The following is a 1,153,433-nucleotide window of genomic DNA, read 5'->3' as shown; positions in this document are numbered from 1 at the left end:
TTTAATGGAGAAAGTCTTTTCAACAAGTGGTTTTGGAGTAATTGGACACTCATGCAAAAAAAAAAAAAAAAAAAAAGTCCAGATATATATCTTACATCTTTCATGAAATTAACTAAAAATGAATCATAGCTCTAAATGTAAAATATAAAACTTCTGTAAGACAACATAAGATAAAATATAGATAAACTTAGTTTTATGGTGAGTTTTTAGATACAACAATAAAAGGATAATCCTTGAAAGAAAAACTAATCACTTGGAATTTATTAAATTAAAATCTGCTCTGTGAAAGACACTGTTAAGAGGATGAAAAGACAAGGCACAGACTGAAACATATTCCTGATAAAAACTTGTATCCAAAATATACAAAGAGCTCTTAAAACTCAACGATAAGCAAAAAAATTTTTAATAGGCAAAAGATCTGAAGATACTTCATTAAAGAAGACATGCATATGGCATATAAACATACAAAAGTTGCTCAGCATCATATAGGATTAGGGAACTGCAAATTAAAACAATGAGGCCACCACCACACGCCTATTAAAATGGCTAAAATCCAAAAAAATGGACAATACCAAATGCTACAGGGACTATGGAGCAAAGCAACTCTCATTCATTACTGGTGGGAATGGAAAATGGTACTTTGGAAGACCACACGGCAGCTTCTTACAAAACCACAATCTTACTGTACTATCCAGAAATCACATTTCTAGATATTTTCCCAGCTGAGCTGAAAACTTATGTTCACACAAAACCCTGCACACATATGCTTATAGCAGCTTTATTCCTAATTGCCAAAAAATTGATAGCCACTAAGATGTCCTTCAATAGGTGAGTGCACAACCAAATTGTAGTCATATGGAATATTATTTAATGAATAAAAGAAATGAGCTATCGAGCCATGGAGAGAAATAGAGAAATCATACAAGTATATCAGTTAAGTGAGAGGTGCCAGTCTGGAAAGGCTAATTATTATATGATTGCAACTATGATATTCTGCAAAAGAGAAAACTACAGAGACAGTAAAAAGTTTGATAGTTGCTGGCGATCTGGGGAGTAGTGGTGGTGGGAAAGATGAATACATGAAGTGCAGGGGATTTTTAGGGCAGTGAAGTTATTTCATATGACACTGTAATGGTGGATATATGACATTATATATTTGTCAAAGCCCAGAGAACTCTACCACACAAAGGGCAACTTTTAATGTAAACTATGGACTTCAGTTAATAATATTGTATCAAAAGTGACTCATTAATTGTTAACAGATGTACCACAATCCTGCAAGATCTTAATAATAGGGAAGACTGTATGTGGGGTAAGGGTGTATATGAGAACTCAGCACTATCTGCTCATTTTTTAAAATAAGTATAAAACCATTAAGAGTAAAGCCTATTGGGGCTTCCCTGGTGGCGCAGTGGTTGAGAATCCACCTGCCAATGCAGGGGACATGGGTTCGAGCCCTGGTCCGGGGAGATCCCACATGCCGTGGAGCAACTAAGCACGTGCACCACCACTACTGAAGCCCACGCACCTAGAGCCCGTGCTCCACACCGAGAGAAGCCACCGCAATGAGAAACCCGCGCACTGCAACGAAGAGTAGCCCCCGTTTGTTGCAACTAGAGAAAGCCTGTGTGCAGCAACGAAGACCCAACGCAGCCAAAAATAAAGTCTATTAATTTAAAAAATGCAAGATAAATGGAATTTGAGTATGAAAATTTCATCGATAGATTTTTTATTCCATAAAAAACCTTTTTAGATACATTTCAAGAAATTAATGTTAAATTTTGCTATAGTGCCAAAGAAGAATATCCATCACTGTCTGCAAAGGCTGTTAAAATACCCTTTCATTCTTCAGCTACATACCTGTGTGAAGCTGCATATTCTTTACGTAGTTCAACCAAAACAACATGTCACATCAGAGTAAATGTAGAAGTAGATACGAGAATCTAGCTGTCTTCTAGTAATCCCAATATTAATGATTTACAAAAACTGAGGAATGCCAGCCTTCTCGCTAATTTTTGAATAAATATTTTAATAAAAATTGTTATTTATATCAGCTTATTATGTCAATTTTTAAATAAATCAAAAGTACTTTAAAAAGCAAGTGGGGAGCTACTTTGAGACTAGGTAAACATTTCATTTCTTTCAAACTTTCCCTCTTTTTTTTAAACATCCACTGATTATTCTTTCTTGAATCAACTTTTACTGTGGTGGTGACTGCCACCACCTAAATTCATCATTCTTTCTGGCTTTAAGGGTTGGCATTTTACTGTTATGTAGAGTAATCCTTTCTTTCACTCCCTTATTCACTCATTCATTACATATTTATATCAACATGGACTCATGGATTCCAATCTTACTCAATGAGTTATAATTAATTGTTATCATTATTTATTCTGCTGCTGAAATGGTCCCATATTTGGACAGTAAGAGCCCTTTTTTTTTTTTTTTTTTTCTCTCTCGGTACGCGGGCCTCTCACTGTTGTGGCCTCTCCCGTTGCGGAGCACAGGCTCTGGACGCGCAGGCTCAGCGGCCATGGCTCACAGGCCCAGCCGCTCCGCGGCATGTGGGATCTTCCCGGACCGGGGCACGAACCCGTGTTCCCTGCATCGGCAGGCGGACGGACTCTCAACCACTGCGCCACCAGGGAAGCCCAAGAGCCCTTTTAAGGTGATTCCTTTGCTCCTTTGCCATGTCCAAATATACTTCAATCCCTTCTTTCCTTTCTGGTACCACACAGAATTCTAGCTCCACCTTATACCTTTCTTGCTCTGGAATCATCCATTTTCCCAAGGAGTCCTGAACTTCTTCAGTGGAGAACGGAATTTATAAATGAAGATCAGGATGCTAGGTGTGCTCATTGCTCCTGGGCTTCTAGAACTTCTCAGTAGGCAGAACTAGGAATATATATACACACACGCATATGTATATGCTCACTTGGATCTGTATCTCTTTCTATACCCATCCATCTATTTATATATTAAAAACCATGAGTTCACAATTCCAATCCAACACTTCAGGATTTATTCTCACCTTCCCCATTTCTATTTTTGCATTTTTTCAAGCAGTGAGAAATCTGGTTTCCGTAATTCTCAATATATTCACTTAGTTTTTATATGCCTGTGTATAACTAATTTTTTTAACCATATGAGTCATCTCCTTTGCCTCAACACCTCTATGCATGGAGGTTCCCTCAGGCCAATCAAAGCCATAGTCCAAGCATCAGTTTCTCTGACTATATGTTATTCTAACATGGTTAAAGTCTTCCTTTCCCATTGTACTCTGTCCTATTAAAGGAAACAGTAAAATAAGTTATTCTTCTCCTGTTCAGTATGACACCCGATTGGCATTATGTTCCTATCAAGGGTCAGCTACAAAATTTGCAGCCCCACTACTAAATGAAAATCTGGGGCCCCAGTAGGGGCAGGAAGTAAATCTTCCTTTCCTATTGGTAACCATCGTAACCATGGCTGACTGGGTGACCCCGCCCCCAAGGGACTGCGTCCTATAAGTTGATACACACTTGGATCTGGATCAGCTGTGCAAGAGAAGCTTGCCCCCATCAAACACGCTATGACACTGCCTGCCCAGGGATGGGACAACCATCACCACGCGGCTCCTCTAGACACCACAGGGCATACACAAGTGACCCTGACCTTCCCCATGACCCCTGCCCAAGCTCTCGTGGGAGTGAAGGGTAACAAGAAGAACGTAGACCTCTTCCTACCAACATGGCCCTGTTGCTACCCTGGGTGGAAAATGGCAGGGGTCAGGGAGTGGAGGCAATCAGGGGAAGCAGGACGGGACTCAGCGTGTCAGAGGGTAGGAAGCGGCTGCTCAGAACTCCCCCCATGGAGTCCGGGAGGTGGGGGAGGTGCGGCCGTGGCAGTCGGGTGTGGATTCTGGCTCCAAGTTCTGGTGCATTGCGCACCGTCCCATTGGACTTTATCTCAAAAAGATATACTTAAAGAAAAAATTATTAAAGATTTCAAGACGGTGAACGTAGAGCACTAAACTCCAAGCGCTGGGCCCTTTTGAAATTCGAGCTCTGTGCCACTGTACTGGTCACACGTTCGTGAAGCTGGCCCTGTACCTGTCACAGAGTCGGGGACGAACACGCATCTCTGCCCTGGTCCCTGAACACAAGGTGGCGGTGGCAACACAGTCCGTGGGAACTTTAAGAGGACGTTCTTGGAAAGAGTAGAAAGTGAAGCCAGGTGGTATGGAGTCAGGTCAGGGAGCGAAGGCATAGGCAGTGGTATGGATGGACAAGAGCCATCCCACCCTAGGACTCCCTGAGAGCGGACCTGAGGTCCTGCTGGCACACGGTGGGACTCCGTACAGCATTTGTAGTATTTGTGTAAATGTGACTGCAATTGTGTTCAAAGGATGTTCAAGCTGGAACTCCAGTGAATTTGCACCTCAGTCTTTTCCTCCAGTCTATTGGCTTATCAGCCATTGAGACCATCAGAGTTTCCTCTTTGTTTCTGATATCCTTGATGTGTGCTTGTCACATAGAAGGTGCTCAGCAAATGTCAGCTGAATGAATCAACGACTGAAGAATGGAAATAAGCACCCACACATGTTCAAACATCACATTCAAGGTAATTCAATCCAGTTAATACTCTACTTGCTTTAATTCCTAGTACTATGAATATACTGTATTTCCTTTTTTTCCCTTGCTAAATTATGGGTCTCAGTAAGGAAGTAATTCCTTCTGAGAATCAAAAAAAAAAACAATGTGCAAGTCAAATTTTGGAACGTCCATTGTGGTTTGGAGTCTGCATGTGTGTACCAATGAAGTGAGTGCTACGTGAACAAAATAACCAGGCATCAAATCCAACAGTTACTTAGTATCACATCAAGTAATGGTTTGCATTAATTTATCCAGTGCTATAAATCTTTGTGGACAACTTGGTCAATAACTTTGAAGTAATAAGACAGGAGTGAACTGTGAATATGAGTGTGGGTCCTTGGAATCTGCACATGGTCTCAGAAATCTAAGTGACAGCAGCACCCATGATACTCATTCTTATCTCTAACCCATTTCTTAATTCTCCCTGTTGGGAGAGATTAAGGTAGAGATGTTAAGACAGAATGTTGGGAGAAGAAATTTGCATTCCCTCCTTTTCCTTTGCACCTGCTGGGAATCTGCTTTTGAGATTAATGGCCAGTGACAAAGAGTGCACCTGTCAGGCTTTATCCTCTTCAGATAAAGCTGGTCCTAGGAAAGGTTCTCAACTTGGTGATGTTTCCTACCAGTGATCTCAGTCTCCCCTTTCTCTCTTTATCTTGACTTGAGTACTTAGTGTTGTAATGGTTTTTCTACTGTACTTGATCGAAGAATGTTTGCAAGATGTGACGAATAAAGCAGTTAACTAGAGTTAAGAGACTTGAGTTCAAGGTCAAGTTCTGTATCTTACTGGTTACATAACCTTGAGAAAATCACATTATCTCTCTGAGTCTCCACTTCTTCATCTGTAAAATTGCTCTATTGATACCATCTTGTGAATTATATATGTTTATAATGTCACATTACGATCTTTTCATATATGAACCCTTTAGACATTTTATAAACATACATACTGAGTGATAAATTTGTTGGGTTAGCTTTTCCATGTTCACATTAAATTTAAGAGAGAATTATTATCTTTGCCTAGTCCAGAGAAGTTGTCTGTTATCTATGAACCCCAAAAAACATTTCAATTGCTTTAAAGACATTTAAATTTCTTGAATAGCTAAGGAAAGAGCCTGAAATTTTAACACCGGGAATGCATTTATTTGCTTCATATGTTTGTCGACAGCAGAGATGGCACCCTTAAATGGGGCAGTTAAGTGTAGTTTAATAAAGGAACTATTTGTGAAGTTGTGGGCTGGACTGAAAAAAAGAAAAACAACAAGGGATGACACGCCTCAGGACTAGCAAATGCAGGAAATTCTTAGCATCCTAGACCTCAAGGGCAACGCGAATTGGAACCCATGAGAAAACGTCGCCGTTGCTTTCACAGTGGCTGTGATTATAGGAGAGGGATGCCAAGCAGGTGCTCTGGCCTTTGTAGTGTGACAAAACCGCTGCCAATCTGCAGCCTGGCAAGGGTTAGCGGGGAGCTAAATACTAGGACCTCACTCTCCTTCCACGTGCTAATACTTCCCATGGGCCAAATCCAACTGGAAGTCAGAAGAAGCCTGTGCAGCTGATGGAGTTCAGCCTCCCAGGGCACAAAGCAGGATGGATAAAAACAGAGTGTGGAAATGAAGGGGAAATAGAAAATCTCTTGCATCTACAACATTCATTCATTTTTTTTTTTTTTTTTTTTTCCGGTACTCGGGCCTCTCACTGTTGTGGCCTCTCCCGTTGCGGAGCACCGGCTCCGGACGCGCAGGCTCAGCGGCCATGGCTCACGGGCCCAGCCGCTCCGCGGCATGTGGCATCTTCGCGGACCGGGGCACGAACCCGTGTCCCCTGCATCGGCAGGCGGACTCTCAACCACTGCGCCACCAGGGAAGCCCTACAACATTCATTTTGTTAAAAATATTTCTCCTTACAGCAAATTTCAATCCTCTCCCCGATGCATATTTCCCTTTGTTCATCTCTAAGAAAAACATACTAAGTAATGGTTGAAGACACATAACTTCTGTTTCTCGTGCTGAATTTTTTCAACTACATTTCAGCCTTTCCTCCCTGTCTCTGTTTAAAAATATTTTAATCTTTTCCTGTATAAGGCATAGATACAACTGGACTTGCTCCAATATCTGTAAAAGAAGTTCTCGCTTCTTGAAACAGTAATTATTAAGAAAAGTTTTCACTGTCACAAACTTGGTGATATTTCATGGCATACAGCGCTAGCTAACCGTGAATTTGTTTGGGAGTTTTGTACTTTTTTTCCCAAAAGTCAGTATTCAGTAGCTTATACCAGTATTAGATTAAGGTACGGGTTTTTTTAATGGAGATGCTTGGTTTTCTCAGAATGATAGGTGGAAATATAAACACATGTACATTGAATACTGCATTTGTTTACAAGAGTTTAATAGATTACCTTTGAGGAGTTGTCATTGTTATTGTTGAACTATATCGTTGAAACAATCCTTGGATACATCGCTTCCATTTTAAGTGTTTATGTTAAGATGATATGAACAGAAAAACGTAACTACCCACTAGCAAATTTGCAGGTAGAAAATATCTTCATTGGATTTTCTAAAAGTTAGGCAATGGAAATTATTAATTACTTGAACTTGAAAAGAGAAAACATACTTATGGCCTCCTTATTTCTTCCCTCTGACGCTGTAGCTTATTAGATTGCTTTGTAATGAATGCATAGCAGTGACAAAGAGGAGGCACATTTAACCTTTTCATCCACACCTAAATTCATTTCCATTTTCTCCTTGGCCCTTGAGGAGTGACTAACAGCAGTAATTATTTTTTCTTGCCATCTGAAAATGTGTTTCTGTTTTCCTTTAAACTTTGATGTGGAAATCACTGCTTCTGTGCAACTGGGGACTCTAGCTAGAAATACCATTTGACAAAATGCTGAGCTGAAAATTAACCTGAAAATAGCAGATGAAGTCATTTTTATTAAGTCTAAGTTTGGTGAGGATGAAAGATGCAATGATGGATTTTGTGTATCTCAAATCACTTCATTCGTCTTAAGCCCAAGATGGAGTCTGTTTTCCTGCTTTAAATGTGATGAACTCTTAAGTTTGAGGTACACTCAATTCCTGAAAAATAATTTTAACGGCTCTTTCCTCTGTCTGAAAGGGCACAAAACAATCTCACTGTCATCTTAAAACCTAATAAAACTATTAGATATAAAGTGATACACATAATTTTTATAAGAAAGAATTAGTATAAGGCAGTTTGCAAAAAGCAAATGATATGGTTATGATAGAAAATTGCATATATTATATATTTTAGTGGGCTTTTAAAGTCATGGTTTAGGATATATTCTCCACTGAATCCACCACTAATTGATTAATCAATCATGAATTAACCATTAAATGTCTGTCTTGTGTAGAATACTGTACCTCCCTCACCCTGGAATAATATAACAGGTTGATAACTTGATGTATTTTACAATGAACAGAGGAAAATGTTCACTACTAAAAATGTCAGGTTTGATAAGAATAAAATGAGAATAAAAGATCACATGATGATAATCAGCAATTATCATGATTATTTGTTAAAATTATTATTACTTTAAAATTATTTAAGAAATTCTGTGTATAATTTAAAGAATATTAATGTTAGAATCAAAGACATGTGGATTTAAATTCAGGTTTAAATATTTATCACCTGTGAGGCATTGGGTTATTCAAATTTTCTGGGTCTCTTTTCTTATCTGTAGCATGTTGGAAATAAAACTTACCTCATGTGGTTTTTGTGAGGATTAAGTGATACAATACCTCCAAGAGTGCCTGGAACAAAGTAGAAATGCAAAACATGCAAAAAATGCAAAAAATTTTTTCTGCCTGCCTTTTTGTTTTCTTTAAATTCAGAAGCCATAGAAAATTATAAGAGCAAATTAGATAAAAAATGACTATTATAAAAGGGCATGTATTATGAAAATGTTAGAACAACAAGAGGAATCTAATAAAAATCATTTATGTTTGCTTGTTTATTTAATAAATACTTATTTAATATTTACTATGTGACAGGCACCAATCTAAGTACTTTATAAATATTTATTCATTTAACTCATATAACAACTCTATGAGGTAGGTACAATTATTATTTTCCATTTTTAAAATAAGGAAACTGAAGCACAGAGAGGTTAAACAACTTGCCCAAGGTTACACAGCTAAAAAGTGCCATATTAAAATAAAGAACCCAGGTATTTTGTTTCCAGAGTTCATGCTTTTAACTACTACATTGTGCTACGTACTTATGTGAGGAAGATGAAAATAACAACAATAATTATGGTTAACATTAACATTTTACTTAACTTGCACTTTCTAAGCACCATATATTACAAGCGTATGAGATAGGCAATAATAATTACTCTGTCTTAAAGGTGAGCAATGTAGAAGCACAGAGATGTTAAGCAACTATTCTTTCTTAGAGCAGAAGGTTAAAGGAGTGTACTTTCACACAAAACTTGTCTCAGTACCATAAACATTTTGTGTGTGTGTGTTGGTTTTTTTTTAACTTTTTATTTTGTATTGGAGCATAGCCGATTAACAATGCTGTGATAGTTTCAGGTGCACAGCAAAGTGACTCAGCCATACATATACATGGATCCATTCTCCCCCAAACTCCCCTCCCATCCAGGCTGCCACATAACATTGAGCAGAGTTTCCTATACTTGGAAATTATACTTGGAAACTATATATAAAGTATAGTTTCCTATACTCTAAACTTGGTAGATCCTTGCTCTTATCCATTTTAAATGTAGCAGTGTGTACATGTCAGTCCAAAACTCCCTAACTATCCCTTCCCCTCACCCTTCCCCTCTGGTAACCATAAGTTCATTCTCTAAGTCTGTGAGCTATCTCTGTTTTGTAAATAAGTTCATTTGTATCATTTCTTTTTAGATTCCGCATATAAGCGATATCATACGATATTTCTCTTTCTCTGTCTGACTTACTTCACTCAGTATGACAATCTCTAGGTCCACCCATGTTGCTGCAAATGGCATTATTTCATTCTTTTTAATGGCTAATATTCCACTGTGTATATGTACCACATCTTCTTTATCCATTCCTCTGTCGATGGACATTTAGGTTGCTTCCATGTCCTGGCTATTGTGAACAGTGCTGCAATGAACATTGGGGTGCATGTATCCTTTCAGCCCATGTTTTTCTCCAGATATATGCCCAGGAGTGGGATTGCAGGGTCATATGGTAGCTCAATTTTCAGTTTTTTAAGGAACCTCCATACCGTTCCCCGTAGTGGCTGCACCAATTTACGTTCCCACCAACAGTGCAGGAGGGTTCCCTTCTCTCCACACCCTCTCCAGCATTTATTGTTTGTGGATTTTTTGATGATAGACATTTTGATTGGTGTGAGGTGATACCTTGTTGTAGCTTTGATTTGCATTTCTCTAATAATTAGCGATGTTGAACATCTTTTCATGTGCCTATTGGCCATCTGTATGTCTTCTTTGGAGAAATGTCTATTTAGATCTTCTGCCCATTTTTTGATTGGGTTGTTTGTTTTGCTTATATTAAGCCACATGTGCTGTTTGTAAATTTTTGGAGACTAATCCCTTGTTGGTCACATCATTTGCAATTATTTTCTCCCAATCTGTGGGTTGTCTTTTTGTTTTGTTTATGGTGTCCTTTGCTGTGCAAAAGCTTTTGTGTTTAATTGTGCCATAAACATTTGATTAGATGAAAAAAATATTGCTTCTGTTCAAGTCTTAACCACATTTATGATATCCACTTGATGATCACTTTTCTGTAAAAAAAGACTAGTTGGTCCAGGATGCTTATACATTTTCAGCCTTCTGAAAACCTCTAATGGTCACCAGCAGAGACAACAGGACTCTATTTACACTTGACATGATACTGTTGCTGTAGCAACCGGATACCCAGAGAAGCCTCTGCCATTCTCTCCTTACAGTAACCCAGAGAGCTCCATTTTTACCCTTAGCAAGCATGTCTGGGACTGCACCACTGGTAGGTATATTTATATGTACCTGTTGATTCAATTTGTCTAAAAACAAGTCCCATTGAACCCCTAAAATGCTCTTCAATCTGTTTCTTTTATTTTTCGCACAATCTGTTCATGCCCTAACCATTTATTTTATAAGTAGTCCCCTCTGCGTTTAAATTTCTTCCCTTGCCCTCTAATTCATCTTTCTATTGCTACCAACATTATATTTTCAAAACATAGGTGGTGTTTTGGTTTTTTTGTTAGTTTCTTTCTGTTTTCAAATATCTCCTATGGGATGATGTCCAAATCTCTTGATATGGCAAATTAGAGATGCAGAGATGATGTACCAGTAAGTAAACAAGGATGTACAGTGCATTAATGTTGAACTGTAACATGATTTTTTGACATTATAGAGATTACTAACTCCAAATAATCTAAAATGATGACCTTGAAAGAAAGTGTTTATCTGGGGTAGAAAACAGTAAGTAACCATGGGTTTAACTGTAAATTATATTCATGGATTATTCCTACCTCAAGTGCTTACACGACATGGTTAGTTTTGTAAATGTTTATCTTGAAGTAAATATAGACCGTCACACTTTGTGGCTAAATTTTTTGGTAGAATAACTATCAGCAAGTAACACAGTGTAAATAATGAGTTGATAATAAGTAGATTTGTATTAGGAAAGTAAGTGATTGATGATTTTCAAATATCATTCTAGTTAGAAAGTGTAATTATGCAGTGGGGAGGAGTTTTCAAGTCTTTGGAAAAGTGCTTCTGCAACTTTATACAACCCACACTCCAACTCTGACTGTGAAATGGCTGCTCAGTTTGAATTCTCAATCCACAGAACAAGTCATTATGAAAAACCGAAAAAAAAGGAACCCGCACCCCATCATGTTCTTAGCAAAACCACATCGCATGCACTCAGGCTACAGGGTTGCAAATAGTCCAAGCTATTTCAGAACAACAGTGATCTATTTTTCATTTTGAATTACTGCAATTTCAGTAGCAGCTGTTGCACTGAAAATTATAATGGTCAACGTTTAATCAGTGCAATGTTCCCCCCCTCCACCGCCGCTTCATCAATCAATCATTTGCTTCAGCTACCGTAAAAATCTCAAACTTTAGTTAACAATAACCTTAAAAGCCTCATTAGAATCTAGCCCGACCTACTGATCTCCCATGATTTCCCACGGCTTCCTAACATGCAGTCTGGGCTCTGTTTCAGCAGTTCCCTTAACACCAGCCTCCCTTTGCTTTTCCTTACTTCGCACATCTTGAAAACCATCTGTTTTTCCCCTACGCTGTACAAACACTGTCTTTTTTGACATCAAACGCTAGTCTCACCTCCTCAAGAAAGTTATCTTTGCTTATGCTAATTTAGTTTTATATGATTTCCCCATATCTAGACTTCTAAATTTCATCTTGAACAGTACTTCCTGGTCTTGTCTCCCTAACTTGATTGTAAATTTAGAGAAGCAAGAATCATCTCATATTTTTCTAGCTCCTTTGCTGTATATGACTCCATACAAGTGTCTCTATAAAAGAAATATCCTGGAATATCATTGTGTGTTAATACAACATTCATTTCTCTTTCTTCTGAGTTTCTATAATACTTCAGATAAACTTAGGTTTTTATTCTGAGGGTCTAGACCTTGTATACTATAGTTATTATTACACGTCTCAGCCTTCCTAAGGAGCTTAAGTTCATTCAATCATGGCAATAATTCTTTGAGCACCTACTCTATACTCCAGGCAGTGTGCTAGGCACTGGAGAAAACAAAATGAGCAAACACCTGCCGTGAAAGAGTTAATAGTCTAGTGACCTTCTGTGAGCGAAAGGCAATTACATGAGGTAGGATGGGGGATGCAGCAAACTTGTGGAAAGGGCTGGGGGACCTCAGAGGACAGAACCACTGACCTTGTTCAGTATGGGAAGGGCAAAATGATTGAGCTGGGTATTAAAACAAGAGCAAGGCTTCACCAGTAGAAGAGTTAGTTAAGGGGAAGTATATTTAAGTAAGAACAGTAACTAATGCAAACTCCCAGATATAAGAAACAAGCATGGTGTGTTTAGAGAACAGCAAGCAGTTGGATGAGAAGGGAGGGTAGTGATGAAAGAGAAGGTTGAGATGGCAGATTGGAATCAGAATACTGTTCACTGATCAAGGATTGCTTGATCCTTGCGGAATTTGGCTATGACTGCCCAAGAAATTAAAAATCACATAAATCTAGAGTAACAACTCGGACCTGGTGATCAGAATCGTCAAAGGTGGAGTGAAAAGTACTCTGTGCAATAATATCGTAACAGTTTTCAAGAGATTGATTGGGATTTCAATCACTCTCTTTCTCCTTCTTAGTATTTTGGCCTTGAACAATTCCAATTTCCAATGCCCCTACCCTACTTTCTTCTTAAATGTCATCCTATACGTACCCTTGTACTTACATCTATACCAATATAGAATATATGATGATGACACATATTTGTTGAGCACTTGATACATGCAAGGCACTCTACTTATCTGTTTTCATTATCACCCTTATAATCAGACCCACGATACAAATCACTTACTGAGCACCAAGAGGTTAATTACCTTGCTCAAGTTCACACAGCTACTAGATGGTAGAGCTAGGATTTGAAACAAATCAACCTGACTCCAGAAACCTTTCTCTAAATCACTGTCAGCACCCTGCCAAGTACAGAGCAGACTTTGTCACCATGCCAGGTTATGGATAAACTTTCCAGATTGTAACCGCCAAGTGGGGTCTTCGTTAGAGACTTACCTAAGCCTGGGAGGTGACCTGAAATAACACAGTGGGAAGAAGGACAGAGAGCAAATACATACAAAAAACTTGTTTCTCTCTCTAACTACCTTTACACTCGGGCAAGCAGGTCCTGACAATATCTTTGTGCTAAGTGACAATCTGACTTGAAGCTGAGAGTAAATCAAGAGACCCCTCTCTCCAAATAGAAGACTCTGACATCAGACTGGGAATCTCCAAGTTAGGTGTTAGTAGGTGACCACAGAATTCAGCTTCAGGACTTTGAGCAATTTTTAACTGAAGGTTTGCCACTGAAATGTTTCTGGATTCAACTTGTATGTGGGTGCTTCATGTTTGAAGACCTTCTTGTATCACCATATCTTCTACTTATACCTAATTGTTCTCTGTGTTAATCAGAGGGGTGTCAGTTTATGGAATAGCCAGATATAGCAATTCCAGCAAGCTTAGTAGGTACAGGATACTAAGTATGTTCAGCAGAGGAAGTTTCTAATTTGATAAACTCAAAATTAAGGGAGAGAAAGATTTTTAAAATATGTAAACATAATCATCAGAAAGACACTATTTCTTATGGTTAATAATGCCACATTATTCTCAGGTCACTCTGCATTTATCAGTATTTTTTCTCTTCTTTCATAGAAAATAAGATGTTTAGCTGGGCAACATGGCCATCAGAATGAAGACTACGTTTCCCAACCTCCCTTGCAGGAAGTAACGACCATGTGACCAAGATCTGGCCAATGGGATGAGAATAGGAATATATTGCAGCTTTTCCTTTCATCTTATCCTGCTCATTTTATACAGCTGCTTGGAACTAGGATGGGAGGCTGAAGTTCTATCTCATATTATGAATAGCAAGGTCATAGCCTAAGGTTCATGGTATAAAAAGCTGGAAGAAGCCTGGGTCCCTGAGAACCTTTTGGGCAATACCTTCACCTCATTCCTGGATTGCCTGCATCCACGACATTTTTTTTAATGTGAGAAAAAACAAACCTATATTTTTTAGCACTCTGTTATTTGTTTTTTTTTTTTTTTACTTGAAGCACAACTTAATCCTAATTGAAACAGATTAAGGACTAACATTCAGAAAACAAAGAATTTTATCGTACCAAGAAAAATATATAAAATAATCTAACACTGCAATTATCAAAGACAAATAGATAAGCTAACAATGGATACACAGGATGCCAAAATGTGTTCATTCAGTGATTAAAATCATTTTCATCTTTAATTTTTTATTGTGAACTTTGTCCTACATAGAATAAAGGACACGTACACGCGCGCAGTTTAAAGAATTAAAATAAAATGAGCACCTATAGGCCCATTACTGAAATGAATAAGTAAAGCAAGCACTGTCAGTATCTTTGAAGCCTTGTGTATGCTTCTCCGTAATACATTATGCTCCCTCTCTCTACACCCCAGAGGCAACTTCTTCCCTGACTTTGTGGTTATCACGAAATTGCATCTCCTGCAATGTATTATTCTCCTCAAATAATGTTGGAAAAGATTGTTTAGATTTGTTTTTGGCCTGACGCAAAGAAAATCATACCAGTTTTTTATTGTTAGTATTGAAAGAGAAAAGAAAACACAGAATTGACTAATTCAGATTTGACACTTCCAATCAATGTTTTGGCATCATGAAGTCACCAAGAGTTTGCCCCAAGGTTGGATGAGTCTTAAGACTTTTCCAGTTTCAAAGTTCTTCAAATAATAGTTATTGATTAGTATGAACAACTCCTGATGCGTACTTTGTACAATAATAAGTGATTTTGATTTGAACCATTTAGATTTCATTTATAGATACCATGTAAAACATGAGAATATGCTCTAAAGGCATGTCATTTTTTTTCTTTCTTCAGAATTTAAAGCAAGGATATATAATTATAATTGTGTTTATATTTAAATTCATAAATATTGTTTTCTCCATCATTATGGAAATAATGGATTCACATATTTATTAATGGTTTTAGGAGACAAAAGACATGACAAAATGAAATTTCTACTATTTGGTCAGTCTGAATCCCCTAAGATAGGACATATTTTTTTTCTGATATCTGCCCCTATTTGTACCTTAACATTTGTGCCTAATTAAAGGAGTGTAACACTGGTTTTATAAATCAAATTATTACTGAGATTCTTTATGTACTCAATACTATAAACATGCATGTGTATGAATCTCTCATTTGTGTCAAGTCATAATCATTTTGGTTTCAATAAAAAGGGAGTGACAACTGCTTAGGAAGCAACTTGCTTTTATTAAAACTGGCATTTGCTGTTAAATTAAGCACCTCTTTTGCGATTTATTTTATAATGTTAATAATTTCACTATTTTGACGATGGGGAATTTATTTTCCATATTTAACATTTGGGACTGTTATGTAAGCAGCTGACTCGTCATGGGATTTAATCCGAGCACTCAGTGTGCTTGCAAGCTCATGGAAGACTTAAGACAAGGAAACAAATTAAATGAACAGAAGACCTTAACAAATAGGCATATGAATCAATAATAAATAGAATTTATTACTAAGAACATCGATGAACCAGAGCATCTCATTCTATATGGATGCTGAATTAAAGTTTGTTCAACTTATGGTAATTACTAAAATACCTTCTCTTTTTTTGAATCAAGATATATATATATATATATATATATATATATATATATATATCTCATATAGGCCTGAAGGCCAAGAAACACATATAAAATGTTTTGTACTTTGTCAACATTGAAGGAAGAAACGTGATTATCATAGACTACGACATATCCATTGTTCATTGCAGTGATGTTGACGTGACATATTGTTAGAGAATCATTTGAATGGTTACAAGTTACGTGCCTATCAGTTTGTGTTATCATAACTAGTCCTTAGCCATAGGCAACCAGATGCCCTATTTCTGTCCAGATCACTGGTTTTCTAAAGATCTAAAAGCTGCCCCTAAGCAGTCTCTACCTTCCCCACATTCTAATAAAATAGGTTAAACACAAAAATACCTGTGATGTAGGATAAAATCGAGAAGTCTTGTATCCTGTGTTTCGGTTTGAACCCTGACTCTGTCAAGTATAACAAGCTGTGTGATCTTTCAATAATTGTTTAAGCCCTTTGTGCCTCTGTCTCTTCGTCTCTTCAAGGTGGGGAAAAAGTTACATCTAATAAGATTGTTGTGAGAATTAAATGAGGTAACACAGGTTAAGTCCTTAGAGAAGAACTCAGCACATACCAAGCACTAAAAAAACCCCAGCATTATTTTCATCCCAAGTTACACTTATAATTTATAGGTAAGCAAATGAGTCTAGAAATCTTTTACTTGAGATATCAAAGTAAATCGTGGGCGGATATGGGTAGATACAGTAAGTTCCCAGAGTCTGTGGTCTTAATAATATGCTCACCTCTATTTTATTTCTGAGAATTAAATTCCTCACAATACTAGGAATTATGACACTGGACATTTAAAAATTCAGCTTATCTATATTTTGCTTCCTTAGTATCAGAAGTACTTCATAAGCATTTCAAGCCTATCAATTTTTCAGAGTGACAAGGCAGGGCTATCGTTTCCACAGGATTAGCCCCTCTTACAGATAGTAGGTATTCAAAAAGTGTTAGTCGAATGAGTACAGTCAGGCCTCTGTATCCTCGGGTTCTGTATCCTGGGATTCAAACAATCTCGGATCAAAAATATTTGGAGAAAACAAAATTTCAGAAAAGTTCCAAAAAGCAAAATTTGAATTTGCTTAGTGCTGGCAACGATTGACATAGTATTTACATTGTATTTACAACTCTTTACGTAGCATTTACGTTGCATTAGGTATTATAAGTAATCTAGGGATGATTTAAAGTATACGGGATGTAGGTGGGTGATACGCAGATACTACGTCATTTATCTAAGGGACTTGAGCATCTTCATATTTTGTGGCAGCTGCGGAGATCCTGGAACTAATGCACTGTGGATACCAAGGAATGATTGTAAATTCTTATTCATGGTCTATCTGCTTAGCAATGACAAGTGATGATTGAAAGCATTTCTTGTTTCCTCATCCCAGTGCCCTTCAGGTGATTAGGTCTACCAGTATATATGCATTAATGGCTTTAAATTTTACATTATTCTCACCTATATAAAAATTCTGGATTTCTCCATGAAAATCATATAACTTCAGATTATTCTATAAAGTAAGTACAAAAAGAATGCCTTGTCATTAAGACAAGCAGCAGAACTTAATGACATCAGAGCACTGATTTGGAGACCGCATTCGTTATTCTAAGTGTCCAACAGAGTGTGCTGATGCTCTGTATGCAACAATGACAATTTAGAGCAGTAGTCGTGTATCAGATTTATTTCAACTATTTGGTTTGCTTGAAATAGTTGAAGTAAAAAGTGAGACTAGGGCTTCCTTGGTGGCGCAGTGGTTGAGAGTCCGCCTGCCAATGCAGGGGACACGGGTTCGCGCCCCGGTCTGGGAAGATCCCACATGCCACGGAGCAGCTGGGCCCGTGAGCCATGGCCGCTGAGCCTGCGTGTCCGGAGCCTGTGCTCCGCAATGGGAGAGGCCACAACAGTGAGAGGCCCGCGTACCACAAAACAAAAACAAAAACGAAACAAAACAACAACAACAAAAAATACTCAGAGCTCAGTGTGGAAATGTGTCTTCATTAGATCAGTTCTGTGTATGATGTGGGCTATTGTTTCCAGCCATATAACACTAAACCTTGTTCTCCGGCCCTCCTGTTGATTCTGTAAAATGCCTAATTCTTTTTTCAACTCACATCAATCAAAGCCAAATTCTGTTGCTATTCAATAACACATAATGGTGATATACTTGTCATTTTCAAGTTGTTCTTCTCAGCAAACATCGTTTACAGCTCCTTCCCTGCATTACTGTAGGACATAGAATTTAATGGATTGCATAAATCAAAGGGGAACAGCCCAAACACTAAGGTTGGCCAGGAGAGATAAAACCAGTGAGCAGAGCCATAGACCTGTGGTGATTACAGCAGGTGGCTAAGGTTGGATGAAATAAGAAGATGCATTCCTCTACAGTTTCATCTTAAACTGAACCTTGAGCAAGTTCATGAGCAGAATCTGAAAGGAGAGGCTCTGAAATCAGAGAGCGACCGCGAGCAGATATAACGTGGGATGAGACTAACACACATACAGTATGTTCAGCGGAACTAAAAGTGTAAGGAAAAGAGAAATAGAAACTAATAAGCATAGGATATTAGAGGAGCTCCATTAGGGTCAGAGCTCCTCAAGGTCTGTGGCTTGTATCACTTTATCTCTAGCACATAGCACTGGGCTTCACACTCATTAAACAGTTTGTTCTCAGGAAATACTTTCTAATCTAAGGATTGTTCTGGTTGGTGTCTAAATAAAAATATAAAGTGAAAAAAGAAAAGAAACAAACATAAAATATTTTCTTGTTGCCTGTCCTTTGATGAGGAAATATGAAAGTTTATATCAGTAGCCTACAAAAATGATGTATGATTTCACTGAATGTATTACAAGTGTAAAGTGCAGTTAGTCCTCATTAGTTTATATAGATTCTATTAACTAATCTCCAGCACAGTGTTTTCTAAAAATCAGTACGTAAATAAATGAAGAGAGAAAGCAAACGGTAGAGAGAAAAAGAAGGAAAGAAAGACAGAAAGAAAGAAAGAAGAAAAAAAGGGATGAAAGAAGGAAAGGAAGGAAGGAAGGGAAGGAAGAAGAGCACTTACATCTTTTTATTCTTTTTTGTTTTTGTTTTTGCAGTACGCGGGCCTCTCACTGTTGTGGCCTCTCCCATTGTGGAGCACAGGCTCTGGACGCGCAGGCTCAACGGCCATGGCTCACGGGTCCAGCCGCTCCGCAGCATGTGGGATCTTCCCGGACCGGGGCACGAACCTGTGTCCCCTGCATCGGCAGGCGGACTCTCAACCACTGCGCCACTAGGGAAGCCCCACTTACATCTTTTGAGGCAGGCAAGTGACAGTGCCCACAGGACTAGCCATGACTCTCATGACTCTCATTGGGGCCATCTCTTTGTCCCAGAACACTTTGCTAGCTCTAGTGCGCTGGATGAATAGTCTGTTTGAAACAACTACTTATTTAGCTCAGGGCTGAATTCAGGGAAGGTAGTAGCTGAATGACACTTAGCACTGCCTTTGACAGAGAATGAAGGAATTAAAAAATAACTAAAAAAAAGTAACATCAAAAAATAGCAAAGTCTACTGACAGATCTCTAGCATTTGGAGTTTTGAAATTTCTATTTCACACTTAAAAGAACCAAAGTAATGTAGAGCCTTAAAGAAGTTAGTTATCGCTACATTATCTCTAAATTTGGTACTTTTTTTTTTTTTGGTACGTTTTTAAATGACCTTGACTTAGAAAAATTGTGTTCAGTTAGGTTTATTTCTGAAATCCCCTTTTCCTTCAATATATTGGGCTGGCCCAAAAGTCCATTCGGGAACCTGAACAACACAATACATCAAAACATAAGCTCCTGGAGGACAAAAGTCTTCTTTATATGTTTGTCTCTATATTCCAACTGTCTAGGATAGGGCTTGATACGGCAGGTGCCTAAAAAATTAGTTAAATGAACTAATAAATGAAGGGAACTTCTCTTTTGTCCCCAGTAAGCTGCTATTGTCTATATTTTGATTTTATGACAAGATCTAAAATCACTTGAATGAAGGTATAAATGGCTGAACAGTAGTTTAAAATAATTCCCTTACTAAGGGTATATTATTTGCCTTGGTAATGTAGTATGTTATTTTGTTTCTAATGAAAATTATAAAATATGATAAAGATGCTGAACTTTTAGTTATAAGCCAACACTATATATGTGTATATTTATTACATGAAAGCATAAATGTAGAATAGTTCCCAGATGTTAAAAACAGGTTGGGAGTGGGACAAAAAAAGGGAAAGAGAAATTTTGATATGGTAATATTTTTCTTCACTCCATAAAAAGACAATTAGAGTTAGATAAAAATATTTTTGCTAAGTTGTCGTCTTAGAATACGTTCACAGAATACAAAAGCACATTTCAGCCTATTTTATAGGTAAGTTTCTCATGACATTAAAATAAAAATTAAAGCATAACACATTTGTATTCTGTCTCTGGCATTGTGATGTGTGCTATTAACTTCTTGTGAAAAGCTGCAGAGTGGATTGAGTTAGAGGGAGAGATCTGAGCTCCTCGTTTGACTAATGAGTCATCATCCTTTAGCATCTGGAAGGTAGAGGGGACCATTTCTCCCATATCGATACATATTTTCAAGGAGAATATAGAATGAAACAGTGCTCAGATGTTTGGGGCAAAAGGGAATCTATATTTTTGGCTTCTGTAAAAACATTTTTATAAAGCCAAAATATTCTGCATTTAATTTTTAAAGTTACAGCTGGCTTTTCATGTCACCACAAGTCCCCAGTTCCTCTTCATCCTTGCCCCATCATATGTACACAGAGACACCCAGATACACGGCAGCCACGGCAAACATATACTGTTTGAAGTAACCTTGTTAATCTTTCCAAAACCCAGTGTCTTTAATCACTGTTTCTCCTTTGAGTTTTTGAGTGGCTTTTTATTGCTGCTGATGTTAAGCCCTATTAACACTTAATAAGTAAAATGGCCTTTCAAATTTAAGTAATTTCTTTGATTTTTCAAATCATATAGAGAAAATGATGAATAAAGGGGAATTTGGTGAAATTTACTGTGTTTCAAAAGTCACTTTTAGAGGTACTCTTAGTACCTGATTGAAATTATTTGTTTAAAAATAGCTTACATAAGTAAATATTGAAATGAAAAAGTGTCAAGCAGCTACTTGACTAAAGTCATATTTCTATGACTTTCAAGTTTGTAAAAGTACATTTCAAGTCCAAATAAATAGCTTCGTTCATGTGTTTGGCAGAAAACGCTCAAATTTTCTGATTTGGCTGAGAAATTACAGAAATTCCTCTTTTTGAGCCCATTGCACTCAGATAATATTGCCATTGTCTTTATTTGATTTGTATTTTTTAAAAAACCTGAAACCATTGCTTTTCCCCCTTGGCCGCACTGCACGGCATGCAGAACTTCCCAGACCAGGGATCGAACCGTGCCCCCTACAGTGGAAGTGCAGAGTCCTAACCATTGGACCACCAGGGAAGTTCTGCCATTGTCTTTAGAATGGTCCACTCACAGCACCCCAGCATTTCACCACTGGGTTACACAACATGACAGTGCCTCTCCTGGACACTCATTTTTTTTTTTTTTTTATTCTGGGCCTTTGCCTATTCCATGCATTTCTTCAATTTGTTTGTTGACTGTTAACTATTCCCCAGGAATAAGGTGTCATCTAAGATCTGGCCCAAATGTCTCTTTCATGGTAAAGGTTTACCTGACCTGCCCGAAAGGATTAAAGGAGAAGGAAGAGTGGAAACTAGATTTTCTGAGCCTGGATTGATGGTTGCTGGACAACCTGGAGGAGGGTGTGCATTGCATTGTTCAGCTAGAAATATGTCCTTCCATTGTTTTCCCTCTCAGCCGCATTTCTTGAGCGTAGTATCTTTTTAAGGAAAAAGAGACACATAGCAAAGAGTAGTAGAAAAAAAGTTAAGGAATTTAAAAATAGATTTGTGTGGGTTGTCATAGGATGAAATGTATGTCTGTAAATAAATTAGATATGTTAATGTCAGAAGTCTAACCCTTGTAAGTTTAAAGGTTTTTTAATGTACTTTCTATAGTATTTTATTTTTGTTATTCTTAGCCCTATGGTAAATGTCTTTAAAATAGCTCTGCCTATCTCAGTGAGCTGAGAGGAAAAATAAAAAAATGGATAAAGAAAATGTGATGTGTGTGTGTATATATATATATATATATATATACATGTGTATATATATCACATTTTCTTTATCCGTATATATGTGTATACATATATATATAGGTAAAGGAATATTATTCACCATACAAAAGAAAGAAATCTTGCCATTTGCAAAAACATGGATGGACCTTGAGGGCACTATGCTAAATGACTTAAGTCAGAGAAAGACAAATACTGTATAATCTCACTTATATGTGGAATCTAAAAAGAAAAAATACATGTAAAGAACAGACTGATGGTTGCCAGATGCTGGTGGAAATGGGTACAGTAGTCAAAAAAGTACAAACTTCCAGTTATAAGATAAATAAGTTCTGGGGATGTAAGGTACACCATGGTGACCATAATTAACAATACTGTATTGTATATTTGAAGTTGCTAAAAGTAGATCGTAAAAGTTCTCATCGCAAGAAAAAAATTCTGTCACTATGTGAGGTGATAGATGTTAATTAAACTTATTGTGCTAATCATTTATCAAATAATTATGCTGTACATCTTAAACTAATGCAGTTATATGTCAATATATTGTAATAAAAATGGAAAAATAAATAAATTAAATAAATTTGGCATTTTCCACACTCCATCTCCCACTAAAAAAAAAAGTGTTTTTTTGGTCCCAGTTTACTTGAAAGACAGAGGCTGTCACAATGACCTTTTCTGTGTTACAAACCTACTTAAAACTTAATGGTGTGAAACAGCCATTTTGTAAAGCTGATGGATTCTGTGGGTTGAGAATTCAAACAAGGCACTGCGGGGATGGCTTGTCTCTGTTCTAGGATGTCTAAGGCCTCAGCTGGGAAGACTTGAAGGCTGAGGCTGACTTCACCAGTGTCTAGAGGCTGAAATCACTGTACGCTGAAATCCTTCACTCGCAGGTATAGTACTTGGGCTGAGATGAGCAGAAGGCTGGGCTCAGCTGGGACATAGCCTGGGGCACCTCCACATCTACCCCCCCCCCCCCACCATGTGCCTCGGGCTTCTTACAGCAGGGCTCTGTGTTCTGAGAGGTGGTGACCCCAGAGGCACCTGGAGAAGGTATTCCAAGGGAAACAGGCAGAAAATACAGGCTTCTGGGTGTCCCAGTGCTTTATTGGCTTCAGTCATGATTTCTTTCAGAGGAGTATCAGAGAATTTGAAGACAGTTTTAAAACTGCCTTGAAACAGAATTATTCTATCCCTATAAAAGAGAGGTGGAGGAGAGACTCAAGCTGAAAAGAGAGCCCAAGACAGAAAGGGCAAAAATAAGTGGAAAAAAGGAAGGAGTTGTTTGTATAGTTGCTTGTTTCTGGCAAATGAGTCTCCATAGGAAGTGCTGATTGCTTAAACTTGGGGTAGTTTTGTGTTTTCTCTCCCTCTTTCAGTTGTTTATTAAAACTGAACTCATGACTTTCTGCTTGTCTCCATTCCTACCACTTCAAAATGAATTCTTCAAGAACTGGTTTCTATTAACCTTCACAACATCACTCTGGTACCAGTGCCCACAATCATCTGACTCTCCCTTTTCCTGGTGCCCAAGGCCAGATCTGTGAGCACGTGACCTGTGCAGTCATACGAGGCCCTCTGCTGAGAAGGGCCCAACAAACACAGGCTGTCCAAGGGTCAACTGTACTTTCTCCCTGCCTTTTGAACAGGGGCCTCCACAGTTTAGACACCATTCATTTGCACTGGGGCCCTGCAAATTTTGCATCTGACCTTGCTCGTGCCCCATGAATCTAATCAGTTTCCAAATTACAGTTCTGGAATACCTAGATCTCAAAATCTCTCCTTTTCTTTCCCTTTCCACTGTACTATCACTCCATCCCATAGTTAAGATAGTTGCCTGAGTATTTCCCTGGATTCCAATCTTCTGCCTCTATTACTCACACTTTTTTCTAAATCATATCCCTAATCATCTTATTTCCCTGATCAAAGGTTGTATTACTTTCCCTTTGAATCAGAATCCTTTGCATAATTTTCTAAGGTCCTCTATCGTCTGACTTCATTTGGCCTTGGAACTCCTGTCTCTGTTTCTCTTCAGGAAGTCCATGGTCTAGTCAACCAAAGCAGTTGTTCTTTGAACTCATCAGTCTTTTCCCACTTCCAATTCCTGCCACTGAGCTTTGCACATTATATGTGCTCAAAAGTCAAGGGAATAAATGCATGGATGAATAAGTAATCATAACCATGTTTTAGTAAGAAAATCCTGTGAAGATCTGGAGAAAGTCTTTTTCACTATGCTTAAGTTTTCTCCAAAAGTTATAAAAAACAGTAAACTTTAAATCAAGGGTTTACCAAGTATGGAATAGGCAGTCTTTTTAATGGGCAATTATCACAAAAATTAACAAGATCGCAGTTACTGGATTGAACTACATTTACTGAGTGATTGGGCTTACTTTCTTTATTATATATTTCAAGCCTGGTATCTTCTATTTTGCAGGCCCTAATATAGACTAGGATAGCATACATTAAATATGCTAGTTAAACTGTTTATCGACGAAACCATAATCACTTCTCTCTAGTACTTTCATTTATTGCTTCTATATGGTACGTTCCAAAATCTATATTGTCAATCTTGGTCATCCTGCTGGATTATAGTCTGTGGTTTTCAACTGCCTTTCTGAAAAAACCTATAAGAGTGATAAAGGAAAAGTCCTATGACAATTTAAAGAAAGTTGACGTAATCATGAGCTATTTATGGAGAAATGATGTTTGGTCTGAGGCCTAAAGGCTGGGTAAGAGTTTGACAAGGACAGATGAAACAGAAGAACATGAGCTAGCAACTACAATTTGTCGTGGTCCTTTATATGACCAGAGGTCCAGTCTTTTTAGATGGTTAAGTGTGTTAAAAGGAAATAAATGTTTGGAAAAGCAAATAGAAGCCATGCATCATGGAAGAGATTGACCTCCATGACCCAACTACGTGTTGTCTATGAGAAATTCACTTTAAATATAAAGACACAGTTTAAAAGTAAAGGGATAGACAAATACCATGTTAACATTAATCAAAAGAAAGCTAGAGTAGCTCTACTAATTTCAGACAAAACAGAATTCAGAGCTAGGAAAATTATCAAAGATAAAGAAGGGCATTATATAATGATAAAAGAGTCAATTCTCCAAGAAGACATAAAAATCCTTAACATGTATACACCTAAGAACAAAGCATCGAAACACATGAGGCAAAAACTGATAGAACTGCAAGGAGAAAGAGACAACCCTCCTGTTATAGTTGGAGACTTCAACATAATTCTTAGTATTTGATATTTGCAAAGAATTGGTAAGAATATAGTTGAAATAAACAGTACCATCAACTAACTGGACTACTTAACATTTATAGAGTACTTGATCCAGCTGCAGTAGAAAACACGTTCTTTCAATCTAATGTGGAATATCCACCGTGATGGTACTCATTCTATAACACTTCAACACACTTTAATAGGGAGAATAGAAATCATATAAAGTATGTTCTTAGGCCACAATGAATTAAACTAGAAAATATTAACAGAAAGTAGCTGGAAAATCCTCCAATATTAGGAGATTAAAGAGTACACTTCTAAATAACATATTTGTCAATGCAAGAGAAATTTTAAAAATATTTTGAACTAAATGAAAATAAATATATGACAATCAAATTTTGTGGGATGTAGCAAAAGCAGCCCTTTGAGGGAAATTTATATTATTAAAGGCATATATTAGAAAAGAGGAAAGGTCTAAAACCAATAATCTAAGTTTCTACCAAGGAAACTAAAAAAAAAAGAGTAATTTAATCCTAAAGCAAAAGGTAAAAAAAATTAGAGCACAGATCAATGACATTTAAGGCAGACAATCAATAAAGGAAATCAACGAAGTAAACAGGTGAAAATACCAATAAAATTGATAAACTGCTAGCCAGGCTAACCAAGACAAAAAGGGAGAAGACACAAATTACTAATATCAAAAACGAAAGAGGAGTCAATACTGATGCCTTGAACATTAAAAAGATAGTAAAGAATGTTATGAACAGCTTTTTTTTTTTTTGAAATGGACCAATTACTTGAAAACACAAACTACGAAAACTCACATACAGGAGAAATAGAGCATCTGAATAAATTTTATGGAAAGGAAAGCACCAACCCCAGATGCTTTCACTGGTGAATCCCCCAACAATTAAAAGAAGAAATAATAGGAATTTTGTACAATGTCTGCCAGAAAAGAAGACATTTCTTCCTAAGTCATTCAGTTAGGCTGATATTACCCTAATATGAAGATATTACGAAAGAAAACAGCAGATCAACATATCTAGTGATCATACATGTAAAGAACCTCAACAAACTATGAGCATATAAAATGTATCATGCAGAGTACATAAAAATCAATTATCAATACCTATGCCCTCAAATATATTTAATATTCCACAAATGTTTACAAGGCTCCCGAGTAAATGAAATTTAAACACTCTGGTTTTACTTACTAACCTCCAGTAGACATCTTGATGTGCAGCTGAAATGCTCTAAACCTAAAATCACAAACAAGATACAGAAAAAGCTAAAGAAAAGAATAATATACACAAATTGGACAAATTCCCTCTATTAACTGAGAATTGGTAATAGTAATTATAAAATACGTATTTTCAGGTGCACATACTAAACTTATTTGTCTCAAAGCAGCAGATTGAAATAGATGACCCCATCTGCTTCTTTGTGCTCCATCCATTTAATTGTTATAGCTATCCCCAAAGCACAGCAGGTATTATCACGAGGCAGTTCCTATGTAAAAATGGTTAACAGTTTAACAATTGTTAAAATGAATTGTTGTCAGAAATGCAATAAAATATTGGGCAACAAGGACCTGCTTTTCAGATCACTGACTCTTTCAGTCGACCCCTCTGCTTCACTCAAACTCCCTGGTGCAGCCGAATTCATAACTCACATCTTTTCTTCTTTAATTGCTTCAAGTTGCATCTGAGACTATGATGCAAGGAGGTGTCATGCTGACCTTATCAGCCCTACATAACTTAATGGAGCAAACGATCAGTTTCTTCCCTTGCTATCTAGTCTGTTTACTCATGGATATGTCAGGGAGGTAACGTCTGCTTTTAGGATGCTTGGATTTTAGATGATATATTTGCTTTCATTAGTGAAGCCAGTTGACTGGGAGCGCCTCACAAGCATCTTGACCTGATTGTATTAAGGCAGCTTTGAAACAAAGAATACAGTTTTGAAAAATGTAAACTCAATAGTCCCATGGTTTTTATTAGACATTTTTGATCGCCTTGTGTCATTTTATAAGTATGCCTAAATGTGCTTTCAGTTGTCAATGAAACACGAAAATGTGCGTGTTCTTTTCTTTAATAAATGATAAAAGACACTGGAACCCACTCAAATAGTTCATGGAAAAAAATATCTTGATGGCAAGAATGAAAATCATGTCTACTTCAGACTAAATTTATTTGAATTTAATGAAAAATAATTAGTAGAAAGAATAGAAATCATAATAACTCTTTCAGATCAAATGTATTTGAATTTACACATGAGAAACAAGTTAAGCCAACCCTTTACAAGCATTTAAATTTGAGGTTTAATGATATTAGTATCTTTGGTTGTAATTGAATACATTTTTCTTTCTCTGTAAATTCTGGGCTAAAGTTTGTGAATGTACTAAGTGTCTTGGGAGGCCATCTGTCTATTTGGGTGAAAAATGGCTGGAACTCTCTATAGAGATTATGTCTTCACTGCATTCTGTGTAATCAGAGTTAAATTTTTCTTTCAGAGTCAAAGAAGCTCCCAAGTTTTTAATAGATATCTTAGAACTGTCCACCAGCCACCAGGAATGGTAACCCTCCTGACACTCTTTAAGGGGTCTCCACTGCCTTAAATGCCTTTTGGTTTTTTTCTGCACAGGGACATTATCTGCTGATCCTATACTTACATTTAATTGTTTTAAATTTTATTTTATTCTGTTTAGCCCAAGTTAATAGTCATTAATAATCATTTTCAGAGAAATTCATGTAGATTTATTTTACTTTATCACATTATCTTTCTGGTAACTTAGTTAATATTGACTCAAACTCTCATTAACGTTTAATGAAATGCCTAGGAGTTTCGGAAAAGAAAAGGCATAAAATGTTTTAGACTAATTGCACTGTCTTCCTCTCAGAAAGTAGCTGGGCAGATATTTTAGTAACTATAACCTGGCTATTATTAACTTCTTCAGCACAGGGTCTGAATTTTGTTCATTATATTCCTAGAAGCTAGTACAGTGAATGTCATACTTAGGGCTCATTAAATGTATTTTAATTAATTGAGCCCTCCCATCAAAGAATCACCAAGATGACAGCAATAAAAGATGGCAACATATATCCTACTTGGAGAGAAAACAACACACATAGAGGTGAGCATTGGTCTGATTTTCCCTTGTGACAAAAAAAAAAAACAAAGGCTCAGAGATAGTACACTTTTAGATTTGGATATTGTACCCAAGTGAATATAGACAGTAGGCAATTTTATATACAAAACAATTAACAGGATAATGAAAACTAGACTAGTCTATGTGGTACGAAAGACACCATAAACATCGTTTGCATCTGTGAGTAAACAGCTGTTCAGCTGTAACAGTGATAGAAGATTTGCATATGGTCCTTCATTCTTGTGAGGTAATTTGCAGCTCGATTATGAATCAATGAAAACAATATATCCAGTCATTTGACAGAGGCAGTAATATGCTAAATTAATAGAATAAGAGACCTAGCCAAAAGACTAAGGTTATGTGTATGGCTGTATCAAATCTAATATAAATTGAATCCCGGGGATAATAGTCATTTCACAGATACATGAATACATTCAAGCCATCAGGATTACAAAAATAAAATGCTAATTCAGTCATTTCAGTCACACATCTGCATTTTTTTCTTACTGAATTTTATGTCTATATATATGCCACTATCAAGATTTATTAACGTTTGAATTTTGTACTTTGCTGCATATTTTTATGAAATAAATTAAACATTATATAGAAGGAGTGGATGTCACTTTTGTCCTCTTAGTCACAGTTCCTTTCCGTTATCCAAAAGTAACCCTATATCGTGAACGTAATACCCTTTAACACATTCATATTGATACATACAGACATAGGCAGTTCATTTTATCCGTTCTCTGTGTAAACACAGCTTGTTCTCACTTTTTTATTTCAAGAATTGTTGCAATGAATAGTTCCATAAATGTCTTCTCTTATGCATGGGCAGCCATTCTCAAATATTCTAAACATTGACAAGTTGTTCCAAAGTGGTTGTACCTGATTACCTCCCATTTGCAATGTAAATGTTAGATTTCCTTTTTCTCCATAACCTCACAAAAATGTTGTTACCAAAGTTTTAAAAACAGTTTTTGCTTTTTCTTTGCATGTGAATCGGATTATTAAGCAATGGTATTTCACTACTTTTTAGATTTTTTTCTTCAATTACTACTGATGCAAATATCTTTTCATATACAATTAGCCATTGGGTTTCCTTTTTTCTGAATTGCCTTTTCAAATTCTTGGATTATTTTTATATTACCTCTTTTTTTGTCTTGGTTCTTAATCAACGCTTATCTATACTACTTGTTGTAGATATCTTTTCCCAGAAAAGTTATTCTGAAGACAGAGATGCATTCCAGATATTTAGAGCCCTCTGGCAAGACAAATGCAAGAGAAGTATTATGAATCTCCCCTAAACTTTTTTGATATAACTTTATCCTTTTTCTTTTAGAACTTAGGAAGTATATAATAAATACTGAGCATCTTCTCAAGGTTTTTTTTGGGTTGAGTTCCTGTCTAAAGATGAACCGGCTACAATCTAAGGACTACTAATAAAATATCCTAATCATCTTCTTGAGATAAAATGTTCTCTTTTCTTTTATATTAAATGGATCCACCCATTTAATAAAAAAAATGATTAAAAGCATTCGCAGAATATTCCAGCTTGCATTCTTTTAAAAATAAATCTACTTAACTCGTTCTTACATTGTCTGTAATTACTCATATCTACTTTAGCAGCTCTTATTTAAAGTATCCAATTTGCCTTCTCTTTCAGATTGACCTTCAGAGAGATTTTGCTACTGATGAACACATTGTATGGTGAGATGTGGTCTGAAATCAGTCTCTTGACATTTGCTTTAAATAGACAAGTAAATGCTAAAAGCTATATATAAAAAAAAGGCACCATTTGGGTGAGATTCATAAATCCTAAGGAAGCCACTTTGTACAAAATATGCCGTAGACCTAGCTAGGTCTGTTGGCATCTAGTTCACGTCTCAATTTTATGTCTGTTCTTGCATTTATTGTAAACTGTCCACAAATACAAAGAACATTAAAATCTTAGAGATGATCTCTTCTTGCCCTTTCGTGTATAGAGACTCACAGTGTTGAAGTTATTTACTCAAAATTACACTGAGTCAGTGGCAGAAATGAGAAAATTTCTCTATTTCCCATTACCTTAAACTATTGGGACAACAGCCATGCCCTGGCAGAAAACACACATCCTTTTGGCATTCTTCCAAATTCAGTGTTGTCAAAGCAGTCCTTTCCAACATTTTTCACATCGTGGCACACAAAGAAAATGGTACTATTTGTAGAATACCCTGAAGTCTAGATAAGAGGCTATTTTTAGAGGCAACTAGCCTGGAGGACTCAAAGGAGGTGGTCACTGTCCCACACACTTGTAACGGATTTACCAGAGCGCACAGTTGCTTTCCACTGCTGTGTTTCCCCATTCATCCTCCTGAGGATGAGTACCTTGAGATCAGTGCCCAAGGGGTTTGGAAGGGAGTCTTACCAAGCAAAGGCTTGCTGCCCAACGCACATAGAAGCCAACACTATTGCACAAGATTTTGAGAAAAGAAAAGGGCTTTATTGAGAATCCACTGGCAAGGAGACAGGAGGCAGGTCTCAAATCTGTCCCCTGGATCTGGGGCTTGGGTCAATCTTTTTGTTTTGTCTTGTTTTGCGGTACGCGGGCCTCTCACTGTTGTGGGCTCTCCCGTTGTGGAGCACAGGCTCCGGACGCGCAGGCTCAGTGGCCACGGCTCACGGGCCCAGTCGCTCCGCGGCACGTGGGATCTTCCCGGACCAGGGCACGAACCCGCGTCCCCTGCATCGGCAGGCGGACTCTCAACCACTGCGCCACCAGGGAAGCTCTTGGGTCAATCTTTTATGAGTTAGGAAAAACAGGCTGGTATGCGCAAGTGCTGGCAGGGCAGGTTTCCACTGGAGGGCGTTAATCTATTTTTTCTTTTTTTAAACTCTTTGCATAGGAGAGCCATGTATCGAATGGTGGATTTCGGCACCAGATCTTCCTGCACAAGAGACCCCTCCTTTCTGAAAAGGTTCCAGCTTTCAGGTTCCAGTAATGTTCTAGCTTTCTTGGCTCTGGGGAGGAAACACATGTTCCAAGTGTTATTTGAGGAGGGCTTTCCTCCTCTGTGCGTGCCCTGGTTACAAGACTTGCAGTTTTGGTTTTGCTGTATCTGCAAGGCAACTAGACATCCTGTTATCGACAGAGCGCGACCAGTTTGAGCTTGTCCTGTGGTTACAGGAGCAGAGGAAAAAAGAGGGCCTATTAGACATACCAAGGAGTTCTTAGGTTGGTAAATATCAAGCCATAAACATTTTTCCTTTTGTTATCTGTTACTCCTCACTTCCAAAAACTTCATCAAACAAAGAAGAATGGTAGGAATACTTGTGTGGTAATTTCGATGAATTGCTGGAGGCAAAGTGTGGGCTAGCATGAGAGTGAAACCCCCCCAGGAGCTGTTTTAGTGAGACCTCTCCACACTTTCATGAGCTTTCTCTTTAGGAATCCTACTGGGTTCTCATAGTGAAGCTCTCAGAAAGATACCCACATGTCTCTGCCAGGAAGAAGATTTGAGAAACACTCTCAGAGACTTCATGAAAAAGGCTCACTCTCGGGAGAAAGGACTTTGCCAGGGCGTGATTCTGAAACTTTACTCCAGGCAGGGGAAAGGAATCTCCCCAACTTTGCTCCCTTCTAGCTTTCTATTTCACTCCAGGAGGGGAAGAAATGACCAAACAACCAACTATATCAACAAACAAAGTATAGTTAACAGAGCTAGAGCTTTAAGAAAACAGATAGAAAATTCTGTGGCCAGGGACAGAAGCAGGGCTCAGTGGAGAGAAAATCTACACCATGGGAGGAAGGACAGAAACACCACAGCCTTGAGGTAGAGGTTCACTAATAGACTGAGGATAAAAGGAAGGTTATAGAATGCTTCTCCTTCCCACAACTTCCCACATCACTGATGGGAATCCAGTATAATAATGGTGGATTGCAGCTAAGAGATGAAAGCACAGATTCTCTCTGAGGAGCAATATATAGGGAAGCTCTAAAGCAAGAGGGAGACAAAAATTCTGACACCAGAGGACTTAACAATATCTATAGCTACAACTAACATTAAAGACAGCCTAACTCCTAGCCAGTTTACAGTAAATTCTCATACTAGATACCTACTTATCTCAGTTCCTGTTACCCAATACAAGTCAGTTCTCAACAGAAAATTTACAATGTGTGACAAAAGGCAAGAAAAAACATAGTCTGAAGAGACAAAGCAATCATGAGAACCAGACTCAAATACAAAAGCTATTGGAATGATCAGACAGAATTAAATTAATAATGACTGTGATTAAAATGTTATGGGCATTAGTGAGAAAAGTAAACAACATGTTAGGACAGATGGCTAATGTATGCAGAGAGATGAAAATTATTTGATAGAATCAGAATGAAATGCTAGAAAAAAATTTAAAAGTAGCAAAAAAGAAGAATGCTTTCAATGGGCAAATAAGTAAGCATGACATTGTTGAGGAAAGAATCAGTGAACTTGAAGAAACTTCCCAAATAACATGCAAAGAGAAAAAAAGAATCTAAAAAATCCCCCCCCCCCAAGATCCAAACGTCCACTGATGGATGAATGGATAAAGAAAATTTGGTATATATACACACAATGGAATGTTATTCAGCCTTAAAAAAGAATGAAATTCTGCAAAATGCAACAACATGGATGAACTTTGAGGATATTATTGTAAGTGAATATGCTGGTAAAAAAAAGATAAATAGGGCTTCCCTGGTGGCGCAGTGGTTGAGAGTCCGCCTGCCAATGCAGGGGATGCGGGTTCGTGCCCCGGTCCGGGGGGATCCCACATGCCGCGGAGCGGCTGGGCCCGTGAGCCATGGTCACTGGGCCTGCGCGTCCGGAACCTGTGCTCTGCAGCGGGAGAGGCCACGGCAGTGAGAGGCCCGCGTACCGCAAAAAAAAAAAAAAAAGATAAATACTACTTGATTCCATTTATATGAGGTATTTAAAACAGTCAAGTTCATAGACTCAAAGAGCAGAATTGTGATTGCCAGGGGCTGGAAGTAGGGGAAATGTGGAAGTTATTAATCAATGGGCATAAAGTTTTAGTTAAGCCAGATGAATATATTCTAGAGGTCTTCTTTACAATGTGGTACCTACAGTCAACAACGTTGTACCTACAGTCAACAATATTGTACTGTACACTTAAAAATTTGCTAAGAGGGCAGATTTTGTGTTACGGGTTCTTACCACAATAAAAACAAACAAACGAAAAAGGGTTAAGAATCACTTTAAAAAAAATAGAACTTTATAGCACAAAGAGTAAATCTTAAAAAAAGACATTTAGGAGGTCAGAAATCTCAGGATGGAATGCAGACATTGACAAAAGAAATAACTATATTACAGATATATATGAAACAACCTCATTGAAGACTGTGAGAGGAAAAGATGCCTACCTAAGTAACCTTGGAAATGAATGGTGATTCCAAGACTAAAAGCAAGAGGAAAGGAACATAAACTCTGTACTCTAATTGGTAAAGTTGTTTCCCAAGGTAACCATTCTCAAACCACTATACATATATAGTGGAATGGAACAATTAAGTGAATGGATAAAGGATGGTGAAAACTAGGTTTCTCACTGTTGAAATGGAAGGTTATAGACAAGCAAGGTGGAAGGCTAGAATAATCCATGTGGTACTGGGCTATAAATGGAGACATCAGTATGAGCTAATGTTTAGCTTAATATAGATACAGAAGGATATATATGTAGAAATATTTATAAATATGTGCATATACATGGATTAGTATACTCGCATACATTCCTTGTTCTTTCAGCTAAGAAGGTTTAGAATTAATGCCACTCCTAATAGCAGTTGCAGATCTCATTTTTTAATACCATTTTCCAATAAAAGGAACCAGAGCTACTTGGAGAAATGGCTGATTCTAAGGTTGGAGTAGGGAATACACAAGATGAGTGTGGAGCATTTTATAGCAAAAGAAAATAAGAAAGTGCTCCAAAAACACTTGACGATGGGAATACGTCAAGGGGCACGGGAGCCACCTGAAAGAGCTCTTGTTGGCCAAAGCTGGAACAAATTGAGCAACAAAGTTTAAAACTATGCTTATCCCCAGAATCTACCCCAGATTAATTAGGTCATCATCTATTGGAGCAAGAGCCAGACCTTGGTAATTTTTTTATGTGCACAGCATTGAGAATCTCTATTCAGAACGCCAGCAGGGTGTCATTCTGGTGACCACTACCAATAAAGCTAATCACTCAGGTATTTTCTACCTCTTCCCTCTCTCCAGCTGCGAAGTTCGTTTTAATAGCATAGTGTCTATGTATTGGACATTAGAAGCCGTCAATCAATATTTCTTATTACTGAATATCAGGATGTCTTTCCCAAAAAGCCAGTAAGAGAAACTATCTTTATAATTCTCACCTTAAAAATTACAATTATCTTTGTTTCTAAAAGGATACAGACAAGTCATCCTGACTATGTCATATTCATAACGTGAAAGTGTCTTCTAAAAACTGGTGTACTCAGAAGTTAAAAGCTCTTACTACCACAGACTCATTAAACTTAAGCCATCCTTTAGGGAGAGAGCTGGCTTATTTCCTTCGGTTTCTTGTTTACAAACATAATGGAGATTCTGAAGTACGGTTCTGGGGTGGAGCCTGGAGACCCATGGATACGGCTGTTTTGATAAACCCTTTTACTTTAGTGGTACTCCAGAGACTGAGATTTGAACCCATAACTTTTTTCTCTCTCACGGGTTCTCTCACACGTGAAAGGAACTATTTTTCTCTGGTACAACCTGTCACTTCTGGACACAAGCCAGATTAAATTATAGAGGGCAATTAAATGCTGGTTGAATCTTACATCCAATCACCACTCTCCCCTTTTTTTTTGGTCGACCATAAAGCAAAAGGAATAATACTGTACACTGAAGTTTCAGTGAGAAGAAATGAACTTTTTTATAGCCTAATTTTCACTGCTCTTTTCTTCATCTACAATTACCTCAAGGCTTGAGTTAAAATAAATGCTGTAGATGTCTAAATTCTATCAGGTGCTAATCCTCTTTTCTATGAGATTCTCTAAAGAAAAAATGTCTCCTCTAAATAATAATTATAATTCTATATAGTATTTTTTCTTTCTTTTTTTTTTTTTTTTTTTTGTGGTACGCGGGCCTCTCACTGTTGTGGCCTCTCCCGTTGTGGAACACAGGCTCCGGACGCGCAGGCTCAGCGGCCATGGCTCACGGGCCCAGCCGCTCCGCGGCATGTGGGATCTTCCTGGACTGGGGCACAAACCCGTGTCCCCTGCATTGGCAGGCGGACTCTCAACCACTGCGCCACCAGAGAAGCCTGCTATATAGTATTAATGAAAGGTAACATTTGTTTAGCATCTCCTACATGTTGTATACATACATCATCTCAGTTAATTCTCATTTCAACCCTCTGATATAATTATCATTCCACATCCTATTCACTATCAGATCTTGCCATTTTCAGTTTTCAAAATATATAAAAAATCTGACTCCTTTCTCATCATTATCACAGTAGTCCAAGCTCTCATCATTTATTTCCTGCACCATTGAACAAACCTCCTGATCTTTTCACTGCCTCTATTCTTGTAGCCCTACAGTAAATTCTCCACAGAGCAGCAAGGGTAATCCTTTAAAATTGTTAACTTAATCATGTTGTTGTCCTGCAAATCATCTCTGATTCTAATGACTTTCCATTCCTTTAATATAAAATCTAAGGTCTGTACCTTGATATGGTAAACTAAATACCAGGATGGCTATCAAGACACGGGCTCCTGGTGTACATGTCTATTTAATCCCCTTGCCTTAAGAGTGGGTGGGGGACTTCCCTGGTGGCACAGTGGTTAAGAATCCGCCTGCCAATGCAGGTGACACAGGTTCAAGCCCTGGTCCGGGAAGATCCCACATGCTGCAGAGCAACTAAGCCCGTGCGCCACAACTACTGAGCCTGCGCTCTAGAACTGAGCTTACGAGCCACAACTATTGAAGCCCCGTGCCTAGAACCCGTACTCCACAACAAGAGAAGCCATTGCAATGAGAAGCCCGCGCACCGCAACGAAGAGAAGCCCCCGCTCGCCGCAACTAGAGAAAGCCTGGGCACAGCAATGAAGACCCAATGCAGCCAAAAAAAAAAAAAAAAAAAAAAAAAATTATTAAAAAAAAAAAAAGAGTGAGTGGGACTCGTAGATGTTATGGTGGACCATCATTCTTTTGATAAAGTTACTGTACCTTTTGATATGGTAAATGTGGAGGGATTTTGCAAAAATAATCAAGATCCCAGATGAGTTGATTTTGAATCAATCACAAGGGAAATCATCACAGAGGGCCTGACTTGATCAGATAAAATCCATTTGAAGAGGGACAGGGCCCTTCTTGAGGATAATTCTTGTGCTGGCTTTAAAGAAACAAACAGCTATTTTGTGAATTGCTTATTGAGGGGGCCACCGGGAAAGGACCTGAGGGCAGCCTCTAGGAGTTGAGAACTAACAAGAAAATGAGGAAATGTCACACACGTGCATGAAAATAAATTCTGCCAATAACCTGAATGAACCTGGAAGTGGATTCTTAGGCAGTCAAGCGTTGAGATGAGAATGCAGCCTGGCCAACACTTTGACTACAGCCTCATAAGACCCTGAGCAGAGGACACAGTTCAGCTCTGCCTGGACTTCTGATCCATGGAAACTATGAGAGAGTAAGTTTGTGTTGTTTTAAGCCACTAAGTCTGTGTTTGTTTGTTACACAGCAATAGGACACTAATACACTTGACTTACACATGTGCACAGTATTAGTCTCCCTCACTAAGTCTGCTTCAACCATACTGCCTGTCTTGTTCATGCATGAATACACCAACATGATTCTACCCCAGGGACTTTGCACCTCCTCTTTCTTCTGCCTCACCTTCTTAGAGAAATCCCTTTTGACTGCCTTTAAAAAAATAATCCTTAAACCACTCTCTTTTCCAGCTTTGCTTTTCTTCTTTGTTCATATTGCTACTTGGTATTATACACTAATTTCTATAGACATGCATCAGCATGTAAGCTCCATGAGGACAGGGACTTTGTATCCTTTATACCCAAATCTGATCCTACAGAAGGCCTCAAACTATGCCCGGTGGAGAGAAAGCAGTCACAAATAAATTTTAGAGGCTAAATAATTTGTCCAAAGTTAATTAGCAGTGTATGGTAGGGTCAGGATTTGAACAATGGCCTCTCTGACTCAAAAACTTATTCTTTTTCAATTATAGAATTCAGATGCCCAAGAATCATGCAAATTGGCCCCAGAGTGAGAGAGGTGGGAAGTGAGGGGAGGAGTCTTCTATGTGATTGAATCACACTCTCCACACTGTGTGGGTTTAGTTTGCATTTTTGGGATAACTTAAAAGCAAATTAATATTATGCCTCCTTTCTCAGAAAGAAAAGGATTTTCTCATATCAGATAAAAGAATACAACCCCAAATCAAATAAATATATATTTATTAGTGACATTAATTAAGAGTAGAGATTTCCTCTAGTTGAGAGAATAGCACACACTGCAGGCAGATTTTTGTCCTAAATTTCCTTTGCTATGAAAAAGACGAAGGTTCTATCCTCCATTCACCTGCTTGGAAACAGCCCACTCAGTAGAAATTCGGAACTCATCAAGCAAATCATGGTGCCTTTGGCTTTGGAACTAAATAGAGTAGCTTCTGAAAATATCTGCTGAAGTCTCAAGCTGTAATTTGAAAACAAACATAAACAAACAATAAAACCTCTGCTTCAGCACGGTTGCTTCCTACCTGGAGAACTGTTGGAACCATGATGCAACATGGAAGGTTGAGGGCTGGGTGGTTTAGCTATTGATTATCCTAACCTTGGTAACAGCAGCTCAGATACAAAAACACTCACCGAAGCTTGGGAAGAGTAAGTTTACAGACAGACTCATCTTTCTTTTATTCTTGAGAATCTCAGTTAGTTGAAAATCTGTTACTGATTTTTTGTTTTTGTTTTTGTTTTTGGCGGTGCGCGGGCCTCTCACTGTTGTGGCCTCTCCCGTTGCGGAGCACAGGCTCCAGACGCGCAGGCTCAGTAGTTGTGGCTCACGGGCCCAGTTGCTCCGTGGCATGTGGGATCTTCCCGGACCAGGGCTCGAAGCTGTGTCGCCTGTATTGGCAGTCTGATTCTCAACCACTGCGCCACCAGGGAAGCACCCCAAGGATGTTTTGATCAAATCCTATTAAATCTACTATAATGCTTCTTCATGCATGACGCTTACTCAATTAATATGAGTAGTAAATTGGACATAAGGTAAAAGGAATTTTCAGATAAATGTTTCATCATGATAGCGATATTTTTTCACCTTCAGTTTGAAAATTCAATTAAGTAGTTTATTTTTCCTATTAATGTAAATTTGCAAAAGCTAAATATTTATGGTGTTCATATAACTTTCCATGCAAACTTTGATAATATTGTGACATTCCTTACAGAAAGACATCCTCTCTAACTTTCAGAATCCTTTCATTGGTTCCCTGGACCAGAATAAAGGGTTGTCGTATAGTAAGTCCCATGTGGAAGCATGGGAAGCCCCTCCCCCCCAACTTTTACAAGACCCCCTGTGATGGTTAATTTTATGTGTCAACTTGGCTAGGCTACAGTTCCTAGTTGTTTGGCCAAACGCCAGTCTAGGTATTTTTCGGAGGTGAGTAACATTTAAATCAGTAGACTTTGAGCTAAGCAGATTACCCTCCATAATGTGTGTGGGCCTCATCTAGGTAATTGAAGGCCTTAAGAGAAATGACTGAGAGTCCCCAAAAGAGGAAAGAACTCTGCCTTCCAGGCTGCTTTTGGACTTAAGACTTGCATTAACTCTTGCCAGGATTTCCAGCCTGTCAGCCTGCTCTACAGATTTTGGAGTTGTCAGTTCCCCCTAATTGTAGAACTGATTCTTTAAAAGAAATCTCTATATATACACCCTACTGGTGCTACCTCTCTGGAGAACCCTAATATCTCCCAACTCTTCCCAAATAGAAATGAAAAGCAGTCCAGGATTACTTCCTTTCCTCCTGCTTCTCGTGATCCTAGAAGATTGTTGATCACACTTCCAGCCCCTCTGTCTGCAGGTGTGAGGCTGTGACCGAGGTGTGGCGGTCAGCCTGTCTTTCCAAGGAGTCTCAATCTTAAGCTTCATGATCGAAGCAGTGGAAACAGCCATCTCCCAACAGCAGTTTCTCCCAAAGACTGCAGATCTTCAAGCAGGGATTCCGGAACTGCCTTCTGTCTTCTTCTTCCTGAAGCTGTTTGTTTTACTTTCCTTTTTTAAAAAAAATTGTGTGAGATATTCAGTATTTCATATGAAATGAAATCCTTTTATTTCCATTTCAGTTAGCTGAAGTCAATTTCTGTAAGTTACAAACAAAAAACCCTAATTTATAAATTGATATGAAGATGTTTGAAAGCAAGACCATCACCAGACTGCCCTGTGTTTCCATCTCACTCACTTTATGACGATAGAACTTTATGTACTGTATTCTTCTTCTATTGCCGCATGACAAATTATCACAAATTTAATGGCTTGAAACAACACCCATTAATCATCTTGAAATTTCTGAATGTCATTTTCCTGGGTACTGGTCCTCTTCTTAAGGGCTCACAGAGTGAAATCAAGGTGACTTCCAGGGCTAAGACTCCCTGCTAAAGCTCTAGGCCCTTGTCCAAGCTCACTGGTCATGGGCAGAATTCCCCCCCTTGCAGCTGTGTGACTGAGGTCCCTGTCACCCTGCCAGCTGCCAGCAGGGATTGCTCTCATTTCCTAGAGGCATCCCTCAGGTCCTCATAACATGGCCCTCTTTCACACTTGCAATCTCTCTACCTTCAAGAAGTGGTCACTTTTAAGCATTCCCCTGACTAGATCAGTACACCCATATAACACTCCTTTTGATTAACACAAAATGAACGAATTGGTAACCTAATCACAGAAGTGACTTAACAGTTGTGTTCACTGTTCTGCCTATTTTTAAGGGAAGGGAAGTTACATACACCAGGGGAGGTAGGGAGTGTGCACATAACAGGGTAGGATTCTTAGGGGTCGTGTTAGAATTCTGCCTACCACAAAGTTTTTTAGGTGTCTGATTTCCTTTGTGGAATGTGAAAAATAAGGGTCTCTTTTACTGGTGTTGTAAAGATCAAATAAACTAATGTATATAAATTGATTAGGAAGGAGAGCTTGGTTCATAGTAAGCACCCAGTAAATTATTATTATTAATCAAAAGTATTCATTGAATTGAATTAGATATTTATATTGTGTATTAAAATTTCCCCATTCTACTGAAACTTCAAATCAGTTTTGAGAAAATGCATTAACATTTTTGATAGATCATGATCTTTAGTGAAAATTCCGTCCTAGTGTAATAAAATTCCTGTTAATCTGTAAAATGTGTTTCCTTTTTTGAGGAGTTCACCAGCATAGCATTTAAAAAGCATACAAGTATGATTTATTCCTTTACTCTCATTCCTTAATATATTGGTTGTTAGACTGTAAGAGTTTCCAATATAATGAAAGACAGTGGAACATTTCCTTCTATAAAACAAATTTTCTTTCTTCAGATGTTTGTTTTGCCACAAATATCATACTCCTATACAAGCTGGATTTATGCTCAAAGTCTTTTAAAACTAAAAGCATTCTGCAGCTTTCATCTATACAATATCAACTTCTCTCCTGCTGATTTTTTTCAAGTTACACTGATTTTCCCCCATTCATTGTCACTGTCAAACTCATCATATTTCAATCTGTTTTATTCTCCTGTTGCTAAGAAACAAATTTGCCTCATTATGTAGGGTCCCCATGTGCCAGCTTTGCTAATCAGTTAGAAAAACATTTTCTTAGGGGATTATTTTCTGGATGATAACATTTTCTCCTTGCATTGGTCAACCACTGGTGTGATAACAGTATTTTTGTTATTGCCATTAAACTACAATACAGTGAGCTATAAATTTACCAGATGTTAGCTTTAGCAAAGAAAACAAATGACTTCACTTGCTCCATTAAGACCCAATCACTTGCACAGGATTTATAGTTTTAAAACTTTCTACCTAATGACTATTTTGATAAATTCTTTCATGCAAGAATTTAATTTGATTCCACACAAAGAAATGAAATAAGCCCTGCATTTTCATTGGAGATATGAATGTGGTCCTAGGGATATTCACTTTCCTCTGAAAGTGTTTATTCTTTTCAGCCTATACAAAGGTTCTTTGATGATACAGAATTAACAATGGACAAGCATCTTCCCTAGAGTCTGGGGTGTTATCCAGTCCATCCACGTTAGTGAGGTCAAGTGGTACTGGGATATGGAATCTTTGGACTCTTCCTTATTCCATGTGGTATCAGCTCAGTCACTCAACCTCTAGGGCTACTGGTTTTCCTACTCCCAAAATGTAAACAAAAATAATACCTTTGGACCTATCTGATTTACATGAAATATTATATTTGAAACCTCTCTGCAAATAGATGCCCCATGAAAATATTAACGATATAGACATAATCATGACAGTATCACTTTGGTCAGAGAAGGAAATAATTCCAAGATTCTTCTGAGTTTTCCCTTCTAAGGAAAATAACAAAATACATGTTTTGATGGAAAGTGAGCAGGTAGTGGTTTACACTGTTGGAAAAATACCTCTGTGACTCTATTTGCCACTGGAGGATGCTGAGAAATTAGAATTGCACCCGCTAGGAGTTGTCATGTGAGAGTTTTATTTGTGCCATATGTTGTGGCCTCTATAGTTTCTGTAAAGGTTGATCATATGGCCTCAGTTCTCTCACTGGAATTTTAAATTCTCCTGTGTTTAAAGAACCAAAAATTTCTAGTATTTCTGGCTTTCCTAAGAATAATGGAACTGAGAACATTGCAGCTTATGAATCTAAGTATTACGAATCACAAAGGTATTAGATGACTTCATGTGCTTATGTTTACAAAGTACTGGAGGTTTTGGTATAAAAGGTAAATACTTTGAGCTCAATGCTTCATCGTCCTTCTCCACTTCCTGCTGCTGCTTCAGGGCGTCACCACACAAATAAACTAACTGCAGTTACATCTTGGTTTCAGGTTCTGATTGTGTTCAACTATTTTATCATCCCAAACTGCTACCTTTTCTTCTCTTAGCTGAATTCTAAATCATTTATCTGTATGTGATTGTTCTTTTATTCAATAAGCATCTAACATCACCTGCCATGTACGATGAATTCCTATGTACACTAATATATTCTTTTAAATAAGCTATTTTCACAGAAAATTTCTATCTTTAATAAGGACTCATGAAATAATTGTTCAAAGCCAATTTCAATTGATTAAGTAATTCTTGCTTGGTTTTAGGGAGCCAGGGTCGCTAAAACCCAGACAAGCCATTGAACCTGTGAGAGCTGGCATGGTCCATGAGGCTCTGAGACTACAAAGACTGATCTGGGAAAACCAAATGGGGCGTACAGGTCCAAGAGGCTAAGAAAGTGATTTTTATTATAGACTCGTTCATTCCACTCACAGAGAAGTCAAAGTGTAGCACATATTTTTGCTTTTGTATTTATTGTCTTTTTCTCTCTCTCTTCCCTTTATCTCCCTAGGTAAGTGCTATATTAAAAAAATGTTAGCAATAATCAAATTCTGGTTCTGATGGGTAATAAATGCCGTTTTCTACCGGCTTACTCACATGTTGAATAGCTACCTTTCATCCCGCCAGCTAAGGGCTTAGGAAAATAATGTAGTCAACAGAATAACGCTCATTTTAGATAAAGACAGTAAAAGGAAATCCACCAATTCCTGGACTGGATGGATTTTATAGTGTATTTATATATTCTCTGATATTTCTGCACAGACCCATAAAATGTGATCCTTTCACACTACCCACAAAATACTAGATATTTTCCAATGTTAAGAAATGTAGTAAAAGGAAATAAAGAGACTGACTCGAAATCCAAAGTTTTCTTTTTATAAGCTTGAAATATGATCAAATCTAATATTGACTTTTATTTATTAAACAGTTTCTTTATAAACAGTTTTCAAAAATAAATTTCTCCATATATTTCATATATTTTAAAAATCTAGACTATTTTTTAAAGCAGAATAGGTTTTATGTCATCCTGAATTTATTAAATGCTTTTTTTGATGTATCACCATGGTAACATTGTGTTTTCTCATATGGAAACATTTCCTCTGAGCAAACAAATTATACCAAGTGCTTCCTTCCTAAGCAATGGAAAAATCCTCTCTATTGCCTTGTGAAATTCTGACAGAATTTAGAAACAAATACTATTTATCCATTTCCCATGTTTTAAGAGGGAGAAGGTTTATGAGTGTGGAGTAAAATTAACTGTTACTTAAAAAAATTATAACAGTTGGATAAACACATTTCCACATATGACATATATTTATATACATTTTAATTAAATACACCTTAAAATACTTAACTTAAATAGCAAGTCAAAGTCAGAAATCATGTAATTTCTCAAGTTTTAAATAAATAGGTATAGTAAGCTATTTGCTTTTACTTTTAATTGCAGCATTTTAATATACTATAAACATTTTATTTAAGTTAATGTTATATGTGGAATAACCAACATACTGTTACACACAAACTATTTTTAAAAAATAGTTCTATATAAATAATTTTTAACGTGAAGTTATTGTTAAGAAGGGGGAAGGCAATGTATATATTTAAGCCCTTTAAATCTAGAACCTAGGAATATAATTTCATAGGTAATAGCTCTAATATGCAATACAAAGGAAAGATAAGATGTTGTGTTTCTTAGAAAATACTTAAGACTATGCCTTTATTTTTTTCAAATACAAATTAACTTCCCTTTGCCAGCATTTATACATGACGTTCATTCATTTATTCATCAAATCTTTATTGATTACTTCCTTTACATCAGGCACTATGCTACAAAAAAGAATGAAAGGTAAAAGAGATGAATAAATCTCACCTTAATGGATCTTTGATTCAAATGATACATTGGTAGGATAAATACCTTTAAATAAGAGGTAAATGGCAAACTATTTGGTAATTTCAAAATTTAATTTGTAATCTGAAATGAGTTTTCAAAACACAGTATTCTCTCTCTCTTTTTCTCTGTCTCTGTTTCTATGCCTCTCTGTCTGTTTCTCTCAGATCCATTTAAAAATTCCTATGGAAAAGTCTTTGGGGTCATGCTTGGCTTAGGCTAAAGTCCCAGATGTGCCACTTATTACTTAAGTAAACTTAGGTAATAAAAAGTTTCCAAATTGTATCTTTCAGAGTGCGTTCCAAAAATGGCCATACCATCTCCCGCTCTCTAAGTGCTTCCACAATACCAGCTTGTTGCTCCCTATTAAGACATGGAGATTAATTCCTCTGCCACTGAAACCTGACCTGACCCAATGGCTCAATTTTACCCAAGAAAATGTGGTGGAAGTGATGCAGCTCTGCTTGGTTGTCCTGAGATGGTAGCTGTGAAGAAATCTAGCTGTCATGTAAGAAATCCAAGTACCCTGAAACTGCCATGGTGGAGAGACCATGTTTAGGCACTCTGGTTGACAGTCCTAACTGAACTCAGTCTTCCATCCACCCCCAGAAAAGCAAGTGGAGTTGTATTGCACTCTCCAAACAAACCTATCCATCATCATTGAAGCACCAATAAGTGACCTCAGTCAACAGTGCAAGGATCCAAAAATCACCCAGCCTAGTTCTGTCCAAATTCTTGCTCCAGAGAACCAATGAGATATAATAAAATAGTTTTATTTTATGCTACTAAGTTTTGGGGGTAATATATTGTACAGAATTTGTAATTGGAACACTATTACTATTGCTATTGTATGTTACTTATTGCAATATACCTAGAAATTAAATTTTCTAGGATGGAAAAACTTTAAAGTTAGTTAAAGTTTAGTTAATTCCTTTGAGGGATATTACTCATTCATTGGAAGAATAGCAGACTAACTCTAATACCTAGACAACAATACTTCACATCTTTTATCACATAGACATTCCTGTGAAATAAATATTGTATATGTCTTATGTGGAGAATGTTTCACAGTTTCACTGGCTCAGTAAAATATTTCAAAATATTTGTCCAGTTCTTAACATATATATCTCTGGGTGAGAGTTTCTTATACAGAGACAAAAATTGCGATGTTTGTTTATATTTCCTTAAAAATCTTTTCTCTTTGACAACTTAAAGTCATCCATTCGTCTCTAATGAGAGGAAGCACTACTGTCTTTCCTCACTATTCTGAGCCACACAGTTTCTAGAATAAAATGGGGAAACAAAAGGCCAATCTTAAAACATATTCCCTAGTTAGAGATGTCAGTAATTGTTTCCTGTGCTCTGCAGGTTCCCCTGCAATCCCTGTGGGGCAAGATCACAGTAGAGGCTCCCACAAAGTGACGCACAATACTAGGGGGAGGCTGGGTGTCCCCCCTGGGCTCTCTTCTCCCACTGGAGGAATTGGAGGCTCAGGGGAGACCCCTCCGCTAGGTGCTGAGCTGGCTGGGGGACAGGTAATGTGGTCAATGTGGAGCCAATTCTCTTACCCTTCTGCCTTCAGAGTGTAGTCTGTCTTGGTCTCCGTGGTGCAGGGAGGTGCTTCCACCTCACCGCTGAGGGTTCTAGGACTCTTTCAGTGGTATCTTTTTCTTGAATAGTGGTTAGTCGTTCTTTTTGGAACGACTGTGTTTTATGGAAACACAAAAGACTCCGAATAGCCAAAGCAATCTTGAGAAAGAAAAACAGAGCTGGAGGAATCAGGCTCCCGGACTTCAGACTATACCACAAAGCTACAGTAATCAAGACAGTATGGTACTGGCACAGAAAGAGAAATATAGATCAATGGAACAGGATAGAAAGCCCAGAGGTAAACCCACGCACATATGGTCACCTTATCTTTGATAAAGGAGGCAGGAATATACAGTGGAGAAAGGACAGCCTCTTCAATAAGTGGTGCTGGGAAAACTGGACAGCTACATGTAAAAGAATGAAATTAGAACACTCCCTAACACCATACAGAAAAATAAACTCAAAATGGATTAAAGTCGTAAATGTAAGGCCAGATACCATCAAGCTCTTATAGGAAAACATAGGCAGAGCATTCTATGACATAAATCACAGCAAGATCTTTTTTGACTCACCTCCTAGAAAAATGGAAATAAAATAAAAAATAAACAAATGAAACTTAAAAGCTTCTGCACGGCAAAGGAAACCATAAACAAGATGAAAAGACAACCCTCAGAATGGGAGAAAATATTTGCAAATGAAGCAACTGACAAAGGGTTTTAAATTTTTACATTTTAATCTTCAAAGTTTACTAGAAGCTCATGCAGCTCAATATCAAAAAAACAAACAACCCAATCCAAAGATGGACAGAAGACCTAAATAGACATTTCTCCAAAGAAGATATACAGATTACCAACAAACCCATGAAAGGATGCTCAACATCATTAATCATTTGAGAAATGCAAATCAAAACTACAATGAGGTATCACCTCACACCAGTCAGAATGGCCATCATCAAAAATCTACAAACAGTAAATGCTGGAGAGGGTGTGGAGAAAAAGGAACCCTCTTGCACTGTTGATGGGAATGAAATGGATGCAGCCACTATGGAGAACAGTATGGAGGTTCCGTAAAAAACTAAAAATAGAACTACCATATGACCCAGCAATCCCGCTACTGGGCATATACCCTGAGAAAACCATAATTCGAAAAGAGTCATGTACCAAAATGTTCATTGCAGCTGTATTTACAATAGCAAGGACATGGAAGCAGCCTAAGTGTCCATCAACAGGTGAATGGATAAAGAAGATGTGGCACATATATGCAATGGAATATTACTCAGCCGTAAAAAGAAACGAAATTGAGTTATTTGTAGTGAGGTGGATGGACCTAGGGTCTGTCACAGAGTGAAGTAAGTCAGAAAGAGAAAAACAATACAGATGCAGACCTACTAGAGAATGGACTTGAGGATATGGGGAGGGGGAACGTTAAGCTGGGACAAAGTGAGAGAGTGGCATGGACATATATACACTACCAAATGTAAAATAGATAGCTAGTGGGAAGCAGCCGCATAAGACGGAGATCAGCTCGGTGCTTTGTGACCATGGTGGGATAGGGACGGTGGGAGGGAGATGCAAGAGGGAAGAGATATGGGGACATATGTATATGTATAACTGATTCACTTTGTTATAAAGCAGAAACTAATACACCATTGTAAAGCAATTATACTCCAATGAAGATGTTAAAAAAATCAGTGTAACTGTTAGAGAAAGTGTAAAATACAAATGAAAAGAAAATGATAAAATTCTGATCTATTCTCTTGCAATTTTACTGAATTCTTTACATCAATATATATTTTAGGTAACTCAAATATTCCTGGGAGGATGCTCTAGATTGGGAATTAAGGCAAATCTTTTTTATTTTTTATTTTTCTCACAAGGAAAGATTTTTATTTGAGAACATCGGATACTTTTGAAAATGTTCCTGCTAAATCCAAAAACACCTGACAGCCCAGCTCCAACACCCACAAACCCACCAACAGCCTCGTTCTGCAGTCGAGATGGGTGTGTCCACGACCGGCTCCCCTCCCACTGGCGCTCGCCTCCATCCGGGGGCACAATTGAAGTAGCCGCTCAGCTACTCCGGCCCCACACCAACTTCACAGGAGGGGAGAACGGGATCCCGCCTCCCAGCCCAGGGCCCCGGCGGGGGATGCTCACAGGACCACAGGTGAGCTGACGTCACACACAAACACTTTGACCAAAGTCAGCGAGTGCCCGAGGAGTCCCCCTGGCTTCAGTGACCGCACAGCCAGGCTGGGACGGGCTGGCATCCACTGTGTGATCATCTCACCACCCCAGGACAGAACGGTGCCTCTGAAAGACGCACCGCAGGAATCCTTAACCGCGATCGCATTTCTCACACTTTAAACGGAACAGAATCTCTCTCCCCAGGAACATCAATTTGGACCTTCCTGGCTCGACAGGCTGTCGGGCGAAGGACCGCACACCTGTAAGGCAAATCTTAATCTCAAAATTTTAACATCACTATTCATTCATTTTGGTCACGGTTTTTACTGACATATACAGGAATTATATTTCTGCTGCTCCAGGGTACTATTTAGTCCCTCCCCCAAAATCTACCCTCACTTTTGCCCCTTCTTCAAATTAGAAGTTATGACAGAGCTTCTGCACCAACGTTACACTGTTGTTGTTGTTGTTTTCCTAAAAGGGGGTTATAAATTAATCACTAACAATTTCCTTCCATTTTGTTTCATCCATAAAATGTCTACCAAATATTTGTTGAAATTGAAAGTAGTTGGAGGACAATTTTCCCACGTTTCATGAATGATGCATACATTTCCTCATTTTTTTTTTCTCTAGAAATTTTGATTTAGTTTTGCTAGGGATTAGAAATCTCTCAATTAGAAATGTTTAGTAACTCCTCATTAAGGAGTTTTAAATGAAGGTTATGACACTCAATAATGTTTTTCCATGAAACAATTTCATATTTGTGATTTTTCATTAAGCTAAATTAAAGAATTCCAGTTTTTCATACAATAATATTAAAAGTTGTTATGGGTCATAAAAACTTTAAGAAAGCATACATAAAGCGTATATAAACAATGTTCTTACACAAATAACTGTGATTAAAAACAATATCCCCATTATGACTACATAGCTATCTCAGTTCTATTAGCCAGGTAAAATGTTATCGTCTAGTGCTGCTTTGGAAGGACTAGTGGGCAGACTCTTTCTTTTTCAGAACTTCAAAATAAATAGCACAAAGAATATATACTGAGTAATTTAAAGAAGAAAAGATTTGCTTAAGTAAACAGCATGAAGGCTCAGTATGAGAACCTAGTGAATAGCAGCTTGTCAGCATTTGAAAGCAGTGTTTAGTGTTGATTGGGTTATTTATAGATTCTAAAGTCCATTTACATGCTATGAAAAGTACAGGTGTGGAGAGGAAGAATTCCTAAGGTGCCTTTAAGGACCAAGCAAAAGAAAATTACAAGCTTGTGATTCACCCATGTGGATGTAATTTGTGATGGGAAGGATGAGCTATACATGAGAAAATAAACAGAAGCATCAACATCGTGTTGAGAAATGATCCTGCAGACAGTGTGCCAGAAGAATAGGAGGCTAAGTAGTGGCAGAGTTTCTGCTCTTCCAAAGTCTGTAGGATCAGCGAAGTCGAAAGTGAGAACACATCAAGGGAGAGCACAGCCAAGTCACAGAGTTCTTCGCTGCGGCTTTTTATGGTCAAGGTTATTATTTTTTTAAAACTAAAGAATCCCTCTTCAAAAGACATTCTTCTTCTTTCTTTCTTTTTATTTTTCTTTGACTTGGGAATAAGAGACTAAAGAAAATCAGGGTTCAGGAATTGCTCTCTCACTGTAAGCCTTAGCACCTGGTTTGGAGCAAAGTACACTAACATTTACTGACTTCAGAGTCAACATTCATTTAAAATGTCAAGAACTGAAGGGACAAAAGTAAATCCAGCTGGATAAAGTGGAAATAAACTGGCCTCTTAATGAATTATATAAAGGATCCAAAATCAGATTAGAAATATGAGTTAAAAACTCACTGAGAAATAATCAATACTAGAATGATTTGTTTCTCTTGTGTGCTTGTGTTGGAATGACTAAGGCAGCCAAACTTTGGGTATAAAATCAGAAATTTATCTCTTTACCAGTTCTGTAATTCACTAAGGTGAAAGACTCCTCAAAGAATCCATTAGATATGGTCTAACTTAGTGACTTCTTTTTTGACAGGTTTTCCTCTAAATTTAAGCTAGAAAGATGAATGTTCCCTCTTTTAGATATTATAAGGCAATAGATTTTATAATATTTCTTTCTGGTATTTGACTGAGTATCATTTGCGACATTTTTGCTTAATGATATAGTTAAGGTTTAAAATATTTTTAGAGAAAGATTTGCAACATGACAATTTCCTAATGTGACTGGTTAATTTTATGTATCAACTTAACTGAGCTTGTAAAATATTATTTCTGAGTGTGTCTGTGACGGTGTTTCTGGAAAAGATTTTCATTGGCATCCGTGACTGATCTTAAAGCCGAATCCGGACTCTGTACCCCGACACTGAATTAAACCTCGGAGACAGAGTTTTGGGTGAAGTAGAAAAGAATAGCTTTATTGCTTTGCCTGGCAAACGGGGACAGTGGGCTAATGCCCTCAGAACTGTGTGTCCAGACCTGGAGTGGGTAGTGGGGAGTTTTACAGCCATTGTTCTTCGAAGAGGGTGTGATCAGCTCATGGACCTTCTTCTGATTGGTTGGTGGTGAGGTAAGAAGGAGTCAGCAACATCAACCTTCTGGTTCCTACCGGTCTGGGGTCTACTTGGTTGTGGGCAGCATACTTCTCCCACCTAGTGGGGTTTTCAGTATTTGAAAAACAGCTCAAAGATATTGTAATGTGTATCCCTTGAGGGGGAACCAGGACCCTGCCTCAAGGCTGCAGTATTGTTTCCTGACTGCTCCTCCCTTGTCTCTGCATCCCGTCCCTTCCTTAATTAGCATCTGTTTGAACCTGCCCCTTGGAACTCAGGGAAGGTGAAGGAGGCTGAATGAAGCCTATTTTCTGTAATCAAGAACTAGGGGACACAGAAAGGCTTTTGTGCCCAGGAGGCTCACAGGGTCCTGCTCAGTATCAATATGGGTGGGCATCATGCAATCTACCGAGGGCTCAAATTGAACAAAAAGACAGGAGGGGTTAATTCTCTCTGTTCCTGAGCTGGGGCATTCATCCTCTCCCACCCTTGAAGGGCCATTGGACTTGGAGACTGACACTTGCAGCCCTCCTGGTTAACCAGCTTGCAGATAGCATTTGTGGCATATCTCGGCCTCCAGAATTGTATGAGTCAATCCCCGTAATAAATCTCCTCTGATATATATCTATATATACACCGTTGGTCTGTTTCTCTGGAGAACCCTGACTAAAACACCTCACTTTTTGTAACTCCTTCTCACTCGTCTTTGGAACCATGGATACTAATGGACACAATAACTGTTAATGTGAACTTCTGGGTTTTTAGATGAGAGAAAAACCTTTCTTTAGAAATACTTTTTAACTCACCAGTAAGTGTAGGGAGTATAAAACCAAGTTTTATGTGACTACTGTGATAAAACTAGTTTATATACCAAACCAGGAGACAGAGAAAATGGAAGACAGCGGAAAGAGGAGGAAGAATATCTAAAGTGGCATCTGCTGGAGAGAAAGCAAATACTTCAGTTTCTAAGAATCCCAAATTCAGGAAAGAGGAAAGACCGTATTATTATATGGTGGCTACTTTACTTCTCTGATTTTAGTATTTCTTGGAAGATTGTCTAAAAATTAAGTGGAAAGTAGATAGATCTAAAAGTTGTAGTCCTTTGGCCATCATATTTTGGGAATATATTTATAGTAGAATAGAATACAAACTTAAAAAATTGAATTGTTCAATTTTGCAAATCAATAAGGACGAGAATGCTAAGTAAGGGATTGTTGGTGAGTATATTTTATTGATAAATTCAAAGAAAATCCTTATTTAAATTTCTTCTCATAGCGTTCATGATCTTGGCTTTGCCAGTGATAAATACAAATAATTATTATTTCAGTGCTCTTGGCCATGTATATAACCAAACCTAAAAAATGACATAGAAAATCATACTTACTGTCAAGATTGCTAAGAATGAATTGGTTCAAAAGCAGATAACTTTGTTTGAGCTATAGGGCAACAAACAACTTAGGTAAGAAATAAATAACCTGTACAGGTATTTTAAGAGATGTAAAATTTTGGGTAAATTCAAGAATACTATAATATAAACCCTTACAATTCATCAGTTTTTTTGGTCACACTAATTTATTTTTTAAAGTAAAATATACTAGCAAGCTTGATGACATGTATCCCTTCAGAATAAATTTTCATTCCCCACTTTTTTCTGAAATCGTGACTGAGGTTTTCACCAAAAGAATCTCTGTAAAATGCTTCTTAATTTGCAGCATATTATTATTTTAAAAATGCAACAGAATGTTTGGTTGCTACATGTCCAAAATAAAACCTTTTAAATCATTTTCATTTATTAAAATGACATTCTAGGAAGAGGGTATAGGCATACATTTCCCTATCTCTTCCATTTTGTACAATTAAAACCTTTGCATATTTTATATAAAATAAGCATGAGAATACTCTGAAGCACTGGTCCCCAAGCTTTTTGGCACCAGGGTCTGGTTTCATGGAAGACATTTTTTTCCCCGGATGGGGGGAGTGGTGATGGTTCAGCGGTAATGCGAGCGATGGGGAGGGATGGGGAATGGCAGTTGAAGCTGATAAATGGAATATTTCCTGCCCTATCAATAAACAAAGGATGTCACAGTCACCAATGACTGCAGCCCTCCAACGAGAGCTCGTGAGCCCTGAGGAAACGCAGGGCTGAAAAGAATACCTGCCATCTAGCAGCCATCAGACTGAAGCCACTCCCTGTGGTGAGCGCTGAGGACACTCAGGATGTGAAAATACAGGCCCCAGATAGCTGAGGTGCATATCAAAGGATTGATTTCAGGGAGCCCAGACTCTAACATCTTCCCATACACAGAAAAGCACTACATTCCTTAACGTGAGATATCTGGTTCTCTTGATTTAACAATAATCTTTTGACGTTCCCAGTTACCTGTTGCAAAACTCCTATCTATCCTGGCTGCCTCCTGCCTTCAGAGTTATCTGAAACGCTGCCTCCCGGGCTGCAGTCCTCATTTTGCCCCAAATAAAACTTAACTTGCAACTCTCATATCGCGCGTATATTTTTTTTAAGTCAATAAAGTTTTGCTCGCTTGCCCCCTGCTGACCTCCTGCCGTGTGGCCCAGTTCCTGACAGGCCACGGACCGGTATTGGTCCACGGCCTGGGGGTTGGGGACCCCTGCTCTGAAGGACAGAGAGAAGAAGGTAGACCCGCCAGACGCGCTCAAAATTACTGCAGATAAATAAAAATGGAATTCTAGAAAATGTTCAGGTAACTCAAAAGAAAGCAAGAAAAACGATAACAGAGAAATGAAGAAAGGGGAAAGAAAAAGAAAACAAAATGGCAGATGTGAGCCTTGACACATCAATACTTATATTGAATTAAGAGGTCAGTATAAACCAATAAAAGACAGAGATGTCAGAGTGAACTAAAAACCATGACCCATGTACATGCTGACTAAAAGAAAGTAACTTTAACAGTATAGGCAGGTTGAAAGCAAAAGGATGGAAAAAAGATATATCTTGCAAATTTTAATCAAAAGAGAGAAGGAATGACTATATTAATATCCCATAAATTAGACTTCAGAGGAAAGAAAATTATGAGACAGAGAAAGATATTATATATGGTAAAAGAGTCAGTCCACCAAAAATATGTGGCAGTCCTAAATATGCATGTACCAAACAATAAACTGCAGAAAACAATGGAACTGAAAGGAGAGATAGACCAATGCATAAGTACAGGTGGGGACTGAAATACCCCTCTCTCAGTAACTGATAGAACAATTCGACAGAAAATCTGTAGGGATACAGAGGAACTCAACAATATCATTGAACCACCAGGGTTTAACTGATGTCTTATAAAATACACCATTCAACAGTGGAATATAATTTTTTCCAGATGCCCATGAATATAAGCAAAAATTTCTTAGTTAAATATTAGTAAATAGATTTAAATAATGTATAAAAAGAATTATACATTAAGACCAAGCAGAGTTTATCCCAGGATGCGAAGCTGGCTCAATATTAGAAAATCAATCAGTATAATCCACCATGTTAACAGGCTAAATAACAGAAGTCAGATAGTCATATCCATCAGTATAAAAAGAGCATCAGACAAAATTCTACACATTTTCTTGATAAAAATTCTCAGAAAAATAGGAATAGCAGAGAACTTCCTTAACTTGATAAAGAACATCTATGACTTCTTATAGACAGCACGGTGTTTAATGGGAAATATTGAGTGCTTTCCCCCTAAATATCCGGAGCAAGGCAAGGATATCTGTTCTTACTACTCTGAGTCAACATACATCTCATGTTTTTTTGTTTTGTTTTGTTTTATTGCGGTACGCGGCCTCTCACTGTCGTGGCCTCTCCTGTTGCGGAGCACAGGCTCTGGACGCGCAGGCTCAGCGGCCATGGCTCACGGGCCCAGCCGCTCCGCGGCATGTGGGATCTTCCCGGACCGGGTCACGGAACCCGTGTCCCCTGCATCAACAGGCGGACTCTCAACCACTGCGCCACCAGGGAAGCCCGACATAGATCTCATGTTTAGGCAAAGAGTTCTTTGACTCGACACCAAAAACATAGCTATAAAAAACCCTATGTCCTTTACTGTGTGAATAACTATACAATAACAAACTGTGGTACTTTCATACTATGGAGTTCTACTTAGCAGCGAAAGGACTACTGTTTAACCCAATAACCTGGATAAATTTCCGGAGAATTATGCTGAATTAAAAAAAAAAACCAATTCCAAAGGATTATGTACTGTATGATTCCATTGATACAACGTTCTTGAAATCACAAAATTATGGAAGTGAAGAACAGATTTGTGGCTACCATGGAATGAGGGGATGGAGACAGGAAGCAAATGGACATAAAAGGGTAACATGAGGGATCTTTGTGGTGATTGAAATGTTCTGTATCTTGACCGTATCGATGTCAATACCCTGGTTGTGATGTTGTATTACAGTTTTGCCAGGTCTCTGAGGGATACTGGGAAAATGGTACATGGGGTTGTTCTGTACTATTTTCCTACCATTGTATGTAAATCTACAATTATTTTAAATTTAATGCAAAAAATGACATCCTACCTGCTCTGTCAAATTGATCTGTGTCCTAAAGTTTTTCATATTATTATTATTATTTTATTCTACTTTTGCTAGAAAGACATGCATTGAGAAGCATAAATAAGCTTTGTTTTTCACGAAGTTTTTTTCTTATGGCAAAATTTTGAAAAACTGCTAAATACATTTTATAATACTAGAACCCCAAACTATATAATTGTGAAATATGTAGAATTGAAGTGATAAGATATTTGACATTTTTCTTCAAAATTTTCAACTAAAAATGCAAAGAATGAAATTGTGGTAAAATCTTGAGAATTATCAAATCAGCCTTATGAGTGTATAGTTCATTATACAATTCTTTCTGCTTTGAGCACTTATGAGAATTTTCACACAAAAAATGGTAAATAGTAAAATGTGGAGGATTTAGCTCACTTCAAATTCCTGGGAATTGTGTAAGTTATGCATCTATGTATGTTATGATGCTGAATGTCAAAGTCATTTTTGTGCTACACATCTCAAAACATGTTTGGATGTTGTATGGGTATGACGGTCATAACAATGGTTGTTTATATTTTTGGAATTTAATGGATAAGGAGAGAAATGAAGAGCTCGAGATATATGCTTCTCTCTTTTACGTGTTCAGTTCCTTAAAATTTAAGAGTTTATAAATAAAAGTTTAAGTAGGTATATATTAAAACTCATGATGTTATAATTACTATTATGTTTTGATAGTATATTAATAACGTTAAATTCATGTCTTAACTACTGGTATTGCCATGTAAGCAGCAAAGGATGTTTTAGAAATAGCACTGCCTGTTGTTTCCACTTCTAAATATTCATTTCATTCCTGCGTTCCCCTGATTTCCTGCTGATATACACAGCTGCCAGCCAAGGATTTTCAATGCCATACGAACGTTGAAATATGTTAAACTATTCAATCTGTTCTTTAATTTAATTATATGAAATTCTAACTACAATAGAACGATGAGTTTAATTTTCTCCCTTCTGGCGTCTAAAAGAGACTCTTGTCTTGGGACTTTGCAAACAGAGAACTCACTGGCATTCTGCTTTGTGATTACTATGTACTTTGGGGACAAGCTGGCCTATTTGTGAAAGTGCATGTTTGATCAGCTGACTAGAATAAGATTTCTTATTAGTAGCAATTACGTGTTATCTGGAATTTGAGCTCTGGGTAACTATTCCAGCTCGTTGACCTTGCTTCCAAGCATTTCTTCCTGCACCTCATCTCAACACTTCAATAATCACATCACACCCAGAATTATAGTTTTAACCATCCCACTCTCAGACCACTAATCTTTGGCTTTCTAACTCATGGAGTAAGTCACCTTAACCTTACATTTAAACAATTTATCATCCATCAGGATCATCAATCTATTTATTCTCTTACTTTTCATTGTCTTTCACCCCTTCAGACAGAGGGTTTCTTTGCTGTCTAGGCAGTTCAGATTTCATGAACCATCACTAAACTTATCTCATTTCCCTCTCTCCAACCTGTCTGAATCACTTTGAAGGTCCTACATTAATTGAACGGAGCTCTTTTTATAGCTGCTGCTCTAACGCTGTACTCAATGTGGTTGAAGAAAATATACCCACACTGAATGGACTCAAATTGAATTACGATCACAAATCTTAGCTCTTAACCTTCTGTAGCAATTTGAAACTTCCCCAACTTACTCCCCAACTTGACAGAACATTATTTTATAAATTCTCTCTACTCAAATCTCCGACATTCCTTTCTCCTTCCTCTACTCTCAAGTTACAACCTTTCCCAATCAACAAAATTCAGAAATATTTTTTGATGCTAGGCACTGTCCTAAACTCCTAGAACACATAGGTGAACAAACGAGGCACATTCCTTCTTCATAGATCTTATGTCTAAGAAATATAACAAACAATAAGCATGTTAAGTTTTACACTAACGTAAAGGTATTGTCAGAGAGGGGGAAATTTCCCCCTCTACCCATCTTGACTTCTTGTGGCTGGACTAGTAATAAAATGGACACAAGACAGATTAACAGGAGAAAAGGAAACAAATTTTAATTCATGCACGTGGAGGTCTCATAGAAATGGGACCTAAGAAGTGGTCAAAGCAGGCAGCTTTTATATTTTTTAGACAAAGAAGCAATATGTGAGGAATTGACAGTACAAAAAAACTTAGGTTTTAGGTGCTCAATTAGTGAAGAATCTAACCATAGCTCGGGTTTGAGTTAGTAAATTAACCAAGTAACAAGGTTTGTTTATATAGACATCTCAGCCAAATTCCCTATCTCTGGAGATAACTGTGTCCTTCTATCTCCAGATTCAGGGAGTGTACTTTTTACAGGAGACATTGCTTTCAGGGAGCCAGAGAGGAGGGTCAGAGCATCCCTCTTGCACTGGCCATGTCTTAAGTAACTTTAACTCAGAATAATCAGTATGCCATTTGAGTATATAGGGGGTGGCCTGCCCTGAACCCCAACAGTATTTACCTAGTCCCATGGTTTTAAATAGTAACTAATGGCACCTAAATTTATATATGCAATTCAAATTTCTCCCTTAAGCTCCAAATTCATATATATATATGAATATATACATATGAAGTTATATATATATATATAACTTCATTCTCAACATTACCGCTTTGATATCCAAAAGATGTCTTAAATTTAACTTCTTCAAAGCAGATATTTTGCTAATAAGATACTCGTAGCACAGTCAATATCGCATAACTGTGCATATATTTAGAAAAAACAAATGTGACGGGACTTTGCTGGCAGTCCAGTGGTTAAGACTCTGTGTTCCCAGTACAGGGGGGTTCAATCCCTGGTCGGGGAACTATCAATAAGATCCCACATGCTGCACAAGCAGCAAAAAAAGAAAAAAAGAGAAAAAATGGCTAATCATCAATAAACAAGTATGAATTGAGAGCCTTTGGTGTTGGTGCCTCATACAAGCCTCCTCAGAGCCTCCTGACTTTGTGTATATGCAAGAGCCTCAGATTCATAGCTCACTCCAGCCGTCACCATGATGGATTCACTGTCTGTAGGCTCAGAGCCTCTTCACTTTGTGTATATGCAAGAACCTCAGATTCATAGCTCACTCCAGCCGTCACCATGATGGATTCACTGTCTGTAGGCTCAGAGCCTCTTCACTTTGTGTATATGCAAGAACCTCAGATTCATAGCTCACTCCAGCCGTCACCATGATGGATTCACTGTCTGTAGGCTTATGAGATGCTGCCACTCCCAGAGCCCTTGGCTACTCCCATTTATTCTGACTTGGATGATCTGGCCACATTACAGGGTGCAGGATCTGGGTTCCTGAGGAACTTGTGAAAGACCGGAGGATGCAAACTCAGAAGCACAGGGTAATTATTTCCTTTGGGGCCAACTTTGATAAATGACAAAAAGGGGTTCAAAGGGGACCAAGTAGATAAATTACTTATCCTTTCTCCTTATAATGGTTTGTTTCCAGGCAGTCCTTTTGGAGATGCCCCACGTAACTGAGCTCTTAGCTAAGAGTTAAGAGCAGGTGCCCCTGCTGGTTGAAGAGCTGTGTCTACAGCTCATTGTGAATCAGTAACCAGCACAGGACCACATCGCCTTGCATTGCGTCCTATCCTTCCAAGCCCCATGTCTTTTGTTCCTCCCTCTATTCCTTGGAGTTGCACTCCTTAATAAAAAAAAAAAAAACACATTTTTGAGATATTAAATGCTGTGTTTACTTCATTAGCAAAAATATCACATAGTTAAAATTTGGAACTCAATAGTGTGTTAAAGATTAAACAACTCGTTTTACAAATGAGCAAACTGAGGCCCACAGAAACTGCATGATTTACTCAGAGAGTTCAGTTTCTGAAAACTGAGGGCTTTATTTCTTGTTTCTGTAGGAAAAAATAATTTCACTAGAGCATGAACTTGTAAGACTCTTGAGATACATAAACAGTTTGGATAGTATAACTTCGCTATTCTACACAAGACTGTCAGAAAGTATCTTTGACCATGGTAAAGCCAGTCCATCATCAGGCAAAAACATGATCATTATATGTTTAGATTTGGTGCATTGAGACCCAGATCTTGATTCAAATCAGTTAGTTATTTCAAACCAAAAGCAAATTTTTCAGTACTTGTTCAGGTAACCATGTGTATATAGATGTTAATTCATCTTTTGATATAAAAGATTGCTTTTGAAAATGTTGAATGCACTGCTATTTCTTTTCTCCTAATCTGAAATTGTTGAAGGAAAAAGAATAAACACCAGAGGCTTCCTTATGGGCACAATTATGTATAACTTAATATCTGGGTTTTTCAAGGTCTTTTTAAAAATATGTGTGGGTAACCAGCATTCTTATCATCTAAATTATTCAGCTTTACTTAAACTACATATATTTAAGTCAAATGGACAACAAAAGCCTATGTCAACATATAGACATTTATCTACTAGTTGCCATACTCTATAGAAGGAATAAAGTGCAATCAATAGCATTGATTTCTAAATAAATGGGCTTAAAAGGGCTGAGGCATGTAGAGCTCTTATCACAAATACAACTATGTTAGGGAGTTGCTTATCTAGACCCACTGAGTGTACCTCTACTACGTATTCCTTCTCCCTATTACCTCAAATCTCTGCTAAGCCAAATGCATAGAGATGAAAATGTCTTCTAGCCAAAATGGTATCAGGGAGTGATTTTAACCAGGGGCACCACTTTGAGAGTACTGACCTTGACAAACTAGGCTAAAGATTTTAAATTTGAAGATGCTTTTAGAGAAAAGTTGAGATGCTTAAAATCAAAGAAAGGTGGTTAATACCAGTGTTATACCAAAGTTGTCCAAAGATGGAATGGACAGCTTTATAAATCTGAGAGCTCTCTTTACTAGAAGTAAGTTGGATAATTAATTGATAATGATGTGGTGGAGGAGAGTTAAACATTGATCAATGGATTAGACCGATATTTTCTTCCAGTCTTGATTTTTAATTTCACCTAGAGATGCATTCTTTTACCTGGAGATGTATCATTATATGTTCAGTCCTCATAATCAGCAGATATTATAGTAACCAACAGTAAGGACATCTAAGTGTTTATAGTGCATTTTACCTACATTTCTTTTCACAGTGACTTATGGTCCGTTAATTATTCTTATTAATGTTTAGCACCAAAGTTTTTAAACATCTATAATTTTAAACAAAATTTGAATTCCAAAATTAAAATGCTGGAGTAAAGGCATCTCTAAATCATTTTCTTTATTTCCTTTTAGTTATTTTTCTTTTAAACATATTTATTTTATATTCTGAATTTGAGGCTTTTATTATCTGAAGTTCTTAAGAGTCCAAATTTGCTGTTGGTTGATTCTCCTAACTATGGCTCATGGAGTTTTGTTCGAGGATTTTTTTTTAATCAATTTATTTTATTTATTTAGTTTTGGCTGTGTTGGGTCTTCTTTGCTGTGCACAGGCTTTCTCTAGTTGTGGAGAGCAGGGGCTACTCCTCATTGTGGTGCGCAGGCTTCTCATTGCAGTGGCTTCTCTTGTCGTGGAGCAGGGGCTCTAGACGCACAGCCTTCAGTCGTTGTGGTGCACAGGCTCAGTAGTTGTGGCTCATGGGCTCTAGAGCACATCAGTAGTTGTGGTGCATGGGCTTAGCTGCTCCACGGCATGTGGGTTCTTCCCAGACCAGGGCTCGAACCTGTGTCCCCTGCATTGGCAGGGGGATTCTCAACCACTACGCCACCAGGGAAGCCCAAGAAGAATCTTTTCATCAAACATTACCAAGACAACTGGATTTCCACATGCAAAAGAATGAAGTCCATCTCCTCCCTCACATCCTACAAGAAAATTTAACTCAAAATGAATTATAGGGGCTTCCCTGGTGGCGCAGTGGTTGAGAGTCCGCCTGCCAAGGCAGGGGACGTGGGTTCATGCCCCGGTCTGGGAGGATCCCACATGCTGCAGAGCGGCTGGGCCCGTGAGCCATGGCCACTGAGCCTGCACGTCCGGAGCCTGTGCTCTGCAGCAGGAGAGGCCACAGCAGTGAGAGGCCCGCATACTGCAAAAAAAAAAAGAAAGAAAGAAAGAAAGAAAGAATTATAGATTAAAAGTAATGTATAAAACTATAAAACTTATAAAAGAAAATATAGGAGAAAATCTTTGTGACCTTGGGTTAGAAAAAGCCTTCCTAGAGATGACATCAGAAAAATAAGCAACAAAGAAAATTAGATAAATTGGACTTTATTAAAAGTAAAAGCTTTTGTGCTTCAAATAATACCATCAAGAAAATAAAAGGACAACATACAGAATGGGAGAAAATATTTGCAAATCATCTGTCTAATTTGTTTCTGGACTTGTATCTGAAATATATAAAGAAATCCTATAACTCCATAATAAAGCAAATCACTCAACTAAAAAATGGGTGAAGGATCTGAATACACATCTCTCCAAAGAAGATATACAGCTGACCAATAAAAACATGAAAAGATGCTTAATGTTATTAATCATTAAGCAAACGCAGATCAAAATAATGAGATACTACTTGGTAAAGACTAGGATGGTTATAAACGAAAAGAGAGCCAATAACAAGTGTTGACAAGGATGTGGATAAATTGGAATTCTGATACATTGCTGGTGGAAATACGAAATAGTGTAGCCACTTTGGAAAACAGTATGGCATTGCCTTAAAAGGTTAAATATAGAGTTATGATAGAGCACAGCAATTCCACTCCTAGATAATACACCCAAGAGAATGGAAACAAAACACAAAAAATTTTACAGGAATGTTTACAGCAGCATTTTGCATAATAGCCAAAATACAAATACAACCCAAGTGTTCATCAGTTGATGCACAGATCAACACAATGTGGAGCAGCCATACAATGTTATTCAACAATAAAAATGAATGAAGTACTGTTATATGTAGGAACATTGATGAGCCTTGAAAATACTATGCTAAATGAAAGAAGCCAGTCATAAAAGACTAGGTATTGTGCAGTCTCATTTATGTGAGATGTTCAAATAGGCAAATATAAAGAGAGGTAGCAGGTTAATCATTGTCTGGGGCTAGGGGTATTGAGGACAAATGGGGAATAACTGCTGATGTGTTTCAGGGTTTCTTTTGAGGGTAATTAAAATACTCTACAATTGATGTGAATGTACTAAAACCCAGTAGGTTGTACACCTGAAATGAGTAAATTGTACGGTATGTGAATTATATCACAATAAAGCTGTTAAAATTATTTTGGGAAGCTTATGTTAAATCTTTTATGCTTGTTTTATATAAAATTTAATTAAAAAGATTTTCTTAAGACAAAGGAGAAAATAGTATAAATTTCTAAACTTAAAACTGCCAAGAATTTAAAATGTATGTTACAAACGTAAAATGTGACCAGTACAGTCACTGTGGCGATACCTTCACCCTGCATAACTTAATTTTCAAATATTTATACATTCATTAAAATGCAAGAGAGTTGAATCAATATGTGGAAACACTTTAAACTCTTTAGAGAATTTCTATCTTATAAATCTTCCACAATGTTCAGTCTCAAGTAACTGACTCAGAAAATAATCTTTGAAAAGTGCTTCTGTTATGATAATTTCTAGTAGAAAGTAAATTTCCATTCCATTGAGTTTATGATGTTCATGTAATTAAAATACAACTGATTGCTCTGAGAAACTATTACATTTCTGAGGTTTGAGGAACAATAAGAAATGTAACATTATCAATGCACTCATGGTTTTAAATGAGTACCAAGTGAAAATACATTAATATTTTTAGCTGGAAATGTGTTAATTACTCATTGATGTTGTAGTGTCAAAAAGAAGAATTTGACTCTTAACCAAAAGGAATTCACATTTGAAAGATAATTTCAGCTGAAATCGAAACGTTAAATAGAAATAAGTACACCGTGAAGTCAAATGACAGGCAGTCATTTACAGAGTCACTGCCAGATTCAGGACTTGGTTCCTGGACCTGAATGGCCGAAGGTTTCAGGACTGTCATTGAGTCCGATTCTCTCCAGCTCAGAATGTTTGCCCTCAGACTCAGAGAGAAGGAATGATGGAGGAAAACCATCGGAGGCTTTAGCTCTTCTCTGGGAATCTGGGTGTGTATTCAACATTTAAAGAAATGTTGATGAGCACCGTGTACCAGGCATTGTGCAGGATTCTGGCAGTATAAAGCAGTCATGACTTCTAGGAGCTCTTAGACTATTTCAAAGAGAGAGCAGAGCAGTATCGGGACCAAATCAGGTGGGTCCTTGTAAGCTCCCATTAGGATTTTCTCTGAAGGAAATGAGGAGCCATTGCAGGGTTGTCAGCAGAGAAGTAATATTATCTGTCTTTCACGTGCACGGAGACCGGGCTGCTCAACTGAGAACACACTGTAGAGAAGCAGGGATAGTGCAAGGGGGCTATTACAGTTATCGAAGTGAGAAATGGTGCGGCCTTGGCCAAAGGGTTAGCTAGAGAGGTGGCTTGCAGAGATATGGATTTCTATACCCTGTATCATGATATATCTACAGTCTGATCTATTTAGGTTCCGGATACAAAGAGAGATGGGAAGGCCACTGCCAAGCAGTGAAGAGGGTCGGGGAGTCATTCCATTCCTGCAGCTCAGTTTCAGAATACAGGGGCAGGAAGCCAACCGAGAGACAGCAAGCACAGGTGGCACAGCTGAAGTGTGCTGGGGTGCAAATAACAACTTCCAGACGTCCAGAGCCTCCAAGAAGAGGAGACAGGGTAATGAAGAAAGTGATGGGCCAAGAAATGGTAGGGACTCCTGACATCTAGTTTCCATGGGAACATTTAGTCTTCAGTTCACCAGTCTGGGAAACAAGAGTGCTTTGTGGGTCATAAAGACTAAGAGGGGTTGATGACACATCTTAGGAATAATGCGTAACTACAACCCCCCCCTTCCGCCCCCAGCTCTCTCCCAACACACACAGCGTTCTTTCCAGGAACCACAGGAAACCAGGTCGACAGAGACCACCATTCCAAGGAACTTGCTGGGTCACTGAGGTATAGAATAACAGATCTATTATTTTTCTGCGTGCTAACTGTTCCTTAGGCTATTGTATTTTTAATGAAGAATCTCAAAACCTTACAGTTTGAAATCACATCTGCAGGTACTCAATAGTCCAGGAAATCAGGTTATATTGTCCAGTCATTTATACAGTCAGCACTTCTGAGCATATATAATGTATGCCTGACATTGTGCTGTGGGTAGAGAATGAAAGGAATAATCACAAAACTCAGACCCTGCTCTTGAGGAGTGCAGAGTTAAACTATGAAGACACGTTAAATGGCATATATTCAAAGTGGAAAATAAGTCTCCCAGTCTATGTCTGGGCAAAATTCATCCTTCGTTTGGTATTTGATATATATAAGATTATAGTTTGCAGTAGGAGAGGAGGGTGGCCCAAAAAATCATTTGAAACAAATAATTTTTGAAATAAAGTAATCATGGGAGGGAAATATCAATGCCTAAACGAAGGGATGGTAAATGTTTTCCCCCTGAACTTCGAAAAATACTTCATAAATGAAGGAAGGATTTGGAAAAAGAATCTAAAAAATTAAAAGAGGGAAAAGATTTAGGACAATTAACTTTCTGTTTTAAAGATCACCTAAATTTAGCTTTCTCAGCCACAGATTTTAGGCATCACAGCTAGTATCTTGAACCAAAAGACACAGAGGCCTGAACAACTATGCCCAATTAATTATTCCAGGGACATTTGTCCTGCAAGTACATTGTTCATACCTGCCTCTGGAGAGTGTGGTAGGAAGAAAAATGGCCTCCCAAAGATATACACGTTCTCATCCATGGAACCAGTGAATATGTTATGCTCCATGGCAAGAGCTAATAAACTTGCAGATGGAATTAAGGTTGCTAATCAGCTGACCTTGAAACAAAGTATCCTGAATTATCCAGGTGGGCCTAATGTAATCACAAGTGTCTCTAAAAGAGGGAAGAGGGAAGAAGAAGAATGTGTAAGAATAATGCAATGTGCTGGCCATGAAGGTGAACAGCTTCTAGAAGCTGCTTTACTCCAAGACCCTCCAGAAGGAATGCGGCCCTGCTTACACCTTGATTTTAGCTCAGTGAGAGCCATTTTGGACTTCTCCAGAGCTGTTAGAGAATAAACTTGCATTGTTTTAAGCCGCGAAACTGTGGTAATTTATTACAGCAGTGATAGGAAATGAACACAGATAGCACGTGAACCTGACCGTTATATACCTCCACTTCCGCTCCCTTCACCCCACCCTGAATGCATAGTTATTTCTGATCAAAACTTATCCCCAGCTTTGGATCTCCAGTATCCAGCATGGTGCCTGGTACACAGTAGACACCTGGAAAATATTTGTTGAATCAATAAATGAATGAGAGACTATTCCATCTTTACTTTAGTTGTTCACTTCAAGTTTATGTTTTTCTACTATATACTTTTTTTTATGACCTCATACCTTGGAATTGACAGTGATTCCATGGACAGACAAAACAGAGCAGCTAATTTGGAGGCTTCATATTGGTAATCAGATATTTAAGTGGATATCCATTAGCAGTTCACTTCCCTGCTGCCTTGCTTTTCTTATTCTTACATTTGAGGACAAAGTTCAGCTCTTGTAAATCACTCCAGTTGCCATTTTAAAAGACCCTAACGGAGTGAATGGTCCTGGAACATAAGCCTTGAGTATACAGTCTGAAACAAATGCCTGTGAAAACCTGCAGAAAGCCTGAGCAGAAAACCTGAGGGGCTCTAATTTGGAGTTATGAATCTCGACATTTTCTTTTTCCTTTCTCCATCAAACTGTTCAGCTCCAACTCAACGGTTTTCAGTTATTACTACTTATAATCATATATCTGCAGGGGCCCCTCCCTCCTACAGTCACATTGAAACACCTTGTCTCACAGGTAAATGGGGCTGTGAAAATTGATGTTGCATTCATTTTAAGCTGCTTTTCATCTAAAATTATTCATACACTGAGAAAACTCACTCTGTTTACTAATCACTGACATGGAATTATTCATAATAAAAATAATTCTGAGTACTCTGAACATTTAACACCTTATTCAAAGCATTTCACACACTTAAGAAAAATATTTTTCATTAGAAAATAGAGAAAAACCTCACAAAAAGAATCTCATAATCCCACTACATTATTTTGTTACGTAAGGAACCACTTTGTAAGTTTGGTGCTCATCCTTTCTGACTCTCTTTCCATTTCAAGATTTTAGCCAATTATCTTCAAAGTGTGCCTCAAGGTTGGCATGTAATTTGAAATTACTGCATTGAAAACACTTCAAGGATGGAAGTCACCACTGAAAGGGTAAATGCTAGATTAATGTTGAGGAAAACCAAAGTGGCCTTCGGCAGCTAGGAACTTGCCAGGTCCCGTCAGCCACGCTTTGGTAATATGAGGAGCCTGGCACCCCTTAGCTGGTCCCTGGTGTTCTCCTGTTAAATGTCAACAATTTTCAGAACACCAACATCAGAGGAGGCCACTCTGTGACCATGTTGGATCAAGACAAAAATAAGACCACTCTGTAATTATGTATGAACACTTAAGAAAAAAATTTTCCAAGGTACAAAAATTCCTCTGTCTTCTCTGACATTACTAAATATAGCTTCTTTTTCTTTCTTCCTTTTTTTTTTTTTTTTTAAGCTGTACGTGGGCCTCTCACTGTTGTGGCCTCTCCCGGTGTGGAGCACAGGCTCCGGACACGCAGGCTCAGCGGCCATGGCTCACGGGCCCTGCCGCTCCGTGGCATGTGGGATCCTCCCAGACCGGGGCATGAACCCGTGTCCCCTGCATCGGCAGGTGGACTCTCAACCACTGCGCCACCAGGGAAGCCCAACATAGCTTCTTTACTAGAATGAGTTTCTTCATTCTAGTATACCCTCATTCAAGATAAGATTTATTGAGATATCCAGTTAAAGAATTATCTCTGCTTTCTGACAATGCCTGATACAGAGTGAAGCCTTGCTTCCTTAAATCCTCCAAAAAGCCACCTAACCAAAGCCCAGATCCTCCACTGAGTAAGTCCTTCTTAATACCCTGTTACTGTGATGTCTTGCATTTCGCCTGTACTGTGTATTTTCTGTCATTGCTGTTAGCAGTCAACCCAATTCACTCGACTACACGTGTGTTTCTGGTGGCCTTTGGTCAGAGAGCACTGACATTTCAGAGAAGAATGCCAAATAGATTCTAGACCTGTTGTTCAAATTTTGTATGCTATTTATAGGCACTGAAATGTTCTGAGAATTTACAGTGTCTAGCTTAATTCTAGGTGGTGAGGATCCTTCAGTGAAAGTGAAAACATTCTAGCTCTTATGGTCTTTATACAGTATTGGGTTTGACAGTCATGTTTTAAAGACGTTAAATGGAGGAGGACGTTTAAAGACGTTAAATATGGAGGAAAATCCATTTGTATGTAACAAGTTTTTCTTCCGGATACTTGTGCGTAATTTTCTCCGTGTAGCTCTGTTCTTAGGCTTTCTTCACAAAGAAATGTACATTAGGAAAGAAATTATCCTACAACATACACATGGTTGTACAGAGAAGTTATAAGCCAGATGTGCTTTAAAGAAAGTAACTCTATGTGTTCTGTATGACAATGCACTGATGTGCTTATTTTTATCTGTAGAACTGTGTCACTGCTTTTGCTGTTCAAAAAGAGATTTTCTTGTAAATTCTCTAAGGTTTTCATCACCTAAGCATCTAAGTATCAAACATTGGTAAGTATTGGTAATTTGGTCATCTTCAGTATCTGAACTCTGTAGCCTTTTAGATATGGATTGATTTTTTTTAAAGATATTTACTGTTCTCCAATGTTGTAATTTTTATTGTCCTTCAAATTATATAAGAGACTTCTTAGGAGTATAAACTAGGCCTATTGCTTTACGGAGTGAATAGGGTTTAGCGCTCTCATGTTAGCAATTTGTTCACTGTTTTCATCATTGATAAATGAAAAACATTACCTAGAAGTACACTAGGTACTTTTCCATAGCATGGTGACAGTGCCATATTTCAATATATAATTTTATCTAAGGATAATATAGTGTTAAAAAATACGGAACAATAATGTGACGTATCATTTCGGAAGCATGCTCTTTAACCAAGATAGATTAGTGGAAAAAAATGTAATTAATAACCCAAAGATCCTTTCTCCCTGCCCCTATTTGTTTGTTTATTTCCAAGTCATACCAGCAGGTGATATCTGGGTCCTTGGAGTCTCACTGGAATATAGTTGTCCTGGATTTACAGAGTGGGGCTGATAAATGGATGCTCTGTTGAACACCTTTCACCATGTAATCCATTAATTTTGTCCAATGTATCAACATTTTACCTTATGATTATACCACATGTAAAGGAGTACACCTCGGTTAGGAAGGTGGAGTCTGTCAAACAGAAAACAAGCAGCTGGTGTGCAACACACGTTGCTCTTTCACAAAATAGCTTTGGTCTGACTCAGAACAGGATAGGATTTTCAAACCATTTTCCTTTAAACATTCTATTTAGAATTTGGTGTACTTCTAGGTAGCCCGTTCTTCATTTACCAACGATAAAAACAGTGAACAAATTAATTGCTAACATGAAAGCGCTATAATCTCTCATAATTATACTGATTTTAAAAGTCCCTGTGGGTGGACTGTTATTAAGTATTGGCACAATTTGTTCCCGAGTAGGTGGCAGTGCTGTGCCTGATGTATCAGGAAGTAAGACTAGATCCAAACTAATGCAAGAAGCATTTTCTTTATCAAAATGTATGTAAACATTTAGGAAAATGAGCTGCATTGTCAGACTTGCTCTTAGGCTAAAAATCAGAACTTCTCAGCCCATGCAGGAATAAAGCCTTTTATGATCTTGCGTCTGTCTAACTCCACTGATTCTCAATTTTCACACGATGTTGTAGCTGTCTTCCCTGACCACTTTCCCAGGCTTCAGGATTACTAGTATTTTTCTTCTTAGCCAGGACAGCTTCCTCCCCGGTTCTTCCCATCTTGAAAGAGGTTATCCTACTTATGTTTCCAGATTCTGGTCCAGTATCATCTCTCTTAGGAAGCCTTCCTGAATCTCTTAGGTGCCCTGCTCTGTGTTCCCATAGCACACTGTGGATATTACCATCTTAATAATCATCAAACCGTTTTGAGTACTTGCTTCCCTGCCTGCTTCCCCAGTTGGATTGTAAGAAACTTAAGTGCAAGAACATGATATCATTCATATTTATATTCCTGCCTTCTCAATAATTTAAATGAATGATTTAATTAGTGAATCTAAATGAATGAATCTATATTAATAAATGATTTACTTCATTAATCTAAATAACCCAGCTACAAACCTTTTAAAAATAAAATAGCTGTATAGCAGCTTCCTAACTTTAATGGATCTAAACATGTATATTGATATACTTGTTTTTTGTTTTTCTGTTGAAGCTAGGATAGGAGCAGATTTCTATATCCATGTTCCTGGCTGCTTTATTCACCATAGACAAGAGGTAGAAACAACCCAAATCTCTATTAACAGATGACTGGACACACTAAATGTGATCTATATATACAATGGAATGATTCAGCCTTTAAAAAGGAAATTCTGAATATACTACAATAGAGATAAACCTTGAAAATGTTATGTAAGTGAAATAAGCCAGACACAAAAGGACAAATACTATATGATTCTGTTTCTATCTGGAGTAGTCAAATTCATAGAGACAGAAGGTAGCATAGTGGTTACCAGGGGCTGGGGGGAAGGATGACTGAGAAGTTAGTGTTTAATGGGGACAGAGTGTCAATTTGCGATGATGAAAAAATTCTAAAGATGGATAGCAATGATGGTTGCACAACAATATGAATGTACTTAATGCCACTGAATGGTACTCTTAAAAATGGTAAATTTTAAATTTATGTGTATTTTACTACAATTTTTAGAAAACAAATAGTATTATAACATGTTATACACACAGTCTCTAGGTGATAGAGATGTACATGCATTAGAACATTCTTGGCTGGGTGAAGTTAGAATGGAGCCTAGAAACATCACCCTCATGGAGGCCCTCCATTCATTCTAGGAAAACTTGCCTCTTTCGGCCACAGAAGGTGAGGGAGACTGAGACAAAAGGCCTGGGTAACTCCTTAATTTACCTGGAACTCAAGGATCTCATGACAAAAAAACCCTTGTTCTTACCCTATGATTAAGACACAGACTTTTAAAATGGGAATAAGATGCTGAAAGACAATGGAGCTCTTGGCCATAAAGAAGTCTGGCAGGACAGGTCAGACAGAAAACAGGAATCAATATTGGCAGAAGCAATGCCTGCAGGTACAATGAAACTTACGCTGTACTTGGTGATCTCTGTTCCCTTCCCAAAGTATCTTTGTGGCCTGAGAAGCAGAGGGCTGTGGTATAAAGGGAAAAATGAAAATGTCACAAGAGGGTCAACCACTCTCTGAGAATCAACCTACATGAACTGGTCAGGGAAAGTGAGAGGAGCTCTCCTACCAAAAGGAGACAGAGATGAGCAGCAGAAGTCAATGTCCTGATGGTACAAAGTAGGTCCATGTTGGTGGCAGTGGCCAGAGGCATTAGGGATGGAAACCAGCCCAGCCAGCAATACAGAGGACCCAAGGGCAGCAGAGCTATGATGATCAAGAATGTCAAGAGCAATGGATTCCACGATGCAGGAATTGGAGAGCTGCTGGCTACAGCCCAGATTATGTATAAGAATAAAGAAAATTTTGGTCATCTCTTAGTTAAGCTGGGGAGAGCTCAGAGCATTGAGGTATGGGGTATTGCTATAAATGTGAGCTATCTGAACTCATCGCTGGTAAAATCAGACCTCATGAGGGTTTTACATAGCACAGATATATTTGAAATATTAAGGTTAGAACTTCAGTTTCCATAAACTGTGATTTCATATAAATACTAATAGGCTTTTCTTTTATTCTCTGATTAACACTTTAAATGTTAACTATTTCAGTCCCACCCACCCTGAATCTTAAGGCCTAAGAACCTCACACAGGGCCCTAGGAATTCAGATTATGCGACAATTATAGAAACTATATCTCGTATTTTCAACCACAGACATTGAAACATCTATGAATTACCATCCTCATCTATTTTGGAACTAATTTTACTTTGAATTAAATGGGTATGTCAATATAAATCCAGCAAAGAATTAGGAAAAAAGGCTTTCTTCCATATAACAGGCTTTAGGTATAGCCCCCCAGAGGATGTATTTCATTCTACCCCACAAAATTAAAAGCAAGTGGAAATAAAGAGATTCCTACAATAAACAATCCTTTAAATATCTCCAAATATATTCCATTAAAACAATGCGCAAGGGAGAAAAATATTAACCCTTTATATCCACAAGATGAAGAAACCGTAATCTGTTTTCGCTCAGGATCAACTCAGCAGGGCAATGCCCGGGTTGTTCAAAGGCAGGAAGAGAGAAGAAAAAAGACAAAACATATAGTCAGAGCAGGAAAAGAAAGAATTTAGAGTTGAAAACATAAATAGGAAGAGTAGATACCTCTAGGGTGGCTATTCAACAACTTATTTTCTTGGAATTGTGCTTTATGATTGATCAGTCTGAAGATAGACACCTGGTCCAAAGTGGATCAAACAGATGCTTTCTTCCCAGACTGAAATATGGACCAGAAAATGGAGACTATTAGTCACTGAAGCCAAGTCTAGTGAATGATCATATTCAAGGACAAAAATGTCTGCTATTCCTATGATTAAATCCCTATAGCAGTACTGATTCTTTCCCTACCCAGTTCTTTGTTATTCAGCCTTTTCTGTTTCTTTGAGACCTTCAGTACCTTTCAGATACATTCCTTTTCTCTTCCTCTTCCTCCCTCTCCTCACTTAAGATTGCTTAAATGGATTTCTGTAGTTTGCATCCAAAAGAACCTTAATAAATATAGTAGTCATAGCATAAGACCCTTGAAATGTGGAGCATATCGGTAAAACTTTTCAATAAGCACTAACAGGGCGAGAAGAGTCAAGAATTTCTTCCAAGAGTCAAGAAGAGTGTGATATACTAGGATAAAAGAGTGCATCAAGAACCAGAAGCCAGCCTAAAGCTCAGACTAGCAGGGCCTGAAAGCTGTAGAAATCTCCCCCTTGATCAGTGTCTTTGTGCCTAACTCAACTGTTCAACCTTTATTATACCCAAGTTCAAAACAGCATTCAGGTGTTGCTGAGCTAGTAATCTCTAAACCTCAATGGACTCGATAACTATCATAATAGTCAGATATTTCTTCTGGTTCATTTTTAAAAAGTTGGGAGGAGATGCTTTACTAGTGAGAGACCTTTCTGATTAAATCACCTGCCATTCAAACTGATTATAGAAGTAGAACCAGAGAGAAATAATTCCTACTCAAATATTACTCATAAAAAATTAGGAAAGCGAGCAATAAAATCTTAGGCACTGAGAAATAGTCAAGAGCAATTCCTGTTGAAATAAATTTGAGCCACCAGTGTTAGTAGCTCTTGTATTCACACAATTACTATTTATTGTATTGAAAGTCACAGGAGCTACAAGACACAATAGATTGTATCCCTGGAATGGGGAAACTGTGTCTTGAAATATCACTCACTGAAAATGAAACCAGAAATGAAGAAATTTCAAATTTGTTGAACATTCAAGTATAGTATTCACATGAATTCCATGAAAGGTTTTCTCTATCCCCGCTTTCCAAATGAAGAAACCCTCAGAGAAGTTAACTAACTTACCTAGGGATACCAGGCTAGTAAGTGATGGGGTTGGGATTCGACCAGATCTGTTCCAACCTAAATCCTATGCTATTCACATGGGCTGCAAGAGTTTAGTCATCATCAGCATAGTAACCAAAGCTAAATGTTGATTTGTACATATTTAGAGGATGAGACTAAAATACTTCCCATGTGTCTATTTTGGAAATAAGTCACATCCCCAGAAATATGGGACTGGAATGTAAATGAGATTTTTAAAAAGCTATAATATAAATATACCATGAATTTTTTTGATACAGTATCATAAAAAAGTAGTTTAAAAGAGAGACTAGGAGAAAAATCAGTATTTAGGATAAGCCAGCATTTCTGATTCTAGTGGTTAGAACTGCATATAAAATTACTTAATGCTAATATTGCCTCAAATGTATGGAGTTTAAAGGGAAAATGATAATTTCCAAGTAACTGGAACTAAGGGGATAGGAAGCCTCTATATAGATGAGCGTCAAGGTTCAATGGTGTTTTGAGTTGCTGTGGGTAAAACTGAGGGAGAAGGAATAGATTTTGTTCCTATTTGAACGTTCTCTACATTGTTGAACAGAGACTTCCAAATGACTGGCAGTCAATAGTAAAAGTCTGTTAGATGAATGCAAGTGGACTTCTAATCATTATTTTAATTGCGTTTCAACAATATGAAGTCTTCAAGGAGTAGCAATAACTTCTACCTTGGGACACACTCGGGCTTTCTATTGAGCTACTGCATCTTCTACAATATGAGTCTCTGTTTTCAAAGGTCCATACAGTCACCGTGTTTTCTCAACTGGACATTTTTTCTAAGGCCAGGGGCACAAAGTAAAAACGTTCTTGACTGAAAGGTACTTTATTTTCTTTTTCAAGTTTTTCTAAGCACTGATTTATATTGAGAGCACTTTTGATTGATCATGCAAAAAAGCAACGGGGTGGATGAAGATTATTCTCAAGTCAGTTCAGGGTTCTTATATGAATCAGTGTTGTGGTAACCAAGTCATTTTCATTTAAGTATTTAAAGCTACATTTCCACCTTGTTGTGAACTGTAAAAAATTCTTATGTTTCATAATTTAAATGTCATTAAATATAAACAACAGAATGTATGTTCATACATATATTTTAATTAATACGTAAAACTGTACACTAGTGTATAGTTGAAAGTACAACACTGATAAAATATAGCTGTACACATGTTTGTTTAAAATTAAAAAAAACTGTCTACACTAAATTAATTCTTCATCCCAATGCCAGGTCATTGAAATAAAAGAGCTTCCCCAGTGCTATACATCCTGCAACAAGCACAAAAATATTTCAAATTACCTACCAGCCTTGAACACATAATTGAGTAGTCACATTTATAAAGCTGAAAAAAAACCTTTTCTTATGTGATATTCATGGATCATCTTTGGGACTCTGTGAAAAAAGAAACCCCTTCTTATGCCCACTCTTGTAATACACTAAGTACTCATGGCTTTCTATACAGTGATTCAGTCAGGCTCCTTCCATCTTGGGCTCCTTCCTCATTTGGGGGCCTCACTTTCAGCTAGGAGACAGGGGGAATAAATGGGTATAGAAAGCAAAACCCTTCTTAAATACTTTGGACTGGAATAGAAAGGCTTTGCTTCTCACAGTGCATTGGAAAGAACAAAAAATATGAGCTCACCTACATGCAAAGGAGGCTGAGAAATACAATTCCTGCATGGGCAGCTACTTCCCTGCAACAATTCTGTACCATAGAAGCGGGGCAGGCATCTCTCATGAATAGCTATCTCTGCCCTAATTGTCAACCTCTAATCTTATACCTAGCTAAATTAGCATTAAAAATGAGGGTAAAATAGAGAATTTTTCAGGCAAACAAAAACTAAGTTTATCCTTAAGCCATACAGGAGGGACTTCTGCAAAATGTACCCTAGTAGGAAAGAAAATGATTTCAGATGGAAGATCTAAGATGCAAAAAGGAGTGAACAACAATAAAATTAATACACATTTGGGAAAATCTAAGTATATACTGATTGTATATATAACTCTAATAATATCTACTTTGCAATGCAAAAAACTGAGGTGAAATAAAATATTGCATCTCATCTATTAAAATAAAAACTAACAAGGATGAATTTCTAAAGCATTTCGTGAAAGAAACACAGACACAAAAGATTATGGGATTCCACTTATATTATATTCTAAAAAAGCCAAATTATAGTGGCAGAAAGTACATCAGTAGTTTCTAGTGGCCAGGATTGGCAGAAGGAGAGTGACTACAAAGACACACAAGGAACTCTGGGATGAGGAAAATGGTCTATTTCTTGACAGGAATATGAGTTACATGACTGTATTGTGAAATACTGATTCTTCTCATTATGTCATATAGTCTTACTTCTTAACTTTACATTTTTTTTTATAAGGAGGACTGTTCCTGGTGTGATAGAAGTACGTGGTACTCATTATCCCAGTAATTATTATAATGATAGATAACTTGTATTGGTTGGTATTATGCAAAAAAGTTTATATGCATTCTTTTATACAATCTTCACAATAGTTTGGTGCTTTCATCCATATTTTGTATGTAAGGGAAGTGGGACTGAGGAAGATTAGGTAATCTTTCCTGTAATTTCTACCAATGAAGGTTTGAGGGTATTCTCTTGGACCTGCAAATATTCAGATGATTGATAACACAAGCGGTAGTTTCAGCACATGCAAACCTGGGACCTAGGTGATGATACATACGATGAGTCTCTAATTTTAGGTAGCAAAGCACAGCTATTACTGCATTGTTTTTCATTTCAAGTTTGCAATTTTCCAAGGCCATATAAAGAAAAGCATAGCTTCTAGATTCTTACTCAATAAACAAATGTTCAAATATCCTAGTAGAGAATACTGGCCAAAGGATACTCCAGAAAGGCTCAAGTAATGATAAGATTTAAGTGAGTGAGATTTTAATGACAGTTTATTTTTATTTGACTGTCTTAAGAATAAATCATTCAAGCCATAGTAAACTAGTTGACCATGGTTATTTGATTTTACTGCCCAGAAATAATATGTAGCCCTAGTAACTGCTGAAAAAAGTCTTATATATTTTGAAACATTCAGAAATATCAGCTAAGGATCTACTAGGTACTACTTCTATAGAGTGGTAAAAAAAAAAAAATTTCTAATCAGGTTCTCTTGGTGCTTTTACCAAAGAACTTCTCATAACTAGGGTGACTAATGCTGTTTCTAACAGGAAATTGTGTGGGAACAATAGAATATGCTGAAGTGGATCTCTTAGTCACCATCAAAAGAGTGACTTAGCTACGCTGAAGTCAGAGAAAAGAAAAGTAGCTTCCAGATTGAAAAAAAAAAAAGACTTAGAAAATCTAGTATACTAGAATCTAGTACATGATACTATGAAATATAGCCAGTGAGCCAAAAAAAAACACCCCCAAAACATGTATGGCCTAAGCAATTTTGGAGGACTCCTGTTAAGTTGATGGGTTTCTGCAATAAGAAAAGATGACTAAAAGAAGACATTACCTTCCTCAAATAACTTTTCATTTTTTCTTTTACTTTTTAAAAGAAATTATTTATTTTTTTATTCAGGTATAATTGATTTACAATTTTATACTAGTTTCAGGTGTACAACAAAGTAATTAAAAACTTTTATAGATTATATCCCATTTAAAGTTATTATAAAATATTGGTTATATTCCCTGTGCTGTACAATATATCTTTGTAGCTTACTTATTTTATGCATAGTAGTTTGTACCTCTTCTTCCTCAAATATTTTGTATCCTAACACTGAGCATGTTTGATGAAAAGGGGTAAAGCATGCATTCTATAAAATATTTGTCCTGTCAATTATATTTATTTTACACCTCTCCGTGTTACAAGAAAGAGAAAATGCTGCCCAGGCTGAGATTAGGGGAAGGATATCTAACCAAAAATAAACAGAAGTTTTCAGTGTTATTTTAATATAAATCCTCAAAGCATTTAAAATTTTACTTTGGTTCACTGAATAGCTATTAAAGAGTAGAAAGATCATTTATGATTATGAACTAAGCCAGTTTACAGAGTTCATGGCATGACTCTATATCTAGCTGACTCATTGCTGAGTTTGCCATGATGTTTGTTCATTTCCCCTATTTGATGCATTTGCTCACTTGCTTCTCCTCCCACCAATGAGGAATAAGTTTTTTAAAAGTGTCCCTTAATTGCTGAGAAGCTTCATAGGTGAAAAAAATGATAATTCAGGAAAGAAAGTACTAAATAAAAATCATCATATATGTTTACAATTTAAATCATTCATATGAAATTATTGAACAAAATTACTTTAGGGAGAGATGGTATGGATCTATTCTAATTACTCTGCATCAATATCTAAAAAAAAGACCCTCCCACAAGGAGTTTTATCACACATAATAGTTTATGTTCATTGCATATTTAATATGTGCCAATGTGCTAAGCACTTTATATAGGCATTATCTCATTTAATTTTCAGAGTAATCCAATAAGATTCATAGGACAATTTTCCCAGAATTACAGTTTAATATGATAGAAAGAAAACAAAGCCATTTAAGTCATTTGCATGCAAAGACACATGCATAGGCTAAAAAATTAGGGTGAGGAGAAGATTAAAAGAACAGAGTAAAATTAGAGGGATTGTATTATGTCCAGGAGATGAGAATCCAACAGTTTGTTACATAGAGGAGGAAGAGCACACTACTTTTCAGAGAGTCAGTAATTGCAGACTATATTATTCTCAGGTATCGGACACAAGAACTACAAAATGTCAGCCTCATTGGCAAAGGCAGAATTTCATTCCTGAGGTGTTTTGACCTACTGATCAGGGATACCAAGACCCGTCAACTCGTCAGTTGGTGAATTGTTGGACTAGTTTCACTTCATAATATAAAATTAACTCAATGAGAACAAGCTAATTCACAGTTTTATGATAAGATAAAACTCTCATTTCATTTGGGGTAAACTGAAGAACTTTCTCTCTCTGTAAAAAAGAGTAGATAGCTAAGGCCAGTCTCAGTTTAAATAAATTTACTAGAATCAGGGAGATTACTCTAGACCTATGGAGACCAGTAAATCTTTTCTTCAACTTCTTTAACTGAAATCTCTGCCCACCTCTCTGTCTTCTACCTTTATTTTCCCCCCACTGGGATCCTTAAAGTGTCATCCAAGGAAGCACAGTTCAGAAATCCAACCAAAAATTTGCTGTTTATGTGCATAATTGAGAGCAGCTCCTCTTTTGGGTTTCTTCTCACTGGAGTTTTTTTTTCTTAGCTACTAGATGTTCTGACAGTCCCAATTTCCATCATCTGACTTGATTTCTGCCTGAGTTCTAGCTTCCAAACGCATCAAGTTTGCAGAACTCTCTCAGGGAAAACCCGTATAAAAGAGATCATATATGCAAAGATAAATGGTTCAACTTGTCAGTTCTTTTTATTTTGTGGTCAATCATTGACCAAGCTGATTTGTATGGATGTGTGGGTATGTGTGCTAAATTTTGTGAATATGGTAAATTGGACTTTAATTTTATACCGCATGAAATATATAATTTAAAATTGTGTGCTATTTTATACTATTGATACATGGAGACAGCATCAACTAGAAAAAAATAAAAATTGATTATACCTTTAGGTGTTGCAGAAAGAATATAAAGGTTGGAGGCAATAAAGTGTCTCCTACTTCTGGAGTTTTCAAAAGTAGCTGTATGATTTTTGGGAAATCACTTAATCTGTTTTTCAAATACTCTTCTACTCTAAAGGATTACAACTTTTCTGCTCTAGCACTATTGCTTGCATAGACATAATTCAGTTACTCATTCAAAAATATTTTCTGAATGCCTACTATATATGCCACACATTGTGTAAGTACCAGAAATAAAACAATGAATAAAATGCTGATATTTTCATTCAGCATGGAACTAAATTTAACTTTTAATCTTAAATTCAATATGGGGGAACATAAATTGATACACATTTTGAAAAGGAATCATGCAGTATGTCTCAAGGACCCTTTTTAAAAAATATATATTTTTGACAGCACAATGCTATTTTGGGAGGCTAAGAAACTGATGAAAATGCATTAAAAATGTATCAATAATAGTAAGGACAAGAAATAACTCATTTTCATAATAGAGTTATGATTAGCAAAGAATGTTATGACTATATGACAGTAAAGTGCAGTCATTAAAAAGATTGTTTACAAGAGATGTTTGATGATGTGGGGAAATGCTTATGATATAACAATGATTAGGAAAAAGCAAGATGGTTTACAGAGTTTGTCCTCAGAGATGCATAACAACGGGTACAGAAAGCAAAATGTACACTAAAATGTTCATAGTACTTATATTTCCTAATATTTCCCCCCTCTCTTTTTCCTACTCCATTATTTAAGGAGTATTGGTGGTGATTAATATTAAAATGTAATCTTTAGGGTATAACATATCAAGGCAGCTGATAGAACTAAAAAAAGCAAGTATGACTCAGATAAGGATGTTGTGACTGGTAGGACTTGTATCATCCCTTTTGGGGAAGGATGTAGTTTTCTTTAATCTTATAAGGACTAGTCGTGTCATGGTGTCATTGCTATTTTTACTGTTTGGCAGTTCAATATGGATAACAGTTGGTTTATGAATGTCGAGAAGACAAAGGGGTACACTGTTCCACATGTGGTCGTGGCTACTCAGCTCCTGTTTTCTTTGTATCGCAAGGATCTGGGAGCCTGTAAACAACAATTCCAAGATTCCCTAGGCAGCTGGATTGTGATTAGGTTCTATCAACGGAGGTCACAGCTAAGGGATTAAAATATGAAGGAAAGTGTCATGTTATACTGTTCCCTGTGGAGAAGTAGCAGGCAAATGCAAGTGACTGAGAGCATCAGAAAACTCCATCCATTTCAGTATGTATAATCACTGCTACTCAGATGCAGGAATGATGTAACAGCATCAGCAGTTACAGTCAATAACTTCCTGATCTCTGGGTGACACCTTCTCCCTTTTGGACTCTCAGTCCTTCCAACATATTACTTTCTAATTCCTATGTTCCATCTCTATTTCCTTTACTTATGTTCCATCACCTTTGTTGCCAGTTCCCAGAATTAATCCCTGAGGTATCTAGAGTGAATTCTGTCTTCCTGACTGAACACCGACTGATATTTACACTTTCTGACTATAAGACAGGATGGAGGAATGTGGTACGGAGGGAGGGATTGGAGAAGGGAAAGAAACAAGTTAAAGCACTGACTGCAGTATTCTTCAGAAGAGCAAACTTTGTACAGCAGAATATCTCGATGAGCCATCTGGTTGTAGAATGATAGCCCTAAGCACACAGCAGGGTCTCACTAAGAAGGAGACCACATAAATAAGTTCATGAGCATAGTAATGAATACAGGTATTTTGGTATTTTGCTAGTATCCAGAGATGGAGTCTGTAAGGAAGCCAAGAATCTAGAGCAGGGTTACATGGGCAAGACAGTTCTGAAAAAATGGGGGAAATCCAGGACCCAAAAAAGCAAATAAGTGAGAAAGTCTTCATGGTGAGAATGACAAATGGACAGAAGTGACAAATGGACAAAAGGCAGAATTGTTCTGTGTTCCTAATATTACATAGGCCTAATATTCATTGTTAAATTCTTTCTTGCTGTACAGTAATGTAACATCATTGCCCCAGATATATGACATGATCTTCCACCATTCCCACAATCCACATTTTCCAGTAAATCTATTACACATAAATACCTAGTGTTTTGGAAAAGGCAAGGAATCAGGGTTACTTTCCACAATTGGGTTGATAGTTGGAGAAAAAACATCAGCCTCAAAAGAGGCATAATGTGAAAGGGATTATGTATTCCAAGGAAGCAGGAAACCAGAAAAAGAGGTAACTAGAACAACCGTAAGCACCACTAGAAAACCCAGAGTATAGTTGAAATGCTAGGTTTCCCATTGTGTCAGGGGAATGGAGATTCAAGCTAACTTGACTTGAATCGTAATTAATAAATATTAGGAAGTGCTGATGCTTAGGTCACACTTTTAAATAATTATTTGAAGAAAGAACAAATTTAAACTCTTTCCTGCTTCATAAATGATGAAAGTGGCAATTAGTCCTGGCAATATTTATGAACTGCCCTACGTATTCCTAGGTATGGGCTGCACATACTGATTTCCTTCCAAAGAACACAGCATGGAGAGGTGAATAGAAGAGTAACTTAGTAGTGGAAAAACTTGCTAAATATTATTTCAGCCAGGTGATCAAAGTCAACATTAACAGTGATAAGTCATTCTGATATTATATAACCTATAGATGATGTGATAAAAATGGGATTTTATATCTGTTGTCTTCCCCTACAAAAACACACAACCACAGTGTAATTATGATGAAAACATCAATTAAAAGACATTCTACAAAATACCTGACCAGTACTCCTCAGAAGTGTCAAGGGCATCCGAAACACGGAAAGTCTACGAAATGATCACAGCCAAGAGGTGTCTAAGGACCCAGGATAACTAAATGTAATGTGGGGTCCTGGGTAGGATCCTGGAACAGAAAAAGGACATCAAGTAAAAACTAAGAAAATCTAAATAAACTATATACTTTAGTTAATCATAATGTATCAATATTGGTTCATTAATTGTGGCATATTCTACCATAGTAATATGAGATGACAATAATGGGGGAAAGTGGATATGGGGTGTATGGGAGCTCTAAGAACTATCTTCTCAACTTTTCTGTAAATATACAGCTATTTTAAAATGTAAGATAATTTTTTAAAATATATGGACTGCGTTATTCCACAGAAAAGCAGAGTGGGCGCTTGAATGTATTGTCCTGGTAAAGGAGGGGGCCTCTCTTTAGGGAGATTCTGTGTGCTGGAAACTTTCTTTGAAGCACCACAGCCGTCTAAATGAGAAATTAGAGGCTTTAAAATTAAATTATTTAATTCCAAAAGTTTAGTGCAAAAAAAGTTGTTGCATATCAATATGAAAATTAATTAAATGTGGATACCCTCTTCGTGCGTGTGTGCATGAGTGTGCGTGTTTGTGTGTGTATGGTGTGTGCACATTTCATTTGATTTTGACTTTAAATAAGTCACCTCTCAAATCTCAAACAAATCACAGTGGACTGAATGAATCCATTTCTTCTCAAATTCTGCTGTTTCTAATGCCACTGAAAAATATGTACCATTCACCCAAACTCGAATTTTTGTATTTTCTTTCAGGTAAGAGACTAGGTAGAGACTAGATAAAGGCATATAAAATTAATATGACTGTATAAATGTGTTATATTAACTTTATATTAATTAATCTATGTATACACATATACTTAAAACATTTCTCCTATCTTATTTTTATTAAGCTTTCTTCATACAGTTTGAGTAGTGAAAGTGCTGTCTCAAATGTGACTGTTTAGATCAATTAGTAAATTAGATATATTGGATATTCTGCGGTTTTATCCAAAGAAAGTGTGGTCACCTAGTATTGTACATATTCATGAGGTCCCTTCTTTTAAAGCATTGGAACCATGATAGAATCATTAAAGGTAAAACTTCTTATTAAGTGGCTTCATGAATTTCTTGCTGTGAAAATTTAAATAACTAAAGCATAGTGAGATGACAAGTGAACTAATAGCTAGTAAATGACCAGCCTCAAAGACACAGAAGAACATTGGGGATGCTCAAGAAATCATGTCTCCTTCAGAGAAGCTGAGAGTTCTAATGCTGAATTTTGAGCCCCAATCTTGGCTAAATTATTCATAATTTCTATGGTTGGTCTCAAAGGATGGCAATTCTAACTACAAGATGTAAATTCTTCTAACACTCTAGAATTGTAGACCTATTCATCCTTGATAGACCCTCCAAATGGTATTTATTCAGTTATTGAAAGTAAGTGAATCTTGATCTAAAATCTTGCATGGGATTGACAGTACATGCATTTTACAACTGATTAATGATGTACTCAGTTCTTTATTAACAAGAAAACACTGTAAGACTTTTCATAGCACTCAGAAAAATAACTTCGGATTTTAACTCTACAGGCAGACCCTTTGAACTGACTAGTCTTTTACATTAGCAGAACTGTTGTTAGTGTTTCTTCAAAGATTATATCTAAACAATTCTCCGGGACATCCTGTGATTTGCATTGCTACATTCAGTGAAATCATGAGACCACGTAGGAAGAGGAGGAAGAATTTCATTGAGTTATGATCCAGGATTACAGTCTCTTTTTTATGAGGGGAAACTCTTATTTGATATTTGTGTTGTGTATTGGTTACACTATTTTAAAAGATATTGCTTATTTTTTCAAGGATTCATAAGAGAAATTTCTCATTAAATTAACTGCTACAAAAGTTTTTTTCTCAACATAAGGATATATGTATGGCCCAATTTTATATTAAACATTGATTGAATATATATTTTAATTAGAAAAAGGGAATTCAGTTATTCAATACTTTTTCTTTATTCTTAGATACCAGGAAACTCAAAATTTAGATTTAATACTAGACTGACAACTCATTTCAGGTTTCAAATAATATCTAATTTGTTCTTCCTTCAAATTAAATTGACTGTCTTTTATCATTATGGTATTGTTTTATACCTTAATTAATTTTATGTACATTTAAATGCCTTCTATAGACAGAATGTTGATTAAACATTATTCAAGTGACTGAAGTACATTGGATAAAGATGTCATTTGCTGATTATTGAAAAAACATTAATAAGAAAAAGGCAGAGGTCATTGGGATTTAGTTTTGTCTGAAACTGAAAGGAATATAAATCTTAAAACAACATAATTAAGTTCCTAATATAGAAACACATAGGATTGTTTTGGTTTAAAAAAAATAAAAATTTAAATAAAATATAAGATTCTTATGTAGGAGGAGAAAAAAGGAACTGACAAATTCTGACATATTTTTCAACTAATTGTTTGACCCTGGTTTTGCCAGCTATTCTATTGGGGGTCTCAGTTCCCCAGCTCCAAAATGAAGGGTTTGGACTAGATGATTACTGATGATTTCTCCACCAGAAAAATTCTCTAACTCCATGACACTACGTATTTCTGTAACTCCATGATACAACAAACTTCTACAATTCCAATACATAGCAAAATTCTGTAACTCCAAGATGTAAAGAAAGTCCATAACTCATGATACAACAAACTAAAACTCCATGACAATTCTGGGTATCATCTGTTAATTTTAATCTTTGGCATTTTGATGGAGGAAATAGCATCTTATACTATATTTCACACATACATTGTACACTTATATTATTTTGCATCTCTGATTTCTAGGGAGTTCGAAAATGTTTTAAAACACGTAAGCCATTTAAATTTTATTCCTCAGTGAGTACTTCTTTTCTCATTGAATTGCAAAGGCCCTTACCTATTAATATTGACACTATACCTGCTGTACCTACTAACGACAACTTTTTTTCCCTGCTTGACAGAAATTCCTGGAGCTCATACTAAGATGAGAAGCAACTGCTCCAAATTAATTACCAAAATTTGGGTTGATTTGATCACAAGAAGTTGAACAAATTTTGATCTCTTTCTATGTGCCAAGTGTCACACTGAGTACAGAGTGAGAACACATAGACCCTGTGCTCCAGTCACACTCAGGACACAGGGGGATGCAGGTACATAAACAACTAATTAAGAAATGGTGCTGAGGCTTGAGACATTTACATGCTGTGTGGCTTCCCTGGGGAAGTGAGAGCAACCGGTATTGTTACTGAATTCCCTTCCAAACCTTATTTTGCTCTGAAGAAAGGCTCACATACACACTACACAGACATCACACAGATAGACATAACACACACACACACACACACACACACACACACACACACACACACACACACACACACACACACACACACACACACCCTCCCTTCATATAGTCTTTTTACAGATGTTTGCAGAAAAGGCAGCGTGGTAGGTGAAGATGGAAACAGAGGACAAAGCAGGTCTGTTAGAGTCATTACTTCCCGCAAGCAGCCCCTTTGGAATTCGTGTTCCAGAGACACTGTTCACGCAAATAAAGCTCTTTGCTTCCCAAGCTCTCTCTGGCCCCCCGCCATGCTAATTACAGAGGAACACAGGCCAGGCTCAGCTGTGAGATAATCATTCCACGTCCCACTGACTTCCTTGGAATTTCCAAAGAAGTGAACCAAGGGCACAGCTCGGCTAGTTGGCAGATTAAAAAATAACAATGAAACTTGTTTCACATAAAATGATAAAATGGAGCTGTCTCTGTCAAAATAAGAGACACTTAAAATACTTTCTAGGATTATAAAAAAATAACCATTGTGTTCCGAACATAAGCAACATTTGTCCCTGGAAAAGGGATAGACACCTTCTCTTCTGACATTTTCTGGCCTTTTCAAAGGTACCCTAATTTACACAGGAAATAGAATATATTCATAAAGTGACTTTCATAAGTGACACAGGTAATCAAAAGCAATACTGGAACTGAATCCAGGTATTAGGACTCTTGGCCTACTGCTCATCTCATGCACAATGTTGCCTTCCCATTTAAGTATATGAAATATAGGCTTGGTTTGCCCAAGAAAATCCACTCATCCAAGAAAAGGTATATGGGCCATATGGGGGTGTATTAGGTAGATGCAGGAAGAAGGCGAGTGAAAGGCAGGGGATTCAGTGTGGCCTGGAGGGGACAGTCCACAGCAGGCCTTGGCACAGATAGCGATGTCCTAGTTCAGGCAGGCCTTTGTCATCATCATCACCACCGTCAGCATCATCACTATATCATCATCACCGACACACTGCCACAGCCTCCCTACAACTTACTGTTGTGAACTCATTCTCTTCAGATCATCCTCACACAGATGCCAAGGTGACATCTGTAAAACTCTTACCTGACTGGCTCACCCCTTAATTAAAACCTACTACCTATATGATTAAGTTTAAGCTAACTAACATGGCTCCTCTGTGGTCTGTCTCTGCCTACTCTCCAGCCCCCCTTTCCATTGCCCCTGGTTTGAACTTGTTGCTCTAGGTTTAGTTCATCCTTTTAGGAGGCCTCCTCTATCCCCTTTAGCTGGGTTAAGTGCCCATCTTTGGAGCTCCTATATATTACTCCCATACTATACTTAAATTTTATTAATATTTTCTAAAAATCAAAGTCTTATTTTTGTGTTTGACTATAATAGGTGCTGGGACATGTTAGGAAAATCCACTGAATTTGGTAGTTAAGAGCATCAGACTCTGAGACCACATCTCTGGGTTTGAAACACAGTCCTGACACTTGGTAATTGTATGACTTTGTACAAGTTACTTAACCTCTCCGTTCCTCAGTTTTTCTGTCTATAAAATGGGACTAATAAAAGTCTATAGTGTTTGGGGGAGGCTTAAATGAGTTTATATATATATAAAGCACTTAAAAGAGTCGCTGGCAAATCCATGCCATATAAGCTATAGAAGTATTTGCTGTCATGATTGCGATTAAAGGCACATATAACACGTACCTGACCTCAAGGAGCATTAAAAGAACTACTAGAAAGACAAAGAATATATGTAACAAAAAAGGAGAACTAATAATTGTATTCAAACTACATTAGCATTAAACATACAGACTAGTAGATAAGAAATCTTTCTGCATTTCAGGGGTAAACCATTTCAGGTCCAAGGCAGTTGGACATCAAAAAATTCTTGGGGGTAATAGGGCTGGAGGGATGAGCAAGATTCAGGGTCTGTGCTCTCAGTCGGGCTTGATGGGCATATGGCACAGAGCAGTTCTCTGTCTTCTGTTGTGTGCAGCCGTCCATACATCATGGCACTGCAGACTGCTAACAACCCCAGCTCCGGGCGCTTATTGCCAGTAGCACCCCCATTGTGACAACCATAAATGCTGTACACATTTCCAAACATCTCCTAGGAGAGTGGTACTGTACCTGGTTAAAAACCTTGCAGGTGGAGAAGAGTAAACATGGACATTCCAGGCAAGAATAGCGTGATCAAAAGAATGACTATAAGAATGCTCAAAAAGGGTTACGGGGCAGGGTGTAGGGCGAGGTGTAGCAGAGATATAATTCTGATAAAGACACCAGGGACCAGAATGTGAAGAAACGATGCTTGATTGAAAACGCTCTCTTCTTATGTCTCAGTTGCTGGAACTGAGTGGAAGGAATATAAGCTTCAGAATCAAAGAACCATAGGTTTGCATTCTACTTCTACCATTTACTTGGTGTATAAGTCATTTCATCTCTCTCATCATCCATAAAAGAAATATATGAATGGGTCAATGTGAAGAATTAAGAGGTACATTAGTTAAAGCTCTTAGCAAAGTGTCTGGAACTTATGACGTGTACCAAAAATGTGAGTTCGCTTTTTGAAGTTCCTCTGTCTGCCACCATTTCAGGTTAATAACTTGCACCTGGATAACTTTCCACTTCATTTTATTTTTAACTTTAAACACACCCAGTTATCAAGGTTAGAGATTGGGAAAGGATGTATTCTGCTCAGAGTGTCTGCAACAAATTATAGTTTCAAGGCTCAACGGTACATTCCTAGGGGGTGCTGCACTTAAGGGGGGCCACTTGAGAGTGGTTTATTTAGAACTCTCATAACAAAGCATCACAGAGAGGCAATTATCCTGCACCTTGAATCTGGTAAGAGGGAGAAGACGATTACTTTGGCAGGCAGAATGAATGCTCTTTTTTATATATGGCCTATCATATATTTCTTCTCAATTTCACTGAAAAGAAAACCTTCAGAGGCAGATTTTTAAAACCTATTTTGAGGTCTCTTCAACAAGCAGAAATGTACCTATAATTGGCTCTGCAGCTTCCATTTCCTATTTAATATGAAGCCTCTACCTTAACTGCATCTCCCTGCTTATTGTTTGTTCTTTTAGGGGATGCTTTGGGTGCCCACACTGTTTTGTATCAAATGGGTAGTTGAATGATGGGTACAGCTTTTTGCATCTTTGTAAGCAGTGTAGACGATGGAAAGCAATCTGGCTACTGAAAAGAAAAACAAAAAACAACTCTTCATTTGTTTGAATGATACGATTGTATCCAGTAAAACGTCCAAGGTAAGAAGTCTCAGAAACATAACTTTCCAGCCACTGTCAGAAACTCAAGCTTTTGACTGTTTAGAGACTAAGGTGTCTGAATTACTGGCTGGAAATTCCATGCCTTTCAGCTGCCTACCTTTAGGATTTTGCTCTGCTCTTTGTGTTTCCAGGGGAGGACATAAAGAAAAGAGAAACTAGGGACTGGGCAACAGATTGTTGGGAGAGGTTAAAGTGAAATTTGGGAATTAATAAGGCCTTTAATTTTCCCTTCTATTTAATCCAATTCATTCAATTGAGTTGTTTAAAATTATGGAGCTTTGTTCGTAAATTTCTGATTGGATTTGTGAATTGTATTCACAAATGCAAAGGTTATTTTTAGGACACATTTTTTTGTTATTCATGTACTTCATCTATAACCTTATCTAGGAAGAATGAGATAGGCTGTTACAAGTTGAATTGTGTCTCCCTGCAAAAACAAAGATATGTCAGAATCCTAACCTCTAGTACTTCAGGTGGTGATCTTATTCAGAAATTGAGACTGTCATACAGAGCGAAATAAGTCAGAAAGAGAAAAACAAATATTGTATATTAACGCATATATGTGGAATCTAGAAAAATGGTGTAATTGTATTTGCAAAACAGAAATAGAGACACAGACATAGAGAACAATTGTATGGACACCAAGAGGGGAAAGGGAGGTGGTGGGATGAATTGGGAGATTGGGATTGACATATATATACCATTGATACTATGTATAAAATAGATAACTAATGAGAACCTACTGTATAGCTCAGGGAACTCTACTCAGTGCTTTGTGGTGACCTAAATGGGAAGGAAATCCAAAAAAGAGTGGATATATGTATACGTATAGCTGATTCACCTTGCTGTACAGCAGAAACTAACACAACATTGTAAAGCAACTCTACTCCACTAAAAATCAGTTAAAAAGAAAGAAATTGGGTCACTGTAGATGTAATGAGTTAAGATGAAATCATTAGAGTGGGTCTTAATCCATTATGACTGATATAAAAAGGAAAAATCTAATCTAAGGGACAGATATACATACAGAATAGAAATTGTGAAGAGGAAAGCCGAGGAAAGAGGCCCAGAGCAGATCTTTCCTTCACAGTCATCACAAGGAACCAACCCTGCTGACACCTTGATTTTCAGGCTCCAGAATCGTGAGATGATAACTTTTTATTGTATAAGCCACTCAGTTTCTGGTACTTCGTTAGCAGCAGCCTTAGGAAACTAATACATAGGTTTACACTTTATTTTTTAACATCTTTATTGGAGTATAATTGCTTTACAATAGTGTGTTAGTTTCTGCTTTATAACAAAGTGAATAAGCTATACATACACATATATCCCCACACCTCCTCCCTCTTGCGTCTCCCTCCCTCCCACCCTCCCTATCCCACCCCTCTAGGTGGTCACAGAGCATGGAGCTGATCTCCCTGTGCTATGCAGCTGCTTCCCACTAGCTATTTTACATTTGGTAGTGTATATATGTCCATGCCACTCTCTCTTTGTCCCAGCTTACCCTTTCGCCTCCCCGTGTCCTCAAGTCCATTCTCTAGTAGGTCTGCATTTTAATTCCCGTTTGCCCCTAGGTTCTTCGTGACTTTTTTTTTTTTTTTTTAGATTTCATATATATGTGTTAGCATACGGTATTTGTTTTTCTCTTTCTCACTTCCTTCACTCTGTATGACAGGGTCTAGGTCCATCCACCTCACTACAAATAACTCAATTCCATTTCTTTTTATGGCTGAGTAATATTCCATTGTATATATGTACCACATCTTCTTTATCCATTCATCTGTTAATGGACACTTAGGTTGCTTCCATGTCCTGGCTATTGTAAATAGAGCTGCAATGAACATTGGGGTGCATGTGTCTTTTTGAATTATGGTTTTCTCAGGGTATATGCCCAGTAGTGGGATTGCTGGGTCATATGGTAGTTCTATTTTTAGTTTTTTAAGGAACCTCCATACTGTTCTCCATAGTGGCTGTTATCAATTTACATTCCCACAACAGTGCAAGAAGGATTCCCTTTTCTCCATACCCTCTCCAGCATTTATTGTAATATTTGCAAATGAAGCAACTGACAGAGGATTAATCTCCAAAATTTACAAGCAGTTCAAAAAAAAAAAACCCAATCCAAAAATCGGCAGGTTTACACTTTAAAATTGCTATTTCTTTCTTTAGACATCATATTGTTTCATTAACATTAACTGTGTTACTCTAGATATTTATTATAAGAACAATCTCAGTTGAAAGATCAGAAAGAAGACACTTATTATACTTATAGTTTATTTTCAGTGAAGTTTCTAAAAAGCAAAATTATGCCAACACCTGTATCTGTCCTTACTGATACCACCCTGTACTATATTCAACCTATTTAAGCATCTTCCTGATGTGGTTTTTTAGTTCCCACCAGGAAGCATTGAACAAATGGGTTCTGGACTTCAGATTTCCTCCTGCTTCTTGGCTGGGACAGCAGTTGTGTCAAATTAAATTTCAGATTTCTGAACATACCCTGAGACACACCTACATCAATTTACCCATGTCTCTCTTGACAAATCATACCCCAGAATACCCAACATACCTTGACTAATTGTGAGTAGGAAGAAGTGATAGAGTTTGTCAGGCCTTAAACAAGGAATGAGAACATCCAGTGAGACCTACTGGATGATTGTGGGAATACTTGGAAACCGTGGCCAACACACCCTGCTCTCCAAGCCTCGGTGCAGGGACCTTAACTCTGAAAAGCAGTGAGTAGTACCTGCTTTTTTATGTATGCTTGGTAAATAAATGCCCGAATAAAGGAATGAAAGAATTACATAGAGATAGACATGAAGCAGCATGAAGAAGTATGGATGCAACTGTAGAGTCTTCTATTCATATCACCATCCTTTCTTACTGGCTTTAAGATATACAGGAGGGTTAGAGAGAGGTCAGGATGAATAATGAAGAAGAAAGTGGAGAAAGAGGCCAAAGAAGGCAGCACAGTGGGAGGTACCAGCTTTCTGGGCTTTGAACTAGACTAACTTCCCAGGCCCCAATCAGCTGTGGAGTGCTTCCTGGGGCGTCCTAGGAAGGAACTGAGTTACATATACCATTGCTTCCAATTAGTTGTGTAACCTCAGAAAAATCACGAAATCTCTTTGAACATTCCAGCTTCTTAATCTAAAGTTTGTGAAAAAATAGTCTTGATCTCATAGACTATAATGAGGGTTAAATAAGAATGTAAGGACTTCCCTGGTGGTGCAGCAGTTAAGAATCCACCTGCCATAAGACAGGAATAAAGACACAGACCTACTAGAGAATGGACTTGAGGATATGGGGAGGGGGAAGGGTAAGCTGTGACAAAGCGAGAGAGTGTCATGGACATATACACACTACCAAACGTAAAATAGATAGCTAGTGGGAAGCAGCTGCATAGCACAGGGAGATCAGCTCGGTGCTTTGTGACCACCTACAGGGGTGGGATAGGGAGGGTGGGAGGGAGGGAGACGCAAGAGGGAAGAGATATGGGAACATATGTATAACTGATTCACTTTGTTATAAAGCAGAAACTAACACACCATTGTAAAGCAATTATACTCCAATAAAGATGTAAAAAAGGAATCCACTTGCCAATGCAGGGGACATGGGTTCCAGCCCTGGTCCAGGAAGATCTCACATGCCACGGAGCAACTAAGCCTATGTGCCACAACTACCGAGCCCATGCACCACAACTTCTGAAGCCTGCGTGCCTAGAGCCCGTGCTCCACAATGAGAAGCCACTGCAATGAGAAGCCTGTGCACCGCAACAAAGAGTAGCCCCTGTTCACTGCAACTAGAGAAAGCCCACGCACAGCAATGAAGTCCGAACGCAGCCAAAAATAAATAAATAAATTTATATATATATAAAAAAGAATGTAAAACATAAAACACAGTGCCTGATACAAAGCAAAAGCTCAATAAATATCAGTTGTCCATGTGTGCTATCTTTTTCAGGAAGAAAGAAGTTAATAGAGATTATTCCTTTCTAAGACTAGGTTTAAGGCTCTAAGTGCAAGGTGTATCCCTCCCACATACCAAAAATAGTAATTTACTTATTCAACAAATATTTTTCAGCATCTTCTAACACTATGCAAAAACTGAAAATGTTGAGTAAAACAGTCTAGCAAGTAAAGAAGATGTGGTACATATATACAATGGAATATTAGGCAGCCATAAAAAGGAATGAAATGGGGTCATTTGTAGAGATGTGGATGGACCTAGAGACTGTCATACAGAGTGAAGTAAGTCAGAAAGAGAAAAACAAATATCGTATATTAATGCATATATGTGGAATCTAGAAAAACGGTACAGATGAACCACCTGCAAGGCAGAAATAGAGACACAGATGTAGAGAACAAACGTACTGGCACCAAGGGGAGAAAGTGGGGGTGGGGGGTGTGTGGGGTGGTGGTGGTGGGATGAATTGGGAGATTGGGATCGACATATATACACTAATATGTATAAAATAGATAATAAGAACCTGCTGTATAAAAAAATTAAAAATAAATAAATTTTTTTAAATAAAATAATAAAAAAAATAAAAAATTAAAAAAATATATTTAAAAAAATAAAATAAATTAAATTAAATTAAAACAAAAGGTCTACCAGGTAATATGGATTTATGGCAGAGGTTATAAAGGATGAAGACCTCTATGACTCACTCATTTATTCAGTCATTGTCTCTTATGTGTTATTGCTACATAATGTGCATACCTAAGGATAATTTTAAAATCCCTAATCTGTCCAACACACTTATTTAAAAAGTCACAGAAGCTAGCATCTCCACTTAAAACGTCAAAATGTTTGTGGCACTGACGATAAACATCACATAGAAATTTTTTTTCTTAAACAGCTCAGCAGTTGTAAATTGTGCATTTAAGAATTATTAAATCCACAGTGTTACTCAGCCAAACAAATATTGACATGATGTATCATCACAATATGCTCTCAATAACAGCTTTTACATTGCTAATGAGTTTTGCCAGAAAATCACAGATTTATGCCAAAAATCTGGCTCTCAGCACTTGTCTGCCAACCTTGGCCAGTGTTTTACATCCAGACAGAATTTCCACAACACCCCCTATATAGCAAAGCAGGTAACAGGGCCATAAACCTACTTTTCCAATGTTCACAATTCTCTTTGTAGTTATAAATGTATATATATTTACTAAAAGAGTCTTAACTGTGTAGATTATTGAGTGTTCAATTTTTCAAGCAAAGTGAGATCACAGAAATGGTCAGTAGCAAGCTATGAGGCCCTCCCCAGATGTATCCTTTTCCTTTTTCGAAAATACTGCAATATAATTCTAGCAAAAATCATGGCCAACAAACCACAACACACGGTGTGGATTTTATAACCCACAGACCTAGGCGCCAACCTCATTGTTGTAACTTTGAACACAATAACTTAAATCTTGGCTCCCTTAACAGTAAAGAAATGAACACGGCAGTTTGTGAAGAGATTAAGGCTTAAATGAGATAATGTCAATTTCCTAGCTGTGCTCTGCCCATTAAAAAAGGGTTTGAAGTATATACCCTTCCATATAATTACTTCACTCGGCAGATTTTGCTGGTTTTGAAATGTATAAATTTTTGAGAGCCCAAGAAAAAGGAATGAATCTTAATCACATTTCATCTCCAGTATTTACCAATATCCATAATACAGCTGATGATTAATATATATTTGTTAAAAAGTGGGAGGATGCTTCACACTTTTAAAAGAATGATTAATTCGTTTCTGAGACAGGGTAAATCCCTGCTACAAGAAGTGGTGAGGAAATATGGGTATATTGGTTAATTAAATATTCTGACTAAAGAAGTTATCAGGTAGGAGACACTGTTGAAATTTTCAAAGTTTTCATTCTTTTACATAGTCTTTTTTTTTGGCGGTACACAGGCCTCTCACTGTTGTGGCCTCTCCCGTTGCGAAGTACAGGCTCCGGACGCACAGGCTCAGTGGCCATGGCTCACGGGCCCAGCCGCTCTGCGGCATGTGGGATCTTCCCGGACCGGGGCACGAACCCGTGTCCCCCGCATCAGCAGGCGGTCTTCCAACCACTGTGCCACCAGGGAAGCCCTAAATAGTCTTTTGATTATAAAGTCCTTACTGGGTACCTGCTATGTGCAAGGCAATTTTGGAAATCCAGTTTCAGTCATGACCTTATACTTTTATAAAATTTATAGTTTAAATCAGAGACAAATATAATTCTGTATTTAATAATTGTTGTAATGGAGGAATGTACAAAATGCAATGGGTGCTTAGAGAGCTAAACACCTAACTCTACTTGGGAGGAGTGAGCAAAGGCTCCATGGCTTCTAAACTTGAAGAATGAGTCTGAGGCTTTGCAGGCAAATGGAGAAAGCAAAGGCATGGAGGCATAATATGGTACATCAGATACTGAATATTATTTGTAGTTCAGTGTAGCTGCAGTGTGAATTGGAGAAGGAAACTGTACGAAAGAGAGTAGCAATAACAGATGACTCTGAACAGTTCAAAGACCAGTTCAAGGGCCACAGATGTCATGAGAAGTATTTTTGTTCAGTGGGATTTTGATTAGTGGAACTACATGATCATATTTCCATGTCACAAAGCTCATTACAACGAAAGTGTGGAAAAGGAAATGGAGACTAGAGGTTTTTATAATAGCATATACGAGAAACTGAGGGCTTTAGACCATGGAGATGGCTATGAGATTATATTCTGTAAACAGAATCAATCGAATTTTATGATTGGTTTGCTAAGGCAAGATAAAGGCGAGAATCTAATGAGTTTCAAATGCCTGGCTTAGGTAGTTAGATGTGGCTAATAGTTTGGACAGATTGAGCTCTTTGAGAATGTTTATTTCAATTAATGGTTTAATTAAACAGCCTGGTTTAAATAGTGATTTACCCATCCCCGGCACTATGAGAGGGTACTTCCAGAATTTCTGTATTGGAGGCGCTTATAGGCGAGTCTGGTGGGAAGAGCAGGTTACTGGGGAGCTAATCTTGTAGCTGCGTCTGCAAGACACACAAGGTTCAAAAACATAAACTGTCTGATGAACGCGGAGCCATAGTCCCACTCCCACCAAGCCACCCTGTGGAGTCACACCAGACTCATAATCACCTTTATTTGATTGGTTTTTACTTAATGTCCTACAATCATACCATATTTACACCATTAGTTAAGTAATGCCATTCATGATTTCACACATACTTGGTACTCTGAAATGAGAATTTAGGCCTGACGCGTTTGTCTTATATTTTTACATTTATAATTCAATATAGATCTAGTCTATTGTGAAAAAGATACTGAAAAATTCTCCCAGTATGGTATGGAGAGTTCCAAAGTCAAACAAGGAGTCAAATTTTAAATCTCAACCTCTTTAAGCCTCTTTCTTCTTCAGTAAAATGGGAATAATTTGGCATTGTTGTGAAGAATGAGACGTGAAAGTAAATATCAAAATATTTGATGTTCAATACATATTGAAACTGTGTATTCATATTCAATACATATTTGTGCAATACATTTCTTTTAGATGAGTTACATATGTAAATTATATGTGTATATATATATACTAATTCCATAGGTAAATACATAAAATAGATATATGTATACATACACATATATATGACTTACATATGTAATACGCAGTTTATAAATAGCCTTGGGAACACTAGTATTTGGTCAGTTAATTTATAAGTGCTCCATTAGAGTACATAAATGCTTTCAAGTTACAAATATTTCTAGGTCTTTGGGTAAAGACATGGTGGGTATTTTTAATGTCTTAATTTGGGGACTGGGGAGCTTAAATTGGACTGAGTTTTCTTCCCACTGGCTTTTCTTTCAAATAACTAATCTTAAGAAATAAAATATCCAAAAAACTATTGGACGTGGAACACTTTAAAAGGAGGCTTTACTACCGGTGAGTGAGAGAGACTGTTATAGCATCTCTGCACTTAGCTACTGGAGGAACAAGCAGTGGGATGTACACTTCCCAAGATTCTAGAACATATTCTAGTTACTCTGACCCCTTACACTGCATTTTGTTCCTCTACAAAGTGAAAAGTTATCATTAATTCTCAAACTGAGCTGCAAAACAGAAATCATCAGGACTGCTTTTATAAACAGAAATTCTTATACATCATTCCAGATTAATGAGTAAGAACTTTAGGGGTGGCTTCCAGAAATCTGTATTTATAATTTCCGAGGTGATTCTGATAATCACCCCAGGTTTATTTAGGACCCACCAACCTACACACTTACTATAGACACTGTAACTTGAATTTTTTTCCAAATGGACTGGCATTTGGAAATATATATTCATTTCTAAGACCTATAGCCATTAATCATTTTTGCCCTTTGTTTTTTTTTTTGGCTACATTTGTTATATACTGGCTCAAAAGGTGTGCTAATTAAACACTAATAATAAGAGTAGACAATATGGTTTATGGTATAAGAAAATGTATTTTCACAAGAGTACCAATAAAGCATTTAAACTAAATACAACACTTCAAAACATTCTGCACAAAGAAGTTACAGATCACATTTATTTAATAACAAAACGCCTAGTTCTTTAAGAAAATATTTTTAAGACCTTACTGCAATACAATTTTCCAACCAAAGAACAAAAATATTAAACAAATTATGGTAGAAGACATCATAAAACTTATTAATGTAACAAATTAGGCAGAATTTTGTGCTAGAAACAGAATGGGGGAAATCTAAATAAAACAAAAAATGCAGAAAACTGGGTATTCATAAATTTCTGGTTAACTGAGGCTTAATGTTGTTAAAGACCAGGAGTCTTTAAGCGTCAGACTTTGTTTATAAAAAATTCCCCAAACATTAGCAACACACTACCTCAGCACAATTTTTTTTCCCTTTACAATTCAGAATCGTGCTGTTCATTTGTCAAATACATGAACAATATCTAGTTACTTCCTTAAACTTAACCAATATTACTCTTCGGATACTGATTCTGTTGCATTGTTTTTTTCCCAATGAACCTAGAGTCTATGCATACTTGGATAAAAATTGGTCTTAGAAATACTTTATTCATGAATAATTCTACACATCTTCATTGAAGGCCTACATTTCCAGGCCTAGAAAGAGCAAGACAGACACCAGGCCTGCCTCCAGAGCTTACCATCTAGAATACAGCAAGTCAAGCACTGGTTCTCAATCACTACGAGCCTTCGTTTCACCTTTCAAGATGTGCATAGATATTGATGTCCTCTCTAAAGGCAAACTAAATCTTCCCTTATGCATATCATTCCTTAGATTCTCTATGGGGAATTTTGAAATCTGTATGTTGACAAGGCCTATGCTTTGCTTTCTGTGATTGCCTTCTGCTCCTTATAACAATGTCAAGTATTTTATTTTCCTTTCAGTTCTTCCCAACACAGCCTCTGCGGTTCTGTCCATACAGTTTGGCCTTTTCTGTGACACTCATTACAGCTTTCTGCTCCCCTTCATTTTTGTTTCTTTCCTTCTGACTAGAAGCCTGGTCATCTGGGCTTCCCCATCTTCCTTTCCTAGCTTCTTATTCACTCCAGTAACTAAGCTTAACACTTCCTTAAATGTTGGGTCTTCTGTAAGCAGAATTAGTGAGCATTTCAATTAGCATTTCCTTGAGCTCTGTTGTGAACGTCAGATCCTCTTTACGACAATGCTTTCTCCCTGAACGCTATTTAGATATATTATCCTCAAAAAGATGGTTTCTTGAGGATTCCTGTTTTGAAGGTTTTTTTAAAAAAGAGATCAATAAAGGAATGCATAATTCAGCAACTGATGCTTCTACTTCAGTCTCAATTAAACCCTCTGGCGTGGGATACCAATGTCACACGTAAGGGGCTAGATCGAAAATTCAAGTTTTGGCTCTTTGATTTTTTAAATTAAAGTTTATAAGAACTCAAGAAGTCTGAAAACTTCAAAGCAAGCTAAATGATAAAAAGATAGTTATTCATTGATGTGATCCTTTATCATAAACGATATTAATGAGGAATTCAACTATTTTTGTGTCTCCAGGTCAGATGCTATCAAGCAAATTGCCACGTATGGATTGATAATCTTTTTACACTATTAACTCAAAGACAAATAGGAAGATTCAGTAAATAGTAATTTTCCAAATGTTCTCAGAAAGAATGATCAGAAGCATCCTCCAGTTATAAGACACAGTTGGATAATCCATTTACCCCCAATGAACTACCTGTGTGTGCTGTGAGGTAGTAACGTGATCTTCTGTGGTGATGACACCCTCAACAGAGAAGTGTCCCCTCTTCACGTGAAGAGTGTGAATAACAAGAAGGGACAGACAGTCACCTTTCATTACTTCATCAACTATTGGTGTCTTCATAGGATTTCAAATGCCTGATTCCAATTTTACAACAATAACAATAACAATATTTATTCTGGAAGGGGATTTTATGTTCCAAGCAGCAGATATTAACAACTTCCAACACGATCTCTAGGAATTATTCGCAGTTCTGAACCGTGCTTTAGAAAAACATTTCCTACACAAACAAACAAAACAAAAAGTTAGGTATTTAAAAAATGACACACTATCTTAACATTTCAACAATTATTATGTAAAAGAAACAAAGGAGTGTCAAGTAGGTACAAAGCTCAAAGATCATTAGAACCCGAGTCCAGGCTTAAGTCTTGTGCCTACCCCTCTCACATCTTCACAACGCAACTAATGTTTGAAAATTTTAAATAAGAACACTACCCAAAGAACTACCACCAAAACCAATCATCAAATAAAACATAAGGTAATTTAACCATCAATACTCACTTTAATATACAATAAAATACTGAGGGGCAGGAAAAATAATAAATCTAAATCTACCCCAAGCGACAGAAGTTTAGAAACCCTGACCTACTTTGGGTCTGCGTTGCCTGCTCAGATTTTCTTCACACCTCGTGATGCCCACAATTCAATTTTATAGGGTAATCCAACAGGCAACATGTCAGAGTAAGCAATAATTCAAATTAATATAACTACCAAGCATTTCTAGAGTAGGAAAAGCAAAACCTTTAAACCTAAGTTTAAAGGCATCTATACAACAAAATGCCTCATGATTCTCAAAAAACAGACTTTTTAATTTAATAAAATTATACACTTAAAACAACTGATTGATGTAAAAAGAAATTATTTAAAATTCCTCTTCATTTGCTGTATGGCTAAATTTCAAGCCCAGGACCTAGGAGGACAATATAATTTTGTAGAAGTACTTTAGAATATTAATAGTTTAAAAATAACTATTTCTCAAGACTGAGGTTATATTATATTAAATCATGCTTAATTTCAAAATATAATTAGACTATAAGCTAAGGAAGGTACATCTAACACAAATATACAACTGTTAAAAAGTTTACTTTTACCCTTCCTGCTTGTTAGGACATCAATATTTAGCACTGTATAATGGTAGCAGCTTGAAACTCTGAGTGTAGACTAGGCCCCATGAAATTTAAATGACTGTACTTCTTTAAAATAATAATAGCCAGCACTTATTGAATGCTTACTATAAATAATGCAAACTTTTAAGCACTTTACATGTACTACCTCACAACTACCTTATGACGTAGCTCAAAATCATTATTCCCACAAGAGCACAATCTTCAGACTTTTTGTTACATGTATTAAATACCTTTAAAGCTTATTGGTCAGGTTTTCTCTTTCTTGTAGCCAAAAGCATACATAACTGATACATGGAAAGAAACAAAGTACTTACACACATAGGTAAAGACTGCTATACAATCCCTAAAAATCAACTATTACCTTGGTTAAATCCTATCAAGTCTAATTAGAATGAATTAAATATTCAGTATCAATTGATAAATATAGCCTCACCACACCTCCATGGATTTCAGATAGATACTCACCAGCAGTCTGTGCAGGATTTATTCCTATTCCATCTAGAAAATAAGTCATAAAATCATCTAAGTTATTTCTAAAGCTAAAAGGCTTTAATAGTAACAAGAAGAACTGTGCCAAAAAAGTGCTGCTGTGTACACAGGCATAAGCCAAACAGTTATACTGAGAACACGAATGACAATCTGTCAGGTGAGTTATCTGTTGAAATCTCTCACTATTATGTATTCACACATATTGCTGGATTAGACAAGAACATCTGTCAACACAATGATCCTGGTAAGTTTTACAAAGAAGATAGTTTTTTATACTATTTTGCCACATCCAGTGAAAAATAAAGCCAAAACACCTTAGGTATGTCATTAATCATTTAATATTGCTCTGAGGCATCAAATCCTAAGGCTGAAGAGCCCACGTAGTGATGTAAATTCCACTGACACTTGATAAAAGTTTACAAAGCACTTTCCCAATAGCTACTCATCTGTGAATTTAGAACTTTCCAGAAAAGTAAGATAGCTCTCATCTAAATACAGACACATTTCAATGTGACAGCATGCAGAATGCTTCAGAATAAGAAATTCCGTCATATCTAAACTAAATCATACTAATTATTGCACATTAAAGCCACCTTCTTGGGCTTCCCTGGTGGTGCAGTGGTTAAGAATCTGCCTGCCAATGCAGGGGACACAGGTTCGAGCCCTGGTCCAGGAAGATCCCTGGAGCAACTAAGCCCATGCGACACAACTACTGAGCCTGCGAGCCACAACTGCTGAAGCCCATGCGCCTAGAGCCCGTGCTCCGCAACAAGAAAAGCCACCACAATGAGAAGCCCGCGCACCACAATGAAGAGCAGCCCCCGCTCACTGCAACTAGAGAAAGCCCGCGCGCAGCAGCGAAGACCCAACGCAGCCAAAAATAAATAAATAAAATAAATAAAACATTAAAAAAAAACCTACCTTCTTTTTTAGTCTATCTTAACTAATCCCGAACCACTCACCAGTACCTGTGAATATTACTTTGTATTCTTGAAAGATAATAAGCATTCCCTGCAATCTTTATTCCTCATCTTGTTTCAGTATTTTCTCATAGGGCTATTTCCATTAAACTTAATTATTAGTAGTATCCTAAGACATTCAGAATTTAATTTATATATCTAACTGGATAAAATCCTCATTATTGCAGTCTATAAGAAATTGTTTTCTATCAGGAAAGCAATAACAAGGTATAGCAAAGGTACATTCCTGCTTAGCTTCCTGTATTCTAAAAGCATTTACCAATATAACTTATTAAAAAAAAAACCCCAAAACCCCTTTTTAAATAAAATGACAAGTTATTTTTAATAATAATTTGTCATGAAGTTATAAGGACACAAAATATTATCAAGTGCTGTACTATATAACAAAAGCACAAAAAAATGAAAAGAGACAATTATGAACAATAACCTTGACTTAGTGTTTACAATCAAGTATATCATTTATCTTGATATAAGTTTTAGCCTTTTATATTTAAGTCAATTTTAACTAATTTGGTTTCTTTTAAACAATTTCTGTAACTCAAAGTTAATACATAGTTTTAAAATGAATTCTTACCATTGGTAATAATTGCACTTGTTGCTGCAGGAACTTTAAACTAAAAGGGAGTAAAAGATAAAAAAATACATATATATATATATAATATTAACTATGAAAGATGGTTAGCAAGGATGGGGTACATATAATCAACTCTATAATTCTAAAATGTGGTTTATCTTTTAGGATAAGTAACATCATCAAAGAATACTATAACTTGCTTTATCTTTAAAGGGCAACACTGTTCTCTAAATACTGCATTTCATTGTATCTAGGACACCATACATTGTAAAATGCATCTTTCTTATGCACTACAAAAAAAGAAAAACACTGTCAATGAATCTATGACCCAATGTTTACTCTTTCAGACTTAGACATGATTTACTTTTGTCATATATAATGCTCAGGCATAAGCAAAAATAAAAGCAAAGCAACTGCTTAGAATATTCCTCAAATTTCTTTGTGGAAATAGTAAGTTCAAACAAATGCTCTCTTGTGTTTAATGGGAGGCCAACCAAGGCTCATATTCCTTCCTCAAGTTCTCCTTAAATGATTTGCTGACTTAAACCTCATGGGATTGCAACAGTCCAATTATGCCACCAGGAAATACCTCTAAGTACAAGTAGGTGCAGGTGATGTCAGCTAGACAATTATGTGACTGCCACATGGCCAAGCATGACAGGAAGACTCCACTGAGATGTAAAAAGAAGAGCTTTCTGAATCAATGAAATGTGGTATGGAGCTTATCAGTAGCTAAAAGCTAAATTCTCCTCTTAATGCTCCAGAGACCAGTATTTGTCAAAGTGTGTTCATGTCCTCATAGTTCATTCTTCCAACAAATATTAATTAAGCACTTCTACGTCATGGACTAACTTTATAAATATTAGTTGAGTTTTGTAATTAAATAAGTTTGGAAAACATTAAGTTAAACTACTAGTCTTTTCAAAATCCTTTAATATGAGGCTAATATAGTTTATTTAACTCCAGGCAAAAAAATAGTCAATAATGTGTTTCCCATACTTTTGGGCCACTGATCCCAGTTTTTAATTTTTTTTTTTGGTGGTTCTGGTGGTCTGAGGAAAACACTCTCTCTGGGAAATGCTGCTCTTGGTAGTTATAGTGGTCACGTATCATAGTTGAGAAAAACAACTAAAAGCTTATTTTAATTTATGAATTGAACAACCAAGTTTTAAAATAAGAACTTAACTATGCATAAGAACAATTACTTGTTACGGGCTTATGTACCTAAAAAACAAATAATTTTACTGTTCATATCGCACATTCTTAAGTGTAAGTGTCCTCTTAAAGTTTTAAAAATTTTAAATAAACCTAATTTAAAGTAACTTCAAAATGTACTTTAATAAATTTAAAAATACTTCAAAAGTTTTTATAGAGGCTGTAATACTTATTAAAATTTTATCAAACACCTAAATTAATTATAGGCAATTTCAGATGTCTAAAACTTGAATATGACAAAGTTTCTATTTGTTATTCTTAGTTATGTCCATTTTAAGATAAGCTATGCGTTTTCTTAGTGGTAACATATTTTGTGACATTAAAAATCAAAAGCAACTGCAGACATAATTTCTTCCTTTTCCAGCACGTAGCAACAATGGTTAAACTGACATCTGGGGAAGCATTACCAGTGATGTACATACAGCAACTACCACTTCTGTCTACAGTACTGACAAGTTTTTTCGCAGATGCAAAGTGCACTTTATGTTCCTCAGCTGTCATTCATTCCTATCTCATATCCCACATGTCTTATAATTTAGGATGTTAAGAGGCTCTTTCAGGTTTGACAACTCATTCCTTAAATTAATTCCCAGTCATATGCTGGGGGATTTTATTTTATTTTTTATTAAGAGAATTTTACTAGGGATTTATATCCACAGACTTCTGGTTTCTTAAGTCAAATCTTGTTCTTACTGAAAGAGTCTACAATGTCATCTTGTGAAAGGCCTTCTCACTGCTGCCTTAAAGCTATATCCTTTCTAAGTGTGTAACACTCGTGATTCATTATAATTAAAAGGTACACTAAAACCTTAATCAATACATGTGGTTGCGTGAAGTTTGTTCATTTTCTGCTGCACACATGTTAGGATTTTCACAAGCTTTACTAGAAGACCCAGATCACAACAATGCCTTTGCCTTGTAAAAGGACACACTATAAAATAAGTACAAAATTTAATAATAAATATTAATTATAGCTTGAAGAGATCTACTTCTCAAATTGGAATCTGTGGAACCTGCCAGGCCACAAGCCAGGAGCATTTCAACCAAGTGATCTGTGTAGCAAAAAGTAATGATGCTGTGTTCAGATTTGTTCCCCACCTCTTTTTAGTTATTCTTTCTGCATGAAGGATAGATCAAAATTGACAATAAAGCAAGTAATACCACTTTTCAGTTTAACTCTAAATGAGTGATGAACGATGGCAGTGGTCCCTGACAATAGTTTATAAGGAGCCGGAAGCACTAATGGGCTGGCTGATTTTCCATTAATTCCTTAAGTACAGGGCCGGACTATGGATTAAGCCGGTTTCTTATTTATTTAATTACTGAATTTTTTTCTGTGACTGTAAACTTGTAAGATTTCGAACGAAATATTCTGAGTTGGGTTACTCTGTACCTGCACTGCACCTTTAACTCCACAAAATTTTAGTAACTGCTATTATATTTTTACACAAAATCACTTAATCAGGTAGGAACGGTAGGCATTAACTATTCCCATTTTACACATTAAGAAATTTAAGGAAGAAATTCGTGGGCTGGCCCCACGTCAAACAGATAATTAATGACACAGTTAAAAGAGGAATGCTAAGTCTCCTAAATCACATTTTCAGGTTACTTCCACCAGACCAAGTTTCTCTTCTAATTGTTAAGTCCAACGAGTTACTTTACAGATGCCTCTGATAAAAAATTCTGATGAAAAAATTTTATTTCTTAAAAACAGAAACCCAAACATATCTTTAAAAACACTTTTAAAAACAATAAATTTTACTGACAGTCCACATGCTTTATAGAGAAAATCTGAAAACTAAGATAAATATATAATAAAATTGTACTTCTAGAATCAAAGCTAGTAAAACACAGGCGTACAGATTACAGTGATATAATGTTTTTTTTAAAAAATTGACATATCATCACTATCTTTTCAATTTCAATAAAAATTCTCCTTATAATTTTCCATGATTACATTAAATAGATGTGTCCATTTAAGTCATTCTTTTATCGGTGAGTCTCAACTTTCACTCTACTTTTATCTATAAGTGAGGCTTAACTTTTTGACAGCGTAAACCTAGTAATGAACCCATGTGGCAGTGGTGGGTCAAGATGCATGCAGATTTTTGAGACACATCACTAAACTGCACTCTCTACAGGTTGTTCCAATTTCTGTACTTACTTCTTCTGCTGCAAACTTTAAGACTGCTGTAAAAGGTGTACTTTCAGGAACACTGAGTCTGCAAGAATTAAAAAGAATCTTTTAAAAGGCTGAGTTTTTTTTAGGTCCTCTGTTACTTATTTCGGCTACTGACAAAGCTGTCTTTTGAGTCTGACGTTGACGTATTATGATTGCACACTATGTTCATTAACTCTACCAAGAAAGAAAGCAATTATTAGCCTTATTGCTGAGATGGTGCCCTCGGCTCCGCTTGAAAATGAATAACCTACATAGGTGTGGATTTGTACATGCTTCATACTTTGATACAAACAGGTCTAGCGTGTAGGTTGCTTCTTGTTTCTAGAGATGGGTTTCAAAAAGTTGAATCTCTCCTCAGTCTTCAGTACACTTTGCCGCCTCCAGTTCATCCCATGCAAGAATGTGATCATTTTCATTAGAAGAAGAGGCTACCTGGGAAGCATCATCAGATCATAAGTCTTTTCACGAAGCTTTCTGTGAACTTTCAATCATCAAGTCTAAAATAGTAGTCCAAGTTGATGAAAATGAGTATGTTTACCATGGCGAGATGTTCAGTGATTTTCCACCTTTATGTCATTTGAAAATGGGCTCACTCAATATAAACATTTCAGAGAGTGATGTGTGATTTTGTTAACTGACCTGTACAGTGGCAAGTGTATTAAAGAGCACCAATAAACAGTCAATCTGCATCAATTTTCCAACTTAAACACTAAAAATTAATTGACATTATACCTTAAGAAAGCACTCAAAGACACAGAAATAAGTTAAATAAGATTAATAAGAGTCCTAATGTAAAATAAATTACAATGATTAAAGATCAAATCCTCTTTCAAAGTAGGGAAAGCTAACATTTCTCTTTGAAACTTCTCAATTTGTCACCACTGTATTGTTCTCTAACGACTTAATACCAACTACTACTATATAACACCCTCAGGTATATGTACCATCCCCTCACTTAGTCTACAGATCTACTGCTGAATATAAAAATCATTGTATCTGACACAGCACATTACAGCGACTTTCAGTAAGGAAAGTGTTAATAGATTTCTCAGCTGCCCTAGTCCACTCCCCCCAAATAATGCTAAAGAGTGAAAATAGATGTCATTTTTTTCCCTTTCCTTTTTTATATGGAATAAAAAGAGAGAAAAACAAAATTCTAAAGGATAGCCATTTGATTAAAAAATATCTAATAAACTGGCAATGTAAAAGTTTACAAAGCTGGGAACAGTACTTTGCAAGTATTTCTGTAGTTTATTTATAGTTTAGAACCTGAGACTCACTGTCCTAAAACTCTAGAGGAGAACTTCTTAAAGTTTGCGGTTTCAATTCACTTTTGGACTAGAGACTGAAAATGTCCTTGTATCATATAATAAAATGTCATGTTGATATTCATTAACATAAGTTTCTATCTGCATATTAAATTGGTGAGACTGTCCAAATAAAATCCAATAATACAGAAAATAAAAACATATTTTAGTGCATGTTCTAATTAGCAGAAAATTGCAGAGGGACTGGGAGTTACTGCAACTCCAGAAACCTTACCTAGATTTGAAGCTCTTGTGTTTGCCAGTCACATCATTTTGTAAAACTTACGCTTACATTACATTGGTGTTTTGAAAAAATAGGAACTATCCTGCATATTAAAATGAACTTTTAAAGTAAATTACTGGCAAAATTTGTTTTTTTAATAAATATTTCACATAAACAGAACCATGGCATAACTTGACAAGTGTTATTATAAAGAATAAAAACAAAGTTTCTATAGGACACTAGGGAAGGGTGAAATGAACTCCCTAGATCATCACAGAAATTGTCTCAGAGGTGAAATTTTGATCATTAAAGGATACTGTCAGGAAGTGGTAGTCACGAAACTACATTAGAAGCACACAGGAGAACGTGTGCCAGACAGGGAGGATCCAAAGACTTGCTTGTCAATTTGGGAACAGGATGGCTGAAACTTTGATTAAGTGATGGTGGTGGTAAGTAGCCGGGGGTGGGGTGAGGAGGAAGAGGAGGGGAGTAAGACTGGAAACACTGGAATTAGACTGAAAGAGCCAAAGGTGTTTTTTAACGCATCCTGTATATGAAAGAGAATGTTTGATTTCAACATTTCTATAACCAAGTAGCAATACCAACAGGGAATCTATCAACAAACAAAAAAACAAAACAAACAATAAAAACCCAGACATTCCCCCGAATAAATCCAGGACTGAAACATCTTTCTTAGACTTCAACTATTAGCAACTCAAGGAACATTTCTCTATCGAAGTATGTATTTACCTGCCTGACAAGTGAAAAGTGGCCTTAAAAAGTTAAAGCATGTTTTCCCACAAATCTCAGAGCTGCTTTTACTAGTACTCAGATACTAGATACCATTACTTTGAATAGGAAACATAACATAATGACCCTGACACACCCATACATGTGTTGTGTCTATTTTATATACACATACCCATACGCAAATTACACATACATACAACTATACACACACTGAACTAGAAGTGTGCTGCTAAATTCATTCAGTCAACACATACTGAGTGAACTGGTACCACGTTCCAGGCACTCTTATAGACACCGATGCTGCTCTCTCCTTCATCTTTCTCCCTCCCGCCTTCTTATTCTTTTTTTCTACAGCCAACTTACACGTTGATGAAAACAATCCAATGTAAAGGGCGAAATCAAAGATGAGAGAGGGAGTAATCTGTCTACTTTGTGAAGCCCAACTATCGAGTGAGTCACACTCAACGAGTATCAGGAGCCTGACTGTTCTAGTAATTTCGGAACCCGGACTGGGATGCTTTCCCTTACTTCCTCTAACAGCTGGTCAAAGTGGTGAAAGGCCTTTCTCATCACGAGCAGATTGAGACTGTTTTAAGGACGCCAGCAAATCACCAGAGCCCCGTCCACACGTCCTCCCACTCCGTCAGCCCCCAAAGAGAGCTCGCAAATCACCAGCAACGTTCCCAGCACACATATCCGCACAGCCCCGCGCCTGGGCAAGCTGACACTTACAGGATATCTCAGTTCGAGTGGGATGTGGGAAGCTCAGGGGAGAAAAGGAACGCGGACCACTGGTGTGGAAGCTGCGGGGAAGGCTCATATCGCCCAGCCCATAGCGACCCCCCCCCCCCCCCCGCGACAGAGCTACTCACACTTTGTACGGAAGCCGCGGGTCCGACGTCAGCGTAATCTTAAAGGAAACCTTCGACCTGTGGAAGAGAGCGGGAGAGTTAAGGTCGGGCAGCGGGACGGGGGACTGGGGCGGGTGGAAAGCAAACACTTACATGGTGCTGCCGGTCTGGACACGAACCTCACTCGAACTCCGTCCACCAACCTCACTTCCTCTGCGGCGTCTGGCCCTACTCAGGTCCACGTCTCCCGCGGCAAGCTGGGGTCCTCCAAGGTTGCTGGTGTCCAAGGCACTGCCTGAAAAATCGAGCCCAGATGCTCACGCTGGGCGGCGCCTACAAGCTACAGATAGTTACTGCTTTTTCATGTATATCTCTGAAACAAAATTGCGGATCGTTTGGAATGAATATTCTTCTAATTGCATTTATTTTCTTCTGTATTTTCAGACAGGCACAGACAGAGACAGCAGGACTCCAGGTCCCAGCTTGCCGGTTGGGTCGGAAGTAAGGGTCCCGGGAGGCGGGCGAAGAGCGGGGCGGTGGGCGGGGCTGGAGGCGGGCGCTCTCCCAAGTTGCCGAGGCAACCTGAGCGCGGAGAAGTTTGATTGATGCACTAGAAGTTGGAATCCTCACCTGGCTTTAAATATTAGTATTTTATGCCTGTCCAGCAACCTAATCATGTTATATCTTGTAGATTTCTCGTATTTTTTTCTTTTACATTTTAAATTTCAACAGCTAAGGGACTTATCAAGCTGGTGAGAGAAAGACAAGATCCCTGCACTTGAGGAGTCCAGTTGAGAAGATTAATCCATGAATAGATTTCAATAGTTTGTTATGTGGGTCTAATAGGATTAAACCAGGGAACTAGGTTGCCTATCACCGGTCACATTTATTCAGCTTAATAAAAAATTTGAATCCTTTCTTTGTGTCAGGCACTAAAGCTAAACGATGGGTATGCCGGGATGAGTAAGGTAGGTAGGTGCCAACCCTCTAGGATCTAATAGTCGCAGGTTCTCATATAGTGAGGGAAGACGACTGTACGTCCTCTAAATTTTATTACAAATCTAAGCATCTGTGTCTAGAAGACAAACATTCTCTTACAATGTCTGTGATTCCCTCTTTAAGAAACATTGCAATAAATAGACAAAATGGGAAACACGTAGGCACTAATATAATAGAAAAAAATTGTTAATATTTAGTATATTATGTTAGATTCTTAAGGAGAGATATCTAAGAGAGGAATAGGGAAGCAACTGTAGTGGGAGTGCTGAAAACCAATTTCATCTTTGCCATAATTTTGCAGCAGAGTACTTTTCTATGGTGGTATCTCCCCAGGCAGAGAGAGATGATTCTGACAGTGGGAAAGTAAGCCTTCAATATTCTCATGACAGTCATTGTCTTATTCACTTTTTAAAATGTAGGTCTTGCCATATATGTAGAAGGATGGAGGCAAATGTCGATTGATAGATTTGGGGATCAGCAGTTATAGCATTAATAGCTGAAACTATGGGCTTTGTTGGTATGACTAAGATTTTTGAGAATAGCAGTAGGGAGAAAACTACTGATTGTGTCTACCTGGTGTCTGCTAGCCAAACAGCAATGAAGAATTAGAGTACATACATACAGTCTCTATTTCTAAGAATACATGTCATATGTTTTTAAACAATATTTACATCTTGATATTTATAGTTTTGTTTCTGCTCACATATAAAAACATGGGGCAAAATCCTGAAAAGACAAACATGTTTTGATCAGCATTTTTATTGTATGTGTAAAAATAGTGAAGACAGGATTCAACCTCAGGCAGTGTGACTTCAGTTCACATTTAGCTGCCTCTTCAGAAAATATGTTAATATATTATAACAAAAGTACACTGGAAAAACATTGTGTTCCCAAAATACATTGACAAATACATGTTCCTGAATGTTTAGATTTCTTTCTCACCTCCGTCCTCTCACTCTCCTCCCCATAAGTGTGTCTCCTCAGTCATAGCATAATTTCTGCTTGTTTCATTTTATGCATAAAAAATGGTAAATGAATCCATTAATACTCAGTATTTACTCTTTTTTAATATTGCTAATACATTTAGCAAAATTTGGCAAATATTTTAACAAAAGAAGGACCTTCTTATTTACTGAAAAGTTAAAGTGTTGAAATATATTTAATGACTGTAAAGAGAAGCAAACTCTGGATTTTAGGAGGTTATTGGCAAATGTAACACTTTAAGACAACAAACAGCATAAGTGGACTAACGTGTTTTGGAATGGGCCCAATTAGTATCATGTAGAGGCAGAAATGATTGTAGACGTGCACAGTGTGCCCATATTAGAACTCATTAAGTGTCAATGAAACATGCCAATATTCTGTTTGCAAAAGCATGTAAAGTTCTCATTATTAGAAAGGAATTGGAGGGAAATTAAATTTACTTAAGGACAAAAGAAATTTGCTAACAGAGTCATAAAATTCTTCTTACCAGTTATTTTTGTAGCCACATTTAAATAAAATAGAAAACATGTCAGATTTATTTTTATTTTTTATTTTTTGGGTCTTCATTGCTGCACGTGGGCTTTCTCTAGTTGTGGCGAGCAGGGGCTACTCTTCGTTGCGGTGTGCGGGCTTCTCATTGTGGTGGCTTCTCTTGTTGCAGAGCACGGGCTCTAGGCACATGAGCTCAGTAGTTGTGGCTCGCGGGCTCTAGAGCACAGGCTCAGTAGTTGAGGTGCACGGGCTTAGTTGCTCCGCGGCATGTGGAATCTTCCCAGACCAGGGCTCGAACCCGTGTCCCCCTGCATTGGCAGGCGGATTCTTAACCACTGCGCCACCAGGGAAGTCCAACACGTCAGATTTGGAGGCCATTTTTTTTTTTTTTTTTTTTTGTCTTTCTAACTTTTTCACCCTAATTTGACTGTATTTATAATTATGACTAAGATCACCTGATAGTCAAGGTTTTTAATCCTGGAAGGTTTACACTGGGATAAAACTTAGGGTCTTCTACTCCAAACACTTTATATTACAGGAAACAAATTGTAGGCTGACCAATTAATAATAAATGGATATTTTTAGAGAGGTTTAATTTGGTCATTTTTTTCCTGTTATTTTTCTTTCCCCTGCAATCCTCTAGCAGGTCTTGGTATTATTGGGGCAATGATAATAATAATAGCTCAAAATTCATCAAGATTTACTGTGTGCTGGGTATTATGTTAAGCATTTAGTATAAGTGGAATCACAAAATATAGACTTTAAACCTTCATAGACCTTGGCTGTAGGTTATAATTCAATGACAAGAAGCTTTATGCAAAGAGGAGAATGATCTGGTAGACAGAAGTATGTGAAAATATGTAAATGCTGTGTTGATCCTAAGGTAACTATTATAAGGTTAGGGAGTGTTTACATCCTTGTATGCCCGAGAACAAAGAAATATAGGTAAGATTAGAGCCTAGCAAGGCTAGACAATGGCCTTAGAGGTGATACAGCTTAAAATGTGCTGCCTCTGATTATTATGATTACATACCCTTCCCAAATATTTCCTGAAATTTAATGAGAAAAGAAAGGAAAATAAAATGAACAAGGTTTTCTAAAAAGGTCATTGTTTGACTATAAGCCTTGTAGATGTGAGAATCACAAAACTTGCAATATTTTAAATACAGAAATTATAAAATACCTTTATTACAAAAAAGCACTTTAAATTGTATGAAGTAGGAATTTACCAGTGCTGCATAATTAAATTTTCTCTCTAAATACTATGTGAATTATTTGTTTAATGGGAATATACTTGTTGGAGAAATTAAAGTCACCTCCCACAGATCTATTCCAACCACAAGATTGTGTTTTTTCTACATACATATTTACTCATTTTTATCCTTCCAGTAGCTCTATGAGGTCAGTACTAGTAATACTCTATTTTCAGGAGGGGAAAGTAGCACAGAGAAAGTAAATAGTTTATCCCAAGTTTAAGTAAGTGGCTGAAAGGAGATTGAACTCAGATATCTGGTATTAAAAACTGGTTTTTAATCACTGTAAGAGGTTAAGGAGCTGAGTCATATCATTAACTAGTGGCAAACAATTCTTTGAAATAGGAAATATTGTTATCCTTATTTTACAAATAAGGAAGTTAAGACACAAAGGCACTAAATAATTTTTTCAAGGTCACACAGCTGATTACTATTAAATATTAATATTATTAGTATTATGTTAATTTGATATTGTTGGTCTTAAATATATTTGAAAATTATTTATGACTCTCTTGCCTAAACAGATCAAGAAATAGTCATTGATAATACTCTCTTATATTTATACAGCATTTTTTTCCTTTGAAATGTTTTACATTCACTGTCTTATTCAATGTCTAAAATAAAATATACAAAGCAGTCAGGATGTGTACTATTATCTTTTTTAAAATGAAAAAATGGACAAAAGAGGTTATGAACAGGCCTAAGGTCACACACATGGTTTGTGAGAGGATAGTGACAAAACACAGTTATTGATGTTTCTTTACGAAATTCACCTAATTTGACCCTATACAAGTTTATTTTTAGTAGTTACTATTTAAAATACAAATAGTTGAATGGTAAATTCATTTGATGAGCTTCTCAAGGAGTTCTTACTCAATTTTTCTGTCCCAGCACCTAGAAGAGTATCTGGCATATAGCAGCTATTCAATCAGTATTTGTTGAATTAATTAATGTTACTTTAAAATGTTGTAGATTGGTAATGCTTCCTAATTGCAGTAATGTTTTTACATTCCATTAACTGCAGTCACAAATGTTCTTAATGCAGTAGATTATACACTTTGTTTCTTGCTTTGTTCTTATTTTAAGGCTTATCTGCTCAAAGGACAGTCTACTCACTCAATTCACTGCTCCTGCTGAAAGCAGAGGTTAGAAAAGGCTAATTAAAGATTCTTATCAAATATTATTAAATAAAGAAGCCATTTGAATAAAAGATTATGTGAATATCCTCACATGTTCCCACACCATTACTTTGTGTGACATGTTTATTCTGAATCAGAGACCCTGTGTTAGAAATCTCATTACTGATTTTTCTAGGACTATATACTTCTTAGAGATGAGGAATTGCTCATTGATATTAACCTTTCTTGTACGGTTGTGGTGGGAAAGCAGAGGTTGTGAGCTGGTAGCAAATGGCCCAGGAGAGTTTGGGGCTTGGTCTGTATAGTACAGCTAAGTGAGTATTAACATTTGGCACAGACACCTGCCGTCCTAATCACACTTTCATGTTTTCTATTGATCCCCTGCAGTCATTCGAGCTTATGACCCTTGGTATAATTGATATGATTTAGGGAAAGCAACCCAGGTGTCAGGTAACTAGAGACCACCCCTATAGCCCAAAGCGCACCAGAATTCTTCCAACTAGCCAACCCTACCTAAGCTGTTTACCTGGCCCTGCCTTGCCTTTCCTGCAGAAATTCCAATAAAGGCTCTGACCTAGGCTTTCCCCCGCACTTCTGCCTCTTAACCCAAACCTGGTGATTTCCATTAGGCCCTGTGTTGTTGGTGTGCCCCCTTCTCTTGAGAAATGTGAATTGAAAAATTTTTAATGGCATTAACCTCTGTGTTATCACTCAGTCACCTCTATAAATGAAAATCCCATGAGTACAATAATTGGTACACTGTGTGATAAATGAGTGAATTTACATTGTCTTTAGTAAAGGAATAACATAATTGATTATCTGGTAAAATTACCAAAATGGATTTCTGGGTTCAGAAAGCATAATGCCAATAATCTCTAATGCAGCCTTTCTAAGATCTCTTTGAAAACACTGATGAAGGTATTAAACAAAACATGAAAAATGACTGCATAGCAATAGGGATAAACAAACTTAGCCTCCCAAGAATTTGAAGAATTAGATTAAACAAAAATATCATTTTAGCCTTAAAAGAAAATGATGCATTATGGAAAGAGGAAATTTTGAAAAAGAAAAATGATAAATTCTGAAAATAAAACTATAGTAATTAAACTGAAATTTTAAAGGGCATGAAAAATAGAAATAAAATAAGTTGAAATTGTAATGAGTAAGCTATTGGGTGGGCCAAGAAGTGCCTTCAGTTTTTTAAGTAAAGGTAAAAGACACATTTTTCATTTTCACCAAGAACTTTATTGAACAATGTATTCACACTTTTGTTCCACTACCTTCTGCCATTTTTCAGGCAACTTCATAATTCCATCTTGCCAAGACTTTTTATCTTTTGAGCAAAGAACTTTTCCAAGTACTTTTTACAATCTTCCAGGGAATTGAAATTTTTTCCATTAAGAGAATTTTGTAAAGACCGAAATAAATGGAAACCAAAGGTGCAATGTATGGTGAATACGGCAGATGAATCAGAACTTCCCAGCCAAGCTGTAACAGTTTTTGCCTGGTCATCAAAGAAACATACGGTCTTGCGTTATCCTGATGGAAGATTATGTGTTTTCTGTTGACTAATTCTGGACGCTTTTTGTGCTTTCAGTTGGTCTGATTGGGAGCAGTACTTGGAATTAATCGTTTGGTTTTACAGAAGGAGCTCATAACAGAGGACTCCCTTCCAATCCCACCATATACACAACATCACCTTCTTTGGATGAAGACCAGCCTTTGGTGTGGTTGGTGGGGGTTCATATCACTTGCCCCACGATCTCTTCCATTGCACATTGTTGTACAGTATCCACTTTTCATTGCCCGTCACAATTTGTTTTAAAACCGGAATGTTTTCATTACGTTTCAGTAGAGAATCTCATGCGGAAATATGGTCAAGAAGGGTTTTTTTTTTTTGCTTAATTTACGTGGAACCCAAACATTAAAATGATTCACATAACCAAGCTGGTGCAAATGATTTTCAACGCTTGATTTGGATATTTTGAGTATGTCGGCTGTCTCCCGCATGGTATAACGTTGATTGTTCTCAATTATTGTTTCGATCTGATCACTATCAACTTCAACTGGTCTACCCGACCGTGGCGCATCGTCCAGTGAGAAACCTCCAGCATGAAACTTCGCAAACCACTTTTGACACATTTGATCAGTCACAGTACCTTCGCTATACCCTGCACAATTCTTCTCGTGCATTTCAGTTGCGTTTTTACCTTTCTTGAAATAATAAAGCATGATATGTCGAAAATGTTGCTTTTTTCTTCCATCTTTAATATTAAAATGACTATACAAAAGTTCACCAATTTTGATGTCTTTTTTTAAATGCACGCTGATATGACAGCTGTCACATACAATCTAACAAAATTGTTTCGAATGAAGATAAAGACAACTAAGTGCTACTAGAGCCAGCTTATGGAAAAAACCGAATGAACATTTTGGCCCAGCCAATAAAACTTCTGAGCATAACAGAACAACAGAAACCAGATCTACTCCCCTGCATTACATGACTAGAAAACGAGATAAAACATATGAGACAACTATCTTCAAATATTAGAAAGACAAACAAGGTGAGTTCTATGAACGCCACAGCTTACTGCTTATGGACCACAGCACAGCAGAGAGACTCAAGCAGAGCTCAGTTGTCTCAATGTGTCCAGGAGACCAGAGATTAGAATCTAAGGAGTCAAAGATAGATAGAATTTTCAGGGCAGCAATCAGAGAGGGGAGAGCTGAAGATAAAGTCTGTAAGATATTCAGAGGGTCTTTCACTGAGTTTTCATGTGCATATGCATGAGAGGAAATTCCTCAAGGCTAAGGATAGACGCAGAGGGGGTTGTAACTGAAAAGCAGTAAGCTTAACAACTGCCGGTGCTCACAAAGAGCTGGAAATAATTTGTTTCTACTCAGCAGCTGAAAAGACCTTAATACACAGGCCATTAATTAGAATCCTCTAAAGGGTTAGGGCTAGGGTTATGGTTTCTTACTTACTTACTTTAGTAGTAGTAGTAGTAGTTCTAAATTAACTATAGGCTAGATGGTGTACTTCACCCACACCAACAAGCCTTAAAAGCAAGCCTCAAAAATCCAGACTGATTCCAAGTAATGTAATTACGTGTCATAACATCACCCTGTACTATTTAAAGGAGTACAACAAAATCTGCACCCAGAAGGTTCAGCATCCAATAAAAAACTAACAGGCATTCAAAGAAGCTGGAGAAAAATCACTCATTAAAAACAGACCAAAATGACAGAGATAGACAATTTGGCAGACGATGATCTCAAACAGTTGTTATAATTACCTCTGTAAGTACAAGAAGATAGAGGAAAATTGAACATGATGAGAAGAGACATGGAATATATAAAAAAGACCCAGATGGAACATCTGTGTGAAAATGACACTATCTAAAATGAAAATCTTACCAGTAATGGTTAACTGATTAGACACTGCAGGAAATTTAGCAATGAAAACTATCCAAAATGAAACACAGAAGAAAAATGAATGAAACAGCAATGACCTATAGGAAAATATCAAATATATTTTAGAGAAAGGGTGATATCCAGAAGGTTATGGGTACAAAAATGTATTTGAAGAAATCATGGATAAAAAATGTTCCAAATCTGATGAAAATTTTAAGTACAGAAATTCAAGAAGTTCAACCAACCTAAGTAAGAGAAATAACAAAAACAAAAAAACCAATTTCAACGAGGTACATAAAAATCAAATTGCTGAAAACCACTAATAAAGAAAAAAAAATCTTAAAAGAAATCAGAGGGGAAAAAGCACATTATTCACATAGGAACAAAAACGAGAAAAACAGTCCATTTTTTTGCCAAACAGTTTGCAAGCCAGGCAATAATAGAGTGACATTTTTAATGTACTGGAATAAAAAACTGTCAATCTGGAATTCTATAACTATGAAAAATATCTTTCAAAAATGAAGATGAAATAAAGATTTTTCTCGGCTAAACAAAAGAGCTTTCATGGTCAACAGTCCTGCATTATAAGAAATACTAAAGGAAGTTCTATGGCAGAAGTAAAAAAATGCCAGATACCAGGATGAAATTTGGATCTACACAAAAGAACAAAAAGTGCTAGCAATGGTGGTTATGTAGATAAAAATACAAGAGAGTTTGTCTAACTTTTTAAAGCTCTTTAAAGGATAATTGTTCAAAGCAAAAATAATAAAAATGTCTTGTGGTTCAACATATGCAGAAACAGAATGTGTGACATCACTAGGACAATGAACTTTAAGTAGGTGGGAAGTAGAAGTGTAACCTTGTTAAGTCTCTTTCAATAGAAGTGAATGATACAGTATTATTTGAAAGTAGACTATAACTAAAAGATGTATATTGCAAACAATAGAGTAGCCACTAAAACATAAAATAATTTTAACAATAAACCAGTAATGGATATAAATAAAATCATAAAAATTCAATCAGTCCCAAAGGAGGCAGGAAAAAAGGAAATAAGAAATAAAGAAGTGACCAATGGAAAACAATAAGATGGCAGATTTACCCATTTTACCATGTTGATAATTACATTGAATGTAAGTGTTCTAAACACAACAATAACGATGCAGAGATTAAGATAAACCTCCAAAGAGAATAAAATGGGAACATTTGAGATAACTATACAGAAACCTGCTTAAGAGAGTATATATTTCTTCATGTAAAGGAATTGCTAAATTCATGTGTAAGACTATATAGCCCTAATACAATGCCAGTTAACTCATGAATATGGTTTAAGCTTTTTGGGGGGAGGAATTTACACAAACGTTAGAGAAGGAGAAATCTGAAAACTTGGAAGGAATGCAATTGTTGTTTTGTTTTGTTGTGATTTTCAGCATCATATCTGTTAAGAATTGGGTGGTGATCACTTTTACAGTTTTAGATTTTGCCTGTAGCTAAGCAGGAGAAAAAAGAAATAGTTCATCTGTTCCATTGTTGGGATACTTTCCAGATATGTTGAATACCCGAGGCAAGGCTGTTGATTGAGAAAAGCTTCTAAAATTGAAATTTTTTGGACTTAGCATTTCTTGACCAGCTGCTTGGTAGCTAATGGGTGATAGATTCAAAGATTTAAAGATTTTCTGAAGGTTTTTTTTTTTTGGTAGCAAACAGATTTAAACATTTGGCTTAATAGTATAATTTAGACTGAATATATGTGACACAAAATGAATTTTAATTTATTTTATATTCTAGGAGCTATGGAAGTGTGGTCTAGCAGTCTGAGATTAGGAATGCAAGCCAAAATCACTGAAATTCTTTGGCTATAAACATATTAATTGCCTTGCCTTCTAACACTTTCTTATTTTCTTTTTTTAAATTTTCATCTTTCCTGAATGTTACAAAATTTAATTTCTTCTGCCCTGAAAAATTTTAATGTGGATATAATCACAATTCCAAATTTTCCTTCTCAAAATTTTAATGAAATTTCTCTCCATTTTGGAATCCGAAAATGACTCACAATTTTCAGAGGAATGAGGCTACAGTTCTTGACTTGTTCATAAGCTTTTTTGTTTGTTTGTTTGTTTGTTCTTTGTGGTACGCGGGCCTCTCACTGTTGTGGCCTCTCCCGTTGCGGAGCACAGGCTCGGGACGCGCAGGCTCAGCGGCCATGGCTCACGGGCCCAGCCGCTCCGCGGCATGTGGGATCTTCCCGGACTGGGACACGAGTCCGCCTGCATCGGCAGGCGAACTCAACCACTGCGCCACCAGGGAAGCCCGAAGTTGTGTGTTTTTAAGAATAAAAATATATTCGAAATCTGTCTGAAACATGATGACATCTAAAAACATGCCTTGGACTGCATTTTAGTATGTAAATTTTCTGAAAATAGTAATATTAGACCAATGAGAACTAGCCAGCGGGAGGATTTATGACAGAGCAGCTTCACGGACTCTGCTGCCACCAGACCCAGCATCCATTTCAGCGTGCGTTCCATTCTGGCACCTTCCCTGACCAAGTGGATTGGGAGCTGGCACTTTAAGTGCTCTAATTCATACAATAAATATATTATGTATCTAGACCTGTCGTCATCCAAAATGGAAGCCTGGAGATCTGAAGATAAATTTAGGATATTGGTAATAAGGGATGGATACAGCAGATATAGAACAAATACAAAATCTATACACACAGCAGAAGTGTACACATTATAGAAACAAGCCAGTTTGAAGTTTTAAACGGAGGCAGTTAGCACAGTGAGATTTTACATTACTTAGTGATGGAAAATGCCTAGTTGTGTTTTAGTGTACTCTGAATAAACCACACATTGTTCCTACAAAGAACCAGAAGCTGAAGGTTTCAATAACCAGGGAAAAGGGAATGAGGGAACTCATGTGACTTAATCATATGCAATCACATTATTCCTTTTTCTTTCATTGACACAATAAACGGTATGTGGACACTTGCTCTGCTCAGTTTCTTTGCTGGGATTATTAAAACACATACAAGCACAAATAGAAATGCAACAAAACTCTATTTTAGGTTCCTTTCAAGGAAGTTCTTGACAAACCCACTATGTAGCTTCCTATACATTTGGAATAAGATGTAATGAAAGAGTTTTATAAGAGATGAGGGTGGGGAGAACAGAAAAAGTTTGATGGAGAAAGAAGCTTATGTACAGAAGCGTTGATGTTTTCATTATTACACTGAATGTAGGGATTTTATTAACTATTCACTTGTTAATATAACTGTATTTGATAGAGTATATATACTGTTACAGTATAATTTCTAGTTGTTCAGATCATGGACCCTAAAAAACATGTCAAAACTATATATGTAAAAGAAATTATTTTTTTACATCTTTATTGGAGTATAATTGCTTTACAATGTTGTGTTAATTTCTGCTGTACAACTAAGTGAATCAGCTATATGCATACGTATATCTCCATATCCCCTCCCTCTTAAGCCTCCCATCCACCCAAAACTATATATTAAACATCTGTTTAATAACATTGTTCTGGAATGAAAACCATGAAGTGTTAGATAAAATTCCTGGCCTTAAAAATTGCTATTAGTTAGAGATTCAAAACATACACCTTAAAATATAGAATAGAACGTGTTTTTTTAAATGATGGACTAGTTACCATAGTTTGATATTACAAAGGATCTTTCTCACCTTTTCCCTATTCCTGAATTGCCTTCTTTCTTTTCTGTTCACATTTACTTGTGATATTTTTTCCATCAATCAATTTGAGAAAGGTGACTGTCACTCTGAAAACGGTTCTAGTACTTTCTAGCAGAAGTTGCTGCCTCCAAAAAAAGCATTTTCCACAATATAAATGTAAGTGCCTCCATCTCCCTTTCTTTCTTGCACCTTCAAATCTCATTTTTTCCAGTCCCTATCCCCAGCCTGCAAATGTTCTCAGATCCCTTTCATTCTTAAACTTTCTTTTGTTCCTAAGAAAAATTTTGTTCTTAAAAAATTCTCAGAACATGCTTTTTGCTTGCTTTCTCCTTGCAATTTCTCCCATTTACTGCCCTCAGTCTTTAAGGAGTGCCATATTCTTGCTGCTTTCATTTTTTCTTCCTTCAGTAATTCTTCAACAAGCGCGTGAATTTCATTCTAGTGAATTTCATTACTCTGTTGAAACTCTTTTCTTGAAGTACAACAATGATCTCTTTTACTTATGACTTCCTCAGTTACAAGTGAGAGAAACTATACTCATCCTAGACAGAAGCTATATTCATTTCAGTTACAAGTGACAACAACTATATTCACCTAACAAAACAAAACGAAACTAAAACTAAAACAAAACCAAAACAACACAAACCTACAAAGCTGAAGCTACCACCGGGGTTAAAATGTGTTCCCTCTCAGAAAAACCTTTCTTTACGCCGTGGCAGGGTGACCCCTAACACATCGCAATTTACAAGACTTTCGCAATTTTTAAATCCCAGAGAATGATGTCTGATTCCTGATAGCTACTGCTATCACCTGAAAGGGAGAATCCCATTGGTTCGGCTCAGGTTGTGTGTGTTTCTGAATCAATCCCCGTGGCCGGTGTCATACTTTTAGGGCTGAACTGAGAGATGGAGTAAGTCCTACTTAATAACCACATCGATTGACCAGAATTACTGTAGCACATGAGAACTGTGGGTCACCAAAGAAAGAGACACACATGGTAGGGGTGGGAATTTATGTCTCACATTCCTACTGAGAGCCCAGGCCTAAAGGCCTAAAGAGCTCAGCCTCTCCTTCAATCCAGTGACCAACTTCACCTTCTGGGAAACATTCTCCATTAATTTCTATGACAAGATGATTTTTCATTTTCATCACTACCTCTTTGACTGCCTCTTCTTTTTTTTTTCTTTCTCTTTAACACATAGAAAATATCTAAGGGTTTATTCTTGTACATCCTATATTTTCTTTTTATCTCTATCTAAAGTTATCTCCATCAAATTTCTATTATCAGCTCAATGCCATTAACTGCGAAGTTTTAACAATTGTGTATTTGCCAAGACCTTGACCTCTTCATTTGAGTATTTGGAGAGTCTAGTAGGCTCTCCAAACCCAGAATTATCAAACCCAAATTTGGAATCTTCCTCTTGTAATGTTTGCCTCTTTTCTATATTTTCTTATCTTATTGAGAAGAATTGTCTAACATTCAGTAAGAAATTTTCAAGCTGTCTTAGGTATACTCCTCCTTTACTTTGAGGTCATCAACCTTCCCTTACCCATCTGATCGAGGAGGGAAAGGTTAATGTTGCCTGACACGGTTATATGAGCTTTTTTACAGAAGGATAAGTCATTTTTAAAACATATAAAGTCATTTGTGACAAGGAGTCTGGCAAGGTAGAGGATATTCTAGGCGAACTAATCAGCATGAATCAAGATATTGAATTATTCATTATGTTCAGAGAATCACAATTACTTCATAGGACTAAAGCATATGTTGCTTTAGTGGTTGAGGCCAAAATGGTAGGCGTGGAGCTGAACTCTGATGAGCCATGTCTGCCACGCTAAAGAGGTTGAGCTTTATTCTGCAGGCAGCAGAGGAAGAATGTTATAAAAACGATGCTATTTAGTTTTTGTTTCTTAGGATATCTTATAGCAGAGAACTATTCCCAATTACTCCCTCCCATCCTGTGGGACATTGCTGTCATCCACTTAACCTATCTTTATGCCATAATTACCTAATACATTGTTATTTTTTTATTATTACTTTACAGTTATTTTTAAATCAGTGAAGAAGAATAAAAATAAAAGATACTATTTTATTTTTATTTTTGCCTTTTCCAATGTACTTCCTTTTTTTATATAGACCCAAGTTTCTGACCAAGTTTTCCTTCTGCCTGAAGGAATTCTTTGAACATTTCTTGTGGAGCAGGTTTGTGGGTAATGAATTCCCTCAGTTTTGCTTTTCCAAGAAAGTCTCTATATCTCCTTCATTTTAGAAGAATAATTTCACTAGGTACAGAATTCTAGGAAATTGATTTTTTTCTTTCAATGCTTGAAATATTTCATTCATTTTCTTCTTGTTGCTTTGGTTTCTGACGAGAAGTTGGTTGTAATTTTTAATTCTTGTTCTTCTGTATATAAAGTATTTTTCTCCTCTGGTTTTTTTCAAAATTTTACCTTGCTTTTGATTTTCTACAGTTGGAATATGATATGTATAGGCATATTAAAATATTTTTTTGTTTATTTTGTATTTATCTTGCTCGGTGTTTTCTGAATTTCTTAGATCTGTGGTTTGGTGTTTGCCACTAATTTTGGAAAGTTCTCAGCCATTATTACTCCAACCGTTTCTTCCACATTGTGCTCTCTTTCTTCTCCTCCTGGTATTCTGGTATTCCAACTACAACTATGGTACGTATACCTTTTGAAAATGTCCCACAGATCTTTGATCTTGGATGGTCTCTCCTGTTTTTGTTTCTGTAATTAAAAAAATTAAATACAGGTACAATAGCAAATGACGTGTAGTATTATCTCATGGAAAAATGTGTAACTATATAAGGTTTATGAGATAATTTTCTATACCATACAGAAGCTGGGTCCTATTTTTATTCATTGAACAGCAGATAAAATGTACTAGTAATCAACTTCTGCATGTTGGTCTGCTTTTCAGAGGAGAAATTTCCTAATTTGCAAGGTGCCATTCATGTGAGTGGTATTACGTTGAAGAATTGTGGATGAGGTCCTTTATGCTTTGATTGTTTAGTCGTATCATAAACTTATAAGAAATAACTAATAACAATTTTAGGTGAAGAAATCATCTCCCGTATGTTTACATTAATTCCTAGATTTTATATATGAGATAAATAAAACTTGGAGAAATTTGATGACTTGTCAAAATTTCAGAGGAGATGAGGAAACCTAGATATTTTTTTTAAACAGGTGGATTGACATTTTAATTTTTTTAAATTGAGATATAATTGTCATATAACATTGTGTAATTTTAAGTGTACACCGGTTGATTAGATACATTTATGTATTGTAGTATGATTACCACCATAGCATTAGCTCACACCTTATCACTTCACATAATTCTTTTTTTGTGTGGTGAGAACAATTAAGATCTAGTTTCTTAGCAACTTTGAAGTTTTTAATACAGTATTGTTGTCTATAATCACTATGTCGTGCATTGGATCTCTAGGAATTATTTATACACTAGATGCAAGTTTTTACCCTTAAGCAACATCTCCCCTACACCCTCCCCCCAAACTCCCACCCCTGCTAACCACCTGTTATTTATACATTTGGCTTTTTTCAATATTCCACATATAAGGAATATCACACAGAATTTGTCTTTCTCTGTCTGACTTATTTTACTTAACATAATGCCTTCAAGCTTCATCCGAGTTGTTGCAAACAGCAAGATTTCCTTCATTCTCATGGCTGAACGATATTTCATTATACACGTATACTGCAGCTTTTACATACACGCCCATGTTTACTGTAGCATTATTCACAATAGCTAAGATATGGAAACAACTTTGCTGTTTTATCTTTCAGTGCAGAGCTGAGACAGGCAAAAAGCAGCCTGTTATAGTAGAAAAGGCATCTTTTGGAGCCAGGCCGTATGAATGAAAATTTCCAGTTCTTTCATTTGCTAGCTGTTAGGCCTTGAGTGAGTAAGCTCAATTTTCTCATCTTTAAAACGGTGAAAAATCATACCTAATCTTATGACTTTTGGGAAAGATGGGAGGTGATTCATATTTGACATGTAGAGAGTGTTCAATAAACTGTAGCTATAATTATCAGAATCAAAGAAGTTACACGTAAAACCGGGTTAAGTATCTTCCTGGTTGCCTGGAAGGATGGTTCACTGCTTTAGTCAAGGATTCTTTGCCTTCAAATAACAGTATCTAGCGAAACTGGCTTAAGAAAAAATAAAATTTTTCTTAAAATTTAAAAGATTCTTGGATGTCTTATGGAATATGATGATTCTACCAGGGCAAGGATTTTGCTGCTTTGTTCTTTGCTATATCCTCAGTGCCGAGGGAAGTGGTTATCAGGCACATAGCGGGCCATAGTTACTGTTAACTACAGAGGAGAGGGGCTACAGCAGTGTTCCTCAACTTTTGTTCATTATCACCCTCCTAAGGAACCTTTTTTAGATATTCTGTTCTAATCATTCTCCTCCCTATGAAATTACATACTAAGGAGCAAGATTTTAAAGCCACAGAAACATGAGATAAATAAACCATTGCTGTTTTAAACCACTATCGTTTAGGGCGGTTTGATTTTTCAGCAAAGGCTAACTGATATAACTTCCCTCAGGAGGCTTCCTAGATTACAGTGCTATCATTATCCACTTTGATGGCATCGTGGCATACATCATAAATTAGTTCAGTATGTCTTCTAGATGTGGAAGTTCTCCAGGCAACTTAAAACACCACCTTTGTAGAATTTGGAGATTTTGTTGATAGCTGATTTGCCGTTCCCTTGTTATCAGTTTTCTCCTAGGTTCTAGCTGCCTGAATTTTTTCATCCACAAGGTTACCTAATTTATTATTTTTTTCATTTTAAAAAAATGTTTATTGGAGTATAGTTAATTTACAATGTTTTGTTAGTTTCTGCTGTACAGCAAAGTGAATCTGTTATACATATACCTATATCCACTCTTTTTTAGATTCTTTTCTCACATAGGTCATTACAGAGTATTGAGTAGAGTTCCCTGTGCTATACAGTAGGTCCTTATTAGTTATCTGTTTTATATAGAGTAGTGTGTATATGTCGGATAACCAATCAATTCTGTAGTGCCATCAGAATTGCATCTCAGTAAAGTAACTTCACTCTCTTCATCATTAAGGCCTCACCAGGTTGAGAAAGGTGAGAACAGGTGGTTCTGAGGATGTGGGTTAGAGAGCGTTGCTGTGAGATGTCACTTCTAGACTTATTTTAAAACAGCGGGGAAGGGACAAGAAGGATCTATGAATAGGATAAAAAAATCTGGCAGCAAATGCTTACACACAGAAAATAATATATTATTCAAACAAGAAGCAAACTATCTTACATCCACATAACTGTTGCCTAAAATAGGCTTTCTGTGTTGGCAGTCACCTGCCTCATGCAGTGGATTTATCCATATTCATTCTGTTTTCTTCTCTTCTATAGTGACTTCCTAGTAGAGATTTTCCCAGCTTACATTGTCCTCTGATTTGTAGTAATAGAGTTCTCTCTCCCAGCTCCTAGTCTTTCTAGGTCATAGCTTTGTTTCTGCTCCGTATTCATCTCCCATATTGGATTTCAACCATGTCTAAGCTAGTACACTTGAGATAGGTTATGTATCTAATGCCCTGATTAAATCCCAATAAGCAGGCATTTCTTGTTCTAGGTCCAGTATCCTAAATTCCTCTTCTGTGACAAGGAGTCATTCTTCATAAACCTCTCTGTCTAGAGCTTTCTTTATAACTTCTGTTCTGTCTAATGCCTTATGGCCAGAACTGTCCATCACTTCTCAGAGTGCACTTAAAAATCCTAATGTAATTTTCTCTGGAAATCAGTCCTTTTAGGCAGGTCCTATCCTTATAATAAGCTCCTTCAAGCTGCTTCCTTGATCACATTACCTCTAGTAGTTGCCAATGTTTATTCTCCAACCTACATAGATTTTCTGGAATCAGGACAAGGATACTTATTTGACTACAAAATTACTGATTCTGCTTGTATATTCCTGCTGCTGTGACCAAATGATCAAATTATGATAAAATTTCCTTAGAAATTGTTATAAACCTAAGATTGTTCTTCCACCTTCTTTCCGGTTATTATAATTTGGACAGCCAACACCACCCTTTACCTTGGCAATATCCTTGACATGCATCACAGATGAAGGTGGTTGGACTTGAAGTCTAAAGTATGTACATGAATATTTCCATCTGAGACATTGTAACTACTATTAAACTGTAGCTTACTTTACTCTCTAGCTTTTGTTTGGTCCGATTTTATTTTGCATTGTTTGCTACCAAGGCCTATTTTTAATTAGATTCTATTAATTTCCTATTCAGATTTTATAATTATACTTCAGCAGACTCTGATGTGAAATTTGCTTTGTTTGATTCTATGTATTTAACAGGATAAAGGTTTTTAAATGCTTTTGTTAATCATTAAGTTAAATGATTAAGTAAAGCCACTTAGTGGTAGTTATTTAAAGGCTACTAACATTACTGCATATTTTTTTTTTTAGTATGTTTTCCTTTTCTTCTTAGGTTTAAACCACCAAAAAGGAATAAATAACATGTTTTGGACTCTGTGTCAGCTTAGAAATTGTAAGAAGAAAGTAAAGATTTTGACAACGAACCCTTTTCTGAACTTCAAGATTGAGGGTTTTTTCTACATAAACAGCAACAAAATAACCATTGAAGTCTGTCAAAGTAAGAAAACTGATTTTAAAAGAAAATATAATTATTTCTGAATAAGACCCTAAATCTGGATAAACTTAAGAATATACACTTGTTGAAACAGTCATCTTTTTTTTTTTGCCTCTCCTGAATCCCCACTGCAGTATTGCATCATGATAAAGTTATTCCACTGTCTGGTTAGTGTTGTATATAATCATAGGCTCACTCCTGAACCTCCTTCACAGTGAAGTAGGTCCCCTGGTTAGATGCTGTATTGTGTAGGATTCTATGCCTGTGTACCAGACACTCAGTAAGACTCTGGATAGTAGTATTTGCTGTCGACAGTCATAGTTGGAATAGGTTTCTCTTCCTGTTTGGATCAACCACTGGCCCTTCCGGTACTAAAGGGACATAATATTGTCAACCCATCATAAAGTGACTGGCTGTTCTCTTGAGAATCAGGTTTGGAGAAGAAAAAGAAGAAAAGATAGGTTACTTCTGAATATGTTAAGTTTGAGATACCTGGAAGACATTTAAGTAAAGGTCTCATATGGGCAAGTAATTGCATGTGTTTAGAGTTCAGAAAAGAGGGAGTGTGGCAGATCTGAATGTGGAAGTTGAGAGGGATAGTGTTACAATCGAGGAAGTGGATAATTTCCATTAGGACAAGAGCGAAGACGGAGAGAAGAGGACTTAGAACAAAGCAATGCAACCTCTTACATTTAGAGGTCAGAGAGAAGCAGCTGCCTTAAGGTACTGAGCAGAGATATTCAGAGAGGTGGTGGGAAGATGACTAAAGCTGGGTGCCACAGAAGTCAAGATAAAGGCCAGAGATTATTGATAAATATGTCAAATATTGCGAAAATTCAAGAAGAGATTTGTAAATGGTTCACTGAACGGTAGCATGAAGACCACTGGTGAAGCTAACAAGAGGTGTTCAAGTGGAACGGGGAGACCAGGACTCATCAGAGCAGGTTAAAGAGCAAGTGAGATGCGAGAAAAGGAGTCAAAACAGTAACTGCGCAGCCAACTCAAAAAGTTCTCTTGTGAAGGGGAGTAGAAAGATATGAAAATAGAGCGAAATGGGTATAGGCTCACGAATTTTGCTTGAGGAAGGGAATTATAGCATATTTGAATGACAGAAGGGATCAATTAAAGAGCAAGAATTTAAAGAAGAAAGACAAAAATGTGTAGCTCTTCGTGGATTTTGAGAGGGATGAGATGACGGAACCAGAGATGCACGTGGAGAGACTTTCATTTGATAGAAAGTATACTCGTAAAAACATCATCGTTAATTGAACAGAAGTAATCATAGTTTGCAGGGTCCTGTATATTCTTTTTTTTTAAAATTTTTATTGGAGTAGAGTTGCTTTACAATGTTGTGTTAGTTTCTACTGTACAGCAAAGTGAATCAGCTATACATATACATATATCCCCTCTTTTTTTGGATTTCCTTCCCATTTAGGTCACCACAAAGCACTGAGTAGAGTTCCCTGAGCTATACAGTAGGTTCTCATTAGTTATCTATTTTATACATAGTATCAATAGTATATATATGTCAATCCCAATCTCCCAATTCATCCCACTGCCCCCCCCCCCCGCCGCTATCCATATGTTTGTTCTCTACTCTGTGTCTCTATTTCTGCTCTGTTAAGATCGTCTATACTGATTTTTTTCTAGTTTAGAGTTATATTCTTTAAGGAAGCAGGTTGGAGGGTGACTAAATTGTTGTAAGGGATTCGATAAGAGGTGAATGAAAAAGCTGTGCTCCTGAACTAGAAATCAAGAAATTTAAAATTTATTATTACATCGGGACTTCAACATTCTATGTTCAACTTCTTCATCTAAACACCAGGAGTTCTTTAGTATTTTCTGAGCCTCTGCTCTATGCTCAGTCTTGGGTTATGGCTATATTTATTTTGGTTTACTTACTTATGGCAGCCATAAAGCAGAGCTATCGATCTCTTTATTTTATGGGTGAATAAAACGAGGTAAAGAGACAATAAGTTACCCAAGGTCATAGGGCTAAAAAGGAGGCTAAGAAGAACTAAAAATGTACATCTGCATGATTCTAGTTCCATGTCTACATTACAGGAGTGCTGAAAAATATAAACATATCATAATCAGTTAAAGAGCCTTATACTCTTTTCAGAAGAAAGTCCCATTATGTGCTTAAGATAATTTTTTAAAATATGGTAATAGCTCCACTATTATATCTTTCATGTATAGCTTGAAAATTTATGTAACTGGAGACAGGAGTAAAAAAAAGTCATCTGCAAATATTCAGTATTTCTTGCACAATTTGCATTAACTCTATTTTCCAGAGCCGTCCCTCCTCTAGTCACAGCCATCTGGTTTCCTTCCAAATCCTGCTCTCTCAATAAAGCTGAAGGAACAAACTGAGCTGCCGGGAGCAAATCAATTTCTCATTATCCTTAATGTGTGAAGACGAGACTACTGACAGCGATCGCAGTCTTTGTCTGATTGGTTGAAAACTCGTGTTTACATAACAGAAAATGTTTTCATGTAGAAGAGAAGGAATGGGCATACATGACTGTGGGATGCTGTGCCTTAATATGGGAACTGATTCCTCTCAACATGTAAACTTGGCATTTCTCTGTGTAGAGGGCTAGGGGGCCTCTTTCTGAGAATGTGGAGGGATTTGAAAGACATGTGTACTTATCAAATTCTTCAGAGTGCTTGAGAGAATGTGTCCAGCAGAATTTAGAGGGGGGAAAATAAAAGCAAGGAGGGCGAGATGTACAAAGATAAAGAGCCCCACTCATCCTCCCTCCCTCCCTCCCTTCCTTCCTTTCTTTCTTCCTTCCACCAGTACTCACTATGCAACGCACTGTACAAGATACTGTTGTTGACCAGTGGGAAAAAAGAGATAAGGCTCCTATTCTCATAGAATAAACATTCTAGTGGAGGAAGACATAATACAAACACATTCAAAAAATGAGAAGATGCCGGCGGTAAGTACCATGTGGAGAGGTAAAATAAGTTCTTGTGATTGAATATGGCTGGATGACTTCATTATTTTGGTGGTTATGAAAGGCTTCTCTGAGGAGGTGACATTTAAGTGAAGAATGCACTTACAGGAATAACTCAGCTGTGCACAAATGAGGTAGAAGAGTGTTTCAGGCAAAGAACCAGTGCAAAATTCTGAGCAAACTTTGGAGCTGGGAATGACAGAGAAAGTAAGTGAAGGTGCCCATAGCTTGTAGAGAGTGGGTAGATAGGATGAGATGAAATTAGAGAGATTGGCAGGGAACAGATCTCATGGGGCTCTGCAGAACAGAGTAAGATGTCTACTTTTTATTCTATTTGTATAGCAAACCTATTGGGAAGTTCTAAGTAGAAAAAGAAAGTAATCTGTTTTACTCTAGGAGATACGTGGGGAACGAATTCTTGGGATGCAGGAATATAAGCAAAAAGAACCTGTAGAAGTCTTACACACTTACCTGTCATATAGTGGAGAGTAGGTAAATTTTTACATAAAAATTTTTGGAAAGGTTATGCTACAAAAGAAAAAATAATGATCAAAAATCACAATTCTGGTCTACGTCAACATTATAAAAATTACAAAAACATTGATCAGTCCACCCAAATGTGTCCTGCTATGCATTCCCATAGGTGTCTAAGTTGTTCCCTGGATCAGATATGTGAATATTTGCTAAGTTGGTCCACAACACTCATACTCTTGTCATTAATGCTCTGAAAGTCTCCAATTCACTTTATTTCTTAGATGCATTATAAATTTCCATTTGTTCCCTTTCCTGAGGCTGTTAATATTTTAGTGACATAATTTTAAGAATGTCGGTGTGCAGTACACACTGTATAGCCTCAGGAAATTGTGCCCAGCTGTAAAAAGGAGTAGGCTATTACAATTTTTGTAATTCTTAGTGAGACTTTTCCATTTTACAAGAATGCCAAGTGAGAAATGTCTTTGTTTAAGACACATGGACACCTGGAGTCTGAAAAAATATAACAAATCTGAAAACTAGAGCCAGAAAAAGTATGTTTTGGATATTGTTAAAGTCATATAATAATTGTAAGGGATGCAAAATATTTTAAGGCTTTTCTTTTATGTTTATCCTTGACAATCAGCAAACATTTAATCATTGCCAACTATAATAATAAGCAAACATTACTGAACGTTCACTATGTACACGGTGCAGGTTTTATAATCATTATCTTTTTAAATTTCCCAACATTGTGCTTTTCACCATTATTCTAATCCCTATGGGCCAATCATGTGTTGTATGCTTTAGGATATCAAGAATACATGAAGTTGTCAGTTTTAATGAGCTCATGCTCTGTAAGACAGATAATTACTTTGCGCTCTGTAAATACACTAATAGCTCTCTATAGCGAGGATCTGGGCTTCAGTTTAGTATATTCCATGGCTGGTTCATGAATGTTTGGAAAATTTGGGGAAAACAGAACAAATCTGACAGAAGTTAATAGGCATGAGAGGTTTTGGATTTTGACCTAGGGAGAAAAGAAATATTTGTGCATGGGTGTCTGTAAGAAAGAACAGAGTAGTGAAGTGGGATGACCTAACTAACTAACATGTGTTAGCCTCATGAGTTAGATATGAGCCTTGTGGAGAGACATGGTGTAGGCAGAAGGAAAAACTTCTGCATTAACAAAGGACTTAATGAGACACAGGAACCAAGAAGGGAAACTTCGGGGGTCAAACAACAAAGATAGCTGAATACATAAAGGCTGTCGGTAGCCCCCACGTTAAAGGCTGCTACTAAGAACTGAGGGAGACAACCCTTGAAGGACTTAGTTTGAGGCAGTAGAACTATCCCTGTTACACCTTTTTTTCCCCCTTCTTTATTAGAAAGTTGGTGAAGGCAGGAAGGGATCACAGTGAATCATCCATTGGCTTTACGGGGAAAGCAGCATTTGCGGTTAGAAATGGTCAGAAATTTTTCTTTTCTCCTTGTAGGAAGGGAAAAAGAAAGGGATGCTTTTCTCCATTATAGCAATTCCCCACCCCCTTCCAAAGCTAAGTGAACACAGGAAGCTTCCAGTTAATCATTCATAGATTCATATGAAAAGTTGCAGGTACACTCTGGAACAGAGGGTGCTTACAGTAGGGACAGCTTATCCAGGCAGAGGGTGGAGGTGAACAAGGAAATCTGTTAAGACTTAACCGGACAATGTGATGCCTAAGCTCACATTTAAACATGAGAAGGGGTCCAGGTGATGAAAGTAAAGGGCATTTCCAGCAGGGAGAACAATTTGGCTAAAGTGGTGGAATTACCAGGGAAGTTACTTTCCAGGAACATAATGTGGTTCAGAAGAGAGAAGAGGATGAATCAGAGGCTGGAGAACAGAGAGTGTTCACATCATGACAGATCGTACATGCTATGCCAAAGTTTTGAATTTTATCATATAGGATAGGATCACTACAGATTTACATCTTTGAAATTATTTTGGCAGAAGTTTTGAGAATAGTTTAGTGTAGGAACTATTAACCCATGGTCCAAGAACTGCTTGGAGGATTAAGAATGGGATTCAAGGATATATGATTAATTTACAATTGTAGGCAAAATATCCTGTGTAAGGGCATATGTACCTTTTTGTAGACAACGTGTTCTTTACTCTCATCTGAGAAAGGGTTCTATGCTTCCAATAAAGGTCAAGACACATTGGATTATGGGAAATACTTTGAGAGTCAAGGAGACAATTTAAGCGGCTATCATCATAACAGAAGAAATAAATGATCAGAGTCTAAACAAATGAAAAGCACATTTGTAGGGAGAGACTTGAGAAGAATCAGGTAAAGGATACCAGTTTTGACATTCTGAACTTGAGATTCCTGGTGAGATCTGCAATTAGAATATTCAGTTAGCACTTGGATATATCCCTTTGGAGTCTTTTAGAGAGAGCTGGATTGGGAAAATATATTTTGGATTCACCAGAGTACACACTGCAATTAAGTCCATGAAGTTGGGCATGCAAAAATTAAGTGATAAAAATTTATCTGCTATTATATCCTGAGGTGCTTTGTTAACCAAATGCATTGTTTTCTTCTGCTTGCCTCTTATTGGTCATATTCCAAGGCTATTTATTTTCCCATTCTCTCCTTCCCTGCCCTGAAGATTTTTAGTTTTGTTCTCAACTAAAAGACTTATTTCCTTTGTTGATGTTCCTTTCTCTCAAAGTAGATGGAGCCTGAAGAAAATGAATTTTATTTTCTAGAGTGCCTTGGGATTTATTTATTAACTTCTTACTTTGACAGTGGTGTTAAGGTTCTCACTTGCTTTTACAGCCAACACGTGAAACTGAGCATGAACTCCTCTAAATACCCACTCTTTAGAAATGTGGGTATGGTTTCCCCGGAGAGCCAGTCTTCAGAAAATTGTTTGCTGCATCTATGAATAAGTTTTGTGAGCACACATAATACATATTTATTATTTTTGTTCATTATTGCACACTGAGAACATCAAACTCTTACTGAGGATAAAGTTTTAAAAAGGGCATGAGGAAGAAAGCATGCACATGTTTCCTTAGAATATTAAAACAAGTACTTTTAAGAGGAAATAAATATGTAGTTTAGAAATTTGAAAGTAATGACTTAGAAAAACATTTCAAAAAGTTAAAACTGTTCAGTATTTATAACTGATTTTTACCACCCCTTCATGTCTTGGGAATAAAACTGGGTGGTATATAAAATATTTGGTTGGGGTCATAACCTGAAGCATCAATCTTGAGATCTCACTTTCCTCCCTTGGGATCATTTCCCACCAAGATCACGTAGGACAGACACTAGATTACCAATGTCAGTACTTATTGGAGATCTTCATAAGGGTGATGAAACCTGAGTTAGAAGGTCTAGAATGTCTCTTTCTACCCTCAAGCTATTAGAAAAAGTCACTGTCCTTTCCTTCTTCTTTCTTATATTTATTTGTCCTTTCCTTTGCGTTTTTTATATTTATATACATGAGGGTGGTTCAATATATTTTCCCATGAAAGAGAGTCCCCAGCACAAGCCATAATAAAGATAAGTGGTATCTTCACTTATCATTTCAGTCATGCTGAGTGGCAGAACCGATAAATACATTTGGAATTGCTAAGTGTTAGGAATAGCAGAAGAGATATGTCAACGTAGCACAGGGGATCAGGAAAGAATATGGATCATCTTCCTGTTTTATTTGATATTTGGGATTTTTGTTGCCTCTTCTTTTGATTTTAGGGATGATGATGAAATGTACATGGGGGATGGATTGATTCATCAGCTCCCCCCAAAGACTACATAATAGGACAATGAAGTCCTCCCATAGAGATTTTGAAGTGTATTGCTGGCTAAGGGTAGGAAGAAGGAATGTGTTAATCTTCAAATTCAGGAAGCATTGGAGAGTGTGTCCGATTTAGTGCTTGTAGGCTGTGCAATATGTACAGCTATAGAACTAGGAGTTACAAACTTTAGAATGAGTAAGAACACAAGCTACAGTGGAAAATCAAACACAAACCAGTGTGCAACCTCATCTTTTTCAGTTATACCTGTTTTAGTAGACTTTTCTTCCTTCCCAGATGCTGTCACCGTGAAGAACAAACGTAAGTCTCTTTCTGTGTTCTTCTGAAGTTATATAGTAAAGGCAAGGAGGGAAAGCCCAGAATGAATTTTTTTAACTGAAGTATAATTGACATATAACATTATATTAGTTTCAGATGTACAATGGAATGATTCAATATTTGCATATATTGCAAAATGATCACCACAAGAAGTCTAGTTAACTTCTGTCCCCATGCATAGTTCAAAATTTTTTTCTTGCGATGAGAACTTTTAAGATCTATTCTCTTAGCAACTTTCAAATATGCAGTACAGTCATCATGACATAACTATAGTCATCATGCTGTATGTTACATCCCATGACTTATTTTCTCTTAACCTCTTCCACTCATTTCACCCACCTCCACCTCCTGCCTCTGGTAACCACCAATCTGTTCTCTGTGTCTATGAGCTTGTTTTTTTTTTTTTAAGAGTTTTACTTATAAGTGAGAGCATATGGTATTTGTCTTTCTCTATCTGACTTACTTCACTTAGTGTAATGCCCTCAAGGTCTATTCATGTCACAAATGGCAAGATTTCATTCTTCTTTATAGCTGAATAATATTCTATTGTATATTTATACCACAATTTCTTTATCCATTCATCCATCAATGGACGCTTAGGTTGTTTCCAAATCTTGGCTATTGTAAATAATGCTGCAGTGAACATGGGAGTGCAGTTATCTTTCCCAGTTAGTGTTTCCATTTTCTTTGGTTAAATACCCAAAAGTGGGATTACTCCCATATGGCAGTTTTATTTTTGAGGAATCTCCATACCATTTTCCGTAGCGGCTACACCGATTTTTATTCTCACCAACAGTGCGCAAAGGTTCCCTTTTCTCCACATCCTTGCCAACATTTATTTCCTGTCTTTGATAGTAATCATTCTAACAGGTGCTGCGGTGATATCTCCCTGTGGTTTTGATTTTCATTTCTCTGGTGATTAGTGATATTGAGCACTTTTTTTCATGCACCTGTTGTCCATCTGAAATGTCTTTTCTGGAAAGATGTCTATTCAGATATTCTGCTCATTTTTTAATTGGACGGCTTGGTTTTTGTTGGTTTTTTTTTGGGACAATGCTCTCTGGATTGTTCTATGCCTCTGGTTAATTTCTAGAGTTCTGAAAAAGTTTATTTTGACCATTTTAAACAGTGTTTTCATTGATTTTATGGAGGAGAGGGTATTTTATGTTCCTTGCTCTGCTATTCTTGCTGATGTCACCACTGAGAATTATAATATCTTAACAGGATAATAATAAATACAGCTACAATTTTTATTACCATGGAGAAAGGGGGAAAATGGCTAATAGCACTCTATGCTATAGTGACACTTCAAAATATGTGCCTCTTTTACCCAAGTGAACAAATATTAGAGTAGAAGCAGCTCAAATTGAGTTTATCAGGTCGAGATAAAGCATGGTATCTGTTCTAGGCAGATTGCAGGTTTTAAGTCAAGACGAGTTCCAGATGCACGATTTAAGTTTGCGTGTATATAACCTGTGACCATGCAATCACATGCACAGTAGCTGTATGAATGCTTATCTTGAGTCCAGATAGAGATAAAACGTTTAAAATATAAGTTATGTCTTAGTGTGACCAACCAGGCAATAATTAGAGAAGATAGGATTTCAAAAGACTGCGAGTCTTAAAGGTAAGCCACAGCGTGTGAATATTTAGTATATCAGTTTTCTTCTTTTTTCTGCCCTGTGGGAAAAAAACAACAACAAAAAAAATGGAAAGGTGAAACAGGAAAAGACGAGAGGTAAAGGTGTCTGTTGCTCCTATAGAGATTTTCTAATGACTTTTTTCTATCTGAAACGATAAAAACGTTTTTCATAGACCAGAGGAGTTATTTGGCTCCGAGGCTGAAGAGCTGTCAGAGATATCCTTGAGATCTGAGACTCAAGAGAACTGAAGAGGCAACGAATAGGGCCAGTGAGGACTGACCCGGAAGTCACACCTGTCAGGGTATCAAAGTTAGTTAACAGAGGGAAACGTGATATGAATGCAATTACCAGATCTATGGCCAGAGGTCAGATGTGGGTTTCCTAACAGCAATAAGTTTCAAATATTCATGTACCCACTAAAATAATTTTGACCAATATGTATTCTCCCCAGATTTTCAAGTTAATATCTAAAAGGTTTTATTATAATGTTAAGTTTAAATAGTTGCAAAAAATATAATTTCTATCAAATCAGAAGTATTATTATTTAAAAAGTAATTATTGTATATAACTTTTCAATGAATGCAATGATAGCTAAATACCAGAGTGATTTGAAATAAACCACCATCCATTCTTAGAGTACATGAACAATTTCTTCTTTAGCAGTTGGAAAATTTAAATTGTTTCTTGTACTTGCTGGAACTCTGATTTCCATTTTATTTATATCACAGAATGTTAGAATGCTTTCCAATGTAATATAAGTTTATGCTGGAAAGTCTTTTATTGATCACTTGTTAAGTAACTGCATAACAAAACATGTACGTATATATGTGTGTGTGTGTGTATATATATATATATATATAAAAATGGCTTTTCTAAATTTCTCTGCAATCGTAAGGCAGAGAAAAAAAATTTCAGTTCATACAAGTAGTAAACAACTGGTGGGAATAATAGAGATATAAAAATATTCATAAATACAAATTAAGTAAAAGTAAGCTTTATTAGATATGTTTTTTAATGAGATAAATGAGGCTTTCTTTTCTATTCATTTACATATTCATGGATACGTATTACCAATTGCTAGAAGAAGATAATAATAACAGTAGTTTATTTCTGTTCTTTGTTGTCATAAATGTAAGCATCAAGTAAGTTTATTACATAAACAATGAGGTGGGTTAGAGGGTGTTTTGCAATACCACTTCAGCCAGTTTCTTGAACTTCTCCTGAGCTAAAACCTAAAAATCCCATGGTGATCTCTCCTCATATGTACTTATTATAATTTATCAGCTGACAACTTGATTAGGTGATTTTTACTTCTGTAGAAAGTAAAACTTTGAAACCATTTGATTGCCAGATGACTTTATTTCTTAAATATTAGAGTTACTTACTTTTTAATTTTTTGGAAACATAATGATATAAATTACCAAATATATCACTACTCATTTGTTATGTTTTTACTTAAATCTATCTAGTATAATCCAATGCACTGAGAAAGAATGAAAAATAAGTGTTGATATTTTCAATACATCTTTTTCATTAAAATATTTACTTTTACCTCATACTTTAAATACATCTATAATAAAACCTCAGAGCCTACAGACATACCCTCATTTTATTAATAGAAAATATCAGTAATATAATCTAAGCAGGCAAAAAGTAATTATTTTTCTGAAATAAAAAGGTAACTACAAAAAAAAAAAAAAGGTAACTGCAGTTACCAACCCAAATAAACGTGTTCATACAATTTCAATAAGTATTATAAAAACACTCAAAACTAAGTTAATATAAGTGTTTTGCAGGAGACTTTACCAAAAGCAGTTGGGATTAAAATTTTCCAGGTTTTATATGCTCTGTTACCCATTTTGTAAGCTATAAAATATAAATTCATATGTTTTTTCTTATTATTTAATTTTTAGCATTATATAATGTGTATCTAAAAATTATTAGTTATTGATAAAGCAAATGGCATGATAAAAGGCATATATTACTTCCATAGCATGCATGAGTGAGTGTGTGTGTGTGTGTGTGTGAAAATTATGTTGTTCTGCCTTTGAGAATAATGGAAAAAATTATTATGTGTTAAAATTATGAATAACTATAGCATTTTTTTTAAACATTATGATAAATTTCCCTATGTGTTTAGTGAAAGGTATAGATGTTTATATATGTACACACATACACATATTACATATATATGCGTATGGATATATTGTTACTAAGACCAATTGATCCATAAACTATAATGTAACTTTACTTTTGTTATAAATTCATAGAAAATTTATAAACATTTTATAAGAAATAAGATTAGACTTGACTGCAGTTGGAATCAATACTTCATAATATGATTTTTTTTAAATTGGTTTTAACTATCTCCTTGAGTAATGCACATCAAATATGAAGAGTAGTCAGAATAGCTGAAAATAATTGCTTATGTTTAAATGTGTTTTAAAAATTGGTTTTAATGTTCAGTGATTTCACCCATGTTCTCTTTGTTTTGCACTCATGGGGCTTTCCTTTCTTTCAATGTTGGTGCACACTCTAATCAGGCAGTTGAATGTCATTAAGTCAGTCCTGTCCTTTGACCTTGCTCCCATCTCCCCACTCTCCACTCTATCTGAATTCATAACATTCCAACAAGAGTCAAAATTTGCTCTTTCTACTGTTGTTTCCATCTTTAACAGAATATGTATTAGAGTGACTGTTTTTACGGCTCACATTCAATCTGTTCAACCTGACTCATCTTCTCAATGACCTCAATAAACATGTAGAGGATGCATTAAAGGCACTAATGCTAGAAATAAATTCCTTGAACTCCTCCCCTTCAAATACTGTGCCCTCCTTCACACCGTCTCAGCCATTCACCCCACAGCAATATTCTTGCATGGACCTTGTTATTATAAATAAATGCAACTGCTGCATAGTCTAAAGGGCCATTCGCTGATCTTATTATCTTTTCACTCCCTCTCACTTCTTTGATATATTCTTTGCCTTCCTGTCTGACTTAAATCCCACAGTCAATCATCATCATTCCATTGCATTAATGCTCAATTCCCTGGTCCTTCTTTCCCTTCATTGACTTGCTTGTCAAAACCACAACCCTAGTTAAAAGCAAATGTCTGCTTATTTTGCATTTGCTACCATGCAACTGAATGTGACTGGAGATAACCACACAACCAGAATGACCATTCTCAGTTCAAATTCATCCCTATAAATTTCTAATGCGTCCTTTAAGTCTCAGACAATTATTCCATATTTCCTAATCCATTGACTCTCTTCTTTTCCTAGAGAACTATTTTAAAACCACCCATCATACATCACCATCTCCCCAGTCTTCACTAAGCTGATGATCTTGCTTCTTACTTTACCCAGAAAATCAGAAGAGAACACCCACCTATTAACATTTGCACATATACTCTCTGCCTTCCTGCCTCCTATACTGGAGGTGAAAATATTCATGGTTCTATTTAAAATCAATCCTCACCTTTTGCACTGAGGTCTAGTCCCCTATTGCATCCAAGGACATCAATCCAGCAATTTTCCCATCTTCCTCCTAGTTTTAATTCTGTAAGGCTGGATTAGTCCCGTTAGTATGAAAACAAGCGGTTCTCTCTCCATGTTAAAAAGAAGCTTCTCCTGAACTCACATCTCATACCAGTTATTGCCTCATAAGCTACAGCCACACAGGTTTTCTGTTCCTCAGACATAACGAACCAATCTTTAAAGTAGGACTTTTGCACTAACTGTTCTCTCTGCCTTGAATTCTCTTCCCCTACAGTTTAGAACGGTTGCGCCTTATCATTTAGATATCTAGAAATCCACTCATTTTGAAGGTTCTCCCAGTAGAGAGACCAATCAAACCTTCCAATTGAAAGCACCTTTCCTGTTAATCTATCACAAAACCCTCACTCTGTCCTATTCAGGACATTTTCCACTCATATGTTGCTTGTAGAGTCATGTGTTGGTCTGCCTTTCCTCTCTACAACATAACCTCTGTTGGAGTAGGTATTTTATCTGTCTGTTCTCTACTATGTGTCTAGTATAACGTCTCTTAACTTTTAAAAAGTTGCACTCCATGTAGAGTCTTTAAAGATATTTTTCTTAGTCATCCACACCCTGTGAAATTTTAATACTACAATGCGTTATAGCCCTTTGGAGGTTTACAAATCACATAGCGCTTAAGTTTCCCCCCTCCTCCAGACCAAGTTTGTCTCCTTGGGGGCAATGTTCCCTTCCTTCAGCATGTGTGATCTAGAAGAATGTCTAATATGTGCTTGGTATATATATATATATATATACTCTATATGTATATATAGTATATACTAACTATATATAGTATGTACTTACTAACTATACTTTATATATAAACACTATACATATTTACATGTTTTATATATAAAAATATATATGTATTATATATATATATATAATACATTTTAATTAATTTTAAAAAATACTCCCTTGAGAGAAGAAAACCCTCATTTCCAAAGCAAATGTATAGAGGATTATTCATTAAAGCATTATTGAACATTTATAATGTACAAAGTACTGAGGAGTCATGCAGGGATGCAAATAGTGAGGTAGAAATTTTGTAGGAGATAAGAGTGCACAAGCAACTGAGTGGAATACACGATAGGATAAAGTAAGTGCACAATAGAGGCTGAAACAGTTCTGAGGGACCAAAAGGGAAGATGTGATTGACTCAGAAGAATAAGGAAACGCCCAATGGAAGGAAGGGTAGATGAGTAGGATTTTCACAGATAAGAAAATGGACTTTGCCTAGACAAGAAAAGGAGTCCTGAGGTCCTTAGATTCAGGCTTGAGAAACTCTGCACCAGCAAATACATGATCCCGGAAAAGAGAATGGAGGACTTAGAGACGGGAAGGATCTTTTTTTTGAATGTTATTCTGTTGGCACTAGTAAGTCTTTGAAAGTTAAACTACACAGAGATTCAAAAAATATAAGGAGAAATTATCACTCTAGTTTTTATAGCTTCTTTTAGAATGAGAAAATCTGCTGCTGTTTAGCATTTCATATTTAGGCTTCCACATTGCCGCCAGCTTAATTTACCTAAAATGCGCATCCAACCATGGCAGTTTTCTGTTTAAAAGGATTCAGTGACTTCACAGCACGTGCCAGGCGAAGTGTTAATTCCTGAGTTGAGAAGAGGTTCTTGATCTCCATAATCAGCCTCTTTCTTATCTGTTGAGTCTTCCCTCTTATCATTTCATGCCGCAAACTCTATTCACCGGGAAATACTAATTTCTTGTAGTTTGCAAGTTGGAGTTTGCTGATTCCCATCTACTTTTCCAGGGATGTAGCTCTGGTAAAATCTATGGAAAAATCAATATTTCCTTCTGGTCAAAACTTCAATACAGTCCTTCTCTAAATAGTAACTTTGGTAGTAAGAAGACCTTTTATAAAGATATCAGAGAATTTGGAAAAGCTTCAAAAGGCATTCAAAATTTTCTTTTCTATACAAGTAAGCTGTGATTTTTACTTTGAAAATATATAAAATACGACTATTTTTGTAGAAAATTGTTCACTTTCTTAACATTGTTTCTAACTGTGAAACATACCATACTTGTGAAAGAGTAAATAGAATTGAGCACTTTAAAGGACAATTAGAATGCTACCAAAACCACCACCAAGATTGATAATTGACATAATACTTGTACTTTTGAGCACCCTGAGTCTCTCTCCTTGACCAGTCATGGATTTTGTAATATTTCATCTAATTTTCTTTAAAATTTTAGTTTCTATGTATGAACATGGAAATATATAGTGTTTAGTTTTGTTGGATTTTGCAACGCATATATGCAATCATGTAATAAGTACTCCCTTATGTTGGGTTCCTCTGTTCAATATTATGTTTTTGAGGTTCATCCTTCTACATGTTCATGCTGCTCTGTGTAACTGTGTTCATTCATTCTCAATGCTCTGTCGTATTCCATTGTGTGAATATGCCGTAATTTATTTATGAGTCTACTATTGATGGATTTGGGGGTTAGTTCTGGTTTTTGGCTATGATAAATAAGTGCGGTAATGGACATTTGTACATGCCTTTGTAATGTAAATATGCATCTTTGCTTGGTACTTATTTTGGAGTGGAATTTTCTGGTGATAGGCATGTACGTACTCAGCCTTAGTAGATGCTGTCAAACAACTTTCCAAAGCCGTTGAACTAATTCCGGTACTGTACTCCACGGTACTATTATCTGCATTTTAAATTTTAGTCACTCTTAGCAGTGTGTAGTTGTATCACATTGTGGTTTTAATTGAATTTCACTCGACTAAAGAAGTTGAGGAACTCTTCGTGCTTATGGGCCATTCAGATATCTTCTTTTTTTTTTTTTTTTTTTTTGCGGTACACGGGCCTCTCACTGTTGTGGCCTCTCCTGTTGCAGAGCACAGGCTCGGGACGCGCAGGCTCAGCGGCCATGGCTCACAGGCCCAGCCGCTCCGCGGCATGTGGTATCTTCCCGGACCGGGGCACGAACCCATGTCCCCTGCATCGGCAGGCGGACTCTCAACCACTGCGCCACCAGGGAAGCCCTTATTGCCCAACTTGTGGTCTATCTTGGTCTATGCTTCATGCACACTTGAAAATCTGGACACTTGACATTGTTGCTTCTTTAAAGGTAAAATGTCTTTTTTTCTGTGGTCATAAATAAGATTTTCTCTTTATTGTTGGTGTTAAGTGTTTTGCTCTAATGAATCTTATTGTTGTGTTCTTTCAATTCACTGACTGTTTGAACCCATTCATAGAAAAATCAGTAGCTCCTGCCTCTCCCACCATGAAAGTTATGCCCTCTGGATATTTTAAGTTAGCTTTTAAGACACTCATGTGAATTCAAAATGTGACAAATATCTTGAGGAAGAGAGCTCTCGTGGATTTATTGCAATTCCCTCTGGTGTGAATTTATCTCAGTTACATGTTCAGACTTTGCAGAGGACTTACTTTTTTGGCTGTAGTACCTGTAATATTTCATGCTGTTAGAGAGATCTGTGGCATATAAAGAAAAAGTATTGAATCTCTGGAAATACTTAAAGGAAAATTACAGCATAGACACCTAGAATCCTGCTCATGCCTCAAGACTGTGGGAGATTTGGCCTTACATCTTAGGCTCACACTCCCAGTCTCCTGTGCCACCGCAGACTTAGCGAATGTCCTAGTTGATAAAATAGGCAATGTATTTGAGCATCCACTAGATTTCAGCCCAAACGGCCATCGAAATCTCTGTTGCTTTCTCTTCTTTTTAGAGCATTTCTCTGTCTATAAAATGCTTGATCACAGATCATGTCCAAGAACAGCAAATTTGCTCAGGAAATAAAAGGGCCAGCAGTTATCAGCTCATATAGGTAAGTATTTTCCCTATTTGGTATTGGAGGTCATCTAGTGCTTTTTGATTTCACACCTCTTTGATGGCTTTAAAATATTATTTTCAAACATATACAAGTATGTTGTTACTAATGGGAAGGCTGCCTCTATCAAATACATTCTACCAAGAAGGTGAAATTCTAGACCATTTACATTTTTTAAGCTTTTCATTTAAAATAATTTCAGGTTTACAAATAGCTGAAAATGGTGTGCATGGCTGCCCTACCCTTCACCTAGATTTCTCTAATGGTAACATCTTACATGACCACAGTAAAATGATTTAAACCATGGAATTAACATTAACACAATTTTATTAGCTACTCTATAAACGTTCTTTAAATTTTGCAAGTTGTCCTACTAATACATTTTCTTGTCCAGCATTCACACCTTCAACGTTCATTTAGTTGTCAAATCTCCTAGTCTCCTCAAGTCTGTGATAATCCTTGAGAGTTTCTCTGACTTTCATGGTCTTTATGTTTTGAGGAGTACCGGCCAGTTATTTTGTAGAATGCCCATTAATTTGTTTTCTCATGATTAGATTATTTTGTAGAATGCCCATTTATTTGTCATTATGTTTTGTCATGATTAGATTGAGGTAACACATTTGGTAAGAAAGCTACAGATGTGGTGTTGTACCCTTTTTAGAGCATCATACCAAGAAATGCATGATTTTAAAATAAAGGATTTTTCATTTTTTAGCCAGGTTTATAGAAGTATAATTCACACAAAGTAAAATTCACCCTCTTTAGCAGTGTACAGCTCTATGAGCTTGGATAAATGTCTACTGTTGGACAACCGGCACCACTATCCAGATATGGAGCAGTTTTATCATCTCTCAAAAATTCTCTGTGTCCTTTTTTCATCAAACACTCTACCTCACTCCTTATTCTCTAACAAACATTGATATGTTCTCTGTCCCTGTCTTGCGTTTTCTAGAATGTAATATAAACAGGATCATATAGCACGTAGCCTTTTGAGTTTGCTTCATTAACTTCGCATATTGTATTGTAGATTCATCCATGCTGTGTGTTTCACTAATTTGTTCCTTTTTATTGCTGAATATTATTCCATTAGGTAGTTGTGCTACAGTGTGTTTATTTGTTGACTAGTTTTTGACTGGTTGAAAACCTTTGGGCTGTTCCGGTTTTCATTGATTATAAACAAAGCTACTGTAAATTTTTGCATATATCAGATTTAACTTTAAAATATAAATCCTTCACATATTTTTTATTTTGAATTATTCTATTGAAGTTATTTGTAGTTTCTGCAAAGGGCATTTTCTCTAGAAGACTTAGAGATCTAATTCATGAATGTATAACAGATGATATCCCTCTGTTATATGATCTGTGTAGTCATGCAATTGAAACGAACTTAGAGTATAGTCTGTTAATCCTATCCATAACTTGTAAAAAAGTACCCATTAAATGCTTTTGCTAGGATGCAAGACATAGAAAGAAAAATTTTCATGCTTCAAAGTGTGTGATAATATTCTTCTCAGGGACTGCACTGAATATTCTGAGAACCACGGCCTGAGAAAGAAAAGTGAAAAAATAAGACTAAAGTTGGCGAACTGAAAGTTAGAAATTTAGAGAGCTATTTATTGGTTCACTGGAACTAGACTGATATCCAGAAGGTGTTGTTTAAATCATTTTGTGAGTAATCTAGTTAAAAAAAGTGTATGTCTACACTTTTGTAAAGTGGATAAGTACGTCATACTAAATTAAGAAAAATACATTCTTTGGATAATTTACATTTATAAAACATTTGTAAGTGAAGAATAGAAACTAGAACTATGGATGAAAAAGAACACGTTGTATCAAATCTCTGAAATAGACACTGTGTTTGAAATATACAGGATTCTTGATAAAATTGAGTAAAAAGCATTAGACGAGTGGCAGAATACTCATACTTACGATGCTCAAGTTTACACTTGGAATTTGTCACCATTAGTGCCATTTTTCTAATTTTAAACTGTGATTTCACATTTTTCTAAATATAAGCTAGTACTTATGAGAGATCGTCAAAACTATTCTTTTCAAAATATTGCTTATGGAATGAAGTTTCTTTTTCTTTTGTTTATTAAAAACAAAACCAAAAACCTGGCTTCATAGATTCTTGACCTAATCAGCTCATTTACCTCCTCTTGATTTCATTCACCCTCCAATATGGTAAAAATAAATATATTTATTACCATCTGAAGGTGTTTCACCTAGAGTATCTCAATCTCTGGCCATAAGATCTTCAGATTTTTCACTTTCCAGCTCCTTCTTTCTCCTCTTGAAGACTTCTTACTTCTTAGGTTGGCTTTATCATGCTCTCTGCCCAGCTGACATTTTCTGAAACTTCAATTGATTTCAAATGTACATATGATATAATTAATATTAGTAGGCAATGATTACAGTTCAGTCTGACATTTATTAAAATCTCAGAATTCCTTATTCCCTGATGTTATAATGTACGACACTTGGATTATCTGTCCTCTGCTTTGCCTGCTATGCTTTCTTAGATAGAAACCCAATCGTGAAGTCAGTGGAGTACCTTGCCCGTGAGATTCAACCCATGTTATCAAACCTAAGGTAAACTCTTAATGAACTTCAATAGTCCTTAAGATCAAATCTTATGATTTGTCCTTTACTTTATTGAAGTTATTCCAAATCTCACCCACTGTTCTGCACCCTCAGTTCTATCTGTGCCCTCGTTTTCTCTCAGTACACGACTCCAGAGTCTTGATAAGAACTTCCTCAGTTTCCCTATAACTAACCCTCCATCTTTAATGCTCCTTCTGTTCCTTTATGTCTAGTCTTGAGGAAGAACTTTCACTCCTCTTTGGCTAGGCTAACTCTCTTCTTGTTTTGGTTTTCCTCATCTTATTCCATTCTATGTCTCTTGGGACCTTGACCCATCAATAGTCTAGACTTGTACTCCACATCTTTATATTATCAATTTCTTCTCTGACATCTCATTGGTTTCTGAGGATGTAGTGTTCAGATTCATCAACAGGACATGCCTGCCTTGTCACAAAAACACAAAAATGGAGCAAAAACTTTGGCTCTACTCATAGCAGAGATACATCTTGTCAGGTAAGATATAATACAAGAAAATGGGCTTTTGTAACTATGAATGTGATTGTACACTCTGACTCTTCCTAAGTACTTGCAAGTTGCTTAATCTGTAACAATTATGGTATATTTCAGTAAAAAAAAATAAAAATTTTAAGCAAGAAAGGTATTCTGCTTTCGGTAATGAGAGAAACTCAAATTGTACTATCCTTACTGCTGAAAAAATTATCAAAGCTGGACAAAATATATTTTAAAAAATAATGGTTTAGGGCCTCCCTGGTGATGCAGTGGTTAAAATCTGCCTGCCAATGCTGGGCATATGGGTTTGAGCGCTGGTCCGGGAAGAACCCACATGTCGCCGAGCAACTAAGCCTGCAAGCCACAACTACTGAGCCGGCATGCCGCAACTGCTGAAGCCTGTGCATCTAGAGCCCATGCTCCGCCACGAGAGAAGCCACTGCAACGAGAAGCCAGTGCACTGCAATGAAGAGTAGCCCCCCTCTCGCTGCAACTAGAGAAAGCCCGTGCACAGCAACAAAGACCCAACGCAGCCAAAAATAAATAAACAAACAAACAAGCAAGCAAACAAACAAAACCCCACAACGGTTCAAGGGCAATGGAAAGCAAGAAAAAGTAGGATCTGAGGCGATTAGAGTCCTTGAGTGAAGGACAGTGTACCATGTCATTTCCACATCTGTCTCAGCTTTTTCTCCTTAGGGAAATTTCTAGTTTACCCACTGGGGGAAGAAACACCAAGCAGCAATCAGCAACCCTACTTAGCTGAGAATAAAGAGATTGGAATTTGAGGCTTCCAGATTGATTGAAATTAAAGCAACAGAATTCTGGAGAGAAGGGGATTGCAGAGAAATGAACCCCAAAATCTGTATACAAATTGTGAGTTAACTGCTGACCCTCAGCTGTGCATGCATGGAGAAAAACCCTAGGAAACCCAGAAAGAAAAACAGCTGGGAGGCTAAAAAGCCGGACCAAAATATTAGCAGCTGTGTGGTCCAACTTTGACCTTAGACCCCAGAGGAGTCTTAAAGTAAGTACAGTCGTCTACAAGTGAGTATGACAGCCTATAGGTAAATATAAACCTGATGTATAACAACTATTATAAAGCTCAAACTGATGCTTGGAAATATCAAGGTGATTCATTGTTTATCTGCTTACTAAGAGAAGATTTTAAGTTCTTTGGAAGTAGATAACATTATCCAGAATCTCATAAATATTGTACACAAAATGTTCATCTTCTTATCCAAAATTACATAGCATGATTAAAGCAAAACAAACACACACGTAGGCTCACTGACTGAAAATGAAGAGAAAAAAAGTATTTTATTTATAAGAAGCTGACCAACTAGTGATTGATATTTTGGGTTACCATACAGAGACATTAAAATAATTTTGATTAATATGTACAAGATCATAGAGAAAATTATGGAGGATTTTAGTAGAGACCCAAAATTCATACACACACACAAAGAGTAAAATAGTAAAAGTAAAAAAAAAATTAATAACCAAAGTTAAGAATTCAAAAGTTGTAATGGAAGGTTAAAAACATCAGAAGACAGGATCAGTGATCTGGAAGGTAGATCAGTAAAAAAGTATCAAGATGATGCCAAGAGAGAAAAACAAAATATATAAAAGAACATAAAAGACATAAGGTTATGGTGAAAAGTTTTGACATATGAGCAATGAGTCCAGAAGAGGAAGAAAGAAAAGCTGGGTAGAAACCATATTTGAAAATATACCACAAATCATCAACACACATTTAAGAAGATTTATGATTGTATATTTAGAATATCCAAAAGAATTTACTAGTAAATTATTAGCATTATTAAGTGAATTAAGTAGTTATTGGACCCAAGGCAACACACAAAAATTAACTATATTTCTTGATGTCCTATTAAGGAATAGAATTTATACCAAAATGATTTTCCTAAAGTCCTATTTGACTTTTCCCCTTTCTAACACCTACCTTCCCCTGATCCTTATTCTCCCTCTTTTCCTCCCTTCTTCTCTTTCCCTCCATGTCGTTCTTCCTTTCCTTCCTTCTTTCTCAACCTTCATCATTTGAAATAGATTGAAAATGTTAAAGTTCTGTTTATCCATTTATTTAGTCATATAGTATGTAGTGATTGGATAATTGTTAAGATACTGTCTTAATTGAACTCTGATTGTCACCTAACCTCACAGATTATTTTTAAACTTACTTAATTCTTACAAGAGTTAGTTGAAAAAATCTTCTTATATAACTTTAAATGAATTTTATTTATAACAAATTTGTTTAGTAATCCATAAGAATATTGGAGACATGATCCTTTCACTGTTCCTAAATAAGTGAATTCTGGGACTCAAAAAACCCCAGATAAACCGGGTGGCACCAGAGGAAGGCAGTATCAGATCTGCGTATATCCCAAACCACTTTCTTAAACACTAAATTTGGAAATAATAAATCAAATACGAGTTAAATTGTCAGTTGCTGAGAATTGGAGGAGAAAACACTGTCCAGTTTAAAAAAAAAAAAACAACACTCAGCTACTCAGGAACATTGTTTATTTTCCTAACAAGGTTAAATTATACTTTTCTCTCCTTTGTTCATCTTTCCTTTTCAATTCTCACAGTTCTTCCTGTGTCACATGAACTCAGACCATCTATAGATTGCTAGTTACTTCATGTACATAAATGTTTTGCATAAGCTGATATTAGGAAAACTGTAGGAATCTGAACAGCAATGGATGTGGGAAAATGCTGCCATATCAGAATTTTACTTTTGCAAATGTTAATGACTTTGCCATTAAAAAATACTGGGAGTGCTACTTGAGTTCCATATGTTGTTAGAAGTTTTCCAGATGTCTGAGAAATATAATACCATTCATTTGAATCTCTCTATAGTTAAGCCATCTGGTACAGTTAAGTACAAGGAGCTTTGCAATTATTCATGATTCTGTTACATAGAATGCCATTTTTGCTATTGGAGAGTAAACTGATACCACAGATATGTAATTAGTAAATCTGAAAAAGTTCCCCCATAATGGAAATAGATGCTGATGTTTGCATTAAGAGGTTGTGTCAATTATTACTGTCCACATTCATCAACACATAGATGTTATAAATGAGATGGTACTTTAAACATCGACAATTTCATTGAAATCTGGATTCCACATATTTTGTAATATGCTCATCATATTGTATCACAACATATAAATTTATATCCCTTAATAGAAATCATGGGTTTGAGTACAACCTGTGGTATTGTTACCAGAAAAAGGTTCAGGAGTTGAGTGAGTCCTCAAAAACTTTTATGGGTTGTTCATTCTAATAGTTTCAGCAATTGGGAAGGGACAAGAGTATCAGAAATGCAAGACAGCTGGAATAAATGATAGAAATATAAGCTCTATTTTTTAGCATGTCTTCAATGGCAAGGGAGTACCTGCTATTTGATGCTAATTCTTCTTTACCTCTGAAATTATCACAGTCGGTGTAGGATTTAAAATCCATTTAGTAAATCTTCATTGAACATGTAAAATGTACCAAGAACTCTTTTAGCCACAGTGAGAGTTACAAAGTCAAAGTGTGATTCCATCTTTAAGGAGTTTGCTTCAGTCTTACTATTGTTCCTGATCACTTCCTTTATCAGCTCTATGGACTTCTGTTTGCTTCAATCTTGACAGGTGCCTCTGAGGGGATAAATCTCCAGAATCAGGTGATAGAAGTTTCAAACTTCCATATGTTCTTTTAAGTTTATTTTATTTTATTTTTTTATTTTATTTATTTTTAGTTTTTAGTTTTTGGCTGCATCAGGTCTTAGTTACGGCACGTGGAATCTTCACTGAGGCATGCGAGATCTTTCACTGTGGCACGGGCTCTTCATTGTGGCTCATGGGCTTCTCCCTAGTTGTGGTGTGCGGGCTTCCTCTTCTCTAGTTGTGGCGCACGGGCTCTCTAGTTGAGGCGGGCGAGCTCAGTAGTTGTGGCGTGCGAGCTTAGTTGCCCCGTGGCATGTGGGATCTGAGTTCCCCAGCCAGGGATCGAACCCACGTCCCCTGCACTGGAAGGCAGATTCTTTACCACTGGGCTACGAGGGAAGTCCCCCATATGTTCTTAAAATACACATTTAACAAACATTTATGGAACACTCTTAATGTGCAAATTTCCCAGCATTAAAAAGAAAACAAATATAAAAGAAAACCAAAAAGGGAAATACCCTTAAGATATTGTTGGGCTAGTGAAAATTATGGAAATGTAAACAAACTATAAAGTAAAACAGAGGTAAATGTTATAAAAGAGAAAGGTAGCTTGTGTTTTGGGAACACAATGGAAGGAACAACTAATTCTAAAATGGTTTGGAGACGATATTCCAGAGAAAGAAATATTTGAGCCAGTTCTTGAAAACTGACTTCATACCTGTTCTCAGCTGATGTAAGAATCATTTCTGTGTCCCCAGAAAAATAGGATCTCCTCAGGAAGGTATTATATATCCTGAACTGTGTGATAATTTTTGGTGATATAAAAACTAGAGTTAGCATGATATATCAGAGCTTTGAATTTTTGAAGCAAAGTGGAAGGTGTTTGGCTCTATCCCCAAGAATATTATCTAGAAGTTGCCTGAAACCTCATGAGTTTTAAGTGCTTTTTTAGCAAATATGACAATATTTGGAAGAATGTGAGTTGCTATTTGTTATATCCTTGTGTTGACACTTGATATGGGCACAGTTCAGAGCCTTGACTTGCATTTTAAAAGTTATGACTTTTATCTTGGTGACCCCCCCTAAATCTCATGGCTTCTAAACTATTCAATATACCCCTATATATCTCTATTATGTACAAATAATCAAATATCAGTAGGTTTTTACATATAATTTAGATCCTTTGAACCAAAACATAAAGTAGCCATCATAATTATCTATTAACTTCTACTGAGAACCATTTATGAGTCTGGCTATGTGCTATGGATTGAGAATGCCAAGAAGGTAAGGATAGAGTCCCTATTCCTGAGGGATTTAGGATGTAGTTGGGAAGATGAGATGTTTACAATAAGAAGAGCAATCTACATTTCAGAAAGCAAACCTGTGGTTAGCTCTGTGATGAATGAAGAGGATAGCCTATAAGTGCCATAGAATTTCAAGGAAGTGTTGATCCATGAAAACTAAGGAAATAAGATAAGGTCTTCTTGCAGAGCTAGAAAGATAGCTTAAGAAAGAAGAAGGAGGGTCCAAGCTACCTTGGCAAGAAAACTATTTTGAAGGGTAGAGGTAGAAATGGGTCTTGATGTATGTATATTCAAGGAACAGTAGACATATTTGGCAATAGTGAATTATGTGTGAAAAGTGCAATAACATTATAAAGATAAGTGTGGGCCATGCTGTGGAAGCCTTTGAATTTTATCTATTCTATTTTACAGAAGCTTCAGAGCAGGGTGATAGCATATGTATGTAGGGTAGATTGAAGGGGTGGTTTTGGATGTGGGTGATATAAGTGATATAGTATCTTGATACAAGTAACAGGTAGGAGGCATAAAGACCCAACTAGGGTATTGTCTAGAGAGCAAGAAAGAAGTCTGCGGGAGGGACATTATGGAGCTCCAGCAGGATCCCACACCTGGGCCTTCCCTCCTCTACTTCATCGTTATCCAAAACGCAGACGTTCTTCAACTGTCTACTCAGCACCTGCTCTCTGTGCTTTGCTAATGTATTATGATGATATCCAATCAGGGAAAAATTATTGCCTTTAGTAGGCGCTTAGAAGAAGATTTTTTTTTTAATCCATAAGAGTGATAATAATAGTAGAAATGCAAGCCTTGTGGCAAGTCTGGGAGCTGATATTGAATTTAGATCACGATGTCCATTTGCTTTTATGAAGTAAGCTCTGGTGTGGGAATTATTTCACATGAAGGAATGGTATGACATAAAGAGAATAGCACAATAAATCTCGGAAAGATGACAAATAATCCTAGAAAGTACTAATAAATACAAACAATGCATAATGAGTCTGTATAACTTTCCCTTTCCTTTTGACAAACCTGAAGTATTGAAAGTAATATATTTTTGTAAGAATTTAATTAAATGAAAAAGTTATGAGAGACTGAATAAAAGTGCCATAAAATTAGCAGCTATGGAAGAAGAAAGAAAAGCAAACATACAACATAATTTTTCATTTTGTTTCAGAATGAGTCAGGTGGAAAATAAAAATGCATGACCCTATCAAAAGAGAAATGTAAGGCTTTGATTAAGCTAAAAAGGTGTCCAATGACTATCCCGTGCTTAGGCACTGCCATGCACCTTCCAGAGGCTTGATAAATATTGTCTGAACTTAACAACCAATCGACCTTTTAAAAATGCACTCATTTAATTTTCATTAAAAAGATTTTTGTAGCTGTGTATTTTGATGAATGTTAACTAGACTTATTGTGGCGAATATTTTGCAATATATACAAATATCAAATCATTGTGTTGTAAACTGAAACTAAAATAATGTATACGTCAATTATACTTCAATTTAAAAAAATATAGTCATTATATATGATTATATGATAAAAGTTAAAAATGTGTATATGTATTACGTGGTTGGTAAAAGAGTGCTATAGCACTCACGTAGCCCAATAACTTCATTTCATACTTGAAAAAATGGAGACCCTGAAAGTTTACGTGACTTAACTGAAATCACGAAACTAGTTAGTGAATGATACAGTAGTCTTGGCTCTACACATGGGCCACTATAAACAATCTCTCACCATATCTTGTCTTACAGTGTTTCCTCAGATTATACTGCGCTGATCCAAACTCTAACATTCAAGCTCAAACTCTATATATCATTTTCTTCAAGAAAGCCTTTCCTGACTGTGGTAGGCAGGGTAATGACCTCCGAAGATGTTCATGTCAAAATCTGCAGAACCTGTGAAAATGTTACTTAACAAGGCAGAAGGCACTTTGAAGATGTGATCTAGTTAAGGATCTAGAGATTAGGAGAACATCCTGGATTCTCTGGCTGGGCTTCATGTACTCACATGAGTCCTTCGAGGCAGAAGAAGGAGTGTCAGAATGATGTAACATGGGAAAGACTTGACCGGCTAGTGCCGTGTTTGAAGGTGGAAGGGGACCATGAACCAAGGACGATGAGAAGCCTCTAGAAGCTGGAAGAGGGAAAGAAATGGATTGAGATCTAAACCTACAGAAGCAATACATCCCTACCAACACCTTGATTTTCCTTCCATAAAATCATTTCGGACTTCTGACTTCCAGAACTGTAAGATAATAAATTTGCGTTGTTTTAAGATACCGAGTTGTAGTAATTTGTTACAACAGAGATAGGAAATTAATACAGTGACTATTCTAGGACTCTGGTCATCTAATCATACATAAGCTTTTCACTGTTTATTATTAGTTTTTAATTTGAGTATCTTTTTACAAATAGGTAACAAGTCCTTTTGAAGCTGATGCCCTGTCACAGAGACCTGGACGCTTAGGCTAATAGGAAAATTAGCAACACGTGTCTATGGGCAAGTTCCGTAATCTTTTGCAGTTTTAATATTCTAATTGTATAACAATGATTATAAAACCTAATCTTGGAGAATTTTGTGAGGATTAATAATAATAAGTTTATTCCAGGCAACATTTTATCACTGGTGGCATAAAACTATTTATTTAAACACATCCATTAATATAAAACTCATTGTACCATTAAGTAATACACATAATCTTTTCATTACTAAATTAAAAATCATGCTAATCTTTTTATAAAACATAACTGGAATCCTAAAAATACTGTAAATAATATAGTATTAAGCCTTCAATATAACCATTATTCTTCTGTTTATTGTCTATAAACTTGATTACAGTTTTATACTACGGACCCATCCCTGAGGTTGGAGACGTTGTTGGAAGAGAGGTCAAAATTAAATGGGATTATGGGAATCAGAAAAAAATGTATGTTACATATATCTTAACATTTATAGAGCTACATATTAGCAGTTACCCTCTGTATCACTATGCCCCAGCTCTTAACAATTACTACTTTATACTGCTACTAATCTTTACATGTGACTCTTCTGTGTCTGCTAGTAGATGTAATACATGTAATATGCATGCTATGCTTTGCATGCTAACAGAAGTATGGAAAGAGCTTTAGGTGGGCTACTAAAATAAGGTTTGAATCCTGACTCTTACTGACTATATAGACTCAGGTCGTTTAATTAACACATAAATTAAAATGAGAACATTTACTGATATGCAAAATAACTAAGATTCTGTATGTGAAAGCGTCTCTGTAGCACAGAGTTTGGTATGCAGAACGTTATTTTATTTTCTCTCTGAGGATTGAGCATTTATACTTCTTTTGATTCCTCACTGTGCCCTCTTGGGATAAGCCCCTGAGAAACTCTAAGTAAAAATTTGTTGCAGTTGAGAACTATGAAATGTCTAATTAAGGTAATAAAACAAATCAAAGAAACCCACCATGAAATATATTTTAACAGTAAGAAAGAAGTAGTGGAAAATCTATATTTTGTCAACATTCAAGTTTTATACATTCAAGGTCAGAAATATTTTGAAATACTGGTGTATTGTACTTTTTCTCAAAATGTATTTCAAGGCAGGGAATTTGATATGGCCTGGGTATACAATGTTTAGAAAATCTTTTTTTTCATTTAATCTTTAAAAGAAATTGCATAGAATAATATCTTTAAAGAGATGAATATGCAATTCATTTTAATACTATTTATTTATTGAAAAACATGATTGATGCTCAGATTTTCTACAGAATAAATTTTGGTGTTTAAGGCATTCAAAATATCCAGTCATTCTAGAGTCAGAGGTATGGTTCTCTTAAGTCTCAGTTACCATTTTGGAAACAATATGACCCTACAAAGACACTTTCCCGGAAATAAACACCATGCTTAGCAAGACCAGCTTTCTTTGTGTCCCTAAATATAACATATCTGCCATTACCTCAGGTGGAATAGTTTAATCATCACCTTTTCACATTCTGTAGAACTTATTAATCAAAGAGTACATTTTAATTCTTTATCTTGTTCAATTATGATTATATATTCCCATAGATGATGAATTTCTGTTAAGTCTCTGTAAATAACTTATATTCTGACGTTAACTCCTTTAGACTAAACGTGACAAAAAGTAATTACTTAAGTGGGAACAAATGAGGTACCTGGTATTAATTTAAATCACAACTCTTCTTAATAGACGTATGCATAACAATATGCAAGTTACTTAATCTAAGACACAACTTTCTTATCTGTAAAATGATGGTAATACATACCTTCCAGAGTTGCCAGAAGATAAGGGATAATACACGTAACAAGACCGCGCTTAATAAGTACTTAATAAATGCTAATTGACGACAATGAGCAAATACTATCAGGTATTTATCATATGGAAACTTTCATTTAATTCTCGTGATGTACTATACATTCTGTTATGATTTTATCTTTTCTGTCATTTTACAGATATGGTTTTACAAAAAACTAGCCCATGACATGTTGTCAGCAGTAGAGTAATGAGATCATTCAGGCATTTTGACATCAGAACATATGTCCTATACATTTTATGTATTGTCTTTCCACATCCACATTCCCTGTATTGGAATATTACGCAGGCTTTAAGCATGATATTTTATATTGTATTTAGTTATTGATATATAAACGTGATTATAAAACACTATGCAGGGCTTCCCTGGTGGCGCAGTGGTTGGGAGTCCGCCTGCCGATGCAGGGGACACGGGTTTGTGCCCCGGTCCGGGAAGATCCCACATGCCGCGGAGCAGCTAGGCCCGTGAGCCATGGCCGCTGAGCCTGCGCGTCCAGAGCCTATGCTCCGCAACAGGAGAGGCCACAACAGTGAGAGGCCCGCATACCGGAAAAAAAAAAACCAAAACACTATGCATATATCTGTATATCTATATGTCTACCTGTGTATCTACCTATGTTGTATGGTCCATTCAGCTGCTGTAACAAAAATACCATAAACTGAAAGATTTATAAATGACAAAAATTTATTTCTCACAGCTCTGGAGGCTGGGAAGTACACAATTAAGATGATTAAGGTGCTGGCAGGTTCTGTGTGTCGTGAGGACCTGCTTCCTAGTTCACAGGCAGCTGTCTTTTCACTGTATCCTCGTATGGTGGAAGGAATAAGGAAGCTGTCCGGGGCCTCCTTTATAAGGGCACTAGTCTGGTTCATGAAGGCTCCATTCTCATAACCTAATATCCTTCCAAAGGCCCCACCTCCCCATCACATCGGGAATTAGTAACAACATATGAATTTTGGGAGGACACAAAATTCAGTCCATAACTTATGCCTATATCTGTGTATCTATATTCATCCATACAGGTATACACATTTATATCTAAATGAGGAGTAACTATAATCCAAAATATTAGTGGTGATGTCTCTACTTGATGGGGTTAGTCATGATTTTTAAAGTTTTTCTTTTACATATTTTTATTACCTGATATTTATGTGATGAACATTCATTCTCATGTAATAAAATTATTAAAATAGGCAGTTCTGTTAAAAAGTGAACTGAAAATTTTGAAATGCATAAAAAGTATATTTTTGAATTATATCAAAATATTATCAGTGGTAGAAATTTGGTTCATTTCATTTTTATGTTTATCTTTTGATATTTCCATATAGTATAAAATACTGTAGTATGGTGTAATGAAATAATACCTTTAGAATTAGCACATACTCCTAGAAATATAGCATTTATTCTGCATCATTAAAAATACGTATATAGCCAAAGAATCAAGGGGAACATGGCAAAATGTTGAAGGAACTCTGTTGTGAATTATGGATAATTTTCTTAATATGTGTTTTCAAAACTTTCTAAGAATGATTAGATAATATTATTACAATAAAAATGAGTATTATTCAAACACAGTAAATGAGTAATATCCCTCTTGAATCATTTTCATTTTGTTTTCCCCACGATATGATAAATGATACGGTAAACTTGTTTTTTAGATATTTATATCATATAGATATCTTGATTTAAATTCTCCATCAACCCTTACATTATCTGTACAGTTATATCAGTAAGCGTACTCTGATTTTAGCTAATGCCTTTCAAGTTTCCAAAAGCTGAGTCCATGCCTTTGAATACCTAAATCTCTTAACATTTAGTAAAAATCATAAAATTTATCTTTCATGAACAAGTTCATAATACAAATCTTTGGAGACTTTTGGCATAGCTTTCCTAAAATGCCAGTATCCAAAGAGCACTAGAACAATGATCTCATTAATTTCTCTCAGAGCCCTGAGAGGTAAATGGCAAATCTGACCTGTGAGATGGATTAGTGAGCATTTTCATTAAGTTCGTGGCAGACACTGAGGGAGGTGGCCAGCACTTAGCCTGATGGAATTAAAAATTAAAAGACATTTTATAGGAGTGACTAGATGCTACAGAATGGAACTTTACAGAGATTACTTCTGTGCAAGTAACAAGAATAAACATGTAGTGCAAATTGGGAACAAAAAACAAAATGAGAATTGGAAGTTGTAAGTGAAAGACAAAAAAGAAAAAGCCATACACACTTATTTTTTTTAAAGTTAGACAGATATCAGATTTTCATAAGGCAAAAATTTAGCTTTGCAATATATTTAGTGTTTGATACAGTCCACCTGAAGTGCATTTTCTAGTTTTTCTCCAACCTGAGAGAAACCAGGAAAAGTTCAAACATAGACAAAGAAAGCCTGATATAAGAAAAAGATTGAAATACAGGATGCTTTAGAAGTGATTAGAACATTTTGTGCTGATTTTGTATGAGAGTCGATATTTGCAATACACGTTAAGTATGAGAAAGCTTATAAGAAGATGGAGATTATAATTTCATCTTCTACAAAGGTCAAACAAATGTAAATAACTTTAAAGGGCAACCTTAGTTATTTAAGACAGAAAGGAGAGCTCTTAAATATTACTAAGTGAATGATGCTGGAAAGGCTCAGAAGAGTTGGGAGCAGGGGCTTTTTTGTATTTTTTCTATTGCATTAAAATATACATAACATTTACCATTTTAACCACTTTTAAGTGAACAATTCTGTAGCGTTGATTATATTCACAATGTTGTGTAAACATCACCACTATCTATTTCCAAACTTTTTCATTACCTTAAGAGAAACTGTACCCATTAAGCAATAATTCCCCACTACTTCTCCGCTAAGTCTCTGGTAACGTCCACATTCTCTCCCTGTGAATTTGCTCATTCTAGGTAATGCATATAAGCAAAATCATACAATATTTATCTTTTATGTCTGGATTATTTCACCTAACATCATGTCTTTAAGGCTCTTTCATGTGATAGCATGTATCAGAACTTCACTCTTTTTATGGCTGAATAATATTCCATTGTATGTATATACCACATATTGTTTATCCATTCATCAGTTCATGGACATTTGGGTTGTTTCCACCTTTTGGCTACTGTGAATAATGCTCTTATTAACACTGGCATACAAGTTTCTGTTTGAGGCTTTGTTTTAAATTCCTTTGGATATATAGCTAATAACAGAATTGCTGGATCATATGATAATTCTGTTTAGTCTTTTGAGGAACTGCCAAAGTGTTTTCCATAACAGCCACACCATTTAAATTCCCTCAGCACATGAGTTCCAATTTCAACAAATCCTCACCCACATTTGTGCATGGTGTTCCCTTTAATATAGATTAAAAATAATTGCTTGATGCATTTGTCTTTTAAATCATGTAGGAAATAAAAAATGGAGTTATAAACCAAAAAATAAAATAACACTGGATTTTATACAGGCTTACCTCTTTTTACTGTACTTTGTTTTATTACGCTTCACAGATACTGTGTTTTTCACAAATTGACGGTTTGTGCAAGCATGCACTGAGCAATTCTATCAGTACCATTTTTCCAACAGCATTTTCTCACTTCATGTCTCTGTGTCACATTTTGACAATTATCTCAGTATTTCATACATTTTATTATCACTGTATTTGTTACAGTGATCTGTGATCAGTCGTCTTTGAGTTACTGCTATGACCCACTGAAGGCTCAGATGATGGTTAGCATTTGTTACTAATAAATTTTTTAATTATGTGCATTGTTTTTTTCAGACACAATGCTATTGTACACTTAATACACTATAGTATAGTGTAAATGTAACTTTCATATGCACTGGGGAACAAAAAATTTGTGTGACTTTATTGTGGTTGTCTGGAACTGAACCCATAATATCATTGAGGTATGCTTGTATTTACCTATGCATTTACCTTCACTAGTGTTATTTCTTCAAATGGTTTCAAGTGACTCTCAAATATCGTTTCACTTCAACCCGAAGGACTCCATTTAGCATTTCTTTTAGGTCAGGTTTACCAGAGACAACCTCACTCCATTGTTGTTTATCTGGGAATGTTTTAATTTCTCTTTCATTTTTGAAGGGCAGTTTTTCTGGATATATAGTTCTTATGTGACAGGTTTTTTTTTTTTAACATTTAAATATGCCATCCCAGTGCATTCTGGCCTCCACATTTTTCTTTTTTTTTTTCTTTTTTTTTTTTTTTTTTGGCTGCACGACTTGTGGGATCATAGTTCCCCGACCAGGGATTGAACCTGGGCCCTTGGCAGTGAGCGCACAGAGTCCTAACCCCTGGACTGCCAGGGAATTTCCTTAGCCTCCACATTTTTAATGAGGAATCAGCCATTAATCTTATTAAAGATTCCTTGTATATTGCAATTTACTTCTCTCTTGCTGCTTGCAAGATTCTTTAGCTTTGGTTTCAGACAGTTTGATTATGAATATGTGTTGGTCTAGACATCTTTGAGTTTATTATAATTTGAGTTCTTCAGCTTCTTAGTTGTGTAGATTCATGTATTTCATCAAATTTAGGAAGTTTTTTTGGCTATTATTTCTTCAAATTTTATTTCTACCTCTTTCTATTATTTCCTGTTGTGAATCCTATTAAGTATATGTTGGTACAATATTAGTGTCCCATAGGTCCCTTAGGTTCTCTTCATTTCCTTCAATATTTTTTTCTTGCTACTCCTCCAACAGTATAATTTCAACTGTCCTATCTTCAGGTTCACTGATTCGTTCTTCTATTTCCTCAAATCTGCTATTGAATCACTCTGGTAACTTTTTTTTTTTTTTTTCATTTTGGTTAGTGCTCTTTCAGCTTGAGAATTTTTATTTGGTTTCTTGTAACAGTTTCTATGTCTTTATCGATAGTCCCTATTTGTTTATACATTTGTTCTTTTTCTTTATGGTTCCCTTTAGTTTTTTGGGTATATTTAAGACAATTTTTTAAAGTCTTTATTTAGTGAGTTCAATGTCTGGATTTCTTCAGTCTTGGATTCTGCCAGTTTTTTTTCCCTCATGAATGGGCCATACCATCTTGTTTCTTTGTGTGCCTTGTAATATTTTGTTAGAAACTGAACATTTTGAATAATATTATGTGGTAACTCTGGGAATCAGGTTCTCCTCTCTACTATGTTTTCCTGTTGTTAATTGTTAAGGACTGCAGTAATCCATTTGTGTACTGAGCTTTCTAAAAAAAGTTGTGATTGACTTTTCTAAACTATCTTTGCAGAAATGTATTCCTTGTATTGTGTTGCCACTGACACCTCTGTTCCATTACTTCAGTAGTCAGTGATCTGACAGATTTCCTTAAACACATAGCCTTTTGGTCTCCATTTTTTTCTGATGAAAAGACAGCTTTGAGTCTTATTGAGGCTCTGTTGTACATGAGATGTCATTTTTCTCTTGCTGCTTTGAAGATTATCTTTGGATTTTGACAGTTTGACTATGATGAGTCTAGATGTGGATCAAGACACATTCTTGTTTTGACTTTGTTTTATTTGAGTTTATATTACTCCTTGAATTTATATTACTTGGCATTATTTGAGCTTCTTGAATGTGTAGATTAAATTGTTTTAATCAAATTTGAGAAGTTTTCAGCTATACTTTCTTCAAATATTATTTCTGTCTCTTTCACACTCTCCTCTTTTCTTGCACTCGTATTATGTATATGTTGGTACACTTGAGAGTGTTCTACATGTCTCTGAGGCCTGTTTACTTTTGTTCATTGTTTTTTTTTTCTTTCTGTTAGGCAGATTATTCTCATTTGACTTGTCCTCAATTGTTTATTCTGCTAACTCAGATCTGCTGTTGAACGCTGCTTGTGAATTTTCTTTCCAAGTATTGCATTTTTCAACTCCAGAATTGCTACTTGGTTCTTTTTAATATCTATTTATCTTTATTGATATTATCTACTTGGTGAGACATCACTGTTATATTTTTTCTTTAATTTTTTTAGATGTGATTTCCTTTATCTATTTAATAGCTTATTTAAAGTCTTTATCTTACATCTCTGGGCTCCCTCAGGGACAATTTCTTTTGACTGCTTTTTTTTTTTATTCATGTGCATGGGCAGCGCTTTCTTTTCCTTTTTCTTTGGCTGTCTCATATTTTTGTTGTTTGTTGAAAACTGGACATTTTAGGTAATATTGTGTGGAAATCCTGGCAATCAGATTTCTCTTCATCTCGAGTTTTGATGATGTTGTTTAGTGACTTTCCCAGAATAATTATCTAAAGTCTTCTATTCCTTGTAGAGTGTGGCTGCTTAAGTGTGTGTTCACTTAGGTTAGTGATCATCTATTGATTCATTAGAGGTTTCATTTAATTCCTTGAAACATTAAGTCTTACATCTTTTGTTGAGAGGCTCTTTGTGTTGGGATATACCTTCTGTTCTTAGGCAGTTAAAAACTCTGATGTAGCCTTTTCTTTCTGTTTATGCAGGACCTCAAGGTCAGCTAGCAGTGGTAGATTCAGATCCTCTATTCCTGGCATGTGCATAGTCCTGCATATATATACTGTCTTCTAGATCACCGGGAATATGTCAGTGCTTTTCAAAACTCCCTATGGATATCTTGTTTCACAGATCTTCCCTGTATGTTTTGCCCAACCTCTTATTTGTTCCAACTCATATTTACAGCCGTAGAGAGTTGTGTGGTAAACTATTGCCTTTGATTTTTTTCAACCAGTTTCCTGGAGATGGGGTTTCTCATGCAACAAGCTCCAAAATTAAGTCAAATAACAACAACATCCTGCAAATGGAGCTTTTCCAAGGACCTGTGAGATTGGTCACTGACGACGTTCTGGGAAAAGCTTCATTAGGAGCTCCAAACTCATCTGCCCCCTCGGGTGTCTGCAACACTGCTGGTTTACACAGCTTAGGGGTTGCAAGGCTACCAGTTTTCAAGGCAACTCTAAGTTGGGGAGTTGGAGATAGGAATAGGTCAAATTAAAATGACATAAACTGCCATTCTCACCTAGGTTCAGCAGCTTTTCTTGAATAAATGTTCCTGAGATTGTTGCAAATCATTGGTTAATATTCAGAGTTCCAAAGCGTTGGTTTTAACAATTTTTTCTCAGTGTTTTTGTTGCCTTTATTTGCAGAGGTTCCCCACTCTGTCTTTTCTGAAAGTAAATAATGTGTTTTTGACAGCCTTTTAAGGCCCATTAAAACTCAGTAAACTGCTAAACACATATCCCCATGGCTTGGAGAAGAAAAAATCACATGAATTTTTTTTCAATGAGACAGTATAGTTGCAGAATTAGTTTTGCTCAAAATTGTATCTCTTTACCAGTTTAGCATATTTTGAAGTATTATAACAACTGACTCTTCTCCAATAACTAAAGAAAAAAACAGTCTGATATTTCACATGAAGTCTATTTAAGGTCCCAGGAAACATAACTCCTTGCATATGTGAAAGGCAGCATTTGTACGTGTCAAGAACATGAATTCTGGATTTCAAGTGTTTAGATTCAAATCTTGGCTCTGTCGCTTGCTAGCTGTGTGATCTTAGCTAAAGTGCTTAAATTTCTCTGTACCTGAGTCTTATTAATATGTAAAAGCCTGATAATAGTCATATGTACATTATGGTGTTTTCAGAAGGATTAAATGAGTGAATACTTTCTGTGTGCCTAGGATATTGCCTGGCATATATGAAAACTGCATAAGCATCTTTAAACTAAAACTTAAAGTGAAAAAATGCTACGCGGGATTCATAACTATGCACTTGGATCACCATATAGTGTTCCAGGATCAGAAAAGAATCTTTGGTCTACTTCTCATTCTTTTAGCAATCCTGAGAATGTGACCTCACCCTTTTCTAACTATTCTAGCCTAGTTAATGGCTTGACCTAAATGAAAAATTAGGAGTAGAATCATTTATCTTTTTACTGCGAGACAGAAAGAAGTGACTGAAATCCCTGTTTTGTTTGGCACAATCCTGGAGTCTGAGTTCTCTTTCCGTGCTTAGGGCCAAAACTTTAAAAGAATTATCAAACAACATTACATAAGCAGGGATCTTGCTGTTTTCTCCATTGCTGTATATCAGCACCTAGAATATTACCTGAAAGTTATATTTTTGTCACTGAACGTATATTTCAAATGAATGAATAAATTAGTGATTGATGAAATCAGTTAGTTAAAATAGTTCCCTTTGGCAGTTCAGTGGTTGGGGACCTAGTAGCGTCTGATTTTAGCCATGTTTGACTCATCAGGGCAACAGAGACATGAAGAAGTTCATTATACAATCAAGTTTATAGTAAACAGTAGAAGAAACCAAAAGTTAATGTAGATGGAATAAAAATCAGGTATTCAAAATTTGATCACAAAATTTTGTAACTTTGGTTTCAAGAAAGTATAATTCCTATAGATTCCTCTGTTATAGTCAAATGTAAAACAAAATTTAGTGAAGTGTACAAAATCCTTGAATAACTTCCACTATGTTTATTTTCTTCATTTTTAATTATAGGAATTTTGCAGATGTTAAGCCAGATGGGTCTTGTGTTTTTAATAAATGGTATCTTAGAAAAGTATATAATTAGTTTGTGAGCAGTGTTTTCTCTCGATTACTTTTTTCAGTTACAGAGCAAAAGCTGAGGTTACATTTTTAGTTTTACTGTGTCAAGTATACTCTGTTTTGGAAGAAAGATTTGTTTTCTTGCTTATAGACAACTGCCTTATAGTCCCCATTATTTTTAAGGAATAGATAAATTTGTCAAAAATATATTAGTATAGAATATAATTTATCTTGGACAAGTTTATATTACCTATTATTTTGAATAGAAATAGTTATTAAGCTATTTAAACACACTAGAAACTTTGCATATATAATCCATTCTGTAACAATATCAACATTATATTTCTAATAAAATTTTTTGAAATACATTATTGTAACAGTAGTAATTAATTTTTGATGCTTAGTATGAATTTTTAAAGAAAAATTTTAAACAGAATTAGTAAAAAATTCCAAACAACTTATTATTTTGTGACCAAGATCTGTGGAGGTTAAGGAGTCCTCTGACACTGGTGGTAGCTTTTTAAACATTTCAGTATTTTCAAGGTAACTCTAATTATTTTTTTCCTTATTATTTCATTTCTCTATTTCTTTTTTTTTCATTTCGAAGGTGAACAATGAATATCAGTTTTATGGATGACCAATACAGTAACTTTAACTTTGATTGCTCTTTTGTTGTGGAGACTGGAGAGAGGTCTACATTCAAAAGTATAATTGAATGAAGAAAGAAAAAGTTGAGTCACATCAGTTCTGCATCAGCTTATAGCATTAAAAAAAAGTGTTATAGTGTCTTTGTTTTCCATCATGATGAAGACAATATTCCTTTGTGATACATGCTTTTAAAATTTGAATCAAGAAAACCTTCCCTAACCATACACAAATTGCCTCATATATTTCCTGTAAAGGTGTTAAAGATTTGCTTTTAAACCTAATAGCTTTATATATTGGAATGGACTTTTGTTACTAATGTAATCTAAGATATCTATTTTTATATCAATAACAAACCTCGAATAGCGGTAATAATACTTACTTTATGGAACCAATGGGCTGATTAAATATAATTAAAGTTTAAAGAATGTAAAGTGTTAAGACTCAGCCTAACATTTTAGAGATTATTATTAAATAGAAGCTACAATGATAACGTCATTGCAATGATGAAGCTGCCGCTACTCACTGCTGCTGCTGGTGCTTATTAAGTTGTTACTGTCTTGTTATTTTAGAGTCAAATTCCTGATTTAAGATTCCCAAAGGCATCATCCCAACAAAAAGGAACGTGAAAGATTTAACCTGTTCACCGTCATTCAGTGTTGGTATGAATAAGGTCCATAGTTCTTTACACTCAATATTTCTCACCTTCTGCAGCAGTTTAGAGCAAGAAAAATGAATATTTGGGGTAAAGTGGGGACTGCTTTGAGTAGGAGCTCTGTGACAATCCTAGTTTCTTGCATTGTGTCTCTGATCTCCCTACTGTGTGTGACTCTAGGACCTATTCTAAAAATCTTTTTTTGCATGAGAATTTGAAAGGGTTATCGACTATTCTGCAAGAGGGGCTAGTGCATAAAGACCCTCATGATAATTTCTATATTCATAAACTGGCAAAGAAATGGTGGGATTTTATAATGTATAGTCTTCCAGGAGGCACAAACTCACTTGGAGTAAGTAAAGAAAACTATAAGTATATAAATAAATAAGATGATGTGCTTAATGAACACTGTTTGATATAAACAATAACAGTGCATCTAGACACAGGGACCTGTGTTTACAGAACAGAATTATTCATTTAGCTGAATTGCTAGCTGGGGGAAACACTGCATCTAAACATCACTTAATAAATAGCCTTGTTATCTCAATTTCCGTCAGAAGGATCTTAACGGGGTTTGTTTATGACAAGACCTTGCAGCTGAATAGTCTGTGCAGTAAAAGGGAAATGATATATACGTTACAGAAAGAGATCATATCGCAATGACCCAACTGGAAACTCTTGATAATTTCTCACTCATCTGCAGCTGTCAGATAGGTCTTCTGGGCCCTGGATGTCTCTGACAAGCTACCATTCATGGTGGGTGGCTTGTTACAGGCACATGTCCTCATAGACAACCAAGCTACCCCATATGAATATTGACGTATCTTCGAAGTGCAGCAGACGCTCCTCTGGGTATTGTGGTAATTAGCTAGACGATCATTATTTGTAATTAAATGGTTCTCTCTTTGATTCTCAGTTTGGTAAAAAAATTTCACTCTTTAAAATAATTGTGGCGTTATCTTTGTTGTGACCATATGCCATTACCCTTTCTTTTTTTTTTTCTTTTTTTTTTTTTTTTGCAGTATGCGGGCCTCTCACTGCTGTGGCCTCTGCCGCCGCGGAGCACAGGCTCCGCATGCACAGGCTCAGCGGCCATGGCTCACGGGCCCAGCCGCTCCGCAGCATGTGGGATCCTCCCAGACCGGGGCACGAACCCGCGTCCCTGCATCGGCAGGCGGACTCTCAACCACTGCGCCACCAGGGAAGCCCTACCCTTTCTTGAGCAGCTAATTCAACTGTAAGGCATTGCCAAAAATTCACTCTCATTAGGGTCCTTCTTAGGGACATTCAGATACATTATTCCAAAATACAGCTGATCTCCAGAATCATTCGTGCAGCTTTGGAAAATACCAAATCATTGGCACCACTCCAGACATCACTGAATCAATCTCCTAGAGAGGCTCTCAGGAAAAGATATATTATTTGTGATGATCAGTAGAATTTGTCAATGTGAACTACAAATGAACCCCCCCTCAGGCCCTTATAATATTGACTATTTTGTTTCATTGATACTTGAAGGAAAATTTCATTGCTAAAGATTTTATTTCTTATCTGAGTGCCAACAGTATGCCCCTTTGGAATAATTTAGGGCTAAAAGAGGGAAAAACAAACCTTAAAAATTAAATTTGAGGGCTTCCCTGGTGGCACAGTGGTTAAGAATCTGCCTGCCAATGTAGGCAGGGGACACGGGTTCGAGCCTTGGTCCGGGAAGATCCCACATGCCACCAAACAACTAAGCCCGTGAACCACAACTACTGAGCCTACACTCTAGAGCCTGCGAGCCACAACTAGTGAGCCTGTGCGCCACAACTACTGAAGCCCGCGTGCCTGGAGCCCATGCTCCGCAACAAAAGAAGCCACCACAATGAGAAAAGCCCATGGAGTGCAACAAAGAGTAGCCCCCGCTCGCTGTAACTAGAGAAAGCCCGCATGCAGCAACGAAGACCCAACACAGCCAAAAATAAATAAATAAATAAATTTTAAAAAAGACCCTATTTCCAAATAAAGTCACATTAAAAAAATGTATCTACAAAAAAATTAAATTTGGGCCTCCTACTTGTATGGATTACATTTGAAAAATGTTAACTCTGTAATGATTATTGGGCCCTGATGTCAATATTATTTGAGACCAGTGTCCATTCTATGGAAGGGGTCAAACTTACACTTCTTGTTACCTGTTAAAGCAAGAATTTTCAACTCTTTTCTGCATAAATGGCTCAGAACCACAGCTAATATTGAGAAAAGTGCCACATAGCTAGGGCACTGAGTTACTGCCCACCCTTTAGATAAAAGTCAATCTATTTTTACCAGATTTTATGTTTGGGGAATTATTTTAAAGAGTTATTTGGAGACAATGTTCAAGAGTTACTTAGCCTCCAGAGTCTTTATCAGATCAGACTCCCAATATGCATACATTCCTACCTGACTTAGAAATGTTGGAAAATCAAGAACCCCATCTCTAATTAATTCAATTTCTCTAGTTACACTTTTCTTTGTGTGATCTTAACCAATCTCTGGCCTAAATCTTATTATCTAAATAGTTTCCATATGCTGATGACTTTCAAATTCATATGAGTAGTTCAAGCCACTTCACTGAGTATCAGATTATCCAACTACCTATTCAACATCTATTGGATTAATGTGTCTCACAATTAATATCTTCACTTTCTGCATCTCATCCAACATATATCCAAAAAGGGCATCTCTTCTCTACGTAGCAGTCAGAGTGCTATTTCAAAAAAGGGAATCAAATTGTATGCTTGTCTTGTAAAAGTTTCTAATATCATAACCCTTAGAATGAGTTCAAACTTCACTTGTGATCCAAAGGCATGTAGTATCTGTACCCTATCTTTCCTCCAAGGCTGGTTAACAAACCATTGTCTCAACTCCAAACTTAACTCTTCTGTGCTGTGCTTTATTACACTGAGCATGGGAGGCTGCAAATTACATTTCCCTTTTGCAGGCTGGACTGCAGTACAGTGGAAGAGTCATCTGAAAACACCTTTATGACACAAATCGGGAAACACTGAAGCAATGGTGTTCTGTCATATAGAAAGCAGCTTATAAACCTCCTAGAGCAGTAGTTTTCAAACTGCTTTCTGAAGATGCCTTTGTTCCTACACAGGTACCTCAGTAGCTATATCAATGGTAAAGAAAGTGTCCAACAGATGGGGCTTTAAGTCCACAGAGCAGATTTATTCTTACCTTAAAAATGATCAATTTATTTCTTCAATAGTCAGAACACATAGATCTGGAAATCAAGAGAGGGAAATGGGAGAGCTTTCTCTCATTCATTTACCTAATCACTCTTTCACAAAATTGTTGGTTTCCATTTTTACAACTTTGAAGTCTGCTGATTTGGAGGTCCTCATTGCCAATGGAGGAATACTTCTGCCAAGGGGCCCAACAATAGTTGAATTGGAAGCTGAATAGGAAGCTGATACTGCCACCTGGCCATTTGGTTCTCCTCATGACACTGAACCAATATGGAAAGAGAGTTACTCTCCCTGGTTGGGGTGACGTATTTTGATTACCAATGATAAATTGGGCTGTTGTTAAACAGGGAGACTAGAGGTCCAAAATTTTCTCACAGGTGGTACCTTTTGTTACCTTCATGTCCTATGGCAGTCATAAAAGAGCTGTAGTCAGACAATTGAAAACTGAAGGTCTAAGCCATTGCACAAGATGAAGAATCTTGGGGAAATCTGAGGTCCTCAACAAGGTAAAGATAACATGGAATGGGTAATACAGACGGAAGTAGGAAGTAGAAGTAGAAAGTTACTAGTGTCTATAATGATCTCATGACCAGTTAGTTGCAGGAATGAGAAGAGTAGCAGCTATGGATATTTTTTCTATTTTTATGTACACATTTTTGTTAATAAAACTAGTATTTCCTTTTTTCTCCTGCTATTTATTATCTTAAATAGGATTGTTGTGATGGTGAACTTTATAATTTAGTGTTTACTTTCAGAACATTCAGGTGAGACTGCTACTGAATTTGGGGAATAATTCACACCTCCCAGAGATGGATGCTGTAACATTACCCAGTAATGAGCGCTGTGACTGTGGGACTGTCACTGTTTGTGTGACAGTGACTGTTTGTGTCTCCCCTTTAGCAGGAGAAGGTGAGAATGTCTTCATTTGTCCAAACTATATTAGTAGGAGAGTTTGTTAGTTGAAAGCATGAAGTTGTTACTATTACGTTGAACTTTAAATAGATTTAGATGGGATACCAGGTAGCGAAAGAAGTGAACTCTATTGGTTATCAAGCTATTGTCACAGCTCCACACCCATCTTCCCCAGGTTAGAGCCGAGAAAGGGTGGAACCCTTAGCATATTGAGCATAGTTGTTTTAAGTTCCCAGTCTTATCACTCCAACATCCCCGCCATGTTTAGTTCTGATGCTGGCTTTTTGTTTCCTTTAATGGTTATTTATTTATTTATTTTGTATATCTTGTAAATTTTTCTTGATAGCCACATACGATGTACTGGGTGAAAGGAGCCACAGTAAATAGTATTTCAGTATTTTAGTGATGAGGTGTGAGGGAGGAGAACCATTCTCTAGTTCTATGATTTGGTTTCAGTCTTATCATGAGCCTCTGCCTCGGAACTATGAACTTCCATGTATTTCTCAGGGTTTTTTTTTTCTCTCCCCTTAGGTGGGAAAGATTGAGTAGGGTGGGCTGGAGTTGAGTAGTCCCCTCTCCCAGGTCAATTAGTCTCTGTTAATACCCCAGCAGTTTAGGCTCTGGTTAACTAGTTTCCACTGAGGGCAGGTCTTATTAAAAAGGAAAGAGTGCTCTAGCATACTTAAAAATTGTTCCTTTTCCCCTCCCCCTGTCCCAAGCAGGAGGGGACTTTTCTTCTGTATTTACTGTGGGAATCTGGTCAAGTTCCTGCACATAATTCACAATCTTGTACTCCCCTCCCCTCCAAACACTGGACCTCCTGGTGTTTTAATCTACCAGCGTTGTAAGCACTGAACCTCCAGTAATTCAGCAGTTCCAGTTCAGGTTTTTCCTACGCCAGCACTGACTCCCACTGAGGTTTCTATTTGTGAGTCTCTGTTCGGGTAAATTGTTATTCTCTGCATTTCCCTGTTACTGTCACCCATCTTGGAGGCAGTGGTTTGCCCTGTGTCCTCCTGTCTCTTAAGGGTCCAAGAAGAGTTGCTGATTTTTCAGACTGTTCAGCTTTTTACTTGTTAGGACAAAGTGGTCACTTCCAACTTCCCTACAGGTGGAACTAGAAACCAGAACTCTCCAATTCTTGACTTTTCAAAGCAAAAAGTAATAAAATGTATTGTGGGGTTAATCGTATGTGTAGAAGTAAAGTGTATGACAAAGTAGCACAACATCTTGGAAAAGGAAAATGGAGTATACATTTTATGGTTCTTCTATTATAAATGAAGTGATATAATATTACTTGAATGTAGACCAAACAATGATTTTTAAAGATGGCTGCTGTAAACCTAAAGTAATCGCTATAAAAACAAAACAATAAGGCATAGTCCATAAACCGACAAAGGACATAAAATTAAATAGTAAAGAATAGTCAATCCAGAAGAATACAGAATTTTCAAGAAAATTCTCTTCTTGGCAGTAGACTAGATTCAGAGAGTCAAGCTGTGAATTGGTTAAGGTTAATTGCTAGCTTTATGGTATGAAGCTAAGAAATGCAAAATGCAAAATTTTTCAATCTAGCTACTAGCAATTCTACAAATGCAATGAGATATTTCAGTAAAGACTTATAAAACTATTAGAAGACTTTAATACTAATTATATGCAGAAGAATTATATACAGATCCAAGTTAGTGAATACCCCAAATTAAAATAAATCCTGGGATAAATTAGATCACTTTATTCACTTTTGTTTAAAAGACAGCTATATTATCTTTTTGTAATTTTTTATCTCATTCTGAAATGTTATGAAGCATAATATGAAGTTTATGTGAGGCTTGGGTTAACTTTCTCATAGAAAGCCTAATTAATTTTTTTTGGTGTTGTTGGAATGTAATTGTTTTACAATGTTGTGTTAGATTCTGCTGTACAACAAAGTGAATCAGCTCTATGTATACATATATCCCCTCCCTCTTGGACCTCTCTCCCACCCCCCATTCCACCCATTAAGGTCATCACAGAGCACCAAACTTCACATTTTTTTCAATAGCACTTTGGCGGTCAGATACGTTATTACTTTTAGTACATGCAACTAATGTGACATTAATTACCTTTAATCTTTCAAAATTAAATAGGAATCTGAGAAATTAATTTTGTTGGCATTAAAGAGCAACACAGTTTAAATTAAATTAAGTTGTAATATATGAAAATCATACAACAAAGAAAAGATATATGCTTACTTCCAAAGATAATTAGTAATTACATTGGATTGATTTTATAATTTGTTAATTATTTCATTATTAACATAACTAATTTATTAATTAATTCTCTGTGGAGATGGGCAAATATTTTTTCTACTAGTACTATTTCAATATTTTATACGCATAAAATAATCAAAATCTATGACATGCTAGGAAGGAGATTTCTATCCATTTCTTTCTCTCTCTTTTTTTTTGGCCCTGCCGTGTGGCTTGTGGGATCTTTGTTCCCTGACTAGGGATTGAACCCAGGCCCTCAGCAGTGAGAGCGCAGGGTCCTAACCACTGGACCACCATAGAATTCCCTCAATTTCATTATGTACTACTTTCTGTGGTACCTTGTTCAGAATATTTGTTGCTCTGTCTCTAATCCTTAAATTAGATCATAATTATGCAAACCAGAATCAAATTTTTGAACGGTGTGGTGCTTCAATTGATCTAATTTCACTGAAAGAATAATATGACAAACCAGAGATGCCAAATTTATAAAGAAGTGAAATAAAATTCTCAGAATAATTTCACAGTTGAGCTCCACGGTGTTCCGACTTTAAGGTGACCCTCGTTATCCCCACCTTCTTCATATCCTGGCTTTTATGTAATTCCCCCCACTTGTGTGCAGGTTGTACCTATGACTTGTTTAGAATCAACAGATTGTGGCAAAGGTAATAGGCTGTAGGCATTGTATGTCCATGAACATAGAATAGTGCTTATCTTGCTAAAGCCTCTCTGTGTGTGTTTGTGTCTGTCTGTCTGTCTCCCTTGCTGGTTTTGAAGAAGCAAGATCCCATAAATCCTATAGCCACAAAGAAATAAATTCTGCCAACAACCTGAGGGAGTTTGGAAGTAGATCTTTCCCCAGTGAAGCCTATGATAAAATCCCAGCCTGGCTGATGTACTGATTCCAGCCTTATTAAATAGTAAGCAGTGCCTGCGTTTCCGACCCACAGAAATTATGAGATAATAAACATGAGTTGTGTTAAGTCAACTAATTTGTTGTACAGCAGAGAAAACAAATACAAGCCCATCTCTACAGAATCCACTGCAATGGAAAGCATTATGTAGGTAATCTTAGTAGATCAACACTTGTAACTTCAGGTAAGCTAATAAAAGCCTCAGGGCAATTTACAGGTAATGGCTCTAGTAACGGAGATTTAGATAAGTACTTTTGCAATCGGTTATATTTAGAGAAATCATAACTCTCCTTTAACAAGTGACTCTAAATTTGAATTTTGCTAACCCTAAAAATATCTATAAATAACTCAAATTTTTAGATAGGCTTACTGGTGCAGTGTATAATTATTATGCAAGAAATTTGAATGGTAACAATTGACTTTTCGAAACACAAAACTACTTGGGATGATGGTAGATATTATACTGAGTGTTTTTCAACATCCCTTTATTTTGCATAGTTTCAATAGGAATCAATCTTCTTTTCTACCAGGATATAAATGGGCTGTACAACTATGCAACAAAGGCCTTATTAAGTGTATTATATTTAAAGATACCTCTTCTTTAATCAGGCATAAATGCCTGCTGTTAGAGATCAGGTATTGTATTTCAAGTGTGGGAACAAAGACTATTATGGTCTGTTAGTAAGTAGTACAATGATAATAGAGACACCCCTTGGAAGCAGTAAATGATGTCATTTTCTGGGGTGAAATTTGTGGACTTAAAGAAATGAGATATAGCCAACATTATTGTTACAGCAGACAAAACCTTAAAGATACACATTTCCTGTTCCTGTTGACTATCTTCAGATTTTGATGCATGAATAAAGACTGGTAAAGTAAATGTTTGAAATGTTATAGGCCATAGAGAAAGCACCCTGTATTTCTTAAACTTATCTCCAGATAAGAGTAACATTGCTTGGACTCAGAGACTGTCATACAGAGTGAAGTAAGTCAGAAAGAGAAAAACAGATACCATATGCTAACACATATATATGGAACCTAAAAAAAAAAAAAAATGGTTCTGAAGAACCTAGGGGCAAGACAGGAATAAAGACGCAGACCTACTAGAGAATGGACTTGAGGACACGGGGAGGGGGAAGGGTAAGCTGGGATGAAGTGAGAGAGTGGCATGGACATATATACACTACCACACGTAAAATAGATAGCTAGTGGGAAGCAGCCACATAGCACAGGGAGATCAGCTCGGTGCTTTGTGACCACCTAGAGGGGTGGGATAGGGAGGGTGGGAGGGAGACGCAAGACAGAGGGGATATGGGGATGTATGTATATGTATAGCTGATTCACTATGTTATAAAGCAGAAACTAACACACCACTGTAAAGCAATTATACTCCAATAAAGACGTTAAAAAAAATAGTAACATCCTTGCCTTAGTATTTGTCAGCACTGTATGGCATTAGATTCGTTAACTGTATAACAAGGAAGTTTGAATGTATTTGTTAATGCTTTTTGATAGACCTAATTAAATATATCAAAACATACACAATAAGGGTCTAATTTCAGAGATTCACAAAAATAGCTGTCATTTAAAGTTATTTGACTTAATATTTTATCAGGAAGTTTTTCCCTAGAATTGGAAACTTAGTTATAAGGAATAAAATCAGTGAGTACTTAAATCTTGCATTGAATCCTGTTTGCTATTGTATTGTATAAATAAAGCTGGAGTCTAAATTTCACTGCTGATAAGAATTTTAGCAAGCTTTTTACAAGCAACACATTCCATATATTTCTTAACATAAAATTATAATGAAAATGAAAATGACCAAAAATGGGGAATGGAGAAAAAAAATGAAGTTACGTGTTTGAGAACATTCTGATAGCTACTGGAGAGGTGTCTCTGCTTAGCTGACCTAACTGACCTTCCTTTGACACATTTGGCACCTCTGGGCTAATTGGCTGTTTAATAGGCTGTGAAGCCTGGTTTGGTTCTTTTGATTAACATCCAAATTCAACATGCTTATCATGTCCTTCTCAACTGTGTTCCTCATCATTCCTGACTCCTTTCATCTCTATATATTGGAGATTATTAGGGAGATATTTTGATTGGTTTTAATTTTTGCTGGGAGGGGAGATCTTAAATTGAAAGGGATTACCAAGTATTATGAAAAAAATTGCACGTGTCATCTGACCTCAACACCAGTGCTTACTCAACCACCATAATCACCTGCATTCTAACGGAGGTGGGGAGGGCTGTCCAACATACTTCATTATTCTGAAGGTGAAAATCAAGAGTCATGTACCACAATGCTCACTGCAGCACTATTTACAATAGCCAGGACATGGAAGCAACCTAAGTGTCCATCAATAGATGGATGGATAAAGAAGATGTGGCACATATATACAATGCAATATTACTCAGCCATAAAAAGAAAAGAAATTGAGTTATTTGTAGTGAGGTGGATGGACCTAGAGTCTGTCATACAGAGTGAAGTAAGTCAGAAAGAGAAAAACAAATACTGTATGCTAACACATATATATGAAATCTAAAAAAAAAAAGGTTCTGAAGAACCTAGGGGCAGGGCAGGAATAAAGATGCAGAAGTAGAGAATGGACTTGAGCACATGGGGAGGGGGAAGGGTAAGCTGGGATGAATTGAGAGAGTGGCATGGACATATATACACTACTAAATGTAAAAAAGATAGCTAGTGGGAAGCAACCGCATAGCACAGGGAGATCAGCTCGGTGCTTTGTGACCACCTAGAGGGGTGGGATAGGGAGGGTGGGAGGGAGACGCAAGAGGGAGGGGATATGGGGATATATGTATACATGTAGCTGATTGCCTTTGTTGTACAGCAGAAACTAACACAAAAATGCAAAACAATTATACTCCAATAAAGATGTTTAAAAAAAAGAAATATATATAAATATTGGATTTAGGAAAAAAAAAGGCAGTTCCCTGTGTTGTTGCATAACCAAAAAAAGTTACTTGCCTTCTTACATATATACATGAAGTTATGTATTCTCCTTAGTGAGGAACAGGCTGGAGAAATATAGTGTTATCATAGCTGAGAAACAGATGGTTCTTGTAGTAGGAAAAATAATACCCTAATCTCCAGAACGTGTGAATATGTTACCTTAGATGGCAAAGGGGAATTTGAAGATGTGATCAAATTAAGGATCTTGAGATGAGGAGATTATCCTGAATTATCCAAGTGGGCCCAACGTGATCAGAAAGGTCTGAATAAGAAGTAGGCAGGAAGGTCAGAATCAGAGAAAGAGAGGTGACGACGGAAGCAGAGGCTGAGTGATGTGGCCGTGAGCCCAGGCATGTTCAAAGTCTCTAGAAGCTGGAAAAAGCAAGAAATGTATGGGTTCTCCCCAAGTGCCTCCAAAGAAAACGAGTGCTGCCATCACCTTGATTTCTAGCCCATTGAGACTGAGTTTGCATTTCTCACCTCCAGAAATATAAGAAAATAAATTTATGTTGTTTTAAACCACTGAGTATGTGGAAATTTTGTTACAGCAGTAATAGGAAATTAACACAGTTCCTTTTTAGTCGGCCAAGCACAAGCCTTCTCATGTGTGGCTTGCCGGTGTCTGAGAGTACAGTGCAAACAAAACACCATTGACTTTTTATCAACTGGGTTGTAAAGTGTGTTTCTTCTTCCTGTTTACCCCCTCCCAAGTCTTAGAAGTTTATGAAGTCTTGTTCATAAACCTCTAAGAGCATCTTTCATATCTTTCACAACGATTATTTTTCTCCCTGTGTTTAAGAGCTATTTTTGAAGACCATGTTTGTATTGTTTTATCAGCCTGAGAGGTGAAATGAGCGTATCAGTGAGCACAGAAACTGTAATGACAAAATGGAAATTAAAACAGATTCTCCCCCATGTTCTAGAGGTCTTGGGAACTCTGTGAAACAGCAAAAATGTGTCCCATGAAGTTCCATTAGGTGTGTTCCATGAAGTCCCCAAAGAATAAGGAAACCCTCATACCTTTTATTGTAACACTGAGATATTTCTAAAAGTGAACAAACACAATGTGCATAATGATGGGATGCTGACTCTTAGTCATCACCAGCCAGAATAATATTGCCTTCCTTCAAATTCTAGAAAAGTTATATTATGGTTGGTCATTTATTGGCACTGAGGAAGGCCAAATAACACGATGGAGAGCAACTTTGACAAGGAATTATGGGTCCTGAGTTGTAATTTCGGCTCAGAAAAGACTGTATGACTTCAGGCAATCGTCAAACTCCTGAAGAACTCAGTTCATACAAAGAATAAATGAGGCAAGGAGGATTTGATACTTTTAAGGTGTTTCTTCATCTCTTAGGATTCTGAATTCGTATGATTTTTGTAGACTGCTTTATACTATAATTTCCTATCATTTTCTATTTTCCATCTAGTAACATACTATGTTTACTTATACCTGCTTTGCAATTTTGCAAATTTGTTGTGAGACTTAAATAAACATATCTAAAAGTTTGAAACAACTAGCTCAGGGCCTGACATTTGTAGGCACTCCATAAAATGCTATCGATGGGTAGCTAGCTAGCTAGTTAGATGACACAGACATAATGGATAAATCATGCCTAAGTACTTAACAGTAAGAGATAATATCAGAAACTTCTTTGAATTTCTTACACGTACACCAGCTTCCAGAAGAGCACAGGAGGTGCATGGCTCAAAAAAATCTTTTTCTTTGTGTCTTTGGCACTGTAGGAACCAGTTGGAGACAGATGTTAAGTGAAAACTGCTAAGCATTAAATGGAAAACAAACTAGATAATTTTTTTAAAACCTGAAAAGGAGTTAGAGCAATTAGATAGTGTATGTGTATTACATATTATAATATACTATAATATATAGTATATATAGTATGTATACTGTGTGTGAATATTTTATATATACATATATATGTGTGTGTGTACATATATATATATATATATATATATATATATATATATATAAAATAATTTCTTTCAAAATGTTAGATTCTATTCTAGTCTTTCCCATTAATTCTAGACAACTCATCCCAGAGGATTAGAACATGTTTGGTAAAGTCCTTTTTCAAGCTAATGTAACTTTACAAAGTCCCTAGGGCTTTCAATTTTTCTATGAGAAGAAGGGCTCTGATCTCATTTTCTTTCTTTCTTCTTCAGTACCCAGAAAAAAGAGAAAAATACAAAGACCAGGTGTGTGATCCTATCTGATTTATGTAGTAATTACAGCAAAGTACCTCACAAAGCATGAAATGGAAGCATTAATGGAAGAATAACAACAACAACAAAAGCTTTGGGGAAAGAATCAGCAGGCGGTAGGGAAGGGCAGTAAAGAATCTACTGAAGCTGGTCAAGGCTTAACGCAGAAACACCACCCAGATCACCTGTAAGGAGGATGTCAGGCCTGTTCTCTGTTGGGGGTAATTAGCTTAAAACAAAACATTAGGAAGACAGTGTTTATTATTTTTTAAAATAATCTATAATATTTAAAGAAATTTTAGTGTATAAAATTTTCTTGATTGTTTTAGAAACTTGGGGCTTTTACATGGCATTTACAGAATTTAGTGTAGTAATTACCCTTAGGAAGAATGATTTTAAAAGAGAAAAATGCATACATTATTATGAGTCTGGAAAACACTGCCTAATTTTCCATCTGAAACGATAAGGTTAACATTATATACAAACTTCTTTTTTCTTCTCTATTTCTGGTATTGTATGTGCTTTTACTTTAGAATATGAACTTTATCATTTCTGGATTTTTTTAAGAGAATTTCTGTATTCTATTAGCATTATGTTTAGGATAGCCCCAAATACAACACTTCTTTGTTTAAAATATAACTTCCTTTTACAGAATCAATACTCCAACTTCTGAAAACGTGGTGGCACAGAATATCCTTGCCAACATGACGATAATATCTTATATATCAATAACATTTAACAGCTTTCGTAATGTGGGTTGCCTCAGTTCTATAGAATCGATGATCTTCATTTTAGAAAAGCTATTTTGGGCAGTGCATAGGTGGTTCATAAGCGGTGAAACCAGGTCTAAAGCACAACCCTCTTGGATAACTGCGTATCATATCTAACGTCTCGTTCCCATTTATTCAGCATAGCGTTTTTGTCTCAAGAACTTTAGATTCTGGAAGCTTAACTACCTGATACTTGAGAATACTATAGCAAGAGGTCAGAGCACGTAAGGGTCACAAGATTAGCTCTCAGGATCGGGATCAGAAAATCATTGAGATGCAAGAAAGCTTAGGAATTATCCAACTCAACTAGCTAACCCTTTCTTGTACTTAAGAAACACCACTGGGAATCTTATATTTGCTGTTTTGCTAATGTGCAGACAGGTGCACACACACATAATTGTGTACAAACATTACGAATAACAGACTAAGGCCCTCACTGTTAATCATCATCATTATGCCATTAACCATAAAGAATTAACTGTTATTTTTCACCTGTCCATATGTGTCAGGTTCATTGAGTTTTCAGTCCTTAAAAAAGAAAATTATGTTGTGGAATCTGAGAAGCTAGTTTTTTTAAAATTGCAATTATTCCTGTGTGGGTTTTTTGTATTTAACTAATGTTTTAAGATAGTTTCTGATTTACCAAAAAGTAAAGATAATACAGATAATTCGTGTATATTCTGCATCTAGTTTCCCCAATTGTTAACATCTTACATTACTATAGTACATTTGTCACAACTAAACAGCAATATTGACTCATTATTATTAACTAAATGCCATACTTTATTAAGATTTCATTAGTTTTCCCTAATGTTCTTTTTTCTCTTCCAAGATCCCATCCAGGTTACCTCATTACATTTAGTCATTAAGCATCCTTAGGTTACTCTGGTCTCTGTCATAGACTAGGGTTATGGGCTTTCAGGGGAGAAGACCACAAAACTGAAGTATCATTTTCAAGACGTCATGTCAAGGGTACATCCTGTCAACAGGCCTTCACGACTTATCACTGATGAGGTTAACCTTGGTCACCAGCTTTCTACAGTGTAAAGTCATTCAACTCCCTCTTTCCATACCATATTCTTTGGAAGCAAGTCCCTAAGTGTAGCCCAAAATTTAGGAGTGGGGAATTATCCTCCACCTCTTCGGTGAGGAGATTTACATAATCATTTGGAATTCTTTTGTATAAAAGAGTTGTCTATTTTCCATCAGTTCTTTACTTATCTGATCATTTATTTACATCAGTCTGGACTCATGAATATCTATTTTACACATACTCTGGGTTATATTCCAATACTTTGTTATTTATTCTGTTTCTCAATTTTTTTCCAGCTTTGGCCACTAGAAACTCTTTCAATTGGATCCTGTACCCCTTGGAATACCCTCTCACTTTTTATTTTTGTTTTTAATTTTTTTTGTTTGTTTGTTTGTTTGTTTTGCGGTACGCGGGCCTCTCACTGTTGTGGCCTCTCCCGTTGCGGAGCACAGCCTCCGGACGCGCGCAGGCTCAGTGGCCATGGCTCACGGGCCCAGCCGCTCCGCGGCATGCGGGATCCTCCCGGACCGGGGCACGAACCCGTGTCTCCTGCATTGGCAGGCGGACTCTCAACCGCTACGGCACGAGGGAAGCCCTGTAGATAGTTTTATTTGAGCATAGCCATGCTCATTTGCTTATGTATTGTCTATGACTTCTTTCACACTGCCTTGGAGTTGATTAGTTGTGATAGAGACTGTGACCTGCAAAGCCTGAAATATTTACTTTCTGGCCTTTCTTTGTGAAGAGTTTGCTGACCCGTGCCTTAGTTCAACGTGGGCTCAGCTGCGACTTCCATGTCCTTAACACAGGAAGTGTTACTTGGGAGCACTGAACCCAGCCCCTACGGACAGAGGACATAACAAGTCAAACTCCGCCACTTAGTGGGTGTGGGGAAGTTACCCAACTGTGTGAAACTTAATGCTTTTTTGTTGTTGGCCCCAAAGAGTGATGATCAGAGTACCTTCCTCATACGGCGTTTTCTGAAGGGTTGTAAGGTTTAAATGTGATGTTGAGAGCTCTTCTCATTTGGCGCCTCTCACACTAGCTGGGAGACCCGGAGCAGATTTCTTACACTCATGCCACAACATCCTCATGTGTAAAAAGAAGACAATTACAGTTGTACCTCTAGGGGTTGTTTTGAGGACTGACGAGTTACTTCTTTAAAAAGCACTGATAAAAGCATTGCTAAGAATGCCTGCCAAAGAGCTGGCACACAGTAAATGCTAGACATTCCTGTCACAATCATTGCCATCAATATTATTACCAATAATGTCATCAAGATTATTACCAATATTTAATTAAATAAAAAATAACTCTAAAAACAAAGTACAAAGAAAATGATTCGAAAATGATGACATAGAATCTCCTAATGAAGAACGGCAAGATTTCTCCTGAGTACCAAATATATCAGAATTATTTGCTTTAATTGGGAGATTGGGATTGACATATATACTCTCCTATGCATTGAAATAAAATAGATAACTAATGAGAACCTACTGTTTAGCACAGGGAACTCTACTCAACGAGCTGTGGTGACCTAAATGGGAAGGAGATCTAAAAAAGAGTGGATATATGTACGCGTATAACAGATTCACTGTACTGTACAGCAGAAACTAACACAACATTGTAAAGCAACTATACTCAGAAAATTATTTCTTTTATAAATTATCATCTGTTTCCATTGGTGGGCTGAAACTTGAACTGAAAGGTAGACCACAGAGAGCAAATGAAAATGCTGGACCTGCCTTGCCTTAATGTAGAGGAAGAAATTCAAAGCCTTAGGGGATCTTTTAGATGCCATATGTAAGTGATATCAGACAATTTTTTACTGTCTCTGACTTACCTCATTTACCGTAATGCTTTCAGGGTCCATCCATGTAGTCACAAATGGCAGGATGGCACTTAGGTTGTTTGCATATCTTGGCTATTGTGCATGATGCTGCAATAAACATGGGAGTGCAGGTATCTCTTCAGTATCCTGTTTTCATTTCCTCTGGGCATATACCTAGAAGTGGAATTGTCGTATCATATGATAGTTCTATTTTTGCTTTTTTGAGAACCTTTGAAAGTTGCTAAGAGAGAAGATCTTGAAGATTCTCACCACAAGAAAGAAAGGGTAATTATGTGACATGATGTTAGCTGACGTTATCATGGTAATCATATTGCAATAAATAAGTGTATCAAACCCACACATTGTACATCTTAAACTTAGTAAATTATACCTCATTAAAGCGGGGAAAACAAATTCATCCTCTAAGTCTGTGGATAGTTAGGGAGTTTGGGATTGACATGTACACACTACTATATTTAAAATGGATAATCAACAAGGACCTACTTTATAGCACGGGGAACTCTGCTCAATATTATGTAACAACCTAAATGGCAAAAGAATTTGAAAAAGAATAGATACTTGTATATGTATAACTGAATCACTTTGCTGTACACCTGAAACTAACACAACATTGTAAATCAACTATACTCCAATATACAATAAAAAGTTAAAATAAAAAAATCTGGGGAAAACAACGTTAGGGAGATTGGAATGTTAGAGTGGATTTGTCATTTAAAACCTATTCACTCTCCCTGGGCAAGTTCAGAAGACACACATTTCATCAAGACTGGGAGGAATACGGCCATGAAAAAGAAAGAAATAATGCCATTTGCAGCAGTACGAACGGACCTAGAGATCGTCATACTGAGTAAAGTAAGTCAGCCGGAGAAACACAAATATTATATATCGCTTATATGTGGAATCTAAAGAAAAGGTACAAGCAAACTTATCTACAAAACAGAAATAGAGTTACAGATGTAGAAGACAATCTTATGGTTACCAGGGGGTAAGGGGGAGGTAGGGATAAATTGGGAGATTGGCATTGAAATATACACACTACTATATATAAAATAAATAACTAATAAGGACATTCTGTATAGTACAGGGAACTCTACTCAATACCCTATAGTGACCTATATGGGAAAATAATCTAATAAAAAAGTGGGTATTTGTATATGTACGGTTGACTCACTTTGCTGTACCCCTGAAACGAACACAGCATTGTAAATCAAGTATACTCCAATAAAAATCAGTTGAAAAAGATAAAAGACTGTGAGAAATTTGTGAAGGAGCCTCAGCATCCTCTGTGATTGCTTTTCTCTCTAGACCAAACTTTCCAGTGGAAAGCATGTTACTGGATTGGGAAACATTAGTGCAATGAGAGTGATTGGGTCCTGGAGTGGCTGGGGCTAAGTGGTGGCACTCAACCACTGAAGGTAAGGTGGGTGTGGCTGTCATAAAGAACAATAGAGTTAAAGAAGCAGTCAGAATAATTTGACTCACAGAAGCCTGTGGTGTTAGCTCGTTGATCACAGTGTTCCTGGAAGTGAGATAGATAGAAAGCCTATCAGATTCTTACTCGATCTTTACGGGCAGCAAAGTTCTGGGTCAAGTGAATAAAATTTAACTCGAAACATAAAAACCCCGTAACATTTATACTGTTAATATTTCTCCCAGCCTTTCCCAGGCTTACTGTGTATCGGGGAAAAGGAAATGGTCAGACCTTTTGGAGATCCCTGGGCACCAGTTCTGAACCGACACTGATTCCAGGAGGTCTAAAACGTCACTGTGCTCCACCGGAGTAGTGGTTTATGAAGGCCAGATTATCAATGGAATTTTAGTTTAGGTCCTTTGCACAGTGCGTCCAGTAGATCCTTGAACCGGTTCTGTCATTATTTCCCCAGTTTCAGAGTATATAGTTGGAATGAACATGCTCATCACCTGGCAAAATCCCAGCATTGGTTCACTGGTCTGTGAGGCGAAGGCTATTATAATCGGAAAGGCCAAATGGAAGCCATCAGAACTGCCTCTACCTAGGAAAATAGTAAACCAAAAGCAATACTGCATTCCTGGAAGGATGGCAGAGGTTACTGCCACCGTCAAGAACTTGAAAGACACAGGGGTGGGGATTCTCACCACATCTCCATTTATCTTTCTTATTTGGCCTGTGCAGAAGACAGATGGATCTTGGAGAACGATAGTGGATTATCATAAGCTTAACTAGTGTGCGATTCCAATTGCAATTCCTGTGCCAGATGTGATCTTATTGCTTGAGCAAGTTACCATGTCCCCTGGTACGCGGTACACAGCTACTGATTGGGCAAATGCTTTGTTCTCTATCCCTCTGAAGACCACCAGAATGAGTGGGCTCTCAGCTGACACAGCCAACAATACACCTTCATTGTCCTATCTCGGGGTATATAACTCTCCAGCTTTATGATATAATTTAGTTCTCAGGGATCTTGATCACCTTTTCTTTCCACAAGGTATCAGCCAGGACCATCATATTGATGACATTATGCTGATTGAACCTCATGAGCAAGAAGTAGCAACTACTCTAGATGTGTGTGTCAGAGGTTGGGAAATAAATCCAACAAAAATCCAGGGACTTTACACCTCAGTGAAATTTCTAGAGGTCCAGGGGTATGGGATATGTTGAGTTATTCCTTCTAAGGTAAAGCATAAGTGGTTGCATCTTACCCCTCCTACAACTGATAAAGAGGTCTTGTGATCTGACCCAGATGCCATCAAGAAGGCTTGTCCTGACCCAGCATGCAACCAAATGGGTAACTTTCTCCAGACCCATCTACCGGGCATATGGTAGTCCTCTGGGAAGTGATTCAACGTGTAAGTGTGACGTGAACAAGAAAACATCTTGAATCTCGGCATAAATCTGACACAGCCAGTGTTTCATCTGTGCAGGGTAAGCATCATTATATTATGTAGGGCCAACATTCAAAATTACTTGTTCTGGCAAGAACTGATTAAAAATTGCTTGGGGACTGATGAGACATTCCTCTTCTCTTGCTTCACTTTGCTATTGAAAACATGACTGGAGCAAGTAAATACATAGTGTAAGTGAGAAAGCACCTGTAGTACTCAGACAACTCAAAGAAAGAGAAAGATGGATGGCCAGATAGAAATAGATTAGGCTTTTTGTTAAGAAAGAAAAAGAGTTGCTCTTGAAAGCTAAGTGATTCATTGGAAAAATGAAAAAAGGAAAGAAGTATGGTTATATTTGCCCACCAGACTTATTAGGCAGTCCCACTACATAGATTACTACCATAAAACACAACCATGTGAAAGCATCCTTCTGACTTCTTGGTATTGCCCATTTAAAAATGAAATCTATAAACTTTATGGATAAAATAAGATAGCCAATCCCCTTAAATAAATATAAATAAATGAACATCCACACACTGAAAGTAACACATATCTAAAGACATCATAAAGATTAAAAGGAACATAGAAAAGTGGTTATATTAATAATTTTTAAAGTAAATATAAATAATCATTCAGTACATATTAAATACATTACTTTGTTAGTAATCAAAGGAATTCAATTAAAACAATACTGAGACACCACTTCACACATATCAAGCTGGCTAAGATTTTGTAGATGGTTCTCTAGACAGTGAGACAGACATTCCTATCCACTGCTGGTCAAAATGAAAGTTGGTCCGACCTGTAGGGAAAGAAATTTTAAAATGCAAAGATAGATTTTTGAAAACTCACTGTCCTTACTCCTAGAATTCCCACATTAAGAGCATTTTCTAGGGAAATAAATAAGCATTTGTACAGAAAGTTTATACAAACATATGCATTAAATCTGTATCCATAATAGTAAAAATATTTATGAACACAAAGGAAATAATCTAAAACTCCATAAATAGGGATTGGCTGAGTCAAGAATTGTGTAGACATCGCTTGGAAAATTATACAGTACTGAAAGAACTTTTTAAAGGTTAAATATAATACCATATGTAAGCATTATTACCAAATGATAAATGGAGAATATAAAACTGATTTCAGAGTGAAAAATTTTGAATCAAAGTTTTCTATAAAAAGTTATCTTGATCAATAGCCAGGTATTTTTACACAGCCATACCACCCACAAATCCATATGCACTCATATGTAAATAGTATATATATCTGATGGTGTACGATCTTATTTTTCTCGACATTTTGTAATTTCCAAATATATACATTTTCTACATTGAACATATGTGATTTTATCACTCAGAAAAAACAAAGTAAACAAAATGCTATGAAAAGAAATAGCTCGTAACAAATTTACGTTGGTGCTTGCGTTAATTACAATAAAAGCTGTCTGTTTTGTTTTTAGTTTTTTAACAAATCCTAGGTTTGATAGTCAAAAGCCATTGCTTTAGTTTTCCAAACAATATCCAGATTAAGTAAATCTAACAGAAACTGACTGCTCGTCTTTGCCAAAAAGTAAAACTCTTGCAAGTGACAGCTTGTGACACTAACTTACTTGGTGAGCAGCTATCTTTTTACATAATTCACCAAATGGGCCCAGAGCTTTGCATCTGGGGTTTATGATACATGAAATGTCACCGCTGGTTTTCGTAAGAGATCCATATTGCAAAATGTTCCTTCTCAGAGTTGGTCATGGGACTCTTGTCCTGCAGTTGTATATCAACTGGATGAGCATAGGCTGAAACAGTAGGAGTACACATTTCCAGTTTTGGGCAGATTCATGAATTTGTCAGCAAGAAAGATAATACCTTCAGCAAAAGCCATGGAGAAGTCATGCTAAGAGGAAACAGTATTCACAGTTCCCTAAGCTGGCTCCCCCTTTATTCCTTGGACGTTTTTGCTTTTATTTCATCTGTTGCTACTTTTTAAAGTAGCCCTAGATGATAGACAGAAAACATAACTGTCACAATTAAATTTGCAATGTTATATATATACATATATCACTATATTTAATATGACTATTTAATATATGTGCTTAGTAAAATCTTTTGGGGAAAATACAAAATTAAAATCTCAGACACGGAAGGCACGAAACGTCATTGTATACACATGTAACCTATGTGTGTGCACACATACAGGTTTAGAGGAAATTACTTAAAGCTAGAAAATTGGTTAGGAGATTTTTTTTTTTTTTTTTTTTTTTTTTTTTTGCGTTACGCGGGCCTCTCACTGTTGTGGCCTCTCCCGTTGCGGAGCACAGGCTCCGGACGCGCAGGCTCAGTGGCCATGGCGGTTAGGAGATTTTAATCGGTGACAAATATCATGAAAATGTTCATTGTCACCTCACCACCAATTAATAGTAAAAAGTATGGGCAACATAAAGACCAGCTAGTGCAAGTCATTGACCCTTTTATTCTCAACAAAGGCTAACACATGCCTACCAATTCAGTGATCTCTATGGTCATTTTCATTTAAGGTGACTGGCTCTGTTTATAATTATCTATCTATCTAGCTACAGAGCTGCTGTACTTCAGCATATCTCAAATTATTTTGGTGGCAATCTTTTTAAGGGTTTATTTTGCTCCTCAGACAGTTGTCCTATAAATAATAGTGTAATCTATACTATTGGCAGAATTCTTCATGTTTATGCATAAAGTATCACTAAAAATACATTGCACAATTTCATATTGGAAAAAAAATTAACCTTTGACTCTTTTAGGCTATAATTTATAAATATAAACAGATTTTAAAGCAATAGAAGTTTTAAATATAGACAAATATGGAGTCACTAATAGTTCAAAATAGTAAGTATCAGATGAAATCAGATTTACAGAATTAAAGATATCTGCCCTATTATTTAGTATTTGTGATGAGAAAATGCTTTATAAAATTATATAAAGATAATATATATTCTGTCACAGGAACTATCAGTTTTGCCTTAACAAGCTTCTTTTTCATGTTTTGACAAAATTTGTCATTGCTTTAACTTAAGTTTTCATTAGCACCACAGTCCTTAGACCTACCCTATCTTAATGATAGCTGCTAATACCTTTTTAGTCTTGAATAATAAAAAAATACATATTGAATCCAGTTTTGGGCTATTGATTGCATAAATGACAGAAAAAAGCATCAATAGGCAGGGGAGATTATTTGACAGTTATTGAATACAGAAAGAAATAATCTGAAAGGTGCTTTAGGTATATGTGTGAGGTGACCTTTGGGGAAATTGTTGAGATGGGCAACTGTTAAGAGGAAATGGCAAAATAGCAAAAACTTAAACAAAGATTTGGCAATGGAATAGGAAAGTAAGGGGAATGTAGCAAAAGCAATCGGGTGAAAAGACAAGTGTCCAAAATCATTTTATTCTCCTTTGTATCCCCTGAACCTAGAACAGTGCTGTCCACTGGTGCTCAACCTATGTTCATTGACAGAAAGGAAACAGTGAATTATCTGTGAGTGACCAAGGAAAAAAGCAGCATTACTCCTGTCCAAGCTACCTAACCAGGAATGGGATGGCTTTTTAAAACAAGGGTATTATTCAAATCATTTGGAAAGGAAATGATGGCAAGCTAGTTTAGAGAGGAAATTATTTGAAAAGAATGACTATGGTTGAAATACAGAAAGCAGTTTTATAAATGTCAGAAAAAGTGGAAAATAAATGATTGCCACATATTCATCTTTTCCCACAAGCACAAACATAGCCCAAAATATTCGACTACCCATTAAACACATATTACACAAGGATGAAAAGATGTTTACAAGGGTATTCTATAGCTTATAAAGCGCATTCATGCTTCCATGATTTACATTATCTGAAAATTAAGGCAAGATTTTTTTAGATGGAGCAGATAGAGGAGGCAGTTTTATTATCATTTTATAGATGAAATACATGAGGATAAGAGAAGATAATTTTAAAACACAGTTGATTAAGAAGCAGAACTATATTCTAAAGCTTCTTTTTCTTTTTTGTCTATATAATTTAAATTATATTTATAACCAGAGGTTTCATACAATAGAATTCACTAATTTTAAGAGGGCAATTTGGTGAATTTTGACAAATGTATTAAACATTGTAACCATATCCACAAATAAGGTGTCGGGGAGGAAGAAAATTTTCCTCCATTCTTCTAGGTTCTTCACTGCAATTTTGTGTTTGTGTGATACACTTGATACAATCTATGAACCAGTATTGATATATTATTTTTTTGATATATTATTATTAAAATAGAAGTTCAACCAGTTTACGGTATGATTTATTCTTTGCATCTATAGTTCTATGGGCTTTTGACAAATGCATGATGTCATGTATTTGACATTACATTTTCATGCAGAATAGTTTCACTGCCCTAAAAATTCCCTGTGCCACACCTATTCATTCTTCTCTTTCCTACCAACCACTGTCAGCCACTGATCTTTTATTTTCTACAGTTCTGCCTTTTCTAAAATGGCATATCATTAGAATCATAAAGCCTTTTAAGAATGGCTTTTTTCACACAGTAATGTGCATTTATGTTTTATCCATATTTTTTCATGGCCTGATAGCTCATTTCTTCCTAGTGTTGAATAATATTCCGCTGTCTGGATGTACCACAGTTTATTTATCCATTCAGCTACTATGGAACATTTGGTGCTTACACATTTTCACAACTATGAATAAAGCTGTTGTAAAGATCTGTGCACAGACTTTTGTGTGGATATAATTTTTATTTTCTTTAGGTAAATACCAAAAAGAAACATGACTATTAAATTGTATGATAAGATTACGTTTATCTTTGTATGAAACTTTGGACTTTAGCCTACAGGACTGTAAGAAAATAAATTTCTGTTGTTTAAGCACCTTTGTGGTTCTTTGTTGTGGTAGCCTAAGCAGGTTAAAACATTGGGTTTTGGATCTCAGTCATTCCAATAAAGGTGTGGTGGTAGCTCATTAATTTTAATTTTCCCTTCTCTCAGAGTTTACAGCCATGTATCACCTTTATTTCAATGTCAGAAAACATTTTTTTCATGATTTTATCCATGTTTCTTGATGTTTACAGTGAAGAGCGTATCCCATGTAATCTTTCATGGGTGGTAGTGGAAGTCCTGTCCATTTGTTTTGAGGCATTCTCAGTGCTAAGTCAGTTTGTAGGTAGTCACTCAACCTTTTATTTTGACTTTACTTGGTGTACATTTTTTAATATAGATATCATCTGTGGAATAAATTAAATAACACTGACTCAGCTTCATTCAGAAACAAACAGAAAAATTCAAAAAAAGAATTAACTTCCGCTTTCTTTCTCCAGACTTTCACATGATTAGAAATCTAAAATATTCTGTGTTTCACACAGGAACGATCAAGATGTAACATTTTAGAGTGGCATACTTTGGCATGTTGGCATATTAAATGATCAGAAAGGAGGCTCCCCCCCAAAATTTTAAGACCAAAATGGCAAGAAAAATATTATCCAGACATAACATAAGAACATACAACAAATTACAAAAGGGAATATATACTTACTGCAGTATTTATGGAAAACGAATGAAAAATATTATGGAGATTGAAGGAGAATCTATTAATGATCATTTGCTACACTTAAATTCTGAACCAATTCATAAATATGACTAAAATATAAGGTGCACGGAGAAACAGTCATGTTCGTTACTAAAAAAGTGCCAATGGTGACGATTTCCTTTATTGGGAGGCAAGTGGGCTTCCTAATATTGAATTGCCAGAAGTACATAGAATTTTTTTCCAAATTACTGGTAGAACTGGATCACCAAAGTTCCCACTACAGGAAGACCTGTCTTTGAAAACACACAGCTTAAAGGAAAGGCCCTAGAGTGTGTGTTCCTTGCCATACCCACAGGCTCCCTTGAGAACTTAGAGGAAAAGGAGCTTGGCTACATATGCAGTTTCTCCTCCCGAAGTCTCAGTTTACTGCTGAAGGTGGGAGAAAGGCTAGAGAGAGGTCACTGCATTATATTCATGATACAAATGGTGTCACTCAAAATAATGGAAATTTGAGAAGTGTTTGTATTAGATGTTTCATCCTTCCAATCTATAATATGGACTTCTTTTTCCTTATTGCATGTATCTGCAGATACAGAGGGCTGACTGTACTGTAAGTTATCTCCAAGAAGGGTCTGAAGCTGTATTTGGGAGGCCTGTAACTGAATACGTAACTGTGGAGGGCTTCTTTCATGCAAACTTAAATGAAATTGCCTGTTCTAAACCATGTCACCAATTCACTGGCAGGTGAAAGTTCAAATCCTGCCCACAAGATCTCAGCTGTCTCTGTTTGGCATGAGTGGGAAGAATCTTATCTTCCCTTGCCCTGTACTACCTATCAGTTCATTTTATAACTTTTCGTTTTATATAATTTTGAACATTACCTACAATGTTAATATTTAACTGAACATTACCTACAATGTTAATATTTAACTCTGAAAATAATGTGGTGCATATCATGTCATTGACGATAACGTCATGGCTCTGATACAGGGTATTTTGAACAATTATGACCTTAAGTTGAAAAAGTATTTTGAACAATTATGACCTTAAGTTGAAAAAGCAGGAGTTAACATCACTATACAATTTTTTGGTTTAAAAATATATTAAAATACATTTACTTTGTGAGTACACTCCATATACCCATTCTCTCTCTGCTTGAGTCTCAATTAAAAATTCCTCAGTTATTGTCAGAGAAAGGAAGAAACCATCAAGAAATCATAAACCAACAGAATAATTTCTTGCTTTAAAGTGAAAATATCACATTGTTAGTTTGAAAGGAGAGGAGAGGTGGGAGGTATATTTATGGAAGTCTTTCTCTGTTAATCATAATTCAACCCAATTCTGAGTGGACATAGCCATTCAAGTCCCCAACCATAGTTTTTTGTTTTGCTTTGTTTTTTTTAATTTTAGGGAAAAAATATACAACCTTAGAGAAAGAAAAAAGGTAGGGAATTCCACCGTAAGAAAAAAGTCTCAAGAGAAGAAAATTAGATAGTACATAAAGAAAACTCTGACTTTGGAGGATTCTTTGGTGATTGTACATTTAGAAAAAAGCACTATTCACAATAGCCAAGGTATGAAAACAACTTAAATGTCCACTGACAGATGACTGGATAAAGAAGATGTGGTATAGATATAGAATGGAATACTACTCAGCCATAAAAAATAATGAAATAATGCCATTTGCAGCAACATGGATGGACCTGGAGATAATCATACTAAGCGAAGTAAGTCAGAAAGAGAAGGACAAATACCATATGATACCACTTATATGTAGAATCTAATATATGACACAAAGGAACCTCTCTACAAAACAGAAATGACTCACAGAGATAGAGAACAACATTTGTGGTTGCCAAGGGAAATGAGAAAGGGGGGCGGGAGGGAATGGGAGTTTGGGATTAGCAGGTGCAAACTATTATATATAGGATGGATAAACAACAAGGTCCTACTGTAGAGCACAGAGAACTGAATTCAATATCCTGTGATAAACCATAATGGAAAAGAATATGAAAAAGAATGTATACATATATATGTATAACTGAATCACTTTGCTGTACAGCAGAAATTAACACAACATTGTAAATCAACTATACTTCAACAAAATAAATTTTTTAAAAAAAGAAGCAAAGCAGAGGAGAAGGTGCTTGAACTCAAATACAAATGTAACAGTTGCACAAAACTGTAACAGGAAGGCTAATAGAAAAAATTCTGAGCCTTGCAGCATATGCTGTGGACAATAAAAAACACTATTTCGCTAGGTTCAAAACAGGAAGAGAAACAAGGAAGAGTGAGTTCCAGTCCTTGGAACAGATGGCATAATGTTAACAGAACAACTTCACTGCTGTTTTGCTATTGTCCTATTCACACGGAGAATTTGTCTCCCTGAAACTGCTGGAGGAAGATAAGATGCTGTTTACATCGCAGTGTAGCTGAGAAGGTAGGGAGGTAGCACACAGCTCCAGCACCTCCAGATGAGAACATCTCCAGGCCAGAACAATTACCAGAGGACAGAAAGAAAGAATTTCCAGAACCAGGTTCAGCAATCATTGCAAAGCAAGGAAAATGAGATACGTGACTCGGAAATAATTCCGTTTTTTTAAAAAGAGGTAAATGACCCGTGAGACCTTGACATCAATTATTTCGGTTGCTTCAGTATTGTATACAGAAAAGAATGAAGCAAATACTAGGTTCCAGTATGAATTTATGAAGAACAAACCATGGTATGAAGTGTAATTTCCTTTTTTCTTGGGAAAATAGGAGAATGCCATTACTTCAGTCTCAATTAACTTTTGTGAAAGACTTCTTTTACTCAGTATCACGTTTAGGAGATTCATCCTTGTTTTTGCATATATCAGTAGCTCACTCCTTTTTACTCCTGAGTAATATTGCATTGCATGGATATATCACAGTTTATTTTCTGATTCTTCTATTAATAGATACTTGGACAGTTTCTAGTTTTTTATTACAAAGAAGAATTCTGCTATGGGTACTCTCATCAAAGACCTTTTTAAAAATAGTCTTTCAGTTTTCTCAATTAAATACCTAGGCATGAAATTCTGATATATAATTTAATTTTTATATATATTAAAATATGATTATATATTTATTTATCAGACCCCTTTTTCCAAAGTGAAAGGGAATTGCTATATTACATTTCCACTCACATGAGAGTTCTTGAGTCTCCACATTCTTGCCATTGTTTGATTCTGTCAGTCATTTTAATTTTAGCCAATCATGAGTGTGTGAAGTATTGATTCTAAAAAGTATTGATTCTTAACACATCATTGACAGATAGTGATAGAATAATCTGGAGAATTATAACTAGGTGAATAATCATATCTTAGGAACGACAATCAAAGGATCACCTTTGATTCTCTCACCTACTAACTGCATGACCTGGGGCAAGTTACCCAAGTCTCTGTTTCTTTTTTTTGTGAAATGGTCTCATCATGGACCCCCTCATAGGTTTGTTATGCAGATTAAATGAAAATATCTATAAGAGTCTTAAAAGGGCTCCTGTCACGTATCATTCACTCAATACATCTTAAATAAAATCATTCCATTTTCCATTTGTAATTTTGGGGCCAATGGCTATGAGGAGACTGAGAGGTCAGGACACACAGGAGGACCAGTCATAAGAACATGAAACCCTAGGTCAATCTGGAAGGGCAAAGAAAGATAATATTTGATGGACATATTTTTAGTACATAGAGAAGAAGGAAAAGCTTCAGAAGATGAAGAGGTGACCAGAGCAGGGTCTGCCAGGTGAACTACACACTATAAACAGGGAAGAAGTAAAAGAGACATGTATTTAAAAGAAATTAGCAAACGAAGAGAGACTAGATGTAATACAGAATAAGACGGAAGTGGAAATGTGTGTAAAGCAGATTCCGACTTCGAGGAATATTGCCTTCTTTTTTTTTTTTTGCGGTACGTGGGCCTCTCACTGTTGTGGCCTCTCCCGTCGTGGAGCACAGGCTCTGGACGCGCAGGCTCAGCGGCCATGGCTCACGGGCCCAGCCGCTCCGTGGCACGTGGGATCTTCCCGGACCGGGGCACGAACCCGTGTCCCCTGCATCGGCAGGCGGACTCTCAACCACTGCGCCACCAGGGAAGCCCAATATTGCCTTCTGGACTGGAGTCGTGGGGACCCCTGTAGTAGATCTTTCTCCGAGTGGGAGCAGGTTCTTTGGCAGTGGACAGTCAGTAAGTATTTCCTTGGAGACATTTATTTTATGCTACACTAGAATTCCAGAAGGCCCTGTTCTTGACCTTCTATTGATGAACAATTTTATTATTGCCTGGATGAAAATAGAAGCAACGCTAATCAAATCTCTCAATCTGATAGGAGAGTTAAAATGTTTGGTATCAGAATTTAGATTCAAAAGTTTGAACAGATTGAAACCTGTACCATACTCTGATAGGGCATTTTTTTTTTAAAGCAAACAAATAAAAATCGACTGCATTTACATGGCCTTGCTGCATTTAAAAAATAAAGGAGGAGAGAAAAGTTGGTTGAGTGTAGCATTATGACCCTAACTACCAAAAAAGTAATATCTTCAACTATGTTTATAGAATTATATTATTCATATCATAACATAGTATCGTGTTTACTTTGGATAATTATATTTTAAGGAGGATTTTGAAGCAAAGAGTATATTAAAAAAATAAATTAGACACAGACTTCTTTTTATCTGAGAAGCAGTTGATGAGATTTAGAAGGATATGGTGGCATTAGTGGGTCCAATTAGGTCAGAAGAGAAACAAACAAACAAACAAATAACCAACAGGAACAACAGAATTTAAGAACTTGTCATGTAGAAAAGATGTTTGATTTCCTATGGGCTAAGATGTATGAGTAGATCCAAAGTACGTACATTTTGGGGAAGGTGATTTAGCTAAAAGTGGCAGAACCTGAACTCCCTTTTCCCTCTCCATCCCATTTTTACTTCTTTCATAGCACTTGTCAAACTCTATTGTAACAGGTACTTTTCTGTCCATCTTACTGAGTTCTTTGAGGAAAGAGATTATGTTTTGTTGTCTCGTTCATCCATAACAAACATCAGGCCTGGTACATATGCTTGAGGGATGCGTGTTAAATGGAGAGGTATAGATTATTTAATAGAGACATCCAAAAGCCTGACTAGACACATTTGCAGGTAGAATGTACCCTATTCCTGGCAATCAACCCACAATTGAGAAGGCAAATGATATTGATAGTTTAGAGAGAATTTCTTTTTGTATTAACTGGGAGTTAGTTCTAGAAGCTCTCTACGCTAAGTCTCCATGTCAATTCCATGACGAATCAATGAATGAGATATGGCTGTTTAATTATAAATACTTCATATGTGAATAAATTTTCACAGGTTCACAAGAATTCAAAAATGATAACAATAAGATTGAAAAACTAGGAATATCAGTAGTGCCTCCTGCAGCTAGGCCAGAATCTGTGACTAACTCGGCACAGAAGCATTTAATATCCTGCAAGTGATAATAGATTTTGCTAGGGTATGAATCACTCATTTTGTTTTTCTGGAATGTCAGTTTCTGCTATGTTTTTGAAAACCATATGTCATTATCAAAAGAATCATACCTCAAGTTTCAGGCTCTTTCAGTACTGAATATGATTGATTATTCTGAAATTTTTAAATGACTTAAACCATAATCATTCATCTCCATTCCTTAAAAACATTTTGCCTGACTATGGACAGAGGTATTAAATGAGGCTCATTAAGACCCCCTTTCATACTGGCAGAAGTAAAGTTCGCACTGTGACATTTAGTAGATAAAATGAGGAGAGCCGGGTGTTTCAAAGACAAAAAGGATCCCTAGCCTGTTCACTTTAATTATGGTTGTCATCTTTTATCTGCTTTTGTTTTCTACCATCAGTTTAATGAAATATTATATAAATGACTTTATCTTGTACTGAAATCCATGCATCAGTTTTCACTGGCTACTTACTTTATAAAAATGCAGTCTCCTTGTCTTTGTTGTTGCTGTTTATGTTTTTTCCTCAGAGTTTTGGACCACTGCCTTAAATATTTAAAGTTTTTAACAAAAACATTCTACAAATAAATGAATCAAGTAATTGAAACTCCAACATCTATTTTTTCACACCTGTACTAAGAATAAAATGAAACGATTTCCAAAATATACTGTAAGTTACTTATAAAAATACAAGCTTTCATTATGGAACCTGAGACACTGAGTTTGTTGAATGACAGACAATTATTATTTTGCTCTAAAAAGCTGATTTATAAGTAATTTAAAAATCATAGAATAGGAAGAAAAAGTAGATAGAATCAAACAAAATTACTTTAAGTTCAAAAAATAAAAATGTAAGAAAACAGAAAACAAAACAGTATCTCAAACCAAAACAGAGATTATACCATTAAAATGGAATAAGATGATGTCTTACAAGTATTTCAGGAGCGAGAAGATTCTGGGGTCCAGACTGTCTAGCTAGCAGCAGATGGGAAATTTACACCCACTTCAACTGGGGTGTAACTTTTTCTCTACTGTGCATTTTGCAAAATATAAACTTCTATCACTAACTCAAGGGCCTTTCCTCATAATGCTTATTATGCATTTCAAAGTCTTTCTCTTTTGGGACAATGTTGGTATGATATTCACAATATTTTGTCCTAAACTACAGCGTGCATAAAAGTTAGGGAGAACCTATGTCCCAGTTTTTTGGGGAAAGGTCCTGTTTATGCCTTGTGGCCAAGCACATTTATTATTTTCAGCTCCATTTCACTCCCTAATGTGTCCCAGTTGGGTGAAAAATCCACGGTCACCCTACTTATGGATTACCAGTTGAATTCCAGTTACTCCAGTAACCCATAGCTTGGGGCCTTATTCCTCAAAAAGCAGTCCTTGGACTAACAGCAAGAGCGCAATCTCTTGCTAGACTCTCAGGCCCCAGCCCAGATCGCTGAGTCAGAATCTGCATTTTTAACAAGATCCCCAGGTGATACATATGGACAATAAAATTTAAGAAGCACTACCCTAGAAAAACAAGCTGATCTGACATTAGCTTCAGGACAGTTAGTTTTTGTAAAATATTGTAAATATCTATATAGAAAATACCAAGCAAAACAGAAAGTTGACTAAAACAAAGAAAAAAATGTCAAATTTTTTTCCCACCTCTCATTTTCAATTAGATTGCTTCCTTCATTTGCAATTAGATTGGTAATTAACATAGCATTAAAAAACTTCTCTCTATATCTTTACAATCCTACTTTGTTTTCATTTTAATAGCTTAATATATCAAAAATGCAACTGAATCATATGTTTATCTATATACAAGTTTATTAGATTATTAGGAACCTAAAATCTACGTTACCTACTCATGGTAAGAAAGAACATAATTAGCATCCATGATGTCCCCCAAATTCTCTGCAAATTTCTCTTGGAGGTAACTGCTTTTCTGAATTTGTAAAAATCAACTTCTCATCTTTCTTTATAGTTTCAACAAGCATGTATGGATTCCCAAATTATATAATTCAATTAGCCTGGTTTGAAACTTCATATGAATGAAATCACACTGCCTGTATACATGCTTTTTGCCTTTTTTTCCATCCAACATTAAGTCTCTGAGATTAATACATGATGCTACAGGTGATTATGAGTGTTTATTTCATCCCATATAATTTTCTATTATATAAATATGCAACAGTTTATAAATTCATTCTATTATTTATGGATTTGTGGTTTGGTTTTTTGTCAGTTCTTGTGTACTAAAAACAATGCTGCCCAAAGTATTTTTATAATTGTATCAAGGTGCAAATATTAAAAAAAAAACTATCTTTAAGATATATATCAAGAATTAAAATGTAGCTTTGTAGGATATGTGTATCTTTACTTTTACTAAATAATGACAATCTATTCTTCCAATTGTTTATATGAATTTATAGTCCCACCATTAGTGCATTTGTGTTACTTTTTTCATTCCCATGCTTGCCAATTTTGCTAATGTTAGCGAACCAAACTTGGGTCCACTCACCCATGCAGAGTAAAGTCAATCTACTGACACCGGACTGTAGCGAAGGAAAGTGCTGTGTTTATCGTAGGGCTCCGTACAATTATTCCAGGGACTGCTAGTGCTCAAAAGGACTGAACTCCCCGATGGGTTTCAGGAAAACACTTCTAAAGGCCAGATGGTGGAGGGGGTCGCGGGGCACAGTCTATGTGACCAGCTTGTACACAATTCTGTAATTGGTTGATGGTGAGGTAACAGGACAGTGTCACAGGGGTTACCATTATCAGTCGTTAGGCTCCAATAGGCCCTGGGGCTATGTGCTCATGGTCATCTAGTAGTTATTATCTTCCATTTGGTGGGGTTTCCACCTCTGTAAAACAACTCAGGAAATGTGCATCAAATACTATTATCTAGATTCTTTAGAGAGGAGCTAAAGCAGAGGATGTGGAGGAAGGGTTTGTTCTGTGAAGGCCCCAGACGGTCCTGCTTTGTTACACTAATTTTTAGACTTTTCACTTTAGCCCATCTATCAGATGTGTTTTTAATTCTCATATCCGTGAACAATTCAACATGGTTGAGCATGGGTTCTTGTGGGTTCAGAACATTTGAATAGTTTTCTTTGTAAACTCTAGTCAAGTTAGTCCATTTCTCTTGTCTTTTTACTCTCTTTATGGTATGTGTTAATGACAAGAAGTCCCTCATTTTTACGTAGTTGCATTTATCAATTTTTTCTTTAACATTAGCATTTTCCATATGTTCAAACGTCCTTTCATATCTTGAAGTCACAATCCATTTACTTATATTTAATTTGTATGAAACATTTATAGTTTTGACTTCTACATTTAAGTCTTCAAACCACAAGAATTATTTTTCATGTGGTGTCAGATGTGGACCTTCAATTTTATTGACTTCATTTATTTGGTGTATTTCATTTTGGTTTTCATGAATCAAGTATCCAAATCCGAGTAGATCTGTTTTAGAGTACCCTATTCCATTCCATCAGATATTTGCCTATCCTACTAGAAATGCCAAGCTGTTTTAATTACTATAAGTATGATATCTTTGCATAGGTACATATAGTTAAGTGCTTGAGCAAAGTCTTCCGTTTTCTTTTTTTCAGTGGTATCTTGGCCATTGAAATATAAATTTTAGAACCAACTTATCAAGTGCCATAAAAATAAATCTGTCTGTATTTTAACTTGGAATGCCTTAAATACACACATCACTTTTTGTTGTGTTTAAACCATGAACATGGCATATCTTTCTATTTATGTGCCTCAATATTTGTTTATGCAAACTTTATCATTTTTTCTCAGAGGTCTTACACATCTTCTATTAGATTTGTTTCTATGTAGTTCATTTTTGGTGTTACTGTAAATTGAATCCTTTTATTTTACTTTATAACAGAATTTCAGTGATATTTAAAAATATAATTGATTTGCATATGTTAATTTTGTATATGGCTATCCATCTAACCCTTTTATTAATTCTAATAATTTAAGGTAGGCTTTTTGAGATTTTCTGTTCATACAATGATATCATTGGCAATTAGTGACTATTCTCATCCTTTGCAATCTTTTTGCATCAGATTTCTTGGTATTTGCCTTTTTTCCTGAATGACATCACTCAAAACTGTTTAAAAAACATGGTGATGGGGCCATTCTTTTTTTATTCTGGATCTCAAAAAGAAAGATTTCAAGATTTTATCAGTGTAATCTCAAAGGGAAAGAGTTCGATGTTTCACGGATATGATACCTCTTGCAGAGTTTCTTGTAAATAACAGGAAATTCTCTTCTGTTATCCATTTTTAAAATTTTCATCCTAAATTGATGTCTTTCATCTATTGAAATGGTTAATTTCACTTTTTCCCTAATATGAGAGTGAAATAAAAGCTATTAATTCATTTTCTGATGTTAAATGTTACACTTCTGTAGCAAACCACTTCTTGATCATGATATAATTTTTATATATTTCTGAATTATGTTTGATAATATGTTATAATTTTAAGTATATTTATATGTGACACTGACGTGCATATTTCCTTTTTTCATAATTTTGTTGTCAGATTTTGCTAACACGGTTATAAAAACCTCCAAAAATAAATTGGGAAACTCATTTTTTGCCTGTTTCTAACTATTCTTCTGACTGGTGTATGGGGATTTCTTTGTGGGCAGAGCTTCTGCTACTGCTATAATTTCTTTAGTGGATCTAAAGCATTATTTGGGTATTCCATCACTTGAATCATTTTTAGTAATTCTATTTTTTCTGGGTATTTTCTAATATTCTCAATTTTCAATACTTTGGAATAAAAGTGTTAATTATCTCATATTATCATAATATTACATCTATTTATGTGCTCCTTTTTTATTCCTATCATTTATTTGAGCCACCTTCTTCCCCTCCTCATTAGTCAGATTAAAGATTTGTCAGTCTTACCTGTCTTTTCAGATTGCCAACTTTGGGGTTTTTTTCTCCTGTTTTTTTTTTTTGTTGTTTTGTTTTTGTTTTTTTTTTTAACATCTTTATTGGGGTATAATTACTTTACAATGGTGTGTTAGTTTCTGCTTTATAACAAAGTGAATCAGTTATACATATACATATGTTCCCATATCTCTTCCCTCTTGCGTCTCCCTCCCTCCCACTCCTGTTTTTTTTAAAGTGTATATTATACAAATATCTAAAGCTCAGGACATGAATTAAAATAACCCTGTATCAACAGCAATTTATGTCTCTGTTGTTCTCAACTTGTCAGGTGTGCTAGTATTTCTTAGTTTGTAAAAATGATAGTAGGTAAAAGATAAAAATGTATTAAAAGTTGGAAAGGCAATTAAATTGTCAAATAATGGTATCTTAAGAAATTAGTCTCTCTCAACCAGCTGCAGGTTCCAGAAATATGTAAAGATCTATAAACCATTTTTTAACCTTAAAGTATGGATTTTAAAATATTTTTTGTATTGCAGACTTCAAGAGTCCATTTTATTTCATCCAACTACAATTTATTTGCTGTGTAATCTACACTGTGTATATTGTAGCAGCACCATGTAATGAGTTCACCAAAATGTTTTTATTTTGCTTCTATACATATATTTAAGTCACATACCCAAGGCCCCTTTTAATCAAGGGAGGCTATTTGACTAGTTCTGGCCAATAGGATGTGTATGTAATTTCTGTATGTTAAATCTATGTTTGGTCTCTAAGGCTCTTAAGAAACTTTCCACACATTCTTTCTTTCTTATTAATGCAGCTGGATGCAAAGGATTTCAGTATTTTGGAAACATGTGATGGTAGGACCCCAGATTCCTGAGTCATACGTTGGAGGAGATCTGGCTTGATGATCTGTTCAAACTGCTTTAACCTGTAATGTGATGCAGATATAAACCTTTACTGAGATAAACCACTGATACTTCAAAATGGAATTGTTACCCTCCTATGTCCCATCATTACCTATATAGTAATCGCTACATTGAATTGGGACACTGCTATTGGGAAAAAAGTAAAATACATAGCATTTGTTATAGCCAACATATAAGATAAAATATACGGTATTAGTCACGTGGAGGTGGTAAGTAAAAAGATGTATCAGAACAGATGGCTGGATATTTATTCATCTTATATTGCTGCAAAACATTTAATAAAACTCTTACCTGTTATAACAACTTGGAAGGTAAATAACGTCCCTGCTCTGTAGCTTAGGGGGAAAATTCGGGAAACAGTGCCATAATAGCGTGTAATGCTTTTTGCTAGGTGCTTTTGGCAAGGTATTGAAAGGAAGAGGAAATGAGCTTGGTAAAAAATTCGCTGCTTTGAAATCAGAACAGAAAGGCAATGGAAAAGTTCCAGAAAATAAGGGCCTTGCATATTTTGAAAAAGATTACTTTTATCCCCAAAAAGGTTAAAAAAAAGGAACTTAAAAGACCTTGATTCCACATATAAGCGATATCACATGATATTTGTCTTTCTCTGTCTGACTTCACTTTGCTGCACACCTGAAACTAACACAACCTTGTGAAGCAACTATACCCCAATAAAACTTAAAAAGACCTTGAATGTCCAGGGCTAATAAAATTTCTCAATTGTATAAGTTATTCAGAGTAAATATTAGATCAAGGTGGTGGCCAGATCACCTCAAAATAGTCACCAGATCAGTTGCTGTTCCAGATCACCTCAAAATAGTCACCCTTAAGTTTAAAGAGTGATCCTTGTGCTAGGAAGCATAGAAATAAGCCAGATACACTATACTGGTTATTTAACTGGATGATTGATTATCATCCTGCTTAGTTCAGTAATAAATTCCTGTCTATTAGCACATAGAACTAGTCTCCCCCTTCATTTTCTGGTTCTGACTCCTATGGATACTAATTCATTCCTTCAGCTGACACTTTACTAATCTAATCATAGGTTCAATCTAAGATGTCAAACATCAGAAAAACAGCCATTCTAGGAAGACATTGAATATGAAAAGGTGACATAATATTGGGAGAGAAGGGAAGGGATTATGTGATGGGGGCTGGGCAGTGTAGAAGTGCTAAATCTTGATCTCAACAATAAGAATTAAGTGGATGATATTTAATATAGAAAACTAGGAAATAAGATTATGAGGAAATTATTTAGAATTATGGAGGTGAAGCCAGGAAAAAATGGAAACATTAGAAAGAGCTTTTTGGGGGGAAATCAGAAGTAGAGTATGGAACAGTTGATATTTATTATAATACAGGTACAATTGCAGTTTTAAACTATGTACTTTATTTTGAAAACAAATAAATAAGTAAATAAATAAAATAACAAAAACAAAGTGGAAGTATTTTGCATGTGCGCAGGATTTTAAAAAGTTCCCTGAGCAAGGATTACGGTGGAGCCATTTGGACACATTGAAGAATGTGAGTTTGGACTATGTCATGAAGAGCTTAGTGTACGATACTGTGTTTTGATTCTATCTTGAGGGGGATTGGACATTAATGAAGGATTTCAATTTAAACAAGATTAAATTTGCATTTTTAAAAAGGTCACTGCGTCATCTCATGGACGATCCTTCGGTCACTAGTGCTCTGATAATCTAGCTTTGATAGCTGTTTGGACACGGCTCCTACTCCAGTCCTGCTTGTTTTTGCCTCATTCTGCTGCAGCTCCTTTTCATTTATTCTCCTCGCCACACTGTAGCCGAAGCCTTGCTAACTTGCCACAAGTACTGGAAAAACCTTGAGTCTGTCTAAATTCAGAGACTTGGCAAACTTACTCTGTAAAAGGTCAGACAGTAAATATTTAAGGATTTGGGAGCCACATATAATCTTTGTCACATACTCTCCCCCAATCCCACCCCGCCCATAATTCTTTAAAATCATTCTTAGCTCACTGGCCCTGCAAAAACAAGCCACATGCAACATTTGGCCCTTGGGGTGGAGTTTGCTGACCCCTGATCTAATTCATACTTCACCATACATATCAAAGCAGATTTAACAGTTATTTAGTTGGTGCTATTGATAAATATATCTTACATTCTATTGTTTTCACATCACATTGCCTTTTGGGGCTTTTCACTGCCTTTTGGGAATTGGGTCTCCCTGTCATTCATCCAGGTAAAGCATAGATTCCTTATTGGAAGCTTCAGAGCACTTTATAAACCAGTTTCCTTACCCCAGTTTCTTACTTTGCCTTTTCCCAATGGTTCCCAAAGCAGCTCCACATGCCATAAGCTACCTGCATAGAATCACCTGGCGTGCTTACCACAGTACAGCTTCCTGGGCCCAGCTAAACACATGAAAGCAGCTTTAGGCTTATGATTATTTTTAAAAGGCTCCTTAAGTGATTCTAATATACTTCCTGTTTTGAAAGCACTGTATCCTATCAATGCATTTACCTCAGTCCAACCTCTGAGTACAATATCCTCCCTGCAGGCATTCTCTTGGCATTCCTGGACCGGCTTCTCTTGGCATTCACAACAGGTCTTCCTAACAAATTCTGTCCCCATTAGTATGGAGCAAGTTATAAATATGCTAAATTGTATCTCATCTCACCATCTGACTCTCTTTTACATGTATATATTATTGTGTGTGTGTGTTTTATGTAAAGAGAGTTTCAGGCCCATGTGCAGAAATAAGCCTCATTGCAAATTATTCTGTGATTAGGGATGATGGCGTCTACCCAAGTATAGAAGAAAACCTGCTTTAAAATAACGGAGTAAAAATAAATCTGTCTGATTCTGGCAAAACGGTAGACCAGGATAGCCAGAATCTTTCCCCATATAAATAACAAAGGATTCTGGAAAAAGCAAATATATGATTTTCAATAATAGTTCAAGCTCACAATAAAAGAAAGCAAATGTGTAGGGTCCAGAAATGAAGAGGAAACCCAAGGACCTGGTAGGAGCAGAAAGTGACGGCCCTGGCGGGCCTGGAGGATCATTAGGCCACCAGGAGAAGAGGCGGTAGATGACGAATGGCATGACATGGCTAAGAATTATAGGCCACAACACTAGTGAGAGGGGGCTAATACACTCTATCTTCTTATTCAGAGAGATGACGGTAAATATGCCTCCCTCTAGCCCTAGGTGAGACTATTTCTCTCCTATGAAAAACAAAACTCTTAATCTATTTGAGGCCAGAATTTACACTAATTGCACAATATAGGAAAGCTCAAACTGAGAAATGAACATAAATTTGTCAAGGGCCAGAGCCTCTGACAAAAACAAAGGGAAAAAAAAAAACTATTTGGAAAGAAACTTCAACAATTCATGCTGCATAGGAATTCTACAATGCAAGAAAGAACCTATGTCAGACATAAGATGGGATCATTTAAAAATATTGCAAATAAGAGAGGAAACAATCCATTGTAAACAAAGGTAGTAGTTACTGCAAAGAGAAATGTGTTCCCCCAAAGCTTGAGATGTTGAAACTTCAATCTCAAGGAGATTAAAACATAATTACCTTTAAAATGATTGGAGAAATACAAAGTAAGGATCCCCTAAGTAAGTAATACAGCAGTGTGAAAATAAAACAAAGAGACAGATAAGAAACTTGGAGAACATATAGAAATTAAAAACTAATAGTGGAGCAGCAATTGAAAAATCACCCCAAATCAGCACAGAGAGTTAAGGAGATGGGAAAGGAAACATAAAATATAGAAAGACAATCTGTAACTTATCTATAAAAGAAGTTTCAGAGAAAAAGAATAGAAACAATGGAAGAGAAACAGTATTTGAAAATATTTTCAGAACTGAGGAAAGATCTTAAAATCTTAAAAGATCTTAAAATTTAAAAATGCTCCAAATTTTGAGCAGAATAAAAAAATATAGTTGATCACATGGTAGTAAAAGCAGAACACTACAGACAAGTAAATAAGGCTAAAAAGCACCCAGAAAGAAATGAGACTACCTACAAAACAACAATTAGATTAATGAAAGTCTTGATAGCAACAGGAGAGAACAGAAAAACAAGGGGTGCTATTTCCATGTTGTGGGAGAAGGTAAGTAAACTATCATTGAAAAGTGACAGTAAACTACATACAATTTTGAGGAATGAAGCAGAGATTTTAAAAGAAAAATGGAATTATATGATTTTCATGAAAAACTTACCAAATATATACTTCAGGAAGAAAGACGTTTGAACCCAGAAATCAGTAAGATGTAAGAAACTATATATATATACACACACACACATACATATATATATATATATACACACATACGTATACAGATACACACATATGCATGCATATATATGGTGTGTATGTGTATATACATATATACTGCCAAGAATGGATTCCAAAATTCAATAAGGCAAATAACACTGATTAATTTGAAGAGTCTTTAAAACGTAAATACTAGAAAATAATAACAAGAAACTGTAAGATAATTGTTAGCCTTTAATGCTGATATAATGGTCAAACTATTTAATAACTAGTTTAAAAATTTAACTAATTTAAAAGCAGCAAAATGGGGCTTCCCTGGTGGCTCAGTGGTTAAGAATCCGCCTGCCAATGCAGGGGACACGGGTTCGAGCCCTTTTCCAGGAAGATCCCACATGCCGTGGAGCAACTAAGCCAGTGCGCCACAACTACTGAGCCTGTGCTCTAGAGCCCGAGAGCCACAACTAATGAAGCCCCACGCCTAGAGCCTGTGCTCCGCAACAAGAGAAGCCACTGCAATGAGAAGCCAGTGCACCACAACAAAGAGTAGTCCCGGCTCGCCGCAACTAGAGAAAGTCTGTGCGCAGCAACGAAGATCCAACGCAGCCAAAAGTAAATAAAATAAAATAAGTAAATAAAAACCACAGCAAAATGTGAATGTTGACTCCATTCCTGCATGATTTCTTTTAAGGAACAACACTGACCTTTTCCAAGACCCTCCTCTCTGAGTTAAATCGATAGTTATTACATGCTAAATAGTTTCAAGAAAAAAAAACTCTGAAAATCAATGACACTGTTGATACCACTGCTTCCTCTCTCTGCTTCTGCTGAACTGCAAATACATAAAGATAAATAAAGAAGTCCTAAAGGCACCCAGAAAGAAACAAGAGATTACTTGTAAAACAACAATTAGACTGACGGAAGACTTCATCAGTTTTATAACACTTATAACACTGCCTGAGATCTTTATATCATCACTATCTCTATTTTTGACCAAGTCTTGAGAACCATGGATTGGACTCTCATTTAATTCGTCAGGTCAGATGACATGTGGCATGAGAGGAAAACTGAGACTATGGCTCTATTGCTGGGCCGCCAATGACAGCTCTGTCACCCAGTGAGAAATGACTAATCAGAGTTTCAGTTTCTTCACCTTTAAAATGAAGGTGATGGACATCATATCCCTCTAACAAGTCAGTACGCATTTTATCACAAGAAGAAAAAAATTGTAACTATATGTGCTGATGGGTGTTAAGTAGACTTACTGTGGTGAGCATTTCTCAGTATATATAAATGTCATATCATTATGTTGTACGTCTTAAGCTAGTATAATCTTACGTCAATTATATCTCAATAAAAAACTAGTAAGTTGAATTCAGTAAAGACGTGTTTTTTATGATACATTTTGACCACATATAATTTTTCCCCAGATACAATAACACAAAATTACTTGACTTTTTAAATAGTAGAACTTAGCAAATATGTATTAGAAATAATTAGAAATAATTAGTACTATGAATAATATTCATATATTGTATAAATAACAAATATGTATCCTAAATTGTGAAAATGATGAATATGTTGTGAATATTCTGATGTATTCATTTTTAAAGCCACATATTTCAAGAGTTTTTATACTTTCATAAAACCTCAGAATTATATAGCTGTATCATATAATTGGGTGGGAGGAATGAATCAAGAATTTAATGTTAAAAATTACATGTGGCCAAGATTTTATGAGTTGAATAAAAGACATAAGCTGACTGCCACATTAATGCCAAGATAATCAGGAAGGAAAAAGAAAAGGACTTTGTAAGCATCTGGTAGATTTTGTGCTAACCAGAGAAGAAAATATACTTTGGGAATTATTTCTATTATTATGTTCCGATCTAAACAATTCTAAAATGTAGAATATTAACCCCAGTTGTCTGTGTCTTCTTTAATTTTTAATGACTTGAATGATAAATGGTAGATTCATAGTGTGAGGGTTTTGAAACTTCTTTGGGTTACAAGCCTATACAAAGATAGCTGACCACTTAGATTGTTCAAACAAGGGGAATTTCAAAACTCCTATAAATTAAAAAGCCACAGAATAAAACAGTTGATAATAAACTAGAGAAAATCTCTGACATTCAAAATTCACAATCCAATATATAGGAGAGCAGATTTCAGTAAGTAGTTCTATACCATTGATAGTTGAGAACAAGTCATGGAGGCAGTGACTGAGCCTTGCTTTCAACATCTTGATTTCCACAAGAAGCGAAAATACCACAGACAGAATGGTCATCTGTTATAGATTTTCACCTTTGATTTTTACCTACAATATCTTCCCTTGCTGTTGAAATGGTCCATTTTTTAAATGTGGAAATCCATCCAATAACATTTTAACACATGTGATCTGAGTTGGATGAGACTGATGTCTCAAAGGAACCATTCCATTCTAACCAGTCTGCTTCTCATACTTTTCATTTTTATCTATGCTAACCATTCAAAAATACCAGTAGTAAGAAGTTTTAAAAGTTATGTGATCAGATTTGATCAAACGAGCAACAGAATTACAGTCCCAATAACACTTGGTTCATACTAAATTTTAAATATATATGTGAAAACTATATACTTTGGTAAGGATAACACTGTACTAATTGATTAGCTGGTCACCTACCTTATATGAATAACCTTTTATGAGCCCAATACTGACTATCAGAATTACGTAAACACCCACAGTTCTCACTTACATGAACTTGAGAATATTGAAATGCTACAGAGGTATTCATTTCTCTGTGCCCCATGATGTTTTGTCTATAATTCTTTTATTGCTCTTCTTATTATAATAGTTTATTAGTTTATAAATATTTCCTTCTACAATATTGCATACTCACTGAAATCACAGAATATGTAATATTCATCTTCGTGTTTCTTGAAGTCTTTATGTTCCCAATGCATTCTAAATGCTCTGTCAATGTTTGCTGGATGAAAATAAAATAGGAAAAATTATACAATAGTTATAGAATGAATGAAATGTCCTCCTATAGAATAGATAAAATCTCATTACCCGTTTCAACACTTTAGCTTAAATGTGAGCTCTTTATGGAGTAGAACCACAGAGCAAGTGGACATAATGATGTTGGTTCCACAGGCTATTAGTGTAGGGCACCCTCCCTTAGTGCTAGGAGCACAACAAAAAGAATATAGGAATGGAATTGAAAGTTGACAAGAAAAACATATCACTTTGTGCCACAATTTTAACTAGATAGAGCCTGTTGGTTTCCGGAGAAAAAAATGTTTGAAGTTTGCTTTTGCCTTCATGGAGTTCATGTCAAAGGAAAGATACTAATTAATACGTACTACATCTAATATCAGTGAATCATTCAGTATTAATCATATACACAGAAAAATCTGTTGTGTCTGAGGGGACTGTCATATTCATTTGATATCCAGCAATTGTTAGTCATACAAAGGTAGCATTAAATATGAGAAATGACAAGACAGTGAAATTGGAAGGAAATTAAGCATTTCATGAACAAGAAACTGACTCAGTAGTGAGTTATAACCAGTGGAAAGAAAGTTGTTTTTTTTTTTTTCCAAAACAAATCTGGTAAAATGATCCTGCTGTATATGAACTTTTCCTGCATTTTTCCCATTTTAGAGTGAGATTCAGCTTAGAAATTTCCAGGCCAGCACCAAATGTTCTCTGAGACACAGGATTTTCTGACAAAGAGTACTTCTGAATGACTTTGTCATTACTCTTTACTACACAAGAATACCCTTCCCTTCCTATAAAACTTGTCTCAAACTCTTTTATGAAATCTTCCATAATTGATTCCATAATACATTTTTTTCATTCATAGGATAATACTGTTATCTTTTTAGTGGTAAATTTTGTACATACTTTTATCTAACTCAGTCATTTGGTACTTACGTACAGGTTTCCCTGTCTGAATTTCCCATCGAATGATAGGGCTTAAAACATACGTTTACTTCAAAGTCAAGATATTAAAATAAAAAAGCACGATAACTGTCAATATCTTAACACCCTCAACCAACTACCATGACCACGCCCCATTCTCTGCTTCATCATATCCACATGGGAGAGCCAGTCATTCATTACCTTGTTTAACTTGAGCAGGCTGGCCTGCTGTTAAATAATCTTAGTTTTTACAATAATGAACTTAACGGATGCATAAAAGCAGAAGCAATGGAAATACGAAATTTCTAGAATCTTCTGGTCTATATCCCATGAGGTTAGTTCGAGAGCAGAATTTGGAGTAAAAAGAAGTAAAAGGTGGCAGGAACCAGCACTGACTAAGCCTTTTATGTGTCAGTTTCTATCACAGGAGCCTGACGCCTAAGACATCACTAATCAAGGCAACGATCCAACTAAGGAAGGATGATTTACGTTTTGTGCCTGAGGAAGTTGCGAATTCAAAGGGCCAAGTGCCTTGGACAGAATCACTCAGCTGATACCTGGTACAGCCAGGATTTGCACCCAGTATGGTGTGGTTAGATTAAAAACTCATCTCCATTCAAAACATGTGTGCACCTCACAAAGAGAAATAGTTTAATGTGTATTGCCATTGAGAGAATATAATTGAGACTTTGGGAAGAGAATGAATTAAAAATTAAGGTTTTGTTTTTGTTTTTAGTTATAAATATCACTTACAGATATTTTTCACTAGAAATTTCCCAGCCAAAGGTTTTCGAAATGGTAACAATTATTTGCTTTACCAAACACACATCAAATCTCTCTGGGCTTGCTCTTGGTTTACATTTTAATGGAAATTTAATTCATTCAAAAACAAACACTGTTGTAAATCTGAATTACAATTAATCACTAATTTTCTTTACAGCCTGTCATACTTTTAGAATTTGGTTTGATTTAGCTGTTTGGGGGTGGGTTTTTTTTTTTTTTTTTTTTGCAAATAACCAGAGAAAAATATAGAAAATGTAATTGAATCAGCGTTGCTTTCATATCTGTCACCTAAACTACCCTACAACTCTTAGAAAAGAGCTCAGCAACAAGATAACATGAGGGATAAACACCCCAGTATTCCATACTGAAGACAAATCTTAGAGCCAACATACAACATTTGTTCTTTCCATAAATACTTGTATTTATCTAAATTTTAGAAAGAAAAATGCAAATTAATGCAATAACTCTTGTCTCTTAGGCAGATATTTTCAAATGTGTTGTTACACTACCATTTATTCAGTGCCAGAAATAAACTTCAGTGTTAGCAAGCATAAATTAGACCAAGGTCTGTGACCCAGGATCTAGCTATCAAGTAAAACCATAACAAATCATAAAATGTAATCACATATAAACACAATTGTTAGAAACATTCCACACGGAGTAAATAAAGACCAATGTGATTCATGTTTTTGTTAGGTAGAACACGGGTAATTTGTGACAATCTTTTAGATACTTTTTTAATAGAGAGAATTTCACAACTGAAAAGAAATTGGTGATTTCTTTTATAGGTCTAATCCAACATCCTTGTTTCTTTGTGGCTGTTGTTTTTACAGAAGAGAAAGCTGATTCTGGAGAGGTTTATAATTTGCCTGAGGTTACACAGATTTTTCTGGCAGGCTGGAACTATAACAGAAGTCAAACTTCTTTCCTTCTTATATGTATATTTTTAAGCATATTACAGAAAATAAAGGTAACTTTATAGTTTTTAGTTAAAATATTTTATAACTTTTTTGATTCCTCAGTTTTTAAATGGTGAGGGAAAATTAAAATAAAACTAAAGTCCATTATTCTGCTCTTTGATGCTGAGCTATTCTTCAGTTGGGGATGTAATTGTAGGACCAGATAATCAATGAGGTTGGAATTCAATGAGGTCAAATATACCAAAGAACATTATCTCGAATACTTTGCATATTTGTAAACCAAAGGAAGGGAATACACTATTAAAAAAGGAAACCAAATTGAGTAGTGACTGACATTTGTGACAAAGTGGAGAAGGTGACATAAGAGCGACTCAAAGCTACAAGGTTAAACCATAAGGATAGTAGGGAAAGTGTAGACCTTATGTGGACCCACACTTTCTTCCCTGGTCTTGGATTGAAGAAGAGATATTGGGAGTGATTTATGGGTTGAACTGAGCTGGGCACCTTTACAGTTTTAAGACTTGAATATGCATTTTTTTTTGAACACTATTTAGTGAACACTAGCTGTGCTAGGTACTCCTCTGGATGCTTGGGAAACATCAGTAAAACAACACAGACAAATGTCCCTGCCCTCCTGGAGCTGACATTTTAGCAAAGGCAGACAGTATACATGGCAAATGAGTAAGTTATGTGCTAGTACTAAAGATGATTAATACTATGGAGTTAAATAATATAAATTAAATAACTGAATATAAACCAGGCAAGGGGAATGGAGAGGATCAGGGGCAGGAAGCTACTTTCAATGAAAAACAGGGCGGCCGGATTAGACATGATGACAAGTCATGTAAAAGCAAAGACCTGAAGGCAGAGAGGTCCACAAGAATCAGAAGAGGTGAGAAGTACAGCCACATAAATCTCTAGAGAAAGGGGACTTAGGCAGTGGGAACACCCAGTGTGTAGGGTCCAAGGTGGAGGTGTTGTGAGTTGCTGGAAAACTGGTGGGGCTGGAGTGGAGTGACAGGTACAGTAGTAGGAGGTGTGGTCAAAGCAGTAGTGACAAGCCTCACAGTGCAGAAACTTGGGGATCATTGTAAGAGCCTTGGTTCATATTCCCAATAGGGTGTGGACACCCCTGCAGGTTTGAGCAGAGATGTGACATGCTATGACATTGAGTTTAAAGGTATTTTTTAAATGTGCAAGAAAGGAAGCCAGGGCATCGGTGAGGAAGTTATTGCAGTCATCTGAGTGAGAGGTAATGATGGCTTGAACCAGGGGGAAAGCAACGGAAGTGAAAAAAGTGGGCAGGTTCATGGTATATTTTGAAGGTAGAAGAGAGATTTATTTAATCATTTAATTGATTTCATATATACAGCAAATGTGTGAGTCTAACAGACAGTTATTAGAACCAGTCTAATTGGCCACCAATAAAGAGTCTTCAACTGCCTTTAAACAAACAATACATCTCATGGGTGCTCACATAAACAATGTAATCTTTAAATTCAAAGGATTGCAGAACATACATGAATTCTAGAAAATCCTTCGACTGCTCAACTTGTGTTGTGATTTTTTTTCTCTGCTGTCTCCTCTGGGCATCACTCTGTCACTTATCAAATGTCCTTTCTTATATTTCATCTCTCTCTCCTACCATCTCATTAGATTCAAACTTAAAAGCACTTTTCTTTCTTTCCAAATCCACCATTCATTCAAAAATCTGCAAAATACATGTGATTGTTTTTCAAAAAAAAAACAAAGAAAAAACACTCAACATTGTTCCCCCATTTAATTGTTAGCCAACTAATCTTTCTGTAGTAATTAAACTTCTTGAAACAGTGCTCTATGCTGAATCTTTTTTATTCTTCACATACTCTTTATTCCTCAAACCATTTTAATATTGCCACCACAGAGACAGGTCTATCTGGACTTTTCTTAACATAGTGAATGATAATTTACTTTTGCTAAATCAAATAACTCCTTTTATGCTCTCATTATTTAGTGCATTTTTTGTCCCTAATTAAACTTTCCAAATTGCAGTTCAAATTAATGTTTGTGAATTCTTCTGAGATCTATTTAATACTCTTCTTTTTTTTTTTTTTTTTTTTTTTTTGCAGTACGCGTGCCTCTCACTGTTGTGGCCTCTCCCTTTGCGGAGCACAGGCTCCAGACGCGCAGGCTCAGCGGCCATGGCTCACGGGCTCAGCCGCTCTGCGGCATGTGGGATCTTCCCGGACCGGGGCACGAACCCGTGTCCCCTGCATCGGCAGGCGGACTCTCAACCATTGCGCCACCAGGGAAGCCCTAATACTCTTCTTTTGTCTCTTTCACTAGCATTGCTTCTTTCTAAGTCATGAAGTACTTTAATGCCAGTCTTTCTCTCCCACCAGGAATCTCTCTTTTCTCCTCTCCTTATCCTCTTTTTTTTTTTTTTCCTCTTCTCTTCGGTGTTTTACTTATAAATACAGACTCCTCCAAGAAAACCCAAACCATTCCATTGGCTTCATCTTTGACCTATATGCTGACTAAAACCAAATCCAAGATTGCTCTTAATTAAGACAGATATTTCTTTCTGGACCCAATTTCTGAATTCCCGGAGGCAATTCAAATAAAAGTTGTCCAAAATAAAAACCCATTCCCTCCCTCTCAACACATTCATATTAATTAAAACCATGTCAACATTTGTGTTTTCTATCTCAATAAAAGACTCCAGTCAGTTACACAAGCTGGTAACTTCCCTCTTATTATTTATCCCAATTTCTTCATAACTGTAATAGTATTAAAAATTATATATGTCTAGTAAATCCCTTTCTTACCATATATTTTCAGTGTCACTGTCTTTTTTTTGTTCTTCAATATTCTATTGCCTCTATTACCTCAGAAACTCTTGACTTGTATACTTATGTCAACCTTCCTTTCCTGAAAGCTGTTTTTCTTAGTCTGAGTTAGCTCCCTGAAGGATAACACAGACTTACAGTTCAAGAGGGCAGATTAAGTGGAGGCTTCTATTTTCTCTCCCCCATAAAAATCTCTAAAATCACAGTAAAAAGACATAAAACGTAACAGCCCACAAAATGAAAAGAATGAGAGAAGAGAGAACAATGTGTTATTTAGTTAAGAATACTCAGGGAGATAAAATTTTGATGAGACAAGTTCATTTCTGTCCCAGAGAGAGTAACAGGGACTACATTCACCCTGCAACCTGTTGCAAGCACAAAACAGACAACATATACGAAACGGTGATGTATAAGACATTGGACATCAAAGAAGAAGGCACAGTGATCCCCAGGAAAGAGGAAACAAACCAGGTGAGCCCACGATTGTCCCAGTTTAGTGACTGGAGAGTGTACCCAGACTACAGGTCGGGAGGGAGAACCCAGTCAGAACCTGATGGATTCGCTGAGTCGAGATGGAGCTAAGAGTCCAGGGGAATGAGGGAAACTAGACCTCAAAGGACGGAATGCCTGAGAAGAGGAAGCTGCCCGAAACTGGAGAGTCACAGCAGTTCCCAGTCAAGTACCCAGGCGAGTACTGCTTAGTGCACACGTGTGAGGAGAGTACTTTGGCCAAGGAAAGAACCACCCAGACAAACTGAAGAACCTAATAATCCATGGGTTATTGGGTGGAGTACACAGAGGAGTCTTTCTTACCTCCGTAGTAGAGAATAATTAGGCCTGGAGCAAACACTACAACTGCTGCATTCCAGACCCCAAATCAAGAACATTTATGGAAATAAAAAAACAATCTATCACCTGACAAGGTAAAAGTCACTATGTCTGACACCCAATAAAATAATTATAAATAAATTATCAGGCATGCAATGAAGCAGAAAATTATGATTTGTAATGAGACAATAAATCAATCAGTTGGGTACGATCTAGAATGAACACACGTTGGGAGCAGCAGACAAGTATATAAAAACAATTATAACTGTACTCTATGTGTTTAACACAGTAAATGGAGGCAGGAGAAGCAGGGGCGAGTGTGAGGGATGGATTAGACAGTGTCGTGAGGAATCTTTCAATGGTGATGGATGTGTTCATTATTTTGATTGTGGGGATGATTTGGTGATGGATGTGTTCATTATTCTGATTGTGGGGTTGATTTCACAGATGTACATGTTGTCAAAACATTAAATTTTATACTTATATATAGTGCAGTTTATTATAAGTCAATTACACCTCAGTTAAAATATTGAAGAAATAATTTTTACAAACAAAAAAACAATTGAATGACTTTCTAGGCAATGAGGCAAGATGGTGCTTGTATTACGGGGTGAAGTCATGGTCAAACAGTGGTCAGGCCAGGCCTGGAATCCCCATCTTGGAGTCCCTCCCTGCTGGCAACTGGACAGAAGGATTGTCCACAGACATTTGGAATGCAGTGTCCCAGTCCTCAGAGTCTAATGGTATAAAACATTTGCTCTTCATTATCATTCCCTACTAGGGAAGTCAGATGTAATTTGTTTGCTATCACGATAGCCAGAAAATAGAAATAATCTCCCAAAGGGAGTCTGCTGTCACATGTAGATCTTCTTTTACATCAGATAACATGGGGAATTCAAGGTCCACCTTTCCAAATTGTAGACACAGGGATCTCTGCTAAAGATGACTGACTTTTCCTGAGGACTGAGGTGCCACGGGGAATGTTCAGGCAGTGTTGACCACCTTTATTAGCCCTTCTACAGGTGGAGGTTGAGAGCCCGTGCAGAGTCTAGAAGAGTGAACACTCAGCATATAGTCACTCCACATGACAGATAACGCTTTCTGGGTTCCTTCTGCCACATCACGTGGGGCGACCTTACCTCAAGAAAGAGCTTCTACTATGTTTGGAGCAGGCAAAAAAAGCTAAACTCTTCACCTTCTATGCTTCCCGAAATATTTCCATTGCCATATTTCTCAGTTTGCGATTATGGAAAAACAAGATTGTGATGGTCCCAAAAAGGGTAAGAGAGACCATGATGAACACTAAATAGAACAATATGTAGCACACCGGACGGTATCAGCACTGTGAATACTACCTTCGGCTTCTGCCTGAGGTTCATCACCAGTGCCATGGCAAGGAGGAATTAGACCCCGATAGAAGAGACAATATATAACCTTTAATAATGTGTTTTATTATGGGATACAAATCTCGGAATATAGACTTCATTATTCTAAAAAGTTGATTCTGAAATATGAAACTCCTCTCTGTCTGGTTACATTTTAATGGGAACTTGTACAAATCTCAGTTAGGAGCCTAAATGTTATCACTTCTATATTTGGGAGGATCTGCTCAAGAAGATCTCAATTTTTTTAATATAATCTTAAATATTAATAAAGTTCTCAGTTGACAGATTCTGAAGGATAAAAGTATTAAATGCAAAAGTATGGTCAGCTACAAAATCTGGAAATATTTATGTTCAAAGGGAGTAGGCTAAGGGAACAACTTCTGCACAACTTTGAAACACTGATGTAAAACATTTTATTCTAAGTGAAGTATCTCATATGATAACTTTATGTGAAAAGTCTCTCTCTTGTGGGTGATTTAAGAATTAGTAAATACATTCATGCTCAATCTCCCTTTAAAAGCTTTGGGAGCAGTTAATGAGACCACTGGGTTCACTTTCCAATGCTCTCTCACATATGTTAAAATTTTCCAAAACCCGTTAAAGGAAAAATAGGAATTTGCCAATTATTGGAGGCAACAGTTACTATTATTCTGTATGGTCCATCATGCATTTTGCACATTTAATTCAGGATTATCTGGTATGAATCTGCATTAGTGAGATCATTCACAGGACTTTTAAAGGCCATCATTTTCATTGCTGTGTCTTTTAAGGACTTCAGGTCATCAGGAGACAGAAACTAACACAGATATCAACTTTTCCTCAACTGTAGGGAACTAGTTTATTATTCAGGAAGATTCAGAGCAAACACTAGTAGACAAAGTGAAAGATTCAGAGTCACTAGTAGATAAGGTGAAAGGCTGAGGTAGAAAGAGTTTTTGCTTTCCTCCAAAATAGAGATAAATATTACTGCAACTACCATACAACTAATAGTAGAGGACTAATAATAATATTATCTCAGTGCCAGGCTCTGAACTTGAGCTTTGCTGAAGAAATATGAACTTCTAAACATTTGTCTCCTGTTATTCCCTTCTCTCTTGCATTCTTAAAACCAGCAGAAGCTTTTCCTGGTAATTTCTCTTTTATTCCTTTCAATGATAACGTTGGCCTCCAATTTACTTCTTAGATTGTCTAGGATGGTTTATTCTCCTGATCAAACCCATGTTGATATAGTCCCTCTCACCTTGGCCCTAGCCATTCAATTCATTCTTTCCCTATTTACATCATCGGTTGAATAACATTTTGCCTGATCTTATATTTCTTTGCAAATGGCATAAAGAAATAACTATTTCTTCTGGGAGACTACTCCAAGTTCTTGCCGGTTTGAATTACTCTTAGTAGATAAAATAGGATTTTTTTTGGCTTCTCTGGTGGCGCAATGGTTGAGAGTCCGCCTGCCGATGCAGGGGACACGGGTTCGTGCCCCGGTCCGGGAAGATCCCACATGCCGCGGAGCGGCTGGGCCCGTGAGACGGTGGCTGCTGAGCCTGTGCGTCTGGAGCCTGTGCTCCGCAACGGGAGAGGCCACAACAGTGAGAGGCCCGCGTACCACAAAAAAAAAATAGGTTGTTTTTTTTTTGCCTCTTCAAGGCCTAATACTTGGCTGTTTCCTTTTTCCCCCAACCTCAGCAAAACAATTAGCACTATAGACAAAACATATTTTCTATGATCAAATATCTCCTGCAAGATAATAAATTATATTAGTAAAGACACTTGACAAATATCTGATGATTTTAACTTGTTAAATACTCAAAGGTAAATCCATTTTTTTCTGGATTTAAATTAAAAATGACAATGGTATTTCTAACCATTTTAAAACAGGTTGTGATGGTATTCGAATCAACTTTTTGTAAAACAAAACAGGTTTTAATAAAGCAGAAAGACATGGGGTTTTGCATTGCTTAATGAACTGTTACTCTTCCTAATTAGATCATTATGTGCTTATGCAGAGGTCAGTCAGAATAATTAAGTTTATATCTACTTACCAAACTGTGATAGTATGAGTCTATGGCAATAGTTGATTGCGCACATCCAAAGAACTGTGAAAGATAATTGCAAAAGAATTCACCCTTCTAGTGCAGAAAATGTTCTAAAATATATGATGCAAACTTTTTTAAAAAAATAAGTAAGCATATTACTTAGAAAAATTATAACTATTGAATACTATTGGACCTGATTATACTTCATACTCTCTCTCTCCTTACATGTTCACCATCTTCTACTGTTCTTTGTATATACTTATTTAGTGCCTGGAAATAAAATATATATATATCATGCAAATTCACATACATGACACAAATAATGGAAGAAAACACAAATCTTAAATAGATTAACTTTTATCTCCAATAGATTTTTGTGTGTGTAAATGTAACAGCCAGTACATACTTATAATTATCTTTTTTACAGACTTTATTTAATATAATTATAGAATCTAAAAAAAAGTGACATACTTTACTAGCTTAATTTACCTTCTTGACTTTAATGGAAATAGAAAATGGGTCGTTTTTAAAAATAATTTTATATTGGAATAATTCATACATACAGACAAGTGTATGAATTTATAAGCACTTTTTTCTCAGTAAGAAAGTGTTATTTTTATTTTTTAATTAATTTTTATTGGAGTAGAGTTGATTTACAATGTTGTGTCAGTTTCTGCTGTATAGCAAAGTGAACCAGTTATACATATACATATATCCACTCTTCTTTAGATTCTAATCCCATATAGGTCATTACAGAGTATTGAATAGAGTTCCCTGTGCTATACAGTAGGTTCTTATTAGTTATCTATTTTATATATAATAGTGTGTGTATGTCAATCCCAATCTCCCAATTTATCTCTCTCTATAAGCTTTTTTTAATTGATTTATACATGTACCTGCTAACCAGGTTAAGAAGTAGAATATAACCAGTGCCTTAGAAGAACTTGGACCTTTCCTAATTACATTCCTCTCCCACTCCTAGAGGCAACCAGCAACCTAACATTAATCATTCCTTTGCTTTTCTTTATAATTTATGTCCAACGTAGTTATACCTGCAAAATATATTGTTGTGTTGTGAAAAGCTGAGTAGCAATCCCAAATTTAGCTTTGTAAGGAAAGGACAAATTACTACACCTGGGAGAGAATAAACCAAAGAGAGTATATGGATCACAGCCGGACTTGAGCTTCCCTGAGACTTTATAAAAGCCCCTTCTGGGAAACTTAATGGTCAGTGTCATAGAGGAGTCCTGTGAAACGTTTGCCACATCGCAGTGGAAATATTTATCAGGGCTATAGTGCCAGGAAAATGCTGCACATTCAGCCCTAGTAAGTTCAGGCAGGGTGGGCTACGGGCTACTCTATGTTTTGCTTCTAAGTTTACCATGGTGCACGTCAAATCTTAGGAGGAGGTCGAAATAGAAGAGTTCTTTTGGATTAAAGGAATATTTTCAGCTGATCCAGGCTTCGTGGAAGAGAAAGACACAAACTTTATTCCCACATTGTCAAGACTAATGTTCCCAGCTTAAAGATGATGCAAGGACCTGGGGCATCAGGTTACGACAGCTCCCAATATGACTTTCCTGAAACATCATTTGCAGGCTAAAGTGATTATCCTCCCTGGTGTTGATTGTTTCCACTCCACTTATCTTTTCTCTCTTTCAGAAAATGTTCTTTTTCAGATGTTGGTTATCTAGATAAGCCCTATATTTTCTTAAAATTTCTCTACCATTAGTTTAAATCTCTTTATATTTTTGCTCCACTTTCTGAAATATATCCTAAAACTTTATCTATCAACACCTCTTTCCATTTTTTGTATTTTTGCTTTTTGGGTTTTCATTCGAGTTGGCCAAATGAGTTTCCAAAACCTTATTTTCTCCTTTTTTAAAAAAGAAATTCTCTTTTTAGTTTCACTTATGTGATACTTCCTCTCACTTTTCTGTGGATATTAATGCCTAGAAGGATAAAGGTCTATGGGCTTTGTGGGAGCTCCCTGGAGGCAGAGGACTAGAGGCCACAGAAATCAAAGCAGAGTCATGCTCTTTACTCCACCTGGTGTCCCAGCCCAGGCTGGGGAAAGCAGTCTGAATGATTGTGCACGGGTGAGGGCATCTGTGGAGCTAACTCCTGTCAATCATTTTTTAAACATTTACATTTATTTTAGACCCAACTTTGGATCCTCCAGTTTTGGATGACTCAAACTGTTGTTTCCTAAGACTTTGAGAATTCTCTGATCAATTTGGTTTGGTTTTCATTTTTTCCTGATTTCTAGCTTAGGATTTAGCTTTCTCGGGTCTATTAAATAATGTACATTAATACACTAGCCTGCACTCCTGTTTCCAAAATTTTATTCCTATTGTCTGCTCTTCTGTCATCCCTCTCCATCTGAGTTTAATCTTTCAAAACATTTTTGTTATTGTAATTTTACAGTGAAGATTTACATTAGATGCCTATGTTTAAAATCCTAATCTGGAAAAACCATAGTGCCTCAATTTTAAAAACTATATTCAATGTCTTGTAATAACCTACAATGGAAAAGAATCTGAAAAATAAAATATATATATATATATATATATATATATATATATATATATATATATATCTGAATCCCTTTGGTATATACCTGAAACTAACACAGTATTGTAGATCAACTATAAGTCAATTTAAAAAATGTATAGGAATGAAAAATTTCTAATCTGTTTATCTCTGTGAAATGTGTTTTCATGGTTGATGTAGATAAGAAAGATTTAATGTACTCTATTAAGACTGATTTTTTTTAATTGAAGAAAAGCTTAACAAACTCTAAACATATGTTACTTTTTTTTTTTTTTTTTTTTTTTTTTTTTTCGGTACGCGGGCCTCTCACTGTTGTGGCCTCTCCCGCTGCGGAGCACAGGCTCCGGACGCGCAGGCTCAGCGGCCATGGCTCACAGGCCCAGCCGCTCCGCGGCATGTGGGATCTTCCCGGACCGGGGCACGAACCCGCGTCCCCTGCATCGGCAGGCGGACTCTCAACCACTGCGCCACCAGGGAAGCCCACTATATGTTACTTTTGAGCAGATTCTTAGCAAGAACTGCTTCTCTTTTTTTGTAGTACCTTTAAGAACCTAATAAATTCTATGCTAACCTTGCTTAGCAGGTCATTAGTTTCCTCACAAAGTTGCCAATTCCTACAAGTAGAATTGTTTCCAGAATAAATCATTCAGTTTCTACAACATCATAAATGGAACATTGGTCAAGGAAAAAGCAAATAGCAGGTTTTCCTTAGATTAAGAATATTGTACATATTAAATTTTACTGGTCTTCAGTGTTCCTAAGTCTGGAGCAGTGTAGCTCTGGGCACTATCTCTAATACCCTATATGACAGAGAAATTTGAGAGCATATTTCTGCAATTCAAGAACTGCTAATGTGCTGAAAAAACTGTTGTGAAAAATCAAGATAATGTAATAATAATAATAATAATAATACCCTCAACACAAGACAGAAATCATCATCTTGTCAAGAACTGTAAAGTGACTGAGATTTTTAATCTACTTGCAAACTAGCAAGTTAATTAACAAGTTAACCTGCCACAGTCACATGGATGCTGGCAGAAAAAACACAACTCCTGGGTTAGAAACAAAGGACTTTATTACCCACAGCAATAGCAATAGCCAGAATATTAGAGTTTTCTTGTACAAGTTTGCCAAGCCCAGTTCTCACAAGGCGGCATGGAGATGGCCAGTTAACACCTGCATATGCAATGGGTTGTATTACAGGAGAGAAATCGTGATCCCAAATATTTTTTTTTAATGGACAGCAAAAAAGACTTGACCTTTCCTCCAAAAGGAGTTATTACGCTTATTATCACGGGCAGTAAGTATACTTGCCCTTTGCTCCAGAGGGAGACACTATCTATAGATCAAAGGCTGTAAACAAACCTGCCCTTTGCTCTGAATCGAGGTGTTATTTCTTTCTTCCAAGATTATTTGCTATACAAATATTCTTGTAATGTGGAACAACACAACTACTTTCCTTGCTCATAAGATGTGCAGAAATGTGAGAGAGACTGATGGAGAACTTTCCCCCAGCATGCCTCAGCACACTTTCCAAGGGCTAATCCCATTCTTTCTCTTGGACTTAACCTTAAGTCATCAGATTTAGTTGTCATTCTTAAATAAATTTATTTATTTATTGCATTTTTTTTTATATTGGGGCAGAGTTGATTAACAATGCTGTGTTAGCTTCAGGTGTACAGCAAACTGATTCAATTATACATATACATGTATCTAGTCTTAATAAATTTAAAGGGAAAATTATTGCTATATATTTTTATACTACATTAGCATATTACTATGGCATCAGGAGAGAATGATTTTATAAAAGAATGAATTTAGACGTCACTTTACATTTTTAAAGCTCATAAACCCTTTTGGGTTAGTGTATTTTTGGTATATTTTGGAATTTATTCCATAAAGAAGATTAATGGTATCTTCCTGTGCTCTTCTGTTCATTGTCTTTTAGAATTACTCCCTAAAGCTATTATATGAAAATTAATTACATTGGCATAACAAGGCATAATGTATTCACTGCATAAACAGAGCAATATTTCTGCTATAAAATACAAGACCTTGTTTCATCAAATTCCTGTGCTCTTAAAAAATTTCTATGAATTATAATTTTGTTCTCTAAGGTAAATATTTTGGAAAATCAGGTTGGAAAATATCGACATTACCAAAACACATATTCTTAAACAAAGATTTTAAGATTTCTCTTCAAACTTAGCAACTCACCAAAGTAATATTTCCTGTAATTGTCACTATTTCTACCTAATTTACCTTGAACAGCCACACACTAATCTTATAGTGAAAATGTCAAAACTGACAAAAATGTATGACAAAATTAATATTAGCCAAATTTACTCTTGGAAGTCATTGTGTTTCCAACCCTTCATCTCTGCAAAACTTCTGCATTTAATATGCTTTTAGCTCATCTATGCCTAGTGAAATCCTACATATATTTCAAGATTCAGTTTGAATGCCTCCCCCATGAAGAACTGCCTATTTTACTGTTAGAATTCATCTTTTTTTTTTCCATCATAGAACATGGTTGACATCTCTTAGGTCACATCCATATTTTGCTCTATCACTTTTTTCTACTTTTACTTTCTTCTCTACCAAAACGTTGTTGGAAAAAAATTCTGTCTGGAACATCTTGGTCTCCCTTATATAATATTTATCATGGTAGGCTGTTTGTTTGTTTTAAGCCCTTATGCTCACAGAGAGATTTGCTGGAAACACACAAGTGTGGGGAATTTGTATGATGGATTTTATAAGGACGCTTGTGGAAACAAGCAGAAAAGGGATCTAATGGGAAGAGCAGGGCTTCACAGCACATTCACTGGATCTTAGTCTGGAAACTGGCAGTTGGGTCAGGATAAAATCAGTTCTGGATTATAAGCATCCTGTTTGAATTTCTCACCTCCCTCCTTTTAACTGCCCCAGTTCATAAAGAGAAAAAGCCAAAGCCTATATGGTATTATAGAAAACAATATGTGATCTAGTCTCAGCTTCCTCCATGACCTCAAATCCCATTACTCGGGTCCTCTATCATATCTTCCCAGTCACACTGGCCTTTTTAGGGTCTTTACACATGCTGTTCCCCCCTCTTGCTGGAATGCTCTTCGCACAGAAAACTCCAGAACTGACTCCTTTACTTTTTTTTTTTTAACATCTTTATTGGAGTATAATTGCTTTACAATGGTGTGTTAGTTTCTGCTTTCTTGAATTCATTACTTAGATGTCACGTTCTTTGATATTTTTCCTTCGTTTAATATTGCACCCTAACACTTTGTACCCTTGAACTCATGTCTCTATACTTTTTATGTCTTATTATTAATACTTATCTTGTTTTAACATGCTAAATATTTTCTTCATTCATATTACCCCGCTAGAGTGTAATATGTCTCTATGTCTATAGGCATTTTTAAATGAAACTTTTAGTTTTGATACAACTGTAGATTCATGTACAGTTGTAATACAAGACATAATACAGAGGGATCCCATGTACCTTTTCTCAGTTTCCACAATGGTAACATCTTGCAAAATAAGATATTGACATTGGTAACAGCCAAGATACGGAACATTTCCGTCACCAAAAGTAGCTCTCTTGTTGGCCTTTATAGTCCCACCCACTTCTGCCCCCCTCCCCTCTTCATTTTAATGATCAATTTTTTACAATGATAGCATAATAAATAAAAATGATCTATTAAAATGTACTAATATGAAAATACATGACAGGCACTATTCTTAAGAGCTTTACGCATATTAATTCACTTAATCCTCACAATAACACTATGAGATGACTCCTATCACTGTCTGCATTTTACAAATGACAATGTTAAGATGGAAAAATGTGGTAATCTGCTGAACTTACGAGTGGTGAGCCCACTGTATGGGTCTGGGCACTATGCTTTACATTAGTTAGCTTCTACTCTTTGCATTTCAGGGTTATTTCTGCTTTATTGTTCCCGTGTTTATTTTCACTTCTTAAATCATTTACAACCTATTACACTCATATATTATAGACATTTTGTTATAATAATTAATTAACAGCGCTGGTACTTTAAAATTGGGAAATTAAAGATGGCTTTGTGTAAACTTTTGTATTCTTCAACATTTTATACCTTGAGGAAAGTAATGCAAACTTCATAAGCAGTACAATAACACATCACAAATCTCTCTGTGACATATATGTTGAAGAAGGGATTCATTATAGCATCCTTTACTTTTCTACCTTTGCCAAATAAAAGCTGTGAAAAACAGGTTCATGCAGTCTCAGCATTTTTAGACTCCAATGGGACAAAATAATTTTGCTGATCATTAACTTTTGGCTCCTTTTTTCTGATATCTCTCTAAATTGTTTTTTTGGTCCATGAAAAGTAACTATTTTACATTTTTACATACTATTTACAGAATATTATATCATCTAGGTACTATATATACACCCTTTCTGCAGATTTTATTACCTCAAACATATTTGATACTCCTATTAATTTTGATAAATATGATGATGAAGAGGAAGATAATTTTTTAACCAGACTTTTTTTTTTTTTTTTTGCGAGTCACAGAGGCTCAACTGGCTGAGGAGGAGGAAATGTATTAACTTACAAGGTAAACAGAGGAGTGAAGTAACAAAGTTCTGGGAAGGGTAGGGGTGCAGCTAGGTCTCCACATCAATTAGACAAGAATTTCAGACACCATAGGCTCAGTCTCTTCATCTTTCATCCACCTATGTCTTTGCTATTGTTTAGTAATCTATCACTCTGGGTGTTTCTTCCATGTGTTAAGCAACATATATCCAATGACCCTCAGATCTCATACCTCATAGCATTTGCCACCTTGGAAGGGCCATTGTTTCAGTTCTAAAAGGTTAAGAAAACTACGTGAGTATCTTAGCTGGGTCTGGGGTTCAGCTCTGGACAATGAATAGTGTCCATGTAATAGGGTCATATGTTAAAATGAAACAGCCCATGGGAACCAGAGGACTGGGGTGGCATACGAAACTGTGCCTAAAAATATGGGACTGCTCATCCCAATATGAGAGCAGGGTCTCTGGCTTAACAAATCAATGGGTATCTATTGTGAAATAGACCTTGATGATCATAATGATGGTGGTGGTACAGCGACATTTAGTTGACTTAGCTACGATTGTTACTGAGAACAATGCCTAGGGAGAATTTGGTATGTTTTTGTCCTCCAGGGAGTTACAATTCAGTTGGGAGATAAAAATATATTGAAGCATTGAATAAAATAAAAATCTTTAGTGAAAGAATATTATATTAAAAAATAGAATAAAATCCCCAAAGTTAAGATTTAAAAATTATTTTCTGTTAATTGAAAAATGTCTTTGAGTAATTTTAAAAATCCTATACCATTATTTCATTTTTATGAAGGTATGATTAATATTTCATTAAAAATATTGTTATATTATGCTAATATCCTGTTCTTCATCAAATGTCTTCTAACCACCCTTAGAATCGATTGATGACTCCCATGTTTATCAACTACTACTATGATGGCCGTCAAGTAGTAATTATATAATTTCTATCATTTTTTTCTCCTTGTATTAGTTGATTTTCCTGAAAAGCTTCTGAACAGGAGTTTTCACGCACACACACATTTACACATACATATACATTTAGTTTAATGGATTCCTACTTTATGTAGTGGGTTGTGGTCTGATTTTCTCATTATTTGTTTGGTGCTGAAATTGTCCTAAATTTAGCCAGTGGGAGCCCCTTCAAGCTGGCTCTTGTGTTCTTTTCATGTGCTCCGTTATTCCTTGAATATTTCCTATTCCTTATTCTTTAATACAATACAATATTCCAGGCTCATCTGGTACTTTTCTTATTTAAGTCCTGTTCCTTTCAATAGAGGATGATATTTACCCTGGCACCGGATGAGCTCAGTGCTTCTAAGCCTTCCCAATAGACAGAGCTAAGAAATAGGTACCAGTATATAAACATATAGATATACAGTTGATCCTCTTTATTCATGGATTTCATTTTTTAAAAAGTTGCCTACTCCTTAAAATTTATTTGTAACCCCCAAATCAATACCTGGCTGCTTTTGCGTCATTCATGAAATACACAGAATGGTAAAATATTTGAGTCACCCTACACACACGTTCCCAGCTGAGGTCAAATAAAACAATGCTCTGTATTCCTGTTTCAGCTCTCATACTCTAAACGAGTGTGTGTGTGTGTGTGTGTGTGTGTGTGTGTGTGTGTGTGTGTGTTGTATGTGTGTGTGGTTTACTTAGCACTACGTGTTTTTTGCATTTTGCTTCTGTTGGTGATTTTTGCTATTTACAATAGCCCCCAAGGGTAGTGCTGGAGTGCTGTCTAGTGTTTCTAAGTACAGGAAGCCTGTGATGTGTCTTACAGCGTAAAAATATGTGTTAGAATAAGCTTCAGGTATGAGTTATAATGCTGCTGGGCATGAACCAACAATACATATTAAATAAAGTGTCTTTAAACAGAAACACATTTAAAACAAAGTTATGTATTGATCAGTTGATGAAAATATGACCAGAGGCTTGCAGGAACCAAACTGTATTTTCCCTAAGAGCAATGGTTCTGCATTTGCCAATTCCATGATCACAGCAATTCTCTAGATCATAGTAGCTACCATGATAACAAAAATTGGCTGTATATACACATATATACACAACATATTTTTATTTCTATGTGTATATGTATAAATAAAATCCATGAGTTCATACTAATCTTTCCAATACCTCCAATTTCCATCCAATAACTTGGGATTCTTTTCAGCTATTTATTTATTTTTAAATTTTATTTATTTTTTTATATAGCAGGCTCTTATTAGTTATCCATATTATATATATTAGTGTATATACATCAATCCCAATCTCCCAATTCATCCCACCACATACTGACGAATCCCTTCTCAACCACTTAGAAGCTTGACTTCCACAGTTGCCAATATACTTACTTATCTGCCCAGTTTCTCCCAGTTCACAAGCATGTGGGCCCTCTCCTCTGCTCTTCCTTCACAGGTCACATCTGTTCCTGGCTCCTTTGCCCTTCTGCTTTGTTAGCTACAGGGCATTACTTCCAAAGCCTCCATGGCACGCATTCCTCCTCAGCCTCCAACTCTCCTAGGCCCTGGGACATGGTGCTGAGACTTCGAGGTGATTAACCAACTGGTCCAGTGTTCTCCTGTTTTAAGTAGAACTGCTGAGATCTGGAAAGATATAGAAGTACCACTTGGACTCAGAGGAACTGGTTTAGTGCAACGTCATATAGCAGATCATTTCAGTTCAATAAACATTTCTCATTAAAAAAAAAAAACCCTCTGCTGGGCTTTCAGCCTGACATCCTCCCCAGGAGTGAAAGAGAAGATGGGAAGGGAAGAGAGGATGTTAAAAAAATATCGAAAAGGAAAATAGAAAGAAGGGCATGTAGGGAATATTTATGACATATTTACATCCAGAACACCTCGAAATTTTTGTAAAGAGAGCAAATATATTTATGTGTCAGTTGTGAAGATATAAATATATATGAAAATATATAGATATTTCATATATAAAATATACGTGAAAATGAGGAAGCAATAGGAGGTAGGATGTGCATTGAAAGGTTAAAAATCATAGAACACATACAATTGTGCAGTGTAACTGTGCTATTTTAAAGCCCTCTATAAGCCTGAAATACAATGTATATGACCTAGTGACATATGATGTAACCACCAGACCTAAGACCTAATTGTCTACTTCAATGGATCATAATGTCTTAATCAAATATTGGTAATTTTTTTAGTAATGGTTTAAACTATGTATTATAGTCTCTATAAAGCAAGTAAACTCTTTGTTACTTGTACACTTATTTATGCTTGATTGATATGATTTCTTTGAATTTTCAAGACCTTGGTTAAGCATAAACCAGTAATATACATTCATGCCTTTTTATATATACAAAACCACACTCACGGATGATAGTACACTGACTTAAATAAATGAAATCCTAAGCATTTATCTCAAAATGGCATTGAGGTCAAGTACACATTCTGTCATAACTTGAATTTTTTCAGTTAGCTTATTTTAACTTTAAAAATAGCATGAAATATTAGCATTCATGTTTTCTCAAAATGTATGAGCTATAATGAAAAATTACACTCTGCGGTAAGAGAGTGTTTGAAGCAAAAGGCAAATAAATAACCTTCTTGAAAAGATTAATATTCATTTATACAAACCATCTGAGATGTTAGCAATATTCTCAAATAACTCTACTCTCTGCATATGCCAGAAGAAAGTGATTTTATTTTAGGGATGTAAAAAAACCTTTACTTTTCATAGTTAGAACACTTTGAGTTTCTGTTCCCTAGAGAAATTTCTCATACTTAGTGTTTTGGTGGTACTAGAAGCAGTAATAACAGAGAGTATAGGAGTAACTGATATGAACGAGCACTTACTATCTGCCAGGCATTGTTCTGAACCATTTACATTACTACCTCATTTAATCCTCTAGACAACATTATGAAGTAGATATTACTTTTGCTCCCATTTTACACATAAGACAATTTAAGGGTTAAATTGACTTGTCCAACTCCACACTGTTTGTAAATGGAAAAAGTCATGTTTCAAACCCATCAAGTAACATTCAGGAGGCAACTGCTGCTCTTCTCCTCCTGTATCATTGAAATGTAGGGAAATCTTAGTCCTTTAAAATACACTTCATCCCACTTTATACCATAAATATTTTTAAAATATTGAAGAGTCAATTTTTAAACAGATTCATTGCATTTGTGATGTACCAGGAATTCAGAATAGTCAAATAAAGCAATGATTAGGTCTCTGAAAAGGATGACTTTTTTCTTTATGATTTGTATTTTTGAGTTTAAATACAGACAATTTGTTTAAAATGAGACACATTAAAGAAAATGATACATATAATGGACTAGTCAGATCATTAGTAACTAATACTCAGAGCCCTCACTGTTTTAGAGAAAAATGAAAAGAGTGACACAATTAGTGAGTGTTTTTGTTTGGACCTGGGATGCAATAGAGTAACAAAGCTTCATTACTGAGGTGATGAGGTTTGGGGCTGTCTCAAATTTTTAAAAAATAGTTAAATTTCAAGATATTTTTAATCTTAAAGACCGTTATTTCTGACTCATAAAAGTGGGCAGTGATGACCCAAATTGTTACCTAGCTTCATCCCTGGGTTTTTTTTTTTTAATATAAATTTTATAAGAACCACACAGCTTTTAACAGACAGGCCTTTCCTTGGGAAATATCAATTTTGCCCTGTCATCTTCTCATCTCACTTTGTTCTTGGGGAGAGAAAATGGAGTACCATTTTACTTTGCTCCTGAATCTCCTGTAAATGCTTGCACATTCATCCATGATTTTGATCAGGAAACAATTTTTAAACGTTCGTTTATTCTGCTTTGGTTACCTTCATTCTGGAACAAGAAGAATCCTAAAAGATGAGTTATATACTTGTATAAGCTTTTTTGTAAGAATTGATAATTGATGGGCACTGGCAAACCATGGACCAGGACCATGAACTGCAGGCACCAGAGCTCCTACTCTGGCTGAACTACTAGAATTTCATGTCACCAGCCAACTTTTACTAGTGTGTGTGTGTGTGTGTGTGTGTGTGTGTGTGCGTGCATGCACACAAAGTTCACTTCTTAATTTCCTTTTTATTTTAAAGAAAGAAGAGCATTGCTACATGAATGCATTGTTACTACTGTGTCCCTAGTAAAGTAGGGTGTCTGCTACTTTAAGTAGCCAGAGGGCTCTGCCAGGATTCTAATTACATGCTGCAGAATGTGCCAATTGTGTTATCTCTGCTCTCATAGATCTATCTCTCCAGCACACTAGATTACTTCAAAACAAATCCAAAGGAGAAAGACAGGGAACTCCCTGGTGGTCCAGTGGTTAGGGCTCTGCACTTCCACTGCAGGGGGCAAGGGTTCTATCACTGGTTGGGGAACTAAGATCCCTCATGCCATGCCATGCGGTCAAAAGAAAAAAAAAAAGGAGAGAAAGACAAGATAAATACCAAATGATCTCACTTATATGTGCAATCTAAACAAAAAACAAACCATAGACACAGAGAACAGATCAGTGGTTGCCAGAGATGAGAGATCGGGGAGGGTGGGGAATGGGTGAAGGGGGCCAAAATGTACAAACTTGAGTTATAAAATAAACAAATCATGGGGATGTAATGTACAGCATGGTGATTATGGTTAATAATACTGTATTGCATATTTAAAAGTTGCTAAGAGAGTACATATTAAAAGTTCTCATCACAAAAAACAAGTTTATAACAATGTATGGTGACATATGTTAAGTGGACTTATTGTGGTGACTTACATATACAGAAATATTCATTCACTAATATGAGCATTTGACATTTGCTTCCTTCTTTGAATTATCCTTTGCATATTTATTCTATAATTAAAAATTGATTTTCTGCTAGAAGAAGAGTAAAAGAAAGCCCTTTTCCCTGTCTATTTCCAAAGTAACATAGAAGGTACTATTTCCTAGAGTTCCCTAGAAACTAATAACACCTACAAATCATATATGTCAAGTTGTAACTAGAACTTCTTATGGATAAGTAAAGAAATACATAGAATAGTCAGTGTGCAAGTTTTCTTTTTTCCTAATTTGCAATGAATATAAAATACACTAGAAGGTAAAATTTATTCTCAAATTCATACTTGGCATCAAAATACCTACCACCTCCTTTAAAAGAAACTACATATTTTTCTTAGTATTTTTCCACCACAGTTTTTGACTAAAATAGTCCTCAACTAACAATTTTTAATTATAATAACAATAGTAGTAATAATAAGTACATTTATTGTGTACCTAGCATGGCTGGACTTTAAATTTAATAATTATCTCATCTGACATTCACTCAAGATACCTGTAAGCTAATTCTAAGAAAATTTGACTCTGCCCCAAATCACCAACTCAAGGGGCAGCCAGAAAAGGCAGTTGGTACCATAAGAGCACATCTTCCCTCCTTTTTACATCCAGGCATTTGCTGACTGGCCCAAGTGTGGATTTGAGACTCGACATCCAATCCAAACCGTAGCAAGTCACCAATAATGCCATATTTTGCGGTACGCGGGCCTCTCACTGTTGTGGCCTCTCTCCCGTTGCGGAGCGCAGGCTCTGGACGCGCAGGCTTAGCGGCCATGGCTCACGGGCCCAGCCGCTCCGTGGCATGTGGGATCTTCCCGAACCGGGGCACGAACCCGTGTCCCCTGCATCGGCAGGCGGACTCTCAACCACTACACCACCGGGGAAGCCCGTAATGCCATATTTTGAATAAAATATAAGCAGGTACAGTCACATTTCTTTGTCTTGGAAATTGAAGTAGGGCATATTAAGATAGAAAGACAGTTCCTTGGGATCAGCAGCTTAAAATCATGAGAAAAACTGGGAAACTTATGTTACATTATACACGATATAAAGTAAGGTAAAAGTTGAAACTACAAGTAAGTAAGAGTTATTTGGTGGAAACAGAATAAATGATAAAACGAATTGGAAATAGAAATGAAAAAGAGAACACACACAGGAATAATCCAATCCCTAGGTAATGGTCTCACATAAGACTAGCAGTTCATGAAGTCAAAATTACATTGGATTAACATTAGCCTCTTATTCATCCTCCCCACTGAAGACAAGAGAGCCTGCAACTTCCTTCCATGGATTCTGTACCTTTTTCATCCCTTTATTATTAAAGGATTATTTTACAAGACAACCCTGCCCAGGCTCAGCCTTAAGCACACATATTATCATCCTTATTTTACAAAAGAGAAATTGGGGTATAAGTATTAACAAAGTTTTCCAAGGTTATGTAATTCATAAGTGGCAGAAATAACTTGAGTTAAAATCCTTCTGCCTCTAAATTCTACACACTAAACCACAATGAATTTTTTCCCATTATCAACCCTTCCTACTCTTCTTTGTTGAAACTTTGATTTAGACCGTTGAAAATAAGTTTGAAAATTAATTCTAGCTTGCCACAGAATGTTACTGAAATTTAATCGATCCGCTATTGCTTATATACAAAAAAGTATCAAAGCTTATCCAATGCAGAATGTACTAATTTAAGCTGAATTGTGAGATTATGAGTTACTGTTATTTTTTTCTCTCCTAAGGCATAAGTACATTGACTTGGGGTTCTTACTAATGTCACTCAGTACTGTCAGACATCACCTCATAACACCCTGATGAACAAATATAAAATGTATTTCTATTTTGAAAGGAGAAAAGGAAGCTCAAAGAGCTGGTTTGCTTGCATAAAACATCACACACAGTTATTGGTGAATAAAATAGTAAAAAACACATTTTAAAAAGTTTCCATTATAGCACTCTTTGCAATATACCACAGTGCTAATATTTAACAGTTGTGTACATACCTGTGTGTGTGAGAAAGAGAAGTGAGAGGCGGGGATCAAGGTGAGGAATTAAAGGCTTATGGTTAACCAGATAACTAGGAAATATTGTCTAAGCAGTACATTCCCAAAGATGCTCATTAAGCTGGATTTTATAGGAAATCTTTTTGAGTCTTTGGCCCACAGTCTAAACGGGAGTTCCAAGAGGCTGCTTCAGGGGTCTCCCAGAAAATTTCTACGTACTTCAAACTAGAGGCTACAATGGTAAGGGGCTAAGGCTTCTTTTCGATGAATGATGTTACCTTCTTAATTTTGAACTAGTTCTTTCATTTTTCTTTATGGTATCGTAAACTTTGTATTTTACCCTTATAACAAGAATAAGTTGAAGAAGATTTTTTGACTCCTATTCTTTCCTCTCCTTGAGGCATTAATGAGCTGAAAAAGAACCCAAATTCAGGCAGCAAAAGGATATTCAAGACATACATTTCACCACCCTTCAAGCTTTCAGTTGCAAATATTCAGCATGAAAATTATTACATTTGCAAGATATTGGTGTGTTTATTAGTATAGTGATGTGGCAGATTTAAATAACTTTGTTTAAAGCCTGATTTGTAAACAACAGAAGAAGATATTTGGGGGTTGAATTTAAAGTTCTCTTTAATAAATGCATGTGTTCGCCCCGCTTTCCACCACCTGAAATTAGAGATTCCCTTTATAGCAGCCGAGGGCATGAGGCAACATGAAACATGTCACTGTATGCACAATTGCATGCATGTTTATTTTTTCCATCCCGTGTTAGTGGGTAGACCCATCCTGCTGCTATAGCTCTTGGGGAAGGTGGCTGCGTTTCTTAGTGGGAGGCTTGCAAAATGAAGGGATTTCCGAAGTTCAAAAGTTGGGTTTGCAGCTGCGGCATGCCACTTTTCTATAAAAATGAGAGCATGAGATGCTTTTCATTTCTCTGGAAGGTAAATGCTACCTGTCATCGAATGCTGCATCCCCTGCTCAGATTTTGATAAGCAATTTCCATTTAGGTTTTCTTTTCCTAATGAAAGGTCTAAACTGATTGAAAATGTTTTTTTAGCCAATGTACCTAGGGAGTAAGGAAAAAAAAAACTTCAATTGTGAGAAACTAAGAAGACTATTTTAGGAAAGTATATTTAATCATCAAACTTTTACAGGTGGAATGGATGTTGGAATTTGTCTACTTCTCTCATTTACAGAGAATGAAGCTGAGACTCTTACCAGTTCAACATCACATATCTACAGAGTGACAAAAACAAAGCTAAGACTCATTTCTTCTAAATTCGTTGATATTGTTCTTTACTTTAAAAACCAAACAAGTTGCAAGAGGATCATGTCCCAACTTCTTTTTATTTTCAAAAATAAAAATACTTGATGTCACCTATAAAATATCCTTGAACATTTTGTTCCATTAATCAATTATATTATGTTTAATTTTGGTGGATTCTTAATGATTTTTTCTAATAAATTAAATAAGCATTCAACAGTTATATTCCATAGAAATAGATTAGGAACTGCAAAGAGACAGTCATGCTTACCTTTTAACCTATTATATATCAAAAACATGCCAAGTGCATAGGACACACTATAAATAAATATATGTTAACTATACAAATATATATTAATGATATATATGTTTAGTAATTAAATATATTCTATGTTAACTATAAATATATTTCATAATGAAATATATGCTATATTTTGAAGAAACTTACCTGAAACATAAAACCCGACTTTCAGGAACTTATATTTCATTGAGGAAGACAAGCATTTAAACTATTAAATATAACACAAAATCCAATAAAACTAATTTATAAACACACCATTTATGTGAAAGTTGCAAAAACACTGAATTGAAGATGGTGATCTTCAGAGCATCTACATGTAATCATAATTATGTTCTTACAAATGAAGCATTATTTAACCATTCCAGCTCCATACAATTACAAAATATATTTAAAATTTTCTCAATTATTGATGTGAATGCTAAGTTATCTGAAGCTATGACCAATTATTGAAAAAGTTGCTAGGAAGTATATATAGTTTTCACAATATGGCAAAGCTTTGACTTATATGGAACTGATGAATAATCAATGAATAAAAACAAATAGGCAAGCAACCTCTGAGGACCCATATAAAAGTATTCTCTTAGCACACCAAAGGTCATAGCTGGATAGATGACTAGGAAGGATGTCAGTTAGAGAGATTTTGGCTTAAGTCCTTGGAATTCTATAGATGTTACTGTTTGGGTAGATTTTGGGTAGGTAAATCTAGAATTCAGCTTGGTCCACAGTGAATAAAACTGAGTGTGAAATGTCCTATAGAGAATGGAATTTTTTGTACTGGACAACCTAGTCACTGAAGATTTTTCTTTTGTGATGAAAATAATGATTTATTGAAGATTTACTCTTTTCCAGGTAGTGGGGTTATCTCAACTAGTCGCCATGATAAGTCATCAAGATAAGTACTATTATATCCCCATTTTATAGGTAGTCACACAGCTAACAAATGGTGGAGGTGAGATCTATAGAAAAAGAAATAGGGAAAAAATAAATGGATACTTGCCTAGTTAATTTTTACCTTAAAGATATCCTTAACACTTAGCTAAGGAGTAAGAAAATAATACTGCCTCTTAGCTGTCTGACTGAGGTGCCTATATTGATTTTATATCACTTTTTATATAATAGATCTATTACTAAAGGGCATAAAATATCCATTGTTTAAATCTGGTCATATACCCCATCCTCTATGATCTATCACACTTCTAGAAGGGATCTTGGAAACCATGAAGTTTAATCTACTCATTTTTCATTTGAATGGACTGATGGAGTGAGAAGGACCTGCAAAGATAAATATAAAGGCAGTTCAAACAGTAAGCGGTGACGCCAGGATGAAAAAAACAAATTTTCTCTACCTCAGATGAACGTTGTGGTTTCTAGTCATGATGTTAATTGTATTTAGAGACACAGGATTGACTCAAGAACATAAAGATGTGAATTGAGTCAAACAGCCATGATGATGAGGATAAGTTCCTTGGAAGATTTGTGGTGTTTACTCTTTTTTCTTAAATAACGGTTTTATTGATGAATATTCACATACAGACAATTTATGCGTTTAAAGGGTACTATTTAATAGTTTTTAGTATACATAGCTTTTGTATATTCAAAAAGCTGTGCAACCATCACCAGAATACATTTTAGGACATTTTCATTACCTCCAAGAAAATCTCATACCCAGTAGCAGGGAATCACCACTTACACCCAACCTCTGCCCCTAAACCTACGGAATTACTAATCCTTCCTCTCTTATATTTGCCTATTCTGGACATTCATGTAGTGCAATCATACAATATGTAGTCTTTTGTCACTAGCTTCTGTCACTTAGCATACTGTTTTCCAAGTCCATCTATGTTGTAGCATGCATCAGCATTAACTTTTTATTGATGAATAATATTCCAGTGTATGGATATACCACATTTTTGATCAGTTGCTCAGTTGATGGACGTTTGGGTTATTTCCACTTTTTGGCTATTATAAATAATGGGTCTATGAACATTCATGTAAAAGTTGTGTAAACATGTGTTTTCATTCTAATTGGTTATATATCTAAAAGTTGAATGGCTGAGTCATAAGGTAACTCTATGTTTAAACTTTTGAAGAACTGTCGGACTGTTTTTCAAACAATTGGATCATTTTGCATTCTCATCAGCACTGTATGAGAGTTCCAATTTCTCTACTTCATCTACAGCATTTGTTATTATCTGTGGGGTTTCTTTTTGGGTGTGGGAGGCACCCTGCGGCTTGCAGGATCTCAGTTCCCTGAAAGTGCTCGGTCACCAGGGAACTCCCTATCTGTCTGGTTTTTTTGGTTTGTTTTTTTGTTTGGTTTTTGCGGTACGCGGGCCTCTCACTGTTGTGGCCTCTCCCGTTGCGGAGCACAGGCTCCGGACACGCAGGCTCGGCGGCCATGGCTCACGGGCCCAGCCGCTCCGCGGCATGTGGGATATTCCCGGATCAGGGCACGAACCTGTGTCCCCTGCATCGGCAGGTGGACTCTCAACCACTGCGCCACCAGGGAAGCCTGTCTGTTTTTTTAAAAAAATAGCCATTCTAGTAGGTGTAAAGTGGTATCTTGTAGTTTTGATTTACAGACAAAGAGAGGCAAAAGGACTAACAACATATAGCAATGTACCCCATACATCTCTGCTAGAGATATTTTTACTGGGTATCTTAAGACCAACACAACGTATAAACTCAAGAAAGCTATTTACTGAAACTAAAAGTCCACTCATTTTCTTGTTTTCTAGGTTTAGGTGATACCCTCCCTCCTAGCTCTGATATTTGAATGTAGGGACTTCAATACCCAATTTGAAGGAGTGGAAATAAACCAGGGATGAATGAGTGAAAAGAGAGCCTTGAGTACCTGTCCTTTTAAGGTACCTCAATTCTCTCAGCTTTATTATTTTGGGTTAGATTCCAAGTAGTCAGACATTATTATCTTGAACAAATTATTTCTCAATATGGGTCAATACTCAGCTCAGAGAAGAATATTTTTTTTAAAAAACTGGCATGAAGCATGTGTGGTCCATTACTTTTTCTATAGAATCTATACTTTGATCAATGCTTGTCAACCAAGATGAGGGAATACAGACTATAATGTATTGGCACCCCATGAGGGTTTCTTTTTTAATTTTTAATAAAAAAATTTTTTTTTACCGAATTGTATCTTTGATGTATCATGCCTGCACTGAGGGGAGCTATAATGAAAAGACCTTTAAGTAATGGTGTGCTGGTGAATATTTGACAACTAGTTCTCCAGGGGACAAAGTCCTGATTTCTACCGTGTACTGATTCCCATGGTTTGAACCCTTCCACAGTGGATGATTTCAAGATACCCATGTGACCTCACTAGAGTCAGAGTTGAGAAGAGATGTGTAAAAGTGAATCCTGTGACATGATTTGAGCTAGTGTGAGTCAGCCCCTGAACAGCATTACCTTCGGAGTAAGCATACTTCTTACCTTATGGATATGGTAAATTACCTATGGGATCAAATGTTAATTCTTGCATTTGTACTGCAAAGTTAACAGCCAAATTAAAAGCTAATTTAAAACAACATATATAGGTCTTCATGGTATACTTTTTGTCATCTCATTTCTGTGTCCATTTGTAATGCAATCTTTGTTTTTCTTTCTTTTACTCCTACTTTTAGTTCATTCCATCTTTAAAAATTCTATTTGTAAGCTGTCTCAGTTAGTTTCTAGAATGAATTATAATAGACTTAAATAAATAAGTGGATAATCCTGATACAACTTCAGGCACAGAGAGGGGGATTAAAGATAAAGTACTGGATAATCCCTGGAATGAAAGTACAAGCAAGGAGATTGCATGCCAACCCCACCTCTAGCCAGGCAGGAGCAGTTCTCTTCTCTCTTTAGCTCTCAGAGTCCTTACCTCTGCAACTAGGTATGTCAGGATGAGCTCTAATGTCATAATTATCCATAATTTTTTAACTCCGAAAGCCTCTGGTACACTCTAAAGCTAAATGCAATCAATACTCAACACTGTTTGAATAAACTATGTAATTATGTGTATGTTCAAATGATTTTAATATTATACTCAGTTTTAGCTTCAGCAGTTTGCTATTGGCTCATTGGTGTTGACAGGCAAACTTGTGGGTGCATATTACTAGCTTTTTATAAAATGACATTTCATCTGTAGGCAGAGTAACAAATTTTGAATTTTATGCATGAAAAGATTGATAGCTGGCACAATTATTAATTTCTGCAGGCTTCCTGTTGGTGGTATATGATTTGGAAAAGACATTTGCATTTATACTCTAATAAAAGAAGGCTCTATCCTCTCCTTTAATTTTGGATAGCATAATACTTTAAGCAACTCTACCTTAATAGTCCTAATACCTAGGGATATGTTAGCAATTCATATGAGCAGGTGCCTATAGCATGGTAGAAAATGTTCTGGGTTTGTCAAAACTTGGGTTTGAATTCCAGCTATGTCTTAATAACCACTTGACCTTGGAAAATATGTAATAGCTCTAAGCCTCAGCTTCATGCTGTAAAACGGGCCAATCGATTTACCTCTCAGGGTCGGTTTGAAGATCAAATGAAATAATAAGTTAAATATCCCTAGAGTAGTTCCAATCTGGCAAACGTGAACATTTATGAAAACCCTCTCTCTGGTCTTTTCATATATTCTTTAGTGCAAAATGGCTCAGTCACACTCAAGGGCTTTGTTTAACCCAGATGGCATGGGAATTTTTTCCTCTCGAATTCCTTAAAGCAGCTATATTTCTTCTCAACTTTTCTCACAAACAACAATTTAGATAAAATACTTTAGTCACAGGAATGCAGAAGATAAAAAATAAAAATCTAAATCATTGTCCTAAAAGGCAAGGACTTTGTGCTACAGATATTCTAAATTTAAAAGACTGCTTAGTTCTATTGTTTTCTACTGCTTAAATATGTGAAAAATCACATTTCTAAGTATCTTACACATGGGAAATACAGCGACCTATTATATATTTGAGAATAATTAAATTACACTGTAATTCTATATTATAAGAAGACATAATATAGATGTTCTTAGAAGTTAGATTTAAAGAAAAAAGACTAAAAGAAAATCCTTTAAAAATTCTTTGGGTCTGTACATTCAAAATAAAGCTTACTGTGGAAGATACTGCCATCACCTTATTTTTAAAATGTGTTGAGAAAGGAAAGTGTCAGATAGTGAACTTATGAAAGTATCATTTAAATGCATTGATAGGGTACAAAATACACCTTATTTTTTAAAAAAGTTATCGAATTCTTATTTTCCATTAGAAACTTTTACCTTTAAATCCCAAGTAAATAAGATATGAATGATGCCATATGTATTAGCTAAAAGGCCATAACAAGTATGATATTGATGTCTCATTATATGTCTATTTCAAACATACAATATACAAATGTACCATGAACAGATATGGGGGGAAAACATGCAAAAACTTTCTTGGAACAGAGTGGACTGTGGCATAACATTACAAAACAATAAGGCATCTTTCTAAACATATAAATGAAATTCAGGAATATATAAAGCTAATGGCCCCTTTATCTTATGGCTTAATGTATATAAGCATGTAAAACAGTATTAACATATGGACTTGATAGCTCACAATTATCATTACTCGTATGCAAACACAGTTACATCCATTAAAATTTTTAATACAAAATATATTATATTGAAATTTTCAATAGATCTCATGTCTATTAACAGACATGATCTGTCACTTTCAACCTGAGTGTTTTAAGCCCCCTTTAATATGTGTAGAGAAAAGAGCAAAATGTCTTCCTTTGCTCCCATGTTCTCAGGGTCACTTGAGCCTCTGCCCAGATACCAGTCTAATGTGCTCCAGGCTCTGAGATGCCTGGGATGGGACCTCATTACTATCAACACAGAGTGTGTATAGCTCTGAACCTCTTTTATTCCTAGGAACACAGTCAGAGTTGCAAAAACTCTATCTTCCCTTGTGGACCTCTGCATCCTCCCTTTTCCATACTTGAAGCAGAACAAGAACTGAGCACTTTTACCCCTGGGACTATTAACTCCCTTGATATTTAATTTGTTATTTTCTCCTATGGCAATTATACCCAGTACTTAGTAGTCTCCCAACAGTTTTTTTTTTTTTTTTTTCTGTTTTGAAAGACTGGGGAAGATAGCACCTACCTTTCTTACCTCTGAGATGATGTCTGTGAGGTCAATTCAGTAAGCTATACAAATGTGAAGAGGTACTGTTATCAAAGGTTTATATTATTTAGCCCAAAATTTGTACATGACTTCAAGTAAAAACTTGTTAAATTATCTTATGAGCATGTCTCAGTGCCAGCTGCCACTGAAAGGATGAGGAAAGAGAAAACAGTGGGTAGGAGATGATCAAGGGCTTTCACACTTACAACTGTTTCTATCTGCTTTCAGAACAATCTTTCTCAAAGAGAATGTAGAGACTAGAAAACAACTGGCAAAGCTATTCCTGTGAGACCATAATGACCCCCTGATCTTGGACTTCCCAGCCTCCAGAACTGTGAGAGATAACATTTCTGTGGTTTATAATCTCCCTGTTCCGTGGTCTTTTGTTACAGCTGCCAGAATAGACTAAGACAATCACCTGATAGATAGTGTCCAGTCTTTTCCAGAATTTTCACTAAGATGTGGGCTAAAAGTGTGCTTTCCAACATGACTGAAATGTATAAAATACAGATTTTCCTCGTGTTTAGTATTCAATTTTTTGGTCTGCTTATGACAAACAAGGACATGACATGAATTATTGCCTACCAATGGTTAATTAGTTCAATAGTTACCTTTCAAAAAAGCAAGATATACTGATTTGACAGCCACTTTTCTCCAGGCACTGTTCTAGACACTAAAAGGACGGTGATGAATAAAACAGACCCACCTTTCTCTCTCTCATGGAGTCAACATTATAGCGGGATATACAGCTACACAGGTGACTTTTGGATTTGAGATGACTTTTCCAAAATATGTCATATGCTGAATTTAAGCACCCTTTGCCTTAAAAGGCATTCCAATGAAAACTCTGGCATTTCAATATATTGACTGATTTTAAGAGAATAGATTTAATATATTTACTTAATACAGAAGTTTAGTGCACAGAGGGTACCTTAAAGTTTATCAAACCAAATTTCTCATATTATATATGATGACACTAATAACCAGAAGCATAAAGTCGCACAGGGTTACTCTGTAGTCATACTGAATTTTTCTCTGGTCCTCTGCTCAGTATTCTGACTTCAAAGGGATACACTTCATATTCTTACACTCCTGGAACTAAAAATGGGCCATTGTATATCAGTCTCACCAATTTCAAATCACTAAGTCAATATGGCTTAGAGGAATATAGGCTCTGGAGACTAATTGCCTGGCAATTACCTGGAGGTAAATTTGGCCATTTACCTCCTAGGAAGTGTGTGTTCTTGAGCAAACTACTTAAGCTCTATCTACCTCAGTTTCCCTATCTGCAAAACAGCAATAATGCGAAAATTAAATGAACTAAAACCTGTAAAGTGCAGAGAACAGTATCTGGCACACAACAAAGAGTTTATAAGTGTTAGCTCTTGCTATTATTATTGTTATTACTTTAAAGTATAGTGATTATATTATTTGATCATATATCTCTGTTTATAGAAAATAAAACATATTTTACAGGATGTTAGAGAGACCTGGGTTCCCATATTACATCATCTTATGTAGTCTGACATTCCGAAAATATGGTACTAAAATGTAAAAGCATAGAATCCACCAAGGGGGGAAAGTGGGCGGGGGGGCGTGGTGGTGGTGGGATGAACTGGGAGATTGGGATTGACACATATACACTAGTATGTATAAAATAGATAACTAACAAGAACCTGCTGTATAAAAACAGTAAAATTAAATTAAAAAAAAAAGAATCCACCTGAGGCTCATATTTCTTATTATTGGGTAAATAATGGTATAATTCACCAAGCTAGAGAAAACACACTGGTATGAGGAGATGGTTTAGGACATATTTATTTTGAGCCACCTAACGCATTGTAGACAGTTTTAACTGTTGGCATATGGGTCCTGAACTTAGGAGAAAGAGACATTAAGATATAGGAGTAGAAATACCTATTTTAAAATCTTAGCTCCGCCCTTTACCCACTGTTTGACCTGGGACACAGATAACAATTTCTGAATTTTAGTTTTCTAATTCGTTAAAAATAAATGGAAGTGATAATAACAAACTAAGTAGTGAATAATAAAATACTGTATGTAAAATTGGCTAGCGCTGCGCATTAGGTTTTCATTTTACACTTTATCTGTCTTTCTTTCCATCCCATGCCTCCCCTTCCTTTCCCCATACAGTATAGTGGAAACATCAGGGGTAATGGAGACAGAAAGACCTTGTTTTGAATCCTGATTCTATCACCTTTGATAAGTGACCTTGAACATATTACTTAATCTCCATGAAATTTAGTTTTATAATCATCTGTAAAATGGGCATATAACTATGCATTTAATTCATCATTTAGGCAATATGACAGGAATATAGAAGATGTTGGTAGTGTCAGTTTTCATTATTGTTTCTTTTTTGCTTTGTATCATTTCTATTTTCTTTCTATACTCTTTCCTTATTCCTTTTTAATTACCTTGAGAAAATGTAGAATAAATACACTTTAGAAATGTACATAAGATCTTGACTTTGGTATTCTATTCCATACTTTTGCATGGGTTTTCTAATATTGGTCACAGCAAAACTTAAATTATGTCTAAATGCAGTTTTCTATTAATAAATGAAGGCAAATTACAATGTTATGCATGACTTACTTGGTTGACACTTTCTCATTTCTCGAAATAAATAAAACCTTCAGAAAGATTAAAATATTGGTGAGAGTGAAATCTAAGGAATTCTGAATTCCCAGTTGATCCTTCTAATCCTTTCTTTAACTGCCTCCAAGCTTTGAGCACCACGAAATGTATTAGAAAGAAATCATGCAGAATAACCATTTTATTTTAATAATGTTGGACTAAGGTCAAAGAAATCGGAAGAATTAGTCTTTCTTTTCATTTAACAACTTGCTCATTCTATTATTAGCCATTTTTCTTCCTTCATCCATAAGGCATAAATAATATCTACCCTTGCTTACCTCTTGGGATACTAAAATGAGGAAATAATCTATATGTAATTTTTCAAATTCATAAATTAGTAAGGTATTGATAATAATACCTTAAGGAATATTAATAAACAATAAACACATTAAAAGATAACAAATTATAATGTTGTATAGCTGCCCAAAACCTGCTGTTACTAATGAATACGTACAATCCAGCAGTGATTTCTATACTATTTTTTAACTCCAAAAGTAAAAATTTCAGGGAAGATACCATTTAGATGAGTCTTAGAATGTTAAACATATTGTTGGTAGAAGAAATGTGAATGCTGTTGAAAAATAAGATTTTGGGCAGTTCATTTTCAAAGGAAACACATAAAACTAGAGTGTCTACCAGTTGTATAGTACTAAAATAAACCTATCCTTATTTTTCAAAATTTTATCAATAACCTTGCAGCTGTGAACTGCACATGCTAAATTAAATCAACATGTTGAAGAAAAGGAGTTGATGATGGTGCTAATCACTGAGTATTTAAATGATGTAAGAGCTGAGAAGGAATAAAAAGAGGAGAGAGGAAAAAATAAATCATAAAGGGCAGACAATTAGTAACTAGGGCAAGTCAGTGGCTTTAACGAACATATTCTGCCAAGTAGAATGAAAAGTGATACTTAAAATATTGCACTGACAGTACTGCTCTTCTTACCTAGAGGATAATATGCAGAATTTGTAATTCTATTGTTCCAAACAATCAGTTTTTTACATGATTCTGACAAATTCCTTTAATGTCTTCATAAGATTTAGTGCCAGATATAATCAAGTGCTATAAAGTGACTGGATATACTGCAGGATGGTTCTAAGTGCCATTACTAAGATAGCAACTGTTTTCAAGAATACTCTTGTTTAAATCCTAAGTTAAATATCTGTCAAGAACAGTTTAAAATGGAAAAAAAATTATCTACATTATTCAACTCAGGAAGCTAAAGAAGGGATTTAAAAGGGACTAAGGAATTTGGCAAGAAAAAAATGATAAACTATTTTATAAGTAGTTGAAGTAAACAGTTGAAAGAAAAAGCCAAAGGAAACCAAAAATTAAACAGAAGAACAGCAACCAACTTTATAGATAACCCCATTAAATTTAATTTAGTCCATTTTATAATTATGGTTGGAGATTTTAGCACTTCATTCTCAACAGCTGAAAGAAAAATAGGCAAAATAATCATTAAGACATAAACGATATAAACAAGACTACTAACTACCTTGCATCCTAAACCTATAGATCTTTTTTTTAAGAGCACATAATGTATTCACCAAGAAAGTCCGTAATCCTAGCCATAAAACACATATCCTTAAATTTAAAAGACTGGAATCATATAAATTCTCTGACCACTATGAGATAAAATTAGAAATCAATAATTTTATACTATTTTCAGTTTTAGTATTAAAATCAATACTGCAGTGATATTCTTGCAAATGCCTCCTGATGCCTACTTATATGAGATTCTCTTTGGTGCTGTCCTGAGATTGAAAATGCTTGGTCACAAGTATGCATATCTTTTAAATTACCTAGATAGTGTCACATTGTTTTCAAAAGTGTTTAGACCAATATACTTCCACAAATGCTGTATATAGAATTCCCATTGCTGTATCTCCTAACCAACACTTGGTACTTTGCAGCAACTCTGCCTTTTGTTAAAAACAAACAAACAAACAAACAAACAAAAAACAAAAAAAAAGTGGTTATGAAGAACCTAGGGGCAGGATGGGAATAAAGACACAGACCGACTAGAGAATGGACTTGAGGACACAGGGAGGGCAAAGAATAAGCTGGGAAAAAGTGAGAGAGTGGCAAGGACATATATACACCACCAAATGTAAAATAGATAGCTAGTGGGAAGCAGCTGCATAGCACAGGAAGATCAGCTCGGTGCTTTGTGACCACCTAGAGGGGTGGGATAGGGAGGGTGGGAGGGAGGGAGATGAAAGGGGGAAGAGATAAGGGGATATATTTATATGTATAGCTGATTCACTTTGTTATAAAGCAGAAACTAACACACCATTGTAAAGCAATTATACTCCAATAAAGATGTTAAAAAATGAATGTAAAATTATATTACAGTTGATTAGAATTTCCCAGATTTTAATGAAGATGGCCATTTTTCATGCACTTACTATATTTATATCTCCTCTTCCATGAAATGTTTTTTTTTGTATCTTTCCACACATTGTATTCACGTTTTAAATTTGTCTTGATCGTTCTATGACTTTTTTCCTTCTTCTCTTTTTCTATTGTTTATTCATAGTATTAGCCCAGTGTCATTTTTTTTCTCTTGGTTTATTTTTCTCACTCATTATTGATAAGACAGTTTTGAAAATGATTGGATAGGTTTAACAATAGATTGAAAACTAGGAAAAAATCAGTTTATTTGAAGAAAGAAATAGAACCTTTCAAAGCTAAATTACAAAGAAAATTAAAAAACAATAAAAATAAATAGTTCCTCAGTGACTAACGGGACAATGCAAAGAGGTTTAACATACATGCAAAAGAGTAAAAAATAAATGGAAAAAGACTTGGACAGAAAACATATTTGACAAAATAATGGTTGAACATTTTCCAAATTAGATGAGAGATAAATACAAAGACCTAAGTAACTCGAAGAACCTTAAGAGGATAAACATAAAAAACAAAACAACACACACACATATGCCAAGACACAACCAAATCAAATTGTTGAAAACCAATGATAAAGAAATACTCTTAAAAGCGACCAGAGAAATAAGACACATTTCTTATCAGAAACAATTCAAGCTGGAGGAAAAAGAATAGAGTTTATACTAACACAAGTATCTTGAGTAAAATGAGAAGTCATTAGAAGATTCTGAACAGAGAAGTGATATAAACTACAGTTGATCCTTGGGCAACCTGGGTTTGAAATGCATGAGTCCTCTAATATGTGGATATTCTTTTCCTTCCAGTTTTATTGAGATATGATCGACATACAGTGGCATATAAGATTAAGGTGTAGAGCATTACTATTTGACTTACATACATCATAAAATGATTACTATAATAAGTTTACGAACATCCATCACCTCATATAGACATAAAATAAAAAAAAATTAAGAATAAGATAGTTCTGCTGAGTATAAAGGTCTAGTTGGTAGTTTTATTACCTAATATTTTGAATGCATTATTCCAATACAAGTTAGCTTTCTTTGTGATTTCTTTGCATGTGATCTTTCTTTTCTTTCTTGCTGAATTTAGTATTTTCCCTTAGTGTTCTGCATCCTCAGTGCAACAGGACTAGATGTGGCTTTATAAGGTTAACGGCTGATCTTTCAGCAGAAACTCTGAAAGCCAGAAGGGACTGGCAGGACATATTTAAAGTGATGAAAGGGAAAAACCAACAAAGATGACTCTACCCAGCAAGGATCTCATTCAGATTTGATGGAGAAATTAAAACGTTTACAGAGAAGGAAAAGCAAAGAGAATTCAGCACCACCAAACAAGCTTTACAAAAAATGCTAATGGAACTTCTCTAGGCAGGAAACACAAGAGAAGAAAAAGACCCACAAAAATAAATGCAAAACAATTAAGAAAATGGTAATAGGAACATACATATCGATAATAACCTTGAATGTAAATGGATTAAATGCTCCAACCAAAAGACATAGACTGGGTGAATGGATGCAAAAACAAGACCCATATATATGCTGTCTACAAGAGACCCACTTCAGACATAGGGACACATACAGATGGAAAGTGAAGGGATGGAAAATGATATTCCATACAAATGGAAACCAAAGAAAGCTGGAGCACATATTCTCATATCAGACAAAATAAACTTTAAAATAGAGACTATTACAAGGGACAAAGAAGGACAGTATATAATGAACAAGGGACTAATCCAAGAAGAAGATTTAACAATTGTAAATATTTATAAACTCAACAGAGGAGCACCTCAATACATAGGGCAAATGTTAACAGCCATAAAAGAGGAACTGACAGGAACACATAATAGTAGGGGACTCTAGCACCCTAATTTCACCAATGAACAGATCATCCAAAATGAAAATGAATAAGGAAATACAAGCTTCAAATGACACATTAAACAAGATGGAGTTAATTGATATTTATAGGACATTCCATCCAAAAACAACAGAATATACTTTCTTAAGTGCTCATGGAACATTCTCCAGGATAGAGCATAGCTTGGGTCACAGATCAAGCATTGGTAAATTTAAGAAAATTGAAACCATATCAAGTGTCTTTTCTGATCATAACACTATGAGACTAGATATCAATTACAGGAAAAAAAACTGTAAAAAATACAAACAAATGGAGGCTAAACAATACACTACTAAATAACCAAGAGGTCACTGGAGAAATCAAAGAGAAAATCAAAAAATACCTAGAAACGAATGACAATGAAAACACGATGACCTAAAACCTATGGGATGCAGCAAGGGCAGTCCTAAGAGGGAAGTGTATAGCAATACAATCCTACCTCAAGAAACAAGAAACATCACAAATAAACAACCTAAACTTACACCTAAAGCAATGAGAGAAAGAAGAACAAAAAAAACCCCAAAGTTAGCAGAATGAAAGAAATCATAAAGATCATATCAGAAATAAGTGAAAAAGAAATGAAGGAAACATTAGCAAAGATCAATAAAACAAAAAGCTGGTTCTTTGAGAAGATAAACAAAATTGATAAACCATTAGCCAGACTCACCAAGAAAAAAAGGGAGAAGTCTCAAATCAATAGAATTAGAAATGAAAAAGAAGTAACAACTGACACTGCAGTAATACAAAGGATCATGAGAGATTACTACAAGCAAATATAGGCAAATAAAATGAACAACCTGGAAGAGGTGGAGAAATTCTTAGAAAAGCACAACCTTCTGAGACTGAACCAGGAAGAAATAGAAAATATAAACAGACCAATCACAAGCACTGAAATTGAAACTGTGATTAAAAATCTTCCAACAAACAGCTTATGCAGCTCAATAACAAAAAACAAACAACCCAATCCAAAAATGGGCAGAAGACCTAAATAGACATTTCTGCAAAGAAGATATACAGATGGGCAACAAACACGTGAAAGAATGCTCAACATCATTAATCATTAGAGAAATGCAAATCAAAACTACAATGAGATATCATCTCACACCAGTCAGAATGGCCATCATCAAAAAAATCTAGAAACAATAAATGCTGGAGAGGGTGTGGAGAAAAGGGAACACTCTTGCACTGCTGGTGGGAATGTGAATTGGTTCAGCCACTATGGAGAACAGTATGGAGGTTCCTTAAAAAACTACAAATAGAACTACCATATGACCCAGCAATCCCACTACTGGGCATATACCCTGAGAAAACCAAAATTCAAAAAGAGTCATGTACCAAAATGTTCATTGCAGCTCTATTTACAATAGCCTGGAGATGGAAACAACCTAAGTGCCCATCATCGGATGAGTGGATAAAGAAGATGTGGCACATATATACAATGGAATATTACTCAGCCATAAAAAGAAACGAAATTGAGCTATTTGTAATGAGGTGGATAGACCTAGAGTCTGTCATACAGAGTGAAGTAAGTCAGAAAGAAAAAGACAAATACCGTATGCTAACACATATATACGGAATTTAAGAAAAAAAAATGTCATGAAGAACCTAGGGGTAAGGCAGGAATAAAGACGCAGACCTCCTAGAGAACGGACTTGAGGTTATGGGGAGGGGGAAGGGTGAGCTGTGACAGGGCGAGAGAGAGTCATGGGCATATACACACTAACAAACGTAGTAAGGTAGATAGCTAGTGGGAAGCAGCCGCGTGGCACAGGGATATTGGCTCGGTGCTTTGTGACAGCCTGGAGGGGTGGGATAGGGAGGGTGGGAGGGAGGGAGACGCAAGAGGGAAGACATATGGGAACATATGTTTATGTATGACTGATTCACTTTGTTATAAAGCAGAAACTAACACACCATTGTAAAGCAATTATACCCCAATAAAGATGTTAAAAAAAAAAAAAGAATAAAATGTATTCCCTACCTTTCCTATTCCAGTTAATATCACCACAAATTTTGTTCATATTGGTTTTTTCCCTCTGGCTCAAAGTTTGCCAGGAGGAATTCCCTGTGTCTCTAAACCCATCTTCTTTTTCTCTATTATTTTGTGACATTCTGGCGATTAAATAGATGGAATATTTCCAATGTGCAAAAAAAAAAAAAAAAAAAAAAAAAAGGATCTACTTTAAAAGCAGATTTACACACACTACTGAGCTCCTGTAGAGACTCTGCACATATAGGGACTGTGAATAAATTTTATGATTTTAAACTTTTTTTCAGTGTAAATGATATATTGCCCAATGTTTTCTTTTTATCAGTCAGTTTCTTAAAAATAATTTTATGCACACTAACTTTGTTAGTATATATCATTTAATTTACAAGACTATAAAGGTGAATTGTTTTAGCAGTTCAAAAGTAAGAGCAAGACCATTGTTTCAGATGCTCAATTCTCCATTTTACATTTTTTGGAACACTCTCAAAGTTGTCATTATACAGAGAAATCCCCCTCCTTTCACTCTCATTGCCATCAGAACTAAATGTTAGGAAAACTTGATTTCTGAACATTCAATGTTCAGAAAACATTAAGTAGTATTTGAAGGTTTTTAAGCACAGGTAAATGGTATGATTACAACTGGAGAACACTAATGTGACAGCAGATTGTAGGCTGGGTTAGAGAAAACAGTGCCTGGAAGAGAGAAGACCAGACAAGATGTAATTAATTACACTTAAGCAGGAAGTAAATGCAACTTAACCTAGGCTACTGGAAGTAAAAATAGAAATGAAAAATAATGATGTAAATATAATCAACAAACATGAAAACAAATTTGATACTGGGAGCTAGGCAGAAGGGTCCATCTGAGATTTTGTGCCTGGCTAACTGGATCAGTGGATATCTTTAATTTACAGTTATATGTCCAGTATAGTTTTGGAGTCAACTTGAAGATTTCCATTCTTGAATCACCTCATACATTAAACCTATTTCAACACTGCTAACCTTTTAATATTTGAGCATTTGTCTCAAGATCGCTGAAGCATGTCTAAATAGAGGCTAACTCAGGGTGAAGTAAGGGGAAGGGGGCAGAGTTTTCCATGAATGCAACTTCCAAGATTCAAGATGGAGAGAGAAAGGGGAAGAAAAGTTGAAGCTGGAAAAATCAGTTTGCTGCAATCCACACCCTCTGTCTCCACTTCTTATCCCCAGGGAGGAAGTGGCTGGTGGAGCAGGTGTCGCTATGCACGCAGGTCCTTGTTATCAAAAAGCGAACACTGGGCTTCCCTGGTGGCGCAGTGGTTGAGAGTCCGCCTGCCGATGCAGGGGACACGGGTTCGTGCCCCCTGCCGATGCAGGGGACACGGGTTCGTGCCCCGGTCCAGGAAGATCCCACATGCCACGGAGCGGCTGGGCCCGTGAGCCATGGCCGCTGAGCCTGTGCGTCTGGAGCCTGTGCTCCGCAACGGGAGAGGCCACAACAGTGAGAGGCCCGCATACCACAAAAAAAAAAAAAGAGAGAACACGGATTGTGTTGACCTGTGGTCTTCTCCCCGTCCTCCAGAAACCTAGTGGTGATGTACAGAGCACAGAAGGAATGCTCCATGGAGGCTGTGTTCAAAGAATAAGGACATTACACCTCTCTCCCAAGTCCTTCCTTTCTCTTGTTGACAAACCAAACTTTCTGGCTGTAATAACATGATATAAATTCTTTTATATTGAATCTGACATTTGATGTTGAAAGGCTTAAAAACGTGTGATTCAGAGAATGAATATCTGTGAGATTCAAAATCTCAGCGTGTGCCTGTGATAAATAAAATGTTAACCAAAATGCCAGACCAAATTATATTGTGAATGGAGCATTTGAATTAAAGAATATTTTTCTTGATAAAATCAAAACCCATTCCTGTAAAAATGTAATTTCAGTAAAATTGTGATGCAGGGGAGGGGGAACTGAGAGCCTGAGGAATTTGAGCAAATTATATCCACTCTGCACCAAACAGTATTATTAACACAGTGGGACTTCACTGGTGGTGCAGTGGTTAAGAATCTGCCTGCCATTGCAGGGGACATGGGTTCGAGCCCTGGTCCAGGAATATCCCACATGCTGAGGAGCAACTAAGTCCGTGCGCCACAATTGCTGAGCCTGAGCTCTGGAGCCCATGAGACACAACTGCTGAGCCCATGTGCCAGAACTACTGAAGCCCACACACCTAGAGCCTGTGCTCTGCAACAAGAGAAGCCACCACAATGAGAGACACGCACGCCACAACAAAGAGTAGATTCTGCTCTCTGCAACTAGAGAAAGTCTGCATGCAGCAATGAAGACCCAACGCAGCCAAAAAAATATAAATTAATTAATTAAAAAAAAAAAAGAACAGCAGTGATTTCATGGTTTTTACATGAAGATGTTGACAAAGACTATGCTCCAGTCTGCAGAGAGGTGACTTGTGTTTTCTTTAACATCTTTATTGGAGTATAATTGCTTTACAGTCTTGTGTTACTTGCTGCTGTATAACAAAGTGAATCAGCTACATGATTCACTACATATGATTCACTACATCAGCTACGTATCAGCTACATATATCCCCATATCTCCTCCCTCTTACATCTCCCTTCCACTCTCCCTATCCCACCCCTCCAGGTGGACGCAAAGCACCGAGCTAATCTCCCTGTGCTATGCGGCTGCTTCCCACTAGCTATCTATTTTACATTCGGTAGTGTATATATGTCCATACCACTCTCTCACTTTGTCCCAGCTTACCCTTCCCCCTCCTATATGCTCAAGTCCATTCTCTACATCTGTGTCTTTATTCCTGTCCTGCCACAGGTTCTTCAGAACCTTTTTTTCTCTTTTGATTCCAAATATATGTGTTAGCATACGGTATTTGTTTTTCTCTTTCTGACTTACTTCACTCTGTATGACAGTCTCTAGGTCCATCCACCTCATTACAACTTCCTCAGTTTTGTTTCTTTTTATGGCTGAGTAATATTCCATTGTATATGTGTGCCACATCTTCTTTATCCATTCATCTGCTGATGGACACTTAGGTTGCTTCCATGTCCTGGCTATTGTAAATAGTGCTGCAATGAACATTGTGGTACATGACTCTTTTTGAATTATGGTTATCTCAGGGTATACGCCCAGTAGTGGGATTGCTGGGTCATATGGTAGTTCTATTTTTGGATTTTTAAGGAACCTCCATACTGTTCTCCATAGTGTATCAATTTACATACCCACCAACTGTGCAAGAGGGTTCCCTTTTCTCCACACCCTCTCCAGCATTTATTGTTTGTGGATATTTTGATGATGGCCATTCTGACTGGTAAGAGGTGATACCTCATTGTACTTCTGATTTGCATTTCTCTAATGATTAGTAATGTTGAGCATCCTTTCATCTGTTTGTTGGCAATCTGTATATCTTCTTTGGAGAAATGTCTATTTAGGTCTTCTCCCCAATTTTGGATTGGGTTGTTTGTTTTTGTGATATTGAGCTGTGCGAGCTGCTTGTATATTTTAGATATAATCCTTTGTCAGTTGCTTCATTTAAAAATATTTTCTCCCATTCTGAGGGTTGTCTTTTCATCTTTTGTTTATGGTTTCCTTTGCTGTGCAAAAGATTTTAAGTTTCATTAGGTCTCATTTGTTTATTTTTGCTTCATTTCCCTTTCTGTAAGAGGTGGGTCAAAAAGGATCTTGCTGTGATTTACGTCATAGAGTGTTCTGCCTATGTTCTTCTCTAAGAGTTTTATAGTGTCTGGCATTACATTTAGGTCTTTAATCCATTTTGAGTTTATTTTTGTCTATGGTGTTAGGGAGTGTTCTAATTTCATTCTTTTACATGTAGCTGTCCAGATTTCCCAGCACCACTTACTGAAGAGGTTGTCTTTTCTCCATTGTATATTCTTGCCTCTTTTATCAAAGATAAGGTGACCACACGTGCATGGGTTTATCTCTGGGCTTTCTATCCTGTGCCATTGATCTATATTTCTGTTTTTGTGTCAGTACCATACTGTCTTGATTACTGTAGCTTTGTAGTATAGTCTGAAGTCTGGGAGCCCGATTCCTCCAGCTCCATTTTCTTTCTCAAGATTGCTCTGGCTCTTTGGGGTCTTTTGGGTTTCCATACAAATTGTGAAAATTTTGGTTCTAGTTCTGTGAAAAATGCCAGTGATAGTTTGATAGGGATTGCATTGAATCTGTAGATTGCTTTGGGTAGTAGAGTCATTTTCACAATGTTGATTCTTCCAATCCAAGAACATGGTATATCTCTCCATCTGTTGGTATCTTCTTTAATTTCTTTCATCAGTGTCTTATAGTTTTCTGTATACAGGTCTTTTGTCTCCTTAGGTAGGTTTATTCCTAGATATTTTATTCTTTCATTGCAATGGTAAATGGGAGTGTTTCCTTAATTTCTCTTTCCTATCTTTCATCATTAGTGTATAGGAATGCAAGAGATTTCTATGCATACATTTTGTATCCTGCAACTTTATGAAATTCATTGATTAGCTCTAGTAGTTTTCTGGTAGCATCTTTAGGATTCTCTATGCAGAGTATCATGTCATCTGCAGTCACAGTTTTACTTCTTCTTTTCTGATTTGGATTCCTTTTATTTCTCTTTCTTCTCTGATTGCTGTGGCTAAAACTTCCAAAACTATATTGAATAATAGTGGTGAGAGTGGGCAACCTTGTCTTACTCCTGATCTTAGTGGAAATGGTTTCTGTTTTTCACCATTGAGAATAATGTTGCCTATGGGTTTGTCATATATGACTATCATTATGTTGAGATAAGTTCCCTCTATGCTCACTTTCTGGAGGGTTTTTATCATAAATAGGTATTGAATTTTGTCAAAAGCTTTTTCTGCATCTATTGAGATGATCATATGGTTTTTCTCCTTCAGTCTGTTAGTATGGTTTATCACATTGATTGATTTGTGTATATTGCAGAATCCTAGCATTCCTGGGATAAACCCCACTTGATCATGGTGTATGATTCTTTTAATGTGCTATTGGAATCTATTTGCTAGTATTTTTTGAAGATTTTTGCATCTATGTTCATCAGTGATATTGGCCTGTAGTTTTCTTTCTTTGTGACATCTTTGTCTGGTTTTGGTCTCAGCATGATTGTGGCCTCATAGAATGAGTTTGGGAGTGTTCCTCCCTCTGCTATATTCTGGACGAGTTTGAGAAGGATAGGTGTTAGCTCTTCTCTAAATGTTTGATAGAATTCTCCTGTGAAGCCGTGTGGTCCTGGGCTTTTTTTTTGTTGAAAGATTTTTAATCACAGTCTCAATTTCAGTGTTTGTGGTTGGTCTGTTTATATTTTCTATTTCTTCGTGGTTCAGTCTCAGAAGGCTGTGCTTTTCTAAGAATTTGTCCATTCCTTCCAGGTTGCCAATTTTATTGGCATGTAGTTGCTTGTAGTAATCTCTCACAATCCTTTGTATTTCTGAAGTGTCTGTTGTTACGTCTCCTTTCCCACTTCTAATTCTATTGATGAGTCATCTCCCTTTTTTTCTTTCTGAGTCTGTCCAATGGATTATCAATTTTGTTTATCTTCTCAAAGAACCAGCTTTTACTTTTATTGATCTTTGCTATCATGTCCTTCATTTCTGTTTCATTTATTTCTGATCTGATCTTTATGATTCCTTTCCTTCTGCTAACTTTGGGGGTTTTTTGCTCTTCTTTCTCTAATTGCTTTAGGTACAAGGGTAGGTTGTTTATTTGAGATGTTTCTTTTTTCTTGAGTTAGGGTTGTACTGGTATAAACTTCCCTCTTAGAACTGCTTTTGCTGCATCCCATAGGTTTAGGGTCATCATGTTTTCATTGTCATTTGTTTCTAGCTATTTTTGTTTTCCTCTTTGATTTCTTCAGTGATCTGTTGCTTATTTTAGAGTATTCTTTAGCCCCCATGTGTTTGTATTTTTTAAAGTTTTTTTTCTTGTAATTGATAACTAGTCTCATCGTGTTGCGGTTAGAAAAGATACTTGATACCATTTCAATTTTCATAAAAATACCAAGGCTTGATTTTGACCCAAGATATGATCTATCCTGGAGAATATTCCATGAGCACTTGAGAAGAAAGTATATTCTGTTGTTTTTGGATGGAATGTCATATAAATATCAATTAAGTCCATCTTGTTTAATGTACCATTTAAAGCTTGTGTTTCCTTATTTATTCTCATTTTGGAAGATCTGTCCATTGGTGAAAGTGGGGTGTTAAAGTCCCCTACTATTATTGTGTTCCTGTCGATTTCCCCTTTTAATGCTGTTAGCATTTGCCTTATGTATTGAGGTGCTCCTATGTTGGATGCATAAATATTTACAATTGTTATATCTTCTTCTTGGATCGATCCCTTGATCATTATGTAGTGTCCTTCTTTGTCTCTTGTAATAGTCTTTATTTTAAAGCCCATTTTTTCTGCTATTAGAATTGCTACTCTAGCTTTCTTTTGATTTCCTTTTGCATGGAATATCTTTTTCCATCCCCTCACTTTCAGTCTGTATGTGTCCCTTGGTCTGAAGTGGGTCGCTTGTAGACAGCATATATCTTGCTTTTGTATCCATTCAGCCAGTCTATGTCTTTTGGTTAGAGTATTTAATCTCTTTATATTTAAGGTAATTATTAATATATATGTTCTTATAACCATTTTCTTAATTTGGGGGGGGGGGTTTGTTATTGTATCTCTTTCCTTCTCTTGTGTTTCCTGCCTAGAGAAGTTCCTTTACCATTTATTGTAAAGCTGGTTTGGTGGTGCTGAATTCTCTTAGTTTTTCCATGTCTGTAAATATTTTAATTTCTCCATTGAATCTGAATGAGATTCTTGCTGGGTAATCTTTGTTGGAGGTTTTTCCTTTTCACCACTTTAAATATGTCCTGCCGCTCCCTTCTGGCTTGCAGAGTTTCTGCTGAAAGATCAGCTGTTAACCTTATGTGGATTCCCTTGTATGTTATTTGTTGATTTTCCCTTGCTGCTTTTAATATTTTTTCTTTGTATTTAATTTTTGATAGTTTGATTAATATGTGTCTTGGCGTGTTTCTCCTTGCATTTATTCTGTATGGGACTCTCTGCACTCCCTGGACTTGATTGACTATTTCCCTCCCCACATTAGGGAAGTTTTCACCTATAATCTTTTCAAATATTTTCCCAGTCCCTTTCTTTTTCTCTTCATCTTCTGGGACCCCTATAATTCAAATTTTGGTGCATCAATATTGACCCAGAAGTCCCTGAGACTGTCCTCGACTCTTTTCATTCTTTTTTCTTTATTCTGCTCTGCGGTAGTTATTTCCACTCTTTTATCTTCCAGGTCACATATCCTTTCTTCTGCCTCAGTTATTCTGCTATTGCTTCCTTGTAGAGAATTTTAAATTTCATTTACTGTGTTGTTCATCATTGTTTGTTTGCTCTTTAGTTCTTCTAGGTCCCTGTTAAACGTTTCTTGTATTTTCTCCATTCTATTTCCAAGATTTTGGATCATCTTTACTATTATTACTCTGAATTATTTTTCAGGTAGACTGCCTATTTCCTTTTCATTTGTTTGGTCTGGTGGGTTTTTACTTTGCTCCTTCATCTGCTGCATATTTCTCTGACTTCCATTTTGCTTAACTTACTGGTTTGGTGTCTCCTTTTTGCGGGCTGCAAGTTTGCAGTTCCCATTGTTATTTGTGTCTGCCCCCAGTGGGTAACGTTGGTTCAGTGGGTTGTGTAGGCTTCCTTGTGGAGGGGACTGGTGCCTGTGTTCTGGTGGATGAGGCTGGATCTTGTCTTTCTAGTGGGCAGAACTGTGTCTGGTGGTGTGTTTGTAAACTATTATTTTAGTTAGCCTCTCTGCTAATGGGTGGGGTTGTGTTCCTGTCTTGCTATTTGTTTGGCATAGGGTGTCCAGCACTGTAGCTCTCTGGTTGTTGAATGGACCTGAGTCTTAACGTTGAGATGGAGATCTCTGGGAGAGTTTTCACTGTTTGATATTTCATGGGGCCAGGAGGTCTCTGGTGAACCAATGTCCTGAACTCAGCTCTGCCACCTCAGAGGCTCAAGCCTGACACCCGGCTGGAGCAACAAGACTCTATCAGCCACACATCTCAAAAGAAAAGGGAGAAAAGAAATTTAAAAAGGAAGAAAATGTAATATAAAATAAAATAAACTATTAAAATTAAAAAATATATTATTAAAAATAAAAAATATTAAAAAAAGAAAGAAGAGAGCAACCAAAACAAAAGACTAATCCACTAATGATATCAAGCTATAAACTATACAAAATAAAACAAAAATAAACAAACAAAAAAAACGGCAGACAGAATCCTAGGACAAATGGTAAAAGCAAAGTTATACAGACAAAATCACACAAAGCAGCATACACATATACACTCACAAAAAGAGAAAAAGGAAAAAGAAAAATCTATATATATAAGAAAAAAGGAAGAGAGCAACCAAATCAATAAACAAATCTACCAATGATAATAAGCTCTAAATACTAAACTAAGATAAACATAGAACCGGAATCCAATTAGATGCAGAAAGCAAGCCCCAAGCCTACAGTTGCTCCCAAAGTCCACCTCCTCAATTTTGGGATGAATTGTTGTCTATTCAGGTATTCCACAGATGCAGGTACATCAAGTTGATTGTAGAGATTTAATCTGCTGCTCCTGAGGCTGCTGGGAGAAATTTCCCTTTCTCTTCTTTGTTCGCACAGCTACTGGGGTTCAGCTTTGGATTTGGCCCCACCTCTGCCTGTAGGTCACCCTCTGGCACCTGTTCCCTGCCCAGACAGGATGGAGTTAAAAGAGCAGCTGATTAGGGGTCTGTTTCTCACTCAGGCCGGGTCGAACCTGTGGCAGCAGAAGCTGACATGACGTTGCACCAGCCTGAGGTGTGCCGTGTGTTCTTCCAGGGAAATTGTTCCTGGATCACAGGACACTGGTGGGCTGCACAGGCTCCCAGGGCTGTGTGTGTGGATAGTGACCTGTGCTTGCACACAGGCTTCTTGGTGGCTGCAGCAGCCTTAGCGTTTCATGCCTGTCTCTGGTGTCCTCACTGATGGCCACGGCTCGCACCCGTCTCTGGACCTCGTTTAGACCATGCTCTGAATCACCTTTCCTCGCACACCCCAAAACAATGGTCTCCTGACTCTTAGGCAGTTCCAGACCTTTTCCCGGACTCCCTCCCGGCTAGCTGTGGCGCACTAGCCCCCTTCAGGCTGTGTTCACGCCACCAACCCCAGTCCTCTCCCTGGGATCCAACCTCCGAATCCCGAGCCTCAGCTCGCAGCCCCGCCCGCCCCGGCGGGTGAGCAGACAAGCCCCTCGGGCCGGTGAGTGCTGGTCGGCACCGATCCTCTGTGCGGGAATCTCTCCACTTTGCCCTCTGCACGCCTGTTGCTGTGCTCTCCTCCGTGGCTCTGAAGCTTCACCCCTCCGCCAACCGCAGTCTCTGCCCGCGAAGGAGCTTCCTAGCGTGTGGAAACCTTTCCTCCTTCACCGCTCCCTCCCACTGGTGCAGGTCCCATCTCTATTCTTTGTCTCTGTTTTTTCTTTTTTTCTTTTGCCCTACCCAGGTACGTGGGGGAGTTTCTTGCCTTTTGGGAAGTCTGAGGTCTTCTGCCAGCATTCAGTAGGTGTGCAGTAGGAGTTGTTCTACATGTAGATGTATTTCTGATGTATTTGTGGAGAGGAAGGTGATCTCCGCGTCTTACTCCTCCGCCATTTTGAAGGTCCCCCCGAGGTGGCTTGTTTAATAGTGATAGTAGGATACTTTGTGCAGTAAGTGGACCAGCTAGAGAACATAAATCAATCTCTTAGACGATAGTTATGGCTTACGTAGTTCTGAGTTGGCCTGCAGCCATTCACTGCATAGCAAGTACTGCTTGTTTGCGGGATGGTTTCCTTATGTCCTTGTGTCAAGTTCCTGACAGGAAGATTTATGATTTTGCACTGTTTGGCGTGTACATGCACACTTATAAACTTCCTTATTTGCCTTGGTTTGGAACCCTAAAGTGATCAGCCTGATGCAAGAAAAAAACTACAGCTAAACTTACAGCTCACAGACTGTCTAAATAATGATACAAATCGACCCAAATGAAATTTTACAAATCCTGTTCATTGAAAGATATCATAAACTGGAAGCATATGCAAGGGTTGTCCAACAAAGTTGGACAAAGTATATTTGTCCCACAAAGTTTTAGCTTTCATAGTATAAGGAACTCCTAAAAATCAATCTAAATTAAAATGTAAAACAGCCCAATAGAAAACAGGTCAAATAGAAACAGTCCAATAGAAAATAAATAAAACAGCCCAACAGAAAAACAGGCCAAACACAACTGGCAAAAGAAGACACATAAGGCCAGTTAGTGTATGAAAACTGCTGAAAATAAATGTTAATTTTAGATAAAAATTAAAACAAAAATGAGAAACCATTTTATACATTCTAGATTTTCAAAATTAAGTCAAATAATACAACCATGATCTCATATATTTCTAATGTGAATGTAAGCGGTACAACCATTTTGGAAAATACTCTGGAACCATCTCATAAAGCTAAATATTTACATACCTCTTTCCCATAATCTCATTCATAGACATGTAGCAAAACCTTAGCCTGTTGAACACTGTACAAAAGCATGTTCTTATCAATACAGTTTGTAATAGGAAGAAAACCTAGAAACAATCCGAATTCACAAATTGTGGTACATTAACACAACAAAACATTAGACAGCAGAGGAATTCATAGATTGCATATGAACAAAGCAACATGAATGAATTTTGAAAGCATAATGTTGGTAAAAGCAGTATGTTCCACAAGTTTATCTATTGTATGTTATCTTTTATTCACTAATTTAATAAGAAAAACTAAGCAACTTATTGTTTTAATAAATATATATGGTAAGATATAGAAGGAGGGAGGGAGACAGAAATCTGAAGTAGGTAATGCAAGTTCCAGATTATATTCTAATTATTGGACTGGGTAGTAGGTTCATGGTTGTTCATTATATCATTTTATTTTGTAAGTCATATTAATATTACATATATCTATTTGAATGTATTCAATATATTGAAATTTGATAAAGAAAAAATAGAGAGAAAATTAAACAGGTATATGCAAATATCGTTTCATACTGAGACAATGTCAGATTGCTTCATCTGATAGTTTATTTCACACACTGTATGAGAAAGAGGAAACTCCACATTATTTTTCTCAGATATTTTTGTATTTTCTTGTGATCTTTTTATTAAGTGATCAAACAAGAAAACTTTCGATTGGGATTGACATATACACACTACTATATATAAAATAGATAACTAAGAAGAACCTACTGTATAGCACAGGAAACTCTACTCAATACTCTGTAATGACCTATATGGGAAAAGAATCTAAAAAAGAGTGGATATATGTATATGTATAACTGATTCAGTTTGCTGTACACCTGAAACTAACACAACATTGTAAATCAATTATTAATTAACAAAAAAGAAAACATTCATTGTAGGATTAGAGTTCATACCATATGGCTTAATATGTTAAATAATATGTTGAAAAATAAACACTTTAATGTTGGGCAAAGTAAAAGATAATTCCATTTCCCTTCATAGAGAGTCATGTAGAGCATGGAGTGTATGTTTGCGTGCGTGTAGCATCTCAGAGAAGAAAGAAGCATGAAGGTGAAGTCTATGTGCACATGGAACTTTTTATAAACGTAATAAATATATTTTTAAAGGTCAAAATTGAAAATTTCTCATAGTCATTCAGAGTTTTAGACTGCTTTTTATAGTCATGTAAAAGATTAATGAAATATCTGTTTTATGCACTTCAATAAGCCTTCAAATTGACAATGGTTTTTGTGACATTGTTTGTTTCTTCAATCATGTATTCATACCATTTACAAATAGATTCATTTTTCTTGGGAAATTTTAAGTTGCCACTTTCGTGTAAGAAATATTTAGCGTTTCCAAAACAGCCAGATGTATCTTAATTACACCATAGCTTTAACTAATTAAAGAATATCACTCTGCCAGTTTTAGGTGAAGGTTAACCATTTGGATGAAAGGCGGTATAAAGGTCCTATCTGTGGCTAATGGAGCTGACATGATTTAAAAAGGACAAAGTCCAGCACTGTACAAAGACACCAATGATGATTCATATTCCCAGACTGCAGCATGAAAATTCAAGTATCTTAGAAATGGAAAGGGTTTAGAGGCAATCCATCCAAGCAAGAGATTTTCTTTCTGCAACATCCCCTAAATGTTAATTTGTTTATCAAACTAAATTAATATCTTTTGTTCAGTTCAAACCTCTTTTTCTTAAATGTAGTACAGTAATTCTGAACCAAGTAACTAAAATTAGAAGCGTATTAAATTAAATATGCCCATCAAATATGGCCTCGATTTTCGTGTTATTTACCAGAAGATAAAATTCTACTATGGTAGAACATGTACACAGATTGCCCTGATATTCTTACTTTGGAATCACTATGCTGCATGGCAACTAGTTATTAGTTATAAGTAATGAATTGTTCTGTAACTAATCAAAATAAGCATTGCTTCTATACGATCAAACCAGGTGTTAGTAACTTCCTTCTTCTTGTTTTATTTATTTTCATATGTTTTCATTTATGTTCATGGTGATCTATCGGGGTAATGGGAAAGATCTCCCTGGTGAAAAAAATACAACAAAGCATATCTTAGAAACAACCAGAAGATGGGCTTTAAACAGTAGTTGGACACACACAAAAAATGTAAACAGAATTGTCTGATAAAATTATATTGGAAAAAGACTGAAAGTGTGACAAAATAATCAAGTAATAAATATTAATAATCAGTGTTTGATGCTTTAATGAAAACAAAGCACTTAGTGCCTAGTACATACTAAATCTAAAACTAACTAGTTAATTAGATAACAAAGTAAATGTCTATTCCTACTGCTACATTTTTGTTTTTGCAAATAGAAGAGGGAAATTTGGATTTAGAACTCTGAGGAAGAAAAGGAAGGTGTACTTGAATAAGAACAGGAATTGAAAAGGACGCTGCTGAACACAAACTTAGCAAATCTGCACCATGAGACAAGTAAACCTGCAGATGGAGTATCTAGTCATACCCTATAGTGTGCTGAACTAGCATTTCCAATTATAAGAAGTCTGTGCTGTTACTGTCATAAATGATTTACAATCTACAATTGCAATCTCAGAATCACTTTCCAAGATTGATTCTCAAACTCTGCACCCCTCACTGCTTGGAATAACACAAGTAGGAAATGAAAAGCACAAGTGTGTGTGTGTGTGTGTGTGTGTGTGTGTGTGTGTTGTGTATGCAATTGAAGTCAATGAAGTTAAGCATCCATCAGAGGAGAAAATTTTAACTTATGCTAAATTTATGCACTAGAGTAAAACATTTATTAAAAATATCTAAATTATATTATACATATTAACCTGATAAAAGGTCTATGATGCATTAAAGGAAAATATAGTATTTCAATTAATCCAACGAAAGTGATTGGATGAAAAGAATGTGTGTGTGTGTGTGTGTGTGTGTGTGTGAGAGAGAGAGAGACAGACAGACAGACAGACAGACAGGCAGAAATTAAATGTAATTACATTTAGAAAAGCAATATAAAAATATTTGTGTCCCAAATTTTTATTCAAAAATTTGTCCCACTTTTTGGTTCAAAAAATAAACATATCTAGACGATCCCACAATGTATGTTGCAAGTTAGAATGGGTGTATTGTGATGTTCTTCCCTTTAGCTTTTAGTTGTAAGAATGTTCTACTAGGTATTCAGCAAAACAGTCTTAAACAATGTAATCTGTACTCCTCAAGTTGCTCATAGTTTAAAATTCACAGTGCTCCAGAGCTGATTAATTACATATAAATTATATTTTCTTTGTGTGCAACTCAACAGATAATTATACTTAATTGCACTGTGAGAGAATAGGAGTCGTGTGTCAGAGAATAGGAACTCCTATTATATGAAATTAAGAATTTTAAAAGTTTTCAAAAATAATTTTAAAACAAATATTTGACTTGTAAAGACACCTAATTAGCCAGCAACTTTTGCACTGGCTCTGTCCACATTTAATAATAATATACATCTTCTCTTTAATTTGATTTCTTCTGAATGTTTTTCATGTTAGAAAAACAGAAGAACCTGCATGATGTAAATGAATTCACATATCTTTTCTCACCCATCCCTACACCCAGAAAATAACCCTGTGCATAGATGGTCTATAATCAGTTTTCTCAATAATTTCCCTTCTAATTTTTTATTTTACTGTAAGTATTCATTTCTTTTAAACCTTTCATGATTTATTTACTAATATTTTCTAGATCTATAGACAGGTTTCGTTCAGAGGTTTTAAACTTTTTTGTGGCATTTTACAGTCAATTTCAGGATAAACTGAGTTTCTTTCCATTCATGTGCGATAAAGAGTCAGCTTTTCTGCTTCAGTGACAGAACTCTGGGAGACCGAAGTAATCGCTGTTTACCATGAAATTGCTCACCTGCAATCTACCTTTAGCTTTAGCTGCAAATATATATGAGCTAATTTGGTGGTGGACTGGTGGGGGTGAAATAGAATGGAAGGTGGGTTTTCTTCGCTGTAAATATATATATATATATATATATATATATGTATATATATAAACACATAATATATTTTGGACCTTGAATTGAACTGTTAATCCTGAATTAGACAGAGGAAGCAACCTCATTATACAATTAATATTTTCTCTCAAATTGCCAGTTCTTATAGCATCTTTCCCATTGAAGCTTTTCACACGCAAGGTTGAACAGGGTAATATCTGTCCCGTTATCCCATTGTCTTTATAAAATATATGCAGCCTGACACCTAGGAAACTTGGGTGTAGGAGGAGCCATTCTGAGCGATTGCACATGGCTCCAGTTGCCAAGGAAACCCGTGCCTTTCTTCCTGTAAATGTGCAGAGCAGTTTCCTTATTAGGAATTGGGTTAACACTGTTCTCAAAGGAAAAGCTGAGTGAGGAAGGCAGTAGGATTTTTTTCATACATATGAACTGAATTGTAAACTCTGTATAAGCTGTGATGAATTGTTTTCAGCATGTAGGTTTCAGTGATAAAAGTAAAGTCTTCTGGAGTTTTTATCTGACATAATTAAAAATATTCAAAAGTGCAAAATCTTGCCCTTAAACAGAGCATGGGAGCATACAGAAAAATGAATTTTTTTTTGACTAACAAACGGCAGATATTGACAATATACGATATTCATAGAAATCCTTGATGTTGAATGTGCATTTTTTGAATGACCTTACAGAAAAACATTTTCCATTAAATACTTTTGTAGGTAGGAATTCTAATTAATTCTGTACACTTAGCCCTCTTTTAAAAATCACTCTGTTATTATTGTGCTAAAAATTGCATTTATTTTATATTCTACTAAAATTCTATGTTTTAAGTTTTGGGTTAATTAAAATACTTTAAAATATAAAATCCCAAGTCACATATTATAAATATTACATCAGCATGATCTATCACAATCTGTCATTATATATTAAGCCCTCACTTATCAACTATATAAAACACCTGTAGTCACAATTTCCTAACAATAATCTTCCAAATACCATAAAAAAGCATGTACTATGGGAGAAAAAAACCCCTGAAATGTGGGAATCTCTGCATACTTAGCAAGGAGGTCATTTCTTGAAAACATTAGCCTAGTTTTCTATGCTGAAGTATAATCACTGTGTCCTTCAGCATCCAACCTAAATGCAGACAGAGTTATACACAAGTATTTTATTGCGAAAATAAGCAGAAAAGTTTAAGTTTCTTCCTCTTGGGAAATAATTCGTGAAGAAGCATAATTCTTTGAATATTCTATCGAGCATCCAAGGTGTGTGAAAGTAGGCACCCTCATATATTCCTGGTGAATTGTATATTTTAACAGCTTGTGTAGAATGCAATTTGGAAAAATGTCTTAAATGCCTTAAAATGTTATAGTTTTCACTGGACTCAGTAATATAATTTTAATGCAACTTTCTAAAAACTATATGTACAAGGATAATCTTCACAACTTTTCATCTTTTAAAACATTTAAATTCCAACACTTGATCACTGATGAAAACATGATAATATTCAATAGTATACAATAGATACTATGTTGATATTCAGCCATTAAAAAATCACACTGTGAACACAACATTGTAAGTAAACTATCCTTCAATAAAAGATAATCATTGTGTGAAAAACACACAGTCACATGAACAGCATTCATTAAAGAATGACAAGTGAAAATAAATGACATGAAAAATATAACATAAGAAAATACTAAAAGTATATACACCAAAGTGTTAAGCATAGATGCTTTTGGGTGTTACTTTTTCTTTGTGCTTTTCTACTTCTACCAAGTTGTTTAGATTAAACGTTCATTACTTCAGTATTTAGAAAATGTTTGAAAATGTTATAAAAGGCAAATTTTTGAAGAGTTTAAGTGACATAGAGGGATACTTATGGTATAATGTCAAAAGGAGAAAAGCAGTTTTGCACAATGTATAGATACAAATGTCACAATGACAAAGTCCCGATGTCGACACCCATCTCAGAACAGCTGAGCAGTCTGTGCTCAGCCACTGCCCAGAGATAAGGGGGGCCACCTGCAGGAAGAGGACACAACTCAACACCAGCTATTGAGCTGTGGGCAGAAGCAGCTACAAGCAGTAGATATGACAGAAGCACTAGAAGTACAGAACACAGAATAAAAGTAAAAAACAAAAACCTCTTGTAGCTTCCAGGTGATAACAAGGTATTATTGAATGAGAAGCACCCATTTGTTACTTAAGAATTTCTATGAAGGGGAATAACTGTGTGGAAAATTCAAATGATAAAAAGGCAGGCTTATGCTTGAGAACTTGGGGAAGTGTTGTGTGATTGGTTTTGATGTCCTGTATTTTTTAATGCGATTTATGCATAAACAAATGCATTTCACTAACATCTGAAAACCCAAAATATTTTCCTAATGAAAGCAACATAAAGTTGTGGGATGTGGGAATAGCACCAGAGTTCGATAATCTATAGATGGCCACCAGGCTAACTGATACATGAGTCCTAAACAGTCTTATATAGCTTGTAACAGATGAGTCCTAAGTGGTTTCACATACATGCTGCATCTATAAGACATGTATCTGGAATATTAGTTGCTGTGTTTATGAAATATCCCTCTCCCCACCAAGTGTGCTGGCAAAATACATATACCCTTGAATGAAAGCATCTACCAAAAATTACAGTCTAGCTGATAGAACGGATGAAAAGAGCTTTGAGCAGAAACCCAAAGGAAAGATACTTTCAGAGATACTTTCTACGGCAGATATGACATAAAACTTCAAATCTTTGTTTTTGAAGTCTGCAGACTTAAACACTATCATATAATTATTGAAAATTCAGTAACTCCGAATTCAAATGTGCAGCCCAGTAACGCCAGTAAATGCTGAAAAGCAGTGACAAAATCACACCATCATTATTTTTCAGAAGCTCCAAAACAAGCAAAATGAGAAAATACAATATTTACTCCACGATTTATCTGTGGATCTCTATCTGCCAGAAGTACCTGGATAATAAAAGGCACCCAGCAAGGAAGACATAAATACTGTTTAGTACTGGAAAAAATTAGCAGTAACTCGGTGATGGGAGGAACTAAAAAGCAATTGCTTAATTCACCTTGATTGACCAAGAAATCACAGTGGATCTCATAAACTGGAAGAAATATGTTTCTCCTGTAAAGTAGGAGGACCCATTTTAAAACTAATTCTCTCAGCTTGACCATAATGTTCCCAGACACTCTTGCACTGAAACCACTGGGAAAGCTTGTGTAGCCCTTCTGCAAGTCTCTAACAAAACAAGAACAAGTTGGACTCCTAGGAGGATACTAAAGCTAGCAGCTCTCATTCTGGAGGAGGAAGCCCTGCTCTGTAGTACTTGCCAATGTCAATGGTGTGAATTCTCCCAACACAGCCAGTTATAAGCTATCAATTGGAAATCACTGAACGTAAAGGGAAGAACAAAGGTGTGCCATCGGCTCTTGCCCAGCGTAAGAGCCGGCGCCACCCCACTGCCGAAAGCCATTTGCCCTTGAAGCTCTTAAAAAAGGCACTAGAAAAAGGTAAAAAGAAAGAAAGAAAAGAAACATGCACACACACAGAGTAAAATCAACCCACCTGGATTGTCTCATAGTTTTATGTTAGAAATACTCCTCTTTTAAGCAGTAAAAGAAGATCAAATTGAAAGTCTCTATCCAAATAGGAAGTAAGGAATTTCCTAGACCCTAGTGTTCTCAGATTGCCAGTAACCTGTGTGATAACACACAGATGACAGCAAAAAGTAACTAATGTCTGCCAATAATTTGAGAAGTATGATAGTCTTAAAAAATATATCACTATAAATAAGACAAAAAAGTGAGATGATTAAAGCCTCCCAGGAAGAGGTTTCTAATTCTTTTTCATGTATTTTCAGGAGATGGCAACTTTGAGTGACAGCAGGGCTGGCCAGGCAGCCTCGTGTGCATTTCAGATTTTAATTTTGTTTAAGGTACTTGTTTGATACTGTTCAAGGCTTACATCTATTCTCCTGTAAATTCAGCTGGATAATCCAGTGAGGTTTCTTATGAAGGAAAGGGTCATACAAAATAAAATGAATTATATGATACAGTCAGTTAAAATATTTTATGCATTTTAAAAACAAATCCAATAACAAATTTCAAATTTTATCAGAAAGATTGGGACATATTTATATGACATGAAAAAGGCTGCAAGTAGCTATAACTCAAGCTCCAAGAGCTTTAACTATGGTGCCAGATTTAAGTATCAAAAACAGGAAATCTTTGTGATCTTAAAAACTATGGTGATTTAGTGATAAACTTTGCAGGGATGAAAAGAATTAAAGAAGAAAGGAAAGGAAGAGAGAGATGTATTTGTGACTGTCACATTGAGAAAAGTAGAAAAGTATAAAACAGTATGAAAACTTTCCAGCTGAAGTCCTTTTAAGCACACATAAAAGTTTCAATACTAGTGCTAATCTGTTCCTAGAATTTACACCAGGTTTACTCAACTATGGCACTACTGATATTTTAGACTTGATAATTCTTTGTTGTGGAGGACTGTCCTGTGCATTTTAGGATGTTTAGTTTACTAGTATCCTAACACTTCATCCACTCTGTATCAGTAGCTCCTCTCCCCCATCCCTATAAATGACAACAAAAATGTCTCCAGATATTGGTAAATGTCCCTTGATGGGAAAAATTGCCCCTAATTGAGAACCATTGACTTGTATCTAATTGGAAGGATTTTTGTTCATTTGTGTTTGTCTGAAGATATTATTTATATGGGAATGTAACAGATTAATAGCCATTCGACTTGGCCATAAAGATTTCTCTAGAAATTTTGTTGTGAGTTTTGCCTGAAATAAGCACAATAATAAAAGCTAACATTTACATAGCACTTTCTGTGTGTCAGGCACTACTGTAAGCACTTTATATAAGTAAATTTTTTATTCTTCACAATAACCCCATTTGTACATGAAGAAACGAAAGCAGAGAAGCAAATTAAGTTGCTCATGATCACACTGAGGTTCTAGAGTCCTCAAATTCACACAGTATGCAATAGAAAATTACCATCCATGAAATCAACCAACCTCTGAAATCCATGCTTTCTTATTTTAAAATATTAGAATTATTCAGTTACTCTGAGCCCTGGGTATCTTTTGCCTGGATTGTTTTCATAGTCTCCTAAATGTCTTCCTCCTTCTTTCCCTCTTCTTCTTCCAGACCCTCTTCACAAAAACAGCAAAGCAGTCTTTTTAAAACATAAGTTAAATTATGTCACTTCGTTTCTCAGAATCTTGCTGTGCTGCCCACATCACTTGGAGTACAAGCCCGAATCCTTACCATGACTCTAGAGCACCACGTGTCTATGTCCTAGTACCCCCCCTCTTGATTTGTTGTGCCGCCTCCCAACTACCACGTTGATCCATGACCTTGCTTTCATGCCTTGGCACATTCCACCCTTACTCCTGCAAACACCTTTCCCTGAAGACTCACTCCTCACTGCTTTCAGGCCTCTGTTCAAAACTCACCTTCTCAGTGACCCTTCCTGGCCCCTCTATGTGCAGCAGTACACACATCTCTTCAGCTCTCTCTCTGCTTTATCATTCTTCATAGCACTTATACCTGTCGGAACTACTGTACATTTCTTCATTTTGATGTTTTTTGCCAGACTTATCCTATAGAATGTAAGTCCCATAAGATAGACCACCTGCTTTGTTCACTGCTATATGTCTAGCACTTAGCACTCCTCTACTGCCCAGAAGAAGGCAGTTGTTCCACAAATACCGTTGAATGAATATAGAATATAAAAGTAGGATGATGGCACAAAGTTTATAACACTTAAGTGAGATAATAAATATAAATATGGCTAATAAAAGGGCTTCACTTCCTTCAGTGATAGAGGTTCTAATCAACCTAATGGTACAGCAGTGCTGTATTCTTAACTTAGCAAGAAGATATTCAATAACGTTTCATGACACTCAACTGGACAATTTAGAAATGTTAGTCCGAGTGGTGGATTTATAGTTGGTCTAATTCTGTATGCATATTAATCCCCTGACCATTCTGAGCTGTCAGAAATTTCTTGCTCCTATACTATATCATGTAAACACATTTTTCAAAAAAATACAATGCACACTCTCAAGTTTTAAGATCACACAAAACTAAAGATGGGTAGAAAATATATCAGATGAGATGAGCAAGAATCAAATCGATTTTTTAAAATTTCACACCATTAAATTAAATAAGAAATTAACATCCTCAGAATAAAACTAACCTCTAAGAAAAAAAAAAAAAAAGAAAAAAACCAGGGCTTCCCTGGTGGCACAGTGGTTGAGAGTCCGCCTGCCGATTCAGGGGACCCGGGTTCGTGTCCCGGTCCGGGAAGATCCCGCATGCCGCGGAGCGGCTGGGCCCGTGAGCCATGGCCGCTGAGCCTGCGCGTCCGGAGCCTGTGCTCCACAGCGGGAGAGGCCGCAACAATGAGAGGCCCGCGTAACGCAAAAGAAAAGAAAAGAAAAGAAAAAACCCAAATAAATATAGAAATACGTTAAATTTATTCTTAGGAAACTCAATATTTTAAAATAAATGTAAAGATGATAATCTTCATAAGTCATCAGGGAAATCCAAATTAGAATATACAATGATAATTTTTATATTTGTTACATAGGCAAAAATTGATTATAAAAATTGTTAATTTTCGTTTACTGGGAAAAGTATACTTCATCTACTGTCTAGAGGAATAAAAATTTGTACAATTTATTTGGAATAAAATTTGATAGCATTTATTTGAAAATGTGTGCATACTTTGAGCAATTTGTGTAGGGGTCCCCAATATCTGCATGGGCTTTTTAATTTAGGGGAACCCAGGACCACACTTCCTGCACAAAAGCATTATATATTATATATTACATTTTTATTTCTCATATTTTCATGTTTTTCTTTTTCATCTCTTCATATATTATCATATATTATTACTATATGTTTAAGTCTGTGAAAATATCCATATTAGCAGCTTTATGTTTTTTATTTTTCTTGTGCTAATTCCAATATCTAAGTATTCAAGCGTTGAGTACTATGTACTTCTTTTCCTTCTGACCATGGGTTACATATTTGTTTTCCTTTGCACATTTGGTCATTTTGTATTACAAGCTGGACACTGCATATGATGGTTGTAAGGCATCTAGATGACATTAAATTCCTTTAAAGGGTGCTAAATTTTCTTTCGGCAGATAAATGGCTGGTGGATAACTTTGGTCCTGTCAGACTTGGATTCATTTGCTGTTAAGGCATATCTGTTTTGTTTTTGAACTTAGTCCTATGGTTTGGCCTTTACTCTTGGATGGGATCTTTAGTGATATAGCTATAGATATATAGATATAGATATAGATACAGACACAGATATAGATATGGATGTGGATGTAGAGATAGAAATAAAGATATATAGATATGTATATGTAAACTTCAAAATGGACAAAAGCCTATCTGAAGACAAGTGTTTGGAAATAACTGATGGTACATTTTATTTAAAATAAAAAACATTATTTTAGCATTTTCTGTGTCAGAAAGCATTCTTATTGCTTACAGTTATTAATTCATTTAAGCATCATAACTAATGAATCAGGTCCTATCATATTCCCCACTTTACAGATGATGAATCTGACGCATGAAAAATGAAATATTTTACCCAAGGTCACCCAACTAATAAGTAGCAGAGCTAAAATTGCCATTTAGAAAATCAGGATCTTAGACTTTGCTTCTTTTCTCTGATTATTCCTTCTGAAATGGGCATCTGAGGGGGAAAATAGACATATGCTATGAATAGTGTTTCAGAAGTTGTTTTTCCAATCAATTTTGAATAAATATATGTTTTCTGCATAATATACTATTGCGTTAGGAGAGAGAGATTTTTATTTTTCAATTCTTGAAATTTTATCTCAGAGAAAATAATAATGCACTATAGAATGGGAAAAAGGACATTTTTTTCTGATTCTGCATTTCTAGTCATAAATGAAGGTGACTATTTGAGAACAGATGGAAGAGTATATCATTAAAATAGATAATATTCACTGAAAACATATATAATTCAGAAGGTTAAAATTCCAGTTAAGATTAGTCCTTAAAATGTAGCCCTTTTAAAAAAATTAATCTAAATAAATTTATGGAGCAAAGAAGCGTTAAAATAGCTTCTTGAAACGAAGGAATTCATGCATCAAACAAAATGATGATAAAGTGCTCAAATGCAAATAAAAAGTATTGATTTGGGGGAGTAACTTCTGTGTAAGAAGGAAAGAAAAAACATGCTACTCTTCCAGTTTCTATTTTATAAGAAAATTGAGTGTGTTTCCTAATCAAAGTGTACTGATTAATAAATATTTAACAATTTAGGTAACAATTAGAAAATGAGTAAGTATAGGTTGCAGTTTCTCATTGAAAATTACAAGCATTAAAAATAGGAGGACAGAATAATTTGCCAAGAGGTATATCTGAATATCTAGATGTTTTATGTCTTAGTCATATTTCTAATCTCTTAGGAAGAAGACAGATGATGAACTTAAACAGATGGAAATGACTGATTTTCTCAGATTTTGGTAGAAAACCTTTCATTTACTTAGAATCTAAACAAGTAGGAAGTAAAAATAATTCGAATATTTTGCTGCACATTCTTTTATGTGAAAAACAAAACAAAAATTAAGCTTTCCGTTATCAAGAGTTTCCTTGTTAAGTGCCTACTGTAGGCAAACCATTGGCAAAATAAAGTCAGTATATGAAAGACTATCTCCCAAATGTATTTAATGGTACAAGACTATCAAAATGACTCTGATACACTTTTCCAAAGCAGGACAATGTTATGGTTGAATTTTAGCCCCTAAATAAAACTTAGAGTTGCATATGCAGCCCTTTTGAGATGTTAGCTTCACCTTCTGTACCTAGCCCTTCAGAACTGTGCCTAGACTATTTGCTTTTCAGTCAGGAAAGAGGCTTAACTGGATCAACAAACATGCATTGCAGTATGTGACTGACTTGAGTCACCTGCTCTTTCAGATAGTGAAATGAAATCTGTCAATTCCAATGCAACATTCTGCCCATGGCACCAACATAAGTTAATCATTATTCATATACATTTACTGTTAGGTGTATCTCATTGTGTTGCTCTTGGAAAATTCACAGTTTCATATACTTGAACTTCCAGTCTAGCAAGATAGCCAGTGTAAACCATTTCTTGAAACACTCATGTGTAAGTCGAAACTAGTTTGTAGCAATTATGTGTCTTGAAACGAGAGTCTCCTGGATTTCTTTCAGTCTCTATTTTCTCTGCTCCTTTGCCAGCTCACTCTCCTCTGCCCAGGAGCTAAATGAAGAACATTCTCAGCTTCAGGTCCTAGGCACTTTTATTTTTTAACTCTACATTCCCATCTTAGGAAATCTCATCAATAACCATAGTTTCAATTACTGTGTATATGCTAACAAATCCCAAATTCATATATCCACCCAAAACTTCCACTCTGAGCTTCGGACTCCAATATAGAAGCGTCCATTAAACATTTTACTTAGATGTCTCAAAAATAACCACTCTCAGCCTGTCTGGATAAAGTGTGAAAAAATTAATGTAAGCATATTCTGTTCATGCCTCTTTTTCCCTTTTGTAGTTCCTGAAAAAGAATCCGAATCAGCCTGCTTTTATCTTAGGACTTCTTTTAGTCTAATTTAAATAAAGAAAAGAGAACAATAACCAGAAAGAACCAAATTTGGGTTAAGATTATTTTATATCGGGAAACAGAGAATCTAACCAGAGAACATGGACTGATATAGAATCTGGGGTGGTAGAGACATGAGACAAAAGTCAACATACCCATTTTGGGAGAAAATTTTGTTCGGATATCAACAGTGAGTTTGAGAGAGATTTGGGGGTAGTGGCAACTACTTTGTTGAAGGATATTGTGAGTGGCAGAAATCTGGGCATAAGAGACATTTACATGTTTTCCTGGACATTACTAAATTACGCTTCTCCCTAAATTAAAGATCGAATTTTCTTTACATTGTATTGTTTTTGGAAACAATGTTCTCTCTCCAAATCCAGGGCCAAGGTCATTATATTTTGAATCATGTACTTTATTAGTTAGGATCCATTTTAAATTCATATAAAAGAAAACTCAAAGTAGCAATATCTAAAACAGATAAACATTTCATTCTCTGTTATGAAAAACAAATCTAAAAGTACATAGTCCAAAACTGGCGTGGAAACTCTAGACATACCAGGGATCCAGGCTTCTTCTCCCTTGTCTACCTCACTAGCCCTGGCTGGCACTGTACTCACAATGGCCTCATTTAAGACAGCGGGACAGGATAAAGCTGGCTCCTTTCAAGTACATAGCCCTACTAGAAGTCCAACACTTATAATGTCATCCATCTCATTGGCCAAAATCTAGTCACATGACACCTCTGCCCCAGGTAAAATGAAAGTATCTAGTTTTTCTTCCAAGAGACAAGATGCTCAGCTAAGAACTGGGGTTCAGCTACTAAGGAAAGAAAGAACAGACCTTTAGTAGATGACCACTTGCTTCCACAAACCGGAATCCATTACCCCCCCTACCCTCAAACCAGCTTTTCTGTCACGGTTCCCTGTCTCAGGAGAACTATTCAGCTGCTCAAGATGGAGTTCAAGAGTTATCACTGGCTAAATTTTTTATTACCCATCTCCCTCACCCCTAAACCCAATGAAACTCCATGGCTTACTCAATATCTCTTTCATTTTCTGTCTTCACTACAACCATTCTAGTCTAGGCCATAATTCCTTCTTCTCTCATCGGGATTTTGAATGCAGCCTTGTAAATGAACTTGTGTTTTGTGGTTTTGCTTTCCTCCTTGCGTCACCTAATTTCTTTCTACAGAGCACAGACAGCATACCTTTGTCTAAAGTTAAGTCTGATCATTTTACTTCCCAAAAAAAAATCACTCAAGGACATCCCATTGTTCTAGGATACTGTTCCATATCTACGAAATATACTATATAGCCATGCCTATTACGAAACCCACTGTACTACTGTGCACTGTAAAAATGATCTTTTAAGTTGTTGAAAACTAAGTTTTACAAGAAAATAAATTGGCAAAGCATCTTATTACCTTTATATTTGGGGGAGCTAAGAGGAAAAGAGGGATCGTGTTTATAAGTCCACATTTTTAAGCAATTGGGGGAGAATCTGAGGCCTGCAAATATTTCAGAGTTCTCTCAGCAAAAGCTTAACAATATTTTCACAGTTTCTCAATTCAAGTATTCAACAGAATGCTGCACAGTCACTGCCTCACATCTTAGAGATGGTAGACCGTGAGGCTAATTATCAATAGACAATTAGCCTTAAGTGAACATTTCGAAGTGTATAATTAGTCGAGAGGGCAATTTCCATTCCATTTGGGTGAATTTTGATAGCTGAATCTTGCTGGAATCAAAAGATTTATTTTTCTAAAAACAACGACTTAACAGCAGGCTTGCCAGTCGTTTTTATATGTGCAGCTTACAATCCTTAATGCAAGCTCTGAAAGGAAGCCTTCTTACATGGACAGCAAGTTCACAGCAAGAAAATTCCCATTAAAGGCAAGTGAACATTGTGAAGTGCATTTAGGCACGTATTGAAGGCACATTCTGGAATTCTGAAAGAAGATTCTAAACTTGTCTTTCACGAAGGAACACACTAGTTTAAGGTAAGAAGTCAGATCAAGATGCGTATGCCCAACCATAAGATGATACATCCATCCCCATAAGCATTATGATGAAACAAGACAGAATTAAAATATATGCCCTCTTCCCATGCAAAGTACATACAAAAGAAGGGAGAGATCAAGAAAACAGGTTTTTCTAACACAGTGTGTTACAGTGACTATTATAGTCCTTAAGAATTGCGTCAAGCTGCTGATAACAAAGATCAGAAACAAGACTGGGTTTTATTTTTCTCTCAATTAAATATCAAAGTACAAAGCTGCACAGTCCAGGGCTGACATGACAGCGTATGATTTTTATGTTTTTTGCTTCTTGAGGAATGACTTTCATTCTAAAGTCATCTTGTTGTCCAAGAGAGCATCTGGAGCCCCAGCCATATGTATTAGGGAACAAGAAAATGAGGAGAGGGGAGATAGAAAGAGATCTATGTCATTTTTCTTCCCCTTTGTAATGAGCTTCTCCAGAAACCCCATTGCAAAGGCTGGGAAGTTTAGTCTTTGGGCTGGAGCACTCCTTCCTTGATAAAATATGAATTTTTTGCTTGAAAATAAAAAAGAGACTAGACATTGAATTGGTAAACTTCTAATGATAATAACAAAGTGCAACCATCAGTCTCTGTCACAATAGGAACAAGGCAAGTGCAAAATGCTATGATCCTTCAGTTATTCATTCATTCATTACCGCGTCCTTTCCAAAATACATACTAATTCTCAAATATATACCAAGTACTACACAAGAATATACGGAGACAAATTCCTGCAAAGAATGGATAACATAGAGGCCAATGAACAGAACACTACAATAAAATGTAGAACCATGTCTGTGCAATAGTTAACAACAAGTAGCTGAATTCATTCATTTATTCATTTCATCATCAAAATATCCAGTAATTGCCAAAAAGAAGTGTCAGGTTTTATTATGTCCTAGTAATATTCCGTAAATAAGTTAGAGTCCTTGCTTTTGTGACTTAAACAAGCTAAGTGTCAAGGTTTTTCTTTTTCTTTTTTTTTTTCCTTTTTTTCTTATTCTTTATTCTGAATCCTGGTTTGGTTTCATCTCAAACCAAGCCAATTCAAACAGAATCTCTTGAGTGAGATCCATATATAGATTTTATTTAATTACTCAGGAAATTCTAATTAGCAATGAAGATTGAGATCCACTTGTCCAGAGCCGTGATTCCCAGTCGGGGCAGTTTTTCTCCCCAAGGACATTTGGTCATGTCTGGAGACATATCTGGATGTCAGAACTGGGGATGAAGGTAAGTGCTGCCAGTGTCTAGTAGTCAGAGGCTGCTGAATGTCCTACAATGCACAGGCGAGTTCCCTCCCTAACCCCACCCCCCAAGTAAGAATCATCCAGCCCAAAGTGTCAATAGTACTAGAATTGAAAAATCACTTGTTTAGAGGGTCCAACTGGCAAGTGAACTGGCAATTATAAAGCAGGTCATCTACGGAAGTACTAAATGCTGCTGGGCACTCACGAGTACGGTACATCCTCTCGGCAGGCTCTTTGGAGGGAGTAAGATCTAGTCGATAGGCTTCAGTCATGCTAAGGTGGGAGGAGGGGCACAAAGGGAGAGAAATAAGTGTTACAGGCCAGAGACCAGGGTATCTGTAGACCCAAAGGTGGAAGAAAGCAGCAAAGTGCAGTGCCATAGATAAAGAGGCTACTGAATTGGACAGAGGAGGGGTTAACTCATGGGATGGTGGCTTTGGAGGGCAATTAACACCTAGAATTGACAATGTTGCCATACTTTTCTTTAACTTAAAATCCATAAGTCCCTTTGATTTTGTTAATTACTGAGTAAAAAGAAGATCATCAGGATGAAGAAAACATGAATACTTTAGCTTCAAAAGAATTTTCACTGGAGTAAAGGTCAACTGGAGTTTCCTTTAAAAAACTCCTCTGACCATGTCTTTCTTCTTAAAAATCACATTTTACACGCGCTGGTATTCCTTTTTTTCAAATACCCTTCTTGAGAATTTCTGCTACTTTACACATAACTCTAGGAATAATGTCATTAATAATAATAGCTAACATCTTTTGAGTACTTATAATGTACTAAACACTCTACTTGTATAATGTTATTTAACCTTCACTCTGCTCCCCAAAAATAAACCAAAAAAAGCCAACAACAACAACATGACGACTGTTAGGAAGGTGAAATAATTCTGTAAAGTTCCTATAGCTGATAGGTGATAAAGTCTAAATATGAACCCTACCTCCAAAGTGTAAACGTTTAGGGATTGTGTTGTATTGCCTCCTACTCCATAAAAGCATAGAAGCTTAGGATCGTGTTACTATAAAACAATCAAAAATTCGTGGTGCTGAGAAATCCAAGTAGATCCTATTGCCTTTAGAGAAAACTCAAGAAATTCATAGTCAGTTATAAAGCAGAGAAATTGCTGCTCTCCTGGTGCTGTTTTTCATAATTAAACTCATGTGACTCTGATAGCTTTCAGGATTTATGTTCCAAAGAATTGTGTCCAGGACTTCCCTGGTGGCGCAGTGGTTAAGAATCCGCCTGCCAATGCAGGGGGCATGGGTTCGAGCCCTGGTCCGGGAAGATCCCACATGCTGTGGAGCAACTAAGCCCCTGCGCCACAACTACTGAGCCTGTGCTCTAGAGCCCACGAGCCACAACTACTGAGCCCGTGTGGCACAACTACTGAAGCCCGCGTGCCTAGAGTCCATGCTCCGCAACGAGAGGCCACCGCAACGAGAGGCCAACGCACCGCAATGAAGAGTAGCCCCCACTCGCCGCAACTAGAGAAAGCCCGCGCATAGCAACAAAGACCCAATGCAGCTAAAAATAAATAAATAAATGTATATTAAAAAAAAAAAAGAATTGCATCCAGATAATCTGATTCTCATCAGAGATATATGAATTGTTGTCTTTTCCTCCTGCCAAACTCTTCTATATTCTTATTTTCAATCCTAAACCCACCTTGTTTAATTGATTTATCCACATATAATAGTTTGGATATGATATATCAAACCTAACTTTATGCAACTCATTTTTATTAAATATTAAAAAAATTTTTTTTCACCTTTATTGAGGTTTAATTGACAAACAAAATCATAAGATATTTAAAATGTATATTGTGGTGATTTTTTAACTCAATTTTTAAAGGTTACTTTCCATTTACAGTTATTACAAAATATTGGCTCTATTTCCCATGTTGTACAATACATCCTTGAGCCTACTGTACCCCCAACAGTTTGTAAGATATTAAGTCTGTTTTTATAGATATGTCCATTTCCTTAAATAACTAGAGCAACACTATTATTTAGCCATCTTATTGAAATTATTTTAACAAAAAGCTTATTTTGTCAACATCATAATAAATTAGTTTATTTGAAACAAATTTTGACAATTCTAATGCTTTCTATTTTCACTTAAAATAGTTTATTATGGGAGATTATCCTCGATTATCTGCGTGGGCCCAATGTAATCACAAGGGTCCTTATCAATGAACAGAGAATCAGTGTCCAAACGATGTGCTATGAGCAAGACTGACCAGCTATTGCTGGCTTTGATGCTGTAAGGAGATCATGAGGCAAGAAATGAGGCCAGCTTCTCGAATCTGGAGAAGGCAAGAAAATGAATTATATTTTATCACTTCTGGAAAGGAAAATAATCCTGCCAATACCTTGGAAGCTTGACCTCTAGAACAATGAGAAAGTAAATGTATGTTGTTTTAAGCTGCTATGTTTATGGTAATTTGTTACAACAGTTACAGGAAATTAATAGAGTATACATGTATATTTCCTTGCTTTGACAGCTGAGATGACCTGGGAGCAACCATACTCCACTAGCAATAAGCATACCTAGTCCACAGATCTTGGTTTGAGAAAAACACTATAAAAAGCTTTACTGAAGGACATGGTACCAATTATCTGACCAGTACACTTCAAAGCTGCAAGCTCATAAAAAACAAGATACCACTGAAGAGCCCTAAGAAGGCATGATAACTAGCAGAAGACATGGTATCCTGGATGGGATTCTGGAACAAAAAGAGATGTCAGATAAAAATTAAGAAAATGTGCATAAAGTTGAGACTTCAGTTAATAATAATGTATTAATGGTGGTTTACTAATTGTGACAAATCTGCTATACTAATGTAAGATTTTAGCAATAGGAGAAACTGGGTGTAAGGTATATAGGAATTCTCTGTACTATCTTAGCAATTTTGTGTAAACCTAAAACCTTTCTAAAACGATAAGTGTAATTAGTAAGTTAGGAAGTGAAGGAGAAAATGGACATTCAAGGCAAAGGTAACATTAATGATTAGTGACACTGATCATAAAGTGGCCAGAACACACGGTTTGTAGATAACACTGAAAATTTTGACATGTACACACTGCTATATTTAAAACAGATAGCCAACAAGGACCTACTGTATAGCACAGGGAACTCTGCTCAGTACTCTGTAATAACCTCAATGGGAAAAGAATTTGAAAAAGAATAGATACATGTATATGTATAACTGAATCACTTTGCTGGGCACCTGCAAAGTGTACTATCTTAGCAATTTTGTGTAAACCTAAAACCTTTCTAAAACGATAAGTGTAATTAGTAAGTTAGGAAGTGAAGGAGAAAATGGACATTCAAGGCAAAGGTAACATTAATGATTAGTGACACTGATCATAAAGTGGCCAGAACACACGGTTTGTAGATAACACTGAAAATTTTGACATGTACACACTGCTATATTTAAAACAGATAGCCAACAAGGACCTACTGTATAGCACAGGGAACTCTGCTCAGTACTCTAATAACCTCAATGGGAAAAGAATTTGAAAAGGAATAGATACATGTATATGTATAACTGAATCACTTTGCTGGGCACCTGAAACTAACACAACATTGTTAATCAACTCTTCTCCAATATAAAAAAAATTTAAGAATAAAAACAAACCAAAAAAAACACTGAGAATTTTTGTATGACTAGAATAGAGACTGTTTAAAGATTAGTGTTGAAACATAAGGCTAGGGAGGTAGGTTTGTGGCTTGATTTTGAAAAGTATCACATGATGAGACTTATATTTGAGAAAAAAATGTACATTGGTGGTAATAAAGGATAAAGCCAAAAGGAGCAGTGGGAGAGGAGAGAAAGGGAACAGGATAACTAATCGGGAATATTTCCATTACAGCCCAGGAAAGAGCTGATGAGAGCCCAAGCACATCAAGTATATAAGGTGAGAGACCGTTAGGGATACAGGGCCTGGAAATTTATATATTTCAAAGTACCTTTTATCGTTATTCATCAAATACAGCTGTGTCTGAAAACATCCGAGCAGCGATTTCCAATTTTGTGTGTGCCTCAGAATCATCTGGGGAACTTGTTCACAGTTCAGAGTCCCAGGTTCTGTCTAAACAAAATACCACATGGAATGACAGAGGTAGGGCCAAGGAAAAATGAATCTTTAACATATCCTTTGCACAATTTAGAACGGACATTTGGAGAAACAAAGACACCAGGTTGGGAACCATGTCATAAAATGATGAGAAAAAAATGAGTATAACCAATATAAACTCTATTTAAAAAAAAATTTTATTGAAGTATAGTTGATTTACAATGTTGTGTTAGTTTCTGGTGTACAGCAAAGTGTTTCAGTTTTATATATATATTTATATAATATGTATATATTATATATATATTAAATATTCCTTGCCATTATGATTTATTACAGGATATTGAATACAGTTCTCTGTGCTATACAGTAGGACCTGTTGTTTATCTATTTTATATACAGTAGTTTGTATCTGCTAATCCCCAACTCTTAATTTATCCCTCCCCTGCCCCCTTTTCTCTTTGGTAACCATGTCTATGTCTGTGAATCTGTTTCCGTTTTGTAAATAAGTTCATTTATATCATATTTTAGGTTCCACACATAAGTGATATCATATGGTATTTGTCTTTCCCTGTCTAACTTACTTCACTTAGTAAGATAATCTCTAGGTCCATCCTTGTTGCTGCAAATGGCATTGTTTCATTCATTTCTTATGGCTGAGTAGTATTTCATCATTCATATACGCCACATCTTCTTTATGCATTCATGTGTTGAAGGACATTTAGGTTGCTTCCATGTCTTGGCTATTGTAAATCGTGCTGCCATGAACACTAGGATGCATGTATCTTTTCGAATTAGAGTTTTCTCTGGATATACGCCCAGGGGTGGGATGGCTGGATCACATGGCAACTCTATTTTTAGTTTTCTGAGGCCCTTCATACTATTTTCCATAGTGGCTGCACCAACTTACCTTCCCACCAACAGTAAACTCTATTTTCAACCCTTGCTTATTTTTAAATTTTTGGTTAAAATGAGAAATATAAGTCAAGAAGATCTAAGTCAATATTCTGCTCTTCAATCCAGAAAAATTAATCAAATCCATCAACACATAGGTTCTTTTATTTTGGTTGTGGCAAAATGCTAAAATGTATGGTAAGTGTTTTTATGTACATTACATCGTGTTTTGTAACATGAAAATGAAATGAAGAGGATATATTCATATTGATTCATACTATAAGCCACAAATCAGACACAATTTCTTGTTTGAAATAATGAATGTATTTGGATTTTGAATATAAATGCATCTGAAGTGGCTTTTAAAATCTAATGACATAAAATAGTTCATTTGTACTTTGTTAATGTACAACATTAATGATGTCTGCAATTTTAAATGCATTAGACTGTGGTTGACTATTTCCCTGTGTATACATTCCAGCTCTGAAATTTAATTGAAGTTCAATAATGTACTGTATTTCTGTCTTTTTTTCCAGTTATTCTATTATGCAGATCTAATGTGAAGGCAGATCAAAGTTGCATTTGAACATGATTTCTGGCTTTTAAAAGTAGAATTATGTTGGGTTTATAATGGGAGAGATTTTCTAAATGGAATAACATTTAGAAAAAAATGTAGGTTTCTATTACGAAGAATTAAGGTCTGAGAAAATCTCATAGAAAAGAAAAAAACACTTCACATGTACTATTAGAAGCAAAGCACAAGATGGAATCTTAGAAATCATCCATTCCAAATTGTTCATTTTTCAAATAAGGGTATTACCTTGCAGATAAACTAAGCATCTTTCTAAGATACTGATCCTGTTAGTGATTACATGACAACTGTAATTCATGTCTTCTAAAATCTTGTAAAATAGGCTTATAAAACTTCTAGTTAAGAAGGAGGCAGTTAAAGTGAAGAGAATAAAAAAGTTCAAATATCTACTTTTTTATTTAAAAAAATCTCCTATGCATGTTCACATCTATGGGGTCAGATCGGTTAGTCTGGGGCTTTATTTACTGCAATATGCTTCCCTGTAAGGTTATGGGTTGGTGTAGACCATAAGAGACATGGAGGAGATTAACGAAGCAACAGTCAATATTCTCTGAATGCCGTCATGCTTAGATGCAGAGACAGACATATGTAGAGTTTTGGTAGCTTCTGGTTTGCCTACACTCTCCTTTGTTCCACATCCAGCTATTTTTGCAGCCCATTAGCCCTGATGACTAATTGTGACCCCAATATCTGGTGAACTGAGAAATAGAGATTGCAGAGAATTTGAGGATCAAATTTATACTCCGGAAGCTTTTGATGGGGCCAGTGTAAGGTAGACTTATGTGTTTAGTTATGGACTACATGTTTGTCTTCTTTATTGCACATTAATATCTACTTTAGAACAGTTTCTGAATGTTGGCTGTTCACCTGTGTCAAGTGAAGAGAGTCATCCTTCTATTGTGTTCTCAGCCAGAACTATAAGCCAATAGACCACATTTTTTTTGGCCTTCCTACTGTAAGGATTTACCAGGGCCAAGGGTAGCTTGACTCATCTTCTTGGCCTTTGTATCCTTTCTGATTGCCTTTCTTTCATCAGCTGCTAATTCGTTCTGTCAATTTGGGAGATCCAGTTTGCAATTTTTACCCCTAAAAGTGTGGTGAACTTTATGATCAAACAAAGTGACATATGGATGGTTCCAGCCTTGGAGATGGCGGGGATTGCTACTGTCCACTAAAATCCATTCTCTATTTTTTCATAGTAATGAACTCATTCTCCAATATCTCCTGCAATTGATCATGGTCACATGACTAAACTATCTCCAGTAGAATATATGCCATTTCTGGGGCAAGGTAAGAGCATGAGTATTACTACCCTACCTACCCCTCCACTTTCTCCCCTGGATGGAATGATAGCTGCCACAGCATCCTTGAAAGTCACTACTGAGGATAACAAACCCAGCATTTGCATGGGTTCCTGAATGACAATAAGATGCCCACCTTCCTCACTCAACTCAGAGAATTGGCAACGAACTTCGACATTCTTTGAGCCACTGTTTTTTGAGGACACTGTTTTACAAGTTAAATATATCCTAGCTAAATCAAGAAATATAACCTCTATTTTGGTAGGTGGCATAAAGAGAACTGAATGAAATTATAATGATTCTGAAGGTCCCAAATGTAAATAAAGAAAGCTTAGAGTAATGAACCCTTAATTTGAAGGATTATACTTGCATAGAAACAGAAAAAGGTCGTAAGAAAGAAAAATATCAGGATGCTTTAGATGAGGGGTCAACAAACTATATAGCCTGTAGGCCAATTCAGGCTCACTACTTGTTTTATAAATAAAGTTTTACTGGAATACAGCTACAGTTATTCATTTATGTATTTTTTATGACTACTTTCACACTACTGTGTCGGGCTTGAGTAAATGTAACAGAAACTGGACAGCACACAAAGTCCAAAATGTTTACTATCTAGATCTTTAGAGAAAAAGTTTGCTGCCCACTGCTTTAGATGAACAAAGAATTGTGGCTTAGAAAGAGTTTTATCTCTGGAAATGAGAGAGACTAAACCATGGAAGTAACAAGGAAGTACTTGAATGTATTTCTCAAAAAGATTCAAGGTTTTCAAGGGTAAGTTTAAAAGTTCATGGAAGAGAAAAAAGAGACATATGTACCAGGAGCTCACTGATTTGCAGATGACATGAGGGGGACTTCCCTGGTGGTCCAGCAGTTGGTACTTTGCCTTCCAGTGCAGGGGGTGAGGGTTTGATCCCTGGTCGGGGAGCTAAGATCCCACATGCCTCGCGGCCAAAAAAACAAAACAGAATCAATATTGTAACAAAGCCAATAAAGACTTTAAAAAAAATGGTCCACATCTAAAAAAATCTTTAAAGATGACATGAGAAAGAGATGAGGCAGTTTAGTGGTTACCAAACTAGGGAAAGTTGTTGGAGCCCAAAGCTAGGACAACATAGAAGTATTTTAAGGGTAAGAATAAAATTACTTTTCTGGAGGATTTCAAAATCCAGAAAACTTTTGAAAACCTCTCTAAAGATGGAAAAAGACTCCACAGGTAAAATAATAATAACAATAATAATAAAAAATGGAGGAAACATAACTGACAACTGAATAAATACATGGAAATATATGTGTGTGTGTGCGCATGCGTATATAATAGGCATCACCCATCTATCTACCATTTCTAAATGTACTCACTGAGAGGACCTAGTAGCAGTGAGAACAGCCAGCACACAAATACTTTTTATGTGTACCATGCTTCAGTAAATGGAGGCAGGGTTCTTTGGAGAAAATGTTGATTCCAGCGTTGGGGCTGAGGAAATAAATTTAAGATGAACTTGGAAATCTAAGTGTTCTAGAGAGTAACAGATGATCTAAGAATAATGGGGACATGGAAAAATAAAGGCAGTCCGCTTAATGGGGCACTCACTGTCCAAGTATGGGATGATCCGCATATCAAAATAATTATAATAAGTTGTAACCAGTTGTAAAGAATCCATGAGTTAAAACTCAGTTAAATCTACAATTTTGTTAATAATTAAATGCATATAGGGACTTCCCTGGTGATCCAGTGGTTGAGACTCCATGCTCCTAATGTAGGGCGCTTGGGTTTGATCCCTGGTGGGGGAACTAGATCCCGCACGCATGCCGCAGCTAAGAGCCCACATGCTTCAACTAAGGCCCGGCGTGGCCAAATAAATAAATAAATAAATAAATTTTTTAAAAAAATTAATTAAATGCATATATAAATAAATAAGAAAGAAGGAAAAGCTCTTCCTTCACTCATTTACCAGCACTCCCACCCCAAAATTCTGAAGTTAGAAAGCAATAGTAATAAAATTGATTCAGCAATAATCATCAATGAATGCTAAATATAGTTGGTGAAAATCTGATGAAAACCAAGATACTTCCTTAGGCTCAAATGATATCTTCACAAGCTATTTATTATTTAAAAAGAGAAAATGGTAACTTTACTCTAGAGAAACTTGTCAGACACCACCTTATCAATGGCTCAAGTTAGCATTACAAGTAGTAGAAATCATTATCAAATGCATCCTAAAATGACTCAGTGAGAAGGACATGACCTTGGTAGTGTAGGATCCCTGATAAAAATTCACAACTTGAATCTAACCATGTGGACACATCATACACACCCAAAGCAAAGGACATTATTCAAAATAATTGTCTGGATTCATCAAAAAGTTAAGATCATAAAAGACAAAAGAAGGCAAGAATCTATTCCACATTAAAGGAGATTGAAAATAAGACACAACAGCAAACTTCAACTTGCAGTATAGATAAAGTAACAGGGCCTAGATTTACTCTCCCTTGAAACAGCTGAAGAGGTAGATAAAGTAAAAGAAATAATGGCACTCAAGGTGTTGGACATTAGGCAAAGAAAGGCACTGACCCATGAGAGAAGAGACACAGATGAGGAGAGGCCTATGACTGACTGTTTACTGCCTGGAGAAAATTTCCAAGTTTCAGCACAGAGAGCAAGCAGCCTGGAATAGTTCAGAAATCTTCCTGAAAGGACGAAATGGGACTCTGGGGGAGGTAAGGTCGTGTGAGGTTTTTTGTTTTTTGTTTTTTTGGGTTCTTTGGCCACGCCGCACAACATGTGGGATCTTAGTTCCTTGACCAGGGATTGAACCCTCGCCCCCTGCATTGGAAGCGCAGAGTCTTAACCTCTGAGTTTGTAAGACAGATAACCAGAAAAGAGAGAGCTGACCCTAAAGAGAATTCCAGAGATCTTCAGAGTCCCCCTCGAGTATTTAGATGAGTATTGATCAGCTCATGCTCATGAGGAAAGTACCCAATGATGGAGAAGAGCCACCTGAAAGGATTAGTGACCAAGGCCCACACAGGATGGGGAATAGTATCTGTTCAGTAGGTGCCTTTCACATTTAGTTCAACAACTCTGATCCTCAGGCTGGACTGTTTGCAGAATGATTCTCAATAATGGCTTAGTATTTGCAACTTTCACCTGCCAGGCATTCCCATCACCAACATTTCTCCTTAGATGACATGATTTCCTTCTTGGGAAAGTACTCTACCCAGGGCAGAAGTGGGGAGTCTTGATGATATGCTAATCTATGCATGAGTAGTGGGTAGCAAGGGAATGAGAAGAGTACAAATGTAATCTGATAAAAGACCCAAAGCATATTCTGAACTGTCCCTCAGTGGAGATATTCCTCCACTTCGATGTTCTTCCCCCAAGCAGATTAGAATTCTGTCAACACCAAGAATGTACCCCCATTTATCTCTATTGTTACCTTCTCCTGTCACTGTCTTGACTATTCCTTCACTTTCTGAATATCTTCACTCCCAGAAACAGAAAATACAATCATCTCTTTCCTAGAATCTCTATTCAAAGCCTGATCTCTGCAAGCATAGTTGCACATGGTCAGAATCCCAGAGAAGACACTCGGGGCCAAGCTGGACTAGCATGCGGTATGCCTTTTATTATTTATTGATTACTGGACCCAAAAGATATATTCAAAATATGAGAACATAGAAGATACAGTAAGAACACAGGAACCAGGATACAGGGAAGAGATGAGGAAAGAGATCCTTACGATTATATATGCTTGGTGAATTACCTTCACAATTATTATATAAACCTCATAATACTCTACTCTATGGGTTAAATTACAAGCCAAAAAAAAAAATGATTAAGGTTTCCACTGGATGTTTTTTTTGACAGGATTCTCATAGAAAGTTTACTGTTAGTAATGGTTGGACCGGCCAAACGATAGCAACTTCAGAGTAGAATTAACTTTTTAGTGAGAATACAAGTTCTTTCATAACTAAGTAGTTGTAGGTATGTGCAAGACGGTACATCCTAGAGGTCGCACACCTTCTTTGGAATCAGGCACACCTAGTTCAAATCCATACCCTATTATTAATAAGCATGTGTCCTTGAATGAATTACTCAAGCATTCTGGGCCTCAATTACCACATGTTTAAAATTGGTACCATAAGATTATGGTCTCGGACTTCTCTGGTGATCCAGCGGTTAAGACTCCGTGCTTCCACTGCAGGGGACGCGTGTTTGATCCCCTGTGGGAGAGGTTCTGCATGTGAGAGTTGTGGCCACCGCCCCCCCGAAAAAAAAGAATATGGTCTCATTTCATTTATGAGGCTATGAAGCAACATATGAAAGGTGCTTAGCATAGATTTGACACGAGGTAAGAATTCAAGAAAAGCTGCTATCATTAACTTGGAACTATTATATGTGACAAAGAGCTGTGGCTTTTCTCATGTATTCATACAGAAATACATGTATCCACCTGCAGCAACGTGGAAAGATTGGATTCATAGATGACAAAGTTTCAAGGTCAATAAGCCTTTATAAACCACTCCATGCCCCTGGTTCCCTCTATTAGAAATGAAATAACTTATGGATAGGAATGAAAAATGTATCAAACAGCCTGAAAGCAGCAATAATTCAATTAAAAAAATAAAATATAAGACTGAGTAGTTTATAATTATCAGTTACTAAGTTAAAACTCATTAAATTCAAGGGCTTCAGGGGAAATTATTTCAGATAAGAAAAGGACCATAAACTCTTGGAGAAAGAATAAAATTAAAGATAAGCAATTACATAAAGGTTTTTCTGTTTTCATTCTTGTGTTTCTGGTCTATGCAATCCTTTTTATTGGATTTCCATTAATTCTATTCCTAAATAAGTCATTCCGAGAAGCTTACTGAATTATTTCTATTGTTAAATGCATAGAGACTTTGAAGTCATATGGTCAAGAAAAACCTCCAATTTTCTTTTAAATGTGGCTTAACAATTAGTGATTCCCTCTTAAACACTAAACACTGAAACACAATAGTATAACTGAAAGTCAGTAAAAATAGACATGATTTGAGACCATCTTAAAATGATCCACGATCTGAAAGTGAACTAGACACCTCCAATGTTTGATCTGATTAAAAACAATGGAATGTTTGTATTTTTTCTTTTTAAATAAATGAACAAGTTTAATCATACCATAAAATTTTAATTTTAATATGGAAGATTTCCCCACCATCTGTGCTAATGATTGGTGGTTTCCCTAAAACCAAATTCAGCACTTTTACTCAGCACTCAGAAAGTTCCATTGTCAATAAAGAGTTTCAGAACAGAACTGAAACTGACAAAGAATAAAACAAGGCCAGAAAAGCTACTTGACTTATGTTGTAAGTCTCAATGTCAGAATTTTCTAGACCGTAATCAGATTAGATTTACACACTTCAATTGTAATGCCTCCAAGTGAAATTAAGAAGGCAGCCTATTGATCTTGAATGTCCATTCCATTGTATAACTTGTGTTTTATAAATACCTCGTGTTTTATGACATGATATAGGAATATGAAAACTGATTTTTAGTCTTCCTATTAATTAAAAAAATTCTTAATTACAACTAAGACCTCTTCTAAATACCGTTTACAGTCTTAAAATTTAAAAATAATTATACTTCTCAGAAATCTTTTAAATTCACATTGCTATGAATATGACTTTTATTCTGAGAGTCTTTGGAAAACTCCAGATAAGGACTTAGAGATAAAGTTAAGGGTTAAATATTCTTTTTCATAAGCTTTTATCTTTTAAGCGTAGTGCACTTTGAATGCCTTAGTGTAGATTGTAAGGATTGTGAAAGACTCAGAAAAAATACGTTGAATTATATAATTCCTGATTATTTTTAAGCTTCAGGTGTTAACAACTAAACTTTATGAGGCCAAAGATACGCATGACTTGTTCACTGGAATAGCTTTAGGCTTTGCCTAGAACAGTATCTAACACAGAGAAAGACGTGTCATCACATGTCTGGTGTGAGAATGTAAATGAACGGATTCTGCAAGTATGACTTAAAACATGGTTAATCTGATTTATTTTGTTATATTCATAGCCTCCAAAATCAAGCAAATCTCAATAAATCAGTACAATTAATCCTATATATATCAGTATTCTTTCGTCTGTACAGTTCCCAATACCTGAAGTATCTATTTTATTGTTGATGCCTAAGATACTTGGACCAAGGCAACTCGGATACCATTAGTTCTTCTGTGTTACAGGAGTCCAGGAATATCCAGGGGTTCTCAGAAGAGATACTTGCTCCCTTGATTCTACTTTCTTTCTCCCTAGGGAAAAATTATACCTAGACTGTCACACATACTATGCACTCCATATATATTTGATTGTTTGACTGATACGACAGTTCCCCCATCCACAAATTTCTTCCCAGCACTTTCCTAAAATCTCACTAGTCAATTGGTCAATAACAAAACGAATGAACGAATGTTGCACCTGTCATCTAACCAAAAGGTCCTTTTAGATTAGATTGTTAGAGTTAGATAGAATCTGAGTAACCATCAGCTTCACTCCATGTTAAAAACTAAAACAAAAACAAAAACAAAACTGAAGCCCAGAGGTAAAATTACTTGTTAAGGTCATTGAGGTAGTACTTATCACACTATCTAGCACTAGAAGCAGTGTTCTGGAAATTTCTGCTGTAGGTGGGTTTACCCAACATTTCCTCATATTGACATTGATGAGCAGAATAAGTTATCAAGAACTCAAAATGGTTCTAATAACAATGGTGTGGCTGGATTCCAGAACTCATTTCAGGGGACATCCTGGTGGTGTCACCCAGGAAACTAGAGTTCCAGCTTGCACATGGCTTTAGCAGCCCTGAGTAAACTTTTCTTCTGGTCCCTAGGACTCCTGGTTTTCATGTTCCATGGAATGTGACTTGTAAAGAAGAAGTAGCAGAGACATTCCAAATTGCTACTTAGAATCACTACACAAGGAAAGCATGGATAGCAATGGGATAAAGATGGCCAGCCCAGGGCTGGCATATAGTAACTACTCAATTTACATTGTTTTAAGAAATGTGGAAAGAAAAATAAGGCCACAAGGCTTGACTCAGAAGCCTTGTAAATACGACTTGATCTCGCCTCTGTAAGGGGACTAACCCAGACACCCCTGAAACAGAAGGCAGTGCCCATTAGAAAGGAAGAGATTCAGAAAAATATTTGTTTTGTAGACTACAAACATTAAACCTGCTATGATCACGAGAAGTCGATACATCTCCACACCTAAAGTTTTTTTTTTTAACATCTTTATTGGAGTATAATTGCTTTACAATGGTGTGTTAGTTTCTGCTTTATAACAAAGTGAATCAGTTATACATATACGTATGTTCCCATCTCTTCCCTCTTGCGTCTCCCTCCCTCCCACCCTCCCTACCCCACCCCTCGAGGTGGTCACAAAGCACCCAGCTGATCTCCCTGTGCTATGCAGCTGCTTCCCACTAGCTCTCTATTTTACGTTTGGTAGTGTATATATGTCCATGCCACTCTCTCACTTTGTCACAGCTTACCCTTCCCCCTCCCCATGTCCTCAAGTCCATTCTCTAGTAGGTCTGTGTCTTTATTCCCGTCTTATCCCTAGGTTCTTCATGACCTTTTTTTTTTCTTAGATTCCATATATATATGTGTTAGCATACGGTATTTGTTTTTCTCTTTCTGACTTACTTCACAGGATAAATCCAAGGAGAAACATGCCAAGACACATATTAATCAAACTATCAAAAATTAAATACAAAAAAAATATTAAAAGCAGCAAGGGAAAAACAACAAATAACACACAAGGGAATCCCCATAAGGTTAACAGCTGATCTTTCAGCAGAAACTCTGCAAGCCAGAAGGGAGTGGCAGGACATATTTGAAGTGATGAAGGAGAAAAACCTACAACCAAGATTACTCTACCCAGCAAGGATCTCATTCAGATTTGATGGAGAAATTAAAACCTTCACAGACAAGCAAAAGCTGAGACAGTTCAGCACCACCAAACCAGCTTTACAACAAATGCTAAAGGAACTTCTCTAGACAAGAAACACAAGAGAAGGAAAAGACCTACAATAACAAACCCAAAACAATTAAGAAAATCCCACCTAAAGTTTTTGTCTTCTCTCAACATAGAGTCTAGATTTTTCAAGGGAAGAAAATTCTGAACATTTAAGAGAAGATTCTAAAAATAACCCCCAAATTTGGGTTGCTTTGCTGCTCAAAGTTTTACATTTTCAGTTTTATTATTAGGTTTCCAAATGTCTCATGATTTCTTTCTGACACACTAACACTTGTGTAATCAAACCCACCAACACATTCCTCACTTGGTGCCAACACTCAAAGCGGGCAGCGAAGCAAACCCTGCATGGAGACCAGAGGGCAGAGTCTCATCGGAGGGGCAAGGAGAAGGAAATGATGAGCTGCCTTCACTGACAGGAGGATAATGCCCTGGACTAGGAGCATCACAGCCCCACCGCCAGACACAAACACACTCAGTTCCGGGGGTCCATAGAAAGGCAGAATTTCCCTGGGGTGATTGCCTTGTGTTTAGTGGCTTATATGCATGAAAATTTGGATACACCTCAAAATGCTGATCATAATGGTGGAAAGAAATCTAAGAGGAGACAGTTCGTTGCTTTCGATGTGTAAAGTGCGTAGATTTGATACTTATCAGGGTTCTTGGCCTTCCCCAATCACTGGAAATTGACTAGAGGCCAGACAAGAAATTCAGGCAGGGCTTTACTGGGGCCCCTGCACCCGCTGCAGGAGGGATCGAAAACAAGTCACAGGTTCCCTCGCTCGCTCCCCACTCCTTACATGGGGTGAGGGCAGGGGTGTGTCCAGGGGTCGGGCCGGAGGGGGGGCCTAGGTGACTTGCCCACCCCTTTGCGTTGCTGAGTGCAGGGGGGGCATGTGCAGTACCCTGCTTTTGCTCCCTACACCCAGTTTTTGCTCCGGGCTCTTCAGAAATGGCTGTTGGGTTTGTTTGTTTTTTTCTTTCTTGTACCTTTTGGTGCAGAATTTGCCCGAACTGCACAGCACAAAGTTATTTTTAGTGCCATATAGTTTCTTTGTATTTCGTAGCTGGAGGAGTGGTGTGTCCAGGTGCAAGCTCTGCAGCACTGCAGCAAAGGGGCCCAAGTCCCAGGCCCGTCTCAGATTTAACAACGGAGTGGCTGCAGAGAAGAACGTGTGCTTGAGGCAAGAACTCAAGTGCCGATTATGTTCATTTATACAGTTATTTGCTGTTTGATATGCCATGAGGTCTTCGGCCTCAAAGCTATGTTTATATTTTTCAATGTCTGTGAACTGAAACACGATGTTTTGGAAACACTTAAAATATTTTTTCATCAATTTTCTGAAATATCAATGTACGTGACCGTATAAATCTAAAAGAAGAACTAGCTTCACGAGGGGTGATGTCTATTAGGCTTAGCATCTGACACATTCAAGGCTATAAATTTTAATAGTTGAGGAAGCTTGGCTGGATTCCTTTTTGTTGTGACTGCCAGAATGGCTAGCCAGGAAACAATCTACATACTCAAGAACTACCAAGCAGAAAAAGGTTAAGTGAAACACACCATTGGCAGAACAAAAAATGGCGAGCGACTTTATTTTTTTGCCAAAACTGGAAAATCTTACTGATGCTCAGGTAAGAAAGGGAAGCCGTGTATATGTTACTTTTAAGTTACACATCAAATATACAACTTTGGTCAAACTGCCAAAGTCCTGTTTTTGAAGTCTTATGAAAATCCTTCCTTTGTATTTAGAATGAAATGACTAAAAAAAAACCTGTAATGATGTTTATGTTTTAAAAAAGAATGAAATCATAGAAATAGCTGGCATCTAACAATATCTCACTTCTCCAGGAAGTGGAGTTTCTCTCTGTTTCTTCTAGGGACTAATCATTTGCAATCTTTCTCTTTCTTTCTTTTGTTTTTTTTTTGATTAGTAACTACCAGAATAATGTAATTGCATTTAGGCAAGTCTTAGTTAAGGCAATGCATTTAACATCCATTTCATTCCAAAGCCTTGAAAAATAATTAGGGAAGATATTTCCTGAAGTCTTTTAAAGCAGCAGCAGAGGGGATGGGGGTGAGGAGAATAACATTTGCCAACATTCAGCAAAATCCCTAAAAAATCCTCTAAGCATCTATTTTACTCCATCTCTGTCTTCTTTCTCTGAGTTTCCTATAAGAGCACCTGGTCCCTGCCACCACTCTTCCCAATTTCCAGGACTGGGAATTTTTCTGGTGGTTATGCAATAATCTTTTTTCATAAAGATTCGTTCACCCTTCTCTTTTGATTTGTTAAATTCTAAGCCTTGACCCATTCAGAAGCCCAGAAGGCCCAGCAGAACTGAGCAGTAAACAGAGCCTTCTCTTTTGAAGACACGGGTAGGCAAAGGCTATATTTAGCCCCTGTCCAACTCCCATCCTACAGAGCTCTGCTTTCTGTCTCCTCACGGTACAAGCAAAAGCTTTGAAATCGGTCAAACAAGGCTCTAATCTTTCTGTTACAATTGCCTGGCTTGTTCAACTTAGTCTTTAGATGACTCTGCTTTAATTGGTAAAAGAGGGGGCAACAGATATAAAATTAAACAAATCCTAGCATATATAAGTCCCTCAAAGTATGCTTTGTCCTCTCCAGTAACAAAAAGGTAGGCACTCTTCTCATCAATTGGCATTCTGTTATAAAAATGTTACTTATGGAAAATCTTGAAATAATCCACTTATATGATTAACTACTCTCCATTTAATGACATAAGACAAGCCTGCCTTAACCATCAAAGCATCCTTTGGAATCTACTACATTTGGAAATGTCCACGGACTTTGTGACATAATACGCAGGACTCTTATCTTCCTAAACCTCTATCTTTTCGTCTCTCATAGGCTATAAAAGGCAATGGTAATGGCTGGAGAAAGTAAAATTGGTTTCATAAAAACTGGCATGCCCTGAGGTAAAACAATGGAGGAATTAGAAGAACCAGTATGTTTTCATAATAATTCTATTAAAACTCTCTCCGCTAGGATTCAACAAATGTTTGCTGCATAACAGTCTGTGCTGGGCCATGTGTTACCCGATGATGGTGCAGAGATTCTGTCCCAGCCAGTCATGTGCTGGAGCCAATGGTTAAATATTCAGGAATTTTGTGAGGAGGTTGTTAAACCCTTGGTAACTTGAAACCGGTGGTGTGGAGCGTATTTACATTGATCAAATTGGAATACGGTACAAGTCAAGCTCCCACACTCCAGATCAGATTTTATGAGAACACCACTGACTCAGCACTCAAGATTCTCAGCCTTGTTGATGGTCCAACAGACTCAATTCAATTCAATGTCATTTCCATATAACAAGTCCTAAAATAAAGGACCCACTAGAGGAGTTCAGAGATGAGGTAAATGTAAACTTTGTTTTCCATTTTGATATCAATACCAATTTGTACCTCTTAAGTTGACATTCTCTGAAAACCAAATTCTTCTGGAATTTTCTGTTCTTCCATCTTAATCTGTGGTAAACAGATTTAACTTCAAACTAACACAGCAACCCTTAGACAAATTGAGATAAAACTTTCTTTCTCCGTTGACTAGTTTCTCCTTTTGTATGACCTAAAAATAGCTTCCCTTCATATGTTTTATTTTATTTTTTTTATTAAAAAAAAATTATTGACCGAGCCACATGGCATGTGGGATCCTAGTTCCCTGACCAGGGATGGAACCCGTGCCCCCTGCATTGGAAGCGTAGAGTCTTAGCCACTGGACCGGCAGAGAAGTCCCATATGTTTTATTTTAAATGAAAAATCATTTATCATTCTGAATGCTACATGAGGTGTTATAATAACAAAGCTTATTTTTAGTGTGCACATCTTCATTCTACCAAATATGGGCAGCTCGGAATTCTCTCTCTTTACTCCAAAATGGCTGATCCCACTTGCTATCAGTGGGGATTACCCACACTTCCTCCCACCTGCCATATACTTCTCTCTTTTTTTCTTTTTAACATCTTTGTTGGAGTATACTTGGTTTACAATGGTGTGTTAGTTTCTGCTTTATAACAAAGTGAATCAGCTATACGTATACATATATCCCCATATCTCCTCCCTCTTGCGTCTCCTTCCCACCCTCCCTATCCCACTCCGCTAGGTGGTCACAGGGCACTGAGCTGATCTCCCTATGCTATGCGGCTGCTTCCCACTAGCTATCTGTTTTACATTTAGTAGTGTATATAAGTCCATGCCACTCTCTCACTTCGTCTCAGCTAACCCTTCCCCCTCCCCGTGTCCTCAAGTCCACTCTCTACATCTGCGTCTTTATTCCTGTCATGCCCCAGGTTCTTCAGAACCTTTTTTTTTTTTCAGGTTCCATATATGTGTTAGCATACAGTATTTGTTTTTCTCTTTCTGACTTACTTCACTCTGTATGACAGACTCTAGGTCCATCCAACTCACTACAAATGACTCAATTTTGTTTCTTTTTATGGCTGAGTAATATTCCATTGTATACATGTGCCACATCTTCTTTATCCATTCATCTGCCGATGGACACTTAGGTTGCTTCCATGTCCTGGCTATTGTAAATAGAGATGCAATGAACATTTTGGTACATGACTCTTTTTGAATTATGGTTTTCTCAGGGTATATGCCCTGAGTGGGATTGCTGGGTCATATGGTAGTTCTATTTGTAGTTTTTTACGGAACCTCCATACTGTTCTCCATAGTGGCTGTATCAATATATATTCCCCCCAACAGTGCAAGAGGGTTTGCTTTTCTTCACACCTTCTCCAGCATTTACTGTTTGTAGAATTTTTGGTCATAGCCATTCTGACTGGTGTGAGGTGATACCTCATTGTAGTTTTGATTTGCATGTCTCTAATGATTTGCATTTCTCTAATGGTTAGTGATGTTGAGCATCCTTTCATGTGTTTGTTGACAATATGTATATTTTCTTTGGAGAAATGTCTATTTAGGTCTTCTGCCTATTATTGGATTGGGTTGTTTATTTTTTTGATATTGAGCTGCATGAGCTGCTTGTATATTTTGGAGATTAATTGTTTGTCAGTTGCTTCGTTTGCAAACATTTTCTCCCACTCTGAGGGTTGTCTTTTCATCTTGTTTATGGTTTCCTTTGCTGTGCATAACCTTTTAAGTTTCATTAGGTCCCATTTTTTGTTTTTATTTCCATTTGTCTAGGAGGTGGGTCAAAAAGGATCTTCCTGTGATTTATGTCATAGAATATTCTGCCTTTGATTTCCTCTAAGAGTTTTATAGTGTCTGGTGTTACATTTAGGTCTTTAATCCATTTTGAGTTTATTTTTGTGTATGTTGTTAGGGAGTGATCTAATTTCATTGTTTTACAGGTAGCTGTCCAGTTATCCCAGCACCACTTACTGAAGAGGCTGTCTTTTCTCCATTGTTTATTCTTGCATCCTTTATCAAACAAGGTGACCATATGTGCATGGGTTTATTTCTGGGCTTTCTATTCTGTTCCTTTGATCTATATGCCTGTTTTGGGGCCAGTACCATATTGTCTTGATTACTGTAGCTTTGTAGTATAGTCTGAAGTCAGGGAGCCTGATTCCTCCAGCTCTTTTCTTTCTCAAGATTGCTTTAGCTATTCAGGGTCTTTTGTATTTCCATACAAATTGTGAAATTTTTGGCTCTAGTTCTGTGAAAAATGCCACTGGTAGTTTGATAGGAATTGCATTGAATCTGTAGATTGCTTTGGGTAGTACAGTCATTTTCACAATGTTGATTCCTCCAATCCAAGAACATGGTATATCTCTCCATCTGTTGGTATCTTCTTTAATTTCTTTCATCAGTGTCTTATAGTTTTCTGCATACAGGATTTTTGTCTCCTTTAGTAGGTTTATTCCTAGGTATTTTATTCTTTTTGTTGCACTGGTAAATGGGAGTGTTTCCTTAATTTCTCTTTCAGATTTTTCATTGTTAGTGTATAGGAATGCAAGAGATTTCTGTGCATTAATTTTGTATCCTGCTACTTTACCAGATTCTTTGATTAGCTCTAGTAGTTTTCTGGTAGCATCTTTAGGATTCTCTGTGTATAGTATCATGTCATCTGCAAACAGTGACAGTTTTAATTCTTCTCTTCTGATTTGGATTCTTTTTACTTCTTTTTCTTCTCTGATTGCTGTGGCTAAAACTTCCAAAACTATGTTGAATAATAGTGATGAGAATGGGCAACCTTGTCTTGTTCCTGATCTTAGAGGAAATGTTTTCAGTTTTTCACCACTGAGAACGATGTTGGCTGTGCATTTGTCATATATGGCCTTTAAGATGTTGAGGGACGTTCCCTCTATGCCTACTTTCTGGAGAGTTTTTATCATAAATGTGTGTTGAATTTTGTCAGAAGCTTTTTCTGCATCGTTGAGATGACCATATGGTTTTCCTCCTTCAGTTTGTTAATATGGTGTAACACGTTGATTTTTTGCGTATATTGAAGAATCCTGCATTCCTGGAATAAACCCCACTTTATATGGTGTATGCTCCTTTTAATGTGTTGTTGGAATCTGGTTGCTAGTATTTTGTTGAGGATTTTTGCATCTATGTTCATCAGTGATATTGGCCTGTAGTTTTCTTTTTTTTTTTTTTTTTGACATCTTTGTCTGGTTTTTGGTAACAGGGTGATGATGGCCTCGTTGAATGAGCTTGGGAGTGTTCCTCCCTCTTCTGTATTTTGGAAGAGTTTGAGAAGGATACGTGTTAGCTCTTCTCTAAATGTTTGATAGAATTCGTCTGTGAAGCCATCTGGCCCTGGTCTTTTGTTTGTTGGAAGATTTTTAATCACAGTTTCAATTTCAGTGCTTGTGACTGGTCTGTTTATATTTTCTATTTCTTCCTAGTTCAGTCTCAGAAGGTTGTGTTTTCCTAAGAATTTCTCCATTTCTTCCAGATTGTTCATTTTATTTGCATATAGTTGCTTGTAGTAATCTCTCATGATCCTTTGTATTTCTGCAGTGTCAGTTGTTACTTCTCCTTTTTCATTTCTAATTCTATTGATTTGAGTCTTCTCCCTTTTTTTATCGAGAGTCTGGCTAATGGTTTGTCAATTTTGTTTATCTTCTCAAAGAACCAGCTTTTAGTTTTATTGATCTTTGCTATCATTTCCTTCATTTCTTTTTCATTTATTTCTGGTCTGATCTTTACGATTTCTTTCCTTCTGCTAACTTTTGAGTTTTTTTGTTCTTCTTTCTCTAATTGCTTTAGGTGTAAGGTTATTTGTTTATTTGAAACGTTTCTTGTTTCTTGAGGTAGGATTGTATTGCTATAAAATTCCTTCTTGGAACTGCTTTTGGTTTATCCATAGGTTTTAGGTCATCGTGTTTTCATTGTCATTTGTTTCTAGGTATTTTTAATTTCCTCCTTGATTTCTTCAGTGGTCTCTTAGTTATTTAATAGTGTACTGTTTAGCATCCATGTGTTTGTGTTTTTTTCCTGTAATTGATATCTAGTCTCATAGCGTTGTGGTCTTGTGAAAATACTTGATATGATTTCAATTTTCGTAAATTTACCAAGGCTTGATTTGTGACCCAAGATATGATCTATCCGGGAAAATGTTCCATGAGCACTTGAGAAGAAAGTGTATTCTGTTGTTTTTGGATGGAATGTCCTATAAATATCAATTAAGTCCAACTTGTTTAATGTGTCATTTAAAACTTGTGTTTCCTTATTTATTTTCATTTTGGGTGATCTGTCCATTGGTGAAAGTGGGGTGTTAAAGTCCCCTACTATTATTGTGTTCCTGTTGATTTCCCCTTTTATGGCTGTTAGCATTTGCTTTATGTATTGAGGTGCTCCTATGTTGAGTGAATAAATATTTACAATTGCTATATCTTCTTCTTGGATTGATCCCTTGATCATTTTGTAGTGTCCTTCTTTGTCTCTTGTAATAGTTTCTATTTTAATGTCTATTTTGATAGACTATATGAGAGCTGCTACTCCAGCTTTCTTTTGATTTCCATTTGCATGGAATATCTTTTCCCATCCCCTCACTTTCAGTCTGTATGTGTCCCTAGTTCCTAAGTGGGTCTCTTGTAGACAGCATATATACGGGTCTTGTTTTTGTATCCATTCAGCCAGCCTATGTCTTTTGGTTGGAGCATTTAATCCATTTACATTCAAGGTAATGATTGATATGTATGTTCCTATTACCATTTTCTTAATTGCTTTGTGTTTGTTTTTGTAGGTCTTTTCCTGCTCTTGTGTTTCCTTCCTAGGGAAGTTCCTTTAGCATTTGTTGTAAATTAGGTTTGGTGGTGCTGAATTGTCTTAGGTTTTGCCCATCTGTAAAGGTTTTAATTTCTCCGTCGAATCTGAATGTGATCCTTGCTGGGCCGAGTAATCTTGCTTGTAGGTTTTTCCCTTTCATCACTTTAAATATGTCCTGCAACACCCTTCTGGCTTGCAGATTTTCTGCTGAACAATCAGCTGTTAATCTTATGGGGATTCCCTTTTATGTTATGTGTTGCTTTCTCCTTGCTGCTTTTATTATATTTTCTTTGTAATTAATTTTTGATAGTTTTATTAATATGTGTCTTGCGTGTTTCTCCTTGGATTTATCCTGTATGAGACTCTCTGTGCTTCTTGGACTTGATTGACTATTTCCTTTCCCATGTTAGGGAAGTTTTCAACTAGAATCTCAAATATCTTCTCAGTCCCTTTCTTTTTCTCTTCTTCTTCTGGGACTCCTATAATTCGAATGTTGGTGCATTTAATGTTGTCCCACAGGTCTCTGAGACTGTCCTCAATTCTTTTCATTCTTTTTTCTTTATTCTGCTCTGTGGTAGTTATTTCCACTATTTTATCTTCCAGGTCACGTATCCGTTCTTCTGCCTCAGTTATTCTGCTATTGATTCCTTCTAGAGAATTTTATATTTCATTTATTACGTTGTTCATCGTTTGTTTGCTCTTTAATTCTTCTAGGCCCTTGTTAAATGTTTCTTGTATTTTCTCCATTCTCTTTCCAAGATTTTGGATCATCTTTACTACCATTACTCTGAATTCTTTTTCAGGTAGACTGCCTATTTCCTCTTCATTTGTTTGGTCTGGTGGGTTTTACTTTGCTCCTTCATCTGCAGCGTATTTCTCTGTCTTCCATTTTGCTTAACTTACTGCTTTGGCGGGGGGGGGGGGTGTCTCCTTTTTGCATGCTGCAATTTCGTAGTTCCCGTTGTTTTTGGTGTTGGACCCCAGTGGGTAAGGTTGGTGCAGTGGGTTGTGTAGGTCCCCTCCCTGGTGGAGGGGACTGGTGCCTTTGTTCTGGCAGATGAGGCTGGATCTTGTCCTTCTGGTGGGCAGGACCATGTCTGGTGGTGTGTTTTGGGGTGTCTGTGAACTTATTATGACTTTAGGCAGCCTCTCTGCTAATGGGTGGGGTTGTGTTCCTGTCTTGCTAGTTGTTTGGCATGGGGTGTCCAGCAATGGAGCTTGCTGGTCGTTGAGTGGAGCTGGGTCTTAGCATTGAGACGGAGATCTCTGGGAGACCTCTCGCTGATTGATGTTATGTGGGGCTGTGAGGTCTCGGATGATTAAATGTCCTCAACTCGGCTCTCCCGCCTCAGAGGCTCAGGGCTGACACCTGGCCAGAGCACCGAGAACCTGTCAGCCACATGGCAGCAGTTCTGTCCCTCACTGCACCTCCTGGATCATGGTCTGTTGGCTGCTGCTGAGCCCACCTCCTGCTTCCACCTGTGGTAACTCAGCAGGAGCAAGGGCAAGCAGACAGTCTCGAGAGGGTCTGCTGCTGAATGGTGGCCAGCCTTGTTCTTGTCCCTCAGCCTTGTAGCAATCCAGCAGTTGCAGTCAGGTCTCCTTTCTAACAAATTCTTCCAATATTAATTTTGCTTTCCTTTGGTGAATCTTCCCCCTTGCTTCTCAGTGGAATTAGCTATTTCTTCCCCTGGTTCCTACGGCCCGCTCTTCATACACAGGGTTACTCTTTGTCCCAGTTCAGCCTGCTCTGTTAAGCTGGATTTTCCTTTGGGTCAGGGAATATGCTGGAACTAATAAAGTGCCTGGAACATAGCAGGTCTCAACAACTTCCTTGAGACTTGAATGTCTGGCAAGACTCACGTCTAGTGATGCTGGACCATCCCTGGAGACCCAGCCTTCTTGCCCACACAGCCTGGGACCACCATTGTTTTAATCAGTGGTAACATCATTGTCAGAAGTATATACATCTCCTAAACACAGTTGTTGATTTGGCAAGAAAGACCGTCTTTCTGGGCCCGGAGATGTACTGATGAACAAAGCAACTCCCCAGATGTCAAAGAGTTTACATTTTGTTGAGGAACTATTTTAAATAGGGTAGTTGAGGAAGGCCACTTTGAAATGACATTTAGGTAAATACTCAAATGAAATCAATAAAGCATCTATCATTCAATATAATTAAAAATGTCCTAATCCCTATAAGGTAAAATGGACTCTATGGAAGAGTTTTATAAAACACGTGTTTTGGAGGATATAGTTTTGTTATGATATGTTTATGAAAACCTCATGAACCATTTTATTCCACCAGAAGCAATTTGATTTACTTCAGATAAATGTGTATTCAGGGACAAGGCCACTTTAAAAGCAAAGATTATCTTTAAAAGCCTCTTGAAAAATGAAAAATACAAGTCCTTAGAATTTCAACTATGTTTCTAAGACTAAAATGATAACATAAAAATAGCTCAAGCTCTAAAATTATATTGTATGAAATTATGGATGCACAAGAATCAGTTTCCTCTGAGCTTTGATAATTTCATTTTAAATAGAGTACTGACATGCTGTAATTATAATATTAAAATATTAAGATAATCAAAATCTCAAAAGGGGTATTCTGGTCTTCTAAAAGATTTCGTAAATGTCATTAAGATTTTTACTGTATTTCAGTTACATCGTAGGAAGACTATTATTATTTGTACGTTTCTGCTTACATCTAACTGGTAATCTTTTTTGACACAGATAAAATTATTGCCATTGTATCTATCTAATAACATTGAATTTTAAAACTCTTATTCTATGCAATGCCCTCAATTTTTCCTTTTAACAGAATAATAAATCCCTTTACTTTCACTATTTCTTCTTTCCACCCATTTCAAAGAGCTAGCCTTCCTTTTTTTCCAAAACCGATTGAATCCCCTCCCCACCTTCATTCGTATTCCTCTCCTCTCCTACATGCTCTGAGATATTGTTCCATTAAGTGTCTCTTCTCTTGTAGTTTTGGCCTCTTCTTTTACATTGGGTAGCTTCTTTTCTTGTTTGTTTTTGTTTGTTTTTTATTTTATTGAAGTATGGTTGATTTACAGTGTTGTGTTAATTGCTAGTGTACAGCAAAGCAATTCAGTTATATCTATCTACCTATTTATATTCTTCTCCATTATGGTTTATCACAGGATATTGGATATAGTTCCCTGTGCTATATAGTAGAACCTTGTTATTAATCCATTCTATATATAATAGTTTGCATCTGCTAATCTGGGTATTTCTTTTAAAGAACATAGTATCCCAATTCACCTCTGTATTGAAAGTAAACTAAGAATCCAGCATCTTTAAGGATCCTGCAGCTGTTTGAATAATTATTACATCTCTTTTCATCATGCCCTTTTCTTTTTGGAAAGACTGCATCTTCTGCTCATTATTATATTTCTCTTATTCTTTCTTCAGTCTTGATTCTGTCCCTTTTATTCTACAAAACAGTTGTCTCATAGGTCACTAGTGCCCTGCATCAGTTAGAACTCAAGGGTCTTGTCTCTGGCAATGTACTACTTGACTGTTTTTCATGTTTTGACTTATGTAGCACCTTGTTCTCGAAGTCTCCTTCTATAAGAATTAGCAATTCATTTTCTTGTTTCATTTCCTACCCCACTGCTCCATCTCAATCTTCTTTATGGTTCTCTCTTTATCAATCATAAATTCCATTTCTTCATCCATTTTAATATAGCTTTCCCCAGTGTTCCAGTATCAGCTTTTCTTCAATTTCTTGCTTACTGATTCCATACACAGTTTTCATTCATTCAGCTATAAAAGTGCTCATTACTATAATTAAAGTTATTATTCAATGATAAATATGTCCCTTGCCATCACATTTAGCTAAGTATGTATGGACATGAGGATTAGAGCAGACAAGAATATAATTTATTGTTTGTAATGCTATGCCGTAAGTGTACTACTGTGTTCAAGAAATAATAAAATGATGGTACCAAGGAGAAATGACCAAATATCCTTCTGTCAATTAGATTTCCCAAAGGAGAATACCATTGATCTGGACCATGAAGAGCAAATAGAACATTTGTCAAAATATATGAAGAAAAGGCAATTATTCTAGGCAGAAGAAATAATATATGTAAACATTTAAACCATGAGTTATATGACAATCATATTGCAATCTACTTTTCTCGTCAATATTTCTCTCCTAGTCTTCAAAGTTTCCTTTCTGCCTATCTAATTGACTTCCCCACGAGGACAGCTGGGCAGGCTCTCAAAATAAACACTTTTTCTCTCCTTTCTCCCACCTTCACCTCAAATCTGCTTTCTATCTCAGTTAATGACAAACTCATTATCCCAATCATCTACTGATTTCTGGAGATAGAACAAACTTTATCTCACCTTCTCTATACAATAAATTACCCAGTATTACGAAATATCCATCTTAATGTTTCTTACATCTGTTCCTCCCTTTCCTTTCAAACTATATGTATCAATTCATTTATTCGTTTTTTTATAAAGTACTTATTGAATGCCTTCAATGGCATTCCCCAAGGTAGCTTCCCAGAGCTATAGCAATGAACCGACCAAAGAAACTCCTACTCTCATGACTTTACATTTCACAATAATGAAGTGAACAAATGCAAATGTAATTTTAGGTATGGACATATTCGGTGCAGAAATATTACTTCTTTGGCATGGCTTTGTTAAATAGGTTGGGCAAGGAAAGCAGAAGGGTAAACACAGAAAGAGGAACACTGGTTAAGACCATGATAGATTCATGGCCATGCAGGCTAGTAAGTATCTTTAAGTACCTATATGTGCACAGCAGCACCATATTAGGGCCTGGGCATGCCATGATGAGAAGGACAGATAGCAATCACAGAGCTATCACAAATAAATATTAAGTGTATTATGTCTCCCCATTCTTCTTCTCCAATATTTTCCCACTAGTGTCAGCTTCAAGAACTCTAAAGAAGGGCTGATATTTAAGCAATGCTGAAGGTGTAGGAGGAATTTGCATACTCACTTAAATTTTTTGATAAGTGTATGATTCCTTTGATTATCTAGGGATAATATGCAAGATGAAAATATGTCATTATTTAATGGGAACATTAATGTCATGGATGTTATTTACTTGTTTTTTTAATGAGGGATTAAAGATCCCAGAAGACCAGTCTAGCTTGCAAAACCCTGAGAAAGTATTTCATTAAATGAATTCTGACAAGTGACTTCCCAAAAATAGCACTGACGTTAAACTTTACAAAACATTTGCTTAGAACTTATTATAACAGAGCATCTATCTTGGACAATAGAGAAAAGCCTAGATATATTATCCATAGCGAAGAAAACTACTATTTTAAGAGTAATTATAAATTAACAGTTCAACTGTCTTCTTCCACACTACTCCTGATTCACAAATTGGGGGGGGGGGTCACACCACAAGATAATTAACAGGCTTAATAGAGTAAGAACTTTGCTACTGAATGTTTTATTCAGAGGTAAACAAACTGATTTTATGGGTAAGAAAGACTAGTGCTTAGTTTTGTGTTTGTTTGTTTGTTTCCCTACTTTTATTTCCAGCCTGTAGGAAATAGGCACAAAAAGGCACAAAATTAAAAGTTTTTACTAGTAAAATTACATCAGTGTCATAAGGACGTTGAATTTACTGTGATTGTTTAGTTCTGCTACACATTTTATCTGGTATAAATTTTAAAAAATGCAGTCTTCTCAGAAACAATGACTTACCTTCAAGATACTATGTTTTCACAATATTTTTTCATGTACAAGTACAGTATGATTGAAACTAGTTTTAGTAAAAAATGAAGGGAGATTATTTTAACTATCCATTAGTTAACTCTGAAGGGCAGGAGTGACGTTGGTTTTAAGAAACCTCAGGATCTGGAGACTTAGAAGTGTTTTAGCTTCTAACCAACTACTCTTCATTCCTATCCCTACTACACTCGGTATTGATTATATTCTCTTTTACACAGAGCTTTATACCCTGGGGTTGGAATACGTCTGTAGGGAGCCCTAGGGCTGCATCATTCTAGATAAGCAACAGTGCACGTTCAACTCTATGTGTGGGTATCAGGTGGTGGGTTGTAGAAGATTTTCCATTCCAGTGTCAGTATGGGAAATATAGAGTAAGATCCTGATTGGCTTGGCTTCCATCATAGACTATCCATGGATCAATTACTGTGGCCAGGGGAATAGAATATTCTTAAGTCACATGGACTAACCTAAATTAGTGGTGGTGATAGAGAGCTGTAACTGGCATCCAGAACTACATGGATTGGGTTGTAGGGATGGATCAGGTTGCTGATGCGAAGAAAAACACCAACTGAAAAATTGTATATATCTTACAGATACAATTTTAAATATTATAATGCATATGTTTCTAAACTTATTAAATAAATCCATATTTGCAGCATTTCATAAAAATGCTTTTTTTTTAAATTTTAAAATTTCTGACGAAAGTACAGGAGAGAGAATCTCTAATATTTTAAAATACTATCCTGGGCTTCCCTGGTGGCGCAGTGGTTGGGGGTCTGCCTGCCGATGGGGGGGACACGGGTTCGTGCCCCGGTCCGGGAAGATCCCACATGTCGCGGAGCGGCTGGGCCCGTGAGCCATGGCGGCTGAGCCTGCGCGTCCGGAGCCTGTGCTCCGCAACGGGAAAGGCCACAACAGTGAGAGGCCCGCGTACCGCAAAAAAAAATCCTATCCTAGTCCAACCGTTTTGTACTAGTTTTCATTAAGAGTTACCACATGCAGGGCACTTTTTGGCCTCTTGCCCCAAATATAAACCCACTGTTCCTCATGTAATTTAGAGTATAAAAGACAGAAAATGAAAAAAGTCACCTTTGACATGTCTAGCCCTGTTTCTAGTCTTGTCATTTCTCTGAGATTTTTGAAGTTGGACCTTTCCTTATCCATTGATATTTCCTTGATTTTTTTCTGCTTTAGCTACTTCCCTGTATTCTGTTTCTTACAGATATTATTCTCTGGCACCGATATAATCTCTAGAGCCATTTTTTTTCATCAGGATTCAAATTTATTCTTGGTAAAACTATATTATCCATCAGATCATTCTACTAACACAGACTCCGGAAACTGTTTTCTCCTAAAGAGAATTATTCTCCACCATCCAGTCCTCTCGTAACAGAACCTTGGAACACTATTGGTTAGTGCCTCTCCTGGCCTTTTATTTTATTTTTTTAATTTAAAAAATTAATTAATTTTTTGGCTGCATTGGGTCTTTGTTGCTGCGTGCAGGCTTTCTCTAGTTGCGGCGAGCAGGGGGGCTATTCTTTGTTGCGGTGCGTGGGCTTCTCATTGTGGTGGCTTCTATTGTTGCAGAGCACGGGCTCTAGGTGCACGGGCTTCAGTAGTTGTGGCACGCAGGCTCAGAAGTTGCGGCTCACGGGCTTAGTTGCTCCGTGGCATGTGGGATCTTCCCGGACCAGGGGTCTAACCTGTGCCCCCTGCATTGGCAGGCGGATTCTTAACAACTGCGCCACCAGGGAAATCCCTCTCCTGGCCTTTTAAGTGGAGTCAGCCAGCCAAAGAGAGTAAATGAATAAATTTTGGGGAAAGAGCCCACATCTGGCATTCAACCTCAACAGCATCTGACTTGCCCAGTCCCACTGCTGGGTCTGCTTTTCGTTTATCTTTTTTTTTTAATCTCTGGATTCATATTCCAGTTCCAAATATCTACCCCAGATCCTCACTCTTGTACTGGTAACCCCTATTGCCTCTTTTCTGTGTCTTTTCTGTGTCCCTGATTTTGCTTGCTCTGTTCCCTCCCCAGACCCAACTTGAGGATTTGTTCACTTTCTGTTTTACCTCAACTCTGGCTCCCACTAGATCTAAAAATGTTTCATAGCCAAGAGATTTTTCTCTAGCCATAGTCTTTCTGCCACAGTTTGGGACAAGGTCGATATGAATTTTTGGTGGCATTAGCACATCATCTTAGGGGTTATAATCTTTCTAAGGGTTCCTGAGGTAACTTTGTGAGAGGATTAATCAGTATGGCTACCAGAATCTTAGAAAAATGACTGACTTCATGATGCCTATCACTGTCACGGAAATAGGAGACACTCTGGTCTCGGTGTCCACTTCATTGAGTACATTTTATTGAGAAAAAATATATACACACACATTGGATGCGAAGAACACGGTAAAGGAGCTGAGCTCTGACCATCTAGCCATCCTGTAATCATCAAAAAGGCTTTAAAACATTCATAGGGAAATGCAAGTTATCTTTGGAAGGTACTATCTGTGGGAAAAATATACAAAACATTAGAAACTTTAAGAAGATTTAAGGAGTAAAATGCAGAAGGAAGTCAGACTCAGTGAGGTGTGGGATATCCAACAACTTTAAAGCTTCTGCCTTAAGTAAAAAACAAATACAGCTCATTCCAATTCCAATTAAGCATCCTTCTTTTTAAGTGTTCCCAGCAAGGAGTGTCACTTCGTCATCTGGCCAGTGGCCTTTCCAGGAGGAAAAGCATCAGGACTCGAAAGGAGGCATGCGTCTCATGGCCTGCTCTACTCCCCTGGTGCTCAGATGGTTGCCTCCTACACCCAATCCCGTAAAAGGAAGGAAGCTTGTGACACTTTGCAGTTCCTGTCATTCCTGGCTGATTCCCTTACACGTGAAGTTAAGAAGTCCAGTCCAAGCGTATTTCAACACCACCCTTATCTGAGGAACCCAGATTCCAAATCCATCTGTTTGGAACTGGTAATAAATATTCTTACCTAGACAGCTAGAATGGCAGTTACCACAGTGGCCAAATATGCAACTACATTGCTAATCCAGAAACGGTCGTTAAAGACTATTTAGCCCAAGTCCTTATTTTACGGGTGAGACGACTGAGTCCCAAAGTAGTAAAACGATTTACTCTATGCCATTTTGGAATTCAGCTCTTCAGTGTCTGTGCACTGCATCACACTGCCTGCCACATGTTTCCTGTAAACAAACGATCCAAGCTGATTCCTTTTTGAAATAACACCCTTCCACTGGCTGACATTTTAAGAAACATGAAGACATTTAAATAATAAAGCACTACTAAAGCCCTCAGTGAGGTGCCCTTATTTACCCAAGAGCAATGGCCAGTAAAGGATAATCCCTTCCTGCTGCACTTTATTCATAACTCTATTACAGCCTTTATCACACTGTATAGGATAATCCATCTCCATATCTATTTTCCTACACGTGACTGCTAGTTCATCGAGGGCATGTCTTATGAACTTATAAATCCATAATGCATAACACTACAACAGGTGCATAGGAGTCCAGTACACCAGCGATGCACAAGTAAAGGAATGGATAAATGCATGAACGCATGAAAAGACTGAGAACCAAAGCTGCATATGGAGCTGGATCCATCTATCATGTGACGCAGTAAAAGCCAAACTAAAGTGCTTGAATTTGATGTAGCAAAAGACATAGAATAAAGAGACTTGATGAAAATAATGCTTAAGAACAAACCTGGCAGGAACAGGGAGAAGAGATTGGGAGGACATAGTATCAGGAAGGTTACATAACTCAAACTACTAGAATACACCTAGTCTAAAGAGAGGGATTACCAAGATACAAAAGCAATCAAGTCTAAAAATGCTATTGTTGCATAATCCACGAAAGATGTCCTAAGTGCTAAAAACCATTTTTGACTCACATCTTGAAAAACACAACTCAGAGATCACTTCCTCATAGGAGTGATCCACGGTCTTAGGCAGAGCTTCTCCACTGGCATACAGAAGCCTTCAGGCAGCCTGAAGAGCCAAAGGTGGATAGAGACCTACGGCCAGTAACCTCTCACTGCAAGAAACCTCGACTCTTTACCCCATATGCTATGCAAATCTTCTCACTGCTATGAGTAAATGACATGAAAATCAAGCACTATCCATTTTTACTATGTTATCTTTAACTCCTGATGTAATTAATGATTCAAACAGTACCACTTTAGGCAAAAGACGAAATGGATATTAAAAGATTACCTGCAGGGTATCCAATTCCAACGATCTTCAGTTGTACAAGGCATCGCAGATGGAGCTGGATACAGCCTGACGCTCAACGACAGCAGAACAAAGGTTCAGATACCTAGGGGAAGACAATATCATAAGAGGAGACTGATATTCTGCAACCACAGGAGATAAGTCATAGACCATAATCTATTCGATCAGTGATTGAGTGCAGATGTTTGCCAGTTACGGCCAATGATATGAAAGGGACAGTGGCTAAATGGGGTTTTCAGGGAAATAATTTCTTTCTGATTAAGAGAAGAGAAAGAGAGGAAGTGGAGGACTAGAAGGATAAAGAGGATGGAGAAACGAGGAAGAAGAAGAGGGAAAAGGAGAAAGAGGATGAGGAAGGAGAGGAGGAAAAGTCCTTGATGCTTTCTGCAAGATACATGCTCAGGAGGTCACCATCTTAAATTGCTGCAGTTAATCTGCAACCGTAAGAGCACAGTATAGACAACAGATACAAAGTACTATACACAAAATACATAAGCAACAAAGGTTTACTGTATAGCACAGGGAATTATACCCAATATCTTGTAAAAACCTACAACGGAATATAATCTGCAAAAAAAAAAAAAAGAGTCACTATGCTATACACCTGAAACTAATACAATATTGTAAATCAACTATATTTCAATAAAAAAGAATACAGCCTAGAGGATCCCAGAAGAGCTTGCTGAAAACCCTCAAATCAACCCCAGAAGAGCTATCTTCATAATTTTTTTATGTGAAACATATAAACACCTTTTTAGTTTAATTTAACCTTGCATTTTTCAGCTGCAGCCAATACTAACTTAACAAGTACAAATAAGACGTACGAGAAATTCCAAAAGTTTTGAAGGGGGAGTATCCCCAAAGGAATGGGAATGAGACGGACATGAAACTTCTTGTCAGGATCACAAGATACTTGATGACAATGCAATAATATTCGAGAAGTTTTGAGATCAGTGGTTTTGAAACTGGGATTCTGTAGCTTGCTAATCCATCGAGTATGAAGGTATTTAAACCTTTCTACCTCTCCTACTTCTTTATTGATATAATTACATGAGGATATATATCAGCAAAATTAAAAAGGAATCTAAGATATGAAGATATCAAATCTAAGAAAGATTGGGGAGGGGCATGAGAGACAGAAAAAAATTCCCTGAATGACAGCTATGCACAAGTCATAAGAAACAGCTTGTCTAATACTGACCTTTTATCAAGAAGCTGCAAAATCCTAGTTATATAATAAAAAACCCAGGGACGAGGGGAAGATGGCGGAAGAGTAAGATGCGGAGATCACCTTCCTCCCCACAGATACAGCAGAAATACATCTACACGTGGAACAACTCCTACAGAACACCTACTGAACGCTGACGGAAGACCTCAGACCTCCCAAAAGGCAAGAAACTCCCCAAGTACCTGGGTAGGGCAAAAGAAAAAAGAATAAACAGAGACAAAAGGATAGGGACGGGGCCGGAACCAGTGGGAGGGAGCTGTGGGGGAAAGCTTCGGAGACTCGGAGGAGAGCACAGCAACAGGGGTGCAGAGGGCAAAGTGGAGAGATTCCCGCACAGAGGATCGGTGCCGACTGCCACTCACCAGGCCGAGAGGCTTGTCTGCTCACCCGTCGGGGCGGGCGGGGCTGGGAGCTGAGGCTCAGGCTTCGGTCGGACCGGGAGGGAGTCCGGGGGAAAGTCTGGACCTGCCGAAGAGGCAAGAGACTTTTTCTTCCCTCTTTGTTTCCTGCGCGCTGGGAGAGGGGATTAAGAGCGCTGCTTAAAGGAGCTCCAGAGACCGGCACAGGCCGCGGCTCTCAGCGCGGGCCCCAGAGACGGGCAGGAGACGCTAAGGCTGCTGCTGCCGCCACCAAGAAGCCTGTGAGCGAGCACAGGTCACTATCCACACCCCCCTTCCGGGGAGCATGTGCAGCCCGCCACTGCCAGGTTCCCGGGATCCAGGGACAACTTCCCCGGGAGAACGCACGGCGCGCCTCAGGCTAGTGCAACGTCACGCTGGCCTCTGCCGCCGCAGGCCCGCCCCGCATTACGTGCCCCTCCCTCCCCTCCGGCCTGAGTGAGCCAGAGACCCGAATCAGCGGCTCCTTTAACCCCATCCTGTCTGAGCGAAGAACAGACGCCCTCCCGCGACCTACACGCAGAGGCGGGGCCGAATCCAAAGCTGAGCCCCTGGGAGCTGTGAGAACAAAGAAGAGAACGGGAAATCTCTCCCAGCAGCCTCAGAAGCAGCGGATTAAAGCTCCACAATCAACTTGATGTACTCGGCATCTGTGGAATACCTGAATAGACTACGAATCATCCCAAATTGAGGAGGTGGACTTTGGGAGCAAGATTTATGATTTTTTCCCCCTTTTCTTCTTTTTGTGAGTGTGTATGTGTATGCTTCTGTGTGAGATTTTGTCTTTATAGCTTTGCTTCCACCATTTGTCCTAGGGTTCTATCTGTCCGTTTGTTTTTTTTTTTAATTCTTTTTCTCTTAATAATTTTTTTTATTTTAATAACTTTATTATATTTTATCTTTATTTTATTTTACTTTATCTCCTTTCTTTTTTTCCTTCCTTCCCTCCTTCCTTCCTTCCTCCCTCCCTCCCTCCCTTCTTTCTTTCTTTCTTTCTACTTCTACTAATTCTTTCTTTCTACTTTTTCTCCCTTTTATTCTGAACCGTGTGGATGAAAGGCTCTTGGTGCTGCAGCCGGGAGTCAGTGCTGTGCCTCTGAGGTGGGAGAGCCAACTTCAGGACACTGGTCCACAAGAGACCTCCCAGCTCTACATAATATCAAATGGCAAAAATCTCCCAGAGATCTCCATCTCAACACCAGCACCCAGCTTCACTCAACGACCAGCAAGCTACAGTGCTGGACACCCTATGCCAAACAACTAGCAAGACAGGAACACAACCCCACCCATTAGCAGAGAGGCTGCCTAAAATCATAATAAGTCCACAGATACCCCAAAACACACCACAAGACGTGGACCTGCCCACCAGAAAGACAAGATCCAGCCTCATCCACCAGAACACAGGCACTAGTCCCCTCCACCAGGAAGCCTACACAACCCACTGAACAAACCTCACCCACTGGAGACAGACACCAAACACAACAGGAACTACGAACCTGCAGCCTGCAAAAAGGAGACCTCAAAAATAGTAAGATAAGCAAAATGAGAAGACAGAAAAACACACAGCAGATGAAGGAGCAAGATAAAAACCCACCAGACCTAACAAATGAAGAGGAAATAGGCAGTCTACCTGAAAAAGAATTCAGAATAATGATAGTAAAGATGATCCAAAATCTTGGAAATGGAATAGACAAAATGCAAGAAACACTTAACAAGGATGTAGATGAACTAAAGATGAAACAAACAATGATGAACAACACAATAAATGAAATTAAAAATACTCTAGATGGGATCAATAGCAGAATAACTGAGGCAGAAGAACGGATACGTGACCTGGAAGATAAAATAGTGGAAATAACTACCACAGAGCAGAATAAAGAAAAAAGAATGAAAAGAACTGAGGACAGTCTCAGAGACCTCTGGGACAACATTAAATGCAACAACATTCGAATTATAGGGGTTCCAGAAAGAAGAGAAAAAGAAAGGGACTGAGAAAATATTTGAAGAGATTATAGTTGAAAACTTCCCTAGTATGGGAAAGGAAATAGTTAATCAAGTCCAGGAAGCACAGAGAGTCCCATACAGGATAAATCCAAGGAGAAATATGCCAAGACACATACTAATCAAACTGTCAAAAGTTAAATACAAAGAAAACATATTAAAAGTGGCAAGTTTCCCTTGCCACACAAGGGAATCCCCATAAGGTTAACAGCTGATGTTTCAGCAGAAGCTCTGCAAGCCAGAAGGGACTGGCAGGACATACTTAAAGTGATGAAGGAGAAAAACCTGCAATCAAGATTACTCTACCCAGCAAGGATCTCATTCAGATTTGATGGAGAAATTAAAACCTTTACAGGCAAGCAAAAGCTGAGAGAGTTCAGCACCACCAAACCAGCTTTACAACAAATGCTAAAGGAACTTCTCTAGGCAAGAAACACAAGAGAAAGAAAAGACCTACAATAATGAACCCAAAACAATTAAGAAAATGGGAATAGGAACATACATATTGATAATTACCTTAAATGTAAATGGAATAAATGCTCCCACCAAAAGACACAGATTGGCTGAATGGATACAAAAACAAGACCCATATATATGCTGTCTACAAGAGACCCACTTCAGACCCAGAGACACATACAGACTGAAAGTAAGGGGATGGAAAAAGATATTCCATGCAAATGGAAACCAAAAGAAAGCTGGAGTAGCAATTCTCATATCAGACAAAATAGATTTTAAAATAAAAACTATTAGAAGAGACAAAGAAGGACACTACATAACGATCAAGGGATCGACCCAAGAAGAACATATAACAATTGTAAATATTTATGCACCCAACATAGGAGCACCTCAATACATAAGGCAAATACTAACAGCCATAAAAGGGGAAATCGACAGGAACACATTCATAGTAGGGGATTTTAACACCCCACTTTCACCAATGGACAGATCATCCAAAATGAATATAAATAAGGACACACAAGCTTTAAGTGATACATTAAACAAGATGGACTTAATTGATATTTATAGGACATTCCATCCAAAAACAACAGAATACAAATTTTTCTCAAGTGCTCATGGAACATTTTCCCGGATAGATCATATCTTGGGTCACAAATCAAGCCTTGGTAAATTTTAGAAAATTGAAATTGTATCAAGTATCTTTTCTGACCGCAACACTATGAGACTAGATACCAATTACAGGAAAAGATCTGTAAAAAATACAAACACATGGAGGCTAAATAATACACTAGTTAATAACGAAGTGATAACTGAAGAAATCAAGGAGGAAATTAAAAAATACCTAGAAACGAATGACAATGGAGACACGACGACCCAAAACCTATGGGATGCAGCAAAAGCAGTTCTAAGAGGGAAGTTTATAGCAATACAATCCTACCTTAAGAAACAGGAAACATCGTGAATAAACAACCTAACCTTGCACCTAAAGCAATTGGAGAAAGAAGAACAAAAAAACCCGAAAGTTAGCAGAAGGAAAGAAATCATAAAAATCAGATCAGAAATAAATGAAAAAGAAATGAAGGAAATGACAGCAAAGATCAATAAAACTACAAGCTGTTTCTGTGAGAAGATAGACAAAATTGATAAACCATTAGCCAGATTCATCAAGAAAAAAAGGGAGAAGACTCAAATCAATAGAATTAGAAATGAAAAAGGAGAAGTAATAACTGACACTGCAGAAATACAAAAGATCATGAGAGATTACTACAAGCAACTCTATGCCAATAAAATGGACAACCTGGAAGAAATGGACAAATTCTTAGAAATGCACAACCTGCCAAGACTGAATCAGGAAGAAATAGAAAATATGAACAGACCAATCACAAGCACTGAAATTGAAACTGTGATTAAAAATCTTCCAACAAACAGTTCATGCAGCTCAATAACAAAAAACAAACAACCCAATCCAAAAATGGGCAGAAGACCTAAATAGACATTTCTCCAAAGAAGTTATACAGACTGCCAACAAACACATGAAAGAATGCTCAGCATCATTAATCATTAGAGAAATGCAAATCAAAACTACAATGAGATATCATCTCACACCGGTCAGAATGGCCATCATCGAAAAATCTAGAAACAATAAATGCTGGAGAGGGTGTGGAGAAAAGGGAACACTCTTGCACTGCTGGTGGGAATGTGAATTGGTACAGCCACTATGGAGAACAGTATGGAGGTTCCTTAAAAAAGTACAAAGAGAACTACCATATGACCCAGCAATCCCACTACTGGGCATATACCCTGAGAAAACCATAATTCAAAGAGTCATGTACCAAAATGTTCATTGCAGCTCTATTTACAATAGCCCGGAGATGGAAACAACTTAAGTGTCCATCATCGGATGAATGGATAAAGAAGATGTGGCACATATATACAATGGGATATTACTCAGCCACAAAAAGAAACGAAATTGAGCTATTTGTAATGAGGTGGATAGACCTAGAGTCTGTCATACAGAGTGAAGTAAGTCAGAAGGAGAAAGACAAATACCGTATGCTAACACATATATATGGAATTTAAGAAAAAAATATGTCATGAAGAACCTAGGGGTAAGACAGGAATAAAGACACAGACCTACTAGAGAATGGACTTGAGGATATGGGGAGGGGGAAGGGTGAGCTGTGACAAAGCGAGAGAGAGGCATGGACATATGTACAGTACCAAATGTAAGGTAGATAGCTCGTGGGAAGCAGCCACATAGCACAGGGAGATCAGCTCAGTGCTTTGTGACCACCTAGAAGGGTGGGATAGGGAGGGTGGGAGGGAGGGAGACGCAAGAGGGAAGAGATGGGAACATACGTATATGTATAACTGATTCACTTTGTTATAAAGCAGAAACTAACACACCATTGTAAAGCAATTATACTCTAATAAAGATGTACAAATTTTAAAAAATAAAAAAATAAAATTAAAAAAATAAAAAACCCAGCATATACTTCTTTCTTCCATGAGATTAAAATGAACAATTAGAAATTCCAAGAATAATAAAAATGAACAAAAATCATGATCCAATTAGTAAGTGATGTGGCATGATTTCTACTGAGTGATGAAATTTAAGAAAATGGACGCCATTCAGCCTTGGTGCTTTCAAGTTTCTTCTTTGAACAACACAGAACCTGCTACCTGGCTCTTCAATGGATTCTCCTGCATGATATTTTAAAAATTATCCTTTGAGGATTTCACTTTTCCTGAATAACCCTAGAGAGCCCATGGTTTCTCAAACTCTGCATTGTTCACGTTTGGGCCAGATAAGTTGTTTGCTGTAGGAGGCTGTCCTGTTCATTGTAGGATGTTTAGCAGATCCCTGGCCTCTACCCACTAGATGCCTTTAACACTCCAGTTGTGACAATCTCAAATGTCTCCAGTCACTGCTAAATGTCCCTTCAGATAAGGTGGCAAAATTGCTTCTGAACTTTGAAACGCTACTATAGACAAAGCATGAAAATATTTTTAAATATAAAAAAATTGTATGTGCTATAAATTCTGAATACATTAAAGTAGGGGTACAGCTGGATGATGGTGTGTAGGGAAGGAAGAAATAGATAGAATTGGATAGACATGTTTCTTCTTATACAGGAGGAAATTGAGATACTACCTAAAGTTCCTGAACCTATAAAAAAAAATGTTAAGGTTATTTTTAAATTTACAGACAATAACAGACCCAAACAACCATTCATAGTTAAAAAGATTTTGGGAGGCGGGATGGCTGGAGGGGATAGTGTGAGTAAAGTGTTTTTCATACTAGATAATAAATAAGTATACGTAAAAAGTTATAAATCAAGAATTAATGGTTTATATACATTACTTAGAGTTATTGAGTTTACAACTAGGAGTATTAAAAAAGAAACAGTCAAGGAAGTTTTCTCTCACAATGAAAAGTTCTGACTTTTCATTTTATAGCTCTCTATTATGTTTGCATATATATATATATATATACATCACTTTTATTATAATTTGAGATGTCTTTTAAACAATGGCTTTTATTTACCTTTAAATATGTCTCAGTATCTACCTTACTCAAATGACCTTTGAGATTATGAGTTTACATGGTGAAGGGAGTTCTAATAGCAGTGAAAAGGGGAATTTTCAGTCACTCTTGGGTAATTTTTCCTTTCTAGAATGATATGGCCAAATTTTTCTATATTGGGTACTCAATAAATATTTATTGAACATTTCAATTCAATTTCTTGCCTGTTTCACCTATAATTAATGTGGACACCCCCTTTTTTCTACCCACTTAGCCTGGCTTGACTTCCTGCCACCCATTCTCCAGATGTCAACAAGATAACTAAAGTTCACTGCACATTAGATCTCTTAGAAAACCATGAACACTCATATTATGGGTCAGCAATTCAGCTCAGAGCAGACAGCATCTGAGAGCTCACTGAATGAGACATAGCAATAATCCTTAGGTGATTATTCTCTAATTTTTGCTGGCAGAGGCTTTAAAGACAGCTCAGAGAGTTCATTATGCAAATAGAATTGTCTGGATCTGCTGACGGTAACTGAACTGAACAGACGCTCTGCATAGATATCCGCCTGACGTACTCTTCTATGTGCAAGGAGACACCAGGACAGACTTTCTCTCATCTGTATGTATTTCTGTCATCTGTATGTATGTATTTATACTCGATTAATGAAGGGCAAGAAAGTTCATCTTGAAGATGAGTCACAGATAACAGAACAGACTCAAAAAGCAGGGAATCTTCTTTATCCTAGCTAGTCATTAGTGAATGCAGGAACATTTCTGAGGCTCTGAATATATATTTGTATATATATATTATATTATATATATATTATATATTATAATTATATATTATAAAATATATACAAACATACAACACTAACACACACGTACACTTTGGAACTCATTAAAAACTTAATTCATATGAATACATATGTTTGTACACATATTTAATTAACATATATGTGTATGTATATGTATTGTGTATATACGTGTGATGTGTATGTGCATATATGTATGTATGAGTATATACACACATATATATAGAGAGATATGCATATTTATGAGAGAGAGAACACATTAGCCAGTACCCAGTAGCTGTGTGCTATGGGCAAGTTACTTACTTATAGAAGATGTTTCCTTATCATCTTCCCATTCATTATCATAAGCCTCAGTTTCCTCATCCTACAATGAACTAAGAAAAATGCCATCCTCAAAGGGTTGGTCCTAATGTTTCTGTAAGGCTCACACTAGATGATTTGTGTATAACACTTAAGTTTATGTGTTGGATTTACCTGAAATACTTTTAAACGATTCATTTCTAAGTTCATTTACTTTGGGCACTACTTTGAGATACTTGATATGTGACTTGATTAAGAAACATACAATCACTTTACAAGTTTTCAGAATAGAATTCTTGTGTGAACGGAAGCACGTTCAGTTGAGCTTGGTCACCTTCAAAGTCAGGCAGCATCACCACTGTATGTCAAGTGCATCGCTAGTCCGGCAGCCTTATGTCATAGTCAATTGTGGTTACTGAACATCGTCCACGTACCAAGATAGACTCCATGGGACTCTGTCTCATGCAAGGCTGTCTGTGATTGTTCCATTCTTCAAGTTACGTAAATCCAAGAGATAAAGATAAGGATATAAAGCAAATGCCAGTTAAAACAGGATGATATTGGGTTTTTGTTCGTTGAAATTGGCAAATATGTATTTATCATAAATATGAATACATATATATTTAATAATAATATTTGGCTGACATGGTGAATGAAACTTGTGGCATACATTGTTGGTATTAGTATAAACTGATTAACCTATCTGGAAAGTGGTATCAAGTTATTGAGAGACATAAATCTTCATTCACTTTGATAGTGCATTCACACTTCTGGGAATTTATCTTAGAGAAATAACTTACGTACAAGATACTTGTGCATCAATATTCATCATAATACTTTAAAAAACTTTGATTGTAAATGTCCATAATTGTAAAAAGTTTAAATAAATAAATCATGGTGTCCATACATATAATATATATTAATATAATATATATAACATATATGTGTATGATGTGGGGAAGTTATACGGTATAGTTTAAGTAAAATGAAAGGGTATAGAAATATTAACTCTCATATCCCCCCAACAGATACACACACACACACACACACACACATGCATGAACACACACACACACACACACACAGGAAAAAGAATCTGCTTAAAATATTAGCAGTAGATTAATGGTTATTTTTATTTCCTTATGATCACTTTCCTTTTTTCCATGTATTATACAATGAACAGATGTCATTTTTGTAATCAGAAAAATAACCATTATCTCATAAATAAGAATTTAAAAACTAGTTTCTCATTGTAGTATTTTGTTTGTTTTCCTGTTTGCACATTTCCAACATGCAAAATGCAGAAGAAAGGGAAATGTTTGCTTTGAGCCAAGAATGTAATATGAAAGTAACTGAAAGCATGTAGTGTTGAATAGCTATTGGCATTATTTTAGCCATTTCTCCATCTTATTCTTTTAGCCAGGTTTTTTCTTTTTCTTGAGAAGACTCAGCAATTAAATGACCTTTTCTAACTAGACACATGCAGATGTAGTCACAGGCAATGATGGTATTATGCAAGCCCAGTGTCTGCTGTAAAACTTCAAACACGCATTCTACCAACTAGCAGTTTTCCCAACCAGCTTTTTATTTTACCGTGACACCATCCTTTAGAGCCCTAATCACGGAGGTGGCTCCAGAGAAAGAGCTGTGTTCCGTTTGAACCCAGTGGGTAATGAATGTACCGGGACAGAATGTGCTTTTTGCTCTCTGTAACACAGTGTGCTTTCCCTCTTTTGCAGTCATTTTCTTCAGTTCAATGCAAATTCTTGTAATTTCCCCCAGAAATAAATGCTATTAAATGCCCTATTTCTCTCTCCTATGTCAGAAGCTTTATGCCCTACTATCAGCTGTACATTTGTCAAAATTAAAAATCTACTTTGCAAGCCAGAGAATGACAGACCCTAAATAGCCAAAGTCGTCAGCTAGGAGTAAGGGAATGTGCAGCGTGCAACAGACAATTAGGTGCACAAGCAGACATTTCAATGGGATGGGCATCGTCATCCTTCATCTCTCCTGTCATACCTGGCTGTTTAATATTAGGTCTAAATAAATGGCTTATAAATCATCACAAAAACAAAACAAAACACAAAAAAGCTAACGAAAACTAGTACTAGGATTACTTCCTAAATGTTAATCCTGGCTGATTTTTGATGGCTTCATTCAAACTCCAGATATACAAGTAGAAAACACAGCTTGGTTGGTAAAGGACTGTTGGTTGGCTGACCTCTGCTTCAGACTGAGTGAAAATTGCACAGTGATTGTTGGAGGCCATTGAAAATGCCTTGGGATATTTTTGAGAGATATTATTAACACTATATTAGTCTATGTGTTAATTATGTTAATATGTAGAGAAAGCCAGAGAAGAGCAGATTGAGAAAATGATTCTAAATTGGAAATAATTATTTTTATAGTTTTTTTTTCAAAATTCTCATTAATCTTCAAAAATGAATGTATTGTAGAATGGCATAGCCCACCTGGGATTACCCAGGAATACACATAAAACATACAGGTTCAGGTCTGGAATCACCGTGGTGATTGATTTCTCTAGGATAAGACCAACCAATGGATAGTAGATTTCAGAGGAATAATCTGGCTAGGAAGTATAATATCCTGGGCAATAAAACCTTGTCCTATAATAGTACATGTTCTTACTCTTCATTTCAAAGAACACTAAAATGAATAAATTAAGGAAGACTTTTTTTTAGACAAACACTGTTATATGACTACAGTAAGTCTCCCTACATACGAACAAGTTCTGTTCTGAGAGCACATTTGTTAAGTCCAATTTGTTCATTAAGTCCAACAAAGTTAGCCTACGTACCCAACTAACACAATCAGCTATACAGTACTGTACTGTAATAGGTTTATAATACTTTTCACACAAATAATACATAAAAAGCAAACAAACACAACAAATAAAGAAAACATTTTAAATCTCACAGTACCTTGAAAAGTACAGTAGTACAGTACAACAGCTGGCATCCAGGGGCTGGCATCCAGTGAACAGGCAAGAAGAGTTACTGACTGAAGGAGGGAGAGGAGGTGGGAGATGGTAGAGCTGAAGGATCGTCAGCAATAGGGGATGGAGGGCAAGCTGCAATTTCACTCACACCTGACGCTGATGGAATGCATCTTTGAAAGTTCGCAACTTGAAGGTTCGTATGTAGGGGACTTGCTGTACTCTAAATACTTTACAAATGTTAACTCACTTAATTCTCATACCTCTAAATTACAGATGAGGAAACCAAGACATAGAGAAGTTAAGTAGCCTAAGTGGCCTCACACAGTTATAAAATGGCAGGGCTCAGATTCCAAACCAGACAATCTAACTCCTTAGTCCGTCCTCCTAATTGCTACATCACATCCCCTCCATTGTACTCCTGAAGGGTTTTACATAGTTTAGGGAACCCAGTTCCTCTAAGGCTGACACCTGGGATTCTACCATGGAATATCTGCTTTTTTTTCTCGTTTATATAATGGGGTTCTGTATAAAACTGTATTTTAAAAGGGAGCTGCATACAATGTGTTTTACAAAAGTGACTACCTTTGGAGAGATCTAAAACCTCTTCAGGATCTTACAGTATCTTGGAATCAACATTGCAAGTGTTCATTTGCACCAGAGATAGCTGTTTAGACGTAGGATTAAATAAAGACTTTGATGCTAGGAGAGCAGTGGGGATGGAGAGTAGTGAAGGGATTCAAGATGCCTTTGTATGATGTGTTCTTTCCCCTTACAATTGGTTTTGTGACTTTTTATAGTGGGATGGTTGAGATATTTAAAGTCAGGCAAACTGAGGGAAGTTGGAAGACAGTTTTATTTACTGACTCTGAAGCCAAGTGTCAAGCACAAGGCATTGGGCCTGGGCTACGTCTCCCACATGAAGCTGACACGAGTTTCTATGAAGAGAAAACAAGGCAAGACACTGTACACTACCTCCTTTTAGGTCTGCTCTTTGATTTACATTTTTACCCCTTGATTTCTTCTAGGTTTTTGGCATACTTTCCAGGGTTTACTTTCTGGCTGTATATAGAGCTTTCTTAATCCATAGCTTATGTGAATTCGAAGAAAATGTATTTAATACTTGTAATGTATATTGAAATACTTAGATAAAATCTACCTTCAGGCAGTAGTCAGCCTTCCCAGTTAGACTTTACCTTAATATATGACATTTATTTTTTAATCTAACTACCATGCCTGAAGCTGGATCATTTACTTTGTAATCATAAATGCTGAGTTGCGTATACTACAGCTTTGTCCAATTGATTCTACAGAGAATGACTGTTAATTTTGCTCAGAAAAAATAAAAGCTGACTTCAAAGTAGCCCATTTTGTAATTGCATATAAACAGGACTGTAGACTCATATTTTCACGGATATAATATATTTTCCTGTCATAAGAGTTTCTTAAGTAGATCACTGCTTTAATATACAGTATAAAACCAAATTATTGGTTTCATTTCATTAATGTTTCTCTTGAAGTGCCTAATTTACTATTGGATTGCAAGTTAATTTCTAATCCGATCAAGTTTACAACGCACAAGGATGTTTAGCATTTTGAATCAGTGCCATTTTGTCCGAGTTTGTACTTCTGAAGGGATATTAGTGGAGAGGATCAGGCCAATTCTTGGAAATATTCCACCATGTCAGATGATAAAAATATATTGTCTTATAATTACAGGTAATGGCTGCTTGATAAATTACAAACATGTGAAGAATCAAAGTAATATACAATCAAAATCTCCATTATAGATAAGAATAAAAGGTTACCACAGAAAAGTATAAGTTCAATACCGTGTTCGCAAGATTTGTATTAATAATAAGTTAGGAAATAACATGAGCAAAGATAGTACAGGCAACTGCTCTAAGGGCATGCTTATGAAATGTTGAAAAGGAAAGTTGGTCATCTTCTTTAACTCAAAATATCAATATTTCCCATCAGGTACGGAGGGAAAGGATACCATGAAGCAGCTGCATAAATCTATAAGCTTTAAACAAAGCACAGCTGTAGCAAAAGTTAAAGCACCAAGATGTGTAGTTTCTCCTTTCATGTTTACTGTCCTTCAGTGAATACAACTTGCCACTGGCAGAGAAAGGTCATGCCAGACACATGCTTGTTAAGCTGCAGAACAGCTTTAAAAAATCTCAAATACACTGGTTACAATAATCATCTGATTAACACTTTTGTTGACAGTATTCTTAGCCTACATAGCTTATTATGGCAAATGCTACAGTTAAAATTGCATCAGAATGAAAGCTAACTATTTGTAGAAACTGTGTAATGATGTTCTAACTACTGGAAGATGATAACAGCCCTACTGGCTCTTGTCCAAGATGGATCACAGTACATGCTGGTAACCCAGTACAACATTCTTGGTTTTTTCTGCGTTATGCATTCAAATGCTCAGGTAGAGCAGGCAGTCAGCTCTCTGGCACCATGGGCAGATGAAGTCTTAATCCCAAGAAAATTCTCCAGGTAATCAACGCATAATTCTTGAAGCCCTGATATTGTCTGTTGTAAAATTATATTCATTTCTATTAAAATCTTTCTACAATTCATTCCATATTTCCAGGACTTTTGTTTGTTATTATGCTGTCTCACAATACAGTGAGACCTTTGAAAAGTACTTATTTGGGATAAGATAAAACAACTTTAGCCAGATTCTGAGAGCTTTTGTGCATTGTAATATAATAATTAAAATAGTTGATAATAATGATAACTGAATCATCAAAAAAATATTAAATTACATGATACGTGGTCTTATCAGGAGTCATAAGATATGTAATGCATATTGGAAAAGCAAATGTGTTTTATTAGTCTTTTAGATTTTTTTTCTTTCTTTCTTCTGTCTTTCTCTACTGGTAGATATTCAGTGATACCTACTCACTGCTAACTGAGTACCAGTACATAACAGGACTGCCCATCATTTCTAACCTTTAGCTTCTACACTTCTGTGGAATAGAAAATAAGATAATTGAAGTGATAGAATCATCCCTTGGTCTAAGTCTTTCCTATGGGGTAAATTATACAAACCATAGAACATTGTTTGCTTCCACTCTCGGTGGCTTTTTTGTTACTTTTAGGATTTTAGGGATGTTCCAGGAGAGAAAGCCTGTAACCATTAGAGCCACGATCATTAATTCAGGCCATGGCAATGCTTCCACTTCAGATGGGAGGCTATTTATATCATTGAAGAGGCACTGTACAAGGAAATGAAGACATATGCTTGAAAATCCAACTAAAAATATTGATTCTTAGAAGCGGAAATATATAGATAGGCATGCTTATAAGTGAGTTTAAGGGTCAGGATGAGAATCAAAACATTCTTAAAGGGCTGTCGAAGTAACTGAGTAGCCAGACCAAATGTTCCAGGTCCCTTAGATATGAAAGGGCTAAGAAGCCTTTTGAGATGGAATAAAAGCCCCTTCTTGCACAAAAAAAACTATACTGTGATTCTCAACACAGATAACCTGTACCAAAGTATTGACATAGCATGCAACAAAACTGTCTAAGCTCAGAAATTTGAAGAGCAGCTCTTTGAGATTTATGTTTTCCAAGACAAGACCAGAGATAAACTCTGAATGGCTCCTATATTCCAAAGATAAGACCACTTTCTTTCCCCACCCTCCTGCCCCCCGCGAAACTCAGTTTACAAATTCTGACCTTCCATACCTATGCCACACTTAACCAATTTCCACTCTACAAAGACCCTATGACTAAAACCCAGTCTCAAATCTTAGGAGTACCCTTTTCTAAATTCTCCTTTTGAGATGCAGTAAGACTTCATCAAGTGGGTGTTCTTCTTGGTCATAAAGTTTCATAAACTCGGGCTTCTATGATCAACAGATTTCTCTGGGAGCCTCTAGGGCTTTCAATTCTTCATTTATTAATACTTATCCATTTCTCCAACTGTGTTGCATGAGATAAAAACTGGGAAATAACTCTTGGGTTTGGTCATCTAGAGCTCATAAATGACCTTAACAAGCAGTTTCGTTGAAGTGGTGGGAAAGTGGTCTAATTGTAATGGGCTCAAGAGAGAAGAGGAGGTGATGAAATGGGGCAGTGACTATAAATTAATCCCAGAAATTTGGCTATAAAATGAGGCAGAAAAATAGGACAGAAGCTGGAGGGGATGGGATTTTACCTCATGTTAGTATGACAGCAGAAACAATTTAAAAATGAGAAAACAATCGTGCAGGGGAGAAAGGGAAGAATTTCAGGAGTGAAATAATTGAGTAGTTGAGAGAAAAGGGGGTCAACTCCCCAAATTGAGGTGCTGACCTTACGCAGGAGTGTGAATTGTGCTGCAACGTATGGCTGCAAATATAAATAGGTTGGTTCCTTTGGTGGAAAGATAAGAAGATTCTCTTCCATTATTTTCCCCTGGCTTGTTAGGTAGAAAAATGTGTGAGTGAGAAAAGGAATAATGTAGGGAAAATAGAAAGAGAATGATGTAGTGGAAAACTTGGGGTCCAAAGTTAGAAGATTAGGTTCGTGTTTCTGCTAACATTCAGTAGCTGCATGACCAGTTCATCTTTCTTTTTGATTTCTCTCCCATAAAATGGAAATCATATTCATCTCTACCCTAACTGCTCTATCACTGAAGTACACTAGACTCTCTGCTTGCACTATTTTGTACATCTTCTATTTTACTTACCACCTGGTTTTCTAGTTGTGTTTGCATCTGTAACTCCCCAAAGACTCTAAAATTCTTTGAGAGAAGATGTTATATATGGATCACAACATTTTTTCTCTGAATCCTGAGCTGTAGCTAACAAGCTCATCGTTGATATCTAATAGCTTTGATTAACTCATTTAGCAAAACTTGTTATACAACTGAAACTAATATAATTTTGTAAATTAACTATACTTCAATTTTAAAAAAACTTATATCACGCTTATTGTATGTCAGGCGCTGTTCAAAACACTTTCCATATATTAATGAATTCAAGGCTCAAAACAAACGTATTAATTAGAAATTATGAGCATTACTTTAGAAATGAGAAAACTAAGATACAAGGAGTGGCAGGGCTGGGGTTAGAACTGGGGAATCTGGCTCCAAAACCTGAGCTCTTAGTATCTACCCCATACTGACTTCTCAGAAACTCAATTAATATCTGTGTTATGGATGAAGTAATCCATGCTGTATGACTTTGCACTTTTGTGGCAGACTCTGAGTGTGTCTAGCACAGGCTTCAGGATAAATAACATTTGAAATATTGCTTTGGCAAAAGCTTAAAGAGTACACAGAAGATGAACTCAAAGTACATTGTAATTACATAGCAGTCATTTCTGGTGGGTCAATTGGCAGAGTTTTTCATAGCCTAAATATTTTTAGTGGCTGAGAAGCAAGAATTTATAATAGTTGATACAATTTATTGAGAATTTGCTATGTGGCAGGCACTAAGCTAAGTGGCTAACATATATTATCTCATTCAATTCTCATAAAGACCCTATTGTATTGATTTTTCCCCATTTTAGAATAAGGATAGCTGGTACCTGTAGAGCATGAATTACAATATAGGTGTCTTGGCCCAAATTGTAGGTCCTGCATTTCTCTGTTCCAGTGTGTGGTGGCAGGTCATCTGGAGCTGGCGTAGCAGGTGTAGGGAAAGTCAAAAAGACAGAGCAAATGTATGACGCTCCAAGGGCATCACACAGGACACTCTTTTTCACCCAGTTTCTTATCATTAAAAATACAAATAATAGGGGCTTCCCTGGTGGCGCAGTGGTTGAGAGTCCGCCTGCCAATGCAGCGGACGCGGGTTCATGCCCCGGTCCGGGAAGATCCCACGTGCCGCGGAGCTGCTGGGCCCGTGAGCCATGGCCGCTGAGCCTGCGCGTCCGGAGCCTGTGCTCCACAGTGGGAGAGGCCACAGCAGTGAGAGGCCCGCGTACCTCAAAAATAAAAATAAAAATAATAGTAGCTCCTACCTCATCAGGTTGTCGTGGGACATAAATGAGTTGAACTGTAGTCATATGAAGTTCAAAATAAAAAGGAATTTTACTGTTGTTGACATTGTGTGTTAGAAGGTGTACATGTATTGTTGTTACTATGATTTTTGTTACTAAGAATATTAGTATTAGAGTTCCTGGGAATTTAGTTTAGGAAAAAGAGAAAAAGTAGAAAAGAGGTATCTGGATGCATTTCTTTCAAATCAGCTGCACGTGAAGTCAAAATCCTAAACCTCATCACTTTCCCAAGGCTATCTGAAACACACAATTATATCAATTATTTAGAACTGGATTATTCATGTTGAAGAACAAGTCCTTAAATTATTGTTTTATTACTATAGATATTTTAAATAGATGTTTTAATTTGTAATTATATTTATACTCCTTTATGCCTGTCTGTTTTGCAGAATATCCTAAGGATAAAGTATAAGATTATTAAATCCTATAGCTTGTCTCATTTTACAAGAATATCTGATGTTGGTATATTACAAGCATTTTTATTCTCATAATGTTTTATATGTAAAGAATTTTTATATTTATTAGTTATAGAATACTCCCTAGGAACTTCACCAATACACTGCGGTTTAAGGTTTGTGACAGTAATTATAAGAAAGTGTAAGACAAGTTGTGAAACTGGACATAAAATGGATCTAAGTACAGAAAGTCAGAGTTCCTTTTGGCAGTCTAACCAACCATCCAAACTGCTAAATAAGCACTCTGGCTGTTATCCAGAGAGATTGTGGAGGCGGACCTAGTCTTATACGATTAGCATGCCATTTGTTGGCTTTTCTATGCAGTTTTAACTGATTTCCCATGCATTTTTAATTTTGGAAAAAATAAGTAGAATTGAAAGCAGGCAATAACTTTTGAAAGTATTTGTTTACAGGGGTTGGAAGGCTCTCATCTCCCTGGTCACTCAGGGACCTCGGCTGATGGAGGTTCCAGCTTGATCCATACTTCCAAAATGACCACGGCAGGAAACGTGAACAATTGTGCACAGGCCCTCAGAAATGTAGCATGGCATTTCTGTTCACATTTCATTGGTGAAAACAATCATACCTTAAAAGGAAGTGAGAAAGTGCAAGTCTGTCATACTCCTGGCTGGAGAAGAAGCAGAATATTTGTGTCGCTCTAATGACTATAATGCCAGGTTTCTAATCCGGCCCCCAAGCTAAGAAGCTGGCGTTCTGCCCCATTTGGACTCAGACATGTCTTTTCCTGATGATGCTGACTCTAGAATACCAAGGAAAGGTGACAACGTGTAGCTTTACCCCCCAAACATTATTTTCTTCACTGGAAATGTCTTAGAATATTATTCATTTATTTATTCCAGCTAATATGTTTTAGGCAGTGTTGTTAAAACTGGAATCAGCACTGAATAAGAGTGAATCTCTAACAGCAACAACAAAAAAGAGTGAATCTCTGCCTTGCAAGCTTGGAACCTGGTAGGGAGGACACAGATTTAACCGAATTTGAAGTCAAATATTACAGGAGATTAGAGCCTGGCCTGTTGGCTATCACTCTCAGTATCTCTCCCCAAAAGCTCTCCAGTTTCCCTCTTCTAATAGCTAATTATTTCTAAGCAGCTGTAAGAGGGAAAACACTGTTCTAAATTTTTAGTATTAAATCTACAGTTTGGTAGACCGAGAATGTAAACCTGAGGGCTTCTCCACGCATAGATTAAAATATTCCTTTTTTTCTTGCTTTCCACTGTGTGGCCAATTTTATAATGGGCAATGTTTTCAATAAAACCCTTCTGGATAAAAGTGTTACTGTTCTAGTTGAACTTGATTTTCTGCACCAAACGAATAAGATAAACCAAGAAATCTCTTTGGTTTGCGTTAGACGTCTGTGCAGTCAGAACTTCATTTAATTCACCAGATACTGCAGTCAAAGAATCTATTTCCCAAAAAGAAACCAAGCAAACACTCTGAAGACATCCTTCAGCCATTGCCCGGCTGATTTGCCTTCTCAGTGAATGTGCTATTTATAGTGAGATGCAATTATTCAGTGTTGGTGGTCTGCATTCTTTCTTTTCTGAGTTAGAAATGATTTAGTCCTTTTTGGATTCTGTTTGTTTTCTCCCCATACCATCCACATGTGCTGTGTGGTGTAATGTTCTAAGCCTGCTAATGTGTTATTCCAAAAGGCAAATTAGGCTTGGCCCGAAAGTTAAAAAAACAAAAGGGCCAGAGGCATGGCAGAGGCTTTGGCATTCTGATTAGGCAACAGTTAGCAAGTCCCAGACTTTCCTATGTTTATCGTCTCTAGGCTGCCCCACTTTGCTCCACTGGCTTGTCAGGCTGCACTCAGTGTCTGATCGGGTTCTTCGCAATTTTCTTCACCTTTTGGACCCTAGTCTCTCTCACCAGAGGACAGAAAAAAAAAAAAAAAGCCATGAAATAAGTTTCTCTGAAAAACAGATTGTCATGGGCACACAGAGGCATTGGATGAAAATCAACACAATAGCCCTCCTACCATTCTCATTTCATAGGGCAAGTTCATCCAACGGGCCATGACCACTTTTCAAGCAGTGTCCCTATTTAATGTCTCTGAGTGACCTTGGCCCAATGCCCTGCTCAGGACATTCTAAATGAGTTGTAAATGTTGAATGGAGGTGTTGAATGGAGGTAGGGAATTAGGAAGAGTAGGATGTGGTAGTGAAGAGAGCCCAAGAAGGCAACACCCTTGACATTGACCTGCCCAAGCCAATTCCTTGAGTCAGACGTTCAGTAGTTCACTTACACAGCTGACGGCAATACTAAGTGCTGGGTGTTCAGTATATATACCTTAATCTTCTCCTTTGGCCTGTCATCAACAAACTTCATCACGCTAACTCTCTTCACACCACCAGGAGTAACCAGCTGTTGGCAGTATACTCACAGATTGCAGGAGTGGAAAGAGAACTTTCTCTGCTGAGATTTCAGAAGAAGAAAATTCACTTACTGGTCTACTGAAAGCTTTCTTAGAAACAGAGAAATGGACTGAATAATTATCCTACATAAATACTTGTGCTGTTATTCAATGATGTTTTAAAAAAATAAACTACGTGGATTCTCACACAGTTGGAAAAGAATAATGCATTGATGATGGATTGACAGCAAGGCGGAGGGTGATGAAAGTGTGAGGAACTCCAATGACTTGTTCTCTGGAAAAGCTGATGAAGGTCATTTTTAAAACAATATTTAAAGGCTCTGGAAATTGTCCTAAGGACAAACAGGAAATGAAGAAACGTCTACTCAAGGCATCCTGTGAAGAGTTGGGTAAGAAAGGCAAATCTGTGGTATTTGAACCAAGACCCTCCCTCCCCCCTCCCAGCTCAGCAAGAGGGACAGTCCACTGGAAATTCCTGCCCCCAAGAACACAGCCTTGCTGTCCTGCCCCTCGCCCAGCTCCCTGTCAGAGGGTTATCTTCTGGGGAAGATAGGGGTTTCAGCGATTCTCATCTTGTCCCCAGCTGCCTGTAGTCCTGGCTAGTGCAGTTAAGAACTGGGGGTTCTTTTCTTCCACTTTGTGAAATGGGGGCTCTGCCTTGGGTACAGTACACTGAGAACACAGAGCCCTGGATTACCGTTGCCCCAGCTTGTGTGGTTCTGCACCAGAAGAGCAACCCAGAGAATACCATATGCTTCTCTTGAGCTTTACGATTGAGAGTTTTCATGTTTGCTTTCATTCTTGTTGAGTAATATTTTTGAGAGCCTAGCCATCGTATTTGACAATACCAAATTTTTAAAGCTGTATTTTAAAAATGAGGTAAAGCCCATATAAATAACATTTTCCTGTTTTTCTATGTCTAACAACAGTATGTCCCAGTCACTCCACCTGGGTATCATAAACCTGAAAAAAAATTCTCGGTGTTTACTTCTCCTCTCTTATCATTAAGGCGAGTTCACAATGAATCAAATCTCTCTTTTCAGTGGAGTGATCTTTCCAGCTGATGTCCAAAGGTTTGAAAGACCCAAAGAAGGCTGATATGCTTGTTCTCTGAGTCAATTATAGTCTGAACCAGGATGCTTCATTCAAAGTTTCCATTTGGTCAAGAGTCCAGAGCGCACTTGCATCATGATATTTCTCCCAAATCCCTTTGCCAATGAGTCCTTCCTCTTTCAGTTCTTCTAGATGTTGGAATTCTGACATGGCATCCGAGATTCCATGAATAGGTATTTTTTCCTTAAACACAGGATTTTTGGAAGCTCGGTGCCTCTCTAAACCTTCCATCTGCTTATCATCCATTATCTTGTTGCATTCTTCTACCAAGCTGTTGAGAACTTTAGTTATTCCCAAAATCTGAAGTCTTAACTGATTCTAGATACATTCAGATTGTCACCATTCCTTGCCTCAGTCCTGCTACTTCCAGAACCAGGTTTCAAATGATCGTAAACTATGAGAGTTAATAGGAATCAGGAATCACATAATGCAACTGCAGTAGCCCATGGGAATTATATCCAATGTTTAGAAGGAAACATTCTTGTTACACAAAATCTTAGTAAACTCTTATGCTAAAGCACAAAATCTTATGCTTCCATAATCAGAGAAATTTCCCTGCTTCTCGGTCCAAAGAGATATTGTAAACATGTCTCAGAAAAAGATAAAAATGAGTGCATTAACCCACAAAAATCGTCCTCTCTTGTTCATCCCAACACCTTGTTTCTGACACCTGCTTTACGATGCCAACCACACTGCAGAAGGCAGCTGTCAACTCCAGAAATGTCTTGTAATATGAGGTCCAGCCAAGAGCTGACCTAGCCATCTCCCTCTTTTTTTAAGTAGCAGTGAGATAAACTATTATTGCACAATTTTAAACTGAACTGTAAGTCATAACAGATGCCTAGCCTGAGGGGGACTGCCCCCTGACCTGTCTTTGACTTTGATGTCTCTTACTTCTCTTTTCCTCATGCATTGTACTCAAGATGCCCTGCTTTCCTTTCTTTCCCTCAAATGTTCCAATATTTTTCCTGGCTCACAGCGTTTATTCTCATTCTTCCTCTTCCTGGAGTGCAGTGCCTATTCCCTACTCATTATACAGGCTGAAATTCACAGCCTCGAGGAGGTCTTTTCAGACCACCATCCAAAGTAGTTTTCTACCCACCTCACTAACCCCCAGTTTCACTTCCTATGGTGATTTTCTCCATAGCACTCATAATTTCAAAAATAATTTAAAGCCTATGTTCATCTTCATATTTCTGTCCATCCCAATAAGAAAGTAAGTTCAATGAAGGCAAGGATCTTACCTGACGTGTTCAACATGCGATGCTGGTGCTAGAATAGTGCCTGATATGAAGGTAAATACTCAATAAGGGCTTCCCTGGTGGCACAGTGGTCAAGAGTCCACCTGCCAAAGCAGGAGACACGGGTTCGAGCCATGGTCCGGGAAGATCCCACATGCTGCAGAGCAGCTAAGCCTGTGCACCACAACTACTGAAGCCTGTGCTCCAGAGCCGGCGAGCCACAACTGCTGAGCCTGTGTGACACAACTACTGAAGCCCGCTCACCTAGAGCCTGTGCTCCGCAACAAGAGAAGCTACTGCAGTGAGAAGCCTGCACACAGCAAGGAAGAGTAGCCCCCACTCGCCGCAACTAGAGAAAGCCCGCGCGCAGCAACGAAGACCCAACACAGCCAAAAATCAATCAATCAATCTATTAAAAAAATACTCAATAAATATTCGTAGAAGGAATTTATAGCCACCTGCACACACAGGACCGTGAATAGGTGTGAGGTTTTCCATATAACCTTTTAAAATGCTATTAATTTTCTTTCTTATTGAAGTATAAATCAAGCAGATGTTCTTTATAATTTCTTTTATGAAAAAGTACAGATTTCTGTGTGTATTGCCTGTGTATCTTTTTCATTTTGGTTTACTTTTTATCACTGTTTCTTCCCAGAAATGAGCAAATTTCTTTTGATGCTGCTGTCCATGCTTAATCTGTGATATTTCAAGGGCTCACTGTTTAATTTAGGGTTTTTTTTCCCCCTAAAACAATAGACTATTTGTTTGATCCAATATCAATAATGTCACCTGCGACTTCCTTTTTGTTTGAGCTCCTGGATGGACACCAGATGTACGGCAGTAACTTAAATGTTACAGCTAGAGCTCAAAATGTTGATTTAATTGAATTTCGGGGCTATGTGCTGAGAGGCTATGCCTGCAGATGTAATTGCTAGTGTCTCCTGAACTCAGAGGTGGGATTCTAAGGTCCTGTGAACTAGATGTCCTGCAATGAATTGCTAATTGATGATTTGGTCTCAGCTACCTTATTAACCTGTTCTTCTGGAGTCTGGGAAAGAGCAGAGTTCAGACACATGAAGATTTCCTAGGCTCAGTAACAAAGACCAGAACTGGTGGCTTGGCATAGAATGCAATCATTGAGAAAAAAGGAGCACACTACTCATTATTCCTTCTCCCAAAAGGGTTTTATTTTCCAGGCTTCATAAATTAAAATCAGTGCTAATTTATTTACTTGTTCTGACCTATTGAACCCATATTTAAACTAAACCATGTAAAGGTACCAAATGGGAGAAAATATATCATATATCTGATAAGGTGTCAATAGCCAAAATATATAAAGAGCTCATACAACTCAATAGCAAAAAAAAAAAAAAAAAAAAAAAAAAAACCTAAAAAAATGGGCAGAGGAGCTTAATAGACATTTTTCCAAATCAAAACTACAAGGAGATATCACACCTCTCAGAATGGCTATTATCAAATATTATCAAAAAGATAAGAAACAGCAAATATTGGAGAGGATGTACAGGAAAAGGAACAGTTATGCACTGTTGGTGAGAATATAAATTGGTGCAGCCACTATGGAAAACAGCACGAATGTTCCTCAAAAAATTAAAAATCGAACTACCATATGATCAGCAATTCTACTTGTGGACATTTATCTGAAGGAAATGAAAACTCTAATCAGAAAAGACATCTGCACCCCCATGTTCACTGCAGCATTATTTACAGTAGCCAAGACACGGAAGCAACATAAGTGTCCATCATTAGATGAATGGATGAAGAAATTTCAGTGTACATTATATAATGGAATCTTATTCAGCCATAAAAAGAGAGAAATCTTGTCATTTACAACAACATGGATGGGCATTATGCTAGGTGAGATAAGTCAGACAGAGAAAGACAAATACCCTATGATCTCACTTATATGTGGAGTTTAAGAAACAAAACAGCAAAACAAAAAAACCAAACTCTTAAGATAGAGAGAATGGATTGGTGGTTGCCAGAGGCAAGGGACAGGGGGTGGGCAAAGTGGGTGAAGGGGGCCAAAAGGTACAAATTTCCAGTTATATAATAAATAAGTCATGGTGATGTAATGTACAGCATGGTGACTATAGCTAATAATACTGTATTGAATATTTTAAAGTTGATAAGAGAGTAGATCTTAAATATTTGCATCACAAGAAAAAAAATTTGTAACTATGTGTGGTGATGGATGTTAACTGGACTTACTGTGGTGATCATTTAATAACACATACAAATATCAAAAAATCATTATGTTGTACCCCTGGAACTAATATACTGTTATATGCCAATTATATCTAAATTTTTATAAAGGTATATATTTGGATTTAGGCATCCTGTTCTCCCAGAACTTCTTCTTCGATATTAATTTCTACTCAGATGCCCCAATATTATCCCAATACCCTGTTTTTTTCCTACAGCAAAGCTTGCTTACAGGATGCTTCCATAGGATGTTTATATAGTACAGGTGATAATCAAGAAGGTAAAGTAAGACCCTAATATTAATGATAGATAGTGGATTATTATGTTACCATTTCCATAAAAATTTACATTTTGTCAAGGACATTTAATGTCTTGATCCAAAACATTGATTACTGTGGCCATCTAAGGCTGGTCATGAAGATGCTTTGGAGAAGAATGACAGTCCTTTCCTACTCTTCACGTTACACAGTGGTGAGATTACCAGCATTTTACTAAGTTCCTCAGAGAGAACAACTATCATTACTTAATTTAAAATCTTCCAATGCCGACATTGGGTCTAGCACACCATCTCTCTAGTCTTATCTCCCACGATACACTTTATAAGTTGCAGTTTGTAATATCAAAAATATACTTACACCACATTGTTTCAGGGCTTTATGTCTTTGTTCAATGCTTCTTATTTTGTCAGTAAATCCCTCTCACACTCCCTTCCTGAGGCCCTTTCTTTTGGGTGCGCTCATACTTCGAGAATCAGCTTAAGAGTCCTCTCAACCAAGTTTCCTCCTTCTGGTGTCCCGTGGCAAACTGCACAAACATTCACCATAACAATTATCAGATTGATTAAAGTGATATACTTACATTTCTATACACCTAAGAAGACTGGAAACTATCACTGTAGGGCAGTGTCCTTACTTTATCCATCTTCATAGCCTTTATACCGTAAGGAGGATTTGGCATGTATACTTCATAGATATTAATGGAATTACTTAGGGTTTATCCTGTTTGGGATTTGCTCAACTTCTTGAATTTTTAGTTTATTTCTTTGGCCAAATTTGGGAAATTTTTAGCTGTTATATTTTCAAGTGAACTCAAAACCCCACCCTCTTCCTTTTTTCCTTCTGGGACTCAGACAACACAAATGTTAGATCTTTATGTATCTCACAGGTCCCTGATACTGTTCATTTTTGCTTATATTTTCTCTGTTGTTCAGATGGGGTAATTTCTATTTTTCTACTGAGAGCAAGTTTACCGATTCTTTCCTCTGGCCCTTACTTTCTGCTGGTGAAGTCAACCTTTTAAGTTGCAGCTACTGCATTTTTCAGTTCTAAAATTTCCATTTGTCCCTATTTTATATCTTCTTTTTCTTTGACTAGTCTTTCTATTTTCTCATGCAGGGTGTCAGCATCCGGAGTAATTTTCTGGTCCCACATAAGCAGATGCAGAGTGAGAACTGCCTGTGTATATTGCTTAGACATAATTTGTCTGAAATCAATCAATTGAATGATTTGCATCCATGTTAGCTTCTTACACACTTTTCGTTTGCACAGTAATAAAAATTTTAAAATACTTCTGGAGAAAATTATCCATCCTTGAGCTAAGCAATGCAAAAGTCAAATTATTTGATTCTGGTATGATTTTTTAAATAATCCCTTAAAATGTTGAAATCTTATTTCTCAAATTTCCTACATTTTCTCTCAAAGAGCCTTGCAAGCTACCTTTTACTCAGAAACAATTATTTAGATGACAAAAACCTGTGATTGTTGGATAGAAATCAATTTACATGCCTTACATTCCATAAGGTGCTTTAGACAGAGTAGAAATGCTAAATATGAATTGCTGGAGCTATTGTTTAAGATGACAGTTTCTGATTAAGACATTTTATCAACACGTAATGAAACTAAAATAGTGATGGAAACAATTTGGGGCCAAAATGTAAACTTCAGCATGCACCAGGATCACCTAGAAGGCTTGTTAAACTAGAATGCTTAACTTTCAGAATTTCTGCTCTGGTAGGTCTGGGATGGGCTCCAGAATCTGCATTTCTAACAAGTTACCTCCTGGGACAACCTTCAGTCCTACTGCCCTAGAATGACAGAGTAAAGAAATGGTAGAACTGCTCTAGAAATCAAAGGTGCTGACTATTCAGTCCATTCTAGTAGATTGGGTTATTCTTTTATGTCTGTTATTTCTAAACTTCCTAAACTTCCACACCAGTCTATAAAATCTTCTTGAGGCCTGACATCCTTTTACATCCACTATATTCAAGATATATATTAAATATTATTGAAACTTTATTTTCTTATTCGATAGAATTCCTATTCTAATGGCTTCTTCCCGTAGGTCAGTGGATCAACTTGCACACCTCTCTGCCACGTACACCACAGTTTGGAACAGAGCTTTATGTTATAATCATACCCTTTTTATTTCATTCACCTTGATCACTACTAAATGGTAATCTACATTGATTTTTAAGATAGAAAAAATGACTAACTGAATGATCAATTGTATCAGTATAAGAGATGGACTGTAATAAGTGTTATTAATATTTATTTAAGCTAGTCTATGTACCAGAGACGATTTCAAGCACTCATTCATTTATCAGTACATTAAATTCTCTCAAGAACGCGATGAGGTAGCTACTGCAGATGCATTTTGCAAATGAATTGCAAACGAGGAAACCTAGTCACACCAAGGTTAAGTAAATTGCTAAAAAGCACTTATCTAGCAAGCATAGCAACTCGGATTCAAACACAAGCACATCTCAATGACAGCCCTGTGCTTGGCTGCCTCTCGAATTTTCTATGTTAAATTACATCTCTCTAATATCTTCTCTGTTATTATGTCTCAAATTTGCCAGGTAACCATATGATCACTTGAGACAAAAATTATTTCTTAATCATAAAAAGACTCATTGAATACTCACAACAACCCTATGAGAAAGAGCCAGTTATAATCCCCATTTTGCAGATGAGGAAGGCTAGGCACAGAGAGGTTCAACAGGTGAGGAGGTAACAGAGCAGGCATCGAAACCCAGGCTGTCTAACTCCAGGGTTCATGCTCCCAACTCTTACATTAACCTTCTGTGTCACCAAAGTATGTGTTGTTCTTCAGCTGATTAGATGTTATAACAATTTTCTAACAAATAAATATAAGGAATCATTTGAACATGGTAATCTCAAAAGAGTTCAACATTCTGAATTTTTGAAATTCTGTGCTTTATAGCTCTTAGAATTTATTATATTCCTCCACATGTCATAGATTTTGTTTCAATTTTGTACAAAATTGATGAAGGCCTTCAGTTCATTGGAGAAAAATTATATAACAATTCCATTGCTGTCTTAATTCTATCCGAAATGTTTGTTCTTACATTCAATGCTAATTTCATCTAGAAGGTGAATTTTTAAAGCAATAAATGTGTTTTCTAGACCTAATAAAGAGTAACCTCATTGTGTGAAAGTCACCTAATTAGATGAAAAACTCATTCACGTAGAAACACCATGGTCCGCCTCCTTAAAATGGGTCGAGGAGAGATGGCTCTCTCTCCAGGAGGCTATCATCCACCCTGCTCCTCTTTAAGAAGAGCGTGACCAGATTGTAACTCTCACTAAGTGCCCTGAAGATCCCCAAACACCCACTTCCTCTCTGGGTACCAGAGGATTTGCATTGTGAGCCTTATCCCCCTGGGTTTTTTCCTGGTGGGAGCTATTTCATCATCTCTGTGCAAACTCTAGTCAAAAACATGTTTAGCAGTTAGTGCATTTCTCTGATTCTGAGCATGAAATGGCCACTCCTAAAGAAGTTAGTATACTCAGTATTGCCCAGTTGATGTCAGGAAAGATATAGAGACATATTTACAGATTCCTGCTGAAATCCTCTGAAAGGTTTTTAAAAAAATAATCTTTCTAAAGCAAGACCCTAAAATTGATCATCAGATAATTTCACTGTTTCTTGAAATTCCTCATTTTGCTTCATCTCATGATAAGAAGTGAATTTGCACTAGATCCACTGCACTGAGAATTATTTGCAAGTCCACATTCCTACAAAATTTAGCGAGTGATCTATCTGTTGTCTACTCATTATAGAAAATTATTGCCATCACCTAAAATATTCGTTATAGTATATGCATGTAAAAGAGTACAAGATTGATTGGCAGTGAATTTGGGGCACTTGCTAGCTGATATGTATATTGAGAATTTTGTTCTATTAAGATAAAACAGATGCTCATGATTTCGTTAAACTTATTTCTTAGGTTGAGAATGGGTGATCCACTCGTAGATTCAAAGACCAAAAAGTATATAAAGAGAAATAAACTCTTCCTCCCATCTTTGACCCCATGGTTCAAGTTCCCACACTGCCCACAACTCATATACATGTAAAACCTGCCCGTAGCTCTTATGTGTTCTCGGAGAGTTTATCATGCAGTCTTTCAGCGTTTCTTTATGCATATTTCAAAAAGTACTTACGTAGCTTCTCATTTTTCCCTCTTTAATATCTTTATTTTCTTCTGAAAGGCTTTTCTAATTCACTTTTAATTTTATCCTTAGATATTTCATCCTTGTTGTTAGTATTCCAAACGGGGTCTTATCTTTCACTGTATGTTCTACACAGATGTTATTTCATATATGAAAGCTATTAATTACTGCATATCAATTGTGTACCTTACTGATTCACTGAATTCTCTCTTTTTTAAAGTTATTTTGTTATCTTCTGGTTGTCCCTTGTACAACATTCACATCCTATGCAAGCTAAAACGTGTTCCCTTCTCATTTTTACTTTTTATGCCTTTAATTTTCTCTCACATATAATAATACCTATTATAGAATGGAATAAATTTACATACATATTCTCAACTGGCATATAGGCACTATATAAGAGACTGCTGTCATTTTTTCCGTGTCACTCCTATGTTATCAGCTAGTCATCTTCTGTATCATCCATACCAAGTGTTGCCCTTTTTTCAATCAGGACTTTATTTGTAGAAAGTTCTCAGTATCTCCTTAAAATTATTTATTTAGTCCCTAGTATGTATTAGTTACTATGATAAATTCTTGATATATATGTTGTGGTGAACAAGAATGGCCTGAATGAAGTGTGCACTCTGTCAAAGGTTGCAGAGAGGTATGCAGTTAATTATTGTATTAACATCTTCATCAACTATGTATACAGCTTTGGCTACCCACGTTCTTAACTGGATACTGGACAAATTGAAGTATTTCTGGAAATCTAGGGATTTCTGTCTCTTTTAAGTACACATTTCTTGCTGCCATGGTTTACTACCCAGGTATACCCCCTTTATTTCTGTGCAGTGGAGGTGAAGTTACATAAACAGCCCTTTGTTCTGGAGAAGTATAACTTCCAAGTTAAGTCATATATGAAAGTCTTTCTGCCTCTGCAGAAATGGTTACTTGGCTTGCTACCCCTTGAGGTGTAGCAGAATGGGGTTTTATTATCTAACTATATAATGTTCACGCGGTGTCACGTGTTATTAGCACATGGAGTATTCAGCGGTACAGCTTGGATTTTTGTCTTAATGGACTCCTTTATGTGACTTGATAATGGCACACTAGGCTCTCTAAAAAACTTAAGATTGAATAATCTTATAAAACTCTCTCCCCCTGCCCACAGTGGGTGGTTGCCTTATTCTGCTTTTCCACTTTATTTTTTAACCCCACTAGGACATGGTTAGATTTCTTTCTTTTCATTAAATTACTCAAAAGAATAAAATAAAAACTGGTTTAAAATAACATTTAGATCAATTGGAATATGGTAGCCCTTATTTCTTAAGGGAAAAAACATCTGACAGCTTTTCACACACCATATAGAAGTAGGGCAAAGAAAGTAGGTTGATCATCATTTCCGCAGTCCAACTGCAAGTTTCTAAACCTAAGCAATGTCTTACTTCTCTTTCAGTGATTCATGGGAAATTAAATTTTGGAACTGAGGCAGAGAAAAGCATGTCCTTGCTGCTGTTGTTAAGGAGATAGCAATTTTTCCAGCAGAGGAACAGAAGAGGACAACTACAGTGGAGACATAATTACCATGATCAGTGAAGTCAAGGGTGTCATCACAGGGAATTAACTAGAATGACCCCACCCCTGCCCATGCATGCTCTAGGAGCATGTTTCTAGGATGTGTCTGTAGGGAAGAAAACATGGCCCAGGGGCGGGGGGGGGGAGCTAAAAATATGAGGCTGTGAGGTTAAGAAGTCTATGCAAAATAGTGAGGATTCTACAAAAGGAAATTGAGCATCGTGTAAACTACTGGACAAGAGCATCAAAGACTGTGTTTATCTCTAACTTTTATGATGGATTCATTTGTAGGTTCACTGTTGGATATTAGCAAGGGAAATTTCAGAGAGCGTTTCACTTGGGAATATGAAATTATAGCTCAGAGGAGGGACAGTGGCGAGAAAGAGGTGTTGAAGTACAGATTTGGGAGACATCTGCTTGGTGGAGATAAATGAAGCATATTATTCTCCCAAGAGTAAGAGAGCGCTAACCATCCAGAAACTGCAGGGGCCATTGAGAAGGCAAAGTAAAGACAAAAGCATAAATCAGCGAGGGACCAGAACTATACGTGTTTAAATTATTTCTTAGTTTCTACTCTAAACATAGAATGTGCATGGATAATTTATATTTCTCTTCTTAAATAAGTATTTTTATCATTTATCGTATGATCTTTCTCTAATATATACCCATCAGTGTCTTGAATAGTCTAGTACAATATAATTATATGAAATAACTACCTAGAAAAATGTTGGTGATTTTTACTGTTTAATAAACCTGGGTAGAACTCTCATGGAATGTGCTGAACAAAACACAATTTACTTAGCATTACTTTGTATAGAGTTATGTTTTCAATCAAGAATTAATCAACTTTTATGATTGGAAAGAGATTTGAGTTAAATGTATTTTTCAGAGCTTTTTATAGAGCTATATACTCTGGAAGGCCTCTATGATCTATTATGCTCTGTAGCGTATAGGAAAAGCTCATTGGCTCCTACATTAATTTAGCAGTATAAATTATAAGCTGGAAGATTAAAAAAGGCTCAGATGAGTGACTACCCCAGGGCTTCTTTTAAGTGTACATTAGTGCACAATAAATCCTTGCTATTTAAATCTTCTAATGTTTTTATTCAAAATAAATAGTTTTCCATATATTTCCAGTTATGAAGCTTACTTATGGTGATTTAGATAATCTCAAGACAATTATATTGGTGACACTACTGCAGTGCATGTTCCTTTGGAATTGCTGTTTAGAGACATGGAGATCATCTATGGCCCGCTGCTTTGGATGACAAGGATGAGTTCATTATCCGTCAAAAATATGTCACCTTATTTCCTATGGACTTTGCCTAGGATTGTTATTTACACAAAACCACCCCTATATATTTTTTAGTGTAAATGTAATTATTTTGCTATATAAAATACATTAAGTATCCTTATGTCCATTTAATTCAGCTAAAAACCCAGATCTAAAAAGTAGATGGGAAGATAATTCTGAAAATTCTCAGAATAAATGGCATAGGCTACTAAATAGAGCAGTTCATTAGGGCATTTAGATAGCACCCGTCTAGAAAGCTTTTTCACAGTGGAAATATTATTTAAGCTCTTGGCTTTGGAAAATAATGACTATTTTTTCCTCCACCTCATAGAATGTTACCAATTATTTTAAGTGAGAAAATGAGTGGTATTCTATTAAATAGAGAGGCAAAAATGACTCGAACGTATTTGTCTTTCAAATACTATGGGTATCCTTTATGCGACATGTCATAATAGGCAGAGTTAAATAAAGCAATCCTTGCCATTGGACTGCAACGCGCTGGGACTCAGAGAGAGACTGAAATACTGATCCATTAGCCCAGGACAGACCTGGTTTATTTTCGTTGTCCCTGCTTTTTATTAATAGCCCTCTCATTACACTCTCTAATTCACCCTGATTTGGATGATAAATCATAGGCCACCCTAAGAACTCTATGGCAATGAGAAACCGCTCTTATGGCTCTTTCCCCTTCATGAACAAATGCTTCTCCTGTTTATCTTCTAGAACAAAGGTTCGCACACCTGGGTGCACACTAGCATCACCTGTCGAGGTTTTGTGCCCAGGTTTCACCAACAGAGATTCCAGTTTAATCAGTTGTAGGTGGGGTCTTCTCAGGAGTCCTTTTTTTTTTATGCACCTCAAGTGCGTAAGAAGTGGGCAGAGTTGAGATTCACTCTTCTCTATGGAAGCAGCTCAGAGGAACGGAGCTCTGGGATCAGAAAATCTGCATTAGGCACTGAGTGGTTCCACTGGGCTGCTCTGTGACCCCAAACCGTCCCCTGGGTTCTCTGAGCCTCTGTTGTCCTGTCTGCAAAGTGGGAATGGAAATATTCATCCTGCAGGGCTAGTCTTGGTTTAAAATATTGGTAGATAATATGTATACAACATGTGCAAAATAGTAAACATTGATAAATCCCACTGAGCCTTCTATAGAAGAGCAGGGCCTTACACTGGGAAGGGCTGAAGCTGCTGAGTTGGGAAAGCTTTCCCAGAAGTGTAACTCACATGTTTCTCATCTGAAATAAATATCATTTTTATAAAAATGACTTTTCTTAATATTCTAGAACTGGAATGTGTTTGCATAAATCCGACTACCTAGATTACTCAACAAGCCACAGGAGAGGGAGGCATTTTCTTCCTCCAGCTATAAAGACCATGGAAATTAGCATTGTTTATCGAAAATGTTCGATTATAAGCACATGATCAGATATTAAGAGCCCATATTTTATCACAAACAGGTTATGTGATTTTGAGACACTTAACTCTTCTCTGTTTTAGTTTCCTCATCAAAATTATTCATATTTTTTGTTCTCCTTGAGCTCTATTTAAGTTTTTCTATGTATTCAGTGCTTGATACTAAGGGAGAAAAATAGGAAATAATACTCTCTAAAACAAGAAGCGTAAAACTAAGATAATTTAACTAGTTATACTATTAGGTAAATCATCATCATCATCACTGAAATATACTATAGAAGAATTAGCAACATAAAGATTGTATTTAGGACTTCCCTGGTGGCGCAGTGGTTGAGAGTCCACCTGCCGATGCAGGGGACACGGGTTCGTGCCCCGGTCCGGGAAGATCCCACATGCCGCGGAGCGGCTGGGCCCGTGAGCCATGGCCGCTGAGCCTGCGCGTCCGGAGCCTGTGCTCCGCAACGGGAGAGGCCACAACAGTGAGAGGCCCGCGTACCGCAAAAAAAAAAAAAAAAAAAAAAGATAGTATTTAAAGCATACGGAAAACAAATCCATACTCACTTGCTATTGATAGATTTCCAGTTTTAGTTATTGAATATAAGCTACAAACACACATTTCAACATTTTATTGTGACTTTTGGGGCACATTTTTTGCCTATGGAAATCTTTCCTTAGCCAGTATTTTATTCAACAAGTAACTCACTTTGGAGTATAGAAAATTCATTTGCTATTACCCAAATGCAGACATTTTCTGATTCACCAAAATTCTGCCTTTCTAGCTTTTAGAGGTTTCTTGCTTTTCTGATTAAGTTCTCCTTCTGCAAAGGCTTCACAAACAAGTAGCAGTTGAGAAAGTGATGCGATGTGAAATAATCCCATCAAGAACTCATCTAGAATGTTTCATTTTAGAAATGCAATCTAAGGATCATCTCAGCATGCCTCCTTATTAATCACATTTTGTTTTACATTGTACCTATTGATATTGTACCTCAGGACTTACAGAGGGTGCTAAAAGGGAAATGCTGAAAAGAGGAAAAACAATCAAATCTGATGGAGGTATAGCCATTAGCAACCTTGTTCCACCCCCCTGCTTCTACTCCTCTTGCTGTTCCCACACAATCGGACTGAAAAAGCAAAACTGTCACCTCTTCTCCAAAGTGTGAGAGCAGATGAACAGGAAAGATAGCCAAGCTGAGGCACAGGCAACTTGGAGGAAACAGTGTGATCACCCAGCATCCTGCTTTATTGCCATCATTAAACCATTAACGATGAAATAATACAACAGGTGAAATGCCATTCGTATGTGTCACTGGCATCACTTTCTCTAGGTTCATAAAATAGAGTAATTGGTTTATTGCTTATATCCAGAAACACATGGCAAACATCCACCCACTTCATTTACTTTGGGTATTGAGCCTTCTAGAAACATTAGTAACAGTAACCAAATAAAAGCCCTTTCTAAATAAAATAGAAGAAATTTTTTATATTCTACGTTAAATGTCACCAAATGGTATGGATCAAAATACAAAGCAAAATGAAAGGAAAAGTCACCCTTTCTTAAGAGCCTTAAAATGGATTTCAAGTGCTCATTTTCTTAAAGAACATAAAGAGCTACAAAACCTGCAAAAAAAAAAATAAAGTTATTGAAAAGAGGACACCCCCATTTTGTTGATTTAAAAGGCTGGAAAAGATTAAGGGAAAAAAGAAGAGTATAGGATAATTCAAGAGGAAACAGGCTCCATTTCTGTAGGAAACTTGCAGAAATAGTTACTCTGGGCAAGAGGGCTTCCTATTACAAAGCGTATCCATTCCCAAAAGTGCCAGTGACACCATGCCATGAAGCATCTTCACTGAGATAGCCAACAGCACTTCACAATCGATCCACTCTTTCTTTGCTCTCTACTGCACCTCCTTTTCCAGCTCAGTTTTCTGACATAAATATCTGGGTAGACTTTTCAGTTCAGTTTAGAATGATTACATAGTCCTTTCCTCTTTCAAATCACTTTTGATTTTTCCCAGAAAGTCTATGAGACAAAGTTTAGTATCTCCATTTTACTAATAAATGGATGACATTAAGAGAGACAGATTTTCCCACAAATCACAGTGAAAAAGTGGTGGAACTGATATTCTAATGGGTTTTCAAGTCCTTACACTCTTTCTATCGCTACACCTTTGTCCTTTGGTTAATCAGGACTTTACTTTTTTAAGTGACGGGACCCCAACACAAACTGGTTTAACAGAAAACAAAACTCAGATAGATCAACCAATAAAAGGGAAATGCACTGAATCACCTAAAAAGGATGGGGACATATAGAGCTCCTCTCAGGCTAAACTGGATCCAGAAACTCATTTGCTGCCTCTAGATCTCTTTTTCTCTGTATTCATCTTTCTCTCTGTCGTTATACATCTTCCTGTTTCTCTATCTCTTCTCCGTAATGCTGTCCTCAATCTCTTCTACTGAGATTATGGAGACCAGGCTGAAGAGTCATTGTTTTCTCCACAAAGTGAGAGGTATGGCTCTCAGCACCTCTAAACTTAAACGATCTTATCCCAGAAGCTTCAGAAGACAGGAAGCGTCACTTTTCATTACATGTAAATTCCAGGAAATAATTTGCCCATCCTGGGTCAAGAGCCCATCCCTTTGTTCAACCATTAAGGCCAGGGGATACATGCATGCCCTTCTCTGTGTCTATAGTGGTGGGTTTCGTGTGAGTTTATAAAGCTTGGGAGAGGGAAGAGTACCTTGCACTGTAAAAAGAGATAACAAGTTTAGAAACCAGAAACGGACAGCTGCCTTTAGCCCTTCATTTTAATTCAGTCACCAGAGTTGAAGACAGAATTTCTGTTTTTTAAAAATGATTATTAGTTATGGCTTCCTAAGCCCAACAAACACTGTTCTTGGTTTTCACTGAACCAAATTTATAACAATTATCTAGAAAATACAGTAAAAGAAAATGTATTGAATAGTATCCTACTCTAGGAAAAAAAACTATTTTGCTGAAACTAAATGAGAAAATCTTTTCAGCACTGGGTCTAGCTTTTCCTTTACATTCTAAAACCTATGTCCAGAATGTAAAAGTTATTTGCCAGGTAGAAATTCCACCTTTAAAAAGAGAGCATTTGGTTAATTGCAGTATGTGCAAGAGTAGGAGTGGGTGAATGGGAAAACCTATGCCTTTCCATTTAAAAGGTTTTCATAATGACTGTACTAGCCATTTCTCTTCACCATTTATGTCACCAGTCCCGTTGCACCCTCTGTCCTTCTTCCTCTCTCTGGATACATTGTTTTCTGCTTGCCAAGTGTCACTCTACCCTTTTCTTCCTACTGTGACATCTGAAGTACTTTAAGATCTCGTGATTTATTCTGGCTAAGAAATAATTAACACATAGTCTGTGCCATTACGGATGATACGACAGACATCTCTCAAAGGGTAAGTGCAGATTCCAAGAGAAATCTTTATAATTATCTGAATTCTTAGAGGGAACAAAACTTTATGTTAAAGAAGCTAGAAAGAACACCGTTTTGCTATGTTTTATCATTTGATACCTTTCATGCTAAAAAGGAAGGAAAAAGACATGGAACAAAGTGTTTTTGGAAAACAATAAAAGTGTACAGATTGTATAAGGAATGTAAGGCTACTATTTTCTTAAAGTGAATAGAACAGCAGTTCCTGCTTCAGGATAAGCTCATACACTTACTATGAATCACCAGGCTGATACAAAAGTCAGACAGATCATATTTAGCATACATGGGAATCAGCAAATTAATCAGAGAAAATGTAATTTCGCAAATAAGCAAATTCATATCATTGAATTGTTTGCTGCTTGCATGCATTACTCTATAAAGTCAATATGTCTCTGTTAAAGCATTTGTAACAGTGATTTGATGGTGGTGGGAGAAGCAAAATGTGTGTATTCCAAATAGTGTCCCTTTACAAACCATGTCAAAGAATTTTAAAATAAAATTATGAATTGCTTGAATCGAAATGACTTTAATTCTTAAAACTGAATTCACTTTCTCTTGACCAGTTTTTTGCCTTTTGGAGTATAACTTGTGCTAAATGATTAAACAGTTCTCTCTCTTTTCTTGGTATTACTTTCAATTTATAAGGCTGTTCTTTACCAGTTTCTACCTGCAAGAACATTTTAACATTTTGCTTGACTGATATCATACATATACATATATTTCCAAAGAACTCCTTAAAACTTGCAATTCTAGTGGGAGAAAAGACAATTGAAAGCATTATGTATGACATCTTAACAACTTCTAAATATCAAATGCATTTTGATAGTATTTATTTATTTTAATTTTATTTGCAAAATGGCAGCTCAGAGTTGAGAAAAGAAGAAGTTTTAGATCACACTGGGAAGAGACACTGAAAGTCATCAAAACAGAAGAAAGGAATTCTGGAATTTGGTTCAGAGTACGAGTTACATGCCCCATGCACAGTCATTAATAACCCAGAGATCACACAGCACAGCTGGTATGCTTGACACTAATGTCACATTTACATATGGTTGTGCTAGTTGGAGCTGCTCAGGTAGGTGTGCTGCTTTTAGTCTTCCAGACTATCAATTTAGCCTCATCTTTTCCTACTGCAGTCTGTGGCCCAAGGAAGCACATATGATTTCCACATGAGAAACAGGAAGGCTCCAGGTAATAGGTGCTTACTATCTTCTCTTTATTTCACAGCTCTGTTGCATTGAGCTCTACATAAACTATTATTATTTTAATCATCCACTCCCTTCCATCACAGAATTCATTAAATTGTTCTTTCTAAATCTTTATTTACCATAGATCCTTGAATACAAATCAGCTGCTTCCTCTTTCTTTCATGAATAAGATTTAAATAGTAACACTGTAAAAGTAAAAGGTACTCCATCTAAAAAACTAGCTTTTTCCTATACATAGAACTTTATTATAAAAGCCTTTGAAACTAGTTCTACTACATATGGTTAATAATCTTGAAATAACATTTGGAACAGTAAGTAAAAAAATTCATTGCCTAAATAAGTTGTAAAATTACTTCAGTGTAGGGTAGATGGATAATTATGATATCGTTCTACATATGTTGTAAGAATGTTTCACTTACGTAATCAAAATTTGGTGAGATTATCATGCAAGCTACTATTACTTCCAAGTTGCAGATGAGAAACCTGAGGTTTGTCAAATTTAGCAAACATGGCCAAGGCCACACAGGTTTACCATATGTGGCATAAACCAAACTTTGTCCATGCCAACTGACTTTATAGAAATAAGGTCATATTATCTTTACAAATATATTTTTGTAGTTCTCTAATAAGTACTTATATTGTTTAGAAGGTCAACAATTTTCCTGAAATTTAAAATATTTCAACAATAAAAATAATCATTACATGCTAATGCATAACTAGTGGAGAGGGTTAAGTCCATCTGGAGAAGGACCCAGCCTCTCCTTTTGAAGAACAACTGTTTTGGCTATTCAAACACACACTCCACCCCCTTCCAAACAGAACCAGCAAAACTCTCATAAATGGAAAAGATACTCCAAAAGAAACAAGCAAAAAAACCTCAACATAACATTTCCTTTTCTAGAGAAGCTGAGGTGCTTTGTTATATTCCACTATATCAAACACTTCGACCACAAGCACTTCACTGCTGGCTTCAGGTTGTGACACGAGACATGGCAGAGGCCATGCTTACAGCAGCTAATTTGAATTTAACTCAAAGGACCTCTGGCAGAAAAATGACACCACTGATCTGAAACCATCACTGTGTGGTCATAGAATAATAAAATGCATCCATTCCGTGAAAATGGGAGTATATATTTTTTTATTTATTACGTTCTTAAAGAACATCAGAGAGCTTGACACACTAGGGATAAGTGAACTATTTCTAGGATATCTAAAGACCAGGTCTTTTCCTCCCTCGCACTCTCCCTCTGCCAGCCCCCCTTTGTCTTCTCTCCCTCTCTCCATCTTTATGTATTTTGTCCTTAGCAGCAACTAATAACTACTTTATCTTCTCCCAAATGAAATATGAAGGTGGGTGCGATAAGAATAACCAAGACTACCACCAGAAAACAGCTACCTTAGCATTTAACACAGCTGTCAGCACAACTACGTGTATCATGTAGTCCAATTGAATCTTTGTTTTATTTCCGTTTGTATACTTCGATTAATAACCCAGAAAAGGAACAATAACCTTCTCAGAGTCCTTAAGTAGCTTTTCATGTTATGCAGTGGTGGGATTGGGAGTCATAATTTCATTCTGATGAATGAAATAAAAAGTAATATCTAGGAGACGCAAACTCATCTCAAAGAACCTCAGTCAATGCCAGTCTTGGATGCTTAGAGCTCACTCGTGAAAGAGTCATCATTAAAAAAGAAGTCAAAAAAATACAATACACATGTGGTAATTATTTCTAGGAATATGTGCTCATAATTTGTGTTCAATAGTATTGTAAATTAGTCTTATGTTATTAAAAACATTACATGTTTTATTTGTCTGTTTTGTGGCAATCAGCAGTATATGTATAAGAGATGAAAAAAAAATTTTCTAATGTTATGTGAATGGATTCTTGAGGCATAAGATAAAGCTTCCAGTGACAACATCACGCAGAGAGTGCATGATGCATTTAAAAAGGGCAGCATATCTCCAAGTGTTTAAATGGAAATGAAAATAGGTTTTCTATAAAACTGTTAGATATCTTGAATAATGGTTCTAATGGTGACTAGGAAATTTATTTTGAAGTGGCAGGTGAAGAATCTCAATTAAATTGTTTCATCAAATATGAGAACAGAGAAAAGCAATATTTCTAAATATCTTTATTTCCTACAACATAATTTTAAATGTATTGACAGATAAATCAATAAATTAAATATAAGTAGAGATTTTTCCACATTATCTGCATGTTTTATATTCTAATGGACCAAATCAATTTTTTCAAACTTGTTATAGAGAAAAATAGGGTTTTACTTTGTATTTAGATTTCCCATATATTTGATTCTCTATATTATTTTGGTCTTATAATAATTTTTTAAACTTTATTTTCCTCAGTTGAGTTTGTAGACTGAGAATCATACCTGGTACAATAGATGTTGATAAGAAAACTTCATATTTAAAGAACAATTAATTAAAACTCTCAACCTGATACAGCCAGCAGCATTTGAATTCAGGTATACTGGCTTCAATGCACATGTATGATTCATATATATGGTGTTGCCTCCTCAAGAAATGAAAATTTACTGAGGCAGTAAAACTCTTTACATATGACAAAATGTAAACTCTGGAAGTACCAAATGAATGTAACGTGCTAAACATATTACATAAAAATTTAGAAGCAAAAGAAGTTATTCTAGGTTGGGATTGTCATCAAAGAAGTAAGTTGCCCAACTGTTCTGACTGGCCTAGGGCTGAGGAGTTTCCGTGGGGGCACGACTTTCAGTGCTAAAATCAAGAATGTCTTGTGAAAACTAGGATGAGCTGATCACTCTACAAACGGGTGAAATCATACAGGGTCATGAGTAACTCAACAAAAGAAATTTGAGCTCCTTCAAGAATGAAAAAACAGAGAAATTTGTGCCATGATTGGTATGTTAAGAAAAGGATGTACTTTTTTGATGGCATATATAATTGTTAACAAGGAATGCCTTTGCTTTGGGATCAGAAAGAATAAAACAAATTGGAATACCCAGATTCCATTAGGGAAGCAGGGTTGATACATAAATTGCCAACAAGATACCGATGTTGGCTTTAATGACAAATCTCTCGTGACTGCTTTTGAGCACTGTGAACAATTAAATTCCATATCTTTATCTTATGCTACAGAGAAATATTTGTGTCCATTTCATAAGTAGAGCTGATTACACTTTCACAGGTTTTCTTCAGTTAAAAATAATTTGTGCTCACATAAAAACTATAGTTTTAGTGCTTACATATTGTGTTCTGTGTATTGCTCTTCTTAGAAGCTCTTAAAACAAGTTTCAGGAATTGAAAAGAAGGAATAAAATTTACTACATTTATTGAAGTCTTACTTTGTGCTTTATAAATGCCACCACATTTAATGATCATAACAACCACAGAAAGCAAATACTCATGTTCATTTGCCAAATAAGGAACTGGAGTCACAGAATGGTTAAGTTATTCTTGCCTAAGGTCACTTTGTTAGAAAGGGGTAAAGGCAGGATTTGAACTCAGATATTCTGACTCTAAAGCCCATGTACTCAGACACCATACAATATCCAATACGTGAAAAGAACATGAAGTAATTTAAAACTTCGCATCATAAAGAACTCATAAAAGATAAGATACCCAAGTTTCTTTTGAGGACAAATGTATATCTGTGTGCTGAAACCTCAAAGCTATTTTTTGAGTTAGGAACTCAGAATTTATTCTATGACATAATTTCCCCTGGTTTGGCCCTATTTCCTACAAAGCAGGACCCAGCTTTTCCAGCATCGTTGGAAGGATAGACAATCTAGACAGTCCAGGACTGAATTGCTCTTGCAGCTCTGAGGTCCTTGAATTTGCTCTTTTCTCTGCTTGAATTCACTGATGAATTGCAAACCTCTACGCTGCTTTGCTCTGCACTGATACATTGCAAGAATTCCATCAAAATAAGTGTTAACTTTCTTGAATAGACCACATTTTTATTAACATTTTAGGAAATAGCTTCACCATCTGTGAAAAGTCAGAATACAAACATACTTCTATGTAAAGTAAAAAATAAAGCAACATACAACACTTACAATGGTAGGTACTGGAGGCAATTTACATTCATTATTTTACATTTGTTTACACAGATTTCTATACCAGTCCTACAGCAGAGGTAATATTATATTTCCCACTTTAGGAACAAAACCCTGAGGCTGAGAGGGTAGGTGGTATGCCCAAAGCCATACAAAGAGTACGTGGCAAAGCTCAAATTCAAACCTAGGCAGTCTGGCTGTAGAATACGTGTTCTTGTCCACTTAATTGGCCATTTCACCTACTTTTAAAAGTAATTTGATCAGTTCATGTATTCTTTTTTTCTTAAATTTATTTATTTTTGGCTGCATTGGGTCTTCGTTGCTGCTTGCGGGCTTTCTCTAGTTGCGGCGAGCAGGGACTACTCTTCGTTGCAGTGTGCGGGCTTCTCACTGCAGTGGCTTCTCTTGTTGTGGAGCACAGGCTTTAGGCATGAGGGCTTCAGTAGTTGTGGCTCACGGGCTCAGTAGTTGTGACACAAGGCTTAGTTGCTCCGTGGCATGTGGGGTCTTCCAGGACAAGGGATCGAATCCATGTCCCCTGCATTGGCAGGCAGATTCTTAACCACTGTGCCACCAGGCAAGTCCCCAGTTTATGTATTTTTAATCAATTATATAGAAACTAAAGGCTGACACAGCAGTAATTGGGCTCCTGCTATGAGTTAGGCATAACCCATAACTTAAGTATTGTTTCCTGACATATTATTTCATTTGATACTGTAAGAAAGATAAGAGCCATTCCATTTAACATTCAGTTATTTTCTCAGAAACTTATGATCCTTATAAAAAACAGTAAAGACTCAAATAAACCAAGACACACAATGGTAAGGAGAAGGGTCTCTAACCAAAAACAGGATGCTATCTTTTCTTTTCATAAATGGTCTGATTTAAAAGACTAGGTAAGGGAAGACCTTCAAGATGGCAGAGGAGTAAGACGTGGAGATCACCTTCCTCCCCACAAATACATCAGAAATACATCTACATGTGGAACAGCTCCTACAGAACACCTACTGAACGCTGGCAGAAGACCTCAGACCTCCCGAAAGGCAAGAAGCTCCCCACGTACCTGGGTAGGGCAAAAGAAAAAACAGAGACAAAAGGATAGGGACGGGACCTGCACCTCTGGGAGGGAGCTGTGAAGGAGGAAAGGTTTCCACACACTAGGAAGGCCCTTCACTGGGGGTGCCGTGGGGGGAAGCTTCGGAGCCACGGAGGAGAGCGCAGCCACAAGGGTGCGGAGGGCAAAGCGGAGAGATTCCCACACAGAGGATCGGTGCTGACCAGCCCTCACCAGCCCGAGAGGCTTGTCTGCTCACCCGCCGGGGCGGGCGGGGCTGGGAGCTGAGGCTCTGGCTTTGGGGGTCAGATCCCAGGGAGAGGACTGGGGTTGGCTGCGTGAACACAGCCTGAAGGGGTTAGTGCGCCACAGCTAGCTGGGAGGGAGTCCAGGAAAAAGTCTGGAGCTGCCTAAGAGGCAAGAGACCATTGTTTTGGGGGCACGAGAAGAGGGGATTAAGAGCACCGCCTAACTGAGCTCGAGAGATGGGCGTGAGCCACGGCTATCAGCGCAGACCCCAGAGACGGGCATGAGATGCTAAGGCTGCTGCTGCCGCCACCAAGAAGCCTGTGTGCGAGCACAGGTCACTGTCCACACCTCCCCTCCCGGGAGCCTGTGCAGCCCGCCACTGCCAGGGTCCCCTGATCCAGGGACAACTTCCCCGGGAGAACGCACGGTACACCTCAGGCTCTTGCAAAGTCACGCCGGCCTCTGCCGGCACAGGCTTGCACCGCATCCGTACCCCTCCATCTCCCTGGCCTGAGTGAGCCAGAGCCACCGAATCAGCTGCTCCTTTAACCCCATCCTGTCTGGGTGGGGAACAGACACCCTCAGGTGACCTACACGCAGAGGCAGGTCCAGATCCAAAGCTGAACCCCGAGAGCTGTTCGAACAACGAAGAGAAAGGGAAATCTCTCCCAGCAGCCTCAGGAGCAGCGGATTAAATCTCCACAATCAACTTGATGTAACCTGCATGGGTGGAATACCTGAATAGACAAGGAATCATCCCAAATTCAGGAGGTGGACTTTGGGAGCAATTGTAGACATGGGATCTGCTCTCTGCATCTAAGTTGTTTCTGGTCTTATGTTTATCTTAGTTTAGTATTTAGAGTTTATTATCGTTGGTAGGTTTGTTTATTGACTTGGTTGCTCTCTTCCTTTCTCTTTTTCTTTAAAATATATATAGATATATATATATATATTTTTCCTTTTTCTCTTTTTATGAGTGTGTATGTGTATGCTTCTTTGTGTGATTTTTGTCTGTAAAGCTTTGCTTTTACCATTTGTCCTAGGGCTCTGTCAGTCCATCTTTTTTTTTTTTTATATAGTTTTTAGTGCTTGTTATCATTGGTAGATTTGTTTTTTGGACTGTTTGCTCTCTTCTTTCTTTCTTTATTTTTCTTTTTTTAAATTACTTTTCAATTTTTTTATTTTTAATAATTTTTTTAAAAAAATTTATATTAATAACTTGTAATTATTTAATTTATTTATTTTTCTCCTTTCTTCCTTTTTTTCTCCCTTTTCTTCTGAGCCATGTGGCTGACAGGGTCTTTGTGCTCTGACCGGGTGTCAGGCCTGTATCTCTGAGGTGGGAGAGCCGAGTTCAGGATATTGGTCCACCAGAACCTCCGGGCTCCACGTAATATCAAACGGTGAAAGCTCTCCCAGAGATCTCCATCTCAATGTTAAGACCCAACTCCACCCAACAACCAGCAAGCTACAGTGCTGGACACCCTATGCCAAACAACTAGCAAGACAGGAACACAACCCAACGCATTAGCAGAGAGGCTGTCTAAAGTCATAATAAGGTCACAGACACCCCAAAACACACCACCGGACACGGTACTGCCCACCAGAAAAATAAGATCCAGCCTCATCCACCAGAACACAGTCACCAGTCGCCTCCACCAGAGGGCCTACACAACCCACCAAACCAACCTTAGCCCCTAGGGGCAGACACCAAAAACAATGGGAAGTACGAACCTGCAGCCTGCAAAAAGGAGACCCCAAACACAGTAAGTTAAGCAAAATGAGAAGACAGAGAAACAGACAGCAGATGAAGGAGCAAGGTAAAAACCCATCAGACCAAACAAATGAAGAAGAAATAGGTAGTCTACCTGAAAAAGAATTCAGAGTAATGATAGTAAAGATGATCCAAAATCATGGAAATAGAATGGAGAAATACAAGAAACATTTAACAAGGACCTAGAAGAACTGCAGAGCAAACAAACAATGATGAACAACACAGTAAATGAAATTAAAAATTCTCTAGAAGGAATCAATAGCAGAATAACTGAGGCAGAATGGATAAGTGACCTGGAAGATAAAATAGTGGAAATAACTACCACAGAGCAGAATAAAGAAAAAAGAATGAAAAGAATTGAGGACAGTCTCAGAGACCTCTGGGACAAAATTAAATGCACCAACATTCGAATTATAGGGGTCCCGGAAGAAGAAGAGCAAAAGCAAGGGACTGAGAAAATATTTGAAGAGATTATAGTTGAAAACTTCCTTAATATGGAAAAGAAAATAGTCAATCAAGTCCAGGAAGCACAGAGAGTCCCATACAGGATAAATCCAAGGAGAAACACACCAAGACACATATTAATCAAACTATCAAAAAGTAAACACAAAGAAAAAATATTAAAAGCAGCAAGGGAAAAATGACAAATAAATTACAAAGGAAATCCCCATAAGGTTAACAGCTGATCTTTCAGCAGAAACTCTGCAATCCAGAAGGGAGTGGCAGGACATATTTCAAGTGATGAAGGAGATAAACCTACAACCAAGATTACTCTACCCAGCAAGGATCTGATTCAGGATAGACGGAGAAATTAAAACATTTACAGACAAGCAAAGCTAAGAGAATTCAGCACCACCAAACAAGCTTTACAACAAATGCTTAAGGAACTTCTCTAGGCAGGAAACACAAGAGAAGGAAAAGGTCTACAATAACAAACCCAAAACAATTAAGAAAATGGCAATAGGAACTTACATATTGGTAACTACCTTAAATTTAAATGTATTAAATGCTCCAACCAAAAGACATAGACTGGCTAAATGGATACAAAAACAAGACCCACATATATGCTGTCTACAAGAGACCCACTTAGGAACTAGGGACACATACAGACTGAAAGTGAGGGGATGGAAAAATATATTCCATGCAAATGGAAATCAAAAGAAAGCTGGAGTAGCAACTCTCATATAGTCTATCAAAATAGACTTTAAAATGGAGACTATTACAAGAGACAAAGAAGGACACTACATAATGATCAAGGGATCAATCCAAGAAGAAGAAATAACAATTGTAGATACTTATGCACCCAAAATAGGGGCACCTCAATACATAAGGCAAATGCTAACAGCCATAAAAGGGGAAATCAACAGTAACACAATCATAGTAGGGGACTTTAACAACCTAATTTCACCAGGGGACAGATCATCCAAAATGAAAATAAATAAGGAGACACAAGCTTAAAATGATACATAAAACAAGATGGACTTAATTGATATTTATAGGACATTCCATCCAAAAACAACAGAATGCATTTCTTCTCAAGTGCTCATGGAACATTCTCCTGGAGAGAACATATCTTGGGTCACAAATCAAGCCTTGGTAAATTTAAGAAAATTGAAATGGCATCAAGTATCTTTTCAGGCCACAACGCTATGAGACTAGATATCAATTACAGGAAAAAATCGGTAAAAAAATACAATTACATGGAGGCTAAACAATACACTACTAACAACCAAGAGATCACTAAAGAAATCAAAGAGGAAATCAAAAAATACCTAGAAACAAATGCCAAAGAACACGATGACCCAAAACCTATGGGATGCAGCAAAAGCAGTTCCAAGAGGGAAGTTTACAGCAATACAATCCTACCTCAAGAAACAAGAAACATTTCAAATAAACAACCTAACCTTACACCTGAAGCAATTAGAGAAAGAAGAACAAAAATGCCTGAAAGTTAGCAGAAGGAAAGAAATCATAAAGAGCAGATCAGAAATAAATGAAAAAGAAATGAAGGAAACGATAGCAAAGATCAATAAAACTAAAAGCTGGTTCTTTGAGAAGATAAACAAAATTGATAAATTAGCCAGACTCATCAAGAAAAAAAGGGAGAAGACTCGAATAGAATTAGAAATGAAAAAGGAGAAGTAACAACTGACACTGCAGAAATACAAAGGATCGTGAGAGATTACTATAAGCAACTATATGCCAATAAAATGGACAACCTGGAAGAAATGGACAAATTCTTAGAAAAGCACAAGCTTCCAAGACTGAACCAGGAAAAAATAGAAAATGTAAACAGACCAATCACCAACACTGAAATTGAGACTGTGATTAAAAATCTTCCAACAAACAAAAGCCCAGGACCAGATGGCTTCACGGGTGAATTCTATCAAACATTTAGAGAAGAGCTAAAACCTATCCTTCTCAAACTCTTCCAAAATATAGCAGAGGGAGGAACACTCCTAAACTCATTCTATGAGGCCACCATCATCCTGATACCAAAACCAGACAATGATGTCACAAAGAAAGAAAACTACAGGCCAAATCACTGATGAACATAGATGCAAACATCCTCAACAAAATACTAGCAAACACTATCCAACAACAATTAAAAAGATCATACACCATGATCAAGTGGGGTTTATCCCAGGAATGCAAGGATTTTTCCATATACACAAATCAATCAATGTGATAAAACATATTAACAAATTGAAGGAAAAAAACCATATGATCATCTCTATAGATGCAGAAAAAGCTTTGGACAAAATTCAACACCGATTTTGATAAAAACTCTCAAGAAAGTAGGTATAGAGGGAACTTACCTCAACAAAATAAAGACCATATATGACAAACCCACAGCCAACATCATTCTCCATGGTGAAAAAAGGAAATCATTTCCTCTAAGATCAGGAACAACACAACGTTGTCCACTCTTACCACTATTATTCAACATAGTTTTGGAAGTTTTAGCCACAGCAATCAGAGAAGAGGAAGAAATAAAAGGAATCCAAATTGGAAAACAAGAACTAAACGTGCGACTGTTTGCAGATGACATGATACTATACATAGAAAATCCTAAAGTTGCTACCAGAAAACTACTAGAGCTAATCAATGAATTTGGTAAAGTAGCAGGATACAAAATTAATGCACAGAAATCTCTTGCATTCCTATACACTAATGATGAAAAATCTGAAAGAGAAATTAAGGAAACACTCCCGTTTACCATTGCAACAAAAAGAATAAAATAACTAGGAATAAACCTACCTAAGGAGACAAAAGACCTGTACGCAGAAAATTATAAGACACTGATGAAAGAAATTAAAGATGATACAAACCGATGGAGAGATATACCATGTTCTTGGATTGGAAATAGCAACACTGTGGAAACGACTATACTACCCAAAGCAATCTACAGATTCAATGCAATCCCTATCAAACAACCAATGGTATTTGTCACAGAACTAGAACAAAAAATTTCGCAATTTGTATGGAAACACAAAAGACCCCGAATAGACAAAGAAATCTTGAGAAAGAAAAATGGAGCTGGAAGAATCAGGCTCCCAGACTTCAGACTATAATACAAACCTGCAGTAATCAAGACAGTATGGTACTCGCACAAAAACAGAAATATAGACCAATGGAACAGGAAAGCCCAGAGATAAACCCAAGCACATATGGTCACCTTATCTTTGATAAAGGAAGCAAGAATATACAATGGAGAAAAGACAGCCTCTTCAATAAGTGGTGCTGGGAAAACTGGACAGTTACATGTAAAAGAATGAACTTAGAACACTCCCTAACACCATACACAAAAATAAACTCAAAATGGATTAAAGACCTAAATGTAAGACCAGACACTATCAAAGTCTTAGGGGAAAACATAGGCAGAACACTCCATGACATAAATCACAGCAAGATCCTTTTTGACCCACCTCCTAGAGAAATGGAAATAAAAAGAAAAATAAACAGATGGGACCTAATGAAACTTCAAAGCTTTTGCACAGCAAAGGAAACCATAAACAAGATGAAAAGACAACCCTCGGAATGGGAGAAAATATTTGCAAATGAAGCAACTGACAAAGGATTAATCTCCAAAATTTACAAGCAGCTCATGCAGCTCAATATCAAAAAAACAAACAACCCAATCCAAAAATGGGCAGAAGACCTAAATAGACATTTCTCCAAAGAAGATATACAGGTTGCCAACAAACACATGAAAGAATGTTCAGCATCACTAATCATGGAAATCAAAACTACAATGAGGTATCACCTCATACCAGTCATAATGGTCATCATAAAAATACTACAAACAATAAATGCTGGAGAGGGTGTGGTGAAAAGGGAACCCTCTTGCACTGTTGGTGGGAATGTAAATTGATACAGCCACTATGGAGAACAGTATGGAAGTTCCTTAAAAAGCTAACAATAGAACTACCATACAACCCAGCAATCCCACTACTGGGCATACACCCTGAGAAAACCATAATTCAAAAAGAGTCATGTACCACAATGTTCATTGCAGCTCTGTTTACAATAACCAGGACATGGAAGCAACCTAAGTGTCCATAGACAGATGAATGGATAGAAGATGTGGCACATATATACAATGGAATATTACTCAGCCATAAAAAGAAACAAAATTGAATTATTTGTTGTGAGGAGGATGGAACTAGAGTCTGTCCTACAGAGTGAAGAAAGTCAGAAAGAGAAAAACAAATACCGTAGGCTAATGCATATATATGGATTCTGAAAATAAAATTGGTTTTGAAGAACCCAGGGGCAGGACAGGAATAAAGATTCAGATGCAGAGAATGGCCTTGAGGACACTGGGAGGGGAAAGGGTAAGCTGGGACGAAGTGAGAGAGTGGCATGGACATATATACACCTCCAAATGTAAGGTAGATAGCTAGTGGGAAGCAGCTGCATAGCACAGGGAGATCAGCTCTGTGCTTTTGACCGCCTAGAGGGGTGGGATAGGGAGGGTGGGAGGAAGACGCAAGAGGGAGGAGATATGGGGATATATGTATATGTATAGCTGATTCACTTTGTTATAAAGCAGAAACTAACACACCACTGTGAAGCAATTATACTCCAATAAAGATGTTAAAAAATAAAATAAAAGACCAGGTTAAATGTTCAGGCTTGAAATAGCATCTGCTAGCAGCTCTTTTACAACTTCTGTTAACTTTCCCAAAATTCATGTCTCAGAGAAGAGATTTCATAACAATGTTGATCTTATGTAGGACTAATTGTTGCTCTGTCACCAGAGTGTAGAAAGATTTCTACTAAATTAAAAAATCATGGAACAGAACATGAATTGTACAACAAAATTGATGATGCAGCAGTACTTTGCTTTAGGAATTGTGCAAAGCTCTCCTGCTGAAATCAGGAGGAAGGTCCTTTAGCCAGGTCTCATTATCTCCTTCCTTTTTGAAAATTAGTATGTGTTATGTGTATTGCTGTACTTTAGTAACCATTAGGAAAGTGGGAATCTGCAAGTCTACTCCTTCTGTTTCTTGAGGCAGCCAAAATATCTCTCTCAGTTTCCCCAATGGTACATACTTGTTCTAGATCTAGGAAAGGACTTCAACCTCCAGAACATAACTAAGCAAGAATTTGTGGAAGAGAGGTTACCGGGGTCCAAGCACTTACTGCTCAAAGCTCAACAGGTCAATGAATCAAGAGATGATGTTTTGGGGCAAGAAATAACTAGTGACTTTATTCAAAAAGCCAGCAGACTGAGAAGATGGTGCACTGGTGTCCCAAAGAACCATCTTACTCGAGTTAGAATTCAAGCTTCTTTTATACTAAAAAGGAGGGAATGTGGCTGGCTGCTGCAAACTTCCTGGTGCTGGAATCCTTTGTTCCTGCAGCTGTCACAATGTTCCTGTAAACCTCTAACAAGACACAGATTGTTTTCTGTTATGTAATTTTCATCTCTATATGAATGGGAAGGTGTTGTAACTTTAAAGATCAAGACTGGGAGGCAGAGCCTTGAGAATGGGCTATCATGTATATTTCAGGCTATGGGCAACATCCTTTCAAAAACGTGCAGAGCCAGCATTGACTGAGACAGGCAACAGAGCACAAGGGTTAGAGCTGAAGGAATAGATCCAATATGGAGTCAGGTTTGTTCTTCTCTGTTACAAGAGTAGTTAATGAAGGTGAACTGTATGCTGTGAAAATGTTTCCAGGTTAGGGTGGAAAACACAGAAGTTCTGGGATAAGTAGTGCACTTGGGATGGGAATCTGCTACGTACCATATGTGATGGAGTGCTAGGCTGAGGGTAGGAGGGTAAACAATTATTCCATCTTAGGGGCAGCAGAGCCTCATTCATTGATGGGTACTGATAATGCTGACATCAGTTAACAATTATTGAGCCTGTATATGTGCTCATCCCTGTTACTATCATTTTACAGGTATTAGTATTAGTTCATGTCATCCGGACAATTATGGCTTTCACTGGCCGTACCCATCTAGACATTGGGAACTGATGGAGGAGCTAACCAACACCATCCTGTGGTATTTAGTAATTGACCAACTCCAAAAAGGATAGGGAATGAGAAAAAAGGCAATTTGGGGCTAATTCATAAAAGTGGAGGTATCAGTAGAAGAGTAGATAGCTCAGAAAGAGGCATTGGCAAAAGAATCTGGTTTATAATAAAGGTGACATTATCAATCGGTGTGGAAAGAAAGAAGTCGTTCATGCATTGCCAGTTATAGTAAATAGTTCTGGTTCCCTATTTTGTCAAAGAGAAACATTAGATCTTCACTAAATAATGCATACTAAAATAATTCCCATATATGTTAGAATTCAATGTAATAAAATGAATAGACAAAATCTACATATTGTCTACACTGTGTTGATAATTGTCATAAGTGCTTTACATATAAAAATGTTTTGGTCCTCATAACAAGTTCCTATAAGGTAGGAACAATGATTTCACTCTTCCACAGGTAAGAAAACCAGCATGGAGAGAGGTTAAGTAACACTGTCCAAGGTCACACAGCTTATCTGTTCCAATAGCCATCTCAGACTTAACATGTCCACAAGCAAATTCCTAATCTTCTTTATAAAAAAATGACATATACCATCCTCTATCGTCTCCATCTCAGAACATTATTTACTTAGAGTCACCTAGTTACTCAAGTCAAAAATCTCATAGCCATGCTTAACTCTTCTTACATCCTGCACACAAGCATTTTGGAAAATGCGAGTGGATCTAAGATGGTCCACACCCTATTTCCTAGTTTATTTCGTCTCCTAAGTGGTCTCCTTGCTCCCACCCTTGTTTTTCTACAGTCTATTCTCACTGAAGCAGCCAGAATAATCCCTTACAATGTAAATCAGATCAGGCTACTCCTCTACCTGAAGACTGCTCCCCAGTGAATCCCCATAGCCAGCTCTCCAACCTTCAAGTCTTTGCTCAAAGGTCTCCATAATAATGAAGGCTATCCTGACAGCATGTCTAAAATTGTGACCCACCATCACCATCTGCCCCCACCAGCACTTGTAATCCCCATATTTCACTCTTTTAATCCATCTCTAATATCACATATAATTTATTTAATATACTTATTATTTTTTGTTTGTCTTCCCTAAAGTATAAGTTCTGCATGGGCATGATCTTATCTGTTTCATTCACAGATGTATGCTAAGCACCTAGCACAGTGCTTCACCCTTAATACAGACTCCATAAATATTTGTTGAATGAATGTTGGGACTAGGATTTCAAACATAGGCAGCATGAGTCTAGAGTCCATAAAATTAACGACTAAGCAGCTCCATAAACAATAAAATTATTTCTAAAAATGTTCAAAAAATCAGTGAACATGGGAAGGGAAAAGGCTTTAGGAATATTAAAGTACTAAAAGAAATTATTCAGGAAAAAATGTGACAGTTAAAATTATATAAGAATTAGGAAACACAAAAGACCCCGAATAGCCAAAGCAATCTTGAGAATGAAAAACAGAGCTGGAGGAATCAGGCTCCCTGACTTCAGACTATACTACAAAGCTACAGTAATCAAGACAGTGTGGGACTGGCACAAAAACAGAAATATAGATCAATGGAACAGGATAGAAAGCCCAGAGATAAACCCACGCACATATGGTCACCTTACCTTTGATAAAGGAGGCAGGAATATACAGTGGAGAAAGGACAGCCTCTTCAATAAGTGGTGCTGGGAAAACTGGACAGGTACGTGTAAAAGTATGAGATTAGAACACTCCCTAACACCATACACAAAAATAAACTCAAAATGGATTAAAGACCTAAATGTAAGACCAGACATTATCAAACTCTTAGAGGAAAACATAGGCAGAACACTCTATGACATAAATCACAGCAAGATTCTTTTTGACCCACCTCCTAGAGAAATGGAAATAAAACCAAAAATAAACAAATGGGACCTAATGAAACTTCAAAGCTTTTGCACAGCAAAGGAAACCATAAACAAGATGAAAAGACAACCCTCAGAATGGGAGAAAATATTTGCCAATGAAGCAACTGACAAAGGATTAATCTCCAAAATTTACAAGTAGCTCATGCAGCTCAATATCAAAAAAACAAACAACCCAATCCAAAAATGGGCAGAAGACCTAAATAGACATTTCTCCAAAGAAGATATGCAGACTGCCAACAAACACATGAAAGAATGCTCAACATCATTAATCATTAGAGAAATGCAAATCAAAACTGCAATGAGATATCATCTCACACCGGTCAGAATGGCCATCATCAAAAAATCTAGAAACAATAAATGCTGGAGAGGGTGTGGAGAAAAGGGAACCCTCCTGCACTGCTGGTGGGAATGTGAATTGGTACAGCCACTATGGAGAACAGTATGGAAGTTCCTTAAAAAACTACAAATAGTACTACCATATGACCCAGCAATCCCACTACTGGGCATATATCCTGAGAAAACCATAATTCAAAAAGAGTCATGTACCAAAATGTTCATTGCAGCTCTGTTTACAATAGCCAGGAGGTGGAAACAACCTAAGTGTCCATCATCGGATGAATGGATAAAGAAGATGTGGCACGTATATACAATGGAATATTACTCAGCCATAAAAAGAAACGAAATTGAGTTATTTGCAGTGAGGTGGATGGACCTAGAGTCTGTCACAGAGTGAAGTAAGTCAGAAAGAGAAAGACAAATACCATATGCTAACACATATATATGGAATTTAAGAAAAAAAAATGTCATGAAGAACCTAGGGGTAAGACAGGAATAAAGACACAGACCTACTAGAGAATGGACTTGAGGATATGGGGAGGGAGAAGGCTAAGCTGTGACAAAGTTAGAGAGTGTCATGGACATATATACACTGCCAAATGTAAAATAGATAGCTAGTGGGAAGCAGCCACATAGCACAGGGAGATCACCTCGGTGCTTTGTGACCACCTAGAGGGGTGGGATAGTTAGGGTGGGAGGGAGGGAGACGCAAGAGGGAAGAGATATGGGAACATATGTATATGTATAACTGATTCACTTTGTTATAAAGCAGAAACTAACACACCATTGTAAAGCAATTATACTGCAATAAAGATGTTAAAAACAAAGTATATAAGAATTAAACCGTTTTTAAAATATAACGTTATCCAAGATGTTAGCAATAAGTAAAACCGAGAAATATCTACTATACATGTGGTAAACTGTTACAAATCAAATGGGGAAAAATCCTCCCTACAAGTATTAAAAAGATATATTAACTCACAAGAAAAGAAACAAATAGAAAAGCATAATATATAGAAATTCACATTGTCTAATAATACAACTCATTACATTGAGGTGTCATTTTTAAAAACCAGGAAGTTAGCAAAAATACAGAAAGAAAAGAGGAAAAAAAAAAGACTACCTAAACCCCGTGTCGATGAGGGCTCGACAAATCATGTATAACATCTATCATGAGCTTTAAGATATTCCTGCATTTTGATACCGTGGCTCTATTTCTAAAAATCTACTCTGAGGACGTAAGCGGATGTGTAGAGAGAAGTATGTGTACAAAGGCTTTCATCAAAGTCTCAGAATAAGGAATAATACTATAAAAACAAACCATACTTTCCAGACTTGAGAACTACTTAAGTATTTCATGCAAATGTATAGTAATCCATTAAAATTAATGTTTTTGAAGGAAACATAGAAAATAACTTTTTTTAAAAGGCGGGTAAACAGTTATGATGATAGCATGGTCTATGCCGGTTGGATCAAAGCCTAGTTACAACTGGAGGATGCAAAAACCTGGAGCAGGGGTTACAGTCTACTAGGCAAACTGATCAGACCCTTCAGTGAAGGGCCTTGGGTGAGCCTAGTGCCAAATCATTGAGACTCCTGGTCACATGGGCAGAAAGGTCACTTGGGCTTCAAAGACAATGCTAACTTATTTCCCAGATTTGCCTAAGGTAAGCAAGTAAAGGCGATTATCATGTAATGATGATGATGATGGCATCATTATATAGAGAGTATTATATATATATAAAATCACATATATATGTATATCACATAAAATCCTGTTAGTGACACATGTAAAAAAATAAATTTTCCAAATACCTCTTCCAATAACCTCTCTTTGTGATTGCCTTTAAGTCCGAGATACAGCAGCTTTGGAAGAAAGTTCTTCGCATGTTACTAATCAACTCCAAAGTGGAAGAATAATTTTTAGAAAGAAGTTGAAAGTTCCTGAAACAATTGTAATTCCAGTTCCATGATACACTTTAGCTGTGAATAAATAGGCATTGTAGAGAATAGTTTCACTGCTATCATTTCTGAGGTCACCCACTTATCTCTTGCTAATTTCAAAATGAGCACGTTCTTGTTTTTCTGACTAAGGTACTCAAAAGAAATTTCAAGTAACCATATAACCTTTTATTGTAAATTTCTGTGAGTTCAGTGAATTGCATTTTAAGTGGAATGCCAGTTTGTGGAATGATGTCACCTTTGTATTTTAAAATTTAAACAAAAGCGAATTGTCCTTCTATTGTTAATGACTGTAATATACCAGTTTAGTGTTATTTAAATAGATTTCAAATAACTTTCTTGTAGTCGTTAATCATTTTAGTAGGTGGCATGAGGTCAGCCATCAATAAGCACATGAAAGTGTTGCAAATGAGGCTCAGGGATCAATAGAACATTCCTCTTCCCATGGAAACACAGCCTACTCAGATGGCTGCCCTCCCTGTTCCTTTCTGTTTTGTATTTATGGTACATTCACAGGCACACTTTTTATAGAAAAACTGCCAAATTAGGGAAGTTGACAAAATGCATCTCACCAACATCATGACAGAGATGGCATTTGTTATAAAGAACATATCCTGAGAGAGGCAGGAGCAGGCATTACAGAAGCTAAGGTTGCAAAGTAAAGTTCTCAGCCTTTAATGGGTATGTGTCGTCAGTGGTCCACTTTCTTTTGCATGTATTTTTAAATGTATTACAAAGGCATACACTCATCTTAGTATGTGGAATTCTGTTACGGGTTTATTTTAAAAGACACACACTTAAATATGTAGGCTTTTGTTTATCAGGCTGAGACAAAACATTACCTTAATAAACGTCAGCTTCACTTTAGTTTCTTAGGCATTAAAACATTTTAATTACTGATAATTAATGGGAATATAAGTTGTTTCATGAAAAAATACAAAAATATTTACTGCTCCATTGCATAAAATAGATTTTCATATATGCTGTCCTCCCCCTCCCTTGTTAGGCAGAAAGTAGATTTGTATTTATTATAAAGTTCATTACCATGTCTACAGATACATGTGTTCCTGCATATTTCATAATTGCCATTGTTTAACATAAAACATTTTACAAACTGTTTAAAAATGTTAAAGTACTTTTGTGGTAAAGAAGTGAAAAGAGAGATTTGAGGAAAGAAAGGAATCCCTTTGTTGTTTGTGCCTTTAATTATTTTCTGGAGAGATATTATAGGAACCACGTTTGCTTCTGTGTACCTCAGTATTTGTAGATGACCTAGAAATTTACAACAGGGGTCAAGCCTGGGCTTGAGAGAAACCCATGAGAAGAGCCGGAAGCTAGAGAGAAAGAAAAGTTTAGAAATAAGAAAAGTTATTTTTTATAAAAAGCAGCATGCACATCACCCCAGGGGGTGATCTCTAGCAATATCCTCTTTACTCATGTAAATACTCAAAAAGAAAAAGAAAACAAACAAGCAAAACCCCCCTCAACTCTTGTGAACTTAGAAGGAAAATATAAAAGACAGCCAAGAAGGAAATTCTCTAATGTTGCACTTTGGAGTCTGCGTAGGGGTCTTGCTTGCCGCCTATTCTTGACTCCCTTGGGGGAACATTTCTTGGGAAGAAACTGGTCCTCCCAGCAGTCGCCAGAGCACTGATTCCCAGAAGGTGTAACGACGTGTGTGGCTGGGACAGGGAGAAAGGGTTGCCACTCATCTGTTGCACAAGCGCGAAGCTGGAGCAGGCATCTGCTGGGACGCAACGGGCGACCAGCAGCTCACCCCAGGGCTTTTGGAAGATAAAACGAATCAAGTAGAACCCGAGGGTGTCAAGTCGGGTATTCGCTAATCGCTAGCTAAGATTCCGCGTGGACGCCACTCTCTATTTTACAAATGGACTCTCCAGTCCCTGGGTCGTGACCAACAAAGCCTCCGTGAGTGACAAGCTGGGAATCACCGCGTCGCAGTGGCAAGCAAGTAAGTTATTGCCAACTTTGCCGATATATATGTTTTTCCTCTAAACACTTGGATCTTATTCTCAGGTGTGACCATTAAAGTGGTTGCCAAAAGATAACTTTTATCCTGAAATCTCAGTACGCTGATGGGAGCATCCATCTCTCTCTCTCTCTCTCTCCCTCCCTCCCTCCCTCTCTCTCTCTCTCTCTGTCTCTCTCTCTCTCTCTGTCTCTCAATACATCCCACCTGAAGCCACCGAGCTTCGCGCTTCTAGGCTGGTGCGCGTTTGGGGTTTTAGTTGATATTTGGAAACTTACTGATTTCCTATGCCTGTTGCAAAGACAGAGCTGGATGAGGGTGGGTGGAACGCTGCCTCGTTATTTATTCATTGCGACTGTCTCCATTGTTGACACTAGTAGGAAGCCGCAGACGCCTGCTCTTGCAGGGGAAGTCTGACACCTTGAGGACGGGAGAGCGGGTGCCGGGACCCCAGAAGAGCCAGAGTGAGAGAAGCTTTGAGAGTTACGGGGTGAGGGTGGCGGTTACTTTTTCAAGTCAGGCGAGCTGCCGCCCGGGTGCTTGTTTACTAGGGTGGGAGCAGGGTGCTCAGAAGCCGGGTCCTGACGCGAACTGGAGTCGGGCAGCCTGCAGAGCTCGCCCGGAGCCTGGAGGTGTGTCTGGCTCGCCTCCAGGATCACTGGGTGGGTTCTGGCCACCGACAGGGCTGGATGACCGCTGGTTTGTGGTGAGCTCGCCTGCCCCCAAACACTTGGTTCACCCCAAACATTTGGCCCCAGGAGGCGGAGGGTATTCCTGGACAGCCGAGCCGGGGTCCTGCCCTCGCGCGGGTCCCATCCACCGCCAGGCAGAGCGGTGCGTGGGACGCGCATCTTCACGAGTGGTCCCCTCCGAGCCCGGTCTGTGCGGACCCCGAGTCAGGCAGCCGCCGGAGATGGAGGGAGGGGTGCCTTCCTCTGGGTTCATCGGCTGACAGCCGTGGGAACGCTAACTTTATCCGGAGGGGTCCGTAAGGGCGAGGGTGGGCGAGGTTCTCCTCCCCCGGAGCTCACCTCCCCCTCCAGGGCCTCCCCTCCCCCGCCTCCCATGGCATCACTCTCAGAGCATCCTCACTCCGCCCAGTTCGGTGCCAGCTGCGTGGGCTCCAGCTTCGTGCGTTTTCCTTGGAATGCTCCAAAACTCGGCGGAGACTAAGGAAATCCCGTTGGAATTTGCCGGGCGTGCTCTCACCCGGCAAAGCACCCGCGCCGCCGACCTTGACTCGATCCCTCTTCAGCCAGAAGATTACAACTTTGCAGGTAAAGAGGGTGTCGCCTCAGAGCTCCATTTGACCCGAGCTATACCTCGCCTGCTTTCTGGGATCTCGGTTAAGTTTCTCAAGCTGCCTGGGAAGCCGGCTGTCTCTTGGGAGGCGGACATCCCTGGGGGGTTACGAGTTCAAGAGGCTCCGGCTGCACGGTTTCTCTTTAAGGCTTGGGACTGGGTCCGTGAAGCTTTCTGTGATGGACCCAGGCTGAGCTGGAGTTCTCAGCCTTTCACCGCAGCCGGCTTTAAAGCAGGGGAGAGGGCAAAGAGTGAACCCCCAGTGTGACTTATATGGTACTCAAAGCAGCAGCAGCCACGATATGGAGCTGGGAAAGAAGGCTGTTTTTAGCCTTTTATGCATTTAGGGAAAATGGAGATCTTGGTGGCCCCTGGGCGTATATAAGTGAGCCCTTATATTCTGGTACCTAAACTGGGGTAATGAAGAAAGGATAGTGATCAATATCCTGTCGATCAATTATACTCTGCGTCATTTTCATTCTCTATCAAAAAACAGAAACACTTATCCGTGTCGCTGGACCCAGGCTAGGGATTCATAGTTTGCTTGGCAACTGAAATTCCAACTAAGCCAATGACCCTGTTTGCTACTTGGCTGAATCACTGAGATTTGCTGCACAACTTGTTGTTCTAGCTGAGAACTCAGCTGCCTTTTGTGATGAGGTAACTAGAGACTACTGGAAGGGGATGGACGGTTGGGAGAGATTGAGACAAGGGAGCTCCGTGTCTTGTCTGTATTCACCATGCTGTATCCACTATGGTGTAATCCTGTTCACATGGTTTCTTAGGGTGGCCCTTCGTGGTTAATATCCACAGGGGACAAATGCAGCAGGTCGCTTACTCTGAGTAAGCACCAAGCCAAAGGAGCAGGGGGAGACAGAAGCAAGGTTTACTTGTTTTATTAAAAGGAAATTTAAAACATACTTGTAACACTGAAAAAAAAATTCCGTTCTCATATACTTTCTGGATTTCCTATTACAGTAATTGCTGCACAAAACATATTACAAATTCTTTAAGAGAAAAGGGTAGCTAGAGTTTGTTGTGTTTTTTTTTTTTTTAAATTCTGAATTAGGGAGAGTAAGAGTGGGTGGATATGTTAAAACATTGAAATCGTCATCACTGTGTTATGGTTGGCTATTTATACTTAGATTTGTAATACCTACTTCTGTTCACCCGGACAGTAGACCAAGAAACACGTCTCTTTTAAGTATGGAAGGCAAAGAATCAATAAGATAAAGGGATAACTGGCAGTTCGAATATTAGAATCAAAATTTAGTAAGATATTGCTAAAGAAGCACTTTAAAAACTATATTTATAAATTAATGCAGTTAATGCAAATCAGTATGTCAGTAGAAGTTAAATTGGCTTTACCAAAGTATTTTATGCAAATGTCTTGAATTAATGGACGGTTAGTACAGGTAGAAAGCAAGCAAGCACTTTCATTGTTCATGAATGAGACCACAGAGCTGGAGACCCTTTCAGTAGAGCTGATCAGAGCTCAGCTACCCTGCTAAGCTTGCCGTTGTGGAGTGAAGTGCCAAGAAGGTTACACACAAAGAGAAGTACTAACAGGTTAATTAAATTGATACATAAGATGTACTTAATATTCATTGAGTGAATGAATATATAGTTAGGTAGGCAGACAGTTTAAGGCATAGCAAGAAGATTTGTAATTGCAAATTTAGAAAAGTTCTTCCACTTAGTTAAGAGCTTAAAGGAACATGGGCATTCATCAAAGCATAATTTATCTCAGCTCAACAGGTAAAAGAAACATGTATCTTTAGTAAATCCTGTCAAATATTAACTCTGAAAATCTTGGTTTTTGAAAAGTAAGTTTCAATTTACTTGCTTAATGGTCATTCTCACAGATATAAGAGGTGGAATAAATTTTCCATTACTTATAAGCTTTAACATTTTGTAATTTTTACATTATTTGTTTTTCTGTGGCAGTTATTCCTATAAAGCCAAGTTCAAAATGCAAAGAGAAAACCTTGAGAAAATTAAAGTTCTATATGAATTTTATGGCCACTTTATTAAAATGGTAAGAGAGCAAATAACTTTCCACATAAGATAAACTTTATTAACGCATACTTTATATAAGTAGGAAATACCAGACATTGCTTTTATTCTTTCTGATTAGGGGAATTTGAATATCATGTTCAGTACATACATTTTAAACTTTTAAACTTAAACCCTATTATAAATGTGATAAATTTCTATTGAAGTATAATAATAACCTCTAGGGATGCACTGATTAACCCCACTGAATTGAAAATACTTTCACAAATATATTGTAGAAAATATTGTCATAGTTTTATGCCTGCGTGTTTAATTGTCAGGATAATTTATGGCAATTCAGATTATCAACATTATATTTAGCAACTGAAAACTGACAATCTGACTTTTCTGATTAATTCATATAGGAACAAAAATAAAGACATGCACACTTTTGTTCAGTAGTTAATATTGTGAATATCAGTGCTCCAAGAGATAAAGGATTTTGTAAATAAAGATATAGAAGAAATGCTAAACACTAGCTAGGAAAGTAAAACTGTGGACTGAATATTTTCTTATGAAAATGTGCTTGGTTTATTTTTAAAAACAAGCTAAATGAAGGGAAATATAATAAACTATTAACTTTTCTTTTTTTCAAAATCATAATTGCTGAACATTTTATGAGATCAGATTCTAATGTGCATCTTTTCCTCCCACGTTGTATTGTCTGGGCCAAACTGAAACTCGTGTTACTCACCTCTTTAATATCTATGGAAAACCTACCATAAGCATTTTGGTTCTTATTAAAAATGATGGGGCTTCCCTGGTGGCGCAGTGGTTGAGAGTCCGCCTGCCGATGCAGGGGACACGGGTTCGTGCCCCAGTCTGGGAAGATCCCACATGCTGCGGAGCGGCTGGGCCCCGTGAGCCATGGCCGCAGAGCCTGCGCATCCGGAGCCTGTGCTCCGCAACGGGAGAGGCCGCGACAGTGAGAAGCCCGCGTACCGCAAAAAAAAAACAAAAAAAAACAAAAAAAAAAGATGAAGAGACAGCTCAAAACAAAAACCTTATCTTTTCACCTCATTTATGCTTCATCATGCCGCACAACACATACTCATACCAAATAAACACTAAAACTTGTTAATTCAACCCAACTTAAATTGGACATTTGCTTCTGTCTAGTTGTGATGAAAAACTGCTTTAGAACTATCTTTCCTCCTCCTAGTTCTAATCCTCCAAGATGCTTTGAGACCTTAATATTTTAAGAGATTTGAGAATATTTTGATCAGGGATGTAATATCATAGCTGTATCTTTTTAATCAGTACAAATAAAGACCTGATCTCTGAAAACATTAGTACTACCAAAATACGGTACGATGAAAAAATACATTTAGGAGAAGAAGCTCTTCATCTGTGAAACTGAAAATTAAAGACACATGCATTGGAAATGTATCAATTTAAAACTACATTGTTCCATGAACTATTCAGTAAATGTAGATATACTTAAATTTTTTAAAAATCTCAGTCATCCCTCTGAAAGTTCAGTTTCACTTAAACAGGTTATAAAAGAGAGACAATAGTTTCAGTACTTGATATTTTCTTTTAACTGATATCCCATTAATATTAGTATACGTTTTGTCAATCCTTATAAAAATGTTTTGCAGTGTCACTGAGTAACGGCTTCTTGAGAAGCAACAGATGACACATGGGCACAGTTTTATTCATAAAATTAGAAAATGTTAAGTAAAATGTTAATTTAAAAACATGCTTTGATGGCTTTATCTAGCACACTGCATTCTTTTTGAGAAATGGCAAGTGAAATGTAATGAATCAGATATGCATTCGTTACACTCTGCCTGTAGTTTGCTATGTTTTTGAAATATGTTGAAAAAGTTACCATAAGTCATTCCTTGAACAAATATTATCAAGAGTAAATTTTACTTAAGACAGGAAAACAGGAACTATTATGAAAAAAGGAAAGGAGGAAAAAGAGAGGGGGCCATTATTTATGGGTACTTAAGGTATGCCAAGAGCTATGCTAGAAACTTAGAAAAAAATTTTTTTCTCACATTTATCTTCACATCTATCCTAACACTAAGGTATTATTACTACCTTTTAACAAATCTGAAAAGACTAAATTACTAAAAAAAAAAAAAATCACAAAGCTGCTTTATGGTAGAGTCAGGATTTGAACCCATGTCTACTTGATTCTAAAGCCAATACTCTTTTTCCTTGATTCTTATGGTCTCCAAAATAAAATTAGTAATCTTTTAACAAGATCCATACAGTCATTGTATTCTTGCAGCCATTTATTGCTTGAATTTTTCAAATGTTATAACACTGGGACATAATTATGAGGCTAGACCCCATTATGAGGCTAGAATTTGAAACAATACTCTTAACTAAAGCTCCATGGGTTTTGAAGCAGAGCAGGAGATGAGCTACTCAGCTCAAGCTAGTTTCTTAAAATTATTTCCTTTCTTACTCTCAAATCTAAATGTAACATATGTGGAAAGAAAAAAAGGCTTATTTTCATGGATAGCATTCAAGGTAATAAATTTTTAAATAGTCATGAGATTATAATTTCTAAATAAAAAATTGTCATTCAAAACTTTAGAACATCTGCAGGCTGTTGATAAAATGTCTTTGTACAAAATACAGTCATGTTAAGACAGGTTTATATTGCATCTTATTAGTGTTATATGAAATTTCTAGACAAGTGTTTGTTTTGTTATCATTTTAAGTTCCTAATTATTTTGCATGTCCCTTGGTATTTAATGAGGGGAGTGCTCTTTCATGCATCCCAGAAGATATCTGTCAGCTGGTGGCACATTTTAACAAACTTCCCATGGGTTTTTTTTTTTTTTCTTTAAACCTACACCTGAATTTAAAACCAATGTGCTTAAATCCAAAAATCTATTTATGTCAAAAATTGAGGAAATAACTTTTTTGAATATATGTCATACCATTACAAAAATTAGCACTGAAGTGGTATCCATTCAGTAGATATTGTTTGAATATTAGTAAATGAATAATTGAATAAATAGATGAGTGACACACAAATTAGATCTTCATCTTTGCATTTGCTGGCAAAGCTCCCTCTGTACAGAATAACTTTTCCCTTATTGCTTCCTGTCAAAATGTTCTCCGGGCACCAAAACCTAGCTCAATATCACTGTCTCCTTGAAAGTTCCCTTTATGTCTCCAGCTGTCGCACGTATAAACACAAGCAAAACCCTTGTTATATTCTGCCTTGCAGATGGGTAGAGGTATATCTCCTGAACTAGACAGTAAACTCCTTTAAGAAACCCAGAGAATGGTCAAAAAATGTGTGAGGTTTTTTTTTGCGCTACGCGGGCCTCTCACTGTTGTGGCCTCTCCCGTTGCGGAGCACAAGCTCCGGATGCGCAGGCTCGGCGGCCATGGCTCACGGGCCCAGCCGCTCCGCGGCATGTGGGATCTTCCCGGACCAGGGCACGAACCCGTGTCCCCTGCATCAGCAGGCGGACTCTCAACCACTGTGCCACCAGGGAAGCCCAATGTGTGAGTTTTTAAGTGACTTTGACTGTCAAAAATATTACGCTTTTGCAATTAAGCATACTTAATTTATTTCAGTTTTATAATTCCATTGCGAGCATATAATTGTGAGCATATTTATTTAACTAATGAAGCCATTAGAATGATAATTTTGCACTTATGTGATATAGTGAGTACTATATTACTTCCTATGTTATAAAACGTAACCCGCCATTATTCAATGGACATAAATTTCAGTCAACTTTTATGTCCATTATTCAATGGACATAACTTTCAGTAATAACTTTCAGTCAACTATAATGCTCATTTTCACAGGATTTATATAACCAATTATATTATTAATGTGCTTTAGTTTAAGTGGTGCTGTGCTGAAATTCTTAGGAGGGAGTTACTTCTATTACACCATGAGAAGTGTGATTAGAGTTGAAAGAGGACAAAACAAGTATTTCTCAGGAATACCTACTGAACTAAAAGTCAGAGACTTCTTTGGTGTGATTAGATTTGGTAAATTAAGCTAAAAATTCATGTCAAAACCTTGACAGTATATGATGTCCAACTGTGGGTGGCATGAGCTATTATTTTTTGGAGGGTGGTTGGTGTATTTTTAGTCTTTTTATTCTACTTAATTAAGAGTAAAATTCTTACAAATGAAAGTGTATGAACAGTGTTCAGGTACTCTGCTACACTTTTAATATATTTTACCTCTAAATGATAGTGGAGAAACAACACAATTGTGTAAGCTAGTACCCTGTGCATACCAGGATCATAGTTCATAGCTCATGGGATCGTAATTTTCATTTTCACAGAATTAAGATAATTAGTGTTCAACATATGCTTTTTGAATGGGTGAATGGAATCAATGAATGCATGGGTGATTGTTGTCAGCTGCTATGCTCAGCCTCTGTATTTTAATATGCTGTACCTTCAAGGAACTGGTCACGTACCAATATGAATCCCCCCAAATATGATAGAAGGATGAAAGGACAGGCGTGGTGCATAGTGTACACTGAGTGAAGGATGGAGAATCCATCATGCTTTCTATATAATCGTCCTTACTGTTTGTGAAGCATGGGTATCGTTTTATGTAAAGATCTCTTTACATCAAATCTTTAGGCTGTATGAGCTGAAGATCACATTGAAGGCTACACTTTAAATGAGTTCTCTTCTGTGATAGTTGTAGTTTGACAAGCAATGTTGGGATTCGTTTAACTGTAGAAATATATATATATATATATATATATATATATATATATTTGCATTTAAACATATACCAGCTCTTAAAACCTGCACTTAAATTCATTAATTAAGCATAAATTATATATATCTCCATCTGTATGGACTGTATATGTATATATATGTAAGCCTGTACATATAGCTATATATAATGCTATATAAGTAGTACAGAATGATACAGAGTGGGAGATTGGGGATGAGTTCTTAAGATGATGCTTACAGAGTAATTATCAGAGACAGGGAGATAAAAATTGTTAGCAAAGAGGGTAAAGTAGCCTATAAAAGACAAAAGAAGTTTTTTGCCAATGTATCAGTGTCCCTGTAGAAAGGTTAGATAAGTAATGAATGGCTTGGAAGTTCATCTAATTCAAAAGTCTTTTTTTAAGCAAATGCTCAAATCTTACCAAATGATTTTTTAAAATACTATATACATATATGATACATATACACACATATAGAATGCTTCATGAAGGACTTATTTAATGCATGGCAATCACTCTACTAGATGCTGAGCATACAGAGAGGCACATACTACCTTTTGGTTTAAGATTTCCAAAAAGGATTCTCATAAGCCTCTTAATATGTTCTAGTGTCCCCTGTTATCTTGTAGATGTTTTGCTGTTTTATTGTCACCTGATCTCTTCTCATGGAAATAGAAAACTTATTAGGAAAATAACAAGTCATGCTAAAATAAATATAGTCTATATTTAGAATTAAAAAAAAAATAACATCAGGTCATGTTGGAAGAAATCCAAATGCATCTTCCTTGCTTCCAATTGTTTTCTGTAAGGGTAGGGCTTAGAGTTTCCAACCAGAAATTTATGTTAAATTTAAATAGTATTATTGACACTGTTAAAGATGGTGCTTTCCTTTTATATATAGATATTACTGAATTACCATTCAAAGGTGATGTATTTTAGCAGATAAAGTGTTTTCCAAAGTCTTGATGGATTTATGGTGATACAGCCACATGTTGCCCAATGGCCCTTTGAACCAATGAAGCAAACCTAAGAGAAGAAGCCAGTTTTAGAGCTAGGGATATCTTGACTTGGATCCTCACCCCCCTATCCCTTTGCCTTGGTACATGAAAAACTTTGGCTCAAGATATTCTTAGATGGATGAAACTATCCTAGAATCATCTAAGAGTTCTCAGTATCCACTGTTAGTGTTTCTAGGAAGCTCTTCTGTCTACAGCTGAGCATGTATTGAAGGCCTCGAAATAGGCCAGCTACCTCATGGTCTTAAATATTGGGAACAAAAAGGGAGCTACACTGAGCTACATTCATGTTTCTAGAATCATGTTTGGGGGAGTACATCCCTAGGACTATCCACTCTACCAGAAATTTTTTGTGTCTGAGAGTTATCATATGAAATAATCAGAGTGCCTGTCTCGAAGCCTCTAATGGCCTCTGCAATTAAAGAGAAAAAAATATTTTTAAAGAACACTCAAATATTCGGGTTATTATTGCTCTGTAGGATATTAAATAGCTTTGTATCTAAAAAAAAAGATATGTCTCTCTGTATGTGCTGTATAAAAAGAAAATGTTGGCAGAAGGAAAAGACTTCTTTGCTTATCTGGTTCATTTTAACCTCACAGCTTAACATTCTGATTTGTAACGTGCAAACTACTTAGAGAACTGAACCATATATTTTCATTTAGCACTCCAGCACATTCGTGGAACAGAGTGAACCAGCAAGTAATTTTGCCCTTTCATGAATAAAAGAAGCCTTAATGAAAAAACATTTCATTATAATAGTGCTTATGATAAAGAATTTTTCCCAACATATAAGATATCAAAAAATCTAACCTGAAGAACAAAAACTGCTTTTGTCAGTTGTACTTAACAGTGAATCACTAGAACCAGAATTTAAAACCTAACTTTCTAATCTTCTTAAATATTTTCTTACTGGTTATTACATTGATATAATTGAAATATTGGGAACAATTAAATATTAAAATTACCACTTTTTTTTCAACAAATTGAGTATTTGAAATGATCCACTGTTGAATAACTTAGGTATATTTGAACCATATAACCTTGATTCGTTTCAGTTTATTTAAAGAGTTATTTGAAAACTGAACTACTATCTTATGAGTCAAGATCTTCTCATCTATAAAAATATATAATGTGTCAATTATTTAATGTGATTAAAGATAACCTCTGCTCATAGAATGCATCGGTATTCAATAGCTTTTAGGAGTGTTTCAGAGTCTGCCAGAATTTGTTTTGATTTGAATCATAATAAAATGGATGTACAGGTATAACAAAGACAGTGACTGCTCAAAGGGTTTCATACACCCTTTGGTTCACTTCCAGTGCAGCATTCAATAATATCTACTGCTTGCACTCCGTCCTCATATCTACAGATGGGCATCTTCAATTGTCTAATTGGTCCTGTGTTTAAGGCTGCTCCCTCATAGACTGGAGGCTGATGACAGAGAAGTGGCCATATAGGAACCAACATTCTCTGCTGCCTCTACCAGATCAGGGTACTCCCGTATGCAGATGGCAAGTATGATGAACATTTATTTCTCTGAAGATTTATAAAATTGTGGTAAGGTTCTGTGTTCATGGTGAAATTTCATTGCAACCTCTAATGAATCATGACTTCTGATAAAATACTCTTGTTAGTTTCTTTTCTTCAGGTTAGAGATAAAAGTTTCTTTCTAATATATTTAAGAAAATTTCATATCAAGAAGGGCTTAAGCAAAGGATTTTAAGAAAGGAAATTTCACATTGTTACATTCTTTCTTGGTATACAAGGGGCACGATTAAACTATTGTGTTTAAGAAAAATGGTCAGTTGTATGCTCTGCTCCATTATGAGGGGAAAGTCATTACATGATGGTGCTGGGATTTCTGACCATTTTTGTGTTTTACACTAAAATAAATGCTGACCATAATCATAAGGATAAATATTATATGAATTCACTATAAAGATCTATATGAATATTTTAAATATCTTGTCTGAAATAAAATACGATATACTACTGATTTATTAATCATAACTACTCATTCATTTTAAAAAGAGTTTAACCCTTTAATTTTAATTCATGCAGCAAATACTTTCAGTTTATTTTCTTAAAATTCACAGCAGTACTTTGAAAGTGTTTGCCAATTATTTGACATATATGTGTAAGACCAACCAATGCAAAACGTTTACCTGACTATTGATGAGCTATAGTCGTCTTTCTTTCTTATCACAGAAGAAAGTGGAAATAAACTTGAGGGACAGTATATTGATCTTTTAAAAAATAAAATTTTATACACGCTGACATACATGCATTTGGTGGAGGGGTGGGCTGAGCTGGATAGACTTAATTTTTTTCAAGAACAATTATAAACCTGTTTCATTTTTTAATTTTGGTTTTCTTTTTTATTTTTATAATTGCAGATGCTACACCTGCTGTCTTTATATGCCCTCTGTTCCTTGTAGCACCGCCATGCCTCTGTGGGCAACCAAGCGTCCTCTTCAGCATGTTTAGTGTCAGTATGTTGGCAAAAATTTTTCTCAGTTTTTGTTTGATTGAAAATGTTTTTATTTGATCTCCCTTTTAAAGCTATTTCCATTGGTTATAGTATTCTAGAGTAAAAATTATTTTCTTCCAGTACCTTATGCCACTCAATTGACTTTTGACTTCTGTCATTTCTGCTGAAACGTCAGCCATCAGTTTGATTGTGGCTCCTTTGAAGGCAACGCGTTCTTCGTTTTTGGTTGCCTTTATGTTTTCTTTTAGTCTTTCGTTTTCAGTAGTTTTACAATCATGTACCGAAGTGATCTCTTTGGATTTCTGCTGCTTGGCGTTTGGAACATTTCTTAAGTATGGCTTGCTATCAGTTTTGGAAAATTCTTGGTCATTATCTCTTCAGAGGTAGTTTTGCACCTACCTTTCTTCCCCCTTAACACCCCCAGTTACACATTTTTTTTTCCTTTTTAGTCTGTGTCATATATCTAGTATTCTTTTAATTCTTCTTTTAATGTATTTCCACACATTTTTGCTCTCTGTGCTGTAATCTGGATATTTTTAATAGCTTTATCTATCCTCTGCAAGGCAGATAAAATGGGAGTAAACATCTTAATCCAACCAGAACCTAAGCTGATGAGAGGCTAATTTCAGACTTTGCAAGCCCATAAACCCCTGGTTGACCCCGTTGATATGTTATAAGACCCCAGGGTCTGAGAACCTTGGCTATTTAATAGATCGCTTCTCCTTGAAGGTTCCTGAATATGAATTTTTCCTCTGCATTTTTGCGAGATTGATGAACACTCTAAATTTCAGCAGCTTTCTGATAAGTGTCTTACTTATTTTCCTGCAAAGCTTAAGATTTTAACAAATGCTTTGAGAAAATTGCTGCTGAGTGTGAGACTCACTTCCATCTGTCTCTCTTCTTACCAGGACATGAGAAACTTGTATTTGCCTTGGCAGAAGCATTGAGGGGAAATGTGGTTTGTAGAAGGTCAGGTCATCTCTCTGTGGTTTCTCCCTAACTGAGATATTGGCTTCTGAAGTCCTAGTCAGCTCTGTGACTCTTTTTTTTTTTTAAGTTGATTTTTTAAAAAAAAATTATTTTATATTGGAGTACAGTTGATTTACAATGCTGTGTTAGTTTCAGGTAAACAGCAAAGTGATTCAGTTATACATATACATATATCCATTCTTTTTTAGATTCTTTTCCAATATAGGTTATTACAAAGTACTGAGTAGAGTTCCTTGTGCTATTCACTAGGTCCTTATTGATTCTCTATCTTATATGTAGCAGTGTGTATATGTTAATCCCAACCTCCTAATTTGTCCCTCCCTGCCCAACTTTCCCCTTTGGTAACCATAAGTTTGTTTTCTAAGTCTGTGAGTCTGTTTCTGTTTTGTAAATAAGTTCATTTGTATCCTTTTTTTAGAGTCCACATATAAGTGATATCATATGATATTTGTCTTTCTCTGACTTGCTTTACTTAGTATGATAATTGGAACTTTTCTTTAGACAGAGATTTGTTTATTTGCTTGTTTGTTCATATTTACCCAGCTTTTCTAAATGTTATCAGAAGGAATGTTAGTCCACTACATGCCATTCTATCATAGTCAGAAACACAAGTACTTCTTTTATATTTTGAATTTAATGCCGAAAAATTGAGTCAAAATGTTTAAAAGAAAGAAATTATACTTATATGGTATAGTATAGATACATATTTATACCCACAGAGAGATGAATATAGCAACTGCAAAGGAGTTTTGGAACGTTTAACCTGCTTTTTTTTATTAGCTCAGGAGTAACATTAGTCTTGCAAAATGACCAAGTCTATGACATTAGAACAACCATTTTAAACCATCATTTTAAAGTTATTTTGTATAAAATAATAAATTCTAAATAAAACCGTATTTATGTGGCTCAAATCAATTGTAATTAAGTTCCAACCAGTAGCTCTTTCTTATTGAATAACAGAGACACTATTAACTGAACAAAAAGTAGAGGCAATATAATGCAGTAGCAATATGACCTCTGTCACTGAGGTGAGATTTTTTTTCAGGCTTGTGGTTTTCTGAGTAATCTTCATTTCTCCATTCGAAATCCATTATACAAGGTTGGGAAAGTGTCATCGCTCACTGCTGTTTGTGTTAGTTATAACTGTTATTGCTAAAATTGCCTAAGGCCTGAAATGTTTCCTTAATGGTGTTCTGCAGATGTGCCCAACATTATAGTAACCAGTTCATGTAACTTAAGACGTCACCCGAACCTACCTATGAGATATTATCTCTGAATTTTTCATCAGTATCATTCAGCATTTGATTAATATATCTGCTAGTTGTGTTCATATGATCCAAATCAGACCTTGTTTACCCTGAGACGTGCACTATTGTCTTTTTTGAAAAAATATACATTGTAGTTTTATTCTGTGCAAAAGGGATTCAGAAGTGGATGAGGAAGATGCCATCTTCCCAATATAGACTGTACAGATCCATCATTAAGTCCAAACACAGCGTGGTCTCAGCTCCAGACTGACAAGTGACTGTTAGGTTGTCAGTATGAACCTTCCAGGAATGGAGAACCTTAAGTTCTCTCCACAGCCCCTTCCAGGTTAATAAATGGCTTTAAGTATGATGAGGCCTTAGAGGAGGGTCTGGCTAAAGGACCATTATGTTTGCTCAGAAGAGAGTGAGGGGTTAGATTAAATTCTATTTAACCTGGTTGGTCCTGTCCCAGAAGTGAGATGCATATTTGTTTTTTGATCTGACATTCCTAACCTGTCCCTCAGCCCACAGTCTGATGCCATGGTTGTGACCATGGTCCTGAACACCACATCTACCACCATGGAAAGGAGTTCATCTCATGGTCAACAACAAGTAGACCATCTCTGAGCTTCAGGAGAACCCACCCTAAAGCTGGACTTTCCTTCCAGTGGAACCTCTTGGCCACCAACCCTAGATTCATCCAAGTAGTTGTGTTTATCAATAGCTTGTTCCTTTTCATTCCTTAGTAGTATTTCATGGTATGGATGAAACACAGTTTTCATATTGGCTGGGACAACAAATGCACAAGCTGGAGGACTGCTGAGCTCGCTTGCCCACTGGGCTACCTTCCTATCCAGTACCTGAGCCTCCGTAGCTGCACACCCAACCCTCTGCCCAGGAAGCCCATAGATTTCATCTAACTGTGGGAATCCAGGCCCATGCAGTGGGCGGTGATGGGACTTCAGTCAGTCTCTTGATATATCTGGAGGAAGGTAATCAGCCTTCCCCCAAAGTTCTGGGGTGTCATCTGGAGAACTTTGGGGTTATAACCTTTATCTAAGACAGTCCTTGAGGAAAGAGAAGATGTTTGGGATCTCTCAAACCCAACCAAGAGGACCACTTTATTTCTACTCCACAGACCTGTAAAAAAGCAGATACTTTAGACCTTAATTCTTTGTGACCTGAGTACCACTTTCTTTTTCTCTACATACCATGTAGATTTGCCAGAAAGCCATCATGCCGCTTTTCTCTTATTAGTACTAATGACCAAGAGCACCTGCTCACAGACCTGAAGGCTTTCTTGAATAAGGACTTCAAGGTCAGTTGTCTCCTAACTGGATCTGCATTTACATAGATTATGGAATGGGAGGTGGGGTGTAAAATTGGAGGGGTCTACTTCTGGTCTTCTTGGTGAAGACCTCAAGTGCCATCCATCTCTGTATGATTTGACATGCCCTGTAGTAAGACCAAGTGCTCTTACAAACAAGAATGGTGTGGACAAAGGTAGGATTCAGGAACCTGAATACCTCTCCCTTTCCTGTATTCCTGTCTCCCCCAGCCTCCTTTTCTGCTATCTCTGTCTGCCATTACGCTCCATGGATGCTGCCATGATTGCAGTTTGTGTATTAAAGATTTTTCTATTGAAGTTTTTTGATGGCCAAAAAAATGTATTCTGTAAATATATATATTTTTAATAAATATCAATTTTGAGACACAATTCTGTAACTGCATAATTACAAACCCTCAGGACTGAAATCCTCTTTGAGCCATGAAGTTGCTCAGACTTCAACCATACGGGTTCAATTTTCTGAAGTGTTCTGTGAAGAGCGACATGCCTAATACAATTTTTCTTGAAATCTTCTAGTCTCTTGCTTTGTGGTATCGCATTGGAGCTTAAAGTCACACGGCAGTTCCCCCAATACACAATTATCATGCTAAATAACTAGATGGCTTTTAATGATTCTGGGAGTACAGGAAGTTTAAGGAGCTCTGATAGTGGCTAGAATGAAGTTTTCCAACTTTTTTTTCTGAAAATAATAGCAAAGTAACATGAGTTCACATTTAGTGAGTGAGTAGGCTATGGCAGGCCCTAGGCTGATTGGTTTGCCTGCCTTATATTATTAGCCTCAGGACAACTATCATCATCCCCATTTTACAGATGAGGAAAATAAAGGCTTAGGTGGATTAAACAGCTTTCCCAGGTCACACAATTATTATGTAGTATGGCCCTGAATTAAACCCAAACCCGACAAATTCCACAACATACTTTCTTAGCAATTATGCTATAATATAATAAAAGTTTGAAATCTGAAGCATTTTCTCAGTGTACCCACATGAATTACTGAACAGTCTCTAGTTTTCTGTTTATCAGTCTTAGCATGTATGACATCACGTTTCCAAGCCTTTTCAGGTTTTATAACACTTGCTAAACTATTAATTTTTTAGGGACTGGATTTAAATCCAATTGTACAATGTCTGGGGAAACAGTGTCCTTATTCCTTCCTTTTTAGTTCTAGTCCATCTTTATCAATCTCAATTTTAATAAGACTCACCGAATCTTTATCTGTTTTTCCTTTTCAAGTCTATTTTAAACAGGACTGTTCCAAGGTCTGCCTCTTGATTTCTATTTTAACTTGTGTGTGTCTGTGTGTTTTTTTGATAGACACCATCTCTAACCACTAGAAACCATTCATTTGTTTTGCATCACTGTATTTTTGTCATTTTGAGAATGTAAGATAACTGAAATCGTACACCTTTGTATGACCTTTGGAGATCGGCTTCTTTCACTCAGTATTAATGCTCTTGAGATGCATTGTATTGTGTGTATCAATAGTTTTTTTCCTTTTTATTGATGAGTAGTAGCCCATAGTGTGGATAAACCACACTCCACTTAACATCTGGATTATTTTCAGATTGTTACCATAACCAACAACACTGCTGTAAACATTTGTGTACAGTTTTTTGTGTGAACATAAGTCTTCATTTATCTGGGATACATGCCCAGAGTGTAATTATTGAGTCATATGCTAGTTGAATGTTTATTTTTTTAAGAAACTGCTAAACTATCTTTCTGAGTGACTGTACCATTGTGCACGCTTAGCAGCAATGTATGAATGATCCAGTTTCTCCACATCCTTAACTGCAAAAGGATGTGGGAACGTAGGATAAGGTGACATCTGTACTTCAGTGCCATTACTATTTTTTTATCCTAAAATTCAGCCATTCTTCTAGTAGTGATAACTCATTGTGGCATTAATTTGCATTTCTCCACTGGCTAATATCAGACATAATTATATGTGCTTATTTGCATCTGTATATAATCTTCCATGGAATGTCTCTCTATGTCTTTTGTGCATTATCTAATGTGTTTTTGTTCTTGTTTTGTTTTTCAAGGTTGAGATTTGAGAGTACTTTAAATATCTATGTTCCAGTCATTTAGCTGATGTGGTTTGCAAGTATTTTCTTCACGTCTGTGGCTTGTCATTTCATCTCTTAAACGAATCATTTGCAGAGTGAAAGTTTGAAGTTTGATGAAATCCAGTGTATCATTTTTTTCCTTTTATAGCACATTTCTTTTTAAAAAGGAAAAAAATAAAGCATAGAGAAAACAAGTGATTTACTCAAATCCTCACAGCAAAGAAAACCAGCTTATTGCCTTCTTTTCTTGCTTCTAGTTATAGTGTCGTGTAAATGGGTGTCTCAGTTATACTGTCCCCATCTGTCTGCTCACTCCTAGGCCATTCTTATTCTGTTGACATACAGGTGTAGCATAATACAAAATTTTTCTTGTATATTTTTGATTAAATGCACATGTGCTTATTATGATCATCTGTAAATCACCTGTCCTTATATACAATTAAGCTCAGTTTGAACTATTTTTCATTTTATTTTGCATCATTCCAAAAGTATTTACAATACATCATCTCGAGCCACTGATATAAAATTTTTGCTTTTATGGTGATTAGAATTAGGTGAGTCTGTCTTGAATTCCAGATTCAAGATGAATTAATTACTTGAGTAGCAAAAAACAAACAAACAAAAAAAAATAGATTCCCAGGCCAATACTCAACTCTGTAATGAATGATATTCATATAGTTACTATAATGCAAATGAATCTTAATGGTTTTCAACCATAGAATCAAACTTTGACAAAAGATGGAGGGCCAACTTTGGTGACAGAACCTACCGGAAATGTTACAAAGTTGAAAATGTATAATTAAATTTATAGCTCCCTGAAGTCAGGAGGTAAAAGTTAAAATGAAAACAGAACATTAAATGTAAATTTATGAATATTATTATTTACGAACAGTACTTAAATGTATGAATATTATTTATGAAATATAGATTTATAAATATTATTTCTAAAATATAAAATAGTTTGAATCATATGAAACTGCCTATATGTGATGACTTTTTTATACAAAATGACTACTTCATATGATTCAACCTAATACTAAAATGATTACCAACATTGGGGGAAGATATGGAAGGATGGGAAGGGATGGTGTATGTGAAGGAGGTCCTTATCATTCTTAGCAGGACACCAATAGAAAAGTGTCTGAAGAATCACATTAAAATATTTTTCTTACGAAGTTAATCCTTGCAATGATTAACTTTCAGATAGCAATCAGATTCATACTTGCAACTGTCTAAATATGTTTTCAACTTTGTTGAGGTATAACTGACAAATAAAACTGTAAGATATTTAAAATATACGTTGTGGTGATTTGATACATGTATACGTTGTGGAAGGATTCCCGCATCTAGTTAACAATCCACCACCTCACATATTTATCTTCTTTTTTTCTTTTTAGTGAGAACACTTAAGTTCTACTCTCTTAGCAGATTTCATCTATACAATACAGTTTTATCAACTATCGCCACCATGTTATACCTTAGATCTTCAGATCTTATTCATCTCATAGCTGAAAGTTTGTACCCTTTAAGCAACCTCTCACTAGTTTCCCTACCCACACATCCCAGCCCTTATCAACCACTTTTCTTCTTTCTATTTCTATGACTTTGACTTTTTTTTAAGATTCCACAGATAAGTGAGACCATACAGTATTTGTCTTTTTCTGTCTGGCTTATTTCACTTAGCCTAATCCCCTCAAGGCACATCCATATTGTCACAGATGGCAGGATTTCCTTCTTTCTCATGGCTGAATAGTATTCTAGTGTGTGTGTGTGTGTGTGTGTGTGTGTGTGTGTGTGTGTGTGTGTGTGTATCTTCTTTATCCATTCATGCATTGATGGATACTTGGGTTGTTTCCATATCTTTGCTATTGTGAATAATGCTGCAATGAACATGGGCATGTGGACATCTCTCTGATACCCTTTTTTCATTTCCTTGGAATACATACCCACAAGGGGGAATGCTGGATCATATGGTAGTTCCATTTTTTTGAGGAAACACACAAATATTTTAAAATAAACATTTGTCTTCTTTGAATAATGTTTGCATTAGAGATTTCTCATGTTTAATAATCCTCTTCGTTTGCAGCATTGCCTCTTTCTAAGGCCCATTGTCTGAAATGGCTGGAAATATTTTTTCCTGTAGTGCCAGATACCTGACAACAGTAACAATGAAAAGGCAGAATTAAATAATTGATGTGGCTCCTTCTGGAATCAACCTCTGTTTGATTTGATTTATCTTCCTGGTACTTTCACTGACATAGCCTGTCAACAAAGTTGTAGAGTAAAACAAAAACATCGAAACACAAGGAAATGCATATTACTTTCTGTTTGCAAAACTTCTGCTTTAGGTAAAATTTGTGTCTGAAAATTGATTGTTGATGAGCTGACTAACAAAAAGATCATATTTCAGGCTCAAATCTGATTGTTTTTACAGTAAATTGCCCAAGGCAGATGGAATCTTCTAGTTGATGGAACGTTACGGTTAAAAGCATTTGAGAAAAATATTAGAGTGACGACACTCTTTCACAGGGTGTGCCGTTTGAATTTTGCTAAACCACCCCAGTTGCTTGGGAGGAAGTGATTAAAAGCCTCAGATTTGATGTTATATAGACCCCAGTTTAAGTCCTGACCCTCACATTCACTAGCTGGATAACCTTGTAGAAATTACTTAATATTTTTAATCCTCAGGCTTCTCATCTACAAACTGAGGATAAAAATACCTAGCTAACAGTGCAGTTGGTAAGATATATAAAATGAATATATCACAGTGCCAGGAGCATAATAATCTTTCATTAAGTGGCAGGATCACAGCTGGTAATTTATTACTGAAAGTTAATTATGAAAATTGCATTGAAGCTCACAGGTTGTTTCTAAGTCGAGTGATAGTAACTTTTCCATTGAAATTGTGCTCTAATAGTTAGAGATGCCCTGATATGCCTGCATTATAAAACAAACAATGCCATTGACCCTAATGATATTATCTAAGTTTAAAAGAGAGAGATGGAGAGAGATGTGATTATAGTTTTAGAGGCCAGGAAATAATGTCTTCTGCTATATTCCTTTCCATCGTTTTGTAGCGGGGCAAGGACTTCTCTGAATGGGGAAAGCAGAGGAAAAGAAAGTATGTAATAGCTCCAGGAGGGGGTATGCAGAGCTATAGTGTATCAAGGCAACCAGTTAGTGGAAATCCTTGGGACTTCTTCATGTGGGCCTAGGAGTAATACCAATGATACTAATACTACTAGTAGTTAAAGATATCAAAATCTTTCTGCATATTACCTTATTTAATTTATGAGATAAGTTCTATTAGGGTCATAACAGACAGTGGCTACGAGCATGGTATCACACTTACCAGGTTTCCATTTCAGCTCTGTCACTATCTGTGTCACTTTGGATATGTTATTTATTGAATTTAAGCCTCTGTTTCTTCTTCTGTAGAGAGTGTTTTTATAATTATAATCATGGATGAGGGCATTCAGGTTTTAAGTCTCAGGGCCTTGTAGCAAGTATGTGCAAGTCTAGAATATGAATATTGGTGTGTATATTGTTAGCTTCCCCTCAGTGCTTTCGTCTCCATAAGAATAAAGATATACTTAAAATGTCTACACATAGAAAAGTATATATTGTTTATTGTCTATATACTGATTTGTGTTTGGGCAAAGAAAATGTCAATTGAATACAACCGAACGTTTGCTACTTTCTCTTTTCAAGTAGATGAAAATTCAAAAATGTTAGTTACAAGAAAAAAAGAAATAATGAATCATCTGAGTTATGTCATTCAATCGACATATATTTGATTAATGACTGCATGCAAGACAGTATTTATCTAGACTGTGCCACCCAAGATCACTTAGTTAGGAAAAAGATATTCTAGGCCCAACTTTAACCCTGCCACTGTGACTTTGCAATTCAGTGTTTTCTTTAACAATATTGTTCTAGCATCTAGATCAGTGGTTGTCAACCTTTAGGGTATGTACATCAGATTGCCGCCTTATGTTCTGGACTTTCTGGTTCAGTGTGTTTGAGGTACAGCATGAAATTTGCATCTCTAACAAGTTCCCAGGTGACATCTATGCTGCTAATCACACACTGAGAACTACTGGTCTGGATCAATGGTTCTCATCTCAACGTTGTACGTAGCATTCCTATGTGATCAATACCAAGTTTGGTGCAAATAATTCATTATTAAGTATAAAGTAGCAGTGTTTGAGAAAGATATAATTAAACATTGGAGGATATTTATATTTACCCTAATAATATCACGCCTGTGTACAAATCAATGTCCTGGGAATTACGCATAAGAATACGCTGCACATCTGAATGCCAGCCGTCTCGTGTGTTGATTCAAAAAACCAGTCTGCAAGTAGGCTACAAACATTTAAGTTATCTTCCACTTGTTTTTGGCTTCCTTGTCACTGTCATGTCAAACTGTCCAGTGAATTCTGCTGCAGTCACTGGCTGCATACCATCATCCTTGTTATGTAACCCCTGACAGCATCTTGGGTGTTATCAATATCTAGTAAAAGGTAGAGGAAAGAGGAGGAACAGAGTTTGCAAGAATAAGAAACCCATCATGTTTGCACACCATCACAAAGATGCAGTGGTAAATACTGTAACAAAATTTTGGACAAGAACACAGGTGAACCATTTTGCATTTAACAGAGAGGAACATCTCAAGCCTCTAATACTAGGGAGAGGGATGGCTATGGATGGAGGACATGGGACAGTCATAGACCATATTTTACAGTGAAATAGAAGGCACAGCTGCTTCCTGAGAAGGAAAAAGCAATAATTTGTAGGAGGCATGAGGGAAAATTGAAAGCTTCTGAGAGTCACCAAAGAGAGTAGAAGTCAGCCAACTGAAACAAAAGTGTTAACTAACAACTTTGAGAAAGAAGGTAACAGTCATTAGAAAATGGATTTCATGGTGACTGACATTCCCATGTATTTTTGGTTTTGCTTTGTTTTTATTCCAGCAGCAATAAATAGATAGGACATATAAGAAAAAAAATCAGAGAGTAGGATTCATCCAGGATTCATCCAGATGTGGAGAAGTAAATGTGTGTCCCCAGTCACTGTGTACTCATCTAAAGATGCTATGACAGGAACTGTGTCACAGAGAGGGCTCAGAGGCAAAAATCTTAACACAGGAAATGTGATGAGAACACATTCTCATCCATCCTAGAATTTAATTAGGAACTGATGAGAAAAATAATCTATTTCAGTGTGACAGCGTTTAGGGTTCGGGTTTATAGAAAAGGATTTCCTCAAATGGCTTGATAATTTTTGACTCACTATCAGTAACATACTTCATCTTCACAGGCAAACTCAATGGGCAAAGTTTTGATTTTTTAAGTAGCAGCTTTCCTTACATAAAAACATATAAAATAGTCAAAACCAATCAAGAGCAAACCTGACTTAAAGTAGTCAAAACAACAGATAATTTCTCTTTAAAAACTTAAAAAAAACCCCCACAGAAACAAAACCAAGGAACCCTCTAGAATACATTATCTTTTTGAGAGTCTTATTGCTATGATGTGTGAACCCCATCTAGCATGGATGGCTGTGGCAGGCTGAGCTCTCTGTTACCCATACTCTGAAATGGAAGTTAGGGCCTACTAGATATTTATTACAGAGTGGAAGAGAAGGAAAGGAAGCAGAACTGGCAAAAGCATCAAGTTGAGTTGTGGTGCAAACTCAAGGGTAACCTCAGCTGATCCCATAGGGTGCTCAGAGGCTGACCTGACTCCAGATTTACCTGACCCAGACACGGTGACTGGACTTTCTACTCCTGCATCCATTAATCATTTGCTGTGATGCCACCCCAGCAGGTGTGACCTTGGGTGAGGTGAAGGGGCTGCCAGCTGAAAGCTGTCTCCTGTCCACGTTGGCAACAGTTGATTCAATAAAGCCTTAACTGAAGAGGGATCTGGGTGGTACATCACTGCCACCAAAATGTTTTCCCCAAACTCTTAGTTACAATTATAATGAGTTCTCTCGAGTTATGTAACTGTTAATGTGGGACATCCCTCTTTTTTTTTGTTGTTAGCCATTATACTATGTACCATCTCCACCCCTCCCAATGACACAAAAAAGTAATTTTCTGAGACAGGCCTGCCAACGTTTTCATTTCCATTCTAGTTTCATTGAAGACATTTTCATTTTAAAGGGTCATAGACTTTAGGTGTTTCAGTGAACCTCTAAAACATAACACTGAGATAATAATTGGGAAGCATAGCTTTGAACTCATAGAATGTTTTTTCCTTCCTAGTTATATTCATTTCTTCCTTTGTATTATTAAAAAAGAGAGCAGAATCTTAGAAATGTTCTTCTAAATAAGTAGTAGAAGAAGAAAAGAAATAGATGTGAGAGGAGCAAGGCCATTTAGCACCTGTCAGACTGAAAGGAGTCTGTAATCAGAGAATCAGACACCTCCTATGACCAAAAGGGTGTCAGTTTTCTTTTGAAAATAAGTAAAAATTGCATTGGCAGATCAACAATTGGCAAACTTAAATTTATATCATTTAATTGAAGATCTCAAATTATTATTTCAAAGGGCTTTTTAAGCCTTTCATTAGTCACCGTAGGCTAGGTGGTTTTTTCTCCTTTAAAACAGATTGTCATTTATTTCAGAAACAGAATTGACACAAATGAGAGCAGTAGTATAGTGCTCATGACTCGATTTGGAAGGATGAAAAGAGTTTTCTGTTTGTTTCTCTTTGGAGGTGGCATTGCAGTGGACATCTGTTGGGTTAGCATAAGTTAATTTAGTCCCTTTGTACTTTATAGTTGGTCCAGAACAGAGCCTTTTCCATGAATGGGTGTGAGAGAGGGGAAAGAACCCAAGTATCGTCAATTAGTTTGCAATGTTTCACATTGTTTTATATTGCCTATTTGTTTTTCTTAAAAAAGATATTAGAATTTAAGATTATGATTATTACTCAGGTGTATTAGATGGAATTCTTGATTTGCAACTAATTAAACAACAATACTACCATCATCACCGTCATCATCATCATCATTATTCTTATTTTGCTGACAGAGGCTGAAAAGTGAGTATGACACTTTTAAGCATCCATATTTTAGGGATCTTTTTGTTTTTGATCAGTTTCCAGTCTGAATGCTCAAATGGAATGTTTTGTAAGAATCAGTAGCTCTTCTGTGCATGTAGAGATGATAAGAGCTTTAATGGCAATCAGGAAGGAAGGGTTTGAGGTGAGAAGAATTATTGTAGCAATTTGACAAATTCTGTATATAAAGGGGAGATGGAGGGAGAGAGAGTGTTTGACTCAGTTTGAAGTCTTCATCAAGTATAAAGAAAAGGCAGGGCTTCCCTGGTGGCACAGTGGTTGAGAGTCCGCCTGCCAATGCAGGGGACACGGATTCGTGCCCCGATCCGGGGGGATCCCACTATGCCGCGGGGCGGCTGGCCCCGTGAGCCATGGCCGCTGAGCCTGCGCGTCTGGAGCCTGTGCTAAAAAAAAAAAAAAAAAGAAAGGGCAGAGAAAGAAGTTGGCACATATAATAATTGCAGTTTTTTCATAGAGCATCTGAATGTATAAGGTGCCTGAGAAATCATTTTTTCTATAAACTGATTAAGCAGTTTCTTTCATGGACATTACTATGGTTGGAGTTTTGATTAGACAGTTCTTTGGGAATAGAGACTTCCAATTCCAGTACTCTTTTTTTTTTTTTTTTTTTTTTTTGGCTGTACGCGGGCCTCTCACTGCTGTGGCCTCTCCCGTTGCGGAGCACAGGCTCCGGACGCGCAGGCTCAGCGGCCATGGCTCACGGGCCCAGCCACTCCACGGCATGTGGGATCTTCCCGGACCGGGACACGAACCCGTGTCCCCTGCATCGGCAGGCGGACTCTCAATCACTGCGCCATCAGGGAAGCCCCAATTCCAGTACTCTTGAAGAATAACAATAGTGCCTTGGCAAGTCCTGGTGCTCCAGAGTCAGGAGAGGCTCCCAGGGTGCAATGCGAGGGTCTGCAGGCCACGCGGCCAGGGCCTGCTGGTGTGAAAGGAAGACACAAGGGTTTGTGCTTAGACGCAATACTGGTAAGAGGACATATTCTTTCCTCCCCATCTCCCTTGTTGATCAGGTACAACTGGGAAGAGCAACGGTTATAATCATTCTGCTGACCTCTCACTTTGGTTCTAAAGACCATACAGGAAAAGCTTTCATAGGTCATGTGCATTGGCTTGAGAAGTTAATAGAAACAGAGAGAATTTTTCAGCTACGTGGGTGTCATTGCAGTTGTCCAAGGAATTATTGTTTGTATCCTAAATGCCCAGTATATATGGTTGCAGCTGTGTATCTGAGCTTCTCTGGTATCCATAAAGGTTTGACGAGATACTAGTAGATGCCTGGGGAACAGTAACAGTAATAAACCCCCCAGACTTAACTTGTTTCTTTCTTTTATCTTTAATTAAACTCAATAGTCACCTTGTTGTGTACAGTAATATCGAGAGACCATCTTTTGATTTGTATTAAAATTGAAGTTAGCATATGGGGATCATACTGCCCATATTCCTACTGACAACAATGCAATGTTATCAAAGATGAAGGTGGAGGGAAAGGACATTTGACACCTCTGAGTTGCAATATTCTTAATTGTTTGACATTCTTATATACTAGCAACATTGTATGGTGGACTTCTCTGGTACCTACTCCAGAATCTTTCCATATTTTCCTATTTAGAAAGTCTTTTGTCCAGATAAATGTCCTCTAGGCTTATAACTGAACTTGTCAAGCTCAATCAAGGCCTCATTCTTTCTATCAAACTTCCCTTCCATTTTCCCAACGTTATGCTATGAATTTACTCTTTCTCTGGTTTATCATCTTCTTATTCTACCCTTGTTTCCATGACACTTCTGATTCTTTTCAATTTTACTTAAGGATGAATTTACCTTGATCTCAAGAAAAAATGTTTTTATTTCTCAATGAGACAGTGTTTAGAGAATGGAATTTCTCTCCTTGAAGGACATCAAGAAGAACGCTACTCACAGGGACTTACTGAAAGATTTCATTCTTAGGGCATTTTGGTTGACATCGGGTTGGCTCTTCTGACTTATCACGATGTTCGTTGTAAAACATAAAATGCAAGTCTCATGACAGCAAATTTTAAGTCACAGGTTTCAGAATTTGGGATGTATTTGGTAATACCCAGACTACTTTACTATTATCCAGAATCCCAGCTTTAAAAAAAAGGCGTAATCTTCCAAAATGGTGCAAAACATACCTTACAAAAGAACAAAACCTAAGGGTCACATACTGTTGAGAGAAGAATCTCTCTCCAGCCAGGCCCTAGAACCTTGTGTCTATTGGAGGCATTCTACATGTAGGCTTCCTTACGGCAGATGGAAATGAACATCATGGATTTATGTTTGAGGGAAGAGACGTTACTAACTCAAGAATCCTCCAGTGAAGGCTTTACTTCTCAGTAAAGAAAAAGGGTATATACAAAAAGTGTATATACAACATGGTAGCAGCAGTAAAGATATGTTTACTTTATTGTATGAGTGGACATGTAATTTGCCATCGATGGAAATGGGTTGCCTATAGCCTATTTGCATTGCAAGAATTCATAATAATAAGTTGTACACAACAGAGAGACAATGCTTCCTGCTTATAGAACAAGAAGTACTCCTCAGTAGGATTCATTACCTCATATAATAAAAATAGCATGAACCATTTTCAGTAGGAACTGTAGTAGGAATCTGAATTCTTTCACAGACAGAACAATCTAAGGGGGTTGGAGAAGCAGACCAATGTGTTACCTTGCAGATTTGAAATTCTGTGATCTTTTTATGATATATTTATAGTAACCTATGCCACGTAAAAGCAAAATACCAACAGTCTGAGACTGTCAAAGCATTTTTTGAAAGAATCATGTCTATAATTTCTCATCTATAGTTTATTAATACAGTTCTTAGTTGTTAAGACATGTCCTTGTGGAAATATTTTCATTATCTTTTATGTGTCTCTTTGTGTGAAATCACTTGGACACATTACTCCCATACCTGTTTCCTCACCTCAAAATACACTTCCTCCTGGGATTGTTAGGAAGATTCATATAGGTGAAAACACTTTGAAAGAGTAAAGCATTATGTCTTTTACTAGAATTCTATCTGCAATTGTTATTCACTTTGCCTATTATAGTTCTTTTCAAATTATCTAGTGTAATCTCGATAATTTTTTATTTACTTCTTAAAATACTCATTTTATTGTTATTATAGATTCACAAAGTGAAATTTGAAGACATGTAAAAATCTTTCAACCTATAAAATACAATAGAAATCTTTTTAGTTAAAATTATTTCTCAATAAAAGTAATGACCCTTTATAAATCAGTCATAACTTCTTTTTTCTTTTAATGAGAACTGATATCCACTCTTTAGAGTTCTTTTCAATTTGTATTGAAATGCCAACACAGTGCAGGAATAAAGAGTGTGTGATCTGGAGCCAGACTGCTTGGGTTTATACCTCAATTCTGCCACTTACTAGTTGTATGATCATGATGCTGGACGCTCAGCTTCTCTGTACACTGGTGCCAAACTGAATCTCAGAGACAGAGTTTTGAGTGAAGTAGAAAAGGATAGCTTTATCACTTTGCCAGGCAAAGGGAGCCACAGTGGGCTCCTGCCTCGAAAAACTTTGTTTCCCAACTTGGAGAGGCTCGTGAGAGGTTTTATAGGAATCGTTTGAAGAGGGCACGATCAGCAAATTCTTCTGATGGGTTGCTGGCGAGGTAGCAGGAGTGAGCATCATCAGCCTTCAGGTTCCCACTGGTCTGGGGTCTACGTGCTTGTGGGCAGCATACGTCATTAATCGTTAACTTCCTCACCTGGAGGGGGTTTCAGTCTCTGCAAAACATCTCAAAGACGGTGTGTGTATTGGTTGAATGGGAAGCAGGACCTTGCCCCAGGGCTGCATTATTGTTTCTCTTGACTGTTTTTTTCCTCCCTGATCTGACATCCCCTCTGTTCCCTAATTAACAACTGCTTGGATCTGTCCGTTGGAACTCAGGGAAGGTCATGGAGGCTGAATGAAAGCTATTTCCTGTGATCAAAGAAATGGGGGACACAGACCGGCTTTGTGCCCAGGAGTCCCACAGGGCCCTGCTCAGTATCGATCATAGGGAAATATCTTAATCTCTCAGAGTTTCAGCTTTATCATCTATAAAGTACATATAATAAAGTTACTTCCTCTTGGAGTTGTAAGAATTAAATGAGATAGTGTATATAAAGCACGTGGCAGAGTACCTAGAACATACTGAGCACCCAGTGAGTGTCACCTTTCTTTACTGCGGTCTTTCTGTGGAAGTTTCTAATCCATTCCCTCATCCAGTATAATTCCTACTTCCTAATACAAACAGGGTTTCTTAAACATCTGGACCATCAAGAATCTTACTATGTAGACTTCACCTTCCAGACAGTTCTGCATTTGCACATGATTGTGTGGCCTCTAGATTGTAGTCCTTTGGAGCCGTACTCAATTAGCTAGGAGATCCTGAACTGCAGCAGTACTGAGAGGTATATCTTGATGGCCTTTGTAATGACCTCTGCAATCATTTCACTTCTTTCTCCCAGTGCTCCAGAGTGAACAACCAACTTTCTTCTAGCCTTATAGCCTTGGCCCCCTCTTCCTCCTTCTGCTGATGTCATTTTCTTTAGTCTTCCCAAGCTCACTCCTTTGGTCATTCGGATTCCAACAAACTTCCCCTAATGCAGTAATGGAACTAAAGTAGCCACGTGGGCCCTCGGTATCACGTCACCAATTTTATTTGTCTGCACGTCCGGATGATCTTCATGATAATTTGTTAAATTTGTTTCTGTCTCCCCATCGTGAAATACAAGTTCCATGAAAACTGTGGCCATATCTGCCTTATTCACTTACTGCAGTTTTCTCAGCATATTATACGCGTCACCTACGAACTATACGATACATATTTATTGACGCATAAATGCAAGAGAATCATTTACTTCAAATAAAATGGCAGAGCAATTTTCATATATCTAGAATATCTTCCCCACATTTCTTATTTGTCAAGATGGCACTCATTCCTATTCTATGAAGTTCTTTAAGGTTCACACAGGAAAAAATTAGTCTCTCTCCTATGTGCTCCTATAATACGCAGTTTCCTTAGATGCAAAGGCCTTTGTTAGATATGATTTTGTAAGAGAAACTACTTGTGCATTTGGTCCATACTGGGCTGCGACAATTTTCTAATAGGGGTCACCCTATATAGCTTGAAGGAGATTCCTGTGCTTTTTTAAAAGATTTTTTTAAGGTGAGTTGAGAATCATTATGTTCATAACATGGAAAAGAAATGCATGGGTTTATTATATAGCTAACCAGCATATTTTATACACAAAAACTTATAAAAACATAGAGTATGTCCTGGTTTTTAACATTCAATTACCTTTAAGTAAAAACTCAGGGGAGGCCTTTGATAAATGTGACAAAATGTAATGTTTCTGGTCAGGTGCAGATTCTGCTTTCGACAACCTGTTTATCATCATTTGTTTACCCACTTTAGTGTTCCACGCAGTTCTGATTTGGAACACTCTCTTCTTTGTCTAGAGGTTGCTAACAAAAATTCTAAGCGTACTTAATCTCCATCTGCTCTTGTAAATAGCTCAAGCGCACGATCTTAATTCATTCACTTATTTGACAAAACAAAACTGATTATTGGGCTTCCCTGGTGGCGCAGTGGTTGAGAGTCCGCCTGCCGATGCAGGGGACACGGGTTTGTGCCCCGGTCTGGGAAGATCCCACATGCCGCGGAGTGGCTGGGCCCGTGAGCCATGGCTGCTGAGCCTGTGCGTCCGGAGCCTGTGCTCCGCAATGGGAGAGGCCTCGACAGTGAGAGGCCCGCATACCGGAAAAAAAAAAAAAAAAAGAAATGCTGAATTCCTTGTGCATAATGAACTTTTATGAAGAGTATTCTGAGCAGTTGAGTTTTAAAAAAACTAATTTGTTTTTGATTTGCATAATTGATGTTTGAGTTCAGCATAGAAATAAACTCGGTAAATTGAAAGGACATGAAAAGATTGAGTGAAAGATTTAAAAGTTCAAGACAAAAGGAAGAGATTGCCTTTTATGATATTTATGATATTTTGTATAGTGCTTTTAGGTTGTTATTCAGTCTGAATTACTCTCCAGAAACAGCAAAGAAAGTGAGAGTCGCCTTGCAGCACAGTTCTACTGAGCTTTAACATTCTGGGTTTAATTTAATATTGGGAGTGAAACCCACACTTAATTATTTACTAATTGCTACATCTCACATGAGCAAAGGACTAAATTATATTCTCTTTTTCTAGCTGCATTCATAGTGAATTGAACCAGACTATTTGAGATGCTATGACTGGAGAATGGGAAGGGGGAGATGAGGTGACTATGACTTGCCAGGGGTCTTTTTAGCAGGCATCTATGAGCCTGGAAATATTCTCCAAACAGGAGAAGAGCCAATGGAGGAGTGACAAATAGGCCTCCGTTATCTTGAGGATAGGTTAATAGGGCTGCTAAGACTCGGTTTGCAATGAAGCCTAAGATCTGAGGGACCAATGTTTAGGGGAGGTCCAACAGTGCTGGTAAGGACTCAGAGGACTTTCTGAGAGCCAGTGATGAGGAATCTGAGGTTCAGAATTAGACCAACTACACAGGTAAGGCATCACTGGAAAATTAGGGAACATGATAAAAACCCAGTCACTGGGAAACTGGCCATTTCATTAACAGAGAGAAACGCAAAATGTGTAATATGGGATGAAGAAAATTGGACATAGAGTAGGGAACACATGTCTCAAGCCCTTGTGACCTTGTCAAGTTAGGTATCTCACTATCCATCCCAAGGGTCACTGATCAATTGTGTTTAATCCAGGCAGGTTTCCTGAGGATTGAGTTCATACATGTAAAATTTAGGACAGTGCCTGGCATGGATTAAGTGTTCTGTAAGTGTTGTTGTTTTGGTTGTAACAGTGTTTTTGTTGTTACAAGGGACTGAGTTTTAAAGTAGACTCAGTCTTTGCAGATCTAAGCAGTAAGGTAAGAACAAAATTCCTAGGGACATGGCAGGACCAGCCTCATTAAGCAACAGCCCTAATCTAATAGGACTCTCATCCCACCTGCCTAGACCAAAAATTGGTTGGGAATGTGGAATAGAATTTATCCTGAAGGTGTTTACCATGTCTGACCCTGACTACTTACTGAAACCATCAGCATTTTGCAGCATCTTCCGGATGCAACACTAAGTGGCTGCCTGTCCTTGCAGAAGTTTAAATTTTTTTCTGAGCCACAGAAATGTATCTTTCCTGTGACTTTGTATAGTTCTTTCAAAACCCCCAATTTATACAATCACTAACAAGTTCAGTATTTGGTAGGGAATAATAAAGGTCACTAAGTAATTTAGAACAAAACTGGGATAACCAAAATTCTAAAAGGCATAATAGGAGAGACATTGTGTAAACGTCTGGATACTTATGAACAATAACAGTTATTCTAGGAAGAGAAACTAGCATAGAATGGGGGAGCTCTTTCTCATCCCCATTCCTTTAAAAAACTGCTTCCTCCTCCTGGAATTCCTTGCTTCCAGTGGTCACTGGGGAGACACCTACTCATAGTTAAATATTTACTTACACAGAGCTCCATTAACAAGCATTTCTTTCCCCACAGGTACAACTAACTGCTTTCTCTTTGGAATCCCCAAGAAACAGTTTATAAATCTGTACTGGAGACCTTGCCACGTGGTGTTTATTATTGATTATCAACAAAACTCCTCTACTAGATAGTGTCTTCCCTGAGGTCAGGGATTTCTTGCTGTTGTTTTAACGGCTATATTGAGATATAATTATGTGCCATAAAATTCACCCAGTGGGATTGTGTTTTATTTGACTTCTTATCTTCAGCCCTCAAAATAGTCCTGGTGTGATACAGAATTAGCCTCAATAAATCTTTTTTTGAATAATGGAACCCACATATGAAGGAGTAAGGATTTCCAGTGGACACCGAGCAGATGTGAAACTGATGTACCCCAGTCAACTAGTTTGTCTTCAGGATCAAGTTGGTAGATCAGGTCACCCTCTGCCACCCGCACTCACTCTATACACTTTCCTTTAAAGGTTGTGCCTTCAGGAACTTCCCTGGTGGTCCCGTGGTTAAGACTTTGCCTTCCAGTGCGGGGCAGGGTGGGGGGGGTGGTTGTGGGCAGGGTGTGTGTGTGTGGGTTCGATCCCTGGTCGGGAGCTAAGATCCCACATGCCTCGCGGCCAAAAAACCAAAACATAAAACAGAAGCAATATTGTAACAAATTCAACAAAGACTTTAAAAATGGTCCACATCAAAAAAAAAAAAAAAAACTTAAAAAAAAAAAAAAAAGAATGGGCCTTCAGATAGAGGAGGGGACATTGCTTAACCAAAAGTGACCCTTGCCTGAAATTGCAGTGGACTAGTATAAATAAATCAGCTTCAGGATTTACAACTTGGGACCTTAATAAGAGGCTTACCACGCTATCTTCAGTAACCGAAAATGGGGAAACAAAACAAAACAACCTATCTTTTCCTTTTTGTATCAGGACAGGTTGTTTTAGGAATACAGAGAACAATGGATTGGGAAACATTCATGGCTTAAACCTCTAAACATAAAAAAATTTTAGGAACTATGTATCAGTGGTTGCAGGGGAGTATAGTTTTGTCCCCCCAAATGCTAAGAGCTCTCTTGGTAATGCTAAATAAAGCAAATTATACAATCAATAAGTAAAGGGAACACTGTTTTCTACTTTTATATTTCCTCCAAATGTCTCAGATAAAGGCTATATGAGAAATGAATGTCATATAATAACTACCATTTAGAAGAAAAAAACTAATGTAGACTGTCGTATTTACAGGTATAACAAATAAAGATACACGTGCGAATTTTAAAAATTATACCCCTAATAAAAACATTCTGTCTAACCCTAGCATGACGGTAAACCTGTATATCTTCACTACCCAAACACAAAATATATTTTAGTTTTAATAATAAAATAGTACTTTTTAGAAACAAAAATAACCAAATTAACTTCATAATAAATACTTAGAATTAAGACTACGATGTAAAATTCTAAAAACTGCGTTATCTTCAGAAAGCGAATTTATCTTTGTAGTTATAAAATAAGTAGATTTGAAATGACTTCATACAGTTGTGTTTATCTAAACAACTAATAAGTTTGGAAACAGTTTCCTTGGAAAACTCATTTGTGTATAATGAGGAGATACCCAGTCTATAAGCAAGAGCAAAAGTCATGTATCAAAGCAGAATACAAATAACCTTGTATTTATAAAAATTAAGTCAAAAATTATAGAGCTTTATGAAAACATGAAGATGATTATAAGTTTAATAGAGGAATAGAAAGAATGACAAAGTAATGTGTCTAAAGTCACATGGCTTATTGGCAGAGACAATGACAAAAGCAGAGACAAACAGGATCAGAGTCTAATCACTACAGTCATTAAAGATTATCCACTTTGTCATCTGTCTAGTTCTTGAATTCTCTCTCCAGTATATTTTCCCTTTTGAGTTGTCTCTTGCATGCTTGAATACTGTCAGCAACAGGGAGTTTACTAACCTCTGAGAAACACATTTAATCTTTGACAACAAATATTACCATTAATAGATCACTCTTTAGTTGAGAAGAAAGCTTTTTCATTATAATCTCTACCTATTAGTCTTTATTCTAGTATTTGCAGTCATGAAACACAAGTCAAATACCTTTTAAGCATGAGACTTCTGCTAATTATCAAGAACAGCTGATTGTTCCTTTTATAAAGTAAACTTCTACTTTGTGATTAAGAGGTTTTTTTGTTTTGTTTTGTTTTTGTTTTTAGTAACATATACTGTGTTCTCCTTATCAAAACTTAGAACATTTAGGCAAGAACAGAAATCACCAATTACCCATAGGTAACCTTTCTTAATTACAAGCATAGTTACCTCCTTCTTACAGGTTTTATCATTGTTGTAGACATTAATTTTACTGTGTTCAAAATTTTATCCATGATTAGCACGTATCATAATATGATCATTCTGCATAATATTAACTTTTAATACATATTATTTTAATAGTGGTGCACTTTTTAATTAAATAGATATTTAGCTCTTAATTGACTAGCTTACAATTATTGGTTTTTAAGTCTCTCCAGTTTTTTCTGACAATATGTTAAGAGTTATTTTTCCTATGTAAGAGTTATTTTTCCTTTTGTGCATACATCATTGCCTGCTTTATGAAATACACCTCCAGGGTTGATTCCTGGGAGAGATATTCGTGGGGTAAAGGGCTTGAACCTTTCAAAAGGGTGATACACATATTTCTAATTCCTTTTCACTTTAAACTATCACTAACAATTAACAAGAGAAGTATTTTCACTGCATCTTTTCTGGTACCGGTTATTCTTTTGTATGTAACGTGATCACATTTGACATGCAATGTCTTTTATCGTATTGGTAGACTTCACAGTTTTAGAGGTCAGTAAAGTAGAATGCATTTTCAAATGATATTTTCCAGTTATATTTCCTTTTCTCCCAGGAGGCTGTTCTTTTTATTCTTTGAATCTTAGTGATTTTTCTTTTCTATTTAATAACCTCTTCTCAGTCATATTTATTTTGAATAATTTTCCTAGTTGTTTTGCCTCTTAATTTTGTACATTGTTTTCATACTAAGATTTTTTGCATTCTGTATATACATAGCATGATTCTTCTTCATGGTCTGACATTTTCCTATCACTTTGCTTCAATATTTAACTTTTAAATATACTTTGAATCACTCTTATGGTGTTACTAAATAATTATTTCCAAAACTTCTAACCAACTGTCTCAACATTGTTCATTGTTATTCCATTTCCTGCTCTGATTTTTCATGCTTCTTGGTTGATACGCTACTATGAAATATGTGTTCCATTACTTCTCCGTGTCTCTCTCTCTCTCTCTCTCTCTCTCTCTCTCTCTCTCTCTCTCTCTCTCTCTCTCTCTCTCACACACACACACACACACACACACACACCACCACGACCAACAGCAATAACATCTAACATGGTATCCTTACCTCTGCAATAATCTAATGGGTATTTTTTTTTATTTTGGCGTCATATATTTATCAAATATTCCATATGTGCATACAAATTTAAGCATTTTTATATTACTTTTGCTATCACTACAAGATTTGTTCCTTTTTGTTTTTCTCAAAAGACTCACCATTACCGTAGTTACCATTCATACATACACACACGTGCCCACACACAATGTCAGAAATTAAAGGTCAGCTATGGACTGCAGGATCTGGTTGTTCTGGGTGACTTTTGAATAAATTTTGCTGTTGAATATTTCATTTTTGAAATTAGGTTATTTTGTCTTTCTTTTGTCTCATCTTGTAAACTGCTTATCTGCAACATGTATTGCTTTTCCCCCACATTTCTTCTTAATATTGCTTCCTTTATGACAACTTATGCTTTCACTGTCCACAAGTAGTGACATCTTTGACACAATGAAAGAAGTAAAAGTGTTTCTGATGTAGTAACAGCAATATGTGTGCACACATTCTTGTTATAAAATGATATATGTATCCCTTAAAATCTTCACATTCTATGAAGGTATGAAAAAATAGGGATATGGGAAAGGATTAGAATGAGAGTACTTGAAATATATTCAATCAGAGCACTAATAAAATATTAATAAACTCAATAAAATATGAGCAGACATTTAAATCTCCACAAACATACCACCATCAGAGTCTGGGTCTTGCATTCTTAATCCTAAGGGTTAATGTTTCCTCCTTCGTGATATAAACTCTTGACGGCATTCACTTGGTTTATTGGCAGATGGTCTTAGTTTTCACTGTTACGCATTTCCAAATCAATCAGCAGCCTAAATGACCATTAAAAACAGAAATTGGAGGGACTTTCCTGGTGGTCCAGTGGTTAAGACTGCACACTTTCACTGCAGGGGCCCTGTGTTCCATCCCTGGTCGGGGAACTAAGATCCCACATGCTGTGCAGTGCGGCCCAAAAAAGCCCCAAAACAAACAAAGAAAAACAGAAATTGGATTATGTACGTCCTCAGCTCAAAGCCCTTCAAGAATTGCATATTATGTTTTGAATACATTCCCAGATCCTCGCACTGCATTTCCTGGCTACAGAAGCCATTTCTTCCACTCTCTCCCTTGCTCACAACACTCCAGACATGCTGTCCCTGTTTTACATCCTAGAATGCATCCTGCCCCTCCCGCTTCACTGTTTTCTCACTTTCAGATCGTTTTAACATAATGGTCTTCTCTGCACTTTTTAATTTCACTTAGCTGGCTTTTTGTCATCTTTCATGTCATAGAGGGGTAACCCCTGAGCCCCCTACCTAAGGTAGATCTCCATCTTTCTCCACCCCTTCTCATCATTTGTTTCCATTGTAGCCCTTAAAAACGGTAATTTTGCTGTGGGTTCCTTTGCTTTTTTAATTTTTTGTGGGTCCTGTCCAATGGATCCTAAGCTCCGTGAGTGCAAGGGTCCCGGCTTCAGGGTATTGCCAATGCTTAATATACACATTTGACATACAGATGTTCAGTAGATACTTTATTCATTCAGTAAATATTTATTGTGTACTTTTTACATACTAGACCCTTTTCTAAGCCTCGTACATAGATCAGTGAGCAAAACAGACAAAAACTCAACTATTTAAACCATAGAAATCTTTCTCTTTATATGTATACTTTCCGTATATTGTAGTGTCATCCTATGATCAAATATGGTCTTCATGTGAGCAGTCTTCTGAGGCTGTATGCATGAGACTAAGTTTATTCCTCCCTGTATTTAAATAATTTTAATAAATATGAAATTCTAGATTCAAAATTCTGTTTGGGGGGGGGTTATCCTTTTCTACTTTTCAGTCAAAACCTCATTACATTCTAACCTCCAAATTTGCTGTTAAGAGGTCTGATGTTAATCTGATTCTTTATTCTTTTTATGTATCAGACTCCCAAAACATTATCATAGTTTTCCAGTAAAGCAAGGATAAGTTCTTTATAACTCCCAGCAGTAGGGAGAACATCACATTGATACAGCTGTGTAGTGCCACCAAAGGGGACAGTTGGGGAGAATATCTGTAGGGTTTTCTGCCCTGGGTACAAGGAGTTTAAGGTGGATATTTCAAGATAGGAGAATGATTGATATTGGGCAATATTTGTGACATACTAATTTAGGATTGGTAGATTTGGCCAAGTGAGGGTTCTGGAGAGAGTCTTGATAAGTATAGTGTTTGATAAGGAAGCTGTTTGTCCAGGTGAGCAGGATATTATCTCAGATAAACCAGGAATTTCTTGATGGGAATAGTGAAATCCTGAGTTATTTATTGGTTTCACAGTCTTATCTTCCCTGGGCAAAGTTTTTCTAGAACAAAAACTAATGTTGTCACAGCTACTCCTTATGATGTACGTGGTAGGGGATATTCTCATAGGGGATATTTTTTTCTCTTCCTTTATAATTTTTTTTAATCTATGAAGGAGTTATTCTTATATATCTTATGTGGTACTATGGATTCTTTCCATGGGAGGTCTTATATCGTTTATAATTATGAAAATTCTTGGTCATTAATACTAAAAATATGTCCTGCACTCCATTATTTTATTTTCTCTTCATTCAATTGCTATTTTATAGATTTTGGCTCTTATACATACATTCTTTTTCTCTTCACTTTTACTTTTTCCTAACTGGGAGAATTTCATGATCTGAACTTTCCGTTTACTGATTCATTCCATGGTTATTCTACCAGTCTCTCCAATTACTTATCCTTGATGATTTCTTATTCCTCAGATTTTCTCATATTCTCTTTATAATTTTGTAGATATTTATACACGTATTTTAGTCTCCTGTTTACAGGTATATTAACTCTGTTTCTCCCATTATAAGACATTCATTTTGCTAGCCTTGGCTGTCTTGTACTTTTTTCCTCTGTGCTCGCTTTTCCCTGGAAGTATCAGCCAACTGACCCAAATCTTATGCCTTTCTGATGATTTAGGTAGTAGTGACAGGAAGTGTAGTCCAGAGCTGAGAGCTATAGATGAGTTGATTTACACATTACAGTTATAATTCTTTGTATGGGTGAAAAAAACCTTGGGGGTAAGATAGTTAGAGAAGAAAACTAGGTAAAAAATGAAAGCATTTTTCCCGGCGTATTCAGTAGCTTCGTGACTGTTGGCTGGATGTCCGGTTATGCACTGTTGCCTTCAACGGGCCTACAAGTGCTAAACCATTTTTGGGCACCTGACTGAAGCAATTTTACCCTATTAACTTTATTCCTTTACCCAAAATGACAGAGGAATGACTCTGAAAGTATAGTCATTAATTCATTGATTCATCAACAAATTTGGGGCACTAACTACCTGCTTAGCATTGGGGATGCAATATTGTATAAGTCACAATCTTTTATACAGTAAAAAAAAAAAAATGTTCTAAAGCTAAGAGGTCCACAGGGTTTACGAAGATGCATAAAAAAGACCATTAACTCTGCCTTAAGAGGAGGAGAAGAAAAATCCTCAGAGGCTATGATACTTCACAGAAAGTTTTTAAAACTTGGCAAGAGTTGCCAGAGACTCAGGGGAGGAACAATTTTCCTCTTGTAAAGAAAAGTGTGAGGAAATGCTTAAAACTGTAGTGGCCAAGTGGTTTGGGATTCTTGTCAGTGTAAAATAAGGTTTTCCAGGAACTGCCTTGGTAGATATATCTGAGAAGGCATTTAGAAGCCAGGTCATGGAGGTCCCGTATTCCATAATAGGTTAGTGTTTTTCCTGTGAACGGTTCTCAGTCATTTAAGGATTAAAAGTGAGAGAGTGATTGAATCAGCTTTACATTTTAGAAATATTAGGCACGTGGCATTGTGGAGACTAAACAGGGAGGATGAAAGGATAACATCGGTGAGATTATTAGAAGGATATTGGTGTAGCCACGTGAAAGATGATGAAGAAAAAGCCTGGAGTTAGGAATGATAGCCAAAATGAGAGCATTATGCTTTTAGGTGGAGTACGCATTATATCAAAGATTATTGAGATAATATACTATACCAATAGCAAGAAAAAAATCCGAATTGGATTGAGTGTGAATAAGTTATCTGAGAAATTGTTATTTTATATCAGATTTCAGAAAAAAATACAAATACAACTTAGATATGTGCCATAGTTTCCTAACAAAAAATGAGAGTCTTTATTTCTCACTGTGTCATAAGATCACACGTGTATGAAATGTATCTTTTGGTAGTTAGGTAATAAAAAGCGAAAAGAAAAAACAACGTTGTTTGGGGAAATTTTATTTTACTTTTAATAATGCATACTCAAGAGTGGAGATTTCTATTTTCTTTCCTTTGTGTTCTTCGGAATTCAAGTTCACTGTTCTTTGCACCACACAGCTAAATTTATCCCTTAGGGAATATGCCTTCAGACCCTATAAATATCTGGAACTTTTGTTTTCCTGCATATCTTCATGTCGTTTAGATGTTTGTGGTTTTCATATCTAGGGACAATTTTTTAAAAATTTCTCTTGGGATTGATGTCAAGGTGAAGCTCTCCCGCAGTTTTGTTTCTTAAGTCCCAAACATATTTAGGGAAAATAAATGTTGGGTTAATTGAGAATTCACGTCGCGGGATTTGAGTTTTTCTTCATCACATCCCATAGCTCTTCCAAGTCTTTGAAACATAACTTGATGAAGCAGCCATATTGCTTCTGGCTTATGTGTCATAAAGGGGGCATTGAAATCAAAGGATCTGTTCACCTCTGTAATTTATGGGGAAAAAAATATCTTTTTTCTCCAGAAAGTTTATTCTGAAAGTGCAGGGTCAGAAACAGGCTTTTATTTCCACATTTGAGGTCAAGATATTTGCTTCAGTGAGACCCCTGTTCTTTTACAGACGTTCTATCCAGTAGCAATTCCGTTGTTGCTGATAAGAGTGTCAGCTCAGGAGCCGTCGGCCTTATCGGCAGCTTCTTGCAATTACATTCGTGTATCACAGTTTTCAATTGTTAAACTTGATTTTTGTCCTTCTGTTAGTATCACTGCACCAGGTAATCCAGAAGGACAAGTGGATGTACTGAAAAATTATATACTCTTCCTGACCTTCTTAAGTTTTTAGCCATCAATCAGAGTTGCTCCACCTTCTTTCTCTTCCCCTCTCTCTCTCTTTCTCTATGTTTTACTATTCCACTGTAAATATTTAAATTTTATTTACTTTATGTATTTACATAAAGTAAATAAGTACATAAAGTAAATAAATACATAAAGTAAATTTTATTTACTTTATGCATTTACATTTTAAGTATATTTCAAATCCACGTAGGCTCCCAAACATGAATTCTTGTGTGTGTGTGTTTTTTTTTTATCAAATTCAAGATGTTAAAAGAGGACAGCAGATAAAAGGTCTTTCTCAGCACTAACTCTTTGATTCTCCTCACCCATTCCTTCATCGTTGTTGTTTCTCCTCACTTTATAGATGGAGAGACAGGTTATCTAATGGAAAGTCTCATGCCCAATTCACATCTTAAACACAACGTTGAATAGAATATATCTTTCTCTCAATGTCATATTACTCTTTTTGAAACTTACGTAGTTTACATTTATGGTAGTTATCTGGATTAAATGAAACAGATTTTAGTAAGTCTAACTTCTCATTATCTGTCCCCTCCTCTCACACAAATTCTCCAGTATCTGCTATGTTGTGCTCCAGTCCCTTCGTTGTCACCAACATCTTGTACTCTGAAAATGAGAAGTCAAATGCTGTTTGCTGTCTAATATTTTATATGATACCATCATTAATAAAACAAAGTAAATGAAATAAAATGAAATACAGTTTTTCCATCCTCTAAGCTGATTCCTAATCCTGACTGAGCCATAATTCACATGAATTTCTGATACTGTGGATGTGTATGTATGTTCATACTTTCATTTTAACCTGTATTTTGGGCAAGCTACAATGAAACACTAGTCTTAAGCAAAAATATTGTTGGTGGGAAACCTTGGATTCAACTCTAGAAAATGAAAATTCATGTATTTTTCCAAGAGCCATGGGTAAGGACAAAGTGAGGTAATAGAGAATGTATACCGCTGAAATAGAATATAAATGGTGGTTATTATCATTATGAAGATTTACACTATAGTCTGGATAAAATTGCCATGTGAAAACCACAACTTTGATCCCGCACACTTTCATGGATGCTGACATGGATAGAAAAGTTGTGCTGGGGAAGCGGGTGACAGTTGCCTTCCTAAGGCAAATATCTTAATGTTACCACTGATGCATATATGGGCCATTTGGGATCAGAAAATTAAAAAGAGATATGTAACATAATAATGATGTTGATTTTTGAAGTTTTGGTTATACTGGAGGACTATTAAATTGTCTTTGTTGTCTGACAATATAATTTTGTTCCCGTTATTCTAGTCAGTTAATGCATTGTCTAAATACTGAAATTATAATCAAGCTTCAAGTAAGCAATTTGCATGTCTAAAATTAATATATCTGAACACCAGTATTAATTTTTATGTTCCTTTGAAAAGGTAACATTGCTATTTAAAGAACTTACAACATACTTTGTCTGCAATTATAAAAATAAATTTAGATCATGCTGTATAGTTGGTCATTATACATTTAAAACACCAAGACTAACAAAATGTGAAATATTTGAGAAAAATATTCTGGATTATTGGATTACCACTTTTTGCTTAGTCTATGAAGAGGCCTTAATAAAGTGCTGAATCAAATATGCCAGAAAGGAAGAAATTATGGAATTGCAGTTTTGTGTATTAGATCCTGAACCTAGATATTTGAGAAATCATGATGCATAATCTGGACATCAAAAAATAAAACTTAACTATTTGATAACTGAAATTACTGTTAAGTTGAGGTAGCATACAAACAATGCATACTTTGCCAAATTGAGAACATGACATTAAATATAATCACATTTGTCAATGCAATGCATGTTCAAGCTACAGTTAAAGCATTATTCAAATCTGGTTAAGTTACTTATAAAATGATTAGGTCTAAAAAGATCAATTAAGATGAATATGCATGTTCAGGTACTTAGAATACCCCATTCATTTTAATTTGATGTAGTGAATGTATGTAAATAAACGTGGGTTGAATATAAATGACGTAGAATAATAAAATAGTTCAGACCGTAAGTATGGAATCAGGACCTAACAGCAGCAAAGAAATTATATTCAAAACAGAATACATTTTTCAGTAAGTTTGTACCTCTAAGATGATTACCAAATCAGTATAACTTTTAGCGACATCAGACTTTTTTATTAATCTATTTTAAGATGATAATCTCTTATTTATTTGAAATAATTTCCTCATCTTCAACTGTATATTTACTGTAACTTCAAAATAATATTACATTTTACAATAAATGTATTCCTGCCTTGTGGTTTATTGTTTCATGATACAGAGGTAAGAGAATTAAGAAAATAGCATTCGTAATAAACCATATATTTAATCCTTTTCTACATGCTGCTGTTGGAAATTAAATTGCCTAGACTCATCTTGATAATTAATACCATTGGTACACATTCTTTCTTCCTCAATGAATTTACTTACAAGAGGAAAAAAATATAATTATGCTCATCGGGCTCAGTATGATATTTTATTGACATTAATATCAGTAACTCACAGTAACTTTAACGTCAGTTCTTACAAACATTAAAACTAGAAATGAAAGTGAAAAACATTTTGCCCAGATATTGATACTCCGTAATCTCAACAGCATCTCCATGATGAGCAAAACTGACAGTGACTGACATTCTTGAAAATCCCTGGTCCAGTTTGGGGACCCCAGAGATACAGCCTTTGACTTTCAAGGTTCTCCGTTAAAAACAATATATATTTATGATAAATTTGGTAAATAATTTTTAAAAATTACAGGTGCAGCCTCTGACAGACGTCACTTTTTAAGTAACTTGCCAAATACTGGCCTCTCTTTCTTCTTAAGTAAGAACTTTGAAACCTGTGTTTCTAGATAACTGAATAATTATTGCCTATTTCCATTGTTTAAAGGGAACATAACTTCTCACTTAGTAATTACGGTTTCATCGTTGTTATTGGCCTCATTGTGAGTTGTTAAATGCGATGCGTAATCATTCAAAAGTGTGCTAATACTAATCCTTGTGTGTGTTGGTTTTTGTTTGCACTTTCAGAGACCAAGAAATAGCATGGCATGAAACATGGCTCAGTTCTATTACAAAAGAAATGTTAATGCCCCCTACAGAGACCGCATCCCTCTCAGGATAGTCCGAGCAGAATCAGAGCTCTCACCCTCCGAGAAAGCCTACTTGAACGCTGTGGAAAAGGGAGATTATGCAAGTGTCAAGAAATCCCTAGAGGAAGCTGAGATTTATTTTAAAATCAATATTAATTGCGTCGATCCACTTGGAAGAACTGCTCTCCTCATTGCAATCGAAAATGAGAACTTGGAGCTCATAGAACTACTCTTAAGCTGTAACGTCTATGTTGGAGATGCTCTATTACACGCCATCAGGAAAGAAGTTGTCGGAGCTGTAGAGCTGTTACTGAACCACAAGAAGCCCAGTGGAGAAAAACAGGTACGTGCAAAAATACTAGCTTTAGTTTATTTTACTTGCAGAAGGTTTCTGTGGATGGTCATATTCTCCCCAAATACTAAGAAATGTTAGCCTTGAAATCAGAACTATTATGACACAAAACCACTGCTAAGTACACATTTTATACTCTCCAAAAGTCACCGCCCCCTGCACCCCCTACCCCGGCTAATCAGATGTTAGTGAGAACCAAAGCAAAACAAAGTAGCCTGTGGTGGCTTCCCATACATTGGAAACGTTTCTATCTAATGGTCAATAATGTTTTCGGGGGGCTACTGTGTACGTGTGGGTGTTTCTCCTCTCGTGCGTCATTTTCTGACGTTCTACAGTGACAGGCTGAATTCTTTTGCTAGTTTCCTTTTTAACCTGCTTGCCTGTTCTGGAATTCTGCATGTTATTGCAGAAGTGAGTCGTACATATAATTCTGATATTGTTCTTTAGCAAACTCCAATAGATTCTTTTAAATTGAGACTTAAATTTTTTAAAAGCAGGAAAAAAAAAGATTACTAAAAAGTAACTGAACTCTGACTGTAGGCTTAACTATATCAAATTTACTAATGGCAAAATGTAGCTGTATCTTAACATCACAGGTAGAAAATAAACCAAAATGGCACACAATTATAAATACAATGTAGTTTTATTCCTATCTCCCTATTTTTTTTTTTACCACTAAGGAAGTGGAGAAATCGTTGACATAAATGAATAAGGAATCTATTTTTTCCTTATTTTCTGTTTTTCCCATTTGTCCATCTAGATCCTTCCCTTTGTTACTGCCCTGTATCTGAATCGTCTCTCTGATCCTTTATCCTTTCACACTGAACTCTTCACTTCCCTGCATCAAGTCTCACTGACTAATTGCAGAGACAATGCATGTACTTCATTGGCTCAAATCTGTCCTTTAAAGTAAAATCTTATAAAAATGTGTGCTATTATACAGCTCTAGCAATTTCTGTTCTATTTGATAAGGCGCAAACAATTTCTGCAAATGATGGACTCTTAGAGATGTTACATTCCTTTAAAGCAAGCTCTGCTGTAGCTACTATTCTCTTTGCTTTACTGGAGGACTTTGATCAGAATTCCCACCATAATTAGGAGAAGAACTTCATGGCTGGGTGTCTCCTGAAAAAGTCTCCCCGGAAGTTTGTGTTGTATGGCCCATTCTTATGTCTCACCACCATGCACCCCTTTCCCTTACCTGAGCCCAAACTTTGATAAAACAACACTCCACGATGACAGTAGTTCTTTGCTTGTTGCTTTACTAGCTTTTTGTTCTCATATCCAGTTGTTTGGGATACCTTCCCATCATATTGGTAAAACTTTCCTGATGGAAGGATTTGCTTCTTTCATGTATCCTTTCAAACTTGTACTGACCTTGACAGAGGTGGATAGGTAATGGTAATATCTGAAGGCATATGTTACGTTATATCGCAGTTTTCCACCACTAGAGGAACACAGGACACATAGACAGGAATGAGTAAGAGTGTGTTTTTATCTGTGTAAGTTCAGGCTCTACATTCCCAGGCCCCTCGTGATTTTGAAACTCCTTCCACAATCATACCCCTAAAGTATTTGCATTTCCTAATAACAATGATCTTATATCGTACACGCTGTTGTTTCATATCTATAAGGGCAACCATAAGACAGATGTTGGGACTGTGGGCCTAGATCATTTGAGGTTGCAACAAGTCAACAGAACAAAATTGCAATTGTGTTTTCTCTGTTTATTACTGTATAACCTTCTTAATTCTATTGTCTAGAGAAGAGTGACCAAACATTTCAGTGTCTCTTTAGTAAATGACATTTGTGCTGGCCAAAGTAATTGGGTGTCTGGAGAAGATATCTGCTATTATGAGATTGTTTGTTGGAAGATGTTCAACTTCTGAGCTAAAGTCTAGTCTGACAAGTGGGTCCTGGCTTCTTAGAGGCACTTGATCTGAACCCTGATTATTAATAAAAGGCAGTAAAGGTTTGCAATCTGCCAGGAGTCTGAAATATCCCAGGCCATGTGTTTCTGGAAGATTTCTCTTGTATCAGTTTGTAAGCCAAGAATTTTCCTTTTCTATTTGCACATTCTAGAATTCCTCTTCAGCGAAGGCACTGAGAATCAACAAAACATTGCATCTTTTGGTTTGAACTTTCTAATTTGGAAAGAGCAACTCCAGTCTACCTCAGAGTGCCTGGTATCTTGTACAATAAAAGTGAGGTTGTTAGGTCATGAAATGTATACAGTATAGCCCATAAAAGAAGTCCTCAGGGCTTGTTGGGGGGAGGAAAGGCAGACAAACCCCATGAGAGCCTGGCTGTTAATCTGTGATCTACATAGATAATGCATCTCCTAAGTATGGCCAACCTTGTTTGGAATAACGGTTTCCATAAGCCAGTGTCTGGTAGGTAACAAATAAATTCTTGACAGGAATTTTTTCTCTCATAAATTGTAATTCCTTAGATGATTCTTGTGATCATTGAAAGCCATTTTGTGTTTACTATTTTTGCCTAATTTCCAGTCTCATGGGCTTCCCCCAAAGACCCTGGAACACATTACCATTAATTTTGTTGAGGTCACTGAAGCCGAGTGTTAAAACCTGAGAACACTAATATCCAAGAGGACAAGATAAACATAACTTGTCTTAAGATGAGTCAAGGAAGAGGATCTAATATAAAAAAAACCATACAAATCTGAGGATTAGAACACTTACTTAGAACTTAAAATGTGACAGATGTGGATCAGGAAATACAGTCTTCTTTTACAAATTTGTCACAAATTGATTTCTTTCTCCTGAAGAAAGATGCAATGTGTGATGGCCTCCTGAAATCATGGGGGCTTGGGAGTTCAGATTAATCTGTTTACTCTTCCAGTACATTCACCAGGGAACAATTTACAATTTGCATATGCTTACTGTGTCAGGCCTTAGCCCTGGCACTGGGGAGAAGACATTATTCCTGTTTTCTAGAGTCTAGTTGTGAAGAGAAACAGGAAGAATATCATGGGAATATGAATAAAGATGGTCACGGAAAAGATAAAAGAGAAATAAATCCTTGGGTAATTATGAAATTAAATTGACCGGACTTGGTAAATACAAAATATTATGTTTTAAGGTTTATAACTGGGGAAAGTTAATTCCATTAACTGAGATAGAGATTATAAGTAGGGTTTATGAGACCTGCTTGGATATACTCAGTTTTCGATTTATTGACATTAACATCTAGGAGATAATTAGAAATTTTGGACTTAAGAAAGGGGTCTAGGATTGATACACAGATGATAGGGAAGACATTGAAACACATAAAATCACCTGTCTTCCTATCACCCTGACATTGATTGTCTATCCTTTCCATCATATCTTGTTTAAATGATTATGATTGCTAGTATGTCAAAAACTTTTCTCAGTGCAGGATCTAATGAAAATATTTAGGTTTTGTCAGATAAATAGATGGGCATAGATCATTAAGTATTTCCTTCCCTATTTAATGTACTTCTTCATAAACCAGGGTTTTCAGTTCTTAGTGTTTTATTTTCATTTTTACTGTAAAAAATATAAAGTAATACTTTATTTCTTTCATGTAGTAGACAGCATGGAGAACCTGTAGTTCTCCACACTAGGCAGGAAGATGGAACATCTTACTGGGGCTGCTCTCTTGCTAGAATCATTACTCTGATACTCTCTGATGATTTATTAAACTTTTCTTTAACCTTCTTAGTACCTTATTTCTCTACAGGGAATAACCGACAGTGGCTTCTTTGCCCCTTTTCTCAGTCAGTTGATTGGTTACTTGACTTGTAATTATTTCTAGCAGACCTTTCTCTTTGATATCTTCTAAGGCCAGATTCAATTTCAGTTTTAGCTGCTTCGGTAAATGTTTAGCAGAAAAAGAACTTTCTTTTTCACTCTTCACTCAGACCGTAGTACTAAGTCTTCAGTATCATCAAAATTTCTGGGAGGACTTGTTAAAACATAGTTTGCTGGATCCCACCCCAAGAGTCTCTGATACAGCGGGTCTGGAATGGGTCACTGGAACTTGTATTTCTGACAAGTACCCAGGTGATATTCAATACTAATGCTTCCGGTCTAGAGACAACACTTTAAGAGCCAGTGACTTAGAAGATGTTGACAGTTACAGAATACCTATAGTTGTCTACCTTGTGTTAGGTGTGCTGGACTCTACCATGCTAACCTTACTTTAAGGAGATTTCAAATAATTAGCTTAAATATGAATGAGTAAGTGAGATTTAATGTATGAGAATTTCCCAACTTCACTAATATATTTATTACATTTTCCCTTCTTTGGGAAAAATACTTTGCTAAACATTACTTATCAGTTCAACAGTTAAGATCCTAGAGTATTTCAATTGAAGAAATTTTTGGGTTGAAAATTCTGCTAAAAAGAGTACCAGATTTTAAAATTTTGAGGGATCTTGGAGACCATCTAATCCAGTCACTTCATTTTACAAAAGAGGGCAAGGAACCATGGACCCAGTGGCCTTTAGGGTTTAACCTAAGCAAAAGAATCTATAAATTAATAGCTAGCAACCAACCTGGAGATGGTCTGAATGATGAACGTTCATTGAGCTTGTCACCATGCCAATAATTGTGATAAGAATTTTTTTTGCATTATCTCATTTAATCTTCACATTATCCTGTGAAGGTTGGTGCTTTTGTTCTCCCCATTTATAGATGAGGAAATGAAGGTACAAAAAAGGTGTAAGTGACACGTCCCAGATCACAAAACCAGGAAATACCAGTGCTGGAACTCAAGAGTCAGAAGATAACCACCACACTGTCTGGCTCTAGCTGATTAGTTAATAATGCTAATTTAAGATATGGGTTATATAAATTTAAAAGAGGTACATATTTAGGCTGTGTCTCTGTCTTGAACACTATGATGCCATTTATAATTTAGTGGCTCAATAGATACTAAGTCATTAGAAGCTGTGAAATGCCAGGGAAGAACAGAGTCGAGTAACAGAAATGCTGACTTCTAGCCCTGTTCCACACTTGCTAACAGGACAAGCCTCTGAAAATCATTCTGAGCCTTGGTTTTCTTGGCTCTTAATTGGAATCATAGAATTAATTTACTTGCTTCTTAATGTCTGGTGGTGTTAAAATTCTGTAAAAGTGTTTTATAAGGTGACATGTAATAACTTAATATACTGTTATTACTGTTTTATGCCATATTCTCTGCCTTCCTATTGACAAACAGATATATGAATAATACAATAAACACTGGAAAGAAGTCCAGCCCTAGCAATTTACCTTTTTGACGTATGACTTCATATTCATTTGAAAAATCCACTCACTGGAAATAGAAAACCTGTTCAGGGAGAGCAAAGTAGAATTTAACTGTTTACCCTTTTTCTTTCCATCTCAGTGCACATAGGGGATTTAAAAACTAATTTCTGTAGATGTTCTAATGCAATTTGTGACTTTAGAAACAGTACCTATTATGTGATCAGGAAATCAAAGGGTGAAATAGGAGATTGGCTTTAGCAGGTTAATGCAAATGTATATCCAAATCAAAATATACCCTGCTGGGCTTCCCTGGTGATGCGGTGGTTGAGAGTCCGCCTGCCGATGCAGGGGACACAGGTTTGTGCCCCGGTCCGGGAAGATCCCACATGCCGCGGAGCGGCTGGGCCCGTGAGCCACGGCCGCTGAGCTTGCGCATCCGGAGCCTGTGCTCCGCCACGGGAGAGGCCACAGCAGTGAAAGGCCACAGCAGTGAGAGGCCTGCGTACCGCAAAAACAAAAACAAAACACACACACACACACACACACACACACACATATATACCTTGCTGACTAAAAATAAAGGGCAGTTTTTAGTTGATATGGGTGCTAATAAATATATCCCTGGCTAGTGGGCAGAGATAAAGTTTACTTTTATCTCTTACATTCATCTGATTTTCCTCACTGGACTTCAGAACAAGTAATTTACTTTCTGCAGTCCCATGAACTTCAAATGGTCCCTATTAAATGTCGTATCTGCTAAGACAGCCCATCTGTTCTAGTCTTTGGAGCTGCCCCTTGCAGAATGAAAACATTTCAGCTTCCTCAGTAGTTAAACACTTGAGGTTACCCCTTTCTATTTGCTTTTGTTACATCCTGGATATTGACAGTAAGTGAAACTAAATAAATGTATAATAACCATAATCTTGGTTACTATCAAAATTCAGAGAGTATGCGAGTAAAAGCAAGAGCAAGAGAGAATTATAGTAAAGTATTAAAAATGTTCTCCCCCCAAAATACTTATCCTATTGTGAGACATAGCTAGATAAATCATCAATTATACTTTCTTTATATCTGGATGTAAAATGTCAGTAGGAAAGATGTTTATAATATTGTCTAAATCCACCATTAATATGAAAAAGCTGAAAATTATCCCCAAATATGATCTGTATAATGTAAAGTAGAAATCAGTATAAAGTAATTTTTATTAAAAAGTACTTTGAAAGTCTAAAAATTAAATTGAGTCTTATTATTCCACAGCAGGGAATTTAAATGCTATTACAACATAGAGCCTAGATTGCCTTTAGTCAATTGGCAATTGGCAATCATGAGAGATCTGAATAATTCTGCCCTAAATGGAAGAATTTTTAAAAGACAGACTATGTTACACTGTTAATATGATGAAGTGGATTAAGATAACAGGTCATTCTGACTCATAAAATAATACACACTGACATTTTCTTCTTCTTGAAGACCAGCAAATTATAGACAAGTAATTCTCCTGAACCATGTTCTTTTCTCTCAGCATATCACACTTATTATGAAAGTAAAAGTAATCATCATCATCATTAAATATGTTTGGAACCGACAAGAGCAAAAAGCTTTTAGCTCCTTTTGAAACTCAAGTGAAAAAAGTACAAAAAACAATCTCAAGCATTAGAGCTCCATGCATTGAGGCATTTCCATGCCACAATAAGAAAATACAAGACAGGGCCCTTGTTCTCTGTTTGTGGGCAGGGAAGGAGTGAGATATAGTGAAAAGAGTCGAGAGAGAAAGATGTGGCTATAAATCCTATTTTATAATCTCAGGAAAATTATTTGAGCCTTTTGAGCCTCAACTTTCTCATAAATAAGAGGGGATGAGAGTCCCTGCTTGCCAAGTTGTTTTAAAGATTGGATAGTTAACACACTAATGTGACTGACATCAAAAGACCTCAGTAAATGCAAATCCCTCCACCTTGATGTCATTTGAGTATTTTACACGTACGTATTCAATTCAATTTAATTAAAAATACATATGTGCATTGAAAAGGCTAAAAGTTCCTCAAAGCAAATGCATTGTGAAGTGTTACTGCTGGTGTGAAGAGTGAGTTTATGTTAGAATAAGAGAGATGGAAACTAGCCTTTCAAATGTGAGCTTTGGTGAAAAGATTTTCAGGGGTCATTTTTATTAAATACCCCCCAATCCATTATAAATGTTGTGATTAAATCTAAAAATAATAACTTGATGTCTTAGTAAGCAGTATATCAATTGAACTTCATTAATTGTAATAATTTAAAAATTAATCAAAAATGATGTCATTCAACAATTGTAATTCATTGAATAGATAACGTGTTAATATAATTAGGAATTTAAAAAATACATATTATCATTAGAATGTCTCAAAACTGTTTTTAAAATGTCCTTTCAACCTATTATATTTATTTCTGCTCTGATTAGATATAAAGTGAGTAAAGTTTTTATTGCTTTAATATCTGAAACACAAGAAAGTGAGGATTGAAGTAATGTAGAATTTTAAATGGTCTTTTCAAGAACCAATTTTCAAGCATTTAGGAAGAAAGAATATTGTCATTTTTATTACCACAATTTATTCTTTATGCAATAATTTTCTGGTTCAAGTAATGTCTAGATATATCAGTATTCCAAGTCTCTAATGTTTGAATCAGGTATTAGAAACACTTGACAGTAATTCTAAACTGTGAATTTTGAGCATGTAAGAGCTGATTTATAGAATCTAGCCTTCTCAGAGAATGCTCAAACCCACCCAGAAAGAGTGGGTAGTTTTGGGAGGGTAAGAGAAATTCATAATTACAGATTTACCAAATGGATGCATAACCTCTCTTCCCTTAAATGAGATGATGATGGATGAGTAGGGTGGGTTTAAGTCTGAACAATCTTCATCCGCGTCACATGTGTAACCTAATTGCAACACTTCTTTTCAGTTTCTGGACTCTCCCAGGGAAAAGTATATAGATTTGTTTGATTTGGAGCTACAGGCTTAATTTTTAAGCACTACTGGTACCGTCAGGTAAAAATGTGAATTTTTAGTACAATAATATCTTGATGAATAAAGTATAAATTAGAAATAATTATGCATTTATTCAGACCTTATACTATGTGAATTTCCCACTGTCCAAAATATCAGAGAATCCTCAACTAGTAGTATATTGTAATTTTCCTCAAAAACAATACATAATTTGAAAAAGTAAATAGGGTGAGGTGCATTGTAAATTTCTATTAGATGTTACCATGGTGGTGGTAGGTCAAGGGATAGTAATAAAAATTGTTTATAATAATTGAGCATTATAGTGTGCCAGGCATTCTCTTAAGACCATTCTACATTGTTATCTCATTTAAACCTCATAACAATTTTTGTAATAAGTTCTTTATTATAGCCATTAAAAAAATAAAAAGTTGACTTACCCAAAGCCACCATCACTAACTAAGGATTTAAACTGTTTTCTCCCCTCCAGCAACCAATGTGGACTCTACAAACAATTGCAGACTGCATACTTGCTGACCTTAAAACCAGCTTTAGAATCTTCAACAATTGTTGAAGCAGTCGTTATTAAATAATAGGGTTTAAATGAGGAGTAATGCATGAGTACATGAGTAGGGAACACAACAAACTTGGTTTTTTCTGACCGCCCGGTATGTATTTTCACATTTACTGAATGGATTCCTTCCAGTTACACTGAACTGTTATAGGTAAGGAAATTGAAGCTCAGAAAAATTGAATAACTTGCCCAAGGGAGATTTGAGTGTAGGCTTCTCTGTTTTCATGGACTTTACTCTTCCTTTGTCAAACTGCCTGGTTACTTTGGCCATGAGATGTCTGGCACTCTCAGCCCTTCAGAACATGCCGCCTCCTAGGAATAAAACTTGGTCCTAGAGCAGCACAGAAAGATCTCTCCTTGACTCCCGGGGATCGTCCTGAAATTCCTTCAGCCAGAGGCTACTGACCAAATCTTTTAGTACTTTATTTTTTTTTTTTCAGATATGTGAAACTTTATTTTTATTTATTTTATTTTTTTATTTAACATCTTTATTGGAGTATAATTGCTTTACAATGTTGTGTTAGTTTCTCCTGTATAACAAAGTGAATCAGTTATACATACACATATGTTCCCATATCTCTTCCCTCTTGCGTCTCCCTCCCTCCCACCCTCCGTATCCCACCCCTCTAGGTGGTCACAAAGCACCGAGGTGATCTCCCTGTGCTATGCGGCTGCTTCCCACTAGCTATCTATTTCACATTTGGTAGTGTACATATGCCAATGCTACTCTGACTCATTTAACAAAACTGGTTATCTGATTCCCTCGATTTCTCCTAGATTCTTGTAGGAAACAATTGGCAGCGATAAGGACACGCTGGTGGCACACTGAGAAAATGCTAGGAAGAGGGAGGTGATTACAGGTCAAGCCATGTGCATTTCAATATTGTCCTGTGGTTGGGTCTGACACAGAGGTTGAGGAACTCAGAGAGGACCTGACGGCTGAGACTCTGCAGAGATAGACCCACCCTCCCAGACTGGAGGAGACTATTTTGCAGACAACACAAATCCTTTTCCTATTTATGTGTGAGATCAGTTATGAAGCCCTGATCAAATTAAACATCTCTCTTTGCGACCATCATATCCTGTGCACCTCTTCACACCTCTTAGAATGTTATGTTGAAAGTATGTAAATATGTATCACTTTCCTCTACTTTGTCAACCTCACAATACCAACAAGTGTATGTGTGTGTGTGTGTGTGTGTGTGTGTGTGTGTGTGTGTGTGTGTGTACACCCTCCATATCTGTGGGTTCTGCAACATCCTTGGATTTATCCAATGGCAGATGGAAAATATTCCCCCCCACAAATTCCAGAAAGTTCCCAAAAGCAAAACTTAATTTGGCCTTGCACTGGCAACTATTTACATAGAATTTACATTGTATTTACAACCATTTACATAGCATTTACATTATATTAGGTATTAAAAGTCATCTAGAGATGATTTAAAGTATATAGGAGGATATGCATAGGTTATATGCAAATACTCTGCCATTTTATGTAACGGACTTGAGCATCCTTGGATTTTGGAATCCAGGGCAGGGGCCCTGGAACCAATCCCCTACAGACACCGAGGGACACGCATACGCATATGCACACACAGATACACACAAATATGTCCACACACACACGTATGCACGCACACAGGCTTGTGCAAGCACACACCCCCCTTCATAATAAAAATAATGGAAAATCGAGCTGCTTTTCTTAAAATCATAGGTAGTTTCTTAGGTTTGGAAGAGATTCTAAAGGTTATCTGGGACAAACACACATACAGTGTTTACTATCTGTGCCAAGCACGGGCAATATCGAATCACTATATTATTCTCTTTTTTTTCACTTTCAAATGATTTTCATGCTCACACCGATCAGCCTGATTCAGTATGGAAGGGCATGAATACCAGGAGGTGAAGGTCATTAGACGCCATTGGAGGCCTGTCACAAATGCATGGTAAAATGTTACCATTAGTGATCTGGGTATCGGGATAAAGTGCATGCTTTTCTTTCTTGTGCTTTTCTGTCCTTCCTAAAATCTCTACAATGAACATATATTATTTTAAAATCAGAGAAGAATACGTGTCTCTATCTATATACATATCTTTATGTATATTTAGGGACAGGCGCATTGATCTTGGAGAAACTGGTTATTTATGTCATCATCCACATTGACAGACCCAGCAAATTTAGAATCACTATGTTATTCTTAGTATAGAATCACTGGCTTCTGCTCCTTCAAGTCCACTGGAGCAGAGCAGCAAAGAGAACAACTCAAGATGAAGAGACAGAAGTCTCCTAAAGAATGGTTTGGGTGAACAAATCGTCAGTAAAGGAATCATGTGTTTTCTCATTTCTTCTCTTTATTCTACTATCTTTAACATTTCCTTGGTTGCCTACTGTGACCAAGATAGTGTTCAAATATGATCACATAGTAGACTTGACCTCAAGGAATCTAATCTAGCAATCAATTGCAACTTCAAGATAAATAAAAGTAACAATATATAAAATGTATACTCATCCATTTTGCTTTTTATACTATATTGATTTTCCATTTGTATTTACATAAATATTTTTGTGGGAATAGGGGACTAGTGCTTAATGTCTAAGAATTATCCATGTTAGATTATACAAGACACAAAAATTCAAGAAACTTAACATCAGTAAAAGAAGAAAGAGACCAGTACCATCATATTTCTGTGAAATGATACAAGTGTATAAAAAATATTCAGTAGATTTGGGAAAGTGTAATATGTTGACCTATGAGAAGAATTTTTGTACAGAATAATATATATAAAGCATACACTTCACCCTAAATGGAATCAGTATGAAATATATTTGCTTTGCACACATATAACTATTAGCTTTAGCAGTGAAATGCTTAAAATTAAAAAAAATTTATTTGGTAAATTAAATATATATTAAATGTTGCTAAACATACTTCTCTTGCATACTTTATCCTAGAGTATCAGAGCCCATTAATCTTTTTTAACATCTGAGGGGCCTTTGATTATTTTGGTCGAGCCTTAAATTACCAGCTTTAGGAAAGACATTTCAAGTATATTCTATTTAGTGCTTTTCAGCCTAAACTTAATGTTTGACTTGCAGGTGGTGTTCATTAAATCATATGTTCTAGCACCTATTTTGGATGACTTTTACGTTACTATACCATGTTCTCCTTAACCCAAGTCTACACTGCCTGGTTCTCTCAACTTAAAAGCAAAACCTCAAGTTTAACTTTGTGAAATCAGAGAGCAGTTTGATATCATACTGACCCTACATCCCTCTCCCCCTTCCCCCCTCCTCCTGCTTCGCTACTCCACCCCCCCACAAACACATACACACACACACACACACACACACACACACAGACTCCTGGAACCATTACCTTAGAGATATGAAGAAAGTGAAATTTAGAGAAGTTCAGGAAACTTGCCAAAGACTACTGAGATTATTCATTCTTGAGCCAAGATTAAAATTCACTTTTTTTTGCCTAGAATCAAATAGAAATATTTACCATAAACATTACTTTAATTCCAGCCTTAAACATTTTGTAGCACAAGGAAAGAATACAGATATAAATAAATGTTTCAAGGTTTAGTTTTGGGTAACAGGAAATGTTTCCTGGTGGAAAAAGATTAGGTTTGGAATCAGACAGATAGGAATCCAAGTCTTAGCTCCACCCCTTACTATCTGCATGACCCAGTGGTGATTATTTAACTCAAAACGGAAAACGGTAATGGCTATTTCTCACAGTTCTGATGAGAATTAGAAATTTGAAATACTTCATGTAAAGTGAACGCCTAGTGTATTTACATTTGATTTCGTGTTGTTGTTATTATTATCATTATCATCATTCATTCATTTCAGAACCAACTATGCTAATTTGATCAATGTCTAAAGATTGACATTTGCATCACGATTCTAAGTTGTCGTGATTAGATTTCAAATACACTGATGCAGGCCACAGAAGGCAAACTTGCTGAATTCTGGTGATGAAATCTCAAAGGCAAGGCTTCCCAAATATCTGCATAATGGTCAGGAGGATTGTGAATCGATGAGTGGTTGGATGGAGCCAGGAAGCTTGTCTGTGACCTCAGACATGTGGAGAAGTTAGGAGAGTGGAAATTGACCAGGTTTCTAAGACTACAGTGAAGTCTAAATACATATAATCTAAACATGTTGTTAATCATCTGATACAATGTAGTTTCATTCTGAATACAGAGAAAGAAAAAGAAAAATCATGATAAAAGAGGATGATCAGAGATGATCTCAAGGAAGAATAAACAGGTTCCCTTAAGGATAATCTAGGGAGTATGTGTTCAGAAGAAACAGGTCATTTCAATGCAACATTATGAGAAAAAAAGCAAAACATCTCCTGCCCTAAGTCACATTTCTTTTAATAAAGATGAGGTAAAGCAGATCATTTGTTTTAACCACACTTAAGGAAAAGACTGCCACCTGGTGAATATTTGAGGCCTTTTAAAATACATTAGTATTAGTTTAAACATCTGGCATGAACTCAGAAATAATAGTCATCCACTTTATATTATTTTCCTTTAATTTCATTAGATTACAGTTTCGCACACCACCATATTAGCAGAGGTTTTGTAAGGCACCATAAACATCACGAGTTTCCATGAAATTTATCCATTTTTACCTGGTACAAATGCATCTTTTACAGGTCACCTAATTCAGATGAAATATTACCAAGAAAAGGTAAACAAAAATTTATGAACCACCATGATATACTTCTTTGGATTTCTTCTTTACTTAATTCTATAGCAAAATGACAAAAATAATATCTTGGGATCACTATAATGCTGATACATTCCATTCTTTACAAATCTGATCCAAAAAGTCAACAGCCGGCGAAAGTCATTTTTCATTCTATAACTAGTGCTGTAGTCAGAGTCTGTTTTGATTTTCCCTGGGACTTAGCTTTTTCTGAATATTTTATCTGAGGCATGAGAGATAAGGAATTAATCCCCAAAGTTTTCTTCTTCTAGTAGCATGTTGCCACTCCACCTATCCTGGTAAATATTTTTGACACACTAAAGTGGAGGTTAAGAAGTCTCTTAGCTGGTTGCTACACAACTTGTAAATTGCTGAAGTCTTTCATTGTTGTAGCTCAAGATTCAAGTTCACAGCTAAAGAAACTCAATGGAGGAAAGAAAAAAAAAACATGATTCTTTCCCTTCACATGTGTATTTCTCAGCCCCCAGTCAAAAATCTAGGTAATATTTTCCTTATCTGTGGACGGAGGAAAGCCATCATTCCATTCAGAGGACTAAGTGCCTATCACTTTACTTTTGCCGAGAAAGTCCAGCTATGGGGCTGACATGACTTAGCACCTGTCTTTTTTCATTAGTTTCACACTGTCATATCCTCGAATTTTTCCAAGCATTAGTTCAGTTATTTTTATGCAATCTCAGAAGAGAAGTTTTGTGAAGCAAGTTATTTCCGTAGTCCTCCTTAGTTTCAGAGCTACGTTTTTATCCTGAAAGACTGTTTTTGTGTCCTTGCCTTTCTTTGATACTTACCAACATAACACACTGTGTTACAGTGATGGATCATACTATTATCCTCATTTGCATTAACTTCCTAATTCTTCTTTTTCTTCTTTTTTTAAAATTTTTATTTTATATTGGAGTATACTTGGTTAACAGTGTTGTGTTAGTTTCAGGTGTATAGCAAAGTGATTCAGTTATACAAATCTATTCTTTTTCAAATTCTTTCCCCATTTAGGTTATTACAGAATATTGAGTAGAGGTCCCTGTGCTACACAGTACGTCCTTGTTGGTTATCTATTTTAAATATAGCAGTGTGTACAAGTCAATCCCAAACTCCCAATCTATCCCTCCCCCCTCCTTCCCCCCACCCCCCGGTATTCATTAAGTAAGTTCTCTAAGTCTGTGAGTCTGTTTCTGTTTTGTAAGTGAGTTCATTTGTATCATTTTTTTAAGATTCTGCATATAAGCGGTATCATATGATATTTGTCTTCCTCTGTCTGACTTACTTCACTTAACATGATAATCGCCAAGTCCATCCATGCTGCTGCAAATGGCATTATTTCATTCTTCTTAATGAAGCCTTTTTACCTTTAATTTTTCCCTCATGTGATTACTAATATATAAATGTAAAAACTTTAATTAGCCGTGGTTGTTGTATTTTGGGTCTTTAAGAAACAAAATCTTTTTCACCCTGTTATACTGTGATGGTCTTTGTAGTTCATTTTCTTCTCAAACTTATGAATGCCAGCCTATTCCTTAGGCAGATTTTACTCTTCACACCAAATAAAATTTTAGTCCTCTTTTCTTCTCCTGGCTACATAATACTACACACATTCTAGGTGTTAAGTAACAGTTTGCTGAATAGATGGATGAACATGACAGATTAAAAACCCCCCATCATCACTCATGAAAATAAAGCAGGCAAGGAACAATCTGGAAAGATAAAATCAAACGTCAAGGAGCTTATAGTCACTAGTGAAGGTAGCACTTCTGATTTAGATCATACTCAGAATGAAAACAAAATTATTAATACCTCCATTATAAACTGTTCTGGGAATATATGGTTCTTGAAGTTGGGTCTCTATTTCACCACGATGCTGTGTTATGATGGTAAGTGAAGTATGGCGTTCTGAGAAGCCTCACCTCATCTTAAAAAGTTAAAGTTCCACGTGGAGCATGCAGACTTCCTTGAAGTAACTGCAGTATTTCCGTAAAAGCCTGCAACTGGTAGAAAAATATAAAGCACGCTACCAATTTTGTAGATATTGAGAGAGAGAGAGAGAAAGAGAAAGCATGTATATCTGGGTGAGAGAAAGACAATGTATATCTCTGGGTAGTGGGATTTACGGGGAATTTTGCTTTTCCTTTTGTACTTTTGATATTTTAAAAATCTTTAGGCAATAAGGGTATATAGCTTTTGTAATAGGAAAAAGTCAATGCTTGTCTTAAAGATTGTAATGTGGGGCCTCCCTGGTGGCGCAGTGGTTGAGAGTCCGCCTGCCGATGCAGGGGATGCGGGTTCGTGCCTCGGTCTGGGAAGATCCCACATGCCGCGGAGCGGCTGGGCCCGTGAGCCATGGCCGCTGAGCCTGCGCGTCCGGAGCCTGTGCTCCGCAACGGGAGAGGCCACAACAGTGAGAGGCCCGCGTACCGCCAAAAAAAAAAAAAAAAAAAGATCGTAATGCACCTGCACATCACAACAGGAAAAGGTAGTGAACGAGAAAGAAGTTATTAAAGCTATGGCCAGGTTAGGCATAAATACAGAGTTGTTACCATTATAGTAATTAATGAAAGGGATATAAAATTTAGGAATCTTATACCCATTCAACAGGCCCATTCTTTTAGGGTTCATAAATGAAATCTAAAATTTTATTTAGTATTCTTAAATTTGATTTCCCATTATTAATAGAAAAAAAGCCACAATTGTAATAATTGTCTGTTTTCATTTTTAATATCATAAAAGTAAAGGGTACTTTCTCCTCCTTACATTTATGAATCACTCCAACTCTGTCAAAGTTCTTTCATCATATTAAGGTGGCTTGATCCTGTGGGTAAACAGGCAATGCTGTTATCGCTGAAAGTGAAGCTGGTGAATGATGTGCTGGAGGCCACACTGATAGACAGTGGATGAGCCAAGGTCACCTGACAACTCAGCTTTATCTCCTCTGCTCCTTTCAAGGTAACCGATCCAACCTCACACCCACTTCATAATAGCCAGACATTCAGAATACTACCCAGCACAGCCTTACTAACTTGTAGCCTCTAATATCTTCTTAGCCTCAACTACTAGTTCCATATTTTCAATTTGCATCTCCTCATTCACAGCCTTTGGGATCAGCATGTTTTTCCATTAGGATACACTATTGATGTAATTCTGCTGCATGTGTCACTGCCAGAAAAGCATCCATATGAAATTCTTCTTATATCTTCTCTGTTTAATAGGTGCTGTGACAGATAAAAGCTCTTAGAGTGAGTTTTCCACTTGAAGTCTAGATGTTTTAAAGAAATTGAAGTACTAACAACAACATGCAATGGGACTTTGCTGTACTGGATTGATGAGACCTTGTTCCTATACTTCCACATTCCCCATATTTTGAGTGTTCTTCAATCAGAGTGGATTAAGATGTGAGGATTCATGTCTTTTGTCCCTACATTCCTGCCACACATGCTCCATTCAATTTGGCAGACAAAATCTAGTGCTATATTTCCTATCGTCCTAAGAGTCTCAGGGCACTTGAAAATTACAGGCAAGCTTGATAATATTTGTTTAAATTTAACATAAGATAAGATCTCTTACTCCATGGAGCCTTGATTGGAACCTCAAGTCACAGGACTTGACATAATTATATCAACTTTTATTCATTCATGTAAATCTACATTAATCATGTGCAGCACAGTTTAAACAAATCTATGAAGAAAAATATAAAACAGAAAAAATGAAGGTTTACCTTGGTGTGATTTTTAACCTCTGAAAGATCTGTTTTATTTCAAAATTAGCTCTATAATAATTTAACAGTGTGTGTTCCTTTGTGTGTTTAAAGTAAAATCATAAAATCAAAAATTGAGAAAGGAATTCATAAAACATAAGACAAAAATTAATAAAAATAATTCTATTTAATGCTGACTGATAAATCAACAAAGGACAGTAAGGCAATTATGCAATCTTCTGAATTTTATGCCTCATCTATATAGTGAAACTAGCACCCTTTATTTTTGTTGGAACTAAATCCTTTTGGAAAAGCAACTTAGCGACGTTTAGCAAAAGCAAAACCAAAGAAAAGGGTATTCATATTTAACCACTCTTTCATGTATTCAAAATGGAGGTGATTAAGTAAATTACAGTGTATTTTTAATTGAAATTTGCACAATCATCACAATAATATTTTAAAGTTTTAAAATCTATCACGGGATAAATAAATATCAAATAACTGAATTCCATATGGGTTAAATAAATAGCATTATAATTAATTTAAATATGATGCAAATACTAAATCTCTTTAGCAAGGGTTAGGGGTTTTCATGTGGACAAGACTATCTCAGCTTAAAAGTAAAGCAGATATTTAGCTTATACAAAACCCTATACACATGGCTTTCATTCTCAAAGATTGGTGACCTATTTTCATGAATGAATGTCTGGGCTACACAGAGCAATATTAGGGGAAAGAAAGACTGATAAATTTGTTGAGGTGAAAATAACATTAACAATCTTCATAATAAAAATTTGCATAAAACCTAAAACATGGAAAATATTTGAAATAAATATGATTGATTAAAAAAAGGTAAATAAATATATTTTTAAATAACAATGAAGAAAAACAGGTGAGATCTACCATTCAAGGAACATATTATTGCAATATTTCACAAACATTTCTAATTTTATGAAACTGATACAGCCTTGGCATCAAAATCAGAAGAGGACAGTGTGAGAAAGGAAAATTATGGTCCATCAAAAATTCAATGCAAAATCTAAAGCAATTATTAGAAAAATCTATTAATGTAATTCGCTACTTTGACAGGTAAAGGAGAAGGAAATGCATGATTATCTCACTAGACGCCAAAAAAATAAAGCGTTTGATAAAATGTTTATCCTTGCATGTTAAGAAAAAAAAAAAAAAATAAGCAAACCAAGAATGAAATAGACAAAAAACTTTCCTTAACTTGAGTCTACCCAAAGCCTACATCTTATATTATTCTGAATAGTGAAATATTAAAAACATTCATGTTACTATCAATAACAAAATAAAGATTCTCAATATTGATCTTCCATACAACACTCTACTGGAGGTTCTATTTTGAATAACCAAAAAAGAAGTAAAAATAAAAGATATAAAGACTAGAAGAAATAAAAAACATATTCAGCTAATTTGTCTACATAACCAAAATGTAATCTACATAGTATTATAAATAATTAGAAAGTTTATGCAAGTCATGGCATGAACCATTAATCTAGAAAACTGTCCTTCCATTAAATTGGCCAAATACTCTAATTATACTCATGCTTCAGGGTCTTCGCACTTGCTGCTCTCTCTCCCAGGAATGCTCTGCCCTTAGATGTAAGCTTAGCTTGCTCTCTAAATTTCCTCAGCCTTCTATTCGAATGTCTTCATAGTAGTAAGACTTCCCTGTCACCCTACATAGGGCAGTAGCCTCTCCTTGCCTCTGACACACTTTATTTCCTCTTACTCCACTGTACTTTTCTCCATGGCCTTTACTGAGATTTCTTCATTCATTGATTTATGCATCCACTTGTTCATTCATGTTGTGTCTTTCCCTCCCCTCTCTTTCTAGAATGCAATTAGAATAAAGGTGAGGATTTTGTCTGTTCTGTTCACTGCTGTATTCCCCAAACTTTGAAGAGTGACTGGAATAAAATGGGTGCCCCAAAGTATGACTGAATAGCTGGAGGCTGGAAGAATAAATATTGACACATACAGACTATCATTAACATGAAAACAGCCAACCTTCAGGGAGTACATATATGCCGAATGAGAAGAACACTGGGCTTAAGTTTGATCCCTAAAGAAACAGTGTTCAAGGGATGAATAGGAGAAGGGTCCCCAGTGAGTGAGACTGAGAAAAAGCAACCAGAGAAAATGATGATGATACTGATGAAGATAATTATAGTAATTACACTAGATTTTGTTTTATCAAACATTATGTACTGATACAAAACACTTTCATATTAATTATTATTCTGTATTTCTTTTTGAATCCTTAAAAAAACACTGTGAGGTAAAGACTGTAATAATCTCCATTTTATAGATGAGACAATTGAAGTTTAGGGGGTTAAATAATGTTTCCAAAGCTACAAACCATTAGTGGGACATCCAGGATTTGAGTCAATACACTACCCAGTTATGGAAGTCAAAGGACTGGTGACTTTCAAAAAAAAGGGACCGTGATAAACACTGTCAAGTGAAACTAAGATTAGAATCTCTGATCAGAATTTGTGTAATTCTTATACAATTAAGTATACACTTGGCCCGTTGAGCTACCTTCTCTACCAATAAAAGATTTCACTTGGATATCATTTAATAGATTCTCCTTCAATGTAACAGATATAAAGAGAGAGAGAGTTTTAAAAATAAAAGTGATGTCTGTGAACTAAACAATCTGGGAGTCAGTGATAGCAATCCTCTCATTATTTTAGTGATTAAACCTAGCCAAAGCTGGTGGTGATTTAAAGTTGCTATTTGTTTGATGTCGCCCTAGAAGTCGAAATAGATTTCTCCAGTTCTTTATCCAAGATGCAAATGATATTTAATAGCTATTATTTATGGTATATCTATAGCAGTATACAACAGAGTCTATGCCATTTTAGGAGATACACAGTTTAAGTTTTCAGTCATGAAAAGTACATGTTCCAAGCTTTGACATCTACACTGACGAAACTGGCCCACCAGGAAATAATTGTCCTACTTTTCAGATGAATCAAGCACTATAACTGGGGTTGTGTTTATGTGAGGAGAAACAAATCAATCTGGCAAAACTGAACAAGACTGTTTTATGCTTTCTCCTAACAATCTCTGGCTTGTCACATAACACTAGTCCCTTCCTGTTATTTAGTGCTTTGTAGATACCACATGCTTTCATGTTGCCCTGCAACATGAAATCTTCACTGCAGCCCTGTGTGTATTAACTTTGAGAAGCCTTTGATATATATTTCTCCAGTTCTTATTCCACAAGGAGAAATATCTTGAATGAATGTCCAGATTTCAAAATAGGAAACTGGAAATGTGGAGAAGTTAACTGGCTTTGTCATTCTCACACAATTGAAAATGGTTGAGGCAGGATGGAATGCTCACTCTTGATGCCTGAGCTATTTCCAGGACCTCACAGCTGCCTTACTTACAAGACATATAGTTTATTGATGAAGAATTTATACCCAGGAGTCAAGCTGCATGGATTTCTGTGTGACCATGGGCAAACTATTGCAATTCTCTAAGGCCTATTCTATTTGTCAAAAGAGGATTACAGTAACACCTATTTCCAAAAATGATTTTGAAGATTAAGATGTGGCATGAAAAGCTCCTAGCACGGGGCACGGCACATGATAAGTGCTTCGTACGTCTTAGTTGTTACTTGTGTCACTGTGATCAGACTCCAGGCATATTTGTATTAACAGTATCACTGAGTTGATATGATTTTTGCCAGATCCTTGTTCATTTGGTTCAAGTGTGCTTCATAGTTCTAAGATAAATCTGTTACCCAAGTTATTGTAGAAGTACATTCACTATGTGCGTCCTACACCTATTTAAATCAATACAAACTATATCTATTTGCTGGTATTTTTAATTCAAAGTAGACTTGAAATAGGCTTACCATAAAAATATATAATCAATGCAATTTAAAATGAATATTAACTTTAAGAAAGTAGAAATAGTTATTAATGTTACATTATTTATATACTGGATGTATCACTGACCAAAGCTTGAGTAAAGTTATTATAAATAGTTTGTATGAGCACACTTAAAGGAGATAAGAGAATCATCAATTGTATAATCTGCACTCTCATTCTTCACTTTTCCCACAAACTCGTCTTTTTATTTTATTTTAGTTTTTTTACAAACTCCTCTTTTAAAAAATTGATATTTATCTCTTCTTGTAAAAAGCTAATAACAGCACCTTCCCTTTCGCCTGCCTCCATTTAAAGAAAAAAATGCCAGGTTAATAACAGTTCAGTTTTACTAAAGGGCATCATAGAAATCATAAGGTTTGAGTTGGGTCTTGAAGGTTTGGTAGAATTTGATAAGTGGGAGGGAATAGGCAGAAGTCAACAAGAAAACTACGAATGGAAAGTTTGACACTGAAATGATTGGGCCATGGGATGCCTGTCAGGGTGGAGTACAATTTAGATTTGAATACACAGGGTGGGACATGATTATAGAGGTCTTTGTGTATCCAGTAAAGTAGTTGAGATATAATTAGGTAATACCAAGCACAGTCTCTGATATAAAGTTAACTAATGTTTAAAGAACCTAAAATAAGGAGGCTTTATGTAAATAACTATGCCACAACTCTCCAACAGGGCAAAATAAGACCTCAGGGGCAACCCTCCAGATTGATACCTACAGCATGCATTCAAGTTCAAATACTCAATAGCATCATAATATTTCATGTAGAGATATTCCACAATTTGTTCAACCTTTCTCTTTCGAAAAACATTCAGGTGATATCCAAGTTTCTATCATGACAAACAATGATGATATAAATACATAGTCTCAAGGTGCCTGATTTTCTGTAGGGAGGGTTCCCTAACTAAGACTATGGTGCTTAGAATTTATGTAAGTGCCAGAAACGTTCCAGCAAGGCTGTTATAATTTGCATTCCTCTTGCTTTTGATGAATGTGGATGCATCAGCTCCTTAAATTTGGCAAAATAATTGTAGTTCATTATTATTTTATATTTTCTTTCCCTGTCTATTAATGAGAAAGATCATTCATGTTTCTGACCTTTTTTCTTCCAGTTTCATTGAGATAAAATTGACATACAGCACCATATACGTTTATGATAACATTTAGCATAATTATTTGACTTACATAATCATGAAATGATGATCACAGTCCATCATCTCATACAGACACAAAATAAAAGAAGAAAATATTCTTCCTTGCGATGACAGTTCTTAGGATTTGCTCTCTTAACAACTTTCATATATAACATGCAACAGTGACAATTATATTTATCATGTTGTACATTACATCGCTAGTACTTATTTATCTTGTAACTGGAAGGTTGTACCTTTTGACTGCCTTAATCTATTTCCCCCTCCCCCTAACCCCTACCTCTGGTAACAATAAATCTGATCTCTTTTTCCATAGGTTTGTTGTTGGGTTTTGTTTGTTTGTTTTTAAGTATAATTGACCTACAACCTTATGTTAGTTCTTGGTTCACAACATAGCGACGGATGTTTCTAACGTTATAAACTGATGACCATGATAAGTCTAGTTACCATCTGTCACCATACAAAGCTACTACATTATTATTGACTGTGTTCCCCATGCTGTACATTTCATCCCCGTGATTCATTTATTTCGTAACGTATATTATATTTGTGCCTCTCAATTTCCCTCACCAATTTCACTCACCCCTGACCCTCTTGCCTCTGGCAACCACTTGTTCATACTTTTGGTATCTGTGACTCTGTTTCTGTTTTGTTATGTTTGTTCATTCGTTTTGTTTTGATTTTCTTCTGTGAAAATCTTGGGTCATTCTACTTGAGAACTGTAAAAACCAAATATGTAGTTTTCCGTATTCTGTGTCTCCAATCTTGCTTTAAGAGCTCTCCCCAACCCTTGGGCTATAGAACTATTTTTTACAATTCTTTTTCTGAACTTGTGTTGCTTTCTGTTTTTACATTTAAATATTTACTCCATCTCAAATTTATTGTTATGAAATGAGATATGCACTAAGTTTGTTTGTTTGGGGTAGAAAATTGTTTCAATAAATGAACCAGTATTTCCAATTGAATAGAAATTTTACTTTTTCACATATCAAGTTCCCATATAAAATAAGAAGTAATTCTGGGGACTTCCCTGGTGGCACAGTGGTTAAGAATCTGCCTGCCAATACAGGGGACATGGGTTCGAGCCCTGATCGGGGAAGATCCCACATGCTGCGGAGCAGCTAAGCCTGTGCACCGTAACTACTGAGCCTGTGCTCCACAACAAGAGAAGCCACCACAGTGAGAAGCCCGCGCACCAAAACGAAGAGTAGTCCCCGCTCGCTGTAACTAGAGAAAGCCCACGTGCAGCAACGAAGACCCAAAGCAGCCAAAAATAAATAAATAAATGAATTTTTTTTAAAAAAAGAAGAAGTAATTCTGGTCAAAATTCTATTCAACTGATCCCGTATTTCTTGCTATATTTTCTTGGATCATAGCCTTCATATCATAATTTTTGAAACACTTGGTTATGTATTCCTCCATATTAACTAATACAATAGTTTTATAAAGTTATAAACAAAACAACGTAAGTAAAAAAGATTCTGAATAAAATGCACATATTTATTTTGAGACAATCGACATAATTAAGATATTACGTCTTCCTATTCAGAACATAATATTGTATTTTCCCCATGTTTTGGATTTTTGTAAAAGTTCATGTATGAGTATATATGTATGTGTGTGTATATGCATATTTATGAAAATTTCAAGTTCTAAATAACTGATGTTAAATTGTTTTAACTATAACTCTAAGTTGAAACTCCCTTACGTTGGTTTGAATTAGAAGGTAGTCTGGGTGATTGAGAGAGGTAAATTTGATATTCATAATCCTGAGTTTCAAAAAATGTAGGTTTCAATACATTACATAAAAACAAAGTTAAAAAGCAAGATGAAACTGAAGATATTAACAAATTTTTATTGAAGTACTTGAAAAAAAATTCTCATAAATTTTCACTTACTGTGCTATCAACTGGAGTATAAAAATCGTTTTTGAGTCATAGAAATTTCATAACCTCTTTCATATAACAGAAATATTAAGGGACTTTCACAAGATAATATAACTAATTGAGAACAGCCAGATTAGAATATGGATCTGTTTAGTCTTAATAATTTAGGATACATCAAATAATATTATATAAGTAAATTTCTTTTACTCAGTTTATACAACCCAGTTTAATAAATGCTGAATGCAAGGGAATGAATTCTTTTAAATTGGTTGAATGTCACTCCAGGATGAATTTCTCTTCTAGAAATGTATACTTCAGGATTAATAGTTCAAAAATGTATATGTTAGTCACAAAGAGACATTTCTATATTTGGGTAAGATGTCACATATGCCTCAGACTGGTGCCGAGTGATTTCGAGGTAAAGCATTTGGTTGAATTTGAGAAAAGCTAGCAGTTTATGGGTTAATAGTTAATCACTTAAACTGATTAATGGGTGTTAATTAGCTTATGTGTAGGTCAGTCATTGTGAATGCTGTGTGACATGAAAATGATTCAGTTAATAATGTAACTAATGTTATGATAAGGCTGAGAAAAAGACGTTGAACAAATAAATACTCATTCATAAATCTTAGACAGAAGAAAAGCCAGAGCAAACTTCCAGCTACGCAACATAAGAAACAGGGACATGAATTTGGTTTCCAGATCCTCTTTTAACTGCCTCTTCTACTTAGTTGTAGATTACTGGGTCAACTGTATAATTCAATCAGTTGGAATTTGTTAAACGGTGGAGTGTGTTGTTTGTTTTCGAGTAATGTGAGTATACGTTTTCATGCATGTATGTTTGCCTGGGAGTAGTGTTTTTATGTCTGTAGAGTTTACTTCAGCTAAAATAAGTCAAGCATAGTGTGATTTTTATCTACAGGGTTATCCTCATGATCTTTATATCTATCCTTAAATATGCCAAATGGCAAATTTGAAAAATTTGGAAAAATACAATATTTCTATCAAAACTATTTTTAGGTAATAGCTACCAAGCACTTCTAGTGACCTATTTATTTATTTTAATGCTAGAAAAATATGCTTTTCGGGCTTCCCTGGTGGTGCAGTGGTTGAGAGTCCGCCTGCCGATGCAGGGGATACGGGTTCGTGCCCCGGTCCGGGAAGATCGCACGTGCCGTGGAGCGGCTGGGCCCGTGAGCCATCGCCGCTGAGCCTGCGCATCCGGAGCCTGTGCTCCGCAACGGGAGAGGCCACAGCAGTGAGAGGCCTGCGTACTGCAAAAAAAAAAAAAAAAAAAAAATGCTTTTCACTTGTAACGTTGGCACCACAGAAGGAAAGAGGGAGAGTTGCATATTGAAGATATTGAATAAAGCGAAGCACAGGATGGAGACAGATAACAGACTGGTGAATGAAGCATGAAAAAGAGGGAGCAAGCCCATTTTCTGCATTTCCTAAATGTTTCTGAGATCAAATGCCTTATATTTTAGACTTCTTTAAATTTCTGAGTATTTAGTAGATAGCAAAGTGGCTACTCAACAGATAAATTTCTCAGCTGCGGGAGCTCAGCAAACAGCAGTCTCTCAGCTTGCTGCCCTCTTCCTGTGTTCAATGTCACCATCTTCCAAGGCAAGAGGTCGTGTGGGTGGCACTCTCATCTTTCCGATGAAGTCAGTAAGAAGTGGCCTTTTATCAGTTGTTATTCATAGCCAGCTAACAGACTGAAGAGAGGGGAAAGGTCATTGGCCCTTATTTGATTCAGGACTTCTCTGAAAGTCCCCTTTCAGGGCAAGATTTTGCCATTAGCACATGGCCATTCTGTAATGGAACTCTGAATTGTTTAGTTCTGTTGACCAGCTTTCCCTCCCAGAAAAGTAGACATTAAAGAAAGTGAAATCTGAACTGGAAGGTATCTCCGGGCATCTGGACTAGACCTCTCTTATTTTCTGATCTCTTTGCTTCGAATTGTTCTATTCCATGCTTGCTCTCCCTCACACCCCCAGCATCGCTTGATGGGTCATATGCACAGCCTCTCCTTTTCCTTTGCTACAACCCTAATTCAGACTGCACTCGTTACCAGGCTCCGTTATCTGCCTCTACCCATCTGCCTCTTAATTCAAGAATCAAAATATGCTAGTGTGATGTTAATACTTCGGAATTACTCCATCACTCTCCTGGTTCAATTCTTGTATGATTCCACCAATGTCTACAAAATAATGCGATTCAAAACCTTCCCTCATTTTGCCCTGATCTACACTGAGGCATTTTATGATTATTTATATGATTTATCCCATACTCTAAAGAAAGTATTTGCTATGAATCCATCTTTTTTATTTTCTTCTTGTTGTCATTTTTCCTGTAACTTTTCTACATTGTTAGTTCCAACCAATCTTAAGTTTAAATTCCTCCTAAAATCCTTTTCTAATTCTACCAAGTAAAAATAACGTCTTCTCTAAATTCATTTCCCTTTTGCTTTATTCATACTCTCCTTAGGGAATTTACTAATTTTTTATGCTAAAACCATTTGCATAGTATTATACTGTGTGTGTGTGTATTCAGGTGTGTGGGCTTGTGTGCACACGCACCATATTTTTAGGACTAAGGAGAATAATTATGATTATCCTCAGAGAAGTATAAAAGGCCTTAGACAAATTCAATACCCAACCCTGATAATAAATAATGAATAATCCAATTCAATGATTGCTTAACAAGTTGAGTGGTGTAAATAAATAGATGGATAGATAGATTGATAGATAAATAACTGGGAATACCAAGTATAATTTGTGGTGGGCATGAAAATTGGTATCACTGCTTCAGAAAATTGTTTGACCCAGAAATTCCATTGCTAGATACAAGACCAACAGACATGGACAAAAATGTGCATAGGGGCAATATTCTGAATAGGCACAGACTGGAAACCACAGAAATATCATCAAAAATAGAATGGTAAATAAATTGTGCTATATTCATAAACCAGAATATTATGCAGAATTGAAGTAACAAAAACGATTGCTACTAACAATATGAATATATTTCAAAGAGCTAATGTGGAATGGAGAAAGCTAGACATAAAAAGTACATACTTTAATTTGTTTATATAAAGTTAAAAAGTATGTGAAAGTAATCTGTGGTGACAGCAGTTAGATTTGTGATTACAAAATGGAATGACTGGGAGGTGACAAGAGGGAGGTCCCTGGGGTGCAGGCACTCTTCTAGATTTATTTTTTATAAATTTATTTATTTTATTTTTGGCTGCATTGGGTCTACGTTGCTGCGCGTGGGCTTTCTCTAGTTGCAGCAAGCGGGGGCTACCCTTTGTTGTGGTGCATGGGCTTCTTCTCATTGCGATGGCTTCTCTTGTTGTGGACCACCGGCTCTAGGCACGCAGGCTTCAGTAGTTGTAGCATGCGGGCTCAGTAGTTGTGGTGCACGGGCTTAGTTGCTCTGGGGCATGTGGGATCTTCCCGGACCAGGGCTCAAACCCGTGTCCCCTGCATTGGCATGCAGATTCTTAACCACTGCACTACCAGGGAAGTCCTCATCTAGATTTTTGTCTGTGTCTTGTCACACAGGTGTGTTCACGTTTTAAAAAAGGTTTCAAGATGTACACTGATCTCTGTGCATTTTACTGTATGTATGTATGCTGTACCTCAATAACAAGTTCAAAATGAATAATTATTGCAATGAATCAAAATATATTGAATAAAATAAAGGAAGAATCTATGGGTTCATTAGTAATACTCAATAATTAAGAGGAGAAGAGAGCAAAGTTGTACATACAGAAGAATGCCAATTACTAAACTTAGAAGTGATGGAAGAACAAGAAAACCCCCAATTTTCCAACTCCATGTAATACTTGATTCAGGTGTGTAATTAGCACTCAATAACAGGCAATTGTTTAAGTGTTTTTGTTTTACTGTTATTTTTCAATGCAATGCTTCCTTACCCTCTGGGACCTGGATAAACAATCACGTGTGCCTGCTGGGCTGACCTGTCAGAGTCCCAGCAGACTGCTGTCTGTTAAGTATATATAGTTTATGTGTTTTGTTTGAATACAACTGGTGAAAGTGATGGGGTTTTTTAAAAAGCAGTAGTGATTTGGGGTTTTTTTGAGTTTTGTTTTGCTATTTCATTCCATTCTTGACCAAAGCTTCCTTTAAGTCGTTTATTATGGAAAACTGTCACACTAACTTAAAGGAAGGGGTGGGGGAAATACATAAATTGTCTTCTAAAAAATTAAATAAAATACTGAATATCTTAAAAATATGTATATATATATATAGTGTGTGTGTCTTATGAAATAAATGGATATTCAAAATGGCCAGATGAATTAAAAGCATTTGAGTTTAATTATTCTCATATAAAGATAACACCTCTACTTAAAAGTAGTGCTACTGAAGTTTCCTATGACTTCCGTTTTTCTCTACAAAGTTGTTTCTTTTGATCCTTCTGTGGTTTTAATCATACTTGACCAGCAGCATATTTTAATGTGACGCGTCATCGCTTTTTCTGCCATGCCTGTTTAACTTGTCCTTATGTAGCATTTATTTTCATAGAGGCCTCTATGACTTTGCACCAGCAGGAAGAAATACTAAACCAAAAATTGTAAAGCAGCAGGGTGTAGTGCAGTACATACAGGCCTGGGTGTCAGACAGATGGACCTAGGTTCAAATAGCAGGATTCCCACTTACTCACGGAGAGACCATGTCTATAAAGTGTGAATAATGAATAGTGAGGGTGGATGTGCTTTAGGCCTACTAAATAGTGCCTATTAAATTATTTTTGTCATTACCATTCCTAGAGTATAACCGAAAGGAAATTGTTCGTAAGTGCATTGGTGACCTGATTCATTGGGAAGCATTTCTTTCTTACCTTTTTCTTTTTTAATAGCTTTATTGCGATATAGTTCACATACCATAACATTCACCCACTGAAAGTATACTATTCGGTGATTTTTAGTATATTCACAGGGTTGTGCAACCATAACTACAATATTAGAACATTTTTATCACCCTCAAAAGAAACTTTGTGTCCTTAGCAGTCACCTCCCATCCCTTCCATTACCCCCAAGCCTAGGCAATCACTACTTTCTCCGTATACAGATTTGCCTATTTTGCATATTTTATAAAAATGGAATCGTACAATATGTGATCTTTCGTGACTGGCTTCTTTCACTTAGCATAATGTTTTTAAGGTTCTTCCACAGGAAGCATTTATTTCTAATAACAGCGATGTTAGAATGGGGCACCTCTTGTCATCTGGAAAATATACCATAAAGGAATGGATGAAAACAGAAAGCAGAGGGGCTAGCACTCTTGCGTTCCACTGCCACCTGTAATTGCAGGGTGGATCTTAGGACTGCAGAAGATAAAACACAAACAAACAAGCAAAAACCTGACTGAAGAATTTAAAACCTTCTATTGCAGAGGAAGATCTTGGGTTTAAAACAAATCATTAACTATTTTGTAGCGTCTTTCTTATTATTTATGGAGCCCATACCACTGGGGAAGAAAAGCAAAGATTGTCAGCCAGAAAATAAGTTGGGAGCAAGAAAGTCTTTTATCAAAGAGTTTCCATAGGCACTGAGTTTAAGATATCATGAAATGTCACAATTCGGATTGAACAAAGAATAATGTGTCATTCTATTGCAGAGCTAGTTTTTGTTTAATTTTCTATTGTCTTTTGAGGGGAAAAAAGCCCTAACTCTCCTGCAAAAAAACCAAAAACCTGACAAAAGACTTACGAATCTTGTTCAACATTGCTATAGCGTGTTGTTTAAATTCACAGGCTTGAGCAAATGCGTTACTACTCACGAACTCTGCTTTCTCTTTTCTAGGTGCCTCCCATACTCCTTGATAAGCAGTTCTCTGAATTCACTCCGGACATTACACCCATCATTTTGGCAGCCCATACAAATAATTACGAGATAATAAAACTCTTGGTTCAGAAAGGCGTCTCGGTGCCCAGACCCCACGAGGTCCGCTGTAACTGCGTCGAATGCGTGTCCAGCTCGGATGTGGACAGTCTCCGCCACTCCCGCTCCAGACTCAACATCTACAAGGCCCTAGCCAGCCCCTCTCTCATCGCCCTGTCCAGTGAAGACCCTTTTCTCACAGCCTTTCAGTTAAGTTGGGAGCTCCAGGAACTGAGTAAGGTGGAAAATGAATTCAAGTCAGAGTATGAGGAGCTGTCACGACAGTGCAAACAATTTGCTAAGGACCTACTGGATCAGACAAGAAGTTCCCGCGAGCTGGAAATCATTCTTAATTACCGTGATGACAACAGTCTCCTAGAAGAACAAAGTGGAAATGATCTCGCGAGACTCAAATTGGCCATTAAGTACCGTCAGAAAGAGGTGAGTTTTGCCAGACTTTATCCATCAAAATGCCACAGAATTTAAATGGCAGTGAGGGAAACTGGTACCCCAAATTAGGTTGGGGGTTTAAAGCATTTTCTGTTTAACTGTAAGTGGGTGATATTTCTTGTTTGCCAGATTACGGATGATGAAACACATTGAAGAGGGGCGGTAAGTAGGTTAATAATTAGTGATGGTTTTTGACATCTGTGTTAAAATGTACACAGTTAATGGTGTGTGATGGTAAAACTAATGAATTTTAGAATCTCTGCACTAAGAGTTCTGGTTCTGCCATTTATAAGTTTTGCTACTTCAGAGGGTCACACAGATCTCTTTGAGTTTCGGTTTTCTCATCTGCTTAAGGGACTTTATATTTGATTTTATATATATATTTCTTTATACATATAAAATATTTTACTCACAGATTTGTAGGAAGTGTAAAATGAGTGGATGTGTGTGAAGGCTCTTAGTAAATTATAAGGTATGATCCTAATAAAATACATTATTAGAAGTTATTAATAAAGGAAAGCCTTTAGTCCAACAGCAGATGAAAATACTAAAACTTCCTTCATGTCTGGCTTAGTTTCTTGATTTCTTGGGAATGACAAGTTAAGAAGTCAATTGCAAATTGCAGAAGAGTAATAAATTAGATTTCCATGGATTTGAACATTAGATTTCCATGGATTTGAACATTAAATAAGGAAAATTCAGATCTATTACACTTATCACCTAGTGTAATTGTTGTTTCCATCACTGATTTTGAGTAAGTTCTCAAAAATCTATTTACTTCTACCTCCAGGAAATATTGGTTTTCTTTTCATTGGTGAATTATAGTAATTGTTCTAGAACAAAAGTTGGAAAAAACTATGTATGTAATATAAGATGAAAAAGAAAGAGAAAAAGAAACTTCTGAAAAAAATGTATTCATTTTTTTTTTAACTTGGCCCTAAATATTCTACATTAGCACTGGCTGCTTTATCTATTGCTGCTTACTAAATACTTAAGATTGAAGATACCTGAATTTGCTTCTTTGAGTTTTTCCTGTAGTTCTTTGGCCAGTTGTCATGGGAGCCTAAAAGTAATTAACAATCTTTTCCCTGAACAACAAAGGAAACAGCTTCATTCCTGTGCATTCCCACTGATTCTAAAATCACATGTACTAGTATCAACTCATTTTTTTAGGGTATTGTGTTTAAGACTCAGGGCTCTTTTTTTTTAAGGGACTAGAATAATTTTAATATGCAACTAGAAGAAATTGATGAAAAATTTCACATGATTAAAGATTGTAAAATACTAAATATGAAACTTCCAAATACACCAGATAGATTTAATTGATATTTATAGGACATTCCATCCAAAAAACAGCAGATTACACTTTTTTCTCAAGTGCACATGGAACATTCTCCAGGATAGATCACATCTTGGGTCACAAATCAAGCCTCAGTAAATTTAAGAAAATTGAAATCACATCAAGCATCTTTTCTGACCACAACGCTATGAGATTAGAAATGAATTACAGGGGAAAAAATGTAAAACACACACACATATGGAGGCTAAACAATATGTTACTAAATAACCAAGAGATCACTGAAGAAATCAAAGAGGAAATCAAAGAATACCTAGAGACAAATGACAATGAAAACATGACAATCCAAAACCTATGGAATGCAGCAAAAGCAGTTCTAAGAGGGAAGCTTATAGCTATACAAGCCTACCTCAAGAAACAAGAAAAATTTCAAATAAAATATCTAACCTTACACCTGAAGGAACTAGAGAAAGAAGAACAGACAAAACCCAAAGTTAGCAGAAGGAAAGAAATCATAAAGATCAGAGAAGAAATAAGTGAAACAGAAACAAAGAAAACAATAGCAAAGATCAATAAAACTAAAAGCTGGGTCTTTGAGAAGATAAACAAAATTGATAAACCATTAGCCAGACTCATCAAGAAAAAAAGGGAGAAGACAGAAATCAATAGAATTAGAAATGAAAAAGGAGAAGTAACAACTGACACTGCTGAAATACAAAGGATCATGAGAGATTACTACAAGCAACTCTATGCCAATAAAACGGACAACCTGGAAGAAATGGACAAATTCTTAGAAAGGTATAACCTTCCAAGACTGAGCCAGGAAGAAATAGAAAATATGAACAGACCAATCACAAGTAATGAAATTGAAACTGTGATTAAAAATCTTCCAACAAACAAAAGCCCAGGACCAGATGGCTTCTAAATGTTTGATGGAATTTGTTGAATTCCATCAAACATTTAGAGATGAGCTAACACCTATCCTTCTCAAATTCTTCCAAAAAATTGCGGAGGAAGGAACACTCCCAAACTCATTCTATGAGGCCACCATCACCCTGATACCAAAACCAGACAAAGATACTACAAAAAAAGAAAATTACAGACCAATATCACTGATGAATATAGATGCAAAAATCCTCAACAAAATACTAGCAAACAGAATCCAACAACACATTAAAAGGATCATACACAAAGAAAAAAAAAAAAGAAAGAAACTTACAAGTAATTGCATGCATTAGAACTGACAAAAACTTTCCATCTAAGTGTGCATAGTGTAGGCACACCTTCTTTCAGGTAAATTTCTGGCCATCTAAGAACTATTGGAAAGATGTCTTTTTGTTGGTATCCAGTAACTCATCTCTGTATCATTGAAATAAAATATCCTGTGAAACACATGAAGCCTGTGAAATGGATATAATCCCCTTTTCTGCTCCTAATCAGGTATGTGATGTTAGACCAATTATCCTTTAAGTTTTTGTTTTCTCACCTTTAAAATAGGAAAATACTGCCTACTTCATAGGTCAGTAGTTAAGATGAAGCATGACAATACAAGTCCAGATCTAGGCATACTTCCTGGCATATTTGTCCAGAAGAGGAGCTATCTATTATATTTAGTAATTACTGATATTGTCATTGTTTTTGCTTATCCCCTCATGGACCCTCAGTATAAAAAGCTAAGTGCATTTGCTACGAAGCAAATGCAGCTTCATTGTTAAATGTTTTAATATTTGTACTGAATATTTATCTAGGCCTCGTGGGTTGAATTGCACTTTTGAATTGGTAGTTTGGTATGACATATACACACTGCTAAAAATAAATAAATTAATTAATAGGAAAAATTTTAAGTTTATCCTCTTACAGTCTATTGTTATAATCATTATGCTAAACTGTTTATATTAAAAAGACATTCTCATCAAAAATGTATAAACTTTATCTCAGACCCTAGGGTTGTCCATGCTCTAATTATTCCATTATCAGCTTTAAAAAGTAACTTAGATTATATACTACACACTTGATTTTTATTTGTCCTTCTGCCTTGCTTTTTTTTTTTTTTTTTTTTTTTTTTTTTGCGGTACGCAGGCCTCTCACTGTTGTGGCCTCTCCCGTTGCGGAGCACAGGCTCCGGACGCGCAGGCTCAGCGGCCATGGCTCACGGGCCCAGCCGCTCCGCGGCATGTGGGATCTTCCCGGACCGGGGCACGAACCCACGTGCCCTGCATCGGCAGGCGGACTCTCAACCACTGTGCCACCAGGGAAGCCCTGCCTTGCATTTTTAAAATATATTTTAGGTGGTTGATTATGTATGCCCTTTGAACCTGACTGCTACATGCTACACCTCAGAATCAGGAACTGTTATCATAGCAGAGCTCATCAAAAATGCCAGGCATATGGTAGGGTTTTGATACATGAGGCTACACTGAGTGACGTAAATAATTAAGAGACTTGTAAAAGGGATAAAAACCAGCATTTCTTTAGCTTACTTTCCTCTTCCTCTGTTCTCCGGAGCACACTCATTGACCAGTTTCTGGGCCCTGCCTCTGTCCTCCAAGCAAGTGCCCACACCGGCTGTTGCTAGGCAAAGGCAAAAGACGATCAAGGCTCCCCAAGGCCTCAGCCCAGGCCCCTCCTGGGGACCAAACATTTCAGCACCTGCCACTGGGTAATGGATGAAGCAAATGCCTGTTCAGGACTTGTCAGCCTGGCTGACGGAACTATGACAGGTCGTTAAGCATTTAATTGAACACTAGGATTTTAGAGCTTGGAATTCAATCCCCATGAGTTTCTTTACAGCTAATTAATGACATGCAACCACTTTTCCTAATTCATATCTGAAAATGATTGTTTCTGTTTCTTCCACAATTAAATATGAAATTGTATATGTCCACAACATGGTAAAACTTCAGCCTTTTAAACTGCACTGATTAGAGTGTGATAAATGTATGTCTTCCAAAACGTAAAATAGCAATTTTTAACTTTAAGTTAGATATAAAACATAGCTTGTATTTGATACTGCTTTAATAAATTCAAAAAGGAAATGATTCAGGAATTTATTTTTAAAGAGGTATATTCTTCTGTTCACCTAATAAAAATGCGTTGTATCAGCAGGATAAACAACTCTTTCCAATGTAGCCTTCATTTGCCGCAGACATAAACTAAAAACGTTAGGTTAGTTTGGGATTGACATGTATACACTACTATATTTAAAAGAGATAACCAACAAGGACCTACTGTATAGCAAAGAGAACTCTGCTCAATACTCTGTAATAACCTAAATGGGAAGAGAATTTGAAAAGAATAGATGTATGTATATGTATAACTGAATCACTTTGCTATACACCTGAAACTAGCACAACATTGTAAATCAACTATAGTCCAATGTAATATAAAATTTTTTTAAAACATTAGGTTAATGATAGTATCTTTGAAAAATTTCATGGTGAATTAGAAACCTTCTCTTGGTCCTCCAGTGAATTATTTTTTGTATAAAACTGGTGCTTCTGACTCCATGATGATTGACAAACAAGGGTAGCAATATCAGCTCTTTTTCATTATTCAGATCTGATCATTTCATTTGTGAGTGATGAAGAACAATTTCTTTTGCTCCTTTTGCAAAAAATTCACATTTTGGGGGGGCCATGCATCTTGCAGGATCTTAGTTCCAAGACCAGGGATCGAACCCGTGCCCCCTGCGGAGTCCTAACCACTGGACCTCCAGGGAATTTCCCCAAATTAACATTTAAATTTGAGGGTTATTTTCATTTAAGTCATTATTTAATGTTTCATATCTTCTCTGTCACTCATCATGAAACAAAATTAAGAGTCACCACTTTTTGAAATTATGGATTTAACAGCTTATCCCAACCCACATATTTCCTGGAAAATACAAAAACCCAATAGGTTGTCTTTTAGGACTTTATGGAACAGAAACATAATTGTTCTCAACAAAACCTAATGGTTTGAGATACAATATAAAGTATTGCTCAAGATCCCTTATAAATCATGGGAAGAAGAGGGAGCTTTTAAACTTCTCTTACCCTCATTGTTCTTCGACCATATGAGGCATATTCACATTTTTTTCTCAATAAAGGTTTGTTGTTTTTTGTCTCAATTCTTGGAAACAGAAACATACAGTAAAACCCTCTAGGATGTATGATGCCTGTGCTATAATTTGGTGATTCGTGATTCTGAAGCTGAATTCAAAAGCTGCATGTTTACAGATTGCTTCTAGGTAATATAGAACTGGGAAAGCAATCCCATAAGGTCACATTTTTATTCTTTGGGTCACACTCCGTTCCCTTTTCCCCTTCAGCTTTAGGGAGTACTCAGTGGCATGCCCTCTGCTGCCACAGAAAAATACGAAGATACTAAGACCTGTTTCCTTTATGGTTTTTACCTTCATCTGCCCTGTTGCAAGCTCCCTGCATGTTGTAAGAAGGCCTGCTTTTCCTCATTCCAAAACACGACTTCAGTTTTAAATGTGGGGCACCATTGCTGTTTTTCTCCATGGCATTCTCTGGGCTGTGATTTTCCCCAGGTGGCTCTGAAACATGCAGCCCAGAACAACTTTTCATCCTTTGCCACATTCTCCTCTAATATCAGGGCATGGGGGGAGCTGGAAATCTTGTTGGCCACTGCTATGAAGTAAACATATGAGGAACCTAGTGGATGGGCTTAGGGAGCTCTGGCCAAGAGCTGCTCTTTGTCTCTCCAAGTGCAAGTCCACATGTGCTTGCAGGGTGTCCATTCTACGCCAGAGACAGAGGACAGAAAAATGAGAAATCAGCAAGCCCTAGGCCAGGTTTGGATTTCTTCCAGAAGTGTCCTAGAGTCTAGAATTTTATTCTTGCTTAGGTAATACAGTGAAGTTCGTGTGTGTGTGTGTGTGTGTGTGTGTGTGTGTACTGCAGTACTTAATCAAGCAGAAAATGCTGACTATAAGCTAAAAATTCCTTTGTAGCTAGATTGCACTAACGTTTTACATGCTACCTTCCTCATTTACGATGTTTTCCTCATTTTCTTTCCTCCTTCCCTCCCTGTCCTCCTTCCTTATTAGCCCCTTCACTCACTTATTTAAGAGAGCCTTTAGGGCTTCCCTGGTGGCGCAGTGGTTGAGAGTCCGCCTGCCGATGCAGGGGACACGGGTTCGTGCCCCGGTCCGGGAAGATCCCGCATGCCACGGAGTGGCTGGGCCCGTGAGCCATGGCCGCTGAGCCTGCGTGTCGGGAGCCTGTGCTCCGCAACGGGAGAGGCCACAGCAGTGAGAGGCCCGCGTACCACAAAAAAAAAAAAAAGAGCCTTTACTATTTGCTACTTGCTGGTGATGCTGAAATCAAAGACAAATGCCTTACCCTCAAACAACTACCAGATTATTAGGGATGGAAGAAAAGTCAACACAACTGTCATAGTGCGGGTTACAGAGGCTGTGGCAGAGCTGCCTTCCTGGAGTCCAGGAAAATGCCTCCTAATTTGGTCTGAAGGTTTTAGGGGAGACTTCCTGAAGAAAAAGTGGCTTAATTGAGTTTCCATGGAAAACCAGGAGTCATCCAGGCAGAGAAGTTACAAAAAGTCATTACGGGAAGAAACACCATGTACAGATGCAGGGAGGCAAAAAAGAGGATGGAGGATGGAGAATCCCTTCATTATTATTTTTTTAAATTAAGGTCCATCTGATTCATTTTTAAAAATTGGAGTATAGTTGATTTACAATGTTGTGTTAGTTTCAGGGTACAGCAAAGTGATTCTGTTATACATATATATTCTTTTATATATGTATTCTTAATATATTCTTTTTCAGATTCTTTTCCATTATAGGTTATTACAAGATATTAAATATAGTTTCCTGTGCTATATAGTAGGTTCTTGCTGTTTATTTTATATATAGTAGTGTGAATCTGCTAATCCCAGACTCCTGATTTATACCTTCCCCCTTCCCCTTTAGTAACCATAAATTTGATTTTTATGACTGTGGGTCTGTTTCTATTTTGTAAATAAGTTCATTTGTGTCACGTTTTTTGGTTCCACACTAAGTGATATCACGTGATATTTGTCTTTCTCGGTCTGACTTACTTCAGTCAGTATGATCATCGCTACGTCCATCCATGTTGCTGCAAATGGCATGATTTCATTCTTTTTTATGGCTGAGTAGTATTCCATTGTATATATAGAATACACATCTTCTTATCCATTCCTCTGTCAATGGACATTTAGGTTGCTTCCATGTCCTGGCTATTGTAAATACTGCTGCTATGCACATTGGGGTGCATGTGTCTTTTCAAATTATAGTTTTGTCTGATATATGCCCAGGAGTGTGACTGCTGAATCATATGGTAGCTCTATTTTTAGTTTTTTGAGGAACCTCCGTACTGTTCCCCATAGTGGCTGCACCAGTTTGCATTCCCACCAACAGTGCAAGAGGGTTCCCTTCTTTCCACACCCTCTCCAGCATTTATTGTTTGCAAACTTTTTAATGATGGCCATTCTGACTGGTGTGAGGTGATACCTCATTATAGTTTTGATTTGCATTTCTCCAATAATTAGTGATGTTGAGCATCTTTTCATGTGCCTCTTGGTCATCTGTGTGTCTTCTTTGGAGAAATATCTGTTTAGGTCTTCTGCCCATTTTTGATTGGGTTGTTTTTTTGTTTGTTTTTTTTGACATTGACCTGTTATGAGCTGTTTGTATATTTTGGAAATAAGCCCTTGTCGGTCACATTGTTTGGAAATATTTTCTCCCATTCTGTAGATTGTCTTTTTGTTTTGTTTATGGTTTCCTTTGCTGTACAAAAGCTTTTAATTTTAATGAGATCCCATTTGTTTATTTTTGCTTGTATTTCCATTACTCTAGGAGATGCATCCAAAAAAATATTGCTGTGATTTATGGCAAAGAGTGTTCTGCCTATGTTTTCCTCTAGGAGTTGTAAAGGATCCCTTCATTCTTTCTGCCCTCATTCCCACCCTGTGGCCCCTGCTTTGGCCTTTCACTCTGCCTGGCACTCATGGATGGCTTCTGTATCAGGTCTCAGTTCATATTATCACCTTCCCAGCAAACACCCAGAATACCCACCTAATCACTGTCCTCTTCCTTCACCCTTTATTCCCAGGCATTCCCTGTACATCACAATGTTGTTACAATGGCCTTTATCACAGCCCGAAAAGATTCTGTTTATTTGTGTGTTTAATTGTTTTTATCTGTTTTTCTTCACCTATATCTGTTATCTTGTCTGACTTCATTATCAGTGAAAGTCTAGTGCTTGGAATAGTGCTTAGGACATAGGAGTGCTAAATAAATGATCATAAATTAGAGGAGTGGCAGGAGCTGAGATTAGAGAAAATGACAAAGAATAGGTTGTAAAGGGATCAGCAATCCTAAGGCTCATGGCTTTCCTAAAATCTGTGAAATTTAATCATGGTTTAAATACATAAATCCATATAATCTTTATTATTTTCTCAAACTGCTGTTTCCCAGAGATGAACTCATTATCTTCCCGTTTAAGCCTGGCTTTCTTCTGTCATCTCTGTTCGAGTATAAGGCCTTCCCAGTTACTTATGCTAGAAATCTGAGACTCATCCTTGATTATTTTATATGCATCACCTCCCAAAGTTTGATGTGGTAGATTAAAGATGGCTTCAATTGAGAGATGCCATCTAATTACCCTTCTCCTCGATCAGAGCCTGCCTTGGCTACCTGCCTGAACCAATAGAATGCAAAAGAAGTGACTTTCTGTAACATCCAAGGCTTGGTTGTAAGAAGTCTTGCAGCTTCCACTTATGCTGTCTGGCAGCGCTGAGGTGCCGTGTGAGAAGTCTGACTGTCCTAAAAAGGCCATCACACCGGAGAGGCCGTGGGTACACACTCTTGCTGATTGTCGCACCTGAGCCCAGCCTTCCAACCCTTCACTCCAGTGACAAGACTTACAAGAGAAGTGAACTTGGACCTTCTTTACACTCCCACACCAGGCCATCCTCTAGCTGGATACTGCTGAGTAACTTCTATTGATGCCATGTGAAACAGAAGAATCAACCAGCTGAGTCCTGCCCAAATTCCTGTTCCACTGTTATGGACTGAATGTTGTGTCCCCCTAAAATTCATCTGTTGACACCTAACCCCCAATATGATGATATTTGGAAGTGGGGCGTTTGGCAGGTGATTAGGTCAAGAGGATGGAGCCCTCATGAAAAGGATCAGTGCCCTTATACAAGAGACCCCAGAGACATCTCTAATCCTCTTACTACCATGTGAGGACACAGCAAGAAGACAGGCCCTCACCAGACACCAAATCTGTAGCATATTGATCTTAGGCTTTCTGGCCTCCAGAACTGTGAGAAGTAAATGTTTCTTGTTTAAGCCACCCAGTCTATAGTACTTTGCTAGAACAGCCTGAACTGACTAAGGCATGCACAAAATTGTGAAATATTGAATATACATTGTTGTTTTGAACTAGTAAGTTTTAGAGCGTAGATCATTGAGGTTCGTGTAAACCACCAGAGCCTGCCCATCTTATTGCCCATTATATTCCCTACTATTTCCCAAATTATTTCCTCCCTTCCAGCCTTACTCCTCCTGCCCTCTTTAATGAAGTCTTAGACTAGTGTGTCTCACCCAGTTTCCCTGCATCCATGGCTCCAGTCTCATTCCATCCAAAATCACACCACACTTCAGAATTTTTAATATGTAAACATTCCCCACAGTAAAATTTTTAATTTTTTAAGTATATTCATATTGTGGTATAACCATCACCATCATCCATCTCCAAACCTTTTTCACCTTCCCAAACTGAAACTCTTACCCATTAAGCAGTAAGTCCACATTCCCCCCTCTCCCCTGCACCTGGCAACAACCATCCTGCTTTCTGTCTCTATGAGTCTGACTAATCTAGATTCCTTATATAAGTGGAATCATATACTCTCTGTCCTTTTGTGTCTGGCTTATTTCACTTGCTAGTATTTTCAAGTTTACCCATGTTCTGCACGTATCAAAATTTCATCCCTGCATGTATTTCACTGTATGTATATACACTGTACATACATTGTATGAATAATATTTCACTGTATGTGTATACCACATTCTGTTTATCTATTAATCTATTGATGGACATTTGGGCAGTTTCCACCTCTTGGCTACTGTAAATAATGCTGCTCTATTATGTTATTTTAAAACTGTAACCTGGTTTTCTATCCCTTACTTTGTAGATCCCATAAAGTAAAACCCAATCTCCTCAACAGAATAGATGATATCTGGGCGCTGACTTCCTGCCCAGACTCATCTCTCACCCCTTCCTGACTTTTGCTGTATGCTCAGCAATTCTAGATTGCTATTATTTCCTCTCCTGTGCTGTGATCTGTGAATGTTATCTCTGTAAACTTTCTTGTTATTTTATTACCTTGAAATACAACCATTACCTCTGGCTAGATCCTACTCCCTGTTCAAGATGTTAAGCCTCGGCTTCAGAAAGGTCCCACAGTTGCTCTCTCAGGCTGGGTTTGCACTCCCTCTTCTATGTCTGGAGCATGCACATTTACCACTTTATAATTTCCTTTTTACATTTCTTTCCCCTTCATAAGACTGTGAGCTCCTGAAGCCAAGAACTGTGCTTTTTTTTTGCTACAGTCAGCATCCGTGATGGCGCCGGCATGTGGTATATGAGCTCAACAAATGTTTTTTTCTGCCAGTCGATGCATTTTTATAACACCTTGTTAGTAGTCCTTCTAAAGGATTTTGTGTGGCACAATAACTTGATCATTGGTGAGAAGAAAGTAACAAAGCTTTGTGTGTAATTTCTGTTGATTGCCCCCCTATGTTAATGACACTGGTAAATTCTACAAGGAGAGACAAAACCAGTAGACAGCTCCCTTGGGAGTGGGGAAGGGGCGATACTACTTAAATAATATTTAGGCAAACATACCAAAAATACAATTGTTTTGTATGAGTTTGCTTTGAATTATTTTAAGTAAAGAATGAATTTTTAATAAAATAAAATGCTTTTAATAATATTGATAAATTTCCATCTTTATTCCTTATACAGATTGACTTTTATCTGTTCAAACAAGCATTGTTGAAAATATTACACACACACAGCATTGATCGTGTGATTACAGTTTAGGTGCCAGGAAGCTGTAACAGCTATTAACATATAACTGAGATATTGTTGTATTGAACCTTTTTATTTTTTGTCCTTCCTGTGTACCTTCTCATGTTTTTCCATTCTGTTTCTGTTTACTGTTTTATCATTTCTTCATGGACCACCAGTTGCTAATACAACTCTGGCTAGGTCTTTGGCTCCAGAGGCAGAGTTTTGAGTTTTGCAGCTTTTTTCTGTTAAGGAAAAATAATCAATATCCCAGGACACATAAGCAGCCTTGGCTTTGAGATAAGGCCAGTAATCTAGCTTTGTGTGGTGACTGTGTGTCTTGGGTGTCTGAAAATTTTGGCAACCCATTTCGGAAAGGGCAATGAGTGAATATGCAAGAAAGTCTGTTATCCAAGGATACTGGAGAATGGAGAGATATAAAAATAATGCTAATAACATTCCATATAGTTGAATTTTAAGTGGCAACATTTTTTTTGTTTAAAATATCATCAGTTCATATGAGAATCATTGGCTGAAAATGTACAATGTTATGTATTATCTCTTTTTTAAACAAAATTCACAGAACATAAACTTTTCTTTATAATTCAGAGCTTTGGAATGAACCTCAGTTACTGTACTCTATGATCTAGCTGTAAGTTTAGGATTTTTAAAAATGCTGATATGAATAGCTATTTAGGCCTATATAAAAGTATAGCAGAAATCTGCCCTTTACATAGTTTTGCAATCTCTCTCCTCAGGATGAGACTTCCAGCTATCAGTTCTGGAGAGTGTTGATTCAGCTGCCTTTTTATATTTATTTATTTTAATCAATTCATACTAAGCAACCCAATAACCACTCCAGGTAGAAAGAAGTGTTGGAAAACATAGTCATAACTGTCTCAGGGCTTGAGGACGCCTCCATAAATATGATGCGTAAGATTGAATGCCTTAATACTGTGACATTATTCAACTTCTTTGAGAAGGAGAAAATAACAGCCTATTGCTCAGCTTGTCAAGCCCAAAGCCAAGAACAGAACCCGCTTTCTCTCTACCAGGAATGGCTTGTATCTGGAATCCTCTTTCCTCCTAAGATCCGTGGTAGATACTTGCATTGTGTTTTAGTGGCTGCTTTAAGAATCGCAATATATACCTTTATTAGTTTTCTCTTGCTGCTTGTATAGTAGCTCAAAACACCACAGATGTCTATGTACAGTTCTATATGTCAAATCTGACACAGGTCTCATGGGCTAATACTGAGTATTGGCAAGCCTCATTCATTCTGGAAGCTCCAGTTGAGACTCAGTTTCCTTGCCGTTTCCAGCTTCTAGAGGCTTTCCACATTCCGTGGCTCATGACCGTCGTTTTCTATCTCTAAGATCAGCAATAGCAAAAGGTTTAGTCCTCCCCATGAGCATCACTCTGGCCTCCTACCCCCACTTTTCATCTTTTAAAGACCCTCTGACTACATTGGGCCCCCCTGGATAATCCCGGATAATTTCCCAATTTTAAGGTTAGCTGATTAGTGATCTTAATAACCATCGTCCTTGCCGTGGAACATAACACATTTACAAGTTCTGGGACTGAGGATGTGGACATCTTTGGGGGGCCATTCTTACGTCTACTACAATGCCTTTAATTTTTCACCATCTGTTTAGAGTTCATATTGTATAATTTCATGTAAAATGTAGAAGCTTTGCCCCAGAACAGGCTCATTTACCCCATACAACTGACCTTTATGCTCTAGTTACATAAACATTCCATACATTACAAACCTCACAAGACAGTGTTTTAATTTTTGCCTTAAATATTGGCATGTACATTGTTTAAATCATCAGAAAAAAATTTGTTTTTTTATCTGACTATTTGCCTTTTATGTTTTTCATTCCTTCCTGACGATCTGAGTTTTCCTGTGGAATCATTTCCTTTCAACCAGAAGAATTCTCTTTAGCATATTTACCAACTGATATTCCTGGTTTTCTTTTATGTGAAAATGTCTTTGTTTCTCCTTCATCCTTGGAGAAGGTTTTTGCCGATTATAGACTTCTGCATTGACAGTTTTTGCCTTTCTCTTTCAGGCTTTTTATTGGCCTCCATAATTTCTGATGAAAAGGCAGCAATAATTTTAATTGCTGTTTCCCTCTATGTAATGTGCCTTTGTTTTCAGGCAACTTTTAAGATTGCCTTATTATTCTTTACTTTTTAGAAATTTGAATATCATGTACCCTAGCATGGTTTTCTCCATTTTTACCCTGTTTGAGGTTTTCTGAGCTTCTTAAATCTGTAAATTGATTTCCTTCACCAATTTGGGGAAAATGTAGGCTGTTATCTTCAAATATCCTTTTGCTGACTCATCCTCTTTCTCTTATTCTTCTGAGGCTTCAATGATACCTTTTGATATTGTTCCACAGATTCTTGAGGTTGTATTCATTCCTTTCATTTTTTCTCTTTTTTTTTCTTCAGATGGGATAATTTCTATTGATCTTTCATCACATTGACTTACTCTTTCCTCTGTCATCTCCATTTTACTGTAATGTCCATTCAGTAATATTTTTAAATTTTAGATATTTTATTTTTCAGCTCTAGGCTTTCCACTTGGCTTTTATATAGTTTCTCTTTCTCTGCTGAGATTTATGTTTTTATTTATTTTGACCATATATTTCTTTGCCTTCTGGAGCAGATTAACAATAGGTGCTGTAAAGTCCTTATCTGCTAGTTTGCCATGTGAATTATCCAGGGGTCAGCCTTCACTGATGGTCTTTTCTCTTGAGAATGGGTCACATTTCCTTGGTTCTTTTTATATGGAGAAATCTTGCACTGTATCCTGGATATTGTGAAAGTTGTATTGTGAAGACTCTAGATTCTGTTATGATCATTTAACTGTTTTTTTTTAAATTTAGAAACCAATTTCCTTAAATCTTACGTCAGTTCTTCGTCCAGCCACTTTAGTGAGGCAGTCTGCAGTCTGCCCTACACATGCATAGTTCAGGGTTCTACACAGAATTTAGGAATCCTAATCCCTGGTTCTCTCCTTTCTGGAATTTGCTCTTCAATTTCCATCAGCTCTGGTTGCCCTAGACACTGTCATCTATTTCTTCAGGCTAGAATAATTCAGATTTGTTCAAAGTCTTTGCCACTCCATATTATACCACAGTGGTGATAAATATATGATAGATAGATGATAGATAGATAGATGATAGACAGATAGACCCACTTCACTTTCCTGGTCCTTTCTTCCAAGTTTTGACTCTTCCAGAATCTGTCTGTATTTTTTTTTTTTTCATTTTTCAGAACTGTAGGCTAGTTTTTCATGGTATTTTATAAAAGTTATAGTTCATTTTCAAGAGGGTTGGTCTATGTATTAGTCTGCTAGGGCTGCCATAACAATGTACTACAGATGGAAAAAACAACTTAATTTTCTCACAAACTCTGGAGGCTAGAAGTCTGAGATCAAACTGTCAACGAAACTGGGGTGTTTTTGAGACCTCTCTCCTTGGCTTGTAGATGACTGTCTTCTCTCTCTGTCTTCACATGGTCTCCCCTCTTACCTCATTTAACTTTATTACTTCTTTGAAAACACTATCTCCAAACGGTCATATTTTGAGTTACTGCAGTTTAGGATTTTAACATATGAATCTTAAGCATCTTGAACACAGGTTAGCTCACAACAGTATATAAGGAAAATTTTCAGCCATACCAGAACTTAAACTCACCCATGGCTATTAGGGATATTGGACAAGATACATGTTTCTTCTGAATTCTAATTTAGTCTCAGACTCCTGCTCAGTATATGTTCCAGGCCCCCATTACTAATAAACTTGTGTTGGCATGTGAGATAAAATATATTTTCCATCCCTGTTCCAACATACTCACAACATCTACAATGTCAACTATAATGTTAATTTCTAAAATTAAGTCTTTATTGCTACCTAAATGCAACCTACACTAACTCATAAATATCAATATAACAAACATGAGTGTTTTCTCTCCATTATGCCTCATGTCCAATAAGCAACTTTTGTTGAATTTTTCTTCATAATATCTCTCGGATCTGTCCCTGCCTCTGAACTGAAGCATCAGACATGGAATTTCATTGCTCACTGTTCTCTATCTAAAACTTTCCAGTGGCTCTCAAATTTCACTCTGAATATAGCCAAAATCTTTACAGTGCTCTCTGAGTTTGAAAACCAAGTTCTTACTATTTTATTAACTATATCACATACTTCTGTATTATGTGTCATTTTTTTTGTTTGTTTTGTTGCCTATTTCCTCTGACAGAAAGGAAACTACACCAAGACCGTTTCTCATTTGTGTTCATTGCAAAATCTTAGAGTTTAGAATACAACCTAGATTCTGATAGATGGCTAAACATATTTGTTGAATTAATCTGAAGGAATGTATTATTTGCTTTCCCATTATTCTTTCTCTTATTGCAATGATGTTATTGGAAAACAATAACTCAGAAAAAAAGAATACCAACAAAATACAAGATGTTAACCATATTTTTTAAGACAACTGATCATATGTTTAGAAACCCTTTCTTTAAGCCTTTGTGAGTCTTTATATTAGTGACACTGCTTTATATTTCATTATGATGGGAAACATCTTAAATCTGAACTATTTTACCATCTTTTAACGTAATAGTAATGAACCAATAGTATTTAAAATAAATATTTAAATACTTTGTAAAACAGAAGTAGTACTCTGTTCTAAAACTATTTTCTGACACTTTCATCTATTAGCTGTTCATTTTTTTTGTGAAAGACTCCGGTATAAACTGTCTTAAATCTCTAAATTATGGTAATTCACTGATGAGGACGAAATTCTATTAACAATTTTGAAAATTGTTCCGGAACCTATGTCTCTCTCTTATAGCTCCCTGAAAAACATGGTGAATATGAAATATTGTCATAGAAATAAGCTTTTATCTACTGAGCAGCCTAGTTCTGATTTTTTCCCACCTATACGTATTATTTTACCATTAGCATACATCACCATGTCAGAGTTAAAGTGTGCATCTGTGTATAAACATAAATTCTGTCTATTCAGTCGATATTTTACCATTCTCTCTTACTGTAGTTTTCTATATGAACCTAAAAATAATTTTTAAAAAACCCCACAAAACTTAGATGTACCCAAGAGAAACAGCTATGAGGAAAATAAACTCACAGAGGACAATTTAAAAATAATTTTTTTCCAGCTTCCTAGTTTAAAAATAGCATGCTTGTTGAGATGTGTAACAATTAAAAATAGCTCTTAAGTAGAGAGACTGTGTTTTCTTAAGATCTGTTTATCTGACTTTTCATGTCAAAAATATTTAAGAATCAAAGTTTATATTTCACCAGTAATGTCTTTAAAGTCCTCAGGGTAAACCCCACACACACGTCCCACTACATACACACAGTATTAACTACTTCCTGGATATGCTAGATAGATTCAGAGTTCATATCAATCACTTTTTAAACATGCTATATAGGTTCAGAGTTCAACTTTATTCTGAAAAAGAATAAATCAGTTTTGAAGTTTTCTTATATAAAACTTGGCTAGAAACTCAAAGCCAGTGAACTGTAAGCATGGTTCACGAACTATTCCTTGTTGGCAAGTGTATGGTGAAGAGATCCTTGCTTGAAGAATGCTGGTATGAAGTAGAAGTATACATTTAAATGAATAGCTTGAAGAGAATGGATTTGTAATTTTAGGATTCAAAGTTTAATTGAAAATTTAGTTTAAATTGAGTAACTTAGAGGCTTTGCTAGGAATTTTTAGTAGTAACATAGAAATGTATCTCTACACTCCTTAGGAAAACTACTAACGTAATCAAATACATTCACCAATTTAACTTCTTTCCAGTTCTTTTTCTCCCATATCAGGAAGTACCCACTCTTTAATGAACTTGTTCATCTTCCTACTTGTAATTCTTATATTTTTTTAATATGTAAACTCTCCGTAGACCTTTAGGGTAAAGTGATAGCCCAAGCAATTGCCTCATCTAGGAGACTATACAAGAAGTCACAGCAAACACAGAAGGTACTTTCTCTTGGAAAAAAAAATTAAAACTTGTTTTTCATAGTATTTGTTCTCTGCTTTTGATTTGCAGCTAAAAGAGAAAAAATGTTTTCATGTTCTTCTTAATCTTAAAAATACACACAAACATATAAAAACAATATGTTTAATTCCAGCAAAGGTTTATCAAGTCTAGAAGTTCTTAAGAACACGCCATAAGCCTATATGTAAAAAATTAATAGGAAGCCTAGGGCTTGACCTTGGCTCCTGAGAAGGATCAGGACGCCGAGGCACATTCCCACAGTTCCTCTGAGTCATTTGCTGTGTCGTTCATAGGCTGGCAAGGATAGTTCCTAGTCAACAATTCAATTCCAGCCACTGTCAAACCTCCATATACAGTTATAGGAGAAGAAAGATAGACAGTTTCTCATATTTGCCAATTCTGAATAATTACCAAGATCACATTTCAATCAGCAGATTTCTCAGGAGTTTTTTGTGTCAAAACTGCCTATGATGTTATGATCCAGTGAATAATAATTTATTATAAGGTCAAATGCAATGCCTGGAGTAAGTAACACATGATCCAATTTAGTAAACCCACTTCTCTCTTTGCAGAGTTGCAAGTGAATACAGAAATACTTGCAAATTGCTTTGAGCTGTGTAATGCCTCAATGCAGACATGTGTAAGGGAAGACAAGAGAAAGGAAAGAAGTAATCATATTTTTGCACCTGGTACTATGATAAGCACTTCTTAGACTCTGTTTCATTTTATTCTTCAAAAAACATGGCCGCTATTTGTATAATCTTCATTTTAAAGACAGGTCTTTCTGGTTCTGGAGCCTACACACTTAATATAGTACCACATTATTATTATCTATGAAACAAAAGATTTCTGTATTCATTTGCTCCTTATTCAACCCTAGCTAAAAGGATTTACCTTGTTGGTTTCCTTATAGGTCTGTATATTGGCACCGGTGATATGCATGTCTAGCCTGCAAATGGCGTGTCTCTCTCAGCTTTGACGTCAGGTGGCTCACACTATACCATCCAGCCATGTTCAGGTGTAGGTCCCAGGAAGATGGTGGACAAATCTGAAAGTTAAGCATAGACAAGAGCTTCCATGTTCAGGCTGTGAGACTCCTGTAAATTCATTAGGACACTGAGAACTATTTTAGGGGAGGAGAGATAAGAATCACATTGCTTTCACTCATGTATTTATGCATGTATACATGTAGTTATTTATCATCCACTAAACAAACACTATAGGTGCACCTACACAGGCCAGGCATTGTTAGGCATCGGAAATGCAGAGGTGAGTATGACAAGTATAGTTCTGGCCCTTACATACCCAGTAGTCTAGTGGAAGAGAATAATATGAAAAAGAATTACCCAAATAAGTGTATGAGGGCAGTCTTTGAAAAGTATAATGAAGGAGCATATTGGCGGGTATATAACCACACCAGCAGGCAGTCTGAACTAGTCTAGATGTTCCAGACAGACTGAATGAGAAATGGGAGATAAAGAGGTACAGGTGTGGGGTGGGCAGGGGTTGGGGGTATGGATAGAATTGCAGACCAAGCAAGCATCATCTGGGACAATTCTGTGGGGATGGAGACACCAGAGGGACCGGAGCACAGACAACCATAGGGCGAGCAGTTTGCAAAGCCCTGTGGAGTGGTGGGGCAGCAACCTGAACAGCCATATCCTCGTTAAGGACGTGTTTTCATCTTAAAAGAGGCAAGAAGTTTTTAAAAGGCTTTAAGCAGGGAAGTGGCATGATTAAATGTGTGATTTGAAAAGATCTCTTTAGATGCCATGTTTAGAATAGAGTGGGGAAAATAATTGAAGTGTTTCAGATAAGACATGATGGTAGCTTGGGCTAAGTGGTAAGAGGAGAGAGTGAGAAATAGACACGTAGGGAAAACAGTTGTACTTCTCAGTGATTGCTTGAATCCTTGGAGCTAGGGAAAAGGATGCATAGGGATGAACCCAGACGCTTCCTATATAAGTGTTGAAACTGAAGTGAGGGATGCACAGATTCTTATTAAATGTGGTCACTGCTTGGTTACTGCATTCATCTTCTCATCTTCCTGAGCACAGCTCTCATTTAGCAGAGAAAATTACCCCTTTTACCCTTAGGATCAATAAGTGATTGCCCTCCTTGACCTTCTAGAATTTCTGCCCTGTCTGGAAAGTTTGATAATAGCTAAACTACAAAACAAAGCACCCAAGGATTTTTTTTTTCTTCTGTCTGGCTTCTCTTCTTTTATTCCCCCTGATTATATACATCCAAACTACTACATCTCATCCCACATAAAATGACTCTTCTCCCTCAATCCTTTAACTTTGAGAAATTCTTTTAGTTCCATTTAGAAAACATCAAGTAAGATTTAAGAGGCTAGGCAGTGGAAATACTCATTTCTCTTTGGAGGGATTATGTTTTTTCTTTCAAGGTTATTAGTTATCTAGAGCATGAGAAACGGCATCTGCAACAATCCCAGGGACTCAGAAGATTAAGAAAAAGAAATGAAAAGTCCTCTTGACCACAAAGTCGGTACTTTGGAACCGAACGCTTAGTTTTATTTCATTCAATTTTTAGAACTTGCTTAAACCACTATTATTGACTTGATATCTTTCATTGTCTACATAAAAGAATGCAAAATGGCAGAAGGTGATGGTAGATCGCTACCATCTCACTGCCGCTATCCGAAGTCTATAACTACTGAGCTGGGATTATAGATCTGCAACTTTGACTTCATTCGGGGGTTGACTTGAATCCTGAGCTACTGCCCCTCACCCTGCATTCCAGTCAGCACCACACCTGATAGGGAACTACCTTTGCCTCTGCCATTAACTAGTTTTGTGGCTCTGGAAAATTCATCTGACCTCCCTGGACCTCAGTTTCCTGGTTGTAAAGCCAAGAGGTGAGGCCTGATGATTTTTGAAGTACCTTCCACTTAACTTTCTAAGAAAGACAAATCTTGGTATGTCTGACACAGAGTGTGTGTATGTGAACCGGTGTATTTGCTTTTTATCCAACTTTTTCAATCTTGTGCCTCATAAATGTTACAAAACAAACCTCACATATTTCTTTCTCCTTTGAGAAATAAAAGCAGATAAATAATAAGCCAGGTATTTACAGTTATAAGATCCCGGACACTTGAGATGTCTGTTAATTTGCCCCTGTCTTATCCATTTTGGCCTGTCACCCATCTCTAGACTTACCTCCTCCAGGGCCCTTAGGGTCTCCAAATGTCCCTTTGGCAGGACCTCTCCCAGGCCGACCCAGTGAGGAAGTGCTCCCAAATCAAAACTGAGCAGCCCACCCATGCTCGTAGAGATAATCTCAGCAAGGAGGAAAGTAATCTGATTTCCTGATAAAAAATGTGACGTTTCAAAGATGGCACTGACTGATAGGCTGGACTACCCCAGTGTTATTTACGTGTTCAAATAGGAACAATGAACACCAGTGGATTGCTTACTGATCGGGTGCCCATGAGAAATGAGTGGGGGCCGTCAGGCCATCTCGTTGCCTAGGCGGGGTTGTCTGCCTCCAAAGTACGTCCTCAGAACAGAGGTCTGTGACTGGGTGCTCCACTCTGAAATCTTACTGAGCCGCATCATTCAATTCCTTTTTAGCACTGCGAGGAGCAGACACTATACAGAGGAGAGAGGAGTGCAAATCCTCTGCACCACATAGCACTGGGGGGTGGGGGAGAAGATGTGCAGAAATCATTAAATACACTTGACTACCTGCTTGTCGCCCTTTGGAGAGAAGGTCTGTCAGGGAAATAGGTACAGTCACTGTCTTCTAGAATAGACTTTTTATTAAGAGCTGCTGAAACAACAAAATTACTGCTCTCTGCATTCAGTACTCAGTGATCCTCTGTTTTTTTTTTTTTAATTTCAAAAGCTATCTGTTAGTCTATAATTTGAAAAAACTAGACCTCTGTTGTCAGTACGTAGCCACTAGCTACATGAGGCAGTTAAGCACCTGAAATGTAGTTTGTCCAAACTGAAGTAGGATCCAAGTGTCAGATGCATCCCAGATTTCAAGCCCTATAAAGAAGGCTACTCATCAGCTGAAGATTTTTCTAACAGGAGATGGGACAAATAACATGACTGGTAAGCAGAATGTATACATCGAATAGTATATATATATTTTTTGTCTGTGTGGTACGCGGGCCTCTCACTGTTGTGGCCTCTCCTGTTGCGGAGCACAGGCTCCGGACGTGCAGGCTCAGCGGCCATGGCTCACGGGCCCAGCTGCTCTGCGCGGCATGTGGGATCTTCCCAGACTAGGGCACGAACCCGTGTCCCCTGCATCGGCAGGCAGACTCTCAACCACTGCGCCACCAGGGAAGCCCCCGAATAGTATATTTTGCTAGGAAATAATCATCTGGTATTTATATTTCTAAGCGTATCCTTCTCTTTGATGCAAAAACAAATAGTTTTCACACCAAAGCTATCAAATTAATTCTACTATAGTTGAAAATTAAGGAGAAATTTTTTTTTTTTTGGCAGTATGTGGGCCTCTCACTGTTGTGGCCTCTCCTGTTGCGGAGCATAGGCTCCGGACGTGCAGGCTCAGCGGCCATGGCTCACGGGCCTAGCTGCTCCGCGGCATGTGGGATCTTCCTGGACCGGGGCACGAACCCGTGTCCTCTGCATCGGCAGGCGGACTCGCAACCACTGCGCCACCAGGGAAGCCCAGAAGGAGAAAATTTTATAAACTACTTTTTTCTTGGTGGTAGGGGTAGTACTTACCTTCTCAAAATCTGAAAAACTTAAATAAGAAGCTCCTTCTAAAACTCAAACCAGTAGCCAAAAAAGAAAAGTTTTGTGCATTTTTTGATTAACTTTATTCTTCAAGCACTGCCTATTAAAATACAGTCACAATCAACACTTAGGCACAAGTCTTATGCATGAGCCGGGGATCAGTGTCTTATCTCAATGTTTACATAAACCAGGAGAGTAGAAATCTCATAATCCAGCAAGAGTTAGAAATCGGTAATTAGTTTGTAACAGAATTAAAGTAAGTCGTTCCTTTTCCATATATCATGATCATTTTTATTTACTGAGAAAATAATTTTCTTCCTAATTCTTAGGACAGAGTAGAAAAGTCAGTTACATACTGTGCTATAGACTTTGACTTCCTTTAGAAGGAAGGTTGTATTGTTTGCCCTTTTTTCTTTAGCCTTCAGCCATATGTTTAGACTCAGCCTCTCCTTCCATGCTACACAGCAGCATGAAAGCCATAAAATAACCTAGACACAATTTTGAAAGCAGTGGATAAAGTCAATCTTTCTACTGTTGCCATTCATATATTTACTCATTCATTCTAAAACTATGTCTCAAGAATCATCTTGGTACCAGAAAGTCTGCAAAGCATTATAGATACAGAAATAAATAGTATCAAGTTGGTACGGAGGTATACAGAGATAAATATACCAATTTCTATTGGATGTAAGGAGTTAACTATATTAGGTATTATAGTTGACACTGATATAAAAATATATATAGAAAGCCCACCACTATGAAGGGTGATCCTGGACTGCTTTCTCAGAATGAATCCTGGCCAGAGAAGAAGACGACAGGGTGGTGATTGCAGTGGTTGAAGGAGGATGTTGCGTTTGGGACAGAGGATTTCCGGAGCTTGAGTATCTATGTGAAAGGAGAAAAAGTGAATGATGAAAGAGGATGTAATTTTTCACTCTTCAGTTGCTTCACGTACAAAGTTTTGCCTTTGTCACTTATATAGTAATTCTACAGTGATTATTATCAATAATATTATTGTTAAATATTAATTCCATACTCTTCACAAGGATAAGCCTACCTGTTTTTTGGGGGGGGGGGTTATTTCTTTATTTACTTTTTGTATTTGACATCTCTCTAATGTAATTGGCAGATCCCTGTGATGTTCTGAATTCCTTTCAAATCTGGGTATTGGGCAGTGTCTGGACACTGACATTTAGTACCAGAAGATGTTATCACCTCTTAGATAATGAGTGAATGTTCCAGATCTCCAACTCAAAAATATTCTCGATCTTTAAACATCTAGCCACCTTTTGAGGCCAAGACTGCAGTGACACTGTGGAAAACGGTCTCAAAAGAGACTCCCCATGATTCCCTGCCCGGTGTTTTCTGCCTCCACAGTGTCCTGGGGTGGAAAATTTTGCCTTGGACTTCACTCCAGTTGGAGGAGGACATTTCCTTCTCTGGGCAGACTCGTAAATTGTACAGACACAACAGAAGATTATCATGCTGAAGATGAAAGAGTGAGACTATGTCGATCCCAAGAAATTAGGTCATAAAAGTTTTTCTAGCGCTTTGCTAAATAAGAAACCTATCTTCAGTGTACTGAGAAGGTCGAGATTACTTGGATGCCATCTATTTATATGGAGAGAGAAAAATGAAGTTTCTTTGTCACTTTTGGGGACTTTAACTTTCAACTAACTAAATAAATGATGTACTGAAAATTAGGTTTTATTTAAATATTATGTTTTGTAGAGCCTTACTCACTGTTCTTAAATTCTGGGAATAGGTATGAAAATATTCCCTTCTTGAATTCCTATTGTGATTTTGAATTCTTTTGGGATTAGGGAATGAGGTGCCTACAGAAATGTCCAGAATATGTATCGTGGTCTTACTGAATTTAGTAAAAGGAAAAAGAATTCAAACCGTCTTCAGCTTTTAACAATGTTTTAGGTAAAGTAAAATTATCCTGACAGAAATGTAAGTAAACATTTTGACTACCTTCCTCGTATTCACGATGCACCAGAAATTGCATTATAAACGTTTGGAGGTGGTTAAATAGTTACTCAGAGTTGGCAATAATATGTCTAGATGACATGAAGCAGATAGGTTCTGCTTGCCATCAAATGGACTTTCCACCTCTAGGGAAGAATTTAGCAAGAAATTCTTGAGCATTTGTAAACCTCCTCATAGCTTTCATTTCTTTTGACTGAAAGTCTAGGTACCAAAAAAAACCCCAAAAAAACAAGAGGCATTCTGTGTAATTATCATTATCTTTATTTTTGCTGAGATTGTAACTCTATTTACTAACAAGTTTGGAAGCTTCTCCTTTGTTTGAACCAAGAAATCTAATCCCTACTGTAGGATAGAGAGGGCGCCAGCATTGAAGGTTGAAGACATGCTGACTGCTTGCCCTTCCTCTCCAGGGTCAGTTAGATCAGAAGACTCAGACCAAAGACACGTGGTGGGAAGAACCCAGGCCAGAAAGGCAAGGTTCCTTCAGTTCTGGGACCTAAATTTCTGTCATTCACTATCTTTTATTATTTCTTAAATGCAAATGAAAGATTAAGGTGAATGCAATTCGCTGTCAATTTGTATGAATTCTTTTCATCTCATAATCAGGCCCTTTCTAGTTAAGTATAGCTATGAATATATAAATAAAAATAGAACTAGAGGGACAGACTTGGTTCTGCTGCTAGGAAAGGAGGTATGCAATTTTGGGCATCCCAGGTTAGCAGGAGGACAAGAGTTATTGGATGACCATCGTAGGCCCACTTGAATCGCATTGTGGTAGCATGGGTGGTGGGATGGGGCAGTGGGGGAAGGTTGGAATGGATACTGGTGCAGGCGTAGGAAATGTTCACATCTTGTCATATTTAAAGATAACTACTGAAAATCTTTTAGAGGCAATCCCTAATTTACAAACAGATTGTATTACAGAAGCTTAACAACTTGATGAAACGAAGTTTGGGGATATAATTACCTTGTGGAACAGAATGATAGTGGGTATGGAGAATTCCAAGTCAAAATACACAATTTGCTTTAACCTATCCATAGATGTTGTCTGATATATGTTCAGGACATAGGAGAATAAAACTTTAAATCTACTTTTAAAGTGTTTCAATTCTCTGTGAGTAGTGAACAGTAAATATCCTCCATATAGAGACTAAAAATGATTTTTAAAAATTTGTAGTTTGTACGTATGCATCTTTTTTTTTTTTTGCGGTACGCGGGCCTCTCACTGTTGTGGCCTCTCCCGTTGCGGAGCACAGGCTCCGGACGCGCAGGCTCAGCGGCCATGGCTCACGGGCCCAGCTGCTCCACGGCATGTGGGATCTTCCCGGACCGGGGCACGAACCCGTGTACCCTGCATCGGCAGGCGGACTCTCAACCACTGCGCCACCAGGGAAGCCACCGTATAAATTTTTAACATCAGTGTTTTTTTTGCATAGAAGTCCAGCATTGCTACTTCTTCCCAATGTTTGGACATCACCAATGGTTTTGTAGTCAAGGAAATGAGTTCCTTGAGGTTGGTTTATCTTTTTTTTTCTTACATTTTTCATCAGACACATCAGACGTGCATGCCTCTGATTGCACAAAAGAGCAGGGTAGAGAAAAGAATCCCATTATTATCTTTTTTAAAACACTGTTAAGAGGATCACAGAGTCCTGAAGACCATGTTCGCCACTTCAAGTTCTCGTCCCTCTTTCACTGATTCTCATGGAATTGAACTACATTTCTCTGAAATATATTTCCTTGGAAACTTCTTGAAATACTCTGCCTCTGGACTCCTTGTAAAGATGTACTTTCAGAACAACTTGATTTTCAATAGATTTTCTAAGAACTGACCTCTAACCTAGACTGAGGCAGCCTTCTCATCCTATACTCAAGCAACACCATGGATTTCCTAGGAAGCTGCCTGGACTAATTAACATTATATTCAGAAGAAAGAGAGGCAGCTAATGTATTTTCTGGAAACAAGCACAAGAATATAAAGTGCCCTTCTTATTGTTGAGGGTAACAATGTCAACCAGGCTTTTCCGTGGAACTTACAGGAGTGGTTAGTGCCTAATTAAATGGATTCATAAGCCCTGAGCTATGTTCAGCAATTAATTCAATTGAGTAAACATCCATTGACATCTCAGGGCCAGGCACTGGTGCGAAGGATCAAGTGATGAAAAATGGCAGACCCTTCTCAAATAGCTCACTCCAACCCATGATTAAAATGCAGGAGATAAGAGGAAGAAGTGCAACTGTAGGTGTATGTTCAAGGGACAATATCAGTACCAAGAAAAAGAACAGTTGACTATTAAGAGTGATCAGATGAATAGAAGCTGAGTTGGAAGACTCAGGAATTTACTCTGAGAAAATAGGAGATGGATGATTCCAGGCAAAAGTATCCGCACATGCAGCCCTACAACAGTAAGAAAGGTCCAGACGTGGTCAGAGCACTCTGAAGGGTTTGTGTGTCTGTAGTATAAATATGCAAGGGTGGAGGAAAGGAGTCTTATGGTAAAGGAGCTCAGGGCCTGGTATGCCTTACATAAACTGGGGACTTTTTCCTGGAGACTATGAGATGACAGTACAGACTTTTAGTTGAGAAAGAGACACAGTTAAATTTGCATTTTGCGAGGCCCTTCATCTCAGCGGTATGGTACATAGGTTAGTTAGAGAAAGAACTCAGAGGCTAATAGGCTTTGGCAGAAAGTAGACCTTTTTTTTCCTCCTAGTTTAAGCCTGAAATAATGATATCTGATGTTATGATAATATCTCATGGTAGTGGAATTGAAATTAAAATGAGACGAATCCAAGAGAAAGAAGCCAACTTGGTAAGATTGGTAACAGATTGGAGGTAGATCATTCTGAATGTGCTTTCTGGCACCAGCAAAATAGGGGCAGCCATTTTTGAACCACTTTATTGAGGTAACATTGACACACAATAAATTGCACGTATTTAAAGTGAATACTGTGTCAAGTTTTTTATAATATGTGTACAGCTGTGAGAACACTGCAATTAAAATAGTAAACGTGTCTGTCACCCCCGTAAGTTTCCTTTTGCCCTTCTGTGATCTTTCTCTGCACACCCCTCACCCCTTCTCAGGCAATTGCTGATCTGCCTTCTGTCACTGGAATCATACAGCATATTCTCTTTTGGCCTCCAGCTTCTTTCATTCAGCATAATTATTTTGAGATTCAACCATGTGTGAACATCAATAGTTCCTTCCTTCTCATTGCTGAATAATCCTCCATAGCATGGATATACCATGTTTGTATCTTCCAGTTTTATTGAGATATAATTGGCGTACAGCACTGTATACATTTAAGGTGCATAGCATAATAATTTGACTTACGTACATCATGAAATGATGATCACAATACGTTTAGCAAGCATCCATCATCTCCTATTAATACCAAATTAGAGAGATAGAAAAAAGATTTTTGTGATGAGAACTCTTAGGATTTACTCTCTGAACAATGTTCATATATAACGTGCAGCCATGTGAATTCTATTTATCATGTTGTACGTTACATCCTGGATATACCACATTTTGTTTATCCATTCACTGGTGGATGGAAATTTGAATTATTCTTGTTTTTAGCTATTAAAAACAAAGCTACTATGACACTTGTATGCGACTATTTGTATGGCAATATGCCTTCTTTTCTTTTGGAGAAATGCCTGGAATTGGAATAAGCCCATCATATGGTAAGTGTAAGTTTTTTTTTTAAATCCTGCAAACTGTTTTCCAAAGTTGTTGACCATTTACATTTTTAAAATTATTTATTTATTTGCTTGTTTGTTTATTTTTGGCTGCGTTGGGTCTTCGTTGCTGCGCGCAGGCTTTCCTCTAGTTGTGGTGAGCGGGGGCTACTCTTCTTTGCGGTGCGTGGGCTTCTCATTGCAGTGGCTTCTCTTGTTGCAGAGCACAGGCTCTAGGCTCGCGGGCTTCAGGAGTTGTGGCACGCCAGCTCAGTAGTTGTGGCTCACGGGCTTCGTGGCTCCACAGCAGGTGGGATCTTCCCCGACCAGGGCTCGAACCCATGTCCCCTGCATTGGCAGGCGGATTCTTAACCACTGCACCACCAGGGAAGTCCAACCATTTACATTTTGATGGCTGATGTATGAAAGTTCCATTTTCTCCAAATTCTTATCCACACATACAATGGTTAGTCTATTTTTAAAATTTTCTCAGAAATAGTTGGTCTTGAAATTATGTGAAAAGGGATAGAAAAGGGGAAAGAAGAGTGACTGTATCCTTTCATCTCAAAAGAGCAGCTGGTATTCATTCCTGTAGTGCCTCTTGTTTCTCTTGGGTACTTGTCCTAATGGCAGATAACAGAGCAGAGTTTGGTCCTCAGTAGGCTTCCCTCCAGGAGACTGAGAGGGGACCACGCTTTCTGAACTGCCACACTTCTTGCAGTAACTGTCGTCAGAGACTGGAAAACCAGCCCATTGAGGGCTGGCCAGGACCAGGAACAGGCTGTCCTCTGTTTTCCATCTACCATTCTCACCTATTACTCACCTACATGATTCCACAGTCAAATGGTGGTTCCTTCAAAAGAGAATGGACTTGAGGACACAGGGAGGGGAAGGGTAAGCAGGGACAAAGTGAGAGAGTAGCACTGGCATATATACACTACCAAATGTAAAATAGCTAGCTAGTGGGAAGCAGCCACATAGCACAGGGAGATCAGCTCGGTGCTTTGTGACCACCTAGAGGGGTGGGATAGGGAGGGTGGATGCAAGAGGGAGGGCATATGGGGATGTATGTATATGTATGGCTGATTCACTTTGTTATAAAGCAGAAACTAACACAACAATGTAAAGCAATTATACTCCAATAAAGATGTTAAAAAAAAACACTGTATAATTGTCTGCCTCCACATCTCTCTTCATTTTTAAGAAAGCATCTAGGTAGCCACTTAGAAATGACTGGCAGTTTTTCATCTCTTTTCCATGATAGTTTAAAACAATTCTTCATGCGCACCCTGAAGAGGGTTATTGGTGAAGAGACGTGGAATTTCTACCAACTGCTGCCCTTTGTGATTTTCAAGGAACTAACAGTATCTATTGACTCTGCCTTCCCACTACCAAAATCTCATTTTGTTTGTTTGCCAAGTTCAATAGTTTAATGTATTCAATGTTGGGTTTTTCACCTCCCACCATATTTCCTTTGTCTCTGCATTTTCTGCTTCCCGTTATTGCCCACTCATCATCCCAGCTCAGTTGCCAAACCAATTTTGAATTTAGGCCCAGAAATGATTTAAGAAGTTTAATCCTGCCCCCGCCTCACCAGCACTGTCAAATGGAGTTTAGTTGTCATCTTCCCTTCTGGATATGTAGACATCAGAAGTGGTGCCCTAGTGATATGCTTTGAGTTATTCCTTGAATTCCAATCTGCAAATCTGAACTTCACATGCCTGTCCAAGGAAAATAATCATGTGATTTGATGACTGGATCGGAGATTCTTTGACTTGACAGAGCCAGGGGAATCGTAGACCAATATCCTGTGGAGGAAAGAACCTAAAGTTTATCAAGCAGTCTTCTTGACTGATCTCAGGCTTCTTAGCCAATGTCATCTCAGATATGATTAAATCTTCATTAACTTTTTAATGACACTGATAAAAACTCAATTAGTCAACTAGCTATTTTATTGGATTCCCTATGCCTAAATTATTATTATCTTCTCAGTGTAAGTTTCTTATAGAAATCTTTTTAAACTAATCTCCCATCTGTGACATTATATTCATTAAAATTAGGTTATAAAATATGTAAATATATTAAAGTTGGCATAAGTGCAATACTCTGTAATTCAATGAAAGTGAATAAACATTATATATTTGTGTATAAGACTATAAGTGATTGTACAGTTGTCTCTCGGTATTGCCAGCCTCGGCCTCCACTGAGCAGCAAGGACTTAGACTTGAGAAATTGCCTCAGTAAACATTTTTATCTGTATCCCGATATATGGCCGCAGTATCCCTTTATACTGCATCTCTAGCATATTCACCATTGAATGTAACATTCTAGAACAAGGGATTGCTCATCTGAACTTGCTTATCTCCATCCTCAAGTTTTTAACATGATATTCTCTAAATCTGAATTAAAACACATCCACCTACCAAGCTGTGCCTGTCAAAATTCTACTTGTTATCTCAGGCTTAACTAGAAAATTCTGCTTCCTTTCTTCAATCTTCCCTAATTATTTCATATTGGGCATAATTTCTCCTACACATTCTACCTCTTTTCTAACAAGTCACGTAATGCTCTGTATTTAATTTACCCAGTCACATTATCAGTCTGCCACAGATTTTGAGATCCTAGAAGACAGATATATCTGGTTCTTACAGATCTCGGTCCTCTCCCCGCTTATCTAGCCAATGCCCCACTCACAGATGATGCACAATACTATTGTCTTAATCAAACTAAGGAGCACCAGATGAAAATGATGCTTTGAATAATGAAGTAGGTGAGTGATTAGTTATGCAGTATGACTGTGCTCAAGGAGACTGGAGAATTGTTTTAATTAGGAACACAACTAGAGCTATCTCTAGGAAACAGAGAAAGGCCCAGACAGTTAAAGGCCATTGGCAGCTATGAAGGGATTTAAGGGTAGAAGTAGAAGAAAAAAGGGTTTTCAGTTATGGACAAAGTAATTCCCTGAAGCTCTTCTGCCTACAAATCATTCTTAAGCCTTGTTATCCACATTACAAAATGAGTTGTCAAAAAACATTCTTGGGCAGAGGAAATAAAACCCCAAAGGAAATAGATTATTTTTGAAATTCTAAGGAGTAAATAGTAAGACCCAGGGGAAGCTGGCATGTATATGAATCTGCAGTCCTTTTTAAGCCCTTACCTAGATCACTTTAATTCATTCAACCCAAAAGTTTCAACTCTCTTTATAATCGTCCAACAGCCAATAGAAACTCCCATGTAACTATCTGACTTAGTCAAGATGCATTAAGGTGCCAGGTTGGTTGTTTCCAGAATCTAGATTCTGCTCGTTTAGAGAATATGGCCACAGTCTGAACCTTGGATACAAAATTTTAAGCTAGAAAAATATATTGAAAAACTAAAAAGATGAAGAAAAATCAAATAGGAAATCGAATCCATAGTTATTTTAATTATCAGAGCTCCATTAATTTTTGAATTCTCTTCATCTTATTTTGTCCATATCCAATTAATATTTTAATTCCTCACCACGTAGCAGTGAGGTTTCTTGGTTGTTTGGGTTTGTTTTTTGTTTGTTTGTTTTCACTTTTCAGCTTTATCTCCTTTCTCTTCATCATGTTTTGTTTTCTTTAGGTTTGGGGTGTTTTAGTACTTTGAGTAGTTGTTTTTAAATCATTGGTACTGGAATTCACTTTATTTGTAAAAATGAGATTAGATTCAGTAATCATCACAGTTTCTTCAGTATTTAAAATTCCATGACTAACAGTTTCATAAATAATCATGAGATTAGGTTTTTAAAAATGTTTTAAAGGTTATTGAAAGAGAGGAAATCTTTCTTTTTTTAGAGTGTCCTTTCTAGTTTCATGGCACAAATGTGAATTTGAATGTTTATAATGTTTTAATATGAATTTTAATGTGATGTCAGGAATTGTTTAGGAATCGGCCAACAACTGCAGAGAGAGAAGGGGCTGTAACACGGTGTGTTTCAAAGAAACCCCACCTCCCGCAGTCCTGGGATGGTATAGAAGATGGTGGGTCCCGTGACTCCCTGTGCAGTAGAAAGATGGGTCAGAGGAGGCGCGACCTCTAGGCTCCCAGCAGGCAATGTGAGGGCCCACCTGAAGAGGGCTTTGCTGAAATGGACCAATGGCAAGTGTCACAGAGATAGGGTGGCCCCCTCTGAGGGGGTCCTTCAAAGGAGGTTGGCGTACAGCTGAGTAGTCTCTATAAATAATCCAAGGAAACCAAGAGACGAGGAGGCAGGGAGAAGGAAAGAAAGACAGGAAGAGGAGGGACAAAGAAAAAGCAAAGTACAAAGAAGGAAGCATCTAGGAAGGAAACAAAGAACAGGAGGAAAGAAGGAAGGAAGGGACACATGAGAGAAATGAAGTGTTTTAATCTACTTTAACAGTTGAACACCGTGAAAATTTTTGTAATATAAAATTTTAATTTTTTTAATCTTTAACTTGGTAACTGCTTTTTTCATGGAAATATTTATTAATGAATGGGCTACAATTTGGAGAATGCTGGTGCAGACATGCAGCAAACAGGTGTAGAAGAAGAAGGATGTAAAACCATTGTGAGAATATTTAGATCTATAGTGATTCTTAGGAATACATTTGCGGTTGTTTCAATTCTAAGATTAGAACAAATTTGTAGCCAAATAATATCTACATTTGGGGAAACTTGTGTATTAAACACACCCACTCCCCCACTCCTGCTCTTATAGTATCCTGCCTCTATTCTTTACCTCTACGTAAACCTCACTGTGTCTGTGTTTGGTAAAAAATTGTGCACACTGTTCGTTTACTAAGCACAGATATATACTTTCCAATAATTAAAGAAAAAGATCTTTTAAGAAAAAGTGTTAGTAAAAATTAAGGCTAACCGAGTGCTTGGCATGGCAGGTGTTCTATGAGGATTAAATGATTTGCTTCTTCTAGGTAATTTAACACGGTCTATATTTGTGTATTAGGCAACGGAAATATTTTTCCAAGCAAACCTTAAGTGCTCCCAATAAAGTTATTTGCTCAATTGCCCTGGGGTGTCTCATGCTCTAATGAGATTTGGGCTAAGAAGGGCAGAGTATGTTAGTCCTAGAATTCACCCAGACCGTGTTGAACAAAGTACATACCTTTCTTTTACTTTTTTCTGCATGTGTCAGATGTGTTGTTCACGCTTAGTCCCTTATAGTGTTTCTTCAATCTGTGAGAATTACTGAGATTATAGTAACTGTTCATTATATCTTGCATTTTTCATAGGTTTCATTAATTCCCTTCTATTATGGTCTTTGTGCTAAATTCTAATGAAGAAAACTGTAGAACATATTTTGTATGAGAAAATAGCAAAAAGATGGTAGACTATGCTTTGTGTATAAAATGCTGACGTGAAGGATTATGTGTGTGTGTTGGGTGGGCGTGAGGGAAACTAACTAAGAGAACAGAACTTGTTAATGACCTGTATCACTCTTTCCCAGTACTCTACAGATATATCATCAAAAGCTCTATTGTGACTTTCAAACACTTGACTCTGACCAAAATAACAGGCAAGGAATGTGTCAAGAAAAGCTCTTCTTTGGATTATAAAATTTAACTTTACTAACTATGGAGCTTGAAGCTTACTTTCATAAATTACTTACAAAATAGGAGAGCCCCATCATCCCAGTCTTGAAGAAATGCAGTTTTATCTTGTTTTAGCTGTACTTGCTGAACCTATTATTATACATTTAATTCCATTTATACATGTGGCTTTGCCCACTATATCTTTTGATGAACACAATATCTAAGACAAAATGAAGAGAAACAGTTGCATGAGAACTCATTTGACATCCAGCCCATATGATTGCACACCTCAACGATTGAACTGCTCTTTTAATCAATCACCTGTCTCTCCTTTCACTTTCAAACAGCTTTTTGTTTATGATCATCAAGCCACTTTCTGTGTACCCATCAGAAAAGAGTAAGGGTCAAGTAAGGGTCTCCTAAAGGAGATCCATAAAGTCTAAGACTGAAGAAGAAAAATAGGAAATACTGGGGCAGGGAGAGTCCCATGAAAGGCCCAGGTGTTCAGTTTGCTTCTAGGGTGGGTCTATTTTTGATGCCAACAGAACTTTCTTGAGTCCCTTAACAAGGGACTAAAGCTTCTACTACAGTCCAAAGTGTCCATAGGGCATCCCTTAAACACACTCTACACTTCCTCACCTGCATGCCGTGCCTTCCCCTCTCTTCTCTGCTTATACAAATCTCCACTTTCAGAGTGCAGACCCACTGGGAAGCATTTTTGGACCATTCCATCTGGAAGAGAAAACTCCCTCTGAATTTATATAATGCTTAGCTGTCAGTGTCAATGAGAACGATCATGTACAGAAAAAAAAGAATCTTGGACCAGATAGCCATACATTTCATCATTTACTAGATACGTAATCTTCTTGAATAAATTTATAGCCCTCATATACGCCCCCCATCTTCATCCTTAAAATAGAGTAAGATCTATGCTACATCTCAAACATGTTGGCAGGATAAAAATGTTGTCATGTTTGTGAAATGTTTTGTATGTGGTAATTGATTATACTTAGGTAAGGTATTTGCTTTATTTCCACCACATTCAGCTATGATGATTTACATCCTGGTAATGTAATATGCTTTCAGTCATGACTTTCTTATTGCCTCAACCCTATTAAAAATATATTAACTTTTTCTGATGTGATTATTATAGAAAATATTAAAAATGCATCAAGTATAAAAATGGGAAAAAAGTATAATGTCCTAACCAGAAAATAACCACTAAACCAAGAAATAACCACTAGTACCATTTTTTACTTCATGTCATATACCTATATATATATCACAATTCTTATATATGCACATATATGTGTATATCTTTGTACACAGCTCTGTTCAGTTATCAGTACATCCTATGGATATTCTTAGTCCTCAGCTCCATCTTTGCTTCCTAAGGTACAGCCATAGTATTTTGACCCCTGTTGTGTCTGGCTAAGCACTCAGCACTTTGCTGTGGGTATAAAATGTTCAATAAATAAGCTTTGTTCACAGAATGGCTTAAAGCACTTTATGATGGTGTAAACATAAAATTATTTTATGTTTGAACAGAACTTGTGACTTGAACGATAACACTGTGTTCCTGTTGATGAGCTGGAGCCCCTGCGTGTAACCCTGACTCTCACTTTTCCTTTCCTTTCCCTGTAGTTTGTTGCTCAGCCCAACTGTCAACAGCTGCTGGCATCTCGCTGGTACGATGAGTTTCCCGGCTGGAGGAGAAGACACTGGGCCGTGAAGATGGTGACGTGTTTCATAATAGGACTTCTTTTTCCTGTCTTCTCTGTGTGCTACCTTATAGCTCCCAAAAGCCCCCTTGGACTGTTCATCCGAAAGCCATTTATCAAGTTCATCTGCCACACAGCATCCTATTTGACTTTTTTGTTCCTGCTGCTGCTTGCCTCTCAGCACATCGACAGGTCAGACTTGAACAGGCAAGGTCCACCACCAACCATCGTCGAGTGGATGATATTACCATGGGTCCTGGGTAAATGTGATACTATAGAAAATATAATCCAAACGTGTTGCTGCCATGGAATTTTGTTGCTCAGAAAAGAATATTCATTAAAGTTGGGGACGTAGGAATGTTTAAAACAGGTTCTGACCATTGTAGCTCCAAGTCTTAGTCCTCAAAGCTAAATAAATACTTCACAGACTGCGGTGGACCTGCCCCCAAATGCAGCCTACAAAACGTTAACTTTAGGTTTTAGAATTCCAGACTTTCATGACTTCAGGTCCCGTGAATGATTTTCTGGGTTTTTTTTTTTTTTTTTTTTTTTTTTAAGTATGTTTGTCTTCTGAAGCCTTTCAACATGTCTCATTAGCCATATGTAAATAATCTTTTTAATTTTCTTAACAGATACACCTTCTAAAAGTACAAATTACTCTGCAGAATTAGTGATTCTGTACATAAAATAACTAACCATTTTTTAAAATCAATTCATTTAAGTTTATCTTTGAAACTATAGAGTAAAGCAAAATAATAGGAAATTAAACAGTAGGACATCCTCCATCTCTCTCTGTTCTTTTCATAGAAAAAAATTTTGTTTTAGATCTTCAGCAAATCATGGTAAGGTAGAAAACCTCAGAGTAGCTGGTAAAAACCTTGTTTTCCTTTCCTCTTGTTATTGAAGTCAGAGTTAAAATTTAAATTTTAAGTATTCTTCCTTCTATCCTACTGTGGTTTGCTCAGAAATCACATTTTCTCAATTTAGCTCATCATTTTAAACCTCTCTGATATTATATCCATCTCAGCACTTACTAATTAGAAAATATGTGACAAATTTAATGATTCATAATCTCAGAAGATCAGTTTGGATTAACTGTCAAAACGGCTGGAGAGACTGTAAAATGAGGAAAAGGCAGGAAAAAAAACCAGTATCTGAATCTGAGATAGATACACTTTTTAAAGATTACAAATACTGTAAGTACTGACAGTAAGAAAAGTGCTTAGGAACAAGATTTGATGTCTTACAAATATTTCTAATAATTAAAAAAACCCTTCTCAAGTGAACGTTAAAATAAGATACATTCTCAATCTGGAAAAAAAAAAATAAGATACATTCTCAATCTGAAGTAAAGTGTGATCTTGGGATGGTTTATATAGTCTGTAAATGTCTTTTTGAATAAAACAATTATGACATAGCAATTGATATTAAATATAAAATTATCCTACCTGCATCCATTTAAATTAAATATCTCCCCATAGGAACCTGTTCTTTATTGAGTTTTCTTCATAGAAAATTTCTTGGGAACAATTCATAAGGAAGCTTTTGGAAGTCAAATTTCCCATTGTGTGTAACTTATATTGAATGTCTAAAAATCCTGGTGGCCCAAGTGAAACACAGAACATTTCACTTTGAAAAATGGTATAGATATAATGCAGCATAAGTAGATATAATACTTCTAGTCTTTTCTTTATACAGTCAATGAAAATATGTAGGGTACTTTCTATGGATTAAGGGCAGTACAGGGCAATAGTGAGACAAAAATTAAAAAAAGAAGAAAGAAAGAAAAAATGAAGAAAGAAAATGAAAGAAAAAGAAAGAAAAAGAAAGAAAGAGAAAGAAAGAAAGAAAGAAAGGAAAAGAAAGGAAGGAAGGAAGGAAGGAAGAAAGGAAGGAAAGAAAGAAAAAGAAAAGAAAAGATCTCTTCTCCTTATGAAGGTTAAATTTTACTGGAAGAAATGGATAATAAACAAACAATGAGATATGTGATATAATATCAGAAGTGGTATATAATATGAAAATTAGAAGCTCCAAACTTTGAATAATTCATAGAAGTAAAACAGTCATTGGCTGCCTCCTACATGCAAAACTTGTCACATAATTTTCCGTGAAAATTGGCTAGAAGAAACCGTATCCAAATTTCAGCTGAATGGTTAAATAAGGTAGAAATTTAATTATGAGAACTATAGTTCCAGCCAAAAGAAGTAGCTGCTAAAGGCAACCTTTCCTGAAGATATCCTGCAGAGGGAGTTCATTTATATGGGAATCTTTAGGATGAAAAGAGATGTTCTAGAATTTAAAAAATACCCATGAATGATCATCTTGCTTAAATAACAGAGCATGAGAAAAAGAATGTTTCTATATCAAATAGATCTGTCAAAACAGATTATTCATCAAGGCTGGTGAGTTCTCAGTGCCTCGTATCTAAGGCTGAGTTCTAAGTGCTTTGCTAGAGTCATGATTATAACGGGTATTCTCCATGTTATTTGGCTGTAGAAGAAAAATGGATTTGAATACATGTCCAAGTTCTACCACTGAGAGACTATTAAATTATGGGTGGACACAATCTCTCAGGATTTTCTGTGTTTTCATCAATAAGATGAAAGATTCAGAGTGATAACTTCTTCAGTCCCACTGTGTCCTGTTATCCTGTCCTGGGGACCTATCATTATCGGCGCAGAGAAAATTGATCTTTTCGTTGGTGGGGAGAGGGAGTGGGTGGAGGGAAGAGGGCTAAAGACAACAGGGTAGGAATCCTTTAACCTTTTACCAGAAGTGTGATAGACGCAAAAAAAGCATGGTCTCATTTGCTGACTATATCAATGAACCTTCTATATTGCCTCACTCAGTCCTGCTGTTTGGTAAAGTGAGTGACTGTACATTTCATGGTCCCTGCATTGTAAGGCTCTAGGTTTATAATAACAAGACTTCACGACTTACGGAGAAGTGTGTGGCTTGTGTTTCCCTCATCATGTTAATGTTCCCAGTGACTGAATGAAGTTCTGCGCATGGGTTTTTCTCAAGTCTCCTTGAACCGACTTAGGTTTTCAACTCATGTCACCTCTGTGAGTTGCTTGTTCTGTAAAGAAATATTTTTTCATTTTACTAAACTTCCTTTCCTTCCATTTTCAGATTTTTCCCAGACCTATGATACTGTAGTTTAAGGGAAATGATTACTTTGATACTTCTCATTTTGTTTATCCTGGCAAAAAGACTTTTGCTTTACTTGTTTTATATATTTATATCATAAATTTCCAACTTTTTTGAATAGAAAATTTTTCTAACTTTAAAGCTTATCCTCTCAAATCAATCCCTTTATCTGAAGAAGTATGGTTTTTGCTTGGGAATTTCCATGTTATATACTTTGCTGTGTTTCAGCAATAAGATTATACAACATGACAGATCCAGATACCTTGTGATTTAGTTCAGTGGAGAATAATGTTTCTGTGTTATTTTCACTGTCTTTCCTGTTGAAGTTCAACATCTTTTTGACTATATAAATTGAAGTCTATTGAGTTTGATATCTTTAGAAGAGAATCTACAGTGGTCCTTATATCCTTTCGCTGTGGTGTGATTGATAAATTGTAGCTCATCTCTAGCAAAGCTTTTCGAATTATTTTTCCTTCAGATTGAAGGTTATCAACCCTTCTTTTCTCCCATCAAATAACCTCTAGAGATCGTCTTACCTAAGTTTGCTGTCAGGATGAATTTAGCATATAAGCAAAGAAATTTAAAAGCCTGATAAAGGGATAAAAATTATGATTCTGGTCATCTTGAGAGATACAGTTTTAAGCAACAGAGAAAACTAATCACAGATAATTCCGTTAGAACTCTGTCAGTAGAAAGGTAGATTCTAGACAGATAGACACCAGTATATTTCTCAGATTGTCAAATTACCCATTTGAACTAGAGTAAAAAGTAAAACAACAGTTTCATCCTGCATGCATATGGCCTGATAACAGAGCTATGCTTTTCAATTTCAATAGAGAGAAAGTATCACCGGGAAGACTGTGATGGATTAAAAGAAGCCTGGGGTCAGATCAGAGACATGGCTACTTCTGTATTCTGTTGTGTCATGACCCCAAGGCTCTTAATTTATTAAAGGTTTGATTTTAACAATATAATACTAAGGATATGAAATGAATATAATATTCATATGAGAAACTCATTTTTATATAGAATTTAAATGCAAACTAAATATAGCATGTTATATGTAGAATGCGTATTATGAGAATTCATATAAATTAAAGCAGAAGTTTTAACTCCAGTAGATGTCATTTGTTTCTGGAGATAATGTGGAGTAAAATGTGAAAAAAAAAAACTTTTTTGAATGCTAATTTTTAAAGCCTTCCCAAAACTAGATTGGATTTTTCCACAGAATCCATTATAACTCAACTGTAACAATTAAATTTGTGTCATAGCTTCTTCTCCTGCAAAAAAAAAAAAAGTGTGCATATATATGAAACATCCAGATTAGACTTAAGTTATCACTTAGCAAAAAGAATATGCAATTGATAACATTTTCCACAAAAGAAGTAGAATGTTAATGAAAGCTATCATATTAATAAAGCAGGAAATACCTTGTTCCCAATGAGAATACTGCCGAATGGCTGCTGAAGTGACTTGATATTATGTGTGTGCTTAAGAATATGTCATAATTATATAGCATATAAATCTGTGCATGCTGAGAATGGTGAACTGAGGAAAAGATATATCAGAGGAAGAGATATGAGATCTGTTAAAAATAGCTTCTAGGGCTTCCCTGGTGGTGCAGTGGTTGGAAATCCGCCTGCCAATGCAGGGGACGCGGGTTCGTGCCCCGGAACGGGAAGATCCCACATGCCCCGGAGCGGCTAGGCCCGTGAGCCATGGCCGCTGAGCCTGCGCGTCCGGAGCCTGTGCTCCGCAATGTGAGAGGCCACAACAGTGAGAGGCCCGCGTACCGCAAAAAAAAAAAAAAAAAAAGCTTCCAGTGAATTTCTAGGCATAAATTAAGAATTGCTCATAAGATCCAGATTCTGTCTTGCCTATAATACATACTTATTTAACAATTTTTCTGCAGCAAAACTGGCCTCTCATTTTCATAATTTATTTTATATTTTTATCTTTTAAAGGGTTGATATTAGCAAATCTGAAAATTTCAACAAGGCCTGCCAAATGGAAAATAAAAAATGGTGATCACGTTCACATCTAGATAAAGACTCAGGGACAAACAATCCTGTATATATTCTTTCTTTCCTATTACCATTTCTTCATCTTTTGTCTAAAAGGCATTAAGATCACATGGCTTCAGGTACTCGTACTTTCAGCCTCACCCTTCAATTATCCGTCTTCCCCCAAATTAAGAATTATAAGAAACAAGTCTATAGATTTCCCCACTCTCTCCCTTGGCTAGGTGTTCTAACCACCTCAGCAAACTAGCTGCAGACACATATAGACAACTCAAACACAGCTGCAGAACATCCGTTTATTAATTTAAAGGGATATTTTAATTTTCCAGAAAACCAGATAATCATTGCAGCATGACATAGAATTCTCATTTTCCTGTTTATTTGTGAGGAAGAAATTTTAAAGTCATCTTTACCAAGATTTATCAAGACTAACACAGTAAAATCTCAAACAACGAAGTATTCATATAGTTGTAAATTGTTCAGTGTGCACATACCATTGCTGACCAAATGACTTCCTTTTCTATTTTTTAATACTTTTTATTGGTGTACAGTTGATTTACAGTGTTGTGTTAGTTTCAGGTGTACAGAAAAGTGAATCAGTTATACGTATACATATACCCACTCTTTTTTAGATTCTTTCCCCATATAAGCCATTACAGAGTATTGACTTCTTTAGTGGAGAGAAAATTAAGTCTTTTAGGTCATATATGCAATACAAATTTGGTGCACCAGCAAATGAAATCTACAGGCCTTGGGAGAATGTTTGACGACCGTGGTTCTGATGGTTCAAGGGAAGAGGAGAAAAGATAGGAAAAGAGGAGTACATAGGAAATGAGGGAGGGTCAGAGTAAAAGATTGGAGGTAAGCTGGAAGTGGTTTCTGTTAGTTCAGAATAACAATAATGGTAATAGTAGTGATGGTGGTAATAACAATAGAAACTAAGAAATTTGGCATTGTGCTAAGTGATTCAAATGTGTGTTTTTATTTGAACTTCATAGCCAACTCCACTTTACTTATAATAAGTGATGTTAGTATCTCATTTAATAGAGAGGAAATAGGCTTAGAAAAGTGAGATCACTTTCCTAGGTTCAAGGAGCTAACAAATGGTAGATACTAGATTCAAACTCCAGTTAGTCTAACTCCAGAGCTAGAGCCTTTATCCTCCATAAATACTGCCCTTGGAGTGTGAGAAATGGAATTTAAAGGGGCAAAAACAGCCCAAGAACTCAAGTTTCCATCCACAGACTTCTTTCCTGTTTTCTCTGCCTCTGTTTACCAACTTAAGTCTTTACAAAGGTCAAATTTGAGTGGACCACGTTTCTAATTTATTAAAGATGCAACGCTCTTTGAGATACACACTTGATATAATTTCCTATTGAAGGTGATGCTTGTTAATATAGCGAACTTAGCGTTGCCATCAGCATCACATCAGCAGGACCCTCCATCTTCATCTCCACCACCCGTCTCTGTTCTAAAACACATGCATTATAAATGGTTCCCTAATACTCACAGAAGCAATTTCTATTCTAAGAAAGAAAGAATAAAGTCTTTTGCCATGACCTTGAGATGCTTCCCTTTTAGTTTCCATGTTCACTTGCTAAGACCTAAAGGTAAATTTCCTTGCTTCCAGGGATATCATTAATTTTTTAATCTTTCATTGGTGTGTATATGTATGTGTGTGTGTAGCGGGTCTTCAGGAAATGTAAAGAGATAATTATATTTCTTTTGCACATAACTGTTTCAAAAATAGAAGCTTATAGTAGGTGGAAAGTGGTAATCTTCATAGTGAAAAATTAATAATCACTCATTCAAAAATATTTATTAAGCAACTACTGCCACTCATTGAAAAGGTGACTTGAGAAAAGACCTGAGGAATATTTATTCATTGTTTTTCCACCTACATAAATATATAATGCCTTAGTTCTCATGGAAAATTTTAAATTAAACAGAAATCCTATAAAAAGTCTAATACTGCATTGACAGAAACATTTTACTTGATTTTTAAGTTACTACATTTATGTCGTAAGCAATCAGGTGAGCTAGAATTCTAAAGTTCTTACATCTTAAAAAAAGTTTTACATCTTAATCCAAAACTAGCATCGTATTGTTCCTTGGCACAGTTTCAAAACGTGTACTTCCTTGATTGTATATTCCTAATTTTTTTCCTCTAAATGTTAAATTGATGCTATCAAAACTGTATTAATTTAAGGGTTTTTAGATGTCTTCAAACTAAGCATATTTGACTATTCACTGTCCCTTTAAGTCAGCGTTTCTTGAAACGTGGTGTGCTGACTATAGTCATAATCACTGTGAATTTTTTATGAAAAATTTAGATTTTGAATTCTCCCCTTGGTTGACTGATTCAGAAATTTCAGAGGTCTTTAAACACTAAAGATTAAGAAACAATTCTAGAAACCAAATTTTATGCAGGTTTCGTATTTAGTTCCGATTTCAGCTTTATTGAGGAATTGAGACGCATTAGAATCTAAACATGAAATGGTTTAACCTTTTCCAACCACTCTTCCCAACCACCCTGCACCAAATATCCTTTCCCTTCACTATCTGTCTGGTAGATATCATCAATTTCCTGAAATTTTGAGTTATTAAAAAGTAGTCCCAGTTCAGTTTAAAACAGGAAGCTTACCATCAGTTGAAAGCTCTCCTCTTCCCCACAGAGGCCTGACACGTGTATCAAAGGACCCGGAAATATTCATTTTTTGCTCATCCTTCAACCCCAACACTGGAATGGAAGGAGGGACATAGACTTTTTCTGTTCTCCCCATTGCTTGGTTTCTGCAGGCAAGAAGGATGTCAGGAAAAGTTAGAAGTCTTCTTTACCTCCTTGGTACCCTGGTCACAGCTCTTCCCTTGTTGGTTGTCTGCATCTCTGGCTTATACTGAGTGGCCTATGCGACAGGTCTTGACCCTCTGACTCTCCTGATGGGTCCATGAGTGTTCTTTAGAGGGTCCTGTGTACCTGCACACTACATAGTTCTCTGAATCCGAGTTTCAGCTCTGCCTGACATCTTCCAGTCTGGGAACTCATAACCAGCAGTTGGCCCCTTTATGGGTCCTGTGACCCTAGCAAGGGCAGGAGAACAAGACGGCTAAAGCCCGGCTTCTTCCTGTGATAAGCACTAGCTCCCCCAAGAGATCACAAAACCTTACTACCTCAGGTGGCAAGGGGCCAGGCTGCTGCCAGCTCCCCAGCTGCCTGGGGAAGGCCCACTGTTGGTTTGTTTTCCCTGAAGTGCAAGCCAAGTGAGAAAGGAGCAGCCCAAGTGCTCGGGAAGATGCCCCAGCAGGCGTTAAGAGCCAGCTTCTCCTTGCAGAAACCCCCCATCTTTGTGAGGCATTTTCGTGGAGTCTCCTACACTTGACCTAGGGAGGTGGCGGTGCTGGTGAGGTCGCTAGCCCCGAACTGCAGTGCCCTGAGCTCACAGCTCTCTGGGCCCCTCTTCCCAGCGTTCTCTCTGTATAACCCATGGGTTAGAGTGTGGCAGGAGGCTGGTAGCAGATATGGTCCTCACCCCTCAGGAATCCCCAGCGGGAAGGGCTGCAGTTTTCTGGACGCTCTCTTCAGAAGCTGGATACTCGAGGCTCTTTATCTTTGTTTGGGTTTTAAGAATAGCGCTGAGACTGTAGCAGCCGCCCCTTAACTTAGTGCCTCTTATGGGTCTGGCATCATGTGAGTCTCTACTGAGTAAAATAACTGCGTTTAGATTTCTTTTTGTACAAAAGCAGAATTTTGACAAGAAACTACCTTTTTGTTTCCTGACTTGGGGAGGGAATAAAACCCTCCAGCGAAGAAGAATTCTTTTTTGTTGCCTTTATCTTCATTGATTGGTGCCACAGCCTGGATTTCAGTGTTCTGTCAAGGGACTTCCAAGGCCAGATCCCTCGACTAGCTCTGGGGCTGCTGTAAAAAGCCCTCAGAGGTGTCGCAGGTGAAAAGCTGACTTGCTCTTTGCTTGGGGTTATTTACTCTTCGTGTAAATACTGACAGCAAGAAAGGAGAGGCGAGAGGTCTGTGTGCAGAACTACACATTTCTCACGTGAAATCGAGGCTGCTAAGTGCAGCATCGGAGGTCGGCCTGCTCCATCCGCCCCCCACAGCCAGCTTCACGTGATGGGATGTAACAGAATACTCACATAGCCCTGGTGAAAACTGTTACGGGAAAGGTAGAAAACAATAGCCCAGACTTCCAGGCATCCACAAATAGTTTTAAAGGAAGTTCTCTGACTCATTGGTACTGCGATCTTTCCGTGGTTGGTCCCTGCAGTCTTAGATCAATGCTTGTAATTAGACTTCCACCACCACGCTGAGAAATCATGTCACCTGTTTATAAACAGCAGAGAATAACTTTGAAATGTTCCCATTGTGGGACCAGCACAAACATTTTCTGACAGAAGCTCCCTCAAGCTTTGTTTGCTTTAGTCGTTTTTTGGTTACCATGAATAGTTTACTATCTGGATGCATGTTTCAGCCAGTTAATAGCACCTTCTAGTTTTTCTAAAGGCTTGTTTCTTCTAAAATTTCGGTGAATATTGCCAGAATAGAGGAAACTTGGTATTTCACTAACGTGCTCATAACAAATAGAAATCAATGTCATCAAACAAGGATGTGGTGATACAGGAAGTGATCCAAACAGCTGTAGGAAGTGATCCTACAGTCTGGTGCTTTGAAAACAAAAGATCCCAAACCCCATTAGCCAACCAGCACTGACTGACAGTCTCATTTACAGTTCAGGTTGAAAAAACAGTGGGCTAAGTCCTCAATTTCATCAGGATCTCTGTTTTTTCCATACAGTTGTGCCTTTCCAAAGTCAGGAGTAATATAATTTTTGTATAATTCAGAAGGTTAGATTTTATGTCTATTCTTTGAACTCCAAAGGAACTGTAATATATCCGAATTGTGAGTTTTTGTTTTGACTCTTCTTCAGAAACCTTAGAGGTCATCTATTGAAGTGTCATGTCCTTGAACCTGTCTAATAGGAACAGAGTCTGCTCAGATATTAAGGGGCTCCAGGTTAAAATGCTGCTTTCTACTGAGCTCCTAACTGCTTCTTCATACCTCCTTCCCCTCTAAAGCAGTTAGTTTTGGTGTCTTTACTCTTTTACATAATTACCCACAAAATATTTGAAGTTCCGTATTTTGGTGACTTAATAATCCCATTTGGCTTTCCAGTTGGGTAGAAGCAAAAAAAGAGATACAATTTATCTATAAAGGGAAATAAAATATAAACCCTCTTGTTGGTTAGTAGGTATTTTTAAATATATTTCATTTTAAAATACATACAAAATTTGAAAACACCAGAATCACAAATTCATAAAGTTGGAATGACCTTTAGAGGTCCAGTGGAACAAGTCTCCACTCATTGCTAGAATTTCTCTGGAGTATGACTGATCAAAGACATTCCAGGCTCTGCATTGGAATCGTAACCTCAAACGGTGATCCATTCCAGTTCGGGGACAACTCTGCCAGAGAATCCCCCTTACATTGGGCAAGAAGGTTCTGTTCTATAACTTTCATATCATAGATCCAATTTCTGCTTTCTGGGGCAGACCAAAGCTGGTGTGTGCCCTCTGGTACAGAAAAGTTTTTAATCTCTCATGTCAGCTATTGTGATGACTGAGTTTCATAGAATATTGATAATTCAAACAGGAAGAATCAGTGTCTGGCTTATTTATACCATTAAGGTAGAATTATACTTCTTGTATGATTCTATCTATAGAATTCTGTGATAATCCAAACCTTTCTTTTTTTGAAGTGAGATAACTGAAACCTAGAAGGACGAGACTACTAGCTAAGATTACAAAGCTGATTACTAGTTGAGCTGAGCCTGGCAATTCACTCACCTGACATTATCACTATGCCTTCTGATGAAAGTGAACTTGAATGCATTTGTTCAATCAACGATTGCAATGCTCACATCGCCTCATCTCTGGGAATTGGCAAAGTTTCAAGCAAAACAAAACAAGCTCCATTGTGAAATCTCAGGAGTAAGAAAATATTGTCTAAGAGCACTGCCTAAGGAGACTGGTATCCTGTTCTGGTTTCTCCACTAACTGGCTTTAGTCACATGGCCTTTTGGGGCCTTAGATTTCTTATGTAGGTTGTGGTTGCGTGCTGGATTCTGAGACTGTACCCAGGCTCAGTAGGAAAAAGCACCACGAATGTGTGAGAGGAGAGTATTTCCATGAGTACCGAACATTTTTCCTCATTGCATAATATAAATTGTAAGTTTCCCACAAGCTATAAAATCAGTGCGTGTATCACATCTTATTCAGATCTTATATATTCCTTTCTTCAATAAGGAGTCAGTGATCATTATCACCTCCCCAAATATGCCCAATTTTATCTGAGTTCTCAAGAGAGATTTATTTATGAAAGAAACTTCAAAGGGGAAGCTGGATATAACAACAAATCTAGAATAAAGCTGTGGTCTACAGCAGACTTTAAAATGCACTCTATATTTAATTCAACTGAAATCAGTCCTCATCTGGGTTCTTAATTTAAGTGTGACAAAATTTTAAAATAAAACTTTATTAATAATATTAAATAACTATTGCTAGTTTTCACTAAATAATTATGGACTAATATACTTTTATTTCTTCCAGAGTTCTATTGTGCAAATTTTCAAGCACATCTATCAGCAATATATCACAATTGATACTTTATTATATTTCTTTATTTTAAATCTAACCCTATTTCCATTGTCCAGCATAAATCTCTCATAATTTTTGCTGCCACTACTTTTAAATTTTTTACTATTTTAAACTTTTGCTGCCACTACTTTTAAATTTTTTTTTCTAGGGCACAGGTATATAAAATGTTGACAAACACATACAATCATATAGCACCACCACAATCAAGATATAGGACAAACTGTGGCCCAGTAGGCCAAATCTGGCCCTTTGACAGTTTTTATAAATAGTTTCATTATAACAAAGCCACACTCATTCATTAATTGCAAAGCCTAAATTATTTATTTTCTGGCCCTTTACAAAATAAGTATGATGGTAGTTTAGATTTTTATAGATGTCCTTTATCAAATCAAGACATTTTCCTTCTAGTCTTACTTTGCTGAAAGTTTTTGTCATAAATGGATGTTGAATTTGGTCAAATGAATTTATTGTATCTATTGAAAAGATTTATTGCATTTAATGAAAAGATTTTTTTCCCAAAATATCTGTTGATGTGACAAATTACATTGATTGATTCTTAAATTTTCAAACAATCTTGCATTTCTGGGAAAAACAGCATTTGGTCATGACTTATTATTAAGTTTATATATTACTGTATTTAATTTACTAATATTTGTTGAGGATTTTATGCATATTCAAAGGGTTATTAGCGTGTAGTTTTCTTTGTATTATTTTTGTATGACTTTTTATCAGAAAAATACATACTTTTAAAACATTTTTTCTTGTAATTTTGTAAGTGTTTGATTAGCACTGGCATTATTTTTTCCTTAAATGTTTGGTAGAATCACCATGAAGGAACTGGACCTGAATTTTTCTTTGCTGGAAGGTTTTTAACTATGAATTCATTTTCTTTAATGAATATAGGACAATTCAAGTTATTCTATTTCCTCTTATGTGAGTTAGGAAGGTTATGTCTTTCCGGGAAAATGTCCAATTTATTTAAGTTGTGAAATTTATGAGTATCAAGTTCATTTTATCACTTATCCTTATGAAGTCTGTAAGATCTGTATTTATGTCCCTTCTTTCATTTCTGATATGGATCATTTATATCTTTTTTTTTTCTTGACCATTCTAGCTAGACTTTTATCAATTTTAGTGACCATTTCAGAGAATTAGATTCTGTTTTCATTGACTTTTCTCAAGTTTTATATTTTAAAATTTATTGATTTCTGCTTTAAAATTTTCTTTCTTCTGTTTGTTTTGGGTTTAATTTGCTCTTCTTTTCAATGTCACAGTTGAAGCTGAGATCACTGATTTGAGACCCTTATTGTTTTCTAATTAAGCATTCTACTCTAAGTACTGTGTTAACTGCATCACAGAACTTTCAGTTGTATTTTCATTTGTAATCATTTCAAAATATTATCTAATTATTCTGTTAATTTCTCTTTAACCAAAAGTTATCAGAAGCATATTATTTAATTGCAAAATATTTGGGGATTTTGAGGTACCTTTTATAACTAATTTTTTATTTGCTATGTTGTCATGGTAAACATTTAAACATTTCAACATGTATAAATATGTTGCAGTTATATAGTCTATCTTAGTGAATGTTCCATGTGCACTTCAAAAAAATGTCTTCTGCTATTTTCTTTTTTTTTTTTAACATCTTTATTGGAGTATAATTGCTTTACGATGGTGTGTTAGTTTCTGCTTTATAACAAAGTGAATCAGTCACACATATACATATGTTCCCATATCTCTTCCCTCTTGCGTCTCTCTCCCTCTCACCCTCCCTATCCCACCCCTCTATGTGGTCACAAAGGACCGAGCTGATCTCCCTGTGCTATGCGGCTGCTTCCCACTAGCTATCTGTTTTACCTTTGGTAATGTATATATGTCCACGCCACTCTCTCACTTTGTCCCAGCTTACCCTTCCCCCTCCCCACATCCTCAAGTCCATTCTCTAGTAGGTCTGTGTCTTTATTCCCATCTTACCCCTAGGTTCTTCATGACCTTTTTTTTTTCTTAGATTCCATATATATGTGTCATCTTCTACTATTTTCAGACTGTTGGTAGTGTTGTTCAGAACTTCTATATTCTTACTAAACTTCTGCCTACTGATTCATTTACTTATAGAGAGGAAAAGTAAAGACTATAATTGTACCTTTCTCTATTTGTATTTAAATTCTATGGCATCTTGCATTATCAGGTTATTTTGTTAGCTGCATTCATATTTAGGACTGTTCTGTCTTCAGAGTGATTTGACCTTTTTATCCTATATTATATCCCTGTACATACCCAGTAACACTTCTTCTGAAATATATCTAGTCTTACATTAATATAACCATCTAAGTTTTTTTGAATTAGTATTTCATGGTAACGTTGTTATTCATTTATGTTTAACCTATCGATGAATCGTCATATAGTTATGTTTTGCATCTTTATTCTATGTGAACATCTCTGTCTTTTAAGTAGTGTGTTTAGACCCTACCTTTCATTCAACGTAATTTTTGATATTGACAGAATTAAAATCTACCCTGTTGTTTTTCCTATTTGCCCCATCTATTGCTGTATTTTTCCCTTTTTTTTCTGCCTGTTCTTGGATCATTTATTATAACTCCGTGTTTATTTACATTTGTGGCTATTTATGCATTTAAAAATATTTTGAGAGAAAGCCCTAGGATTTACAATGTAAAATTTAATTTATGACAAACTTCAAATAATATTTTGCTTTACATGCAGTATAAGAACCTTATGATAGTATGTTTCTAATTCCTCTTCCTCACCTTCTGTGCTAATGTTGTCATATGTTTTACCTTTACATATGTTATACATGTTATAAACCACAATACATTTTTGCTATATGCTATTTTTGCTTTATGCAGTCAATGATCTGTTAGAGCAATTTGAAATAAGAAAAACTATTTTATATTTATTTTCATTTTAACAGTTCCTGCATAGAGATTTTTATTTCTTTTTATAAACCTAAATTTCTGTTTAATATCATATACGTTCTGCCTAAAAAATATCCCTTTAGCATTTCTTGTAGCATGGGTCTCTGTCTGAATTTTTGATTGTCTGAAAAAAGTTTTTCACTACCCTTCATTTATTAGAGATATTTGTGCTGTGTATAGAATTCTGGATTGACTTTTTTTTCTTTTCAGCACTTTAATGATGTCAGTCTGTCCTGCGTGGTTTCAGATAATCAGTTTGATATCAGTCCTATATTTCTTCCTTTGTATGCAACGTGTCTTTTATTTCCACCCACCCCCTCCCTGTGATGTCTTCAATAATTTTTCTTTATCTTTTTTTGAACAGTTTGAGTATGATGTAACATGGTGTTCATGTGCTCATATGTGTGTATTTTGTGAGGGTATTTATTCTGCCTATGCAGAAGGCTAGACAGAAGTGTATAGCATTTATGCTTGAAAATGGACATACCTCTTCTGCTAGAACATTAGTGCAGGAATTTGACACAATATAATCAGGAGCTGAGCTGGGTTTGGGTTTCATTGTTGCTACAATCAGTTTCAGCCTACCATACACTTCTGCTTAGAGTGGTGTTATGGGCTACAAGTCTTTGCCCCCCCGCAAAAGTCACACACTGAAATCCTGACTCACAATGTGATGGTTTTTGGAGGTGGAGCCTTTGGGAGGCAATTGGGTCATGAGTGTGGAGCCCTCAAGAATGGGATTAGTGCCCTTATAAGAACAGACCAGAGAGCTAGCTCGCTTTCTTTCTGCCAAGTGAGGATCCACAGAGAGGTCAGCAGTCTGCAACATGAAAGAGGGCCCTCACCAGAGCCTGACCCTGATACCTTGATCTTAGACTTATAGCCTCTGGATCTATGAAAAGTAAATTTCTGTTGTTTATAAAACAACTCATCTATGATGCTTTGTTATAGCAGCCTGAACAGACTAAGACTAAGACAAGTGGGGAAGAGGATTATTATCAGAATTCCTGCTCCACTCACAGCTTTTGGCCTTCCTTGAGCACCTCTGCCTCTGAGCCATATGTTTGCCACTCCTCCAGTTGTCAGCTTCTGCTTCTTACTCGGTGTTTGTCAGCCTGGTGATGTGAGGCAGGAAGCTTGTCTGTTGTCTAGGTCTAGGGTCAAACTTAGGTAAAACTACACCTGGGTATCACGAGTGGAGCTTCTCAGTGATCCAAATCTTCCTTCTCAAGGCAGTAAAACTGTGCAGGTCATGTGCCGAAGAGAGTTTCCTGCCCTTCCTCCTGTGGTAGGAAGCCTCTAAGGATATTAGTATAAACTCTAGGCCCTGGACTGTTTTCTGCTTCTCCCACAGGGCTAACATGTTCTGCTTCATAGGGGTGAGGAGCTTGGGTAGGGCTTTGTGCCTTCCCCCCAGAACCAGCCTCTTGAGCAGTGGTGACGTCTATGGAGATGAGCTTACTAGTGAGTGGATGCCCCCCTGTGTCTCCCAGGGCTTCTGTCCTCTCACACTAGCTCACACTTAGCCTTTAGAATTTTGTTTAAGAAGGTTTTCTGAAATTGTCCTTCTCTCTTGTATGATGCCAGTGTTTCTTTTCTTTTCTTTTTTTTTTTTTTTTTGCGGTACGCGGGCCTCTCACTGTTGTGGTCTCTCCCGTTGCGGAGCACAGGCTCCGGACGCGCAGGCTCAGCGGCCATGGCTCACGGGCCCAGCCGCTCTGCGGCATGTGGGATCTTCCCGGACCGGGGCGCGAACCCGTGTCCCCTGCATCGGCAGGTGGGCTCTCAACCACTGCACCACCAGGGAAGCCCGATGCCAGTGTTTCTTACCCTGCACTCTGCCACAGGGGAGCTAATGCTCACCTTGTCACTCTCTTTACAGGAACCTGTTTTTCTTTGAAGTATAGGCTCCTTGGTTTCTCACCTCTCTGACGGATTCATGAAAAGTCATAATTCTATAGTTATATGACTTTTTCTTGCTTTTAGTGTAGGACAGATATGAAACTCTGTGCTACCCACATTCAATGTTTCAAACTATCATTACCTTAAAAGTCATGTTGTTTTCTTGCTTTAATATAGCTTTAAAATCATATTTATCCTTTTAATATTTCCTGATTCTAGATATTTTGATATCTTTCTTTCTCATCATTAGGCTGTAAAAATAGATTTATAAAAATTTAATACGATTATGGAAGTAGAATAATGATATACAGTGATATTTTTAAGTACTTTCTAATATTTGAAAATAAAATCTTTCCTATTAAAAACATGACCATAATAAAGGAAAGCGATTTTTATTTTCTCTGGATATAGCTTTAAAGCTACTGCTAGATATAAGGTCTTTTATTGAAGTATGAATGTTATAATCGTCTTCTGTCCAGAACTGAAATCAGATCTCTGAAGGTATTAATTGCTTACAAAAACACCACAAAGTACCCTGCTTAAAGGCATTAAGCCAGTTATGTTCACTAGATACACTGTTCTTTCATAAATCTTTGAGTCATTTTGATTTGGGAGGAAAAATATCTTCAAGTATCTGTTTACAAATAAACGTTATGATATTTTCCAGAGAAAGATATATAGGTATAGAGGAATTATAGTTTGATTCAAAACTGTACAACCTTATCAATTTATCAAATGGATAAAAGAAAGTGAAGCTGCCCCAAGAGAATTCTCTACAAATTAGCTAAATGTCCTGAAAGTTTTCAAATCTGACTGGGACTCAATTATTACTACCTATAAAAATAGGTGTTGCATTTAGAGTAACTATGTAGTCTCTGGAAGCTCCAAGATTCTTTAATTCCTAATTATAGACCTCTGTTTTTAGTGATTTCATTGAAAAATCACACTTATGTGAATCTTTCTATAATTGCAGGTTTTATATGGGGAGAAATTAAACAAATGTGGGATGGTGGACTTCAAGATTACATCCACGATTGGTGGAATCTAATGGATTTTGTGATGAACTCCTTATATCTAGCAACAATCTCCTTGAAAATCGTTGCATTTGTAAAGGTAACTATTGTTTATGTTATTGGTAAAGCATAAGTTCTGATAAGTATCGATATACCTTTCACTGCTATTATTTTTATTAATAATGTTACCTAGAGCATTATCTGTATGTGAAATTCATCATCTCATGACTTTATTGAGAGATAGGAATAAAAGACATAGATAATACACAGTTTATAGTCATAAAACAAATTTTAATAGATTTCCAAATAGAAGTTGTCACCCAATTTTCTTGCATCTAAATTGAATGATGCCTCGAAATGATTCACAATAGCTGCTCTCGTTTCTAATCCTTTCCATTTCTAATGAAATTCTACCTCAAACACTGTTCAAATTTCAGCAACCAAAATCTATTTTTATCAGTTACAACTAACCGATAAAATTACATAGACAGATCAAAATATTACTCTTTCAAAGCACTGAAATTATTATTTCAGTTTAAACTAATATAGTTTGATATAATTAGAGCAGAATATAATTTTTTTCTTCTCACCCCATTCAATATGACAGTGCTGAAATCTCACACACCCATACTCCCCCGCATTTCTTACAACATCAATCTTATCCCAAACCACATAATTTACATAAAATGTTTTTGTTCTGCAATGACAATTGGGATTATTTTGTACTTTGGGGGATGTTTTTCAAACCAAAGTATTATATTATTGCCTCCTCCTTCCTGCCTTTCTTTTCCCCTCTTTCCTTTTCTCTTCCTTTTTAAAAAAATTTGTGTCAAAATGATGAGTGAATTAGTAAAAAATAAACAGTGTTTAATTGAATTGTACATGAATAATTCATGCCATCTAATGAGCTGAGCTAGGAAATGCTAACATGTAAGTGAATTCTTATTCATGTAGTCTTGTCCTAAGTCGACTCCTGCAATTTTCAGCTATAACAGGGTCAAAATTGCCCAAAGTTGTTTCCTGAGTTGTTCAACTAAAATGTCTCCAGCACTCATATAAACATTAAGAAAAAGCATTTTCTACCACTTTCATGGAAAGCAAGCCGTGTTTTAAGAATGGAAACATGATTTGATAATTTTTCCTATCTGCATTAAGGTGAATGGCCTTGAGACCTTCTGAAGATGACAGAAGGTTTTGTGTTAACCAAGGAGGTTTTGCATATGTGTAGGAGATGGACATCTGTTTTGAAATGCATATCCTTCCAATTCTTCTTTCTTCTGTAATGATCTTTAAGTATATCTATAAAGTTGGTTTGGACATCTCTCTACTAAAAAGTAATACATCTGTTTTTTATGGTCCTGTGCACTTATAAAATTCTAATATTACATGACTATAGCAGTTCTTCTCAAACTTTCAGGTGCTAAGAATCACTTGGAAAGCTTGTTAAAACAGATTCCTTTTCTCCATTCCCAGGAATCAGGAGTATTAAGGAGGGGCCTAAATTTGCATTTCTTGCAAATTCATCAGGTGATATTGATGTAACTGGTCTAAGGAAGACACTTTGAATAGCCCTGGACTGTAAAATTCTATTCAGCAGCTCAGAGAAGCATGGGATTGATGCCAAAAGGATCCTCTCTCATACAATATTTATACTAAGAAACATAATATTTTAACAGATCTTATTTATATGGTGTTTACTTATAAAACATATATTTTATATATACATATATATATATATATATATATATATAAAACCTCTGGTATATACTGGGTACAGTTACATGAATTAATGGATACTTGTGGATTTTTGGCCCAATGGTTTTAGATACTGAATTTGAATTTTCTTAAAATGTTGTAAGTTTTTCACCTGTATTTTTCTTTATACTACACAAAGGGAAAATTTATGTTAAAAATTCAACTCACCCACCCCAAGTGATGAAGAAGAAAAGAAAGAGCGGGGAAAAAGGGAGATAGAAAAGTAGACAGAAATTACCTCTGATGACAATATGTAAATAGCATGGACTGTTCGGGAAATACATAGTTTGTTTATTGCTTTGGCCATAGGCGTTCAGTTAGGATTGTAAATATAGATGATGAAATGTTCTTTCTGAATGATTAGTTTGTGTGACCAAAACTTGAGTTGCGTGGGTAGTGTTTGAATGGCTGTACTTTTTTTTTAAATAAAGTTATTTATTTATGTATTTATTTATTACTTTTGGCTGTGTTGGGTCTTCCTTGCGGTGTGTGGGCTTTCTCTAGTTGTGGTGGCCTCTCTTGTTGTGGAGCACAGGCTCTAGGCACATGGACTTCAGTAGTTGTGGCTCGCAGGCTCTAGAGCACAGGCTCAGTAGTTGTGGCGCACGGGCTTAGCTGCTCTGGTGCATGTGGGATCTTCCCGGACCAGGGCTTGAACCCGTGTCCCCTGCATTGGCAGGCGGATTCGTAACCACTGCGTCACCAGGGAAGTCCTGAATGGCTGCACTTTAAACTTGGGTTTCCTGGGCTCAGTTTTCTTTTATCACTTACTAGTTATGTGAACTTGGGTCTGTTTCTTCAACTCTCTGTGCCTCACCTATAAAATAAGGAGAATAACAATTTCTGCCTTATGTGGTTAGTATGAGAAGTAAATGAGTGCATACATTTAAAGTGCTGGTTACAGAGTAAGCGTGCATGATTAGTTTTTCTCCTTTCCCTTCTACTGCTGTTTCCTCCTTCTTCATATATTATTGGTCCACTGGACTTGCCTTTTGTAATGTCTTTATTGTGTCTTTTCATTTGCTTTTTTTTTTTAGTTGAAAAGGAGTCTGAGCTCTGGATTAGGACTGCCTTTACCACTTGCAATCTGTCTGATTTGGGGCAAGTTATTTAATGTGGGCCTCAACTGTATCATCTGTTAAATGATGATAATAGTCAAAAGAGCACCTACTTTGGGAGTCTGTGATATGCTGATTTGCCGATTCACCCATCTTCATCTTCTTTTGTTCTATCATTCAATTTTTATGCTAATTTTTAATAACTTACAACTTGCTATTTCAGGAAAAGGTGCTTTATTTGTGAACAAAAATAGACTGCTATAAACAAGGCAAACAGTCATTATGTGAATCAAGCAATAAGAATTTATGGGGTCACACTAAGAAATCAGCTTTCCATCTGTTTGCTGAGAATGCAAAGATGCCTGAGATATAGCCCCTGCCTCCAAGCAGTTCAGTAAGGAAAGAGAAATGCACATGAAGACCGTACAGTGTGATAAAGTCTACAACAGGGGCCACGCTGGCATCAAGGAAGGAACTAAATTTTGCTGGCAGTGTCCTGAAACTATTCAGAGGACAGAGTGAGTAGGCACCTATTGTGTCCATGAGCATTCTAGGGAGAAGAGACAAAACGTGCAAAAGTCTGAGAGGGTAAAGGAGGTCAGATCTCAGAGGGATGAGCCAGGGAAATGGGGGCGGGAAGAGCATGGGAAGAACTTTTCAAATCGTGCTACAGAATTTGGACCCTATAAATAAAGAGGAACGATTAATGAGGTTTAAAAAGCAGAGGATGAGTCAAATGATGATGAATGTCTGAAGTAGAGCAGTGGATATAGGAGAAGCTTTAGATTTTAATTAGGAGGTAAGATCCACAAGGTAGTTGATTTGTTATTATGAAGGATGAGGTAGATGGAATCATCTCGATGCTTCTCCCCGGCAAATAGCTCACTTCTCATGGATCAGGCAAGATGACCAAGGAGTTATAACTCGACTGCAATTGCCCAGGTTCTATCCTCTGCCTGCAGGTGCATAAATGGTAGCAAAAATCTAACCCTCGGTGATTTTGGCCAAGCCATGGATCCAGACCAAAAGAACTGTCAGCCCACAAAGAGGGAAACCTTCCATAATTGGTCTTCAGGGGGATAACCTCTTAGAATAGGTCTGGCAGAAGGGCAATTCTTCCTTATTTGGTTTATCCTTTTGCGATTCATCCACCTGGAGGAGTTTTTTTTTTTTTTAACCTACAAAAGGGTCATTCTAGCCAAAACCATGGTCTAGGCTATGATCCATATGACTGCTGCCTATACCACTTCCTACCAGTGTGATGTGGGGTAAGTTACTTAATCGATGCCTCAACTTTCTTACCTGTAAAATGACAGGAATAATCAAGTCCCAGAGAATGTTTGTGAAGATTACATTAATAAACACATAGAATAGAGCTTAATATAAGCACTCAGTTTTTAATTTTTATTAAAATGCAACAGCATTATATTGTACAAAGACAGCACAGAAGTTCATGAGATTTCAGTACTGTCCTCCTTCTGTGCAAGGCTTTGTGGCGCTGCCTTAAAGCCTCAATTCATTAGCATTTCACAGCGCAGAGATTGTAGCTTTTTTTTTTTTTTAATTTGCTGTGAATTTTTTGAAGGGGAAGGTTTGTCAGTCATTTCCTCTTCTCACCATGTATAAAATGTTAGTTAATTCAGAGCTTTTTGATGCCTGGGCACACTTAGAAAATGTTACCTTATCTTCATTAGGACTGGTTTTCTCCTAAATTTACCCAGTCCCTGTCCCTATGTACAACTTGTTTCATATTTATCTTCAGCCATTTGGCAGAAATGATTAAATTCCTATGCCTCGACCACTGTGTAATATAAATAATATTTTCAAAAATCACAATGATTAGGAATAAGATCGTTTATTTTAACAGTCTTGCTGGAGTTTTTCATAGCACCATTCGTCTAAATAGTGCTAAGTATTTATCTCACTGATCCCTCTTCTTATCAGTTAGAAAGAAGGCAAATGTTTCCGTTTCACAGATGCTGTAACTGTAGTGAACTCTCCAAATTATGAACTTTTCTTTTTTTTTTTAACTTTTCTAAACATTCTTTAGTTTTATGACAGAGAGCTGTAGATATTTAAATCCAAGTTATTTAATCTAGTATCATCCACCACAGGAGAAAATCATATGCCTTCCTATTGTCTTTCACTACTTAATTATCTAACCAACTTATAGAAAGGGAAAGGTTTTCACCTTATAAATCAGACATTAAAACCAGCATACATTTTCTATTTAATTCTGCATGACAAATGTTTTCATTTTGCATTAAATTAATTATTACCCATTTTGATTGATTACTTGACTTTTATAAGTGTGCATTGGACTACAGAGAATATAAAGATGAACTTTTCCTATATTCAAGGAGCTTATGATCCAATATTATGCTGCAATCCATTTTCCTCTCCTAACACTCCTGCTAAGGGGTTCATGACCTGGTTTCATCTTTCTTTTAGAGTTATCACTATTCCCAAACCCTCCGTATTCCAACTATATTAAGATACTCACATTTCCGCAAATCATCCATGTTTTCTAACAACCATGCTTTGGAATGTGACTATGATTCTTCACCCTAGAATGCTTTTTGAGCTTCTATCATATATAAAACACTATACTAGATGTCCAGTGCCAAAAATGCATTAGACAAAGCTCCCTGCATGGAACTCTGACAAGTGATTCAATGGTAAATATTCTATTTCATAGGTCTGCACAGGACCAAGTCTCTTAAAAAGAATCTAAATAGAAATGAAGGCTTAAGACAAAGCCAAACTATGGTAGGTTTATACTACAAAGCAGATTTTTGAGAGAAATAAGAGGGCAGGAACTGCTGGTCCTCGAAGGGCTATAGGTGTGTACATAGCTCTTGACCTCTGTCTAACATGGAACTACCAGCTTTGGTCAGCAGGATCCTGGTGTCTACACATCTGTGGTCTGAGAGTACTTCTCAAGGGAAAGAGTGGCATTACTTATTTAATGTCTGTCTTCTTCACTATATTGTAAACCTGCATGGCATGAATTATGTCTTGTTTGACTACCACTGTGAACCCTGAAGTTAGCTCCTGACACAGAGTAGGCACTCAACACATACTTCATAACTGAATAATAGCCAAAGAATCAAAATGATTCGAATTTAAATCCATTCTAAACAAAGGGTCCAGTATTCATAGAAAGGCATTTTGATGAGAATGTGAGGGTAATTTGGGGAATTGCCAGCACTAAAGGTCTGAGCCAGAGTAGTAAGTACCTAATTGGGTTTAAGTGGCAGGTCAATCGCAAAAGAAAGTCAAGACCTAGATTCCCGAGGCTTCATGTGACAGGTTGGGAAATCGGAATTTCATCCCGAGGACATTGCAGTCATTGAAGAACATTAAGCAAGATGTGAGATGATCTGATTGACCCTTTTAAAAGATGATTCTAGAGGAAAGTAGGGACAAGGTTCAAGGCAGGGAGAAGAGTTGGGAGGCTATTAAAATAATTTCTGTGGGAAATAGAGGAACTTTTTTAACAATGAGAATACCAATGTAGAGCAGTGAGCAGCACATCCAAGATTTCAGTTTTAGAGGCTGCAAGTTTGGAAGACTATCAGATCAAATCAAATGCTGCCTTGGGTGATTGGCTGCCATTCACTGAGACGAGAAAGCAGAAACTGAGAAGGAGCTTGAGGATGAAAACATGATGTGTTTCAGTTCTGGCCTGTGAGTTGGAGACACCTGTGAGATTTCTAAGAGGAGAAGTCAAGAGGCAGGAGAATATAAACTATGATTGTAAAGGTGCGATTTCTGGGCTGGAGATGTGGAATCGGGAGTCACCAGCATGTAAATGACAGTTGAAATCACAGGCAACATCCAGGGAGAATAGACAGAATGAGAAGAGAAGGAGTTTGAAAAGCAAAGTCAACGTTTAAGGGGAAAGTGAGGAAGAAGGGCCTGCAAAGGATACTGAGAAGAACCATCACTATGGCTTGAGGCAAACATGCAAAGATGAAACATGAATATAGATTTTGCGAATAGTTTTTAGAAAATAGAGCCAAAGAAAACTTTAAAATTAGAGTTAATCTTTTCAGTTCTAACGATAGCTGTGGGAAATACATTTAATCACTGAAGAATTACCATTTTTCTCTACAAATTCACAGAACAGTATGGTATGTAAGAATTTTTAGAATTCCTTTTGTAAAATAATGCCTATATTTAAAAACCTAAGCTAAATATACATAGATGTGAATGGTAGAAGAAAAATTAAAAAGTAAAGTTAAAAGAGTGTAATCAGATAATTTCTAAAGGTTCATATCTACATTGATTAACAGGAAACAAGGTTTCTGGGTCAGAGAACAGACAAATTATTTACTTACATGAGAATCTTGGCATTGGATCCCTGTGCTCCAAGCCTCCAGAGGGCGACCGATGAGAGCCAGATGTGCCCTTCACATCCATGAGTTTGTACCACAGGAGAGGAACTGGGAAATGATGCATCTCAGAGCTTATATAGTGCAGCTGTGCCCGTTGCCCATCTTCCCCCTGGAGAAGAAAAGAGAAAGACCTTAACTTTCTAAAGAAAAGAAATTCTCTCTGGGGAGGCAAAGGCCCCTTAGAATTATTATCCTTAGACTGTAAGCAGGTGGCTCCAGGGGAGATATTTCTAAATCTCTCAGGAGGTCTCTATCTTTAATTTCCAAGACTCATTTGCCATTCAAACATCCTTTAACCCCAATACAATATATTTCTCAGCAAGCCCCGGCCATGCATAGATGTGAACATATTCACATAGCATTGTTTCCCAACAATTACCAGAAGTGCTGGACTCTGAAACGGTCTTGGGTAATTATACTGGGGCAGAAACTAGCATCTCTGATTTGTAAAATGGGAAATGTTCCTCTTACGATTTTGCAAGTTCCAGCTGAGAGCAGGTGCTAAGAAGGGTTCTAAAGTTTAGTAAGTCAAAAGTAGAGCTGGGGTCAGTGACCACGTGACGATGGATTCTACATCCAACTGCCGCAAACTGGCTGTGAGAAGTAGAACAAGGAACAGCATCTCCACCAGCTTCAATAACATCGAGGGACCCTTAGAGCTTGAACAACATGTAATCTCTATTCATTGCCGGCCCCAGCAGCCCCAGACAGACTGTATCACTTTCTCTTCTCTATTCCCACAGCAGTTTGTGTTAATCTCTTAGAGCATTTTTATTATAATTAGCTGTCCCTGTCATCCTCACTGGACTATGCATGAATACTTGATGGGATAAAATGTCTCTTGAGTACCTGTTACACGCAGGACATTGTGTTAAATGTGGTGAGAAATTCCAAGAAAACGATTACATCCTTAAGAATGCTTACTGTTTAGTGTTTTGTACATTTTGAGATATGGTCCTAAGCCATATTAAGTAAGAGAGAAAGAGACAGAGAGGAGAAATATGTAATTAGCCATCAACAGAAGGGTAAATACTCTCTACTAAAATATGTGTGTCTTTCAAGAGAAGTGAAAAAAGGAAGGTGAATGTTATCGTAATCTTTGAAGGAAAAGGTGGCATAATATACCGGGGGAGGGGAGTGGAGAGATTTAGGTGGTGTTTGATACCACAACCTGTCACTCCGATACTCATTATAATGAATAAAAATCTTAAATTAAAAATTTTTTCTGTATCTTCAATCATTAGCTATTTTATGCTGAAGCTACGCGTGGGAATGTTCAAGAACGGTTATGAGGATTCAAAAATAGAAAATAATTTCCTTCTAGTTCAAACTTGATTGTTTTAAATTGTCACTCAAGCAGGAGTCTGAGTGTTGAACAAAATCAAGAGCTTGTGATGTATTTTCTCCCCAAGGAGATTTTAAAAATACCATCTATTAGCTTCAAGAGAATTAATTAACATTTGTAAAGGTCTTTGGTATAAAATGCAATATAAAAAGAATGGAAATATTCTGAGAGACTCATACAGAAGTAAATTTCTTTTCCCTACATGATCATTAGGAAAAAAGTGCAATTGTCTAGATGTATTTTTAGTGATGTATATGAAGAAGAGAATTTAACTTGTTCAGTTCTTATACAGGTGTAATAATAGATGTTCACAATGTAATATTTCAAAGAGTGTATTTGACCTTTTTTCTTGTAGGGGTACAGATTTACCTCAAGACTACAGGGGATAAATTTCACTGTGCTCTTTATATAGCCCAGTATCAAGATAGTTCAAAGCTGACATTTTAATTAAATCATACTTTTAAAATAATTGCTGGTCAAAGTTTAATGTAGCAAATATTTTTCTCAAATCACATATTTTATCTAATTAGGGAATGTTCAGACAAATATCACACTTTCTACACATGAAATATTAAAAATTAGCAATTCATTGACTGCTAGGATGATTTCCAGTTTAGGTTTTATGTACATTTAGGATATAACAGATACAAAATATTAATCGTCATACCCACGTTAGTCATTACTATATCCAAGGCAACAGACCACTACTTCCATTCATTTATATGTAATTTGTATCCAGCATGCATTCCTCTAGAATAGGCAAGCGTGTCAAACATAGTAAGCAAAGCCATTGATTTTGTTCAAAATGTAGCAGTTTTCCTTTAAAATGTAGTTTTCTTTGTTCTAATTATGAAATCACCATTTTTTCCCAAGATAAAACAGTCTATCTTTTCCTATGTAACATTTTCCTTTTCTTTTTTAAAAGTCCCATTGGAAAGATCAAGGACAGATGTAATTCACAGGTTAGCAAATACTACAAATGACAAGGAAAGACCCGGGAGGTCACTTTGATTGAAGCTCAACAATCATAAATTCCTTTAGGAAATTCTTATTTTTCTGTAGATTAGAATTGCTGCCACCATCATGGAGAACATCAGCTTCCTGCCAGTAGGCTGCCGTGGTGCCGAAGCTGTCTGAAAAATCATCCTGTCCCAAGACTGACATATTTATATGTATGTGTTTGTTTCATATTTTATTCCCCTTTGTCTCTCTTCTCTCCAGTACAGTGCTCTTAATCCACGAGAGTCTTGGGACATGTGGCATCCCACGCTGGTGGCTGAAGCTTTATTTGCTATTGCAAATATATTCAGTTCCCTGCGACTGATCTCACTGTTTACTGCAAATTCTCACCTGGGGCCTCTGCAAATATCTCTGGGAAGAATGCTCCTGGACATTTTGAAGTTTCTATTCATCTACTGCCTTGTGTTGCTAGCATTTGCCAATGGCCTAAATCAATTGTACTTCTATTACGAAGAAACGAAAGGGTTAAGCTGCAAAGGCATACGATGTGAAAAGCAGAATAATGCATTTTCAACGTAAGTCTCAGACTTTTTTTTCTATTGGGAACGTTGGGCAGAATATAGAGGGTATTACACTTTGAATTTGAACTGCGACAAGTGGTTGCAAAGAAAAATTGTGCTTAGTGTGGAAAACAGAAATATCCAGTACATTTATTTTAAGTTTTAGTAAAATGGTCTTTTCTTTTTAAATGACCTCCTATAAAAGACAGTTTACGTATACTGTTTTAAAATGTGGAATAGAAAGAAATTTGTGCCTAGTGATAGCTTACAAGCACAGTAAGAGATAGAATATATGGAAAACCAATCATGGAAGAAAATCCAAATGCTTTTCAATCTTTGCTTAGGTGTTTTCCAGATACTAAAGTTCCTTCACATGTCTCTTTTATTCTCGGGTTCCCTACGCAAAAATCTAAGCATCGAGAAATAGTCCAAAATAGAGACCTCAGGCTAACCTAAGCCATGATTATGATGCACATATAACCCTCTGTGCCCTTACAGCTGAGGAGGATCAGGTCTTGTTCGGTGTCAAGCTCTGGTAATTCTCACAGTCGGGCATGCCGACAGCCCAGGTTCATGGCCACGGTATTTCATGCTCACACAGTTCTGATAGAAAACCCCTCTACTTGCCTGTGTCCATTTCCTTCCCACTATGATAAACAGTGAATTGGCAGGTGAATTAAGAAGTGAGGTGATTTTCCTCTCCACAGTAACCACATGTGAACACATAGTGATTCTGTAGATGACTCTGAAAGTCAGCTGGCCGTTCATCAGCCCTTCTAGAACTTTATGAAATCTGAGAGAGTACAGTTGTTCCTCCAGAGGGAGGAAATCAATAACGTCCTGTAAACTAAATCACTTTTGGTTAAAATAATCTTGTTGGCTCAATTCTGTATCTGTTTTCCCTTTGATCCCAGTATTTAAAACCCCATTTAACTTCTTTAACATCTGATTATTTGCACGTAAGTTTTCATCGGAACCTTAGCTGCCTCAAATCCATTCAGAAATCGATTTGATACAAACCATGAATCATAAAGAAAACAAAAACTCATCCCAGCTTCTCCTGGCCACTTTATCCCTTGCTCCAGCCCCTTTATTCTCCTGGACTTGAGCAGTTCTCCAGCCCGACCAGTTCACCCAGCCTTGTCATCTTCCTCATGCTCTTTTCTCACCTAGTTCAGGAGGGATTCAGTGAAATCCCTTGCAGCAATAGCCTGGTGAGGAATAGCCTTGGATTGTGTCTCAGTTTTGATATCAGAACTTGCCTTTCCCCACTCGCTCGTGATCCTTGACTTGGCAATTTGCTCCTGGCAACGGGGACTAGGGATGCACAGTAGTAGATCCCACCAAACTCCCCCTTCTTAGACTCAAATTCTGCCTCTAACAGAGTTCCTGGATGGTGCCTGTCTGCTGACTGGCCTCCTGGATTTCTGATGGACAGCCATGTGGCATGCTCCACCTTTCACAACTCCCTCGTTACTCTGTACTATGTGCCCTGGTGCAACTACTTGCCAAGACCGCCCTGTTGACATCTGTGGTCACACCCTTCTGATCATGCTTTGTCTTCCAGAGAACTTCCACAGGGCCCCTAGAACTGAGTTCCCTCCTCAGGTCTTCTTTAATTCAGGGAACAGCTCAGGTTCCAAGCCCCAACCCCTTCTCAGACATATGATTCATCTGTAGTTAACAAGGTTCTATCTAACCCCATCCTAATTTATGATGCGTGAGATTCTCAGGAATCCCCTTGTCCTGTTACTGGTTTTGTGGTAAATGCTGACATATTGTGAGCTAATTTTAACATCTGTCTCAAAAGAATATGGCTAGAGAATCTGATGCAAAATATTTAATATAAATTTTATTCTAAAAGCAAACACGTTGAATTGCTTGGATTATGTATTCTTTTAGTGTATCCTTACCAATGGTTTTCTCTATTACCATGAAAAGCAACAGATAACTGCATATCACTCCAATATTATGGGTCCAAATCATTCAGTGCAAATAAACCAGGTGTTCTACTTGAATTCTCTTCCAGATAATGGAATGTAAACCTGCAAGCAACGAATTATTTTTGTTCAAAGTTACTCACAAAGAGTAACTGCTAGTACGACTTGTTGCTTGCAGTTATAACTATATCTTCTTCTTTTTATAACTCTGTAACTTCCACAAATTTCAACCTTTTCTTTTTATTACCCCATCTCATGTCTTCCCTATGAAAATTTAAAAAAAATTAATGTAAAGAACCTAATACAGTGCTTGTCATATAGTGTGATAAAAAATGTTATCCACTGCACTTCTTTTTATTAGTAGTAGTATCTAGTGTTTCCTTACCTGTATTCACATGGCTCCTCCCTATAACTCCTTCCAGTTTGGGCACAAATGTATGCTGAAACTCTGAACTCTGTTTCTCATTGGCTGCTACTCCTGTCTCTCTCCTTCCTCTCATCCAAGCAACCCTGAAAAGAAGCCTAAACAAGATACCTTGTTGTTGCTCTAGAAAATAGCTGGAGGCTCCATATCACTACTATCAATGGACATTTATCTCTTTGTATCCTATTTAAACTGTATAATTTGACCCTGTTTGACACCTTCATTTTTAAAATCTTGCCCTCCTTTACTTTTAATATTACTATGTTTTAATACTTTATCTCTTACTTTTCTAATCTTTCTCATGGTTCTCTAATAATTATATTTCAGTGATTGCTTTTAAATAGTGATCTGCCTTAGTAACTATCCTCTGACCCTGTTCCAATATCTCTGTGAAAACTCATCTGATGGATTTGGCCCTATCCAAGATGTCTAAGAGATGACTCCTATATTCAATTTATATCACTAGCATCGGCCTCTCTCCCCAAGATCTGTAAGTCCAACTGTCTTTCGAATGCCTCTCCATGCAAATCTCCTAAACATTTAAACCCAATCAGAGAAAGCTCATCAGAGTCTCTTTCACAACTTTTTAAATTCCTCCTCCTCCAATCCCTTTCTTAGTCAATGCTGCCACAACCCATTCAGATACTTAAATCAAAAACTTGTGTTTTATACGAGATCCCTCTTTCCCGCCACCCCCTCCACATGCAGTCAGTCAATAAATGTCTACTACGGCTCTTTATGGTCTCGGGGCCATCCTCCCTTGCTCGCTGACCCTGCCTAAATCTAAGGGCTTCTGCCCCTGGTCCCTGCCTTCCTTGATATGTCTTCCATCCTGTTGCCTGAATGATCTTTCTAAGCCAAAATCTTGACACTCCTCTATTTAAAATACCTAAATGGTTTCTCGTTCCTTATTGGATACAGTCAAATTTCTTAGCTTGACATACCAGGTCCTTCAATGATCCCCCCCTTGCTTGCTTTTTTAGCTTCATCTTTCTCCATTCCTCAATAACACTTTTCTTCAACATTTTCTAATAGGTTATCAATCCCTAAATATGTCCTATTCTTCTCTCATCCCAGAATGCTCTTGTTCTGCCCTCTCACTTGGAAAAGTTCGATTTTGTGTCCCAAAACTTATCTCAGATGTACCTTTTCCAAGATGCCTTCCTGATCCCTTCCTGACTGTGAGCTCCCAGTGGGAACAGACTGTGATCTGTCTTCTATGTCTCTCTGTGCATTTTCCCACCAGCAAGTGGACACTTCTTCCTGCCCCTTTAATGCTTCCAGGTTGTTTTCTCTTTGACATGGAAAGAACTACATGTTACTAAAAGAAACCAAATATTTAATCACTGAAATTATTCTGCATAGAATTTTAAACCAATAGTCTCTGGGTAAGGGGCTCTCTTATGAATACAGAGGCATGGACCTTGTGATAGATATTTTCTCATTAAGAAAATGCCTTTTATGTTGAGTGGAGCTGTATTTCTGATAATTGAAACTGGCCAGCTGAAGTTGTACTTTGTTTTAATATTCTTAATTCCTTATAAACTCAGAATAAAACAGTCAGATCTCTTGTATTAACTTATGTTTCCTCATCGATTTCATCTCAAAGGATAGAGGAAAACACAACTGTGAAATAGTCCTTTTTACCTGTTCTCTGTCTCTAGTTGTAAGTATTTAACTGGGGAATAAGCTCATTTTTAAAAGTAGAAATTGAAAAATAGCCTCAAGAAACAAGAGACATCTTTAGGATGGCAACGCTGTAGAAGTTGCCAGGTCTTAGTCTTTAACCAAGATTCTATGCAAAGTGTGATTTAATTAAGGGTGCCATTATCCTGGAAAGCTCTCTGTCCTTATCTTTCCACAGAATTAGGAAAATAGTTGCCACATAACGTTAATCTACAATGTGATGCAGCTAATGCTAACGGCCCTTTAATCTATGGGCAATGTTGTTACCAATAATTATGAAAACAGTTTTAGAAACAATGGCTTTGAAATATTAACATACTGATTTTTTAAGCCATGTAATAAAAGAATAATTAGCTAAGAAACACCAGTGTCTTGATAACAGGTCTTGATTCATCTAAAAGTAAATATATTTTGGTTAAGTGGAACTATTCTGAAAATCTTACTTCTGATTCATTCAACTGAAAAAATGAAAAGAAAATAAAAATAAGAATGAAATTCAGAGTTAATCATAAAATGTCATCTTGTTTTGAATTTTCTTATTTTCAAATTTTAATTAAATATGCAAATAAATGTTTTGCCAAAGGGTCTGCTAATATCCTAATGATGAGTATTTCTTATTTAGGTAGAAGAAAATCAGAATTATTCAACCATAACAATCCATTTACTCTACATCACTTTTTTATTTGAACATTTAGAAAAGTAACTGTTATGGGATTTATGTGGCAACATTTTATATAATTTATTATATCACTCATGTAACTTCTACTCTCTCTCTGAACTGCTATTGAGGTCAGGGAAAAACCAGTTGAATTATATTTGTATATTCACAGTGAGAATATACACTATTTAGAAAGGAAGAACAAAATCATTTCACATTGAATCCAATGACACTGTCATTAATCTTAGAAATTCTCCCTAAAGCTACTGAAAATAAAGAACTCATGGCCTTGGGTCAAATTTACTTTTTTTCTGAGAAAGTTTTCAAAGAATACCTTCTAGTGACCTTTGTCTGAGGCCAATGAATTATATTAAACTTTCCCTGATATTGTTAGAATCTGACATCTGGTTGTCCTTTAAGAATACATGGTGAACTCTTCACAAAGTACATCCCTGCTGGCAAGTCAAGGTCTGATTGAGGTTGATCACGTTGAAACCTTTATGATAATTTGCCCCATTGAGAGTTGAACAGCCCTAGCAAAATAATTCAGTAAAAAACCATTACATTTCATATTCTATAATCAAAATTTTATTATACAATTAAAAATATGAAATGGCTTACTTAAAAAAAAACCAATTAATTTAAGAAAAGAAATCCTGAACACCAATTAAGGCATCCTTAGTTAGATTCTCCTTGTCATACTGATCAGAAATTCATGGATTGTTTCAAGTAACAGGAGTTTGGTACAAGAATCCAGCCCTTTGATTCTCTGAGCAAGGGTTGATCTTAGCAAGGACAGAGCCTAGAGCAAGACCTGGCTTCGAGAAGAGCAGCAGTTGATGTAGAGCTGGACCTTGGGACTTTTCTCCTCTGAGAACCGATATTAACATGACTTTGCTACTCCACGTGTATTCTCTTCAAGGTTTACTTATTATCTGGCTTATTTATTCTCAATTCTCCGTTTCTTAGCTTGTGCTGTCTCAAACCTTTGGCTTCTCATAATTCCAGTGATCCTAATTCTACATCATAACTCCTGTCATTTCAGTACTTTTTAACAACTACCTCATTCTCTTGATATTTCTAAGGTAAACTTTCACAGAGAGGAAATCTGATAGTTTAAGCTCATCTTTTCACATCAGGTCATACCACTGTCCACTGGCCTCATATGAATTTGCTCTCCTTGGGGCACTTGACCACTGAAATCCCACCTCCTTAGTCGTCATGCCACGTATAAGATACTTTTTGCTTTTGTTTTCACAACGTAATTTAAATACAGTATTTTTTTTTTTTTTTTTTTTTTTGCGGTACGCGGGCTTCTCACTGTTGTGGCCTCTCCCGTTGCGGAGCAGAGGCTTTCGATGCGCAGGCTCAGAGGCCATGGCTCACTGGCCCAGCCGCTCCGCGGCATGTGGGATCTTCCCGGACCGGGGCACGAACCCGCGTCCCCTGCATCGGCAGGCGGACTCTCAACCACTGCGCCACCAGGGAAGCCCTAAATACAGTATTTTTTAAACCATTTCTCAAAGAATATAAGAGTTCCATTGTCTTTTTACTACATTAAGGTGTTATAATGGTCCTACTGAAACAATTCTTCATTTGGGTTCAGACACTCTTCATCTTATTCCATTTTTGGAGTAAGTTAAGTAATGAAGAAAATGTTCCCTGATATATAAAAAATAGCAAATCTTATTATCTGAGCATTCTGAGACATTTTGTCATCATACAGGATTCACTCTGTGCAATTTTAATTGTAAATGTGGAAATCCATAAAGATAACATTATTTTTAATCCTTCTATAATCAAAAAGGAAAATCAGGTAAAAGAACTTACATTTTTTAAAGACTAAGCCTGCAGATTTATTATTTATTAACTGTCACTCGGTGCCCTGGGACACAGGTTTGCAAACTTGTTATGAAAAGGACAGGTAGTAAATATTTTAGGCTTTGTGGGCCATATGTTCTGTGTTGCAACTACTCACTGCTGCCATTGTAACACAAAAGAAACCATAGACAGTGTATAAATGAATTGGCATGGTTGTATTTCAATAAAACTTTATGTGCATTGAAATATGAATTTATATAATTTTCACATGTCACAAAATATCACTCTTCTTTTGATTTATTTTTCCGACCCTTTGAAAAAGTAAAAACCATTCTTAACTCAATGACTATACGAAAACATGCTGTGGGTCCGATTTGTCATCGCTGGCCAGGAAACTAAATAGTTTTCAAAGCTCTTGAGAAAATTAAGTACACATTTGTGCTAGTATAAGGAAACAATTTTCTTTAATTTTTTTAATTAAGTTTATTTTTAAATAATCAACTATAACCTCATAGTAATCATGTTCTATCATTCTATCTTATTGTATAATGGTTCTATTAATGTAGCCATTAATGTCATTTTATCTTTATTCTAGGTTATTTGAGACACTCCAGTCCCTGTTTTGGTCAATATTTGGGCTCATCAACTTATACGTGACCAATGTCAAAGCGCAGCATGAATTCACCGAGTTTGTTGGTGCCACCATGTTTGGGACATACAACATCATCTCTCTGGTTGTCCTACTTAACATGTTAATAGCTATGATGAATAATTCTTACCAACTTATTGCTGTAAGTTGAATAACTTGCCCCCTAGAATGTGTCGTTCCTAGCTATACTCCATCCTATTACCATAGGAAATACAATCTATAATTGCTATTGATGAGACGAATCAGAATTATAATATAAATGGTTAATTTGGTATTTCTAAGCACTATTACCCTACTCGGCTACATACTATTTTAGTTTTTTCCTATTACAGATGATTATACTAAATCTATCCTACCAGGCAGTCATTGGCTATGCCAGACAGTAGGTGACGTATGGATTATGAACAGGCAGCTCATCTCTACGCAGTGCCCTTTGGGTTTTACATTGTCTCTGACCATCTAATCTACAATCTTGATATAAGCAAACTCATGCTAGCTTGGCAAGATACAAGAGCTAGCCCAGAGAGGAGTCACAGTGAAAAAGCACAGGATTTTCAGTTTCTTAAAGCCCAGACAAAAGTCAGAGAGGAGTAACCCTGAATGCTGTAGCAGAATATACAGTACCATATGTGTTTATTTGAAACTCTAGAATCCAAACAACTTAGCTTATTTATTCATTCGTTCAATAAATTCTTATTAAGCACTTACTCTGTTGCCAGGTACTGTCCTAAGAACTAGAAGTATGGCAATGAACAAGAACGGCGAAGTCCTTTATCCCCTTCAACTTGCTTACTAGTGATCTGTGTCTATGGCCATTAGCAATAGTGACAAAGCAAACCCATACTGGAATGAAATATATTTCTTAAGTCTTTCTTATGTATACTTTAGACAAGTAGCTTTTTATAAGAATAATTACAGGCTGCCCATTTACTCCATAAATAACTGCAATTATATTGCATCTTTGGATCTATTGCTAATCCTCTGGGGTGTTATTATTGTTATTTTGAGAAGCGGCACTCCTAATTTTAATTATACTGTCTTTATGGAAGCAAGACACCTGTCACAGATGAAAAGCTGCATGAAACATAAGAAGAAATGATTTTTATTTACTGATTCCAAGACTAGAGTATTCCCACTAAATATACTTAGGTCCTAGGAGTTGCGAGTGAATATCTGAATTTGTGGAACTTCACTTAAGCATCTCACAAATCTTAAACTTTTTAGATAGTCCATAAATATATATTGTATATTTGTTTCAGAAGTTCTGTGTTCCTCTAGTCAACACATTTGCTAAATGTGGATTCTAGTTTCCAGACCACCCTTCCAAAAATATTAGAAAGCCTCTAATTATCAAGCTATATACAGAGAAATTGTATATACAATTTGGATCCTATAAAACATTAAATGTATCAATTTCATCAAGAAGAGAACGTTAGTCAGGAACCGTGTAATATTTTCTTTTTGCTCCTGTGCGGGGTGTGTCTTTCTAGGTGACTTGTAGAAATGAGAACGATCTTCAAATTTCTATTCTTGTTTAGCCCAAACTCTAAAGCTACTTGAGAGGAGAGCAGGCACTGAGCACCTGAGACAGGTGTACCCCCAACATCCTGCATGTGATGCCTCCTTGGAGCATGAACATGCCAAGTATTTGATTTTCACCTGTGCCACAATAGCAAAATTTGCCCTGAGGTCTCTCTCTTTTTGTCCTGCTACCCTTAATTCAGAGCTCTAGGATAAAGCATGAAAGAAGAAGAAAATGTAACAGTTGAAAGGCAAAAGCGATCATGCAGACCATGTTCAAAGCCTTCTTCTCACTCACTCTTTTGTTCATAGATCAAATATTTACTGTGCACCTAGTATATGCCAGACATACGCTTGATTTTAGGGATACCCAGAATAATGAAGTCCCTGCCCTCGAGAAAAAATAATATAGGATGGACAAAAATTCAATAAATAATTTCAATATTGAGAAAAGGAATTGGAGAATGTGATAAAAGCACAGAAAAGAGGACTGTAACATGGGCTGGGGAGAGGAGACAGCTGAGATAGATGAGAGTCGGGGCTGGCTCCTAAGAGAGGAAATACCTAAGCTAAGCTTTAAACATTAACTAAGAGTTAGAAAATGGGTAGCAGAGGTGATTATAGTTATCACCAGCCTGGAACTTTTTTTTTTTTGGCAGTACGCAGGCCTCTCACTGCTGTGGCCTCTCCCGTTGCGGAGCACAGGCTCCGGACGCGCAGGCTCAGCGGCCATGGCTCACGGGCCCAGCCGCTTTGCGGCATGTGGGATCTTCCTGGACCGGGGCACGAACCCGTGTCCCCTGCATCGGCAGGCAGACTCTCAACCACTGCGCCACCAGGGAAGCCCCAGCCGGGAACTTTTCACCTTCATTTTTTCTAACCACTGTAGATGTTGTTATAGACCCTTTCAGAATCCCAAAGGAAGAGTCTGCTTTGTGACAGCAGTAAGAGAACATACTGAGGTCAGGATAATCCTCAACTTGTGACTCCCTGAGAATGAGAAAGAGCAGAAGCTACTCACAGGCCAACACTTCGCCTGCGGGGCTGCCTTTTTATTACCTGAAGCCAATTCTACTCAGTCCCATTCTCCGTGGCGGCAGCAAACAACATCTGCTTTCCTTCATTAATGCAGAATCTATAAGCTTGTTTAGGAAGAAAGATAGGGAAGGAAGTAGAAATGGGAGAGGAGAGACAAGGGGAAGCTGTAGCTTCTGTACGTCCATCTATCGATCGTTTGCTAAGCAAAAATGAAGACCATGCATTTTCTAGATACAGTGACTTCTGTTGAAAGCACGAGCTGTCCAGCGTCTAGACTAAAATCCAGATTATTCAGAGTAGAATGTATAAACAACATATGCATTCATCAGCACACAGCAATTTAGGAAGATTAGAATGAAGTATACTCTGATTTCTCCTACTCTAAAACTCGAGTTTTTTTATAATATTAATGGGTTAAAATGAACTATTTTGAATTTGTATGTACGCCTGGTTTCTACCACCTCCTACTTCCCAGATTTTCTGCTTAAATAAGATTTGTGGCTAATTTAAGAAGAGACTGGCTGCCCCATATCTAATTGCCACAAATGTTCCTTAGTTTTTCCAGGAGATTAAAACAACACAGAATTATTAATAAATAATTAGGGGGATGCCTCAGGCTTGTGGGCAACCCCTAGCCATACTCTCACCTGGTACCATTTGGCCAAGGTTACGTGAGGGTTCAGTGCTGTGTCAGATACCCTACTGTACATTTCTTAGAGGAACTTCTCTCTGAGTTTACGCCTGTTGCCTAAAGGTGGACAAGGTTTATTCAAATGGAAACATATCAAGTAAGACTTTTACTGGAAACGCCAGAAGTATGAGCCATGGGCACCTACCTAGGCAGGGTTTCAAGGCCTTTGGTAAGACCTAAAGCCCTGCTTGTGGCCAGAATCTAATGAAACTGAGCTAATGTAAGCCTATAGTGCAGTAAATGAAGATTCATCTTCAAGTCATAACTAATCTCTGCAGTCTCTTTAACATGGATTTATTGTAAATGTCTGCTTCCTGCAAGTGGGCAGGATGAAAACTGACAAGAGAGTTGTGACTCCTTTCCAGGCTAAGCCACTGTCTGAATTTAGGTGACCATCTCTGGGAGTCAGTGTTGTTTTTACAGGCAATTTAATTAACGTTCCAAGAGCCACTCAGAGTCAGGTTACAGGCTCTCTGTGAGGTTTATCTCACCTTATTAATTAAGAAACCTGTCAGCACTTGTCGTGTTTTCCTGTTCAGGACCATGCAGATATAGAATGGAAATTTGCTCGGACCAAGCTTTGGATGAGTTATTTTGAAGAAGGAGGTACCCTGCCTACTCCCTTCAATGTCATCCCAAGCCCCAAGTCTCTCTGGTACCTGATCAAATGGATATGGACACACCTGTGCAAGAAAAAGATGAGAAGAAAGCCAGAAAGTTTTGGAACAATAGGGGTAAGGACACAGCATGTTGGTATTACTGTTTGTTTGGGTTTTTTTTAAATGTGTGCTTGAGTATGTTTGTATTCCTTATTGAATACATTTGCATTTTATTCTTTTTGTTCTCACTGGGTGCATCCGGTGCACATTTATTGCACAGCTACTGTGTCTAAGAAACTGCCTGCTTAACCATGGTTAACTATGGTTTCACAAACCCATTTCCTCCACTGAGGGCGGTCACTGTTATTTTAATAGGAACCACACTGTACATAGGCCTCTCCAAACCCACTAGTCAAGGCTTGGAGAACTAGTACATTCTCTCTTAGAACCTTAATTTCTAGCTCTATTCAGAATTATAACCTCAGGTTACCTGTGGCATGACTGACTCATCGTCTGTTTCTGTCTCTGGATTGTAAGGGAAAGGATCTGTTTCAGATACCTCACATTCTTAGCGCCTAACCTAGGCCCCCGCACAGAGTGGAGAATGCTTGATAAAAATTTCTCAATTCAGTGATTGAACAAATATTATAACTTGAAAATGCTGTGCCACATTCAAGTGCAGTGATTTCAGAATATGTTCAATTGTTCAACATTTTGCTTCTAACTCCCAGTTATACTAAATGCCGAGAAGTTGTGTTTGTAAAAACTATTAGGACTGTTCAGAGCCATGCCCCTGTTATACTGGAAGATTATACTTCCCTGGGACATTTCTTTCCTATTGGAAAGCAAGAGTTCAAGCAACTCCAACAGAAAAGGCATGGATTTAAGGCTTTGTTCCAGCCAAACCACTGACCTGTCATTCTTCATTTCTTTCTCACTCAATTTCCTAATTTTCAAAGTTCTCATGTTTTAGAAATTAATACCCTAACATTCATTAGTCACTTGGACCTTCTCAGAGAAATTGCTTTGGAAGTATTCTAATATGCCTTTATATTAGAATCAAGTAATATCAGTTATTTAATTAAAATTAATTATTTTTAATTTTATTTAACTTAGTTTATGACTGTTAGTTATGCCCTTCGTGATTCTTCTTTTTCATTAATTTCATTGCCCACCAGGCACTGTTATCAGCATCAGATGGGGCTTTCTCTCCTGAAAGTGGCATTGATTGTCCCGTCATCTCTGTAACAATTCTAATTCTAAAGAGAAATTGACTGGCAAGGGGGTATAGCAAACAGTGTGGTTAGGAGAGGCAGTTATATTCTTTCCTAGAAACCGTCACTCCATGAACTTGGAAATTGGGTGTCTATCTGATCTTAGAAATGGAAGTCAGGTTATGGTGAAGCCTTACCTTGCAATCCTCATACTAATTTATAGAGTTTATCACTGACCTTACAGCAAAATTATTGTACTCCAAGTGTCTTATTTTCCTCTTAAAAAATAAGTTCAATTTATTAAAAAAATATGTTCATAAAATAAATATAATGATTTGGGTTTAATAAGCAATTACTGTACATTTTCCACATGCCAGGAGCTGAGCTAGGAATTAGAGGTGGGAGGAGATATACGAAGGCATGGTTTCCATCCTTGAGGGTATTGTTTTTAACGTGGGGGACACAGATATGAGAACGTCTTACTATAATACATGTTACATGACATATTTAACATTACCGTATAGTTATAGGCAAGAGGCCATGAGAACGGTGTGAGAATTAATTTATGTTTTCCTTGAGATAGACGGGAAAAGATGCAGAGATGCCGAACTCTGGCTTACTCCCTTCCATATCACAATATACTTGTCCTTTCTCTCATCTTATTCTTAAATTCATAAGAAATTTATTTTATCAATCCTTGAAGAGATATTAATTATTAGCACTATCTTATTATGCTTTCTCTCATAGGAGTATTTCAATTGAAAAAGAGTTTCTGGGCACCCAGATAAAAGCCACACGCAAAAGAAATTTGTCTTTAATATTTTAATTTTAGGCAATAGCAGAAGGAATCTTGGGTTTTAAGATGCCATGGAACTTGTAAAAAAAATATAGGGCCCTGCTCTAATATTTTAAGAGCGCCATCTGTGCTGCCACTAAAATAATGGAGGACCACTCTAAGAATTTGACTTCCAACTCTCTCTCCCGTCCCCCAGAATCCTCCCACTGTTGACATATTTTTAGGAGTATATTACCATCATTTCTTACATGCAAAGAGGAGCTTAACATTGACTTGGGCTTTCCTATGAAAACAGTAATTCAAAGGGTAAATGGTATAACTTAAAGAGCTTTCTTTTCTATACATTCCTGGTCAGAAAAACAAGTTTCTTTTTAATGTCTCTGTCTCTAAATTTGAATATTTTGATCCAAGCTGGTGCACAGAAAGGTAATTCACAATTAATTGTGACCTCAAATCACTCCTTCTTCCCTAGCCATATAAATTTTACTAACCTTTGGTAATGGATATTTTTATGCTTTGGGAATTTATGACAAACTAAATCAATATTGTGAGTCACCTCTCTCTTCTCCATTCTCTTCCTACTCTCAATCCCGCCTCTTCTCTGCCAAGTGGAGGCTTGGGTGAAGCACCAACCTAATCAAACTCAGTGCTGTACATTTACCTTTTACCTAGACTGCATCTCCAGAATGAGAAGGACGTATTGTGGTATGCATACCCTTACTTGAGTTTTATACATTTAGGTTTTAGATGGAAATAAATAGTATGTATTATTTGCAAAGAAAAATGTAAGATAAATAAAAAGTAAATTAAGAAGAAGTTTGTAATATTAATGGAGGAGTTAAATGAGAAAATAATTCCAAAAGTGAGTGCTGTGAATTCATTTCAATTTGGTGAATCGACCTGATAGTTCATCTTGTAGACAGATGAAGACAAGGAGATAGACACACATCCATTAACTGAAAGGTGACTTTGAAGTACCACTGGCAGTCACTGTGTATAACGAAGGCACGGCTTAGAAGACGCCATGACACTTCAAAGGGACCTTAGAAATCATTTAGCTCAACTATTTCCTTTAAAAAAGAGCTTGTTTACCTTGTGCAGTGTTTTAGGCGACAGAGCTGGGGAAAAACTCGGGTCTTTTGTTTCCCCATCCCATGTGCGTTTCATTGCCCTCTCTTGTTTCCCTGAAAACTCAGATGACCTTGCAACGATACCCTCCATGTTGTGTGTCCACCTTTTGATTTTTCTCAACAGCTTTTGCAGATTCCACCACTGTTTTCCGCTGCCTCTTAGATTCCTGTATCCCAAAGCCCTTGTTTAACAGGCTGGCCTACCTTCTGCTCTCATTCCAACTTGCTTCACATTTGTGAAGAAGAAAATTAAAGCTGACCTGGAGGTAGAGTTTATACCTTCTTGGAGGCATTTTCTCTAAACCTTCCCACTTGTGCTTCACATACTCTTGTCACCAGCACCTGCCTGAATGTTACCCTGTTGATCCCTCCCTGCAAAGCTGAAGCCAGTGCTCTCAGGGTTACTGATTGGCCACAGTCTGGGAGCCCAACATTGGTGATCTTATCTTGCGATTTATGGATAATAACTGATACAACTAGCTCTGAAAACTCATTAACTTTTTTTTTTTTAAACTTTGGACTTCCTTTTATGGGTGACTGGGAATTCCAGGTAAATTAAGTTTTCCTTTGGAATGCTTTATGGGAGAAGGCAGAAATGAAGCAGAAATGCTTTATTGAACAACACTTTTATTGCGGGAGCAAGCCCATGATGGAGAGATGCCTTGTTTCTGCGAAATCGTGAAAATCCCACCAAAGAGGCAGCATATTGAAAGTACAATCATAAAATAAGCAACATTTTATAGCCTTCTGGTTTTTTATATTACTTGTAGAATTTAAACACATGTTATCAGCAAATACTCTTCTCAGTATTAAAACAGTCGTTCTCAAACTTTAGTGTGTCTGACAATCATCAGGAATTTCCATTTTAACAAGCACTTCCAGCCTGTAACTTTAATTAGAAACTCCTGTTAAAAAAAGCATTGGTATCTAGCTCAGCTTTTTAAACTAAAAGCCATGTTTGTACTTGTTGTCCAAGAGGTCTAGATAATTTAAAGTAAAAAGATGTTAATGCAATAAGATTCTGCCAGTGTTTAATTAATATGAATCATTTTTAATGCCATAGACCAGGTTTCCAAATAGAATGCTAAAGTTAATGGGCAATATACTGAACCAAAAAACTACCAGGTCTTTTAACAAAATCATAAAAAAATGGTTTTAACCTCTAGTTTTATGTTTTCCACTTTCTTGTTTTCTCTGGAGCACACAGTGAGGGGAACACGAAACACCATCTCTATTAGGGCCCCTTAGCATCACTCAACCCTGGGGTCACAGATGGGATGGATACTCATGCCTGACCAGTTGCCACAGAAATACATTCAGTTAAGTCACTGCAAGAGAATTAGGAGCAGTGAATGGGTTAACATCACCTATCATTACTAAAGAAAAAATGCTAAGAGTACCTTTCAGACTTCATGTTTTATAATTATCAAAATGTGTCTTTTCATAGGCCTACCAACAAATCTTACAGATATGACTGTGTCCATCCATGGGTACCTCTCAATCCCTAATTTATTGCTGTAAGATTTGCTGATGGAACTTTCAATTAAATTTTCTTTCCTAAGTGGGAATCTAGAGGAACAAATTTCTTCTTGCTATTTCCAGAGTGAGATCCTGAATACTTGCTTTGACAAGGCAACCTTCAGCTTCTTATATCATTTATTTTTATATGCTTAGAAAGTATGTTTATAGAGAACAATATGTATAGATTCATCTATAAATGAGCCAAACTACAATCTTTACAGAGGGATCACATCCTGAAATGGCCCCTTGCCTTTTTACTTGTTTTTTTTAAAAGAAGAGCACAGCAAGCTGCCCCCTTTCAGGGATTCACTGAGCAAAGCAGAGAATAAAAGGCATAATTCATGGGCTTAAAATCAGTGATAGACCAAAACCAGAGTGGAAATGAGAGAAAACGGCACTGACAATTGACTGCAGGGAACGAGCTACATGGAGTAAGCCTGACATTCCGCATATTGGACCCCGGGAAAATGAGAGATAAAGAGTGACAAAATGTCACTATGGATTCCCCAGAGCCCTTTCTTTCATAGCTGCAAAACCCTTCCTGCTCTAAAGCAACCTGACACTTCTATTGAAATGAGAGGTTACCTCTGGGCAGCAAGGCTTCTCACTAGTTGGTCGTTTCCTTTATCATTAGTTCTGTGATCCAAATACTGCCATTGTCTTGTCCTAACAAAGCAGGAGGAACCTGCAAAGAGAGAGATCTGCTAATGTGGTGGGCAGGTGTGCCCTGGGCACCTGCGTTCAAAGCCACCCTGCCAAAGAACCGAGCCAGACTTCCGATGTAATTCGTGGAGAAAACTGCCATCTTAAAGTGCACATCTTCCTCCAAAATATTTTTCCTAGACATCAAGTTAGGGAAGGAAGGTCCCTGATCAGTCACGTGGCTCATTTTTCTTAAACATAACAGAAAATCAACCCAAGTTATTTCAGAAAAAGCTGCCAAACGCAATTCCACAAATTTCTCAGTAACGCTGTAAACATGAACTCATCCACAGGAAAGTCCTTATTCCTAACCCAGGCCTATCATGCTATAATTCTACCTCGTTCGTTACTGTTTAGTAAAAACAGAGAACCCCTAGTCATTGCAGATCACTTATCAATTGAAGTTTAACATGTGAATGGCTTGAAAAAATTAAATACCTCTTACCCACTTAGGTATTTTTTAATGAACTGTCCGTCATTATATTACTTTTATAAACACACATTGGTCCATTCTGTTCTTAGTCACTTCCAGTGAGAGTTATAAGATGTAATGCTTTCCCTTATGAGAGTAAATCCTTTCGAAGTGCAGCTGATCTTTACCCAACAGAGAGGTGTTGCTGGTGGCAGCTCTATTATAAATATTTAACGATGTCACCGGTTGCCAAAAATGATCATTATGTTTATGGCAAAGAGTGCATATATTACGGATTGAATTGTGTCTCCCCCATAAAGATACTTTGAACTCAAAATCCCCAGCACCTCAGAATATGACCTTATTTGGAAACAGGGTCTTTGCAGATGTGATTTGTTAAGATGAGCTCCTACTGGAGGAGAGACATCATAAGGACATGAACATTTGAAGACCTGGAAACACAGGAAGCACGTCCTGTGGTGATGGAGTAGATATTGGAATTGTGCAGGCATAAACCAAGGAGCATCAGAGATTAAGATACCACTAGAAGCTAGGAAGAGGAAAGGCAGGATTCTACTGTGAGTCTCGGAGGGAACATGGAACTGCCAACATCTTGATTCGAGACTTCTGCCTCCAGAAGTGTGAGATAATAAATTTCTGTTGTTTTAAGCCATGCACTTTGTGGTACTTTGCATGGTAGCCCTAGGAAACTAGTACAACATATGCCATGCATTTTGTGGTTAATTTTTGTTCAAATAAAAGAGGATCCAGTCTGGAAAGGATGCTGACCACAAACTAAGATGTGTTGGGAGAAAGAGGCAAAGTCATAGGATGCAGAACAGATGTTCTTATATGTCTCTTAGTGTCAACTTGATCAAAAAAGCAAGGAGTAAAGAGTAAATTCTAGCCTGGGATTCTAGGACTGGCACTGCCTTTAGAACATTGTAGTATTTTCGTTACTCACTCAACTGTGTGGACCTTGGTTTCCTTGCTTATAAATGAGGCAATGAGACTGGACCAGCTCTTCCGTTCTAATAAGTAACATGTCTGTTCTTAATGCCTACACGTCAGTCGTCATGTATTGATATTTGAAACCCGATCTTGTGTTCCTTGACCTTTGGTAGATTCTGAGAATTTAGATAATTAAATTAATTTTAATATTAGCCTGAGAAAGCTAATTTAAAATGAAAGGAATATTTTATGCATTCCTAATAGATGTATTCACAATTTATCGAAGATTTTATTGTTCATGATGGTTTCCCTTTAGCAATGCCAAGAAATGTGGATTTGTGATTGTATCCACTCTTGTACCTATGCATATAATCCTCAAATCTTTTTCTTTAGTCCTAACCTTCCCCCAAAATATAAAATAAACAGTGGCATCTCCACCTTAACGTCCTTTGTCAGCATGTCCCAAATTGAATTCTTTATTATTTTTCTAATAGCACCAACATCTCAGCAGCCAGGCTAGAAGTCTTAGTCATGCTCCCACCCCAGCAGCAGGCCTCCAGCTCTGTTTCCCCTCAACATTCCCTGTCCCCCTGGGACTCGTACTGTCCCCTCCTTTCCATTCAGAACCCATAGAATGTACAACACAAAGAGTGAACATAATGTAACTATGGACTTTGGGTGATAGTGATGTGTCATTGTAGGTTCATCAGTTGTAACAAATGCATCACTCTGGTTGGGGATGTCGATAGTGGGGGAAGCTAAGAGTGTGTGGCGACAGGGGTTTAAGGGAAATTTCTGTACCATCCCCTACAATTCGCTGTGAATCTTGCATTGCTCTAAAAAATAATAAAGTCTTAATAAAACAAAAATAACTGCCTACAGAATTTGTGTTATATCTATCCATATTTACCAGGACCATCCCTTCACCCTATCACTTAAATATGAATTTCTTATTTACAAATCTCTATTGCCTAGGCTAAAGCGTCCAACTCTCTAGCTAAAGAAAATGTTCTTCTCAAGCATAAAATGCCATGCAAATCACTCAAAGATAATTACCCCTAAGTACATTCTTTTACTTTTCCAGAGGCAATTCCAATATGTGTTAAACGATCCACAGGTTTTGTGATTCAAGAATATTTTTTTAAAACATATTTTTTAGGTATGTTAAATCATAATATTAATCACAAAGGGAAAATAATGGAGAAAGAACAGGAACTAACATTAGTTAGTAATAGAAGCCTTAAATCTCTTATCTCATTTAATCTTCAAAATCATTCAGTGAGTTTATCTTTACCTTGCAAGATAAAAAATGTGGAAGGGAGAGGGTCTCAGAAATAAATTCCTCATTCAGGCTTAGTCACCTTCAATCCCAGGTGTTCTTAACATCACACCACATTACCTCCCTGAAAGTAAGAAAAAAGCCACAGTTAGCCCTGATAGTAATGGTCAATAAGCATTGGTGAATTCATTGCATTCATTTTTGCTTTCAGTACTCAGAAGATGGTTAACTGCATCCATTCTTATTTTCTTCCTAGGATAGCGAAGTTCGGTTGGCTGATATAATCTCGCAATACTGAAAACTGTTTTGTAGTATGACCATCTAGTTGTGGAAACAAATTGGTTGTCAAAAACAATTAACTATATTAACTTAGCCTTAAACCTGGGCTATGGATATTGAATAAATTTTTACTGTTATCATAGTAAACTTTTTCTATGTTCTTTCCTTCTGGCAGACTATTTTGCTTAAAAAAATTTTTTTCCTAGAAAAGTCAACCTGGAATTAGTTTTTAAAGTGTGATCTTTGATCTTTTTATATTTGCATTACAATTTTAAAGTTCATGTATGAGTAAGGTTCTACTGAAGGGAAGACAGTTTGTGCTCATTTTAATACTAAAATGCATCATGATAATTTTCACTTATTACTCATAATTTTCTGATTTTGTCATCCCTAGTTTTAGTTTTGCATTAAGGAAATTTAAAGTTAACTCATGATTTCAAACTGCTCTCTGCTGACTAGTTTTTATTGGCTTTTTACAAATTAAACTAGCAAAATGCTATAGAACCCCAAGATAATAAAAATTGAGTCGACTAAATTCTATATTAAATTCAGAGTTTCTATTTACTTAAACCATGGAATACGATCTCCTGTACAATACTTACACTGAGAGTGCTAAACAAGGTCGCGTACAGATTGCTTTTGTATTTGTGTTCACTTAAAAAAAAGCGAAGGAGACCTGGAAGGCTTGTTTCCTTCCAGAAGTGCTTTTGTCTCGGGTTTCAGCTGATCTGTGTCTAAACAGGAGTCACATACCTCCATCTTGTGGCCCAGTCATAAAATTCCCATGCTCTATTTCTTTCGAGATGTTCTAGTTTTGTATGAAGTTTCAAATTTCCCAGTCTTTTAATTAATACCATAATCATTTGAAAATTTGTTTCTTAAGATTCATGTAATATTGAATGGTATTCCAATCATTAGTGGCCTTTAGAAAGTTAAGCATGGTCTCATCTGTTTCTAAAAGTCACTAATAGTCATGAAACACAAATCCATTCTCATGGCCAGTGAAAAGGCCAATTTCCCCTATTGCCCTAAAGAGAAAAAAAGAGTTGCTTTTGAATTGTTTGATTTTTTGTCTAATATCATTTCACAGTGATGTATGCACAGCTCTTTTCAAAATTCCATTTTAACAGCCTATGATTATTTAGTAAAGAACAAGATCAAAAGACTTAATTAAACTCAAGATATGTTATCTCTCTCTTTTTTTTTTTTTTTTGTTATACGCGGGCCTCTCACTGTTGTGGCCTCTCCTGTTGCGGAGCACAGGCTCCGGACGCACAGGCTCAGCGGCCATGGCTCACGGGCCCAGCCGCTCCGCGGCATGTGGGATCTTCCCGGACCAGGGCACAAACCCGTGTCCCCTGCATCGGCAGGCAGACTCTCAACCAGTGCGCCACCAGGGAAGCCCGTTATGTTATCTCTTCTGCTTTCTCACAATTTACCAAATTCATTCCCTTGTAACAGAAGTATTTTTATTTTACATTACTTTGGCTAGTTTTCTTCCTTAAGAATCAATACTGATATTTATTTGACATGCATAAAATTGGGATTATGATAGCTTTTTTTCTAGTATCTTTAGAATACTAGTGAAATCTGCAAATATATCATTTGTCATTTATTATTTAACTCAATTTATAATGGACATTTTCTAGTCCTTAAACATCTTTCTCCATTTTACACTCCATAATCATTGCTCTCTGCTAACACCAGCTCTGCTCCCAAACCGTTCTGATCTCTTCAAAATGATAGCTCAGAGTCACATTTATTTTTTTTAAAATCTAATGAACCCTATCTTTGATCAGAACCTTTTATTTTATTTTATTAAATTCAACCATCTAATTAAAACAGCAATCTCCTCTTAATGTACATCTGCTTGAAATTAAGTGTTGGGGAGTTCACTAACAGTGTTTCTGATTACATGTTTTATATCATGGTTAAATTCTTAATGTTGCTATTGATGAAGATCTTCATATTGTTATAATGCTAGATTTTTACCCGTCAAATCATTATTTTTATTTGACATTTATTTTGTATTTGATATGTCCCATCTGCATCTCTTAGGATCATTTAAAATGATTTGGGATACATACTAAGTATGATTACTTAATTCTTCATCACTTATATTAAATGAACAATCTTGCCATCATCATTAACTTATTCTATATGTTAAATGCTGTAGGAATTATAACCTTGCCCTTTGTTGTTTTGGTTCATTCATTCTTTTGATTCATATGAAGCACTCTCTCTAGCTATTTATTGTCTGTTGTCCAGTAAAATTCCCACTTTGCAGACATGAGGGAAATAATATTCTTGATTAAAAGAACCAGGCATTATTTTACAGAATGGTACAATATCACTATAACCAAAAAGTAAATGTCCCTTCCCTTTTCAGAGGCGAGCTGCTGATAATTTAAGAAGACATCACCAATATCAAGTAAGTTATTCTTATATCTTGACACTTACATTAAAATAAAGCACAATCTCCTCTTTGGAACTGACTCAAGAGAAAAATCACATTTATGCACTGAATATCAATTCTCTTGTGTTCAAATGCCTCAGGAAGTTATGAGGAACCTGGTAAAGCGATACGTAGCTGCAATGATTAGAGATGCCAAAACTGAAGAAGGTCTGACTGAGGAGAACTTTAAGGTAACCACTTTCATCTTTGTCGCCAAAAGGCAGATTCTGCAGAGCGTGGAACCGGGTGCAGCACGTTTAACACCAGAGCTGGAAACTGGTCCACGTGTTCTGAGCAAGCCTGTCTGTCTTCTGATTTTTAAATTCAAGCCCTATTGATTTATATATTAAAAAAAAAAGCGGTAAAATTTCTTTTCAAAATACATTGCTTTCAAACAGACAATCTGAAAGATCGAGGGGACTTACTTGGAGGCAGAGAAAATCCTAGTGCCTTGTGGCATTCTGATTGCTCATCCCAGCCACACTCTACTGAGTGAGCTTTACTTTTGGAAATGTCGGTCTGATTTCTAAACCTGAAACACTTAGTAACCAACGTTCTGAAAACAACAACAAAAACCTTGTTTGTGTTCGGCACGGCTTTGGTAAAAGAAAATTTAAGGTCTGAGCTTAATTGTAGCTTATAAAAGTAGTTTTTCTCCCTGAGTTGTTTTTGTTTTTTTCAATTCTATCACAGAAGAAAGGTAGAATACACGAAGTATATATTTGCTCAAATCATGTGTATAAAAAATGCCTTTGTTAGCCTGCATGAGTTGCTAGAGATTTTGGAAGACTAAAGTCAATAAGATCTCACAGGCAAAAACAAACAAATAAAAAACCCTACAGGAGAACTTTGACGAAGAAAAACAGCAGGCTTAACAGAGAATAAATAAAAGCAGCCAGTTAGGTAAGAAGAGAGATAAATTGCAAAACTTAAAGCACAGATTGAAAGTTGGCTAGGATCCAAAACGTTCTTTGCTGCCACACCTCTGAATTTTGGAGTTAAACGATTCCTGATGCTTTGGGAGATGCACTGGTGGCAGGAGGCCACCACAAGGCAACCAGCAGGTTAGGACTGAGAATTCAGCTGCTCCAAAAGATAAAGGGATGAATCTAGGAAGTGCTGTGTGCTCTGAATCAATTCCCAGGATTTAGTGGCTGATTTTTTTATCCCCAGAGGTTGGGATAAAATCAACTCCAAGGTAATAAACAATTGAAACTAACTGCCAACTCTTGGAAGGGTAGACTCCACTTTTAATTATTTTGTTTTAGATATCCCCTTGGACAGCAAAATGTCCCTGAGAGAATGTAAGATGACTTGAAAGCAGATGAATATTTTGCAGAGAAAGAATTTGAAACTGTAGTTCCAAAGAAACCCAACATACTCCACCAGAGTGATGGGAAAGAAAACTCTTCCTGTTTCTTTTTACATCAACCGTAGGAAGTCTCCTATTACTACAGAACTCCGATAGGGAAATTAGGAGATAACAAATAGACACAAGTGCCCCTGAGAGAACTGACAATTCTAAACAGAACCATAGCAGAGTGGACGCCTAGCTCTCAAAAATGAATGAAGATGTGTCAGATCCATATATGAAACGAGCAGATGATTCTTAACGTTTATTTGTTTAGGTCACAGACTAATTCTGTCGTTTTCCATTTCACTTAGGAACTGAAGCAAGACATTTCTAGCTTCCGCTTTGAAGTCCTGGGGTTACTAAGAGGAAGCAAACTCTCTACGGTCCAATCTGCTCAGGGCACGAAGGATTCTTCTAACTCCGCAGACTCGGATGAAAAGAGTGATAACGAAGGTAGTAGCAAGGACAAGAAAAAGAACTTTAGCCTCTTCGACTTAACCACCCTGATTCACCCACGATCAGCAGCGATCGCCTCCGAAAGACACACCATCAGCAACGGCTCCGCCCTGGTGGTGCAGGAGCCACCGAGGGAGAAGCAGAGAAAAGTGAATTTTGTGACCGATATCAAAAACTTCGGGTTATTTCATAGACGATCAAAACAACACGCTGCCGAGCAAAATGCAAACCAAATCTTCTCCGTTTCGGAAGAGGTGGCTCGTCAACAAGCTGAAGCACCACTAGAGACAAACATCCAACTGGAATCTCGAGGGTTAGCTTCCCGGGGTGACTTGAACATCCCAGGTCTCAGCGAACAGTGTATATTAGTAGATCATCGAGAAAGAAATACGGATTCCCTGGGTTTACAGGTTGGCAAGAGAGTGTGTTCATTCAAGTCGGAGAAGGTGGTGGTGGAGGACACGGTTCCAATCATACCAAAGGAGAAACACGCAAAGGAAGAGGACTGCAGTGTAGACTACGATGCAAACCTCACAGACATGGTCACCCATGAAGATTACGTGACCACAAGATTGTGATACTTGACAGAGGAAGCATTTCTCATCCATAACACACATCTTCCATAGTGCACTGGGTGGGGGATGTTTAAAGGTGAATGAGCCAATGCTAACATACACTTTATAGCATTTATCAACTGGGGCCTATTGACATGTCATGTTTAAATAAGGCAAAGGCTATCAAACACCCTTGTTTTGTAGCCCGCTTTTGCTTTCACAATTTGTTTTACAATTTGTTGTTGTTGCTGTTAATAAATAAATGCACCTTGTATTCTTGTTAATAAATAAATGCACCTTGTATTCTTGTACTGTTGCAATAACTTACAGGAAATTTTTAGCTCTCTTTTTCAATTAAAACAAATGTGACTCAATATATGTGCTAGTTGACTCCTATAATAGATATTTTTATATGCAAAAAACAATGTAGCTGAAATAGTGCTTTTCACAATTTTTTAGGGTCTCTAGAGATGGTTACTCAGCAAGGACTTTTCACTTAGCCCTACAATTTGGCTTTAAAACACAAATATTATCCAATTTGTTTTTTTAAGAACATGTAAAACATTATCATACACAGTTTAAGCAAACAAGCCTCCTTCTCAGAGTCAAGCTCAGACTTTTAAAATGAAAGTCAGGTATAATTTCTAGAGTTTTAGGTTGCCCAGTTTTTCCTTTCAGTAAGTAAAGGAAATGTTTGTCTTAATAAATGTTGATGACTGATGATTTTTTTAATTAATTTATTCATTTTTATTTTTTTGGCTGTGTTGGGTCTTCGTTTCTGTGCAAGGGCTTTCTCTAGTTGCGGCAAGTGGGGGCCACTCTTCATCGCGGTGCACGGGCCTCTCACTATTGCGGCCTCTCTTGTTGCGGAGCACAGGCTCCAGACGCGCAGGCTCAGTAGTTGCGGCTCACGGGCCCAGTTGCTCCGCGGCATGTGGGATCTTCCTGGACCAGGGCTCGAACCCGTGCTCCCTGCACTGGCAGGTAGATTCTCAACCACTGCGCCACCAGAGAAGCCCACTGATGATTTTTAATGGCATTTTGTCAGAAAATAATTTTTATTTTAATGTTTTTTTTCTGACCTTTTTCAGATTCACCTGCCAATCAGTATAAATATTAGGCTTTGTGAATAAGCGAATTTCAAAAATGTGGCAAAATTTCTAGAAAATAACAATAAATTGGAACAATTTAAGCACCTTAAACAAAGCGAGATGACTGCATGTTCATAACATCCAGATGAAAATGAATTCATTCTAATAATCTAAATCTAAGCAAAGTTAAATCCTATTTTCAATCAGTGCATTTTTGTAATTCAAAAGAAGTACAAAAACCTAGTAGTTTCTTCTTCTTTACCCCAGTGACTGGTATTTCTTTAGAATTAAAATCACCCAAAAATCATTATTAATTTTAACAGTAGGTATAGATATACGGTTTTCCCCATGGGGACAAATCTTCATTGCTTTTTTCTTCTATTGTTTATAAGGTAATTTACCTTATATTATACTCATTCACGGAAAAGGAAGTGTTTTCACCTAATATCAAAAAAGGTGCTGGCAACTTCTTAAAATTTAAATTCTATAACTTGTATCTACTTAAGCCACCATGGAAATAGAAGTTTCCTCACCACATGCAATAGCATTTATTTCAAATCAACAGAAACATGCTGAGTTTGTTTCGTCAAAGATCACCTCCATGGGCTAGACAAATCATATATGATTTAGCACTGACCAAAAACTGCGTAGTATTACAAACCCCAGTTTCTGATTGCCGTACATCAAGAATAAGGACTAACAGCAATAGCAATGCCAGCCACTGTCTTATGTGCTATGCGTGTACTAACACACATGTACTGCTCATGACAACCCTCTGAAGTAGCTACTATTCTTATCCCCACTTCTTTGGATGAGGAAATCGAGGCAAGCACTGACTAAGCTGAGGTGCCCAGCTAGTGATGAAGCTATGATGAGTCCTTCAAGGCCATGCCCTTGACTGCTTTATTGTACTGCCTCTCAGAATGCAGACCAAGCAAAACAATGTGTACAATAGACGTTACTGTTGCCACTTCTGAAATGCTACAGTGTGAGAGAATGAGTTTGGTAAACTCCATAAATTTGTGTCCCTTCTTGTAAAGCAAAAGGAATATGCAAAATTAAAGAGGCAATGTATTTGACTCTTTAGACAATTACATTATAGAAGTTAGTAGATTTTTTTAATGGATTTGATATGGGATATCAGAATTCAACTTGAAATATTAGATTTTAGTTTTCAGGAAAGCCAGAGGCACTGACATGCTGCTCATTCCTAAATCTGGATTTTGTCCTAGGGATTTAGGAATGGGCCAGGGAGGTTTAGAGAAACACAGTAAGCTTAATGAATGTTCTGACTGCTTCAGGAACACCTTTACCTCAAATATGTTAGGACTCAGAATAAGCCCTGGGAGACAGTGATTTAAATACTCGAGTTGTTCTAAGTCAGACATATAGTAGTAGGGGAATTGTAGTCATACTCTCAGTATGTGCGGTATTTTCCAATGATTCCTTTTTTGCTGCCTCTGTTGTGTGTGTATGTTCTTCCCCCAACGGTAAACATCATATATATCACTATGATACATACTTTACAAGAAATTTAATTCCAAATTTCCTCTGTTCCTTCCAATAACACCACCAACAATAAAAGCAACCAAAAATTTTTTCCCAGTAGCTTATTTATATCAGGTTAGGGTGATGATGTTCTACAGGTAAACACGGTGATAGTAGAAGGATTTCTTCGGAGCAGGTTAACACCCTGCTTTTCAGTATTCCAGAAATGATGGTTTCTAACAATCCTCGGATGTCACTGACAGAGGTATTTATGAGTTTAAACAAAATATAGATATTACTTGTACTGGATATCCTAGAATTGGATATTATTCTAAATATGTAGTGATATTAGGTAGCGTTAATGAAGGGGAACAGCAGGGAAAGAATAAGAAAACATAAAACCACAGCAGAATTGCAAAGTAAAGGGATGATGTGTCTTTAAGTTTTTTAAGTGAATAATTTGAGGCTGCTTCTGATTTCTATTCATACTTCTATCAACAGAAATTCCTAAACACCAGAGAGAGATTTGACATCATGCTTCGGTTTGTGTAAATAATATATCTTGTGTTCATGCCCTTTTGACCTTCTTGTTGCTCACCTTTATTTATTTACTTATTTATTGCCAGGGTTGGGTGGAAAAGGATTTAGAAATTTCAGTATAACTTTAGTAGAATTAGGTTCAGTTCATAGCACCCTACTTAACCATAGATATGTTTTGGAAAACCAATTTACAAGAAAGAATGCTACAAAGATGCACTCCACTGTTTGTGATGAATGTATTCCTGAAAATATCTGTGTAAATAAGTCTATATTAACTTCAGCAGGGAACTAGCTCTGTAAAAAAAAGAAATAATGGTGGTGAATTATTTTGTAAAATGATGAATTATTTTTCAAAGTGATAATCCTCCTCAAAATGTAACTGTTTCATAAGTTGGATATTTGTATATCAAAATTTCTTAAATTAGATATTTTATTTACGGGCTGGCAATTAAAATACTGTGAAAGCATACTCACTTTCTTGCCTTGACCTGGACAGCAACTTGACATACTTCAGTCATCAGCACACAAACCCAAACAATGAAATTTCTTGGGTAACTGTTGGAGTATAAAGAAAAATATGATGAAGAGTTAAGGATAGTAAACTTATCATATTATTCTCAAAGAAGCAGTCAATTTTTCAGCCAATGTGGAAGGAATATAGATAACCAGTGGCATAAAAATTCACTCTTCTACTGTTCAATAACCCTTCATAATTCTGTGATTTGATTGAGTGAATGATTGTCCAGCCCCATGACTATCTGTTGAAGACCAGACATCAAGCACTGAAATCTGTTCATTCTCATTTATTTTGCACATTGTGTTTGCAGCAGAATTTCTACAGTTTAGACATCTGTCAGTTTCAACAGTTTAGGTAGTAACCCAAAAAATCAGCCTAGCGAAAACCATCCATGTGTCTCTGTAAGTATGACACATGGATGGTTTTACAATGACTCAAATTTTTTAAAAGCCAAGTTTATGACTATATTTCCCCATTTTGAAAATTATTTCTTCAGTTTAGCCTTATTGTATTTTTTTCTTGTCCTATAGTCTCTAAAATTCAGACTGTCCAGTAACTGTAGAATTTAGAAATTTAAAATAGGTGGTAGTCTCCATAAATTCAACTTCAAAAATTTTATTCTAATTATTTCATAATATATTACAAGGCATTTTGTTTATATAGTGTTATCACGTGACTTTTTTAAAATTTGAAAACCGTATTAAATATTAGTTCTCCATATATAACTGGAGAAACTAAGGCTCAGGGCATTTATGGCAGTTTTCAAATTTACCCAGTTACTCAGTGGTTGAGTGGGAGCTTAAAGAAAAAACTCTTCATCTAGATATTCTGATAAGATACCAGGTCATAAAAGTCTTGGCTAATGAATTTTTATTTTTGTGGAATTATTTCTTGTTTGCCCTCTCCTTCAGTAGAAAAGATTTATAGTCGTTCAAATTTTCAATGGCTAAAATTTTGAGTTAATATCATATTACCATTTTTCCCCTACAAAATTGTGTTCACAGATTTTTTTTTTTAAAGCTGGTTTCTTACTGTTTTCTAAAAATACACTGTTCAGTACTTTCACTTCAAGTTGTAGATTTTGTGACAATTCTATGTGCACACTGGTAATAATAAAATGTACTGACTAATATTAAACCTTCTTAACTGAAACATGATAGAGCTGGAAAATATGAAGCAGAACCAAGATTGAGACCATGGGACCAGGGCTAGATATGGCCATGCCGTCACCGAGCTGACAAACAGTGTGGCTGTCACTTCATTGCCAGAGAAATTCACCAGTAGCAAAACCATCAGTTTCCATTAGAGCTGCCCTGTCCAACATCATAGCTACTACCTGCATATGGTTACTAAGCACTTGAAATGTGGTTGTAAGTGTAAAGCACACACCAGATTTCAAAGACTTAGTATGAAAACAATGTAAAATATTAATATTTATATTGGTTACATGTTGCAATGAGAATATTTTAGATGCATTGGGTTAAAATATACTAATGAAATTAGTTCCACATTTCTTTTAACTTTTTAATGGAGCTACCACAAGATTTAAAAATACCTTTGTGGCTTGCATTTGTAATTTGCAGTACATTTCTCTTGGACAGTGGTGCTATTTGTTTCACTCAATTCATGTATTTCCTTCATTTGGATTTCGTGGGTAAAGCTTATATATTCAACTGCTCAGAAAACGTTGATGTGGCTGAACTAAAATTTGTTGTCTCTCATTGATTCCCAATTTCCTTACGTAATCACCACTAATACGTTTCTGTTTTTCACATGTTTTTCCTTGCCTTTGCAAATATATTAATATATGAATACATATAGGTTATGTTTTTTGTTGTTTTTATCAAGAATGGGATTATACTATATGTATAGCTTAGCGACTTGTTTTTCATCAAGCAGAGTATCATGGAAGCCTTTTGTAGAGCCATTTAATATAGCAGAGACATTTTAATTCATTCAAAGAAAGTCCTTCACTAGCTATTTTACCTTTCGAAACACATTCATAGGCTATTCTAAAAGCTCTTTGGAAGAGCTACTTATTGGGTCAAACGCGAGATTCTGAGGAGTACTTGAGAAATGACGACGATGAGGTATTTTGAAAGGCAAATATGCTCACTTTTCTCTCTGTTCAGCTCTCTCTGTTGCAGAGCTCTCTATTGCCCTTGTGTTTAAGTGCAGAGTCCACAGCAGGACTGCATAAAGTGGCCCCACTTGATGGTACCAGCATCATTTTTCAGCATCATTCTTTCGTACACGTTAAACTTCAGCCATGCTGGACTTCTTTTCGCTATTTAAGACAATATTTCTCTTTCCCCAACATTTGCAAATACTGTTCTTCCAGGCTTGGATCATAATTGGACTAAAAATTTATAACTTTAAAGAATTTTCTTTAATATAGGATTTTAATTAATTCTAATCTATTGTTTTTATGGTTGCCTTTAGGTCTAATTGTTTTACCAAATGTCTTTTTCCTTAAAGATTATCTTTTCCTGAGCCTGAAGATAATGATCTAGGCTTCCCCACTCTGGGAGTAAGAGTTTATCTGCATTGACTTCCTTTCAGACGTCAACTACTTAAGAGAGGTTTAATTTACTCTCAGGAAATAACTCACCGCCTTGCTTCAGCATTCACAATGCAAAATGCCCTGTGGCCTGGAAGAAGGCAGGAAGCTGGCGTGTTTTCATAGCTGCTGTGGAGCGACCACAAATTGGGTAGTTCACTCATTCAGATTTCATCTGCTGATATTTGAAATTTCTGGATGAAAATGTCCCATCAATCTCTAAAATACTGAACAATGCTAAATCATCTTTCTAAAGTTCTAAAGTTCTACCAAATAAATAGGGAAGTGGAAATGTAGGGAAAAATAGACACCATAAAATATTCAGTGAATGCTTATTTCTTCTGTTTTAGTTTTAATTAAACTTAAATTTTTTTCAGATCTTTATAGATTCATATGAAGTTGTAAGAAATAATACAGAGAAATTTCACGTACAATTTACCCATTTTCCCCTCAACAGAAACATCTTTCAAATCTATAGTACAATATTGCTTAATATTGATGTAGGTATAATCTACCAATCTTATTCATATTTCTGCAGTTTTACTTGTACTTATATAGCTGGGCTTGTGTGTGTATTTAGCTCTGTACAATTTTATCACATATATGGGTTTGTGTATCCACAGCCATAAGCAAGATACAGAACATTTCCATGGCTACAAGGATACCTGGTATTGCTTTTTGTTTAACCACATCCATTTCTTAACCACCCCCCCCCCCGCCTCAATTCCAAACCCCTGACAATCTAACTTGTTCTCCATTTTTATAATTGTGTCATTTCAAGATTTTTATACATGTGGAATCATATGGTATGCAACCTTTGGGGATTAGTGGTTTTCACTCAACATAATTCTCTGAATATTCATCCAAGGTGTTACACTATTAGTAGTTTGTTCCTTTTTCACTGCTAAGTCTTATTCCATGGTGTGGCTGTACCACGATTTGTTTAGCATTTCACCCATTGAAGGACATCTGGGCTGTTTCCAGTTTTTGTCTATTACAAATAAAGCTGCAATGAACATTCATGAACAGGCTTTGGCATGACCAGAACGGTAATTGCTGGGTAGTTTGGTAGTTGCATACTTAGTTTTATAAGAAACAGCCACAGTATGCTAGCATGGCTGCACCATTTTGCGCACTCACCAGCAATGTATGAGTGAGTCAGCTTCTCTGCATTTTTGCTAGCATTTGGTGCTGTCACCAATTTTTATTTTATGTGTTCTGATAGTTGTGCAATGATATCTCATTGTGGTTTTAATTTTCATTCCCCTGATGGCAATGTGTTGAACCACTTTTCTTGTGCTTATTTGTCATCTGTATGTCATCATAGTGAAATATATGTCTTTTGTAGATTTTCTAATTAAATTATTTATGTGCTTTTTTGTAATGCTGAGTTTTTTGAGAGTTCTTTTTATATTCTAGATGCCATTCTTTTGTCACATATGTGTTCTGCAAATATTTTCTCCCAATCTGTAACTCATCTTTTTATCTTCTTAATGGGGTTTTTTGCAGAGCAAAATTTTAAAATGTTGATTAAGTCCAAATGTTCAGCCTTATGTTTTACAGCAATTCTAAGAAGCCTTTGTCCAGGCCTAGATCATGAAGATCTTCTCCAGTTCTTTTTTTCTAAAATCTTTATAATGTTACATTTTATATTATGCTTTATATCTAACAATATTATTTTTTCTATTTTTTCCAAGTACTTTATGCAGATTTATGGGAAAAAAGTCATCTTGAGGAGTGAGATCACATACATAGAGAGGTAATGAAGAAAAGGATTGTGGACAGGTAAACATGCAGGTAGTAGTGAAACTGGGGTGACAAAAAGAAAGTTTAGTAAATCATTTTTATGACATAACAACTGACTTAGTTACTCAGAAATTATAGCCAGACTTTTCTGAAGTTTGAAAAAAAACCCTCAAGCTATTTCAATTCCATTGCATTTCTCCCAACTTCCTGAATCAGATGGAAAAGCAATATAGAATGAGAAAAACTGCTGTGATGAGATTGAAAACCAGAAACACAAAAAATTTTCAAATGCACCCATTCATGAAATCCAATTGCTGTTTGAAAAAGCCTGGGATTACTGAAATATGATCTAACCCTCTATTTTCTGAAGAACAATCACTAAATTTGAAGCTAGTACGTATGCACCATTAAAATAACCAACCATTTGTTTAAAATGCTTCTTTTTGGCTTTAACAGTGAACACCAACAACAAATGAATAATTTGGATATAAAAAATGTAATGTAATTCATTAATGTAAACTTAGTAAAACTAGAATAATGAAATTAAAACTACATGAGAATACATATGACACATTAAACAAAGAAATTTAGTGCACACAAAAAAATAATGATTAGCTGATAAACAGTGTGGCATAAAATTCCCATGTTAATTTAAAATCATTTCTCAGGCTTGCATTAGAAAGAAAAATTATCACTAATAACTAAAATAAAAAATAGGGGCTAGAATTTTAGCTGAATCATAATACCCCAATATTTTGATTCTCTAAGGGAAATATGGCAAGTAACTGAATTGCTTAAGCAATGGAAACAGTTGGAATTCTTTTCCAATAAAATTCAAAGTTGCCACTTTACAAAGCACAAATTTGGAAATTGTAACTCAATTCATAAGGTAATGTAGATCTTTAATTTTGCTTTTACTTTCTATCATTTCCTATTGCCCCCACACAGTTAGAGATTCAGCCTGGTGGCAGACAACCGAGATAAAAAGATGAAGTATACCTTCTAGAGGAGCTCACAAAGTCAAGTCTGGAAAATCTCACTTATGTTTCACAGTGTAAGACATTAGAAACAGTATTGTTCTCCAGACAGCTGGTGCTTAGCAGTCAGGGTTTATAGACTGGATTTCTTTCTCTTCATCATCCAGCAAGCCATGTGAAAAGACACTATTTTGTTAAATGAGGTATGTATTTTAGTTTTCTTTGTGGTAGAAACGTAATAAGAAATACAGAAAAGATGCAGTTTTTAATTTCATGCCTAGGAAAAATTATTTAATTGGTGATAAGCTGATCAAATAGCATCTTCGTATTTTTACCCAGTCACCGAGTAAACTGCCTTTTGCAAAAATTATTCCTTCACTCACAAACATTGATTAAGCACACGTTTTGTGACAGGCATTGCAATACATGCTGAGAATAAAAAAATAAACCAAAGAGTCACTGAACTAAAAACACGTTAATCTTCTGGAAATAACAATTCAGTCTGATGAGCATGATGATGTCCCTGGGGAGCATCTGGGGGAGCACCCAACCCAGCATGGGAAAAGAGAACAAGAGTTGTCTACGTCAGTTCCTAAAGATGAGTAATAGTTATGAAGAAGTTCGTTTTTATCCTGGGTGCAATTGAAAGTCATTAAAGAATTTCACGTAGGAGTTTGTCATGACAAAATTCTCTTGAGGTAGAGATGGAAAGAGATATGGAAATCATCACATTTGCACTACAGAATTAAAGAGAAGTGAGTCCTTTCAATTCTGAAAAAGAGGATTTTTTTTTTTTTTTTTAAATTTCGCTTAATGGTCTTAATAGCCTAACCTCCAATCTGCAGGAGATAAATGGGTCATTTTTCCTCAAGTTTTCTAAAGCCAAACAAGTCAATGAAATTCTAATTAGTTTTATATTTTATCTTTCAAAAAGCTTTATATTCAATCATAATAAATTTTCAGGTTACTCAATCATCTGAAGAGTAATTATCTCTTTTAATAGTTTTATTGAGATATAATCCATGTACCATATAATTCATTCATTTAAAGTGTAAAATTCAATGGTTTTTAGTATATTCACAGATATGTGCAATCTTCACCACAGTCAATTTTAGAAAATTTTCATCACCTCAAAAAGAAACTCTGTACCCTTTATCTATCACAGACCTATCTTCCCACCCCACTCCTCTCCAACCCTAAACTACCACTAATTTCCTTTCTGTCACTATAGATTTCCTAGTCTGGAATTTCATATGAATTTGATCACATATTCGATGCTTTGTGACTGACTTCTTTCAGTTGGTATAATGTTTCCAAGGCTCATCCATGTTGTAAAATGCATCAGTACTTCATTTCTTTGTATGGCTAACATTCCATTCTCTATATATACATTTTGTTTTTATCCATTTGTTTGCTGATGAGCATTGAGTTGTTTCCACCTTTTGGCTATTATAAATAATGCTGCTATAAACTTTTGAATTTCAGGTTTGTGTAGACATATGTTTTCATTTCTTTTAAGTAGGTATCTAGGAGTGGGATTCCTAGGCCATATGGTAACTTTACATGTAATTGTTTGATGAACTGCCAAGACGGTTTTCAACAATGGCTGCACCACTCATATTCCCACCAACAGTGTATGAGAATTCTGATTTCTTCACTTCCTCATCAACAGTCTTTCTCTCAAGTTTTTTATTCTAGCCATCCTGGTGGGTGTGAAGTGGTATCTTATGTGGTTTTGATTTGCATTTCCCTGATAACATGGTGTTGAGCATCTCTTCATGTGCTTCTTGGCCATTTATATAACTTCTTGGAGAAATATCAATTCAGATTCTTTGCCCATTCTTAATTGGGTTATTTGTCTTTTATTATTGAATATTAAGAGTTCTTAATATATTGTACCTACAAATCCCTTACCATATGTATGACTTGCAAATATTTTCAACCTCTCTATGCGTTATGTTTTCACTTTACTGATGGCATCTTGTAAAGCACAAAAAATTTTAATTTTGATGAAGTCCAATTTATCTATTTTTCTTTTGTGGCTTATGCTTTTGGTGTCATATCAAAGAATCTAGTGAAAATGCCATGAATACTTAGCCAAATGTTTTCTTGTAAAATTCTTACAGTTTTAGCTCTCATGTTTAGGTCACTGATCCATCTGGGGTTAATTTTTAAATATGCAGTGAGATAAGGGTCCAACTATATTCTGGTTAGTAAGATGTTAACCAGTTACCTCTGTACCTCTGAATAGTTTGTTGAAAATACTATTCTTTCCTCATCAAAATGTCATGGCACTCTTGTCAAAAATCAGTTGACCACACATGTATGTGTGGACTTATTTCTTGACTCTCAACTCTATTTCATTGAGATATATGTTTATCCTTGTACTGTTACCACACCATTTTGATTATTGTTATGTTATAGTAGTTTTGAAATCTCTTACTTGATTCTTCTTTTTTTAAATTGATTTATTAATTTATTTATTCATGTAAGAACACTTAACATGGTATCTACCCTCTTTTATTAACCATTTTTGGAGTATAATTGCCTTACAATGTGTATGTTAGTTTCTGCTTTATAACAAAGTGAATCAGTTATACATATACATATGTCCCCATATCTCTTCACTGTTGCATCTCCTTCCCTCCCACCCTGCCTATCCCACCCCTCTAGGTGGACACAAAGCACCAAGGTGATCTCCCTGTGCTATGTGGCTGCTTCCCACTAGCTATCTATTTTACGTTTGGTAATGTATATATGCCCATGCCACTCTCTCACTTTGTCCCAGCTTACCTTTCCCCTGCCCCATATCCTCAAGTTCATTCTCTAGTAGGTCTGCATCTTTATTCCTGTCTTGCCCCTAGGTTCTTCATGACCTTTTTTTTTCTTTCGTTTTTAGATTCCATACATATGTGTTAGCATACGGTATTTGTTTTTCTCTTTCTGATTTACTTCACTCTGTATGACAGACTCTAGGCTCATCCACCTCACTACAAATAACTCAATTTCGTTTCCTTTTATGGCTGAGTAATATTCCATTGTCTGTATGTGCCACATCTTCTTCATCCATTCATCTGTCAGTGGACACTTAGGTTGCTTCCATGACAATGTTACGAGACTAGATATCAATTACAGGAAAAAAAACTGTAAATAATACAAACACATGGAGGCTAAACAATACACTACCAAATAACCAAGAGATCACTGAAGAAATTAAAGAGGAAATCAAAAATTACCTAGAAACAAATGACAATGAACACACGACCACCCAAAACCTGTGGGATGCAGCAAAAGAAGTTCTAAGAGGGAAGTTTATAGCAATACAATCCTACCTCAAGAAACAAGAAACATCTCAAAAAAACAACCTAACCTTGCAACTAAAGCAATTAGAGAAAGAAGAAAAAAAAAAAGCCCAAAGTTAACAGAAGGAAAGAAATCATAAAGACCAGATCAGAAATAAATGAAAAAGAAATGAAGGCAATGATAGCAAAGATCAATAAATCTAAAAGCTGTTTCTTTAAGAAGATAAACAAAATTGATAAACCATTAGCCAGACTCACCAAGAAAAGAAGAGAGAAGACTCAAATCAACAGAATAAGAAATGAAAAAGGAGAAGTAACAACTGACACTGCAGAAATAAAGGATCATGAGAGATTACTAAAAGCAACTGTATGCCAATAAAATGGAAAACCTGGAAGAAATGGACAAATTCTAGAAAAACACAACCTTCCAAGACTGAACCAGGAAGAAATAGAAAATATAATCAGACCAATCACAAGCACTGAAATTGAAACTGTGATTAAAAATCTTCCAACAAACAAAAGACCAGGGCCAGATGGCTTCACAGGCAAATTCTATCAAACATTTAGAGAAGAGCTAACACCTATCCTTCTCAAACTCTTCCAAAATATAGCATAGGGAGGAATACTCCCAAACTCATTCTACAAGGCCATGATCACCCTGTTACCAAAACCAGAAAAAGATGTCAAAAAAAAAAATGAAAACTACAGGCCAATATCACTGATGAACATAGATGCAAAAATCCTCAACAAAATACTAGCAAACAGAATCCAGCAGCACATTAAAGGATCATATACCATGATCAAGTGGGGTTTATCCCAGGAATGCAAGGATTCTCAATATACTCAATCAATCAATCAATGTGATACACCATATTAACAAATTGTAGGAGAAAAACCATATGGTCATCTCAATAGATGCAGAAAAAGCTTTTGACAAAATTCAACACCTATTTATGATTAAAAACTCTCCAGAAAGTAGGCATAGAGGGAACTTTCCTCAACATAATAAAGGCCATATATGACAAACCCACAGCCAACATCGTTCTAAATGGTGAATAATTGAAACCATTTCCATTAAGATCAGAACAAGACAAGGCTGCCCACTCTCACCACTATTATTCAACATAGTTCTGGAAGTTTTAGCCACAGCAATCAGAGATGAAAAAGAAATAAAAGGAATCCAAATCGGAAAAGAAGTGAAACTGTGACTGCTTGCAGATGACATGATACTATAGATTGAGAATCCTAAAGATGCTCCCAGAAAACTACTAGAGCTAATCAATGAATTTGGTAAAGTAGCAGGATACAAAATTAATGCACAGAAATCTCTTGCATTCCTATACACTAACAATGAAAAACCTGAAAGAGGAATTAAGGAAACACCCTATTTACCACTGCAACAAAAAGAATAAACTACCTAGGAATAAACCTACCTAAGCAGACAAAAGACCTGTATGCAGAAAACTATAAGACACTGATGAAAGAAATTAAAGATGACACCAAGAGATGGAAAGATATACCATGTTCTTGGATTGGAAGAATCAACATTGTGAAAATGACTATACTACCCAAAGCAATCTACAGATTCAATGCAATCCCTATCAAACTACCAATGGCATTTTTCACAGAACTAGAACAAAAAATTTCACAATTTGTATGGAAACACAAAAGACCCTGAATAGCCAAAGCAATCTTGAGAAAGAGAAACAGAGCTGGAGGAATCAGGCTCCTGGACTTCAGACTATACTACAAAGCTACAGTAATCAAGACAGCATGGTACTGGCACAAAAACAGAAATATAGATCAATGGAAAAGGATAGAAAACCCAGAGGTAAACCCACACACATATGGTCACCTTATCTTTGATAAAGGAGGCAAGAGTATACAATAGAGAAAAGACAGCCTCTTCAATAAGTGGTGCTGGGAAAACTGCACAGCTACATGTAAAACAATAAATTAGTACACTTCCTAACACCATAGACAAAAATAAACTCAAAATCGATTAAAGACCTAAGTGTAAGGCCAGACACTATAAAACGCTTAGAGGAAAATGTAGGCAGAACACTCTATGACATCAATCACACCAAGATCCTTTTCGACCCACCTCCAGAGAAAGGGAAATAAAATCAAAAATAAACAAATGGGACCTAATGAAACTTAAAAGCTTTTGCACAGCAAAGGAAACCATAAACAAGACGAACAGACAACCCTCAGAATGAGAGAAAATATTTGCCAGTGAAGCAACTGACAAAGGATTAATCTACAAAATATACAAGCAGCTCAATATCAGAAAAACAAACAACCCAATCCAAAAATGGGCAGAAGACCTAAATAGACATTTCTCCAAGGAAGAAATACAGATTATCAAAACAATCACATGAAAGGATGCTCAACATCACTAATCTTAGAGAAATGCAAATCAAACTACAATGAGGTGTCACCTCACACCAGTCAGAATGGCCATCATCAAAAAAATCTACAAACAATAAATGCTGGAGAGGGTGTGGAGAAAAGGGAACCCTCTTGCACTGTTGGTGGGAATGTAAATTGATACAGCTACTGTGGAGAACAGTGTGGATGTTCCTTAAAAAACTAAAAATAGAACTACCATACGACCTAGCAATCCCACTACTGGGCATATACCCTGAGAAAACCATATTTCAAAGAGTCATGTACCACAGTGTTCATTGCAGCCCTATTTACAATAGACAGGTTATGGAAGCAACCTAAGTGTCCATCGACAGATGAATGGATAAAGAAGATGTGGCACATATATACAATGGAAAATTACTCAGCCATAAAAGGAAACAAAATTGAGTTATTTGTAGTGAGGTGGATGGACCTAGAGTCTGTCATACAGAGTGAAGTAAGTCAGAAAGAGAAAAACAAATGCTGTATGCTAACACAAATATATGGAATCAAAAAAAAAATAGTTTCTGAAAAACCTAGAGGCAGGACAGGAATAAAGTCGCAGACGTAGAGAATGGAGTTGAGGACACAGGGAGGGGGAAGGGTAACCTGGGACGAAGTGAGAGAGTGGCATAGACATATATACATTACCAAATGTAAAATAGATAGCTAGTGGGAAGCAGCCACATAGCACAGGGAGATCACCTTGGTGCTTTGTGACCAACTAGAGGGGTAGGATAGGGAGGGTGGGAGGGAGATGCAAGAGGGAGGGGATATGGGGGTATAGGTACATGTATAGCTGATTCCTTTATTATACAGCAGAAACTAACACAACAATGTAAAGCAATTATACTCCAATAAACATGTTAAAAAAATAAAAGAACAAAGAAAATAGGGCAGCTCCGGTGTGTTGCACGATTTCCTCAAATAATTGATTTTCCAAGTTCCTGGTGGATTTGGGAAGAGAGTGGAAACATTACTCATATTACTATACCTTCTGGGAAAAATCAGCCTTATCTTTGATTAATTGTGTTTCTGAGAGAAGCTTAGCCCAGGTGCACAGGCATGTAATAGGTTTTATTAGAGATTAAGAGTCTATATGTAAAATTGAATTACTTTGCTGTACACTTGAAACTAGCACAACACTGTATTAACTAGATTATACTTTAATTGAAAACTTCTTTTAATTAAAAAAAATTTTAAAGAGTCTAACCAGGAGTCCTAGATAATAGATTTATTCGTTTGTTGAGTGAAAGCATTAACTGAAATCAGCATTTTTTGGTACCTTAAAAATTGTTACTGAAAACCAGGAAATGAAAAAAAAGAGATTGGTTAAGACAGTGACACAAGCTTATTCAAAAGATGTTACTCGATCCAGTGCAATTTTTATGAGGTTATTTTCTAGCTCTCAATTTTTATTATAGTCTTCAAAAATCACTAGACTATCTAAACTTTTTCCTAGCCATTAAATTGTTTATTTGTTCCTTCTCTGTTTATTGTCTGCCTCTTCCTCTCTAAAATACCACTGCATAAGGCAGGGGCTTTATCCAGCTGGTTCGCTCCTAATTCTAGTGCCTAGAACAGTGTTTGAGATATTAGGATATGCCTAACAAATATTTTATAATAAAGTTTGAAATGTTCCTTCACACTTCCAAGTTTACTAACCACCCCAATTTCCTCTGTCAATAAGTCAAAGAAGTAGGAATCATAAAATACATATAAATTCAATGTTTTTCTAAAATCACAGTTTTTACAGAAATTTTAACAAAGAAATGAAGGAAAGAAAAGAAATCTATTTTTGAACACTTACTTATACCAGGAGACTTTCACACATATTTCATTTAATGTAACTCATAAAGGTTGTTAATAAATAAGTTTGGTAGGTGAAGGAAGAAGAAACTGAAAAAAATTAGCACTGCCCTCTGTCAAATGCCATGTTTGGAGAATAAGGTGGATTTTAACATATGCAACTCACTTCCAAGAGAAGGAAGAAGGAAGAGAAGCATGAGAAGGAAGGAGAGGAGGAGGGAGAGAGGGGAGGAGAAAGAAGATAGAAGAAAAATTAATGCTTCCTGGCATAAACACTTTATCTCATAATTTTCACAAGAATTAGATGTGATAAATTCCATTCCCATGTTATTCAAAATTGATGATCATACAGTTTTTATGATCTTTCTATGTGATTCGTAGCTGAAACGTAGTGGAGCTGAGATTGAACTGGGCTATTTTTAATCCCAAAGCCCATGCTCTTCCAATTCAATCAACATCTTTGACAGTAAGAGAAAAGAAAGGCAGAAGAGATTTAGTTTCATTAAGAACCCAGACTGATTTTCAGAAAACTGGATTTGGGCTGGTTCTTATAGTCACGGTAAATGAAGGACAAGGTGCTCCTTCTTATTCACAGGTCCCCATGCTTCCACTAGCTGCAGTGACGTTGTTTGCATTACATATTAATACTCTGCTAGAAATAAAACTCTGAGGAAATTATGTCTAGTGTCCCTTACGCATCTACCATCACGGTAGTTGCTGTCTCTCACACTGGAGAACATGTCAGAGCACCACTCTATAAACACAAACAAAAGGAAAGATTTTTTTCCTTCGCTTTCTGCCTCCACAGAACATAGACTTGTAGAGTCACCATGTGAGTCCAGAGAAATGCCCCCATAAATTAGCCCCAGGAGTGATCTATGTGATAAAATAATGGAGTGTGGTGTGACGTTAAGTGCATATTTCATTAAGGATGCATACGAATTACTGCATTTTCCATTAATGAAGGCAGAGGAATTTTAATGAGCTATGCCTATTCTAACTTTTCACATTTGTTCTTTCCTGAGCTTTCATGCTGTTTCATGGCTTCATGTCATCATCAACAATAATAATTGTAGAGACTGATTATTGGGTAAGTGATTCATATAATAGCAGCAGATGAAAACTCAAAACCTACAGAAGCCAAGATTAGCTTTGTGTGCAAGAAATAAAAGAGAGAGAGAGAGAAATAAGTGTCTCAACACAGAGTCAGAGGAGAGTCTATTGTCATAACATGATGTCTCACAGAGTGTTATTGTATACATTCGATCTGAGAGCAAAGTTAACAAATGCTGCTTTTGTTTGCATTTTTTGAAGTGCCATATTTTTAAGATTTCTGTCATGAACTTTTTGATACACAACCTTTGCCTGACTCTAAACTCAAATGATTCTTGTATTCTTGTCATACTCTGTGCAGGGTGATTTCAGCTATTGAAGAGAATTGGTTATTGGCTGGTTGGAAGAGAACAAATAGAGGCACAGATGCCCTTTGTCTATTCCTCTCTGCTCTCATCCTGCAACCTCTCACTTTCTTGGCCTGCTAGTTTTCAGGATGAATGATGGCTTTTTCCTTGTATAAGAAGTCTCTCTTAATCTGACTCATGTAGGAAATAATGGCAATTGTCACAGTTGTAACTCTTCTAATACAGGTTATTACAACAGGTTATTACAATAGCGACCTATCTATTTCCAAACATTCACTCGCTGTCAAGAAGCAGGGGACATCTCTGAGGGAATTTTTGCAGAAGAGACACAATGTGATGTGTCCAGGTCCTAAATGCTTTGCTTGTGAGTAGGGGAGGGAAAATTGTGAACTCCAATCAAAAAGAGAGTGGTCCAAGCATGACTTCAAAGTGATTTTGACCTTGGAATGTGTATTTGAGTGTGAGTTTGTACACCGGCGCATGCGTGTCTGTGTCATAGGCAGGGAGTAACCACAACCTGGCTCCCAGCTCAGGGGAAATGATCAAAGGCAATTCTTCCCAGTGGGGAAAAGTTTGGCAATGGCAACAAACTGAGGTGATGCATAAGTTTACTGTAGTGGTCTTTAAAGAGTTTTCCATTCTCTCTGTTTATCAGTACCATGAAATTCCCTATGAGAGATATTAATACTAAATATAATAACAAAAGCAACAAAATGTGATTCAGATGCTGCAGATCTTTTAAAAATGCTCACTTTAAATATATCCAAATAATATATGTAAATATGTAAAGATGATGAAACTGGGGGTTAAAAGGTTAAAAAGTTGCCAATGTCACACAGCCAGGAGAATCCATGTAATAGCTGCTTGAGTGTTACAGAAGGGCATCACCCATTCTCTACTGTTAGAAACAAACCCTCAGCCATCTTTCTTTTACATCCTACACACTTTGAGCTTCTCACTCCTACTGTCTTTTGTCCATGGTAGCTGATGGGAACCCAGGGCTTAAATCTGGGGATGTTACAAGTGAAAGGAATCTCAGACATGTACAAAGGAGCAGATGATACTTCTTCACCTGCAGCTTTCATGAAGACACTGACATTTATAAAAATTATTTGTCAAAAGCATAGAGAAGCATTGGCGCTTCTGACTTGCAGCAACACGTATGAAGATATAGATTATTGTTTTGAGTTCCTTATTCAGAAGAATATTTAAGAGTTGTTATCTCACTTAAATTAACACTGTACTGTAGCTGTAGAATTTCAAGGTGGAGAGAATCTTTCAAATCATCTCCAACAGTCTAATTTCAGCTGAGGTTTTGTGAAGTTAAATTATATTCACAAGGTTACATGGCACGTTAGAGATGGAAGCAACTCTGGAATCCAAGTTTCCAGATTCCTAAGCCAGCATCTTAAGTCCTATCCACATGACTAGCCTTCAGGAATTATACTGAGTGACACCTAATGCTGATTAAAAGCTATATTTTAGAGCTTCCTGTATAAACATATGAGATCTGACTGGGGTTGCTCAGAACCTGATGTGATCCTGTGGTAAGCTAATATCGCATAGGTATAATTAAATCATGCTTAGATCATACTATGTTGTATGACACTCATATCAAGTCAACTTCAGGAAATTTAAGATGAATTTATATTCTGTAATAATTTATAGTATTTCATCTCCTTGTAGAATTTGTTCTGGGTATTACTAAGCACCAGAGATCTAATAAAAAGTTTACTGCAACCTGGGGCCCATTTACCACAATTTGGTCGGTAGTGGCTTATTCTGGCTAATCTAAAGCAGTGTGAAAAGTCAGAAGACTTTAAGTATTACTCCATAATCCATCATTTAGGTCTTATTCTAACTTACCTTCACCAAGAGCTAGTTGCCTTAGCAATAAAGTGGAGTTAATCATAGCACTTCACTTACTGAATTATGAGAATCAAATGAAGTCAAGTGTTTGAAAGTTCTCTGAGGTGTAAAAATGTGGTAAACAAACATAGCCTGGTGGGTCTTTTGCCTGAACTCAACTTACAGAGGCCACCAGAGCAAGAGAGAGGTTGAAGGATGCCAGGATCTCTCTCTGTCTCACACACGCGCGCGCGCACACACACACACACACACACACACTGATAGATCCCTGGAGAAGAAAACATGGTTACTTTCAAGTGTGGGTTTGGGGGCAGAATGGTAGCCTAGGACATTATAAAAAGTGTGTAGGTTAGAGAAGAGATGTCTAGATGTCTGTCACAAAGAGAATAGATACCTATGATGTCCTATAAGCATAAGATTGAATGTTACGTGTCTGTCAGAAGTAACAAACTCAATCTACATATAGCTACATGGATCGATTTAAAGCATGGTATTGAGTTAAAAAAATATATATCTATAGCAAAATACTACTTGTGTAAATTCATAATGTGCACACACAAAACAAAACAAAACAAAACATTGTACATTTTTCCTACTACACACACATATTAGCAGTTAACTGAGTTTCTATAAGAAAAAGAGGAATGTCATATGTGGTGAGTTTTTTAAAAAAAGAAAACAATAATGAAACAGAACAAGGGAGGAGTCTCAACCTTCCCTATGCGGAGAATGTTTCATGAATATCATTATCTTCAATCCACCAATTCCAGGAAGAAAAAGAAAGGAGCAGGAAAACAGGAGTAGGAAAGTGGAGAGTACTGCTTAAAATCAGGCTACGCTTCACCTGTCTTCGCTGTTGTACAGAAAAGTATCCTGTGATGTTTTCACAGTAACCATTCCCAATCATACACGTAATCTTCAACAAGTGCAAATTGTCATTGTCTTTTACTGATATTTGTATTCCTGTGTATATATGCATTTGCATAAACTGCATAATTTTATCTCATGTCTTTACTATCTTCTTGGATATAAAGATACAATAAAAAGACTATAAATAGTCTGACTCTATTTTTGATGTTGGACTGCGCAGAGCTTTCAAGCCTGCCCCTCCCTTTTCCCTCTTAACTGGCATCTAGACAAGCCAATGAGAAAGCCCACAGGTACTCCCAAGGGCTTTCCCACTCTCTCTCCCTCTCTCTCAAGAGCAAACCCAGGGCCGAATGTGAGACCATTTACCCTGGCCCCATACCCTAACTCCAACAAAAGTCAAAGTCATTTTCCCCTTCCTACTCTCTCAAATCCCTTTTGAACCTTCTTGGGAGCCTGCCCTGCTTTCCAGAGAAAGCTTTATTATGTAAGTAATAAATGTCTTTATACCCTATTTGTGCATGTGTGGAATCATCAGTCTGGACCTCTAGACAAAATTTGAGTAGTGGAATCGAGAGTAGTGGAATCGAGAGTAGTGCCCCCTCTCAAGAAACCACAAATTAAAAAGGAAAACAAAATATCCACGGGCCCTAATTTCCATTCACATGATCCTTCTAATGATGATGCTGGCCTGAGGAGCAAACACACAGTAAAAGAAAGTTGCTAAAAAGAGATATGCATTGATTACATTTAACCTTTTTATCTGAAATTACCATTAAGGCTGAAGGCTAACAAAAAACATTTTTTATAATTTTATCTCTATTTCATTTTGAATAAAATAAAAATAGCACTTAAGGAAAATAAGTCTTTTATAAGTCACAGGGAATATATTACTATGGTAACATGATCCCCAACAGAAATAGCAACAGTGATCTTGACACACTCCTAGGATTAGTTTTCTCTTGATATGACACTGTGGCATATAGATAAGTCCTGCAAAGACCTTAAACAGAACACAGAAGCTACAATGGAAGGCAATGTCCTAATGTTATATAAAGCTTGACCCTCAAAGTCATCATGCAAAATATTCAGAAACTCCTTTTTCAACTGTGCATTTTACATGTTTAAAAGGGATACAAAGGATCGTTGCTTTTTCAGGGCACATCAGCAGAATAGAAACCCTGTCAGGTACTCTTTACTTTTAAGTTAGTGTCAACTATGTATGTCTCCTGGCAGCCAAAAATAAAACATCAAAAACCAAATCATGCATCAACAACAAAATATCTTGTAACCTTTTAGACAAAACACTAAAAAGGGATTTTTAAAACCCAATTTACATTTATTTACAAACAAATATGTAAAGTTATTGTATATCATCCTGATACATTATTGAATAATATTCCTGTATGTGTATACATATTTTTTCTTTTTAATTTGGATACATTGCATTTTGAAAACTTGTCAGTTTAGCATTTCACTGTCATCATGACCTAACTATACAACCTCAACAGTGAACTTATTCAGCAAGTACTTTGTCTTTTGTCCATTTGACCTGCCCTTTCTCCTCCACAGCTGGGCTCTCGCTCTCTCCCTGTATCTCCCCAGAGTTGATTATCTGTGTAGGTTGAGTAGGTGCTTCTGTGTATTTTCTTCCCCCCAGAAATGTCCTAATCCTCTAACTCTAAATGTTCCTTCACCTGCTGTACAATATAAAAATTATACAATACACACCCTCCACTTCAAGAAAAATAACTCTGGACATTTCACTGATATTTTTGGTGCTACTGCAGGATAGTTCCTTGAGGTCAATCACCATGCCTGTCAAGACTGAAAAATAGGTATCTCTTATACTGCCTTTTGAAGGTCTCACTCGACATAAAAACAGAATTGGCAATTTTGAGTATTATTCACTTCCGTCAACCTCGAAAAGGCACAGGAATTACTCTATTTGGATATTTACTTTAAAACTCTCTCCTACATTAAAAATAACTCCTGAAACATCTCTGAGGAGTTGAAATGGCAGATATTATTAGCTGATTAGTCAGCTAAGGGAATTGAGGCACAGAGATGTTAAGCAATTTTCCCAATGATCTCACTACTGAAGACTAGATAATCAAGGGTTCAACTGAGGCCATCTAACCTCCCAGTAGCAGCCTCTTAAAAAAAAAAAAAAAATATATATATATATATATATGGCACTGTGTCTCTTTGTCTCATCTTTAAGTTTTTAATTTCTTTACTCTGTCTTTTTACTTTTATTAATATCCAAACTCCCTTCAAATATTAACAGTAACGTATAAGTTTCTGTGAAAGAAGAAAGATCCAATGCAAATATAGAGAGGAATAAAAGAAAAGAAATAAAAAGAAAATAATCTTTGCTAAGGGATTGATAAGGTGTCAGTCATAAGTTTACTTACAGTTTTTCCTGATTTTTCTTAGAATCTGAAATCAAGCAGAACTATCATAAACTCATTTTTCCTTAAGAAATAAGCAGCTGATCGATTGAAGTTTTACTCCTGCTTCTCAGAGAAGTTGTTCCTTAACAGATAAAACTGTTAAAAAAAAAAAAAGAAGACTTTCATACAGTAGAATTTCAGACTACATCAGACAGTGGAGGACATTAGAAGGATGAAGAATTTAGAAGGGGAGGAAAGAGTGTATCTGCTGGTTCTGAGAACATATGCAGGGTGAATTTTCCTATTCAGCCCTTTATTCTCTTCTCTGCTTTAGATTTTATGGTTTGGGTGACTTCCAGTCCATACCCAAACCCCAAATATGATCCATCTCACCTTCACCCCTTTCTACTGTGTGTGTAGTGATATAACACTATCTCAAACAAAAGCAATCCTGAAATTCATCTGATTGCTTTATGTTGAACTAATGTCAAAAAATACCATCTTTGTATTGAGTTCAAAATATTTTATCTCTTCAAGCGATTTTACATGCTAACTTAATTAGAAGCTGAAAGCATTTCTTTAAATAACTTAAAAGGAACAACAAAATTAATTTACTTTGTGTCACAACATCTGAACCAGTGGTTCTCAATCCTGGCTGTTTATTATTGTTTCTCGGGAAAGTATTGATTTATTTATTTTCTGGGGTGGTGGTCTGGCTATCAGTATTTTTAAAAGCTCTTCAGGGCATTCTAATGTGCAGTTAGGGTCAACAAGCACTAATCTAGACATTTCATATAATAGTACTTTAGAGCCCAAGTTAGCTGGAAAATGGTCAAAATATTTTTTTCCCTATGTAATTATAAAACCCTCACATTTTTAAAGGTTTAGCACTGAATATATAGTTAAAAGTCATGTTTTAGGACTTTAGTTACTATACCAAAAATATTTTCATCTGCTACATCCTGGATCTGTTATTTTGTCAATAAAATCTCAAAGGAATTAGGTTAGTCACGTCTCTGAAGGAAATGCATCTTCCTTACAGTTGCAAAAAGTAGTTGCAACCACTAGAGGTCAGACAGTTAAATCTGCAGTATGATGCTCAAATACTAAAGTTATCCAGTTTAGAATTCTGTATCCTGATTTCAAAAATATTTTCTAAATTTTCTTCCATTATTAAAAACCGTGTCCTTTCAAAAAGTTCAAAGCATTTCCTGCCTGTGTGGATAGGTGTTTTACACTCTATTTCATCCAAGCTTCAAAATTCTAAAGAGAAATGTAATCCAGGAGTACAGAAAGTTAAAGCACTATCAGCATGATCATCTTCTGATGCTTTTCTAAAAATAAAATAGAAAATGGAAGTGTTAGATATATGGTACTTCCACATAACTATCTAATTTAACTACAGATTAGAGGACTCTGTAGGCATTTCGGGTCTACCAGAAGTCCCAGGGCCTAAATGCCATTCTCCCATTGTCACAAGCATTTTTATCCTCCTGTCAATGACGGGTAGAGTCTATGAGCTCTTCTCTTATGTTTGGGTTAATTTGTGACACTTTCAATCATTAGCATATGTGGTAGAAGATCACCATGTGCGCTCTGAGTCAGCTCATTAAAAAACATGTATATTCTGTTTGTTAGGTGGATCACTGAGCTGTCATGTACGAAGTCCAACTACTCTGAGGCCACCGTGCTGAAGAGGCCACGGGGAGGTGCTCCAGCCGACAGTGCCAGCTGAGCTCAGCTTTCCAGTCCTCCTTGCTAATGTGCTGGATACATGCATGAAGACGCCAACCTGGAAGTGGAGCCTCCTCCAGTACAAAGGGTTCCAGGTGGCAGCTGGTGGTCTTTGGGGTTACCCCTGCCATTCTGGTCTCTCCACCTGAAGCTGCAGACATCACAGAGCAGCATGGATTATGGGCAAACCCACTGTGCACTGTCAGAAGCCCTGACCCATAGAAACCATGAATGTAATAAATCGGTTGCTATTTTACGCCCCTAAATTTAGACTGGTGTGTTAGGCAGCGCGAGATAACTGGAACTCCCAGAGAAATTAACTGAGCTTCCTCCCCTCAACTGGGATTTTGTTAAAGCAGAAATGGCCAAAATGTAGTCATTCTGGGCAAATGATTTGTTTGTTCTTCACAATTACTCCTTGGCTATTAACTTGGTAAGATTGGTGGGGCGTCGGGTGCAGGAGGAAAAAAAGCTGGAGAAAAAGCCACTGCTGCATGGCAAAGACATATGCTGATAGATGCTTAAATACAATTGAAGAATTAACATAATCTATTTTAAAATTGAAGTTCCCAAAATTGTCTCTCAGACAAGAATTATTAATTTACAGCCTCTATGGTTTTTCACTGCTTGGCTATTACATTTTCTTATTGCACCAGCACTACCAATGCCCACCCCAAATAACGTTTTCCTCCCACATTTCACTTTGTGTATGAATTCCAAACACTGCTGATGTACATGAATATAGCCATTATAATGAATATCTGTTACTGTTATTTTTTAACCAATGTCCACATGCTTAAGAGTTTATTTTACTTAAACTGCAAATGATTTGCTAAAGGCAAAAATGTACAACTTGTGAGTGTGTTTCTATGAAAATTAAAAGCAGACTTAAAGAATCAAAAATTCTTTTCTCATTTAAGGTAAAGGCTTCCATTAACTACTATAAGCCTTTTTTTTTTCCTGAATAAGAACCATAGAATTAGTCTATATGTCCACTTGAATGATTTTTCTCCCTAGAAATCTTTCTAATAAGGTCACCTTCTTTTTTGTTGTTCATTATATCCTGGGAGGCTATTACACCCAAACCCCTGTGTAGGTTGTACATGTAGACATAACTTTAGGTCCTATGACTTGTCTAATTCCATTTTTTCCACAAGTACAGGTATCTCTGGGAACAAGAATAAAAATGAATTTTAGACATTGGTTAAAATAAGAATAGAAGGTCTTTTCCATTTTTGTTCCCCTACAGTGCTAACACAGTACCCCAAGATTAGTTTGTATATAAGAAAATTGTAGTGAATAAAAACCTTCATCAGATGCATGTATTTAGAGAAGAAGTGACATTTTTGGGTAAATTTGAGCAAGGAAAGTGGGAGCTCTCATGATATATGGAGAGAGCAAGAAGAAAGAATCTCCAATAGTGAAATTCATCATATAAGATCAATATCTGGAGAAGTGGAGAAACACAGTTAATTTTAGAGCAGAATATATTCATGTCTTTGTGGATAGCAGAGATTATAGTTGAAAAATGAGAAGTAACTCAACATTGGCTAGCATTTTCCTGGGAAGAAGTACAAGAAACTTCTCAGGTGTGGAGAGAGAGAGAATATAGCCCATGTAGTACAAACACTGGAAACAGAAGATGAGGATTTGAGGACACTGTCGACATGGACAAATAAACAGAGAAGATATCAGCAGATAGAGAGCTCAGCATGAGACCTGAGAATATTCCTGTTTCTCAGGGACAGAAGGAGGTGATCTATGGATGATTATGAACGATGGTGTTACCATCTTTCAGCAGACCAAATGTGCCAGGTGGGATGCTGAAAGTCTAGTATTTTAAGGGATAGATGTCTACAGAGTGCTTTTAATAGCAGCAATTTATCCATCCCTTCATCTTACAATCTGATCTGAAGGAATATTGGAAGTTATCTGTAAGTGGGAGACAGACAATGACTAGGGTCTTAATTGCCTCTGAAACAAAGTCATCCAAATCTAAATGAGGGAAAAGACGAAAAGCACATGTCAATATCATCAGGCAGGCCAGAGATAAGAAATATGGGATGTATAAATGTGAGGGCGAACCAATAAGTGAAAATAGACGGTGGAAGTGATTACTTCCAATCATTTACTTGAATTAGAAAAGTCAGTCACGAGTCCTTATTCTTGTCATTAGCCTATGTCAGCATAGAACAACAACAAAAACTCAGATAAAAAAATGAAGCAATTCATTCTTCAGCTACATACATACAAAAACGAGTCCAGATTTTTCACTTTTTATCCGGATTTGACAACATTTATTGTGGTGACCACAATAAATCTAATTTGAATTCAATCAAATGATTTGAATCTAATCAGCTTTAAAATATTTTATATGAGACCATTATTGGAGGAGCTTCAAGATGGCAGAAGACTAAGCCGTGGAGATCACCTTCCTCCCCACAAAAACATCAGAAATACATCTACATGTGGAACAACTCCTACAGAACACCTACTGAAAGCTGGCAGAAGACCTCAGACCTCCCAAAAGGCAAGAAACTCCCCACGTACCTGGGTAGGGCAAAAGAAAAAAGAATAAACAGAGACAAAAGAATAGGGACGGGACCTGCACCTCCGGGAGGGAGCTGTGAAGGAGGAAAGGTTTCCACACACTAGGAGCCCCTTCGCCGGTGGAGAATGCGGGTGGCGGAGGGGGGAAGCTTCGGAGCCACGGAGGAGAGCGCAGCAACAGGGGTGCAAAGGGCAAAGTGGAGAGATTCCCGCACTGAGGATCGGTGCCGACCGGCACGCACCAGCCCGAGAGGCTTCTCTGCTCATCCGCCGGGGCGGGCGGGGGCTGGGAGCTGAGGCTCGGGCTTCGGAGCTTAGATCCCAGGGAGAGGACTGGGGTTGGAGGCGTGATCACAGCCTGAAGGGGCTAGTGCGCCACGGCTAGCTGGGAGGGAGTCTGGGAAAAGGTCTGGACCTGCCGAAGAGGCAAGACTTTTTCTTCCCTCTTTGTTTCCTGGTGCGCAAGGAGAGGGGATTAAGAACGCTGCTTAAAGGAGCTCCAGAGACTGGCGCAGGCCGCGGCTAACAGCGCGGACCCCAGAGACGGGCACGAGACGCTAAGGCTGCTGCTGCCGCCACCAAGAAGCCTGTATGCGAGCACAGGTCACTGTCCACACCTCTCCTCCCGGGAGCCTGTGCAGCCCGCCACTGCCAGGGTCCCGGGATCCAGGGACAACTTCCCCGGGAGAACGCACGGCACGCCTCAGGCTGGTGCAACATCACACCGGCCTCTGCCACCGCAGGCTCGCCCCGCATCCGTACCCCTCCCTCCCCCATGCCCTGAGTGAGCCAGAGCCCCCGATTCAGCTGCTCCTTTAACCCCGTCCTGTCTGAGCGAAGAACAGACGCCCTCAGGCGACCTACATCCAGAGGCGGGTCCAAATCCAAAGCTGAACCTCGGGAGCTGTGCGAACAAAGAAGAGAAAGGGAAATCTCTCCCAGCAGCCTCAGGAGCAGCGGATTAAAGCTCCACAATCAACTTGATGTACCTGCATCTGTGGAATACCTGAACAAACAACAAATCATCCCAAATTGAGGAGGTGGACTTTGGCAGCAAGATATATTTATATTTTTTCCCTTTCCCTCTTTTTGTGAGTGTGTATGCTTCTGTATGTGATTTTGTCTGTATAGTTTTGCTTTTACCATTTGTCCTAGGGTTCTGTCTGTTTTGCTTTGTTTTTTTATATTACTTAAAAAATTTTTTTCTTAATAATTAATTTTTATTTTAATAACTTTATTTTATTCTATTTTACCTTATTTTATTTTATCTTCTTTCTTTCTTTCTTTCTTTTTTTTTTTTTTTCCTCCCTTTTATTCTGAGCCATGTGGAGGACAGGCTCTTGGTGCTGCAGCCAGGAGTCAGGGCTGTGCCACTGAGGTGGGAGAGCCAAGTTCAGGACACTGGTCCACAAGAGACTTCCCAGCTCCACGTAATATCACATGGCAAAAATCTCCCAGAGATCTCCATCTCAACGCCAAGACCCAGCTCCACTCAACAACCAGCAAGCTACAGGGCAGGACATCTTATGCCAAACAACTAGCAAGACAGGAACACAACCCCATCCGTTAGCACAGAGGCTGCCTAAAATCATAATAAGGCCACAGACACCCCAAAACACACCACCAGACGTGGACCTGCCCACCAGAAAGACAAGATCCAGCCTCATCCACCAGAACACAGGCACTAGTCCCCTCCACCAGGAAGCCTACAACCCACTGAACCAACCTTAGCCACTGGGGACAGACACCAAAAACAACAGAAACGATGAACCTGCAGCCTGCAAAAAGGAGACCCCAAACACAGTAAGTTAAGCAAAATGAGAAGACAGAGAAACACACAGAAGATGAAGGAGCAAGATAAAATCCCAGCAGACCTAACAAATGAAGAGGAAATAGGCAGTCTACCTGAAAAAGAATTCAGAATAATGATAGTAAAGATGATCCAAAATCTTGGAAATAGAATGGAGAAAATACAAGAAACGTTTAACAAGGACCTAGAAGAACTAAAGAGCAAACCAACAGTGATGAACAACACAATAAATGAAATTAAAAATTCTCTAGAAGGGATCAATAGCAGAATAACTGAGGCAGAAGAACAGATACGTGACCTGGAAGATAAAATAGTGGAAATAACTACTGCAGAGCAGGTTAAAGAAAAAAGAATGAAAAGAATTGAGGACAGTCTCAGAGACCTCTGGGACAACATTAAATATACCAACATTGGAATTATACGGGTCCCAGAAGAAGAGAAAAAGAAAGGGACTGAGAAAATATTTGAAGAGACTATAGGTGAAAACTTCGCTAATATGGGAAAGAAAATAGTTAATCAAGTCCAGGAAGAACAGAGAGTCCCATACAGGATAAATCCAAGGAGAAACACGCCAAGACACATATTAATCAAACTATCAAAAATTAAATACAAAGAACAAATATTAAAAGCAGCAAGGGAAAAACAACAAACACATAAGGAAATCCCCATAAGGTTAACAGCTGATCTTTCAGCAGAAACTCTGCAAGCCAGAAGAGAGTAGAAAGACATATTTAAAGTGATGAAGGAGAAAAACGTACAACCATGATTACTCTACCCAGCAAGGATCTCATTCACATTTGACAGAGAAATTAAAAGCTTTAGAGACAAGCAAAAGCTAAGAGAATTCAGCACCACCAAACCAGCATTACAACAAATGCTAAAGGAACTTCTTTAGGCAGGAAACACAAGAGAAGGAAAAGACCTACAATAATAAACCCAAAACAATTAAGAAAATGGTAATAGGAACATACATATTGATAATTACCTTAACTGTAAATGGATTAAATGCTCCAATCAAAAGACATAGGCTGGCTGAATGGATACAAAAACAAGACCCGTATATATGCTGTCTACAAGAGACCCACTTCAGACCTAGGGACACATACAGACTGAAAGTGAGGGGATGGAAAAAGATGTTCCATGCAAATGGAAATGAAAAGAAAACTTGAGTAGCAATTCTCATATCAGACAAAATGTACTTTAAAACAATGACTGTTACAAGAGACAAAGAAGGACACTACATACTGATCAAGGGATCAATCCAAGAAGAAGATATAACAATTGTAAATATTTATGCACCCACCATAGGAGTACCTCAATACATAAGGCAAATACTAATAGCCATAAAAGGGGAAATCGACAGGAACACAATAATAGTAGGGGACTTTAACATCCCACTTTCACCAATGGACAGATCATCCAAAATGAAAATAAATTAGGAAACACAAGCTTTAAATGACACATTAAACAAAATGGACTGAATTGATATTTATAGGACATTCCATCCAAAACAACAGAATGCACTTTCTTCTCAAGTGCTCATGGAACATTCTCCAGGATAGATCATACCTTGGGGCAAAAATCAAGCGTTGGTAAATTTAAGAAAATTGAAATCATATCAAGTATCTTTTCTGACCACAACATTATGAGACCAGATATCAATTACAGGAAAAAAATCTGTAAGAAATACAAACATATGGAGGCTAAACAATACACTACTTAATAACCAAGAGATCACTGATGAAATCAAAGAGGAAATCATAAAATACCTAGAAACAAATGACAATGAAAACACGACCACCCAAAACCTATGGGATGCAGCAAAAGCAGTTCTAAGAGGGAAGTTTACAGCAATACAATCCTACCTCAAGAAACAAGAAACATCTCAAATAAAGAACCTAACCTTACATCTAAAGCAATTACAGAAAGAAGAACGAAAAACCCCGAAAGTTAACAGAAGGAAAGAAATCATAAAGATCAGATCAGAAATAAATGAAAAAGAAATGAAGGAAATGATAGCAAAGATCAATAAAAGAAAAAGCTGGTTCTTTGAGAAGATAAACAAAATTGATAAACCATTAGCCAGACTTATCAAGAAAAAAAGGGAGAAAGTCAAATCAACAGAATTAGAAACGAAAAAGGGGAAGTAACAACTGACACTTCAGAAATACAAAGGATCATGAGAGATTACTACAAGCAGCTATATGCCAATAAAATGGACAACCTGGAAGAAATGGACAAATTCTTAGAAATGCACAACCTTCCGAGACTGAACCAGGAAGAAGTAGAAAATATGAACAGACCAATCACAAGCACTGAAATTGAAACTGTGATTAAAAATCTTCCAACAAACAAAAGCCCAGGACCAGATGGCTTCACAGGCGAATTCTATCAAACATTTAGAGAAGAGCTAACGCCTATCCTTCTCAAACTCTTCCAAAATATAGTGGAGGGAGGAACACTCCCAAACTCATTTTATGAGGCCACCATCACGCTGAGACCAAAACCAGACAAAGATGTCACAAAGAAAACTAAAGGCCAATATCACTGATGAACATAGATGCAAAAATCCTCAACAAAATACTAGGAAACAGAATCCAACAGCACATTAAAAGGGTCATACACCATGATCAATGGGGTTTATTCCAGGAAGGCAAGGTTTCTTCAGTATATGCAAATTTCTTCAGTATATCATTTGTTAATATGATACACCATATTAACAAATTGAAGGAGAAAAACCATATGATTGTCTCAATAGATGCAAAGAAAGCTTTTGACAAAATTCAACACCCATTTATGATAAAAACCCTGCAGAAAGTAGGCATAGAGGGAACTTTCCTCAACATAATAAAGGCCATATATGACAAACCCACAGCCAACATTGTCCTCAATGGTGAAAAACTGAAACCATTTGCACTATGATCAGGAACAAGACAAGGTTGTCCACTCTCACTACTATTCAACATAGTTTTTGAAGTTTTAGCCACAGCAATCAGAGAAGAAAAAGAAATAAAAGGAATCCAGATTGAAAAAGAAGAAGTAAAGCTGTCACTGTTTGCAGATGACATGATACTATACATTGAGAATCCTAAACATGCTACCAGAAAACTACTAGAGCTAATCAATGAATTTGGTAAAGCAGCAGGATACAAAATTAATGCACAGAAATCTCTTGCATTCCTATACACTAACAATGAAAAACCTGAAAGTGAAATTAAGAAAACACTCCCATTTACCCTTGCAACAAAAACAATAAAATATCTAGGAATAAACCTACCTAAGGAGACAAAAGACCTGTATGAAGAAAATTATATGACATTGATGAAAGAAATTAAAGATGATACAAATAGATGGAGAGATATGCCATGTTCTTGGATTGGAAGAATCAACACTGTGAAAATGACTCTACTACCCAAAGCAATCTACAGATTCAATGTAATCCCTATCAAACTACCACTGACATTTTTCACAGAACTAGAACAAAATATTTCACAATTTGTATGGAAACACAAAAGACCCCGAATAGCCAAAGCAATCTTGAGAAAGAGAAACAGAGCTGGAGGAATTAGGCTCCCGGACTTCAGACTATACTACAAAGCTACAGTAATCAAGACAGCATGGTACTGGCACAAAAACAGAAATATAGATCAATGGAACAGGATAGAAAGCCCAGAGATAAACCCACACACATATGGTCACCTTATCTTTGATAAAGGAGGCAAGAATATACCATAGAGACAAGACAGCCTCTTCAATAAGTGGTGCTGGGAAAACTGGACAGCTACATGTAAAAGAATGAAATTAGAACACTCCTTAACAGCATACACAAAAATAAACTCAAAATGGATTAAAGACCTAAGTGTAAGAACACTATGACATAAATCACAGCAAGATCCTTTTTGACCCACCTCTTAGAGAAATGGAAATAAAAACAAAAATAAACAAATGGCACCTAATGAAATTGAGAAGCTTTTGCACAGCAAAGGAAACCATATACAAGATGAAAAGACAACCCTCAGAATGGGAGAAAATATTTGCCAATGAAGCAACTGACACAGGATTAATCTCCAAATCTACAAGCAGCTCATGCAGCTCAATATGAAAACAACAAACAACCCAATCCAGAAATAGGCAGAAGGTCTAAGTAGACATTTCTCCAAAGAAGATATACAGATCGCCAACAAACACATGAAAGGATGCTCAACATCACCAATCATTAGACAAATGCAAATCAAAACTACAATGAGGTATCACCTCACATCAGTCAGAGTGGCCATCATCAAAAAATCTACAAACAAAAAATGCTGGAGAGAGTGTGGATAAAAGGGAACCCTCTTGCACTGTTGGTGGGAATATAAATTGATACAGCCACTATGGAGAAGAGTATGGAAGTTCCTTAAAAAACTAAAAATAGAACAATCATACGACCCAGGAACCCCACTACTGGGCATATACCCTGAAAATCCATAATTCAAAAAGAGTCATATACCACAATTTTCATTGCAGCTCTATTTACAATAGCCCAGAGATGGAAACAAACTAAGTGCCCATCATCGGATGAATGGATAAAGAAGATGTGGCACATATATACAATGGAATATTACTCAGCCATAAAAAGGAATGAAACTGAGTTATTTGTAGTGAGGTGGATGGACCTAGTGACTGTCATACAGAGTGAAGTAAGTCAGAAAGAGAAAAACAAATACCGTATGCTAACACATATATATGGAATCTAAAAAAAAAAAAAAGGTCAGAAAGACCTACGGGCAAGATGGGAATAAAGACACAGACCTACTAGAGAATGGACTTGAGGATACAGGGAGTGGGAAGGGTAAGCTGGGACAAAGTGAGAGAGTGACATGGACATATATACACTACCAAACGTAAAATAAATAGCTAGTGGGAAGCAGCCGCATAGCACATGGAGATCAGCTCAGTACTTTGTGACCACCTAGAGGGGCAGGATGGGGAGGGTGGGAGGGAGGGTGATGCAAGAGGGAAGAGATATGGTGACATATGTATATGTATAACTGATTCACTTTGTTAGAAAGCAGAAACTAACACACCATTGTAAAGCAATTATACTCTAATAAAGAGGTTAAAAAAAATAAAATAAAATAAAGATGGCTTCACTCAAAAAAAAAAGAGACCATCATTAATCTTCAGTTGTCTGGCATTTTGAAATGCATGTAGATTATTTAAATTTTTTCATATCAATTTCATATTATTATTTTAATCAAAACATAATAGACTGTATCTGTGCTTCTTGAAACATATACTGTACTTTCTCCACTAGATGTCTCCAGAGAAATACAAGTAAATGCTGCTAATTAAAAATGCTGGTAATACACACCCAGCTCAACGAAGGACAAATAGTTACATTGGTTACTTAGTATGAGAGTGAAATCTGTCACTTGATAGGCTTTTAAGGAAAATGAGAGTCTAAATGTATAAAGGAAAGATGGCACACTACCCACGTTTATCACAGAAAGCCCTTTCGCTTCTAAATGAATTAACGTTAAAGAGACATCATTTAATGTTTACTTTGTATTTTGGCTGTTATGATTGTTTTAATGAGTGAAAAATAATCACAAAATTTAATTTTTAGCTTAATCTGAATTCCTTTTACTGTTGGCTGAGTTCAGCATAATCTAATCATTTTAACAAAAGGTTTTCTCTTCCTCGAAGGAAGCGAAGATCTCTGGGTCTTTGCCGGGACTTCAGTTTACAAGGCTGCAAACCCAGGTACCAAGGAAGGCTACGCACTTCACAGGCCAAGGTGCTTGGACACTGAGAAGTGTGCCCCCAAGAAACTGTGGCAGTAACTTCAAAGCCTTATCGGCTTTTAGAAGTAAATTCTATTACCTGTAGTTTCCAAATGGGCCAATAAGAAAGGAAAGTAGTACTTAAGAAACGCCAAGATCCCACAGACCATACATTTAAGAAACAGGGGATTTTAAATTATCTGGGGGAAATAACCACTCTGGATCATTCAAAACCAAGGAAATTCTGTTTTAAAAATCCAATAGTTTGGTATGTAATCATTCCACAATGATTCGTGTATCCAATCATCACGTTGTACACCTTAAAGATATACATTTTTGATTTGTCAAGTATGCCTCAATAAAGCTGGGGGAAAAAAAGTATGGTTCCTAGAAAAAAAAAATCCACTATTGGCTTGAGTATCCAGGTTTGTTGAATCCATAGGCCATGTCTAATCCCAGAGATTGTTAGGTAAGTTTAATGTTGGCTACATGCTGGTGATAGTAAGCATGATACTTTAATCACATCACAGTCTCCAGAGGCTACGAGGCTGCTACAAAGATCCACTGGATAATTTGCAAACTGCCAGTAAGTTAGATCCTGATAGCTAGAAACAAATGTCACTGTCTTTCAAACACATTATTTTTCCTTGGTTGTGTAATAAACCATTTCTTTTTCATTAATGACTTACAGTTCTGGGTCAGACTTTGCAACCCTGAAAGTCAGATTTAATTATCAAGGTTTCAAACTTCCTCCAAACTGTTAAGAAAATTACATAGCCAACCCAGGGTCAGGATCCTTTCATGAAGCAGAAGAATAAGGGTCCTATGTGGAGTGAGAGATTAACCCTTGATGAGTGCTCAGAAAGGAGAGAACTGTGTCCCTCTCAAGATGTTTAAACTTTTCCCTACAGCTTAGAAAGTATTCCCAATCTCCGGAACTATTTCCTTCCCTCACCCTGCCCCAAGTTGTTGGCTATGGACCAGGGTTCCATATTAGCTTCCCTGAAGTCAGGATCCTGGCTAAAGTAGTTGCTTGGACTTCCCCCACTATGTAATATCTTATAATATCACCCTTCTGGACTGGGCTCAGCATTTTAAGTTGCAGTGCCTTTTTTTTTTTTTTTAATATATTTACTCTAAAATTTTCCTTCTCTTGGAATGTTCTCCAACCTCTAAATTTACATGAAATTTATATGTACAATCTGGCCTTCATTTTCAAGATCCTCTTTGATGGCATTACTCACCCTGAATATAAATATTTGTTGAGGGCTAGCATTTGTTGACTTCCAAATATGATGCTCGAGATGGATACATTTAAGACTCAATTATTTGAAACTCTGAAAAGAAAGATTTAAGAATACTCTTTTCATAGTATAAGCATATACAATGCTTTTTACAAAAAGTAAACCCCTACCTACTGTCAGGAAGGAGAAGTCATCTTTTGAACTATGAATGCATTTCCATTTTCACGACTTTCCTCATGCAATTATTTGTCTATTTGTACCAAAGGAGGAGTCAGGGTGAATGGAAGCCATTCATTCCAGTGGATAAAACTGTGGTCACAGGAACACAGGTCACAGGTCAAAATCGTTCTTTAAAATAATCGATATATTTTCAATTTATAGGCACTGTTAAGAAAGTAGGTAACATGACATATTAATTCTGCCTTCACCCCTATCTTCAAAGTCAAGTCCACCTGTTATCATTCTGGACCATATTTAAATAACTTTTTCACTCTTGATACATATTTTCCAAGTCTATATCTCTCTCTATACCTCATTCCTTCCTCTCCAATCAAACCCCATTGGATCTGAGCAGATTTGAGCTTCATTACAGAAATGCTTACTAACAGTTACAGCTGTCTAAAACAAAAGGGGTTGCATTAATCTTAGCATCTCAGTAAAGAGTGGATGACTATTTACAGTGATGATGTTGGAGGGATTTCTGTATTTTGAGTTTGATTTGTTTCCTGTAACTCCAAAATTCTACTGTTTTATCTTAGAAGATAAGCAATCTACGTTATAATGTCTCACCAGCCTAGAATTGAAGACTTTTATATAACTGTTATCAATAATGTTCTAATAGCTAATATACTGATATCAGATAGAACTTATTTTCAAAAAACCTTTTCATTCTACTCAATAAGCAATTACTGACCACCTTCTATCTGCGCAACATAAGAGTAATAGAAACCTATTGTATAAAGCAAAACAGTGACATACGAGCAAAGTTAGAGTAATTCCATTCAGAGAAATATAAGTGATAGATTAATTCTCTGCTTCCCACAAGGGACCAGGGAAAGAATATAATTTACCTCTTACCATCTTTTCTCCAGCTCTCCTTTTGAATTGCTTTTCCATTTTCTATACCTTAATGTCAAGATTTTCAAATTGAAAAGAAGCCTCTAAACATATTTTGGAATTTATTATTACATTGTATACTTTGTTACTAAACTAGCAGCAAGTTGCAGAATTATTTTAGTGCCCCAAGACAAAATCCTATAGCAAGCTTAATATAACTCTCCTGATGCTTGGAATCCTCTCTGGCCTAATCCAGCCTTCGCTAAAAGACCTTCCAATTGGGCAACATGGAGTTTCAGTCTAAAATTTCTCTATATTGTCAGTGGGGAAACAACTCCGATGGGCCACTACAGCGGGAGCACTTTGCAACAAGACATATTTGAATTACACTTTCACTTTAGGATAGTGTGTAACTTATTTATCCAGGGAAACTCATTGTAGTTATTTAGCTAATTGTTGACATATCACGTGTGGAGTGGTGAGAGTGGATATTCCCTTGGCTAGGAATTGCACTGTGTAACATTAAGAGACTTTGGTTACTCTTAATAAAACAGAAGAAGAAGAATTCTGGCAATGCCCCTGTTTCTTAATATGTATTGCATTATTCTATTGCAGTTAGACTGGTAATACTTGTTTCCAACAGGGGATGCTTTTGTCCTGTGGTTACCAAGAGATGTGCTGTCAAATGGTTAACATCATGCCCTGTGTGTAATGAAAAAACAAAATGACACATGTTTTTCTTTCCTGCTTTGCTTCAAAAGTTAGGGAAACTTAACAGAACCAGATTTATGTTAACTCTATCTATTCCTTGATAGCTGAAAAGAGAAGTGAAATGGGAGGGATCCCCCCGGTTTACACATTGCAAGGAAAATGTGATCCCTCCTACATGTTTCATCAGCAAGTTAAAATTCTTGTCCCATATTCTGTGAAAGTTTATGTCCATTCAACATTTGTTTTTAATCAACAGCCATTACTGCCTTGTGATTATCCAACCTACATCTACCTTTGTTATCTGGTGAAAAATAATCTTTCAGTTCTGATGTGAACTGAATATGACAAGATGTGATAAGATCAAATCATACTCTCATTGAGCACAGGAACACGCACCCTGAAAGGGATGTATTACAGAATGATCCTTAAAATCTAAATAAAATCATTTCCCATAAAAACCCTCTAAATTACAAAAGAATAAAACAGAAATATGAACATGAAATGAGCCAGGTAGTAAAAATAAAGAGAAAGATAAATAATATAAAAATAAAATAAATATCCTTTTGATAATGAGAAGAAAAAGAGGCTCAGTGTGCTCAGTAAACATAGCTGAAAAAGCAGATTCTAGCTGGCAACTTGAAGTTGCTGATGTCTTCTGGAGCGAGTTCAGATTCCCAGGTTGATACAGAGCTCCCTCCCAGAACTCTGCCATGTATATAAGCTCTGAGCTCTCCAAAGCCCACTGCCAGTTCTCTTCGTGGACTAACTGCAACGGAGAGACCAGAGATGATTCCTCTCTTATCCATATTTTCTCTATTCTTGCTTGTTGTGGTTAACCCTGCAAATGCCAATGGTCATTATGACAAGATCTTGGCTCACAGCCGTATCAGGGGCCGGGATCAGGGGTAAGTCAGTGGTTTGATTTTATAAATCTTCTTTTCCCTTAGCTTGTTATATGTACAATTCTACATACAGTTCCTTATTTATACCTCAGGGTTTTTTTTTTTTTTCCTACTTATTACAATGTAACAAGAAAAAGGAAAAAATGAGTATTCTGTGGTTGATGTATGTGTCTTAAACTTTAAGGATTACTCTCCAAAAAACTTGTGTATAATTGCTTTTTATGGAACACTGTAAGATTTTAATGTAATTAACAACATTTAACAGGGCATTTCTTCATGATTCAGTTTATTTGTGCTTTTATTTGATTCCAAATTTCTAGAATGAGGTTTCCAAGATGAAAGAATCTATTGTTGGAGACTCTCATTATGTAAACAGCTTTGAAATATCTCACATTATGTTAGGGAAAACTTCATTTATTATGAATATTAATAGGTAATGTAACCAGTTTTCTGAATTTTTTGAAGCATTTAAGAATGCTTTTAAATTTTGCATTCTGTACAATTTGCAAAAACTTTATTTCTTAGAATAAACTCAACTATAACTTAGCATTTTTAAAGTTATCAGACATAATTTAGTAACTTAACCAACAATTTATTATTAATTTTTGAAATGGATCTTGGCACTACATCCATAATGTCTCAGAGAGATGTTCATAATGCCTCAAAGTTCCCTTGCCTTACAGAGCAAATAAGACTTCCTTCTTTTTAAGGGAGAAAAACACTTAAAATTCTGGCAGAGGATGTCTTAATCTAATTACTTCCAGGCAAAGCAATAAATTTTCCTTTGTGCAGCCATATTATTTAAGTTAATCTTAGCATTCATTTACTTCTGTGATTGCTTACCTAGAAAATTACAGAGTACAGTGTCCTTGGACTTAGTAAAACCTGTCTATTTTGCTGTCTGATCTGTCATTGTTCCAGAGCCTTAAGCCACCCCCAAACCCTAAATGAGCACATGTTTGGTTTAAAAGTGTCAGTGAAATACCTACTATTAAAAGTAATAAGACACGTTGTTTAATTCTATTAGGTTAACTTTTGAAACAATGGCATTTTACTCTCAGAGATGTATAATTTCCTCTCTCTCTCTGTCTCTCATAGACTTTAGTTTTTCCAATGATTCAGGAGGATTGGATCAGAATGAGATTTGTGCTGACTAGAATCACATCTTTTTTTAGAATTGCATCTTTGATAAGCGAATCCACATATTAACTTTTTTCTTTTTGTACTATCTGACATGTAGATATGAAAAACTAGTTGTCATTAGGACATTAACTTTCTTTCCTTCCATCTTCCAGCCCAAATGTCTGCGCCCTTCAACAGATTTTGGGCACCAAAAGGAAATACTTTAGCACTTGTAGGAACTGGTATCAAGGTGCCATCTGTGGGAAGAAAACGTAAGTGTCATTTTTTCCTTAATGTGCCAGTTCCAAAGACAACACCACAATGCCCATGTCTTTCCTTGGACATACACATGATCTTCTTGAAAATATTCTGCAAAATTGTGAGCTTAAAAAAAATGGATCACATATGAATAAAGACATTTTCCCTGAATTTCTTCCTCTAGTAGTGGAACTCATGTTATTCCTGAATCTATGGCACTGGCCATGTGATCTGGTATAGAATCACTGACAGTTTGACTATGTCATTTCTACTCCTGGTTTGGCCTCTTTTATCTTAGGCAAGTCAATTAACCTCTTTGCCTCAGTTTCCTCATTTTATTTAAAAAAATGCCAGAAGAACAAATTGATCTGAAATACCAGGGTTTTCAGGTAAAAATTAATGTTTGCCTACAGTCATTTAGAAATTATATAAAGTACACCAGTTTACCCCAGAGTTTTCATCAAAGCTTAAAGTTGGAAGGGACTTAGGTTTCATATCTTCATTTAATCCAGTCATTCCATCCCAAACTGTCAGATCTCCAGGGGTCCCCAAAGGTGATAATGGAAACCCACCACTATATTACTATTTCAACAGCCAAAAAGATGATTACTTTTCAACTTAGTTATATACTTCACTGATTAACCTAGAGTTGGAAAACATTTTTATTACTTGATAGCTTATTGGTTTAATCAATTAATAAATATTGGTAGAAGAAATATAATCCTAGACATATAAAGGTTGATAAGTACTCATGTGGTGCAAATTCTTCATTTTAAGATGAAGGAGCTGAATTATAGATAAAAAAAAATTAAAGATGTCATCCTCAGTCAGTGAAATGGCTCCTGCCTGCTTCTTATTACTTTGGACAGCAACCTCAGTGAAGGATGACTTGAGAACCAGAATATCTGAAGCACATCATCATTAAACTTCAGTTACTCTAAATAGGTGGAAGGATTGGGGGATTGTTAAAAAACATATTCTTAACTTAATAATATTGGTTACAAATATTAACTGTGGAATCACATAACATTTTGGAGTCTTGTTTCTTTGCCTGTGAAATGCAGATTTAATACTTGGAGAGTTTCTGAAGGTAAAATGAATGAACAAATGAACTAATGTGAAATTACTAAGTAACTCTAACTCATAACATTAATCGTACTTAAATTTAAACTACTTTAAGCAAATTGGGTATATGCTGGTGTGAAAAGGAGGCGTATGCAGATGCCTATTTAAAATGCATAGGGTTCTCTTTATTTTACTAAGAATCATGTATTCAAGGCATATAACCTTATCTGGACTGTGCCTCCCCATGGTAACCAAGGCTAGGACCCCACAGGACACTGCTGCCCGTTCCCACATGTTGGCTTAACAGAGTTTTAACCGATGTGACTTTTTGACCTGGACATTATTCTTATTAGTTTGCATAAATGTGCTAGACTTGTGGATCATTCACACAACTACAGCGTAAGTCAGTAGTTACAAGGATCCTGGCCATGATTTAGGTCAGGCCCCAGTTGGGAACTCCAAAGCTCTGGATTTTTCTCGCTTTGTTCTTTGTATTCTTGGTTACCATGAGGCCTATTTGGAAGGCACACTAACTGCATAAGAAAGGACCTGCTCTCTGAAATATTTAGGGAAAATTTTTATTACACACTTCCCGGAAGTGAAGGAAGTCCGATATAATCTTACTTTAACCATCTAAATATGTTAGAGATGCCGATGCTTGTACAAAGCTTATACCAAGATTCTTTCTTGCTTTCCATTAAAAAAGAAAAAAAAAATTCCTGCTTTGAAGCCTGGTTTTTTACCAGAAATATAACAGTGTCTCCTTTGTTTAATTATATTAGCTTATTTCCCTTAACTTCATTTTCACAAACACATTAACATCTGTGCTCTGGAATAAATGTAAACGCTAGTTGCTAGTTTCAAACAACCAAAGGAATCAGTAACATTGACAGGAAGAATGCCTGATTTGCCATCTGCTTGCAGCTGCTAAAGTTTCCAAAGTCATTTTTAGGACTTCATGTATCAGTTGACAGAAATGTTTATCTTCTGTTTGAATAGCTGCTTTGGGGATTTGGGGGAAGTAACTGGGTGGGTCTAATGAAAAACAGGAAGTTTCCTAGGTTTAAGATATTCCCCACAATATATATTGGCTCAATAATATAGAATTTTGTAGACCTCCTTCAAAAAAATGTCAGTGACATTTCAGTTGGCATTTCCATGAGATTTTAGATACTATTCAGAAAATGAAGATAAATTTCCCACTTTCAGAGATATGCACATTCATGAGATTTTTTTACTCTTATTTGTCCTACTGACAATATGGGAACTTTGAGTTTTGTGTAGCATAAATTTCCTGGAAAAAATACTTCTTTGTTGTCATTGCTTTCAAAGCATTAACTCAGACAACTGTATTGTTCAAGTATCATCTGAAATTGCAATTGCCTGTTTTGGAATTCTATACCATATAGTGCATTAATATGAGCATATGTTATAGAAATTTTTGCTACTTTAGCAATTTCTTCTTCTATTTACTATTTTACATAAAGTATTATTAGTCCCGAACTAAAAATTATGTATCTCATTCTTATTGTTTATGATATATGCTAAAGCTAAAGTATAAGCAATTCTTAATCAATCCCTTGGCATCCAAATATTCACATTTATTTTTATGGGTAGCCATGTAAATAAAATTATTTCAGGGACCATATTTGCATAAGGCTCTCTTACAGTCTGTGTATGTTTCCGATACCAGCTATTCTTGAAATTATATTAAAATTAGAGAACAGTTTGAAAATTTAGTTTCCCACTTATATCTATATTCTTATCTTTTAACTATCCTTAAGCCAATATTCCATGCCAGAAATTTTATTCTCATCTATAGTTTCATGTTTTACTACCTATAAGTGAGTTAATAAATTTTTCTGACGTTCTTAGTTCCTAATAACCTTATACTAATAAACATTTATAGCTATTTATAGTTTGCAAAATTATTTCCAAAGCATTGTTTTATTTGAGATTCACAACTACCCATGAATAAATATTTTAGCTACTACCTTCATGTTAAATAGTTGGGGAAACTGAGACTCAAATTTATTAAATGATTTGCTCAAGGTCACACATCAACTAAGTAGTGGAACTGGGAACCAAACTCCATTATTCTGGCTCAAGATCCTGGAATTTTTCCACCATGCCATGAGGCTATAGAGAGAAATCAAGCTAATATAAATACCTTGATGTCATAAACAAACAAACAAAAAAACTGGATTTCTAAATTCTCAACAAATCAAGGCAATAAGTAATATGTTTTGCTAAGTTTATGTCAAAATATATCCTTTGTAGTTCTCCCATTTTAATATTAATTTTCTTCCAATGTATAGGACTGTGTTATATGAATGCTGCCCTGGTTATATGAGGATGGAAGGAATGAAAGGCTGCCCAGCAGGTAAAGTTTCAATTACTGAATTAAATGAGGAATTTGTCTTGTTTGAGGAAAAAGAGTTGAAGTAGCTTATAGCGAAGCCAATTGTGTGTGTGTGTGTGTGTTTAGCACCATGATAAATCCAAGATATATCCCCCATATCTTGGTGTTAATCATGACTTTATCATGTTGATAAAGTATTCAAATATACATCATATACACTAAATGCTGGACAACAGAAGCTTATTCTAAATTTAAATTAGTTCAACTTTCCTTCAAGAACAAAAATCGCCACTACAAAATCCCTTTCTTTGAATTTGTCTAGGAACATGGGCTGACTACTTGGCAAGACATCATCTTCTCTGCTTCAACAGCTCTGATTTTATAACGTTTCTCAGATTGAAAGTTAGTTTCCTGTAACTTGCCAACTAGAGAAAAATTAGTTCATCTATTTCCTCTTTGAAATGACAGCCATTCAGATAGTTAACACAAATCATCACACCCTTCCTCCAGCTACCCTCTCTTCCCCAACAGAATCTTCTCTTCTCTGGGCTCATGGCCCCCAGTTTGAATGTGATATAGACTTTGGAGTCCTTACTGTAATTGACAGCAACCCATGAAAAGCCTCTAATCCAGTCTTTTTTTCCTTCTGATTGTGATCCAAGACTGGTGTCTACTATCTATGTGTGTCCAGGAAGCTGAGAAAATATTAAGACAAATACCTCAGTTTGGGGCAGGTGGGCTCCTGAACTTTGGTTAATGTTATTGGTAACCATGTCATATCGTTAACTCATGCTGAATTTTTAAGTAATTAACATTGATTACAGATCTTTTTTAAATGAATACTGTCAAATCAAGTCTTCCTTTGGGATTTGTTTTTTTTTTTTAACTTAGGCGTGGGACTTAAATGGAACCCTGTGACATTTAACTGTCACATTTGACTCATTTTTCCCATCCTGTTGGGGTGTTTTTAAATCCTGATTTTGTGACTTAATTTACTAATTGTGTACCTAGTCTTGCTATATTCACAAAGGTAATAACCATTTCTCCTATGATATGATCCAAATCATACTAAATTTTAAATAAGACAGTCATAAAAAATAAGTTGGCTGCACCCAAACTTCAGGCTGACATTCATATATTAATCTTTCTTCTGAAGTTCAGAAGATGTATTCTAGAAGTATTAGATATTTTTATATATTTCCTTCCTGAAATTATGATGAAAAGAAGCAGGTCTACATATTTCTTTCAGGGACCCAAATCTGTATAATTACACCCCTATACCTCCTTCCTGAAATTATGATGAAAAGAAGCAGGTCTACATATTTCTTTCAGGGACCCAAATCTGTATAATTACACCCCTATACCTAACAGTATTATACTATTTAGGAGCTTTAAGCCAACACGAAAAAATAAATTACCTTTGCCATTGTCAGTGAGAAGTGAGGAACTTTTGTTGTTTTCAGAGAAATAATCAAAGATACTTACTAATAATTGTAATTGAACCATATTGACATAGCAGATTTGACATGTAAACAGACTAAACCTCAAACAAGGATAATAATTGAAAATTCATTTTCCCTCAACACCAAGGATATATGGAATGATATTTTTCAATAGTACTTTATTATTTGACATTCAAAAGGCAACTTTCACATAAAATTGATGATTTATAGAACTGTATTGTTGAAATTATCATTTAATATATTGGGGGGCTTTGTGTAAAGGTTAAATTATTGTAAAATAACATTCTTGAAATTTTTTCCTAAGTACTTATTCATCTCTTGATTATTTCAGTTATGCCTATTGACCATGTTTATGGTACCCTGGGCATTGTGGGAGCCACCACCACGCAGCGTTATTCTGATGTCTCAAAACTGAGGGAAGAGATCGAAGGAAAGGGGTCATTCACTTACTTCGCACCAAGTAACGAGGCTTGGGACAACCTGGATTCTGTAATTCATTATTTTCATGAATATAAATTTTTTTACTGCTATTGGTATACTTTAATTGGTTTACTAACTTGGAAATGAATAGAAATTGTATATCTTTCTGTCGTACATCTATGAGGATACATAAAAGGATGAGTTAATTGAGGGTAAGGAGAAAATGATTTTAATACATCCATAAATGGAATAACACCCCAGTAGGCTCATGGACTAATAAAGGTAAACTAATAGTGGATTGAACAAGCACTTTATCATTATTCTATTTTACTCCTTTCCTCTTTCCCTTTTGGTTGTGAAGAAATATAGGTAATTTTAAATGACATATCTCATAGAAAGGCAAGTTAAGAAGTCTAGTGGAATTTAAAATTTTTAATAAGCTATATTATACATATACTTATTATTTTAATTATATGTAAATATATATGGCTGTTCAGAGACTGACAGATTTATAAACGTGTGTGGATATTTAAATTGAAGGGTTGTAAGCAATACATTTAATTTTCAGGCTTTTTTGTGCATAATCTGATTTACAACACACTAAATTATGACAATATACAAATCTGTAAAACTGGTATAGAAATATATTCCTACTTTCTACTTGATATGAAGATGAACTGATAATTACTACTAGAGTCATACAATACTTAGTAAAACTTAGGCAGATTCTTCTAGATTTTATCTTGCTTCATTAACTGTGAGGTTAATTGCTTGCATTATAGAACTTTCTCTCTTCTGGTTGTCTTTGACCACATCTCTAACCACCTTTCTGGTCCTTTTTGCAGACTCCTCTTCTTCCATGCCTTTAGAATGGGTCTTATTAAGGTCTCTTCCAGGAACTATACTCTGAAGTTTAGATGCACTTCTGATGGCTTCAGCTTTCACTTTAATGCATAGAGCCATGGAATCTGTGTTTCTTGAATCCCAGGAGAATATTTCTAACATCTATCTTAATATTTCTCCTTGGATACACCATCTGTATCTTTAAACAAAACGTTATCTAAAATAGATGCCACTTTCTTTCTCCCCATCAACAACTGCTTTTCTGCTGTCTTTTTTCCATAATTGGCAGTACCAATCTCAGAGTTCAAACTTGAAAATTATGAGTTATCCTTACTTTGCCTCTCTTCAGTTCTTAGAAACTACTGTTAGTCACCCATATCTAATTTTTCATCCTCATAATAGTCTTTTTCCTGCTATGCACTACCACCAGATTAACCTTCCTAAAGCCCAGGCTAATCATTATATTCCAAGCCCACAACAGCCTCAATGGCTCCCCATTGCCAGTTTAATTTACTCTTTACTTGGGCATTAAAGTCTTCTATGTTATGGTCCCATATACTTTCTAAAATTTCTTTCTTAATATTATCTGAGAAACGTAAAGGCATATAATAACCACACTGGACAACTTCTGCTTTCCCAGCGTTCACCCTGTGCCAGGAGCTGGACTTAGAATGATCATCACACCGTCCCTACCCTGTCTACCTACCCTGCAAGACCTGTCTCCAAACCTGAATTGCCAGCCATCTTCATTTGATCTGGAAAGCATTTTTTTTCTCCTTCCGTCCTTTATCTTACTATGTTTATTTTTGCCTGCTGCTATAGAATAAGTACCTCAAAGGTCGAGACTTCACCTTACTTACCATTGTATTTCTCATAACACCAAGTACAGTATTTTAGTGTGGTATTGGATAAATTAAAAGGTACAGGATGGTTGAATTCTTGAATTTGTCATAGAATAAACATAAAACGGTTATTAAAACTCTGATGTTGTAGACAAATATAATGCCACTTTTATTTTGTTTTCCACTCAAAGTACTTTAAATATCTGATAATTTCATATTCCCTAAGCCTTTACAGCAAGATCATCTCTTCATCAATACATTTATTAAAAATTTTGTTTTGTCTCTAAAAATGTCCAAGTGCTCTGTAAGAGCTGGAACCCTTTACTGAGTACCTCTACTTACAAAATTTCTTAATCAATTGAAATAGTATAATTTTAAGTTATTTATGTCAATTTGGCTTGACCGTCTGGGTAATTCAATGAGAAAATAACAAGAGAGTAGAAACAGAGTGATTATAAGATTTTAAATAATTAACTATAATAAAATAAACTTCTGTCATTTCAATTTTTCCTAGGATATCCGTAGAGGTTTGGAGAGCAACGTAAATGTTGAATTATTGAATGCTCTACATAGCCACATGATTAATAAGAGAATGTTGACCAAGGACTTGAAAAACGGCATGATTGTTCATCCAATGTATAACAATTTGGGGCTCTCCATTAACCATTATCCTAATGGGGTAAGTTTCATTAATAAAAAGTACCTTTCTCAATAACATTGCCCTTAATTTTTTTCTATATCTTTTATGTAAGGTTCCCAGAAATAATAAAAAGTTAGTGAATATAATGTAAATGCCATATCAAGACTTTTCCTTACATCTAGAGCATGTAAATTTCTAATTCAGTGAGTGATTTCTATTAAAGAGTGATTGCAAGGAAGAAATTAAATTGATAGTTCATTGATAGTAGACTTAGGTGTTCTACAAAAGGAAATTTTAGTATTTGATGTGTTTGAAAAACTAATAATCAGAAAAAATAATAAGTATTTGTCAGAGAATTTATCAGAGAAAAATCAGAGAATGAGTATTCTTTTATTCACCCTCTGGCTACTATACTGATTTAGGTCCTTGTGTGTTTTAATAAAGTCTTTGTGGGAGACGTCCAACCAGGGTCATAGAGCTCTTTCAACAGTCAGAGTTCCAGGAAATAAAGGGTCAGTGAGGACTCAATATTTAGGAAATCATTGAAATAGAACTGATCATATTTATGCAATAATTGTTTGTTTCTGTCTCAGAACTTTTTTTTAGGACTAATTAGACTTCTTTATGTAACTCATTGACCTACATTAGAAATAGTGTATGACTATCTTTATGAAAGAAATAGAGGAATAAAAGCAATAATTTAAACAAAAAAAATGTTTTTGCCTTGCATTTCTAGGTATGTTAAGTGTAACTGGACTTGGGTTCTCAACTGGTTGCATTTTTTCCTAGGTTTTTTTTTTTTTTTTTTGGACACAGTAATATGTAAGTCTTCACCCTCAGAATTTACATTCAGAATGTCAGTTCTTTCATGTTACATTTACCAGTAATCATGAAAAATAGGAAACGGGGGCTTGCAGTCTCAGTGGTCAATAGATAGCTGTGATTTCTAAAATTTGATTTTCTCAAATAATTAGGTTGTCACTGTTAACTGTGCTCGAATCATCCATGGGAACCAGATTGCAACAAATGGTGTTGTGCACGTCATTGACCGTGTCCTTACACAAATTGGTACCTCAATTCAGGACTTTATTGAAGCAGAAGATGACCTCTCATCTTTTAGAGTAAGTACAAGAAGTAATAGCAGATTGTCTGGGACCATTGAAATTCCTCCTCTTTCCCTGTCAGAATCTAAAATAATTATAAAAAGCTATTAAATCTGGCAGACACATAACCAATGTATTTCTTGAAATGAAAAGGTTTTCATTTTACGCAGAAGAAATCATCTCCTTATATGAAATAATAATATTTACGTGGACATGATAGATAAAGAATGATTAGTTTCATGACTGTAGTGTACTTAGTGCATTTAGAATGAATTCATCAATTATTACGTTTACTGCTGTATATTGTTCAGTCACACAAGCATTGGCAGAATTCCCCATCTTACATACAGTTTGAGGAAAGTTTGAAAAGACATGGTTGTTTGCGTCAAAAGATAATATTTTAAAGATCTAACAAGAGTTATATCTAACTTCTATAGTTTTCTATATAATCAACTCCCTCATGTCCACCCAGACTGAGTGTATTGTAATTTTCTTCTGGATTTGCAATGTGCCAGCCTCTAAAAAGCACATTTGTGTTTCAGGCAGCTGCCATCACATCTGATATATTGGAGTCCCTTGGAAGAGATGGTCACTTCACACTCTTTGCTCCCACCAATGAAGCTTTTGAGAAACTTCCACGAGGGGTTCTAGAAAGGATCATGGGAGACAAAGTGGCTTCAGAAGGTACTTAACTGTCTCTCTCTAGGAGAAGTCTCCCAGAATTCCAAGAAAGGAAATGAAAAAGAGATCAAGTCCTGCCAGCATTATCACCTTTGATAAGCAAAGGCAAAGAAAAACTTTTATTCTGAGGTGGACTACAAAAATCTTAAAAAACAAAATCCTTGAAAGAGTAGGCAAAGTAATTCAATAATTAATTTAATAATTAAGATAATTAATCAGGGTATCCTAAAGATCACATTCTTCTGCACTGCTTTCAAGTAACTAAGTAGCAGACATTAAAAAGAATTAGAAAGTGTTGAAAAGAAATATTAGATCATCAAACTTTAATACTGTATACATATTGTTCAATGCTTTTAATTCTAAATTTACACTGAAGTTGAGTTGAGAAAATTGCATGGTTCTCTTTGGCCATTACCTATTGATACACAGAACTTGGCTTCTTTCGAGTCTCCTTTTTAGTTTCAACTAGATTTTACATTGTGACTAGCACATTTCGCTTACTCAGCCTACCCCAAATTGGCTTAACCAATTTATGATGAGATATTTTGGTGCAAATATAGACAATTTAGGCACAGATCCCTTCAGAAGTCCTTCAAGAAAGCATCTTTATTTTGGTTATTTTCTAGATGTTGCCTTTAGGGTTGTCACAAACCTTCAATTTGCAAAAAAAACCAAAAAAACAAAAAACGTAGTATCTGCAAAGTGCAAAATAGTGAAGCTCAATGAAATGAAGTATGCCTGTAGAGCTGTTCTGTCATGGGTAGCTGATGTAAGATACTGCTTGGGTGTTTGGAACAGGTATCACTAGCAAATAACTTTATAGGCCTTCTGAAAGGAGGAATTATTCTTTGTTCCCATTGGAAATTCCTTTCTTATGATAGAGGGAACTTGATCTAACACATTTTCTAGAACTACACAAATAATTCCATGCAGCTGATCTTCTTTTCTTCTTACTTCCTACTGAGCTGAGCTAATTTTATTGTAGAGTTGATGGAAAAAACATTTTGAGAACATAAACAGAATTTTAAAACCTTAGGTCAATACTTAGGTCTTATATATATTCTATTTCTTAGGAATACTTAGTTCCACAGTGAAACACATCTTTTAAGGGTCAAATGCTATTCTCCTTGATCTGAAAGCTTACTCTTTGTACTTTGTCCTCCAGCTCTCTTGAAGTACCACATTTTAAACACCCTCCAGTGTTCCGAGGCTATCATGGGAGGAGCAGTATTTGAGACTCTGGAAGGAAACACAATTGAGATAGGGTGTGATGGTGACAGCATAACAGTAAATGGAATCAAAATGGTGAACAAAAAAGATATTGTGACAAATAATGGTGTTATCCATTTGATTGATCAGGTCCTGATTCCTGATTCTGGTGAGCAACAGTTTCATATTGTTCTACCTACTATCGTTTACCAATTAGATGCCTTAAGAGTAGGCAGATGGAAAATAAATGTGCAGTATAAGGAATGCCATATGAAGCACAAACACAAAATTAACAATGACCTGAGTACTAAATAGGCAGCTTGTGTGGTCATGGGCATTCCATGCATTGACCTCTGGCTTTCCAGAGTTTCTTTTTTTTTTTTTAATGAATTTTTATTGGGATATAGTTGATTTAAAATGTTGTGTTAGTTTCTGCTGTATAGCAAAGTGAACCAGTTATACATGTACATATATCCACTCATTTTTAGATTCTAATCCCATATAGGTCATTACAGAGTATTGAATAGAGTTCCCTGTGCTATACAGTAGGTTCTTATTAGTTATCTATTTTATATATAGTAGTATGTATATGTCAATCCCAATCTCCCAATTTATCCCTTCCTCCCTTCCCCCTTGGTAACTGTAAGTTTGGTTTCTACATCTATGACTCTATTTCTGTTTTGTAAATAGGTTCATTTGTACCATTTTTTTAGATTCCACATGTAAGCGATATCATATGATATTTGTCTTTCTCTGCCTGACTTACTTCTAATACCTAATATTGATAAAGATTATCACAGTGCCAGAGCTTTTCTTGAAAACAGAAGGGAAGATATAACCAAATGGTTACTTTTGGATAAATGAAAGACCTATGGCACTCACAAGAGCAGAGAGATAAGAGGCAAGTAATAAAGAATCCAAGAAAACTGCAAAGCAAGAAGTCAGAAAGATATTGTCCTTCTGAAAGTCTTTGGTCATCAACCCCAAAAAAGGGAAGCTGGAACTCTCTTACTAAGGAAAGGCAGGATGTCACATTGCCAGTACAGCAAATAGCTTATGGAAAATAGCCAAGAACTGATTTACTAATTTCATGATTATGGTAATAACAACGATGACATTGTTTGAATGGTAATGGTTTATGTTACAGCCAAACAAGTTATTGAGCTCGCTGGAAATCAGCAAACCACTTTCACAGACCTTGTGGCCCAATTAGGCTTGGCATCTGCTCTGAGGCCAGATGGAGAATACACTTTGCTGGCACCCGTGAATAATGCATTTTCTGGTATGTACTGGACACTGTCATTCCTACTCTTTCCTCCTCTACACACATTGTTTCTTCACCATGATTGTTTGCATTAAGAAATAATAGATATTTTGTGAGGTGTTAATTAGTTTCTTTACCAGCTACACATACAATGCATTAGCACTATGTAGTGTCTATTAAAATGTCCTTCATTTCAAAACATTTCATTATAATAGATAATAGCCTACAGGAAGTGAAAGTTTGTGGTAAGTAGTCTTCAGTTGTTCTGTGAACCTGATCATATTTCCAGCACACATAATGGATGTATTAACAGATCTTAAGAAAAATAAATCTGATTTGTTTATTTAAACACCAACATAATAATATTTAGGAATACGTAGGTGCATTTTGCAACTCAGAATTTGAATGTAAGGTATCAAATTATAAATAAATACAAACAAGAGAAAATGATACACTTCCATATTATGATGTGAACTGTTATTACAAGTATTTGACCTAGTAGCTGCTATTCAAGGACTGTGTTTAGATTAATACAACCTGACACTTTTTCCAGAAAAAAATGACTTCACAAAGACATTTAAATTGTTAGGCAAAATTTAGCAATTAAAAACTAAATAAGTATCACCTTTTTAATGCTTTTCCAAATACTAGGTTGTGACATAGAAAATTATTAACGAGAAAATTCAAATTCCTAGAAATGCTGTTTTTTCTCTTCGTAATAATAATATCCATACATGTTGACATCAACCCATCTTTAAGAGGTTACATGCTTCAACTCTCTCTCCATAAATAAAAATAAATGTAGAAATGATTCATCAGTAGTTTCTCATGTGACTAATGGACATCAGATTCTCAGAGAAAATCTTGGCCAGGCTTAGAGTTTAACTTTTGTCAGTGACCGCATAAAACCATGTGGCCCTCACATAGATGAAGCCCATTGTTTGGACTGCTTGGAATCATATTGTAGTCATTTGATGAAATAGCTCATGGAATTTCTAATTTGTGCACAGAATTCTTAGCTTTTGGCATGTAGTCATCTCATATACTATATATGTGTAGGATCCATAAGATCTATAGTGGTAGGAATTACCATTTTCATGATTTTCTCTTACAGGAGAAACTTTGCTTTCTAAACAAAATAACACTCTTTTGTAATGAATTTACTTATAGATGATACTCTGAGCATGGATCAGCGTCTTCTTAAATTAATTCTGCAGAATCACATATTGAAAGTAAAAGTTGGCCTTAATGAGCTTTACAATGGACAAAAGCTCGAGACCATTGGCGGCAAACAGCTCAGAGTCTTCGTGTATCGCACAGTAAGTGAATCCAAATGAGATAAAATACCCATGCTGGCCTAAATGTCAAATGACGTGCCCTTGTCAAAGACTGTTCTTTTTTCTTTTTTTTAACATCTTTATTAGAGTATAATTCCTTTACAATGTTGTATTAGTTTCTGCTGTATAACAAAGTGAATCAGCTATACGTATACATATATCGCCATATTTCCTGCCTCTTGCGTCTCCCTCCCACCCTCCCTATCCCACCCCTCTAGGTGGTCACAACACACTGAGCTGATCTCCCTGTGCTCTGCAGCTGCTTCCCACTAGCTATCTATTTTACATTTGGTAGTGTATATATGTCCATGCTACTCTCTCACTTCGTCCCAGCTTACCCTTCGCCCTCCCCGTGTCCTCAAGTCCATTCTCTACATCTGCGAAAGACTGTTCTTGTAACAAAAGTTCCTTAGAATTTTATTAATGTGGTCTTAATAGTAAATATTTATAGGAAGATCAGGGAACTGAATAGCTTGTTTAAAAAGACTTTGAGGAAAGTATACAAAAAGTGCTGTGTATTAATAATTCTGATAACTTGCACTTGTTTCATTATAAATAACGTTTTCTAAAGCATTATTTCAATTCCATAAATCACTAAAACTCATTTAAAATAAGCTTTTGCTTTACACAGTACCGTACTTTACTGTTTACAAGGTAATTTTTATATTGAGTCCAATGTTTAGGATGATCTTTTAATGTATGACCATCATCCAACCACCGAATCTCTTTTGAATGGCTTTCAGGATAAACTTTTATAGGCACATGAAGATTTCTAGTAAGTGGTTCTAATGTGCTTTATCTGAGGGAAAATTTCTAGAAAATATTTATTATCAGAATTACAGTGCTACTTAGTGGTGCTGTTCAGTTTCTGTCCAGGCAACCTTGCAGCTACAGTTAAAAAGAACTCATAGGAAAAAAAAAAAAATAAGAACTCATAGGAGATCAAGCATTACCTTGAACTAAACATGACACACAGTGCTGCGCACCATAGTTCCACAAGGCCAAGACACACATTTTAAATGATGCAGAAAATGCGCCGCATTCTAAATGATACATATATAAATATTATTGTTCAGAAATGCTATAACTTAATCAGTAATTTGACTTAAAATTGATAGTGTCTTACAGTCAAGATAATATACTAAATATTTGTGAAGAGGCAGTAAAGTCACGAAACTTTATGGTTAAAGAGGGTCTTAAAAAGTTAAAGGGTGAAAGTTCACAAAAGAGGGTCTGTAAGAATTATTAGAACCTAGAGAGGAATGATAGGAAATGTAGAAGTGGAATTATATGGAGTTTTTAAATTCACTGACAAAACTACCTGCCCCACACATAGGGTAGCTTGCTTAGTAGTGGAAGACCTAGTTGAACAGGAAAAGTGAGGTCAGAGTGTACAAGACCTTAAAAACAGAGGAGAGAAACTTTTTTCTCGCATTAGAAGTCAGGTGACCTCTTAGAAGAGCCCATCCAGAAATTCAATTATGTAGCTTCTTTTACGTAGGGAATTTCAAGTAAGGAAATGGACAACTGTATCTTTATTTCTTTGCTAGGCTGTCTGCATTGAAAATTCATGCATGGTGAGAGGAAGCAAGCAAGGAAGAAATGGTGCCATTCACATATTCCAAGAGATCATCAAACCAGCAGAGAAATCCCTCCATGAAAAACTGAAACAAGATAAGCGCTTCAGGTAAGCTTACTAGTTTCACCTCCACAAGAGAATAAGAGCTTTTGGCATAGTTTTGTTTCACGTAAGTATTCCAAAATCCATTCGGTATTCAGTACTGCTGAGAACAGAATTTAGAATAGAAAGTCTATACAAATGTTTTTAAAATTAAGATATGTTCTTAACAATATTTTTCTTCCTGGTGCAGCATAATATGACTTGGTGAGTAAAAAACAAACAAAAATCAACCTAATAGACTGAACTACTTCTTGCAAATTTTTTTATAATTAAGTTTTTAAAAACTGATAGTATATTCTAGCAAAGACTATTTTGCAGAATATTAAATAAAGTGTGACCTCACCAAGATTTATAGGGGGAAAACAGAGTTTAGGAAATTTAAGAATCATATGTATATTTAAATAATTTCCCCATGATAAACCTTTAACAGTAAATTGCATTTGAAACATATGAAAACATATGAACCAATTTCTCATGCTTCCACGTATAGGGATTCTACTCTATTTCATGCATGGTGGGTAGGCTTACCTAGATTAAATCTAATAAAATAAACATATGTCCATATGTCCTTCCTGCTTAGCATCTTCCTCAGCCTACTTGAAGCTGCAGACTTGAAAGAGCTCCTGACACAGCCTGGAGATTGGACCTTGTTTGTGCCAACCAACGATGCCTTTAAGGGAATGACTAAAGACGAAAAGGAAATTCTTATTCGTGAGTAGAAGTGAACACCAGATATATTTGCCCCTTGATTTCAGGATCTCATTTCTTCCTCAAGCGTTCCTGCCCAGATATCAGCCACCAAAGTGCCCCCTCTTTCCTATTCATGGCTAGCCTTCGTCTCCTTTAATTTCATTTGGAATAATTAGAGGGTCACTCATAAATGTTCTCAATTAACTGCTTACCGTAATGTTGTTGGACTAGATGTTCACTTATGTTGTCTCTATTAAAGGGCACACAACTAGGTGACAAAGAAAGAAATAGTCACAATTTCAAAAATAATTTGACTTTTTTCTCCCAGTAAGTTGGATAATATTTTGATTGAACTTATTGAAGGGACTGCATGTTTTGACATAGCATTGATATCACATTGAGAGAACAATGATATTATGAGAAATTAGTGTGGAAAAAATAAAGACAAAGAAATATTTTTCTCCTTCATCCTCATAATATCAAAATGTCAAAATATATAACACGTTATTAAATAAATATATATTTTTCCCCCTAGGGAACAAAAATGCTCTTCAAAACATCATCCTTTATCACCTGACACCAGGAGTTTTCATTGGAAAGGGATTTGAACCTGGTGTTACTAACATTTTAAAGACCACACAAGGAAGCAAAATCTTTCTGAAAGGAGTAAGTTCTCTAGTATGAATCTATGAGAGTGTTAATCTATTATTCAATTATCCTAATGTTCATATTTCATTAAATTTCCCATTGAAATTATCCCCTGTTTTAATAGGTTAATGATACACTTCTGGTAAATGAATTGAAATCAAAAGAATCTGACATCATGACAACAAATGGTGTCATTCATGTTGTAGATAAACTCCTCTATCCAGCAGGTTGGTAATTATTGAACTGATTAATGAAAACATAACTCTTTTTCAATAGAAACCTAGATTTTTATTTCATCCATTCTTACAATATTCATTTAATATTCCTCTTCACAGACACACCTGTTGGAAATGATCAGCTGCTGGAAATACTTAATAAACTGATCAAATACATCCAAATTAAGGTACAGATGTTATTGCATGTGTTTCTAATGTGTTGAACAGACATTGCAGGTTTAACATAAGAAACTAGAAATGTATACATTAATAAGTAGATGTACGCTGGGACTGCATTGCTCTTTGTTGATTATAATGGTACACTGGCATCATTTCTTCATGGTTTTGTTTAAGGAGGATTTAATAAAAGCTACTTGGGGCCAAGCAGAATGTTAAGTATTATGAGAAATATTAAGTTGAATCAGATATGGCCCTTTATTCAAAAAGTTTACAGTCCAGCAGGGAAGATAAGACATGTAGATAAGAAACTATAATTTTTCTATTATCAAATATTTTTGCTACAGAATATAAGGGAAAGATAAAATATTTGCTTATAAGAAGTTGTCACCAATCACAATAGTTAAAGGTAAAGGAATATTCTAGGATAAATATTGGGTTGAATATTGGTAGGGTTAAAGCACCAGACAACATAGGGAGTATTATTTAATGAACTTTTAATTTGGGATTCGCTATTCTATAATTTTTAAAACTCTGAGTAACAAATCCAACCATTTTATGCCATGTTGCCCAACAGCAGGAAATTGGAAGATGATTTATATGAAGCCTTCATTTTTACTAAATATAATGATAGCTTCACTGTCTTTACTTCAGTGAAAATTAAAAATCATGGTGCCAAGATTTTGTTAATACAACTACTACATTTCATGTTACTAAGTATAATGTTTATTTTCAGTTTGTTCGTGGTAGCACCTTCAAAGAAATCCCCATAACTGTCTACAGTAAGTACATAATGAATATTTGTCACATATAAGTGGCAAGATGTAAAAAAAAAAAGAAAACCCAAGAATTTTCTTTGTGTTTACTGAGATGATTGATAATCTGGTATTTAGAATTCCAAGCAATGGCAAATCTCATGTCACTTGAAACAGGGCTTGAGGTCTGGATGAGACCTCTCAGCCTTGACTACACCCTTCAACTCCAATGAACCACTTCCTCATTCATCTGCTAGCTTGATATAGATATAATTGCTAGCATTGCAAAGACGCAGGAGAAAAAAGACACAAACATACAAAGAGGAGAGCTAGCTAAAAGGCACTTGAGAGCTATCTGAAAATTCAAATATGTGGACACAGAAATAACATTGCTGAAAGATTTGTAGCTCATTCCACTCTCAAGACCTCAGCCATCTAAGGGCAGGCTGTCAGAGAAGTCTAATATTTATGGGCTGGTGGTTCAGAAACTCTTCCCCATTCAAAACTGGATGAAGGAACAAAAAAATTGTCAGGTGATAAACCTAGAGTTTCTAGATTCCAAGGTTCTTTTATTCCTGACTCTACCAGATTATCAAAATTAAACCTCTACTTCTTAACAATAGCAAAGGTATTTCATTTTCATAAATGTAACTCATAGTATTTCTTATTCAGTGTGGCTTTTTCCTCCTTTGTCTTTTTTCCTCTCTTCCGTTGCAGCTTTCAAAGCAGAAATTCTTTCCATTTTGTTTTGACTCTACAATTCAACACTCAAAATGCATCAGTAGCTAAAGCATTGCTTCAATTCCCACATTTATCTTGGCAAGAATTATTCTATTTTATACCATGAGCATCCTGTTATTTAATTAAGAAAATTTTCCTTAACATTTACACTAGATATGGAAAAGGAGTAAAGATGATGTAAGGAGCAAAACAAAAGGTCTGCTGTTCTTACTGATCTTAATTATGTAATAATAACATAAACAATCCTAGTATCAGGCCAGCTCAGCGCTGTTTCAATGACTTAGTTGGAATACTTATAATTCAACACGGTTTAAATTCCAGTATGGAAGTATACAATCTTATTAAAGATATATTTTATAAAAAATGAAAGAATGCTTATGGGCTCTATTCATCAGAAATGCTATGTCATCTTCCTCCACTAAAAACGTATATCTGCACTACATTTCTTTACCTTTTCTACTTTATCCATGAGAGGCCCACTACCTTTTACATGTCAATGCAATATTTTGCTTACATTGAGCCAAAATATTATAACTCCTTTATTTTCCTCTACTTAAATTGTTCTCACAGAGAACAAGCTACAGTTTGTGAAATTATGCAAGTCTAATGAATCTTACCTACCTACTCAGCTCTTGAAAGAGCTCTGAGATTTACATGCTGATGTGGAATATTTCTTTAGCTCTTCTCCGTGTATGCAGTTACTTGAAAGCATAGTTCAAACAGAGGTTGAGACTAATTAAACCAAAGATTCCATTTTCATGTTCCTTTATTGACTTGTCTCTAAAATTTTAATTTTCTTACTATGTATTATTCTTGTCCCCCAAATACCATACATTTTAAATTGTAAGGGGGGAAAATGCTCTTTAGTATGTGTTGTCAAATATATGACATTTGAGATGGAGAGGAAGAAAATCAGTATTTAATCCTCAACCCGTGATCTGTCAAAACTATTTAAGTCTTCAGAAAAGCAAGACTGAAACAAAACTAGGACCCCAATAAACATTCTAAACTTCAAGTTCCTTAACATGAAGTAAAAATTTAAGCTAAAAGTAATTAACCCATTCTGATAGTAGCAGCTGAGACCTCTGTGAATTTGACCTTCCTGGAAAGGTTCCTCTGTGGCCAGGCCACCTGTGGAATCAGTAATTGGACACAAAGATTTGACATATTTTAGTTTCATAATTTGAGATCTCAATATGTAAAATCTGAAATAACTGAGACACAGTCACAATTAAGCTCTAGAATCCATATGAATTCAAAGAGTTGACACAGATAAACATCTCAGAAACCTGAACTGAGAATGTGACAGAAATCCAGACTGCGCTAATATCTCATCTCTAATGCTTCAACACAGTCTGTTATGATTGCACAGATAGCTTTAGTGCTTTATCTAATGAATCCATCTTTTAAGGCTCTAATCAGAAATGATAAAGAGCCAGTAGTAGCTCTGGTATCTGGCTCCAGAGGCACACTTCCAGTTAATCTATACAACCAAAAGCCAACCAAATAGTTGGCTGTTATCTGAAATATATTTTGCACATTATTATTATTTCAGCTGGATGGATGACATACATTCAAAATACATAGCTTTCAGTATAAAAATGATGATGATAAAGCTGAAAATTAAAGCCAATTTAGCCTGTAACTTAAATAATTAAATACATGATCATATCATATTTGTTGCATAGAGCTCATGTCTGGCTGGCTGGAATCCATTTTTACATTTAAGTATTCTGAACTATTTTTGTATTTTCCTTTCTGTATCACTGTTATCAAATGCATGAAAAATATTTTGAGTCTTTTTCTTTCAATGTCTTCTTCTAATTGAGAAAGAATCCAACAATGCAATTTAAGATATTATGAATTGCATGAAATTAATCATGTTTATTTGTCTTTGTTGCTACGCAGCCAATATTTTCAAGAAGTACAAAAGAAGGTAAAGAGCTTTAGTGGTGCAGTTCAAAATGATAGATTTCTAGATAGAATTCCTTACTTAGCAAGTATGTATTTCACTGGAACAAATCCAAGTCACTGGACTTCAGAGTTCATCATCTGGACATGAGAAGATACTAGATAATTACCAGGAATATTTCCTGTATCTGACTTCCTGAACATATTACCACATCTGATACCTCAGTACCCAACAAAGACCAAAAAAAGAGAGAGAATTTCGTTCAGGTTGTTTTTATGTAAACATCATTTATGTTCCACTTTCTATACTTTCAGCAACTAAAATTATAACCAAAGTTGTGGAACCAAAAATTAAAGTGATTGAAGGCAGTCTTCAGCCTATTATCAAAACGGAAGGTAAAAATCAATGTTATACATGGTTCCTTAAAAATCCATATAATAGACTGATTTCTATGAATGTATCTACATTCTTTTTGAAACTAACATGCTAAATATTTCTATATCAATGGCATGCTCATTTAACAGCAGAATGCGGAATGTAAGTTATTTAGCAGAGTAGATGGTGCATGAAATGTACTTTCAGTACATTTGCTTGTATTTGATTTCATTTGAACTTAATTTACCATTGCATTAGCACTAGTACCCAGATAACTCACCATACAAATAAATCCTAAGCTATTTTTCCTGCACCTAGACTCTTTTAGAGAGTATACTCTTTATAGTTTTGTTTCCAGTCTCCCCACATAAATCTCTTTTATACTGTTGCGAGGTGTTCCAAAAAGTGCAGGCATTTTTGATTCAACAACCTAAGAGAGCACAGAAGCTGTATACTGAAGAAAGCTTTTAAAATGTATATCCACACATGATATATTTTTTAATTAAACCACCAGAAACAGAGGAAATAAGTAGTTGGTGCAGTTGAGTCAAACCTTAGAATCCTTAATTCCAGCCCTGAATGTGTGTCTATATATAATATACATTATATATTCTTATATGTATACATATATAACACATTAAATAGACACATATACTTACATATATACTTATCTCCTGATGTTTCAGACTAGAGCATTAAATAAAGTTACTTTTCTCTCTCCCCCTACTGTGTATGTTAGCCAACTCCAACATCTCTGATGCCCCCTTCATTTCACATATTTTAATTACTCCCAAAGGATCGGAACTTAAGAATTATTTCCATGTCTAAGAATCTTAATGTGGTGACTGGCCACAGAAGAAAGACCAGGTTTTCTTCATTATTCTGTAAGAAGAATAGAAACAGTCTTCCAAAAAAGGAATAGATGATATCCTCAATTGAATCTCAAGAAAACTATTATTGTAATTATCTTTGATTTGGGTATTCTCATTTTACGAATTAAGATGGCAACTTCTTGAATACTTTTGATTCCTCGAAAAGTGTGTCATTACTTAAAACTTAGACATTGGAAGTATGTATGTAAAAGTGTATTTCCTAGCTAGTGAGTTATCTATATTTTTATACATTCTTGAGACTTAAAATTGAGGTATTTGGAATCTGTGCTTTTTTTAAAAAACATACTATACCTATTGTCATTTGAGTATTTGATTGCTCTTATATAGTGATGAAGAGAATTTGATGATTTAAGAAGTTAAATCTCAGAAATTTTTGTTGAGAAAATGTTTCTTGATCATTTTAATGAAAAATGATAAAATGATCCTTGATGTTTAGATTCTTGTACTCTTTTTTAAAAATCAGATTCCCTAAAATTTTGTATAATCACTTGTACACAGCTTCTATAGTAAAAATCATTCACATGTACTATTTTTATTTTCAAAGATTCTTCTCTTTTCTTTCAAGCTTCTTCATTCAACCCATTTATCTTCCCAATCTTTGTGAGCAGGATTCTATTGTATTACTTTTCTTCAATTAGGAACACAATGAAGCATCAGCTCTACTTGAGTTTTTCCTATGAAGGGAACTAAGATGAAAAATGGGGTCAAGTCACCTATGCATTAACAACTCTCCAGTTAAACAATTTGGAAGTTTTACTTTGTGCAATATAATGAGGGAGACAAATACTTATTTGGGCAGCCATTTACAATTGTCCAGTTCTAGAATTACTATTGGCATTTCCTTCTCACTGTTTGAACTTTTTGCTGATTCATCGATAACTCTTGAATTCTTACTAAATAAATTAGACCCCAAGACACAATTTTAAGATGTTTCTTATAAACGGTACCTAACCAAATTTTAGAAGTAAGAATAAATCAACTGAATACATATTGAGCACGTATGGTGCCGGGTACTCTCGTAGGTGCCCGCCAGGAATAAATATGAAAAAAAATTTTTTTTGGTAGTAAATCCCTGCCTTCATAGAATTTAAGGATAGATGATGTTTCTGAAATTCCAGTTGAGGCTCTTCTAAAGATATGTCTATTGGGATATTTTATTAACTCATTTCCTGTTCTTAAACTCCTTAGCTGTTCTTTCCTTTTGAAGTTTCCTTAAAACTTGGGCTTACGTTTTGATACTCAGTGTCCCTTGACCACATAGATCAAATATTATGGTGCGAAATACTTACTGTTTGAATGAACTGTACTCTTGTTTTCATTATTTTAGATTGTCCTAGACTATATAATTCTGGGTAATGGTGTACATTGACAATTTCTGAACAAACAAATAAACCCTCTCAAAGATAAGCAAATATAGTTATATTCAACTGTTGAAGGGTGTCACAGTATGAGTTAAATGTACTGAACTTCTCTAAGAAACAGTCTTGATTAACTAATGTAGTAATCTGCTTTCTAACATTCAAAATGATTTTCTCTGGGAGCAAAATCATTTTGCAAGTCAAATGCAACACTTAACTTTTGCATTTGAAGGACTGTTTAACTATTTATTAGTAAATATATGCATCATTCACATATAGAAGGTAAGTACTCAAATCTATTTTCTCATAAAACCTGAATTTCGTATTTTAAAGGTAGGCATAAAGTTGGGCTTTTTTGATGTTCAGTCTTATGCCCATTAGATAAAAAATGTAAGATACTGACTGATTAAAAATTAAATTAAAAATTTAACAAGAAAAGAAAGTAATAGACAATATCAGTATGGTAAAGTAAGATCTACACTACTTATCATTAGAGCCACTCAAATTTGTTCATACTGTATGATTCACAATGTATAGTCACATATAATATTTTGCATGATCATACTTTACAACTATGAATAAATGGATCAATTAAACATCAATTTAAATGCTAAAGCAGATGGAAGTTATTTTAGTAGCACACCAATAGATTGAGTTATTTGTTCTCATAAATACTGTTTAATTTGAGGACAATGGGAACTGTTTAAAACCGATTTCATAAAGCCTGAAACCACTTTGAAATGTGAGCAACACCAAATGTTGAAATAAATTTCCTGTTCTGGTAAATTTAAAGGACTACATTAACATGATAATTTGTCTCCTAAAACAATGCCTTAGGACCCACAATAACAAAGGTCAAAATTGAAGGTGAACCTGAATTCAGGCTGATTAAAGAAGGTGAAACAGTAACTGAAGTGATCCACGGAGGTGCGTTCTCTGTGTTTCCTGTAGCCTACTGTGAACATTTTCAAACAGTGTTGGTTTAAATATATTGAATATCTGAGGTTTTCTCTTGGACTTTTGTTTTATATAAATTGTGGGAAAACTTTTCTCAGTTACAGATTCTTATTAGCCGATCAATTAAAACATAGTTTACCTTTTAATGGATATAGTTGGAATTGATTTAACCATTAACTCACCAGTTCCAACAAAACTGTCATTACTCTGCATATGCAAGGATGATTATGAAATATAATGAAAACAATCATGTCAATACAAAAGAACATATTGTACTTAGAAGAAAGAGTGGCCATTCTATAAGACTGACTAATAAGTCATTGCTAGGACTTATAAGATTCCCATTCTAATGATGTATAATTCCCTGGACCCTCCCTGAACACTCATTCCACAGTCAAGAGACAAATATGACATGGAGTGTTAGCTTGCTAGTTGGCTCTCTCCCTTACCCAAGATTCAGGACATAACCACTACCTTTTAGACCTCTGTTATATGAATTTATTTGAGATACGTCCCCCAAATTATTATGATTGAATTCTAAATGGCATTGTTGTGAGAAATACATTTAATCATTAAAATGTCTAGCTTATGGCCATTTAGATGCCATAAGGGGATAAATCAAATGCATTTTCTTCCCCTATTTCAGAGCCAATTATTAAAAAATACACCAAAATCATTGATGGAGTGCCTGTGGAAATAACTGAAAAAGAGACAAGAGAAGAACGAATCATTACAGGTAATGTTTTTTTTAAACAAATGTGATCCTGAATCTCATATTGATCAAAAATAATGAAAATGAATAACAAAAAAATAACTGGCATGTGTACATGAAACACTGTAAAAGAAACTATCCTGATAAAATATCAATACATCATCCTTGATGATAAAAATCACCTGTGAGTGATAGAAGGGATAATCCAACTCACTTGAAAAATGTAGTTATTGTAAAATCTTCTTAGAAAAGTTTAGATTGGGATTACAGTTCTCTACTAAGCAGATCTTACAGGTAATTTTTAACTCTGTATATGAACTATGCCTGGATTATAAAGGGCAAACCATTTAATCCTAAAATATCTCTATAAGAATCATTAAAGAAACTAAGTCATTTTCTTAGTGGTTACTGAAGTCATTTTATTTCTTTTTTGGTAGAAATAATACTAATCCTAAATATGTAATCTATGTTTTCCTCTGAATTGGAAATTTTGGGACAAATCTATAAGCCTGTGTTTTTATTATGAATATGCATGTGTATCATATAATACACTATCTTCACTTTGCTATTTATTAATGAGTTACTAAATCCTAGAAAAAAACCATTCCCTCCTTCGATTTTCCTTTAATCTTAAGGTTTACACATACACATCTACACACCAAAATAATATGCAAGCTTGTATAGAACAACTGATCAATAATTTCAGTAAACCTCTGTATCAGTCTCCCATCAGTGAATTAGTCTAAAATTCTGAATTCAGCTATTTTTTAAGTCTTTGGGAATTCCCTGGCAGTCCATGTTTAAACAAGCAGTCAGCAAATATGGCCCATGCCAACCTATTTATGTAAATAAAGTTTTATTGGAACACAGTGTGACCATTCATTTATACAGTGTGTATGGCTATTTGCACTCTAAAGGACAAAGTTAAATAGCTGCAACACAGACCACAAGACCCATAAGGTCTAAATTACTTTCTATGTGACCCTTACAGAGGAAGTTTGCCCAGCCTTGTTTCAGTTCCTTATTATTATTATTTTTTTGTCTTTCCCTTAGGTCCTGAAATAAAATACACTAGAATTTCAACTAGTGGTGGAGAAGCAGACGAAACTCTGAAGAAATTGTTGCAAGAAGGTCAGTATGTCTAGAAGAATAAGAATGTGGATTTCTTTAAGCTATCTATGTCAAAGTCTAAAATAATCTTTGAAGCCTCTTACACTTTCTACTCTATCTCATTCCTTTGTTCTAGTTCCATACCAACACAAGAAAAAAGTCCAAAGATAGGGAATGAAACTCAAATGACAGTCATATTGATTGTTTTGTTCTATATTTGCTATACAGTGTTCAACAACTTTGTAAGAAAATTGGTTTATCAAAAAGTAACACTAAAAACCAAGAAAGAACCAAGTGTTGGTCTGGAATTCATTGTTGGGCAGATGCCATTATATATCACATCACGTCTCCTGCCTTTTTATTACATAAACCAATTTCTGCTATAAACATGTATCCTCTCAGAGGTCACCAAGGTCACCAAATTCATTGAAGGTGGTGATGGTCATTTATTTGAAGATGAAGAAATTAAAAGACTGCTTCAGGGAGGTTAGTAAAAGGGAAACAACTAACCCACTTAACAGGTTCTGATAACTGAGATTTTCAACTTTTTAAAGACTGAGCATTCAGGTTTTATTTTGTTTTTTTTTTAGTTAGGTTAAAAAAGACAACATCATGTCTGTCTTAACAGACTGATTGGGTCAATGGTGGTTATAGTAAGCATTATAAAGAAAGAATTACTAGTTTAAACAGTCTTTAAAAAGTTCAATGGGGAGCAGTGAATATTTTTTTGCTTTGATACAGACAACTGTAAAGATATTTTTGTATGTGAAAGGGGTATACTTTAAAAATTGGTAGTTATTTAAAGAAGCCCAAATTGAAATACTTTTTATATTTTAAAAAATGTATTCACTGCGCCCACAACAATAATAAGAGGCATGTTTATGAATTTTTTAAGTGCATAGATCTAGCAAAAAAATTGCATTTAGTATTTTTATTTTCCAAAACTACATACTTGGGAATGGGTTATCTGTTTCTTCTAACAGTTTGAGTCATAATCTATACCTGGAGCTGTAAATTATTTTGCATATGAAATTAATTTTAATATTTAAAATATGGAATGTTCTCTGCCTATGGCGTTAAAAGGACCTACTTTTAAAAGGAAAGAAGAAAAAAAAGAATTCAAAATCTTACACAAACTCTCAATGGTAATTACTCAAAGAAATAGTAAATGTTAAAAAAGTATAATTTGGGTAATTGGTATTTGAATAAATTAATTTCCAGTTCATTTTCTTAACAATAAAAGAATGTAAGGTAAGAAATTGTTTTAGAGAAACAAGTATTTAAATTATTTTAAAAAATCAAATATGCTCTTTGAAATATACTGTGAATTGAGAAACACTAAATTGAAGTTTAATGTTTATCCAAAGTATGGTCCCAATGGGTTTTATCCTTAAAATTTAAAAAAATTGTAGTACTATGTCCAAGAAGTTGTAAATTCTCTTGGGACCATGTATATTTTTGGCAATTATTGTTTTATTCTTTACTTTTATATAGGTAGAATCTCTTACATAGTATTGATACTGTTCAGTGATAGTAAAAATAAATAATTTTTATTGAACCAATGATTAAATTTCCCCTCAATAGAAAAATTTGTGTCTGAAAAATACAAGATTTCCTTTCAGACTCCAGGGAATATGTGACACTCCCAAAGCCACAACAGAACCAGTTTCCTGTGAGATCTAATACAGAATTTACTCATCTACCCCTAAATGCTTAACACTGTACTAGAAAAAGGTAGGGATTTGAGGGAAGAGGTGAAGACATGAAAATTAAGTTGAATTCTTTTTTTTTTTCAGTCCTTGCCATAGTAAGCGGCTTTGTAGAATGGCAGTGCTTTGTAGAGAATGAACCAATTAGTAACTGCACTTGTATATATTGCTTTAATTTATTTAGGCTTAAACTTCGGTAAGTATGTTTTCCTCTCCTTCAATAAGCCCCCATTAACAAGTCCATTATAAACGACGAACTAAGTGCTGAAGACTAACTTCAGCCAAGAGAAGATAATACCTGTTACAAGAATAAGATACTCTAATTTTTGTTAATGGAATCCTTCTTTAACTCTAGTTTATGTTCATCCCAAAGGCTGATTCCTTTAGTTCCCAGTATTTGGTTTCTCCACATATTCATAATGCGCTGGTTTTGTCAATGTCACAACATAAGTTTTTATCAAAACATTTCCAAGGGTTTTTTTTTTTCTCATAAGAAAGACAATATAAGCAGTATAGTTACTAATATCTGGACACTAAGTGGACATGCTAGTTTTCTTTCTTCCAGCCCTGTAAAACCATTGGGTCAACACTGAATAACAAGTATCTCTTGTCTAGATCCCAAGAGACACCAATTTACAAAGAAGCTGGTGTAAATAAAGATTATGTCATGCAAGATTGGCTTTTTTTTTTCTTTCAGAGTATTGATAATTGATCTATAGGTAAATGTGGTCCTCATCTCAAAGCTTGGAGTTTTCTATCTGAACTACTCATATTGTGGTACATATGGTACATTTTGATGAACTGAGTGTATTCCTCAATCATTTAGGTCATTCTTATTAACATGGCTAAGTGGTCAGTTTGGTACCAATATGATCTGTCATTGAAACACTTCAGACCCCTTAACTAAAACTTCTTCTCATAAAATGTGTTGAGTTTTTCACTCTTGTCTTAGATAGAACTACATTTACTGAAACTACTAAAGTAATTAAGGGAGAACAGCAAAGTAGTAGGCTATGGAGAAAGGAACAACAACAAGAAGTTATCTGGGAAGGTTTTGACAAATCTGCCTGTATAACATGTAAAGATTTATGGCTTCTGTAGAGAACATAGGATCAGGTTGTAGGTCTGGCTTCCAATCTGGGTTCCAACTTGAACTAACTTGTATTATAAATTGATGCTTTCCTGCCTTGCTTTCTTAATCTGAAAAGTGGGGATAGTAATGTTACCTACATATAAATGAATCAATATGTGAAAAGCACTTGGAATAATGTTCAGCGCATATCAACTCTCAGTGATGTTAGCTACTATCAGGATTACGGTCAATTAACGTTAACATGGTCAACAAAGTAATATTTTACACTCCAAATTTCCAAAGTCATAGCCATGTAAAAATGCAAAAATCTTGCAAATAAGTGAGCTGAAGCATTTTGTATGTTTCAGGAAACATGTGGTGGAGAGGAGCATTTTTGTGGGATTGTTCAATGATTAATTTATCTTGCCATATTTAGCTTCTCTAAACACGACCTAATACAAGTGTCATTCAGTTTGAGATGGCAGAGGGCCACTGAGCGCAAATCTGGTTTTCTGCACTTTAATCAAGCTTTTCTTCCAGAGATGTTTGTTTGCCACAATGAACACTTCTTATTTTGATTTTATCATAGCCAAATAATAATAAATTAACAAGTTAGTTAATTGGATAAATATTAATTGGATGCTGCCAAATTTATAAAAGAAAATCTGAGTGTAAGTGCTTGTTTTGAAAAGTAATGTCAAAATATTGTTTTAAATTGCATAATAAGTGCTCTTTGGAATTTAATAAGTCCATTATAAACAATGCTTTTTGTTCACTGCTTAAAGACTGGATCCATCTTTTCATGGCAACATTTTATAAGCCATTTTTTGTGACCAAGTAAACCTGAAGTTAAGAAAAATATATCAACTGGAGCATATTCCATAATTCAGACTTTTCTATCTCACATAAACTTTCCCTCACTAATCCAATCTAATGAGGTTTTCTCTAGTTCTGTATTTTATTATAGTATTAATATAGTGTGATAAATGGTTATGTATCTTATATTCTGGGGGGAAAAAAGACATGTTGGAAATATGCTATGTAGACAGAAACAGAATTCTTCAAAAAATGCTTAATGTTTCTTTCCCTTTTTTTTAAACTTGATATTATACAGCCCACAATACTGTTGGTGATAGTCTCATGTCATTTTTTATGGGATTTCAGGGAATTGAATATATATATAAAACAAAAATTTTGACTTCATTGTTGAGTATAGATGATATATAAAAATCAAGAATTCAAAACTTGGAGTAAAAAAGGTAAGCAGAGAAAGAAAGTTGCCATAGGGACCACACTTATTCATTGATCTCAAATGTCCAACGACAGAGTGAAAATGTGAATTTAGGTTGACCAAGTGGTCTTGTCAATGATTTAAAAGAAAAATGAGGAATTGGGAAGTATTTTGCAACTATAACAACAAAAAACTGCATTGTTATGAGACACTTAAAATTCTAAAATAAGAAAGATTTTATTATTTTTAGCTACTTAACTTTTAAATGGTCTTGTAGGATTGGAATTAAATTGGGGAGTATGTTGGCACACACTTCCTGAATTGCTTACTGGTATATTTCTAGAGTTATGATATTTTGTTGTCCTCATGTATTATAAGTTGATCATAGATTAATTTACAATGAGAATTTTACAGAGGCAGAAGTCTGATACATCACAAATAGGAATGACTGGAAAAAATGAGTGGATATCTCTGGGAAGATTCTTCTGCTAAACTTTATAGAATGTTAGACATCCTTTCATCATAAAGTGATGCTTTTCATAAAAAGGGTGAAAAAGTCATGTAAGTCACTCCATGCAACAATGGAACATCATCTGGGGTGCTACATGCCATAATAAAACAATATGTTTTGCAAATAGTAAACATTCATTATGATATATGGAAAACAAATGTCTGTTTGTTGCCAGTGCAAAAGTCTCACTACTCCAAAAGAAATCTACATGTTTACATGATGTTTATTTAAAACTTTATACTCTTCTGATCAACTATGGTTTCCTGTCTCATATTAGTCATAATTTCAAAGTATTTTTAACTAAAGCTATTTAATTTCAGACACACCTGTGAGGAAGATACAAGCCAACAAAAGAATTCAAGGTAAATATATTGACTATGGTAATTTGCATATATGACAAACCTTTTGTTATATTAAGACAAACCAAAGAAAAGGAGAGTATTCTAATATATTTTATTTTGAGCCAAGTATTTTGATGATATGAATCAGAAAATAAATCTTTCACTATTAATAGAATATAAGAAAAACAAATGTTAAAAGAAAGGCAATTATACTCATGTAAAGTGCTAGACATACTGAACCACTGAGGTAGACTCAAGTAGAATTAATTTGAAAAGAAACCCTTGAATACCAGAGTTGAACAAAAATGGGTAGCAGGTAGACCTGAACTCTGTGAAACTATTATTTAAAATGAGGCTACAGTTTGAGACAAAAGTAAATTCAAAACTGTATCTACTGTACACATATAGAAAATGATTAATATAGGTATGTACAAAATTTTGATATAATATGTAGGTTATATACATGTATATATCACCCATGCACTATAATTTTCTTTATAACTTTATTTATGTGCATTTTCTAATCTTCCACATAGGTTACCTTACATTCTGATGCATTCAAAACTCAAAGATTTCCCTTGTGGAACTTAAAATAATTACATATTTGGAATTTCTAAGATAATTATATACTAATAGTCAAAAGAAGTTGAAGGCTTATGAATGCATTATAGGCATATCTGATTTTAACTCAGTCCAATCTAGACATTTGAAACTAAAGACTCAATTGTACACATAATTTTTTTTTTATTGGAGTAAAATTGCTTTACAATGTTGTGTTAGTTTCTGCTGTACAATGAAGTGAATCAGCTAAATGTATACCTATATCCCCTCCCTCTTGGACCTCCCTCCCACCCACCCCCCATCCACCCAACTAGGTCATCACAGAGCACCAAGGTGAGCTCCCTGTGCTATAAAGCAGGTTCCCACTAGCTATTTTACAAATGGTAGTGTATTTATGTCAAACAATCTCCCAATTAGCCCCTCATTCCCCTTCCCCACCCCATGTCCACATGTCCATTCGCTATGTCTACATCTCTATTCCTGCCCTAGAAATAGGTTCATCTGTAAGATTTTTCTAGATTCCACATCTATGCATTAATATACGATATTTGTTCTTCTCTTTTGGGCTTAGTTCACTCTGTATGACAGACTCTAGGTCCATCCACATGTCTACAAATGACCCAATTTTGTTCCTTTTTATGGCTGAGTAGTATTCCATTGTATATATGTACCACATCTTGTTTATCCATTCATCTAACGCAGGACATTTAGGTTGTACACATAATTTTTAACTGAAGGCTTTATCACAGATTTCTTCTAAACATGAAAATTCATCCAAATTTTCTAAGGAACTAAAATCATCGCTTTAAATTATTATTTTCATATACCTTTGATCAAAAGAGGACTTGGTTTTATCATCATAACCAGAATATATTATTAAGAAAACAATCTAACATTTATTATAATAAGAAATGATGGTCTTTTATAGATATAGTTATGCATAAAATATCATATTCTTAAACACTATAGTTTCATCACATTTACAATCTATATGCTCTCCCTTCTTCCTAATCAGGATCTAGAAGACGATCAAGGGAAGATCGTCCTCAGTGAAAATCCAGACACCAGACAACAAAGTTTACAAAGCCCTAAATCAACAACCTGATCTTAAAGGAAAAATATGAGAGCCATGCTGACGTGAAGAAATGAACCACCAGCACAAAAAAGCAATCACTGACCAATTCTGAATGCAAATATAGTATTTTGTTTTTCTGAATGAGAAACAGGAGGGAAATTGTGGGCTTAGCCTCCTGTGGGATAGAATCTGAGGGAAACGTAACAACCTTACAGGCTTTTACATCTTGACATTAAAATTTCTGGCTAACTCTGGAATCCATGAGAGAAAATCCTTGCCACTGGATTAATTACAGTTCAAATCTCAGAGTGGTGAGCTGTTATCCCCTTGAGAAGATTGAACCTTGAATAATGGATAGATAAAATGCATGCAAGGAGTTACCTCTCAATGGGAAATGGATAAATAAAAATGGGTGCTCAGTATAAAAAAAAAAATAAGAAAACCAAAACTTTTGTATCAAAAAGGTTTGCACATTTGTAATACAATGTGGGTTTACCAGAAAATTATGTTATTTCTACAACTAATTTTGTACTCTTGAAATGTTTGTCTTATGCTTCTTGCAATACATATTTTTATCTCAAACATTTCAATAAATCCATTTTTCAGGTATAAAAAGAATTACTTCAAAGTGGGTAATTCAAAAAACTCAAGGTTTAAGTTAATAAGAGGTTTGGACTTGGGAACAGGACTTTATACCTCTTTTTTTATATATAACAAATACTCATTAAAGGAAATTGAATGAATTTAGTGTTTTTCAAATTTTTAAAACTATTATGATATATAAATAATCATTATACAATGAAGCAATAATTAAACATCAACTGAGTACATAATATAACCCTGGAACTGTGCTAAGTTATGAGGATTCAAAAGAAGAATTAGACAACTACTGTCCTCAAAGGGTAAAAAGACAAATCAATAATCCACAATGTACCATGGGCTATAATAGAAGAATAAACAGCACTACAGGAGCACAAATACCTCAGTTAATTATTCCTAGGCTTAGGCTAACATAGAAGGAGCCAAAGAGATGCCCTTAACAGAGACTTGAAGTAACATAAGAGTCTACTACATGAAAAAGGAGGGGCAGAAAAATATTGGTTTGCTGAGAATGATAAAGAGATCAGTTTGATCTACTCAGATCTCAATAAATGTCATCCTTATCTTGGACTAGAGATAAGAGCAGACAGGGAATAGAACCCTGCTGAGAGTAGAATAGAATAGGAGTAGGAATAGAGTAGGAATAGAGTAGGAATAGAATACTGCTGAGAAACTGACTTGTGATAGTGTGATAAATTATAACATGCATTGAAAGTTGGTCATTGAGAGACTATAAAACTGAGGAAGACCAAACTAAAGATACCTCTTGGATCAGAGGCTCAGCCCTAGAGTAATACTAAATGATCTGAAAAGATTTGAGGTAGCTGAAAAGCATTGGTTCTTTGAGGAGCAATTGAGGTAAGGAAGTGAGATATAAAGTTCTAATGGTGTCACTAACTGCGGAAGTCTGGGTAGCCTGGGTTTTCCAGAATGTTTCCTAGTCTGGACAGTGGTGAGATTTATGCCTAGCATTTAGAGCCCTTGCCAAGAAACAAAATGTCCTACCAACTCAGTACTCATGTAGAGAATCTTTGGACTGCAATCTAAACTGGACAGAGTGTGGCTGTGTTTTAACCAAAATGATTCAAAGGAAGTGGTTACGTAAGGTGGTGCTGGTAGAATATATTACATCATCATTAACACAGATGGCTATTCCAGACAGACAGCATGTTGTTAATAATCCTCTGGAAGATCACAGGTTGATTGAATAGAACAAAGAGTATATGGATTCATTCAGTTAGCTCCCTTCAGGGTTTGTATTTGATAATGAACCAGGTGTTGCAAAGTTCGACTTTGAACATGGTCATCAGAGACAGTAGGGATGAAACCGAGGGATATTTTTAAAGACTGTTACCTTTAATTTTAAGGCCCTGATGGGTTTTTTTGTACCATAGGAGAAAAGAAATCAGTATTTGAGAGTATACATACAAAAATCTAGCATGTATCTCTGGGAAAAGACAGCCAAGTGACATATGCAAATATAAAGATAAAATTTAAAGAGAAATTATTTATAAAATAGAAATAAATACAAATAAAAAGAAAGAAGGTTAAAACATATGAAAATAAACAATAATTTAAAACTTCAAAATAAGAATTTAAAATATGTAGGTAGATAGATCAATAGATAGATAGGTAGATAGATATCAATCTTCCTGGGACACTTTCTACAAATCAAAGCTGCAGAGTAGTATGTGTTTTACACACAATATTTATTCCTTTAAAAATTCTCAAGAGTCTTATTATCTCCAGTTTCATAAGAAAAACATGAGGCTCAATGACTTTGCGTAACTTTTCTTACTTCTTTTGCACTGTACTCTTAAATCAGGCCATCAATCAGCTTACAACATGCCCATTACCCAGCAAGTATAAACTTGAATAGAGCAAACACATCTGTTTTTGAAATTGTGCTTACTCTGCACTACTTTATTTCAGCTCCTCTTCTAACCATCCTCTGCATAAGTGGCATTAAATTTAAGGCTGAATTTTAAAATAAGCCCTTCTAGTCAATCCTGATGCACAAGGTCCACCATCCTAACTTTGAGAAATATCGCTTTATAGAGATTTCTGCTGAGACCGTAGTATCCAAGCAACCAGTGATCTACTTTCTGTCACTATAGACACAGCATTTTCTAGACCTTTTATAAACTGAATCACATAGTATGCATGGCTTCTTCTTTGTCTGGCTTTCCTTTCTCTTGGATTAATATGTAGGAGTGGAATGGCAGGACCAGACGAAAGGAATAGGATTAAAGTTTTAGGAAACTGCCAAATCATACTCCAAAGGCGTTCTATTGTTTTGCATTCCCACCAGAAGTGCATGAGAGTTCCTGTTTCTCTTGCCAACACTTGACATGGTCAGTCTTTTTAATGTTAGGTTTTCTAATAGGTGTGTAGTGGTATCTCATTGTGCTTTTAATTTGCACTTTCCTAATGTATGTTTTTCATCTGCTTATTTGACATTTGTATATCTTCTTTGGTGAAGTGTCTGTTCAAATCATTTGCCAATTTTGAGTTGTTTTTTAAAAAATTATTATTGAGTTGAGAGTTCCTTATATATCATGGATACAAGTCCTTTATCAGCTATATAAGGTGAAAATATTTTCTTATAGCATGGGACTTAACTTTTCATTCTCTTAGCATTGTTTTTGAAGATACCAAAGCCTATTTTCTTTTGTTTCCTTTTATGGATTTTCCTTTTGGTGTCATATCTAAGAAATCTTTTATTAACCAAAGATCACAAAAATTTTCTGTTTTCTTTTAGAAGTTTTTATTAGAATTAGGTTTTACATTGATGTATATGATCCGTTCTGAATTACTTTTTGTTTATAGTACAAGGTATGAACCGAGGTTCTTCTTTTTTTCTATACAGAGCCAATTATTCCAGCACCATTTTCTGAAAAGACTATCCTTTGTCTACTGATTTCCTTTTATACCTGTGTCAAAAATCCATATATTTGTGTATATATTTCTGTTTCTTTCTATTCTCTTCCATTAATCTATTTGTCTATCTTAATTGAAAAGTCACAATGACTGGTTTGAAATAAATCAATCAATCTGTTAGAATTAGTACTCCAACTTTGCTCATATTTCTCAAAGTTGTTTTGGTTACTTTAAGTTTTTACATTTCCAGATGAATTTTTTAATCAATTTGGCAATTTCAACCAAAAAAAAGAGATATCTGCTGGACTTTGAAATTGTGTTGAATCTATGGATCAATTTGGGGATAATCAAAATCTTCACAAACCATGAACAAAATATATCTCTCTGTTTGTATAGGTATTCCTTAATTACCTTACCAATGTTTCATTATTTTAAGTGTACAAGTCTTGCACATCTTTTTGTAGATTTTTCTTAAGTACTTGATATTTTTGATGGTATTATAAATGGCATTGTTTTTATTTCAATTGCTGACTGTTTATTTTCTGTGTATTGATCTTGTATTTTGCAAACTTGTTAAACTCCCTTATTAGTTCTAGTGACTTTTTGTAGATTCCATCATGTTTTCTACATTGACAAACATGTTGTCTTCAAATAAAGACAATTTTACTTTTTCCTCTGCCATCTTAATACCGTTAATATTTTCTTGCCTTACTTCATTGGTTGAAATTGAATAGTAGTATAATTTAGAATAGAAATGGCAGGAGTGGGCATTTTTTTGCTTCATGATCTTAGAGGGAAAACATTCATTCATTCTTTTAGCCTTAAGTATGATGTTTAGTTTCATGTTAGCATCACTACTTTTTCATAGTTCTCCATTATCAGGTTGAAGAAAGTGACTTCTATTTCAAGTTTGCTGAGAATTTTTATCAGGAATGAATGTTGAATTTTACCAAATGATTTTTCTGCATCTATTGGGATGATCATGTGGGTTTTTGTTTTTGACTTTTTTCAGTTTGACAATATGGTGAATTGAATGGAATTAATTTTGAATGTTTTGGATGTAAATCCTTCATTCCATTCATCTCTTTCATTCTGGGATGAATTCTACTTGGTCATGATATATTCAATTTATGAAAGCTTTAACAGTTTTCACATGTATGTTCATGAGAGATATTGGTCTATAATTTTCTTTTATTGTAATCTCTTTGCCTGAGTTTGGTATCATGGTAATGTAGACCTCACAAGATGAGTTGGGAAGAATTTTGTTCAGCTTTTAGAAAGTGTTTTGTATAGAATTGATAATATTTTCCTCCTTAAATGTTTGATAGAATTGATAGAATCAAGGCTTGCAGTTTTCTTTAAAGAAACAACTAAATATCCAATTTCTTTAATAAGTATAAGGCTATTCAGATTATCTATTTTTTCTTGAATGAGATTTGGTAGTTTGTGTCTTTCACGGAACTTGTCCATTTTACACCATTTTGAAATTGATTGGCACAATGTTGGTCAAAATATTCCATTATTATCCTTTAAATATCTTTAGTGATGTCACCTCATTTATGCCCAGTTCTGGAAATTTGCGTCTTCCCTCTTTTTCTCCTAACCAGTCTAGCTAGCCATCAATCAATTTTATTGATTTACTCAAATAAGCTTTTGATTTCGTATGTTTGTCTGTATTGTGTTCCTATCTTCTATTTCACTATTTTCCACTCTTATCTTTATTATTGTCTTTCTTCTGCTTTATCTGGTTTTAATTTGATCTTGATTTTCTAATTTCTTAAGGTAGAAGCTGAAGTCATTGACTTAAAAACTTTCACTTTTCTAATACCATACTTTAGTATTATAAATTCCCCCACTAAGTATTGCTTAGTGGTCTCTCACAACATTTCACATGTTTTAAAAATTAAATTAAATTCAAAGTACTTTCTAATTTTCTTTCTAAATATGTTTAAAAGTTCCATTATCTTTTTAAGATATTGAAATAATAAGAAAAGTATCTATTTACATGTGTAGTGATGATTTCTCATGTTCTTTGTTCCTTTGTATAGATCTATATTTCCATCTGGTATCATTTTCCCCTTCCTAACATTTCTTTTAGTGCAGATCTGCTGGCGATAAATTGAATTTTTCTGTCTAAAAAAATCATTATTTTGTCTCTGTTTTTGAAAAATATTTTTGCAGGATATGCAATTCCAGATTGCCTTTTTTAAATTTATAATGCTTTAAAGATGTTACTTCACTATTTTCTTGCTTGTCTCATTCTTATTTGCTCTGTATTTAATATGTGCTTTTTGCTTTTTGATTATTATGTGGATTGGGGTGGTTTATTTTACGTTTTTGTTCCTAGGATGTATTCAGTTTCTTAGATCTGTGATTTTAGGATTTTTATCAAATTTTATTTTCTTCAGTTATCAATGATTTGTTCTGTCCCCTCCTTTCTGGGATTCTAACTACATATATTAGACTACTTTTAAGTTGTTGTATAGCTCACTGTTACCCTTTTTTCTTTTTTTTAATTTTTTTTTCTCTGTGCGTTTTTATTTTAGAGAGTTTCTAATTTTATGTCTTCATGTTCACTAGTCCTTTCTTCTGCAATGTGTAACTTGACCCTGAATCCATTCCCTGAATTTTTCATTTCAGACATTATAGTTTTCATCTCTAGAAATTCAATTTGGCTTTTTTTTTATATTTTGCATGTCTCTCCATAACTTTTTGAACATATGGAATATAATTATGGTAACTATTTCAAAGTTCTCTGCTATTCTAACAATGTGCCAACTCTGAGTCAGTTAACTGATTGAATTTTGTCCTCATTATTCCCCATATATAACTTTGCATGTTAGTAAACTTTGATTGGTTCCCGGACACTGTAAATTTTTCTTGTTGGATGCTAGATATTTTGCATTCCTACAAATATTCTTGAATATTGTTCTAGGATGTAGTTAAGTTTCTTGGAAACAGTTTAGTCCATTCGGGTCTTGCCCCTAAGATTTGTTAGGCAGTGCCCAATCTGTATAGTCTGAGGCTAATTATTCCCTGCTATTTAGGCATGGTCCTTCTGAGTACTTTTCCCAATGCCCAGTGAATTATGAGGCTTTCCAATCTGACTGGTGGGAACAGGTGTTATTCTAGGCCTTGTGTGAATGTGAGGTACTGCTTCCTCTAATCTTTTCAGAGGTTTTTTTCCTCTGTTCTCTATTAGTTTTCTAATATTAATGTGATTACTAATTAATAAATTATTTCTAATAATTTTCTAATATTTCTAATCATGTGCTGATGATTACCCTGCTGAATACTCATGGAAGCCCTCTGCATATCTTTAAAGTTCTCTCTCTGTGCAGCTCTCTTTACTCTGGTCCTCTGTCCTGTGAACTCTAGCCTTCTTAGTCTCCCTTTACACTCAGCTCTATCTCATCACTTCCATGAGTCAGCCAGGCTCCACCTGGATTCTCCCTTCCTGTACTTCAACCTGACAAGTCTTTCAGAACATAACACTGGGACAATCATAGAGCTCACTTCACCTGTTTCCTGACTCTTAGGCATCACTGTCATTCGTTGCCTGATGCCCAGGCACCATTCTAGAACATTCTTTGGAAATTTTTCTCTGTTGTTTTTTTTTTTAAATTGTTTTAGTCAGGAGAGTAAATCTGGTTCATGTTATTCCATTTTTCCTGCAAGTGCAAGATCTTCTCTAATTTAATTTAGTTATATTAATTCCATTTCATAATCATAAACTGCAACTCTAAATAGGAGCAGCCAACTGGAAAATGTTAATCATAAGAAGAGCCAGATGGAAACATGTTGATGGGATGCACACAGATCTATCATAAGTAACAGAAAAAGAATTCAAGATGAAATATCTTACAGCTACTAACATTGCTATTCAACGTGCACATGCACTCACATATACACCAATAAGAAATTGTCTATGTCTACCTAGAGGGGTGAGATAGGGAGGGTGGGAGGGAGATGCAAGATGGAGGAGATATGGGGATGTATGTATATATATATAGCTGATTCACTTTGTTATACAGCAGCAACTAACACAACATTGTAAAGCAATTATACTCCAATAAAGATGTTAAAAAAATGCTAGAGAGACAATAAAAAAAAAAGAAATTGTCTAAAGGAAAATGGTAATTGAATTTTATTTTTTGAGATTTCTTTTTATATTCATCTGAACAGTTCTTTCTTTTTATCTATAAACTCTGAAAATAACATTTCTTAAAGTTTTAAGCACTTATTTATGTTAATTGAAAATAGCCTCATTGTCTTCACTTCTGAGAGTCTCTGAAACGTCTTACAAAACATCTTACAAACATTAATGTCTGTAATGTCTTACAAACATTAAATATTCGTTGATGAGATTTCTATGCAATATGATGAGAAAAGAGTAGTAATTTTCTAGCCAACCTAGGTTCTAAAAACAACAATTGGAAAACTTAGACCATATGTCAATAAGGCTGTTGGATGACTTTCATTTTTAGCAATAAAGTCATTAACTAATGAATTTCTTAAACTTTAATGAGGTCTCACAAAAAGTTGTGGAAATACAGAAAAAAATCTGAAACATAAAAGGTAATTATGGAACTTCATGAAAGATAAATCAAAAAATTCCATAATTACAGTCTTCAAGGGGTTGGTAAGAACAGTTAGCTTGAAAATATAAGAAATAATCCATGAGAATTAAAAAAAAAAACTGGACAGAAACAGGGTCAGTAAACAATGTGTAGATTAAGGATCCAGCTCAGTTGAAGGAATTTTAATAAGTCCCTCCTGAATGAATTATTCCTGAAAATTAATCCCAACTTAATTTTGTTAAACTTTAGAAACTATTTATTAGGTTAAGGCTCTATTATAAAAATCAACCTGGATTTTTTTCTTAATATGGCAGAACAATATACCATTTAGTTAAAAAAAAATTGAAATCATTAATTTTCCTGTTCTAGAAGAGCTCAATTAAATTTTTTCTTAAGTTCATTATATATCACCAATACCTGAGTTTCAAATATTTGTGCCACAATTTCTGTTTGCTTCTCTTTTACTACAATAAAATGATCATCTCTCACACACTTTAGATGGATTGGGTCCACAAATGCAACCATCAAAGACAGCAAAGAACCTGCTGCAACCATACCTAACTACTACATTGTTATCTCTGCAGACCCAAAGCTACTCTCTGGTATTCACTATCTTCTTAGCCCCAATGTAATTACATCTTCAGGAAAATGAGCATATAAAGAAAATAAAATCCCTAGGTCTTGTTTTACTATGACAGTTTTGCCTAAGCAGTTTTATTGCCAAACATAGGAACTATATTGGAAAAATTAATGCAAAGAGTAGGAAAAGACTGAAGTAAAAATTAACATAGTTTATGCTACAGTAGTCTTTGATGAGAAATACTTTTATGCATGAATTATTTAGGTAATTTCCACAGTCCTTTATTATCTTCCTGTTTACAGCCATGCCTTTGCATAGGTCAGAGAAATAGGACACTTAACCCACTGCATTCCCTTAAATACAAAAGTCATATAATCTTGGCAGTAATTATGAGTTCTACCAAACCCAAAATAGCTTAATCTAGTTTGAGTGTAAGCCAAAGGATAAGCGAACTATGGACACAACCAGCCCACTACCTGTTTTTGTAAATAAAGTTTTATTGGAACACAGACATGTATATTCATTTATATACTGTCTGTGGCTTCCTTCACACTATTAGGACTGAGTTGAAGAATTGCAACAGAGACAGATAGACCACAAACCTAAAGTACTTACTACCTGGTCTTTTACAGAAAGAAAAATGCCAACCTTTGGAATAGACTCCAAGTTAGGAAATATTTCTGTAATTTTACACTAAACACAAATCACATACTTAATTCATAATTTTCCACCTGGTTGGAACTAAATAATTTGTAGAAATTAGTCCCTTTAACACAAATGTAATCCCTGCTTTGAAGAGATTTGCTTATTAGTTGATAACTTTGTATCCATTTCTAGTAATTTAGAATTCTCACATGCTTTCAGCACTAGGAAAGGAATGCCAATGTATTAATTAAAGTAACATTAATTCTACACAATTTGCATATAATCAGTAAGACATAAGAAATGATCATTCATTTCTTTTTGGAAACTATTATCAAACACTGGATATGCCAGTGATGGGGGCTGAGAGAACAGTCTTCCTCAGGTAACTGCATCTGTAGAACTATAGCCCAATTTGAAACATCATTTCTAAAGGTGCTACTGTTTATAAGAGGTTTTAAAGCCTTCAATTCAGGTGTCTAAGAAATAGAATTTATTTGTCTTATTGATCACTTAGTCTCTATTTCTAGTCACATTCATTATGATTGGCAGAAAACTTAATCTTTGGTCAACTGTAAATATTCTCAAGACATATAGATTTGAATGCATATGCTTTTCTTCCACTTACTTCTTAAGATATCCAGCATAGTCTCTAGTTCCAGTTGGCATTTGCAGTACAGTAATCTCAAGGTATAAAGAAAGGTACTGGACTGCCTGTATACACATGGAAATTGGAGACAACTCCTATTTAGATGTAGTTGGATCTGTTTGCTGTTCAGTGCTCATCAGTATACCCAAGGTGTACACATTCCCACCTCGTCCTGGCCATTTGGCCCATGCGCCCTCCTTGGGAACAAGGTTCTATATCCATGCTCACAAGTCTCTGTGGCAGCAGGAAACTAACTCAGTGTTTACTCAGTCCTATTCTGCCAAAAATAAAAACCACAATACAACCATCTCCAAAGAGCCAATATTCAAAACGTAATACTAAATTTGGGCAATCTAAAAATAATACTAAATTTTGATGAAAATGGAAGTACATGGGAGAATTGCTGGCATATTCTTTTTGAAAATTATATCAACAGCTTGAAATTATATCAACACTGATCTAATAATTCCTAAGACTACACTGGTATTTAAGTATGAAGATTTCTGGGTGTGAATGTCTTCATATTTCTTACAATAACAAAAATATTTCTAATGAACTTATTATTTAAATAATATTAGATTTAGGGAAAAGTTGCAAAGATAATTCAGAGAGTTTCTGTTTACCCTTCACCCATTTCCCCCAACATTAACATCGTATATAACCACAAAAAACATTTTTTAAATAACCTGAATGTTCAGATTAGATTACGACAGCTTTTTAAATGTGTTTAAAGACAGAAAACTTTATACTGTACAAAATTTTAAAAGGAAATTGTATCATATAAACCTATTTATACAGTATAATATATATACAGTATAATAATTTACAATATATAAAATATTGCTCATCTTCAAGAATTTGCTCAAATGTCTCCTTCTCAATGAGATCTACCCTAACTACCCTATCTAAAGTTGCAGACTGATCCGATCCTGGCACTTAAAATCTCTTTTACCCTATGTATTTTTTTTATCCCATAGTATTTATCACCCTCAAGCATGCTAAAAACTTTATTGATTTATTGATTATATTTGATGTTTATTATGTATTCCCCTCCCCTCACATAAACTCTGTGAGGGTAGGGATCTTTATCTGTTTTGTTCACAGCTATATCCCTAATGTCTACAACTGGGCTTTTCACATACTAAGCTTCAATACTGAATTTGTGAATAAGTCTATTTATAATAACTGCAAAAATTTTGGAAGAATATTACTCAAAATATCAACAAGGTAGTTTTACAGGTATTTTATAATCCTTTCATCATTTTCTGTATGGTATACACTTTCTATCACTGATATTTATAATCAGAAAACTTTTTTAAATGGATATTTGCACATGTACTATTGAAAAGACATGGCTAATGGGATTTGTATGTAAATGGTAAGGAACATGTAAATCCTTACACATACCAGAGGCTCAACATTTTTTTCAGACTTCTATGGACCTCCTCACTGCCTCATTTATTCATCATTGATTCCAGTCTGCAATGATTTCAGTTTTTCTTGCTTTTCCTCTCCACCTTTTTTTTTCCATCTGTTAGATCTAAAATGTCTTCTCTTTGCATATCCCTCTAATAATTTCTTCATTTTAACACAAGGCTTTTCTTTTGCTTCTCTTCACCTCTTCTGCCTACACTACACATACCATACATCATATTTTCATGCTCTTACTTCTCTTACACATCCCAGAGCTTGCGTTACATAAAACACTCACATCTCCTTATCATGAAAGTGATCTATGTTTGGGTCACATGTATACTCCCATTGCCTTACAGAAGGGCTGGCATAGATGATACAATTACAAAAAAGCAAAAATTAGGAGTAATAACGAAGTGTCATCTCCTTAATTGGACATGTATTTTCAACTAGGAGCCTGTGCAGACCTTAAAGAAGGTAGACATGCCCTTGCACAAGAGATGAACATCAAAAAGGGGAAATTCAATACCTATCTCTAATTCTTGGACTTGGTTTCCCAAAATGCCCTACATCATCTGCACTGCACAAATCCTTTGTTTCATTCTTCTAGCCTCTTTGGTCATATACTTACTGCCTCTTCCACTGCTATGTCATCATCCTGTGCCTTTGTTCTAATAAATGTTTCCATTTTTCTTGTTCGTCACTTGGTTATACTTAGTATATATTTTTTCTTAATGAACTCACTCTGGGAAACAGCTTTTCTATGACTTTCCATTTCACACTTATAAGCAACCACCACCCAGACAATCTGACATTTCTAGTAGAACCCAAAAGTTATACAATAATAAGAATTATTTTTAAAATAAATAACACCTATTTGGCACCTATCATATGACAGAACCTGTTAAGAACTTTGTATGAATCCTCCTGACAATTCTATAAGGTAGGTATAATTTTTATCTCTATTTTAGAGAAGAGGAAATTGGATCACAGAGAGTTTAAATAATTTGCCCAGATTAGCAAGGAGCAGAAATCAAATTTGAATCTATGCAGTATGGCTTTATAGTCTGAGCTCTTAATGATATGATAGACTGAATCTCTTTTCTCAGTTTTCCCTGAATCTGGTCTTGAATCCCATTACTATCCTTTGGAGGCTTATGATTTATTTTCTGGACTATAGCAATAGTTTCTCAACTGGGCAATGTACTGCTAGTGTTTCTTGTCTTACCTCATGTTTAAAAAATTAACTAACTTATTTTTATTCCTAAAACTCAACTCTGATGGTGTCACTCCATTGCTTAGCAACTTTGCACTTTCACTTAACTCTGGAAGTCTAAACTTTTAATCAGGCATACACAATGCCCTTCAAATTAACCAAACCTCACACTAAACTTGACAAACACTGGGTATACCAACTGATTGAAGTACTCCTAAATATTTACCACATTTCATTCCCCCTCATGTTGAAGGCTCAGCTTGAGTCCCATATTGTCCATGGCACCCCTCTTGATGTGCCCAGCAAACCATCCATTTCTGTTCTGATTTCACATAGGGCTTCAGTGGAACCCTCTTTTGTCACATGTTATAGCCGACCTCGTACTGTATCTCTCCTGCATTAATTCATTCAGCAAACATAAAGCTATATATTTGTGCTATCTTTCCTATAAAACCTCAGGTTTTAGAGACAGTGCTACTTTTTTTCATTTTGACATCCCTGTGGCTCCTAATTAGGTGTGTTTCACATAGGTTATATTTAATGAGTGATGATTGAAATAAATATATTTATTTGCTCAAAATTTTATTGAATACTTTTCAACAATTTCTCCTAAATCAAAGTTACAGTGTTTCCAGTTGTGCATTAGTCCAATTTCTCTCTATCTTTAGCCATTTCTAGACAATTAGGCTGTAAGCAAGGAATTTGGAGGGAAAAATTGGTGTCAGAATCTTCTCAAGCTGTTGCTCATCTGTACACATCTGTTGGTCATTATTAGTCACAAGAAAACATCTAAGAGTTTACAAGTTTTATTTAAGTTCTCCTTCATAGTCTCTTTATATTAGCCAACCACCTTCAGATCCTGTGTATACTAGCCCTTCCCATGTACAAGAACTTGCTTCCTGCTGAATCTTCCTGCTCATTCTTTATGTTTATAAAATGAAAAAGCTAATGATCAATGTCAGATTGAACACAGTTCTGGAAACTCCAGATGGCCTTTTTCTTTCCTTCAGAAAGACGAACTTTCACATAGAAATACTACTTTGAAATGACCATTTTGGGGTTTTGACAGATTATTTGACTTTTAATAGAGTGTTGTTAATGAACAACTGAATTTCACAAAAATGACGGCCCCATTATGAAACATATCTCACTAACACAGACTCAATCACAAATACAAGCTCCTGACAATTCTTAAACTTGTAGAATTTTAGTCTACAAATACTGCATTTGTTATCTATTCATAAGCATAATAATAAATACTTGTCAAGTTCGTGCGCAGAGCACATACAAATGCATGAACACAGAATTCAGAATGCTACTAAGTTTAACGCAATACGTCATTTCTTTCAATATTATGAATCACTACAAATAGAAGCTAGGAAAAAACTTAAATGTTATGCTCTCACATTATCTAATTGAATATTACACGTTACTTTTTCAACTAAATTTTCTAGTTTTTATTTTCATGTGTATATTATTCAAGATTCACTAACTTGTAAACAATGGAAAGACCACTCATAATAAGTCAAGCCAAACAATAAAATTATTAGTTTATGCTAGTAAGCATAAACAAATAGCTCCCAAGTTTCAACAAAAGAGCTGCAGACCAGAGCCTTAGGAACTGGAACAAGAAACTCAATGCAAATAAGCTCTAGCTCTTCCTGGGCTTTTGTTTTTGTTTTTGTCTCTGATTGTATCCATGGTATGGAACATGGGTAGTGATAATATTAGTCTATAAGCCCCAGAAGAAAGAATGGTTTTATATTTCAGTGCGTGGAAAGGATATCAACTGATCTGCCATGATTTACGTGTTCACGCTTTGGACCAGTCACTGTGGGCTGGAGACTGTGGTAAGAAGAATGCACTTGACTTTATAAAGAGCCAGACCTCTCCCAGGAAAAAGCTCCCACAATGTCCAACAATGTGTAACATGCTGGGGACTTCTGTACTGAAGTCAGCAGAGAACGGGCAAGGTAACGTAGGAGAGTCCATGCTTCACAGAGAGAGTGAGGTTTGGCTGAGCAACATGAGAGCTTAATAGTATGGTGCTCTGTTAACTTATACGACTAGGTAAAATTGAGTTCCGGGGTACCAAAGGATTAATGATAGTTCAGAATTCTCTCAAAGCAGGAGATGGAAGGTGCTGGAGTTTTCTGTAACTCCCGCTCGATCTATTACTGTAGAGGTTGCGCCCATCATATGCACCAACAGCCTCTTTACTTGAGGTCCCTTGTACCTGCCTTCGTTGCTTTTTCTAAACAGGTTTCCTTAATCCAGGTAAGGAAATGTCAGCCATGTCTAATTTATGATTCTTACATTTTTTAAAGCAAAATTTAATCTTTTAGGACATAAATCACCCCTCAATATAAGAAGCATATGAAGACATACATTAATTATGAAAAATTGTCAAGGCCTTATTCTGTTATTTTCATACCTAGGGGTTCTTTATTTACACCTTGGTGATATAAAAAATCACTATCAACTTCTTTTATCCTTCCAGTTATAAAATATTTTAATAGAGTATATCATATAATTTAAAGAGGAAATGATCTCTCCTAGTTTAGAACATACTTGTTGGAATTTATTTTCAACACTCACCACCAAAAACATGAGATTTAACTTATCGGCCAAAGGCATATTTCCAAGGAACTACCAAATCTATATTAAGTCACAAGCTAGACTTATACCAGTTAGTGTCTGCTTAGTAGGATACTATTGTTTCTCATGAGTTTTAGACATTTCCCCCTAATAACTAGCACTGAAAGCTGTGACTGTAGTCACCACACACCTAATATAATAGTTAACTTTCTGTTAACTTGGTATTCATATTACAGAAGTTACAAAATATTTTATAATAGTAACTATATTAACATTCTATGCAAGATGTGGTTTTACTTGGTTGTTTTCCCTCACCTTTATCCTGACGGCTCACCTGGGTGCCCTCATACTCTGGTGGTAAAAGCATAAATAGGTCCAGCTTTCCGACGGATCAGTTTGAATTAGAAACATGCCAATACTCTGGCCAGTAATTCAGCTTACAATAATTTATTCAAAGGAAATAATCAGAGAACCATACTACACACTTAATAAAATGTTTACTACAGGTTCATTTATGATGCTAATGTAAATATATATAGTATAGTAATATAAGAGAAATAACATTCATGTCAGACTTCAAGAGAGTTGTTAAATTATGGCTGTTAGAATAATAATCAGGCAGAAAATGATTTGATACTTTTTTTGTGTGTGTGTGTGTGTGGTACGCGGGCCTCTCACTGCTGTGGCCTCTCCCACTGCGGAGCACAGGCTCCGGACACGCAAGCTCAGCGGCCATGGCTCACGGGCCCAGCCACTACTCCGCGGCATGTGGGATCTTCCCGGACCGGGGCACGAACCCATGTCCCCTGCATCGACAGGCGGACTCTCAACCACTGTGCCACCAGGGAAGCCCTTGATACATTTTTTTGAAGGACCTGGCAGAATGATCAGAAGAACAATAGAATAATATGTTACACAACAGGTTACTACGAAGAATATACAGCATGGATCCATTTAAGTAAAATATGTATGCATAGGCAAAAATAAAACTTTTGGCAATATCTTAAAAATAATTATCTTTAGTTGTAAAATTATGCTTCTTATGTTACAAAATTTTTACTATGATGCATCACTACTAAAATAGTTATAAAAATTAACGTTTAGTTATTTAATTTCATTCTCTAATATATTTACAGGTACTCCATCCAAGTATGAAAGAATGTATGGTGATGATTATGAAGGCAGAAGTAAAGACAAATAGGGAACATTTCTTCCAACTTACGAAAAGGAAGGTATAAGAGCAAGTATTATTTTTCTGTTTATGAAGACAAAGACTACCATTTGTTTATAAAAGCAGAAAGTAGGTGCAAAGATTCATTAAGGCTTTTTGTGGATGAAGTAGAGGTAGGAACATCTGGCATACTATCTACTATAAAAGAAAAATGGGGACCAGTTAGAAAGCTACTGAGGCAATTTGGATGAGAAATCCTGGTGGCCTGAACAAAGGTAGTGGCAATGAAGACGAAGAGAAGATGATGGTTCTAACACATATTTTGAAGGTAGAACTGACAGGTCTTGGCAATGGATTGGGTTTAAGGTGGAAGGAGAGAAAGGCATCAGGATGATCCCCAGGTTCCTGGCTTGAGCAAATGGCTGGGTGATGGTGCCCTCCCTTTAATAAAATAGGAAAGCCTGGGAGAAAAAAAAAGATCAAGAGATCAGTTTTCGACTTGATAACTCTTGGGACCTCTATAAACATACAAGTGGATATAACAAATAGATTCTTGGACAAAGGAATTTAGAATTCAGAGCAGATACTCTAACTAGAGGAGATACAAATTATACATGTGTTGTCACATTGCTGTTGTTTGAAATTAAAAAATGGATTAGATTAGGAGACAAGTCAGAGAAAAGAAAGAAGAATTTCAGTAGCTGGAGATTCAGTAGCTGGAAGAGGGGGAGATAGGAAATGAGACTGAGACAGAATAGCAACAGAGATGGGAGATACACCAAAATCGTAGTTTCAAGGGAAGAAGGTTGTTTCAAAAACGGAGTGGATGAATGCATTGATCAATGGTAAGACAATGAGAAAGAGGATGACAGAAGTGTGCTCACTGAATGTTCCAACAAGATATCATTGTGGGCCTAGGCAAGGGCAGTATTGGGAACAGAAGCCAAGAATGGATTGACAAAAAGATGAAAAGTAAGAGAACGAAGGCAGCAGAAATATACAACGTTTTTGAAAAATTTGTCTTTGGAGGGAACAGAAAATGAGGCAGTACTTGGAGAGGGTTGAGGAGTCAAGGGAAGTGATTTCTTAAGGAAAAGCTTTTATTTTTTTATTGAAATGATTCAGTAACGATTCTATATTATAGGAAGCAAGACAGTATTACAAGCTGTCAATGAAAGTTTTCTGGGAGGTAGACAGCTTAAAAACATATCGAAGAAACCTCATTAAAATGTTCTATACATCCAGTTGAAATAAATATGAATTCAATATTTTGTTTTTTCTTCATTACCTCTCTTTGGATATGAATTTTTTCTACTATAGTTTCTCATCCGGATTACTACATTAGCCTCTCACTGCCTCAAGCCTTACTTCTCTGTTATCAGTATCTTTCAAAATCCCAAGTACAACTATATCTTATCATAAAAAGTCATCCCGAAGCTTTCAGAATAAATGCTCAACTCCTTACTTTACCTCTTCACGTCAGCCCTACCTCTTGAACATCTCCTCCCACTTCACTTATTATGCACCGTTTTTCCAAACAACAGTGACATATTAAATATATTTGACTCTCTGCTTCAGACTTTTGTATACGCTTAGAATACATATTTTCTTAGAACGTTCTCTGCAATAATCACAATACTCAAATCATATCCATAAATACATACACTCTTACACATAAAAAACCCTTTTATATCTAGATAATATTTTTCAGCTCTCAACTCAAATGTCTCTTCTTCTGGTAAGCTTTCCTTAATCCATTTGTTTTGGATTCTGATTCCATAAAGTACATTTTACCAATCATAGCCCTCATCCCACTGTATCATATCATTGGTTTTCTTGTCAAAATTGGAAGAAAATAGAAGGTCCTGGAAGGCAAGAGCAAAGGTTCATGAACCTTGTAGTCCCAGATATAGCACAATGTCTGACAACTGTTCTTAACATAGAGTATAGCAAAATAGCTAGAAGGAAGCTGGAAAGAGAATTGGGAAGAAAAAACGTTTTACAATTTATAGACATTCCCCAGCTGAATCTTAAGTCCATTATGCCAACCTATTTGAGAACCACTGAACTGGGGAAATATCCATTCCTGGGAAGCAACAGGAAAAAATTACTTCATTGCTTTCCTTATGGGTCTGAAATCATACCTAATTAAAAGAACACTTTGTTTCTCTTAACATAGCATATACTAAGAATTGCAGATGTCAAATTTTGGCACATTTGCAATAAACTTACCAAAAAAAAATTTAAAATTCACTACTTGAACCAGATAGAAGATTGGAGGAAAATAAAATGTAACATTAATGATAACCATATTTTCTTCAAAATCGGCTGCACATTTCTGAGGAACACTGTTATTCCTTATGGTCTGGCTAATCCAAGTGAAAGAATCACTGCATATTTTGATGTGACATACTTTTTGGTCTTACTATTAAAACAAAAAAAATGTTTTAAGGTATTTCACCCCTTAAATAATTTGGCAAAATGACAACAAAAATATCCTTTGGCACAGTCCTATATACACATTATCAAAACTGATTAAGCCTTCAAAATATGTGTCCTATTCACCTCTGCTTTCCCGCTCGGCTATCTCTTCATATCTTGTGTTCTTTTCAAATTTACAACAGGTAACTGAATCATCTACTTGCTACAAATACACTGAGAATTTGTTTCTCACCCTCAGATTGCAAGAAAGGGGTAAAGGAAAAGAAAGAATATGTTCTACTTCTTATTCTGTTATCTTCTGATTAGTTTATTGATCCCAAACTTGTGTTTTCAGAATTATTTATCATCATGATATATGTTTGCTGAGTAGTTGGTTTCTAAAAGGACATGCATCTTGCTATGGGAAAACTTAGAATAAAACCACAGTAAAATACTTAGAAATTTTAGTTCCTCTTGAGCAATACAATGTTACATGTTAAGGAAAAAAGAATATATATATATATATATATATATATATATATATATATATATATACACACACACACACACACACACACACACATATGAATCACTGGGCTATACACTTGAAACTAACATGATATCGTAAATTAACTATACTTCAGTTTTGAAAAATTGAGTAAAAAAATTAAAAAAATGAAGTGAAGCCAATCAATTTTTATGTCTCCTGGCTTCCCACTTTTGAAATGCCTGGGTGAATCCATCTCTTATCCTCTCTGCATCCTTGAGGCCTTCTTGTTTATTTAAAATAAAACTAAGAGAAACCAGATTGAAAAAAAAAAGAAGGCCGCAGTGAGGTAGAAAAATAAGGTTCACAAGAGTGAGTGAGTGAGAGAGCAGGAATAATTAACAATTTGGCATAAATTTGGAAAGCATGTCCAAAATACAAAATAATTGATAATTCTTTGGAAATATTCAGTTAAGTTGACGCTAATGGACTATATCCTCCTAGAATCTAGAAAGGAGAAAAATAACACCATGAAGTTGAGTTGAAGTTGAATGCATTTGTTAAAAACATAGTGTCTACTATATGGAACCAAATGGTTAAAATTAGAATTATGTTAAAATTCAAATAAATACCTTTTCTGATTGTGTTTCACTTTACTGATCTCTTAAATTTTAAATTTTTGTTTAGGTTAGGTAATTTATCTTTTATGAACCTTCTTTGGGGTATAAATAAATAATTCAGAAATAGTAAATAAAATTTCTAATAAAAATGTCTGATTGTATAAAACAGGGACTCTTACATAGCAGAATACCAAGCATCGAAGACAAATACCAAAGTTTTCACCATGGAATAATCCAGAACAAAGCCTATAAGACATGGAAATACCAACCACTTCTTTGTGTAACATAACATGTGAAACAATTATAAACTGATTAAGTGATGGATTTATTGACCTTTGTTTACAGGCTCTGACATCAACTGAAACAACTTATTTTGAGTCCAAAGCATGTTCATTAATTGAGTCCATTGTCTTTTCATATACTTGATTCTATCACCCCTACGACATGAGTGATTGGGCACAGACTCTAATTAACATGCATTTGGAAAAGCACTAGGGAAGAAGTTAACAAAAATTTTTTATGAAAGGTTTGTGGTCCTGAGTAGCAATGTGATAAAATGGAGAAAAGACAACTTCAGTGGGAAGGAAGGTTTAAATATTTGAATCAAGGGTTTATAGGTTGGTTTTGCTCTCAGCGTTCTAAGTTCTACAGCACAGAGTATTCTGTGTTCTCCTTTCCAAAATATGTTTTTGTAGAGGTAATGAACATACATGGCATAAAATACAAAGTAAAAATGCCCATATTTTTAGAAAGTGAACCTCCTTCCTAACTTTAGCCATTCTTTCCAAATTTCCTGTGTAGTCTTAAAAAAATATGCTATGCATATATGAGCATATATACGAGTCTATGTCTATCTATCTATATATCTGTCTACCTATCATCTATCTATTCATCTTATACATCAAAGGTAACATATTAATCTTATTTCCTGTGCCAATCTTTTTTTTTTGAAATGGTAATATATTGTGAACATCTTCCATATTGGTATATATAGGGCTACTTCATTCTTTTTTTTTTTTTTTTTGCGGTACACGGGCCTCTCACTGTTGTGGCCTCTCCCATTGCGGAGCACAGGCTCCGGACGCACAGGCTCAGCGGCCATGGCTCACGGGCCCAGCCGCTCCGCGGCATGTGGGATCCTCCCAGACCGGGGCACGAACCCGTGTTCCCTGCATCGGCAGGTGTACTCTCAACCACTGTGCCACCAGGGAAGCCCTACTTCATTCTTTTTAAAGCCTTTTAAGTTCTGTAGAAGTTTTCTTCTTTGACGCAAAGCTGACCCCATAGTTTATTGGTTAATACTAAATTTTTATTAAAGAAAGAAGTAAAAAGATACACTTGTTTATCTATTGGTGATCAATATATTCAATCTTCCCATTAACGACTTCCTTTCATGTTTACCATATATAATAATTTAATACATTTTCAATATTGGCATAATTTATTTTAGTTGTACTTTGTTAATTCAAAGTTTGAGAATCATGATTTCAAATAATGTATGGCTGTCTTCCAGTTTTGAAACTACTCTGCTCTTAGAGGAATTGGGTAAATCCAGAGAAGTAATAATTGGGTTAAAACTGTCCATCTAGAAGGCTAGTTCTCCAGCTGAGAGACTATTAACATGAATTTCATATCCATTAATTCTGATATCCTTTACAAATATCATTTACATGTGTGCACAGTGTCACGGGGATTTGGTCTCTGACTTGACTGCTTTGGGAGGCTGACAAGCACAGACTCTTTAAGAATAGAGCATCCAAACTAAACTGTAATCCTTCCAGCCTAGTCATCCACTTAGACAAAAATGACCAAATCTTTGGTCACTATGTTGGAACAGGAAAGAGCCATCACAGAAGGAGCCTTCAGTTGTATTCTGTTAGATTCTGGGAACTACATGATCAACCTCAAGATATGCAAAATAAATATTAGTTAACTAAAAAAATATGAAAGAAAATCATAAGCTAAATCAGTTAAGGTCTTTGCTCATGAGGTCAGAGAAGTATAAAATAATAATCACTAGCATTTGCACTATGTATTTTAGGTTTACAAAGTATATTCGCAAATACTAATTCAATTTAGTAATTGGAACTTGGTGTACTGCACGTGTATGAGTATAACCACAAAGAGAATTCAGAGATTTGTATGTTAACATAATACCATATGTTCACACAGGCCTCTACCTATGACTGACATTAATACCTTTAAATTATTACAAGGTAGTGAATAGAAGGGGGTGGAGGGGGGGTTTCTTCTGAGGTATTCATAGTGTTCTGTCTCTTGATTTGGGTGTTGGGTTTCATTGGCGTACTCAGTTTGTGAAAAGCCACCATGTATGATTTGCATACATTTGTATATCCCAATTTACTTCAATTAAATGGTAGGAAAACTACAGAGTAATACATGCTCTAAGTGTTAAAACAAAAATTTTAAAACATTAACCATAAATTTATCCAAATGTTCATGGTTCACATGTTTTTGATCTATTACATTTCCACAAAATATATCATCATAATGTGGCACTTTTTATAATTCTTTTTTCACTTTATGATGTATTATATACTAACACCTTTCCCTCATAGTAATAATACCTCTAAAGTAGCATTTTAATTATTTTTTCTATTTGCTGAGACCATCATTTATTTTTGATTTTTGTCATTTTTCTCTTCATGGGACATTAAAATATATCACAAATGAATTGCTACCTTTACTTGTTATGTTAGCACTCTTGTGCCCTCAAAGTCTATTTTGGTTTCCATTTTTATTCTGAGCCATCTAATCAAAAGTGATTAAAATTTTAAAAGTCATTTTCAGTAGAAAAGCCAAGCTGTAAACCAACACGAAAAGAATTGTCATATTTCATCAATTCTAAGATGCACATATTCTTCACATTTTAACATCTCTGAAATCAAAATGCATAATGTAACTAATGATGGCTTACAGACACTATCACTCAGGCAGCCCTTATGATGAAATTGTCACTGCTTCATGTCTCACATGTGTCAACTTCCTCATAGCTCTTCGAGTCATGTGCTTTGTTTCTACTATATGTTTCATATAATTTCCATTTAAATATTTTCAAAATATTACATTTATCATTATTTTGTCTTATTTGAGTCATGGAAGCATCAGGAACGAAACTGATACTGAGACAAATATCACTGTAAGAGAATTAGCGATAATTCAATATATTTGTAAAACAAAACAAAATACATTAAGGATTCTAAATGAGGAAAATACCCGTTAGTTAGAATCTTCACTTCATTTTGATTGCAAACAAAAGCAGGAGAGGCATATTGACTGCAAAATTAACAAAGCTTAAGCTGTAGGGTCTTTCGTTTGTCTGCTACATTTCCAATACACTGTTAACCAGAGTGTGCAAAAACACGATCCTTAGCCCTGTGAGCTAAACTCCAAAGCTATAGAATTCATGCTTTAGCCTAGATGATAAGGAAGGTGGATGGGATACACTTAAATATCACATTCTCTTGGAACTTTTGTCTGGCTCTTAAATTATTCTTGGTTCCCTTGGTAATAGTCCCACAGTGAATGCTTTACTATAATTACATATGAACTTGGGTATATTTTGAGGCATTAATCTTTGTTAATTGTCATTATGCATACATACATACACACAGAACAAACAAAAAGAAATTCTTCCATACCTAGGGAAAGAAAAGGGGTCAAGTATGGTCCTAATTCCTAAAACCTGTGAATATGTTACCTTACATGGCAAAAGGGATGTGGCAAGTGTGATTAAGTTAGGGGTCTTGAGATGGGGAAGTTATTCTAGATTACTATGGTGGATTCAATGTAATCACAAAGATCCTTATAAGAGAAAGCCAAGAAGATCAGTGTGAGAGGCAATACGTGATGTCAGAAACAGGGGTCACAGGAATGTGGAGCCACAAGCCAAGGAATGCAGGCAGTCTCTAGAAGGTGGAAAAGGCAAGGAAAGGATTCACCTAGAGTCTCCAGAAGGAATTCTGACCTCTAGAACTGTTAAGAGGATAAATTTGTATTGCTTTAAGCCACTAAGTTTGTGATACTTTGTAATAATAGCAGTAAGAATCCAATACACAGACGTTGATAAAATAAAAGTGTAAGTTATAAGGGGAGATAGCAGGTGTAAACCACATGGGCGAAAAAGTCCATTTAAGGGAATGAAATAATAAAAACTAGGACAAACATTTGGAAAAAACAAGATCATGAAGCCTTTTCTTCACAGGAGAGACTTAGGTATGTTCAAAAGGAAGAAGGAAAAGCAGAGAGAGAATTATCAAAGATTATAAAGAGAAACTGTGTGAAGGGATGAATTTCTCATGGAAACAGGAAAGAATGCTGTAATAAGCACAGCTACCATGTGCTTGCTCTGTGACAGTCCTTGTCAGTCAGGGTCCTTCCCACTTTACAGAAGTATCTTAACAAGTCCTTAGACTGCCCCACTTACTGATGAGAAAATTATGGCTGAGGGTGGGTAAATAATTTGTCCAGGCTATACACATTATAAATTGTAGAGTAGGACCTGAATCCAAGTCTGCCTGATAACAAAGGTCATGCTCTTAACTCCCTGAAAAGAGAGGAAAGGTTAGCACTGCTGTCAAGCCCTTACTCCCTGTCCTTTGAGACAGGAGGGGACGAAGTGAAAATGGATGAAGAAATTAATGTGCTTTGGATATAAAAGCAGAAGGATGGGGCTTCCCTGGTGGCGCAGTGGTTGAGAGTCCGCCTGCCGATGCAGAGGACACGGGTTCGTGCCCCAGTCCGGGAAGATCCCATACGCCGCGGAGCGGCTGGGCCTGTGAGCCATGGCCGCTGAGCCTGCGCGTCCTGAGCCTGTGCTCCACAACGGGAGAGGCCACAACAGTGAGAGGCCCGCGTACCGCAAAAAAAAAAAAAAAAAAAAAAAGCAGAAGGATGAAAATATATTTCAAAAGATAAGTTTAATGTTTTTTCATGAGCCAACTTTTAAAGTATGAGGTCAATATCAAAATATTTTCCATTGAATCACAATATTCAATCAATATGTGATTATTTTTATGCACAATTTTAACGACTACTATATGGTCAAGAATTTCAGTTCAACCAGATTGTTATGTTTTCCCTTAAAAGAGAAAAAATAAGTTAGGAATAAAATTAACATACCAGAGTGTTCAGGTTGAATCTAAATCAAAATAAATTATATTTCTAGTGTGTTTCAAAAGTAAGAGCTATTTTCCCACATCTCTGAGTTACAGATTTTACTGAGTGAGAAAGTCCAAACTACTTTGCAGAACACAGTGTGAATTGACTTATCCGAATGGTATTTTGTGTTTCTAATTTGGGAAGGTTCTTGGTTTACTAATTTTTCTGCATCCAAAAAAGGAAGAGAGACCACAATAAGAACTGGATAAGTACATGGAATCAGTCGTTAGTATGCAGATATTCTCACTTAGTATTTTTTTTAATGTTTAAAATCTATGCTTTCTTAAAAATCCAGGTATCATTCTAAATTTTAAACAATTAGATAGAATTCATTCAACACTTGATTGGATTTGGGCTAAATTTTGAAGACAATTTAAAATGCAAATTGATGACAAAAACAGTGTAACTTGGGAAAATATTTCAAATGAATGGGCCAGTTTGGACGGTTCATAGAAGTAATAATAAAGATAAATTAATGATTTCAAGGAAACTGTTGTATAGCAGAATCAAATATGTACTGAAGTAGAAAGAACAGATTGTCATTTTGAAGTAATACAGTTGTGATATAGACAATAAACATAAAATGGTGCACCAGACTTTACAGGAAAAGGAAAAAAGTTTAAAATCATAAATGAGGAATGGAGAATGGAAGTGCCAACTATGAATGGCAGTGTCCCTGTAGGAAAACAGAGCAACTGAACCAGACTCAATAATTAACATACAATGAAGAAAACATCCCCGAGTTTAAAAAATAATACCTAAGCATATAGATTAAGATACTTTATCATATTCTGGGGGTGGGCAATGAAAAAGACCATTCAAGTGAGACACATCCTGGAAAACAGCCTTCCAAAAAGGTTAAAAGTATACCTCCAAGCATCTATGCAGAAATTGAACATGCAAAAAATGTGAGGATCTATTAAAGAACAAAACTCAAGTTCTCCCCCAGACACTCTTCCAAAACTCCAGATAACAATAGAGAAAACTTTAGTGCAAACATAAAGTTTTGAATGCACCTGATTTTGGTCACCCAGCCAATCTAGATTTATTAAAAATAGCAACAGAAAATTTCAGATATTTAAAGACTCTGAAAATGTCTCCCTTTCCCTTCTTGAATAAAATATTACAAAAGATATACTCCAGCCAAATAAAAGTTACATTACCATCTTGTACATCCTTGCATAGCCCTCCTTGAAAGACCATGTGTTTGGGGATAATTTTTCCTCACTCATCATCCATCCTCATACAAAGAAAGCTATATTCATGGAGTTTATTCACAGATTGTACAATAACCATTGACTCAAGATCACTGTCTGCTCACATGCAGTAGAATGTTTGCTCAGATCTATTGGAAGCCATTATATGCCCAGTGTCAGTTGGAGCCCAGCTTATCTCGAGCGCTCTCATTTATTTGGCTTACAATCTGGCTCTCTCCTACTCTGGTCTTATTCCAGCCAAAGGCTTTCTGCTGGTATTTAGTGGCAGGATTGAGTCTGTGTTGGTGATGATGTGGGTTAAAACTCTTCCACTTCAAGCCCTCTGTATGCCTATAGCACCTGTATTCCTCCATCAGAGGACTTATAATAGTGCAGCTGTCTGTTAAATGTTTCCTAATTCTCCTACCACATTCATATAATCCTTATAAACCAGTTCCCAGCAGAGTCCTTGAAGTACAGTACATATTTTAAAATTCTGAATAAATGGACGGAAAGGAGCTGCTAGCCAGACATTATTTTAAATTTTATTTTTGGTTGACTGAGGTTTCAATAGTTTATGTGTGAAATTATAAAATTTGTGCATCTGTTGCTCCTCATATATTACATATTAAACAATGCCCTAATTTGGGGGGCCCCTTGTGGCTACTTTCTTACTACAATTTATTTACACAGAGAGTTTTTTCCCTTTTATTAAAAATATTATATTCCTAATATAATTGGCCCCAGTGTATGTCTTTTACATGTAGTATTCAAGTTATGTAGTTAAAATGTTGATAATCAATTCTGAACATGTTAAATCTAAAGGATGGATGCACAATTAATAGACCATAATCAGTGAAAACAAGAAAGTAGACAAGGTCAGAGGCATGCTGGTGCTGGCTCATAGCAGGTCATGAGAATCAATTGTTAAATTTTCAGGAATTTTAAGAGTTGGTTGTTAAAAATAGGCATTAGTAAAAGTAAATTATATAAATCTACAATTAAATAGGTTGCATTAAAAACAATGATAACAAATAACCCAAACTCATCATTTTCTAATTCTTTACTGCATTGTACTATAATCTGTGCCCTTGAGTTTATTTACATTTACTGAACTGTATGGTAGACATACCATATAATGTGCACTGCTAAGCATATCTTCCCAGCTCTTCATTGTTGCCCGCCCTCATCTTGGTTCACATATTCAGCACTCATTTGTTGGATTTCCTCATATTAATTTGAAGTTTTCCATTTTTTAGTCAATGTGATTATTTACAACAAGATCTCAGTTCCCTAGAGAGCAAGGCTGAATCTTCGCTTTACTTAGTGTCACTTCCATTGCACAGAATACATAACAAACAGTTAGGCTTACTGCTACACAGGTATCATCGAAGACTAAAACCTTTAGAGTTCCTTTTGAGTAAAGAGGATCAAAATAATAGTTGAAGCTTCTGATTCTTCACCATAGGGATGGCTCAAACCACCATTATTTTCTTGATGTCTGACCCTGCCATGGTTTGAGATTTCCCGGTTAGTCTAAGGATCACAAGAGGAAGACTACAATAAAAAACTGAGAAAAATGAGAAGCAAGGGAACATGGTTGGGAGGGATGCAGCAGTAGTATACTAGGTGATTTGAAACAGGAACAGCAAATTAGTGGCTTTACAGAAAAAAACATAGGGAACTGGGAAAGAAACATACATTTTAAAATATACACATACCCCCAGAACAAGTCGTTGGCCTTTCCACAAAAGGGAAGAGTGTTGGGTGCATCATTTCTACTTAAGCCACTGCTTTCTTCCTCCCAGGATTAAGCTAGTTACAGGAGGCTGTTACTCATCTCTTAGCTTTTATGAAATTAAAACACTTCTTGGCTCATATCCTTATTTTTATCTAAAATTTTGCATATCTAACATCACCTGTGGTTACAAATTTTTTTTCTTCAAGTTCCCCAGGCTTCTCCTCAGACTTTTCTAAGGCATCACACAGACCTTTGTGTAATTTAGTAAGAAATCTGAATATCCTTTTCACCCCCTCCTTGCTCATCACCAAATGAAAAAAAAATAGAATTTCACTACTTCTTGTAAACTGATTGAGACATTGAAATTAAGACAAATTGGGTTAAATGAAAAGAATGACATACCACAGATGTATTTATAATTTGATTATAACTTTAATGTATAATTTGAAAGCAAAAGTTTCTCATAGTAAGGGTGTATGGATTAGTGAGTCACGGGCATCTTTGCATAACATAGATGTGGGGAAGAAGTTTTCTGTCTGCATAGACTGAAGCCACTATACGAAATTCTGCCACTTGTCACCCCTTACAGAAATATTTATGTGAACTAAGTCAGAGCTATTGGACTCTTTTCCATGTCAGTGTTATTGGATTTTTCCCTGTCTCCAACTTTTGCTTGCAACAGCCTGTACGTAGGATATTTGCTTTGCTATGTGAAATGGCATACGCAATATGCTTTAGATCTTGATAAATGGAGGAATCTGCCGAAGTTGCATGTCTTCCATCCTCAATTAAATTTTAATTTACTGAGAACCAACTACACGTTCAGCAGTGGTGGTAGGCATTCCAGGATAATTTTGATAAGATACAGTCTTTACTCTCAAGATGATTACATCAGGGAAGAGACAATTGTAGTGCCAAACACAATCTTTTAGGTGAAATTGAAATATTTGGCAGAGAAAGAAAGTATTTATGGATCTTAAAACTATAAATTAAGTTTTCCATCACAATACATGGCCAGTGGGAGAGTTGAGGGAGACAAAAAAAAAAAAGACATCAGTGATTTGGTCACATAAAGCTATGAGTCCTCTGATCTGCATGTTAACTGATGTATAAAAGCAAAGAATTGGAAGTAATTCTTCCCAAGTATTTCCCAACTACTGTGTAGGATGTCCAAAACTTAAAGGGACACATCAGGTAGAAATGTACACGAGAAATAAGAACCGATGCAAAGCTCTATTTACAATAGCCAGGACATGGAAGCAACCTAAGTGTCCATCGACAGATGAATGGATAAAGAAGATGTGGCACATATATACAATGGAATATTAGCCTTAAAAAGAAACAAGATTGAGTTATTTGTAGTGAGGTGGATGGACCTAGAGTCTGTCATACAGAGTGAAGTAAGTCAGAAGGAGAAAAACAAATACCATATGCTAACACATATATATGGAATCTAAAAAAAAAATGGTCTGAAGAACCTAGGGGCAGGACAGGAATAAAGATGCAGACGTAGAGAATGGACTTGAGGACACAGGGAGGGGGAAGGGTAAGCTGGGACGAAGTGAGAGAGTGGCATGGACTTATAAATACTACCAAATGTAAAATAGATAGCTAGTGGGAAGCAGCCGCATAGCACAGGGAGATCAGCTCACTGCTTTGTGACCACCTAGAGGGGTGGGATAGGGAGGGCGGGAGGGAGACACAAGAGGGAGGGGATATGGGGATATATGTATATGTATAGCTGACTCACGTTGTTATAAAGCAGAAAGTAACACACCACTGTAAAACAATTATACTCCAATAAAGATGTTAAAAAAAAAAAAAAGAAACAATGCAAAATTTCCATGCTCACCACTCTATCCTAAGAAGAGTTGAGATTAGGTAAATATGTCTGGAAAACAAGGTGTTTAGAGGAGTATTTCTGTGTTATCAAATAATACTCTACTTTTCATTACAGTGTTAACAAAAACCAAAACACTTAAATACACCTCTTCAGATTTGGCAATCCCACCTTAACATAAGAAAAACTCCAGTGGGCTGGAAATCTAATCCTTTGCTTTTCCTCCTCAGAGTTTATGGTTTGGTTAGGGTTGCCTTTAAAGGAAATTTTGCTCCAATCACTTTTCAAAATGGGCTACATGTATTAATGAAATAACATCTTAAAGGTTCAGAGCAAACCAGAATCTTGAGCCAACAATATGGTTATATGCTCTTAGTATAAAGTTTTAGAATAAGCTTAAACTATTGTTAGGCACAGGTAACATTAACATAAAGATTTACAAAAGTAGACTAAAGGATTTGCGGGTCATTGGTTTTATTGACTGCTGCCTTTTTATAATTACTCAGATTTCAGAAATCAATTCTCCCTGAAAAACAATGTTTTTTTGTTTTGTTTTGTTTTTTGCGGTACGCGGGCCTCTCACTGTTGTGGCCTCTCCCGTTGCGGAGCACAGGCTCCGGACGCGCAGGCTCAGCGGCCATGGCTCACGGGCCCAGCCGCTCCGTGGCATGTGGGATCCTCCCGGACCGGGGCACGAACCTGTGTCCCCTGCATCGGCAGGCAGACTCTCAACCACTGTGCCACCAGGGAAACCCAGTATTTTTTAAGATTTTAGAAATGCTTCCGTTTCCTTCATACCAGCTTCAACTGATTATACCTATGTTAGTCTGTTTAATCACACTAATTACCATGTATTTTGACTGAGCAAGAAGAAACATATTAGGAAATTTACTCACCAACTGTTTTACTATAGTATAAGTCACCAGAAAGGGAAAAAATGAAACTTACCTAATCATTTAGTTTACATGGAAATAGCAATAATACCAGATACACTTACCAGTTGAGCATTCAATATGAGACAAATACACTGCTTTATTTAATCATATCCATAACTTTTTGGGGGGGGGATTTTTCTTTTTATATCCATAACTTTTTGATGAAGGTATTGTTAGTGCGTTTTACATACAGAAAAATTATAAGCTGCTCAAAGTCATACTTGGTAAATGACAGACAGAACCAAACTTCTGAACCAGGTCGGTCTGATTTGCTGCTCCCTAATCAATCTATTTAAAGTAAAAATGTTTTTGGTCCTTTCTTCTTCTCTTTTCTCATTCTCATGGAATCAAAAAAATATATTTTGATTTATATCTTAAGCTTAATTTTTGTTTATTTCTTTAGAGTAAGAAAAATAAGTCATAAAATTATTGCAATACCAAAGTTCCATAATCCATACTCTTGGGTTAATTTCTTTTTTTGGTCAGCCTATCTGAAAACACTGACAATTTATCAGTGGTTTTCAGGTTTAGTTATATCAACTTTGCACTAATGAACTAAATAAAAAGGTTTCTCCAAGAATTAATTTTGTAGTGGGGTTTTTGCAAATTTCATTCTGTCACTTCCAATACAATGTTAGAGAGTTTTGATTTATCAAATTTTAGGGAATCAGAAGAAATTTAAGAAATTTTTAAAGAATCTTTAACATGTCTACATCATTGAAATATTTTTATTAAAAATGAAGAGGAAAAACTTGACATTATCACTTATCTATTCCTAAAGAAACCAAGAGAAAACATAAGATGTTACTACATATAAAATATTACTTTTTTTTTTTTTTTTACTTGGAGCTTCAGTACTGGGCCAGACTTCTGTTGCTTTTTATTTTTCTGAAAGCCAAGTGTTACTGAGCATTATTTCTGTATTAACATACTCCTAACTTTACTTAGAAGACAATTTGAACTTTGAGAGGGATAACAAGATTCACAATCAATGGAACTTTGCATGTTCAATGTCTGACTATAACATTCCAAAGGAGTAAGTGAAAAAGTGAATAACCGTTAACAGCATTTTTGTTCTTAAAAGATAAAAATAGTATTCTCTACGGAGCGAATTACTTCAGTAAGTCTGTTTTATGCAATTTTCACATGGTGTTTAGTTAGCAAGAAGAAAGCTTGAAGCAGTGAACATTAAAATTTCTACTTTGATTCAGGATATAGGCCCTAAATTATATATGAAGGTCTTTTGTTAGTCATGTCCCTCTCTTAAAGATGTGGGTGGTATTTGGAAACTTAGCTATCAAAATTTTCTGGGAAATGTATGATTCAGAGAGGAATTTTCTTACATACTTTAAAATGAAGAAAACAATATCAGTTTAATAACCCTATTTGGTTTCAAGCTAAACGAAGTTAACGGAAGAGACACTAGAGAAAACAAACAAATACAGCTTGCTTTTCCTAAGTGGTAATCAGAGAAAAGGGAATGCTTTGATAAACAATAAGGCAGTAACACAGTTTTCAAATACTGTTCAGATGCTTTGAAAATGTGTGTCAGCCCACAATCAAAAATATAGAGAAAAAAGTCTTATTTTTAAGACTTAAGAAGAATTTTATTTCTTAGATGTAACAGCTATGTCTACATAGTAGAAAATAGAGGTGTAACTGGGCATAAGACTATGGAAAGCTAAAATTGATAATTCAGATACAAAATTAGATATGCAATAATTAGTTATAAATCTAACAAAATGAGTAGAGGACTTGATTACTGAAAACTATTGATAAAAGAAGACAAAGGAGATATAAATAGAGAAATATATTGTGTTCATCTCGAGACAGTAATGATGTCAGTTCACCTCAAATTGATATACAGTTTGATGCAGTTCTTATCAAAATCCCCACAAGAATTTTTGTATATGTAAGCAAGGTTATTCCAAAATTTATATGGAAAAGCAAAGAAACTAGGATACCTAAATAATTTTGAGAAAGTAGAATAAAGTGAGAGGTATCAGTCTACTCAATTTCAAGACATTATATAACTATGGTAATCAAGAATGTGTTGTATTGGTGAAGAAATTGACACACAGTTCAATGAAGCAAAATAAATAAGCTAGAAATAGATCCACAAAAATATGTACAACTGATTTTTGACAAATGTTCAAAGGGAATTTAGTATAGGAAAGCTAGATAGCTTCTTCAACAAAAAATGGTGCTGGATTAGTTGGACATCCATAGGCAAAAAAGTGAATCTCAACCTAATTCTCATAATTTATACAAAATTTACTCCAAATTGATGATGGAATTAAACATGAAGTGTAAAACTTTTTTCCTCTTCTAGGAAAAAAGAGAAAATCTTCTCGATCTAGGACTAGGCATAAAGTTCTTAAACTTGAAAACAAAAGCATGATCCCTAAGAGGAAACCACGATAAACTGGTCTTCATCAAAATTCAAAACTTCTGCTCTGAGAAAGATCCTCTTAAGAGGATAAAAAGAGAAGCTACTGAGAGAAAAATTTTGCAAACCACATATCTGACAAAGAACAAGTATCTGAAATATATAGAGAAATCTCAGAATTCAATAGTGAAAAGACAAACTGGGAAATAAGCAAAAGACACAAAGAGACATGTCAACCAGGAGGATGTATACAGATGGCAAATAAGCACATGAAGAGCACTGATGGTGACTAGTGTTCTAGATTTCAGGTTGGAGTATACTGTAGTATATCCAAACTGGCATTACCCTAAGAAGTTCGTATAAGAGATAGGACTTTGTCCCCTATATCTACATAGTTTCTACCATACATTCTCCATATATCTACTCTCCACACTTTGATGGTTATCCCTACTCTCTTTCTTTTCAGGTCTTCTTATAGCAATGGTTCCTGTTCTTGCAATCCCTGGGGTACTACCACCCTTGTTGGTTTCCCTAATCTGTCCATATCTTTATAAATGGTGTCTTTTTAAACTCTCCTAAAAGACTTGGTTTGAGTGGTTATCTCTTTCTTATCAGGACTCTGAACAATAAAGCAAACATCGTTTTAGATCTGCAGTCAAATGAGTTTTTTAATACTTCACCGTGAGTTAGAATTACCTACCTGGCCCTGGAACAGCTGGATAAATACAGGCCTCCCCCACAAGGACAAGATGCTTGCTACATGGTGCAGAGCAGATCTGTGAATGTGTCCTGCACTCTTTTTCTCCATGAAAAGAGAGACTCAGAAAGGATGGCACAGAGTATGCTTAGATACTTCTATTCTCACTAGTGCGTTAAATCATTCAGAAGAGAGAATAAGGAGTAGGCAAAGAGTGTCAATTCCAGGGACATTTCATCACATTGAAAAATTAGGCCAGAGAGATGGAGTCCCTCCCCTAATTTGCAGAGTATACCAAGAAATCCTATAAGCAATGAGAAAAAGACAACACAAAACAGAAACTTTCCAAAGGATATGAAAAGACAGTTCACAGAAGAGGAAACTCAAATTGTCAATTAGATCATTCCTACCCTAATGGACATTAAATATACTCTTTATTTTTATGAGATCACATTCATTATTAATTAAAATTAGTTTTCTGTTTGGTGTCATAGTAACTATTTTGGCATTGAGCAAAGCAATCAGAGGTAACATATAAGTCAGTTCCAAACCTTAACCTATTCTGTAAAGGCTTAAACTTTTGCCTTCTTAGTTCAGAATTGTTCTTCCCCTATCTTGGACTTTAAGGCTGCTGTTAATAATGAAAATAATAATGTCACTTATAAATAGGGCTTGCAATAAGCCAAGCAATGTTCTAAGTGCTTCACATGTGACAACTAAGTTAACTTTTACAACAATCATGAAAAGTGCATAGTATTATTATTCTTTTTGACCAATGAGCAAACTGTGTGCCTAAGTTCAGTTGGCATTTGAACTAGGACAGTAGGCCTCAGGATTTGTGGTCTTAACTACCATATTATGCTGCCTCTAATTTGCAACTCATTCCTGGCTTGAGCAAAATTCAACCTATTTTAATCATGTTTCTCCCCATGATTTGAGTAGCATAAACACTAACTCCTTCAAGAACCAGGAAAAGTACAAATTTGCTGACAGAAAATGTAAACTGTGGTCTAATCCAGTGTGAATACCTTGAAGAAAAATGGTAGGCGGTAGATTAATATATTTAATTGCAAAACAACAGATACAATCACGTAGAGCCAACATTCCCCTCCATCTTTGAGTTTACCAGTGTTTGCGAAAGGCTTAGAAAGACTTAAGGGCAATGGGAGGGGGAATTCCAGTCTGGAAATAGAGCTAGGACCTGACAGTCTATTTAAGGAGACAGAAGTGGTTGCCTGCACAGGATTTCCTAGGGAGATAAGTAATGCAGACTAAAGAAGGAGCACCAACGCTCAACACCGGATGCCACTGAACCTGTGAAAGCATTTCAGCAATAAACCAGGACCACAGGAATGCAGCACTTCTGGACAAAAAGATAATTATACTTAAAGCACAAAAAGTCAAAACTCCTAACTGGTAGTACTTAACTTATAAACCACTTTTTCCTCCCTTTAAAATATTTATAAACTGGATTAAAATTGGCAAAAGAGGAGGAGAAATTAGGGAAAGAGGGAAGAAATACAAAATGTAGATTACAACTACTTTTTAAAGAGATTTGGAAGAACTTGTTTTAGCAAAGATGGAGAAATCCTCCATTAAAATATATTCTGTAAGAGCCTTATTTGTCCTGTTCATTATTCTGTCTTTCTCTCCTCAATGCCTAGAACATTGTCTGGCATAAGGAGATGCTTAATAAATATTTGTTGAATAATTTAATTAATTAAGTGACCAAAAAGTGAACTAATGTTGGCAAACCAGGAACCACAAAATATTTTTATTTCTTTTTATACATAAACCGTACCCATTTTGGGCTGAAATCATCAGGACTATGTGAATGAAGATGGTGTTTTGACCCTAATGATCAGTCAGAGCTCAGCCGATTAAAACATTTACAGAGATACCAGACGTCTGTTTTCTTGCCAAGAGCTCCATTTTTTTTCTTTCTCACCCATATACCTTATTTTTGCCTCATCACCCTTAGGCCTACTTTAGTTTAAACGGGAGAACTGCACCAATAGGATAATCTCTCTCCCTCCCAATCGCACTTGCACTTTCTCTCTCTTTCTCTCTCTCTCTCCCTCCCTTCCTCCTGCCCTCCCCAGCTTTAACTAGGACTGTGCTCTTAATCACTTCAGAGAAAAAATAATAATCAATCCATTCACAGATGCACATGTTTATTTGTTGAAATCTCTGGGTTCTCCTGCCAGGGCAAACATTCCACTCTACCAAATGCTTCTTTCAGTTCACCCTGATCAGAGACAGAGAAAGCATTCAAGAGCATCCTAAGGAGCCATCCATCTGCCTGTGAATGAGAAACTGAAAGTTTTCAGAGCAGTCAATGAAAACACCTTAAAATCAGCACATAAAAACATCTGAGACTACTGTCCTCTCTAAACCCTAAAGCTGCCCGTTAAAAGCGTTTGCCTGAAATCAAAGCCGTATGCTAGACCTTGTCTGTAGTTTTAGAGTAAATACTGTGTTGAACGTTCTCACCATCATCTCAGAGGTTTCCTAGGGCCTTGCCAATCATGTTGTGGTAAGCCAAAGGTAAGCACATGGGGTAAGGACTCATTTCCTTTCTGTTAATGTTGCTTCTAATGAGATAGTAAGGAGCTAATGTGGTCACTCTAACTTGCATGGTCCCTGCTACAGAGCAGCTGTCCAAGAAGAGTGATCCTCTTTCTCTTCCTCTGTTCCCTTCCCCACTTAACAAAACTCAATCTCTTTCCCCAAAATCTCCTGCTTGAATATCTTAAATTAATTATATATGAATTGGAGTTGAAAACCAATGTTCTGGTTCCTTTGGATTTTCTTCTTGGCTTTTTGCGGGCAGATTTCATTCATATAAGTAAATTTATATAGGTTGCTTAAATGTCATCTGGATATTAAGACAAATATTTGCTTCATTGTACTGGTCAAACGGAGGAGGGAGAAGGAGATTAATTTGTCATCATTTCTTTCCCGTTAACATGCATTAATCTTAAATTGACACTAACACTACAATACCTACTAGCATAGCATCTTCTTTAGTCAAATTTGTCTATTTTCTTTCAAACTCTCCATGCCTTTGCTTGGGTCTCTGTCTTGAATGGTTTGAAACCTGACAGCTGTCTCTACCTCTTATGAAAAATGCATGGAACCTGGGATATAACTCTGTTCTCTGCTATATTATTAACAACCCTACTTATGTTTTGATAGATTCTTAGGTACTCTATCATCTGTACAATTAATTGTATGTATTCTTTTGAATCTTTTATTAATTAACCAGTAGTTTATAAATCCCAAAAGCCAGAAACATGACTGAATAAGTCTTTAACTACTGGTCCACTTCTCTAAACCTGGACTTTAGGTCAAAGGTTATGTAGGACTTCAAGGAGGATAGCTGAAAAGTATGGACACTGGATAGAAGAGGCTTCTTCAGTAAGATATTATGAGACAATTTTTGTAAAACTGAGCTGACGTCCCTGATGTTTTGATCTCAATGTCTGTATGTCTGTGTGTCTGCTTCTGTGTTATCAAGGTGCCCTTTCTTTATGCACACAATGTGTGTGTGCATAAAGAAATGTCTTTCCCTTTCATTTTTTACCTTTTCCTTCTTTTAAAACTCAAGAAGATGATGACTAAAACATGGGGGTTAACAATACTATTCAAGCCAAGCATATTTTTTGTTTGAAAACATTGAGATAACTAAGGCAACGTGTATATATTTCAATTATCTGCATTCTTTCTCAATTTTTCATTTGATCCTGCAAAAAGAGGGAGACAGAAGACACACAGACACTTGTAGAATCTCTGGGGTACTGATCTCATGTCTTCTTTATTTCCTGGGGAAATGCTAGCTTTGGAAGTATCTCCCTTTTCAGCATTAATTGCTTATTTATAATGTGCCAATGAGTCTCCTCTTACACTTAATATGGGAAGTGATACAAAATAAGCACTGTGCAAAATATTTAGCAAATAAAGCAAAGAAGCAATTTTGTTGTTGTTGTTTTTTCTGGTTTCCCAGACAGGAGCTGAATGAAATCGCATTTTTGCACTAATAGTCATTAGTGGAGCTTCAAGGTGAATAAAGATTTAGGAGAGTAATGTTCACAAATAAATCTACTAGCTTTTACATTCACCTAAGAAAACTATTAAATACTAGTTTGGGTTTATAAATAGCATTCTTCCATATAAGTTTTTAACTTTTTAAAACTTTAACACACAATACAAAATTAAAAACCACGATTTTTTAAACATAGCTGTGAAAATATAAAGTCAAAGGAGGGCTTCCCTGGTGGCGCAGTGGTTGAGAGTTTGCCTGCCAATGCAGGGGACATGGGTTTGTGCCCCGGTCCGGGAAGATCCCACATGCCACGGAGCGGCTAGGCCCGTGAGTCATGGCCGCTGAGCCTGAGCGTCCGGAGCCTGTGCTCTGCAACAGGAGAGGCCGCAACAGGAGAGGCCACATCAGTGAGGGCCCGTGTACCGCAAAAAAAATAAATAAAAATTAAAAAATAAAGTCAAAGGAAATAGAAAATGCAATTCCTGATAGACTCAAGACAGATCTCAATGAGTAGAAAAGCTAGAACCTATCTAACTAAATGAAAGTGGACTTGAAATAAATGTAACATCATTTAAAAAGAAAGAATAATTATTGAAAATTATGGGAGACAATTTAAAATGTGTCAGACTTGAGAGTTTTTTTGTTTTTGTTTTGCGGTATGCAGGCCTCTCACTGTTGTGGCTTCTCCCGCTGCGGAGCACAGGCTCCGGCCGCACAGGCTCAGCGGCCATGGCTCACGGGCCCAGCCGCTCAGCGCCATGTGGGATCTTCGTGGACCGGGGCACGAACCCGTGTCCCCTGCATCAGCAAGCAGACCCTCAACCACTGCGCCACCAGGGAAGCCCAGACTTGAGAGTTTTAACTGGTGATACTTCTATTAAAAATCAAGAGAGTGAGGCTGAGCTGGAGTGCTGTTTACAGAACAGGACAAACAGTATGGAGTGGCAGTGAAAATACATTAAAAAATATTCAATTTGCAAGCAAAAAAAAAATTAAGGAAATGGCATTAAGAGAATTTTATCAAAGAGACAGGAGGAGCTTCAAGATGGCGGAAGAGTAAGAGGCAGAGATCACCTTCCTCCCCACAAATACATCAGAAATACATCTACACGTGGAACAACTCCTGCAGAACACCTACTGAACGCTGGCAGAAGACCTCAGACCTCCTAAAAGGCAAGAAACTCCCCACGTACCTGGGTAGGGCAAAAAAAAGAAAAAAGAAAAAACAGAGACAAAAGAATAGGGACGGGACCTGCGCCAGTGGGAGGGAGCCGTGAAGGAGGAAAGGTTTCCACACTCTAGGAAGGCCCTTCGGGGGCAGAGACGGCAGGTGGTGGAGGGGGGAAGTTTCAGAGCCACGGAGGAGAGCACAGCAACAGGGTTGCGGAGGGCAAAGCGGAGAGATTCCCGCACAGAGGATCGGTGCCGACCTTCACTCACCAGCCCATTGAAAAATGAAAAAGTAAAGATGGGGTACTTATTGGCCAACACACTTGAGAAGGCCAAGGGTGGAGTAAGCTTTGGGAACAGGACATTCAGAGGTTCAAACAGTGTCTCATTTCTGAGCATTCATCTCTTTGTGTTTGGTTTCTTTCTCAGGCGGCCTCTTGATACACGAGAGCCAAGAGGGCCACTGGAAGTACAGGGTGTACCAGAGCTTGAAATCACAGGGAAAAGAAAGCAGCTCTATCTCTCATCTTCCATTCATGAATTATTATTGAGAACCGTGATTGTGTCTGCTTGGGTTCCAAGGTGCCACTTCTTGGACTGATCACCATAGATGGGGCGATGGATGCTATGAGAGACTTACCCCAGGGGAGTCATGTGCCTACACTTAAAAGTGCAGCAACAACGACTGACATCAGCAGAATCAATCTGAGTAGAAGAGAGGACAGTAGGGACTGTGCCGGCACCAAACCAAACCAAAACAACAACAACAAATAAATAAAAATGTACACCACAGCTCCTTGGAAAGGTCACGAATTTCTCATCACAAAATGTGTTTAAGCAGAAGTTGAATAACAGCTTGTCAGTGATAAAAGGTCACAGGGATCAACTGTGGGACCCTGAGCAAGTCATTCCTCATTTCCTCATTCAGTCACAGATAATCATCAAGCATGTACAATGTGGCAGGCCATGCAGACACAATGGTATACGAGATAGGTGAGGTTCCTGCCCCGGAGGAGCTTACAATCTACAGTCTCTAATCTGTAAAAGAGATTATGTTCGTCACACAATATGAGTGTGATTAAAAGAAAAGTTGTATGTGGAAATTGATAATTATAAAACAATATATGAATGCATAATAGTAAAGAGTCTAAGTAGAATAACTAATATTTGTGCTGGGAAAGGTGGAAAGGATTTAAAAGCAAAATTTATCTCTAAAGGAATTTTATTTACACATGCTACATGCATCCTGCCCAACAGGCTCCTGATCTAATCCCAAATGAATTATTTCCTCCAGTAAAGATCAAGAGAAAATAAACTCAGCCTATGATTTAGGGCTAAAGATTTAAGGAACAGATTATCGCATGGGCCATAAACATTGACACTGCTTCTGGGACAGGGGTCTGGGTGAGATCCACGCAGGCTTGACCTGAGGGCTCTGAGAGCCAGCTCAAAGCAGGACAACTTCTCAGAGTAGCTAGAGTGCCTCGGCACCCAGCTGTTTTGGACACAGTTGGCACCGGCTTGCTAAGCTAAAGCTTAAAGGACATGAAACAACCTTGGAAAGGTGGGTGGCCCCATCACCAGAGACTCAGATTCAGGAGGTTGGGAGTAGCACGATCTTATCCAGCAATGTGTCTCTAGTGCCCAGGCACAGTGCCAAGTACGTCTTCTGCGTGAAAAATAGTGTCAACAGTGGAACACACTTTAATTCCAACTATACCACTTTGGGGAAGCTCTTTATGTGAGTCATGGTCATTTCGTCTTTCTAAGCCTCAACTTCCTAATCTGAAAAAATAAATAAATTTGCAGAATAAATAATAGAATACTGAGTCCCTTTTACTAATTCTTAAAGGTGGCCTAATACCATAATTTTATCACCTTAAATGAGTGCCAACTTCCCCACTGCAATCTGTCTATTCAGTGAAGACACTCTAAGATATAAGAATTTACTGTTAACCCATGGGACTCAAACACTTTTGATTCATTTTGAATGAAAAAGAAGATGGTCAGATAACCTTCTGGGGGTTAGGTGGGGTGGAGCGTGTAAGGTTATTGAGCAATTTGAAAAAAATGAAAAGTTGCTCAGCACTGTCTTAGATTTTACCCTAGTTGTATCACCCATGTTCTTTCCCAGACACACACATGATGTAGGGTGACAGCCCCTGATGTATGATAGGAAGTAGCAGGATTGAGAAACCTCTAAATCAGTCAGTGCTTACCACAGCCTAGTTTCCAAACCACCTGAGCAGGAAGGTCTGTTTGGTCTAGGATTAGATCTGGCCCACATAGGACCCTTTGCATCTTTAAATCAGCCATTGAAAACCAAATATGGAATTTCCTTTTAGGTCCAAAGTATTGATGTCATACGTTCACCACAAGAATAAACCAAAAATAATCTGAAACAATTTTATTCCATCTGAGGGAGGAAAATAGGATGTAGAAACTCTGCCCAGCTGACTCAAAATGAAAAGTTCAGAAGTAACGGCCAAACATCTACCTCAAAGGGGATATTTATATTGAATGAGGAACCCCATTCCTTGGTAAGAACCAATGTTTTAGGATTGAAACACCAATGAAATAGCAAAGCCTTTTGGTTTTTCCTTTTGAAAGGTAAAGTAGGCTTTTAAGTCAAAGAAATTTTTTCAGATCTTTTTTCAGTCATTTGGCAATGGGAGCAATAGAAGTATTGTCAAAGGTCTGCTTGTTCCTTTCCTGTTTGTATTAATTTCAACATTTTTCTCTGGTGAGAAGAACAAAGGGGTGTATGTGTGTGTGCATGCGCGTGTGTGTGTCTACCTTTCATTTTGTCCTAAAAACAGTACCCAAAAAACAAAAAACAGTATCTTGATTTTCTGACAGTCTCAACAGCTCAGACATTTCTGTTAAGAGACCCTGCTTCTTTTGAGATAGTCTATTACCTCATGGCTGTGTTTTCCAACATTTTTCCCAACAAGGCACAAAGGGAACAGACAAGGCTGCCTTTGGATGAAGATGATTAGATGCAAAGGAGCTCCTGTCAGGGTGATCAGAGCAGAGACATCAGCCACTTTGACTTTAGATACTCAACAGTTAAGCAACTCCCTCCAAAGGAGATGAAGTAGGCAATCTTTCTCTGCCACCAATTCTGCTAATAAGATCACCTAACTTGTCTATATCCCCTTGCAGGCCTGCATTCTCTTTCTCATTTAAAATACCTTAATTAGCAATATGTTTGGAATGAAGTTTTGTATAATTCAGTATAGCTTTCCACAAATACAGGTTGCCTGAATTAAGTGGGTCCCTCCGCACATGCAGGCTGGGGTATCTCCCTCTGGCCACACTGTCTCTGATAGGATTCGGTCCTATATATTTCTGCTGCATTATTCTGCAATCAGGCGGCCTTGGTAAATGAGCACGCATCCCACAAGTGAAGAACGAATACGAATACTTACAGATTCACAGAATTTCTTTCAGAATTCAAGGATCTAGACTTCAAGGGGAAAAGACAGAGGTAGGCAATTTGACCAAAAAAACAGCATTCCAATGTCAAAGACATCTAGGGTTGGGGCACTGTAGTTTAGATATTTGTAACAGAAAAGAACTAGTGCTTGCTGAATACAGCTGGTCTCTGCCTAGCATGTCAGAGGATCCATCCTTACAGAAAAAGCACTTGTGAGCAGAGGTGACCAGAGGACTTTCTGAAGAGCGGGGAGAAGAGAACGCGCATTTGCTGGGCAGCGCTATAGTTGACTCTCACAGGAGAGCTTTCTATTCTTTCTAAGTTTTGGCTTGCATACAACAGTGATTTCAGAGGGCCAAGGAGAAGAAATGGGAGAAAGCCAATCATTAAGCCTGCTAATTCTTTGCTTCTTTTTACTACTTCTCAACAGAGCATTGGGAGTGGCTGATTTAATTAGTCTGAATTTAGAATTCAAAAATCTCTATGCTTAAAGTATGGTAGCTAATATCAAATATTTTTGAGAGAAATATTCTTTTTTTTACCCCTGTAAAAAGCTAACCTACAATAATGAGGATGTACTTTCTCAAGGCTTGTTCTTGCTTACTCTCATTCATTCTCAAATTCTAACCACACAAAACTCAAGATTTTGGGCTTCCCTGGTGGCACAGTGGTTAAGAATCCATCTGCCAATGGATTCGAGCCCTGGTCCGGGAAGATCCAACATGCCACGGAGCAACTAAGCCCGTGCGCCACAACTACTGAGCCTTTGCTCTAGAGCCCATGTGCCACAACTGAGCCCGCATGCCACAACTACTGAAGCCCACGTGCCTAGAGCCTGTGCTCCACAACAAGAGAAGCCACCACAATGAGCAGCCCGTGCACCGCAACGAAGAGTAGACCCTGCTCGCTGCAACTAGAGAAAGCCCGTGCACAGCAATGAAGACCCAACACAGACAAAAATAAATAAATAAATTAATTAAATAAATCTATTAAAAACAAAAAACTCAAGATTACAATTGATTTTACCTATAAATTATATCACACTATCTTGGTTCATTTTTAAGGAGAAACAGATTTAGTTAAATTACACTTTCAAAGTAGATTCCTATAGTTCAAATGCTTGTGAAAGTTCTCAGTTGAAGGTTTTTCTTTTCATCTTTTTTTGGGTTTTTTGCTCTGTTTTGTTTTTTAAGTGACTTTACCATTAGTTGGTTTCATTGTTTCTCTAAGGGAAATGAGGTCCTTATATTTTAAACATACTGGTCAGAAACTTGGAATTGCTCTCTCTTGTTTTTTTTCCAGCTGACTGCTTCCAGAATAGATTGTAATCCACAGTGAACCCACAAACACCTTTATTTTTTTCAAATTAGACTACTGCTTTAATTTAAAAAAACACAACCCAATTCACCACTACCATAAAATTCTGACTAAAAAGATATATAAATATTAAAATGCTGATAATAAGTACTCATACCTTATAGAATTTGAAAAATAAAAATGCTATTACACACATACACATAGGGTTGGAGAGAAATAGAATTGGAATAAGTAGCTTCTGTCATCATTTTTGGGAAAAGAAGAAAATCTTAACTAGAGATTATTTGAAAATCTCATCAGAAAGTATTTACTTAACAGCTGATTTAAAATATACATAACTGGAGACAAAAGCAGCTCTCACCCTAGTTCTTTGGACTTTGAAACTGAAAACTTTTGAGGAGAAAACTCTGCTGGTTTTTTTCAAATGTGACAATAGATTCAAATGTTTCCTACAATTCAAACAAGAAATAGCTCACTAGACAATCTGCCAAGCCAACACTTTTATATATATTCAGCACAGTATGTGTGTGATTACTAAACAATTAGTAAATTTCTCCCTTGTGTGGCATCTGCACATATGTATGCAATGTATACTTATGGATGTAAGCAGAATGAAAGCCATCTTTGTGTGAGTATAAGGTTCCTTTTTAGTGAATCCAAGTTTAATAAAATGTCATCTGTAGCAAAATATTTGGAATGAGCCATAAAAAAATCATAAGGTTTTATTTTCTCAGGTGCTTCCACTGGCGAGAAAAAGAGCTCTTTCTGAATGTTCAGAGATATAAAGCATAGTCAAGAAGAGCTTAAATAATCCCAAATCTCTGATAATATCATCATGAAATGTAGCACTCCCCTAAAAATGCTGCTGAATGTAATTGCCAAAGGCTGACTACACTCAGAATGAACCGTTGTTCAGAACATGGATATTCGTATTTTCTAAGGTTGAAATAAGAGAACATAAACATATTGTGAAATGTATGGAATGGAATATCACTTTTTCGGTGGGCTCTATCAGGTTGAAGTTTCTGGAGAAACAGTAGTTTTGCCAGCTTTGGACTCCTTAGAGAACCCTTGTATTTCCTCATTTTTATTATTACTGTGGTTTTCAGGGTTTTTTTCCCTACCTAATACTGGCTACTTCTCAACATTCTTATATCATCTGTTTTGTCTCCTAATCATTCTCCATTCTAATCAATATCAACTACCATTGAGATTGCAATTAGTTCATGATTACATCGTGAAAAGCCTGTTTTCTTGGCCTATTTGAGGGCATTATTTAAAATTAAAAATACGTCATCAGTTCCCTAATTAGAGCATCAGATTCCCCCACCTGATCCCTTCCCCCGCAATATTCCTGTGTCTAATGGAGCCTGCAAAAGGAAGCATTCGTCAGTCTGAGACATACTGAGCTCTCTCAGCAATGTCTTTCCATTGTGAATACATTTCCTTTACTAAAATGACTGGCTCACCACAGCTAAACACACCCATATGGCCTTCCCCAAAGGCTGCCTTTAATAAATTGGCCAAATGAAACACTGAGAATGTCTGTATAGCAAGAACACTAATGTGTACTTTTTAGAAAATGACTAGAGTGTGGTTTTATCAAAAATTACAGTGTTAAAGAGAGAGAGATACAGAGAGAAACCAGGCCTATTCATGGGTGGCCAGGTTTCCATAGAGACACTTGCTTACCTCATTAATCCATTCCTTCCTTTCATAGTAATAGAATTTTTATCTGGATCACATGACCACTCTGAAGACTAGATTTCTGTTTCTTTGGCAGAATGATGTGGCATGTGACCAAGTTCTGGCTAATAGGATGTCTGAAACTTGAAGTGGAGAGACATGTCATCACATTCTCCCTTCTTCCATCCCAGTACCTGGAGGTGAAGGTGGAAAGGAACCACTGAAAACTGTGAGGATGAGGATACACAGCAGAGATGGTGTAGCCACAGGATAACATCTCCTGGGTCTCTGGAAACCCAGTGGAATTGCTTTCCTCCAACTTTTACATGAGAGAGAAATGAAATGCAATTTTGTGTCAGACACTGTTATTTTGGGTCCATGGTATAAGTAGCTGAAGCTATGTGCTAATTCTTTCTGTAAATGGCCTGTTTTTACACACTAGACTTCAGATGTCTTGGGAGTCACAGGATACATAGTTCTGATAACTTTATGTTTTTATTGTTCTAAGGAAGAACTTAAACTTTTCGCTAAACCAGCTAACCTTAATTTTGAAATCTTTAAAATCTTCACTCCAGTGCTACCTTCTGGGGTCTGGTATTGGTGTACACAGGAAACAAGGGGATGGAAATGGGCCTGGGGCAGAGTATGGGTGCTGGATCAGAGTCAGTTCACAGACATAGTCAACAAAACCAGGATTCGACATTTTAACAAGTTTTACTAGGGACAAAAGTCAAGGTCTCTTGACTCTTGGCCTAGTACAGGGATCATTCTCTTGCTATTTTGCCTTTTATACGTTTAAAAAACTATCAGGGGCTTCCCTGGTGGCGCAGTGGTTGAGAGTCCGCCTGCCGATGCAGGGGACACGGGTTCGTGCCCCGGTCCGGGAAGATCCCACATGCCGTGGAGCGGCTGGGCCCGTGAGCCATGGCTGCTGAGCCTGCGCATCCGCTCCGCACCGGGAGCCATGGCTGCTGAGCCTGCGCATCAGCTCTGCCACAACAGTGAGAGGCCCACGTACAAAAAAAAAAAGCTATCAGAAGCTAAATCAATCATATACACCTGAGCAATTTTTTCTAGCTTTTCCCTTTTCTTACTTTCCAGCTACATATTTCCCCTGTCAGCTCTTTGTTTCCTAAACCAACAAGTGAACATCTCTTCCACTGAAAAACCAGTCCCGTGACTCACAAGCAGCCCTTGCTGGGTCTGTGCCTTCTCTCACTTCATGTTTTGGGTAATGAGGCAGATAGTGGTTGCCACTGTATTCTTAATTTCTTGAACCTATGCCTATCTCTACCACTGGTTCATGAAGGGGTCAGTGTTTCATCGTCAATAGTGGTCTATTTATTTGTCATACCCCTGGGTGACTTTTAAGTTGATTCTTCATGAGGCATTCAAGTGAGAGCGTTTCATAGAATTACAGCATCTTACTGTTTAAACTGTCATCTAGTCTAACCTCACAACTAGAACAAAAGACTTACAGGTAGTTGCTAGCTGTGTATTTGAGCAAATTACTTAACTTCAGTTTGTTACTTATAGGTACAAATAAATATCTACATTATACTGTTAGCATTGTTTCAATAATAGTAGTAATGTCAGCCAATGATATTAGTGCTTGATATAGTTGTTGCTTATAAAGTTTAGTCTTCTCCTGATATCTTACAACAAAACCTCCTTCACATCCTTCAAGAGGTTAAAATAGTTTAGTCACTCTCAGTGTTAAAATGAAAGCTCATTCTCTGTAATTTTATCCATCTGCCCTAGATCTTCCAACAGGGCTTGGAGAATGAATCTACTCTGTCCACATGATACTGCTTCTTCCCAGCAAAACTTTTCATTTCTAGGCTGAACATTTCTAGTGACTCTAATATTCTCAGCTATAATAGAGATTCTAGTCTCTTTCTCAAAGCTGGCCTTTCTCCTACGAATGATCCCTCTACTTAAAGTAGAGTACACAGATCCACAGCACAGTGACCTGACTTGCACTTTTGATGGAGGGTAGTAAGCAAATGCCAGCATGTTCTCAAAAAAAAAGCCTAATCCAGAGACAAATTTTATTCATGATAGGGATGCCTTTGTCCAAGCTTTCTTCCTCAAATTTTGCTCCCTGCTTCTATTTCATCTGGTTTTAACCACTTTGGTATGATTCAGAGAAGAGGATTATCAAACCGTACAAGGATCTGTGTTTGTTTCTAGGTTCAGTAATTTACATGTTGGGTGCACTTGGGCAATGCCTTGTTTTCCTCACTTGCAAAATTTCTGCCCTGCCCATCCCACTTGATTAATCCAAGATTCAAATGAAAATATAAATGACAAAGCAGCATATAAATCTTGTATGTTACTGATAATAGTAAGAAAATTGTCCTTTCCTCATTATTTTTCATCTTTTTTGAGTTCCTTTGTTTACAAAATGGAAATTAAAATATAGAACTATTTGAGGATAAATTGATTATCTCCTGAAGTGCCCAGATACTCAACAAACATCTGATAAATGACTGAGGTACTCCTTGGATGAATGAATAAACAAATGAGGATATTTTGAGCTGACGGTCTAGCTTTAATTGATTTAATGTGTGTGCAATAGCATAACACAGTTCCTGGCACACATCGGTTAATAAATGTGAACTCTGTAACATACAGTTGATGAATTCTGGCTCTCAAAATGACATGGCCATTGTACCCATTGCATGAATGCAAGTCATTTTGCAGTCATCCCCTTGTGGCATTCTTAAGGAGGTAAGACACTAAATCTGAAAATAGGTCACCCAGAAACTACACATCTGCATGACAGATGAGCTAGATTCACCCAATTATTTCCTTGAAATGAATGACCAAAGTAGTCTCCTCCTTCCTCTGTCCATTAACAACCACTGTTCCTTTAAGCATCACTCATACGTGAATCCAATAAGGGAAATCAATTGAAACATATTGTCCTTAGGTAGAAATAGTGAGACACAGCTTAACAAATAACACCTTGATTCTCCAGAAGAGATAATCTATCTCCCCTGTTCAAAGGACTTGTTCATCTAATGATGATAACTTAAGCCAGTCCATTGCCTAACCTGACTCAACAGCTCACTGTATCTCCTGACCCCTTTTTAAGTACAGAGAGAGAAGACAGCCATATAAATTCACTGTGTCCAGTTAAGTATCCAATGTCTATTTGATGATTGTGAGTCTTTTTTTATGGTATCAATTATATCCTTGGGTCTCTCACTATATTCCCCTATGCTCTCCATTTGCAGTTATTTTGAATCTTTAAAAAGTCTATTTTTCTGGTATGGTAAAAACAGCTTTTTAAATTAAGCCTGCAGGATTCTTCCGTCATGCACTGCCTCAAATTCTGAGCTTAACAGGAATATGCTGTTAGAAAAAGTTTACAAACAAAATTGACCTGCACTTTCAGTTTCCAACTCTTCCCTAACCACATTGGAAAGCAACATTTACTGTTATTCCTTTATTAAATATAACATGACCACGAGCTACATCTGTTCTTAAAAATGTTCAAGTGTCACCTAAAACTCCATTCTCCATTCCCCTCCTTCTCTGCCAATGGTGACGATCTCGTAACTGCTTTAGAGGGACAAGCAAGACCATCAGGTCAAAACATCCTCAAGTGCCCATTTCAAACTACTTTTCCTCACTTGTTTATTCATTCACCAAGGAGTACCTCAGTCACTTATCAGATATTTGTTGAGTATCTGGGCACTTCAGGAGATAACAAAAGAAGTATTTCACAATCTAAACACAAGATAAAGGAACCTTAAATCTATTTTCAAGGAACTGTGGTCTTCCAGAGGGTCCTCAGGTAAACAAGCAGTTAATATACAATCCAGAGAGTAATGAGTGTCGTGACGAAAAGTACAGTTAATGCTGCTAAAGAGGAGCAGAGGATTGAAAGCTCGCAGCCCAGGCTGGACCTTTTGTGATCTGGGCCCCAACTGTAGTGATGGTTAGGGCGACAAGACATGGGAACACGGAGATTTTCCAGGGGAAAATTAGAACGTGAACAAAGAAATAGAGGTAAAAAATTACACAAAATGTAGAGAGATATTATAATTAGTATAATTAACCTGACTTAACTAATTCAGAGGAAATCTAAAGAAGAGTGAGAGAAAATATTAAAAAGACAGATTGGAGTCTTTGTCAGGCTGGGTTGTATACACTTTTTAAAATTTGGAAATAGTGAGCCATTGATGGTTTTTTCAGTAGGGCAGAGATATTCAGGAACATTAATCTGACAAGTTTATCTAGAATGAATTGGAAGGGGAAAAACTGAAGTGAGAGATAGCTTGGATATTCAATGTCCTAAACAAGAAACAAAAGGACCCTGAAAGAGGAGATAGGAATAGGGTAGAGGAGTGAGATGAAGACAAGTGAAATGTAGAAGATGCAGGACTTGGCAACTAACTGGATACGGCAAACAAGAGAGTGAGAGGGAGAGAGAGAAAGAGTATTCCCATTCTAAACCAAAGTTATCTTTTTAAATTTATTTCATGGATAAAATTGACGTTCATTTGTACTCTATTCTAATTTATATATGGAAAGGGAAGTTGCTGAAATTCTGCAAAGAATTAGTAACGAGAAATGTGATTCAAACATAAAACAGAAATTAATTAAGCCAACCTAATGTGACAAAGTCATGATAAAAATATGATACGGATAGTTTTCTAACTTAGGGTAGAATAAGACCTCTGGAAAAAAATGCTTTGTTTACTGTATGAATAATAATTAAAAGAAGAAACATATGAGACAATGAGCCTCAAATAAATATTCAATGTGTATGTGACTGAGTCAAACCAATGATGTAGAATTGATTCTAGGCCTAGTTTTCACCTTTTATACTCAGAAGCCAAATACTAAAATAAGTAAAACATCGATATAAATGAAATAAAACATAATAAAAATTAAAACATCATATTATTTGTTTAAAACAATACAAAATTAAAGCATTCTGTTTCTTTACAAACACTTTCATGATTTCAATTCTCTTGATCTTTTATTTTCATTGACATATATACACTACTATATATAAATTAGACAACTAATAAGAACCTACTGTGTAGCACAGGGAACTCTACTCAATACTCTGTAATGGCCTATATGGGAAAAGAATCTAAAAAAAGATTGGATACATGTATATGTATAGCTGATTCACTTTGCTGTATACCTGAAACTAACACAACATTGTAAATCAACTATACCCCAATAAAAATTAAAAAATAAAAAGGGTTTAGCAGATAAAAACAAGGTCCTACTGTATAGCACAGGGAACTATATTCAATATCCTGTGATGAACCATAATGGAAAAGAATATGAAAAGGTATGTATATATATGTATAACTGAATCGTTTTGCTGTACAGCAGAAATTAACACAATGTTGTAAATCAACTATACTTGAATAAAATAAATTTAAAAAATAATGTAGGAATTTTCTGTTCATTTAACTGTGAACAATGAAAAGTCCATATTCAGACTCATTTGTGTGTGAAATTCATACTTAAATCTTTCCTCAATCATACTTCAAGAGATAAAGAACAGCAACCTCCCAGGTATTCATTGAAGGTTTAACAAAGTGAACCTCATTGGCGAATGCCTTCCAGAAGGAGGGCAGTAAGATAGAACTTGCTGACTACAGTGATCGTTAATGCCAGGAATGACAAGCAAAGCTTGTTCTGTATTTGGAGAGATTCAGAAATGGAAGATTCAGACAAGAGAAACTGGGGACGAAACAGAAGTAGAGTGAGAAAAAATAATATGGAAACAAATGGGGCTCAGATTCTGAATTTATACACCTTATCAAATGAACATACAAGTTTTTTTAATGCAGATTTGAACATAAATTAAATTATTATAGTTACTTGGAGAATATATAATATAATATAATATATTATATTATATATATTATTATATATATATTATATATATTATATATATAAAATAATATATATATTATATATATATTATATAATTATATATTATATATATTATATATATAATAATATATATTATATATATATTATATATATTATATATATATAATAATATATATATAATATATATATATATAATATAATATAATACTTGGAGAATTATAAAAATTCAACATCAGAAGTGACCTTATAGGCACTCTATCATAACTCTTTATGGACAAGAGAGTTGTTGCTGAGGAAGGGGAAAATTTCAATCTTTTTTCCCACTCTGGTTTTCTTGTTAATAATATCAGCATCATTAAAATCTACTTTATTTCTAAATTGCAACAGTCTGTATTTTAATAGAAAGGGCAAACACGATTTGAATATGAACTAATCCTCTGAGATGTGGAGATCAAGCCCATTTCATTATTATATTCATTGTGGGTGTCCCTAATGATTCAACAGCTAGCCTTTTTCTTGGCTCTGTGCATTTTCCATGGCTCTGAGTCTCTCTTTTCCTCCCTCCACCTGTGCATTGCTCACATGACATGTGATCTGGGCCTGGAGAGCTGGCAGAATCTGAACAAGGGCCTTTGCCACAGCTTATGAGTATGTAAGTTGTTAATTTACTAGATCAAAGAATGGAAAAAGCTACAGGCCATATCCCTAATGTTCCTCATTAAAAGCAAGTACATAAGAATGGAGTATGATGATTAAAAAACAGCACTAACTGCACTCATTTCATTAAAGCATTGTGAATTGACAAAAGAGATTAAGTGGAGAATTCTTTCCAAAGATAAAAAGGATCCAGGGGAGTACAAATACCTAAGATAGAAAGAAATATAAATATTCATTTAGAACTAGTATAGGCACTTCTTTAAAAAAATATGGTAAGTTCTAGATGCATTTGTCTAAAATTAGGTGAAAATGACTTTTGGTTATTTATCACTTATCATTAGTTAAATGTCAAATAGCTGTGTTCTTAATCACTAAAACGGTGATAATAAAATATTTTTAGAAATGATATTATTTTCTATTATTTACAATTCAGGACATCATTAAGAATAGCATATTTGGACAATGACAACTGTGTCTGGTTATGGTATTTCTGCCAAACTAGGTGACACCACAATATAAATTAGACTTGACATGTGATTATTCTGAAGTTCTTTTCTTTTCCCACACTTTATTTCTATTTAAAAAACTGTGGAAGGGTAAAATAAAAATGTGTAAACAATTTATTCTAGAACAATTGTAGGAAATCTTTCTTAATGTTGGCTGCATTTTTCTGTTCATTTGTCCCATGAAATGCAATAGTAATGTTGGATAAAGAACCACATGTGTTAGTACTATGTTAGCCATTATGACTGTAGATGTAAATAGATTTTCTTGTTTGAAATCCATGTTATAATGTGTGTTCGTGGCATGGCACTCTTGTGAGCAATCATCACTGAATGTCTTCAGTAGGCTTATAATGAGACACATGTTTATGTTAGCACAATAATTTTTTTTTTCCAATTGAACTCACAGTCTCCTTTTTCAGATCTCTAGGTTGAAAAAAAATTCATGCTTTCTCCAAACATCCTGGATAATCCTATAACACATCCCCATATGTTAATAGCAGATTTTTTTGGATAAAGGCAGATCTTATAAGTATTCATAAATAATCAGTGTATACCATGAATAAGTGTGAATGGTAGACTGCCTAGATTGTTTTAAAAAAGTAATAAAAGGTGAAATATATCCAGAAATTTCCATCACAATTAGATGAGTAAACAAAACTGGTGCTTTTTGAAGTTCAAAAGATTTAAGATATAAATAGCAAAACACAAACAATTTAATTAAAAAACAGAGGATCTGAAAAGACATTTTTCTAAAGAAGACATAGAGATGGCCAACAGACACAAAAAAAGATGCTCAACATCACTAATCATCGGGGAAATGTAAACTAGAACACAATCAACTGAGAAAATATATGCAAAGCATACATCTGATAAAGGACTATTATCCAAAATATACAAAGACCTCTTAAAACTCAACAATATGAAAAAAAATCTGATTTTAAAATGTGCCAAAGGCTTTAATAACAGACATTTCACCAGAAAAGATATACAAATGGGAAATAAGCATATGAAAAGATTCTCCACATTATATATCATCAGGGATATGTAAATCAAAACAACAATAAGATACCACTATACCCCAATTAGAATGGTTGAAATCCAGAACAATGACAACACCAAATGCTGGTGAGGATGTGGAGCAACAGGAACTCTCATACATTGCTATTGGGAATGGAAAATGGTACAGCCATGTTGGAACACAGTTTGGCAGTTTCTTACAAAACTAAACATACTCTTACCATAAAATATAGCAGTCACACACTTTGGCATTTACCCAAAGGAACTGAAAACTTATGTCCACATAAAAACCTGCCCTACAATGTTTATAGCAGCTTTATTCATAATTGCCAAAACTTGGAAGCAACCAAGATGTCCTATAATATATGAATGGATAATAAACTGTGGCACAACCAGACAATGGGAATATTATTCAGCACTACAAAGAAATAGCTATCAAGCCATGAAAAGACATGGAGGAACATTAAATGCATATCAGAGCATGAAAGAAATCTACCTGAAAAGGCTACATAGTGTATGATTCCAACGATATGACATTCAAGAAAAGGTAAACTATGGCGAGAGTAAAAAGATCAGTGGTTGCCAAGGTTTGGGGAAGGAAAAGGAATGAATAGGTAGAGCACAGAGGATTTTGAGGACAGTGAAATTACTTCACTTGATACCATAATGGTAGAATCATGTCATTATAGATTTGTCCAAACCCACAGAATGTACATCAAGAGTGAACTGTAATGTAAACTATGGACATAGAATGATTATGTTTCATCAATGTAGTTTCATCAGTTGTAATAAATGTCCCAATCTGTTGGGTGATGTTGATAATGGTGGAGGCTATGCATGTCTAGGGTCAAGAGTTATTTGGGAAATCTTGAAATGTCTTCTCAATTTTGCTGTGAACCTAAAAGTGCTCTAAAAAAAATAAAGCTTAAGCAAAAAAAGAGACAGAGGGCAGACAGCAGAAGCAAGAAGAACTACAATCTTGCTGCCTGTGGAACAAAAACCACATTCAGAGAAAGAGAGACAAGATGAAAAGGCAGAGGGCTATGTACCAGATGAAGGAACAAGATAAAACCCCAGAAAACAACTAAATGAAGTGGAGATAGGCAACCTTCCAGAAAAAGAATTCAGAACATTGATAGTGAAGATGATCCAGGACCTCGGAAAAAGAATGGAGGCAAAGATCGAGAAGATGCAAGAAATGTTTAACAAAAACCTAGAAGAATTAAAGAACAAACATACACAGGTGAACAATACAATAACTGAAATGAAAATTACACTAGAAGGAATCAATAGCAGAATAACTGAGGCAGAAGAACGGATAAGTGACCTGGAAGCCAGAATGGTGGAATTCACTGCTGCAGAACAGAATAAAGAAAAAAGAATGAAAAGAAATGAAGACAGACTAAGAGACCTCTGGGACAACATTAAATGCAACAACATTTGCATTATAGGGGTCCCAGAAGGAGAAGAGAGAGAGAAAGGACCCGAGAAAATATTTGAACAGATTATAGTCGAAAACTTCCCTAACATGGGAAAGGAAATAGGCACCCAAGTCCAGGAAGTGCAGAAAGTCCCAGGCAGGATAAACCCAAGGAGAAACACTCCGAGACACATAGTAATCAAATTGGCAAAAATTAAAGACAAAGGAAAATTACTGAAAGCAGCAAGGGGAAAATGACAAATAACATATAAGGGAACTCCCATAAGGTTAAGAGCTGATTTCTCAGCAGAAACTCTACAAGCCAGAAGGGAGTGGAATGATATACTTAAAGTGATGAAAGGGAAGAATCTACAACCAAGATTACTCTACCCAGCAAGAGCAAGGATCCCATTCAGTCTCCATGGAGAAATCAAAAGCTTTACAGACAAGCAAAAGCTAAAAGTATTCAGCATGACCAAACCGGTTCTACAGCAAATGCTAAAGGAACTTCTCTAAGTGGGAAACACAAGAGAAGAAAAGGACCTACAAAAACAAACCCAAAACAATTAAGAAAATGTTCATAGGAACATACATAACTGATAATTACCTTAAATGTGAATGGAATAATGCTCCAACCAAAAGACACAGGCTTGCAGAATGGATACAAAAACAAGACCCATCTATATGCTGTCTACAAGAGACTCATTTCAGACCTAGGGACACATTCATACTGAAAGTGAGGGGATGGAAAAAGACATTCCATGCAAATGGAAATCAAAAGAAAGCTGGAGTAGCAATACTCATATCAGATAAAATAGACTTTAAAAAAAACAATGTTACAAGACACAAGGAAGGACACTACATAATGATCAAGGGATCAATCCAAGAAGAAGATATAACAATTATATATGCACCCAACATAGGAGCACCTCAATATATAAGGCAACTGTTAACAGCTCTAAAAGAGGAAATCAATAGTAACACAATAATAGTGGGGGACTTTAACACCTCACTTACACCAATGGACAGATCATCCAAAATGAAAATAACTAAGGAAACAGAAGCTTTAAATGACACAATAGACCAGATAGATTTAACTGATATTTATAGGACATCCCATGCAAAAACAGCAGACTACACTTCTTCTCAAGTGCGCACGGAACATTCTCCAGGATAGGTCACAACTTGGGTCACAAACCAAGCCTCAGTAAATTTAAGAAAAATGAAATCATACCAAGCATCTTTTCTGACAACAACGCTATGAGATTAGAAATGAACTACAGGGTAAAAAACAAAAACCACAAACACATGGAGGCTTAACAATACGTTACTAAATAACCAACAGATCACTGAAGAAATCAAATAAGAAATCAAAAAAAACCTAGAGACAAATGACAATGAAAACATGACGATCCAAAATCTATGGGATGAAGCAAAAGCAGTTCTAAGAGGGAAGCTTATAGCTATACAAGCCTACCTCAAGAAAAAGAAAAATCTCCAATAAACAATCTAACCTTACACCTAAAGGAAGTAGAGGAAGAAGAACAAACAAAACCCAAAGTTAGTAGAAGGAAAGAAATCATAAAAATCAGAGCAGCAATAAATGAAATAGAAACAAAGAAAACAATAGCAAAGATCAATAAAACTAAAAGCTGGTTCTTTGAGAAGATAAACAAAATTGATAAACTATTAGCCAGACTCATCAAGAAAAAGAGGGGAAGACTCAAATCAATAAACTTAGAAATGAAAAAGGAGAAGTTACAACAGACACTGCAGAAATACAAAGCATCCTAAGAGACTACTACAAACAACTCTATACCAATTTAATGGACAACCTGGAAGAAATGGACAAATTCTTAGAAAGGTATAACCTTCCAAGGCTGAACCAGGAAGAAACAGAAAATATGAACAGACCAATCACAAGTAATGAAATTGAAAATGTGATTAAAAATCTTCCAACAAACAAAAGTCCAGGACCAGATGGCTTCACAGGTGAACTCTATCAAACATTTAGAGAAGAGCTAACACCCATCCTTCTCAAATTCTTCCAAAAAATTGCAAAGGAAGGACCACTCCCAAACTCATTCTATGAGACCACCATCACCCTGATACCAAAACCAGACAAAGATACCACACACAAAATATTACAGACCAATATCACTGATGAATATAGATGCAAAAATCCTCAACAAAATACTAGCAAACAGAATCCAACAACACATTTGAAAGGATCATACACCATGATCAAGTGGGATTTATCCCAGGGATGCAAGGATTCTTCAATATACGCAAATCAATGTGATACACCATATTAACAAATTGAAGAATAAAAACCATATGATCATCTCAATAGATGCAGAAAAAGCTTTTGACAAAATTCAATACCCGTTTATGATAAAAACTCTCCATAAAGTGGGCATAGAGGGAACCTACCTCAACATAATAAAGGCCATATAGGACACACCCACAGCAAACATCATCCTCAATGGTGAAAAACTGAAAGCATTTCCTCTAAGATCAGGAACAATAAAAGGATGTCCACTTTGGCCACTATTATTCAACATAGTTTTGGAAGTCCTAGTCACAGCAATCAGAGAAGAAAAAGAAATAAAAGGAATACAAGTTGGAAAAGAAGTAAAACTGTCCCTGTTTGCAGATGACATGATACTATACATAGAGAATCCTAAATATGCCACCAGAAAACTACTAGAGCTAATCAATGAATTTGGTAACATTGCAGGATACAAAAATAATGCACAGAAATCTCTTGCATCCCTATACACTAAGAATGAAAGCTCAGAGAGAGAAATTAAGGAAACAATCCCATTCACCATTGCAACGAAAAGAATAAAATACCAGGAATAAACCTACCTAAGGAGGTAAAAACCTGTACTCAGAAAACCATAAGACAGTGATGAAAGAAATTAAAGATGACACAAACAGATGGAGAGATATATCATGTTCTTGGATTAGAAGAATCAATATTATGAAAATGACTATACAACACAAAGCCATCTACAGGTTCAATGCAATCCCTATCAAATTACCAATGGCGTTTTTTACAGAACTAGAACAAAGAATCTTAAAGTTTGTATGGAGACACTAAAGACCCCGAATAGCCAAAGCAGTCTTGAGAGAAAAAAACGGAGCTGGAAGAATCAGACTCCCTGACTTCAGACTATACTATAAAGCTACAATACTCAACACAATATGGTACTAGCACAAAAACAGAAACATAGATCAATGGAACAAGATAGAAAGCCCAGAGATAAACCCACACACATATGGTCAACTAATCTATGACAAAGGAGGCAAGGATATACAATGGAGACAAGACAGTCTCTTCAATAAGTGGTGCTGGGAAAACTGGACAGCTACATGTAAAAGAATGAAATTAGAACACTCCCTAACACCATACACAAAAATAAACTCCAAACGGATTAGAAACCTAAATGTAAGACCAGACACTATAAAACTCTTAGAGGAAAACATAGGAAGAACACTGTTTGACATAAATCACAGCAAGGTATTTTTGGATCCACCCCCTAGAGTAATGGAAATAAAAAGAAAAATAAACAGATGGGACCTAATGAAACTTAAAAGCTTTTGCACAGCAAAGGAAATCATAAACAAGACAAAAAGACAACCCTCAAATGGGAGAAAATATCTGCAAACGATTCAACGGACAAAGGATTAATCTCCAAAATATATAAACAGCTCATGCAGGCTCAATATTAAAAAAACAAACAACCCAATCCAAAAATGGGCAGAAGACCTAAATACACATTTCTCCAAAGAAAACATACAGATGTCCAAGAAGCACATGAAAAGCTGCTCAGTATCACTAATTATTAGAGAAATGCAAATCAAAACTACAATGAGGTATCACCTCACACCAGTTAGAATGGGCATCATCAGAAAATCTACCATCAACAAACGCTGGAGAGGGTGTCGAGAAAAGGGAACCCTCTTGCACTGTTGGTGGGAATGTAAATTGATACAGCCACTATGGAGAACAGTATGGAGGTTCCTTAAAAAACTAAAAATAGAATTACCCTATGACCCAGCAATCCCACTACTGGGCATATACCCTGAGAAAACCATAATTCAAAAAGACACATGCACCCCAATGTTCATTGCAGCACTATTTATAATAGCCAGGTCATGGAAGCAACCTAAATGCCCATCTACAGATGAATGGATAAAGAAGATGTGGTACAAATATACAATGGAATATTACTCAGCCATAAAAAGGAACAAAATTGGGTCATTTGTTGAGTCGTGGATGGATCTAGAGACTGTCATCCATAGTGAAGTAAGTCAGAAAGAGAAAAATAAGTATTGTATATTAACACATATATGTGGAACCCTGAAAAATGGTACAGATGAACTGGTTTGCAGGGCAGAAATTGAGACACAGATGTAGAGAACAAATGTATGGACACCAAGCGGGGAAAGCAGCAGGGTGCTGGGGGTGGTGATGTGATGAATTGGTCGATTGGGATTGACATGTATACACTGATGTGTATAAAATTGATGACTAATAAGAACCTGCTGTATAAAAAAATAAATAAAATAAAATTCAAAAATTAAAAAAAGAAAAAAAATACATATATATGGCTCCTGTCTCTTAGTCTCTGTGGGAGAGAAGTAGTCTAACTTCAGTAAGCACCAGTTAACAAATACAGATGGTCTGATCACACAGACCAACTACCCTCCGACCCCGGAAACTCCTCTAGTACTTTTTTGGTAGCTTGCACCAGTGCTTAAAAACTCTCCTTCCGGGCTTCCCTGGTGGCGCAGTGGTTGGGAGTCCGCCTGCCGATGGAGGGGACACGGGTTCGTGCCCCAGTCCGGGAAGATCCCACATGCCGCAGAGCGGCTGGGCCCGTGAGCCATGGTCCCTGAGCCTGCGTGTCCGGAGCCTGTGCTCCACAACGGGAGAGCCCACAGCAGTGAGAAGCCCGCATACCGCAAAAAAGGAAAAAAAAAAAAAAAAAAAAAAAAAAAAACTCTCCTTCCACTTAGAAATAGAGACGCAGACATAGAGAACAAACGTATGGACACCAAGCAGGGAAAGCGGGGTGGGGGTGGGGGCGGGATTAATTGGGAGTTTGGGATTGACATTTATACACTAATATGTATAAAACAGATAACTAACAAGAATGTGCTGTATAAAAAAACTAAATTAAAAGAAAAACCTCTCCTGCCTTTTAAATATCATAGATTACTGATGCTGACTCTTTCAAATATAACTAGAATGATTTTGGAAATACCAGAAATTTTTACAGCATATTAGATAAAACATGTAGACAAAGTTATGTTTAATTTCTTTCAAAATTTATGTGTGTAAATTCTGCGTAAGCTATAAGGTAGCTAAGAAATATTTTATTAATCGTGATAAAATATTAATACAAATTTAGTCAATTCTCAGTTTAAGTTATCCCATAAGATATTTAACATTTTCTAATTTTTATGAACAAAACTTAAAATTTAAGCTACCTGCCACTGTTTAGTTTTTAGTTACACATACCTTTCTCTTCATTAAATAAAAAAACAATATTTGTTCTTGATTAAAAAAAACAACTCTCCTGCTTTTTGTTTCAGTGGAGTTGAGCTCAATCTCTCTCTCCTTTTGCAGTAGTCTTGAATAACATCCTCCTTGCCTGTTTAACTTATCCAGTGCAATTTTACATTGACAACTCTCATAGAATTATCCCTCCATGGTTAAGGGCAACACTTGCTAAGTACTGGTCCAGGATCTGACATCAATCCAATCTTGAATATGATACAAGGAAATTAAGAAATCCTAGTTCAATAACTCACATGAGTTATAGGCTTACTTTGACCACACAATTTTTGTAAATGGGGCTTCTACCTTGCATTTGCAATAACACCCCACTTCTTTTCCATCCCACGGACTATATCTCCTGGCCTCTCTAATTAAGATTTCTTACCGTACAACCTTCCCATTACTCCATTCCTCCAAGATCTTGCCATCGTCTAATCCCACCAGGAACTAGATCCCAGATCATATACCCTACATGTGCTATATGACCATATCTATAGGGACCTTTACTTGTGTGCCTGACACCAAGACCCTCAGAACCATTTTCTGCTGTTCTGCCTACTTAGAAATATCAGACATCCTGCTTCCTGGGTTGTTCCATAACATACATTTTCATATGCTCTGTAGTTGTTATTTGTCCTGCTAAATGGCACTATTGTTCATCCCTTAGATTTTTTTAGGTAGGTGCCTAAGTCCCTGCCTTACCTCATGAGTGTGCCTACATTTCCAGGATGTACCGTCTGCTGGTCAAGCTTATCCCAAGGCACCTCTCAGGTGACAACTCAAGGCCATATTCTATGCTGAGACAAAAAGTTTTCCTAACTGCTAACACTGGGAATGGAGAGTTAGGCTCAGGTGGTATCTGTTTTGTTCCAGGCAACAGAATGTGCAAATTGTGCTTTAATATGTTTTGTTTTGTTTAAAAAATCAACTTAGGCATATCATTTCAGAATGAGTTGTGTTTTATGGTTTTATACTCAATTTAGGCATTTTATTTTTTATTCTTTTTTGGCACATCAATTTAGAATGATATTATGTCTTGGAATGCCTATAAATGCATAGGATTCTTTGGGGGATAAAATGATATTCCATAAAAAGCTTCCCAAATATTAAAAAATATTTAATTTCCAAAGAAAATAGCAAATATAGGAGAGATTAGAGAGGCCTCTGGGGCTCCCACAAATCAAGTCATGATATTGGACACAAATCTCTTCCAGCTGGTAGGTACGCTAGGGCATAGAGATAGGAACACATCGAAAATAATAAAGGAAATAAAATCTTGCTATTTTCTTCAAATTTCCCCTTCAGTTAGGTCTGCCCTTAATGGAAGAAACAATTTCTTTTCAGTAACTCTCGGGCTGCATAAATTTCCCAAGGAAAGTTTGCATTTCCTCAGAGAATCATCTACGATGTGCTCTTGAGTATCAACTTATAACACTACCAAAACAATTCCTTCTGTTCTGCACAGAGTGAGCACTGAATTTATTGAATTATTTTAATAAACAACTTGGTCAAAGCACAACAGTGCTTCTGGAGGACTCTTTTCTACAAAAGTGTAGATAGGCTTTTCTAAATAATCACCTCCCATCTCTACTCAACTCAGTAAGAATATATATGCAAAATAAAGGTGGAAGTGGGCTTTCATTATTTGCAGAATTCATTACAGGGAGATCATACCTTAAATTCAAATAGCATTCACACATGTTAGGTATGTCTAGCAAATCTAAGCTAAATCACTGGTTCTTACCCAGCAATTTTACTCCCCAGGGGACATTTTTCAATATCTGGAGACTTTTCACTGCTACAAAGGTGGGGGAGGAGGTTGTTACTGGCATCTAGTGGGTAGAAGCTAGGGATGTGGCTAAACATCATCCAATGCTCAGGAGAGCACACTCAAAAAATAATTATCTAGTCCAAAATTTCAATAGTGCTGAGGTTGTGAAACCTTGCACCAGGCAAATAGAAGTCTTATTGCTCTCATGCAATTCTTGGAAAGAATTCACTCCAAGAAGGAACCAGAGGGGACAGGGGTAAAACTGAGTACAGTATAACATGCTATACTTGTTTCCAACATAGCCTCCTCCCTCCTTGAAAGCATCCCTGGGTCCTGGAGAAAGCAGAGACTGGAAGTAACAACGCCAGAGTCTCTCACAAAAATATCAATAGGTCAGCATGATTTGGAAATATCTTCCCCAACATGAACCACAGAAAAGGGAATGAGATAACCTTCCAATTTCCTCAAGAGTAGAAGTTGGGAAACTTCCATTTCTGTCAAGGAAAAGTCTGACAGCCTAGGGACCTCAGAATTTGAAGAAAAACAAGAGGCGAGAGGGTTCCCTAAGTTTCCTTGCTGTCTCCCAGTCAAAGTGCTGTAGAAGCCTCCAACACAGAACACGCAACACACAGATAAAATAAGCTCCAAGAAAAGCCTGTTTCCCCTAGCCAAGAAACTGAGGAAAGGGCAACTAACAATTTCAGCAATACTTGCTTTACTCCGGCAGTTTCAGCGGGCCAGGTGGGGAGTTCATCCACACTCCAAATACATGGAAGCTGTGTCCATTCCCCCACCTAAAGAGGGAGGCAATCTTCCATCAGCTGTCTGGCAGAAGCAGCTGGTGCTCCAATTTCCCTGTTGGCATAGTGTCAGAGGGGCTGAGTGGGAAGTTGATTTTCTTATTGTTCTCTCCTTTTTTCCCTGTTGCCCTTTCTTCTAGGTTTTCAGTGCAATTTGTATCTTATTTTTCAATTTATTTATATTCTTACAACTCTAACTGAGGTAAAAAATAATCTCCTAAATTCTGCTTGCTACATTCCATAAATATCTCATTTTTTTTAACATCTTTATTGGAGTATAGTTGCTTTACAATGGTGTGTTAGTTTCTGCGTTATAACAAAGTGAATCAGCTATACATACACATATATCCCCATATCTCTTCCTTCTTGCGTCTCCCTCCCACCCTCGCTATCTCAGCCCTCTAGGTGGACACAAAGCACTGAGCTGATCTCCCTGTGCTCTGTGGCTGCTTCCCACTAGCTAGCTATTTTATACTTGGTAGTGTATAAGTTCCTATTCTACTGAAAGATATTTAATAGCTTATTTGATTTCCAAACGTGAGGTTTTTTTGTTTGGTTCGTTTGGTTTTTTAACTATTCTTTTGTTACTGACTTCAATTTTTATCTCCCTGAGGTCAGAAAACATGGTCTGTTTGGTACTGATTCCTTAGAATATACTGAAGATGTTTTAAAAGCATAACACAAAAATGTACAATGTTTGTAAATATTCTATGCATGCTCAAAAAGAATATGGATTCTATTTTTGGATGTAATATTATATATGAAACACAGGTCTGTAATCTCTTATTTGCAATTCTATAACCTGAAAGGGTCTAAAATTAATATTTTTAAAACTCATTTGGTGGGGAAATATGAGCTGACCTGAATGGATTCAGTGACAAAAACCTATCCTGAACTGGTAAGCAGCTACATATGTCTTTATTTACTTTTTATTTATTTAGCTGCAGAAATATTAATTTTTGATTATGGAATCCTGTGCTAGAGCCCACCAGAGATTTCATATAATATATAGCATATGTGTTATATAATTTTACCTTATTACCAAAAATATCTACATTCTGAAATTCATCTGGTCTTGTGAGTTTTAGATAAAAGACTGTGACCTAAATACATATACTAGTTTATTGATTATATTTAAAACTGCTATAACTTTGGTTATCTTTTAAAATTTTTTGTTCATTTTATGAAAAAAAAGTCAAAACTTTTCACATCAATTTTTGATTTACCTATTCTCCTCATATTTCTGTCAGGTATTACATTATATATTTAGGGGCCAAAATGTTTGTTGCATATATGTTCAAATTTATATGTTCAATTCTTGTGTTAGTTACCTACTGCTGCATTACAAATTATCACATACTTATTGGCTTAAAATGATACATTTATTATGTGGGTCAGGAGTCTAATTATAACTTAACTGGATTCTCTGCTCAGGGTCTCACAGGACTGAAACCAAGGTGTTGGCCAGGCTACATTCTAATATGAAGGTTCTAGTAGAGAAAAATCTGCTTCCAAAGATGGCTTAGGATGTTAGCAAAATTCATTTTCTTGTAGCTATAGAATTCATGGCAACTTGCTTCTTCAAAGCCAGCAAAAGAAAAAAGAGAAACTGTTCTACAAATATTGTGGCCAGGCTGAAGGTGAGTCCTTGAGCCAGAATCAGAGGAGCTCCCTGTCTCCCAGGAACAGATCTACCTTAGTATCCCTGCTATGGCATTATTGGTTGGGAGTAGCTCCAGGAAAAAATTGAGAGAGAACCTAAAGAGTACAATGTCATGAAAACCAAGTAAGGAGATATTTTCAAGAAGGAGAGCTAATCAAATATATCAACATATCAGGTATTGCAATGTATGTTTGTGGGTATATGTGTATAAAACATGGACACAAAATCCACTATAAACCTGATTGTTCAGGGACCAAAAAAAGAATATCATCCCATAAAATCTTGTTTTCATATCAAATAAAAAATTCTAAAATGCTAAGAATACATCAGGTACTTAATTGTAAGTAAAACATTTGTTCAGCACCTACTACATATAAGGCATTGCTATGGAAGGTAAATAATTCCTTATAAATATCCAGTATTTTACAATTTATAAACCATTGCTCCTGCCTTCTAGGGGTTAATGATTTTATCAGAGATTAGAAACACAATCGGCATCAGAAATATTTCTGTTAACCACAACATAATATATGAGTTTATCCTGATGTTAAAATTGTATTATTAATTATTTTTAAAATCATTACTATTATTTGTTTACTGTTGTCTTATTTTCTTCACAATCCTGGCAGAAAAGAAAGTGTCTATTTGCAATGAACATTTAAATTCTACATAGATTTTGCCTTTAATGGCTAACTGAGAAGGAATAACTCAGTTATGTCTTTCTCTCCCTCCTTTACACACACACACACATACTCACACTCACAGTTTGAGCCTAGGATTAAAGGATTTGAAATGTCATCTGTTTTTATCATTTCTTCACTACAAGCAGGGATTTTACTTAGAGTAACATAATTCATTTTGTCATATTTAAGAACATTAATCATCTTTGTATGCTGTCCAAATATAACACAACTCAAATATGATAAGGCATGGTAGTTTCTTTATAAAGGTTTCCAGACTGTTTTTCATTTCAAAGAGTTCTATCTGGGGACTTCCCTGGGGATCCAGTGGTTAAGACGTCACACTTCCACTGCAGGGGGCACAGGTTTAGTCCCTGGTGGGGGAACTAAGATCCCACATGCCACATGTCACGGCGAAAAAATTTTAAAAATAAAAAATAAACAAAGTTCTACCTGTATTCTCCTGTTATACTCCTTACAAAGAGAGAGCTGATACAACATGGACCTTATGCCTTCCTACATGTTAGGGTTTGTAGGTATTATGATATAAAAAAATAGAACAAAAAATCCAAATTTTTTACTAAGTCTTTCAAGGCTCCACATAATATGGCCCCTGGTTATTCCTCCAGAACTTCCAAATCAGGGATAAACACTTGGAATAGAACGAGAATAGGATTTGTGCTGGGAGAAGGCTACAAGTGGAGCATGAGGTGACTAAAGGGCAAATTAGATACACAAGAGACTAGAAAAGAAACCTGGGAAGCATGATCCCACAGATGGACTACGAAGCATTGTCCTTCATAGATGAAGTCATTTTAGGACTCTTTACAGAGATAGCAGAGTTCAAACAACAAGCACAGAAATCACATGGAAATAAACATCAGTGGTTACGGGTATTGTTGATGGCAAGAACTTTGGAGAGAAACTGGCAATCTGTAAATATGATGGCTTAGGTCCAGATAAAGTCAGTCACCATAGGATAAGAAGAGGCAGACTGAGATAAGGTTGAGAAAGCACAAGATAAAATATCCACTAAAATTGTTTACAAAATAGCACAGTTTTCTGAGGTTCCAGATGGTATGTTATTATTTACCTGATCATACACCCCTGGAACATATTATTAAGCATCACCTTGGTGTTGGTCTTTTGCTTATTTTTCAACATTTACATTAATATCTTTCTCTTATGATATTATGTTTCATTCATGTAGTCTGCTTCTCAAGAAAAATTAGAGAGAACTTTTTAAAAGCACGATCCTAATGTAATGGAAACTATTATATGTCACCCAGTCTCCCCCCATGATGTTGCTTCAAAATACACAGGCAAACATACTTAACTGTAAAAGTGTTGATATTTGAGTTGGTATTTTGAAAAGCTCAGCAATATTGTCAAAACTTTAGCTAGACTAACTAGGGAAGAAAAAGAGCCTCAACTAACAAATTTCAGAAATGAAAGAGGAGACATTACAATCGATGCCACAGAAATAAAAAGAATCATAAGAGACTACTATAATTATACCCTAACAAACTGGATAACCTAGAAGAAACAGTTAAATTCCTAGAAACATACAATCTGTCAAAACTGAATCATGAAGAGTAAAATAAAAAATCTGTACAGATCTAAAAGTAATAAAGAAGTTGAATCAGTAATCAAAAACCTCCCAACAAAGAAAAACCCAGTACCATATGGCTTCACTTGTGAATTCTACCAAATATTTAGAGAAGAATTAAAGGCAATCCTTCTCAAACTCTTCCAAAATATTGCAGAGGAGGAAACACTCCCAAACTTGTTATATGAAGACAGCATTACCCTGATACCAAAACCTAATACTCCAAGAAGAGAAAATACTATCAAACTGAATTCAACAGCTCATTAAAGGGGTCATACACCATGACCAAGTGGGATTTATTTCTGGAATACAAAGGAAGCCACATATGCAAATAAATGTAATACACTGCATTAAGAATGAGGTACAAAAATCACATGATCATCTCAACTCATGCAGAAAAAGCATATGACAAAACTCAACAGCCTTTCATGATGGAAGCATTCAACAGATTAGGAATGGGAGGAAATTACCTCAACATAATAAAGGCCATATATGAAAAGTTCACGGCTGACATAATACCCAGCAATGAAAAACTGAAAGCTTTTCCTCTAAAAACAGGAACAAGGCAAGGATGCCCACTCTTACCACTTCTTTTTAACAGTACTGAAAATCATAGCCAGAGAAATTAGGCAAGAAAAATAAATTAAAAGGCATTCAATTTGGAAAACAAGAAGGAAAATTTTCTCTGTTCACATAGGACATGATCTTACATGTAGAAAACTCTAAAAACAACAACAACAACAAAAGTTGTTAGAACTAGTATGTGAATTAAGCAAAGATGCAAGATAAAATATCAATATAAAAAATCCAATCCATGGTATTTCTATACATAAACAATGAATAATCCAATAGGAAGTTATGGGATTGAAAACAATCCTATTTACAATAGCACCAAATGAATTAAATTCCTAGGAGTAAGCTTAACCAAGGAAACAAAAGACTTGTACACTGAAACCTATGAAACATTGATTTTAAAAAAAAAGATACAAATAAATGGAAAGACAGCCCATGTTCATAGATTGGAAGACTTAATATGTTAAAATGTCCATACTACTCCAATCAGTATACAGATTCAATGCAATTGCTATCAAAATCCTAATGGCATTTTTTGCAGAAATAGAAAAAAAAACCTAAAATTCACATGGAATCTCAAAGGACCCCAAATAGCCAAAACAGCCTTGAGAAAAAATAACAAAGCTAGAGGTCTCACTCTTCCTTATTTCAAAGCATATTACAAAACAACAGTAATCAAAACAGCATGGGGGACTTCCTTGGTGGCACAGTGGTTAAGAATCCGTCTGCCAATGCAGGGGACACAGGCTCAAGCCCTGGTCCGGGAAGATCCCACATGCCACGGAGCAACTAAGCCCATGCGCCACAACTACTGAGCCCGCACGCCACAACTACTGAAGGCTGTGCACCTAGAGCCTGTGCTCCACAAGAGAAGCCACTGCAATGAGAAGCCGGCGCACCACAATGAAGAGTAGCCTACACTCGCAGCAACTAGAGAAAGCCTGCATGCAGCAACAAAGACCCAACGCAGCCAAAAATAAATAAATAAATATCTAAAAAAAAAAACAAAACAGCATGGTACTGGCATAAAGACAGACATATAGGCCAACGGAACAGAATAAATAGCTCAGAAATAAACCCTTTAGTATATGGCCAAATAATCTTCAACAAGGGTGCCAAGACTACACAGTGGGGAAGGACAGTCTCTTCAACAAATGATGTTAAGAAAACTGCATATCTATATGCAAAGGAAGGAAGCTGGACCCTTACTTTATACCATATAACTCAAAAATTAACTCAAAATGGATTAAAAACCTAATTTTAAGACCTGAAACTATTAAAAGCCTAGAAGAAAACATAGATGAAAAGCTTCATAACATTGGATCTGGCAATGATTTCTTGGAACCAAAAGCACAGGCAGCAAATGCAAAAATAGACAAATGGGACTACACCAAACTTAAAAATTTCTCTGTAGCAAGGGAAACAATCAACAGAGTGAAACAGCAACCTATGGAATGGGGAAAAAAAATTGTAAAGCGTTTATCTAATAAGGGGTTAATATTTAGAATCTAAAAAGGACTAAAGAGAACTTACTGTATAGCACAGGGAACTCTACTCAGTGCTCTGTGGTGACCTAAATGAGAATGAAATCCACGAAAGAGGGGATATATGTATACGGATAGCTGATGCACTTTGCTGTACAGTATAAACTAACATAATATTGTAAAGCAACTATACTCCAATAAAAATAAAAAATAAAATTAATAAAAAGAACTAAAACATCCACTTCTTCCTATGTATCCGAAAGAATTGAAGAGAGGATCTCAAAGAAATATTTGCACACACATGTACATTGCACCATTATTCACAATAGCCAAGACGTAGAAGTGACCTAGATGTCCACTAAAGGATGAATGGATAAAGGAATTGTGGTATACACATACAGTGGAATGTTTTTCAGTGGAAAGAAAGAAAGGAAGGAAGAAAGAAGAAAAGGAAGAAAATCCTGTCATATGCTGCAACACGGGTAAGCCTTGAGGACATTATGCTAAGTAAAATAAACTAGCCAGAAAAACACAAATAGTACATGATTCCACTTAAAAGAGGTATCTAAGTAGTCAAACTCTTAAAAATAGAAAGTTGGGCTTCCCTGGTGGCACAGTGGTTGAGAGTCCGCCTGCCGATGCAGGGGACACGGGTTCGAGCCGGTCCGGGAGGAGCCAACTTGCCGCGAAGCAGCTAGGCCCGTGAGCCATGGCCGCTGAGCCTGCCCGTCCGGAGCCTGTGCTCCGCAACGGGAGAGGCCACAACAGTGAGAGGCCCGCGTACAGCAAAAAAAAAAAAAAAAAAAAGTTGAATGGTGGTTGCTAGGGGCTGGGAATAGGGAAAAATAAGAGTTGTTGTTCAAAGGGTGTAGTTTCAGTTTTGCCAGATGAAAAAGTTCTAGCAATCAGCTGCACAACAATATGATATAGTTAACACTACTACACTTTACACTTAAAAAGTTTAAGATGGTAAATTTTATGTTATGTGTTTTTTACCACGACAGAAAAAGTATTGAATTTGAAGGCTCTAACTGGAAATATTTTGCATAATTCGAGCATCAAAAATAATAAAGATAATAACCTAGGGACGCCATAAGTAAATAGAGATAGGTGAAAGGAGAGAGAGAGAGAGAGAGATATCTAATCTATGTAGAAAGACTGAAATAACTTTTTAAAGATGGATTTTATAGCCTCCAATATAATAATCAACTTATCAAGGATATAAAACTATTGGGTGAAAATTTGTTGAAGATAGCATTTTTACATGGACTCAAGGTACTGCCCAATAAATTGCTTACAACTAGAAAGGGGAGATCTAGTATTCAACAACTTATCCAAGTGATAGTTGGACATCAGGTCATTATGTGATACAATAAAAATTACATAACATCATCTAGAATTCTTGCCAAGAAGGTTTAACCTTAATCTAATCATAAAGAAAATGATCAGATAATCCCAGAATGTGAGACATTACACATGACAAGTGCCCTGAATGTCTCAAAAAGTTAATGTCAGAAAAAAAAAATAGTTGCTGTGGGCAGGGGGATATTCTAGGTGAAAATATACTGTAGAGGTATAACAATTTAAATGCAAGATATGAATCTTGATTGGATCTTGGCTTTTAAAAACAACTAGCTATAAAAGCAACTTGGGGGGACCATTGAAGAAATTTGGTTATGAGATGTATATCATTTGATATTTTTGAATTATTGTTAATTTTCTTATGTGTAATAATGGTTACATAGGAGAATCATTATTCTTAGAAGTTAAGTATGGTTAAGTATTTGGAGTTGAGGTGAAATGATTTCTTCAATGTACATTCAAATGATTCACCAAACAAAATGTGTGTATGGAGAGGGCCACATGTGGCAAAATCATAGAAACCAGTGGATCTATATAAAGGGTACACAGTGCTCAATTATTTTAATTTTCAAAATAAAAAACCAGGGAAAAAAAAGAAGCACAGATTTCTACGAAAATTGTTTTGAGGAAATAGAGGAGGGAAATATTGGGCTGGCCAAAAAATTCCTTTGGGTTTTTCTGTAATATCTTAGGGAAAAACCTGAACGAACTTTTTGGCCAACCCAATATATTGTGCATGAGCAATCTTCTCAAATATCTCCTTTTTATACCCTTGCTCTTGCACCCGATGTCCACTCCCTACTACAGCTACCACCTTCTCCTCATTCTCTCTCCTGCTCTCTCCCTCCCTCCTTCATTCACTCCATCAAGTACTCACAGACACACACAGAGACACACCTACACGCACATACATAAACACACATCCCTTGTAAAATTCATCCAGATTGCTCACTGCCCTCTACAAAACAAAAGCTAGGTAATCTTCCCAGCATTATAACAAGGTACTGCATATTTCTTTGAAAGAAATTAGGTTGGCAATGTGAAGAAGATGCTGAATTCATTTCTATCAACAAAGACAGTGACACGAATCCATGGGCAACGTGAGGTTCCTGCTTTCTCAGTCCATCACATACATCCCCAAAGCCTCTGGCCACTCAATGGGAGAATGTGAAAACTATTTGGAGTCAGTTGGAGGTTGAGAAGGTTGACCTTCAAAGGCTGCCAAGTCCCTGGCCAACTGAGTTAGAAACAGTTGCAGTCTAAAATTTTGCCCCAGTAGCAAAGCGAACAAAGAACTGCTTAAAGAATATAAGAGACTCAGAAAACTCAAAACACACAAAATGAAACCTCCAAGTAGTACAGACATGGCTAAAGTCACCTCTGAGCTAAAAGAGCAAAATGATAAATTCTCAGGCATACCTCTTACGCACTACAGCCCTTGAATAAGGTCTAGATTGGGAAGGGGAAAAGCAACCTCATTGTGGGCAGAACATAATGATTAGGAAGGAATATTTAGTCTAAAGATGTTTGGTTAAGAAAATACTAGACCTTAGAGTCAGAACCTTTAGTGATAAAATTTACCACAAGCCTAGTTTGCTATCCTCTTTCTTCCTTAACAATAGTCCATAGTACTAATGCATAAAAGGCCAAGAGTTTTATATATTTGTTTTTATTGGCTTTGAAACATCCATATTTACAGACATGAGACCCACAGGGTCATGCAGAGAGTTGGAAATTATTTTCTGTCCTTGCTGGCTTTCTTTCACTGTGTGTGAGGCAATACCAGACTTCTTTTAAAGCTACCTCACTCAGCTAGAAAAGAATGGGGTGATGAATAGTAATTTTCCTTCAGTAAACCCAACTCTGCTGACTTCATGAGCCAAAGCCTTCATATCAAGTACAAAGTATTCAAAGCTATGGGCGTCTCCTAATATTTCCAGTACAGAAATTTCTCACAAAGTACAAGTACAACACAATGGAAAAGGTTATGTCTTAAAGGAGTAAACCTGATTGATTTAAGGACTGATTATTATTGCTCAGTGTCTATGTGGTCATGTTTACCTGTTTATTCTATCCTAAAGTTGTATCTTTGTGGCTGAAGAAACATTTGTAGAGCAGTCCGTTCAGTTGCCATACCATCAGTATAGGGCAATGGAGCAAATTAGCAATAAATTCAAGCAGATAGAATATAACAGATAGCTCATATCACATAAAACAACCAAACCAAAAACACTGAAAATAAGACAGAAAAATGTAACTGTAAAATGAGTGCAAAATAAAATGATCACCAATTAAGTCTAAGCAGAACTGAATGACTTCTAAGATGCTGATCAGGGAAAATGTCCTCTTGTTGAAAATAAAAGGAAATGTTCCCAAGAAAATAACTTGATGTTTATCAGAATTATGATGGGCAAAAACTAGCAAGAGATCGGTGCTATCCTGAAGAAAGGAAAACTTGACATTTGAGTTCCTCCCAATAATATGCTTATTTTAAAGCAGTGTTTATAAAAGAAAATTTGGTGGAGAACTGCAATTATTAGGCTAATGTGTTCACCCCAAATTATTTCAATTATTTAATTTATTTACAGAGATAAATTGAGACAAGCCACTCTTTAAGTAAAAGTCATTGTGTTTTTGGAGATCCAAAAGTGTAATTCTGTGCTTTAGAACACAGCCTGCCACACTGGAAATCATGTTTGTCAAGATGTCTCTAAAGCAGCAGTTAGCAAAATGTGCTTGGGGAAACGCAAAAGCATTACAGGTTATTACAAAGAGTGTTAATTTTTTCCAAATTCTTAAAACAATGTTAATTTAAAACATATTTATGACATCACCTGGTTTGTAATAGGAGGTTTTTTTAATCAAATGACAATAAATTTGAAAGGCTGCAGTTCATTTCACTAGAGCTGCATATCTCCAGAACAAAAGTCTCGACATGTTATAATGAAAAACGTTCTTTAGTCAATTATGGGAGGAATTCTGGCCTCGTGGCTGCAGGATTACTGAGAGACAATTTTTTACAATGTGTTACAGAGCTCCAGATATGTAGCCATAATGCACTTCTCCATGGAGCCTCTCCAGGGACCAGTGTTCAGAGGCACACACTGTGGAAATCTCCTCCCTGGAAAATGGTAGGCTTATAATGGCAGTTGAAATCCTCGATGTGGATAAGATATGCATTAGTTTGCTAGGGCTGCTGTAACAAAGTAACGAAGTACTGCAAACTGAGTACCTATAACCACAGAAATTGAATGTCTCAGTCCTGGAGCCCAGAAGTCTGAGATCAAGGTGTCAGCAGGGACAGCTCCCTCTGAAGGCTCTAAGGCTCTGTTCCAGGCTTCTATCCTGGCTTCTGGTAATTCTTTGGCTTGTGGCTGCATACCTCCAATCTTCACATGGAGTTCTCCCCATATGCCTGTCTCTGTCCAAGTTTCTCCTTCACAGTTTACTCATCACAAGCAGTTCTATTGTTAACTCACACTTCAATTTAGCCTTTTCAAATTTTGTAGTGGAAAAGAAATCACTGTCACACAAAAGTAAAGCCAGCTGTATTTCTTTGTGGTGGTCTTAATATATTCTAGTGAACTGGAAGCTAGAGATCCTTATGCATATTTTGTTACATGTCCAAGTAAAACAAGTCTCTCCCTTTTTCTGACCAGCAATAGAATTCTCTGGGCCATATATTTTATCATTTAAAACAATTCAATTTAGCCTTATATTATATTTTATATATATATATATATATATATATACATATATATATGTATATATATTGCCTTGTGCTATTTCAACAAGATTACAAGTCCCTGGAGAGCAACAGTATATTTCATATCAATTCTGTATCCTCAGTATTGCTTATCTCAGAGCTCAATGCAAAGTACATGCTCAATAGAAACTTATTCAAGAAATTAAATTATTGCCTACTCTCCAAAGAGAAATATCACATAATCATAACTAGCAAAGTCATCCAGAATTCTACACTGAAGAAAACAAGGTTGAACCTTCTCCCCAAGCCTTCTCTAACTACAAAGCATGTATAAAAGTTATGACTTTTCATCGTTGAAATTTTTGTCACCCCTTGGCTCCTGCCTCGGTATCTGCCTGCTTTGCTCCCATACTTTCTGATGACTGTTTGTTGGCTTCCTCAACCAATTCATATTACTGCCCCCTTACATGCTGGCATTCCCCGATGTCCGATGCTTGGCCTGATTCACATTTCTAAGTTATCTCCCTGGACAATATTCACATAGTTCAGCTGTCAACTCTGGAGTAAATTATGCTTAAGTATACTTCTCCAGCTCTGATCTCTTTTCCCAAGCCCAGAGACAAATGTTCAATTTTCACTGACCCCCCACTTAAACTCATTTTTGTCCCCAATCCTTTCTTCTGTAACCTGTATTTTGGGGAAATGAAAGAGTATACACCAGTCATCTTTGTTCTGTTCCTCTCTTTCCCCTCCTACATACAAACCACTGTTAAGTCTTGGTAAGTTTATCTCCATATACCATCTATCCTGCCCTTCTCGTCTCTTCCATTGTTACTAATGCTGCTCTGTGTCAGACTCAGGATCTCTGCCTGGACTACTACAATAATTTCTTTCATTTCCTTGACTGCCCTCCTCATTCTCTTGCCATCCCAAAGTACTTTTCAAATTGCAGCTCTGCTGATTCTCTCCCATTTGTCACTTCAAATCTACTCTTCACCCTTTTCCACATTGATCTGTCCCCCTGGAAGCTGAAGTATGTGGAATACATCAACGAGAGTTCTTGTCCTTTAGCTTTCTGTTGGTTTTGACCAATGGGAAATGCTGGTAGGAGTTCAAAGAATAGGTGGAGAGTGAACCCAGATTTTTCATTGGCCTGATGTCTTTGATTCCATCAGGTGGCCCTCTCTATATACCTCTCTCTCCAGATTGTATCATTTAGAGCTGTGGAGGGTAAAACCCTGACCTTAACCCCAGTTTCAAGTCCTAGAGGCTGTATTTCTTTTGATTTTCATAAATTCTGCCAACATCTTTTACAGAATCACTGTATTAAACTTTTCTTCAATTACCTGATTTGAATGTGTCACCTGTTTTCAGCAAAGTTATTTACCAAAAACAAAAAAATTGTCACTCTCTGGTAACAAAATCTTCAAGATTTTTTCCATTGTCTAAGTTTCAAACTCTGTAGCATGGCATTCAAAATCTTTCACAGAGATTTTGCTCTGGCCTTCCTCTCCCATTATAACCATACCACTCTCTATCATTGATGTAAGCTCAGGCTCTCTGTAGTTTCCCCAATTCCCTAAAACGTCATATATCTTTATGCACTATGTCCAGAAGTTTCTTCTACTTCTTCTCTTTCTGGTAAAATGCTATTTTTTTTCAATGCCCTGTTAAAAATCCTATCTTTCAATGAAGACTTCTCAATTGAAATCATCTCTTGTTTCTTTGTTCTTCTAAAATACATTGCTTTATTAATGATGTTTTGGCTTAAATTATTTTATTAGTACTATTTTAAGTAATGGGCTATGTAGTAATATTTGGGTGTGTTCAGAATAAAATGTTCCCTTTTTTTGATATGTGTATTAATTGCATCAAAAGAATAGCTCTCTGTGCTGGCCAAAGTTTCTAGGAGGAAATGCAGCTTGAGCTGAATGCTACACAGAACTGTAATTCTGCCACTCATGCAAAAACCACTGTATCCTCAATCAAACAGTAACTTGTATGCAATTGGGCATTATCAGAAACTGATGATATTGAGAGGAAAATACAGATGGCACAACTAAAATAGAGGGCTTATGCGTAGTTCTTGGTGAGAGAAAAATAATCTGCAACAAACATAATTCTTAGAATGACATCTTAATTTCAGTGAGAAAGCTGGGAACATAGGCAAGGGCCACAGATGGAGCCAAGTTAGAATATTCTTTTATGCTTTGACTCATAACTCTGTGAACTGGGAAAGGAAGCTGAGAAATTCCCCCAAGAAAACGAAGGGATTTCTTCCCTGATTATGCTGTGCTGAGAATGTTCAATGAATGCTACCCTCAAATTTTCCCATTACTAACATCCAAATTTATCTGACTCTCTTGGTCCACAATCAAATTTGAGGCATAGATATCAACAACTGCAAAAGATACTAGCCCTTGAGGACCTGGTTTCTATCTTAGGCTAGAGTTAAACGCAAGTCAAGTTGAGCAAATGGAATGGGTCTAAAATTTTTAATTTTTTCTTACAAGCAATATTTACAAGTGCTTACATTACTTGGATGGGAATGGTGAAGTTGGAGAGTATCTATTCTACACTGAATGATGAAGGTAAAGACTTAAGAGGCAATAGTGAGTTTAAAATTACATATATTGAATTACTCCAAAACATATGAAAGGACAGGGAGCAAATAGAGCCCACCAGGCAGGTATTTGGTCTATAAATGAACTACAATTAGATATTTGAAAACAATAAAAGTATTGACAAAACTTCTCACTTTTTGTCAAATTGTTAAATGTCTTTATACACCAAGTTGAAAAGGCACTACCTAAAACCAGCCCTGAACAAAGTAGCATTCTCAGCCGCACACATTTGGTGTCTTGTTGGACATCTCGCTTCTCAACCACACCTACATGCAGAGGAAATACTCAACATGAAGGGAAGGACAGTAGGACAAAAAGTATCAGCCATGTACTCAGAACATCAAAGCTCATCTAGAATTTCCCTTGAATCAGGACTTTTCTTAAAGTGAGGGCCAGGCATCCAATGCTGTGTGGGAATGATGAGAGTGCAAAGCTCAGACCAAGGCATGGTGGAAGAAAACACACATGCCAGGAGAGATCTCCCATTTTACCAACCCATGTCATTGCCGTCTCTAATTTTGTGGAACTCTTTCTTGCCTTTCTGTGCATTTATCTTCCCACAATCTCCATAGTCCCCACAACCCACAGCCCTTCCTCACTCCCCACCCAACCCACTGCTGGCAGAACACATGATGAGCTTGAAAGCAAACTCAGATGCTGAAGTTAGAGGTGGCCCGGCACAGAAGTGACCCCATTTGTTTCCATTCTTTGATAACTTTTTAAACTAGAGGGGAATACTTCTTTTGGAGATAACAACCAACAAAAGATGCCCAGAAATCTAGGTCATTTCTTTGCACTTAGTGGGAGCTCAGTCAATTGTTAATTGGTAGTCATACTCATTTCTGTAAATTGGATTTAAAAATCACATTATTCAGAAACCTGGATTGTATTTCCTCCTTGTAAATACATAATTATAGTTTCAACTTGGAGGTGAAGACTTTGTTTTATAGAAAGAAATAAAAGTGTGCTTTAGTTTGAAAGTATATTAAAAACTCAGTTTTATAAACATCTGCTATATTTATCAAATATTTTTCTTAAAAGCTATTTTTATACCATATTTTATATCCACACATGATTCATCAAAACAGTCCCCTTCTTCTTGGTTTCTTTAGAGTTTGATTCACTGTACAACTAACCTCAACATGGTGTTTGTTAGTACCTTCATTGGAGCAGGAAGTCACTGAATGTTTAAATTGAAAGAATATAATAGCCAGAGACACAGACTGTTCTGTTACTTCTTTTCCCACTAATCCAAAAAAGTGGCTTTGTTTTATCAGAAAGGAATTCTGTATTCAATTCTGTGGTCAATTATCTTTGTCTTTGTTTCCCTTAAAGTATCATTACTTGGATATTGTGGTTATAAACAAACTAAAAGACATATCCTTTTTTTCTCAAGATTACCATTAAAATATAAAAAGCATTATAGTATCTTTAGTAGAAAATGTATTTTCTATGAGCAGTAACTTTGTGTTAATTGCCAAACTAAAAGTGAATGATTGTCTCATCATATTTAAAGTATATATGAATTTTCTACTTTATTCAGTATATTACTATATTAGAGAATTAGAATGGCCAGTTTGAACTTCTTCTGTCACTTAACTTTGATTCCTTTGTCTATAAAGGAGATACTCATTCAAAGTATTTCTGATTTCAGTCTACATCAACCATTATATTATTTAAGTCCTTCTCATGTTGCTTGAACATAAAAAGGAAGAAGCTTATCACCATCTAAGCTGATCAACATAGCCAGACTATTTAACACTGCATTAAATGTCAATTTTAGGCTTGGCTTGATGGAACCACCCAACATAGCACAGCTTTGTTAACTTGGACAGAATTTACTGATTTAAAAGTTACAAAACAAAGAGAGCACCAGCAGGGTACAGGGCAGAGAGACCAGTCACACTGTCCAAGATAGAGAAGACAGTAAGCTTCTGAACCCCCAAATCCACACCAGGATTATACAGATGGAAATGAAGTGTTTGAAATAATAAGGTCTTTACCTGGAAGTCCAGCTTCTAGTATATAAGTCACAGCTTCATAAACACATATCCTTTTTTACATAGGGTGAAATTATTCAACACATAGGCAACTGTAAATATGTACAAGAGACCACTTCCTCTGGTCTTGGTCTTAGTGCACCCCATAATATCAGAATTTTGCCATAAAACTTATGACTGCAGTGTGGTACAGTATCCTTCGGCATCAACACAGTTCTCTTTGATGACACTCACCTTCCCCAGACTAACCCAGACTGGCCCAAGTGTACACTGGAAATCACTGGTATGGTACAAGAACAGAAGTTAGTTCTTTCTAAGACTCCTGCTAGCAGGAGAGGAAAATAAACAAGGAAGACAACAATGCCAAGTTCTTACATTGAGAAGATAAAACAAAGAAAGACAGACAACTATCTCCACATTATTTACTCTGGCCTCATATACTAGGTACATGTCCCTCATTCATTCACCTTAGTAAATAATGAGTACTTGCTTTATGCCTGATCCTATTCCAGGAGCTGAAGAGTGAATGGTGTACAGAAGAAAGTTCCTGCTCACATGGAGTTCACATTCTACTAGGCTTATATTCTGTGTGACACTGAATAATATTGCTTGGAGAAAGACCCTACCTGTGAGCTATTCCAGGCACAGTCTCTGTTTACTCAAAGTTAATGAGAAGTGGCAGAAAGGGACAGACTGCTTAAAAAAGTGTCAAAATTATGAGGAGTGAACATATGGGTGATGAGGCTGGTACAAAATTTGGGCCTTTCTCATGGATCCATTTGCTAACTTGTGCTAAATTTCAAAATAATGATACATAAAATGTCATGGAAAGGCAAGAGGTTATTAGCAACTCACTTAAGGTAACAGAAAGTATCATGTTTATTTATATAGGATGATACCCATTCTTAAAATAATTATTAGTTAATTATGATCTTTAAGAGTCCCTAGAGTCCCTCTTTAATGGAGTCATAGGTCATAAGTAATATGTGTGAATGAAGCAAAAGACTGCAATGAGTGAATCATGGAAGCATGCTTCCTCTAAAGCCACTCAAACTTATTTTTAAGAACACTATGCAGGTTAAATTTGGCCCAAAGCCTGCCTTACAACCTCTGCCATAGTAGTATGAAAAACTAAACTCTTTAAATTATAAAAGTAATCATCAGCATTATTGTTATAGGAGTATTATTGTTGCACCCCTCGTATTTTTGACACCTAGAATCTAGTCACTCTTCCCTTCATAATCAAAACCCATTTTTCCTTCAGGGCAACCAATCTGTCCTCTATTTTCTGACTAGGCGTTTTGAATGAGTTCCCCCCTACCAGGAAGAGATGCAACATTTGACCTGGCATAAGCCAATGAAAGCATTACAATCCCCCAGAAAGTGATTGGTTTTGTAATAAGCACATGAACCAATCAGGCCTGATGCAATGCAATAAAATCCTCCTGTTATTTGTGGAAAACAGATTTTTCTTTCTCATATTAGATATGAAAACGAGATATTATAAGGTCTGGAGCATGGTTCTGTCATCATGGTATCAGGAGGGTAGAGCCTGTCTGACAGCAAAACCAAATAAGAGTACCTTGAACATAGTGAGTGGACGCTTAATATTTATTGAGCAAATGAATGAATAGTATCAGAATTTGCAGATCTGGGTTGCCATGGCAACTTAACATCTCTGTGGCACAGTTTCCTAAACTCTAAAGTAAAAGGGATAGTCTAGATTGGTGACTCTTACACTATCAACAGAGAAGAATAAATACAGTAGGCCCTCTCTATCTGCAGGTTCCATATCCTTGGAGTCAATCAACCCCAGATCAAAAATACTTGGGCAAAAAAATTCCAGAAAGTTCCATAAAGCAAAACTTGAATTTGCTGTGTGCCTGCAGTTATTTAAATAGCATTTATGTTGTAATTAAAACTATTCACACAGAATTTACATTGTATTAAGTATTATAAGAAATCTAGAGATGATTTAAAGTATACAGGAAGGTGTGTGTAAGTTATATGCAAATGCTACACCATTTTATATAAGGGACTTGAGCATCAATGGATTTTGGCGTTCATGGGGGTCCTGGAAGCAATCCCCCACAGATACCCAGGCATGACTGGACTCTAATCACCCTCAGATGAGGGAGTGTAACCAGAAAGGCCTCTCATTAGTGGAAATTTTATTCAATTTTTTGTTTTACTTTAAATATAGACACTTTCATTTTCATAACATTTATTTTAATAAACAAGTAAAAACTGATGTTCTGGGGAAATGGGCATGTTTATTCTTTATCTTCAAAAAATCCTTGGAACTTCACCCCTGACCTAGAGGTGCTGAGAAACATGGGACCATACTGTTCATACAGAAAAGTCTATCATTAAAATCTGTTACTTTGCATTTCTGAACACTTGACCTTCAAGGCATTCTCTTAACAATTTACAAGTAAAAGAACAATATTATTGAGCTTTCCTATAATCCAAGTTAAGAAAACATTACCAAATAAGTAGTACTTGAGAATTCAATTAGGCTCCCTTCTTCCCTCCTTCTACTTCTCCTCATTACCACCATTCACAAACAACCACTAGCCTTCCCCTGTTTTGACCATTGAAATTATAATATGAATTTAAAGATTGCTACTCAGCCAGTGAAAATAAGCAGCCCTCTCTTTCCTCACTCAAGATGTAAATACATGTGTCAAATGCTTTATAAAAACAAAAATTTTAAATAAAGATCAACATCTTAGGTTTTACAAGTCAATAGACTGATTTTCCCACCTCGTTTCAACCAAAAAAAGAGGAGAGAATGTCAAATAAGTTCTTAGAACTTGATTTCAATGTGCCCAGTTCTACGGATGCAATGTGAATCCTGTGAGGAAAAGTGCCACCCCAAATCCTGAGGATGTTCTGCGAACTTGGGGTGTACTTATGGAAACAGCATGTTATGGAGACACTAAAAGTGAATCCTGGATTTTCCAGTGTAATGTATGTTTGCTGGAACACTCAACTCTTCCCCAGGCAGAAGTCAGAATGTTTATAGCTTTCAGCCTCACTGTTTGTAAATGGAAAGCTGGGCTCAGCATTCATAATCACTGATTAAGCTGCTGTTTTTTACCCAAACTGGGGGGAAAAAACAGTGGGTTCTCTCATACGGAACCATAAACACATGTTATGTTATATGTAATAAATTCCCTAACATTGCACTTCTTTTGTAGGGAAGGATGAGGGATGTAATAGAATATTTTGAGCTGAAAACTAAAAGAGTCTGTCTGGTTAGCATATCAAGTTAAAAATGAAAAGAAATCCCTATAAATACTGTACCATATGTATTTAATAATTTTATTTTTGTGTTAGCATTAACATATGGAATGCTGAAGCTAGCAGGACCTCACAGCTCACCTAATCCAATCCCTTCTTTATAAAAGAGAAAACTGAAAGCCACTGAAGCAAAGTGACTTACTCAGAGTCATATAGTGTCAACGTAGAGAACAGACTGTATTCCCCCCGATTTCTAACGTAGCATTACTTTCCTGAATAAAGGATTGTATATAACATACACCAATTCTGTATGTTAACTACTAACCAGTGCCACAGATCATACAGATTGTGACTCAACATTTTGAATACATCTGAATTCTACTTCTCACTGTCTTCATCACTGTAGACATAAGTGTTTAGCCATTATGCTAGTCTGGGACCTTGCTCACTGGAACTACTTTCCCCACTTCCTCCTGTCCGTTAATATATGCCTTTCACTAAGCCAGAAATCTCAAAAAATACTAGTTAGTAAGTCTGACTTTGCTGAGTCAAGAAGGTTAAGAATTGGTCTTGCAATGCAGGGGACGCCAGTTTGATCCCTGGCCGGGGAACTAAGATCCCACATTCCGCCGGACAACTAAGCCCGTGCACGGCAACTAGAGAGCCCACATGCTACAACTACAGAGCCCACACGCTCTGGAACTCTAGTGCCACAACTACAGAGCCCTTGTGCCCTGGAGCCCACTTGCCACAACTAATGAGCCCATGCACCACAACTAGAGAGAAGCCCATGCACCACAACGAACAGCCTGAGTGCTGCAACAAAAGATCCCATGTGCCGCAACTAAGACCCAATGCAGCCTAAAGATAAATAAATAAATAAATAAATGTTTAAAAAATTAAAATAAAAAATAAAGGGTGGGGCTTCCCTGGTGGTGCAGTGGTTGAGAGTCTGCCTGCCGATGCAGGGGACAAGGGTTCGTGCCCCGGTCTGGGAGGGTCCCACATGCTGCGGAGCAGCTGGGCCCATAAGCCATGGCCGCTGGGCCTGTGCGTCCCGGGCCTGTGCTCCGCAACGTGAGAGGCCACAACAGTGAGAGACCCGTGTACCGCAAAAAAATAAATTAATTAAAAATAAAGGGGGAAGGGTAAAAAGATCTATTATGAGCTAGGAGGAAAAGCAGTGGGTCAGAGTGTAATAACCACACTTTCTAGTTTCTGCATTTGATGCTTTGACATCTTGGGGTTTTAGAGACCTTGTAGGGACTATCCCTCCCTTTAGCCAACTCTTAAAATAGTAAAGGAATGGACTGAAAGTCCACCTTTCCTGTGCAAACCAATGTATCCAGAACTCACACCCCAACAACCTCCTTTATAGGGCTCTCACACCCTGGGCCATTATTCCTCTGTGCTAATTACCCTAGGGCCAGGTACCAGACAACTAGAGATAGCCCCGACACCCCAGAGCCCACTGAAATTATTCAAATTAGCCAAACCTAAATCTGCTTGTCCTGTCTTGCCTGTGGAAACCACAGTAAAGGCTCTTTTTTGGGGGCTACACCGTGCAGCATGTGGGATCATAGTTCCCCGACCAGGGATGGAACCCATGCTCCCTTGCATTAGGAGCATGGAGGCTTAACCACTGAACTGCCAGGGAAGTCCCTCACAGTAAAGGCTCTCGCTCACATTTCCCCCTCACTCTCTCTGCCTCCTAACTCTGGTGCTTCCTGCATGGTGTGATGTGCTCCCTTCACTTGGATACCATGAGTAACAAAATCTTTTCAATGGCAATCCTTTCCTTATCTGTTGACCTCACCATATCTGAATAATAGTAATACCTACACTTTACAACACACAGGTCAAAGGCCAGGAAAACTAAAGGTGCCAAAGTCAGAGACAGATTTGAAGCAAACCAGAGAAAACAAGAGGTAAGTTACAAGCAGGGAAAATATGGCAAAGGTATGGCTCAGGTAGACCTGTTGCAAACCCAGAATTCTGATTGTGGTATAACTTTGCTGCCCTCCTGCGAATATGGGAGGGTTGCCTTAAGATGGCACAATAATGACTTCCTACTGAACACACTGCTTAATAAATGATACGTGAGGACTTCAACATTCCTAGACACAGACTCACTATGTATTCCCACGACCAGTGCCCTAGATCTTGTGCACAGCGGAACATTAAAATAGCCTCTTAGTCATCTCCCTGCTTTTTTTTTCATCTTTCTTCCTTCTTTAATTCATCTATTCCACTCTTTCTAAGCCACAGCTTGTATATTCAAAAAAACACTCCATAGTTCCTCATTTCTTTCTCAGTTAAGTATTGAATCATCACTGTTACACTGAAAGCTCTCCAAATAGTGTCTCCAGCCTACCCTCCAGTCTTGACTTCCATGAGTCCCCTATATTCACTACGATCTGGTTAAATTAAACCATCCACTGTTCCCAACACATTTTCCCGTGTACTGAACCACTCCATTGTTAGGAGCACCATAGAATGTATTTTACAATATTGGCTTTAGAGATAAGCATACCTGGGTTTGAATTCTTAGGTCCTCCAACAAATTGTTGTGTGATCTTGGAAGTTTAAGGCTCCTTCTTCTCATTCTAAAATGGAATTAATAATACCCTGTTACAGGATTCTTATACACGTTAAATGAGATAATATGTGTATAAATCTCAGCACAAATTTGGGGTGAATTAATTCTAGTTAATACCAGCTATTATATTACTATTAAGCTTAGAACAGAGTTTTCAAAGTATATCATGTACTTTGTCATACTCAAGAAACTGACACGTTATAAATGTTGCCATTTTTTCAAATGAATAAATTCAGACTTAAGAGAAGTAACTTGCTCAAGCTCATACAATCAGATAAGAATTACAAAAGTTTCTTGCCTCTTGCTTTCACTCTTTTCTTCTCCATAGTACATCTGCCCTGCCATAAAGTCATTTAGTGGAGAGAATGTGACTCATGTAAATTTTATTGTCACAGTACTTAAGAATTTTTAAAAAAAATTTAAGCTAATGTTATTGAGTACTTGCTATGTATCCAACACTATTTTAAGAGATTTATATAAATTATATCATTTAAATGTGACAGTACTGTGAGATATATATATTATACCCATTTTCAGGTAAGGAAATGGAGAATTCCAGAGATTAACTTGCTCATATCACACAGGGGTAACTGACAACACTATAGCCATCTAAGGCATAAGCTAATGCGCTTACACACTAGGTTAACTTGCGGTTCAAAAGAGGTATGCAATTGATTGTTATTGAATCAAATTTTAATTGGCTTCTGGAAAATACATCTTCTTCCCTATGCTAAAGAGTTCAAAATAATGAGATTTTATGAAAACTCATGTGTGTGTGTGTGTGTGTGTGTGTGTGTGTGTGTGTGTATGTGTGTGTAGTGCCTGACTGTGCTATGTATATTTTAATAAGCTTTCTAACTTTCTGCCAACAATAACAGAAATCCTCAGTTAAAGCTGAGCACATGTCTACTTGGGGAGCAGAAGGGCAGGGAGAGGGGAGGGAAGTTGATAACATTTCCAGCCTTCTTTGCAGCTAGCTGTGACCCTGTGGAAAGTTCTGATCAATAGGATGTTAGGGAAATGATGTAAGTAAGTTCCAACACATACCTTAAAGGCAAGTGCGGCTACTTCTGCCTTTCCTCCACTCTGCTTAAAACATGATGTGGTGGCTGGAGGTACCACTGAGACCACAAGAGTGAAGATTATTCCCTAGGAATGATGTTGTGGAAATCTCAAAGTAGCCTGAGTCCCAGACAGCAACTGATCCACCTCGCCAGTCCTGAACTCTAAATCCTAACTTCCACGTGAAAAAAAATTTATTTCTATCTACTTAAAGCACTGTTATTTTGGTTCTCTATTACATACAGCAAAATTTCATGATATTTATTTCTTAAATATTTACTGATGAGTAGGGGAAAGTTAAGGAAGAAAGAGGAAACAATTGAAATATATTTTAAGGGATTTGTGGGTTAAGTATCAAGCCATAGAATTATGGAACCTCGGGGCTGGGAGGGATCTAACAGTTATCTAATCTATCCACAGAGGCCACACTCAATACACTCTCCAAACTTGGCAAAGTCAAGTCACAGGAAAACTATGAAAAAATATGCTGAATTAGATGTAGCTAAAACAAAGTGTGAAGCTTTGATACTTGTCAGAGCCACATCTATGAATTAAGAACACATTACTTGGGTAGTGTATGTGCAAGGCACTGATATAAACCTAAAATATGCTGGCTCTTTATGAGATGATGCAGGAGGGACAGAACTGCCGGAGTCACGGCCGAGGCCCAAAGGGGGATATTAATCAAAAGAAGATTTTCAGGGGCTCACACAGATTTACCACTTGGTGCTACATCCAAAGACTTTATTTAGTTCATGGAATTCAGAATACTTTGTCTCAATTCTTAGGGACTTGGAGAAGCATTTTCTCCCACACATCCCTCACTGCATATCTCCAGTGACTTGCTTCATGGGAAGCAGGTCCAGATCACATGAGACTCATTATGGTTTTTCAAATATGTATATTATAGGAGTTGCATTTGCGTGGTTATGCAGACAAGTCGAGAGTAAGGTCATTGTTGCTGCACAAAGTGACATTGTGGCTTATTCTCATGTTTATGCCAATTGTTCAGAAGGAAAACAGAAAATCAAAGATGCTGACTCCTTGATAATGTCTTAGGCAGCAGAAAGTTCAATACCATGCTCCTAATAGGTGCTACACAGCATCTGCTCAGAGGCCTGAGAAATGGTGATACCCAGGCATTAGGCAGAGAGATTCCAGGAATTATGGTAAAACATGTTACTCCCTTCTGTCCCTCAAAGGGCAAGAACGTGTCAGAGGAGAACAAGCTACTCTGTGAGCAAACAGGATCTTCGTGCTTGACTCCTGGATTAGCCCAGCCGCCAGAGTACTAAGACTTGCACCAGCCCCACCGCACCAAAGCAAGGCTTCCCCTCCATCTTCCTGAAAAATATTCTCAAAAACTGATTGTAAAAGGCCAACTTAAAAGATGCTCTAAAATCTGCAGAGGATTCAATTCTCTTCATCTAACACAATTGGCTTTCCAAGCATTTGACTTTTTTTTTCTCTTTCTTTTAAGACGTGATTTGTATGTTCCATTGAAGTGGAAATAAACCATTACAAAATGTATTTTTGTAAAAAAGCAGAACTACTTGGAAGGTCTTGTTTGATTTTCACTCTCCACTGTTCATGTGCCAAGAGCAATGCTGTTATGACCCATCTAATGTATCTTACTCCTTCAGAAGGGCCAAACTTAACTTACAGTGGATATGTCACAACTTACCAAAAACACAGGGATTAAACTGCACGGCTCCACATCAATTGTATTTGCCATTTGCCATTATTTTTGTGTTGTAAGGAAAGTAATACTGGCCTTTTAGCAAAATAAAATTTACTCACTTAATAAACACTCTAAATCTAATTATTTTGTTGGAGTTAAAGGCCAGGTATTTTATGATTTTCTTCCTGATAATAACCTTTGCTTATTATAAAAAATGTATAAAGAAAACATTTTGTAATTATGTGTGATGATGATTATTAATTAGTCTTATCATGGTGATAATTTCTCAATTATATCTCAGTTTTTTAAAAGTTTAAAAAATGCATAAAATACAAGTAAGTGTAAAGAAGAAGTAAAACTCACTGTAATGCCACCATAGAAATGTAAAGAAATATTCTGGTAATTTTATATAGCCCATATTTTATATTTAAAATTATATCACAGTAGTTATCCATGTTTTAGGACCTCATCTGTTTTCCTTGATATTTTCTTTGCAGTCTCTTTTGCTACATGGACTATATTTTATTGAGTTTTAACTCTTTACATTTTTTGGAAAAAATCTTCTAGCAGTAATGGTTAACGTTTCTTCTAAAATTATTTCATTATAGTGCTGCTCTGTCAAAATAAAGAATAAATGGATATCATTTAAGTCACCCTCTTTTATCAAACACACACACACAAGAAAATTTAGGCTTCTCTGTCCCTTCTTATCATGGTAGCTCCATAAAGTGCTATTCAGCGTATCTGTATTAGAGAAACAGTGGTTAAAACACCTGGCACAAAGCATGGGAAACAGTTCACGAGTTGATCTCTGTATAATTTGTAAGCTGAGTATAATCTGTCTGAATCTTTATTTGTGTGTTATTTGTAAACAAATTATGTGAAATAATTCCAAAGAACAAGATGTATTTTGTCTACTACCAGAAGTATTTTTATCTAAATTCCTGCTGTAGTTTAAAAACATAATTACTATTAAGTGACAGTTTACTAAATGAATTTGCCTGCTTGTCACCTCATATTTCTTTTCTTACTAGTCCCCTCCAATTCATTCTATATAGATAAAACTAATTCTCTTATCTCTTTACTATTTTAAGGTTGAGTGAGTTTTTTCCTTCCATTTTTTCCTTCTAGCAGATTTACAATTTGTTCTTTTTCTTCTTTCTTTTTTTTAAAAGTGGTAACACTTGACTTTTACCATGCATTTTTATACTTAATGATTTCTGAAGTTAAAATTTTAATCTCACTCGTGAACAAGAGAAGCACCTTAGGTCCATGTTAACTTATTAGAGGAGGGACTGTTTAGGCTTAAACATGGACGAAACCATGTTCGTATGCCTTCATGACTTTTTATTTCCTGGAGATAACAAGCTTGATCAAAAACTTTACTCAGCATGATCACTGATAACAGAGAAAGTCTTAATAAGCTTCAAATCACAATTCATATGTTTTCTATGTATATGTCTCCACTTTTGATATTAATTAGTATCCTGGTCTCTGCCCATAATTAATTCATCCAAGCAGCCTAAGTACAATGACTTTAGTTTGAGATAAGCAGGATTAAGCCTTTTAAGAATTACTCTTATCAGATTAAACCTGTGTCATAAAGAGTTCTATGCATCTAGGAAGCAAAGGAGGGGAAGATGACCTAAGTCTGGCTGAGCTATGGTAAGTCTTATGTTTATTCATATTATATTTTGAAAGGAAAATGAGAACTATTACATGCTGTCTTAAAACATCAACTGCCTTATTGCCTTGTAATTTTATTTAACATTTGTATTGGTATGCTGCTTTCATGTTCAAAGTCTTTTCAAGCTCTGCCAGCGTAGAAATCATGGGCTACAGAGGTCTGCATTCTCCCAGGCAGCCAGCATAGCACACAGTGGTCACTCGGTAAATTTGTGATCATTGTGTCCAGAAGCAAATGAATACATGAGTTAGTAAATGAAGGAAGATACAGGAGAATAACTAATTGCAATGACCTGTTATTTTTTACCTAGGCTTTTTTGCAATTTTCTCACTATTATTTCATTTTAAAAATATTATTTAAATTTATTTAAAATTATTTGAATATATTATTCTGTTTAAAAAAGAACATGTGTCTTTTGTTTGCTTAACTCTTTTTGTGTGCTTGTTTGTAGCCAAAACTAAAACTGGTCCATAAGACGTCTATGAGAGCATAAGTTAACAAATATTCTCTTTTAGCTATTAGAAATGGAATGGATTACACAATCATAATTTGAAAAAAAAAACCAGCAGCCGTGGAGAAAAGAGGTAACTTGAAAAAAAGACACCCACAAGTTAAAGAAGACCTCTGAAGCTCATCTGATCTGTGCACCCAGATCCAGGAAAAATCACACATCTGTTATTTCAGACTATGGAGTACATTTTGCTTCTAAATAAACCCAGGAAAAGAGGCTCCACAATCATCCTTCCTGACAAATTCCAGTTTTAAAAAGTCATCAAAAATGAATTCCCAATATTAAATCAAAATTTCTCATTATGATAAAAGCGAAAAGTGACTGATACGGTGATAAATGCCTCATGTGTATTGTCTCATTTAATGCTCATGAGCCTTTGACTTAGGAAGTAATGAGGAAACTAAGGTTTATAGGGGTGAAGAAATGGTCAGAATAAGGATTTGACCCTCAGAAATCTGACTTCAGGATCCACTCCCGTATTATACTCTCTACTTCCCTGTGCTGTAATATAAATAATTTTCTTCATGGCCAATTGATAGTACAATTAAACAACAACAACAACAGATCTCCAATCTTAGGTATTCATATATTTTAAGACTATTTTTTAGAATTAATTCCTATTTTAAAAAGGAGTAAAACAGGGATGAATTGTAGTTCCTGCTTCTTCTTCCTCTCTCCGACATCAACCTAAAACACTCCCCAACACTCCCACCCCTACACACACACACACACACACACACACACACACACACACACACACACACCACTTTTTAATCTGTACCTAATCTATTTAGTATCATTCTTAGGCCAGTTCTTCATATGTTCTTCAACCGAAGCAAACAGAAAGATAAAAGTGCCACTAGTATCTGAAATTTCATGTTTCCGGCACCAACCATCCAAGAAGTAGGTGATGCAGGAAGTAAGAAAGTCTCCAGAGTCAGAGTGTCTGGGCTCTAGTTACTATTTCTGAGACATCAGGGAGGTTTTTATTAACCTCATCATTAAAATGGAGAAATAAAACAATTTCTAGTCATTATAAAGATCTAATTACATAGTCTCTATAAAATTTTTCACATTATGCATGGCACATAGTAAGTGTCAAGTAATGTTAGATACCAATATTAATTCTTGCCTGAAAAAACATCTAGTTACAAATTATACCATAAATATGTTGGTAGTGGTGATGGTTTTTAGCAGATCCACTATGGCAGCTACATAGAAAACATCTATTTTTCAAATGTTAACAGATTAATTATTTGGAGGACTCCTTTGCAGTTCTGCTCAGTGGCACACAGTCATAGCTAGAAATCAACGTGTTACAAGAGTTATATTAAGTTTCTGCTACGGTAGATGTAGGCATTTGAGATTATTCGGATGTAAAACTCTGTGCCCCTTTTTCAAACCATTTATTAGGCTCTGCAGAAAGCAGAAAGCACTATGAGGTTGCAAGCCTTCCCCTGGCCCACCTTCATGAAGAGATGGGATTCGTCTCTAGAAAGCTAAGAACACAGGTCTGGAATTTCCACATCAAAATATCATCTCTGCCATCAAACAACCAACTTGGATCTCTAGTTTACCTGCTCTAGCTTCTCACCAGCAACTTTCATCTCAAACGACCTCATTCTGCTTCTGGTAAATGCCCGACCCAAATACCTGATCATTGTAGCAGCTAAGTATTCCTCTAACGTCTCCAAGCTTGATTCCTGCATTAGAGCAGATATCCATAAAACCACAAAATTGGAACATGCTATGCTTGACCTCATATATAAACTGTCTCTGGTTGTTGTAAAAATATTATCAAGTACATCGCTCATTCTGTCCTTTATGAAAACACCCACATGAAAAATTTCTCTCTAATCTCAGGGCCAGATTAAAAATATAAATATACTTGACAAATTTCTGAACTTCCCATTTTCGGATAGTGAGAGCTTTATAGCGTGCTAGCTTCGAGGGTGAAGCTCTCAGTTAAATCTCAGTTCAAATATAGAGCTTGCCACCACCATGTTTTTCTTTGATTATTTTAAATAGCTTCATATTTGTCAGATAATTTTTTATTGATTTTTATTGATTTTCACACTAATCCAGTTCCATAATGGTCCCTGAAGTGTCCCTGTCTGCTGAGGTACTAAGTTGACCACTATCTGCTTGTGATCTTGGGTCTCACACAGCCATTTAGCATCTGCAGATCATTGTACCTGTACCCATCCCAGCTTTGCTCAACATCTTGTATAACTACTCTGTAGCAAGCCCTGCTGAATAGCTAAAGTAAAAGACTTATTCCACTATCTAGTTTCCAACCCTGAACACTGGTCTTTTTCTGACTAATCACTTTTGCCTTTGTGGGTTATTGCCCCATTTCCTTTTCCCTTTTCTGTATCAAAAATCCTTGAGAATTTGTCTGTATTCAGTGTCTCCAACTCCTCACCACCTATTTTCTCTGAAACCCACCCTACCTACCACTCTCCTATGACTATTTTCAATGGTGCTGATGACTTCCCAGGTATTAACTATAATAGCTAATTCTCAAGTTTCATCTTTCTGCAATAGCACTCAGCTCAGGCGCTCATCCCCTCTTTCTGCATGAGCCTCTCAGCGACACCTCTCCTACCTCACCCATTACTCCTACTGTCTCCTTGGTTAGCTCCTCTTCTCCCACTGCTAATGGCTGAGTCTCCCAGGGCTTAGTCTTGGACCCCTTCTCCATCTTCCCTCCCTCCTTTGATGATCTCATCCAGACTCAAGACTTTAAATGCCACCTGTATTCCAATGACTGCCTACTTGACAGAGCCATTGGACATAAACTACTCCACCCAGCTCAACTGAGGGCAATTTTATACTTAAATTACCTCAGGCCTGAAACTCTTAAAGTCATTCTTATGTCCTCTTTCTCTGGCAGCTTATATCCAATCTCTCTGAAAACGCTATTGGCTCTAACATCAGAATGCATCCAGACCCACCACCTCCCACACCTCCACAGATCCCACCGTGATATAGGCCACTATCCCATCTCACTTGGATTACTACAATAGTTCCTAACTGATCTCCTACTTCTATCCTTTTCCTACTGCAGTCTATTCTCAACAAAACAATCAGATGATTTTAAATATAAGTAAGGCGACACATCTTAAGTCTCCAGAGACTACCAATTTCTTTAGAGAAAGCCAAGTTTCTTACGATGGTGCACCATTACTTCTCTGATCTCACTGCCTTGCTCACTTTATACTGACCTCTTGCTGTTTCTCCAACACAGTAGGCATATGCCCAACTCAGGGCCTTTGCACTTGCTCTTTCCTTTGCTTGGAATGATTTAATCTCTTTTCTCTTTCATGTATTTGCTCGATCCCTCCTTTGCAATGAAAGTTACTCTGATGATATATTTTAAAATTATAATCTGTTCTCCACACTTTTACCTCCTCTGCATTTCCCTTTCTCCTTTCTCTACTTTACTTTTTAATTTTTTTCCATATAGTTTAACACTAACATACTACCTAATTTACTTATTACATTTATTGTCAATTGCTGTCTTACTTGGCACATACTAGGGACTCAATAAATATTTGCTCAGTAAACATGGCAAGAGTATAATAATCAGCATTCTTAGAAATAATAGAATCCACTTTAGCTAATTTGAGGGAAATTATTAGATAGTTCCCTTTATCTTTGGTACGACTGAAGTAAAAGTATAGAGAATCACTTTTCAGTAAGTCCCAGAACCACATGGTAACATTTTCTAGGCAAAGAAGCAGCCACTGCCGTTACCCTGACCTATGATCAGAAAGCAAGCAAATAAGGAAACTGTTGCCACTATTTGAACCCAGGAAGAATCAAATTCTGTTGTCACCATTCTTGCCAGAATATCCCATCTCTTCACTCATGACTGCCACCATGGAAATGCCCACCTGGCTAAAACCTAGGTCACAGGTACAACCATAGCTGAAGGGCAATCTGATAAATATAGCTTTTCTCTTTCCAGTCTTTTGCCTTTGATTTCTCCAGGAAGAGTGTGAGTGGGTGTGTAGTAAGCCAATTGCATTATGTATCACAACTCACCCTTGCAGCTACTCTACATCATAGAGTCACTAATCTGACACTTAAACTTCCAAATAACAATAGCAATATTTTTGCTAACTATAACGCAACTTCCCTCACATAAATTAAAAGGTACAGACCTTCTCCTCAAAAGAGGAGATTCAAAATGCCATCAAACATTACAACCATTTCTGGATGATCAGCTCTCCTCATAGGTCTCTAAAGGATACATATATATATATATTATAAAATTTAAAATGTATATATATAATAGTCAACTCCATTATCAGACTGGTTGTAAATATGTTTTCAGTTTTTTCTTTTCCCTCTTTTGACTTTTTACTTCTAAGATTTAAATTATTTATGCAATCATATGTGACAGTCCCCCTTTGGTTCTTTTTATACAGTTTTTATATCCAGCATCTTTTATTAATATAGTTTTTCTTAATGATATCATTTTAAAATATTTAAATCTATCTGGAATGTATTTGGGGATCTGGTCATGCTTGAACCTTATATATTCTATCTATAGTCCAACACATGTACTGTATCTATTGGGCTAATAACACAGTGCTACAGGTTTTGATTTTTATTTGTTCATTCATCCAATACATTTTAGACAAGGTAGTTACAGTGCTAGGTGAAAACGATAGTGAGAGATATCTTTATCATTACATTCTGGGGATGGAAATAGTTAATAAGTAGCAAGTAAAATAACTTCAGAAGGTAGGACAGTGTTATCAGAGGAAACAAATGGGATGCAGGGATTTAAAAAATAATAATACAAGAACACTCTTTTAATAGCAAGTTCAGGAGAGAGCTCTTTGCGAATGGGACATTTAAGCTGAGAGCCAAAGGATGAGAAGGCAACCAAGATGAAGGAGTTGGGCAGAGGACAGCCTGTTCTGCGTGTCCTAAGAGGGAAAGACCGGCCACAAATTCAGTGTGATGAGAGCACCATGAGGGAGGCAGGAGTGGCTAGAGGTTAGGTTGGAAGGATAGAGAAAGAAAGTCAAAAATTCTGTTTGAGACAAGTTAAGTCTGAAACTGCTACATAGAGCTGTCAGATAAGCAGCTGAATATGTGAATTTGGATCTGGGATCAGAAGTGATAGTGGCATTTATCAAATTTTGGACATGTCTGAATAAACATGATAGTCAAAGCTATGGACATGAATGGGATAGTCCAGAAGGAGGTTAGAAAGACACCCAGAGCCAAGCCTTTAGGAACTCCAGCATTTAGCATTTGAGAGAGGAGGAGATGCCAGCAAAGGAGATTATGAAGCAGAGACTGATGATTAGAAAATACATACCAGAAGATAGCGTGTCCCTGAAGGTAAGAGAGGAGAGTTTTTTCAAAAAGAAAGGCACAATTGCATTGAATGATGTTGGGAAGTCAAGTAAGATAAGGACTGAAGAGCATTCACTGGGGAAGTCACTGCTAACCTTGACAAAAGCATTTTTCATGGAGTAACGGGCAAGAAGGCCAGCCTGGGTGAAGAGTGAATGAATGACTAGGAAGGAAGTAGAGACCAGAGGAATGAAGGAAAGTGAGGGAGCAGATACAGGGTAAGTTCATAGAGGAGGCTGTGAGGAAAGAAATGAGTTTTATTGTGGCTCTTATTGTAGTTTTAATGGGAAATTAAAAGTACATTATTTATTTTTAAGTATATTAGTGTGATGATGGAAATGATCTAATCAAGAGAGACTGATATTTGGATATCTAGGAATGTAGGTATCCCTCAATAGTTTTTCTTTTTTTTTTTAATAGAAAATATAGTACCTATGTTTGTTATAATTATTGTAATGACATCATGAAAAGAGTATTTTTGCCATCTGAGCTACATGTGCAGGAAGGACACTGAGTGAAAATTACCTTGCCAATCCTAGTCAACACAAACAGCTGTGAGATATAACCATAAATGTTGTCTTAAGTCACTAAATTTTGGATTGACTTCTTCTACAGCAAAATGGTAACTGAAGCAATGTTTAACATTCATAACAGAAAATGAAAACAAACAAACAAAAAACCCACATCCCTCGTCAATCTTGCTGCATGAAGTAAAATATTGCCTCATTTATTCCTTTTTTTAATGTATCTATTCTTTTTCAGATTCTCTTTTATTTTATTTTATTTCTTTTTTTGTCTTTTTTTAACAGCTTTATTAGAGTATAATTGCTTTACAATGGTGTGTCAGTTTCTGCTTTATAACAAAGTGAATCACTTATACATATACACATGTTCCCATATCTCTTCCCTCTTGCATCTTCCTCCCTCCCACCCTCCCTATCCCACCCCGCTAGGTGATCACAAAGCACCGAGCTGATCTCCCTGAGCTATGCAGCTACTTCCCACTAGCTATCTATTTTACGTTTGGTAGTATATATATGTCCAGGTCACTGTCTCACATTGTCCCAGCTTTCCCTTCCTACTCCCCGTATCCCCAAGTCCATTCTCTAGTAGGTCTGCATCTTTATTCCCGTCTTGCCCCTAGGCTCCTCTGACCATATTCTTTTTTTTTTTTTTTCAGATTCCGTATATATATGTCAGCATACAGTATTTATTTTTCTTTCTGACTTACTTCACTCTGTATGACAGTCTCCAGGTCCATCCACCTCACTACAAATAACTCAGTTTCGTTCCTTTTACGGCTGAGTAATATTCCATTGTATATATGTGCCACATCTTCTTTATCCATTCATCTGTTGATGGACACCTAGGTTACTTCCACGTCCTGGCTATTGTAAACAGAGCTGCAATGAACATTGTAGTACATGACTCTTTTTGAATTATGGTTTTCTCAGGATATATGCCCAGTAGTGGGACTGCTGAGTCGTATGGTAGTTCTAGTTTTAGTTTTTTAAAGAACATCCATACTGTTCTCCATAGTATCAATTTACATTGATACTGTATCAATTTACATTCCCCCCAACAGTGCAAGAGGGTTCCCTTTTCTCCACACTCTCTCCAGCATTTATTGTTTGTAGATTTTTTAATGATGGCCATTCTGACTGGTGTGAGATGATACCTCATTGCAGTTTTGATTTGCATTTCTCTAATGATTAATGATGTTGAGCATTCTTCCATGTGTTTGTTGGCAATCTGTATATCTTCTTTGGAGAAATGTCTATTTAGGTCTTCTGCCCATTTTTGGACTGGGTTGTTTGTTTTTTTGATATTGAGCTGCATGAGTTGCTTGTCTGTTTTGGAGATTAATCCTTTGTCAGTTGCTTCATTTGCAAATATTTTCTGAGGGTTGTCTTTTCATCTTGTTTATGGTTTCCTTTGCTGTGCAAAAGCTTCTCAGTTTCATTAGGTGCCATTTGTGTATTTTTGTTTTTATTTCTATATTGTCTTGATTACTGTAGCTTTGTAGTATAGTCTGAAGTCAGGGAGTCTGATTCCTCCAGCTCCATTTTTTTCCCTCAAGATTGCTTTGGCTATTTGGGGTGTTTTGTGTCTCGATACAAATTTTAAGATTTTTTGTTGTATTTCTGTAAAAAATGCCATTCGTAATTCGATAGGGATTGCATTGAATCTGTAGATTGCTTTGGGTAGTATATTCATTTTCACAATATTGATTCTTCCAATCCAAGAACATGGTATATCTCTCCATCTGTTTGTGTCGTCTTTGATTTCTTTCATCAGTGTCTCATAGTTTTCTGAGTACAGGTCTTTTACCTCCTTAGGTAGCTTTATTCCTAGGTATTTTATTCTTTTTTGTTGCAATGGTGAATGGGATTATTTCCTTAATTTCTCTTTCTGCTCTTTCATCGTTAGTGTATAGGAATGCAAGAGATATCTGTGCATTAATTTTGTATCCTGCAACTTTACCAAATTCATTGATTAGTTCTAGTAGTTTTCTGGTGTCATCTTTAGGATTCTCTATGTATAGTATCATGTCATTTGCAAACAGTGACAGTTTTACATCTTCTTTTCCAATCTGTATTCCTTTTATTTCTTTTTCTTCTCTGATTGCCATGTCTAGTACTTCCAAAATTATGTTGAATAATAGTGGTGAGAGTGGACATCCTTGTCTTTTTCCTGATCTTAGAGGAAATGCTTTCAGTTTTTCACCATTGAGAATGATGTTTGCTGTGGGTTTGTTGTACATGGCGTTTATGATGTTCAGGTACTTTCACTCTATGTCCACTTTGTGGAGAGTTTTTATCATAAATGGGTGCTGAATTTTGTCAAAAGCTTTTCCTGCATCTATTGAGATGATCATATGGTTTTTATTCTTCAGTTTAATATGGTGTATCACATTGATTGATTTGCATATATTGAAGAATACCTGCATCCCTGGGACAAATTCCACTTGATCATGGTGTATGATCCATTTAATGTATTATTGGATTCTGTTTCCTAGTATTTTGTTGAGGATTTTTGCATCTGTATTCATCAGTGATATTGGTCTGTAATTTTCTTTTTTGTAGTATCTTTGTCTGGTTTTGGTAACAGGGTGATGGTGGCCTGGTAGAATGAGACTGGGAGTGTCCCTTCCTCTGCAATTGTTTGGAAGAGTTTGAGAAGGATGGGTGTTAACTCTTCTCTAAATGTTTGATAGAATTCACCTGTGAAGCCATCTGGTCCTGGACTATTGTTTGTTGGAAGATTTTTAATCATGGTTTCAATTTCATTACCTGTGATTGGTCTGTTCATATTTTCTGTTTCTTCCTGGTTCAGTCTTGGAAGGTTATACCTTTCTAAGAACTTGTCCATTTCTTTCTGGTTGTCCATTTTATTGGCATAGAAGTTGCTTGTAGTAGTCTGTTATGATGCTTGGTACTTCTGCAGTGTCCGTCATAACTTCTTTTTCATTTCTCCTTTTATTGATTTGAGTCCCTTCTCCCTTTTTCTTGATGAATCTGCTAATGGTTTATCAACTTTGTTTATCTTCTCAAAGAACCAGCTTTTAGTTTTATTGATCTTTGGTGTTGTTTTCTGTTTCTATTTCATTTTCTGCTCTGATCTCTATGATTTCTTTCCTTCTACTAATTTTGGGTTTTGTTTCTTCTTCTTTCTATAGTTCCTTTAGGTGTAAGGTTAGATTGTTATTTGAGATTTTTCTTGTTTCTTGAGGTAGAATTGTATTGCTATAAACTTCCCTCTTAGAACTGCTTTTGCTTCATCCCATAGGTTTTGGATAATTGTGTTTTTGTTGTCATTTCTCTCTAGGTATTTTTTGATTTCCTCTTTGATTTCTTCAGTGATCTCCTGGTTATTAAGTAGTGTATTGTTTAGCTTCCATGTGTTTGTGTTTTTTACGTTATTTTCCTGTAATTGATTTCTAATCTCAGACTGTTGTGGTCAGAGGAGATGCTTGATATGATCTCAATTTTCTTAAATTTACGAGGGCTTGATTTGTGACCCAACTTGTGATCTATTCTGGAGAATATTCTGTGTGCACTTGAGAAGAAAGTGTAATCTGCCCTTTTTGGTGGAATGTCTTATAAATATCAATTAAATCTCTCTGGCCTATAGTGTCATTTAAAGTTTGTGTTTCCTTATTAATTTTCTGTCTGGATGGTCTGTCCATATTTGTAAGTGAGGTGTTAAAGTCTCCCACTATTATTGTTGTTCCTGTCGATTTCCTCTTTTATAGCTGTTAGCAGTTGCCTTATGTATTGAGGTGCTCCTATGTTGAGTGCATATATATTTATAATTGTTATATCTTCTTCTTGGATTGATCCCTTGATCATTAAGTAGTGTCCTTCCTTGTCTCTTGTAACATTCTTTATTTTAAAGTCTATTATATCTGATATGAGTATTGCTACTCCAGCTTTCTTTTGATTTCCATTTGCACAGAATATCTTTTTCTATCCCCTCACTTTCAGTCTATATGTGTCCCTAGGTCTGAAGTGGGTCTCTTGTAGACAGCATATAGATGGATCTTGTTTTTGTATCCATTCAGCGAGCCTGTGTCTTTTGGTTGGAGCATTTAATCCATTTACATTTAAGGTAATTATCAATATGTATGTTCCTATTACCATTTTCTTAATTGTTTTGGGTTTGTTTTTGTAGATCCTTTTACTTCTCTTGTGTTTCCTGCCTAGAGAAGTTTCTTTAGCATTTGTTGCAGGGCTGGTTTGGTGGTGCTGAATTCTCTTAGCTTTTGCTTGTCTCTAAAGCTTTTGATTTCTCCATCGAATCTGAACGATATCCTTGCTGGGTAGAGTAATCTTGGTTGTAGGTTGTTCCCTTTCATCCCTTTAAATATATGATGCCACTCCCTCCTGGCTTGTAGAGTTTCTGCTGAGAAATCAGCTGTTAACCTTATGGGAGTTCCCTTGTATGTTATTTGTCGTTTTTCCCTTGTTGCTTTTAATAATTTTTCTTTGTCTTTAATTTTTGTCAATTTGATTACTATGTGTCTCATCATGTTTCTCCTTGGGCTTATCCTGCCTGGGACTCTCTGTTCTTCCTGGACTTGGGTAGCTATTTCCTGTCCCATGTTAGGGGAGTTCTCCTTTGGGACCCCAATAGTGAGAATGTTGGCACGTTTAATGTTGTTTCAGAGATCTCTTAGGGTCTCTTCATTTCTTTTCATTCTTTTTTGTTTATTCTGTTTCGCGGCAGTGAATTCCACCATTCTGTCTTCCAGGTCACTTACCCATTCTTCTGCCTCAGTTATTCTGCAATTGATTCCTTCTAGTGTAGTTTTCATTTCAGCTATTGTATTGTTCATCTCTACTTGTTCTTTAATTCTTCTAGGTCTTTTTTAAACATTTCTTGCATCTTCTCAATCTTTGCCTCCATTCTTTCTCTGAGGTCCTGGATCATCTTCACTACCATTTTTCTGAATTCTTTTTCTGGAAGGTTGCCTATGTCTACTTCATTTCATTGTTTGTCTGGGGTTTTATCTTGTTCCTTCATCTGGTACATAGTCCTCTGCCTTTTCATTTTGTCTGTCTTCTTGTGAATGTGGTTTTCCTTCCACAGGCTGCAGAATTGTAATTCTTCTTGCTTCTGCTGTCTGCCCTCTGTTGGGTGAGGCTATCTAAGAGGCTTGTGCAAGCTTCCTGATGAGAGGGACTGGTGGTGGGTAGAGCTGTGTGTTACTCTGGTGGGCAGAGCTCAGTAAAACTTTAATCTGCTTGTCTGCTGATGGGTGGGGCTGGGTTCCCTCCCTGTTGGTTGTTTGGCCTGCTGGGACCCAGCACTGGAGCCTGCCCATTCTCTGGTGCGGCTAATGGAGGACTCTGGGAGGGCTTACACTAAGGAAAACTTCTGCTGCCAGTGTCCTTGTCCCCATGGTGAGCCACAACCACCCCCGCCTCTGCAGGAGACCCTCCAATACTAGCAGGTAGGTCTGGTTCAGTCTTCTATGGGGTCACTCCTCCTTCCCCTGCATCCTGATGTGCACACTATTTTGTGTGTGCCCTCCAAGTTGGAGTCTCTGTTTCCCCCAGTCCTGTTGAAGTCCTGCAATCAAATGCCACTAGCCTTCAAAGTCTGATTCTCTAGGAATTCCTCCTCCCATTGCCAGACCCCCAGGCTGGGAAGCCTGACATGGGGCTCAGAACCTTCACTCTAGTGGACGGACTTCTCGGGTATAATTGTTCTCCAGTTTGTGAGTCACCCACCCAGCGGTTATGGGATTTGATTTTACTGTGATTGCGCCCCTCCTCCCATCTCAGTGCAGCTTCTCCTTTGTCTTTGGATGTGGGGTGTATCTTTTTTGGTGAGTTACGGTGTCTTCCTGTCAATGACTGTTCAGCAGTTAGTTGTGATTCCGGTGCTCTCACAAGAGGTAGTGAGCGCATGTCCTTCTACTCCACCATCTTCCATTTGTGGGTTTTATTTTTACCTCTGTTAATTATATTTTTGGCAAACCATGGCTAAGTCCCAATCTTCCTTTGTATTTTAAATAAATGAATGCTTTCCGAATTGTATAAGTCTTTGGTCATGCACTTAAATTGCTTTTTTTGTTTTTCATGTCAGTAGGCTTATCCAAGACACAGAATTATGTGAAACTTTTCTGTTTTCTTCCTAAACCTTCACTAAATTACAGTAAACAAAAAAAACTTATTAGCTGTGATTTTTAAAAATAATGCGAAATCGAAAGCATAAACAAAAACTGTCTCAATGCTTAGAAACATTTTAATGTCAAAGCAAATTATGTTCAAATTTCATTAAAAATATACTCATATATATATATATATATATATATATATATATATATATATATATATATATATCTCTTCACATTGATCTATACATGTGTGTGTGTTTGTGTTTGTGCAGGCACATGCATATGTTTAGTTCCATGAGTGAAATATACAGGTCTGTTATGTAGTTGAAAAAGAATATTATTCTGAATGGGGAGCCAGCCTAAGTCAATTGACAATTGCAAACAAATGAAAATAAGTTTTTAAACTTCTAATTCCAGGAAAAGAAATGATAAAAATTGTCTTAAAGAATGATTATAATTTTCACTTTTAAAAGCATTCTGGTTAATCCTAAAAAATACTTTTGAATAAATTATTTTTCAATATAACTATTTGTCAGATCTAACAGTAAGTTTTATTGCACTTTTATTTTCAACACTTCTTTTACACTTCCAAAATAGGAATTCAAATGGTAACCATATTTTCTGAATTAGATTCAGTAGTTTATTTTCATAACTAGTTGGTAGGAAAATAGAGGAATTGAACTTTGCCTTGTTTTAATATTCATTTTAATATGGAAAATCTGAGCAATGTATACTAAGGAAACTGTGAATATTTCATATATGAAAATAAATTGCTTTTACTGTACTAACCCTCTAGAATTTATGGTATATTAACAGAATATATGGCATTTATATCATTAGAACGTTTCTGTTTTGGTAGTGATGTTAAATTTTATGATGTTCATTTGCCCAATTTGCTAATTCTAGGAATGTATGCATTTTAAACACTTAAGATAGGGATGCCATCTCCAATTCTGATTACAAAGTTAACCTCCATAAGAGAATTAGGCTCAGGAATCAACAGCCTGAAAAACCTGAGTACCAAAAACAAGCATGTGAGAAAATGTATATAGAAAGTTAAAGACCACTCATAGAATTCTCAAGGAAACATAGAGCCCTTACATAGGTGTTCAGATGGATGCTTGGAGGGATTAGTTTTCCCTGCCCCTAATTTTGCCCTTTGATTCCTGGCATGGAATTCAAAAACACAGACCTTAAGTCCTGGGTCTATTCCTAGCTCTTCTGATAACTTGCTTTTGCACTTGTTTTATGCTTTTTGATTTTTAATTAATTTTTATTGGAGTATAGTTTCTTTACAGTGTTGTCTTAGTTTCTTCTGTACAGCAAAATGAATCAGTCATACATATACATAAATCCCCTCCCTTTTGGACTTCCTTCCCATTCAGGTCACCACAGTGCATTAAATAGAGTTATTTGTGCTATACAGTATGTTCTCATTAGTTATCTATTTTATACATAGTAAGTACATATATACAATGGAATATTACTCATCCATAAAAAGAAAGAAAATTGGGTCATTTGTAGAGACATGGATGGACCTAGAGACTGTCATACTGAGTGAAGTAAGTCAGAAAGAGAAAAACAAATATCATATATTAATGCATATATGTGGAATCTAGAAAAAAAATCTAGAAAAAATGGAACCTATTTGCAAAGCAGATATAGAGACACAGATGTAGAGAACAAATGTACGGATACTAAGCCAGTGAGGGGGAACTGGGAGATTAGGATTGACACATATACACTATTGATAACTTGCTTTTGTACCTTCTAAGTCCTTGACCTGTCCATGCTTTAGATTTGCCCCATATATTAGTCAGGAGATGGTTGAATGCAAATAACTTAAATATACCTAAAAAATACATTTATTGGAAGACTAAATAGGTACCTCATAGAACCCCAAGGAGTGAAATGCAGCAAAAACTGAGGAACTAGAACCAGGAAATAAAACTGTTGGGAATCAAGGCATTTACTTTCCACTTTTCTCTCTCTGTAGCCAAATGACTCATTTGGACTTCTTTTCTGTCTGAGTTTTCTTCTTTTTCCCTCCATCTTGGCTCCACAGTTTTATTTACCAGCACATGGCCCAAATATGAGCATCCTCACTCATACATCTTTACAAATCGCATACCCACAACTAAATGAGCAAGTCTTTCCAAACTGCAATTCAAGTTCCTGGAGGAAAAAATATAATTGCCTAACTTAGATCATATTTCTCCTTTGGTCCCGCCAGTTGTAAGCAAAGAACAGGAAGAGATGGAGTCATGAGGAATAGAGTATATTCAGCCAGCACTGGGGAGAAGTGTCTCTGAGATAGTTTCTGCTAAGAAAGTAATATGGGCTGGAAAGGAATTGATCTGTGGGAGAAAAGGTTTGCATCTCTAAGACTCTTCTCTGAAACTCTTAAAGATGATGTAGGTGTAAATGGAGATCACAGATGCAACAGTGATTTGAAAGTATATTTAAGTATTTTAAAATGCTGGATGTCAGTATCAATATTTCTTCTGTGGCTTGTTTGGATTGCTCTTGTACTAAATTTAACATTTTGGATTAGTTAACATAAACTTCCTAATATAGAGAGACTACACTTTAACAACTGCTCAATTTACATTTTTTTTTTGCCAAAACAGTACTGGTAATGATAGATTTTTTGGTCAGTGACTTCTTGTTTTTCAGTACCATGACTTTACCCCAAAGTACATTAAATAAATAGACATAAGAAGTGATATTTCAACACTGGGTAAAGATTAACCAGTTTGCTCAACAAAAGTATCAAGTTAGTAAAGATCTTACGGGGAAAAAAAAAAAGCTGACTCACATATCATGTTTGGATAAGCCCTAAGTATTTGCCTTGCATACGTCCACCAAGTGAGAGGGGACACGAAGTTCTATCTTTGACTCTTCAGTCTGTTGTGGTATTACATATATTTCAGAGAATGTGCATGTTAGTCTTTATTATTATCCTAAATGTGTTTTTCTATACTAGAATTTTATTTTTAAGAGAAATTTGAGTGCAAGATAACCATGAGTGTAGTAAGCTGAATAACGGCTCCCCAAAGATGTCCACATCCTAATCCCTGGAACCTATGAGTTTGTTACCTTACAAGATAACAGAGGTTTTGAAGATACAATTAAGTAAATGGTGTGGATTGGGAAGAAGACACAGTCAGTTCTGATTTGGATAGTCTCAATTATTTGTCTCTTCTATAAGTGAGTGCTAGTATTGTCCCAATTTACTAATGATCTCACTCAGGCTCTGAGAAGGTAAGTAATTTACTCAAGTTTATGCACTGATATGAATGAGAATTTTTTTATTTTGCCAGGCTAGGATGTACAAAACAAACAAGTTAAAACAAGAAGGAAGAAGAAAGAAAAAAAGAAGAGAAGGAGGAGGAGAAAGAAACTAGACACAAAATACCCTAGCATCCGCTATGACTCTCATTTCATAAAAGAAACCATACATTTTACCAACAACTAAAAAGATCATAATCCCAGTATAAACGATGGTTCTTAACATTAATTAATTTCTCCACAGAGGATACTTGTTTTTTTCAACTGGGACCTTAAACACTTTGTGAGGAACCTCTTTTGGCACCAAATGGAAGAGGCGCTCTGACTCCCTGACTCCCGTTTACATCCTTCCCCCCAAACAAGGAGTCTGCCTGGAAGCCGGGTCTCCCTACTGCTGGCACCCAAGAAGGAAGCATTTCACCACATCTTACACAGAGGTTTCTCTTCCTTGCTAAGGTAAGAAAGAAACACTTACTACTTTCCCTCATTACTTTTTTAAGTTCAATTCAATCTTCAGTTACATACTCTGTTTCAAGTTGAAATAATTTTTTTGATCAAAATCAAATACCTTATCTGCTATATTACTGGAATGCACCAAAGGAAAGAATCTGTCTCACACACTTATGATAAACATAACTTAGGCATTGACTTGAGAAAATTGAAAGATTGACTTTATGACCCGAACCTCATCCATGCTGAACTGGTGAGTGTATTCCTTGGGCCCTTAGAAACACAATTTGTAGATTTGTCCTTTTTCATGTTTCAGAATTTACATAAACTCCTATATTGTTACATGACAATAGAAAAGTCTTTTGTTACTAATCATAGGGCTTAAAGGAAGAGAAATGTGTGTTACGAATCACCACACGTTGAGAATAGATTCATAAAGTTTTATTTTGAAGACAGACAGCACTGATTGACTTAACAGAAAGTTATCATCGGCATGCTTTGCTATAAGTATTAGTTTGTAAAACATAAAGCATATTAGCCGAGATTATTACCCTCCCTGAAAACGGATCTTGAGGAACAAACATTTAGCAAGAGCTTAAGCTGATTGAATATTGATAGCAGATAATTCCTGCAGAATTCTCTCACTTCTTGAAACTTGAACACATTTACAAACTACTGTTTGTTTATCTTTAACAACAACAATAACAAAATGGTATAACCACTCTACTGTATCAGTGATACATTGTACTGGCCCCTAAGGTTCTTAGTGGAAGAATTCTCTGTAGTCAAGTCCTGACACCTATGAGGTAAGAAGTAACACCTGAGGTTATTTCTGGACCAAGTGAACACATTTATGTAAATACAACTATATGTGATATGGAAGACAAACTGTCATAGGTTAAAGAGTATTAGAAGAGTTTTAAATGGGATTCTAATATAGTGCCTCATTTAGTTCCAAAAAATACCTATCGACAATTTTTAAATGGTAATAATGAATTCATTTTTTAATTTCCACATGCCAAATGGTATACAGAAACTCATTAAAAACTACTTCTAGAAAAAAGTATTACCAAAAACATAATTAAAGGATATATTACGTGTTGACTGTTATTCAGATTTAGAATGAAGGTCATAAATTGCATGTTACACTGGAATTTAAAACTTTAGTTTTATTCCTTGCTATTTACAAGTGTCATTATACAGGGTAACAAAAGCAATTAAGATCGAAAGATTTTCCTTAAAATAATTGTTAGATTTCTCCTTTACTTTTGGCAGACATTGACATATATTTTGAAAAGACACTCAAAGTGCTCACAGTTTAGAGAAACAGACAAATATACAAATAGATGTAAACAAAACAATGTGGTGAGTGTACTAAAATGCACAAGAAGGGGGCAACCAATACTGCCTAGGAGAGACAGGGCAGATACTACAGAGAAAACAGAATGGTTGCATTGTTTTAAAGAGTAAATAAAGATTTGCAAGGTAAAGAATGGGGAATGGGGGTGGGGAGTAGAGAGGAAGAATATTTCAGGCAGACTCTGGAAATATTTACCACAGTAACATTGCATCCCTATTAATCCCCTCTTAGACGGTTTGACTTTTCTAGTTTATATGATTCCACTCTTCTCCCTCAAGAAAAATCAAAACGAAGAAGTGGTTTGTAACTGACATGGCGATACAACCCAGAGCACTTTTTCAAGTGCAAGGGAAATACTTACTGGAGCCAAAACTCTGGGTGAAGGAAACAGTTGGAAACATAATGATAAAGTATTATTTTGAAATGGTGTCTATATATTGTTCTTTGGGAAGAAAAGACAAGCAATAGTATCATTTGACATAATATGACTATATGCAAATATTTTAATACAGTAAGGGTATTAAGAAGAAAAATCATTACTGCAATTTTTATTGCTTAAACATAAAGTTTGAAAATCACCTTAGTAAAAAAAAATAAAATATCTACAGCAACAATTAAATGTGTACTGATGTAAAACATTATGAACTCTTATGGAAAATTCTTTCTTCTTTCAAACACATTTTATGGCAATAATCATAATTAGGCACATATGTTAATGTGAATGAAAGTAGCACCTGTTTTCCATATTGTCTCATATCACTAGGGGGTTTTAAATTTTCTAGGTCAAATGCAAATTTCAGATGAATCAATACATGAGTGCTATTTTCTCAGATGCAGTAAATTATACATTTCTATTAACTTATCACCGTGTGATATTTACTTCACATGGTTGATGTAACCATTTCAATTACATAACATATTAACAATTATTCACATCTCTCATCATTATTCATGAATGTTAATCATGTAATGTCTACTTCTTGGTGAAGTAATCAGAGTTACATATTCTCTCTCAAACAAGTCCAGACATCCTCAAGGCGGCCAAAATTCCATGGACAATTTCCAGTCCATCTGTGATCTGAACTCTGTGGCATCTGCCTTTAATTGATCATTGCTCCTTTTTGAAATATTCCACTATTGGCTTCAGCAACAACACTCGATTCTGAGCTTCTCCTTACCTCTCTCATCTTTCCTTCCCAACCTCATTTGTGGACTCTTGATCTTCTTCTGCAGGTTATCTTAAACCCTAGCATCTCTTAAGTGTCTGTCTTCAGTGCCCTTAACATCTCATGCTGCCCACTCTTCTGAGAAGATTCATCATCTCTATGAGCCAACTCTTCTCTTCCTGTGAAAACTGCCTGACCCTAAGCTGGACTGATCATCCTTCTCACATCTGCTCTGTCTCCAGGGTTAACGACAGCACCAGTTTTTAGATCCCCAAGCCAGAAATCTTAGAGTCACTTTGATTCTTCATTCTCCCACCCCCAAACTCTGGTTGGCCACCAAATCCTACATACTGTTTCTTCTTAGTTCTGGTCTTTAACATTGTTTTTCTTGATGATGACATCAGTATCTCTGCCTCTATTCCTGCCCCCTTACACCCATCCTCACTACAGCCAGAGAGAACTTCCTAAAATGTAAAAGGGCACATGTCCTCTCTTGCTTGCAATCTTTATAGAATATACCTCAACATCTCCAGCTAACTTCTGTTTCTTCTTCTACCTTACCTTTAGAGGTAAGGGTGTTAGAAGGATCTGGGAGCTGATCAAGAAAAAAAGATATGACCATGAGAGGCAGTAACCCACAGCAAGCTTTATTGAGCGATGCTTGAACAGGTTTGCATGTGGGGGAAATCCCTCACAGTAAAGTCTGTCCAGAGGCTATGTGCAGGGGTCCCCTTGCAGAAGGAGAGGAAGACAAAGGAACTCCTGAGGGAGAAGGAGATCAGAGAGGGACCTTAGGTCTAGGTGATACATGCTCACAAGGTGGGAGCCTCTGGATTAGAGAGTTTCAGAGGGCAGCAGCAGCTCTGGTCTTTATGTCCTGGGGCTTATCTATTGCTAGCAACTGTGTGTGGCAAGATTTTGCAGGGTGGGCAAAACAGGCAGACTCTAAATGGCTAAAAATCTGCTTGTAGGGCAGTTGTTTAAATAATTGGATGTGGAAAAGTTTGAGTTTGGCACCAGAGGGCTTTTGAGTTAACAGGTCTCAGCCCGCAGGGAAGAAATAAACCACCGAGGGGCCAATACACAGAGGCCACCTTTGCCTCGTTTATGTAACACTTCTCAACACCTTCTAACGGAAAACCTCCTTGATCCTGCCGGCTGAAACTTGGCTTTCTCCAAATTAGTAATTTATTTTTATATTTCTGTGCTGGTGCCCAAGATGCTTTTATGGTACCTACACCATTTAGCAGGGGGGGAAAAGGTTGAATAACAGAGCTGGGGGCCAGTACTGGAAGAAATAAACCCATTTCATGCTTTTATACCCAAAGAGTAAAATGAAAACCTTCAATAAGCCAGTAACATTAAATCTATTAATTATAGTATTAATTCACTTTCACATAAACTGCTCTACTTCCTCCTCTGCAAAATGAGACCTCTATTCTTTCAAAATTGTGTCTAATTATTCCAGTCTAACTTTGTTAATTATATTATATATTCCTATTTCTATGTCATCTAAATATTTTATAAGCATGTCTTCATTTAAGTCATTGGTAAAAATACTGAACAGGTTAGGCCCAAATCTGAATTCCCAGAACACCACTAGAGACCACCCTCTAGGTTAGCATGAAGACAAATACTTATTAGACATCTTGTACATGAGCACTAAAAGTGATGAGCTCATGCTATATGTTAACTTATTTCATTCACATATTAGTCATGGTAGTAGCTAGCTATTATAAACCTCCTTTAGACAGATGAAGAAATTGGAGTTCAATGTAGCAAAGTAACCTTGCTAAAATTAGAAATGGCAGTGTTGAAATCCAAACCCAGATCTGTCCAACAACAAAGTTTTGTTCTTTCTACCAAAACACACTGACCTTCAAATAGTACTTTTTCAACCTATTTTATTCCCTTTCATCAATGAGATTTCCCTGCCAAATTCCTAGAAATTCCAGATATGCTATGCTAATGATAATTTTATAGTGCCATAGCTCAGACACAGGTGTTCTGAAATCTTAGAAGCGTGAAGCAGAGAATAAAGGGAGGGAGTAGAGAATAAACTTTCCAAGAATAGATGTTTGGGACAAGCTGAACTCAGATGCGGTTTTATTATTAATATGAATGGGATCTAATCGAGGGGGTCCTAGAGATTCCATATGCAGGTCTCAACACAGGGAACAGGGAGGACCTTAGTTCCAAGCAGTCAGTAAGGTTGTGAAGGACACGAGTCCAATAACAGTGGTAATGGTATAAGGCAAGGCTCATTGGAAAGTTAGGCAGGATATCAATCCCCTGAGGAACCAACGAGGCACCTAGTCATCCACTGGACAAAAACAAAAGGAGGAAGGAGAAAATGCAATGGAACCACAGAGGTGACCAGGCTCATTTCTGGAACTCTGAATGCTGGATCCAGGCTCTACCACATGGATGGACTGACTTGGGGATTCAGCTGAGACTGAGCTTGCAGGTGAAGGGCACTCTGACTCTATGTGGGAGACACTGAAGTGAAGAAAGCCAGGAAATATAAAGCTAAACTTCAGTAACTGGAACCTGGCCTGGTTTTTTTTTTCTCCAAATGAGACAAATGAAAATTTATTGTTAGCATGAACATAGGAATAAAGAATTCTTAAAGCATTGCAGCATAAAATTCTCAGTTAAATCTATGCTTATGAGCATTAGGGAGATACATAATTTCCCCAGAATTTAGAGACATGTACTTTGACTAAAAGAATACAACTGATTTTAGAACTTTCAAGGCTTAGGGACAAAACTTACCATCATGTGGTTACAACACAGCAGTCATTCAATGTCAATGTTTGGAAGTGCCAAGGGAAAAATCATATCTTGGGAAATTTGCATACATACAGGTAGAAGGATTAATTCCTTCATTTATCTAGAATGTTAGGATACTGGTTAAGTACTACAGAATATGAAACAATTTGTTCCACGAAAGTACCTTCCATGTACATTTTCTTGAAAAGCATATCCAAAAACATTAATCTTTTAAGAGAGACCTTTTTTTTAATGTTGGAAATTTTTTAGAAACTAATTAGATTTAAAAAAATTTTTTTTTTGTCTTAACTCCAACCATGATGTAAGGATAATGTATTCCCTTACAAGGAGGCTGTTTCTGTCTGGCTCAATTTGTTAGAGAATTATGAGGCCAGCTGCAATCCCCTTGTGGACAGTTAGCTTTGTTCATGCTATTCTGAGACAATCTACTACAGCCTTAACCAGAGCCAAACATCATGAAGATGAACAGGTGAACAGGTGAGAGGGAAATAATTCTAGCGAGAGAACTAGTTGCTGTTGTGCGTTTGCCCACCTGTGAGTTTTATTGCATTGTACTCTAATACCATCATCCCACAGAGATTTAAAAGAAAGAAAGATCACTATGGAGAACAGTATGGAGGTTCCTTAAGAAACTAAAAATAGAGCTACCATATGATTCTGCAATCTCACTCATGGACGTATATCTGGAAAAAACTATAATGCAAAAAGATACATGCACCCCGATGTTCACTGCAGCACAATTTACAATAGCCAAGACATGGAAGCAACCTAAATGTCCATTGACAGATGAATGGATAAAGAAGATGTGGTATATATATATACAATGGACTATTCCTCAGCCATAAAAAAGAATGAAATAATACCATTTGCTGCAACATGGATGGACCTAGAGATTATCATACTAAGTAAGCCAGAGAAAAACAAATATATGATATTGTTTATATGCGGAATCTAAAGAAAAAAAGACAGAAATGAACTATCTTTCAAAAGATAGAGACAAAACAGAAAGAGACTTGCAGACATAGAAAACAAATTTATGGTTACCAAAGAGGAAAGGGCAGGGGTAAGGATAAATTAGGTGGTTGGGATTAACATATATATACTACTATATATAAAATAGATAAACAACAAGGACCTACTGTATAGCACAGGGAACTACACTCAATATTTTCGAATAACCTATAAGGGAAAAGAACCTGAAAAAGAATATATAAATCATTGTGCTGTACCTGAAACTAACACAATATTGTAAATCAACTATACTTCAATAAAAAAAAAATGTTTAAAAAAACAAAAGAAAGAAAGGCACTGGAGTCTCCCAGAACAGAAGGCATTTCTCATGTGATTCAATGAAGAAGAAGCAGATCCATAAATAAACCATCAGAACTTCAGAGGCAGACTTTAAATAAGTGGGAGAGGGGCATCCCATCTCTTCTAGGGCCTCCCCAAACTTGACTTTGGACTTTATGAAATCTAGACTCATGTTGAAATACCCCTGGACAATGGATGTTAAATGTAACATTTTATGTTTTCTCAGAGTTTCGGATGAGGGCTCAATAAGAAAGAAGTTAAAAAAAAAAAAAAAACTACCTTTATATCATAAAGCAAAGAATTGGGTCACCTATGCAGGGAGAGCTATGAAATTTTAAAGCAGATTCCTCTAGCCTCAGCCATCACCCACCTCCAGGCTAAATGAATAAAGAAGATGAATTTGTTTGAGAAGTTTTAAGGAGTTTGAGTATGGTGGTAGTGAAGATTCCTTTGCAGAGACTGTCAGGGTGCAGTGCATTTTTTTTTCATCTTCCAGGGGAGAGGAAATGGAATGCCTCAGTCTCCTCTCAAGCCATGGAACAGAACAACTTTGGATAACTTGTGTTATGTTCCCTGAAGTTTGACAGATGAGGGGGCTAAAATTAGTCTCATTCCTGAAAAGAAAGGCATTAGGTTAACCAATTGTCCTGGGATATTAAAGCAAGGAAAGATGGCAGAGATGGGAATGGCCTGTATGTTCCAGGCTGTGTGAGCTATCCTAGGGCCAGATGTGGACTCCACAGAAAGAAGCTGGGCTGAGTTTTCCTGAGTGGGACTGCTAAAGAGGAAGGCCCGGAGGCATGGGAGGAACCAGCAGAATCCAGAGGTCTTGGAGGAAGATGGCAAGCAACTAACAACAGGAAGTATCTACTATGTCAAAGGAACTGAGAGGGGGGCCTCCAAAGAATCAGAAAAGACTCCATAACAACAACAACATCAGCGACAACAAAAATCATCGTTTTGAATTAGCAACATCCAGAGGGCATCAACACCAGATTCACTTCAGGTAAGACTTTCCACTTTTACGTCTCTTCCCAGAAGAGCCTCGTGCCATACAGAATGATGGTGAATGAGTAGACAAGATGAAGAAACAGAAAAGACACTGACCTTAGTAACTCCCTTCGAATGCAGTCTCCTAAGCCTGAAACGTGCCTGAGCTGGGGCAGTATTAAAACCTGAACCCAAATTAGAGAGTGGGATAAAATGATCACACTGAAATGGGCCTTTTATTGTTTAACAATAACCGGAAACATCACGGCACTTGGCCAAGTCCCAGGCACAGTGAAAGAGCTATTTGACAAAGCAGGTTTAGTAGAGAGTGGTGAAGACAAACAATGTTGTTGTCTTTTCGCACCTAGAATTCAACTTGTTCAATAAACTGGTGGCATTAAGACCCCCTCTGTCCTAGGGTCAGGCGACTGACTGAGAGAGGGTCATCACTGTAGGATTTACAAGTGAGGATGAACAGAATCTGTCTGGTAAAACATCTCTAGGTGTATGCTGCTCTCTTGTTATTTCCCTTTTGTTTGCACTAAGCAGTTAATAATGTCTTATTTTCATGTTCCAGCCTGCTCTCACCTGCTAGTATCTAGTTAGTCCAGAGCTTTAAAACTCATGTCCCTTACAGTCATAATGGCATTAATTAGGATGAAATCCCCAAAGGTCCCTCACATCAGAGTAAGAATAGGAACTATAAGGTCCTACTGTCCAACCATAGATAGATTCTCCAGTGCCAAACTAGGAAGATGATATTGATGATTGTCTTAAGGAGAGAAATTTTCTTCAAAAATACTATAAAAACATGTGAACACACACATCTTATAGCTAGTAGTCAGTTATATTAGAGTAATTCAAGGGTATTCCTTACTCATGAGCAAAAGTACTTGAGGTATTGACTTCAGACGATTGACTTCAGGGATGTCACAGCATATTCTACGCTGAGGCTCGAGTATTCTAGAAACTGGCGGTTGCTGGGGAGATAACAGTCCCACCCACCCCAGCTTGAGCAGCAGAATTTTAGATTTATTTTGGTCCCATGTTGTGGACAATTTTGGAAAAGTGTTACTTCCAGTGTAACTGCTAAACAATGAAAGAAAGGCATATACTACAACAAAGCAAATGTAAAGGAATAGAGCCAGAATTAGGCCATAGCTCAGTGAGGCACTGGTGCATCCAGAATTCATACTCCTCTCCCTCCAAAGCCTGTGTGTTTTCTAGATTCCCCCTTTTACTCCTAAAACCAGTCTTCTGCTCCTGAAACTGCACTCAAATATTTTTTCTTTTTCTTTTCTTTTTTTTTTTTTTTGCGGTCCGCGGGCCTCTCACTGCTGTGACCTCTCCCGTTGCGGAGCACAGGCTCCGGATGCGCAGGCTCAGCGGCCAGGGCTCACGGGCCCAGCCGCTCCACGGCATGTGGGATCTTCCCAGACCGGGGCACGAACCCGTGTCCCCTACATCGGCAGGCGGACTCTCAACCACTGCACCACCAGGGAAGCCCTGAAACCGCACTCTTAAGAGACCAGTGTCAATGACCTAACTGCCAAAGCCAAGGGCCCTCTTAATGTTTTCACTGTGTGTCCTTGTTTTCACTTTGCAATTAATCATTTGCGTAACGGTTTAATGCTTGCCTTGCCACAGCAGATTATAAGGTCCCATGAGGACATGTCTCTCCAGTTCATTGCTCTATATCCAGCTCTAAACATGCCTAGTGTATAGCAGTGACTTTAAAAACATTGTTAAATAAATAAAAGGTACTTAGGGGCCACCTTGTAAGGTGGTTTTGAATGCCAGGCTATAAAGTATAAATTCATTGCATGAGCAATGGGGAGGCACTAAAGATTTCTTAGCTTGTGCCTCTTAGGTTTGACAACATGCTGGAAACATCTGGGTGGGAGAAGGGATGGAGACCTATTTCCCACCACAGGGCCCAAAAGGCTGGAGACCTATTTCCCACCACAGGGGCAGACGTGTAACCTCTTGCAGCAGACAGGTGAACTTAAACAAATGTCCAAGCAAATAAATCAAATAAATCAAATCTTAACCAGTTTTGTGTATTTGTGTGTGTGTGCTGTGTTTCTTTCCCTTCACTGACATGACTGGTTAGCTGTCTGAACTGATTAAAAATCACCAATAATTAGGGATACAAGGCCTATAGCCAAAATCAGATGGAAGTGGTTTCTGATCTATTTAGTAGGACCTCTTGCTGGAGAAGCCTTAACTGGACTTCAGTTTTGTAAATATCTAAAAATGGCCAGAGCATCTGTCCAATTTCTCTTTCTAGTCATTTTATATCCTTTCACATGAAGAGTCATTAATGTTTCAGGATGGGAGTGGATGGCAGCCTCTCTTGAGCCAGGAAAAAAAAGTCTGGCTGGAGAGACTCTGGCCTAAGCTTGGGTATCCCTTGGGAAACAACCTCAGTTATAGGAGAAAAAGATCAGGCTATGGGTCAATGTCAATCAGACTATGGCAGGTTTTTATACCATAAGTAAGCATTGTTGTTCACATTTTCTTCATGTTAACCTCCTGCTCTGTCTTCAACTCCATCTCTTCTAGAAACATGTTTACTCAGCCCAGTGGATTTACTAAATAGTACCTTGTCTCATGAAACCATATTTTATAAACTATATGGAAAATGTGCAGTTAACTTATTTTCAGACACTCCTGGCCTATACTACAATGAATTCATTTTCCCCCGAATTTTATTTCAGGAAAGACAGCCAGAAATTCCAAACTCAGCATTCTGTGTCTGGGAGACCAAAAGAAGTATATGCTAGTTTCTAAGATTTGAAAGTATCAAGATTATTTTTTAAAAAACTAAACTCCCCTCAGAGCTTTAAAATTTGAATTTTCAAAATCTTATTTCCACTCAGATTATTAGGACTACATCCATTATATAATCAAAGAAAGCATTTATACCTATATATCCAATAATTCTAACAATATGGTATTTATCATTATTCTTTAGGGACAAATATGAAAATAAGAAAATAGGTATTAAAGGTAAAAATATCTATTAAAAGGTAGTCATTGGTATCATAATGGTCTTGGTACACTGGAGTACACTAGAGATGGGTTTTATAGTATAGAATTGTTCAAGCAAGTATGTCACTGTTTTTCCTCACTGCATCCCTGGTACCTGGTACAGTGCCTGACTGAGCACTAAATATATATTTGTTAAATAAATGTTAGTAGATGAATAGATAAATGAACGAGGATGAATGAATCCTTGATTTGATATAAATAACTTAATGGTAGTATGAGATTGTGTTCTCCCCACACTTTTTCACTCATAATCTATTGCAACTGAAGGTCATGCAAATTCACTCTCTGGGTCACTGAGGGGCCTAATGTAGTCCCATGGCCTTAGATACCACCTATATGCTAACCACTCCCACTCGACCTGGACCTCTTCCCTGAATTTCAGACTTATCTACCCAACTATCTATCCAAACACTTCTACTTCAGTGTGCGTATGTACATGTGCACATGAGTGTGAGCAAACTTAATGTATCCAAAACTGAACTCTGGATTTCTAATCATCCCCCCACAGCCGGTCTCTTTTTAGTCTTCTTCATATCAGCAAATGATAACTCCACATCTCAGACTAAAGCCTTGGGTTCGTCCTTGACTCCTCTCTTTCTCTGCCTCCTATACCCAACTCATCAGCAAATCACTCTGCTCTATCCTCAGAATACATTCTGAGTCCAACCACTTCTTCCAACTCCAGCACTAACCCTTCTAGCCAAGGTAAAGTAAGTTCTCTAAAGGGGCAGTTAAAGTAATAGGACCAGATGAGATGCCACAGAACTAAGTTGGAGAGCCCATCTTGGCCTTGCTTGTACCTGTAGATAGCTTAGAATCAAGACCTATTCTAAATCTTAGCTCTGAAAGAACAACACCCTCCTTGCCAGGATATGCCAGATGGCCTGGATGTATGTCTTGGACAAAGTTATGCTCTCAGTTTGTCTTCAGTCTGACCACAGTTATGATAAGTTAATGATTTCTCCAGAGCGGTCTGAGTTTTCAGAGTCTAGTTTGCTAGCATCCTCCTGACCATGGCTGAAGAGTGATTATTCACAGGAAAAATATCCTGTCTTGACAAAAAACAGGGGAAAGTTTTAGTTACTTTACACTACCTACTAGCTTCCTTCATCTGAAGGTCATGCTGCATTCATCTCACTGAAATCACCTCAAAACACATAAAATTGGTCATTTATAACATTCATTTTAAATAAGAATTGTATTTTTAAAAAACGTAAGACGCTGTCAAATTTTCAAGGTACGCATGCCTAAGACCAGTCCCTTCCTTCTCTTTTCATGCTCAGTTACATTCCCTGACCAACAATTCCTAAAGCCTTAGCAAGACTTTCATTTTGAAAAAGTTTACACAAGAGAAGCATAAACAACAGGAGTAATAATAATGGAAATTATTCTCCCCCCTTGAAAGAATTTTAGGTTCTCCTGCTATCTAAAAATTAAATGTCAATGGAAAAAGAAGTTTCTGTGAAAATATCTGTATAATGACTCTCTGAAATTTATTTTGCTTTGTTGATTAATGATTTGCTTTGTTAATTAATGATCCACAGAGTAACATTTTCTTCCTATAAATTAGAGTAGGATTACCGCTCAGGAGAATTTTTGAGTTTTAATTTTTCCTGTGGTGATCTAGGCTACATCCTAAAGCACATTTGGTGGAAGAGGCATCTTATTTTCTCTAAAAGTTCACTTGAGCAATGAGCTATGACTGGAATTAAATAGTCATTTTTATAACAAATCAATTATTATCTTTAGACAGTTTGTGAGAGTTAACCATTACCACTAAAACATGTCAAAACTATTGTTTAAAGAGTCAGTGGAACTCCAAATGTTACCTTCAGCCTTAATTTTACATACACTTTTCCAAAAACCTTTTGATGTGTGCATAGCCCACCAGGAAGAACCCCCAACCTGACCCAGGCCTGAGCAATCACAGTATCCTATGACCCTAAATGAAGTGAAGGGTCCAGAAATAGGCATGTAACCCAAGCAGGTCAGTTAGAGCCCTTTCCTTGAAGTGATTTTTTCAGACATTAAAAGAGAAACACTCTCTCCAGGAGTGCTCAGCTGAAAGGGGCCACTTGACCAGGCTGCGCAAGCTGAGAAGGTATAAGCAGCTGACCATCCAGGTGTTGATAGGGTGCCACCGTCGCAACTTGAAACAATCCTAGAAATTCTCATTTCCACTTATCAAAGCACAATGCCAAAGCCAACTGGAAATAAGCAGTAAATTTCAACTGAAGCACAGTTAAGTGACTTGTCATCATCCTTTCAACATTTCCCCAGCACAGATGTGCGGGGCAAGCTCTTTGACAGTAGTGTTTTTTATTTGCGATTTTGTTTTCCCTTTCAGGTTCGGAGCTTAGCTTTTATATTCCTAACAGGGAAACTCAGGCAGGCAACTGCAGTTCAGCTCCCTCTGCTGTCATTAGTGCCTGGAGCTATGGATAAATCAGAAACTAGTAGGGAACATATATGGAAGCAAGATGAGATGAGATGAGAAAGAAGGGTGTGTATGGTCCCTGGGTGGGCATCTAAGAATGAGAGCAGCCCTTCAACTACAGATGAGGGTCCTAAGAGAATAGAGGGCTCTCAAGCAAGGTCTCACGTTGCTAATGGCAACTCAGCCTCCAGCCCCCTTATCAACTGCCTTTCATGGAGGAGGCCCATGTGTAGTTGCAAAGAACTAGGCTGACTCACGGAGGAAAATGCAGCTGAGAAAAAGGCTGGAGAGGGAGGAGAGCGAGCGGGAATGACAGTGAGAGAAAACACTCATGACTCTGAATGAATTTGTGCTTGTTTTCAGTTCTATCCCTGCCCTCCCCAGGCACAGGTGCTCCCAAACTCTCTTTTTTGGTTAAAATTAATTTGGATTAGGTTTGTACTGCCCCATATATGCTGATTTTAGGCAACTTTAACTCTCTGAGCCTCTTCTGTGCCTCTATAAAGTGAATACAATAATACACCTTCTCAATGTCCTATGAATAATTAAAGCTTATTAAGAGCTAGTGTAATTGATGGAGGGTACTTATATTTAATAAATGTTACTTGCCTCTTTCATTTACTGAGCCTCATGGTAGGTGTGGAAATTAAAAACGGTACTTCTAACAGAACTGTTCTTTCTAGAAAAGAATAGATGGGGATGGTTTTCTGTGTTGTACCCTACTGCTAAAGACTAACAAAAGCCCAGCCAGGATATCCTTCAAAATGTGCCCATAACTCTAGAACCCAGAGAATAAAATGGCCTCCAAACACAAAATGCACCCACAAAAATGCTGATTTTCTGCCTGGAAATAGTTTTTGTTATTATTATACAGATGAGTACCAAAAAAAAGTTCACTCCAACATATGAGTCAGGGACTGCAAGTAGATACAGACACTGCCTGAGGTGGCAAAGGGGTTTTGAAGCCATCTGGAAAGACAAGAGTACCCTTTTCACATTTCTCACAGTATCTGAGTGAAGCCAGCAATGCCTTGAGAGTCTGAGCTCTGGCCGCCATGTCAACCAATTGTGGGCAGACTTCCCTCCAGCCAGGAGTGAAAAAATCTCTCTGCTCTTCCTTAGCAATAGCTTTCAAGCCATGAGGGAAAGAACTCACCAGGTGTGTGTCCTCAGCAAAGTTTGCTAAACATAGCTATTCATTATTTTACCAAGTGCTTTTTTTAGTCAACATGTGTTTTAGTTGGGATTGGATAATACAAGCAAGCAATTTGGAGAATATATATATTCATACTCAAAAAAAGTCTTCATGAAAATCATCGATCTAATTCAAATTAGATGGCAAAACTGGTTACTGCTGACATTGTGGATTCTGCCAACCTCAGGGAAGTGGATGTTAGTCCAATGAATAAATGTTTACTCAAACCTTGCCAGGGCCATGGGACAAATGATGTCTTAGGGAAGATTTGCATCTGAAATGCAGATCTGAAGTTTGGCCTTTTATAGGTTGAGGGAAAAGCCACCTGTTTAAACTGTCATTTATTTAAGATATACAGAAGAATAAATAGAATCTTGTATCCAAATATTACAGAATAAAGAAAACATGTATGCCTATTACATGCTGGATGACTTGGATTCAAACCTCATCAACTCTATGCCCATATAAAAATCACTTGATCTCCCTTAGCCTCTGTTTCCACAGACGGTGACAATTAGCTAACACATATGTAAGGGTCCAGTGTAGTGCTTCATGACAGACGCTCGATGTTTGTTTTCCCTCTGCCACCAGATGAAACTGGTTTTCATCTTCCTGGTTCCTGGTTTTCCACCATTACCAATAGCTTAAAAAAAAAGAAATTTCCCTTCCCATTCTGTCCTCTCTTAATGTGCAAATATTTTTGAAAGCACAAAAAAATTACTATAACACTTCCTTGAGGATGATTGGATTTCTCTTTGCCTTAACAAGAGAAATTTAGGCTTGACGAGGAGTGATGTGCTTCTGAGAAAGGACCCTGAGATGGAAGCCAGTGGTAGAGGGAGGTAAAATGCGTGCTGGATTCAATAATTTTGCAAACTCTGTCTATAATTTTTACAAAAGCCCTGAAAAGTACATTTTATTTGCATTTTACAGAAGAGGTTCCAAACCAAAATTTGTCCTCCTTCAAAACCCATTTTCTTTCTCCTGCCATGGTAAGCTACTATTAGGTGATCAGTATGCAGAGTGATGGGAATGATGACCTAAATAACTAATGATGTCTTTCTCTATAAAACAACATGATTTTTTTATTTGTTTAAGGTCACATAGGCAACATATCATGAGTATTAACTTGAATACTTGATTACTATTACAGTTTTTGAAAGCTCCAGGAGATAGAAATAGGAAAAAGTACACTAGAAAAAAAAAAGTGGTGGTTAAAATCTCAGACTCTCATTGTGTAACTTTAGCATATTAATCTCTTTGAGCCTCAGTTTCCTTGAGAATAATCTCATAAAAGAATTTTTTAATCTAATTTAATTTTACTATATTTGAAAACCTGAAAGTCCACTCAAAATTTATAATTCCAAAATCTTTGTCACACCAAAGATTCAACAGGCAATATCAAACAATTTGAGGAAATATCTAAATGAATGATCTTTTAAAAAATATTTCTGGCAGGAGAGTTAGGTGACTTGTGCAAGGTTGTATAATTATTTGACTACATAATACATATCAACTGTTCATATATTTTCCACTGTGATATATAAAAAATATGAATATACAAAGTTTTCATATATACATTTATAGTCAAGACTAGATTTCAAATGCTACTGGACAAAAACCATGGCATAAAAAAATCCAGTATAGTATTACTCTATTGTAATTTGTCATTACATTCCATTGTAATTTGGAATGTCCTATTGTACTTACCTTTGTGTGTGTGTTTGACATTTTTGTAATTTGCACTATTTTGAAAACAGTAATGAAATCACACCATGAAAATGACTAAAATAGACTAAGAAAAGTTACACAGCTTCCCATTCTCATTCAAAGAGATAATCTTATACTGATGTAAAATTCAGCCTAAAATAAATTACAATAATCTAGCATTTATTTTAGCTATCTTTCCCGGATTTAAAAAAGTAATCAGAAGTTTATTCTCCAGACTTACCTAAAGGATTCAAAGCTTCCCATAAAGATAAGCTAAGATGGAGACAATAAGGCTAACAGTAATATTGTGGGTGAGCAGTTAATCCCCATAGACTTGTTATGTCATGTTCTATTGGGGAACTCAAAGCAGGGGCAGTAATGGACCTGTACTCTTTGGGCCTTAGAACCAGACACAGCAGATGGAGGAGAAAGGACTGGAATTCAGTATGTACAATACTCACAGTATTCCATGTTTAGTAGTGAATTTGTCAATTAAATAGTAAAAGATTGAGAATTTAATAATGAATGTTCCAATTTATTAAATACATCCTACTTAGAAACACATTGCACTGAATTTTAATTGAGACTGTATATTATTGGTTCATGCTGTAATCACCTGCAGATTATCTACATAAGGTGTGTCCTTGAATGTCAGATGTGTTCACCCACAGCTCACTGGGCCAGGCCGCAGACCACCTGCTCAGAGTCAGGTCACAGCCCTTCCTGCAGCGGCCCCCATGCCCTCTTCTAGTCTCTGGACAACTCCGCCAATGAGAACAAAGCCCACTATGTCTGAAAGTAACACAGCAATTTTCATCAAAATGAAGTTCATCAGTTTTACAACATTTGCTCTCTCTTTCAACACTGGAAACACCGTTATTATTTTATTTTATTGGTTCTCTCATTTCCCAGATACATTTATCCAGATGTCTGGACTGTTTTCTCTATCACCACCCTTGCTCACTAATCAGACTTCACTTTGTCCAACTTTTGGCAGTTCACCAGGTCCTCTCTAGAGACAGTTGAATCAAGAGTTCCCCAGAACTAGAAATAAACATTTTCTTCCCAGTAAGGAAATTGTTTTCCTGGTAATCATTTATATTTAATGACTAGAGTTGTTTTTCCAAGGAATTTTAAATGAATAACATTTAAATCCACATTTAGTATGAAATTTCTCATCCTATCATCTTCTAATCTGAGTCATGACAGAATAAAATATAGTTCCTCCATCAATATGTGTAGACAATTCCTTCAGAATGAGCATGACCTAGATTTCAGTTGGTAAAGTAACTAATTTATTGGAGAAGAATATCAAATATACAATTGTTAAACTACTCTGTTTTCGTCAAACTGTCTTTGTAACATAACCAAGTTTGAATGAGCTGTCTCAAAACGTTTGAATAGTTAAGATAATAATCAATCTGAAACCCACCAGATATCAAATACAGATCCCAAGTTATTCCCTTTTAAAAGGCACAATAACCAAATATGGAATGCCAAAGTCATTTCGTGCTAATGTTCAGAAAGTCTAAACATCAGATGGTGATATAATCCCATATTTGTGTAATACAGTAACAACTGAAGATAATGATAGAATCATTTAAAGTAAAGATCTAACAGGAAAGTTTACATAGGTGCAAAAGGCATTTGTATTACATATTGCATATTTTAATTATACTTAATCTCAAATAAATATTCTATGAAGTGCTGGAAAGGCTTTGTTAGCCCAGACATTGAAACTGTTTTAAGTCCTCTGAGAGCGTGGAACGTCCCTTACTTCTATGTGCTCCACCAGACTAGCACAGTGCCTGCCTCACAGAGCGAGGCAAACCACCTGCCCTGGTGTCATGTAGTGTGTTCAAGCACTTCCCAGGCCTCACTCCTCATGCTCCAAAACAGAAACTTTCAGGTGGACTATGGAAACCCACACGTTTATGTTCCCTACGTGTGTCTCATGCACAGTGAAGTCTGATAACTACTAACATAAAAAGTTACTCAGTAAATGTCTGGTGACTTTGGAACACTGATGAGTAGAAATGCAGAAGAACTACATTCAAATTTGCCATTGGAAAAATGTTATCTGGACACGCAGCCCAGTGTTCTCCCTCAAAGAGATTGATGACACTAAATTGCCAAACTTTTCATTATTTTCATTGGTTAATATCAAAAACTCCAATCACACCTGCTCCACCTTTCAAACCCTGTCACTGGGCCATCAGGAATTACTTTTGTATAATCAGAAAATTCCTCTGAGTACTCGCTCTCTTTTCCTAGCTTCCCCCTCGCCATCTTGGCCTTAACTTGTCTGAAGGTACCGATTTCTCTGTGTCCCTCTCAAGACATGGCTCACACCGAGTACCTCAGGGTGCAGAGGGCATGTTGATACAATGGACTGAATGTTTACACCCCCCAAAATTCACATGTTGAAGCCCAATGCCATGGTATTTGGAGGCAGAGCTTTTGGGGGGTAATTAGGTCATGAGGATGAAGCCCTCGTGAATGGAATTAGTGCCCTTATAAATAGAGATATGAGAGAGCTTTCATCTGCCATGTGAAGGTAAAGCAAGAAGGTGGCCATCTGCAAGCCAGGAAAAGGGTTCTCACCAGGAACCAAATTGGCCAGTACCTTGATCGTGACTTCCCAGCCTTCAGAACTGGGAGGAAAAATTTTTGTTATTTAAGACACCAGTCTGACTAAGACAGTTGGTATCCGACTGGTTCTCCACTGTCACTTCCAGAACAATTAGGAGGCTGATGCTGTAAGCCAGGTTGGAGACGATGGCAAATTTAGACTAAAATTTGTAGTACTGGGAATAGTGAGAAATGCTTAGCCTTGAGATATCAGTGCTCTTCAACACTAAGTTATCAGTGCCAAGTTCTCTTTGTACCTTCTCCTTAGGCAAGCTCATCTGTGTCCATAACTTCAATTACCATCTACACATGGGTGACTCGCACATACATGTATATTTCTTTGAAATTCAGACCCTTATAACCAATTGATTACTTGGCATCTCCACTCAATTTTCCCAAAATCACCTCAAAATCAACACTTCAAAGTTTTTTCTTCCCCAAAGGTTAACACAGCCCTAACCTGCACACCAACCTGGTCCTCCTCCAGAGTTTCCCATCTCAGAAATGGTACCACCGCCCATCCTTATACAGTGGTCATGGATTTCTCCATTCCTTTATCGTCTCATATATATTTATCAGTGAGTCTGTTTATTTTACCTCCTAAATATTAGATCAATAGACACTTCTGCATCTCTATCTCCATTCCCCTGGTCCAAGCCACCATTTTCTCTTACTAGCTAGTTTCCTTGCAAATCACTTTTATTTCTCCTCTAAGTCTCCTTTCCTCAGTGCAACAAGAGCGATCCTAACAAATGTCAATGGTTTCTCATTGTTTTTATGATGAAAACCAACATTTTGGATGTGATTATGATAAGGTCTTACATAATTCTCCAGTCATATTTTCTATCAGTACTATCCTTAGAGCCAGGAGAGGGACCTCTGTTGGGCCCCTCACTTTGGATGTTTTCCCATACTGCACACACACACACACACACACACACACACACACACACACACACGTGTACACATACAAAACACATTAAGAAACACATGGGAGCTTCTGTCACTAGAATAGGCATTTCACCCTAACACAGTACACCTCATTTCCCTAGACATGTACTCCTTGATAGACACTCAAAGGCCATAAGGGAACATTTCTCCATGTCTCTTCCAATATGTCCTCAAAACAGAAGGTGCTGGCCTCCAAATGCCATGAAGGTTTATAGATGTTTATACCCCTGCCAACAGCAGGAGGACAGTGCTGCTTCAGAATGCAGAGAGGGTTTAAGCAACATAAATTCTGAGATTAGAGTCTAGTAAAGCGATTAATTCGTCAAATTCTTCTTCTCTGATAGCATGAATGTAATAGATTCTTATATAATTTTACAATATGTGCATGTTCCACAAATATTTTCTCCTGGTAGACTATAACCTATATGAAGGCCAGGACTGTGAGGGTTTCTTGTCCACCCTGGTGTTTAGCATAGCCACATAATGAATAATGAATATTTGTTGATTAAATAAATAAATGTAGAATCAGACAGAAGTGGTGGAGTCACTCGGGCAATTCATTTAACCTCTCTGAAATTTAGTGTGTCACCTAAAATGAGGATAAATACACCTACCTCAGAGGGTTGCTTATGACTGTAACAGCATAATGCCATGAAGAGCACACAGACCCTGTAATTACAATTTATAATAATTCAGTAAATTATAAAAGATGATGTCAATCTTTACCATCATCAGGATTTCCCAGATCTTACCATTACTGATTAATGCTATGCTTATTTTTCCAAGTTTTCAGAACAAATTGACTGGAAACTAAATCATAGTGTGCAATTATACTGGAAAACTAAATCCAATGCTTTTTTCTTTTGTTGCCAGTTGTTTTCACAAGATGAGAGCTATAATGAACGAGTACAGCTGAATTTTAACTACAGGGGAGACATTTTATTACGTGACTCTATTGTGCTGACATAAAAATTGATCCTGCACCATACTGCCTCCCTTGAGCCTCCATTTGTAACTTAACACTCTTTAATTCTCTTCTAGTTATCTGCAGATGGCATTTGAAGAGCATATCAGAAAATCACATCTGAAATTATATTCTGTATCAGAGAGCATTTACTGTTAACTGCCATTACTTTATCATACAGATCTTGTAACATGAGTCTAATTATATTTGTGTGAATACATTTGTCCTTCCAACACTCTGGCTCTCGGTATCTTGACCCTCTTCTCCCCCAGTGACGTCATCCTTCATGCTACCTCAACCACTCACCCTCATGGTCGTAGCATTGAACTTGATATTACCGATGTTTGCAGACCCACCAAATCTCAATTTCCAGCCATTCCACGCCTTTCTCCTCAAACTTCCAACATCTTGCTGCCTCTCTTAACACCCACTGATGACCTTGCTTCCTTCCCCACCCCCAAAATAGAAGCACTCCTCTATTCTCTTTTTCAATACGGCAGCCAGATTGATCCTGACAGAGTGTAAATCAAATCATGCCATTCCTCTGATGAGAAACCACCCTTCCATGAGTTATTATCATGCTCAGCATAGAAGCCAAGCCCTACAATGGCCTCAGAGCAGAGTAAAAAAGAGGCACTACTGATAACTATATCAGGACAAAAGGCATAAACTGGGAATCTTCTATGCAAACTGGGAAGTATATTTCCCCTACATAGATCTGGCTTCCATGAGCTCTCTGACCTTATCCCCTACTGCTTTCCCCTTGCTTACTCTGGTACAGAGTGTGAGGAACTTTCTGTTCCTCAAACACACTAGGCACGTTTCAGTCTAGGGTTTTCTCTCTACTATTGTCTTTGCCTTAAACATTCTCCAAGATATCCTCTGCATTTACGCCCTCTCCTCCTTCAAGTCTTCACCTTCCTCAGTGAGGAAAGACCTTCCCTTGACCCATGATCTAAAACTATCACATACCCACCTCAATACTCTTTCTCCTGCTTTAGTTTTCTCTTTAGCCATTATCCTCATCTACTATACTACATAGTTTACTTATTTGTTTTGTTGTTGTCTGTGTTCTGATACACAAACACACAAGTATGTAAGATCTCTTTGGGCAGGAATTCAGGAGAGGGCCTTTTGTTGTTGTTGTTCCAAAACTGGAAGAATACAAAAGACCCTCAATAAACATTTACCTTTAAGTCTGACTTAGAGTCACTCAAGTTCTTATTCAGTTCAGGTAGCCTCATCCATCTAACATGGTCCATTCTCACAAGAAATGAGACTTTCAGCATCTTAAATGTAGATTGGATGGGTAAAAAGAAAAATCATGTAAAACATTAAGAGAATAAGAATTATGCTCATGACCAGAGCAAAGGAAGGTAAGAAAAGATGAGGATTTTGTGGGCTGGAGTAGGAGAAGGGAAGTGACCCATAAGCTTGGCCTTGAAGAAAATGGAACTTGAAGGAAAGAAGAAGGAAGGGAGCTTTCTGAGCAGGAAGAAAAAAGTTGGCAAAGCAGGAAGACAGAAATGAGAATGATGTCTTAGTTCAGATTTTTCCACAAGCAGACCCTGAGCGGGAGGTAGTTTGAGTGTGATGCTTGGAAGCACATGTGAGGAAGGAGAGAAAGTGACACAGAGAATGGACAGAAGCCAATGAAGTGTAGCTTAATTCTCCTAGAGAATTCTGAGACACCGTACTAGCTTCCTATCGCTGCTATAACAAATTTACCACAAACTTGGTGGCTTAAAACAAATTTATCATCTTACAATTCTGGAGGTCAGAGGTACAAAAATGGGTCCTATAGGGTTAAAGCCAAGGTGGCAACGGAGTTGTATCCCTTCCAGAGGCTGTATGAGAAATCCTTGACTTCACCAGGTTTTAGAGGCTGCTCATATTCCCTGGCTTAGGGCCCCCTTCAGCCAATGGCATCATTCTACTTCCATTACCACATCTCTTTCTCTGACTCTCCTGCCTCCCTCTTTTTCCTGATAAGAACACTTATAATTACATTGAGACCACCTAGATAATTCAGGATAATCTCCCCATCCTAAAATTCTTAATTTAATAACATCAGCAAAGTCTCTTTTACCGTGTAAAGTAGCATATTCATAGGTTCTAGAGATTAGGATGTGATATCTTTGGCGAGGAGGTGGTGTTGGGGTGGAGGGGGTTCGAGTTGGGGGGGTGCATTGTTCTGCTTATACAGATATCATGTGGAAAAACTTCAGAATCATTCATTCCAACACCAAGGATGGGGAACCTGGGACATATTGCACTGATTTCTAGCCCTGACCATTGTATGAAAGTTGCGTTGGGTCGTACCTGCCTGCAGCTGAGCAAATTCTCAGATGCAGGAGGAAGCCATCAAACAGAGATAAAGGTGCTGGAGATGGGATGCTGTCAGTGGGCAGAAATTGTTCTGAGGGCAGGGCATCATTGTATGTGGTAGCCAAGGAGGACAATTAGGAGTGTGTGTGTGGGGAAACCACAGGATACAGTACTTGAACAGATAAGACTGGCACAGGTTATGCAGTGGTCCGAAGGCCAAATCGTTGACTTTAGGAAAACATGAATTTTTTTTTTTTTTTTTTTTTTTTTTTTTTGTGGTACGCAGGCCTCTCACTGCTGTGGCCTCTCCCGTTGCGGAGCACAGGCTCTGGACGTGCAGGCTCAGCGGCCATGGCTCACGGGCCCAGCAGCTCTGCGGCATGTGGGATCTTCCCGGACCGGGGCACGAACCTGCGTCCCCTGCATTGGCAGGCAGACTTTCAACCACTGCACCACGAGGGAAGCCCAAAAACATGAATTTTTAAGAGAAGAGATGAAAGCAATATTTTAGGGCTATTTATCTCACAGAAAAGTACTGGGAGCCCAATCCTCTAATAATCCAGAGGTAAGATGATAGAATGTCACTACTAAAGTTCAGACCTGAGAACTGAGAGGAAGCAGTAAGGGCAGAAGGAAAATTAAGGCCTAAAGTACTAAAAATAGGAATCAAGGGAAAGAAAGAAAAATCAAAGATATCATAAGATTTCTATCTTAAAAGGCTGAAATGATAGTGATTATAAGGAGTTGAGAATGAAAACTCATTTGAAAGAATGGATAGGTTCAAGTTCAGTTTCATTAAATTTTAGATAAGATGATGGTGGTATATATCTAAATGAGCTGTCAAGTCATAAAAATTCCTCTAAATTATCCCTTATCTACACATTTCCAGTTAAGTTGGAAATCTTATTCAAAACAGTTAAGATAATTACCATTTCATTTTGTGTGTAGTAGAGCAAATACTTTGACATTTTTCATGAGTTCAGTTCCATTAGTATATTTCCAAGCTCATCTATATCAGTTTTATAGCATACTTAATATGAAACTAGAGTTTCTTGGAACCAGAGTTTTATGCTAGAAGTTATGTAATAAGTTACAGTATTATGAATATACTTTCCAACTACAGACAAACCAGAAAGGCAGTATTGTATATTGAAAATCACATTGGTCTCAGAGTCCATGCATCTGGATCAGAGTTCTACCTAGCCCTTATACGACCTAACTGTGCAAACTTGGGAGAGTCACTTAAATGCTTTGAGTCTGTATCGTTATTGATCCTAAGGGAGGTGGAGTAGGTTCTCTCTAATATTCTTCCTAGCTACAGAAGCCTCAGCTCTCAGCAGACAAACTGCTAAGCTTATAAGCAGTGTAGTCAAATTCTAATCACTCCAATATAGTACACATTTTATCTGAGTATATTACTGAATTGACTGCTTTTTAAAGCCAAAGTGAAAAAATATGAGTGGTAAGCACTATGTTATTAATACATAGATCAATTCACATGTTGTGAACTGGAACTACCATGACACAACCTACATTAGAATTATTAATGATATCTTATACTTGGTAGCATTTTACAGAGTTCTTTTAAACATTCTTCACTTAATCTTAAAAACTACTTCATACATGTCTTAATATTTATTTCATTTTATAATTGAGGAAACAGATTCAGCTGGGCAACTGCCCAAGGTTAAACAAACAGTTAATGACAGAATCTAGATTCAAACTCACCTCTAGCACCTAGTCCAACAGTTTTCTATAACACTAAGATATTTCTCATTATGCCAGGCATGGAATGTCTAAATGTAAATTGAGGTATTAGAATAAATTTGGATTTATTTAAATAGAATTTGACAATTACATAAGCATTATCTTTTGTAATGATTACTTTCTCTGTTGTAGAATATATAATATTGTAAGTGTTTAGATGGTTTACTTATCTATCTGGGGAAGGAGATTCTCAAGGGTGGAGAATATGTCTGTTATCTGTATCTACCATGTGACCTGGCACAAAGTAAGTTCTAAAATGGTTTTATGTCTGAATGAATATAGTGACTTGAACTGGCATATCCATAGAGTCACTGTTTAATACTTGTAATTACTGACTACTATCTTTATTGTGTGAAAGACGTTAAAAGCTGCCATACATTTTCACAGGGTAGTTTTCTTAACTGTCATACAAAAAGAAAAAAAAAAAGCTGTAAGCCAGAGAATAGACAAATTCACAATAATAGTTGAAGTCTTTAAAAATACTCTCAGTAATTTATTGAACAATGAGATATTTAAAAAGGCAAAGATAAAAGAGACCTGTATCTACCATTTTATATAATGACATATTTATACCTTCAACAACTACAGAATACACATTCTTTTCAAGTGTACATGGAATATTCACCAGGACAGAATGTGTTGGGCTACAAAGTAATTCTTAATAAATTTAAAAGATCGAGATTTTACAGAGCACATTTTCTGATCACAACAGAATTTAACAAGAAATTTTTGGAAATAGCAATAAATGTAATTATATTCCTATATACCAAACCATAGAATGCTTTTATGTGTACATGATTTTTTTGCCCACCACATAATAGGTGTTCAGTATGTATTTATAAAGGATGGATGAATAAAGCCACTTTCTTATGATTATAAAAGCTCTTTGTAAGTTAGGGGGAAAAAAACCTGTGAAACAGTGAAGGTTTTATTAAAAATTAGAAATCCAGTCTTTATAATTCAGACCACATTTTTCAGTCGTCAGATAATCATATCATAATATACACCAGGCAAATATTTTTACCTGTTTGGATGAAATTGAGCACAAAGATAAACGAGTCAAGTTATCCCCCAAATCATTCTACCTCTTCCCCGAGGAGATTTAATGTTAGGTCAAAAGGCTAAAACAGGCAGTCGCTTTCCACTTCAACCTGAGAGCAACAAATTAGCTCTTAACTCTTTGACTCTCACAGGTTGTGCAGTTTTTCTTTTGTGTTAAATATTTAACGTCCCCAAAAGGTTTAAGGATGCCTTTTAGAATAATCTAACATTACATATGCTCTGTTTCCTGTATGATGATCCCTTCATTTTACTCCTTGATGCAGCATGTAACTAAATTCCTAAGAAACCCAGTTCACAATCACATCATCCAAACCTTTGGGCCAGGGTATGTTTGTCTTCATGAGTGTTTGGAAATCATTAATGAATATCTCAAAATTTGAATAACAAAAGTATCATTTTATTACCATTTTTAGGACTATTTCACAAACTCTAGGACAAGTTCATTAAAATCAGCTTACTTATATTTTGAAAGAATTACAGAAAAACAAACATATTATTTCTTGAGAAAGCATTGTTCCAATATCCTAAAGCTACCAAGAACTTTATAAATAATCTGCTTGCCTATTGCTATCATAATCAAGGCAGTTCTTATTGTAAAGAACATTTGAGAATTTAACAAGCATTAAAACAATGAAAACTCTGGATAAGGAAGGGGTGAAGGTATCCAACAGGGGCTAATTATGCCTAAGCTGAGCTGTGAAGACTCAGTAAGATCTACCTAGGTAAAAGGAAGTTGAGGGGGAGGTATTTCTGGAAAAGGCAACAGCAAAAGTGAAGGCAAAGAAGCAGAGAAAGACGTGGGTGTTTGGGAAACTGCAAAGAGTTTGATAAGTCTGAGGCAAAAGTTGACCAGGAGAGTGTGATGAAAAATGAGACTGAACAGTTTGCCAGGAACCTGATTATAAGTTGCCTAGGACACCGTGGCAAGATAGCAAGGATTTTGGATTATATCCAAGCAACTATGGGAAACCAACTGGGAAATTTTAACTGAGTGGTGATATGATCATGCTTATAAAAGAACACTTATTCTGGTGGGTAATATTAAGTGCATTCAGAATAGTCATAAATATCAATGTAGATACTTTGAAGGCCTGACCTAAGCTGATGACTGAGGAGAATAATATGGGAGTACACTATTTTTCCTTCTCTTCACATTTCCCACCAATAACCCATAAAATTAAAACACCACCACAAAAAAAGAAAATATTGGACTGTGACTTCCAGTTGGTGACACTGAAAAAAAAGAAGTGAGCTTTGGGGACAAACCCACACATCAGAGAGATCATTGCCCTCCTCCCAACTGAGTCCGTACAGTAAGCAAACGATATCAGAGCCCTGGGTCTGCCTTTTTTAAGTTATTTTATTTAATTATTGATATATTTTATAAGTTTAAGGTATGTACTGTGTTCATTTGATACAGTTATTCATTGCAATATGATTACCATCTAAGTAGCTTTAGTTAAAATCTCTATCACATTACATAGCTATCATCTCTTTTTTGTGGTGAGAACATTTAGATTTAGTCTCTAGGCGACTATGAAGTATTGGGTTGGCCAAAAAAGTTCGTTCGGGTTTTTCCATTACATCTTATGGAAAACCCCAAATAAACTTTTTGGCTAACCCAATATATAATACTGTATAGTTAATGATACTCATATGTTGTGCATTAGCTCTCCAGAACTTATTCATCTTCTAGCTGCAATTTTGTACTCTTTAACATCTCCCCAATTCTACCAGCCCCTGGTAACCAACATTCTACTCTCTGTTTCTGTAAGTTTGGCTTTTTTAGATTCCACATATAAGTGAGATCATACAGTGTTTGTCTTTCTCTGTCTGGCTTATCTCACTTGGCACAATGCCTTCAAAGTCCATCATGTTGTTGCAAATGGCAGGACCTCCTTCCTTTTTGAGGCAGGCTATCAGGCCCATCTCTTTATATACCCCTTTTCCCAGGTTTTATTTCAGGGGTTTGAGCAGGCTGTATGCCATGCAGTGGTTTCCCCAGGTAAGCCCTGAGATCTAGACCTGGGGTAAAGTATCAGGAAGTCTCATCCTGATCACAGATCCAAGCTTCACTTTCCAATCCAGCTTTAGTAATAATAAAGCTAATATTTTAATCTTTATCTGAAGGCCATGTCTATTGCCAATTGATTCTCAGAGAGAAAAATCAATTTCATAGGACTGGATGACTAAAGGTGGAGAAAAAGAGGGGAAGGGGAGTCACAGGCAATCCCTACATACAAGCCTTTCTCAACAGCTTCTCCACCACAGTCACCAAGAACTGCAATTCAGTGAAAATGTCAATGATTAATCCAGCTTGGAAAAGAAATTTCTAACATGGCATCTTTGGTCTCAGTGGATTCAGGCAGAAATGCTCTGGCAGAACATTCAAGGAAAGAAGCAGTGCCAGAATATACATCCTCAGCCCACTGTACGAACAGAATGCAAGCAGCCCTCCATCTGCTCACTACCCATCACTTTTCCACAGTCAGTCAAAGGCACAGCCAAGGAAAACAGCTTTATTAACACCACATGGCTATTGACTTCCCTGCAGGTAGGCTGGGGACTGGAACCCCCTCAAACTAGGGGCCCACCCAGAGATGATTCACATTTCTGAGAAAAGCACTGGTAAGACATTAGATGGCATGCAAAAGGTATTTGATATTTAAAGTAAACTTAAGTATCACTGACATCTCACATGAAGACTATATATAAACTGTGTCCCATTTTTCCTTTTTTCACTATCAGGACCTGAAATCCACACAGGGCCAAAATCCAATACTCCATCATCTGTTGGCCCTCATCTTTTCTAGCTCCCTCTGGGCCTATGTTCTCATGTTGTGAAATTCAAAACTATTCAAAGAAATTGTGTGTTGTGGATTGCAAACTTCTCAGTTAACTTGCTGAATTCATTAGTTTTTTGTTCATAATGATATTGAGAATCAGGACAAATGTCATAATATATGAACTGAAATCAATAAAGCATTTCAGTAGTCTACAGGACTTCATGTCATCTTAATATATCCTGAAGCATAAAGCCTTTCAAAAATATATTAGTGCTTAAAGAAATGGGTAAAAACAATAAATGCATGTCCTTGATATATTTCATATCAATAAACAATACCACACACAAAACTTTGATTGCAATCTTGACTGAAGGACATTGATGTATTATACATTCTACTGTTTTTATATCTGGGCTGTCATTAATTGAAGAAGAGTTAATATGAACTACTTCTTGCTGCTCCTAATATAAAATGAAGAAATTTTTCACATAGTCAATTTCTTCACTATTTTTCACATAGTTTTTCTTCAAAGAAATCATTAAATTTCAAAGAAAGCATTGGGTCACCTAGCACACAGCCATCAATCAATTTACTGAATGAATTGATCAATGATCACATATGATCCTGACTCATCAATGCAGAGAGGAGGAAAGGTAATTTGGGTAAAAGAGATAAAAGAATAACTTCCTTCTAATGAGCAAGAATCCTATTTTTAAAAAGAGAAAGGAAACAGTAGAAAACCAGGAGAAGATAATCACCCAAGAGCTATTTTTTTATTCAGCTACATATACAAATGCACGCACAAACTAATCCTATCTCTATCACACCTCAAGTAAAGCTAAAGTTGTACTACAAGGAAATCTATTAGTAGAAAAAGCAGGAATTTTACCAATGCTTTTTTTTTGTATCCCAGAATATATTAACCTAGTTACTGCCCTTTATTTCAAAGAAAAACAATGGTCAGCTAAGAGCCTCTGGTATTCAGGAAAGAGGTATTTGGAGAACACATTCATGCAGTATCGACATCTATATAGTAGCCACATGTTTCTTAGAGTGAAACGTAAGTTGGGAGTCTAGAAAACACACATATTCTAAGTTCTTAATAATATATTTATATTGAAACTTACTTTCATGTTAAAAATACTATTACCCAATTGACTCACCTAAGGAGTAGAGACTACTTTATCAGGTTTATAACTTGGATAAATAATAAGCTATTCATATCATATTCACATGAACTAGATATCACAGATGCTTCAGAAAATCTCCCTCATTTAGAATGATAGATTAAAAGGCTATGCTTTCTCTTAAGCTTAGCTGTTTTACAACTCATAATGAGATCCCATATTAGGTTTGGTTAACACTATGTTCTATCTTAAAAAATTTTAAGAAGATAAAAAATATCTCTGATGCATTACAAGGCAAATAATCTCATAAATAAATGATCAGTGATATTCTAGTTACCTGCCACATTTGCAGCATTTTAAGTTTGTCCTTAAAGAATGAAATTGACATTCAAAAGTAAAACAGCTAGGCAAAAATTAATAAATACTGTATAATCATGTATATATCTTGATGAAAGTTGGTTTATGAGTAGAAAAAGTTCTGAAAAGATATATACTAAATTTTGTTAGTTATTTTCTTTTTCACTTATCCGTATTTTTTGAAAACAATTTAATACAAAAAATCCTTGAAATTATATTCATGTTCAAGATTTATAGTAATCACTTTGCTACTTGAAAATACAAAATTAAAGTCAATTTCATTTTAATTTCAAGAAGACAGGCTCATGATTGCGTGCTCCTTTATCTATTACAAGAAGTCTGAGTTCTGGAAAGCCTTACATTCCCTCATTTGCTACCAATTTAGCAGCTGCTTCTTTTGTTCATTTGGACAGCTCTTCATTCCCTGAAGGCCAGAGATGAAGCTCAGCTATGTGAATCATCACTACTTCCCACGTTATTAATTTGACCTAACTTGGTATTTCTCAGCTGTGGGTCTCATTCAACTTTTAATTTTCTGTGATTGGCAGACATAGCACCTCACTGAGGATGTGTAGCCTGCAGCCTTTCTCCTAGTCACTTGCCTCCCCTTTTGGAAAATCCCGGGCTGCTCAGGAAAACAGCAACTTGACAATTTGATTAAATGTGCTTGTGCATCTAACCTAGAAGAGACTTCAGGCCTAAACTCTAGATTATAGTTATGTGGTGGTAATCGTAGCAGTTTTTGTGCTTATAGCAGGAGGACACAATTTTTTTAACTAGTAATTTAAAACAATGTTTGTGCATTGGGTTCAGTGGCTGCCTCAAACTACACCAGCATGTTGAAGAGAGAAGATCAGTTTCCTCTTGCTCCTTTCTTCTCCTCCTCTGTGTAACACAATAACTACCCAAAGTATTTAGACCTGTGCTACTCCAGGAAGTGTCTTCCGAGTTGATATAACCATACTTTTCAGAACTGAAAAGATAGAGCTTGCCATTTAGGTAACAAATTTATATTTGCCGGTGTCTTTTTATTCCCATACAGACAACAACATTTTTCTACGGATGTGAGTCTGTGATGGGATTTCCAGATCACCTCCGTGAAGTGAAAAAAGGATGAGAGAAACTGAGGCCCAGGAAAATGAAGCAACTTGGCAAGCTGTCTCGGGTTGATTCTCTTTAGCCCTGGCCATCCCCACGGAGTCTGACAGCTGAGGGCTCTCTCTTTGCGGCGCTGCCAGTAGCGGGTAGCATAAATCCTGCAATTCTGAGTGTCCACAACACAAGGACATAAAAAAGATAGCAGAGCCAGAATTAACTTGGCTACTAACTTCACACCACTTCCTTGCATTTCATTGGCAGAGCGCTAAACCAGTATCAGCAAATAATTGACTACCACATAAACTCAGGGGCACGATGGCCAGAGACAAAGACAAATCAGAACAAAACCTCGGAGGTTAACCACACCCTCTTCTATTATTTTAAATGTAATTGCATTTTTATCAAGATAATTCATGTATCTAGCTTTAAAGGTAATACTACAACATTACAAAGGTAATACTGAAATGAAAAAAAGGAGTCTCTAGCATACCCATTCAGACCTCCCCAGGCTGTCTCCAAAGGAAACTAATTTCAGTCCTCTTTAGCTGTTTTTTTTTTGTTTTTTGGTATTTGTCTCCCTATTTTTAAATGACAGGCTTACATATCTTTTACTTGATGTGACAGTTTCAGATATTATCTATCAGCTCCCTGTTATGAAAGATGAGGATTTAGCTGCTTTATATTCCTATAGTGGCAATCTTTCTCTCTCTTACTCTGTTACTACCTCTCCCAATATCACCCCTTCTAATACCACAAATATTATATCAATTGTCATAGCTCATATTAATGTGACTTAAATATTATCCACAGCTGATCCACAGCATGAACTAAAATTTTGTTTCTCCTGGAATTAATTGCTATTTTTTTAATTTGCCTTTTTATACACCTATCACTAATTATTCCCCAAATTCTCTGACTGAACTATAAAACTCCTCCCAATATAATCAAACACACTTCCTAATCCATCAGTTCCTTTTATTTTTGTTGAATGCTTTGCTCCAGGAGCAGTCCCTCCTCTTCTCCAGCCTAGGCCATTGTCACACTATGCCTGCTGCTCAGCTGTTGTCATAGCATTTCCCTTTACCATCATTCTGAGATCTCCAAAGCCTGTGCACTCACTATTTTCTGGATCCCAAATCTTCCTCTTTCATCTTCCTCTCTGTCCTTTCACTGTAGAGATCATCTGTTCCCTTTGTGAGAAAGAATACTTGGAAGATATAGCTTTTAGAACTTCCATATCTCAAATGGTCATATTCTGGCTCTATGTGTAATGTACAGTTTAACTGGATATTGAACTCTAGGTTGAAAAGTTATTGTCCAAGACAGACTTGATACATGAAAAGATGCTCAACATCACTAATTATTAGAGAAATGCAGATCAGATCTACAGTGAGGTATCACCTCACACCAGTCAGAATGGCCATTATCAAAAAATCTATAAACAGTAAAAGCTGGTGAGGTTGTGGAGAAAAGGGAACCCTCCTACACTGTTGGTGGGAATGTAAATTGATACAGCCACTATGGAGGTTCCTTAAAAAACTAAAAATAGGGCTACTATATGACCCAGCAATCCTAGGCATATACTCCTAGGCATATACCTACATTTTTTGCACATCATTTTGCCATAGAATGGAGGAGGAATTCTCCTCAGTAACAACTCTAATTTTTCAGGGACTGTAATCTCTCTTCACTAAGAACCCGTGTTCCCTGCCGACTCTCAACCACTGCGCCACCAGGGAAGCCCCTCCATCTTTATTTTAGAACATGAAAGTCATCCACTCTACACTTTATAAAATGATGTGCTCATCATATTTCTGAAAATTGCAGATAATAAGGCACAGTAAATATGTACCATCTTTGTTTTCTCTAATCATCTTTCCTAAAACTCATCCATCCAATAAAATTGTCTAATTAGACTCTCAAAACAGTAAATTTTTTTGATCTATAATTAATTGCATAAGTTAGTTGTAAATGCAACAGAATTTAAGGAAGTTCTGCTTTGTCATTCAGTGACCTTGATAAGGAAATAAGTTACATGTTTCCAAAAAATATTAAACACCCACCCCTCACTCCACAACTATCCTTTTTTTAAATAATTACATGGTGAAAAATTGCTATAAATCAGTTATTGGACATGTTTCAAGTCTAATCAAGTCCCCTGACATATAGCTACATAAAGTTAAAACTTTTTAAATGTCTTGTTTATATAATAGGCGGGGGGGGGGGAAAATGCTTGTATCCAGCAATATAACTTAGACTTGTTTTATATGGTAAAAGTCAGACAGCGGCAGTGGAAGAGTTAGACTTTTTTCTCAACTGTAACTGGATGCTACCATTCTGGAAACTGTCACCAGCTAGGAATCAAAGAACAAGATATTTGGCTGTTTGCTCCTGCTCAGTGTAGTCATTTCATTTCTATTAAATTCTGTATTCTCAGCTAAGATAAACAGGGAATTTACAGCAGCTGTGTATGCCAGTCTTTTCCCATTAATCCATATCTTAACTCCAACAATACAAACACCTAGCTATTATACAGAAATTGGACTGGAGTGGGCAAGACTGTAAGTGAAGAGACCAGTTAAGGTAATTTTATTAGTCTAGGTCTGAGAGGCAGCTTGGACTGGAGCAGAGCAATTGAGAGGAATAGAGGTGGCAATTAAAAGTTTACTAGTCACCTTATTAAGAGCCATATCTTTGGACGGTGATAGCAAAATCTGGATATCTAGGAAATGAGAAATGGGTAATAGAGAAAAAAAAGTGAGTATAGAACACTTTTTCAATAAGCTTGCTGTTTAAAGGAAGGGAAGAACCAGTCAGCATGTAAGGAACATGGAAGCCATCACTACCATTCTCACAACAATAAAAATGCCCAACAAAATGCAAACCAACAGCTCTGCTTGAATATGAAGCAAAGAAGTGAGGTCACAGGGCAAACCGCTGCCCCCCAAATTGGAGAGGCAAACAGGAAGATACAGGGAATCAAAACTTATCAAAATAGAAACCCAGAAGCAGAAATTTCTGCAGGAACCATTACTCAGGTGGGAAAATTTAAACTGCAATTAATTAATTGCTGTAAGTTTAATGTGGACAAGTCTGAGAGTTTACAAATTCCAGGAGTGCCTACATGGGAAGGGGTGGGGCCTTACAATTTAATGAATTTTACCTTCAAGAGGCCAACTAGATACTCTCAGTGAATATCAGAGAAAAATTCCCTCATGCTTCGAGCAGGAGAAAAAAAATAACCATTTTGAAGTAAGCCCAGACTATTCTATTCTTCTTAGGCAAAGCTATTTTACCAGGGTCAAACAGACTGGGATTTAAACAGGGCTTAACAGACCTAGAGGAAGGGAAATACTCAACACCAATCCTCTTTAGCCTTCCTGCCCCACTCAAGGGTGGACAAAACACTAAGAAGCATTTGTGAAAGTCACAGCCTAGGGGCACAGGCTCACTAAAATTTTGAGACCTAATCATAGGTCTAAAGAATGCCTACTCTCCCCTCACACTTCACTACCACGTCTTAGAGCTCCTGTTTATAATAACAGGGGATTACAACTGAAAGAACAGCACCTTATTGAAGGGAACCCAAAGGTAATAGTGATGACAACAAAGTCATTAGAGGAAGTTTTAGCTCCTGACACCTACAGCTACAGATAAACATAACACTTTATGCCAAAGTCCTATTTACCTAAGTTACTTTTACCCAGTACCTTGTGTCCAGCTTTCACAAAAATTACAAGGCATTCTAAAGTACAAAAAGTTTGAAGAGACAGAGAAAGCATCAGAATCAGACTCAGATATGATAGTGATGTTGGAATTATTTGATCGAAAATGTAAAACAACTATGATTAATGTGCTAAGGACTCCAACATAAAAAGCAGACAACATACAAGAATAGATGGATAATGTAGGCAGAAAGATGAAAACTCTAAGAATTTAAAGGACATGCTAGAAATCAAAAACACTACAGTACAATGAAGAATGACTTTGATGGGCTCATCAATAAACTACATACAACCAAGGAAAGAATCAGTGAACATGAAGAAATGTTAATAGCAACTTCTAAAACTGAAAAATGAGGAGAAAAAAGAATTTTAAAAATTGGAACAGAATATCCAAGAACTGTGGCACAACTACAAAAGGTATAACATATACATAATTGGAATACCAGAAAGAGAAAAAAGAGAGAACAGAAGAAAGTATTTGAAGTAATAATGGCTGAGAATTTTCAACAATTAATGACAGACACCAGGGCAGATCCAGGAAGCTCAGAGAAAACCAAGCAGGATAAATACAAAAAAACCCCCCAAAAACCTATACCTAGGTATATCATATTCAAACTGTATAAAGTTACAGACACAGAGAAAATCTTGAAATAAGCCCATGGGGAGAAAACCACCTTACTTATATAGAGAAGCACGGATGCAAATTATATCACACCTCTCTTCATGCAAACAAGAAGAGAGTGATGTAAAATATTTAAAGTATTGGAAGTAAAAAACAAACTGCCAACAAAAAAATTTTCTATCCAGTGAAATTAGCCTTCAAAAGTAAAGGAGAAATACTTTCTCAGGAAAACAAAAATTTTTCACCAGTAAATGTGCCTTGCAAGAGATGTTAAAAGAAGCTCCTCAGAGAAAAGGAAAATGATACAGGTCAGAAACTTGGATCTACATTTAAAAAGGAAGAATGTTAGAATAGGAATAAATAAAGGCAAAGTAAGATATTTTCTTATTCTTGAGTGATATGATAATGTTTTTTCAAAATAATAATATATTCAGTGATTATAACTTTTGGATAAGTGAAATCAATGACAACTATGTTATAAGGGATGGAAAGGAGAAACTGATAATATTCTGTTATAAGTATCTGTGAAGCAGTATAGTATTATTTGAAAGTGAAATTGGATTAGTAGTAATTTATACTGAAAATTTGAGGGCAGCCACTAAAAAAAATTTAAGTAAACTTGATATTCTAAGAGAAGAGAGAAAAAAAATCATAAAATGTTCAATTAAAACCATAGAAGGTAGAAAAAGAGTAGAAGTTAAAAAAGAAAAAAGAACAAGAGGCAATGAATAGAAAACAGTAAAAATATGACAGAAATTAATCCAACTGTATCAATAATCACTTTAAATGTCAGTGATATAGATACACCAATTAAAAGACAGAGATTTTCAGAGTGAATTTTTAAAAAAAGACCCAATTATATGTTGTCTACAGGAAACCAATTTTAAATAGGAAGCAACAGATACATTAAAAGTAAAGGGATAGGAAAAGACATACGACACTAACACTAATCAGAAGAAAGCTAGAGCAGCTGTATAAATTGCAAACAAAGAAGAGTTCAGATCAAGAAAAATGATCAGAGATAAAGAGGATAATTACATAATGATAAAGTAGTCAATTCTCTAAGAAAATTTTACAATTCTTAATGTGTATGCATCTAACAACAAAGCATCAACAAAAACTGATAAAACTTCAAGGAGAAAGGTTAGACTACACTATAGTTAGAGATTCAACATCCTCTTAGAAACTGATGGAGCCAGTAGGCACAAAAAAAAAATTTTAAACATAGTTGAACTGAACAGCATGATCAATAACTGGATCTAACTGACATCTATAAAATGCTTCACCCAACAATAGCAGAATAAACATTCTCTTCAAGCTCTCAGGGAACCAAGATAAGCCACATTCTGGGTCATACACACACCATAACAAATTTAAAAGACTATAAATTATTCAAAGTATGCTTTCAGACCACAACAGAATTAAACCAGAAATTAATGATGAAAAAAATAGCTGAAAAATTCAAAAATATTTGGAGATTAAAAAATACATTTCTAAATAAAACATGGGTCAGAGAAGAAGACTCAAGAGATGGTAAACAATATTTTGAACCAAATGAAAAGATAATTTATCAAAATTTGTAGGATGCAGCAAAGGCAGAGTTTAGAGAGAAATTTGTATTACAAAGAAGAAAGATCCAAAATCAAAAATCTAAACCTTTACCTTATGAAAAGAGAAAAAGAAGAGCAAATTAAATTTAAAGGAACCAGAAGAAAATAAATAATAAAAATTCGAACAGAAATCAATGAAGTTGAATTTAGGAAATGAATAGAGAAAGTCAACAAAACCAAACGCAAATTCTTTGGAAAGACTAATAAAATTGATAAACCTCTAGCCAGATAAACAAAAAAAGAAGACACAAATTACTAATATCAGAAAGAGGAGAAATAACTAAAGATCTCAGGGACATTAAAAGAATAATAAAGGAACATAATGGACAACTTTATACCCACAAGTCTAATGACCTAAATGAAATGGACTAATTCCTTGAAAGATGCAATCTATCAAAACTTACACAGGATGAATTAGACAATCTGAATAGGCCCATGTCTATTAAAGAAACTGAATTAATAATTAATAACCTTCCAAAACAGAAAGCACCATATCATGATGGGTTTACAGGTGAATTCTATCAAACATTCGAGGAAGAAATTATACCAATTGTCTGCAATCTCTTCCAGAAAATAGAAGCAGAGGGAAAACTTCCTAACTCATTCTATGTGACCAGCACTACCCTAATACCAAGAGTGAAGACATTACAAGAAAGGTAAACTATAAACCAACATTTCTCATTAATATAAATGTAAGAAGCCTCAACAAAATAATAGCAAATCAAATCCAACAACATATAAAAAGAATTACTGATATATACCATGACCAAGAGGGATTTATTTCAAGTATTTGAAAATCAATTGATGTAAACTATCACATCAACAGGTTAAAGAAGAAAAACGATATGATTATATCAATACATGCAGAAAAATCACCTGACAAAATCCAACACTCATTCATGATAAAAAAAAAATTCTCAGCAGACCAGAAATAGAGGGAATTTCCTCAACTTCATAAAGAACATATACAAATACCCTACAGCTGACATCATATTTAATGGTGAGAAATTAGTGCTTTCCTGTCTATGATCAGGAACAAGACAAGGATGTCTTCTCTCACCACTCTTATTCAAAATTATACTGGAAATCCTAGCTAATGCAACAACACAAGAAAAGTAAATAAAATGTATAATGGATTAGAAGAAGGAAATAAAAGAAAGCAAGATATAGCTAGATTGAAGGTAAAGAAGGGCAGGAAGAACAGAGTATAATTTGGACATATGGAGTTTGGAGTTTTGGAAGGGAGCACTTTGAGTATTCCTATGATCTGGGAGGAAGAAGTTATAGAAACAAAAATGTTTAACAAAGACAATAATCCATAAAGCAATGTCCTTCAGAAATAGAAGGGGACAGGATTCAGAGTATAGGTAAAGGAAGACACAACAATTTATGCTGAAGTTAAATATCACCAGAATTGTCTACACTCAGGCACTGACGGGGCAATGGAAAAGTAACAACTGAGTTAATGACTCTCCAGGATTCTGGGGTCTATTCCATTTAGAAAAAAATCTACCCTAGGCTACCTGTTTTCACATTCTGAAGAGTTATTTTTATTTTTTTGCTAAGCCTCTGTAGAAGTAGCTATTCCAGTTAAAATTTCCAATCTTCCTCCCCATTCAACCTCTCTTTCCACCCCCAACCCACAGAACTGTTGCAATGTTTCAACAATATGCAGTTTTACAAGATTTTATATCCAATTATTAATTGTTCTGGACTTTACCAAAATGAACTTTCTAATAGAAATTTTCACTTATCCAAAGTCAACTGGAAGAAAATCTCATTAAGGAAAATAAATAATGGCAGGGAATAAGGATAATGGTAACTTCTACTTACTGAGCACTATTCTGTGTCAGGAAAAATGTATCTGCTCTGATGCATCATTTCACCCTAGCTGAAAATTGAGTGCCAGTGAATGTTTGACCACTAGGAAATTTTTAAAATGCAAAGATTGTTTCTAAACTACTCTTAAAGTAGTTTATAATATGAGGTAAATTTATTAGGTCTGGTTAAATGGAGGAGTGGTGGGCTTCCCTGGTGGCACAGTGGTTGAGAATCCACCTGCCAACGCAGGGGAAACGGGTTCGAGCCCTAGTTTGGGAGGATCCCACATGCCGTGAAGCAACTAGGCCTGTGAGCCACAACTGCTGAGCCTGTACATCTGGAGCCTGTGCTCTGCAACAAAAGAGGCCGCGACAGTGAGAGGCCCGCGCACCGCGATGAGGAGTGGCCCCCGCTCATCGCAACTAGAGAAAGCCCTGGCACAGAAACGAAGACCCAACACAGCCAAAAAATAAAAGTAAATTTAAAAAAATGGAGGAGTGGTAATTTACTTTATGCTTTTAAAATGTTACCAATAAAATAGTACATAAGCTAAAGAAAAATTGGCTCACTGATCATAGTAACTCATTAGAAGTTAGACAGTGGAACTGTTTCCTGTCAAGGTTTCCTTCTGAAAACTAGAAGGAACAATTTTAGTTGAAGTCAAGGTAAAAAATAACTCCGGGATGCCATATTTGAGAGTGTCAAGTAAGCATAACTCTATTTGGACTAAACCTGTTTTTCATTAGTATAAGTACCAGACTAATTTATCATCATCATCATCATCATCATCATTAATACTGAAATTAAACTTTGCTTTGATTTGGTATACAGTCTGTTAATAAAGTTTTTCTCACACAGTTAGGTGTGATTTCAGTATCTTTCTAATGATTAAGTAATCCTTTTTCATAATTTTCATTATTTAACTGCTAAAACTTGATGTAGAAAGTAATTCTGATAACATTTTATTATTCAAATCTCAAAGATAAGGATGATTGGTTTTGTGGAACCATTTTTAAATAGCAATTATTTACCAGTTACATTTATAAAAACTGTAAATTTGTAACTAACCATATATAAGTAACAATTAAGAAACCATATTTCTGTTAATTTAGATTTCTTAATACTTTTTTTCTTTTGGAAAATTTGTGCATCTTGGGGACTTATGTTGTGACAATGGCTAGGTTCAAAGCTTGAATATAAGAAAGAAAAGAAAAATAAAATGCAAACCTAAACCTTGCATCCAGGTCCAAAATGCAGTTCAACAGATGAACTAGCACAAGTATTCAGAAACCCAAGAAAGAATAAGCTAGGAAGTCAGAGGCACAAGGAAAGAAGCCAGAATCATTCAGAGAAAATCTTCAGGTAATAGAGGAGAGATAGCAAATTTAGAATATTTGCAGATTCTAAGTTTCAGAATAAGACTTCCGTGGCCGTCTAGTGGTTAAGACTCCATGCTTCCACTGTAGTAGGCATGGGTTCAATCCCTGGTCAGGGAACTAAGATCCCACATGCCATGTGGCAGGGCCAAAGGAAAAGAAAATTGCTGAATATTTACTTCAATAGAATTGCTCAATGGTCCAAAGTGCCTCACTGTCCCTGAGTCAGGACATTCTGGAGTCATTAAAAGGGGATGATGTGGTCTAGAAAAAAAAATAATGGTAGATATTAGCGCTTTAATTCTATAGAAATATTCTTTTTTTCCCAACAACAAGTTTTTGCTTACAGTCATTGGAGATAGTTAAACTACAAAGTCAAAAAAATAGACATTGTTGGGCTTCCTTGGTGGCGCAGTGGTTGAGAGTCCACCTGCCGATGCAGGGGACATGGGTTCGTGCCCCGGTCCGGGAAGATCCCACATGCCGCGGAGCAGCTGGGCCCAAGAGCCATGGCCACTGAGCCTGCGCGTCCGGAGCCTGTGCTCCACAACGGGAGAGGCCACAACAGTGAGAGGCCCACGTACCACAAAAAAAAAAAAAAAAAAAAAAAATAGACATTGTTCAGATAATATTTCTTATCTGAGATTCTTGAATAAAGATTCTTGGATAAAGATTCTTGGATATAGCAAATGAAATATAGCAATTTGCTCTCTAGAGGTTATTTTTCAGATACTAATAGTACTATGGAACACAGATAAGAGACAGAAATAAAATTAAAAGTGCCTCTGGGAATTCAAAACAGATTTATTCATTCATTTACTCCTTTGTTCATTCATCAGATACTCGAGCAATTATTCCATGAACAAGACACAGTGTTTGGCACTACAAATGAAGTAGGGAAAAAGCAACCCCTGCTGCATGGGATTTATAATCTTGTAGAAAAGATATTGATATACCATGAGTACATACAATGTATCCAGAGATACACAGCAGAGACTACAATTCCCATCACTCCCTGAATAAGATGGCAGGATAGGGATGGAGGAGGAAAGCTAGCCAGATGATAAAACCAAACTAATATTTAGGTGATTATGTTTTTAGGCAAAGGTGGGAAAGGTTGTAAGAGAAAAGCAGAGAAAGATGTTTTAGGCAAAGAGAAATAAATTAGATGAGTCCAGTGCATGTGAGGAATCAAAAAGAAATGCATACATTCATTTATTCAACAAGTATTTACTGAACACTTAGATGACTGGGTATGGGGGCATGGGCCAGACACTCAAGGCCTCTGCTCTCCCATTGCTTACATTTGGTGGGTTAAAATACATCTGAAGCAGAGGAAACAGTAAAAAATGACAAAGCCTTGATGTGTTTGAGGAGCCAAGAATGAGCCAGAGGAATGTATTGACCAAAAAGAAGAGAGACCTGACATGTAGTCGGGAATCAAATTCTATCATGCTACATTAGCCAGAGTAAAGAGTTTTTATTCTATTTCCTACCAGACGATTTTAAGCAAAAGGGATATATAGTGATTTATGTTTTTCAAAGTTTCCTGTGGCTATTATGTAGGGAATGGATTATTGGGAGGTAACAATGAAAACAGAAGCTATTACAGTCAGTCAAGACAGAGATAAGGTTGGCTTGAATGGAAGCAGTGGAGAAGACAAAAAGTGAGTGAACTTTGGATATAGTTTTGGAGATAGAGTTGATAGTACTAGTCAATGAACTCAGTAAGTATGAGGAGTAAGAAAGGAAAATATCAAGGTTAATATGGAGTTCTGTGCAGCTGGAATTTAAAGGAAATAATAAGGCTTGTGAAAGATGAGGCTGAAAAAAAAAAAGAACCAGTTTATGAGGAATATGTATGCCTTGTTAGAGTCTAAATAATAACACCAAAGGTAATCCACAGAAGGATTTAAGCAGCTATCTTGCTTTGAGCAGATATACATTTTTGAAGGATCGGTCCGGTGGAAAAATTAGTCTTCAAAATATCTTACCCTCAAAAACTAAGATACTCAGTAAAGATCCTAAAAATATTATTAAAACATATAGAAACAATATAAAGCATTACTAGAGGAGATAAAAGACCTATTTAAATGGAGAGATATGCCACATTCATGGATTAGAAGATTAGTGTTGGGAGATCTTCAAGATGGTGGAGGAGTAAGACGTGGAGATCACCTTCCTCCCCACAAATACATCAGAAAAACAAGTACATGTGGAACAACTCCTATAGAACACCTACTGAACACTGGCAGAAGACCTCAGACTTCCCAAAAGAGCCGTATGACTGACAGGGTTTTGGTCCTCCAGCTGGGTGTCAGGCCTGTGCCTCTGAGGTGGGAGAGCTGAGCTCAGGACATTGGTCCACCAGAGACCTCCCAGCTCCATATAATATCAAACGGCAAAAGCTCTCCCAGAGATCACCATCTCAATGCTAAGACCCACCAACACTCAACGACCAGCAAGCTACAGTGCTGGAAACCCTATGCCAAAAAAATTGCAAGACGGGAACACAACCGCACTCATTAGCAGAGAGGCTGCCTAAAATCATAATAAGGTCACAGACACCCCAAAACACACCACTGGACATGGTCCTGACCACCAGAAAGACAAGATCCAGCCTCACCCACCAGAACACAGGCACTAGTTCCCTCCACCAGGAAGCCACAACTCACTGAACCAACCTTAGCCACTGGGAGTAGAAACCAAAAACAACAGGAAATATGAACCTGCAGCCTGCAAAAATGAGACCCCAACTACAGTAAGTTAAGAAAAATGAGAAGATGGAGAAACACACAGCAGATGAAGGAGCAAGGTAAAAACCCACCAGACCAAACAAATGAAGAGGAAATAGGCAGTCTACCTGAAAAAGAATTCAGAATAATGATAGTAAAGGTGATCCAAAATCTTGGAAATAGAATGGAGAAAATAAAAGAAACACTTAACAAGGACCTAGAAGAGCTAAAGAGCAAAAAAAAAACAATGATGAGCAACACAATAAATGAAATTAAAAATTCTCTAGAAGGAATCAAAAGCAGAATAACTGAGGCAGAGGAAAGGATAAGTGACCTGGAAGATACAGTAGTGGAAATAACTATTGCAGAGCAGATTTAAAAAAAAGAATTGAGGACAGTCTTGGAGACTTCTGGGGCAACAGTAAACGCACCAACATTCAAATTATAGGGGTCCCAGAAGAAGAAGAGAAAAAGAAAGGGACTGAGAGAATATTTGAAGAGATTATACTTGAAAACTTCCCAAATATGGGAAAGGAAATAGTCAATCAAGTCCAGGAAGTGCAGACAGTCCCATACAGGATAAATCCAAGGAGTAACATGCCAAGACACATATTAATCAAACTATCAAAAAGTAAACACAAAGAAAAAATATTAAAAGCAGCAAGGGAAAAATAACACACAAGGGAATCCCCATAAGGTTAACAGCTGATCTTTCAGCAGAAACTCTGCAAGCCAGAAGGGAGTGGAAGGACATATTTAAAGTGATGAAAGGGAAAAGCCTAAGGAACTTCTCTAGGCAGGAAACACAAGAGAAGGAAAAGACCTACAATAACAAACCCAAAACAATTAAGAAAATGGTAATAGGAACATACATATCGATAATTACCTTAACTGTAAATGGATTAAATGCTCCATCCAAAAGACACAGACTGGCTGAATGGATACAAAAACAAGACCCATCTATATGTTGTCTATAAGAAACCCACTTCAGGCCTAGGGACACATACAGGCTGAAAGTGAGGGGATGAAAAAAGATATTCCATGCAAACGGAAATCAAAAGAAAGCTGGAGTAGCAATTCTCATATCATAGAAAATAGACTTTAAAATAAAGACTATTACAAGAGACAAAGAAGGACACTACCTAATGATACAGGGATCAATCCAAGAAGAAGATATAGAAATTGTAAATATTTAAGCACCCAACATAGGAGAAACTCAATACATAAGGCAAATGCTAACAGCCATAAAAGGGGAAATCGACATTAACAAAATCATTGTAGGGGACTTTAACACCCCAACTTCACCAATGGACAGATCATCCAAAATGAAAATAAATAAGGAAACACAATCTTTAAATGATACATTAAACAAGATGAACTTAATTGATATTTATAGGACATTCCATCCAAAAACAGAATACACTTTCTTCTCAAGTGCTCATGGAACATTCTCCAGGATAGACCATATCTTGGGTCACAAATCAAGCCTTGGTAAATTTAACAAAATTGAAATCGTATCAAGTATCTTTTCCAACCACAACGCTATGAGACTAGATATCAATTACAGGAAAATATGTGTAAAAAATACAAACACATGGAGGCTAAACAATACACTACTTAATAAACAAGAGATCACCGAAGAAATCAAAGAGGAAATCATAAAATACCTAGAAACAAATGACAATGAAAACACGACAACCCAAAACCTATGGGATGCAGCAAAAGCAGTTCTAAGAGGCAAGTTTATAGCAAAACAATCCTACCTCAAGAAACAAGAAACATCTCAAATAAACAACCTAATCTTACACCTAAAGTAGTTAGAGAAAGAAGAACAAAAAACCCTCAAAGTTAGCAGAAGTAAGGAAATCATAAAATCAGATCAGAAATGAATGAAAAAGAAATGAAGAAAACAAAAGCAAAGATCAATAAAACTAAAAGCTGGTTCTTTGAGAAGATAAACAAAATTGATAAACCAATAGCCAGATTCATCAAAAAAAAAAAAAAAACGGGAGAAGATTCAGATATACAGACTGCCAACAAACACATGAAAGAATGCTCAATATCATTAATCATTAGAGAAATGCAAATCAAAACTACAGTGAGATATCATCTCACACCAGTCAGAATGGCCATCATTAAAAAATCTACAAACGATAAATGCTGGAGAGGGTGTGGAGAAGAGGGAACCTTCTTGCACTGTTGGTGGGAATGTGATTTGATACAGCCACTGTGGAGAACAGTATGGAGGTTCCTTAAAAAACTACAAATAGAACTACCATATGACCCAGCAATCCCACTACTGGGCATATACCCTGAGAAAACCATAACTGAAAAAGAGTCATGTACCAAAATGTTCATTGCAGCTCTATTTACAATAGCCTGGAGATGGAAACAACCTAAGTGTCCATCATCAGATGAATGGATAAAGAAGATGTTGCATATATATACAATGGAATATTACTCAGCCATAAAAAGAAATGAAATTGAGCAATTTGTAATGAGGTGGATAGACCTAGAGTCTGTCATACAGAGTGAAGTAAGTCAGAAAGAGAAAGACAAATAGCGTATGCTAACAAACACATACATATGGAAGTTAAGAAAAAAATGTCATGAAGAACCTAGGGGTAAGACAGGAATAAAGACACAGACCTACTAGAGAATGGACTTGAGGATATGGGGAGGGGGAAGGGTAAGCTGTGACAAAGTGAGAGAGAGGCATGGACATATATACACTACCAAACGTAAGGTAGATAGCTAGTGGGAAGCAGCAGCATAGCACAGGGAGATCAGCTTGGTGCTTTGTGACTGCCTGGAGGGGTGGGATAGGGAGGGTGGGAGGGAGGGAGATGTAACAGGGAAGAGACATGGGAACATATGTATATGTATAACTGATTCACTTTGTCATAAAGCAGAAACTAACACACTACTGTAAAGCAATTATACTCCAATAAAGATGTAAAAAAAATAAAAAATAAAAAAATAAAAAAACAGATCAATAGAATTAGAAATGAAAAAGGAGAAGTAACAACTGACACTACAGAAACACAGAGGATCATGAGAGATTACTACAAGCAACTATATGTCAATACAGTGGACAACCTGGAAGATATGGACAAATTCTTAGAAAAGCACAACCTTCTGAGACTGAACCAGGAACAAATAGAAAATATAAACAGACCAATCCCAAGCACTGAAATTGAGACTGTGATTAAAAATCTTCCAACAAACAAAAGCCCAGGACCAGATGGCTTCACAGGCGAATTCTATTAAACATTTAGAGAAGAGCTAACACCTAGCCTTCTCAAACTCTTCCAAAATATAGCAGAGGAAGGAACACTCCCAAATTCATTTTACAATTCCACCATCACCCTGATACTAAAATCAGAAAAAGATGTCACAAAAAAGAAAACTACAGGCCAATATCACTGTTGAACATAGATGCAAAAATTCTCAAAAAATACTAGCAAACAGAATTCAACAGCACATTAAAAGGATCATATACCATGATCAAGTGGGGTTTATCCCAGGAATGCAAGGATTATTTGATATAGGCAAATCAATCAAAGTGATAAACCATATTAAGAAACTGAAGAAGAAAAACCATATGATCATCTCAATCGATGCAGAGAAAACTTTCGACAAAATTCAACACCCATTTATGATAAAAACCCTGCAGAAAGTAGGCATAGAGGGAACTTACCTCAACATAATAAAGGCCATATACGACAAACCCACAGCCAACATCATTCTCAATGGTGAAAAATGGAAAGCATTTCCACTAAAATCAGGAACAAGACAAGGTTGTCCACTCTCACCAGTATTATTCAAAATAGTTTTGGAAGTTTTAGCCACAGCAATCAGAGAAGAAAAAGAAATAAAAGGAATCCAAATCAGAAAGGAAGAAGTAAAGCTGTCACTGTTTGCAGATGATATTATACATAGAGAATCCTAAACATGCTACCAGAAAACTACTAGAGCTAATCAATGAATTTGGTAAAGTAGCAGGATGCAAAATTAATGCACAGAAATCTCTTGCATTCCTATACACTAATGATAAACATCTGAAATAGAATTTAAGGAAACACTCCCATTTACCATTGCAACAAAAAGAATAAAATACCAAGGAATAAACCTACCTAAGGAGACAAAAGAGCTGCATGTAGAAAAGTATAAGACACTGATGAAAGAAATTAAAGGTGATACAAACAGATGGAGAGATATACCACGTTCTTGGACTGGAAGAATCAACATTGTGAAAATGACTCTACTACCCAAAGCAATCTACAGATTCACTGCAATCCCTATCAAACTACCAATGGCATTTTTCACAGAACTAGAACAATACAGTTCACAATTTGTATGGAAACACAAAAGATCCCGAATAGCCAAAGCAATATTGAGAAAGATAAATGCAGCTGGAGGAATCAGGCTCCCTGACTTCAGCCTATACTACAAAGCTACAGTAATCAAGACAGCATGGGACTGACACAAAAACAGAAATATAGATCAATGGCACAGGATAGAAAGCCCAGAGATAAACCCACGCACCTATGGTCACCTGATATTTGATAAAGGAGGCAAGGATATACAGTGGAGAAAAGACAGCCTCTTCAATAAGTGGTGCTGGGAAAACTGGACAGCTACATGTAAAAGAATGAAATTAGAACACTCCCTAACACCATACACAAAAGTAAACTCAAAATGGATTAAAAATGTAAATGTAAGGCCAGACACTATAAAACTGTTAGAGGAAAACATAGGAAGAACACTCTATGACATAAATCACAGCAAAATCCTTTTTGATCCACCTCCTAGAGAAATGGAAATAATAACAAAAATAAACAAATGGGACCTAATGAAACTTCAAAGCTTTTGCACAGCAAAGGAAACCATAAACAAGACAAAAAGACAACCCTCAGAATGGGAGAAAATATTTGCAAATGAAGCAACTGACAAAGGATTAAACTCCAAAATTTACAAGCAGCTCCTGCAACTCAATATCAATAAAACAAACAACCCAATCCAAAAATGGGCAAAAAATCTAAATAGACATTTCTCCAGAGAAGATATACAGGTTGCCAGCAAACACATGAAAGAATGCTCAAGATTACTAATCATTAGAGAAATGCAAATCAAAACTACAATGAGGTATCACCTCACACCAATCAGAATGGCCATAATCAAAAAATCTACAAAGGATAAATGCTGGAGAGGGTGTGGAGAAAAGGGAACCCTCTTGCACTGTTGGTGGGAATGTAAATTGATACAGCCACTATGGAGAACAGTATGGAGGTTCCTTAAAAAACTACAAATAGAACTACCATACAATCCAGCAATTCCACTACTGGGCATATACCCTGAGAAAACCATAATTCAAAAAGAGTCTCGTACCACAATGTTCATTGCAGCTCTATTTACAACAGCCAGTATATGGAAGCAACCTATGTGTCCACTGACAGATGAATGGATGAAGAAGATGTGGCACATATATAGAATGGAATATTACTCAGCCATAAAAAGAAACGAAATTGACTTATTTGTAGTGAGGTAGATGGGCTTAGAGTCTGTCATACAGAGTGAAGTAAGTCAGAAAGAGAAAAACAAATACCGTATGCTAAAACCTATATATGGAATCTTAAAAAAAAGGCTTCTGAAGAGCCTAGGGGCAGGACAGGAATAAAGACGCAGAGAATGGACTTGAGGACATGGGGAGGGGGAAGGGTAAGCTGGGACGAAGTGAGAGAGTTGCATGGACATATATACACTACCAAATGTAAAATAGATAGCTAGTGGGAAGCAGCCGCATAGCACAGGGAGATCAGCTTGGTGCTTTGTGACCACTTAAAGGGGTGGAATAGGGAGGGTGGGAGGGAGGTGCAAGGGGGAGGAGATATGGGGATATATGTATATGTATAGCTGATTCACTTTGTTATAAAGCAGAAACTAATACACCATTGTAAAGCAATTACACTTCGATAAAGATGTTAAAAAGAAAAAAAAAAAAAACCTGGGGGACATTGGTAATGTCACTTGCCATTTAACTTTTTAGAGCTTCATTTGTTAAATGTTGGGGTGGGAGGAGGGTAGTGGCTAGATCATCTAAAATTTTCCTTTAGTGCTATTATTCTATAGCATTTCCAAAGAATTCTTTATTTAGAACCAATTCATAATTGGAAGTTCCATCTAGTGTTATGAAAGGGAATTTCAGGGAAAGTTTTAGTTAATTGTCTTTGCCACAGCAACATGTGTCATTAGTTTAAGGGGAAAAAAAGAATGTATCATAATGTGTCATGTATTATTTTAACAAATACTCCTTCGGTGATATTCAGGACACCACCATGCAAGCATTCTGACATGTTACTTATTACTATTTTCCACATCACAAGTGTAGTTTTTGATTATTTTACCTAATTTTCTATGCTTTGTTTTAATATTATTATTCTCATATCAGTTTGGCAGCTGACCTGACCTGACCTTTTAGTTTGGAGAAGTACTCAAATAAAATATCATTAAACCAATGGATTAAAATTTTTTAAAAAATTAGTGTTATAAAGATTTCAACTCTCTCTCTAGTTAATATATAAACTATATATTATTGAGTTTTTATTCAGTGCTATTCCAATCAAAATCCCTAGAAGTTATTTTCATGTAACCTGACAACATTGTTCTAACCCTGATAATGATAAGACCATTGTGCAAAAAGGAACAGTATGGGAGCTCTTACCCTTCCAGATATCAAGACTTACAAAGAAAAAAAAAAAAGGTGTAGTAATTTATGTGATAATTAATAGGGTGAGAGAAAAACAGACTAATTAGCCAGATAAAGAACTTATAAACAGACCTGCCATAAAAGGAAAAATTATTGAAATGACATTTTTTAAAAGTATGAGGAAAATGACTTAATACATGGTACTGGTTCCTTCTAATTATTTATTCATATTTAATGAATACATTATTTATTTTAAAGTAAATAATAATTATTTTATTATATGTGGGAAATTAAAATAAATTAATATATTATTATATGTGGGAAATTAAAATAAAATTAGATCCTAATCTTACAACACAAACACTAACCAAAGGGGGAAAGGGAACAAAGGGTTCAAATACTGATATATTTTAGGGTTGGTGGTAGAAAGTTAAGGATGTCCTCACCTGACATCTTTTCTTCTGTGGATTACAACCACCCATTGAAAGTGAGGGTAAAAGTAAGAGAGGAACATGTTTGGAAAGGGGGAGGATTTTGAAAGCCTTGAAGAATAAGTTAAAAATTTTCTAGGAAAATATAGAAGAAATTCTGCATAGTATTAAAATAACAAATGAGGGCTTCCCTGGTGGCGCAGTGGTTGAGAGTCCGCCTGCCGATGCAGGGGACATGGGTTCGTGCCCCGGTCCGGGAAGATCCCACATGCCGCGGAGCGGCTGTGCCCGTGAGCCATGGCCGCTGAGCCTGCGCGTCCGGAGCCTGTTGCTCCGCGGTGGGAGAGGCCACAGCAGTGAGAGGACCGCATACCACAAAAAAAAAAAAACACACAAGAAAAACAAATGAGTTTGGAGACGTTGAATTTAAGGCAGTACCCATTGGAAAGAGCTATCCAACTTTCCGAAAACTTTCTGGTGGAGACTTAAAGGAGACAGCTGGATTAACTGAGAGTTGCTTATCACGACAAAGAAAGGAAAATGGGTTTAGGGAGTTGGGGACAATTGTCAAGAGAGTGGTCAAGGGGATGGAGCATGAACTATAGGAAGTGGGAATCCAGGGTTTGAATCCATCATCTGTGTGGATGATAAAGTAACCCGGGATGAACACAGAACTTAGAGTGAAGCAGAAAACGGGGACCCAAGTGCCAAAATCTTCCAAAATCCATGGAATCAAATTTATCCACTTTGATCATAGCACTTATTGGCTTTATTTTGGAGATAATTAATTAGAACCCATTTCTCAGTCCAAATCGGGCACATTCACAGTCCTAGAAAGTTACTGTTGTTGGGTTGACAGCAGAGAAAAATGTAATAAAAACCATAAATAACAAAGACAACAACCATAAAAGCATAACAGTCTAGGATCATTTACCATGGGAAAAGAAATAGCCTTCAACACATCAGAGACCCTGGAAGACATACCATAGTAAAATCCCGAGAGTCAGCAAAGTTTAATTTCTAGTTCCCTTTCTCCCTTGGGAAATTCTCTGAAATTCAGTTTTCACAGCTGTCTAATAAAGAGATTAGACTAGATCATCTCTAAATTTTTTTCTAGCTCAAAGTATCTATGTCCATAATGGTTACCTTGACTTACCAGGGGAAGATTTTTATTTAGGAAGAGATTATGTTACCTGTTTTATAAAAACTATCAAAATAATTTAAATTAAAATATCAAGAAGGTAAATTTCAATTATTTGAAAATTTTACCTATATTGTATATCAACAATGGAGATAAATCAATAAAAGGAAATCTCAGTAGAGACCTAATTGAATTCCCATATTCCAGAATTCCTTTGGTCCACAATTTAACACTATCTTGTAGAGTTCAAGTTTTGCTTAAGCTGTGTTAATACTGCTCCTCAAGTACATTGTGAGATCCTTCAAGACAGTTTTAGTCAGTATTTCACTTTTCTTCACCAAGACTGTGCTCACAGGTCAGGGTATAAACTAGACACTTAGTATTTCCAGTGTCTAAAATGAATAAAGGCCAGATCTGGAAAGTATTGTCTAAAAGTTTCAGAAGAAGAAGGACACGCTTATACCCGCACAGAGAATAATCCAATAACTAGAGTCCAGAGCCTGTTGTCTTATCTATTTCAACAGAAAAACATTTAGTGAGACTCCCAATATCCTACATCAAAGAGTTGTGGGTTTTTTTTATGTAATGTTAAAATGGATTTTTGCACATCAAACAAATCTATTCCTAGCCTTACCCATTTCTGGCTCATATGTAATGTACTGCACATGTTTTTGACACATTATTTGCTCCTGATCTGCTTTCCAATTAAGTAAAAAAAAAAAAAAACAATTAAAAAAGCACATATCAAACAGAAAACACCTATAGGCTTACAACTGTGCCCAAAGACCTGAAATTCAGATTACTATTATTTTCCCCAGTGTTTTCCAACACAGATCATAGTCATAAAAATGATTGTAAAAGCGCTTAAGAAAAGAACAGTTTATATTTTAAAGAATACAAAATGAGGTACTAGCTAAAATGACAGTAATTCTTTACTCTGGACTTAACGTTTCAGTGAACAGATGAACTCCGGGCCCCACTTCCCAGCAGCTAAATAAAGTTTCAAGAGTCTTTTGCAAAGAATGACAAGCAGCCTGAAGCACGTACTCCACATTCCTCTTACTAACTTTGCTTGTCCTGGCTTGTCTCTCCATAGAACACCACAGATCTTTCCAAGAAACTTCAAAAGACCCCTGAACAGCAAAAATAAAACACATATCAAGAGAGTCGAGCTGTTGGTGGAACAAAATTTACAACATTCTCTACCACAGCAGTTGAACATCTACTCTATGAGGGTTCTCTGGCATTAAAAGAAAAAGTAAAATTCCTTATTCATCTTTTTGTACTTAAAAACCTGAAGCAATTTTAACAGATTATCCACATGTGGACATAAGCCAAATTTTGACATGTGTTTCTGTTTCATTCAATCAATATGATTCATAATCATAAGACACTAAAGATAGAGAGGCATAAGAAAGAAATCATATAAACAGAGGACTGGAGTTTGTCAATGGGCAAACACATAGTTAATGACAGAGCAGGGGGTAAAACCCAGGATTCCTAATTGGGAGTCTAATGTTCTTTCCACTACATCAAGATGCTGATTGTGTCAAATTTCGTGTTAACATGCCCCCAATTGATGAAAACATCTCTTTTAGGCAAAGGCATTTTCCTTTTACAGAATTAGTCTGGCCCATTCTTTGTAAAGTATAATAATAGTGAGAGATTCATATTTTTGTGTCATATTCTGACGTGTTATTTTAAATCACTAAGAATACTATAATTAATCATAGATTAACTAATACTGATTAAGTTAACTATAATTGATATCACATGTTTATACAACTAGAGAGCTATAGTAGATGGAACCCAAAGGTATTGATGTTGAAGAGCACGCATAACAGACTTTCAATTCTTCTTTTCTCCTCTTTAATTCTCGAATACAAAGTAGTAAGCTAAAATGTTACTGAATTCAATCCTTAGGAGAATGATAGAACTCACCTCCCAAAACACGAATGCTGCCATTAGTCATGGACAGGGACTTAATATTTTTAGAGGTCACCAGAAATATATATTCCTAGAATCCTCCTTATTGAGATTAAAAGGGCACCACATGTCTAATCTAAATATAGTGTCAAACATAAATAATTTCAGTCGAACTCGAGATGTATAAACAGATTTATCCAGATAGAAAAAAAATCTGTAGTAAATTCATAATATATTATAAATTATATACCAATTTATTAGTATATTACAAATTATGTGCCAGTGGGTATAAAAAGGCACCCTAAGAGGTTTGACATCTCCTGCATCTGGTCAGGAGAATTCAACATCCATTGCATTATTAAAAACTGATGTCTGTCATCATCCATACAGGGCCCATCTCATAGGCAAGAGAAATGACAGTTGGTACCACAAACAGGATCTGAATAGGCCCCAGGAGATACCTCATTATTTGACATTATACAGAGCTGGAACTACGAGCTAGAATTATGACTGAATTTTTCATATACTCCTACACTTACCCTAGAGCTAGAAACAATGCTAAAAGTTAACTCCTTCATTTCCAAAGTCAACTAGCAAAGGTACGTTCAATCATCTGTTATATTTTTCAAGATCAAGAGGATTTTAAATATATGTTTTTTAAAATCTATACCTGATTGGTTTAAAATCTATACCTGATTGGAGACTGGTTTAAGATGGTGGAGTAGAAGGATGTGCTCTCACTCCCTCTTCTGAGAGCACCAGAATCAAAACTAACTGCTAAACAATCATCGAAAGGAAGACACTGGAACTCACCAAAAAAAGATACCCCACATCCAAAGACAAAGGAGAACAACAATGAGATGGTAACAGGGGTGCAATCACAATAAACTCAAATCCCATAACTGCTGGGTGGGTGACTCACAAACTGGAGAACACTTACACCACAGAAGTCCACCCACTGGAGTGAAGATCCTGAGTCCCATGTCAGGCTTCCCAACCTGGGAGTCTGGCAGCAGGAGTAGGAAATCCTAGACAATCAGACTTTGAAGGCTAGTGTGATTTGATTACAGGACTTCAACAGGACTGGGGGAAACAGAGACTCCACTCTTGGAGGGCACACAGAAAGTAGTGTGTGCATCAGGACTCATGGGAAGGAGCACTGACCCCATAGGAGACTGAACCAAACCTACCTGCTAGTGCTGGAGGGTCTGTGCAGTGGCAGGGAGTGGCTGTGGCTCATCGTGAGGAAAAGGAAAATGGCAGCAGAAATTCTGGGAAGTGTTTCTTGGCGTGAGGCTTCCCAGAGTCCGCCATTAGCCCCACCAAAGAGCCCAGGTAGGCTCCAGTGTTGGGTTCCCTCAGGCCAAACAACCAACAGGGAGGGAACCCAGCCCCACACATCAGCAGACAAGCAGATTAAAGTTTTACTGAGCTCTGCCTACCAGAACAACATGCAGCTCTACCCACCACCAGTCCTTCCCATCAGGAAGCTTGCACAAGCCTCTTAGATAGCCTCATCCACCAGAGAGAAGACAGCAGAAGGAGAAATAACTACAATCCTGCAGCCTGTGGAAGAAAAAACACATTCACAGAAAGATAGACAAGATGAAAAGGCAAAGGGCTATGTACCAGATGAAGGAACGAGATAAAACCCCAGAAAAACAACTAAATGAAGTGGAGATAGGCAACCGTCCAGAAAAAAAATTCAGAATAGTGATAGTGAAGATGATCCAGGACCTCTGAAAAAGAATGGAGGCAAAGATTGAGAAGATGCAAGCAATGTTTAACAAAGATCTGGAAGAATTAAGGAACAAACAAACAGAAATAAGCAATACAATAACTGAAATGAAAACTGCACTAGAAGGAATCAATCGCAGAATAACTGAGGCAGAAGAATGGACAACTGACCTGGAAGGCAGAATGGTGGAATTCACTGCTGTGGAACAGAATAAAGAAAAAAGAATGAAAAGAAATGAAGATAGCCTAAGAGACCTCTGGGACAACATTAAATGCAACAACATTCTTATTATAGGGGTCCCAGAGGAGAAGAGAGAGAGAAAGGACCGGATAAAATATTTGAAGAGATTATAGTTGAAAACTTCCCTAACATGGGAAAGGAAATAGCCACCCAACTCCAGGAATCACAGAGAGTCCAGGCAGGATAAACCCAAGGAAAAACATGCCGAGACACACATTAATCAAACTGACAAAAATTAAAAACAAAGAAAAATTATTGAAAGCAACAAGGGAAAAACAACAAATAACATACAAGGGAACTCCCATAAGGTTAACAGCTGCTTTCTCAGCAGAAACTCTACAAGCCAGGAGGGAGTGGCATGATATATTTAAAGGGATGAAAGGGAACAACCTACAACCAAGATTATTCTACCCGGCAAGGATCTCATTCAGATTCGACAGAGAAATCAAAAGCTCTATAGACAAGCAAAAGCTAACATAGTTCAGCATCACCAAACTACAACAGATGCTAAAGGAACTTCTCTAGGCAGGAAACACAAGAGAAGGAAAAGGACCTACAAGAACAAATGCAAAACAATTAAGAAAATGGTAATAGGAACATACATATTGATAACTACCTTAAACGTGAATGGATTAAATGCTCCAACCAAAAGACACAGACTTGCTGAATGGATACAAAAACAAGACCCATCTATATGCTGTCTACAAGAGACCCACTTCAGACATAGGGACACATAAAGACTGAAAGTGAGGGGATAGAAAAAGATATTCCATGGAAATGCAAATCAAAAGAAAGCTGGAGTAGCAATACTCATATCAGATAAAATAGACTTTAAAATAAAGAATGTTACAAGAGACAAGGAAGGACACTACATAATAATCAAGGGATCAATCCAAGAAGAATATATAACAATTATAAATATATATGCACCCAACACAGGAGCACCTCAATACATAAGGCAAACACTAACAGCAATTAAAGAGCAAACCGACAGGAAAACAATAATAGTGGGGGACTTTAACACCTAACTGACAACAATGGACAGATCATCCAGACAGAAAATTAATAAGGAAACACAAGCTTTAAATAGGCCAAATAGATTTGACACATATTGACACAATTAAATTTAATTTGACACAATTAAATCTATTTGGCCTATTTGACACAATAGGCCAAAGAGATTTAATTGATATTTATAGGACATTCCACTGAAAAGAGCAGATTACACTTTCTTCTCAAGCGCACACAGAACATTCTCCAGGATAGATCACATCTTGGGTCACAAATCAAGCCCTGGTAAATTTAAGAAAATTGAAATCATATCAAGCAACTATTCTGACCACAATGCCCTGAGATTAGAAATCAATTACTGGAAAAAAAACATAAAAAACACAAACACATGGACACTGAACAATATGTTACAAAATAACCAAGAGATCACTGAAGAAAAAGAGGAAATCAAAAAATACCTAGAGACAAACGACAATGAAAACACGATGATCCAAAACCTATGGGATGCAGCAAAAGCAGTTCTAAGAAGGAAGTTTACAGCAATACAATCTTACCTCAAGAAACAAGAAAAATCTCAAATAAACAATCTAACCTTACACCTGAAGGAAGTAGAGAAAGAAGAACAAACAAAACACAAAGTTAGTAGAAGGAAAGAAATCATAGTGATCAGAGCAGAAATAAATGAAATAGAAACAAAGAAAACAATACCAAAGATCAATAAAACTAAAACCTGGTTTTTGAGAAGATGAACAAAGTTAATAAAACTTTAGCCAGATTTATCAAGAAAAAGAGGAAGAGGACTCAAATCAATAAAATTAGAAACGAAAAAGAGAAGTTACAATGGACACTGCAGAAATACAAAGCACACTAAGAGACTACTACAAGCAACTCTATGCCAATAAAATGGACAACATGGAAGAAATGAACAGATTCTTAGAAAGGTATAACCTTCCAAGACTGAACCAGGAAGAAACAGAAAATATGAACAGACCAATCACAAGAAATGAAATTGAAAGTGTGATTAAAAATCTTCCAAGTGGGCTTCCCTGGTGGTGCAGTGGTTGAGAGTCCTCCTGCCAATGCAGGGGACACAGGTTCGTGCCCCGGTCCGGGAAGATCCCACATGCGTGGAGTGGCTAGGCCCGTGAGCCATGGCCACTGAGCCTGCGCATCCGGAGCCTGTGCTCCACAACAGGAGAGGCCACAACACTGAGATGCCCGCGTACTGCAAAAAAAAAAAAAAACCTTCCCAGAAACAAAAGTCCAGGACCAGGTGTCTTCATAGGTGAATTCTATCAAACATTTAGAGAAGAACTAACACCATCCTTCTCAAACTCTTCCAAAAAATTGCAGAGAAAGGAACACTCCCAAACTCATTCTATGAGGCCACCATCACCCTGCTGCCAAAACAAGCCAAAGATAGTACAAAAAAAGAAAATTACAGACCAATATCACTAATGACTATAGATGCAAAAATCCTCAACAAAATACTAGCAAACAGAATCCAACAACACATTAAAAGGATCATACACCATGCTCAAGTGGGATTTATCCCAGGGATGCAAGGATTCTTCAATATACGCAAATCAATCAATGTGATACACCATATTAACAAATTGAAGAATGAAAACAATATGATCTTCTCAATAGATGCAGAGAAAGATTTTGACAAAATGCAACACCCATTTATGATAAAAACTCTCCAGAAAGTGGGCATAGAGGGAACCTCTCTCAACATAATAAAGGCCACATACAACAAACCCACAGCAAACATCATTCTCAGTGGTGAAAAACTGAAAGCATTTCCTCGAAGATCAGGAACAAGACAAGGATGTCCACTCTCACCACTACTATTCAACATAGTTTTGGAAGTCCTAGCCGTCGCAGTCAGAGAAGAAAAAGAAACAAAAGGAATACAAATTGGAGAAGAAGAAGTAAAACTGTCACTGTTTGCAGATGACATGATACTATACATAGAGAATTCTAAAGATGCCACCAGAAAACTACTAGAGCTAATCTATGAATTTGGTAAAGTTGCAGGATACAAAATTAATGCACAGAAATCTCTTGCATTCTTATACACTAATGATGAAAAATCTGAAAGATAACTTAAGGAAACACTCCCATTTACCATTGCAACAAAAAGACTAAAATACCCAGGAAAAAACCTACCTAGGGAGACAAAAGTGCTGTATGCAGAAAACTATAAGACACTGATGAAAGAAATTAAAGATGATACAAACAGATGGAGAGATATACGATGTTCTTGGATTGGAAGAATCAATATTGTGAAAATGACTATAATACCCCCAAAAATCTACAGATTCAATGCAACCCCTATCAAATTACCAGTGGGATTTTTTTACAGAGCTAGAACAAAAAGTGTTAAAATTTGTATGGAGACACAAAAGACCCCAAATAGTCAAAGCAATCTTGAGGGAAAAAAAATGGAGCTGGAGGAATCAGACTCCCTGACTTCAGACTATAATACAAAGCTACAGTAATCAAGACAATATGGTACTGGCACAAAAACAGAAATATAGGTCAATAAAACAGGATACAAAGCCCAGAGATAAACCCACGCATCTATGGTCAAACCCACGCACCTATGGTCAACTAATCTATAACAAAGGAGGCAAGGATATACAATGTAGAAAAGACAGTCTCTTCAATAAGTGGTGCTGGAAAAACTAGACAGCTACATGTAAAAGAATGATATTAGAACACTCCCAATGCCATACACAAAAATAAACTCAAAATGGATTAGACAGCTAAATGTAAGATGGGACACTATAAAACACTTAAAGGAAAACATAGGAAGAACACTCTTTGACATAAATCACAGCAGGATCTTTTTTGATCCACTTCCTAGAATAATGGAAATAAAAACAAAAATAAACAAATGGGACCTAATGAAACTTCAAAGCTTTTGCACAGCAAAGGAAACCATAAACAAGACGAAAAGACAACCCTCAGAATGGGAGAAAATATTTGCAAATGAATCAATGAACAAAGGTTTAATCTCCAAAATATATAAACAGGCCATGCAGCCCAATATTAAAAAAACAAACAACCCAATCCGAAACTGGGCAGAAGACCTAAATGGACATTTCTCCAAAGAAGACATACAGATGGCCAAGAAGCACATGAAAAGTTGCTCAACATCACTAATTATTAGAGAAATGCAAATCAAAACGGCAATGTGGTATCACCTCACACCAGTTAGTATGGGCATCATCAGAAAATCTACAAACAACAAATGCTAGAGAGGGTGTGGAGAAAGGGGAACCCTCTTGCACTGTTGGTGGGAATGTAAATTGATACAGCCACTATGGAGAACAGTATGGAGGTTCCTTAGAAAACTAAAAATAGAATTACCATATGACCCAGCAATCCCACTACTGGGCATATACCCAGAGAAAACCATAATTCAAAAAGACACAAGCACCCCAATGTTCATTGCAGCACTATTTATAATAGCCAGGTCATGGAAGCAACCTAAATGCCCATCAGCAGATGAATGGGGAAAGAAGAAGTGGTACATATATACAATGAAATATTATTCAGCCATAAAAAGGAACAATATTGGGTCATTTGTTGAGATGTGGATGGATCTAGAGACTGTCATCCAGAAGTAAGTCAGAAAGAGAAAAGCAAATATCGTATATTAATGCATATATGTGGAACCTAGAAAATGGTACAGATGAACCGGTTTGCAGGGCAGAAATTGAGACACAGATGCAAACATATGGACACCAAGGGGGGAAAGCGGCCGGGGTGGTGGTGGTGGTGGTGTGATGAATTGGTCGATTGGAATTGACATGTATACGCTGATGTGTATTAAACTGATGACTAATAAGAATCTGCTGTATAAAAAATAAATAAAATAAAATTTAAAAATTAAAGAAAAAATTCCTTGTCATCATGGAGATTACATTCCAGTTGAGGGATGGGGAAGTGACAATAAACAAAATAAATAAGTAAAATATATAATATATTATTAGATGATGGTAAGTTCTGTGGTAACATAATGCAGAGGAAGATAGTATTTATGTGAGCATTAAAAACATGAATACAGTCCAGTGAAATAAACGCTGTCCACAACAAACTTTGTGATCTCTCATGTACATCTATTGGGCCTCATGTGATTAGCACAACACAATATCTCACACCTCAGATTAGCCCAAAGAGATTAAAAATCATCCTTTATTCTAAAGTCCTTAGAGCTTCTCCAGATGATGCATTCAATGTATCAATTATGCCCAATGTCAGAAAAGTCTTTTTTCTAGTAAATAACATAGACTTATTCGCTCCATCTTCTGTGGAAAAGATCATTGGCTACAAGTACATAGTCTATCCCAGGAATGTCATAGCAGTGTGAGTTCAGAGGTCATAGACAAAGCTGCTAAACCAGCATTTCCAGTAATGCATTCTATGACCTGATGATTCTGATAATTATTAATAGGTGATATAGAAAGAAACAAATGATAGTTAACTTTCATGATCAAATGCAATTGCCAAATGCTGTGTTAAACAGAATTAAATAATTTTTTTTCATAAACCTTCTCAGAGTCTTTTCTATCCTAAGGTGAATTTTGAATTTCCAACGAAGGGATAAATAATCTTTCCCAAACATATGACCATGGAGTCCTCTTTAAGAAAATTTCTTAGGACTTAGTTTCCCTGGACAGTCTTTTAGAAACTCTGGTTTCAACTACTCTTCTTTATTCTGCAGCTCATAAAAAAGCCCCCAGAAGTGTTTGGCTACACTTATTAACACGGGGTCCCTCTCGAAAGAAGAAACTTTAGAGCTTTATGAGTGTGTCACACCTTGGTGTACAAATGAGTACAGATTTTGATGATGGCAGCTACCCAGAAAATAGGAGGGAATTGATTCGTTGACATGGGTGGAGGGAGAGCAAGGAGGTCTATAGGGAAGGGAAAGGCAATAGGTTATTTCCCTAGAAGCAAATGTCTCACAATTTTGCTAAGGGCCAACCTTAAACAGGCTAATTCCATAGATTTAATAAAATGTTGGTTAAATCTTCCCTCAAGGCTTCCTTCATGTTTAAAAATTTCAAATCCCTTGAAGATACTTGCCAATCATTTAATAACATTAATAGTTTTCTTGTGGCTCAGCAAAAAACTAAAGTGCAAGCTGGGCATCTGCAATTTATAACCTATCAGGTTAGTTCCTTTACACAGAAAGGAAAAAGACATTAAATCAGAATTGAGTTGCCTATGGGTACAACATATATAGAGAAAAACTGGAGCTGATTCTGTCTGCCTCTTCTAAATATTTTTGGTATAATGACTCTTCACATATAGGGAATTTATGTACATTAATTCCACCTAAGTGAACTAGAAAGCACATGATCTACTCTAAATTATCCATTCCAATACCTGTGTATGTTTACACATGCAATCCAGTTAATAGATGTTTTTCCGTATAATACCTGAAGGAACTATGAATCTGTTATTATGTTCCTGTGAAAAATATGTGTTAGCAAAAGGGAAGGAAACAGGGATCTATACCAACCAGATTAGTCTGTGTTTTCATTAGCTACAAAGCTGTGGAAATTTGGCAGGAGTAACTTTCAGGGCTATTTCAACTGCAGCCAGCCACTTCCCCACCACCTCCCCTAATCTTAAGGTTTTATAGATCCACACAATTTGTACAGACCTGTAGGAAATTATGCACTGAGAAAAAGTTGCTGATTTATCAATTAGGTTAAAATCCCCTACCTACATTCTCCACTGAAAATTTCTTTTTGTCCTGGAATAGAACAGCTTTGGAACTCTACCTACAATAATACGATAAAAACAATGTATTTTGCACAATTCATTTAGAAATATTTTTGAAGATTAAATGTATACCAGAAAAATCCTCAACCAAAGGAAAAGTATAAGAATTGCTTCATGAGTAAATGATGGTTTAAGAAATCTCTCCCAGAGTAGATCTTAAATGTTCTCACCATAAAAAGAAATGGTAATTATGTGCCATGATGAAGGTGTTAGCTAATTGCTATGGTGATAATTGTTTTAAAATATATAAGTTTAAAACCATAATTCAAAAAGAGTCATGTACCACAATGTTCATTGCAGCTCTATTTACAATAGCCAGGACATGGAAGCAACCTAAGTGTCCATCAACAGATGAATGGGTAAAGAAGATGTGGCACATATATACAATGGAATATTACTCAGCCATAAAAAGAAATGAAATTGAGTTATTTGTAGTGAGGTGGGTGGACCTAGAGACTGTCATAGAGAATGAAGTAAGTCAGAAAAAGAAAGATAAATACCATATGCTAACACATATATATGGAATCTAAAAAAAAAAAAGAAAAATGGTTCTGAAGAACCTAGGGGCAGGACAAGAATAAAGATGTAGATGTAGAGAATGGACTTGAGGTCATGGGAAGGGGGAAGGGTTAGCTGGGACGAAGTAAGAAAGTGGCATGGACTTATATATACTACCAAATGTAAAATAGCTAATGGGAAGCAGCTGCATAGCACAGGGAGACCAGCTTGGTGCTTTGTGACCACCTAGAGGGGTGGGATAGGGAGGGTGGGAGGGAGATGCAAGAGGGAGGAGATATGGGGGTATATGTATATGTATAGCTGATTCACTTTGTTATAAAGCAGAAACTAACACACCATCGTAAAGCAATTATACTCCAGTAAAGGTGTTAAATATATATATATATATGTTTATCAAATCAAATCAATACCTTGTACAACTTAAATTTACACAATATTATATGTTAATTATACCTCAATAAAGCTGAGGGAAAACATCTCTCCCAGTCAAGACCTTTCCTCCATCCTTTGAACCCTATCCAATGTTTTATTCCACAGTATAATTCCTCTCCAATTTTCACTTCTAATGAAGACTTAGCTAATTTCCATGCATGACTCCACTCTTCCTAATACTACTACTCCTAATAATAATAACAATAATTATAATGTTTAACATTATATATTACATGTACAACAAAATATATAGCACATCTTGCCAACAAGCCCTGCCTCCCATATTCTAGGGATATTAGGGCTTATCTAGCAATGCTACATCTCAGCTCAAAAAAACTAAGTTTTCCTAAACCTTGTCATGTAGTGTTCTATCTGAAAAATTATAAACTTCATGTTCCTAAATAAAGGGGATTCTTAAGTACACGAACTATGAATATTTTCATTAGAATTTAGAAATTTATGCTCTGAAACACACAAAAACTATTTCACTACTTGGGGGAGGGATTGCAATAAGGATTTATGAATAATTTCCTTTATTTTCACATTTTGCAGCTTTCTTTCTTCATATTTTCTAACAAAGTCAAATTAGAAGACTTTATTGAAGGTTAGTCGTGTTGTTGAATGGAATATTTCACAGAACTGGGGAAAGTTTCCATACATTCCCAGTCAAAGAGCCAGCATTACTGATTACTTAATGCATACTTTAACTTATTATTTTAGGAAATGTTCATGCTGAAATTGCCTATGGTGTTGCCTAGGCACCCACATACAACCACATCCTACAGAAATTATGTAGATAGGTAAGGTTTCAGAGCTGTGGTGCAGTTACTGCAAAACAATGAAACAACTGCATATACATATCAAAGACTTGAGATCTCTTTTAACAGACATAGGAGCAGCACTATTAAATTAGCAACGCCCATGAAATACAGGAATCTTGTTGAATTTCACTAACAAACACAGCTTAAAAATATTTAACATTATCGCTACCCTATATTTTTATACTGTTTTCAAATTTGTTTACAAAACTTAAACAAAGATTAGAAAGGTATGCTGAGTTGCCTATTGTTTTCATTTCTGATACTGTCCCAGATGTTCACTATGTAACTTCTGATAGCTTCTTGTATTGCTTCTTATTTTTCCAATATATCCTCTATTTCCAGCTGCATATCAAAGGACATGTCCTCCATACTCTTTCAAGTACCAGTGACTAAATGTACGCCTCCCAAGTGGGAGTTCAAGTTAGAAGGAATGCTAATCTTAAGAAAGTCACTCCAAGAACATGGCATATCTCTCCATCTGTTTGTATCATCTTTGATTTCTTTCATCACTGTCTTATAGTTTTCTGCATACAGGTCTTTTGTCTCCTTAGGTAGGTTTATTCCTAGGTATTTTATTTTTTTGGTTGCAATGGTAAATGGGAGTGTTTACTTAATTTCTCTTTCAGATTTTTCATCATTAGTGTATAGGAATGCAAGAGATTTCTGTGCATTAATTTTGTATCCTGCTAATCTACCAAATTTGTTGATTAGCTCTAGTAGTTTTCTGGTAACACCTTTAGGATTCTCTATGTATAGTATCATGTCATCTGCAAACAGTGACAGCTTTACTTCTTTTCTGATTTGGATTCCTTTTCTTTCTTTTTCTTCTCTGATTGCTCTGGCTAAGACTTCCAAAACTATGTTGAATAATACTGGTGAGAGTGGACAACCTTGTCTTGTTCCTGATCTTAGAGGAAATAGTTTCATTTTTTTCACCATTGAGAACAATGTTGGCTGTGGGGGGGAAAATGCAGCTGTATTTTATATATGAGAGTTGTTAAGAGAGTAAATCCTGAGTTCTCATCACAAGCGAAAAACCTTTTTTTCTTTGTCTTTTGTATCTTATATGAGATGAAGGATGTTCACTAAACTTATTGTGATAATCATTTCATGATGTATGTAAGTCAAATCATTATGTTGTACACCTTAAACTGATACAGTGCTGTATGTCAATTATATCTCAATAAAACTAGAAAAAAATCAAACCAAGCAAAAAAATGAATAAGCACAAATATTTTTTAAAACTCTTAAAAAAAAGTCACTATTCTCCCCTATGGCATAATATGGGGAACAATTGTGACAGTACACCTATAAATAAGGCCCAGCTTAGTTTCAAGAATATCATACCTTCTTATTGATTCTGGTTCTATTGTTTGTAGTTGGTCTTGGTATGCTTCCAATAATTCAATGAAGGTCATGCCCCATTTTTTCTTATCATAATGCAAAAAAGTATGTATTACTTATTGTAACAGTTTTCATGCTAGTTATATTCATACCTTTCTTCTTTCACTTTCCTGTACTTCTTATACAGATTGGCCTGTGACCTTCTTGTGTTTTTATGCCCAAATATTTTCAATTAAAATACTCATTATTTTATTATAAATTAGTGTTCTTCTACTTCTCTTTATATTAAAGTTAGACTCAGAGAATTATATTCATAAATGTTTAAATTATGTTGTAGGCAGCTTACCTTAACTATGAATTTTATTTCAGTATGATAAAAGAAAAATTACAAATAACATTTTATAAATAGAGAGTATTGGCTAATGTACATTGAGAAAACCTGTTTTATAGGACAAGAAGTTTCAAACAAAAGAGCTAAAATAGTCCTTTTCATATCAAGGTTTATGTATCAATTGGCATTGGAAAAGAGATAAGGTAAACAACGAGATTATTTTAGAAAGAAATCCATGAGGATAAACGTCATGACAAATTCCTATTATATGTTCATAAAAGTATATGAAGAAACTGAAATATATACCATATGATTCAAACTACATAACATTCTAGAAAAAGCAAAAACCATGGTGACAATAAAAAGATCAGTGGTTACCATGGAGGGAAGGAAGGGAGCACTGAGGATTTTTAGGGCAGTAAAAATATTCTATATGATAGTATAATGATGAATATATGTCATTACGCATTTGTCCGAACTCATAGAATGTACAACATCAAGAGTTAACCCTAAAGGAAGCTAAGGACTTCAGGTGATTATGATGTGTTAATTGTTATGATGTGGGCTCATCAATTACAACGAACGTACCAATCTAGTGGGGGATGTTGATAATGGGGAAGGTTATACCTATGTGAGGGCAGGAGCTATATGGGAAATTTTTACCTTCCTCAGAATTTTGCTGTGAACCCAAAACTGTTCAAAAAATACGTTTTTAAAAATAATAATAATTTGCTGGTGATGGTAAGTGCTAAGAAGAAAAAGTCTAGAAAGGATACAGAGAATGCCCACTTATATAGATCATCGGGGAAAAAAGGAGAGTGAAATTGACAATAGCAATGCAATAAGCAACATTTTCCTGCATTAGTTTTACATTTACAGAGTTTAGATCCCAAATTTTAGGGTTTTTAAATTATATTTATTTTAATTATAGAAATAATTTCAACAATTTTTTTACAAAATAAACATAATATTTTATAAAAAATACTTGCCTTCAAATGCACAGAAAGCAACAATGACCATATTTTTGTATAACCTTCAGGTCTTTTTTTAATATACAAATGTGTTACTTTAAAACATCATAAAATTTTATAACTTATATTTTTCTTTGTTATCATTCTTCTGCTATTATTCCACAACATTCATAATCATCACTTTTGTCATTATATATTACTGAAGAGATAAATTATAATTAACTTAAACATTGCTCTACTATTAAATCTTTATATTGTTTCGAGTATTTTACAGTTTAAGTAACAGTGCCATAAAGATATTTAATCACTTGTATTTTCTCCATATTTCAGATGACTTTATTAGACTAGCATATAAGAAGAAGTGAGATTATGGGCTGGTGAGATTTAAAGGAAACTTTTACACCTCTTGGCAAATATTGCCCAAATAGGTTGTACCAATATAAATGCATAATCAATACAATTACTGTCTCAACACTGTCTTCTAACATTGGAAGCTCATTGTTTTAACTGAAATATCCTACAAAAATTAATAGGATATAGCATTTTACCTTAAAAATTCATAACATAATAGGAGAAACAGATGCATAAATAATCATAATACTTTGGGATACAGAGTCTAATGGAAGTTATTGATTTACACCAAGATTAATGCATACATATGCGTATGTAGGTATTTTCTCCTCTATTCCCCATTATCTATTTAAGGATATGGCTTTCTAGATCTTTTTAAGTATTACAAACAACGTTTGCCTTCCAAGTAGTGGGATTTCAAGCTAAGGTGTATGTCATTTGAGAAAGTGTCTACCAATGACAATCATTTTCCTGTTTTGATTCTAAAATTCGCATATAATATAGGCAATAGTGAAACATATTAAATTTAGCAAAAGTAGATTTATTTGTTCATTTATTCATGAAGCATTGGCACTTATCTTCCAAAATCAGCATGGCCAAAGAACCTTATGAAATTGCCAATATTTGATTTTATAAAGACCTACAAAAATACAATTTCATTAGTTCAACATAATATATATACATATATAAATGAGTGTATGTGTAATTTTTTTGTTTTGTTTTGAAGTTTAATGTTAGATATACTTTCCGTCAGAGGGGAGTGAGAATTCAGTGTCAGAGAAAATTGTTTGTGCTGATCTCTAAGAGATGTGCAGGGGTTCAGCAAATAGAGAGTCCAGCTTCCAAAACAGGAATTTAGAATAAACAAACCCATGAAAGCATGAAAGGACATGGCATGGCCCGGAAATGTATCCAGCTTGTCTAGCATGTAGTTCTTGTATGGAGGAAGGGAAGGTGCCTAGAACAGCATTCTTTTGGCCCTAAAAACTCTAGCTATTCTTTTGGCCCTAAAAACTCACAGCAATGTCCTAATAATTACCAGTTCTCATCTAAGCATAAATTAACATTCTGTTCTAAAAGGGGATGCATCAAAGGTTTAGATATACAGATATGCTCTCTTTGACTTCATAGCCCAAAACGTCTAGACTTGCATAGTTCTTCTGTTAACTTACATGAATTTTTTTCTCCCCTCACTAACAAACCTTATCATTTCGACCTCTAAAAGTTTTTCTACTACATCATACAACCCTCATTTCTCATGTCTAAAGTAAGTTCATTGATATAATCCTGAATGAGAGCCTCTGGAATAAAAATGTGAGATTTAGTACTGGGATTTTGCAAATATAATTTTGACTTCTTAGTGGCCATGTTTGCTTAGTTTATATTTAGGATTGGGTTCCACAGTTGAGACAGCCAAGAGACTAAACTGATAATCTGGAGTATGATATTCACCTACTGTACTGAGTGGTTCAAAATTAACGAACCTAATCTCCCAAAGTCCAGTATAATAACCTATCAACTATAGAAACTATTTTGGTTCTGGGCATTGAAGTCTGTGATTGGTACAATGAGTGCTATTGCCCAACCAGATGTAAACATATAAAAACAGAAAGGTATCTCTTCCAGAGAACAACCACAGGAGACTGAATGTCTGGCATTGCCATTCAAAAGAAAACTTTTCTATTTTCCTACTTCTTCTTTGCCTTTTACCCTTTGACCAGGCTAAGTTTGGAACAAGAACACATCTAATAAATAAATCTAATTCCACTGAGCTAAACTTGATACCATTTACCAATATCTATGGTACATGCGAATTTCAGAATTAAAACAGAATTACTATCATTGGTAGCTTTCTCTAAAAGGAATACTAAAAAAAGGCAAATTTACTGACATAAAGTTAATGTATTTTGAACTGCCCAATTTCTTCAAACTTGGTAAAATCTGATCCTACAACTGTGAAAGCAAATCTAAGTGAATTGGGAAGTCTGTATTGTTTTGCTTGGCTGATTACATTACTTTTTAATTTTTTTATTTAAGAATTTTTTAACATCTTTATTGAAGTGTAATTGCTTTACAATGGTGTGTTAGTTTCTGCTTTATAACAAAGTGAATCAGTTATACATACACATATGTCCCTATATCTCCTCCCTCTTGCATCTCCCTCCCTCCCACCCTCCCTATCCCACCCCTCTAGGTGGTCACAAAACACCGAGCTGATCTCCCTGTGTTATGCGGCTGCTTCCCACTAGCTGTCTATTTTACGTGTGGTAGTGTATATATGTCCATGCCACTCTCTCACTTTGTCCCAGCTTACCCTTCCCCCTCCTCATATCATCAAGTCCATTCACTAGTAGGTCTGCATCTTTATTCCCGTCTTGCCCCTAGGTTCTTCTGACCATTTTTTTTCTTTTTCTTTTTTTTTTTTTAGATTCCATATATATGTGTTAGCATACGGTATTTGTTTTTCTCTTTCTGACTTACTTCACTCTGTATGACAGTCTCTAGGTCCATCCACCTCACTACAAATAACTCAGTTTCGTTTCTTTTTATGGCTGAGTAATATTCCATTGTATATATGTGCCACATCTTCTTTATCCATTCATCTGTTGATGGACACTTAGGTTGCTTCCATGTCCTGGCTATTGTAAATAGAGCTGCAAAATGAACATTGTGGTACATGACTCTTTTTGAATTATGGTTTTCTCAGGGTATATGCCTAGTAGTGGGATTACTGGGTCATATGGTAGTTCTATTTTTAGTTTTTTAAGGAACCTCCATACTGCTCTCCATAGTGGCTGTATCAATTTACATTCCCACCAACAGTGCAAGAGGGTTCCCTTTTCTCCATACCCTCTCTAGCATTTGTTTGTAGACTTTTTGATGATGGCCATTCTGACTGGTGTGAGGTGATACCTCATTGTAGTTTTGATTTGCATTTCTCTAATGATTAGTGATATTGAGCATCCTTTCATGTGTTTGTTGGCAATCTGTATACCTTCTTTGGAGAAATCTCTATTTAAGTCTTCTGCCCATTTTTGGACTGGGTTGTTTGTTTTTTTGACATTGAGCTGCATGAGCTTCTTGTCAATTTTGGAGATTAATCCTTGGTCAGTTGCTTCATTTGCAAATATTTTCCTCCATTCTGAGGGTTGTCTTTTCGTCTTGTTTATGGTACATTACTTTTTTTTAACCTCTTCTTTGCAGTTCAATAGACTTATATAGAGAGATGCAGAAGAATAATGAGCAAGTAATGCCAGAACTAGAAAACATTCTTCCATGCTAAATCAACTATGGTACATGTCAAAACTGATTTTTAGAGCTCTCAAATATGCAGCCTTTGCGAGTGGTTTAATATATGACATATTCCATTGATTTCCTTTAGTAAGAACAGTGGAGTTTTCCAGCTGCACATTTTGTTAAACCTAACAAATAAGGGTTAACTTTTTAACAGTTTAGCAGTTATGAGGCTGCTTGAAGGCAGCCTCATAACATTTTCTTCAACTGCTATTATTATTTAACCATTATTAAGATCCCACTGAGAAGTAGGTGTTATCCAGTCCATTTGCCAAGCGATCAAATCCTTATGATGTTGAAAGTTTTTGTCTTTATGGCAAGTATGTGTCAAGAGTATTTTTCTCTAGTATCAACAGAAACTAAGCAGAGTAACCACTTTACTTAGCCTTTTCTTCCATAAACGTAAATTGAAAACAAAAAAGTAACAATAACAGCTAACAAATTTAGTCCTTACAGTTTACACGTATTGCTGTATTTAATCTCCTAAACATTCCTATGAGGTAGATGCTATTATATTCACATTACACCTAATATTTAGAAATAAAAGGGCAGAGAAAAAGTTCAAAATAATTGCCCTTTCACAGCAAGCCTATATCATATGAAGTAGTATAGAAGGAGGATTCTGATTTGTGTTGATTTGTATCATATAGTGGTAGTTGATTTTTTTACCAAATATGTACGTTTTTACCAAAAGTGCTGTTCTTGTTTCTCACCTACAGTAATGTAAGCAACCTAAGTAAAAGGACAGGTCTTTACTGTAGATTTAATTTCACCATTTGCTAATCTTATGTAACATGGTATTCCGTGTCTCAGATCTCTTTCACAATAGTCCTATTTCTTTGTTATAAATTTATTCTCAACCAGCCAGAGTTCAGTTCTTGATCTTCTCACCTCTTGCCATCTTTATATATACTCACTACCTACATGATCTCATTGGTCCTATTGCTAAACACTCGCTGTACCCTGTAGACTTCCACACACATCTCTAGGCTTACTCTTCCCATTAAATTCTAGATTTTTATATCCAAGGTGACCACTCACTCCTGGGACAGTTCAAGTTTATGCCCATTGTCTTAGATTCCCAGCAGTTAGTAGTCCCTTTCACTCTCAAAGTGTCATGGTTGAAATGATCAATTACATGCTCACCCTTATTGTACCCAGTTTACTAGTTAATGGATTTCTGAAATTTAAATGATCAAAAGAGAACTTCTGGTTTCCTCTGAAAAAAATCCCATCTGCTTTGTGTTCTTCAACTCGGAAAATGCAATATCATTCACTCTGGTACTCAAATTATAAAAGTTTGGAGGCATCCTTGGCTCCTCCCATACCTCATAATAAATCAGTTATAACTTCAAAGTCTGTATAGAATCTGACCCCTCCTTCACTATGATCTTTGACTAAGTCACTATCATATCTCACCTAAGAAATTAATGAATTAAGGATTTTATGAATATGTTTCTGTGAGTTAAAATATAAGGTAACAGCAATTCTTGAGTACCCACACTGTAATAAGCACTTTATTGATAATAATGGTGAGCATTTATTGCATGTTTATAACACATTAGTCACTGTTTTAAGTGCTCTATTTTCATTAGCCCAGTAAATCTCACAATAACGCCTAGAGGCAATAGTTTTCCATTCTTAGACAGGCTTTAAAAAGTAAGTGTCAGAGCAGACTACAAAGCAAAGTAAGTTATCAGGGATAAAGAAGGACATTACATAATGATAAAAGGGTCAATTCTCCAAGAAGACATAACAATCTTTAATATGGTTGAGTCCAAAAAGCAGAGCAGGAAACTACATGAGGCAAAAACTAATAGAACTACAAGGAGAAATAGATGAATCCACTATAATAAATGGAGATTTCAACACATCTCTATCAGAAATGGACAGATCCAGAAGGCAGAAAATGCGTAAGGACATAGTTGAACACAACAAACCATCAATCGAATGGATATAATTAACATCTATAGATTACTTCATTGAACAACAGCAGAAAACACATTCTTCTCAAGTTCACATGGAACATTCACCAAGATAGACTACATTCTGGGCCATAAGCCACACATTAATAAATTAACAAAATAGAAATCGTACACTATGTACTCTTAGATAATAAAGGTATTAAATTAGAAATCAATAACAGAAAGATAAGCAGAAAAGCCCAAAATACATGCAGATTAAACAGTGCACTTTTAAATAACATATGGGTCAAGGAAGAAATCATAAGAGAAATTTAAAATATTTTTAACTAAAAGAAAATAAAAGTACGACTTTTCAAAATTTGTGGTTTGCAGCAAAAAAAAGTGCTCAGTGGGAAGTTATAGCATTGAATTCCTATATTAGAAATGAAGAAAGATAGAAAATCAATATTTTAAGTTTTTCTTTAAAGAAACTGGAAAAAGAAGAGCTGATTAAATTAAAATAAGCAGAAGAAAGGAAACAATAAGAATTAGAGCAGAATCAATAAATTGAAAAAAGGAAATCAATAGAGAAAATCTACAATACCAAATGCTGGTGTTTTTTTGTTTGTTTGTTTGTTTGCGGTACGCGGGCCTCTCACTGTTGTGGCCTCTCCCGTTGCAGAGCACAGGCTCCGGATGCGCAGGATCAGTGGCCATGGCTCACGGGACCAGTCGCTCCGCAGCATGTGGGATCCTCCCGGACTGGGGCATGAACCCGTGTCCCCTGCATCGGCAGGCGGACTCTCAACCACTGTGCCACTACGGAAGCCCTGTTTGTTGTTTTTCTTTTTTATCAACAAAGTTGATAAGCCACTAACCAGGCTAACTTAGACAAAAAAAAAAAAAAAAAAAAAAAAGAGAGAGAGAGGAGGAAAACTACTAATATCAGAAATCAAAGAAGGGACATCACTACAGATTCCATGCACATTAAAAGGATAATAAAGGAGTATAGTGAAGAACACTATGTCCACAAATTTGATAACCCAGATGAAATGGACAAATTCCTTAAAAGACACAAGCTGCCCAAATTCACACAAAAAGAAATAAACAATATGAATAGGCCAATATCTGTGAAATAAATTGAATCAGTAATTAATAACTTTCCAAAACAGAAAGCACCAGAACAAGATGGGTTCACTGGTGAATTCTTCCAAATATTTAAAAGAGAAATTATATCAATTATCTACAATCTCTTTCAGAGAATGGAAGCAAAAGGAATACTTTTGAATTAATTCTACAATTCCAGCATTACGCTAGTACCAAAACTAGCCAAAGACATTACAAGAAAATAAAACTATACATCAGTAACTCTCATGAATATAGCTGCAAAAAACCTCAACAAAACATTAGCAAATCAAATCCAACAATGGATAAAAAGAACTATACACCACATTAACTGGGAGTTGTTTCAGGTATGCAAGGTTGGTTCAACATTTGAAAATAAATTAATTTAATTAATCACATCAATAGGCTAACAAAGAAAAATCACATGAACATACCATTAGATTAAAAAATTAAAAAAAGCATTTGACAAAATCTAACATTCATTTGTGATAAAAAAAAAAACCTCTCAGTAAACTAGGAGTAGAAGGAAACTTTCACCAATCCTTTTTAACACTGAACTGGAAGTTATAACTAACGCAATAAGACAAGAAAAAGAAGTAAAACGTGTACACCTTGGGAAGGAAAAAATAAAACTGTATTTGTTAGCAGGTAACATGATCATCTGTCTAGAAAACCCAAAAGGATCAACTAAAACTCCTGGAAGTAATAAGCGATTATAGCAAGATTGCAGGATACAAAATTAATATACTGAAGTCTATCACTTTCCTACATATTAGCAATAAACAAGTGGAATTTGAAATAAAAATATCCCATTTACATTAGCACCCCCCAAAATGAAATACTTATGCATAAATCTAACAAAATATGTACATGATATATATGTAGAAAACTACAGAAGTCTGATGAATGTAATTCAAAGAAGAACTAAATAAATGGAGAAATATTCCACATTCATGAGTAAGAAGATTCAATATTGTCAAGATGTCAATTCTTCCAAACTTGATCTATAGATTCAATGCAATCCCAATCAAATTCCCAGTAAGTTATTTTGTGGATATCAACAAATTGATCTAACATTTATATGGAGAGGCAAAAGACCCAAAATATCCAGTACAATATTGAAGAAGGAGAATAAAGTTGAGTAATAACACTTTCTGACTTCAAGACATATTATAAAGCTACTATAATCAAGACAGTATGGTATTGGTGAAAGAATAGACAAATAGATCAATGGAGCAGAGTAGACAGCCCAGAATTAGACCTGCATTAATACAGTCAACTGATCTCTGACAAAGGAGCAAAGGCAATACAGTGAAGCAAAGATAGGTTCTTCAACAAATGGCGCAGGAACAACTGGACATCCACATGCAAAATATGAATCTAGACACAGGCCTTATATCCTTCACAAAAATTAGCTCAAAATAGATCATAGAATGTAATGGAAGGTAATGGAGGTTATAGTCTAGCAAGGAAGTCAGATCTTACATAAGCAATAACAATGAAATGTGATGAGCATTGTTAGATGATAAATACGTTAGGACTCTTTCAGCAGCCAGTGAAGAAAACATACACACTCAAAAGCAATCTGGCTTAAACAATAAAAGGGAATGTATTGGCTCATATAACTGGAAATGTCAGGCATACACTTACCTTCAAGTAATTTTTGATTCAGGGGTTTAAATAATGTCACCCCAAACTGGTTTCTTTCTCTCCATCTTTTGCCTTGCCTTCTCTAGGGTGGCTGCATTATCCAACTCACCTTGTGAAGACAAGATAGCCATAGCAATCATCATCTCACATCTTCATAGAAAAAGCAGAAAAAGGGAGCCACTTTTCCAATAGGTCCCAGAAAGCTCTAGATTCACTCTGACTGTACCAACTTTGATCATATACTCACTCAGAGCCAATGATCACAGCCTGGGAAATGTGATATACTGATTGTGAAGGCCAATATTTATGGCAACCATCTCATGGAAACAACTACTGCATTATGTCAGATTCAGTCAATGCACCACAACTATTTTTGTTAGACCTAGGCATAGAAATCAGTGTGTCCATGCCGTGATTGAGCACTGTGAAAAGGTATGAATACCTTCCTGAATCTTTCTTCTTTCCTAAGTAACACTGACGCACCTTAACAGAAATTTATTGACAACCACTGCATTTTCCCCTCTTCCTCACCTTTGAACCTCAAACCACAATAAAGCTTTCTACTGTCAAAATGCTGTAATCTAAGAATTGGGTTCTTCACCAAAGCAGATAGTATTTAATATAAAGTATTGTCTATTTAATTATCTTAAGCTTGTTATATTTTGTGGTATTACATATTTTTAGAACGTTATGCCTGCCATGTACCCTGTAACTGGGCAAGTATTAAAGCCACCATGTAAACCAAAGACATGACATTTATTTTTTAATATCTGAGAGGAAGGAAATGGTGATGTCAAAGACTGAAAGGGAAGCTCCTTTGGGCCAGGAGAAAACTGGCAGTGCCCTGAGTCTCAAATCATTTAAGGATCCCCAACGTACATGATCAGTTCCAGATCCAATATGTATTGAATGTCAAAAGATACCTGTAGAATAGAACTTGAAATTCCCTATGGGTCACAGATTTTTCCAAAAATTTCTGTTACGTTCGGAAAGAGAGAAGACAGAGCTAAGGAGAAAGGGAAAGAATTCATAAAAATAAGAAGGAAAAAATTCAATTAGAAGCATCTTATGTCAAACACCTCCTGTCAAACACTTGGTAGCAGTTAACAAACCTTAGTGAGCATTGAATCACCTGGAAATTATTTAAAATGCAGATTCTTGAGCATTACTTCCAGACATTCTGATTCCAGAAGTTTTGAGTGGTCCCTAAGATCCTACCTTTTTAATCTGCACCTTGGGTGATTCTGATGCTAGTGGCCCAAAATCTACACTAAGAGAAAATTACTTTGTGGCTAAGTCAAAAACTGCTATATCTAATAAAACCAAAATGTTTTAAACTACCATGCATTGAAAGAATAGAGAGTGGACATATGAGTCCCATCTCTCATTCATGAGTAAATCCCACCAACTGGATCAGTTCTGTTTCATAAATGCAGGCCTACATAAAACAGACAACGTGGATGAAGACCAGGCCTTAGAGGCCTACAGACAGTAGATTCTAAGATAGTGATGCCCCTGAGAAAAAACACTAACATCTTGGAGATAACAGTACATTTTTGAAGTGGGGATAGTGTAAGACAAAGGGCTTCAATCCACAAGGTTACTTGGAGGTCAGGAGTAGAAGTCTGGAACAGGCCTTGGATCAGCACTCTATGCTCTATTTGTAAGCATTTTAGCAAACTTCCCTAACAAATCTTAAGTTCTGGTTGATTTCCAGAATGATTCCAGGGAATGCTGGAATATCTCATCTGTAGAAGCAGTGACTAGCAGGGAATTGTGGTCACCCACATCTCCCCGTACAGATCCAATTTCTGATTCATCCGGTTACATCATGTAATGTGACCAGAGAAGAGAGTAAAGTATAATAAGCAGTCAAACTACTGTTCATGCCAATACCTGTTCATTTTCGAATCCACTAGTAATCCAAGGAGTCTGCAGTGGCTTTATATTCTCCACTAATTTTTCCACCCAGTCTATCCCCATAAAGCTGATTTCTGCTGGACTTGCAGAAATTTTCTGTACTGTATATTTTCACAAAGCCCAAAAATCCATGGGTAATAAGTGAAGTTCTAAAAGTTTTCATCTCTGAAACTTATAAATCTTGCCTTATAAACATATCCAAAAGCCAGCTTTAACAATAATTCATATGCCCATAAAGATAATGTTTTATACTGCCATGACACATAATGTGTTTGTACATGTATGTGTGTGTGGTGTGTGTATGTAGGCAGTAGGGTAATGTTTCAAGTAAAAATATATATTTATCTTTAATGGAAAACTCTATTTCTCTTTTTTTAACCAATGTTTATTTTAGGAGAAGAGGACAGAAGATTAAAATCAATACAGCATAGTGATTAAAAACACAGATTTTGAGTTGAATTTGAATCCGAACTCAGCTACCTCTTTTGAGATTTGGGGTAGGTTTCTTAAATCTCGACATAAGTATGCACATCTCTAACAAGGACACAAAAATACCTTCCTTACAGGATTGTTGAAAGTAGTAAAAGTTATAACGTGTATAAAGTGCTTAACACTTAACACTTAACACTATGTTATAGTGCTTAACTATAACATAGCAGGTAATTATAATTATGACAGTGGTCAAATATCCACCTTAAAGAAACCAATTAGGAAGAAAATAAAAAGCATATTCCTTCATTAGTTTCTCATGGAATCTTAGGAGAATCAACTCCAGTGCTTTCAGAGAATATTTGAAAATTTGTTAAGTGACCTGAAAGCATCCTGGACGTCCTGCATATCACAAAATTGGGAAGACAGAGCGGCAGAGAACAGCTTTTTACTTACCCGTAACTGTAACTCATGGTGAAGATGTTGATTCCAAAAGAGCTACTATCTTAGGCTGTGTTGAAAATCAAGGCATGTAAATTTCCACTGTATTCAGCCTAGATTACTGTGTTCATTAGTTGGACTATAGGCAATTAAAACCTAAATTCACCTATAAAAGGGCAACCAGAATACTTATGAGTCTAGAAACCCTAAATGTTTGAGAATGCTAATTGTTTTCCAAAAATTATTCTGGTCTTTTCCCACAGTAATAGAGCACATTTTAACTGGGCATTTGACTGTCTGAAATAAATATTCCTGTACATGACCTGCTTCTTCAGGTCAATAATATATAATGCAGTTTCTTGAGGCACTTTCTAAAATCTTTCCTTAAAACGCAGCTGGTGCATGGTCTTCTCTCATTTCTTCTCCATCCTTCTCTCTTACCTGCTAGCTAGAACATGAACATGATGGGTAAAGGGGTTGAAAAGCCATTTTGGACCATGAGGAAAACTTGGGAATGGAGGCTATCACAGAAAAACAATAAGCTAGAAGCCTTGAGTCCTAAATCTTAGTGAAGCAAAGCAACCCATAACATGACTTAACCAACTTTTACACGGGAGGGAAATCACTTCCTAACTTATTAAGTTACTCTTATTTTGATACTCACTGTTGAACCTTACCATAACTGTATTAAATGAAAAAAAAAATTTAGGAGAATGAGATTAACCTAAATTCACATGAGCTGAATTCAAAACTTAAAATGATTCCCCATGACAGTTAAAATTATTCTGGAGAATGTCATAACAGAAGTTGTGTAATGGATAAAGTAATATGGAGACATATCTCACTTCAATTTATGGAATATAGTTCAAAATACAAGTGCTCTCAGAAAATTGAATAATGTGAAAGTTTTCAGGGAGAATGAGATGGCCATCTGTCAAGTTATAAAACCCTACCTTAGTTTGAGAGACTTAACTACGGTACTTCTAAGTTACCTCAAACTTAAAGAATCTGGGATTTTATGTCATACTGCTCCAGTCATCACTAATACGCCAACACTGTCCATTGGGCTAAATTAATTAAGTGATTATATGAGTAAAGGATGAAGTCATTGAAGGCTGATACTTGTTAACCAAAGAAGGCAGAAGAAAGAGAAGAAAAGAAGCTGTATATCCGAGTATAGACGAGCAATACTAAATATCTGCACTTCCTGGCCACTTTCTTTAGCCTGCAGCAATTAATACAAACGCATATCCTTGACATCCCAAATTTTATGATGAATAATTATGGTACTACACACCCCATACATAAGCTCCCATTGATAACTCAGAAATGCCCTTTATGATGAACTGAAGGGATGAGAACAAGGTAGAGATTTTGAACTCTGGAAGAAAACCAAAACACTAGGTGGAGGGTTTAAGAGAAGTGCTGTGACATGAGAGAACCAAACTACAAGGATGAAAGGCCGGAAGAGAGGCCTGGAATGGGTCTCTTGCTAAAGAGAGAAACAAGCTAGTATGTGTGCTCTATGCCAAGGAGAGAAAAGAGGGAAAAGGTAAAAGGGCGAAACAGTGTAATTTTTATCTCATTAACACCTCTCTTGATCTCTAAATAATATCTTCCTACATATTCCTTATTAAACCCAGAAATAAAATCACGATGCTAACAGAGGGAGAGAGAGAGGGAGTGGAGTAAGTTTGTAATGGTGAAAAGCACACATAATCTTCAGAGAATTTTAGACTGTAAGGAATTTTTTTCTCTTCCTATTGGTAGGCATTCCAAGAGTTATGTGTCCCTGACAAATGATTACTCACATTTCTGAGCCCTTTCATTAAAATCTAGTGTGAACATGAAGAATAGAAATTTCAAATGTTTCAGTCTGTGCTGTTAAATATCTTAAATATATAGTTTATAAATGAAAATAAGCAGATCACCAAATCATCAGAATTATTAAGCATATAGGAAAAATTGTTTTATTAATAAAGTATTCCAAATAAAGTAGAATAGCTAAAGTCAATACTAGAGTGTATTCTAAACACAGCAGAAAGTTAACAAATTTAATTCACTTTTATTAATTCCAAATTTGACCATGAAAAATACATATCACCTGGCAAATCCTGTTACACTTAAAAGATTTAAAGCGATGACTAAAAAACAAGAATGTCAATTCTACCAATGGAAGTAAATGACTAGTAAAATGAAATAACTTAAAACTGCCTTTGATCCAAGTAATTATGATGACTGAGTATTTTTAACTGCTTGCTCCCTTCCTCCCTCTCCATTATTCTGTAATGCTTGAACTTGTCTCATGCAGCACCCTGGGAAAAAAATTACAAAAGCTATGTCGAATAAAAAATGAGAGTGGCATGGACATATATAAACTACCAAATGTAAAATAGATAGCTAGTGGGAAGCAGTCGCGTAGCACAGGGAGATCAGCTCAGTGCTTTGTGACCACCTAGAAGGGTGGGATAGGGAGGGTGGGAGGGAGGGAGACGCAAGAGGGAAGAGGTATGGGAACATATGTATATGTATAACTGATTCACTTTGTTATAAAGCAGAAACTAACACACCATTGTAAAGCAATTATACTCCAATAAAGATGTTAAAATAATAATAATTGCTTTACAAAAAAAAATGTGTGTCTGTCGGTAAATTTCATTAAAGTGAAATTCCAAAGCTTTCTTTTGACATATAATCATTTGCAAAATTTACACTAATGTTCAGATACAGAATAAAGGAAACTTAAAAGACTTAACAACTCCTCAGTGTGGTTTTCTGTTCCTCTTCACTGCCCTAATCTGCTATTGACAATCACTTGATTTAATGAAAGGCCAGTGTTATACCAACTTAAGCAGACCAACGCTGACTCTTCTCTTAAAACCCATGCTCCTGAAACGCCTAGACTTTATAACCAGCAATATCATGAAGACATGCATTACCCTGCTTGGAGCACACAAAAAAACCTTTTTCCAGTTGCAACACCCAAATTATGTGTCCAGTAACTTTATCTGTTAAGTTCCCAGTTATCCTCAGGATATTATTAATCTCTGTAATTCTGAAACAGAGATGTCCCTCACTCTCTCTCTCTCCTCTCTTCTCATAATTAATCCAATAAAAACAAAACACATCACAATCTTCATTTTTCCAATTTTGAATTTCTGTGAAAATGAACTTCTCTGTCACCTCCATCTGGCTAACTGGTTCTTAATTCTTCCCTATGAAACCCATGATTTTCCTCCCTATAAACAGTTCAGATATTACAAACATTATTCTTTCATATATTCTGTTCTTTTTTTGTCCAAAAAATAACCTCCATGATTTTCTACACTTTGAGGACATCCACTTAGCATTTATTCTTCCCAACTAAAGAAGCCTAATGTTTTAGTCTGTCCTTACAGACTTTATGCCATTTAATACTTTTAGGGTTCTCCTTTGGTACTTTCAACATTGTGTATATATTTCTTGAGTATGGTAAAATTTTCCAGTGAAAACTGAAGAAACAAGATAACACAGAATATGAAAGAAACACATTGTTGAACCAAATTCTCATGCTTATTTTAAAACATCTTTTCCTACAGTTAATTATATACACCTAGGGTGAAAGAAAACTTTCAAATAAGAATTCATTCCCTTCCTCTCAGTGTTGCTGTGATGAGGGCAATGAGACAGTAAACTGAATCATACATCTCTCCCTGCTTCTCTTTCATTATCAGGACCAGGAACTGGAGAATTCAAAGTGGAGAGTAAAACAATGTAACATATATTTTGTTAAGGCCACATGCTATCACAATCACTCTCCGAGTTCTTCCACTTGCTAGCTCTATAACCTTGGGAAAGCAACTTAACCTTTTTCTGCCTCAGTTTCCTCTAAAAAATGGTATAACAATAGTGTCTTTGAATTGGGTTATTATGGAGATTAAATGAGGCAATCTATTAAAATAATAATCACGGTATCTGTCATATCAAGCACGCAATAAACAGATCTCCTTACTTTTTAATCACAATGATTCTGTCCTCCTCTCATGAGGCCATGGTGGCAAATATGAATGACACTGATAGAGTATTGGTACACTTGCTCATAAACATAGTGCTCTGAATGCAGCCTACCGAAAACCACTACACATCAAAATCTACTGCACATCAAAAATAAACACATCCAAAAATTTTTTTAATTTAAAAAATATGCAATACATGTTATTTGAATCCTTCAAGCTTAGAATATAGTTATTTTAATTTTAATTACTTTAAAGAAGGAACTATCAATGCCACCAAGGTGTTTAGCATTGCTTGGGATACCTTGAAGAACGTAGCAGAAATACAACAGGGCCTGCCTTCTAGAGCTTACCTTATGCTAAGATGACAAATACATCGCCCAGCTTATAACATCAAACATACTATTAAGACAATATAACACTAAGGGATAAATTGTAGAATGGGTTCCAAATGTTTTACAGAGGGGGAAAAGGATAAAAGAGAATTCAAGTTATAAAGAAAGATTCTATATATTAAATACGTTGGAATTAATCTAAGCATTAAAGAATTTTTGACTAAGTCTTAGCTATCTCATTAGATGAAAAATATCCCCTGAATATGGGCCTGATTTATGCTTCTCCTGCACATACTCATTCACTGAAAAAACTTCTAAGCACCTTCATGTATCAGGTATTGAGGAAGGTATTGGGAATACAACAATAAACCTAGTACATTCCTCTCACTGAAAAAACCTCTGGAATTTCCTGCTCCTGACGTTGGTGGAGTGGCTTGTTGAAGAGCAGTATTTTCACAGGGTTAGTCTGAAACAATAATAAAAGTTGCAGAGAATAAGAAATGGATGTGTTTAAAGATAGAATAATTTAAGTATTCAAGATATTGGGGAGAAGTGGAAGTACCCTGTGGTGCTTTTCCCTTCAGGATATTTGCTAGGCTATAAAAAGGGCAGGATTAAGAGGTTGAGAAAAAAAGCAGAAAACAGTGGCCAAAACGCAGAGAATCTGAGTTGAGTTTTGAACAATCTAATGAGACTGGGGAGACAAAAACTGGAGTTCGGAGGCCCTCAGAGAAGATGGCACGGATAAACACCCCAGACCTCCAGAAAAGACTTTGAAATGACCAGACTTTAGGATTAAGGGGCAGAGCTCACATAAAAAATCCAGCATTGATCCAGCTCAGTTCAAGACCTGGTAAAGGTGATCTGTTCCTGCTCTAAGGGCAGAGTAAGTTAATATTAAATCCTCTCTGGACAAAGATAACATCAAGCAGAACTTCACAAATTATCTCTGTAATTTTTTATACCAATATCTGGTATTTAATTTTTTTAATTCTTAGGCATGCCAACAGAGAGTTAAATGCTCAGAAATTGAGAAAAATTAAAAAAAAATAAAAAAGAAACAGACTTCAGATGATGCAGACTTCAGAGTTCTTATACAAGGATGTTAAAATAACTGTGATTAACGTTTTCAGAAAATAGATGGGAAGATGGACAAACTGACCAGAAACTGAAATTCATTAAAAATTCTAGATTGAGGGGCTTCCCTGGTGGCGCAGTGGTTGAGAGTCCGCCTGCCGATGCAGGGGCCGCGGGTTCGAGCCCCGGTCTGGGAAGATCCCACATGCCGTGGAGCGGCTGGGCCCGTGAGCCATGGCCGTTGAGCCTGCGAGTCCGGAGCCTGTGCTCCGCAGCGAGAGAGGCCACAACAGTGAGAGGCCCACGTACCGCAAAAAAAAAAAAAAAAAAAAAAAAGTCATAGTAATACTGCTGAAAGACAAAGATGAAAAGAAAAATTTTTAAGTTGCTAGAGAAGAAAGATTCAGTACCTTCAAAGAATAGGGCTGACTTTCAATAGGAACAATGAAAACCATAAGACAACAGAATGCCATGTTTGAAGGGCTGAAAAGTAACTGCTGAGCTAAAATTCTACACCTGAGGAAAACAATTTTCAAAAAGGAAAATAAAGTAAAGGTAAAAATCTACTAAAAAGAATTCTTCAGGCAGAAGGAAAAATATCCCAGATAAAAGCATGGAAACTGAGAAACAAATGAATAACAATAGAAAAAATAAATATATGGATAAATCTAAATGATTATTCACTTATAAAACAATGACATGAATTTCTTGGGGTTTAAAATATGTGTCCTCAAAGCACAAAAGAATGGCTAGAGATGCATGGTCCTGACATGGTGATAAAAACACTACTTTAGAGTAGATTTACTTTGTCAAGGATATATGTAATCTCTATAGCAACCATTAAAACAATAGCAGAAATACTGTTGTATTTACTAATATTTATTTCCTTCTATTCTATTTAGATTAAATTTTCTATTTCTAATTTGTTGAGATGGATGTTTAGATCATTAATGTTGGCCTTTTGTAGTATAAGCCCTGATAATTGTGTTTTTTTGTTTTTGTTTGTTTTTTGTAATGCAAGTGCCTGACTTAAACTTAAGATTGCAGATGCATCCACTTCAAAAAGGCATTCACTTCAAAGACCGCTATCTCAAATAAACACATTGCCAGGCACACACTAGATAGAGCCAGGATGTCTCCCCACATGGAGGTGCCTTTGTTTTAGAGATCTTGGTTGATTTCTACTCGTTTTTTTCTCTTCCAGCTCTTAAAATTTCGACTCTTATGTTTTAAATTCACCAGTAAAGAGTGAGTCCACGAAACCCTTTGGCCCCCATCCTCAATCCCAATGAAAGTAGAACCCCAGGCCCCTGTGGTCTCTCTCTTTATGCATGACCTTGCTGTGTGGACCCAGATGTGCAGTGTAATTTCCAGGTCTTGTAAGTAATAAACCTTTATTTTTTTACAAAGTTTCCTGATGGTTATCACTGGCGGGCATCTTGCAATTATAACAAGAACTGCAAGAGCAGGTCCAACCACAACATTTATCATTGATAGGCTGAGACCGGCACACAACACCCTTCTTTCTAATGTATGCAATTGGGGCTATAAATTGCCTCTTTAGCTTTGTCCCACATGTTTTAATGCATCTTATTTTTATTAGCATACACTTCAAAATATCTTCTAATTTTCATCTTGACTTCTTAATTGATCCATATGTTATCAGTAAGTGTATTCCTTAACTTCCAGACACTTAGGAATGTTTTTAATGATGTCTAGATTAATTTAACTGTGACCAGAGAACACACTTTGTATGATTTCAATCGTTTGAAATGTACTGACAATTAATAAGTGGCTCAGTGTACAATTTTTACAAATACTTCTTAGCACTTGAAATAGATAATAGAAAAAAACAAGAAGAATCCACATAAAAACTTGTTGTTAGCATAAACAAGTAAATTTAGCAGGGTTGCTAGGTACAAAGAATATGTTTAAAAATCAATTGTATTTCTATATACAATCAACAATTCAAAAATGAAAAAAAATTAATGATACTATTTATTAAAAACAGTGTGGTAAACGGGATGCAAGCCATTAAGACCCCTCTTAATGAAAATCTTATTGAACCAGCCACCAGCAGCACTGTCAGAAGATGAGAGCTTCCTATCCCAGCCTCTTGAGAATTTTCCTTGCTGACAAGGAGCCATCTTGCTCAAGAGCATGTCTTTCCTGAGGCAATCCATATCCAATAATTGATCATCACCCAGAGGCAACTCTGATGAGATGCATTTACTCACAGGTCCCTTTGGGTTTGGCCAAGGCTTTGTAGAGCTATGTTAAAGTTTGACTTCTCCCTCTACCCAATCGTGCTCCCTCTCCCTCTCTTCCACAGATGCTCACCACTAATAAATAACCTATACGCATCTGCTAATCCCAAATAGCAGACGCAAGCTATTATATATAGGATGGATAAACAAGGTCCTACTGTATAGCATAGGGAACAATATTCAATATCCTGTGATAAACCATAATGGAAAAGAATATGAAAAAGAATGTATTTGTATAACTGAGTCATTCTGCAATACAGCAGAAATTAACACAACATTGTAAATCAACTATACTTCAAAAAAAAAAAGGAAAAAAACCTATATGCCAAACTCCATCTCGGCATCCACTCACACCAACCTGCAACAATTGGTATCAGGGAAGTCCTAGAAAGTAGGCAATAAGATGAGGTGTTAGTACTGAATCACTTGCTGCTCAACAGGTATTGAGGACTCCATGACTGGAAGTAGCAAAGGCTGCCACTGACATAGGTGCTGGTCCAACTGTTAAAACTATAACAGGTGATCACTGGGGTAGTGTGCCAGTGGAGAAGAATGCACTACCTAATGCAAACATCAGGGTTTTGAGAAGTAACAAATAAAATAGTACCTATAAGGGCAATGGGATTAGATGGCTATTGCTGCATGTCTTTGATACCCTAAAAAAAATAATAATGAAAACATCCAAGGGATGAACAGGCAACTGAAAGATAAGTGTGAAAAACACCAGACCTCCTTGGTAGCTCAAAAAGAATGTCTCATCTTCTGCAGGCAAAGGGCAAAGAAAGATCAGGACCATGACCAGGATTCAGGAGTTAGAGCAGCCAAATTCCAGAGAAAATTAATACCCAAACATGTTAGGTCTGTTATGCCAAGATCAGTGCTCTTATTATGGGCAGGGGGAGGAGTGAATGAGACCAGGACACTTGGGATAAGGATCTGGGCCTTCCAGAGCAGTAAAATTTTTGAATTCAGAGATTAGAGGCATGTCAGGAAGTCCCCTCCAAAGTAAAAGACAAATTATTGCATCTTGTGTCTCTCATCACAAAGAAGAAAGCACAATGCCTGATAACCTTTCCTGGTTGCCGAAGGAGCATATTCCACACCTGGTGACACTACTTTGACTATACAAGGTGAGATGTAATGTTTCAAGCTTTGAGAGGGACCCAGAGCACCAAAGGTTCTGCAGCAGGTCTAGGCTGGGGTGCAAGCAGTTCTGCCCCTTGAACCATATGATTCAGTAAATGCTATTGTATTAGAAATACCAATGTTGGGGAAAGATGCCATGTGAGACATGGAGTTTATAGCAAGCCCCAGAATGTAGTCCTCTGATTTTCTGGAGCAATTCCATACCATCTTCAGTAGAATTATACACCACTGTGGGGTGGGGGGAATCCTAGAGACTAAATGCCTGACCATAGAATACTAAGTGACCATGGATCTGGAAATGCATATCATGAGCTGGGCTGTGTCAGACCTGATAAGTCATAAGGACAAGCAGACTCAGAAATAGTCCATCATAAGTTGGAAATGGTATATCCTGGATCCAGCACTAGCAGAACCAGATTGCATAAGGAAGTTACAGAAAGAGATAGCCCAGATCCCAGTGTCACTCACCAATATTGTTCCTGTGCACCTCCTTTAGCTCAGACCTATGACCACATAGAGGATTTCTTATTATCATCAGAAAGAGAAAGAAAAGACACAAGCAAGCTTTATAGATGAATCAGCTCAGTATGTAATGCAAGGCAAAAATGAACAATAGTTTCACTACAGGCTTATTCAGAAGCATCCTTAAACGACAGTGCAAGGAAAAATCCTCTCAATGGTTGGATATTTGGGCAGAGCAACTAGCCATCTTCTTTGTGTGAAGAAATAGTCCCAGGTTAGAATGTATATAAACTCATGGATGCAGAATAGCCTGTCCAGCTAGAGCCTAAAAGCAGAAAGATTGGAAGATAGAGACAAGGAGGTCTGGGGTAGAGACATGTGGATGCACATGTGGGAGCGAGCATGAAGTGTGAAGACCTTTGTGTCACATGTTAAAGCATATCAAAGAGCATCCACTGCAGGAGAGGCACGAAACAGCCAGCTACAAAAACTGATCTAGTCTGGTGACACTAGCCAGTGTCAGTGATGTCACCACAAAGCCACAATAGGCACATGAATGGAGTGGCTGAGATGAAAGATATGGAGGCCCAACTGTGTGAGCTCCCACTGACTGGGGCTGATTTAGCTACTGCTGCCACTGAATGCCCAACCTCAGAGCAGCAGAGGCCAAGGTTAAGCCCCAGTAGGGCATTATTCCTCAAGGAGTTCTGCCAAGTTCCACCATATGGGGCCAAGTTTACTAAATGGGCTTCTTACTTCCTACAAAGGCCAATGACTTGATTTCAGAGAAACAGATACATATTCTAGGTATGGGTTTGTTTTTCCTGCACTTCAAGCCTCAGCTAGCACCACGATGTAAACGCTTATACAGTATTTGCTCCACCACACGGGACCTACATAATATTGCATCAGAACAAATGACCCGTTTTGACATCAAAGGCGGTACAAGAGTGGACCCTGACAACAAAAGTTAGGATTACATATTACACCACCAAAAAAGCTCCTGTTGTTGCTGAAAGTCACAGTCAATGTGCCAGTTTAGAGGCAATCCACCATGAGGATAGAATTCCCTCCTCTGTGAAGCAGTGTATACATTGAACTAAAGGACTGTTGGTGGTAATGTGCACCTAATAGGAAGAATACATGAGCATGGGAACCAGGGCATGTGATGGCCTGCTTATCATCACTCCCCATGACCCACTGAAGGACTTTGGAATTCCCATCCCCAAAGCTCAGAGCTCTGTAGGGTTAGAGGTCCTGATCTCTAAAGAGAGCACACTTTCACCACAGAACAAAACAATAGTTCCTTTCAACTCCAAGCTGTAGCACCACCAGGGACTAGCAGACAAGAAGAATCACCATCTTAACAGGAATAATTGGCCCTGAGCGTAAGAAAGAGGTAGCATTCCTATTTTACAGTAATGGCGACGTTGGGTACTTTTGGCCATCTCTGGGATTCTCTGCCTAGTTGTGACAAGTATAAAGACTTTAGCCTGACAAGAGCATGGAGACTAGGAACTCAGCCTCCTCAGGATAATTCATTAAGATGAGCTGGGGTAGTACTAAGTTTGAGGGAAATCTAAGATGGATAATGGAAGAGGGAGAAAATGAGTATCAGTTGCAGCCCCACACAATCTGCAGTGATGGGGGCTATAGGTCTTCCTATGAGCCTTCCTCTTCTAAGTTTCTCCAGGAAGACAGGTCATCAGATTCTGGTGGAGCTGCTGCCAGGACGTACTTGAAGAAGTGGATTTGAGCAACACAAGAAGTAGTCTGTGATGGACATATCACAGGAAGTAGACTGAGATGGACATAGAGAGGTACCACCCAGATCCTGCTCCAAAGAAGGGTTTATTATTCCAGATTCTTGAAGTTCTGTGGGCTCCTTCAAGGGTGCCTCAGCTCCAAAGAGCTACCTCACACAAGAGTACACCTTTCTGGGGTAGTCCACACCCAATGACTGATTGCTGCCAGGGTATAAAGGTCTGACAATTTCTGCCCCTCCAGAGATATCTGTGATGGGCTGTATTTGCTCCCCACACCTTGTGGGGTTAACCAAGGCTTTTCCAGGCTTGCAATGCAGTTTAACTTCTTTCTCTGTCCAGTTTTGCTTCCTTTTCCTCCCTTCCACAGGGATTGATCCCTTATAAATAGTCTGTACACTAAACTTCTTCTCATCTGCTTCTGAAAGACCCAATCTATGACAATCATCAAAAAACAACAAATACCCAGGAATAAATCTAACAAAATATGTGTGACTTTGTAGAAAAATGAAAAAAAATGTTATTAAGAGAAAATAAAGAAGATCAAATAAGTGAAGGAATAATTCATGTTCATGGATTGAAAGTCAATTTTGTACAGATGTCCATTCTTTCCAAATTGATCTAAATGTAATGAAATCCAAAAACATATCTCAGCAAGTTTTATTTGTGAAAACCGGCAAGCTGATTCTAACATACATATGAAAATTCAAAAGGACAAAAACAGCTCATGCAAAATGAGGTAGAACAAATTTAGAGAACTACAATTTAGGAAATCATAAAACTACAGTAATTACAAGAATGAAGTAATGGCAAAAAAAGATGGACTAATAGATGAATGGAATAGAATCAAAAATTCAAAACTGCATATATAGACATTTGATTTATGACAAGGTGATGCTGAAGAGCAGTGTAGGAAAGGATGTCATCTCAACATATGGTTTTGAATCAACTGGTTTCCATATGGAAAAAAATTATCTTAACACCTATCTCACTTCATGTTCAAAAATCAATTCTAGATGGACTGTATATAGAAATATAAAAGACAGAAGAGTAAAGCTTCTAGAATATAATATAGAAGAAGATATTCATAATCTTGGAATAGACAAGGATTTCCTATACAGGATGCACACAGACACACACACACAGACACACACACACACACACATACACACACACAGTCATTTCTTCATCAAAAGACACAATTATGATGGTAGGAATGCAGAGAGTGGGAGAAAATATAATCAACAAAGGAAATGATTCCGAATAACCAAAGAACACCTACAAATAAATAAGAAAAAGATTAAGCCCACAGAAAACTTGAAAAATCATTAAAAAGACGATGGGGCACATACAAATGACCATTAAACATATGAAAAATTATACAACCATATTAGTCATTAGAGAAATACAACAGTATACCACTTCACAACTATGAATAGCTAAAATTAGGAAGACTGACAATAGTAGAGAAACTGGAATTCTCATGCATTGATGATTAGCACAAAGTGACACCGCCATTTCGGAAAACTTTCAGTAATATCTTCTACAACTGAAAAATACATAGCATATGGCTCAACAATTCTACTTTTACTTTGATAGCTAACAGAAATGCACACCTATGTTCATTAAAAAACTATACAGACATGATCACAGCGGTACTATAATAGTTCAAAACTGGAAACAACCCAAAATCTATTTAGAGTTGAGTGGACCAAAAAATTTGCTATATCCATACAATGGAAGGTTATCTACGATGAAAAATGACAAAATACTGCTATTTACAATAAAATGGGTGCATTCCAGAAACTTAATTTTGAACAAAACCAGACCCCAAAAGATCATCATACTGCATGATTCCATTTATATAAACCTCAAGAGGATGAATGGAAATAACTTATGGAGAGGAAGAGTGGGTAGTGACTGTGAGGGTCACAAGAGGGGTTCCTGGGGTACCAACAATTGTTCTATTTCTTGACATGGGTGGTAGTGATATGAGTGTGTTCACTCTGTGAAAATTTATTGATCTGTAGACATAGGATCTGTGTACTTCCTTTGAACGGTAATAAGTTACATGCCCAGTACAACGTCAGATAAAAGGAAACAGATATCTGTTGGTTTAACTTGTGGACTTCATTTGCCATACATACAAGTGCATCAAAAGAATGAGAGATCTGGGCACGGGGATGAAATATGAAAAGCAATCCATCCTCACAGGTGCGAAGGAGGGCTGAGGGGAGAGACAGGCCCTTATGCTGGTGCCAAAATCACTACGCCCCTGGCACAGCTGTGTGTACCCATGTGTCAGGCTCATTTTATAGAAGAACATGTTGCTAACTCTGTAAGGCTATAGACCTAAACACACAATTCTGTTTCTAAGTTCACATCCTGTACCATACCTTATGTTTTACTTTGGCCGCTGAACTGGAATAGTCATTGCCTCCGTTATAAGTTTTTAGTACTACATTTATGAGTTTCTCATTTTTAAGTGGGTAAACCTGGCCCACGGCACAACCCTAAATACTTTTATTAGTAAAAACACCATCCACTGCAGACACGTTCTTCGCAGGGAAAAAATCTGGCTTCTGGATACTTTGGTCTGGCCAAGAGACATCCCACCAGGTTTATAGTGAAAGATCAGAGTTCTCTCACAACAGCATGAGGAATATTTCCCATCACGGGATGACTGACTTCTGAGAGGAGTTTGCAGGACTGGCAAGACAACACGTGGACCAGGCCAAACCAAACATCGAGTGGAAAACTCCACTCAGACAGTGTTCCACGGGCCCAGGCCTCCTGAGGCCAGCTCACATGTGCCGCTGACTTCAGTTAGCGATGAAGCAGCAGCCAATCAGTACTGCACATACTGTACAGAGAGTGTGCTTCAGCCAGGTAGAGGGAAGGATGACAGGGCCACCAGGACACCATCCCAGGTCTAATCAGAATAATACGCTCTGAGTTTTCCAGGACCTCGTAATGCCAGAGATAGTTTGAACGTGGCTTTGAGCAAATATTTTGAGCATAAATGGCTCTTGGGACCCATGTGTCTAAATATTTTCCCTTTTAGCTAGGAGAGAAGAAACCTTTTCACATCTCTACAAAGTGAAAAAAATTTTTAAAGAAAACTTTATTTAAACCACAAATGTATCCTACCAGATTTTGCCATCTCCCTTCAACGTTCTTATTCCTCAATTGCAAATTCACTAGTTAGGAACAGTGCTTCTATACATCCTACAACCTGACAAGTACACTATTCATACCGCAAAGTATCGAATATTTATTCACGTGATCGTTACATCTACTTTGTTAATTTATTCTAAATTAACCTTAAAAGGTGCTATGGAAGCACCTCTGAAATTATGCCTCCAATAAGAAAACTTTCATGAAGAAAGAAAACAAATAATTGAAAGTTGTTTGCGTATTTACTTTAAAATATGTGACATTTATCCATTTGGTCTAAAACTGGAAGGCATGATGATGCATATATGTGACAAATGCAGAACAAGACATTCTCTCCCCAAAAGATGAAAAGTCGCTTTACTTACAGCATATTATAGTAGATTTCACAGAGCAGTTGAAGATGTCAGAAGATTTCTAAATGTGAAAAGAAAGATTCATTTTTAAAATTCTGTGAATTTCAAATAATTGTGCAGATATATAAATCAGATTAATTATATTACATGCACTAATATTTCTATGACTAACAATGGCTGTTAACACCCAATTTCCAAAAGGATAAATATTTCCTGACACATAAATTCTTATAACTAGAACAACATAGTTTTTCCAAATAAATATTTTCACATCCATTTAAATAAAATCACATCTTACTGGGCAAAGAATAAAGAAAGAATCAAAAATTAGTGTAAGCTGTTAACTCTTAACAAACGTCAGCTGCCTTCTGCTGTGCTTCCTCGTGCTTCCTCAGAACTCCACATCATCCCACTTTGCAACTTACTTTTTCAGTCATCTCAGTAAAAATTCAAAGATTCTGACCCTTCTTCAAAGAAGGGTGAAAGACTGAAGCCCAGGCCAATTCACTCACCAAGGAGATAAGATTTCCCCCAGTATCCATTTTCCAATGCCAAAAGGTTTATGAGGGAAAAGAGATGGGTTATTTTGTCCAATCCAGAAAATGTTTTGACTAAAATATTTTTTATCCTTTTCTTTTAAGATAATATCTAAATTTTTATAGCTACTTACAGTTTACAAAGTGCTACCCACTTTATTTTTTTTAATCCTCACCAGAACAGAGCTCGGATCACTACTTTGTAGATGTAGAAACTGAAGCCAAAACCTGAATCTAAGCCCTCGAGCCCCAGCACAAGCTTTTGCCTCTTAACCATATCTGAGAGAAAGAGATGAGGCTGTTTAGGGCTCCCTTTTGTTGGGTGAGAGATGCAAAAAGATACAGAATTTAAAAGGAAAAGAGATGCTAATGGAGCCTGCAAAGATGCTTGGCGATTCTGACTAGAATTGTGAGAGAAATCTTTTGATAAAGGAGAACTGAGACAGGAAAGTGATCATTTCAACCTTTAAGGAATTCACTAAAAAATGAGAACAAGTTTAGTATTAGCTCTCTCAGAACCATGCTAAAGCAGGGGTTTTGACTGGTACTACAGAAAAAAAATCTGGGACAAAACACCACATTTGCAGTTGTAGTAAGGATGTCTCTGAGTTAAAGCTGCCTGTAACTCACAGCCCCACAACTTGTGGGAGTGTTAAAGGTTCTCACGATCCCCTTCTGTCTTCATCTTCTATCTGCTTCCACATGCACTGTCTTGGTGTCTCACTGTGTCAACCAAATTGTGAACTCATACACTTTACTGGTTTCAAAAGAATTAAAACAAATATTACCTTCTTTTAAAAAATCATACACAGATCAGTATGAGCAATGGAGGTTTTATTAAAGATTTCAGATTAGAAGGGTGTGGCATAGCTCAAATTTTACAATTCATCTTTCAGATATACTTTTTCAAAATTTCTCTGACAAGAATGGGATTTAGGGGTCCTATCTTGGTCCCTTCTCTAGCTGGCACCTCATCTATTCTCCCAACCTCCCACCTTCCCGCTAACTGCTCTTGCTTCTCACTGGCTTCCTCTTCTTTCTCATTTTCCTTCCCATCCAACTCAAGAAAAGTAAAATGTTCCTTCCTGGCTCAAGTTTAACAATTTAGCGGTTGTCTTGTGTTGTTAAGATGTTCCTAAGATCTCACCATCCAATCCCAAGAGATTACCCAAGTATATCCCCGCGCCCCCCCAGAAGCTCTTAAATATAGTTAGAGAGTAAAGGAATGGGCAATAGTCATAAATGACCAAATGACCTTGGCTGGCCATTGATTTTTTTAAAAAATGTACATTTAAAACTAATTTAGATAATGTATGATTTGTCCTATGCATTTCATATTCGTAGTTGTTTTAGAAGTAAACTGCTTGTGTGTATCCAGGTCACATGAATTTGAAGGATCAGCAACTAAAACCCTTCATACAGAGTCCTGAGCAGTAAGTAAGGACATGGTCTCTGGAGGTAGATAGTGGAGTTGAAATTCTGTCTCCTCCACTGCCTTAGGCAAATTACTCAACCATCAGCAATGTACAAGGAGCCTGAAGCTGAGCCAGTCATAAGCAGACTATTTATGGAACAGTCTACCATGGTCTAGGCATGTGTCAACGATATGAGTTAGATGCCAATAAATATTTGTCTTCTTAACTCCCAAAACTTAGTATAGATTGGATATATGCACATTTCTACTCTTCTTACTTTTTCAAAGGGCTGGAGGAAGAAGTGTGCTTCCTAAACAAAATTGGTGGTAAATAAGGCCATTTAATAATCCTGCTATTACAAAGATGATTTAGAAAAGGACTTCCACTTGCCATTTAGATAGTCCATGGAGATGAGGAGGGAAGAGTGATAGAGATTAGATTCAGATTCAAAATAACTTTTATAAAGTGCCCACTGTATGTCAAGAACTAAACTAATACTAATACTTTCATTTAATATAATTTAGTCCTTAAAACATACAGATTAAAAGAAGAGAAATTAAGATTCAGAAGGTTAAATAACTTGTTCAAAGAGTCATGGTAAAGAAGAAATAGAATGATATTTTCAACCAAGTGTGACCCAGACTCATTTCATTCTGCTACACAGCAGACAGTATCAGTACACAGATATCAAAACAATTATAGCTTTTTAAATCTACATTTTGGGGACAAAACTAAAAAACCTATGCAACTTTGAATGATACTATTAGGTAAATTAAAGTAATCTACCTGATATCTTAACAGTCCTTCTAAAACCAATTTTACATGATTTTTTAAAATATTAAAAGCATCTTTTCTGGGAACAATTTAAAGGATCAAAAGCCCCATGACTAGTATATTGGTAAATGGTCTTCATTCCCCCTTCAAATCATTGTTCATATATCCTTCATCAAACCCAAGCCTTGGAACTTTTACCACAGTTGGGGAAATTTCCCCTTGACAATGCACAGATACACAATAACCCAGTGATAACCACTCCCTTGCATCTTTTGCACATGAGGCATTTTAAATGCTGGTGGAGATAATCTATCTCCAAACCAACATAAAATCTGAAGTGGAAGAAAACAGTGCCCCTCTTTTGTTAAGTGATATATCAGAGTGTCCTGAAGGTATATCAGAAACTATGCAGCTTAGCCTGCTTTGACTGTTCCCAGAGTCTCCCTTGGCTGTTCTGGCACACTTCCTCTCAGATTTATTTTCCACTACACCACTTCCCAGAGTGATTAGAAACAAATACCAATGCCAAATAAGTCTAAATATGCCTGAGGTCCTCTCAAACAGCTTGGCACCTCCTGCTGCTTTCACTGGCAATTCCATGATGGGGCTTTCTAGAGAAGTTTTCATTTAAATTCAGCTAATGCAATAATTTGAAATTTTGATTGATTCATTTTCAGAAGTATTTCTACTTTTCTATTTGGAAAGACCAAGTTATACCCTTGGTTAAGAGAGAGAGAGATTTTACATAGACTTAGCCTTAAACACATGTGGAATAAGCGATGATCTGAATAATTTGAGAGATATCACAGAAATCTAAATTATCTCAATATTTTTTGCCCCACTTACTTTTCTTGGCACTTTCTACCTTTTTATCTACCTTACTTGATATATTCACTTTTCAAGTCCCTCTTTTGAGCTGGAAAACTAAAGCAATTATCTCTGGAAGGCTGGTAAATACGTATTACCTAGGAAGAGGAAATGGGGGTCCATCTCTCATTGAAGAATAAGGGAGAACTGCTTTATGGGGCTGGCCATTTTTCATCTTTAGTAGCAGACATTGATGAGAAGCTATGCATGTTGCACAGAAATAGAGAAAAAGTATCTTATGTCTGTTACTTTGTGACCAAGGGCAGATCAATTTTAATATCTCAAACTCAATGTATGTTATCATAAAGTTCAGAGTAATTCCTGGAAATGGTTAATTCAACAGTATGTAAACAATATGTAAACTGAAAAAAAAAAGCTGTATTGTTTTCCTTATATCAATTTAATCATCTGAAAGATGTGACAGCTCTAAAAATAACACATCCAGACTATTAAAAAAAAAAAAGTCTGGTGAAGAGCACTTCCCAAATGACAGAGTAAGGATCTCAAAAAATCTGCTCTTCTATAAAAGTAATGAGAACACTGTCAACATTTTTTAAAATCAACATTTTCAGAACTCTGGAAATTAACTGAAAGCTTGCAACAATAGGAGAAGAATTTATTCAAGGAAAAACACTGAATATCAGGAGGAACAGTAGGCTTTTTAGCATTTTAACTCACCCTATTCTCATTCTCCTCTCCCCATTTTCACAGTAGCCATAAAAACCAACAGACTCACAATTATAGAAGCTGTGAAAACCATAAACCTAGCTGGCACTGGAGGGGGAAAAATAGGTTTGTATCTTCTTTAAAAAATCCCTATTCCTAGAGATTTGTTACTATTTGACCTGGCTATTAGCTCCCTAGAAGCCCTCACTTGCGGGACTCATCTTTATTTGGCATAACTCAGAGCTTACTCACTGTAAATAGGCTTTCCCCAGGGCATTTATTGACAACAATCAGCAGCAATTGTTTAATAACACGGTTGACTAAGGTAGGGAAAATAGGGCAAATGAGGGGCAGACCAAAAAAATTAAAAGAAAAAAATGGGGAATAAGATATCTATAGTAGGCTGTGAAAAGGTCTGGCATTATCTGGGAATTTAGAAGGCCACATGAATATGCAGGTGTATTTTTTATTATCTTTAATTTTCTGTATATTATGATGTTTTGACATTGTAAGAATCTTTCTGTCTGGGGAGAGACTGCTCCTCCTGGGACTAGCCAATTCTTGGATATAGTAAAGGATTGGGAAGGAGCATGCCTTTGATGTGCAAACTAACCAGTCCAGACCTATACATCCTCTATCTGGCATGTGCAGCTCAAGGAGGCCTTAATCATCCCAGGGCCAGGTACTGGCAGCAAGAGACCATCTCTATAGGCCAAAATTCACTGGAGTTATTTAAACTACTCAATCCTAGGCTCTTTACCCTGGCCTGTCTTGCCTTTCCATAGAAAACCCCAATAAATGCTCAGACCTAGATTCTCCCCTCACTTCTGAATTCTGTCTCCTGACCAAAACCTGGTATTCCTCACATGATCCTGTGTGGCGTTCCATGCTTCCTGTTTATAGAACTTCTGAGTACAATAAATTTTTTTTTCCTGAGACTTTCCTGTGTCCCCATTATGACCACACTTGACTGACCATCACATAAAAGAACAGAGAACAGCAGAGCTGTGAGCATGGCCAGGAAATATCTGAAAACTCTCACCTCAGGTTGACCTTGAGTCTCTGCACAAGCAGGAAATAAAAGCTAAGACAAGGTTGTAAATTACTGGAACACTGAAGGCATGCCCCCAACTTGCACCCAAAGACTTTCAACAAAGGAGGGGAGATATACTGTTTCAGGGGGGTATCTCTATCCAATCATAACTGACTACAAAGCTAACCAAGCAGAGGCCTCAGTGGCCATGCATGACAAAGAATAGAGACTTCATAGAATTTGTTCAGGAAAGTCAGTAAACAAGTAAACAGGCAGCAGCAACAGCTACAACAATAAATATTAATAACAACAAACCCTAAAGGGGGGATGTGAGCCCTAAAATATTCAGTTTTCAGCAAAAAAGAATTATGAGACATGCAAAAAATAGCTAAATATGACACATACGCAGGAAAAACAGTCAATAGAAACCATCTCTTAGGAAGCCCAGATTTTAGATTTACCAGACAAAAACTTTAAATCAACTATTACAGATAAATAAAGGAAATTATGCCAAAAGAGTTAAGTGAAAGTATGAGAAATAATATCTCACTAAATACATAATAATAATAAAAATATATAAATTATTAAAGAACTGTAGAGAAATTCTGAAATTGAAAAGTACAGTATTGAACTGATAAATTCACTAGAAGAGAACAAAAATGGATTTGACCTGGCATAAGAAAGAATCAATGAACATGAAGACAGGCCTATTGATTTATCCACGGTAAGGAGCAGAAATTATAAAAAAATGAAGAATAATGAAAAGACCTCAGAAGCTACTGGAATACCATCAAACATACCAACTATGTGTAACAAGAGTTCCAAAGGGAGAAAAAAGCAAAAAAAAAAAAAAGGAACAAAAAGAATATTTGAAGAAATAATGGCTGAAATGTCTCAAATTTGATGACAAACCTGCACATCTAAAATTAACCTGTATATCTAAATACCTCAACAAACTACAAGTAGGATAAACTCAAAGAAAACCATAGTAGATACATCATAATCAAGCTATCAAAAGACAAAGAGAGAACTTTCAAAGCAGCAAGAATGGTGACTCATCACTTACAAGAAATATTTAATAAAAATTACAGCTGATTGCTCATCAGAAATGATGGAAGCTAGGGGGCAGTGAGATGGCATTTTCAAAGTGCTGAAAGAAAAAGACTTCTAACCAAGAATGTAATACCCAGCAAAATGATCCTTTCAAAACAAAGAACAGATTAAGACAGTCCCAGATTAACAAAATCTGAGAGAATTTGTAGTCCTATAAGAAACAGTAAAGGAAGTCCTTCTGGTTGAGATGAAAGGACACTAGAAACAGGAATCTACACAAAAAAGTAAAAAAACCTAGAAAATGGGATGAAGTGAGAGAGTGGCATTGACATATATACACTACCAAATGTAAAATAGATAGCTAGTGGGAAGCAGCCTCATAGCACAGGGAGATCAGCTTGGTGCTTTGTGACCACCTAGAGGGGTGGGATAGGGCGGGTGGGAGGGAGAAGTAAGAGGGAGGGGATATGGGGATGTATGTGTATGTATAGCTGATTCACCTTGTTATACAGCAGAAACTAACACAACAATGTAAAGCAATTACACTCCAATAAAGATGTTAAAAAAAAAGAACCCTAGCAAATTTAACTACATAAGTAAATATAAAATACAGTATAAATGTATTTTTCATTTGCAGTTCTTTTCTTCTCCCATATTTAAAAGACAACTACATAAAGCAATAAAAAAAACTGTATTAATGGACATGTAATGTTTAGAGATGTGATTTTATGACAATAATAGCACAAAGAAGTGGGGGAGAAAATGGAGCTATACAAGATCAAAGTTTTGGTATACTATTGAAATTAAGTTAGTATTACTCCAAACTAGATAGATATAAATTAAGATGTTAATTGTCATTCCTGGAGGCAAGAAGTAATAGCAGAAAAAAATGATAAGAAAATTAAAATGATATAATAGAAAATATCTATATAATACAAAAGAAGACATTAATGGAGGAATAAAGAAACAAAGATATAGACATATAAAAAAACCAAATGGCAAAATAGCTGGTGTAAACCTTATCAGTAATTGCATTAAATGTAAATGGCTTAAACACTCAAATCAAAAGCAGAGATTGACAAGTGAATAAAAGTGCATGATCCAACTATATGTAGGCCATAAGAGACATAATTTAAAGACACAAACACATTGAGAGCAAAAGGATAGGAAAAGTAAACCATGCGACAGTAACCAAAACAGAAAAGGAATGGCTATACTCACAAAGTAAATAAAGTGGACTTTAAGACAAAAATTGTTATTCATGGTAAAGGATATTTTCTAATAACATAAAAAAATCAGTCCATCAGAAAAACATACACATATATGTGTCTAACAACACAGCACTTCAAATACACAATGGAATTAAAGGGGAAAAATAGATAATTCAACAATAATAGCTGGAGACCTCAATGCACAACTTCAATAATGGATAGAATTAGACAGAAGATCAATAAGGAAATAATATCCTTAAATAACACTATAAGCCAATTAGACCTAACAGACATCTACAGAACACTGCATCCAAAAACTAAGGAATACATATTCTTCTCAAGTGCACACAAAACATTCTCTAGGATATTCCTTATTCTAGGACATACAAGAGTCTTAATACATTTAAAAGGATTAAAATTATACAAAGTATGTTCTCCAGTCACAATAGAATGGAATTAGAAATCAATAATAGGAAGAAATTTGGGAAATTTACAAATATGTAGAAATTAAGCAACATACTGCTAATTAATCAATGGGTTAAAGAAGAAATTACAAGAAAAAGAATCACAAAGAAGAAATAAAAACTCTGATTTAAAGTTAGAAGATAATTTAAGATAAAGGAAAAAGAAAACACGATGTACCAAACTTATGGGATGCAGCTAAAACAGTATACAAAGAGAAATATATAGCTTTAAAAATATTATATTTAAAAAACAGGGCTTCCCTGGTGGCGTAGTGGTTGAGAGTCCGCCTGCCGATGCAGGGGACATAGGTTCGTGCCCCGGTCCGGGAAGATCCCTCATGCCGCGGAGCGGCTGGGCCCGTGAGCCATGGCTGCTGAGCCTGCGCATTCAGAGCCTGTGCTCCGCATCAGGAGAGGCCACAACAGTGAGAGGCCTGCGTACCACCAAAAATGATAAATAAATAAAATAAATAAATAAAAAATAAAGATCTCATTATAATACATTTAAAAGATCTTACATCAATAGCTTAACTTTTCACCTAAGGAAACCATAAAAAGAAGAGCAAACTAAATTCAAAGCAAGCAGAAGGAAAGAAATAATAAAGACAAGAGTGGAAATAGATGAAACTGGGAACAAAAATACAATAGATAAAATCAGCAAAACCAAGGACAGGTTGTGTAAACCTTTTCTAATAGGGTGACCTGGACAGTGGGAATAATCACCCAGAGGGTACACAGACAGAGAGTCAGTAATACTACCTGCCAGTGCCCCTGAGTAATGGTGGGGATGAGTGTAGAGGAGGAGAAAACCATCATCATCATGGCCAAAATAGCCCTAACAGTGGATCCTGCACCCCCTCCTACAGATGTCCCAGTTGCCTCCATCTTTGACAGGAGCAAGTTGACATTTAGGGAAGCATTTCACTCTTGCTGTGCCAGAGTCTAACTGCAGCAATGCATCAGGTCTAGATTAACAGTTGGGTACTTGAGGTATCAGAATGTTCCACAGATAGAGAAATGTCCATTTGTTGTACTGAGTAGCACAGCAATCAGATGTTTATCTGTAAGATTGAGTGGTAGGTAACATATCCAAGAGTTCATCAAATTCAGAACAGCAGCAACTGCTTGTGACAGACATTATCAGTGAATCTGGTGAAGGAGGAGCCACACAATCTCCCCTGTGAGAGAGAGCAAAGACAGGTGAGATACCTATCCCCTTCCCCTCCCTCTACCATATCTGGGATATCTTGGATCCCAAGAAGTGCAAGTCCTACCAGTTGGGGGGACTCCTCCCCAACAACCGTGGTGTTGGCAATCTGTCCAGTACCATAGACAAGAACAGCACCCTTAATCCAACCACCAGGGTAGTGAACCCAAATCTTCTGGCTTGTATTTCCTTGTGGTTCAGTAAAAATTTCTATTTTATATACAGATATCCATCTCATTGGGCTATGCAGAGCAAAAAGCAAAGGTACATTAAAGAAAATGTTGAACTCAACACTCAAATTGATGGTCATTATTTTTTAAGCACTTGTTGGAAAAAACAAAAACCAAATAACATTCTCTGCACCTGTACAGTAAATGAAGAAGGAAGTTACTGCCTTCCATCCCTTGCTGCTTAATAGCCAACATGATCCCTTCAGGAAAGAGATGAATGGGGTGAAAGGACTTTATAGGTTCCCCCATAGAGAGTGAGGTGTCAAATTACAAAACAAAGGTACATAATTGAAGGAAATGGGTGGTCAAACAGGCAATGCAAATGAGAAGAAATCACAACACTGAGACCCCAGACTGCTTGCCTGAAATATGTGATCCAGGCAGGGGTTATCTTGTCCCCACCCATCGGCCATTTAAGCCCATCCTTTAATTATGCATTAAAATGTCCCACCCTGTGGCTTGGGAATTTTATGGAGCATGGAGAGTCAATCACATGCCCCATGGTTGGGCCACTGATGTGTAGCTTGGGCAGAAAATCCAGAGCAAATGCAATGTGCTTAAGAAACCTAAACAGAAAATAAATATGGTCTTGTAGGGTCTGGAATATGTAGCCTGAGTCATATGGGGATGGCTAGGTCAAACACCTAAAAAGTTTCAAATGCAGTCAGGATCCATCAGAACCCTCTGAACTGGACAAGAGGCCTGATGTGACCTAGGAAACTGCCATCAAAATCTCTGGGGTGGACCAGAGGGCAGACAGCAGAAGCAAAAAGAACTACAATCCTGCAGCCTGTGGAACGAAAACCACATTCACAGAAAGAGAGACAAAATGCAGAGGACTATGTACCAGAATAAGGAACAAGATAAAACCCCAGGAAAACAATTAAATGAAGTGGAGATAGGCAACCTTCCAGAAAAAAGAATTCAGAGTAATGATAGTGAAGATGATCCAGGACCTCGGAAAAAGAATGGAGGCAAAGATCGAGGAGATGCAAGAAATGTTTAACAAACACCTAGAAGAATTAAAAAACAAACAGAGATAAACAATACAGTAGCTGAAATGAAAAATACACTAGAAGGAATCAACAGCAGAATAACTGAGGTAGAAGAACAGATAAGTGACCTGGAAGACAGAATGGTGGAATTCACTGCTGTTACAGACAATAAACAAAAAAGAATAAAAAGAAATGAAGACAGCCTAAGAGACCTCTGGGAAAACATTAAATGCACCAACATTCACCTCATGGGGGTCCCAGAAGGAGAAGAGAGAGAGAAAGGACGCAAGAAAATATTTGAAGAGATTATAGTCGAAAATTTCCCCTAACGCGGGAAAGAAAATAGCCACCCAAGTCAAGGAAGTGCAGAGACTCCAAAGCAGGATAAACCCAAGGAGAAACACGCTGAGACAGACAGTAATCAAACTGACAAAAATTTAAAACAAAGAAAAATTATTAAAAGCAACAAGGGAAAAATGACAAACATACAAGGGAACTGCCATAAAGTTAACAGCTGATTTCTCAGCAGAAACTCTACAAGCCAGAAGGGAGTGGCATGATGTATTTAAAGTGATAAAAGGGAAGAATCTACAACCAAGATTACACTACCTAGCAAAGATCTCATTCAGATTCAACGGAGAAATCAAAAGCTTTAGAGACAAGCAAAAGCTAAGAGAATTCAGCACCACCAAACCAGCTCTACAACAAATGCTAAAGGAACTTCTCTAAGTGGGAAACACAAGAGAAGAAAGGGACCTACAAAAACACACCCAAAACAATTAAGAAAATGGTAATAGGAACATACGTATCGATAACTACCTTAAGTGTGAAAGGATTAAATGCTCTAAACAAAAGACACAGGCTCCCTGAATAGATACTAAAATAAGACCCATCTATATGCTGTCTACAAGAGACTCACTTCAGACCTAGGGACACATACGGACAGAAAGTGAGGGGATGAAAAAGATATTCCATGCAAATGGAAATCAAAAGAAAGCTGGAGTAGCAATACTCATATCAGATTAAATAGACTTTAAAATAAAAACTGTTACAAGAGACAAGAAAGGACACTACATAATGATCAAGGGATCAATCCAAGAAGAAGATATAACAATTATTTTAAAAAAAAGACCTATAAAACAGGAAATCAACAGGAACACAGTAATAGTGGGGGACTTTAACACTTCACTTACACCAATGGAGAGATCATCCAGACAGAAAATTAATAAAGAAACACAAGCTTTAAATGACACAATAGACCAGAGAGATTTAATTGATATTTATAGGACATTCCATCCAAAAACAGCAGATTACACTTTCTTCTCAAGTGCACAGAGAACATTCTCCAGGATAGATAACATCTTGAGTCAAAAATCAAGCTTTGGTAAATTTAAGAAAATTGAAATCATATCAAGCATCTTTTCTGACCACAATGCTATGAGATTAGAAATCAATTACAGGAATAAAAACATAAAAAACACAAACACATGGGGGCTAAGAAATACGTTACAAAATAAAGAGATCACTGAAGAAATCAAAAAATACCTAAGAGACAAATGACAACAAAAACACAACGATCCAAAACCTATGGGATGCAGCAAAAGCAGTCCTAAGAAGGAAGTTTATAGCACTACTACCCTACCTCAAGAAGCAAGAAAAATCTCAAATAAACAATTCAACCTTACACCTAAAGGAACTAGAGAAAGAGGAACAAAAACCCCCGAAGTTAGTAGAAGGAAAGAAATCATAGAGATCAGAGCAGAAATAAATGAAATAGAAACAAAGAAAACAATATCAAAGATCAATAAAACTAAAAGCTGCTACTTTGAGAAGATAAGAAAAGGTGATAAACCTTTAGCCAAATTCATCAAGAAAAAGAGGGAGAGGACTCAAATCAATAAAATTAGAAATGAAAAAGGAGAAGTTACAACAGACGATGCAGAAATACAAAGCATCCTAAGAAACTACTACAAGCAACTCCATGCCAATAAAACGGACAACCAGGAAGAAAGGACAAGTTTTTAGAAAGGTATAACCTTGCAAGACTGAACCAGGAAGAAACAGACAATATGAACAGACCAATCACAAGTAATGAAATTGAAACTGTGATTAAAAATCTTCCAACAAACAGAAGTCCAGGACTAGATGGCTTCACAGGTGAATTCTACCATTCTTCAGTTCTACAGTTCTTCTCTATTTAGAGAAGAGCTGACACCCATCCTTCCCACACTCTTTCAAAATATTTCAGAGTAAGAAACATTCCCAAACTCATTCTACGAGGCCACCATTACCCTGATACCAAAACCAGACAAAGATGCTACAAAAAAAGAAAATTACAGACCAATATCACTGATGAATACAGATGCAAATATCCTCAACAAAATACTAGCAAACAGAATCCAACAACACATTAAAAGGATCATACACCATGATCAAGTGGGATTTATCCCAGGGATACAAGGATTCTTCAATATATGCAAATCAATCAATGTGATACACCATATTAACAAAATGAAGAATAAAAACCATATGATCATCTTAATAGATGCAGAAAAAGCTTTTGACAAAATTCAATACCCGTTTATGATAAAAACTATCCAGAGTGTGGGCAGAGAGGGAACCGATGTCAAAATAACAAAGGCCATATACGACAAACCTACAGCAAACATCATTCTCAATGGTGAAAAACTGAAAGCATTTCCTCTAAGATCAGGAACAAGACAAGGATGTCCACTCTCACCACTATTATTCAACATAGTTTTGGAAGTCCTAGCCATGGCAATCAGAGAAGAAAAAGATATGAAAGGAATACAAATTGGAAAAGAAGAAGTAAAACTGTCACTGTTTGAAGATGACATGATACTATACATAGAGAATCCTAAAGATGCCACCAGAAAACTACTAGAGCTAATCAATGAATTTTGTAAAGTTGCAGGATACAAAATTAATGCACAGAAATCTCTTGCACTCCTATATACTAATGATTAAAAATCTGAAAGAGAAATTAAGGAAACACTCTTTAACAAAAAGAATAAAATACCCAGGAATAAACCTACCTAGGGAGACAAAAGACCTGTATATAAGACATGATGAAAGAAATCAAAGATGACACAAATGGAGAGATATACCATGTTCTTGGATTGGAAGAATCAACATTGTGAAAATGACTATACTACCCAAAGCAATCTACAGATTCAATGCAATCACTATCAAAATACCAATGGCATTTTTTACAGAACTAGAACAAAAAATCTTAAAATTTGTATGAAGACACAAAAGACCCCGAGTAGCCAAAGCAATCTTGAGGGAAAAAAACGGATCTGGAGGAATCAGACTCCCTGACTTCAGACGATACTACAAAGCTACAGTAATCAAGACAATATGGTACTGGCACAAAAACAGAAATATAGATCAATGGAACAGGATACAAAGCCCAGAGATAAACCCATGCACCTATAGTCAACTAATCTATGACAAAGGAGGCAAGGATATACAATGTAGAAAAGACAGTCTCTTCAATAAGTGGTGCTGGGAAAACTGGACAGCTACATGTAAAAGAATGAAATTAGAACACTCCCAATGCCATACGCAAAAATAAACTCAAAATGGATTAAAAACCTAAATGTAAGACCAGACAGGATAAACCTCTTAGAGGAAAACATAGGCAGAACACTCTATGACATAAATCACAGCAAGATCTTTTTTGATCCACCTCATGGAGCAATGGAGATAAAAATAAACAAATGGGACCTAATGAAACTTAAAAGCTTTTGCACAGCAAAGGAGACCATAAACAAGATGAAAAGACAACCCTCAGAATGGGAGAAAATATTTGCAAATGAATCAATGGACAAAGGATTAATCTCCAAAATATATAAACAGCTCATGCAGCTCAATATTAAAGAAACAAACAACCCAATCCAAAAATGGGCAGAAGACCTAAATGCACATTTCTCCAAAGAAGACATACAGATGGGCGAGAAGCACATGAAAAGCTGCTCCACATCACTAATTATTAGAGAAATGCAAATCAACACTACAATATGGTATCACCTCACACCAGTTCAAATGGGCATCTTCAGAAAATCTACAAACAACAAATGCTGGAGAGGGTGTGGAGAAAAGGGAACCCTCTTGCACTGTTGGTGGGAATGTAAATTGATACAGATACTATGGAAAACAGTATGGAGGTTCCTTAAAAAACTAAAAATAAAATTACCATATGACCCAGCAATCCCACTACTGGGCGTATACCCAGAGAAAACCATAATTCAAAAAGACACATGCACCCCAATGTTCATTGCAGCACTATTTACAATAGCCAGGTCATGGAAGCAACCTAAATGCCCATTGACAGATAAATGGATAAAGATGTGGTACATAAATATAATGGAATATTACTCAGTCATAAAAAGCAACAAAACTGGGTCATTTGTTGAGATGTGGATGAATCTAGAGACTGTCATACAGAGTGAAGCAAGTCAGAAAGAGAAAAACAAATATCGTATATTAACGCATATATGTGGAATCTAGAAAAATGGTACAGATGAACCGGTTTGCAAGGCAGAAATAGAGACACAGATGTAGAGAACAAACATATGGACACGAAGAGGGGAAAGTGGTGGCGGCGGGGGTTGGGATGAATTGGGAGATTGGGATTGACATATATACACTAATATGTATAAAATAGATAATAAGAACCTGCTGTAATAAAAAAAATCTGTGGGGTGTGTGATAACTTCAGTAGCCAAATAGGCCCTTCAATTATTGAGTTTTATTTTCGGGGGAGAGAGGGCCAAAAGCCTTGTAATTATCTCCTCTGGAATGAGATATTGTGTCCCTTCCCAGATTATATCCAGGAATATCACTCGTGGGCTATGTCCTCCTATTTTGTCTGTATTAATGGCTCAGCTGTGTTGCTACATATGGGTCAATAGGGTGTCCAGCCCCTAGTGGGCAGTGCCCTTGTCTGGGCCCACCAGAAAGCCAATATAGTAGAAGGCCAATGCTCCCTCAGGGAATAGGACTTTTTCTAGATCATAGCACAGGTAGCCAACAAGTTTGTGTAGCCTTATGTGAGGACATTAAAGGCCTATTACAACCCATTCCAACCATATAAAGGTAAATTGATCCTGATCATCTGGATGGAAAGCGATGGTTTAAAAATGCATTTGACATATAAACTGCCACACGCCAACGTCCCTTGGCTTGGCCAATAGTCTCTGTGACAGTCACAATGTCAGTTCCACCAGCACAAAGGGCAGCACCAAGGCCTTGAATACAGGCCAGACAGAACTATTAAATGGAAAACTAGTTTCCCTTTGGCTCCCTTAAGTTTGGCAATGAAGGCCATTATTTCTTTTTCACCCCCAGGAAGCAAAAATATTGTTTTGAGGAGAAAATGACACCAGGCAATGATAGTCATGTAGGCTCAGGATCTTCTGCTTACCCCACTAAGGTGGCCCTAACTACAGCAATTCCAGTCAGAAGCTGGGGGTGAAGGTGAGTCAGAGTGCACATAGACAATACATCTATACTAATAATATACTTAGCAGTGGAGGTCACGACAATGGAGGTTGTAGGGACCCAAAAAGTACCCGTGCTAGCGAAGGCTAGGCAAGGGTCTCAGTGATGGTGGTCTCAGACTGAAAACCAAAGAGCAGTATCTGTTTCCTCCTCATCCTGGTGGCAAGAGTTGTGGGGATCACGGTCACCTATGAACCAATATCTGAGAGATCCAAGAAATACAATTTTCCTCCCACCTCCCCATTGAACTCTGACCTTGGCATAGGAACTCAGGTCTTCTCTAGGAACAGAGGGACCCCAGTCTTATCCCTGCTTCTGTTTATTTTTAAAGCTAAGAGTTCTGAGTAAAGGTTGGTGGGGCTCTCCAATTCATCTCAAGACTCACTGGGAAGGGAGGAAGGAATGGCACTTGTGTCAGTCACAGAGAAGTCAGAGTCATCATGTGGACCCTAGCAGAGCTGCCCATCAGGACCTTCTAGGTACCTGGTCCAGTGCCTGGTCACAAGTTCCTTGGAAGGGAGCTCATCAATCTCCTCCTTTGAGTCTCATTATCAAGGAACAAAATCCAGAGATCTTTAGGGAAAGGCCCTTGTCCAAGTCGCCCATGAGAGGTTGCCCATTTATCACTCCTACACTGCTCTTCTGTGGTCACATGCAGACAGTAACAAAACAAGATAGAGACCCTGGCAAAGGCAGTCAGGAAAAGAGCAGGAAGAACAATCAAGTAGAAAGAAAGGTAGAGACAGAGAAACTTATAAGAGAGATCATGGTTGCCCTTTTCTGAGGATCTCATTATGGAGTTGCTGTTGAGTGAACTGGGCTGTTCTGGGATGACAGTCCTTGCACCCCGAGAGGCTGGCTGAAAGACTGTGAGACTACTCGTACTTCCCCACACATCCTCACCATAAACCCTACCAATGAAAGAAACGAAGGATGTTTCTCTTCCTCACAACGAACACAATGAAACACAAATACTTTGACAGTATCAAGTTTGGGAGACGATGTGGTGATGAGAGAAGGTTAGTTCCTGCATAGTTTTCTATGCAAAGCTAACCAACTGGAACTTGACCCTGCTGGAGACAGGAAGTCACTGAATACCTTTAAGCCAGAGAGTGATATAAACAGATTAATAGTTAGAAAAACCACTTTGTAAACTGTAAAGACTGTATTGGAGGGGCTAAAACTTAAGTGGAGGGAGAGAACAGTCGAACATAGGAATTTTTAATACTTGGTATCCCTGTGTGACTTTATTTTTTTCTGCTCGTTCCTCACTGAGTTTGTAGCTGTAAAAAGGAAACTAGGTAATAACAGTTATAGAAGAAATATGAGCCTCTACAATCAAGTTGATCAATCCAAATAAGAAATCTGTTTAATCCTCATCTGTAGGGCTTTTCCTATCACTTCTTTATTTCACTTGACCTAAATATAGTCAGACTATGCATAAATTAAATTTATAGAGGTGACAAGCATTTAAATTAAGACAAAAAGTTAAACCAAAGCAGTGTGAATAATTTAAAATTTTCATCTATGGCATAAGAATAACTCTGGAAACAACATTCCCAGTGATACAGTAACAACTGTTAGTCATTTGTTTGTCTCCTCAGTGTACTGGAATGCAGGGATGTGTCATTAGTACAATGATCCCCAAGGACAAGTACATCTAGTTTCCTAAGCCTATGTAAAGGCAAGGTTTAATACATTGTAAGATCTTTATTTTAGCTGTTTTTAAGGTTTACCTTTCATTCCCACTAACATTTTTAGTTTATAAGTTCATACCCTTTGGGTTGCAAATCTTTAGTGGAAGCTTTGAGAAAGATGTTTAAATGTTCAACCTAAACAGTCATGCCCTAGGAAGAAGCCAAATGAAATAAACCAGAGAATTTTCTGCTTAAAAAACTTCAAAGAAATTGCCACCAGCTGTTCTCCTTCCACCATCCGTTTATTTTCTCTGAACACTGAACAACAGGAAACAGGCTGTGGGAGAAAAGATTGATTTAGACATATGTCAGGACCCACTGATTGTAGGACTTGGTAGAATAGTCAACTGAAAGGCAGAGAGTGAGAGAGAGAAAATTAACATTTGTAAAGCACTTTTGAGAACTGGTCACTTAGAAATATATTGACTCTCTTCTAGAATTTGAGACTCGATAAATCTTCCTGGCGAGAGATCAGAATCAATTAAAAAGCAGTTAAGCCACAAGAAGTTTGAAATACCACTTTCATTACTGATGAGTGTTTTGTGAGAGAATATGGCTAGAAGTGTTGAGCCCTGGCATTAGTCCGATTTACCCACCACTCATGGGGGGCTAGGAGGGCAAGGAGAGAACGGCTTGAATTGAGCAGGCCCAGTTCCTCTCCCTGATCCATCCATTGGTAAGCCACTCCTCCCCTGGAGCGATGCTGGGGGCCAGGAGGCCATATGCTAATAAAGCCCCTTTCACATGGAAGGCTTTATCTCCAAAATTCACCACCACCTGATCATAATCAGTGATATAAGCAGAACCTCAGAAAACACTGCTACTTATTCAAGAGCAATAAATACCAAGGGGTAGAATCAAGATTTGAATTCCAAACCATCTGATTGTTCCACTGTGAGGGAGGAAAAATTTCTTCTTTACCTTCTTAGGGTCTTCAGCTGAGCCTAAGAACTAAACTGACATAAGACATTAACAGGAGAAAAACATACAAATTTTATTTAGTAATTTTCACACGTACATGGGAGTCTTCACAAGAAAAATGAAGACCCAAAGAAGTGGGTATGTAACAGAGAAGAACAAACCTGACTCCATATTGGATCTATTTCTTTAGCTCTAACCTTTGTGCTCTGTTGCCTGTGCTTAGTCATGCTGTCTCTGCCGACAACATTCTGCTATAGAATGTTGTCTATAGCCAGAAATATACATGATAGGCCATTCTCAAAGCTCTTACCTTTAAAGGTATAACAATTTTCCATTCATACAGAGATAAAAAGTTTCAGAACAGAAAATAACAATTGTCTTGTTGGAGGTTTATAGGAACATCCTGACCAGACCTACATGCAGTGCTACAAGAACAAAGGATTCCTGCACCAAGAAGTTTGTGACAACCAGCCACACCCCTTTTAGTATAAAAGAAGCCTGAGTTCTAGCTCAAGTAAGATGGCTCTTTGGGACACAAGTTCACCATCTTCTTGGTCTGCTGGCTTTCCAAATAAAGTCGCTATTCCTTGTCCCAGCACTTTGTTGGCATGTGGCAAGCAGTATGAGCTGGACTCAGCAACAGCTAGGTCTAAGTGCTTATATACCAGGTTAAAAAATAATAGCAGTTGTAGAAAAGTAACTAAAATATATGGATAGACTAAAGGAAGATAAGAGTTATTTTGACAAGGTCTGTTTGTACAGATTTCTCGATGTGTACTCCACATCTCTGGTGATAGGAATGCTTCTTTCCTCCTGGTATAGGGAGGGCATCTCTTAAATGGGAGTTTCATCTTCTGCTTTCAGGAAGAAAAGGGGAGGTCAGAGTGCCCTTCTTGTACCTGCTGATTTCCAAGTGCCTTTAACTCAAAGTAGTCAAGATGCCAAAGCAGCATATTTGGGGATGGTATGTCCTGAACTCCTTCACAATCTGTTTCTGAGAGTATGGCAAAATAGGGACTGTTTGACTGCTCTAATTGTATCCTATTAAGAGATTTATAAGGGAATTTATGATTCCTTCTAACTTTCTATCAACCCAGTGTAACAAAACAAATATTTAAGGGGATAACCTTCCCCTCAATGGAATTTGAAACTTTTCCCACAGATCCAGGGGATAAGAACAAGACACTGTATTTCTAAAGAGGAATCCTCTCTACCTAAAGGGAGGGGAAGTTGGGTTTTCTACTGGAATTGTTTTTGGAAGCAATTTTAAATGAGAGATCACATACCTTGTAGATCAGATATCAAGGTCAGTGTTAAGAGAGAAAAGAAAAAGACTAGGGAAATAAAGCCAGGGAGAAAACAGAAGTGGGGGAGCTTGGGAAGGGATGGAACGAAGGCAGACGGAGAGAGGAATCTGATTGCCAAGGGCTGTCAAGCTAAGAGAATTCTAAGAATGGGGTGTTGCCTTGGCAATTGCTGTCATGGCCATGGTTCAAATGTCTAATGGCCTTGTTGTCACAGTCCTAGCCAGCTAACCAAGCTGTCATCATCTGAGTAGGAACTCTTCCTACCTTCACAAAGTACTCACCCAGTTATTGAGGGAGGAGAGCCACAGAACTTGAAAGCAAAAATACATACACCTGAGCACCCCAAGAGATGGAGTGGATACACCTAGCCCCTGATGGGGCCAGGTGGGCGTGAATACTAAGATGCTACCCACCAGGAGCCAACAGCACTGAGATAGGAGGCTTTGGATACAAACTTGCCTAGGTTCTATCCTAGTCTCCCACTTGCTAGCTGTGTGACCACAAGTAAATTGCATAATCTCTTCATAACTCAGTTCCAAAACCTGTACAATTGGAGATTTAAAAATAGTGCCAACTCCACAGGCACTGTATCAGAATTTGAAGAGTTAACATATTCAAAGAATTTAGAACCATGCCTGTCACATAAGAAATATTCAGTAAATGATAATGATGACATCTAGTTTTTTAGATTACAGTTGAGAATCATCACCAAATATTCCAAAACTGTTAGCAATATTCCAGAACCTAAGTTTAATAATGTTTACAAAAACCAAAGAACTATATCATCCACTGAATATGGGACTAGTTGTCTCTAAAGACTCAGCACCTAAGATGTTGAATGCTGTTACAATACTTTTCTGAAATATTTTCCCACAAGGTGGTCCAGGAGAAAGTGCACAGGCTTTGGAGCGAGGCAGACTCCCCAGAGCATCCAGCAGCCTGTCTGCTGCCAAAATTACTGTCACAGGCATTTGTAGAGAGGACCCTGTGTTAGCCTGGAAGTCAGCAACCACTAATTGACTAAGCCTGTCATTATCTACCCACCCAAGACCTAAAGAGGTGGCAAAGGGCAATGATTCCCACCCTGAGTTCTAAACCTGTCCATGGGACCCTGGTTATTGACTCTCTTTTGGGTTCTCTTTTCCCCCACTTAGTGGTACTAACCTGGCTACTGGGATGCTGTCTGTCACTTCTATCTCTGCTATCCTACAGGTCTGAGCCTTTGGGAACCGACCCTGGCTGATTTCAGATTTTGAACCATTCCTTAATCACTTCAGTTTAATTTAACACACAAGGAAAGATTCTACTTCCTCTTCCTGCATAGTTGCTGACTAAGTCTCGCACTACAGGTACAGAATTCAAACTCACTCACTGATGGATTTGATTCTACTGGCATCTACCAATGGCCAAAGGAAATATTTTGGCTCTTGCATATCTTACAGCTGGCAACATTACAGAGTGAGGAATCTGTGTCTGGTGGAATTTAGCAGAGGCCAGTGGTGGGGAAGGTGGAGAAAGGAGATCCTCAGGGAACAGAGCTGCTATGGTCTGAATGTTTGTGTTTCCCCCCAACCCCCAATGAAGAAATTCAAATGTTGAAACCTAATCCCATTGTGATCGCATTCGAAGGTGGGGCCTTTGGGAAGTGATTAGGTCATGAGAGCAGAATGCTCATGAATGAGATTAGAGGCCAGGGCTTCCCTGGTGGTGCAGTGGTTAAGAATCCGCCTGCCAATGCAGGGGACGTGGGTTCAAGCCCTGGTCCAGGAAGATCCCACATGCCGCGGAGCAACTAAGCCCATGCACCACAACTACTGAAGCCCGCACGTCTAGAGCCTGTGCTCAGCAACAAGAGAAGCCACCGCAATGAGAAGCCCGAGCACTCCAACAAAGAGTAGCTCCCATTCGCCGCAACTAGAGAAAGCCCGCGTGCAGCATCAAAGACCCAACACAGCCAAAAATAAATAAATAAAATTAAAAAAAAAAAAAGAGGTCCAATAGAGCCTGCCATGTGAAAATACAATGAGAAGTCTGTGACCCATGAGAGTCCTCACTCAACCATGCTGGCACCCTGATCTTGGACTTTCAGCATCCAGAACTATAAAAAATAAATTGCTATTGTTTATAAGCTGCCAGTTCATGGTATTTTGTTAAAGGAGTCCAAAAAGGCTGAGACAATTGCATAGCAACAAATGCATAAAGAATCACTCAGAAAAAGAGTGTCAGTGTGGCGAGCATTCTGAGGCTTCTCTAAAGGAGTCAGAGTGACTGCAGGTCATCTTTTGTGACCTGTTCTAGTAACCCCAAAGCATGTATATAACGATATATACATGCTTCTGCTTTATGTAGGGTTTGGCCTTTCCAGTCTTGGAACTTCTGCTTCTGTGTAAGGCTACGTCCCCAGTAAAGGGCACCCCTATCAATTCATACAGCCTCCAACACAGGGATACTTACAAATTGATTTTCCTCATCCTTACAATTGCCACTTTATATTACCTTCTTGGGCCATTACTACTTCAAGCTCTGAATGATCTCTTTAAATCAGGATTTCTCAACCACAACACTACTCTGACACTTGCAGACAGATAATTCCTTGTTGTGATGGGCTCTCCTGTGCATTGTGGGACATTTGGCACATCCTGTTCTCTACCCACTAGATCGTAGCCAGTAAGAACACTCTGCACCACCCTCTCTCCCATTTATAACAACTGAAATTGTCTCCAGATATTGTCAAATGTTCCTGTATTTTTTAAAATTTATTTATTTATTTTGGCTGCACCAGGTCCCAGCTGAGGCATGAGGGATCCTTGTGGCATGAGGGATCTTTAGTCTCAGCATGCAGGCTCTTAGTTGCAGCATGTGAACACCCAGTTGTGACATGCATGCGGGATCCACTTCCCCGACCAGGGATAGAACCTGGGCCCCCTGCATTGGGAGTGTGGAGTCTCACCCACTGGACCACCAGGGCAGTACCTGGAGTTTATTTTGGTTACCCTCTATATATTGCTTATTTGTATCCTTGCCCACTTTTCTAGAATATTGGTATCCCCACCTGCAATATCCTGAAAATTTGAACCTTAAATCTATACTTTAAAATATATGAATGAGCCAAAACAGCTGCTCCTCTTAGCAAATATTTAAGAAGACACCCACCAGAATCCTTGTCATCCTACAGCTCTGTGGCCTCTCCAGCTAGTTTCTTCATCTATAAAATAAGCAGAAGGACTAGATCATAATTCATAGATTAAGTGAATAGAAAGAGAAGTGTATAAAGCAGGCCATAAGGGAGACAGCTCTTTAGGATGGGAAGTTGTCTGTGATGAATAAAGGAAACAGTGGACAGAAATGACCTTTCACAAAAAAGCTCACAGGTCAAAATGCAAAGTATCAATTACAAAGCTAACAGAAGGGAATATCTTTGGAATATTAGCATGAGAAGAGATTTCCTAACAAACTACAATAATAAAATATATAAATTCATTGTCTCTTATCTAAATATATTTCTTCTTCTTTGATCATTATTCTGGTTAATGATTACCCTGTAGCCAAGACATCTGAATCACTTAAAGGAATTTTCAATTCAGATTCTTTCAAAACCAACCATCCATCTGTCACCAAGTTCTCTAGGTCATCCTATACAATGTGTCTGAGAACTGCCTCTTCCTACTCATTCTAATGGCCACTGCCTTAGTACAAAGTCACTTCCTCACTGCCTGAATTATGTCAAAATCTTTCCATCTAGGCTCTGTTCCACCTTTTATATACCTTTCTAATTCACCATCTGTTGCCAGAATATCTACATAATGATAACTCCAATTTTACAGAAACTTAGTTTCCAGAGCACCTACAAATATATCTCTTGGAACACATCTGACCATGCTATTTCTCTCTGTAATACCTTTGATGGCTAACATTTGCTTTAGTTGATCTTTTTTTTCCTCCATCTGACTCGTGCCTGCAGAGTAAAATATAATGTCCTCAGAATGGCATTCAAGGACCTTAAGACTTTGATCCTGCATAGCTTACATTCCAGCACCAGAACACTACCTATAGCCATCTGTATTCATTTATTAGAGCTGCTGTAACAAAGTACCACAACCTGGGTGGATTAAAGCAACAGAAATTTATTGTCTCACAGATCTGGAGGCCAAAACTCTGAGATCAAGCTGTCAGCAGGGACATGGCCCTCTGAAGCTACTTGGGAAGGATCCTCTCTTCCCTCTTCTAGCTTTTGGTGTTCTCAGATGTTCCATGGCTGATGGCAGCATAATTTCAGTTTCTGCCTCTGTCTTCACATGATATACTCCCTGTGTCTCTTCATATCATCACCCCACTATGTGTGTCTGTCTCTGTGTCCAAATCCCCCGTTTCTATAAGGCTGCCAGTCATATTAGATTAGGGCCCACCCCAAGGACCACATTTTAACTTGACTGTCTCTGTAAAGACCCTACTTCCAAATAAGGTCATATTCTAAAGCACTGGGCATTAGAATTCCAACATTTCTTTTTTGGGGGAACATAATTCAACTCATATCTGAACAAGACAAACTCTTACATCTCCTGGCCTTTGTTCATGCCATTTTCCTGACCTGAATGTCCATCTTTCCTACTTGACCTCCTCAAATGTTGCTCTCTCTCCTGTACCATCACTCCCCCTGAATCTTCTCTTCCTACCCCTGAGTAAAGTAATCATGCTGTCATTCTATGGCCAGGGAGCCCATAGTCTCATGACCTGTGTTTCTGCTCCCTCAAATCATTGAGCATCTCCATGGTTCCCTACATGGAGCAGAAGCCATCAGAGGGAGCAGAATGGCCAATACAGAATATGGATGTGTGGATAAAGGATGATGCCCTGAAATGCGATGGGAGTAGAAGCAGAAGCCAAGAAAATTATATGTAGTGTGTGGTGTGGAGTGTCGGTGTGGTGTGGCATGTGTGTGTGCATACACACATAGGATGATTAAATGGCACAAGGTATTCAGGGAATACTGTGAATATTGATCATGGTAATAGAAGCTAGAGAAGTCACAAGTTAAAGATTAAGGTAAAAAAATTTTGACATTATGAAAGTAACAGAAATTACAGTCACTTTTATGAACTGCTTACCATTTATTCCAAATTACCATATAGTACAGTGTTATCTAATTTGTCATTAAACATACTAGGCTATTCTTGTCGGAAGTTTTTATTTTCTGGTTTTAAAGATTAAAATCTATATCTATGGTTAGCATTAATATCTCTTGCTCATGTAAGATGGTTGTCAGCTCAAAAAAAAATTAAAAGAATTAGAAGAATCATTGCTTTAAGGAAGGGAGCCAGGGATAAGAAAAACTACCCATCAGTAGCTCTTTTTTTCTTTTTTCTTCTGCCTGTCATCCTTTAACACTTGGTATCTCTCACTCCCTTCTTCACTTTGGACCAGTCCTGTTCAGGTTGTTGAGAACCAAGTTTGCTCGAGAGAAAACTAAGCTAAGTAGTAGGAAAGAAGTTCTCCAAACAGTCAGACTCCTGGTGGAGACCACGTGGTGCTGGTCTGTCTCAGTCTGTGGGATTCACAGAGGGTAGGGCGTCTGTTGCCTGCCTAACCTGAGATGAAGCGAAGCAGAGTCCCTGCAGGGTTCAGAAATGCCCCAACATTTCCACCTTCAGGAAACAGTCTAATTAGAAGGCGGGAGCACAATTGTTTAAAAAAACACATACAACAATTTAAAATATTGTGACTATAGAAAATTATAAATAAAATAGTTACAACTGCAGAGATCATTGTTTTACTATGCTAATACATTTCCTTACAGTATTTTTCATACACCAGACTTCATGATTTTCTTTTCACTTTACATATAAAATATTTCTATGGTCCACTTGAATATAGTACAGAAATGTAATCTGTTTAGTCCAAGACAGTAATGAACACTTTAATGTTTATTGAAAGGTAGGCTGCTCTCCTGGCCACCTAAGGCATGTATTGGCAGGGTATCTGATTGAGACAAAGGCGATGATAGCTGGTTTCTCTTCTCTTTCTCGGCTCACCTCCTCCTAGGTCTTTGGCAGTAGTTTCCACTCAGCCAGTGAAAGGAAAGATAGGCAAGGGAATAGCATAGAAAAGTTCCTACTTCGTGAGTGGGTGGTCCTAGGATTAACTCTGGACTCCCTGAGCCTGCAAAGTGTCAAAAATTCACTCTCTCTCCCATGGGTTCCTCTGTGAGCTTTCGTGGGCCCTCATGGTGGGCCTATCTGACCACACTTCCCCTGACATGAGCTGTGCTTCTCTTCCCACCGGCCATTTTCCCTGTAACTGCTCTCAAGCGCAGAGTCTCCTCATCACCCTCCTAGGTGGTCTTCTGGGGCAGGTTGCCTGCTCTTTTGGCCTGCTGTTGAGAATACTGTAGTTACATCCACTCTCTAACTCTGCTCTTTTATATTCTCCAAATGAGTGAGGGAGTTCAAGGATCATGGAACTGGTCCTTGAATAATTCACTTTAAGATTCTTTAGAACAGTGTGGCTCACATTCACTTTGGTATCTGTTTGGTAGCTTCAGTTTTAACATTTTGTTACTGTTCATTCATTCTCTCAATAGTTAATTAACAAACATGTCTCCTGTTCTGGAAAATCTTTTCTTTTTCATTCTTAGTCTGATTTTTATGCTCTTGTCAACCTAAAAATACAGCAACCAAAAAAGCAAAACAACAACAACAACAACAACAAAAAGAGTTCCAGTTCAAGAGGCAAAGCATTTATTCTGGATCAAAGAGTTGCAATTCAAGGTACACATATTTAGGTAGAAACCTAAAATTACAGATGTCCCAATTACAAAATTACAGGAGATGTCCCAATTACAGGAGATGGGCTCAGCGTTTTTATGGGAAAAGAGAAGGAGATGAGGTAAGTTGTTTTTAAGAAGGGTTTATTGGCGCCAGATGAGGTAATCAATCAGGGGAAGTGTTCATTAATGAAAGCGGTAAAGCTAGATTTGTACTTCACTGATCACTCAGGTGAAGTGGTCACTAGGTAAAAGCTCACTTTTATTGGTCCTTTCAACAGGATATTCTTATTCTTGATGTCTTCTTGGAATGTTGGCGGTTTGGCCCAGTTCACTGGTTCAGAAAACAGGATGTACCAGGCAGTTCCTCTGGAATGGCTGCTCCAGCTCTATTTTAAATGGCTCCACTCATGTCATCTTTCACAGTCTTATCTTTGAGGTTAACTTGTTAAGTTCATATTTCCTGTAAATTCTATAATAATTAGATGCTTTCACAAAGAGATTTCTTCTTTTCCTGGGTGATGTCTACTTTTAAAATAATTTTTCTAATGTATTTTGTCTTCAATGATTTTTTTTCTTTTCCCCCCACTTTTCCCCTAATATATTTACTGCAATATATTTACGTAGACCCCAGGCTACGTAAATAGACATACTACTTTTTGTTTCATTTGTATGTTTCTTATGCAAGAAGTATGACTGAGCAACTGAGTCAACATTTGCTGTTTGATATGATGGAATCTGGATGAACTGTTCTTGAATCTCTTTCTACACTATACTTTCACAGCTCTATTTACTGTAGCCTCAAGCCTTATTACTTGGAGTTGGAGAAAAGTAAGTTTCAGCTGGGACTGGGAGCAATCTTTGTAAGCAAGACTGGGCTCTTCTGTGTTTTCAGGGATTTTGCTAAATATCTAACTAATCTTAAATTTATCTTAATCCAGTGTGGATAATTTGAAATTCAAACAATTCCTGCAATTCAGTGTGAGTCCCTAAAGGCAGCTCCATCAAGGTCAGCCTGAATTTTCCCCTAACCACATTTCATCTTTCCTTTGCCACCACCCACTTATATTCACCAAAAGAAGAGAGAAAAGTGGTTTTATTACATTTCTGTTTTGTTTTGGTTTTGGGCCCCTGTGTTAAGAGTCCACAGTGTGCTGAAGGGAACTTTACCAGATGCCCTTAGCCCATTTCTTTCCCCATCTCCCTCATAAGATCTAGTCTTAGATTTCCTCTTCTGCCTGCTGTTTCACCTAATTTCTGTTTGCTCCTGTATTAATGGCTTTTTAGTATTTTTAGGAACCTTTTGTTTTCTTTCTTTCTCTTTTGTCTCAACAGCAGTCTCCAAATATGGTAAACTCATTTTCTCTGACAAACCAGAAAGGCAGGAAAGAGGTTTTTAATTTCAAGTGCATTTCCATGTCTTCTCCCATGTCTGCCTACATCATCTCTCTGACTCTCCTTCTGCCACTGCTACATGGTGCATTTGATATTTCAGGATTGTGTTTATCCACAGCCCTTTTCTCACTTCCATCTCCACCCTGACATTCACTGTCGGTGCCTTCTATAGGCAAGTTAGTAGCTGATCTGAGCTGCTCCATTCAATGCCATGGTAACTCTTGGAAATTCTGTTGCTATTTTTATTTTTTATTTATTTATTTATTTTTGGCTGCTTTGGGTCTTCATTGCTGTGCGGGCTTTTTCTCTAGTTGCGGCGAGCAGAGGCTACTCTTCATTGCGGTGCGTGGGCTTCTTCTCATTGCAGTGGCTTCTCTTGTTGTGGAGCACGGGCTCCAGGCATGCGGGCTTCAGTAGTTGTGGTGCACGGGCTTCAGTAGGTGGATTGGATTACTTGGATTACTTTTAAAATGCTTTTTGTGCTTGTATTTAAACTTAGCATATATTCCAAAAATGTATTTTGATTACCTTGCCTCAAAAAGACAGAGTTGCTGGCTTTTTCAATCTGAATTTGAGTTACCTCCCCACCTCAATACACTATATATTTGTAATTAATCTCTCCCTTACTAACCCTTTCTAGGATTAGAAATTCTGGTTTATACTTTTACTTCCAAAAGACTTTCCCTACTGAGGATTGATTTCCATTCAGTTCAATAAACACCTATTATTTCCTGCTGTGTGCCAGCCATTATATTAGTCACTGAAGGGCCATCCCATCTCAAGAAGCTCACGGTCCAGTAGGATTCAAGTTAAAAACAGGAATGTGAGAGACAGAGGTTGACAAATAAAATACGAAACAACTTTACAAATGGTATCAATAAACTTTTTTTTAAACATCTTTATTGGAGTATAATTGCTTTACAATGGTGTGTTAGTTTCTGCTTTATAACAAAGTGAATCAGCTATACATATACATATATCCCCATATCTCCTCCCTCTTGCATCTCCCTCCCTCCCACACTCCCTATCCCACCCCTCTAGGTGGACACAAAGCACCAAGCTGATCTCCCTGTGCTATGCAGCTGCTTCCCACTAGCTATCTATTTTACACAAATGGTATCAATAAACTTTAAGACAAGATTTTACATGAATGAGTCATATTCAGACATATTTTCAGTCACCAATCCTATTTCCTCTGCTTGTGACACTGTTACTTACTGCCCTATAAATCTCACTTATCCTTTAGACCTCAATCCAGATATCACCTCCTCCAATTAATCATGGCCTCCACTTCCCACCCAGGCTGGGTGGCTCATAACGTTCTCTGTCTTACTGCTTAGACACTGAATTGTATTCATTTCTTTACTTGTCTCTATCTTAAACTGGACAGTGAGTTCATTGATGACTGGGGCAAAGTCTTTATCTCTGACTTCCAGGCACCTCACCTTTAGGAACGCAATAAATATAGGCTGAAGGAATAAACGAATAGATGACTACATACAACAATAATACTAGCTAGTATTTATTGACTAATTTATCTGGCCCACCCACTAGGCTAAGTGTTTTTACATGTGTTATTTTACTTAATCTAATTATTATTCCTGATTTACATATGAGAAAAACAGAAGCTGTGAGAAGTTAAGAAACTTGTCTAGATGAAGTAACTATTAAATGGTAGAGCTGGAATTTAAACATTAGCAGTCTGACTTTGAAGCCTGCTCTCTTAACCCCATCATGAATGAATAATGTAATTTTAAATTTGGTATTACACAATTCAGAATGAGACTATTTTCATAAAGCAGTTGGAATAAATTTCTGCTTGGTCTAGTTAATTTAGCAAAGGTTCCATCACGGGGGTAAAAATGTCAAAAGTTTAAATTGCCCCACAGATATAGACAAATGCTAAATACTCCACTGGAACTAGTTAAGTATAGAGTTGCCCAAAGGCAGGAATAGCCTTTCTAGGAATCCCTGCAACCTGAGGACATCACAACTAAATATTTTCAAGGTATACATCCAGCTTTCAAATATCATTGACAAAATTCAGCAATTATGCTTGATTTATTAATAACTATAGTCCTAGCTCCTTTTAAAATGAAATTTTTATTTCTAATTCAATTTCATAAGCCTAATAATTCAGTTTGTCATGTATATAGTAAATTTTTGTACTGAGTAATGAGGTTATTAAATGTGTACTCAGACTCTTATTATAATTAAAAGCCCTCACCTCTAACTCAGATTGAAGAAGTACAGGTATATTCCCATTCTGACTGAATTCTACACTCATGGAAAGTCTGACTGTTTTGAGCCAAACCACTCAATAATCTTATACTTAGAGCATCACTGAATAAGGCAAGAATTCGATCCAGCTTTACGAGTAGACAGTAAGATTGTATTTCAAAAAACTATAGAAAAGAAAGACAAAAGCTAGTTGGCTGTGCAAAAGTAACAATTTCACTCATTTCATGGTTTTATTCATGAGTTATCGATTCCAGAAGACTAAGTTCTGTCTCTGATCATGTCAACTTCATGTCATCCTGATTGCACAATGGGGCCCAACTTCCCCTTTGGTTAGTTTCCACAGTTTCTCTGTCTTCTGAATGATGCCCTGTGCCTCACCTAGCTGGAACACACAGGATCAGGGTGCCCTTATCACCCTCATTCTATGGGACAGGGCTTTTCCATCCAGCTACATAATAAGATTCTCAAGCATATTAGAGCCTGCTTCTTTAAGAGTAGTCCCAGTTCAGCAGCTTTGGCATCAAGGGAGAGCTCATAGGGAACAAAACTGGGTTAAAAACTTTCTTTTGAATGGATTTGTTAATATTACTATTAATGAGCAATTCTTCAAAACAATGCTATAAATTTTCATAAATATCTTTTAAACATAAAAGTAAATTTGATTGGTTCATACACCTCTTAATTAAATGGGTAAAGGTATTTTTGTTTCCCAATTAGTTACTGTATCCATGATAGAATATTAATAATTGCTAGAATGAGATAATGCTCAGCATCAGTTCTATTTTCCACTTTTATAGGGATGAAGTGCTAAGAAACTTTAGTCACGTAAACAGATAGATGATAATGAAAGGAATTTTGTTTGTTTGTTTAGCAAATGTCATTCAGTTCTTTGTACTCCTTCAACAAAACCACACAGTGATCTAAAATTAAAAATTATTTTTCATGATCAATCAGCTGGAAACTCAATGAGGTCCTTACCCAATACTGTTGAAAACAATGAATTGGAAACCGACTGATTGCAAAAGGATTTACCACACAATCAGTAGAGTCACTCATATTGTCATTTTCTGAGTATTATCACATTAATATTAATTTTCCCCATTATTCTTTCACTTAGAGGCACCTGGTTAACTCTACATGTGCAAACGACTTAGACAATCAAGATATTATTAGTTCCAATGTATTTTACCATTATAGTTATCTTACTATATGCTTTAAATCATTCATCAAAATGCCAAGACTGTAAGTTTAGCTCATTCAATTACTATTGTATGATTTTACTATAGATTTTGCATCTCTAATCATAAATGAAATTGACCTATATTTTCCTTTCTTCTTCTGTCTTTGAGATTTTGGTATCTGGAATCTAAGTTATACTGGCCTTGTAAAAATTATCAAACAATTTTTGCCTTTTTTACTAATTTCTTGGACAACCTAAAATAAGGTGGTATTGGCTACATGCTATTTGAAAGTTGGGTAGAACTAGCCCAAAAAATCATCTAGCCTAGTGTTTTTATAGAGGAGATTGTTTTGATTACCATTTCAATTTATTTTATTTTATTTTCAATTTCTTTTCAAGTTTTCTGTTTCTTTCCTATTTCTATTTCTGTTTGACTAAGAACCAATTTCAGCATTTTGTTTTTTCCAGAAATGTAGCCACATCAGTTCTGGTTTTAAATTAATATATGATTGTTTATAATATTTGCTTTATATTTTTTAATTATTTACACATTTGTATATAATTATTTACCTTTTGGTTCCTGTTTTGTTTTTCTTTCTTCTCCATTTTCTCAGTAAGCTTTTCCATAGGCTTATCTAGCTCATCAATCTTTTCAAGAAACATATTTCAGTTCTCATAATCGAATGTATGAGGTAATTAGATGAAAGAAATACATTCATGAGAAACAATTAAAAACATAAAATGCTTGTGAATAACTATTTTAGAATGTATATGACTCTTATAAAAGAAATTATAAATCTTTATTGCTACAGAAATTAGAATATAGTCCTGTTTCTTTGTTGAAAGATTAATATCATAAAAATATCAGTTCTTCCTAAATTACTTTACAGCTTTAATTTGATTCCAATAAGAATGCCAAAATTTTTTAGAGAATTTTAATGTCCAAAAAAGGATTTTGAGTTTTCTCTGGAAGAATAATCAGACAAAAAGAGCAAAGACCCTTTTTTTCAGGAAGTAGGAATTCACACATAGCAGTTACTAAAATTTGGTATGAGAATATAATAATTTTTAAAAATGCAGTGCCAACATGAGAATAATTAAGCAAGTCAACCTATTTTTTAAAAAATATTTTCAAAGATATCCATGAAGGCAACAGAGACATTACTGTTTACTGAATGCCCATGGTCTCCCCTATGGTAGACCCATGTGACTAGTTCCAGCCAATTAACAGAAAGTGATAGGCATCAAGACACACAAAGGTGGGTGGGAGTTCTCCACTTACTCTCATCCCTTGCTCTGCCATGAGGAGTATACAAATTCAGATGCAAACACCCCAAATGGGAATAAGCTGAATCAGTCATCATGTAGAGGATAAAAGATGAAGCTTCCCTAGAGAGTTATCCAATTCTCATCAAATGCTGTGTGAGCTAGAAATAAACCTTGGTTGTGTTTATCCACTGAGATTTGGGGGTTGATTTTTTTATCACAGCATACATAGCCTAACCTGACTAATAAAATAAATGAGGCATTATATTGGTGTCTTTCAATTTAAAAAAACCTGAGTTGAGTTGAGTACTATGAAACAGTGAAGAGGGCAATTATGATCAGCCCCCTGAAACCTTGGAAACAGAGGAAGTGAAGTTGCCTTCGAAAGCTAGCCTAAAGAATTGACACTTAATGGATCTGAGAAAAGACTCCTGAGTCAGAGATATAAGTCATATTTACTCATGGAAACGGAGCTTTATGGTTGTGTCTTTCCCCCGGTCCTCAAATCCCACAAGGATGATGCAGAGTAGGCCAGGTAGACACCACACACACAGTGGATCAGTTTCACAGCTGAGGAAGGCTGAGTTTAGGTAACCCAAAGATTCTATAATAGGCATTAAGCAAACCTACCTGATCTTTGCTCTGGAAGGAGACATTATTATACTGAAAAATAAGCACATCTGTGGTCTGCTAGAGAGAAAGACAGTATCTTTATCTTTCAAAGATATTCTCTACACGAATATCCTTGAAAAGAATAGTGTGAAACAAAAGGGCATTTAGTGTCTTTGCTTACAACATGCGCAGACAAAGGAGAGATACATAGAGAATTGTCTCCCAACAGTCATAAAAGTAAATAACCAATCCAATAAATCTACCATACCTAGTTTGTGTGGGTCTATAACAATCTACTTAGCTCTATCCCCAATTTACTTATAAAGAAAATGTGAAGGTTTCATCTCCATGAAGAAATGCCTTGGAATTTGGTCACCTTTTTTTCAGTCAGCTTCTGTAATAATGGGATTACAGGACAGAAGGAGAAATTAAGTTCAAATTTAAGCTTTATCACTACCCAAATGCCATTTTGATGGACTTGTCATTAACCTCTATCTCTAAAGATTCTCATGTTTTATAGATATATCAACAATTTTGGCAAATTTCTATGTGCAGTGTTTCCCTCTTTTCCTAGGGTAAGATTTCCCTTCAGTTGATTTAACTGGGATAGGAGGGCTTTTTTCCATACTCATAAAATTGTAAGAAGTGAGACTACATGCAAACTCCAGCCAATGGCAAAGTGAGTTATCGAGTCACTGGCAAAATAATTAAACGAGAACAGCAGCTGTCAGACTGGGCTCAGCAAACACCTATGTATACAGTAAGAACTTGGCAAACCACTCAAAGCACTGTGCCTGGGTAGAACCAGAAGCTTGTGAGATGGACTCAAGTACAATGGAATAAATGCAGTAATGGTCTATGTACAGAAAACCAAATGTGTGTGTCACCTATGATAATGGAAAATCTGAGGATTAGATGGTTACATGATACACTGACTAATTTGTCAGTATTTCAGTGTATTAAAGGCTTCAAGACTATCTACGGAATCAAGTCTCAGCCACCAGGCAGTCTTTGGTGTTATATAGTTCTGAAGAGCACTGTAATTTAGGCATATTACTTCTCAAAGAGAAATGTTTTTACTTTCTAAAAAGGTTTGTATTAAATTTTATTTTATAGGTATTTTTTATAGGTATTTTTTTCTCTTTGCTTTTGTGCTGTAGAAAGAAAAGTTATCATAGTTACATGGAAAACTAACAATAAAACATGGAATTTATAAAGACGAATGAGGCTCAGAAATATCAGTGTTGCTATTGCCTAGTACCTTTTACAGTTCCAACACCAACTCAAAACAGGCAGGAAATCCCATGGGTAGTGAGAATAGCCTAAATGCCTGAACCATGTGTCTAAATATGAAGCCTAAAACATTTTCTTTCTGAAGCTTAAATGGTACAGTATGGTTTGTTCTACAAGCCATTTACTAAAAATTTTATAGATATATGGGTTCATATATAGATATTAAAAGTTCTAGACCAGTTATTTTCTTCTGTCTCTCCATAGGAACTTTGAAATAAAAATTCATTTTAAATGCTTCAAGGCTGTTATTTTGAAAAATGATTGAAAACAAGAGTTTTAAACATCACTGGAAAAACCTGGAAAAAGAAAGGAATTGTTCATTCTTGGCTGATACTGGATAAGAAATGTAGAGAATTTAACTATTCCAGGTAAAACCTAGAGATGTGAACTTAGCAGTCACCTACAAAAATATGGGGTAGAAATTTTAAGACGAATGTAATAATTTTTACTAAAAAAATAAGAAAGAGTTGAAAAAAAAAACTGAGACCTTCTCAGAGATATGCAGGAAATAGATTTTTTTAACGCTACCAAAGTAGCGCTGCAACTAGAGGAAAGGGAACACGTTCCATGGTGGTTCCCAAAGTTCTACAAAGCAGTATCGAAGATTCCACTCGTTATGATGCTGAAGGAGCTTCATGGTTTAGGAAATAATAGGACCGAAGGACTTCTTGGCCCCTTAACATGGTAATGTGTGTTATGAATTTCAAACAGGAAGATACAGAAAGCAGCATTTCCTAAACTGGTTTGAACATAGATCTTTCTAGACAGTGTATCTGGCAGAGCAGTGTTCCATGAAACTGCAGCAAAGACTGTAGGTTCCAAGTCCTAGACAGCAGAGGGATGGACAGCAAAAAAGAACGTAAGAATTAAGGCGAGAGAATAGTTATAAAGTAGAAAGAAATGTTGCGAGTATCCACATCTCCTAATGTGGATACTAAATGACGGGAACAATAATGAACTACCTTCTAAAACCAAAATAAGTTTCTTATTTGAGATTTCATTATAACTACTGAGGTCAATACCTTTAACTTCAAACTCATTAGGCTTCTCTCACCCCTTTCAAACCATGGGAAACTGGCAGCAGATCCTAAACATCATCCTTCTTTAGATGAGTATCTCATGACATTGGCTTTAATATGGAGTCTCTTTGATGATAGAAAATGTAGAGTTTGGTGTAAGCTCTAGATAGACCAGCAGAGGCCAAAAGAATTACTTCCGTTTTATAAGGAGTACTATAATGAAGGTGTACCCAAAATGGAAAATGTGAGTTCACGGTGACAATCAGAAACAATTACAAGCTTTATATCTTACTAAAGGGAAAGTTGTTATTTATTTATGGCTGCCAATGGTTATCCAGAAATTTGCCTAGATGCTCAATATTAGGTGCGTAATATGAGATTTCTTTTAATTAAAGTTATTTTTAACATAAATTTGTGTTTGACCCATATTTTCTGTTGCTTAAATTTTTAACATAACTGTGCATTTATCCCATGTTTTATATATCCTAAATACTGCTAGGAAATGGGGTACATACCACTAGCAATGTCCCATGAAACATTATTTAGAAAAACTCATGAAAAATTTCAGATAGATGTACCACAATTTCAAGTATGCTTGCCACCCATAACTCTTTGTAAAGATAAATGGCCCTCCATCAGTCAAGAATCCAGATTAAACTCTTCTAATAATGCAAGAGTGACAAATGTGTCTACCAGAAGTCCACTGCCAGCCACTCATAACAGATTGCCATCAGCTAGGTCCTCATTAGAATTCATTCTCTAGCTATAGGTTATTGAGAAATCAGCTGAGACATATATTGAAATATCATTGAAAGATATTCATTTAAAATTTTTCAAAATCACGCTAAGCTAATCCCATTCTATAACTTGCTTTTCATTCATTCAGTCATTAACCAATATTTACTGAGTGCCTATCTTATGCAAGGCAGTACACTAGGCATGAAGTGAGAATGAGTGAAAGGCCAAAGAAACAGAATTTCTAGGGGATTTTTTCCTCCTGTTTTTAACCTATGATTTTTCCAGATGGACTTTAGAAATATTTTGGTACTGGTGTAAGAATAGACAAACAGCCTTTTTAATATATCAGAAGTAGCTCAGAAACAGATTATTCTATATGTAAAGATTTTTCAAATGACAAGGATGTCTAGAAATTCACAGAGAGGAAAACTTATACAGCAAATGGCACTGGAATAATTGGTTAGTAATTAAATGGAAAAAACGTATATCCCTTCAACTCAACACCATGCAGTAAAATAGAGAGTACATTCCAAAGTCAAATATAGAGAAATCAAAAGACAGCACAATGGTCGTTAACACTCCCTAAGGAGTTTTCATAAAGTTGATGGGAAAAAAATTACCTAGAAAAAAGAAAATGAATTGGAAAATCTGACTAGATAGAAAGGTAAACATTTCTGTGACAAAATAAAAAAATACTACCAAAATAATAAGATAAACAACATATTAGGAAATGTATTTGTAGCCAGTGTTTAACAGTTTAATCAAATAAATGACCTACAAATTGATGAGAGAAATACTAAGACACTAAAAGTTCAACTGTCAAAGGACATGAACAAATAACTTGCAAAAGAGAAAATGAACTATATACATTAGCCTAGAAAATACTATCATGTGGAAACTAATTTGGCAACATGCATCAAAATGATAAAATATCCACTAATTTATAAATCTATCTCAGTGAAACAATGTTAATATCAGAAAAGGTTTATGTACATTATATGCAGAAATTTGAAGACTGTCTAAATGATCAGTGATACAGAAATAGTTAAGTAAACTATGGAACCTGCACTCAATGACTACCCAACTATTTTACAGGGTGGCTTCGAAAGTCTACCTAATGACATGAAAAGCAATTATGACTAGTTAACAGAAGCTGTTTAGCACTTATGTAACATGAGTGCAATCATATAAAGAAATTATATATAAAAGAAAACGACTAAAATTTGAATAAAGATATTCAAGTCATAATCATTTATTTGGCCAGGACCAGTGTATGATTGATATATAGCTTTTCCTAATTTTTAATTTTTTTCTAAGCACTTAATATTTGAATTATGAAACATTTCAAATAAATACATCAAATAGACATTTAGCAGCCTTGTCCATCTAAATTCTTCTGGGAACAATAAGTCTACAAAAATGTACTACTATCTTCAGACTGAACTATCAAGGCATAAAATTATATAAATTAATTGCTGTGTAGTAATCAACATTACATTCCATCATAATTCATAAATGCTGCAGTCCTTCTGGTTTTATCATTTTAGTACCTCATAAGTACTTTTGAAAATCTTTTCCTCTTGAAAATTGTGATTCAACACTAAAGTTTAAAGATATTTTTGGGAAAAGCACAAATGTGTTTTTAAATTTTTCTCTTTAAATGATATTACCATGAACAACCTTTTAAATATTAGAAAACCTAATGCACACACCCACTCATAGCATTACAAAGTCAAGATTTAAACAGGAAATCCTGCTACTGATATTTCAAACACACACACACACTTCATGAACAAAGCACAAGTTTTCAGATTGTGGCTACAGATTTTCTGGACCTTGCTAAGACTTCTTGGTCTGTTGGTCTATAACTCCTTCTTTCCAGAGCTTAGCAGATAGTGGTGTTCAATAAATATTTACTGAGTGAATATGTGAACTAATAAGCATTCATTTACTCCAATTATCGACATGCGTCTGCTCCTAAAGACATACTGAGAGACTTCATTTTTCCAATAGCATAAAATTCATCACATGTACAAATGTCATTGAGTATCACAGTAGACACTAAACAATATTTAGAATAGGAAAAACTAGAATTAGGATAAATACTATCTACTCAAGAAGATTCATTAATAAGAAGAATTAGTAAGAAGATTCTTCACTATTTTCATTAATAGTGTTTCTCAAAAAAAAAAAAAAGGGTTCTGTATTTCCCTAACTGGATCATAAAAATAGTAAACACATGTCATTAGGGTACATCGGTTGGGGTTACTCAACAGTATTTGGCATTTGTGTTGGCAGCAGTGTTTTTTGCAGCTTTGATGAGAAATAATTTACATATCATGTAATTTACCCATTTTAAGTGCACGATTCAGTAATTTTTAGTAAGTTTGTTTAGTAAATCTGGGGAGTTGTACAACCAATACTGCAATCCAGTTTTAGAACATTTTCATCACTCAAAAAATTCTCTCAAGAACATTTACGGTTAATCTGTGCTCCTATCCCAGCCCCAGGCAACCACTGATCTTTTTTCTATGACTACACATTTTCTTTTCCTGCTATAAATAGAGTCAAACAATATGCAGTATTTTGCACTTCCCCTCCTCTTAGCACAATGTTTTTGAGGTTTATCCATGTTGCAGCATGTATCAGTATTTCGTTCCTTTTAATTGATAAATAGCATTCTGTTGTGCAGATTAAGCACATTTTGTTTATCCAGTCACTAGTTGATGGACATTTTGGATTATGTCAGTTTTTCTCCTTTATGACTAATGCTCCTATGAACATTTGTGTACAAGCCTTTGTGTGGATACAGGTTTTCATTTCTCTTGAGTATAGAAATGAAGTAGAATTGCTAGGTCACATGGTAAATGTATGTTCAACTAAGAAACTGCCGAACTTTTCCAAAGGGCCTATACCATTTTACATTTCCACCAACAACATATGAGGCTTCCAGTTTCTCTACATGGTTCCCAATGCTTGGTATAATCTTTTCTTTTTTTAAAAAATAGCCAATCCATTGGGTGGGTAGTGGTACCGCACTGTGGCCTTAATTTGCATTTCCCTAGAAACTAATGATATTGAGTACATTTTCATGTGCTTCTCAGCTATCCATATGTATTCTTTACTGAAATGACAATTCAAATCTTTGCCTATTTTTAAACTGGGCTGTTAGTCTTCTTATTCTTGACTTCTAAGAGTATATATATATATGTATATATATATAATGCACATCCTTTATCAGATGTTTTCTTGCAAATATTAGATATAAACTTGCAAATATTTTCTCCCAGTCTATGACTTTTTCTCCATTTTCTCAATGGTATATTTTGAAGCACAAAAGTTTTAATTTTGATGAAATCCAATTTATCATTTTTTATTTTTATGACTCAAGCTTTTAGTCTTGTATCTAAGAAATCTTTGCTTAATCCAAGGACACAAAGATTTGCTCCTATGTTTCCTTCTAAAAGTTCATTTTATGTCCTCATGTTCAGCGTAAGTGTTTGAAATTATTATAACCAGGAGAAAGAAAAGATGTAGTTCCTTGGTGGTTTGTGTTTCTTAGAATGTCGTCTTCTTTCTGTTTTTGAAGCAAGCTCCGGTTCAAATGGAAAGCATATCTGCTCAGGGCTGTCAGCATCCCTGCATACTGTGTCCTGGATGTAACAAAATACATTTATCTTGTACTTGCTTTGACTCTCACTGAACTACCTGCCACCCATCGTGAGTCCACAAGAATTCTATGTTCATGGAAGCATCGCACAAGTTATATGTATTTAGGGCAGCCAGAAACAATGGACATGCATATTGAACAAGATCTGCTCACATATATGTTCCATTGTCCCATTAAACTTAATGTACAATATACACAGGCTCAAAGCTAAAATTATTAAGAATTTCAGGTAGATGGCTTCAGAGCCCTGCTAAACACAGGACTCTGTGTGACTGTACAGGTCAAAGCCCCTAAAATTGGCTCTGACAATACATTTTTTCATAAATACTATTAACAGATTGAGGATATTTCCTTCTATACCCAGATTTTTAGTGGGTTTTTTGTTTGTTTGGCAGGGGTTTTGTTTGTTTGTTTTTTATCATAAAAGGGATATTGGATTTTGTGAAATGGTTTTTCTGGTGTCCACTAAGATGATCATGCAGGGTTTCTTTTTCCTTAATTGATGCTCAAATATTAAGCCACTCTTTCGTTCACAGGATAAACCCTGGAATAAAACCCAGGTATATAATTAGTTTATATGCTGCTTCTTTTGGTTGGTTGGTATCTTCTTAAGGATTTTTGTGTCTATGTCTATGAAGGATATTGGTCTCCAGTTTTCTCTTCTTGTGGTGTTTTTGTCTGGCTCTGGTATCAGGGTAATACTGACTTGAGAATGACTTGAGAATTGTTCCTTCCTCCACTGTTTTCTGAGAAAGTTTGTATTTGGTATTATTCTTTATTTAAATATTTGATATACTTGACTAATGAAGCCAATCTGGGCCTGGACATTTCTTTATGGGAATATTTTTAATAACTAATTAAATATCTATATTTCTTTTAGATTTATGCAGATTTTCTCTCTTATTGAGTCCATTTTGGTAATTTGTATTTTTCTAGAAATTTGTGTTTCATCTAAGCTATCTAATTTGTGGGTATAGTAATATCCCTTTACACTCCTTTCAAATTTTTATAGTCAGTATTGATGTCACATGTTTCATTTATGATTTTGGTATTTTGAATCTTCTTTCTTATTTTCTTTGTCATTCTAATTAAGGGGTTTTCAATTTTCTTGGTCTTTTCAAAGAACCACTTTTGGTTTCACTGATTTTTCTCTATTGTTTTTCTGCCTTCTATTCCATTGATTTCCACAATAACTTTTATTATTTTATTCCTTCTGTTTACTTTGGGGTTTGTTTTTCTTTTTTCTGTATTTCCATATTCTATATTTTCTATTTTTATGTTTGTCTATATATTCCATATTATTTTCCTATATTATATTTCTATATTTAGTTTGTATATCTTTAAGATTAAGGTGGAAGTTTAGATTCTTGATTTAGGATCTTTCTTCTTTCCTGAAATAGGTGTTAAAATTTTAAATGTCCCTCTAAGCATTGCTTTAACTGCATCCTATAAATTTTGATATGCTATATTGTTTCCATTCAGTTTAAAATACTTTTTAATTTCCATCGTTATTTCTTCTTACACTCATGGGTTATATAGAAGTGTGTTGCTTAATTTTGAAAAACATGGGAGTTTCTCAGATTTTTTTCTGTTGTGAAGATCTAATCAAATTCCACAGTGGCCAGAGAACGTACTTATAATTTCAATATTTTTAAAACTGAGACTTGTTTTGTGGCCCATCAAATGGCCTGTCTTGGTGAATATTACATGTGCCTTTAAAAAAATGTGTATTCTGTAGTCATTGGGTGTATACATCAGTTAGGTTGAACTGCCTGTAGTGTTGTTCAAGATTTCTTTAGCCTTGGTATTTTCTGTCTAGTTCTATTAATTATTAAAAATAAAGTATTTAATCTTCAATTATTGTTTATAAAATGTCTCTCTTCAACTCTGTCATATTTTGTTTCATGTATTTAGGGCTCTATTGTGAGGTGCACATACATCTATAATTGGTATATCTTTTTTTTAAATATCTTTATTGGAGTATAATTGCTTTAGAATGTTGTGTTAGTTTCTGCTGTACAACAAAGTGAATCACCTATATGTATACATATATCCCCATATACCCTCCCTCTTGAGCCTCCCTCCCACCCTCCCTATTCCACCCCTCTAGGTTGTCACAAAGCATAGAGCTGATCTCCCTGTGCTATGCAACAGCTTCCCACTAGCCACCCATGTTACATTTGGTAGTGTATATATGTCAATGCTACTCTCTCACTTGGTCCTAGAGTCTCTCATACAGAGTGACGTAAGTCAGAAAGAGAAAAACAAATACCATATGCTAACGCACATATATGGAATCTAAAAAAAATGGTACCGATGAACCTAGTGGCAGGGCAGGAATAAAGACGGAGACATAGAGAACAGACTTGAGGACACAGCAGGGATAAGTGGAAGCTGGGACAAAGTGTTATATTTTTCTGATTGCATTGTCCCTTTTGTCATCATGAAATGTCCTTCTTTGTCTTTAGTAATATTTCTCATCATAAAGTCTATTTAGTATGATATTAATATAATATCCCTAGCTCTATTATGGTTATTGTTTGCATGGTATAACTTTTTCCATTCTTTTACTTCCAACTTATTCATCTCATTGAATTTAAGATGTGTCTCTTATTGATAGCTTATAGTTGTATCTTGCATTTTTTGTGTGTTTTTTTGTTTGTTTTGTTTTTGTTTTGTGGTACGCGGGCCTCTCACTGTTGTGGCCTCTCCCATTGTGGAGCACAGGCTCTGGACGCGCAGGCTCAGTGGTTATGGCTCACGGGCCCAGCCGCTCCGCGGCATGTGGGATCTTCCCAGACCGGGGCATGAACCCGTGTCCCCTGCATCGGCAGGCGGACTCTCAACCACTGCGCCACCAGGGAAGCCCTGTATCTTGCATTTTTATCCAGTCTGATAAGCTTTGTCTTTTGAGTGGTGTGTTTAACCCATCTATATTTAATACAATATTGATATGTAAGGATATATGTCTGCATTTTTCTCTTTGCTTTCTATATGCTTCATGTCTTTTTTGATTCAACACTTTTTATTTACTGCCTAATTTTGTGATGTGTGTGTACCATTTTAATTCCTCTGTTAATTCTTTACTATATTTTTTAGTTATTTTCTTAGTGGTTGCTCTCTCTGCATTTTAACTTATCACAGTCTACTTCAGAATAACACTAACTAATAATTCTGGTAAAATATGAAAACTTCGTTTCAGTATATCTCCTTTTCTTCTCTTCCTTTGTGTTACCATTATATCTATTATCTCTACATATGTTATAAACTCAGGAACACAGTATTGTAATAATTGCTTCATACAGTTTTGCCTTTTAATGAAGTTTTTTAAAAAATGAGATAGATATGTTAATAGAATCTTTTTATCCACACATGTTGTCATTTCTGTCACTCTTCATTTCTTCAGTGGATTTGAGTTAATGTCTGGTGTCACTTCCTTTCATACTAAAAGACTTTCTTTAGTAGTTCTTGTAGGACATATCTGTTGGCAACTAGTTCTCTCCACCTTTGTTTATTTGGGTCTTCTTTATTGTGTCCTTTTCTGATGGTTCTGTATGTGGCCTGGAAAGCACATTCAAAGTTCAGACCATCAAGACTGCCCTAGCTTTTACTGTCCACTAAGCTCTCTGGAGTCTTCTCTATGCATGTGACATGCTATCAGTCACAAATGCATGGGTGGCTTGGGCCCATTTCTGTCTCTCCTGCACACACACATAGCCTCTGGTCAACCTGGGATATGTGGAGAGTTTATCAAACCCTATGACTGTTTCATTTCCTGGAAATCCCAGTTAAATTCCCAGCTAGTCCACCAATCCATCCAAATGGGACCACAATCTCAGTCCAGCAAAGTTGCTGGTTCTCGCTGTTCTCTTAGCCGGCAGGGTTTTTAACTCAGGACTTTATAACAACCACAAAAGGGTTCATTCAATAACAACTTAACCTGAATTGTAAAGTGACTTGTAAGTAGTTCATCAGTAATTAATTTAAGCATGACTGTAACTACAGTGTATGCATGACTTTATTTTACAATTACAAATTCCTCTTCTATAACGGATTGATATGGAGTAACTGTTAAAACATGAATTCTAGATTCAGAATGCCTGGATTTTCACTCCAACTCTACCACTCCTAACCTTGAAACAACAATGAAAAGTTTACTTCACCATAAAATAGGACTGACAAAAACAGTGCCTAAAAGTTTAAAGTGAAGAGTAAATGAAATCATATGTCTAAAGCATTTGGCACAGTGCCTGGTATGTAGTAAACACCCACTATAGATTATAAAGCCCTGGGTCATGGATAATTTGGATCATATTACTGCCCTGGTCCTGATCTTGCTCTCCTTATGTCATCCCAGCAGTTTCCAGCCTGCACCTACTTTTTGGTTTTTTAGAGGTTTGCTTTCCCCATGCCAGTTGCCACTGGGCAGGTCATTTTCCTGATACAAATGCTGATATATCAATGAAAGAAAGAAAGAGGGAGGGAGGGAGGAATGAAGGAAGGAAGCGGGGAAGAAGAAGCAAGAAAGAAAGAAGGAAAGAGAGAGAGAGAGAGAGAGAAAGAAAGAAAGAAAGAAAGAAAGAAAGAAAGAAAGAAAAGAAAGAAAGAAAGAAAGGAAGGAAGGAAGGAAGGAAGGAAGGAAGGAAGGAAGGAAGGAAGAAAGGAAGGAAGGAAGGAAAGAAAGGGAAAGGAAGGAAGGGAGGGAGGGAGGGAGGAAGGAAGTATTGTCTGCAATTGCTCAAAGCTCAGTTACCAAAGTATGGATCTACTGCCTCATCTATGTGTAGTTCATTGAGTATATTTCTATCACTTGTATGCTAGTATTTCTTTTCTCTCTTTCTAGATACTTTTGCACCAATCTGCATAACCCAGGAACTATGGAAGTTAGGGCGTTCCAATACAAACTCTTTGAATGTTTGTGAATGTCTTCTGTGCTATACAGCTGCAGATGGGGTGACTCTTAGGTAAATATACTCTTGTCTATACTAAGGGATTTCTCTGAGACTCTCCCCCATTCTTTTGCTCCACAAAGCTCATTCATTTTTCGTTATTTCCTGCCTCTTGATACAAATATTTATATGATTCGGGATCCATTTTCTCTTGGAGCTGAGCCTAGTCTAACACAGGGCTTTTCTATTTAACTGCTTCACATTTAGTTCATGTGTGTTTATTTATATTTGTTAGAAAAATTCAACCACTTACCATATTCCTGGGTAATGGAGTGAAAAAAGTAAAGCACAGCTAGTCCAAATTTAAAACCTAATTACTTGGAAGTATTTATCCATCGTTTCTCTCATAGAATCTATGCAAATTGAATTAAGTAAATGTCTTCTATGCGTCCTTGTGGAGTTTATAATACAACAAAGATGCTCCTAATAGGTTATATTTTTTGAGTGCTTACACACCCCAGGCATTATTTGAAGTATTTCATATATTTTATCTTGTTTAAACTTACAACAACCCTATGACTTTGGTACCATTATTATACCAATTTCACAAATGAGAGAATTATAACTCAGTGAAATGAAATATCTTTCCCAACGGCACAATCAGGAAGAGATCAAACAAGTTTGACCCCAGAGCCCTGCCATCCGCTACTCCATTTTGTAATAATGGTCAAAAATTGTAGAGTACTTACTATCTCTTCTCAGTACTATACAGCTACTCTTCTCAGTATCACATAGGTATGACTCCTTTCATCCTAACCACAATCCTACAAAGTCGTAATATTATAATCCCCACTTTAGAGATGGGGAAAATGAGGACAGAAAAATTAAGTAATCCCATAAGGCCACATGATAGGAATTGGTGGACCCAGGGTTATAAACAACACGTATTATTAAATCCAGTAGTACAGAAGCACCTCACACCACCTGATTCTTGTAAGCAGTGTACTTAGATAAGGGAAATCCCAGAGAAGTTTTCAGATTTTTTTCTCCTACCCTTTTGCCAGACTGTCTTTCAGGATGATGGGAAGGGAACTGAATAGAGTTTTTTAAAAATTACATTTTTATAAAAATGGAAATTATTTTGGTCAATTAAACTATTTATTCACAAATACTTAATGTTACCAAAAGGACATTAATTACTGAGTGAGAGTATCAAATCAAAACACAAATCTAGCCAAAAACAAAACATCAAAAACTGCCTCTGCAAGGATTTGAAAATGTACTAGAAGAAAAGTACTACCACTGATGATCTAATTATGTTGCTGTCTTCCAGTAAAATTTACCAGGAGTAACAATGTATTGTGTTAGAGTCTGAAGATTCCAATGGTTCTTTCTAAACTTGTATTCTTCAGCTTTATCATTTAAAACTGTAGAGTATAACGATATGCTATACAATAGTGTGCAAAAGAAAAATGTTTTTCTTTTTCCCTAGTAGAACTGATACTGCGAAATTTTGCAGGCTACCTATGAACAATTTCAGCATTATTCAGGAAAAAAAAGTCATTAAGTTTTACTTGTATGCATTAATATTAATTTAAAAATAAGTAAATATAAATGGAATTAGGTAGCAAAATATACAACTCATTCATAATACAACCATAAACTATTAAACATTATATCTATATCAGCTGAAGTTTTACAGATTTAGAACAATATCCTAAGTAGCCTTGGAAAAGTGCTCAAGAATAAATGAAACTTTAAATTTTCTAAGAAAGAGTTTTAAGAGCTAATACTGGCTACCAGTCACATGTATAAATCTTCCCAAAAATCTAAAAATAGGAATGTGTTAAACAGAATGCGCAAACACATAGAGAACGGCTCATCAAGCTTTCCCAGTTAGGAAAATGTGGCTTTGCCATACATCATTCAATAAAAAACAGATGGGGAAAACTGGTTGCCAGAAAGAAAGAAAAGATATACAGCATGTTATAATTATGAGATTCGAATAAACAAAGAGAGGGAGAAGAATATTTCAAAGCAAAAAGGCAAAGTTTCTTCCATGAAAGCTATCTCTCCTGAGTAGGGCAAACTAAGGATAAAATGACATCCTCTCAGAAATATTAAGTGCCCCTGGAATGGACATTTTTTAATCATCTAGAAACCACCCCCCCTTCTTTGGTTATAACACCCTAAATGCTTTGCCACCCCTGGTACTTGTGGTTCAGAGGTCCCATCCAGGCTCTGGGAATGGACTGTGTGATTCATGTTCGTTCATCCCCTCTAGCCTCATGATCAAATCAGGCCACATCAGGGATGGGCATATCCCTCAAATTGGTCCAATTTAGAGTAAATCCTAGAGTTTGTGCAGAAACTCTGAGGAAGCTATGCTCTTTTTCGCTGGAGTTGAACATAGGAGGCTGTAGGTCTAGAGCTACTGACAGCCATGCTGACACCACATGAAAGTAGAATGAAACCACCATGCAGGAGAGCAGGCTGAAGAGACATACAGTGAGTGCCAATGACAGCATTTCAGCCCCTTGATCAAACTCCTAAATCAGATGCTCCTCTGAAATTTTGAGTCATGTGGGCCAATAAACTCCCCTGTTACCTTATGCCAGTTTGGGTTGGATTTTCTATCTAGTGATCCTAGATAAGTCCTTAACAATCAGACTTTGTTCTCAGCAAAAATACTGAATAACAAAAACTAGAGTCACTGCAGTATACATAGCACCTTTTCCAACCTTGTCATAACAATTCTGTGAAGTAAGTGTTGCTACAATTCCCATTTTACAGATGAGGTTAAATGGAGTCTTAGTCTGTTGGGGCTACTATATGAATATACCAATTTCTGCTGTAAGAAATACCACTGGATGGCTTATAACAACAGGAACTTATTTCCCACAGTTCTGGAGGCTGGAAGTCCAAGATCAGGGTGCCAGCACGATGGAGTAAGAGCCCTCTTCCTGGTTGCAGACTTCTTGTTGAATCTTCACATGAGGGAAGGGGGGTAGCAAGCTCTCTGATGTCTCTTTTATAAGGTGACTAATCCCATTCATGAGAGCAAAGCCCCCATGACATAGTTACTTCCCAAAGGCCCTATTTCATACCATCATATCAGGCATCAGGATTTCAACCTATGAATTTTGGAAGGACACAAACATTCATACCACAGCAAATAACTTGCCCAAGATTACACAGCTGGCACCCAGGTCTTCTGAATTCAAATCCCATGCTTTTGCACTTGTGCTTTTCAATCTCAGGTTAAAAAAAAAAAAAAATGTAATTTTCAGTGCGATGTCGGGTGGTACAAAGAGACATGGTTTAAGTGTAACTTATCTTTCTAGAACTTCAGTTATATTCAAATATCTGAGAGAAAAGATATGCTATGTAATATAATTTATAAATAGTTCTATATAGTGTTGATATTATTGTATTTTAAATCTTAATATAGAACAACACATACATTTTTAGAATTCAAATATGAAATCACAATAAAATGTCAGGCTTGCAACTGGCCACTTGAGCATTTACCCCCAGACCAAAAAAGGTAAGAATTCAATCCTTTTGCCATTAGGAAGCACATAAATGCAGCTTAATTTTGAAGCTCAAATGAAAGGACAAAATTGGTTGTTTATAAATAAGTGAGGTTCCACAAGTAAAGTCTATCATTTTGTCTTACATTTAGACACAAAAAGACTATACGATATAATGACTCAACAAACCCAGAATATTTTGAACAAAGAACTGAAGCCTGTGTAAGTACAAAATATTCCAAACAGACTAGAATTTCTATTGCCACTTAGATGGTCCAGAAATTAAGGTCACAATAATTGTCCAGAGGGACTTCCAAAATATTTTAGCAGTACACTTCAAGCAAATGTTCCACTTTCTAATCCTCAGAAACTGTGAATATGTCACCTTGAATAGCAAAAGGGACTTTGTAAGTTAAGCATCTTGAGATGGGGAGATTATCCTGAATTATCAGAATGGGCCTAGTGTAATCACAGGATCCTTTTAAGAGATAGGAGGGCGAGTGTCAGAGAAGAAAATGTGATAACAGAATGAGAGGTCAGAGTGATGTGGGACCATAAGCCAAGGAATACAAATGGCCTACTGAAGATTGAAGAAGCCCGGAAACAGATTGTCCCCTAGAGCCTCCATAAGGAACACAAACCTACCAACCAATTTTAGGCTCTGGACCCCAGAACTATAGGATTGTATTGTTTGAAGTCACTAAGTTTGTAGTAATTTGTTACAGTGAAAATAGGAAACTAATACAGGGGAGCTGTGTTTTCTTATAAAAACATAAAAATATAAATATTGAAATACTGAGTGAAGCAGGAGGACTCTCCCTTGTGTAGGATTCCTGCAATACAAATTCCAATTGCCTAGTATCTGTTCTGCATCATCTAGTTCACTTTTTGCTAGGCTACTATTTCCCAGTCAACATTCAAAAACCTATTTTATTCTATATGACATGGAAAACTTCAAGTCAGAAAATAAAATTTTTAAACATACTTTTACAATAGCATCTAAAAGACATAACACCAGGAATAAATCCAGTAAAATATGTACAAGACTCTGCACATGAAACCTTAAAACAATATTGAAAGAGATTAAAGAAGACCTATATAAATATACAAATCATAACTGTAGATTAGAATACTAATATTATAATGATATCATTTATCCCCAAATTGATCTAATGCAATCCACATAAAAGTACCAGGGAAATTTACAAGATAATTTTAAAATTTATACGGAAATGCAAAGGACCGAGAATAGCTAAGACAATCCTAAAGTAGAAAAAAAAGGTAGGATGACTACTCTACTGAAAATCAAGACTTACAAATAGAACAATGGAATAAATAGAGACCTAGACACAGACCCATACAATATGGATCTTTGATTTATGAGAATGGCAACTTTTCAGAGGCTATCTTTAATAAAAAAGACTAGGACAGCTGGTTAGCCATAAGGAAAAAAATTTACCTCGACCCCTGCCTCATGCCAAACACATAAATCAAAGAAAGATAGGTTTATATGCTAAAGATAAAAAAAATAGAGGTTTTAGAAAATAATTCAGTACACTATTTTCATGATCTTGTACTGGGAAAATGTTTCATTCATAAAAATCATTTAATATGAAAGAAATGATCAATAAATAGGGCTAATTACAATTAAGAATTACTGTTCATCAAATGACACCACTAAGAAAGTGAAAAGATAGATCATAGTGGGACAATTTGCAACATATATAAACAAAAAATGGTTTACTTAAAACATATAAAGAATTCCTTCTTAAAATAACTAAGTCATGGGGATGTAATGTACAACATGGGAACCATAGTAAATAATACTGTATTGCATATTTGGAAGTTGCTAAGAGAGAGATCTTAAAAGTCCTATCACAAGAAAAAACAATTGTAACTATGTATGGTGACAGATGTTAACTAGACTTATTGTGGTGATCATTTCACAAAACACTTGATCCTTGAACAACATGGGTTTGAACTGTGTAGGTCCACTTATTCGTGGATTTTTTTTCTATAAATATACAGTTGGCCCTCTGAATCCACAGGTTCCATACCCATGGATCCAACCAACTGAGGATTGTATACCATGTTTACAATCTGTAGTTGGTTGAATCCATGGATGCAGACGAATATGGAGGGCCAATTACAGGACTTGAACATCTGAGGCAGACCCTAGAACCAAACCCTTGCAGATATCGAGAGGTGACTGTATACAAATATCAAACCATTATGTTGCACACTTGAAATGAATATGTATATATCAATTATGCCTCGATCAAAAACAGTAGTTTTTCCAAATTAAAATGTAAAGGAGAAATAGTCCCAAAAAAAATCGACAAAAGTTGAGCAGGCACTTTTCAAAAGAGAAAATTGAAGACCAATAAACATAGAAAAAGGTACTCAAATTTATTATTATTTAGGAGAGTCAAACTAAACCATTTCACACCCACTAAACTAGCAAACATTTAAAAGACTGACAATACGAAATATTGGCAAAGATGTAGAGTACAATGCTGGTGGAAGCATAAATGGATACAACCAATTTGGAAAATAGTTTATCATTAAAGATACACATATTCTAGGGGCTTTCCTGGTGGCACAGTGGTTAAGAACCCGCCTGCTGATGCAGGGGACACGGGTTCGAGCCCTGCTCCAGGAAGATCCCACATGCCGTGGAGCAACTAAGCCCACGCACCACAACTACTGAGCCTATGCTTGAGAGCCCGCAAGCCACAGCTACTGAAGCCCACACACCTAGAGCCCGTGCTCTGCAACAAGAAAAGCCACTGCAATGAGAAGCCCACGCACTGCAATGAAGAATAGCCCCCTCTCAACCCAACTGGAGAAAGCCCATGCAGAGCAACAAAGACCCAACACAGCCAAAAATAAAGAAAGAAGAAATAAAGAAAGAAAAAAAAAGATACACATATTCTATATCCAGTAATTCCACTCCTACATATATGGTTCATATAAACATGTGTATATATGTATTAAGAGACATATAAAAGATGTTCCTAATAACATTATTCACAATAGTCAAAACTAAGAAACAACCTAAATGTCCACTGACAATAAAGTGAGTAAAGAAACTGAAATATATTCATGCAATAAAATAATATGTTTCAGTAAAAATTAACAAATGGCAGCTATACAAAACAACATGGATGAATCTCACAATCATAGTGTTGAGCAAAAGAAGCCAGAAAAAGAATAAATAGGTACCTTATATTTCCATTCACATAAAATTCAAAAACAGGCAAGATGAGACTTAGGTTTATGAATGCACATTAGGTGACAAAATTATAAAGCAAAGTAGAGAATTGATTATTATTATCAATATAATGGTTATTTTTAAGAATAAGAATGAAAAATGTGAGTAGGTATGGTAATGACAATATTCTATCTTGACCTGGCTGATTGTTACATAAATGTTTGCTTAAACTTCACACTTGTATGCACTTTTTCATTTGTGTGACATTTTTTCAAAAATTAAATAATTTTTTAAAAGTTCTGCAGAAAGGGAAATAATTATATTTTACCATGTGGCTTAAATCTGAATAGCATACATAGATTATAACATATAATAATGTAATATGATATAATGTTACTAATATAGTAATCTAAGAAAAATTACAGTGTAATTCTATGAAGAGGATGGGGTCTGGGAATGCATATTTATGTGTTCAGGGAGGGGCATTAAAGAAAGGTAAATCCTCATCTTCTTTAGTGGAAAATCAACAGATAATGCTTAAAATTGAGCAAACAAGAAGTATCAATGCAAGCATGTTATTTAGAGATATGGAGAAAAATAGAAAATAATATTCCAGAAAAATAAAAAATTACTACCTCTGGAAAAGAAGAAATTAGGAGCCAGAGACAACTGTTGTAGACCTAATTGACTCTTTAAACGAGATTCATATATGTATCAGGCAGAAAAGGCTAGGTGATGATGTGATAACAAGCGATCTCCAACCTTGGACACAGAGAAAAAGCAAGAAGTAAACATTTTTTGGTTAGGTTTACTGACTTATACAAATTTAGGATTATTGACTTATACAAATATCTCTAAAATTAATTACATTGTATTTTCCAAGATGGCCACAACAAGATCTCTCATTTCACAAGTTCTTCTTTTAATGTGATATCACCACTCCTTCCACAGAAGATGTGAGTCTATGTTCCTTTCCATTGATTCTGGGTGAGCTGATAACTACAGCCTGTAACAACTGGCCAAAACTCACACAAGAAGAAATAAACAATCTATATAGCTCTGTATATATTAAAGAAATTGAATCAATAATTAATAACCTTCAAAACAGAAAGTACCATGCACAGATGCGTACACTGGTGTATTCAATAAAATATGTAAGGAAAAAATAACCAATTCTCTACAATCTCTTTCAGGATAGAAGCAAAGGGAATACTTCCTAACTTATTTTATGAGACCAGCATTATCCTTATGCCAAAACCACACAAAGACATTACAAGAAAAGAAAACTATAGACCAATATTTCTTGGAAGCAACCAAGATGTCCTTCAGTAGGTGAAGGGATAAATAAACTGTGGTACATCCAGACAATGAAATATTATGCAGCACTAAAAGGAAGTAACCTATCAAGCCATGAAAAGCCTTGGACAGGAAGTTTAAATGCACATTACTAAGTGAAAGAAGACAATCTGAAAAGGCTACATACTGTATGATTCCAACTACATGACATTCTGAAAAAGCCTATGGGACAGTAAAAGTTCAGTGGTTGCCAGTAATTGGTGGAAAGGGGTGAGGTGAATAAGTGGACCACAGGGTATTTTTAGGGCAATAGTCTGTATGATGCTATAATGATGGAATCAGGTCATTACACATTTGCCCAAACCCATAGAATGTACAACACCAAGAGTGAATTGTAATGTAAACTATGGACTTTGGGTGATTATGATATGTCATGTAGGTCCATCAGCTATAAAAATGTACCACTCTCGTGGGGATGTTGATAATGGGGAGACTTTGTATGTGGATAAGCTGAGGCTATATGGGAAATCTCTGTACCTTCCTCTTAATTTTGCTGTGAACCTAAAAATGCTCTAGAATAAATAAAGTCTTTACAAAAGCAAACTCAAATATGTCATAAAATGTAATTAATTTTAAAGTAATAAATTCATTTATTAAAATACAGATCCTCTCTCGTGATATTTTAAAATATCTAGTTATAAGAAATCATTCTAAAACATGTTGACACTTCTGCCACTCAGTGGTCCTTCTTTAGGTGATAATCCAAACATTATATCCTGAGAGTTAATCTTGATCATCCTACTTATAGTTATCCATTAGCTTTTTTTTTCCTTAACATGTTTATTGGAAGTATAATTGCTTTTCAATGGTGTGTTAGTTTCTGCTTTATAACAAAGTTAATCAGCTACACATATACATATATCCTCATATCTCCTCCCTCTTGCGTAGATCAGACAAAGTTTTAAACAATGTAGGATTAAGAGTTAAAATGGGGAAGACCAGATTGGTTTAGGCAAGATAGAGGAGACTCATTTCTTTACATATCTAAGTTGTAGTAGGAGTGAATTGTGTGGCTTTGCAACATTTTGGTGATGCAGAATATCTCTAAATATATCCATATTAGGATGCTGTACATGGAAAAAGAAGCACTGAGATAATCTGAGGATATAGCCAACAAATTTTTACATTAAAAACATATGAGTCCTTCCTTAATGCTTCCTCACTCTCTAAATCAAGTTTATTTTTAATATTTGAAATACATCTGAAAGCCCATTCTCCCAAACCTTGGCATCACAAGTGTGTATTACAGACTTTATTAAAACATGGGTTATTGGGCTTCCCTGGTGGCGCAGTGGTTGAGAGTCCGCCTGCCAATGCAGGGGACATGGGTTCGTGCCCCGGTCTGGGAGGATCCCACATGCTGCGGAGCGGCTGGGCCCGTGAGCCATGGCTGCTGAGCCTGCGCATCCGGAGCCTGTGCTCTGCAATGCGAGAGGCCACAATAGTGAGAGGCCCACGTACCGCAAAAAACAAAACAAAACAAAACAAAACAAAAAACATGGGTTATATTTTTACACATTTGGACATACTACACATCCAGTTATGATCCTTAAATATAAAATATATCCAGTCAAAGATTAAGAGCTATGCACTTTGCTAGAGAGTGAGCCCTGAGTTATTTTGTGTTTTTTTGATGAACCTAAATTTTTATTTATTTTTTAATTTATTAAAATTTTTTTTATTAGTCATCCATTTTATACACATCAGTGTATACATGTCAATCCCAATCTCCCAATTCATCACATCACCACCCCCACCCCCCGTCGCTTTCCCCCTTAGTGTCCATACATTTCTTCTCTACATCTGTGTCTCTATCTCTGCCCAGCAAACCAGTTCATCTGTACATTTTTCTAGGTTCCACATATATGCATTAATATATGATATTTGGTTTTCTCTTTCTGACTTACTTCACTCTGTATGACACTCTCTAGATCCATCCACATCTCTACAAATGACCCAATTTCGTTCCCATTTATGGCTGGGTAATATTCCATCGTATATATGTACCACATCTTGTTTATCCATTCATCTGTCAATGGGCATTTAGGTTGTTTCCATGACCTGGCTATTGTAAATAGTGCTGCAGTGAACACTGGCGTGCATGTGTCTTTTTGAATTATGGTTTTCTCAGGGTATATGCCCAGTAGCGGGATTGCTGGGTCATATGGTAATTCTATTTTTAGTTTTTTAAGGAAACTCCATACTGTTCTCCATAGTGGCTATATCAATTTACATTCCCACCAACAGTGCAAGAGGGTTCCCTTTTCTCCACACCCTCTCCAGCATTTGCTGTTTGTAGATTTTCTGATGATGCCCATTCTAACTGGTGTGAGGTGATACCCCATTGTAGTTTTGATTTGCATTTCTCTAATAATTAGTGATGTTGAGCAGCTTTTCATGTGCTTCTTGGTCATCTGTATATCTTCTTTGGAGAAATGTCTATTTAGGTTTCCTGCCCATTTTTGGATTGGGTTCTTTGTTTTTTTAATATTGAGCTGTGTGAGCTGTTTATATATCTTGGAGATTAATCCTTTGTTGCTTCATTTGCAAATATTTTCTCCCATTCTGAGGGGTGTCTTTTTGTCTTGTTTATGGTTTCCTTTGCTGTGCAAAAGCTCTTAAGTTTCATTACATCCCATTTGTTTATTTTTGTTTCCATTTCTCTAGGAGGTGGGTCAAAAACGATCTTGCTGTGATTTATGTCATAGAGCATTCTGCCAATGTTTTCCTCTAAGAGTTTTATAGTGTCTGGTCTTACATTTAGGTCTCTAATCCATTTTGAGTGTATTTTTGTGTATGGTGTTAGGGAGGGTTCTAATTTCATTATTTTACATGTAGCTGTCCAGTTTTCCCAGCACTTATTGAAGAGACTGTCTTTCCTACATTGTAAATCGTTACCTCCTTTGTCATAGATTAGTTATCCATAGGTGCATGGGTTTATCTCTGGGCTTTGTATCCTGTTCCATTGATTTATATTTCTGTTTTTGTGCCAGTACCATATTGTCTTGATTACTGTAGCTTTGTAGTATAGTCTGAAGTCAGGGAGTCTGATTCCTCCAGCTCCATTTTTTTCCCTCAAGATTGCTTTGGCTATTCGGGGTCTTTTGTGTCTTCATACAAATTTTAAGATTTTTTTGTTCTAGTTCTGTAAAAAATGCCATTGGTATTTTGATAGTGATTGCATTGAATCTGTAGATTGCTTTGGGTAGTATAGTCATTTTCACAATATTGATTCTTCCAATCCAAGAATATGGTATATCTCTCCATCTGTTTGTGTCATCTTTGATTTCTATCATCACTGTCTTATAGTTTTCTGCATACATGTCTTTTGTCTCCCTAGGTAGGTTTATTCCTGGGTATTTTATTCTTTTTGTTAAAGAGTGTTTCCTTAATTTCTCTTTCAGATTTTTAATCATTAGTATATAGGAATGCAAGAGATTTCTGTGCATTAATTTTGTATCCTGCAACTTTACGAAATTCATTGATTAGCTCTAGTAGTTTTCTGGTGGCATCTTTAGGATTCTCTATGTATAGTATCATGTCATCTGCAAACAGTGACAGTTTTACTTCTTCTTTTCCAATTTATATTCCTTTCATTTCTTTTTCTTCTCTGATTTCCATGGCTAGGACTTCCAAAACTATGTTGAATAATAGTGGTGAGAGTGGACATCCTTGTCTTGTTCCTGATCTTAGAGGAAATGCTTTCAGTTTTTCACCATTGAGAATGATGTTTGCTGTGGGTTGTCGTATATGGCCTTTATTATGATGAGAGAGGTTCCCTCTATACCCACTTTCTGGAGAGTTTTTATCATAAGTGGGTATTGAATTTTGTCAAAAGCTTTGTCTGCATCTATTGACATGATCATACGGTTTTTACTCTTCAATTTGTTAATATGGTGTATCACATTGACTGATTTGCGTATATTGAAGAATCCTTGCATCCCTGGGATAAATCCCACTTGATCATGGTGTATGATCCTTTTAATGTGTTATTGGATTCTGTTTGCTAGTTTTTGTTGAGGATTTTTGCATCTATATTCATCAGTGATATTGGTCTGTAATTTTCTTTTTTTGTCGTATCTTTGGCTGCTTTTGGTATCAGGGTGATGGTGGCCTCATAGAATGAGTTTGGGAGTGTTCCTTCCTCTGCAATATTTTGGAAGAGTTTGAGAAGGATGGGTGTTAGCTCTTCTCTAAATATTTGACAGAATTCTCCTGTGAAGGCATCTGTTCCTGGACTTTTGTTTGTTGGAAGCTTTTAAATCACCGTTTCAATTTCATTACTTGTGATTGGTCTGTTCATATTTTCTATTACTTCCTGGTTCAGTCTTTGAAGGTTATACCTTTCTAAGAATCTGTCCATTACTTCCACGTTTTCTATTTTATTGGCATAGAGTTGCTTGTAGTAGTCTCTTGGGATGCTTTGTATTTCTGCGGTGTCTGTGGTAACTTCTCCTTTTTCATTTCTAATTTTATTCATTTGAGTCCTCTCCCTCTTTTTCTTCATGAGTTTGGTTAATGGTTTATCAATTTTGTTTATCTTCTCAAAGAAGCAGCTTTTACTTTTACTGATCTTTGCTATTGTTTTCTGTGTTTCTATTTCTTTTATTTCTGCTTTGATCTCTATGATTTCTTTCCTTCTACTAGCTTAGCGTTTTGTTTGTTCTTCTTTCTATAGTTCCTTTAGGTGTAAGGTTTGATTGTTATTTGAGATGTTTCTTGTTTCTTGAGGTAGAATTGTATTGTTATAAAATTCCCTCTTAGAACTGTTTTTGCTGCATCCCATAGGTTTTAGATTGTCATGTTTTTGTTGTCATTTCTCTGTAGGTATTTTTGATTTCCTCTTTGATTTCTTCAGTGATCTCTTGGTTATTAAGTAGTGTATTGTTTAGCCTCCATGTGTTTGTGTTTTTTACGTTTTTTTCCTGTAATTGATTTCTAATCTCAGAGCGTTGTGGTCAGAATAGATGGTTGATATGATTTCAATTTTCTTAAATTTACCAGGGCTTGATTTGTAACCCAAGGTGTGATCTATCCTGGAGAACGTTCCGTGTGCACTTGAGAAGAAAGTGTAATCTGCTGTTTTTGGATGGAATGTCCTATAAATATCAATTAAATCTGTCTGGTCTATTGTGCCATTTAAAGCTTGTGTTTCCTTATTAATTTTCTTCTTCGATGATCTGTTCATTGGTGTAGGTGAGGTGTTAAAGTCCCCCACTATTATTGCGTTACTGTTGATTTTCTCTTTTATAGCTGTTAGCAGTTGCCTTATGTATGGAGTGCTCCTATGTTGGGTGCACATATATTTATAATTGTTGTATCTTCTTCTTAGATTGACTCCTTGATTATTATGCAGTGTTCTTCCTTGTCTCTTATAACATTATTTTAAAGTCTATTTTATCTGATATGAGTATTGCTACTCCAGCTTTCTTTTGATTTCCATTTGCATGGAATATCTTTTTCTATCCCCTCACTTTCAGTCTGTATGTGTCCCTAGGTCTGAAGTGGGTCTCTTGTAGACAGCCCATATATGGGTCTTGTTTTTGTATCCATTCAGCAAGCCTGTGTTTTTTGGTTGGAGCATTTAATCCATTCACATTTAAGGTAATTATCGATATGTATGTTCCTATTACCATTTTCTTAATTGTTCTGGGTTTGTTTTTGTAGGTCCTTTTCTTCTCTTGTGTTTCCCACTTAGAGAAGTTCCTTTAGCATTCCTTGTAGAGCTGGTTTGGTGGTGCTGAATTCTCTTAGCTTTTGCTTGTCTGTAAAGCTTTTGATTTCTCCATTGAATCTGAATGAGATCCTTGCCGGGTAGAGTAATCTTGATTTTAGGTTCTTCCCTTTCATCACTTTAAGTATATCATGCCACTCCCTTCTGGCCTGTAGACTTTCTGCTGAGAAATCAGCTGTTAACATTATGGGAGTTCCCTTGTATGTTATTTGTCATTTTTCCCTTGCTGCTTTCAATAATTTTTCTTTGTCTTTAATTTTTGCCAATTTGATTACTATGTGTCTCAGCATGTTTCTCCTTGGGTTTATCCTGTATGGGACTCTCTGTGCTTCCTGGACTTGGGTGGCTATTTCCTTTCCCAGGTTAGGGAAGTTTTTGACTATAATCTCTTCAAATATTTTCTCAGGTCCTTGCTCTCTCTCTTCTCCTTCTGGGACCCCTATAGTGCAAATGTTGTTGCATTTAATGTTGTCCCAGAGGTCTCTTAGGCTGTCTTCATTTCTTTTCATTCTTTTTTCTTTAGTCTGTTCTGCAGCAGTGAATTCCACCATTCTGTCTTCCAGGTCACTTATCTGTTCTTCTGCTTCAGTTATTATGCTATTGATTCCTTCTAGTGTAGTTTTCATTTCAGCTCTTGTATTGTTCATCTCTGTTTGTTTGTTCTTTAATTCTTCTAGGTCTTTGTTAAACATTTCTTGCATCTTCTCGACCTTTGCCTCCATTCTTTTTCCGAGGTCCTGGATCATCTTCACTATCAATGTTCTGAATTCTTTTTCTGGAAGGTTTCCTATCTCCACTTCATTTAGTTGTTTTTCTGGGGTTTTATCTTGTTCCTTCATCTGGTACACAGTCCTCTGCCTTTTCATCTTGTCTATCTTTCTGTGAATGTGGTTTTTGTTCCACCAGCATCCGGATTGTAGTTCTTCTTGCTTCTGCTGTCTGCCCTCTGGTGGATGAGGCTATCCTCCATTAGCTTTTATAACTGGACATGACAATACACTTTAGTCACTCTGAAGATCTCTTGAGTTTCAGGTATATTCCTAGTAGCCCTCATGAAGAAGGCATTCCTAAATCACCTTGATAATCAGGGCCAATCACTACAGCCAACATTCTAATACCCTTTTTACCTCTTCATCCTTGTCACAAGCATCAGAATCATTAGAGCTTTGTTTCTCAGAAACAACCTCCAGAATCACATCACAAAATTGGCCTGCTAAGAGAGCTGCTGTTACTTCTGTGGAAATAGTAAATCCATTCAAAAAAAAAAAAAAAACTACTGGCTTTTCCCTTTCAAATTCTCTCAGATCTCTGAGTCACAGGCAACTATCTCCCCACATTAATGAAACGTAAGAGAGCTTTACTTGAAATTCCAAACATTAGAGTGAAAAACTTTATCAAGGGAACTAAATTGTGAAAATAAATAAATCAGTTAATAAAGAGAAAAAGTACATCTGGTTTTTAAGGACCAATAGCTACCAGCTAGGGCACTTACTCAATATTCAAATATTCTACATAGAAAACAGGCAAATAAGTAATTGCAATCTGAGTAATTTCACTAAAGAATCTATTCTATACTTACATGTATGTTAAGTCAAATGTCTTACTGATTAACATACTATATAAATTTGGCAAATCTGTGTTGTCTACTCAGTTCACATCAGGAGATTACAAATTTTATTAGAAATGTATTTAGCAAGCCACTTCAGGACCTAATGAGATAAGGTGGATAATATTTATGAAAAGTTGATACAACAAGCAATGCATTCCTATATTTTTATATGTCTGGAAACTTTTAATCATATACACAGAAAAATGGTTTTTAAAAATCATATTTAAGTTTATGAATCACATGAACTAACTCATGAAGAGTTGCTATACTTCTTGGAAGAAAGTGCAGGGTACAAGGAGATAGAGGCAGTCTGTTTCCCTAGGTCAAAAGCACCACTGATTTAATAATAAAGAAAAGTGGAGGGAGATACTTTACATATAACCTTCAACTGTAATACGTATGTAGTCTCAGAAATATAAGACTGCAAAGAAAACAAAGACACTTTTGAATGAAGGAAAAGTAATATGTAGTACACTTCCAGTTAACCATTGCTCTCACCAGAGCAACCCTACATTGGTCCCTTCAGAGAAAATGCTCAAATATTAATCTCTTTAATTAAACTTTTAAAATAAATCTATTTAAAGAGATGAGTTAAAATTTAAAATGTCAGATTACAGTTTAAGTAATGTAGTAGTGTTCAGTGAACTAAAACAACAGCCATGTAACAGCTTAAAAGGGTTGAACTGGAATTCCACTATCTACATCACACCCAAACCTACAGGGGAGATTTAAAATATAGATTCCTAAGTTGCATTCCAACCTGCCAAATCAGAATCTCCATGGGTCAGGATAAAAAGTATTTTTAATAAGTGGTACTAGTTGTCTCTGAAGGAACCTTTGTCATTCCCTTCTCTAAGAGTGGTGCTTTAGTTCTCCATTTTATCTTGTGTGCCTTTCCTCAAAATTGACATGAAAACAGGTAATCGAAATGCCAACGCTAAGGTAAATAAGAAGTGGAAATCAAAACAAAAGACCTAATGTAAATCTACTGATTGTTATTGACTCTAATCGATCAAAATGTTTTTGATATCTACTTCCCATTTTACAACCTCAGTATAGTGTGGTACTTAAGAACATAAAATTGGGAGACAGGTGCCCTGGTTCCAATCCAAGCTCAGTCACACACTAGCTCTATGACACTGAGAAATTTCCTCCATTCTTCATTTTCCTCAGCTGAAAAATGCAGAAATAATATTAGTATCAACTTCATAGAGTCATTGTCAAGATTAAGTTACTAACTATATGCAAATTGCTATGAACAATTCCTAGCATACAGAAAGCACTCAAGAATCTGAGTTATAATTAATATTATTTTCATTATAGCATTGGAGTGGGTGTTAAAGAGTTGGAAAGCTATTATGTTCAACTTATATAAATCAGGCTATAAAATATTGCAAATTACTATTTCTTTTCATAGATATTAAAATGTCCTTCTAGTTTATTAGAAACAAAAAAGTTCACATCCAAAAGAACTGAGTAATAATAATAATAAAGTATAGCATATATGCGTATACATGTCCTATATACACAAATACTTCCAAGACTAGTAAAACTGAGCACATAATTTTTAAAAAGTAAAGAGAGCCTTTGGTGGATTTATTCTCAAGTTGTTTGGGTCTAGAGAGTCTTAATTTCTCAAAAGAATCCTTGCCCAAGTAAATATGTCCCATGACACACGAATGATAAATGCATTGCATACTGTGGAAGGTTTTCTTTCCAGAAAACAGTTATCAACTGCTTAAATAAATTCCCAAAAAGCAGAAGAACACCATACACGTGGTCAAGTCCTGAGTTTCTTGTTTCTGTCATTTAATTGCTCTGTATTTGTATCTGGCTTTACCACAGGAAAGTTTGATGCATGGAATTTGCCTCAAAGATGAGAATAATAGACTCTCTTCTTTAAGATTTATTCTATACAGCATAATTTTCTGGGGGGAAAAAAGTGTGTAAAAGTGCTCTGTGGCAACATATGTGGAATCGCGGGTAAAATGGCAAAAAGAAAACATTTTCTGAAGGAAACTTCAGTGACTGGTGTGAAACCCTCTGTCAGATAAATTTAACTTTATTTAAACCCACATGACACTTATTATAATTTTTCAGGGTCTAAAGGTGAGAAGGGAAACAAAAAGTCAATTCATTAAGTAGGAATATTTTAAATTCATGTACACATGTCAAAAATTTATTGTGTTAAGAATTGAGGAAACATACTCCCTCTCACCCCTCCAAAAAATGCAGGCTACCTGCTATTCTTTCAAAATTTAGACCAATTTTGTGTTTGTCTCCTCTGCCCCTTTAACCACGTATAAGTTTTAAAACTAAAGATACAGCATTACAGAAATCTTTCAATCTTAGAATGGAAAAATAAGTAGGAGGACTAAAATGGGCTTCTCAATCCCCAAAGAATTAACATGGAATACTGATTGCTGCTAATTTAAATCTACTTTGAGTTCCTATCATGCCAAAGTACCTCCCTAAGTTTTCTAAATAACTCTCTCAAAGCTAAAGGGCAGGTGGGCACTTGCAAAGGTGTCTTGAGGAACCTCATCCAAGAAAGGTGATGCCAAACAGGGAATTCCACTGTAAAACAGGGCTGAGTGCAAAAAGGCATTACAATAAATTCGCTATAAACTACACTGCCTGCATTAGGGACTGGGAGAGTGTGGAGGTTGGGGGTCAAAATGAGAGTATCTAAGAAGAACCTTCTAATATATCACACTGAGGAGAGAGCATCTGGACTCCTGCAGTTAAGGAAGGCTGGATGTTCAGCCAGTGTGAGCCAAAGGAGAAAAAGCCCCCACTAAGTCAAAGGTGTTACACTTTTTCCTCTAACCCCCATTCTCTTTGCTTAGACCCTCAACCAACCAGAACGGGGAGAGGTAGGATGAGGCATATGAAGGAAAAATTACTACTAGTGAAATCGTGCAACTCAGATTGGGACTTCAACCCAGACAAAACCCAGATTGGGACTCGAACCCACAGTCTTTTAACTGAGATCACACACCCGGTCTCAGGCCTTAATGAAGCTCAGGTTCTTGATGTCTCATCACAGAAAGAATTCAGCGAGAGACAAAGTGATAGGTAAGAAGTGGATTTGTTTAGAGAGAAACACACTCCACAGACAGAGTGTGGGCAGTCTCAGAAGGTGAGAGTGGCCCCTGGGTATGGGGTTGTCAATTTTTATAGGAGTGAGTAATTCATAGGCTAATGAGTGGGAGGAGTGTTCCAGCTATTTTGGGGAAGGGGTGGGGATTTCCAGAAATTAGGCCACTGCCTACTTTTTGACCTTTATGGTCAGACTTGGAACTCTCATGGCACCTATGGGTGTGTCATTCAGCTTGCTGATGTGTTACAACGAGCATATCCTTAAGGTGTAGTGGAAGTTGACTGGTCCACCATCTCGGACCTATTTGGTTCTAATCAGTTAATAGTCCTCGGGCTATATCATTCTTTTAAAGGTTGTGCCCTGCCCCTTAAGTCCTGTTTCACTAGTCCTTGAGCCCCAGATCTGGCTGGGCAAGAGTGGGAGTTGAGGCTGTGTGAGGAGAGGGAGAAACTTTAAATTGGGTATGAGATTAAAACTTCAATGGTGTCTGGGCCGGATATATTTTTAGTATATTACTTAGTATATATATTCTTAGTATATTACTTGAAAATAAGGAAATCATCAAAGCTGCAATTTACTAAAGGTTATAGGATCTTGCAGAGCTGTCGTCCACGGGCAGGGAGACATGGTAGAGCATTTTTGAAGCTGGGGGGAGGGGGGGAGGAGTGTGGGGGATAGTCATTTCCTACTTGTACACCTCTAAGTCCAGGTCATTTAGTAAACAGGTTACATTTAGAATAAACCTCCATTCACTAATGTAAACTGTTTCTCTGTTCTCTGAAAGAGCCCAAACAAAAGACCTTTGGTATTTTCATTTAGACTCTCTATTGTGTAGATAACTTCTTAGATAAATGATGAGGTATATCTTGTTATAGCTTTATCTTCCTTTTTTATAGTTCAAACTCTAATCTAAATCAATGAAAGAGTATCTACTATTATTTTCACCAGCTTTTTTGGAGGTGGGGCAGACAAAAAAAATTCCAAGTTTATTTTTTAAATGACAGAAAGCGATAAGTATAAAAACTACAGGTATGCTTAGAGTGCATACATTGCTTATATAGAAGCTTGTCAGAGGACAGGCTTTACAGTGGTTTTCTGTAAGCATTTACTTCACAGTAAGCAAATGCTTTTGCGTTCACTTATCCAGATGAAAATGTGACTAGGCAAAAAAAAAAAATAATAAAGTTTTGCTAGTAAAATTCATGTTTAATAAAATCACACATATTTTCGGTAACTTGAACTGAATTTTTAGTTCTTGTCTACCACAGCCAAAGGAAAAAATTATTTCCTGCACCAACATTAGACTATGTCTCACCATGTATTATCAAAGGGGTGAAATCTACAGTCTATATATATACTCAGACATGCAAAAATATGATTTTCTGTATTTTAAATTACTTACCTCATCTTGGTTCTCAAGCTGCCTTTCCAACTTTGCCAACTAAATGTATCCTGGTGGTTTTATTGGAAAATAGTCTATTTAGAGTAATTACTTATTTCCAGATCTGTGCTTTCCCTGGAAGAAATTTCTAGATTTCTTCCCAACATGGCCCCTAGGTATGAGATAAACTTTCCAATCAGCAAAGGGTAGGAAGTGTCTGGTCCTTATGATTTTCTCTGATTGCCCAACTCATCCTATTTAGCCAGAGCATTGATCTCTGTTCTCACTGTGCCTGTTAAGATGTACCCTGGCCTGTCTGGTCACTGCATACCCTAACGTAGCTTCCACAGAGATGTGGCTGCTCCTATTTGGTCTATTTAGAACTAGGCTCATATGTGCTGCTGAAAATCATGGAACTTTGCTTTGCCTCCAGTCCTGAAGTGCTCACACACTCTGTGGCCTCATTATCCCAACCTCAGTCTTCTTATGAGTGAGTCTCTCAACACTTTCTTTTCCCATCCCTGACCTCTATTACAATAGTCAAGGTTCTGTGTTGTAAGCAACAGAAGTAGACTCTTCGAGAAGTGGGCGGTAGGGGTGGGGGAGAAGAACTGTAAGAAAATTTTGCATGTCTTGAAGAAACACCGTGATGGTTATAAACCAGAATTGAATCTGGGCTTCTAGAAACATAATCCAAAGCTATGCCATAGGACTTCTACTTCTGAGTAGAATATAGTAGGTGGCAGCAGGTCAACATTTCCACTGCAGTAACTAGAAAAAAAATAGATGAATTACAAGAATTATATTCTTAAAATCATTATTGAGCTATGAAAACAAAGAAGACTAGAAGGACTAAAATTATAGTCTTCCCAAGTGAGCTGATAATCTTTTTTGTCTCTGGAGGGGAATATGCTGATTTTTAAGAGCAGTCCTGAGGATCCAGGTTGGATTAGGTAGAGGTATTTTACTGAGGAAAAGGAATAAGTGAAGCCTTTGGAGTTCACATGGACTAGAATGATATATTAGAAACTAGAGTGGCTCTGAAATCATGATCTGTTTTCCCTCAAAGGATATTTCTTGAGTTCTGAAGTAGCACAAGAGCCTGATGTTCTAGGCTGGAAATAAAGTAAAATTCAAGTCCCCTACAGTGAGAAAGGCTGCCTCAAACACTCTGATGGTCTCCCCCTCAAGATCTTTGCCTGATTTTGGAACTACTTGTGATAGGAAACCAATGAATTATGCTCAAGAAATCTGAAAGGCACAACTGAATCTCCCAGTTTCTCAGGGCTGAAAGTATGGTGATTTTCCAGATTCTCAGTCACAAAACTGGGAGAGCAATGCCCAAGGAATAGGGTCAAAACACTAATTCCTAGGTCTTCCCAAAATCACAACCCCAAACCAAGCCAGGTCAATCCTGGGTTGGATTGAGGTGATAGTTCCTCCTATTATCTGTCTAACAGAGTAAAGGAGATACCATCTCTGGCAGAACTAACATCATCGAATGGACATTCTGGATCTGAAAAATATAATATCTGAAATTAAGATCTAGTGAGAGATGCATAACAGCAAAGTGGACACAGAAAAAGGCAGGATTACTGAACTCTAAGATAGGCCAATAGAAAATATGCATTTTGAGGCACAGAATGAGAGAGAGACCAAAAAACAAAACAAACCAACTTACAGGGCATAAGAAACATCTAAGACACAGTCAAAAGCTCTAATGTACATGTAAAATGAAGTCCAAAAGTAGAGGAATGGAAGAAATTGAGGCAGAAATAATATTTACAGAGATAATAGCCAAGACTTTTCCAAAACTAATAAAAGATAGCCATACAAAGATTCAAGAAACCCAGCAAGCCTACAGCAAAATAAACACAAACACATCATGGCTCATAACAAACTGCTGAAATTCCAAGACAGAAAAGCAGCATAAAAGCAATCAGAGAAAAGAAAGACACTGTTTCCAGGAGAGCAACAGCAAGACTAGCAGCTAACTATCTAATGACACTATGAAATCTAGAAGATAATGAAATGGCATTTTTTAAATGCTGAAACAAACAACAAAAAAACACTGCTAATCTAGAATTCACTATCCAGCAGAAATATCTGCCAAAAATGAAAGCCAAAATACAGTGTTTTTTTCCTATAAAAAAATAAGCTAAGAGGATTTGTCACCAAAAGACCCACACTAAAAAACATACTATTATTCAAACAACTTTTTTTTTGCAGTTTGCCAGGAAATCATTACATTTTTGAAATTTATGTTACAAAAGCAGGATCTGAGTTTTATGTTGCCATCAAATAGTCTATAGTTTCTTTATAGGGGATAAAATAATCACACAAGCTAATTCCCCTTCTTGGGTCACTATCATGGCTTTCTACAGACAAAAGTATTGAGTAATTGCTACTTTTTAAAATTTTGATATAATGACAGCAATTAATTTTGAACTTTGTGCACTAGACATGCAATAAATAAATACAGAAATGTATATGAATCTTTTGGTTTTCAGTCCAGAGGCATTGAAACAGAAATTAAAGAAAATGCTAGGGCTTCCCTGGTGGCGCAGTGGTTGAGAGTCCGCCTGCCGATGCAGGGGACACGGGTTCGTGCCCCAGTCCGGGAAGATTCCACATGCCGTGGAGCGGCTGGGCCGGTGAGCCATGGCCGCTGGGCCTGCGCATCCGGAGCCTGTGCTCCACAATGGCAGAGGCCACAATAGTGATAGGCCCACGTACCGGAAAAAAAAAAAAAAAAGAAAATGCTAACATCTATCTTTAATAGCTTTGTAGAGTTTAAAAAGAATTTTCACATACATGATGTTATTTAATGCTTACAAACTTCTAGATAAATTAATGGTATTCAAATTTTATATATAAGAAATGCATCTCCAATGAGTTAAGCAACATAGTGTATCTTTTCTCAAGTTAGGAGGCCGAAAAGTTTGGGAAGAACAAAATAAAGCTAAGCCTCAAAGAGATTAAGTACCCAGCTTTCTTTACACAAAATGATCAGTTCTGTCTACTATCTAAAACAAACAAACAACATATGTATGTATGTGTGGTGTGTATATCTGTATATTTATTTTTATACATAAAAATGTAAATATTTATATTCTAAAATCACCATATATTTAATAAATGTGATCTTTCAAGCAGAGAACAGATGAAAGCAAAACCATCAGAATAAGTTTTTAACTGTCTAGCAATAGACGGCCTTTAGTGTTATTTTAATAATGAGGTTAACACCTCTCCATCATTTTAAAGTACCTGAAGTAGATTTTTCTTTAATTTCGAATTTGAGATATTTAAAATAGAAGAGTAATATAACAGACATCTGTGTACCCACAATCAAGTGTAAACAGATGTTAACACTTTATCACTTTTGTTTTTTTATTTTTGATTTTTAAAGAAAAAAATAATTCCCCCCATGAGTCCTCTCATTTCCTCCCTCAAATTAGCCAATATTCTGAAGTTGGTATGTTTTATGCATGGACTGTATATACATGTATCTATGAACAACTAATCCTAGTGTTTTTAAACTTTATATAAAATATATGCTCTATGACATACTTAAAAAACAATATGTTGGGTATTCATCCATGTTGAGGACATGTAGACCTTGTTCATTCATTTCATTTTTTGTGTATGGTTCCACATAATGATAAACCAGAGTTTACTTATTAGTTCTTAAACTGATGGACAATTAGATTATTTCCCATTTTTTGCTATTGCAAAAGCATTGCAATGAATATTTGGCATGTCACTTTCTGGCACATTGGAGAGTTCTCTAGGGTAGATAACCTGGGACAGTTGCTCTTGCTGAATGGAAGGTGTGTTCATCTTCAACTTTATTAGATATTGGTTAATGGCACTCCAATTGTGCCATACCAATTCATACTCTCAGTTGTAATTTTTAACTGAGCCTCTTTCCTACATCCTCACCAACTCCTAGGGTTACCTGACATTATATAATATTTACCATTCTAGAGGATGTGAAAGATAATATCATTATTCTTACAATTTTAATAGGCTTATTTGCCATTTGGGTCTCCTCATCTGTACATTTTCTATATATATTCTTTGACCATTTTTCTTCTAGGTTGTTGGTCTTTTCCTTTTTGATATATAGAAATTCTTCTACAGAATTAGTCCAAAATTAATCTAGAGAATAATCCTTTGTTATGTGTATTACAAATATTTTCTCCCAATCAAAATAAATAAATAATATGCCACAGCACTGAACTGATGAGAAAAACTTTACCTTCCAGTAAGCACTAGATATTACAATTTTCACTGCTCTAACTTCTCTGCCAGGAGCACCAGTTGCTAATACCACCAGCATTGATGCTCATCCTACATTAGAAATTTGACCTTATAACCATTCCTAATGTCACTTTCAAGAAAGAGTAAGAGTTCCCTATCACTTCTCTCTTTGCCCTCTATGTCCTCAAAGTCTTTCACGGCTGTGTGTGATGATGGAGGTACAAGAGAGAGTGAATATCTAGCATTTTCAGGTTTTCTAAGAGAGATCATCTCTATCCCACTCAAGAAGAGGAGGCTCTCCCAAGTAGAAAATAGTTTAGATGTTGTGTGGACTAAACAAGTAACAAATGTCCACTTCATTGCCCTTTATTAGCATTAATATTTAAAAGCATCTACAAACAAGTGAAACTGATTCTCACCCTGCTTTCTTGCAGCTTTTGATCTAGAATCATTTTTCTTTTAATTGCAGCAAATGAGATAATTTTTCTATGGTTACAACGATTCTTCCAAGGAGAAGAAGAGATAAGGTCCTCATATTCCATCAAGATGAACTAAAGACAACCTGTAAACTTATAACTAAACTAAATTTCTCAAAGTACACTGAGAACCAAACATAGCACAGAGTTCACAAATTCTTTTCATAAATAAGACGCATTAACAGAGTCCTTCTTAAATTCTTTTCATAAATAAGACACATTAACAGAGTCCTTCTTAGCATCGAGCATTTGCTAATCAGATCCTTGCCTTTCTGACTCACAAAGCCCAATAAAGAGGGCTTCCCTGGTGGCACAATGGTTGAGAATCCACCTGCCAGTGCAGGGGACGCAGGTTCGAGCCCTGGTCTGGGAAGATCCCACATACTGCAGAGCAACTAAGCCTGTGCACTACAACTACTGAGCCTGTGCTCTAGAGCCCATGAACCACAACTACTGAACCTGCGAGCCACAACTACTAAGCCTGCATGCCACAACTACTGAAGCCCATGCACCTGGAGCCCATGCTCCACAACAAGACAAGCCACCGCAATAAGAAGCCCATGCACCGCAGTGAAGAGTAGCCCCCACTCACCACAACTAGAGATAGCCTGTGTGAAGCAATGACAACCCAATGCAGCCAAAAATAAATAAATAAACAATTTTTTTAAAGCCCAATAAAGAAGAAAATAGAACTTGTAAAAATAAAAGAGACTTTGGTTAAAAACACAAACCTGGGTTTAAATCTTACTTTAGTTTTTATTGGCTTTGACCTTGGGAAAAATCCTTTAATTGCTCCAATCTTTCATTTCTTACATTAAAATAAGACTGAATATTTACCTTGCAGTGTATTGTAATGATTCAAGACTACATATACTAAAATGCCAATTACATTTTTTTTACATCTTTATTGGAGTATAATTGCTTTACAATGCTGGTGGCACATATATACAATGGAATATTACTCAGCCATAAAAAGAAACAAAACTGAGTTACTTGTAGTGAGGTGGATGGACCTAGAGTCTGTCATACAGAGTGAAGTAAGTCAGAAAGAGAAAAACAAATACCATATGCTAACACATATATATGGAATCTAAGAAAAAAAAATGTCATGAAGAACCTAGGGGTAAGAGGAATAAAGACACAGACGTACTAGAGAATGGACTTGAGGATATGGGGAGGGGGAAAGGTAAGCTGTGCCAATTACATTTTAAAAAAAAATCTTTTAAAATGCAACATTAAGGAGACAAAATATCTTCAATGAGATTTAGAAAGCTACACTTTTTCCTTGGCAAATGGAAGAAAACACAGGTTAATAAATTCTGCCATGGAATTATGAGTACCTAGGAATAAATACAAAGAGAAGTTTCTCTTCTCTCAGTGTTTCCACAGACAATTTGCAAACAAGGAAGAATCTGATGGATTCAATTTTTTAGGAAAAGAAACTAAGCAAAAGGAAAATAAGTGAGTTATCGGATTTCTTACCATTAGATAAGAAAGACTAAAACTTTAAAAATATTTCTTTCATGTTTATATAAAACATATTTGGGCTTCATTAAAAATATTTCTTCAAGTATGTTCCAGAATCATCAGAGTCTACTCTCAAAACCATATTTTCTGGGAAAAAGTAGACTGGTTAAGAGTAATTATTTTTAATGTGAAAACATCTTTCATGTCCCTATCTCTGTCAGGTACTTCCCAATTGAAGATGATTAGATTTGAATCTCACCTATGAGATTATAACATGTAGGCAACCCAAAACATTTTAAGAAACTGACTTCACCAGAAAGTCATGATTTGTAAATGCAAAGTTAAGTATGAGAAATCGGTACATCTGACTACATTATGTGTTCACTCAGATGCCAAAACATCACTTCAATTTCTTATTTAAGCATCAAGAAGCAAGAGTAAAATGTGTCCTTCTTTCATGTGAGATAACATTATGAGGCATTTGATCAGTAAAAAAGGAGAAAAAAATTTTCCAAAGCAAAAGTGTAAAAGTATGTAAAAGCAAAATTTCAAAGTACCTCAACTTTCTACCTTCTACATATGTAGGGGTATATACTTTATAAACTATACTAGCAAGAAAATAGGGAGCAGCAGTTGAAGGACTTGAGGAACCATCTTGTTTTCTAAAACACATTTTTTTGCTTCAGCAATATAGGTCACATTCAAGTGTTTCCTTAAAGCCCTAGAAAAAGAAAACTTTTCTACAGTAACAATTAAACTTTTTATAATATTAAAAAGTTATAAGAAGTATTTTTCATGCACACTGAAACTTCCTTAACATAGAAAACATTCTGAAAACTCTTGAAAAAAATTTTCCCACTTCTATAATGAAGGTGATTGTATCCAAAAATTGAGTAAAACAAAACTAAAAAAATTAATTTTTTCTCTCTAGTTTATGGAGTATTGAGCCACCACAAATCCAGAAAGATTGAAATTGGTTACTTAAGTTATTAAGGAACATTCTTCATCTATCTTCTAATTAATCAAAGGGAAAACTAAGGGACTGAGTGACTTGATCAGGACTGAGTGGCAGAAATGAATCAAGGTTAGAAACTGATGGCCTCCTGGCTGGCAGGCTGATGCTCCTACATCTATATAACACTCCCTCCCAGTGGTTGGAAAAGTGGCAGGGAATAGCTGCATAACTGCATATACCATGATGATCTCAAATCATCAATGGAATGATATACTAGATTTTTGTAATAAGTTTCACATTCATTTATTCAAACATATTTTTCAATATCTTCCCTATGCAAGGTACTATGGTAGTCTTTGATTATATATTAACATGAGCCATGCTCTCATAAAGCTTAATGTCCAGTATGGGTGAAAAACTTTAAACCAATAACCCCACAGTGTATCATTATAAATGGTGCAAGTGTTGTGACAGAATAATAAGAAGGATTTACTTTAGATTTGGTAGTCTCTATGTGAAGTGATAGTTAAACCAAAACGAAAATTATTAATATAATTTATCCAGTTTAATAAAGAGAAAGAGAGAATTTCAGAAAGAAGTAACAAATTCAGGGCCAAAGGTGAAGAAGAACTCAGCATATTTACAACCTGGAAAAGCAGCTTGTATGGCAGGAGCATATTTAATGAACAGAAATGGCACAAAATAAAGTTCAGAAGCAAGTCAAGGGTCATATTATCTGTGATCTTGTTAGCTTAGATAAGAGACTTTCATTTTATCATAATTAAATATAAAACTTTTAATGTTTGTAAGCAGGAAGTGACATGATCTTATTTTCATTTTTAGAAGACTATTCTGGACACTGCATGAAGAATGGACTGGAAGGCAGTAAGAGTAGAAATTAAGAGGCAAGTAAAAATGCTACTGCAAGTTAGACTGAACAAGATAAAAGAGAAGACTCAAATTCCTGAAATTAGGAATGAAAGGGAAGGAATAACTACAAACCTAACAGAAATATTAAAAAGGATTATATGAGAACACTATTAAGAACCAAATACCAACAAATTAGGTAACTTAAACAAAAGGGGGAAATTCACAAACTACCAAATCTGACTCAAAAAGAAATAGCTAATTAATAAACCTATAACAATTAAAAAGATGAATTAGTAATTTTAAAGTTTCCTGATGGCTTCCCAAGTAAATTCTATCAAATATTTACAGAAGAATTAATCTCAATTCTTCACAAACTCCTCATAAAAAGAGAAGAGGAGAGAGAAGGAAAGGTCTCTGTGAGACTAGTATTACCATGATACCAAAACCAAACAAACACATCACAAGAAATGAAAATACATTTCTTATTAACACAGATATAAAAATCCTCAACCAGTATTAGCAAACTGGATCCAGCAATACAGTCAGCCTTCCATATCCACAGTTCCACATCCATGAATCAAAACTATTCTAAAACAAAATTCCAAAAAGTTTCAAAAAGCAAAATATGAATTTGCCTTACACTGGCCACTATTTACAGGGCATTTACATTGTATTAGGTATTATAAATAAACTAGAGATGATTTAAAGTATACAAGAGAATGTGCATAGGTTATATGCAAATACTATGCCACTTCATATAAGAGACTTGAGCATCTGTGGATTTTGGTATCCACAGGGTGTCCTTGAATCAATCCCCTTCAGATCATCAAGGGACGAATGTATATAAAAAAGGATTACACACCATGACAAGGTGGGATTTACCTTGAGAATTCAAGGTTGGTTTAACATCCAAACATCTATTAATATAAGACACCATATTAATAAAATAAAGAACATGATCACCTCAATAGACACAGAAAAATGTTTGAAAACATCCAACACCCTTTCACAATAACAAAAACACTCAAAAAACAAGGAGTAGAAGGGAAATTCCTCAACTCAATAAAGAACATCTACAAAAAACATCTAGCTTCATAGTTAAAGATAAAAGAAAGAATGCTTTGTCCCTGAAGATTAGGAACAAGACAAGGGTGTGAACTTTCACCACTTCTATTCAAAATTGTACAGGAAGTTTTAGCAGGACTCTTAGGCAGCAAAAATAAATGAAATACATTCAGATGGTAAAGGAGGAAGTTAAACTATCTCTATTTGCAGTTGCCATAATTTGTACATAAAAGTACTAACATGCACTAAAATAACCACTAGAACTAATAAATGAGTTCAGCAAGGTTGCAGCATACAAGATCAATATTAAAAAAATCAACTTTATTTCTACTAATAAACAGTCCAAAATTAAAATTAAGAAAGAAAAACTTATAATAGCATCAAAAAGAATAAAATATTTAGGAGTAAAGTGCAAAACTTAGGAAGTACAAGACATACACTAAAATATACAAAATATTATTGAAAAATTAAAGAAGATCCAAATAAATGAAAATATACCCCATATTCATTAAATGGAAAACTTAATATTGTTAAGACAGCAATATTCCCCAAATCAGTCTACAGATTAACACAATTTGTATCAAAATCCTTGCTGTCTTTTTTTGCAGAAACTGACATACCTGTTCTAAAATTCATTGGGAAATTCAAGGGACACAAATTAGCCAAAATAATTTTGGAAAACAAAAGCAAATTTGAAGTACACGTCTCAATCTCAAATCTTACTGCAAAACTACAATAATCAAGACAGTGTGTGGTACTGGCATAAGGATAGACATATAGAGTAACAGAATATAATTGAGAGTTCAGAAACAAATCCATGCATTTACAGTCAGTTGATTTTTGACAAGGATGCCAAGACTATTTCAATAGGAAAAGAATAATCTTTTCAACAAATAGGGCTGGGATAAATGAATATCCACAAGCAAAAGAAAGATATTGGACCTCTGTTTTAAATTAAAACAAAAATTAACTCAAAATGGATCACAGACCTAAAAGTATGAACTAAAACTGTAAAAAATTTAGAAGAAAACATGGAGTAAATATTCATGACCTTGAGTTAGGTCCTACATACGACACCAAAAGCACAAGTGACTAAAGAAAATTAGATAAATTGAAGTATGTCAAAATTTTAAAATTTCTGTGCTGCAAATGATACCATCAAAAAAGTGAAAAGACAATCCACAGAATGGGGGAAAATATTTGTAGATCATTCATCTGATAAGGAACTTGTATCCATGATATATAAACAACCCTTACATCTCAATAATAATAATAATAAAAACTAATAGTAAGAACACTTACAACTGGATAATTTTTTTTAAATCTAATAATCCAATTAAAAATAGACATTTCTCCAAAAAAGATATGCAAATAGTAATTAAGCACATGAAAAGATGCCCAGTCCACATCATTAATCATTAGGGAAATGTAAATCAAGACAACAATGAGATTTTATCTTTACAATTCATCTTCACTAGCCTTCAATAGTTATAAAAAAAATTAGCAAGACTTGGTAAAAACATAAATTGGAAGTTTCATTCATTGCTGCTAGGAATGTAAAGCTAGTGTGGTCATTCTGGAACAGAATTTGGCAGTTTCTCAAAAATGTTAAACATAGAATTACCATATGACTCAACAACTCCTCTCTAAAATATATATCCAAGAGAAATGAAAATAAATGTTCATGCAAAGATGTGCACACAAATATTCATAGCAGCGTTATTCATAAGAGTCAAAAAGTGGAAATAGCCCAAATGTCCATCAAATGATGAATGAATAAGCAAATGTGTTTTACCCATACAATGGAATATTATTCAGCCATACAAAGTGATGAAGTACTGATACATTGTAGAACATGAATGAACCTTAAAACCTTATACTAAGTGAAAAAATTCAGTCACAAATGACCACATATTCTAGGGTTCCATTTACATTAAATGTTCAGGATAGGCAAAAGCACAAAAACAGAAGGTAGATGAGGGGTTGCTTGGGGATGGGAAGGGGTAGGAAGGGATATGGGGAGTGACTGCTAATGCATTCGGCATTTCTTTTTAGGTGATGAAATGTTCTAAACTGAGATTTTGGTTATGATTGCACAACGCTGTGAATATAATACAAACCACTGGATTGTACAACTTTAAAGGCATGAATTTAATGGTATGGGTGTTATATCTCAATAAAGATGTTTTTTAAAAAAGAGAAGAAAAAGAATGCACTGAACTGAAGAGATAGTGGAGTTGTTAACCAGAACAGTGGTAGTGGGTATGGAAAGAAATGTACATACGTGATAGACTTGATATAGAGGAGAGGGAGAGACGGGCATGAGAGAGGGCTTCCTCTTTCTGGCATGACCAACCTGGTATATCAGAGTGTCATGGGCTGAGATAGGAAGATCTGGGAGAAGAGCCACTGGGAATATGCAGGGAGAAATGATCACAAGTTCTGTTCGCTATACCTTAGTTTTCAGGAACCTAGAAGACAAGCCAGTGGAAATAACAAGTAGGTGGCATGAATTTGTTAGTGTCCAGCAGATAAATGGCACATAAAGGTTATGGAAGTAAATGAGATCAAGCAAGGCAAGATTGTAGACATAGAGATGAAAATGGCTCAGGACAGAGCCTTGAAGAGTTCCAAAATGTATAAGTTAATTGTGATAATGACTCCTTAAATGCCTATAATGGGGCATTTCAGCATTCCTGATAGCCTGTGTTGTGTATATACACTGGATTCTTTCCTTTGAACTGGATGGAACATCTTACAGATTTCTTCATTAATTAGTGAGCTAAATAATACCTTTGACATGCGTTTATTTTATATTTGTATGAAAATCATAGTTTTACCTTTTTAAACAATTATCCTGCAAACAGACAACAAATGAACTTATTTACAAAACAGAAACAGACTCACAGACTTGGAGAATGAACTTGTGGTTATGGGGGGGGTGGGGGGGTGGGGGGGTAAGGTAGGGGGAAGGGATAGTTAGGGAGTTTGGGATTGACATATACACACTGCTATATTTGAAATGGATAACCAACAAGGACCTACTGTATAGCACAGGGAACTCTGCTTAATATTGTGTAACAACCTAAATGGGAAAAGAATTTGAAAAAGAATAGATACATGTATATGTATAACTGAATCACTTTGCTGTACACCTGAAACTAACACAACATTGTTAATCAACTATACTCTAATATAAAATAAAAAGTTAAAACAAACAAAAAATCCTCCCATGATTTCACATTGTCCTTCAAATAAGAAACCAAAATCCTTAAATGAGCAGTAGTGTGCTGCATGATCTATCCATCTCACCTGCCTCTCTGCTTTTGCTTCTCTAATTATTTCTGGTCTTTAGTTCTTCCATTCCCCATGCCCTTTCCCACTTAGATTCTTCACCAGGTCCTCTGCCTGGAGTTCCTTGCTTTCTCTGCCTTTCATCTCTTTACTAAGTATCTCCTAGCAATCATCTGTATGGTGTTTTGTAACCATTTCTGTCCAAGCCAGGGTCCTTCATTCTCACACAGAAAACATTTAACATTTGTTGAATAAATAGATGAGCGAATGAATGTTACATAATCCCAGCTCCAATTGTTCTGACTTGTTGGTTGTATTCTTGAAATTCAAGGAAAGTATGCAAGGGCATCTGCTTTTAAGTTAATGATTTAACAGAGACAAACGTAATATTTAAAATAAACTTTTTCCTCTAAATTCAATTGTCCCTGTAAATGGCCAAAGCAACCTTCACCCACAGCATGCATAGCACAGTACGTAGCTGCAGAGCCAGATTTCCACTGCCTGTTTCTCACTGTCATTCAGTCCCTCAGAAATTGGATGTGTTTTTCTCTGTCTGAGGAAAAAAAAAACAAAATGCCAAGAGCAATGTGATCCACGCTCCACGCCTTTTAGGATTCAGTCAGCCCCCAGGGTTTCTCCTAGGAAGGAGATTCCCCACAAATGATTTGTGTTCCTGACTGGGGTTGGGGAAGGGAGCTACCTCTGCAGGTCAAGAAGATAGTTCTGACACCTTCTGTCACTAGTCACGCCACTAGGCATCCATGGACGGTGTATTAAAAGGCAAATCCAGAATCACGGCACAAAAAGTTTCTGCCATATGAAAAGTACTTTTTTCAAACTAAAGCATCTGTGGTTTTGCTGATGAATCAGAGCACATCTCCCTTCAAGTGGTTCATCTTTTGTACCCTCTCAACTCCCATGTTGGGATGGGAGGGTGGAAGTGGGGGATCAACTCAGTCAGCAAACAGCAAATACATCATATATAAGGGATTTTAAAATATGACTAAAGATTGATTTTCTCCTGTGCTTTTATTAGGTATAAATATCTGTTGACCTATACATTCACTTTTAATTTAATAATATTGTCATTTTTCTATATTCACAAAAGGAAGAGGCGCCATAATGTGGTGCCAGTCCCCCCATTTTAAAGGCAGACTGGATTTACCAACGTATTTTTCAGGGAGATTGCCAAGTCATTTCCCAAACATCGTCACCACACTATTGTTTACTTACATTTGATATAAATAGAAGTTAACTGTAATAGTTGACTTAATGGTCTGTGGTCTCCCCTAATGTGTCCCTGACTTGATGAAGCAGTAGTGCTTCCTTCCCCAAGCTTGGGTTGTCCCGAGGTTTCCTCCCACTCCCAGTCACTTGGCTTTTTATGAGTTGAAAGAGACTGTATTTGGGAAGTATGAGAGTTTGGAGTCCATAGTACCTATAAACATCTGATATGTGAGCCAGATTTGGGGGTCATGGGGAACTGCATTAAGTTCTGAAATTCAAGTCTTGGTTTCAATTCAAGAGGTCCTGTTGAGACTTAACAGACATCAGATGATCAGATTCAAAAGGTATCTGCTTTTACCCACCCCTCCTGTCCTAGCATCCCCAAAACATCTAGCAATAGACCCAATCATAAGTCAAGAAGAGTACAATAGAAGTCAGAACTATTTTCTCCTTGTGCATTCTTTACAAGCTGACAGAAAGTTAAGGGTTTGCATTAATTCACCTTTCCTAATTCCCACATTTCTCCCATGCAACATTATTCCCTCCTTCTTGTAGGTTCTTAGAGCTCTTTAACTTCATTATACTATTGATCATATCCTAGTGAGGCTGGATGTATGATCATATCCTAGTGAGGCTGGATGTATATGATTTTTGTCTCTCGCTCTCTCTAGACTATGATTCTTTTAAAGATAGGAAATAGGTATTATTTTTCTTAGTATTCTTAAGGCAAAGCCCAGGACTTAGCATGTAGTAAATAGACAGTGGATGGTTTTAGAATGGATGAAGAAATTAAACTCAGCCCAGGAGCAATTTACTAAATTGCTAAAGCCAACGCATTCATTCTGGACCAGAGAGCTGACATCAGACATCATTTTAGTTTCTCCCTTGACTCCACTGTATGTGCAGGTCAGCCAGATCTCTGGTCTGATATTTAGGTATCCATGAGATACCAGAGTTCTAATCAATTAAACAGGCATTCTTTATATTAAAGTAGTTACAAATGCCTACTTGATTTTCAATGCTGGTGAGATAGGCTGGACTGTATAGAAATCTCAAGGCTAACTCGCCTACACTCTCTTACAACCTAGGGCAAATCCAGGCCTTAGGACACATATTTATTTAAAGCAGCAAATATCTATGGAGTGTCTTCAAAGTAGAAGATGCTCTATTAGATATCAGCCCCATCCTGATCCTTTCCCTAAGTCCTCAACCTGAAGTCCTTCAGCTCTCCGAAGATGAAGGCCTTTCTCAAGCAAAGACATTCCTGGCCCCAAAGTTTACCCTCAGAAAAAGAAATAAAAAATAAGTAAGGGAGTAATCTCTGCTCCCAGTTTTGTAACCATTTACTCCTACCTCTAAGGTCCCACTGCTGGGCTTGGGAATTATTATAATGATTTCTCTTTGACATGACCTTCTCCTGCCTGGGGTGGAATAAAGGACCAAGAGCACAGGTCCAAACAAAATCAGAAACAAATACCATAGTGATGTTTTAGAAACGAACTAAAGATTTTAATATCTATTTTATAATGATATTACTTATAATGATACTTTTATTCCCATAAACTTTCCTTGTATTTTTTAGGAACATCAAACACCTGCTACAGGTCGGGCACTGTCCAAAGGATGGGGTTTACAATAATGAACAAAAGCCTACTGATTTTGAGTCTACAGTCTAGTAGGAAGTGACAGAAAAGATCACCAGGGGCTTCCCTGGTGGCGCAGTGGTTGAGAGTCCACCTGCCGATGCAGGGGACACAGGTTCGTGCCCCAGTCCCGGAGGATCCCACATGCCGCAGAGCGGCTGGGCCCGTGAGCCATGGCCGCTGAGCCTGCACATCCGGAGCCTGTGCTCCGCAACGGGAGAGGCCACAACAGTGAGAGGCCCGCATACCGCAAAAAAAACAAAACAAAAAAAAACCCACCAGATTTTGTAAGAAAAGATACTTTATAAAATGTCACTAATTATTGTGGACTCTGAGGTGGGAATTTAAAACAATATATCAGTCATTTAACTGAACTTTGCAGCTTGGCCACACCTCACTGTGCTAGGAGCTCTTAGAAGAAATGTCTATATTACTTTAGGTTCCTGTGGTCAAATAAAAGGCTTATTTTCAATGTTTTAGTTATAGGAAAGCCTGGAATCACAGGTTGGAATGAATTTCTACTTCTAGCTCATTATTCCAGTAAAAGCATATGGTTTTATACAAAAGAAGAAGATCCCTGCTGTTTGAAGACTAATTGATGACAGGATTATAAAAAGTTTTGTCTGAGAATGGTTTTCAGTAATTTAATGAGGAATTTCCTGTACAGTCTGGAGTGGAAAGACTAGGATGATGTCCTGGTCTTCACAGGCATGGAATCCTTTTGTTATTATTAAAAAATACTCCTGCTTTATATAGAGAGTATATAATATTCCTATTATATTATATTCTACATATTATATATACAAGTGTTTATATAGATAACTATTAACATTTTAATGGTTAATCTATGTAAATGGGAATTAGTAGCTAGGTATGGGAGGTATAGAGTTATACCAGTTTGTCAATGAGTCGTTTTATTGTCAGCCCAACATCTACACTCTAAACACAGCAATCCCTCTCACAACCCCAGTTAACATGTCCATACAGTGATCTCCCATGAGTCATGCTTGTACAATGGGACCATTCCATTGACCACTGTTTGTTGGAGCAGGCTTGCGCACCTGACCCAATCCGTGACAATTAGTTAAGATTGAGGCTGAAAGAAAGAAGTTAGTCCTTCTTGATGTAGCGGGACCATATACAAGAGAATCTTGGGTACTATGGGTTGGCATCTTCTACCTTGCTCCAACAAAGCAGAGAATCCATTCTTCAAAGATGGAAAGAAGAATGTTGCAGATATTCAGAGTCTATAAGTAAGGATCTTCCTGGGTTTTTAGTAACTAGATCCAGCCCCTTCTCATCTCTGAGTTCTAGAAAACACCCCTGTACTCTCCTAGTAAATTCCTTTTTTCTCTTTCAGCTAGCTACAGTCAGATGAATATTAATCAGAGTTCAAGAAGAGAAGCCTAGGTGAAGACATGGGGTAGGCCAGAACTAGATAAGAGAACTAGGTAGAAGAAAATAAGAAATGAGGGTCAATAGCAAGGTGATCCATGATAAAATAAAGTAGAAGTATATGTGGCAAATAATCAAATCAAAAATTGATTCTAGACTGTTGCTCATACACTGAAACATTCCTTCTGTGTGGTCTGAACCAACCTACAGCTAACACATGACCAAACAGAGATTCATGATGTCTCTTTCCTCTGTATCTTCTGATCATTCTCTCTCCAAGGGCTTTTTGTCCCAGTCTTAGCAACAACAAACTTATCATTCCTCCTTTCTCAAACAAATAAAAAAATAGACTAAACTCCTTCCGCTTCTTGCCCTTACTCAGTCAAGTGCCCCTTTTCCTCTCCCTTCTATCAAGAATGCTTTCCCAAACATTCCTTGGTTCCTTAGGCTCCCTCATTACTGTATGGCCTTGTTCCTAGACAATTCTATCCAAACAATGTCTCTCCGATCTATTCCCTCCTCTCTAATTTCCTCTCCAATAGCCCTAGTTGAGGTCCTCATCCTCTCTTACTGAGACTAATATAACGGCCTCCTGATTGGTCTCCCTGTTTCCAGCCCCTTCCTCTTTCTAATCCATCCCTTATAATATCACTAGAATTGTCTCCTAAAAACACAAATATGACTGGGTCCACTATCATTTAAAGACCTTTTAAGTCTTCATGTTGCCTTAGATTCAATCGAAATGTGGCTGTAAAACCACTTTCATTTTTATCCCAACTTATTTTTTTCACAATTTTATCTTCCACAAACCCCTACTCATGTACTATCTGGGATTGTAATGCCATAATCCCAAACACACATATTTTATGCTTTTGTGTTGTTTTTAAATGTTGTTTCCCTTGTCTAAATTGCCTTTTCCCCCCATACATACCATTTCCCCATTCTATGCCTCATGAATTTTAAGTTCTCCTTTGTGAAACTTTACTTATATTTTTAGCTGCTACCACAGCTCATAACAGATATATTTCCTTGTGACACCAATAGAGCACTTGCCTCACTGTACAGTGTTGTTTGTACAATCTTCCTACTGGGCTATAAACCACTAACAGACAAAGAAAATGCATTATTAATGTTCAGATCTCTAATGCCTACAAATGTCTCTTTAAATACTAAATAAATGCCTATTAAATCAAATTAAATTATTAAATAGTCAAGCTTCAGGTAAAAAAATTGTCATTTCTATTTCCTAAGATTTATACATTGACATGGAAATATTTCTGTTTTTAAAATAACAAGCCAACAATCACTTATTCATTCATTCTTTCAATAATTGATGCATTATATTTCCCAAACACATATTATTTTTTAATTAAATTGTGCAGAAGTATCTTCAAAGTCGCTAATATAACAATATTTATTTAAATAGTGAACAAAAGTTCCGGAGTTGGCAGTGGTCAGTAGTCCTAGCTAAGTATTCCTATTCAAATGGATATTGCAGTACAATATCAAGATGCAATACAATAAGCAAAATAACAACTCTGGTATTTTTTAAATACTTGCATTTGATTTTAAACTACACAGATTTCATAAACAAACCAGAAATTAAATGTTCAATACATTTCAAACCAAAAAACTATAAGCTTATTATAAAACATAAATTGCAAACATAAATCTATTTTAAAATATACATTTATTAGCAGATAAAATTAATTCTTACTCAAAATATAATAAACACTACATTAAGATAAAGCAAAATTTATCATAAAATTACTCTAAAGTATCAAAATATTCAGATTAGAAAAAAAATTAGCCAGTATATTCTAGAAAAAAATCAAAACTTAGTGAAAAAAGCTAACTCTGAAATAATTCTCTTTTCCAAAGTATTAAGAGAGGGGTGCAAGAATGAGGGGAACAACCTAAGATAATAGATTTTATACCTAAATGATTTTCCACTTTGAGAAATTTCACCTACTACAATTTAGTGGTTTGTTGAGTTTTTCCAATTGCTTCCTACGTCCAAGTTGTCTGGAATAATATTCTGAATGTTAGCACTTGTATGAAGTTAGTATAGCTTTAATGTTTCTGCCAAACGTCATTACCTCATTTCTCAAACTGAACTATGAAAATAACTGGAATCTTCTTATACAGACCTTTGATGACCTCAAATGAAGAAATGAGAAAAGCAAAGACATAATAGCTAGTGAAACTCTCCTGTGCTTTATGATTCAAATTATATCAATATGACTTACCAAATCTACCAACATTTGCTTTATTTGAGATGTGAGGCTATACTATGGCCAAGTAAATGATTAGATGTTTAAATGACCGAAATTTTGTTGCTCTACTATCCAATGATTGCTTCATTTTGATCCACAAAAAGTCAACCAGCCATATAGACACAGTCAGAACATAAGCCAGAGATCTAAAAATGATCAAAGAATCTCACCGGCATCCAATTTAGGACAGGGTGAAAAAAGTTCAGAGACTATGTCTGGTAGCATACTGATACGCTCCTTCCCCCCACTCTGCCCCTCCAAAAACTGCATATGATTGTGTGTGACTGTGCGCATTTATATTCTCATATAGTCAATCCTCACTATTCACAGGTCCAATAATAGTGAATTCACCTACTTTCTAAAATTTATTTATAACCCCCAAATCAATATCACTAAAAAAATCACTTTTGTGATAATTCATGAACATGCTCAGAGTAGAAAAAAAATTGAGTTGTCCAAAGCACTAGTTCCCAGCTGAGGTCAAACAAGGTGGTGCTCTGCTTTCCTGTTTCACTCTAACACAGAGACGACCAGAGGATGGAGATGGTAGGAACAGTGGTGAGGTGAGGCTCCAGCTCTGTGGCCAGGTGGATGGATTTGTACCCCAACTCTGGCACCTGTTAGTGGGGAAGGCCCAGGCAAGTCACTTAACATTTTTGAACCTTATTTTCTCTTTTGTGAGATAAAGATGATAGAACATACTAGAGTGTGTTGCTTTTAGGATTAAAGATTATATACTATGTGACCAGTCTCTCCCACCAGAAAGCTTGCACAAGTCTCTTAGTTAGCTTTATCCACCAGAGGGCAGACAGCAGAAGCAAGAAGAACTACAATCCTGCAGCCTGTGGAATGAAAACCACATTCACAGAATGAAAGCCAAAATGTAAAGGCAGAGGACTATGTACCAGATGAAGGAATAAGAAAAAACCCCAGAAAAACAATTAAATGAAGTGTAGATAGGCAACCTTCCAGAAAAGAATTCAGAATAATGATAGTAAAGATGATGAAGGACCTCAAAAAAGGAATGGAGGCAAAGATCAAGAAGATGCAAGAAATGTTTAACAAAGACCTAGAAGAATTAAAGAACAAACAAACAGAGATGAACAATACAATAGCTGAAATGAAAAATACACTAGAAGGAATCAAAAGCAGAATACCTGAGGCAGAAGAACGGATAAGTGACCTGGAAGACAGAATGGTGGAATTCACTGCCACAGAACAGAATAAAGAAAAAATAGTGAAAAGAAATGAAGGCAGGCGAAGAGACTTCTGGGACAACATTAAATGCACAAACTTTCGCATTATACGGGTCCCAGAAGGAGAAGAGAAAGAGAAAGAACCCGAGAAAATATTTGAAGAGGTTATAGTTGAAAATGTCCCTAACATGGGAAAAAAAAAATAGCCACCCAAGTCCAGGAAGTGCAGAGAGTCCCAGGCAGGATAAACCCAAGGAGAAACATGCTGAGACACATAGTAACAAAATTGACAAAAATAGACAAAGAAAAATTATTAAAAGCAACAAGGGAAAAACAACAAATAACATACAAGGGAACTCACATAAGGTTAATAGCTGATTTCTCAGCAGAAATTCTACAAGCCAGAAGGGAGTGGCAAGATATATTTAAAGTGATGAAAGGGAAGAATCTAAAACCAAGATGACTCTACCCACCAAGGATCTCATTCAGTTTCGACAGAGAAATCAAAGGCTTTACAGACAAGCAAAAGCTAAGAGAATTCAGCACCACCAAACCAGCTCTACAACAAATGCTAAAGGAACTTCTCTAGGCAGGAAACACAAGAGAAGAAAAGGACCTACAAAAACAAACCTAAAACAATTAAGAAAATGGTAATAGGAACATACATATCGATTATTACCTTAAACGTGAATGGATTAAATGCTCCAACCAAAAAACATAGGCTCGCTGAATGGATACAAAAACAAGACCCATCTATATGCGGTCTACAAGAGACCCACTTCAGACCTAGGGACACACACAGACTGAAAGTGAGGGGATAGAAAAAGATATTCCATGCAAATGGAAATCAAAAGAAAGCTGGAGTAGCAATACTCATATCAGATAATATAGACTTTAAAATAAGGAATGTTACAAGACACAAGGAAGGACACTACATAATGATCAAGGGATCAATACAAGAAGAAGATATAACAATTATAAATTGTTATTTATAACCCAACATAGGAGCACCTCAATACAAAAGGTAAATGTTAACAGCTATAAAAGAGGAAATTGACAGGAACACAATAATAGTGGGGGACTTTAAACCCTCACTTACACCAATGAACATATTATCCAGACAGAAAATTAATAAGGAAACACAAACTTTAAATGACAAAATAGACCAGTTAGATTTAACTGATATTTATAGGGCATTCCGTCCAAAAACCGCAGATTACACTTTCTTCTCAAGTGCACACGTAACATTCTCTAGGATAGATCACATCTTGCGTAAAAAATCAAGCCTCGGAAAGTTTAAGAAAATTGAAATCAGGGCTTCCCTGGTGGCGCAGTGGTTGAGAGTCCGCCTGCCAATGCAGGGGACATGGGTTCATGCCTTGGTCCAGGAAGTCCCACATGCCGCGGAGCAGCTGGGCCTGTGAGCCATGGCCACTGAGCCTGCACGTCCAGAGCCTGTGCTCCGCAATGGGAGAGGCCACAACAGGGAGAGGCCCGCGTACCGCAGAAAAAAAAAAAAAAAAGAAAGAAAATTGAAATCAGATCAAGCATCTTTTCCAACCACAACTCTATGAGGATAGAAATAAATTACAGGGAAAAAAACGTAAAAAACACAAACACATGGACGCTAAACAATACATTATTACAAAATAAACAAGAAATCAAAGAGGAAATTTAAAAATACCTAGAGACAAATAACAACAAAAACATGATGATCCAAAACCTATGAGATGCAGCAAAAGCAGTTCTAAGTTTATAGCAATACAATCTTACCTCAGGAAACAAGAAAAATCTCAAATAAACAATCTAACCTTACACCTAAAGGAACTACCAAGAGAAGAACAAACAAACCCCAAAGTTAGTAGAAGGAAAGAAATCGTAAAGATCAGAGCAGAAATAAATGAAATAGAAACAAAGAAAACAATAGCAAAGATCAATAAAACTAAAAGCTGGTTCTTAGAGAAGATAAACAAAACTGATAAAACTTTAGCCAGACTCACCAAGAAAAAGAGGGAGAGGACTCAAATCAATAAAATTAGAAATGAAAAAGGAGAAGTTACAATGGACACTGCAGAAATACAAAGCATCCTAAGAGACTACTACAAGCACTCTATGCCAATAAAATGGACAACCTGGAAAAATGGACAAATTCTTAGAAAGGTATAACCTTCCAAGACTGAACCAGGAAGAAACAGAAAATATGAACAGACCAATAACAACTAATGAAATTGAAACTGTGATTAAAAATGTTTCAAGAGGGCTGCCCTGGTGGCACAGTGGTTATGAATCAGCCTGCCAATGCAGAGGACTCAGGTTTGACCGCTGGTCCGGGAAGATCCCACATGCTGCGGAGCAATTAAGCCTCTGCGCCACAACTACTGAGCCTGAGCTCTAGGGTCAGCGAGCCACAACTCCTGCCACAACTACTGAAGCCTGCACACCTAGAGCCGATGCTCTGCAAAAAGAGAAGCCACCACAATGAGAAGCCTCTGCACCACAACGAAGAGTACTCCCTGCTCACCACAACTAAAGAAAGCCCACACACAGCAATGAAGACCCAAATGCAGCCAAAATTTAATTAATTAACTAATTTTAAAAACTTAAAACAAAAATCTTCCAACAAACAAAAGTCCAGGATCAGATGGCTTCACGGGTGAATTCTATCAAATATTTAAAGAGCCAACACCCACTCTCAAAATTCTTCCAAAAAATTGCAGAGGAAGGAACACTCACAAACTCATTCTACAAGGCCACCATCACCCTGATACTAAAACCAGACAAAGATACTACAAAAAAAGAAAATTACAGACCAATATCACTGATGAATTAGATGCAAAAATCCTCAACAAAATACTAGCAAAGACAATCCAACAACACGTAAAAAGGATCATACACCATGATCAAGTGGGTTTTATCCCAGGGATGCAAGGATTCTTCAATATACGCAAATCAATCGATGTGATACACCATATTAACAAACTGAAGAATAAAATCCACATGGTCATCTCAATAGATGCAGAAAAAGCTTTTGACAAAATTCAACACCCATTTTTGATAAAAACTCTCCACAAAGTGGGCATAGAGGGAACCTACCTCAACATAATAAAGGCCATATACGACAAACCTACAGCAAACATCATTCTCAATGGTAAAAAACTGAAAGCATTTCCTCGAAGATCAGGAACAAGACAAGAATTCCACTCTCGCCACTATTATTCAACATAGTTTTGGAAGTCCTAGCCACGGCAATAAGAGAAAAAAAAGAAACAAATGGAATACAAATTGGAAAAGAAGAAGTAAAACTGTCCCTGTTTGCAGATGACATGATACTATACATAGAGAATACTGAAGATGCCACCAGAAAACTACTAGAGCTAATCAATGAATTTGGTAAAGTTGCAGGATACAAAATTAATGCACAGAAATCTCTTGCATTCCTATACACTAACAACAAAAGATCAGAGAGAGAAGTTAAGGAAACAATCCCATTCACCATTGCAACAAAAAGAATAAAATACCAGGAATAAACCTACCTAAGGAGGTAAAAACCTGTACTCAGAAAACCATAAGACACTGATGAAAGAAATTAAAGATGACACAAACAGATGGAGAGATATACCATGTTCTTGGATTAGTAGAATCAATATTGTGAAAATGACTATACTACCCAAAACAATCTACAGATTCAATGCAATCCCTATCAAATTACCAGTGGCATTTTTTACAGAACTAGAACAAAAAATCTTAAAATTTGTATGGGGACACAAAAGACCCCGAATAGCCAAAGCAGTCTTGACGGAAAAAAACGGAGCTGGAGGAATCAGGCTCCCAGACTTCAGACTATACTACAAAGCTACAGTAATCAAGACAATATGGTACTGGCACAAAAACAGAAATATAGATCAATGGAACAGGATACAAAGCCCAGAGATAAACCCATACGCCTATGGTCAACTAATCGATGACAAAGAGGCAAGGATATACAATGGAGAAAAGACAGTCTCTTCAATAAGTGGTGCTGGGAAAACTGGACAGCTACCTGTAAAAGAATGAAATTAGAACACTCCCTAACACTACACACAAAAATAAACTCAAAATGGATTAAAGACCTAAATGTAAGACCGAACACTATAAAACTCTTAGAGGAAAACATAGGAAGAACACTCTTGAACATAAATCACAGCAAGATCTTTTTGGACCAACCTCCTAGAGTAATGGAAATAAAAACAAAAATAAGCAAATGGGACCTAATAAAACTTAAAAGCTTTTGCATAGCAAAGGAAACCATAAACAAGATGAAAAGACAACCCTCAGAATGGGAGAGAATATTTGCAAATGAATCAACAAAGGATTAATCTCCAAAACATATAAACAGCTCATGCAGCTCAATATTAAAAAAACAAACAATCCAATCCAAAAATGGACAGAAGACCTAAATAGACATTTCTACAAAGACATACACATAGCCAAGAGGCACATGAAAAGCTGCTCAACATCACTAATTATTAGAGAAATGCAAATCAAAACAACAATGAGGGGCTTCCCTGGTGGCGCAGTGGCTGAGAGTCCGCCTGCCGATGCAGGGGACACGGGTTTGTGCTCCGGTCCGGGAAGATCCCACATGCCGCAGAGCGGCTGGGCCCGTGAGCCATGGCCGCTGAGCCTGCACGTCCGGAGCCTGTGCTCCGCGATAGGAGAGGTCACAACAGTGAGAGGCCCGCGTACCGCAAAAAAAAAAAAAAAAAAAAAAAAAAAAAAAAAAAAACTACAATGAGGTATCACCTCACACTGGTCAGAATGGCCATCATCAAAAAATCTACAAACAATAAATGCTGGAGAGGGTGTGGAGAAAAGGGAACCCTCTTGCACTGTTGGTGGTAATGTAAATTGATACAGCCACTATGGAGAACAGTATGGAGGTTCCTTAAAATACTAAAAATAGAATTACCATATGACACAGCAATCCCACTACTGGGCATATACCCTGAGAAAACCATAATTCAAAAAGACACTTGCACCCCAATATTCATTGCAGCACTATTTACAATAGCCAGGTCATGGAAGCAACCTAAATGCCCATCGACAGACGAATGGATAAAGAAGATGTGGTACTTATGAACAATGGAATATTACTCAGCCACAGAAAGGAACAAAATTGGGTCATTTGTAGAGATGTGGATGGATTAGAGACTGTCAAATTTAGTGGAGTAAGTCAGAAAGAGAAATACAAATATCATATATTAACACATATAAGTGGCATCTAGAAAAATGGTACATATGAACCGGTTGCAAGGCAAAAATAGAGACACAGATGTAGAGAACAAATGTATGGACACCAAGGGGGGAAAGCGGGGGGATGGAGGGATGTGTGGGTGATGGTGTTGCGATGAATTTGGAGATTGGGATTGACATATATACACTAATATGTGTAAAATAGATAACTAATAAGAACCTGCTGTATAAAAAATATAAAATAAAATTCAAAAGAAAAAAAATTATACACTGTGAAAGATATATAGACCCTTAGGAGTTAATTCAATGCTTGGCAACTTTACAGAACATAGCTACTATGAGTAGAAGAATTCACTGTATCTCAACATTGGTAATGAGATTCTGAAGCATCACAGTGGCTTATGCTTGCTCTCTGAAAGGACTGGGAGAGATTATTCTTACTCCAGGCCTTATGTGTCCTTAGTTTTACATACACTTCAGTATTATTACACTGCTCACCAATTTAACTACAGGAATTTATGTGCTATCTAGCATTCTACAATCAATCCAGTTCCCTTTATTTGTTATACAAGATTGTTTATTGAATTGTTCAAAGCATGTGGGAGAGTTGGCTTGTGTAAGTTACTCATTGATATGTTTCTTTTATAATTCTACTACACAATATTTATGACAGGTTCAAATCTTCTGAAAAAGGAATAAACAATTACCAAGAAGCAGTTTATAGCAGTTTCTTGCCTCATGACATGATTTTCCACCTGGCTAACTGCTGCACTTGACTTTGATATAAACAAAAGTATAGGAACTATTGAACTAAATCAGGGGTTTGTCAATATTAATTGAACAGAAAAACAGCACTTTTGTTTGTTTGTTTGTTTGTTTTGCGGTACATGGGCCTCTCACTGTTGTGGACTCTCCCGTTGCGGAGCACAGGCTCCGGACGCACAGCCTCAGCGGCCATGGCTCACGGGCCTAGCCGCTCTGCGGCATGTGGGATCTTCCTGGACCGGGGCATGAACCCGTGTCCCCTGCATCGGCAGGTGGACTCTCAACCACTGTGCCAAAACAACACTTTTAAATTAGAAACATATTATGTATTGCTGACATATAAATAACTCTTGTAACTTATAATAAGATAATTAAATATTTTGTCCACTTAAATATATTTTAAATGGACAAAGGATTAGAATAGACCACTTAAAAAAGGTAATAAGAGCCAATAAGCACATGAAAAGATGCTCAGAATGATTAGACGTCAGAGAAATGCAGAATAAATCACCATGAGATATCATTACACAATCACTAGACTGACTAAAATTTTAAAAGATTTATAATACCAAGAAAAACTGGGACTCTCATACATTGCTAATGGGAATGTAAAATGCACAACTACTTTGGAGAACAGCGTGTCAGTTTCTTATAAAGTTAAATATACACTTATCATATGCCCAACAAATCAACTCCTAGGTAATTACTTAAGAAAAATGAAAACGTATGTCCACACAAAGACTTTAACACAAATGTTCAGAGTAGCTTTGTTCATAGTCCCCTAAAACTTTAAACAACTCAAATGTGAACAGGTGAATGAATAAACAAATTGTTGTATATTCATACAATTGAATACTAATCAATAATGGAAAGGAATGAACTGCTGAAACACACAACAATTGAATGAATTTTAAAACCATGATGCTGAGTGATATAAGCATTCACAAAAGAGTACACATTGTATGATTCCATTTACATGAAATTCTAGAAAGACAAAGCAAATCTATGACAACAGAAAGCAGATCGGTGCTTGCCAGGGGCAGAGCAGGTGAGGAAGAAGAATGTCGAAAAGGATCATGCGGGAATTTGGGGGTTATGGAAATGTCCTCCACCTTCACTGTGGCAGTGGTTACATGGCCATAGACATTTGTCAGAACTCACTGAACTGCACACTTAAAATGGGTGTATGTCCTCTCCTGGGTGTATATACGAAGAAAACGAAAACACTAATTAGAAAAGACACATGCACCCCACTGTTCACAGCAGCATTATTTACAACAGCCAAGATATGGAGGCAACCTAAGTGTCCATCAAGTGATGAATGCATAAAGAAGATATGGTATATATACACAGTGGAATACTACTCAGCCATAAAAAAGAATTAAATTTTGCCATTTGCAACAACATGGATAACTTGGAGGGTATTATGCTTGGTGAAATAAGTCAGATGGAGAAAGATAAATACCGTAGGATATCATTTATATGTGGAATCTAAAAAAAATCAAACAAACTAATAAATATAACAAAAAAGAAACAGACTCACAGATACAGAGAACAAACTAGTGATTATCAGTGGGTAAAGGGAAGGGGGGAGGGGCAGGATAGGAGTAGGGGATTGAGAGGTACAAACTACTAGGTATAAAATAAATAAGCTATAAGGATATATTGTACAGCACAGGGAATATAGCCAATTTTTATAATAATTATAAGTGGAGTATAACATTTAAAAATTGTGAATCACTATGTTATACACCTAAAACTTATATACTATACATCAACTATACCTCAGTAAAGAAAAAAATTTTAAAGAGCTGTAAATGAAGGAACCCATCCCCCATGCCTGTAAACGAGACCAATCCAAGAAGAAGCCATGTGGTCGGTACCCAATAGAAACAACCTCAGACTTGTCGGCTAAGTCCACAGACTTACACTGAACTCCTCAACTTGACCCCACCTTCTGTTCCATTTCTAACCTCCTGGATTCTCACCCTGTTGCTCAGTCTTCTGTTCTGGACCACAGTACTGCCCCTCTAATTTAATCATGAATATAGCTGGTTTGGTCATCTCTCTTGAACAAACTTTGTCCCCAAACTTTGTCCTCTCTTACTCTTCTCAGTGCTTGAGGTCACTACGATAAACCCTGGTGGTCACTTTCCCCTAACAGAGCTGCATCCCCTAGCCTTGAGGGAGCTAAGGACAGCTAGGTGACTGTAACTAGAAAACCTTTTAAATTAGAAGATGTCAATCTTTGGAAACACTTACACAATGCCTTTATTTTCGACGGTCACTGTATTTTAACCAGTAAGCTATTGTGTCTCTAAGTATTTAAAGGGAGTTCTGCACGTACCTCATTTGTAAGACATTTATTTCACCTGAGTTTAATTTAAATCTGCTGTATAATAAAATAAAATTTAAAAAAACTATCAGAGACTAAATTTTATGATCCTTTGAACTGTCTAGAATAATATCAACTTAGATTTGTGGCAAAAGATACACACAAGATAGGCGTTTTGCAGGTTTTCTTATTCAGTGTACTGTAGACTTATGGAGTTTGAAGAGTTGTTGAAGGGGTTTTTTGTTTTTGTTTTGTTATTCTGTTTCTTTGTTTTTGTTTTTTGCTTTCAATCCTTTTCAGAGTATGCTCCCAAGGAGAGCGTTATTTTTAAGCTGGTAGATGACAGAAAACATGTTCTATTGACCAATGGCTAATACCTAAAGCAGTTTTGTGAGGTGTGTAGATTTATGTGCTTAAATTTGCCCTGAAGTATCTTCCTAGAAGGTATTATGCTGATTATCCTTTCAGTTTACAAAATACCTAGTTTTATCAAACACTGACCTATAACTTCAGAGTACACTATCAGCCCACATCTTTCTTCCTCCTATGTTTGATTCATTTATAGAGGTTTCTCTAACCTCCATCTCCATTAAAAGTTCATCTTTCCATCCTCTGAAACCTTCCAAACCCTTTATTTGTACCTTTCTTTTCACATTATTCCTTCCAACCTAGGACCTTTGATAGAATATCAAAATGGAAAAAAGCATGCAGAAAAATTCAGAACCCAGGAAAAAGCAACTAGAATGGGACACAACATCTGAATTAGCTAAACACTGGAATAGAATCTCTTGAACCCCATGTATAGGAAGAGGGATTGCTCCCAGTCCCCTCTGACAATGTGTTCTTCCACAGATCAGTGTTACAGACAGTATGCTTCTTAAAATGGCAGCACTAACAAACATTTACTGAAATCTACAAGGTGCCTGTGTTACCATACAAACCGTAAAATGCAGAAGTTGTCCATTTTGCTTATTCTACATCAAAAGTGGGAGAAGAGCTAAGAAACTCCATTCAAGAATGCACCTAGTAGATACAGGACAAATGCTTGGCTTGGTATTAAAAACACTGGTAAGTATCAGCAAATTTAGACTTTCACAAGCTTAGTAGCTCTTGCTATCATTTTGAATTTAATCTGAGGAAATTTGTGGCCCTCATAAAACCAGCAAACAATATGAATTTTCAAAGAGCCTCTGATAATGAGGGTTTAGTTTGACTAGCCTCAAGCTTAGCTGGGAAAAACTGAATCAAAATTTATTTTGCCATAGCTGTATCCTCCAACTAGACCACTTTTCCAAGGGCAAGAGCAACTTGCATTTGGAGTCACTAAAGGAGGGAACTACAGCCCTGAATCATTTTAGCTTGGTGCTTTATCATCATCTTGCTGTGCGTATGTATCCCTGCAATGACATCATCCCACAAATCTGACAGCTCTATTTGTCAAGGAGGTTTTGTTTTAGTAGCTTTTAGTCTTGTAACATTTGGTTTCCATCCATTCTGTATGTGGTTTTAGAACTAATATTCTAGAGTTCCAACTAGTTACGTAATAGGAAATGGTGACCACACTTGAAATGATTTAGCAAGAGGTACAAAAAAGCTAAAGCGCTGGGACAAGAGGTTTCACGAGACCAGATTTTCAAGCCAGATTTCTGGTACTGTACTTCCTGTTTATTCCAAGTCAGAACTACTAGGAAACTCTCCATTCTTGTGGTAGCAGTACTTGAGATTCAATAGTAGCTAAAAACCAGAAACTATGTTTTCCTCTAAGAGTTTTACAGTGTCTGGCCTTACATTTAGGTCTTTTATCGATTTTGAGTTTATTTTTGTGTATGGTGTTAGGGAATGTTCTAATTTCATTCTTTTACAGGTAGCTGTTCAGTTTTCCCAGCACCTCTTACTGAAGAGGCTATCTTTTCTCCACTGTATATTCTTGCTTCCTTTATCAAAAATAACGTGACCATAGGTGCGTGGGTTTATCTCTGGGCTTTCTATCATGTTCCATTGATCTATATTTCTGTTTTTGTGCCAGTACCATACTGTCTTGATTACTGTAGCTTTTGTAGTATAGTCTGAAGTCTGGGAGCCTGATTCCTCCAGCTCCATTTTTCTTTCTCAAGATTGCTTTGGCTATACGGGGTCCTTTGTGTCTCCATATAAATTGTGAAATTTTTTGTTCTAGTTCTGTGAAAAATGCCATTGGTAGTTTGATAGGGATTGCATTGAATCTGTAGATTGCTTTGGGTAGTACGGTCATTTTCACAATGTTGACTCTTTCAATCCAAGAACATACTATGTCTCTCCATCCGTTTGTATCATCTATGACATAAATCACAGCAAGATCTTTTTTGACCCACCTCCTAGGGAGATGGAAATAAGAACAAAAATAAACAAATGGGACCTAATGAAACTTCAAAGCTTTTGCACAGCAAGTGAAACCATAAACAAGACAAAAAGACAACCCTCAGAATGGGAGAAAATATTTGCAAATGAAGCAACTCACCAAGGATTAATCTCCAAAATTTACAAGCAGCTCATGCAGCTCAATACACAAAAAACAAGCAACCCAATCCAAAAATGGGCAGAAGACCTAAATAGACATTTCTCCAAAGAAGATATACAGATTGCCAACAAACACATGAAAGGATGCTCAACATCACTAATCATTAGAGAAATGCAAATCAAAACTACAATGAGGTATCACCTCACACCGGGCAGAATGGCCATCATCAAAAAATCTACAAACAATAAATGCTGGAGAGAGTGTGGAGAAAAGGGAACCTTCTTGCACTATTGGTGGGAATGTAAATTGATACAGCCACTATGGAAAACAATATGGAGGTTTCTTAAAAAACTAAAAATAGAACTACCATACAACCCAGCAATCCCACTACTGGGCATATACCCAGAGAAAACCATAATTCAAAAAGAATCATGTACCACAATGTTCACTGCAGCTCTATTTACAATAGCCTAGCAACCTAAGTATCCATCAACAGATGGATGGATAAAGAAGATGTGGCACATATATACAATGGAATATTACTCAGCCATAAAAGGAAACGAAATTGAGTTATTTGTAGTGAGGTGGATGGACTTAGAGTCTGTCATACAGAGTGAAGTAAGTCAGGAAGAGAAAAACAAATACCGTATGCTAACATATATTTATATGGAATCTAAAAAAAAAATGGTTATGAAGAACCTAGGGGCAGGACAGGAATAAAGATGGCAACATAGAGAATGGACTTGAGGACACGGGGAGGGGGAAGGGTAAGCTGGGATGAGTGGCATGGACTTATACATACTTCCAAATGTAAAATAGATAGCTAGTGGGAAGCAGCCGCATAGCACAGGGAGATCAGCTTGGTGTTTTGTGACCACATAGAGGGATGGGATAGGGAGGGTGGGAGGGAGACGCAAGAGGGAGGAGATATGGGGATATATGTACATGTATAGCTGATTCACTTTGTTATAAAGCAGAAACTAACACACCATTGTAAAGCAATTATACTCCAATAAAGATGTTAAAAAATAATAATAATAAATAAAGGATATTCTAAAGACTTAAAAAAAGTCTTTTAATAATAATTATTATTATTAAATAAACAAAATAACAATAATTAATAGTAATAAATAAACAAAAACCAGAAACTGTGACATAATCTGAGATAATGTGGGGTTTGGGGGAAAGCTACTGTTTCTTTCCCTTTCTTCAACTGAATTTTTAGACTTTTTAAAATAATAATCAGAAAATATATCTGACCCATTTCAATTATTTTACAGCTATTTAATATAACTCTAAAACATGCATATAGTCTAGTAGAGGAGATAATACATAAACATCAATGTTCAAAAAAACCACCCAACATATGATATGTGAAATATAAGTAACCGAATACGTTGTAATTACAGATGTATTTAAAATAAGTATAACTGGTAGCAAAGGACAACAGTCACTCTTGTGTGAGGTAGACTTTATAGTGCTTGAGTAAGTGTTGAAAGATAACCAGATGTTTTATACTGAAGACTTTCGGTTTGGTGGGGAGAAGGGGAAGCATGGTGGGGTTAAAGAAAATAATGTAAATAGGACCGTGCAGACCAAAAATCCAATGTGTGCATATGAGAATTATGAATAAGACATACGAGCCATTACACTGGTTTTATGTTAGATATTTCTGGAAGTTAAAAGAAGCTGAAGGTCAGAGAGTTGAAAGCCAAGTTAGTGAGTGTGAGCTTGACTCAGTCACTTAACGGAAGGAATTATAGTGTAGTGGTTATGAGCCCAGGCACTGCTCCGTCTCCCCCATGCACTCACATCCACATCCAGGGTTTGACTCCTGATCTTGTGTCTTGCATGTTACATTATCTTCAGTGAGTTGCTGAACTTTTTGAGGCTCAGTGTTCTCCACTGTTAAATGATAATACTAATAGTTATCTCAAAGGATTCTTGTGAAGTTGAATTGTCTACCCATATAAACTGCTTAGAACTGTGCCTAACACACAGTAAGCTCTCCAGTATTGCTATTAGAATTGAGCTTAAAATAATATAAACCAAAGATTTAGGAAAGTGTCCAAATGCATTGGAGAAGGGTGACTGTAAGAAATGAGACCAATAAAGAGAATACCACCAATCTCTTAAAAATGTAGCGATTAAGGGCTAATAAGGTAGTAGCAGTGGGGAAATACAGAAAGGAAAAGATGTCAGAAATATTCCAAAGGTGAATTTGTCAGGATTTGGGGATTGATTATCTCTGGGAGACACTAAAAAGGAATCAATCAAGGTGGTGCCAAGATTTCATTACTCCTCTTTTATAAAAATTAGGAAATAAATTAGGAGAGTGAGAGATAATTTGAATGAAAAGATCATGAATTCAGTCTTAAGCATGATGAGTTTCAGGTGCTTATAAGACATCCAGGTGGAGATGTCCACCAGAACCCTTACCACACAGAACTGGAGCTTATGAAAGAGAGGGATAGTGAGAGGTGGAAAACATCAGCTTAAAGGTAATAGGATAGAATTTGGTTGGAAAGGAAAAGAGAGGGACAGGGATATGACTTTGGAGAACACCAATCTTTGACAGGGAGGAAAAAGAGTAACTAACACTTTTAAAGAAGAAACAATCTGGGGTAAGAAGAATGAAATCTTCCAGAGGCCAAAGAATAAAAGTTTCCAAGAAGTACACATTAATTATCAAGGTGTAAAGCTAAGAAAGTAAAAGAAGATTATTATTAATAAAAATGTGTTACATTTATCCCCTGGAAGCTCATTGGTGATTCCTGAGAACAGATTCAAAAAATGGAGAAGGGGGAAGGCAGATTGCAAGGATGAAAGGAATAAGTCGTGGAGGCATCAAATATAGTCCATACGTTTAAGACCAACTCTTTTGTGGTTGATCGCAAAAGAGATTGGACAGTAGTCTTAAATAAACAGAAGGTTCAAGAGGTGATTAGTCTTTGTATGAATTTTTTTCGATTGTATGTTTTAAAGCAGAGGTGAGGAGGTGATCTGCTCAGGCGCCTCCCAGTGAGAACAGAAGCTCGACCAATCAAAGGAGATGCCTGCTGGCAGGTCACACCAGTGCAGAAAAGCTGAATGAGACCTGTTCTATAGAAAGAAGAGAAAGAGGCAGAGAGATATTAACATCAGAGAGAGAGGAGATCATTTACTGAAGAATTTTATGGAAAGGGTTAAAAAATCGTGGTCTAGATAGCACAAGCAACAATTTAGTCATAGAAAAAGAAGAAACCTATTTTTCCCCTACAATAGAGGTGAAGATACAGAGGATAGAGATTATCAGGAAAGAGTGAAAATAGAGACATCTGAGGACAAGGTGGGGAAAGCTGCTGGAGTTCATGTTAGATTACATGTACAAGAGGAGCAAGGGTCATCTCTTAGAGTGAGGGAGAGGTCATAGGACTGGAAGTTGAAACGTGTAGAAAATCGAAAACAGCTGCCATGAGGAATGCAATAAGAATTTAACAAGCAAAGAATAAAGAATGTTGCATTCTTTATTGACAAGAAGCATTAAGAGCCCGAATGAGGTTACATAGCATGAATTTGCAGTGGACCAAGTCTGCACAGTTTCATGACTTACTGTAACACCAAGCAGGTTACATCATCTTACTGCCTCATCACTTGTTCCACAATGAATACTTTCCTTTTCATTTTTTTCCAATATACTTTTAAATGAATCCAGAAATGAGCTAAAAATCCACAATATGTGATGAAAATCTACATACCATAATACAAGAAAGACAGTTATATTTAACCTAATATAGCACATTCAATTTTGCCTTTAACTACAATTCTTATCCTCACAATATTATGATCGTGAATGATTAAATATTCTTGTCTTAGGTAATATTACCCAAATATGCTCATGTAATTACCACAATAAATTAAAAAAATAAGATCCAATTGTCTAATATAACTGATACTCATATTTTATCCCAGGGATTGGCAAACTATAGCCTGTAAGCTAAATCCAGCCCACCATCTGTTTTTGTACATCATATGAGCTAAGAATTATTTTTACATTTATAAATGGTTGAAAAAATTTAAAAAGAGTATTTCATGACATGAAAAACTATGATATTAGAATTTCAGTGTCCATAAATAATTTTATTGGAACACATCCATCCTCACTATTTATATATTGTCTGTGGCTGCTTTTGCACCACAAGAGCAGCACTGAGTAGCTGCAACAGACTCCATATGGCCCACAAAGACTAAGCCATTCACTATGTGGCCCTTTGCAGAAAAAGTTTGAGGATCCCGGCTGTATTCATATATTTAACCAATATTCATTGAGCACCTATTGTGTATTAGGTGCTAAGTATTAAGATGAAAAAGGAACACAGTTCCTACCCTCAGATTACAATCTCTCTATGGTGATGAATTAATGCCACTTTAATGGTGTTTGAAGGTTATCAAATCTGATTAATGCTGCATGCAATGGACCTCCACAGCACTGCATCACCCATACGTATTTTTCAGAAGAGAAAACTAGAATTTCACATGTGTGAGTGGTCTCATAAGTAATAAAGTGGAAGCTAGAACCCAAGCCTTCTAATGCTGGCCCACTGCACCACCTCACATCCCTCATATCAGCAAAATGGGAATGATTATTAAATCATATGGTCTATGTAAGAAGTGATAAAGACAATGTGAATAGATTTTTCAATACTTAAACTTTTAAAGCTATCAAAACTATGCAAATGCCAGAAAGTATTACCATTACAAAGTAATTAGGAAAAAGGATATCTGAACAATGAATAAAAGACAGATTGTGAAAAGTGTCACAAAAGAGTACAAATAAATTGTTACAGTGGTTCATTTCAGGAAATATCACAGTTCATGAGGGTATCAAGGACAACTTCAGGAAGAGGATAGCGCTTTGTGCTCCACCCAGAGGGATGAGTTAGCAAGGCTTCAATAGGAACAAAGGAAATGATCAATATTGTGCTTATGATTTCATTTAGCAAAATATTGAAGTTATTCACTCCTCAAAATCATTCCCACTGTTTGGTTGCAGTTTATCTAAGAATCATATCAAAATTAAAATCTGTGCACCTGTATGTCATCTCTGTTAGTATCCAGGGGCCAGATGAGACAGGCTGCCACTCTGTCCCCTGACACACAGTGGGCATTAATCACTTGATTCCTGTACTCTTTCCTACCAACCTGGAAATCATTCTCCCCACAGCTCTTCAGTCAGTACCATATAAGTTCAAACCTGTCTGAGAGCTCTGGACATTTAAGAAATTAAGTGGTTAACACCATATTGTAATCCAGAAGGATTCGTCAAAAACAAAAAAAAACTGCATATTACTGAGTTCAGTATCTCTGGGAATGTACCAATTTGGTTTATTTTGCCCTATCTATAAGAGATGAAATTATTTCCAACTGAATACACATACTCCTCCTTAGAAATAAAATTTATAATAACTCAGAGTGGAGATACCCTGAGGCAGTATCTGGTAGCAACTTCATGTATATTCAGGCTTGGACTGTATTACATGATTTAGCTACTCGGTATCTGAAGATAAATTTAGGGAACTGCTTATCATTATTCTCTGAGACCATCTTTGGACTTATTACTCTTTGCCATGTCTTCATCAGTCATCAGTATTTTTAATACTAATCAGGACATTTTGACTCTTTTTGACTTGGATCCTGTTGAAGTAGCACATTCCTTACTTTTCTAATCCACTCTAAGTAGAGTAGGAGAGAGAGTCCAGATTTAGGAATGATTCATTATTCCTAACCTAATAAAAGTGAGAATGATGCTATGATCTAAAGTCTTAATAAGTTCAAATATTCCATAAACTCCTTTTCCTCAACTCCTGTAAGGAAGTAACTTCTAGTGACAGATTATACCTTCTTCAGCGACATCAAATATTTAATAAGATAACTGACATGAAGATTCAAGTTCAATACAAGTATATCCCTGTATTATCAATTTATAATCTCATTCATGATTGCTGGTACTGAGTACTGGAGTAGTTACTTGATTGCTGAAGAAAATGCCAATCTTCTCCGTACTCACCTTGCCTTGCACACACCTCATGTGCAGTAAACGTTGTTTTGAATGAGTGAGCAAAGGCATGATTGTCACTATATAAAATCTACACTTTTGCAGATAATAAAGAGAAGGCTGTTTTCTGTCAAATCCCAAAATTTATATATTACCAACAAACATTAAAATCCTTTGGGTAAGTTATTATAATAACTATTCTGTTATCTGGAATGCTCATCACATATCTATTCAAGTTTATTTAATAAATGAATAAGCCTACAGCAATATTTCCTTTCTTTTAACTTGTTCTCTTTATGTGCTGTGCTCTTTTGGAATCAAAGAAGTGCGTGAGATCTCTATTGGATTGCCTTGTAGTATCACCTGGCTTTTTTATGGTTTAAATCTGCGTGTATTAGTAACTCACCTGTCCCCACCAAAAAACTTGGGAGCTCTTCTTATTATTTTAAGAATAATTGTCCATTCTTTATTAGGTTAATTCCTATAAAATACAGAATTGTTTTCTTTTGGCAAATGACATTCTATTCTATTGTATTTTCTTGTTGGTTTTTGTTAGTATAGAAAGAAAATATTGACTTTTATAAGTTGAAGTGAATTCTTATTTCTGAGTTAATCCTTATTCTGTTCCCCTGGATAACTCCTCTTATAAGATATATTCTCTGTCTCCATTTTGTTTTGTTTTGTTCCATTGTTATTTCAGTCTTTATGCTGGTTCATTTTATATTATCATTCATCTTTGAACATGGTCAGCCACTTAGTAAAAAAAAAAAAAAAACCAAATATGCTATATCCTTAGCCCTAAATTTTTGATATTAAAACGGTTGATGTGACTCACAGGATTGTCATTAAGTCCCAACTCTGTGTGCTGTGATCCTTGTTTCCTTGCATCCCCACCCTCTTTCCTCATTTGACCTCTGGCAATCTCACTCAACTAGAAAACAATGCTGTAGATAATTTAAATGTCATGTCATTGAACTTCCAGGCAAAATGGTAACCTAAACAGATACAGTCTCCCTCCCACCATCATCTCTGACAACTAGAAATCCTGGGTCAACGTGTTTTAATTCAAATTACATGTATGTTTTTTAACATAGTATTCTGATTTTATATCATGAGTGTGATCTTGTCTAAGAAGAAAAACAGTGCCAAGAAATCAAACTTTTTCTCATTAGGTTTATTGTTAGCAACACTGGTATTATAGTTTGTAACTACTCTATGTATATTGATAAAGTGAAAGATAAGTAAATATATAAGGTTTTAGGAACTGTCTTATCTAAAATTCTCCCAGAAGCAGCTCTTGAGACAGAATTCAAGTAAGAGTAGTTGGAAAACACATATAACACTGGTAAGGAATGGGAAATTAATACAGGGTAAAGAAGGCATCCCCTAAGGGCTGTGCTACTACACCAACTACCACATTAAGCCATTAAAGATTAATTCCATAAGAAAACTCTGAGAATGCATGCAAAATATATACCTCAGAATTGTCCAACACCTGCTTATGAGAGTCACTGATTGAGGGCTGCCCTCCAGGGATTGTGAGTTCACTGGCATTTCCAGTCTGTCATGTGTACAGGCAGCTCTCCAAAGTAGCAGGAAAAAGAGGCTTAGTCACAGATACAGATACTAGCAGTTGTAAAAGAGCATGATTTCCCACAGATACGAATGGAGAACTGACCGTATCTGCAAGGGTCCATCCCTTGCACCAATCAGATGTACTCTGTCCCCATATGAATTTCTTTCTTTTTTTGTAATTGAGGTATAATTGATGTATAAAATTATATTCATTTCAAGTGTACAATGTAATGATTCAATATTTGTATATATTGTGAAATGATCATCCCAGAAAGTCTAGTTAACAGCCATCACCCTACATAGTTACAAAAAAATTTTTTATGTTAATTTCACTTCATCTAGTTACTGTTTCTTCAAAGTGGTAACCAGTCAATTTTGATTAAAAAAGAAAACAAATTACAACAGGCTTAATCTTGGTGTAATTACTTAATTGTAACTACTTAATATTAGTGTATAATTACTCTGGTAAATGGCCATCTCTTCAGGAAAAGGTTGGGGAAATTACTACTGTCTGTGCTTGCTGAGGCACTGCAAAGTTCATCATCAGGAAGGCCCATCTTTCCCTTGAATCAATTCTGGGTCTGAGAACTGCTTCAGATCTGGAAACTGGATAAGGGATCAGGATTTTTGTTGTTGTTATTGGCAGCTGACATCAACACCTATCCTTGATCTTTTTGCTTAAATAGGTACAACAAAACTCTCATTGGGTGTCCCTCTACCTCTCTATCTTGCCTTTAGTAAAAACACTGAGAATTGAAGTGTTCTATTTCTTTGTTTAGAAAAACCCTATCAGGGCTTCCCTGGTGGCGCAGTGGTTGAGGGTCCGCCTGCCGATGCAGGAGACGCGGGTTCGCGCCCTGGTCTGGGAGGATCCCACATGCCGTGGAGCGGCTGGGCCCGTGGGCCGTGGCCACTGGGCCTGTGCATCCGGAGCCTGTGCTCCGCGGCAGGAGACGCCATGGCAGTGAGAGGCCCGCGTACCGCAAAAAACAAAAAAAAACAAAACAAAAACCCTATCAAGGGTATTTGAACAGTACTTGCCTTCTTTCTGTCTATAACTTATGATATAAATCAAGGATCTTTTCATGCCTTGGCAAATTGTCATACTACTTTCTAAGTTTGAATCCACTTCCAGCATTTTATCCTTCCCATTTTCAATGTGATGAAATATCTCTGAGAATTCCATGAATGAGAAGTTTTTCACTGGCAATCCTTTCTCTGAGATATCTTCATCCTTTCTGTCATGACCACTTTTCTCATTTATATTGTTAAGGCTGCCTTCACTAAGTTCCTCTGATTGCACATTGGAGTCTATTAAATAGAGGTGGTGCCAGTATTTCCATGGTTAGCTATTTCTTCTTTAACCCCATTTACATTTGATTAAAATTTCACTTCTAGTATTATAACTTGTTTTTTTTTTTCTTTTCTGTGCTTGATTTTTGATGGCCAATTCCCTCTTTCAATTATTCATTTTGGTAAAATGTTACATGGCTTTATCACTGGGAGAGAAAGAGACAACACAACTCTACTTTTGTCATCTGTGTGCGAACTAACAGATGTGCCATGACCAATTACCTATAGACTCTGAAAAAAGTGACATAACTGGTCACTGATCATAATGTGTATCTGTTTTTTGCATAGTGATTTGTGCATTGGAGAGCTAGTAGCAAAGTCTGTGCTTTATGCAATTGCTAACAGTTAATATATCTTGGTAACTGAAATTTGAACTATGCTATTGGAGCACTGCTAGTTTTTAACTGAACTGCAGTAACTGAAATTCATGCATATCAGAACCATGCAAAGCAAGGACTGCAAATCTATTTTAACATGCCCACCTCTCTGAGCCTTGCACAGGCTCCGGACGCGCAGGCTCAGTGGCCATGGCTCACGGGCCCAGCCGCTCCGTGGCATGTGGGATCTTCCCAGACCGGGGCACGAACCCGTGTCCCCTGCATCGGCAGGCGGACTCTCAACCACTGTGCCACCAGGGAAGCCTCTCTCTCTGAGCCTTTTGACTCCTCCTTCAGTTCTCTGCCGTGGCAGTTTCAGCATCCCCACCATCCAAGCAGAATATTTTAATTGACTCCTGGTGCCCTTGCCAGGATATTAAGTCCTGAGTCGCGTAAGAATACTCATATCAGTAAACTCTCCTTTAACCAGCCTTATTTTGTAACTTCTGGTACAGCACTCTCAAGATTCATTTCTAGGCACATTTTCCTGATGTCTGACAATATATTTTAGCCAGGTCCTGCAACTCATCTGGTGAATAATCCCTTTCCTCGCAAATCAGAGATAGTACTTCCCCCGTGAGGCTATGCTGAGGTTGACCCCAGTTATTGGCCTGGCTACCACAGGGGCAGCTGGAGCAAATCCTGAGGTAAGTATACTTGCAAGCATATTATCTTGTAAAACATCTGCTTCAGGTAAGGACTCTGCATATGTCCTTACCTGAAGTTGCCAAAAGGAGTTGGCAACTTCTGCAGGCCCAGGAGTTTAAGGAGGTCTTGGAGAAATTCAGTAGGACACCTATGTAAGTCCAAGAGTTCATGGAGCTCTTGAAGGAGTTCAAGATTCTCAAGTCAATCCATTCTAGATATCAGGGTCCCACTCTTCTCAGATCCCTAATTTTAGAAAGAAACTTGCCAGAGCTGTTATTCAGCCTTCTTTGTAATTCTACTACTCTCACAGGCAGATACTCGGTCTAATTCTCAACACAATCTGTCCTCTAGCTTTAGAAGATTAGAGCTTCCTTAAATACTGCCAAAGAGATTTTGTGGCTTTCACACAATTCCCATGGTTCATGACTGGCTAGTTTGAGTATGTGGTTTTCTTTCTTTCTTCATATGTTAAATGACACACTGACGTCATTTAACAGCAACTGATCAAATCCATAGTCCTGATAATCATCAATGTCACCATCTCTCAAATTCCAGAGATACTGCATAAGACAGTGCATGCCCTTCCACCTCATCCCATCCCAATTCATCACAATAAGAATCTTAGTGATTATAAAGCTACAATACACCAGAGCTTATCACCACCCCACTTATCACTAGCAATGGGGTCTTTGCTGCAACCTGGGTGTCAAGTGATTCTGTTCTAGAATCCATCTTGAAGGTCTGCTTTCCAGAACAACTTCTTGTCTCACTTGCCTTAGTTAAGGATTCCCACCCCCCAGAAGCAGACCCAGAGAAAACACTTAACTGAAAATATTCATTTGGAGTTTCAAGAAACAACGGAGGGAAGGAGGATATGAGATAGGGAAGAGAAGACACTCAATAAAGAATACATTATCAAACTAAATATCTCAGTGGGTAACTGGAGTTTAATCCCTTAGTGTGATATCTGGGAAATACAGATACAAATTATCCTACCTGAGGGCCAAAAAAACTGGAATATTTAAATACCAATTTCTCTCAGTCATTGGTTGTGAACAGAGTTGTTAATTCTTCAGCATGTCCAACCTGCCATGCTCATGAAGAAAAAAGCTTTCTACAGCATGGAGAGCCTCATGCAATACTAGTAGAAGTCAGCCAGAAAAGACAGTCCTGGAAAGGCCTCAGGAATCTGGGTAGGGGAGCACAGTACCTGCTATACCAGTCATCCCTGATCCTCAGGAAAAAATAAAAAAAAAAAATGTATATCTTGAACCTTGGTGCTGAGTGGAGCTGAAAAATAGTCTCCCAGTGAATCTGGATCAAGAGAATTCTCTGGGTTCCCAGATCACCAAAGAAGGAGGAGCATTAGGCTGGTGTTAAGGCCTGAATTGTGTCCCCCCAAAATTATATGTTGAAGCCCTAAACTCCAGTCCATCAGAATGTGACTGTATTTGGAAGTCGGGCCTTTAAAGAGGTGATTAAGTTAGAACAAGGCCATTAGGGTGAGCTCTAATCCAATCTGACTGGTGTCCTTATAAGAAGAGGAAATTTGGACACACAGAGAGACACCAGGGGTGTGGATACACAGAGGAAAGACAATGTGAATACATACCATGAAGGTAGCCATCTGAAAGCCAAGGAGCCTTGAAAGAAACCAAACCTGCCAATACCTTGATCTTGGAATTCTAGCCTCCAAGACTATGAGAAAAATACATTTTTATTATTTAAGCCACTCAATTTGTGGTACTTTGTTGTGGAAGCTCTAGCAAACTAATATAGCTGGTATGGCTCGGTGATCCAGGAACATCATCCCCATGAGAGCAGAACTACAGGAAAATGATCCTTCTACCAGATCAATCTATCCTGATCAAGCAATTCCTCCACAGGTGCATTGCAGAACTTCTCCTGATGCTCCCTGGCTTGCCAGAATCTCAGGATCAACAGAACTTGTGAGTTTTACTATGCCTTCTTTTGATAACCCAGAAGTCCATCTTCAGAAATGGAATCCAGTAGAAATGACACCACAGATAATCAGTCATTTAACTATGCTTGATTCACTGCTCCCACCAGAATAGGACACATCTGGCCCAGACTCTGGACCTCCACTGCATCCTTCAGTCAGAGGTCAGATGCTGCAGAGGATGTCAGGGGACAATGTCTGAGAAGAGAACCTCCTGTCCCTCTTTTTCCCCTAGAAAGCTAGTACAGACCTTCCCAAGAATTGTTATTGCTATTTAACAATTCTTGGAAAATCACCAAGTGATTTTCCTACCCCAGCTCACCCTCAAATGGCAACGATAAAGGTCTCTCCACCAAGCACTGGATTTTGTCTTCTGTCCTGCAACCTGAAAATAGAAGTGTGTCACTTTCAGAGTTGACCCAGCCTTCCAATAAGCAGACTTCTGAAGATTCCAGGACCACAGGAATACATTCTTTTGAGTTTCATCTAAAGTATTTTTTTCTTTTAATTTTATCACCATTCATTAAGTGAATATGCAATGGCCCAAATGGAAATTTGATAGAATTATAATTATTAAGATAGTGATTATTGTAATGTAAATCTTTTTTCACTTCCATTTTATTTAATTATAAATAGTGTAACTACAGTAAATTTGCTGTTTTGAAGAAGTCCAATAAAACACAGCAGGAATTTTTTGCCCCTCTACAATAATTTTGATTTTTTAATATTTTCATTCTACTGCCCTTAGTTAAGTGTCTATATAATAGCTCAAATATAAACTTGATAAATTTACAATTCTCAACGTAGTGCTTTAAAAATATACATTGTGTAAATATAAATCTTATTAAAAAATTGCTTCCATTTTATGAGTTTAATTGAAATCTAATTTCAAATGTCTATCTTTAAGGCTTAGATAATGTTAATTTAGTATTTTGTTATTGCTATTTAACAAGTCTTTCTTATTAATCCAGAAACAAATCTTCTAGTTTCAGTGCTATAGTCAGGTAATTATACAGATGTTCAAATAGAAGCTCACTAGAATAATAATTCTTGGGATATTGTTTTATAACAATAAAAGTTGTAAGTGTTGCTTATTTAAGAATGAAATTTGTGAGTCAATTGCTTCATTCTCTTCGATTTCTAGATAATGGAAGTGTGGTATTTTGGCATTGGTGTTTGAATTAGTTTCCTGCAGCTGCAGTTACAAATTACCACTGTGAAAGGTAAATCAAAATTGAGTCAGTATTACTAAGAGAGTTCTCTAAAATGGAGCTGGGAAACGACTGAGGAAGTGTGACTTGTGCATGTCTCAGGCAGGATGGAATATGAACTTTGATCACTTATTATCTTAACACAGTCATTCGGAACATCTGCCCAGTATTCCAGAAGCTTAAGATACTTATTGGATGCTGACCCTAAAATAACTCATGGCAACCTATCCCTTAAGGACAAATATTTCCTTTCTTCTGTTATAGTGAATCATATTCTTGCCAGACAACTTTACCAACCATGTAGCTTTTGCCTTTATAAGCCCCTGACTCTTTCTCTTCCCTGAAACACTCTTTAGGTTTTTCTCCAATCTGTGTCTTGCAAACTGCAATCCCTAAGACCACCCCCCCACCGCTCCCCGCAAATAAACTCTTTTCTTATTTGGAGCCTTCTGTGTTTCTTGGTTGACACTCCGTACTAGTTGCTTAAAATGACAGATTTATTCTCTCACAGTTCTGGAGGCCAGAGTTCAAATCAAAATGTCATCAGAGTTGCACTCCCTCTAGAGACCCTAGGGGAGAATCTTTCCTTGCCTTTTCCACCTTCTGGTGGCGCCCAGCATCCCTTGGCTTCCTTGGCTTGTGGCCACAGTACTCCATTCTCCACCCCCATCTTCACTTTGCCTTCTCCCCTGTGTACACCTTCCCCTCTGGATGTCTATCTAATAAAGATTCCTGTCATTTGATTTAAAGCCCACAAAGGTAGTCCAGGATGATCACCTCATCTCAAGATCCTTAATTACACTTGCAAAGCCCCTTTTTTCAAAAAAGGTGACATTCACAGGTTCCAGGACTTAGAACATGGATAAACCCTTTGGGGAGGGGCAGGGTACCGTTTAACCCACTACAGTATTTTACAAGTTGCCCAAAGTGTAATGAGAGTTTTACATGAGTAGTCTAGCAAGAAGAGACTTTTGAAACTCAAAGTCAATTTCTGTATACCAAGGGCTATAATTACTCTGGTTGGTAGACTAATATGTTTACCTAAAAGATAGTAATTATTCTTTTTGAAAAAACTGATTAGACTAATATTTATAAAATGAAAAGATAGTAGAATTTGGAGTCAAAATATATTTATTTTTTAAAATGTGTGCCCATGTTAAGGACTGAAAAGATACACAACTAAAATGTAAACAGTGGTGATGGGAGGAGAATGGGAAGTGGAGGGTAGGGAGAATTTCTCATTCTTTCTCTGTATGTACTTGCATTAAAATGCACACACTAGTGCACATATCTGGCATCCAGGTTTTTGTGGCTGCTACCCAGAGGAAACATTCCTTGATACTTTGGCTCTAATGGCCAGCAGGGTTTGTGTTCACAGGTTCAATGGGATGGTAGCAAACAAAGAAACAGTTCTTAACTGATTCATGCCAGAGTTCAGTGCAGAGAGAAAAGAATGAAATGCTCTCTCCTCGCCTTCCCCTGAAAGAGGTATATTTGCACACTTTAAAAACTACTGCCTGAGGGTTCAGTTTCCAGTCAGCCTGCATCTAGATGCTGACTAAGATTCTCCCCTTTGGGACACTGACAGGTCTTGGCACACTCTCAACTACTGGGAGCACCTAAGAACAAAGTAGGCTGCTTGGACAAACCAAAAGGTTTGAGAGACGACCAAGAGGTAGGAAAGAGTTGAATGGTGAGATTTGTCTCCTGTATGAGGTCACTCCAAAAAGACTGGGAGAGGTGGTTCTTTTCTCTAACACATACAAACCAAAACAGAGAGCCAAGGAAAACAAAGAAACGAGGAATATGTTCTGAATGAAAGATCAAGAAGAAAAGAGCATTTGAGATGCTTATGCACTTGGGAAGACTCAAAATTACTAAGTTCAAGAATAAAAGTGGATGGAAGTCCTAGCCAGAGCAATTAGTCAAGAAACAGAAATGAAAGGCATCTAAATTGGAAAGGAAGAAGTAAAATCGTCACTATTTGCAAATAACATGATATTATATATAGAAAACCCTGAATACTCTACCAAAAAAAAAAAAACTGTTAGAACTAATAATCAAATTCAGTAAAGTTTCAGGATACAAAAATCAATATACACGAGGGCTTACACGAGGGCTTCCCTGGTGGCGCAGTGGTTGAGAGTCCGCCTGCCGATGCAGGGGACACGGGTTCGTGAGCCATGGCCGCTGAGCCTGCGCGTCCGGAGCCTGTGCTCCACAACGGAAGAGGCCACAACAGTGAGAGGCCCGCGTACTGCAAAAAAAAAAAACCTCAATATACAAAAATCTGTTGCATTTTTATACACTAACCAGCAGAAGGAGAAATTAAGAAAATAATCCCATTTACAAATTCATCAAAAAGAATAAAATACCTAAGAATACATTCAATCAAAAACATGAAAGACCAGTACACTAAAAACTATAAGACACTGATGAAAGAATTTGAAGAAGATACAAATAAATGGAAAGATATTCCAAGCTTATGGATTGGCAGAATTAATATTGTTAAAATGTCTACACTCTGCAAAGCTATTTGAAGATTCAATGCAATCCCTATCAAAATTCCAATGATATTTTTCAAAGAAATAGAAGAAACAGTCCTAAAATATGTATAGGACCACAAAGGACCCCGAATAGCCAATGCAATCTTGAGAAAGAAGAGCAAAGCTGGAACCATCACAGTTCCTGATTTCAAACTGTATTACAAAGCTATGGTAATCAAAACATTATAGTATTGGCATAAAAGCAGACACATAGATCAATGGAACAGAATAGAGAGCCCAGAAACAAACTCATGTATATATGGTCAATTAATTTACAACAAAGGAGCCAAGACTATACAATGGGGAAAGGACAGTCTCATCAATAAATGCAGTTTGGAAAACTGGACAGCCACATACAAAGGAATGAAACTGGGTCACTGTCTTACACCATACACAAAAATTAACTCAAATGAATTAAAAACTTGAATGGAAGACTTGAAACCATAAAACCCCAGGAAGAAAACATGAACAATAAGTCCCTTGACATCAATCTTGGCAATGATTTTTTAAAATTTGAGACCAAAAGCTAAGACAACAAATGCAAAACTAAACAAGTGGGATACCATCAAACTAAGAAGTTTCTGCTCAGCCAAGGAAACTATCAACAAATGGAATGGCAACCTACTGAAAAGAAGAAACTATTGGCAAACTTTATATCTGATAAGGGGTTAATATCCAAAACTATATATAAAGAACTCATACATCTCAATAACAAAAAATCAGACAATCTGATTAAAAAATGGGCAGAGGACCGAAATAGACATTTTTCAAAGAAGACATACAGATGGCCAACAGGTACCTGAAAAGATGCTCAACATCACTAATCATCAGGGAAATGCAAATCAGAGACTTGCAAAGAGATATTACCTCACACCTGTTAGAATGGCTATTATCAAAAAGACAAGAAATAACAAGTGTTGGCAATGATGTGGAGAAAAGGGAATCTTTGTGCATTGTTGGTGAGTATGTAAATTGGTGCAGCCACTGTGGAAAACAGTACAGAGTTTCCTCAAATAATTAAAAATAGAACTACCGTATCATCCAGCAATTCTTCTTCTGGATATTTATCAGAAGAAAACAAAATCACCACCCTGAAGACGTATCTGCACCCCCATGTTTATTGCAGCATTATTTACAATAGCCAAAACATGGAAACAACCGAAGTGTCCAACAATGGATGAAAGTTTATCCTCATTATGTGAGTGAGAGATAGATAGATAGATAGATAGATAGAGAATATTGTTCAGCCATAAAAAGGAAGGAAACCCTGCCATTTGCAACAATATGGATGGACCTGGAGGGTATCATGCTAAGTGAAATAAGTCAGACAGAGAAAGTCAAATACCATATGATCTCACTTTTATGCGGAATCTTAAAAAAAAAAAAAAGACTCATAGATACAGAGAATAAAATGGTGGTTGTCAGAAGCAGGGGGTGAGGTTTGGGTAAAGGATGAAGTTGGTCAAAAGTACAAACTTCCAGTTATAAGATAAATAAGTCCTGGGGTTTTAATGTACAGCATGGTGACTATAGTGAATAATACTGTATTATATACTTGAAAGTTGCTGAGAGAGTAGATCTCAAAAGTTCTCATCACAAGAAAGAAATTTATGTTTGTATACCTGAAACTAATATAATGTTATTTGTCGATTATATCTACTTAAAAAATAAAATAAAATTTTAAAAATAAAATGCATGCGTTAAGAAATTAACACACAATAAAGAGACAGAGAGAGAAATTCAAAATGGCAGAGAGAGAAAATAAGTATAGGAAGTCGACAGTTGGCTCAAAAACCACTCTCCAAGCTACGAATACCCCCGCCCCCTGACAGTTCTCTTCTGGTGGCCCAGCATGTTTTCCCCAGCCAGAGGCAGAACTTCAAAGAGTAAAGCCCCTACAGATGGAGATGGAATCTCAGTGAAGATGAACTTCACCTACTTTATATCTTGTCCCAGGACTTGTGTTAAACTATGGATACATTCTACTTTTCACAAATTCTGTTATTCTAGGCCTTAAAGATAAACATTTAGAATTGGATTCCAAATTAAACTCATAAAGTGCAAAAAGACCTGTTTTACACATGCAAGTTACACACACATACATGTACATACACACACACACACACACACACACACACAGCATACATATGTATGGACTAAGAACTACCATATCAATCATCATTATATGTGCAGGGAATAGTTTTAAGAAAACAAAATTCTGGCCAGGACTATGAGTTACGATCATTTAGATCGTAAAAAATAGAGTGATTTTTTTCCATAGCACTTCTCTGTTCTTTCAAAATATTTGAAGCATTATCTAAGCACAAATATGAAATGTCTGATGGAAAAAATATCCTTTGATTATTTAAAGTGCCTTCTGGATCACAGATTGATTTTCTTCTGATGCATCAAAGTTTGAAATAGATGAACGTGGTGATGTTAGTTTTTCTTTTATTCCAATAATATCCTTCATGGTTACATATGTTTTCCCAACTTGTGCTCTAAACAAACATTCCTTTTCACAGTTACTCTTCCAAAAACAATCCATTAGAAGCTTTTACATGATAAAGATCCAGTCTACATCTTAACTTTATAAATCATATTCTCATGAATACACATGGTAAATTTTATCAACAGATAAATTATGATGGCAAAGGAAGAAATGTCATTATTTGGGAGGAAAATTTAAAACTGAGGCTGTCTATGTCTCATATGGACATCAAGGGTCCCTGACGGGTTTTTTTTTTTTTTTTTTTTTGCAGTACGTGGGCCTCTCAGTGTTGTGGCCTCTCCCGTTCCAGAGCACAGGCTCTGGACGCGCAGGCTCAGCAGTCATGGCTCGGGCCCAGCCACTCCTCGGCATGTGGATCCTCCCAGACCGGGGCACGAATCTGCATCCCCTGCATCGGCAGGCAGACTCTCAACCACTGCGCCACCAGGGAAGCCCGAGTTTTTTTAAAATAACAGATGTTTACCCTTGTTTCTGTTCATTGCCAGAATTTTTTGCAACTAACCGGTAAACTAGGGGTCAGCTTATTTCCCCAGAGATATGATTACATTAGTCACTCAGTAAATCTTGAATTAATTTTGTTCCAAAGTTTTCTGAGGAACTCATTAGATAATCTCTGGATCTTGGGAAATTAGGCACAGGGCCTAAAGGAATCACCTTCACTGAACCAAAAGGGAAAAAAAATTCAGTAGCAGCAAATATGCTGAAGAATTAACCAAAAAGTTCCCCAAGTCTTAACAAATACGAATTCATAATACACTGAATATTTCTACTATAAAGTAAATAACCAAAACCTATATTTATAGCATCTTATGCTAGATGGGCTGTAAATGTCAAGATCTGGTGTAAACCAATGATTTACTTGGAGCAGCAGTGTTCTATGTCTAGCAGCCATTGGGGTGATTCTTCAAAAAAGAACCATTTAATAAATGCACAGACTTGACCTAATGCTGTAAGGTGTCACTGACAAATATCTATGCTGCTGGAAATTAATGCCTTTCAAGTACTGGATGAAATTGTAGTTCTCCTCTCACCAACAACCTGAATTCACCTTTTTCTCGCATCACATTTGAATCACATTGAGGAGATAAGCAGAGCCACATTGTTGAATATTCATTAGCTTCATCCCTGCTAGCCCTCTCAGTGGCACACTCTCTCTAGGTTACTTGTTCCAGAGACCACACACACAGGAAAGGCATACAAGTTACTATTGTTAGTCTCCAACCCCACAGAAATACGCCATCCCCACCCCACAACCAGAACTAGAAAATCCATCTAGCATCATACACTGAGTAGGATTAGAATCAGTTCACCCACTGCATTCCCAGATTGATTTTCTATCACATACTTTTTTTCATAAAATTTCAAAATGGCCTTCAAAGAAGGTACTAATTACTTCCTTTGTTTAACTGCCTAGAAATGAACTCCAAATATAATAATAACAAAACTTTGTTTCATAAATAAACAAGACTGGTCCTGTCCATAGTTTGTATATTTATCCGCAGCAAGTTTAGAACAAAAAGGTTCCATGGGAAATTAGAGTGATATTAAAAGCAAGTCAAAGCAAGTATCAAGTGCACTCAAATAAGTCATGCTACTAATTAGCAGTAAAGAGTCAATGGAATTCAGAAAATCCTTGTAACTTTGAGCTTTCTTTTCATCAATGTGCTATGGAAGAGAAAGGTTTCTTTTCACTGAGATATGTCCTCACTAGAATTTGTTTAATTTCTTTCTAGCAGTGGTAAATGACAATCAAAATCTAAACCCTGACTCTGAGGCCTCTCAACAGCCAGTTTTCACTGGAATATAAAAATCTAATGAAATAAAGTGTATTACAGTGAATAAAAGTGTATTCCAGCTGGCCTTAGTTGCCTTAAAAACCAGAAGAGCTGTGTGAACCCCTTCATAAATTTGCCCCTTTCAGTGAAAGGAGAGGTTACAGACTACAACAGACAATACAGGAGGGCTGGTGTGGCCAAAGGAATTCTGCTCCATGCAGGAAACACGAAGGCCCAGATGTCCAGTTGCCCATAACCCATCAGCACTCACCTCTTTCACATAGTTTCTATAAAGACTTTGCTGGAACAGTCTATATTCATCTTGAAAACAGACACACAAAAAAGAAAGGATAAAGGGAAGAAGGAGAGGGGAGGGAGGGGGAGGGGTAGAAGGATCTTTTCAAGACTGATTCTTTTCAAGATCTGAGAGTTTGATAACTCAGGGCAATTTGCCCTCAAAGAGCAAAAATATCTTTATATTTATGCTATGGAATGACATATTTAGATAATTAGAGAATGAGTAAAATGCTAGGACCATAAAGTTTTTTCCATGGAGAAATATAAAGTCTGTTTTTATAGCCCAAGTGTTGCCCTTTCTCATATCTTTTCAAGTATTTTGCTTACAGTGAATTTTCCCCGAAGTATTACTTATCTGAGCAAACCATCTGAGTTCCATTAGCAAGGCCAGCTGCAACAAAGGTCAGTTCTGATATCAGCTAGTTGCTATAAAGCAAAGGAAATAAAATTCACCATGACCCAAAGGATCATAATATACAACCATTATATATTGTTTAAACTGAGCACTGAAAAAGAAGTTTTAAGAGTAACATTTTATGTGAAATATAGTCTATTAGTCCAGTTTTTAATCTTGTCAAATGTATACATTACAGGAGATTTAACAGAGAAACAAATGCTTGACAAAACTTCCATTCCTAGTGTTTGTAGATCTATAAATTCAAATTGGTTATCAAAAGGTTCTTTTTCAACCTGTGTGGAATTTATCTGTCTGATAATTTATGAACACTTGTTACTCAGGTTTAGAGCTCTTTCTGCATCAACAGCAGATTCACACCAACCAAATGCCTCCGTGAACCCTTTTCTCTCAATACTCTATACAACCCCTCCCAGCCCGCTTTTGTAAATAAAATTCTGCTGGAACACAGCCATGCCCATTCATTTACAAATTTTCTATGGCTGCTTTTGAGCAGACTTTAAAAATTGCAACAGAGAGCCTATATGGTCCAGAAACCCTGAACTATTTACTATCTGGCATTTTAACAAAAAGTTTGCTGAACAGCGTTCTATACCCCATCTACCTATCTTTACTTTCCCAATTTTACTCTCATTTCCTACTGAAATACACATTTCTAATGCCTAATTTATTATAAACCTTAATGATCATTCCTTATACTTTCAGTATTTGCCTTGAAAAAGACTTTCAGTAAATTTTAATTCTTTCCAAGGAAATATGAATTGCTGTTACATTTCATAACATAAACCTTGCTCTTTATCCTCTGCTTGTTCTACATTTACTGGAGTCGCACTTCCCAGTCAGGCCACATACAATCGTGCAGGTTGCTCACTGCACAAAATGGCCCAGCAAAGGGGATGAGCTGAGGCTGGATGCAGCCCACACATCCCTTTTCTAGTCATAAACCTTGACACAATGCTATAACCTTCCACAGGAAAGGCCACCTTCATTCAAAATTGCATAAAGGTCTCTTCTCCTCATTAAGCTTTGCACCCACATGGTTGATTATGCAATGTGCACAAAGGTATCGTATCATCTGATCCAGCAGAACCCTATGTTCTCTTGTTCTTTTTCAGCAGATCTCTGATAGGATCCTAGGAAATGCAGGTAAAATTCCTAAGTAACATTCTGAATGTCCCAACTTTTGCACAATCTAGCCCTGGTATTACGCACAGGTATTCAGCAATTTATAGTGATGAAGTAGGAGCTAGAAGTTGAGAGAGAAGATAAAGGTAAGCTGATTAAATTTATGTTGAGGATGTGAGAAGGTTCTTAATAAGAGAGGAAAATAAGGAAAGAGGTTTACTTGCATAAATCAGTTATATCCTGGCCCAATCTCTGTGTGGAATTTATACATTTCTAGAGTTAAGTAACTATTTAGCAAAAAGAAAAACAGAGAAGAGGAAAGAAATTAATTTCTGGGGGTTGGGAGGGCAGTAGTGGTGGAAAGAAACGGTCTATGAGAAAAGGTAGGTAAAATAATGGTTAAAAGGAGGAAGCTAGGAAAAGCTCATGGAAAATTAGGGTGAGGAAAGGTCAATGATGAGAATTAAAGGGAAAAAGATGATTGGACATGAAGCGAAGGGTCTGAGTATGGAGTGTGAGAAGAGGTTTTGAGATTTGAGTCACAGGCAGAAGAAAAAGAAGAATAACCACAGCTGCAGTTCTAACCTTCCAGCTAACAAGTAATTAAAGATCGTTGATCTATTTTGTCTTAATACAATACGCAATTATCCTAAATATATAATGCGTGATAGCAGAGCTGAAAGAATTTGTATAGAGATCAGTGTCAGAATTTCAAGGAATTAAATATTTAAATATTTTATAATAGGGAAAGAAGATAAAGAATAATGTACAGGAGACTTCCCAGGTGGTCCAGTGGGTGAGACTCCACGCTCCCAACGCAGGGGGCCCAGGTTTTATCCCTGGTCAGGGAACTAGATCCCAAATGAATGCTGCAACTATGAAGCCCGCGTGCTGCAACTAAGAAGCCCGCATGCTGCAACTAAGAAGCCCGCATGCCACAACTAAAGATCCCGAATGCCACAACTAAAAATATCCTGCATGCTGCAACAAAGATCTTGCATGCCACAACTAAGACCCGACATAGCCAAAATAAATAAATAAATAAATATTTTTTAAAAAAAAGAATAATGTATAAAGTTAGATTTGCATTTTATGTTTTTCTCAAGAAGTCTCTAACTTTACACATTTGGATCCTTTATTCAGCCTCTCTTGAAATAAATATAATTCTGATTATTCAAACTATTATATTGAACTTATGAAAAGGTTTTGAAGATGATTTATGGCTTACCAGTTAGAAAGTGAATTATTTTACAAAAAAAAGTTAAAAATGAATTAGCCCGTAGCAGCTCTAAACTGAACATTACAAAGTGATTATGTGAGTCACATACTTGAGCTTGAAGTATTATCAAGTCTTGAACTAACTAACAAATTAGCTGACTATTCTAAACCCCATGTTCATAGAAGTATTAATGATAAAAAAAATAGTGACCCAAATAGTGACCCACACATTCAGAAAGTTTATGGGGAAAATACCCTTTTTTAACTTGTTCCGCAATTTTACAAGGTTTGAAGTGGGCCTCTCCTAAAGGAACCACCCTTCCATTATGGGAGGCCTACCTCCAGCTATGTCACCTCACCATCGAGATCATACCTTACTGTACGTGACCTAAATAGAATGATGGAACCACAAGACCAATTACAGCACAATATCACATCCAAAAGAAATAAAATTTGGATATTGTTTTGTTTTCCTTTTTGTCTTAACTTTCTTTTGTTACACAACAAATTACCACAAATTTAGCAGCTTAAAACAACAACTCTTAATTCACTCACAATTCCGTAGTTCTGACGTCCGGCATGGTGTGACTGGGTCCTCTACTCAGTGAATCACGAAGCAGAAATAAAGGGGTCAGCTGAGCTGAGTTTTCATCTGGAGGCTCTGAAAAAAGAAAATCCACTTCCAAGCTCATTCTATTGTTGGCAGAAGTTAGTTCCTGGAGGTTTTATGACTGAGGTCCCTGTTTTCTTGTTGGCTGTAAACCAGGGCATCTGTAACTTATAGAGGCCTCCCACTGTTCCCTGACAAGTGGCCCTTTCCATAACACGGCATTTGTTTCTTTAAGGCCAACAGGAGTATGTCTCTGCTGCCTTGAAACTCTGACTTCTGAAACCAGCCGGAGAAAACTCTCCACTCTTAAAGGGCTTCCCTGGTTAGTCCAGGCCCACCCAAGATAATCTTCCTTTTGCCATATAGTGTAATATAATCATCTCATCATATTCACAGGTGCCACCCACACCCCCAGGGAAGAGTATTATATAAGGGTGAGGGTCATTGGGAACTATCTTAGAAATCTACTTGCCAGTTTTGTTCCGATTTTATTCATACTATAGAGTTGGTGATACTGCCATGAAATGTGCACTCTCATATGGCCAGAAACTACCCTCTCAGCAACTTCTCAACATAATAATCCTCCATCAACCATGGCAGTTATCCTCCCGAAAAGCACAGTAGTTGGCAAGACAGCAGTTGGTAAAATCAGGATCTTACAAAGGAAATGATATTGGGGGAGTAATGAAAAAGTCATTAAATATGCATTAGGGTCTGTATATTCTTTACTAAGGCATTTGCTTCCTAAATAAACTATGTTAGTTGGTCAACGTTAAACTGTTTGAATAAACAATTGTCCTGACTCATCTTTGATTATTCAGGGAACAGGTCTGCAGACATCATGATTTGCTAAGATTTGTAAACTTTCACTTGTTTAATTTGCTTTTAAAATTTTACTCTTTTATAAAGCTTCTTGGATCAGCTCTTGCAAGCTTATAAATCTAATATCTTTTGCACTTGCAGTTTCCTTTATTCTTTTTCACAAGTTACCACAAAATGTTTGTGTGGCTCCCTAGCTTAACATGTTATTTTCTGGATCTGATCTATTATCCATATCACTGCACTAGCCTCAGTGCCTATATCTTCAATAAATACTTGTTGAAAGACTGACTGACTGACTGAATGAATGATTGAATATTGAGAGGGTACAGTACAAAGAGATGTCTCTACTCTTTCCTAAATCTAAGTGAAAAGGGAAAAAATAATTATCACACTCTTTTAAAAGAGTTGGACTGAACTATATATACATAAAAAGATCATGAATTTTTAATTTGGGGCATATTGATTAAAATTTTTTTGTTTATTTCAGAACAGCATCTAGCAGTGGTGGAACTTCTCAGGTATAAATGAAGAAAGGGAAGTGTGATGTGAATTTTATACGTCTACTTGGCTGGACCACAGTGCCCAGATATTTGGTCAAGGGTGTTTCTGATGAGATTAACATTTACATCAGTGGACTGTGAGTAAAGCAGATTGCCCCACATAATGTGGAAGGGTTTCATCCAATCAGATGAGGATCTGACTAGAACAAAATCTGACTTCCCCTGAGCAAGAGGGGATTCTGCCAGCTTGAGGGCCCACCCTGCAGATTTTAGACTTGCCAGCCTCCATAATCACATGGGCCAATTCCTTCAAATAAATCTCTCTCTGTCTCCATTTCTCTTTCTCTCTCTCTCTCTCTCTCTACACACACACACACACACACACACACACACACACACACTATTGGGGTTCGGTTTCTCCAGAGAACCCTGGCTATTACAGGAAGTCTCAAGGAGGCACATCCACACTCTCAAAGTGGGAGCCTGTTCTACTGGGAACCCTATCTCCCTCACAGCAGCTGAGGCTTTGATGTTGAGCCAGGGTCACCATCTGGGTTGGACTGTCCCTTGGTCAACTTGACATCATTGCTACCCTCTCCAAAGGTCTCTTATGCATCACAGAACACAAACCGGGAACTCCATTTCCAGAATCCACTTCCTTGTATGATTATAAGTTAGAGTCTACCAATGAGAGGCATTTGCGTGAGATCTAGAAGGCAGAAGAGATGGAGAGGCTGTTACCTTCTGGAGGCAGTTGCAGGCAGTTGTAGATAGACACGTGAGCTGACATGAGGATCAAAGTAACCTGAGCTTCTTTCAGAATCATGGAAATCACTGCTGTGGGCTGAGATCATCAGTGCAGCTTTCCTGCCCTTTGCTCCTGCAGTGCTTTCAACAGTTACATACGCCTCTATTTCCCTGTCTTGAAACCCTTCCTATTCAGAATGCACACAATGCCTCTGTGTTCTGACCAGACCCAGACTACACCACTGATACATTCTTTTGGATGAAAGGGAGAGGAAGCTCTTCGTTCTTTCCATTATGCTAATCTATCAGATGGGGTATAATAACTTGGAACTCTAAGACGGATCGTAATCCTCGTCCACCCAGAAATTCCCATGACTCCTATGAAAGTGGGTCTACTCTTCACCCTCCTGTCTAAATCCATAGGCCTGAGATCACTTGGGAGAAGCAGCAAGACTCTCTATAGAGCAGGAATGAGGTGTTTCCCCTGGCAAAAATATCTCCTATTACACTTCCCTTGGAAGAGCAGGTTCCAACCTGTCTTATACAATCGTGATTAAGACACTAAAACAGTTCTTCCAAGAACAAAGAAGATAAATTGATAGTTTCATCTTTAAAAATCAAATTGCTGACAATACTAGAACAACAGTTTATCCTTCTTAAATATCTGTGTGCATTGTGTCTGTTTTCTTTAATTCCATCTCACAGGTATCCTCTTACAATAGGATAAACCTTAAACTCTTAACTATGACAACCTGGTCCATGTGGCCTCTGCATAACATCTCAGACTCACTTCACTCACTCTGAATTCAGGCCTCATTAGCCTCTTTATGATATGAGTCAACCCTGTTCCTTTGGGTCTTACGGCCTTTGCACATTCCATTCTCTCTGCCTGAAAACACTCCCATGGATTCGGACTCTACCTTCATACCCTTTGTCTCAATAATTTCTACTCACTCTCCAGCTCTCCTTTTAAACATCACTTCCACAGGCAGGTTTCTTCATCCTGTTATTCACACTTATATTATTGCACTTTGCAGTGCTTATTACAACTACAATTTACTAATTTTCAAAATATCTTTCTTCCCTTCTAGACGATAGCTTCCTGGTGTTACATTTTCACCACTGCATCCCTGGTACCTGGCATGTTAAGCAAATAGACCTTAAATATGTATTGAATAAAAGAAAAAAAAGAGAGGGAGGGAACAAGGAAGGAAGAAACAAACAAACAAAGGAACGAAGGAAAGGGAGGAGGAGATGTGGTGGTTAAAATTAAATTCACCATAAATCAGTGATATTTCAGGCAGCACTATAGAAAAAGGAATCTATGGATTGACTGGAGAAAAAAAGACCTTCACAGAAAGCTAGAGAAGTGTTCTGTCTGGCAAAAGATTAATACAGTGCTAGATCACTAAAAGAAACCACGTTTTTTTAAGATGGTGATGATGACAGAAACTGGAGAGGGTTCTGTGTTTCATCTGCAGTTTGGGGAAGATAAATAAGTTTTTAAATAAGGTAGGCAGACACCGGTGGGCCAGCAGAAACCGCACTGCCTCCATTTTGGGAAACATTTGGCTGCCACTATTCCCAACGGGCCTCCGAGGACTATGTCAGTGCACAATGGCTCCAGCCTTTTCTGGTTCTTGGCAATATAGAATAGCCTGAATCAAAGGGCAGGAAACAAAACAGTCATGGATTCTTCTCCCCAGTGCACAAAAGTAGCCACTTGCCACATGAAAAGGAAAGAAGAGAATCCATTATGTCGCCTACTGAGAATATGTTTAATGAGAGTAGCTCGTTTGAATCAATTTGTTCCGCAATATCTACTCGATTCCTATTATTACTCTCCAACTTCTTCATTCTACCCTTATAACTACCCCCCAAAAGTCAACGTCTCCCAGGGATTTGTGTGTATGTGTGTGTGGTGGGTCACAAGCAGAAGGAACTTGGCACCACAATCACAATTAGATAAGTCAAGCCAGGTCAAAGAGAAAGGTCGGGTCAAGAGGAAATGGTAGATACACAGTGAAGGGTACACTTCTTTAGAACTAGATATATGGACACTTGCCAGTGCTACACAACTGCTTATTGTGTGGAAGAATGCCAAAATGTGACAGCAAGAAATTTCCACAAGTAAAAAAATAAAAGTCTTTCTATGAGGGCTTAATGCACTGAAAATAAAAACCAATGCAATTTTATGGCTTTAAATTATAGGAAAGACAGCTGAGTGAAAAAGAGAAATATAGCTTAAAAATTATGTGTACTGAAGAAAAAGCATACACACTATATAGAACAAAGGTGCTACATCCAAGACATGTAATATTCTAAAGTGCAAAGTATTTAAATCTTTCCAGTTCTCTGAGGGAATGAAAGAATCAAACATACATATATGATACACAAATACACATTGATGTTATAAGGAAAATAAGGGGAAACATCTTCATAAGGATTTTGATGAGAATTCTTGGCCATGAGACTACACTTTAGCTTTCAGAGTTTTTATTCTCATATTGATTGTTCTTTTCTACTTTTCTTACATGACTCTGTTATTCAGGGCGTCACCTGAGTCTTGATCACTTTCTTTCCTAAATCTGCACAATCTTCCAAGATATTTTCTGTGCTATGAACCATTTTCATTTATTCATAGTAATTGCCAATATCTAATCTATTTCTTTAAATGTTTCAGTTCCTTAAATTTCCTCCAAGCCACAATAAGTCATCCTTCAGAAAGACAAGGGAAAAAAAAACACTAAAAAATTTCTTTAAATATCTATTTCTTCCATGTTACCTATATGTCATTTGGAAATTTTGTCCAAAAGTCCCACTTATAGTAATTATTCTTTTTTTTTCTCAAAGCATGAAGTCTGGCTTTGTATGTAGTTCAGTTTGCTATTGCCTCTGATGCAATATTGTGCAGATTGATTATGCAGAATGATTGATTCTCTCCAAATTTTCACCCATTGTAATAAAACACTTTCAATTTCAGTCAGTGGGCTAGTGGAAATACATGGAGGAAATATAACTGCACATTTTTTCTTCTACAGATCACAGCTTTTCCCATTTGTTGGTAACAGATAATTTTGAAAAACCGACACTGAAACACACTGTTCCCAATCTCTATTGCAACTATGTACTCTTAAAAAAAAAAAAAAAAAAAAAAAAAGCCCTGGAGGAATTCTTTGAAGAATTAATGCATCACTGTATGTTAATAGCATATGCTCAATAAATATAGATAAACATGTCATGAATGGATTAATAAGTTAAGATAGATTAGAGAGAGAGTGTGTATATGCGTGTGTCTTCGTCTGTTTGGCTGCTGTAACAACATACTATAAGCTGGGTAGCTTATAAACAACAAACATTTATTTTTTATGGTTCTGGAGACTGAAAAGCCAAAATCATGGTGCCAGCATACCTGGCATTTGGTGAGAGCTTACTTCCTAGATGGCCATCTTTTCACTGTAAACTTGCATGGTGGAAAAGGGGCAGGGAAGCTTTATCAGGCCTCTTATTAAGAGCACTAATTCCATTCTTGAGGGCTCTGCTCTCATGACTGAATCACCTCCCAAAAGCCCCTACCTCCCAATACCATCACCTTGGGGGGTTAGGATTTCAACGCATGAATTTGGGGGAGACACAGACATTCAATCTAAGGTAGACAGATTAGATAGATAGACAAACAGATAATAGAGGATAGGAAGACAGATGATAGATAGATAAATAGATAGAGAGACAGATAGGTAGGATTTGTTGAAAATGAACATGCATGGAACAAACTTATGGAAATAATGATTCAGTAGGTGAACCTGAGAATCCACTGATTCTGATGACCCTTCTGGTCAAAGATAGATATAGGGAGGGAATCTCTATCTCTGACCCAGCCTCTGAACACAACATCTGACTCTAAGGGCAGAAGAACCATAAGCAGTAAGAAAAAGCTGCCTCCCTCAGAATATGCTGGGGCCTAAGAAAACCTGCTCTATGAGCCCTCCAACAGATCTTAACACAAAAGGAGAGAGAGTCCTTCAGTCCCATTCTCCCATTCCAGCATAAATCATCACACCCTGAGGGCTTTGGGCCATGGTCTATGGAAAAAACTCGACTCTGGAGCACCTTCTTCCTGGAGTGAGACAAATCAGCAGCAAGCCAGTAGGTTTGGGCAGCACCCCCAGCAGCTACCACAGCATGCCAAGAGCAGACTGAAGTACCCAGTGGAGTGGCACGAGGTTGTAAAATATTGCCCAGCACCTGGAAACACTCCCTGGGGAGTCACAGGGACACTTAAGAGAACTGTCCTGGGGTTGAGAGTCTCCTTTGAGCAGATGGAGGATAGAACCAGACTGATAAATGATATATGTGCTCAAGAAAAGAATCTGCGAAATGTTTCTATGGAGAAAATCCTTGCTTTTATTCCTATCCCATATATAAGAAAATAACCGTTTTTAGAAGTAGTATATCTGGGTCAGATAGAGTATCCATCTCTGCATTAGGATCATGCAAAAACACCTCCTCTCCTTTTTGTCAACAACACTGTTTATCCAGATAATAAGAGAGACAAATTACAGGACTTTCCTTTCAGGTGATAAATAAATTAAGTAGCATACCAGACAAGATTTTCTTAGTTAAAAGCAAAATGAACACATGAATCATTGGTCTGAATAACTCAAGAAGAAAATTATCTTATATTTACCTCCTTTTCAATTTGAGCTGTACAATTTGACATAAGTTGCCCACAAGCCAACTATTTTGGTTATGTTTGTTTTTAATAAAGCGCTAACACTCATTTTTCATTTCTCTAATGTTTCAGAATATAGTTTAAACCACTTAAAATTGAAAGAGGATGTTTAAAGCATTGATGTATGAGGGATATTTCTAGTTCTCTTCCTCCCACTACCCTTCCCAGGCCCACCTCTTTAACTCCCATTTCAATACAACCTTACTTCACTCCAGCTAATCCCTATCCCTGTCCTCACTTTCAAAGTTACACTTCTCAAAAGCATTGTGCACATTATTTCCTTCATTTCCTCACCCCTCATTCACTCCTCGACCCACTCTAGTCTGGCTTCTACTCTCACCAAAACCACCCTCCCTAAGATCATCAATTATCTCCATCTCCAATGGGCATGATTTCTCTGAAGAATTTTAGAATGCTGACCACTTCTCTCTCTCCTTACTTCTATGACTCTACCTTTTTACCTCTCCAGCCACTCCTTTTCTAGCTCAGCTCCAGACTTCTCCTCATCTACCAGCCTTTAAATGTTGGCTTTCCTCAAGTCTCCAGTCATGGGTCCCCTTCTCCTCCCACCCTACACCCGTGATTGCACTCCCAGTGCCTCAGGAGCTAGGCAGGTAACCTAATCCAGTGAAACAGACCAGGAAAAGCCCTCCAATGAAGGAAATATCTACCATCTCGAAGGGAAACCCAGCCCCAGTTCATTACTGACTTGCAGGAATGTGACAGAAATGTTGCTTCCTAGCTTCAATGACTATATAAACATCAACTCTCAATTACTTATCTCTAGTGTAGACTTCCTTTCAAAACTCCAGATATATACATTCAAACACCTACCCAATATTTTCACTTGGATGTCTCAAAAGAGTTTCATACCCAACACACCCAAAACAGAATTCATGATCTTCCAACCTGGTCCTCCTGGAGAGCAGACTCATTTTATTGTCTACAATAAATGGCATCACTACGGTTACTAAATCTAGCTGTTGAGTACAGTGGAGCATCATTTACCCAGTTGTTAACAACATATTCTCAGAGCACTCAAAGTACATGTTTTCAGAATATATGTGTATATGATCTATGTACATGAATATGTGTATAAATATAAATTTGAGATGTGTGTATAACATACATTATATATAATTTATATATGTCACTTATGTATATGTGAAATATATATGTGTTTGTATCAGTAGTATAGCACTAGTGCTTCCAGAATATAGTAAAGAATTATGTTAGAAAATATTGGTAAGACTTGGAATTGACTCAGAATAGAGTAACTTACATGACAGGCACAGTAAGGAAGGTTCCCACTCAATATAAGGCAGAATGTTTTATCTACAAGGCTGGTCTGATAAGTGCAGTGATGCCCAGGTTCCCCTTGAGGAAGGAAAGATTTATTCCGCTAGTTGCAGGAGAAGATAACCTTCAGTTTTTAACCCTTTTTGAGGATTGCCTCAGCTGACCCAAGATCCAATGATTAGTCAATAAGAGGGCATAAATGTCTAGCACTCTACTTCAAACTCATGACAACTCTGACGGGCTACTGCAGACCTGAGCTTGCCGTGGGTTCATTTGAAGCTTTCATTGGGACTGCATGACTGCTTGACTTCTCCTTCTGCCCAATCCTGCCTCTTTCCCTCCCTTCCCCAGGTGATGATCTGATAAATGACCTGCACCCTAATTCCTCCTCTGAGTTTGTTTCAAAAGTAAACTGACTTGGGACACTTGCCAAATATAGAATGGCTTGCATCTTAAAGAATATGGGACCATTGCCAGAAATGTCCAAAGATGGGACAATTATTTTGAAATGTTACAGAAAAGATGCATCTATTGGATGTCGTCTATATACGATTTTAAGTTTTGCACATTAGAAGTCATACTTAATATACTTTATATGTAGAGTACTTTATAGCTTTTACATATTATCTCATTCAAGCACAAAAAACAGATGAAGCAGAGAGAGTATCAGCCCCATTTACAGAAGAAACTGAGGTTCAGAAATATTATTTGGCCCAAGGTCACATATTCATTAAATTAACAGTCTAGTGCTTGAATTAAGTTTTTTCTCATTTCTCAACTTACAACTGAGGCTTCTTTCACTGTGTCAATTATGAGAAAGGACTATGGGTTTTCACAAAAGTATTGTCTAACCAAAAATTATATTAACTTTTTAATTTGCTCTGCCATTGCCAGTATTTTAATGGGTATTTTTAAAAAAATCATTGAAAACACAGCTGTGTTTCCATTTGCCAGGTATAAGTAACTCCATCCAAGAATTTTGATGGGAACTTTGAGACTTATAAGAGTCCTTTATTATTTCATTTGGTTCCACATGACAGCCTGCCTTTCTGCTCAGTTGTATAGGCATGTCCTATGACATACCTGGCAGCACACATTTCACAGACTCCAGACTGCCAGGACCAAAGCCAGAGGTCTTGGAGTAAAATTCTGGATATTCATAAGAACATTACAATAGCAGATGAGGGAAGCTTTGTACAAACTATTTCTGAAATTAAAAGTTAGCAATATAGACTCTATCCTAGCATCCACCATGCTGGACAGCAAAGACTAGTCCTTTGGGTTGTTGGAACTTGAGACCTTGTGGTAGACAGACACTTGAACAAAGCCCTGCAAAGGCCACAATCATCTTGAGAGTTACATTAGAGTCTTAGAATGGTTAAAGCACTTGCCTACACTCTGAAGAGAGGCAATAACATCTTTCCCCAGCTCCAGATTATGTCCTTTGAAACAACAGTATAATCCAAATTAATCTGACAAGAGCATAACTGAGACAGAAGTTTACGTGGAATCTGACCAGACTCCATTTAGCCTTTTAATCAATGAAGACTAGGCCTTTCAATAACATGTTTTTTGTCAGACAGAATTTCCATCCCAGAAGGAGAAATGACAGTTTCAAGCTAGATTATATGGAACTCCCTTGGAGGATGCCACAAGAACAAAAGCAGGTACCCATGTTAAAAGGGTGGCAAAGATATACCCACTCCTACTTCAATTTCATATTGATCTTTCTTATAAACTTTCACTAAAACATGTTACACACATTTAGAGGGGGAAAGTTTGAAACTACTCCAATAAGTGACACAAAGCTGGGGTTTCAAGGCTGGTGTGCCTACCAGATGCCTCCTTTCCAGGAGGTGTTAAGGTCTGGCTTTGAGACTGGGTCCTGTCACTCCCCAGCTGTGTGAGACAGGGCAACTTACCTGAGCCTCAGCTTTTCATCTAGAACTTGTGGCTAATAATACCACCCTCATGGGGTAGTTATAAAGACCTCATGAACTATTATGTGCCAACATCCATCACCACAACTTCCTCAGATGTGGTAGCATCTTCTGACTCTGCAGCTCCGCAGTTGCTGGTGCAGCGGCTCCATCTGCCCTCTTCAATCCCCAGAGCCACCCGGGCTACCATCAGAACTTCCAGCTTCTCAGACATCCGTCAGCAGTGACAGAGGCTTTAGTCATTTTCATCACCACCATCATTGTTATTAATCACGCTATCTGCTATTTATGTATACAATGATGTACACAGTTGTCTTCCTGAAAATGAGGAGTATGAAATCTGGGAGGCAATAGAACACTTCATATGTGGGTTCTGGAGTCAGACTGCCTTGACTTGAATCCTAACTCCACAACCTATTAGCTGCGTGATCACAGGCAAGATATTTAATATTTCTAAACCTCACTTTTCTTTTCTATAAAATGGGCACAAAAATGGTACCCACTCCCTAGTGTCATTATAAAAATTAAATTAGACAATCCATGTAAACTTCATGGAACACAATAAGTACTCAATATATGCTAGCTAGCTATTATCACTGTAGCACCTTACTAGAGTAACCCTGTTTTTAAATGTCATGTTTCAGGCAGCAGAGTCTTATGAATTAATATAAAACGAGTAAGAAATATTAAGTGAAAATTCAAGAATGTGCACATTACATATAATTTTTGTGTTTAAAAAGAGAGAAATATCTCTAGATACTTATCTGCAGAAAAACAGACCTCAGGGATTTCCTCTGAGAAGGGAAACCTGGGAACTAAAGAAAAGGAGTAGAAAAGAGACATGTTTTACTGTAGACTATTTTTACTCTGTGAGTTGTTTAATATGTGTGGGAACTACCTAGTCCAATAAATATAACATTAAAAAGGAATCTTTTCTTCTAGTTTCACTACAGATAGTATTTGGAAAGTGTCATCAAGATACTGTTGCTTTCCAGGGACCTATTATAATAATCACAAAGGTATTGATTGGAAGAACTTTGATTGCAATGGTATCTCACAAAATTGTTCCATTTTACAGATTTTCATTGATTAAATCAGTTACTTCTTTGACAGGGAAGCATATGAATTTCAATTCAGATATCAGAAAGTTAATACATAAAAATTATGCTATATTTTATTTAAGGAGCATTAACCAAAATTTTCAATTAATGAGAATATAATTCTGCACCTGATATTCAGTAACTCACCACATATTCCCGCCCGCTCTCTACCACTCTACCCCATTATTTCCAAACTGATTCCAGAAAACTGAGTTAATGTGTAAGGAAGACATTTTAAAAACTGTACTGGACTTCCCTGGTGGTACAGTAGTTAAGAATCCACTTGCCAATGCAGGGGACATGGGTTCGATCCCTGGTCCGGGAAGATCCCACATGCTGTGGAGCAACTAAGCCCCTGCACCACATCTACTGAGCCTGCACTCTAGAGCCTGCGAGCCACAACTACTGAGCCCACATGCCACAACTACTGAAGCCTGCGTGCCTAGAGCCCGTGCTCCACAATGAGAGAAGCCACCACAATGAGAAGTCTGCACATGAGAATGAGAAGCCCCTGCTCGCCACAACTAGAGAAAGCCTGCACACAGCAGCAAAGACCCAACACAGCCAAAAATAAAAATAAATTAATTTAAAAAAAGTAACCGTCCTTGCTATGTTTTCTATTTCTTCTATGAAATCTCATTCAACCCTCATAGATGGCCTTCTCTCCTACAAGAATGTTGTCTATAATTTATTGGTTGATTTCAATATGTCAGACACTGTTTTGAACACATTCTATGCATTTTCACCTACACTGCTCTCAAGAACAAAAGACTATTTTTAAAATTCAGTAACAGAGTATAAAAACAGCAAAACCACACACCAAATAAATGACTAAATGTAAGATAAGACTATGAGGTTGCAAACCTGTGCTTTTCATCTTTCAAAAAAAAAATACTACTCACAGTTATTGCCTGTACCTCTCATTGAACACTTAACATGTGCTACTTTGAATGATTTCTTTTCTGTTTTGTTTTTGTTTAACTTTTGCCCATGTTCAGTCATCCTAACTCAATTTTATAGTCCTTACAGGAAAGAACCTTGTCTTTTGACCCCTTTGTATTCCTAGCAGTTAGTATTGGACCAAAAGAATAACATGGGGATGACAGGGTTATGGTGATGATGGTGGTGATGGTTAGAATGACATAATGACAAAGCCCACTGGGTGAGATTTGGGGTAGGCACTCTAGGCTGAAGTGTACTTATTCATTCAACATGTATTGTCTCAATATCCACTTTAGGCCAAGCTAGTGCAGTCTCTGGACATAAGGATAACAAGGTACTATAAATCTATGATGAAAAAAAAAACACTTTATGGAGTGCTTTTGGGGTACAGAGGGTGACTAGTATATCCAGAGAAGAGAAAAAGACTCTGTATTCCAGGTATACATTTATAGTCAAAGTCTACATTGCTACAATCTAAGCCAAGTTAAGGGCTTTGTATGCATTATTTCAATTAATCCTAGCTAAAACTTTGTCTGTTTGGTATTATTACCTCCTCTACGCAAATGAAAAAAAGTGAAGCTCACTTTTCCTAGGATTTTAAGTGTTAGAGTTAGGATTTGAGATTCTAGCCCCAGAATCTAAGCTATTAACTGATGTTTGACCTGTCTTTTTCTAAGACCTATACTATAAAATGAAAAACATTCCATTTGAAGTCATCTGAAAGTTCCACAAATTGTACAAAAACCAACCAACCAACCTGTATGTTAACACTGAGCAAAACCCATCTAGTACAGCAGCAATAACTCTAGCTGAAAAGAATTTGGGGGATTCTTACAACTCTACTGTGTACATGGCAACCTGTGCTATAGAGTAGAAGAGGAATATTGTCTGAAACTCTACTCTGGAGTGGGCTTGCCTACTAAGAAGTCAAAGGAGATTACCTACTTAATCTATGATTTTGAGTTTTCCTGACGAGGCAATTAGAGTGATAGTTTAAAGGGCCAAGATATAACATGGTAAAGAAGTTATGGGAATAATCAAAATGCAGTTTCTAAGCATACCAGAATACAGATGCCTAGGAAAGAAGCAAGTCAAACATTAGTAACCAAAATTATTCTAAATTCGTTTAATGCAAACAATTTGTCAAATAAAGTGAAAATAGTCTATCTATGCATAGCTTACAACCTCTTGAGGAAACCAGGCAGAAAAAGCCTGGAAGACTTTCCCAGAAATAAATCAAAGCTTTAGCAATGATATTCACTACTGAAATATGGGACAGAAGTACAAGGCCAAAGAAGAGGCAAAACTATCAAATGGTTTCTGTCAGGAGCCAGAGTTATTGTAAATAGATTTGAAATGGGGAATTAAGAGACTATTACAGAAACATATGGCTTAAAATACCACAGTCTATTCGAGGGACCTAAATATTTAAATAAAGCGTTAAATGCTCTGGGCAGCATGAAATATTTCTGTAGGTGGAGTAAAAGAATGAGGTATGATCATACTACTAATTCCTTCCAGTCCCATAAGCCACCTCACCTCTGTTGCAAACCACAGGGCAGAGGTTGCAGTAATTACAACTGCTTGTCAGTGAGCAACCTACCCCTAGAGTCACTGAAAACCATGACATGATTAGAAATACAATTAAAAAGCAGTACTGATATATGAGAGAAAACATGGTGAACAAAAGACTAGCCCAGATCATTAGAACAGTGAAACTACTCTGTATGATACTATCATGGTATATACATGTCATTATACATTCGTCAAAGCCCATACAATGTACAACACTAAGAGGGACCCCTAATCTAAACTATGGACTTTGCGTGATAATGATGTGTCAGTGTAGGTTCACCGATTATAACAAGTGAACCAGTCTAACAGAGGATGTCCCTAGTGCAGAAGGCTGTGCATGTAGGGGCAGGGGTTATATATGGGAACTTTCTATCCTTGCCACTCAACTTTTCTGCAGCGAACCTGAAACTGCTCCAAAAATTAGTCTTAAAAAAAAAAAAAAGAAGACGAAGACTAGCTCACTGGTCACTGATGGACCCACAGAGTCCATAGACAACACCTTAAAGAAATAGAGGATGAACAAACCAAACTCTGCAGCTCCACCCTACTGCATTCTAGTTGTTTGCTCCATTATGCAAAATAGTGGAACACCTCCACCTGCCTACTCCTACTCTTCATGCTGTTTGCTCTGACTTGTCTACTTATGAAAACATATTATGAGTGTGTCCATTTCAAAAGAAAATATTTATTGAATAACAAGTTAGTAAAATCCATTATTGAAAAAATTTAATTGCAAATTTAAAGCTTATTAGTATTTACCCTACCAAAATGAGTCTATAATTATTTCCCCAAATTAGTCTATAATTTAGTATAATTACTAAAAATTAGTAGTGAAAATTAGCATGGCAAGCAGTAATTTTAGCATTCATAGAAAAAGCTCAAAGCTGTGTGATGGGTACATACATGAAGGATCATAATATTATTATCTACTTTTGTAGCTGTTTGAAAGTCTCCTTAATATAAAGGTTTTTTTAAAGGCTCAGCTAAGGAAGTTAAAGTATATACCTGCTTAACGTACCAATAACTCTACATAAGGTCATTTGATTGCTATCAGATTGTTTTATTATAGTCATAGAAAAATATTTTATATTTTTTAGCACCAGCATTTGAAAATTTAGACTAGTATTTAAGAATATGAATTCAGAAACTAGATGGTCTCAAGTTGCATTCCACCTACTCTGCTGCTTAGCTGTTGTAACCTTGGAAAAGTAATTTATGCTGCTTAAACTCCAATCTCCCCAACCAGAAATGGGGATAATATTACCATGGGTGATTGTAGAATTAAATGACATAAAAAGTACAATGTCAGCACAGCACTGGGCTAATGATAGGTGCTCAGTAAATACTAGCATTATTAACATTCCAAAGTTCTCTATTGATATTATTGATCTAAAACTAAAGGAAGCAGTAAAGGTAATTAAGAATTCTATTTTGTAGGTGGGGAAAGAGATTTCAGAGATTCACAATTCAAAGATTAAAAGACTCTTCCTATTCTAGTGTATTTCTAGGTTAAATATTTAGAAATTAAAGAATTTACAAAAATAGAAGAAATTACATAATCCTATCTTGGCCTTTAACCCTAATTAAATAACTTAAAGAAAGTTTTGCCATTGAATTAACCAATCAGTTTTCAAGACTGCCCTGGCTTTTACTTCCCACCAGGCCTTCTAGCATCAACTCTGCACAGGAGTACGGTCTCATGCTTAGCCAGGGATATGTTGATCTGGGGGGGCCTTCTCCAGTCTCTCCTGAGTGGATATATGGAGAATTTATCAAAGCCCTCTGTGGCTGTCTCATTTCCCAGATCTCCCTGTTAAATTTCAGGCTAGTCCGCTAGTCCACTGCTTGCCCCAGCCAGGACTACAACCTTAGTGTACCTGAGCCATTGGTCCTCCCATTCATTTGCCAACGAAATTTGTGCTTTACTGACAACACTACTGGATATGAGGTTTTCCATACTCTGCTCCAAACCAAGTGAGCCCTCTCTGGCAAGGAAGCTTCTTGTTTTCTTGCTCTGCAGAGCCCTGTTTAGTTCTGCTCAGATCTACCTTGGGGGTGGCTGTGGATGAGAGAAGTCCCAAGCAAGAATGCCATAGGCTCCCACCATTCATATCTGACATTCAGTATTTTTTCATGAATAAATTGCTTCTCAATTTGTTGTATGCCTTTGGTCGTTTTCAAGAGCCCCGAAATAGTGGTTTTTGATAATTTTGTCCAGTTTTATGGCTGTATAACACTTTATCAGAAAACATAATCAGAACCTATTATACCACGTTTTATCACAAAAAGTAAATAGTGGGCTGTGTTCTAAATTTTCTAACTTGTAGCCATCATTATTAGCATTTTTTTATTGGAGTATAATTGCTTTACAATGTTGTGTCAGTTTCTGCTGTACAGCATTTTGTTTTGAGGATCACAATAAATACATGCAAAGTAAAATGTTCATCTAATCTCAATAAAATATTGGCACTTTTCTACACAATATTTATATGTTTTCTATAGAAAGTTTATATGGGGGCCCTTGTCTATATAACATTTCTATATAATATTTCTATATAGTGCTTATATTTTTATGCTATGTGTTCCCATATAATCTTTTTTTTAGAATTATTTTGTATATTTTTTCATTTTTTTAAATTGTATTACTTATTTTTTTTTTTTTTTGCTGTGTTGGGTCTTCATTGCTGTGTGCGAACTTTCTCTAGTTGCGGCAAGTGGGGGCTATTCTTCGGTGTGGTGCGTGGGGTTTCTCATTGCAGTAGCTTCTCTTGTTGTGGAGCACGGGCTCTAGGCGCACGGGCTTCAGTAGCTGTGGCACACGGGCTCAGTAGTTGTGGCTCGTGGGCTCTAGAGGGCAGGCTCAGTAGTTGTGGTGCACGGGCTTAGTTGCTCCGCAGCATGTGGGATCTTCCCGGATCAGGGCTCGATCCCATGTCCCCTGCATTGGCAGGCGGATTCCTAATCACTGCGGCACCAGGGTAGTCCCCCATAGAATCTTTTTACGACTCTATATAATGTTAAATGTTCATCTGATCTCAATAAAATATTAGCCCTTTCTTATATAATGTTTATATTCCCTAATTGTTAAATTATTCAAGCTCCTCAAGAAGCAAGGATTATGAAAGCTGGCAATGAACAATAATCCATTTTTCTGAAACTCTCATCTAAAAACAAGTCCTTTCTAAAGGAAGATTAGAATTTTCTTTTTTAAGCAAGATTTTAGAAATGTACTTTTAGTGAGAGTAAATGATGGTCGGATAAGATAAAAAGTCTCCATTAACATAATTATATAATTATATTATAATAACCAGGTTAAGACTCCAAAAATAGGTATATTTGACTACAGGACCCATAATTATCAAAGATATTTGTGGTTCTCTGGAGACACTCTCTCCTAGACAATAGTGTTAAAAAGGAACTCACTGGGATTAAGTGCAAACCCACGTCTATCCATTCAGGGTACATTGAACTGTAGCTCGACCAGTACTTTTATTTTCTGTGCCATTATCCTTCCTGACCATAGTCAAACTAATAACAAGATGAGCCCATAGAATAATCAAGGCAGGCTTAATTAATGGGTCACCTGTACTCAACCCCATTCCTTTTGAACATCTAACATAGCTATAACCTACAGCTTTTTTTTTTTCTTATAGGATATAACTTTGTTAGAACTTGAGCACAATTAACTGAAAGGCAACTGGAAGATTAATAAGTGTGATATTATACTATGAACTCCTGCCATGTAATTTTTCTCATCTTTGAATAAAGTAAAATAATTTGCATGAATGTGCTTTCATAATAATCTGCCAACAAATTGGATGGTCTTAATAAAGAGAGTAACAGCCTGAAAGAAAAAGCAAAAGACAGTATACAATTCCTTACTGCCGTGGAAGGAAGTGAAGAAAGATATCAAAATTTCAACATCTTCCAGGAATGAAGAGAAAACATAATGGTTTTTAAGCCTTAAATTGTACCCTGCATTCCCAATATAGTAAAATTGGTATTTAAAACATTTTTTTTTCGCATAAACATACTGCAAGTTTCAAAATGAGACAACAGATGAAGAGCAATGGAGAGAAAAAGTTCTTTCATGAAGAAAGAAAAATCTAGCACATTGCAATGAGGCCCTCTGCTGCCATTTTTTAATACTACACCAAAAACCTAATTTCCAGTGGTGTCTCATTGTCTTTGTGGGAGCCAATACTTCAAAAAAGCTTAAAGGAAAAAAAATGGCTTAAATCCTTCAAAAAAATTTAGTCATTTCCAAGATTTTTAAAAACGGAATTTATTGATTCTAGGTGATACTATTCTGAACATAATGTCTGAGCCACATAAACCTCAGTTAAATCCTTTAGTGACAGCATTATTTAAGAACCGATTTTCATTATTTATTTTGTATTCTATTTAAGTATTTCCAAAAGAAAATTATACTCATGCCAAATAGCTTCTATGAAGACGACAGTCCAACCAGAGCCATGGCCAAAAAAAAAATTTTTTAATTTTATAAATAAATCCTTGTATTGCAAAAGGCTATTCCTATTAAAATATCTCCATTTCTTGGGGAAAGGTACCAAGAAGTCCAAAAATTAACTCAAAAACTCATATGAGACTAAAACCAGTGCCATTTGATCATCTTTTTTTTTTTTTTTCCCCGGTACGCGGGCCTCTCAGTGTTGCGGCCTCTCCCGTTGCGGAGCACAGGCTCCGGACCCGCAGGCTCAGCGGCCATGGCTCACGGGCCCAGCCGCTCCGCGGCATGTGGGATCTTCCCGGACCGGGGCACGAACCCATGTCCCCTGTATCGGCAGGCGGACTCTCAACCACTGCGCCACCAGGGAAGTCCTGATCATCATTTTTGAATTGCCTGGACCAGAGGTAGACCTACCAGGAAAAGAATAAAGCCTCACGTGTAGGGCTGCCATAAGTGCTAGGAGTGGCCAGAGTTGTGAAGCATCCCGGGTGGGGAGGAGAAGCCAGGTGGCTAGGTGGCAATAAGGAAGCATGTCTATGTAAGCATATCTGGTACACTGTCTCAGCTTAGAAAAAAAGTTGAACCTCTAACACATGTAAATTATCATGATTTCTTTTCCTATACTAAATATGTCAGGCTTATTTTTATATTTATACTTTTATCTTCTTTTTCTTAAAGAGGGCCAAAAAAATTGTGTAAGCTCAGGACCCACAAAACCTGAATCTATCCCTGGGGAATACAATTTAATCAATACAGTCCACCCAGAAAATATTATTTCACTTTTAATGGGATCATCTTGGATTCATAGGGGAAAAAAATGGTTTCAATGGCAATTTTTAAACTAAGACTAAAGAGGAGCCTAAGAAGGCATTGGTGCAATACTTCATACAATTTTTTTAAGGGAAAGAAAGAAAATTAATATCTGCCCAACAGTGAAGCCACCTAGCATTCAAGAATCTCTAGCTCTTTATATCTATGTAGTAGTTAAGAGTACTGGCTGTGGAGTCAGGCAATTCTGGATTTCAGTCCTGAATCTGTCACTCTATAGCTATGTCATCTTCGACAAGTCAATTGTGTCTTGCAGTGAAAGGCATTGAATAATTATTTGTTGAAGAAATAAAAACATACATCAGCTCCACACACTGCCCAGAAAACTTTCAAGTTAGCAAATATAGCAATTTTTTAGAACTATTTTTTGCACATCTCTTAGATGAATGGTATTGGGCAAAAGAGTAAGAAGGGATACTGGAGTTTAAGCAAAGTGTTGTTTGGGTTTTTTACTACGATTTATATCTGTATTTGATGAGATTGGAAAAGTCTGCCTGGTGCAGAAAGCATTTAAGGATGGAGCCTGAAAGATTATTAGGATTAGACCTGGGTGATGGAGAAGGTGGAGAGGGCTGGAAGCATTTCAGGCTGAGGCAACAATACACTAAGTTAAGACCCAGAGACCAGAAAATGGAGAAATCTAAGGATTCTGGGAAAAGTCAGCAGCCCTGTTGGCTTGAGGTTTAGAGAACTCATGGGAGACTGGAAACAATTCAGGGTCATATCGCCACTTTAGTTAAGGTGCTTGCGAAAAATTCCTTATCACTAAATGTCCACACAACCACCACTATAAATTACATTTGGTTTTAATTGATACAAAGAAATATGAGACTTAGGACAAATTTTTACTAAACTACAATTAAGTTAATCTAGTTCCAGTGTTGAAAAGGGATTTTATTTTTTAATTCAATCTTTCATCCAAGAGTGGGCTATGTGTAACTTTTTAAATACTTCTCTCATATAGAAATCATTTGCATTTCAAGGTTTATGTTAAAGCCATTTACTGGAGGATTGAAAGGGAAGGAAGCATAATGTACATTAGGTTAACAACATAAATTTTCTAGGAAGTCATTAGGAGGAAAACTGTTCTCAAGGCAAATGGTAACAAAGATGGATGGACAGATGAAGTTGCCATTCTTATTGGTATAAGACAAAAGTAATGGCCTTGGGTCAGAACGTGAGATTCCAAGTTGGCCTCTGCCACTTGTCAGTAGTTTTAACGTGGGCAATTTAACTTCTCTATGCTTTGGTTTCCACTTCTGTAAAATGAGAAGCACGATCACAATAATAAAACTTGACAGTGGTATATTGTATTACTATCTGCCTGAGAGAGGAATATACATTTTCACCCCACCATCTTTGGACCTGACATGTGACATGTTTTGTCCATTGAAATGTGACATTTGTCCCATCTCTTTGCTATTAGAATGGTATGCGTGTAAGGATGCTCTTTCAGCCCGGATTCTAAAGTGAAGAGGACATGGGAAGCAGAGATGCAGCTCATCTACAGCCTACATTAAATGTAAATGACAAATAAGCTTTGTTGTTTGAAGCCACAGAGATTTGGGGGTCACTGCAAGGCCAAGTGATACACTATGCTACCCACTTCACACACTTGTTATAAAAGCTGAATAAACTATTTCAAAGCACCTTATAACATTCTATGCCCACTCATACCTCAAACTATCTGCTTCTCTCCCCCCATGTTGTTGCAGATCAGAAACTTGTGATGTGATAGCGTAAGGAAGAATGGGAATACCAACTGTCAAAGCTGCACCTCGCTCTCCTGCCATTGACTCCCCACATTCAGTGCTACTGCCCTGTTGGCAGTATACTCAGTTCCTGTCCCATCACCTTACCATACCTCATAAAACAAAATAATCTTGGGTTTTTTGTTATTTTTTATGTGAATTCCCTTGAAAATAAAAAGGGGAAAATATCTTTCAAATGATACAGCTTTTCATGCTAGTTCTTGACCCAATTTTTCTGAGAAAATGCTCAGAACCACTTAAAGTCTGGTTTCCCTTTGTACTTTAGTTAAATCTTACTTGAATCCTTTGTTTAGCCAGTTTTACCAGAACTTCTATGTGGAACCTTATTCCCTGTTTAACTTAAAGGATTCCATGAAAACTAAATTTTTTTTTAAAGGACAGCTTTAAAAAAAAAAAAAGACATTTCATTTTAACCAGCAGTTAAAAAAACCTAAAAAACCTTTGACTAAATTCGATAAGGCAGTAACCAAAGAGATGGCAGAGGAAAAGCCTAAGACATGGCACCATGATTCTCAATAAAACAGGAAGAGATGAGGGCTAGAGAAGCAAGTGAGTCAACGACTGGGCCAGGAAACAAGAAAATCTTTATTTTTCAAGCCCCTGGGACTTCCAATTCTGCCTGATGAAGTTGAAAGAACATGAATTTCAGAGTTATACAAGCCTAGGGGCTTTGAATACGAGCTTAACCACAATTTCTGCACAGCTTTAGGCCAGTTATGCAATCCCAGCAAAACCTGATAGGATTGCTGTGAAGTATTAAATGGATCAAGGTGAGTGGAGCACCTAACATAGTACTTGGACAATAACAGCTTCTCAAAAAATTCACATTCTTGGCTCTTTGTCATTAACTCATCTCTCCATACCCTGAATCAATCTTCAACAATCAACATGAAAATGCTTTTGTTCCCAGATTGGGAATCTCTTGTAGAGTAACAAAAGTGACTGTAATCTACCACATAAAGACAGACGACAATAAAACATTTTATGTTTTAGAGCTCACAGTATTTTTAAAGTATGCACACATTTATATGTAGATATTTTTCTAAATATATTGATAGCTTCACACTGGTCACCAAAAAAGTACACAACTGAAATATGTAGAAATAAAATTACACATTTTCCAAACAAAGTCACATCATCAGTTCTGTATTTATTCGACTTTCAACTTTGAAATCCCCAGGAACTGGCAACGAGAGAGAGGGAGCCCCCACTCATCAAGGGTCATGTTAGTGATTCCAGGGAACGCTAGAAAACCTGTACTGAATCCAAGTTTTTAACTGCCAGGTTTTTAACTCCTGGCTACAGTTCCCACGTATGATATAATTTAGAAACTTAGTTTAGGCACAAGAGAATCATGGGATTTAAAACAGTGTCCCTCAACATGTAAAATTTTAATGAAAAACCCAGAAAAGTCATAAATTATCATAAAGAAACTAAAAAACAAACAAAAAATTTGCAAAATGGCAGGGAGACCTTTTTAAACCAAAAAGGGGGGAAAAAGGAAGGATGGCCATTTTATTAATGTGTAAGTTGAATAGAACCTTCCTAGGTCCTTTACACTCTTCCCCTTCTACAGGCATCTTCTGCACCAATGATTCTCTAGGGCCATTATGCCACCTACTATGAAGATGGAGCAGCCAAGTATGGTGCTACGTTTCCAACCCAAATTGATCACAGAAGTTTAAAAATACACATTTTTCACCCCAATCCTGCAGTACCAACAGAACTACCCACAACACTTGCACACATAAGGATTTGTTCATATAAACCTTGAAAAAAACTACCAGAGGCTTCCTGCTGCATTTCTTTGAAACCATTTGTTGATTCTTAGTCTGAGATTTGACTCAAAAATTCTAGATAAAATTGATTTTTACCTGTAAGTCTCAATATTTACCTCTAAAATCCCTCATGGTCAATCTCAGTTATCCCTGTCACAGAAAGAAAGGAGTAATGCAGACAGAAGAATTTATCAAAAATGATTTTCCTTTGCCCCTACTAACATTAAAGCTTAGACGTGTTCTGATACATAAACACCTATCTGGGTATGGCTGTTTTTCTCCATGCTCAGGGCAATAGTTCCAGAATTAAACAATGGAGGGAAGAAGTCACAGTCACGTTTCAGCACAGTTCATTCACATCTTCATTTATTAATTCAATATTCATTTATTGAGTACCTACTACATACCAAATAATGTTCTGATTTCTGGGGTTCTATCAGTGAACAAATAGAAGAAAATCCCTACTGTCATGGAATCTATACTCTAGTGGGGGCAAATAAATAAAAGAAACAAGTAAATTAAATTATTTAAGATAATTGTGGTAAAAAATAACAGTGGAGGGGATAAGGAGCATTGTACACAGTTACAAATATAAACAGAGTAGTCAGGGATCCCTCACTTAGAAAATTCCATTTGAGCAAAGACATGGAGTTAAGGGAACATTTCAACAAGTGCTAAAGTTCTGAAGCAGGCACACACTAATAGTATTTGAGAAATGGCAAGAGGGCCAGTGATGCTGGAGGATAGAGCAATAGGAGATGAGGTCAGAGAACTGGAAGGAGAGGAGAGGAGATTTAAATTTTATTGTTAATGAGATGAAGAATGGTTACAGGGTTTAAGTCAGAGGAGTGGCATGACCTGATGAAGGTTTAATGGAATCCCTCTGACTGCTGTGTGGAAAAGAGCTTGAAGGAAGGATGAGAAGGTTGGAAGCAGAAAGCACATATAGTCTCTACCACAATAATCTAGGTACTCAGGTGATCATGGCTAGGATCAGGCTGAAAAAGAATAAGAAGTTATTGGATTCTGGATATACTTGAAAGGTAGAGCCAACGGGGTTCTTTTTCTATATGGAAAAAAAAACCCAACAAAAATGACTTCTTGATGTTTGGACTGAGTAACTAGGAGGAGAAAGTTACCATAAACTGAGATGGAGAAGACCTTGGCAGGGTCTGTTTGGGGCAGGGAAAGATCAGGAATTCAGTTTTGTATGTGTTATGTTTGAGATGCCTGTGAGATATAGACACCTAATGGCGGGTGTCTACTGGGAAAACCTATGGGGATACCTAACAGGCAGCAGTCAATACAGTTGACTCTTCCTCTATAGCTATGTAGCTTTATCCACCTCCAAGGGGTCCTTTGATGGTCTCTCTAAATACTTTTCCCTTTGCTCACTTAGGGGATTGAGATAGCACAGAATTTTCCATTGCTGATTCCATCTATGAGTCAAGATTTCCTCCATGCTTTGCTTAGGTAGCTATGCAGCAATACTGTGAAAGATAAAACATGTAAGGGGCAAGCAGGAAAATCTTAAAGAGACTGAATTATCCTGGAAATAATTTGGAATTTTAAAATCACATGCAAAAAAAAAAAAAAATCTCTTGAAGTACATTGGGAAACCAGCTGTGGCTGAAACACTGCAACCATTAGGACCACAATTCAGTCTGAGATATTTGCATAATTGTTACTTTATAAGATCAAACTTTTCCCTGTATTTATTATTAAACTAATGCATTTCAGCTGCTGTATACTGTGGTTTACAAATCATCAGGAGCTTGTGACATTCACGGTCATGTGAAGAGCCAAAAAAGATGTGATTTCTCAAATTAAAAACTGATCTTATTAGGAACAAACATAAATATGACGAGCAAAGAAGCAAACCACAAACCCAGGTTTGCCTGCAGATCTGTAAAGTTTCCACTAGGGCCAAGTTCCAACAAGGAATGATGTTCTAAATTAGATGACAATTCTAGCATTTGAGTGGCTAAAGATTTGTTCTGAGTATTTAAAGACACAGTGTGGATCCTGCCTGCCAGTAGTGTACATTCTAAATCTGAGGAGTAAAGATATGTATATGTTGATGGAATTCTTGAGCACTGTCATTCCATCTCAAGATAAGCAAAAGGCTACTTTCCCACACCTATTAACACTCCTTGTTAAATGATACAGAGCTACTTCCTTTCAGGTTTCAACTAGATTCCTTCCACTTCTTTGCTCCTTTATTTGAAGAAACGCCCATCTGAACAAGATTACCCACTCTTTCCATTATGCAGTTATACTACTTAAGGCAGAACTAATTACAGGATAATGCAAGCAGTTGTGTTTTTTTTAACATCTTTACTGGAGTATAATCGCTTTACAGTGGTGTGTTAGTTTCTGCTTTATAACAAAGTGAATCAGCTATACATATACATATATCCCCATATCTCCTCCCTTTTGCATCTCCCTCCCACCGTACCTATCCCACCCCTCTAGGTGATCACAAAGCACAGAGCTGATCTCCCAGCGCTATGCAGCTGCTTCCCACTAGCTACCTATTTCACATTTGGTAGTATATATATGTCCATGCCACTCTCTCATGTCGTCCCAGCTTACCCTTCCCCCTCCCCATGTCCTCAAGTCCATTCTCTAGATCTGCGTCTTTATTTCTGTCCTGCCCCTAGGCTCTTCAGAACCAATTTTTTTTTTTTTAGATTCCATATATATGTGTTAGCATACAGTATTTGTTTTTCTCTTTCTGACTTACTTCACTCTGTATGACAGACTCTAGGTCCATCCACCTCACTACAAATAACTCAATTTTGTTTCTTTTTATGGCTGAGTAATATTCCATTGTATATATGTGCCACACCTTCTTTATCCATTCATCTGTCAATGGACACTTAGGTTGCTTCCATGTCCTGGCTATTGTAAATAGAGCTGCAATGAACATTGTGGTACATGACTCTTTTTGAATTATGGTTTTCTCAGGGTATATGTCCAGTAGTGGGATTGCTGGGTCATATGGTAGTTTAGTCTCAGGTCTGAGAAGGCAAATCTTGGAGTCTGAACAATTTGTTGCAGATTCCCAGACGATTATTTTCTCCAGACAACCTCACTAATTGTGGTTAATGAGTCTGTTTTATTCCCTTCAAAATAAATGAGAATCACAATTGCCATTTTCATAGCCCTGTAGAAGCTAAGAGTCCAATCTCTGAGGCAGTAGCTCCATTCCAGGCCCAGCTCTGACTCTTCTGAGCTAGGAGACCTTTGACAAAGTTTCTTAACATCTCTGTGTCCCAGTTTCATTGTGTGTAAACTGAGGTCAGCAGTAGGACCTATCAATTGGCTATTGTGTGGATCATATGATAAATGATACTTGGCATTGTGACTGGCAAATAATGAATGCTCAATAAAAAGGCCCACCCCTAATATCTGTGGAGTCTGGAGGAGAATATAAATGAAGATTCTTAAACCATCAAAGAGATCTGAAGCCAAACACTGGTGAAAGCAGTAAAGCAGGATTTTATTCAGAAACTATTGCAATCGAGGAAAAGGAGACTTCAGTATAGTATAAGAAGGATAAGCAGGAATTTATAGCCAAAGAATAGGATGAGAATGTCAGTGGATGGAAAATTACTAAGAGGAAGGAGACAACAAGAGTAGAGAGATTCTTGCTAAAGCAACTTAACAGGATTCTTGCTGAAGGTAGGCCAGGGTGACTGGATATCAAAGGTGGGGAGATTCTCTGTAAACTGACTTAGCAAGATTCTTGCTAAAATTGGGCCCAGCAAGAGGAGGGGGCCCAAGATGGAGGCCAAGTCAAGAAGAAGGCTAAGAGGAACTTGACTAAAGTTGATCAAGGAGAGAGTCTTTGTCAACAGCAGAGTTCTAAACATTTAAGAAGAGGTATAAAATTCAGTCAATAAACTGTTGAGTTACTTATTATTTTATCTATCATATATATTCTCTATGTATATAGTCTCATAATGACCTGGACTCCTCCCAGTTCGACAGCAGAATATGCCAGTCAGGGGAGAGCCAGCATCCTTCTCCTTAGGCAACAACTGCCCTCAGCTACCCATTGGGCACATGGGTGTGCATACCAGTGGGGCAGACCACACTCAGGAGGATGGAGACTGGGAAGAGGCCAGAATAAGCCCCAGAGGCAGTCTCAAGAACACTTGCAGAGGAAATCCCAGGGACTCAGTTACCCATGTATCCTCTTGGACTCATGGACTCCTTACCCCATGGGAAGGAGGGCTAGAGCAGGTTGCAAAAGCATGGTGTCCAGAGAAGGAATGCTTGACAGTTTTATGTGTTTTAATAACAACACTGCTATGACTTCTACAGACAAGTGTTATAGAAGATACAAGCTCAGATAAGGCACTAAAGAAAACTTTGCAAGGGAAGGGAAAGGAAGAGTTAAGGAAAGTCTATAAGAGCGAGGGTATTCTAAGCAGAGAGAAGAGCGAGTGTTAAGATAACGTGGTGTATAAAACAACATGATCTCCATGCTCACAGTCTTTGAATATAGTAAGTATTGGACAATGTAATGGAAGTGAAACTGGAAGAGATATTGGAAGGCTTTATCACGGAGGAGCACATGTGTCATTCTAAGGAATTTAGATTTTATCCTGAAAGATCTGCTGCAAACTGGCCAAAGCCAGTTTGGCCCCTTGAGAAATACAGGTTCTTTTTTATTTTTTTCATGTTACTGAGGTAAAATTGACCAACAAAATTGTGCTATATTTGAAGCATACAATGTGATGACTTGCTATATCTATACATTGTGAAGGGATTATCCCCATCAAATTAACACATCTATCACATATACACCTTTCTTTTTTTGTGTGTGGTGAGAACACCTAAGTTCTACTCTATTAGTAAGTTCAAATTATACAAAATAGTATTATCAATTATAGTCACCATTTTATACATCAGATCCTCAGAACTTATCATTTTATAACTGAAAGTTTTTATACATTTTTTACCATTTTATTGATTTTATTATTGCATAAGTATCTTTAATTAGTTCCATGTAATCATAATTTACATTTATTGCATTCTTAGTATGTGTCCACCAACATACATGACTTTTTTTTTTTACTCTGTAATAATTGCTTATTTTGTCACTGTTTCTGTTTGTGTAAAACCACTAGAAACATTTTTAATAGAAGAGATTATTTTACAGTTCTACTACAGATTTTACTTTTTTTACTGTTATTCAAGATCAAAGTTTAAATAGAGTAACAATAGCATTTACAGAGAAACATGAACATCGCTCTTTGTTAATGAAAATGTCTTTGCTGTTAAAGGAACACAATAGGACTTTTTTTTTTCATTTTCTGTGCATTTTATTGCTTTTTTATTTATAAATTTCAACATTTTTGCATGTTTGGGATAATTCAAACTTACATCTGAAAACAACTGGAAAATACTTCCGAAGTTTTTGTTTTTGTTTTTTTTGTTAGTTTCTGCTTTATAACAAAGTGAATCAGTTATACATATATACATGTTCCCATATCTCTTCCCTCCTGCGTCTCCCTCCCTCCCACCCTCCCTAGCTCACCCCTCTAGGCGGTCACAAATCACCTAGCTGATCTCCCTGTGCTAGGCAGCTGCTTTTACCAAACTCTCCTCATCTCCCACCCCCTGGCAGCCACTGTTCTCATCTCTGCCTAGTTTATTTCACTTAGCATACTGCCTCTCAGATTCAAGCATAGTATCCCAAATGGCAGGATTTCCTTCTTTTTCAAAGTTGAATAATATTCCATTGTGTATATATATCACATTTTCTTTATCCATTCATTCATCAATGGACACTTAGGCTGTTTCCATGTCTTTGCTATTGTGAATAAGGCTGCAATGCACGTGGGAAATGCAGATATCTCTTTGAGACAGTGATTTTGTTTCCTTTGGATACATACCCAGAAGTGGAATTGCTGGATCATATGGTACTTCTATTTTTAATATTTTGAGGAACGTCCATACTGTTTTCCAAAATCACTGTTTACATTCTCACCTCCAGGGTACAAGGGCTCCCTTTCTCCACATTCTCACCAGCATTTGTTATCTCTTGTCTTTTTGATAATAGCCATTCTAATAGGTGTGAGGTAACATCTCATTGGGGTTTTGATCTGCATTTCCCTGATGATTAGTGATGTTGAGCACCTTTGCATGTACTTATTGGTCATTTGTATGTCTTCTTCAGAAAAATGTCTATTCAGCTATTTTGCCCATTTTTTAGTTGGGTTATTTGGGGTTTTGCTCTTGAGTTATATAAGTTTCTTATATATTTTAGATATTAACCTCTTATCAGTGGTTTGTAAATGTTTACTCCCATTCCATAGGTTGCCTTTTCATTGTGTTGATGGCTTCCTTTGCTGTGCAGAAGCTTTTTAGTTTATTGTAGTCCCACTTGTATATTTTTTTCTTTTACTGCCTTTGATTTTGGTGTAAAATCCAAAAAGTCATCACCAAGACCAATGTAGAGCTTACCGCTGGTGTTTCCTTCTAGGAATTTTATAGTTTCAGGTCTGATGTTCAAATCTATAATTCATTTTGAGTTGACTTTTATGTATGGTATAAGACAGGGATCTAGTTTCATTTTTTGCATGTGGATATCAGTTTTTCCAACAATATTTGTTGAAGAGATTATCCTTTCCCATTATATTCTTGCTGCCTTCTTGAAAATTGACCATATGTACATGGGTTTATCCCTGGGCTCTCTATTCATGTCCATCTACGTGTCTTTTTTTTATGCCAATAGCATACTGTTTTGATTACTATAGCTTTGTAATACAGTTTGAAATCAGGACCTGTGATGCCTTCAGTTTTTTTGTTTTTCTTTCTCAAGATTGCTTTAATTATTCAGGGTCTTTTGTGGTTCTATACAAATTCTGGATTGTTTTTTTCTATTTCTGTGAAAAATGCCATTGGAATTTTGATAGGAGTTGCACTGAATCTGTAGATTGCTTTGGGTAGTATGGACATTTTAACAATATTAATTCTTCCAGTCCATGACCATGGACTATCCTTGCATTTATTTGTGTCTTCTTTAAATTCTCTTATCAACATCTTATAGTTTTCAGTGTACAGGTTTTTCACCTCCTTGGTTAAATTTATTCCTCAGTATTTTATTCTTTTCGATGCAATTGTAAATGTGACTATTTTCTTAATTTCTCTTTCAGATAGTTGATTGTCAGTGTATAGAAATTGATTTTTGCATGTTTATTTTGCATCCTGCAACTTTACTGAATTTATTAGTTCTAAGAGATTTCTGGTGGAGTCTTTAGAATTTTCTACATATACCATGTCATCTGTAAACACAGACAATTTCACTTCTTCCTTTCTGACTCAGATGCACTTTTTATTTCTTTTTCTTACCTAATTGCTCTGGTCAGGACTTCCAGTACTACACTGAATAAAAGCGGTGAGAGTGGGCATCCTTGTCTTGTTCCTAATGTTAGAAGAAGCTTTCAGCTTTTCACCACTGATTATGATGTTATCTGTGGCCTTGTCATATATGGCCCTTATTATGTTGATGTACGTTCCCTTTCTCCCCATTGGGTTGAGAGTTTTATCTTAAATGGATGTGAAATTTTGTGAAATGCTTTTTCATATTTGTTGAGGTTATTGTATAATTCACCCTGATTGATATACAGATGATGAACCATTCCTGCATCCCAGGAATAAATCCCACTTGATCGTGGTGTATGACCCTTTTAATGCAATGTTGAATTCGATTTGCTAATATTTTGTTGAGGATGTTTGCATCTGTGTTCATCAATGATTTTCACCTGTAATTTTCTTTTCTTGTAGTGTCCTTTTCTGGCTTTGGTACTAGGGTAATGCTGGCCTCATAAAGTGAGTTTGGAAGTGTGCCCTCCTCTTCTGTTCTTTAGAAGAGTTACGGAAGTACTGGTATTAATTCTTCTTTAAATTTTAGGTAGAATTCAACAGTGAAGCCATCTTGTCATGGACTTCTGTCTGTTGGGAGGTTTTTGATTACTGATTCAATTTCCTTACTAGTTTTTGGTCTGTTCAGGTTTTCTATTCCTTCATGATTCAGTCTTGGTAGGTTGTGTGTCTCTAGGAGTTTATCCATTTCTTCCAGGTTGTCCAATCTGTTGGTGTATAATTATGCATAGTAGTTTCTTATGATCCTTAGTATTTGTGTTATCAGTTGTAAAGTCCCCTCTTTCATTTCTAATTTTCTTTGAGTCTTCTCTCTTTTTTCTTATTTAGTCTAACTAAAAGTTTATCAACTTTATCTTTGCAAAAAAACCCCATCTCTGTTTCATCAGTCTTTTCTATTGTCTTTTTAGTCTCTATTTCATTTATTTCCACTCTAATCTTTGTTATTTTCTTCCTTCTGCTAATTTTTGGCTTAGTTTGTTCTTCTTCTTCTAGTCCCTTAAGATGTGAAGTTAGATTGTTTTTGAGTTCTTTTTGGTTAATGTAGGCATTCACCTCTATAAACTTCCCTCTTAGAACTGCTTATACTGTATCTCACATGTTTTGGTATATTGTGTTTTCATTTTCATTTGTCTCAAGATGGTTTTTTTATTTCCCCTTTGACCCACTGGGTACTCTGGAGCATGTTGTTTACTATTTGTGAATTTTTCAGTTTTCCTCTTGTAATTGTATAGGTTTATTTTGCAGTTACCATGACATTTACATTAAATATCCTATCATTATAACAGTCTATTTTAAGCTGATAACAACTTAACTTTGGATGCATACAAAAGCCCTACATTTTTACACTCTTCCCCCACCCAACATTTTTGTTTTTAATGTCACAATTTATGTATTTTTACCTTGTGTATCCATTATCAAATTATGGTAGTTAAATATTTATTTTTAATACTTTTGTCTTTTAACTTTCATACTAGATTTAAGTGGTTTGCCCACCATCATTACATTAGAGTTCTGAATTTAACTATATATTTCCTTTACCAACAGGTTTTATACTGTCATATTTCCAATGTTACCAATAGTGTCCTTTAGTTCAGCTTGAAGAAATCCCTTTAACATTTCTGATAATGTCAATCCAGTGGTGATGAACTCCTTCAGCATATGTTGGTCTGCTTAATGGTGTCCCATAAGACCCTTAAGCTATTTTCACTCTTTCTCGTTCTTTTTTACTTTTGCTCCTCTAAATGGATGAATTCCACTGCCCTGTATTTGAGTCTGCATATCCTTTCTTCACTTGGTCCAGTCTGCTATTGAACCCCTCCATTGAATTCTTCATTTCAGTTACTATATTCTTCAGCTCTATGATTTGTTTAGTACTTTTTTATATTTCTGTCTCTTTGTTGAAATTCTTGTTTTGTTCATGCATTGCTCTCCTGACCTCACTGAGCATCTCTGTGACCATTAATTTGAATTCTCTATTGGGTAAATTACTTATTTCCATTTCATTAAGATTGGTTTCTGGAGATTTATTTATGGTTTTTTTTTTCTGTTGTTGTTGCTTTAAACATAATTCCCTGTTTCTTCATTCTGCTTGACTCTCTGTGTTAGTTTCTGAGCATTAGATATAACACCTATTAGATATAACAGCCACCTCTCCCTGTTTTGACTTTCTGGCCTTGTATAGGAGATACACTTTGGCAATCAGCCCAGCCTGGGCTCCTGTTGCCTCTCAAACCTTTGTGATTGTCCAAGCTTCCTCTTTGTTCTTAATGACTGTCAGTGGTGGAGGGTGTTGCAAGACCTGTGAATGTCCCCAAAGTGTGGGAAATGCCCATATGCCTATTCAGGCTCCTAGAGGACTACTAACTGCCTACATCTTCAGCTCCCCAAAAGAGGTTAATTGGAAGCTCGACCCTCAGGCAGCAGCTGGGAAAGTGAGAACGTTAGATATGCAGTCTAGCCCCTATCAGAGATAAATCAGGACTAGGTGTTTTTGCTTACTTTGTGCTGAGCCAGAGGGAATAGTTTCTGGGAGTATCTGTGTACCCATAAAGAACCACCACTTTGCTTTTTGCAGTCCTGGAGGATTCATGAATGCCAAGTCCCATCAGCTCCCAGATGTAGGTGATTTGGGAGCCAGTCCCCTGAGGCAGCCGTAACAGTTGGGGAAACAAGCTCCTTCCAGAGAGACCTTGACAACTTGGTTTTACTGATGGAGTGAGCCAAAGAGAGAAGGTGGGGAAAGTGCCCTCCAGCTCTTTCAGGCTTCAGGAAGGATCACAGTCAGCACCTAGATGTGAGCTAAACAGAAGCCAGACCCTCTAACAGCAGCTGGTAGAGTATGCAGTTAAACGCCTTCCAGGAAAAACTGGGAGATGGGCATTTTTGTCTACTTCCTCTGCACTGAGCCCAGAGGGATAGCCATGGGGAGTGCTTGCATGCCTGTTAACAAGTGTTTTCTTGTTTGTAATAGTCCTTTGGGACTTGTGAATGCAAGACCCATTGGCTCTCAGAGCTAGGTGATCTGGGGACATGTCTCTTGGGTGGCAGACTTAGGGACAGGTTGGGGTGCTATATGTGTGGTTCACACCTTTAGCTCCTCAGCAAGAAGCTAGGTTTGGATATTGGGGTTCCCTCCTGATTATAACATGCTGTGCCAGGGGTGGGGTTTATGGTGAGAATGTGTCTCAGCCTTTCCTACCCATTTTGATGTTGGTATTTTTTCAGTTGCCTGATGTGTAGGAGTCACTCAAATAGCTCTGTATTCCTCTCAGAGAGAAATAATCCATGTGTAGCTGTATATTCAGTGTGTCTGCAGGAGAAGGAAAATTCAGAATCCTCCTATGTTGCCATCTTGCTGATGTCTTTTCTAAAATGTTGGTAGTTACCCATGTTAGAATTAAGGGGGCCTATTCATCCTCTCCTCTTCAACCTTACTACCAAGTGGCATGTTACAATGAAAAGAAGTCCCCGAGGGAATTTAACTTATGCCAGGGATTTAAAAAGACCAGTTTATCATATCCATCCTCTCCAGATTCAAAATTGATCAATAAATATGAAAAAAAGATAGAAATCAAAATACACTCTTATTATTATTGGAAAAACTAGATTGGGACTCGTGGTACTGTGTAAGAATGAGATTTGGCATTTTATTTTAACTATACAGCAAGCAAGAAGAAATATCTAGACAGAGTCTGAAATAGTTTCCTATCTAAAGGGAATTTACAAAGTTTAAATATGGATAAGGTCAACTTTAGTAAAATCAATGAGGTCATAGTCAGTGGGTTAATTATCACACAGCTGGTGAGCAAATTAAATTTCCTAGGACAAATACAGTTTATAACTTCAGTGATCCAACACAATTTCCTATAGCAAACAATTGAATAAGCCTTGAGGTTAACATAGACTTAATATTGTAGGTTATAACATAAGATTATAAATAAAACTCTGTCCTTCCTTAATCTTTCTTATCTGAGATGAAATGGTAAATACCATAATCTTACACTTTGAATTCTTAAAGCATTTATATCAACAATGTTTAATCTGACTCTATATTTCTTTAATTTAAACAAGATTGAACATATCTGTTCAATTCAGACAATTCCAGGCTTGCCTGATATGCTTACTTTCAAGAAGAGAATACCAGAGAAGACCTGGAGACGGAAGGTGAAGAGTAAGAGGAAGGGGTAGGAAGGAAAAGAGAGAGAGAGAACTCTAGCACACCAAAAGCTAGGGTTATACACAGAGACCCTTTTCCCAATTTCACCAAAAAGTGAAGTCACTCCCACTGCTGGGCATAAGAGTCAGTCAGAGGTATGGAGAAGATGAAAGCTTGCTCCCAAATGAGTGCTTCTAAATGTGTGAAAGTGTTGGTGGAAGTTCCTATTTATGACCAGAAGGAACTTTGGAAAAAGAAAGAATAGTTTCCTTGGAGATAATATTGCTCAGGAAGAGTATGGCAAATGAGAAGAGGAAACTAATGTGGAATCTTGGGGAAAATGAAGAACCAGCAAAGGTAAGGGGTAGCCAGAAAGATAAAACGAGAAATGAGGGTGGTGTCTTAGAAACATAAATCAGATAAATACTGACTGGAAAAAGTTTCAACGAGGAGAAAAAATTGTTCAAGCTACCAGTAAAGACCACGTGTTATGAGTCCCTATGTGTCAGGCACAGTGCTACATGTGCACCTCAGCCAATCCTCTAAATAAGAGGCAGTCTTACTTCACAGAGAAGAAAACTAAGGTTAAGACAACTTAAGTAACTCATAACAAAGTTGGGCTTTGAACTTCTTTCTGACCATAGAGTTTATTATGTTTTCACCATGCTGAGAATGGGGAATTTGGCAAATATTTCATATATATCTTATACACCTCCCTGGGGGTCTCTTGAGACCATCACTAGACTCTCAACTGCTTGCTCCTTCTCAGCTATCCTGCAGCTGCTCCTTTTATGACATGTTTTATCAACTCCACTGGGGTTCCCAATAGTCCCAATGCCTGGGATTGATGTGTTGCTTGCCCAGCATACTAGGTATTTATTGCTGCATAGATAGTAGCTTTTAATTTCATAGTCTCTGTGGATCAGGAATCTGGGCTTTCTCTGGCTTCAGACCTCTCCAAAGGCTGCAATAAATGTGCCAGTTGGGGCTGCAGTCATCACAGGCTCGACTGAGGAAGCATCCAAGCTCACTCTTGTGATTGTTGATAGTATTCAGTTCCTCATGAGCTGCTAGCCAGATGCTTGCCTTTGTTCCTTGCTATGTGGGCCTCTCCACTGGACAGCTCACAACATGACAGCTGGCTTCATCAGGGAGGGCAAAAGAGTATACGTTACAGCAACGTATACTTTTTTTATAACCTAATCTCAGAATTGACCTAATAACCTAATCTCAGAATTGACAACTCATCACTTTAGCAGTATTCTATTCATTAGAAAAACATCACTAGGACCAGCCCACACTACTGTGAGTCCCAAAATGACTTAAGAGTATTGTTCCTTTTGCATTCCCCACTCCTCACACCTTCAGGTCTACAGCTTTATGGTAAAATCCCAGTCCTCTGATTTATAAAACTAGAATGAGAAGGAATCTTCAAAAGCACTCTTGTTAAACTTCGTGTTGAAAGCCTTGAAAGATGTTGGGAACTTCAGGATGTCAGTCAGAAAATAAGCTCCACAATTTTCCCTCCTGTCTTGGTATTTAATGAAATGGGTGTTGTCATGTGACAGAAGGGACAAAATTGGAATGAGTCTGGACAAGATATGTAATATAAGAACTTACAATATCTTTGTAAAACTTCTCCATTTTCTAGTCAGACTTGGGCCATTCGGCCCATACATCTCCTAAGAGTCAGTGAGAAATGAATGTCTTCATCTTCCCCGTGGCCATGGACCTTAGAGCAACTTAGGCTTGCCTGGCATTGTAAAAAATTCATTCCCACCCCCCTGCTCAGAAACCCCAACTCAGTAAGTGGTTTGGGGAAGGGGCCTAGAATTTGTGTAATTGCTGACCAAGTGGAGAAATTCTGGCAGTAGGAAACCTACAGAAAGGTGGGAAGCAAACTGCCTCTGCCTTAGTGTCGGATCCACCCAAGATGTCTTTAGCCCCATTCTTACTCTTTCTCTGACTTCCCAAACCCATAGTACCTGTGTGATTCTGCAAGTCTTTTCCTCACCTTCTAGAACTTAACTTCATCTCTATTAGACTTATATCATCTGCTGTGTCACTATCACATGATAAAGTTCTGTTCCATTCAACACAGACCTGCCTGCTGCTACACACATGTAAGGAAGACAAAGTTTTACTCGTAGGTTGGCCAGATGTTTTTCTCAGAGTCAGGCCTAAGTCTTTTAGCCACAGATCGAAACTGTCAATAACTTCACAGTCATTCTGAACTGCTAATCTATCCAGAGATCCCTGGCACTGTCCAGAGAAATTATCTAACTAGGCTTTTGCTTTCCTCAAGCTTCAGCTCAGTCCTTAATCATTCTGAGTTTTTCCTAAATCCCTCTGTAATTGATGAGCATTGACTGGGTTTCTCTACTTCCGTATCTACCAGATACCAATACTATTTTTATTTTTGCTTTGAATGTTTCTACACTACCAATAGCCTTAAGCTCACCTGAGGATGCTTTCAGCCTCACATCCTTTCCTCTCAGGAGCCCCACTTCCTCCATTCCATGTGATTCCAGTGGGGACTGCCAATCATCAGACCTCACCTCTCTCATCTCAGGAATAGGCACAAGACCAAGACTTGCCAGTCAGAGTCTCCTGCTCCCCAGGACTCAATGGTTGGTGTACTTACTGCAGGGAAGGTTACTTGGGGTCTTCTTTTTTTTTTTTTTTTAAGGGACTGATATGGATGCAAAAAGAGTGGAATACACTAGAGTTATAAGGGTTATTTTGATCCAAATATACTTGGGACCATCTTTCCTATCATTTGAAAGAGAACCTGACATAGAAACAAAGCCAACAGCAAAGAAAACAGAGTCAAGAGATAGAAAAAAGAAACAGATGCCTGACAATATCATTTAAATAACTGGGGACTGTCATGTCTGAAGCAGTGAATCCCTGAACTTTTCAGTTATATGAGCCAGTAAATTCTCTTCTTTTGACTAAGATGGTACAAGTTAGACTTCTGTCACTTGTAAGAAAAAGAACTTGACCAATTTATCTCCACACAGCACAGCGATGCCATAGTCACTTTTAGGGAAGGGAAAATATTTCACCACCATTATATACTTCACAGTGTCACAGAAATTATGTTCTTTCTTTTTTACCTCAACCAGCTAAATAACGGTGACGAGGTTCCCAATTAGTCAACACTTAACGGGCCTATTTTATTTTTAAACGCAACACTGCCTTCAGGTATCTGTGGAGAGGTGTGTGTCAAGTTACTGGCTTGTTCCCAATACAGAGGTAAAGCCAACTTGTATTTGTCAACGTGGCCATTCTTATTCTTTCATGGATAGGCCACGACATACACACAAAACCTGTGTATTAGTGGCCTGAAGCTTACAGGAAAACTTAGCATATCACTAATCTCAACTAGTAATTATCCCTTCCCAAGTTCCCCATTTCTACCAAAGCTTCCCTTTCTCCTTTGCCAACTACATTTGACCCATTGTTATGGTCTGTTGCTTCTTTTTTAATAAGGTCTCTTAGGTCTGATGCTGTCTTTCTATTTTCACAGTCACACCCTTTATAGGGTCTGAGCACCCTAAGTCACCCTTAATCACATGGCTCCCTAACCAATGTGTTAAAAGGTGTTCCCAAATCCATTGCCACTGTATTCAATCCAGACCCCTCACCATTCAGCACTTCATCCTCCTCCTCTCAACTACCATTTCCAATCTCTCCTCCATTTTCTCTTTTGATCCTCTTTTAAGTTGTTTTCTAAAAGTCCATTTAAGTTACTATCCTAAGTGGGGTCCACCCTGTCAGAGCCTGTTTTTCAATATTTAAACAAAATCATGTTTGGAAAAAGATTTTGTATAATAGCACAATTCCTAGGAACAATTTTATGGTAAGAGTGAAAGGAAAAAACTGTGTGGTTTGATACTTTAACTTGATAAAAATGTTTTCTAGGTTTCATTGTTCCAATTTATTAGTTAAATAATACAATAAATGCTTCCATATGACAATGACCTCATTTCTGTGAACAAATAAACTGACCTAAATACATGCCAAGAGAGATTGCTCAACTAAATCCATGAATGTGGGATTAGAAAATATAATGAACTCTAGCCAAGAAGAGTAGATGCTGAGAATATAAAATACCATATATAGTTCAGGTATATAGAAATACAGTTTATTTAGAAATTAAATCCTCTTTAAACACTCAAAAAATAGAAAAATATGAGTGTGATCCTGAGAGAGTCAATCAACTGAAAGGTTTTTTTCCACATTTTGAAGTTTATTGTCTTTTAAGCTCATTCTGTCTAAACAAGTAGTTGTTTTGAACAGGGAGCCTTAAAAACTCTTGCCAGGGGGCTTTCCTGGTGGCGCAGTGGTTGAGAGTCTGCCTGCCGATGCAGGGGACATGGGTTTGTGCCCTGGTCTGGGAAGATCCCACATGCCGCGGAGCGTCTGGGCCCATGAGCCATGGCCGCTGAGCCTGTGCGTCCGGAGCCTGTGCTCCGCAATGGGAGAGGCCACAACAGTGAGAGGCCCACGTACTGCAAAAAAAAAAAAAAAAAAACTCTTGCCAGAATTCTCACCCCAAAATAACTAAGAATGGTTATCTGCTGAATATTGAGATCCTGATTTATAGTCTTTTTTTGTGACATTTATATTAAAATGACATCTCCCCATGGAAACTAAAAGGAATACTAAGTAAACTACAAAGGCTAAACTTCAGATTATGAGCAATTTACAAGGTCAACAATATGACTTGCAGGTTAATCACCAAACAAATAATTTGACTTCACAGTTTATGCAATTCAGATTATCAAGGTTCATTTTATTAACTCAAACTTGATCTGAACTAGTATGAGGATATTTACAGTCTTTGATTTTTTTTATTCACCCACTTATTGTGAAATATTAATGGGAAGTGCTACCTCAGTGAAAAGGAAAAATTCTAAATTCCAAAACAATCTGGCCCCAAGTGTTCTGGAAGAGGGATGTGGACTTGTCCCTTTGTTTTATAACATCGAAATGTTGATCCTGTTTCTCCATTGTGTGCAGATTTTAGAAACTAGATTTAACATTAGTGTCTTCAACAGAAAGTTACGTAAGTGATGAGATTAGCCATTTTCTCACCTGCCTTATTACCAAGTATTATTTATTATTGACCAGCTACTCTGAATAGAGCACCGTGCCAGGCCCTGGGGTAACAAATAGGGAAAAGGCATGATCCCTGATGCTCAAAAACTAGTGGAGGAGTCATGGGGCATGCATTTTTTAAAAATCCATCAAACCTATAATTAAATTCTTTAGAATTTGTAAGGAAAGAATGGTCACTCAAGACTTTAATCTCCTGGGGGCTCTATGAAAGAAGTGAGACTTGTGCTGGACCTGGAAGGATACATAAGAATTAATCAAATGGAGAAGAGGAAAGTGCATTCCAAAATAAGGGAAATGACATAAACACAAGAAATTTTAATGTGCAGAGCCAGCTCCTAGATAATGAAATGACAAATTTAGGTAGAATGGAAGAGGTAAGGGATTTATTTAATACTGATTATTTTTTGCAGGCACTCAACTGGAAACTTGAAATACAACTGATAAATAAGAGAGTATCTGCTCTATAAGAACTATAATCTAGTAAAATCTACATAAAGAATTGTCCTAAAATTTTATAGGAGTTGTGATAGTGTGACATGAGGATACAAAGGAAGAAATAATCAAACCTTTGTGGATAGCTAAGGAAAGGCTTCTTAGTGAAAGTACTGATTGAGTTGGGTCATAGAAAGTACATTAGGATAACCACATGCACAAAGTCAGAAGTTGTTCTAAAAACACTGTTAACTTAAATGGATCTACATTGTAAAGTTTAAAGCTCTTACAACATGAAAATTCTACAACCTCTTTTGATAACCCATTCCAGCATTCAACAGCTCCATAACGTTCTCTCTTACAAAGTCCTTTTTACTCATCATCTTGACACCTCTCTTATAAAACTCAACATGGAGTATTTTATAACTTCTAGTTAACGTTTATCACACTCATATTAACCTTTTCTGTATGGGGCGATTAAAAGGGAAAGACATGTTGCTTAAATTCCAATACAGACAACATTAACTCTGTAACTCTGATTCAGAGGAATACCTGATTTAGCCTCTGTGCTCGCAATCTACCTTTGTTTGGTTTCCTTGGGTTGCTGTACAAATACGGAGAACATTACTGCCTTGGGAAATAGGATTAACTAAAATCCAGGTGCTTAAAATATTTCCCAATGCAAATATAAACAACACTGGAGTGTTTATCCATCAATCATTCCAAGTACTCATCATGGGCTATTTTACTTCCCACTTTAGTTTACTCTTTGTAATCCCTTCTCTTCAACATACTCAGGCACCCTATTAAACAATAACAAAGATTTTCTCTTTCTGGTATGGGAATCTCTCTCTTGCCATTGATAGAATACAAACATACACAAATCCCTTTAAATTTTAAGATAATCTTATTGCTTAAGAGTCAAGCTCCCCCAACCTTCTTCTTAATGGACTTAGTGTACTTTTTTTAAATACATGACCCATGAGCCCCCAATTTTCTTACAGTAATCACATTCCTGGTTTTCATGTACTTAGAGAAAGGACTTTCCCATATTTTCCAAAGAAAATGTCTTCTTTTTTGTTCACATTACCATATGAACAGATACATTCTACCATATATATAGAATTATATCATAGTTGATCCTTTAAAACAGAAGCCCCCCTTTTCATCCTTATGCCTACAATACAACTTCTGATACATAATAGTGCTCTCTAAATAGCTGGTTGAATTAATTATAGAAATAAAGTTAGTGGACTTATATTGTAATATGTAATACTACTTTAAACCAATGATGCATATATTAAAATTAAAAGCTCAATATTTTATAAATTTCATATAGTCATTAACAAGATAAAATACCTCTAGAATTTAGAGTTTTGTGAAAAAGTTACTTGAAAGAGAAAATATCAATTTAGTTTTAGTTTTGGGGAACTAGGAACCCGTCAGAAATGCAGAAAAAACAGTCTTCTCATATTTGTGCACATTGAGTGATTTGGTAACTCCCTACCTTCAGTGTTCCAGAAGCTGTTTTTATTTTAAAACAAAATAAACTTTTCAACAAAGTTATAACAATTAGCTCATCTGTCAGTAGTAAAAATATGCCAAGGAGTATGGAGAAGATATTTTGGGGCAGAGCTGCTTTCCCAAGTTAAGAGATCCAGCAACCTGGATCCCTCCCACTCCAGAAATCAGAATTTTTAAAGGAGCCTCAGGGCAGCTTTCTGCCTTGCCTAATCCTTCCTATCTCTAGCAGCCAACCCTAGAAATGCTATTTTCTTCCCAGCCTTTATGATTCCTGTATTGGCCCCACATTTCCTGACTCAGGCTCATTTCATTATTTTCCTAGGGGTTAGGTACACTCCGTGACTTTGGTCCTAGGTTTCTGCCACCCAGATTACTGCCTATGACTAGCTAGTTATAGCTACCCCCTGGTCCTAATCTGGTGGAGCCATAGACCTTGCAATGGTTGAGACTCCTCTATGGAAGTAGATGTAAGTTTAGGTTAGAGAAGATAACTCTTAGTATGACGGATTCCTTCCAGAACCAACAATAACATATTTACTGAGAACTTTTTTATTAAAAAAGCACTTTCACAAACATCTAATTCAACACTTTTTCTTTAAAGATTTGTCTTCATCATGCCTTTCAAAAACTAAACTTAGTTTTTCATAAAAATAACTTTTCCTACTCATTATTTCATGGATATATAATATTTAATTAAATTATATAATTGCAATCACAAATACAAGGACAAGCAAGGCTAATTCATGGTAAGAATCATCATCACTTGTCTTAATCACCTCAGGATGCCATAAAATATACCACAGATTCAGTGGCTTAAGCAACAGAAATTTATTTTCTCATAGTTCTGGATGCTAGTAAGTCCAAGATCAAGGTCCAGTCAATTCGGTTCCTGGTTACAGCTCTCTTCTGACTTGCAGATGGACAGTTTCTCCCTATGTGTTCACAGGTGAGAGGAGAGGCAAAGAGAGAGCTCCCTGGTGACTCCTCTTATAAGGACATTAATCCTATCAGATCAGGGCTCCACCCTTATAACCTCATTTAACCTTAATTACCTCCTCACTCCAAATACAGCCACAGTGGGGGTTAGGGCTTCAACATATGTATTTGGAGGGGACATAATTTAGTCCATAGCCTCACTCAGTTGGAGAGTCAACTTGCAGGAGCATACTAATGAGTACCCTACCAGATGCAAGTGAGTGTTCAGTGATTCTAGACATAAGTCACTGTTTCACAAGGAGAATAAAGAGTTTTGGCTAATCTGGCAAAGGGGTTAAATAGATTAATGAAAAGAGTTTCAATGATCTAATATAACTATAGTTATATAACTATCTAAATTAATTTTAAATTAAGATAATTTCTACCATTACTTTCTTAGTAGAAATTAAGACAGTTGGAGGAGGGAGACCTGGTTCACCTGCCAGTCACTTGGATGACTCTTTTAGTTAAGAAAATATGAATCAGTATTGCTTCTGTTGTCCTTGGGTATTAGTATAACTAAACCATTGTTTATTTAAGTTCTCCCTTATCCTCTCACCCCTGTCTGATTTAGATCTCCTCCATCGTACTGAGGCAGCATCTACACACACTATAATCATACTGACCTGTGACCACTGATTTATTATCTGCTTCTTCACTGGACTGGAAGCTTCCTGAAAGCATGAACCATGTTGAATTTCATCCATTCAACATGGATGGATGGATGGACAGACAGATAGATAGATAATAAACCACATTTAATCGTTACAAGCAGAGATTTGAATTCAAGTCAATATGACTCCATGACTTCAAAGGCCAGGCTTCTTTAAATATAATATGGTTTCTCTTTCATTCAGTTAATGAATAAATTTATGGGTGGAATGAAATGAGTTATCCAACTAGTCTATAAACTCTGTATTGACTTTATTTCTACTTACAGAACACTGAAATATCTTAATAATATTAATAATCTGATGTTTTCAGTTATTTTAGTAAATCATGAGGCTTAAAAAAAGATATTTCATTTTCCTCCTTTCCTCAGCAATTCCTTCCCTATGCAACAACACAACAATAAACAAACAAAACTATTAAATGTTTCCAAGCATGTTCTTGTACAGAATTTTCTACTAAGTAGTTAATTAAACTTAAAGGTTTAATACCATATAGACTGAAATGAAGAGATACTTCTAAAAAAAATTTTCTAATGGGAAAAGAGAATAGTACAGAATTTTAAAACTTCTGTTTTTAAATAAGTGAAAAATTTATATTAGCTATTTAAGAAATTCCTAAGGACACAACTAGAACTGCACTAGTTCAGCATGATTTGGGCCAGGCCCAGCTGCAGATAATAGTAAAAGGCAGTTGTACAACTATTCAAAGGACCCTTTCTCACAGTAAATCCCAAGATTATATTGGTTATCATCCTTATTTAAAATACATGGATGATATGTACCAAGATGCTGAAGTGTTTGGGGTTTAGATGTCAATTTGTTAATGTCTTTAATTCTTACTCTGATTTCCTTTGGCTCCAAATGCTGTGTTTCTCAACTCTCCTTGTTTCTGGCCAAGATAAAAACCCAAATAGTTCTCAACTAAAATGAAGTAAAGGAAGTAAAATATTTATTTATCTAGAAGAAAATTACTTCCCTGAACACTTGTTATAATATACCACTCTTCCCACCCCGAACTCCACTTCCTTTTTTCACCAGTGGGAGTTTTAATATATAATACTTTATAATGCATAATGTCAATATATGCCAAGCATATATTTTTTAAAAAGACAGAAATAGAGGTAGAGATAGGGATAGAAATGGAGATGCAGCTAGAGGTAGAGGTAGAAGTGATACAGGTAGACATGACAAAGATACAGAAGTAGATTTCAATCTACTCTTCTGAAGTCATGATCTGGTGACATTAAGGTGTGAACAGATTTTTACTGTTTCTAAATTTATGAATTGATGTTTAACTGTAAATTAAGGAGAGATATGTGAGAGCATTTCTTTCTGAACAAAGCTAGGACCTCCTATTGAATTATACTTAATATAAAAGCTCACCTTATCCGGGCTGATTGACAACAGCACTGACAGTAACCTGTTTAGAAGAATTTATCTTAGTGTCTTCAACTGTATAATACCATGACAAAAGTGTTTCTCAAAGCATAAAGAACACCTATGTCAGCATTTCCTCAGATGCTTATACATTTCTTACCGCCACTCTATGTCTACAGAATCAGAAGCTTGGAGTTGAGCCCTAGACTCTGCAATTTAGTGAATTCCTTGGATAATTTGTAGGCATGTTAAAGTATAAGAAACCTGCCATAGCCAATGACTAGCCAATAAATAGTGAAGGTAGAGATTATTAGTAAGGTTTAAGTTTTCTCTACCCTCTTAAAGACTCAGCAGCCAAGGTATCCATAGCAGGGCTCCAAAACATAAATGATATGGCACCGAAACACATGATATCAGTTTGAAAAATCTATTCTCTATCACTTGTGATCAAGATGTGCATGGTGTACTTGGGGCAGGGGGAGCAAGAAGAATCAGTAGTGTTTTGGAATTGATTTTTACAGGTTTGTGAGAAGCTTACTGCTAAATTTTACAAGTCAGATGTTAGATAGCCACTATTAAAAATTAAATTATACAAACTTGAAATTCACTACATTATGTTAAAAACTAAGTTAATAAAATTTAAAACTCGAGACAGCAGAAGAAGAACTACAATCCTGCAGCCCACGGAACAAAAAACACATTCACAGAAAGACAGACAAGAAGAAAAGGCAGAGGGCTACGTACCAGATGAAGGAACAAGATAAAACCCCAGAAAAACAACTAAATGAAGTGGAGATAGGCAACATTCCAGAAAAAGAATTCAGAATGATGAAGTGAAGATGATCCAGGACCTCGGAAAAAGAATGGAGGCAAAGGTCAAGAAGATGCAAGAAATGTTTAACAAAGACCTAGAAGAATTAAAGAACAAACAAACAGAGATGACCAATACAATAACTGAAAAGAAAAATACACTAGAAGGAATCAATAGCAGAATAACTAAGGCAGAAGAATGGATAAGTGACCTGGAAGACAGAATGGTGGAATTCACTGCTGCTGAATAGAATAAGGAAAAAAGAGGGCTTCCCTGGTGGCTCAATGGTTGAGAGGCTGCCTGCTGAAGCAGGAGACACGGGTTCGCGTCCTAGTCTGGGAAGATCCCACATGCCGCGGAGCGGCTGGCCTGTGAGCCATGGCCTCTGAGCCTGCGCATCCAGAGCCTGTGCTCTGCAACGGGAGAGGCCACAACAGTGAGAGGCCTGCGTACCACAAAAAAAAAAAAAGAAAAAAGAATGAAAAGAAATGAAGACAGCCTAAGAGACCTCTGGGAAAACATTAAACGCAACAACATTTGCATTATAGGGGTCCCAGAAGGAGAAGAGAGAGAGAAAGGACCAGAGAAAATATACAAAGAGATTACAGTCAAAAATTTCCCTAACTTGGGAAAGGAAATAGCCACCCAACTCCAGGAAGCACAGAGAGTTCCAGGCAGGATAAACCCAAGGAGAAACATGCTGAGACACACAGTAATCAAACTGACAAAAATCAAAGGCAAAGAAAAATTATTGAAAGCAGCAAGGGAAAAATGACAAATAACATACAAGGGAACTCCCATAAGGTCAACAGCTGATTTCTCAGCAGAAACTCTACAAGCCAGAAGGGAGTGGCATGATATACTTAAAGTGATGAAAGGGAAGAAACTACAACCAAGATTACTCTACCTGGCAAGGATCTCATTCAGATTCAATGGAGAAATCAAAAGCTTTACAGACAAGCAAAAGCTAAGAGAATCAGCACCACCAAAACCAGCTCTACAACAAATGCTAAAGGAACTTCTCCAAGTAGGAAACACAAGAGAAGAAAACGACCTACAAAAACAAACCCCAAATAATTAAGAAAATGGTCATAGGAACATACATATCGATAATTACCTTAAACATGAATGGATTAAATGCTCCAACCAAAAGACACAGGCTTGCAGAGTGGATACAAAAACAAGACCCATCTATATGCTGTCTACAAGAGACCCACTTCAAACCTAGGGAAACGTACAGACTGAAAGTGAGGGGATGGAAAAAGATATTCCATGCCAATGGAAATCAAAAGAAAGCTGGAGTAGCAATACTAATATCAGATAAAATAGACTTTAAAATAAAGAATGTTACAAGACACAAGGAAGGACACTACATAATGATCAAGGGTTCAATCCAAGAAGATATAAGAATTATAAACATATATGCACCAACATAGGACCATCTCAATACATAAGGCAACTGCTAACAGCTATAAAACAGGAAATTGACAGTAAAACAGTAATAGTGGGGGACTTTAACACCTCAGTTACACCAATGGACAGATCATCCAAAATGAAAATAAATAAGGAAACAGAAGTTTTAAATGACACAAAAGACCAGATAGATTTAATTGATATTTATAGGACATTCCATCCAAAAACAGCAGATTACACTTTCTTCTCATGTGTGCACGGAACATTCTCCAGGATAGATCACATCTTGGGTCACAAATCAAGCCTTAGTAAATTTTAGAAAATTGAAATCATATCAAGCATCTTTTCTGACCACAACGCTATGAGATTAGAAATGAATTACAGGGAAAAAATATAAAAAACACAAACACATGGAGGCTCAACAATACATTACTAAATAACCAAGAGATCACTGAAGAAATCAAAAAGGAAATCAAAAAATACCTAGAGACAAATGACAATGAAAACACGACGATCCAAAACCTATGGGATGCAGCAAAAGCAGTTCTAAGAGGGAAGTTTATAGCTATACAAGCCTACCTCAAGAAACAGAAAAATCTCAAATAAACAATCTAACCTTACACCTAAAGGAACTAGGGAAAGAAGAACAAACAAAACCCAAAGTTAGCAGAAGGAAATAAATCATAGAGATCAGAGCAGAAATAAATGAAATAGAAACAAAGAAAACAATACCAAAGATCAACAAAACTAAGAGCCAGTTATTTGAGAAGATAAACAAAGTTGATAAGCCTTTAGCCAGATTCATCAAGAAAAAGAGAGAGAGGACTGAAATCAATAAAATTAGAAATGAAAAAAGGAGAAGTTACAACAGAAACTGCAGAAATACAAAGCATCCTAAGAAACTACTACAAGCAACTCTATGCCAATAAAATGGACAACCTGGAAGAAATGGACAAATTCTTAGTAAGGTATAACCTTCCAAGACTGAACCAGGAAGAAACAGACAATATGAACAGACCAATCACAAGTAATGAAATTGAAACTGTGATTAAAAATCTTCCAACAAACAAAAGTCCAGGACCAGATGGCTTCACAGATGAATTCTATCAAACATTTAGAGAAGAGCTAACACCCAACCTTCTCAAACTCTTCCAAAAAATTGCAGAGGAAGGAACACTCCCAAACTCATTCTGTGAGGGCACCATCACCCTGATACCAAAACCAGAAAAAGACACTAAAAAAAAAGAAACTTACAGACCAGTATCACTGATGAATATAGATGCAAAAATGCTCAACAAAAAACTAGCAAACAATCCAACAACACATTAAAAGGATCATACACCATGATCAATGGGATTTATCCCATGGATGCAAGGATTCTTCAATATATGCAAATGAATCAATGTGATACACCATATTAACAAATTGAAGAATAAAAACAATATGATCATCTCAATAGATGCAGAAAAAGCTTTTGGCAAAATTCAATACCTATTTTTGATAAAAACTCTCCAGAAAGTGGACATAGTGGGAACCTCTCTCAACATAATAAAGGCCATATACGACAAACCCACAGTAAACATCATTCTCAAAGGTGAAAACTGAAAGCATTTCCTTGAAGATCAGGAACAAGACAAGGATGTCCACTCTCACCACTATAATTCAACATAGTTTTGGAAGTCCTAGCCACGGCAATCAGAGGAGAAAAAGAAATAAAAGAATACAAATTGGAAAAGAAGAAGTAAAACTGTCACTGCAGATGACATGATACTATACATAGAGAATCCTAAAGATGCCACCAGAAAACTACTAGAGCTAATCAATGAATTTTGTAAAGTTGCAGGATACAAAATTAATGCACAGGAATCTCTTGCATTCCTATACACTAATGATGAAAAATCTGAAAGAGAAATTAAAGAAACACTCCCATTTACCATTGCATCAAAAAGAATAAAATACCTAGGAATAAACCTACCTAGGGAGACAAAAGACCTATATGCAGAAAACTATAAGACACTGATGAAAGAAATTAAAGATGATACCAACAGGGTTTCCGTGGTGGCGCAGTGGTTGAGAGTCCGCCTGCTGATGCAGGGGATGCGGGTCCGTGCCCCAGTCCGGGAGGATCCCACGTGCCGCGGAGCGGCTGGGCCCATGAGACATGGCCGCTGACCCTGCGCATCCGGAGCCTGTGCTCCGCAACGGGAGAAGCCACAGCAGTGAGAGGCCTGCGTACCGCCAAAAAAACAAAAGATGATACCAACAGATGGAGAGATATACCATGTTCTTGGATTGGAAGAATCAATACTGTGAAAATGACTATACTACCCAAAGCAATGTACAGATTCAATGCAATCCCTATCAAATTACCAGTGGCATTTTTTACAGAACTAGAACAAAATGTCTTAAAAAATTTGTATGGAGACACAAAAGACCCCGAATAGCCAAAGCAGTCTTGAGGGAAAAAAGTGGAGCTGGAGGAATCAGACTCCCTGACTTCAGACTATACTACATAGCTACAGTAATCTAGACAATATGGTACTGGCACAAAAACAGAAATACAGATCAATGGAACAAGATAGAAAGCCCAGAGATAAACCCATGCACCTATGGTCAGCTAATCTATGACAAAGGAGGCAAGGATATACAATGGAGAAAAGACAGTCTCTTCAATAAGTGGTGCTGGGAAAACTGGACAGCTACATATAAAAGAATGAAATTAGAAAACTCCCTAACACCACACACAAAAATAAACTCAAAATGGATTAGAGACCTAAATGTAAGACCGGACACTATAAAACTCTTCGAGGAAACCATAGGAAGAACACTCTTTGACATAAATCACAGCTGGATATTTTTTGATCCGCCTCCTAGAGTAATGGAAATAAAAACAGAAATAAACAAATGGGACCTAATGAAACTTCAAAGCTTTTGCACAGCAAGGAGACCATAAACAAGAAGAAAAGACAACCCTCAGAATGGCAGAAAATATTTGCAAACGAATCAATGGACAAAGGATTAATCTCCAAAATATATAAACAGCTCATATCATATCTGATAAAGGAGTAGTATCCAGAATATATAAATTATTCTTACAACTCAACTATAAAAAGAAAAATAACCCAAGTAAAAGATGGGCAAAAGATCTGGATAAACATTTCTCCAAAGTAGATATATAAATGACTGATAAGCACACAACAAGATGCTCAACATCATCAGCCATTAAGGAAATGCAAACTAAAACCACAATGAGATATCACTGCTCATTTACTAGGATGGCTGTAATCAAAAAGACAGACAATAACAAATGTTGGCAAGGACTTGGAGAAATTGGAGCATCCTCATACACTGCTGGTTGGAATGTAAAATTGTATAGCCAGTTTGGAAAATAGTCTGGCACTTCCTTAAAAGGTTAAATACAGAGTTACCATATGACTTAATAATAATTCCATCCCTGGATAAATACCCAAGAGAAAAAATATATATACATGCACACTAAAACTTATACATGAGTATTTATAGCAACATTAATCAAAATAACCAAAAAGAAACAAACCAAATGACCCTGAATTGATGAATAAATAAATAAAATGTGATATATCCATATGATGGAATATTCAGCAATAAAAAGAAATGAGGTTGGGGCTATGCAAAGATCCTGTAAGGGAAACTAAATAGAAGCAATGAATGAGATAAGAAGACCCAACGCTTGCAACCACCCTGGCAGCTCTAGGTCTCACTGGTCCCACTTTACATACAGGTAAACAGAAGCTCAAAGTGGTCATGTTACAAGACGCCATAGTAAAGCAGTGCCAGAATCTAAATTCTGGGTTCTCTGGGTTAGTCCATGTTTTTCCACCCCTATAGGATGATTCTAAAAATGTATATATTATTGTTATTATCATACTCATCTACTGTTTTGGCATGAGGTTTTTGGCCAGTAATTTACCATAACAGTTACATCACTGAGTTAAATTTCTCCCACTTGTGAAGAACACAAACAACACATAGCAGCAATCCCAATCAAAATTCTTAAATGATTAAATTGAAGAACTTCTTTGGACTCATAAGGCTACCCATAGCAAGGCATGTTTCTTACGAAGTTCTGGAGATAGCACTGGGAAAGGGGCCTGAGAACAGCCCCAGAGAGGAAGCAGTTTCAGGTTTCCACTGTAGCCACAGATATGTAAATTTACTTCCTCCTCTCCTTTGCTGCTCAGTGCTTTTTAACTCCATGTTTGGTTTCACCAGTATTCTTCCTTCTGTCCTATCTTCCTGTTTCTCCACTTTAACCAGAGTACTATATACAGTTAAAGCAGCATATAAAATGACTTTAACTTCTGGAGTACAGGAGTATTTAAATCTAGGAAACATAATTTTCGCATAGTGATAATGATTTAAAAATAGAGGATTTCCCTGGTGGCGCAGTGGTTGAGAATCTGCCTGCCAATGCAGGGGATACGGGTTCGAGCCCTGGTCTGGGAAGATCCCACATGCCACGGAGCAACTGGGCCCGTGAGCCACAACTACTGAGCCTGCGCGTCTGGAGCCTGTGCTCCGCAACAAGAGAGGCCGCGACAGTGAGAGGCCTGCGCACCGCAATGAAGAGTGGCCCCCGCTTGCCACAACTAGAGAAAGCCCTCGCACAGAAACGAAGACCCAACACAGCCAAAAATAAATAATAAATTTTAAAATAGAAAGATTATATTGCAAAAAAACATATTTAAACTTTTAAAGCAGCAAACATTTATATTTGAGTCAAAAAATTTTTATCCAGAAATTCCTAAAATTGATACATCATTAATATAGATTTTTTTCACTCTTTTACAAGACTTAAGCCTAGATCCTTCATGAAGTGCTTTTTTTTTATTAAAAAAAAATTTTTTTATGTGAGCACTGCATTTTTTTTTAATGAAGTGCTTGTTTTTAAAATAAAGTCCTGACCTCTAGTGGCTACAATGAATTAATACCTAAATCTACTGAAGTCTTAACATCACAAAAAGGAGACAGCCAGACATGATAACCTCTCATCAATGTAACACAATAGGCAAAATACAAACTCATCTATGAAATATTTGTGAAAAAAAATCAAACTTGGATCTGTCTAGCCTCCAGGTCTAATCTAATAACCTGGTTAGAGGAAATAAAAAGGAGATAAACATGTTAAACAATATCAATCTAGAATGTCAGAAATTCTACCCCACAAAATGTCCAATCTTTTTTTATGTTTTTAACAAACAAAGGATGTGAAAAAATGGAGACAGAGCTTCATAGATTAAAAGTATCTTAGGGACTTCCCTGGTGGTCCAGTGGTTAAAACTCCCCACTTCCACTGCAAGGGGCATGAGTTCAATCCCTGGTCAGGGAACTAAAATCCCACATGCCGCAGGGCATGGCCAAAAAAGTAAATAAATAATTTTTTTTTTTTAAGTATCTTAAGAGACATATTAGGCAAATGCAATTGTCGATCCTGTTTGGATCCTGATTTGAACAATTTTTTTTAATTGTGAAAACTAAGAAAATGTAAACACAGTGTATCAGATGATATAATGGAATTATAGTTTACTTTTACAGTGTGATATTGATATTATGATTACTTTTTTTTTTTTTTTTTTTTTTTTTGCGGTACGCGGGCCTCTCACTGTTGTGGCCTCTCCCGTTGCAGAGCACAGGCTCCAGACGCGCAGGCTCAGCGGCCATGGCTCACGGGCCCAGCCGCTCCGCGGCATGCGGGATCCTCCCGGACCGGGGCACGAACCCGTGTCTCCTGCATTGGCAGGCGGACTCTCAACCACTGCGCCACCAGGGAAGCCCTATGATTACTTTTTAAATGATCTCTTGGAAATACATAGTATTTACAATTGGAATTTTTTAAGTTTAAAGAAGAGAACTACAAGTAGAAGAAACTATAAATGTGAAGGCCTGGAGGCAGAAATGTGTTAAGATGAGATCAAAAAGGTCATGGAGGTGTGAGAAATAAAGGGTTTTGTAGGATTTTTAATGACTTTGGCTATGTGAAGTCATCAGAACACTTCTAGCAGAGGAGTGATATAATCACATTTAGATGTTTAAAAAAGGTCATTCCGTATGGAAAGCAGATGTCAACAGGCAACCAGTTAAGAAGCTATTACCATAATATAAAGAAAATGGTGGCTTGGACAGCATGGTAAGAAGTGGTCACATTCTGGTTATATTTCAAAAGCAGAACTGACAGGATTTACTGATGTCTAAATATGAGTGTGAGAAAATGAGAGAAGTTAAAGACAGTTTCCATAGTTTCCTAGCCTGCGCTATTGGAAAGATGGAGTTGCCATTTACTGAGATGGGAAAGGTGGCAGGAGAAGACTTGGTGAATTTGAAGTTCAATTTTTACCATGTTTTTCCCCCAGTTTTATTGAGATATAATTGACATATAATACTGTATTAGTTTCAGGTGTACAACATAATTTGATATATTTTGAAATGATCACAGTAAGTCTAATTAATATCCATCACTTCACACAGTTACATATATATATATATATATACATTTATGGAGGGAAGGGGAGAGAGAAAGTGAAAGGGAGGGAGGGAGGGAGGGAGGGAGAGGGAGAGAGACACCCCCCACAACTTCTTTATCCATTCATCTGTGGATGGATGCTGAGATTGGTTCCATGTCTTGGCTATTGTAAATAATACTGCAGTAAACATGGGGGTGCAGATGTATCTTCAAAATAGTGGTTTTGTTTCCTTCAGATATATACCGAGAGTGGAACTGCTATATCATCCAGAACTATTTTTAATTTTTTCAGGAAACTTCATACTATTTTCCATAGTGGCTGCACCAATTTACATTCCCACCAACAGCACATGACGGTTCTCTTTTCTCCATATCCTCACCAACACTTGTTATCTGTTGTCTTTTTGATGATAGCCATTCGAACAAGTGTGAGGTGATCTCTCATTGTGGCTTTGATTTGCATTTCCCTGATGGTTAGTGATGATAAGCACTTTTGCATGTACCTGTTGGCCATTTGTATGTCTTCTTGGAAAAATGTCTATTCTATTCTTCTGCTGGTTTTTTAATAAGGTTGTTTTTTGCTACTGAGTTATATGAGTTATTTATATATTTTGGATATTAACTCTTTAACAGATATATGACTTTCAAATATTTTTTCCCATTCCATAGGTTGTCTTTTCATTTTGCTGATGGTTTTCTTTGCTATGCAGAAGCTTCATAATTTGATGGAGCCCTACTTGTTTGTTTTTGCTTTTGCTGCCTTTGGTTTTAGTGTCAAATCCAAAAATTCATTGTCAAGCCCACTATAAAGGAGCTCACCTCATGTTTTCTTCTAAGGCTTTTATGGTTTTAGGTCTTACATTCAAGTCTTTAATCCATTTTGAGTTAATTTTTGTGTATGGTGTAAGATAGTGGGCCAGTTTCATTCTTTCACGTGTGGCTGCCCAGTTTTCCCAACACAATTTATTGAAGAGCCTGTTCTTTGCCTATTGTATATTCTTGGCTCCTTTGTTGTAAATTAATTGACCACATATGCATAGGTTTATTTCTGGGATCTCTATTCTGTTCCATTGATCTATGTGTCCTTTTTTATGCCAATACCATACTGTTTTGATTACTGTAGCTTTGTAATATTGATTGAAGTCAGGAAGTGTGATAACTCCAGTTTTGTTCTTCTTTCTCTAGACTGCTTTGGCCATTTGGGGTCTTTTGTGGTTCCAAACATATTTTAGGAGTTTTTTTTATTTCTGTGAAAAATGCCATTGGAATTTTGATAGGGATTGTAATAAATCTGTAGATCACTTTGGGTAGTATAGATACTTTAACAATACTAATTCTTCCAATCCACGAGCACAGAATATCTTTCCATTTATTTATGTCTTCAGTTTACTTCATCAATGTCTTATAGTTTTCAGTGTACAGATTTTCACCTCCTTGGTTAGATTTATTCCTAGGTATTTCATTCTTTTTGATGCAATTCTAAATGGAGTTACTTTCTCCATTTCTCTTCCTAATAGTCATTAGTGTATACAAATGCATTGATATTTGTATATTGGTTTTGTATCTTGCAAATTTACTGAATTTGATTATTAGTCCTAACAGTTTTTTGGTGACATCTTTAGGTCTTCTATATATGTCATCTGCAAATAGAGACAGTTTTACATCTTCCTTTCCAATTTGGATACCTTTTATTTATTTTCTTGTCTAGTTGCTCTATCTAGGAGTTCCAGTACTATATTGAACACAAGTGTCATGGGCATCTTTGTGTTGTTCCTGATCTTAGAGGAAAAGTTTTCAACTCTTCATCATTGATTATGATGAAGATATAATCAATGTGGGCTTGTCATATATGGCCCTTATTACATCAAGGTATGTTCCATCTACACCCAGTCTGTTGAGAGTTTTTATCATGAACGAATGTTGAATTTTGCAACATAATTTTTCTGCATTTATTGAGATGATCATATAGTTTTTATCCTTCATTTTGTCAATATGATTGATTGATTTGCAGATGTTGATCCATCCTGCATCCTAGGAATAAATCCTACTTGATCATGGTGTAAGATCCTTTTAATGTAATGTTGAATTGGTTTGCTAATATTGGGTTGAGGATTTTTGCATCTATGTTTACCAGTGAAAATTGACCTGTAATTTTCTTCTATCGTAGTGTCCTTGTCTGGCTTTGGTATTAGGATAGTGCTGACCTCATAAAATGAGTTTGAAAATGTCCTCTCCTCTTCTGTTTTTTGAAATAATTTGAGAATATTTGATATTACTTCCTTAATTGGTTAGTGGAATTCTGTGAAGCCATCTAGTCCTGAACTTTCATTTGTTGGGAGAGTTTTGATTTCTAATTCAATAACCTTACTAGCAATTTGTCTGTTCAGATTTTCTGTTTCCTCATGATTTAGTCTTTGTAGGTTGTATGTTTCTAGGAATTTATCCATTTCTTTTAGGTTGTCTAATTTGTTGGTATATAATTGTTCATAGTAATTTCTTATGATCCTTTGTATTTCTATGGTAACAGTTGCAAAGTATCCTCTTTCATTTCTTATTTGAGTCTCTTTTTTTCTTGGTGAGTCTAGAAAGGGTTGTCAACTGTGTTTATCTTTAAAGAAAAAAAGCAGCTCAATCTTTTCTATTCTCTTTTTTTAGTCTCTATTTCTACTCTTTTAAATTTATTTCCTTCCTTCTACTAAATTTGGGCTTAGATTTTTTTCCTAGTCCTTTGAGGTGTACAGTTAGTTTTTTTAATCTGAGATCTTTCTTGCAACTTAATGTAGGTGTTTATTCCTATAAACTTACCTCTTACAACTGCTTGTGCTGTATCCCGTAAGTTTTGGTATGTTGTTTTTCCATTTGTCTCAAAATATTTTTTGATTGCCCTTTTGATTTCTTTGACCCATTGGTTATTCAGAAGCATGTTGTTTAATCTCCACATAAATTCTCCAGTTTTCTTCTTATAATTGATTTCTGATTTCATAAAAGATGCTTGATATGAGTTCAATCTCTTAAATGTATTAAGACTTATTTTGTGGCCAAACGTGATCTATCCTAGAGAATATTCCATGTGTGCTTGAGAAGAATGTGTATTCTGCTGCGTTGGGATGGAATGGTCTGTATATTTCTGTTAAGTTCATATTTCTGTATATATTTGTTAAGTTCATCTGATATAACATGTAGTTTAGGACCAATGTTTCCATACTGATTTGCTATCTACAAGATCTATCCATTGTTGAAAGTGGGGTATTGAAATCCTCTACTATTACTGTATGGCTATCTATTTCTCTCTTCACGTCTGTTAATATTTGCTATATATAATTAGGTGCTCCCATGTTGGGTGTATATTTACAAATGTTATATTGTCTTCGAATGACCCCTTTTTCATTATATAATGACCTTCTTTGCCTATTATTAGACTGTGGCTTAAACTCTATTTTGTCTGTTTGTCTGATATAAATATAACTAAGCCTGTTTTTTTTTTTTGGTGTCCATTTGCATGAAATATCTTTTTTTCATCCCTTCTCTTTCAGTCTGTACACATTCTTAAAGCTAAAGTGAAAGAGCATATACTTTTTAAAAATTCATTTAGCCATTCTATGTCTTTTGATTGAAGCAGTTTTTACCATGTTAAACTTGAAGCTTACTAGACAGATTTTCAAGAGGAGATGTGGATGAGTATGGAGTCCAGGGGAGTAATCTAGGCTGGAGACATAAGTATAGGAGTTGTGAAACTCTACCACTAACTCTCCTTTGCCTTTCTTAACTTCTCCAATTTCCTCACCTTTTAGGTAGGACCAAATGTAACTGCCATTTTTGTAGGTTAAAAATGGTAAAATACAGCAATTTCATACGGTTCAACCAAATATAAATGGAAAGATTCCTACCCTATTTCTTAAGGCAGTTAAAATGTTCAATGAGATTAACGTGTGAAAATTTACACAGTAAATGTTTAAAGTATTGTTATGAGAGAGCTTGTCTAGTTACAATTTAGAAGAAGCATTTTCATAACTCAGAATTCATTCTCATGCAACACACATTTTAAGATGATTTCAGGTTTTCTCTATGTGGAATCTGTTTAGGGAGGTCCCATGACTGGAGTTAAAGCATTTAGCAAATGTTTGAATGCTCTGTGCCAGCACAAAGCTCATCACCTGTTTGAGAAACTGCTCTTAGACGATGCTGAAGAGATAAAGTCTGCCTAAACGTGCTTTTTATTTTTATATTTTTTATTTTATTTATTTTAAACCTGCTTTTTAAAATAATCCGGTCTAGACTTATCCAATCCTGGATCAATACCCCTAATTAGCATACCAAAAAGTGGTCCAGTCTTGACCCAGGACCTGCTAAAGTCAGTTTGAACTCCACTCAGTGCTGGATAACCTGGTTAGGCACTCTGTATCTAGCAGCAATACCTTAGTTTGGGTCATTTCTCTTATCTTTGTTAACTAACCATTTAGTCCCATGGTTTCCTTACAGTTCCTGGAATGTGTCAAGGATTTCCTCTCTCCCCTCTATTCATTTCCCCACCTTTCACTTGTGGGTTCACCCTCCTCACCTCCTTCAGATCTTTGCACACATGTTAATTACTCATGGAGTCTTTTGTTGACTATCCTTTTGTAAATCAAAACCACTCCACCTAGCTCCATCCAGAACTCCCTATCTCTTCTCCCTGATTTACTTTTTTTCTTCAGGGCACTTATCATCTGAGAAAGCAAAAATCCCTGAAATCTGGAAATTGGCCTGATATTCACAGCTAGGCCATGGTGTTCTCCTGTTGGCCATAAACAATCTCACAGAATGTCAACAACAGGCAAGGACACAATTATAAAATTGTCCCTGCTTTCTGACAACATGGAATCCAAAGAAAATCTCCACTTATTAGAACCTCCCCAAAGTTATCCAGCCAAGGCCTAAATCCTATAATAGGTTCTTTTTAATACCTTCTTACTGAGCTCCCCCACAGTTCCCTATGGTGATAGTTCTCCCTCACTGCAACAAGTAATAAACCCAAGTTGTTCAACTACAGGTGTGTTCCTGGTGATATTTGCCTGGAGGATACTGATACGTTTAACATATTATCTGTTCTTCTTACTTATTTTTTGGTTGTCTGTCTTTTCCCACTAGGATATATTTCTATGAGAACATGGATTTTTGGCTATTTGGTCAGTATTAACATTGCCAGCAGCTAGAACCATGCCTGGTATATTACAGGCTCTCAATAAATAGTTCTTGAATGAATGAATGAACAGTAAGCACTCACATTTCAGTAGGCATTACAGATGCAAGCACGAAACAGAGCAAGTCCTTGAGATCTTCAGAGTTTGACTAGTACTGGTTCAGTAAGTTTGCCTGAGGAAAGGAAGAAAGCGGCAGAGAGAGAAAGTCAAATTCTGCACTGGGGCCTGCTGTGTAACTCTGTTTTCCATTCCTGCTTTCTTTTCCTTTGCTTTCTTTCTTTATCAGGATCATCCTTGGAAGAAAGTCAGACACACTCTCCTGAAACCAGTGCTGGCTAAAAGAAACTATGGTTTGACCTGTGCCAATGAGAACTGAAAATGTTATGGAATCTTCATGCCAAATCTATAAAACTTAACTCTTTATGGCCTCACTGAGACAATGCTTCAAGAATTAGAGATTCGTTCACTGTAATTTAGAAACCCCTCTTATGGTTCTCAGATTTCATGGCATGTAAGAATCCACTGAGGAGTTAGAAAAGGAGACTATTTTAGTCAAAACAAAATTGACTAAGTTTATAATAAAATGAATACCTTGAGCTTAAAGGCTTAAAAGATCTAAATTTACACGTCTACAATTTTAATAAATTGAATATTCATTAAAACACTGGCAACTATAAATAGGTTTTTTAAGCACAAAATTTTCCCTCAAGACAATTAGCAATACAAGTGACATTTCTCAGGGTTCTTTGCAAAGCCTTTTGCCTCTACAGCCAACACACATACTTCTCCTTTTCCTTGGTTTCAACTATCATCTTTATACCAATTATTAATAAATTAATCATTATGATTTAGGGAATCTCTTATAAGTGTGGTGACTTTCCCAACCTGGTTGGGGCTATGGAATTGTCCCAGGTAGGCTCCACCCAGGGGACAAAAGCATCCTTTAGCAATAACATTAGCCTGTTACCCTTTGATTGCAACAATGCTTATTTTGGGTAAACTTTTAAAAAGATATATAGGATCTAGATTTTTTTAAAGAGAACAATTTGTTCGAGGAAAATACTAATACAGTACTAGCTATTCCATTTGGTGCCAAAAGATGTTACTTGTACACAGGAAAACTCTCCGTGCATAATAGAAACAATTTAAATTGTTTTCAGCAAAAATTTTTGAGGCTCTAATTTGTAAGGACACCAGGAAATGCATTCTGGGTGATGATAGTATGAACACAACATGGTTCCCAACCTCAAGGGGCTTAAAATACCACAGAGAAACAGATGTGTGTTCAAATAAGTATATATAATGCATGGTACATACAATGAAAAGCCAGAATTACAAACTGTCAAAGCAAAAATTGCCCCCAACACAGTTAAAAAGGTAAGGAAGACTTTACTCAAGGCTATCTAAATAGTTAAGAGAGATCAGAACACAGTCTAAACTCAACTCTGCTGAAACAAATAATGGGAGAGTTGTTTTGGTGGTTTTTAAATATTTTTATTATAGGAAAATATACATAAAATTTACTATTGTAACCTATTTTAAATATACAATTCAGTGGCATTAAGTACATTCACAAATGTGCATCAGAATTACCTGTTTCCAGAACTTTTTAATTCCTCCAAAATGGAAACTCAATACACATTAACCAATAATTTCCCATTCTTCCCATCCCACAGTCCCTGATAAACTGTTCTACTTTCTGTCTCTATGAATTTAACTATTCTAGGTATCTCATTAGGTACAATCATACAATTAATTGTCCTTCTGTGTTTAGCTTATTTCATTTAGCATAATGTTTTCAAGGTTCATCCATCTTGTAACATGTGTCAGAATTTCGTTCCCTTTTAAGGCTGAAAAATACTCTGTTGAATGTATACACCACAGTTTATGAATTTATCTGTTGATGGACATTGGGTTGTTTCCACCTTTTGACTATTGTAAATAATGTTACTATAAACACTGGTGTACAAATATCTGTTAAAGTCTCTGCTTTCAGTTCTTTGGGGAATATATCTAGAAGTGGAATTGCTGGATCACATGGTAATTCTATGTTGAACTTTCTGAGGAACGACCATACTGTTTTCCATAGCATTTGCACCATTTTACATGCTCGTCTGCAGTGTCCAAGGTTTCTGATTTCTCCACATCCTTGCCAATGCTTGTTATTTTGTGGGTTTTTTGGTATAGCCATCCCAAAGGATGTGAGGTAGTATCTTACTGTGGTTTTTATTTGCATTTCCCTAATGACTGGTGATGTTGAGCATCTTTTCATATGCTTATTGTACATCTTTGGATAAATGTCTATTCAAGTCCTTTGCCCATGTATATTTCTGATCCTCTGAGGCACAGGCTAGTAAAACTACTCCCTCTTGGGAGGAAAGTACTTGTCCATATTAGGTAAATTATCCATCTCTCCAAGGGAGCCAAATAATAATGATTTTCAAAGGCCAAGTAATAATTCAGTGATGAGTAAAATTTTTCCACAGCAAGTAAGAGTTTAGAGTACTTATACATTCCCCCAAGCCTTTCAATTAGAAATATAGCAGATGGCCCAATAATTTGTTATTTCTAAACCTAAATGCATTTACCCAACATGTAGCTGATTATTAGCATTCATAACAATATTTATGACATGTGTGTTGGCTCTGTAGATGTACAACACATAGTCTTGATGACATTATTTAAAACTTTAAAATGTAGTATATTAGGATATGAACTTCTCAGTATTATACACACACACACACACACACACACACACACACACAGAGTAACAGTTGAATAATTACACATCACACACATCTATTCCCTGTTAAGGATACAGCTAAAAATCAGTCAGAAATGTTGCCACTTGTCATAAAATATTTTCCTTTGTTTTCTATCATGGAACTAGCCACAGTGGATGCTAAGGTAGGTGATAAGAGAAGTATATTTGTTTTCAGTGGTTTCTCCAGCTTCTTCTTAGGAGAACTTATCATTGGATGAATCTCGTTTGCAGGCCTTCCAAACAAATTTACAGATCTCTATAGGGTTGATGGACAATTATGTCCATGGGCAGTGGGTACTTCAAATGGTGGCAAGCAGTGTGTTTTCTCTGCCAAGATATATTTAGTTCCAGTGCAGTCAATAAAAAAGAAAACATGGCTGAGTCTTCAGTAAAACCTAAGAGGCTTCCTTCAATATTACACTGATTGAACTATGAAGATTCAAAGCCAAAACAGCTAAATATATAGGAGAGAAAATAGTCCATGTTCTCAAGTAATGAAAAACATATCAATCTATCACATACTATATTCTTCGTTTGACTTCCAATTTTTATAAAAGCAGAAATAAAGTGCAGATATCTTTCAAGGCAACTTGAGAAACTATTACAAACTCAACTTAGGCACTGGTCCTCCCATCACCTTCATCTTATTCTCTCATTCTCTCCAAACAGCCTTCCCTTGTGTTTCAAAAAAAACCCTTATGTAGCTTATTAGCTCTCATAATTCAAAAAGTCCTTGAAATAATCTCTTTCTTGATAAAATGACACAAATGATGATCCAGAAGAATAAGCTTATAGGAACCACCGAAAAATCGTTTACCAGTTTATTAATAAAGGATATTGTAAAGGATACAGATGAACAACCAGATGAAGAGGTACACAGGATGAAGTACGTAAGAGTCCCAGGAGCAGGAGCTTCTGTCCCCAAGGAACTGGGGTGGCCCCACCCTCCTGGCATGTGGATGCTTTCACCAAACCAGAAGCTCCTCTGCCCATTTTTCAATCGAGTTGGTTTTTTTTGTTGTTGTCAGGTCATAGGAGTTCTTAATATCTTCTAGATATTAACACCTTATCAGATATATGATTTGCAAATATTTTCTCCCAGTCCATGAGTTGCCTTTTCACTCTGTTGATTGTGTCCTTTGAAGCAAAGAATTTTATAGTAGGAGAGGTTTTAAGAGCTGGGGTGAGGACATTGTAGACCACCTGGGTTAACTGGCCTTACCCAAAGGAAAAGTAAACTTGTCTTATCTTCATGACAGGGGGTACTTTTACAACCTGGAGCTAGGCACCCACGGTGGTTAGGCTCCTACTCTCCCAGTAGACAATGAGTGATGGGAGCATATCTTCCTTTATTATTACATTTCAAAGGGGAGAGAGGAGGTTAAAGCCTCTTTTTTTTTAAATTTACATCTCTGGAGGTTCCTTAAAAAACTAAAAATAGAGTTACCATATGATCCAGCAAGCCCACTTCTGAGCATATATTTGGAAAAGATGAAAACTCTAATTTGAAAGATACATGTACCCCAATGTTCATAGCAGCACCATTTATAATAGCCAAGACATGGAAGCAACCTAAATGTCCGTTGACAGATGAATGAATAAAGAAGATATGGTAAATATATACAGTGGAGTATTACTCAGCCATAAAAATAATGAAATAATGCTATTTGTAGCAACATGGATGAACCTAGAGATTATGATACTAAGTGAAGTAAATCAGAGACAGACAAATATCATATGATATCAATTATATGTGGAATAAAAATTGATACACAAATGAACTTATTTACAAAGCAGAAACAGACACACAGACATAGAAAACAAACTTATGGTTACTAAAAGGGAAGGGGAGGGAGGGATAAATCAGGAGTTTGGGATTAATAGATACACACTACTATATATAAAATAGATAACAAGGACCTACTGTATAACACAGGGAACTATATTCAATATCTTGTAATAACCTATAATGGAATAGAATCTGAAAAAGAATAGATACCTATGTGTGTACCTTATATACATATGTGTGTGTGTGTGTATATATATATATATCTGAATCACTTTTCTGTACATCTGAAACTAACACATTGTAAATCAACTATACTTCAATTTTTTTAAAGCCATTAAAAAAATCAATTCTAAAAAAAAAATTACATATCAAAGGGGCAGAGAAAGAATTTACAAGTTGTCAGAAGTAAATGCTCTAAGAAAAGGGAAGTCATGAGCCTAGAGGGAAGAAGCCTGTCTAAAGTTTAGTTAAGCTGAGTGAACTGTAAGGCCATGTTGATGAAAATAAAGCATTTGGGGACATCAGAGATCAGAAAAACTAATTCCAACTGAGGAATCCCAGAAAGTGTCAGAAGTGATAACATTATGTAGCCTAGAAAGCAATATAAGATTCAGCAGAAAAGTTATTGAGGAGGAAAATACAAAGTAAAATAACATCCCTAGAGAGAAACAGAGAGAAAGAAATGATATTTCATGACGAGATAGCTAATAAGACACCAGTGTGTCAAAGGAGTTATTGTGAAAGACTCAGTCTGGAAACATGGGTGGAATCAGACTGCTGAGGGTTACTATCATATTAAGGATGCATAATTTATTTTGTGGACCCTGGGGGCTCAATGAAAAAATTTAACAGCGGAGATATGACATGATCTGTGTTTTGAAAGTATGTAAAGTAGCTAAGCAAGGAGGAGACAGGCAGTAGAGAAAACCCTGCCTGTTGGGCCTTCCTGTTGTCACTGTGTGGCCTGCACAGCTGGTAGGTATTTCCAAAAAATGTACGAAAGTACAAAAAAAGAGTATAATGGCCTCCCATTCATCAGCTTCAACAATGACTAATCCATGGCTAATGTTGATTTACGTAAACCCACACCCATTTCCCCCACTTCTGTCCCCATGAATTATTTGGAAGCAAATCTGAAACATATCATTTCATCTATAGACATTTCAGTATTTATCCTTGCAGGATATATCTTTAAAGAATAAAGATTCTTTTAAAAAAACAAGCCACAGTACCATTATCACACCTAAAAAAATAGCAATAATTCCTCAATATTTTTGGATATGTAATCAGTGTTCAAATTTCTATATTATCTCAAATTTTTATAGTTTGCTTTCAACAATTTCTTCGTTGGGTCTCCCACTCCTCTCTCTTTTCCTTTTGATATATTTGTGAGGAAACACTGTTATGTGTTCTGCAGAGTTTCCTATATTCTGGATCTGGCTGACTGTATCCCAGTAATGTCATTTAACATGTTCCTTTGTCTTCTTTATTTTTTGTAAATAACTAGTTAGCTACAAAGAGGTGTGACTGGATTTTTTGCTTTTTTGCAAGAGTCCTTTCTAGCTAGTTTCTCTTTCTGTGATGTTAGCAACCAATCAATGACTAGGTAAATTATTTCATTTGGAGTTTCAAAATGGTGAAAATCTGATCCTATTAATTCTGAATTTATTAGCCTTTATTTTTCTTTAAAAAGAAATTTCCACTCACGAATTAACTGAATCCCTTAAGGTACAGTGATTTATAAAAACAGGATAAATGTTTAATTCTATCTGTTTATTTACCAGTTTCCATTAGTATTAGTAACAGGAGATATAAGTATTTATCTATATCTATTATATTGTATACCATGTTAAAATAGCAGAATAAAGCAAAAACCTAAAATATAATGGTTACCAATTGAGGAAGGGAGAAACAGGATGAAGGAACTGGAATAGAAACTAAAATTTCTGAGTTTAATCTTATTTTATAGATTTTACTTGTAACTATACAATTATTTTAAATACTTATAAAAATAAATTATAAAATAATTCCTAAGAACTAAAAAAAGTTTCAATTCCTAAAAACAGAAGCAAAAACAAATATTTCCCTGTATCAAGTTGTTGACATAGCCAACCAGAAAGAAATTATTTTAAACGACTTAAAAAAACTCATAATTTGTATATGCATTTCCAGTAGTATATAGTCTAAGGACAAAAAAACCCTTCAATAAAAACCTTTAAATGTTCCAGTGATTATACTGTCGATGGTAGCATTAGTGTTGTTATTCTGAGATGGTTGCAAATGTTATGTGGGACAAAACAATCATCATTTTGATGCAGTTGGGGACCAACATTTTCAGTGTGGGAGAAAGGCTATCAGATGTAGGATCAAGAGGTTAAATAAAAATCTTATAGTACTGAATTTTTTTTTGTATGACAAATCTTGTTTTCTTACCTCCCAACCTTATTAAAGTTTTTATTTAATTAAGCCTAAAAGACTAATAAAAAAATTAAGGCACCGTTCTAGATAACCGTTTATCCACTAAAGCTTAAACTTTGAAATACATTTTTTGGACATATTAAACATTTATTACAGGTTTGAAGTTGCCTCCTTTTTTTCAAGGAATATAATATATACAGGTAATTGAGTTTGTGTATAAAATTATACTTGGCATATTAATTTAAATAGGATTTAAAATCCTAACAGAATTTTGTTTCTTTTATTTTTTCTTTTATTTACTTATTTACTTGTAAATGCTATATTTTGTATCTCTAATACACAAAGTCCATTTTTCTTATTCTCATAACTAAAAAAATCAGTATTCCATCTAGTGTTATTGTATTAGTTTGCCAGGGCTGTCATAACAACATACCGCAGACTAGGGGATTTAAACAACAGAAATTAATTTTCTCTGAGTCTGGAGGCTGAAATCCAAGATCAAAGTGAGAGCAGGGTTGGTTTTCTCTGAGGCCTCTCTCCTTGGCTTGCAAATAGCCCCTTCTCGCTGTACCCTCACAAGGTCTTTTCTCTGTGTGCTGGCATCCCTAGTGTCTCTCTCTCAATCTGTGCCCTAATCTGTTCTTTTAAGGATACCAGTCATATTGAATTAGGGCCCACCCTAACAGCCTCATTTAACTTAATCACCTCTTTAAAGGTCCTATCTTCAAATACAATCACATTTTGAGGTACTAGACATTACCGCTTCTACATATTAATTTGGGGCGGCGGGGGGTGGTGGCAGCACAATTCAGCCTGTAACAGTTAATAGTAATTCCTTAATATCACATAGCCAATTCACATTCAGTTTTCTTACGGTTTACTACACTATGTATTGGGCAGATTGTATTATCATGCTGTCACTTTAACAAGTTACTCTGTGCCTCTTTATTCAAGTAAACCGGTAGTTAGACCTAGGGGCTTGATTCAATTCAGATTCAATTTCTGTTTTTATGAACATAATTCATAAATAGTAATAATATGAAATACACTACATCAGGAGGCATAGTTTTAAATTGCCAGTCTGATAATTCCAACATCCATGCCATGTCTGGCTGTGATGCTTGTTCTATCTCTTTAAACTGTATTTTTGGCCTTTTAGTATGCCTTGTAATTTTTTCTTGATAGCTAGACATTATGTACTGGATAAAAGGAACTGCTGTAAATAGACCTTTAGTTATGTGGTGGTAAGGTTTGGGAAAGGGAAGCAGTCTACAGTCCTTGAATTAGGTCTCAGTCTTTTAGTGAGCCTGTGTCCCCGAACTGTGAACTTCACAAGTGTTTCTCAGATTCCCCCACCCACAGGTGAGACACATGGCTACAGTGGGCTGGAATTGGGTATCTCCTTTCCCCCAGGTCAGCTAGGCTCTAATAAAACCAGCAGATTAGGCTCTGGTTTACTAGTTTCCACTGAGGGCAGGTGTTGTTAAAACTACAAAGTGCTCTGGTGTTTTCATCCTACCAGCCTGCCCTGTGGATCACACCTGCCAGCCTCTACAACTGCATGAGCCAATTCCTTAAAATGAAGGAATGACTCTAGCCAGAGCAATTAGGCAAGGAAAGGAAATAAAAGGCATCCCAACTGTAAGGAATAAGTAAAACTTCCTCAATTTACAGATGACACGATCCTATATAAAGAAACCTTAGGGCTTCCCTGGTGGTGCAGTGGTTGAGAGTCCGCCTGTCAATGCAGAGGACACGGGGTCTGTGCCCCGGTCCGGGAAGATCCCACATGCTGCGGAGCGGCTGGGCCCGTGATCCACGGCCGCTGAGCCTGCGCGTCCGGAGCCTGTGCTCCGCAACAGGAGAGGCCACAACAATGACAGGCCCGCGTGCCACAAAAAAAAAAAAAAAAAAAAAAAAAAAAAAAGAAACCTTAAAGAACACACGCATGCATACCACACACAAGTATTAGCACTAATAAACAAATTTGACAAGTTTTCAGAGTGCAACATCAACACTCAAAAATCAGTTTTTTTAATAAATCAACAATGAATAATCCGAAAAGGAAATTAAGTAAAAATTCCATTTATAATTGCATTTACTATGGACTAAATTGTGTTCCCCCAAAATTCATGTTAAAGCCCTATGCCCCAATGTGATTGTTTTTTGGAAAGAGGGCCTAGTATCCTTATAATAAGAGACACCAGAGCTGCCTTTCTCTCCCTCACCACCACATGAGGACACCCGGAGAAGGCAGTTCTCTACAAGCCAGGAAGACAACTCTCACCAGAAACCAAATCTGTCAGCACTGTGATCTTGGACTTCCCAGACTCCAGAACTGTGAGAAAGAAATTTCTGTTGTTTAAGGCACCCAGTCTTCTGTGGGATTTTGTTATAGCATCCCCAAACAGACTAAGATAGCATTCAAAAAAAAAAAAAAGAACAGAAATAGATAGAAATAAATTAACTAAGGAGAGGAAAGACTTGTACACTGGAAACTACAAATATTGTGAAAAAACATTAAAGAAGACTTAAATAAATGGAAAGACATCATGTTCACGGATTGGAGGACTTAATATTTTAAGATAACAATACTTGTCAAAGAGATCTATTAATTCAATGGAATCCCTATCAAAATCCCAGCTGTCTTTTTTGCAAAAATGAAAAAGCTGATCCTCAAACTCATATAAAATTGCAAGGGATCTGAAGAGCCAAAACAATATTGGAAAAGAACAAAACTGGAGGACTTCCACTTCCCAATTTCAAAACTTAGTACAAAGCTACAGTGTGGTGCTGGCATAGGACAGACATAAGATGGACAAAGTAGAAGTAATACTCCAGAAACAAACCCATACATCTATGGCAAATTGATTTCTGACAAGGTTGTCAAGTCCATTCATTGCGGATAAGAATATTCACTTCAACAAATGATTCTGGGACAACATGCAAAAGAATGAAATGGAATGCCTACCACAGAATGTATATAAAAATAAACTCAAAATGGACTAATGACTTAATATAAGAGCTAAAACCATAAAACTCTTAGAAGAATATAGGGGTGAATTCTGTAGAACCAAAACTAAAATGGAGTCACTTATATTGGGGACAAAAATGGAGTTGGACAACACAGGTGCATTAAAGAAACACAAAACTTTACCTTACCTAATGTAAGTTGCAGGAATTTACAGCCCTCCTCAGAAATCAGCAGAGGATGCCAGCCAATCCCCAAAGACCAAGTCTGCTCATGCTGTCTTTGGACTTCCTTGGTCCCCTGACACAACTACACTGATCCAAATAAGGATCAGCTGAAAAAGCCAAATTACTTCTGCATTTACCCTATACACACTCTTTAGTCTGTGAGCAACTCGGAACTCGTCGCTCCCATAGCCTCAAGTTTCTTGGCTTGCAGGTTGAAATCCTTGTGATAAATTCACTTTCTGCTTTGTGTAAAACGAAGTGCAGAGATGGTTTTCAACAATCCTTATGACCTTGGATTTGGCAATGGATTCTTAAATATGACACCAAAATCACAATCCACAACAGAAAAAAATAGGTAAATTAGACTTCATCAAAAATTTAAGTTTGAAAATCAAAAAACATTAGCAAGAAAGTGAAGACAACCTACAGAATGTGAGAAAATATTTGTAAATCATATATCTGATAAGGGTCTAGTATCCAGAATATATAAAGAACTCATAACTTAAACAACAAAAAAACAAATAACCCAATTTAAAAATGGGCAAAGGACTTGAATAGACATTCTCCAAAGAATATATACAAATGGCCAATAAGAACATGAAAAGATTCTCAATTAATATCATTAGCCATCAGGGAACTGCAAATCAAAACCACAATGAGATAACATTTTATACCCGCTAGAATGGCTATGATCAAAAACAAAACAAGACGAAAGTTTTGGTGAGGATGTGGAGAAACTGGAACTGTCATACATTGCTATCAGTATATAAAATGTCTCTGCCACTGTGGAAAACAGTTTATTGACTGCACAAATATTTAAGCACAGAATTACCATATGACCCAGCAGTTCCATTCCTGGGTACTGACAAAGACTCTCTCCTTGACTAAACTTTAGTCAGGCTCCTCTAAGCCCTCTTAGCCTCTACTTTAGTATCGGTCTTGTGGGGTCTGCATCAACCAGTTGTAGTAAGAATCCAGCTAGGTCAGTTTAGAAAGAACCCCTACCCGGGTATCTGATCACCCTCAATATCTGATCGGATTCTTCATGCCCCCACCATTAATAGCTGATCATCCTGGTCTGCCTTCAGTTAAGAATCCTTTCAAGTCGGTTTGGCCAGAATTTAGCCCTTACACCTGATATTTCCTTTTAGGAAATTTCCATCCACTGTTTCCTCACCCCACCTTGGCTATAAATCCTTACTTGTCTATGCTGTTTTTGTAACTGAACCCAGTTCTATACTAAGGTCTCTTCTCCCTACTGCAATAGTTCCTGAATAAAATCTGTTTTTCTTACCGCTTGAATTACTGTCAGATTCCAGGTTTCTTTAACAGTATATGCCAGAAAGAGTTGAGAACAGGGACTCAAAACAATACTTCGACACAAATATTCATAGCAACACTATTCACAGTAGCTCAAAGGTGTAAACAACCCAAATGTCCATCGCTGGATGTATGAATTAATTGGGGTATATATACTCAAATAAGATGCAATATTAGCCATAAAAAAGAATGAAGTCCTGATACTTGCTATAAGGTGGATGAACCTGGAAAACATTGTTATGTGAATGCAGACAGATGCAAAGGTCACATATTCCATTTACGTGAAATACCCAGATTAGGTAAATCCTTAAAGTCTAAAAGCAGTTGGGGTCTGCTAGGGTCTGGGAGAGGGAAGAATAATGTGTAATTGCTTAACAGGGGTGAGGAAATTGTTTTGGAACCAGTATGGTTGGTAGTTGCACGGAACTGTGAATGTACTGAAGCCTACTGATTGTGTACTTAAAAGTGTTTCATTTCACATTCTGTGAGCTTCACTTCAATAATCATTTTTTAAAAGTTTATAACCCAACAACCAAAGTTATTTAAAGGTACAGAATTACAATCAGACATTGCAATGTGCTCTGGTTATTCCATTCCTGAATCTTTACAACTCTTCAGTGAGGTGTTTTGTTTTATGGCATTAAATTCATTGGCACTTGCTTGATAAACTATCATAGGCTGCAAGGCCTGCACTAGTAAATACAGGAATGGTGTCTTTCCCTTTCATGAGGATGGGAGGAGCAAGGAAAGCTTGTTCCAAGTTTCTTTCACTGTATAAATTAAACAGGGCTCCCTACCTCACAAAGAGCCACACGCTACCTCTCGTTTTACGGACCTGGATGCCGGACCAGCGAAAGCGCTCGTGAGCCTCGCCCCAACACCGGGCCTTAGTCACAAAAGGCCTCGCGAGGACCAGTCCCAGGCGAGAGCATCCTGGCGTCGAGCCTCCTGGCCGCGGCCCCGCCTTCCCACCTCTACCGCTTCCGCCCACGGTCGCCCGCCCAGCGCGCCAATCGGAAGCGCGGGCGCCGTAACAGGCGGTCGGCTGAGCTGTGGCGCCGTGCGGGCAAGGGGGCGTGCGGAGCGAGCGGAGCGAGCGGCGGGCGGGCGCGTAGCCGGCAGCGCGGCGCCGAATTCGGCGCGTCGCGTTCTGGTCGAGCCAACAGCGATATCCTGAGGCTGCGGCCCGCACAGGTGGGCTGCGACGGGTGGCCGTGGCGCGCCTGCGGAGGACAGGGTAGGCGCGCGAGATTCGGGGTGGGGTCAGAGGTGAGCGAGCGGCTTCCCGAGTGGCTTTTCGCCGCTTCCGGGGCCCGGAGCCCGAGGCAGGAAGGCGGTGTCCCCAGAGACGCGGTGGGCCTGGTCGAGCCAGCCGCCCTCCCGGCGGTCCCTCCGTTGCCTTTCGCGGTGCTGCCAAGCCACGCTTTTCATCTTAGGTTTGACCCGTGGGTTCCAGTTACAGGTATTTCCGGAAACTCGCAAGAATTCCGCGTAGCGCTTCTTTGGGGGCGGGGTTCTCGGTGTCCATATTGAATAAAGGTTGTTCGCTGCGCTGTGGAGTTGCGCCGTTTTTCAGGTAAAGTCTGAGTTGTAAACAAATTCTTGAGCAGTTGGAGGAGACTCACGTCGATCGAGGAAATCAGTGGGATTGATGGCGACGTTCAGAATTGATTACTGGTCCTCGCCGTGGTTCTCGGGAGTTCAGAAATAAACTTGGCGAATAGCTGCCGCTGGAAGCCATCTCCGATAACCACCACCAGGGAGGGGCTGCGTACAATGAAGTAGGACTCCCAATAGAAAGTGATTAGCACGATTTTCGGAGTCAGATTGAGTACCGTGTACGATGGGTGATAACCATAATGGTAAAAATAGGTCAAAATTAAGAAAAAAAATTTTATTAGTCTGAGCAGAATCGAAGCCTTTAAATGTTTTGCTTTCAAAAATCTAAAAATGGGGCTTCCCTGGTGGCGCAGTTGTTGAGAGTCCGCCTGCCGATGCAGGGGACACGGGTTCGTGCCCCAGTCCGGGAAGATCCCACATGCCGCGGAGCAGCTGGGCCCGTGAGCCATGGCTGCTGAGCCTGCGCGTCCGGAGGCTGTGCTCCGCAACGGGAGAGGCCACAACAGTGAGAGGCCCGCGTACCGCGGGGAAAAAAAAAAACCTAAAACTGGGTGTTGGATTGAGTGGTCTGGAAGGTTGTAAGATTTAGGAGAAAGAATCTTAATATTAAAAAGAGAGGTCTGAATTCCGGTCTAGTTGTGTGATCATGGGAAAGTCACTAGTTCTGAGAGCCTTATTCTGTAAAATGAAGACGATGATAATTACAATGGTTTTCTTCCAGGGTTCTAGTAAGTTCTGTATACAGTCAGAATGTTTGGTTTGTAAGTGGTTATTGTGTTTTTTAGTACTTAGTTTAAATTCACTAAGCCTTCCTCTCCACCATCCCCCACAATTTAGTGACAAGAGATAGTCATCATCACATTTCGCTTCTACCTAGTGTATCTTCATCTTTAGATTCAACGATCAGAAAATTTTCACCGTAAATTCAGCGTAAATGTTTCATGAGCTCTTCTAGAGTAGGATTACTGTCTTATTCGTTTTTTAAATGATTATTCCTGGAACCTGTATGGTGCTTGTAGTTTTTGGTCGTTTGTGGGGTTTTTCCTGTTTTTTCCACCCCCTCCCCTCCTTTTTTTTTCCAAACCTGAACTGGCAAAACTTAAGCTTTGGGTTCACCCAAAGCGAGCCAAAACAATTTAACACGGAAAATAGTGTTTTCTGTCGCTTAAAGATGTGCTCAGCTGTGTATAGACACAGGGGTGGTTACAAGGAGTTAGGTAAAGAATTAGATTAAAAATAAGCTTTATTTAGCATCAGTCTCAGAGCAAACATACTATTTCTGTGGGAAGCAGAGAGGATATAGCAGTCGAGTTAAACTGGCAGCACCTTTGAATCACTTAGAGAGTTCCAAAAATGGTGATCCCTGCACCCTACTCCAGACCAATTAATGAGAATCTCTGGAGGGTGGAGCATGGGTATCCCACGTTTTAAAGGTTCCCAAGGTTACTTTCTTGTGCAGCCACGATGAGAGTTTGTGTTAGAGGAATGAGGTTCTTCAGGAGTGTATCTTGTTTGCTTGAAGAGGGGAAAGGCTGGAAGAATTGGAGCTGCATTGGAAAATGTAGCCTGGGGCATTTGGGGGAATAGCATTAGAGGACTTTTATCAGCAGGTATGATGAAATGTATGATTTGTAAAGTGAACGGTGCAGTGACCACGGCCAGAGGGCAGGCTGTTAAAATAATCCAGAGTAACAATGAAAGCAGCAACTGTGATGATAGAAGAAATTAAAAAACATTCTCTCCTGGGTGTTAAACATTTTTAAGAAACTGAGTAATGATTTTAGCTTGCAAACTGTATTTTGCCCTACCTAGTTACAGCTTTTCAACAATGAGTGTATAGATTGTCATATAATGAATTTTATTGTTACTAATTATTTTTAAAGGGTCTTAGAAATACATATGCCTCAAATAATTTTCCTTGTTAATTACTAAGTAATCTCATATCTCTTGAGAGCTTTATGTTAATATAAGGGTTGTGTTATTTTTGCTTTTTCAGTACTCTAAGACTGGTTTCTAAAGGTACGGTTTTCACCCCACTTCATCAACGCACATAAGTTTTCTCCTTTTTGGACCTCTATTTTATACCACAATGGTAAGCTACACCTTAGTATGTTAATATTCTTAGAATGTTCTCTTCCTTCATCTCGATAAAGGTATCTGTACGAAACAGAAATATTCTTGTAAGCTGCCCAAGTTACCCTAACAGGGAAATTACTTAGCAATCACATACAAAATTTTCTCTACAAAATAGGGGACTCATCTCTCAGTGTTAAAATCATATCCAGATTACACAGATAATCTATCTGTTCTTATTTTTGTGAAGTATTAAAAAATAATTACTTCTGTCTGCTTTACTATAGTCGAAATCATTGGCAAGAAGGATGGGTATAAATACAAATAGTTTTGGGGGCATAGGTTTCTCATAGTTTAAAGTTCCTCTTAATTTAGATTTTAAAAAAATTTTTAACAACAAATGTAACCTGCTTACTGCAAATAACATTTAAGCAGCATTAGTTTTAAACTTCTAATGGCAGATTTCTACTTACCATTTAGAGTCAGTAAACATACTTAGGGCTGGGCATTTAACTCTTGCCTTTAAAGAATTAAAGACAAAGAAAAAAAATCACTTTCTGTTTTAAAAAAACAGCAGCATTTGACAGAGGATAAATGAACATTAACCACCATGTTGGATAAACCTCAGAAAACATATATCTTCTCTTCTTGGGATCTTGCGTGTATACCCTTGCAGTGTTAGAGAAAAGCTATCGCAGTGGGGTTCTGACCTTGCCTTATATTTTGCGTTCGTATTAGCCAGTCACTTGCCTCTTAAGTATTTGAACACAATAGTGAATATAACGATACTAGTGTTTACATATGCAAGTATATCTCACTGGAGCTTTTAAAGTTTTGATATCAGAAGATTAAATATTTACTTGAGAAGACTGGCTGTTTGAAATTGTCCTAGAGTATACATTTGATTGTGTTTATTATAATTTTTTGATCTAAACTTACTTGAAGGTTTTATGGCCAAAATAATTAAAAGAACCTTGTGTCTTTGTCAAGAGTACATATTCAGAGTTATGTTTTTATGTTGGAAAATAGTTTATTCTCAAGAATCCCATCTTGAATCCTGGGAAACAGTTTCATTGAAATCTGCCCATAAGATATTTTAATAAATTAAATTGGTATAAATTTATTTTAACAAACTTTTGAAATACTGGCATATTTTAGACTTTTTTACTTAACTCCATTTAGATGCTTGATATGTAGGGGTTCTATTGCTGTTTAAAAAGCCCAGCTAGGGACTTCCCTGGTGGTCCAGAGGTTAAGACTTCGCCTTCCAGTGCAGGGGATTGCAGGTTCGATCCCTGGTCGGGGAGCTAGGAATCCCACATGCCTCGGGACCAAAAAATCAAAACATAAAACAGAAGCAGTACTGTAACAAATTCAATAAAGACTTTAAAAGTGGTCCACATCAAAAAAAAAAAAAAAAAAGAGGTACCACAGTGTTCATTGAAGCACAATTTACAATAGCCAGGACATGGAAACAACCTAATTGTCCATCAACAGATGAATGGATAAAGAACTTGTGGCACATATACAAAATGGAATATTACTCAGCCATAAAAAGAAACGAAATTGAGTCATTTGTAGTGAGGTGGTTGGACCTAGAGTCTGTCATACAGAGTGAAGTAAGTCAGAAAGAAAAAAACAAATACCATATGCTAACACATATCTATGGAATCTAAAAAAAAATGGTACTGATGAGCCTAGTGGCAGGGCAGGAGTAAAGATGCAGATGTAGAGAATGGACATGAGGACACGGGGTGGCGGGGGCGGGGGGGGGAGAGGGAAGCTGGGGCGAAGTGAGAGTAGCATCGACTTATATACACACTGAATGTAAAATAGCTAGTGGGAAGCAGCAGCATAGCACAGGGAGATCAGCTCAGTGCTTTGCGATGACCTAAAGACATGGGATAGGGAGGGTGGAAGGGAGGGGAAATGGGGACATATGTATGCATATGACTGATTCACTGTGCTGTACAACAGAAACTAACACAGTATTGTGAAGCAATTATACTCCCATAAAGATCTATTAAATAAAAAGAAAAAAGGCCAACTATTTTTATAATCATATGTATTCTCCGTCCTTAGGACTAGGAGGACAGGGTCTCTTCAACTTTTTCTTGATTTCCAAAGTCTGGCAATATTTATTCTCCCTACCCTCTTGGGATTTTGGTGGGTGCTAGGAGCTTTTATTCCATGCAACTTAGTAGACTGAAGTATTGGAGTCTGCAAAATAAAACAAAAATATAGGTTCTTGTAAATAAAAATTGAAAGTTCTTTGCCTCTCAGTGAAATTAAAAATGACTGTCATTGTGAATGAAAAATGCTGTAACTCTATGTGATACCCAAACCACAAAACCAGAAAGAAATCAGTGGTGGTGTATTTGCTTAATTTTTTTTTAAATCTAGTACTTTTTTTTCTTGGGTATCATTACAGAAGAATGCTATACAAATGAGGAAGACAGTTAACCACCTTATTTCTCCCTCTTGCCTTATAATAAGGGTCTCTAAGAAATCAATGAAGGATGGGGATCTACTAGTAGATCTCAAATTGTACATGTAATAATAATACTATATTTTCATCATTTCTAAGATGCATTTGCTTTTACGTTTTAATTACTGAAGTGATAATGTGTCTACAGTCAGTGACATCTTACAGTTATAATTGGCAGCACGTTTTTCTTAATGTTAAATAATAATTCAGGCATATAACTGATGGTATCTTAAATTCATTACAACGTGCTAAGGATAGCCTTCATTCTATTTTTGCTAGGCACTGACCTAGAAACATTGTATTATAGTTTCTCTGAATAATACTAGGAATTTCTAAGTTGATATTAGATACCAACATAACAGCCCCCTCGGTTTTCAGGATTCCTAGCAGCTTAAGGGATTTTAATCTTTGCTTCACTTTAATTGCATACCTGATGGCCAGTATATTTTCCTGAATGGTGCTCTTAAAATGTTGATGTTTATAAAATGGTAGTAGTTACCATATCCAACCCTCAGCCCTGTATCAGCTGCACAAACATGGCCAGAGAAAATCATGGTAGCATTTCTTAACTAATTTGTGGTCATAATCAGGTGCCTGAGACTGCATATATTTTCTTTGTGCTATATTTTGAGCATACAATGGGGTGGGTGGAGGAGAGAAATAAAGAAAAATGTTAGACCTGTTTTAGAAAATAAAACACATTTAAACACTTAATTAGAAAATGTTATATGTATATTAAATTATGTTTGTGTGAAAATAACTAATATTACCAAATACACTATTTACTTTTTACAGCAACAAGCTTTAGAACTAGCTTTGGATCGTGCGGAGGTGAGGCGTGACTAAGTTACATATTGAAATAGTGTTGTCTTTAATTGACAGAACTCAGTTTTAAGAGATTTTCTTATGTGACTGTCAAAGGAGTACGTTAATATTAGGACGAGTATGCAAATTTTTCTATAAATACATAAAAACTACCAGATGATGTTTGGATCGTCTGTTACTTAGAATGCTCAGATAATAATGCTGTGGAATAGAAATTGAATAACACAGTGGAATAAACATTTGAACAAGGTCATAGAGTTTCTAAAATTATGTTTCCTGTTTTAACAGATATTCTAACTGCTCAATTAAAGGGGAAAATAGCTCAAATACATAGAGTCCTTGTAATTGGGTATGCTATGCATATTCTAAACAACCATAAAACATTGAAAATATTGCTAACCTGTGAAATCACAGTGGTGAAACTCTTATGATTTTGCTTATAATATAGTAAGTAAATATTGTGCTAAATTTTAGTGCAGTTTAAATTTCACTTGTTTGTAACATATATTTAGAAATTAAGTAGGTTGCCCTAAAAGGTATGATTTAATATGCATCAGAGACTTGAGTGACTGAACAGCCTTTTTAGCCTTACACGATTTATTAATACAGTTCTTCATGAAGTATGCAAAAGACAAGCTGTTTTCTTAAACTTCTCTTTTTTAGTATGTCATTGAAAGTGCCCGACAGAGACCTCCTAAAAGGAAATATCTATCTAGTGGAAGGTATGAATGCTTAATTAATTGATATCTTAGACTCACAGAAATATGATGATAGCCATCATTTATTTCATTCTTCCTAGACACTGAGCTAGAAATGTTCTGGGTACTTTGCATATACAGTTGACCCTTGAACAATGTGGGTTTGAACTGTGCAGGTCCACTTATTTGCAGATGCTTTTCAGTAGTAAACACTACTGTACTTCATGGTCAGTGGTTAGTTGAACCTGTCGATGCAGAGGAACCACGGATACAGAGGGCCGACTCTAAGTGATACGAGGATTAACCCCTGTGTTGTGCAAGGGTCAACTGTATTAGAAATTTCTAGGTTGGTGTTAGCTACCATATCCAACCCCACTTCACCCCTAGTTTTTGGGAAATTGGAGGAAAAATTACAGGAAAATTCAAAATGTTTATTTTATGATTATATTATATTAACATTACTTTGTATACTGCCTTTGTTTATTAAATTTTAGAAAATCAATATTTCAAAAACTTTATGATTTATATATTGAAGAATGTGAAAAAGAGCCTGAGGTTAAGGTAAGTATAAATTTTTTATGTTATTACAACTTTTTAAATGTAGTGGAAGAGGGAAATTTGAAGGAATTAGATTTGAATGATTTATATTTTTGTTAGTGAACAAATATCTTTTCTAACCAGACTAGCCAGTTCTGCAGCTAAACCAGAGCTCTGGCTAATCTGGCACATGGCAGAGATCACCTACTTAGGTAGCAGAGGGGAACCATGTTTGCTGAGTAACAGACTATCTCATTGGGAAGTTAGAAGAAGCAAAGCCACCATATATATTACCTTTTGCATCTTTTTCTTCCTGAGAAGTTATTTGTAGACTGAAGACAGGAGAAAATTAACCTATTTCTTCATGGTGAGTTGCACTGGGAAGTTAAAACTATTACAGGATATGTAGGAAATTTAGATGTGATAATAAAATGTGAATTTGGTCAGAAAAATTAGTTTATGCCCAGGTTAACTTAATTCATTTTTATTTAGCATGAAAGTATGGGCAGTAGAACTGTAATAGAAATTGATTTCTTGATATCTTTTGGACCCTCAGGTCGTAAGGGCCTTAAAGGGCTCTACTGAGCTTCTGTTGTCTGTCTTTAAAAATGAATACCTCTTAGGCAAAAAATTAGTGGAATTCCAGTAGTATCTAACCTTTAAAATCTTTAGGAAAAGAATAATTGTGAAACCATGAGTAAATCTTACGGTATGGTTTCCATAAATTCTATTGAGATATAGTTGACATACAACAAGTTGAGTATGTTTGAAGTATACATTTTATAAGTTTTGACGTGTATTAAAAAAAACAAAATTTGAATAAACTTGAAGATCTAATTGGTTTTATTAAACGATTCATGAATTGGGCAGCATCTCATCTGGCAGAGATACTCTGAGGAGTTGAACAACATGGAAGGCTTTTATTGTAAGGAGGGCAGGACAAGGAAAGAAAATTATCAGCAAGGAAAAAATGAGAGTTCATTGGAGGAAAGTAAAAGTGCCAGAAATGATGGCTTTTTGTTGGCTGAGCTACAGGTGTTTTCCATTGGCTGGGCTGCAGTCCTTTCCCATTCACTGAGCTTGTTGCTGGGAGGAAGAAAGTCTCCCTTCCCCTAGTTGGGGAAGTAAAGGAGTTGCATTTCCTGTTTAGGAGTTGAAGTTAGTTCTCTTCCTGGTGGGATCAGTAATGTCTTCCTGTTTGGGGTAATTGATGATGAATGGTGGGGCAGAAGAGCTCCCTCTGCAGTCCTTCCCCACTCCAGTTTTAGTTGAGGTTTCCTTTTATTAATTTTCACAGTATACACCCATGAACTGTCACCACAGTCAGTATAATGAGCATATCCGTTGCCTCAGAGACAGAACTAAGATAGGAGAGATACATAAATGAAGATGCTAAATTGGGGTTGACAGCCATTGTCCACCAGCCAGATCTGGCCCACAACATGTTTCTGTAAATGACCTTTTATTGGAATACAGCAGCACCCCTTGATTTATATCTTGTATGTGGCTGATTTTGAGATAAATAGAGTTGTGATACAAACCATATGACCCACAAGACTAAAGTACTGTCTGGTCCTTTAAGAAAGACATTTTCTGACTTCCCATCAATGTGGTTAAAAGTTGCTTTGCTTTGCTTTTTAAAAATTTATTTTCAAAATGCAGTTTTTTTGATTCTATGGTGACTATAGATCAAGAATTTATAATTTCTTTCTGCATATGACTGTGTGTATATATATATATGCATGTTAAATATGATACTCAAAATGGATTTGTTTTTCAAATCCATTTTCAAATCCATATTCTATTGACATCTTTCACAAATAAGATTTGATGAAAGGATTTATTATAAGTGGGTTTCATTTTAAATCATATACATTTCTAAAATAATAGATTTTGATGTATGTGTGTTAGGTTCCCTGGTAGTTTTTTGTTTTTCTTAGCAAAGTGGTTTCTAAGGAGCTGTTAAATTGAATTTACAGAAAATTACTCACGTCCTTTTAACCAGTTAGATATTTTTGGGTTTAACATTTCAGCTGATTACAGCTGTTGAACTTGTTCGGATCTAATTTAGGCCATAAAATATTTAAGAAATATGCTCTGTAATAGTACAACCAAAGAAAATGCCCCAAATTATTTATGTAGATTTATACTTAATAGAAACTAATTATACATTATAGCATCTTTCTAAAAAATATTTACATTTAATGGTTTTCCTTTTTAAATATTTTTAATATTTGCTACTTGTGTACTCAGGTACATATTTAAGTGTGTTTATTGTTTTATATATAGATCAGTAGTTTTTCTTTGTGATATTAATTCATTTGCCTAAAACATAGTAATAGATCAAAATTAAGTTTACACAGATGTGGAAAGAGTATCAAAGATTAAGTCAGGGGCTTCCCTGGTGGCGCAGTGGTTGAGAGTCCGCCTGCCGATGCAGGGGACACGGGTTCGTGCCCCGGTCCGGGTAGATCCCACATGCCGCGGAGCGGCTGGGCCCGTGAGCCATGGCCACTGAGCCTGCGCGTCCAGAGCCTATGCACTGCAGCGGGAGAGGCCACAACAGTGAGAGGCCCGCGTACCACAAAAAAAAAAAAAAAAAAAAAAAGATTAACTAAGGTCTGATTTTTGTTAAATGATTGCATTCTTTGTTATGCTGGATTATTTTCATGAGCTCTGCCTCTTTTTAAAGCAGAAATTAAGAAGAAATGTGAACTTGTTAGAGAAGCTTGTTATGCAGGAGACATTGTCATGTTTAGTGGTCAACCTATACCCAGGAAATGAGGGATATTCTCTGATGCTCAGGGGAAAAAATGGATCAGGTAAGAACTTCCGGAGGGCAGCAGCCACGAAAATCCCTCTGCTCGGTCGGATGTGCTGTCTTTTAGAAGTAGTTTCTTAACCTGCTAAATGATCTGTCCTTCAGATCAGTGATGACTTGATAAAAGAAGACTTTGATTCCAAATGGTTCTCTTTATGATGTTTTGTTAGAATATTAGAAGTTACCTCTAGTGTGATTAGCCTTCTGGAATTTGAAAAGTATTCTGACTGAGGTCTTTGAAGTTAAATTATAAAAGACATAATTTTAAAATACTTGTCAAAGTTTCCTTTCGTTCTGTTGCTATTTATTTATTTAAGATAGCATCAGGTGTTTTAAGGTATGTTTTTCTTCTGTGCTTTGAATATACTTTGAGTCTGAAGCTTTCAAAGTTAAGCAGATTCACTGCCTTTTGAAATGTTTTCAACATTTTATTCCTATTAATGTGAATATGAAAATAGAGTTTTAAAATATAAATACTCTTAGATTTCACTAAAGAGGCATTTAAATTTTGATACAGTGATGAAACTATGAGTTCTACAAGGAACTTACCTAGTTAAGAATTTTTTCTTGTGTTGGTTGTTAATTGTATAACACCAAGAGAATTTTGGTCTATAAGTAGTCATTTTTCAGAAGTGATACCAGATTACCCCTCTGACTTCCAGATTAGATTAAGCACTCTTCAAGGAACTTTTTAGTTAACAGATGTTGGAATTTTATCATATTCTGATTACTATACTGCTGGCTGTGATTTGTACTGTGATTGTTGTGCCAGACGTTTTTCCATAGTATGTTAGGTGTTTCCTCCTTTCTGCTCTAAAACTGTATACAGTTTATCAAGTTTTTTAGCAATATGTAAGGTGATTTATTTTTAAGACTTAAATAAAGAAGGACTTTAGGAGAGCTTTTGGCTTTATTCTCTTTATTTTTTATCAGAAGTTACTTAAATTATTACCTAGGCTTTTCGGTGAGGCTGATCACTTTCTGAAATTTTATGTTTTAAAATTAAGATTCTGAGACCATTCGACTGCCTTATGAAGAAGGGGAATTACTTGAATACTTGGATGCAGAAGAATTACCTCCTATTTTGGTTGATCTCCTAGAAAAATCTCAGGTACAAAATTTTTCTCTTTAAAATGTCCTTAGATTTGCTAGATATATGTTGTTTTGTGATGAAGGGTATTTAGTTGTATTCTCACTAGTGCATGGAACATGAAATGAGACATTGTACATAGCTATATGAAAATTGGTTTATTGTGGGATATTTATCCTTTAGGCTCTACTGAAATGTTTAGATTTAGTTGATTCTTCTAAAATTGTTATAACAATTAACTCATCCACTGGAAATCTCCCTATAGCTACAATCAAGAAATTATGAAAGAAACTGCTTACTTTCTTGGCTTTCCAGCCATACTATGGTAGTTTACTGAGGAAAAAGAAGCCATCAGATGGGAACTTCCATTTCCTCCCAGCATCCCTACATCTCTGTCCACACTTTCTGCCTGCCTTCCTGTTAAAATGGATGAAATAAGCTGTTCCTAAGGCATCTTCTCCACTTTATGTTCTGGATCCTTCTCCTGGTCTTGCAACTTTAACCCTCCTCTCTTCTATTATCTATTTTCCTCTCTCTAGTAGATAAAGAATATAAGCATACTGTACCATCTCTCAGCTTCTAAGAAAATCCTTTCCTGTTCTCATCTTAATTGGTGTCTTAGCAAAGTTCAGTGTAAATAACTACTTCCTCCTTGAAACACCCTTCTTTTGGCTTCTGAGACATCACCTTCCTGGTTTTTCTCTTCTCTCTAGTCTCAGTCTTTTTTGCTGTCATCTCTGTTCCCCCATAAATATGTTCAGGGTTCAGTCCTAGGGATTCTGTTCTTTAGTAACACCCTCTCCCTGGATGATCTCAAACAGCTTAATGAGTTTAAAAAAATGACAGTTAATCCCTTGCTTATCTCTATCACAATGACTATCCCACCAAGCTCCAAATATACATATTTACTGGGATATAGATTAGGTTCTTCAGACTTACCATGACAAAACAGAGCTTTTTATTTTTACCTCCCAAACCAGTTCTATTACCAGTCTTTCCAATCTGACAGATAACTATACTCTCACCTTTCACATTCAGTCCACCAGCAAGTGTCAGCTGTACCTTCAAAATATATGGTCATGACCTTCTATAGTTACCTTCCTGAACTTCCTGTTTTCATTCTAGAACCCTAGAAATCAGTTTTCCACAGACAACCAAATTAAGCTTACAAAACAAAAACAGAAAACAACAACAACACAGTTCCCTGTCTGAAGTTCTCCAGTGTCCCCTCAGTGTACAAAACCCCTGCCTTTCTGTTTGTCTTCACCTCCTGGTTCTCATCCCCACTCACTACACTCCAGCCGTCCGGGACTTCTTTCCATATTAAAACACACCGAGCTTATACCTGTCTTATTCATCTGCTCTTCCCTCTGCTCTTCTCATCTGTCCCAGATGTCTGGCCCTTTATTGTGATTCAGGTCTCAGCAGAAAATTACTCCCTCAGAGAGTTCTGTCTGAGCACACAGTCTAAATTAAGCCCCTCCCTATTTTATTTCCTCCGTAGCTTTCACTGTCTCAAGTTACCTTGTTTATTTGTTTACATGTTTATTGCCTGTCTTACCACACTGAGCAAGTATCTCACCACTTTATCTATGAAGCTTCTTGATAAAAATGACACACAGTTCACATTGTAGTGGCTCAGTAAATGTTGGTTAAAAAGCATGAGCATAATAATGACTGACAACATGGAGGTCACAGTACCCACTAAAAGTTCTGAATGGTGAAAACACACAATACCATAAGCGACTGTGGCAAGTGATAATTAGCAAGACTTGAGTGACAGATTCTTACCTTTGGACTTAGAAAAAGGATTAAAAAACAGTATCTTTAACAGAGATTATTATTTGAATTAATGTTAGCTTTCTTCCTCTTATTAGTAAAGCCTATCTTCTGGAAATTTTAGCAGAGCAAATATAGCAGTTGTATCTATAAGCTGAAACTCTGGCATGGTTATTGACAATTTATAATAATGACAGGGTTAGCAGAGTACAACAGTGAGCCAGTGAGTGTCAAGAAGAAAAGCAGGGACTTCCTGTCCTGGCGGTCCAGTGGTTGAGACTCCATACTCCCAGTGCAGGGGACGCAGGTTCGATCTCTGGTCAGGGAACGAAGATCCCGCAAGCCTCATGGCACGGCCAAAAAAAAAAGAACAGCGATACCAGTTATCTGTAACATTAACAGTATACAAATGCCAGATGTCATTCTATTACTAGCAAACAGTTAAACAGTGTTAAACTGCTTCTTGAGTCATGATGAACATAAACAGTTGCTTTTAAAGGGTTTATATGGTGGTAAATCCACCAAGGAATTCCATTTAAGAGTGTGTGAGTGGTCAGAAACATTACATAAGAATGTAAAGAACCTGAAACATTCAATATAAACCCACTTATTTAGGCTTCTGAAAAATGACATCTACTTATATATTTTCACTCAAAACAGGTTAATATTTTTCACTGTGGATGTGTCATAGCAGAAATACGTGACTACAGGCAGTCCAGTAACATGAAATCTCCTGGTTACCAAAGTAGGCACATTCTCTTACGTCCAACAATGCAGGTAAGGAATGTTTAATTAAGAAGTATTATTTCATTATAAAGCAGAAACTAACACACCATTGTAAAGCAATTATACCCCAATAAAGATGTTAAAATAAATAAATTAAAAAAAAAAGAAGTATTTCAGATTTTATTTGGAGTTTTACTTATTAAATGTCTTCATATGTTTGTATGCCTATACATTAATCTGTTTTTTTAACTTTTATTTCTTCTAGACTTTAATCTGTGATGTACATTCAATAACAAGTGATAACCATAAATGGACCCAGGTTAGTTCTGTTTTTTAATCCCAAACAGTAATATATAGGATGAAACAATATTTACTAAGTTAAGCAAAAGATATTTTCTGCTCATAATTCTATTTATGAGTAAAGTTTGGGATTGATTTATGAGCTTTAGAAGTTAAGGGTCTCTACAAAGATGCAGTAATCCTTCAAGGAACTAACAGTTCAGTCCCAGTTGCTTTTAGGGCATAGTATAATAGGGTGAGGCTGACCTCACCCAATTGAAACATAGTTTTGTATCCCCTCTCAAACAGAATGTTTTGTTGTGGATACAAATAGATGCTGATATTCTGTCATCTAGGATTCTAAAGCAGACCTAGCTCGTCTTGTCTTTTTGCCATCCATACTGGTTGTAGCCCTAGGGGACGTCTCTTACCTGGAGATGTCTCTTATCCGGAGAATAGCCAGTTAGTCCTCCAGTGCTGGCTCAGTATATGTGAGGTGCCCACTCACAAGAGTGTTCACTTATTTCTCTGTTACTATAAAGAGGTATAGTTAAAGTAAAGAAAATATCAGTAAAGTAAAGAAATATCAGTATTTCTTATCAGTAAAAATATCAGTAAAGTAAAGAAAATAATGAGAATTATTCTAGCTGTGAAATATGATTATAAGTTAAGATTCAGTTCATCAGTAACTATCAAGTGTTGTATTGTAGTTTGGGCTGTAATCTTTTTGTTTACAAGAAGGTTAAAAGCTATTAAAAGAATATTCAAAAACAAACTCACTGGTCATCATTGGAGGTTCTTAGGGCATTGATTTCTTACTCTGAAGATTGGTAAATAATGGGAGAGACCAAAGCCTTTATTCTGCCTTTTCAAGGAAAATTCCTTAGAAAAATTTCAGCTAACAAGTGTAAAAGAAATGATAAACTTTTTAAAATGTCATCAACTTGGAAGTCTTAATGAATCTAGATGGCTGTATTTCTTAGATATGAAAAACCTATAGTCTGTCTAAACTGTCTGGTGTAAAAGTGGGATAGTCAATCCTTGTGTTCCTCCTTGCGTGGCGGACGAGAAAGTATACGGTAGTACTGTTGAAGAGCTCTTGTTTAAAAAATAGAACCTTAATTTAAATCAAGCCTCTACATCTAACCAACAGTTTAAAAGTAATTTATGGAGTAAGAGAAACCATTAAATGACATGGATGAGGAAGCAACCAGCCAGACCCAGTTAAATGATACGCTGAGGAAGCAGTTGCTCAAATCCCAACAAATCAGTTTCATGAGAAAAGAAAAAAAGATGGGGGAAGAGGTGATCGTTACAGAATTTTTTTTTTTAAATGTTTGAGAGATAAAAACCGAATACAATGTATAGGCCTTGTTTGAGTTCAAATTCAAACAAACCAACTAAGAATACACTTTTGAGATAATGGGAATTTATCTAGACTGGATATTAGAGGTCCTTAGCAGTTAGCAGTGCGTCCTGAAGGATTTTTCAGATGAAATAATACAACATCGAAAATGTATTTAAAATTACTCCAGGAAAACAAAGAAAAAAAAAAAAAGAGGGGCGGTTGTTAAATAAAATAGGGTGTTGGTACGTGGGTGTCATTATATTTCTGTTTTGTGTATTTTTGAAAATTTCCATAATAAGTTGAATAGACCTAGTGAAAGAAGCAATGTTTCTTTTTTCTTCTTTTTTTTTTTTTTCTTTTTTCTTTTTTGCGGTACGCGGCCCTCTCCCTGTTGTGGCCTCTCCCATTGTGGAGCACAGGCTCTGGATGCACAGGCTCACGGGCCCAGCCGCTCCGCGGCATGTGGGATCTTCCCAGACCGGGGCACGAACCCATGTCCCCTGCATCAGCAGGCGGACTTTCAACCACTGCACCACGAGGGAAGCCCGCAATGTTTCTTTTTTGAAAAAATTTTTATTCAGCAGTAATTAATTGATTCATTTGACTTTTAAAAAATTGAGTTAATAGCCATTAAAATATTTCAGAGTTTAAGCAAAAAAAAAAAAGAAAAATAGGATTCAGTAAAGTAAGTTAAATGATACTGGTAAAAAGCCTGTATAAACTTTGGAATTGGTGTATATAGTTTATACAGTATTAGTGGAGTCATTTTTATTCTTGTAATGAAGTTAAGCTGAGTATAGAATGGGACTGTTATCTCAATTAGTGAAAGTGCTGTCATCTATCTTGGTCCTGTAAGCTTTGTGGGGACAGAGGATTTTATCTGTTTTCTTCATGATTTATCCACCCCCCGCCCCGCCCCCGGTCTAGAACAGTGTCTTACACATTGTAGGTGCTTAGTAAATATTTGTTGGGCTAATGGATAGGCAGTCTTATAATTTGACCACTTTGTACCAATTACTGAATTTCCATTAGTAGTTTCATTATGCTGTCAAGTTTCTAAAGTTTACACATTTAGTTTGGAACTTGAAATACTGTATTTTACTGTACTCCTTAGCAGAAATATTCCAAGGAATATCTCTAGATTAAGTGATATGTATGATTTGAAAATCTTAAATCTGGTATTGATGTATGCTCTTACATATTTCAGGAAGACAAACTTCTGCTTGAGAGCCAACTGATTCTAGCTACAGCTGAACCACTGTGTCTTGATCCTTCTATAGCTGTAACCTGCACTGCAAACAGGCTGCTCTATAACAAGCAAAAGATGAACACGCGCCCAATGAAACGGTAATTACCTTTGTGGAAGGATAAACCAAAAGAGAACTAGAGTGGTAGCTCTAAATTTTGCCATTTATAGTATCTTTTCCCTTTAAAGAATAAATGTGCTCTGATTTTTTTTTTTAATATTTATTTGTTTATTTATTTGGTTGTGCTGGGTCTTAGTTGCGGCTCACCGGCTCCTTGGTTGCGGCTCACCAGCTGCTTAGTTGCAACACGTGGGCTCCTTAGTTGTGGCATGCGAACTCTTGGTTGCAGGATGCATGTGGGATCTAGTTTCCTGACCAGGGATCATACCCGGGCCCCCTGCATTGGGAGTGTGGAGTCTTAATCACTGTGCCACCAGGGAAGTCCCTGATTTTTTAAAATTGGATTTTTAATTGTCTTTTAATACTTTTATTGTGTAAGAATTAGGATTTTTTTAATATGTACTCTGCTTTATATTGAAGTGATGCATTTTCTGCATTCTTTTGAAGAACAAACTACCTATAAATTCAGAGTTTGTTCACCAAAAAGATAGAAATTCTGAGAAGAGACAGGTATGAGCAGAAAGAATAATTTATCACTTTCTAATACCAGTTTAATTTTTGTTAATATTACCTTTAAAGATACAATTTATAATTTCTTTTAGAGATCTGGGGAGATGATCACAGTTTGAGAAGTCAGTTTCTAACTAAATGCCTTTTTATAACATGTTAATTTGTCTTAGAATGTTTTAGCTATCTCTTCTAGTTAATGAAGTAAAAGAATGCGTATTAATTCAGACTGCAGTTAAGAATGCATATTAATTTGGTCTGCAGTTATAGTAGGCTCATCATTAAGTTATCTTTGCATAATTGTTTGAGTTGCCCACTTTGGATCTTCAAGTTTGAAGGGGCTGAAATAACCTACCCATTTTCTAAATTCCCTGCTTTACTACGGAAATAATATATTCTGGGGAAAAGGTGCAGCTTTGGAAATAGTGAAATAAGTCCATATAGTATCCATTAGCAGTCCTATAAAGTCTCCTAGTATCTCTGTCCACATCTCTCCACGCCCACTGCCAGTGCCTTAAGCCAGGCCACCATCATCTTCATCTTGACTTCTGCAATAAAATCCTTCCTAACTGGTCTTCCTACTTCACCTTCGCTTGCTTCTGGTCTGTTCGCCATATAAGCAAACCACAGTAATGTTTTGAGAACCTCAAAGCCGACCATGCCACCACTTGCTTAAATGCCTCGAAAACCATCCCATTGTACTTCACATTCAGTCTAAACGCATTATCATTCATCTGCAAGGCCCCTGCCTTGCTCTTTGACCTCATCTCCCATTGTGTGGACCCTGATGCTCTAGTCCTCCCTTCATTTTTCTGTTTTAAAAATAAGCCAACTTTGTTCCTGCCTCAGCACCTTTTAAAATTCTCTCTCTCTGCTTCAACTGTTCTTTCCCTGATCTTTCCACAGCTTGTTCCTTCTTGTCATGTCTCAGCTCACGCATCATTTCTTCAGAGTGCTTCCCTTCCCTAATGTTGCCCTCTCTATCATGTATTCACCACAGTACCCTGGTTTTTCTCCTACTGCTTATTGTTATCTGGAATGATCTGACCTGTTTACTTGTATATGTGTGTCTTCACTTCTGGACTGTCAGCTACGTGGTAGCAGGAATTTTGTTAGTCTTGTCCATTTTTATTTCACCAGTGCCTAGAACATTCCTTGGCAAGTGACAGTGTTCTACAGATATTTGTGATTTAATTACACATTTAACACCTACTAATTTAAACCATGTTTTTTCTGAGTTTCTTGTATTAGCTTTGTGTATTTCTAATCTCTTAATATTTCAGGTGTTTCAAGAGATATTCCAGGTCCTCTCTGAATCGGCAGCAGGATCTGTCTCATTGTCCACCTCCTCCTCAGCTAAAATTACTTGATTTCTTACAAAAAAGAAAGGAAAGAAAAGCAGGTCAGCATTATGACCTCAAAATTTCTAAAGCAGGAAACGTAAGTATATATTTTTAAATGAAGCTTATTATCATACCAAATGCCTTGCCTTATTTTCAGTGTTCAGTGTATTTATTTATACTGTTTTTAATTTTTTAGTGTGTGGATATGTGGAAACGGAGTCCCTGTAATTTGGCCATACCTTCTGAAGTGGATGTAAGTCAGTGCATGAATTACACGTCCTTTCATGTAAAGTTCCTAAGTTTGACTAATAGTAGTTTAAACTTTGGGAAAACAAAGACTCTTACTACTTCTTTTTTTATTTTATTGAATGAAAGATTCTTTAAATTCTGTAGTGCTTTACAGTTTTCAGAAGTTTCACACATGTGATTTTATATAATCCCATAATAACCCTTTTTTTCCCCATTACCCCTATATTGCCCCTCCCCCCTTCCTTTTCCCCACTGGTAACCACTAGTTCATTCTCTCTGTTTGTGCTAAGACTCTTCTTAAGTCAGCTGCTCATTTTCAGAAGCTATTCTATTTTCACATTAACTTGTCTAAAAATGTAACTCCTTAATATAGGTCTATGTTTAGAGCAGGAATAATAACCAAAGTATTTCAAAATGTGTAAAAAGATGTACGTATTACATAATATGCATAAAATGACTGATTTTTTTCATAATATTTCATCATAATTTCCTGATAATGCTTTTCTCGCTGGCTAAATTTAAAAATTAATAATATTGGAGCAGTAGCCAAGATTAGGAACCTTGGGTGGTATTCTTTGCTGGCCCATGAAACACATGAACTATAAATGAGCAAAGACAGGAAAGATAATTTTGATGGGAGGTTCCATATTTCTTTTGTTTCCCCATTTCTCCTATTTTTATTATTCACTCAATTCTTTAGAATTGGTCAGTTATTTTAGCAGATGTTTGCTCTGTGCATCCTTCCCAGGCTAGCACATGTATAATTCTTATTACCTTTGATTTTTAAAAAATGGTCAGAAGCATCAGAAGTACACTGTATATACAGCTCAAGAGAGTAAGCCACATTATCTTTCAGTAACTTATGCGCCCCTCAAGGAACGTGGCCTGAGAAGAGATATTTAGTGTAAATACCAAAGTGTGGGATTTAGCTTCGGAGGGCAGTCTGGATATCTAAAGCAGGGCTTCCGAAACCTTAACGTACGTAAGAATCACATGGGTTGCTTGTTAAAATGCAGGTTCCAGTTCAACAAGTCTGGGCTAGGACCTGAGATCCTGCAATACTGAAAAGCTCCTAGGTTGGTGGCACTGGAGTCCACAGACCACGCCTTGAGTAGCAAAGCCCTAATAAAAAGTGTCTTAGCCTAACTCGATCAGTTGAAGCATCTAGGATACCAGTTAAACATACACACTTAAACCCTCATTTCAGACCTGCTTACTGAATCAGCTCTCCAGGGGAGGGATATGGGAATCTGAATTTTTACCAGATGCCCAAGTGAATCTGTTACTCTTAGAATCATGGTTACCAGGAAGATGAGAACTTTTGGTTCACACAGACTGGTAGGAGATACATGGAATATATGGTTCAAGTCTGACTAGAAAATGGGAAAGATTTACAAAAATTTTTACCAATTCTAATGTAACTTCCCTAGTCTCTTCCTAGTTTTGTCCACACTGTTACATGACAATTCCTGTTCCATTAGAGGCCCAGCCAAAGGAAATGATCCAGATCCTGGTCCTAATCACCTCGCTGACATCCCAGTTTTCCTAAAAGTCAAATGTAATATCACCTTACGGAGCATAAAGAAGAGGCACTGTCCAAAACAGCAGCTGTGTTTATTACATTTACTTAATGGCAAAAGAGATTCTAATTTCGTTTTATTTATAAAACCAGTTGGTCTAATTGAATATATATCAGGAGAATTTTAAACTACTTAAGCATAAGTAGTTGGTGTTATTAGCGATTCAAGAATTTTAGTGCTAAAAAGTATAGTAACTGAAAGTGGGGTCTGGCTGCTCACCATTTAAAAGACAGTAAAGAGGCCAGTTCGGTGGAAAGTTAAGTTTGCTTTATTTTAGATGCCAGCAGCTGTGGGGGAGAGCAGACGCCTCTCCAAAGGCCGACTACCGCTCCTGACAATCAGGGAGCAAGAGCTTCTATACACAGAGAGAGGGGGCTACATGCAGAAACAGTACAGTCAGCTCTGACAGTCGTCTTGAAATTGGTCATCAGTGGTCTGACCAGCATCTCGATTGTTTTAGGGACAGTTAATCTTCACTTCTAGGGTCAGTTTGTTCCCATTTCTTTGAGGCTAGTTCTCGGAATCGTGGCAGCTTATGGCATGGCTACAGCCTGGTCATCATGTAGTTGACTCCTTCCACCTGGTGGGGTTACAGTATCTACAAGACAGCTCACAGGATAGGGCTCAGAGTATTATCTATAGCCCTTGAGAAGGAACTAAAGGGCCTTGACTTTGCTCCATTACTAAACTATTATTATTTGGTCTTCTTAACTGTTTTCCTTTGTTTCTGCATTTTCTCACTTCTCTGATTAAACTTATTCTTTGGCTAAAGTTTTTCCACAGACAAAAGCAGGGGGACGGGGCGGGGGTTGGGTTGGGGAAGGGTCCTGCCCCGTTTCAGTGTATTGTATTAAGTTATTTAGGTTTTTCTCTTTGGTCATAATACTGATTTCATTATATCTGATGTCTCTTGATTTGATTGCTTAGGTGGAAAAATATGCCAAAGTGGAAAAATCTATCAAATCTGATGACTCACAACCAACAATCTGGCCAGCCCATGTAAGTAACCATTGCAGTCTCCATTTCTAATGATGCTGTTTCTAATCTGGGATCTGAATTTATTAGACATATAAAGTACAGTAGCCTTTATTTTGGTATCTTCTATTGTTTGTTTTTTTAAGAACTTTCTGGGAGTTCAGTGAATTAAAAAAAGGAACAACAATTTAGTTTTGTTTTTCATAAAATGCGGTTTCCATTCTAAGGACGATTTTAATGCATAACTGCATTTTTACTTTTGTTTTGGTCCCCTGTTGGTAGTTGTGATTTGTTTTCTGTTTCAAATTAATAATTAATAAGTTATTCTAAGGATATTTTTAAAGAGAAATGGTTTGTGTATGTTTCTCTAATTGCAGTGACTTCTTAAAGGCATATTTAATTATGTGGCATAATTAATAGGCATAATTAATTATGAATCTAGGAGTGAAATGAGAGTTGTTTTTTTTTTTTAATTTCTTTATGGCTGTGTCGGGTCTTAGTTGGCAACACGCGGGATCTTTGTTGTGGCGTGAAGGATCTCTCGTTGCAGCACACGGGCTTCTCTCTAGTTGCGGCATGCGGGTTTTCTCGCTCTAGTTATGGTGCGTGGGTTCTGTAGTTAGAGCGCGTGGGCTCTGTAGTTTGCAGCATGCAGGCTCAGTAGTTGTGGCGTGCAGGCTTAGTTGCCCCGTGACATGTAGGATCTTAGTTCCCCAACCAGGGATCAAACCCGCATTCCCTGCATTGGAAGGCGGATTCTTTACCACAGGACCACCAGGGAAGTCCCATGAGAGATACTTGGTATGTGCAATAGCAAAAAGACTAATGACAAATGGAAACAGGTTTGCTTTTGAAAGTTTTATCCTTTTAGTATTTAATATTTGCATTCATATGTTCAGTATATGAAATTCTGACATTTCACTAGGGCTTTGTTAACTAAATATCCCGTTGAAACTCTTGTTCCCAGAGTACCATGTTGAAAAAAGAATCCTGAGCTTCTTTCCCTTAGGCTTTTTTCTCTTAAATAGGTCTAAGGACTATGTCCCATGTGTCTTTTTATTGCAAGATGTAAGTTAGTGTGTCATTTACTTCTGATTTGTGTTAATTCTGACTATGTATTTACTGGAGAAGGTATTTATTTGGGATGCTCGGTCTTTTTCAGGATGTAAAAGATGACTATATATTTGAATGTGAAGCTGGTAATCCATATCAGAAAACAAAGCTGACCATTTTGCAGTCACTTGGTGATCCACTTTACTATGGTAAAATACAGCCATGTAAAGAAGACGAAGAGAGTGACAGTCAGATGTCTCCATCCCAGTGAGTTCTGTTAAATACAGGCAGTTGACAAAACAAGCCATCAGAATGTATGTAGCAACTACTGATGAACTATTAATGAATAAAAGTTTCCCTGTTTTGTTAGTTAAATACTCCAGTTAGATTTGGCAGCAGACCTAAGTAAACTTAAATTGTAGTTACCTTGCTGTCCAAGAGTTCTTTAAAATAATAATTTCTTTAAAAAACAAAACCAAAAAAACCTGTGCTGTAAATTCTTCTTATATTTGCTTTGAAAGATATGCCCATCATATCCCTCTTGGTATATTTATGTGTTGCCACTTATGGCTTTTACCTCTCTGTGAGCATGAAGTGCTTCCGGGCAATAATTTGTTTAAATGGGAAGCAAGTTCACTGTAAATTAAATGTAAAAGCTGTTAAAAATGCTTGATATTTCAGCACTGCCTGTAAGGACACAGACTCAGTGCTTAATGTAGTTACTGGCTCTAGAAATACATATATAGTTGTCCCTTGGTATCCACAGGGGATTGGTTCCAGGACCCCCTTGGATACCAAAATCTGCAGATGCCCAAGTCTCATATCAAAATGGTGTAATATTTTCAACCTCTGTACATCCCTCCCTTGTACTTTTATCTGGGTTACTTACAATACCTAATACAGTGTAAATGCTATGTAAATAAGTAATAAATACAATTTAAATGTTACGTAAATAGTTTAGTTGCCAGCCCGTGGCAAATTCAAGTTTTGCTTTTTGGGACTTTTCTGGAATATTTTCCCCCCAAGTATTTTCATTCCATGGTGGTTGAATCTGGGGATGCAGAATCTGCAAATATAGAGGGCCAACTGAAGTTGATATTCCTAAACTTACGGGTTACATGTATTTACTACAAGGTACCAGTATTTAGTTTTGTTTTCCTTGTTAGTTTTATTATTAGTTCTGCTTTTTAATCAAGTCGATGCTGTTTTGAAAAGAAGGAAAAATAAAGAGAACCTCAGCAGAAAAAAGTAGGGGCCAGCTCTATGTTAAATCCTTACAAAATACTAATTGAAACTATGGCAGAAAAATGGATTTTAAAGAGTAACCTCACCAATACCTAAGTAAAAGTCAATGGGAGGAAACAGCAGTCAGGGAATCAATCCTCAGCTTATTTTTTCACATTAGCAGTTTTTATTTTTGTATGCTAAGTAGAAAAATCAGATATTTCGATTAGCTGTATTTTGCAGTCTTCCCTTTAAAGATACACGTTGGTCATTTTAAATAGTTACTAACTTTTCTCAAACACAGGGCATATGTTCTCTCATTAAAAAAAAAAATTGTTCAAAAGGCCAACTGATTAGATTTGTTTGACAAGAAGAGAATTGAATTTTTTGCCTTTTACATCAGGACGTTGCTGCAGAAATGCTGCATGGTTTATTACCTTCTAGTCCTTCTCCCATATTCATAAATTACTTGATTTAATAGCTATGAAGTCAAAGTTTGAGCTGCATTAACCAAGTTTTTTCTTTTTTTTTTATATTTTATATTTCAGCTTCTCCACAGATGATCATTCAAATTGGTAATTAAAAAATAAACAAACTCACTATTTTAATACATTAAGAAATCATATAAATGTCAAACTCTTTTAAGACTTGATAAAGGCTTTTTATTTAAATTGGCGATAAACCATCTTCCTTGTCTAAAATATATTCTAAGGGCCTGCTATATAGACATTAATAATGTCTTCCAAAATCAAAGTTTAAAGTGAGAGGAAGGCCAAAGGCCTTGTACATGGTAGTTCAGTGAATATTGCTGTAGGACAGACACTTGTGAGGGTGTATAGCACTTGGTAACTTTCAGCCCAGATTTTGTTTTGAAACATAGGTTTTCTGCCAAAGTAAATCTCCTTTAAATTAAGTCAGCCAACTTATTCACAGAATTATTTTGTAATGCATGCAGAACTTGGTCATTGCTTCCTATTTTTTAATGTATTTTAAAATTTGTGTTTTCATGATATCTTGGTAGATTTTAATTCAGTTTATAAAATTACTGTCACTAAAATATGGAAGTCTTCAAAAGTAATCTCAGGGCTCCTTAAAACAAGTCTATCTAATACTTTTCTTTTTTAAAAAACAATTTAGGTTCATTATTGGATCAAAGACTGATGCTGAGAGGTAAAAATATTTGCATCTTTATTTGTGATCTGGATGGATTCTTGTAGGGTAGAGACTACTCCATTCGAAGTCAAAGCTTTGATTTTAATTATGCCTAGGTATTACTAGGATTTTTAAATAGAATTAGGAAAATAACAACTAAAAGGATAATGTTTAAAATGTAGCTTTATTTTAAATAAGAGAACTTAGATATATCTACAGTAGCTAAGGAAAATGATTTCTAGGTAACAGTTTAATCAGAGTATAAGTAAGAGTCAATGGGTAGTTCTTTTGGCTACTTATTGGTGAAATAATCCCTGTATTTCTGTATTGGAGACAAGATACCGCAAGTATCTTTAGATTGTTAATTAGCAAAATGTTTTCAGCATTAGCTTGTCATTGAAAATATTAGAAGAATGTGCTTCTATCGAAGATAAATTGTCTAATTTTAATTTTTGTGTTATTTTTGATAGAACTTGTTTCATTAACAGTTACTATTCATTTCCTATGTAGTAAATTTATGTTTAAAATAGTTAGCTAATCATTACCTGTTTTCTCCCTAATATTTCAGAGTAGTCAGTCAGTACCAGGAACTGGTCCAGAACGAAGCCAAGTGTCCAGTGAAGATGTCGCATAGCTCCAGTGGCTCAGCGAGCTTGAGTCAGCCTTCTCCAGGGAAGGAAACAGAAGTGTGTTTGCTTAGCTTTTTTTGTGCTGTTACTTTTTTCTGCCTAATTGTTCTCAAGGAATCTGAGAAATGTTAAGGACTGTTTTATGAGGGATAGGGGTATTGTTTAGTTTTGTTTTTACTTTTGATTTTCTTTTTATTACTTAACTTTTTATGATGGAAACTTTCAAATGTACACAGAGGTAGAGCAAAAAGTGTGATGAACATCTGTGTATACTGATCACCCACCTGGCGTCAACAGTTACTATTTTTCTGGAGACGATTTAAGGGTGAAGCTTTGCTGTCATCTTACTCTGCTCTTCTCCCTCAAACTTTCTCCCTACCTTATTACTCAGAAATCTTTCCTTCATCCTGTGTATACTGTAAGTTATCTCATGGATCTCCTTATGTGGAATTACATTTTTTTGAAACACCTCTAATACCCAATCTATAAACATTAAACGTACATTGCAGTTTTTTAAACCGTGTTTTCATCCAGGAGTTATAATAGTGTTACTAATTTGTGAATTTCTTATTTGACCTTAATTTTAATGAGTATGCTTAATGTCACTGTCTTAGCAGCCGGAGACCCTGTCAGTTCAGTCTTCAGTATTGGGGAAGGGAGTAAAACATCGACCTCCACCCATCAAACTTCCCTCAAGCTCAGGAAATAGTTCCTCAGGTATCACATTCCTTAGTTTTTTGTAATCTAGAGTAAGAAACAACAGATGATCGTAATCCATTTACTCATATTTTGATTTACTCAGAATTTTAAATTGTAAATCTAGGAAACAGCGTGTATATTTTTCTTCTAGGTAACTATTTTACACCACAGCAGGTCAGCAGCTTTCTTAAATCTCCAACTCCTCCTCCTGCTTCTAAGCCACCAAGTCTTTCTCGGAAGTCATCCATGGATCTCAATCAAGTTAGCATGCTTTCTCCAGCTGCCCTGTCACCTGCCAGTTCATCACAAAGTGAGTCATAACTTAAATTCTTCATTAACTCTTCGTAAGCTTTTGCATTAGTGTTTCTTAAGATGGCTCTTTTTGACCAGTGAAATAGTGAAATCTGAATGTACTGTCTACCCAAAATGTAATTTTTTGAGAAGCTTCATGCCAATCTCTTGTTGACTGTATGTATTACATGTTTATTGTAATTGTATTTGTTTTTCTGTATTTATGTATGCACCTCGTGTATACCTTTCTTATAGACTTGTAACCTACACATCTCCTGAAAAAAATAATGTGGTAGTTAAATGTGGCAATGAGTCCAAATTATTTTTTATTCCAGTGTACCCCTGGGGCATTTTACATTTTATGTAAACTATGCAGCTGATATGGAAAAAAAGTCATAAGAGTTGTTGCTGCAGTCTTATCTTTGTAAATGTAAGAAGCCAACTAGTTCCAAGGTGGTGATACAGTAAACTGAAAGCCGATTTTTCAATAACACTCTTACACTCTTACAAATTGTTATCAGTTAGTAAAATGTGGGATGATCATAAAGCATCTGAAGATATTAAAATGTAATTTTTACTACTGAATACTTTTTTTTTTTTAACATCAAGAAGAGTTATTCAAGAATTCTAGCGTTAGTTTGGGAGAATTTCTTCAAATTAGTAAATATCTGAAATATTTAGGTACCAACTTGCAAAAAAGCATTCCAGTTTTTTAGATTTTTTAATAAATAACTAATGTGTGCTGAAAGTTTTAGTACACTGCACAGTGACAGGGTGGTCTTTGCATTAGATGTAAACATCTTCATCTTGATAGCTCAAAAGGTGTAATTTTTCTGCCTTCTTGTTTTGCACAAAGAAAAATTTATAAATTTCCTGAAAGTCTTATTCACACTTCTTATGTTGTGGGTATGGATTATGTTAATCTACTGCACACAGTTGTTACTTTAAGTAAGGGTTGAGTGACAGCTTCTGGACATTCACATTTCTTTCCTTTCTTTCTGCAGGACATGAAAGCTAAAAAAGAAAACACCTCAAGAGCTTTTGGTTTTATTTTTTTGGTTTTTGTTTTTTGTTTTTGTTTTTTTAAAAAAAGTTGATAAACTGTGCGTACTTCATTCACAACAGATTTTCTATACATTCTACATTTAAACAGAAGTACACAGTTACTGTTAAAGATGCAGTATTATCTCTCAAATATTTGCTTCATTACTGTGTTTTGTAAAATTTGTGAGGATAAACTTGATGTGTTAGGAATTAAATATGTATATCTAGGTGCCAAATATGATTGTAAATCATATGTAATTTATTAAATATGTTCAGAGTTTATCTCAGACTGTTAACAGAAAATAAGCAATATTTCTAAGTGAAGTCCTAAATTAGTGAAATCGTAAATAACAAAAATTAATTTGAAGTCCTTTTAAACTTTATAGGCCAAAGGTAGCATGTAGGAAACTAACTTTTAAATGGGTATTGTGGTAGAATACAAACGTATATTTTTACTGTTACTGTAATAGCATCTCTGATGGGATTTGTAGGTGATATACTGCATCCTTAATTGTAATTGAGTGTAGCAACACTCATGTATCATGTGTAGAAATTAACACTTGCAGTTAACTGCTTTAAAAAAAACTGGAACAAATTGTCAGTGCTAAATAAGATTCCATTAACCTTATTTTAAAAAGGACTGGCCATTTATAACAAACTAGCAATTTTTATTTTTCTCAATGAGCAGGATCTGGAACTCCTAAGCCATCTACTCCTACACCAACCCCTTCATCGACCCCACACCCTCCTGATGCTCAGAGCTCAACTCCTATTACCCCTTCAGCTACCCCTACTCCCCAAGATTCAGGCTTCACCCCTCAGCCCACTTTGTTAACTCAGTTTGCTCAGCAGCAAAGGTCTCTGAGCCAGGCAATGCCTGTAACGACCATTCCTCTTTCCACCATGGTAACATCTATAACTACAGGAACCACGGCCACCCAAGTCATGGCAAACTCTGCTGGACTTAACTTCATCAATGTAGTGGGCTCTGTTTGGTAAGTTTGCATTGATGCCCTGATTTTTTTTTTAAGATACTGTAAGCAATCTAAAGAAATTCTTATTTGTGAAATTAAGAACAAATTGCATATTATTGAAATTGAAAGAAAATAGTTTCTATGCGGATAGAAGCTATCTCAACAAGTATGCTTTAATTTTAGGTGATCAATCTATTACATGCACTAATGATACTACTACACATTGACAGTGGCTTAGATTTTCCTGTTTATCCTCTGTTTTACCATCTTTTAATCCATTGATTAGGACATTACTCTTCCAAATTATATTTTAAATATATAGTACTTGATAAATATTCAGTAAATATACAGTACTTGATAAATATATAGTACTTAATTGGTAAATATACAGTACTTAATTTTTGCCAACCTTGCTGTCACTTTCTAGCAAAAAAATGAAACTAAGCCTCCAAATTGACATTTAAGACAAATATCTGTGTTTGTTTAGTGGTTTGTTTTTTAATCCAAGGAATTATGTGGCTGATTTTCCCTTTTATAGTGCTAGTTTAATGCTCTGTCTTATTCTCCTGCAGTGGAGCTCAAGCTTTGATGAGTGGTTCAAACCCTATGCTGGGCTGTAACACTGGTGCCATAACTCCTGCAGGAATAAACTTGAGTGGCCTTCTACCCTCAGGAGGTCTGCTACCAAATGCATTGCCCAGTGCAATGCAGGCAGCTTCTCAAGCAGGTCAGAATATTAGAAATAATAACCTCTAATAAAATTGAAGTCCATGCTTATGTAAAAATGCCATTTTAATGATATTATTTAACATCCTTATTTTATGAAGTATTATGTCGGAAATATTTCCTTTCAAAAGCTTTAAGAGTTCTGGTATTTGAATTAAAAACCCATCTAGCTATGAACTTCTCTGTGAGGAAACTTGGTAAGCCTGTAAGTCTCTGCAAATTTTATCTTTACCTTCCAAAGATTATTATAAAAGTAACTTTTATAATTGTCAGTGTAGTCCTGTCCCAGGTAAAAGAAATGTATTTTGAAAACATATATGAGCAAGAAAAGCAACACAGCATGGCATTTAAAAGCCTCAGTTCTGGAGCCAGACTGCCTGATGTGAATCCTGCTTGTGCAGCTTACTCTAACTGTGTAATCATGACAGAGTTACCTTTGTGCCTCACTTTCTTCATAAATGTGGATAATAATAATACTTTACCTCAGAGTTGTGAGGATTGAATGAATAAATACAGATGAGATGCTTAAACTATGCTTGAGATGTGATAAACATTCAAAAATATTTGCTGTCATCATCATTAGTAGTAGTTTTCTTGCAGTAGTAGTAATAATTATAATTACATATACTGAAAAAGAGTTTTAACAACTTGTGCTTTTTTTTTTTAATTTACTAATTATTTGGTTGCATCAGGTCTTAGTTGCAGCAGGCGGGCCCCTTAGTTCTGGCATGCAAACTCTTAGTTGAAGCATGCATGTGGGATCTAGTTCCCGGACCAGGGATTGAACCCAGGCGCGGAGTCTTAACCACTGCGCCACCTGGGAAGTCCTGACTTGCACCATTTTTTAATGCTCTTTAAGAGAATGTATTATATCTCAGAACAGTTCGATTTCTTACTACTGAGAAAAAAATTAACAGGAAAAGTAAACTCAGCATAGTAAGAAAAACTTATCTGAAACTTTCTATGAGTTAAGAGAAAGAGAACACAAAGAATATAATTTAAACATGTTAATATATTGCTGTGATTTTCTAATTCTAGCTCATATTCTTATTTTAATATGTCTAAATATGCTCTAGTGACAGAAGCCCTGGAAATGGAATCAGTGTTGAATTTAGGATTTTATATTTACATATAATTCTACCAGTTACTTGTGGCTCCAAATGCTAACTGTGGGGTCTGAAAGCAGTCACTTAATTTTTCCACCTTAGCCTGAGTTTCATCTGTTCTAAAATGGGAGTGAAAATTTCTAAATTCATTTGGTACTTATGAGAAATAAATGAAGTGATATGAAAGTGCCTTTAGAAAGCTATAAAGCATTATACAGATGTCATCCACCTTTAAAGGGAGTTATGTCTTCTTTTTTTTTTTATGAGAATCCTGGAGGGAATATCAGTATTGTCACATTTTTATCTGATTATGCATTTTCCATTTCTTATACAAGACTTTCATACTGTCATCTGTGCATTATTTGCTCTGTATCTTTTTTGGTACAATTATCTGCTTAAAGGACTATATACATTTTTAACTAGTGTTCGAATTGGTATATTTAGTGAGGAAAATATATACAGTACATACTTTGAGACTGGGATCAGCAAACTATAACCCACATCTAAGCTAAGAATAGTTCTACATTTTTTAAAGTTTGTTTTTTTAAAAAAAGACAAGAGAAAGAGTATATGAGAGTCTCTGTGTGGCCCATAAAGCCTACTGGAAGAGTTTGCCAACCCCTGTTTTATGATGTGCTCCATGTTGTGTCACAGATTTTGGGGAATAAGTTCATAATTAACAGAGCATCGTTTCCTGACTTTCAGCTTGATCCTTACACACAAAATTCAACAGCGTTCTTTAGCATTATTAATATTAGCATTTGTACTTTAAAAAATGGCACAGGGCACACTGCTTCTCAGAGATAGGGTTATTATCATATGCTGTTTAGCACTGAGGAATATAAATAGATGCCAGTCCCTGAAATGTATTTGCACAACAGTGATAGTTTTATTATATTTATGGTGTTTGCATACTGCTAGATTACTTTTCCAACCAACAGTCAAAATAGTTATAAAGAAGTCTCAGTTTCTGAAATACAGATTATAGTGTACATCTGGTGCTCACATCTTTGGTATTGATGAAAATAGGGGGTTTTTTGCTTACAAGAAATTTTTAAAGTATAGAAAATAAGCACATCTGTGCAGGAAGTACTTAAAGTATTATATTTTTATATACTAAAGTATAAAATACTTTCAAGTATAATAAAGTTGTAATTCCCTGTTTTAACCATGAGTTTTATTTAATAGGTGTTCCATTTGGTTTAAAAAATACTTCAAGTCTCAGGCCCTTAAACCTACTCCAGGTAAACCTGAAACACTGCTTTTTATTAAAGTTTTTATAGTTTTTGTTTGTTTGTTTTTAACCATGTAAGTTTGTACATATCAGCATTTGAAGTTTTGAGGTTGTCCAGAATCTTCTAAGGGTGTGGTTACCTTTGCATGTTCAAGTAGATAAGGGGAAAGAATTGGTATCCTATGTACTGCACTTTCATTGGCTCTGGCACCACTGCCAAGTCAAGAACTAGTTCCAGAGGGGAGAGTTGACAACTGCCCAGGAAAATAACTTGCCTACAATAGTAGCAGCAGGTATACTTAGAAATAATTTCTGTCTTAACAGACTTTTTATGTATGCATGTAGGTATTGCTGTTTGCTTATAGTAGATTTTCTGTGTGAATAGAAATTTTTAAAATTAGGTATGTGTGTTCTTTTCCTGAGGAGAATGTGACTTCGTGGCACAGTGCCAGGCACCTAGTAGTCAGTCAATAAATGTTTGTTAGATTACAGTTTGTGTCTAGTAGTGAGGCTTTTCTTAACACATTTTATCAATGTTAACATATAAAGAGAGATTGTAGGTAAAGAATTTAGTACATGTTGTGAACTTATAATATTCTGAGTGTTATGCTAGGTCCTTTAAGGATGGAGTTCAGTATTAAACTAGTAGGTTGGAAAATGGATGGGATTATCTACAGAGAATTTTTAGAAAAGGTAGACATAAATATAAAGACTTGGAGACAAAGAATGGCAGAGCTATGGATTGTTGGGAAATAAACAGATCAACCCAACCTGATATTCAGAAGTAATAAATCAGGAAATACATTTAGAACTAAATCTTAAAACTTATTTCCTGTCACAATACGCAAACAGTGTCAGTATTTACAGACTAATTGCAGAATGATCTAATTGTGTTATGGACACATTGGTTTATTTAGCCGACTTTCCTGCATTTTGCTGTAGGAATCTCTACAAGGATCAGTCTCAGTGTTAAGAGGAGTGGGATTCCTTAATAGCACTGATAATAAGGATTAAGGGCAAAGCCACCTTATAAATTATATTTTGCAACATTTATTACTGTCTACCTAATTGAGGAAGGAACATTTGACCTGTGCTTTGTCCAGGTTTACCTAACAGTGAGCTGTGCTGGGTATAGAGCTTTTGACCCGAGACACCTTTTCTGACTATAAAGACCTAAGAGTTCTGTATTTGATATTTGCTTGGACTTTCCCACAAAACTTCAAAGTGCTTTTAACTTAGACTCCTGTAGAATAAAATGGAAAAACCATTTGTTTCCTGATGCATTTGGAATGCATAGTTTTAGTTTTTAGTGTGGAGTTTTCTGGATGATGCTTTTTTAAAAGTTTTTTTTTTAATTTATTCAGAATGACAGAGCAAGTAATGTCTCCAAACTAAATATGGACATCTAATGCATTTTCTTTTCAGCTTTGGAATTCCTAGCTATGTTACATAAAAATCCATGCATTTCTGGTTTAGGGCAAAGCTAGACCAAATTTAGGGAGACAAGTTTTCTTAATATATATCTGATTATCACTAGCTTCTTGTTTATACTTCCAAATGCATTTAATGTTGTTTTGTGTTGATGTATAAAAGGAGTTAAATAAAAGCAGTGTGTGTATTTGGATAGCTAACTATTAACTTGAAGCAGAAAGACTTACATTGGAGATTACTAACATATTTGAGAGCCAAAGTAACAGCATTTAAAAATTGTGTTTAAAGCGATTGTTCCTTTTTTTTAAGGGCAGGAATCTTGTTTTGTTTCCATTTTTGTTCACCTGTTTCCTCAGTCCCTGGAAGAATGCCTGACACATAGTGAATGCTCCAGAAATGTTTGTAGAATAAAGAAATTTAATCTGAAATCGGCTAATTAATTCTTGCTTACTTAATAGCTTCCAGGTGGCTCGCTCATTTTTAACACACTGCAGCAGCAGCAGCAGCTTTCTCAGTTTACACCACAGCAACCTCAGCAACCCACAACTTCTGTTCCTCAACAGCCAGGGGAGCAGGTATGTCCTTTCTACCTTCCATATGCTTTGTATCATAGAATTATAACCTTTTTTGGTATATGCCAAGCATATTTCAAGTGTTTTTATTTAGATTGTTTTAACCAACTTTTCATGTGCGGTTTTTCTTCATTAACAGTAGCAGCTATCAGTTATTGGGTGCCTATTTCTAATTCTCACAACCGCCATACTTGAATAGATGATGTCACTTCCATCTTGCATAGTCTGAAATAGATTCAGGTGACTAACTTGCTCACAACCATACATCGAGTGGCAGAGCAGGGATTCAAGTCCAAGTCTTTCTGCCTCTATAGGCCATGTATTTTCTACCCCATCATCATCCTTCTTTTGATAATATTTTGTCTCTATTAGAATACAGATGTTCTTTTTATCTTGAAGCATAAAACAGAGCGAAGATAGACAAAAACAAATACTTTGTACATTGCCAAACAAAATGAAATTGAACAAGAACTACAGTAAATTAAAGTAATAGAAGGAACTTCAGATTTTTCTGAACCTTTGCTGCACTTCGGAATCATCTGGGAAACTAAAAATTACTGATTGCTGAGTCCCACCCTCATCGTTTCTCTTAGTTCATAATTAAATATATGTAATGTTCACTATCAGTCCTTCCACCAAAGATTCCCCAGTCAAATCTTGATTGGATAATGCTCATCCTCTATTAGATTTTTCAGGAAAGGCACATTTAAAACTATTTTTCTTTATTACCACATAAAGGATTACTTGGCTGGATATAAAATTCTTGATTTGCACTTTCTTTACAAAATTGTAAAATACTGTAACATAAAATTTACCATCTTAACCATTTCTAAATATGCAGTTTAGTAGCATTAAGTATATTCATATTGTTGTGCAGCCAATCTCCAGAACTTTTTCATCTTGCAAAAGTGAAACTCTGTACCCATGAAACAACTCCTTATTTCCCCCCTCTTCTAGCCAACTTTCTGTTTCTGTGAGTTTGACTACTCCAGGCACCTCATATAAGTGAAATTATACAGTATTTGTCTATTTGTGACTGACCTGTTTAATTTAGCATAATACCCAAAAGGTTCATCCATGTTGTAGCATGTGTCAGAAATTCCTTTTTAAGGCTGAACAGTATTTCATTGTATTTATGTATCACATTTTATTTATCCATTTATCCATCAATGGACATTTGGATTGCTTCCATCTTTTGATGGAAGTCTGAGTTATCTTTTTTTTTTTTTTTTTTTAATGAATTGTGCTTTAGGTATTAAGTCTGAGAACTCCTCACCTAGCCCTAGGCCCCAAAGTTTTTTTTTCATAGTTTCCATTTAATTCTATGATCCATTTTCAGTTGATTTTTATAAAAGGTATGAGACTTTGGTCCAGGTTCATTTTATGGGGGGATATGGATGTCCATTTGCTCCAGCACCATTTGTTAGAAAAGCCATCCTCCTCAACTGAATTACTTTTGCACCTTTGTCAAAGATCAGTTGGCTGTGTTTGTGTGGCTCTATTTCTGTATTCTCTACTCTGTTTCACCCATCTATGTATTAATATCTGTCACTCTGTTAGTACCATACTGTTGTGATCGCTGTAGACTATGTATATATATACACACACACACATATATATACACACATACACATACATATAGTAAGTCTTAAAATCAGACACAGTGATTCTTCCCATGTTATCCTTTTTCAAAATTCTTTAGCTGTTCTAGATCCTTTGCCTTTCCTTATGAATTTTAGAATCATCTTATCTATATCTACAGAAGACTTTGCTGGGATTTTTAAAGGAATTGAGTTAAACCTAAAGGTCATTTTGGGAAAGGCTTAGCATGTTTACTATGTGAGTTTTCTAGTCCATGAACACAGTGTGTCTCTAGGCTAAAATCAGCTAGTTTTCAGCATACAAAACCTATATGTTTCATAGATTTACACCTAAGTTTCTTTCCTTCTTTCTTTCTCTTTCTTTCCCTTCCTTCCTCCCTTTCTCCCTCCCTCCCTCCCTTCCTTCCTTTTTTTTTCCCATTCTTGGGAAATTGTTAATGGTATTGTTTTTAATTTCGTTTTCTGCATGTTCATTGCTAGTATACAGAATTGGTTTTTGTATGTTGATCTTGTGTTCTGCAATCTTACTGACCTCACTTATTTGTTCTAGAAGTTTTTTTGTAGATTCATTAGGGTGTTTTTTCCTAAATAATCAATGCCATTTGCAAATAAGGGCAGGTATTTTTTCTTTTTAATCTGTATGCCTTTTTGTTTCCTTTTCTTGAATGTGCTCACTAGAAGTTCTAGTACTATGTTGCAAACAGTGTTTTAAGCTTTAAAAACTTGTTCTGATGAAGCTTTATAGAAGCAATATTGAAAAAAACAAACAGCCCTATCAAAAAATGGGCAGGCCTAAGTAGATGAAAAGGGAATCCTCTTGCACTGCTGGTGGAAATGTAAATTGGCACAGCCACTATGGAGAACAGTATGGAGGTTCCTTTAAAAACTAAAACCCAAGCTGCCATATGATCCAGCACTCCCATTCCTGGGTATATATCCAGAAAAGATGAAAACTCTTATTTGAAAAGATACATGCCACCCCCATGTTCATAGCAGCACTGTTTATAATAGCCAAGACGGGAACAACCCAAGTGCCATCAACAGATGATTGGCTTAAGAAGATGTGTATATATACAGTGGAATATTAGCCATAGAAAGAATGAAATATTGCCATTTACAGCAATGTGGATGGACCTAGAGAATATCAAACTAAGCGAACTAAGAGCAAGACTAATGTTATATGATATCACTTATGTTGAATCTAAAAAATAATACAAACCAATCTATATACCAAACAGAAACAGACCCACAGACACAGACATAGAAAACAGACGTATGGTTACCATGTTGCGGGGGCGCTTAAATTAGGAGTATGGGATTACCAGATACAGACTACTATACAGAAAATCGATAAGCAACAAGGATTTAACATGTAGCACAGGGAACTACCTTCAATATCTTGTAATAACCTATAAGGGAAAATAATTGAAAAATATGTGTGTGTGTATATATATACAACTGAATTACTTTGCTCTATACCTGAAACTAACAATACTGCTTATAGAAGCCTTAGTAATTATTTTTAATACAGAATCAGTTCTGAAAATTAGGTTTTATTTTCTTGCTTTCAAAATACCATAAGCTTATTCTTGCTAATTCTAAATACCTTTGACGTCTTTTCCTTAGGCCATTCTTTTTGCAAGACCTAGACTAATGTTGATTTTTTTTTCATATAAGAGTAAAATACTAATTCCACCAATCCAAAATTGTTTTTATTTTTGTACAAGTCACGTGTTATTTTTTTATTCAGGCTTCTGAACAAAGTTGTACCAGTCAAGAACAGGCCTTATCTGCTCAGCACACTGCAGTTATTAACCTTGCTGGAGTAGGAAGTTATATGCAGTCACAGGCAGCTGGTTGGTATCTTCATAACTAAATATGTTGAATTTATTTAAAGTGTCTAATCTATTTGGGATCTCACCATTTTAACTGTTTCTTTTCCTTGTGCAGACAGTTACAAGGAAAAAGTTTAGTTGTATTTAATGTGTGAACTATTAAATGGATTGATGGCACTCAGATTTTTTTCATTATTTTGATAATTGATTAAAGTGCTTTGACCTACATATATTAACAGCAGTTAATGTTTTCCTCATGTTAAATTTTGTTGGGAAAAGTTTACAGTTACCCAACTTACTAGGAAGCTTCTAAAGCTGTTAGCTCTTCAGTTTTCCTGGGTTATTGAGACTGCATTTTTCCAGATTGCACAATCTTTTGTCTCGTTCCAGTGGCTTGTAGTTGTATGAATTAGGACTTAATAGTCAAGTAGCTTAGCTTCTGTAAGACACTTGTAAAAAAATGATTGTACTAAGTGATTGCTCACCACTTCTAGTAATAAATGGTGCACCAAAGATATGTGTTTAATGAAGATCATTTCATCAGTTGAAGATAGCAATTATAACTACATTTAATTAAAATCAAGACGCCACATGTATAAGAAAACTGAGATACTGTTTGAGGATTAATGAGTGAACATGTTAACATTTTGAATTATCATTGGGCTTACTATGATGCCTTTAGAATCTGGTATAATTCTGTGTCCGAATTTGGAATAATTTATGTAAAGTTCTAATTTAGAGGCAGTGAATTTCCAAATGGAAATTTATTAGTATAAACTTTTACCCCACAAGCTATTTTTTCCTAAAATAGCTGTAGTATAATTTAGTGGAAAGAACTCTAGGCTGAAAAATGAGAATGTTCCTAGCTCGACTTGCCACTAATTACCTTTGAGTCACTCAAACGATCCAGGTCTGAAATGTCCTCAACTGAGCAGTGCAAGAGTTGAACTTGTCCCTGATCTCACTCAGCTCTAAAAGGTTCACCACCTTTGTTGCTAATAGTGTAGTCTAACATTCATCTTTTAGCACTTGTCTACCAGTTTTGTCCTTATGGTAGTTTGGATTTCTCCCACTCCATTTCCTACCTGATTGGTTGTATTTTAAAATAACATACTGTATTCAATGTTTTGCTAGAAAGCCTTCTCAACAAAATAGCACTAGTATCAAATTTCATTGAGATGTAAGAAAAGAGAGGGATACAGTGCTTTGGCCCACATGCTTTCCCTTCTCTTCCATGTCCAGGAAGTTCTATCATCAATGGTACCCTCAACTAACAGGAGACTGTACTAAATTTATTCTGAAATGTCTGTGATTTGATACTTAAGATTAATCATACTGATACTTTTCTATTATTTCATTTTCTGTGTTGTCCTTTTCTAACCCTGGTAGCCTTCAAACTTTCTGACTGGCCTGCTTTCCCCTTCTCCTCTCTGTAGTGTTGTCTCAGCTTGGCTCTGCCGAGAACAGACCTGAGCAAAGCCTTCCTCAGCAGAGATTCCAGCTCTCCTCTGCCTTTCAACAGCAGCAGCAACAGATCCAAGTAATCCAGCAACTTCACTCTGGTTACATTTTTAAAGATACTCTGCTCCAAAAGTACTTCAAAATACCTTACTTTAGTTTTATGTTACTGTCTTTTAAGACTATACAGTAATTGGTAAATAATTTAGCAAATTTTATTTAAAAGTCTGACAATTTTAGCCAGTGAACTTGGAGCACTGAATATTTTGTACATTTAAGTCATACTCCTTTCCTAATTCAAAATCTTCCCTGAAGTGCTGGTGGCACATTAACATACATTTTTATAGGTTTCAGTACATTTTGAAATAGTTGTAAGTGCCAATGGTTAACTTTTTAATACTGTACTGCAGAAAAAGGCAAGTGTACCAGTGTTCCTATTTGTAAATGTCATACCTGTTTTTGAAGAATGTTGTTCCATTATTCTAGAAGTCAGCATATTATAGTTGACTTTCTTTAATTTGCAGGGTGGTTTTATATTGCTATAAACTATCATACAACAAAATGGTAACTGAAGTTGCTGAGTTACTGCAATATAGACTGGCCAGGCAAAGTAACAGAAATACTTTTGAAGTTTACCAAGAGCCATTTTTAAAGCCCGCAGCAGGCTTCTGTGCCACTGGTGCTGTTTGACTGTGCATTGTCCTGATGTGGTATAGTCCTTTTTTGTTACCTTGGTGCTTTCTCCCTTTCAGTTTTGTTGTTTTCATCACTTTCAGGAAAAGCATCTTCCATACCTGCCTACCTTTAACCTAACTTGATTTTTTTCCCCTCTGCTTTGCAGCAGTTGCGGTTCTTGCAGCATCAAATGGCTATGGCGGCAGCAGCAGCAGCACAGACAGCTCAGCTACATCGTCATCGGCATACAGGCAGCCAGTCAAAAAGTAAAATGAAGAGAGGCACGCCAACCACTCCAAAATTCTGAGGCTTGCATTATTTTTTTTTAAAAAAACGTAAGAGCATTGAATCAAAAGGATTCTGAGTTTCTACTTCGTTTTTGTTTTTTAACGTGTCAGTATTTTACATTGCTAGATATACAAACTTTATACAGAAGCACAACCCTATGATTTTTAAATGAAAACAGGGAAATGGTTTAACGAACCATTAGGGTGAGTTTGCCTAAGTCATTGCTTTTTAAAAATGGTTTCACTGTACATAATACAGAAGTGACCTAAGAAATACTAGAAACATCTTTCAGAAGAATGTAGTTTGATATTTATTTAGTATAAAAGGTTTGTGCACAGTGTAACAAATACAGTTTTTACAAATCTGTTTTGAAAATGTGGTGGTTGTTTATTTGGGTTTCATACTCTTAAATACTTCATCCATCAGTTTTTTTACTTCTTTGTGTCTTGTAACGGCTCGGCTCATACAATCTTGAAGTTTAGCTCCAGTCAGTCCACTTCCACCTGAAAAAGTATTGTGCCAACACTTATTTTTACATGATCTACATCATGTCAAGTTATTGACATAAAACCAAAAAAGTGAATAATATAAACCAGTGGTGTGGTCTCAAGATTTGCAGGTTTATGTTTTAACAAGACCTCCTGAAGTTTAAGAACCACTGACATACAATATAAAAATGCAAGGCATCTGAAGTAACAAAGAAACCACATAGTAAATTTACATTACATAAACCAGTAAAACATCCCACATTCCATTTGGCCCTCCCTAACATAAAGAAGCTCATGCTGAGTTTTCATCTACGTGTTTAGTACTGCAATGGAAGGAAAGTGCATGCCTGGTTTGTGAAGACAACATAGCTTGCCTTCCTCGTCCATTACTACTGTTAAGGTTCCAGTTGCCAGGTTTTCCTCCTCTTCAGTAGGGTCAACTATAAGCAGAGTGCTATTTTAAAAATGAAAAGGTATAAATTATCAACCCGTGGGACAAATTTTATTTTAGAAAACCGTACAAATTAAACTCACTACCTGCATTTTAGCTTAAGCAAGGAGCTAGAACTGGTAGAAACCAGAAAAGTTAACAGCAACCTGAAATTCTACTACTTGTAAGAATCTTTGTCCTCCCTTCAATTAAATATACAACCTTTTAATACATTTGATTAACTTACTCATCAAACACAGCAAAGGAAGTTGCAACTGGATGAGTTCTAATATTCAAATAACTTTTCTTCTTTAAATTAACTTCTGCTAAAGCAGTTTCTTCATTTATAGTAACTTCAGGCAACTGTACTAGAAAAAGGCGAATATGTAAAGTCAGTCTCTCACTCTAGTGAAAGAAACAAAAAGGCATTCTATGCTTCATTAATTCACTTTTCCCTCTATTAAACTTGTCCAGAAGTAGTATTTTTAAAAAAATATATCTTAGAACAATTAAGGCAAATACAGTAGATACAAACACGTTTTTTTTTAATTTAGAAACACATGAATGATAGGTAAGTCTTAACAAAAACCTTTAAAAATTTATTGAGAAATTTTACCAAAACGGAACATTCTGACACATAAGTAGGAGTATTGCCTAAGGTTGCTTACCATTTTTTAAAGCTGCTAACAAAGCAAAGGTGCAAGCATCCAAAATGTTTCCATCATGGTTGAGGCAAATGAGATCACAGTATAGAACCCAAGCAAGCTAAAACAGTTTAAACAAAGTGGAAATTAAAGCCTTCTGATTGCTATAACGTGGTATTTGTTTCTACTTACAAACCACACCCTTGGCTAGACAATCAAGATAACCTTCAAGGCTCAGAAACTTTAAAAAAAAAGAAATTAAATTTCCCCCACAAAACATTTCAGAATTAATAAAAGCTCATAGCTTCTTTATTCCTCTTACCTTTCCTGGAGAGATACACAAGTCCTCTTTCTGAATTACCTGTGAACTTGATTTGAAGACATAGAACACAGTAAATAAAAGTTCAAAAACTCTCTAAAATGAATGATAGTCACATTTTATCATAATGATCTTACTTTTCAATGACATCTGCAATGAACTGGCTGGCCACCTGGGCCTCTTCTCCAGGAGGTCCAGACCGAAATCTCCAGGAACACAGAGGTGATAGATCCACATTAGGAACTGAAAGAAACTGCAGCTATGAACCAAACATCACCTGTCGTTTAGTTTTAAAGATAATATCAATCCATGGCAAAGACAACTGTAGGCATGGATAGGCTTTCCAAGTGGAAAGCACTGTAACACATCAGTTATATTCTTTTTCATCTCTGTGAGAATCTTATGCTTAGATAAAATTTATTTTTTCCCACACAACCGCCCCGCCAAAAAAAAAAGCGTGTGTTTAAGAAACAGCCTTAATCCTAAATTATTCACAAAAGTTTCTGGGTTTCTTTCAAAATACCCCAATCTGTAACAGTAAATAGCCCCTCTATTCATACCAACTGTTCTGCATTTTTAAAAGGTTGGTTCCTACCATAAAGAAAAGATGGTCCAAGTTAAGGAAAAAAATCACATACTGGTATAAAGGAAAATTCTTTATGGAGACAGAAAAGTTTGCAATTACAGCCCTTTGCCTAAGAGAATCTATTTTCTTGGCTGATGACATCTGTATAAACCAAAAGTGATCAAACAAGTTTGATAAAAGGTATTTACAAAATTCTGTATCTTGCTATTATGCTATCTTCTAACATAAACATACATAAAACTTTTCAGGGACGTCTGAAGCTTATGAATAATTTTTTCAACTCACCTACTAAGATTTAACTATAATAATAGTGTTAACTGTCTTAAAGTATTTGTATTAAATTTATGAAGGCATTTAACTTACCAACATATCCTTTATCAGGGGCATCTGTTGGTGGTGCTCCAAATTCCTACAGAAGCAGACAAATGTTTCCTATGAAAGAAGCTACTAAAAAATTGTGAAGAAGTCAGTTATGGAAGCCTCTACCAAAGACCATCTTAGCTAGTTAACTACATCATGAGCATCTACTGGGAAGATGAGCTTAGGAACGTATGTCAGGGGCTCTAGGAACATTGGACCGCGCCTCACCAGCTCTGCAAGGCAAGAAGGCAGTGTAGTAGCACAGCTGATGGTAGTGCTACTCATCAAAATTACTTGGGGCTCTTTAGATTTCTGTCCCACTCTCTCTTCCTAAGAGAAAGAAAATAGATTCTCTTATTCAGTAGCCAAGAATCTGAATTTTTAAACTCCAGGTGATACTGACAGTCAGATTTAGGAATCGATGGTATAATGGTCAAGAGCAAAAGCCCTAGAATTACCTAATTCAAAAGTGAGACCCACACCTTTTGGCTGAGAGACTTTGGGCCAGTTATTGAATGAACTTAGGTTAAGTAACTCAGAGTTCAGTGTAGTCGAAAAAGCAGAGGCTTTGGAGTCAGTCATGTCTAAGTTCTATTCATGAGCCTTATGTTCCTGGACAAGTTACTGAATGTCATGTAAAATAGGAAATGAAGAAAGAAATACTTCAAATGATTATCCTGAGGATTAAACTGGATAATTCTGTAAAACACCTAACACAAGGTGCCTGGAACATAGCAAATACTCAGTAAATAGTAGCTATTATTCCCTCAAGTTTTTCTTTTGAGCAATTTCTACACATTTGCACAGATTAAATGGCATCACTAGATAAAAATGTCATCAAAAATCTCTCAATTTCTCAAATTACAACCAAATTCTTTAAAAAGTAAAGGTGGTGAGGATTGTTTTAAGTTGTTCCATTTCAGCACATTTGAGAATGTTCATAAATTGTAATTAAGAGCCATTAAACTTGGGTTGTATTATCTAAAACTCAAAGGTGAAAACTTGGGAAATGAAAACAAATACTAAAAAAGACACCTTATTGCCTAATCAACAGCAGAACTACAGGTGTGTATTACAATCTAATAAGTATATAAAGCTAATTTAGTAACTCAAATCTTAGTAATATATACAGTAAACCTACCGCTTTAATTCCACAAATTACTGTAGTGTTTCCCAGCTTCACTAAAGAAGAACCATCTGCAGTACCAATTGAACCTGAAAAAGTAAGTATTTAAACAAAATGAAAAAGTGTTTTCGTCTTCTACGTATGATTCTATCTTGCTACATATCTAAGTTGTTTATGAAAATTTATTCCTTTCTTGAGTCTTTCTAAAATTACAGTTGACCCCTGAGCAACATGGGTTTGAAATGCACCTTTCCACCTATATACAAGGATTATTTCCAATAAATATTACCACAGTACTACACGATCCACAGTTGGTTGAGTCTGAGGATGCACAGCGTCGGTTACGAAGCACCGATCCATAACTGTAAAATTACGCTTGGATTTCTGACTGTGCGAGGGCCGGCACCCCAACACCCTCGTTGTTCAAGGGTCAACTGCACTGGTCTAAGGATTGTTCATTGTCCCTGAAGTGAGTTAATCCTTTGTTGTTCAATCACAGGGCTGTTACAAAGATTTAAATCTCTTGACACAAAATCCCTTAGACACGGTAGAATTTGTCTGAAATACTGTTTAAATGGCTCAGAGGCTAAAACTTGGGAATGTCATATAGGTAAAATTGGGAAATTCCATGTTTGCAACAGAAGGTTTAATAAATGTAAGATATGTAAGAAAACCATGTCTTAGAAGTTTTGAACAGGGGGAAAGCAGGAAAACACTTTATAGTTATTTTAAAATTTAAAATGAGCATAACAACTGAGAGGACAGTGAGTTTAAAAAAACTTTGCAAAGAAAAATTTACTTTAAATAAAAACTATTTTCAGAACTGAAGCAACCTCAACATTCTATTTTAGAACTCAAAATACCCTCACCTATGTTGACAGTTGTGGTCCTGAATTCACCAAGTTCTCTTCCATCAGGACGGCAATTCTCTTTCTAAATAAATATATGAAAGTAGATTACATCTACGTATATATTTTACACACACCAGTGAAAATACACTAAACCTCGTTAATTCAAATTAATTTGAATTACTTGAAAATTGTCTTTTAAAAACTGAGGTATAATTGTCGTATGACAGTTTAGGTGTGCAATGTAATGATTGATATTTGTATTTATGAAAAAAGCACGATATCATTATCAAAAAGCAAAAAATGTACATAACCACCTTTACTTACCAAAAATCTTCTGTAATACTCCAGAGGTTCCACAGTTCTGAAACACATGTTAAAAATGAGATAAATTAGTAAATCAATATAAATCCAGAAACTGGCAAAAATCTTAATAGTGTGGTGATGGAGCAGAAATCTCCAAAATTTGTAACTAAGTTTCTTTCATGAATTCTAACGTTTATGTTGCCACGTGTTGCTAATTATAAAAATTAGATACCTTTGCAATAATCATACTCAAAGGCTGTCCTTAATTTTGCTTTAAACAAGTATAGGGTTGCAGCCCAAAACCCTCGGGCATCTTTAGAAGAGGATTAATACAGGTGTGAAAATAACATCACTCTCACTCTGAAGCAGGGATTCTTGGTGGGCAGGAAAAGAAAGTTAACATATTTTTCGCTATCCCGTGACTGAAATTTAGCATACTCTTCAATTACGACCGTTGGCAATAAACCATTAATGTTAGCCGTACCTGCGACTTTAACAACCACAGAGAGTAAATGTTTTCGTTTTTACTTTAGAGTTGTCAAAGGTACCTGTAAGACTCATCGTTACTTCGAAATTCCAGGAGTTAGTTACTAACCTCCCCAGGAGATCTTAATTAAGAAAGTTAATTCTAAAACAGATGTATATCTCATTATACCATAAACTTGGAATTTATACAAACAGATAACTGTTTCAGTACAATTGGTTTCCTTTGCAATCTTATTTCTTTTATTTAAAACTGGACTCAGAACGAAAATCTACAAGCTTCTCCAGAGCGGCAGCAAAAACGCTTAAGTAAAACCTTCCGAACGAGGAACAACGCTTTTAGAAATAAATTTCAAGGGAGAGGGAGAGCAGCGTGGCAGGTGCTTCTAACAGAACACTTTTCACGAGGTTACAACTGCTCCCCGGGGTCTGCAGGTCTACTACTCACCAAGCCACAGCGCTCGCAGCGGGTAGCGAGCTCAACACAGCCCCTTCCAGCGCTCGCCTCCCCGACGGGAAGAGGCCCCCTTTCCCTTCACTACGACCACCTCCAGTCCTCCCGCTCGCCGCCCGCTTCCGTGGTGGAAAGAAGTGGGAACCAGGTGTGTGTGTGGGGGGGGGGGTCTCCTGGGGAGAAAATTACGGGTAACGGTAGCCGCCAACCGGCACGGTACGAACTCGCGCCCGCCAGCCTCCCACACTCACTTGAATCCGGCAGCCATCTTCTGCCCGCGCGTCTGCGTCTGCGCGTCTGCGTCTGCGCGTCTGCGTCTGCGCGTCTGCGCGCCTGCGCCTGCGCGCGCGCCGCCTTCGCCTGGGTAGCACTGCCCCTTCCGCCGGCTCTGAGGCCCCGCTTCGCATTTTCAATACTGACGCCTGCGCCCTTCTCCCGCTGCCGGGTATCTAGAAGGCAGGGTGGAGTGGGTGGAGCGGGCGGCGTGGGGAAGGTTTCTAGCCTGCATTTGCTTAGACTTCCCCTAGTCAGACGCCCCTCGAGGTTTCCTAGACTTTGACACGTTTTGACGAATCGGCTATTACAGAAGTGATGAGTGCCTGTTTAGAGACTGGTGGTTGAAGAGTTTCAGAGAAAACCGACCTTATATAAAGCAAAGAATCAGGTGTTGAGTGTGGAGCATAATTCCAGTGTTTCAGGGTCCTTTTCCCTTCTCCTTCTTATTCTGGGCCCTTGGCTTGCCTTCTCCCAGGTAAAAGCCTCCCTGCTCCAGCACCGAAGAATTACGTAAATTTTCTGTGCGCTCGTTTTCCGCACCAGGTGACATTTACAGGTGCCGGGAGCGGGCTCCAAAGGAGCAGCTTTTGTTGTATCCTGTGTCGTGGCTCAAGACCTCCATCTCCTTCGTATAAAATACAGGGCATCCAATTCAGTTTGAATGTCAGATAAACAAAGAGTACACCCAAAGTAGTTCGTGTTATTGTTACCAGAAGCTGGGGGAGAACTGGGAAAGTTTTAGAAATAGATGGTAGTGATGGTTGCAGGAAATTGTGAATGCAGTTAATGCCACTGTAGTGTACACATAAAGTGGTTAAAATGGGAAATTTTATGTTTTATCACAGTTTTAAAAAATTAATGTAATATACCAAAAACAAATGGGTGGGTTATATGGTCTGTGAGTTTTATTTTAATAATGCTGTTAAAAAACGATTCGTTTCCTATGTGAAATTCAACTTATGTGGACATCCTGAATTTGTACTTGCCAATTCCGGCAACCTTACTACGGTGGAACAGAGAGTCGGCCCCCCGCCCTCCCAAAAACGGACTGAGCGCCTCCTATACAATTACATATTCTTCGCCTTGCCGCGCGGGGGCGCTGTGGGCGGCGCGGGCTCCCGGGTCGTGGCTGGGTCTGGCCGCGGCGGCGCTGTGGGCGGCGGGCGCCCGGCTGGCGCGGTCTCTCTGCGGGTGGGAGGCGGGGCTGCGCGGCCGCACTTCCGCATGTGTGTAGGCGCGGGATAGGGCGGGCAGCTTCGCCGGCATGGAGGATGGCTCCGCTCCTGCTGCAGCTGGCGGTGCTCGGCGCGGCGCTGGCGGCTGTAGCCCTGATTCTGGTGAGGAGAGGGGTTGGGGACCGACGCGGGCCTGGGCTCACTGCTCTCCGGGAGACTCGGGCCCCAGGCATCCTCTCCTCCGCGCTGCCGGCTCTTGGGCGTGTCCCTTGCACCATACTTCCTCTGAGCCTTGACCCCAGAATTTTCTCTGCTAGAATTTCACACCCCCTTTCTTCCGTTCTTTATGTTTACTTTAGAGCTTTATATCCCTGCGTGCCCAGAGCCTAGTACTTGTGTTTACTGGGACATGCCCACCCTGTCTTATGTCACCCCTGGTCCCCGGACTCTGCCCACCCGCCTTCTGAGCCCCGACCTCTCCAAGATTTCCTCCCGAGTCTGCAATCGCTGTAGTTCTGGCCCCATCGGGAAGGTCTTGAGCCCCCAGAAAGTGTGTGCTTTCTAGACACTCCCTTTCCTGGTGTAGTTAAGCAAATAGAAAGTGTTGACAGCACTGACAAGAGCCGCCTGTTACAGATTGGATAAATCAGCGGATCAGGAAGACCCACTAGGGACATAGGAAGACCAAGATAGACAAGGCCTGGTGTTATCATACGCCTGGGGGTCGTTATATCCTAGAATTCAACACCCTAAGCTTGCTGCCTCTAGAAGAGACAGTACAGGGGAATTCAAACTACGATTTTCTTTGCCATTACTGTGGAAACACGGAAACATTGTAACACCTGCTGATCCATAGGTAATAGGAAATTTGTTAAGTGAGCTTTCTCCCATATAATTGGAATGGGCCTGCCTCTAGTTTGTAAATGGAGCGTTTTCCGCTTCCTTGACGTTAAGGTTAGCAGCCTAGATAGCATTGCCAGGAAGGCCACTTTGCCATCTGGCCAGAATGTATGGCTTAAAAGTAGTGTAGATAGAGAAAAAGTGGTGTATCCTGACTTCTTTAGGGTTTATGTCTGGGTGAGAGAGGAGTCCTCTCTTTCCCTTAGTGTATATGGAGATTTGGGGGGGAGGGAGGTTTCAGGTTTTGGGTTGGGCAGAGCTTGACAGAATCCTAGACTGAATCTGCCTTGTGTTGACTGTGTTGCACAGATTTAAATGTGTACGTTATGAGATTGTACTGGAAGTATTTGATCCTATTAGCCAGAACTGGTTATAAAAGCTGTTATTTATTGAGTACTTACAGTATGTTGGGTATTGTATTCAGCATTCAACAGGGATTATCTCGTTTGATCTTTAAAACAGTGCTGACAGAAATGTTATCATTAGCTTCCTTTGACTGATGAGGAAGCTGATGAGCTGGTATGCAAATGTCACCCAACTAGTGGAACTTTGTTTTTTTTTTCAATGAATATATATGTATATGTGTGTATATATACACACATATACACACACACACACACACACACATACATACATGTATCTCCCCATTGTCTCCTCACCCCACTTCCTTTCTGAATTACTTTTGAATCAAATTCAAAGCATAACATTTTATCCGTAAATCTTAAGCATTTATCTCCGAAGATAGGACCCCCTTTTTAAAATAAAACCACAATAAGGTTATTGCAGATTTTTTTTAACATTGTTCAGTGATTTCAAATACTGCATCAGTTCAGATGCCTCATGTATCTGTTAGTAAATTGGTTTGTTCCATTCAGTATTCACACACACTTAGCACTCGATTGGTATGTCTCAAGTCTCTTAAACTATAACAATTTCTCCTCCCTTTTTTTCCTTTTCTTTAATAAGCGGTCATTTGTCCTGTAGAATTTCTCACAGTCTGGATTTTACTAATTTTATCCCTTAAGTGACTTTTAACATCTTACTCTGTCCCCTGAATTGCCTGTAAACTGCTAGTTACATCTAGAGATTTGATGAAATGCATGTTTGTTTTAATCAAAAGAAGTGTGTGAGTGATGCTGATTACTTCCTTTTGTGTCGTGTCAGGAGGTGTGTTAATCTCTGATTTTCTTTGGTATTAAGAGGGATTCTTGGGTTCAGGAGTTGTTAGCTTGACCCACCGATTATAAAGTGTGTCATTAACCTAATGGTTTAGCAGTCATTGATGATCACTGCCTAAATCCAGTATTTTACTGTGGGTTGCAAAGTGGAATATTCTGACTGTATCATTCCTTCTTCATGTATTACCTGGAATTTTATAATGAAAAAAATTTCATCCTCAGCTATTCGATAACGCTGAAATATCTTTCATATATAAAAGGTAAGATAAAAGGCAAGTTTTCAAAATAATGAGATGGTTCCCTGGCATCTTACAAAGGTGACTAATTTTTTATATTTAGTATCATGAATCCGTGATATAAAATTTTTCATGTGTTTTAATACATTGCATTAATTATTCTTTTTGATGCTTAAAATTTCCCGCTCACAGGCCAATGGGAGCCTGTCAAGTTGGCTACTTTGTCATGATTGTTGGTAGCCTCCTTGCTTTCCCGTCTCTGACCACCATTGTACATTTCCTGGCCTGGACTTGAATCAGCCATTCCTCCTAGGAACATTGGTTACTTTTAATAGGAAATTGAATTTAGAAACCACAATCTGGACACTAGGGGTGCAGAGCAGGAACTCTTTAGCCACTAGTCTGGATACTGCCTTCATATTCATACTAATCAGAAGCATATTCAATTTCAGTATGTACTCAATAGAATATTATAAATGGTCACAGAAGTACCAAATGAGTAGCATTCCAAAAGTTGGTAGGTTGATTGTTTTGAAAGCAGAAAGTATACCAATGGAAACAATGTTACAAAGAATGGTTATTTCCAGGGCTAGGTCCCCACTGAATATGGAAGGGGGTTATATAATGTTAGCAGTGGGATGGTGTCTACAGCCTACAAGTTTGATACCTGACTCCAAAAAATAGTGTATTCTGAATTCAAATCTGGGATAAGTATCAAGAATATATTCTTAAGCACTACTGATCCCTACTCTGGGGGTTGGGGGACTCTTCCCTTCCTACGCTGGGTCAACCTGGTCTCAGATGGGAGGTCTGCCCTCACCCAGAAGCTCTACCTGCAGTGTGTCCTCGATCACATAGGCTCCAAGTGGGATGGGGCCTCGCTGTGTGTGTACCAGGGGTCAGGAGTTCAGGGCATCTCAGAGTAGATGGCACTTCTGTAATGACTGTTCCCTTTTAGATCTGGGGTGACAGAGGCTGGGGAATGACAAGTGAGAGGAGACAAAGAGCCTCCTAGAGCATTTAGGAAAATGCTTAGTTAGGGAAAAAAAGGACAATAATAATCAGTTCAAAAATAGGGAACTGACTGGTTTGAATTTTGAAGTCACCTCCAGACCATTGTTAATGGACTAAAACAGTAAATATTTCACCTCAGGGTGAAAAAATCATGTAAATGATGTATTCTAATGTAGCAAATGTTTAAAAAGGTCAACATAACACAATTTCTTATTAACATATCTGCCTTTAGATTTCCTTTGTTGCATTTATAACTGCTACAGAGATGCCACACCTGCATCGACATGAAGATGAGAAGTTCTTCTTCAATGCCAGAGTCCAGAGGGAAGCCCTACCCAGCATACGGGACTCGCCTACCAAGCAGCTTTCTGTGGTCGTGCCTTCATACAATGAAGAAAAACGGTGTAAGCCCTACTCGATTTTTTTGGTAAGGGGTAATTTGGGAAGAAAAGGACATTTAAAGTATGGACTTGGCCAGAACGTTGATACCTGTGGGCTATGGAGAATGCACAGTTGGTAGTTGTAGTTCAGAAGAGAAAGAATGAGTGTTAGCAGCCGCATCAGGTCTAGGGCTGAAGTGTTCTAGAGGAGTGATGAGCAAGAGGTGAACAGAAGACAGACATTCCAGGTGGAAATGGCCACTGGGGGGCAGTCCAGGAGGGACTTGTTAGGTTATTCAGGCATTTTCCATATGCAAACTGTTCTGGGACTGGGAAAGTTATTTTCAAAAGCAATTTTTAATATATATTTTTTTCTTTAAGTGCCTGTAATGATGGATGAAGCTCTGGGCTATCTAGAGGAGAGACAGGTATTGTGTTTTCTCATCCAGTATGGGGTCTAATTAAAAGTAGAGCAGGTCATCAAGCTGTGGACCCCGGGCTAGATCCACTGTGAGAGGCAGTGCCGTCCATTCTCGGGCCATCGTGGTCCTGGCCTCTGTGCTCAGCATGTTGCCAGCTGTCAGCCATTTGCAGGCAAGCCCGACAGCACACTCCCTCCAGAGCAAACAGGAAAGCTGATATTCCTCTTACGGACTCTCCCTCCCCCCTTTGATCCTCTCTTGCCTGATGATATACTTAAAATTGAGTGATAGTGTGTCTGCAGACTTTGTATGACAGCACAATGCTGTTTTTGCTTTTGTGACTTTTTAAGTAAGACATTTATTTGAAAAAGACCTATAACTAGAGTGAAATCATTTTGTATGTATTATTCTGAAGATTCCCCCCTCATTTATTTTCCTCTGCTTTCTCTGCATAAAGAGAAGAAAAGTAGCATGTGCCCCTCGTTTGTATCCGCTGCCATTGGAATCTCTTGGGAGAGTTTAAGAAAATAAGTAAGATTTATGGCTGTTTCTTTTTTTTAGAAAACTCCTTGTTTTGATTTACTTTGTTTTAGGTTTTTTTGTGTAAAGGGAAAAGAGAAGATTCATCGAAAGAGGGAAAAAAAGAGGAAGAGGACTGAGCCCTTATTATATTTGAGCTTCTGCCTCTTCTATTATGTGTAATCTGCACACCAGCCACGTGGACTAGGTTGTGTTATTTTTTTTGCGAGAAAATAGGCCCAAAATGCTAACTTGCCCGAGGTCATAAAGCTAAGAAGTGGCACAGCCACGTGGAACCTGCACCCCTGACTTCAGACCTCATGGCTTTGCCTTGTATACCTCGTAGCCTCTGAGTGGTGCTCAGGAGGGCAGCCAGGGGAGCACGGGAGGCCCGTGGAGACTTGGTCCGTGTTCACCTTCAACTCCCTCCCAGTCTCTGGTCTCCTTTCTGTCCTTGGCCTTTTTCCTTTATGTGCTTTGTGCACTTATATTTATGTTCATATTTATACATATCAACACTAAAACAATTGTTTCTTTTTTTAAATTTTTTTTATTGAAGTAGAGTTGATTTACAATGCTGTGCCAATCTCCGCTGTACGGCAAAGTGACTCAGTTATACACATGTAGACATTCTTTTTTTAATATTCTTTTTGATTATGGCTTATCACAGGATATTGAATATAGTTCCCTGTGCTGTACATTGGGACCTTGTTGTTTATCCATTCTAAATGTAATAGTTTGCATCTACCAACCCCAAACTCCCAGTCCATCCCACCCCCCCCACCACCACCTTTAGCAACCACAAGTCTGTCCTCTATGTCTATGAGTCTGTTTCTGTTCTGTAGATAGGTTCATCTGTGCCATATTTCAGATTCCACATATAAGTGATATCATATGGTATTTGTCTTTCTTTTTCTGACTTATTTCACTTAGTATAATAATCTCTAGTTGCATTCATGTTGCTGCAAATGGCATTATTTCATTCTTTTTTATGACTAATATTCCATTCTATATATATACCACATTTTCTTTATCCATTCATCTGTTGATGGACATTTAGGTTGTTTCCATGTTTTGGCTGTTGTGAACAGTGATGCTGTGAACATAGGGGTGCCTATATCTTTTTGAATTATAGTTTTGTCCGGGTGTATTCCCAGGAGTGGGATTGCTGGATCATATGGTAATTCTGTTTTTAGTTTTTTGAGGAACCTTCATACTGTTTTTCATAGTGGCTGTATCAACTGACATTCCCACCAACAGTGTAGGAGGGTTCCCTCTTCTCCACACCCTCTCCAGCATTTATTTGTAAACTTTATAATGATGGCCATTCTGACTGGTATGAGGTGGTACCTCATTGCAGTTTTGATTTGCATTTCTCTAATAATTAGTGATGTTGAGCATCTTTTCATGTGCCTACTGGCCATCTGTATGTCTGCTTTGGAGAAAGTCTGTTAAGGTCTTCTGCACATTTTTCAATTGGGTTATTTGTAAAACAGTTGTTTCTTAACTTTCTTACAACTTTATTAGAAATCTTGATGGTAGTCATGCCAAATTGTGGTATTTTATCTTTGCTTCTTGCAGAAACAAGATCCTACATTCACTTATGAAGTAATAGTAGTTGATGATGGCAGCAAAGACGAGACTTCAAAGGTAAGTAAACTTGCTTTTAGAATTGCCAACAGATGGAATAATTTGCAAATGTAAAATCATATTTCTGCTCGTCAGAGAACCCTAAAGCTGTGCCAGATAGTCTCCATTTAACATAAGTGGGTAGTAGAAAAAGCAGAGAGATGTCATATATGGGAAGCTGGAAAATATACCCGCCTTTCCACTGCTCCTTGAGACCAGGGAAGCTTGGAAGGTCACCAGATAGGGAGAGAGTACACATAACAACAGTTCACCTTGGCCTCTGGGGAACCCTCTTTGCCCACCAATTTATGGTTCCTTTTATTCTAAGCATAATTCTTTTCTCTATGCTCCACCTTAAATTATGGTTTCTAAAGTAGTCATGCAAATAGGAAAACACCTTCATATCTGCCCCTGGGGATTGGGTATGTCCTTTGGCCTACCCCACAGTCCCTTCTAGATTGACCCATGGGGTGACAGTATCTTAGGGTTTATCCTCTCTCCTTCCTGCATTCCTAGACCTGTAACTACTGGGCCCTGGTGCATTAATCCTGCAGTAGTACATGTATTAAATCTTGTCAGTGATCCTGATAAATTACTCTCCAAACATCTAAGTATTTTTGTTATTATGACTGCTTCACATTTTGGTTTTTGACACTCATGTTTCTATAATAAAAGATTCACTTACGGTGCTATTAATATTCCTGTTAAATGGCAACATAATAGATCTTAAATATACAGGGGAATATCTGTTCACCTGATTATTCATCAGTTATGATTTTGGTCAACTCCAGCTGTGCAGGAAGTGCTGGACACTGGCTGGACCCCACAGGTACACGCGCCTGCCCCCTGGTATAAGGAGCCCCCAGGACAGTCAGGCAGCACGGCTCCAATTGCTGTAATGCAGGTAAAAATGGAGCCAAAGAGAAAGATGCTGAAAAGAATTTGAGAGAAAGAGAACTAAACCTCTAAGGGTGATAATGACTAGGAACATGGAGGATAGTATATTCAAATTGAAAAAAATATATAATGTAAACAAAGGCATAGAGGCCTGAAAGTATTGGTGGATCTGTGTTAGGAAGAGTAGGTGCTGCACTTGGAATAGTATGACTTGAAAGATGAACACAAATTGTCCCACAGTTTATTAGTATATGAAGGGAGTGGTGTAGAAAGTCAGCATCGGGCATCTACTGCTGAGATGACCGAGCAGCCTCAGCCCCGCTGAGAAGAAGCAGCTTTTCCTGAAGAGTATTTCCTTCAAGGCCTTTTGCCATGTGAGTCTCAGGCTGCTCTCTGGAAGGATCCAAGAGGGAGAGGTTCGCACTTGTTCCCAAGGTTGGGAGAAACAGAAAACTTGAAATCATAGTTTGTAAAATTTTTTTTTTAAAAAAAGAAAAAGGAACTCTTTTCCCCTAAGTTGAGTATTTATTATCTTCCCGTAACACGTTTCACTCTCCGAGGGGTCTGGGAAAAAATTTAGATATAATTCTTGTTCTTAAGGAATTTTAAACTAAGGGGTAAAATTTATGCCAAAGTACAGAATAAGAGAGTATTGCATTTGTACAGAGATATTTATTATACCCTCAAATAACATAAGATGCCAGAAAGGTAAGCATTCCATGTGAGCTGAATTCACAAATGGTGAGCAAGTGTCAGCTGCTGCCGTGTTCTGCAGGGCATACTGTGAAGTGTCAGTGTCTGTATAAGCCAAGCAGGTGGGCCTCAGTGGTGTTTGTTTCCTTCAAAGCCAGATCACGTCCCCTTTAGAAAGAGCCCTCATCCTCGCCTGGTCAAGTGCCTTTCAGTGCACTCAGCTGCATGCCCAGTGACTTCATCTTCCTGGTTTGGGTCTTATGATGACTATCATGCTTTCTGCCACCCCAGAATAAACATCAGCAACTCAAATAAATGTTCTCTGAATAGACATTTCTTGAGCCATTAACATGAGTCAAGGAGTAGGACTGGTGCTAAAATACAAAGATGGAGCCCTGCCTCTACCTTCAAGGACTTCACATCCAATACTGGAGACACGCTCCAGAGAAATAGAGCACAATGTGTTCGATATTTTCATCAGTTAGAAAGTGTCTCATGAGGGGAGCTTATGTAACAGAAAGTGTTTGATTATCTCATACGCCAGAAGGTCTGGACATTGTTGTTTCAGCATTTGGACAGTGTCAAGTGGCTGGATCCCTGTCTTTTCAGTTACCACACTCTCCCTCATCATCAAACGGGCACAGCTCCAAATATCACTGATCCTGAGGCAGTTGAGACAGTCAGGACATTAAGAATTCTCTTGTGTGCCTCTCTCCTTTTATAACCAGGAATAAAAATCTTCACAAGAAGCTCCCACCCTCCAGCAGACCTCCCCTAGAGTCCATGAGGCAGAACTTTGGTGATATGGCCACCTTTGCCTGCAAGAGGGGCTGGGAAAGTATAAATACATGGTAAAGAGGATTTGGACCAATAATGATTCATCTCCTAGGACTGCACACATTGTCACTATGCAGACTGGGGCCAAAGGAGCAAGGAAAGAGGTGTTGTTTGTTGGGTAAGCAGCTAACAGTGCCACCACAGTCCTATAATAAGAGTATGTACAAAGGACGGTGGCTACCCTTGTTCACTGATATTAATCAATTCCAGGCTGTGTGTCAGGCACTAAAATATTAATCCTTGGGACTTCCCTGGTGGCACAGTGGTTAAGAATCCACCTGTCAATGCAGGGGACACAGGGATCGCCCTGGTCCAGGAAGATCCCACATGCCGCAGAGCAACTAAGCCCGTGAGCCGCAACTATTGAGCCCACGCGCTCTAGGGCCCGCATGCCACAACTACTGAGCCCACACGCCTAGAGCCTGTGCTCTGCAACAAGAGAAGCCACTGCAGTGAGAAGTCTGCACACCGCAACAAGAGTAGCAACAAGCCTGCGCACAGCAACCAAGATCCAAAGCAGCCAAAAAAAAAAAATATATATATATATATATATATATATATACACACACACATATATACATATATACACATATATATACATGTATATATTAATCCTTGGCTTTAAGTAGCTCATAGCCAAGTGGGGAGGGGTACAGTTCATTACTAAATGAGTGGTGCAGAGTGATTTATAGCAAATACAGATCACTGTTCCATGACTTTGATTATTAATAATAATGAAGTCAGGAAAGTTTCAGGCATCCCGGAGTCTTGAGCCTGTTCCTAGTGGGAAGGCTCTACAGATCTACAGATGAGAGATCTATCTGATCTACAGATGAGAGAAGTAACAGTTGAATGGGAAAATGCATTAGGAATACTTATTAGAATTATACTTTTTCCCTGGGGAAGGTGACGATGGGCGTGGAAGCTAGGAAGGAGAAATGGTGTTTGAGCTGAGTCTGAAGACAGGAGTGCAAACACCAGATAAGAATAGCTTCACAGGGGTTTCCCTGGTGACGCAGTGATTAAGAATCCACCTGCCAATGCATGGGACACAGGTTCGAGCCCTGGTCCAGGAAGATCCCACATGCCACGGAACAGCTAAGCCTGTGCGCCACCACTACTGAGCCTGTGCTCTAGAGCCCGCGAGCCACAAGTACTGAGCCCACATGCCACAGCTACTGAAGCCCGCATGCCTAGAACCTGTGCTCCGCAACAAGAGAGGCCCCTGCAATGAGAAGCCCGTGCACCGCAACAAAGAGTAGCCCCAGCTCACCACAGCTAGAGAAAGGCCACACGCAGCAATGGAGACCCAATGCAGCCAAAAATAAATAAAAATTAAAAAAAAAATAACTTCACAACTGCCTATGGAAATGAGCCTCAGAGGCAAGGGGTGATGAAGAGGTTCTGCAGAGGGTGATGTGGAAAAGCAAAGGGCATGAGCCACACCCCAATGGCTTGAAGTCTAAATGAGGGACAAAGAGATGTTGATAGCAAATACAGATCACCATTTCATGACTTTGATACTAGATCAAAGAGTAATGGCAGTCGCTTAAGATAATAGTGAAGTCAAAGGAAAATGTTTAAGATGCTGGAGTTTTGAGCATATTAGAGGCTGAGGACCCAGAAAAGAAGAAGAGATTGAAGATTCAGAAGAGGACAGATCGTGGATGATTATCTGCTGAGAGCCAGGAATTCGAGTGAGAAGATTTGGGGAAAATGGTCTAGGATACAAACAGCTTCTCTGCGGAATGAGGTCAGTTGCTGACAAGTAAACAGGTCATTAGGCAGTATTGGGAGCCCAATCATAAATGTGTACCAGGGCTTCCCTGGTGGCGCAGTGGTTGAGAGTCCGCCTGCCGATGCAGGGGACACGGGTTCGTGCCCCGGTCCGGGAAGATCCCACGTGCCGCGGAGCAGCTAGGCCCGTGAGCCATGGCCGCTGAGCCTACGCGTCCGGAGCCTGTGCTCTGCAACGGGAGAGGCCGCGACAGTGAGAGGCCCGCGTAACACACACACACACACACACAAAAATGTGTACCAGTCAATTAGAGCATGGGTTTTATTTTTACTTTTTCTAGCAGCTTGGTAGCCTAGGCAAAAAAGTCAAGAGAATAAGAGATGGCCACTGCCTGTTCTGGTGTTTCCTCTGCAGGAAAGTGAATTGTGACTTCGACCTAGTAGGTCAGTGTCGGATCTTGGCACCAGGAATTCAACAACTCCTCTCGGCCACCAAAATGTGCGGTGGGTATAATCTAGTCACAAGGAGAGGGCAATTAGAATAGCAGTGTTTAAGCCAAAATCAGAGACCCAGTTTATATTGCTGTCTTGGAATTCAAATTTATTTTATTCTGACTTTTATATAATTTGACAGGTAGCTTTTAAATATTGCCAGAAATATGGAAGTGACAAAGTTCGAGTGATAACGCTGGTGAAGAATCGTGGGAAAGGCGGAGCTATTAGGATGGTAATACCTAATTTCAGCATTTTTATTTGAAATATAAAGGTATTTTGAATAACCTCTTTTGCAGATTACAGTACATGTATGTCCTACAGCCAGCTAGTTAAATACTAGTCTTTCAAATTAGTGGTAAATTGCTTTTAATAATAACTTCATGCATATATGTACATATAATATCCAATTAAAAAATATCATGCCATATTTATAACATACTGGGTGACTCAGGAAAATGTTTATCTTGTTCAAAGTTGAAAACATTGCCCTCTGTCTCTTATGTGTCTTTGACATAGTTACCAGATAATACGATTACATGATTTTTTGCAGTTTACAAAATGCTTTCATGTATTGAGTTTTACCTATATGAAGGTGCTATGCAAAACATGGTAGTGTGAATTAAGATAAATCTGGGACTTCCCTGGTGGTCCAGTGGTCAGGACTCCATGCTTCCACTGCAGGGGTCTGGGAACTAGGATCCCCAAAAACTGCACAGTGTGACTGAAAAGAAAAAGATAAATCTGATATGGTCACTCCTGATGTAATTTCCAGTCTAATACAAAAAGTGATGGTACTTATGAGAGAGGCACAGATGAGGTACAGTAGAAGTTCCAGCAAAGAAGAGGTTACTTTCAGCAGAGGCATATCAGGTAGGAATCAAGATACACTGAAAAAGATCTAAAAGCAAGATATGTGAAAGAAAATCCAAACAACAGTGCCTTAAATGATGTAGAGGTTAATTTATTTATTTTGTGCCTCCCAAAGAAGTCTAGATGTAGGCAGTGCAGGGCTCATTCAACAACTCCTCAGGAACCCAGCTTCCTGCCTTTTCGCTCCCTCTTCCTCCTGCCCACCTGCATACAAAGTGACTGCGGGAGCACCAGCCATTACCTCCTCATTCCAGACAGGAAGGGTAGAGGGCAAAAGACACACGCCAGTTAGTTTGTCCCTTCTAAGGAACCTTCCCAGAAGCTCCACCCAGTGACTGGCCAGAACAGGGTCACGGAGCCACCCCCATTTCCAAGGAAGGCTGAGAGATGTTTTTTCTGACATTTTCATTCTCGGCCAAATCAGGGTTTCATTTGTAAGGAAGAAGAAAAGAATAGGTATTAGGTAACTAGCAACCTTGGGCACATGAGTAAAATAGCAAACTTCACAAAAGATATGTCCCTGAAGCCAGGCCTCCAACGATGGTGAACACTGGCTTCCACTTGCTGACTGATTATTTTGAGCTGAACAGCAAAAATTTACCACTTCAACATAATTATCACATTTAAACCTCCTCACATCATCTCAGTGAGTTAGGTCCTATTATTTTGATTATATAGATGAGGAAATTGAGTCATAGATAGGTAAAGTGACTTACTCAATGTCACATAGATATTAAGGCAAGATTTGGATTGGGTTGATTTAACCATGAAATCGTGCTCTTCACCTCCCTGATCCCATATGGAGAAAGATTTGAGAGAAGAGCATGCCAGTCAGCAGAGCAAGAAAAGACAGAAGTAGGAACTCTTGGGGTATGTACTAGAAGCAGTGAGTTTTCTCTGACAGGGTCACAGGATATGCAGAAAGGAGAAAAAGAAAATAAGATTGATGCAATATCATCGTGGGCTTTAAATGCACCCATTCATTTATTTATTCAGCCCACATTTGAGTGCTCACTAAGTGCCACGTACTTCATTAGAGATGCCAAGATGAAAGATACCTGTCCTGTCCGTAGGGTATCATAGTTCACTAGTGTTATAAATGCTCCAGTATAAATGCTCTGGGAGGAGCAGCAAAGACTTCCCACAGGAGATAAATTCTGGATGGACTCTTGAAGGAGGATTAGGAATTCTCTAGGCAAAATTCGAGGCAGGGAGCTTGCAGAGGAGAACATGAGCAAAGACACAACAAAGGAACTTCTAGTGGTACATGAGGCTTGACTTTAGAGATACGCTGGAGGGTTATGTGGGTGTAGATCACAGACTTCAGGCTAGAGGCTGCTAGACTTTCACCATTGACAGAGTGACAGCAGCCAGCGCAGTGGTGTAGGCAAGGTACCATGAATATTTGGATTATGATGGTGACACAACAGAGGAAGAGGAAAAGACGAATATGAGAGGTATGCAAAGTGAGGTAGAATTGTGTCAGGTGATCGGAGAGAGCAATGAGTTACCAGTAAGTAGCCTTGGGTACCTGAGAGGGGGAGGATGTCATTAGAGAAGAGGTGAAACACTGGAAGAGGAGCTGGTTTAAGAGACAATATGTTTAGTTGAGTTTGAGCCATACTGAGTTTGAGATGCCAAGTAGTGGTATCCAGAATAGCCTGGTGGAGAGGGTGTGAGAGTCATCCACATGTGTCAGCTGAGAGTTGAAGCCATTCAGTTGGCAAGGAAGAGGGTATAGAAGGAAAAGAGGGCCAAGAACCAAGCCTTGGGGCAAAGAGGCACATGAGGAAGAAGAAAAATCAGAAAGAACAGAGGGGAGAGGGTGTGACTGAATGGACAACTGTGGGAGCAGCTAACTTAGACTCTTTCCAAGAAGTCTGGCAGTGAAGTGGAGGCCATCCAGATAGGATGTGAGAGTAGCAGGCATTCAAAAGCCCCCTTTAAAGAAAACGATGAGGTGGCTGAAACAAGTTTGAGGGCGAAGGCAATTTTCCATTAATATTGTGTAACAACCTACAGTTCAGCCTTATCAGGTATCATTGAAATAGTCCTTTATCGTTTTTTTTATTTCAAACGTATAGCTACAGATTTTGTGCCTTGTAATGTTTACTCTTTTCCAAAACTTAATAATGTTTATAGATTAAATATAACATTTTTATTTCTGCTTTTTTACCCATATTCTAACAGATATGATAAAGAAAATTACAGATACTAATTAGCCTTATGCTATACAATAATTGATCAAATTTGTCTAGATTTGTATACATACATCTTATCTATAGCCACACTGCTGAGTGACATCAAAGCTGTATTCTGTATCAAACCATAAATATATTTACACTTAAGACACACTGTATTCACTCACATGCACCATGAAATTAAGAGTTGATGCGTAAATCACTTTTTGGCCTTTTGGCTAAGATCAAGTGAAGAGTTGATGCATAGTTTATTTCTGAGTGAAATATACACTCGTAGAGCCATATTCTGCCCAAAAGACCAATCAATTCAAAATTGAATGGCGTAATTTTGCTAAGTGTCAGATGCCTCAGATAGCAAAATAACATTTGAATATATCCATACTTTCTAAATTTTAGTGACATTCCACATTTCTTTATTCAACAATTAATTTTAAATACTTTAGATTCCATAATAAAAGATAGTGAAGATCTATCATGTTATGATGCATGTCATAGCAAAGCTATCTATGTTTTGTTCTTCCTATGCTGCTGTAAGGAACCCCTGATCCCTTTTATGCAGCATAATACATATACAATACAGATATAATATTTATGATAGGTATTTTACATTTTTATTCTTACTGATGCAGCATATCTTTAACTTATCCAAATCTATTTTCTTATCTTGATATTTTCCAAGGTATTAATAGTGTGACTTCACAAACTTTTAAAAATCATGAAATAAACATTAGCTACTTTTGGAAAGATCTTATCGATGTAATTTACGTTCAGTGAACTTCGGCCTCTTTCTGCCATTTCATACCTAATATTTAATTCTTGGATATTTTAAGTACAAACTGATATGTCACCGAATTTAACAAACTGATATGTCACCGAATTTAACCTTGATTTTAAGCAACTTTCTTTTCTTTGAAATTTTTAAATCCAGGGTGTATTCAGTTCTCGAGGAGAAAAGATCCTCATGGCAGATGCTGATGGAGCCACAAAGTTTCCAGATATTGAGAAATTAGAAAAAGGACTGAATGATCTACAGCCTTGGCCTGTGAGTATAAGAATATAGTTTAAACAATATTCATTAAAGAATAGAGGGGGTCTAAAGTAAAGTTAAAATGATATTTACCTGTAAGTTAAACAATTGGGAGATTTTTTTTTTGGTGTGAAATTCCTGTATACAGTCCCACAGAAGAGCTAATATTTTATTATAAACATCTGCTGATTTTCTGAGATTCACTTGACAATTACTTATTTAATATTCTGTCCGTCTCAATTTTAAATTGCTTTACTTCTACCAGAGTTTTAATATTTATCATGCATATTTAGCTAAGTCTTTTATTTAAAAGCATAGACTGAGACTTCTGGGTAAAGATGTGAAATGAAACTGAATCACCAGACTCTTGTTTTTGATGAAACAAACAAAAACAAAACACAAGCAGCAATCTCTCAAAAAAAGATTATGTGTAAGTGCGTGCCATAACTTCAGAAAGTGGAGGTTGACTTCCACTCAGTATAATACATTCGACTTTCATCCAAATTGCTATGTATATCAGCAATTTGTTCCTTTTAATCACTAAGTAATATTCCATTGTATGAGTGTACCACAGTTTCTTTATCCATCCAACTGTTGAAGGACATTTGGACTGTTTTCCAGCATTTGGCAATTATGAATAAAGCCAGTATCAACATTTGTTTTGAATTAAAAAAGTAGAGGTTGAGGAAAGAAAGAAAATCTTGGTGCCATTCCCACCTCTTAAAAGCCATTTAGAGAAAGAAGATGAATTTATCAAATTCTGAGCGTTTTTAAAAATATTCCCAATCTAGAAAGAATCAGACTTCAAGAATGAGTTAGCACCCATAGACAACCGTATCCCAGGATTCTAGCAGAAGCGGAAATTGCTAGGGCTCACCATTGTCCTGGCCTCAGACTGGGTTTGGGTTGATCACAGATCCACGTGATTGGATCCATTCCTCAGAGGAGTGTACCCTTGTCCTTGTACAGGGTACGACAAAATCTCACAACAGCAAGGAACCCAGATAACCCAGGAAAGCTACATAGAGCTTTAGGGTGCTGCCCGCCACCACCAAGTATAATCCTCAGGCCTTGAGACTCTAGTTCAGAAGGGAAAAATAGGTATCACGAAAGGTAGAAGTTTATCAAGGAGAATTCACCTATACTGTACAAGAGCTACCCATGTTAATCATGACAAAATGAAAAGAAATAAATGGCAGCTACACCAACATATTACTACAGAAAAAGAATTAAAGAAAGTTTCATACAAAAGGAAGATAAACCCCATCTGAAAGCCAGCGTAATCCAAGGAAAAGGCTAAAATTACACAAGAGTATTTTTGCTAAAGAAATAATACTTAATGAAAGTAAGAATTCAGCAACACAGGCAATTTGAAGGTGAGATGACAATTGCAGATTTAAGAAAACAAATTGAGGGCCAAAATAAGATCAATAAATGGAACTATCCATGAATGAAATAGACCAGATTTAAACTTAATTATTATATTTGTTAAAATATTATTATATATTTGTTAAAATAATTCCTGATCATTCAAAAAGTAAACAATTTAAAACACCACACATAGAAAACCTATTAAAGCAAAACATCCAAAACCCAGAAAATTTAATAATAATTATAAAAATCCATCTCATATTTCTCTTCCTAGGAATAAATATCTATTTAATTTCATAGTTTGTGAAATATTGTTTCTTCCTCCACCATCACCCACTCCCGTTTGTTTTTTCAAGATACTAAATAAATTAACTAATATCATTCTTAAAAGAATTAGTTTTGCAAATATCCCTTTTACCTGTGCTGTTCAAAGCAGTAGCTACATGTGGCTATTTAAGTCAATTAAAATTAAATAAAATTTTACTTCTTCAGTCTCACTGACCACATTGCAAATACATGTGGTTAGTAGCTACCTTATTGGCTGACACAGATGTAGAGCATGTCCAAAATCAAAGTGATTTTGGACAGTGAAATTATTAAATTATTATTGGATATGTTACATGTTCACTCTTACTAAAAAAAGTATGTCTTTTTTCATCTCTTAGTAAATCATGATAAGCTAAAAGAAAAGTCCAACTGGTGAAATTCTTGGGTTTGATATCCTAGTTCTCTCCAGAGAATCTACGGAGACTTGATATATTTCTCCTGCATTATTTCTCTACCTTGGGACCCAAGAGTGGGAGGGAGAGTGGAAGGTGTCAGATTGTTAGCTGCCTATATGTCATTCTGTGGTGGGGCAAAGAAAAGTTAAATGATTCAGCCAAAGTCAGGGGGTGAACCAAACCATACACTGGAAAAAAAATCTGAACCTTCCTCTTATAAATCCAGGTCCTCTGAAAAGGAAAGGAGTTCTGATGTCATCTTTTTTTCTAATCCTAACCCAATTTACTGCATTGTTACTATAAATGTTGAGTTTTTGTTTTGTTTTGTTTTTTGTTTTTTTGCGGTATGTGGGCCTCGCACTGCTGTGGCCTCTCCCGTTGCGGAGCACAGGCTCCGGACGTGCAGGCTCAGCGGCCGTGGCTCACGGGCCCAGCCACTTCGCGGCATGTGGGATCTTCCCAGACCGGGGCACGAACCCGTGTCCCCTGCATCGGCAGGCGGACTCTCAACCACTGCGCCACCAGGGAAGCCCTATGATGTATTTTTAAATCCTCTGGAGCTAGTCCTTCATCACTCTTAGAATTTTCTCGGCTCTTCTTCGTTCTTTATTTTTCAATATTAACTTCCAAATCAGCTTGTCTAAATCAATGAAAAGTTTTTTTTTTTGTTTTTTTTTTTTTTTGCGGTATGCGGGCCTCTCACTGTTGTAGCCTCTCCCATTGCGGACCACAGGCTCCGGACACGCAGGCTCAGCGGCCATGGCTCACGGGCCCAGCCGCTCCACGGCATGTGGGATCCTCCCGGACCGCGGCACGAACCCGTGTCCCCTGCATCCGCAGGCGGACTCTCAACCACTGCGCCACCAGGGAAGCCCAGAAAAGTTATTTTTATGTTTTCATTGGTATGGCATTAAATTTAAAGATTAGCTTAATGAGCATTGCCTTTTCAGTGCTGTCAGTGCATCCTCTCATCCATGGTCATGGCATGCCCTCTGTGGCTGGATTTTTTTGTTTCCTTTGGTTGCGTTTATATCTTTCCTTTATTTAGATCTTGCCACATTTCTTGTAAAGTTTATAGATTTTTCTTATTGATGTTATAAATACTGTCTTTTCGGGGCTTCCCTGGTGGCGCAGTGGTTGGGAGTCTGCCTGCCGATGCAGGGGGCGCGGGTTCGTGCCCCGGTCCGGGAGGATCCCACGTGCCGCGGAGCGGCTGGGCCTGTGAGCCATGGCCGCTGGGCCTGAGCGTCCGGAGCCTGTGCTCCGCAATGGGAGAGGCCACAGCAATGAGACGCCTGCCTACCGCAATAAAATAAAATAAAATAAATACTGTCTTTTCTTCCATTATATCTTCTGATCACTGTTTGTACATATGAAGGCTAAAATATTATATATATATTCATTTTGTGCCCACTCATCTTTTTACATTCTCTTATTGTTTGTAGTAGGTTTTCAGTTGATATTCTTGGGTTTCCATAATGTAATGATTATATATAAAATACCATCTACAGATAACCCTTTTCTTTCTAATACTACTACTTTTTCTTATAATTATATTGATACAGTATTTTCAATTAGAAAAATCACTTAAATATATGACTTTTGAAATAATGCATGCCCCTTATATTTAGCCCTGAATAGTGTCATCTTGGTAAATACAATTAGAGTTGTTTAAGTTGTACATATTCTGAATTCCTCAGTAAACCTTTAAAGATATTTAATGTTACTTTTTTAAAAAATAGTTTCTAAAAAATGAGGTATTCACATTGAAAATAAATATTTTTATTAATGATACTTATTTCACTGCTTTTTTCCTCAGGATCAAATGGCTATTGCATGTGGATCTCGAGCTCATTTGGAAAAACAATCAATTGCTCAGGTGAGGCTTTCATCATGGATCAGTTTTCTCCTTTTTTACATATACATTAGCATGAGATAAGCTTTCATACTTAATCTCATAAAGATGAGGTTCCTTTCAGAAGAAAGGATTAGCATATTCAGGAGTTGATTTTTTTTTTTTCATGAGTATACAGGGAGGATGTAGACTTCACTTTGATTTTGGATACAAGCAGCTCTTTTTTTAAGACACAAAGAGAGTCCCCATTCAGTTATTATATAAGGCAAATTTCTCCAAATGATCCATTTTTGAACCTATCAACTTGCCTTTAGTTTTTCTCATGTCAGCACACTTAAGTACTATATTTTAAGTTTTATTCAAAGTTTAAATTTGTTTTTAACTGTTCCTCTTAGAAAAGCATTATACCTTCAGATTTGTAAAGTTGTACTGCCCTTTTTAGTATATTCAAAAAAATCACTGAAGACATTAACTTCTTCAGGTTGTAATTTACAGATCAGGCTAAGAAGCTGGAGTAACTTTGAGGAAAAAAATATAATAAGGAACTACTCTGTGCAGTATTTTTTATTTTAATTATTTTTTCACTTGAAAACGTAGACCTAATGTATCAAGCTCCGTAACTGTCCATTATATTCTTAACAGTTCATCTACTAGATTGGTCAAGTAGATCAAGAATAAAGCCATATTTTCAGTGCAAGGTCAAAATTATCTGGGGTGTTTTGTTTGTTTGTTTGTTTTTCCTTTAATGCATGTTCTTAGGCCAATCCCAGACACTAAGTCAGACTCTAGCCACGGGACCAGGAATGTGCCTTTTTAACAGTTTCCCAGGTCACCCTATGCATACCAGAGTTTGAGAACCAGCGGAATAAAAGATTGAACCTTTCCCTTAGTGATTCTGAAGTAGGACATGAAAATATTCTCATTTTTTTCCCAAGATATACTGATGGCAGAGTCATAAAATCCCTTAAGGATTTTGCTCAAATGTGGAAACCTGAACTTTCCTTTTTTGTTTTTGTTTTTTTTTCACGGTACGCGGGCCTCTCACTGTTGTGGCCTCTCCCGTTGCAGAGCACAGGCTCTGGACGCGTAGGCTCCGTGGCATGTGGGATCTTCCCGGACCAGGGCACGAACCCATGTCCCCTGCATCAGCAGGCGGACTCCCAACCACTGCACCACCAGGGAAGCCCCTCCTTTTTTTAAGAAATAAATAATTTTAACATCTTCAGCATCTAGTCCAAATGTAACTCTATAACCCTATGGACTGTTATTGGTGTTTCAAAAAGGTTAATCTGTTAACCATAGAGAATCAAACTCCTAGAAATTTAACACTGAAAGAGTTTAGAGATTAGCTAGTCCAACTTCATCACTTTACTGATACACAAGAGATAAGGAAAGAAAAAGTGCATGTGCGAAATGTTCAGCACATTATTTATCATTGTGAAATACTAGAAACTATAAAATACTAAATCCCAACACTAGAAAGTGTACATATTTCCCCTGGACGAAATGTCGTGCAGTGATAAAATAGATGATAATGGAGACTGTATAATCATGTTGGGAAATACTAAAATATTAGGTTGTATGGAGAAAAAAACAGTATGATATTGTAAATACAGTATAATTGTGTAAAAAACACTTAATGAAAATAGACTGATGTTAACTTAAGGGTTTTGTGAGTAAATTTGGTCCTTTTTTAAAATATATATATAGATAGGGGAAAAGAGGATTATCTACTTGGAAAGGAAAAAGGGTTGGAGAAATAGGAGGCAGTAATTAGGAAGCAGTTGAAGTAATCTAGGCAAGAAACAGTTGGGACCTGTATTGTTGGTGGCAGTAGAAAAGAACTACGGTTTTTGATTTTGTTTTTAACGGTGCAAATTCTCTCACTTAGAACTTCCATTGGTTGAAAACTCTTTGAATTTTTTTCCAGAATAGTAAGATGAGGCTGTGCTATGGTCTGAACCTTCTTTTACCTAGTGATGCTTTTAACCAGTCATCAAGGGATCTATTCTAGGATCTATGCGTTTATAATTTATCTTGTCATCTATCCATCCATTCCTCCATCTGTAAAACTTAGTTACTGACATAGTGCTTTTGGACCCTACAGAATTGGCTGCTACTCTAGAAAGAAAGGGTAAACTGGTCCACTGACCAGAGATCAGCAGTTGTCCTCTGCAGATGCTACGTATAACTCCTGCTGAGTAGGCTTGTAGTTCAAGTCCAGGTGATTCTCACAGAACTATACCTGTCTTATAGAAGGTCATCTCCAAGGGGCAACACAACCATCTGCCACGTGTCCAAGAAAGTGCGGCGTGGCCTTCCACTTCTCAGCCATTAGGGTGTTCTCTTAATGTGCCATAGGTAATATAGATCCTGCATGGTGATCGATCTGTGGACAGTGAGAAAATTATAAAAGTATTAATTAACCAAGATAGTAAACAGCAACTTCAGTAGCTTAACTGTGTAGTTTTCAGTCTTATCTGTCTTAAATACCTTTACACATATTCTCAGTTAATCTTACCGTCTGTTCTGTTGCTCTCTTGGAAGACAAACATGCATGATACAGCCATGGGAGTCTTTCAGGCATCCTTAAAAGTGTTCATATGCCCATGTGTTCTGTATAACAGTTAAAACAGTCATGTTTATATTGTCTGGGTATTCTCAAACTTATCATTTTTAAATGATTCAAAATAGAATCCATTACTGTTTGTTTGATCTCTTTAGATTTTTTTTTGAAGAGTCTGCTTCAGTCTTAGGACTTCTTTAACTTCTCTTTTTAAGATAATAAAATTACCAGTCAGCTTTAAATTTCACCTGAATTCCTTGTTTACATTTCATAAACATTAGAGATGATTGTTAATATTAAAGCAGTGAATGTTTTTAAATGTCTACTTCAGAAGTTCATATAATGCTATTCTATGACTTTGTTACCTTCATTTAACTAAATAAGTCTATCCTGTAGTATGTTTTTAGATGTCTTCTAAATTCTAAGACATTTTGCCAAGTTTTAAAAATTAAAGAAAGTTCCAGTTGTTTGTAGATTATATTGTTATGCTTTTCAATATGTTAGAAATCAAATAAGTTAAAGTCCTCATGTGAACTCAACATGTTTCTGTTTTTTAAAAAAATAGCCATTATCCTAAAACAAACAAAAATGTTCTATTAGCATCCAAGCAAAAGCAGTCATGAATATTTTCATTTGGTTATTAGTAAGCTCATCTAAATCATGTTAAAAATCATTCAAGGAGAATAGTTTATAGGTATTATTTTTCTACCTTTTTTTTTTTTTTTTGCGGTACGCGGGCCTCTCACTGCTGTGGCCCCTCCCACCGCGGAGCACAGGCTACAGACACGCAAGCCCAGCGGCCATGTCTCACGGGCCCAGCCGCTCTGCGGCACGTGGGATCCTCCCAGACTGGGGCACGAACCCACGTCCCCTGCATCAGCAGGCAGACTCTCAACCACTGCGCCACCAGGGAAGACCAATTTTTATTTTTCTGTCTTTCGATTTCTGTTTGTTCCTTTCCTAAGTATAAATGCTCTTTTGGAGGTTTAATCACTCAACCAGTATTTATTGGAAATATTTTAAATGAAAGGCACTGAGCAAGCTGTTGTGAGATTCCCAAAGTATTTTAAGATGAGGTTTCTGCCCTATCTGCTTAGAGAGGTAAGACATACTTACATCAAAACATAACTAACGATTCTAGGTGATCAGTGAGAAGTGCTAGAGCTTTTCAAAGAGTTTGTTTTACGTACCCTATAGATAAGTATTTTATTCTTCCTTCCCTTCTTGCCCTATTTAATACACAAGTGAAACTGTGGTCAGGAGGTTAAAGTGAGCTTTCAAGCCTTCTTCCCTTATTAAAAGCTTTTATTAAGTTTCTGTTACTTCCTGTACCAAACACTTGGTTAAAGGCTTTAATATTATCTCATTTAAACTTTACAGTACCTTTGTGAGGCAGGCATTTCGTTCTAGATGAGAAAAGTGGGATTTAGAGAGTGGAAGTAACTTGTTCAAGGTCAGCCTGCTAATCATTTTTTTTAAATAAATTTATTTATTTATTTTTTTTCTTCATTGGGTCTCCGTTGCTGCATACGGGCTTCCTCTAGTTGCGGCAAGCGGGGGCTACTTTTCGTTGTGGTGCATGGGCTTCTCATTGCGGTGGCTTCTCCTGTTGCGGAGCATGGGCTCTAGGCATGTGGGCTTCAGTAGTTGTGTCACGCAGGCTCAGTAGTTGTGGCTCACAGGCTCTAGAGCACAGGCTCAGTAGTTGTGGCGCACGGGCTTAGTTGCTCTGCGGTATGTGGGATCTTCCCGGACCAGGGCTCGAACCCATGTCCCCTGCATTGGCAGGCAGATTCTCAGCCACTGCACCACCAGGGAAGCCCACAGCCTGCTAATTATTAATGGAGCCAGGATTCAAATACAGGCCTGCTCAGCTCCGTGGCTTTTCTCCCATCATTTTTTCACTGTTGAGTCATGATTTTGTTCCATGGTGATAGAAAAAGACATGTGAATGAAGAACAATACTAAAGATTACAATAATGAAAAAGAAAATCCAGAAGGAGGAAAGGACTTTTATTTAGTAGGATGAGATATTAAATATTCTGCATAGACTCTTACTGGTTTGCTTATGTGTATATGTAAATATCATTCCATGGGTCTATTACCATAATTATAGAAAACTTTAAGAGATCTTATCTTTTTTTAATCCTAAATATGAAAGTCTTGAATTCAGTGATAGTTAATGATTTTTTTAAAGTTTGCATTGTTTAATGAATAATGGAATATGTGTCATGTTACTACTAATAATAAAATTAACGACTAATAACAATAATGAATTCTCAGATAGGATTAGACTACTTAAGTTTAATATCCAAAGTATTAAAGAACGTTCCTGTTAAAATATATTTAATCAGAAATATCTGTCATAGTTAGAGACACTGGGTTTTTGTTTCAAACTCCTTTCTAGTCTGTGACACTCTGCTGTACCTCTTCTATCGCATTCTCATTAGCTAGGTATCATACTTCAGGTTGAAATCTTAGTGTTTCATTTTTCCAAGATATTGTGGTAACTCACCTTTTTTTGAAACTGAAATGTGTTTGGGGCACAAAATACAAGGTGAATGAGATGTTCTCCTGGCTCAGAGCAGCCCTCCAACTGCTGTGGAACATTTCTGGCACATTGAAGCCCTGACTCTCACAGGCATTGTGATTCTTCTTGTCTGACTCCACCTCCAGGAAGTGAGTAACTACTTTTCTAGCCTCTGTCCAGCTCCAAGCATTAGGCGTCCTCACAGTTTCTAGAATAGACTTTGCCTGTGCAGCTAATGGAACAATGGCGTTCATGTGTGAGATCTACCCAGTCAATTAAGTATTAAGTTGCAGTTGTCTACAGCCAGGTGTTTTCAATGTCTCCTTTATAGATAAATAGAAAAGTCATTTATATTTTGTCTTTGTTTCAGCGTTCTTACTTCCGTACTCTTCTCATGTATGGGTTCCACTTTCTGGTGTGGTTCCTTTGTGTCAAAGGAATCAGGGATACACAGTGTGGGTTCAAATTATTAACTCGAGAAGCAGCGTCACGGACGTTTTCATCTCTCCACATTGAACGATGGTAGGTTCCTAACCGGAATGTGTCTGGTGTATCTTATACAGCAGTTTTCTCCAGGTAATGGGCAGCAGCCCTGTAGTCCCATAACGAACATCCAGGTTTAAACAAAATTGACACTTATATATGTAAACTTAATCTGTACCCTTACTAGTTTGGTTCTTATTTACCTCAAACCAAACATAGGGTATAAAGTTATATATTTACTTTAATTGTAGACAGTATAAATTGAGAGGCCTGAAAACATCCTGTTTCCTTAAGCTTCCTTTTTTTCCTTCAAAGAAAAAAGAAAAAGCTCAGACATATCAAAGCAGAAGAGGGTACCCACTTTCTCTCCTTTCCTTTCTTTTGCAGGAGTAAGTTCCCTCTCCTGCCTAAGACCAATCCTTGGACCTCTGCATCCCCTTCCACCTTCTAACAACCCAATCCTGTTCACTTATTTTCTCTCCTGTGTATTTAGCCTTTTCTCTCAACCACATCTTTCCCATCAGTTTTTTCAAGTTTAAATTTCTCTTGCCATTAGAAAAACACCCTCTCCATTGACCCCTGCCCCCAGCACCCCTTCAACTCTAGCCCTCTTTCCTTTCACAGCGAACCTTTTCTTGGAAAAGTGGTCCATATTCAGTGTCCCCATCTTTTCGCTTCCCACTCACTCCTCACCCATCCTCCCATCTAAACATCTAGTTACCCTCCTATGATTAAATCCAGTGGTCATGTTTAAGATGACGACTTACCGTCTCAATGAACCTGTCAGCAGCATTCGGCCTCTCTTTGTCCCAGACCTCGCCTCGGCTCCCAGCCTGTTTAGGGAATAACAGTCACATAGAAGCCTGAAACCTTGGCGTCATTACAGCCTTCCCCACAGCCCCTCCGTATATCCAGCCCATGACCGAGGCCTGTTGTTTTGAGCTTTTATGTCCCTTCATTTCTCTTCATCTTCACCACAATCCAAGACATCATCAGTTCCTATGCTGCAGTCCAAGGGGACCCTTCAGAAATTAGAAGTGATCAATCAGATGCACCTCTTCTGCTTTCCATTGCCTTTCGGTGCCTTCCAAGGCCTTGAGAGGGATACCAATAGGCAGTATCAGTATTGATATTACGGCCTGGCCCACCTGAGTCTCCATGTGCGGATTCTTCTTCTCACTACCCACTGCCCCTCCGTCAAGTTCTCCTTATCCTTCCGATCTTCGTTAGAACAACCTGCCCTCACTCTCTGTACCAGATCAGATGCCCCTGATTGTATGCTGCTGCAGTGCCATAAGCCATTCTCGTAGCACCTGTCACATCTGTAGTGTTTTATTTGTGTAATGTTTCTTTTTCTCTATTAAAACGTAAGCTCTACAAGAGCAAGAATCCCATCTGATTTTGCTTATTGTATAGCAAAGAGAGTGCCTGGCACATCATAGGTACTCAGTAAATACTGTTGAAAGAATACTTACTGTTAGTACTGGGTTCTGTGTGAATTCTGTTCATGGTGGGAGTCTGCGTAATTATTCCAGTAGATGTTCATTTTTATAGTCTCTATAACTTTCATGTGTCTATTTGCAAAGATCTGTTATCTCCGTAGAAAGAGATGTCATATAATCTTCCCAAATAACTTTAAAGAAACTGTAGTTTCAGAATTAAAATTATCAAACATGTTTTTGAATCTTTCTTTCCTAGATTAAAATTTTTTAAGTAATGTGTATTTGGTTTTAAAATTTAGATGCATGTTTCTATTATGTTAAAGAATAAAATGTATTGATAGTTAATGGACTCCAAAATCAGAGGATCTTATTTATTAAGAAGCCGCTCTAGAAATAAAGCCCTCCCTCTGCATTAGATGTTTTTCAGTCAGTTGTTATGTCTCCATCTATGGTCAAAGAGCTAGGTTCTTTGTAGTTCAAAAGGAAGGATTTAAAAATGCAGAACATTAGGGTTAGGGTTGATGACTTAAAAATTATGAAGTTTCCTTGTCAGGACTGTTATAAGTCAGGATTGTTGTAAGGCAGCATTGTCCAACAGAAATATAATATGAGACACAAATGCAAGCCATATATGTAATTTTACATTTTCTAGTAGCCACATTAAAAAGTAAAAAGAAAGGTGACATTTATTTTAATGCTATATTGAACACAATATAAATGTAGTCATTTCAGCATGCACTCAGTATGAAAAAAATACTGAGCTATTTTACATGCTTTTCTTTGTACTATGTCTTCAGAGTACAGTACATCTCAATTCAGACTAGCCACATTTCAGTTGCCCAGTAGCCAGCTACATGTGGCTAGTGTATTGACCAGCACTGTTCCAAGGTTTTATGGGATTTTTAAGTTAAAAAACATGTTTTTATTTTTTTCTTCTTTAAATTTTATGTTCATGTGCATGCCTTTTTAATTATTTATTTGCAATTTGATTGGCATAATATTGACCTGACTTAAAATTTTAGCCTCTCACATCTCTCTTTAGGGTCCAGTTATGTTTATGTTGTGCCCATAAAGGAGAACACCAAATACACATGTATCAACCTGATTAGCAGTATACCCTTCACCACAGTTGTTTCATATCTTCATTTAAACATCTCTGTTCCTTCACTTCAGTCAAGAAAGACTAAAGAGCAGATTTGTTTTTTCTTATGCAGCATAAGTTTTAGAAACCAAATTGTGCATCCACTCATTTCCATATGTGTCTCCTTAGACGGTTTTTTTAAGAGGACTTGTTCTAAAGATTCACTGAAATTTTTCTCGTAACTTTCAGGGAATCCAAGTCAAGTAGAGTTTCTAGGTATTACAACACTTCAAGGTATACGCTGTACTGCTGAAGTTAAAAGACTACAGGCATCTCTTTGATTCCGAATTACTTGAGTATGGGTAACGTTAAATGTTAAATATAAATATGTATATAAAATCTCCATCCTCTGAACTCTACCTCACCTAAATTCTTTCCATTTAATGTTAAGGTATAATTTGACCCAATTTATGAATAATTTTTTAAATGGATTCTTTGAAATGTACTTCTAGTGAATTTTTTTAAATTTTTAATCAATGTTATTCATGTTTATAATTTAAAGTCATTCCATCAGGCTTATAACAAGAAAACAGTTGTCCTTTGCCCCATCTCCGTCCATTCCCCATTCCTGCTCCCTCACTCTAGTCACTTTCATCTCTTTACTGCTTGTTTGTTGTGTTTGCTTTCACATTGAAAACAATGGGTCTGCATAGCTACGTCTCAGTTTTTCAGTTTTAGATATTAATTTCCACAATAGGAAATCAATGGACAAGTATTTCGTTCTCTTAAACTCCTGTACACCCTCCACAGATATGCTCCTAATACAGTTTTCAAATAATGTTTGCTTAGCTCAGCATTGATCGTTATAGGTGGGTAAAGAGAATTCAAATTTGAGCCGTAGCATGCAGTGGGATTATACGACCCACATAGTTGTAGTACTTTTTGTTTTTCTAAAGGTAATAACTGGAGTTTTTTGCTGGCATTACTTGACCATGGATCTAACACTTGTCCTCACTCTCTGACAGAAGCATAAGTTCCCAGACACATCAGATTATGCCTCAATTCCATCTTTTTCTTGGAGATGGAAAGCCTTTCTCATTGGATCTTTCTTTCTAGTTGTGTCCTGGCCTGCTGCAGCTCCTGTCCTAGATCTTGTTTTCCTTGGTTTCCATCCTAATTTAGTATAGCACACCTCTCTTACACCTCCTAAAAAATATGAGAAAGACACTGCGAGACCCCACATGTAGAGACGTGCCTTGATTCTACCCTCACACTTGTTTACCAGTTAGCTGGAGAAAGAGTTATAGGTTGGAAATCCTTTTTCCTCTGGATTTGGAAAGCATTGCTCTGTTGTCTTTGGCATCAGTGTTTCTGTGGAAAAGTCAAATTCTGTCAATAATCTAATCTTGATTCCTTGTGTATGGCATGTTTTTTCCACCCCACTTTGGAAGCCTTTTATTCAGTGTTTTGAAATGTCATGATTCAGCGACTTAACATGGCTCTTTTTCATGCATTTTGTTGAGTACTCAGGAGGCCCTCTAAGTCTGGAAACCCATGTCCTTTAGTTCTGAGAAATGTCCTTTATTCATTTCTTCGATGATCTCCTCTGTCTTTTCTCTCTTCTGTCTTATAAAACAGATATAGAGCTTCCCTATTGATCCTTTCGTTTTATTTTCTCTCCCTCTTCCTATTTTTCTTCTTTTGAGATTTCCTCAATTTTATCATCTAACCCTCCTTTTAAATTTTTATTTCTGCTATCAAAACCTCAATTTCCTGCAATTCTTATATTCTAGTATTCATTTTTAAAAATCTGTTCTTGTTTCATGACTACAGTAGCTTCCACTAACACTTTATTTTCTTCTTTCCTTGCATTGTTTCTGTTGCTCCAGTTTTTTTCTTTATGTTTGTTTTTATCATTAACGTTTATCCTTAGATATCTTTAGTACGGTGCTAAAAATTTTAGCTCATCAGCAGCTGGGTGCGTGGTCCACAAACTCTGACTGATAGATTTCACTACAAATTAAACTAGTGGGGCCATTTTGTGTGGGTAACTCCCAGCTGTCACTATGTTTGGGGCTGGTCATTTTCACTAAAGTGGGATCCTTCAATTTGCTGCCTAAGAAATATGATCCTGGCTGCCAGCATTCACAGAACCGGCTGGAAGAAAGGAGAATCTCATACAGATTTTCAGTGAGCCCTCCGGTTTGCAGCCCACCTGCACCTCCACTTACAGAGGTCACTTGGGCCCTTGATGCCTGAGCCTCGGGGGCTCTGTGGTGCCCATTAACCTGCTCTGGGCTTCTCCCTCTGCCGTTGTCTACTTTCTAGTTACCACTTGTCTAGCTACTTTCCAACGTTCACATTTTTTTTGTTGTTACTCTCATCTTCTCTTTGTTCTCGTATGGTTATCCCATCATTGTCGTTTTAATTTTAGTGGGATTTCAGGAGGGAGCAGTAGGGTGTGTGTGTGTGCCATGTTTAGCAGAGTCTCAACGCACTCTTTGTTCTTCAGAAATACATCTGTTCCTGAGGTAACAGCTGTATCAGGAACTGAATAACAAAAGAAAACGTGGTGATTCTGCCCTCCCCACATTTACCAAAACTCAAGAAGTCATCTCAGTTGGAGAATAACCCTTATGCTGCTTCTCTTTATTGGCATAAGGTTCCATCCAGAAGTACTTGGTATTTTAATTATAATGTTTCCTTTGGTAACAGATTGGTCTCTTATTTGTAATATGGTGATATGAACTGCAGTTTGTTTTGTTTTTTGTTGTTTTGGGGTGTTTTTTTTTTTTTTTTTTGGGGTGTTTTTTTTAAATAAACATCTCATGTCTTCTAAAATGTTTAAGGGGAGAAGTGTATAATAAAAATAATAGTTTATAAGATGAATAGCCCTTTCAGTTTTTTTAATATAAAAAGAATTAATTTGTATTTTAGTTTATCGGTGGTTTTTTTACCCCACTCCTTTTCATTCATCATTTTTATGTTGTTTTGTGTCTTTGATAAGTCACTAATTCTACATGATATCTTTGGAGAAATACTTAATAATCTTGATCTGATTATTAATTAGCATTACTCAGCAGCCCATTAGGTAACTTTTTGGTTTTATGTTAAAGGAAAGTTTTAAGGGTTAATATTCAAATTATTTCCTTCTTTCATGAGTGTCACAATTCTACTTAACGGAAGTTTTACTTAGTTCTTTTAGAAACACAAAGAACACATTTGTAGGTGGTTTTATTTATCATCTTAGGTAAATATTTTATTAGGATAAGGAAAAGCATTAAGTGTTTTAAAAAAAAATAGTTTTCATATTGAATTATCCAAACACTTGGGATTTAAACTAGTTGCATAATGGATGGTTGGTGGTATTGTAGCCAAGAAAACAGAACCCCCAAATTCAGATTGTCTGGAATCAGGGAAATCAGATAGAAGTGGATTTTAGGCGTTTTCTTGTTTGTGCTCACATCTTAAAACCAAGCCTGGGAAGTCTGAAGTGTGTTCCATGCAGTCTAGAAAGTGGGGCATTTCATGTCTCAAGAATGAAAGCAAAACAGTGAAAGACTTCAGTGCTTTTTGAGACAAGTAAAAGCATGAAATGCAGCACAGGCAGTGGTGCTTCTCTTTTTGAGTTTAATGCCAGTGAAAGGAAGCAACTGGTTGAGAGAATTTTGTAAAAATCCAGGAAAACTTCTAAGTCAGGATTCAAAAATGTTAAGGAAAGCAGATTCGACCAAAACCAAAGGGCTGATTGAAGAGGAGCTTTTTAAGAAAGAGTCTTTCCTAGGTAGAAGGAAGGCTGAGCTGGGAATACAAGCTAGAGATGATTTTAAGTGTATGTTAAAATGAGACAACGTATCTAATTCCTATGTATATATGTAGTTATACCCACGAGGCCTTTCAGGCCAGCCTAAACTGGCTTTTCAGTTCCACCAGCTACCAGTACTGTATTGGCCAGGATGGCATTGGGGAGGGGAAGAGGGAAGGCAGGCCACAGGGACCCCGTACTTAGAAAAGAACCCTTGATTCTTTGGCGGTAGAAGAATGGAATCAAGCAGCTCTGAAGTGACTGAGAACATGCTCTCCTAGGGCTCCTCAAGGTTCTGTTTTACCAGCTCTCTGAATCTGTTGAAAATGCCATCAGTTCTGTCTCTTGAGCTAGTTAAGGTTGGGATTTGAAAACCATCAATCTTGAACATTTCCAGGATTAAATTTTCTCTTGGAGCCCAGGAGGCCGTTTTTACCTCTGAGAGTTTCTGAGTTGTGACAGAGACGCCGTATTTCTCATTTATATGTTATGCAGTGACACGCGATGTTGTATTATTTGCCTTGAAGCTCCTGAACTACTTTGCTTTTATTTGACCTTATGTTTATCTGGCCTTCACTTTTACAATATAAGCTTTTATATCTGCTGTGTAAGCTTCTTTAAAATATGCCAAGGTAGAGATTTAATTACACTCTGTCTTTTTAAAAATAAACAGCAATGTATTTTCTATTTCAGGGCATTTGATGTAGAACTGCTTTACATAGCACAGTTCTTTAAGATCCCAATAGCAGAAATTGCTGTCAACTGGACTGAAATTGAAGGTGAGTATATTGTTTACATTACAGCTGATCTTAAGTGGGGGAAGACGTCAGACCATACAGTTGTCCAGTGAAGTCAGCTGGCTTTACTGTCACCCCAGCTCAGCTGTCCTAACTCAGAGGCAGTTTCATAGACAGTAAATACTGCCTGCTAATCCTTGCCACCCTCCTCCAGCTGGCTTACTGCCTTCTGTAAGCCCATAATTCATTCTGTAAATGCCTTCTTCTCCTAAGAAGAAGTCTCTTCTTAGGGTCTTCATTAGGCCTACTGGCTTGCCTAAGCAATTCAATAAAAACTTGTACAGTAGACAGGATCATGGTGATTTCAGGCTAGAAGCAAGGTGAATAGTCTTCAGATAAACTTTATTGTTTGTAATACCAATTTTTTTTAGTATTATTTCATTACTCAGTGAGTTTTGAGTACCTACAAACCACTGTGCAAAGCTAAATGAGGAATTAGTTGTTTTTACTCCAAATGTCCATAATCCATTCACAGCCGATTTTTAACTGGCATCTGTACATACATCCAAAAATGTAAAGATTTCTAAGATTTAAAATGTGAAATCTATCATACTTCCGAATAATTTCTATTCAGAAAAGCTTAGACAGCGCTCACTGTTTAGAATTTAAAATATATTCTATTGTTCTCCTTTGCTTACCTTAGAATGATCCTAAATTAATTCACAGTGTAGGAACAGTTAACTGGAGACTTTTCCAAAGTCACCTCTCCCCCAGGTAAGCATGGCCTCCTCTTGAAAAGTCACTGTTGAAGTAAGCAACTTCACATGTTTAGGGACAGAAAAAGGGTAGGAACCCGTCTGGAAATCATACAAGCTCTGTAGACCTCTTGGAGTCTTGCTGAATCATATTGAGTTTACAGCAGTGTGACTAATCTCCACAGTAGCAGCCTAGACCAAAGGGGATGGAAGCAGGTGAAAGGATGCCTCAGGCTCGTTAGGATCAGCTTGGTGGATGTGTCTGTGTTGATCTGTGCCCAGCACAGACTCTATGGGAAGCTGAAGTGGGGAAAAGTAAAAGTATGTTTCATTTTATATCAGTTGCTCACTTGCATTTCTCAGAGAGTTGAGTGTTGAATCTCGATAACCAGCACTTAGCAGTTTTTCTGTTAATCATCCCCAAACCCTCAGCCATATACGATCGGTGCCTCCCCACTAGAGCAGGGCCACCTGAAATTCTCACGGTTTAGATCCTCCCAAGTTTTATTTCACTTCCAGGTGTTTTGTTTTTGTTGTTTTTAGAGAAACCACTCACTTTGGCTTTGAAGATATTTAAATCTCTTATCCATGATTTAAATTAATTACAGTGGATGTGTTAACTTCATTGTGGTAATCATTTCACAGTGTATACAGCTATCAAATCATCATGTTGTACACTTTAAATACATTTCAATTTTATTTTCCAATTACACCTCAGTAAAGCTTGTGGTGGTGGGGAGAGGTGGGAAGAAAGGAACAGAGACAGAAGCTAGAGCATTTGGGCTTCAATCTGGAAATTGTCAGTGATCGTCCTGTGGTCTTTACCACTTCACTCTACCATCCAGCATGCCAGTTACCTGAGATTGGAGGGCAGGGCAGGTCTGCTTCTGACTTACCAAAAAAACAATTCCAAGGGGTAAAATCAAGGAATATAAGCTTTTAAGACATGCTCAAGGAGGCAGATCTCATGCAGTCAACTGCACTTGGCATGTTGTCATTTGACAACCACTGGACAAGAAGATGGCCTATAGCTAAGGTGTATTTATTTTATCTGATTGAGAGCCTTTGGTAGAATTAGAATAAATGTTGGGTTTTTGTCTTGGATTTCTTATCTCAGATTATTAATCTGTACTTGTATTATGTATAGAGGTGTATCTGATTCTCTGTAGTACATGAGATTGAAAAGCAGTGTGTAAAACATGACGATTTGCCCCCGAAAATCATTTTTAAATGTACAAAGGAATTGTTTAACAGACATACATATATAATATAAATAATGTAAGTTAAATTAAGGTGACTAGAAGCTCACAAAGGTCGTGACTTCTAAAATACAATTTTAAACTGTTATGTTTCCTGAAAATATATTTATTTTTAATTATTTTTAAATTGCAGGTTCTAAATTAGTTCCATTTTGGAGCTGGCTACAGATGGGCAAGGACCTACTTCTTATACGACTTCGATATTTGACTGGTGCCTGGAGGCTTGAACAAACCAGGAAAGTGAATTAGGTGATTTGCCATCTTTGGTTGTATTCTTATCCATCAGTATCACATTATTTCACTTGAAATTAAAATTTTAAATAAAGCTGGAATAAAACTGTTCCATTGTATGCCTTTTGATAATTTTAAAGAATTTACTCCAGCAGTACAAATCTTTATACCTCTTTTGGACACAAAAATTTTTAAGGTGTTTGTAACAAAAGTCAGATTTTCTTTTGCTTTAGCAATTTTATTCGTTTAGATTAATTATCATTATGATTCTGAGAAATACAATTTTTAAACAGAAGACAGAAGCGATTATTCTTACTCTAAAGTGCCTTATTCTCATGAACTTAAATATAAACCACAATCATATAGGTGTTCAGGGATTTAAAAATAAATGTTTAAATATATATAAATTTATCAATATTAAACCCATAAAACTTTTTCATTCTGTAAAAGTCTAGGAAATTATGTTAAAGAAAGAATATAGGCTTGCTCACAAAGGTATCCACTTTCTCATACAGTCTTATTTATCTCCTTCCAAATTTTTCTTACTTCCTGGCAACCCTAACCTCTTGAGTTCATGTTAATAAAAATTGGAAATTCTTTATTAAAAAGAGAAAGTTTTGCGGTATTAATAAATGTATTTAATAACATCAGAAGCCTGTGTTTTTGAGAAACTAAAGACTAAAAAATAGCAATTATAAAACAATGAACTCCTAAAAATAAGAATTAGATTGTTTCTGATGTTTTAGAGAAAATAATAATACCTAACATTTACTGAGCGTTGACTGTCTGCCCACCACCGTTCTAAGCACTTAGTATATAATGACTCACCTAACTTTTACAATAGGAGAGGGAACTCAAGGCATAAAGCAGTCACTTGCCCAAGGTCACAGAGGTAGGAAACAGTAGAGTTGTGACCCTAGCCCACATAGTCCGGATCCAGGGCTTACACTCTTGAATGAGTATGCTACTTCAGTTTCTGACAGTATGATAACTGGGGACATGTAAGTAGAAAGTTTCAGAAGCACGTGAAATACAACATTTTAAAGACAAGACTTACGTGGAAAAGTAAATAAGCTAAAGATGACTCCTCTCCAGTAGTTTAAACAACAGTGACGCTGTCACATCTGCACTAAACAAGCGCCTTGAAAACAGAAACCATTTCTTACTCAAATTAGTATTCCCAGTACAGTGCTTAGCGTAAACACTCAATATCGATCAAGTAAATAAACAAACTTCATTCACTACCAGGTTTTGAGAGCCTTTAAGTCACTTAAATGAACAGAACAAAACAAGGCTTATGCAAGTAGAAATGAGAGAAAACAAATAGTAAAATGACAGTGAGCATTAACAAGAATTTAAAGTTACAAGCCTTGAGCCAAAAATAAGATCCTTAATGAAACTATAATAAGACAATAAAATAATTTATTGTTCTTTGTAAGCTAGTGATAAAAGTGTATGTTTGAAGCATGAGAGGAATTTTCAGAAAAAGGGTCAATATTTTTTTATGTAGTTCACTCATGAGCCCTATTAAGAAAGGTTTCTGATATCCTTGATGCCAGTTTATCTTCCTAGGCACAGGTTCACCTAAGCTAACAGCGTAGTACAGACTCGGGGGCACTCTGTAAGAGAAAACGTAGTTTAACTTGTTGACATTATAGAGCCTGCTAACAAAAAGAGGCAAGCAGCCACAGCAAAAGCAAAAGTATCAGCTACTATCATTTTACCATGTGCAAGGAACTGTGATAAGAATTTCATGTGCATTACTTAGCTTAATCCGATCAAACAACTCTATCATACGGGTATGATTACCCACATTTCAGAAACGAAGAAATAGTGTTAGACAAGCGATTTGCCCAAGATCACACAAGTAGCCAGTGTCATGCTTCTACTGAAATAAAAGCAGGAAATAGGATCATGGGCCATGATTAAAACTGAGGGTACAAAATCGCATCACAATCAGACAACATGACCATTTACAGTACTTTCTACCTTCTGACTTGTTCTTATAGAATATGTACACGTGGAGTTTATTTGACTCAAGATTATGTCTGGATGAGGACATGTTTCTTGACATCTGTAATTCTATGTCTCTATGTAGTTGTGTATTTCCACGATTCACAGTTGATTCTCCAGTTCTGTTTTCCACTTTTTTTTATTGTTATAATTTCCTCAAGAGCAGAAACCTTGCCTTTTATTTGTGTCTCCATAGCCTCCTAAATTGTGATTGTTCAATAAAGGTTTCCCAAATGGTTAGATAATGCCAGCATTATAATTCATCTGTCCAAGAAAAACATTACATGAATGAGGTTATCCATTTTATCAACAGCTAAATCTCCTGAAGCAGTCTTATGAGTTGCTTTGTTTTTGTGCAAACTCAAAGGCACCAAATCTACAAACTAATGATTTTATTATGTCCATCCAATATAGGACTCATTTGGAATTCACTGATTTTGAAGTAAAACTCATTAGTATTTTGATGGTCACAAAAAGCAATACCTTCCCAGATTTGATCCTCTAGACAACTACTGCCCTTCTACAACCAAACACTACAGGAAAGAATGGTGACCTCACACCTGCTGACAAGAGCCCAGGCTGAGTGGGGAGCCAAGATGCACACCCTCACAAGGCTGGAATCAGGTACCTGGACATCCTCACCCAGGCGATGTCAGAGACACCCAGCAGGGAGCAGGACTTTCCTCCCCCAAAGCCAATCCTGAGTCCGCACCAGGGGAAGCTGGCCTTGCACTCCCCTCTCCAGTAACAGCAGCTCCACCCCCTCCCAGGGATGGAGTCAGAGGAGGCACTTCCTCTGGTGGCCTCGAAGTGATGAGGCCACCCCACTGCGGTGACAATGAAGACCATGTAGTGAGCCAGAACTCCTACCCCTGCCCAAGTATAATAAATAAATAGTCCCCCTTCATTTGGGTGTCAGTGGGGGCCAAGGGGAGAACCTGTACTTACACCTCCCCTGGCAATATAACAAGACGGTGCTCCCATTTCTCAACCAGAGGAGTGTCAGCTAAAACAAGAGTTGTGAATAAGATCCAGAGTCTCAGAACATAATAAAAAAAATGTCCAGGTTTCACAAGAAAATCACTTGTTAAAGCAAGAACCAGAAAAACCTCAACTTGAATGAAAAAAGACAATCGAGATGCCAACACTGAGATCCCAGAGATGTTAGGATTATCTGACAAGGATTTTAAAGCAGCCATGACAAAAATGCTTCCACGGAATTACAAACATGCTTGAAATTAATGAAAAAAGTAGAAAGCCTCAGCAAAGAAACAGAAAGTCTCAGCAAAGGACAATATCAAGAAGAACCAAATGGAAATTGTATTTATTTATTATTATCTTTAATTTTTTTATTTTGGCCACGCCATGCAGCATGTAGGATGTTAGTTCCCCGACCAGGGATAGAGCCTGTGCCCCCCAGCAGTGGAAGCATGGAGTCTTAACCATTGGACTACCAGGGAAGTCCCCCAAATGGAAATTTTAGAACTGAAAAATACAATCACTAAATAAAAAGCTTGGTGGATAAGCTCAACAGCAGAATGGGGGTGGCAAAGGAAAGAATCAGTAAACTCAAAGATAGCACAATAGAAATTAATCTGATCAAGAGAGAAAAAAACAGAAGGAAAAAAAAAAAAAAGGCTCAGTGAAACTATAAAAAGATCTAACAGTATCATCAGAGTCCCTGGAAGGGTGGAAAACATCCTTGAAGAAATACTGGCTGAAAACTCCTCAAACTTGGCAAGAGGCATAAATCTACAGAATCAGATTCCGTATAGGATAAACCCAAAGAAACCCATACCAAGACACGTCACAATTAAACTTCTGAAAACTAAAGACAGAAAAAATCTTGAAAGCCACAAAAAAAAAAAAAAAAAAAAAACTGACACCTTACCTATAGTGGGGAAACAATCAGAATGACTGAATTTACCATCAGAAACTATGCCAGTCAGAAGGATGTGGCACAATATTTTTTAAATACTAAAAGTAAGAAACTGTCAACACAGAATCTCATACTCAGCAAAAAACAAATCTTCAAGTATGAAGGGGAAATAAAGACAACCTCAGATGAAGGAAAGTTTAGAGAACTGGACACCCACAGACCTACCCTAAAACGATGGCTAAACAAAATTCTCTAAACAGAAAGAAAACATCAAAAGGAAACTTGGAACGTTAGGAAGGAAGAAAATACATGGTAAGCAGAATATTGACAAATACAAAAGACTTTATCTTCAAGAGTTTTATATTATGTTTGATGGTGGAAGCAAATACTAAAGCAGTCTGATGTGGTTCTAAATATATGTAGTGGAATATATAAGACAATTTATCACAAATGAGGGAGGGAAAAGGGGCAAAAACAGAGGTAACAGGCCTTGCATCCCCTAGGCAATCTTCTGACATCGCAGTTGGGGAGCTGTGACCCACAGTTGGAGAATCAATAAGCTAAGTATGCAACTAGTGCCCAATCTGTCTTTTTTAAGATAAAAGAAGTATTAGCAGAATCTGCCAAAAGCAAGCCCTATTCAGAAGGTGACAGATTCTCATACTAAAGTAGGTGGGGTAAGAGTTTGACCCATTAATGTTTCCAACTATGATTACTTTTCTCTTTCCACAGGCCAATTATTTAAAGAGAAATAAATTGAGATTTTAAAATTTTAAATCCTCAGTTTAGTCAAGTCTCATAGTTTTTTGAATTTTTCGAATACCTGTACACTCACCATTTCTGATGATTAATCAGTGCATGACAGCTGAGTTTTAGCTGCAATTTTATCACACTTTTCAAAAATAATCATTTCAGAAAAAAACACTTCCAACAAGAATAGAACCTTATTTATATTTCTTTTCTTTTTTCTTAAAATTTTTTAACATCTTTATTGGAGTATAATTGCGTTACAGTGGTGTGTTAGTTTCTGCTGTATAACAAAGTGAATCAGCTATACGTATACATATACCCCCATATCCCCTCCCTCTTGCGTCTCCCTCCCACCCTCCCTATCCCACCCCTCTAGGTGGTCACAAAGCACCGAGCTGATCTCCCTGTGCTATGCGGCTGCTTCCCACTAGCTAGCTATTTTACATTTGGTAATGTATATATATCCATGCCACTCTCTCACTTCGTCCCAGCTTACCCTTCCCCCTCGCCGTGTCCTCAAATCCATTCTCTATGTCTGCATCTTTATTCCTGTCCTGCCCCTAGGTAGAACCTTATTTATATTTCTTATAGGAAATATATGTTAGAAATTTAAATTTCAGACTTCCCTGGTGGTCCAGTGGTTAAGACTCTGTGCTTCCACTGCAGGGGGCACGGGTTCAATCCCTGGTAGGAGAAGATCCTGCATGCTGTGCGGCGCAGTCAAAAAATAAAATATATATATATATAGTGTGTGTGTGTGTGTGTGTGTTACACGGGCCTCGTGTGTGTGTGTGTGTGTGTGTGTGTGTGTTACACGGGCCTCTTACTGTTGTGGCCTCTCCCGTTGCGGAGCACAGGCTCCGGACGCACAGGCTCAGCGGCCATGGTTCACGGGCCCAGCCGCTCTGCGGCATGTGGGATCTTCCCAGACCGGGGCACGAACACGTGTCCCCTGTATCGACAGGCGGACTCTCAACCACTGTGCCACCAGAAAAGCCCTAAAAAATATTTTTAAAAAAAGAAGTTTAAATTTCATTAAAAATGTGGTTTCTTGGACATCATTCTTCCCTCTGAATAGGCAACTGATGTGGAAGGATACTGTTTGGGTGAGTCAGGAGACTTTTTTCCAGTGATGAAAGCTGCGTGCATCTCAGTTTTCTTATCTATAAAACAGTAATACAGAGATAACACATGAGCTGCTGAATGAAAGGAAATATACAAGCCTAAGCTTTAAAAACAAGAATTTTGTGAAAATGTAAGATAACACATATGCTCATATCAGGGAGAATATTTTATATTTGGTAAATGCAGAATATTATCTTTTATTGGTTTACAACCTACCTTATTCTAAAGGTAACTATTCTAAAAGACTATTTCTCCACCCAAACTTCTCTCTTAAATAGGAGAGCAGAAAGTAATGGATTAAACTAACACACCATTGTAATGGTGTAACACACCATTGTAACACACCATTGTAAAGCAAGTATACTCCAATAAAGATGTTTAAAAAAAAAAAAGTAATGGATTGGCTTTCTTCTATGCTTAACTATTTTCAATAGAGGCCTTAAAGCAGATCTACGGCTCATGAAACAATATGTGATATGATACAAGCACATCATGAAGACTCTTTATGAATCTTAAGATTCTGTATGAACATGAAACATTTTATTTGTACAGAAAATGCTTTTAGAGATGTTCTTTTATTCTCATTTAAAGTGTTCTGAATATTTCTTTAATTTCTCCTAGAATTCATTCTTTCAGAAGTCATCTATAAATTAAAGAGCAATGTGTAGATGAAAGAGTATAGTTTATTAAGCCCTTATAAAATAATGCCACAGAGAATGGCAAAAAGTCAACATATTGATCGCTAACAAATACCAGGGAGAAACTTGCATCTTCCTGCCAGGCAGCTAGTAGGCAGGGATCTTGGACTTCCAGCTTCTAGAACTGTGAGAAATAAATTTCTGTTGGTTAAGACACCCAGTCTATGGTATCTTGTTGCAGATACCTGAACTAAGACACCCATTCTTAGTAGTAAAGCTCAACCATAATTCTGTGATACCTTAGGATGTTGCCTTTTATCCCAGAATGTATTGCAAAGTTCCCATATCAAAATTAAACTTATCTTCATCTTAAAAACTAATTTCTGCTATTCAAAAGGAATGGGAACCCATTCAGTCCTGTGGGGATCAGATACCACAAAGTCAAGTACCCCCTACAACCCACAAAAATTATATTGAAATAAGTGGATAAAATTTTAAAAAGTCATTATAACTGGGTTAGGGTTTGTGTTACATATACCATCAAATAATTAAATCCCACATGAAAATAAGAATAAACCTTAAACTTACACTTACTGTTAAGGTAAGTTTTGTGGACCATACGACTCTCCAGGTCCTTTAACGTGTCTAGCGCGTCCCCAAAATGACTATGAATCACCCCGCTTCAGAACACACACACACACACACACACACACACACACACACACACACACACACACACATCTAGTTTTTCAAAAAGAAGACCAGAGGCAGGCGTTGCTTTCTCCTGCACTGCTAAGCCCTTGGCACACCAAAAGCCTGGTACGAATCCAAGCTCAGGATCCGTTACTCTATTCTCTTCCTCTATTCCTAATACATCTCCATACATTTAACAAGTATTTGATGAGCACTTACTATATGCCAGGCACTTTTTAGGTGTTGGGAATAAACAAGAACAAAATCAGACACACTCCCCATTCTTTTAGATATTACAGATGATTAAAGGAGACAGACGGTAATCAAGTAATTAAATATAAGTCAATTTGGAACAATGGTGTTGGTTATGAATGAGAAATACATGGTCCTACAAGATAATAAATCAGAGGGTCTAACCATATCAAAGATGCCCAAGAAGGCTTCTCTAAGATGTGACACTTGAGCTGAGATTTGTAAGTAGGTGTTAATGAGACAAGGAGGGGAAGGAAAAGCCCAATACAAGGAGCCCAAGGGAAATGTGAATTGGGAGTTAACAATTGTTGAATAACTCCTGCCATTTAATTAAGTAGAATGTTTTCTTCTCTTTTCCTTTTATGTGTTTCATTCATTCATTTATATTTATTTATTTATTTTTGACTGTGTTGGGTCTTTGTTGCTGCGCACAGGCTTTCTCTAGTCATGGTGAAGGGGGCCACTCTTCATTGTCTTCATTGTGGTGTGTGGGCTTCTCACTGCGGTGGCTTCTCTTGTCGTGGAGCACAGGATCTAGGCACGCGGGCTCAGTAGTCATGGCTCGCGGGCTCTAGAGTGCAGGCTCCGTAGTTTTGGCACTCAGGCTTCGTTGCTCCGCAGCATGTGGGATCTTCCCAGACCAGGGCTCGAACCTGTGTCCCCTGCCTTCGCAGGCAGATTCTTAACCACTGCGCCACCAGGGAAGTCAATATTCATTCATTTATTCATTTAATTTGTTAAAAAACTTTGTGGGTTTCTTAAAAGTAGTAGAGGCATCAAAGAATGAGGATCAAACATGACAGCAGAAGTATAGGCAACAAATGTAAAAACAGACAAATGGGATTACATCAAACTTTAAAACTTCTGGGCATCAAAGGAAACAATCAACAGAGTATAAAGGCAACATACAGAATGGGAGAAAATACTTGCAAATCACATATCTGATAAGGGGTTAATATCCATAATATATAAGGAGCTCCTACAACTCAACAACAAAACCAAATAATCAGATTTTTTAAATGGGCAAAGGACTTGAATAAAAAATGCTCCAAAGAAGATACACAAATGGCCAACAAGCATATGAAAAGATGTTCAACATCACTAATAGTAAGAGCAATGCAAACCAAAACCACAATGAGATGTCAACTCACACCCATTAGGATGGACACTATCAAAAGAACAGAAAGTAACAAGGGTTGGTGAGGATGCAGAGAAATTGGAACCCTTGTGCACTTAACATTCTGGTGAGAATGTAAAATAATGCAGCCATATGGAAAACAATACTGAGGTTCTTTACAAACTTGAAAATAGTACTGCCATGTGATCTATCAGTCCCACTGTTGGGTATATATCCAAAAGAATTCAAAGCAGGATCTCAAAAAGATAGTTGCACACTCATGTTCACTATAGCATTATTCACAAAAACCAAGAGGTAAAAGCAAACCAAAGGTCCACTGACTGATGAATGGATTAAAAAAAAAATGTGGCCTATACATACAATGGCAAATTATGAAGCCTTAATAAAGAGGGAAATCCTGCCATATGCTACAACATAGACAAACCTAGAGGACGTTATGCAACGTGAAATAAGCCAGTCCCAGAAAGAGAAGCACAGTATGATACCATGCATATGAAGTTTCTAAAAGAGTCAAAATCCGGGGCTTCCCTGGTGGCGCAGTGGTTGAGAATCTGCCTGCTGATGCAGGGGACACGGGTTCAAGCCCTGGTCTGGGAAGATCCCACATGCCGCGGAGCAACTGGGCCGGTGAGCCACAACTACTGAGCCTGCGCGTCCGGAGCCTGTGCTCCGCAACAAGAGAGGCCGTGATAGTGAGAGGCCCACGCACCGTGATGAGGAGTGGCCCCCGCTTGCCACAACTAGAGAAAGCCCTCGCGCAGAAACGAAGACCCAACTCAGCCCAAAAATAAGTAAATAAATAAATTTAAAAGAGTCAAAATCCTAGAAACAGAAAGTAGAAAAGTGGTTACCAAGAGCTGTGGAGAAGGAGGCGGGGGAATTACTTTTTAATGGCTATGGAATTTCAGTTTTCTAAAGTGAAAAAGTTGTAGACATCTGCTGTATAACAATGTAAATATACTTAACACTTCTGAACTGGACACTTTAAAATGATTAAGATGATTAAAAAAAAACGTCAGGGACTTCCCTGGTGGCGCAGTGGTTAAGAATCCGCCTGCCAATGCAGGGGACACAGGTTCCATCCCTGGTCCGGGAAGATCGCACATGCCGCGGAGCAACTATGCCCGTGCGCCACAACTACTGAAGCCCGCGCACCTTGAGCCTGTGCTCCGCAACGAGAGAAGCCCCCGCTCACTACAACTAGAGAAAGCCCGAGCGCAGCAACGAAGACCCAACGCAGCCAAAAATAAATACAATTAAAAAAAGAAAGTCAGTCTCACCTAGTCCCTAAATAGCATGCTACCAAGCACCAATTTGAATGAATTCCAATATTAACATAAATTCAATTAAAATAATAAAGCTGTATCTCAAAACTTTTTAAAAATGAGGATCAAGAAAACTCACTGAATTATTGAAATGTCATTGTTGACCTCTAAGAATGTTGGAACAGCACTGAAATCAAATAGTTTGACAATTCTCTAGAAAAACTGAGGTTTTCATACTCAAAACCTCATGGAATTCGGCACATTCTAGGCATTCTCGGCTGTCATTATGATCGTGCAAGTTGTGTCTGCATCCAAGTCTCTGGCCAAGGTGGCTGGATGAAATCCAGGCTGCACTCTGACTCAAAGCCAGCACCCACTGGGCTGCATCCACCGAGGTGGGCGGGCGCACCGTGTGGTTCTTTGGCTATCTGGCTGGTAGGCATTCATACTCATTTCTCAAGGTGTAGCTGAATTTCACCTCTGTGGAGACCTCCCTGACACCTTCCGTGTCCGTGGCCCTAAGCGACACATGAAGTTGTATGACAATCATCGGCATGTGGGTCTCTCTAGTGAGACTGAGTTTACTGAGGGCCTCTGTTCTGTGTCCATATGGTTAGTCCAGGCACCTGGTACTCAGGAAAGTGTTCAATGATGGTTATGGAGTTAAGATGGCTCTTGAAGGAAGATTCAAGGGGGAGGCAGGAAAAGTGGAGAGCTACAGATGAAATGTAGGAAGGAGACTGGAAGTGGGAGAGGTGTACAGGCAGCAACTCCAATGGCTCTGAGTGGAACCATTATAATGCTGGATCAAACATAAGGTACAGCAGATGTACAAAGCAGGATCTTTGCATCGATGGATTACTGTAGACTTTCTCACAACCTTGTCCTATGTTGGGCACATGACAAGTGAAAAGAACCAACCTTCTCATGGGTAAGGAGGCTGCCCTTCCTACCACCTCTTTATGGGCTGCAGGAGCCCATGTTCAGCCAAGTTCTTGTAATTCAGAAAATTCAGCTTTGTTTTGCCATGGTTTTAAGGTCTTAAACCAAAATTTTACTGGTGTTTCTACCAAATCACAACCCGTGACTGAGTCTCAGCTCTCACATAATTCCCATTATGTACTTTTTTGGTGGAAGTTCTAACAAGCAATAAAACTGCAGCCCATCAAGAAATCAAGAGGGAAAACTAAAGCAAAGAGTCTGGATTTCCTATTCCAAGGATATTCAGCTTCTGAAAAATGGAGTGTCAGCTCTGAGCCTTCCTTCCCAGAGTGGGTATTTTCTCCTTGGAACTCATATCTTACTGTTCCTGGGTATAAAGGATTAACCTGCTATACTAGGTTTGAGGGATAAGTGATAGGCATTGTATAAGTGACAGGCTAACTTCTCGATGCCAAAATTTCATGGTATGTAAATGAGAAATGTACAGAAAAAGAAGACTACACACAAAGAATCTGCAAATCCAAGTCCTGCCAAGAGCCCAGAGAATTCTGTGAACTTAAAAAGACTGTGGCAGAAGCACAAGCCAGTACTGCAGAGGTTATAATTTCTTGCTCTGCGTTGTGTCCTCTGCATTGTCTAATGCACGTAAGCAAAGGAAACAGATAGTGGCTGGGCCATTTCTTTTCTTAATAACATTAATAAAAAGTAAGCCACATATTATCAATTGTGTGACCTCATTAGTTTACCTGCAATAAAGTGCCCAGGAAGTGCAACCTGTAGTTCTTAGCAGTCCAAAGGTTTCCTGGAGTTTCACACCCAGAACAATCTCCAATTTAACACCTAGCCTGGAGCAGAGGAAAATGGGCCAGGTGTAGAAAGATGATTTAAATTCTACCACAAATGCTGTTTTACACAAGGTCACTGCTCAACTGACAACACTATGATAATGCAAACATGGCATCTGCTATAGGAAGAAACCTCAGTGCTTTGAGAAGGAGAAAAAGCAGTTAAATTCACGGCTCTGCATTTCAGGGGTATCAGGACCTTCTGGAGGACTCATTTTTCTACACACAAGAGCAAGCTGAATACTGTCCCGTGCGGCTTTCTTCTACTTTCATCTCTACAGTAAGTGCCTTTTCTATGAAGAGCTGCTGGCTGATGGGGAATCAGAGGCCATCAGTATGTTGGTGGCATTTCCTAAACAAATTCTGAGCTAGTTGGAGGAGTCCACAGTGACCTCCAAAGGCAGGCTATCCACGGGGGGAGCCAGGCCATGAGCAAGGAAGGCTGTCCATTAACGTTGTTCACGGCCCATAAGGTTGTACCTTTATTAGATTAGACAAGAGTATATATTATATATGCTAGGCTGTTAAGCAAATAAATACGGGTAAGGAAATGACAGCCCACAAAATTATATGGCTTGTTTTAACCACCACTCACCACTCAGAGTAGCTTTTCTTCTGCTTATGCCAGGGCAAACCAGCTACTCTGGCGCTGTCGGTGGGAGTAATGATCCCCTTTCCTCTGCAAAGCAAGTAAGAAACAAACAGCAAATAACAGCAACCCTCAGGGGCCAGAGACACGTCAGAAAGAGTCACTCGGGGGCGTGGGGGGGAGTCCAAACCGATTTGTTGGTCCCGTATCTCTAGTTCTGGTAACGGCCCTCCGGCCTTGGGCTCCAGGTGGAGGCAGGAAGTCTCAGCGTAGCGGGGAAGAGACGCTAGCTGTCCCGCGCTGGCGGGAGCCTCGCCGCCGAGGGAGCTTGATCGTGGACCGAGTGGAGTCCAGGGTCTCGCGGGAGGACGCAGACGCAGCCCGGGGCTGGGAGCCCCCTCGCGCGGGCCTCCACGAGGCGCCCCCGCCGCGGGTTTTCGCGCACGTGGCTGCGGGCCGCGCCGCACTCCCCCTCCTCGTGGGCTCCCGGAGCGGCCCGGGCGCTCGGCGGCGGCGGCGGGCGGCTAGCGGCGAGAGGCGGGCGGCGGGCGGCGGGCGGCGGTCGGCAAGCGGCGGGCGGGGGCGGGCCTGCGAGCAGGGCTTCTGGCGGCTTTCCAGGTCGGCGCACTAATACGGGCGATGAGGCTTCGCGGCTCCAGTCTGACTGACGCCGACTGGGGCCGCCGTTGCCGCCGCCGCTGCAGCCGCTGTCTCGGTCCCCGCCGCCGCCGCCGCCGCCGCCGCCAGGCCCTGCCGGCGCTGGACGCGTTCAGCCAAGCGGTGAGTGCGCGGCTTTTGGAGCGGGCGGCCGGGGCACCCACCGCGGGGGAGGGGACGCGGCCGGACCTGAGTGGGGGTGGGGGGTAGGGATGAGCGGCACCGCGGGGAACAGGTAAGAGCTGCCCTCCCCGGCGCGCGCTGGGCGTGTGCGTGTGTGGACGCGGGTGCGGCGAAGTTTTTCTTCCACAGGGAAGTCTTGGAGGCTCTTTGGTGTGTGGCTTGGCTCTTTGTACTCTCCATCCCTGTATTTCTTGGTGGGGCCTGTTTGGGGTGGGTCGGGGTGGGCGAGAGGCCGGAGGGGGCAGCTCCGGGGAGACGGCCGCGCGCCTTCCTCTCGGCTGCGGCCGCGGGAGCCGCCGGCACCTGGGACCTGTCAGAGGATGCTTGGCCCGCGGCGGGGGGCAGGGATGGACGCTCGCCGTCAGCCCCCAGGCTGGGTACCGCGAGGGGCCGAGCACCGAGGACAGGCGCCGTGGAGACCCCGATTTGCCGCTGAGTAACTGTTTGCTGTGGCCGGAGGGGGAGGACAGTGGAGAAATCGGGGTGCGGGGTAGTATATGTGACTCCGCTGGCCTCCCAGGCCTTGTATCTCGTAGGGTTTTTTTTACTCTGCTTACCTTTGAGACACGCGAAGTGAGCAAAAAGAAAAAAAGAAAAGTTAGGAATGTTGTTCAAGTGTCTGCGCTAGCGCTTGGATTGTGTTGGGAGCTGGGGTGTTTGTCTTTTCCTTCGCCTGCTGTGCGGTGCCAACTCTCCGCGGAGGGGAGGGGGGCGAGGTGGGGAACAGATACAGGAGACTTACTGACGCCAGCATTGTGATCGGAAGGAGCAGCGAGCGTGGGGCGGCGGCGGGGGGACGGGACACATTTTTATGGATGGCTAATCGCTGACAAGTCTTCCCGTTACTATGCCTTCCTCCTCCCACTCTTGACAGTGGAAATTTGAAATGATAGTTTAGAAATACTCCGTTGACTTGTTTCTGGGCTGGAACTGGTACGCGTGAGAAATAACGTACAAATGATGTAAATCGACTTTGGGAATAAAATTGCACGTAAATCCTTTGCCCAGTAATTCACAGTCGGATACACACCCACAGGACACTGTGGATTGCTTTTAATGGATCCAATTTACAAGTACCGTTTCAGTGGCTTGCCAGATTTCTCGGATAATCTTTTGGAAGCGTTGTTGAACAGGAATAATAGAGAATAGCTGTAAAGTCATAAGGCATTTAATAATGCTACCTCCTTGGCCATAATTGAGCCAAGCATTTGGGCATCCTTCTGGGTGAGTGACATGTTAATCCTACAGGCATATCTTCTGCCTTGGAATTCCTCTCGGTGTCAGGGAATGCCATTGGATGTTTACATTTTAGAAATAGTGATCTATATTTAAAAAGGAAGTAAAAATAAAATCCAAACACATTCTCCTAACTCTAAATAGACAGTTCAATAAGTAAGTATCCCTATATTTGTAGGAAACCATGAGCAGGATTTTGGACCGCTCTCAAGTTTGTGGTTATCCAAGAAGGATACTGCAGATAAGAAAATGATGTAATCATTTATAAATAAGGAGCATTTAAAATATATTATGATAGAAGCTTCAAATAATATATCAGAAAAATAACTTTTAGTGGCAATGGTCGCCTTCATTGATGGCAAGACTGCTGTCTTTAGCAGACAGCCTTCAGCTTGTTAATCTATTCTGACACAACCAACTCCCGTTTTTATGCTTCACTGGCTATCTTTGCCAAAGCTGTTTTTTGCTTGAACTCTGTGGTTTCAAGCTATGTTTAAGAGAATGCCAACGTATTCTTGATCTGAGCAAACTCATTTTTATCACTACAGTGTTTGCTAAAAATCAAAGACATAAACAAATCTTAGGTTAAACCTCAAAGTACTTTGCCCTTCTCACATCTTTGTCATCAATCTTATAAAGTCAGCATGAGCTATTTGACTTTTCTCCTTTTAAAATCTTTTTCCTTTTCTTATATATCCCCAGTTAATGAGTAATCAGAAAATATTCACAGACGTCAACTACTATATCTCTGATTGCCCAAGACCATGGAATGAGAATTAGGAGGGGTTTTTGTTGTTAATGAAACATTGCTAAGGATTCTGGAAGTAATAAACAACTGGTAAATTTGTTTATCCTTTCTAATCATGTGGTCAGTTGGAGGAGAAAAAAAAATCTGTCAAGAAATTATTTCATAAAGATTAAAATATTCAATTTCAATTTTACAAATAGTTTAATTCTTTTTAATGAGAGTTCAATTTCCTTTGCCACATTTGGAGAGTTGGTGTTTAATAAGTGGTCACTATAGCACTTAGACAACTAACTAGTTTATATCTGACATTCCCTCTGCAATAAATAAAACAGCAATTTCATCATGTTTGGCTTTAATATGTTGGAAATAATACTTGTCCACAAAATATACTCTGATACAAGGCAAGCTAAAAGTTATGAAAATGAACAAGTTTGTTTTTTTAATTCGCAAAACATACTACCTTGAATTTTAAAGTTCTAATGAAGCTTAGTGCAGATTTTCTGCTCATCACTTCTAACATTTAATGAGGAATTCAGAAACAGGGAATAGTCCAGAATAAAACAGTAAATGTAGCAGTACATTGAAAGCATGAATCTCTTCAAATAGTTGTAATTCTAGGCTGTTGGGTTTATATTTCCTTGGTTACTGTTGCCAGTGAGTTGAAAAGTTATTCTAAAGGGGGAAAAAGAAAAAGCAAACAGTAAATTTGTAAGTAGTTATAACAGTATGAGCACCGTAGAATATTTTCTTTTCTGTTAACCTAGTAAATGTTCATGTCATGAGTAGGGGCATAACAAAAAATAAACAAATATCCCTTGGCCATAAACTAACATTTTCAAATAAATATTCCGATAAATGATGTCTCTTAAGAAACGTGAGCTAACTAAAGTTAAGATTTGAAGATGTTTGTTAGCGTTAGAAGCCATCAGACCCGTGGAAGTTGGATGTTCTTCTTGCCAGTGGACCTCGGCCTGACACTACCTACCCCAAACCATTCTGAACACCACCCACTACTCTCTTTTTGCATCAGCCTTGAGCTGACCCTAGACCACGTTTCCAGGCTTATCTTCCCACCCCTTCCATATTTTATGCTGCAATTAAAATAAAGAATTGTGATTTTCCCTGCATACCCTGGCTTTCCTCTCCTCTGCACGTTTCCTCATGCTAAGGCCTAGAATGCCTTCCCCTGCTTCCCGACCTCTCACCAAATCCACAGACCTATCAGCATCTTCCTCATCTTTAATGACCCTGTCCAGGTGTGTCCTCCTCTGATGCCCCTGGTCTCAGGTGTGTCCTCCTTTGAGCACCTGTGGCTCTTGACATTTTGCACTCATGCCCATCTTGTCTACTATTGAATTACTCATATACTAATTTGTTTCTTCTCCTCAGACAATCCTTTCAAGATCTGTGAAGGAACGGACTGTGTTTTTGTCTATCGTTTTCATTACCTTCTTGCCCACCACAGTGCCCTGCCTAGTGCTCAGTCAATAAATATTAATTAATTGACACATCTTTCACTGAACCCATGGTCTCGTCTGGAATAAAACCTGCAAAGGAGTTTCCCCTAAACGATAGGTCTTAACGGTCCATCTTTCAAGAAGCCAGCGTTGAACTTGAGCTGAGGACATGTTAAGAGGCTGTGGAGAATAAGCCCTCACCCCAGCCCAGCTGAGCCTCTTTCTCCTGAATATTGTGGCTGAGCATTACAGTCAGGAAAGCTTATATGATACTCTTATTGCATTAGCAATTTTCCATATCAGATTCACTAAATACACAATGGAAACCATTTAGCAAAAAAAAAAAAAAAAGACCAGATTTTTAATGTGATATGGCTACCACAATGAAACTCTAATTCGATTCCACAGAAAATTGCTAACACGATATGCTGACCCCCTTTCCCCCAGCAATAGCCACAGAAAAATTGATACTGTTTTTAGTGTACATGTTTCAAACTGTGCTCACAAAAGAAAAAGCCGACTGCTGCTGAGATGAGCTTCTGCTCTGGTCAGATGGGATGTATAAAGAATCTTGTTATCAGTCTTGTCAGAGAGCTGAATCTCCCTTCTGTGCCTTGTTGATTACATTACCAAACCATACTAACTCCCATGGTAAGGTGCATCGTATTCTGTTCAGTGGTTCAGAGTGAATAGAGTTAATATAATGTAAAAAATATAATTTGTATATAAATATCATGCCTATATAACATAGTCCATTATACAGTTTTAGTTGGGAAATCTAATCAACTCAAACCAGTTTTTTAAGAACCAGAGAGACTATGACATAAAATTTAAATGCAAAACTTAAAATGAAAATGCATAAATAGAGACAAATTATAAATGTGTGTGTACAAAGCTGTAGCACTTCAGAAGTCCTAAACACTGATGAAATGTTGGTTCTCCCCTTTCATCCCCTACACCATATTTAATTCAAAGATGAAAATTTAACCCATGAAATCAGTGTAAAGGAGTCCTGCAAAGTTCTGATTTTTCCAAAAGGACAGTTTTGATTTTCTTTTTCGGGGGAAATACTAAATATCAAAGTCCCTCTCTTTCTCTCTCTCTCTGCGTCTCTCCTGATTATCTGATATCACTGGTGGGGATTATTTTTATATATGAATTTTCCCTTAGGGAAATTTAATATTTCATATCTGACCACTTCCCTTCCCCTTTTTCACATTTAACTTTGAGGGACTGTACGTAGGAAACGTGTATTCCTCAAACATGAAATGGGTTTAGGGCTACGGTAGTGCAAAGCTGTCTTTGTTTACAAACACTGGGATTATCAGGGGTGGCCATCCAGTTTTCTAGCCACTGGACAGATAACCTGCAGAGTTCATATGTTCCCTGAGGGCCACCCAGATGTGTTGATGGCCTTGGGTATTCGTTCTGAAACAACTTAGGGTTTGGAAGTGGTGGAGGTGTGAACATTCTGTGAGGGAGCAGCAGTTTCACCTGGCCGATTCCGGGAGCACATCCCCAGATAGAGGGGGCCACGTGCCCTCACAAACCCTTCTTAACCCATGGGGTATCTTCTTCCATGTGGCCTAATATTTTTCTTTTTTAATCTGTTAAACTGCTTAGAAGCTGATCAAATGTAGATTTGCTTTAGTTAATGTGTGTGTGAGTCAGTTTGTTTTTACAAAATGCGGTTCATTGTGAAATAGGTAGTTGAGGCAATTTATCAAAAGCCTTTGAAGGATTTTGTCCCGAGCACTTAGGGGCTTTGGAAGCAGATGTGCAGATTTTTTTTTTAAGGAGAGTTTGATGGGTGGTAGAGTTCATCTAAAGTGCTGTGAGTTGCTTTCTGAGTACTTGTATGTAATTTAATTGACTTGGTGGTAACACATTTCAGAAAATAATTCAGAAAAAAATGACAGATTCCATCAGGGTTCTCCATCTCTTGGTAGAATATTTGATATCTCCTATTATTCGCACTTGATTATAAATCTGTTCGTTCATCTTGCTTTTCTTCTTTACTAAGAATCACACATGAGAGAATTGGAATTTGGTAGGAGGAGAAAGAAGAAAGAGTAGGTCATTTCAGAGTTGGTGCATTAGGACAGTTGTGAGGATTGGAGGTACCTGAGCTCGGGCAGAGGGTGCGGCAGAAAGCAGGTCGGCAGGTGCCGAAGGTGGACGTCACCTATTTGGGCTGGTTTTAGCAGTATTAGAGGCTACCTATACTAGGAGTGGAGAGGGTCTTGGTGGGCTGGCCAGGGAATTTATCAGCACTTGCAACATTGTTTCTGCGAGGAAATGAATTCCACTTTCCCTATGACCACACTGAAATGCACACTTGTTCATAAAGTGGGACCACCAGGGATTAATGACATGAGTGATTATTATTAATGATATGAGTGATTATTAGAAGCCAATGAATGTGAAAAATGAGAAAATGTTATAAACTAAAAAGATTTTAGGTCCCAAGTGCTTTTCTTTCACTTGTTGATGCCTTTATATCCTTCTTGCCTGATTTCCTAGGGGTAGTAGGATTTCATTTTTAGGAGCAGAAGTTGGATCAGATGTTTGTCAGAGACAAACCCTTGTGTACATAAATGCTTCCCTTAGGATTTATTAGTTATTATGTGTTTACACAAAGCAGTCGTTAGGAGTTGGATGTTTGCAAACAATGGCAAGTTGGTATCTGGGTGTTATTTCAGAGGGTGACACCTTCTTTGTGTCATCATTGATCTAAATTGATTGCAAATATTCATTTTAAAAAGTTTAAAAAAATACTGTATTGATTATGTTTTGGGGTCATAAAATGTGATTTTGTGGATGTAGTAGTTGCTCTAGAAAGTGGGACTGATACACTTGGTCATTCATTCAACATTATTTACTCTGTGCCTTTTGTACCTACACTGCCTGTGAGGCCCCAAACCAGGCCGTCTGGACCATATAAAAAGGTAACCATGGGCTTCCCTGGTGGCGCAGTGGTTAAGAATCCGCCTGCCAATGCAGGGGACACAGGTTCGAGCCCTGGTCCAGGAAGATCCCACATGCCGTGGAGCAGCTAAGCCCATGCGCCACAGCTACTGAAGCCTGCACTCTAGAGCCCGCGAGCCACAACTACTGAGCCCACGTGCCACAACTACTGAAGCCCGCGCGCCAAGAGCCCATGCTCCGCAACAAGAGAAGCCACTGCAATGAGAAGCCCATGTAATGCAAAACGAAGAGTAGCCCCCGCTCGCCGTAACTAGAGAAAGCCCGGGCACAGCAACGAAGACTCAAAGCAGCCAAAAATAAATAAATAAATAAAATTTATTTAAATAAAAGGTAACCACATAAAGTAGCATAACAAAATAAAATCCCGGTATCCAAGATTTCTCAGCCTAATTAGAGAGAGAGAGAGAGGTCAGGAAAGCAGATACCAAATTGTTTATCCAATAGTTAAGTTTTTTTATACAAAAAATTGACCTATTTGGATTTCTCTAATTTTTCCTGGTTAGAATTCCATTTTAGCTGTGTGTGAATTTTGAGTCACTCTTGACAAGGTTAATTAGGACGGTATTATATGGGGTTCAGGACTCTAACTAGAGGTGAAATAGAAGGCATAATGGGAATAGAGATTCTGGTAGTAAGTCCCTGTGAGAATTTAAGGATGCTGAGGGCATCTCTGGACTTTTACCGCTCTGATTTTCCCAGTTACCCTCTACTGGCTGAGGGAGTTTGCATGGCCCCTCCTACAGGAAACCTTCCCCAGCCCTTTTTGTTTGTTTTTTTTTTTTTTTTTTTTTTGCTGTATGTGGGCCTCCCACTGTTGTGGCCTCTCCCGTTGCGGAGCACAGGCTCCGGACGCGCAGGCTCAGCAGCCATGGCTCACGGGTCCAGCTGCTCTACATCATGTGGGATCTTCCCGGACCAGGGCACGAACCCACGTCCCCTCCATTGGCAGGCGGACTCTCAACTACTGCGCCACCAGGGAAGCCCCCCAGCCCTTTTAATAACAGTTACAATAATGCACCTGTCACCTGTCTGGTAATAATGTGTTTAGATTTCTGTTTCCTCCTGTAGACTGTAATATTTTACAGGAAAGGGACTGTATTTTATCTTGAAATACCCAGTGCCTAGCACCATGTCTGGTTCATCATTGCTACTTGATAAATTTAGTTCTTCCTTCAACCATGTCCTTTTCTCTTCCCCTAAGATAGGTTGGTGTTTCATAGGGTAAGGAGGAAGGAAGGAGAAGCCATTTGGATTTTAATCTGTAGGCACAGGAGAGCGATTCCATTTTGACCTGTGGTCAAAAAAGAAACACTAAAGGATTTGAACAGGCAAATCACATAATCAAGGGGTGTTTGAAGGAAGGTGAAGACCAGTTGAAGTGACACAGGGCATCTGAATGCCCACATTCAGATCCAGCGAAGCTGGTGAGATGGTTGATACAGCATGAATGCCTTTGGCCAGTAAAAATCTGCGCTTACCCGAACAGCAATGCATTACACAGCTCATTAGTGATTCTCCTCTATCGGTTTTTAATCTCATCCTTCAGGCAGCCTGTGGCCAGGAAACTCAACCTCCCACAATACATGCACATCAATAAAACGTTTTAAATTGCCCACATCATTTTTAAAAACATTTAAAATTTTCTTCACAGCCATTGAACACTTTGCAGGTATTCAAGTACAGGTTGGTGTTCTCTGTAACATCACCTTCAGTAGATAGACTGTTACATGCACAGGAAGGAGGGAGCACATTATGTAATTCTGGCCTTCAGAAGAATTTATCGTATCACGTCAGCAAAGTAATGGGTTTCAGGTCAGCAGTTAGACTGATTACATAGGGCTTGATAATAAAATAGTTCATGTTACTGATAAAACTGGATTTTACGTTTATTCATGCAACATTTGTTGTAGTCCAGACCTGGTGTTAGGCTGTACTGACCACCCCGTGGCACAGCCTGTGCCCTTTAGAAGGAGCTTGACATCTCTGGGGAAAACAAGTAACAAATACAAGGAGTCAGGAGTGATGGTGCTACCGTGAAGGTCTGTGCCAGGGGCTGGGGAAGCCCAGAGGAGCTGTGGAGGCCGATTCATGCTGCTATCTGGGGCCGCAGGGAAGGTTTCCAGGAAGCCGCCTTCCAGCTTGGTCCTGAAGGAGGGGCAGGAGGTGGCTGCACACAGGCCTCCTGGGCAGAGGGGAGGGAGTCAAGGGCAAAGGGGGCGAGAACTAGTGAGGCTGAGAATGTAGTTGGGGAGGCCAGGTTGTGAAGAGCCTGGTTTGAAATTGAACGCCAAAAGCATCAAATCATACCCCACCCCGCAATGATATTTACTGTTGTTTTTTATATAAAATACGCAAATACATACCCAGAGTAGAAATTTGGATACAAATATTTTAAAGCACAAACAAAGCACGTTTAATCCCCACCCCTGGAAATAGATACTGTCCATTTGGCTGCAGACTCACAGCCAGGTGTCACTCAGGACTCGGAATGACATCACGTGAGGACCCAACAGGGAGGGTGCTTTCTGGGGGGTGGGCTGCTGAGGGGGGAGGCACAGTTGAAGACAGCTGCCTGGAGTGATCCAGACTCACTGAGGACGTCCAGGGTGGGACATGGCTAAGAAGTGTGTGGCAGGGCCCATCGCAGGATTCGGTGACCTGTGGGGTATGGGATGGAGGGAGAGGAAGGAATAGAATTTCCGTGGGATTGTTCTGGGTCAGGCGTAGCTCCTGGTTTCTAGCTTGGACTAGTGGTTAGAGGGTGGTGCTACCAGCACGAGGGGAGCACAGGGAGAAAAAACGGTGCTTTAAGAGGCATAACAGGATCTATTTCTTTCTCTTCTTTTAAATTAGTAAACTTTATTTTTTAGAGTAGTTTTAGGTTCACAGCAAAATTGAGTGAAAAGTACAAGAGATTTCCCGTATACCTTCTGACCCCACACGTGCACAGCCTTCCCTGCTACTGAGAGCCTGCACCAGAGCGTTGGGCTTACACTGTCACCCCAAGACCAAATTTTACAGTAGGGTTCACTCTTAGTGTTGTGCGTCCTGTGGGTTTGGACAAGGTTATAATGACCTGTCTCCACCACTGTATTCTCCTGCTGAATGGTTTCACTGCCCTAAAAATCCTCTGTGTTCTGGGCTTCCCTGGTGGCACAGTGGTTGAGAGTCCACCTGCCAATGCAGGGGACGCGGGTTCGTGCCCGGTCCGGGAGGATCCCTCGTGCCGCCGAGTGGCTGGGCCCGTGAGCCATGGCCGCTGAGCCTGCGCGTCCGGAGCCTGTGCTCCACAACGGGAGAGACCACAGCAGTGAGAGGCCCACGTACCTCAAAAAAAAAAAAAAAAAAGTCCTCTGTGTTCTGCCTCTTCATCACTCCCTCTCCCCAACGCCTGGAATAGATCCCATTTCTACATTTGGATATACTGCTTTGAAGGATTCTGGAGTTAGTAGTAGTCAAATAATTTAAAAATCGTTTTAACCAGCAGACCCTTTCATCGAGGAAGCCTCAGGAAGTAAAGCCGAGTGAAGTAGGGCTGCTCTGGTGGACGGTGGTATCCACAGGGAGACAGAGTCCTGGGCCCCCCTCCCCTGGTGTCCGTCTCCCCCCACCGTCCCTTGTTGCTGTGCCCGAGGCTCCCTCCAGTCTCCAGGATCCTGAGCAGCCCCCTTTGGAAACTGCACATAAGCAGCTCTGGAGCTCAGAGGAGGGCATGGTAGTTACCAGATGCAGTGACCTCAAACTCTTGGGCTTTCGGAGATTTGGTGACTGATTCTTAATAGATTTTTTTTTTTTTTGATTTCTACTTGTTTGTTTGCTTGTTTGTTTTGGTCCCCTTCCTTGGCATCAGGCTGCCAGTTTTGATTTCACTTTGCTGTCCTACCTGCTAGTAGCACCTCCTCTTCCCTGTCTGTTTGCTGCTCTGATTTGCTGTAAGCTTGGGAATCCTAGAAACATGCTTGTTGTTTAAACTGAGTCGAAAATAGTTGCAAATAGATCCTGTGTGATCTTTTTTGTACAGGCTTGATAACACAATTGTTCTGGCAGGTAGAACTCTTTTTTGTTTGTTGCTTGTTCTCAATTATCAGCAATTGTACAGAGGCAATTGCTGGATAGTCAAATTTTACGCGGTTTTCATTCCATCTCTGTCAAGGTCCATCTATCTTCTCACCTTCCCTCTCTTTCTGTCTGATCCTGGAATTCTGGATTTACATAGAAAGTATATTATGGGCTTAGGAATTTCTTTTTTGTAAAATAGGTGTAGCATGGAACTTTATTTATTTATTTATTTGGTCGCACGGTGCAGCACCCAGGATCTTACTTCCCTGACCAGGGATCGAACCTGGGCTCCTCAGTGGGAGCAGGGAGAATTCATCACTGGGCTACAGGGAAGTCCCTGGGCTCAGAAATTTCTATCCATCAGCTCTACTGGGTGAATAGTAGCAGTTGAAGCTGATTAGGAAGAAAAACATGCCATATTTTTAATTCCTAATGAAATGCTGATATGTTGAGATAGTTGAGACACTGTTTTTTTCCTTTGATGTGAACATTTATCCTCCCCTCCCTTTTTTCTCTTTCTTTGCCTCTGATCCATTCTTAGATTGTTTTTCTTTCTTTTTTTCCCCTTTTTGGGGGGGATACATTTTATTTGCACAGTGAGGTATGCATAAGGAATCAGCAGAAGTATAACTGTTAATAATAAAAAAAGAGTGTCCTTACATAGTTTACAGTTTTCAAATTGTTTTTGTACACATCCTCTCAGTATGAAAGGTAATGATTATTGTTTCAGTTTTACAGAGCAGAAAACAGGATTGAAGTGTTTAATTTGAAGGTCTCAGTTAATTAGCAGTGGAGCTAACATTCAGACTCCAGTCTTCTTCCTCCAGTTCCTGTGTTTTTAATCCATTACATTATGTAGTCTCTTGTTCATGGAATCAGTAGTTAAACTGTGGACCCTTCCAAACTTGAATAATAAAATATCACACTTGTGGGGTGGTATACAGTATTTCCAAGCATTTGCTGACAGTGTAAAGGATATAGATTGGAATGCTAGAAGCTTATGCCGTAATCTTCCCAAGGTAGTGTTGACATTCTCTTATAAGTGTTATGAATTGCTTACTCTTACACAATGTTTAATCTTGCTCTTAATATTCAGAATACTACATGGAAAAAATATGTAGCATTCTAAGTCTACCTTAAAGTGACCCACACGATTAGGTGTGTTCTTTACATTCCCTCTGTCAACCTTTAAAACAAAAACGTGGGGCTTCCCTGGTAGCGCAGTGGTTGAGAGTCCGCCTGCCGATGCAGGGGACACGGGTTCGTGCCCCGGTCCGGGAGGATCCCACATGCCGTGGAGCGGCTGGGCCCGTGAGCCATGGCCACTGAGCCTGCGCGTCCGGAGCCTGTTGCTCCACAACGGGAGGGGCCACAACAGTGAGAGGCCCGCGTACCGCAAAAAAAAAAAAAATGTTTCTTGTCTCTCTATTTTAAGAAATATTTCTAAATCTCCAATAATTCTAATTCCAGAATAATTCTGAATCAGAAATTTAATAAATGATGTCTAACCAACATTGACATTCTAGCTGAAAAATCAAACTATATGAATGCCAAGAGAACTGTGTCTCAGGGATTTAAGTGAACATAGATTAAGACTTCTCACAGGCTTATTAAGAATAAGTTCCAATGATATCAGCTTACTTTAGCACTTCATATTATGAACACAAGGCTGCCTAGTAAGCCATGTCTTGGTTTAGGCATAATATATCACTTGTAGTTAGGGCCTTTATTTTATGTGAAATTCAGTATTAATATAAAAAGAAACCAATCTGCTGTTGGAGGAGTTCTGTTTTAAAGTGAGATTGAGTGTGTGCTTTATGCATTATGAAGGTTTTGACATACCTGTGAGCTTTTTTTTTTTTTTTTTTGCGGTACGCGGGCCTCTTACTGTTGTGGCCTCCCCCGTTGCGGAGCACAGGCTCCGGACGCACAGGCTCAGCGTCCATGGCTCACGGGCCCAGCCGCTCCGCGGCATGTGGGATCTTCCCAGACCGGGCCACGAACCCTCGTCCCCTGAATTGGCAGGTGGGCTCTCAACCACTGCGCCACCAGGGAAGCCCTGTCTGTGAGCCTTTATCAGATGAGAATCAAGTGATCATATGTCACTTCCTCTGGGCCACAGTATACCCAAATCCAGGAGTGATGATAAAAAATATATTTAAAAATTAACTTTAAATATTCTTGTACGTAGTTGTGTAGTATAAGGTAAGGTTGTTTAACCCAATAATATTCCCATGCAGTAGATTCTATTATAGTCCTATTATAGTCCTATATATGGATTCTATTATATTCCAGGAAGGATTATAAAGTCAATTTTATGGAAGAATGAATTTCAAATTGTGTGGACCTTCCAATAGATTTGAAGTCCTAGAGATTCTGGAATATTAGTAGGTTTTAACACAACTTTAAATATCGTATGTGATAGTGCGTGAAAAGGAATTTATATTTCCGCTTTCTTTCAAAATGCTCACAGCTGATGAATCTGTGGATGTTTGTTTAATTTAGTTATTTGTTTTGTATGAGAAGAAGTGATTCCAAGAAAATAAAGCTCAATAATATCAATTAGTGGTATATAGACTTGCTCTTGGTTGGTTCTGAGATAGAAAGTAGATCTCATTTTTAAAAATAATCTCTCTAGAAATGGACTTGAGGATGTGGGGAAGGGGAAGGGTAAACTGTGACAAAGCGAGAGAGAGGCATGGACATATATACACTACCAAACGTAAGGCAGATAGCTAGTGGAAAGCAGCCGCATAGCACAGGGAGATCAGCTTGGTGCTTTGTGACCGCCTGGAGGGGTGGGATAGGGAGGGTTGGAGGGAGGGAGACGCAAGCGGGAAGAGATATGGGAACATATGTATATATATAACTGATTAATTTTGTTGTGAAGCAGAAACTAACACATCATTGTAAAGCAATTATACTCCAATAAAGATGTTAAAAAAAATAAAATAAAAATAATCTCTCTAGAGATTGTTCCATATTTTCCTTTTTTCTTCATGTAGAAGGAAATGTTATTTTTAAAACAGTACTCCCCTCTTCCCCAGCCGCCCCAAACTACCACTGTCAGAGAAAATTGATATGTTTATATGATTCGGCATTAAGTGGAAGAAAAGATCTAAAAGGCAGGCAGAATGCCCGGACTGCACAAAACTATGATGGTCCTGCAGTAAGTGTGGGCCATTTGAAAGGTGAGTAACCTACATAATTGGGCCTGGGCTGTGTGCGAAGATTTCCCAGCATTTTATGTTATTAGGGATTTTAGTTTCTTTCAAGGCTTCCATGTACCAATGGCACATTATTTTCCATCTCAAAATTAGAGTTTTAAAAAACCCTCTGATTTTGGCAGAAGGAGACTTTATTTGTAAAATCCCTTGAAGGTAGTGATGAAGCAAATTATCATAACATTTGGAATAAGATTTTTCTTGTGGTAAAATATACATAAAAGTTACCATTTTTAAGTGTACAATTCAATGGCATTAAGTATATTCATGTTGCTATGCTTCCGCCACCACTATCCATCTCCAGAACTTTTCCATCCTCTCACTTGTAACTCTGTACCCACTAAACAAAAACGCCCCCTTCCCTTTCCTCTCAGTCCTGGTAGCTTCTATTATACTTTCCGTTGCTATGAATTTGCCTGTTTTATTTACTTCATGTAAGTGGGATCATACTTTTGTGTTTAGCTCATTTCATTAGCATAACGTCTTCAAGTTTCATCCGTGTTGTAGTATGTGTCAGAACTCCCTTCTTTTTAAGGTTGAATAATAGTTCATTGTATGTATGACCCATTTTGTTTATCCATTCTTCTGTTGATGGACACGTAGGTTGTTTCCACCTTTTGGGTATTGTGAATAATGCTGCTCTGAGCATTGGTATATGAGTACCAATCAGTGTCTGTGTACCTGTTTTCCTTTGTGTATATACCTAGGAGTGCAATTATAGGGTCATGTGGAAATTCTACATTTAATTTTTGAGGAGCTGCCAAACTGTTTTCCACAGCTGCTGAGCCATTTTACCTTCCTACCAACAGTGCACAAAGGTTCTAATTTTTCCACATTCTTGTCAATGCTTGTTAGTTTCTGTTTTGTTGATAACAGCCATTCTAAAGGGTATGAAGTGTTATCCCATTGTGGTTTTGATTTGAATTTCCCCAATGACTAATGATGTTGAGCACCTTGTCACAGACTTATTGGCCACTTGTATATCTTCTCTGGAGAAATGTCTATTCAAGTGCTTTGCCCACTTTTCAACTGAGTTGTTTGGGTTTTTTTTATTGTTGAGTTCTTTATACATTCTGGATATGAATCCCTTATCAGATATATGATTTGCGTGGAATGTGATTTTTAATGGAAAGAGTCTAAAAAACTACTATATATATATGTATTTTCCACCTATTTGTGTATATTACTTTTCACATTTAAGAATTCTGTGGAGTTTCATAACATACAGTCATATAAGTAAAAGAAAGCAGATATTTAAAAAGATTCTTTGTTTCTAAAACCCAACCAATCTTAGGTCACATTAATTTTAAACAAATCATGGTTAGATTAGAGAATATCTAGCCAGCAAAAGAGATAAGAGTCCAGTGTGTGATATAACATTCAGTGACACAGCAGTTGTTCTGCAAATGAAATTAGAAGGGCCATTTGGTCTTTGTAGCTCTAGAAAGTTGGATCACTGAAGAAAAATTAGCTGCCGTCCCCTAGAGTCTGTTTTTGGCCCCTCAGTGTCCTCCTCATTTAAAAGCTTTCATTTGAGTTAAGAGAGTTGTAATGCAGGTAGATTAGAAATAAGAATTTTTAAAACTTGGTTCTAGTTCTGCTTTTGACATATTAATATGGTGATAGTATTATTGAAAATCCAGCAGCAACTCTTAACTGAAAAACAAAGATATTTTAAAAAGTGTAAGACCTTTTGAACAGGATAAGGACAATAAATATTTTTAGTCTCATTTATGTGTGGTATCAAAAAAAAAAAAAAAAAGCCAACCTCATAGATACACAGAACAGATTGGTGGTTGCCAGAGGTGTGTGTGGGGGAGGGAGCAGAATAGTTGAAGGGGGTCAAAAGGTATAATTTATAACATAAATGAGTCATGGGAATGTGATGTACAGCATGGTGACACGTGATCATACTGTATAGTGCTGCATATTTGAAAGTTGCTGAGAGAGTAGATCTTAGAAGTTCTCATCACAAGAAAAAAATTTATGTAACTAGGTATGATGACAGATGGTAACTAGACTTACTGTGTTGATCATTTTGCAATATGGACAAATATCAAATCATTGTCTTGCACACCTGAAACTAATATAATGTTATATATCAATTGTACCTCAATTAGAAGAAAGGATTTTTCAGAAGAATACATTAGAGGAGAGAAAGAGTAGGAATAGAGTAGAATGACCAGGAGTCAATTTCAAGAAATGAAAGCCTAGGTCAGCATTTCTCAGCTTTGACTCTACTGATGTTTGGGGTTGGGTAATTGTGGGGTGCTGTCCTCTGAGTTGTAGGAGGTTTAGCATTATCCCTGGCCTCTACCTGCTAGATGCCAGTGGCACCCACTCCCTCCAGCCCAGTTGTGGCAACCAAAAATGCCTCCAGACTTGCCAAGTGACCCAAGGGGGGTAAAATTACCCCTCCTCCCTCCTTGAAAACCACTGGTCTAGGATGGTAAGAGCCTGAGTTGAGTTCCAACAGCAAGATGTCATAAAAAGGGGAAAACAAGTGCCATTTTGAGTAAAGAAAATTTCCGGTAATTAATACTTACTAAGCAGCTACCATTTCCCAGGCACCAGCACTAGGTGACATAGTGCCGTCACACAAGTAATCATAAATATTTATTAAATGCAGATTTTATGGGAGGGATTGGAGCTACAGAGATGAATAAGACAGTTTCTGTCCTTAAAGACTGTTGTTTAATAGAGGAGAGACAGATGAACAAATAAATTACTATCCAAAGTGAAAATAGTAATGTGTATAAGCTACTGACTGAGAAGAGAATTCATCTGGGAAAGTCACGTGAGCTGGATTTGAGAGATGAACAGCAGTATTGCCTCCCGGAGTGGGTTTTGCAGATGAGGTGGTGAATTCTCCATGGTCTTTTAGTCGCTAAGTTGAAGACCAAGTTGAGGCAAAGCTCTCTCCAGACTGTCACCTCTGTCCAGGGAATAAAACTCCCAGAATATAATTAAACCTGGGATGACTGCCTGGGGAAATTGTACATTTTCCCTGAGGGTTTGAGTGGAGCGATTAGCACCTGGCAAATCCCAGAGCTGTGCCATTTTAGTGACAGCTTATATACTTCACATATTGTTTTAAATCATTATCAGATGAGGAGCTGCATATCTCACTCCCTTAATAAATCAGACTCTCTGCCACACTATATCAACAACACCTTGTTGATTTTGAAAAAGTTAAATAAGAGGCCTATTTGCATCCTCTGGTTAACAGGTTCTTTATTAGCAAGTAGGTGTGCTGTCTTGGAACCTAGAAACAAATGGGGCCATGTGGCTTAATTTGTGGAGTGGCAATAGATTGCTTCATCTCACAGCAGCAGTGTTTGCTGTTATGTAGGAAAAATGCAATTATTCAGTGGCAGTTTACATAATATACATTCAACAGTAGTGGTGCTCTTCATACTTCCTTAATTATTTACATTTTAAAAATTTTACATAGAAAAAGGAAGCAATGAGCATCAAAGAAAATTGCCAAAGCATTTATCTTAAACTGCACCACATATTCTAGCGCTGCTTTTTCTTCACTGGCTTCTGTCCCATTAGTAACAATAGTGTTCAGTCTTGCTGATGTCACTGCTCACTCATTTAATTTAACTAAATGTGATAAATATGTTTAATGAAGATTTCGTTTGGAACTTTTTTAGAAGGTCAGTATGGTACTTTTGCATTGCAGGGTATGTTTTCTGATATGATTGTAAAACTACATAAACTTATCAAAAATAATTATTTATGTATCCTAAAAGCTATGGAGACACTTGAGATAAGATGCAAAAGCTCTTTTCCCTCTCAGTTCAGAGAAGACAATTTATGGTTATTCTGCTTCATCTCATCTGATGGTTTGTTTTTGAAAAATATAAAATGTTCAATGTGATAGTAACGAAATGATTTTTAGCTTTAGTATGTGTGAATTACTAAACACTGACACACACCAGAATGGCTCCAGCTGCTCCTGCCCCACTGACAATATGGCTTTGAAAGGGTCCCTTGGCACCAGAGCCCAAGCCTAAACCACCTGCCTTCCTGCCATTTCAACTCTTCTCTGACAGGAATTGTTCGACCATGGTATTATCTTCCTCTCTTTTCCTTTTCTCCTCTCACCCCCACCATTTTCTCTGAGCTGTGGACAACTCTGTCTTCTCAGTACCTCATTCATTCATTTAGCAAATATAAGCACCTACTATATGCTAAACCCTATTCTAGGAGCCTGGGGTACAGTGGTGAACAAAATGGACAAAAATCCACGTACTAATTGAGCCTATGTCATGGTGGGAGAAAAGAGACAATAAACCATAAAAATAAATAAAATACAAAACAATCTTGAAAAAGGAGAACAAAGTTGGAAGGCTCACACTTCCTGGTTTCAAACTTACTACAAAGCTACAGAAATCAAAAGAGTGTGGTATTGGCGTAAGGCTAATTAGATCAATGGAATAGAATTGAAAGCCCAGAAATAAAACCAACCATCTATGGATCTGTGGCTGATTGAGTTTTGACAAAGGTGTTAAGAACACTCCATGGGGAAAGAATAATCTCTTCAACAAATGGTGCTGGGATAACTGGGTATCCACATGCAAAAAAATGAAATGAGACTCCTATCTCACACTATACACAGAATTAACTGAAAATGATCAAAGACCTAAATAAAATCACTAAAACCATAAAACTCTTAGAAAAAGACATAGGGGTAAATTAATTATGACCTTGAATTTGGCAATGAGTTCTTAGATAGGACTCCAGAAGCACAAGTGACAAAAGAAAAAGTAAATAAATTGGACGTCATCAAAATTAAAAGCTTCTGTGCATCAAAGAGCATTATCATGAAAGTAAAAATACAACATATAGAAAGGGGAAAATATTTGCAAGTCATGTATCTCAGAATCTCTATATCCAGAATATATAAAGAACTCTTACAGTGCAACACAAAAAGACTAACAATGCAGTTTTAAAATGGGCAGAGGACTTGAGCAGACTTTTCTCCAAAGAAGATATACACATCGCCAAGAAGCATGTGAAAAATGCTCAGCATCATTAATCATTAGGGAAATGCCAATCAAACTACAGTGAGATACCATTTCACATCCTCTCAAGATACCCCACGTTCCTTAAGTTGATGCCAGTTTTCAAGCAGGTAAACATGAATATATTTTATCAGTAGATTTCCCACTCTGGTAGATTCCTTTGAATGGCAGGTTGGGCTTAAGCAGAAAAGGGCTTTGTCATAATATGGAATACTATATGCAGCATTTTAAAAGAATAAAGTAGATTTATATAATACTAACATAGAAAATACCCTCAGGCAAATTGCAGAATGATTAAATATTTTTAAAAATTCAAACTAATACTATATTTTTTTGGTGAGGACCTATCTATATGTGAATATGAAGAGGAAAATATCTAAAAATAAGCCCAAAGAGGTAGTTACACCAGGAAGGACATGAGGATTTGGGAACTGTGGTTGATGATCAAATGAAATTTAATCTTATCTGTGTTTTAACTTTTGTAAGAATAATAGCTTAATGAGCAACTTATATAATTAGAATTGTAAAATGCCTTGACTGATTTAGATATGACTAGAGGCAAAATGCCTCTGGGTTTATTTTGTTTTTGTTTTAGCAATTACTCTGAAACTGTTGACAACCAACTGTAAAATCTGTACAGGGAGTGCTCAAAATCTGTTTTTTTTTTTTTTTGAATTATGGTACAAGAAAGTATTGTAAGTGAAATAAAAATGCAACTTAGAGTTAAAATTGAAAGCTGAATATTACTCTGACTACCACAAAACTTTAAAAACAAAATACTAACATGAAAATGCTTACAATGTTTCATTCATTGAAATAGGCAGAATATAAGAATATCTGTGAACTAACCCTATTTTACAATATTTTTATTTAGAAGAAAGAGTTCTAAATTCATAAAAATGTTAACAATGGTTAGCACTTCTGTGTGAATGAACAGTCATTTTGGGACTCTCTTTTTAAGAAATTTTCCATATTTTTCTAGGTTTTTTTTTTTTTCTTTCTTTCATGAACACAAAATTCTTTTAAAATCAAGGGGAGAAAATGCCCTCACTATTTTATTTAAAGAAAAAAGGAAGGGAGAGAGAAAGGAGGAAAGACTGGGCAGGGCAAGGCAGGAAAGATGGGGAATTCTTGTGCTACTCTTCTGCCTCTAGTATTAATAGCTTGAATTGTGTGTTTTCATTGCTTTGATCTTTAAAATATAATTTGATAACATGTATGTATCTCTGTGATATTTAATTTTTGTTTATCTGTTTTTAAACTTTATAGAAATGATTTCATACTCTGTATAGTCTTCTAGGCTCCACTTTGTTTTTCATTTAACATTTTATCTCTAAGATCAACCCTCAGTATAGTTAGTTATATTTCACTGTGAGATTATTCCATCATTTATCTGTTCATTCTCTAGTTGATGGATGGGTTATTTCCAAATTTGTGCTATTTTGAATAATGCTGCTATATAAGTATTACCGTATATGCAGTAGTGTCATTTAGGGCAGTGCCTTTCACATGGTTTTAACTATAACCCAACAAGACATATACACAGATCTCTCTCTCTCTCCCTCTCTCTCTCTCTCTCTCTCTCTCTCTATATCTCTCTCTCTCTCCCTCTCTCTCTCTCTCTCTCTCTCTCTCTCTCTATATATATAACTTCAAAAACTTCAAGATATAATACTTTTCCCTACTCTGAGCAATGATGCTGATAAGACCCAGTCTATTTTTTAAAATACTGACAGAGATCCAATAAGTTGGATTTTATTAACCATTCCTTTTTTTTTTTTTTTTTTTGCGGTACCCGGGCCTCTCACTGCTGTGGCCTCTCCCGTTGCGGAGCACAGGCTCCAGACGCGCAGGCTCAGCAGCCATGGCTCACGGGCCCAGCCGCTCCGCGGCATGCGGGATCTTCCCGGACCAGGGCACGAACCCGTGTCCCCTGCATCGGCAGGCGGACTGTCAACCACTGCGCCACCAGGGAAGCCCCTATTAACCATTTCTACCTGAGGTTTGAAAACTAGTCTAGGACATACATCCGGTTGTGGAGTTGCTAAGTCTAAAGATATGCAAATTTCAACTTCACAAGATAATAGCAAATTGTTTGCAAAGTACTGATCCACCTATTCCTATCAATTTTTGTTAATCACATTCTTATCAACACTTGGTATTTCAGACAAAGTTAGGTTTTCAACAAGAAGTCTATTCACTTAATAAATTAAGTGAGGACATATTAATGATTGTTACTTACATTCTACTCTTACAACTAAAAATTTCTAGCCAAATGAAGTGCCAGGATTTCCAGAAGACTGGAGAACACTGAGTTGTTCTGTATTCTGCTTGAGATCTTGCTTGGCAAATGTCTTCACATATTCTTTGTTTGAAACTATATCTCACTTATTACTCTGTTTGCTTTGCTGCTCAAGTATGCAAATAGTGATCTACCTCAGTTGTGGCTTCATGCTTGATTTTAAAGTTAAGCATCGCTGAGATATTATCTGCTAAGTAACATTTTAACCAACTGAGAAAACAGGTACGTTGTCCCTGATGTGGTATGACACGGGTCATTCTAAAAAGACTGGAATTTTTATGGGCAGTGGTGATGTCAATTTTAAAGCTCCAAGGATCAGTTAAGTATAAGCAGGCTGTTTGATGAAAAGTTTTGGTTGATTTTGTCGAAATGTGTCCTTTTGTAGAACCAGCCTGACATCTAAGCCTTCATAGTAAGAACTTAGTTTAGCTAGTTCGTGGGTCTTGTCACCGTTTGTGAGGTTGAGAATGTCTTTCCTGCTGTTTTTACACTTGCCGGGGAGGGGAGTGCCTCTGTATGCTGGGGCACTTCCTCTTGCCTCTTGCTGTGTTTCATGACTCCTTAGCACATAAAAATCTACTTGTTAGTCTAGATTCAGTGACTAAATCTACAATGGAAGAATTTTTGCTCTGCACAATGATTGACTTCATTATTCACAGCTATCCTCTTGGTTAATGGGCCATCAACCATAATCTTATAAGACTCCTTCCTTATGTCTGTCTGGCCTGGGTGACTCCAATAGGAGGTGAACTTCCCTCCAGCTTAATCTTTCAAGTCAGTGATACAATTAAGCCTAGTCACCCAGTAATGCCATGTTGTATTTATTTCAATTATATTATCATCATAATTGACAAAAATTTTCCCAACACTGCCTTGCACCCTTTCATCCTTCTGGGCATGAGTTTTTCTAGCTTGAAAATGTACAGAGCTCATTACAATGGGTGAGCTCACTTTGACTCCAGCACAGATTCCGTTTTTCGTTTTGTTTTGTTTTTAGTTTCTGGAATTCTTTCTCAAGGGCGAGAATCCTAACCGTAGGTCTAAAGAAGCACTTGCTTGCACGGTGGGACAGTAGCAGTTAACAGATGCCCAATGGAGCGGCAGGAGTAGATAAATTTACAGCACAAAAATGTTAGGACTCTAAATGGTGTCGTTTCCTCAGTTATATCGCATCTATGTTTTTAGAGATTCTACCTGGAAAAAAACCTAACAAGTTGGAGCAGCTCAAGTTCATGTCTCACGGTCCATCCACAGGTCTAGGGAACAGGGAAACTGTCCTGCGGGGTGCCAGTTACAGACTGTGGGTCTCACTGGGCCTGGCACAGTGAAGAAAATAGATTGCTTCTGGGCTGACCCAGAGTTTTAGACTCTCTATGATGAAATCACGTGTTGCCACCTATGTTTAAAATAAAAATAAAATAAAACAAAGCAACACTTCCCCATAAACCATTTGGCAAAGCCAAAAATATCCCCCCAAATATCCCTCATTGCATGTTTAAGACTAAATATTTTGAAGCAGTTGAATGGCCTTGTGTCCTGACTTAGATTCTTTTAATTCCTTAGGTAATGAAGACTTTGAATCTGGGAAGCTGTTGTATAGTTTTAGCACACAGCACAGCACCTAACGCATGGTAGAGACTCAAAGATTTGTTGACTGAATCAAAGAATGAATGAAAATGTACAAACTACCAGTCATAAAATAAATCACAGGGATGTAAAGTACAGCACAGGGAATATAGTCAATGATATTATAACAACTTAGTATGGTGTGTAATCTATAAAAAATGTTGAATCGCTGTGTTGCACACCTGGAACTAATAAGTCACTTGTACCTCATAGAAAGAAAGAAGGAAGGGAGGGAGGGAGGAAATGAAAGAAAGAAAGAAAGAAAGAAAGGAGGGAGGGAGGGAGGGAGAGGAAGAAGGAAGGAAAAGAAAGAAAGAAAGCAAGAAAGAGAGAAAAAAGGAAAGAAAAGGAAAGAAAATGTGGAGAATTACTTCAGGATGGCTTTGCAGGGTAATTTCGAGGCTGTGTAGAAATAACCCCTACTACTAGGAGTGCACCTAAGCACAAGCGAAGGTAACAAGATGCTTTGGTCATGCCAGGCAAATGGCCATTCACTCTGCTGTAGATCTGCATTTCTCAGAGGAACAAAGTGGAAAGAGGAAAAGTGAAAGATCACTTGTGTTTACCATAATTACAGGCTGGAGTTACAGAAATAAATTTAAAAAATCTTTTTTTGAGTAAGCCCCCTGCGCATTACTTGTGTGTTGATATATGAGAAGTTCTGAATGAAAAATAGGAAGATTTGAAAAAACATGTTTCTGTCCTCTGCGTGGTGTGGCTGTCATGCACTGTTCTGCTGTGTCACCACAGCACATACCCCATATTTGGGCTGAACAGCATTTATTGAGAAACGTGGAGGGCGGGGGGAGACAGAGAGAGAAGGAGGATGTACGTGTTGGAGGCGAACTCATTTCTATTGTTCCTAAACACTCATCAGCGTTAAAAAATGACATCCAAGGTGTCCTGGGGTGACTTTATAACAACGAGGAGGTGGAAATATACCTCCTTACCTACAAAAACAATTTCAAAACATCTATTTAGAAAAAGGGAAATATCCCTCTTCTGAATTTGAGCTAAGCTATTCTACATGGATATCATCTGATATTTAGAATAATACAGTTTTCTGAAGGACACACTGGGAGCATTTTTTAAAAGTGGTTTATTGACTACATCAGTAAAATAATACCGTATTGCTTACAAAAAAGCTGGCAGGTTTGTAAAATTCTTAAAGTTTTAAGGATGTTTGGTGTTTTGATGGGCAAAGAGTTTAGAAGATAAAGCGTCCCCAAAGCTAATTTGATTTGCTCTGCAGTTTGCTAACAATGGGGTTCTTTACTGCCTAACGAAAATGTTTAGATGATAAGATGGCCAGAATACGTTTTTTTTTCTTTTTTTTTTTTTTTTTGCGGTACGTGGGCCTCTCACTGCTGTGGCCTCTCCTGTTGTGGAGCACAGGCTCCGGACGCGCAGGCTCAGCGGCCATGGCTCAAGGGCCCAGCCGCTCCGCGGCATGTGGGATCTTCCCGGACCGGGGCACGAACCCCTGTCCCCTGCATCGGCAGGCGGACTCTCAACCACTGTGCCACCAGGGAAGCCTTCCAGAATATGTTTTTAAAGTTAGAGTTGTATTTTAGAAGTAGCCGTATAATGTGAACTCTCTTAATTCTAGTAAGGAGTCTAGATTGTTTCTATTAGATATACCTTTAGAAGCAAAATATGTAAAGTTTAGCAGTTAACTAAAGGAACTGCAACATAGACAACTTGGTAAATATTTATTGAATGAAAGGGTATTTATTCCTGAAAAAGCTGAATCAGATTTTTGTAAATTGCAGCATACTTTTACATTTATAATGAGTCATTTTGTAAGACAAATAATCTCTCCCAAATTTACATTTGTGGCAAAGCCAGATTTTCATAGATCAGAATTGCTTCGAGTAAGGGCACCTTTAAGATGCCTTGTGTTGTATCTTTTTGTGGTTGCTAAGGTACAGAAAGTTTGTTTTTTTTTAAGGGCAACAGTTATTCAGTTTATAAACAATTCAGTAAAAATAGATTTCTGAGGATCTTCAATTTGTAATTGATAAATCATCCATGCTGAAATAGTTGGCCTTGATTCTATTTTCCTTGAGAATGTGGAATGTTTTATAAACACACTAAGAGTTACAAATATAGGAGGGAGGAAAGAAAGAATTGCACTGTCTAATGTGATGATATACATTTGTGCATACATGAAATTTCAATCAAAACATTCTAATACAAACAGTAAAGCATATTAGAATTTGGTCTAAATTAAGGAAAGTCTCTAAGTAACACATAATCTACTTTGTTGCAATCCTATTTGGGTCCTACTGTGAGTTAAAGACCTATATTTTTTTCTGTTATCTTGTCTCTCTGCTGAGTTCTGGTGATATAATTCAAGTTTTAAGTTAAGTAAGAGCTCCTGATGAATGGGTCGTCTCTTTGTAAGATGTTCACTACCTATTGTCTAACTGGGAATGCAAGACTTATCTTGGGAATAAAAAAACATGGAGCCACATTTTAAATAGCACACTACTTTTTGAATGGATACTGGAAATCCAGTCTTGTCATTTTAACGAGAGCTGAACCAAGATCTGTAGGCCTCTCAGAGAGAGTAATCATATGGTTCTGCTTCAAAATCTGTTGAGGAAAGGTGGGGGAAAAATCAATCTTTGTTAATAAAAGGTTTATACAGAAAGAAATTGAAGTATGAAGCAGAATCGATGCTTGGAAAAATAATGGGCAAAACATTTCCTAATTTTTGCAGTTCTTCTCTTCTAGGTTTTTTATTGGGATTTTTCTGACTCTGGAGGTGTTTTTCAGTTGATACAGAATTCAAAAAGTACAGAAGTAACATGTCTTTCACCCTTCTCCCCAGCCACCATTTTCTTTCCAGAAGCATCTAATGTCGTCAGTTTCTTGTGCATCCTTTCAGAATAATGAAAGTATTTATCCTCAGTCCCTGCCTCGAAACTATTATATTAAAGGTTCAAAAGGCAATCAAGTAAGTCACTCCTTTCTGTAAGGAACATGAATCCTCTGTATTACCACTTCAGAATTTCCTCTGACTTGCTAATTTCCAGGTGCTGGGTGGCATGATCATCACAAAAAAATATTTAGAAGTGTTATTTTTTCACACTTGAGGGCACTGCCTACTTTAGTAGGAATGTGACCAACTTATATTTTGAGAGTGTGTTGTGATATTTTTGTGATTCATATAGATAAGTACCCAAGTACCATCTTGGCTGCCCTGCTTCTTTATCCAGCTCTGATCACCTCCTTGTATCATACAGGGAAAAGAGCCCACTGGTAGAGGACCCAGGTTTCAGTCTGAGCAGTGAGTAATGCTTCCTTTCCGAGAGTAGGTTGACTTTTGCTGAAGCTCCTTGGAGTGGGACCCTACAACGGCTTTGTTGTCTGTCAGCCGTGCTGGCTAAGTGGTCCCTGTAGCAGATTGCCTTTTGTTTTGTATCTGTATTTCAGAACACACTTCTGTTTTCCCACCTTCTCCCTACTTCCCACCTTTTCCTTGCTCCTGAAGTCTCTCATCCCTCCTCCTCCAGTCTTAATTCAAGCTTCAATCAAGACATTAGACTTTTTCAGAGGTAATGCTCCCATTCTTCCAGTGACCAGATGGACAAACCTACCTGAATCTGCCCTCATTCTCCCCTCTTCCCTTCTGTGGCCCCACTTCCTCTATCTTTTGCAACATGAATCTCTCCTTTTTTTACTGATTAATTTCTCTCAATGCGTAAGATGGTCTCTAGAATCCCCATCTTAAAAACACAAAACAACACTCCACTGATCCCACCTTCCTCAACAGCTACTGCCCTGTTAGGTCTCCCATGGTCTCTCACCTGTACTGTAGTGTGTTCTAGTTGGTCTCCCTGCTTTCTTACCATCCTGTTTTTCTCCACATAAGCAGCCAGTGTGATCATTTAAAAATGCATCAGGTCATTTAACTTCTTTGTTTTTTAAACCCATTGAAAGGCTCCCCTTTGCACTTAAAATAAAATCCATTTTCCACACATTGCCCTCAAAGTCCATCATGAGCTGCCTCCAGCCCACCCCTCCCACCTCAGCTCCTTGCCCACTCCTCCTTGGCCACACAGGCTTTCCTTCAGCTACCCAAACTCACCAAATTCTCCCCACCCTTACGCCACCCTCTTAGAACTTCTGCCTGGAATGCTCATTCCACAGCTTCTGGAGAAGCTGGCACTATCGCCTCTTTGTTTGTTACCAAACCAGACTTCAGTCCACTCACCCAATGTGCAGCAAAGCCAATCTACTGACACTAGGTTATGGTGAAGGAAAGTACAGTGTTTCTTGCAGGGCCAAGCAAAGAGAATGGGTAGCTCATGCTCAAAAGACCCGAATTTCAGGGTCCCTTGAGATTCTGTATGAATTTTTCTATTCTGCCAAAAAATTGGGATTTTTTGGGGTAGTATTGACATCTTAACAATATTAAGTCTTTCAATCCATGAACACGGGATGTGTTTCCATTTACTTATGTCTTTCATTTCTTTCAGCAGTGTTTTATAGTTTTCATTATACAAGTCTTTCACCACTTTGGTTAATTCCTGAGTATTTTATTTGTTTTGATGCTATTGTAAATGGGATTGTTTTGTAATTTCTTTTTCAGATTGTTCACTGTTAGTGTATAGAAATGCAACTGATTTTTGCATGTTGACTTTGTATCCTTCTGCTTTGCTGAATTTGGTTATTAGTTCTAACAGATTTTGTGTGTGTGGACTCATTAGGGTTTTCTACATATAAGATCATATCATCTGCAAACAGAGATAAATTCACTTCTTCCTTTCCAATTTGAATGCCTTTTATTATTCTCTTTCTTGCCTAATTGTTCTGGGTAGAACTTCCAATATTATGTTGAATAGAAGTGACAAAAGCAGGCATCCTTGCCTTGTTCCTTATTTTAGAGGAAAAGCTTTCAGTCTTTCACCATTGAGTATGATGTTTGCTGTGGGTTTTTTAATATATGGTTTTTATTATGTTGAGATAGTGTCCTTCTATTTGTAGTATGTTGGCATTTTCTCATGAATGGATGTTGAATGTTTTCAAATGCCTTTTCTGCATCAGTTGAGATGACATGTGTTTTTTTCCCTTCCTTCTGTTCATAGGGTATATTACATTGATTGAGTTTTATATGTCTAACCATCCTTGCATTCCAGGAATAAGTCCCACTGGGTCATGGTGTATAATCCTTTTAATATGCTGCTGAATTCAGTTTGTTCGTATTTTGCTGAGGATATTTGCATTGATGTTCATAAGGGACATTGGTATGGTTTTCTTTGCTTGTAGTGCCTTTGTTGGCGTTGGTTTCAGGATAATTCTGGCCTCATGGAGTGAGTTAGGAAATGTTCCCTCTTCTTCACTTTTTTGGAAAAGTTTGAGAACGATTGGTATTAGTTCTTTAAATGTTTGGTAGAATTAGCAAGGTCCCAGTGAATTAGCAAGTTCCGGACTCTTTGTCAGGAGATTTTTTGATTTCTTGTTCAATCTCCTTCTAGTGATAGATCTATTCAGATTTTCTGTTTCTTCTCCAGTTCATCTAGGTTATCTAATTTGTTGGAGTACAGTTGTTCATGTTACTCTTTTATAACAGTTACATGCTATAAACTATAACATGTTACAGTTGTTCATACTACTCTTTTATAACATATTTATTTCTGTAGAATCAGTAGTTTGGTTTCATTGATTTTTTTCTATTGGTTTTCTGTTCTCTGTTTCATTTATCTCTGCTCTAATCTTTATTATTGTCTTCCCTCTGCTAGCTTGGGGTTTAGCTTGTTCTTCATTCTCTAGTTCCTTAAGTTGTCCTAGTCTTTAATGTCTGGCTTCCAAAAGGAAAAAAAGAGAAACTTAAAAGGGGGTGAGGTGGAGAAAAAGTATCAGTCCTTTAAAGCCCCTGGAAGTCACTTCAGCCAGAGGGGAAGGGGCTCGCACCAGTGGGAGGTGCAAGATCAACACTTCCCTCCAGTTTGTCTGCATCTCTGTGATTGGATCAGCAGTCGGTGATCAGAGCACAAGTACCTGATGTTTGGAGGACCCAGTCCTTTTTGCCTACCTTGGCTCCCTGCGGAAGGCGTGCAGGCTGCTGCCAAGGGATATGGACTAGGTAACTGCTTCTTGTGCTAAGAACTGAAATCGGCCCAGATTAGCCACAATTTACCATCCAAGCCTTCCCCTGAAGTTGCCAGCCTTCAAATGACTCCAGAGTTCCAAAATAGTTACATTAGATTCTGCTAGTGTAGTAATTATCTAGGTGGGAAGACAGATTCCTGGTGCTTCATACTCTGCCATCTTCTTAGAATTCTCTTCCTAGTCTTTTTTAAAGACCCTTCCCCAGCACCCAATTTAGTTAGAATAGTCAGCTGTTCTCTTCAGTCTCTTCAGCTTCTTCCCCTTCTCTCTCATACTTTCTCCTTTTCCTCTTCTAATTCAGTGGGTCTTTTTTGTCTTTTTTTAATCTTCTGGTGGTCACAAGTTCTTTTAAGAATTTGAAGACAAATACCTATGAATTATCTCCCTAGAAAAATCTATATATGCACAATCGCCCCAAATGAGCAGACAGTTCAGAGGTCTGTAGGTGCTCTGAAATTCCACCATGGGGGCCCCTATTATAAGGACACATGTCTGTCATCTTCCTTTGACACTGTGCGCAGGAAGTATTCTACTCCTGCAACAAGACACTCTAGGAGATTGGTGAATGCGAACTGCCCCCTCACAGATTTGTAGGAAGTCTCTGATTACAGCTAGAAAAGCCTCTTTCCTGGCATATGAAATCATAACGCCATTTCCATGTTTATCCACCAACTGGCATGTTTATCCAATGACATTAAACTGGTATGTGTATGAGGTAGTTACTTACACCTTACAATACGAACTTGTGATTGCCACTCATTTGGAACATGTAGAGATGACAGGCTAGTTTAAGTGAGGACAAATTTGAATTAATCAAATATACATCTGTGTATTTGTTTGTGTGTGTTTAATTAATTAATTTATTTAATTTATTTTTGGCTGCGTTGGGTGTTCATTGCTGCACATGGGCTTTCTCTAGTTGTGGCTAGCAGGGGCTACTCTTCATTGGGGTGCCGGCTTCTCATTGTGGTGGCTTCTCTTGTTGCGGAGCACAGACTCCAGGTGCACGGGCTTCAGTAGTTGTGGCACGCAGCTCGGTAGTTGTGGCTCACGGGCTTAGTTGCTCCATGGCATGTGGGATCTTCCTGGACCAGGGCTCGAACCCGTTTTCCCCTTCGTTAGCAGGTGGATTCTTAACCACTGCACCACCAGGGAAGACCCTGTGTGTGTGTTTCAAGCCTGGTTTCTCTTCAAGCGTGTACAGTAATAAGACATGATACACATGTGCCAACAGTGATAATAATAGCCAGCTATTTTCTAGGTAGCATTCTTTTGGGTCTCTTTTTACACTTTAAAAGCCATATCAATTACTGGTGTACAAGAAGTGCTGTAGGGGCTTCCCTGGTGGCGCAGTGGTTGAGAATCCGCCTGCTAATGCAGGGGACACGGGTTCGAGCCCTGGTCCGGGACGATCCCACATGCCGCGGAGCAACTAGGCCCGTGAGCCACAACTACTGAGCCTGTGCTCCGCAACAAGAGAGGCCGCGATAGTGAGAGGCCCGCGCACCGCGATGAAGAGCGGCCCCCGCTTGCCACAACTAGAGAAAGCCCTCGCACAGAAATGAAGACGCAACACAGCAAAAATAAATTAATTAATTAATAAATTCCTACCCACAACATCTTCTTAAAAAAAAAAAAAAGAGTGGCAAAGAAAATTCAAAAGTTTAAAAAAAAAAAAAAAGAAGTGCTGTAGTAGTCGTCAAGGAAACAGTCTCTTCTTTTAAGGAGGTTAAATGTTCTTTTGGCGGGGATTCCCTGGCAGTCCAGTGGTTGGGTTCGATCCCTGGTCGGGGAACTACAATCCTGCAGACCACGCAGCACAGTCAAAAAAAGTTCTTTTGGCAAGTGTGTTCAAATTCTAACTTTCCGTAGTAAACTGTTTTATGGAGGGGATACCGAGATATACTTAATGCTGGCCGTGTATTAGAGGGTCAAAATTGATAAGGTTGAAAAATTTTAAAACACATAATGAAATAACAGTGTTCTGTCATGAATGTTTCTGGAGTGGCCCTTGCAACCATGGACACCCCGGGCTGACTGGGGTACACTGCCTGGTAGGTGATGTAGATTTTTCTTGGCCACGTTGACCAAGAAGCAGCGCCCATGAGGGGTTGTTCAGTGGTTCCATATGCTCCTGAGCAGACAACCAATGTATGCATCTTAAACAGTGTTTTTTGAATTATGTTTTCTTCAGGATTGAATTCACCAGTTGAATCTTCCAGTGAGGCCAAGTAAGTGGAAATAAGATTGAGTAACTGCTAACAGGAGTTGGATTTAAACAGACAACTTAAAAAATAAAAGGCTCATATCTCCCAAACTTTTATCCAGCCTGGCAAATTGGATTTTAGTGTGGAATCATGCACAGTTAGATCATGGAGTGTGCATGTGGCCAGTGCTGCTTTCTTTTAAGTGGTCCTGTTTATTTAAAAAACTTGAAAATGAGAAGTTGTTTTGCTCGCTCAGTTAGGGTTTATTGTAAAACTCAGATGCCAGAAAAAGAGAGTACAGTATTGTTTTTGTGCTGTGAGAGTGTGAAGTGGACCACGAGTGAGCCGGAGAAGTCATGGTCGTGGTGCTTTCTTCCTTCTGCCCAAAGAAGGAAAGCTCTAATGGTCAACACATGGTGTTTGTGGATGTCTGGCGTTAACACTCATGGATGTCTGGCCGCATCAAGGCCTTGATGAAGACGCTGGAAGTGGTGGCAGACACAGTCACGCCAAGTGTACATTTTCACTCTTATTCCCCAGGGGTGATAAAAATAATGCTAGAAAGAAACAAAAAGGTGGAGAGAAAAGTGGGCCCTGTGCTGTGTTGGTAGATGGCATTTGTCATAAAAAGGGCCAGTTTGATAGCCTCGGAAAGAAGAAGTTGTTCTGCCTGGCTCCATGCGGTGTAGCTTCATGGGTGAAGGTGCTAACTTTCAATCTTCCCAGGGGTAGCCACGTAGCACCAACAGCTGAGGGAATACAGCGATTTTCCTTTTCCATTCTTGTGTTCCCCTGAAATAGAGGTCGAACAGATATTTTAAAGGTGCAAAATGCTATCAGAAAATACTATTTGAAATGAACATTACAGGAATATCTTGGCATAATGGCCGCAAAACACTCTGTCGCTTTGCAGGAAAGAGGTATAGAGGCAAGTAGCACATTAGCATTGAGGACTGCTTGTTTCGCCCGGTAAAAGCAAGCGCAGTGTACAAAGAAGTGTATCTTGAATGTGTTATTTTCATTCCTTTAGCACAAATAAATCATTTGGTTTCACTTCAAAGTGGAAAAAAAAAAATCCCATGTGTGGGAGGACACGTGGTTGTTGTGTAATCCCATGTGACACGACAGACACGGAGTCATGGACCCATCGCCCAGACAGACCCTCCCAGTGAGACTGAGCCCCTTCTTGATCCACAGAGGAGGAAATGAGGGGCCCCGGAGAGACCACAGGACTCGCCCGAGATCACACAGTTGATCCATGACAGCAATACGCAATTTTCTTACAAAAGTGAGAATTTAACCACAAAAAACTTTAGAAAATTACCCTTATCTGCCAAGTGAGTTTATCTTTTAACTGTGACTTACATCCTTCTAAATGCAGCTCAGTGATCATCTTTGGAACCCTTCCAGAACCCCGCAGGTTGGACCAAGGGCTCTTCCTGCTATACCACCTCCTGCCTCTCTCTTCCATAGCTTTTGTTATATTTTGGAGAAATCATCTGGTCGTGTTTTTGTGTATGAATCCTCCATGTACATTCATCTTTATAGTTTATTTTGTTTCATTCTTCTTTGTGCTTTATAGGAATGGAGTAATGACCAGCATGAGTAACACCACCCCCCTTCCTATTTTTGTGAGTTTTACAATGACCCCCCCCCAGGGGGTGCTCTGTGCTAATTATTACGGTGAGCCCTGGCCAGTGGTGTTTTCAGAACATCATGCTAGGTTAGAGCACATAGTCTACAGGAACCTAAATTATCTGAGGATGGAAAGCCATTCCGAACCAGGTGGACACGACTGAACAAACGGGCGAGGTGGGGGCCCTACACTGTCGCTGTCAGTGTGATGACCGGCTGACGATAAACAGGGACCCTTTGTTCTACTAGTGGCTAAAACATTATAGGAATGTTTGATACTATGTATAAAATAGACAGCTGATGGGAACATACCAGATAGCACAGGGAACTCTACCTAATGCACTGTGGTGACCTAAATGGGAGGGAAGTCCAGAAGGGAGGGGATATCTGTATCTGTATCTGTACGGCTGATTCATTTTGTTGTGCAGTGGAGGCTAGCACAACGTTGTAAAGCAACCATGCGCCAATAAAAATTAATAATAATAGTAATAAACATTATAGTAATGAGAATGGGAGGATAACCTTTGTGAACCTTAAACCGCACCCCTGGACAAATAAGAACTATTAACATTGATGAGAACCGGAAGCCTTAGTGTCAGTGAGATTCCAAGTTTGATGCTTTTTTTTTTTTTACATTTAGTTTTTCTATTAAAAAATATATCAAACAAGTGTAGAGAATCATATTTTGAACATCTGTGGATCCAGTCAGCTTTACTAAACCTTAACTTTTTTTTACAGGACCTAAATATATGCATTTGTAATTTACTTTGTGTTTTTATTAAAATTTTTTATTAAAGTATATTTGATTTACAATATTGTGTTAGTTTCAGGTATACAGCAAAGTGATTCACTTATACATATATATATGCACACTATATATATTACTTTATATGTACTATGTATATTTTCCAGATTCTTTTCCAGTATAGGTTTTAACAAGATATTAAATTTAATTCCTTAAGACTGTAACTTTTTTTTTTTCTTTTTGCGGTACGTGGACCTCCCACTGTTGTGGCCTCTCCCGTTGTGGAGCACAGGCTCTGGACGCGCAGGCTCAGCGGCCATGGCTCACGGGCCCAGCCGCTCCGCGGCATGCGGGATCTTCCCAGACCGGGGCACGAACCTGTGTCCCCTGCATCGGCAGGCGGACTCTCAACCACTGCGCCACCAGGGAAGCCCAAGACTGTAACTTTTTGATATTTTGTGTTCTTTTCCTTCCCTATCCAGTGGTCACTATTACAAATTTGACTTATTACTCTGAGATTCTAAATTTGACTCTCTGGGGCCTCCCCAACGCAAGGGCTCTGTGTAATGGGACAGGAGCTGTGTCTTGTAGCAGTAAAATCATAGTTCAGGAGCCACGGTGAGGCTCATAAAGATTTGAAATGTGGCAGAGAGATCAAACTGCAGGGCCAGGGTTCCCAGATCCCAGATTCTTGACTAGTTAAGAGTTCCCCAGGGGACGAGGAGGGACAGTGGCCCCTGAAAGTCACTCATCAGGGTGAACCTCAAACAGACATGGTTTGAGGAAATGTATGGTTTAGGGATAATGCTTTTCAAACATTTTTTGACTGTAACCCACAACAACACACAAACTTTGCTTGGTGACCCTCGACACATGCACATGTACACACACAAACACACACTCACATACAGACACACACAGAACACCTACCTCTGAATGAAACATTTAAATGGAATAATGCCTTTTCTTTCTTTGTCAGCTGCCCTGCAATATGGTCTACTTTGTTGTTTTTACAAAAGCTATGTGTTCCAGTAAGTTGATTTCCCAGGCCATTAATAGATAGGAACCCACAGTTAAAACGACAGCAGCAGCAGCAAACCCTGGTTTAGAGAACTGTGATTTGTTTCATGGAGCAAAAGTTTTTTAAAACGTATATTTCGTTTAACTCTGCTGAACATCTTTATAAATAGCTGTTTTCTACTGCTGACCTGAGTTTACAGATTTATGCCACAATTTACTAATAACAAATCCTATGTAAAACTAAGCAGAATTCAAAGCTCTTTGGGGGTTCAGATTATTCTGTGTTGTGTTCCTTCTCCTCTTTAGAGCTCCTGACCCTCTTCAACCATTGCTTTAATGCAGCCTGTCTCGATTAAGTAAACAGAGCTTGAACACAGTGTCTTAACTATACTTTATAAATTCATGATTGTTAAGCCACAAAATCAACCTTTCCAAATAAAACTGAGTGTAAGTCAAACTGCCAAGAGAAAAAGAACAGCTATCAAGCGCTTAACGTCTCCTTTTCTTTACCTTTCTCCATACAGTGCTAACTAAAGTCTATACAAGGAATAAAGCGATGTATGTGTTGCTTCGTATTTATAGCATGTCACCAATTTTTGTGTAACGACCATCTTCTTCACAGAGCTGCCTGATGGCTATCACAAGAGCAGGCGTTGTGATAGCGCCTTTGTTCAAGATGTGCATGTAATTGTACTCAGAAAGGTGCAGCTTTCCCCCCAGGGAAGCAAAGGAGAAAATTATGTTTAATTCATATTAAATGAGCTATTGTTGGAGATTCTGAGCTAGATTGATTCCAAGATGCTAAAATGAGTCAGCTTTCTCCAAAATATTACCAGCAGCTACTTTAAACATTAACAAGGGAGCTGGTTTCTAAAATCTGGAAGAAGGAGAGAGTTTTGTTTAAGCCAGCTATTTCACAGAAGAGGAAATGCAGTTCTACCTCAGGAAATTTAAATGGGACTGTTGAATAACTGGGAAAGAATGTCTCCTTTGGATGAGAGGGCAAAGAAGAATTCAGCTGATTTTCAGGGAGAATAACAAATGTGACAGCAGTACTTTTTTGTGTACGTGTTTATGTATGTGACTATGTGTAACTTCTAGAACTTTCTGGTCTTATGACCCCTTTCTATTTTTTTTTTTAAAGATTTATTTATTTAGGCTGTGCTGGGTCTTTGTTGTGGCACGAGGGATCTTAGTTGCGGCATGCATGTGAGATCTAGTTCCCCTACCAGGGATCAAACCTGGGCCCCCTGCATTGGGAGTGCAGAGTCTTACCCACTGGACCATAAGGGAAGTCCCATAACCCTTTCTACTTTTAAGAATTATTGAGAACTCCAAAGAACCTTTGCTGATGTGGCTCATATCTTTTTTTTTTTTACCATTTTAGTAATTAAAACTGAGAAGCTTATAAAATTTACTGACTCCTTAAAGACAACAATAAACTCATTATATAGTAACATAAACTTTTTTTTGAAAAAACTAGATTTTACCCCCAAATAGTGAAAAGAGTGCTATTGTTTTATATTTCTGCACATCTGTTTAATGCCTGGTTTACTATACGACACTTGGATTCTCACATCTTCTCCTGAATACAGTCTGTTGTGATCTGTTGTTTGGGTCGAAGTACATGGGGAAAATCTAGCGCACACAGATGTGTAGTTGGAAAAGAGAGGGCTTCACAGCCCACTGAAAGGGACTCTGGGACTCCCAGGGGTCCTTGGGTCACATTTTGAGAACCACTATCCTATAAAGTAGTTTGGAAGAATATATGAGTGGTGAGATGATCAGTGGTCCTAATTTTTTATTTTTCATTTTTATATCTTTTGTACAGTGAAGATGGATCACTTGTGCAAACTATAAATTCGAAAAGAAGAGGCATGAGCATGTTGAGAAAAGACCCTAGAAACCCAAGCAGAGACATTTATACTTGGGAAACCATGGAGCCACTGTAATTTCTCAAGTAGGAAAATGGCATGTTAAAAATTGTATTTGGTAGTACATGGATTAGAATTGGAAGAGAGGAGCTCCTTCAGAGGTGTTGCAGTGATCAAGGTGGGTGGTGCGGTGGGGCAGGGCTCAGATATGCGGAAATGGAAAGAAAGCTTCAAAATCTGAAAGACATTTCGAAGGCAGAATTACCAAGGCTTGGATATAGGGAATAAAGGAGAGGGAAGAGTCAAAGGTGACTGAGAGTTTTCAAGTCTAGAACATTTGAAGAATATTTTCCCTCTTACATCCAACTTTTAACCTTTTCTGAAAATTATCCTGATTAAGTTCACTGAAGTCTTATTTTGTGTTTTTCAGAGTTGGCCAGCCCATCCCAGGGCTTAGGAGAAAGTCAACCCCCTTTCCAGCCCGCATTGGTCACAGTTACTTCCAGAAGAAAGGGAAGACCTATGACGTCCCTGGAGAGTTGGTACCTATGACATCCCGGGAGGCGTCCTTGCTCACTTCACTCGGGCCCTGCAGGCAGTGAAGGGCCTTGGGTCCAGCTCCTGTTTGCACTGGACGCCTGTGGTCCCTCTCTTATGCACTCCAGCACCCCCATCAGCTCCCTCTTCTCCTTCACCAGCCCAGCAGTGAAGAGACTGCTCGGCTGGAAGCAAGGAGATGAAGAGGAAAAGTGGGCAGAGAAGGCGGTGGACTCATTAGTGAAGAAGTTAAAGAAGAAGAAAGGAGCCATGGATGAGCTGGAGAGGGCGCTCAGCTGCCCAGGGCAACCCAGCAAGTGTGTGACGATTCCCCGCTCCCTGGACGGGCGGCTGCAGGTGTCTCACCGCAAGGGTTTGCCCCACGTCATTTACTGCCGAGTGTGGCGTTGGCCCGATCTCCAGTCTCACCATGAATTGAAGCCACTGGAGTGCTGTGAGTTCCCATTTGGCTCCAAGCAGAAAGAGGTGTGCATCAACCCCTACCACTACCGCCGTGTGGAGACGCCAGGTGGGTTTCCTTCATGGTTCATTGTAAGAGGTAAGAGGGTGTGTCTCAGTTGGTGGAGAACATGGGGCACTGGCAGGAGAAGGACCCCCCTTCCCGCGAGAGAGGGAGAGAAGAGAGGGAGGTTCGATTTGCAGGAACTGATCCAAATTCTGTAGTCAGAACAATCTAGACAGAAGATATTTTCATTTCAGTATACGTGTAAGCTTTGTGTGATTTTGAAAAATGCAGTTTTATTTTGATGCATTTTGGAGTCATCATCCAGTTCTTGAAAGCTCTTAATATCACCTCGACATGATCAACTGGAAGAAAATAAACATCCTCCTCCCCATCCCCCTTTGCTGCACTCAACTGTGCTGAGCTAAACGGGCTGCACTTTCCCCAAGCTCAAGTAAGTGGAGATATCTCCTACCTGGGTCTGAAAACAGCCAGTGAAAGAGTTGCTGGAAACCCTTCCAAGACTGAACATAGTGGCGGTTAGGGGAGATTGGTGGCTGTTCTTAAATATGGCTTTAAATATAGGAAGGTGTTGTTCCTAAAACTCTTCACACACATGTGTGTGTGTGTACCTGTATTTCACACACACACACACACACACACACACACACACCCCCTTTTGGAGAAGCCTGGTGTTGCTCTTCATTCCTTCACACTGGCTGTAACAATTTGACTACATTTCTCTTTGGATGGAGTGTTCCTATGGCTTGATGGATACAGTTTTTGTGGGAGCTTCCTCTCCCTGACTGGCCATCTGCCCCATTCCAGGAGACCAAAGGGCTGGCACGTGCACTCTGGGAACTGGCCCATGTCCATTACGAGGCACTTCTAGGTAGGAAGGCAGGTAGTGGGGGGAGTCCAGCCTGCCTCCTGGCCCCCTCCCAGGCTCAGTTAACCTTGCAGCCGTCCTGGCTAAGTCATGCCCAGCCTATAGCAGTCTTAGTGAGGTGACCTTTCAGGCTCCCAAATCCCACTATCATGCTGTTAAACTGTTGTCAAGGAAGTCACCTGCCTGAACGTGGATGCTTCTCACGGTCACATCACCCCGGATACAGGGTGAGACTGTGATGAGAAAGGCCCACATTCCTGGTGAATGTGGTGTGCTTTCCCCTGGACCGTGTAGGTCTTTGCTTTCTCCTCTTCTTTCCTGCTTCTCTCTGAGCTATCTTTGCCTACTTTAAAAAAATGTCATCAATGAGTTTATGACAGAAATGACTTGATTTCCCTTTTGTTTCTAAGATTTGAATTATATTAAGCATTCAGAATACATCCCATGAAAAATATTTATCAAGAAATCATTTTTCTCTTCCTGAGTAATGTAGTTATAAAATGTGTCTTGTAAGAAGTATCTTGTAAAATGTATCTGGCTTTCCTTTTGAACACTTGAAACCCTAATTTTAAAGGATTATTTCATGTTTTCATATTATGTGAGGTTCTTTCAGGAATGATAGTGTGAATGTTTTTATAGGGCAGGTAGATTTCATATCATCATATTTTAGGTTTGAGTTTCAAAAATGAAAGATGGGCAAAGATTGTATTGATTTTAAGGTAATGTTTAAGCTATACCTTTTTTTTTTCAATTCCTAACTTTGATCTTTTAATAGAAAAAGGCATATTTTACATCTAGCTTTCTGGCCGTGCTTAAAGTCAGTATTTTGAGAACAATGAAGATGCTAATGTGCACCAAGTTTGCTGGGTCCCTGATTATCATAAAGCTGAAGTTTTGCCTTTGAAATCTCTCATCTTTTGACCACCCGTTTTAGGAACCTTGAAGGCTGAATTCTGATTTTGTTTACACTCACACAACCACTTAAATAATCAATTTTAGTGCTTTTCAAACTATCTGTAGTGAAGGACCAGTTTTTAAAAAAATTTCCAATCCCTCAAATATCAGTATTTTTACAATACAAATGAATTACTAGGCAGATAAAACTTTTGAAAGACTTACAAAATACAAGCTCAATATTTTTTACTATTCATTTCAACAGATATAAAATTACTCTGTCAAGTGGCTATTAAAGTTTCTAAACACAGACTCTCAGTTTCAGTAGTTGTATTTCCACGGACTGGTACCCAGCAGCTGGTAAAGTCTCACCAGTCCTCAGACCTCACTTTGTGTGCCTTGCGTCTGGTAGAAGCTGTGCAAAAATGTTTTCATGGCTCATAATGATTTTTCTTCATGCAACTGGAGGTTATTTCAGGAGTATAATTTCTCCTCCGTGTAAAATGCCCACACTCTATCAGACCACATGACTTTTGAAAAAGATACAAAAGCTTTTCTCAGCTTTGCTCTGCATTTCCTTATACGCAGTAACTCCTTCCATTATCTGCCCCCAGGGTAATGCTTAGATAGTGTGGTATTTAAAAGGTGGCATCACATTGAGACCAGTGTCTGTAAGCTCACTAGGTCATATTTGCAAGCAGCAGTTGTGATGCAGAAATAGAATTGAGTAATTAGAAATAGCTATTACTATAGATTGAATGTCTGTGTGCCCCCCCAAATTCATATGTTGAGAACCTCATGCCCAAGGTGATATTATTAAGAGGCGGGGGCTTTAGATGACTAGGTCATGAGGCTAGACCCCCATGAGTGGGATTAGTGTCCTTATAAAAGAGGCCCCAGAGAGACCCCATTCCCTTCCTACTGTGTGAGGACACAGTGAGAAGAAGCCAGCCTGCAACCCAGAAGAGGGCTCTCCCCAGAACCTGACCAGGCTGTACCCCTGTCTTGGACTGCCCAGCCTCTGGAACTGTGAGAAATAAATTTCTGTTGTTTATAAGCTTCCCAGTCTATGGTATACCTGCTATAGCAGCCCTAAGGGGCTAAGACAGCTGTGTTTTGAGTGAAAGTATTTACAAATATGATCAGTGCAAACCTAAGGTAAACTGAGCTTGTCAGGCTGAATTACAACCAGGATGATACCATCAGTTTTCCTTACAAATCTTCACTGCCTTTGGTTTTACCCAGATGATAGAAATACATTATCAAGATATTTGCCTCAATAAAGAAAAATGCATCCTTTCTTTTCTTTTGGTGCCTCAGACCTGCAGGCCACGGTGGAGTGAAAGTCTCTGCATTCAGATATGAGGGAGTCTGTTTATCAATGTTAAGAATACACCGTAGATATCTTACATTAGAACTGAAGTCACAGTGAGTATCTGAATTCTTCATCCAAAAGAGAAAAATGAGTGTTTATTTGACCTTTGTTAACACTGTGATCAAGAAGCATCACTGGAAAAGAAGTCATATGTCATTTACTATGTCAGCCCCTCACTTTCAGAGTATTCATGAGGCAAGGCATTTTTGTATGCCTGTATATTCATGGATTACATAAAAGGAAATTGAATGGCTTATCATCCAGGTTATTTTTGCACGGTGATGTTGAGTATTTGTTCTATCATGTCATAAGGCATATACAAATACTGGCTTTTGAAGGAGGAAGAAATCATTGTTTCTCTGCCACCCTCATATCTGTAGTGGTTTCACTTAAAACTTTTCATCTACCTGTTGGAGTTTATATTCTACCTGTAGAACTGAAAATTATTGCTTGTTAAGAAGAGATAAGTGTACGTACGATAGTGGGTAAATGGTGGACTTCGTGATGGATGTTATTGTATTGTAATTGTTGTCTGTTTACTCCAAAACATTTACTTTCTATGAAAGTTTTTATTGATACTTGCATGTGATAACATCCATAGTGTGATTTGAAACAAGTGCTACCTCAGCCATCTCCAGAAGCAAGCTCTTTGAATCATTCTGGCTTGGTTCCTTTGCTAGTTCTCTCCATTATTACTAAAAAAATATGAAGATAACTCTAGATAATATACATGTTTCCAAATTTATCACTTTTAGCTAATTTCATTGACTCTAACATAAAAGATGAAGATTTAGCTAATTTATATTACCTTTTTCCTTTCTTCCTCTTCTCAACCTATATTTTGGTTTCTATTATATTATTATATAAGTTAATGTAATATTAATTATATTATTCTTTTGGCTATTCTATTTGTTTCCATTGTGGGATTTGGGGGTAAGAATTATTCCCCCTTAGAAGAGCATTGATCCATTGCCTTCTACTGTCCAGCATCGGTGATGGGAAGTAATAAATCAGTTTCTCATGTCCTTGTAGGTGACTTTGAGGTGATCTTCTGGGAGCTTTTAGAATATTCAGTTTGTCCTTAGGTGTTTGAAATTCAAGATGGTATGACTAGGTCTGGATCTTTTTTCATTAATTAGGCTGTATACTCTGTGGCTCTTTTCAATCTGATGACATAGATCCTTCTTTAGCTCCGAGACGTTTTTGCCTATTATTTCTTTGATCACTTCGTCCCTCTGTTTTCCCTGCTTCTCTTTCTGGAACTTATGCTGGTGCCAGGTCACCCCTCAACAATACTTCATGGAATAGCTTATTTCTGCCAAGCCTTAGGACACTTTAGAGGTCAGTAGGAGCTAGGAATGCCTGGACAATGCTTGCCCTTGAGAATTGCATCTGTTCCTGTTTTTGTATAGAATCAGGAGCGAATTGTTCTTTTTAAAGTATGGAACCCAGAAGGAAACATACTAAAATGAACAGACTTTATCTATAAGTTCTCTGTTACTGCTTATCTTCTATTTATTCACTTTTGTTACTACTCACTGTTTATCTTTTACTTTATAACTTTTAGTTACCTTTAAGCCTTTCTGCTAAAGGCAAGTAGAATGTTTTTACTTAAGCAGCCGTACGGAGCCTAAAAATTTAGGCTGGTCATCTAAGTAATTCACTGTGGTTTCTGAAGTAAAAATATTCTGGGCATGACTTGGGGTTTCATTGTGAGCAATAGAAACCGATTTTGCACTAAACAAACAAACAAACAAAAAACCGCTTTATTGGCAGAATCAAAGGAAGCAGTGAACAGTCAGGTCTCCAGAAGGCCAGGTAATAGGGCAGCTCTGGTCATTTCTGCGATGGGAATGAGTAGGCAATTTTTAGAGCGCTGATATCAGAACGATTCTCTGCTAAACTTTTCGTTAATTGGCTGCGAGGAGAGAAACCATTGCTTCAGCTTGATTCCCAAGCTGTCTTTTGAGGGGGAGATGGGACCTTCGTGGACAATGTCACGATGAGCACACAGAATGGTGGACAGGTAGTTCCCAAAGGAAAAACAGGAGTTTGTCACCCAAAAATGGATAGACGAAGAGCAGCCCGCCTCCACTCTCCTTTGGGCGGGTGAGCCGAGGTTCTAACATACCGGTTCCTTCCTCCCCCCAGTTCTGCCTCCCGTGCTCGTGCCCAGACACAGCGAGTATAACCCGCAGCTGAGCCTCCTGGCCAAGTTCCGCAGCGCGTCCCTGCACAGCGAGCCGCTCATGCCGCACAACGCCACCTACCCCGACTCCTTCCAGCAGCCTCCGTGCCCGGCCTTCCCTCCGTCGCCCGGGCCCCCGTTCCCGCAGTCTCCGTGCACAGCCGGCTACCCTCACTCCCCGGGAAGCCCTTCCGAGCCGGAGAGCCCCTTCCAGCACTCAGGTCAGTGAAAGCCGCGGTCTCCCGGGATACGAGTACCCTACACGGTTGTGTAGGCGGGGCCATCGTAAAAACCAGCGCTGCCACTTGCAGTTCACACAGCAGTTTCCTGCGGGCCGTTGGACCCTGCCCACCCTCTAACCAGATCAGGACTCTACCCATTTTGGAGCAGTTATCAATTTCTTTCTTTTTTTTAAAAAATTTTATTGGGGTATAATTGATTTACAGTGTTGTGTTAGTTTCAGTTGTACAGCAAAGTGAATCAGTTATACATGTACATATATCCACTCTTTTTTTAGATTCTTTTCCCATATAGGCCATTCCAGAGTACGGAGTAGCATTCCCTGTGCTATACAGGAGGTTACCTATTTTATATATAGTAGTGGGTATATGTCAATCCCAATCTTCCAATTTATCCAGTGGCATCAAGTACATTCACACTGTTGTGCAACCATCACCGCGGTCTATTTCCAAAATTTTTTCATCACCCCAAACAGAAACTCTGTGCCTGTTAAGCAGTAGGTCCCCATTACGTCTTCCTCTAGCCCCTGGTAAGCTTTTATCTACTTTCTGCCTCTGTGGATTTGCCTATTCTAGGTACCTTATATAAATGGAACCGTACAATATTTGTGGGGATTTTTGTGTCTGACTTATTTCACTTAGCACGGTGTTTTTCACAGTCCATCCACATTGTAGCAGTATCGGTTACTCCATTTTTGTAACTGAACAATAGTCCGTTGTATGGATATACCACATTTTAAAAATATCCATTCATTGGGTGATGGATATTTGGGTTGTTTCTACCTTCGGCTCTTGTGAGTAATGTTGCTATGAACATTGATGTTCAAGTATTTGTTCGAGTCCCTGCTTTTACTTCCTTTGGGTACATACCTAGGAATGGAACTGATGGGTCATATGAACTCTACGTTCAGCCCCTTAATTTTGTAGATAGATTGACTCAAGGACTTACAAAAGGGTCCCCTTTATAACTTTTGCACCAGGGTCATAGTTCATTTTCTCTTAGGGAAATGCCTTATCACTGGCACTGCGGTGTGGTCCATGGACCACGTGCATTAGAATCATCAGCAATGCCTGTTAAAACCTGCATGGCTGCATCCAGCCACTGATCTACTGACTCACAATTTCGGGGGGTGGGCCCAGGAATCTGCATTTTAACAGGTTCCACTGACGATTTTTATGCCCACTTAAGTGTGAGAACTACTTGGATGGACAATTCAGTTCAACAAAAGCAGTGGAGTTAATGCCATTGAACTCCACTGCTAACATAACAAGACCACTCTGAACCGACATGAGGAATGTGAACAGAAGGAATCATTTGTTCTGAGGTCCTTGATAAAGAGTTTACTTTCTGCCTCAGGAGTTTTTATTGTCTTGAATTAATTTCTGATAACATGTTATCAACTGAATGCATACCATTTGCCTAATTATGATCATCTGATCATAAAACTGATATCTGGGGAGAAGAGCCCTTCTTAGCATGCCTTGGGCACAAGCTTATAATCAGGTTTCAGCCATTCTGTGTTTTGGAGGCCATATTTTGAACTGTGTTGAGTCAGAGTTTCCCTTTGGCCATTGTACAATCCATGGCACCAGGAAAATTAAATTCACTTCAAAGAAGGTTTAGCGTTCTCTGTTTTGAAAGCCAGGTAACAGACTATAGAGAAAAGCTAGGAGAATAGCTCCTAGATTTGAAGGTCCCATCATGAAGTCATTTGAACCCAATAATAACTCATAAGCCAGAGGGACAGCGAATCAACCCTCTAGTGAGGGCCTCAGGACAACCAGTTTCTCCTGGAGGACTGTCCCAGTGTCACCGTAGAATGGCCCCCTTACATTAGTGGTCTCTCTGTAGCAGTGACACTGTCCACCAAAGCCAGGAGTTTAGCGGCAGAAAGGGTTGACTCAAGCTGTCCTTGTGTAGTCTATCAGTTTGATGTTCCTTTGTTTTACTGCTTTCTTTTAGTTGACACACCACCCCCACCTTATAATGCCGCCGAAGCCCCAGGGACCCAGAATGCCTGACCTATAGATGCCACAGCTGAGAGTCACTTAGTACTGTCAGTGCCTAACAGAGGTCACTTGGCAGATGAACAGCCAAATGTAGCTGTTCTCCAAGAGTACTTCCTATTACCACCTCCCTTCTGGGAAACAAAGAAAAAAGCAAAAGAAAACAAAACGTGCCAGCCTGCTGTTTCATAAGTGTTGTCAGGGGCAGATAGCATGGTTTCACATTTTGACTTTGGCATTCCTCAGTCCCATAGAGTGAATGTTTTGTGTGTTATCCTGGTTAGTAGAACAAGTAAATTTTAAATTTTAACCGAACATTTACGAGTCTGTAGTTCTGGATGTTTTAGTATGGAATTAGGTATTTAAGAAGTAAGTAATTTTGTCCCGTTTGTGTTTCTTTACTATAATAAGTTTATAGTAGTGTCTTTCATTTGGCTTAGAGGAGTGCTCTTCAAAATATGTATATAGCTTTTACATAATTTTATTTGTGTCCTGTAATAGGCTAGATAAATATTGCTTCATACAGACCACGTGGTGATCTTGTAGAAATGCAGATTTTGATTCCCTAGATCTGGGGTGCTTTCCAAGAATGTGCATTCCTAACAAGCTCCCAGGTGATGCAGTGGCTGCAGTTCCAGGAACCACGCCGAGCAGGGAGGGTCAAAGCGCTTTACTATCTAAAGTATCTCAGAGGGAATTCTTTCATAAGTGAAGGTCCATTTGGGAATCAAATAATAACCCCCTAATTTATCTGTTTTGTGAGGTCATATTTTAGTGCATATAGGAACACACTCTAGACACAAGAATTACTAGAATATTCAAAGAAAAGAAAGATACTATAATCAATAGAAAGGCAGAGAAAGAGTGTGAGGGGCGAAGAAAAAAACCCGCCAAATTTGGGTTAGTGGCAACTTAACTTTGAAAAATTTGGGGTGAAAACATAACATTCATGGATTTCCTAATGAAATAGACCTCTCCCTTTAAAATATTTTTATGTAATTATCCCATATGTACACAAAGGAGAATGTGAGTCTATGTGGACATTGTTTTTTCTTTCTTAAATAAAATCCTATGCAGTGTTTTTGGTTTGATTTTTACATATTCGAACAAATTTTTTTCAGCTTTAGGTCGTTAGAAAAGGGTACTCGTTGCCACGGGGATTCAGTTTGGCACTGCAACAGTAAGATGCTGTCGTCTGTAAAGATGAGGTGACCTGGCAGCTTCCTTTTAGCTGTGTTTCCTTTCGGGGGGATGAAGTTTACATGGATCCACTCATATCGCTGTTGCCTGGCCCCTCAATTCTAGTAAACATGTTTACAAAGCCTCCATCCATGGGAGAATCACAAGGACGGTGGCCCCTGTGCACAGGTACGTGGACCAGATGAGCTACCTGCCAACAGCTTCCATGGAAGAGGCAGGTTTGTAAAGATCACACAGCAGCCTCCTGGGTCTTGCAGCCGACTTTCTGGTGAACAGCGGTAACCGCAGTTTCCTGGTGGAGTCGTGAGCTGGGAGGCACGAGCGTGGCGGTAGTGATGTCCTGTCTGGTCCGTTTTCTTTCAGATTTTCGGCCGGTTTGCTACGAGGAGCCGCAGCACTGGTGCTCAGTCGCCTACTATGAACTGAACAACCGTGTTGGGGAGACGTTCCAGGCTTCCTCCCGAAGTGTGCTTATTGATGGATTCACAGACCCTTCAAATAACAGGAACAGATTCTGTCTCGGACTTCTTTCTAATGTAAACAGAAACTCAACGATAGAAAATACCAGAAGACACATAGGAAAGGGTAAAAGCAAATATGTAGTTCCTTCCTATATTCTTCTGAGCTAAAACGTGGAAATAGAAACAAGCCATGGATTGGCTGCATGACCTAGTGGGATGATCCCAGGGCTGGGATCTGGGAGACCATTCTGGGGATATTGTTGGGAAAAGCATGGGAGGTCTTGTAACCTTAGAGTCTGTACCTCTGAGGTCAGCACAGCATCTTCTGGGGGGTGGCGTAGGGTGGGTATTAGGAAGACGAACAAGATGATAAATATGAAAACAGGATGAAATTATTATTTTTATTCATTTATTTATTTGGCTGCATCGGGTCTTAGTTGCGGCGTGCTGGCTTCTCTCTAGCCGTGGCATGCGGGTTTTTTCTCTCTAATTGTGGCATGCAGGCTCCAGGGCACGTGGGCTCTGTAGTTGTGGCACGCAGGCTTAGTTGCCCCACGGCATGTGGGATCTTAGTTCCCCGACCAGGGATCGAACCTGCATCCCCTGCATTGGAAGGCAGATTCTTTACCACTGGACCACCAGGGAAGTCCCAGGATGATATTATTGAAGAGAAGTATTATGAATTATTTTTGAATTGCCTGAAATGCTAAATAGGATAACTTCTGAAGAAGAGGAGTTCTGGCTGGATGATTATTTATATCAGGTGAAGTTACCTTTAGAGACTGAGAAGCCAGGCAGTTTAAAAAATCGTTGAGTTATTAATGTCAGGAAGCCTTTGGTAGGTGATTGGGGTTCTCTTGTGTCCAGGCTTTGTCACAACAGCCGAATAAGCACAGGCCTCACTGGGGTCTGGCTGTGATGCTTTTGGAGCCTGTCTCATTGGCATAATCAATCCCAGCTGAGCATGAGGCCTCGTTGAGGCTTTTAAGTTCTTTTCTTTTCTATTCGAATAGTTGGCAGTATCCGAATGGTGCCTGGTTGTCCACTATTCTACTCTGGAATCACAGGTGTAAAGAACCTTCAGAGTCATTTGATCTTTTCTCTCCCCATCTATCACTTATACCACCTTGGGAAGTAGCCACAAGCCTTTTATTTCAAATTTCCAGGGGAGATTCATTATTTCACTTATGATGCTTCCTGTATTCTTCCTAACGTACGTCCTAAATGTCTCCTGTTGTAAACCTACAGACCATTGACTAGAGACAGGCTGAGTTCCTTCTCTGATGTTGACTCTTAATGGCAAAAGTTACTTTCTGTTTATTTTATCCTGTATCTTTCCATAGTAGCTTTGAGGTGGCTTACAAGAAACCTTTACAGTGAAATGATAAATGAAAAATAGAAAATCAGGAGCTGGGGGTGCGTGGGAGAGAAGAATACAGGTATGTCATCTCCAAGAGTTACCATTGTAATTGTAACCATTGTGATTGTGATTAAACTTTTCCTCTGGAGGTCAGAAAAAGGAAACTTAATCTGTAATGTAACTTTTATCCCAAAGGAGGAAACACAGTCATTCCTCAAAGGAAGTAATATTTTGACTGAAATCTTAAATATCTCAGGTATGGTTTTACTTTTAAATGATTTTTATAAGAATCTTTAGGTGAAATCTAAAGGTAGAACGTTAAAACGTAATGTTGTAGAGCTGTTTGCTAAAGGGCTTCACAGATTGGTCTGCATATTAGACTTCTACTTATGCCACTTGATCTAAAAATATAATTAAAATATGCAAGGACTGTTAAATACCTTCTGGGAAACTTTCTGCAAGTAGTTTGTTCAAGGTGCTGCTGATGTGGATGGACAGATGTGGAGGGTTGGTGTCATGTTAGTAACTGAGAGATAATCCACAGGGTCAAAAAAAACACATAGGAGCAAGAGCCAGGACTGGTGACCTGTTAGAAAAACCAGCAAACCTAGAAAATGCTCACCTGGATGGAAGGGCACTCCACCCTCAACATGGTCCCCAAGGCAAAGGCACAATTTTCTCAGAAAGCTGCTTTGGAATTGTCCTAATGTGAAAAGATAATTTTTTTAAGGGGCTACAAGCCATGCCATAAAGCATGGCATGGAATATTTCAAAGCAAGAGCTATTGGTTTCTGTGAGGTCAGGGGGCTCTCTCTCAGGGGCCCCCATGGATTATCTGGTTCTGAGCTGCGTGGCTTCCTGGAGCACCAGCCTGAGTAAGTTTGCAGCCAAATGCACCTTGAGGTTAGTGAATGAGTTAACGTGTTCTGTGGAGCTAGTTGCTAGAGACAGTCAGACTTCACAGCTATGCATTCATCTCGCAAATATTTATTGAGCATTTAATCTTAGCCAGACGGTTCTGCCACTAGGGATGTAGCAGTGGGAAACAAACAAGACAAAACAAAAATCCCTGGCTTCGTGGATTACCTACAACTAAGGAAAGACAAACAAGAAATAATACACGCGCACGCACACACACGTCAAATGATAATTGTCCAGAGAAAAACAAAGGATGGGAAGGGAATGGGGAGGGTAGCCAGGGCAGGCTTCCTAAGGAGGTGACATTTGAGCCGAGAGCTCAAGAGGGAATCGACAGTGTCGGTAGCAGCGGGGAAAGCTTTCCAAGCAAAGGGAAACAGCAGGTACAAAGGCCCTGAAGCCTGCCTGGCATAGTGAGGAATAGCAGGGATGCCACAGTGAATGGAACCGTGAGCAAGGGAGTGAGGAAGTCATAGAAGAGGAGACAGGACCAGGTCTCAGGGCCTAGAAGCCATGGAGAGTGCTTTAACTTTGCCTGTGTGACATAGGAAGATGGAGTTAAGTTGGAGTTTATAGATCTGAGTTTTCACTTCAGAAGGATCCCCTGGCTGTTATATCGAGATGAGACTGTAGGCGGGGGTGGGGGGTGGGGGGGAGGCGGGCAAGGGTGGAAGGTATCTACCAAAAAAAAATCTTTTTATTATGGTTAATTATGGGCCATTTCTCCCCTCAGTAGTTATCAGTTGCTTTGAGGTCACTTCCGGTTTGTGTTCCTTGCCACTTAAGTTAGGGAAGATGGCTGGTCCTCTAAAGGAAGTTCATGCCACCACCGGTCAGCAGTGCATGTACTTTGAGTTGTTTTCTGTGGCGGTGATGGTTTATGCTGACTCACCCATGCTCTTTCATCCTGCTTTCCATCTAATGCAATGCACTGTGAGGCAGCAGGCTTGGTACCAAGCCTTTAGTTGTGTCCTTACAACAGCAACAAATCTATTACTTTGACCTCTCCAGCCAAGTGCTTTAAATAGCCGTAGGCTAGTTAGCACTAGAATAGCCCGGGCTGCTGCTTCAGTGTCAGAGGCAGGGCTTCAAAGAACCTGGAAGGGTGCATTCTACATGAAGTCTGTCCATATTCTTCCTTGAAGACCAGGCAGACCACTTGAACCCTTTCAAATGACTGATAGCTGCCCCCACTGATTTTCCCTAATGTGTGTGAGGCACCCTGGCAGACTCTTACTCATATTATTTTTATTGTCACCCTACAAGTTAGGATTTCTTAGTCCCGTTTTATGGATGAGGCAATGGAAGCTCAGAGAATTCAGCAGCGTACCCATGGTCCCACGAGTGATGTGGGTTTGCACCCATGGCTCTGTCTGTAAGGTCCCGTCGCTCCCTTCTGCTGGAGGGGAGGGACCCTGCTGCTTTTTCATCTCGGCACCCCTCTTAGTTCAGCACTTGAGGAGTTGAATCTTTCGATATGGAATGAAAATACTTACCATATGCTGCAGGCATGATATGTCAGAATCACCTCTGAGATCTTGAAATAAGGCCCTCATAGTACTAAAGTGACGAAATTTTACAATGATTTACTTTAAAAATGTAAATCAGAGAAGATTTTGTGTTTTCCCCACAAGAATATTCTAGAAAAGGAGTACCTCACTGAGTTACACAGAGCTCCATCGGAGGATTATAAGGATCTTTACAGAAAAAAAGATGAAGAACTGCTGACATATCATACCTATCTGTGACTGCGCAAAATAAAGCAAAGGTTATTTCCTGATGTTTTGGGAGTGATGGAATAGCCAATTTGGATCACTGGAGTATAAAACGTGCCTGCTTTCTTAGAGGGGCTTTTAGGATGGCCCCGATTTCCAAATAATGAGGAAAACCGCAGTTTTGAATGGACTGCATGGACATATGTGTGCTGCTCTCAAGGTCATTGAGGTTGGATTATATTTCTTAGAAATGCACAACTTAACATAATCCTAATCAATAGCACTGTCATTTCTGAGCACCTACGATTTGTGCTGTAACTGAAGTCAGAGCTGTTGACCTTGGTAATGAGCCTGTGCCGGGTTCTTGGTGTGAAAGGACACTTGGAGCAGGACAGGCAGGTTTCTCCTTTGCAGCTGCAGACATGCGTGTGTCCTGGCTGCTGGCTGTTCTTCCTCTCATGGGAGAAGGAGTGGGTGATTATAATTCCTGAGGCATTAGTCCCAGGGATTGAACTTACTGAGGCAAACCAAGACCTTCCCCGAACATAATTATCATAGATTCCAAATCACTGAATTGCTTTTGGAATTAGTTTTTCACCTTTTAATGAATCTTTATTTTCTTGCACGTCTCAGCTTGTTCTGTAGAATCCTAGTAATGCTTCCATGTTTTATGAAAGGAATTATCCTGAGGCAAGGGTTTGGTTTGTCAGTTCCTTAGAAGGAGGGTCTGCACCTCAGGGTGATTTTTTTTTTTTAATAAATTTATTTATTTTTGGCTGCATTGGGTCTTCCTTGCTGTGTGCGGGCTTTCTCTAGTTGCAGCGAGCGGGGGCTACTCTTCGTTGTGGTGCGCGGGCTTCTCATTGTGGTGGCTTCTCTTTCTTGCCAAGCATGGGCTCTAAGCGCGCAGGCTTCAGTAGTTGTAGCTTGCGGGCTCTAGAGCGCAGGCTCAGTAGTTGTGGCGCACGGGCTTAGTTGCTCCGCATGTGGGATCTTCCCAGACCAGGGCTCGAACCCGTGTCCCCTGCATTGGCAGGCGGATTCTTAACCACTGCATCACTAGGGAAGTGCTCAGGGTGATTTTTGGATTGCTTCTTTCCCAATGGATTTAGTTTCCCAGTCTCAAAATGTCCTTTCCATTCTGCCTTTGAATGTGTATAAGGTTTCTCATCCCGGAAAAAGCAAATCCTAAAAAATTTAACACAGAATGTCATACTGTTGCAGTTATTACACAGGGCATTGCAGAATACTTCATATCATGAGAAAATGTTCACACTATTTTTTTTTTTTTTTTTTTTTTTTTGCGGTACGCGGGCCTCTCACTGCTGTGGCCTCTCCCGTTGCGGAGCACAGGCTCTGGACGCGCAGGCTCAGCGGCCATGGCTCACGGGCCCAGCTGCTCCGCAGCATGTGGGATCTTCCCGGACCGGGGCACGAACCCGTGTCTCCTGCATCGGCAGGCGGACTCTCAACCATGCGCCACCAGGGAAGCCCCACACTATTTTAATATGTGAAAAAAGTTTATAAAAGATCCTGTAGAGGATGATCCTAATTTTGTTTAAAATGTGCACATAAAAGACTGAAAGGTATGTGACAAATATTAGCTTTGAATATTTCTGGGCTGTGGATTTGTGGCTGATCTTTATTCTTTGCATCTCTGTATTTTATAAATTTCCTCTAGTGGGTTTTGTTGCTCCTGTGAAGATGGGGTGGGACCGGGCATGTCCAGGCATGCTGGGGTCACTGAAGTAGTGGTGAGAGAGAAAGCATCACGGTTCACCCACCCTGGCAGAGTCGCCGAGTGTGTGAGTGCACAGTGGGCATTCAGTGTAGGTCAGTTGGGACCAAAGCTGCTTGTTCATCATATTGTCCAGAGAGACTTAAAGTCTTCAAGTATAGCTTTAGGGAACTGACTTTGCTACCAGCCCAGAAGTGTCTTTGTGTGAATTCGAAGGAACCCATTTCTCAAGAGAAGTTACTGCCATCTGCTGGAGGAGTCTTCTAATAACTGTACAAATCTCGGAAGACTGAGGCACACCCTGGGTTTGTGCAGTGCACAGCTGCAGGCACTGTCCTGGGCGGGCCCACCTCCATCCTCTGGACCAAAGCCCTGGTGTAGATCTGGAAATCTTTACTTTTATATTATTTTTCAATCATACATTAAAAAAAATTATTTTGGAAAATTTCAAGCTTACACAAAAGTAGAGTCATGTAACAAATTTTCATATGACCATCTCCAGCTTCAATAATGAGTCACATTCTGTACCGTTCTTTTCCCCTGTCCCATCACAGTATTTTTACAAGAGTATTTTGAAGCAAATCTCAGACCTCGTATCCTTTCTCCCATGTATTTAAGTATATGTCTAACTACATAAGGAATTTCTGAACGTATCATCATTAATCACCCTCAGAAATATGCACTTTCTTCAAGCTCCAGAGGGTCCTGACAGTCAGCCAGATTTTAAAATAGTTGTGCATCTTTGATGGGGAGTAAAGACTGGTGAGGCCCTTTGCCTTTGGGTTTCTCTGAAATCTTGATCTTACCTTAGATGGCCTGGACTCAAAAGAATGTCACCCTGCATTTCATAGAGTTTCTAAGTCAGTATGATTACACTTCTTCACAGCGACTAGTTGGATAATTCAGTTGTATTTCAATAAATAGTGCATTTTTAATGGGAAAAAAATAAAATAAAATAGTTGTGCAGAAGAGAGGGCAGCAAAGCCAAGGGGGATATCAATTACAAACTCCAGGGAAGGTGTTGAGTTTGTGCTCATAAGTTCAGGGTGTTTTCCAAGCAGAGTGGAGAGGCATCAGGGTTCTCAGAGCTGGGCTGTGGGGTGATGAGATCTACTTTCTGCAGGGATATCCTTTCCCCACCCCCACTCCCACTCCGGAGGGGATTCATGCATATTCCTTCCACTTTGGGACATCCCCCTCTGACTGTTAGTGGGTTCCACAGCATTGGAACCCACTCACAAGCCTAGCTGAGCCGCTATCCTCCCCACCTCCCCTCCATCATCTCTGTCATTCAAGGCTGCAGAAGATGCCAGAAGGGACCGACCTGCAGCCTGACTCAGCAGATCCAAATCAAGCCCACAGAGTCCTAATTAACCACCACCCAGGACTCCAGACTCCCTAATCTCCTACAGGGTGGGTGCAGGCACACACAGATGGAAAACTCAGAGGAAGAAAGATGCAGCCCCGGAAGAGAGGTCGTCCGAGGTGTGGGTGCAACTTGCCCGAGGACCCCATCGCCTGGCTTCTCTCTTGTCTCAGGTAGCGCCTTCTTTGGGCGTTTACCCTTACTGCTCACTGTTCTCTATGGCGATCTAGCATCTCACACATGTGGTTTGAAGCCACTCTTCTGGCCTGTCAAATGGATGCAAATAAAATCCCTTGCTTACTTGACTCCTTCGATGCTGCTGTCTCTAGCCCAAATCCAGCCTCCTTTGCAGTGGGGTTGAACTCCCCCCGGTCCCGGTACTGAGGCCGGCCTGGGCTTCTGCGGGTGCATCCCGTCGGCTCTGCCCCCTCTTCTCGCTCAGGATGCTAAACCACTGCCTCCTTGTTCGGTCTCTTCTCTGCTTTCCATGCTCTGCCAGCATGTCTGTGGCTGCGGATAAGACTTTAACAGGACTGAAAATCCTCCCCTAAATAAACACCAGAGTCAGATGACAAAAATCTGTTCTCCTTATTAGGTTCTGGGAGGATTATATATTTGAAGGTCATTCAATTCAAAGACGTACTAAACACTTAGCAGCCTCATGTTCTGGCTCTCTTACCACCTGCTCGCTCTCACTTTGAAAAAACTCACAGCTACCCCAGAGGCAGGCCTTCCCCCTGGGAGTTTTTAAAGGAAGTCTGCTTGGATTTGCCCCTGCCTCACCTCCAACATGTCGCTGCAGCCAAGTAACTGTGTCCCAGCTAATTAGGACAGTCCTTCTGCCTTCTCCTCACGGCCAGGGCCACGAGGTGTCAGACCCCGGGCCATTCAGGGGAAAGAATGCTGGAGATGAGGAAGAAAAGGGAGAGGAAGGCTGAGCAGAGGAGGGGAGCTGCTCTGATCTAGGTGCTGAGAGGGGAGCCTTGGCCTGAATATCAAGAGCTGTGCTTCATCATTGTGACCCTGGGTCCATTTCTTCAGACTGTGTTGGAGTCTATGGTTGGGATACATAATACTGAAAACCACTCTTCCCTAAAACTGTATCAACGGAAAGGAGATGGGAAAAGGAAGCCATAAAGCTGGCGGGAAGTATAATGCAGAAGTGCCTCCATTGCTGCGGCTGTGTCCGGAATGTTTCCTAAATGCCGAGTTACGCACACCAGGGTCTGAGAACCCCTGCAGGTCAATTCTATTACTTTTAAATGTTTTTTTATTTTTAAAAGATCCAAAATCTATCTCTGTAAGTACATTCAGGATCATTTCTACAAACCCCTTGCCACTGCACAGTGATTGTATCTACAATCATGTTGACACTTCGTGCTGGACCATTTTGTTCCTGCTAAAAGGTTGGGGAACAATTGTTCTAGTCTTTAATACTCACTAGACTAGAACATCTTCATCTCATCTAACCCCAGTCCCTTGTTATAAATTGACGTGGAATCTTAAACCCAGACGTTTGGAGGGAAAGCAACAACTGAAATTTACTTTGAGCAGCAGCCTTCTCAGGATGCTTTGCCTTTCAGCTCTAAGAATGTGAGATAAAGTAGCATAAACTACATTTTGATTGTGTTTTTATATTTTATCTGATAACGTGGCACAAAGTTCACTGTTTGTAGGTAAAAAGAGGCATTGTTTCTGTGACCTATGACTGTAGGTGATTAGCTTTAAAATAAAATGGGTGTCTTTGAGGTATTTATTAAGAGAAATGGATTTATAATTGTTGGTGAAATAAAATTTAAACTTCATTTATTGTTCCCTCTGAAGTAGGTTTAGTGTATGCACCTAAGTATTACCATGGCACTGTGTCCAGTTCTTTTTTTTTTTTTTTGATGTGTTCTGCATTATGTATTTATTTCGCATCTAATATTATGAGATCTTCCTTTTGGAAGGAACAAGCGTGAGATTGAGCAAGTGATGGGAGTAGGACACGAGAGCCTACTCCTGTGCTCTTGGTGCTGATCGTAAACCTGGGTTGCAGTCCACTTTTAAATGGACTCATGAAAAAAATATCGATGATAATTAAAGCAAGTCAGCCTTTGGGGCACGTGTGGTACTAATCAATGATTGGTGATATTAAAATTAACCTCACAGTTGATAGTCACATCTCTTGAGGTTACAGAGGTTGATGAGAAGGGAAGGGTGATAAATCCAAGCGAAAGTCGGTGCTGGTGTTGGAAGACTGTTTTTGCCTCGTAGGCGTGCATCTGTACTACGTTGGGGGAGAGGTTTATGCCGAGTGCGTGAGTGACAGCAGCATCTTTGTGCAGAGCCGGAACTGCAACTATCAGCACGGCTTTCACCCGGCCACCGTCTGCAAGATCCCCAGCGGCTGCAGCCTCAAGATCTTCAACAACCAGCTGTTCGCTCAGCTGCTTGCCCAGTCTGTCCATCACGGATTTGAAGTCGTTTATGAGTTGACTAAGATGTGCACCATCCGGATGAGTTTTGTCAAGGTAAGGAGTGCTTTCTTCCCAATTGTAAGATGAAAAATAAAAGCAAAGGCACTCTTTGGTTGATGTGGCAGTTAGACAGCCAGGGTAAGTAGACAACAGTTTGCCGGGGGGCGGCACTCTCTTTAATTGTTTTTTTTTTGTTTTTTTTAAGGTAAATACAAATTTAATTTAAATTTTTATTATAAATTTTACAGTAAAACGAACAATATCCTACAAGTCAAAATTCTACCTACAGGTAATGGCAAGAGTAGGGAAACTACAGAGTCCAAATTTTACCAAACAATGTACAACTTTCCTGATCAGCAGCTTAACTGGGAAAAGCATGAGCTCTGTAAGCAAACAGATTTCAAATCAAATCCCTGCTCCCCTAACTAACAACTGATCAAACAAGGTAGCTATGCTATCTTTTTTTTTTAAACATCTTTATTGGAGTATAATTGCCTTACAACGGTGTGTTAGTTTCTGCTGTACAACAAAGTGAATCAGCTATACGTATACATATATCCCCATATCCCCTCCCTCTTGAGTCTCCCTCCCACCCTCCCTATCCCACCCCTCTAGGTGGTCACACAGCACTGAGCTGATCTCCCTGTGCTATGCGGCTGCTTCCTACTAGCTATCTATTTTACATTTGGTAGTGTACATATGTCAGTTGTTTTTTGGAAGAGCTCCTCCATGAGTATGAAATCTCTTGTTTAGCAATTTTAAGAAAATTCTTAAGCATATTACTTTTGGAGGAAAACCAAGATAAGATAGTTACCTGATTTTTTTTAACACATAAGATAAAGTGACAATAATTGTATAGAACTTAATGCTACAGAGATTCTTCCATCCCTCAAACTGCTGACCACCTATGGTCACTGCTGACCACCTATGGTCACTCAGTTAATGTTGAATTTACCTGAATCAAATAAGACACTCTCCTTACTCTTACAAAGCATACAGGCAAATGGAGCAGTCATATTTATAAATAAGCTACAAAACAGACAGAACTGACTCTAATACAAGATAGTATGAATTAAGTGCTGTTTATAAAGGTATAAACAAATTGGAATAGAAACATTATGGGGCTTGTGATTAATTCTGAGACAGCAGTAGATGTTCTGTTTATGAATATTTGTTGAATTTATCAAATTAGATCTTACTAAAATTGATGTGAAGGTTGGAGAACGGAGGAAAAGTTACTTAGCGGGAAGGAAAAAAATGGATTTGCACGTTGAAGCTAAAGACCTCACTTTCATTGTCTGCTATTTCATCCCTCGCAAAGCACTTGCAAATAATTCTAATATTTCCAAATCTGAGCTTGTTTATCAAACTGAGTATATGTTTTCCCATTGTCATATATTCATCCAAGGAATCAGTATGGCTTGTTGCAGGTTTTTTCAAAGTAAAATTTATTTATTAATCCTTTAAAATTATCTTGAAAAGTGTGTCCTGTTTTTCTATACTTCTTTTTAAAATTCTATTTATTTATTTATTTTTGGCTGTGTTGGGTCTTTGTTGCTGCACGCAGGCTTTCTCTAGTTGCGGCGAGCAGGGCTACTCTTCGTTGTGGTGCGCGGGCTTCTCATTGCGGTGGCTTCTCTTGTTGCAGAGCACGGCTCTAGGTGCACGGGTTTCAGTAGTTGTGGCACGCGGGCTCAGTAGTTGGGGCTTGCGAGCTCTAGAGCGCAGGCTCAGTAGTTGTGGTGCATGGGCTTAGTTGCTCTGCAGCATGTGGGATCTTTTCAGACCAGGGCTCGAACCCATGGTGTCCCCTGCATTGGCAGGAGGATTCTTAACCACTGCACCACTAGGGAAGTCCACTGTGTCTTTATTGTATATATAATTTTAGTAATTATTTAAAAAATAAGAATAGAGTTTCCAATTGAAAAACTGACTTCTTGAATCCATTTCTTTCATGGTGACAAAGCAGTTTTATTCAAATTTACTGTTAAGCTTTAAAAGTATTTTCACACGGTTAGGCAATTAAATACCTGAAAATCTTTTCAAACGTTCTGATGCTTCAGAGCCAGCAGAGGGCGTTAAATTGCCATTAACGAACAACCATTTGACTTGCGGTTACTTTTGTCTAGGCCTGTGTTTTTCAAATTAGGATGAAATGCCAATATCTCAGACGTAATTATTTCACTGTAACGTAAGCTTGCACAGAAATCTTATTTTGCTAAGATCAGCAAGATGTATTTCTCAGATATGCAACCTTTAAATTCATAAAACTACACAATTCACAGAAAATAAACTGTTATTATATTGCAGGGACTTTTAAAAACATAAATCCCTAGCAAATATAACTACAGGTGATCGATGTAAAAGAAATGTACAAGTTCTCATCACAAGAAAAAATTGCAACCATGTGAGGTGATGGATGTTGACTAAACTTATTATCTCTATTTTTACTGTCTCTCCTATGGATGGTCACAAATGGCAAATTGCCAGAAGTGAGCCAGCGGGGGAGAGGAGAAACAAGCTTTGTTCATCAATCCTGAATAACCAAGAGCACTCTCAGCCCTCGCTTTACAACGTTCAGATCAGTCATTGGTCTGTAGTGAGCAACCATCTTGTACAAAACATGGGTCTTCAGCATTAGGGGGTGAACATGAGTTCAAGTTCCTTTCCCTGTGGAAGAGGAAGTGATTTGCCAGGGTCTCCGGCATGGCTAGAACCCAGGCCCTCTCTAGGTCCATGAATTTAGTTGTGAACCCAGGAGGAAACCATGGATGGGGACTCAGGGTATCTGGTTGATGCAAAAGTCGTCCTGTACTTGCAGGAACGTAGAGTTCACGTTCTCAGGTCCCAGGCGCTGCCCCGGGTTGGGTGGGCTGTGTCCACCGGGCCTGCTGGGGCCTCTGAAGGCTGCCTGTAAAGTCTGGCACAATCACTCCGCTCCGTTTTTGCTTTTCAGGGTTGGGGAGCCGAGTATCATCGCCAGGATGTCACAAGCACGCCCTGCTGGATTGAGATTCACCTTCATGGACCACTGCAGTGGTTGGACAAAGTTCTGACTCAAATGGGCTCTCCACACAACCCGATTTCTTCAGTGTCTTAACAGTCTTGTCTTCATCCACATTTCTATAGGATAGATGCTATTGCAGGCAGTGGCTTATATCATTTCAGATTTGCAACTAACTGAAGTTTCTAAGTACATGTGTAAATACATATAATATATACTATTCACATTTTGTATCACCATTTGTTTTGTGCTTTCTAGTTAACCTGATGCCAGTACAGTGTAATTAGAAAAGCAGGTTTTTTGTGCCTACGCTCTAATAAGCAGCAGCTTCTTTTGTGGGAGAGAACAAATGAGAGGCAACTGTAGGAACAGTATTTGAAGGGTGTTGGTAGAACAAAGGCAGCTTTAGTCCACCATGTCATGTAAGGCATGTTGTGTGGCCAATCTGGAAAAATATTAAAACTGTTTACGTAGCAAAAATCAGGTACTAGCAGCACTAGAGCAAATAACACTTTAGGACAAAACAAAGCTACCAAACCCATAAAATTGAAATAACCTCACTGTTAGTGCTACTGGCCAAAAAAAAAAAAAAAAAAATCAAGCTTTTAAAATCAGTTATGTAAGATAAGTCACATAAACTTTATTTCTGAAGTTGAAATGCCTATAGCTGGACTATTGTGCTGATATGAACGGTACATTTTAAACAAATTAAACTGTGATGGGAAAAGAAAGAAACTGTGAAGCTGAGAGTCATGTTGCCTCATTATCTACCACTGTAAAAAAAAAAAGAATGAGTCTAATATGGGAAGATACATATGAAAATAGCATGAAATGAGCTATATCCCCCAATTGCAAAATAAGACCAGAACTTAGTCTGAGAATCACCCACGGAGATGCCTGCTTTCCACATAGGAAATCTCGGGTTCCTGTTTTCCTGTTGATTCGTGTCAGGCAGCTCTGCAGATTTCTGAGTCTGCACAGTGAGCTCTACGGCCATGTATGTCAGTCAGTCCTGTGTGCGGAAGCAGTAAACTAAGAGCATTGGACAAAAGCACCCTGTTTACTTATACCTTCTCACATTCCCATGTTCAGAGTCTCCAGGTGAGGGCATGCCTTTTGCCACATTTTCCTCACATGGTGGCAAATATTAACTATTCACAGATGACCCAAACAGTGGTGAAGCCTTTGAGAAAATCTAGGCACACTGCTGGGATCAAATTTGAGTTATTTAACTTAGTGTCTCTATTGATTAAATGATCTGCTGGTCATATGTGGTAGCCTCTTCTAAAACTAAAGCTTCATACCTGGAAATACCTTCCCAAGTAAGATAATAATTTCACAATTCCTATCATTTCTGAGGAACAGTGATCCTGAATAACAGGATATTTAAAAAAATGTATCCACAACATCAAAACCTGTTCTTATTTACCCTTGGATGATAAAGAGAGGAAAATTTCCCAAATTCCTAGGTACTTTCATATATATATATAATTCCCACCCACTAAACACTGCATTGCTTGGAAAAATATTTCACACACTTTATAAAATGTGTAATTTAAGAAGGTAATTATGCTTGTAACAGACGGTACTTCAGTGATCCAGGAGGTTTCTTCATTTATACATTCTGTCTCAACTCTTTCTAGCATTAGTGCATAGTAGTTGTTTCTCATTAAATTGTATTCAAGGTAGGAATGATCATGTGAAAAAGACGTATGTGTGAGCTACTGCTGTCACCTCTTGTAATGACTAGTGTTACGTAATAGAAGCTTCTCTATATACAATAGAAAATATTACATTTTACATTAATGCTAGGTGGTCCATTTAGTGTTTAGCAAACTCCGTAGTATATTGGTTCATCAACTATGTATGTGCCTGGCACAATGTTAGGTACTGTGGAATCGAATGTAAACAGGAGACCCGTCCCAGCCCTCTGGAGCTGAGAGTCTTAAGAGTAAATCTGTTTGTAGAATCATCTTCATGTTTCAAGAACTTTTAAAACAAACCATGCAATCTTTCTTATGCTTGAAAAAAAGTATAATTTTCTTAATTATCTCTATTTTGAAGCTGATTTCCCTTCTCTTCTGAGCAATCAAGTAATGGTTGAAGACTTCCTTGGATAAATGATACTTTTCTTCTGTGTCTCAAAATTGAGTTTTTCGCCTTTTGCTTCCCTATTTTCCGATAATTTCCCCATCTCCCCTTTTCTTGGAAAAGGCATTAATATGGTGAAGTCATCCTCATACAAGTACTGTTGCATGAAAGAGCGTTAGGTACACGTGGTTTGGGCTCCAGAGAGCAAACACAGCTTTCTGAATCTCTCCATCAGTGGTCAAACTCCTCCTCTGGTAATCTTATACCTTTACAGGATTAATCAGTACTAGTTGCTTATAAATGACATGAAAAAATACATTCAATTTTCATGCAGCTTTGGGAAACCAGGCCAAAATATTCCAGTGAATCCAAATTATTTCTTCAAAAAATAAATGATTAAAGTGGTACATATGCATCATTACCAGTCCTATCTCACCTTTATTAAGATACTGTGAAATTCAGAGGATTTAGAATTGATGAGAAGTTAATCCTTCAGTCACTGTAAGTCACATTTTAAATCAGCCTTTTAACATTTTTGCTGGCAAGAATTGGTAAAAATAGTAATGCAGTATTTGATTTCAAACTTCTAAATGTGCTCATTTAGCATTCATTCCTTGAGACAGACAATCCAAAAAATGTCATAGCATTCTTTTATAGGGTAATGAGCAAAGTGGACATGCTAAGCCATTAATTGCATCAGCCAAACATGTTTAAGGTTGCCATAGACGAGGATTGTGCAATAGAGAATAACAACATCTGGCCTGCTCACAAGACCCAGAACATTTATGGTGTTGTTCAAGCCTGTTTTTTGTGTTTTTTTGTTAAAAATTTGAGATGTGAAAAGTTGTTAGATGATATTTTAATACCTGCTAGTGCTTTGGAACTATTAAGATGTCACTTCTCAATACATTTATGTTTTGTTATTCTTTTCTTTTTTTACACTCAGTATAAATCTGGAAAAGTTGTACAACAACCTAGCATTTAGAATTTCCTTTTCATTGTCTTCTTAGGAACTGAATACCCCCATCACAGCAACAAAAGCATTTTATAAGTACCACTTGCTAGACTTTAAGCACCTGCTTAACTTTGAGTATGTCCTGAATATTTGGTATATATAGTCAACAAATAAAGCAAAATATAACATGCATTCCAAATTTCGTCTTTTCCTATTAAGGATTTAACAGCTGAACTATATGACAAGATTAGGTGATCCTGGCATATGTTAAATTCAAATTAATGTAAAACAAACCAACAAAAAAGAAACTATTTCTATTTAAGTAATGTTTTTGATTATTGTAGCTAGGCTTCAGTTATCCTTCAAATGCACACTTACACTGTTACCTGATTGTTTATAATAAAGAATACTGTACCTATGTGTCTTTTGGCTCATTTTTCCCTGCAGACGTCATAGAAGGATTTCTTGCATATGAGTCCTTAAGATGATCTTAAACCGTCCTATTTTGAAAATAGGATGTTTTTGAAATCCAACATCCTATGGAGAAATCAGGTAACAGTTTTGAATTAAACACCTCAGAATAACTGGCATTAAATATAGAACCTTGCAGGGAGTGATAAATTAGGAGGTTGGGATTAACATACACACATTTATATATAAAATAGAAAAACATATATTCATATATAAAATAGAAAAGAATATAGAACTTTGAAGATACTTTGCAGTAATTTTAGAAAGGATATGCATAGAAGCTTTTTTTCTGGATATTAGCAAATATTAAGTGATATTACAGTATATAGGAGAGAATGAACAATTTTATTACTGCATACATCTGTACATTGCTATATATTACCTATTAGAAAGGTGCTAAAGAAGGCAACTGAGTAAAAACTAAGATGAAATCCAGGAGGAATATGAACATATCTAAAAATGTAAATGTTCTATTCCCTCCATTTAAATTTCCTTCCAGTCTATAAATGGAGGGGGTTAAATATGTAAATATTTTGAGAAAACTTAGCTGCCTTAACTTGATCAAAGTTTTCCTTTTTTAATTTTTTTTTAAAGAAATGGAGCCCTTTAGTCAAAAGAAATATTTTGTGGAGTTCCAAAATGTAAACAGATGAAAGACAAGCTATTCTGGTTCGATACAGGTGAGGATTATGAAGCTGTAAGTTTATGGAAAGCAGTGTTTGTGTCTTGCTTGTCTTTGCATCTCCCATGGTTCCTGACCCTGTTCTTGCAACCAAAATTTGGTATTGGCACTTCAACCACTAACTAGTACAGATTTTTAAATATATCACTGTATAGACATAAAATATTGTCTTTAAACGTCAGCCCATCTAAGAGAAGGAATATTTTCATTATCCTAGGAACTTCCACATATTCGTTTATTAGACGATTCTTGTGCATCAGCTACTACCAGGCAGGCACCATAGATGGCAATGACGACACAGTTTCTGCCTTAAAGAAGCTTATCATCTGTGGAGGAAATGAACAAGTAAACCAATAAAGGTCAGTGTGCTCTCAGTTGTGACAGGCTGCAGGGGACCAAGCAATGACACCTCTGTCGGGCCCTGGATGGGTACCCAGGAAAGCTTCTGGGCTGACCCACCTTGCCTTCCTTCCCATCAGTTCCCTTAGCAAGTCTCCCAGACATTTCTAAACCAGCCTAGGTGCCTGATCTCTGTGCTCCCATCATAATTTGTGCTCATCGATGGTCAGTTATCAATTCCTGCACCATACTGTTTTCTTGTCATCCATCTCTATGAAGCTGGGAGCTTTTTAAGGGCAAGGATTGTATCTATTCCTGTCCAGCATTTTCCAGCTGTTGTTTGTTTAGAAAGGCATTTGGGGTTCACATTATAAAGGCAGAAATGGTATTTGTCTCATTCTCCTTTTTTAAAATCAGCAATTATTTAATCTCTTCAAAATAAAAATAATTGCAAGCCTTCAATTACATGTCCAGTGACCATGCTGCAGCTGGTGGGGATGGGAGAAGCATGCTTATGATTTAGTTTGCAAATATTCAGCTGCACAGCAGTAGCAAGGGAAGATAGCTTTGACAGTTAAACTGTTAAAATTGTTTTTATTCTAAGCACTTATTTTCAAAATGTGAATTTGAGCAAAGACAAGATGCATAGGAATTCTGATGTAACAAGTTAACAAGGAGCATAAAAAAGGTAACAGTTCTGAAAGTTTATCTCTGTATGATCACTGATGATTCCATTATTTGCATGCATCTGATAAAAATGTTATGTATGGCCTCAGATTTACTCCAGTAATCTGAAAGATGATGTTAAATGGAGTAAATATAATGAAAAGTATATTCAGGTTTGTTTTTTTAAGCCAGAAATTACTCACACCTGCAGTATGTTATTTGGAGATAATGTTTGCAAGTGACAGGCTAAATTTTCTCTAACCTCATCATTTAGAAAGAAGAACACTAAACATTCTAAAAATAACCCACTGATGTTTAATGAAGATGCCTGTGGAGAGAGGCTCAGGAGTAGCGGTAAGAAGACTTTTTCTATCAAGGGGCAGACAGTAAATATTTTCAGCTTTGCAGGCCATGTGGCCTTTGTGACTGTTATAACTACTCAACTCTGCCAGTGCAGTGCAAAAGCCACCCTAAACAGTATGTAAGTGGATGGGCATGGCTGTGTTCCAATGAAACCTTATGGACATTGAAATTTGAATTTCATATAATTTTCACATCATGAGATGATTTTCTTTTGATTTGTTTTCAACCATTTAAGACTGTAAAAACTATTATTAGCCTGCAGCAGTACAGAAATGAGCTGTGGGTTGGATCTGGCCTGGGGCGGGGTGTCCCAGTTTGCTGAGCCCTGCTCTGGAGGATGAGAAGTTGTCTTGAACGTACCAACCACAGCCATACTCCCATCTGAATGCAGCCTCAGGAGACACCCCCCAAGCCCGACCACGAGAACCCCTCAGCTAATCTCAGCCAACCCTTAACATTGTGGGTTGGGCAGGGAGGTGATTATGGGAAGCCACTCTGCTTAGGGGTGGTGTGCTAGATAACTAGTCATAAACGTGTGGAATGTTGATGAAACTTTTTCTTTGCTTCATCCAGAAGCCTCAGGTGGGAGTAGCTTCTCATCACAAAGCACAGGCATGCCTGTTTGGAAGCACCTACAATTTTTTTTTTTTTTAAACATCTTTATTGGAGTATGATTGCTTTACAATGGTGTGTTAGTTTCTGCTGTACAACAAAGTGAATCAGCTATATGTATACATATATTCCCATATCCCCTCCCTCTTGCGTCTCCCTCCCACCCTCCCTATCCCACCCCTCTAGGTGGACACAAAGCACCGAGCTGATCTCCCTGTGCTATGCGGCTGCTTCCCACTAGCTAGCTATTTTACATCCGGTAGTGTATATATGTCCATGCCACTCTCTCACTTCGTCCCAGCTTACCCTTCCCCCTCCCCGTGTCCTCAAGTCCATTGTCTACGTCTGTGTCTTTATTCCTGTCCTGCCCCTAGGTTCTTCAGAACCATTTTCTTTTAGATTCCATATATATGTGTTAGCATATGGTATTTGTTTTCCTCTTTTGACTTACTTCACTCTGTATGACAGTCTCTAGATCCATCCACCTCACTACAAATGACTCAATTTCATTTCTTTTTATGGCTGAGTAATATTCCACTGTATATATGTGCCACATCTTCTTTATCCATTCATCTGTCGATGGACACTTAGGTTGCTTCCTAAGTGCTCAGTGCCCTGTTTTCAGGCTCCTGTCATATTTGCAGAGCTGCCTTTTCTTTCTAAAATAGCCTTTAGGACCGGGACACCTTGCCTTTTGTGCCAGTGCGTGGACCCTTGTGGCCTGGGATCTGCCTGTCCAAGAATAGCCAAGCGTTCCTCTCTTATCCTGTCCTGGCTATTGTAAATAGTGCTGCAATGAACATTGGGGTGCATGTGTCTTTCTGAATTATGGTTTTCTCAGGGTATATGCCCAGTAGTGGGATTGCTGGGTCGTATGGTAGCTCTATTTTCAGTTTTTTTAAGGAACCTCCATACTGTTCTCCATAGTGGCTGTATCAATTTACATTCCCACCAACAGTGCAAGAGCGTTCCCTTTTCTCCACACCCTCTCCAGCATTTGTTGTTTGTAGATTTTCTGATGATGGCCGTCCTGACCAGTGGAAGCACCTACAATTTATGATATGGTAGCTACTCTGGTTCTGAACAGTACCCCGGCTCCATTTGATCCGCCAGTGAAACCGCTGTTAAAGAGATTTCTGTTCAAAATACTTCTCTTTCCCAGACCATGTGGGAAGACTTGCCAGTTTGGTTGCTACAGGTAAAGCATTCAATTCCTACCTCCTATTAACACCAGAGGCGAGCTATGACATTCCCCAGCGAGGGTACAGTGCAGGCAGTAAGGCAGCGCTGGCCTCTGAGGATACTGCTGTTCCCACCACTGCTGTGGTGATCCCAGCCTCTGACCTTCATCTTGTGGCCAGAGAAGAGTCCAGAGAGCCTAGAGTTCTGCTGGTCAGAAAGCACCCCGCCTTCCTCTCCAAACTGGGTACCTGAGAATTAACTCTGTGCATCTCTGTTTTAAATTCTCATTGCCCTTCGGAATGGGCGGTGCCTCGCCTGGGCAGAGGATGTGGTCATTTTCCAATTGCTAACAAAGCAGGAAGTGTTCAATAAAGTGAGGTCCTGGATGGACTTTAAACCCCATTTAAAGGTAGCAAATGTCTGGGACTGGGAAGCAAAGGGCAATGCTGATTGTTGCTGGCACTGGAGAGGTGAATAAGAAATAGAAGAGACACAGGAAACACGGTCACATAGCATTTGAACGTAAGAAGAGAGACAGGTACCTGGATAAGAGAGGAATGTTTGGCTATTCTTGGACAGGCAGATCCCAGGCCACAAGGGTCCACGCACTGGCACAAAAGGCAAGGTGTCCGGTCCTGAAGGCTATTTTAGAAAGAAAAGGCCAACTCTGCAAATATGACAGGAGCCTAAAAACAGGGTCTCTGAGCACGACACTGCTTAAGTTTCCATACTGGCAGACAACTTTTGGTGATCTTAGAAAAATACTGATTTCTCTAAGACTCAGGGTCCCTCATTTTCTGAAAAGAAATAATGCTGTCACAATTACCCGTCACCCCCGCAGATGGTTCTAATCAACATGATGGTGAAGTACAGGTGCATATGTGTATTTTAATATGATATATTACCATAATAAATAGTAATAAATTTTTGTGCAATATATTTGATGTTAATATATCCTGCTCCTTATTAGATTTTCAAAGGCAACCGGTGTAAAATCTTATTAGTGGACAGTGGTCTCCAACTGAGAACAGTATATGACACAAGTTGCAATTATATATAAGAGAGGAAAACAAACAGAAAATCTCATTACTCATAACTATCTTTTCTGGTTGTTTTCCTTAGCTTTCTGTTGTTGTTTTCCTGCTGCATATACTCCTGGGCCCTTTTAAGCCCAAACTACAAATAGCTCATGAAAATCAGTATCTGTGCTCAGTAAATACACCTTAAGAAAGGCTACATGCATTTCAATATTACTAGGGTAAAGCTACGAAGAGAAAAGATCTATTTAGTTTGCTGCAGTACATAATAATAAAAAAAAGCTTATTTCCGATGCATTAGAATAGTACAAACGATTATTTAGAGGGTGGAGTAATACATGTTAAGGATAATAGGGAAGGTTAGAAGATGGGATCAACTCACCTAATTAGTTAACATGTCAAGTATTCTCACTAAAATATTTTGCAAATATTAACTGTAAACTCAAGAAAGACAGTATTTTGATCAGTTTTTTTCCTATAGCGAGGCAAGTCTGCTAAACAAATGAAAGTTCAGCCTATCACCAAATAAACTGCTATCTGAATACAGGTCCTATGTATGTACCATTCAACAGCATCTGTAGTCATGATTATAACGCTCATTTTCATAGTTAAAGAAAGCTAGAAACTGAGGAAGTGATGATGATAAGAACACTAAAATTTCCATGTCAATTAGTTACACAAAGGAAATCAGGACTACTTGCCAATATCCATATTAATTATATTTTCCAATTCTAGAAAAAGAAACAGGAAGGTGTAAATCAACAATCATTTGAAAGATCCCAAATTGAGACCTTTTAAACCAAGACTGAGAACCTAGAAGTCATAAAAGAAGTGTCAGATATGTTCAAATATTCAAAAATTGAAAGCTTGCATGGCAAGAAATACCATAAAAAGGTAAAGAGGCCAATTTTAGAAGTGGAAAAAAATAAATAAAAACGACATAGGGTTAATTTTTATAATAGTCACCAGAGTTTTGCACACTGAGTAGAAAAAAGGAGCCTAATGGGAAAACAGACAAAAGACACGACGAGGCAATTCACAGAAGAGTAAATCTAAGTAGCCAACAAGCATGTGAAAAGGTGCTCAAGTTTACCAGCGTTCAGGGAAACGCTAATAAGTGTAACAATAGCAGTACGTAGCTATCAGAAAGGCAAGAGTTACAAAAGAACAGTAACTCCTGCTGCTGGCAGAGGAAAAGAAATTCTCCCTTGTTACTGATGGATGTGTGAAGTGATACAGCCGTTTGAGGGGAAAGGAATATAACGGTATCTATTTGAAGGAAACATGTATCTATAGATCTCCCTCCACCCAACAATCCCATTCCTGAGAATCCCCCCCAAGGCCAGAGAACCAGCAGTAAACACCACTACATAGGGACACACCACAAGGACGTTTGCTCCAGCTTTGCTCATAGTGGCAGAAAACCAGACACCAACAGTGCGATGATTGAATATGATGGTACGTTCACATCATGAGATGCTCTGCAGCCACTGAAGCAATGAATTCGAGCTACACAAGTGACTCAGGGACCTTCTACACGGTACTGGTGTGTAGAAAAGCAGTATACTGACATGTGTATAATACACCCACGTTTTTATGTAACAGTGACAGTTGCAAAATGTGTATATATGTGTATCTATAGAAAATTACACAAACATAAAAAAAAGAAGAATCCCTGCTGACATTGCATGGAAGACGGTGGGGGAACCACAAAAAGGACCAAAAGGGGAAAGCCAAAAAAAAAAACCACCCCTCCATATATGTTATTTATGTCACTTCTCTCTTTCCTCATCCAAAAACAGGGACAATACTTGCCATGCCACGTTCTGAGGTTCAAAGGAATGAGCACATAGGAAAGTACCTTCTAAATTGTGTTCTGAAGTAACACAATTAGGGTTGGTTTAAATAAAATCTGTCATTTAACACATTCTAAAACTCAAGGCTTAATATACAAAGGCTTTATTCTCATGGCCCAGTGACAGTGCATCCACTGGTAAAAGTAAAGTTCACGTTCAAACTGCACTGGCCTCATCATGATCATGTACGTGGATCACACTGCTTACTAGATTTAAGTCCAAGAGCCGTGTGATCGTGAGCAAGCAGCTTAACCTCTGCAAGCCTGCTTCTGTATCTATAAAATAATCATTGTGCATACATTATGGAATTGTGAAGAGCAAGTATGTATGCACAATTGTTTTGAAAATTATAAAGTGCTAGAAAATCTGTATCATCTGGTCATGTTTTTATATTATGTACCTCCAGTAAGGAAGTATACGTTTTGGGCCTCAGAAAAGACGGTAAGAAACTCCAG

At 37.0% G+C, this 1,153,433-nt stretch overlaps 9 protein-coding genes across 46 annotated transcripts; 5 read left to right on the top strand and 4 right to left on the bottom strand.

Annotated features, from left to right (window-relative positions):
* Window positions 1-31,025: 31,025 nt before the first annotated feature.
* UFM1 (ubiquitin fold modifier 1) lies at window positions 31,026-108,383 on the bottom strand. 5 transcript variants are annotated; one of them, XR_012327596.1, is made up of 9 exons: window positions 108,280-108,383; window positions 108,148-108,204; window positions 104,978-105,035; window positions 101,596-101,635; window positions 100,018-100,050; window positions 95,041-95,150; window positions 81,481-81,605; window positions 46,090-48,557; window positions 31,026-39,838 (listed from the first exon to the last, which is right to left on the bottom strand). XR_012327596.1 is itself a non-coding variant. In XM_033843375.2 (7 exons), coding segments are annotated over exons 1-6 (207 nt in total). In that variant the 5' UTR covers window positions 108,282-108,382; the 3' UTR covers window positions 96,578-98,645; window positions 99,015-99,034. The 5 variants fall into 5 exon arrangements, 4 of the variants coding, with proteins under 4 accessions (XP_033699264.1, XP_033699266.1, XP_033699262.1 ...); XM_033843375.2 differs by lacking the exons at window positions 31,026-39,838; window positions 46,090-48,557; window positions 81,481-81,605; window positions 95,041-95,150 and adding exons at window positions 96,578-98,645; window positions 99,015-99,051 and having other exon boundaries at window positions 108,280-108,382; XM_033843373.2 differs by lacking the exons at window positions 31,026-39,838; window positions 46,090-48,557; window positions 81,481-81,605 and having other exon boundaries at window positions 91,992-95,150.
* Window positions 108,384-367,678: 259,295 nt separating this feature from the next.
* TRPC4 (transient receptor potential cation channel subfamily C member 4) lies at window positions 367,679-530,971 on the top strand. Of its 2 annotated transcripts, none has more exons than XM_073795065.1 (11): window positions 367,679-369,060; window positions 412,489-412,893; window positions 442,918-443,436; window positions 478,444-478,780; window positions 496,169-496,308; window positions 505,988-506,301; window positions 513,411-513,606; window positions 517,254-517,448; window positions 527,987-528,028; window positions 528,154-528,243; window positions 529,718-530,971. In XM_073795065.1, the coding sequence occupies exons 2-11, from the start codon at window positions 412,516-412,518 to the stop codon at window positions 530,438-530,440; spliced, it is 2,934 nt and encodes a 977-aa protein (XP_073651166.1). In that variant the 5' UTR covers window positions 367,679-369,060; window positions 412,489-412,515; the 3' UTR covers window positions 530,441-530,971. The 2 variants fall into 2 exon arrangements, with proteins under 2 accessions (XP_073651166.1, XP_019792261.1); XM_019936702.3 differs by lacking the exon at window positions 367,679-369,060 and adding an exon at window positions 369,384-370,355.
* Window positions 461,742-990,745, bottom strand: LOC109550234 (uncharacterized). Its single transcript, XM_073795485.1, has 17 exons — window positions 990,664-990,745; window positions 989,802-990,435; window positions 977,599-977,687; window positions 919,389-919,494; window positions 799,949-799,997; window positions 687,104-687,176; window positions 553,430-553,564; window positions 534,010-534,090; window positions 525,334-525,442; window positions 503,365-503,530; window positions 486,336-488,030; window positions 481,461-481,599; window positions 477,439-477,531; window positions 476,877-477,019; window positions 472,860-473,073; window positions 466,342-466,473; window positions 461,742-461,900 (listed from the first exon to the last, which is right to left on the bottom strand). Exons 1-3 carry the CDS (start codon window positions 990,743-990,745, stop codon window positions 977,675-977,677), a joined length of 729 nt encoding a protein of 242 aa, XP_073651586.1. The 3' UTR covers window positions 461,742-461,900; window positions 466,342-466,473; window positions 472,860-473,073; window positions 476,877-477,019; window positions 477,439-477,531; window positions 481,461-481,599; window positions 486,336-488,030; window positions 503,365-503,530; window positions 525,334-525,442; window positions 534,010-534,090; window positions 553,430-553,564; window positions 687,104-687,176; window positions 799,949-799,997; window positions 919,389-919,494; window positions 977,599-977,674.
* POSTN (periostin) lies at window positions 569,015-603,256 on the top strand. 5 transcript variants are annotated; one of them, XM_019936731.3, is made up of 23 exons: window positions 569,015-569,183; window positions 570,476-570,574; window positions 573,944-574,008; window positions 575,782-575,939; window positions 578,070-578,234; window positions 579,170-579,316; window positions 579,841-579,982; window positions 581,145-581,357; window positions 582,336-582,470; window positions 583,623-583,771; window positions 585,340-585,476; window positions 586,051-586,181; window positions 586,696-586,826; window positions 586,933-587,035; window positions 587,144-587,211; window positions 587,937-587,982; window positions 590,923-591,003; window positions 594,072-594,161; window positions 594,838-594,927; window positions 595,957-596,034; window positions 596,416-596,499; window positions 600,857-600,898; window positions 602,454-603,256. In XM_019936731.3, the coding sequence occupies exons 1-23, from the start codon at window positions 569,065-569,067 to the stop codon at window positions 602,489-602,491; spliced, it is 2,511 nt and encodes an 836-aa protein (XP_019792290.1). In that variant the 5' UTR covers window positions 569,015-569,064; the 3' UTR covers window positions 602,492-603,256. The 5 variants fall into 5 exon arrangements, with proteins under 5 accessions (XP_019792290.1, XP_019792292.1, XP_019792291.1 ...); XM_019936732.3 differs by lacking the exon at window positions 590,923-591,003 and having other exon boundaries at window positions 569,016-569,183; XM_019936728.3 differs by lacking the exon at window positions 596,416-596,499 and having other exon boundaries at window positions 569,016-569,183.
* Window positions 990,064-1,029,676, top strand: SUPT20H (SPT20 homolog, SAGA complex component). 24 transcript variants are annotated; one of them, XM_073795067.1, is made up of 26 exons: window positions 990,064-990,198; window positions 992,621-992,716; window positions 995,981-996,016; window positions 996,674-996,732; window positions 997,203-997,269; window positions 999,938-1,000,067; window positions 1,001,074-1,001,177; window positions 1,003,596-1,003,712; window positions 1,003,927-1,003,980; window positions 1,006,496-1,006,635; window positions 1,008,446-1,008,602; window positions 1,008,702-1,008,758; window positions 1,011,262-1,011,333; window positions 1,012,472-1,012,629; window positions 1,014,135-1,014,161; window positions 1,014,724-1,014,756; window positions 1,015,307-1,015,424; window positions 1,015,982-1,016,084; window positions 1,016,218-1,016,376; window positions 1,018,090-1,018,396; window positions 1,018,948-1,019,102; window positions 1,021,396-1,021,451; window positions 1,023,331-1,023,447; window positions 1,026,796-1,026,901; window positions 1,028,317-1,028,473; window positions 1,029,180-1,029,676. In XM_073795067.1, exons 2-26 carry the CDS (start codon window positions 992,714-992,716, stop codon window positions 1,029,286-1,029,288), a joined length of 2,601 nt encoding a protein of 866 aa, XP_073651168.1. In that variant the 5' UTR covers window positions 990,064-990,198; window positions 992,621-992,713; the 3' UTR covers window positions 1,029,289-1,029,676. The 24 variants fall into 24 exon arrangements, with proteins under 24 accessions (XP_073651168.1, XP_073651175.1, XP_073651176.1 ...); XM_073795068.1 differs by lacking the exon at window positions 990,064-990,198 and adding an exon at window positions 990,220-990,241; XM_019936723.3 differs by lacking the exon at window positions 990,064-990,198 and adding an exon at window positions 990,327-990,466 and having other exon boundaries at window positions 999,941-1,000,067; window positions 1,018,327-1,018,396; window positions 1,028,317-1,028,420.
* Window positions 1,029,329-1,035,667, bottom strand: EXOSC8 (exosome component 8). The gene is made up of 11 exons (XM_019936739.3): window positions 1,035,597-1,035,667; window positions 1,034,430-1,034,466; window positions 1,034,124-1,034,187; window positions 1,033,270-1,033,343; window positions 1,032,132-1,032,177; window positions 1,031,320-1,031,425; window positions 1,031,186-1,031,231; window positions 1,030,888-1,030,984; window positions 1,030,467-1,030,587; window positions 1,030,137-1,030,243; window positions 1,029,329-1,029,804 (listed from the first exon to the last, which is right to left on the bottom strand). The coding sequence occupies exons 1-11, from the start codon at window positions 1,035,611-1,035,613 to the stop codon at window positions 1,029,689-1,029,691; spliced, it is 831 nt and encodes a 276-aa protein (XP_019792298.1). The 5' UTR covers window positions 1,035,614-1,035,667; the 3' UTR covers window positions 1,029,329-1,029,688.
* A 1,133-nt stretch (window positions 1,035,668-1,036,800) lies between these two features.
* On the top strand, window positions 1,036,801-1,075,343 carry ALG5 (ALG5 dolichyl-phosphate beta-glucosyltransferase). 4 transcript variants are annotated; one of them, XM_019936734.2, is made up of 11 exons: window positions 1,036,802-1,036,958; window positions 1,040,357-1,040,528; window positions 1,040,886-1,040,932; window positions 1,043,027-1,043,095; window positions 1,047,873-1,047,965; window positions 1,051,733-1,051,846; window positions 1,055,744-1,055,803; window positions 1,061,246-1,061,397; window positions 1,068,380-1,068,465; window positions 1,070,571-1,070,686; window positions 1,073,096-1,075,343. In XM_019936734.2, the coding sequence occupies exons 1-10, from the start codon at window positions 1,036,893-1,036,895 to the stop codon at window positions 1,070,684-1,070,686; spliced, it is 975 nt and encodes a 324-aa protein (XP_019792293.1). In that variant the 5' UTR covers window positions 1,036,802-1,036,892; the 3' UTR covers window positions 1,073,096-1,075,343. The 4 variants fall into 4 exon arrangements, with proteins under 4 accessions (XP_019792294.1, XP_019792296.1, XP_019792293.1 ...); XM_019936735.3 differs by lacking the exons at window positions 1,040,886-1,040,932; window positions 1,073,096-1,075,343 and having other exon boundaries at window positions 1,036,801-1,036,958; window positions 1,040,357-1,040,551; window positions 1,070,571-1,070,778; XM_019936737.3 differs by lacking the exons at window positions 1,068,380-1,068,465; window positions 1,070,571-1,070,686; window positions 1,073,096-1,075,343 and adding an exon at window positions 1,064,131-1,064,243 and having other exon boundaries at window positions 1,036,801-1,036,958.
* Window positions 1,075,344-1,077,185: 1,842 nt separating this feature from the next.
* Window positions 1,077,186-1,084,444, bottom strand: LOC141277100 (uncharacterized). Its single transcript, XM_073795483.1, has 5 exons — window positions 1,084,384-1,084,444; window positions 1,083,811-1,084,194; window positions 1,082,804-1,083,547; window positions 1,082,110-1,082,208; window positions 1,077,186-1,077,257 (listed from the first exon to the last, which is right to left on the bottom strand). The coding sequence occupies exons 1-3, from the start codon at window positions 1,084,442-1,084,444 to the stop codon at window positions 1,083,084-1,083,086; spliced, it is 909 nt and encodes a 302-aa protein (XP_073651584.1). The 3' UTR covers window positions 1,077,186-1,077,257; window positions 1,082,110-1,082,208; window positions 1,082,804-1,083,083.
* On the top strand, window positions 1,082,117-1,148,282 carry SMAD9 (SMAD family member 9). 3 transcript variants are annotated; one of them, XM_073795088.1, is made up of 8 exons: window positions 1,082,117-1,082,488; window positions 1,120,342-1,120,977; window positions 1,126,221-1,126,478; window positions 1,130,067-1,130,288; window positions 1,139,518-1,139,774; window positions 1,142,677-1,146,921; window positions 1,147,141-1,147,282; window positions 1,148,203-1,148,282. In XM_073795088.1, the coding sequence occupies exons 2-6, from the start codon at window positions 1,120,566-1,120,568 to the stop codon at window positions 1,142,818-1,142,820; spliced, it is 1,293 nt and encodes a 430-aa protein (XP_073651189.1). In that variant the 5' UTR covers window positions 1,082,117-1,082,488; window positions 1,120,342-1,120,565; the 3' UTR covers window positions 1,142,821-1,146,921; window positions 1,147,141-1,147,282; window positions 1,148,203-1,148,282. The 3 variants fall into 3 exon arrangements, with proteins under 3 accessions (XP_073651189.1, XP_073651190.1, XP_019792299.1); XM_019936740.3 differs by lacking the exon at window positions 1,082,117-1,082,488 and adding an exon at window positions 1,083,435-1,083,577; XM_073795089.1 differs by lacking the exons at window positions 1,082,117-1,082,488; window positions 1,142,677-1,146,921 and adding an exon at window positions 1,083,427-1,083,577.
* The last annotated feature ends 5,151 nt before the right edge of the window (window positions 1,148,283-1,153,433 follow it).

The sequence above is a fragment of the Tursiops truncatus genome, chromosome 18 (genome assembly GCF_011762595.2).
Source record: "Tursiops truncatus isolate mTurTru1 chromosome 18, mTurTru1.mat.Y, whole genome shotgun sequence".
Lineage (NCBI taxonomy): Eukaryota > Metazoa > Chordata > Mammalia > Artiodactyla > Delphinidae > Tursiops > Tursiops truncatus.
Note: the sequence above shows the minus strand (reverse complement) of the source record. Positions and strands in the feature narration are given on the sequence as shown.

What these genes read in the sequence shown, in the direction of transcription:
- UFM1 (XM_033843371.2), bottom strand. An exon ending in TAAAGTTTGCAGCAGAAGAA is followed by an intron (nt 101,636 to 104,977) that starts GTAAGTACAGAA and finishes ACTCCCTTTTAG; the next exon opens with TTTAAAGTTCCTGCAGCAAC. An exon ending in AAGTGCAATTATTACCAATG is followed by an intron (nt 100,051 to 101,595) that starts GTAAGAATTCAT and finishes CTTATTTTCTAG; the next exon opens with ATGGAATAGGAATAAATCCT.
- TRPC4 (XM_073795065.1), top strand. Translation starts at nt 412,516, where the DNA reads ATGGCTCAGTTCTATTACAAAAGAAATGTTAATGCCCCCTACAGAGAC. An exon ending in TTAAGTACCGTCAGAAAGAG is followed by an intron (nt 443,437 to 478,443) that starts GTGAGTTTTGCC and finishes CTTTCCCTGTAG; the next exon opens with TTTGTTGCTCAGCCCAACTG. An exon ending in AAAGTTTTGGAACAATAGGG is followed by an intron (nt 517,449 to 527,986) that starts GTAAGGACACAG and finishes TTCCCTTTTCAG; the next exon opens with AGGCGAGCTGCTGATAATTT.
- POSTN (XM_019936731.3), top strand. Translation starts at nt 569,065, where the DNA reads ATGATTCCTCTCTTATCCATATTTTCTCTATTCTTGCTTGTTGTGGTT. An exon ending in TTAACCATTATCCTAATGGG is followed by an intron (nt 578,235 to 579,169) that starts GTAAGTTTCATT and finishes TCAAATAATTAG; the next exon opens with GTTGTCACTGTTAACTGTGC. An exon ending in AAACAAGATAAGCGCTTCAG is followed by an intron (nt 585,477 to 586,050) that starts GTAAGCTTACTA and finishes CTTCCTGCTTAG; the next exon opens with CATCTTCCTCAGCCTACTTG.
- LOC109550234 (XM_073795485.1), bottom strand. Translation starts at nt 990,745, where the DNA reads ATGGCTTCCAGCGGCAGCTATTCGCCAAGTTTATTTCTGAACTCCCGA. An exon ending in ACCAGTAATCAATTCTGAAC is followed by an intron (nt 990,436 to 990,663) that starts GTCGCCATCAAT and finishes GTCAAACCTAAG; the next exon opens with ATGAAAAGCGTGGCTTGGCA.
- SUPT20H (XM_073795067.1), top strand. An exon ending in TAGCTTTGGATCGTGCGGAG is followed by an intron (nt 996,017 to 996,673) that starts GTGAGGCGTGAC and finishes TCTCTTTTTTAG; the next exon opens with TATGTCATTGAAAGTGCCCG. An exon ending in TCTTACGTCCAACAATGCAG is followed by an intron (nt 1,003,713 to 1,003,926) that starts GTAAGGAATGTT and finishes TATTTCTTCTAG; the next exon opens with ACTTTAATCTGTGATGTACA.
- EXOSC8 (XM_019936739.3), bottom strand. An exon ending in GACCACAACTGTCAACATAG is followed by an intron (nt 1,033,344 to 1,034,123) that starts GTGAGGGTATTT and finishes TTACTTTTTCAG; the next exon opens with GTTCAATTGGTACTGCAGAT. An exon ending in TCCTTTGCTGTGTTTGATGA is followed by an intron (nt 1,030,244 to 1,030,466) that starts GTAAGTTAATCA and finishes TTTTTAAAATAG; the next exon opens with CACTCTGCTTATAGTTGACC.
- ALG5 (XM_019936734.2), top strand. Translation starts at nt 1,036,893, where the DNA reads ATGGCTCCGCTCCTGCTGCAGCTGGCGGTGCTCGGCGCGGCGCTGGCG. An exon ending in GCTATCTAGAGGAGAGACAG is followed by an intron (nt 1,040,933 to 1,043,026) that starts GTATTGTGTTTT and finishes TGCTTCTTGCAG; the next exon opens with AAACAAGATCCTACATTCAC. An exon ending in AAAAACAATCAATTGCTCAG is followed by an intron (nt 1,055,804 to 1,061,245) that starts GTGAGGCTTTCA and finishes TCTTTGTTTCAG; the next exon opens with CGTTCTTACTTCCGTACTCT.
- LOC141277100 (XM_073795483.1), bottom strand. Translation starts at nt 1,084,444, where the DNA reads ATGTGTCCCGTCCCCCCGCCGCCGCCCCACGCTCGCTGCTCCTTCCGA. An exon ending in CTTCCGATCACAATGCTGGC is followed by an intron (nt 1,084,195 to 1,084,383) that starts GTCAGTAAGTCT and finishes CGTGTCTCAAAG; the next exon opens with GTAAGCAGAGTAAAAAAAAC. An exon ending in AAGAAATACAGGGATGGAGA is followed by an intron (nt 1,083,548 to 1,083,810) that starts GTACAAAGAGCC and finishes CAGCGCCGGCAG; the next exon opens with GGCCTGGCGGCGGCGGCGGC.
- SMAD9 (XM_073795088.1), top strand. Translation starts at nt 1,120,566, where the DNA reads ATGCACTCCAGCACCCCCATCAGCTCCCTCTTCTCCTTCACCAGCCCA. An exon ending in CCGCCGTGTGGAGACGCCAG is followed by an intron (nt 1,120,978 to 1,126,220) that starts GTGGGTTTCCTT and finishes TCCTCCCCCCAG; the next exon opens with TTCTGCCTCCCGTGCTCGTG. An exon ending in TCCGGATGAGTTTTGTCAAG is followed by an intron (nt 1,139,775 to 1,142,676) that starts GTAAGGAGTGCT and finishes TTTGCTTTTCAG; the next exon opens with GGTTGGGGAGCCGAGTATCA.